Raw genomic sequence first — 1,153,433 nt, forward strand, 5'->3', positions numbered from 1 at the left:
TGACACCGGCTGCCAACTAGACATGGAGCCATTGATCACTACCCGTTGAGCCCGACAATGTAGCCAGCTTTCTACCCACCCTATAGTGCATTCATCCAGCCCATACTTCCTTAACTTGCTGACAAGAATACTGTGGGAGACCGTGTCAAAAGCTTTGCTAAAGTCAAGAAACAATACATCCACTGCTTTCCCTTCATCCACAGAACCAGTAATCTCATCATAAAAGGCGATTAGATTAGTCAGGCATGACCTTCCCTTGGTGAATCCATGCTGGCTGTTCCTGATCACTTTCCTCTCATGCAAGTACTTCAAGATTGATTCTTTGAGGACCTGCTCCATGATTTTTCCAGGGACTGAGGTGAGGCTGACTGGCCTGTAGTTCCCAGGATCCTCCTTCTTCCCTTTTTTAAAGATTGGCACAACATTAGCCTTTTTCCAGTCATCCGGGACTTCCCCGGTTCGCCACGAGTTTTCAAAGATAATGGCCAATGGCTCTGCAATCACAGCCGCCAATTCCTTCAGCACTCTCGGATGCAACTCGTCCGGCCCCATGGACTTGTGCACATCCAGCTTTTCTAAATAGTCCCTAACCACCTCTATCTCCACAGAGGGCTGGCCATCTCTTCCCCATTTTGTGATGCCCAGCGTAGCAGTCTGGGAGCTGACCTTGTCAGTGAAAACAGAGGCAAAAAAAGCATTGAGTACATTAGCTTTTTCCACATCCTCTGTCACTAGGTTGCCTCCCTCATTCAGTAAGGGGCCCACACTTTCCTTGGCTTTCTTCTTGTTGCCAACATACCTGAAGAAACCCTTCTTGTTACTCTTGACATCTCTCGCTAGCTGCAGGTGCGATTTGGCCCTCCTGATTTCATTCCTACATGCCCGAGCAATATTTTTATACTCTTCCCTGGTCATATGTCCAACCTTCCACTTCTTGTAAGCTTCTTTTTTATGTTTAAGATCTGCTAGGATTTCACCATTAAGCCAAGCTGGTCGCCTGCCATATTTACTATTCTTTTGACTCATTGGGATGGTTTGTCCCTGTAACCTCAACAGGGATTCCTTGAAATACAGCCAGCTCTCCTGGACTCCTTTCCCCTTCAAGTTAGTCCCCCAGGGGATCCTGGCCATCCCTTCCCTGAGGGAGTCGAAGTCTGCTTTCCTGAAGTCCAGGGTCCGTATCCTGCTGCTTACCTTTCTTCCCTGTGTCAGGATCCTGAACTCAACCAACTCATGGTCACTGCCTCCCAGATTCCCATCCACTTTTGCTTCCCCCACTAATTCTACCCGGTTTGTGAGCAGCAGGTCAAGAAAAGCGCCCCCCCTAGTTGGCTCCTCTAGCACTTGCGCCAGGAAATTGTCCCCTACGCTTTCCAAAAACTTCCTGGATTGTCTATGCACTGCTGTATTGCTCTCCCAGCAGATATCAGGAAAATTAAAGTCACCCATGAGAATCAGGGCATGCGATCTAGTAGCTTCCGTGAGCTGCCGGAAGAAAGCCTCATCTACCTCATCCCCCTGGTCCGGTGGTCTATAGCAGACTCCCACCACTACATCACTCTTGTTGCACACACTTCTAAACTTAATCCAGAGACACTCAGGTTTTTCTACAGTTACGTACCGGAGCTCTGAGCAGTCATACTGCTCCCTTACATACATTGCTACTCCCCCACCTTTTCTGCCCTGCCTGTCCTTCCTGAACAGTTTATAACCATCCATGACAGTACTCCAGTCATGTGAGTTATCCCACCAAGTCTCTGTGATTCCAATCACATCATAGTTCCTTGACATCACCAGGACCTCCAGTTCTCCCTGCTTGTTTCCAAGGCTTTGTGCATTCGTATATAAACACTTGAGATAACCTGTTGATCGCCCCTCATTCCCAGTATGAGGCAGGAGCCCTCCCCTCACAGACATTTCTGCCTGTGCTTCCTCCCGGTATCCCGCTTTCCCACTTACCTCAGGGCTTTGGTCTCCTTCCCCCGGTGAACCTAGTTTAAAGCCCTCCTCACTAGGTTAGCCAGCCTGTTTGCAAAGATGCTCTTCCCTCTCTTCGTAAGAGTAGCTGATAAAAAAGCCCATTGTGCTGCACTGTAGGTAGAAGCAGGACCTTGAGCTGTTCAGATGCTTCATGATCTCATGGTAGGTCAAGAACACATAGAAGCAAGACTTAGTTACAGGGAAGTCCACCAATTTGCTGCTCCTGGCAGTGTCACAGTCATTTCTTTATTAACGTTCAGTGTGAAAGCCCATTTTGCACGGGGTTGAGCTAGCTCAGGCTCACCCTACTTGACTGGTACAGGCTGGTGAGGATGGGAGAGAATTAGCCACTCTCTCCTCACCCAGATTCCTTCATCCACCTGCTCAAAGTCTGCTTTTCTGAAGTCCACGGTCCGTATTCTGCTGCTCTCCTTTCTTCCTTGTGTCAGGATCCTGAACTCGAGCATCTCATGGTCACTGCCTCCATATCCTATATAATTCTATTGTATGAGACAATATATTCATGTAATGTTTAAGAAAAGTTTTGTAAATGAGTTCTAATAGTTCATCATTAGGGACTCAATCTTATGGGGTTCCACAGGCTTCTGTGGTTCTGCCGGGAGCTAAGATATGGCTGAGGCCTAAGAGTATTCTCATGGGAGCAGGAAAGAATCCACTGATTGTCCTTCATGTAGGAACAAATGATACTGCTAGATTCTTGCTGGGACACATCAAGGGAGACTATGCCAGGCTGGGGAAGATGCTTAAAGTCAGGTGATCTTCAGTGGGATTCTACCTGTGGCTAGAGGAGGAGAACAAAGGCAAGACAAGCTTACAATGATCAACAGATGGCTCAGGCAGTGGTGTGATAAGGAGGGCTTTGGGATGTTTGATCACTGGGAGGCATTCATGGACAGACGACTGTTCTTATGGCTTGGACTTCACCTGAGTAGGGAGGGAAATAGACTTCTGGGATGGAGGTTAGCATAACTGATTTAAAGAGCTTTAAGCTAGGAACTCGCAAGAGATTGTTGGGAGATGCTCATGTAATCTCCATGGCTGATTCTAACACTGAGCAGAAGGAAAACCAAGTAAGAGAGGATACATCAATGGAGAAAGGAACAACAGTGGGTAGGAGAAAGGACGTTAAGAGGAAAGATTCTTAGCTTCATTGGTATCGGCACTGTCAGGTAGGCAATACTGGCAGTAGAATGACTGTAGCCAACTGGGTGGAAACCAAGCAGAAACAACTGAGATGTTTGTACACCAATGCAAGGAGCATGGGTAAAAAAGTGGAGGAACTAGAACGGCTGGTGCAGGAAGTGAAACCAGATATTAAGACCTTCTCATAAACAAACTAGGGAAATACAACCTAGATGGAGCTACTGTAAGGTGGATGCGTAACTGGTTGGAAAACTGTTTCCAGAGGGTAGTTATCAGTGGTTCACAGTCAAGCTGGAAGGGCATAATGAGTGAGATCCCACAGGGATCAGTTCTGAGTCCAGTTCTGTTCAATATCTTCATCAATGATTTAGATAATGGCATAGAGAGTACACTTCTAAAGTTTGGGGGCGATACCAAGCTGGGAGGGGTTGCAAGTGCTTTGGAGGATAGGATTAAGATTCAAAATGATCTGAACAAACTGGAGAAATGGTTTGAAGTAAATAGGATGAAATTCAATAAGGACAAATGCAAAGTACTCCTCTTAGGAAGGAACAGTCAGTTGCACACATACAAACTGAGAAATGACTGCCTAGGAAGGAGTGCTGCGGAAAGGGATCTGGGGGTTATAGTGGATCACAAGCTAAATATGAGTCAACAGTTAACATGTTGCAGCAGACATCATTCTGGGATGTATTAGCAGGAGTGTTGTAAGCTAGACACAAGAAGTAATTCTTCTGCTCTATTTGATGCTGATTAGGCCTCAACTGGAGTATTGTGTCCAGTTCTGGGCACCACATTTCAGGAAAGATGTGGACAAATTGGAGAAAGTCCAGAGAAGAGGAACAAAAATGATTAAAGGTCTAAAAAACACGACCTATGAGGAAAGATTGAAAAAAAATTTTTTTTGGTTTAGTCTGGAGAATAGAAAACTGACAGGGAACACGATAACAATTTTCAAGTATATAAAAGGTTGTTACAAGGAGGCGGGAGAAAAATTATTCTTGTCAACCTGTGAGGATAGGACAAGAAGCAATGGGCTTAAATTGCAGCAAGGGAGGTTTAGGTTGGACACTGGGAAAAACTTCCTAAATGTCAGGGTGGTTAAGAACTGGAATAAACTGCCTAGGGAGGTTGTGGAATCTCCGTCATTGGAGATTTTTAAGAGGAGGTTAGACAAACACCTGTCAGGAATGGCCTAGATAATACTTAGTGCAGGGCACTGAACTAGATGACCTCTCAAGGTCCCCTTCATTCCTATGATTCTAGATTATAGGGATAACAGAAACATGGTAGAATAGTACTCATGACTGGAGTACAGGTATTGAAGGGTGTGTGCTGTTCATGAAAGGCAGAAATAAAGGGAAAGGTGGTAGAGTAACATTGTATCTTAATGACAAGGTGTAAATGGTAGAGATATTAGAAGTGATGGGATGGATAAGACAGAGTCCGTTTGGGCCAAAATCACTTTGAGGAAGAAAGCTACTAGAGGTTCCCCTGGGATAATTCTTGGCCTATGCTACAGACCCCTGAGATACAATTTCTAAATGTATAGAGACTTTGAAAATATTTTTAATGAAACAAATACTACTGGCAATTGTTTGGTTATGGGAGACTTTAACTTCCCAGATATAGATTGGAGAACAAGTGCTACTAACAATAGTAGGGCCCAGATATTCCTGGATGTCATAGCTGACAGATTTCTTCATGAAATAATCGCTGAACCAACAAGAGGGGATGCTGTTTTAGATTTGGTATTTGGTATTGGTGAGTAGTGAAGACCTCATAGAAGAACTGGTTGTGGGGGACAATCTTGGATCGAGTGATCATGAGCTAATCCAGTTTAAACTAAATGAAAGGATAAACAAAAATAGATCTGCAAAAGGGCAAACTTTAAAGAATTCAGGGAATTAGTTAGGGAAGTGGACTGGACTCAAGAACTCAAGGATTTGAATGTGAAGGAGGCTTGGAGTGTTACCTCAAAGGGGAGCCAAGGTAACTCTATATGTATAGTGGTGTAGGTATCAAGAAATAAAACAAGCCCCTTTTACTCAGAACAGCAGACTTGCTCTCTGCCATGTCTATCACCGGTGGACTGGTACACAGATAGATCTCCCTCCCTCTTCCCTATATGTAGTGTGAGAAATAAAGACTGACTATAGGTAAAGTTAAAACAACAGGTAAGTGTATTGAAGGAATAAGTACAATAAGGGGAAGGGGATAAGCATGAAATAAACAGTAGCTATAGAAATTAACACAAAACAGTGAAACAGCAGCTTACAACAAGAGCATGAAGCTCAGGCCCAAAATACAAAATCACCCTGGCAATCAACCATATAAAACCCCAAATAAGAGAACCCTAATTATCTCACTATCAGCACGTCTGTGGCGGCAGTGAAGTCCAGGACCTGCACTCGTTGAGTAATTGAAACCCGCAGAGGAGGAACACAGTCTGAGGTAAAATTGTTCTTGAGATCGCTCAGTGGCAGGAAAAACCAGTTTGATCAAATTATAACTAGGCCAGGATGGCGGGGCACAAAGGGGGTGACAAGATGGAGTTCACAAAATGGTGATTCAGACTCCATTTTGAATTGCTGTTATAGCCTTACAAATTACATATTGGGTTTAACATACACACATTTTAATAAAATATAGCAGTATAACGAGACACACCCAACAGGAGTTAGTTTCTGCTACTTTTAACTTAAAGTATCTGAAGCCTGCATCCCAAGCAAGGAATTCATAGGGAAGGGCTGCAGACCAAGCTGGATGAGCAAGCATCTCAAACAGGTGATTAAGAGAAAGCAGAAAGCCTGAAAGGAATGGAAGATGGGAAGGATCAGCACGGAAAGTCAGAAACTGTAGGGATAAAGTGAGACCTGCCAAAAGCCAAGCAGAGTTGGACCTTGCAAAGGAAATTAAAACCAATAGTAAAAGGGTCTAGAGCCACATATATAAAAAGAAAACAAGGAAAGAAGGAGTGGGACCGCTAAGCACTGAGAATGGGGTGGAGATTAAAGATAATCTAGGCATGGCCCAACACCTAAACAAATACTTTGCCTCAGTTTTTAATAAGGCTAATTAAGAGCTTAGGGGCAGTGGCAGTGTGGCTAATGGGAACTAGGATATTGAAGTAGAAATTACTACAACTGAGGTAGAAGTCAAACTCAAAAATCTGAATGGGACTAAATCAGATGGCCTGGATAATTTCCATCCAAGAATATTAAAAGAACTGGCACCATGAAATGTAGAGTCCAATAGCAAGGGTTTTTAATGAATCTGTAAACTTGGGGGTCGTACCCTATGACTAGAGAATTGCTAATATAGTATCTATTTTTAAGAAAAGGAAAAAAATGATCCAGGAAACTATGGCCTGTTAGTTTGACCTCAACTGTATGCAACAATTTTTGAAAGAGAAAGTAGTTAAGGGAATAGAGGTAAATGGTAATTGGGATAAAATACAATATGGCTTTGTAAAATGTAGATCATGCCAGGCCAACCTGATCTTCTTCTTTGAGAAGATAACTGACTTTTTTAGGTGAAGGAAATGCAGTATATCTAATCTACTTGGATTTCAGTAAGGCATTTAATACAGTTCCTCATGAGAAATTATTAGTTAAAGTGGAGAAGATGGGGATTAATATGAGAACTGGAAGGTGGATAAGGAACAGGTTAAAAGGGTGGCTACAATGGGTTATACTGAAAGGCAAACTGTCAGGCTGGAAGGAGGTTACTAATGGAATTTCTCAAGGATTGGTCTTGAGACCAATCTTATTTAACATTTTTATTAAAGGCCTTGGCACAAAAAGTGGGAGTGTGCTAATAACATTTGCAGAGGACACAAAGTTGGGAGGTATTGCCAATATGGAGGAGGACCGGCCTATCATACAAGACGATCTGGATGACCTTGAAAACTGGAGAAATAGAAACGGGATGAATTTAATAGTGCAAAGTGCAAGGTCATGCACTTAGGAACTAACAAGAATTTTTGCTGTAAACTGGGGACTTATCAGTTGGAAGGGACAGAGGAGGAGAAAGATCTGGGTGTATTGGCTGATCACAGGATGACTATGAGCCACCAGTGTGATGTGGCCATGAAAAAGGCTGCATCAGACGAGGCATTTTCAGTAGACAGGGAAGTGTTAGTCCCATTATTCAGGGCAGTGGTGAGACCTCGTCTGTCATACCATGTGCAATCCTGGTCTCCCATGTTTAAGAAAGATGAATTCAGACTGGAACAGCTGCAGAGAAGGGCTACTAGGATGATATAGGAATGGAAAACCTACCTTATGAGAGGAGACTCAACCAAAAGAGGCTGAAGGGAGATATGTTTGCTCGCTATAAATATATCAGAGGGATAATACGAGGGAGGGAGAGGAGTTATTTAAGTTGAGTACCAATATGGACACAAAAACAAATGCATATAAACTGGGCATCAACAAGTTTAGGCTTGAAATTAGGCTAATGTTTCTAACCATCAGAGGAGTGAAGTTCTGGAACAGCCTCCCAAGGGGAGCAGTGGGGGTAAAACAGCTGACTTCAAGACTGAGCTTGATATGTTTATGGAGGGGATGGTACGATGGGACTGTCTACAATGGCATGTATCTGACCTGGGACTGCTAACAGCAATATCTCCAATGGCTGGAGACGAGACACTAGATGGGGAGGACTCTGAGTTACTACAGAGAATTCTTTCCCAGCTGGTGGGTCTCACTCACATGCTCAGGGTTTAACTTATCACCATATTTGGGGTCAGGAAGGAATTTTCCCTGGGTCAGATTGGAAGAGACCCTGGGGGGGGGGGTTTCACCTTCCTCTGCAGCATGGGGCACAGGTTACTTGCAGGTTTAAACCAGTGTAACTGGTGGATTCTCTGTAACTTGCAGTCTTTAAAGCATGATTTGAGAACTTCAGTAACTCAGCCAGAGGTTAGGGGTCTGTTACAGGAGTGGGTGGGTGAGGTTCTGTGGCCTGTAATGTGCGAGAGGTCAGACTAGATGATCAAGATGCTCCTGTCTGGCTTTAAAGTCAAGAAGTCTATGAGGAACTCAGCTGGCTCTGGGAAAGGTCACTGAGCAACCTAATGAGCTTGGCTGGGCCCAATAAATGGTCACTAAGTGACCATGCTACCTGATTGGACAGAATGGCCAACAGCTCGCCCTTTAAGCCTTGTAGCAACAGCAGCCCAGTGGCTGCTCAGTGCATTCCATGCCTGCGGCTATGCCAGACTTGCTTCCTGTACCAGCCCTACTACAACCTGTGCTTGCTCCCACTCCTGCTCCTGCCCTAGTCTCTGCCTTCCTCAGAACTCCTGACTCTGACTTGACTTATCTCCTGACCATGACTCTGGCTCTGCCCTCTGAATCTGCTCCAACCACTAGGCCAGACTCCCATTCTGACTAGTAGGTAGCACTGTCTACGCTCTGGTGTTTGACAAGAAGCCTGACTTCTGGGAGCATGCAAATCCCCAATCAAATCAGTTGCTTTACGAAGATGATCCCCAAACCAACTGCATATGGAGACTCCACGGAGCAGTGTCTAAAGACTGTTGTCTAATAACAGGTTTAGCTGTATGTGCTCCCTTCTCCAAATGACCAACCTTAACAGAGCACTGAGAACTCTGCTAACGCACAATGTGTTTACACACGCACCCTTTCTGGCCTCAAAGTCTATGGGTCCTTTAACCCAGAGATCCCTTGCTACATCCTGCCCCAGCAAGTGCTCTGCTGGTGCTGACATAATGCTGCACCTCCTGGGTGGCTCATTAGCACCAGAGTCTAAACTGGAGACCAATGGATCTAACGGCACAAGTCTTTACTGCCTGAGCTGGGAGACCTAGCAAGGGTTAGCCTAGGCTGCAGCAAGCTCACTCCAAGGGGGACAGCGTGCCCCCTGAATGGGTGACACTGACAACCAGCCACAAAACCCCACTGCAGTAGATGACAGGCATATGTGATAGAACTGAGATGGGTGTTAAAGCTGTTGAGACCTCCCCATCCACCAATTTGATTTTAGGGACTCCCTAGCCAAACACAGAAGGGCTCTGCTGCCACTTGCTCTGGTTTTGTCACTAGTGTGAGGGTTTCCTCATGCAATATTGTTTAATCACCATTCAGTATGAATGACAGGGAGCAATAGCTGCTGCTTACACAGTGCTTTATAGTTTCAAAGTACAGCATAAAATTAACTAATGTGTAAAAGATCAGAATTTGCCTAAACCCAAAGCCACAGGAGGGCTCTCTGTCCCTGAACCCATAAACCTCACAAGGGCCTATGCCGGCCCATCACCCAGCAGCTAGAGGTGCTGAACCCTGCTGGCACAGTGGCTATCCCACCACACCACAAGCTGAGTCCTGGGCAAGTGAGCTCAGAAACGCACATTCTGTGACATTTGCCAAGCAGGACTGAGGAGCTGAGCCAGCAATCTCCCAACGTCCTGTGCCTTGGCACCATCCCAGTCCAACAGAGGTGCTGATCCAGAGGCCTTGCCAAATTCTGGGCCTTCACATAAGTCCAGCAAACTCGAGGTGCTGAGCCAGTGACCAGGCAAGGTATGTCTACACTGCAATTCAAAATGCATGGCTGGCCCATGCCGGCTGGCCCATGCCAGCTGACTTGGGCTCATGGGGCTTAGGCCAAGGGGCTATTTAATTGCTGTATAGACACTGGGGCTCGGACTGCAGACCAAGCTCTCTGACCCTCTCACCTCACAGGATCCTGGAGCCTGGGCTGCAGCTTGAGCCAGAACATGTACACCTCAATGAAACAGCCCCTCAGCCCACGCCAGCTGTGGGTTTTGAACGACAGTGCAGACATACCCACAGGGGCCTGTGCTTTGGCATAGTACCAGCATGTTAGAGATGTTGAGTCAATAACCTTTCATGGGCCTGAGCTTCGCCATCAGCCCAGCATGCTAAACTGGTTGAGCTAGTGACCTCACCGAGGACTGTGTTTGAGATCAGCCCAACTGGACATAGGTGCTGAGCAGGAAGGTCAATGCCAGCTAGGAACAGTCTCAGTTCCAGGGCTTCCTTAGCAATTTGTAGGCTAAAAAAGCCTTTCAAAAACCAATTCGCAACAATTCCCCAGTATCGGGTCTGGCTGGTAGTCCGTATCCAGCATCTCTGAAAGGAGCTGCTCTCTTAAGGATAGAGTTATTCTCTCTGCGCCTATTTCTCGTGGGAGTGTTGCCAGTGTCAGGAGATCTCAATAATATTCAGAACCAAATTCACCCAGGTGTAATTGCATCACGGGAGTTACCCCCAGGGATGAATTGGATCCTTAGTGCTTACATAGCACTTCACAATATTGATCACTAATGAACTGTCAATAACAAATAACCAATTCACTGATAACCAATAACCGATACTGATTTTAACTCTGGTTATATATCTAGTGAGAAGGGTTCTCTCGAGTCTGGATTAGTGCAAATAATAACAAACCTCGGATGAGTCAGCTTTGACTGGATTATTGATGAATGGTTAGTAAAGACAGCCCATCTGCAGAGAGGCATAAGTTACCAACAGTTGTAAAAGACCTTCTCCTGCAGTCTGTGTCCAGTCTGTAGATGGTCTTACTTCCCCTATGATTATGGGGCAGTTACACCCTTGTTGTACATCATGCTGGGCTTTATCTATTTCCTCTTTTTGGCACACACTTCCTCCTCTCTTAGGCTATTTCTTAAGTATCCTGTTCTATAGAAATTTGTTCCATATTTTGGTAAAATACCTCCTACAACAGTTTTCAGACTATGATAAGGGCAACAGCTTGGTAAAATTCCACCCTCTAAAGTTAGCTTCATTTTAAGTCCGAAGCACCACAGGAGTCTGCTCCCAGGCAAGCCTCAAAATGTTTCTTGGCCCAAGTGTCAAGAGCAAAGGTAACTAATTAATCCTCATAACACCCTGTAAATAAATATTGTCATAGTCAGCTCCTAGATGGGGAAACTAAGGCAGATAGGGTGAGTTACTTGCCCTAAACTACAACGGCAGTCAGTGCATGTAAGCACAAAGATTTGAACTGAAGAGCTGAGGAGTCCCTAGTTTCCAAGCCTGTGCTTAGTCCAACAGACAATACTGTGTCTTCTTACTACTGTTCCGGCACAGGTAATGTTCATTGTAGGATTCACACTGGTTAGAGTCTGTTGTTCTGATCCTGACCTCCCACCTGTTCTACATTGGTGTAACTCTCCTGACTTCCCTGGGGTTGCTCTAGACTTACATTTTTGAAAGAATGAGGTCCTATGTGACTAACGTCCATCCTGGCAACTATGCGGAGTCTTGTGGGTGACACCCTCCAGTGAAGCAAATAGCTATCAAGAAGCAACATTATTATTGGGATGGGAGGGCAATAAACCTTGTGAGTTTGGCATCTGTGGGTCATTCATTCCCAGAAAGTGTCCAGTGCTGCAGTTGTTGCTAGTATACATTGGAAATTTAAAATTCACTCATCACCGGTTTCTGGACTCCATTGTGAGTGCTGCTGTTCCAGCTTGCTGGGATTATCCCTCAGCATTTCAGTGGGTAGCAATGAACTCAGGATGTGGCAGGCAACCAGTCTAAGCGAATGTGTTAGAGAATGTACTGTCCCACTGCAATGAAGAGAAGAGTGAATGCATTATTATTGTTTGTATGAAGCTCCAGCCAAGATCAGAGTCCTGCTGTCCTTACACAGAGTAAGAGACAGTCCCTCCCCCGAAGAGCTCACCATCTAAATACCCCAGCCAGCCAAAGGGAGGAAGAAAGAATTATCACCCACATTTGACAAAAAAGGATCCAGAGAGGCTAAGTGCTAGGTCTACAAAGGGATTTAGGCACCTAACTTTCTGCCAGTGGGCATGCGCAAAACCCCAGTTCTGACCCACCCAGTTGCTCAGTGCCTAAGCTATGGCAGGATCCTCAAGACAGGTGTTCCCCTGCCCTTCTTGCCTATGGGGCCCAATCCAGTCAGCGTCCTCAGAGACTGCCTTCTGGATTGGGCCCCGCACAAAACGGCTGAAGAGGAGGCAGTCCCCCCGCACACACTCTAGCTCAAGGCTTAGGGTATTCAGCTGGGAGGGGGAAGACCTGTATTCGATTTCCAGCTCTGAATCAGCACTGGGGGCTTGAGCCCAGTTCCTGGAGATGAGCAGTGTAACCACTGGGCTATAAATCTACCACTGCTCCTTGCAAGAAAGGGCTGACCTGGCTTAAGTGCTTAACTCCAGGAGACGCTCTGGGGGGTGGGGGTTAGGTCGCAACTCTCCCTTCTCGTTGGTGTTTCCTATGGGCTAGCTTAGGCAGCTCCCTGTTCAGTGTGCTGGCTTTTGTGGTGCCTAACCTTCCCCTGTGCATAGCTGCTGGAACTAGGGGAGCTGGGGTGTGGCAGCACCCCCTGACTTGAAGTGGTTTCCATGCCATACCGGGATTACAGTTGGGTTCAGTGGCTCTCAGCACCCGCACTGCACACATTGTTCCAGTGCCCCTGCTTATGCACTGTGTCAGGAGGCTGGGTGTCTAACTCCAGGCAGTGAAGTGCCCGAGGCAGCAAGGTGCCTAGGAGTTAGCAATTGCAACCCTGAATTGAAGTCCCCATTTTTGTACCTAGCCTCTGGGCACTTCAGCGCATGCTGAGCTCACAGTGGAAAGTGGGCTGGGGGCAGCCACAAGTCTACCCTGCAGGGGGGTGTTATATTTGCTATTTGGCAGTATTAGCGTCTGCTGAACGGGACCAAGAATGGGAACAGCATGGCAGGAAGGGGCGCTGCAGGTCAGGACAGAGGTGAGCTGGCAGAGCTCTGGGAAGTGGGAGGGACTGTGAACACTGGACCGGCAAAGAGGCACATTGACAGGTCCATGAGGGAAAGCTTGCCCAGCCCTTGGCTACACTGTGGCTGGGTTCCCATGATGTGATTAGCCCCTTGCTGTTGCATACATTCCATTCACCCACCTCATTTACACACAGCAAGAGTCAAAGAAAACAAATGTCTCATTATAAACCTCTCAAGGAAATAGTGTGGTTTTCTTCTACAACTGAGACGATTGTAAGCTGACATGCTCCAGAGAAGCGTCATCACAAGAGCAAAAAGGGACCGTCCTGTTAATAAACAGACAGGGCAGGATATGCCCAAGGGGTGTGTCAGGAAGGCACTGCATGGCAAGTAAAGATACTGCCATGGGGGTGGGGAGGGTGGGCTGATTGGCTGAGTAACTCTATATGCGCCATCCATGTTGTACAGCTGCACAGTTGGATTAAAACTTCACTGTGCTTACCTGCCAGCAGATTCTCCAGCTGTGCATTGTCAGCTCTCAGAGTGGGGACTGTGCTTCCCAGTACTGCACGGGGAAGGCAAAGGTAAGCTGAGAACCTTCTTCTGTCTTGCTGAATGCTATGTGCAGTGATTTGTTATATTGCAGCATGTCATAAATATAAAGGGAAGGGTAAACACCTTTAAAATCCCTCCTGGCCAGAGGAAAAACCCTTTCACCTGTAAAGGGTTAAGAAGCTAGGATAACCTCACTGGCACCTGACCACAATGACCAATGAGGAGACAAGATACTTTCAAAGCTGGAGGGGGAGAGAAACAAAGGGTCTGGGTCTGTCTGTGTGATGCTTTTGCCAGGGACAGAACAGGAATGGAGTCTTAGAACTTTTAGTAAGTAATCTAGCTAGATATGCATTAGATTCTGTTTGTTCAAATGGCTGAGAAAATAAGCTGTGCTGAATGGAATAGATAGTCCTGTCTTTCTGTAACTTAAGATTTTGCCTAGAGGGATTCTCTATGTTTTGAATCTAATTACCCTGTAAGGTATTTCCCATCCTGATTTTACAGAGGTGATTCTTTTTACTTTTTCTTCTATTAAAATTCTTCTTTTAAGAAACTCAATGTTTTTGTATTGTTCTTAAGATCCAAGGGTTTGGGACTGTGGTCACCTATACAAATTGGTGAGGATTTTTATCAAACCTTCCCTAGGAAGGGGGGTGCAAGGTTTTGGTGAGGATTTTGGGAGGGAAAGACGTTTCCAAACGGGCTCTTTCCTAATAAAATAAAACCGGTTAGATGTTTGGTGGTGGTAGCGAAATTCCAAGGGCAAAAGGTAAAATAGTTTGTACCTTGGGGAAGTTTTAACCTAAGCTGGTAAAAGTAAGCTTAGGAGGTTTTCATGCAGATCCCCACATCTGTACCCTAGCATTCAGAGTGGGGAAGGAACCCTGACAATGTCAAGGTTCCTTCCCCACTCTGAACTCTAGGGTACAGATGTGGGGACCTGCATGAAAACCTCCTAACCTTACTTTTACCAGCTTAGGTTAAAACTTCCCCAAGATACAAACTATTTTACCTTTTGCCCTTGGACTCTCACTGCCACCACCAAACATCTAACTGGTTTTATTTTGACAGGTTTCAGAGTAGCAGCCATGTTAGTCTGTATTCACAAAAAGAAAAGAAGTACTTGTGGCACCTTAGAGACTAACCAATTTATTTGAGCATAAGCTTTCGTGAGCTACAGCTCACTTCATCGGATGCATTCAGTGGAAAATACAGCGAGGAGATTTATATACACACAGAACATGAAAAAATGGGTGTTACCATACACACTGTAAGGAGAGTGATCACTTAAGATGAGCTATTACCAGCAGGAGAGCCGGGGGAGGGGGGAGAGAAAATCTTTTGTAGTGATAATCAAGGTCGGCCACACAATCCATCGTCTACAGCCAAGCTCTATGATAGAGCCGCATTTGCTCCAACCCCTCAGACAGAGACAAACACCTACAAGATCTCTAATACCCACCTGCCGAAGTTAAGAAACAAATTGACAGAGCCAGAAGAGTACCCAGAAGTCACCTACTACAGGACAGGCCCAAAAGAGAAAATAACAGAACGCCACTAGCCATCACCTTCAGCCCCCAACTAAAACCTCTCCAATGCATCATCAAGGATCTGCAACCTATCCTGAAGGACGATCCCTCACTCTCATAGATCTTTGGAGACAGGCCAGTCCTCACTTATAGACAGCCCCCCAACCTGAAGCAAATACTCACCAGCAACCACACACCACACAACAGAACCACTAACCCAGGAACCTATCCAACTGTGTCCACATATCTATTCAGGGGACACCATCATAGGGCCTAATCACATCAGCCACACTATCAGAGGCTCGTTCACCTGCACATCCACCAACGTGATATATGTCATCATGTGCCAGCAATGCCCGTCTGCCATGTACATTGGTCAAACTGGACAGTCTCTACGTAAAAGAATAAATGGACACAAATCAGATGTCAAGAATTATAACATTCGTAAACCAGTTGGAGAACACTTCAATCTCTCTTGTGACTCGATTACAGACCTAAAAGTGGCAATACTTCAACAAAAAAACTTCAAAAACAGACTCCAACGAGAGACTGCTGAATTGGAATTAATTTGCAAACTGGATACAATTAACTGAGGCTTGAATAGAGACTGGGAGTGGATGGGTCATTACACAAAGTAAAACTATCCCCATGTTTATTCCCCCCACCCCCCACTGTTCCTCACACGTTCTTGTTAACTGCTGGAAATAGCCCACCTTGATTATCACTACAAAATGTTGCCCCCAACCCCCGCTCTCCTGCTGGTAATAGCTCATTTTAAGTGACCACTCTTCTTACTGTGTATATGATCACACCCATTTTTTCATGTTCTGTGGGTATATAAATCTCCTCACTGTATTTTCCACTGAATGCATCCGATGAAGTGAGCTGTAGCTCACGAAAGCTTATGCTCAAATAAATTGGTTAGTCTCTAAGGTGCCACAAGTACTCCTTTTCTTTTTGCGGTTTTATTTTATTAGGAAAGAGCCCGTTTGGAAACGTCTTTCCCTCCAAAATCTTCACCAAAACCTTGCATCCCCCTTCCTGGGGAAGGTTTGATAAAAATCCTCACCAATTTGCATAGGTAACCTGTCAAGGTTCCTCCCCCACTCTGAACTCTAGGGTACAGATGTGGGGACCTGCATGAAAACCTCCTAAGCTTACTTTCACCAGCTTAGGTTAAAACTTCCCCAAGGTACAAATTAATTTTATCCTTTGTCCCTGGATCTCCACTGCCACCATCAAACTCTAACTGGGTTTACTGGGAAACGTAGTTTGGACACGTCTTTCCCCCCAAAATCCTCCCAACCTTGCACCCCACTTCCTGGGGAAAGTTTGGTAAAAATCCTCACCAATTGGCATAGGTGACCATAGACCCAAACCCTTGGATCTTAGAACAATGAAAAAGCATTCAGTTTTCTTACAAGAAGACTTTTAATAGAAGTAAAGAAATCACCTCTATAAAATCAAGATGGTAGATACCTTACAGGGTAATTAGATTCAAAACATAGAGAATCCCTCTAGGCAAAACCTTAAGTTACAAAAAAGACACACAGACAGAAATAGTCATTCTATTCAGCACAGTTCCTTTCTCAGCCATTTAAAGAAATCACAATCTAACACATACCTAGCTAGATTACTTACTAAAAGTTCTAAGACTCCATTCCTGTTCTATCCCCGGCAAAAGCAGCAAGAGATAGACCCAGACCCTTTGTTTCTCTCCCTCCTCCCAGCTTTTGAAAGTATCTTGTCTCCTCATTGGTCATTTTGGTCAGGTGCCAGCGAGGTTACCTTTAGCCTCTTAACCCTTTACAGGTAAGAGGATTTTTCCTCTGGCCAGGAGGGATTTGAAAGGGGTTTACCCTTCCCTTTATATTTATGACATAACCACAGACCCAAACCCTTGGATCTTAAGAACAATGAAAAAACATTGAGTTTCTTAAAAGAAGAATTTTAATAGAAGAAAAAGTAAAAAGAATCACCTCTGTAAAATCAGGATGGGAAATACCTTACAGGGTAATTAGATTCAAAACATAGAGAATCCCTCTAGGCAAAATCTTAAGTTACAGAAAGACAGGACTATCCATTCCATTCAGCACAGCTTATTTTCTCAGCCATTTGAACAAACAGAATCTAATGCATATCTAGCTAGATTACTTACTAAAAGTTCTAAGACTCCATTCCTGTTCTGTCCCTGGCAAAAGCATCACACAGACAGACCCAGACCCTTTGTTTCTCTCCCCCTCCAGCTTTGAAAGTATCTTGTCTCCTCATTGGTCATTGTGGTCAGGTGCCAGTGAGGTTATCCTAGCTTCTTAACCCTTTACAGGCGAAAGGGTTTTTCCTCTGGCCAGGAGGGATTTTAAAGGTGTTTACCCTTCCCTTTATATTTATGACACAGCACAACAGAGAAGTGACTTGCTGTAGGACGGGGTGCACCAGGATCACAGCTCAGACCCAGCATCCTGCTGAGTTCACACCTGGCTTGTCCTATGGCTCAGTGGCATGAATACAGCGGAACCATTCCATGTGTAGAAGAACCATGTTTATCTCCAGACAACTGCACTCCCCACGGAGATTCTCCCACAACGGAATTGCAGTCTGTGTAGTGTAACACAATGAAATAGTTCAGGGCTTGTTTCCTTTCACTCCACCCAGAGTGTCAGCCCATGCATGCTCACAGGGAGCCTTTTCAGCATCTTGGAAGATGCTGTGGCACTAGAAACATTTCTCTCTCCTTCCCGGAGCAGAATGCTGTGTAAAGAAATCTGTCCTCTCTGTGGTCTCTTCTTGTTCTGGTTTCAAAGTTCCCTTGACCAGGATGGTCCCGAGGTAACTTTCAGGGTGGATCTGGAGGGTCGAGGGGTACTCACCATCAGCTATAAACAGGAAGAAGTATGTTCGCTTATTTCCTTCATTTGCAGACTCCTGACAGCAAGTCAATAAAGGGCTCCTATTCCAAGGTGGAGCCTTCTGAGGCCAGAACTTACTTAATGGCCAAGTGAGGAGCAGAGGACTTGCCACATTTCCTCTGTCTCTGAATCCTGAGATGTTAACCATTAAGGGTGCCTGGCTGTCTCTAGGGGCAGTACATGGGAGCTGTAATGCATGTACTTAAGGGCCAATGCTGCCAAGTAAATATAAACCACCTAGGGACTTGATCATGTTGTTTAGACACAACCCTGAGTAAGGGGCCAGCTGCCCCCAGAGAAACATGGGAAGGTTTGTGCCTCAGCAAACTGCTTGCTGCACAGGAGGATGGCAGGTAATGCACATCCTGGTGCATCCTGCTCCTGTGACACCCAGCACACTCCACAGGCTGATGCACAGGAAACACTATGTATTGGGGCTTTGACTCCTCCCCACCCCTTTGAGAGGACTTATACCCCATCCCTGGTGTGCCTGGAGGTAGCAGCCCCTGTTCCACATTGACTGTGACTGTCCCTGGTACTCACACAGGGTTCTGTAGTGCATGTGACAGGGACCCTGGCCCCTCATACCCAATGGGCTGGGTCAAGCACCCCAAGCAAGAATGTTCTCTTCTGAGAGTAAGGGACAGTGGGCTGCTTTTTTTCTCTCTGGCACCAGTGAAGTAAGCCGTTGGAGCTGGGAGCCCCTCCCAAACCAACCACCACTACAGGTAGCAGGGGTCTGCTACCTCAGCCGGGAGTTTGTGACAAGAGCCAAATGCAGACCGTGGCAGTCTCAGCCACAGATTCTTTATCGGGCCAAACACAAGGAACTGTGTCAACGCAGCAATGAACCAATGCAAGCAATGGTAATAATGTCCCTGTGACTCCCTGTATAGCACCTGTGCATGGAGCTCTGCTGGCTTCCAGCAGCCTGCCCCTCTGGGCCCGCACTAGAGTTCCTCTGACACTCTCAACACTAAATCCTCTTGCTCTTGAAGCTGGGATTCCCCTGGGAGATGCCCATTGGTGGATGTGGCTGCCCTGAAATCAACAGCCACAAGGCTATTGTCACCAGGGCTATTGTCACCAGGCCAGAAGAGGCTCCTTAGCTGCTGACTCAGGTGGTCCCAGGGAGTGTATGTAGTTATCTAAGTCAGGCTGTGCCTCTCCTCTCCATCCTTTCTGCTTCCTGGAGCCTCTAGACAGGAGGCATTCTGGCTCTTTGTTGGCTTCCCCTGAGCTGACATTTCCAAGACACTTGCTGGAGTTTGCAGCGAGTGCTAATGGCATGGGATAAAATGTCAGCTCCAAATGCTTTACGCTTCTTAACCTGGGGCTGGGTCTGATGTTTGGCCTGATAGGCTGCGGGGATTAAAGGCTTAAAGGGATCTGGCTGCTCAGAACAAGCAGAGTCGCCTAAGGGATTTGTCACACAGGTGGGTTACTAGCCCCAGCAGCACCTAGGCATTTAGACAAGGGAACCATGCCCCCTTTGCCTGGAAAAGTCCAGCGCTGTGAGGAAAGTCTTCTAGGCAGATTTAGGCCAGAACAGGGCCCTGTGCTGCGCTTCAGCACAAGTGAATGGCCCTGGCCTCTCCTCTCCATCCAGAGCACAGAGACAGAGTCTTCCTGACACTGGAGCTCAGCTGCTAATGCTTCCTCTCCTGCCCACAAGGCACAAGCACAACAAGCAAGGGCTGCACTCATGCCCAGTGCTCACTCTGGGGTGCAGTGCCAGGGGGAGGGAGCTGTTATATTATTAGAAGCTGGTTATGCTGAGCCCTCCTTTTCCATCCATGAACCCACAGCCTGTGGGTATTACTAAAAGATCCCTGATCTTTGCAGTGCATCAAAACCCAGGTGCACATTTTGGGAGTTGGGCTGAGTTTAATGCACAGGAAGAAATGCATCACCCATGCAGGACGGCACTATAAAGTCCAGGGTGTTGTGGGAGTGTAAGCCTTCTTAAAGGGTACGTCCCATGCAAATGGAACATTGTGACCCTATTCCAACTGCTTTGCACCCTCTGTTCTCATCTCCAATTAATTCAGGAAGGTAGCTTTTTTACACTTATAAGGAGCTACTGAAAATAATGACTCATCATCAAGAATCAGGCTCAGTGTCTCTGGAAAACCCCTCTGGCTGGGGAAAATCAGCATAATTAGATACGTCTCTGACATCAGGCGGACCAAGGGTTACTCTGACTTGTGGGGGGAACCAGAACTCACAAGGTGAATGCAGGGCTGTGAGAAATGCCCCACGGGCCTGCATTAGGGAATGTACCCTCCTGTAAATGTACATACTGAATACACTGCAAATATCCCCTGCACGCGGAGATGGAAACAGGTTCCGCTGCATAGCACAGCCCCGGCCAGTACCGCTCATGTCAGGCTCGGTCAGACAAAGCAGCACCACCATCAGTCCTGCAGGGAACAGGGTGACTCAGGCTTGCCACTCTCTGATTTCTAGTGAGCAGACCAACCGTACCAGCTTTCCAGGCTCCTCAGTCTCTGGATTCAGGGACATGTGTCTAGATGGACTGATGCTCAACCTATTCGAATGAGAGAAGGCAGCTGTTACATTCCGATCAGGAACTGGATTGTGGATGTTCCAGGGCTTGGGGTCAGGCCTATTGTTATATAAATCTGGATCCCATTCCAACACCCAGGAAACCCACTCAGAACCACAGTACGCCCGTCTTCCCAAAGATCACAGCGTGGCTCGCCTTCACTCCCCCCCTTAAAGTCAGTCAAGCCCAAGTTCCCCCAAGCTCTGGGCTCACAGGCTCAGGCCACTAAGGCACCTCAATTCCACAGCCAACAGCACACAAGGGAGCGGGGTGGCCAGCCTTTGCCTGCCCTTACCCAAAGCAGATGTGGTCCTTTCAGTGTGGGGTCAAACACGACTCAGCCCTATGGCTTTCAGGCATGTAGTCGAGTACCTTAGCCCTCTTAAAGGCTTTAGGTAAAATTGCAGGTGGGCCTGAGCTGTATGTGGGGCACTGAGGAGAGACGGTACATCGCTGACTGTCAACCACTATTCCGCCTCCTTGACGCTGGGCTCATTATCAGCCTGGGCCAGGCTGCAGTGTAGTGTAGAGCAGAGCACAGTGGCTCTTGCTTGCAGGTCAGCTAGACAGAGAGATGCTCGCCGGAGATCAGCTGTGCATGGCCAAAGCAGAAATGTCACCCAGCATGACAAGCAGAGGAAGCACTTGAGGGCACTGCTGGGACAGGCCTTAGGTCAGGGCCTGTCTCCATGGAGAGTTAAAAGCCATCAGCAAAGGGCCACCAGAGATCAGAAAGAGCATCAGCTTTAGAAAGGAAAATTAATAAGGGCTGGTCTACACCAGAATTGCTGCAGCAGCTGTTCTGATGTAGCTGCACCGATGTAGCGTGGCTAGTGCTCTATGCCAGCAGGAGAGAGCTCTCTCCTCGGCATAATTACTCCACCTCCGCACCCAGCAGTAGCTTCTCCCACTGACAGAGCACTGTCCACAGCGGCCCTGAGGTCTGTGTAACGTACGACGCTTGGGGGCGGTGGCTTTTCCACACCCCGCTATACTGAAGTAAGCGCTACTGTGTACAAGCACTAAGGCTCCTGGAGGCAGTGCCTTCTAATCAGCTGCGACACAGCTGGATTGCCACATCACACACAGCTGTTCATAGGAATCCCATCCTGATTCAGCAGGAATCATTAGACTGCCTGACCTTTATGTTATAGCTACATCATCAACTCTAAGGACCTTGTGTCTGCCTGATGGCTGACAAACCAGTTTCCCGAGGGAGGGCTGACTCTCCCCTGCTTCCTCTGGCTGGGGAGGTGGGTGGGATTGGGGGCGCTGCAGAGCCAGGATCCAGTGGGGGGCACCTGACCACCTCTGAGGAGGACACCTGCTTTGTTTTATTATTTGTTTACGTGGATTTATGCAACCAGCTAAAAAGGCAGCCTAACTGCTCAAATTACCCTCCCCTCCATAATTCACAGCCCTCATAATGCTCCCTCATTTTCAAATGCCCAGCAAAAAAGAGAAGCTAATTCTAATGCCACGGGTGCCCCCACAGAGAGTGCCCTGCAAATAGCCCCATGGTTATACCAACAGGGAATCTCTCTGGATACCCACTGTGGTAGCCACTTCAATGGTTAGGAAGCTGGCAGATGATTCCCTATGCAAGAAGGCAGGAGATCTAGGTTCTGTTACTCCCCTGTGAATTTGGGTGAGTTACTGAACCATTGCTTCCTTTTGTCTGTTTAGACTGCAAGCTCTGCAGGACAAGAACTGCCTCTTACCATGTGTTTGTACAGCACCTAGCACAACAGAGACCTGATCTCAGTTGGGGCCTCAAGATGCTCCCATGATATACAGACTGATTATGATAGCAAGGCTTGGGGAGAGAAGTTGTCTATGTGTCAGACATATTATGTTACATATCATGTGCTATGTACTCAGAACCATTACCGGATTCATGCTGACACACAGCCTGCAACAACAGCGTGCCGTTGTTGCCAAGAAGGCCAATGGCATTTTGGGATGTATAAGTAGGGGCATTGCCAGCAGATCGAGGGATGTGATCGTTCTCCTCTATTCGACACTGGTGAGGCCTCATATGGAGTACTGTGTCCAGTTTTGGGCCCCACACTACAGGAAGGATGTAGAAAAATTGGAAAACGTCCAGTGGAGGGCAACAAAAATGATTAGGGGACTGGAACACATGACTTATGAGGAGAGGCTGAGGGAACTGGGATTGTTTAGTCTGTGGAAGAGAAGAATGAGGGGGGAATTTGATAGCTGCTTTCAACAACCTGAAAGGGGGTTTCAAAGAGGATGGATCTAGACTGTTCTCAGTGGTAGCAGATGACAGAATGAGGAGTAATGGTCTCAAGTTGCAGTGGGGGAGATTTAGGTTGGATATTAGGAAAAACTTTTTTACTATGAGGGTGGTGAAACACTGGAATGCGTTACCTTGGGAGGTGGTGGAATCTCCTTCCCTAGAAGTTTTTAAGGTCAGGCTTGACAAAGCCCTGGCTGGGATGATTTAGTCAGGGATTGGTCCTGCTTTGAGCAGGGGGTTGGACTAGATGACCTCCTGAGGTCCCTTCCAACCCTGATATTCTATGATTCTATGATTCAGCTAAGCTCCATCTGACAGATGAACAAACTAAGGCAGAGAACACTGATTTGTCCAAAGCCATACAGGAAATCCATAGCAGAGTCTGACTACTCCTGAGGGCATTCTGAGCCAAAAAATTAAAAATTCTACACTGAAAAATTAAAAGTTCTGCACACAATATTTTTAAATTCTGCAAGTTTTATTTGTCAATAAATAAATGCGGAGGCTCCAGCATGGCAGTGGGAGCACAGGCCACTGGCTGCACGAAGGTGGGAGATCACCCTGCAGCCCCTCCACCACCACGACCATGGCTCAGTGGTGATGCTGCACCCAACCCTGATACAGCACAAGGGCTGGGCCTGCCCCAGAAATACCCTGGGGCCCTGCCCCTCTGTGCCAGGTGCATCAGGTATGGGGAAGGCAAGCTCAACCAGGCAGGATCCAAGTGTGAAGGAGCATGGGGGGTGGGGGGCGGGGGAGGGTAGATCCAGATGTGGGGTGAGAGGTTTCTGTGTGGGACAATCTGGGTGCTGGCAGCTCAGTCTGGGGGGTCTGGGTGTAGGGGGATCTGGATGCACAGAGGCTCATTAAGGGTGTTCCAGGTACAGGGGCAATGGGACTCTGCAGGGGCTTCCAGGTGAAGGCGGCTGGGGCTCACCGAGGAGAGGGTGTTTGGGTGTGGGGATCTTAGCAGGGGAGTCTGGGTGCTGGGGGAGTGGGGCTTGGGGGTGGGGGTCTGGGTGCAGCTAGTTGGGGGTCACTGGGGTGGGGTCTGTATGTGGAGGCTCATCAGGGTGGGGGTTTAAGTGCAAGGAGCTCAGAGAGGGTGTTCTGGGTGCAGAGGTGGGGTTCTGGAGGCTGGGGGTCTGGTTGCAGGGGGGCTCCAGATGCAGGGGTTGAGGTTCAGTGGGGTGGGGTTCAGGTATGGAGGGCTGTGGGGTCTGGGTGTACAGGGTGAGGTTTGGCAGGGAGCGGGTATGGAGGTCCAGATGCATAGGGGTTGGATGGATGGGGGAGCAGCTCCCCATACAGTGACCCCTCCCCCTGCAGCTGAGGAGTGATAGGGGAAGGAAGTGGGGAGGATGCTGAGCTTCCTGCAGCCGAGGGAGGTTTTTGGAGGTGGGTCTGACATAGTCCCAGCCACTCTTTGCAGGGGAAGAGGAAGCCCATTTCTCTCCCACCTCCAGCTCAGCTGGGACTAGCTACTGATCCCGGCACAGCATAGGAGTCACTGGCTGGGGTGTCCCCAGCCCTGCAGTGATTTACCTCTCTGCCAATTGCTCCTGGTGCCTGAAACGAAGTTCCTGCACTGTGAGGGAGAGGTGCGTGACCGCTCTTGCAGCTTCCCTTTGCTTCCCTGTCAGAAAGTCATTTTTCTGCAGGGAAGCAAAGAAATCTGTGGGGGACATTAATTCTGCGCACACACAGTGGTGCAAAATTTCCCCGGGAATAAGAGTCTGGCTCTATTTCAGGAGCTCCTGGCTGTTAGCCTGTGCCTTAGAAACCAGGGTTATTGAAACACACCATATCCACTAAGGGACTGGCAGGCCACCATGGCACCCCATTATACTATCCCCCCTGGAGGCAGTGCTGTGGTTATGGAGGAACCACAAAGAGAGCTTGAAATGAAAAGAGTTTTTTTCTGAGGGTCCAGATTTCCAAGTACCCAGTCAGCACCTACAACTTGGGCCAGATTTTCAAGTGAACTCAGCGCTAAACATGCACAGAACATGCAGAGCTCTTTGGACAGTGTGGTTGCAGGGTGCAAAGGCCTTCTGGAAATTCCAGCCCTAATGTATGTATAATCTCAGTTTCCTTGTTCAGCATTGTTGTGGTTAAGAACCTAAGAACGGCCATGCTGGGTCAGACTAATGGTCCATCTAGCTCAGTGTCCTGTCTTCCGACAGTGGCCAATGCCAAGTGCTTCAGAGGGAATGAACAGAACAGGGCAATTATTGGGTGTTCCATCCCATGTCATCCAGTCCCAGCTTCTGGCCATCAGAGGCTTAGGGACACCCAGAGCATGGGAATGCATCCCTGACCATCTTAGCTAATAGCCATTGATGGACCAATTTTCCATGAATTTATCTCATTCTTTTTTGAACCCTGTTATAGTCTTGGCCTTTTACAGCATCTTCTGGCAATGAGTTCCACAGGTTGACTGTGCATTGTGTGAAGAAGTACTTGCTTTTGTTTGTTTTAAACCTGCTGCCTGTTAATTTCATTGGGTGAGCCCTAGTTCTTGTGTTATGTGAAGGGGTAAATAACCCTTCATTACTCATTTTCTCCACACCAGTCATAATTTTATAGACCTCCATCATATCCCCTCTTAGACATCTCTTTTCCAAGGTGAACAGTCCCAGTCTCATATGGAAGCTGTTCCATACCCCTCATCGTTTTTGTTGCCCTTCTCTGGTTTGACACTGACAGGAACGAACAGCGAGGCTGATATTAGCAGGATCTAGGAGGACAGTATTCAATTTGCCCCAGAAAGAGAGAGAGGCATGTCTAGAGCCCTAGCTCAGCACCTGCAATCATGCGTCCTCCTAGTGGGTGGTCCCAAAGCAGTGAGGCCTCTTTGGTTAGCTCAAGTAGGAGTGGTTTTGGTTTAAGAGCTGAAAGTCTCTGCTTTGATTCCATACTGCTGACTATATCTGTGTATAAGCAGACCTGCTCATTACATAGGGGTGGTGCTTGTTATTGCACATAACATAACTTCTGTGTGGCAAATTTCCTGCACTGGGCATCTTGGCTCCTGGTGCCCAGGTCCTACGTGAATGGGGGGTGGGAAGCAGGTTCGCCCTGCGCATCTGTTTCACTGCTAGAGCTTGTGACCCTTGGCCTGCTGAGTAACTGTTTGCAGAGGATTAGTAACTCTGGCAGCTGCCCCATCCCCCTTGTTGCAAATGAAGGTGGGTTGTTTTGTTCATTTCAGGTCATTATTCTCTTTACACGTGACAGAGGAAAAAAACCAAAAGCAGAAATGGCATGCATGGAAAGAATTCTTTAACCCAGAGGCGGAAGCAAGCTCCCACATCAATGGGTGCACAATATACCAAGGAGCGGGGGGCTCAGTAGGTGGATGTTGGGTCAGAGTGTGCCCAGGCCTGTGGGGTCGCTGACCTCACCATGGGTATGCGGGGGTCTGTGCCCTATGTGTGCCTAGGGGGCTAATTCCTGTTCCACCTCTCCCTGAGCTCTAGCCAACTTCCAGTGGGAGTGTTATCCCCAACCCCACTCCAATCTCCAGGCTCCTGGCCTCATGGGTCCCCTCGGACCCAGCACGATGATGTCAGCGGCAGCAACAGTGGGATCCGGGCATGGCCAGGGCAGGCGACACGCACAAACATGAATGGCACTACGACCCCATGCACGAGGTCGCCACATCATGCACTCAACTTTGGCTCAGCAGCCCCTCCATCATGAGGGATGGCTGGGTCAAACCTGAGCGATGCTGCGGCCTCGTGCACCACACTGCATCCCACTCACGGCCAGGCCAAATCTAAATGGTGCTGTGTGTTCTGCTGGTGCAACGGAACCCACCCCAGAGCCACCCGTGCTCTCACCTGGTACCGCTGTGGGCTGTGAGGAGAGCACAAAGTACGCCCTGCGCGGCATGCCGTGTCCAGGCACGTCCGTGGGTGTATAATGGGTTATTGACTGGGATTCTGTCTCTGCACCACTGATTAGTATCATCAGAGTTCAGCCCATGCCTAGGGCCACATATGGGTTGCTGTTGTCTACAATCTGCCTCTTTTGCAGACCATATCCAGGACAGGCTTCCTAGCCATTTCTTTGCTGAGCACAACTTGAACCTGCAGGCAGAGTGAGTGACTGATATTAGTAATTCCTATCAGGCAGATACAAATCTTTGGCAAGCAACACCACCAAAGATCCTACCTATCTGCAGTAGACAGGGTCAGGAAATTCATTACATACTAATAGCCTCCATTTCTCTTATCTTGTTCGTGGCTGCTGCAGTCACACCATGTTAGGCTCCAGCTCTACAATATCTTCCATTAGTTTATCCATCCATACGGTCACTGCTGTGCCCCTCATTGGGAAGAGGAGACAGGAGCTAGTTATAATGAAGATGAAGTGGATTTGTCATTGAGGCTGCTGGACACAGACAGAGCCTGTGGGTCACTCAGATTTACCTCAGATTAAATAAACTCACCTGGAGATTATTAGTGTTATCATACCAGGTATCTTAAATCCTAGCCTGGATTTCCAGGCAGGGAAGGGATTTCTCACTGTGTTACGGGAACATTTAGCCTGAGCTGGACTGGTTTATTCCAGTGGTTCCCAAACCTTTTACTCCCACCAACTGTATTGTCTGTTTGAAGGACCCACCATTCTATATTGTAATAAAGCTGCCCATGACCTGAGGACCCCCCTACAGCCAGAGGTTACCCTGCAGCACCCAGCCTCTGGTTCCCCCTCTTCAGGGGCTTCTTAACCAGACTCCACACAGACTTGCCTTGTCCCTTTACCACCCCTTCTAAGGGGCCCATGTTTAGTCACATAAATAAATAAAGCTCCAAAAGAAAATTCAAATTTCTACAACACAGTCCCCCTGTCTTACCCTCCCAGGCTTTTCCTGCCTGTAGTCTCAGGAGGGAAAGCCCACAGCCCAGCTCTTTCTGCTGGAGCCTGCTCACTCCTAGTAGTCTCCAATTCAGCTGACTCCCTAGCTTTCCTGCCTTGAGTCTCTAGCTCTGACTTCCAAACCCCCTGGTATCAGGGTCTTCTCTGCAGGGAACTTCCCACAACTTACTGCCCTTCCCCCTTCATTCCAGCCCCTGCTGCCTTTTGTAGGGAATGACGTGATTGAACCCAGGTGTGACTCTTTAGGAATCAGGTTTGTCTAGCCCCAGGCCTCCAGCCCCTATGGGGCAAGCCCCCTTGTCACATGTGCACCCCCCCCCCATATATATAAGTTACTGTTGCTTGCTAAGAGCTGTCCTACCAGGCTGTGGAATGCCATGTAGAGTGGGGGTGCCATCCAGACCCCTTCTCCCCACTTCTCAGTCCTGAAGCCCTCTACTCCTCCTCCCTAGACAATCTGGTCCCCAAGCCCTCTTGCTCTTGCTCCCAGCCCTGCTCTCCCTGCAGTCCCAGCCGGCACCTCTCACCAGACTGTCCACCCCCTGGCTCTGGTCACTTCCTCTGCGCTGCTGCTGCCTGGATGCTGCTCCATACACTGCTGCCCGCTGCCCCAGACCAGCCAACGTGCTGCATTTCTCTCTGTAAAATCCCAAGCTGATATTTGGGCTATTGCCTGCCATGTGTCCCACATTTTAAAAAGCAATTTCCACTGCATGATGTTCTCTCTCTCTCTCGTATTGGACATCATGTTAGTCAAACAAAACCAAGAATATTTCTGATTTACGTTACATTGGTAACTTGCATGGAGTTACATTGGATAACAAATGACAATGACAAATAGATTGATAGATTCCAAGGCCAGAAGGGACCACTGTGATCATCTAGCCTGGCCTCATGAATAATACAGGCCAGAGACGTGTCCCCAAATAATTCCTTTTGAACTAGAACATGTCTTTTAAAAAAGTCCAATCTTGAAATATTATCAGTGTAAAAGGGATGCACAGATGAAATAACCAAATCCGTCTTAGGGTCCTAGCCACTTACTTCTGGAGAGCGTCCCAAATTCAGACAGGTGCTGCTAACTTCATCTCTTTGAAGTACCTGAAAGAGGTTTAGAATCACACAGTAGCCAGACAGCTGCTTCTAGGCTTCTACCTGCATAGGTTCCGATATGTGGCTTATTCCAGCAGGTATACAAAGTAATGTACATTTACAAAACGGAGCTCAGCTGACTTCAGTGGGACCAGGATTTCAGACGACTTGAATAAATGACCCCTAGGGCTGAAACCTCTCCGTATCTGGGAAGCCAGAACCTTTTGTTTTCTCAGTGTATTCCAGCACATATGCCTTGGACATGCTGCATAGCTGTCCTAATGTGCCATTTTGAATGCAGTCAGCCCCACTTTGGGGGCTGTTATGCGTGTGTGATTCTGAGCTTACAGAGGAGCCTGTGGAATTGGAGTGACATTACCAGTTTGTTTCATACAGCCCATTGCAAGGCTATAACTTTCATGCACTACTAAATGAGGCCAGCTTCGAAGCAGTGCCTGCAAGATGAACAGCTGTGTGTTGCCTTAACAGTCCCCATAGTTATCCATCCCCATCACCCTATACTTCCCAGGCCATTCCCCCCGTTCTGTTGCTCACACTTCATTAATTTCTCTTCTCCTCCCCACAACCTTTTTATCGTTGGAGCTTTCAGCACCCCCGCCCCCGCACCTCCCCCACCCCCCACACACACTAACTGGGATGAAGTGTTTTCCCAAATTTGATTAAAATATAGAAGTGGGCACTTCCTGATGTCCCAGCTGAGCTACATCCTGAAATTGTGGGCCAGTGGATTACTAGAACTGATCAAAGCATTCAGGCCAAAGGAGAGAACCTCAGAGTATTACAGACTAACATGGCTGCTACTCTGAAACCAGTATCCGCAAAAAGAAAAGGAGTACTTGTGGCACCTTAGAGACTAACAAATTTATTAGAGCATAAGCTTTCGTGGGCTACAGCCCACTTCATCGGATGCAAAATTACCACACTTAAATCTTTGACTGAGTAGCCACAAAGGTTGAAGTGTTCTCCGCCCAGTTTTTGAATGTTATGATTCCTGATGTCAGATTTATGTCCATTTATTCTTTTGACTGGTTTGGCCAATGTACATGGCAGAGAGGCATTAGAATCATAGAATATCAGGGTTGGAAGGGACCTCAGGAGGTCATCTAGTCCGATCCCCTGCTCAAAGCAGGACCAATCCCCAACTAAATCGTCCCAGCCAGGGCTTTGTCAAGCCTGACCTTGAAAATATCTAAGGAAGTAGATTTGACCACCTCCCTAGGTAACGCATTCCAGTGCTTCACCACCCTCCTCGTGAAAAAGTTTTTCCTAATATCCAACCTAAACCTCCCCCACTGCAACTTGAGACCATTACTCCTTGTTCTGTCATCAGCTACCACTGAGAACAGTCTAGAGCCATCCTCTTTGGAACCCCCTTTCAGGTAGTTGAAAGCAGCTATTAAATGCCCCCTCATTCTTCTCTTCCCCAGACTAAACAATCCCAGTTCCCTCAGCCTCTCCTCAGAAGTCATGTGTTCCAGTCCCCTAATCATTTTTGTTGCTCTCTGCTGGACGTTTTCCAATTTTTCTACATCCTTCCTGTAGTGTGGGGCCCAAAACTGGACACAGTACTCCAGATGAGGCCTCACCAGTGTTGAATAGAGGGGAATGATCACTTCCCTCGATCTGCTGGCAATGCCCCTACTTATACATCCCAAAATGCCATTGGCCTTCTTGGCAACAGGGGCACACTGTAGACTCATATTCAGCTTCTTGTCCACTTCGTCCTTTTCTGCAGAACTGCTGCCGAGCCATTCGGTCCCTAGTCTGTAGCGGTGCATGGGGTTCTTCTGTCCTAAGTGCAGGACTCTGCACTTGTCCTTGTTGAACCTCATCAGATTTCTTTTGGCCCAATCCTCTAATTTGTCTAGGGCCCTCTGTATCCCATCCCTACGGTCCAGTGTATCTACCTCTCCTCCCAGTTTAGTGTCATCTGCAAACTTGCTGAGGGTGCAATCCACACAATCCTCCAGATCATTTATGAAGATATTGAACAAAACCGGCCCCAGGACCGATCCTTGGGGCCCTCCGCTTGGTACCAGCTGCCAACTAGACATGGAGCCATTGATCACTACTCGTTGAGCCCGACAATCTAGCCAACTTTCTGTCCACCTTATAGACCATTCATCCAGCCCATTCTTCTTTAACTTGCTGGCAAGAATACTGTGGGAGACCGTGTCAAAAGCTTTGCTAAAGACAAGGAACAACACGTCCACCGCTTTCCCCTCATCCACAGAGGCAGTTATCTCGTCATAGAAGGCAATTAGATTAGTCAGGCATGACTTGCCTTTGGTGAATCCATGCTGACTGTTCCTGATCACTTTCCTCTCCTCTAAGTGCTTCAGAATTGATTCCTTGAGGACCTGCTCCATGATTTTTCCAGGGACTGAGGTGAGGCTGACTGGCCTGTAGTTCCCAGGATCCTCCTTCTTCCCTTTTTTAAAGATGGGCACTACATTAGCCTTTTTCCAGTCATTGCTGGCACATGATGGCATATATCACATTGGTAGATGTGCAGGTGAACAAGCCCCTGATGGCGTGGCTAATGTGATTAGGTCCTATGATGATGTCACTTGAATAAATATGTGGACAGAGTTGGCATCAGGCTTTGTTGCAAGGATAGCTTCCTGGGTTATTAGTTTTGTTGTGTGGTGTGTGGTTGCTGGTGAGTATTTGCTTCAAGTTGGGGGGCTGTCTGTAAGCCAGGTCTGGTCTGTCTCCCAAGATCTGTGAGCGTGAGGGATCATTTTTCAGGATAGGTTGTAAATCTTTGATGATGCACTGGAGAGGTTTTAGTTGGGGGCTGAAGGTGACGGTTAGTGGCGTTCTGTTATTTTCTTTGTGGGCCTGTCCTGTAGTAGGTGACTTCAGGGTACTCTTCTGGCTCTGTCAATCTGTTTTTTCTCTTCAGCAGGTGGGTATTGTAGTTTTAAGAATGCTTGATATAGATCCTATAGGTGTTTGTCTCTGTCTGAGGGATTGGAGCAAATGCAGTTGTATCTTAGAGCTTGGCTGTAGACAATGGATCGCGTGGTGTATCCTGGATGGAAGCTGGAGGCAAGTAGGTAAGTATAACATTCAAAAACCAGTAGGAGAACACTTCAACCTCTGTGGCCACTCAGTAAAAGATTTAAGGGTGGCAATTCTGCATCCGATGAAGTGAGCTGTAGCTCACGAAAGCTTATGCTCAAATAAATGTATTAGTCTCTAAGCTGCCACAAGTACTCCTTTAATTTTGCAACAGAAAAGCTTCAAAAACAGACTCCAATGAGAAACTGCTGAGCTTGAATTAATATGCAAACTAGATACCATTAACTTGAGTTTGGATAGAGACTGGGAGTGGCTGGGTCATTACACATATTGAATCTATTTCCTTAAATTAAGTATCCTCGCATCTTCTTGTCAACTGTCTAAATGGGCCATCTTGATTATCACTACACAAGTTTTTTTTCCTCCTGCTGATAATAACTCATCTTAAATAATTAGCCTCTCACAGTTTGTATGGTAACTTCCAACTTATCTTACTATATGTTCCATTCCATGCATCTGATGAAGTGAGTTGTAGTTCACGAAAGCTTATGCTCTAATAAATTTGTTACTCTCTAAGGTGCCACAAGTACTCCTGTTCTTTTTTCAGAGTATTACTGTGTGCATCAAACAGAACCCTGACATGGGGAAGTGGTGGAAATAGAGATTGGTTACCCTGGGTTAGAAATGACTCCCTTACCCTGGCATACCTGACTGGCTGCCTTTGCCTGGTCAGATCCCGCTATGAAAATGTTTAGAAAGTATTAATAACACTTCCTCACCTGAAAGAGGAACAGCATGATTAGCCAATAATCTTTGTTTATCTTGTTGCAATCTACACTATATTTAAATCTCATTCCTGGCTGAGTCATGCTACAAAACCGGCAAGCCTGCCAAGAGAAACACCATAATCCTGTTTATAAAAAAGTAACCTATTCCAGTGCCTGGTAAGGTATACAGTTGGGTGTGGAGTCAAGCAGCCTGTGATGTCACCACAGAGGCAATAGTTTAGAGTTCATGACACTAACCAACCCTGGGAAACGTCTCTGTCAGCTTCCCCATCATTCTGCTCTCCAGGCCTCCTTTACATCTTGTAATTTATCTTGATAACATCCTCTCTCTTCCCCACTCTGAACACTAGGGCACAGATGTGGGGACCTGCATGAAAACCTCCTAAGCTTACTTTTATCAGCTTAGGTTAAAACTTCCCCAAGGTACAAAACTATTTTACCTTTTGCCCTTGGACTTTCGCCGCCACCACCAAACGTCTAACAGGGATATAATTTGGAAAGAGCCCATTTGCAAACGTCTTTCCCCCCAAAATCCTTCCAAATCTTATACCCTCCTTCCTGGGGAAGGTTTGATAACAATCCTCACCAATTTGCATAGGTGAACACAGACCCAAACCAGTGGATCTTAAGAACAATGATAAAAAGCATTCAGATTCTTAAAAGAAGAATTTTAATAGAAGAAAAAGTAAAAAGAATCACCTCTGTAAAATCAGGATGGGAAATACCTTACAGGGTAATCAGATTCAAAACAGAGAATCCCTCTAGGCAAAACCTTAAGTTACAAAAAGACACAAAAACAGGAATCTACATTCCATTCAGCACAGCTTATTTTCTCAGCCTTTTAAAGGAATCAGAATCTAACGCATATCTAGCTAGATTACTTACTAAGTTCTAAGACTCCATTCCTGTTCTGTCCCCGGCAAAAGCATCACACAGACAGAGAGAGAGGCTTTGTTTCTCCCTCCCCCCAGCTTTTGAAAGTATCTTGTCTCCTCATTGGTCATTTTGGTCAGTTGCCAGCGAGGTTATCCTAGCTTCTTAACCCTTTACAGGTGAAAGGGTTTTTCCTCTGGCCAGGAGGGATTTTAAAGGTGTTTACCCTTCCCTTTATATTTATGACACATGTTTAGTCTACTCATGTGACACACACACTTAACTCACCCACACTGTTTGAGGTGTTCACATTGGGCAAAACTCTGTGCTTTCACTTTGCAAAATCTCAGGTATTTGGACATCAAGTTCCTTTTAAAAGCAAGCCACGTGGTTGGCTTTGAAAATCTCAACCAGAAAGCAGAGATGGTCAACATTTACCAAGTTCTGATTTTTCAACAAAATTTATTGTTGAGATTTTAGATTTTAGAGGAGGAATTTTCACAATTTTTCCCTATGTTTCAAGAAACTTTCAACCACATCTACAAAACCTTTTTGCAGACATGAGATTTCATTTGCTCCCACCCAAGTTTCAGACACTCCTTGTTATTTTTTTCAAATTTCACAGCTGTTTTTAAGAAACAGCCTGTTTCTACTGAAGTGAAAACTGCTTCTCACTTTCTGCCAAAAGATACCAAGCATCATCTGTGACTGAAAAATGAGCTAAAAGGCAAATTAGGCATTTTATTTTAGGTAGAACAAGACAGAAAGCCAGAATCTACTGGTTTCCCTCCACATCTGAAACTATTCATAACACCTAAGCTACAAAATATCAGAGACCATAAATCCAAGTCCATTCACTAGTTCTCATTTTCCTTTCCAGAAGCAGCTGCATTTCAGAGGTGGGTGAAATGATTCATACATACATACACATTTGTAAAGCTCTTTGGGCCAGACAGCCCCATTAAAGTCAATGAGACGACAACTGTGAGTAACTGCCCACTGATGGGAGAAAGAGTTCCCAGTCTGGCCCAATGTATAAACACTTTGCATACAGAACTCTTGCAAGCATTTTACTGCACTTTACACCACCCTCAACATGTGCCAGAGACTTTTACTAGAGGGAGCAAGTAGTTGAATGAAATAATTATTTGTTGGTCCTAGCAGCTGGCTTGCTGTGTAACCACTCACTCAACGATTTAGGAGGGACCATGTCTCTCAGTTACAGACTGCACATCAGTGATACTTCGATAAGCTTTTTGGAAAATTTTTTAAAATTATTCTTCTCATAAAAGAAGAGAGAGAGAAATGAAATGGCAAAAGCTGCTCCCTTTTCTGTTGTCAGCAAAGTTACCCATAATTAGGGGAGTCAGAACTAACAAGATGTCCTGCGTTTCAGTCTAGTGCCCTGTTCCACTCAGCCATTTCTAGTCACAACACAAGTAATTGTCATGGCTGCAGGGCTAGCAGCATCTCTGTCCCTTCTTTGGTCTCTCTGAGTGGCCCACTCAGGTGTCAGGCATCAGGCCTTTACCTACCCTACTGTGGAATCACTTGATTCTCTCACTCTCAGACCAGCCCCTGGGTTACACACCCTGCATATCCATTGGGCTTACCCAGCAGGTCCAGCTGGCTTAAGTGCCTGTGGTTCTTCCCTTCAAGAGTCTGTGAGCAATGGGTAATGCTGCTGTGAATGCAGTGAACAAGCATTCCTTACACCCAAGGATAGTTTATTTAACAGTAGGAATAAAGCATTTAGAGAGAGAGAGAGAGAGAGAGAGAGAGAGAGACTTTAAAACAGTCTGTGTATTTGTCTATCATACCTAAAACCATCCTGTGATGGTGGGCCAGGCAGACCACCAGGCTTCTTCAGACACCCCAGTGGATCTTGGGTGTTGGCTTGGACAGCCCCTCCACAACAACTACATTCCCCTGTAGAGAGCCACTATTTGTCCATCCAGAGCTCTCTGTTCTTCTCTGTTCCCAACTGTTGGCTCTGCCTGGTTGTGGGCTCAGTAGAAGGTTGAGCCAGACCCCTCAGAGTCAATGGTTCTGCCATTACCCTGTAACCACCCTCACGTGGCTGCTGAGGGGTGTCTTACCTTGTGCCATTTTTCACCTTCCTGCTTGTTTCCTAACAGTTCTATTGATTTAACCCAATATAGTCAAACAATGAACATCCCAATAACCAGGTTGCAGAATGTATCATTCATAAATTAGTACAGAGCCATCCCATGTCCATTGCAGCAGCAAATAAAAATTGAACTTATAATTTAACAGATTTCTTTATAACTGAAAAGATATTTTAACCAAACATTTCTCTGGGATCTCAAATTCCTCAGGGGATTAGTGCTACCAGATATACCTGTGATCCCAGATCTCTTGCAGACCTGCTCTGATTTATAGATATTTTGGACTTGAGCTATATCAGACTAATGGATGCCCTCATTCATTTATCTTCTCTTTAGCTTTCACACAGTTTCATGTGGCTTCAGCCGCACACTAACATCAATGAGGTTATGTGGCTCATTAGAGGAAGAGGATTTCATTTGCTACTTTGCTCTTTTCTTTTGTTTTCTTTTCTGTCTTCCTCGCTTTGTAGTGTGTAGCCAATTCCCATATACTACATTTCAATGACAATAAAAAAAAGAGAATAGAGAACTCAGCTCTGATACCAGGTTGGCCTGGATAACCATTAGCGTTTGTAAAGTGGTTCTTATTTCATTGGTAAATTAGAATAGTGCATAGTTTGCTTTAAAAATAACTCTCCAGACACCAGTGTGGCTTCCTCCATCCAGCAGTAAAGCTCCCATGCTCTCCCCTTTGACACTTTCTGTATTCATCCAGATCTGGTCATTGTTGTAGCAACCAGGCAAGGTACTAATAAACTTCAACAGGACTTTATTTTTAAAGTGGAAACCTCTTTACCAAGCTGCTGCTGCACCCTGGGTAGCTCTCACTCCACCTCCTCAACGTCCCCCCCATCCTTCCTGTTTCCTGTCCTTTCAGACTCCCAACAGCCAGTGCTCCCAGTTCTAATCATTACAAGCAGCATCTAAACACCACATTCCCTCCTCTCTTAAGGAACTCTCCCAATTACAATAAACATTGTTGTTCTAACCACAGGAACAAATAGGAAACAAGGCACTATACTGTTGGCAGAAATATTACACTGAAAACACTGTAGATACTACATAACATAGTCTCTAGTCCAGACAGGTGGTCGTCTGGGTCTGACAGGCCGTCTCTCAAGCCCTGGTTCCAGTGCAATGTCTTGTTGTGTTGATACTATGGTGAAGTCATCCAGTGCAGACTGGTGTTGGCATAATCCTCTCTTGCTGCATAGGCAGGTGCAAGATAAGAAGCATTCCATACCCACCCATCAGAAAGTCGATAGGTGTAAGGTCCCTTCTTCTCTATGATTTTAAGAGGAGCTGTGAATTTATGGTCCCCTTTGCATAAAATTCCAGGTTTTCATATTCTAATGAAGGATCCACACTCAAACTTTGGTTCCTTAGCACCCTGCCACTTGTCTGTGAAAGCCTTATACTTTGCTTGGTTCTGTTCAACTGTTTTTCCCATATCATCCTCGGTTGGGGTCTCCGGTCATGCCTTTAACAATCCAGCAACGTTCAGTTTAGTATTCATCTGTTTCCCATGCAGTAACTCTGCAGGTGATCTTTGCATTGTGCATGTCATGTAGCTCGGTATGCTTGCAAGAAATCAGTAGTGAAGATTATCCACAATCGCCCTTCAAGTTTAGCCGTTTACAAACTCTCTTTCAAACCGTTCGATTTCCCCATTGGCTTGAGGATAATATAGGGATGACCTTCTGTGTAAAATGTTCTTCTTTGCTAGAAAAGTTTCAAGCTCCAGGGAAGTTAATTGACTACCATTATCTGAAACCAGTTCTTTGGATTTACTTTCCCTGCTAAAAAACTGAAGAGAGGGACTTAATTACTGTAGCAGAAGAGATTTGTGATGTAAACACTATCTCAGGCCACTTACTGAAATAGTCCATTAAAGTGATGGCATAATGGCAGTCACTTGGAGCAGTATCAAAGGGTCCTACAATGTCAATTGCCGCTTTTTCCCATGCAGATTCAGGAAGAGGAACAGGCTGTAATGGAGGGGTACATGTCACTGCTGTATTATCTTGCATTTGGCAAGTGACACAGGATTTTATAAAAAGAAAAGGAGTACTTGTGGCACCTTAAATTTAATTTAAATTTGTTAGTCTCTAAGATGCCACAAAGTACTCCTTTTCTTTTTGCGAATACAGACTAACACGGCTGCTACTCTGAAACAGGATTTTATGAGTGCTTCAGTTTGAGAGTCCATCCCTGGCCATCAATACAGATCCTGTAGTCGTTGTTTGTTTCTGACAATTCCTTGATGAGTATCACGTGCCAGGTGTATAAGTTTTGACTGTAATTCTTGTGGCACAAGTAGCTGGTGTGTAACTCTTAGCACACAGCCACTGAGCAAAGAAAATTCATCCCAAATGCTAAAATTAGGCAGCAAAACTGGGTCAAGGTTTTTAGAGTTACTGGGCCATCTCTTTGTCAAAAATTCCCATAGTTTTTGTTAAATTGGACACACTGAACAAGCAGCTTGAAATTGTTCTTTTGTAACTGCAGTAAGAGTGCTTGTAATAAGCGCAACGACTACATCCTCATCCTCTGGTGGACCATCTGGAGAAGGCAAAGGTGGGTGAGAAAGGCAATCAGCTACCATATTTTGGTTTCCAGGCTTATATTCCAGTTCATAATTGAAAGAAAGTAGTCTTGCAGACCATCTAGCAATATGATATGCTGCTCTTCCCAGTCCTTTCGTGGTGAGCAACGTCGTCAAAGGGCTGTGGTCTGTGCGCAATTTGGAAGTGCGGCCCCACAGGTAAATTCTCCATTTTTCAGTAGCCCGTACATAAGCAAGTGCTTCTTTTTTGACTGTAGAATATTTCCTCTCAGCATTACTTAGTGTCCTTGAAGCAAATGCAACAATCCTCTCTGTGTTCTCCTCATGAACTTGTATGAGGACAGCCCCAAGTCCATAATCAGAAGCATCAGTAGTTACAGTTGTGGGCAATCCTGGAATCATAGAATATCAGGGTTGGAAGGGACCTCAGGAGGTCATCTAGTCCAACCCCCTGCTCAAAGCAGGACCAATCCCCAACTAAATCATCCCAGCCAGGGCTTTGTCAAGCCTGACCTTAAAAACTTCTAAGGAAGGAGATTCCACCACCTCCCTAGGTAACGCATTCCAGTGCTTCACCACCCTCCTAGTGAAAAAGTTTTTCCTAATATCCAACCTAAACCTTCCCCACTGCAACTTGAGACCATTACTCCTTGTTCTGTCATCTGCTACCACTGAGAACAGTCTAGATCCATCCTCTTTGGAACCCCCTTTCAGGTAGTTGAAAGTAGCTATCAAATCCCCCCTCATTCTTCTCTTCCGCAGACTAAACAATCCCAGTTCCCTCAGCCTCTCCTCAGAAGTCATGTGTTCCAGTCCCCTAATCATTTTTGTTGCCCTCTGCTGGATGTTTTCCAATTTTTCTACATCCTTCTTGTAGTGTGGGGCCCAAAACTGGACACAGTACTCCAGATGAGGCCTCACCAATGTCGAATAGAGGGGAATGATCACGCCTTCTTGGCAACAACGGCACTCTGTTGACTCATATCCAGCTTCTCATCCACTGTAACCCCTAGGTCCTTTTCTGCAGAACTGCTGCCTAGCCATTCGGTCCCTAGTCTGTAGCAGTGCATGGGATTCTTCCGTCCTAAGTGCAGGACTCTGCACTTGTCCTTGTTGAACCCCATCAGATTTCTTTTGGCCCAATCCTCTAATTTGTCTAGGTCCCTCTGTATCCTATCCCTACCCTCCAGCATATCTACCTCTCCTCCCAGTTTAGTGTAGGAGTGTTTAATGCAGGAGTGAATAGTGCAAGTACTGGACTATGTACAATCAAGTCTTTCACCGTTTCAAAACTAGCTTGTGCATCTTTTGTCCACACTAAGGTTGAACTTCTCCATAGTAATTCTTGTAATGGTTCAATGACAGAAGCATAATTGGGAATTAATTTTGCATACTGGGAGGTAAGACTCAAGAAGGAGCGTAAGGTTTGCAAATCTGTTGGAGGAGGAGCATTTGAAATTGCCAGGATATGATCTGGATCAGGTTTTAGTCCAGCCTGTGAAATTGTATGCCCCAGAAAGGAGAGTTCAGTTTGTCTAAATTTGCATTTGGACCTATTGAGCTTGAGGCCTGCTTTGCTGATGCAGTTTAGTACAGACTGCAGGTTATTGTCATGCTCCTCAGAAGTATTTCCAAACATGATAATATCATCCAGATAGCAGTGAACTCCATGTTGATTCTTCAGAATCAAGGACATCATTTTTTGGAAGGCACTTGGGGCAGATGCAAGACCGTATGGAACACGTTTAAAATGAAATAGTCCCTCATGTGTAATAAATGCTGTGAGGTCTCTGCTATCTTCATGCAACATAACCTGGTAGTATGCAGTCTGCAAATCAAGAGTAGAAAACATCTTTGCTCCACGAAGTTCTGCAAATACTTCTTCTATGTGAGGAAGAGGATGGCTGTCAATCACAATAGCTTTATTTGGCTCCCTTAAGTCCACACAAAGGCGAATGCCTCCACCCTTCTTCTGCGTCACTACTATAGGTGAAACCCATTCTGAGGAGTCAATCTCTTCAATAATGTCCTTTTGAATAAGTTTTCTAAGTTCCTCTGAAACAGCTTCCCTGACTGAAAATGGTAAGCGCCGTAACTTCTGTTATACAGGCATCACATTATTCTGCATTTTAACTTTATGCAGAAACCCATAAGCACAGCCAAGTTTCTTCTCAACCTGGTGTTGGGTCCCAGCTGAAACTGGTGTGTGTACCGCAAGAGTGCTTTGCTGAGGAAGATCAGTTTGTCCATTAACTACACTGAGATTTAAAGCAGCCAATAAATCTCTGCCAAGGATAGGAGTGCCTGTGTGGACAATGTAGAACTCTGCAATTACACAGCAATCACCAAAAGTGACTATTGCTGGCAGGCAGCCATGTACTGGAATATGGTTTTTCAAATAGCACACGAAGTGAAGTTTGGGTTCAGTAAGAGGCAGTAAGTAATGCAAATAGATGGAATCAGGTAGTATAGATACTGCAGAGCCAGTGTCCAACAGTAGCTGAATAGAGTGTGATTTGCCTAAGGGTATGGCGGAAACATTTACAGTGCACTTTATTTGTTCTGGAATATGTGCAGTAGTGATTTTGTCCACGCTCAGCACAGTAACATCTGGTATTGTAACTGCATGCGCCTGTTGATTGAACTGTCTGCTGCAACATACTTTAGCAAAATGCCCAATCTTTTTGCAATGATTGCACTGAGCTATTTTTGCCCTACGTCCTGTGTAGCTTGCAAGGTGTAGTGGGGATCCACAGTGAAAGCATGCTTTTACTGTATTTTGAATTCGCTGATTCGATGGTTTTCCATTAGTTTTCCTCTTGTAATCATTTATCTGCAGCGATAGGGAACTTTTCTGCAAAGAAGTCACAGCCTGGACTGTGCCTCCTGTATCCATGCTCATTATTTTGGCTTCAGCTGTAGCAATGGTTATTGCTGTTTCTAGTGTAAATTGTGGTTCTAGAAGTAAGCGTTCTCTTACACGAAGTATGGTTGTTTTCTCAATGAGCTGGTCTCTAATCATCTCATCTGCCATATTCCCAAAGTCACAAGTTACAATCAGACTCCTCAAGGAAGTAATATACTGCATTATAGTCTCCCGTTTTGTGCTCACACTGGCGAAAACTGTAGCACTTAGCTACTACATTCATTTTTGGCACAAAAAAGTTCTTTAATGCTGTCATTAATATAAAGGGAAGGGTAACCACCTTTCTGTATTCAGTGCTATAAAATCCCTCCTGGCCAGAGGCAAAATCCTTTCACCTTTAAAGGGTTAAGAAGCTAAGGTAACCTCACTGGCACCTGACCCAAAATGACCAATGAGGGGACAAGATACTTTCAAATCTGGAGGGGGGTGGGGGGAAGGCTTTTGTCTGTCTGTGTGATACCTTTGCCGGGAACAGATCAAGGATGCAAGCCCTCCAACTCCTGTAAAATTAATAAATAATCTAGCTGGAAAATGTGTTAGGTTTTCTTTTTTTTGGCTTGTAAATTCGCTTTGCTGGAGAGAATGTGTATTCCTGTTTTTGTGTCTTAAGGTTTTGCTTAGAGGGATTCTCTATGTTTTGAATCTGACTTCCTGTGAGATTATCTCCATTCTAATCTTACAGAGTGTTTCTTTCATCTTTGTTTTGTTTTTCTAAGAAAGTTCTGTTTTTTAAGAATCCGATTGGGTTCTTAGGGTCCTAAGAAACACAAGCTGGTCTGTGCTCAACTTGTTTATTCTCAAGCCTCCTGAGGAAAGGGGGTGTAAGGGCTTGGGGGGATAGCTGGGGGAAGAGGAACTCCATGTGGTCCTTTTCTCTGGTTCTTTGTTAAAGCACTTGGTGGTGGCAGCGTACCTTAGTCCAAGGGCAAAAATTTTGTGCCTTGGGGAAGTTTTTAACCTAAGCTGTCAGAAATAAGCTTAGGGGGTCTTTCATGTGGGTCCCCACATCTGTACCCCAGAGTTCAGAGTGGGGAAGGAACCTTGACAAATGCAATGAGTGCAGTCTCATATTTTTCATCTGCAAGGGGAAAAGTGTATGATATACACTGCCCTTCTGCTCCAATGCAGTGGATTAGCAGAGCACGCTTTCTTACTTCAGAAATCTCTGTAGCAGTGATTGCAAGAAGATAAGTCTCAAACATATGAATCCAGGCAGTAAAAGCAATTGGAGGCTCACCTGGGCTTTGCAGAAAGGGTGCAGGTGGGCTCAGAAGCAGAAGATCCATCCTCATCACCAAAATGTTGTAGCAATCAGACAAGATACTAACAAACTTCAGCAGGGCTTTATTTTTAAAGTAGAAACCTCTTTACCAAGCTGCTGCTGCACCCTCGGTAGCTCTCACTCTGCCTCCTCAACTTCCCCCCCTCCTTCCTGTTTCCTGTCCTTTCAGACTCCCAACAGCCCGTGCTCCCAGTTTTAATAATTACAAGCAGCATCTAAACACCAGTCATGCAGACAGACCTGATTTGGCACCACACAGGAAAGACATTTTGCATGACATAAAGGAGGGATAATTAAGTGGATCAGGGAGAACAGGGATTTTTGATCCTGAAACAATGAGACATTGTTGCCGACTGCCAACTTACTTCTGCCTAGGTACTGAACTAAGGACACAGCAAGGTGTCAGTAGTTACATTCTACATTACCATGATGAAGGGTTTAGCATTTAAAATCATGTCTCCCAAGTCAAGACCATTCACTATGCCCCATCCCCTTTTTTTCACTGCTCAGTTGCAATTAAGGGAGTTCTGAATGTAGGGTTCTTGAGTTTTACCCCTGCATGCATGGATACTTTGAGATTTTTAACCACTCAGATTAATTAATTCACTAAGAACCACATAGGTCTATAATCAACAGTTTTATAGATCATGTTTAGATGCAGCAAACCTAGATGTGTATTGAACACAAAATACACATTCAGTCTTGCAAGCAATTAACATAGGTGTTGGGGATCAGCAATTATATGAAGGAAGACTATAAATCACCAAGATTTCTTAGTACAGTTACTTGTAATCTTCAAAAAAAGAAAAGGAGTACTTGTGGCACCTTAGAGACTAACCAATTTATTTGAGCATAAGCTTTCGTGAGCTACAGCTCACTTCATCGGATGCATACTGTGGAAAGTGTAGAAGATCTTATTATATACACACAAAAAGCATGAAAAAATACCTCCTCCCACCCCACTCTCCTGCTGGTAATAGCTTATCTAAAGTGATCACTCTCCTTACAATGTGTATGATAATCAAGTGAGGATCATCCTGGGGATGGGGTAAGGGTATGGTAGCACCACGGTTAAGTCTATATGGCTGCCCTCAGCCTCAGAGCTGCGTTGCCCAGTGGCCGGCGCCTATAGGACTCCCCTTGCCTGCGGGGAAGTTCAGCCTAATGGCCAAAGTCAGTAGGACTCCCCTTGGCTGCCGGTAAGCATGGCCGAATGGCCAGAGTGAATAGGACTCCCCTTGGCTGCAGGGAAGTGCGGCCTAACGGCCAAAGTCAGCAGGAGGGGGTGTGATGGGCCACCCCCTGAAGTAGGGACAGCTGGGTAGGGGGACTTGGGCCCTCCCTGCTCCCCTGGGTCCCAGCTCAGGGCCCTGGTAGTGGCGAAAGGGTTTGCCACTAAGTCGGCGGGGAATCCGCTCTCAACATCCTGATTGCTGCAGGGACACTGGCTAGTCCCTCCCTGGGCTACTTCCTACTGTGACTCCTGCAGTTGAAGTCAGAGTGTCTTTGGAGTCTCAGGGCTCTTTGGGTGGCGACCACAATATCCCTGGGGCAGCCACAGGTACCTATGTGCCTGCCTGGGCCTCGGGGTCTTCTTCTCCCACATTCCTGGATATTGGCTGCTCCTCAGCTGGAGCTAACTAGGTGCATCTATCCTCCTTGGTGGTCAGCCCAGACTAAGCTAGGCTGCTCCCTTTAATACTGCTGTAGCAGTTGGAGCATGCCCAGCAGGGTCGAGGGGGCATGGCTTCCGCTGCTAAGAGCTCTGCCTTAACCCCTTCCACTCCAGTGTGGGGCAAGTATACCCCATCTCACACCCTCCTTCTCAATATGGCACCTATTTGGTGTCCTTCCTTGTCCTCCTCCCAATCCCACCTCGAAAAGAAATCTGTATTGGCGTGTGCCTTACCCAGTTGATGAAAGACGCAGAAACATATGACTGTAGAGAGAGGTACCAACGCATGATCTGGGCATTGGTGTCCTTCATGTTATTGAGCCAGCGGAGGGGTGTGTGGTCTGTAATTAGCTGGAAGGAGTTTCCCAGTAAGCAATAACGCAGGGTCTCCACTCCACTGCCCACTTCATGGCTAGCGCCTCTTTCTTGATGGTCAAATATCGAGTCTCCCTGGGGAACAGTTTCCGGGAGCAAAGCAGCACGGAGGAAGGGAGGCCGGCCAGGCAGGGTGCCGCCTTAGCCCTGCTGTTGGCATTTCTGTGTACCCCTTGCAAGGGAGGGAGGAAGCGGGTCCCTGTGCTCTGCCCAGAGCTGGGGCAGCACGCAAAGCTGCCTTCCCCCCAGCCAGGGGCACACAGTGATGTGCCAGCAGTCAGCCACTTCCGTGAGCAGCATGGGACCCCTGGCCATGGCATGCAAGCATTCTGCCTGCCTGAGCCCTGCTGCACCACTGGTTGGGACTCGGGGGTAGGTTGTCAGATATTTTTCCTGAATTTTGAGGGGCCCCCTGTCATTGGGGACCCCATGCCACCGCACGATTTGTTTCATGGTAAATCTGCTCCTGCCAATACTCCTTTGTCAGATCGAGCATGGACAGGAACATTGACCCTCGTAGGCTCTCCAAGAGTTCTTCCACCGGGGGCATGGGGTATGCATCGAAGCGTGAAATAGCCTTGACTTTCCGAAAGTCAAAAGAAAAGCAAGTGGTCCTGTCTGGCTTTGGGACCAGGACAATCAGGCTCCACCATTCACTCCTTTATTCTTCTACTACCCCCAGCTCCAGCATGGTATCTAATTCCCTCTGGACGGTCTCCCACATTGTCTTCAGAAGGGGCCTCTGGGTATCAAGGACCTTTTGGCCTGGTAGGGTGGCTATATGGTGATGCATGACTTCCTTCCACCCAGGGAGGGCAGATAAGACTTCTGGGAAGGCCTGCAAGACCTGCTGTAGCTGTCCTTGCTTCTCGGGGCTTAGTTTGGTGCCCATCATAGCTGGCCCTGACTCTAGGGGATCCGTCGACTTGCGGCCCCAGTTCGGGCTCCAGAGGGAAAAGGGGTGATGAGCAGGCCCTCCCTGGCCTTCCACACCTTCAGGAGGTGAATGTGGTATATGTGTGTCTCTCTCCATCATCCCGGTAGCCGGATCTCCTAATCTACTGGCCCCACCCGTCTGGTGACCTCATAGGGTCCCTGCCACTTGGCCATCAGTTTGGACTCCGTGGAGGATAGCAATCTCCCAGCTTGAAACAGCAGAGTCTGGCCCCCTTGCTATAATGCTGTTCTTGTATGTGTTGTGCCTGTAACAGATTCCGCTGGTCGAAAGTCCCCAGAGTATGGAGTTGTTCATGCAGGTGCAACACGTAGCAGACCTCGCCTGTAACCTGGGTTTCTTGCTCCTCCCAGTTCTCACAAACAAGGTTGAGGATGCCACAGAGTTGCCTCCCGTAGAGGAGCTCAAACTTGGAGAAGCTTGTCGATCCTTGGGGACCTCCCACACAGCAAACAGCAGGGCCAAGAGTAATATGTCCCAGTGCCAGGGCTTTTCTTCCACAAACTTAAGCAACATCATTTTCAATGTCTGGTTGAAACGCTCTACCAGCCCGTCAGTTTAAGTGTGGTACACTGATGTCTTGAAAGCCTGGATGTTGAGTCAGCGGCAGAGTTCATCCATCAGATGGGATGTCACATTGGTATCTTGATCAGTTAGGATCTCTTGCGGTATCCCCACCCTGGCATAGACTTTCATCAGCTTAGTGGCAATCTTAGATGCAGTGGCAGGCAGCAAAGAGACAGCTTCGGAGTACCGGATGGCATAGTCAACGATCACCAGGATGTAGCAGATTCCTGCACTGCTCCTTTCTAGTGATCCTGTTGGGAGATTATATATATATATATATATACACATACATACACACACATTAAAAAGAAAAGGAGTACTTGTGGCACCTTAGAGACTAACCAATTTATTTGAGCATAAGCTTTCGTGAGCTACAGCTCACTTCATCGGATGCATTCAGTAGAAAATACAGTGGGGAGATTTATATACATAGAGAACATGAAACAATGGGTGTTACCATACACACTGTAACCAGAGTGATCTCTTAAGGTGAGCTATTACCAGCAGGAGAGCAGCGGGGAGGGGGACGGATGATCTTTTGTAGTGATAATCAAGGTGGGCCATTTCTAGCAGTTGACAAGAACGTCCTGAAGGACAACCCATCACTCTCACAGATCTTGGGAGACAGGCCAGTCCTTGCTTACAGGTACCACAAGTACTCCTTTTCTTTTTGTGAATACAGACTAACACAGCTGCTACTCTGAAATATATATACATTGTGATTCATATATCCATGTAATATGTTATAGGTCATTGAGGCCTAGTATGAATGATGCGTGCTTGACATGAATGCGTGCATTGCAAGTTAGCAACCAAAGCAAGGACTTACGGTCAAGGACTATTAGAACTCTGTGCAAAAACAATCTTATGTTCTGAGAAAAATACGGAAAATCATCAGAAAAGGAAATAACACCAGCTGGACTGATATAAAATTGTATAAAAATTGGAGGAAATGGCACGTCTGGAATCATGGCAGCCAGCCAAGGATTGTCTCTTTGGAATTGTGTGGGTAGAAGGCCTAGTAAACAAAGGCAAAGAACTGATGACGCGACAGAATATACTATAAATGGGTGCCTATGATTTCTGCAAATTGGAGTCGTTTATTGATCCAAAGTCCTGTGTGGATATAGATATGGTTTTCGTCAGCTCCCCACATCTTATGATCTTATCCTGATGGAAGGAATCTCAACTGGCCATCGGGACCATTCTGACCTTTGGAGTCTGGTATAGTATGTTTGGGGTGTGAACGTGGCGTGAGGAAGGTTTGTTTTGTAATCAATAAAGAGCATTTAGAGTATTATATATTAACTCTGTGTCCAGTATTTGCTTGCTCCCCATCCTGTTGGGAGACCTATATTGCGGGTTTAACAGTCCCACCAGGTCTAGGCCAATACATTCAAAGAAAACCCCTATCATGGATAAGGGGATGATGGAAGCCTTGGGTATCCCCTATGGTCTGGCCTGCTGGCACTCCAAGCAAGAGGTGCAGTAATACTTTACCTCTTGGTGGATGCTTGGCCAGCAGAACCGTCGGGCCGCCCTTTGGAGGGTCTTCTCTCTCCTGGGGTGTCCCACTCAAGGCACCAAATGGGCCAAGTGCAGGAGTCCACGACGTAGCCTTCGCAGAACCAGCAACTGTCAGAGGTCTTCCTGTGTCTGGGGATCTTTAATCACCCAGTAGATGCGGTCCCTCTGAATCTCAAAGTGGGGCCCTTGTGGATCCCTTACCTCTGGGCTGGGGGCCATTGTTTGTTCCCAGGCATGGCTTATGGTAGGGTTTTCCCTCTGTTCTTGGACAAAATCCCCATCATTCTTGAGTTTCCTCTTGGCATCCTCCACGGGGATCTCAAAGTCTGGGATGATGGTTCCTCTGTGGTTGACGGGGGTCTGCAGGGTCCTCCCTGGGTCAAGATTCACCGGTCAGCTGAGTAGTCCTCTCTGTGGGGTCACTTCTTTGTCCCTGCCCAGGTTTCAACACCTGTAGCCCCTTAGGAGCAACTTGAACCAAGGCCAATCACGCCCCAGGATCATGGGATACACTAATCTGGCGGTGACGCAAACCTGGAGGACCGCGTTATGCGGGGTAATCTCCATCTTAAGCCTAGCCATGGCGTAGAGCCATATGTCCCCCATGTATTGCCTTCTCTGTGGGCTCAGCGTTAGGTACCACATCATCTCGGATGAGGCTCTGGCTGCATCTGGTGTCTACCAGGACCTGCGTCGAGGTCCTCCTGCACAGTGCCCTTCCTTCAGGCCTCGGGGCTGGCTACTCATACTTGGCTGTAACTGCAATCCATGTATGGACAATCTTGGGGAAAGTGAGCCTCTTGCCCACACTCATAGCACTGATCCCAGCTTCCCCTGGTGGGTGCACCCCAACAGGTTTTCTTCCATCCAGGTTGGTCCTCAGCCAGCTGGCTGCCTCTCCTCAAGGTTTGAGCTGGTAGCCGAGATTCAGGGTAAGCGCCATGCTCTCCCCAGTTAGTTGCAACAGGGACTCTCTCCGGCTGGACCATCCTTCCCCTTTCCGGCTCGGGGGATCGCGGCTCCGGAGCTTCTGCCGCCAGGTAGTCCTCCATCAATTTAACAGCTTTGGTGAGGGTCGCAGGCTGATGCCGCTGTACACACTACTTCCGCCTGCTGTGGAGGATCTGGGTGAAATGCTTGAGGATGTTTGTCTGTCCCCATCTGTCTTTGCACTGCTTACTTCAGGCAGTCTCCCCTTGCTTGGGTCCTGTTAGCAGGTCCCAACTGTTGCCTGCATTCTCCACCATGTGTCGCGGGGCAAGTACACCATGTCACCCTGCTGGGGGGTGGGGGGAAGGGCATGGTAGCTCCGTGGTTAAGTCTACATGGCAACCCTCAGCCTCAGAGTTGCGTGGTCCAATGACCTGGGCCAATAGGACTCCCCTTGGCTTCTGGAAAGCATGGCCAAATGGCCAGAGTCAGTAGGACTCCCCTTGGTTGCCGGGAAGCATGGCCAAATGGCCAGAGTCAGCTGGACTGTTATTAATATGGGCTGAAAAATATATTGGTGATATATATTTGTCATAAAAATAAAGGGAAGGGTAACCACCTGTCTGTATACAGTGCGATAAAATCCCTCCTGGCCAGAGGCAAAACCCTTTCACCTGTAAAGGGTTAAGAAGCTAAGATAACCTCACTGGCACCTGACCAAAATGACCAATGAGGAGACAAGATACTTTCAAATTTGGAGTGGGGGGAACAAAGGGTCTGTCTGTCTGTGTGATGCTTTTGCCGGGAACAGATCAGGAATGCAGTCTCAGAACTTCTGTTAGTTAGTAAGTAATCTAGCTAGAAATGCGTTAGATTTCCTTTTGTTTAATGGTTGGTAAAATAAGTTGTGCTGAGTGGAATGTATATTCCTGTTTTTGTGTCTTTTTATAACTTAAGATTTTGCCTAGAGGGATTCTCTATGTTTTGAATCTGATTACCCTGTAAGGTATTTACCATCCTGATTTTACAGAGGTGATTCTTTTATGTTTTCTTTAATTAAAATTCTTCTTTTAAGAACCTGATTGATTTTTCATTGTTCTTAAGATCCAAGGGTTTGGGTCTGTGTTCACCTGTACAAATTGGTGAGGATTTTTATCAAGCCTTCCCCAGGAAAGGGGGTGTAGGGCTTGGGGGGATATTTTGGGGGAAGACATCTCCAAGCGGGCTCTTTCCCTGTTCTTTGTTTAACATGCTTGGTGGTGGCAGCATAGGGTTCAAGACAAGGCAAAGTTTGTACCTTGGGGAAGTTTTGAACCTAAGCTGGTAAGAATAAGCTTAGGGGGTCTTTCATGCAGGTCCCCACATCTGTACCCTAGAGTTCAGAGCGGGGAAGGAACCTTGACATGGTAGCAGCGGTGGGACCATTTTGAGATTTTTTTTTTAAAGATCATTTTGAACCAGAAGCACAGCAGGATTTTAAAAGGTTTTGTAAGAGGATTGCAGCTGTAGATTCTGTGTCTCTGCCTGGGGGACAGAGCAGCAGGCATAACAAAGGGATTCTTCTTTTTTGAGCTGGAGTTTTCTCTACTTAAAGGCAGGGTGGTTAACCTCCTGCAGGGAAATTCACAAGTTTTTCGCAGACCTAAAGAGGTTTTTTTTTAAGCTAAGAGCAGCTAGAGGGTTTTCTGTCTATTTGCCTGGAGACAAAGGTGTTAGCTATTCTCAGCCTACAGAAAAATCCTTTTTTTAAAAAAAACTATCACGTTACAGCACAGCAAAATATTACAAGCCAGTTTTTGGTTTTGTTTTGTGGTTTTCTTTCTAACTCTCGGGTGTAAAGTTAGTTAAAAACAGAGAGGCTAGGATGACAGAAACCAAGGCACAACACAAGCTGGAGTTAACCAGACTGGAGGCAGTGAAAGAGGCAGAAAAAGCCCAAGAGGCTGCTCACAGGAGAGCTATAGAGGCAAGGGAAAAAGAACTGGAGGAGAAGGTAAAAGAGAGGAAGCATGCACCGGAGATGGAGAAAGCAAAGGCTCAGCACAATATACCGGATAACCCTAACAATCCTTACCCAACAATCCACAAATGGGAGCAACTATGTCCACAGTATGATGAATCCAGTGATATTGCTGAATACTTTCTCACCTTTGAGAGACTGTGCACACTCCATAAAATTCCTGAAGCTCACAATATGACCACATTGGTCACAAAACTGACTGGAAGGGCTCTGCACATATTCAATAAGATGCCTATAGATGAGGCTTCTAACTATAATAAATTCAAGGATTTGGTTTTAAAGCAATTTCAAGTTACACCTGAAACTTACAGAGTAAAATTTAGAGCCCTTAAGGGAGGACATGAACTAAGTAATGTGGCTTATATAAACCAGATGAAGGATCTGGGTCAAAGATAAATGGATCAAAGGAAGGGGTGTAACTAGCTTTGAAGGAATGTGTGATTTGATGACTCAGGAGCAATTCCTGAATATGGCCAAGGAGGATATAAAACAGTGTTTATGGGATAAGAAAATGGACTCAGCAGAAAGTCTTGCTTCTTATGCTGATCAATACGAGCAGTCCCAGACCACCAGAGAAGCGGGGCAAACCAGAACAAAACAGATGGTGGGAGGAGAGAGAAACAACCTTGGTCGCAGTTCGAGCGGATACCAGAAGGGACAACCTCAGACCACACCCTACTACCGGGGGCAGCCCAAGGCCCCAACTACACCCCAAGGAACACTCCAGCCATCTTATCATCCTGCCACACCATTCACCAGCAATCCACCTCGCCCCAGTGACCCATCAGCTGGACCATGTTTTAAATATAATGAGCCAGGGCATGTAAAGGCCAACTGCTCCAAGAACCCCAACAGATTACAGTTCACTGCACCAGAATCAGAGGTCCTCAGGCCCAGATACCTCCCAGATACCCTCAGAGCAGAGGGAAACTGTGAGTCTGGGCAGGAAGAAGGTCACCGCATGGAGGGACATCGGAGCACAAGTGTCAGCTATCCATGCTTCCTTAGTGGATCCCAAATTAATTGACCCAGAGGTCCAAGTGATGATTCAACCCTTCAAGTCAAACTCTTTTGACTTGCCTACAGCCAAGTTGCCGGTCCAGTACAAGGGCTGGTCAGGAATGTGGACTTTTTCAGTCTATGATGATTATCCCATCCCCATGCTTTTGGGGGAAGACTTGGCCAATCATGTGAAGCTAGCCAAGAGGGTGGGAATGGTCATCTGCAGCCAGGCTAAGCAAGCTGTCACACTTAGCTCTGTTCCGGAAACTTCTACCAGGACCCGGTCAGAGGTGATGGAACTGGACCCCATTCCAACATCTGCAACAGCAGTAGTGGATCCAGTCACCGAGACCCAGACAGAGCCAGTCTCAGAACCGGAACCGGCGGAACAACCAGCACCAGAACCACTGCCAGCAATGAATTCAGTACTTGCAACCCCAACACCAGAAGGCTCCATGGAACCTGCACCACCAGCAGCAGATAACCCTACACAAAAGGCTCAGCCAGAGCCTGAACCCCAACATAGTGCACCAGCAGAGAGTGGTTCACAGTCAATGGAAAAAGCCCCATAACCCTTCTTCCCATCAGAGTTGGCAGCAACAAGGGCCAGGTTCAGTATCTAGGGGTTCCATTCCAATAATACAATGCAAAACCAGCTTGAGTCCCCACCCAGTGACCTGGGACAAATATATACCACCACCACCACCCCTCCAGGCGCTCTAAGAGGCAATACTTCTCCTCTCGCAAGCACAGAGTCTGAGTGTAGCAAAAGCCTTTTAATAACAGAGAGAAACAATGAGGCATTATGTTGGGGAAACACCACCAACAGGATTCATAACACAAACCATGAGCAAAAACCCACCCCAAGCAAATTGGGCCATGTCCTTTCCCTTTGGTTCTTGAGTCCAGCAACCCCAAAATCACCCAAAGTCCAACAACCCCAAAGTCCAGCAACCCAAAAGTCTCTGTCCTTGGTGAGTCCAGAGTTCAAAAATTCATCTGCAGAGTTTTAAACCCCGCCCCCCCCAGCCTGTGTGGAAATGTGGGGGAGTAAAGGAGCACCTTAAGTGCTCCGATGGCCAACTGCCCCGCCTCTTTGTGGGTTTCTTCTGGAGCCTTCACTGCCAGCTGCTCCTCTCCGCCACTTGCTCCTCTCTGGTAGCCATCCTGTGAGCCGCTCCACCAGCTGCTCCTCCCCAGTAGCCATCCTGTGAGCCGCTCACCAATATATCTTCAGGCCCCCTACTACATAACACTGTATTCAGTAATTTCAGCTCATAGTAAGGAAGCCCCAGTGCTGATATACCATTGGCCCAAAGTGAAGTCAGCTCTACAATCTGTAACCAGACTCCTAGTAGAATCAAAATTAACTCTGCTATTACAGAGTGGAGACAGTGCAGTTAGCCCTCAAAAGACAGCCCATAGCACAAACAGCTGCCCCCAATCTCTCTGTAGTTACTGAGAATTGGAATTCATGTCTCTTGCCTAGTGAGTGGTATTTAGTTGATGGTGAGTCCCTCCATCATAACAAAAAGCCAAGTACAGTTCCACTGTCCTTGATTCACATAATCGGGATAATAACACTTTATTCTTCCTGCCCCAATAACAGAGAAACTGGAGATCCCACAGCAGCCAAAGTAACCGTGTAGGCGGGGTGGATGTGCCTATGCAAATGAGATCAGCCCCTGAAGTTCTTTTCCACAACCCGCCACAGCTCACCACCAGATGTCAGGTTAGAGCTCATCCTGACTCTACTTACATTACAGTTTCTCTACCCCTCTCTAAAACTTGATTAACTTGCAGGATACAATGGTTCACTCTGCAAAGGCCAGCAGGATGTTACCCTTGTTTGCCAAAATTTGGAGAGTTCTTTTTAGCTAGTCAGAGGAAGAGACTGTTCCCTTTATATTTAGATTATGAGAGACTCTTGACAAAGGGATTACCAATAGTTTGAAGATTTCCTTTGAGCAGCCCAATTCCTATTCCTGGGGGCATAGAGATGGCGTAAACAAACGTACATCATGTGATCTTGCTTGTGTCTTTAGTAGGGGAACAGAGTGATAGCTTTTCTGATTTAAGAGCCAGAAAGACCTATAGTTATTAACAACAGATTCCAGGTGTATTTGATATCTATACGTGTCTCATGGAGAGTAAGGGGGGAAAAGAAGGTGAAGAGGAAAAGTCTTTGCTTGTCACTGGCCCAGCCACAATTGTCAGAGACGCTTTGTAGGCATTACAATAAGGGCCTGATTCTCCTCTTGGCTATCCTGGATAAATTAGGACTAACTGAAGTAACGGAAATCAAACTAGTGCAAAAGTCATGTTCAGAGAGGAGAATCAGACCCTCTTGCGCCACACAGCTCTCTTGAAATCTCTGCTTTTTCCCCCCTAGCTTGGACTCTGCAGGCGAGCAGGCATGAGTAATAGGGAATGCCTGGAACTTTTATACTTTGGTGAAAGTGTAAATACAAAGATTCAAGCCTGGCAGGTAAAGTTGCTAGAGTTGTACTGAAGAGTAGCCATGATAGTACTGCACTTGTCAACCTTTGGCGAGAAGTCTGATCCCAGAAATTGAACAGAGCCGTGTTATCCAGAGAATACAGACTGCCATGGGGTGCTGAAAGCACTTTAGAGCTTCAGGGTTGGAATGACCTCACTAGTCTCAATGGTGGAGAAATGGGGGGCCCTGCATGCTGTTCCTAAAACTGCTGCAGCATTCAGCCCAAGCTCTGCACAGTGCGTCATTCTCTGTGCAGCTTGAGGTTGGCATGTTTACCCTTAGGAAAGCTGATGTGAGACTTTCGTAATCAATGTTATTACAGCTTGCCTACAGCTAAAGTAACACTAAGATAATGCACATCACTGAGTTTAATTACCCCAAATAATGCCAGTGCTTTGAGCTTTGGTTTAGAAAAACAGAAAGCATCTGTTGGTATCATAGTTGGCAGATTCTTACTGGATATTAGAAAAATTACTTAAGGTTGCATTTGCATCAACATGATAATCACTACAGATAAGTTTATATATTTTTAGATACATAGGTTACAAATATATATACACACACACACACATATATATATATTTCACACACACACACATATATTCTGCTGGTAGACCTCCAACATTTTGCTGAGCAACAAAAGTGAGAGAAGGGAAATGATGATTTTTAACAGATTAAAGCTCAGCAAAAGCAGAACGGAATCTCATGGGCAAAAGAATAAGGCACTTCTCTAGCCCAGGGAGTTTTCCTCTTAACAATGGAGGTGTGAAAGCTTCTCAAAGAAAAAGCTGCAAGTATCCTTTGTTATGAAAAGTGTTAGGCAACCGAAGTCTTGGGGCACCTACCAGCTCCCCATCATATATGTATAGATGTGTGTGTGAGTGCACGTGGGTGCATGTGCATGTTTTTCATTTGTAATGTTAGTAATATCAGCAACAGGAGAGCAGGACCCCTCAGTGTATCTTTCCCTCTGTTTCTATAGTGAGCAGATGCTGCCACAGACTATGATTTGATCCAATCTCATAAGCCAAACCAGGCAGGGTCTTGTCAGTCCTTGGATAGGAGAGAACATAAGAACGGCCCTACTGGATCAGACCAAAGGTCCATCTAGCCCAGTATCCTGTCTTCCTAAAGTGGCCAATGCCAGGTGCCCCAGAGGGAATGAACAGAACAGGTAATCACCAAGTGATCCATCCCCTGTTGCCCATTCCGAGCTTCTAGCAAACAGAGGCTAGGGACACCATTCCTGCCCATCCTGGCTAATAGCCATTGATGGACCTATCCTCCATGAACTCACCTCGTTCTTTTTTGAACTGTTATAGTCTTGGCCTTCACAACATCCTCTGGCAAGGAGTTCCACAGGTTGACTGTGCGTTGTGTGAAAAAATACTTCCTTTTGTTTGTTTTAAATCTGCTGCCTATTAATTTCATTTGGTGACCCTTAGTTCCTGTGTTATGTGAAGGGGTAAATAACACTTCCTTATTTACTTTCTCCACACCTGTCATGATTTTATAGACATCTACCATATCCCCCCTTACTCGTCTCTTTTCCAAGCTGAAAAGTCCCAGTCTTATTAATCTCCTCTCAAGGAAAACCGGAAGGAAGCAGCGTGATGGAGGGTGGGCAACACAGTAGGTGCACTCTTACCTATGGGTCAGGGCTGAGCCAGTGCCCTAAGCCGTTAGGGGTGCAGTGTGCTGCCGATGCTGACTTGCAGCTGACACATATAGCCTGATCCTAAATCATATGCTGATGTTAAAGATTCTATTCTATGCTACATACGCTTTTATACTACTCCACAGCGTAGCATCTGAGTGCCCCCCCCATACGTTAAGCAACCTAACATCTGTCTCATTCTCTTCTCCTCATACTCCCCAAAGAAGGAAAAGTGTATTCAGTGGAATGTTTTGGTAGGTTTGGGATGGGGTTTTTTGGTTTGTTTTTTTTAATATACAAGTGGCCCTGTGTTTGTTAGAGAAGGCAGGTAAAAGAAATGTGTATTGCACTTGGAGTGGAAGGAGGGGAGGTTTGGGGTGGTCTCTAATAAACTAATAAACTCCAAGGCCATAAGGGACCATCATGATCATCTAGTCTGACCTCCTGCACATTGCAGGCCACAGAACCTCACCCACCCACTCCTGTAACAGACCCATAACCTCTGGCTGAGTTACTGAAATACTCAAATCTTGATGTAAAGACTTCAAGTTACAGAGAATCCACCATTTATTCTAGTTCAAATCAGCAAGTGACCCAGGCCCCATGCTGCAGAGGAAGGCACAAAAAACAAAACCATACCAGGGTCTCCGCCAATATGACCTGGGGGGAAATTCCTTCCCAACCCCAAATCTGGATATCAGTTAAACCATATGTGAGTGAGATCCACCAGCCAGATACCCGGGCAAGAATTCTCTGTAGCAATTCAGACCCCTCCCCATCTAGTGTCCTATTGTCAGCCATTGGAGATATTTCATAATAGCAGTCACTGATGGACCATATGCCATTGTAAGCAACTTTATCATACCATCCCCTCCATAAACTTATTGAGCTCAGTCTTGAGAAAAGTTAGGTTTTTGCCCCCACTGCTCCCCTTGGAAGGCTGTTCCAGAACTTCACTCCTCTAAGTTCAAGCCTAAACTTAATTCTTAGTTCCAGTCCTGGTCCTTAGTTCCAGTCCCAGACTGGCTCCCAAGAAAGGTCTGTCTTCCACATGAACAAGGTTTACTCTTATTGTAGAGACTTCCCTTGTGTCAGAAAAACAGAGCTGTTGACCATAGTCTTCATCGTGGAGCACGAAATGGTCTTTTAGACATCCTGTGGCACTGTTTGCAAGCATGGTAACACTAACCCCTGTGGCAAACTTGGGTAGAATAATTACTGAAGCATTCACCTCATTGATGTCAATGCAGAGAAAGTCAGTGCCGTGACTGAGCCCACCTTTTGAGACAGTGATATTCTTTCATCGCCAGAGAAGGCCAGAGGAAGAATGTCACTACAAGTTTATAACTGGGTGTTAGGTGGTGTAGGGAACTGTATGTTGACTAGGGATCTGGGGGTCATAGTGGATCACAAGCTAAATATGAGTCAACAGTGTAACACTGTTGCAAAAAAAGCAAACATCGTTCTGGGATGTATCTGCAGGAGTATTGTAAGCAAGACAGGAGAAGTAATTCTTCCCCTCTACTCCGTGCTGATTAGGCCTCATCTGGAATATTGTGTCCAGTTCTGGGCGCCACATTGCAGGAAAGATGTGGACAAATTGAATAAAGTCCAGAGAAGAACAACAAAAATCATTAAAGATCTAGAAAACATGACCTATGAGGGAAGATGGCTTTCTTCCGGCAGCTCACGGAAGCTACTAGATCGCATGCCCTGATTCTCATGGGTGACTTTAATTTTCCTGATATCTGCTGGGAGAGCAATACTGCGGTGCATAGACAATCCAGGAAGTTTTTGGAAAGCATAGGGGACAATTTCCTGGCGCAAGTGCTAGAGGAGCCAACTAGGGGGGGCGCTTTTCTTGACCTGCTGCTCACAAACCGGGTAGAATTAGTGGGGGAAGCAAAAGTGGATGGGAATCTGGGAGGCAGTGACCATGAGTTGGTTGAGTTCAGGATCCTGACGCAGGGAAGAAAGGTAAGCAGCAGGATACGGACCCTGGACTTCAGGAAAGCAGACTTCGACTCCCTCAGGGAACGGATGGCCAGGATCCCCTGGGGGACTAACTTGAAGGGGAAAGGAGTCCAGGAGAGCTGGCTGTATTTCAAGGAATCCCTGTTGAGGTTACAGGGACAAACCATCCCAATGAGTCAAAAGAATAGTAAATATGGCAGGCAACCAGCTTGGCTTAATGGTGAAATCCTAGCGGATCTTAAACATAAAAAAGAAGCTTACAAGAAGTGGAAGGTTGGACATATGACCAGGGAAGAGTATAAAAATATTGTTCAGGCATGTAGGAATGAAATCAGGAGGGCCAAATCGCACCTGCAGCTAGCGAGAGATGTCAAGAGTAACAAGAAGGGTTTTTTCAGGTATGTTGGCAACAAGAAGAAAGCCAAGGAAAGTGTGGGCCCCTTACTGAATGAGGGAGGCAACCTAGTGACAGAGGATGTGGAAAAAGCTAATGTACTTAATGCTTTTTTTGCCTCTGTCTTCACGAACAAGGTCAGCTCCCAGACTGCTGCGCTGGGCATCACAAAATGGGGAAGAGATGGCCAGCCCTCTGTGGAGATAGAGGTGGTTAGGGACTATTTAGAAAAGCTGGACGTGCACAAGTCCATGGGGCCGGACGAGTTGCATCCGAGAGTGCTGAAGGAATTGGCGGCTGTGATTGCAGAGCCATTGGCCATTATCTTTGAAAACTCGTGGCGAACCGGGGAAGTCCCGGATGACTGGAAAAAGGCTACTGTAGTGCCCATCTTTAAAAAAGGGAAGAAGGAGGATCCTGGGAACTACAGGCCAGTCAGCCTCACCTCAGTCCCTGGAAAAATCATGGAGCAGGTTCTCAAAGAATCAATCCTGATGCACTTGCATGAGAGGAAAGTGATCAGGAACAGCCAGCATGGATTCACCAAGGGAAGGTCATGCCTGACTAATCTAATCGCCTTTTATGATGAGATTACTGGTTCTGTGGATGAAGAGAAAGCAGTGGATGTATTGTTTCTTGACTTTAGCAAAGCTTTTGACACGGTCTCCCACAGTATTCTTGTCAGCAATTTAAGGAAGTATGGGCTGGATGAATGCACTATAGGGTGGGTAGAAAGCTGGCTAGATTGTCGGGCTCAACAGGTAGTGATCAATGGCTCCATGTCTAGTTGGCAGCCGGTGTCAAGTGGAGTGCCCCAGGGGTCGGTCCTGGGGCCGGTTTTGTTCAATATCTTCATAAATGATCTGGAGGATGGTGTGGATTGCACTCTCAGCAAATTTGCGGACGATACTAAACTGGGAGGAGTGGTAGATACGCTGGAGGGGAGGGATAGGATACAGAAGGACCTAGACAAATTGGAGGATTGGGCCAAAAGAAATCTGATGAGGTTCAATAAGGATAAGTGCAGGGTCCTGCACTTAGGACGGAAGAATCCAATGCACCGCTACAGACTAGGGACCGAATGGCTAGGCAGCAGTTCTGCGGAAAAGGACCTAGGGGTGACAGTGGACGAGAAGCTGGATATGAGTCAGCAGTGTGCCCTTGTTGCCAAGAAGGCCAATGGCATTTTGGGATGTATACGTAGGGGCATAGCGAGCAGATCGAGGGACGTGATCGTCCCCCTCTATTCGACATTGGTGAGGCCTCATCTGGAGTACTGTGTCCAGTTTTGGGCCCCACACTACAAGAAGGATGTGGATAAATTGGAGAGAGTCCAGCGAAGGGCAACAAAAATGATTAGGGGTCTAGAACACATGACTTCTGAGGAGAGGCTGAGGGAGCTGGGATTGTTTAGCCTGCAGAAGAGAAGAATGAGGGGGGATTTGATAGCTGCTTTCAACTACCTGAAAGGGGGTTCCAAAGAGGATGGATCTAGACTGTTCTCAATGGTAGCAGATGACAGAACGAGGAGTAATGGTCTCAAGTTGCAGTGGGGGAGGTTTAGATTGGATATTAGGAAAAACTTTTTCACTAAGAGGGTGGTGAAACACTGGAATGCGTTACCTAGGGAGGTGGTAGAATCTCCTTCCTTAGAGGTTTTTAAGGTCAGGCTTGACAAAGCCCTGGCTGGGATGATTTAACTGGGAATTGGTCCTGCTTCGAGCAGGGGGTTGGACTAGATGACCTTCTAAGGTCCCTTCCAACCCTGATATTCTATGATTCTATGATTCTATGATAAACTGCAGCAAGGGAGGTTTAGATTGGACATCAGGAAAAACTTCCTAACTGTCAGGGTGGTTAAGCACTGGAATAAATTGCCCAGGGAGGTTGTGGAATCTCCATCATTGGAGATTTTTAAGAGCAGGTTGGACAATCACCAGTCTGGGATGGTCTAGATAATTCTTAGGGCAGGGGATTGAGTTAGATGACCTCTTGAGGTCACTTCCAGTCCTACGATTCTATGATTCTATACATGCAGATGATAAGAAGTGAAAACATTGTATTCTCTTTATTAGAGTGTGAAGGTGGAATAGAAATGAGACAAGTGATCATGGGGGAGGAGATGAAATTATGGTGCAGCTTGGCTATCAAGGGAGGATGAATTGGAGAGTGGTCTATGGTCAGACATGTAACAAATATAGTGTGGGAGGGTGGTTCCTGTAGAAGAGTGAGTTGGGTGCTGTATCTTGGCAAATGAGCAGAGGTACAATTTATGGGTGATGGGGTCCCCCCTGAATTAGATGGAGGGCTGGTGAGGAGCCTTGGGGAGCTAAGGTTGGGTCCATAATAGACTGCCAAATATTATAGAGAAGAAGGTGGGTGAGGTAATATCTTTTATTGAACCAACATCTGTTGGTGAGAGACAAGCTTTTGAGCTTGCACAGAGCTCGTCTTCACTCTGGGAAAAAGACCAACAGAAGTTAGTGTAATAAAAGATAGTTCCTCATCCACCTTGTTTCTCCAATATCCTGGGCCCACGGCTACCTCCACACTGCATAATTCAACTATTTCACTTTTCTTTTCATTTTCATGTAGAATTTCCTGGCTTTGAAACCACTTGTTTTTCTTATATCTACAACTTCCTCATAAGATCATTTTCTCAATACATAAACATTTACAACCCTTAGTAACAAAGTTTTTGCCTGGGAAAACTAGCAAATCCTAGCAAAATTATCAAGAAATTTACTTGAGGATGGTCTATACTTAGAAATTGTACTGGTATAGCTATGTCAGCAAGAACTGTAAAAATATCACACGCACCCTATCTGATATATCTGTGCCATCAAACACCCTTCTGCTGATGCAGCTATACCAGCAAGAAGTCCTCTTGTTGATATCATTTAGTTTGGGGAACTAATGTAAGCTGCATCTCCAGAAACTCATTTATGCAGCAGTACTTTGTATTAGATGTTCTCCGTTGCATTCAGGTATCCAGTTTGTAATGTGCATATATGTGATAGATAGATAGATAGATAGATAGATAGATAGATAGATAGAGTATATTTTTAGTATATCAGACACTGCAGTGCACTTTGAAATGGATAAACTGCAGGGTTCAGAGTTGGAATAGTAGGGAAGGAGGGTCACTGTAAGAAGCTAATGAGTATACTGCCCTTCCATGTGCATGATGAGGTCATCCAAGCAAACTCCCTGCCACATGGGCCCAGTGTCAGGTTATCTAACAGGATGTTAAAAAGGAACTGGCTGGCACTGGCTGTACTGTAGAGATGCAGAATGTGATGTACTTCACCAGGGAGCAAACCAATCACAGTAGGTGTCTTGGAAGGAATTCATCTCCCCTGCACAACCGGCTGGTACATTGTGAGGACTCTTTACTGTCCTCTGAACCATCAGCTATTAGCTGCTGCCAGCGTCAGGTTGCTGCACTACTACGGGAGATCCAAGAGCCTGATGAACAGCAGACTGCAAGTTCCTCTCACACACACCTCTCCATCCCATGGCTTCACCTGCGCCCCGGTGAGCACTTGTCACCCATCGGTAGGAGTTTCCTCAGGGATAGTGCAGCCAGAGGAGCCTGGTAAAACTGATTCTGCTGCTTTCGTCTATGAGAGTCTTTTTCACATGCAGAAACATACCTTGGTTTAAGAAAAGGGGGGTGGAACGCCAAGGGGTAGGCTCCACTCAGCAAGTCACTTCACCTCACCCTTTAGGCCAGGTCTGAGGACGCTGCTGGGAAGCTGAACACTGCTGACTGAGCTCCATATCTATGGAGTGCATCTGCTCAAGGACTTTGTTTCCAATAGCCTTCCTCTCCAGAGCCCCACTCAGTGTGGCCAGGTCCCAGTAATACATGTTATAGACTGGTTTGCCCATTGCCCAGAACTCCACTGGGGACTGTCCCAGCCCCAGGAGAATACAGGGGGGTTTCAAAGCCATCCAGGGGATTTGAATGCCCAGTTCCATTCCCACTAGTGTTATTGAGAACTGGGCATCCTGAGCCCTTCAATAGCTTTGCAAATCTCAGCCTGAACTTTGCAAAGGTTTGTTCAAGTCAGGAAGAAGTTGAAAGACGAAACATCTCTAATCAGAAAAAAGTCAGCACTTCTGCCATGGAACAGAAGTGGGACAAAGGAACCTCTGGGTGCAGAGCTACACATCACCCGCACTCAGTCTGCTTTGCATTGCTTTGGTGCCTTGGATATACATCCTGTTACTGTGTTTCACCTCAGTGCTAGAAAAGTAAGATCCTCTTGCCCCACATTTAAGGAGATACCACCTCAGACTGTGACCTTATCAGATCTCATCAGCCAAACCGGGTTAGGTCTTAATACTTGAGTGGGAGAATTCCATGGGCCCCCTTTAGGAAAAGGTGTGCATGGCTGATTCAGTCAGTGGCACTCTTCCCGATGCCCCCACACTGGGAGGGGATGCTGTGCTGCTGGGGTGCTACCTTTGGGACGAGTCATGTAATCTGGTTCCTCTAAGGGGAGGTGCTATGGGGCTTCTGAAAGCATCATCTCGGTCTCCTAGCAAGACTTTTCCTTGTACTGACCATGGTTGTCCAGCACGCACTGTACGTGAACTGGCCAGCTCAACCAGATGAAGGGCAATGCAGGGGCCAGCTGCTCCAAGGCTCCCAACTGCATATTACACACTGGGACTGCTGCTACTGTCTCCCCCAGCCTGTGCACTAACATGGAGACAAGGCCACGGTCTTGGTCTTGAGATGGGGTTAGGGTTAGCCCAAGCACCATGGTGGAATAAAGCCAACACGTGTAGAGGGGAGTTGGCAGGCACAGCAAGGGCTGAGCCTGGAATGTTTGGGAACAGCGATGCAGAGATGGTCTCTCAAGCCCCCCAGTGCAGAAAGACTCTGGGTAACCCCTTCTGTTACATGACATAAGCAGAAGGGTCAATCATACAATCATAGAATCATACAATATCAGGGTTAGAAGGGACCTTAGAAGGTCATCTAGTCCAACCCCTGCTCAAAGCAGGACCAATCCCCAACTAAATCATCCCAGCCAGGGCTTTGTCAAGCCTGACCTTAAAAACTTCTAAGGAAGGACATTCCACCACCTCCCTGGGTAACGCATTCCAGTGTTTCACCACCCTCCTAGGGAAAAAGTTTTTCCTAATATCCAACCAAAACCTCCCCCACTGCAACTTGAGACCATTACTCCTTGTTCTGTCATCTGCTACCACTGAGAACAGTCTAGATCCATCCTCTTTGGAACCCCCTTTCAGGTAGTTGAAAGCAGCTATCAAATCCCCCCTCATTCTTCTCTTCCGCAGACTAAACAATCCCAGTTCCCTCAGTCTCTTCTCAGAGGCTGTGTTCCAGCTAGTGTTCCAGTCCCCTAATCATTTTTGTTGCCCTCCGCTGGACGTTTTCCAATTTTTCTACATCCTTCTTGTAGTATGGGGCCCAAAACTGGACACAGTACTCCAGATGAGGCCTCACCAATGTCAAATAGAGGGGAACGATCACATCTCTCAATCGGCTGGCAATGCCCCTACTTATACATCCCAAAATGCCATTGGCCTTCTTGGCAGCAAGGGAACACTGTTGACTCATATCCAGCTTCTCGTCCACTGTAACCCCTCGGTCCTTTTCTGCAGAACTGCTGCCTAGCCATTCGGTCCCTAGTCTGTAGCAGTGCATGGGATTCTTCTGTCCTAACTTGTCGTTGTTGAACCTCATCAGATTTCTTTTGGCCCAATCCTCTAATTTGTCTAGGTCCCTGTCAAGGTTCCTTCCCCACTCTGAACTCTAGGGTACAGATGTGGGGACCTGCATGAAAACCTTCTAAGCTTACTTTTACCAGCTTAGGTTAAAACTTCCCCAAGGTACAAACTATTTTACCCTTTTCCCTTGGACTTCCACTGCCACCACCAAATGCTTATCTGGGTTTATTTATTAGGAAAGCATTGTTTGGAAACGTCTTTCCCCCCCAAAATCCTCCCAACCCTTGCACCCCACTTCTTGGGGAAGGTTTGATAAAAATCCTCACCAATTTGCATAGGTGATCACAGACCTAAACCCTTGGATCTTAAGAACAATGAAAAAGCATTCAGTTTCTGCAAAGAAGGATTTTAATAGAAGTCAAAAGTAAAAAAGAATCACCTCTGTAAAATCAGGATGGTAAATACCTTACAGGGTAATTAGATTCAAAACACAGAGAAACCCTCTAGGCAAAACCTTAAATTACAAAAAGACACATAAACAGGAATATCCATTCTATTCAGCACAGCTTAATTTCTCAGCCATTTAAAGAAATCATAATGTAACGCATATCTAGCTAGATTACTTACTAAATTCTAAGACTCCATTCCTGTTCTGTCCCCGGCAAAAGCATCACACAGACAGACACAGACCCTTTGTTTTTCTCCCTCCTCCCAGCTTTTGAAAGTATCTTGTCTCCTCATTGGTCATTTTGGTCAGGTGCCAGCGAGGTTATTCTAGCTTCTTAACCCTTTACAGGTGAAAGGATTTTTCCTCTGGCCAGGAGGGATTTTAAAGGGGTTTACCCTTCCCTTTATGTTTATGACAGTCCCTCTGTATCCTGTCCCTACCCTCCAGCGTATCTACTTCTCCTCCCAGTTTAGTGTCATCTGCAAACTTGCTGAGGGTGCAATCCACGCCATCCTCCAGATCATTTATGAAGATATTGAACAAAACCGGCCCCAGGACTGACCCTTGGGGCACTCCACTTGATACCAGCTGCCAACTAGACATGAAGCCATTGATCACTACCTGTTGAGCCCGACAATCTAGCCAACTTTCTATCCACCTTATAGTCCATTCATCCAGCCCATATTTCTTTAACTTGCTGGCAAGAATACTGTGGGAGACAGTGTCAAAAGCTTTGCTAAAGTCAAGGAACAACACGTCCACCACTTTCCCCTCATCCACAGAGCCAGTTATCTCGTCGTAGAAGGCAATTAGATTAGTCAGGCATGACTTGCCCTTGGTGAATCCATGCTGACTCTTCCTGATCACTTTGCTCTCCTCTAAGTGCTTCAGAATTGATTCCTTGAGGACCTGCTCCATGATTTTTCCAGGGACAGAGGTGAGGCTGACTGGCCTGTAGTTCTCCGGATCCTCCTCCTTCCCTTTTTTAAAGATGGGCACTACAGTAGCCTTTTTCCAGTCATCCGGGACTTCCCCCGATCGCCATGAGTTTTCAAAGATAATGGCCAATGGCTCTGCAATCACATCTGACAACTCCTTTAGCACTCTCGGATGCAGTGCATCCGGTCCCATGGACTTGTGCTTGTCCAGCTTTTCTAAATAGTCCCAAACCACTTCTTTCTCCCTAGAGGGCTGGTCACCTCCTCCCCATGCTGTGCTGCCCAGTGCAGTAGTCTGGGAGCTGACCTTGTTCGTGAAGACAGAGGCAAAAAAAGCATTGAGTACATTAGCTTTTTCCACATCCTCTGTCACTAGGTTGCCTCCCTCATTCAGAAAGGGGCCCACACTTTCCTTGACTTTCTTCTTGTTGCTAACATACCTGAAGAAACCCTTCTTGTTACTCTTAACATCTCTTGCTAGCTGCAACTCCAGGTGTGATTTGGGCTTCCTGTTTTCACTCCTGCATGCCCGAGGAATATTTTTATACTCCTCCCTGGTCATTTGTCCAACCTTCCACTTCTTGTAAGCTTCTTTTTTGTGTTTAAGATCAGCAAGGATTTCACTGTTAAGCCAAGCTGGTTGCCTGCCATATTTACTATTCTTTCTACACATCGGGATGGTTTGTACCTGTAACCTCAATAAAAGGCTTGATATAGGAACACATTGCTGGCTCTCTTTACTAGGAAATTAAAGGTAATCATTACCTGTCCTTATCACCTGGGATGCAAATGAGATGTTAGAATTTAACCTCTGGAATGTACAGCTCATTTTACAAGGACCCAGAGGGAGTTTATTGGAGGAAATGGGGGAAAGGCTATTTACCCCCATGAAGTCATTCTGCAGGAGTCAGTGTGCTTAGCACACAAGAGTGCTGTCCTTGCAGGAAGCTTTTCTCCACCCAGGATCATGATCCAGGCTCTCTTGGCCAAGGCCAGGTGCTATAGCATAATCACAACCCACCTTCAAAGGGAGACCGTGGGCGAAGTTCTCACTCACTCGCTCCCCATGGCAAGGATTTACCTTAAGTCCAGAACGATTCCACATCTCTAAACCCTCTGGAGTGGAAAACCTGAAGCATGACGCTGCATCCCTCCAAGTGACCCCTGAGACCAGATCTCAGCACAGCCAGACATGGGATTTCCACATCCCAGAGGTGGCAAACTCTCCCCCCTCCAGAGTCAAGGAAAGGGATAGTGATTGGGAGACAATAATAAGACACAGCAAAGAGTCCTGTGGCACCTTATAGACTAACAGCTGTATTGGAGCATAAGCTTTCGTGGGTGAGTACCCACTTCGTCAGATGCATAATAAGACAGTGGTGGTAATGATTCACCTGCAGCACACTGCAAGCAGCACATAGCTCTGTGGCTGCACAAGATAGTTTGCCCAGGAAGGGTGTGTCCAACTGGACATTTGCCTCTGGTCACGTTCAGCATGGACTTGGCCAATTTAGAAAGAGCTGACAGACGTCTGTGTACCCATGTCCCATGCTGAGTGTGAGAGGTGGAATCCTGGTGGCTCTGCCAGGTGTCCAAGTCTCTCCCCGTCCTCTGTCTGTGAGACTCTAGGGGAGCGAAGACTGATTCTCTGCCTGCCTGAAATGATACACTCCACGCCATGGAAAGCATCCCTTGCTACCATGGTGACAGGTGTCTACTGACCGGGGTAATAAATAACTAAATGAAATATCTGCCATCGTGAGACCTCCCATAACAGTTCCCACTGGGATCACCACCTTGTTCCCATAGATCCTCTGTGGGTGAATATTAGCAAAATTTCAATATATTTCCATACAATTTTCTCTTGTCCCGATGGCCTCCCCTTTGGCTTTCCCTTCAAAATAAACCCAGCTACTGTCATTGTTGTCAGACGTCACCACTGTGGTGCTCTGCTCTGTTCAATGTTGACAACAGTCGGCTGCGTGAATGTGTTTCCTCTGTGTGCTGCCCCAGCTCCATAGATCTCTGACACAGCAGACCCCAAGAGAACACCCAATGACCACAGAGTCTGATAAGGTACGAAGGCACCCAGCCAGGTTTATTGTCAAAAGAAGCATAGTAATAGTTCCCCGCAGACTCTATAGGACATACTACGAATATGTACCCCCTGACAATGACCAGCTGAGTCAGTGGCGGGACTCTCCACTGCCCCCTAGGCCAGACAAAGACATCCATTCAGGGTTGCATTCTTATACACAGATACAAACAAGTTACACATCACTCCTGACGCATCGAGGTACAGCCCCTCTGCATGTTGGGGTGCTGCCTCTCTCCTGGTACATGTTGGTTCAAACAAACAAGTCTATCCATCATATTGTCCTTTTGACCCTGTCTTTTAGGATGGTTCAGCCTGTTCCTCATTATTTCTGTGGAATGTGTTTGTCCTGGACTGTTCTGGTGGCATCCTGGTCCATGTTTATTCTATTAGTGCTTGATACCCTTTAGATATGTGTATACGTCCAATTAGCAGCCTTCTTCTTGCTAACTTTTGTGAGCAGGGCCTGCCTCTGGGTCACAGCTTAACTTTGCTTTATGTTAACAAAGTCTTGACCATTCCTTTGGTTCAGGCCTCAGGCCTCATACCAGGCCTCTGATACCAACGGTTTATGTTTCAGGGCCTCATCTTACTACAGTCGTTATCATTATCTGTCATGTGGGTTCTGATGGATTTAGTCAGCACAATCTGTTTCATACCTGGAGTTCCTTGTACAATATTTCAAACCTTCTGTCCCTGCCTCGCTCCGCAAATGCTCTGAGACCCTCACAAGACAATATCCCTGCCCTTCGGCTTTCAGCTGAGTGGCTTGGTTGTGGGGGCAGGGGAAGGTCTGAGTTCAACCCTTCTCTTCACTGTGTATGAGGGTTGCCCTAGATGCATTTTTCTTCAGGCCGCGCTGTATTTGAGACAAGGTAGCTGGAAGCTGGCAAACCTTTGCCAGCTCTTTCCATGGTACCAAGCCCGGTGACAGCTGTATTTCGGCTCCCAGCTGTTAACCTCTATGAGGGATCATTTGCTGCCTTTACTTCGGGGGGCTGCCTGGGCCAAGCCACTTTGGCCGCTGCCCCTTCCATTAATGCTTACACAAGGCACCACCTTGGCAGGGGCAGCACAAACGCACCCACACCAGCCCACCCCTAATGGCCAGTTCCCCGGGCTAAGGAGTCCGGGGTCCCAATGGAAGGGGAAGTTCAGCCTCTGCTGAAGCAGCCAGCTAGTGCCGGTTACAACGGTCGTTTTGCATTGATTTGAGGGTAAAGTCCAAATTAGCAGGGCAGGGCAGGGCCCGGGGCTCAGGGCCAGGGATCAGAATGGACTGCTCATCTGTATGTCTCCAAAATATCCAGTTGCAAAAATAAGCCTCAAATGTAAAAACAGAGGCTGACCCATGAATGGCCAGAGGGGAACATTGCCTGTGAGGGATAATGATAATCCCCAGCCGTTCTACAGCATCAATTGATCTCAAAGCACTTTACAAAGCAGGTCAGAATCATGATCCCCATTTTGCAGATAGGGAACCCGCACTTTCTGTTAAACAGCGATGATCCCCAGTGGCTACTTCCAACCAACCCTTTGAACTGCCCTTCTACTTTTCTGCATGTGTGTGTGTGTGCAGGTGACTTTTAAAATGAGCATCGATTTGAGACGCTACATCCCTGCCATTCTGGTGGCGCTGGCTGTGTCTTCATCCATCGTCTTCATTCTCAGCCTGGTGAGGATCCAGAATGTTTCCTTACCACCTAACAACAAGGTGAGTCCCTGAGCTACAGAATACAGAGGCCAGTAGCATTGTATGGGTGCTTGTAAGTTTCAGTGTTTACCAAAAATTTTATAAGTTAATATTTTTAGCAACAAGCAAGAGTGCATGCGATAGCTTTGCAGGTATAGACTTCCCAACCTCCCTGCATACTGAAGAAAAACTGAAATACAGGCAGAACTCACATGTGTTTGAAAAATACAACAGATCACACAAGAAATTGCAGAGTTATTGTTACTGCTATTGGAACGAAAGGCCCCAGTCAGCATCAGGGCTTCATTGTGCTAGGCACTGTACAAACTTCCAATCAAAGACCGCTGTTTGGCCCAGCTGGGCAGAAGAGAACATAATTTTGTGCCTTTACAAATTAAGGACCCATCCCAGTGCCAACGCTCAATCCCAGCACGTTTTCGAAAGGACTCTCACACTGTGACACACGTGGTGGAGGTGCAGAAATTAACATGGAGATGGAACATTAGGTGCTCAACCCTCTGTTTAAATCCACGCAAGCCCAGCTAGGGAGACCAGATAGCAAGTATGAAAAATCGGGACTTTTTGCAGGGAAGGGGGGAGGGGGGATATAGTTGCATATATAAGACAAAGCCCCAGTGTATCAGAATGGTCCCCGTAATATCAGGATGTCTGTTCACCCTCAGCCCAGCAGGACTGCCTGGATAGGAAAGCCAAAGAAGAAGGCGGCTATATCTACTCTGCTACCGCTTTGGGGCAACATCAGAAGTAGACATTCTGTGCGAGATCATTTTCGTTCACTCCCAAGTTTCTCCCTCCTTCTACTTGATCCTACAACAGCAATGCTCCAGCTGTGGTCTGCAGAGACTTGCTGGCGGCGCGGCGGCAGGCGGCTGCTCACATGGCTCCAAGGGTGTGACTACACTGCCCACGTTACAGCATGGCCACGCAGAGCTGTGACACGGGCAGTGGCTCCCGGCGACAGGGCACTGTCTACACTGGTGCTTTTCAGGGCTGAAACTTTTGTCGCTCAGGGGTTCTTTCATGCCGCTGAACGACTGAAGTTTTAGCGCTGAAAGTGGCAGTGTAGACACAGCCTAAGTCTCCTTATTTCTGGCCGCCACATCCCATAAACATACAGCTTAACGTACATCTAAACTGGGACTTTCTGAGAGCTCAGGTGCCCAGCCCCCGTTGACTTTCAAGATTTGGCCATCTAAGTCCCTTACATCTCTCTGGAAATCCCAGCCTAAAGACTTTCCGAATGTTACTTTTTCATGTAAACAGTTGTCATCGTTGCCATAGAGATGTTATATAACCATGAGTGGGAGGGGAAGTGGTACCTGAGATAGCAAATGGGAGATCAGGTGGCCCGTGTGATTATGAATTGGAGGAGGTGTCCCTGAGATAGGAGTCCAGAGGGGCCAGTTGTGGCTCACCACGAGGAGGGCGGGGGAAAGAAGAAGAAAATCCATAATTCCAAATCAGTTAATCTCTTGTGGTACCACATATACTAAAATGCTTGCCTCATACTCCTATGGATCTGGCATGGTGTCACATAAAGGCAGCGTTAAGGTTGTGTGGGTACCCTAAATGTGCAGTTTCATAGCTTAACATATTTTGATTTCTTTTAAGTGTAACCTTAACTCAGAACTTCCCAGGTTTATAATTCTTGGATTTGGGAATACTTACACAATCCTTGTGATGTATTTTACCCTAAATTACTCATATGAACTCTCAACCTTAACTCTGTCTTAGCATAGTTTTTGTCTGGGAGTCTCTAGTAAGTTGTGACCCATGCTTTGAAAATTTCTGAGAAACCTCTGTCCTATAGCAAAGTCCTGTAACACATCAGAGCCTCTGTAGATGCCACAGACATAAAATTGCACAGATCTGAGTTTGTGATGTTGAAAATGCTGCATGATGGAATGGTTGGTGCAGTCACAGAGTGAAAGATGGATTGCTGAGAAGAAATTCTGGATTCTGGTCTCAGTGAACATATGGGTGTTCTCAATGAGCACTGCAGTGACTGACCTTCCCTCAACCCCAGACAAGTACAGAGCTGAGCACATGGAGGCGGTGGGGGAGGGAGAGATTACACCGTCGTAGCCTGCATTCTGCGGGGGTGAGCTCTTCAGGCCTAGGGCTGTCAATATGGCATCTTTGAACCACACTGACAAACATTAAACCAACAAAGAAAATAAACGATCAATAAAACCGCAAGAAAGAAAATGCAGTTGCTCCGATGGTGTAAATTAGCATCAGCTTGTGGACTGCAGGGGCAGGGCTGGAAACTGGTTGACTTCAGTGGTGTTAGCCAGTGTACATTAGCTGAGGCAGCATGCTCTAGGGACCTGCCTGTTTCTACTTTACCTTCAACTAAAGCATAGGTTTTAAGGTTTTTAAGGCCCAGCTTGACAAAGCCCTGGCGGGGATGATTTAGTGGGGGTTGGTCCTGCTTTCAGCAGGGGGTGGGACTAGATGACCTCCTGAGGTCCCTTCCAACCCTGATATTCTATTATTCTATGACATCAGAGGGCCCATTCGGCTAAGGAGAAGAAGCACATGCCTCTAACTCTCACTGACCTATTCAGCCTCTGAGCAAACATTAGTGCAGGGAGGATGGAAGGGTCCAGTTTCTGCTCTAGTTTACCTGACCCATGAGATCTTGGTTATGCCTTCCAGTACGGGATGGTGTTCGACGCGGGCTCATCCCACACTTCTCTGTTCGTCTACCAGTGGACATCTGACAAAACGAATGACACTGGAGTGGTCAGCCAGATGTTATCCTGTAATGTCCAAGGTCAGTATGCCTGCCCCGCTGTGAGGGAAACACCCTGGGCTCAGGGCTCCCCTGAGATTTCTTATGCAGCAGGACACCTGGGTGGTGGAAATATTGGATGAAGTGTAAGAGTTTGGTGAACAAGTCTCTTCCTCAGAAGACGATCGTGCCCTACTGACACTGGGGAAGCACAGTGGTTACAGCAAGAGTTGCTGCAGCTAGGTTGCCTGAAATCAAGATTCCTGTTTCCAGTTGCTCTCTGGCACCATGCACCGCCTCTGGGCACAGCAAACCAACCTGACCTTGGGCTTTGGGGGACTTTTCAGTGCAGCATCCAAAATCTCAGCACTTCGGGGTGCACCACAGCTAGCCACAGGTGTCTATCTACACAGGCAGCTCAGCCACAGAGGTGACACTGCATGGAGAGATGAGTCCACAACGCTTATCCCTCACCCCTCGTCTGGATTCACTTATAATGGGACAGACAACAGAACCCACCTCTAGTGACCCTTCATTTATTGTGAGTGGAAGCCCAGGGTGGTTTCATGGCATCTGCACAGGTTTTCACTCCTCTTATAGTGATGGGACACACCACCACAGGCAAGGAACACTGTGACAACCCCCTTGGAATGCAGGAATTATCACTGAGTTCTGCATTCCAAGAGGGTAATCACCTCCCTTTCCTTCTCTGCTCTGGCTGAGCAGGGGATAGGAACATTGCCACTACCCATGACGGAAGAGATAGGGAGGAATCCCTGGCTTCCAGTCTTGCCCCTCACTGGGAATGAAGATATGGCTCTCCAGAGTCTCCCCCCGAACCTGCCAGCACTCACTGCAACATCTGTGGTGAAAGAGCCCTGCCAGCTCTTATGTTCATGGCGCACACACACAGAGCAGTTAAAATGTTCTTGCTGGAAGGTTACAATGTAACTAGGGCTGTCGATTAGTTACAGTTAACTCAAGAGATTAACTCAAAAAAATTAACCATGATTTAAAAAATTAATCGCAATTAATCTCAGTTTTAATTGCATTGTTAAACAATAGAATGCCAATTGAAATTTATTAAATATTTTGGATGTTTTTCTACATTTTCATATACATTGTATTCTGTGTTGTAATTGAAATCAAAGTGTATATTATTTTTTATTACAAATATTTGCCCTGTAAAATGATAAACAAAAGAAATAGTATTTTTCAATTCACCTTATACAAGTACTGTAGTGCAATCTCTTTGTCATGAAAGTGCAATTTACAAATGTAGATTTTTTTGTTACATAACTGCACTCAAAAACAAAACAATATAAAACTTCAGAGCCTACAAGTCCACTCAGTCCTACTTCTTGTTTAGCCAATCACTAAGACAAATAAAGTTGTTTACATTTACAGGAGATAATGCTGCCCTCTTCTTATTTACAATGGCACCAGAAAGTGAGAACAGACATTTGCACTTTTGTAGCTGGCATTGCAAGGTATTTACATGCCAGAGATGCTAAACAATCATATGGCCCTTCATGCTTCGGCCACTATTCCAGAGGACATACTTCCATGCTGATGACGCTCATTAAAAAAATAATGCATTAATTAAATTTGTGACTGAACTCCTTGGAGGAAAATTATATGTCCCCTGCTCTGTTTTACTCTCATTCTGCCATATATTTCATGTTATAGCATTCTCGGATGATGACCCAGCACATGTTCATTTTAAGAACACTTTCACTGTAGATTTGACAAAATGCAAAGAAGGTACCAATGTGAGATTTCTAACCAAACCAAGGTTTAAGAATCTGAAGTGCCTTCCAAAATCTAAGAGAGATGAGGTGTGGAGCATGTTTTCAGAAGTCTTAAAAGAACAACACTCCTATGCAGAAACTACAGAACCCAAACCACCAAAAGAGAAAATCAACCTTCTGCTGATGGGATCTGACTCAGATGATGAAAATGAACATGCATTGGTCTGCACTGCTTTGGATTGTTATTGAGCAGAACCTGTCATCAGCATGGACGCATATCCACTGGAATGGTGGTTGAAGTACAAAGGGACATATGAATCTTTAACACATCTAACACCTAAATATCTTGTGACATCAGCTACAACAGTGCCATGAGAACACCTGCAAATGTAAACAAACTTGTTTGTCTTAGCAATTGGGTGAATAAGAAGTAGGACTGAGTGGACTTGCAGGCTCTAAAATTTTACATTGTTTTATTTTTGAATGCAGTTTTTTTGTACATAATTCTACATTTGTAAGTTCAACTTTCATGATAAAGAGATTGCACCACAGAACTTGTATTAGGTGAATTGAAAAATACTATTTCTTTTGGGGTTTTTTATAGTGCAAATATTTGTAATAAAAAATAAATATAAAGTGAGCACTATACACTTTTTATTCTGTGTTGTAATTGAAACCAATGTATTTGAAAATGTAGAAAACATCCAAAAATATTTAAATAAACGGTATTCTATTATTGTTTAACAGTGCGCTTAATCGTGTAATTAATCACGATTAATTTTTTTAATCGCTTGACAGCCCAAAAAGTAATACTACTTTATTTCTTAGAATTCAGAACAATAACACACAAGAACCCCAGAACAAGAGAGAATAAAGCAGCCTGTTCCCTAAGGCAAACACATCTCACTCCACCTCGCTGTAGGCTGGGTGTTTGCAGACAGACTGCTGAAGAGTCAGATTGCACACTTCCTTACAGAGCTTCTGACCTGTAAGCACCACCAGTAAAACCCCGGAGGACTCAAAGTGATCACGTACAATTACAAAACAGCTTTCAGTGCACCGCTCCACCAACCCCCTGGGCAACATGGCATGAGATCTTGTACCAGAATGTAACTGGTAGAGCAAGGCTCATCAGCTGCTGTAGGGCTTTTCCCACTTCCCTGCAGGAGGGACTCTCGCTGTGCAATAATTTCTCAGATTAAATGAGATCTCCCTGATGTCAGTTTTTGAGTGGTGCTAGGAAGGGAGTTTGAGTCAAGAAGAAATCCCAGGCTTCCCGTTAGCAGGCAGGGCTGGGCCCCGGAGTCTTTGCTTGCTCACCTGTTGCTAAACTTATCCCGCATTATTTTGGGGAGCTTGAAACACTCCAGTATCTCTGCTTTTTTTTTCTGGGCCTGTTTCCTCTTTTGGTCTCCATGAACAAATGGCTGCAATGGGGGCAAATGAATGCAGATGCCTCTGCTGAGCGGGGACTCTGTGGCCTGTATCTCTGCAGCAAGCTTCCTATGTAGGAGTTTTGACCACAGGTTTGGGTACTGTGCTGGCATGGTGAGAAGCACTCAAAGGTTACAGGTGGCCCCTGCAGCACAGAACTATGCCATAAGGGCACAATATGGCCCCCTGTGATCTTACCTCCCGGTAGAGGGAAGCCAGGGCTAGTCTGTAACGCAAATAAAGAGGATTCATTATTGAAGCTTCTGGACACAAGCAGACCCTGTGATTCTTCTTGGCTGCCTGGCTTCCAGAATAACCCAGCCTGTGCTGCCTAGTGCCAGGGGGTCCCTGTCTTCTGGCCTGGAGTGAGAGACTGCCCACTGCAGCACACCCTGCATGCCACCTGGCTCCTTCCACCTAATGATCATGCTTCAGGAGGCAAAGCAGAGAGTTAAGTGACGTGGTTACTGAGGGATTCACAGCAGGTTATCCATCACACTCCCATGAGGTACCAGGCCTCAGCCCTTACGTCCTCTCATTGAACCCTGCCCCATCCCCAGTCACTCTTATCGACATAACTGTGTTCCAGGACCTGGCATATCAAGCTACGCCAGTGACCCTCCCAAAGCTGGTGAGTCCCTCCGGAGCTGTCTAGAGGATGCCCTGAAGGTCATTCCTGATGAGAGGCAGAGGGAGGTACCAGTTTACCTTGGAGCTACAGCAGGCATGAGGCTGCTGAGGTAATAACACAGCAACTCCTGGGTAAACAAAAGGCTCTGTGGTGACACGACACCCCCACCCAGTATGGCTAGAACAAGCTCAGCACTCACAAGCACCCTTAGCTCCCGTTCTGGCACCTAAAAAAGAGACCAGATCCTCAGCAGAGCTCAGCACACTGGGTGCATGCTGGGTGCTGAGCTCTCCAGAAAACTTGGCCCTGACTGGGGATGCTGAGCCCTTGGGCCTCTGGCCCTGGACGTGGCAGCGGGAGGGAGACATTCACCGTTAATGATTTTTAAGTGGAAAGCAGTTGGGATACCAGCCATCAACATGGAGTCTCCCTCACTGGACAGACCCCAGGTAGTGGTGGCAGTGAGGGGCAGGTGGGCTCGAGGATTTTGTGGAACCTTAACTTTGAATTGTTACTTTCAAAGCATCATCCTGAATTTGGAATGACATACATGGCCCCCCCATACTATACTGTGTGAGCACTGCACAATCTTTAATGTATTTATCCTCACGAGGCAGGGACATGCTATTACCCGCATTGTACAGATGGGAACTGAGCCCAGAGCAACTAAGTGACGTGCCCAAAGTCACACAGGACTGCTGCTGTGGTGGAACAGGAAAATGAACAGAGGTCTCCTAAGTCAAAGGCTAGCTCCCTAACCACTCCCATAGTCTTTTATAACCACAAAGTTACAATGTGTTTACTGTATTTAAAGATTTTGTCTGGGAATAGACGGTGTAATTATAGCTTTTAATGACAGGTTTCAGAGTAACAGCCGTGTTAGTCTGTATTCGCAAAAAGAAAAGGAGTCCTTGTGGCACCTTAGAGACTAACCAATTTATTTGAGCATGAGCTTTCGTGAGCTACAGCTCACTTCATCAGATGCATACCGTGGAAACTGCAGCAGACTTTATATATACACAGAGAATATGAAACAATACCTCCTCCCACCCCACTGTCCTGCTGGTAATAGCTTATCTTTAGAGGCAGAGGGAGGTACCAGTTTACCTTGGAGCTACAGCAGGCATGAGGCTGTCCATTACTTTGTCACAAAATTTAAGTTCAAAATGGGGAACAAGTGTCTGCTGCTGTGAGGCACTTTGGTTTAGCTCTGACACTTCATGGACAATTTAGCGAAGCTGATAACTTACACGTTTTTAAATCCAGACTGCATGTGTCTCTAAAAGATATGACCTAGGAAGCTTTTCAGGAAAGTTCTATGTCCTGTGGTATAGCAGGTTAGACTATAACTATAGGTTGAAGTTTTAAATCATGATTTGAGGACTTCCGTAACTCAGCCAGGGGTTAGGGATCTATCACAAGAGTGGGTTGGTGAGGTTCTGTGGCCTGTGATGTGCAGGTGTTATACCAATAAAATAAAAACCAACAGGATCTTATTAAAGGGGAAAAGGCAAAATACCACATTTATTGTGAATACAGAAAGAATCATAGTAAGCAGTTAGTTATAGCGATAACATTCCATTCCATTTCATTTCATATTTATTCACACATTCATTCATACACACACACACACACACACACACAGAGGTTCTACAAGGTTATTATCATAGTTACCAGCCTTAGAGTTGCTTATGCCAAGCCACTGGCCAGGTGGCCTGGACACGAGGAGGGAGCAGGGCCTTGTCAGATGCTCATCTGATGCTCCTGGAAGTTGGTTTGCAGAATCAGACCCCAAAGTTCTCACTTTCTAGAGTCCATTTTTATAGGAATTTCTTCCTATGACAGTCTATGGGAATTGCTTCTGAATCAATCAGCAGATGGCACATTCCTGACGGCTCCGTGCTGCCAGATGTTATCCTGTTCTTTGGTTCTCCCATTCTTGTGGCTGTTGGGTGGATTCCAGTCTGCCCTCCGGGGGTCCTCTAGTTATTTCCACTTGATGCCTTCTTCAGCCGATGGACACTGGATTCTTAGGCTGGCACCTCCCTGATCATTCAGTTGTTATCCACACCAAGCATCCATTCACATACATCCTGTATCTCTATTTTAATCACAATTGTTAACAAAGCGAGATGAATACAACAAAAGGGCGGGGAGTCTCTGGGTGTTGTTTCTGTTGTTACAGAGTATTGCTTTGAGTCTCTCTCTCTGTGAGTAGTTGTTGTTACAAAGAATTGCTTTGAGAACAGACTCTGTCTTAGAATGTACTGATACAATTAGCAGCTTGCAAGTTTCACACAGAGAGGGAGAGAAACAGTACCAAAAACCAAGAGACCTCTTAATTAGTAATACCCTGGAATTTAAACTATGGGGAATCAAACTCATTTGTGATTTTAATACAGAACTTCTTTAATATGATCCAACATAATCCCCCTTTTGACACTAAGATTTATAATCATCAGTGTCACTTTCTATGTAGCCTATTCAAGAGAAGGTACTGTGAGGCAATTTGAGTTTGTGATTCCAATTCATCCCACATACATGATCCTAGTGATGTATCTTTACTACAAAGTTCTGGGGCATCAGGCAAGGTGAGGCACACCCACTTTAGAGGAGTCCATTCGGTACAACCTCTAGTGTCCAATAGCTTCCCTCCCTCCCCAGCCCACTGGCTTGAGGTCCAAGTAGCCAGAAGGATCCCATGTGTAATATGGGGAGTAGGCTAACCTTCAATACCTTTGCCTCCAGGGACTGTTGGTGTGCAATTTTGACAACAATTTCTCCCATTAACAAGTCTGGTTTTACAATACTGGAAACATATTGCATCCATTCATATTGATAAGTGTCAAACAATGATCTCTTTCTTTGTTTTAACAAATGCATCAAACACTTAATATTTCCCAATATGACCCAGAACATTTCGTGTTCCAAAGTAGCTAGGGCAAGTATCCGCATTTCAGTGCATCCCATAGCTATGGCTGTGTAGTTTCCTATTTCTAAATTTTTTCTTATGCATAAGCCATGTGGTAGTATTAAGCCATTGCCAAAGATTCCATCAGCCTTTTAGGTTACCCAGACCAATTTGGACCAAGTCTACATTGGCATGTACTTGTTTTTGTATCAGGCTGTCCTGTAGCTGGGACAGAGAGCTTAATTTATTTTTAATTACCTGCAGGTCTGCTGTATTTTTTTTATTTATTTATTTTTTAAACACACAACAGTGCTAGCAACAAGACAAGACAAAACATAGAACACAAAACACAATTTCTATTGTGACAGCAGATTCATGGTATTGGGTTGCTCTTCAGCTGGCATCAGCTTTTCCAGATTTTCTGAAAGACAAAAGAACATGTTTCTACCCCTTTTTGGGGTGGCAGATTATTGCTTAAAATACTTCTTTTACAAATAGCCTTGCTGATTGCAGGCAAAACAGAGGAATTACCCCCATATTTTCCTGTTTTTTTCTATAGGCAGGCCAGGTTTCAATGGCTTTTATCTTTTAAGGGTTATGGGGAAATTATCCCACTGTTTAGTCATTAAATCCCTGAGGTGGGGTACCTCAGTTTCCCTTCTTATACAGCAGACCAAGTTTATAATGTTTTTCCTACTGTGTTAAGCTTTAAGTTTATTTACAGGTAATAGCTGAGACGCATCATTACCATATGACCTTAAAGGGTTTTTCCAAAAATCATTCACACTATATCTTGTTACAGGGGTACTTATTATCATTACATGTATTAAAATTCTCTTGTGATCCCATGCCTTTTATTTAGACAGTTTGTTTGCTGACCAGGTGTGTCCTTTATCTGCAGCTCCTTTGTGCTACTAGTTCTTTCCTTCCTTTATCGTTTAGGTCATTTGCATTTTCACAGCCGCTTCCTGCTTTTGGATTTAAAGCCCTCAGCAGCTCAGAGACTCTCTCTTAAAAGGGACACAATAAACTTTCACCAGAGTTTTGATCACTTTTAACTTCTGCTTCCAAAACACACAGCAATCTGAAAAAGAAATCCCAACCTATTGTGGCTCCCTTTGGAGCCCGAATAGCATTTTAATTAAGTAGCATGGTATGTTTGCATTTCTTTTGCCCCTTCTACAATATACCCTGCACATGTTCTGGGGCAAATGCACATTCCTTCCATCGTTTAACTTCTAGAACATTATCCAGATCCATTTTACATAAGGTGTCACTATTTCTTTTTTTGCTTACAGAGTTTTCATGTACCTTTATCAAAGTGACAGTCTGATTACTCAGAGCCATTTTAAGACTCAGTGTTTCTAACATTGCTTCTTTTTGTTTTGTGCTCCTCACCCCTGCTGTCACTTCAGAGGGGCACTGTCTTTTTTATTATTATTTTTTTACTACGGCTCTCATCTGCTACTTTGTTACAAAACCAAACAAACAAACAAAAACCAAACAAACAAACAAAAAGAATCCAGAATTTTTTTTTTATTCTCCTGATTTTGACTGCCCTGCTGCAGCCACAACTTAAAAACATTTTAAATTTTGTAAAGCATTGAGCTACCTTTTAAGGGTAAAATGCCAAATCCCAAAGCTAAACAACACTAATCACCTGTGTCTAGCAAAAAGGTCTGTCAGTTTTGCAACTTTGAATTAAAGAGTCAAATGGATTTTTAGTGGCATTATTTAAAACAAAACAAAACCATTTCATATTTATTCACACATTCATTCATACACACACACACACACACACAGGTTCTGCAAGGTTGTTATCATAGTTACCAGCCAAACTTTACATATTTACACACACACACACAGATACATACACATTTTCTTTTCCTTAACATCCCTTCCACACTGCTCTGTTTTTACATCGTTCATTCCCTTTATACATTTGAGGCAGTTAAGTTCCAATAGAACCCCCTTATGTTCTTTTAGCAAATTTGACTAAATTGTCCAGTCAAATGATTTTAATCAGATAGTTTATTTTTGCCTGGCTAATTTACAGACATTCCTTTGGAAAAGGGCCCATTTTCCCTTCAGAATGGCTGCAAAGAAACCAAGAATGCTCTTTCTCTAATACTTTTCCTTTTTAATATTTTCACAAAGTTTAGCTGCTTAATTCCCTCCAGCCTCTGCAGAGTTAACTTTTTCTCTTTGTAATTCTGCCTGGGGGTGCTGTACATAGGACCTTCTCCCCCTTCACTCGCTGTAATGGCTGCTACCTGTTTAGAGGCAAAGCCCAATTTTTGTCTCAGACTCTTAATTAGTGATTCACAACTACTATGATTTGCAGGTGCTCAGCCCTGCTTCAAGGTTAATTTCTTTACCATACCTTGGAGCACATGATTCTCTCTTTCAATTTTCTCAAAAAGAAAAGGCGTACTTGTGGCACCTTAGAGACTAACCAATTTATTTGAGCATAAGCTTTCGTGAGCTACAGCTCACTTCATCGGATGCATACTGTGGAAAGTATAGAAGATCTTTCCACAGTATGCATCTCTAAGGTGCCACAAGTCCTCCTTTTCTTTTTGCGAATACAGACTAACACAGCTGTTACTCTGAAACCTGTCAATTTTCTCAGAGGCTTCAGCTTGGTCTGCCAGGAATCTTTCATAGAATCATAGAATATCAGGGTTGGAAGGGACCCCTGAAGGTCATCTAGTCCAACCCCCTGCTCAAAGCAGGACCAATTCCCAGTTAAATCATCCCAGCCAGGGCTTTGTCAAGCCTGACCTTAAAAACCTCCAAGGAAGGAGATTCTACCACCTCCCTAGGTAACGCATTCCAGTGTTTCACCACCCTCTTAGTGAAAAAGTTTTTCCTAATATCCAATCTAAACCTCTCCCACTGCAACTTGAGACCATTACTCCTCGTTCTGTCATCTGCTACCATTGAGAACAGTCTAGAGCCATCCTCTTTGGAACCCCCTTTCAGGTAGTTGAAAGCAGCTATCAAATCCCCCCTCATTCTTCTCTTCTGCAGGCTAAACAATCCCAGCTCCCTCAGCCTCTCCTCAGAAGTCATGTGTTCTAGACCCCTAATCATTTTTGTTGCCTTTCGCTGGACTCTCTCCAAATTATCCCCATCCTTCTTGTAGTGTGGGGCCCAAAACTGGACACAGTACTCCAGATGAGGCCTCACCAATGTCGAATAGAGGGGAACGATCACGTCCCTCGATCTGCTCGCTATTCCCCTACTTATACATCCCAAAATGCCATTGGCCTTCTTGGCAACAAGGGCACACTGCTGACTCATATCTCGTCCACTGTCACCCCTAGGTCCTTTTCCGCAGAACTGCTGCCTAGCCATTTGGTCCCTAGTCTGTAGCGGTGCATTGGATTCTTCCATCTTAAGTGCAGGACCCTGCACTTATCCTTATTGAACCTCATCAGATTTCTTTTGGCCCAATCCTCCAATTTCTCTAGGTCCTTCTGTATCCTATCCCTCCCCTCCAGCGTATCTACCACTCCTCCCAGTTTAGTATCATCCGCAAATTTGCTGAGAGTGCAATCCACACCATCCTCCAGATCATTTATGAAGATATTGAACAAAACCGGCCCCAGGACCGACCCTTGGGGCACTCCACTTGATACCGGCTGCCAACTAGACATGGAGCCATTGATCACTACCCGTTGAGCCCGACAATCTAGCCAGTTTTCTACCCACCTTATAGTGCATTCATCCAGCCCATACTTCCTTAACTTGCTGACAAGAATACTGTGGGAGACCGTGTCAAAAGCTTTGCTAAAGTCAAGAAACAATACATCCACTGCTTTCCCTTCATCCACAGAACCAGTAATCTCATCATAAAAGGCGATTAGATTAGTCAGGCATGACCTTCCCTTGGTGAATCCATGCTGGCTGTTCCCGATCACTTTCCTCTCATGCAAGTGCATCAGGATTGATTCTTTGAGGACCTGCTCCATGATTTTTCCAGGGACTGAGGTGAGGCTGACTGGCCTGTAGTTCCCAGGATCCTCCTTCTTCCCTTTTTTAAAGATTGGCACTACATTAGCCTTTTTCCAGTCATCCGGGACTTCCCCGGTTCGCCACGAGTTTTCAAAGATAATGGCCAATGGCTCTGCAATCACAGCCGCCAATTCCTTCAGCACTCTCGGATGCAACTCGTCCGGCCCCATGGACTTGTGCACGTCCAGCTTTTCTAAATAGTCCCTTTCTCTCTGTTTGCATTCCTGGAGTGCTTCTTTCACTATTTTCAGCTGACTCTGGGTATTTGTAGCCGGCACCTTCCAATTGTCTGCTCCCATTTCCGTTTGTGCCTTTTCCTCTTTACATGAAGACAAGCGGAGGGAAGAATCCTTACATGCCTCCCACAACAACCAAATTGCTGCTGCATCTCTTTTGGCAGCACCAGAAGGTTTGTATATGAGGATATACTGAGCCAATCTATCCTCTAGGTCTGAAATAGTGCAGACATCGGCTAGGGCTTGTTTAGTCCAAGGACTGTGCCCAAATTTTTGAAGGATTTGTTTAAAAGGTGTAATTTCTTTAACAAAAGGTGAGGTTGGAGTTCCTTCTGACTCCATTCCTCCCTCTGGTACTGGCTTACCCTGTTTTCTTTTAAACATCTTAACATGGATATTTCAATCTCTTTGTCACTCCTGGTATTACTTAGCAAGTGACACAGCCTAGATTCTGAAATTGTAGCTTATCAAATTTCCTCGTCACACCTGGCACAGGTCAGCGAGTGACACAGCCTAGATTCTCTGAACCTGCTACTCCTTATTCCACCGAGTAGCTTAGCCTGGCCCTTAGGCCTTCTTGCTGCCCCTGATACCTCAGTGAGCAATAGGACTTAGGTTTAGTAATCGTAGCTTAATCTATGCATTTTTCCCCTGCTACCTTTCCGGAGGCCAGCAGGTCTGGTTAACCTAATAGAAATGCCTAGCTCAATAGAGCTGGCGGTGTGCACACCAATATTTACAATAACTGAGGCTTTTTACCAGTATTCCCCCTTTTGCAATTCTCCACCAAAATGTTATACCAATAAAATAAAAACCAACAGGAACTTATTAAAGGGGAAAAGGCAAAATACCACATTTATTGTGAATACAGAAAGAATCATAGTAAGCAGTTAGTTATAGCGATAACATTCCATTCCATTTCATTTCATATTTATTCACACATTCATTCATACACACACACACACACACACACACAGAGGTTCTACAAGGTTATTATCATAGTTACCAGCCTTAGAGTTGCTTATGCCAAGCCACTGGCCAGGTGGCCTGGACACGAGGAGGGAGCAGGGCCTTGTCAGATGCTCATCTGATGCTCCTGGAAGTTGGTTTGCAGAATCAGACCCCAAAGTTCTCACTTTCTAGAGTCCATTTTTATAGGAATTTCTTCCTATGACAGTCTATGGGAATTGCTTCTGAATCAATCAGCAGATGGCACATTCCTGACGGCTCCGTGCTGCCAGATGTTATCTTGTTCTTTGGTTCTCCCATTCTTGTGGCTGTTGGGTGGATTCCAGTCTGCCCTCCGGGGATCCTCTAGTTATTTCCACTTGATGCCTTCTTCAGCCGATGGACACTGGATTCTTAGGCTGGCACCTCCCTGATCATTCAGTTGTTATCCACACCAAGCATTCATCCACATACATCCTGTATCTCTATTTTAATCACAATTGTTAACAAAGCGAGATGAATACAACAAAAGGGCGGGGAGTCTCTGGGTGTTGTTTCTGTTGTTACAGAGTATTGCTTTGAGTCTCTCTCTGTGTGAGTAGTTGTTGTTACAAAGAATTGCTTTGAGAACAGACTCTGTCTTAGAATGTACTAACACAATTAGCAGTTTGCAAGTTTCACACAGAGAGGGAGAGACACAGTACCAAAAACCAAGAGACCTTTTAATTAGTAATACCCTGGAATTTAAACTATGGGGAATCAAACTCATTTGTGATTTTAATACAGAACTTCTTTAATATGATCCAGCACAGGAGGTCCAACTAGATGAGCACAATGGTCCCTTCTGGCCTTGGCATTCATGAATTTCGCATCACTTGGAGTCTTTAAACCAAGGTGCATGTCTTCCAAAAGAGACGCTCTAGTTCCGCTGCAAGTTCCTGGGCCTGATGCAGGAATTCCAGGCCCTGTGCTCTGCAGGAGGTCACACGAGAGCGTAATGATTCCTTCTGGTCTTAAAATCTATGAATCTATGAAATACTTAAAGCAAATAAAGACAGATGCTACGAAACAATTATATAGAACCTGGGGTGAAGTTCCATGAAAGGAGAGCAGTATTATTTTTACCTTGCTTTTATCTACGTCAGGAGTGGGCAAACTTTTTGGCTCGAGGGCCACATCAGGGGTGCAAAACTGTATGGAGGGCCAGGTAGGGAAGGCTGTGCCTCCCCAAACAGCCTGGCCCCTGCCCCCATCCGCCCCCTGACTGCCCCCCTCAGAACCTCCAACCCATTCAATCCCCCCTGCTCCTTGTCCCCTGACCGCCCCCTCCTGGGACCCCTGCCCCTAACCGCCCCCCAGGATCCCGCCCCCCAGGATCCCACCCCCCATCCAACCCCCCCGCTCCCTGACCACCCCACCCCATCCAACCGCTCCCTGCTCCCTGTCCCCTGACTGCCCCCCAGATCCTCCTGCCCCTTATCCAACCCCCCTGCTCCCCGCCCCCTTATCATGCCTCTCAGAGCAGCAGGAGCTCGCAGCCATGCCACCGCATTCCCCAGCAGGAGAGGTGGGCCAGAGCTCCGAGGCGCAGCAAACTGAGGCTGCGGGGGAGGGGAGACAGCAGGGGAGGGGCCGGGGGCGAGCCTCCCCTACCGGGAGCTCAAGGGCCAGGCAGGACGGTCCCGCCGGCCAGATGTGGCCCGTGGGCCATAGTTTACCCACCTCTGATCTACATGATTCTAAATCAAGACAAAAATGCAGTTTGGGTTTAGTTAACAGAAAGAGGCACGAAAACCCACCAGTCTCCTGCGGTGTGGAATGTTTGCTGCAGAAATCCAACGTCTGTGAAATAGGATTTCCTGGCATTGTTTCACTGCTGTGACTCTTTCCCTTTGCACACCCTTTAGCATGAAAAACAAATCAGCTGCAGACCTGGTCCTGAATGAAGTTGCTAAGAGCATACGACAGTATCCTGTGAATTTCCATGGGGCTCGGATCATTACAGGGGAAGAGGAAGGCGCCTATGGCTGGATCACCATCAACTATCTGCTGGACTCCTTCACCAAGGTGTGGCTAGTGGGAAATGGAAACACCCATCTCTGCTATTGTTATTATTTTAGATTCTTAAATGCGTAAGTTAATTCAGGCTGATGAAAGGTACTAGATTGACAGCAGCCCACAATGATAATGCCCAGGAAGGACTGGATAGAAACTATCTAACTTTGCATGGAGGCTACGGCACCAAGCAGCCGTCAGATGGTAACAACTTTCAGACTCGTTACTGCTAGTAACATAGGGGTGAAAGGTTCCTTATCCCATTACAGTATCAATCCCCAAGCCTGCCAGCTCCCTGTATTCCAGTATGATGTAATATCATTCTCAGAGGATGTATCATTTAAAAACCCCATGACCAATAAGCTATTGACACCTCAGTACAGCAATTATCCCAGAGACAGTATCAGATGACACAGACACAAACAAACCTGCCATTTTTAAGCCTACAGATGAAAGAGAAGCAAAAATTATAAATAAGTTTCCCTGGTAAACACAAAAAGGAAATCAAGGGTCACTCCTGGGTGAAACCAGATCAAATTTCAGTTCCAAGTGTTTTCAGAGGCTATATTTTCAGATTCTGTAGGCAGGTGACTTTTGCAGTGCAGTTAACCCCTTCTGTTTTATTCTATTTGATTCAATTCAATTTGATTTTATACTGGTTCTTATACAGCCCGCATCCCATAGGAATAACTCAAGACTGGAGCTGTCTCTCCATGTGATCCCTGTTTTGTCTTGGCAGTATTCTCCCAGACAACGTGACTGGATCCATCCTCAATCAGCCAAGATCCTGGGTGCACTGGACCTTGGAGGAGCATCAACCCAAATCAGCTTTATCCCCATTGGTCCAATTACCGACCAGACAAAAGCCTCTAAATTCATGCTCTATGGGTTTAACTACACTATCTACACACACAGCTATCTCTGCTATGGACAGAATCAGGCGCTGAAGCAGCTGATCCTGAAAATAACAGAAGTGAGAGAACATTTGGTGGCAGTTTGACTCTACCCTCATTCTATCAATGGGATTTTGTTTCTATTAAATGCAAATGGGAGCGCACGGAGAGGCATCAGAGGGGATTTAGCACCTGCAGCAGGCTCCATGCGGGTGCGGGGTGAGGAGCAGCATCTGGTATAAAGCAGGCCTGTGGAGGGGAGCAGGAGTTTGAAGCGGGGAAATTTTTCAAGGTCTCTCTGGGAGGCGAGGAGAGAAGCAGGGGCTTGGCTGAAGGAGGCCTTGTAAGGCTGGAACAGTGGGGAGAACAGGAAGGGGTTGACTGATGCTGCCCTTCTGAGATGTTCAAGGGAGGAGGAGGAGATGCCATCTCCAGAGGTTGCAGAAATACCTACGGGCTGTGGGGACCCTGAGCTAGAGCCAGGGCGGGGGGCTTGTCAAGGCGGAAGACACTGCCAGGGTTCAGGGACTCTAGCATTGTCTACCATTCAGCCTCCTGCTTGAAAGGGATTCAGTGGGGATCACACTCACCTTAGAGGCCACATGGCCATGAGGGTTTGTGCGTGATGCCGAAGGACCTGAATTGCACTTTGCCAGATGAGCTGGGGAGGCTGCTGGGTCTCCGAGGCTTGGCAACACCTATAGCCTCCAAGAGCCCCTGCACTCTTCTCCCATGCAGCTCAGTGTGCATCCAGAGCCGCAAGAGGCTTGCATGAGAGGGAAAGCAGGGGGCTGCAGGTGCACAGATAGGTCTGGGTCTGACAAAGCCAACAATACATCTGATGATGATATAACTCCATAGTAAGAAGCCCCAGCAGCTGGGCCAGTGGCCTTGAAAGGAAAATCTCTCACTGAGCTGCCTGCCAGTCCTGTCTGACTCCCAGTATGTTCCTATCCCTAGCTGGGATGCCTCATCAGGTTTAATGAGGGCAGGGGATAGGAATGAGTCTTCACTCTACGAATGACCATGTGATTTCACTGTTCCCAGAACATGATGGTCCAGGGCTCTGTTAATCACCCTTGCTACCCTGAAGGATACCAGGAAACCACCAAAGCAGCTTCCATTCACAGCATCCCCTGCACGGCCTCTCATCTGCTGACCCTGTCCCAAGCCTCCTGGAACGCCACGCTGGTGGGCACAGGGAATGCCACTGAGTGCCGTATGGCCATCAAACAGATCTTCAACTTCACGGCATGTGGCCAGAGTCAGTCCTGCACATTCGATGGGATCTACCAGCCCCCAGTCAACGGGGAGTTCTTTGTAAGGCAAATCCTCTCTGACCCCTCTTCTGAACAATCTCTAAACCCTTGTTCTCTTTGAGTCCCCCTTTGTGCCCCTTCAGAGAGGCTGAGTGTGCCTCGCTCACAGCCCCTAATTGCCCAGGACTGAGCTGGAGCCCCAAACTCAGATGCAGCAAACCCAAACCAGCCCTTTCAGACAACTGTGCATGGCTGACCAGGGTGAGAAGTGCATCTCACCACACCCAGGAGCATTTCAGGCTGGCTGCTGCCCTGAGCAAAGGGAATGCAGCTTCTTATGTGCCAGCACAGAGAGGGAACGTGTATTGCAAAACAGAAATCATAGCGCTTTTGAGAATGGAGTGGTGACCTGGCCCAGGGTGACCCTTCACTTGCAGTGGTAGGTAAATGGAAGGGAGAGGAACTTTCCAGGGAAAATTTCAACTTTGTGTTGAAAACCCCAGGGTTGGTTTTTTGGGGATGGGTGTTTGTTTGCTTGTTTTGAGATTTGTTGATCACAATGACGTCTTATTTCAGTTTGTGGAAGCAAATTTAAATATTTCATTTGGCTTGGTCAACATTAAACGACATCCTCTGGAGCTGCTGCTGTGACATGCAAATTATAGTTCGGGTGTCTCATGCCCCATTCTCCTGTCGGGGCTGGACTCTCTGTCTGGACTCTCATTTCCCATCCCATTGTCTCCCCATTCTTGCTGGTGCATCATGGGAGTCCCATGGAGGTGTAGGCCGGCTGGGTTGCACAGCCCATGGAGGAGAAAGGGGATGAGGTACCGGAACTACAATTCCCATGAGGCACTGAAAATTTCTGAATCAAAATTGCCAGTTTGTGGGTGTTTGTGTAACCTTTGTGTGTGCTAGAGTTCACTTCATAGCCTTTCTCCAGTGCCCAAAACAACCCACAACTCACAAAGAAAAGCAGCTGGAGACCCAGAATTCAGCCTCTAAGGATTTTCAGCCAGGAGATTGCACAGGGTCAATCTCCCCACATTCAAGTCCCAAAATGAATTAATTAAGTGCCTACTTTATAAAATCTTATAAAGAAACATAATAAATAATAACTTAGATTTTAAAACATAACATGGCTATTTTATAATCCACATACATTATCTTCACAGTTATACATAAAGAAAACAAATCTAAACAGATCAGTCCACACAGAAACACTGTGAGAAGAAACTCAGGGCTGGTCTCCACTACTGGGGACACTGTCAATTTGGCGGGTCTAGTGAAGACCCACTAAATCGATGGCAGAGCACTCTCTGGTTGACCTCGGTACTCCAGCTCTCCGAGAAGAGTAAGGGAAGTCGACCAGAGAGCGTTTCCGGTTGATGCAGTGCAGTGAAGACACTGGGGTAAGTCAACCTAATCTACATCGAGTCCAGCTACGTTATTATAGAATCATAGAATATCAGGGTTGGAAGGGACCTCAGGAGGTCATCTAGTCCAACCCCCTGCTCAAAGCAGGACCAATCCCCAACTAAATCATCCCAGCCAGGGCTTTGTCAAGCCAGGCCTTAAAAATCTCTAAGGATGGAGATTCCACCACCTCCGTAGGTATTCACGTAGCTGGAGTAACATAACTTAGGTCGACTTACCTCCATAGTGAAGACAAGCCCTCAGAGTTCCCAAAAGCTTAGGTTGAGTTCACCTGAGTTTCTGATTACCAAAGTTACAGTCTGCTGAGTCAAAAGCAGCATCTTCCCTCCACTTGCCTGTAGGAATCTTCAGCTGGACTCCATGCAGACTCTTCCTCCTCCTCTGCTGACATCACTGTTAGCCAGTCAACTAACTGATTAACTCAGTAAAGTATATTGATTTTGAAAAAACCCTGTTACAAGAACATACAAAACTGAGACTAGCAAAATAGAAATGACTCCTTCCCCATTATCACATTTACACAAACGTTGGTGAATTGCACTAGTTGAGACAATTTAAATAAAACAGCTTGTCTAAAATCAATCAACATTCCAAGTATACAATTAAAATAAGAGAAATTAACTTTCCCTCCCAATTTCCGCTTTCTATAATTAACACTGCCCATGCTTCCCTGCTGGAGGGTTAACAACATCATCGAGTTAGGGCAAACAGCTGCTTCCTGCTCCTGGGCTCAGCTTCTCCAGCCTGCACAGAGCACATGGCCTTGTGCAAAGCCCTGCCCTGACCACTTGCCCTCATGGAGCCTGACCCCAGCAACAGGGAATGGAGCAGACCCAAACCAGCCACACCCAATTCCAGAGGCTTCTGGGTGGGGAGTGCTACATCCGCCTAGCAACAATGACCCAGACACAACTCACTGTTACCCAGCCCCCCGAACAGGTCTCTTAGAGATATCTCCCTATTAGGCACATGGGTGACATTTGTTTTTTCCACAGTCAAAATTTTCCCTGGAAACCAGACACTCTTCATGAAAAACTGTGTTAAGTCTAAAACCCAATTTTCTGTCGCAAAATACTATTGACAGAAGAGTTTCAACCAAGCCTACCCCTTCATCCCTTTAAACTTGGAAAGCATCTCCTTCTCCCCCTGACAACAGTAATGCTTAGCACTTACAGCTCAGTAATGCGAAAGCAGTTTACATAAGAACATGTGCTCAATTATCCCCAAATTACCCCTTGGGACACAGACACAAAGAGGGGATGGGATTAGGGTTGCCAACAGTTCGGTTTCTCCCAAACCGTCTGGGTTTCGGCAATAATAATAGATGTCTCGAGACATCTAGACAGACGTATGTGCAGTGCTGGGGAGGAGCCGGTGGTCGTGGTACATGTAGGTACCAATGACATCAGGAAGGATAGGAGAGAGGTCCTGGAGGCCAAATTAGGCTGCTAGGTAAGAGATTGAAGTCCAGGACCTCCATAGTAACATTCTCTGAGATGCTCCCTGTTCCACGCACAGGGCCAGTTAGACAGAAGTGCAGGGTCTCAATGCATGGATGAGATGATGGTGTAGGGAGGAGGGGTTTAGATGTATTAGGAACTGGGGAAACTTTTGGGAAAGGGGGAGCGTATACAGGAAGGATGGGCTCCACCTAAACCAAAATGGAACCAGAGGGCTGGCACTTAACATTAAAAAGGTCGTAGAGCAGTTTTTAAACTAAGGGCTGGGGGAAAGGCGACAGGTGCGGAGGAGCACGTGGTTCAGACATCCCTTAGGGGAGGATCTATTAATAGAGTATCTCTATGTCCTTGTGAGGACGAGAGGATGGAAAAAGATAAAATACAGGCAGGGTCTGATCAGACACAATCAAATAAAAAAAAGTCCCATTCAATTACATCGTATAATGGCAGACAGCTAAAGGGACACAAGTTTTTAAAGTGCTTATATACCAATGCTAGAAATCTAAATAATAAAATGGGTGAACCTCATATTAAATGAGGATATTGATATAATAGGCAACACAGAGACTTGGTGGAATGAGGATAATCAGTGGGATACAGTAATACTAGGGTACAAAATATATCGAAAGGACAGAACAGGTCGTGCTGGTGGGGGAGTAGCATTATATGTGAAAGAAAGCATAGCATCAAATGAAGTAAAAATTGTAAATGAATCAAACTGTGCCATAGAATCTCTATGGATAGAAATGCCATGCTCTAATAATAAGAATATAGCAGTGGGGATATATTACCGACCACCTGACCAGGATGGTGATACTGACTGTGAAATGCTCAGGGAGATTAGAGAGGCTATTAAAATAAAAAACTCAATAATAATGGGGGATTTCAACTATCACCATATTGACTGGGTACATGTCACCTTAGGATGGGATGCAGAGATAAAGTTTCTTGACACCTTAAATGACGGCTTCTTGGAGCAGCTTGAACAAACAGAAGGAGAGGCAATGCTTGATTTAGTCCTAAGTGGAGCACAGGATCAGGTCCAAGAGGTGAATAGAGCTGGACCGCTTGGTAATAGTGACCATAATATAATTAAATTTAACATCCCTGTGGCAGAAAAAACACCATAGCGGCCCACCATGGTAGCATTTAATTTCAGAAAGGAGAACTACACAAAATTTAGGAGGTTAGTTAAACAGAAATTAAAGGGTCCAGTGCCAAAAGTGAAATCTCTGCGAGCTGCGTGGAAACTTTTTAAAGACACCATAATAGAGGCTCAACTTAAATGTATACCCCAAATTAAAAAACATAGAAAAGAGCCACCGTGACTAAACAACAAAGGAAAAGACGCAGTGAGAGGCAAAAAGGCATCCTTTAAAAAGTGGAAATTAAATCCTAGTGAGGAAAATAGAAAGGAGCATAAACACTGGCAAATGAAATGTAAAAATACAATTAGGAAGGCCAAAAAAGAATCTGAGGAACAGCCGGCCAAACACTCAAAAAGTAATGGTAATTTTTTTTTTAAGTACATCAGAAGCAGGAAGCTGCTAAACAACCCGTGGAGCCACTGGACGATCAAGGCGCTAAAGGAGCACTCAAGGATGATAAGGCCATTGCAGAGAAAATAAATTCTTTGCATTGGTCTTCACAGCTGAGGATGTGAGGGAGCTTCCCAAACCTGAGCCATTCTTTCTAGGTGACAGATCTGAGGAACTCTGAAACAGATCTGAGAAACTGTCCCAAACTGAGGTATCATTAGAGGAGGATTTAGAACAAATTGATAAATTAAACAGCAATAAATCACCAGGACCAGATTGAAGAGTTCTGAAGGAACTCAAATGTGAAATTGCAGAACTACTAACTGTAGTCTGTAACCTATCATTTAAATCAGCTTCTCTACCAGATGACTGGAGTATAGCTAATACGATGCCAATTTTTACAAAGGGGTGATCACAGCAATTACAGGCCTGTAAGCCTGACTTCAGTACCAGGCAAACTGGTTCAAATCATAGAATCATAGAATATCAGGGTTGGAAGGGACCTCAGGAGGTCATCTAGTCCAACCCCCTGCTCAAAGCAGGACCGATCCCCAATTAAATCATCCCAGCCAGGGCTTTGTCAAGCCTGACCTTAAAAACTTCTAAGGAAGGAGATTCCACCACCTCCCTAGGTAACGCATTCCAGTGTTTCACCACCCTCCTAGGGAAAAAGTTTTTCCTAAAATCCAATCTAAATCTCCCTCACTGCCACTTGAGACCATTACTCCTTGTTCTGTCATCTGCTACCACTGAGAACAGTCTAGATCCATCCTCTTTGGAACCCCTTTTCAGGTAGTTGAAAGCAGCTATCAAATCCCCCCTCATTCTTCTCTTGCACAGACTAAACATCCCAAGTTCCCTCAGCCTCTCCTCATAAGTCATGTGTTCCAGTCCCCAATCATTTTTGTTGCCCTCCGCTGGACGTTTTCCAATTTTTCCACATCCTTCTTGTAGTGTGGGGCCCAAAACTGGACACAGTACTCCAGATGAGGCCTCACCAGTGTCGAATAGAGGGGAACGATTATGTCCTTCGATCTGCTGGCAATGCCCCTATTTATACATCCCAAAATGCCATTGGCCTTCTTGGCTACAAGAGCACACTGTTGACTCATATCCAGCTTCTCGTCCACTGTCACCCCTAGGTCCTTTTCTGCAGAACTGTTGCCGAGCCATTCGGTCCCTACTCTGTAGCGGTGCATTGGATTCTTCCGTCCTAAGTGCAGGACTCTGCACTTGTCCTTGTTGAACCTCCTCAGATTTCTTTTGGCCCAATCCTCTAATTTGTCTAGGTCCCTCTGTATCCTATCCCTACCCTCTAGCGTATCTACCACTCCTCCCAGTTTAGTGTCATCTGCAAACTTGCTGAGGGTGCAATCCACGCCATCCTCCAGATCATTTATGAAGATATTGAACAAAACCGGCCCCAGGACTGACCCCTGGGGCACTCCACTTGATACCGGCTGCCAACTAGACATGGAGCACTTGATCACTACCTGTTGAGCCCGACAATCTAGCCAGCTTTCTATCCACCTTTTAGTCCATTCATCCAGCCCATACTTCTTTAACTTGCTGGCAAGAATACAGTGGGAGACCATGTCAAAAGCTTTGCTAAAGTCAAGGAACAACACGTCCACTGCTTTCCCTTCATCCACAGAACCAGTTATCTCGTCATAGAAGGCAATTAGATTAGTCAGGCATGACTTGCCCTTGGTGAATCCATGCTGACTCTTCCTGATCACTTTGCTCTCCTCTAAGTGCTTCAGAATTGATTCCTTGAGGACCTGCTCCATGATTTTTCCAGGGACTGAGGTGAGGCTGACTGGCCTGTAGTTCCCAGGATCCTCCTCCTTCCCTTTTTTAAAGATGGGCACTACATTAGCCTTTTTCCAGTCATCCGGGACTTCCCCCGATCGCCATGAGTTTTCAAAGATAATGGCCAATGGCTCTGCAATCACATCCGCCAACTCCTTTAGCACTCTTGGATGCAACGCATCCGGCCCCATGGGCTTGTGCACGTCCAGCTTTTCTAAATAGTCCCAAACCACTTCTTTCTCTACAGAAGGCTGGTCACCTGCTCCCCATGCTGTGCTGCCCAGTGCAGTAGTCTGGGAGCTGACCTTGTTCGTGAAGACAGAGGCAAAAAAAGCATTGAGTACATTAGCTTTTTCACATCCTCTGTCACTAGGTTGCCTCCCTCATTCAGAAAGGGGTCCACACTTTCCTTGACTTTCTTCTTGTTGCCAACATACCTGAAGAAACCCTTCTTGTTACTCTTAACATCTCTTGCTAGCTGCAACTCCAGGTGTGATTTGGCCTTCCTGATTTCACTCCTGCATGCCCGTACAATATTTTTTAATAACTATAATAAAGAACAATATTGTCAGACATATAGATGAACACAATTTGTTGAGGAAAAGTCAATATGGTTTTAGTAAAGGGCAATCATGCCTCACCAATCTACTAGAATTCTTTGAGGGGGTCAACAAGCATGTGGACCAAGGGGATCCAGTGGATATAGTGTACTTAGATTTTCAGAAAGAAAAGGAGTACTTGTGGCACCTTAGAGACTAACCAATTTAGTTAGTCTCTAAGGTGCCACAAGTACTCCTTTTCTTTTTGCGAATACAGACTAACACAGCTGTTACTCTGAAACCTTAGATTTTCAGAAAGCCTTTGACAAGGTCCCTCACCAAAGGCTCTTATGCAAAGTAAGCTGCGACAGGATAAGAGGGAAGGTGCTCATGGATTGGTAACTGGTTAAAATATAGGCTAGGGTAGGTATAAATGGTCAGTTTTCAGAATGGAAAGAGTAAATAGTGGTGTCCCCCAGGGGTCTGTTCTGGGACCAGTCCTATTCAACATATTCATAAATGATCTGGAAAAACGGGTAAACAGCGAGGTCGCAAAATTTGCAGATGATACAAAATTACTAAAGATAGTTAAGACCCAGGCAGACTGCGAAGAGCTACAAAAGAATCCCTCAAAACTGGGTGACTGGGCAACAAAATGGCAGATGAAATTTAAATGTTGACAAATACAAAGTAATGCACATTGGAAAGCATAATCCCAACTATACATATACAATGATGGGGTCTAAATTAGCTGTTATCACTCAAGAAAGAGATCTTGGGGTCATTGTGGATAGTTCTCTGAAAACATCCACTCAATGTGCAGTGGCAGTCAAAAAAGCAAACAGAATGCTGGGAATAATTCAGAAGGGGATAGAAAATAGGATAGAAAATATCATGCTGCCTCTATATAGATCCATGGTATGCCCCACATCTTGAATACTGTGTGCAAATGTGATCTCCCCATCTCAAAAAAGATATATTGGAATTGGAAAAGGTTCAGAAAAGTGCAACAAAAATGATTAGGGGTATGGAACGGCTTCCGTATGAGGAGAGATTAATAAGACTGGGACTTTTCAGCTTGGAAAAGGGACGGCTTAGGGGAGATATGATTGAGGTCTATAAAATCATGACTGGTGTAGAGAAAGTAGATAAGAAAGTGTTCATAGAATCATAGAATATTAGGGTTGGAAGAGACCTCAGAGGGTCATCTAGTCCAATCCCCTGCTCAAAGCAGGACCAACACCAACTAAATCATCCCAGCCAGGGCTTTGTTTACTACTTCTCATAACAGAAGAATTAGGGGGTCACCAAATGAAATTTATAGGCAGCAGGTTTAAAACAAGTAAAAGGAAGTATTTCTTCACACAATGCAGAGTCAACCTGTGGAACTCCTTGCCAGAGGATGTTGTGAAGGCCAAGACCATAACAGGGTTCAAAAAAGAACTAGCTAAATTCGTGGAGAATAGATCCATCAGTAGCTATTAGCTAGGATGGGCAGGAATTGTGTTCCTAGCCTCTATTTCCTAGAAGCTGAGAATGAGCAACAGGGGATGGATCACTTGATGATTACCTGTTCTGTTTATTCCCTCGGGGGCACCTGGCACTGGCCACTGTCCAAAGACAGGACACTGGGCTAGATGGACCTTTGGGCGGGTGTGTAACAAATGGGGAGAAGTGCTCTCGTCTTCTTCTCTCTCAGGCGGGTGTGCTGCAAATGGAGGAGCACCTCTTTCTTCCACACTCACAGAATCACAGACTATCTGGGCTGGAAGGGACCTCAGGAGGTCATCTAGTCCCACCCCCTGCTCAAAGCAGGAACCTCAGGAGGTCATCTAGTCCCACCCCCTGCTCAAAGCAGGACCAATCCCCAATTTTTGCCCCAGATCCCTAAATGGCCCCCCTCAAGGATTGAACTCACAACCCTGGGTTTAGCAGGCCAATGCTCACACCACTGAGCTATTCCTCCCGCCCACGTGTGCAAGGGGTGGGACCTTCTTCTCTCTTAGGTACCAGTGCAAACAAGGGGACTCTGTACCCCAATCTGAGCATCCAAATAAATATAGCGAGGAGTCTTCCCTTTCACCCCAGCTGTACATGCAAAAGGGGGAGCTCCCTTCCCCTGCGCCCCAGAACAGGTTTGCTGATGAAGCAAATCTACCAGTGTGTATGTGTGTGTGTGTGTAAATGAAGAAGTTCAAGTGAGTTTTGTAAATGAAAATCCCTCTGTGGATGTGCAAATTGTGCTTATTACCCCTAGGATGTGTGGGAGATGTACCTCAGAGGTGGCACCTCCGGGGCTGGGAGGGAGAGGAGCATGTGATGGGGCGGGGCATCTGGAGAAGAGACAGAGAAAGGGGCGGGGCCCCAGGGATCTGGTTACCAGCCATGAAAAAGGTGGCAATCCTAGACGGGATTTCTCTGAGCTCAAAAAAGGGAGAAGTGCTGGAGCACAGCTTGCAGGCCGGTGCTTTATGCACAGGATCATACTCCACAAAGTCAAGCCAACAATGGAATCCGTGCTCAGGCCTCCTATTGACCTCTTGGTTTCTTGCTTTTCAGGCCTTCTCTGCCTTTTACTACACCTTCAGCTTCCTCAACCTGACCAGTGGGCAGCCCCTGGCCATTGTCGAGGACACTGTCCAGAAGTTCTGTGCAAGAAATTGGACAGACGTACGTGCTGTGAGGGGGGATGGAAGCTACAGGGGCCATCTGTGGGGATTGCAAAGCAAAGGGTCCCAAGAGTGGAGGGGGAAGGGAACTCTCACACAGGGCAGGCCAGGGTTATTGAAGGGGTAGGTGGTATCACCAAGCTCACTGCCCTGGGAACAGTCAGAGGGGCAGTGATCGCTGCTCTGAGCTGCCCATGGGGGTGCAGGCTCAGTTCCTAGGCCCAGCCGCTCTCCCCAGGCTGGCAGGAGCCTGAAGCCCCGTGGATGCAGCATGCTCCCACTCTGGTGGGAGGCAGCGCATCCTGTCACTCCATGGCACCCTTTGTGGCAGCCAGAAGCCATGCTGATGGGCTCTCAGTTGGCCACCGTCAGGAATGAAATGGTCCCGAGTGATCAATTTAAATCAAGGGGAGGGGACAAAACTGCCCAAAGCACCATCTCCCTCACCCAGAAAACATCCTGCAGCTTCCCCAGGATGACCAACGTCACTCCCACGCAGGGCTGAGGAGTGGGAATGGCCAGTCAGCACCAGAGGAATTTTCACTGCTGAGGTTGCACGTACCCAGCTGCTGTGCTGTACAAACCCTCCTATCTGGCCTGGCGCACAGGGACGCTCTTAGGACGGATCCAGCCTACGGAAGGGGGGGGCCCTGTTGGGGTGGGTGCACAGCTCCCTGGCTGGGGAGAGCAGGGCAGAGTAGAGACAGGCTGGACATGGGTCCCGCTGGGGACAGAGAATGAGGTCATGGCCATGTTGTACATGATTAACATTGGGGTGGGGCAGCCATCCCAGTTGCCCGATCACAGCTCATTTGATGAGTTAGGAAATACCTGCCTGGTCGATGAGCAAGCATCTGTCTCTGAACCCGAGAGAGATGCGGGCCACCAATCCCTCTCTCCACACCCCAGACGGTCAGGGAGCTGCCAGGACAAAGTCTGCCCCTGCTGTAGGCTCAGAGCTCCTGTCACACTGCTGCAATTAACACCCCTTCTCTCCCCTGTGCTGATTGTTCACCCCCCAGTTGAAATCCAGCTACCCCAAAGAGAAAGATCAAAGGCTGCGAGAGTACTGCGCCAACGCCAACTACATCCTGGTGCTCCTGCTCGACGCCTACAAATTCAACCAAACCAGCTGGAGCAGCATCAAGTTCCAGATGAAGGTGAGCAAGAGTCCAAGTGCAGAGGCTGGGAGGAAGAATTGCACGTCAACCTGCTTAGAGTCAGCACGGCTCAGCTGATGGTGCAGGTGCTCTCGCTTCAGAGGCCGAAGGGCATGGCTGCTACTCCTGCTAGTCCATGCCTGTTCATAGAATCATAGAAGGTTAGGGTTGGAAGGGACCTCAGGAGGTCATCTAGTCCAACCCCCTGCTTGAAGCAGGACCAATCCCCAATTTTTGCCCCAGATCCCTAAATGGCCCCCTCAAGGATTGAACTCACAACCCTGGGTTTAGCAGGCCAATGCTCAAACCACTGAGCTATCCCTCCCCCCAAAATAAGACCAAGGTTTCTTTACTCTCTAGAGGAAGGAGACCCCAGATGGGACTTGAACCCACAATCTCTGGCTTTGGAAGCTAATGCCATATCCATTAGGTCACTGGAGTTCCTCTCCAGGCTTAACGATTCACTGCAGTGACTATGCCCCTGCTCTTCCAGCCCACAGCTCTGCCGGTGCACCTCAGTCCTGACCTGCCCCCACTCCTGCTCTTGCAATCCTTGGCTTCCCATCCTGAGAACTCCACCAGTCCTCCTCAGTCCTGCGATTCTGGGTCCCTGCTGCAGCTCAGCAAGTGCTGATGGACTGTGCGCAGTTGTGGCAAAAATCATGAGGTAGTTTTATGATGAGGACCCGAAATGACGAGAAAGAGGGTCTAGACGCCCCTGTGCCCTCTGACCTATGGCAGGGTTTGGAAGCCAAGGGCTGGGAAGGTGTTTTGCTGCCACAGTCTGTGCTCTGCTGTGGTGCAGAGCGAGGACAGCCTCTGTTCCTTGTGCCCATGCCCGTGACTCTCGGGCGGCATACTACGCACACTGCAAGTCAGGAATCTGGGTGTCCCCGTCTCCCTGTGGGAGTTGAGGCTACTAGTAGCTTGCACCTCTTGGGGACTGGCCATCCCCTTAATACCATCCTGGCCATCCCCTTAATCCTCTTTCCCCGGGCAGGCTGCGGACACGGACATTGGCTGGGCCCTGGGCTACGTGCTGAACCTCACCAACATGATCCCGGCGGAGGCCCCCGAACAAGTGAAAGGGCAGCAGCGCGGGCTCTGGGCCTCCACCATCTTCTTCATCGTCCTGACGCTGGCTTTCTGCCTTGTTGGCTTGCTCATACACTTCCTGGGGTAGGAGCCGTTCAGCAGGAGCAGATGGCCAGGGCTTCAGCACCTTGCACCCGCCGCTAATGAGAGGCCTTAGACACCCTGTTAAATGGAGACTTGAGGGGTGGGCACCCCCAGAACATAACTGACCCCACAGCAAGATTTAAACTAGGCCCTATATCGCATGAGGAGTGGGAGCCACTACCCCTTGAGGCTGGAGTTTTCAAGGTATTTAGCCACCTAAAGATGCTGATAGGCACCGAGTGGGATTTTTTTCAAAAGCATTTAAGTGCCTAACTTAAACTTTTTCACACAACTCACAGTCAACCTGTGGAACTCCTTGCCAGAGGATGTTGTGAAGGCCAAGACTATAACTGGGTTAAAAAAAGAACTAGATAAATTCATGAAGGATAGGTCCATCAATGGCTATTAGCCAGGATGAGCAGGGATGGTATCCCTAACCTGTTTGCCAGAAGCTGAGAATTGGTGACAGGGAATGGATCACTTGATCATTACCTGTTTTGTTCATTATCTCTGGGGCACCTGGCATTGGCCACTGTCGGTAGACAGGATACTGGGCTAGATGGACCTTTGGTCTGACCCAGCATGGCCGTTCTTATGTTTTTGTGTTCTTATGAACTCCACTTGGTTTCAGTAGGAGTTAGGAGCTTAGGTACTTTTGAAAATCCCATTAGATGCCTAACTGCATCTTCAGCTGCCTAAATACCTGTAAAAATCTGGCCCTCGTGCCCCTAGCTGCAACCCAGGTTCACAAGCCTCTTACATGAACCAATCAGTGGAGGGAGCAAGAGTAGAGCGGGGCACTATTTTTCAGATGAATATGGTTTATTAGCTGAAAAATCAATTACTATTTGTGAATTTGACTGTTTGTGAATTTGACACAAATTTGCTGAATAATTTTGGCCAAAAACAAAAAAACAAAATTGGGCTGGAGTCACCAGAGGCTTAAGTGCCATTCGCCAGACAGCTGGAGGAGGAGCTGGCTTCCAACCACCTTTGCACTGCGAGGTCAGCGCACTCCCCTGCAATGTGGGAGATGCAAGTTCAATTCCGCCTGCTGTAGAGTGGGGAATGCACTTGGGTCTCCTGCTCACAGAGGAGTTTGCTTACCACCAGGCTACAGGATATTTTGGTGTGGGACTTGAAACTGCTTATTCTGTTCATTCCCTCTGAAGCACCTGGTACTGGCCACTGTCAGCAGACAGGGCACAGGGCTAGATGGACCCTTCATCTGACCCAGTATGGCCATTCTTATGTTCTTATGAAACACTGTCACTTTGTACAACATACTTGAATAACATCGGCAGCAGATATCGTACGCAGGGGGAGGCTGTGGCTCCCCAAACAGCCTAGCGTTGTCCAGCTCATGTTCCACCCCCAAGCCAGGCCCCCTCCTGCGGTTCCCAGCGCTCTGCCCTGGCTGGCCCAGGCTGGCTTGCCTGCCTCCCACAAGGACTCAGGGTGGCTGGTGCTAGGGCCGTGCTGCCCTGCGCTCTGGGGCTGGCCACCTGGCGCTGGGGCTGGGGGCCGTGGCAGGGGTGCTCTGGGATCTTGCAAGGGAGAAGGGCGGGGGGGGGGTGGAGACAGGGAGGCAGGGGGCCTTGGGCACAAGGGGAGGGGCCAGGGGCTAGCCTCCCCCATCAGCCGGGTCACTGGCCGCCCATGCTTCAATAGTCAGTGGGTGAGAGAGAGAGACCAGCACAGACTGACAACATAGTCCAGTGGTTAGGGCACTCACCTAGCAATAGATGAGGCCCAAGTCCCTGCTCCAATAAATATTTATACACAGTGGAAAAGGTTCAGCATCTGCTACCGAGAGACCCCCACGTCGGTGGCGAGGGCCCTTTCCTGTAATGGTGGGGAGACCTGAGTTCAAATCTTTAGCCCATCTCAGGTGGAGTGGGGGAGTCAGACACATTCTCCCACATCCTAACTCCTGGGCTAAAAGTTGTAAGAAGGAGTCCTCTTCTGCTGGCCATTGTGTGAATCTAGCCATTTAACAATGCCTGAAAACAAAGCATTTGGGGTCAATCCAAACAATGGACATTTTTGATTCACTGGAATGTTTGGGTTCAGCTTGAGCAGAACCATATTTCTGCAGGTTTCTTCAATCGTTTGGAACTTCCAGCGATCTGAGAAGAATCAGTTATTCACTGAGCTCTAACATGAGTCCCACGCTCTCCCACTGCAGGGCACATAAATACACTGTCCTGACTGGCTCTAGCAACTGTTTTTTAACAAACATTCTTGGGAGGGGCACACCTGCAAAACCATATCTCTCCCTCTGCTCCCACCCATAGGGATTCGGGGCTGCTGAGGGACTCATGCTGCTAGCCCTCCCTTGCACTGTGGGTGCACTGGTAAATGGTCCAGTAATTCATGCTAAGGGCAGTATATTGCCATGTCAGGCTTTGCCAGGACCGAGAGGTCCTAGCAGCTAGGAAGGCATCACCTGAGTCTGCAGCGGTTAAATGAGATCCAAGCCCTAGCTCTGGTCTCTGGTAAATTTAGAACTGACATCTGCCCGATCCTGCATTTGATATAACTTTAATGAGACTTTTCCACTGGCACATTAATTAAAAGGTGAATTGAGTGTTCAAGTGTTAGTGAGAATTAGCAGCTATATCAGAATAACAGTTGGAGTCTTCCCAAAGGGAGTCTATTCCCATCTCCATCCCCAGGGGGTTTTCCCAGGAGCCCCTTTGAGTGTGAGGAGATGAGAGCTCCTCAGGATGTGAAGGATAATGGGGAAAACCCCTTCAGTGGTCTCTTGGCCTAGGATCAAGGAGTACCCGGTTCCACCCTTGTGTACCAGTCAAATCCAGTTCATCCCCAGTAGCTTCCCTCCCAGGCTCTGCTCAATACCCCAGGGGGGTGGGAGGACTGTCCCCCAAAAATCTTTAAATAAGTCAGTAATGAGAGCCCTGGGATTTTTGCTCTTGGTTGGATGTTTGAAGGTTGTCCTCTTTGATAATTCCAATGGGAGAAATTCAACCCCGCACAAGGTCTCTGCACCAAAGAAATCCGGCCAGGGCTCCAGTGGTATACAAGTCTTTCCCTGGCCCATGCACTGGAGTACATTTCATCCTATTTCTTCTCTGCCTGTAACATCGTCTCCATCACTGTCTTCCATCACCTGCCTTCATTTTCTGTCCAGTTCTGTGATTTGTTTCCTAATCAATATTTCTGTTGCGAATGCTAGGCCCTGGGTTTTACTTTCTCTGGAGAAAGCAAAGAAACTTTGAATTTATTTCTACTTTATTTCATTAGCAAAGTAATTGTTACAGGAAGCAGAGAAGAGAAACTGTGATGTGGTCTGTGAAAGTAAATGCCTGTCATTCTGAGGCATTAGAAACAATCAATGTATCTAAAAGCTCTGACATGGCACCTTCTGGGCTTCGGCTCAGTCTGAAGCCTGGACTGCAGGCAGATTGTTGGGTGCCATGAACTGCTGCTTTCACAGAGATGAGAAAGACTACAAACCTTCCCAAGGTAATCAACTGTGGAAGCTCATCTTGCCAGTGTGCATATGCTGCATGGCTCCAGAGTGCCCGGCACATCTGCAATGTGTCATCATTGTTAAAAGGAAGCCATCAATGGAATCCCCATCCCATCCCAGACTGACTGACAGGATTGTGGGTGTGTCCGTGTCTGCACGGCTCTTGGACCAACAGCCTAGCTGAGAACAAGGATAGGCTGAAGAAAAGTAACGCTGTGCACAGATCTCAATACAAGGATCCCCACAGGGCGGGGTCACTGTGCCGTCATGCGCTGAATGGCCACCTGGGAAGGCTTCTTACTGCTGCCCAGAGAGTGGTGGCCTCCAAACTGTGGCCATCTTAGAGCTGCTACTAGCAAAATCCCCTACAGCTCTCCAAACCCAGGAGTCCACAGCAGGGGGATGCAGCTGTTCCCGTCCTCTCTGGGCCTGCCTGGGTGAAGATGCTGAGGCAGCTGTGGAATCATTTGCTGCACTATTGGTGACCCCGATGAGAACTCGGGCGTGGAGTTGGCTTTGCTGACTCACTCTTTTAAATGGCATTGCAGGCATTTCCACTTAGCCCCTTTGGCAGTCCAGGGCTGCCAGTCATATATCATTGCTCTGTCTGAACTTCAGGGAATTCTGTCACCCACAGCAGGTGCTGATCCTTAGGATGGTCAAGTGTGAAGAATATGTCTGTGAAGTTGGTTTGGATGGGTGGGTGGCTGGAGGTTAAATGATATTCTGTGTAACATGGCCCAAGAGATTGATTCCAAAATCATTTCAATGCTCAGGAAAGTTTCCCTGCCACTGATACATTGAGGAGGTCAGGGCCAGCTCCTTCTTGGCAGGGAAGCTTGACTACACTCCACATTCAAGAACATGTATTTGGTTGGTTGTGTGGACAATTGTTTGCTTGCAAGCTTCCTTTGAAATTGCTGCACACCCATGAGTCACTACACTGTGTGTGCCCTCCGTGTAGCATAGCACAGCAAGTTCAGTCTTTGTTCGATTACTGGGAACCAAACATGAGGGGCTGCTAAGACCCAGTGCACTCAGTATTAGCCCTTGAGAAAAGCCAGCTATACCAGGCCTCCACATTCAAAGTAAGAGGAGGCGTGTGGCCCCAGACAAAGAACACTGAATTCCTGATGGGAGGCTGTCACCCACGGGCCCGTTGGTGGTTCACTTCTCTGTGTCAGCTGCTCAACAGGCCTGACATACTCACTACACCTAACACGCTGGTGTCAGGATATTTACCCAAAAGGTGGCACGAAATATGCCCTTGGACAACTAATAACTCACTACAGCCTTATCAGTAATATTCTGATGGTTGTACGACCAACCTGCAAAAGCTTATACAGTGGTGCTGGACTCATGACTCAAATGTATTTAAACCAGGCATGTCAAGGAGAGTTAATAAACCGGTTCCTGACCCCCGACCCCAAAAAAGGAATGTGGTTCCGCCTGCATGACTGGGTCTCCATACAGATGGAACAAGGTGTGACCAAAGACAAAGAGAAGCACATCTGCCTGGCAGCCAAACAAAGCCATCAGGAGAGCAAGTGGGGAAAACATGAGCACAAAACAATCTCAGCAGGAGATGGAGCCTGCACCCCCAGGGAGCCTTCCTGTCTCTGGCAGCAGGGTCAGTGACCTGTGAGAGAGACTTTTCAAAGGTTTACTGGCCTATAAGAGAGGGGCAGAGAACTTTCCATGATCCTTCACCTGAGGCAACAAGGCAAACCAGCGGCTGGGACTCTGGGGGATGCTGGCTCAGAACCAGTCAGCCATCGCTGGAAAAGGAAGCTTGGTGAGGAAATTAACTTGAACAAAGACCATGGCTTGTTAAGCCAAATTTTAGCTTTTATCTTTATCCTTTGTACTTGAACTCACTTCAAACCTGGCTTTGTAACTGAATAAACTGTTTTACTTTTTATCCAAACCAGCCCAGTGCTTTGATTGAACTGGAGGGACTGTAACACCCATCAAGAGACCAAGCTGCTGTTCCTCTCTTTACGGGAGCAGCAAGTGTAATCATTTCTGTGAGTGTTCTAGGAGAGTGTTCCCTGGGCACAGCAGGGAAACAGTTCTGGGAAATGTAGGACTCAGAGTGTGGGGGTCACTTTGAAACACTAACTGGGGGCAGAAGCCAGGCAGTGCCCTGCACACTTGTCTGCTGGCTGTTGGTGTCCAGGCCGTGCCCTGCACGCTTGTCTCATGGCTGTTGGCGTCCATGCCATGCCCTGCACGCTTGTCTGCTGGTGTCCGTGCCATGCCCTGCACGTTTGCCTGCTGGTGTCCGTGCCATGCCCTGCACGTTTGCCTGCTGGCTTTTGATGTCCGGGATGTGCCTTGCATGCTTGTCTGCCAGCTGTTGGTGTCCAGGCTGGGAGCCGCATAAATAGAGCATTTAAGGCACCCAGAGTTATGCCAGGCAGGCAGTGACACAACCCGTCACTGGTCTGGGTTGAACCCCAAAACGTCAGAGAGGCTGTGTTGGGAAAGACCCTGCAAACTCTACAGAATGTTGCTACGGAAGCAGAAAACCCAGCCGTGGGTCTTAATATTGTTGCAGAGCTCTCAGGGGCTCTAAGAAGACTTGGGAACAAAGTGAGAACCTGATCACACGGTACAGTAGGGTTGTCAGAGTGGGTGATGGGTTAGATGTGAGCTGAACCATGCCCCCAACTTTGGCCATCCTACTGTTCTTCTGACCTCTCTATGGGACTTTCAAGGGGGAGAGGGCTCTTCCTATCGTCATTCTAAAAGCTAGGGTGCAAGGGAGAGCAGACAGGCTGTGGAACAATCCCAGCATCAGCCCCCCACCCCCATCCTGCAGAAGAGCTGATGCAGACCATATGAAAGGGGATCCAGGCCCTGGTTGTCAGTCTGATTCTATCATCAGAGTGGAATAAAACCTCCTCTCCAAGGTGAAGTCCAGCATGACATGAGCCTGTGTCGCTGCCTCTTTCATAGCCCCCAGGCAGCAGGAGAAGAGATGTTGCTGCAGAAATAAGCAAAGCCTCAGGTTCCTGCATCCTGTAGCCCACAGGGTTTAATGACTGCCCAGGTAGCAGCCTGAAACCATAACGCATTGTGCATTCATCAGCCAGGACATACAGACCTTAGCGGGCCTCATCCCAGAGGATGGCTGAGTCTATTACCCACCTGCACTATGCTTACACTGACCCCTGAACCCAGACTGCTCCAGCTCCCCCAAATAATCACCGACTTGGGCTTTACGTTTAACTACAAGGCAGTCACCGGCACAGAACTACTCCTCCAGTTGGCACAGTTGTTTGCAAGCTACATCCACCTCCACTGCATTGTTCAGAGGTTCAACTCCACATGCAGACGCCTGGAATTGCCAGGGCTTTGGAACGCTGCATCTCTGGCTGCCTCAGCCCTCAATGGGGCAGTAGCCACATGCTGCAGCCACCGTGCTGGAACTTCCAGCACCTCAGAGTTTGTGCTTGTAAACTTGTGGGGGGACCCGGAAAGAACTGGCAAGCACAGGATTTTCATTTTATTTACAAGCATGTTTAGTGAGCTATTTGGAAGTATGTACTGGGGGTCCTCAAGCCTGGAGCCCCCCACCCTGTGCAGAGCCATAATTACATCTCTGCCTCAGTTTGCCCTAATGGACTTTCAATAAGTCTAACGAGACTGAGGTATAGTGAGCAGTGTCCCTTCAGGGGTCTAGTTTATCTAACCCAAAGGCAAACCATTACCCAAATAGGCCTCCACCCAGTATCCTAACTGGAGCAGGAAGGGTCTGCGTTAACTTTAGTCCAATAATTCCACTTATGTCCAGGTCCCTGACTAGTGAGGCCCTCTTGATTCAGAGCCCTCCTCTGGAGTCAGGGCCATTTGTCAGCTGGGGAAGGGTCTTGATCCTCTTGGGTCAAGGGCCCCACAGAGGTCAAACCACAATGCCCCTTCCTCAGAGCAGCATATAAATCCTCTCAGCTGGGGAACCTACCACTACCTGGTGAAGTCCTTTCATGGCAACAAGGCTTCAGTGAGACTTGGCATTCATACCTCTTTGCTTTCAGAGCCTTTCACACAAGGACACTCTTCCTTGGTTCAGGTTGCCAACCCTCCAGGATTGTTGAGTCTCCAGGAATTCACAATTCATTGGTAATTAAAGATTACGTCAAGTGATGAAATCTCCAGGATCACGTCCAACCAAAATTGGCAACCCTAGTCATAGTTTCCTTTCCTGCTGTGCTTCCTCACCAGCCCCCACTCTTCTCAGAAGCCCTCCCCTTAGGAGTTTTCTCTTTCTGCATTCTGGGGACAGTTCGTCTCCCCAGAGCCTCTGTTCCCTAAGACAGACCGCCGGGGTAGATTCCTAGTCCGCTGCCCTGAGGAGTTCTTTCTCCAGGGGCTTCTTCTTGGCGTTTTCGCCTGCCTGAGCCCCCATAACCCTTTATAAGAACCAGCTGGTAATTAACTAGTGTCCTGCTGCTTGGGCACTCACTTATCCCAAGAGGGAGCTGGGCTGGACATTCACTTTAGCAGGGCCTATCACAGGTAGGCTGAGAGCCAGTGACAAGGTGGAACAATGATCTGCTTGGGAAGAGGCACCCAGTCTTACTGGGTTTGATGGGAAATGGCGTTCTTTGTGCAACGCCCAGAGCAGCCTCATACGCCAGGGTGGCTTTCCCATGTGGCACCTGTGCCTGCCTCTCTTCTCTCTCCCTTACACATGTATAAGCCAGGGTAAGAAGGGGCTGACCCCTGCCATATTAATCTTTTGTAACCCTGACCCAGGGCAGTATCTGGAGCCTGGCCCGAACACCCAGTCTGTAACCGACACCCCTGTGCGCCACACCCAGCCCCTCCTTGTTAGTGACAGCCAAAGGGCAAGAGTCTGCTTCCGCAGAGCTGCTGCAGCTGCCCCTGCATCCAGGCACTGCTGAATATGTCGTCTGGTGCTCACTGGACCAGGAGGAGACTCAGTCACTCCCATTCCCTCCGCCTTGCTCCAGCTGGCCCTGGAGTCTCCTGGCACTCTAGCCAATGCTTCCTGCCTCACCAACACCCTTCCAGCTTCCCCCTGCACCCCAAATCCAGTAGGCCAAGGCCCCTGCCCACACCGCTCCTCTCTCTGTCATATTTCCCAAGCCACCCCATCACCTCCAGCTCAGCTCCACAACCGCCCCTCCCCAAGCCCTGTAAACCAGCCTCTCCACCCCCTCCATTGCCGCCCCCCGGACACTCACTACAGACTAAGCTCCTCCCCACAAACCGTTTCGGCCATCCCCCCCAAACTGGGCTCTGCAGGGCGCAGCAGCACCCTCCTCAGGATGGACTTTGTTTGCACAGGGGGCCTTGCTGACCGGAAAGAGGTGGGGGGGAACACGGCAGGAAGAGCAGGAAGCCAGCACAGCTCACAGGCTTGAGATTTTACTGAAAAGTGTCACCAATTTGCCAACAAGCGGCACTTGTCCTTCAAACCCAACATTCCCACCCTCCCTGGGGAGGGGCTTCTCTCCCAGACCCTGCCTCCAGCAGCTAGTGGGGGCACTAGGCTGCAAGGCCACAAATGTCTCTAAACACGGGACTACATGTTGTCCAGGGGAAAGCCATGTGTGGCTCCTGACGGCAGCAGGGCCCCAGCCCGAGGAGCACCGGCCAGCTACAGCATAGTCTCATAGGTGGCAAAGAGCCTCTGATAGCACAGAGCCAGGCCTGTCCAGAGGATCACGGCCAGCATGAGGCAGGTGGTGAGCACGGCCGCTGCCCACAGGTCAGGCCGCTGCCCCTTCACTTGGTCGGGAGCCTCCAAAGGGATCGTGTTGGTGAGGTTCAACATGTAGCCCAGGCTCCAGCCCACATCCACAGCAGCCACCTGAGAGGAGAGAGTGGAAAGTTTTATGGACTGACAAAGGGCTGGCTCCTGGGCACTCAGTGCTGGGCGGGGAAGGAGGTGAATCGGAGCCTTCTTCAGTGATCTACAGCAATATAGAGTGAGCTTGTTCTTAGGTAGTCATTGTGCTGTTCAGCAGCCCCAGAACCCACCCCGGAACCCTCGCCTGGCTCCAGAACGCACTCCAGACCCCACACCCAGCCCTGGAACCCTCACCCGGCCCCGGAGCCCTTGCCCAGCCCCAGAACCCACCCCAGAGCCCTCACCCAGCCCTGGAACCCTCACCCAGCCCCAGAACGCAGCCCTGGAACCCTCACCCAGCCCCAGAGCCCACACCCAGCCCCAGAGCCCTTGCCTGGCCGCAGAACCCACCCCAGAACCCACACCCAGCCCCGGATCCCTCGTCCAGCCCCAGAACCTGCTCCAGAGCCCTCACCCAGCCCTGGAACCCTCACCCAGCCCTGGAACCCTCACCCAGCCCCAGAATCCGCCCAGAGCCCTCGTCCGGCCCTGAAACCCACCCCAGAGCCCTCATCCGGCCCCAGAACCCGCTCCAGAGCCCACACCCAGCCTTGGAACCCCTGCCCCTGGAGCTCTCGCCCAGCCCCAGAACCCACCCCAGAGCCCTCACCCAGCTCTGGAACCTGCCCCAGAGCTCTCACCCAGCCCCAGAACCCGCTCAGAGCCCTTGTCCGGCCCCAGAACCTGCTCCAGAGCCCACACCCAGCCCTGGAACCCTCACCCAGCCCCAGAACCCACCCAGAGCCCTTGTCTGGCCCTGGAACCCACCCCAGAGCCCTCACCCAGCTCTGGAACAGGCCCTGGAGCCCTCACCCAGCCCCAGAACCCACCCAGAGCCCTCGTCCGGCTCCAGAACCCACTCCAGAGCCCACACCCAGCTCTGGAACCTTCACCCGATCCCGGAGCCCTTGCCCAGCCCTGGAACCTGCTCTGGAGCCCTCAACTGGCCCTGGAACCCATCCCAGAGTCTTCACACAGCACCGGAACCCATGCCCAGCCACAGAACCTGCCCCCATCCTCCATTGCTGTGAAATTGTGCTCTAGAATTTAAATTTGCAACTTTAACAACTGAAGGGCATGTAGCCCCCGCAGTTGGGAGGAAAGTGAGAAGCGTGTAACTGATGTTGGCTGTGAGCCTGCAGACAGCCCAAGATGAAAGCAGAGAGCCATAACCTGCCTCATTCATCTCAAGGAATTGTTAATTCTGAAACTTAACAGCGGCAAGTTAAACATCAGCAGTTTCATCATGGAGTATTTCAAGAAGCATCCAGCTAATGAGTTTCTCCCACAGCACCAAACCCTGCCATGCCTTTCCAGTGTGCCGTGTGCCAAAACCTCCCACCCTGCCTGCCAGCTTCAAACGCAGTGCTGCTATGTGAGTGCAAAACTGGGGGGCTAGAGACAGCACCAAAGAAACTAAATGGAATCTCAGCAAACCCGGGGTGACAGGACTGGTTTATTGATCTTCAGATTTCATTCATATAGTCTCCATTGATCTGCCTTAGAACAGAACACAGGAATTGTCAGACTGGCTCAGAGCCAACATCCATATGGTCCAGTATCCTGTCTTTGGCAGTGGCCAGCATCAGATGTGTCAGGGGAAGGGACAAGAACCTGGCAGTCGGCAGTGATGGGATAATCTGTCCTGTCCTCCAGCACACACAAATCACATCCTAGTCTCTGATCTGCCCAGAATGCAGGGACTCTGCTGCAGTATTTAGGCCCACAGAGCTACAGAGGATACAGGGGCCTGGGTTAGACTGAGCTTGTCTAGCTTAGACCGAGCTTGTCTAGCTTAATCCACCTTCCAGCTCCATGGGAACCAGCTACTCCGACTGGAACGAAGGACAGTAACTACAGGGAGTGTGAGTGATTGCTGGACCCAGATTAGAAGGAAACTAGTCTGTAAAAGGAAGCTTACTGGAACGGGTGAGGATTTTATCTGTATTCAGTTTTATTAGACATAGACTTGCGTGCTTTATTTTATTTTGCTTGGTAATTCACTTTGTTCTGTCTTGGAACCACTTAAATCCTACTTTCTGCATTTAATAAAATCACTTTTTACTTATTAATTAACGCAGAGTATGTAAATGCTGGGGGGGTGGCAAACAGCCGTGCATATCTCTCTATCAGTGTTACAGAGGGCGAACAATTTATGAGTTTACCCTGTGTAAGCTTTATACAGGATAAAACAGATTTATTTGGGGTTTGGACCCCACTGGGAGTTGGGCATCTGAGTGTTAAAGGCAGGTTCTTTACTTACTTAACTTGCTTTCAGTTAAGTCTGCAGCTTTGGGGCACACGGTTCAGACCCTGGGTCTGTGCTGGAGCACACTGGCATGTCTGGCTTAGCAAGACACTGTGTTGGAGTCCTTAGCTGGCCGGGAAAGCATGGGAAGAAGTAGTCTTGGCACATCAGGTGGCAGCTCCCAGGGGTTTTCTGTGATCCAACCCGTCACACAGAGCACCTACCGTCTGCAGGGTTTATAATCCAGACTGCGGGGGTTGGAATCCTGCCACCTGACTGCCTCGCTTATCTTGTGTTTCAGGCTCACCTGCCACAGGCTGGATTTATGTGAGAGCCAGCGTAACGGAGAGACTGGCCTTTAGGGGCAGCTGCACCAGACTGCACAAATAGGCTCCCAGTGAAGGAAACAGACCTGCACTGGCTGCAGGAGAATTGGGGCGGGCAGGGCGACTCAAGTGGCCTTTTGGTTCCTAATTTGTTTGGCTATTGGGAGAGAGACACAGACAAAATGCAACTTTTTTCCAGACTGGCACAATTGTATACTTTGGATTATGTAATGTAGCTGAGCAGCCACTGGATGGCAGCAGTGATTCCAATGCTGAGATTCCAATGCCAAGAACCCCAGCAGGCTGTATTACCCCCATGGGAGGGAAGAAGGGGAAAGCTATTGCACGCTGGGCTGGGGGAAGCAGGGTAAAGACTACACAGACCCTTTATCTCCATCTCCCCTCATCTGGGCACTCATGGAGCAGATTTCCCTCGGGAGCCCACAGTGGTAAGGCAGACCCACTCAGGGGGGCAACGGACCCTGCCAGATAGACGTCCTACCTGCCGGTGGAACTGGATTTTGCTCCATGTCTGGTTGTCAAACTTGTAGCCTTGCAGCAGGAGGGTGAGAATGTAGGTGCTGGCAGCGCAGTAATCCTGCAGGCGGGTCTTGTTCATGCCAGGACACACCATTTTCAACTAGGGACACGAGGGGCGGGGAAGGAGGTCAGTGCAAATCTGCTATTCCCAGTTAGCCCATTGGTAGCTTTACTCTCGCGAGTCACAAGTCAGAGAGGCCCCCTCGCCCCACCACCACCCCTCCCCCCACAGACCTGCTATTTCAGCTCCAAGCCAGGCACGTGGCAGAGGCACCCACCTTGCTTTACTCCAGTTGCTACCAACCTGGACCAGATCCATGCTGGAGACCTCAAGACGGCAGCAAGGGCTCTATGCCCCGTCCCTGAACCCAAGGCATGCAGCCCTCTCACTGCTTTACCCTGCACTCACTCACTGGAAGCATGCTCTGCTCTGCCACTGGGATAACTGGGACCCTCCGGACTTCGGGCCCAGCAAAGTCTCCATCCTGAGAGGGCAGGGTGAAGAATCTGTCACCCAGGTTTTGCATGAGAAGGAGCAGCAGCCCAGACGGGTTCTCCAGGGGAGGTCCCTCCTACAGCACGCTTATCCTCGCTGCTTCCAGTCACCAAAAGAATGCCTCTGCTGCAGGAGCTCTGATCCCTTCAGAACACAGAGGGGCCTCCCCTCCCATTCCCGCTGCCACAGCTTCCCTGTGGCATGGCCCTGGGTCACTCACACAAGTAACTAGGCTCACAGGATGGAGCCAAGATGGAAAGTGACTCCTTTTACTAAGCCAGCACAGCCACTGCTGGCTCCAGCTCTGTGGCCTTGGGCTGTTTGTTTCCTCTCCCTGCTATAGACAGGGCTTTGCAATTCCCTCTCCCCTGGCTCTCTGCAGCTCCCACTGCTCCGTCCTTCCTCTCAGTTTGCTGCCCACCCATCAGCAAATCTGATCATGGCTGAATTTAACCCTCAGCCAGATACTGCACAAGGCACTGAGAGGAGCAGAGGTTTAAACCTCTGGGAACCTAGCAAGATGCGTCACCGTTTGGAGACAGATAAATAATTCAGCACCGCAGCAGGGGCCGTTACACACACCTTCGGGAAATGCTCTGCAGACCACTGATGTGCAACGAGCCAGTTGACCTTCATAAAACCCGGGGGGAAGAAGTCCCAGCATAATTTAGAATCCAGAAGCTACCGATTTGTCCCCCATCTTTCTGCCCAAGCCAAGGTTCCCCGCCCTACAGAAGATCCCAAGGGAAGGAGAATCCCAGCCTGTTAATGGTACCCTTGTGTTCTCTAGTTTCCCTGTGCATCTAGATTCAGGCATTACATGACAGCACTGGTGGCTGCTAACTGGGGGTCTCACCTCCTTCCAGTCCTTTGCACAGAATTGCTCGATGGTGGCACTAACGTCACTCAGGGGCTGCCCGCTGGTCAGGTTCAGAAAGTGGAAGACGGAATAAAACCCGGAAAAGGCCTTAAAACAACAAGCAAAGCAGGTTAGCCAAACAGCCAGCCCTCAGCGACATGCTCTCCACAGGCCAAGAGCCTCAGCCACTCCGACTCTTCACTGCAGTCTCCATAAACCAGCTTCCATCTCAAAGGAGACAGCCCCAGAAAGGAGGCAGGGTATGGGGCGGATTCTCTCACCCTCCTTTGGACATGAAATTAGTGCCAGTGAACGGTGCCTGATGCAGAGCAATGGGCTTGGAGGCTCTCCATCCACAGCTGGGATAGAACTAGCTATGGATCTGAACACACGCACTGAGCCACTGCCCATGGCTGGAAGCATGACTTTCCAGGGCACCTGCTCGTAGGGCAGTATTATCACCAAGGCCTATCTATGATTCTATGATTCTATGGGGCAGAGAGGAGAGCCCAAGCTTCCTAGTGTCTCGTGAGTTCAAAGAACTGAGCCCAGGGAACCCCTCTAGTTCTCCCAGCACACAGAGCTGTAGATAAGATCTAAATAACAAGGGTTACATTCATGAGATGCAGCTTGCACCAGACAGAGGCAGCACTGGAATATAGTCTGATGGGTGTATGGATGGGCAAGAGGAGAAATGGGCATATGTCAGTCCAACACCTCCATAGTCTCTGCACTGGCCTGGGAGAAAGGGGAGTTCAGGAAAGCATGACTGTCCCTGAGAGACAGCACGGACTGAGGCATCAAGCCGCCCGAGTTCCTGGGCACAGACATTCGGGAACATGCACTAGCTTCTCCCTAGGTACGACATGCAGGCTGGGGAGGTTTGGGACTGGCGTGGAGCCCATCTTTCCCTGCTGACCACAGCATTCACGCTGCGGGGAAAGAGGGGTACCGTCCCCCATCTCTTTGGTGGAAGCCCCACCAGCATCTGGGAGTCTGTCTCCAGAAAAAAAGGGGCACTGGGTTAGGAGCAGGGTGCTGTAGCTCAGAACTGGTCCACGTGACCTGCCTATTCACATACCCCCCGCACGTCTGCATGGTGCCCACACTGCAGAGCTGGGAGCCACTTCCTTTCCTAAGGCCTTGTCTGGGTGGGAACACTGTGCGGATTTAAATGGAGCAAGGCCCACAGACGCTCTGATCGCAGTCTGAGAGACGTGTGTTTTGGTTTCGCTTTCACCAATTCCTAATCAGCATAGGCTAAACCGAAAAATAACCGGGTCTGAACCCCGGGGCGTCTGCCCTGCAGTCTGAGGAGTGACTGAGGCTCAGGCAGACTTACCTGCACTAGCTTCGCCCACACTGGCATGGCTGACACGAGCGGTGTCGACACCGCAGCGGGGTCCAGCGCAAGCTAGCCGGGCAAACCTCGGTCCCTGGTGCACTCGTGACACCCGTGTCACCACATCACACTGCTCTTCGTAGTTGCTCTAACCCGGGTAAAACTAGCACAGGTATGGCATTGCAATGGGACATGCTCTAAGAACCCGCACAGGTCTGGGCACTGCTTTACCCACGCCGGGTTAGACTAAGTTGAACCTTTGCACTTGCCCATGTAGACAACACGTCCACTTCACTGTCCCCTGTGTACAGACAGAGTTCAAAATGAGAACTCTCCCCACGCCCTGCCCCACGTGCCCCCAGTACAGCTATCACCAAGATGCCACACTCTGGAAGGAAATGTCAAGAGAGACATAACAGCAGCTTGTTCTGTGCTCCGGGCTGGTCCTGGCTTTCAGACATTCGCTCGCATTAGTACCAATGGGAATTTCCCCCCACAGCACCCCCTCAGAACCCAGCTCCCACCAGTGCGGTAGCCAGCGAGAAGAGAAGGAAAGGCTCCCTTACAAAGAACTGCCCATGCCCCGGCGGCTGGTAGACCCCGTTGAAGCCGCACGTCCTGTTGGCCCCACACGCTGTGAAGTTGAAGAGTTTCTGGATGGCACTCCTGCACTCCGCTGGGGCTCCTGTCCCCCGCACCGTGAGGATCTGGCTGGGGTCATGTGCAACTGGTGCCGGGACGCAGGGACTGTCATACAGGGCAGCGGCAGTGACGTTCTCCTCGTATCCCTTGGGGTAGCACGGGTGGGAGATCTGCTGAGAGGTGAGGTTCTCCTAGAGAGAGGGGAACCCATTAGCAGCGCTCAGGCTTGGGATAGCAGCCAAACCCCCATCCCCGCCACTTCACACACACACGCCAGCCCTAGCAGTCTGGAACGTCCCACAGTGAAGAAAGCAGAGGGCAGCCCCAAGATGCTGCCCGTCCCTATGCACACTGGATTTTCTCCTGAATCCTGCGAAGGAGCCTGCTAATCTCTCAGGGGGGAACATTCCCTTCCACTCTGGGCCCATTCAGAGCTGTGATCTCCTTTCCCTCAAGAGCAGCTACCCAGCTGCAGGAATTAAACTGCTGGATGGGGAGGGGAAAAAAATCAAGAAGGGTCTGACTAGCCCCACCTGCTCTGCTCCTGCAGGCTGACAGCCCCTGTGTACACTCAGCAGAACAAGGGCTGGATTGGGACCAACCCCTCAGCACCAGTGCTCTGCATTCCTCCCGTTATGCACCCACTGGCTCACAGTCCTGCACCCCACCAGCCTCACTCCTTCGGGAGACATTCATTCCCAGGTAACAAAAGATCAAGACGGGATTCATATTATACTCTATGGGCAACCACTTAGATTCAGGACCATCCAGAGTCTTCTCAACAGAGATCCTAAGGCAGTGAGGGCGCTAGTTTTGCCATGGATCCTCCTGTGGTTTGCATGTGGCAGATGAATGGACAATCTCACGCTGGGTTTCTCATTCCTGTCAGGTCACCTTGTGCTAGATCAGCTTGTTTTAAAGGGGAGAACACAGGTGGATAAGAGCCAAAAGCCAAGGGCAGGCACTGATTCGTCTTTACAGAAACACTGCACGCTCGGACACTTTGCCCAGCATTTCCCATTGTTTCCCCCAACTTGTACCAGGAACTGGAGCCAGCAAGCCAGGGGACAGCTTGTGGGCTGGCTTCCCCATCAGCAGCAGAATTTCAGCGTCAGCTCAGCGGGCCACGTCTCACACAGATTCTGCCACCCCTTCCCGAAAGCGAGAGCTCGTTGGCAGCCTCTCCCTGTTTAGGTTGCTAACCCTGTCCCTGCAGGAATCTCCTGCCAGACCTTTTGCCTGCCTGGTGCCAAGAGCCCCTGCTCGGTCCCTCCTTGACACCGCTGTCTGTCCCAGCTGAGCAGGCTCCCTCTTCTAGAAAACGTTGCCTCCAAGCTGTCACGTGAGCTGAGGTCAGCTGTCTCAGGCGCAGAGCCAATGCCTTGACAGAGGGCCCTGGGTCGCATGCATGTGCCCCAGCACCAGTGCCCTGTTACAGAACCCGCTGATAGACTGGAAGGGCATCTAGTCTCCCTGCGACTCGCCCCGGCGCAGGGCCATGCAGAGCCTGCTATGCTGCTGGTATTCCCGGAGCGGGGTAAAGCTCTGTGCTGCACACACACCCCTGCCTACAGCCAGGGGAGTTAAGTGCCAAGAGAACTCGAGCTCTGATCCCACCCAGGCCACAGACTCCTCCTGGAGCGTAGGACGAGCCTCTTACGGCAGCTACTCGCACATAGCCACTATGTTTGGTGCCCAACCGGAGACACCTCAAGCCAGCTTTTCAGAGGTGCTTGGCAAGCCCAGTTCTAGTCAATGGGAGCTGCAGGTGCCACTTGGCTCTGAAAACCAGGCCAGAGGCACCTCCGGTGGGTACCCCACATCCGAGGTAATATTTTAGGGTGTTGCCCTCTCTCTGCCTGTTTCCCTCCCGCAGCACAGGGTTAACACCTCCCGCAGCACAGGGTTAACACCTCCCGCACAGGGAGCAAAGGGGTAAGTAGTTGACGGGTGTGGGTCTCGTTAGATGAAGTGCCAAGTTATTACTAGCTTTGCCTTTTGCTGCACTGTACAGCCAAAGGTGCAGTAGCTCCACAGGGCCAAGTGCACATCCCTGTACACGTGTGCTACCAAACACAGTGAGCCCCAGGCCTGGGGAAGAGGGAATGAGCAGGTTAAGGACAATACCGCTCTGAGGGACGCAATCAACTTCTTCAAGGCTTGGTTTTCTCCATAGCAGAGGTAGCTGTGAGTATAAAGCGAGTAGCTGCTCCCATACAGCCAGAAGAGGACTTCGGTGCTGTTGTCCTCAATGGCATGACCAGGGTGAAAGGTTATCTGAGTCGAGGCTCCTCCAAGGTCCAGTGCTCCCACAACCGCAGCTGCCTCAGGGTGTATCCACGTCCCTGTGAAGGAGAACTGCCCCGCCACAAGGAATCAGTTCACCACTGGTGCCTGGAGCTAAGAACAGCGTCACTGCGGGGCCAGGGGACAGAGTGCCCATCTCCATAGGAAAGCAGGCTGAGCGAGGAAGCATGTCTGTTAATCAGTGTCCATGACTCCTGCACTGAGATGTGGGGCCTAGGAGATCAGCTGCCTCTCAAGGGGTGTCTTTTCCTCCGCTTATCTAGATATTGGTCTCATCCAAAAGCTGAGGCCTGGCATGGGTCAGGGTCTCCCCGAATCCCTCCCGCCATGGACGTGCTGCTGCCTGAAGCTGAAACAGGGAGACACCAGCACCTTCCTAGGTAAAGAAACACCAGCTCCTCTTGTGAGCGGTTTGGTCCTATGTCAGGGGTGTCAGGGACTCAAAATCCAGCTTCCAGAGCCCTGGATTCCCATGTGGTGTGGAAATTCCCAGCTGGAGCCAAGCTGGGACAACCCAGAGAAGGGAGCACGTCTGGAATATGAGCTGGGCTGAGAAGACCTGCCATTCTGGCTCCTCATCTGACCCGTTTTCCCTAGAGAAGGAGCAGCCCAGCCAGCTAAGGTCACTCCCCAGCTCTCCACCCTCTGCCCAGGCACTGACCTTGACGAGTGTCTCCAGCAGGTAGTTGATTGTGATCCAGCCAAAAGATCCTTCCTCATTCCCAGTGAGGATCCGAGCACCACGGAAATCTACAGGGTACTGCTGGATGGTCTTGGAGACCTCTGCAAAGACCAGGTCGGCTTTTGTGCTGTTCTGCTCCCTGAAAATGGGGAGGGGAGAGATTCCACTGGGCTCCTGATGGATACGATGCGGCATGCACAGGGACTGCCTAATCTAATCCCTTCCCAGAGGGGTAATAAACCTAAACATGAGCACCTTCCCTGGAGGTGCCTAAGTGGGTGAGAAAAGGGCCCTCTGCTCCTGACACTCCATCAAGTCAGTCAGTAACAGAACAGGAATGAAGTTAATGCTTAATTACAAGTTTCTGGTACTTACATGAAAATTTCAACTGCATCTCCTCACACTGCCACGGCACCCTGATGTTAAGAGCCTTACCTAGACTGACTTGTCCTGCAGGAGCCCCCCTGGGAGTTTAGCAATGCACACGCTCACCACTGACATGCAGCCTACTCTGGAGTGGAGGGAAGGCAGTAGGTGGACAAGCTGCACAAGTGTGACAGAGGCACATGGAAAATGTTACCACGTGTGCAGAGCATGGATTTGAAGTCTGTCCCCAAAGACTCCCCCCAGCGAACGGCAGGTGACTGAAATGGTTAACCTGGGAGGGGCAAGGGCCAGGTCAGCCCTGCAGGATTTGAGCTTATGGTGAACCAGAGGCTTCACCACCAAGCCATGGCTGCCTCATCATTTCAGCCCCGCAAGAGGCCAGTGCTGCGGTCACAAGAGAACAGGCCTCTGTGTGGTGGAGAACCGGCTTTTCCCTGTGCGGAGCTGCCCTCCTCACAGTCAATCCTGGTACCTCAGCAGCCGCATGCCTGCAGTAGCACCGAGGTAGGTGGGCGTTTCTCTCTGTTGCTCCACAGGGATGATCGTCATGGCCTTGTCCAGACAGGCCCTCAGGCTGGCTCCAGCCCGAGTGGGGTTGTCAGCATAACTGGAGATCCCAGGTCCTGGAACGAAGCATCCCAGTGAGAACCTGAGCTCAGCCGGGTCCCTGAGACAGGGACTGGCAACGCTGCTGGCACCTGGGGCTGGAGAACCCAGAGTGAGGGTCAGTTGTTTGCTGGCGTCAGCATGCAGGGAAGAGGAGCTGGTAAACGACTGCTATTGCTCGGCCCTAATGCAGGGCAACCACCAGAGCCATAGACCTGCTGCTGGCTCCCTGGGAGCGGTTCAGTCTTAAATGGACCATGTCAGGTTACTTAAATATTAACTCACTAGAACGCACTAGGCCCAGCTGCAGGGATGCCCTATGGTTCAGCATGGTCATTCTGAGCCAGAACCATGGCGCTGGTGATCTGCAGCTGGGATGGGATGTTCCATGCACCATCTGCTCATGACACCTGCCTTTGCGCTCAGCTGTTGGGCAATGTCAGAATCCGGATCATATGTGGCCAGGTTTAGTGCTAGTGGCGGGCGGTTAATAAATCCCTTCACTGCAGCACAGAGAAAGATGCAAGTCTCCCAGAAGTTCACACTTCTCTTGGGACTATGCCTGACATTTGGAAGTCATCTCCAGGGTGAAAAGCATACCCAGAGACATTCCCAGGCTGCAGATACAGTCCCAATGCCAAGCAGCTAGAGCAGCACCAGGCGCCAGTGCCCCACACCAGTGATTCCCTGTAGCGCAGTTCTGGCCTTCCCTTGGAATTCCCTCCTCCCAGCTGCAGGCCTTGCCCAAGGCAAAGACACCTGCCGCGGGCCATGCAGTTTGGAGGCTTCACCATTATCCATCCATGAATGGGCAATCCCTTTCTGCCTCCTTTGAGCACTTGCATCCCCCCGTCCCCCGCCCCCACCTGCAAGCTGCATCCTCTCTGCACTGACAGACCCACAGCCCTCAAGGCTGGGCTGTGCAGCTGGCTTCTGCTGTTTGGGATCTGGCTTGGAGGGGCAGGGTGAAAGGACAGTGGAGAAGGAAGCTCCCAAGTACGCCCAAGCCTGCTAGAAGTGATACGGCTGGAGCCTTGCCCAGGGCCTCTGGTCACCTAGGGCCTGCTGTTGTCCATCCTCTTTCCCAGCTTTCTCCCCCTTGCTCGTGCTGTCTCGCTCACGCAGCAGCTGCTGGGGAAATCGCTCCCAAGGACGAGGCTGCAGAGCCAGCCTTATGGAGCATGGATGGTGTTTCACAGGCACAAACCCCAGTCACACCCCAAAGCCAGATCCTGGCCCACACCAAGGTCCCAGAGCACCATGTTCCCAACCTTCTGTCCCGACCCGGGGGAGTTCATGGTCCCAGGAAGGAGCAGACCAGGCTGGGTAACAGAAAACCAACCCAAATCTCACGCTGACCCACAGAGACTATAAAGATTCCTCCTGTCCCAGGTATTTGTCATGGTCTTCCATGCCTCTGTGTGTCCTGGCTGTGAGCAGGACTTGGGGGAGGTACCAGAGCAGGGGTGTCATTTCAGAAAAATTCAATCTTGTCAGCCCAGAGAACATTATCTGTATATCCTGCAGCCTCAGGGTGTGCAGGAAGTGGAGCATACAGACCTAGGAAAAGCCTGTGGAGGCCAACCAAGGTCGGGGGGGAACTGCCCTCCTTGCCCCATAGCAAATGACACTCCTGCAGTAGACCACTGTGGGAGAGGCTGCTCCTGCCTGTCAGCTGGGCCATAGGACACCCATGCGTCTGGTGTCTGCCCGTCACCACGACACAGAGCTTGAATGTAGGCAAAGATAGGGGTGTCCACGCCTGGGGATGTCTCATTCCCCCAGGCTCACTGCATTTTACAGTACAGCTGGGTGTCACCCCTGCTTTCCGGATAGCAGTCTAGGGACAGGGGAGGGTCACACTCACTTCTCCCATTTTGGATTTGCAGGTCTTTCCATGGCACAGAGGTGTGGTGAACAGTTCAGCCTCCACCTTTGCTCCCCAGGGCCCACTGCACTATATTGCAGGTAGCTAAAGAAGCAAAGTCCACCTATAATAAATGCGCTTGTCCCGCACCTATAATGTCAGTGGCCAAACTCACACCTGGTGCAACTCCACTGACTTCTGTGGAATCCCACCAGGGATGAATGGGGCCCAGTTGCTCTCCCTGAAGCATAGAGATCCAGGCAGAAGGAGGTGGTGTTAGGCATGAGGGCTAATCCAAGAGCATGGCAGTAAATAGCACAGCAACCTTTGCCCCTGCCAGAAGCATTTCACACACATTTCTCGGCACACAGACACAGCCAAGGGGAGGGCATAAGGGTGAGAGAGAGAAACGTTTGACTGACCTTGCACGATGCAGGCTTCAGCCTGGCTGACAATGCCAGTGCCGTTCTCCTTATCCGCTGGCCACTGGTAGATGTAGAGAGCCGTGTGCGAGGAGCCGGCGTCAAACACCATCCCGTACTGAAGGGGGAACCGGGAGGGAAGATGACATCACAGAGCGCTCACTGCTGCACAAGGGCTGCTGTATGTGTTCTCAGCTCTTGCGTATAAAGAATTGCACTTTCAGGCTTGACCTTCCAGCCCAGCTTTAACCAGGCCTTTGTTTCTATCCCTTGGGTTTTGCAGTTAGATAAAGTTAGAGGTGGAAAGGGAAGTGAGGTGTGAAACAGCAAGCCTCACACCCCTGTAGTGACATTCACAGAGCTCTCATGATTTGGAGACACACGTGGAATAGCTCAAGCCTGGGGCCTGTTCACGGCTATTGGAGGCTGGGAAATCAGGAAGTGGTCGTTTTGCAACAGTCTTAGAAAAGCAAGAATGAAAGAGACAACAGGGAAGGAACATGAAACTCTGGGAAGAAGGACAGAGGAGAGGAAACATACAAGATGCTCATAAGATCTGAAAAGAGAAAGTAGAAATAAAGGTCAAGAGAAACTAGTTTAGTTACACAGCAGAACCACTAATAAACAGAATGACACACAGCAGGTCTGCGGGCATGGAAAAGGTGTGACATTATTTCTAACAGGCTATCAAACCCACACAGCTAGCTAGTCTTTGTATGAGTCATTGAAGGCAAGGTACTCTAGCAACTGCACCTACCTTGGTTCTTGCAGGCAGATAAACATCCTTCACTTGAACAAGGATGAGGATGAGGGTAGCTATTCCTGAAGCTGCAGCCACTGCAAGAAGACACCTGATATCCCGCCCTAACAGGTGCTTTAACATTGCTGCGCCAATCTGTGAGCAAAGCAAAAGCTGTGTCAAGACAAACACACCCCATCTTCCTGATTTCCAGCCAGTTCCTGGGTTTACTCTTAGAGAGAGTTCGGTACAAGGGTGGTGGGTGGCTAACGTGTTCCATTGAGCCTGTCACTGCTGCAGTGAGTCTGTTTCCAGCCTCACAAGCATACATTATTTGAGCAATTGTACATCCAGATGGTACAGCAAACGAGATGACCCTGGTGGTGGGTTTGGTGCAGGGAGGAGCAGAGGAGGCTCAGAGAGGAAAAAGCTCCCATAAGACCAAATAATAACATAATATGCAGGCCTGGCCCAGCCCAGCAAGGCTGAACTGCTGGTGATGGCTACTTCTGCTCCATGCCACCCCATGCAGAGCACAGTTCAAGTTGCCGTAGGCCCTTGGCATAACTACTTGAGCAGAACAGCCAATCACAATGCCACCCCATTGTCCAACTCCATCATCTCTGACCCATGGCTGGTTCTGCTCTCCTAGTTAGCAGACAGTCTCATCCAGACTGTAACCCAAAGTCAAAGTGCAAGATCCTGCACCATTTCTAGATTCATTTTCCATTCCTTGCCCCTCCACACATTCGCCTCCCCTTTCTAGACTAGCAGAGCTGTTTGGGTCGGTGGGAGACAGGGCACACACTTCGGATCTAGGGCTATGGGATGGGGAAGGGTTTGATTTTTGTGTAAAATATATTTAATACAGAAAAATAAAGAGGCTTGGGAGTGTAATGACATGCATGCAAAGAAAGCATTTTACATCATTCATACCTTAAGACACATACAAGCAGTGCGGAGAGAAGGACCCTCATTTTACAAATGGATTCAGAGGCTAAACATTCCAGGCCTCAGAGGGAATAGGTGAACCTGGGAGTTCCTGGCGCTTAGTTCTGTGCTCACGTCAAAGGGTTTTCACATTAAGGGATACCAGGTGTTGTTTGGGTGGGTGAGACCAGCAAGCTCAGCTGTGCCGTATGGCACTGTGTCAAGCCAGTTAGTCGCTGTGAATAAGTCAGTGTACAGGTTACTCCTGGGGAAATTCTGCGCTACTGTAGCACAGCAGAAAAATCCCCCCGCCCCCAGCAGAATCCCTTTGCTTCGTTGCAGAAAATGGTTTCTGTGGGAAAGCAAAGAGAAGCTGCACCAGTGTTCAGTCACCCCTCCAGGCAGCTCTGCAGCTCACATGCAGCTGTTCAGGCAGCCAGGGGGAGACGTAAATCACTGGCAGGAGGAGGGTCTGGGGATGCCCCAGCTACCCAGGGACGAGGGGGTTGGGGGGAGGAGGAGAGGATGGAGACAGAGTTCCCCCCTCCCACTTCCCTGCACGGAGCAGATGGGGCTGGGTCAGATCAAGCCCCAGAAACTTCCCCTGGCTGCAGGAAGCTCTGCACCATGGGGGCAGGAAACAAAACCAACCTGGCCACATAATATGGCAGCTCCAGATGTTGGCACCCCAGGGCAACCTCCCTGGTCCCCCACCACAAGGCCAGGCCTTACTGGGAATGGCAGCTCTCAGTGACGTTTGTCTGAGCCTGGTCCGGGTGTGAAGCATGTTTGGCATCTCCAAATCCACCTACCAAAACTGACCCCCCCCCCCCCCCCCCAGCGGGCAGCCAGAGACAGGGCAGGCACGGGCAGCGATTCTCCACATGCTGCTCTCCCTCCCCCACCCTGCTCGCCTCCCCAGGAGGAAACGAGATGCTGTGCAGGGAACCTAACGGGGAGCTGAGAAACCAGCTATAAGGGAGCCAGGCGAGAGCAGGCGAAGGGCAGGTTCTTCTCGGGATGCCTAGAGCTGGCTAACCCTGGCGTGAGCTGGGCATCGACAGGCCTTGGGGTGCCCCACGGGCTGTATTTACTGTGCTGCAACCAAAGTACAACAACCGCCCTCCTCCGCCATGCGCTCTGGACCCCCACTGGCACGAGAGGAGACAGAGGCTGGACATTAGATGAGAGGCAGGAACAAGCCTGCCGACGTGGTGAGAATGCGGCACCGTACGGATATGCTGCAGGAAACAGGCAGTCGCTTCCCCCAGTTCACATTACATCGTTTTTCTTCTCTCCATAACCCGAGCAAAGCCCAGGAAAGGTAACGCCTCAGCTTGCTAATGATGCCCCCCCGTGACAGTGCAGGGAGTGCAGAGGGGAGCCTGCTCTCTGGTCACTGAGAGGCGAATTAGTGCCCCAGAAGAAACTGACTGGGGTAATGATCCAGCCAGGCTGCTGGGCTGGGAGGGTAAGAACGCAACTGGCCCCATCAGCCCTCCGCTGATAGAAGAGGCCCAGGAAGGAAGGATGTGCAGGGGAGAGAAGGAGGAACAGGGCTAAGCCTCCCGATGCAGAGGCCTCGGTAGGGAGATCTCTGTTCCCGTCACATCCTGCTGAGAGGGCCTAAAGCTCTGCCGAGTGTAAACAGGCAGGAGCCTGGCGGACTGTGGTGATATTGGTGAAGGGGAATCGAAATAAAGTTTCACTGAGCACACACCTGGTGGAGTCCATGTGGTTTCTGCAGGGAAGAGGATGGGGCAGATACAGGTTCCCGTCAGACCCCCAAAACCTCTAAAATGGTGAATTATAGGAACAGCCCTGGACTGGTCCCAGGGAGATAGATGAGATGATCTAACAGAGATCCAGGCTTGAATTTTAAATTTAATATAGGCTAGGTTAAAAGGTGGCAAATTCAAAACAGGTAGAAGTAAATACTATTTCACACAGTGTACAGCTATACTGTGGAACTCCCTGCCACAAGAGGTCAACAAGGCCCGTTTCCTCAGATTGTAAGCTCCCTGGGGCGGAGGCTGCCTCCTTGTACAGTACCTGGCACACTGGGGGTCCTCCTAGGTCCTACCACAATACACACAACAACAACAACAACGCAAGATTCAACAGGGGATTGGGCATTAACGTGGATAACAAAATCTTCACGTTCCCAGAGGGATGACTGACAACACTCTGGCAGGGGTAGTTCAGCGTCTGCCTCCAGCTCTGAGCCAGTGCCCTGGAGACTAATGTGGGGGCGATTATCCCACGGCGGGGTTCCTGCCCCCCTCGGGAGCCGCGGGGGCTGTGACTGTGTAGCCAGGACACCAGACGAGATGGCCCCCGGGGCGGATCCGGTCCGGCACTTCCGTGAGCTTTTCAGAGGAGCCGGAGGGAGCCACGTGCCCAACCCTCGCCGCATTTCAGTGAACTTCCCCGGGCTCCTCCAGCCCCGCGGCATCCCGCTGGGGAGCTCGGGGCCCGGGGCCCAGGAACGACTCACCCCGCCCCGCCCCGCGCAGCGACCAGGCTCCAGAGGAGACGCCGAGCAGCCGGGGTCACTGGTTCCCCGCCGCGCCGGATTCCCGGACGGCGGCCGCCCGCCGCGGAGCTACCGCCCGGCCGCCCTCCCGCGCAGGCGGCCCGCCGCGCCGACCCGCTTCGCTCTCATGCCCCGGGGCGAGCGCTGCCCGCGGCCCGCTCGGCGGCTTCTGGCTCCGCAGCAGCGAAACGAAAGCAAAAGGCGCCGCCAAGGCCCGCCCCGCCGGGCTTCCAGCCTCCCGCCCGGCCCGGGCTCTTGCCGCGGGCTCTGAGACTCAGCGCCAGGGCGTTTCTTGGCGCTGCCAAGTTCTCTGCTGTTTCCCCTTCCCACTCTTTCTTCACCATTGCCCCACTGTAGAGGCCCTCTCAATGCCAAAGAGAGGCGCGAGGTCTGGGCTCAATGGGGACAAATTGTCCCCGGGACAGAGGCGGAGAAATTCCTGCTGCGGGCGCCCCGGCCGTGTCCACACTGGAAAGCTGGGCCAGGCTCGCTCGCGGCACAGCTGTCAAACCTGCTCCCGCAGGTGCCGCTTACGGGGCACGACGGTCTTGTTGCGGGCGCAGCTGATTTCATTGGGCGCCGGGGCTGGGCTGTACCAGCAAAAGTGCTTTTTGGTGGCCCAGCTGTGGCTTTTGCTGGCAGAGCTACACTGGCAGAATCATCCTCATCCTCACAGCCCTGGCCAACACAGCTATGCCAGCAAAAGACTAGGCCTGACCTGAGCCACAGCCCTTCCTGAGGGGGAACAGGAACCTGCCAAAGGCAGAGTCAGACAAGACTTTTGTCAAATCCAGCTAAAACCGCAGCAGGGCGAGAGGCAGCGGCCAGAGGTGTGTGATACTGGGAACATCCCTTCCCTTCTCCAGACCTATGTTTGCCTTCCCATCGCGGGTCTGTCTTGTCTACCCAGGGCAGGGACCGTTTCTTACATACAGGCAAAGGCCTTAATGCCAAGCGTGGCTTTTCCAATTCGAGCAACATTTTTGTTGGAAATTTTTCTGTTTTTCTAAAATTTTCTAGTTTTCATCAAAATTAAACAATTTTTTTTAAAAATTGAATTTTAACAATTTCAGTTTCCTGGATTTCCCTTCTCCTCACCCCTCTTCACCCCAGGGAAAAAAGGAGGGGGGAGGTTACTCCTGGGGGAATTCTGTGCCCTCTGGGGAGCGCAGAATTCAGATCTTCTGCAGATTTATTGGCTCCCCTGCAGAAAAATAGGGGAGCAAAGAAATCTGTGGGGTACACACGCCTCTTCCACAGCAGCCCGGGCGCATCCGCTGGGAGCAGCTGGCAGCAGAGACTGCAGATCACCTTGGAGCGGGCAGGGGGAGGGAGTCTAGGCGTGTGCAAGTGGGTCTGTGGAGAGAGGATAAGGGGGTGGGGCTGGGCACCTGCCTGTGTGCAAATGAGTGAGAAAGACGCACCTGTCTCTCTCCTCACTGTTGCTGCATCCCAGGCTTGGAGGCCTAGGGCAGTGTGAAGCAGGCTCTGTCCCTGAGGCAAAGCAGAAATGTAACAACTGAACAGGCAGGCTGCTAAGGTTCCCATTGTTAGTTAATTGTTCCCATTCTTAGTCAATTAAGGCTCCTTTACCTTGCCAGAATGGTGTAAAGGAGCATTATTGTAAATGACAGTAACAGAATCCTCAGCTAGGAAGGTCTATGGTCCTGTCTACACTGGGAAGTTTCTGGGCAGTAAAGCAGCGTTCTGCGCTGTAACTCTCGAGGTGTGCGCACTGCCAAGCCACTGAGTGCACAGAAACTGCGCAATTGTCGCGCTGTAAAAAACCCATCCCGACGAGCGGCGTCGAGCTTCCTGCGCCCGGGGTACGGTGCTGCAGGGCCAGTGTAGACACCCTGGTCAATGACAGCGCTGCGATTGGCCTCCGGGAGGTGCCCCACAATGCCTGTTCTCGCCTCTCTGGTCATCGGTTTGAACTCCACTGCCCTGTCCTCAGGTGACCAACCATCAGGTCCACCCTGGACTTTCCTTGGGAATTTTGAAAGGCCCCATCCTGTCTGCTCGGTGACGCGTGCAGTGGTCTCAGCGCATCGTCCAGGTGGCCAGGCCTGCTCCACGCACCAGGTGAACCCCCGCGTGGAGCAGAGCCGAGCTGCTGGACCTCATCGGCATTTGGGGAGAGGAGGCTGTCCAGTCCCAGCTGCGCACCAGCCGTAGGAATTAGGATACTTACTGACAGACTTCACGATGCATGACAGAAAGGGGCCATGACCGGGACACATTGCAGCACAGGGTCAAAGTGAAGGAGCTGCGGAACGCCTACCACAAGGCGCGGGAGGCAAACCATCGCTCCGGAGCTGCACCCACGCGGAGCTGCCGGCTCTACAAAGAGCTGGATGTGATACCTGGCGGCGACCGCAACTTCACTGCAAAGGCCACTGTGGATACTTCAGTGGTTCATGTGCCAGTTGGTAGTGGACCAAGCCAGGAGGAGGAAATCTTGGATGAGGATGTGGAGTGGAAGGGGGACCCAGAGGCAGAGGACTACTTGGAGGTCAGAGATGCATGCAGCCAGGAACGTTTTTCTATCCCGAAGGAGGTTAGCCAGTCACAGCTGTCAGAGCCTGGCAAAGTGCAAAAAGGAGAGGAGGGACCTGATAAGTGGATCTGATTTTGGGAATTGCTGAAGTGAGTTGAAGCAGGAGGGCAGAAGGGTTGCAGAAAGCAGGCTTGTCTCCCACCGCATGCCTCACTTTACGGGAATCTCCCTCAGAGATCTCCAGGAAACTCTTGCGGAGATACTGGGCAATCTGCTGCCGCATTTTCTTCAGCAGAGCTGTTTTGTTTCTTGCCCCATTAACGGTAATTTTCCCGTGCCACTGTGCACACAGGCTAGCCACATAGGGGCCAGGGCAAAAGCCACCAGGCTTGTAGAAGACCCTCCCTTGAGTCCCTGCTTACCCCCAGGAGTGAGATATCTTCCATAATGATCACATCCTGTGGAAAATGGGGACAGGAATGATTATCCCCCCCCCCACCCCCTTCTTGCTGGCTTTCCCCAAGAGCCACGTGCCCGGTGTACAGCAGGGTCCGGGAAGAGTGATTTACCCTCCCCTGTGACTACTCACCATTTTGCGGGTCTTGTGGCTTATGTGTGCTTGCCTGGGGTCAGCCAGTTAGTGACAGATGTGTGAGTACCGGCTGTGTTTTAAAGCACTGAATCAGTGTTGTCTGTGTTGCAAACAATACTGCTTCTGTAAAATGTTGTGTTTAAACTTCACAGAGATGACCTTGGGAGCCCAGCCTCCCTCTTTGTTATCGGCAGCTGAACAGCTGCACAGAATTAGAAAGAAGCCAAGAAGAACTAAGGAGGACTTTCTGCGTGACGTTATGATGCACTCCGCTGCCGAGAAGCAGGAAATGAAGGAGTGGCGGGACAGCGAGAAGAGGGACTGAAAGGAGAACACGGCACGCCAGAATGAAGCCACAGAGCAGCTCTTAAAGGTTATGGAGCGCCATGCAGAGACGCTTCAGGCAATACTAGCTCTTCAAACTGAGCAGCTCCACACCCACCCTCCTCTGCAGCCGCTGTCGCAAAACTCTTTTCCATGCTCCCCCGAGACACCGCCAACACGTCCTTATCAACCGCCTGGCTCCAGTCTGTACCCGCTGCATTCCACTCCTGCCCCATCACAGTCCAGCCCTGCAGACTCCCACTGCACTGAACACCCATCCTCTGCAGTTTGGCCCTGCTGAAGTACAGTACCTGCTGCATTGTACTCCAAAGGAGAAGGTTGGATCTGATCCCTGGACTTACACAAATCTTTAGTCATCCTGGGACCCCTCCTCCTCCTGGGACCTTCCCTTCCCCATCCCCTCACTGCTGATGGTTTTTTGGTTTGACTCTTTCCTCCGGTTCTTGTCTTTTAATAAAAGAATTGTGTTGGTTTGAAAACGATCTTTATTCTATTAATTGGAAGCAAACAGAGCCCTCAAAGCAACAGACAATTATGTTAAACCCACATATTGCATCATCTGCACCAATCACCTGCCAGCATTACAAGCACTGCATTCCTGAGCATAGCAACAAATATTAGTGGCTTTCAGCTTCCAATTGCTGCCTCAAGGCAATCCTGATCCTTATGGCCCTGCACTGTATCCCTCTAATAGCCCTGGTCTCCGGCGGTTCAAACTCAGCCTCCAGGTGCTGAGTCTCTGTGGTCCAGCCCTAAGTGAAGCTTTCACCCTTCCCTTCACAAATATTATGGCGCGTACAGCACACGGCTATAAGCACAGGAATATTGTCATCAGCCAGGTACAGCTTCCCATAGAGGCATCACCAGCGGGCTTTTAAATGGCCAAAAGCACACTCCACAGTCATTCTGCACTTGTTCAGCCTGTTGTTGAACCACTCCCTATTGCTGTCAAGTTGCCCCGTGTATGGCTTCATAAGCCACGGCATTAAGGGGCAGGCAGGGTCTCCCAGGATCACAATGGGAATTTCGACTTCCCCTACAGTGATCTTCTGGTCCAGGAAGAAAGTCCCTGCTTGCGGCTTCATGAACATGCCAGTACTCCAAAAGATGCATGCGTCGTGCATCTTTCCAGACCAGCCTGCGTTAATGTCCGTGAAACACCCCCGGTGATCCACAAGCGCCTGGAGAACCATTGAGAAATACCCCTTGCGATTAATGTACTCGATGGTTAGGTGGTCTGGTACCAGAATTGGAATATGCATGCCATCTATTGCCCCTCCACAGTTAGGGAAATCCATTTGTTCAAAGCCATCAACAATGTCACCCAGGTTGCCCAGAATCATGGTCTTTTGGAGCAGGATGTGATAAATGGCCCTGCACACTTCCATCAACACAAGTCCAACGGTCAACTTTCCCACTCTGAACTGGTTAGCGACCGATCGGTAGCAGTCTGGGGTAGCCAGCTTCCACAGTGCAATGGCCATGCGCTTCTCCAACAGGAGGGCAGCTCTCATTCTCCTGTTCTTGCACCGCAGGGCTGGGGTGAGCTCATCACACAGTCCCATGAATGTGGCTTTCCTCATCCGAAAGTTCTGCAGCCATTGCTCGTCATCCCAGACGTGCATCATGATGTGATCCCACCACTCAGTGCTTGTTTCCCGAGCCCAAAAGCGGCGTTTCACTGTGGTCAGCACCTCCATGAATGCCACAAGTAATCTCGTGTTGTCACTAGTATGCTTGATGAGATCAATGTCACACTCCTCTTGTCTTTAGACTTGTCTGCACTGGCAAGCTTTGTCGATTAAACTAATGTCGACAGGGAAGAATCAACAAAAACAAAGTCTCCAAAGCGTGTCTACATTTGCTCCCTCTGTCGAAGGATCGTGTCCACGTTCAGGGCACCTTTGTCTACTGCAAGAGCAATGGACTTGAGGGTATGTATTCCACAGTGCCTGGCGACACCACCCGTCGCTAGGTGTTGTGGGAATGCAGAAACGGAGAGCGGCACATCCTGGGATGTGCAAAATGTACCATCATGCACTGTTTTGTGTCCCACCCCTCCAAAGGTCTCTGGCTTCCTTTTGCGCCGTTTTTCCAACTCATTCTTTTGTAGTGCGCGCCAGCATCTGCAGTGAGAGAGGCTGGATCCCGCACTTCTCTGCTATGCGCCGTTAGCTGTGGTGAGGACATCGCACGTGGCAGCACAGGTACTCGCAGCGTTACTCGCAAAGTTAACAGAGGATGAATTATAGGCACCCAAGTGTGATATGGACGGCAGCGATTTGTCAGTGCTTTGTGCATTCACAGAGCAGCTGCATACGGTAGCGCGTCACTTTTGGGCTAGGGAAACAAGCACTGTTGGTAGGATCGCATTGTCATGCAGGTGTGGGATGACAACAAGTGGGTACAGAACTTTAGGATGCTTAAAGCAACCTTCCTGGAGCTATGTGCTGAGCTGGCCCCGACATGCGGTGTGAGGACATCAGATTGAGAGCTGCCCTTCCGGTAGAGAAGCGTGTTGCAATCGCTGTGTGGAAGCTGGCGAATCCAGACTGCTACCGGTCAGTCACAAATCAGTTTAGAGTGGGAAAGTCCACTGTTGGGGCTGTATTACTTCAAGTGTGCAGGGCAATAAATCGCATCCTGCTGCATAGGACCGTGGCTCTGGGAAATGTGCATGAAATAGTGGCTGGCTTTGCAGAGATGGGTTTCCCTAACTGTGGCGGGGCGATTGATGGCTCACACGTTCCAATTTTAGCGCTGGACCACCTTGCCTCTGAATACATCAATAGGAAGGGATACTTCTCCATGGTGTTGCAGGCTCTTGTGGATCACCAGGGGCATTTCACAGACATCAGTGCAGGCTGATCCGGAAAGGTGCATGACGCACGCATCTTCAGGAACAGTGGCCTGTACAGAGAGCTGCAGGCAGGGACCTTCTTTCCAGACCACAAGATCACAGTGTGGGATGTGGAAATGCCCATAGTAACCCTGGGAGACCCAGCTTACCCCGTACAGCCCTGGCTCATGAAACCGTACACAGGGCACCAGGCCAGCAGCAAGGAGCTTTTTAACAACAGGCTGAGCAGGTGCCTCATGGTAGTCGAATGTGCCTTTGGCTGTTTGAAAGCTCGCTGGAGGTGTCTCAATGGCAGGCTAGACCTTACCGAGGATAATATGTGGTCATAGCCGCAGGCTGCACTTTGCATAATCTGTGTGAATCTAAGGGTGAAATGTTTGCTCGGGTGTGGAGCACTGAGGCAGAGTGCTTGGCTGCACAGTTTGAACAGCCAGATGCTAGGGCTGTCAGAGGAGCCCAGGGGCTGCTATTAACATCAGAGAGACTCTGACGAACCACTTTGACAATGCGGGGCAGTAACACATGTTTGCTTTGGAGTTGCTTCCCTGTTGCATCTATGTACAATTTTGGGGCCCAAGATCCATGCAACACAATGCTTTCGGAGCCTGTAGCTGAGAGTGGATTCATTGCTATACGCTTTTGTGGAACACAGACTAAAAATGCTGTACCATTAAATACCTTAGCCGTTATTTATTGTGAAAAAGGGTAAAACCTCACAACTGGGTGTAGCTCCAGCCATCGTTGTCCAAGCCGTGAGAGGGGGTGGAGCGATGGGGAAACCCAGGAGGGCTGTGGAGTGAAAAGGAATGTGTGGGCGTGGGGCGGGGGGGTTGGCAAAGACTTGTGCATCTGCACGTGCTGCAGTGGAGGTCGACCACAGATGTGCTCAGTCTGCAGCTGGATCAGGGACGTGAGCATCCCAGTCTGATCCTCCAACACTTGTATCATCCGCCTGCCTTTCGGCTTTGCAGCACTTTCCATGCCCTGGTCTGTCTCTCATCGCGCTGCAGCACCTCACAGAACATCTCCTCTTTGCTGCACCTCAGGTTTCTTCTTATCTGTCGTAGCCGGTCCGCGGGGTGTGTGGTGTGTTCTTCAAGGTCAGTGCTGAACAGAAGAGGGATTGTTACATTCCGGCAAACAATTGAAACATTTTAGTAAAAAGAGCATTTTGCTCGTAGAAATCACTGTCTCTCTGAGACTCTAGGCAGGCACACAGCTCCGTGAGCACCCCAATCATGGTGAGTTTCAGGAGTGGGGGAAGGCAGTTGTGCGTATGGACAAAAAGGTCTTGGGTTGCAGGGGAGCTTTGCAGAGAACTCATAAAATTATCCCACAATTTTGCACAGGTGGCCAACATCTCGCTGATGAGAGTGACTACGGAAATCAGGGCTCAGTTTCTGAATGCTTCCGGCTTTCACCCCAGTCTATATGCAGCTCAGCTATGTGATGCTTGGGTCCCAGCTCCAGTGATTGCTAAATGGCATGGTACAATTTCCAAGAATGGGGGACCTAACAAGGCTGCAATCCCTTGGAATCTATGGCAGAGGATTGACCTCTTGGAAACTTTCCAGAGCCTCTGGAGGATTCCCTGCAGGTCTCGATGTCCATCGACACCCTGCTTGGCCATGCAGATTAGCTACACACTACCTGCCTCCCACTTTTCAAGTCCCTACACAAGCCTCAGCAACTTACCTGCAGTCTCTTCTGCTTCCTGCTCCCCATTAAGCGCTTCGGGAGTTGAGAAAAGTTCCTGGCTCCATGCCCTATTGGACGACCCCGCTGGGAGCAACACAGCCTCTTCTAGCTCGACTTCTTCATCCACAATTTCAGCCTCCAGGTTCCCCCCTCTTTCATCAGCCTGTGAAGTATCCATGGGGCTATCGGCGATGGAGGTGGGGTCACCACCGAGGATCGCTACCCCTTCCTGCTTCTCCACGTGGGCACCAACAATACTGCCAAGAATGACCTTGACCGGATCACTGCAGACTACGTGGCTCTGGGAAGAAGGATAAAGGAGTTTGAGGTGCAAGTGGTCTTCTCATCCATCCTCCCCGTGGAAGGAAAAGGCCGGGGCAGAGACCGTCGAATCGTGGAAGTCAACAAATGGCTATGCAGGTGGTGTCAGAGAGAAGGCTTTGGATTCTTCGACCATGGGATGGTGTTCCAAGAAGGAGGACTGCTAGGCAGAGACGGGCTCCACCTAACGAAGAGAGGGAAGAGCATCTTCGCAAGCAGGCTGGCTAACCTAGTGAGGAGGGCTTTAAACTAGGTTCACCAGGGGAACGAGACCAAAGCCCTGAGGTAAGTGGGGAAGTGGGATACCGGGAGGAAGCACAAGCAGGAGCGCGCGAGAGGGCAGGGGTCCTGCCTCATACTGAGAACGAGGGACAATCACCAAGTTATCTCAAGTGCCTATACACAAATGCAAGAAGCCTGGGAAACAAGCAGGGAGAACTGGAAGTCCTGGCACAGTCAAGGAATTATGATGTGACTGGAATAACAGAGACTTGGTGGGATAACTCACACGACTAGAGTACTGTCAGGGATGGATATAAACTGTTCAGGAAGGACAGGCAGGGCAGAAAAGGTGGGGGAGTTGCACTGTATGTAAGAGAGCAGTATGACTGCTCAGAGCTCAAGTATGAAACTGCAGAAAAACCTGAGTGTCTCTGGATTAAGTTTAGAAGTGTGAGCAACAAGGGTGATGTCGTGGTGGGAGTCTGCTATAGACCACCGGACCAGGGGGATGAGGTGGATGAGGCTTTCTTCAGGCAACTCACGGAAGTTACTAGATCGCAGGCCCGGGTTCTCATGGGAGACTTCAATCACCCTGATATCTGCTGGGAGAGCAATACAGCGGTGCACAGACAATCCGGGAAGTTTTTGGAAAGGGTATGGGACAATTTCCTGGTGCAAGTGCTGGAGGAACCAACTAGGGGCAGAGCTCTTCATGACCTGCTGCTCACAAACCGGGAAGAATTAGTAGGGGAAGCTAAAGTGGATGGGAACCTGGGAGGCAGTGACCATGAGATGGTCGAGTTCAGGATTCTGACACAGGGAAGAAAGGAGAGCAGCAGAATACGGACCCTGGACTTCAGAAAAGCAGACTTTGACTCCCTCAGGGAACTGATGGGCAGGATCCCCTGGGAGAATAACATGAGGGGGAAAGGAGTCCAGGAGAGCTGGCTGTATTTTAAAGAATCCTTATTGAGGTTTCAGGGTCAAACCATCCCGATGTGTAGAAAGAATAGTAAATATGGCAGGCGACCAGCTTGGCTTAACAGTGAAATCCTTGCTGATCGTGAGCACAAAAAAGAAGCTTACAAGAAGTGGAAGATTGGACAAATGACCAGGGAAGAGTATAAAAATATTGCTCGGGGATGCAGGAGTGAAATCAGGAAGGCGAAATCACACCTGGAGTTGCAGCTAGCAAGAGATGTTAAGAGTAACAAGAAGGGTTTCTTCAGGTATGTTGGCAACAAGAAGAAAGCCAAGGAAAGTGTGGGCCCCTTACTGAATGATGGAGGCAACCTAGTGACAGAGGATGTGGAAAAAGCTAATGTACTCAATGCTTTTTTTGCCTCTGTCTTCATGAACAAGGTCAGCTCCCAGACTGCTGCACTGGGCGGCACAGCATGGGGAGGAGGTGACCAGCCCTCTGTGGAGAAAGAAGTGGTTTGGGACTATTTAGAAAAGCTGGACGAGCACAAGTCCATGGGGCCGGATGCGCTGCATCCGAGAGTGCTAAAGGAGTCGGCGGATGTGATTGCAGAGCCATTGGCCATTATCTTTGAAAACTCATGGCGATCGGGGGAAGTCCCAGATGACTGGAAAAAGGCTAATGTAGTGCCCATCTTTAAAAAAGGGAAGAAGGAGGATCCTGGGAACTACAGGCCAGTCAGCCTCACCTCAGTCCCTGAAAAAATCATGGAGCAGGTCCTCAAGGAATCAATTCTGAAGCACTTAGAGGAGAGCAAAGTGATCAGGAAGAGTCAGCATGGATTCACCAAGGGAAAGTCATGCCTGACTAATCTAATTGCCTTCTATGATGAGATAACTGGCTCTGTGGATGAGGGGAAAGTGGTGGACGTGTTGTTCCTTGACTTTAGCAAAGCTTTTGACACGGTCTCCCACAGTATTCTTGCCAGGAAGTTAAAGAAGTATGGGCTGGATGAATGCACTATAAGGTGGATAGAAAGTTGGCTAGATTGTCGGGCTCAACCGGTAGTGATCAAGTGCTCCATGTCTAGTTGGCAGCCGGTATCAAGTGGAGTGCCCCAAGGGTCGGTCCTGGGGCCGGTTTTGTTCAATATCTTCATAAATGATCTGGAGGATGGCGTGGATTGCACCCTCAGCAAGTTTGCAGATGACACTAAACTGGGAGGAGAGGTAGATACGCTAGAGGGTAGGGATAGGATACAGAGAGCCCTAGACAAATTATAGGATTGGGCCAAAAGAAATCTGATGAGGTTCAACAAGGACAAGTGCAGAGTCCTGCACTTAGGACGGAAGAACCCCATGCACCGCTACAGACTAGGGACCGAATGGCTCGGCAGCAGTTCTCCAGAAAAGGAATCATAGAATATCAGGGTTGGAAGGGACCTCAGGAGGTCATCTATTCCAAGCCCCTGCTCAAAGCAGGGCCAATCCCCAGTTTTTGCCCCAGATCCCTAAATGGCCCCCTCAAGGATTGAACTCACAACCCTGGGTTTAGCAGGCCAAAGTGCAAACCACTGAGCTATCTCTCCACCCATATGGGGAGAGGAGTCTGTTCAGTTGCAGCTGCGAGTGACCCGTAGGAATCAGGACACATATGGGGCAAATTTCTCAAGGCTTGTGTGAAAAGGGCTGTGAGCAGGACACGCAGGACCTAGGGGTTACAGTGGACGAGAAGCTGGATATGAGTCAACAGTGTGCCCTTGTTGCCAAGAAGGCCAATGGCATTTTGGGATGTATAAGTAGGGGCATAGCGAGCAGATCGAGGGACGTGATCGTTCCCCTTTATTCAACATTGGTGAGGCCTCATCTGGAGTACTGTGTCCAGTTTTGGGCCCCACACTACAAGAAGGATGTGGAAAAATTGGAAAGAGTCCAGCGGAGGGCAACAAAAATGATTAGGGGTCTAGAACACATGACTTCTGAGGAAAGGCTGAGGGAACTGGGATTGTTTAGTCTGCGGAAGAGAAGAATGAGGGGGGATTTGATAGCTGCTTTCAACTACCTGAAAGGGGGTTCCAAAGAGGATGGATCTAGACTGTTCTCAGTGGTAGCTGATGACAGAACAAGGAGCAATGGTCTCAAGTTGCAGTGGGGGAGGTTTCGGTTGGATATTAGGAAAAACTTTTTCCCTAGGAGGGTGGTGAAATACTGGAATGTGTTACCTAGGGTGGTGGTGGAATCTCCTTCCTTTGAGGTTTTTAAGGTCAGGCTTGACAAAGCCCTGGGTGGGATGATTTAGTTGGGGACTGGTCCTGCTTTGAGCAGGGGGTTGGACTAGATGACCTCATGAGGTCCCTTCCAACCCTGATAGTCTATGATTCTGTGATTCTATGATAGCATGCAGCTCCTTACAGAAGCGGCAAGTCTTAGGTGCACCACTGGAGTGATGGTTCGCCTCCCTTGCCTTATGGTAGGCCTGCCTCAGCTCCTTTATCTTCGTTCTGCACTGCTGCGTGTCCTGATCACAGCCCTTTTCACACAAGCCTCGAGAAATCTGCCCATATGTGTCCTGATTCCTATGGGTCACTCGCAGCTGCAACTGAACAGACTCCTCTCCCCACATAGTGATCAGATCCAACAACTCAGTGGTGGTCCAAATGGGAGCGAGTTTGGGGTAATAGCCAGCCATGCTCTCCTGGGAAGCTCCTCTGGGAAGCCAACAAACAGGAAATGAGATTTAAAAGTCCTGGGACTTGCAAGGGGAAGGGGCGGGTTGGCTGCATGGCAGCAGAGTTCAAACTGCTGACCAGAGCGGCAGCAGGGGAATTGTGGGATACTTTCTGGAGGCCAATAAAATCGGGGGTCAAACTGTGGTGTTTACACTGGCTGTTTGTCGACAATAAAGGGAGGGGAAAAGACAAAAGTCTCTCGCTGGGGTGGAAGTTTTTTGCTGCCAAAACTAGGGTTTTTTCCTCAAAAAAGTGACCTTGCAGTGTGTACGCTATACGCTATCGCCAGCTTTTGATGACAAAACTTGGAAGTGTAGACAAGCCTTTTGTAGCTTAAGGAATAACTCCACGGCCACTCATGACGTGCTGGTCGGAGCGAGCAGCATCCTGGTCAGCAGCTCGGGATCCATTCCTGCAGCCCGAGGAGGCAGGGCGCGCAGTACACAAACCGTTGAGAGATGGCGCCAAATGCAGACGGAAGCACAAGGGTTTCTGGGGTGTGAAGCAATGCATCATGGGGCATTGGGACAGGACCCAGGATGTCCCGTGACCCCCTCTGCCTTCCCACAAGTCTTAGCAGCAGAAGAGGAGGAGGTGCTCTGTGGGACAGCTGCCCAGAGTGCACCGCTCCGAATACCACTGCAAGTGCCGAAAGTGTGAACACGCTATTGTGCAGGCAGCTGACAGGGTGAACACACCACGGCGGTTTCCCTTCAGCGCTCTCTGAGCGGCGCTGTACCTGCCGGTGCTCTCACTCTGCCAGTGTAGACGTGCCCTATGTGCTTTCTTGCTTTTTTTCCTGTGCCAGAGAGGCACAACGGGGTTAGATTACAGATCAGGATCTATTTTACTTATCCATTTAAACAAAATGTAGGACAACGATTAGCAAAACTGTATGACTTCCATGTGTGAAAGTCTGAGAAATTTAAAGTGACAGTCTACTTTACAGAACACCAAACCCCAAAATAAAAGTAATGTAATTTAAATGAAAATCCAGGATTATAACTGGAATGCAGGGTCTTGGTTACAAGTATTTGTAACTTAACTTTCATGTGTTTAGGAAATGCTGAACAGTTATTGTGATTTTTTTTTCTGTATGGTAGTTTAAATAAATCAACAAAATAAGTGAAACTGGTATGATTATATTGTATTATTTTGACAAATAAAATATACAGACATTTGCAAAAGTTTGGATTTTTTGGTGCAGAATTCCCCCAGGAGTAAGAGCTATAAAAATCCTGGGGAGTGATGGAGTGGATCCAAAAAAACACATTTTAATTTTGCTTTCACCAAAAAAACCCCAAAAGAAACAAACAAAAAAAAGTGGATGAGGGAGAAATTCTTTCCGAATTTATCACGGAAAATATTTATTTTCCGACCAGCCCTAGTCCTTCCTAACAGCCGGGATTTCATCCTGATAAGGCTCCAGCATGGAATGTGCTTTAGGCTCTGTCTACACTACAGCTTATGTCAGTACAATTTACGTCACTCAGAGGTGTGAATTAGGGTATGGCTACACTTGCAGATGTAGAGCGCTTTGAGTTAAACCCACCGTCGGAGAGCACAGTAGGGAAAGCGCTGCAGTCTGTCCACACTGACAGGAACAAGCGCACTGGCATGGCCACATTTGCAGCACTTGCAGCGGCATTGGAAGCAGTGCATTATGGGCAGCTATCCCACAGAGCACCTCTTCCCATTCTGGCACTGTGGCTTGTGGGAAGGGGGCAGGGCATTCTGGGTCCTGTCCCAACGCCCCGTGATGCATCGGTTCACATCCCAGCAATCCCTGTGCTGCCGTCCATATTTGGCACCATCTTTCAACTTTTTTTGTGCTGCACACTCTGTCTTCCCTTTCAGTCTGCAGGAATGGAGCCCGAACTGCTGAGGAGTATGCTGATGAGTCTCGCCAGTATGTCACGTTTGGCAGTCGAGTTACTCCTTATGATCCAAAGTGACAGTGAGGGCTCCAATGATGATATTAACTCGAGTAATGCATATGACACAAGTTTGCTTGTGGCATTCATGGACATGCTCACCACCGTGGAAAGCTGCTTTTGCTCGGTAAACAAGCCCTGAGTGGTGGGATCACATCGTCATGCAAGTCTGGGATGACGAGCAGTGGCTACAGAACTTTCTGATGAGAAAAGCCACTTTCATGGGACTGTGTGAGGAGCTCGATCCCACTCTGTGGCACAAGGACACAAGATTGAGAGCTGCCCTAATGGTGGAGAAGCAGGTGGCTATTGCAATCTGGAAGCTGGCAACTCCAGACAGCTACCAATCAGTCGCTAACCAGTTTGGAGTGGAACAGTCGACTGTTGTAATCATGTTGATGCACGTTTGCAGGGCCATTAATTGCATCCTGCTCAGAAGAACCATGACTCTGCGTAACATGCATGACATTGTGGATGGCTTTGCACAAATGGGGTTCCGTAACTGCAGAGAGGCAATAGATGGCACACTTATTCCAATTCTGGCACCAGCCCATCTAGCCTCTGAGTACGTTAATCAGAAGAGTTTTCCAGGCACTTGTGGATGACAGTGGGCGTTTCATTGACATTAACACAGGCTGGCCAGGAAAGATGCATGACGCACACATCTTTCGGAACACTGGCCTGTTCAGGAAGCTGCAAGCCGGGACTTTTTTTCCCAGATCAGAAGATCACCATAGGGGAAGTCGAAATGCCCATTGTGATCCTTGGAGACCCCGCTTACCCCGCTTTAATGCTCTGGCTCATGAAACCCTACACAGGGAGATTTGACAGCAGCAAGGAGTGGTTCAACAACAGGCTTAGCTGGTGCTGAATGACTGTGGAGTATGCTTTTGGCAGTTTAAAGGGCCGCTGGCACTCTCTGTATGGGAAGCTGGACATGGCCGATGACAGCATCCCCGTGCTTATATCCACGTGCTGTACCCTCCATAACATTTGTGAAGCGAAGGGTGAACAATTCACTCAGGCATGGAATTCGGAGGTTCAACACCTGGAGGCTGAATTTGAACAGCCAGAGAGCAGGGCTATTAGAGGAGTCCAGTACAGGGCTGCAAGGATTAGGGATGCCTTGAGGGAGCAATTTGAGGCTGAAAGCCACCAGTAATGTCTGGTGCCCTGCACAGGAGTGAAGTGCAGTGGTTCCAATGTTAGTAGGAATCTATGTTTGCTTCGCTGACTTGCAGTGCCTGTTTCTTTCCTGGGCTAAGGTATCTTTTACTTTATGCAGTAATAAAGAATGTTTTCAAAGCCAAAAAATCCATTTATTGAAAAGAAAATTCATTTATTGAAAAGAAACACAACTGCTTGGGAAACAGAAATGGCAAGGGGGTGGGGTGGGGAATGCGACAATCACAGATTTGCGCATGTCCTGTTATCATACTCCGCCTTCCTGTCTGGAGTGCTGTGCAATGAGTGCTGCACTTCAGGGTGGCTGTACTGCATGGTGATGGGGGCTCAGTGCAGTGGGTAAGGGTTGTAGTTTTCAGGGCTAGGTGGTAAAGCTACAGGTGTTGGAGGCAGCTGGTGGCAGTAAGAACCCAGATGTTGGGGAAAATGGGTTGGAGGTGACAAGGGGGCACAAGGGAAAGAGTTTTGGGACAAGAGCTTCTTGGGGTGCGGGAACGGTAGTGCTCCACCTGCATGGCTAAGAGTGCCTGGATAGAGTCCACTTGGCGCTCCATGATGCTTATCAGCCGATCCGGGCTTTGCTGCCGGAGCACCACGCTTTTGTGCCGGAGCTCCTCATTCTGCTGGCGGATCCTCCTTTCACTGTCCCGCCACTCCTGCACTTTTCAATTTTCATTACTTGAATGCTGCATTACTTCATGCAACGTCTTCCTTGCTTCTACGTGGCCTCTTTCTGATTCTTTGGAGTCTTTCAGCCGGTGATAACAGGGACAGCTGAGATCTCAAGGTTGCATCTGTAAAGGAAAAATGCAACACTTATCAGAGGCAGCATTGTTCACACCAGACAGAGCAATGAATCCCCTATACATAAGGGCAAGCACAGTCTGCACAATAGCATAATTTGCCCATCCCAAAGTGAGTGCACATAACCCACGGGAGCCCCAAAATGGTGAGTAAGCACAGGTCAAGCGTGACTGATTGTTTCACGGCTGTACTGTCCTCTGGGTTTCTGTGCCTTGGGGAGAGCCAACAGCGGCAGGGGGCCCCTATACTGAACACTGTCCCCACATTTTCCACAGGAGTTCGTCCTGGAAGATATCTCACTGCTGAGGGTGACCTCGGAAGCAATGGAGGGTCTTCTACTGCAATGCGGCTTCCACCCTGGCCCATATGCAGCTTGCCTGTGTGCAGCAATGGTCCCCGCGCCCCTCACAGCACAGTGGCACGGACAAGTTAGCCTTACTGGGCCAAGGACCACAGTGGCTCTCTCGAGAAACCTGCGCAAGCGCATTGCCCAAGTTCTGGATGAGACCTTTGAAGAGATCACTGAGGCCGATTACCGCGATGTGAGAGAGCACATCAATGCCCTATTCCGCATCTAGGCATGCATGCAGCCCTAACCCTCCTTGCCCCAAGAGCCCGCACCAAATAACTTCCTTACCAAAATAAAAGCCGCTTACCGGGAAACTCCTCTGGTGTTTGTCCTTCCCCAAGCACCAGCCGCCGCGACTGGCTACCTTCCTCCTGGCTTGAGAACAGCTCCTGGCTGCATGCATCTAGGGATTCGGGGTGTCTTCCTCCACCTCAGCACCCTCGCTCCCGCTTTGCTGCTCCTCTTCTTCCTGCCTTGTTGCACTGGGCTCTGAAGTGTTCGTGGTGGTCCCCGGAGTGGAGATGGGGTCGCCCCCAAGTATAGCACCCAGCTCTTTGTAGAAACAGCAGGTTGCAGGGGCAGCACTGGAGCGGCTGTTTGCCTCACAGACTTTGCGGTAGGCGTTCCGCAGCTCCTTCACTTTAATCCTGCACTGCAGGCCTCTTTCTATCATGTCCCTTGATATCTGCCCGAAGGTATCATAATTCCTACAGCTGGAGCACAGCTGGGACTGGACAGCTTCCTCCCCCCAAACACTGATGAGGTCCAGCACCATTGCACCAAGGCACTGGGGCTTGCCTGGCGTGTGGAGGCATGGTCACCTGGAAAGATTTGCTGAGAGGACTCCACACCTGGCTGAGCAAACCAGAAGGGGATGTTCAAAATTCCCAGAGAATTTAAGGGGCGGGTCTGACGGTTGGTAACCTGAGGCCAGGGCAGTAGAGTTCAAAGTGATGACCAGAGTGGCTAGCACAGGCATTGTGGGACACTTCTGGAGGCCGATCAGAGCGCACTAACGGACCAGGGCGTCCACACTGGCACCGCAGCGCTCCAGCAGGGGCGCAGCAAACGTTATTTCACTCGCCGAGGTGGAGTACCAGGAGCGGACCAGCCACGGAGTCAGAGCGCTCTACGTGCCTCGCCAGTGTGGACAGGTAGTGAGCTAGTGGGCCCGGGGCTCCTTTAATGTGCTGTAACTTGCAAGTGTAGCCAAGCCCTAAGCCTCCCCCACCGCCCTCCCTGAATGGCATAAGTTACACCAACCTAAGCTCCAGTGTGGACAGGGCTGTCAGTGTGAGAGTTTCTCCCACTGACAAAACTACAGCTGCTCACGGGGGCTGGGGTAATTAAGCGGATGGGACAGCATCTCTCCCGTCAGCTTAGGGCAGCTACACAGATACAGCGGCACAGCTGCATCAGTGCAACTGCGCCTTGTGGGCTTTCTAGTCTAGCCATTGCCTTAGTAACATAGGACTGGCTATGCTGCTGGCTGCATCTCTCCTGGTTGGTGCCTGGTAACTTCAGTGGCTCCTAGTCCTGGACTGGATGGTGGCCATGGTTGTGTGTTTCTGGCCCCTGGTGCTGGATTTGGTGCGCTGGGCAGCTTGGTGGCATGGTCCAAGCACCGGGCAGGCAGCAAAGCCCCAGCACCAGCTGCCCTGAGATCCTGCAGGAAGCAGGCTGGCCAGCCCCAGCCAGCCTGGGCTAGGGCAGAGTGCAGGGAACTTCAGGAGAGGGTCTGGGGGTGGAGCATGGGTGGGGCCACGGTAGGCTGTTTGGGGAGGCACCGCCTTCCCCAGTCTATGATATGAGTCAACAGCGTGCCCTTGTTGCCAAGAAGGCTAACTGTATTTTGGGCTGTATAAATAGGGATCGAGGGACGTGATCGTTCCCCTCTATTCAGCATTGGTGAGATCTCATCTGGAGTACTGTGTCCAGTTTTGGGCCCACATGACAAGAAGGATGTGGAAAAATTCGAAAGAGTCCAGCGGAGGGCAACAAAAATGATTAGGGGACTGGAACACATGACTTCTGAGGAGAGGCTGAGGGAACTGGGATTGTTTAGTCTGCGGAAGAGAAGAATGAGGGGAGATTTGATAGCTGCTTTTAACTACCTGAAAGGAGGTTCCGAAGAGGATGGATCTAGATTGTTCTCAGTGGTGACAGATGACAGAACAAGGAGTAATGGTCTCAAGTTGCAGTGGGGGAGGTTTAGGTTGGATATTAGGAAAAACTTTTTCACTAGGAGGGAGGTGAAGCACTGGAATGGGTTACCTAGGGAGGTGGTGGAATCTCCTTCCTTAGAAGTTTTTAAGGTCAGGTTTGACAAAGCCCTGGCTGGGATGATTTAGTTCTTGTTGGTCCTGCTTTGAGCACGGGGTTGGACTAGATGACCACCCAAGGTCCCTTCCAACCCTGATAGTCTATGTTTCTATTATTCTAACAATCTGAATGTAACTGTGTCACGGAGCGTGGGGGAGTCTGGGCCCTGCACCCCTCTTCCTGGGATTCACTGTGACTCTCAGCCAGCCAGTAAAATGGAAGGTTTATTGGACAATAGGAACACAGTTTAAAACAGAGTTTGTGGGTACAACCAGGACCCCTCAGTCAAGTCTTTCTGTGGGGCAGGGAGCTCAGACCCCAGCCCTGGGGTTCCCTGCGTTCCACCACCCAGCACCAAACTGAATCCAAACCCCGCCCCAGCAGGCTCCCTCCTGCAGCCTTTGTCCAGATTCCCAGGCAGAGGTTTTACCTCCCCCTCTCCCTCCTGGTTCAGGTTACAGGCTTTCAGGTATCCCATCCCCAGTGAAACTCCCCTGCCACATTCCCAGGTCCACACTCCCCGCTCCCTGCTGCGTCACATCTCTCCCCCCCTTTGAGACTGAACTGAGTGGGGTCACTCTGACCAGTGACCTGGGGAAGTTCAGGGCCCCCTCTCTGGGACAACGCATCCGCTATCAGGTTGGCACTTCCCTTCACATGGACCACGTCCATGTCATAATCCTGCAGGCGCAAGCTCCACCTCAGGAGTTAGGCGTTGGCTCCTTTCATCTGGTGCAGCCAGGTCAGGGGAGAGTTGTCGGTGTACACGGTGAAGTGTCGCCCGAAGAGATAGGGCTCTAGTTTCTTGAGGGCCCACACCATGGCCAGGCATTCCTTCTCGATGGCCGCGTAGTGTTGCTCCCGGGGTAGCAACTTCTTACTCAGGTACACGATGGGGTGTCTCTCCCCCTTTTCATCCTCCTGCATTAACACCTCCCCCAGTCCTGTGTCTGAGGCGTCGGTGAACACCACAAAGGGCTTGTCAAAGTCTGGGTTTGCCAGAACTGGGCCACTGACCAGAGCCTCCTTCAGCGCCCGGAAAGCCTCCTGGCACTGCTTGGTCCAGACCACCTTGTCTGGCTTCCCCTTCTTGCATAGCTCGGTGATGGGGGTGGCGATGGCGCTAAAACAGGGCACAAACCGTCGATAGTATCCTGCCAACCCAATAAAGGCTTGGACCTGCTTTTTGGTGTGGGGAGCGGGCCAGTCTCTGATCACCTCCACCTTAGCTGGTTCTGGCTTTAGGTGGCCGCTCCCCACCTGATAGCCCAGGTAAGATACTTCAGCCATGCCCACCTTGCACTTCTCCACTTTTACAGTCAGCCCAGCCCCCTGGAGTTGGTCCAGCACTTGTCTAACCTGGGACACATGGTCCTCCCAGGTCTGGCTAAAGACGCAGATGTCATCAATATAAGCCACGGCAAAACTCTCCATCCCCCTCAGGAGCTGGTCCACCAGGCGCTGGAAGGTGGCCGGCGCTCCCTTGAGGCCGAAAGGCAGGGTCAGGAACTCATAGAGCCCCAGAGGGGTGATAAAGGCCGATTTCAGCCAGGCATCTGCATCCAGCAGCACTTGCCAGTAGCCCTTCATAAGATCCATGGTGGTAAGGTATTGAGCTCCTTCCAATTTGTCTAGGAGCTTGCCAGGCCTGGGCATGGGGTAGGCATCAGATACAGTGATGGCACTGAGCTTCCAATGGTCCACACAGAACCGGATTGACTCGTCCTTTTTGGGGACCAGCACCACCAGCGAACCCCAAGGGCTGGCAGATGGCTGGATCACCCCCAAAACCAGCATGTCCCTGACCTCTCTTTCCAGGTCCTGAGCAGTTTTCCCTGTGACTCAGAAGGGGGAGCATCTTATCGGTGGGTGCGACCCTGTCTGCACCCTGTGGACAGTCAGATTAGTGCGTCCAGGCTGGTTGGAAAACAGCTGTCGGTACGGATGCAGCACCCCTCTGACCTCAGCTTGCTGGGCAGGGGTTAGCTTATCCGAGAGGGGAATTGTTTCCAGGGGGGAACCAGCTCTGGTCCCAGGGAATAGATCTACTAAAGGGTCATCTCCCTGCTCCTCCCAATGTCCACACATGGCCAACACCACATTCCCCCTGGCATAATATGGCTTCATCACATTCACATGGTACACCCGGCGGTGGTGCACCCGGTTAGACAGCTCCACCACACAGTTTACCTCATTTAGCTGCTTGACGACCTTGAAAGGGCCTTCCCAGGTGGCCTGTAGTTTGTTCTTTCTCACGGGGATGAGAACCATCACCTGATCCCCGGTGGTGTAGGCACGGGCCCGCGCCGTGCGGTCATACCAGACTTTCTGCTTCTTCTGGGCTCTGGCCAGATTCTCACTTCCCCTGGGGGAGCCCATTCTCGGTACAGGAACCCCTTCTCCCACAGGAACATCTCCTGGCAACCTCTCCTGATGGTCCGTACCACACTGAGGTCAGCCAGGTCCCTGAGCTTCCGCAAGGAGGGATCTTTCTGCAACTCGGCCTGGAACTCAGCGGCTGGGGAAGGGATGGGGACCGGTTCCCGCTCATTGGCCGGGTCTGAGGCCACAGCCTCTCTGAGCTGTGCCCCTCGGTGCTCCCTCACCACCAGGGTAGAGTCCTGTGTCTCCGGTGTGGTACCCTCCCCAAGGTCGGGGTGCAGTGCCCTCGCCGGCTCTGGCTACAGGTCACAACCAGGGCAGTCTGGGGGTTGCTTAGCCAGTCCTCTAGGTCCCCCCCCATCAAAACCTCAATGGGCAAATAGTGGTGCACCCCCACATCTTTGGGGTCCAGTAAGGGGGTGAGAAACTGGAGCCTGTCTGCGGGGTCAACCCTGTGCATCTCGCAGGCATTCTCAAAGGCCATCAGGAAGCTATCTGTGTCCTCCCCCTCCTTCCGCTGGGCCAGGAAGCACTAATCAAAGTTCCTTGCAGTTTTGGGTCCCCCCTCACTCACCGCAGCTGGGGCCCCACTGCTCCTCAGCCTGGCCAGCTCCAGCTCATGCTGTCTCTGCTTCTCTTCATGCTGTCTCTGCTTCTCTTCATGCTGCCTCTGTTTCTCCTTCTCCTCCTGCTCATGCTGACGTTGCCTCTCCTTCTCCTCCCCCTCATGCTGACGTTGCTTTTCATGATCCTACAGCTCCCTCATTTTCATCTCCCTCTCCCATTCCAGCTGCCTCCACTCCAGGGATGGGGAGCTCTGCCGGGAGGATCCCCTGCTGGCTGCTGGGGTCAGGGTGCCCTCGGTATTCACTGGGTTTCCCCCAACCCCTCCCCTAGGCCTAGGTAGGAAGGGTCTCAGGATGTCCTTGGCAGCAGTCTGACCCCTCCCAGCCCGGTCAGGCCCCAGGGCCCACGCTGCATCCACCAGGCGGCTTCCCTCAGGGACAGGGATCGGGTCATCCAAGCGATCCCTCTCCTTCAACTGGGCAATCAGCTGTTCCTTGGTGGACCTCCCAATGCGCAGCCCCCTCTGCCTGCCCAGCTCCACCAGGTCACTCTTAAGACGTTTAGCGTACATCTCCCTGCTGGCCACTCGCAGGCTGGGCAGCTGTCCACGGTTTCCAGGAAGAACCCCTAGGGTGCCAGTCCTTCTTGAGGCCACCACCTCTTTGCCAGGGTTGAGCTGCAGACTCCTCCGCCCCTGGGACCGCTCGCTGCAATCCCCCGGGGGACCCTGTTACTGCAAAAGTCCTTTTCTCTGGTCACACTCTCCCAGGGGTTAACCGCCCCCTGAAACCGTCTCTCTCTGAATCTTCAGCATGCCTGGTCCCCGTCAATCCCCCTTCGTTTTACTGTTCCCCAGTCACTTACTGCAGGAAGCGCCATTCACGGGGTGCAGTACATCCCACCGCTGCTACCAGTTGTCACGGAGCGTGGGGGAGTCTGGGCCCTGCACCCCTCTTCCTGGGATTCACTGTGACTCTCAGCCAGCCAGTAAAATGGAAGGTTTATTGGACAATAGGAACACAGTCCAAAACAGAGCTTGTGGGTACAACCAGAACTCCTCAGTCAAGTCCTTCTGGGGGGCAGGGAGCTCAGACCCCAGCCCTGGGGTTCCCTGTGTTCCTCCACCCAGCCCCAAACTGAAACCAACCCCCCTCCCCCCCCAAGCAGGCTCTCTCCTGCAGCCTTTGTCCAGTTCCCCGGGCAGAGGTGTTACCTCCCCCTCCTGGCTCAGGTTACAGGCTCTCAGGTCTCCCATCCCCAGTGAAACTTCCCTGCCACATTCCCAGGTCAACACTCCCCCTCCCTGCTGCATCACAAACAGGGCCCTGAGAAAGGGCAGTCCATGCTGGGGGGGGGGGTCACATTACAGCTCATTACACCTGTGGGTGAGCAGCGACAGCACTGAATCCATCTCAGGCTGAGTGTCTTATGGTGAGTGGGGGAACTACTCCACCCTGCCAGGAGACAGGAGGGCAACAGCTGAGCGGCAAGAGAATGGCAGGAGGTGCCAGTTCCAACTCTTGCCCAGCCCTGAAGTTTGAAGAAGAGTCCCATGGCAGTAACCGGATCTTCGCTGCACCATGGTCATCCTCACGGCCCCCAAACGTGCTGGGTACGTGTGACAGAACATCCCTGCAAACGCACCAGTGTGGCCCCTTGCAGGCAACGGGGCATGAAGGAGAATCCAGCAGTGGAGGGGTTATATTGGCTGATTTTTGGCAAGGTGTTGCTTGGCTATAGTGTGCGTGCGTGCACACACTCACACACACCCCCCCACACACACACCCCCCACACACACACACACCCCATCTCAGAAGCATGTGCTGCTTGAATGAAGCTGCCTCCTCAATGGCTAGCAGCCAACCTTGGGCTTAGTGCCCTGGTGGAGGGGAAATGACTCCGTAGGCTCGTGAGCGCTTGGGGATTAGAAGTAATAATGACAGGGGCCCCAAGGGGCCCCAAGAGGCCCCAAGGAAGATGATGGCCCCATTGTGCAGGCTCTGCATGGACACAGACAGTCCCTGTCCCGAAGAACTTGGTGTCAATAGGCAGGAGGTGAGAGGGAAGACAGAGAAAACGTGGTCACAGCATGTCCATACAGTGATGTCAGGTCTCCTGAGTCTCAGTCAAATGCTCTGCCCCCTGGGCTGCGCTGCCTCAATCCTCTAGCAAAGCCCTGGTGGAGGTCTGTGCAGGGTATGCGCAGAGAGCGACCCTGAACACAGCATGGTCAAAAGGCATAGCAGTGGACTAGCAGGGGGCTGCAGGCTGGGGTTGAAGGGCACTGGCAGGTCAGGACTGAGAGACACGGGCAGAGGTTGGGGGAGACAGGACTGGAATAGCTCCTTGGGACTCAGGTCTCCCACTCTTTGTCTCGCTATTTGCACTGTCCAGCAACAGCAGATCGGCTGGGGGGTGGAGCTGACCTGCCCCACAGATTGAGGGCCTGAGGCAGGAGGTCTCTTTTAAAGCACTGGGCCTGCAACTTAATTTGGACTGAAGACGCCCTGGAGTCCTGAGCAAACATTGTTTCCACAGGGCCCCCCTGCCCCCCAGGCCCTGGGATTCCTCTCAGTGGGTGCAGGGTAACCTCCTGCTCGGGCTAGCACATTTACAATTGATTCAGGGAATAGCCACGTTAAGCCCTTCACAGCTGTCAGAAAGTGCAGGGACCAGAGAGCGGTTTCTGCAAGAACGTCCCCACCTGCTGCAGGTGAGGCTCCGGATTGTATCAGGCATGGCAGCATCCAAAGGACAAAGCGAGATTCCCCTAGCCATGCTGCCTGGCCCCTCCTCCAGCATTGAAACAGTTAAAACCAAAGCCCTGTTTCTGTGGGTAAATAGTCCAGCCATATCCACACCTGCTGCGTCACCTTGGCCTGACAGGGAGAGGCTGCCAGGGGGCAGGTGATTGGTTGTGGGCCACAGGGAGGGGACTTTCCCTCAGGGTGTGCTAGGTGCTGGCAGCCTCTGTCCAGGCACACGGCACTGCGCTCCCACGAGCGTGGACTAATGCAAGCACAGGAGAGAAGCACCACGGTGTGACCCCAAAGGTCTCCTTGTCGGCAGCACAGGTGAGGTGCAGGAGGGTGTTTCCTTACAGAGTCTGGCAGCTTGGGAAGTTCCTGTAAAGTGCAGTTCTGGGCTGAACAATGACTCTGTACAACCCTCCCCTTCTCACCCAGCCAACCTGCTTCCTGTACATAGCAGAGTCTGAGCTTGGGGACTTTGCTCTCCAGTTAGCACCACAGCTCCAGCCCGGCTAAGGGAGAGTGCGTGTTCTGTTCCCTGTTGTGCATCGTCGGTGGGCTAGCAATATTAAGTGTGGTCAGCTATCCCTGTGCAAACCAGTACAGCCCTAGCCCCTTCACTGGGTGTGGCAGAGAGCAGAGTGTGGCCTTTAGGGAGGCTGTGAGAGATGGAGAGTCTAGGAAAGAGCTTGGCTGACAAGTCAGCTGAGTAAAAGACCCCAGTAGAAATCACAGAATCATAGACTTGTAGGACTGGAGAGGACCTCGAGAGGTCATATAGTCCCATCCCCTGCACTCATAGCAGGACTAAGTATTACCTAGACCATCCCTGACAGGTGTTTGTTTAATCTGCTCTTAAAAAACTCCAAGGATGGAGATTCCACAACCTCCGTAGGCAATTTATTCCAGTGCTTCACCACCCTAACAGGTAGGAAGTTTTTCCCAGTGTCCAACCTAAACCTCCCTTGCTGCAGTTTAAGCCAATTGCTTCTTGTCCTAGCCTCAGAGGATAACGAGAACAATTTTTCTCCTTCCTCCTTGTAACAACATTTTAAGTACTTGAAAAAGGTTACCATGTCCCCTCTCAGTCTTCTCTTCTCCAGACTAAACAAACCCAATTTTTTCAATCTCCCCTCATAGGTCGTGTTTTCTAGACCTTTAATCATTTTTGTTCCTCTTTTCCGGACTTTCTCCAATTTGTCCACATCTTTCCTGAATTGTGGCATCCAGAACTGGACAAAATATTCCAGCTGAGGCCTACTCAGCGTGGAGTAGAGCAGAAGAATTACTTCTTGTTGATGGTACTCCTGCTAATACATCTGTCACGGAGTGTGGGAGAGTCCGGGCCCTGCACCCCTCTTCCTGGGATTCACTGAGACTCTCAGCCAGCCAGTAAAACAGAAGGTTTATTGAACAACAGGAACACAGTCCAAAACAGAGGTTGTGGGTACAACCAGGACTCCTCAGTCAAGTCCTTCTGGGGGAGCAGGGAGCTCAGACCCCAGCCCTGGGGTTCCCTGCGTTCCTCCACCCAGCACCAAACTGAAACTAAACCCCCTCAGCAGGCTCCCTTCTGCAGCCTCTGTTCACATTCCTGGGCAGAGGTGTTACCTCCCCCTCAGGTTACAGGCTCTCAGGTCTCCCACCCCCAGGGCACATTCCCAGGTCAACACTCCCCCCTCCCTGCTGTGTCACATCGTCACAACATCCCCGAATGATGTTTGGTTTTTTTGCAACAGTGTTACACTGTTGACTCATATGTAGCTTGTGGTCCACTATGACCCCAAGATCCCTTTCTGCAGTACTCCTTCCTAGGTAGGTTTCAGAGTAGCAGCCGTGTTAGTCTGTATTCGCAAAAAGAAAAGGAGGACTTGTGGCACCTTAGAGACTAACCAATTTATTTCAGCATAAGCTTTCGTGAGCTACAGCTTACTTCATCGGATGCATTCAGTGGAAAGACTGTACTTTATGCATCCGATGAAGCGAGCTGTAGCTCACGAAAGCTTATGCTCAAATAAATTGGTTAGTCTCTAAGGTGCCACAAGTCCTCCTTTTCTTTCTTCCCAGGTAGTCATTTCCTATTTTGTGTGTGCGACTGATTGTTCCTTCCTAAGTGGAGTACTTTGCATTTGTCCTTATTGAATTTCATCCTATTTACTTCAGACCATTTCTCCAGTTTGTCCAGATCATTTTGAATTTTAATCCTATCCTCCAAGGCACTTTCAACCCCTCTCATCTTGGTATCATTGCAAACTTTCTAAGTGTACTCTCTATGCCATTATCTAAATCATTGATGAAGATATTGGATAGAACTGGACCCAGAACTGATCCCTGTAGTGCCCCACTCGTTATGCCCTTCCAGCATGACTGTGAATGTGAACCACTGATAACTACTCTCTGGGAATGGAGTACTTGTGGCACCTTAGAGACTAACCAATTTATTTGAGCATGAGCTTTCGTGAGCTACAGCTCACTTCATCAGATGCATACTGTGGAAACTGCAGCAGACTTTATATATACACAGAGAATATGAAACAATACCTCCTCCCACCCCACTGTCCTGCTGGTAATAGCTAATCTAAAGTAATCGTCAGGTTAGGCCATTTCCAGCACAAATCTAGGTTTTCTCACCCTCCACCCCCCCACACAAATTCACTCTCCTGCTGGTGATAGCCCATCCAAAGTGACAACTCTTTACACAATGTGCATGATAATGAAGTTAGGCCATTTCCTGCACAAATCCAGGTTCTCTCACTCCCTCACCCCCCTCCAAAAACCCACCCCCATACACACACAGACTCACTCTCCTGCTGGTAATAGCTCGTCCAAACGGAGAGTGGTCAGTTTGGACGAGCTATTACCAGCAGGAGAGTGAGTCTGTGTGTGTATGGGGGTGGGTTTTTGGAGGGGGGTGAGGGAGTGAGAGAACCTGGATTTGTGCAGGAAATGGCCTAACTTCATTATCATGCACATTGTGTAAAGAGTTGTCACTTTGGATGGGCTATCACCAGCAGGAGAGTGAATTTGTGTGGGGGGGTGGAGGGTGAGAAAACCTAGATTTGTGCTGGAAATGGCCTAACCTGACGATTACTTTAGATAAGCTATTACCAGCAGGACAGTGGGGTGGGAGGAGGTATTGTTTCATATTCTCTGTGTATATATAAAGTCTGCTGCAGTTTCCACAGTATGCATCTGATGAAGTGAGCTGTAGCTCACGAAAGCTCATGCTCAAATAAATTGGTTAGTCTCTAAGGTGCCACAAGTACTCCATTTCTTTTTGCGAATACAGACTAACACGGCTGTTACTCTGATACTCTCTGGGAACGATTTTCCAACCAGTTTTGCACCCACCTTACAGTAGCTCCATCTTGATTGTGTTTCCCTAGTTTATTTATCAGAATGTCATGTGAGACAATAACAAAAGGTTTACTAAAGTCAAGATACACCACGTCTACCACTTCCCCCCATCCACAAGGCTTGTCACACTGTCAAATTGTTCTTGACAAATCATGCTCACTGTTACTTTTCACTTTATTATCCTCTAGATGTTTGCAAATTGATTGCTTGATTATTTGCTCCATGTGTGCCAGATCACTCCCTCTGCTATGCAGGAGTTCAGGTTCTGAACACAATGGTCCCTTCTGGCCTTAGCGTCCAAACTCTATAGCTCTATGCAATGGAAAAGGTTTGGCCAATGACATCCTCTCTTCCAAGAAGTACACAGTAAAACCTGACCATAGAACGCTTGTACCGACTGTATTTCACATATTCTAAGGCTATCTGCCCCCAACAAAACAATACAGCAAAATGCGCTGTGCTTCACGCCCTGTTGTGCAGTGAAATGCTGTGTATGTTCAGTAAACAGCAAGTGCAGAAACCACAAAACAAGTGGGAACAACTGTGAACTCCTACTAATGGAACCTATTTCCAATGGTTGTGTCTGGTGCTGGGCAGTATTAGATTTAAAAGGCTGACCTCCGATCACCATAGTATCAGAGCACCTTGCCATCATCAATCGGGAGCATTAACTCCATTGTACAGATGGGGAAACAGAGGCACAGAGTAGATTAAGCAGCTTGGCCAAGGTTATGTAGGGAATCAGTGGTTCAGCTGGGAACTGAACACAGGGGTTCTGTGGCCTTAGACAACATGCCTTAGAACCACGGATCCTGCTTGCTGACTTTTCTGTTTCTGTTTATTCCAGCCCAACTCCTGACCAAGCAGAACCTACGCAGTAGGTTGGATGGCAGAGAGGGAGGGGAGGTTGCACAGCATAGTGTCTTTACTCAGCTGTTGCGTGTATTAGGCAGGTAGGCCATTGCACAGGTAAAATAAGACTCTGTCATTTTCTCACACTGGGTCTACTGCTGTGATTTCTCACTGAATTTTAGGTCCTGATCCTAGAAGGAGCTGAACACCTCTTGCAATCAGCGGGAGGTGCAGGTCTGTAAGATTTCCTGGGGGCTCTTAGCACTCTGCTGGATTGGGTCCTGAGGTTGTCACACATGTTCTAGTGCACAATTAATGTGAGCATTTCTACAGTGCATTGACATGGGTATACTGAGCCTGGTGACTTTCAGACTATCCTTTGGTGCTGGATGGCTCTTTGGGACAGGTGGCCAGGATGTGTTTCTGGGACTGGTCCATGTTCTTTTGCAATAACTATGTACAGTAACATGTACCAAATGTGTTTGGTTAACTACTCTGAATTCATCGGGGAACTGGACCACACGTGAACGGAGTACCTGACAGATAAGGGCTATGCAGCCTTACCAGAGTCTAGTGATGCTTCTGGGGGTTGCCAGGGTCTGCTGTGCAGCACAGCTCTGGCCTTGTTACAGCGCTTATAGCTTGAGTGAATAATGAGATGCATCGGGGATGAGGTCCTGACAACCTGCAATTGTCTGAGCCATGAACCCTCAAGGAGGGAGGATGATTATCTTGGGAGGTGTAAGGGGGAATGGGCCTAATTGTCTTCCTCTTTGATCCTTTCTAGTTACAAAAAGAAAAGGAGTACTTGTGGCACCTTAGAGACTAACCAATTTATTTGAGCATAAGCTTTCGTGAGCTACAGCTCACTTCATCGGATGCATACTGTGGAAAATACAGAAGATGTTTGTTTTTATACACACAAATCATGAAAAAATGGGTGTTTATCACTACAAAAGGTTTTCTCTCCCCCCACCCCACTCTCCTGCTGGGAATAGCTTATCTAAAGGGATCACTCTCCTTACAATGTGCATGATAATCAAGGTGGGCCATTTCCAGCACAAATCCAGGGTTTAACAAGAACGTCTGAGGAACAGTGGGGGGGGGGGGGAGAGGAAAAAACAAGGGGAAATAGGTTACCTTGCATAATGACTTAGCCACTCCCAGTCTCTATTCAAGCCTAAGTTAATTGTATCCATGCAAAGTAACCTATTTCCCCTTGTTTTCCTACCCCCCCCCCCCCCCGAAGTTCTTGTTAAACCCTGGATTTGTGCTGGAAATGGCCCACCTTGATTATCATACACATTGTAAGGAGAGTGATCCCTTTAGATAAGCTATTACCAGCAGGAGAGTGGGGTGGGGGGAGAGAAAACCTTTTGTAGTGATAAATACCCATTTTTTCATGATTTGTATGTATAAAAACAAACATCTTCTGTATTTTCCACAGTATGCATCTGATGAAGTGAGCTGTAGCTTACGAAAGCTCATGCTCAAATAAATTGGTTAGTCTCTAAGGTGCCACAAGTACTCCTTTTCTTTTTGCGAATACAGACTAACACGGCTGTTACTCTGAAACCTTTCTAGTTACAGCCATGCATCCCCTTCTTGATTTCACTCTGTATGTACATGAGGGTAACTCAGGGACACAGATAGGGCCACCTTCCCACTCTGGCTAGGGGACCAACTGTGGGTTAGCTCACATCCCTCTCCCACTCCAGTAAGGCAGGAACCGGACCCTTCCCAGACCAGCCCTGCATTTGGAACATTTCAATCTAGAGCGAACAAAGCATTCTAGGGAAGGTGCCACATGGGCCCCAAGTGGAAGGCCTGGCCATGATGGTCTAACGTGCCTCCTCCATTGCTCACCGCTCTGATTAATTGATTCTGCCAGGTGCACAAGGATGGAGAATCCCAAAGGGCTCAGACAGCCGCTCAGACCCAGTGCCCCAGTAGTCTGGGGTTCCTGCTTGACTTAGAGAGTGGAAGTGAGCGGCAATGTTCAGACTGTGGGGGGAGGGGAAGTGATGGGGCAGCAGGAGTGGGGGCGGGAAAACATTGGCCTAGAAATGCCAGGCTGTGAAGCTCCTCGTTTTGCGGCCTGAGAAGTGGGAGGAAGAGGGTGTCTGCCAGCAGACTGCAATCGAAGGGGCCCCTGGAGAATCCTAGGGAGAGCCAGTGCTTTGGAGAGCTGAGGGTAGCTCGTTCAAGCCCACCTGGGGCTGTTAGCCTCACAAGACCCATCATATGGAGCTGGTCCCTCTGCCCAATGGGCCTGAGATATTAACAACAAAGCTGTGATCAGACAAATAGGAAGGTGATTGAAAAGTTCTCTGGCTTGTGGTACCTGCCAGGGCTGGTGCTGGGGTTAAAGATGTGACTGATCTCACCCGGGGTCCTTGTTCTAGCAGGTCACCATGGGAAGCAGTCCCAAGGCAGTTGCTGTTGGGTGCCTCCTGGCAGTCATTGTTGTTTCTGGCACCGTGGCTCTCATCCTGGCGGCTGTGGGTGTGAAGGGTGTTTACCTGCCTCCAGGCACCAAGGTAGGACCTTGCATTGGTATCCAGCCAATGCCCCATCAAGAGTTAGGCTCAGGCCTTTACAGGAGGTTTGGGCATGTTCGGGGTTTGTCAGTGAGGTGAGGGAGACGCCTGTACACAGCCCTATAGCCTGGCATGGCTAGTACTCTGGGCAACAAGGCGGCACAGCACTGCCCGTAGCGCCTGGTTCACAGGAGACAAAATCTTCCCAACGCCAAGCACCATCAGAGGTTTCCCTGCTAGCTCACGCAGCAGGGGCTTGTGGTTTCAGAGCCAGCCAGACACACTGGCTTTTATCCCTGATGCTGCTCCTTGCGGGGTCTTTACACAGCGGCCACTGGCTAGTCTCTGCCCCTGGCCTCTGAACTTCCACTGCCTGCCAGTCCCCACCAGCTCCCTGTATTACCTTGCAAGGTGAAGCTGGGTCCCAGCTATCCCCTCCAGGCTGCCTCCCTGGGGACAGTTGGAAAATCCCCAAAACCTGTCTGTAGCAGCAAGTGCTCTCTGACCCCGTGTCCCCTTCCGGTCCTCCTTCAGTACGGGATGGTGTTTGATGCCGGCTCCTCGCACACGGCTCTCTACATCTACCAATGGCCAGCGGATAAGGAGAATGGCACCGGCATCATCAGCCAGGCCGAAGCCTGCACTGTGCAAGGTCAGCGTGGTCAGATGTTTCTCTGTTTCTCCTCCCTGAGCCCTCCCCTTAGGCTCTGTGCTGGGCATACTGCAGAATGGGAGAGCTGGCTTGGAAGAAAGGCTGTGATTGGTTGCTGAGCTCAGTCTGTGACAGTGGAGAAGCCATCTTTATTGGGGGAACAACCTAGAGCAAAGGGAAGACTTTACCCACAGGTTATTTGCACACACACAGACCCAACATTAAGCAGGGCAGCATGACAGTCGTTTAACTGGGGTAGCCTGGCTTTACATGGGGCTGGATTACCAGTGAAATGAGTTTGCTGGTTCTCAGTCCCAGCCCCTCAATGTTTGTCCATATCCCAAAATCACTGTTCAACTTTGACACAATGGTCAATCTGGGCACGAGACGCCCAGGGCTGGGCTAGCAGGGGGTGCTGCAGATCGAGGTTGAGGGGCATTTGCACAGCAGGGATGGGGAGACCCAGAAGTGGACCAGCAGGGCAGCTGAGGGTCAGAACTGAGGTGCACTAGCAGAGCTGAGTGAGGACCTAGAAGTTGCTGCTAGTTAGGACTGAGATGTATAAGCAGAGCTGGGTGGGGCAAGACTGGGACAGAGAGGTGTATTGCAGCACAGGGCTGAGGGGGGCAGCACAGTGACAACTGGGAAGCTTAGCACTAAGCTTGTCTTTAACAGTTTAACAGCATTAAAACAGAACCTTTGGGGTGGGCAGAGCAGTGCAGGGAGTGTTAGCCCAGCACTCCTGCGGTAACTGATTAGCTGAAATCAGGGTGGACCATGCCTAGTGCATGTGTGAGCCTAGAATGAAGCCCCAGCAAGCACTGCTGGGATCCCATAGATTCCTCTGCTTTAGAGCTCTGGATGAAAGACAAGGCTCCAAGGCCACAGGGAGCCAAGTTAACAGTTAAGTGAGCTCAAACCAAAGGTCCTGTGGGCGTGAGTGAGCTTGAATTAGTGGAACTGTTGGTCCATTGGAAGCTGGGGAAGATAAATATTGACATACCCATTCCAGCTCCAGTCTCGGCCAGTGGGAGGGGCTGAGCTACTCTCATTGAGATGAAATCCCAGAAATACAATCTCAAAACAGAATGAGATTTTAATTGAGGCAAACAAACAGCCTTGCCACATACGTCATGAACACAACTATTCGTGCCCCTGCACATATTTACTCTGTACATTCTTCCCTGCAAAGCTAACACCTGCCTTTCTCCTCCTTATGTAAACAAGGACACCCCAACAAATGGATTCATTTACTGGAGCCAGATGGCAATGCAGTCAATTGCACAGATCATGTGCAGATTTAATGACCGTGATAATCACTCCTAGCTTCACCCTCTCCTCCAAGGTGGGGAGCTCTGCCTTGTGCTCTTTCTGGCTACCTGAGGTTTTTTCAGATGGTGTGACCTGCAGCCCGATCAGCTCTGAAAACTGCCTCAGCAAGACCATCCCTGGGGAAGAGTGGTACCGGCCAAGAGCTTCGCCAGCCAATGGAAGAGCTTGTTGGGCTCACTTTAGCTTCTGGGGAGAATGGGGCACATTCAGTCCTGGTGTCACCCATAGATAATGCGTCTGCCTTGGTTACCTCAGAGCTGGATTCAGCTCCATGACTGGATGGGACAAGGCTGTTGCTGGCTGTTCAGCTCCATTTGGTGGCTCCATTGTGCTGAACAATCCAATATTTTCAGGGTCTGACCCTTGCTGTGAGCTCTCCAGCCCCGGGGCACCAGGTAGCCATTGGGCCAACAGGGCCCGTGTCCAGGGACCCCGGCCAATTGGGGTCCCCTAGAAAAATGGGTGCCTCCATGCCCCAACCCATCCACCTGGCGCTCCTGCCGGGGAGCGGGTCAGGGCATGGGGGCTTGCCCTGCTGTGCCTGTGCTCCTGGCACTTTGCCTGGGAGTAGGGGAAGCCTCCGCACCCCGCCCCAGCTCCCCGGCAGGAGTGCTGGGGGGAGCGGGGGGGTGGACTGCAGGCAGAAGGGGTGGGGAGGGGCCCCCACTTGCTCTGGCCCAGGGCCCCACAAACCCCTAATCTGCCTCTGAGGCCAGGACCTGGCAGCGTTGCCAGAGCCTGTCTCAGGGGCCCGGCTGAGCTCAGACTCTCACTGGGATGCTTTATTCCAGGACCCGGGATCTCCAGTTATGCTGAAAACCCTGCTAATGCCGGAGCCAGCCTGAGGGCCTGTCTGGACAAGGCCATGACGATCATCCCTGTGGAGCAACAGAGAGAAACGCCCACCTACCTCGGTGCTACCGCAGGCATGCGGCTGCTGAGGTACCGGGAGCGACTGTGCGGAGGGCAGCTCCGCTCAGGGAAAGGCCGGTTCCCCACCACACACGGGCCTGTGCTCTAGTGACCACAGTAAATACACACCAACCAGTACAATGGAGCTGGGAATGGGGGAGGGGCACTGGGAACTCCTACTGCCCATGCAGGGTGGTTCTGGCAGAGGCCCCGCCAGTGGGGCAACCAGCAGCCGTAGGAGAGGAGAGTGGGGGATCAACAACTAGAAGGGGAGGGTATGGCAGTGGCAGTGAGGTAGGAGGTGGCCATTACTGCTAGCTGATAGATTAACCGTTCACCTCTTTATCCATGTACAAACCAACACTGCTCAGTGGAGATGGTTAGGGCATCCCTGATCCCTCCATTCTCAGTGACACGATTGGTTGATCTTTCAGCCCTTCCCTGTGTTCCCCTTGTCCTCCTGAGAAGAGACATGTAATCAGATGGAGGAGGGTTCTCACCCTTCTCCTGAGCATCCCAGCTGTTTTGCTATAGACATTAACATCAGTATCCTTGAAACCACAGTGGAGTGCCGCATGCTAGGGGCAATCCTTCCTCCACTGCAGCCCCCATGCGTGCTGTGCTGTGCCCAGTGGAATCTCTCCCCTCCTCATTTGCAGGGAGCAGAACAGCACAAAAGCCGACCTGGTCTTTGCAGAGGTCTCCAAGACCATCCAGCAGTACCCTGTAGATTTCCGTGGTGCTCGGATCCTCACTGGGAATGAGGAAGGATCTTTTGGCTGGATCACAATCAACTACCTGCTGGAGACACTCGTCAAGGTCAGTGCCTGGGCAGAGGGGGAAGGGCTGGGGAGTGACCTTGGCTGGCTGGGCTGCTCCTTCTCTAGGGAAAACGGGTCGGACGAGGAGCCAACATGGCAGGTCGTCTCAGCCCAGCTCATACCCCAGACGTGCTCCCTTCTCTGGGTCGTCCCAGCTTGGCTCCAGCTGGGAATTTCCACACTACATGGGAATCCAGGTCTCTGGAAGCTGGCTTCCTGACACCCCTGGCATGGGAGCAAACCCATCACAAAGGAAGCTCTGTGTTTCATTTGGTAAGAGAGCTCTGGTGTCTTTCCACAACAGGGAAACCTTCAAATAGCTATAGCTGCCGTCAGCATTACATCCATGGGGTGTTTGGACTCAGGCCTCCCCCTCGGCCCAGTGCAGTAGTGAAGGTTTGCTCTTTACATCTGTGTTGATTGTAACAAACTCATGCAATTTCAACTTAAAACCCAGAGGTGCTTTTCCTCTCAGTCAATTTTGGAACCTTACAGATTTTGGAACATAATATGCCTACTCCTGTAGGTTGCCTTTGCTGCTGCTATCACCTACAAAGAAACCACGCAACGTTCTTTCATATGGCCAGAATTTCAGCTGGCATAAATCATTTTAGCTCTTTTGCAGTCAGTGGATCTAGGCTGATGTTCAGCAAGAGGAGCTGGCCTGCAGCTGAGAATCTAGCCCTGTGCACCTTGGCTGGGCATTGAGATCAATGCCCTGCCACTAAAGGTGTGGCTAAATAGGGACATTGCAATCAGGAGGCCATCGCAACATCTTTAGTAAGTGATGAGAACTTGGATTTTCTTCAGCCTGAATTAATCCTTAGTGTGTCGTGGGGGCAGTTCTCCTTTGCAGGGAAGTGGATACGGCCTCAGTCTGCTGAGGTTCTGGGAGCTCTGGATCTTGGAGGAGCTTCAACCCAAATAACCTTCCAGCCCAGTGGTACCATTGAGGACAACAGCACCAAAGTCTTCTTCCGGCTGTATGGGACCAACTACTCCATTTATACCCACAGCTACCTCTGCTACGGGCGAGACCAGGCCTTGAAGATGCTGCTGGCAGCCCTAAGGAAGGTATAAATAATTACAGTATGAGGCATTAGCATTTTCCCCTTCACTTTCTGTAGGTCACTATCTTATAGTCAACCCCTGATAGACCTGGTCAACAATTTTCAATCAAAAAAAAATTTGGATGGGAAATGTCTTTTTGATAAAATGGAACAAAAGTGAAAAAAATTGTTTTTTGTCAGAAAATTGGAGGCTTTCCTTTAAAAAACCCCAAAAACTGATTCCCCCCCTCAGGTTTTAGCTGCTACAAACTGAAAAAAACCCCATCAGTTTGGGGAGTTCGGGTTTTTTTTAATTCAAATCTGAAAAATATTCATTTTCACTGAAATTTTTCATAGGACAAAAATTGATCCCCAGTCTCTTCTCTACCCCAGAAGAGTCCTCCTCCAGTCAGACCCATGTGACATGCTTCCTGCTTCTGGGCAGTAAGTCAGCTGAACCATCATTGGTAGCAGAGAATAGCTGAAGTACCAGAAGTCTCCAAGGCAGGTGCACACTTGACAGCTGCCAAACCTCCAGGTGCCCCTGTGAAATGCCCTTGCTCTGCTGCTCAACTGTCTGGATACAGCGGAGTGAAACACACATGCCATGGGGCTAACTAGAGCAGCTGTGTCCCCGCAGCACACACTCGCTGCACTGCTTCCAGTGGAAAGATAAACGCCTGATGGCAGCACAACAGGCCAGGGCAGGGGCAAGAGCAAAAGAGTGCCGGACCCTCCACTCAGTGTTTAAAAAGTTGCAGGCTGGCATGTACTGAATCGGGATGAATCTGACAACAGGTGACTAACATGTAGTGGCCTTGCCCTGCTGTTATTTGTGGCTCACTTTATTCTGTTTCCCACCAGCTTATCCATGAAAATGTATTCATGAAAATGTCCAGCAGCTTCTTAAATTTTAGCCTCAATGATTATTTGTCTGGAATTTATGCCAGATACAATGTTTGTGAGTCACATTTTCTTATTTACCTGTTCTTAAGTTTGTCGTCCAGTCAGGGAGTTCCCTTCTCCCTCCACCACACCCCACTCACAGCTGTTGCCCCTGGTCAGTGAAGACCCAGAGTTCAGAGGTGCATCTGTGTGAGTTCACCTCCCACACTGGTGGGGAGGAGGGGGAAGGCCCCTTGCTCTCTCCACTGTCCAGGAGCTCACTCCAGCATCAGCCACTCTGCTGGCCATCCACCATTACCCAAATCTCCACCCTCTGGGATGCCTTGAGGGCCACCACTTAATACAGCTCTCAGTGTTTTCAGCTGTTAGTGTGGGACCCTCACTACTAGTGCAGACTGGGCAGTCACTTGCATCAGAGACATTGTCCCAAAGCAGGTGTAATACTTAGACCTGGTTATCAGTGACTTCAGCTCTTTTGGTCTGCAGCAAGACTCTCAGTTGTGTCTTAATAAGGTCTGTTATTACACACCAGAGAGAGGAAAAACCAAATGGTTTCTGCAAAAAAAAACACAAAAAAACCCAAGGAGTACTTGTGGCACCTTAGAGACTAACAAATTTATTGGGCATAAGCTTTCGTGGCCTAAAACCCACTTCATCAGGTGCATGCAGTGGAAAATACATTAGGAAGATATATATACACAGAAAACATGAAAAAATGGGTGTTGCCATACCAACTGTAAGAAGACCAATCAATTAACGTGGGCTATTATCAGCAGGAGAAAAAAACCTTTTGTAGTGATAATCAGAATGACCCATTTCAAACAGTTGACAAGAAGGTGTGAGTAACAGTAAGGGGGAAAAATTAGCATGGAGAAATAGTTTTTACTTTGTGTAATGACCCATCCACTCCCAGTCTTTTTCAAGCCTAATTTAATGGTGTGCAGTTTGCAAATTAATTCCAATTCAGCAGTCTCTCGCTGGAGTCTGTTTTTGAAGTTTTTTTGTTGGATGTACATGTACATGTACGTGGCAGAGGGGCATTGCTGGCACGACGGCATATGTCACATTGGTAGATGTGCAGGTGAACAAGCCTCTGATGGTGTGGCTGATGTGATTAGGCCCTATGATGATGTCCCCTGAATAGATATGTGGACAGAGTTGGCAATGGGCTTTGTTGCAAGGATAGGTTCCTGGGTTAGTGGTTCTGTTGTGTGGTGTGTGGTTGCTGGTGAGTATTTGCTTCAGGTTGGGGGGCTGTCTGTAAGTGAGGACTGGCCTGTCTCCCAAGATCTATGAGAGTAAGGGATCGTCCTTCAGGATAGGTTGTAGATCCTTGATGATGCGTTGGGGAGGTTTTAGTTGGGGGCTGAAGGTGATGACTAGTGGCGTTCTGTTACTTTCTTTGTTGGGCCTGTCCTGGAGTAGGTGACTTCTGGGTACCCTTCTGTCTCTGTCAATCTGTTTCTTCACTTCCCCAGGTGGGTATTGTAGTTGTAAGAATGCTTGATAGAGATCTTGTAGGTGTTTGTCTCTGTCTGAGGGATTGGAGCAAATGTGGTTGTATCTTAGAGCTTGGCTGTAGACGATGGATCGTGTGATGTGGTCTGGATGAAAGCTGGAGGCATGTAGGTAAGTATTCCGGTATAGGTGGTGGTTATGTGGCCATCGCTTATTTGCACTGTAGTTTCCAGGAAGTGGATCGCTTGTGTAGACCGGTCCAGGCTGAGGTTTATGGTGGGATGGAAATTGTTGAAATCCTGGTGGAATTCCTCAAGGGCCTCTTTCCCATGGGTCCAGATGATGAAGATGCTCAGCTCTCGTCCCCTAACGCTCCTACTCTACTTGAAGATGTCATCAATGTAGTGTAAGTAAAGTAGGGGCGTTAGGGGATACAGACTAACATGGCTACCACTCTGAAACCTGTCACCAAATGGTGTCGGAGACCCTTAGGAAGCACCCACACCACCAGATACTTGTCCCCACCCTCACTCAACTCCCCTGGGTTTTGGCACCCCAGGATAACAACCCCACGGGTGGCAGGTGAACCGTGGGCTTGGGGAGGCTAGTCCCTGGCCAGCCTGCTCCCTCTGCCTGGGGCCCTACCCATCCCGCCCCACTTCCCCTGCTGGAGCCCAGAGCCCTCCCTGCCCAGCCCCGGAGCACCTGGCGGGCAGGCAGGCAGGCAGGCAGCACAGCCCTCAGCCCAAGCCCCAGAGCAGCAGGCAGGTGGTCAGGCAGCTGATCGCGGCCCCCAGCGCAGCAGGTGGGCAGCACCCCCACCCCTCCCGGAGCGCCAGGAGGGCAGGCAGCACGACCCTCGTCCCTGGGTGGGCGGGCAGTGCAAGCACTGGCTCTAGCCACCTGGAGGCCCTGGCTGCAGCCCAGCCCGCACTAGCCCTAGCCCAAGGCAAGGGCACCGGAGCCCTCCCAAAAGTGGGGGGGGGGGGCGCAAAGGCCCATGCCCGAGGTGGAGGCAGGCAGCCTCCTACCTTTGTCCCAGGCTCCACACCCAGGGCAGGTGGAGGGACCCAGGCTCTCCACAGCTGCCTGCACAGCTCTGGATGGAGGAAGGTGAGGGGGTCACAGCAGACCCTCTCCCTGCCTGTGGTGTGGGGGGCTGGAGCAGTCCCCAGCCCATGTCCCCGCCCACCCGGGGAAGGAGAAGAGTCCACGACTCTGCAGCTCCTCACACCTGCCCGCGCGGCTCTTACAATGGCTGGGCTGCAGCTCCGAGCCCCCAGCTCTCCCACCCCAGAGCCAGGTCGGGGACAGTCACGTGGGTAGCTGTGGGGAGCCAGCGTGGAATCGTGGACCTTCCCCAAGCAGCCGGGGCCATGGGCTGGGGGTTGTCCCCCCGCACCGCAGGCAGGTGGAGGGTCTGCCACGGCTCCCCACAGCTGCCCAGGCTCCCTGACCAGGCTCCACACTGGCCTGGCTGGGGGGTGGGGCCACGGGGGGAAAAGGAAGGGAAGGGGGCGAGGTCCGCCCCAGCAAAAAGTAGACGGGCCAGGCGGTAGTGGGAGGGCTATGGCCCCCTCACCCCCCTGGTTCCAGTGCCGCTGGCCCGGGCCCCAGCCAAGACCCGCCGCAGAGCACGGCGGGAACAGGAGGGCCCTAGGGGTGGAGTGTGGGTGGGGCCATGCAGGCACTTTGGCTAGGCTGAGCCTATGAACAACCCTTTATTACCCCTGCCTCCAACAGCAAAGTGCCTGGTGATCCAACACCGGCCCAAAGCGATCACTGGGGCAAAGCAGCACCAGCCTGCTGTGTGCCTCGGTAGCGTGGGTGAGTCTGTACACATAAGATTGGTTCATGAAGTCGTCCTTGCCAGATCTCCCTGGACGTCACGCTAGAGCTCATGCAGACCCTGTGTACATCAACAAACGGGTAACCAAACTATAAATGGCTCTGACTTGCCAGAGAAGAGCGTGAAAATCTCTGAGAGCATCAGAAGATTGTCAAGTTGGGTGGACAGGGACTCTTTGCCAACTGCTTTTCTTTAGAGCACAGAGCAGGCAAAACAAAGACTTTATCTGTGAAACTGAGCAAGTACTAGAGAGAAGCCCCAGTGAGGCAGGGTTTCCCTGTCGAAGCAAGAGATGGTTTCCCTTCTTTCTCCTATGCCCTGGAAACTCCTAGAAATCCCAGACGAGGGTGTGACTCATAGTTATGTGATTTATGACTCCGTCTTCCCCCCACCCACTCTTGCTGGCTAGTGCTTGGACTTGACACTGTGCGAACAATCGACAGCAGCACCCAGTGGCTTGGTGGGAAAGGGAGATCAATAGGAGCAGATCCTATAGCCCAGTCAGCTACACAACAGTTCTCTCTCTGCCTGGGATTTGTATTAACCCCTCGCATGCCACAGGAGCTGCACCGTGCAGCCAGCAATGGGGGAGCTGCATAGGTTGCAGCAATGTGGTGTTGGATTTTCCACCCGTACTCTGGAGGATGGCAGCCCACCATGTGTCACCTTTCTACTCCTGAAGTCCTTCCCCTGACAGCTTGGCCCCACCCACACGTTTCAGGAGGCAGCAGCGAGAAGCCATGGATGTTACATTACTTCTTCCTTTGACACACCCCAACCCGGGCAGTGCTCTGGTGTCAGAGAGACTATCCCGTGCTCCCCCCCAGGCCCTGACACCCAGGGCTGTGTCCTGCGCAGGGCACGTGAGGAGGGCTGTGCAGAGACATCCACACAAGAAGTGGCAAGCAGGAAAGCCCAGCCCTGGTGCTGGGAAGAGTGAGGCCTAAGGGGGAGGTCTGCCAGGCAGGGCCTCAGGATAAGGCTGGTGCTTCGGTCTGCTCTACTTAACCTGCATAAGGGAGCTGGTGTGCAAGGGGGTAACTCAGCATGGGTCAGTGCACAGGTGACAGCCAGGGGTAGCTGGCTTGAGTTCACTCATACCCCTGTTTGTACTGAAGGATAGCCCTGAGCCCCCCTCTTGTGTTCTGTGCGAAGACGTGCAGGGTCAAGATCCTGGGATCTGGGTCCTGACGTCTCACAGACAGCAGTGAAGCTGGCTCCCAAAAAGGCATGACCTTGGATGTGCTGGGGATGGACAAACCAGGAGGAGGGTTGGGAAGTGGAGATGGAGCTGGGTGGGTTGGGGCTGCAGAGCTCCGGGAGGAGCACGTGACAAAAGCAGAGAAGGGTGATGTGTCAAAGGGGCAGTGACTTCCTCGCCATCATCTGTGTGCCATCTCTGAGGCCAGGCACGGCCTGGCCTGAGACTAGCGGGGGAGATGGTCAGATACCCAGACAGCCCCAGAGTGGGGTATGCATGGGCTTTGTGACCCACCCTATAGCATTCTATACCAGGATAGGGTTTGCAGTCTCAAATACAGTTCTCGTTTTCTTCTAAATCCTATAGGACTTTCCTATAAGGGTTTAGCTGCCACTCTCCCAGAAGCTCCAAACTGGAGGGGATGGGGGAGAGGTGGGGAGGGGAGGGGTTTGGCTGCTATCCCAAGCCTGAGCGCTGCTAATGGGTTCCCCTCTCTCTAGGAGAACCTCACCTCTCAGCAGATCTCCCACCCGTGCTACCCCAAGGGATACGAGGAGAACGTCACTGCCGCTGCCCTGTATGACAGTCCCTGCGTCCCGGCACCAGTTGCACATGACCCCAGCCAGATCCTCACGGTGCGGGGGACAGGGGCCCCAGCGGAGTGCAGGAGTGCCATCCAGAAACTCTTCAACTTCACAGCGTGTGGGGCCAACAGGACGTGCGGGTTCAACGGGGTCTATCAGCCACCGGGGCATGGGCAGTTCTTCGTAAGGAAACCTTCCCTTCTATTGTAGCTGGCTACCACACTGGTGAGAGTAACGCTCTAAAGGACTGAGGAGATAGATAAGGCATCAGCTAAACTGGAGGGAGGCTGTATCACTGTGTGCGTGTAACCCGCAGCTAAACTTGACCTGGGACAAATGCTGAGATCCCCATTAGGAACCACGAAGCCAGGGAGGAGATGTCTGAAAATCTGATGCGCCTATGTGCAGGGGCTGTTCTTCCCCAGAGGGGAGGATGGGTCATGAGCAGAGTGAAACAAACTCACCCCATCTCAGCTCTATGTGCCATTCATGGCTCTTAATATAATAACGCTGCCTTCTACCTTCCAGCTGAATTCTCCCGGGGGTCACTTCTGTGATCTGTCTGCCCTGGGAAACACTCATGCCACTGAGGGGCCCAAGGGAGTTGTGCCATTAGCATGACTTACGGGGGCTATGCACTGCCAACCACAGCTGAGGAATGAGGGGCACTTTCAAAGCAGCCCTTAGTATACAACACGTGCAGCTCCCCCAGTTTTGTGCTAGAGCCAAGGTGTGTCTGCACACGCATGTTTGAAGCTAACCATGTTGAATCGTATCTCCATGTGTGATCATAAGAGCATCAGAGGCACTCTGCACATGGATTTGAATACACATTTAATTGTTATTGGGTTCATTCTTGTCAATGCATCTCAATAGCTCTCTTGAGTATGGTATGGGAGCATTTTTTGTTTCCGTGTGTGATCAGACACAATTCTCTTAGTTTTCTTTTTCCAAGTAAACAACAGCAGAAGCAAAAGCAAAGGAAATTCCATGCTAAGCAAAGAGGATTATTACCACTTTGTGCTTAGTCCTGGTTAGGGAATAGATATTAAAATCTATTAACTTAATTGAAACAAAATCCATTAACTTAACTGAAACAAAATCTTGCAGTCTTCCCTGAAATCCACACATCAGCCCGTGTTTTTAGGCCAGCTCTGGCTGTAAATCAAATTGTGAGAATTTAAATGTATTAAAAAAAACCACAGAAAACAGGCAATTTGATGGTATAGTTTAGCTCAAGATGCAGCTTGGGCACACTGGCATGGGTAGCAGGAGAAAAGTTTGCATGTTGACTGCCCATGCTGTACCCAATCTATGGCTACAAAAGAATTTCAGTCTCTTGTGCTGTCGATCTCAGACTACATTCACAAATGCAAAAATAATTCAGCTGTGATGTAGCCCTTCACCTTAACCATGCCCAGACTGCAAAAGCATTAACTTTGCTTTGCACCTACAAACATAGAATTTGTATGAATCTTAACATGTGGTACTATAGATTGCATACTGATGCCAATCGAGACCACAGTGACATTGCTGGGAGACTTTCCACAGACTACTGCAGGCATTGATTGATTCAGGTCTCTGGTGCCCAGTCCTGAGATCTACTCTTGGTTCCACTGTTGACTATCATTGTCACCTAGGCCAAGTCACTTCACCTCTCTGTGCTTCAATTTCCTCATTTGTGAAATGGTGCTAATAATGCTGGCCTGCCTTTGACGGGGAGTGAGGAGAAATTCATTACTGCTGTGAAGCACTTTGGGGTTCCTCTTGGATGAAGAGTTCTCCAGAAGGGAAAGTTAATTATTGTTGTTATGCTCCTCTGCAGCGTCTTCTGGAAGGACACAGGTTTAATGTCTCCTCTTCTTGCACAGGCCTTTTCTGGATTTTACTACACCTTCTACTTTCTGAACCTGACTAACGGGCAGCCCCTGAGTGTCATCAATGCCACCATCTGGGGCTTCTGCACTAAAGGCTGGAAGGAGGTGAGATTCTTGTTGGTAGCAGCCGAGACCTCAGCCCATGTTTGTCTATTATCCTGTGAAGCCCCCGAGTTGCATGACAAACCGTCAAAGCAGAGGAGCTCTGAAGGCCCATTAGCAAGTGGGAGTCACACTCCGCACATCCTGGCAGAAAGGTTTGTCCTAGCAGTGTACAGGGAGTGAGCGGTTAGGAAGTGGGATGGGAAGGAGCCATGCAGGGCTCTCAGATCTGAACTGCAAAAAGTGCCAGGCCCTTTGGATCTCAGCTTCAGTGTCAAAGTACTGGCCAAGTCCCAGCACACTACTAAAAAGGCTCTTGGGTCTGGGCTTCCTGCCCCAGCTGTGGTTTCTGCACCAGTAACTGGGGTCCATATGGGCTGCTGGCTAGGCAATGGAGACAGACACTTTGGCTGTTTCACAGAACTATATCCTGCTTGTTCCCTTTTGTTCCACCACTGGGGAAGGTGGGCTTTTTGCAGGGCCCTTGCTAACTGCTATCTGCGTTGTTTGTCCCAATTGCTCTCTCAGCTCCAGGCCAGCTTCCCACAGGAGGAGAGTCACAGCCGCCTACACAATTACTGCCCCTCGGCCTTTTACATCCTGACACTGCTACACGAGGGTTACAAATTTGACGAGCAAATGTGGAGCAACATCCATTTCCGCCAACAGGTAAAGAGCCATTGTCGGTCCGGCTTGTGCAGCCACCTGGCAGCAACTGCCATTCCTCCCAGGGTCACTGTCTCCAACCTTGGCCCCAGTTATCACTACACAGTGTGAGAATTATGCCCACTAATGCAAATGGCTATTCACCTGCACCTGGTAACTAAGAATCTGACCTGCTGAGTTCAGAGTGCCCTCAACTCCAACTGGTTCGCCTGGGAATCAAGGGCACTCAGCATCACACCAAGAGCGGCCGCACTTAGCAGGATTGGGCCCTGAAGTGGCTTGATTCCGGCTACATCCTTCCTCCTGGCTGCGAGAGGAAGAGCAGATCTTTGGTGGTAGCAGCAGGCTATGGTGTGCTGTCATGGAAAGTTCTGCACTAGTGGCCACATGGCTTCACCACACGTTCCCTAGAGACCACAGGGCCAAATTCTGTTTTCCTTTACACTGGCATAAATCCAAATGAACCTCATTGATTTCACTGGAGTCAGATAGGTGTAACAGCAGGCTTCTGCCACAGCTGGCTGAGGTCGTCAGAGGTCACAGGAACATTGTGGGGGGGATGGAAGTGTGCAGAATGATGGCAGATTTGTAAGGGGAAAATAAAACTAAATCATCCATCAGAGGGGTCACTGCAGGGGCAAGGTCTGCTTCTGAATCATTGCAATGGTTCCAGTCCCAAAGGAGAGTCCCTGCTTGTGACCCCAAAGGCCCTGGGCCCCCAATGCTAATGAGGGCTGGCCTTCAATGGCCAGTTCAGGGTACAGAATCCAAGAATGGGGCAGCAGGAGGGACGCTGGGAGAGCTGCATTGGGGACACTAGCAATGAATATCTGTGTAGGGCTGAATCAGTCCTCTGAGGGGAGCACCACTTCTACTGCCCCCGTAGGGGCTGGGGGGTCAGAAGAGGATGCCAGACTCCTGGTGTACTGGCTCCTGCTGGCTGCGTTTGCATAGCACAGTGACCTCGGGCACAGCCATGGTAATGACACTCCTGCATAGGGATACATCTTTGATGCACGTGGCTTCAGAGAAGCCAAGCTCCAGCTAACCAGGCCAGACTGTATTAGTCTCAGGGAGCAGAACCTGCAGAGACAGGCACAAGAATTTCTCCCCCACAAGCTCTGGAAGCAGCAGGGGCTCTGGGCTCCAAGTATGTTGCCAGCACAGTAAAGTGCTCGCTTGCTCTTTCCCTGGGCAGGTTGCGAACACAGACTTTGGCTGGACCTTGGGCTACGTGCTGAACCTCACCAACATGATCCCAGCAGAGGCCCCCGAGCAAGTGAAAGGGCAGCAGCGCGGGCTCTGGGCTGCCACCATCTTCCTCATCGTCCTGACTGCTGCAGCGGCACTGCTGGCCATTCTCATCCAGTGCCTCTGGAATCCCACTTAGCAGCTCGAGTCATGGACGGAGAGCCCCTCCCACCAGCCCAGGAAAGGGGAAGTGGCACAAGTGATGGCGAGTGTGGGGAGGCCTTCAAGGCACTCGCCATCTCTTCAGGATGTCTGCCTGGTTCCTCTCAGTGAGTGCCTCCCTCCAAAGAAGGCTGAGGGGGGAGCTGATCAGTGTTTAGAAGTATCTCCCAAGGGAAGAGCTCTGTTCACAGAAGTCTCTTTAACCGAGCAGACAAAGGATGACTGAGATCCAGTGCCTGGAAACTGAACTAGACCAATTGGGACTAGAAATAAGGCATTTTTTTAAAATAGGGAGAATAATTAATCACTGCCTAAAGATATGGGGGAGTTTCCCATCAAGTGACATCTTTCAGTTGAGATTGGCTGTCTTTCTAGACATGCTCTAGCTCACTTAGAAGCCATGGGTACAACGCTGGAGTCCAGGAGACAGCCTGTGTTAAACAGGAGGTCAGGCTGGATGATGCTAATGCAGAAGAAGGAGGCATGTAGGCACAGATCCCGAGCACGAGGAAGGCATGTGCAGATCAGGATGGGGCCCTGTACCTTTAAGCCATGTAGCCTGTTACTCCTTTTGTGCCTGGAATGACGCCCGCAGGTGTGTGGCCGCACTCTGGCGAGACGACGGCAGCCTTCTCCAGGGCCAGCTCTAGGCACCAGCAAAACAAGCTGGTGCTTGGGGCGGCCCATTTCTAGGGATGGCATTCCGGCGCTGGCCATGCTGGCCCTAGAAATGTGCCCCCGCGGCCCCAGCTCACCTCCGCTCCGCCTCCACCCACCTGCTCCCCTGAGCACACTGCCGCCGCTCCGCTTCTCCCCCGTCCCTCCCAGGCTGGCCGCGCCAAACAGCTGTTTGTTGCCTGGGAGGGGGGAGAAGCAGAGCGGCAGCGTGCTCGGGGGAGGCAGCGGCGGTGGAGCGGAGGTGCGCTGGGGTGGGGAGCGGTTCCTCTACTCCCCCCGGTTACTTCCTGCACTTCCCCCCCACCCCAGCTCACCTCTGCTCCGCCTGCTCCCCTGAACGCGCTGCCTCCCCCTCGCCTGGGAGGGAGGGGGGAGAAGCGGAGCATCGGCATGTTCAGGGGAGCAGGCGGAGCGGAGGTGAGCGAGGGTGCGGGGTTGTGGGGGGGAGCCGCAGGAAGCAATGCGGGGGGAAATGCGGCACGCCTGGGGGAGGAGGCGGAGCTGGGGATTTGGGGATTTTGAGCTGAACACTGCAAAGGCTGCTTCCACTGGCCCTGCACGGATTATAGATTTGATTTAAGTAAAACCCCACCCCAAAACTTCCACTCTAGGCACACAGACACCTCTTCACAAAAACACTCCCTCCAACAGCATCACAGGCTCCTACCCAACTAAACCAACTCCAAGGGACCAGCCAGGAATCCCAGCAACAGAGAGAGTCGCCCCACCCCAACCAGCCAGCCAGCCACCCCCTCAGCCCTTGTGAGGCGTGGTTTTTACAGCACCCCCTAAAAGTTAATGAATTCAGGCTCTTTTGGTCTAAGGGGAGGAACAAGAGCCAGACAAGGAGCCCTCCTGCTGGCAGCTTCCTCTTCCAGGCTGCAGCTCACGTGCCTGGGCTAGCCATAGCTATGGCAGCAGGGCATGGGCCAGGCAGTGCAAGGGGCTGAGTGACCCTAGAAAGGGTATGCCAGGTACAGGCTGTGAGTGACCTTAGAGAGGCTGTGCCTGGCCCTGGGGTGGGCAAGGGTTTGAGGCAGCATACAGTGGCCTGGACCAAGAAGAGGCCCTGCAGGGTGGAGGGCAGGAGTGTCCTGCTCCGCCTGTTCCAGGTAAGCACCCTGCAGTGCTGAGAGGCCGCTGTCCGTGAGCTGCAGGGTCAGGGGACGGAGCCACTGCACAGAGACCCGTGCTGACAAAGCCGCCTGGTGTACAGGGGCTGCACAACCCTCCAGAAACCTGTGCCAGCTGGAAAGCCTAGCACAGCAGAGACGGTGTGTGATCTCATAGGGCCCTGAGCCAGGGGAGGATTAAGGATTGATGCGCTGAGCAACTCCCCAGAGGCTTGGGCCGAGCGAGAGTCCAGGCAGGAAAGAAGGCCAAGGGAGCTCCCTCAGGCCAGTGGGGTTGAGTGAGCTCCCAAAGGCTCATGCACTGCGTGGCTGATGGGCCGAGCGAGCCCCAGGGGCTGGTGCCCAGGAACCACCCTGCAGTTCCTGGGACCCTTTTTGCAAAGTAGAGACCCTAGGTCACCCCTCTCCCCCACAGGTTATTTTTATCTACTCCCATGAGCTCCACTTACCACTTCCTCCTTCTGGCTCTCCACTTCCTGATCCCTCTGGGCTTTGCTAGGCCTGTTTCTCTGGCTGCCCTCCCCCCCAGTGCCTCAGCTCCTGTCACCTGGCCATCTCCCCCACCCTGTTCTTTATCCCCAGGCCCTGCATTCCTTCCCTCCCAGTTCTGAGAACTGAGAACTGAGAACCCAGTTCTCAGTCCCTCAAGGTCTGGCTCCCTGCTGTGGCCCAACTTCACGGAACCGACTGGGACAACACCAGTGTTCAGCTGACCAGGGACAATCCCCACAACCCAAGATGTCTGGGCACAGGGCCCTTTGTCTCTGGCAGATCAATGGGTCTTGGAGGGGCCACACACCCTATGCCTGATTCATGTGCACTCATTTACAGCAGTCCAAAGTGGGTGTGAAATGCTCTCAAACCAGAACAGCGCTGTTTCTATACTGCGTGGGGCCCAGAGAATCAGGCCTGCCTCCCTGCGCTCTGGCTCTTTGGGTGGCACGTTGCCTCCCACAGTCTGGCCTCAATGGGTCTGTCAGCACTGCCATTAGTCCCCTGCCACAGGCCTGTGCCAGCTGACTCAGGCCCGTGGGGCTCAGGCTAAGGAGCTATTTAATTGCCCCAAGTCCAAATGCCTACACCGCACTCAAACAGTCCCTTAGCCCAAGTCAACTGGCATGGGCCAGCCGTGGGTTTCTAACGGCAGCATGGGCATATCCAGTGACGGCAAGGTCCAGCTTCCCTCACTTTTATTCCACCTGGTGGGAAGTGGGGATTAAGGCCTGAGCCAGGCCCCTTGCCGCTATCAGAGCACAGCCTCCTCTTTTGGAGGAGCTGGTTCTTCTTGCCACTTAATCTGCACCTTTGAACCCCAAGTTCTTGCTACAGAAAGAGCTGGTGGCTGGGTCTGAGATGGGAAATCTCCATTTGCTGTGTCAGCACCTCTCAGAGTGTCCTTCATGAGACACCACCCCATGCCTTGCACCCAGATCCCACCTCCCGCACTCCCCAGTCAGACCTGTCATCTCACTTCTATTATTATTATTATACTGAGGCCAGACACATGCCATAGAAAATGCTATTTCTGCTACAGAAACTAATCCTGCTGGGTTTCTGGATAATGGGGTCCCACACTGGGAAGCGTCCTGTGTGGGCAGCTTCATTAAATACCTAGCAGGGCTGGCGATGGTCAGACCTGAATGAATTATCGCAAGCTTCTCCTGTTCTGTGGGAGACATGAGTAAGGTGAGGTGGGGTCCAGAGCCCAGCTGGCTTCTTGTGGAGTCTGGCAGGAAGAAGCATCTCTTCTCTAAGGGAGGGCAGCCCCAATGCTGGCCTGAGCAGCAAAGCACTTGGGGAAAATGCCAAAGTTGCCATTGCAATGGCCTTCAAGCCATTCCTCATTCACTGGGAAAACACAAAGGAACAAGGTAAGGACCGAGCAATCCCTTGAATTGCCTAACCAGGGAGCCTTGCTAAGGGTGACATTCATCCCTGCGCAAAGGGCCAGTACAGGCCCATGCACATGTCAGTCCCCCATAAGGCCTAGTGGCTTAACTATCAGGAAGTCTTTTGTTCCCCAACTTGTCCCCATCCCCTCCCTGCAAACAGACTCCTGAAGCTGCCCAGTGAAGAACTTCAGGTAGAACTAGAAAGCTACCTTCAGAGAGAATGTCCAGTGTGTCTCCTTCATTGAATTCCAGATCCTCAGGCCTTTGCGCTGTGTAACCATGATGTGCTACCATCCTGTAGAGAACAGGTCTGTCTGAACAGGCATCTGTGCCCTATGTGACAAGGCCATGGTGTAAACCGCACGGCAGAGCAGAAATTATATCAGAATCTAGTGAGGAAGAACAGCATCCCAAAGGGGCACGTACCTGGCACCAGAGTGTCAGCCTCCCATCTGTCACCTGCTGCCACATCTTCCCCAGTTCCTCTTCTCCCGAAATCACAATGAACTCTTTGCTGTCTGAAAGCCTGCAGCTGAAGTAAGAGAGGAGGACAGAGAAAATGCACTAGGGCCAAATTCAGAGGTGAATCTAAACTTGTGCAGCTTGCATCTCCCTCTGATTTCCTAAGCATGTCAGTCCAGGACCTCCGGGGTGTGTCTGCGTGGAGCTGGAGGTGTAATTCCCCGATCGGGCAGACAGACCTGCACTAGCTGTGTGCAAGCTCGCGTGCTAAAAGGAGAAGTGTAGCGGTCGTGCCACAGGCCGGGGGAAGGGCTGGCGGCCCTGAATACGTACCTAGGCTTTCAGACAGGATTGGATGCAGAGGGTTTACGCTGGCTATCCCATTCTGCTGCTTATGCCACCAGGGCTACGCTGCTATTCTTAGCGCACTAGCTCAACCAGAGCTAGCGCATATGAAATTACGCCTCCAGCTCCAGTAGACAAAACTTCAGTCTGCTTTAGACTTACACAAGACCTCTAAATTGGGCACACAAAGTGCAACTGAGTTGAACCTGGTGTGGCTGGGAGAAAATCATTCCAGGTCAGAGGTGTCTACAATAGCATTTCTCTTTAAACTTCCCCCTCTTTCACTACTGCAGGTGCAGTTCCATACTCCTTTGGTCCTGTGAAACCTCCCTGCTCACAAATTCCCTGTCCCCAAGGAGTCAGTGTTGTGCTCTAAAGCAATGAGGTGGAATATCCAGGGGGCAGGGCTTTGTGTGACCATTCAGTTGGGAGAGGGGACACTGTGCTGCTTTGTATGTACTCATTTTGTGAACTGTGCCTATGGCTGCCTGAGCCCTACTGAAAGACAAAATGCCCCATGGAGAACAACATGGATGGCAGACATGGCTTATGTCTAGCTCCTTGGGCAAACACCTCTTCAGGGAACTGCAATGATTTGTCTGCAATGGCAAGAGGAAAGCTGCAGCTCACTGGGAAGGAGAAACTCCAACTCAGCCTTTGGCACCAGCTGAGTGTATCCAGAGTGCAACCCTATTTCCAGTCTGTGACCAAGCCTACCTCAGCTTCCCAAGCTCTGCCTGCTGACTGAATGTCTCCCGCAGCAGAGACCTGAGGTCTGACAAGGTCAGGGCCTTGTTCACTTTAACTGTATAGTCACAGTGGACTTTCAGCAGGATGGATCTGTTCTCGCTGGAGGATGCTTTGTCCTGAGCCAGTGGGACCTGCAAACAACCAGGAAGCAAAGGAGAATCTGCTCTCCGTGGGTTGGTTAGAGCGATTTCACCAGCAAATATCAGAATAACAATAATGCCTATTCTTATGCAGGTTTCAGAGTAGCAGCCTTGTTAGTCTGTATTTGCAAAAAGAAAAGGAGTACTTGTGGCACCTTAGAGACTGACAAATTTATTTGAGCATAAGCTTTCGTGAGCTACAGCTCACTTCATCGGATGCTTTCAGTGGAAAATACAGTGGGGAGTTTTATATACATAGAGAACATGAAACAATGGGTGTTACCATACACACTGTAACCAGAGTGATCACTTAAGTTGAGCTATTACCAGCAGGAGAGCGGGGGGTGGGGGGGACCTTTTGTAGTGATTCAAGGTGGGCCATTTCCAGCAGTTGACAAGAACATCTGAGGAACAGCAGAGCTCAAAGCACTTTACAATCAGTTAATGTATTTATCCTCACAATGTCCTTGTGAGGTACAGAAATATTATTATCTCCCCTTCACAGCTGGGGTGCTGAGGCACAGAGACATGAAGTGACTTACCCAGGAAGTCCCTGGTGGAACAAGGAACCGAACACAGGTCTCCCACATCTCGGCCAGTGCCCCGACCACTAGCCCATCCTTCCATAACCAGAGTCAAGGGGGGGGAGGGAGGCTTAACCCAAATGCCAACCTCAGTGCCACCAAACTCCACGTGGCATAGAATATGAGCCAGGATCCAGATGTGAATTTCACGTGGGGGGGGCATTTCTCCAAACCCTGGATCCAAACACTTCCATTTTTCCTCTTGGAAGAGTCTGGATCTGAATCCTATAACTCAGACACATCTACTCGGCACAGGAGTATTCAGCATAGGAGTATTCAGCTCCAGAGGGGAGACAGGTACTCCCTATATTATCATGCAAACATGTCCCTGAGATGATGCTGCCAGGTCCCATAATTTCCTGTGGAAATTTCAGCTGCCAATCCATGCAGCTTGACACAGCACTGACTCCAAAATCACAGGCGGTCTAGTGGCTGTGCCAAATAAAGTGGGGCTGCTGGTGACCTCATCAGCAGCTGCCTCTGACAAAGAAAGGCTCTGTAGGCACAAGTCCAATGTGAGGTAGGAAAAGGATACAGAGATGATTTCTCTAACCCCAGAAATGCACTGCTCTCTGTGATAGAACACAGTGGTTGTTAACAGCACAGAGCAACAGTCTGGGCCGGGAGAGACAGAAGAAGAGGAAGATCAAGGACTCAAGAGTAACAGTCAAAAGTCCATCTGGGAGTTAGGATCTCTCTGGGATGGGGGAGGGGGAACTGGTCTGGAAGAAAAGGCTTTCCAGTGAGCCCCAAAGTTTTGTACTGGCTCTGGAGTTTTGGGGGAAGTGGGCTGAATCCACCCTTACCTTTGGCACCAGTGATTTTATAGCCTTAATAGTTTGTGACATTGGGGAACATTGCACCTGCGAGTCTGCTTGCGGATCAGCATCATTTGCAGCAGTGTCTTCTCCCTCAGCAGGTCCTGCAGAGCAAAACATTGCCAAACAGCCATCATGACAATGGGCAGGGCCTCTTTGGAGGAGATAGGGTTGGTCAGCTTTGGGGGGGTCCCATTGAGCCACATCTGGAGGGACTCCAGGCAGCACGAGAAGCCACCGATTCTACGGCCAGAGCTGTCCATCCTCCCCTCTCGGGACAGGTATATAGAACCCTGCCTGTACTCGTCACCATAGCAAGGGGGGCAAGTGACAAATGGCAGCAGCTGCATTTATTGCGCACCAGCTCTGAATCACCAGGTGCCTGCCAACCAGTTCATTTCTATTTGGACACAGTTGTGGCCCCCAGTCTCTGTTCAGAGCAGAATGAGTGGGCCACAGCGAAGCAAAGTATGTGCAGTCATCCCTGACACACACGATCTACCCTGCTACCAAGGTGCTCTTGGGTTACACCGTCAGTCCATCCCAGAACCACATGCTGCAAGTGGGGAACTAGCCCAGCCGGTAGTGTAGGTTCCCTAGAGCAGCGGTGTTTTGGGGCACTGGTGGGTGATCCCACACAACTCCCATTGGGATCCTTACCCCCACATGCCCCTTCAGTCCCAGAAAGCAGGATTTACCTGGCTGCTGCTGGTCCATTTCCTGCAAGTGGGGCCGGTTGGGGGGTACTTTAACAGGGGGAAGAGGGATCCCATTACTGACTTTCTGCGAGAGAACAAAATGAAAACGAACTGATCAGACACGTGAGGAGAGTGTGGCTGAGGCCACTGTGAAGCAGAACAGTTCTAAGGAACTGAAGTTTTGGGAAATCAGCTCCCTTGTTCCCCACTGGCCAGAAGGGGCAGGTGGCAGCTGGTTTGCGTCACTGAGTAGATTGCAGGCTATGACTTTAAAGGTGGGCAGAGCCTCAGGGATTGCTGATTCATTAACTCAGGTATGACATGGAGCACTCAGGCTCCTCCAGGCTTCCCCAGAGGGTGGTTACCCACCTGGTACCCATACGGGTTTGTTTTATTTTGCTGCACTGTTAGCTCTGTTCACCTCTCTGGGATCCAGACCTCACATTTAGTCTGGGGACGGCCACCTCCCCATCTGAGCAAAAATGGAATCCATCTTCACTGGGATTTCCATGGCTGATCCCTCTGACCCAAGGGCTTATCTGCCCCTCACTCAGCTCCAAGGTTCTGCACTGAACAGACTGGGTGTCTGCACTGAAATGGTTTTACAGCAGGGAACACTACCAACTCCATGGGATAAATGATAACAGAGTCAGGCCTGAAGAGCCAGTTTCTCAACTACAGTAGGGCCAGTGGAAGTTCATTCTCTAGAGGCCACTAGTATGTCAGAACGAAAGTGGGCTCTGAAATTCCCTGCTTGCTGCAGTAGGCGCATGTGTGTGAGTCACACCTTGTCTGCTGGAGGATTCAAGTGGAGACAGCTTTCAGACAGGTCAAGCCATTAAAGCAAGGCTGCATTGGTTATAATATGGAGGGTCCTAGCTGTGAGGAGGAGGGGGTAAAAAAAATGGATTTTTTCCAAAATGGAAGCTTCGACTGCAGGAAACAGATCAGAGCTGTGGAAAAAATTCACCTTTTGCCTGCTGCTTGGATTTCGCATTGTCCCTCGCTGGCTGAAAGCCCTGAACCTACACATGGGGTGTTTCTGAAGAGAGAGCCCACTGCCTTACTCTGTGGTTCAGACACACAGCACAAGTGGCCTGGCTGTGTTTTCTCTCCCTTCCACACCCCATAGTCACAAGATTGTCCCCTCACCCATTTATCAGCCTTGGGGGCATGAACAGGCTCTAGGTGAGAGTTCGGTATACGCAGTTTCTGGGGAAATACAGAGCAGAATAGAAAATAAGGTGAAACCAGGCCGCATTGAGCGGAAACAGGCATTCTTCTGCCCGGTGCAGGAGATTGTCTTCTCTGGTCTTGACAACCCCACCTTGCCCCTCAGTCATTCACACCCTTGTGGCATTGTCATTTCCTGGCATGCCGCTCTGACCAGGTCACTCTGTCTGCTGGCCCACCCTTCTCCATCATCACAAACACAACCTATGCGCCATTGCTTTCAAGGCCCTTCACAGCCTGTCCCCACCTACCCGTCATCGCTCAAGATGTTGAATCCTGCCTCTGAACCGCCAGCCTTCCTCACCCACTTGTTAACTTTTAAAGAGGTACCTTTGTGCTTCCTCCCATGTTGCCCCTCACACGCAGGAGGAGCTGCCTCCATCTTTCTTCGGTTTCCTCTTTACAACTCTCCTGTGCTGCGATACCTACCAGAGAACTTGACAATGGTTAGGCTGCTGAGACTACTGCCTGTCAGACTGACCAGTCTTACCTCACTGTTTCCTTGTGCTCGCCCATCTGCCTGTTGGACTCACCTGTTTTCTCTGCCTTATACTTTGATTGTAAGCTCTTAGGAGCAGGCACTGCCCTTTATTCTGAGTTAGTACAGGTCACAGCGATCCTGGCCCATGATGGGGCTCCTGGCCTCTAATGTTAAATTGGCCTACTGAGGATTGCATGTGGGAGGTGATGCCCACTTGCGGACACAGCAGCACATTGCTCTCCCTTCTGAGGACCCTGCTTTCCATACGGCAGTTGCGAGCAGGCCACTGAATGAACCCTAGACACATTTTGTGCACTTTATTCTGCAGGAGGCGAGGCTTCACAATTAGTGTGAATTGTGCACCTGCTCGTGGTTCTCGCCGAATGTTTCTAGTTGCATAATCCCTATGCAGGATGCATGTGTGTCGGAAGGGATAAGGATCAGAAAAAGCTGAGCTCTCCAGTTTACTGGCCAGTGGAATTAGAGAGATGATGGGGAAAAGTCAGTGGGATCTGAACAGACCTTAACAGCTGCTGCTGTTAGTGTCTGTGGTGGGGTAGTCACCCCGCCATGCTTCAAAGGGCTTAAAACAGCCCAAAGAGAGGGCTGTAGCCGGAGGAAAGCTAGGCTGACTGGGGGAAGCAGCCACAGGTGGGGCCATGCCCCAATCAGGCCACAGCTCGCCCTATAAGAGGGCTGTTAGCCAGGGGCTGAGAGAGACACTCTGTCTAGCTACGTGGAGAGAGGAGGACCTGGCTGACTAGGAAGCTGAGGAGGGTACCTAGGGCAGAGGGAGCTGGGGAGCTCCAGCCTAGCAGAGCCCTAAGCTGCAGCCCGAGGTAAAGGCCCACAAAAGGGTACTAAGGCTGCAGAGGAGCAGCCCAGCCCAGACCTAGACAGAGGCAGCTGGTCTGACCCCCCCGCCTTGTCAATGATGAGTGGTACAGACTGCAGTCTGCCCCAGGGAGTGGGGGCTAGATGATGACTGACAGTAGCCACTGAGGTAAGGAAGGGATAGGGGGTTGGGGGTCCCCTGGGGAGGGGAGACCCAGACTGAGGGGTTATTGCCAGGGGGCAGAACCCTAATCTAGAAGGGCACTGGGGTCTGGGAGGGGCACAGGGCCAGCAGCAGGCGAGACACCGACCGGCAGAGGGCGCTCCTGGCTGAAAAGAGCTAATTCCCTGGACAACCAGCAGGAAGCGCCGCAGCAGTGAGTCGTCGCCCCGTCACAGTGTCCAATCTATGAAAGTGAACTGGCAGCTTCAGAGAAGTTAATGTCATATCCCACCCTCTTGGCTGCTCCTGAGAGCTACCAAAGGAGCATCCTATTAAAGCTTCAGCAAGCCCCAGCTGGCAGGGAGTGCTGTAGTGTCTACTGATGCTGAGCTAGAGGCAGGAGTGCCAGCCAGCTTCAGAGAAGTTAATGTCATATCCCACCCTCTTGGCTGCTCCTGAGAGCTACCAAAGGAGCATCCTATTAAAGCTTCAGCAAGCCCCAGCTGGCAGGGAGTGCTGTAGTGTCTACTGATGCTGAGCTAGAGGCAGGAGTGCCAGCCTGCCAGTTCCACATACCTGTCCGTCCCATATGGCTGTAGCCCAGCCATCTGCCCCTTTATTTAGTACAAAGATGATGGTGCTGCCCTTCACTGCCATCTCTTCAGAGTCCTCTGCGTAATAATGAGTCATGACTCGATAGTAACCTGAGTCGTGGTCTCTGGAGAGGGGAAAAAAAGGAACAGCTTTACTCAGCACCCTTTGGGGCTGTCACTCTCCCACTGTGGGGTGTGGACACCACTGGGTTTAATGGGATGCCCTTCTCTTTGCCCCTCTGGTTATCCTTCTTGGAGACATTCAGGCTAGGACTAGCCATTGCCATCCTGTGGCCTTTCCACTGGCTCTTCTGCCAATGCACTTTGAAATATAAAGAGTTGTAGGAGATTCACTGCCCCTCAAGTGCCAGTGCACCCTGGAACAATGCCACGCTTCTCTGGGGTGGAGTCCCCACTGCATCCTGCTGGAGGACCTGTCTTTTTACTGGCGTCTGAGGAAAGCCACACCCTTCTACTCTGTTCTTAGTACTTGCATGCCTCCATCCCCATAGCATCTCACAACCATCAAGGACTGTCTCCTTCCCACACCGCTGTGCAGTAGGAGAGCATCATTACCCCCATTTTACAGATGAGGAACTAAGGCAAAGAGTGATCAAGGGACAAATTTTCAGAAGAGCTCAGCACCTACAGTTCAGACTGGACTTTCATTGGGGCTCCACACCCAGTTAGACACACCAGTTAGACACCTAAATCTGTCCAAGGTCCAATGACAAGAGGGTTGTGGTAGAGCTGGAAACCCAGATCCAGTGTCTCACTTCAGAGCTCTAACCACGAGCCCATCCTTCCTCCCACAGGGTGATCCTTCCTCGCCACATACTCTCAGTTGTGAGCTGAGTAAGCTCGAGAATGCTTCCCTTGGGAACATCTCCCCTCATAGGCAGCAGCAGCCTTGGGCTGTGTCTCCATGGTGCAATTATCATATTTATGGTCTGTCAGAGATGATAACCCATGAACTTTTGGAGAAGAACACGCCATCAGCAGATGATGGGACAGACTGGCGCAGACAGAGGTTCCCTCTTTTGCCTTCCAGCCATTTCTGAGAATTCCCACAGGGAAACTCCGGCTGGGGTGTGGGCTCTAGGGTGGGGCTGAGGATGAGGGGTTGGGGGTGCAGGAGGTTGCTCCGGGCTGGGATGAAGGGGTTCAAAGGGTGGAAGGGGAATCAGGGATGGGGCAGGACACTGGGGCACAGGAGGGGGTCAGGAGTGCAGGCTCCTGGTGGTGCTTACCTCAAGCAGCTCCCAGAAGCAGGGGCATGTCCCCTCTCCGGCCAGGTGGGTCTGCATGCTTCCCTGTCTGCAAGCGCCAACCTTGCAGCTCCGATTGGCCACAGTTCCTGGCCAATGGGAGCTGCGGAGGTATCACTTGGGGTGGAAGTAGCATGTGGAGCCCCCTGGCTGCCCCTTAGTGTAGGAACTGGAGAGGGTACATGCCGCTGCTTGTGGGAGTTGCGCGGAGCGGGACAAGTCCTGGCCCCCGCGCCTCGGTGGAGCTTGAGGGCCGGATTAAAAGGTCTGGAGCACCGGATGCGACCCCTGGGCTGTAGTTTGCCCACCTCTGTTCTAGTGTGTGAACTCTAGAGCTGGGTGCAACTTTCCTGACAGAGCATTGTTCCATCAGAAAATACCATTTCAATATAATAAAAACTTTCTGTCAGAATGTATTGATTTTGACAAATTCTGGTTCACAAAATGTTTCCTTACAAGTGTTTCAATAAGATCAACCCGATCAAAAAAGAATATTTTGATTTTTTTGTTGTTGTTTTGAAATGCCCTTTCATTTAGAAATGTATTTGCGTTTATAGTCTATAAGTTAAAGTGTAAAATAAACGTCTGGAATCAGAATGAAACATTTCAATTTCATTTAAATGGAACATTCTGACTGACCTGAAACAAACAGTTTTGGAAAACTTCGTTTCACAGGAAATTTAAATTTTTCATTTTTGTTTAGATTTGGAATGAAAACAATTTCAAAATGTCAGCATTTCCTGCTGAATGAAAATGTCGAGTTTCAAGTGGCTCCAAGAATAGGGTTGCCAACCTTCCCAGATTGACAGGGAGTCTTCTGGAATTAGCCACAATCTCCTGGAGGCTATTGAAATCAGTCTGGGAGATTTTAATAGGCTGCTAAAAGTCCAGTCGGCGGCACAGCACGGCTAAGGCAGCCTGCTTACCTACCCTGGCTCCACGTGGCTCCCAGAAGTAATCTGGCTCCTAGGCGCAGGGGCGGCCAGTGGATCTCTGTGCGCTGCCCCTGCCCTGAGCGCCAGCTCTGCAGGTCCCATTGATCAGAAACTGTGGCCAATGGGAGCTGCAGGGGCAGTGCCTGCAACCGCACAGAGCCAGGGTAGGTAGGCTTCCGGGAGCCACCCAAGGTAAGCGCCTCCCAACTGGAGCCCACACCCCAACCCCTTGTCCCAGCCCCGAGCCTCCTCCTGCACTCAAACTCCCTCCCAGAGCCTGCACCCCCTCCTGCACCCCAAACCCTACATCTCCAACCCTGCTCCAGAACCTGCACCCCCAGCTGGAGCCCTCACCACCTCCCACACCCCAACCCCTTGCCGCAGACTCACTGTGAAAGTGAGGGTGGGGGAGAGCGAGCGAGGTGGGGAGGGGCCTCTGAGAAGGGGCAGAGAAGGGGGCAGCGCATGGGTGTTTGGGTTTGTGCAATTAGACCTTGGCAACCCTATTCAGGAACCACCTTCTAGCTTTTCCAGACGAAAACAAGGGGCCAGATTCAGCCCTGGAGTATTGGAAGCACAAACCCAAGGAAGTCAATGGAGCTGCACCTCCTCAGACCAGGGCTGAATTTGGCCCCAGTTACAGCAGTGCTGACAGGAGCATTTGGAAGTCTTGTCCTGGGGGCTAGAGCCAGAAGACTGAGAGTCAATAGTTGTGGGTTCTAATAGTGGCACTGCCATTGACTTACTATGTGGTCTTGAACAGGTCACTTAACCTCTCTCTGTCTCTGTTTCCCAACCTGTGACACGGTATTTAGCTTCCTCACAGGGTGGCTGTGAGGCTTAATCTATGTCTGCAAAGGACTTTGAGAGTCCTTGCAAGGTGTTATAGAAGTAGGGGACGTAGAAGTGGGTGGCAACCTAGGCAGCAGTGACCATGAGATAGTTGAGTTCAGGATCCTGAAGAAAGGAGACTAGCAAAATACAGACCCTGGACTTCAGAAAAGCAGACTTAGACTCCCTTGGGCAGGATCTCCTGAGAGGATAATATGAGGGGGAAAGGAGTCCAGGAGAGCTGGCTGTATTTTAAAGACGCCTTATTGAGGGCACAGGAACAAACCAGACCCGAAGTGCAGAAAGAATGGCAAATAAGGCAGGCGACCAGCTTGGCTTAACAGTGAAATCTTCGGTGAACTTAAACTCAGAAAGGAAGCTTACAAGCAGTGGAAATTTGGACAGATAACTTGGAAGGAGTATAAAAATATTGCTAGAGTATGCAGGGGTGTAATCAGGAAGGTCAAGGCACAGTTGGAGTTGCAGCTAGCAAGGGACGTGAAGGGTAACAAGAAGGGTTTCTACAGGTATGTTAGTAACAAGAAGAAGATCAGGGAAAGTGTGGGACCCTTACTGAATGGGGGAGGCAACATAGTGATGTGGAAGATGATGATGTGGAAAAAGCTGAAGTACTCAAAGCTTTTTTTGCCTCGGTCTTCACAGACAAGGTCAGCTCCCAGACTGCTGCACTGGGCAGCACAGCATGGGGAGGAGGTGAGCAGCCCTCAGTGGTGAAAGAACAGGTTAAGGAGTATTTATAAAAGCTGGATGTGCACAAGTCCATGGGTCCAGATCTAATGCATCCAAGGGTGCTGAGGGAGTTGGCTGATGTGATTGCAGAGCCATTGGCCATTATCTTGGAAAATTTGTGGTGATCGGGGAGGTCCCAGATGATTGGAAAAAGGCAAATATAGTGCCCATATTTTAAAAATTGGAAAAAAGAGAACACAGGGAACTACAGCCTCACTTCAGTCCCTGGCAAAATCATGAAGCAGGTCCTCAAGGAATCCATTTTGAAGCCCTTGGCAGAGAGGAAGGTGATTAGGAACAGTCAGCATGGATTCACCAAGGGCAAGTCATGCCTGACCAACCTGACTGCCTTCTATGATGAGATAACTGGCTCTGTGGATATGGGGAAAGCGGTGGATGTGATATACCTTGTCTTTAGCAAAACTTTTGATATGGTCTCCCACAGTATTCTTGCCAGCAAGTTAAAAAAAAGCATGGGTTGGATGAATGGACTATATGGTGGATAGCAAACTGGCTAGATTGTCGGGTTCAATGGCTAGTGATCAATGGCTCGATGTCTAGTTGGCAGCCGGTATCAAGCAGAGTGCCCCAGGGGTCGGTCCTGGGGCCGGTTTTGTTCAACATCTTTATCAATGATCTGGATGAGGGGATTACAGTGGACAAGAAGCAGGATATGAATCAACAGTGTGCCCTTGTTGCCAAGAAGGCCAACAGCATTTTGGGCTGTATTAGTAGGAACATTGCCAGCAGATGGAGGGAAGTGATTATTCCCCTCTATTTGGCACTGGTAAGGCCACACCTGGAGTATTGCATCCGGTTTTGGTCTCCCCACTACAGAAGGAGTGTGGACAAATTGGAGAGAGTCCAGTGGACTTATTATAAATTATTAGGGGGCTAGGGAACATGACTTATGAGGAGAGGCTGAGGGAACTGGGCTTGTGTAGTCTGCAGAAGAGAAGAGTGAGGGGGGATTTGATAGCAGCCTTCAATTACCTGAAGTGGGGTTCCAAAGAGGATGGAGCTAGGCTGTTCTCAGTGGTGGCAGATGACTGAACAAGGAGCAATGGTGTCAAGTTGCAGTGGGGGAAGTCTAGGTTGGATATTAGGAAACACTATTTCACTCGGAGGGTGGTGAAGCACTGGAATGGGTTCCCTGGGGAGGTGGTGGCATCTCCATCCTTAGAGATTTTTAAAGCCCAGTTTGACAAAGGCTTGGCTGGGATGATTTAGTTGGTGTTGGTCCTGCTTTGAGCAGGGGGTTGGACTAGATGACCTCCAGTAGTCTCTTCCAACCATAATATTCTATAAGTGCCAGGGTTGTTGTTAACTACAATGGCTATCACAGTCACACAAACCTTTCCCACACACAGCATTTTCTCCACGGTGATAGATCTCTAGGACTGGGATGCTACAGAGTCTTCAAACCAAAACCTCTGCAGCCAAGACAAGGTGCCATGAATAGAAATAGTGACAGAAGAGCAAAGCCAGCTGGGGCTGGTTACTTACCGCACAGCATTGACACTGGGTTCGTAAAAGCCCTGTCTCTGTGGAGAAACAACAGCATCTATTTCATAGAGCCAGATTCCAAGCCAGAAGGGACCATTGTGATAATCTAGGCTGACCTCCTCTATAACACAGGCCAGAGAACTTCCCCACAATGATTTGTAATAGCTTGTATCAGGCAGAAATGCAGAGTCTGAGCGGGAGTTTCAGTCTCTGACATTTTCCCTCCTATTCTCCTGTTCACACTTGTCATGCAACCAATCACCACTTTAGGGACAGTCATCAAGGCCACTCCACACTGCTGAACAGTGCTGGCAGCCCCCTCTTCTCTGCCCACCCCACCCAGTGGAGACCAACCTACTTGCGCGTTTCCCCGCTCCTCACATTCACATGACAGTGCACCCCTCTCCCCCGGAGGAACCAGGCTCACACGGCTGGGCAAGTGAGTTAAACATTACATAGACTCTGCTGCAGCGGCTTTAATTTAGTGCAGAGAAAAGAATGCTCCATTCAGGGGGCAGAGACTTATGTGCCTCATCTGAGCCCCTCTGGCCAATGATGAAGCAAGACTGATGGGGTCTGAGGGGTGGAAGGATATCTGCAGTGATATGGCAATTGGACGGTAGGAATTGCTAGGCAGGGGGAGACATGCAGGACTCAGAGCCCCAGGGAAACCTCTGAACACTAAAATATTATGTAGTCCATGAGAGGTTCTCATCCTGATGGATGCCTTTGGCTGGGGACCCTAAGTGGAGCTATATGACAGCGACGCCATTACATGACCTTGCCATGCATAAATCAAGTTACCATAAGTCATTGCACTGTCCCACTCACCTGTGGCCTGAGAGGCTCAAATCCGATGTACTCATCATTGGGAATGACGGAGGAGATCACCTGCCAGAGGACAGATCAGATCAGCCTCTGGATCACATGAAGGAACAGCCCGGCCCTGTTAAAACTGCCTCTGGGAACCAGCCACTGACCCTGGTTTCCCCATGAGCGAGTCCCTAGCACCAAGTGGCAGGGCTTAAAAAGTCACAGCACACAATGGAGAGTGCAGAGCTGAGTCCAGGCAGTAACCCCATCTACTCCAGGGGCTTGGTTTTCTAGCTCTTGCCACGCTGGTTTTCTACATGTCTGTGAGTGAATCTGAGAGCACAACCATTCATTTTCCCTGCACTCAAGAGGCTCCTGGCCTGTGTCACTTACACAAAGGGTGAAGAGATAACAGAAATGAGAAGAGAAATCTTCTGATGACCTGCTAATATTCTCTAAAAGGCATAAACCAAACAACAAAAAAGTCATCCCACAACAAGTGGGAATCTGCTACAGCTCAGAGGGTCAAACCCTGTGGGACTGGTTACGTGAGCCCACATGTCTTGAAAGACTGGTTCTTAACGACAGAGCCATTGCACTTAGAGTCTAAAGAATCTCAGCTGATATTTCTCAGGCACTGCGGCTGGCAGAGGGCCCAAGCAATGTTGCTCTCAGGAGGCTGTCGGTGCTGTGGCGGGTAGAGGACCCTGGCAGTAACGTTCTCAGGAGCAACCAGAGCCCTGGATCGTAGTTTGCTCATTGCTGACCTCAGTCACCAGGGCACCATGCTAACATTCTTACAGTAGGACTGACTTTTCTGCAGCCTAGGGGGCCTTACCTTGGGTTTACCCAGGAAATCTTTTGAATCCAGCTGCTCAACTTCCTCCTTTCGTGGTCTGAAAAATTCCCCCAGGGGAACATGTATGGGCTCCAGGAGGAGATGATTCTACAGTGGGAGGTGTGGGGGGTGGGGAAGAGATCAAACCAAGGACACCAGATATCATTAACCACAGCTTAACATTTAAAAAATAAAAGTAAATACTGCTTCCCCCATGGGGTCTGGTCAATCCAGGGAATTCAATGTGGCAGAAATTATGTAATTTAAAAAGTGTGACCTGGACTTGACCAACATATAGAGGCTAAGATAGTTCACACTTCTGTGCATAAGATGATTTCTGGAGCTACCAGGAAGGGGAAGCATGAAATAAATGAAGGGAGAGCATGAAATAAGATTTGCTAAATAAATCTCTAATCTGCTTCTCCTGTTCATCTTCCTCGATTTTAATGTTCTCTGTAAATTGTAACTAGAGTCTAGCATTCAGATCCCATACAAGCAAATCAATTTTTATGAAGTACAAAGAATGGGATGAAAATAATACTGAAAATAGCATAATGCCATTTTTGGAATCAATGGTGAAGCTTTCTCTGGAATATTATGTTTACTTCTAGTCACCCTACCTCATACAAGTCATGACAGATATGAAAGGGGTTCAGGGATGAGTCTTAAAAGTCATTAACAGGATGGCGAGAGATTTGTACAAGGAACAAATGAAAAGACTGGGACTGTTTCCTCTGGAGAGCAGATGTGTAAGATGAGACATGACAGGTATACAAAATAATGACCAGTCTAGAAAAGATAAATCAGGAGCTCCTGTTTACCCTCTTTGATAATACAGGAACAAGATATGAAATCAAAAAGCAACACACTTAAAACAAATAAAAGGAAATACAGCGCTTAACTGGTGAATTAACCAGTAATTAACCTCTGAGGCTCATTGTCACAAGATATCACTGATGCCAAGGATTAGCCATTTTTATGGACAATAAGAAGATCCAGAGTTACATTCGACAGGGTTTTTTATAGCATTTTATAGGGGAGATCACCACTGTGCTTTAGAACACAAGTGGATCCCTAACTGGCAGCAGCTCAGATGACACTTCCCCTATGACCAGATTATTCCATAACTGTTCACTATGGTGTTACTAGTTATCTCTGAAGCATCTGGTAGTGATTGAGACAGGATGCTAAATTAGATGGACAATTGCTCTGACAGGCTATCACAACTTCTATGCTTGGAAGGAAAAGCCACTGTAGGCAGGTTGCAGGCAGGGGGCAGATACAACAGCTGGAACACTCCAATCTTTGGAGTGCTCATAGCCCAGGTGGAGACTTTTTAACTTGGGCCCTATGAAATCCCCAGGGTTTAACCCTTTATAGTTAAAGCAAAGATTTTGTCACAGATATTTTTAGTAAAAGTCATGGACAGGTCATGGGCAAAAAAGAAAAGTTCATGGAAGCCCTGACCTCCCTGGCTTTTACTAAAAATACCAGTGACAAAATGGGGATCCGTGGGTCCCCACATTTCCTGAAGCGGGGCAGCTGCACAGGGGCTAGGAACCGCCTGCAGCAGCTCGGGGCTGTGGGGTACCCCTGCCTCCAGCAGCTCTGCAAGCCCCACCACCCACAGCAGCTGGGAGCTCTGGGGGTTCCCCCACCGCCCATGGCAGCTGGGAGCTCAGGGGTTCCCCCACCGCCCATGGCAGCTGGGAGCTCAGGGGTTCCCCCCGCCACCTGCAGCAGCTGGGGGCTGCAGGGTTCCTCTGCCGCCTGCAGCTCCAGGGGCCTGCAGCGGCTGGAAGATTGGGGGTTCCCCCTCCACCAGTGCCAGCTTGGAACTCTGGGGGCTGCCAGAGGTGGTGGGGGTACCCCATAGCTCCCTGCCCCTGCAGGCAGTGGGGAACCCTGAAACTCCCGACCACACCGGAGGCTGAAGTCACAGAGGTTGCTGGAAGTCATGGATTCTGTGACCTACGCAACCTCCATGACTAAATCTTAGCCTTATTTATAGTCAGTCTCACCTGCACCCGCTCAAGGGCAACATCCAGGCTTGTGGGTCTTCCTTCAGGCCTCTGTCTGACAGCCTCCTCCAGGGTTATTCTAGCTTCCTGCCACAGCCCAAGCCGGCACTGCACTGCTGCAGTATTGTACAGCACCTAAAACCAGTAGTAAGGGGATGAGACTCTCACCAGCAACTCGAGGAATCAAAACAACTGGAAGTTCATTGAAGCTAACCAAATGCAGAAACACAAGTGAAACAGAAAGGTGTGCCCAGAGCATCACAGACACAGCAACCAGATCAGCCTTTCCTCTGCTGTTGATCATGGGGATTCTGCTGCAAGAGCTGTCTTACAAAGCTTCACATACAGAGCTCAGAGAAAATAAACTCTGCCCTTCATAAAGCTGTCCTGCTAGGCTCAGAGCCTTTGGGTCAGATCTGCACTAGTCACCAGGGTGCTGGAAGCAAAGAGGTACATGGGGCACAAAAGAGGAAGAGTTCTCAAAGGAGGATCATCTCTGACAACATTTGAGGCACTGTAGTTTAGTCCCTCTCTAGGCACCAGTGGCTCTAACATTTCCCTGTGTATATTTTATTGCTTTCTGCAAGCATGTATCCTGCTGCTGTGATACCCTTGTTTTGTGGCATACAGCGTACTCAATGACAGCACGTTCACTAGCCACACTCTGGGAGGAAAAGCAGTGGGGAGTCACATGGACAGATATGTGCTCTTCTACAGAGTTCAGACAACAACCAGGCAACTTAGTATGAGGATCCACCAAGTCTTGAACCCTGGCTGGAAGAGTGTTGTAGTAACCAGGCAAGGACTTCTACAGGGCTTTATTTTTTAAAGTGGAAACGTCTTTTCCAAGCAGCTGCTGCACCCTCGGTAGCTCTCCCTCAGCCTCTACAACTCCTCCCCCGTCCTTCCTGTTTCCTGTCCTTTCAGACTCCAACAGCCAGTGCTCCCAGTTCTAATCATTACAAGCAACATCTAAACACCACAAAGAGGCTGGTCCAGAGGTGCTAAGCTCGGTCCAGATGTCAATAGCCAGATGTTATAGAGGGTGCCTGTAGCATTCCTGCAGCGTTCCCCGACCTCAAAACCCCATGCTTTTCAGGGAAGCTCCGCTGAGCTCTCCCCAGACCCTGTGTGCTATTAATGCGGCAGGTTAGGCCTGCACACACATGTACAATGAGCAGCAGAGCATGTAGGACTTACACAGCTAGCAGCACTATAATGGAACACATCTGGCCCAGGTATCACACATGGGCTTCCTAACAAGGTGTCCAATTCCCACATTTAGGAATCAAATCAACCTCTAGGCTCATTAAATCGGCATTTACAAGCCCAAGAGGCAATGTAAGCATCCAAATGGGAGACCTGCATGTAACTCTAAGGTGCCCACATTGCAAAGCTGGGCCCAGGACATAAAAAGGTAGGTCTGTGTCTGTGATTTGGAAGTAACCTTTGGGCTAGTGGAGATAAGCGGCATTAAGGAAGCGACAAGAATGAAGAGCAATACCCGCTTTCCCTAGGAGTGTGCATTGCTGGCAAACCCAAGGACCAGCACTGGTTCCTGCCTCAATAGTTATTGCCCATCCTCCTGATCAAAGGCCAGAGGCTGTAATGGGGGAGGGATAGCTCAGTGGTTTGAGCATTGGCCTGCTAAACCCAGGGTTGTGAGTTCAATCCTTGAGGGGGCCATTTAGGGATTTGGGGCAAAAATTGGGGATTAGTCCTGCTTTGAGCAGGGGGTTGGACTAGATGACCTCCTGAGGTCCTTTCCAACCCTGATATTCTATGAATTCTATGAATAATGCTACTGTTCTTCTAGTAGATAAAGACAGAAGAAAAAGAGATGGTGGAAAAGTTGACCAGAAGATCCTCCTCAGCTAGCATTTAGGTTGAGGACAGAGCAGTGGCTTGTTGGACAGTGGCACCAAGGGGAACGGAGTCTGGGAGATGTCCGAGTGACAGATGCTGGAGGAGTGAACTGATGTGGGGAAAATAAGCACATAACCTGAGATGGGCCATGATCTGCTGGTAAGATCATAGGACTAGGATCCAGAACGTCCTATTCCTCATTGTTATTGACACATGGATAATAATACTTACCCACCTCACAGAGGTGTTGCGGAGATTAATTAAGGCTAAACTATGGTCCAATGGATTTCAGTGGTAAAACTCTCATTAGCTTGTGTGGGACCAGGGTTTAGCCCTTACTTTTGTAAAGATCTTTAAGATACTAAGATGAAAGCAGATCATTAGAGCATTAATCACAAATGATGATTTATCACCATCGCCATTGGAGGGGACATACACTTGTGCTGATGGTGAAGTCCTCCAGTGGTATTTTGTTTTCATTTTTTGCAAAATGTGAAACCTTTTCAGAGGACATTCGATGGTCAACATGGTGTGAATACACATCTTGATATCTTCTAAAGAATGCTTCATGAATATATGTTTGTGCTTGCCAGTGTGTGCACCAATCCCATTCCCCCAGCCACCCTTCAGACGTGCCTGGGGCCCTGCACTTTCGAAAGGCATACCCATTGTTTTCAAAGGCATGACAACGAAGTGGAAGGAAATGCAGGAAGAGATCCATAGAGTCACACTGCTGCTGTATAGAAGCTTTATTACACAGCATTTTAAGGAGCACATGCATGAATAAAGTTGCCTGACAGGTTCTGGGATATGCCTGACCGGAGACACACAATGACTCTTTCCACATTTAGGGGAGTCTAAGTATTAAACTTTTTTCTACCTGATTTTCAGTGCATTCAAAAAGATTCAGGACACAGGAAACAAAGTAATGTAAAGAAGACTAGCTAAAATGTACAACAGCTGCATCTCTGTTTAAAATGTTTTTACTTCTCAAAACCCCTTTGTCACACAGACTGCACTAGTCTGTGACCTCTGTCCCTTAATTCCTCAGAGAAGTGTTGTCATAAACATAGAGCTAAGGATAGCATAAAATCCCTCCTTTACCTGTAAAGGGTTAAGAAGCTCAAATAACCTGGTTGGAACCTGACCAAAAGGACCAATAAGAAAAGAAGATACTTTGAATTGGGGGTGGGAGGGGGAGAGGTTTTGTTTGTGCTCTCTTTGTTGTGCTCTCTTGGGACAGAGAGAGGGACCAGGCAGGAAAAAAACATCTCCTAAAACCCTATCTGAAATAAGCATCTCAGATTACAAAAATTGTAAGTAAAGCAAGGAAATGCATTAGATTAGCTTTTGTTTTAGCCTGTGAATTTTCCCTATGCTAAGAGGGAGGTTTATTCCTGTTTTTGGAACTTTGAAGTTGAGCCTAGAGGGGACTCTTCTGTGTTTTAAATCTGTTTATTACCCTGTAAAATTACCTTCCATCCTGATTTTACAGAGGTGCTTCTTTTACCTTTTTCTTTATAATAAAGTTCTTCTTTTAAGAACCTGATTGATTTTAGTGTCCTAAAGATAAAGGGTCTGGTCTGTACTTTTATTAAAGGCATTTGGTTAGTATATTATGCTCAAGCCTCCCCAGGAAAGGGGATGAAGGGGCTTGGGGGAATATTTTGGGGAAACAGGGACTCCAAGTGGCCCTTTTCCCTGGATGTTTGTCTAAATCACTTGGTGGTGGTAGCAATACCATCCAAGGAGGAGGAAAGGATTTGTGCCTTGGGGAAGTTTTAACCGAAGCTGGTTAATATGGATGAATGGACTACAAGGTGGATAGAAAGCTGGCTAGACTGTCAGGCTCAATGGGTAGTGATCAATGGCTCCATGTCTAGTTATTGTACGCTCAGCAAGTTTGCAGATGACACTAAACTGGGAGGAGAGGCAGATACGCTAGAGGGTAGGGATAGGATACAGAGGGACCTAGACAAATTGGAGGATTGGGCCAAAAGAAATCTGATGAGGTTCAACAAGGACAAGTGCAGAGTCCTGCACTTAGGACCGAAGAATCCAATGCACCGCTACAGACTAGGGACCAAATGGCTCGGCAGCAGTTCTGCGGGTTACAGTGGACAAGAAGCTGGATATGAGTCAACAGTGTGCCCTTGTTGCCAACAAGGCCAATGGCATTTTGGGATGTATATTAGGGGCATTGCCAGCAGATTGAGGGACGTGATCGTTCCCCTCTATTCGACACTGGTGAGGCCTCATATGGAGTACTGTGTCCAGTTTTGGGCCCCACACTACAAGAAGGATGTGGAAAAATTGGGAAGAGTCCAGCGGAGGGCAACAAAAATTATTAGGGGACTGGAACACATGACTTATGAGGAGAGGATGAGGGAACTGGGGATGTTTAGTCTACGGAAGAGAAGAATGAGAGGGGATTTGATAGCTGCTTTCAACTACCTGAAAGGGGGTTCCAAAGAGGATGGATCTAGACTGTTCTCAGTGGTAACAGATGACAGAACAAGGAGTAATGGTCTCATGTTGCAGTGGGGGAGATTTAGGTTAGATATTAGGAAAAACTTTTTCACTAGGAGGGTGGTGAAACACTGAAATGCGTTACCTAGGGAGGTAGTGGAATCTCCTTCCTTAAAAGTTTTTAAGGTCAGGCTTGAAAAAGCCCTGGCTGGGATGATTTAATTGGGGATCGGTCCTGCTTTGAGCAGGGGGTTGGACTAGATGACCTCCTGAGGTCCCTTCCAACCCTGATATTCTATGATTCTGTGATTCTAAACTGGTAGAAATACATTTGGGGGTCTTTCATGCAGGTCCCCACATCTGTACCCCAGAGTTCAGAGTGGGGAGGGAACCCTGACAGGAATTCACTGTGCATGAGCTAGGGAAGTCACAACAACCCATTACATCTGCCACATGGGATAGAATCCCCAATATACAAGTTATATACACTGAGTAAAGAACATACACAGACATTAAGATTATTAGTTGTGTAAATTGTCTTTCTTTTATATTGTGCAGCAGTAATTTCTGCTGTGTTTACATTTATAATTATTGGACAGAACACTGGGCGTTTAAAAGAATGTGCCAAATAACATTACCAGTTGCAGACCAGGCCTTGTTAAGTACAACTTGGGATTTGTTCACAGTTTGCATTCTTAGGGCCATGTCTTCCAGTTAGGCCCATGGGATGTGTGAAGAAGTGGGAATTTTCTGACCTATTTTTAGGAATTTATGTGTGCCTCAGTTTCCTTCTATACTTTGCATTGCTACCCTGTGGGTGCAAAAGGGTTAACACCACTTCTGGAACACCTCAGGAGATATGAGGTATGTGTGTCACTTTGCTGTCCTGCGTCATTAAAGAACAGGTTTAAACCAATCCAGGTCAACAGAGGATGTGAAGAGACAATGAGACCCCCATCCCCACCTCTTGCCCCATCCCAATGACTGAACAGTTGACACCTAATAGCAGGAACTCCTGCCCACCCCCCTCCCAGGCAGAACACGTGAACTCAGCTGGAGAACAAAGGCAAAAAGGTGTCGGGTGGCTGGAATAAGGGCTGCCCTGTGGAAGGACTCAGCAGCTCTCATCTGGAATGAAGACAAAGAGCCAGAGCCAGTACTGGAGTTGAAAACCACTTTCACTGCATTGGCGTGGCCAGGACGGACTATTACTTTCCGGTGCCAACCTGAGAACTCCCAGACTCTGTGGCCAGGCGATTAATCAATTGTCACCTTGTTTTGAGAAGGCTGCCTGCGCGGTTGCAATACTCGCTGTGAGCCTTGTGCCCTGCCTGGGTACAGCACCAGCCTTTAGGGGTGTCAAGTTTGGCTGGATGTATTCCTGGAGGACTCATCACGCGACATAATCTTTAATTAAAGATTAATCTTTCATTCCTGGAGACTGCAGGACAACCCTGGAGGCAGGGGTGAAAGTAACTTAAGGGATCCTGAGGAGGCGGGGGGGGGTGTCCCTTGGGTGGAAGGGGCGAGGCCTTTAAATCCCACGGCCCTTTAAATCGCTGCCGCTACCCCAGGGCTCCGGCTGCGATTTAAAGGGCCAGAGCTCCGGCGTCAGTAGCTGCGGCTGGGAGCCTCGGGCCCTTTAAATCACCACCGGAGCCCCATGGTAATGGTAGCTGCAGCGGCGGCCAGGAGCCCCAGGGCTCTGGCGGCAATTTAAAGGGCCCGGGGCTCTGGCTTCGATAGCAGTGGCCGGGAGCTCTGGGCTGTTTAAATCACCGCCAGAGCCCCATGGTAGCGGTAGCTGCGGCAGCAGCCGGGACCCACAGGGCTCTGCTGGGAGCCCAGGGCTCTTTAAAACTGTCTGCCTGGGGAAGCTGCCCCCTGCCGGTATGGTCGGCTGTGTACCGGCTCTTCCCGGTATGTCATACTGTACTGGACCGGTTTACTTTCACCTCTGCCTGGCAGGTTGGCAACCCTACCAGCCTCCCATAGGCATCTGGCTTGGCTGGATTTGCTGCAGATAGGCACGGAAAGAGACAGGGACCACTGGTGCCCAAAGGCCCAGTCTTGGAGTCTGACAGACCACGGCCTGCCCTGTGGAACTGTGTGGTTCCTTGAGGCCTGGCCCACTAAAAGGGTCACTCCCAAGGGATGGGTTACAGGTTGGGGCACAGACCAGCCCTGTGAATCCATAACAGGTGGACCCGTGATAAGCGGCAGATAATGTGACATTTCTGTGTACAGAAATATGGATATGTGGTTTTTGCTTATTCTTCCATTCTCAAAATTTATGCACAACACAGGCATTGGCCTCAAGGGATCTCTACAGAGACTGCAGTTTGGTCAAAGATGGCATCTTTAGCTCATTGCAACACTGATATGGATTCTACTGGGATGAAATTTAAGGAAAAACACATGCCTCTCAGGAACCACTCTCTACTCCTTAACTGGATTAACTGTACCTCAACAACCTCAGCAGAACTAGAGAGAGAAAGCTGGGTGGTCTCATCTCCACTCACATGTTCTGTACACACTTCTTTTCAGCTACTCACTCTCTCAATATAAAAATACTGTTTGAATTTTGGAATTAGACCACTTTCCCCCAGTTTTCCCAGGCTAGCAGGTAAGCTTCAGCGCAGTGCTAATATTGTGCAAGTTGGACTGGTAGTACACTGATATCCTCATGTAGATCTGGACATCAGGGTTTTACTGTCAAACACAGAAATTATGATGCACACAGCTTGGAAAGCATCCAGTTGGCTTTCCATTGCCGATAAGTAAAGACATATCTCCTACCCACCCACACACTCACCTCCCAGGCACAGAGCATGTGCCTTAGTCCCAGTTGTTTGTAGTCAATGAAAGGGTTATTTCTTAGGTGAGTGAGGGCCATGCTGCAGTCATACAGAGCTTCTTCATACCTGCAGTGCACAAGGATAAAGATGAAAATGAGAACTGAATCCCCAAATTTGCAGAAAAAAGTATCAAGCTCAGGAACCAGACTAGCAAAGAGGATTCTTCTCTTCCCAGCAACCTGGGTTAGAGGAAGCTTCACTGGAGAAACATATGGAATCCCTAAATGTAGACTGTAGTTTCCCTTTCCTCCATGATGATCTGCTCTCATCCCACTGTCTGAGTCTGTTAACTTTTGACATCCAAAATGCAGTCATGATACTGAGGAGATGGGAGAAAGTGGAAAGACTAACAGTTCCTTGCTAACTCTAGAAACTATTCACATTATGCTCCAATTATGGGAATTGGGATCCCTTTCAATTTTATCCTAACTAGTGTCCTTGCAGAAATTTCAGAGAAAAAGAAAGTGCTGAAGGGTAATGCTGATACTGGTCAACAATTTCCAGCTAAAGGGGAAGGGACTGAGAAAACCCTGCGGCTGGCCTGTGCCAGCTGACCCATACTCTCAGGGCTCAGGCAGGAGGCTGTTTAATCGTAGTGTAGACTTATGGATTAGGGCTGGAGCCTGGGCTCTAGGGCCCTGTGAGGTGGGAGGGTCCCAGAGCTCAGGCTGCAGGCCAAGCCCGGAAGTCTATACAGCAATGGAACAGCCCCACAGGCCAAGCCCCGGCCAGCTGCGGGTTTGTCTCTGCTGTGTAGACAAACCCTGAGAATCAATCTTTTTTGAACAACGTATGTATAAATGCAGAGGAACTCCACTGATTACAAATGGAATTGCTCTGAATTAGAGCTGTGCAGAGGATGGAAGATCTGCTTGGAGAACAAATTCCAGAGTTCTAAATTTGGCTTCATTCCAAATTTGAAAAATGTGAAGTTCTCTGCAAAGGAATTTTTTTTCATTTCAAATTGCTGAAAACATTTCATTTCTATACAGAATTTTAAAAAATCAGAATGAATAGTCTTTTCAAAATGAAGAATTGAAACATTTTGTTTTGACATTGTCTAAACTTTCTCTCCCTTTCTTCTTCCTAAATGAACTTCTCAACGGAACGGTACATTCTAACAGAATATGATTCCACTGACGTTCCTCCAATCAGTTCTACTCTGAATTTACCCCAGTGTTGTTCAGAGCAGAATTTGGCTCAGCCATTTTGACCAACAGGAATGGCAATGGCCACCCTCCCCCAACAGAGGGGAGCAGCCACAGAGACACAAAGGTCACCTTATGGGGACAACTAAAATCATAATAGGGACGGCGGGAAGGGGAGTGAGGTCTGTGTTGCTAGGAGCCCAGGTGCCAGCTCATGCCAAGGCCCCAGGCCTCACTGAACACTGACAGATGCACAGTTGGAAAACAGTCTAACTCACCTGTGTGTTAGTATTGTTAAAATATGACTTAGATTTATAAGAACGTGTTTATTGTTTAGACTTTATGAAGGCTTGTAGGATGCTGCATGTATTAATCTTACTTATAACATCTGTACCCCGTAAGAGTATATAAGATTATATGAAGTGTTTGCATTGTAATCCTCTGTAACTGTGTAAGTCATCAAATGGAAAGGAGCATTAATTAATGTAGAAATACTGGCTTCCTACAGAAGGTGTTAGGTCCTGCCCACCAAGAAGACCCACAAAGGAGCCATTGTGAAACTGTAATGCTGTCTGGAGTGGCTCATGACTGTGAGTGCCTACCTCAGGGCAAACTGTTAGAAAACAAGGGCAGACACCCCTAACTGGCGGTGTGGTCTATAATTACATTTCCCCAAGCCAATAGCAAATGTGAACTCCTGGATCACTTTACCAGGCTCACCATGGAATCACAGACAGTCCTCTCAGACTCTCCAGTCTATCTTGCCACCCAGGCAAGCTGAACTTTGTGATAAAAGGTTCTTTAAACTCCAAACCACACCACATCAGGTTTCTCCCAGTCCCAAGAGACCAGTCACCCCAGATCAGCTGGTACTCCAGATCTTACACCAAAGACAAGGCTGGCACCCAATTCTATAGTAAACTAACTATAGGTTTATTAGCTAAGAAAAGGAAATGAGAGTTATTGAGGTTAAAACAGTTAAAATATATGCACAGGTAATTCACAGTTTGTAACTCCAAGTGGTGTCAGTGATGTAATAAACTGCCAGTTTCCCAAAAGTCTTTCAGGGGCTGTGCTCTGCTCCTTAAAGGAGCAGAACTGGGCTAGGGAGGGCATTCATTCTTTATACGGCTTTAACAGCACATGTATTGTGCTGTTAAATTGGTCAGGAGTCCTCAAGAGGAGTGTGTGTGTGGGGGGGGCGACGGAAGGTGTTTAAAGAGTGTTTTTTATTCTGTTTCTCCCCATTGGTCTGAATTATCCATAACATTCATACTGCATCACATCAAGTCCAAATCATTAGAGGAATGCCTCTGCTTGCACTGACCAGAGGATGTTTGGATTCTGATGTCAGCCCAGTTCTGCAGCCTGATGGGAATCAGGTGTTGTCCAGAGTGTACACAAAATTCTTCTTTGCAGCCAAACTAGTCTAACATGCATTTTGCTAACTGGAACTGGAGCAGCAACGCAAAGAAGACAAATGCCTCATTTTCCAGTTTTGTGGGTGAGAGAACTATAAGTGAAGATTATAATCATAGAATCATAGAATATCAGGGTTGGAAGGGACCTCAGGAGGTCATCTAGTCCAACCCCCTGCTCAAAGCAGAACCAATCCCCAACTAAATCATCCCACCCAGGGCTCTCTCAAGCCTGACCTTAAAAACTTCTAAGGAAGGAGATTCCACCACATCCCTCGGTAACGCATTCCAGTGTTTCACCACCCTCCTAGTGAAAAAGGTTTTCCTAATATCCAACCGAAACCTCCCCCACTGCAACTTGAGACCATTACTCCTTGTTCTGTCATCAGCTACCACTGAGAACAGTCTAGATCCATCATCTTTGGAACCCCCTTTCAGGTTGTTGAAAGCAGCTATCAAATCCCCCCTCATTCTTCTCTTCCGCAGACTAAACAATCCCAGTTCCCTCAACCTTTCCTCAGAAGTCATGTGTTCCAGTCCCCTAATCATTTTTGTTGCCCTCCGCTGGACTCTCTCCAATTTTTCCACATCCTTCTTGTAGTGTGGGGCCCCAAACTGGACACAGTACTCCAGATGAGGCCTCACCAATGTCGAATAGAGGGGAACGATCATGTCCCTCGATCTGCTGGCAATGCCCCTACATATACATCCCAAAATGCCAAAATGACACTGACAACCTTAAACCAGCTGCCTCAGGAATCTGCCAAGAACTTTGCTAAAAATATGTTCCTCATCTTAACGACGGAGCTAAGACTTATCACACATCTTCCCACCTATATTTGAATAAAGCTCCTTCTGATCTGACAGCTCAGGCATTGTCAGTTTCATCTAGAACAATTTACAAACTTGGAACCTAATCCTGTAAACCCTTAATCATTCGATCAATCCCATTGAAAACAATGACAGGTTTCAGAGTAGCAGCCGTGTTAATCCGTATTCGCAAAAAGAAAAGGAGTACTTCTGGCACCTTAGAGACTAACCAATTAAATAAATAAATTGGTTAGTCTCTAAGGTGCCACAAGTACTCCTTTTCTTTTTATTGAAAACAAAGGAACTATTTGCGTGTCTATGGACCACTTTTGTGGTAAGAGTTTCAGGAGTCTGTTCTGCTCCTATAAAAGAAGTTGAATCTCCCATTGAAATGCAATGTTTGGGTACAATATCATAATGCAGTTTAGGATACAGTTCTACTTAAAATTTGTCTTCTAATAAGTCACACATATGCTGAAATGGTTCCTCACCCAACTCCCATATTCCATATAAACAGACTGAAATACTACGTATTTTGGGGGAAGTGAGTAGTTAAGCATGTTGATATTTGTATATACAAACACCCATTTCATCACTGTACTGAAAAATATAGCTGAACTTAATTTTCTATGGAATTTGAATAAAGCTTAACAGCCCCAATTATTTTCTGTGTTAATCAGTGTGAACCTGAAAAAATTACATGCCTTCTGAGAGAAAAGAATCAGTCCACACTTACTGAAAAAAAAATCCCTTCCAACTGGTGTTCAGAAGAGTGCTACAAGACACATACATAACCTCATGAGCAGACGGCGGAGAGGATACCCTCCCACATTATGACCAGCAAAATAATAATAATAATTAATAATAAAATCTCAAAGAGGCAGAGGTTAACAGATTTGCAAACCTAAAAACCTGTGTTATGCTTTAAACCACCTCAGCATATACCAGGTTTATGAACATTACAAAGTTATCTGCAAAGGAACACTGAAGCCCATTTGATAGCAGCCTTCAACTACCTGAAGGGGGGTTCCAAAGAGAATGGAGCTCGGCTGTTCTCAGTGGTAGCAGATGACAGAACAAGGAGCAATGGTCTCAAGTTGCAGTGGGGGAGGTCTAAGTTGGATATTAAGAAAAAGGTTTTAACTCGGAGGGTAGTGAAGCATTGGAACGGGTTACCTAGGGAGGTGGTGAAATCTCTATCCTTAGAGATTTTTAAGGCCTGGCTTGACAAAGCCCTGGCTGAGACGATTTAGAATCATAGGGACCTCAGGAGGTCATCTAGTCCAACCCTCTGCTCAAATCAGGACAAATCCTAAATTTTTGGCCTAGATCCCTAAATGGCCCCCTCAAGGATTGAACTCACAACCCTTCATTTAGCAGGCCAATGCTCAAACCACTGAGCTATCCCTCCCCCCTAGTTTGTGTCAGTCCTGCTTTGAACAGGGGATTGGTCTAGATGACCTCCTGAGATCTCTTCCAACCCTAATATTCTATGATTCTATAATTCTATGAATCTGAATGCGTGCCAGCCAGTATGCCCTCACTGACTAAAGGCTCAGTCACACCTGAACAGCTAAAAATTAACCTTGCCATTTTAGGCTAAATGGAGTCATGTCACTGGCTCCATCTCTGTTGTTACATAACGGATAACAAAACTCCAGTGGGGCATGGTGCTGGCACATAGGGTCTCAGGTACGTGGTGTGATTTTTCAGAATAACTTTTGGGAATAGTCATGTACATGAAATAGCTGGTACTTATGATTATGCTATTTCTCTGCATGTATATTCATCTTGGTTTCTGAAGTTATGAATATTAGCTATGTTTCCTACATGTTTGCTCCTGTGGTAACGCCCACAAGGTATTTAGCCAACACATGAAGGGACAAGTCAAGCTGAATGGTCCATTAAGGAACACTTAGCTCACAATGGACCCTGGAAAACGCCTGTCTACACTTAATGGACTTTTCCTGTGAACATTCTAACTAGTATATGGGTGGGGGTGATGGACATGTAACTTGCCCATGTTTCAGAGTAACAGCCGTGTTAGTCTGTATTCACAAAAAGAAAAGGAGTACTTGTGGAACCTTAGAGACTAACCAATTTATTTGAGCTTGAGCTTTCGTGAGCTACAGCTCACTTCATCGGATGCATACCGTGGAAACTGCAGAAGACATTATATACACACAGAGACCATGAAACAATACCTCCTCCCACCCCACTGTCCTGCTGGTAATAGCTTATCTAAAGTGATCATCAAGTTGGGCCATTTCCAGCACAAATCCAGGTTTTCTCACCCTCCGTCCCCTCACACACAAACTCACTCTCCTGCTGGTAATAGCCCATCCAAAGTGACCACTCTCTTCACAATGTGTATGATAATCAAGGTGGGCCATTTCCTGCACAAATCCAGGTTCTCTCACCCCCTCACCCCCCTCCAAAAACCACACACACAAACTCACTCTCCTGCTGGTAACAGCTCATCCAAAGTGACCACTCTCCCTACAATGTGCATGATAATCAAGGTGGGCCATTTCCAGCACAAATCCAGGCTTTCTCACCCCCCCGCCCCCCGGGGAACATACACACACACACAAACTCACTCTCCTGCTGCCAATAGCTCATCCAAACTGACCACTCTCCAAGTTTAAATCCAAGTTTAACCAGAACGTCTGGGGGGGGGAGGGTAGGAAAAAACAAGGGGAAATAGGCTACCTTGCATAATGACTTAGCCACTCCCAGTCTCTATTTAAGCCTAAATTAATAGTATCCAATTTGCAAATGAATTCCAATTCAGCAGTTTCTCGCTGGAGTCTGGATTTGAAGTTTTTTTGTTGTAAGATAGCGACCTTCATGTCTGTGATTGCGTGACCAGAGAGATTGAAGTGTTCTACAGTGGGGCGGGAGGAGGTATTGTTTCATGGTCTCTGTGTGTATATAATGTCTTCTGCAGTTTCCACAGTATGCATCCGATGAAGTGAGCTGTAGCTCACAAAAGCTCATGCTCAAATAAATTGGTTAGTCTCTAAGGTTCCACAAGTACTCCTTTTCTTTTAACTTGCCCATGTGACTCCAAACACCATCTTTCACAGTGAGACCAGATTTCCCTTTACTTGGCACTTGGCAGAAGCTAAAAGGTCCATTTTGCCTCTTTTCTGCTCCAGCCTCTGGACTATGAACATATACTGAGGGGAGCAACTGACTGAGGACTTTAAGGTAATCTGGAGCCTTCATATTTCCTTGATCCTTTGCAGATGGACTTATGAGTTAGATGTCGTAGAGAGACTGTTCTAGCCTCACTGATTGCTGATTTCTCCCTTGCAATGGACAAAGATAAGATTTCTGCTGACTTTCTCACATGAGTCAGCAGCCTTTGATACCTGTAGTATAAGCAACATAGCCCTTGCTTGAGTGGTTTTGTTCTTTCCTCTCCAAATGTCAAAGCCTGCTCCCATTGAACTCAATAGTAAAACTCTTTTTGATCTCAATAGGAACAGGATTTGGCCCCAAGAGATCAGAGAATGTGACTTTGATCAATTGCTTATCTGACCAGAGACAATTCTCATGCACGTTCTGCCAGGCTGATTTTGATTGCCTCTCCTGTATGTCAGGCAGAGGAAAATCATAAAACACTGTGGGCAGTCGTTCTATCACACTGCACATGGCACACACAGTTCTATGCCTCCTTTCCATCAAACCCAGATGGCGCAGCATCTTTGCTGTTCTAGTGCCTGGCAGAGAGCAACACTTAGATAAAGGCAAGCTGGCAGGAGCTTAGTTTGGACATAAGGGAGGCACTGATAGTGTGTTAAGGGAAAGTGGGGTGATTGTCCTTCCTTTTTCAATTTGGGGTGCTGCTGGATCCTCAGTGACACCTGCAAGTACAGATGGCACCAGGGGCCCAAAGCATCATTTTACCACTGCATCTGCAGTTGTAAAACTTTAGACAAGTAAGGGGTGTGTCGGCGGGCATGGGGAGAGCATGGGGGCCCCAGGCTGGGGGTGGGGAGGAGTCACATGGAGGGTCACATGGGGAAGTCACGTGCCCTCTCTTCTGTCCCTCCCATGAGTGCAATACTGGAAATAAATTATTTCTACTTGCACCACTGATCTATAATACAAAAGTGAATTGACCTGAATACATTGTAGCATGACCTGGTCTGCCAGCCTCACAGAAACATTAAAGATTAAAGACTTTGTTGATTGCTTCCCCTCATACTCAGGGAGAGTAGACCTGCAGGTGAACTCATCCCATCAGCTTGAACTATGGGGGAAGAGAATAAAAATCCCTGACAAGAAGGAACAGTAACTCTCTGCTGCTTGAACTCTGAGAAGTGAAGATTCATATGTCCCTTCATGCTTCAACCACCATTCCAGGGGACATGCGCCCATGCTGATGATGGGTTCTGCTCAATAACGATCCAAAGCCATGAAAACCAACGCATGTTCATTTTCTTATCTGAGTCAGATGCCACCATCAGAAGGTTGATTTTCTTTTTTGGTTGTTCAGGTTCTGTAGTTTCCACAATGGAGTGTTGCTCTTTTAAGACTTCTGAAAGCATGCTCCACATGTCATCCCTCTCAGATTTTGGAAGGCACTTCAGATTCTTAAACCTTGGGTCAAGTGCTGTAGCTATCTTTACAAATCTCACATTGGTACCTTCTCTGCATTTTGTCAAATCTGCAGTGAAAGTTTTCTTAAAATGAACAACATATGCTGGGTCATCATCTGAGACTGCTATAACATGAAATATATGGCAGAATGCAGGTAAAATAGAGCCGGGGACATACAGTTCTCCCCCAAGGAGTTCAGTCACAAATTTAATTAACGCATTATTTTTTTAATGAGCATCATTAGCATGAAAGCCTGTCCTCTGGAATGGTGGCCGAAGCATGAAGGGGCATACAAATGTTTAGCATATCTGGCACTTAAATACCTTGCAATGCTGACTACAAAAGTCCCATGAGAACGCCTGTTCTCACTTTGTGGTGACATTGTAAATAAGAAGTGGGCAGCATTATCTCCCGTAAATGTGAATAAACTTGTTTGTCTTAGCTATTGGCTGAACAAGAAGTAGGACTGAGTGGACTTGTAGGCTCTAAAGTTTTGCATTGTTTTGTTTTTGAGTGCAGTTATGTAACAAAAAAAATCTATATTTGTAAGTTACACTTTCATGATAAAGAGATTGCATTACAGTACTTGTATGAGGTGAATTGAAAAATACTATTTCTTTTGTTTATCATTTTACAGTACAAATATTTGTAATAAAAATAATATACCCTTTGATTTCAATTGCAACACAGAATACAATATATATGAAAATGTAGAAAACATCCAAAATATTTAATACATTTCAATTGGTATTCTATTGCTTAATAGTGCGATTAAAATTCCAATTAATGTTTTAAATTGCAATTAATTTTTTTCAGTTAATCGTGTGAGTTAACTGCAATTAATCGACAGCCCTAGTAAACGGTCTTTCCTGGGGAGGTGGGATACCAGACTTGATAGATCAATTGTCTGATATGTTTCTGGTCTTTGCTCAGTGACTGGAAGATTTTGGATGGACTCAGATACAAGAGTTTTAGAGAGGGTGTTTGTGCTATGGCTACGAGTTACATTGTCTTTAAGTTTATTAACTTTTGCTTTTGGGGTGTCTGAGTACACATATAATGCAGTATGGTAATCAGAGTCTGCGTTCTGTAACTTGCTATGCCACTGATTCACTGTGAGGCCTTGGGGAAGTAACTTCCCTTCTCTAAACCTCAGCCTCCCCAACTGTAACATGGAGATTATACTGACCTAACTGACAAAGATCTTCTGAGGCTTAACTGATATTTGCAAAGTGCATTGAGAACACTGGACAAAATGCACTTCAGAAGGGTGAAATATCATTTAAGAAAGAGAAGCAAAGAGTGAAATGGACAAGCATTACACTTACATTGCTAACTGCAGATGGACAAACCCTCTTTGAAAGAAGCCAACAGCTAGACGGTTGTCCTTGGTAACTGTTTTATCAAAGGCCTAAGAAGAAAAATACAGACATGACACGAGTTAGCTAAACCACATAACAGAGCTAATGTCTGACAGATGTGATTGCAAGGCATTTGTTAGAGCTATGGAAGGGCATGGTGGCTGAAACCCAGGAGCGGTTCCTGTGTGGGGGAGAATGCATGTGAACCATCAAAATGATTTGTTGCAGATTAGAACAGTCCCAGGAGAAAGTGATGGAATGTTCCTAAAATAACCCTGTTGGGAATCAGATTGTGGAAAGCAGCCCCAGGCTCCTGTAATCTGAAGGCCTATTTGCCTGAAGCATAATTGGCTGTTCACACCTGGAAGCACCTTGTATAGCCTGTTCTTGGCCACTTCAAGCAGACACAGATGAGCTGTGGGAAGAATCATTTTGGGTATCACTTGGTTTGAGAGGGGATCATTGAAAGCAGGTGGTGATGGGGTGGAGAGTGGGGGATGCGAAGGAGAAAATGGAAAGATTCCCCACCATGCACATAAAAGTCAGTATTCCTGCTTATCTTAAACCCACAGATGGGCCTACTTCCCAGATGAATAAAGGGAACCATTACATAGCTGTGGTAAACTTAGTTCAAGGCAGTGGGTGTCAAAGCAGAACGCCATCCAGGAAGGTTATTTTAGTTAGTACGTGCTTTTGGAGAGTAAGGGGTGCTTCTCCTCTACCATGATTATAAATAGGCGAAACGCAGATGGGAACGGACAAGGCCTGAAATCCTGGATTTTCTATATACTGGAACTGTCTGCATTTGAAAAGGGAGCCGTGTCAAGGCTGGTGAAAAGCACAGACCCAGGCCAGACTGTGCCCTCACCCTACACAGGGATATAAGGACAGGAAGGCTCCTTGGCCCTCTCCCTCCCCTGAATTTGCACACCCATGTGGGGCTGTAAGAGGGTCACTATGGCTCTCCATGGGGTACGCTGCTGTGCCTCAGTTTTTCCACATTGCTGTATTAACCTACAGGAAGAAAATATCAGACATTCACTTGACCCACACAAAGACCATCAGTTCCTTCTCTGGTCTGCAGGACTTCATGGCTCTGTCCCTCCACCCTTCCCAGGGATCACCGAGCCCTTCCAGCCAAGCTTCTCCCTTCATTAGAGTAAAATATATCTTCAGCCTCAAAGAGCACGGCAGACACTGTTCTCCCCCTACACACCTCCTTCCGCTCTGCCTTTTTCAGCAACTGACCTTTTATATAGAGCGGGAGTGAGCCCACCCCTTCTTTCCAGTTGTCTCTACTGCGGTGTTTAAATGTTGCTTGTAATTCTTAGACTTGGGAGCACTGGAAGTTGGGAGTCTGAAAGGACAGGAAACAGGAAGGAGGGGGGAGGAGTTGAGAGGCTGGGAGAAAGCTACCGAGGGTGCAGCAGCAGCTTGGTAAAGAGGTTTCCACTTTGAAAATAAAGTCCTGTTGAAGCTTGTTAGTACCTTGCCTGGTTGATACAACACTCTACCGCATTGTGTGTTCTCTTGCAATCAATACAAACAGATGTGGCCCTTACTTCTCTGCTAGCCCAGGGACAGGGTCTGTGCATCCCGTTGCAGGGGTACATGACAATCACACAGAGAAATGCAAACACACTGTACTAGTCTAGACTCTCCATGCTTTTTTCTTTTTCCCTTGCACTGACCAGGAAAACTAAGCTGGCACAAGGAAAGAACACTATCCACCTCCAAACAGTGACAGAGACCCACTTCAGCTGGAGAAGTTTTGCTGAGTCCGGCAGAATTCTTCTGGGGACCTATGCTGCTGCAGGGCTCCTTCTAAACCCATCACTACCCATTCCAGCACTGCATATGCTTACACTGTTAGACATTTAGAACAAAATAAACTCGACTGTGGTGAGGAGACCTAGAGAGAATTCTTGTAAAAATGCAATATTTGTGAAATTATTCCATTGGAGAGCGTAAACGACCAACTAACATTACTGTTAGTTAATGGGTACACGCATGGCCCCACAGTATGCTAACATTTTTACGGATGACTTAGAAAAACGCTTCCTCAGCTCTTGTCCCACAACGCCCCTTCTCTACTTGCGCTACATTGATGACATCATCATCTGGAACCATGGGAAAGATGCCCTCGAGGAATTCCCCGATGATTTCAACAATTTCCACCCCACCATCAACCTCAGCCTGGACCAGTCCACACAAGAGATCCACTTCCTGGACACTACAGTGCTAATAAACAATGGTCACATAAACACCACCCTATACCGGAAACCTACTGACCGCTATTCCTACCTACATGCCTCCAGCTTTCATCCAGACCACACCACACGATCCATTGTCTACAGCCAAGCTCCAGGCCTGTGTGGAGCAGGGGGGCTGTGCTCAGAATCTGTGGGGAGCAGGCACGGGCTTGGGGTCTGGGGGGAAACTGCCCCCCCAGCATGAGAGGGTGGAGCAGAGCGGGTTGGGGCTGGGTTGCTCCACTTCCTGCCGCCCAGTGATTGCAGGGCAGGCCCGACCCTGCACTCACAGGGCAGCGGGAAGTGGAGTGATCTGGCCCCAGCCTGCTCTGCTCTGCTCCCCTGGCTCCCAGCCTTGGTACTTGGGAGCAGGAGGGAACCGCCCCCCAGCACTCACCAGTGGTGCAAAGCGCCAGACCCCTGCTGCAGTCCCCCAGGATGTAGCTCGGGGGAAGGGGCGGAGTGGGGTTGGGGCGGGGGCAGAGCAGGGGTGGGAAGAGGCAGGGCATGGGTGGAGTAGGGGCGGGGGCTATGGGGGAAGGGGTGGAGTGGGCGTGGGGTGGGAACAGGGGCAGCTTTCCTGGCGGGATCAGCCGGCCAGGGGATCAGGCTGGCTGCTGGAGCAGCGCACAGCTGTGTAGGGCACCAGGAAATTTGGGGCAATTTGGTTCCCCAAATTTCCTGATGCCCTATGCAGCTGTGTAGTTTGCGTATGGGTAAGGACAGCTCTGGTAATAACCTTTCATCATTAAGACCAGTTTGTCTGGGTGCTAAGTTTGTCTGGAGTTCCGTGAACATAAGAATGGCCAGACTGGGTCACACCAAAGGTCCATCTAGCCCAGTGTCCTGTCTTCTGACAGTGGCCAATGCCAGGTGCCCCAGAGGGAATGAAGAGAACAGGGAATCATCAAGTGATCCATCCCCTGTCACCCATTCCCAGCTTCTAGCCCAGGGGTGGGCACACTTTTTGGCCCGAGGGCCACATTGGGGTGCAAAAGTGTATGGAAAGCCAGGTAGGGAAGGCTGTGTCCCACAAACAGCCTGGCCCCCACCCCCTATTCACCCCCTCCCACTTCTCATCCCTGACTGCCCCCCTCAGAACATCCAACCCATCCAACCCCCCCTGCTCCTTGTCCCCTGACTGCCCGCTCCCAAGATGCCCCACCCCAATCCTTCACCCCCAGGATCCCACCCCCTATCCAACCCCCCTGCTCCCTGTTCCCTAACTGCCCCCCTGACCGCTAGCCACACCTCTGCCCCCTGACAGGCCCTCCCTGGACTGCCACGCCTTATCCAACCCCTCCTGTTCTCCGTCCCCTGTCCGCCCCCCCATCCAGAACCTCTGCCCCATCCAACCGCCCCCAATCCCCAATCCCCTTGTCCCCTGACTGCCCCTCAGGACCCCCTACCCCTTATCCAACCCCCATCCCCCACTGCTGCCGCCATCCCCTTACCATGCCGCTCAGAGCAGCAGGAGCTCGCAGCCCTGCTGCCTGGATGGAGCCAGCCGTGCTGTCCGCAGGGCAAGCTAAGGCTGAGGGGGCAGGGGGACGGCAGGGGAGGGGCCGGGGGCTAGCCTCCCTGGCTAGGAGCTCAAGGGCCAGGCAAGGACAGTCTCATGGGCCGGATGTAGCCTGTGGGCTGTAGTTTGCCCACCTCTGTTCTATCCTCTGCAAGGGACACCATCCCTGCCCATACTGGCTAATAGCCATTGATGGACCTATCCTCCATGAATTTATCTAGTTCTTTTTTGAACCCTGTTATAGTCTTGGCCTTCACAACATCCTCCAGCAAAGAGTTCCACAGGTTGACTAACCAATTTATTTGAGCATGAGCTTTCGTGAGCTACAGCTCACTTCATCGGATGTTACTCTGAAACAGGTTGACTGTGTATTGTGTGAAAAATACTTCCTTTTGTCTGTTTTAAACCTGTTGCCTATTAATTTCATTTGGTGACCCGTAGTTCTTGTGTTATGAGGAGGAGTAAATAACACTTCCTTATTTACTTTCTCCACATCTGATTTTATAGACCTCTATCATATCCCCCCTTAGTTGTCTCTTTTCCAAGCTGAAAACACCAGTCTTATTCATCTCTCCTCATATGGAAGCTGTTCCATAGCCCTAATAATTTTTGTTGCCCTTTTCTGAACCTTTTCCAATTCCAATAGATCTTTTTTGAGATGGGGCGACCATATCTGAACACAATATTCAAGATGTGGGTGTACCATGGATTAATATAGAGGCAATATGATATATTCTGTCTTATTATCTAACCTTTTCCTAATGATTCTCAACATTCTGTTCACTTTTTTGACTGCCGCTGTACAGTGAGTGGATGTTTTCAGAGAACTATCCACAATGACTCCAAGATCTGTTTCTTGAGTTGTAACAGCTAATTTAGACCCCATCATTTTATATGTATAGTTGGGATTATGTTTTCCAATGTGAATTACTTTGCATGGTGAGACTAATATAGTAATTCAGGAGTGCCGATTTGTTACTGGCTTGGTGATATCTAATTATAGAATATACCACTAGATTGGCCTCTCAGTTGTAACCCACTGTGACAATTACATATGTTTACCATTAATGAGCCACTATCAATTCACAGCCACATTGGAAAAACCACCAGGAGTTTACTTAGATGTGCCATCACATATAAATCTAAGACACAGTCTTCACTGATTGAGGAAGGGGGAGAAACAGAATGTGAGAGAAACTCGCTTGTTCTCAGAGTCATGAGCAGGAACAGAATTAGATTTGTCTGATATCAGGCAACCATAAATTACTCTGAAATATGTACTGTAAGGTTTGTTCAGTAGCAAAGTATAATTTTCTTTTCCTCATTCTATCTGCGCTGTGGTAATACAAATAATAATAACTAGAAAATCTCCTAGGATATAATATAATTGCAGATTTCCACATTCCATTCAGAGTTAACCATCTTTTCTCTTTCCCAGATAAAAGTAAACACAAAACACAAGATTCCCTTCCTACATTTTTGACTTGCTTTACTTTGTTTTCTTTTGCTCACCTGCAAGGCTCCCTCAGGGTTCCCTGTTAAGAGATGCACACAGCCTATGTTGAAATAGATCCTGGAGGATGGCTCTTCGATAGTGGAGAAGATTTTCAAGGCAGAGTCCCAGTCCCCCTTATCCATAGCCAGAATTCCTTCATGCCAGCCTCTTACTAAGTCTCGATATGCCATTTTCTCTCCGTATACCCAAATAAAACAGATTCCTCTCTAAAGTCCTTCAGGGTCTGGCTATCTTGGCAGCTGCCTAAAGCCTCACCCAGGTCTTTGCTGACAGACAGGTGCGCCTGCCTGGAATTCAGGACTAACAAGGAAGTTCAGCAGCCTCTAAGTCATACTTCGCTAAATACTCCCTTTATTACTCAATGGGTTCAGAAACACAAAGATTTCAAGGAAATGAGCAAAAGTAGGAGGAGTCATCCTAAATATCTGCCTCAACATAGACGGTGAGATTGACATCTCAGTTACACACACTTGTGTATAACTGAATGCAGGTCTGGCCTCAAATCTGTATAAAGCATATAAAACATAGATTTGTTCACGTATTGCATTGTACTCTAAGTATTTCACTGTATTTAACAAAGAAAAGGTGGAATGCATAAAATTAGATAGGAAACACTTCTGGCCAGGTGCTCTGCCTTTCTCTGTGTTCTGTGAAGGGCCTGGGAAGCTTTTGGACACAGTCAAAAATAAAATAATCATATTAATACAATGCAAAAATGTTACGGCCAAATGATTCAACACAGAATCCTAAACTTCATGCACAAAATATGTTCAAACTCCACATTTCACATGTAAATGTAGGATTTATGTTCACAATTTAAACATTAGGGTTCGGGCTGAAACCCAATAAAAATGCTTTCCAAAGCCAGTTAAGGTTGCTAAATGACAACAGCATAGTTACCTATCACCTAATTTAAGTGAAAAGAAAAGGAGTCCTTGTGGCACCTTAGAGACTAACCAATTTATTTGAGCATGAGCTTTTGTGAGCTACAGCACACTTCATCAGATGCATACCGTGGAAACTGCAGCAGACTTTATATATACACAGAGAATATGAAACAATACCTCCTCCCACCCCACTGTCCTGCTGGTAATAGCTTATCTAAAGTGAGCATCAGGTTAGGCCATTTCCAGCACAAATCCAGGTTTTCTCACCCTCCACCCCCCCACACAAATTCACTCTCCTGCTGGTGATAGCCCATCCAAAGTGACAACTCTTTACACAATGTGCATGATAATGAAGTTAGGCCATTTCCTGCACAAATCCAGGTTCTCTCACTCCCTCACCCCCCTCCAAAAACCCACCCCCATACACACACAGACTCACTCTCCTGCTGGTAATAGCTCATCCAAACTGACCACTCTCCAAGTTTAAAACCAAGTTAAACCAGAACATCTGGGGGGGGGGGGTAGGAAAAAACAAGAGGAAATAGGCTACCTTGCATAATGACTTAGCCACTCCCAGTCTCTATTTAAGCCTAAATTAATAGTATCCAATTTGCAAATGAATTCCAATTCAGCAGTTTCTCGCTGGAGTCTGGATTTGAAGTTTCTTTGTTTTAAGATAGCGACCTTCATGTCTGTGATTGCGTGACCGGAGAGATTGAAGTGTTCTCCGACTGGTTTATGAATGTTATAATTCTTGACATCTGATTTGTGTCCATTTATTCTTTTACGTAGAGACTGTCCAGTTTGACCAATGTACATGGCAGAGGGGCATTGCTGGCACATGATGGCATAAATCACATTGGTGGATGTGCAGGTGAACGAGCCTCTGATAGTGTGGCTGATGTTATTAGGCCCTGTGATGGTGTCCCCTGAATAGATATGTGGGCACAATTGGCAACGGGCTTTGTTGCAAGGATAAGTTCCTGGGTTAGTGGTTCTGTTGTGTGGTATGTGGTTGTTGGTGAGTATTTGCTTCAGGTTGTGGGGCTGTCTGTAGGCAAGGACTGGCCTGTCTCCCAAGATTTGTGAGAGTGTTGGGTCATCCTTTAGGATAGGTTGTAGATCCTTAATAATGCGTTGGAGGGGTTTTAGTTGGGGGCTGAAGGTGACGGCTAGTGGAGTTCTGTTATTTTCTTTGTTAGGCCTGTCCTGTAGTAGGTAACTTCTGGGAACTCTTCTGGCTCTATCAATCTGTTTCTTTACTTCCGCAGGTGGGTATTGTAGTTGTAAGAAAGCTTGACAGAGATCTTGTAGGTGTTTGTCTCTGTCTGAGGGGTTGGAGCAAATGCGGTTGTATCGCAGAGCTTGGCTGTAGACGATGGATCGTGTGGTGTGGTCAGGGTGAAAGGTGGAGGCATGCAGGTAGGAATAGCGGTCAGTAGATTTCCGGTATAGGGTGGTGTTTATGTGACCATTGTTTATTAGCACTGTAGTGTCCAGGAAGTGGATCTCTTGTGTGGACTGGACCAGGCTGAGGTTGGTGGTGGGATGGAAATTGTTGAAATCATGGTGGAATTCTTCAAGGGCTTCTTTTCCATGGGTCCAGATGATGAAGATGTCATCAATATAGCGCAAGTAGAGTAGGGGCTTTAGGGGACGAGAGCTGAGGAAGCGTTGTTCTAAATCAGCCATAAAAATGTTGACATACTGTGGGGCCATGCGGGTACCCATAGCAGTGCCGCTGATCTGAAGGTATACATTGTCCCCAAATGTGAAATAGTTATGGGTAAGGACAAAGTCACAAAGTTCAGCCACCAGGTTAGCCGTGACATTATCGGGGATAGTGTTCCTGACGGCTTGTAGTCCATCTTTGTGTGGAATGTTGGTGTAGAGGGCTTCTACATCCATAGTGGCCAGGATGGTGTTATCAGGAAGATCACCGATGGATTGAAGTTTCTTCAGGAAGTCAGTGGTGTCTCGAAGGTAGCTGGGAGTGCTGGTAGCATAGGGCCTGAGGAGGGAGTCTACATAGCCAGACAATCCTGCTGTCAGGGTGCCAATGCCTGAGATGATGGGGCGCCCAGGATTTCCAGGTTTATGGATCTTGGGTAGTAGATAGAATATCCCAGGTCGGGGTTCCAGGGGTGTGTCTGTGCGGATTTGATCTTGTGCTTTTTCAGGAAGTTTCTTGAGCAAATGCTGTAGTTGCTTTTGGTAACTCTCAGTGGGATCATAGGGTAATGGCTTGTAGAAACTCGTGTTGGAGAGCTGCCGAGCAGCCTCTTGTTCATATTCCGACCTATTCATGATGACAACAGCACCTCCTTTGTCAGCCTTTTTGATTATGATGTCAGAGTTGTTTCTGAGGCTGTGGATGGCATTGCGTTCCGCATGGCTGAAGTTATGGGGCAAGTGATGCTGCTTTTCCACAATTTCAGCCCGTGCACGTCGGCGGAAGCACTCTATGTAGAAGTCCAGTCTGCTGTTTCGACCTTCAGGAGGAGTCCACCTAGAATCCTTCTTTCTGTAGTGTTGGTAGGGAGACCTCTGTGGATTAGTATGTTGTTCAGAGGTATTTTGGAAATATTCCTTGAGTCGGAGACGTCATACTCACCAACAACCACATACCACACAACAGAACCACTAACCCAGGAACTTATCCTTGCAACAAAGCCCGTTGCCAATTGTGCCCACATATCTATTCAGGGGACACCATCACAGGGCCTAATCACATCAGCCACACTATCAGAGGCTCGTTCACCTGCACATCCACCAATGTGATTTATGCCATCATGTGCCAGCAATGCCCCTCTGCCATGTACATTGGTCAAACTGGACAGTCTCTACGTAAAAGAATAAATGGACACAAATCAGATGTCAAGAATTATAACATTCATAAACCAGTCGGAGAACACTTCAATCTCTCTGGTCACGCAATCACAGACATGAAGGTCGCTATCTTAAAACAAAGAAACTTCAAATCCAGACTCCAGCGAGAAACTGCTGAATTGGAATTCATTTGCAAATTGGATACTATTAATTTAGGCTTAAATAGAGACTGGGAGTGGCTAAGTCATTATGCAAGGTAGCCTATTTCCTCTTGTTTTTTCCTACCCCCCCCTCCCCCCAGATGTTCTGGTTTAACTTGGATTTAAACTTGGAGAGTGGTCAGTTTGGATGAGCTATTACCAGCAGGAGAGTGAGTCTGTGTGTGTATGGGGGTGGGTTTTTGGAGGGGGGTGAGGGAGTGAGAGAACCTGGATTTGTGCAGGAAATGGCCTAACTTCATTATCATGCACATTGTGTAAAGAGTTGTCACTTTGGATGGGCTATCACCAGCAGGAGAGTGAGTTTGTGTGGGGGGGTGGAGGGTGAGAAAACCTGGATTTGTGCTGGAAATGGCCTAACCTGATGCTCACTTTAGATAAGCTATTACCAGCAGGACAGTGGGGTGGGAGCAGGTATTGTTTCATATTCTCTGTGTATATATAAAGTCTGCTGCAGTTTCCACGGTATGTATCTGATGAAGTGAGCTGTAGCTCACGAAAGCTCATGCTCAAATAAATTGGTTAGTCTCTAAGGTGCCACAAGGACTCCTTTTCTTTTTGCGAATACAGACTAACACGGCTGTTACTCTGAAACCTAATTTAAGTGCCAACTACTTAAAATCAAGGATATGAATAGTTAAGGACTCTGAAATCTCATGCTGCCCACATAATAAAGGAATCTGTTATTCCTGTGCAGTATAAAAAAGATATGTTCTATCATAATCCAGCAACCTCCTTCAGCAGCACAAGAAAGAGAGGCAGCTAAACAATTACTAAACCAATTCAGCAGTAGGAGAGGTAACTCACTGCCCAATCTTCTTCTCTGGAATTTGGACAAGTCATGGCTCCTTTGCCAGTTTGGAGCCCTTTTCTTACTTGGAGAGACCCTCACAAATTGTAAGCCCGCTGAATCCAGCTGGAGTATGTGGCTGCAAAGAGTGGGTGTGTGTTCTGAGTAACAAAAAGCCAATTTGATTAGGGACAAAAGAAGGGTACAAATAGGTCTCCCTGTTTGTGCAGCTTTTTTGTATTGAATGGTGTTGTGCCCTAGTGAACCAGTGGGTTCCTCTGCTTAGCATTTGGAATGACAGTCTAGTCCTAGTCCCTCTTTCTGGGGATATTAGGGTTGAATAGCAGTATCAAGAGCCCATCTACAGTTAAGAACCATCTCCATTTTCTTTTCAGGGAGAGGAAAAACAGCTCTCCTTACATGCTGCTTGGAAGGTTTCTTTCCTGTGCCAGTAGCAACAGATTCTGTAGAACAGCAGATCTCCAACTGAGTCATTTTGTGGGGCACTTTATAAGATATGAGACAGATCTTTCTGTGGCGCCATATCATGTCAAATACACCCTAATCACTTATTGCTCATTTTACAAACATTCTGCAGACTAGGAATTCCATGACTCATCGGTGTGCCAGAGCATCACCTGAGAACTGCTACTGCTCCCCTTTCTTTTTGGCATGAAAACAGTTCTGTTGATTAGCGACTTTGGGAAGCCATACTTCTGTATTTACATCTCATAACAGAATTTTATATTTTTCCTGTGCTAATTACGCAAAGTCTCTTACAAGAGGCTCTTAAGAAAACTAAGTAGCCATGAGATGAGAGGTGAAGTTTTATCTCATTAGATATTGACAGCGAGGAGACAGAAAACAAGAAGTTTGAACTAAAGGCAAAAGGTTAACAGTGAGTTGCCCTAAGATCTGTATTAGAACTGGAGTGGTTTAATATGTAAGCAATCTGGAATAAGGGGTGACAGGGAGGTGACAATATCTGTTAATGACACAAGATTATTTAATTTTAGTCAAGGCGAGGCAAGGCTGTGAGGAACAAAACTAGCTGACTGGGCAGTATGATGGCAGAGAAGATACACTGGCAAATGAAAGGTTGCCCACAGTAAGAAATAATTTAACCTATGTATACACGTTTTTGGGATCTAAAGGAAATGTAAGCACTCAGGGAAAAGACCTGGACGTCACCGTGGATAGTTCTGAAAACTTATGTTCAATACATAGCAGAAGTCAAAAAGCAAGGAAAACGTTAGGCAATCAAAATAACAGGAGAGAAAACAGGACTAAAACCATTATGTAAAGCGATGTTATATTTTCATTCAGAATGCCGAGTAGTTACCCCAACTGAAAAAAGACAGAGCAGAAAGAGGGGAAAACAGCGATACAGAGCTCCCGATGGGCTGGAGCCTGGGCTCTGGGACCCTCCATCCTCCGCAGGCTCCAGCGCCCGGATTCTAGCCCCATGGGAACACACACGCTGCCCAGCGGCAGGGTCCTTCCAACCCGAGTCAGGTGCCCTGGGCTCTGCGACTCACTGCTGGGGGGCTTCCCAGTAAGACTGAGGCGGGCGGGCGGTGGCGACGGGACAGGCTCCGCAGGAGGCAGACTGAAAGGATCCGCCCGTACCGAGAAGAGCCCAGGAGAGGGGACATGCGAGGGCACCCAAAGCCAAGGCAGCGGGGACACCGGGCGCCCTCCTTTACCCTTCGCCGCGTGTGGGCCGCGAGGGGCTGAGGGCCCAGCGCCAGCCAGGCCGGCTTGCAGGCGCCAGACGAGGTGGGAGCTGAGCTGGGGAGCAGGCCGCTGAGGATGCTCCATCCCTCGGGCAACCCCGGGCTGGCCCCCGTCGGGCCGGGCACGCGCGGGCACGAGGGCGGGGCCGCGCACACACCGCCAGGGGGCGCTCTTCAGCCAGGCACGTTTCCGCACCCTTCTCGGAGGGGCGGCCGCGGCCGGCAGGCGGCGCTGCGGCGCGTGTCCCGGGAACCGCCCGCCGGGCGGCGGGGAAGGATTTGGGCGCCGCACGCCAGAGCCCGGCCGCGGCTACCGGCTTCCGGCGCGTTGTCAGGTGAGTGGCTCCGCAGGCTCCCCCCACGCCGCGCTCCGCCATGGGCCGGCAGCGGGACGCGGAGCCCAGGCCCCGCCGGGCAGAGGGACCGGGCTGGACCCGGGGGCAGAGCAGGGAGCGGCCCGACTCTGTGCGGTGCCGGGGCCCCGAGGCCCAGCGAGGCCGGGCGCGGCCCCAGGGGCGGCAGGTCCCCGCGGCCCCGAGTCCGGAGGCCGCCCCGCGGCCCCCGCTGCTTGGAGCCGGCCGCAGGGGCCCCTCAGGGCGGGGCGCTGGCCTCGGGGCCTGACGCTCCGCGCTGAAGGGGCGGGTGGCGGCGGACGGGGCTCGGGGCTCGGCCGGCCCCGGCCTCCACCCCACCCCACCCCACCCCAGCGCTGCGCTGGCGCTTTGGCCGGTTGCCGGCTGCGCAGCAGTAAGCACGTCGCACGCTTTTCACCAGGGCCTCGCTTGGTGAATAAAAACTTGAGACTCCAAAAGGGGAGGCGGCAAACATCCACCCACAGTTTAGTTATTGAACATACAGCTGTGGCCAAAGGCCTCTGGTATTTTTGGAGGCAAAAAACAGCTTCGGGAGACTTAATAGGAACAAACCTGTTAATTTTTTGGGTTGTGGGGATTTTTTGGTTTTGTAAAACGGAGAACTGAGACGTATTAGTTGGCAAATGATGCCTTGATGAAACTTGCCATGCAGTGCTCTTTGCTAACGCACTACTAGCTAAATTCATGAAGTTTCCAATTCTTACCACAGAAGGCCACCAATGGTGAATATTTTATACTGTAATCTCTGGTTGGGTTTATTATGACCCTTCATCTGTAAGCTGTTGTTCAAATAAAATGATGGAAATATATCACTACCATAAATCCCTCCTTTCCTGGTACCTTTAAGTGATGTGAATTTGCAATTTTCGGCACTGCCATTAGATGCCAGTATGGCACTAAGGAGCTGTGAGAGTTGCTGTAAGATCATATACAGTTCAATATTTATGTAGCATCCTTCTTACACAGCATCACAGAATGTTTTAGGGAAAAGAGAAGAGGAAGATTTTCAGTTGGGGATTTAAAAAAGAAATTGCCTCAGGTGACAGTATTCCAATTAGTTGAGGCAGAATAAGAGTGCAAACAGGTGATATTATGAGGGGAATATTATTATGTTAATCATAAACTGCAGGGCTTTAAATAGGAAGAAATAGGCTTTGTCTACACTAGCACTTTTGTCGGCAAATGAGTCAAGGGTGTGAAAAAACACACCCTCAACAACAGTGTTAGTGTAGACAGTGCTATGTTGGCAGGAGATACTCTCCTACCAACATAGCTAACACCGCTCATTGGCGTGGTTTAATTATGCCGGCAGGAGAGCGGCTACGTGGAAGACCTTACTTGTAAGGTCTGTAGTGTAGACATAGCCATATAATTAATGCACATTGCAAGATTTAAAGTAGTGTCCAAATGCTGAAACTGAGCAGTAGATGCAAAGAAGCTGTCCCATTATAGAGCTTTTTATGAACTATGTTGAAATTCCTCAAAAACAAACACATCTGCCCCATCTGATCAATATATAAACCATGGCCATGACAGAATCTTGTCACGGCTGAACAACAGTCTATGCAAGTGATCAGTGCAGTGTTTCTCACTATCTTTTCTGTGCTATCATCTCCAAGACTGGGAATAACCATTGTCTCAGAGACAGAGAAATCTCTGAAGCATATGGAAGTCTCTAAAAATTAAAATGTTGATTTTTTTAATGCCATTGGGCCAGAGCTATGTTTTTTATTAAAAAAAAACGGATAGGGTTCAGTGTATTTTATTAGTAATAATACTTTGTCCTTTTATATCGTACCTCACATCTCAAAGTGCTTCACAATTCTGCCAGGTACTCAAGATAGATTATGTTATCCACTTTTTTACTCTGAGGGAAGTGACTTGCTCATGGTCATACAACAGGTAACCTAGGATTTCTGATTCCCAGTGCTTTTTCTAACAGTTACACACAGGCAACAAGAAGATACTCCAATGTATAGTGAAATACATCCCAAAAATCCAATGTATGCCTGGGTATAAGTTCCACAGACAGTCTTTTATGGATGGGGAGATAGAATCTACTGTAATTGTGTGCAGAAGAAGGAGCCATATTTGGCTCACCTGGTGCACAGGTAGTTTTATAATAACTTTTTGTGGAGTTTTGCACTTGCAGTAATTTAACAAAGGGTTTTTGTTAGAATAAAAACACTGATTTTTTAAAGACATATTTAGTCAGGGGAAGGGTTTGAGCAACTCATTTGAAACTGCATCAGACTAATATTATTCACAGAACTCATTTGTGAGTTCAGAGGAGGAAAACCAACCCCATAAAGTTTTGCTTTGAAGATTTTGTGTACCTCCATGCCACAAAAAGTTTCTTTTCCAAAGACACTTAACAGTGTTTGTTAGTCCTTAAGATGAACTGTGTTAAAGGTGAAATGCAAAGCTGAAATGAGCGCAGCTCTTGGAAGAAAGTAGCCCCATGTGAGAACAGAAACATGCTCACTGTACTCAGTGTACATCACACTGGAATTCTGATGATCAAGGTCTTTGTTAGATATTTCATAGAATAGAAAAGGGATAAACTGGTATTTCACAATGTGTACGTGTGCTCTGTGGCTTTTAATCAGCCCCTGCTCTTCATTATGCACCTGTGACCAAATAATGTAAATGTGAGGGTACTGACATTGTAGAGCAGTTCCTTTCTTGTTAACATACTCTGTGCTCTCATTGACATGCTCTTTACTACAGTCTTACAAAGCAATTTATTCGTGGACATTGTTGACATGTGCATTGTGATATGTTCACACAAATCATGGCACATTAGCCAAGCTGTGCAGATATGTTTTATAGATGGGATGTACAGTAATGCATGCTCTATATGCATGCTCTATTGAATCTCGCTACCATGAATTTCTGTGGTGCATGTCTTGCTCTTTCATCAGCTTGTCAGATGAGAAGAGCAGCTGGTAAATAACAGTCTCCAGAAACTCACCAGGATATAGTGTAAAAAGAAAAGGAGTACTTGTGGCACCTTAGAGACTAACCAATTTATTTGAGCATGAGCTTTCGTGAGCTACAGCTCACTTCATCGGATGCATACCGTGGAAACTGCAGCAGACTTTATATACACACAGAGATCATGAAACAATACCTCCTCCCACCCCACTGTCCTGCTGGTAATAGCTTATCTAAAGTGATCATCAAGTTGGGCCATTTCCAGCACAAATCCAGGTTTTCTCACCCTCCACCCCCCACAAACTCACTCTCCTGCTGGTAATAGCAGCATAATATTAATAATAGCTGGTAATAATAGCATAGGCTATTACCAGCAGGAGAGTGAGTTTGTGTGTGGGGGGGGGTGGAGGGTGAGAAAACCTGAATTTGTGCTGGAAATGGCCCAACTTGATGATCACTTTAGATAAGCTATTACCAGCAGGACAATGGGGTGGGAGGAGGTATTGTTTCATGATCTCTGTGTGTGTATAAAGTCTGCTGCAGTTTCCACGGTATGCATCCGATGAAGTGAGCTGTAGCTCACGAAAGCTCATGCTCAAATAAACTGGTTAGTCTCTAAGGTGCCACAAGTACTCCCTTTTCTTTTTGCGAATACAGACTAACACGGCTGTTACTCTGAAACAGGATATAGTGTGAGGCTGTGGTTTCTCCGGTAGCAACAGTTAAGGTTGCAAAAGGTTTTCATTATCATCCCATGTTTTCTTTTGCTCATATCTTTCCCCAGAATTCTCATTCTGGACTGAAAGTTTCCATGCTTGGTATATGTTCGACGGTGATTACTTAAAATAAGAGGTTTCAGAGTAGCAGCCATGTTAGTCTGTATTCGCAAAAAGAAAAGGAGTACTTGTGGCACCTTAGAGACTAACACATTTATTTGAGCATAAGCTTTCATGAGCTACAGCTCACTTCATCGGATGCGTGTGAGCTGTAGCTCACGAAAGCTTATGCTCAAATAAATTTGTTCGTCTCTTTGGTGCCACAAGTACTCCTTTTCTTTTTACTTAAAATAAGTTTCATGTAAATTCTTTCAGTCATGTTTGGGTTATGTGTCTCTGAAAGAAAAATTCCCACTTTAAGAACATTCAGGAAACTGTCTTTCCACTGCTGATCTTTTAAAAGTAGTCTTCCTCAAGGAAGGAGTTGTTAAGTCAGAAAAAGAATTGGGTGGAAAATAACAAAATCAGTTCATGTGGATTGAGCACAGTAGGAATTTTGCACTGCTTGCAAAATGCATATGTAAATGTTTGCTGGATACAAGTACTCACTTTGGTTTTTGTCAGATATAAAATGGCTTATAACTTTTGGGAAAATATTAATAATAATCATGTTTATTATGGTAGTGCCTGAGGGCCAAACAATAATGGGGCCTCGTGCTAGGTACTATACAAACAAAAGTAGGATTGTATCCGTTTGGGATTGAAACTTCACGTTTTTGGAAACAAAGGAAATAGATTTTGGCATTTTGAATTACGGGACAAAATTGCAACTTTTTTACTTTCAACTCAGAAATTATCAGTTACAAACTCTATGCAAGGCATGTTATATCATGTTATATTTAGTTATATCAAAGGGAAAGAGACCTGGGAGAAGTTTGATATAAATTGGCCACATAATTGAAAAATATTTTTTCTGGTTAGCAATTGCTGCAGTTGCCAGAGGGACATTACATGAGTGTGAACGGGAAGGAGATGGTCTCTCTGCTAAGCTGTGGTCCATGTGGGATGTGGAAATGTGGCACAGTTAACATTGCTTTTAAAATGCTTAACTTTTGCATTTTTCACTCTTTAGTGATTTTAACTGTGCAATCCTAATATTACATTAGTGGAGATTTTGCATTTAGTAAGTAGTAGAGATGTTAGCAAGTGTTTAAGGCCCCATTTCAGGAAAGCAATTAAGCATGTGCTTAAATTCATCCCTATTCAGGTTAGCACTCAAGTACCTGCTTAACGTTAAGCATGTACTTAAATTCCATTGACCTCAGTCGGACTTGTACATGTGTTTAAGAGCTGTCCTGAATTAGGGACTAAGTATGTAGAGAAATGAGTAAACTCTAATAGGTTTGTTTAATTCCTTTTAGTGTATACAGTGGAGGAATTATTCTGTCATCACTGAACAGGCAACACATGCACTGTCCTCCTTCTTGGGTAAGTTTGCTTGTCCACTAGACGTACATTTATTTAAGCTAATATTGATGGGTAGTTCTGTAAGATGGATGGCTCTGTTTTCATAGTTTGACAGTGAAATTTTAAAAATAAACTTAAACTGTGCTCTGAAGACCAATTTTATCGTGACTTGTCCGGTGTAGAGTTTGTTCATGATGGGACGGACTGCACCAGATCAAAAAGCATATGGTGCATGTTTGCAGGGTTCTGCTAGCATATTTTGTTCATGTAGATGCATTAAAGCAAACCTGAACAAAGGCAAAGTCACAGCTCTGAAAGCTTGTAGCAAGAACTTGCTCACCACCATTATTGTTTATATGGCCATTGTTACTGGTGATATCCTTTCAAACAAGTGTTTTATGATGTTTTATGATATGGCAGTCATATTTGGGAGGTTCCTTTACCTTTTGATCTGTGGACTTCATATATGATTCCCATTGGCATTGCAAAGGTTGGAGTCATTTGTGTCCCAAGTCATGCCATTTCATTTCATGATCCAGAATGTTAGAGTGAATTTCCATATTTAGTACATTCAGACTCCTTTGAACATAGTAGAAGCCCAACTAGAGAAGCCTAGAGGATCTCACATGTCTATGCTAAGCAAATAGGATCTCAGTTTATAAGGTCTCTTCAAAATGAACACCTCACTCCAGTTCCTCGTAGACATAGTAGATTGTGTAGAACTCAGTTTATGTGCCTTGGAAGGGCGACACTGAGCTATTGGCGCTTTGGTTTCAAGTGTGGTGTTCTAGGTATTTTTAATCTGAAGTTTAGACAACTAAACCATCAAGTAGCAGGGCCTGTGGATTAAAAAGTAACCCAAAGACATTTGCAAAGGAGTAATTCACAAATTAGCTCTATTTGATTTATTTTTCCCTGTTGTTCAGGTGGGAATGAAGTGTGGCATAGTCATTAAAAATGCCATAAAAATCTGATTCCATTCTGAGCATAGTCACCCCTTTACCTATTCTAAAACGTCACCTTCAATTTCACTAGGGGGCAGTCTTTCATATTAAAAATATTTGGACTGCCACACAGATCACCATTAACAAGATTACATTTCTGTTAGAGAGATAAATATTGATGTAAACATAATTCTTAATTTGGTGTTCTGCAGAGTACAAAGTTTAGGATCTGGGATATATCACTCATACTGTGTGTGGGAGGTACTAGTGGTCTATCAGCTAACTATCACACTTCCTTAACTATGGATTTAATTACCTAAATAATATGCTTTTATCAGTGTAGTTACAGTATGGATTGGCATGACCCCATACATGTGTTCCCTTGAGAGCTGTTATAGTTCCTTTAGTATTTTTTAATGCTCCCATCACCATTTCTTTAAAAAAAAATCCTCTTTAAATATAGAGCACCAAAAACCACCCCCATTAACTCTGGGGTTCTAATCCCAGCACTGACTCCCTCTATGATCATGGACAAATCATTTAATATCTCTTCTTCAGATTCCCATCTATAATATGCAGGGTAATAATTCCTACCTTACAAAGAGTTTGTGAGAATGAATGAATGAATGGGCATAAAGTGCTTTGAAATTGAAAAGTGTTTATATTAAGTGTTAAGTATTATTAAAGTGTTGAGAAAAGTGGCAGAAGCCAGGAAAATCAAATGTAAGACAGATGGTTAACTCTCACCAGTGAGGGGTGTGATTTTGTTTTTTGTTCTGATAATACTTTAAATTAAAGGCAAGTAATCTGCTTTAGCTTTGAATTTCCTAGCTATTAGAATCATAGAGTCATAGAATATCAGGGTTGGAAGGGACCTCAGGAGGTCATCTAGTCCAACCCCCTTCTCAAAGCAGGACCAATCCCCAATTTTTGCCCCAGATCCCTAAATGGCCCCCTCAAGGATTGAACTCGCAACCCTGCGTTTGAGCATTGAGGCCAATGCTCAAACCACTGAGCTATCCCTCATAAGATGAGCCTTATTCGCATGTAGGAGTCATGGCTTGGCTGTGAATATACTCTATGACTTACTGATGTTGATTTAAAAAAAAAATTCAGAGCCACCCAGTTTAATTTGATGCAGTTTCTGAATAATTCACATTGGATCATACCCAGATTGAGTAGTCTTACTTAAATAAATGGCACTTACTTCATATACCAGACCAATGGCTGTATAGCATAAATCTCAATTTCAGTGCATTGCTTTACTGTAACTGTAAATTCCCTCTCCAGTTTCAGTAATATTCATTAGTTGTTGTTTAGCCGTTTTCATCTACAGACCTCAAAGCACTTTACAAAGATGGGCCAGTATTTTTATTTCCTTTTACAGATGAGGAAATTGAAGTACAGAAAGAGATAGTGAATTGGCCTAATTCATACAATAGGTCAGTGATAAAGCTGGAAACAGAACCCAATTCTTCCCTGTCCACTGGGCCACACTACTTTATAGTGCCTTCAGAGCCTCTTAAGAAGTAGTCGTTATCTGGATTACACAGAGGGTGATAATGCCAACCTGAGAGGTTATGTGACTTGTCCATGGTCACTGAGGACACCTGTCTCTGAACTTACCATGGAATTCATATCTCCTGGCTCCAGATCCTTTGCTTTAGCCAGCAGATCATTCTTTGCTGTATGCCTTAAAGACTTCTGTCATGCGCTGTGAACTCCTAAAATGCTATAGGGCTGTAATTTTATTTTTGGGATGCAGAATAATTTTTAAAGATGAAGTACTGCCCACTCTATCCCCTCCCCTCTCCTGCTTTCCCCAGGTTTTCTCTGGTAAGAATGGGAGGCCTCTAGTGGACCCATTCTCTCCCTCTAGTACTGCTCCATAATCATTGTAGGCAGAGCGTGCAGCAAGTTGGAGGGGAGGGGAGACAGAGAACTTACTGCCAACATGTCCTCCCTACTTCCACTGATCAGATGGTGGCAGTGAGAGGAAAGCAGGAGCTGAGCCCTGGTGTGAGTGACTACTGAACTGTAGGAAGGATGGGGTCTTGAGCCCCTTGCACAAACCTCCAGGTAGTTGATTGGCATGAGCCAAGAACTGATGGAACTGTATCCCTGTTCAGCAGGGACTCAAATGGCCAGCTCTGCAAAAGGGAATTCTCCTACTCAGGGCAATGGAAGATCATGGCCAGGGCTTTAAAAGCATTTGATTTCTGCAATTGTGTTAAAGGCTTGGGCTTCTGAACTCATAAACAGCTTCTTAGCTTTGTTTCAGAGGTGGCTGCTTTTCAGTGAGAGGCAAAATGAATAATGTATATATTGTTCTGAAATGCTTTGGGATTTTCCAGAATGAAAGGTAGTGTCAGCGTGTAAATGTTAGATGATATTATCACAATCATCACTGTATCTTCATCTTCTAAAAAAATTTTTTTTGTGCCAGAAGAGCAAAGGTGAAATGGAATAAGCACACATTTTCCAGATAGGATTCTGAGGTGACATTTTTATAGCAATTCTCACTTAGGGGATGAGAAGGGGGTGGTTTTAACTCTTTCTGAAGGGCTTTGCCCTCATTATTCCCATCAGTGATAACAGAATTTGAATGACAAAAACTTGTATCCCAAAAATTCTCCCCTTACTTATATACTATGCCAAGTCACACTTTCTCATCCTCTCCCTACTTTACCACACACACAAGGTGGGCATTGTGGAACAAAATTTGGAGTATGGTTCTCCATATAAGCTGGTGAAGGGAAGCCCCAGATGCTTGTATGAAATACTTTTCTCTGCTGTCAAGTACTGTCTCCTACAACTTTTTTCTCACAGTTCAGTTCCACAAACTAACTGGAAAGGCTAGTTTAGTTTTATGGCACAGTTTATATTTTGGTTTGCATCTTACTTTGAAGGCTCATCTGAGTAGTATAATGACATGTTTGCATGTGTCAGCCAATCACTTAACAATGACCTATGGGTGTTAAATGTCATTAATACACGCCAGCATCCTCTTTGCTTGAGGGCTGTAATCAGTTCCAGGTACCATCTGATTTTTATTTAAAACACACTGCTGCAGTCCTTAGTCCGATCTACAGTTACATTTCAGTATTGTGCTTAGAATGTTCTGCCAAGTTCTTCTAATTTTTTAGTGTACACCAGCAATGGTGCAACTGGTTAGGATCTAGAGACCAATGGGGGTGTTTCTGGTGGAGTTCCGAGGACGGAGTAAAGCTGGTAACTTCTTGAGCACCTCTTTAAAGTTACTGGGAGAATCAGTGCCTAAGGACTTTAAGTCTCATGTATTTTTTGTTGGTTTCAGTATACGCTGCATGTTAAGATTCTGTGCTGATGTGGGCAGGCAGTGGCAGCCACTGCACAAAGTTTTATACATATATAAGAACGTATGTCTGAAAAGAAAGTGTTAAAAGCTATTTGGAATAAGATAGGGCCTGTGCTAGTAAAAGGGGAGAAAGTCAGGAGAGGAAGAGAGGGATTGGCTGTCGGTTAGAAGAAAACATGGACTTTATGTCAATCCTTCATCTGGATTAGTGCAGGAAAATGGCAGGGTTCAATGTGATAATGCCAATGGAGTGAGCTGCTTTCTTGTCACCAGCAATGCTCCTTTGGAGCGAGATCTAACCCCCACAATGAGTAGAGAGGAGCTGTTTAGATAAGAGCTGAATGGTTTTGGCAGGCTGACATGGAATAGATTAAATACGAGAGTAAATAGCTCTAAACAGAGCAAATGCAAAACTTTTGGGAAATACTCAAAGAAAGTAAAATGAAGAAATAATTTTGTGTACAGTGTCCAGAGTGATTTTAAAACCCACTTGTTCCCTGTCCAAATAAATGCTTATTTCAGCCAAACAGAACTCTTTCTCCATGATTTATTATACCAGTTAAGATATAAGCCCTGTGTGTAGAGCTGTCAATTTAACAGAACAGCTTTCTTTCTCCTTTCAGATTTAAGCCACATGTTGTTGTATCAACAGAGTCTTTGTCTCTGCTCAGTTATGAGTTACCACTGTTTTTTAAAAGCAAAAATATGTGATTTTTTTAATAGTCCATTTAGGGATGTAAAAGGTTAACCGGTAAGCATTAGGCTTACTGGTTAACTGGCCTTAACTGTTAACCATGGCGATCCCCTGCCGGCAGCAGACTGCAGCCCGGCCACGCCGGGCCAGCAGGAGGGATCCTGGCCACACCAGGCTGGCAGGCGGCCAGCCAGAGCAGCCCTGGCCGCGTGGGCGGGTCCAGAGGGCCTCAGCCCCGGCTACGTCGGGCTGGTCAGTGGGATCCCAATGCTGGTGGAACCCAAGCCCCAGCCGGGCTGGAGGGGGCTCGAGCTCTGGCCGTGCTGTGCTGGCTGGCTGGAGAAACCCCAGCGACAGCCCACGCTGTGCCAGGCCTGACGGAGCTACCTCAGTTAGTGGTTAACTGGTTAAACAATATAATTTTAATCATTTAACTGGTTAATTTAAACCGATATTTAGATCCCTAGTCCCATTACAGAAGCCAAAGGTGAGCTATTTGGAGGTGAATACCCAATTGTGACTGTTTAAATAATGTGAAGGTTGTGATGCAAAGTCAAAGAAGGGCTTTCCAGCTTCTACTCCCTTCACCATTGTGATGGAAGATCCAACAATGTGATGTGAGGACACACTGTTATCCTTAGCCTAGAATTTTCTAGCTTTTCCCAGCTTGTGCAGTGATATTAAGCATAGCCTTTTCTACTTAAATCTAATTTCCTTCCTATTAAAAATGGACCTGTAGAAGCTTATAATTCACATTTCCTTCCTTCCTACTTGCCCGCAGAGAGTGGAACAGTCCTTTTTGCAGCCCTCCTGCTTTCCCAGAAGAGGAAAATTTATCGATTGGTATTACGGATGTTGTTCTTTCTTGAGTAAATATATATTTAATTAGCAAAGGTGCAGCTTCTTAAGACATCTGTATATAGGTGCAAAACTGAAAATTAGAGCTGGTCCAATAGAGTAAAACAGTACTCTAAATTAGCTGTGCCTAACAATTTGAAACCTAGAACTGGCCTTTCTCTCCAGCAGTCCAAGAGGTCACCTGACCATTCCCCTATATCGGAGTAGCATGGAGAAGGAGTTCAGAAGCCCTGCTTCTCCTCTTTCTTCCCCCTCTCCTCCCCAAGCTGCCAGCTTGATGGGGTGGATGCAGCCAAAGAAGGAACAGATGCAGTTTCTGTCTCGGCGGTTCTAGTTTGTGCTGTACTGTTGTCAGCCCTCAGCACCTCCTTTGGTTCTTCCTCTGATGTCAGTGCAGTGGATGCTGCTTAAAGTGTTGAGATAGTTGTGTGTGGTGATGTGTAGAGAGGCCAGAATGAATATGAGTCCCAACCCACAAGGAGTCCCTCTGGTGTTTAAAGAGTCTGCACTACGGTCCAGTTCCATATGGAAGGGTTATTCTAAAGAGGCCAAGAAAACAGCCTCCTTGGGGATTAGACAATCCATGGCAGGAAAAGAAAGAAGCTGTTGTCCATCTACCTAAAATCAAATGCATGAATTGCAGGCCTGGCAAAATGCACTGTTATCCTGGAAGGGGACATCTTCCCAAAGATCAGACAAACTGTGGGGTGGAAGGCTCTTGAGGAAGAATACTGATCTGGAGAAAGGGGTAAACAGTGAGATGGCAAAGTTTGCAGATGATACTAAACTGCTCAAGATAGTTAAGATGAAAGCAGACTGTGAAGAACTTCAAAAAGATCTCACAAAACTAAGTGATTGGGCAACAAAATGGCAAATGAAATGTAATGTGGATAAATGTAAAGTAATGCACTGGAAAAAATAACCCCAATTATACATACAATATGATGGGGGCTAATTTAGCTACAACAAATCAGGAGAAAGATCATCGTGGATAGTTCTCTGAAATCGTCCATGCAGTGAGCAGTGGTAGTCAAAAAAGCAAACGGGGATGTTAGAAATCATTAAAAAGGGGATAGAGAATAAGACGGAGAATATCTTATTGCTCTTATATAAATCCATGGTATGCCCACATCTTGAATACTGTGTACAGATGTGGGTCCCCTCATTTCAAAAAAGATATACTGGCATTAGAAAAGGTTCAAAAAAGGGCAACTAAAATGATTAGGGGTTTGGAATGGGTCCCATATGAGGAGAGATTAAAGAGGCTAGGACTTTTCAGCTTGGAAAAGAGGAGACTAAGGGGGGATATGATAGAGGTCTATAAAATCATGAGTCGTGTGGAAAAAGTGAATAAGGAAAAGTTATTTACTTGTTCCCATAATCTAAGAACGAGGGGCCACCAAATGAAATTAATGGGCAGCAGGTTTAAAACAAATAAAACCAAGTTCTTCTTCACTCAGCGCACAGTCAACCTGTGGAACTCCTTGCCTGAGGAGGTTGTGAAGGCTAGGACTATAACAGGGTTTAAAAGAGAACTGGATAAATTCATGGAGGTTAAGTCCATTAATGGCTATTAGCCAGGATGGGTAAGGAATGGTGTCCCTAGCCTCTGTTTGCCCAGAGGGTGGAGATGGAAGGTAGGAGAGAGATCACTTGATCATTACCTGTTAGGTTAACTTCCTCTGGGGCATCTGGCATTGGCCGCTGTCGGCAGACAGGATACTGGGCTGGATGGACCTTTGGTCTGACCCAGTATGGCCATTCTTATGTTCTTGGCAGCAAGCATGCAGATGTTAGTCACAGAACTTACATGGTCCAATAATGTTCAGAGGACTGTTAAAAATACACAAACAAGTGAAGTCTGTGCAAAAGGAAGCCAGTTCCTTCATTTCCGAGACATCGCTGAACACTGTCAAGTTCTCTGAATGAGCCAACGTGCAAATGCTTCTTGCACAGACCAACTCCTTGACTTTAAGGTCAGAAGGGTCCATTATGATCATCTAGTCTGACCTCCTGCACAACGCAGGCCACCGAATCTCACCCACCCACTCCTGTAACAAACCCCGACCTATGTCTGAGCTACTGAAGTCCTCAACTCGTGGTTTAAAAACTTCAAGGAGCAGAGAATCCTCCAGCAAGTGACCCATGCCCCATGTTACAGAGGAAGGTGAAAACCCCCCAGGGTCTCTACCAATCTTCCCTGGAGGAAAATTCCTTCCCGACCCCAAATATAGCAATCTGCTAAACCCTGAGCATGTGGGCAAGATTCACCAGCCAGACACTCAGGAAAGAATTCTCTGTAGTAACACAGATCTCACCCTATCTAGTGTCCCATCACAGGCCATTGGGCATATTTACTGCTAATAGTCAAAGATCAATTAAGTGCCAAAATTAGGCTATCCCATCATACCATCACCTCCATAAACTTATCAAGCTTAGTCTTGAAGCCAGATATGTCTTTTGCCTCCATTGCTCCCCTTGGAAGGCTATTCCAGAGCTTCACTCTTCTGATGGTTAGAAACCTTGGTCTAATTTCAAGTCTAAATTTCCTGATGGCCAGTTTATATCCATTTGTTCTTGTGTCCACATTTGTACTGAGTTTAAATAATTCCCCTCCCTTGCTGGTACTTATCCATATGATATATTTTAGAGAGCAATCATCATCTCCCCTCAGCCTTCTTTTGGTTAGGCTAAACAAGCCAAGCTCCTTGAGTATCCTTTCATAAGACAGGTTTTCCATTCCTCAGATCATCTAGTAGCCCTTCTCTGTACCTGTTCCAGTTTGAATTCATCCTTCTTAAACATGGGAGACCAGAACTGCACACAATATTCCAGACAAGGTCTCACCAGTGCCTTGTATAACAGTACTAACACCTCCTTATCTTTACTGGAAATACCTCGCCTGATGCATCCCAAGACCGCATTAGCTTTTTTCACAGCCATATCACATTGGCGGCTCATACTCATCCTGTGATCAACCAGTACTCCGAGGTCCTTCTCCTCCTCTGTTACTTCCAAGTGATGCGTCCCCAGTTTATAACAAACATTCTTGTTATTAATCCCTAAATGAATGACCTTGCACTTCTCACTATTAAATTTCATCCTATTACTATTACTCCAGTTAACAAGGTCATCCAGATCCTCCTGTATGATATCCCTGTCCTTCTCTAAATTGGCAGTACCTCCCAGCTTTGTATAATCCGCAAACTTTATTAGCGCACACCCACTTTTTGTGCCGAGGTCAGTAATAAAAAGATTAAATAAGATTGGTCCCAAAACCGATCCCTGAGGAACTCCACTGGTAACCTCCCTCCAGCCTGACAGTTCACCTTTCAGTGTGACCCGTTGTAGTCTCCCCTTTAACCAGTTCCTTATCCACCTTTCAATGTTCATATTGATCCCCATTGTTTCCAATTTCATAGAATATCAGGGTTGGAAGGGACCTCAGGAGGTCATCTAGTCCAACCCCCTGCTCAAAGCAGGACCGATCCCCAACTAAATCATCCCAGCCAGGGCTTTCTCAAGCCTGACCTTAAAAACTTCTAAGGAAGGAGATTCCACCACTTCCCTAGGTAACGCATTCCAGTGCTTCACCACCCTCCTAGGGAAAAAGTTTTTCCTAATATCCAACCTAAACCTCCCCCACTGCAACTTGAGACCATTACTCCTTGTTCTGTCATCTGTTACCACTGAGAACAGTCTAGATCCATCCTCTTTGGAACCCCGTTTCAGGTAGTTGAAAGCAGCTATCAAATCCCCCCCTCATTCTTCTCTTCCACAGACTAAACAATCCCAGTTCCCTCAGCCTCTCCTCAGAAGTCATGTGTTCCAGACCCCTAATCATTTTTGTTGCCCTCCACTGGACTCTTTCCAATTTTTCCACATCCTTCTTGTAGTGTGGGGCCCAAAACTGGACAGAGTACTCCAGATGAGGCCTCACCAATGTTGAATAGAGGGAACGATCACGTCCCTCGATCTGCTGGCAATGCCCCTACTTATACATCGCAAAATGCCGTTGGCCTTCTTGGCAACAAGGGTGCACTGTTGACTCATATCCAGCTTCTCGTCCACTGTAACCCCTAGATCCTTTTCTGCAGAACTGCCGCCTAGCCATTCGGTCCCTAGTCTGTAGCGGTGCATGGGATTCTTCCATCCTAAGTGCAGAACTCTGCACTTGTCCTTGTTGAACCTCATCAGACTTCTTTTGCCCAGTTCTCTAATTTGTCTAGGGCCCTAGGGTATCCTATGCCTACCCTCCAGCGTATCTACCTCTCCTCACAGTTTAATATCATCTGCAAACTTGCTGAGGGTGCAATCCACTCCATCCTCCAGATCATTTATGAAAATATTGAACAAAACCAGCCCGAGGACCGACCCTTGGGGCACTCTACTTGATACCGGCTGCCAACTAGACCTGGAGCCATTGATCAGTACCCGTTGAGCCTGACAATCTAGCCAGCTTTTTATCCACCTTATAGTCCATTCATCCAGGTCATACTTCTTTATCTTGCTGGCAAGAATACTGTGGGAGACAGTGTCAAAAGGTTTGCTAAAGTCAAGGAACAACATGTCCGCTGCTTTCCCCTCATCCACAGAGCCAGTTATCTCGTCATAAAAGCCAATTAGATTAGTCAGGCATGACTTGCCCTTGTTGAATCCATGCTGACTGTTCCTGATCACTTTCCTCTCCTCTAAGTGCTTCAGAATTGATTCTTTGAGGACCTGCTCCATGATTTTTCCAGGGATTGAGGTGAGGCTGACTGGCCTGTAGTTGCCAGGATCCTCCTCCTTCCCTTTTTTAAAGATGGGCACTACATTAGTCTTTTTCCAGTCGTCCGGGACCTCCCCCGATCGCCATGAGTTTTCAAAGATAATGGCCAATGGCTCTGCAATCACATCCACCAACTCCTTTAGCACTCTCTGATGCAGCGCATCCGGCCCCATGGACTTGTACTCGTCCAGTTTTTCTAGGTAGTCCCGAACCACTTCTTTCTCCACAGAAGGCTGGTCACCTCCTCCCCCTGCTGTGCTGCCTGCACAGTGCAGCAGTCTGGGAGCTGACCTTGTTTGTGAAGACAGAGGCAAAAAAAGCATTGAGTACGTTAGCTTTTTCCACATCCTCTGTCACTAGGTTGCCTCCCTCATTCAGTAAGGGGCCCACACTTTCCTTGACTTTCTTCTTGTTGTTAACATACGTGAAGAAACCCTTCTTGTTACTCTTAACATCTCTTGCTAGCTGCACCTCCAGGTGTGATTTGGCCTTCCTGATTTCACTCCTGCATGACCGAGGAATATTTTTATACTCCTCCCTGGTCTTTTGTCCAATCTTCCACTTCTTGTTAGCTGCTTTTTTGCGTTTAATATCAGCAAGGATTTCACTGTTAAGCCAAGCTGGTCGCCTGCCATATTTACTATTCTTTCTACACATCGGGATGGTTTGTCCCAGTAACCTCAATAAGGATTCTTTAAAATACATCGAGCTCTCCTGGACTCCTTTCCCCCTCATGTTATTCTCCCAGGGGATCCTGCCCATCCATTCCATGAGGTTGTCAAAATCTGCTTTTCTGAAGTCCAGGGTCCGTATTCTGCTACTCTCCTTTCTTCCTTGTGTCAGGATCCTGAACTTGACCATCTCATGGTCACTGCCTCCCAGGTTCCCATCCACTTTTGCTTCCTCTACTAATTCTTCCCCATTTCTGAGCAGCAGGTCAAGAAGAGCTCTGCCCCTAGTTGGTTCCTCCAGCACTTGCATGAGGAAATTGTCCCCTACATTTTTCCAAATTTTCCATGTTTTGACATCACCCTTGTTGCTCACACTTCTAAGCTTAATCCAGAGACAATTAGCTAATAATACCCCATGTGGAACTGTATCAGATGCCTTACTGAAATGAAGGTAAATTAGATCCACTGCATTTCCTTTGTCTAAAAAATCTGTTACCTTCTCAAAGAAGGAGATCAGGTTGGTTTGGCACGATCTACCTTTTGTAAAACCATGTTGTATTTTGTGCCAATTACCATTGACCTCAATGTCCTTAACTACTTTCTCCTTCAAAATTTTTTCCAAGACCTTACATACTACAGATGTCAAACTAACAGGCCTGTAGTTACCCAAATCACTTTTCTTTCCTTTTTTAAAAATAGGAACTATGTTAGCAATTCTCCAGTCATACGGTACAACCCCTGAGTTTACAGATTCATTACAAATTCTTGCTAATGGGCTTGCAATTTCATGTGCCAGTTTCTTTAATATTCTTGGATGAAGATTATCCAGGCCCCCTGATTTAGTCCCAGTAAGCTGCTCGAGTTTGGCTTCCACCTTGGATGTGGTAATATCTACCTCCGTATCCTCATTCCCATTTGTCATCCTACCGTTATCCCTAAGCTCCTCACTAGCCTCATTAAAGACTGAGGCAAAGTATTTGTTTAGATATTGGGCCAAGCCTAAATTATCCTTAACCTCCAATCAATCCTCAGTGTTTAGTGGACCCACTTCTTTCTTATATGGCTATAGAACCTCCCAAAGCCCTCCTTATAGCACCACTGCCTGAGCCATCTGTTGATCATCATAATCTTGTCATAATGTTGTTGCCCTTCTCTAGGAACAGGCAGAATCCCACTGATGATCACCTGTGCCTCGATTTCCTTAAGTGTGTTCCCCAGTCTGGCATAGTCTCCCTTGATACATTCCAGCGAGAATCTAGCCGTATCATTTGTTCCCAAATGATGGACAATCAGTGGATTCTTTTCCGATCCTGTTAGGATCTTCTTCAGCCTCAGATCCACATCCCGTAGCTTGGCACCCAGCAGATAGCACACCCTTCTGTTCTCTAGATCAGCTCTGGTTACAGGCTTGTCTGTTCTTCTCAGTAAGGAGTCCTCAATCACTTAGACCTGCCTTTTCTTGGTGATGGTGCGATTCTCCGGTCTATTCCCTGTTCCGTCTGGCTGCAGTTGAAGATTGAAAGGCAGAAAGCCATGGTTGCCTGTTTTGTTTCTTTCCTTGCAGATTGGCCTCCCATCTCTGCCCAGACGCCTTTCCCATGGGTGAAGTATGCCTTTCAAAAAAGTAATAAAATACTAAATTTTGGAAAAGTGCTCTCTTCAAACTCACCTGACTTTTCATCGTCTTCCTTATTTAGATCCCTTCTTAACCAAACTACCCCTCCAAACGTTGTGTGAGTGCTGGATATTAAGATTAAATTCATCCACTTACGAGCTGGTCACTATTGTTATATGGACATTATTATCTTTCTTCAAACAAATAAAAAATTACATCTCCCCAGAGCAGCAATAAATGCAATGCTCCGTGCGACTGTCATGCAATAATTACTATCTGTCCCATAGTCAAACCCACAGCACTACCCTATGTTGCTGTGTTACCTCCTGAACAATTCCATTGAAAATGCTTCCCTTCCTGCTTCAGGGTCTGTCCTAATGCCTAATTGCTTTCACTATCAGGAAGTGTTTCCTAAAGTCTAAACCTAAATTTCTCCCTTACTTTCTTTGGGGCTAGGCTGTTACTTCCTACACCAGTACATTCAGATAATGTGAATAATCCACATTCCTTTCTTCTTATAATTTTATGAACCTGACTATCACAGCTCAGGGAAACTGCACCTGTATTCCCGCATCCATGGTCCAGCCTGGGTACTGACTCTAGGCTCCTGGCTCCTCAGCCATCACCTCTCATGGGCGGAGACAAGTTTTTCCAGGTTGCACAGTTCCCTGCCTACACTGTGCGTTCCTCAGCAAGACTGAGTGCCTAAACAGGCCAGCATCTCTGTTTTGCTTTCTCTTCTAAGGCTATGAACTTGGTAATTGCCCATACTTCTAAGTTACCACACAGCTTTTTCTAAGCAACCACATTTATTAAAGTAAAAGCACCACAGAAAAATATTCAGAATAAAAAAATGTTTAGTACATGCATTCTAATAAATTTACCAGAGCTCACCCCTCATCTACACAAGGGCCCTGGTTGGCGTCATCCTTCCAACTTTGGACAGGTGGGTCTGTCTGTTTGCTGGATCAGAAAGAAGGCCCTTAGTCAGTTTAAACTCAGGCTGTTTATCCAAAAGTCCTTTGTCTGTTAGCCTCTGGAAAATACATTTTGAACTAGTTTAGGCGAGACCCCCCCGGCACGTAGTACCTCTCTGGAGGTGTTACTGTACAACGTGATTGAATTAGCCTAATGTTTCCCCACTGCTCTTAGTTCCTGGAGGGGCTTTGATTATCTTCCCCCATGGAATTGCATACAATGTCTGGTCTATAGTGATACATAAATGTAATAAATTAAAATCTCCCAGCGATAGTGCCAGTAATTACTATACCTTTCACACTAATGTCTTTATTCTTCACCAGGGGCATGATTCCCTTTGCTGCTTTAAAAACCTGTTTATAATATATCCTTCAAACACATTTTGTAGAGAGGTTAGGAATGAAGTGATGATTATCTTTCACCAACATTGTTCTCTGGCAGTGGTTCTCAAACTGTGGGTCGGGACCCCAAAGTGGGTCAAAACCCCATTTTAATGGGGTCGCCAGGGCTGGCATTAAACATGCTGGGGCCCTGGGTGGGGGAGCCCAAACCTGCCACACACTGCCTGGGGTGGCAGGGCTCAGGCTTCGGGGGCCTGAGTGGGGGGCTTCGGGGGCCCCCCACTCAGGTTCGTGCAGTAATTTTTGTTGTCACAACGGGGTCGGGGTGCAATGAAGTTTGAGAACCGCTGTTCTAAAGGATAGTTGACAGGATTAACTGTTAAAAGTTTATGGCAGGGGTCCCCAACGCGGTGTCCGCGGGCGCAATGATAAGGGATTAGTTCTATTTAAAACTTGCACATTTGTTCTTGAAGGATCCAAAGAAACCAATTTTCTGCATTTCTTGAGTTAAGCACACATTGTTTCTGTCTTATTGCTTAATCATTCTTGGCAATGTTTACATTTTACTGTGGAAGATTTATCTGTTTTCATACTTCTGTCCATTTAATCTTTTGTTCTCTTCTACTTCCTTCAACTTGAAGCATGTTGAATCAGCTAAATCAATACCTTGATGGTTGGTAATAACTAAAGAGTAATCATCCATTTGCAATAGTGATTGATGACTTTCAGGTTTTCTACAGAATGAGTAACAATCATTTAGTGAATTCGATACTGTGAAGACTGAAGATAGGAAAAAAACGCTTCCTCAGCTCTCGTCCCCTAAAGCCCCTACTCTACTTGCGCTATATTGATGACATCTTCATCATCTGGACCCATGGAAAAGAAGCCCTTGAGGAATTCCACCATGATTTCAACAATTTCCATCCCACCACCAACCTCAGCCTGGTCCAGTCCACACAAGAGATCCACTTCCTGGACACTACAGTGCTAATAAACAATGGTCACATAAACACCACCCTATACCGGAAACCTACTGACCGCTATTCCTACCTGCATGCCTCCAGCTTTCACCCTGACCACACCACACGATCCATCGTCTACAGCCAAGCTCTGCGATACAACCGCATTTGCTCCAACCCCTCAGACAGAGACAAACACCTTCAAGATCTCTGTCAAGCTTTCTTACAACTACAATACCCACCTGCGGAAGTAAAGAAACAGATTGATAGAGCCAGAAGAGTTCCCAGAAGTTACCTACTACAGGACAGGCCTAACAAAGAAAATAACAGAACGCCACTAGCCGTCACCTTCAGCCCCCAACTAAAACCCCTCCAACGCATTATTAAGGATCTACAACCTATCCTAAAGGATGACCCAACACTCTCACAAATCTTGGGAGACAGGCCAGTCCTTGCCTACAGACAGCCCCGCAACCTGAAGCAAATACTCACCAACAACCACATACCACACAACAGAACCACTAACCCAGGAACTTATCCTTGCAACAAAGCCCGTTGCCAATTGTGCCCACATATCTATTCAGGGGACACCATCACAGGGCCTAATCACATCAGCCACACTATCAGAGGCTCGTTCACCTGCACATCCACCAATGTGATTTATGCCATCATGTGCCAGCAATGCCCCTCTGCCATGTACATTGGTCAAACTGGACAGTCTCTACGTAAAAGAATAAATGGACACAAATCAGATGTCAAGAATTATAACATTCATAAACCAGTCGGAGAACACTTCAATCTCTCTGGTCACGCAATCACAGACATGAAGGTCGCTATCTTAAAACAAAAAAACTTCAAATCCAGACTCCAGCGAGAAACTGCTGAATTGGAATTCATTTGCAAATTGGATACTATTAATTTAGGCTTAAATAGAGACTGGGAGTGGCTAAGTCATTATGCAAGGTAGCCTATTTCCTCTTGTTTTTTCCTACCCCCCCCCCCAGATGTTCTGATTTAACTTGGTTTTAAACTTGGAGAATGGTCAGTTTGGATGAGCTATTACCAGCAGGAGAGTGAGTTTGTGTGTGTATGGGGGTGGGTTTTGGAGGGGGGTGAGGGAGTGAGAGAACCTGGATTTGTGCAGGAAATGGCCTAACTTCATTATCATGCACATTGTGTAAAGAGTTGTCACTTTGGATGGGCTATCACCAGCAGGAGAGTGAATTTGTGTGGGGGGGTGGAGGGTGAGAAAACCTGGATTTGTGCTGGAAATGGCCTAACCTGAAGATTACTTTAGATAAGCTATTACCAGCAGGACAGTGGGGTGGGAGGAGGTATTGTTTCATATTCTCTGTGTATATATAAAGTCTGCTGCAGTTTCCACGGTATGCATCTGATGAAGTGAGCTGTAGCTCACGAAAGCTCATGCTCAAATAAATTGGTTAGTCTCTAAGGTGCCACAAGTACTCCTTTTCTTTTTGCAAACCTAGCCAGTTTCTAGACAGCCTTATTATAATATGTCTAGCATAATTTCCAGAAGTTTCTGGATTCTAGCAAACTAAACCCACTGAGAGTTCATGACTCCACCCCACTTTCCTTTTCAACATCCATTGACAGTTGATTCCTCCCATTACACCTGCCCTTGTTTCCTGTGATATTCGTGTCTTTTCCTCTAGGCTTCTAAACCATTCTCTATAGTAATTTTGTAATTGATTCTTAAGAGAGACAAAAATATTGATGATCTTATTCCTTGTAACTTTTTAGAATATAGTTTTCACATCTTGAAATTAGACCCTAAAGTTTTTGGTATTACAGTTCTTTCAAATATATATTAACTTCTTGTTACGATTTCAGAGTTATACAGAAGTTCAAAAAATGGGGGAAGAAAAAAAAAAAACCATTGGGTTGATTTTTCTCAAACCCGGACAAAAAGGTGAAGAGTTTCTTTCTCTTGTGCAGTGATTTGCTAGTAGAAGTTGTGATAAATGAAGTGGGGGGTACCTCCCTTTTATGGACAGCCAGCCAGTCGCTCTAAAATCCCTCTTAGCCCTGGTCTACATTGGGGGGAGAGGGATGATCGATCTAAATTATGCAACTTCAGCTAGGTGAATAATGTAGCTGAAGTCCACATACTTAGATTGACTTACCGTGGTGTCTTCACCATGGTGAGTCGACTGCTGCCGCTCCCCCGTCGACTCTGCCTGCGCCTCTCACAGTGCTGGAGCACAGGAGTTGACGGGAGAGCGCTTGGGGGTCAATTTATTGTGTCTAGACTAAATCGATCCCTGCTGGATCGATCGGTGCCCACTGATCCGGCGGGTAGTGAAGACATACCCTTGGTAGCTGTTCTCTAATTGCTCTACTTGTAAAGGGTTAAAAAGTCCCACTGCTATGCATAGGTAAAAGGAAGTGAGTGGGCACCTGGACAAAAGAGCCAATGGGAAGGCTAGAGCTTTTTAAAATTGAAAAACAACTCCCCCTTTGTCTGTTGTTCTTCTGGGGAGAGGCAGACAGGGCAGAGCTATGCTGTAAGACGCTTGGGCCAGGTATGAAAAAATCATCAGTATCATACCTAGAAACTACTCATTTGGAAACTCAGATATATAAGTAGATCAGGAAATGTCTAGGAAGATGTGATTAGGTTTATCCCTTTTATTTCTTTATGGCATGTGGATTCCTCTGTGCAAACCCCAAGTGCTTTCTGTTTTGCTTGTAACCTTGAAGCTGGACCTCAAGAAAGCTATTCTTGGTGCTTAATCCTTGTAGTGCTCTTTTAAAATCGAGCAATAGCCTGAGTTCCCAGATGTATTTTCTCCCTTTTTTTTTTAAATAAAATTTACCTTTTTTAAGAACACAATTGGATTTTTGTGTCTTAAGAGGTTTGTGCACATGTTGTTTAATTAGCGGGTGGCAACAGCTGATTTCCATTTTTTTTTCTTTCTCAGCTCTTCCCCGGGGTGTGTGTGTGTGTGTGTGAGAAAGGGCTTGAGGGTACCCCACAGGAAGGAATTCCCAAGCGTGCCTTCCTGGGCTCTCAAGGGGTTCTGCGCTTGGGTGGTGGCAGCATCTACCAATCCTAGGTCAGAGAAAAGCTGTAACCTTGGGAGTTTAATACAAGCTTGGAGTGGCCAGTATTAATTTTTAGAATCCTTGCGGGCCCCCACCTTCTGCACTTGAAGTGCTAGAGTGGGGAATTAGCCATGACAGAAGTGCTAAGGTATGTTTGCTATAAATCCTATTTGTTCTGGGATACTACATTTATGACCATGGGATAGTGAAAAGAAACTAGAAAACCTGATGAAAAAGTTTATGAAGTGAGAAGTTATCTAAGGAATACATCCTTTATCTAAGGAATACATGGCCATTATCTTTGAAAACTTGTGGCGAACGAGGGAAGTCCCAGATGACTGGAAAAAGGCTAATGTAGTGCCAATCTTTTAAAAAGGGAAGAAGGAGGATCCTGGGAACTACAGGCCAGTCAGCCTCACCTCAGTCCCTGGAAAAATCATGGAGCAGGTCCTCAAAGAATCAATCCTGAAGCACTTACACGAGAGGAAAGTGATCAGGAACAGTCAGCATGGATTCACCAAGGGAAAGTCATGCCTGACTAATCTAATTGCCTTCTATGACGAGATAACTGACTCTGTGGATGAAGGGAAAGCAGTGAATGTATTGTTTCTTGACTTGAGCAAAGCTTTTGACACAGTCTCCCACAGTATTCTTGTCAGCAAGTTAAAGAAGTATGGGCTGGATGAATGCACTATAAGGTGGGTAGAAAGTTGGCTAGATTGTCGGGCTCAACAGGTACTGATCAATGGCTCCATGTCTAGTTGGCAGCCGGTGTCAAGTGGAGTGCCCCAGGGGTTGGTCCTGGGGCCGGTTTTGTTCAATATCTTCATAAATGATCTGGAGGATGGTGTGGATTGCACTCTCAGCAAATTTGCGGATGATACTAAACTAGGAGGAGTGGTAGATACGCTGGAGGGCAGTGATGGGATACAGAGGGCCCTAGACAAATTGGAGGATTGGGCCAAAAGAAATCTGATGAGGTTCAATAAGGATAAGTGCAGGGTCCTGCACTTAGGACGGAAGAACCCAATGCACCGCTACAGACTAGAGACCGAATGGCTAGGCAGCAGTTCTGCGGAAAAGGACCTAGGGGTGACAGTGGATGAGAAGCTGGATATGAGTCAGCAGTGTGCCCTTGTTGCCAAGAAGGCCAATGGCATTTTGGGATGTATAAGTAGGGGCATAGCGAGCAGATCGAGGGACGTGATCGTCCCCCTCTATTCGACATTGGTGATGCCTCATCTGGAGTACTGTGTCCAGTTTTGGGCCCCACACTACAAGAAGGATGTGGATAAATTGGAAAGAGTCCAGCGAAGGGCAACAAAAATGATTAGGGGTCTGGAACACATGAGTTCTGAGGAGAGGCTGAGGGAACTGGGATTGTTTAGTCTGCAGAAGAGAAGAATGAGGTGGGATTTGATAGCTGCTTTCAACTACCTGAGAGGTGGTTCCAGAGAGGATGGTTCTAGACTATTCTCAGTGGTAGAAGAGGACAGGACAAGGAGTAATGGTCTCAAGTTGCAGTGGGGGAGGTTTAGATTGGATATTAGGAAAAGCTTTTTCACTAGGAGGGTGGTGAAACACTGGAATGCGTTACACTAGGGAGGTGGTAGAATCTCCTTCTTTAGAAGTTTTTAAGGTCAGGCTTGAGAGAGCCCTGGGTGGGATGATTTAATTGGGGATTGGTCCTGCTTTGAGCAGGGGGTAGGACTAGATGACCTCCTGAGGTCCCTTCCAACCCTGATATTTTATGATTCTATGACTCTATGATCCCGGATTTTTTCAGATATAGCTGGTAGTTTATTTTATGATTTTAATGTATAGCCAAGGTTTTTCCTTTGTGCAAAATTTTGCTTTACCTGAATTTTTCCATCATATATGCTGGATGGAGTTTGTGTTTCATTTTTTAGTTTACATGTACTTTGCTATTTCTTACCTGCCATAATACAGCCATCATCTTTCAAAAGCTCCCTCCCTAACGAAAAGGACAAATGGACTTTGTTTATAAGCTAAATAAGCAACTTTTGCTGACAGTCTTTGTGTAGAACACTGAATTGCTATACATTTAGCCTACTCTATTGTATTTGACTGTAGAATACTTGGACAGAAAATGGAGACATTTCCTAAACATTTCCATATGTTGACAATCATATCTTTGTCCACCTAACATAGTTTGTAACAAGAGTTTTAAAGTTCTTTAAGATCATGTTTTGATGTGTCAGTAAAGGGCTAGCACAGTAATGTACACAGGCTAAAAAATGTCTGTCTCTCCTTTGGTCCTAAGAAAGCTGTGTCATATTCCACTAGGTTCTAAGTAATCTAGAACTTTGTCTCCATGGATTTGGTGGCCAATGAGTTGATCCCTCCAGGATACCTAGTTGAACAAGTTCCTAATAACATTTGAACATTAAAGAAGATTTAAGAATGTTAGCAAATTTTCCATTTGTAAGTGAGTTGTTTGTTAGAAGTGCAAAGAACAATCTAAGCTTTGCCAAATCTATGCTAAGAGTATGCAGCCCAGCTGGCCTCAGACACAATGTGTTGTCAATGTTGTTTTTATTTAGGGCAGATGAAAAGGCTGGTATGCTGATAGAGACATAATGGGGTGTGTGATATGTCCCTTCTGTGTAAACTTTGCATCCTATAAATGGTCCTATACAGCTGGGACTCTTTCATACCATGGTTTTTAGTATGTATTTTTAAACTGGAGATACTGGGTTTGGGAAGCTGTGCTGTATTAGTTTAGTTACTGTGAAAGTAGAGTACCTTATTAAACTACATTTGCAGCCTTCAAGATGCAGTAGACTTAGGAAATAATGGGTAATTACTTATCCATGTCATAGCTTAAGATGATAAATTAGGTTGACCCTTAGACCGTGGAAATCTGTTTTGCAGATCCTAAAGAATTATTGCTAAACATATTTTGAGGTTTGTTTTAAGTCGTGATAGGATGACCACATTTTCATAAAAAAGAAACTTTTCACAGGGTGGGGAGGGAGGAAGTGAATGCATGGTATGGCTTTGGTGGACATCAACTGGAGTGAATGAAGTGTGGGTGACAGAGAGGGGTGTTGACACCTCCTTTTCAACAGCAAAGTCACCACTCTCCTTTCACTCAGAATATATGACTGTATCCTACACTATTCCAACCATTTCTTCCACCAGTGGAGTGAACCATTCATTAGTGTAGATAGGGCTTGAAGACCCTGCTGTGATGTTAAGCATAATCTCATCTGAATAGATTTATAGAGTAGTTAACACTGTGGCACCTGCAATTGCCTTGTTTAAGTGGTGGCCACCTGTGGAGCTGAACAGAGTAGAAACAATGGGGAAAGAAAAAACGAGGAATCCTTGTGGCACCTTAGAGACTAACAAATTTATTTGGGGATAAAACCCACTTCATCAGATGCATGGAGTGAAAAATACAGTAAGCGGTATATATATATATGTTACAGCACATGAAAAGATGGGAGTTGCCTTACCAAGTGGGGGTCAGTGCTGACGAGGCCAATTCAGTCAAGGTGGAAGTGGTCTATTCTCAACAGTTGACAAGAAGGGGTAAATATCAACACAGGGAAAATTACTTTTTGTAGTGCAAACGAGGCCAATTCAATCAAGGTGGATGTCACCCGTTCCCAACAGTTGACAAGAAGGTGTGAGTATCGATACACCTTCTTTTCAACTGTTGGGAATGGACCAATTACACCTTGATGCAGTTAGCCTTGTTAGCACTGACCCCCCACTTGGTAAGGCAACTCCCATCTTTTCATGTGCTGTAATATATATATTGCTTACTGTATTTTTCACTCCGTGCATCTGAAGTGGGTTTTAGCCCACGAAAGCTTATGCCTAAATACATTTGTTAGTGTCTACGGTGCCACAAGGACTACTCGTTGTTTTTGCTGATACAGATTAACATGGCTACCACTCTTTAATCTGTCACAATGGGGAAAGAGTTCAGGAAAAAATGCTAGTGTAGAAAAGGCTGATGGTTCTTAAGTGCAGATGATGGGGGAAATCACTGGGTGCTCTGAAAGTTTATCATCAATTTCTGGTTAAGCTGGCCAGCAGCGCCTTCAGGTTATTACAGAAACCTGTGCAAGGTTACAAAAACCAGAACGAGAGACTGTTTTGTAAAACTGTTGGAGCACAGGAGACCCCCTGAAAATGGAGATAATTCTGTTTTTCTGAAATGTGTGTGTGACGTTACACCCCATATTCTTCATAGAAATATGATATGAATATGGCATAACTAAGATATACTTTATGCAAGAAGAAAAGGAGTACTAGTGGCACCTTAGAGACTAACCAATTTATTTGAGCATAAGCTTTTGTGAGCTACAGCTCACTTCATTGGATGCATTCAGTGGAAAATACAGTGAGGAGATTTATATACACACAGAACATGAAAAATGGGTGTTATCATACACATTGTAAGGAGAGTGATCACTTAAGATGAGCTATTACCAGCAAGGGGGGCGGGGGGGAGAAAACCTTTTGTAGTGATAATCAAGGTGGGCCATCTCCAGCAGTTAACGGGAACGTCCGAGGAGCGGGGGGGGGGGGATAAACATGGGGAAATAGTTTTACTTTGTGTACTGACACATCCACTCCCAGTCTCTATTCAAACCTAAGTTAATTGTATCCAGTTTGCACATTAATTCCAATTCAGCAGTCTCTTGTTGGAGTCTGTTTTTGAAGTCTTTCTGTTGTAATATTGCGACCTTTGGGTCTGAAATCGAGTGACCAGAGAGATTGAAGTGTTCTCTGACTGGTTTATGAATGTTATAATTCTTGACATATGATTTGTGTCCATTTATTCTTTTATGTAGAGACTGTCCAGTTCGACCAATGTACATGGCAGAGGGGTATTGCTGACACATGATGACATATATCACATTGGTAGATGTGCAGGTGAATGAGCCTCTGATAGTGTGGCTGATGTGATTAGGCCCTATAATGATGTCCCCTGAATAGATATGTGGACACAGTTGGCAAGGGGCTTTGTTTCAAGGATAGGTTCCTGGGTTAGTGGTTCTGTTGTGTGGTGTGTGGTTGCTGGTGAGTATTTGCTTCAGGTTGGGGGGCTGTCTGTAGGCAAGGACTGGCCTGTCCCCCAAGGTTTGTGATAGTGATGGGTCGTCCTTCAGAATAGGTTGCAGATCCTTGATGATGCGTTGGAGAGGTTTTAGTTGGGGGCTGAAGGTGATGGCTAGTGGCGTTCTGTTATTATCTTTGTTGGGCCTGTCCTGTAGTAGGTGGCTTCTGGGTACTCTTCTGACGCTGTCAATCTGTTTCTTCACTTCAACAGGTGGGTATTGTAGTTGTAAGAATGCTTGATAGAGATCTTGTAGGTGTTTGTCTCTGTCTGAGGGGTTGGAGCAAATGTGGTTTTATCATAGAGCTTGGCTGTAGACGATGGATCGTGTGATGTGGTCTGGATGAAAGCTGGAGGCATATAGGTAGGAATAGCGGTCAGAAGGTTTCCGGTATAGGGTGGTGTTTGTGACCATTGCTTATTAGCACCGTAGTGTCCAGGAAGTGGATCTCTTGTGTGGACTGGACCAGGCTGAGGTTGATGTTGGGATGGGAATTGTTGAAATCATGGTGGAATTCCTCAAGGGCTTCTTTTCCATGGGTCCAGATGATGAAGATGTCATCAATGTAGCTCAAGTAATGTAGGGGGGCTAGGGGACGAGATCTGAGGAAGCGTTGTTCTAAGTCAGCCATAAAAATGTTGGCATACTGTGGGGCAATGCGGGTACCCATAGCAGTGCCACTGACTTGAAGGTATAAATTGTCCCCAAAGCTGAAATAGTTATGGGTGAGGACAAAGTCACAAAGTTCAGCCACCAGGTTAGCCGTGACATTATCGGGGATAGTGTTCCTGACGGCTTGTAGTCCATCTTTGTGTGGAATGTTGGTGTAGAGGGCTTCTACATCCATAGCGGCCAGGATGGCGTTTTCAGGAAGATCACTGATGGATTGTAGTTTCCTCAGGAAGTCAGTGGTGTCTCGAAGGTAGCTGGGAGTGCTGGTAGCGTGGGGCCTGAGGAGGGAGTCTACATAGCCAGACAATCCTGCTGTCAGGGTGCCAATGCCTGAGATGATGGGGTGTCCAGGATTTCCAGGTTTATGGATCTTGGGTAGCAGATAGAATACCCCTGATCGGGATTCCAGGGGTGTGTCTGTGCGGATTTGTTCTTGTGCTTTTTCAGGGAGTTTCTTGAGCAAATGCTGTAGTTTCTTTTGGTAACCCTCAGTGGGATCAGAGGGTAATGGTTTGTAGAAAGTGGTGTTGGAGAGCTGCCTAGCAGCCTCTTGTTCATATTCCGACCTATTCATGATGACGACAGCACCTCCTTTGTCAGCCTTTTTGATTATGATGTCAGAGTTGTTTCTGAGGCTGTGGATGGCATTGTGTTCTGCACGGCTGAGGTTATGGGGCAAGTGATGCTGCTTTTCCACAATTTCAGCCCGTGCACGTCGGCGGAAGCACTCTATGTAGAAGTCCAGTCTGTTGTTTCGACCTTCAGGAGGAGTTCACCTAGAATCCTTCTCATCTTAAGTGATCACTCTCCTTACAGTGTGTATGATAACATCCATTTTTTCATGTTCTGTGTGTATATAAATCTCCTCACTGTATTTTCCAGTGAATGCATCCAATGAAGTGAGCTGTCGCTCACGAAAGCTCATGCTCAAATAAATTGGTAAGTCTCTAAGGTGCCACTAGTACTCCTTTTCTTTTTGCGAATACAGACTAACACGGCTGCTACTCTGAAACCTGACTTTATGCAAGATGGCTCATGTAAGATATAATTGGAAAGGTTATGATTTACTGAATGTGATTATCCAATTTGTATGCATGTATCATTTGTGTATCTAAAATTTGGAATATTGACTATGTAACAATTACAACTGTGTGTGTACTTGGGGGCAACGCCTACCCGACAGTAGGCGATCAACCTGAATGACTCATTTAAAAAGGACAAGAGACCTCTGAAGATACTGATCTCTCACCTTCCTGAGGTGTTTCCTGGGATGCTGCATTGACACTACAAGGTCAGGTGATAATGTCACCTGATGGAAAAATACCCCCTTGGACACTGCTGGTACTTTTCCACTGTAGGGGGATGAGAATCAAACAAAGTATTCCCTCCTTAGGTAAACCCTTTTTAATGGCTTGGGAGGGGGTTGATCGGGATTCTCCTCTATTGCCTACCCAAGAAGGAGGAGTGCTGAAAGAACCTGAATGGACAAAGGAACTAACCTGAAGGGAAAGGCAGGGGTGAGTCCAGACTGAGACAGGGGTCCAGTCTGTAAGAAGAAATAACTGGAACTCTGAGCTACAGAAACTTTGCAACCTGCCAAAAATAAAATTTAGGGTAAGAAATTACATTTTATAACCTGTTTCTTTAGAGAATCAAGATTAGTTTGCGTGTTTTGTTTTATTTGCTCAGTAATCTGCTTTGTTCTCTTTGCTGTCCTTTATAATCACTTCACATCTGCCTTTTATAGTTAATAAATTTGTTTTGTTTATTATTAAACGCAGTTTGTGCAATTTCTAATGAGGGGGCAAGAAGTTATGCATATCTCTTCACGTTGAGGGAGAGGGTGAATTTTTGAGCTTGTGCTATGCAGATTTTTCTATACAGTGCAAGACAATATTATTTTGGGTTTATTCCCCAAAAGGGGTGTGCATGTTAGTGCTGGGTGAATCCTCCCACACAGAGCTGACTTCAGTCTGTGTCTGAAGCTGGATGTGGCCCTACCTGTGTGTGTGTGCTGCAAGAGGCCGGAGAGCCTAATTTAGCAAAACAGGAAGAGAGAATCCAGGCTGGTGGAGCAGGACAAGTTCAGTGAAAGCCCAATACATCAGGTGGCATCCCAAAACAGGGGGGTCCAACCCGTCACAACGTGGTCACCCTATGCTCTTTCAGAATGTCAGTGTGTCTAGGTTGGCTTCAGAGAGTTGCTGTCACAAATAATAGTGCCAGATAATTTTTTTTGTGGCAAGGGACTGAAGAAGCACAATTTAGATTTGATTTGCAATGTACACTTCTGCCACTTCATTTTGGGGGGCTTGGGGTTTGTTTATGTTTCTCTTTGTTTATCAACTGCAGAGGTTGTAACCTTCAGTTTATATGACATGATAGTTTTGAACCAATCTTTCGTTCGAGATTAGAATGCCAGGTTAGAAATAGCTATCCTTGATACGATGTTATAGAGCAACCTCTAATCTTAAACCTACTTTTATAACATATGCCAGGATCATCTTCTGTGTACCATGTGTGCATTTATATTGAGACCAAAGGCATGAGTTGTCTTAGCCTTACTGCTAACATTGACTGCCATTAACTATGAGTATTATGTCACTTAGGTAAATTGAATAACAGATTTGGAGACATAGAGGAAGACCTATTAGATTAGGCCCTGATTCTGCAAAACTTGAGCATATGTATAAAGGGGGCTACTCACAGTGTGTATGTGTAAGTTTTTGCATGATTGGGTCTTAAGTTATTTTTCTTTGGGTGGAGGGGCAAATGAAAGAGGTTCAACTGAAGTCTTGCTATTTCAGATATAAATATGTATTCTATTAGATGAATCTATTCTCATGTTCTTGCTATAAGATGAGTAATAAAAATGTTTTAATCTAAAGTAATACCCGTTTACTCTTAGTATCACAGTACATTCTAAGCGACCCACCCTGAGAAATGAAACCTTGCTATAGAGAAAAGCAGTGCATATAGAACTTTGCTTTTGGCAGAGACTTTGGGCTGAGTTCTAGCCAGTAGAACATTTTTTTTAGTTGATTTGCAAACCTGTTAAGAATAGCGAGCTGTAATGGCAGTATCTGCAAACCCTTCACTATGGCAGCCTGGTCTTGCTGTAATAAAAATGCTAACTTAATTCCCTGTTAATTTTTTTACAGCATTTCCTCCCAAGAGATAAAGTAAATCAACGACAATTAGGTGCTCAGATATTGTACTGATTGGAGCAGTATAAGGTCTCAGGTAGATAGAATTACATACATTTGGTTTCTTTAGAGGAAGAGGAATTGGGTGGTTTGGAAGAACACCCAGAAAGGAAATATCACTTAACAGCTGTTTATTAGACAGTAACAGACTAAGAACTCTGGCTCAGACGGCAGCACTCTTATGCCAGAACTAAGAAGAAACAGAGTCAAGTTCTGTTTTATTTAAGGACTTGCACTTCCAGTAGGGAGGAATAAATTGGGTGACACTTTGCAAGAATTGCCATCCTTTGGATGAGACATGAATAGAGATCCCCTTTGCTCACTTACGAGTTTGAAGTCAAAGATATGCAGCACATAAGGGGAAAAAAAGGTTTAGCTTCAGTGTACTGGCCAACGTTCTCTCTCAATAAAAATGTTTCCAAAGTGTGAGCTAATTGCTGTGTAATGGCTGCTGTGTTTCCCTACAATCATTTCTCCATGCTCAGTATCTAATCATTACTTTAAGCCAGTCATTCCCAAACTTAAAATATAGAATACCATAGAATCATAGAATATCAGGGTTGGAAGGGACCTCAGGAGGTCATCTAGTCCAACCCCCTGCTCAAAGCAGGACCAACCCCAACTAAATCATCCCAGGCAGGGCCTTGTCAAACCTGACCTTAAAAAATTCTAAGGAAGGAGATTCCACCACCTCCCTAGGTAACCCATTCCAGTGTTTCACCACCCTCCTAGGGAAAAAGTTTTTCCTAATATCCAACCTAAACCTCCCCCATTGCATCTTGAGACCATTACTCCTTGTTCTGTCATCTGCTACCCCTGAGAACAGTCTAGAGCCATCCTCTTTGGAACCCCCTTTCAGGTAGTTGAAAGCAGCTATCCAATCCCCCCTCATTCTTCTCTTCTGCAGACTACACAATCCCAGTTCCCTCAGCCTCTCCTCATAAGTCATGTGTTCCAGTCCCCTAATCATTTTTGTTGCCCTCCACTGGACGCTTTCCAATTTTTCCACATCCTTCTTGTAGTGTGGGGCCCAAAACTGGACACAGGCCTCACCAATGTTGAATAGAGGGAACGATCACGTCCCTCGATCTGCTGGCAATGCCCCTACGTATACATCCCAAAATGCCATTGGCCTTCTTGGCAACAAGGGCCCACTGTTGACTCATATCCAACTTCTCGTCCACTGTAACCCCTAGGTCCTTTTCTGCAGAACTGCTGCTGAGCCATTCGGTCCCTAGTCTGTAGCGGTGCATGGGATTCTTCCGTCCTAAGTACAGGACTCTGCACTTGTCCTTGTTGAACCTCATCAGATTTCTTTTGGCCCAATCCTCTAATTTGTTTAGGGCCCTCTGTATCCTATCCCTACCCTCCAACATATCTACCTCTCCTCCCAGTTTAGTGTCATCTGCAAAGTTGCTGAGGGTGCACTCCACACAATCCTCCAGATCATTAATGAATATATTGAACAAAACCGGCCCGAGGACTGACCCTTGGGGCACTGCACTTGATACCGGCCAGGGAAAAGTATAAAAATATTGCTCAGGCATGCAGGAGTAAAATCAGGAAGGCCAAATCACACCTGGAGGTGTAGCTAGCAAGGGATGTTAAGAGTAACAAGAAGGGTTTCTTCAGGTATGTTAGCAGCAAGAAGAAAGTCAAGGAAAGTGTGGGCCCCTTACCGAATGAGGGAGGCAATCTAGTGACAGAGGATGTGGAAAAAGCTAATGTATTCAATGCTTTTTTTGCCTCTGTCTTCACGAACAAGGTCAGCTCCCAGACTGCTGCACTGGGCAGGCAGCACAGCATGGGGAGGAGGTGACCAGCCCTCTGTGGAGAAAGAAGTGGTTCGGGACTATTTAGAAAAGCTGGATGAGCACAAGTCCATGGGGCCAGATGCGAGAGTGCTAAAGGAGTTGTCAGATGTGATTGCAGAGCCATTGGCCATTATCTTTGAAAACTCATAGTGATCGGGGGAGGTCCTGGACAACTGGAAAAAGACTAATGTAGTGCCCATCTTTAAAAAAGGGAAGGAGGAGGATCCTGGGAACTACAGGCCAGTCAGCCTCACCTCTGTCCCTGGAAAAATCATGGAGCAGGTCCTCAAGGAATCAATTCTGAATCACTTAGAGGAGAGGAAAGTGATCAGGAACAGTCAGCATGGATTCACCAAGGGCAAGTCATGCCTGACTAATCTAATTACTTTCTATGATGAGATAACTGGCTCTGTGGATGAAGGGAAATCAGTGGACGTGTTGTTCCTTGACTTTAGCAAAGCTTTTGACACGGTCTCCCACAGTATTCTTGCCAGGAAGTTAAAGAAGTATGGGCTGGATGAATGGACGATAAGGTGGAGAGAAAGCTGGCTAGATTGTCGGGCTCAATGGGTAGTGATCAATGGCACTCCCTCCCTACCCTCTGTCCCCAAAAGTTCCTCTGCTCCACAGGTTGGGGACCTCTGCTTTAAGCAATTTGGCATAAAGTATAGAATTTGCATCAGTCAAAGCTTTTCTGTAGTGCTTATTCGGTAGTGACTACTATAGCTGAGGATGCAAATAGTTTCCAGATTTTTTCACATTTATAAGTTTATGAAAAATTCACCTTTGGCTCTACATTTTCTGTTCTTAGTCTTAGCTCAAATGTGACACTTTTTTGGTAAGTTTTGAGCTAATCCTGCAGTTTTTGAGGGTGTTTTTAAAAAAATAAAATATACACACCTTTTTTAGAGAGGGCTACTGCAAAAATACCCGAAATTGGAAACTTGTCCTGGACACAGCCCTCAGAGGGGATTAGTACCTTTGCTAGGTTTGAGAAATGCTTCTTTGGATTTGACTAGATTCATAGATTTTAAGGCCAGAAGGAATCATTATGATCATCCAGCCTGTTTTAGCTACAGCATGTGTTTTAGAAAGAGATTTAGTTTTGGTTTAAAGACTGACTTTACTAGTTTGTGCTCATCTTAATTTTGTATGGTAAGCATGCACAAAAGCATCTTATACTGCTGAAACCTGACCCACATTAGCTCTCTGACCACTGCTGGACTCAGCTGAGAGTTCTGGAGCTGATTTACAAAGCCCTAATAAACTTGATCACACTGCCTCTTTGTCTCAAAGACTGATTCTTCTAGGACCTACAACCACTTAGTAAATTACATCTGGCGTTATGTTTATTTCAGGCCAGCAACAAACCTAAGGGAGACAGAGGAAGTGCCTTTTCCATGTGTGTAGACTTCACAGGTCTCTGGGAGTGTAGGGGTATGCCTGCCTGCAGGTTGCTGAAGGATCAAGGCCTTAGATTCTAATCTCTTTGAGGCAAGGACAGTCTCTTTATGCCTCTTTGTCTTTGTGACCTGCCTAGCATAATGGGCCTAGATCCTGATACAAGCTTTTGGGTGCTACACTAACAGAAATAATAATAGGAAAGGACTACATCAGAGAAGAGAATATTACAACATAGTCCCAAATAGAAGCCAGTGACTAAATCCAAAGAGCAGTATGGAGATATACCTATTCTGTGTGGAGAAAAAATATTGCTACAAGAGCTGTCCATTAATCACAGTTAACACAAACAATTAGCTCAAAACAAATTAACTTGATTAAAAAAATCAAACATGATTAATCTCAGTTTTAATTGCACTGTTAATAACAGAATGCCAATTTCAATTTATTATAATTTTGGATGTTTTTCTACATTTTCAAATATATTGATTTCAATTACAACACAGAATACAAAGAATACGGTGTTCACTTTATTATTTTTATTACAAATATTTGAACTGTAAAAAAAAACAAAAGAACCAATATTTTTAATTCCTCATACAAGTACTGTAGTGCAATCTCTTTATCGTGAAAGTGCAACTCACAAATGTAGATTCTTTTGTTACATAACTGCACTCAAAAACAAAACAATGTAAAACTTTAGTGTCTTCAAGTCCATACATACAAATGTTTAGCATAACTGGCATGTATATACCTTGCAACACCGGCTACAACAGTGCCATGTGAATGCCTGTTCTTCCTTTCAGGTGACATGGTAAATAAGAAGCGGGCAGCATTATCTCCCATAAATGTAAACAAACTTGTTTGTCTTAGTGATTAGCTGAACAAGAAGTAGGACTGAGTGGACTTGTAGGCTCAAGTTTTACATTTTTTTGTTTGAGTGCAGTTATGTTAAAAAAAATTCTGCATTTGTAAATTGCACTTTCATGATAGAGATTGTACTACAGTACTTGTATGAGGTGAATTGAAAAATGCTATTTATTTTTGTTTTTTTACCGTGCAAATATTTTTAATAAAAATATCAGGTGATCACTGTACACTTTGTATTCTGTGTTGTAACTGAAATAAATATATTTGAAAATGTAGAACACACTCAAAAATAATTAAATAAATGGCATTCTGTTATTGTTTAACAGTGCGATTAAAACTGTGATTAATCATGATTGTTTTTAATCTCATGATTAATTGCAATTAATTTTTAAAAATAATTTGACAGCCCTAATTGCTACTAAATAATTAACCCCAAGTAGTTTAAAGGGGCAAAATTCTTCAGATCATACTGCTCTTCCCTTATTTCTTTTTATTGATTTCTGTTTCCTGTACAATTGTTATAGCAGTTTTCTCAATGAGCTATTAGGGATTTACAATCAGGGAGCCAATTTCTGGCTGCCATCTGCCCGAAAGCACTTGTCAGAAAACCTGTGGTCAAAAGGGGAATGCAAGGCAAATACTTTCCACTTTTATTCTGGCCTCCTCCCACCAAAATAGCTGTAAAACACAACTTGTGCCACCAATTATTTTCTTACTAGTCAGAGACTACTGTGCATCTAAATGCCACTGAAATGTGTTTTAAAAAACCAAATAAATTTCTCTTGCTACGGAGAATGGAAGGGACTTTATCCATGCAAAGAATAAATTAATCTGATTTTACATGTACATATTTTTTCTTAATTGGAGAATTTTTGTGGCATTCACAGTATGATGTTTCATTGTCTCATGGAGAGTTTGTAAATATATAGAAAGTTTAAGAATGATGAGAACTGTAGATCTTTCTTAACATCTTTTGGGGTTGGAAGCAGGAATGCAAGTAGGGTGGTACGCTCCAGGATGCAGTACTGGCAAGAGATTTTTAGTGGGTACGGGGTACCGGAAAGACATGGGGAGGCTAGACCCCCTCTGGAGAGGGGATGGGAGCAGAATGCTGCTAGGGAGGGCATCCATTCTTTGTATTGGTTTAACAGCATAATACATATGCTAACAAACTTTGTTTACATATGTATTGTGCTGTTAAGTTGGTCAGGAGTCCTCAAGAGGGGAGGATTGGAGGGGACGGAAGATGTTTAAACAGTGTTTTTGATTCCTGCTCCAGCCTCTGGACTATCATAGAATATCAGGGTTGGAAGGGACCTCAGGAGTCCAACCCCCTGCTCAAAGCAGGACCAATCCCCAACTAAATCATCCCAGCTAGGGCTTTGTCAAGCCTGACCTTAAAAACTTCTAAGGAAGGAGATTCCACCACATCCCTTGGTAACGCATTCCAGTGTTTCACCACCCTCCTAGGGAAAAAGTTTTTCCTAATATCCAACCTAAACCTCCCCCATTGCATCTTGAGACCATTACTCCTTGTTCTGTCATCTGCTACCACTGAGAACAGACTAGAGCCATCCTCTTCGGAACCCCCTTTCAGGTAGTTGAAAGCAGCTATCAAATCCCCCCTCATTCTTCTTTTCCGCAGACTAAACAATCCCAGTTCCCTCAGCTTCTCCTCATAAGTCATGTGTTCCAGTCCCCTAATCATTTTTGTTGCCCTCCACTGGACTCTTTCAATTTTTCCACATCCTTCTTGTAGTGTGGGGCCCAAAACTGGACACAGTACTCCAGATGAGGCCTCACCAATGTCGAACAGAGGGGAACAATCACGTCCCTCCACCTGCTGGCAGTGCCCCTACTTATACATCCCAAAATGCCATTGGCCTTCTTGGCAACAAGGGCACACTTGACTCATATCCAGCTTCTCGTCCACTGTAACCCCTAGGTCCTTTTCTGTAGAACCGCTGCCGAGCCATTCGGTCCCTAGTCTGTAGCGGTGCATGGGATTTTTCCTTCCTAAGTGTAGGACTCTGCACTTGTCCTTGTTGAACCTCCTCAGATTTCTTTTGGCCCAATCTTCCAATTTGTCTAGGGCCCTCTGTATCCTATCCCTACCCTCCAGCGTATCTAGCTCTCCTCCCAGTTTAGTGTCACCTGCAAACTTGCTGAGGGTGCAATCCACACCATCCTCTAGATCATTAATGAAGATATTGAACAAAACCGGCCCTAGGGCTGACCCTTGGGGCACTCCACTTGATACCGGCTGCCAACTAGACATGGAGCCATTGATCACTACCCGTTGAGCCCGACAATCTAGCCAGCTTTCTATCCACCTTATAGTCCATTCATCCAGCCCATACTTCTTTAACTTGCTGGCAAGAATACTGTGGGAGACCGTGTCTATGAACATATACTGATGGAGCGGGAGACCGTGTCTATGAACATATACTGATGGAGCATTCTAACCAATGGACTGAGGACTGTAATCTGAAGACTTCACATTTCCTTGATCCTTTGCAGATGGATTTATGAGTTGTATATGGTACAGACACTATTCTAGCTTCATTGATAGCTGATTTCTCCCTTGCAATGGATAAAGTCACATGAGTCAGCAGCCTTTGATACCTGTGGTATAAGCAACATAGCCCTTGCTTGAGTGGTTTTGTTCTTTCCTCTCCAAATGTCAAAGCCTGCTCCCATTGAACTCAATAGAAAAACTTCTTTTGATTTCAATGGGAACAGGATTTGGCTCCAAGAGATCAGAGAATGATTTTGATCAATTGCTTATCTGTCCAGAGACAATTCTCATGCACGTTCTGCCAGGCTGATTTTGATTGCCTCTCCTGTATGTCAGGCAGAGGAAAATAATAAAATATTGTGGGCTGTCATTCTATCACGCTGCATATGGCACACACAGTTCTATGCCTCTTTTACATCATACCCAGATGGCGCAGCATCTTTGCTTTCCTAGTGCCTGGTGGAGAGCAACACTTAGGCCCTGTCTACACTGCCACTTTACAGCACTGAAACTTTCTCGCTCAGGGGTGTGAAATAATACACACCCCCCCCCCCCGAGCGATGCAAGTTTCAGTGCAGAAAAGTGGCAGTGTAGTCAATGCACCAGCGCTGGGAGCTACTCCCCTCGTGGGGGTGGTTTTCTCTCTCCCAGCACTGGTGCCACGACTACACAGCCACGTCAAAGCGCTGCCGCTGCAGGGCTTTACCGTTGCTAGTGAAGACATACCCTTCGATAAAGGCAAGCTGGCAGAAGCTTGGTTTGGACATATGGGAGGCACTGTTAGTGTGTTAAGGGAAAGTTGGGTGATTGTTGTTCCTATCCTTCTTTCATTTAAGAAGTTTTCAATTTGGGGTGCTGCTGGATCCTCAGTGACACCTGGAAGTACAGGTGGCACCAGGGGAGACAGGTAAGGGTGGTATTGGAAGGGACGGGGAGCTTGTGGGGCCCCTGGGCTGGGTGGGGAGGAGTCACATGGAGGGTCACGTGGGAGGTCATGTGCCCCCCCCTTGTGTCCCTCCCATGAGTGCAGTACCAGCAAGAAATGATTTCTACGTGCACCACTGGTTGGAAGGGAGGTCTAATGCATCTTTATTTCTCTGCATAGTAACAAAATTAATGCAATTCTTCTTCAGTCTTCCCTACTGTGGCAGGGGAGGCTGGCTTCCAGCAGATATATCTAGCTATATTGCTTCAGGTTAAAGAAACATCCAGACTCTTTATAAGCACAACAGTCCTACCTCTTTCCTTAGTCAAAGGTTATATAGTATACATCTGGGGTGGGAATGAAAAGGTATTTAAAAAAAAATCATTATCACATTAAAGCAAGAGAGAGAAACATTTAGGCCAGGTGAACACTCAAAAGATAAGTTGACTCGGATATGTTCTTTTGACCCAGTGAAAATAGTTTTCTAATGCAGAATATTATCTCTATTTGGGCCTTGATGTAACAAAGCACTTCAGCGTGTGCTTAACCTCAAGCATTGACATAAAGTTTGACTTAATAAGTTGAAAATTAAGCAAATGTTTTGCTATATTGTAACCTTGAAGAAACATTGGAGCAGTAAAAATTTTATTAAATGTTTGATAGTGCCCTTTTAAAGTTAAGTGAAAGTGTATGATAGCTACTTAGCCAATACTTAAAAGTTAGCATGTCTGTTTTGTACTTCTGAGGGAATTGTGCACCACTCTGCAATGCAGAATTTGCATAGAATTAATGTTCTGTGCAGAATTTCATTTTTCCCTGCAGAATTGCTGCTGCAGAGAATCTTTTTGGATGTCTGTATTGTTTCAGATATACTTGCTGACAGGTATTTTGAAATAAAGTACAAAAATAATTGAAACTGATGTGGTGATATTTTTGACAAAATATGCAGAATTTTGCAGAATTTAAAATATTGTGTGCAGAATTTTTAATTTTTTGGCACAGAATTCCCTCAGGAGTAGTTTTATATAGTGTAGCTTTCCTACACAATAAAGTGGAGAACAAAATCCTACTTTCTAACCCTTGGTTACAGAAGATTAAAAATATTCTTGAGTTCCTGAGATGGCGGAAATTTTGGAATAAGGTCTTTCTATGATTCTTTATTCACAGGGCTTCAGAAATGTTTATTCCTTCCCTATCTGTATTGCTGGGTGCCACAGGCACATGTTAATGCAGCTTCCCCTGGAAATCTGTATATCTCATTGTCCACTTCTCTATAGAATTCTCTGGAGTGCCCTTGGCCAAACAGCTGAGGGAGGTTAAGAGTGTTTCGCTCCCCTAAGTCCTTCCCAGACACATGCTTCCATTGTTCTCTTAAATAGAAAGTATTTAAATGACAATCCACATTGGTGGCATACCCACAGCTCCCCTATTCATTTGACATTTGTTACCTCCTTTAGAAACATAAGCATTCATTTTAGCGGAATCTGCACGAGCATGTTCCTCAACCACAGAGGCTGAAGGCTCTTTTCCAAACTTTTTGGTAATGATGTAAAAGGAAGAATAAAAAGATATACAGAGGCTCAACAGCTGTGCCCTCTTTTTGTTAATGCTATCCAAAAAGCTTTCACCATTCTCTTCCTTGACTGGAGCAGATGTCCTAGAGAGAAATGCTGTTAGGGATAGCTGCTAAGATAAAATGGTTGATGATCGCTAGTATCCTGTCAACAAATGAACCTTCTCCATCTGTTAAATAACTAGTGCTAAAATTAACATTGTGGGGTATGAGGAGAGAGTTCTTTAGTGGCTGCAACTTGCACCATACCTGGCTTTCCTTTCTGCATTTCTGCTTCTCAGCCAACCTCTGAGCCAGGGAAACCTTCATTGGAAATAAAGATAACCTTCTTCTGAACCAAACATCTGTGTGATTGAGAATGCACACCAATAGTTTAGAGAGCTACCCAGGTTCAAATTTCATTCAATCAGAAAGCCAGTTTAATTTGCCAGTTCAGAACTGTGCATACATTTTGGCAAAGCTAGCAGCAACATTTATTTATTTGTCACTAAATTGTGTTTTAAATGTGCTCACTTATATGTCTCAAGGCACATGTACAAAATGTTCATAGATGTATAGATTTCAAGGCCAGGAGGGATCATTGTGATTTTAAAAAAGCATTACAGTTTCTTTTCTATTTTAGAAGCCAGAGGAAAGTAAAGGAGAGTTCTAGGAAAAAAAACCAAACGAACATCTACTTTCGTAAAAAATGAACCTTTCAAAGTGCCCTAAAGTGCCACAGACCATGGCTCTGGTCTACCCCAAAGGGGACCAAATTAGAGAATCCAGTGCCCTCCTTAGACAACGCTAGTCCACCAGCTTCCAGACGTTTAAATATATGGGATGTATGACAGATATGACCATTTACTGCAATATCCTGGGCAGACCTAATTGAATTAAGTTTAAATATCTTAGGAGTTCGTTGTATTAAAAATGCAAATGTTTATGTATTATTGAGTGTATGTAATGTCTGTGGAGGGGAGACATGACTAATGTAAACCCTGAGCAGAGTCCTGCACTTAGGACGGAAGAATCCAATGCACCGCTACAGACTAGGGACCGAATGGCTTGGCAGCAGTTCTGCAGAAAAGGACCTAGGGGTTACAGTGGATGAGAAGCTGGAGATGAGTCAATAGTGTGCCCTTGTTGCCAAGAAGGCCAATGGCATTTTGGGATGTATAACTAGGGGCATCGCCAGCAGATCGAGGGATGTGATCATTCCCCTCTATTCGACACTGGTGAGGCCTCATCTGGAGTACTGTGTCCAGTTTTGGGCCCCACACTACAAGAAGGATGTGGAAAAATTGGAAAGCGTCCAGTGGAGGGCAACAAAAATGATTAGGGGACTGGAACACATGAGTTATGAGGAGAGGCTGAGGGAACTGGGGATGTTTAGTCTATGGAAGAGAAGAATGAGGGAGGATTTGATAGCTGCTTTCAACTACCTGAAAGGGGGTTCCAAAGAGGATGGCTCTAGACTGTTCTCAGTGGTAGCAGATGACAGAACAAGAAGTAATGGTCTCAAGATGCAATGGGGGAGATTTAGGTTGGATATTAGGAAAAACTTTTTCCCTAGGAGGATGGTGAAACACTGGAATGCGTTACCTAGGGAGGTGGTGGAATCTCCTTCCTTCGAAGTTTAAGGTCAGGCTTGAGAAAGCCCTAGCTGGGATGATTTAATTGGTGATCGGTCCTGCTTTGAGCAGGGGGTTGGACTAGATGACCTCCTGAGGTCCCTTCCAACCCTGATATTCTATGATTCTATGAGCTTCAAAGGAATATTTGAAACAATGGGCCAGACAAGAATGAATTTTCATAGTTAAGCAGGTGTTCCAGGAAATCTCTAGGGGGAGCTGTAGGCAAATGTGCCCCCTCAGGTTACGCAAGACCTCAGCCTTTTGAAGCTTTGCCCTGAGGAGGGGACCTTCCTTGGCTGATCACCTGTTACATGAGGACAAGTTAGAAGCCCAAACTGCATAAAGGAGTGACTCTCAGGCTATGTCTATCCTACCGCTGGATCGACACTTTGGTGATTGACGCACTGGGGGTAGATTTAGCGGGTCGAGTAAAGACCCACCAAATCCACAGCAGATCGCTCTCTGGTCGACCCCGGTACTCCACCCTGAACGAGAAGAGTAAGGTAAGTCAACAGGAGAGCATCTCCTGTCAACCCAGCGCAGGGTAGACACCGCAGTAAATTGACCTAAGCTATGTCGACTCCAGCTGCGTTACTCATGTAGCTGGAGTTGCATAACTTAGACCGACTTACCACGGTAGTGTAGACGTAGCCTCAGATTTATGGATTTATTTATCTGATCCTTTAGTCTGAGAGAGAGGGGCTCATTATATTGGATACTGGTATCTATAGGTATGACTACGCTGCAAGTAGACACCTGTGGCTGGCCTTTGCCAGCTGGCTCGGGCTGTGGAGCTGTTTAATTGCAGTGTAGACTTCCAGGCTTGGGCTGCAGCCTAAGCTCTGGGACCCTCTCACCTCGTAGAGTCCTAGAGCCAGAGCGCAAGGTTTTTAATTTCACTGGAGACATACCCTTTATCTAGCCTGGAGCTTTGGCGCCAGCCTGGAACAGCAAAATGAAATTTTAGACCTTGTTTGAAATTATTAAATGTGAATAGCTTCTCCAGGGTAAAGTTAATCTCCTTCCTGCTCTTTTTGTGGTGGACTGAATTGCATTGAGAGGCCATTAAATTCAATGTGATATAGACTCCCATGTTGGGACAAACCATTCTTTTGAGATGAGGGGGAGAAGGGCATTTTAAATGGGACAGGGGTGCGGGTTTGTGTTGGGCTAATCTCTAGGATAAACAATGTGTCTGTTTGTTGCCATCTTGTTTACTTGGGTGTTGTGGCAACTACCATAAGGCTACCAGTGAAATGGAAGCTCTTGGCCTCATGTGCTTTTCACACAGCTGCTTCTCGCTCAGCTGTTCTGATTTCAAAGTGCTAGGTACACAACATACCTAGAATCAGATCAGAGGCTGAAATTGTATTCCGACGTGTTACAGCATAGAGTAACCCACCAAAATAAACACCTGTTGGCACTCCTGCTGTACTTTGATTAATTGGATTCAACATTACAGTTTGCTGGATATTTTCCACACTGGAGTAAATTGGAAAAAGCTATTTATACCCATAGCAATTTGCTCAACCAGTCATTTTCAGTATTTTCTTTGCTGCTATTTCAGATATTTGTGCTTGGAAAAGAGTAATCTCTCCCCAGTTTGTTTCTTCAAGTCACCCATCCTCCTCCCGTCTGTATCAAATTCAGACTTCTTGTCTTCACCTACAAATTCTGCTCCACATCCCATTGCTGTTTTCATTACTTACACTCCTTGATGCAGTATGTTAGGGAGAGAAATGATCCCTCAAGTAGGTGATCTCCAGGCAGTATAGAGTAAGTCATAACCAGCACCTTAGACTCTGCCTGGAGACCAATAGCAGCCAGTGCTCATCTCAGCACTGGTACCATGTACTCTCTGTGATATATCCTGCACAATAAGCAAGATGCTGCAGTCCACACCAGCTTTAGTCTCCCAATAATTTTAAGGTATAGCCCCATATAGAGTGTGTTGCAGTAACATGTCAAATAATAGTATATCAAATAACCTTGAAGTGACTATGATATGGGGAAGACATACAAGGGAGACGTACAAAAGAAAAGGTCACATCCTTCTAGTCAGATACAGCTGGAAAAAGCGGTTATGGTTACTGCTTTAATATGATCATCTAACAGCAGTCGGGTTTCATAACTTGGTTCAGAAAAACAGAATTAGATAAGTTCAAGGATGATAGGTGCATCTATGGTGTGACAAAGCTCGGACCTTGTCTCAGTGGGTCCTGCGCTTCCTGGTGGATTATGCTATCCTCAGAAGCTCACTGTGACCCTCCATGTAGCCCTTCTCTCTCTAGAGGCAAGGGTCAGTCTACAGAGCCATTTTCATCATAAGCCAGCAAGGGAGGTGAGGAGAAACTATCCTCCCTCGCACAGTCTCTGTTGTCGCCCAGTCTCAGGAATTAGTCGGGGAGGGTCAGGGGGAGCCCAAGCCCGCCCTCTACTCTGGGCTCCAGCTCAGGGACCCCGATAGTAGCAGCTCTTGGTAGCTGACTTTTTGGAAACAGGACAAGTACGATTCCCGGACCACTTCCCCACAGCAGCCCCCACTTCCTCAATATCTACGTCACCCTTACCTCAGGGCCTCCTTCCTTGTGCCTGATAGGGTTTGTACGGCTCAGTTTTCTCCCACAGCGCAGCTTCCTCCACCAGCTCCTGACATACGCCCACACCTGACTTAACTGGGAGGCTTTTAACTAGTTTCAGACAGCCCCTGATTGGCTTTAGGTATCCCAAACAACCTAGCTGTCTTCCCTGCTTTCTGGAAGGATCTTAATTGGCCCCAGGTGTCTTAATTGACCTGGAGCAGCTGCCATTTGCTTATCCTGGTAACAGGGATTTGTTTAGCCTGAGGCTAATATATCTGTCTCACACTACTTTACTATAGCCATCTGCCCTTGCCCCGTCACAATGGAATGAGCAACAATGGTCAGAGATGCAATGCCATGCTCTGGGTGCCCCTAAACTTCTGACTGTCAGATCTGGGACTGGACAACAGGGAATGGATCACTCAAAATTTCCCTGTGCTATTGATTCCCTCTTTAGCATATGGCACTGGAAAACAGGATACTGGGGTCGCTGGGCCATTCTTGTGTCTTTATTTAAAATTACATCTGAGTGAAATTTTGAATTTCCATCTTCGGGGAATTACTGACATTTAGACATTTCAACATTACACATTGTAAGGAGAGTGATCACTTTAGATAAGCTATTACCAACAGGAGAGTGGGTTTGGGGGGGGGGGGGGTGAGAAAACCTGGATTTGTGCTGGAAATGGCCCAACTTGATTATCATACACATTGTAAGGAGAGTGATCACTTTAGATAAGCTTTTACCAGCAGGAGAGCGGGGTGGGGGGAGAGAAAACCTTTTGTAGTGGTAAACACCCATTTTTTCATGCTTTGTGTGTATAAAAAGATCTTCTGTACTTTCCACAGTATGCATCCGATGAAGTGATCTGTAGCTCACGAAAGCTTATGCTCAAATAAATTGGTTAGTCTCTAAGGTGCCACAAGTACTCCTTTTCTTTTTTCAACATTTGTGTTTGTCCTGAAATAGGATGAAAAGATAAAATTCTGAGATTTTTCACAGAGCAGAAATTTGAAAAGTTTTTGATTCAGAAATGTCAGTAGATTTCAGGTTTTTCAATCAAAATGAAACATTTCAATATTCCTAAAATCAAAATGTTTTGTTTTGTTGAATTGTCCAAAAATTCTTTGTTTAAGGGAAATCATCATTAAGCTGCATTTCTTTTCCTTATAGGAGTTCTGGTTTGAGCCCCCATTGTAAAGCCTATTGTTTCCCCCTTTCTCTCCTGTGGGCTGGCTTCTCTGGAAGAATACATTTCTCATTCTGCAAAGTGGACCCTGCTGACTGAGCTGCATGGTGCATCAGGGGAATCATGTGATTCTGGGTGTATTATGGTAGGTATAGTCTAGCTAGGGAGGATGGGGGCATCAATTTTTTAGAAACTGCATTTTCTATTAGAAAATCATTCAGACAGAAAATTCCTGACCAGTTCCATTTAAAATCATCCCTAAATAGAGAATTTTCATGACCAATGGAGAAACAGTGGCTCAGTTAAAGGGGCTGATGTTACTGCCACCATCTCCTCTGACAGGTTTCAGAGTGGTAGCCGTGTTAGTCTGTATTCGCAAAAAGAAAAGGAGGACTTTTCTATTCAGGGGACACCATTATAGGTCCTAATCACATCAGCCACACTATCAGAGGCTCGTTCACCTGCACATCTACCAACACGATATATACCATCATGTGCCAGCAGTGCCCCTCTGCCATGTACATTGGTCAAACTGGACAGTCTCTACGTAAAAGAATAAATGAACACAAATCAGATGTCAAGAATTATAACATTCATAAACCAGTTAGAGAACACTTCAATCTCTCTTGTGTCTCGATTACAGACCTAAAAGTGGCAATACTTCAACAAAAAAACTTCAAAAACAGACTCCAACGAGAGACTGCTGAATTGGAATTAATTTGCAAACTGGATTCAATTAACTGAGGCTTGAATAAAGACTGGAAGTGGATGCGTCATTACACAAAGTAAAACTATTTCCCCATGTTTACACCCCCCCTCCCCCCCATCCACTGTTCCTCAGATGTTCTTGTCAACTGCTGGAAATGGCCCACCTTGATTATTGCTACTAAAGAGTCCCGTCCCCCCCACGCACCGCTCTCCTGCTGGTAATAGCTCATCTTAAGTGATCACTCTCCTTACAGTGTGTATGATAACACCCATTTTTTCATGTTCTGTGTGTATATAAATCTCCTCACTGTATTTTCCACTGAATGCATCCGATGAAGTGAGCTGTGAAGCTCATGAAAGCTTATGTTCAAATAAATTTGTTAGCCTCTAAGGTGCCACAAGTACTCCATCTCCTCTGACTGTTTCCTCCAGCCTGTCGTCCTCACCTCAGTCTTGGTGAGCTGAGTTTCAGCCAGCTTACTCTCAATCATGCCTCAGTCTTAACTGGCAGAAGTACTGAACTGCATTGTTGTCCAATTTTGATAATTAGACACATACAGTTGGATGTCATCAGCCCACAGAAATCACTACATCCCATGTCTCCTTACTAACCTGCCTAGCAGCCCCATGTACATGTGGAACAGAAGGAGTGACAGAATAGTATATTGGACTGGAGACCCTTCAGGGAAGAATAGCAGTTGCTTACAGCTACCCATTGTGATCTTTCTAAGAGGAAAGAACGAAGACACTGGGGGGCAGTACGATCCACAGTCCATAGATGAGTCAGCAACACTTAATGAATGACTGGTGGTATCAAAGGCAGCTGAGAGATGTAATGATGCTAGCAAGGACACTGAAACTTTATCCATCGTCAGTAGGAGATCATTTGACAGCACAAACAGTGCAGCCTCTGTGCCAAAATTAGGTCTGTAGCCAGATTGTCAAGGGTCAAGGACATGAGAGGTATCTAGATACGCCAGTGTCATACAGTATGTTATGGTAGAGCCCTAAATAGGTTAAGTGCGATACGGATGTATAAGAAAACACAATCCCTGCCCTGTAGAGCTTACGGTGTCCCATTGCTGGAACTCATGTTGGGATTATATTGTGTGCTGGGACGGTGAAGCTCGCTAGGGAAGTCAATAGTGATGGCAGCACGATCAATGTAAGGAATTAAAAAAAATTCCTCATAAATGTACAACTTGATCTAAATTGGTGCAAAGGGGAGGGAATGTCTGCTATAGCTTGTTCTTTCTGACTATTGGGACCCTTTGTACCATCTCCAAATGTAATTTAGTCATGAGTTTTATGACAATTTATTTAACCATAACAGTGGCACTAGATAAAATATGGTCCCCAACGACCTTACCTTCTGCACAGGATGGACAGGGCAGTAAAGACACATTATATACCATATGACAAGGTTTCCTTCTGACTCACTTGGATGATAAGGGGATAAGCACTATAAAATGCCTAAAAAAATAAGGTTAATTCTTCAACCAGTGCAGGTATCTCTTTTAAATGAGTTTGTGGGACTTTTGATTTTAGATATATAATTTGCAATGCATACCTTTAACTCTCACAATGTTATATATTTGGTTCCCATTACAATGGAAGATTGAAATGGTTAATGGGGCAGGGACATTAATAATTATTTATCTGCCTCATAGGAGTGATATGAAGGTTCTGATTGCTACAGCACTTTGATCATGTAATGTATTTTATAAGAACTAAATAATAGTAAACCCTATCCAGCTCCCACAAAACAATTGTTGAGATTTACTAGCAAGACTGGCATTAGTTCTTAGCACTGCATCCAGCTGATTAGATGTACAGCAGCAAGTAACGCTGACATCTGAGTGCCTGATTTCTCTCACATTTCAATGAAAGTTTTACCCCACAGCTGTTTCCAACACAGCAGTTTCTTCCCAGCAGTTAGATGGAAATTTTACATTTTCTTTTAAATAAAATTAAAACCACTGGCTCTAAGCCACCTCGCTTTGAAACAGAGAATTGTATAAGCTTCTTAATATAAGAGCTCCCCCTAAATGTAATGTGACTAGAGTCTTGTAGGAAATGGGAGAAATGATTCATACTACACACGAAGCTAGAAGTTCTGTCCCTACCATTCCTAGACTGTGTCTCATAATTATGTATCCTGGGTTGCCAAGCATTTTCATTACTTTTATCGGATAATGTTTGTTGATTCTGGCAAACCAGTACTGATCAAATGCACATGCACTACCAGTGCCAAGGGAGCTCTTCTTAGGAAGTGGAAGTGGGGACTCCTGCAGGATCAGTAATTGGTTGTTACCGGATTGCATGGCGTTGGTTGAACAAATAAAAAAAATTAAACTCCAATGAATTGCAGATGTAGATTGCAGATTTTTAGCTGGGAATCCTAAAACCACTTGTCTGAGTTGAACCACATTAAGGGCTTGAGAAACAACTGGTCCATGGGAATCCTGTTCATATTGGCATAATGTCCAGCAGCCTCTGATTTTAGGCTAGACACCACATTTTTAGTTAGAGACGAGTTGGGTTCCAACAGATTTTTTTTTCATTTTGTTTTAAGTTAAATTGAAGGGGGGTGGAGGGGAGGGGGAAGGCAAGCAAGCGGCCAGGAAGAATTTTTGGCTTTTGTTTCTTTAACAGCTGTTTTTATTCTCGGAAACTCATTTTAGCTCCTGGTGTGTTTCTTAAATTCGTATCTTATGAATTCCAGAAGCATACAGATACACTGTAGACTCCACCCTCTGCATAATGCTGTGCGTGAGAAATAGACATTTGTGCACTAATTGCACAAATTAGTTGTTCGAACAACTTCTTTGTTGGGAATTCCTAGAAATTCCCTTTTAGATAAAAGTTGCTAGGCAAGATCTTGTAAATCAAATAATTGGCTACTTTTAAAATCTTGGTTTTAAGAAGGGTAGAAGATCTTCTTATATTTTTCAATTTTTTTAATGTAGCTGTGAATAATATTTGCTCTGGAACTCATTTGTACATCACTGTGGCAATTTCTCATTTGTATTCCTACAAATGAGAACTTGGATTTGCGAATCCTTAAAATGGAAACCACCACGTGGTGGCAGCTATTTTTAGTAGTCACTCCTGTCACTCTTCCTAGAGTCAGCATTGCCCCACCACCTTTTCTAGTTCTTTGACACCCCTCCTATTCTGGGAGAGTATTTAGTATCCATCAGATGCCAAGGCCCAATCAACCCTTCTGGCTGATTAAAACATTTACAGATATTTAATGACGAAACAGTAAGATGCATAAGTAGATTAAAGATGAAGCTCACAATGGAGAATGGACCCACCCACTTGGTATCCAGAGTGTGAGCCGCCTTCCCCCGCTTTTGCAACATTACCGTATCTTCAATTTGCCATCCCCGGATGTCTTTAATGATGATCCACTTACGCTTGGCCTTTTCCTTATTTAAAGCAGTCTCTATGGCTTTGCGGGTTTCACATAGCTCCTCCCTCAACTGGGCAAAGCTGAGACTCACCTCTCCTAAAAAATAAGGTCAGGATGACCGTACATAATAGAGATGTTTTGATTGAACCACCATATACAAGGTGATGGGTGGTAACTAACCACATCAGGGGGCAGTAACTAACTATGTCAGAGCGGCAGTACTAACTTGTTTGTATTGGGGTATAAAGATGCATCTCAGAGGGAGTATCTTTGTCTGGCCTAGGGAGGAATGGGAAGTTCTGCTGTTCAGTGAGCTGATCCATTGTTATGGGCATATAGGTATTCGTGGACCGATAGAGTCTTCGGGATACTAGTACCGTGCTTCATCGACAATAAACCTGGTTTGGTGCCTTCGTTACTTAATGGATCTTGTAGTCATTGGGTGGTTCGCTCGAGGTCTGCTGTCCTAGCTGTCTGCACAGGGCAGCACCCAGAGGGAACGAACACGCACACAGCCAAACATCTATCAATATCCAACCACACCTTGATCTCAGAAACAGCGGATCTGTTGTGGTTGATTTTTTCCAGAAAAGTTCAGCATGAGGGTCGGTCCTGGGGCCGGTTTTGTTCAATATCTTCTTTAATGATCTGGAGGATGGCGTGGATTGCACCCTCAGCAAGTTTGCAGGTGACACTAAACTGGGAGGAGTGGTAGATACGCTGGAGGGTAGGGTTAGGATACAGAGGGCCCTAGACAAATTAGAGGATTGGGCCAAAAGAAATCTGATGAGGTTCAACAACGACAAGGGCAGAGTCCTGCACTTGAGATGGAAGAATTCCATGCACCGCTACAGACTAGGGACCGAATAGCTAGGCGTCAGTTCTGCAGAAAAGGACCTAGGGGTTACAGTGGACGAGAAGCTGGATATGAGTCAACAGTGCGCCCTTGTTGCCAAGAAGGCCAATGGCATTTTGGGATGTATAAGTAGAAGCATCGCCAGCAGATTGAGGGATTTTCCACACCCCTGAGCGACATAGTTACACTGACATAAGTCTGTAGTCAAAGTGGTAGCTGTGTTAGTCTGTATCAGCAAAAAATCCGAGGAGTACTTGTGGCACTTTAGAGACTAAAAAATTCATAGATATTAAGGTCAGAAGGGACCATTATGATCATTTAGTATGACCTGCTGCACAACGCAGGCCACAGAATCTCACCCACCCACTCCTATGAAAAACCTCTCACCTATGTCTGAGCTATTGAAGTCCTCAAATCGTGGTTTAAAGATTTCAAGGAGCAGAGAATCCGCCAGCAAATAACTCGTGCTCCATGCTACAGAGGAAGGCGAAAAACCTCCAGGGTCTCTTCCAATCTGCCCTGGAGGAAAATTCCTTCCCGACCCCAAATATGGCGATCAGCTAAACCCTGAGCATATGGGCAAGATTCACCAGCCAGATACCCAGGAAGGAATTCTCTGTAGTAACTCAGATCCCACCCCATCTAACATCCCATCACAGGCCATTGGGCCTATTTACTATGAATATTAGTCTCTAAGGTGCCACAAGTACTCCTTGTTTTTTTTTTTTTTAAGTCTGTAGTGTAGGCCAAGTCTTCTTTGCATAGGATTTTAAAATATTGTTGCACTGTAAGGCATCAGTGCTTACAAACCTTTGAAAAAATTTTGCATCTTTTTAGAGCACAGGAGATGGCATTAATTCTGGATCTTTTTCTACGTTGTTTTAGTTTAGATTTATGATTGCTTTTAAGTGCTATATTGTGTTTATGTTACTCCAGCAGCTACGAATGGTGAGGTATGAAAGGGGGCAAATGAACACTTAAAAAAATAATCTCCAATAAGGCATGTCTTTATGGTGGTTAGTTTATTAGAATTATTCTGTTCCCTTTGGCTATGTAACTCTTTTTATTTATGTGTGTGGTGGATTTTGAGGATATTTATTCTTTAGCAGTGCCATGAGAACATTCATACATCTTCCTTGAGTACTTCAAGCTCCTTATCTGCTCAGCAAGCCATCTACCTCTACTTTCTTCATCCAAAAAACCTTTTGTTTCATATTGGATCCCATCACATGAAAATAATTATTACTGAGAGGAGAGAAAATTTTCTTTGTTGGATAATAGACAAGCCTGTTGTCAGTTTTAACTGCAAATTCTTTATTCATTGTGAAAAACTTTCTCTGTAGAAAAACTGCTCACAGTAGTTTAGATATTTCAGAAGGAGCTAATGAGAATGTTTTGTTTTGTCTTAATAATCAGCCTGATTACTTTTAACTATTGTTATTTTTACCTCTCCATGATATTTTCTCAATGTGCTGTTTGGGTGGATTCCTGCTTTTATGTTTAAAGAGTGTAGCAGTGTACAAGAGAACATTTACCAGACTAGGCATAGAGTGACTTCTCTAGTGAACCATACCGCCACTTACATTAGTGGATATTCATCTTCAGTAGAGTGCTGCAGCATTGTCCACTGAATAAATGATTTATTCTGGGGAAGAAAATGATTTGGAGATGTGATTGGTTGCAGAGTATAAGCCAAGTTGTAATTATTACCAGTAGGTGCTGCTGTTTAACTGGATGAAATGCGTCAGGGATACTGACCAGCTACAGTTCCTTTTTACAGTGTCAGATAAAAAAAATGGGAGCAACCAAACTTGAACTATTGAAGCTTCAAAGAGTCCTGTGGCACCTTATAGATTAACAGACATATTAGAGCATAAAGGTGCCACAGGACTCTTTGCCACTTCTACAGATCCAGACTAACACGGCTACCCCTCTGATACTTGAACTATTGAGAAGCTGCTGTTCAATTGCTAAATCTCTTGAGAGCTAAATACTTGACGTCTTTATAAGACTCCTACAGTAACTCCTCACTTAACGTCCTCCTGCTTAACGTTGTGTGACAGGGTCAGGGCAGATGGCTACAAGAGAGTGATCAAAGGTAGATACATTAGTTCCAGGTTAAGCAGGTCCCTTTTCCCTGGATAAGATAACAGGGACTATTCTAGAACACTCAGAAACTTTCTAGAACTAATTAAGGCAGGTAGGCTAATTAGGACACCTGTAGCCAATTGGGAAGCTGCTAGAATTAATTAAGGCTAATCAGGACACTTGGTTTAAAAAGGCTGTCACTCCAGTTAGTGAGGTGTGCATGTAAGGAGCTGGGAGTGAGAGGACGTGCTGCTGGAGGACTGAGGAGTACAAGTGTTAACAGACATCAGGAGGAAGGTCCTGTGGTGAGGACAAAGAAGGTGTTGGGAGGAGGCCATGGGGAAGTAGCCCAGGGAGTTGTAGCTGTCGCACAGCTGTTCCAGGAGGCACTCTAGACACCTAGAGCAGGGAAGCGCCACATCTCCACTCCTCCCGCCCCCCCCCCCGAAAGTCCTAAGTGCCGCCAAACAGCGCAGTGCTTAGGACTTGCGGGGTGGGAGGAAGGAGCGGGGATGCGGTGTGTTCCGGAGAGAAGGTGGAGTGGGGTTGGGAAGAGGTGGGCTGGAGTGGAGTGGGGTTGGGAAGAGGTGGGTCTGGAGTGGAGCGGGGACAGGAAGAGGCAGGCCTGAAGCATCCCCAGGCAAAGTCAGCTCCTGTTCTTCTCCGGGTAAGCTGTCACAGCTGCTGCGAAGGTGCTTCCTAGCGTCCTTGCCTGCAGCGGGCTGTGCCTATGTGGGGTAAGCCAGGGGCACTTCCTAAATGCAGTACAGTACTGTACAGTATATAATGCCTTTTGTCTGCCCCCCCAAAATTTCCTTGGAACCTAACCACCTGCATTTACATTAAATCTTATGAGAAAATTTGATTCGTTTAATATTGTTTCACTTAAAGTCGCATTTTTCAGGAACATAACTACAACGTTAAATGGGGAGTTACTGTACAGAATTTTTGTTCAGAAATAAGATTTTTAAACACTTTGTTATTCTTTATAAATTGCAGCTAAGGGTATTTCTGTTTGTATCTTAAGGAGTTAAATTCCAGAGTGATGCAATCAGGGTTTTGATGTAACTTTGGAATACAGATGCCTCCAATTTGGAGACTGTGAATTCTGTAATTGGCAGGCCTGTATTTATCAATAATAAATTGACTTTTCAGATACTTTATGTTTATAGAACTGATTTCCTAATTTAAGTGCCTATTTAAAAGTTCTGGTTTAGTGTTTCATTTTTCAGTGAACCTTTTGTATTGGTGACTCAAGGTTCAAATGAGAAGTCTTCTGAGTGTTTCTGGATGGTGTCAAACAATAATTATGTAAGAGCACTATCCAAAGTATATTGAGTATGAAAGTGCATTTTAAAAAAAATCTTGTTTGCTTATACGATATGTGAAATATAGCTGAGGATGGAAATTGCCAAATATTACTGTTCTTCTACAGTAACGATAATCCTGGAAAATTATAGATGCGTGAAAATGGTCATAAACAGGCTCTGTAGCATGTTATGCACAGATGGCTAATAAAATATATTTCCTAATTTTTAAAAAATTCAGATCTAATCAAAATTTTGTAGCCATAGTCAAAATGATATTTCTGTGCAGTAGATGATAGTTAAATGTTTCTAATGTATCCCTTTGGCTGTTGTTGTGTGTGCTTAACGACACCCCTACTATAAAACAGACTCTAGCTTTTTACATGACAGGCCATTTTTGTGATGAGCAGCTTTTAGAGTGAGTGAGCTTAGTGACATTGCACCTTCTGCTAGTTTTTGCAAAGATAAGTTGGTGCTACACTCTTCAGGTGGTGATGAGGCAACATTGTCCCCAAGCCCATATGCTTCTCCAGGGGAGGACCTTGTTCACAGAGTTAACGTGGAAAGGTTTCAGAGCATTTACTGGAAAGAGACTTAAGCCTTAGAACAGGGGTCGGCAACCTTTGGCACCCGACCCGTTAGGGTAAAGCCTCTGGCGGGCCCATCTGGTTTGTTTATCTGGAGCGTCCGCAGGCACAGAGCCCCACAGCTCCCACTGTCCACGGTTTGCCGTTCCTGGTCATTGGCAGCTGCGGGAAGCATTGGCTGGGAATGGCGAACTGCGGCCACTGGGAGCTGTGGGGCTCCGTGCCTGCAGACGCTGCAGATAAACAAACTGGCCCGACCCGCCAGCGACTTTACCCTGACGGGCTGGATGCCAAAGATTGCCAACCCCTGCCTTAGAAAGACCACCCAGATTTCTGTTTCATTTGTTGCCAATACAGTAGCTTCTGCTGATGCAAGAGAACCATGTGTAGAAGAATCGTATTGCATTTTGTTCTGCTACTGCTTGTGCACTGAATGAGGCAAGACTCTGTACAAAAAAATTATATGTGATCATATAATTAAAGACTATATCATATGCCCAAGGGATGAAAGTTAAGGTTGCACAGGCATATCTCTCAACTTCTGCATCCTTGAATTGCAACTTTAATAGCATTTTAACATAGTTTTAAAATATTTAATAATACTTAACTCATATTACATATATGATATTATACTTACAGCTATTACAGGTAAGGAAAACTTCTCCTTTCAGCAATCAAACCAAATTTTTTTGGAAAAGCAATTTTCGTATTACTGATATCAGCAGCACCTGTAGCCTTCAGTATTTATGGTAATATAGAGGACAATGTAAATTATAAATAGATGTAACTTCTTTTTCTGAGAAAAAGGGTGCAAAACACTGAGGTCTGTTACACCCTCAAATGGAAGAGCGTGTCTTTCTGCTTTGCTCAAGAAGGAATCCATAATCTGACGTTTCTGTTCGCGTGTAGAGTTTTCCCATGATTGGCATCTCCTTCAGTCTGCCACATAGAATTTGAACTCAGTGGGGCCAAACACATTTAATATATGCAGTTTGGGATGAATCCAAGTCTGTTTATAATCTGTTGTAATTTGAAATGAACTTTGATTTCTTACCATCTGGAAAATATACCTCAGGAAAAACCGGTATTTGTTTAGGCAACAGTTTTTTGAGCATTTTGATACTTGCAAAAGTCTTCTGCTTTTTGCGAGAGATTTGTATTGTTCCATAAATCTTTAAATTTGGAGAGGAAAATGGATCTCTCTATTTTTCCATAACTGCTTCATTCTTTAAATAATATGGATGCTCTTTTCTTTGGGCAGCAGGGGGGAAGAAGCTGACACACTAGCCAGTTTGAAATATTTTTAGATTTATTTAAAGCAGTACAGCCTGCACTAATAAGTATTTCGAACCCTTCCCTCCAGAGTGCCCTGGGATGCCATGTGGCCTCATTAAGTTAGCCATTCCAGGAACAGATTGAAAGCTGCTTTTCCATGTGTATTGTTTAAAACTTGGCTGCAGTGATGAGGCTGGGGCGGGGATATAAAGGAGGGGAGAGAAAAACAGAAAAGGGAGAAAGCAGGAAGAAAAGCCTTAAGGCTAATTTCATATAGGCTGCTTTGTTAAAAATATGGACATTTTTGTAATTATAGTACCTTAGGATCACATCATGTTGGCTTTTCTTTGGTAGATTTCTTTTGGGATGTCTCCCTTATACTTGTTGAGTTTAACTTGGATTGAGATGAGGAGCATTTACTAATTGAAGCATAGCACTATAATCTCTCTCTTGATGATATAGTAAAATAAAAACATTTACAATACTTCTGCAATTTTTCCTGCAGCAGCCCTAGACCAGATGGAAAGTAAAACACAGACTTTTCCACTGTACGTATTTCCTCCTGGACTTCACCTTGCCTTCAGTAAAAGACACATCTGTGCCGTATCCCAGCATAATGCGACAGTATAAATCCCTGGTATACCCACACCTTGAATGCTGCATGCAGTTCTGGTCAACTCATTTCAAAAAAGATAGATTAGAATTGGAAAAGGTACAGAGAAGGGCAACAAAAATGATTTGAGATGGAACAGCTTTCATATGAGCAGAGATTAAAAAGACTCTGGCTGTTCATCTTAGACAAGAGATGACTAAGAGGGGGATATGATAGTAAAATCATGAATGATGTGGAGAAAGTGACTGGGGTAGTGTTATTTACGCCTTCACATAGCAGAAGAGCCAGGGGTCATCCAATGAAATTAACAGGCAGCAGGTTTAAAAGAAACAAAAGGAAGTACTTCTTTACACAACATGCAGTACACCTATGGAACTCATTGCCAAGGATGCTGTGAAGGCCAGAAATATAAGTGAGCTCAAAAAAGAATTAGGTAAGTTCATGGAGGATAGGTCCATCAAGAGCTATTAGCCAAGATGGTCAGGGATGCAACCTCGTGCTTGAGGTGTCCCTAAGCATCTGACTGCCAGAAGTTGGGACTGGATGATGGGATGGATCACTCAAAATTGTCCTGTGCTGTTTATTCCCTCTGAAGCATCTGGCACTGGCCACTGTCAGAAGACAGGATACTGGGCTAGATGTACTTTTGGTCTGATCCAGTATGGCCATTCTTATGTTCTTATGTAGAGGAGAAGCATCCCCATCTGAATTCCTGGCTCATAAGGTTCTCTTGTGTTAAATCATGGAGACTGCCAGCATGGCGAGGTAGTGACACTCTTAGGATCCATACTAGAAGTGGATTTAATGCATCTGTGACGTTTTGGGGTTCAACTTTACACCAGTGACAGGTTGTGTTACTGCCTGCCCTTTAACTCTGGGTGCTTAAATGCTCTGCTGCAGTGTCTTATAGCCCAGACATCAACAGCCAGCGGACAAGCATGCAGTTCCCTACGGGTATGTATACATTGCAAAGAAAAATCCACAGCACTGACTCGGGGGCGCGGGGCTCAGGATGTGTGGCTGTTTCATTACAGTGTAGACTTCCGGGCTCGGGCTGCAGCCTGAGCTCTGGGACCCTCTCATCTTGCAGGGTCCTAAAGCCTGGGCTGCAGCCAGTCTACATAGCAATGAAACAGCCCCACAGCTTGAGCCCCAAGAGCCAGAGTCAGCTGGCATGGGCCAGCCATGAGTGTCTAATTGCAGTGCAGACATACCCTGAGTGTCTGTATGGTGTGGAGCCCCGATTCCACACCTTGACCCCAGCAGTGTGCCTATAACACAAGAGCCCCACCCTAGCCTCCACCAACCTTGTTACTACTTGCAAGCTGACTCCAACACACTCCCATACCAGAGTTTTCCCCAATCCGTCTGCCCTGAAGAAGGTTCATTGCTCCTTTAAAGAGACAAAAGCATCACTTATTACTTTAATTGGAGCTAACAATCACTTCAGTTGAAACATAGCACTGGGTTGCTTTAGATTAAAAGTAAAATAAGTTTAACAACATAAAAAGAGAGGTTTTAAGTGAGTTCAAGTACAAGGGATAAAGATAAAAATAATTATAGCCAAATAAAAATAAATATAGGCTTTCTAATGGCTAAGACCTATCTTAACAAGCTACAGTCTTTGTTCAAGGTAGATTTTTTACCAACAGGGATCCTAGAAATCCGTTTGCCATGGAAAAATGCAGAATTTTAATTTTTGCAAAGAATCTTTAGTTTTTACGTTTTGTGAAAAAATAAAGACATACACAATGGAACCCCAATTATCCAATATAATTGGGAATGGGGTCAGATCAGATCATCAGAAATTCATATAATCAGGAGAATGGATGGGCGCTCTGGCTGTCAGCTTAAAAATTGTAAATATATCAGTAAAACATTGTGTTCAACAGATACCTATATATATTGTGGCCAGGGAAACTAAAATTCAGCGTTCCATTTTAATTGGGGGAAAACACAGATTTTTATGTTTTTTTTTTAATCAAAAAATGTTGTGGGTTTTTTTATCACAGAAAACTAGGGTCTCTGCTTACCAATCTTTCTTCTTCAGCCATTGCTGACTTTCTCTGAGTCAGTACCTTCCACAAAAGTACAGGGTGCTGGTTTCCATTGTCTCCCTATGTGAAAGATCCAACATGGCTCTTTGTTTCTCCGTATGTCTCTGAGTTTGTTGACCCTGTTTCAAGATGCGGAATGACCTCATGCTGTTTTTCTTCCTGTGGAGTTTCCACCCCCCTGCTGATTCTTATGTAAATTGGACTTCCATAGTTTTGATTCCAAAATGCTTATTTTACATTGGAGACAGGTAGATAGTTCCCTTTCCTCAGATCTGGGGGAAAACCTGCTCCTATGTGTGTTTGGTCACAGACTTTAAGCATAATATCAGTGAGCATTCATAATTCCTCATATAGTGTTAATACATACGTTTTACAATGATATTCACTGCCAGTGTGTCAAAGGCTTTCTCCCCCATTCACTAGGTTGATGGCTTTGTTTACTTTTTAAGTAAAGATACCTTCATTTTCTCTGCCTGACGATCAGGCTGGTCAGACAAAGAGTTGCTAATACAAAGTAGTGAACCACAAATGGGGCTCTGTGTGACAGCATCCTAACTGTCAGGTGGCTTGGATAGCTCTGACTCGTCCTTCTGGTGATATATTGGCATCAGTGGATGCAGGATAAGGTTTTCTCCCTCTGTTGCCTTACCCTTCAGATTAGTGGTCTAATCACAGACTCAGGGCAGGGCTACACTTGCAGATGTAGAGCTCTCTGAGTTAAACCAGCCTTCGTAGAGCGCAGTAGGGAAAGTGCTGCAGTCTGTCCACACTGACAGCTTCAAGCGCACTGGCGTGACCACATTTGCGGCACTTGCAGCGGCATTGGGAGCGGTGCATTATGGGCAGCTATCCCAGCATAGAAGTGACTGCAACATGCTTTTCAAATGGGGTGGGGTGGGGTGGAGTGTGACAGGGAGTGTGTTGTGTGTATGTGGGGGGAGAGAGAGTGGGTTTTGTGGGGGCTGTGAGTATGTCAGCATGCTGTCTTGTAAGTTCAGACAGCAGCAGACCCGCCCTTCTCTCCTCCATCTCTCTTTCTTACATACAGCATTCCACAGTAATGGTTGCTTTGTCTGGGAGCAGATAAGCATGCTGGCTGTCAGAAACGGAGCTTTGAAAGGGCACATCCGCATTCTTACAGTGATTCAAAAACAATGACAAGAGTGGCCACGTGACTTAAGGGGATTATGGGACGTTTCCAGAGGCCAATCAGAGCGCAGTAATGCAACACCTCGTTCACACTGACTCCTGGGTGTTGTAGCCAAGGTGCAGCAAACGTTATTCCATTCGCCGAGGTGGAGTACCAGCAGCACTGTAGCCGCGGAGTCAGAGCGCTCTACGTGCCTTGCCAGTGGGGATGCGTAGTGAACTAGTGCACCCGGGGCTCATTTATTACGCTGTAACTCGCAAGTGTAGCCAAGCCCTCAGCCTCTGGAGATAAAACAGGTGCTTAGTTTGCTTGGCAGAGTACAGGGGTGGCTCTTTGAAACTTTTTTCAGAAAAGCAGCCGTGTTAGTCTGTGTTCGCAAAAAGAAAAGGAGTACTTGTGGCACCTTAGGGACGAACCAATTTATTTGAGCATAAGCTTTCGTGAGCTACAGCTCACTTCATCGGATGCATTCAGTGGAAAATACAGTGAGGAGATTTATATACACACAGAACATGAAAAAATGGGTGTTTATCATGCACACTGTAAGGAGAGTGATCACTTAAGATGAGCTATTACCAGCAGGAGAGTAGGGGTGGAGGGTGGAAGAAAACCTTTTGTAGTGAACTACAAAACTACAAAAGGTTTTCTTCCACCCCCACTCTCCTGCTGGTAATAGCTCATCTTAAGTGATCACTCTCCTTACAGTGTGCATGATAAACACCCATTTTTTCATGTTCTGTGTGTATATAAATCTCCTCACTGTATTTTCCACTGAATGCATCCGATGAAGTGAGCTGTAGCTCACGAAAGCTTATGCTCAAATAAATTGGTTCGTCTCTAAGGTGCCACAAGTCCTCCTTTTCTTTGAAACTTGTCTGTCATGAGTATAGAGCTGCTCAGATGCAGAAAGAATTAGCTGCCCACTTGCACTGAATCTTTCTCTTCCAGCTTCTTAGACCATGACTACACTATGTGTGCTACAGTGGCACAGCTACCGCACTGTAGCACTATAGTGTAGATCAGGGATTGGCAACCTTTGGCACTCGGCCCATCAGAGTAAAGGTGCTGGCAGGCCGGGCCGGTTTGTTTATCTGGAGCGTCCGCAGGCACGGAGCCCCGCAGCTGTTCCCGGCCAATGGGAGCTATGGGAAGCAGTGGCTAGCATGTCCCTCAGCCCGCACCACTTCCTGCGGCTCTCCCGTTGGCCAGTGGGAGCTGCGGGGCTCCGTGCCTGCAGACGCTTCAGATAAACAAACCAGCCCGGCCCGCCAGCAGACCCCTGGTGTAGACATTTCCTGCAGTGACAGAAGGAGTTTTTCAGTTGTTGTAAGTAATCCACCTCCCCAAGTGGCAGTAGCTAGATTGATGAAAGCATTCTTCCATTGACCGAGTTGCATCTACACCAGGGTTTAGGTTGGCATAGCTATGGCACACACACCTGAGCAATGTAGTTGTATTAATCTAAATTATAAGTATAGATGGAGTCTTAGCTTCTAAGTCTGTTTTTGATATTTCCTAGAATGCTAATGAGGGCTTTTGTGTGTCTAGTGTGCCTCCTTTGGTCTTTATCATCTAATTTCCCTTGTATCCCACATAAATGCTAGATCAGACCTCATCAGTGACTGGCTTGTCATATGTTGCCCAGCTTGAGAGCCTCATGGATCATTTTTGTTTTGCTCACTCCAGGGTGTTTTGATCATCTCTTCACATACTAATTGATCTCCTCCCTGCTCTCCATTTACTTCTCACACAGAAGTTTTGGCTCTTTTGCTGTAACAAAACCTGAAGACATGGGATTTGATGTATTTTCTGGTTTCATATGAAACTGTTCTGATTGCTAACAGAGACATGTGTTGTCATCGATACTACTCTCTTGTGAGTTCTGCTGCAGCCAGCTAGGGGTGATCAGAAGTTAGCTTTAAGAAAGAAATATGCAGCCTTTGCACAATTCCTACCTCCAGAGCCTTGGGAATGAGAGTCTGGGATTCAAAAGAGGGCTCTCCATCCCTGTTTTGAATCCCAGACTCTCATTCCCCAAGACTCTGGAGGTAGGAATTGTGCAAAGGCTGCATATTTTAAAAGTGATGTCAGTTTGTTTTTGGAATACCAAGTCTGGATTTTCAAATTCCAAATACTTGTATACTTAAATTTCTTACACGAAACTCTTAACCTGTCTTGGTCTTTAGGTTATTATCTTGGTATAGTGCAATAGACAAACAGAAACTTCCATGAATGACTTTAACTAGGACAACTAATGGCTGTTGACATTATTATTTCTATATCTGAAAAAATTGAACTGTGACAGCTGGAAGTTCATGGATTCTCTCAGCAGGCGTAACCAAAGGCAGAATTTTCACAGGATTTGCTGAAGAGGGAATTACTCTGCCATATGTAAGCAATGTGGTATGAAGTGCATGTTGGCAAATCTTTAAACTTTCAGGTTGCAAGAAAGTACTTTAACTTTTAAAAAGGCTCACGTTTCCAAAAATGATCTGTAATTTTGAGTAATGTAAAATGGGGCCTGTTTTTCAGCAGTGCTGGATACCCACAGTTCCTGGTGAAGCCAGTTGGAATTGTGGAGAATGAACACCTCTGAAAATTAAGCTTGTGATGACTGAAACTGGGCTCCCAGAATTGGAGTTCATCTTTGAAAATTTGGCTCTTTAAGTCTTTAACTGTTGGCTAGTGACCTGTAAAGTTGTAACAGACGGTCATGCAGGTGGAACAGTGAGTCTGGTGCCATCTTATATAAAAGCTTTTGCTTTTATCATTTTAAACTTCTTTCCTACTCCTTGATGGTGAAGTCAAAAGCATTTAATGGAAATGCTTGTATTTCAGCACTCTCCCTTGCAATTTGTAGATCAACGCAGACTTCATTGTGTTCCCTTTACAGGAACCACATCTTCTTTCCTGCTAATTGTTCTCTCAGAAACTCAAAGACTGCGGAACTCTTTCGTGGCTTGGTAACAGATTGATTGCTTGTGTATCTGAGATGTTATTGTCTTCAGCTTGGCTTCTGATGCTGCTTGGAGTAGCAGTGATCTGCTGGACAGAGAAGAATGACAGATGAGTGGAGGTTTCCTGTAGGGCAGGGAGCGCATCACCCAGCTGTTTAGAGGAATTGGAGAAAAGAGAGAGAGGCAGATTATCCCATTATATTTACAGAGCCTTAGTCACACAAACAATGACTATCCCCTTTGACAAGAGGATTGTTTAATTAGTCAGGGACTTAATAAAGAGATGACTTAATACACTCTGCTCTGAAGGCATCTCCTTTTTAATATTGTGTACAGTAGCATAGTTCTCTACAGTAGTATTTTTATTTTCTTCTCCTCTCTCCAGTGGACACTTCCATAGCTCTGTTCCAACTCTGTGGAGTAGTTTATGTGAATAATATTAATAGAGCCCAAATACTAGGCAAGTACTGCCATCTGGAAAACAAAATTACAATGTCATTGCCTGAAAATTGGCTCTGAGCTCCCATGAGCACCCCACTAACTGTACAGCTATTTGGGAGGTTGGAGGAATTCTCCACCTCTCACCCACATCATGTCCAGGTGCAATATCTGCCTCTCCTTTCTTGCCTGTACCCAGGAAGACCAGGCCCTATGCCTTAAGATTCACCTCATGGATGTAGCCATGAGGCCATAGTCAGATCATGGCCAGAGAACCCACCCCTGTACATTGGCCTGAGCAGTCCAGGAGTGCACCTCCTACTGTGGAGTCCCAGTCCGGATCCACTGGTGCCAGTGCTATGGACCCCTTGCCTGGACCTAGCTGTGAAACATGGAAGCATGCGCATAAGCATGTAAGTCTTCCTTCAGATCCAAGGTTCACAGAGTTCCGGTCACAGAGGAGGAGCACATCCCAAGGCCCACAAGAGCGAGAAGAAATTTTATTGTTCACTGGATATATCAGTCCCCAAACCATGCACCCCTTCTGCATTGGCACCACAGGCACAGCATGAATTGTTAGCACTGAGGCAGACCCCCTTACCAGCCCTGGGTCCATCCATGGACTGGGTGCTGTTAACACCAGGGATAACTGGACGTACTCCTAGGTTTCATGAACAGTTTGCCCTGGATTGGATGAGGTCTCCATGTGTTCCAGTCCATTCACCTGCTAAGAGTGCTCCCTCTCCTGTGTTGAATCTGTTGCTCTCTGGTCATGTTCCTATAGCACACCCTGTTCCATCGGTCCTGTTGGCATCCCCGTTTGTACAGGACTCTGGTTCCTCTGAGTATGATCTGCCACTTCCATTCCAAAGGCATGCTTATCAGAGCGTTCCGATGGCACTGTGGCAGTACCCTCCTTTGTCTTATAGATTCATAGATATTCAGGTCAGAAGGGACCATTATGATCATCTAGTCCGACCTCCTGCACAACGCAGGCCACAGAATCTCACCCACCCACTCCTGCGAAAAACCTCTCACCTGTGTCTGAGCTATTGAAGTCCTCAAATCATGATTTAAAGACTTCAAGGAGCAGAGAAACCTCCAGCAAGTGACCCGTGCCCCATGCTACAGAGGAAGGCGAAAAACCTCCAGGGCCTCTTCCAATCAGCCCTGGAGGAAAATTTCTTCCCAACCCCAAATATGGCGATCAGCTAAACCCTGAGCATATGGACAAGATTCACCAGCCAGATACCCAGGAAAGAATTTTCTGTAGTAACTCAGATCCCACCCCATCTAACATCCCATCACAGGCCATTGGGCCTATTTACCATGAATATTTAAAGATCAATTAATTACCAAAATCATGTTATCCACTCACTCCAGGAGCCATTGGTATAGCTGTAGCAACAGGAGGATTAACCAGGTTGGCCATATTGGAGCTCGTGGCCCCAATATTCACCTTCAGAACCATCTTGCTCAACCCAGAAGGAATGCCTTGTTTCATCACCCTGTCCTTTGTCAAGTAGATATTCGGAACCGGGGCTGGATGCATCATCCGGTCAGCCTGGCTCTAGAAGTACCAGCGAATCTGGAGAGGTTCCCCTTGTCATCCCTGAATGCAGCTGTGTCATCTATCGTCAATTTCAGGAATTGATCAGCGGGCTTGCTTGTCATGTTGGAGAACACCACTGTGGTTTACTACGTAAACAGGAAAGGAGCCACAAGGTCCCCAGCACTGTGTGCGAAAACTGGGCGTCTCTGGAAATGGTGCATTGCACACTGTATCCTCTTGTTGGTGGCCTGCCTGTCAGGGACCCAGGACATGATGACCAATGTTCTCAGCAGGAACTTTGCAACCGACCACATGGTAATTGCAGATGTTTTTGGTCCATGGTGAATTCCAATCAGGGACCTCTTTACATCTCACGCTAATACCAAGTGGATTCGATGCATCCGATGAAGTGAGCTGTAGCTCACGAAAGCTTATGCTCAGATAAATTGGTTAGTCTCCAAGGTGCCACAAGTACTCCTTTTCTAAGTGCATTCAGTACAGCTCAAAGGGAGGACTTGGTGCCCATTTGTGGGGTGATGCCCTGGTCTTTGGTTGGACCAGGTCAACTGTGCCTTTCCTCCTCTACCATTCATGCCACGCGTCTTTCACTAACTCTGATGGGAGAGGGCAACAGTGATCCTGATTGTTCCATTCTGGCCTCACCAGTTCTGGTTTCCTCTGCTTCTCTGCATGTCGAAACATCCTTCACTCCTACTCCCGACGTTCCCAGAACTGCTCACACAACACAATTGCAGACTCAGATACCCTGATCCACAGACGCTTCATGTGACAACCTGGTTTTTGGATGGACGCCTCCATTAGTTAGAGAATATTTGTCAGCAGTATGAGAGGTCCTCTCCAATAGCAGGAAGGACTCCATGAGATGATCCTACCAAGATACATGGGTGTGCTTTGCCTCTTGGGCCCAACAGAAAGGTCTTGCCCTCAAGACTGTTGGCATCCAGATGCTGTTGGACTATTTCCTCTCTCTGAAGGCATTGGGACTTGCTCTCAGCTTCATCAGGGTGAATGCAGCAGCTATTAATGCTTTCCACCATCCAGTGGAGGGTCATTCAGTTTTAACCTCCCTTTGACTGCCTGGTTCTGGAATGATCTTATATGTAAATACCCACCTATCCCACCTATCGCTGCTCAGTGGGACCTCAGCTTAGTCCTTATGTCATTATTGAATTCTCCCTTTGAATCCATGGCCTCCTGCTCCCTTTCTCTTCTTTCCATGAAGGTCGTCTTTCTAATGGCTGTCACCTCTGCAAGGCGGGTTGGTGAACTGGGAGCCATGATGGCACCCCCTCCTTTCACCACGTTTCATAAGGATAAAGTTTCACTGCACTTGCATCCCAAACTTCTACCAAAAGTGGTTTCCCGCTCCCACGTCAATCAACCCATACGTTCAGGGGTGGCAGGTTTGTATAATTTTTGGTGGTGCCCAGAATGGGTCCATGTCCCGACCCGCTCCACACATCTGCCTAAGGCTCTGGGAGGGGGTTTGGGGTGTAGACTCTGGGAGGAAGTTTGGGTGCAGGAGAGGTGCAGGCTCTGGAATGGAGTTTGGGTGCAGGCTCTTTGCTGGGACAGGGGGTTGGGGGTGGAGGAGGGGGTTTGGTGTGCTGGGTGTGGGAGGGGGTTTGGGATGCTGGGTGCGGACTCTGGGAGGGAGTTTGGGTGGTGGGTCTGGGCTCTGGGCTGGGACAGAGGGTTGGGGTACAGGACATGGTACAGGGCATGGGGCTGAGCAGAGGATGAGGAGTTTGGGGTTCAGCAGGCAGGCTGCCCTGGGACTGCAATGGGGGGCCAGAGAGGAGGACTCCCCCCAGCCCTCTCCCCGCTGGCGGGGGAGGCCCCTCCTCGACACGACACTCACCCAAGCCCCCCCCATGCTGCTCAGGAGGTCCAGCCAGGATGAGCCCACCCTCTCCCTCAGAGTCAACTTGGAGTTGCCTGACCGGGGTGGGGGTGGACTGCCAGGCGCTTCCTCCCCCGTCCCTGGGCAGGCGCGGCAGCCGCCTCAGCCTGCCCCCGCCTCTGCTCCTTTGTAGCCAGCAGGGGCCGGAAAGGGAGCGCAGCTCGGAGCTGCAGGCAGCAGCCGCCTGCTGCTAGGGCTGGCAGGAACACTCGGGGGAGGGGGAGAGACCCAGCCCTGAACATTGCGGGAGCCAGGCCCCCCATGCCCTGAATTTGCTGGAGCCTGGCCACCATGGGCCCATACAACTCCCTGCCCCTGCATACATTTGCCAACCTTCTTTCCCAAACTACACGCCTCAAAAGAGAAGCAGCAGCTTCATTCCCTTGATGTCTGTAGGGCCCTAGCCTTCTACCTACAGAGGATGCAGACCTTCTGGAAGTTTCCTAGACTATTTGTGGCCACAGCGGAGAGACTTAAAGGGCAGGCCATCTCCACCCAGAGAATTGAAGTGGGTCTCAGGGTGCATTACACTGTACTACAACAATTGAGATGGTCCTTACCTATGGGGCATGGGCCCATTCCACGAGAGTGCAAGCATCAAGTGCAACCATACTCAATGACGTACCCCTTGCAGACATATGTAAGGTGGCCATGTGGAGTTCAGAACACACCTTTTCTTCTCATTATGATCTAGTGCAGTGGGTTCTCAAACTTTTTTTCGTGGACCACTTGAAAATTGCTGAGGGTCTTGGCAGACCCCTTAATGATCTTTACAAATGTTGTTTGTACCGTTAGCTAAGTATTGTAAAGCCCTTTGGATAAAAGCGCTATATAAAAAAAACTTTATTATAAACTTTTTTTGTTCTACAAATAAAAGCACACAACTCATATTTTCATATCAGTAGTCTTACCTTTCTAATGCGATGGATGTGCCCTCTCTCCCCCGCTGTGGCAGCCCCTGCGCTGGGGCTGTGAAGGAGGGGGGGTCTCTCCTTCCCTCCCCCACCGCAGAAGCCCCCGAGCTGGGGCTGTGAAGGAGGGGGGTCTCTCCCCCACCGCAGAAGCCCCCGAGCTGGGGCTGTGAAGGAGGAGGGTCTCTCCCCTGCCACAGAGCTGATGCTGGGAAACGAGGGCTGTCTCTCCCCGGCAGCTGCAGCCCTGGACCTGGGGAAAGTCTTTCTCTGTTTGCTGCAGCCCTGCACGTCCCAAATTTCGCCTCACCCCACTGCCTCCTACCGCCTATTCCCCCCAAAGCCACCACCTCACCTTACATACGTGTTTTCTCCAGGGTCCAGGCACCTAATTAGTGGAGATACCCGGAGGTGGATCTAATCTCTCCTCCCCCCCCCTTCCCCGCCCCCGAGTGGCTGTGCAGGGGAAGAGTAAGTCCGTCCTGTTCCAGACTGGAGGTGACTAGCAGCTGGAGGTAGGGGCCCAGTAGGAGCCCCTGGCTGGGGTGCCCCCAGTCCTGTCCCTCCCCTCCCCTCCAATTGCTAGATTTCATGGGGAAGGTCCGATTTAATGGTCCATAACACATTTTTCACAGCCATGAATTTGGTAGGGCACTAGTTATATATATTGTAATTTCTGATAGTCACACCATTTGTTTTTATTGTCATATTTTTCCCATCTTGATATTTTCTCTTGTTTGCCTTTAGTTGTCATTTTATTATTTTTTTTTTTCTGTGTGACCGCACTACACATACTTTTAAACTATTTACCATGGGGTGATGTCTGTTCAGGGAATTAGGCAAAGTATTGTAGGTTTGCATCATGGTCATAAATGGTAATTCACTACCTGTGCTGTATTTCAGGAATAGCTGCTCCATATTGGTGAGAAACTTTATCTTTCTTTTGCAGTTATTAATCCTAGAGTTTGTAAACTTCCTCTTTGTTTGCTGGAGTTGGACAAAGCAGCTCATCCATGCCACGATTTAGTGTCCTTCCTCACCCTGATGATAGACGACAGTACTGTGATGGGTTGGACCCCCCTTTCAGGATGCCACCAGATATACTGGGGACCCACTTAGCCCGCCTGTCCCACAAGCCTGGGCTCCCCTTATTCTGTGCTGCTGTGACAGGCTTCCAAGCCACTTTCCAGCACACACACAAGTAGGGACACACCGAACTGTAGAATCACTGTGGAGTCTGTGTGGGAGGACTCAGTTAGGGGGTTGCCCAGCACTTCTGTGCACACGCCTTCTGGAATGTAAACCCAAAATTATATGGTCTTGTGAAGTATAGTGATCTGCATAGCGTAAACGCATGAAAATCACCCCCTCCCTCAATGTGGAGGAAGATGTGCACAGCTCTTCTCCCCGTCTCCCATGCACCCCCAGTTATGAATTGCACAAACTGGGTTTTGGAATAAAGAAAGAACAAGCTTATTAACTGTAAGGGATGAATTTTACGTGATTATAAAGGATAGCAAACAGAACAAAGCAGATTACTGAGCAAAATAAACAAACACGCAACCTAAGCTTAATGCGCTAAGGAAATTGATTACAAGTAGTAATTTCTCACCCTCAGTGTTGTTTTAGGCAGGTTGCAGAGTTTCTTGAAGGTAAACTGCACTGCTTGCAGCTTAACTCTCCAGGGATTCCTTTTACAGGCTGATCTGTCTCGCCTGGACTCAGCTTATTTCCTTTGTTTCTTCGTGTTTTCAACAGTCTTCCTTCTTGGGCAGGGAGGCAGTGGAGAAGAGCCCAGATTAAATCACTCCCCAGTCTTAAATAGGACTTAAATATGGTGGGAACCTTTTGTTTCCCAGTCTGATCCCCCACCCCTTCTTTTAATGGAAAAACACTAGAAACCCAAGACGGGGCTTGAGTACCAGGTGACACGATCACATGATCCTGCAGTGTCAAAACAGCAACACAGGAAGCTTCTCAGGAAGGTGGGAGATTAGTATCTTCAAAGTCTTATTGTTCTTCCTAATGGCCTATTGTGGCTGATTGCTTACTGTCCGGTAGGCGTTCCCCAAGTACACACACACAGTTGTAATTGTTACATAGTCAATATTCCTAACTTCAGATACAGAAATGATACATGCATACAAATTGGATAATCACATTCAGTAAATTATAACCTTTCCAATGATACCTCACGTGACCCATCTTGCATAAAACATATCATAGTTATGCCATATTCATATAGTAACAAGATTTCTGTGAACAATATGGGGAGGAGGGGCGTAACGTCACAAGTACATTTACTCATTGCATGCTGTTAGAGGAGTGGGCGGGAAACAGTGGTAGAGCTCAAAGTATTGATTAGCATAGAAATGCCCCTTCTAAACATAATTGTTTATTTTTCTCAACATTCTTTTTTAAAATTGCTGAGCAGAGGGCTGCCAGTGCAATGTTTCCACCCACCCCAGGAAGTGGATGACTGCTGCCCTTTTTAAAACTCACTTAAAAATATAGTCAGACAGCCTTTCACTCCCCCTTCCTGTAGTTCCTAAGGCCATATTTGAACTTAGGACCCCATGGCATGTGCCCTCCTACTTTTTATGCACCAGCTATCTGTGTGGCACTGTACAAGACATGAAGTAGGGAACTGTAAAAGAGTAGTGGAATGCTTAAAATGAATTATAGCTCCGTGTGGTTCTTGAAGGAGCCTATGCAATCCAATGCCAGTGCCTCACTTGCTAAGTTATTATAACTGTATGTATATGTAGAGAGAGATTTTTTGTAAAAGTCCACCCAATAAATGATCAGCTGCTCTTAAATTATTATTTTATCCGTGGTCAACTTTTACCCGAGTGTTGTGTGTTTGTGAGAATCTCAGAGATGACTCAACACAGATTTGCCCCAATCTTTCACTCTATATTTCTACTTTCAGGAAATTGCTAGACTTTAATTATTGTAACGAGAGCTTTAAGAGAGATTCAGATCCACTGATTTAACCAGCACAGTTTGCTGCTTCATGTTTACATACCAATGAAGATCAAGTATCTCTTGAGTGTTATTTGTGCAAAGTTGACCACTAACTGCTTTAAGAAAGAGCCTTGCTGCAACCGTACTTTGGGGATGGCTGGAGCATTAGAGGAGATTACTAAATTGTTTGGAAGTTGCAGCTTTACTCCTTCTTCCTCTCCTACAAGGCTGTTAGGCACCACAAAAATGTCCCATGGAGAGTTTTATGCATTAGTGTTGAAAGTAGCAGAAGATTTATGAAGAATATAATCTTTGCAGCAGTTGCCCCCAGCTCAACTTTGAATTAGTTGCCTACTGTCCAGATGCCAGATCATCTGATGGAAATAACTCCTGCCCATCCCCAAAGGAGTAAAATATGGTTATATTAACTTTTAAATCATGTTATGGTTAAACTTATCATAACTTGAAGGCCTTTCAGAAGGTGGTTAAACAGTAGACATAAAAAATGTAATTCTCTCTGAAGATGTAATAACCACAACTGCGATTAATTAAACTCTACCAACCATCCAATTTTACAGGTAGGCACTCTTATGTTATCTAAGGATACATAATAATCCAGGACATTAGAAGAATCTAAAATTAAAACGACCTTCTGAATGCCCAAGATGACTGTGTTGTATGGAATAAGTACTCATGTCATTTTGCAGTATATTTTTTATTACACATTACCTTTATGACTAAAGCCCTGGGTTCTTTCTCACCCTCGTAACCACAGCTGAAACTGGAAAAAGGGGGAAGGGGAGGAGAGTTCCTTTACTTCTGTGAGTTGGTAACACTGGAATCAGGTGGTTCCTTTCTGCCCAATCAGCAGATGGGAAGAGTATCAATCTGAAGCATTCAAAAATAATGAGCTGGACCCTAACAAATCATGAGGTTGGCTTAGAAATCAGGAGATTTTTTTAAAGAATAAATGTTTGGGTTCTTTATTTGCCTTCTAGTTTCCGAGAATTTAGAGTTCATGTTTTCAAGATTTTATTCTGTAAACCATAAAGGGAGAAACGTCTTTTTTTTTTTTTTTTTTTTTTAAAATGCTGAGATTCTTGCATAATCACGTGACATCAGGAAAAAAATACTGTGCCTTTAAGGAAAAAAACAAGTATTGTGAGACTAATGATAAAATCCCTCTTTCACTAGTACTGTTGGAAAAGCATTCTCAATATTAGCATGAAAATGGTCCACACTATTTGACTGTAACAGTCATATGTTCTTAATTACCCTACACCCATATTGGATTAATGCATTATAATCCTGAGTCCCATCATTGAAAATGTGCCCATGCTGGCAAGCCTCACCTGATAATACCCTTGTTCAATTTAAATGGCTCTGTGCAGTGGAATAGCCAGGTAGCATCTGAGAAAAAGCAGGGTGCTTTACACTCCATTCATATGTGATGGCTATGCAGGAAGGTACAAACAAGAAACCAGGGTAAAAGAGGAATGTCTGACAGGTAAAGCAGCCTTCTGGACAGAAACATTGCTTTCTGAATAAATCATGGTGTGTTGACCATTTTGACAAAGGAAAGAAGTTGATGAGGAATGTAAGGAAAACCTCATCACAGGTGCCTAAGGAGAATCTTAGGCATATCTGAAATCTGTCACTTTCTTATTTGTAATGAGATCCATAGATCCCTGACACTGGGTCCTTTGCTCTGTGCAGCCTTGGAGGCAGATCAGACCTGTCAGTCAGAGGCAGGAGAGGTGTGGCTGGCTCCACATCTGAGAAACTTCAAAGTAAATTTTGTCTGCCTCTCCCAGCTGCAGGCAAGCAGACCAGCTCCTCCCTGCCGCAGAGCAAATTTGAATAAGAAAAAAAGGGGGGCAGGCTTAAAATCTCCATTCTCTCAGGGTCAGCCTTTATTAGCAGAGAGGATTCCTTTTCTCCTCACTGGGATTGCTATGCCCTGCTCACTCATGCAGAGGGCACCATGGCAGAGAAAGCAAAGTGAGGGAAAGCCAGACACTCAACCCCGCTGACAAGTGCCTGCGTGGAAATCTGTTCCTCTTCTGTGGAGACCCAGGCCTCTCTCGAGTGCTCAGGCTTGGGCAGGGTTTTCAGCAGCCTCCCTCCCTGAGCAGATGAGCACCCGGGAAGCAGTGGCAGCAGCTCAGCTTGGACCTGGCACAAGCTACAGCTGCAGCCCCGAGACCAGCAAAAAGCCACTCCCTCTCTTCCCCCCTTCTCCCCATGTAGGTTGAGGCACAATAGCAAAGGGCCAGGGACGCTTTCCATGCAGCTGCTGTAGCCTGGCCTTCCCCGTAGTACTGTGGAGGAAGGGAGCTACTGACAAGGATCCAGAGACAGGGAGAGGAGAGCCTGCTAAGGGTCCTCAGGCCCAGCCCTTCCCTTCATTCTACAGCATGCCCCCCCACTCAGCCTTGCAGTGGATCAAAGCTACTCACTGCCAGCAATGTCAGCCCAGCGCTGTCCACTAGTGTAGCAAATGGCCAGGGACTCCCTGTGACCTTCCAGGATTGCAGCCCGAGGCCCCTGAGTGAGGTCAGCATCTAGGAATCTCCCTTAAAGCATGGGACCCAAGGAAGCCCTCTTCTGGAGCAGTCCAGCCCAAACCTCCAGTCTGAATCTCCTTTCTCAGGGCAAGAAACCTATTCAAAAGAGTAACTCCAAGATCCCTTCCCCCCATTCCGGGAGCTATCAGTCTGAAATTCTCTCTCTGCTTCTGAGGTAGAGGATCAAAGAGATGCATAAGAAAGAGGTCTCACATGTGTTCAGACCCCTTGAATCGCCCCAATGTAAAGGAAAAAAGCCCCCAATCCCCCTCTTCTGAAGAGTCTGATTCAAGGGATTTCCCGTAGGAGATACTCTGACAGACACAAAGTGGAATCTGTTCCCTCAAAGTACATAAATCTGCAGAGTGCAGCAGAACAGGTATCCTCAGCAACCTTCACAGAGTGCAGCAGAGGGGATAATCCACCAGCGCCTGGGCTCCCCGGCTCATATTCACGCAGTGCGGCATGGCAAATCAATTTAGGAAAGACCAGGCCATAGACAAGTGCGGTCTCCTCTAGGTATCCATACACACAATCCCACAAAGGAAATTCTTCCTGCTTACAGGAGAAGGCCAATGCTCCGAATCAGAGCTAAAGACTCAAATATTAAAAAAAAAAAAACCCACAAAAAAGCCAAAAACATAAAATCAAACCACGCAGAGAATAGACTTTCAGGCAAAAGGGTACTGAGTATTCTGAACTGTAATGATGAGGTCTGCAGATGCCTCTGACAAGCTATAGTTATACATCATCAAGTGGAGTGCCCCAAGTATCGGTCCTGGGGCCGGTTTTCTTCAATATCTTGATTAATGATCTGGAGGATGGTGTGGATTGTACTCTCACTGCACAAAACTGGGAGGAGTGATAGATACGCTGGAGGGTAGGGATAGGATACAGAGGGCCCTAGACAAATTAGAGGATTGGGCCAAAAGAAATCTGATGAGGTTCAACAAGGGCAAGTGCAGAGTCCTGCACTTAGGATGGAAGAATCCCATGCTCTGTTCCAGACGCTAGGGACTGAATGGCTTGGCATCAGTTCTGCAGAAAAGGACCTAGGGGTTATAGTGGACGAGAAGCTGGATATGAGTCAACAGTGTGCTCTTGTTGCCAAGAAGGCTGACGACATTTTGGGTTGTATAAGTAGGGGCATTGCCAGCAGATTGAGGAACATGATCATTGCCCTCTATTCAGCATTGATGAGGCTTCATCTGGAGTACTGTGTCCAATTTTGGGCCCCACGCTACAAGAAGGATGTGGAAAAATTGGAAAGAGTCCAGCGTAGGGCAACAAAAATGATTAGGGGGCTGGAGCACATGATTTAGGATGAGAGGCTGAAGGAACTGGGATTGTTTAGTGTGCGGAAGAGAAGAAAGAGGGGGGATTTGATAGCTGCTTTCAACTACCTGAAAGGGGGTTCCAAAGAGGATAGATCTAGACTGTTCTCAGTGGTAGCAGATGACAGAATGAGGAGTAATGGTCTCAAGTTGCAGTGGGGGAGGTTTAGGTTGTGTGACAAAGCTCTGTCGTTGTCTCCGTGGGTCCTGCACTTTCTGGCGGATTTCGCTAGTCTCAGAGGCTCACTGTGACGCTCCACATAGCCCTTCTCTCTCTAGAGGCAAGGGTCACAGCCTACTGAGCCATTTTCATCGTAATAAAGATGCCATCGTAAGCCAGCAAGGGAGGTGAGGAGAAGCTACTCTCCCTTGCACAGTCTGTTGTCTCCCAGTCACTGTGGTTAATTCAGGGGGAAAAATGGGGGGGAGTCCGGGCCCACCCTCTACTCCAGGCTCCAGCCCAGGGACCCTAATAGTATCAGCTATGGTAGCTGACCTTTTTGGAAACAAGACGCGTGCCATTCCCTGGGCCACTTCCCCACAGTAGCCCCCACTTCCTCAATATCTACTTCCACCCTTACCCCAGGGCCTCCTTCCTTGTGCCTGATAGGGTTTATACTGCTCAGTTTTCTCCCACAGCACAGCTTTCCTCCACCAGCTCCTGACACACGCCTCCACCTGACTTAGCTGGGAGGCTTTTAACTAGTTTCAGAAAGCCCCTGATTGGCTTCAGGTGTCCCAATCAACCTAGCTGTCTTCCCTGCTTTCTAGAAGGATCTTAATTGGCATCACAGGTGTCTTAATTGACCTGAGCAGCTGCCATTTGCTTATCCTGGTAACATGGATTTGTTTAGCCTATGGCTAATATATCTGTCTCCCACTACTTTACTACAGCCATCTGGCCTTGCCCTGTCACAGTTGGATATTAGGAAAAACTTTTTCACTAGGAGCGTGGTGAAGCACTAGAATGCGTTACTTACGGAGGTGGTGAAATCTCCTTCCTGAGAGGTTTTCAGGGTCAGGCTTGGCAAAGCCCTGGCTGCGATGATTTAGTTGGGGATTAGTCCTACTTTGAGACGGGGGGTGGACTAGATGTCCTCCTGAGGTCCCTTCCAGCCCTGAGATTCTATGATTCTTGTGATCCCTCTTCATACAGCCCTGAGTGTCTAATAGTGGAATTCGGATTTTCCTGCCACATCTAAAAGACTGAGAAAGTATTGGGCTGTCATCTTCAGCTGCTGCTGTGGGTTGCTGTTTCTTAGCTTTTGGGCTGTCATTCCCATCTACTGCTGTGGGGTACCAGGCCCTACTGTTCTGGTTATTGCTTCCAGCTTCTGTTGCAGGTTGGCATGCCTTGCTACCACCTCTACTTCCTTCCCCCAGCAGATGACTATGGAGTGATCAAAGGGACAACTACCTAAATGTGGAACAACCAGCAGACAGTGAGGATCCTCTTGGCCCATCATAACTTTCTTTTTACCCCGAACTTCCCACGGCCTCCATTCGATAAGGTTCCTCAGTGTCCACCAGTCAAAATTTATCCTGGTATCACTACCAAAGATAAATGTGCTTTTCCCCTGGTGATCAAGGGCTAGTTGTTTCTAAGTGTGAAAAATGTTTACCTGAAAGAGTGGCATCTTTATTATCCAGGCCCATTCACAAGCATCCAGGACTAGGCAGGCATAATCTCAGCCCCCTCTTTTGGGCATGAAAGCTACTGGGGGCATCAGGCCAACAAGAATAAATAAAAAACAACAACCGTGTCATCAGACATCCTAAGTGCCCCACCTACTTTCACAAGCAGTGCTAATGTATGTGGACAGCATTGCAAGAATGGTCTCTTTCAGCCTGTACATAAATAAATCACCAAGCCTAAAGGCTTCTGGCTGAGGAAGAGGAGGAGTTAGGGTATGCAGACAGTCATCTTAGATCTCTTTTGAATTGAAGCAATTGAAACTGCCTCCTTTTCAGCAGAAACAAGACCTTACCCCATATTGCTCCTAATTAAAAACAAATAAATAAATAAGTCTACAGAGCAGTTTTTGCCATCGAGTATCTCTACGGGCTAATGAAGAAATCAAAATTCAAGATGGAGACCTTCATGCTGCCATCAACAAGTGGGACTGCCTGAGTTCAATAGATTTGAAAGATGCCTATCTCTATATCCCAATTTGAAGTCTCACAGATGCTTCCTAAGTTGTGCTCTGACAGTACAAGAGCTTGTGCTAAAAGTGTTTATGAAAGTGTTGGTAGTGTTAAAATCAGTTCTCAGAAGGGGTCTGTGTCTATCTCTTCCTGCGTCACCACCTTATCTAAGCCTCATTCAGAGTCGGTCACAGACTGTACCATGAACGGATTAGCATGCTGCAGAGCCACAGTTCTGTGAAACAGTCTGTTAACAGTCTCAGTGCATTCCCAGTCTCTTAGTGGAAACAGTCACTGTCCTCTCCAAAGTTCCTTATTTCAGGGAAGACAAGAGAAGCTGAGAAAACTTAACAAAATAGTCAGCCTCTCAAGGGGAATACCCATTCATATGCTACTGTCTCTTCTGGGATCAATGGTCTCCCATATGGACATTCTTAGTGGGCCAGTGCTCACATTAGGCCACTACAGAGCTGCTTCTTATCTCTCCCTCAACTATCCCTTATCCATCCCTCAACAAAGGTATCTCAACCCAGGAGAACTCTCGGGTCATTCACACAGAGTTAAGGACTGTCCAAGGGATCTGGTCCAAATGAGAGCAAGCAAAGCAAAAACTGGTGAGAGCTGAGGACAGCCCAGCATGATCTCAAGGCTCTACACTCATATCTGGACTTGCCTCATCCTGATCATGACACACAACATCTCAGTCATGTCATGCATAAGCAGACAAAGGGGAATAAGGTATACAGTCCTTCAAAGAGAAGCTCATCTCCTGATGACTTTGGCAAAGGAGAATCTGCAGACAGTTTGCAGCCTTCACATCCAAGGGACAATTGAATTATACAGCCAACTAGCTCAGCCGGTGAAAGTTACATCATCCAGAATTGGGAACTACACCTAGAGGTGTTTCATCTCCTGCTAAAATAATTCAGTCTCCCAGCAATAGATCTGTTTATGTCCCACCTGAATTAAAAAGTTTCAGTGTTCTTCTTTTTCTGGTGGGATCACAGAGACAAGGCAATGGATGCTGTGTTGCGAAGGTGGCCAGAAAGGATTCCCTCTCCTTTCCTCACCAGAATGCTACAGAAGATCAGGAGAGAAGCAGCACTGATAATTCTGGTATCCCCATTCTGTCCAAGGAGGCGTTAGTTCTCTGACCTACTTTTATCTGAAAGAGATATTACATTAAAAGGGCCAATCATGAAGCAGAATCTAGATGGTGTGAGCCGAGGTGCATGGTTGTTGAACGGAGCCTCTTAAGCCAATGAGGTTATTCAGAGAGATATTATGCACAATTTTAGCTCTAGAAATGAATCCACTAACTCAGCATAGGTTGAGTTTTAACCATTGGCACCAGGGCAAGGGTTTCACCCCCACATCTGCATCAGTAACAGAGATTCTCAAATTTCTTCAAGATGGATTCAGTCTGGGCCTGACAGAGATCCAGTTGCTGCTTTTTCTAGCATCCTTAGTGCATTAGACAAGTAGTGAATTTCATCTTATCCAGATGTCCAGCATTTTTCTTAGGAGAGCAGCATTTCTTCTGCATCCTGTGAACTGTATTTTAAAGAATCCTTATTGAGGTTGCAGGAACAAACCATCCCAATATGTAGAAAGAATAGTAAATATGGCAGGCGACCAGCTTGACTTAACAGTGAAATCCTTGCAAAGGAAGACTGGGCAAATGATCAGGGAGGAGTATAAGAATATTCCTCAGGCATGCAGGAGTGAAATCAGGAAGGCCAAATCACACTTGGACTTGCAGCTAGCAAGGGATGTTAAGAGTAACAAGAAGGGTTTCTTCAGGTATGTTAGCAACAAGAAGAAAGTCAAGGAAAGTGTGGGCCCCTTACTGAATGAGGGAGACCAACCTAATGACAGAGGATGTGGAAAAAGCTAATGTACTTAATGCTTTTTTTGCCTCTGTCTTCACGAACAAGGTCAGCTCCCAGACTGCTGCACTGGGCAGCACAGCATGGGGAAGAGGTTATCAGCTCTCGGTGGAGAAAGAAGTGGTTCAGGACTATTTAGAAAAGCTGGACGAGAACAAGTCCATGGGTCCGGATGCGCTGCGTCTGAGGGTGCTAAAGGAGTTGGAAGGTGTGATTGCAGAGCCATTGGCTATTATCTTTGAAAATTCATGGCAATCGGGGGAAGTCCCGGAGACTGGAAAAAGACTATTGTAGTGCCCATCTTTAAAAAAGGGAAGAAGGAGGATCCTGGGAACTACAGGCCAGTCAGCCTCACCTCAGTCCCTGGAAAAATTATGGAGCAGGTCCTCAAGCAATCAATTCTTAAGCACTTAGAGGAGAGGAAAGTGATCAGGAAGAGTCAGCATGGATTCACCAAGGGCAAGGCATGCCTGACTAATCTAATTGCTTTCTATGACGAGATAACTGGCTCTGTGGATGAAGGGAAAGCAGTGGACATGTTGTTCCTTGACTTTAGCAAAGCTTTTGACACGATCTCCCACAGTATTCTTGCTAGTAAGTTAAAGAAGTATGGGCTGAATGAATGGACTATAAGGTGGATAGAAAGCTGGCTAAATTGTCGGGCTCAACTGGTAGTGATCAATGGCTCCATGTCTAGTTGGCAGCTGGTATCAAGTGGAGTGCCCCAAGGGTCGGTCCTTGGGCTGGTTTTGTTCAATATATTCCTTAATGATCTGGAGGATGGCGTGGATTGCACCCTCAGCAAGTTTGCAGATGACACTAAACTGGGAGGAGAGGTAGATATGCTGGAGGGTAGGGATGGGATACAGAGGGCCCTAGACAAATTAGAGGATTGGGCCAAAAGAAATCTGATGAGGTTCAACAAGGACAAGTGCCGAGTCCTGCCCTTAGGACGGAAGAATCCCATGCACCGCTGTAGACGAGGGACTGAATGGCTAGGCGGCAGTTCTGCGGAAAAGGACCTAGGGGTTACAGTGGACGAGAAGCTGGATATGAGTCAACAGTGTGCCCTTGTTGCCAAGAAAGCTAACAGCATTTTGGGCTGTATAAGTAGGAGCATTGCAAGCAGATCGAGGGACTTGATCATTGCCCTCTATTCGACATTGTTGAGGCTTCATCTGGAGTACTGTGTCCAGTTTTGGGCCCCACACTACAAGAAGGATGTGGAAAAATTGGAAAGAGTCCAGCGGAGGGCAAGAAAAATGATTAGGGGACTGGAGCACATGACTTATGAGGAGAGGCTGAGGGAACTGGGATTGTTTAGTCTGCAGAAGAGAAGAATGAGGGGGGATTTGATAGCTGCTTTCAACTACCTGAAAGGGGGTTCCAAAGAGGATGGATCTCGATTGTTCTCAGTGGTGACAGATGACAGAACGAGGAGTAATGGTCTCAAGTTGCAGTGGAGGAGGTTTAGGTTGGATATTAGGAAAAACTTTTTCACTAGGAGGGTGGTGAAGCACTGGAATGGGTTACCTAGGCAGGTGGTGGAATCTCCTTCCTTGGAGGTTTTTAAGGTCAGGCTTGAGAAAGCACTGGGTGGGATGATTTAATTGGGGATTGGTCCTGCTTTGAGCAGGGGGTTGGACTAGATGACCTCTTGAGGTCCTTTCCAACCCTGATAGTCTATGAACGTGCATCAGATTCTTTTATGGAATCTTACTTGCTTCTCATCTGAACAACTCATAAAGGAGACTCTTTTCTTTCTAACCATTACAGTGGCCTTTTTGATAGCAATCTTGTCTGTTCATAGGGTCTCTGAGTTGGGAGCTTTTTTTCTGGATCATCCATACTGCACGTAACATAAGGCTAAGGTGGTATTCAGAACCAACCCTGTCTTCATACTAGAACTTAACTCCAGACTCCATAAGCACAGGAAATTGTTCTTCCATCCTTCTGCTCAGATCCATCATATTCCAAAGAGAAATCGTGGCATGTTTTGGATATCTGCAAAGCTCTCAAAGCATATATTCACCCCACAGCTCAGGTCAGAGGCCAATATTTTGTTTGTGCTTTATTATCCAATGTCAAATGAAAAGAATACTTCAAAATCCTCAGGTTTTTTTCTGCAGAACTGCTGCTTAGCCAGTCGTTCCCCAGCCTGTAGTGATGTATGGGATTCTTTACATTCATTACCTCTATCTGCTCTAGCGTGTTAACTGGCAAACTGTGGGTTTTGTTTTTCTTCTTCCTTTTTCTCCCTAAAGCAATAAAATAAAAATCAGGGAACGTAACTGTGACAGGTTGGACCCCCCGCTTCTGGGATGCCACCTGATGTACTGGGATTTCACTGAGCCCGCCTGCTCCACTCGTCTGGGCTCCCTCTCCCGGTTTTGCTGAATCAGACTCATGCACAGGTAGGGAGCACCAGTGGTAGAATCACACAGAGTCTGCAAACGGTTCTCTATGGGAAGGCTCAGTTAGGAAATTGCCCAGCACTCAAGTGCAACTCCCCTCTGGAAGGTACAGCCAAAATAATATTGCCTTGCACTGTAGAGGAATCTGTACAACGTAAGCTCATAAATTTGCCCCCTCCCTCAATGTGGAGGAAGATATGCACAACTTCTTGCCCCCCCTCACTCCCCGTTATAAATTGCACAGGCTGGGTTATGTTATAAACAAGAAATACGTTTATTTACTATAAAAGGTAAATTTAAGTGATAAGGGATAGCAAACAGAACAAAGCAAATTACTAAGGAAATAAAGTAAAACACGCAAACTAAGCTTGATTCACTAAGGAAACAGGTTACAAAATGTAATTTCTCACCCTAAATGTTGACTTAGGCAGGATGCAGAGTTTCTGTGGCTTAGAGTTCCAGTTATTTCTCTTTACAGACTAGACTTCTCTGTCTCAGTCTGGACTCAGCCCTTGTCTTTCCCTCAGATTAGTTCCTTTGTCTCTTCAGGTACTATTAGCAGTCTTTCTTCTTGGGTAGGACGGCAGTGAAGGGAGAGTCCTGGTTGCCTTACTCCCCAGCCTTAAATAAGTTTTAAAGAAGGCCGGAATCTTTTGTTTCCCAGTGTTGATCTCCCCCTTCTCTTAATGGAAAATGACTAGAAGTCCAAGATGGTGTTCAGTTTCAGGTGACAGGACCACATGACTTAGTAGCATCACAGCTACGTCCCAGGATGCCTCTTAGGAAGAAGAGAGATTAGTATCTTCAGAGTCTCATTGTTTCTTCCTAATGGCCCATCAAGGCTGATGGCCTGTTTCTGGTGGGTGTCTCCCAAATACACACACAGTTGTAATTGTTACAGATTCAATATTCTTAACTTTAGATACAGAAATGATACATACATACAAATTGGATAATCACATTCAGTAAATTATAACCTTTCCGATGATTCCTTAAAAGATCCATCTTGGATAAAACATATCTGTTATGCCATATCCATATCATAAGCATATTTCCATAAAGAATATGGGGTATAATGTCACAGTAACTTCAAAAAACTAGTAACAGTGTAAAGGTGGAAAAATCGAGCACTCCAAAATCATAAAATTCCAGACATTGAGATTTCTATTGCACAATGTTGTGCACAAAGTATATTCTCTGTATCCCTTGTTTAATGGACACCTTAATGTGTGATATAAAATATTTAGAATGTGCTATACTACTGAGAATTCCAGCAGAAACATTCACTTTTGGTATCTGCTCACTGCAGAGTTCTTGATTTTTCTCCTTCACAGTGGTCATTGCTGGATGTTTGTATTGAATCATGTTGTTGTTTGGTGTCCATGCTGTGTATTTTATGCTTAATAGTTCTCTACATCCTCAAAACTTAATACTAAAGGAAGAGATCACCTCCCTGATGTACACACATTTCTGAAAGAAAGGAAGGGAATAGTCTTTCTGTCTTTCTTTCTTTCACATAGGCAGTGGGTAAAAAAGGGAGAAGGGTAACACTAAGGAAGATATGAGCACTGGAAGAATCTGAAATTTAGGACTGGAAGGGACATTGAGAGCTCATCAGGTACAGCCCCCTGCACTGAGGCAGGACCAAGTAAACCTAGGCCATCTCTGACAGGTGTTTGTTCCACCTGTGTTTAAAAACCTTCAATGATAGGGATTCCACAGCCTCCTTTGAAAGCTTATTCCAGAACTTAACTATCTTTATAGTTAAAAAGTTTTTCCTAATATCTAATCTAAATCTCCCTGGCTGCAGGTTAAGCCCGTTACTTCTTGTCCTCCTTCAGTGGACCTGGAGAACAATTGAAATGGGTTTTGTAATATGGGGTTTTTAATCTATGGACTGAAACATCGAGGGCAAGGAGGACTATCTGTGATTAGTGTCAGTGTATAGGAACGGTTGGGCAGATATTTGAAGAGAACAACTTCAAGCAGTGAAGTTGTTCAGAAAAGAAAGAAAGGTGTGGGAGGGCTAGAGGGAGATGGGCCTTTCCATCCTAAAACTTCCTCTACTCACTGTAGTAGTTGTTTGTCAAATGGATTTTCTACTCTGAGCAATGTCTGTGATATTTAGCCAGCAGAGGGTGCTGGAGACCAGCATACAGACACTGCCCCTCTGCCCCTTTCCCGAACAAAGAGAGACCTGTAATTCAGCTCTGGAGCTTGTGGTTCAGAGCTAGCATCCTTTCTCTGTGTTAACACAGGGTAAGAAATGGCCACGCTGGACACTGAGAAACCATCCTTTGACTTAGAAATCCTTCCCTGTCTCTCATCTGGTTCCCTTCCCTCAGTTTTACCTTCTTTTCCTGAACAAACATGCCAAGGGACCAAGTCTGATTAACTTGAAAAAAACAGAAAGATGAGCAAATGGAGCATGGTCATTGGAGTTTTCAGGGTGTATCTGCTTGTGCTGCTGGCAAAGTGCTTTACAAGTTCTCTAAAGAAAGGGAAACCTAGAAGGCTGTGACCTGCAGCTGAATCACCTTTGCCTTTGTGGATGGAAAAACTCATTATTTCAGCTGGGGGTATGTATCCCCCTGCCCTGCTGAAGCAGAAGCCTCTCTGTGTGTACTGGGCTCCCAAGATAGGGGAGGCATTTTCTGTACAGGGACTACTTACATTTTGAGGTGATGGTAGGTGAAGTCCTTCCAAAATAGCTCAAATTAAACCTACATCTGATTATGTAGAAGAGGCAGCTATTCCTCAGCCAATGGCAACTTCCCTTTCCCTGGGTGCAAATGAGCCCCTTCTTAATCAGCTCTTAAAAATGAGTTCCAGGACATGAGCAAGAAAACTGTCTGACAGGGAGATCTAACGGTTGGTTTGTGAAAAGACTTGAAAGGCAGAGATGATGTCTGCCTCTCCCTCAATAGCTCCGTCAATATTTGGCTGTTCAAGACTAAGAAGGGGAAAGGGTCCAAAACTAATTTTGTCAAAAGATTTCAGATAGAAGATGCACCGACTTACACATGCATTCAGAGTCAGAATTTACCTCAGACCATAGCTTTTATGAGGAAAAGATTGCTGAAAGTTTGTATCCTTCCAGCAATGATGACTCTTCCAGAAGTCATCATTTTAGAGCATTTTCCCAGGTGGGAAAAGATTTATCTTTTGAGAGAAAGGTTTGTCTCGTCTCAAAAACCTCTGTTGTATCATCTTTGTCAACCCTCTGAATAAACCTTCCACATTTAATTTCTGGAAAAATCAGTTAAGTCATATGCCATTAAATTTGCTTCAATTTGATAGTACCCGTGATCTGTTTATTCTAAACAGGAGGGAAAAGAGTGGGTACCTTTAACCTCACTGCCTCTCTAAAGCTGAGTAACTCAATTGCTCTGGAGTGGGTCATACAGCAAGTGGCTGCTGTCTTGTGATCTGCAACGTTAATTACAGATTCTGAATGTATGAATGGTCAGACGTGAACCTCTGCTAGACTGTTAGGCATTGGCATATGTAACTGAAAAAGTCATTTCTGAAGATTTATTATTGTTTGTTTATTATTGGTATTCTGTTGATACCCACAATGTGGCATTATCCACACAGGCATGAAGACATTGTCCCAAAGAGCTTGCACTAAGGTCTCAGATTTTATTTATTAGCTTGATTTCACAATAATTTGTGTATTCTTATTGCATGTTCCTTGGAGAGTGCATGGAGATGGTATAACTCCACTGACTTCAACCACACTTGGTCTGTTCAGTGCAGGCAAGACACAAAGAGTTCCACTGAATCCTATTGTAATTAACTGGAAATTTACATTTCAAAACAATCCAAAACATAATTACTTAAACAAAAGCTGTATGTATAAAACAGAGACAGAGAGTGATGGATATGTTTATTAGATTGATTTGTAATAAACTAAATGATATGTTTAATTGATAATGAAGAAGTCCTTCTCCATTTAATTTGAGAGTTCTGGCATTACACGCTCTCACTAATAGATCAAATGTTTCGGATTCTGCTTCGCTGTTGTGTTCTGGAATGCTCCGCAAGCTGGGTCCAGATGGGTCAGAGGTGAGCATCTCAGCCAATCCACTATGGGGCTATGAAGTTTTATGTGCAGACAAGTAACATTCCAGACCATTGATAAAGAAGTGAAACTGCCTGGGGCTGCTTCTGCACAGAATTCAGACTGTGTTGCTTTCAGACTTCTTTTTTTTCCTGATGTTGATAGTTGCCCTTCTCCCTTGCTTTCAACAAATTAAATATAGGGTTTCTGTGTAGTTTGAAGATTTATGTGTTGAGGGAGTTGGCTAAGTGAGAACAGTTTGAACTTGACTTTTGCCTTTCATACCCTTTTTACAATGAAAGGTATTATTGACAAACTCCCATGTATTTCTGATGAATAAAACTGACCTAAGAAAATGTCTAGAGATAGGCTTAATATACAGGTAACTATACTGACTTACCAAAGAGATGTGATGACATTTGGATAACTACAACAATGCAGAACTATGACATAGGGCATAAATCCCAAAACTGTTGCCATCAATGGAAAGACTCCCATTGACTTCAGTGGGCTTTGGATCAGATCCATAATGCCTTTGCCAGGACCCTGAAAGATGTGCATGTGTATTGCTTTAACTAAAATGGACCTCCATCCAGTGCTTTTTGGGATGCGTTGGGTAGTGCTGGGTGCCTCTCTGGCTCCACATCCTTCCATGTTAGGTGGTGATGGAGCAGTTAAAGGAAAACTGAAATGATTATTGACAATTAAATGTTTAATTCAACATTGGTACTTGAGTTTGTGTAGATGACAATATTACCAAGCTGAAGCATTCAAAGATGATGATTCAGTCCCCAGAAAATCAAGAGATTGACTTAAAAATCATGACATTTTAAAAAAATATTAAAGGTTGGCGACTTTTTATTTTAGGTTACATTCAATTAACCTTTTCAAGCATTTCTTCACAATCATGGGGACTGGAAACTTACTTTTGTTTAAAAAAAAAAAAAAAAGGAGAGAGACTGAGTCATAGAATCATAGAATATCGGGGTTGGAAAGGACCTCAGGAGGTCATCTAGTCCAACCCCCTGCTCAAAGCAGGACCAATCCCCAACTGAATCATCCCAGCCAGGGCTTTGCAAGCCTGACCTTAAAAACTTCTAAGGAAGGAGAATCCACCACCTCCCTAGGTAACGCATTCCAGTGTTTCACCACCCTCCTAGTGAAAAAGTTTTTCCTAATATCCAACGTAAACCTCCCCCACTGCAATTTAAGACCTCCTCATTCTGTCATCTGCTACCACTGAGAACAGTCTAGATTCATCCTCTTTGGAACCTCCTTTCAGATAGTTGAAAGCAGCTATCAAATCCCCCCTCATTCTTCTCTTCTGCACACTAAACAGTCCCAGTTCCCTCAGCCTCTCCTCAGAAGTCATGTGTTCCAGTCCCCTAATCATTTTTGTTGCCCTCCGCTGGACTCTTTCCAATTTTTCCATATCCTTCTTGTAGTGTGGGGCCCAGACCTGGACACAATACTCCAGATGAGGCCTCAGCAATGTCGAATAGAGGGGAACGATCACGTCCCTCGATCTGCTGGCAGTGCCCCTACTTATAGAGCCCAAAATGCCATTGGTCTTCTTGGCAACAAGGGCACACTGTTGACTCATATCCAGCTTCTCGTCCACTATAACCCCCACGTTCTTTTCCGCAGAACTGCCACCTAGCCATTCAGTCCCTAGTCTGTAGCGGTGCATTGGATTCTTCCGTCCTAAGTGCAGGACTCTGCCCTTGTCCTTGTTGAACCTCCTCAGATTTCTTTTGGCCCAATCCTCTAATTTGTCTAGGGCCCTCTGTATCCCATCCCTACCCTCCGGCGTATCTACCTTTCCTCCCAGTTTAGTGTCATCTGCAAACTTGCTGAGGGTGCAATCCACACCATCCTCCAGGTCATTTATGAAGATATTGAACAAAACTGGCCCCAGGACCGACCCTTGGGGCACTCCACTTGATACCGGCTGCCAACTAGACATGAAGCCATTGATCAGTACCCGTTGAGCCTGACAATCTAGCCAGCTTTCTATCCACTTTATAGTCCATTCATCCAGTCCATACTTCTTTAACTTACTGGCAAGAATACTGTGGGAGACCATGTCAAAATCTTTGCTAAAGTCAAGGAACAATACGTCCACTGCTTCCCCCTCATCCACAGAGCCAGTTATCTCATCATAGAAGGCAATTAGATTAGTCAGGCATGCCTTGCCCTTGGTGAATCCATGCTGACTGTTCCTGATCACTTTAGTCTCCTCTAAGTGCTTCAGAATTGATTCCTTGAGGACCTGCTCCATGATTTTTCCAGGGACTCAGCCTCACCTGACTGGCCTGTAGTTCCCAGGATCCTCCTCCTTCCCTTTTTTAAAGATGGGCACTACATTAGCCTTTTTCCAGTCGTCTGGGACCTCCCCCGATTGCCATGAGTTTTCAAAGATAATAGCCAATGGCTCTGCAATCACATCCACCAACCCCTTTAGCACTCTCGGATGCAGTGCATCCGACCCCATGGACTTGTGCTTATCCAGCTTTTCTAAATAGTCCCGAACCACTTCTTTCTTCACAGAGGGCTGGTCACCTGCGCCCCATGCTGTGCTGCCCAGTGCAGCAGTCTGGGAGCTGACCTTGTTCATGAAGACAGAGGCAAAAAAAGCATTGAGTACATTAGCTTTTTCCACATCCTCTGTCACTAGGTTGCCTCTCTCATTCAGTAAGGGGCCCACTCTTTCCTTGACTTTCTTCTTGTTGCTAGCATATGTGAAGAAACCCTTCTTGTTACTCTTAACATCTCTTGCTAGCTGCACCTCCAGGTGTGAATTGGCCTTCCTGATTTCACTCCTGCATCCCCGAGCAATATTTGTATACTCTTCCCTGGTCATTTGTCCAATCTTCCACTTCTTGTACGCTTCTTTTTTGTGTTTCAGATCAGCAAGGATTTCACTGTTAAGCCAAGCTGGTCGCCTGCCATATTTACTATTCTTTCTACACATCGGGATGGTTTGTCCCAGTAACCTCAATAAGGATTCTTTAAAATACAGCGAGCTGTCCTGGACTCCTTTCCCCCTCATGTTATTCTCCCAGGGGATCCTGCCTATCAGTTCCCTGAGGTTGTCATAATCTGAGGTCTCATGCGGTCTCTTCATTCTCGCAGCTGTGGCTTAAAAAACCCCACCAAATATTGTGAGACTTGTGATAAAATTGCAAGAACTGGCAACACAGTATTTAAAAATGTCAAAGAAAAAGCAATAGTTGTTTTTCTCTGCCTGCCTCCTGTATCTTGCTTACTTTTGCTTGTGACCCCACTTGCACTGATAGCATTGAAAAGAAAACAGGGACTTCAGTTCCCTGTATTGTGTTAGAATCATAGAATCGTAGGACTGGAAGGGACTTTGAGAAGTCTTCTAGTCCAATCCCCTGCACTCAAGGCAGGACTAAGTATTAGTCATGACTAAGGCTGCTAGTCTGTCATGAAGGTCACAGAAGTCACGAATTCCATGACTTTCTGTGACCTCCGTGACTTCTGCAGCGGCTGGTGCTGACTCAGGGGCCCAAGTTCAGGGTGTGGGTGGGTGCTTGTAGGCGGAGGGGCCATGGGGCTTCGCGTGCTGTCCACACCTACAGGCGCCGCCCCCGCAGCTTCCATTGGCTGCGGTTCCTGGCCAATGGGAGCTGCGGTGCCAGCACTTGTGGTGGGAGCAGCACACGGAGCCCTGCTGGCCGCCCCTCCCACTGGGAGCTGCAGGGACATGCCGGTTGGAGCCAGGTAGGGAGCCTACCAGCCCCACCAACCCTCCCCTCCCCTCAGCACCAGCAGGGGTCCTGCTGCCCTGCCCACCCATCGGGGTCCCGGGCTGCATGCCACTGCCTGTACACCCCACCCCCAGCACCAGCAGGGATCACGGGCCACCAGCTGCCTCCCACGCAGGACTAGCAGGGGTCCTGGCCCCCCTCCCCCTCTGCACCCACGGCGCCCCTGGACTACTACCACTCCCTCCCACCCCCCCACCCCCCGGAGCACCTGCGGCCCCCAAGTTTTAGATAGGAATATATAGTAAAAATCATGGACAGGTCACGGGCCGTGAATTTTTGTTTACTGCCCGTGACATGTCCATGACTTTTACTAAAAATGCCCTTGACTAAAAAACGTAGCTTTAGTCATGATCTCAGGTGCTGCTAAGGCCTGGTCTATACTACAGAGTTAAGTTGACATAAGGCGGCTTAAGTCAACCTAACTCTATAAGTGTCTGTGCTACAATTAGGCTCCCACAGATGTAAGTCAGCTGCTACAGCAACTTAATAACTCCACCTCCGAGAGAAGTGTAGCACTTAAGTCAATGTAGTTAGGGTGGCCCAGTGTCAGTATAGACAGTGTTACATCCATCAGTGGAGCCCTGTTCCCCTGTGCTGACAGCCTGAACTGTCAGCCCCAGGTGAGGCTCACAGCCAGAGCACTCCCTTCCTCCCCCTTCCCTGCCCTGCGGCTGTCAGGAGGTGAACTAGGCATTCGTTCAGCTGACTTCAAATCATTTTCATTCTGGAAACTGATTGGTTAAATTACTATGAAACTCATTATGGCATTTTGGTTTTTAAAAAGCCCAGAACAAAACCTGTCATTGGAGTGGTGTCACAGCCGTGAGCTATAGCTCTCACGGCACCAACAGAACGGCACGGTGACAGTTTCTTGGGAGCTGCCAGTGAGATACTTGTTGGAGGGGGAAATCATTGGTTAAACTCCGCAGTGAAGAAGCTGTTTGTGGAACTCTCTTCCTCTAACTTTCCCATATAGCAAAAAGAAAAGGAGGACTTTTGGCACCTTGGAGACTAACCAATTTATTTGAGCATAAGCTTTCGTGAGCTCATTTTCCACTGAATGCATCCGATGAAGTGAGCTGTAGCTTACGAAAGCTTATGCTCAAATAAATTGGTTAGTCTCTAAGGTTCCACAAGTCCTCCTTTTCTTTTTGTGAATACAGACTAACACGGCTGCTACTCTGAAACCTGTCAGTTTCACATATAGGTTTATTTTTGAAGACACTCTGTACACGATGACAATGGCCTGTTTCTAATGTGTCATTATTAACCATTGCAAAACTAGTGAAGTCTGATGGAGCTGAGCTCTATGTAAGATCCAAGTCAGAGACATTTTCCTCCTCCAGACATACGAGGCTCAGACCTTGATGAGACTAACTCATGGTGCACAATCAGACTCAAGCCTGAAAGTAAAAAGAGTAGACGAGTAGGGAGAAATGAGAAAATACCTCTCTGCATGGAGAATAATTGAACTAAATTTAACATCCACTCCAAAATTACTCTAATACGATGTAAAAGAGAGAAGTTTTTTTTTGTTTTTTGTTTTAAAAAACCTTAGGCTTGAAAGAAACCACAAACAGAAGGGAAATTGTGATTTTTTTACCATTCAACAAAAATAGAAGCAGCGTCTGGAGGTTCTTTTTTCTGCCAAGAAACATTAATGAATTATGGGACCTGTCCATTTAATGCCAATGACTTGAAAAACTGCAAACGTCTGCAGAGGGAAACTAAAAACAGGTATTGTACAAAAAGCAGGGTTCCCCATGCTGTCACAGTTGGAAAAAGGGAAGGGGGACGGGAAATGCCATTAATACTATAAAGAAAAGTTTCAGAGTAACAGCCATGTTAGTCTGTATTCGCAAAAAGAAAAGGAGTACTTGTGGCACCTTAGAGACTAACCAATTTATTTGAGCATGAGCTTTCGTGAGCTACAGCTCACTTCATCAGATGCATATCGTGGAAACTGCAGCAGACTTTATATATACACAGAGAATATGAAACAATACCTCCTCCCACCCCACTGTCCTGCTGGTAATAGCTTATCTAAAGTGATCATCAGGTTGGGCCATTTCCAGCACAAATCCAGGTTTTCTCACCCTCCACCCCCCCCACACAAATTCACTCTCCTGCTGGTGATAGCCCATCCAAAGTGACAACGCTTTACACAATGTGCATGATAATCAAGTTGGGCCATTTCCTGCACAAATCCAGGTTCTCTCACCCCCTCACCCCCCTCCCAAAAACCACACACACAAACTCACTATCCTGCTGGTAATAGCTCATCCAAAGTGACCACTCTCCCTACAATGTGCATGATAATCAAGGTGGGCCATTTCCAGCACAAATCCAGGTTTTCTCACACACCCCCCACCCCCATACACACACAAACTCACTCTCCTGCTGGTAATAGCTCATCCAAACTGACCACTCTCCAAGTTTAAATCCAAGTTAAACCAGAACATCGGGGGGGGAGGAAAAAACAAGGGGAAATAGGCTACCTTGCATAATGTAGCTCATGAAAGCTCATGCTCAAATAAATTGGTTAGTCTCTAAGATGCCACAAGTACTCCTTTTCTTTTTGCGAATACAGACTAACACGGCTGTTACTCTGAAACCATTAATACTATAGCTTCTTTTCACCGTGGCTAAACATTTCAAACATCACATTACGTCTGGACACCTAGTCTCATTGTGTGCAGCCCAAATGTGAAGAGTTTGTATGTTAAATAATTTCTTAGATTATTGTTTTACTAGACTAGATTCTCAGGGCTCTATACAATAAAAATAGTCCAAGCAGAATATGTAGAATGACAAATTCCATCCTAATTTACATAGTTTTGAGGCAGTAGCCAAAATGGAGATATGACTTGCCTGTTTTTTCTGAAGGTATCCAAGAAAAAGGTACTTTCCACAAGTCATCACATCCACTAGTTATTAAGATAATACCTGACGCACAAAACAATGGGATTTGATTAGTGCTCTGCGTGGCTATATAGATGCCTGACTTAATTCCCAATCTGTTTCTTCACACACTGGCAATGCAGCAGCAGGAATGTGATCAACACCTGAGTGAAAATGAGAGACATTTATTTCTCGGTATCAGGCTACGGGGCTATAGAGCAGCATCAGTATGAGTTTCCCTGGTAGGTGACTCATGGAAGGGACGCACAGGGGAGGACATGTGACCTCCCCACATGACTCCACCCCCCCCCCAGCCTAGGGCCCCCATGCTCTTCCCCTCCCCATCCCACATTACCTGGGATGGGGAGGGGAAGGGAAGGGGGATTCTGTCCTCCTGTTCTGCCGGCTCCCCCTGGCATGTTTGACTGCTCTTCCTGGCAGCCAGGCCGTGGAGCTACTCCCAGATGCTGTCCAGTGCAGCACAGCGGCTGCCTGGGAGAATGCCTGCTGCCCTGGTTTCCACCTGGGTTTGGCTTCCAGGACAGGAGCTGAGTGAGTCGGAGCCCCCCTGCCGTCCTCGGCATGCTCAGAGTCAGCTCCCGTCCCCAGAATTTGAGCCTGGGTGGGGGACAGCCTGCTGCTGCCGCAGCCAGGCACACTGTCCCGGTCAGCCACTGCGCTGCACGAGGCAGTGTACCAGGCAGAATGGCTGGAAGAGGAGAGGCTCTGGCCTTGCCTCTTCCCTTCTGGCTCTGACACCACTCCTTCCTCTCCCCACCTGGGCCAGCTGCTGGGGGCACCTGGCCCTGCTGGAGGGTCACTTGATGCTTTGTGCCCCTCTCACAAGTCGTCACAGTGGGGTATTCTCAGGGTTCTGACTAACAAATAGAAGAGGTATTTGTGGGAAGCAAGAGCTGAAAGTGTCATTTTAAAAACTATTCTATAGATCTCTGAACGTGACTGCTGACGTATGCTGTGGTCTTTCCTAAAATGGCTGCTCACTAAAAGAATATTGCCAATAGGTAAGAACTGTTACAGAGTTGGTCTTCTGGAATTACTCATCTAAATTCAAGAGGGAATTTGAAAGAAATCTTGTCAGAGTTCTGAAAATCTGCCCAAATGCTGAATGTTTGTGCCAGTGACTGTGGTCTGGAACTCATGAGTGAGCAACCTAAAAAGATGTTATTTTACAAGTGGGGAAGCTCTTCTCCTTTGCCGCTGCCTACTAATATGACCATATTCCTGGGAGGGTCCTGTGCCGTTTCAGTGGGTGTGTTTGCTTGGACTGGTCAATAATGTACTTACGTTACTATTTTCTAGAGAGGATTAAGGGAATACTCTATTTTATAGGTTTAATAATCTTCCTCCTATCCTTGCATTCTTTTGCTGCCAACATATTTGGGGGTCACAGAATCACAGTAGGGAGGAAAAAGTCACATCTTAGTGTGATATATTTATGCAGACCCATTAAAATAATAGAAACATAAGACTGGAAGGAATCTTGATAGATCTAGTGCAGTCTGCTACACTGTGGCAGGACTAAGTATTATCTGTACCCTGAGAGGTGTTTAACCTTATCTTAAAAACCACCAATGATGGAGATTCCAGAACCTCTCTAGGTTGTTTGTTCCAGTGCTTACCCTGACAGGAAATTTTTTTCTGATGTCTAACCTATATCTCACTTGCTGCAATTTAAGCCCATTACTTATTGTTCTGTACTCAGTGGCTAACGAGAACTATTTATCACTCTCCTTTTTATAGCACCCTTTTATGTTCTTGAAGACTATTATCATGGTCGTCCTCCCCCACTCATCTCCATCGTCTTCTCTTCTCCAGACTAAACAATCCCAATTTTTCAGTCTTTACTTGTAGGTCACGTTTTCTAGACCTTTAGAGCCTCTGAACGACATACTAACCCACAGAGACCTTCCTACCAAGACTACAAAAAGAAAGATTCTGGATGGACTCCTTCTGAAGGTCGAAACAACAGACTGGCCTTCTACATAGAGTGCTTCTGCTGACGTGCACGGGCTGAAATTTTGGAAAAGCAGCATCACTTGCCCCATAACCTCAGCCGTGCAGTACACAATGCCATCGACAGCCTCAGAAACAACTCTGACATCATAATCAAAAAGGCTGACAAAGGAGGTGCTGTTGTCATCATGAATAGGTTGGAATATGAACAAGAGGCTGCTAGGCAGCTCTCCAACACCACTTTCTACAAGCCATTACCCTCTGATCCCACTGAGGGTTACCAAAAGAAACTACAGCATTTGCTCAAGAAACTCCCTGAAAAAGCACAAGAACAAATCCGCACAGACACACCCCTGGAATCCCGATCAGGGGTATTCTATCTGCTACCCAAGATCCATAAACCTGGAAATCCTGGACGCCCCATCATCTCAAGCATTGGCACCCTGACAGCAGGATTGTCTGGCTATGTGGACTCCCTCCTCCGGCCCTACGCTACCAGCGCTACCAGCTATCTTCGAGACACGACTGACTTCCTGAGGAAACTACAATCCAACGGTGATCTTCCTGAAAACACCATCCTGGCCATGATGGATGTAGAAGCCCTCTACACCAACATTCCACACAAAGATGGAGTACAAGCCCTGAGGAACAGTATCCCCGATAATGTCACGGCAAACCTGGTGGCTGAACTTTGTGACTTTATCCTCACCCATAACTACTTCACATTTGGGGATAATGTATACCTTCAATGTATTCCTACCTACATGCCTCCAGCTTTCACCCTGACCACACCACACGATCCATTGTCTACAGCCAAGCTCTACGATACGACCGCATTTGCTCCAACCCCTCAGACAGAGACAAACACCTACAAGATCTCTATCAAGCGTTCTTACAACTACAATACCCACCTGCTGAAGTGAAGAAACAGATTGACAGAGACAGAAGAGTACCCAGAAGTCACCTACTACAGGAAAGGCCCAACAAAGAAAATAACAGAACGCCACTAGCCATCACCTTCAGCCCCCAACTAAAACCTCTCCAACGCCATCAAGGACCTATAACCTATCCTGAAGGACGACCCATCACTCTCGCAAATCTTGGGAGACAGGCCAGTCCTTGCTTCCAGACAGCCCCCCAGACTGAAGCAAATACTCACCAGCAACCACACACCACACAACAGAACCACTAACCCAGGAACCTATCCTTGCAACAAAGCCCGTTGCCAACTGTGTCCACATATCTATTCAGGGGACACCATCATAGGGCCTAATCACATCAGCCACACTATCAGAGGCTCGTTCACCTGCACATCTACCAATGTGATATATGCTATCATGTGCCACCAATGCCCCTCTGCCATTTACATTGGCCAAACTGGACAGTCTCTTCGTAAAAGAATAAATGGACACAAATCAGACGTGAAGAATTATAACATTCAAAAACCAGTCGGAGAACACTTCAGTCTCTTTGGTCACGCAATTCTCCAACAAAAAGACTTCAAAAACAGACTCCAACGAGAGACTGCTGAATTGGAATTAATTTGCAAACTGGATACAATTAACTTAAGCTTGAATAGAGACTGGGAGTGGATGGGTCATTACACAAAGTAAAACTATTTCTTCATATTTATCTGCCCCTCCCACCCCCACCCAACCCCACTGCTGTTCCTCACAGGTTCTTGTCAACTGCTGGAAATGGCCCACCTTGATTATCACTACAAAAGGTTTTTTCCCCTCCACTCTCCTGCTGGTAGTAGCTCACCTTACCTGATCGCTCTCGTTACAGTGTGTATGGTAACACTCATTGTTTCATGTTCGTTGTGTATATAAATCTCCCCACTGTATTTTCCACTGAATGCATCCGATGAAGTGAGCTGTAGCTCACGAAAGCTTATGCTCAGATAAATGTGTTAGTCTCTAAGGTGCCACAAGTACTCCTTTTCTTTTTGCGGATACAGACTAACACGGCTGCTACTCTGAAACCTATAATTTTATTGTCAGTTTCTGGTGACACTGTGAGTGACACCCTCAGAGTGATGTTTATATCTCACTAGACCCCTGGGGAAGTCATCTTCTGTGGTTGCATGTTGTCCTCTGAAGTGCTCATGAGACTACCATTCACTTCACATGGATCGCATTTATAACACTCAAAAAGTACACATACCTGAAGTAAGCCTTTAACAGGTTATCCAATTACTTAAATCCCTTCTCTTTCCTAGTATAGTTGTAGGCTTCTGTGCATTGCTGTTCACAAGAACACTAAATCTGGGTATTCTTGAGGGGAATTTCATTCCTGACAAACAATCTTCTAATGTGAGTGAGCAGGAAGGATGTAGCTAAGGCAGTGGACTGGGACTCAGGAGACCTGGGTTCTATTCCCAGCCACAGCCAAGATGTAATGAATGGATGGATGAGCAAACAAGGAGGTGGGGCAGTGTAACAATGATGCAAATATGATTGTTGTATCAACAGTTTGCAAAACTGTAAAGTTATGTAGGTTTTGTTTTTGTTAATGGGAACAAATAAACAGATAACATTCAAGATGTGGCTTTGACTTACACTGGAGTCTGTGAAATATGAACCTAAAAGTTAATGTTACATTGATGTAGAAATCAAGCTGCAATGTTGAATATGTGGGAATAATTGAGATGATGTGCTCATCTGATTTTGTGCTGTCTTCCACCGTGGGTTTAGATTAATAATTCCTCATGCAGCATGTGTCTACACAGCTGCTGGAAGGTATGATTCCCAGCTTGGCTAGATCTACATGCACTAGCTCTGCTTGAGGTAGTGCCTAAAAACAGCAGCATGGCCAAGCAGGCACTAGCTAGCTGCCCAAATTCATGTCAGGTAGGATTTTTAGGTGCTAGTTTGAACAGAACTAGCATGCCTATGTCTACCCTCGCAGGGAATTACATCTTCCAGCTGCAGTGTAGATATACCTTTAGGCAGGGGTGGCCAACCTGGGGCTCCAGAGCCACATGCAGCTCTTCAGAAGTTAAAATGCAGCTCCTTGTACAGGCACCGACTCCAGGGCTGGAGATACGGGTGCTAACTTTCCAAGGTGTCAGGGGGTGCTCACTGCTCAACCCCTGGCTCTGCCACAGGTCCTGTCCCCTCCCCTGAGCCTGCTATGCCCTCGTTCCTCCCCCTACCCCAGCCTCCTGCGCTCCACAAAACAGCTGATTGGGAGGCGCTGATTGGTAGGGCTGCTGGTGGGTGGGAGCTGATGAGGGGCTGCTGACGTATTACTGTGGCTCTTTGGCAATGTACACTGGTAAATTCTGGCTCCTTCTTAGGTTCAGGTTGGCCAGCCCTGCCCTTAGGAGCCCTCATCCTTCAAACTGTGTGCTGGAGTTTCTATGAGAAAATAGATCCCAGGGCACTTTCTCCCCCACTTTGCCGAGGTCAAACACCCCTTTATTTATGGAGTGCAAACTTACAATTTCCTTTTCCGAACTTGTGAAGGTTCCACAGGGCAGTAACTCTGCACTTTTCCTTTCAGAATTGGGAGTGCTGACTGCACCATTTTAGCTCAACATTTTAATTTGATGTCCGTCTAGAAAGGATGAATCAGGAGAGCAGCCCAAGCGATCACACTGGTGGTGAGTTTTCTGCCTGTGCGGGCACTCTGGTCTATCTGTAATGTGTCGGGCAGTAAGATTGGCTTCCTGCATGTTTTACTAATTTCTGTCGTGTCAGAAAATTAAACCCCAAACAGGAATAAAACAAAAACAGCGGATCAAGTGCTAACCAGTCAAATGCATCTTACAATGTGCCATGAAGGCGACTGGACCTTCAAGACTCTCTGAGAATAGTCAGCTGTCAGAACATTAGGAATTAGACTCTGATTTTAAAAAAATGTTTGACAATTGAAGTGTTTCAGCAACCCCCATCTGTGCACAAGAATGTACAGTTTTAATTACGATGCCTTACACAAGTGATCATTCAGTTTTATCCATCATCTAGTTTTTCTTTTATTCAGTCATGTGTCAGCAGTAATTATCCGTCTAATAAAAGAGTTCCTATTTAGATTACAAAGTAACGTGCAGCAAAGGCATAGATGTGTGTGTGCACATGTGTATGTGTAATAAAAAACAGTGGCATCATGTCCCAATCCTATGCAGGAAAGAGGGACCTGAGAACTATGTTAAGTATGAGTAATTAACCACTGGAACAGTTTACCAAGGGTTGTAGTGGATTTGCTGGAAATTTTTAAATCAAGATTAGATGTTCTTCTGAAAGATCTGCTCTAATTCAAACAGACAGTAGTTCAGAGAAGTTATGTGGCCTGTGTTACGCAGGAAGTCAGGCTAGATGAACACAGTTGGCCTTTCTGGCATTGGAATCTATGAACCTAGAAGCGGTGTCTATAAAGTGTCAGAGTCCTATTCAGTTGTGCACTTATTTTGATGTGTAAAGAGCTGTGCTTATCCTGATGTGAGGGCTATTTTCATGGTTTCCATTGTTTCCAATTCTTTGTTTGTGGATGAGGCTTTTTTTTTGTGGGGGGGGGGGTCAGATTCCTTTTTCAAAGTAGAGGCTGTTGTGAGAGCTCGGCCTACTTGTTGTTTTGGTTTTTCCTTTAGAGGAATAGTGAGTCTGTTTCTTTCTGGGTTGTTTGTTTGTTTGTTTTGATTTGGGTTTTTTTGTTTAGGTGGGTTTGCCTGTCTCTGACTTTATCTACATGAGGAAATTTTATCATTTCAATAGTGACAGTGGAAATCCTCATATCAGAGGGGTAGCCATGTTCGTCTGTATCCACAAAAACACCAAGGAGTCCAGTGGCATCTTAAAGACTAACAGATTTATCTGGGCATAAGCTTTCGTGGGTAAAAACCCCACTTCTTCAGATGCATGGAGTGAAAATTACAGATACAGGCATAAATATATATTGGCACATGAAGAGAGGGGAGTTACCTTACAAGTGGAGAACCAGTGTTGACAAGGCCAATTCAGTCAGGGTGGATGTGGTCCACTCCCAATAACTGATGAGGAGGTGTCAATACCAAGAGAGGGAAAATTGCTTTTGTAGTGAGCCAGCCACTCCCAGTCCCTATTCAAGCCCAAATTGATGGTGTTAAGTTTGCAAATGAATTGCAGCTCTGCAGTTTCTTTTTGAAGTCTGTTTTTGAAGGCTTTTTGTTGAAGAATGGCTACTTTAAAATCTGAGTGTCCAAGGAGATTGAAGTGTTCTACTGGCTTTTGTATGTTACCATTCCTGATGTCTGATATGTGTCCATTTATCCTTTTACGTAGAGTGTCCGGTTTGGCCAATGTACATGACAGAAGGGCATTGCTGGCACGTGATGATGTATATCACATTAGTAGATGTGCAGGTGAATGAGCCTCTGATGGTGTGGCTGGTGTAGTTGGGTCCTCTGATGTCGCTAGAGTAGATATGGGGACAGAGAAGGCAACGGGGTTTGTTACAGGGACTGGTTCCTGGGATTGGTTCCAGAAGAGGATGGACTACAAGCGGTCAGGAACAGTATCCCTGATGAGGCCACGGCACACCTGGTGGCTGAACTTTGTGACTTTCAGATTTGGGGAAAACTTATACCTTCAGGTCAGCGGCACTGCTATGGGTACCTGCGTGGCCCCACAATATGCCAATATTTTTATGGCTGACTTAGAACAACGCTTCCTCAGCTCTCGTCCCCTAGCGCCCCTCTTATGCTACACTGATGACATCTTCATCATATGGACCCACAGGAAGGAGGCCCTTGAAGAATTCCACCTGGATTTCAACAATTTCCACCCCACCATCAACCTCAGCCTGGACCAGTCCACACAAGAGATCCACTTCCTGGACACTACAGTGCAAATAAATGATGGTCACACAAACACCACCGTATACCGGAAACCTACTGACCTCTATACTTACCTACATGCCTCCAGCTTCCATCCAGGACACATCACACGATCCACTGTCTACAGCCAAGCCCTAAGATACAATCACATTTGCTCCAATCCCTCAGACAGAGACAAACACCTACAAGATCTCTATCAAGCATTCTTAAAACTACAGTACCCACCTGGGGAAGTGAGGAAACAGATTGACAGAGCGAGATGGGTACCCAGAAGTCACCTACTACAGAACAGGCCCAACAAGGAAAATAACAGAACACCACTGGCCATCACATACAGCCCCCAGCTAAAACCTCTCCAGCACATCATCAACCATCTATAACCTATCCTGGCAAACGATCCCCCACTCTCACAGGCATTGGGAGGCAGGCCAGTCCTCGCTTCCAGACAGTCCACCAACCTGAAGCAAATACTCACCAGCAACTACACACCACACCACAGAAAAACCCCTGGTTGAGAACCATTGATATAGGGGAGTGAGAGTTCCCACTCTTGAGTGTCCTCTGTGTGTTTTTGTTGATGTGGATGGAAGATGGCTCCATGGTAGGAGATTATAGGGGGCAGATGAATTAAGTGTGCGAGGGATCACAGTTTAGTGTCTTTGACAAATATGTGCTAGGATGACTCTGTGCAAGGGAAGGCTCCTTAAGCAAATCTTTTTTTGTCTCCATTGAGAGAGGTGGAAGAGTTGGCCAGAATGCTCCTGGATTGCTCATTGAGGGCAAAAGCTTAACAAGATAAAAAAGGCCTTGGATATTTATATGGAGTTCAGTAATATCTGAAGTAGTTATAATTAATGACAACAGAATTTGGGGAGGGATATTAAACCCTGTGCTTCAGGGCTTAAGCCAATCTCTGGCTAATAGAGACCAGGATGAGACCTTCATGGGGGGCATGATATCCCACATGTACCTACTGGGGTGTTCTTACATCTCCATCTGGTGCTGGCCACTCTCAGATACAGGATTCTGGACTAGATGGATGTTGGGTCTGATCCATTGTGGAAATCCCTATGTTCCTGTGGTTTGCCAGCTGTGTTGCAAATAAGGCTGACATTCTATTTGGAAATCTCTGAAATCTGATCTCCATTTGTTCAGTTTCCAACACCTGATTCTGCTTCTACAGCTGCATTGCAACTTTTAGAACTTCAATACAATTCATTGTCTAAGCCCCACTGAGCCTACCACTTAGGTAGGAGTTAGAGAAGAAGGATGCTTTAATCTTTTGAAAAATTTAAAATATTTTAATGTAATCCAGCTGGAATGGTAAGACTTTTCTCAGAGTCAGAGACAGCCAAGTTTTTCCCCCATTCCCTCCTCCCTTTGTCTACAGGAAGGAAGTCCTGGCAAGGGCCCTCTCAGCTTCCTGTCAACTTCTGAGCACATTTCCAGACACAATCTTCTCCACCATCCATCACCCGGATCAGCAAAACAATTACTGCAGTGCAACAGGAAAAACACATGTCTCACATAAACAGTTTGGAGGCTGTATGATCCCAAACCACTGGAATTCACGTACAAGCCAGATTAATCTGTGAGTTACATGTGACCGGAGATTATTCGGTACTTTCTTCCCTTCCTTTTGTAACCAGATGTCTTGGTCACTAAACTTTTCTCCTTTAAAGGACACTTAAAAAAAAAAAAAAAAAAGAATAAGATTTGTTTAATAAACTAGTTGCTACATTGGCAAAAGTCAATAGAATTTATACAGTCTTAGGCCAAGAAAATGACTGAGCTTGGTTTCTGGTCAGAAGCACAATGGAAGTGGTGCCTTTGGCTCCAGGGGGCATTCTGCTCCAAAAACTTAAAAATTCTGTGCCAAAAAATAAAAAATTCTGCAAATGTTATTTGTCAAAACAACAGTACATAATCACGCCAGTTTCAATTATTTTGGTAATTTATTTCAAAATACCTGTCAAATATGTCTGTAACAATACAGACACACACACAAAAATTCCCCCAGGAGTAAAGAGTTAAAGAAACCCCATGACAACCCAGTTCCTGTGTCTCTGCCCCCTTGCCTCCCCCAAGCCCAGCTGGGGGGCCAGACACCCACAACCCCTTCCCCTGCACAGCCCAGCTGTGGGGGACCCCAGCCAATATACCTGAACCCCCTCCCAGCCACAGGGCGCCCCTGCCCAGATACCCATACTCCCTCCCCCGCAGAGCCCAGGTATGGGGCCCCCCTTGCCCAGATACCCGCACCCCTCCCCTCCAGAGCCCAGTTGTGGCCCCCCAGCCCAGACACTCCCTTCCATCTCCAAGAGCCCAGGAATCCAGAGGAAGAAACAGCCTGATGCTCGGTCCCAGGTTTGCATGGAGTTTGCTACGCGCTGTCCTCTCCTTCCCTCAGGTCATGCTGGGAACAGCAGCTGCCAGGAACCCTCAAGCTCCCTCTCCCTCCCCCAGCAGTGTCTTCTATGTGCAAGCTGGGCTCTGCTGGGTCCAGCAGCCCCTAGTGGTGGCTAGCAGCACTGCAGTCAATTTTGTGGGGGAAAGGAAATTCTGCACGCACAATATTAATTTCTGCATTGCACAGTGGCACAGAATTCCCCAGAAGTACCCAGGTGTAGGAGGTGACTGGTCAGTATCATATTACTAGGGCATATGTCCCAGCCAGATATTCAAGCAGTAATATTGATGGGTTCCAGAGCAGGGCAGTGATGAGAGTCATGGTATATAAGGCTGAAGTGCAGCATCTTAAAAGAAGGAATAAATATGGTGGAGAACCTGAAGACCTCATCCCTGGTATGGGGGCAGTGGCTCTCTTTCAGAAAGGGTTAGGAGAGTCATTTATGAAACTCTGTTTCATAAAAGCTCCATATTTCTAATTTTGTGTCTGAAATTGCATTGCAGTATTTAGCTACATTCTCGGTACTATGCTATACTACAGTGCTAGGCATCCTTTGTTAGGCCAGGCCTCAAATCAACAGTCAATTTTACATTTCTTTATAATATAAATCCCTTTTGGGGTAATATAGGTCTCTAAATCAAGAGATCTGCTTAATCAAGCCTAGGCTGGGGGCTGCTGAGGAAAATCAGGAGCATTTGGGTAAGTATAAATTTAGGGGGAAAACTACTTTTGAATATATTAAAACTTCAGCATCTGTTCTTAGTGTAGGAGAAAAGAATTCAAGTGCAAGGGGCTAACTAAATCAGCTAGGGCAGCATTTCTCAGATGCAGCCACTGGGGGCTTTTCCTGTGGCCACAGCCTCCTTGATGGTGATGTGGGAGGAGCAAAGCAGTGGCCCCTCCCAGAGCTGCCAGTAGGGGTTGGGCCCTGTCCCACTCTGGAGCCACAAATGCTGGAGGAGCGGGCAGGTGGCGGGGCTCAGGCTTCAGATCTGGGGTGGCGGGTGGCAGGCCCCAGCCGTGTGGTGTCAGGCTCCATCCCCTGGCTACGGGCTTTGAGCCCTAATTCCGGCCCTGGCCTCAGGCTCACCCCCCCATACACACACCTGCTGCCTCCTCTGGACCCAGGCTCTGGCCCTATGCTCTGACCCTCAGCCACAGGGTATCAGACTCCACCCATGGGGCCATGGAATCCAGCCCCAACCCCCAGCCATGTGGCAGTGACTACCAGATCCAAGCTTACCACCCCCCCCACATCCCCCATGGCCCCCACTGCGTTCTCCGGCCACAGACTCACCGGGCTGTGCAGCTAATAGACTCATAGATATTAAGGTCAGAAGGGACCATTATGATCATCTAGTCTGACCTTCTGCACAATGCAGGCCACAGAATCTAACCCACCCACTCCAGCAATAAACCTCTCACCTATGTCTGAGCTACTGAAGTCCTCAAATCATGGTTTAAAGACTTCAAGGTGCAGAGAATCCTCCAGCAAGTAACCCATGCCCCATGCTGCAGGGCTCTGGTCCCTGGACTCACTCCCCGCATCACCCCTGGCCCCGAGCTGCCTCCCTACCCACCTCCCCATCCAGGGCTTAATTTGTCCCTCAGAATTGCCAGGACTGAATAAGTCTGTTGTGAAAAATGATATTTGTAAGTTTGTTAATATCACTTTTCACTGCCTCCTTGCTAGCTAGCAACTCTGCTGCTGTGAAAAGTGATATTAACAAAATACAAATATCACTTTTCACACAAACAGACTTACTAGCTAGCAAGTCTTAAAAAAGTAAGCAACCAAAAAAAAAAGTAAAAGAAACAACAACAAAAAGGGACAAGAACCTGCAAAACACATTATTTGGTTCTATTCTGTTTAGGTCCAGTAAAGAACAGAGAAAACTGTACATTATTTTTATTATTGAGTCTGCAAAAAAACCCTACATTAATAAATTACAATGATTTGGACAAGTATATTTGTATATTTATTTGTTTTTCCTAAAGTTAATTGAATATTTTACGAAAAATTGTCAGAGCGGCCACCAAAAATTTTCTTGTGAGAACCCCTGAACTAGGGTGTCTTCTGTGTACTATCAGCCTTTCCACGATACCACTGAATTTTAGTTGATTGTCAGTCTTCATTTGTACTTTCTGAAAGAGCCATCATTATTAAAAATGTTCAGTGGAATTCTGTTTACAGAGTTCCCAATATATTACTGGCAGTAGTAAAATTATCTGGTGGATAAATTTGTCTAAACAAGGCTAAAATGTGAATACATGCTGTAAACTCTGTACTCAGAGAATGAATTCATTGTGTTGATGAAACAGTTTCCAGGTTAGACTCGCGGAAGGTAGTTTGTGAAAGGGTATATTCTAAAGCCTTGTTATGTATTATTGAACCCTGGTTAGGGCAGGATTCTCCTATACTTTCTACCCACTGGCCTAGGTAGAGTCATAGAGTTTAGGGCCAGACGGGACCATCAAATCACCTAGTCTGACCTCCTGTATTTCACAGGTCACTAACACCACCCAGCCCCTGCACACTAAACCCATCAACCAAAATTAGACCAAAGTATTACAGCCCATTATGTTACTATTTTATGTATAAAGCCCCCTGCCCCAGCTGAGGAGATCAGGGTGGTTGTACCCCAATAATAAAACAATTAAAAGGCTTACAACTTCAAAAAGTTAGCCAAGGCTAGTCTAGCCAAGGCTAGTCCAGCACAGGTGGAGCATTTCCACGGAAAGTCCTACCCACGCCAGAACTGTGCGGCTGCATTTACAGTAGTGCTGTACTAGCTGTGTGCGGGGCAGGATGTCCCAGGGTTCTTAGCGGTGCATTAAACTGGGCTACTGTAAATTCATTCACGGTGTCTTTTGGGAGAACATGTCTGTCCTTCCTGAGCTCCTGTGCAGAAGTGCTCTTATGGGTCTTACTGATATCACACCACAGCTTTACCAGAAGGCTGGTGTCAGCTTCTGGCCAGCTGGCACCATGGGCAAAGGCATCTGGGATGGTATCTCTGATTCTGTGGAAGTGTAGCAGAAATTGAGCAGGCAAACATGGGGCCAAAATACAGCGTGGAATAAGGCAGGAATTAGACAAGAAAGTACAGCTCAGATGGAATTGTGGGATAGCACTGGAGGACTAACAACCCCTGGTCTTAATTAGCCTGAGTTTTCACTGCAAAGCAGGTGGGTTTTCAGCTCAGGCTGAAGCAAAACCTGAACTCAATCCTATATCCTGCTAGCCCAGGCTTAAAGCATCCTGAAACCTGGATTAGAGGATTTTTTATGTGGATGAGAGGGGGGTTGGGGCAACATCCATACCAGAACCTGGGCTAACTCTGCAGTGAGGAAAAGACTATGTACCCAGCTAGTCTATCGAACAATCTGTTCCTGCCACTATTAGCCTCATCCACTCTCCTCCATTTGTTTGTTTCATCTCCTTGTGGTGTTTTGTTTTCGAGTGTAAGCCCTTGGTTCAGGGACTGTCTGCTACTTACATTGTGTCTGTACAGTGCCTAGCACACTGGGGCCCTTATCAGGGCTGGATTTACACCTTACATGCAACTAGACACAGCATCGTTAGTGCCCTCCCTTCCCATGTGGCCCTGCCTGGAGCCCCCCTCCGGAGTCCCCATGTGATCCTGTGACGACCCCCCCCCCCGACTTCCCCAGCAGCCCTGTGTGGTCCTCTCTGCCTCCTAAACTGGCTCCCAGAAGGCTGATGTGACTTTTCACTTGAGAAAAAAGTGCATCAGCTACCCACCTGGTAGCTGTTTGCCACTGCCTGCCAGACCAGTCAGCATCAGCCAGCTCAGGCTGTTCTGGTGCCACAGTGGCATCTGGTGGGCAAAAGGCAGAACTGCAACATATTTTCTGCAGAAAAAAATTCTGCTTTCCTTGGACAAGAATTCTGCGCATGCTGCAAATGTGACGTAAGGAGAGGAGCCATGACGTAAGACGAGCAGCATGTGGGGCATCTTGGCAGGGGGTGGGGCAGATCAGGAGGCTCCTTCCCTCCCAAGAACATCCGAGCAGTGTGGCCAGCAGCAGCAGGGCAGCAAAATAGCCCCAAATACTGTGATTCACAGCTGCCAAAATCCCCCAGCAACTGACAGCTAAAAATAGCCCAGTTGGGCTAGAAAATCGCATAGTTGACATCATGACGGCACCCCTAAATCCAGCCCTGGCCCTTATCTATCCTGATTATGGTCTCTAGGTGCTGCTGCAGTACAAATAATAACAATATATTTTTAGAAACCCTCTTAAAACACATACAGATAATGCTGATTAAAAGAGTACAGTGACTAAAGAAGAGGCTAAAATGGATTGGGGTAAGCAAGAAAGTGAAATATGGCATTGGATAGTTGTAATTTAATAACAGGGACAGCTCTGAAATGCAAAAGGAATCTTGAGGTGTTTCTTTAGTGGGGGAAAATGAACTGAGACAACTGTCTGCGTAGAGGAGCAGTTTCCACACCCCATAGCCTTCAGCACCAACATCCAAAGTGCTGGCCTGGAACATAGCAGTAAAATCCCTAATATACAGAGACTCATGGAGCATGGATAGCCAACAGGATGAGGGTTGAGGAGGAGATTAGAGGATTGTACAGCCCTCAGGGATGTAAGAAACAATGTGTCAGTTTGAAATTATGTCAGTTTCAAATATTAGTAAAAAGTATTTTCGGGTCCTACCCAGCCTCAGCCCCTGGTCAATTCATGTTGGTTTACAACCCTGTTTCCCTGTTTTGTAAATGTTTTCATCTCCCTGCTTTATTAAACTGACTATATAGCCACGAAAGTGGACAATACACAAAATGCTATAATTGCAGAAATCTGCCTACTGTAGAGATTCTTGAACCTTCCTCAGCAGCATCTGGTTCTGGCCAGTCTTGAAGACAGGATACTGGGCTAGATGGACCTCAGGTCTGAGCCAGTCTAGCAGTTCCTGTGTTCCTAAATAAAGTGAAAAAAGGGTTTATCTTCATTTTTTTTCAGTTACAGTTATCGAAGCATTACGAAGGATAATAGTGGGTAAAAAGAAATCAGCAGAAATGTGATTTGTTGACAGTGTCTCATTGCCAACTTGAAATCAGTCCACCACATTCTAGCCGAGCGATGTGAGGAACGCAGGGCAGGAGTAACATGATCATAGTTTGACTCAAACCATTGAGTCAAAGTGCTGCTGCATTCTGAACAAACTGCAGGCAACAGAGATGCACTATCTCAAGGGAATGACAATCACCAGTTCTCATGGTCACAAAGTGTATGAAGCAGTCGGGGAATTGAGAGCCTCTTCTAACACCAGTTATGGGTCATAATCTTGATTAGAAGGGGAAGTCAGGGTGCCTCAGCACCAATAAGAAACACAGAAATCCATGGAATTCATTCGTCTCTGAGGCCTTGAAGAAATCGACTAGCTGTTGTGTTAATGCTAGTGTGGAACAGGCAATGCACTGAAACTCACCAAATGAGTCAGTCCAGCCAAAAGGACTGACTGCTTATGTTTAGGATATGCCCAAAGACACAGAGCATAAACTACCAATATCTGAGAATTCTTCCATGAATATCCTTCCATTGCTTCAGGGTCTGTACACCAGCTGGACCATCATGGCAGAGGTGTCTCTGTCTCTTCCCATTTGTATTCTTCTGCATAAGATTAGTGGATTTCAGAATACCTGGCTAATCCCAGCTGTACCAAAATGGCCTTCAGCAACATCCAGCCAGGTCCCCATTAGACTGGGAAAATGGACTGCAAATTGGAGTGATGCTGTATGTGTCATAGACACTTGCAGCAATAAACTGGACACAAGTAACTAAACAGCAGTTAGAAAAGTTGGTACAGAATTTGCTCACTACTGAGAAGGGCCAGATTTGAACCAGAAATGTATCTTTGTACCACACCTGAGGTTGTTAGTCCTCTTCAGTGGCTATTATCAGCGTAACATGTTTGCTGTTTTTCATCTCCCCCCTACTCCATAGACCTTCTCCACAAGATAGGCTGTGACTTCTTCAGTTTAAAAAGAATACCCAGCTATTTGTGCTCTGTAGGAGTACAAGAAAGTGACTGTAGTAACCAGTTTCAAATGTTTACATGTGAGGTATCTACGCCTAAATAAAAGTGTAATAGAATAGAAACACAGCCTCCATCTGTACATGGAGCAAGGGGAATGACGCTGCTATAATCAAGTTTCATTTTTACTTTTCTAAAGAACTATGAGGTCGTAGAAACAGAACTAGTTCTGTCCAGGTTCTAAGCCAGTGGTTGCTCTTTGTGTGTGATTGTGGATTTTTTAAATTAAACTATTTTGCAAGCACTTCCTTCCTGCATTTCTGAGAAGGAGGGAGGGGGGAATGTTTAACTGTTTGCCTTTGACAGAGGAGGAAAAACTGAAGAAAACAAGAGATGTGATCCTAAGTAACCACTGACCTTTTACTTCAGACTGGTGATGTTTTTCAGTGGTAGAGCCTCCAGGGATTGACAGCATCCTCCTTGCTATTGTACTGCCTGCTCAGAAAGGGGCTAAAGTTCAGCATTTATGATGTTCTCTGGGCTTGTGGGAAAAAAGGCCACATTCCATTTCTTAAGTCATATGAGTGCAAAAGCTGACTGAGTTCTACAGTCTAACCTCAGGGCATTAGGCCAGTTCAGAGTGAAACTGGGAACGACAGACAATTTAGGTAAATATGAAGCCAGATCTTGCTCCTCACAGAGATTTGCAGCAGGTGGGAGGGCTCAATGTATTTGCCCTGTTAAATCAAAAACCCTGATTTATTTTATGCTGGTCCTGTTGCTTTTTCATAAAAATGTGCTGCTTGTTATTACTCCTAAGGAGCTCTCCCGTTTTGTTGCTCAGAGAGTCTTTCCCGTATTGGGCTGCGCTTACTGGAGATGAATGTTATTCCCCAAGGCAAAAACCAGTAAGTGACTCTTCGATGGTGATGAGTTTTTTTTAGTTAATATTCCCAAGTGAATCTTCCACCTGTCCTGCAAGTCACTCCTCTTCAGTCTGCTCTCTGATAGGGGTGGATGACCTTTTGTCTCCCTGATTAGTCGGGTGTCTCTCATTGGGCCAGCTAGGTGCCCTTCATAGGCACTGGCTGGGTGGCCTTCTTTCACTGACTATTATGGCTGCCCTACAGCCATCTTTTCCATGGATCTCAGCTGCTTCCACCATTGGACAGTGAGCCTTATTTCCAGAAAAATTCCCTTCATCCTCATTGTGGAAAGGTCACTAGATATAGCTGCTTAGTGTTTAATATGATGATTCCTGCTGTGAGAAAATAGAAACATCTCTTCAAGGGGTGGGGCAACATTGTACGCAGAAGGGGCCTCCTATCTCAAAGACAGGGTTAATATTTTACAACTGCTCAGAGTTTTCAAATGTTGTGCAAATGGCTAAAAATAAAAATCTGGATGACCTTTAAAAAAGGGTCCCAATCAGTTTGCATCCCTACTACAATGCTTGTGACTTTACTCCTGATGAGAATGCTCCTGCATTTTTGTGTAGCCCTCTTGTGACTCCCACAACCACATGCTGACCAGTACTGTGTAATGGGCCTATCTGGGGAAGTAAGCCCACTTTGTGGCGGGAATGTCCCTGGTGTATTGAGACGGGCCAGTCACTTGAGTTTGTTCCGTAGAAAACTCTTGTTGGTACAGTTGAGAGACCCTGTGCTCTGGATTGTAGAATACAGAAATATAAAGATAGTCCCTGCCCTAACTGGCTTACAACCGAAAATATAGATACATAGAAGGCCTGACACAATGGGAAGTGTTGAAGTGAGGACAAATTAGGTGTGGGTTGTTTTTTGAGATGGTGGTTAGTGCTGGCACAAGGAAAAAATTCCTGCCAGCAGCAAAGAGATTAAATATCTCCAAAGATGTTAGTTCAAACACACTTTGGAAAATGTAACGGAGGCATAAATGCACCTCTGGGTGAATGTTTTATGGATGCAGGACCGCCAGCCCTCCCCTAGCAATCACATTTCCACTTTCTCCTGTGGTATACACCTGTGGTATGCCAACAGTGCATGTGGTTGTGGTGGGGAGATGGCCAGCTTCAAAACCACAGATTTGTATCTTTGTTTCTTAATGTCAGTTTTTGTCCCAGTCTTTTTGTGGCTTTTCTGTGCTCCTAGTTCCATCAGTAGCATCTTTACAACAGCTCATTTCCTCCCCCCAACCCTCAAATTTGGAAATAGAAATCCATAGAGTTGCTAACGAGGCAAAGCAGATGTTTCTGCGGACTGTGTAAGTAGTACACTTTGAAGAAATCTTTGTACTTAGTACTGAAGCTCGCTGTGTAACTACTTGTCTCTCCTTTTGTAGGTAAGAATTGAGAAGCTCTGTGGGTCACTCAACCCTATGACACTTCCTTTTTTATAATGAATGATGAAATATTACAAATTCAGAGGACAAATTCAGAGGAGATGTGGAAGGGGAAGTCAGTTCTGTGACTTGGTTTGCTACAGCTCAGACTTTAAGTTTCTCCCAGAGAATACAGACTGAAAGGGCCAGTGCACAGCTAGTCAGATTGCAGAATTCTGATAGCCACCAAAGACTTGCGCCCAACCCGTTTGTTCCCCAATTTGATTTATTACCTGAAATAAATCCCATTAGTCTCATATATTCCTCCCCTCCGGGAGAAAAATGCATCCTTTCCAGCAAGGAATCAGATCCCTCTTGGCTATCTCAAGACATGCTGTTTGCATATATTTACTTAAATACATGTTTTCATGTTTCTGTATTTATCATAAGAACAATTTTCCTTTAAAGTAAGAGTGAGTGTGTGTGTGTGAGAGAGAGAGAGAGAGGTTCTATTTACTTTACTGACAATTCATACCACCATCAGAGCTACATTCTAGGACAGGGGTGGGGAAACTTTTCAGCGCGAGGGCCACATCTGGGTATGGAAATTGTATGGCGGGCCATGAATGCTCATGAAATTGGGGTTTGGGGTTCAGGAAGGGGTGAGGGCTCTGGCTGGGGGTGTGGGCTCTGGGGTGGGGGGTGCAGAAGGGTGCTCTTGGCTGGGTCAGAGAGGTTCGAAGGGCAGGAGGGGGATCAGGGCTGGGGCAGGGGGTTGGGGTGTAGGAGGGGGTCAGGGGTGCAGGCTCCGGTAGGTGCTTAACTCAAGCAGCTGCCAGAAGCAGTGGCATGTCCCCCCTCTGTCTCCTATGCAGAGGCATGGCCAGGCAGCTCTGTATGCTGCCCCGTCTGCAGGCGCAATCTCTGCAGCTCCCATTGGCCATGGTTCCCGACCAATGGGAGCTGCGGGGGCAGCATGCAGAGCCCCCTGATTGCCCCTATGCATAGGAGCTGGAGGGGGGACATGTCGCTGTTTCCAGAAGCCATGTGGAGCAGGGCAAGCCCCCAACCTCGCTCCCCGGCTGGAGTGCCAGAGCAGGGCAAGCTGTGGACCCCGCTCTCCAGTGGGAGCTCAAGGGCCGGATTAAAACTGCTGGAGGGCTGGATGCGGCCCCTGTGCCGTAGTTTGCCCACCCCTGTTCTAGGAGCAAGTGAGAAACCATGTGACAAGGGATGTGGTGATGACTTGAAGTCATGGGTGAGGTAAGTCCCTTGATTTAAATGGTGCTATGCCCATTTACACGAGCTGAGAATCTGGCTTGTAATGCATTCACCTCATTATAGACTCGTGCATCTCATTTTTTTAAATTTATGAGGCGTGTAAGAGCTAGTTGTTGTTGTTATCCATTTCCATTCTGTTCTTGACATTCCTTGCAGTCAGCTAACCAGACATTATGATAAAAACTGTTAGAACTATTTATTTTTCCTGGGATAACTAAACTAAAATAAGTATTATTATGTGTCTTCATTCTACATTGTTTTACCTCAGAAAAATTTCGCACAAGGTAGTTTTCAGGTTTTGCTGCAATGAATGTAGCAGGACCCTAGAAACTCAGCCCAACAGAAGTTCAGCCAGTTCCGAGTTTTAGTGAGTACAGTGAAGCTTTCCTTGGGAATTTTTGAAACCTCGTAGACAGAATTAAAACAATTCCTCAGCAAGGAAGTGAGCAAGCTGGGGACTCTCCAACAGATGTAATCATTCAAGCAAAATTTTGTTTGGCTTGGCTGAGTCTCTCCTTCATTCTCCTCTCTTTCATCCTTGTCCCTCTGTCTTTCTGTGTCTCTATATCTGTCTGTCTCTTTCTCTCTCTCTCTGTCCACCCCACATCCAGTTGTAGTATGAAGCAACCAGTACTAACCTGGCCACTTCTAAGACAAACAGCAAATCAGAGTGGAAGAAGAGGCCTTTGGCTGTCACAAGGACTTGTGGCCACTCATTTCCTAGAATTAAAGGCTGGGTGTTGAGCTGTCACCCAGCCAAGCCACAGACAATTATTAGGTTTCCATTTTGTGCCTTTTATAGAGACCTAAATACATGCACCAAGTGGAAAAACAAAGTATATGGCAAAACAGATAGAAATCCACTTTGTCATATGGGTAGGTCCTTCTCTTTCCCCACTGAGATGCATTTTCTCCTCTCACCAGAACCAAAGCACATTTTGCTTTTTTATTAGAAATTCTGAGGTCAGGTCTATGCTGTGGAACATCAATCTGTAATTGAGTCAGAGTACTCAAACTGTCGGAGTTGTTACTAACTATGTAGTGTGTCTCGTAGTTACAGCACGGAACTAGGAGCTGAGGTTCTTTGGGCTTGATTGAGATCTCACACCTGAGTCAGTAAGGAGGAACTCTGTTGAAGTTAAATGCAGTTACACTCATGCAAGTGTGGTGTAAGTGAGATCAGAATCAGGCACTGGGTCGTTGTTCTCATTTCTACAGCTGATTTACTGCATGACCTAGAGCAAGTCACTTAACTTCCCTAAGCCTCAGTTTCTCCATTTGTAGAAGGGGAGTAACGCTTACCTGTCTCGGAAAGGTGTTGTGAAACCTAATTATTCTTTACAATTTTTTTAGATTTGTAAATTAGAATTACAGATGTAGTTTAATAACAAATAACATAATCATTTACCTTAGGATACAGCTCTTTAAAGCTCTGACATCCTCCTCAGCAGGGGAAAGCCAGAGAAAATACAGGGATTGCTATCATAGTCTTCACAATAGTCTGTATTATTAACAAGTGTTGTAACATATCTTTTACTAAGTACAGAAACTTCTGGGAATATCATGGTAACAATAAAGACCTGCAGAGAGAAAGTATTAAGATGTTAATGACTATCACTGTAAAAGCGTTGTGCCAAGAAGGTCAATAGATTCTGACTCAACATTATGCCTTCAGATTGGTTGAAAAATCAGGTTCCAAAAAACAGAGCCCTCCAAACCCTCTGTGACGGGATCTGTGGGGTACAGTCTGGGACTGTGGGACCACTATGCCCCCTAACTGTGTCCAGCCTGCGCTGTCTCTCAGAATGCCTTGCTAATGACAAGCAGCAAACCGCTTCAGGCGCAGTTATCACTCGGGACCAACGCATGTGGAGCCCCACATCCAGCTATATTGCATGAATGCTCCCAGAGCCACTCATGAATCACACAGAGAAAGGCACCAGCCAAATCCCCCCAGTTCTCAACCTTGTACCTCAGGAATATACCGTCTTGCACTGTTCAAGACGAGCACTTATTTATTTATTAATTGGTTAACTGCCTCATCAGTGGAAAGTGGATATACACCAGCCTTTGCAAACCTGTGCAGATTTACCCCACTTCAGGCAAACTCACTAGTAAAGATAAACAAATGTATTGACTACAAAGGACAGATATTAAGTGATTATAAGTGATAGGCAAAAAGTCAGAGTTAGTTGCCAAAATAAATAAAATATAAGCATGTAGTCTAAACTCTCAATCCAATTATACTGGGCAACATCTAGATTAAGCAGTTTTTCTCACCCCATTGGATATTGCAGTCCTTAATATACAGGTTTGTTCCTTAAACTAGGGCTAATCTCTTCTGTTGAAGTCTTCAGTCTTATTCTGAGTGTCTTTGTTGCTTGTAGCATAGGTGCGGGCAGGAGAAAGGCCAAGCATGGCCCCCCTGTGTTCTGTTTTATACCCTTAGTCCATGTGCTTGGAGAACACAAGTCCAGGCATGTCCGGGGGGTATTGCTGAGTCTCCAGGCAAGGTTGAGCAATTTCCCTGGCATGGCCTTATGCAGGTGAGTCATTGCATTGTAGCTCCCTTGCTGGAGAATGGCTGTTGATGGTTGTTTGACACCCTGCCCGGGCGTTGGTTACTTTCCTTGCTGTTGTCTCTGAGGAGCTTCATATACACTAAAGATATAGATAGATAGATAGAACAAACTATGGGTTTCAGCAGTTCATAACCTTTCCCCTGATACTTCACATGGCATGCTTTATATGCAAGTTATATGTAAATGAGGAATATGGGGGTTACAGGACACTCCCTCAAGATGTAGAATGTCACACCCTCCTTCCCGCAGTTTAGAGAGACTGTATGTAAGAGCCCTGAAGGTGATCTTAGCCTGCAGCCTCTGTAGAGAGAGAGGTGGATTTCTCAGGTAGCTTTGTGCAGTGCTTTATAGAACTTGTTAGACCCTTGAGTTGCACCACAGAAGAAGCCAGTACAGACTTCATGGAACTAATATCGTCCTCACTGCAGCAACACTACTCACCGTGACCCTCATCCGATAACGTGTTTCCTTGTGGCAGTTCCTTACATCCATGTGGAGTCTGTTGCAGGTTTCAGGCCTAAGCAGCTGCCTGGTTTTGCCCCAGCTATAAGTAATTAATTCTCATGGGTGATTTGAGATCCTTGGATAGAAGGTGCTGTAGAAGGGCAACGGATTGTCACAGTCAAGTGTTATGATTCCAAGCTGTCCTCACATACCACCTGCCTTTTGGGGATCCCACCATTGTGTTTTAGGACAGCAGGCAATTGGGCTAAGGCCTTTGCTCTGTTGATCCCTAGCATATGCAACTTGCTCCCTCTTGTCCATCTTAGTCCATCTTCCTCCTCTTTCCACTGTCCAGCTGTCTTAAATATAACTATTGCTGGCACCACATTTATACTTGCATTTTGAATTTTAAGAGGGTGGTTTTATGTTCTGTTATCATGTTTTAATTATGTATATCACTTGTCAAGTACATGCAACAGCGAACAAGTTATTTGGCAATTGGTGCTTTATAAAATCATATTGCATGTTTAGATGAAGACTCTGTGCCTAGCAGTATACAATGAAAACATGGTGTGATGCTCCTCAGGGCTATCCAGGGATGTCAGGCACCTTACCCCTACCTGCCCTTAGCATGAAGCAGTCTTGTCTGTGCCTGCTGTAGATCAGCTCCTTGAAACCACTAGCCTCTGGAAGCACAAGCACTGCCTTCCTGGCCTCCGCATGCCTTGCTCTCCCTGTACAGGTAGTGGTAGGCACACAGCAGCCCCCGAGTGCTTGGAACATGCCCTACAGTGTCCAGTCCCTTATCTACTGAATGCTCACAGAATTACCATGCCTTCTGTTCCCAAAAGAGCCTCTTTTACAGACTAGCCTCCTTCTAGTCTGGGTCCAGTTAAGCACTCACACCCCCTGTAGTTACTATCCTGTGTTCCAGTTTCTTTCAGGTATCCTTGGGGGTGGAGAAGCTATCTCTTGAGCAAGCTGAAGACAAAATGGAGGGGTCTCCCACGGGCTTAAATAGACTTTCTCTTGTGGGGGGACTCCTCTCTCCTATACAAAGTCCAGCTCCAAGATGGAGTTCTGGAGTCACCCAGGCAAGTCACATGTCCATGCAGGACTCAGAACTTACAGGGAGCAGCCATGGTTCACATGCTTCCTTGAACGTCCTCAGGTAGACTTCTTATGTGGATTGAAGCATTCCAAGATCCATTGTTCGCTAAAAGAAAAGGAGTACTTGTGGCACCTTAGAGACTAACCAATTAATTTGTTCGCTAAGTGCTTCTTGACTGGGCACCTAATTTGCACATTCCTCTCTCAAGAAATTGACCGAATGCTTTACAAAGGTTACTTAAAAATTAAGCCAGTACACAGCCAATATTCACAACTTCAAATACAAAAATGATAAATGCGTACAAACAGCATTAATAGATTCAGTAGATCATAATCTTTACATAGATATGTTACATGGCATATGTAGTATAAAACACATTCCAGTTATGTCATATATATATTCATAAGCATATTTCCCTAAAGCCTTATGGGGGGCACTGTCACAACAGGCATCACAGAAACTTGGTGGAATGAGGATAATCAATGGGATACAGTAATACCAGGGTACAAAATATATTGAAAGAACAGAACAGGTCATGCTGGTGGGGGAGTGGCACTATATGTGAAAGAAAGCATAGAATCTAATGAAGTAAAAATCTTAAATGAACCAAACTGTACCATAGAATCTCTATAGATAGTAATTCCATGCTTGAATAATAAAAATATAGCAGTAGGAATATATTACCGACCACCTGACCAGGATGGTGACAGTGACTGTGAAATGCTCAGGGAGATTAGAGAGGCTATTAAAATAAAAAACTCAATAATAATGGGGGATTTCAACTATCACCATATTGACTGGGTACATATCACCTTAGGATGGGATGCAGAGATAAAGTTTCTTGACACCTTAAATGACGGCTTCTTGGAGCAGCTTGAACACACAGGAGGAGAGGCAATGCTTGATTTAGTCCTAAGCGGAGCACGGGATCTGGTCCAAGAGTTAAATATAGCTGGACCGCTTGGTGATCGTAATATAGTGGTCTCAAACCTTTTTATGCACAAGATCACTTTTTGAATTTAAGATCAACCCAGGCTCTACCCTGCCCCAGTCACTCCATTCCCCCCTCCCTCCATTGCTTGCTCTGCCCCACCCTCACTCACTTTCACCGGGCTGGGACGAAGGGGAGGATGCGGGGCGGGGTGCAGCCTCTGGGAGGGAGTTTGGTACAGGGGTCATAAGGTCACACTGCACCTAGTCTCATAGAATCCACTGGACATGTCATGAGTTTTACTTTTTATCGGTGTCATTTGTGGTTTAGAGATCCAAAATCCTTCAAGGATTGTCACAAATCAGTGTAACATTCTCAACTGTGGCGTGTGCATTGGCTGAGTCTGGGGCAGGGGGTAGGGGTACAGGACTGAGGGGTGCAAGCTCTGGGAGGGAGTTTGGGTGCAGGAGGGGGCTCAGGCTGGGGTAGAGTGTTGGGGTGCAGGAGAGGGTGAAGGGTGCAGGGTCTGGGAGGGAGTTTGATGCAGGAGGGGGCTCCGGGATGGGGCAGGGGCTTGGGGTGCAAGAGGGGGTGAGGGATGTGGGCTCTGGGAGGGAGTTTGGGTGCAGGAGGGGGCTCTGGGCTCGAGCTGGGGGTTGGGGTGTAGGAGGGGGACGAGGTGCAGGCTCTGGCTGGGAGGTGCTGCGGCAAGTCTCTGAGGCCCCTGACGGGGAGTAGGGCAGCGGGTCTCCATGCACTACCCACGCCTGCAAGTGCCATCCCCGCAGCTCTGCGGAGTTGGAACAGTGCGCAGAGCCACCTTATCTCCCCGCTGAGGGACCGCAGAGATGTGCCAGCAGCCAGCTGCTTCTAGGAGCAGTGTGGAGTCAGGGCTGGCCGGCAGCCTGCCTGAGCCCCCCTGCGCTGCTGGACTTTTAGTGGCTGGAGAGCATGATTGACTGGCAGAGGCTCCAGGATCGACCAGTCGATTACAATTGATAAGTTGGTGTCCACTGCTCTATATAAATCCATGGTATGCCCACATCTTAAATGCTGCATGCAGATGTAGTCGCCCCATGACAAAAAAATCTATTGGAATTGCAAAAAGTTCATAAAAGGGCAACAAAAATGATTAGGGGTATGGAACGGCTGCCATATGAGGAGAGATTAATAAGACTGGGACTTTTCAACTTGGAAAAGAGACGACTGAGGGAGGATATGGTTGAGGGGGGTATGATGGGATAACATTATTTTGGCAATTAATTGGTCTTTAACTATTCATGGTAAATAGGCCCAATGGCCATAAATGGGAGGTTAGATGGGGTGGGATCTGAGTTACTACAGAGAATTCTTTCCTGAGTATCTGGCTGGTGAATCTTGCCCACATGCTCAGGATTCAGCTGATCGCCATATTTGGGGTCGGGAAGGAATTTTCCTCCAGGGCAGATTGGAAGAGGCCCTGGGGGTTTTTTACCTTCCTCTGCAGCATGGGGCACGGGTCACTTGCTGGAGGATTCTCTGCACCTTGAAGTCTTTAAACCATGATTTGAGGACTTCAGTATCTCAGACATAGGTGAGAGGTTTTTCGCAGGAATGGGTGGGTGAGATTCTGTGGCCTGCATTGTGCAGGAGATCAGACTAGATGATCATAATAGTCCCTTCTGACCTTTATGTCTATGAAGTCTATAAACTCATGACTGGTGTGGGGAAAGTAAATAAGGAAGTTGTATTTACTCCTTCTCATAATACAAGAACTAGGGGTCAACAAATGAAATTAATAGGCAGCAGATTTAAAGCAGAAGGAAGTATTTTTTCGCAAAACTCCTTGCCAGAGGATGTTGTGAAGGCCAAGACTATAAAGGGGTTCAAAAAAGAACTAGATAAATTCATGGAGGATAGGTTCATCAATGGCTATTAGCCAGGATGGGCAGGGATGGTGTCACTAGCCTCTATTTGCTAGAAGCTGGGAATGGGTGACAGGTGATGGATTGCTTGTTGATAACTGTTCTGTTCATTCCCTCTCGGGCACCTGTCATTGGCCACTGTTGTAAGACAGGACGCTGGGCAAGATGGACCCTTTAGTCTGACCCAGTATGGCTGTTCTTAAATTGCTACAAAGCTAGTTTTGTACCTTGCAGTTTCTAGCCAATAGTGTTGCCCATATATCACATGACCAGGAGAGGAGAATTAGGTTGCTAAGAGGTGGCCCAGCAGTCCTGTACATCTGCTGTCAGTTTATTTTGTTGACACTGACAGCTCTGAATTTCAGCAGGTGAGCACCTGTCCCCAACAACAATGTAAGTAAGGGAAGAGGTAAGGAGAAGTGTTCATAGAATCATAGAATATCAGGGTTGGAAGGGACCTCAGGAGGTCATCTAGTCCAACTCCCTGTTCAAAACAGGACCAATCCCCAACTAAATCTCCCAGCCAGGGCTTTGTCAAGCCAAGCCTTAAAAACCTCTAAGGAAGGAGATTCCACCACCTCCCTAGGTAACGCATTCCAGTGTTTCACCACCCTCCTAGTGAAAAAGTTTTTCCTAATATCCAACCTAAACCTCCCCCACTGCAACTTGAAGCCATTACCCCTTGTTCTGTCATCTGCTACCACTGAGAACAGTCTAGATCCATCCTCTTTGGAACCCCCTTTAGGTAGTTGAAAGCAGCTATCAAATCCCCCCTCATTCTTCTCTTCCACAGACTATACAATCCCAGTTTCCTCAGCCTCTCCTCAGAAGTCATGTGTTCCAGACCCCTAATCATTTTTGTTGCCCTCCGCTGGATGCTTTCCAGTTTTTCCACATCCTTCTTGTAGTGTGGGGCCCAAAACTGGACAGAGTACTCCAGATGAGGCCTCACCAATGTTGAATAGAGGGGAACACATCCCTCGATCTGCTGGCAATGCCCCTACTTATACATCCCAAAATGCCATTCGCCTTCTTGGCAACAACGGCACACTGTTGACTCTCATATCCAGCTTCTCGTCCACTGTAACCCCTAGGTCCTTTTCTGCTGAACTGCTGGGGAGGTTAGAGAAAGATGACGAAGCATGTTCACTGCAAGTGAAAGTAAACAGTTATAACATGCACCAGCACTCTGAGACTAAGCATGAGCTCTAAGAGCTGTAGATATCTAGTGTTCTTGGCTTGCTCAGAATGTCTTTTGATTATATTTTCGCAATAGCTCAATAAGCCTTGATCTGTGTGCAGTGTTACTTGCCTTTCGAAAGATGCACGTATCAGGAAAGCCGATCTGCCTTTCAGAAGCAGAAGATCTAGGACAATGAACAATATGTTTTAAAGATATAGCAGCTTCAGTGCATATGTATAGTGTTTATATATTAATGCCAAGCTGCGTAATTCATCGTTGAAATTATGCTGAGATGGTAAGGGCTCCTCCAAGTACTGAAGTCATTCTAAGTCCCAGAGTTCCTGTGGTGGTTGCTCAGATTAAATGAAAGTTCCTCTGCCTCCCTCCCTTTTGGACCAGTTCCTGCAAACACCGCTGCATGTACAGTGGGGCTTACTAGCATGAGCCGTATTGGGAGTACTTTGGGCAATGAGCAGAACACCTAGCAGTTTTGTGACACCTTAGTCACACTGGGTAATACTTTATCTCTCCAGTAGTCCCATTAAAATTAATGTTAGAGAAGCAAGGTATGACTAAGTATGAGTCAGGGTATCACAAACTAATCTGGTGTTTTCACTTTGTTACAGTAGCTTAATTCAGTGTCACAAATTCCTTTGTAAAGCAGTCTGTTCTGCAGGGTATTGTGAGAGGCTCCACCTAGTGTTACCACAGAGGCCAGGAATGTAATCTTCTCTAGAAGTGAAGTACATACAGACTTCACTTTGAAAACAAATTTATTTTCTTTGAAAAACCTCTAATAAAGATGACTGCTTTTTCCTGGAAAAAAATGGTGGAATATCTGCATATTATGGTCTAAACCAAAATGCTTTTATTTTGTAGTATCAGCCACGGTGCTCATGGATCATATAAAATTTTCTGAGCAGTTTCTTGGTAGTGGGGAAACCATGGTTCCATATGTTATATAATAACACTTGATAGTTTAGGGTTGGGGGAGGGAGTGTTGCCCCATGAATGTCAGAGTGCTTGCTTATCTTATTCATTCAGATAAACACCTCTCAACATCCTGTTTTTGTCATACGAACAGGAAAAGAACAATTGTTTGAGATGTGCGTCAGTCATACTTGTAACCAGGCAGTCTCATAACCCTCCCCATTTACTATAGCAACCAATAGTCCTCCTGGAAGTGTGTCAGTGGTATGTTGACAGGTGTCTTTTCTTTTGTGCTTCAGCTTCCAGTATGTGTGCTGTAACTTTACAAGCGTCAAGTGTGGTGGGCACCAGAGCGTTCCAATTTTACCTCAGATAAAGGGGTAAACATGTCAGTTTTGCCTTGCATAAATAAATGGACATTGCCATTTTTACGTGATCTCTCTGTCTTTGGTTTTCCTGTACCCATTACCAGGAATCCTGAAAATTCAGAGGCAAATTATGTAGTCAACTAAAGCATTATCTAATTGGCAAATTTTAGCCTGAGTTTATTTGTAGTGCACACAACTCATATTAGAGAAGGGGTTGTTTGAGCCAATTGGTGAAAATAAATTTGGTTCTTGACTGGATTACTTAAAGGTGACCTGGAAAGCTTCGGAGCTGCAAAGATCAGTCACTGGGGTTCTCTGAGCCTCCTACAGCAGTGTGTGACATTCCTCACGGTAGGTCTTCAACTCCCACTGCACTTTTGAAAATCCCACCTAGGAACGACTGAAGCAGCAGTATTGCCCATAATATCCTGTATGAGGGGTTGTCATTCACAGTTGCTGGGGAAAATAGCAACTTTGGGGTGTGAGTAAATAAAGGAGGAAATAATTTTGAAATATTTTCTTTTAAAATACAGTGATTTGTAGTGTCAGTCTGCATTTGGAAGACCTGATTCTCACTTACACTGGTGTAAATCGAGGTAATTTCATTAGCAAAGCAGAGAGGGGAACCGGGCCCAGAATCTACAAATTATTTGGCAGATGGACTGGGCAGTCTAGTAGGTCCTTTCTATCGCCAACTTTTGTGATTTTTAAAATTATTTTTGTCTAAGGTTTTTGGATCTTTCCCATTATGTAAATAAGACTCTGTTTGCAGCTTGTTGGGGGATGACAATGTTTCTTCCAATTAAATTCTTCCCTTGAAAGAATATGTGCTTGCTTGGGTAAGGCAACAGGTCACTGTAGAAAACCTGCCACGTTGCTATAGCTCTTTGGATTGGGAAGGGTAGAAGATTACTCACTGCTGTCTGGATTGGCATTTGTCTTGATGAGCGAGGGTGCTTTACCCACAAGGTGGAAAGGTGATAGCTTATGACAATCTGGAGTTCTGAGGGTTCAAAGAGGAAAATGGCAGCATCCCAGCAGACCTTTGGGAAAACAGGCAGAGCAGTCTATGGGGCACAGGCAGGCATGGCTAAGGGATCCACACTTTGATACCTGAGAATGAGAGATGAAACATTGCTGGTGAGTTTCTGTGCACTCCTTTTATCTTCGCCCACTGATTTAGATGCAAGTTGCTGAATAAATAAACAAAACATAATGTATTTGGAGAGAATATGACAGCATTCGTGAAAATGTAGCAGCATCGCACTTAGGACATTCTATTCAGCATCTCACCACAAAACAGGAGAAGAATAAATTGAAGTATCTTCCGTTGTAAAAGCTTCATTAGACACTAGTTAAAAATTGGAGCCATATTTCCATAGCCCCCATAATACTCCCCTAAATGTCTGTTTCTATTTGTATTTTAAAAAGCCCGTAAAGATAAAGAATGAGGAATCATCCATTTCAGTTTTCCAAGACTTTTCCCATAGGAAATTCCCAAGCCAAAAGATCTGTGATGTACTGGAGTTAAGATTGTAAATATATATCTGTTACATAGTGGAATGAAACACTGAGTACATTGCAGTTGAAGGGCCTTGTGAAATCAGGCTTCAGTGGGCATTGAATCAGACCCTGAGAGGGGCAAAGCCCCACAAATATTGGAAAGCTGGGACATTCAAAGTTAGATTAATGTTTAACACAGAACAAAAGCAATAGCAAAGCAAAATTAAAGTACCCCCAAAATCATTAACTCAGCTCCAGTCACCGACTGCCATGCATGCTCTCCATGTCAGGCATAGTAGAGGGGATAGAACAAACCATGGTTTTTATTGGGAAAGCTAGTTACAACCTTAACTCCAAAGTGACTGATGCTCTCTCTAATACCTAATGTTAATGGGAAATTATTCTCACAAGTGACAGCTTTGGCCTTCTAGTCTATGTGTTAAGAAAAAGACACTATCTGTTATAATGATCTTTTTCCAGGAAGAACAAATACTAGAAAATCTAGAAATACTTCATGTCAGAATCAGAATGCTGGAGACTTTCCATTTTTTTAAACTGTAAAACTTCTAGATCTGGCCAGTTTACTAGGAACTGTAAAATAATTAGTTTTAAAAAAAGCAAACCCCAGGGTGAGATTCTTGTTATGCTGGCTAGAGAGGGCAAGTAGGACCAAATAGGTGCAGTGTGGATTCCTTCTCTCCCTTCACATAGCTCTGCCAATATCATCCGAACCTAAACGGAGACTAAACTGTCAGTGGTTTAAGTTTAGATATACCCTTCAAACCAGAACCAAATAGCATCAAGTCACTGAATAGAAGTCCTCACTATGGACAGTTTGTTTTACATAGAAGAATCGGTATTTACGGAAAACCAGTCAAAGGCTATTAGCGTTAGGATTTGTGCATTTCCAGAGATGCTTGGAAGGGAGGACATCGGTAAACTATTTGTGCTTTCAGAAATTATTTTGCATTTGATCCTTCCCTCTGAACTGCAAAGTCTTTAGGGTACCTAACTGAAAGCCTGTAAACTTAGTTCCAGTCTGCTGCTTCTCCTGCTGTCCCTTTATTGTGGTATTCTCAGCACCATTGAGTATGAAAGAATAATATGTTTAGGATAAGAAAGGAAACTGTTTATATATTAATTTTAGAATTCATAATTTTTCCTGATCTTTACCAGGCTTCTTGGGCTTATAGGAAGACACTGTTGGCTTTCTATAATCGGGTTGTGTTTTTCTGTTGTTGTTTTGTGTCCTGTGAAACCATGATTAATGAAATAAAGAAATATTTACTAATATTGTGATTAGGCTGACTTGCCTGTATTCTTAGATTATCAGAGAGGCAACAAGGCTCAGCAAGACACAGCATTGCTGAGGTTAGATGAGGGTCTGGATGTTTGGATAGCCCATCTCTTAAACAAATAGCCCCATCTGTTATTTCAGAAATGTGATCCCCCATCCCACTCCTCCCTCCGTCAACATTATCATTCAAGGGGCATCTGCAGCAAGAGAAAAGTCTCCCCCCCCCCCCCTTTTTTTCTATCGCTTAAAAAGAATAATTGGAAAAAGTCACTAAACTGAGAGTTAAAATAAGTAAAACCTGTATTGCTATGTTCTTGGTGGGGGTTTATGAATTGGGTTTTGGCAAGTGTAGTCTTTAAGTGAAGTCTTTGGAAAGTGAAGTTTTTAAAAAAGACTTCTTAGTGGGACATTTTTTTGGTAAGGTTGTTGCCTTATGTAAAAAAAGATGAGTTTATAATGAAAAGATTAAAGGTGTTTTTAGGGTAAAAAATTTTGGCTTCATTTTATTAATTTGGACTTTTGGTAAACATAAGAAACACCTCTCCAAAGGTCAGAGGCCCTTGAGCTTTCGTTCTTGTGTGTTTTTTAAAGTTTTGAAATTGTATACAAAATTAGGGCTGTCAATGATTAAAAAAATAATCGCAATTAATTGCAAGATTTAAAAAATAGGATTAATCGCAGTTTTAATCGCACTCATAAACAATAGAATACTATAATCTGGCGTGGCCTTCCCTCCACTTCCGCGTCTGAGGGAGGTCATGCCTCCTCGCAGTTTGGTCTGCTATAGACTTTTCCAAGCAAAGAAAAAGAGGGGGGAATTAGTGGTTCTCAAGGGGCTTCGGCCTTCAAGTGGGGCAGGGCCATAAACAGTCTGGGCCAGTGGTGGGCAGCCTGCGGGCCACATGTAGCCCATCAGGGTAGTCTGATTGCGGGCCATGAGACATTTTGCTGACATTGACCATCCACAGGCATGGCCCCCCGCAGCTCCCAGTGGCCGCGGTTCGCTGTTCCAGCTTATGAAGTTATGTAAAAAAACAATTCTATAATTCTATATTTGTAAGTTGCACTTTCACGATAAAGAGATTGTACTTGCATGAGGTAAATTGAAAAACACCATTTGTAATAAAAAATAATATAGAATGAGCACTGTATACTGTATTCTGTGTTGCAATTGAAATCAATATATTTGAAAATGTAGAAAAACATCCAAAATATTTATAATAAATTTAAATTGGTATTCTGTTATTGTTTAAAAGTGCTATTAAAACTGTTATTAAGGGTGACGTTTAAAAAAAAATCTAGTTAATTTGTTTTGTATTAATCGCTTGAGTTAACAGTGATTAATTGACAGCCCTATAAAAAATAACTGCACTTTTCTTAGTAAAAGTGGGGTATTTTGTGAACAGTGAGTTTTCCTTTCATTGACAACATTTTCATTTCGGGAGAGAAGTTCTGACCAGATGACTTAGCCTTTAATTTTATGTGAATAGATTTTATTTGGCCTGTATTTTTTTAAATGAGTTTTAGCCATTTTGAAAACAAAAAAAGTTTATATGTTTAAATCAGAAGCGCTGGAATGGGTTCCCTAGGGAGGCGGTGGAATCTCCTTCCTTAGAGGTTTTTAAGGTCAGGCTTGACAAAGCCCTGGCTGGGATGATTCAGTTGGGGATTGGTCCTACTTTGAGCAGGGGGTAGGACTAAATGACCTCCTGAGGTCCCTTCCAACCCTGATGTTCTATGATTTCTCTTTTTATTACTTAATGTATATTTATTATAAATATATATTTATTAATAAATATTCATGTCTACATTCCATTTCCATTTAAAGTATGGGGATATTTTTTAACTGGGATGTTGCATTAGAAAAATGTAAAAGCTTTTGACTTACCAATAACTAGACATTTATTTGCAAAATTGTCTGATTTGCCATTTTGCTTTCATAACTTGCTTTTTTAAAGAGTGGGTTTCATTTTGCCTGAGCAGTATGAGTTTTTCTTGCAAGAGGAATTGTTTTTTTTCCAGAAAAGATTAGTTTTGCCTTCAAATGTGTGTTTTTAACAGCTTAGTCTTTATAAGAAGCTTCTCCTTTGACTCGCTCTCCAATATTTTCTTCCCTTTTAGCCCTTCCGTCTTTTACTGCAGTTCTGTTTGCCTTCCTCATGCTGTCTTTGTTTTACCCTTTTGTCGTCCCCCCCAGCCTTTACCCCTTTTTTCTCTCCCCTTTGCTCCATTCCCTTTCCACCCTCACCCTTTTGTCTCCCAGTCTCTGTCTCCAAATTCTGACTTCTCCTAGGTCTTTACCATCATCTTGTCAACATGACAGACTCTTAGAGGCATTGCAGAATGTACTGATCATGTGAAGGGTTGTTTTTGTCTCATGGCCACCATTCGTTTCTGAGGAGTTTCTCTGAATGACTCAAATTTTTCTCCAGAGAAATTCAGTAAGAAACACTAGATCTGCTTAATCCCGAGCATGGAAGTAACAACACAGTTAGCAAACGGAGGGGGTCTTCCTTTATTAGGTACTTCTGGCTTCACTTCATCCTCAAGCTCCGTCTCCGACTTCAGAAAGAACTTTCGAACTGTGGTAGACGTCACAACACTTGTCATTTAGAAAGTTGTAGCTGGAGACTGAGCCTAAGGATGGAGTGGAGCCAGAAATACCTAATAAAGAAGGATTCCTCCGTTTGCTAACCATGTTGTTACTTCATTTTCTTTTCTTATTGCTCTGATCCAGTTAATGTCAGCATAGTTATATATTTTAGAAAGGCATACTTGTCTTATTGGGTTTCAGGGAGAGAACCTTAAGAAATAAGAACTGCTCTTGGTAACAAAAGATTGTAAATTCTAATATTTTTGTTAAAAAGGTTTGTTGCTTCTGAAAGTAAGTAATCACTCATTTTGTATGATTTCATCCTGTGTGTGTGTGTGTTCTGCAGTTCATTATAAACATTCCAGGGGTGAGGAACAGCTATTCTGTACAATTCAAACTTACCCGGCTCCTAGTAACTAGCCTCTACTGACTTTGGGGAATTTGGAAAATATTCCTTTAAAATTATCTGAAATTCACACTGGCAATCTGTTATACATACATTAGGTGGTTATTACATTATAGACAGCTGGAAGTCTCCAACTTTTGGGAGTGTGGGCTACATCTTAGTAGAAAGACCGTCCCAGAGACCATCTCCTCTTCCGTTCCTGAGTGCGTAGACAACCTCCTTTTCTATCCCATTGTGCAAGCTGGTCTCCATATTGGAAGAGAAGGTTCAAGGTCTGGAGCAACAGGTATCGACCCTGCGTTGCATAAGAGAAAGCGAAGATTTGCTGGACAGACGTCAGGATACGCTTCTACGGGCACAATGTTCTGAAGATTCAGAGCAGGCTGCGCAACGGGGACAGGAGGACGGTGAAGAAATTTAGCAGCATGTGACCTCCAGAAGAAGAAAGGGGAGCGTCCATGTACCAGCAACGGAGATACAGGTAGGTAACCGTTTTCATGTTCTCTCCACAGGTACTAATGCGGAGAGTGGACTAGATGATACATCTGAGGGAAGGGAACAGGAGACTCCGCCGATTGGAAGGCATGAGATGCACTGTCCTACGGATGGGGGTTCCACGACCACCGCTCCCAAGAGAAGGAGGTGGGTGGTGGTGGTCGGGGACTCTCTTCTCAGGGGGACTGAGTCATCTATCTGCCGCCCCAACCGGGAAAACCGAGAAGTCTGCTGCTTGCCAGCAGCTAGGATTCACGATTTGAAGGAGAGACTGCCGAGACTCATCAAGCCCTTGGATCGCTACCCCTTCCTGCTTCTCCACGTGGGCACCCATGATACTGCCAAGAATGACCTTGAGCGGATCACTGCGGACTACGTGGCTCTGGGAAGAAGGATAAAGGAGTTTGAGGCGCAAGTGGTGTTCTCGTCCATCCTCCCTGTGGAAGGAAAAGGCCTGGGTAGAGACCGTCGAATCGTGGAAGTCAACGAATGGCTACGCATGTGGTGTCGGAGAGAAGGCTTTGGATTCTTTGACCATGGGATGGTGTTCCAAGAAGGAGGAGTGCTAGGCAGAGACGGGCTCCACCGAACGATGAGAGGGAAGAGCATCTTCGCAAGCAGGCTGGCTAACTTAGTGAGGAGGGCTTTAAACTAGGTTCACCGCGGGAAGGAGACCAAAGCCCTGAGGTAAGTGGGGAAGTGGGATACTGGGAGGAAGCAGGAGCGCGCGAGAGGGCAGGGGTCCTGCCTCATACTGAGAAAGAGGGACAATCAGCGAGTTATCTCAAGTGCCTATACACAAATGCAAGAAGCCTGGGAAACAAGCAGGGAGAACTGGAAGTCCTGGCACAGTCAAGGAATTATGATGTGATTGGAATAACAGAGACTTGGTGGAATAACTCACATGACTGGAGTACTGTCATGGATGGATATAAACTGTTCAGGAAGGACAGGCAGGGTAGAAAAGGTGGGGGAGTTGCACTGTATGTAAGGGAGCAGTATGACTGCTCAGAGCTCAAGTATGAAACTGCAGAAAAACCTGAGTGTCTCTGGATTAAGTTTAGAAGTGTGAGCAACAAGGGTGATGTGGTGGTGGGAGTCTGCTATAGACCACCGGACCAGGGGGATGAAGTGGACGAGGCTTTCTTCCGGCAACTCACGGAAGTTACTAGATCGCAGGCCCTGGTTCTCATGGGCGACTTCAATCACCCTGATATCTGCTGGGAGAGCAATACAGCAGTGCACAGACAATCCAAGACGTTTTTGGAAAGGGTATGGGACAATTTCCTGGTGCAAGTGCTGGAGGATCCAACTAGGGGCAGAGCTCTTCTTGACCTGCTGCTCATAAACCGGGAAGAATTAATAGGGGAAGCTAAAGTGGATGGGAACCTGGGAGGCAGTGACCATGAGATGGTCGAGTTCAGGATCCTGACACAGGGAAGAAAGGAGAGCAGCAGAATACGGACCCTGGACTTCAGAAAAGCAGACTTTGACTCCCTCAGGGAACTGATGGGCAGGATCCCCTGTGAGAATAACATGAGGGGGAAAGGAATCCAGGAGAGCTGGCTGTATGTTAAAGAATCTTTATTGAGGTTACAGGGACAAACCATCCCGATGTGTAGAAAATATGGCAGGCGACCAGCTTGGCTTAACAGTGAAATCCTTGCTGCTGTTGAACGCAAAAAGGAAGCTTACAAGAAGTGGAAGATTGGACAAATGACCAGGGAAGAGTATAAAAATATTGCTCGGGGATGCAGGAGTGAAATCAGGAAGGCCAAATCACACCTGGAGTTGCAGCTAGCAAGTGATGTTAAGAGTAACAAGAAGGGTTTCTTCAGGTATGTTAGCAACAAGAAGAAAGTCAAGGAAAGTGTGGGCCGCTTACTGAATGATGGAGGCAACCTAGTGACAGAGGAGGTGGAAAAAGCTAATGTACTCAATGCTTTTTTTGCCTCTGTCTTCATGAACAAGGTCAGCTCCCAGACTACTGCACTGGGCAGCACAGCATGGGGCGCAGGTGACCAGCTCTCTGTGGAGAAAGAAGTGGTTTGGGACTATTTAGAAAAGCTGGATGAGCACAAGTCCATGGGGCTGGATGCGCTGCATCCGAGAGTGCTGAAGGAGTTGGCGGATGTGATTGCAGAGCCATTGGCCATTATCTTTGAAGACTCATGGCGATCGGGGGAAGTCCCGGACGACTGGAAAAAGGCTAATGTAGTGCCCATCTTTAAAAAAGGGAAGGAGGAGGATCCTGGGAACTACAGGCCAGTCAGCCTCACCTCAGTCCCTGGAAAAATCATGGAGCAGGTCCTCCAGGAATCAATTCTGAAGCACTTAGAGGAGAGGAAAGTGATCAGGAACAGTCAGCATGGATTCACCAAGGGCAAGTCATGCCTGACTAACCTAATTGCCTTCTATGATGAGATAACTTTCTCTGTGGATGAGGGGAAAGCGGTGGACGTGTTGTTCCTTGACTTTAGCAAAGCTTTTGACACTGTCTCCCACAGTATTCTTGTCAGCAAGTTAAAGTAGTATGGACTGGATGAATGGACTATAAGGTGGATAGAAAGTTGGCTAGATTGTCGGGCTCAACGGGTAGTGATCAGTGGCTCCATGTCTAGTTGGCAGCCAGTATCAAGTGGAGTGCCCGAAGGGTCAGTCCTGGGGCCGGTTTTGTTCAATATCTTCATAAATGATGTGGAGGATGGTGTGGATTGCACCCTCAGCAAGTTTGCAGATGACACTAAACTGGGATGAGAGGTAGATACGCTGGAGTCTAGGGATAGGATACAGAGGGCCCTAGACAAATTAGAGGATTGGGCCAAAAGAAATCTGATGAGGTTCAACAAGGGCAAGTGCAGAGTCCTGCACTTAGGATGGAAGAACCCCATGCACCGCTACAGACTAGAGACCGAATGGCTCAGCAGCAGTTCTGCAGAAAAGGACCTAGGGGTTACAGTGGACGAGAAGCTGGATATGAGTCAACAGTGTGCCCTTGTTGCCAAGAAGGCCAATGGAATTTTGGGCTATATAAGTAGGGACATTGCCAGCAGATCGAGGGATGTGATCGTTCCCCTCTATTCGACACTGGTGAGGCCTCATCTGGAGTACTATGTCCAGTTTTGGGCCCCACACTACAAGAAGGATGTGGAAAAATTGGAAAACGTCCAGAGGAGGGCAACAAAAACGATTAGGGGACTGGAACACATGACTTATGAGGAAAGGCTGAGGGAACTGGGATTCTTTAGTCTACGGAAGAGAAGAATGAGGGGGGATTTGATAGCAGCTTTCAACTATCTGAAAGGGGGTTCCAAAGAGGATGGATCTAGACTATTCTCAGTGTTAGGAGATGACAGAACAAGGAGTAATGGTCTCAAGATGCAGTGGGGGAGGTTTAGGTTGGATATTGGGAAAAACTTTTTCACTAGGAGGGTGGTGAAACACTGGAATGCGTTACCTAGGGAGGTGGTGGAATCTCCTTCCTTAGATATTTTTAAGGTCAGGCTTGAGAAAGCCCTGGCTGGGATGATTTAGTTGGGGATTTGTCCTGCTTTGAGCAGGGGGTTGGACTAGATGACCTCCTGAGGTCCCTTCCAACCCTGATATTCTATGATTCTATCTATGTAACACCCTGTCAGGATTTCCTCTCCTCTCTGAACTCTGTGGTACAGATGTGGGGACCCGCATGAAAGAACCCCTAAGCTTATTTGTACCAGCTTAGGTTAAAAACTTCCCTAAGGCACAAATTCTTTCCTTGTCCTTGGATGGTATTGCTACCACCACCAAGTGATTTAGACAAAGATTCAGGAAAAGCACCACTTGGAGTTCCTATTTCCCAAAAATATCCCCCCAAGCCACTTCACCCCCTTTTCCTGGGGAGGCTTGAGAATAATATATCAACCAGTTGCCTTTAATAAAAGGACAGACCAGACCCTTTCTTTAGGACACTAAAATCAATCAGGTTCCTAAAAGAAAAACTTTATTATAAAGGAAATATTTAAAAGCAGCACTGCTATAAAATCAGAATGGAAGGTAATTTTACTGGGTAGTAAAAGATTTAAAACACAGAGGATTCGTCTCTAGGCTCAACTTCAAAGTTACAAAAACAGGAATAAACCTCCCTCTTAGCACAGGGAAAATTCACAAGCTAAAACAAAAGATAATCTAACGCATTTCCTTGCTATTACTTACAATTTTTGTAATTTTAGGTGCTTATTTCAGGTGGGGTTTTAGGAGATGGTTCTTCCTGCCCTGGACCCTCTCTGTGCACGAGAGAACAACAAAGAGAAACAAACAAAACCTTCCCCCACAGATTTGAAAGTATCTTCTTCCCTTATTGGTCCTTTTGGTCAGGTGCCAACAAGGTTATTTGAGCTCCTTATCGCCTTACAGGTGAAGGAGGGATTTTATACCACCCGTAGCTGTATGTTTATGACACACCCCCAAGGCCATGAACCTATTGATGTATTTTTAGCTGTGGGAAGAAGGTGTGGGAGGAGTTGTCACTGAGGGAGAGGCAGTTTTTGAAACTTCCCAAACATCAGAGAAGGGGGTAGGAGAGGATAGAATCATAGAGTATCAGGGTTGGAAGAGACCAGAGGAGGTCATCTGGTCCAATCCCCTGCTCAAAGCAGTACCATCGTAACCAAACTGCTATGAGAAGTGGTGGTGCTGTTTGTGGAAATAAAGAGGAAACAGTATGGTTCCAGGAAGAATCACACTGTCTTGGGCCTCAAGAAGGGAGAAGGGACCAGAAGGCTAATGGAGTCCCTCCTTGCAGAGTGAACTTTCAAATAAGAACAGTTGGAGAACTTGAGTCTCCTTGTGTACTCCAAGGGTGTGGCTCTGCAGAGGCAATACACTCTTTATGCTCTAGTTCAGTGTTTATCAACCTTTTTGATGCCAGGGACCAGCTTTCCGCCTTCCTAAACTGTGTCAGGTAGATCTCAGGGACCAGTGCTGTTCCACAGACAGTTCTTTGAGAAACACTGACCTATTTCAAAATGGAGTTCTTTTGAGGAAGTTCTATGGTCTGTGTTATATAGATCAAACTAGATGGAGGATTGGGCCAAAAGAAATCTGATGAGGTTCAATAAGGATAAGTGCAGGCTCCTGGACTTAGGACGGAAGAACCCAATGCACAGCTACAGACTAGGGACCGAATGGCTAGGCAGCAGTTCTGCGGAAAAGGACCTAGGGGTGACAGTGGACGAGAAGCTGGATATGAGTCAGCAGTGTGCCCTTGTTGCCAAGAAGGCCAATGGCATTTTGGGATGTATAAGTAGGGGCATTGCCAGCAGATCGAGGGATGTGATCGTCCCCCTCTATTCGACATTGGTGAGGCCTCATCTGGAGTACTGTGTCCAGTTTTGGGCCCCACACTACAAGAAGGATGTGGATAAACTGGAGAGAGTCCAGCGAAGGGCAACAAAAATGATTAGGGGTCTGGAACACATGACTTATGAGGAGAGGCTGAGGGAACTGGGATTGTTTAGTCTGCAGAAGAGAAGAATGAGGGGGGATTTGATAGCTGCTTTCAACTACCTGAGAGGTGGTTCCAGAGAGGATGGTTCTAGACTATTCTCAGTGGTAGATGAGGACAGGACAAGGAGTAATGGTCTCAAGTTGCAGTGGGGGAGGTTTAGGTTGGATATTAGGAAAAACTTTTTCACTAGGAGGGTGGTGAAACACTGGAATGCGTTACCTAGGGAGGTGGTAGAATCTCCTTCCTTAGAAGTTTTTAAGGTCAGGCTTGACAAAGCCCTGGCTGGGATGATTTAATTGGGGATTGGTCCTGCTTTGAGCAGGGGTTGGACTAGATGACCTCCTGAGGTCCCTTTCAACCCTGATATTCTATGATTCTATGATTCTTTGATCACAGTGGTCCCATCTAGCCTTGGAATCTCTGAGCATGACTGTGACGGGGTGTACCTACCCTGCACTGGTTCAGCAGGGGTTAATCATATTCTGAGGGCTAAGAAGGCCATGCCCCTTGTCCCTGCTGGGCATGCTCCAGCTGTAACCAGGGAGTAGCTCAGCTCAGTTTGGGCTGACCGCTGAAGGGAACAGAGTTGCATTGCAGACTTCTGTGGAGGGACTGCTGGCACTCACGGGTGCAGAAGCCAGCCGGGATGCGGCTCCAACTGACCACCAGCCACCTGATGCCACAGTCAGAGGAGAGAGCGTGGAACCCCTGAGACTACCAGCCGTGGAAGAACTGGTAGGAAGTAGCCCCAGGGGATTAAGCATTGATCTGGTTGAGGTACAGGGCTTTGACTCAATGTGTTTCAGAATGATACCCACTGACTCGGTGGCAGATAATCCTGCAGCAGACAGGGCCTGGGCTGGGATCTGGTGGAGTAATGAGGGCCCAAGTCCCCCTGCCTAGCTTGCTGCCCACCCGTGGGTGGCAGCCCACCCCACTCTGGCCGCTTAGGCCACACTGCCATGCCATGGAGGGCAATTCTATTGACTCTAGCCACTAGACTACACTGCCCTGCCACAAAAGGGTGGTCCTATTGACTCCAGCCACTAGGCAGCATTGGCCTGCCACAAAAGGGTAGTCCTATTGACTCCAGCCACTAGGCAGCATTGGCCTGCCAGAAAAGGGTAGTCCCATTGACTTCAGCCACTAGGCAGCATTGGCCTGCCACAAAAGGGTAGTCCCATTGACTTAAGCCACTAGACAACACTGCCTTGCCACGAAAGGCTAGTCCCATTGACTCCAGCCACCAGGCCGCATTGCATTACCTAGAAGTGTGGTCCTAGTGACTCGGGCCACGCTGCCCAAAACCAAAGGGCTGCTGCACAGTCTCCGAGCATTAGACCACGCTACCCGAGGAGCCAGGGCTGCTGTGGCGACTTGGGAGACTAGGACATTTAGGTCTCCCAAGCTCTACTTTAATTCCCTCACAAACTGACATCCCCTGTACAGGTGGACCTACCCTGCGACAATGACAATTTCATGTTAGTAACTTTCCTTGCTTTATTACTCATCTTTATGATAGAGTTTATCTTGCTTTGGAACGCTGTCTCTTCCATTACCTCCTGATGTGTTTATTTTTTGATCACTATAAAAAATGTTCATACTGGAAACCTGTATTTTTATTTTGTTTATATTTTTACAGTAGCTTACCACACCAACTCTTGTACACAACTACACCACATGATGCCATGTTATATTCAGTAAAGTGCTTTGTGAATTGTCTATTCAAGATAGTGAATAGAATGGAAATATTAAAACAAAAAATGACTGTACAGTTGTAGAAAATCAATAGTGGCGATTTTAGCTATACTGTTGTATCAGCATAAATACAAAAGAAGCAGGGGTTGCATTGCACTGTGAAGAAAGTAGGAAATGTGATCTTGGCACTGTTTGGAAAGTATGTGGAAATTATGGCTATACCATTAGATGTCATTTAAAACACATGTTCTTAGGAGGAGAATGCATAGTTGATTGGTCTGAAGGAGACGGAATAATAGTAATGAAAAACCCGCTTCTCAATGCTGTAGATTGTTCTAAATTCTGATGGGCTAAACCATTGCCATTCAGAGACTGAATTCCGCCTACTTCTATTGCTTATTCTGATTTACTGATTGCTTGGCCCCATTCCTTTCTTCTGCAGCCAGAGAAGCTTTAAACCAGAAGAGGGTTATGTTAGTTGGCCATAAGTCTGATTTTTAATTGGATGCCTCTACAGCTGAAGCATGATAAATTTTGCGAAAGGAATTGGAAAAAGCCAAAAGCAGCACTGAATCCCCAGTTCTCAGGAACATGTTTCAGGGCTGTTGGACAGTGGGTGGTCTCTTTCCTTTGAGCTTCTAGCTGTTTTCTGAGGGATTTCCCCATTTAGTTCCTATATTACTCGGGGACTCCTCATGCTCATACTGAAGCTGACAGAGGGTTAAATGAGTCTTTTGGGAGGCAGTGAGCGTTCAGCACAAAGCAAGGAGGGTCTGGCAGGATCCAACAATACTGTAGTAATAGGAATCTAATTTTAAAAATCAATGAATGAGCTAAACGATCCTTTGGCTAGGTAACCATAATCTCTAATTGGTATGTATTTCCATTCCACTAGCTAGTCAGCATGTTGGCAGTGCTTTTTTTTTTTCCTACAGTAAAACCCAGTAGTAATGAGTTGTTTAATAAGCCTCCTATAAAGCTCCAGGAGAGTTGCACTCCCTTCTGTATACTTCTATCTGGGTATTTGTACATTCATCTTTTCTCCAGTCTCTCAAATTATCCAAAATTCATCTACTGCTTGTTTTTCCTCTCCTCTTAATGTCTGCTTTCTCTTAGTGAGCTCTTAAATGCAGTTATGATGCAGGGCTTCAAAATGTATATTGTGAAGTATAATGCTGGTTCTTATAAAATTGCCCAAATATTTTAAAAATGTCTTGCTTCAGGTGTTTGTTACATGTGTTTATATGAATGAGTGTATAATTACAAAGAAAGTATAGAATTCATGATGGCAAGAGCAGTTCCCTGTAAAAACATGTTCACAAGCTCAAAGAATCCCTTTACAAAGTGTAGTAAGGATGGAGAGGCTAATTATTCCAACCAGTATGTGGTGAAGTTGAAGTTTCTTTATGTAAGATTTGTACATGAAGAATATTCAAGGCTGAAAACTTAAAGGTTGTAAATATCTATCTGTTGCTTATGGAGGAACTTTGTATCTTTTTTTTTTTTTTTTATACCCAATGTTAGTCTGAAAATTCAAAGTTAGTTACCTTAAAAAACAATATCTGATAATCAGAAAAGATAGAAATTTATCTTTAATGTCACCCAAACAATTTCAACTTAGTCCCTGAACCCACTAACCTTCCACTTTATGTATCCAGCGTACCTTGCGTGTCAGGACACAAATGTTTTGTTGAGGGACTGTTGACAAATCAGGTTTGATAAAGACTTCAGTAAATCTAAACTGTTTATTACTTTGCATGTGGAATCAATGCAGTTGAGACCATGGCTTTGGTTCTGTACATTTGTGTCTGTGATATGAGTGTGATTGCCCGCAACCCTGCACCTCCAACTTGTGAGCTACTTATTTGTTGAGTTCTTAGCTCCAGATATGCTGCCTACATGTATGTACAGCCTCACAGTATGATATTTAAATATTTGCAACCCTCTTTTCTTTTGCAGAATTGTCCCAAATGATCATTCTGATGCACTGAAGATGTTCATTGAGGATAGGCTTGTTTCCTGGGTTTCAGTATTATTTTAGGGAAAAACCATAAGGAGAAAGTTAAGGTTATGACCTAATTGATGCGTGGATTTGGTTTGAAAATCATTATATTTATTATCTGCCTCTTGTTAGACATGGTAATAAAGACTTAATTTTTAAAAAATGAAAGCCCGCCCATTTTTCAGGCTAGAGATGTGAGTTAACAGTGCCTTAGAGAAGGCCTGAGCATTAGCAAATAGAACTTGACCTTTTCCAGCTATAAAGTGCAGCTGTAACTGACTGGTTGATGCAATCCTAAATTTCAATCACATTATCTTCTTTCTCTTACTTTCAGTTTCTTTTAATTAGCTGACCATAATTCTTCCAGGCCTCAGGCTGTATGGCGTTTATTGGCTCTTGACACAAAGAAAAAACACGGAGAGATTTTTCACTGGTGAATTTCTTCTTTGGGGGTTGACGTCTCATTTTCCCCTGCAAGATACACGAGTGGTTTTGGTTAGAAAATGGATTTCTGTTGCCAGTACATTTCAGTAAAATTTTGAGATGACACACGACCAAACCATCATTTTACTTCAGCAGCCTGTGTGTGCCAGTTTTGTCATGATCACAATGTGTTCTGAATGATCTATGCAAAAAGAAAAAAGAGAATGAATAGAAAGAAGTTTCTGGCTTTTCTGAGAGGCACTTTTCCAACTTAAAAATATAAACCCTGTGGTTTTCATGGTTTTTAAATGCAACCGCAGACATTGAGAACTGGGAAAGACTGGATTTACAGTGACCCCCTTTTATTACTGGACAAAGGAAGAGGGTTTATTTTCTTAATTAAAAATGTTGAATGCTATTGAATTACTGTAAAAAAAATTATTAAAACATGAATTTAGTGTTTGGGGAAAGGGCCAGAGGGGAAGTCAGGTTTTTTGCGCCTGCAATGAGCAGGTGCAGAATATGCTTCTTTCCCAGGGCTCCACCAGGGTATTTCTGCGGGACCTCTTCTAGGGCTCAGAGCTTCTGGACAACCCTCCGAGCTTGGCACTTCTGTGGAGCCTGCTAATGAGGATGAAGATCAGTGCCCATTGTAGTGATTGTTTATGTGATATTGATGTCTCTGCTTTGCCTTGGGAAGTAGAGTAGATCGCCAATCCAGGGCACTCTGAGACTTTTCACCACAAATTCATGGTCTCGCTGGCTACACTGGACTTTGCTCCCCACTCTTCTCTTTGGCATGCATGTTTTGGAAGCTAAGAGTGCAGATCTCCTCCAGCTCTCCCACACCATCTTCTCACACCTATTTGTTGTGGGTCCATCCCTGTGTCATTAGTTTATCTAATTCAGGACTTGAAAAATCCACTTGCCAGTAGTTAGTGGGGAGCTTTCCATAGCAAGCCATCAGTTTCTATTGAATATAACTTTTATTTGAAAAATAGCTAGTCTGGTTGGAAAGAAACCTGAGGCGACGCAGGTTCTTCTTCCTGAACCTGCAGACAGCCAGCTCCTATGCTGCTGCTCCCCTTGTGCTGCTCACAGCACACAGCAGAATGAAACTGACAAGACCCTGCATGGGCAGTTATTGACAACCCTGTGATAACAGCTCTGTTGACACTGTTCTGTCAAGAACAGTGTTGATTTCATGCTGCTGCTTGTGAAATCTAATGGCTGCTGCAGGGATAAGCACTAGAGATAATCTGAGGAGAAGGGCCAAACCATGGCGGGAGAGGGAAAATATTGAAGACATCTTTCCACCCCTCACAGCAGCCAGAGGGATGGGGGAGAGACCTCCATCTTGCCCCCAGAGGTTCTGGTTGGGGAAGAGGAGACAGACAGTGCCTCCTCCCTTCCAGGAGCCAGAGAAGGTAAGAATTTCAAATTTATATCATGTTTCCTAGCCAAATGTAAGAGGACGTTGGCCCTTTACTGAAACTCACGGGTTTTTTTTGGTTGTCTAGCTCCCAGTACCAAAAGAAAGGGGAAGTGTCAATGGGAAATCAGGACCCTGATACTGACAGTACCCAGGAATAATGGGGAGAGGCCAATGCTCCATGTCAGCCTAATTGACAGGGTGGGCAGGCTAACGAGGGAGTCTGGAGGCAAGGGGGGTCCCATCCTCCAGGAGCAGAGCTGTGCCAGCCAGAGAACCAGAGAAGCAGCCCAGGGAGCACGTCAGTGCTGGGCGCAGAGCCACAGAAACAGCCCAGAGAGCAGACCTGTCCTGGGAGCAGAGCTGTAGCAACCAGAGCCAGAGGGGCCAGAGTAGCCGCCCAGGAGGCTAGAGGCAGAGCAGCAGCAGTGCTGAGGCACAGTGGAGGTGGAGCTGGAGCCGTCCAGAGCTGGATATGATGAGGAGCTGGGGAGAGTGAGGGGGGATCCTGGGCAGCGGGCCCAGCATAGGGAGATGCTCCCATCCAACAGGCCTTGCAGGCCAGACTTGGAGGGGGATTGTAACCCTGATGGGGGGCTGACGCTGGGAAGAAGGGTCCTGCCACCTAGAGCCTGAGGGCATTTGGCCACCGCCAGAGCAAGTGTCTGACCTGCAGCATCCCTGCAGCACAGCCAGGGCTTGGGCAGGGGCCTGGGCCGGGGGAGGGACAGATTGTGAACCGCCGTGATGTTCCAGAGCTGCTGGTTGTGACGTCCCCGGGTCACAGAGTGGGGTGACGGGTTTTCCTTTTACCTTTCCCATTTTTCCTTATTTTTAAACTGATTGCTGTTTAATAAATTGTATTTGCTTTGAACTGTATGGAACGATCAGTGGGTCAGGGAAGCATCCAGAGCACAGAGAGCACCCCGGAGTGGGGACACCCTAGCCCCTGTCCTGCATGACCACAACCAGGTGGGGGGTCGAGCCCCCCAGGAATCCTGGGCCCAGCCTTGTTGGGGTTACGAGGACTCTGCCACACAGGAGAGTGAGAGGGAGCCCTCGAGGTCAGACAGGCCGCTGGGTAAAGGGAGGGGGAGCGAGGATTCAGATCCTTTCGCTAGCCCATTCCACCGGGGTAGTGTATAAGCCAGGAAAGTTCCCCACAGTAGCGGGACCATTCCCCCACTTACACAAAGTCTGGTAGGACAGATAAGGGTGTCCAAGCAGAGTTCAATACAAACTCCAGCACCCTCTCCCTTTTCCTTGTGAACATTGCAGTGGAGCTGGGCAGCAAAGGGTGTTGCCTCTGAGCTTCATTTGTGCCCTCCCACCCCACAAATCCATCTTTTTGTCTGCCACTGGTAGTAGATGTTATATTCACCAAACCTTGATTGAATGTTCTCATAGACATCCCCAAGTCTGCATGAGGTTGTAGAGGGGAGTGGAGGGGACTGCTGCTGAGAATTAGGATTTGTGTAGTGTACTTACTATTTCTATATATGATTCCTTGTTCAGTGGAATCTTGGATGTAGACAAAGGGCCTGCAGTGCGCTGGAGTGTGGTTGCTTTCCAGGGGAGAAACTGTAGTTTTGTTTCATTCTCACTATTGTGCTCTCCCACATACACACACCCTGTAAGTGTATCGCTTTGTCCGATCCCACTCCCCTCTTTCTTTCCTATCCAATTTGCCTTGCTTATGCCCTCTCTCCCATTGTTTTCCTCTGTTCTCCCACTAGACCTTCCCGTAGCAAGAGAGACTGTGGCAGCCGGTGCTAGCCTCCACTGCCACCTCTCTTTTTCTCTGCCAGCAGTGTGGGAAGACAGGAAAGACAAGGAGAAGTAGCCTGGCTGCCTGGAACTGTGTCTTGACAGCAGCCCCGGACAGCCAGGAGAACATAAGAACGGCCATATTGGGTCAGAACAATGGTCCATCTAGCCCAGTATCCTGTCTCCCAATAATGGCCAATGCCAGGTGCTTCAGAGGGAATGCAGAGACGAGGACAATTTTGAGTGATCCATCCCTGGTCGTCCAGTCACAGCTTCTGGCAGTTGGAGCATAGGGTTATATTCCTGATCATCGTGGCTAATAGCCATTATCCTCCATGAACTTATCTAATTTTTTCAAAGGAGGAGTAACTGCTGGGAAGATCTTACAGTCTGCTGAATGCGTGGGTTCTACCAGGGCTGTGGAAATGCAGGAGCAGGATAGACAGGGAGGGAGCAAATGTGGGAGTGATAGCTCACTTGTCTGTTGTATACATCCCACTGAAAATTCTTTAATTGTTTTTGAAGTTGGTTTGCATTTGTGATTGCATTGTAGCATTTATCCTACATCTGAGGAGATGAGCATATGTTTTTCAGAAGAGCTGGTGACAGTGCTGCGTCACTGGAAGTCGACTGGAGAGACTATTTGCATTGCTACTGTTCTATCCTTGTATTCAAGCAGTCATGAGATTTGGGTGGGATTTTCCTTCAACTGTGGAAAGATTTGGGGGGGTGGGGAGGGGAGGAATCACCAAAGAAGGAACTTGTTTTGATGACAGAGGTCTAGAAAGCTTGTAACAGATTTAACTGTTGGCCTTATGCAAAGTCATAACTCTTAGTTTCTCTTTATCATCCCAAAGCGTTCCACACATTAATAATGGTTCAGATTTGCAATGAATTCTATTGAACACATTGGGCTATATATTGACTTTTCAAGTGGGCACACCTCCCCTTTGAAATCAGTAGGAGAGGGTTATGAGTTTGTGTGTGTAAAAGATGCATTTTTATTCTTGCAAAAGTCAGTGGCTCAACAATGGTTGTGGAGCTTGACTTTTCCAATGATGATGTAAAATATTATGCAATGAATTGTAAATATCAAGTCAAGCTGATTGTGGTATTTCCTAGAGGGAACCGTGTGGTAGAAATAAGTGATACAATGATACAATGAACAAGTGATACGATGCTTTCGGTTCAACGTGCAATCTACTGGCTTCTTAAAATATTCTGTAATTATCACACTTTATAATGTAGCCGAGTTGAGGCAAAAGTTTTGCACTTGAGGTTGCTTTTCTGTTAGCCGAAGTGGGATACTAAGATACAAGTTTTCCCACATTTCGAAGTCAGTTATTAAGGTTTTCTATATAGCGTACAGAGGGTAGTTTAATTGGGTCTCTTTTTCAAGTTTATTTAATTAACCAAAAAGAGAATAGGGGTACTTGTGGCACCTTAGAGACTAACAAATTTATTAGAGCATAAGCTTTCGTGAGCTACAGCCCATTTCATCGGATGCATAGAATGGAACATATAGTAATATATATATACATACAGATAAGTTGTAAGTTACCATACAAACTGTGAGAGGCTAATTAGTTAAGAAAAGGATGACTTGTGGCACCTTAGAGACTAACAAATTTATTTGAGCATAAGCATCCGACGAAGTGAGCTGTAGCTCACGAAAGCTTATGCTCAAATAAATTTGTTAGCCTCTAAGGTGCCACAAGTCCTCCTTTTCTTTTTGCGGTTACAGGCTAACAGGGCTGCTACTCTGAAACCTGTAATTAGTTAAGATGAGCTATTATCAGCAAGAGAAAAAAACTTTTGTAATGATCATCAAGATGGCCCATTTAGACAGTTGACAAGAAGGTGTGAGGATACTTAACTTGAGGTAATAGATTCAATATGTGTAATGACCCAGCCACTCCCAGTCTCTGTTCAAACCAAATCTGACATCAGGAATCATAACATTCAAAAACAGGTAGGAGAACACTTCAACCTCTCTGGCCATTCAGTAAAAGATTTAAGGGTGGCAGTTTTGTAACGGAAAAGCTTCAAAAACAGACTCCAGCGAGAAACTGCTGAGCTTGAATTAATATGCAAACTAGATACCATTAACTTGGGTTTGAATAGAGACTGGGAGTGGCTGGGTCATTACACATATTGAATCTATTCCCTTAAGTTAAGTATCCTCACATCTTCTTGTCAACTGTCTAAACGGGCCATCTTGATGATCACTACAAAAGTTTTTTTTCTCCTGCTGATAATAGCTCATCTTAACTAATTAGCCTCTCACAGTTTGTATGGTAACTTCCAACTTATCTCTGTGTGTGTGTGTGTGTGTGTGTATATATATATATATATTACATTACTGTATGTTCCATTCTATGCATCTGATGAAGTGGGCTGTAGCCCATGAAAGCGTATGCACCAATAAATTTGTTAGTCTTTAAGGTGCCACAAGTACTCCTGTTCTTTTTGCGGATACAGACTAACACGGCTGCTACTCTGAAACCTGTTAATTAACCAAGAGGCCTGAGCCTATTTTTAATGATTACATTCTGGACTTCAGAGTTTAGCAAAAAATTCCCCAGTAACATGTTCTAATTGGTGCAAAATTGAGTAAGAATACTCTTATGAAACATGCAGAGACCAATATTGAGAATTGTATTGCCTTTTAAATTAAATATGCCTAAATGTTGATGGCTCCAAGAACCCCATTTTGACTGGTTTGATGCATAATAAGGGATTTTAATTTAAATTTTCAAGTAGTTACAAAATCTACTTTTAAAACTTTCTGATGACACTTTTTGTCAAGAGAACTTAAAAAGTTGCTGTGATTATTGGTTTGGTTTGTAAAAGCAGTGGAAAAGCCCAGATGATGTTCCCGTAATTTTAGTCGGCATCACATTTGTGGATTTTGAGTATATCATCCTCTCTCATCCTCCAATAAATTATGCCTTGCCAGGATCACCATAAACCCTGGGCCTAATCTAATAACACAAACAAGTATAGCTGAAGCACAGCACACAATTACTGCCAACTGACAGAGTGTCTCCTACAATTACTAAGGCGGCCTCCAAACAAATTCACCCACTCCTGTCTCTCATCTGAGTGCTGGGATGAGGTCCAAGCCCAGGTCTATTCCATCTATTCCAGTGAAAGTTTCAGAAAGCATTGATGATCCTTTCTAAACCAAGCATGAAACTAACTCTTCTAGTACTGAGCTTATGCTCAAATAAATTGGTTAGTCTCTAGGGTGCCACAAGTACTCCTTTTCTTAGTACTGTACAGTTTTTTATTTCAAAAATGGGAGAGATCAGTGCAGTCATATTTGCTGAAGAATGGTGACATGATTTCGTTGTAAATACACTCAGAGAGCTTTGCACTGAAAAAGCGTTTACGTGTGTGTGGGTATTTAGTTAAAGCTATGCATGGATGATGTCTGTTGTGATTTTGTTAGGCTTCCAGAGTGAGGGATTTTAGCACTTTAATCCTGAATGACAGTTGGAAGGTTGGTGGTTTCAAACAGTGGCACGGAGGGGCCTATTTTTCATCAGCAGAACAGTGCCCTAGTGTATCTGGACTGCCTGTACATAAGCACTAAATCTGTTTTGTTTTGTTTTTCTTCCATATCCCTCTCTCTCTCCCTTCTCCCCCTTCCTCCCTCCTCTCCAGGCCAGGACTCACTCCTATTGCTGAAAACTCTTCAGTCCCTCTGGACAAAGAAAGAGATGAACAAGGTAAGGCTGTATAGTGAACCTCCCCTTCACACTGGAGCTAATAATGGTATGCAAAACATGTCCAGCCTCAAAGCCCTGGGGTCAGACCCACAATTCTTCATGATGGCTTTCAATTCCAATACATAGGGGAAGGACCTACGGATCTGCAGTGTGAAGGGAAAATAAAAGGCAGCCTTGTCCAATGTGCAGCAGTCGTGGGACACACATACAAGGGCTGCAGTAGACAGGCTGAGTTGTTTAAAAAAAAAATCAAAGTTATCTTTTATTTTAAACATTTTTTGTTCAATTAATGTAGAGAGTAAGAAATCTGAAGATGTGAAGTACCCTGTCATCCTTATGCCTGGCAAGGAGAGTGTTGAAATCTCCTGCACATCTACTTGTGGGGGTTGGGGATGCTTTGCTAAGTGGATAAATATTTAAGCCTTCATAGTTCATAATGTCTTTTCATTTTTGATTTTTGGAGCAGTGTGCTGCAATTTGGTTGGACAGTGTCTCTGTGAAATATTGATATATTTTTAAACAGCTCTATGTTTTCTAGGTGCCATGTATAGATTTCTCCACAGGAATGATACATACTTCATCTAAATTTGGGAACTCAGGAAATTAACAAAAAAATTAGACATACCTGGTTGGTGTTTAGCTTCCGTGCTTAGCAGTCTCTGCTCTGCAGCCAGGTTAATAGCAGAAATGTTTTCCTGAAATACCTGGGAACTTGCAAAATATGATATCGTTGTGTGGAATATATCCAATCGAATGTGCTAGTGTGCCCAAAGGGCCCTCGCCTACGTGCTACATCCTAGGGGTCGGAATTGCTCGGTCATCACACTTGATTGGTGCATTTAGACCTTCCAGCTCTTCTGGCTTGCGGTCCCCCAGCCTCAGTAATTGAACAGCTGGAAATACAACAATCAAGAGGTATCTTTTTGAATCATCAATTACTGACACAGACTAGAGCTCAGCAGTTCTGAAGACGGGGGCTTTCTATCAAGTTATGCTAGAGAAAGAGGAAAACATTAATTGTTAGGGTTTGAGGACAGATCATTCCACCAGAACAACAACAGGGAAAAATAATCATCAAAATCTATACACTGTGCAAACTGGAATTTGGGTGGATTGCAAACCAAAATATTATGAAAAAGCCTCCCATTAAAGTGTCCTGGGCAGACTGTACCACATCTTTTTTGTAACTTATGGGTCTCCATGACTCATCCCAGCCTACATAACTTACTCAGCAAGTCTCTCAGACTGCATCATCCCAGGAATGCAAGTGATTTCAGGTTATTTGCTGTGAACTGCTCCTGAATTACGCCAAAGGAAGACAGACCCCTTTACAGACTAAATGTTCATCGTACACGTGTGGGCTCATGACAAGCATGCACAGCCACATGGATCCCACTCACTACACTGACATATCTCTATATCTGCCAGTGCAGATGAACCACTTCTCTTTGAAACTGAAAGATGGGCCTCCAGACCAGTAGAAAAGTCATTTGTATAGATGAGGCAGGAGACAGGGAAGCATGGCAATGACGATGAGGGGTAAAATGATTCAGTGATTCTAATGTGGGGACTGTACTCTTGATGTCTGCACTGATATATGACAGACAGACACACACACACACACTTTTCTCTCTCAGCTGTCATCAGGTTGCTGCCACGCAACGGTACTAATCAGTTTTTTGGGGCATTTCCTACCTTCAGATATACAGTTGTGTCCCGTGTTGATGCCAAGGGAAACTTCATGCATTCATTTGAGAATAGAATAAGGCCCTGAATTTCTAACCACTCACCCCATCCCTATCTACCATTTGACATCATCACTGTTCCAGACAAAATAATTTGAAGCAAAGTGACCCTAACCTTGAATTAACAGTAAATGAGTAAAGTTAAAGATTAGATACATTGATTTCACCAAGGCACCTATTGCTTCAACCGGGCACAGGGTGCGGTGGCTTATGTATGTGATTCCTGTCAGTGCTAAAGAGAATTAATCACTTCCATTAACCTCCCCCACCTCTCCACCCCTTGAACACTGATTGAAAAGTAGATCTCTACCTTAGGTTAGGACCCCAATTCTGGGATTTTAGAGACTTCAATGATTTGTACATAGAAGAGAAATAAACTTAATTTTTGAGTAATCCATCAGGATTAGCAGAAGGTTCTTTGCTTTTGTAACTCAGACTAATGGGCAAAAGAAAATAGACTGGACATCAGCAAAAGTTTCTTAACCATGAGGTTTATTAGGCTGTGGAATAGTCTCCCAAGGCAGCCTTGTCATGTGAATCATTGCTAGACTTGCCACATAATTGCAAATGTACTTTAGGGAAGAATCTTGCACTGGCAGAGTGATAAGCATGGTGACCTAATAGGTATTTTCATCTCTGATTTCAGATGTTCATTCATGTACTACTTTCTACACATTACATACAATTATAGAATCATAGATATCAGGGTTAGAAGGGACCTCAGGAGGTCATCTAGTCCAACCCCCTGCTCAAAGCAGGACCTAATCCCCAACTAAATCATCCCAGCCAGGGCTTTGTCAAGCCTGATCTTAAAAATCTCTAAGGAAGGAGATTCCACCACCTCCCTAGGTAACGCATTCCAGTGCTTCACCACCCTCCTAGTGAAAAAGATTTTCCTAATATCCAACCTAAACCTCCCCCACTGCAACTTGAGACCATTACTCCTTGTTCTGTTATCTGTTACCACTGAGAACAGTCTAGATCCATCCTCTTTGGAACCCCCTTTCAGGTAGTTGAAAGCAGCTATCAAATTCCCCCTCATTCTTCTCTTCTGCAGACTAAACAATCCCAGTTCCCTCAGCCTCTCCTCATAAGTCATGTGCTCCAGCCCCCAAATAATTTTTGTTGCCCTCCGCTGGACGTTTTCCAATTTTTCCACATCCTTCTTGTAGGGGCCCAAAACTGGACACGGTACTCCAGATGAGGCCTCACCAATGCCTAATAGAGGGGAATGATCACGTCCCTTGATCTGCTGGCAATGCCCCTACTTATACATCCCAAAATGCCATTGGCCTTCTTGGCAACAAGGGCACACCGTTGACTCATATCCAGCTTCTCATCCACTGTAACCCCTAGGTCCTTTTCTGCAGAACAGCTGCCTTGCCACTCGGTCCCTAGTCTGTAGCAGTGCATGAGATTCTTCCTTCCTAAGTGCAGGACTCTGCACTTGTCCTTGTTGAACCTCATCAGATTTCTTTTGGCCCAATCTTCTAATTTGTCATACCATTTATCACTCCCTTAGATCATTAGCAGACTTGAAAGAGAGATTTTCCCACTGCTTAGAATATTTGAGTGATCCTTAATCAAAAATCAATCCAGACATATTGTCATTGCTGATCTTGCCAGTTTTGCAACTGTTCTGAGATATGTGTGTGAGAGTGAGGACTTGCTATCTTACAAGGCCATTGTGTTCTGTGGTGAATCTTGCCAAAGCTCGGATTCTGACTCCAGCCAAAGGAGATGCTGAGCTGGGCGGAGAAAGCTCTCGTTCAATCCCAAATGTGCTGAAGTGGGGCTTTGAAAAAAGAGACCATTTATACATAGTGCAGTTTATTTGGCTAGTCGCTTTGTTTTCCTTTGGCTGTTGTGTCAGATATTTGTGGTTGACGTTCCACTGTAGCCTGGCTTCTCCTTCTGCTGAATTTTGCAGTGAGGTTAGAGTCCTGTGTTTGACATCACAATCTCTTGCCACAGGGAAATATACTTAGGGAGACTTAGTTTAGCAGACTTTTGTCTAAACACACATCTTTGTTAGTCATCAGTATTCTTCTTGATGCAGTTGATAACCCAGGAAAGAGAAACAGATTTATATTTGTTATAGTCTCAAGGTTTTCCCAACATGAAAGGGGATACAGAAAATTACTGGCAAATCACACTGTCTTCCAATACATATTTTAGATGAATAAAAAGGAAAAAAAAACTGACTGGCATATTTTCTCTAGATGTTCTTTTGTTTTCCATGTCATTTTTCCGTCTTTTTTTATACTGTTTCCATTGGAAACTGCAACTGGGATCATCATGTAGAATAAATTAGTAAAACTTAGAAGCAGAAATCAACACCCTTCAGATTTTGCTTCTTAGCCAGAAAAAAGAGAGCAGCTGCTGTTACTGAATTCTTCTCTTCTGTCTCTGCTCTCCCCTTGCTCCATGCCAGTACGTGCACCATGTGGTGAAAGGTACTTATGGGGTTACTGAAGGATGCCACTTCTCCCTGCCAACCCCCTGAGTTTCTTGGAAACTATCCTCTAATGTAAACATTATAAAGATATTGCCTAGTACTGTTAATTTATCACTTAGACCAGATGGGTAGTAAGTTGCCTATTAACATTCACAAAGTGAGCATTCAGTTCCTTAACTTTTTTAAACAGATCACCCTGAAATTCCTTAGATTTATAACATAAATTTTGTCCATGTTCCAAACTTTTCATCTTATAACTTTAATGAGATGTCCACTCTAAAATGGCAATGGTAGCCTAAACCAAATACCTCACCCTTCTTTGGAGAAGGGGAAATTGAATTTCAGATAAGGCTATTTGAGTTTTCAGCAAGTCTGATGGTAAATGTTTTATCCTGTATTTAAAACCTTAACTATTTTAGTCTCAGGGTTTTCCACTCTAATGTAAGGTGTTGCATAATTGTGATTGCAGTGGTTATGTGATGAATATAAACGTTTACAGTGCAGGAATGGAGAGTTGTTTTTTTTAATCTGTGTTCTTATCTGTAGGTATGTTAGAAGTGTAGATAATAGGGTTTGTAAACCTGCCTGCCTTTACTGTCGCCACTTCTCCAATAACACCCGCCTCCTCCAAATCCTAAGCCCCTTTGTCTGTCCTGCAGAACAACTTCTCTGTCTTTATGGGATAATTAGTGTGGACAATTGCTGCTTTTCCCATTGGGTTTGAGGTGCAGTGGGCCATGAAGGAATCTGTAATGACATGAAAAGTCACTAGAAGCATGGATGGTGGTTGAATAGCAACAGTTACCTCTCTGAATAGATTTAATTAAATAATAATAAAAAATCTTTGTGTTGAGCTGGGGGAAGGGAGGATTCACTAATCTATTTGTACATGACAATGTGTTTTTGTATCTCAGCAGCTCAAGGAAGAAACCAGGCGGGGTTTTGCAGCTCTGGAAGACCCATTGGCAGGACTCCTGGACATGCTGGAGAGCAGCAGTGACTGGAAGGGGAAAGGGCAGTCCCTGGGGTATTACATCACCAATGAGTTGCAACTTTGGATAAAGGAACATCCTGCTGTTCAGCAGGTTAGAGAGAGAAAGAGACAGAGGCTGGAGAAAAGAGAGAGGGATATTCATGCTCCCAAACTGTCTCCCCCTCCTCCAATCACTTTATTCCATAGTCCAGTTTCCATTAGTGTACCCACAAGCATAACGTGACCTGCTGATGGAATTCATACTGAGGTAGCATGTTCCAGTGACGCTGGCCTGAGAGTGAAACACCACCAATGGTGCTAAAATATCTTCCCATTTCCTCCCACTGCCTAGAATTTCTGTCTCCCCAAATCAAGCTGCCTTGCTGGAATATGGACCTTTCAGTCTTTTCCCTGGCTGGAGGCTTTCCCATTGGAACCAACATCCCATAAGACCAATCACTGTATGCTCTTCCAGTTTTGCACATAGAAGACAATTACTGTATGATTATGTAACTCTGGCAATGTGGTAGCAGCTTCTGTCACTTAGAGTGCTGAAAGTGGTAACAATATGAATCTTCCTGGTAGCTTGGGTGATCAAGCTGAAGTTGTAGGGTCATCAAAGTAGTAATTCATTCATTTCCTTGGCCTGTTGCATTCTGATACCTTGAGATTTTTCCTTTCTCTATATTGCTCCCTGTGAACTTTAGGTGATTTTGTCTTTGTATTGTTTCATTTTTCATTTTTTTTTTCAAACTGCCTGAGTTTGCGAGTTCAGCTTCTCCATTCAGACCCCGAGAACTCTATTTTCTGCCATTACAGTCTGTTGTAGTTGAATCAAACACAGGGTTGAGAGTCAAGAGCTACAAAGTTTTAATAGAATGATTATGTATGAAAGTATGTATTAGTAATTGTGTCATGACACCATCCTTTTGCCTCAGGGCCGCTCCAGGGCCTGGGAACAAGACTGGGAATAAAATTGAGTTCTCATGCATAGCAGGGAAGGGTTGCCTGTGGAGAGCTGGTGGATGCAAGCGCCACGAGGTTTGTTTCTACTGTGGGCACGTACCACAAAAGGAACCTCCTCTGACCTGGTTTCTTACTCTCGTGTTGAGTTGGAGGTGTGAATAGTGCAAGAAGTTAGCAAAAAGGGGTGTTCCCCCATGCTCAGATTAATGTTTGCACCAGGCCTCTCCAAGTTCTACTCCACCAACATTTAATATTGTTTTAACTGGCTACTGTGAAGTAATGTGTGTCATAGGCACCAACTTCTGCTGGCGCCGGTGGGTGCTCAACCTGCCTCTGCCCCCGGCCCGGCGCCAATTTCACCTCTGTTCTGCTCCCTCCCGCCTGTGCCCTTCCCCCATTCCAACCCCTTCCCCAAAGTCCCCACTCCAACTCCACCCCCTCCCTGCCCCATTGGACTCCTTCCCCAAATTCCTGCCCCAGCCCTGCCTCTTCCCCACCTCCTCCCCTGAGTGAGCCGCGTTCCCGCTCCTCCCACCTCCCTCCCGGAGCTTGTTACGCCACGAAACAGGTGTTTCGTGGTGGCAAGCGCTGAGAGCTAGTGGGAGAAGCAGGGACGCGCTGCGGTCAGGGGAGGAGGCGGAGGTGAGGTGGTGGGGGAGGGGAGCTTGGCTGCCGGTGGGTCCACCAATTTTTCCGTGTGGGTGCTCCAGCGCCAGAGCACCCACAGAGTCGGTGCCTATGATGTGTGTAGCGTGTTGCCCTGATTCTGTGTCAAAGTTCAAGGGGGAGCTGGAGAACCCCTTTCCAATGCATTGCCTTGTCTGATGTTTTAAAAAGCTACATTTTGGACTGTCATTGAATTCTGTTGGTCTTTATGAAACCTGTGTTTGACTCTGATTTCTTAGTCTGGCTTGAGGCTGAAGAAACTCCAGGCCCGAGTATTCAGAATACTAGCCCAGAGCCAAGTTAATCTCCTTGACCCGCTGATTGGCATTTTTCAGCTACGTACAGCAGACCAGAACAGTTTGCTTGGACATGTTGGTCATGTTTACCACAAGGGCAAGTACAAAGAGGTGGGTCCTGATTTTCAACTTGATTTGCACACTTAGAGCTCTGATTCTGTTTGTGTCTGGGCCTGTTTTTCGTTATGTTTCTGTGTAAGTTCTATTTTGTAATGGCAGCAAGGGCTGTGCGTGGTGTAATTTCGTATGGTCGTTGTACTTGGTGATACTTATTTACTCTTCCTTTAACCTCATGCCTCATAGTGGGTGAGCACACAACTCCAGTCAAACCCAACTCCGTTTGTGAGGTTCGCAAGAATTTGGTTAATTTTTTGGGTACTTTATTTTGGGTGCTTAATAAAATAAAAAAATATCCCTTCCACATGTTCTGGTTTTGACCAGTAATGGAATATTGTGAGGGACATCTTTTGTGGTATATATCACCTGACTGAAAATCTTGCCAGCGAGATTCTCTGTTTCATGGGATTACTGAATCAAGGTGTTTTGACTAATTTCAAGTGTGATTGTAAATAAGATTTTGCTGGACATTTGAGGCTCCAGGGACACAGATGAGTTTTTCACTGTTATCTTTTGGAAAATGCAGATTCCTTCAAGCATTTTGAACTGGAAAGCTCCAAATTGTGTGTGAAGCTGTTTTTCTAGGATCCTTTCCCTGACTTGAGCACTCCTTGGGCAGGAAGAGTTGGCTCATAATCCTTTTTCCTTAAGAAAAAGAACCAAATAAGGTGTTTTTTCTCAGTGTTGTCCATGGGATATCAGAGCTATTTCATTTCCCTTACCCATATCTTCCTCCCAATTATAGTATTGCCAAAAGAACAAATGCAAGTGCTGGGCCTGTATGCTCCAAGACAGAGTAGAGTAACAGAATGTGACAGACAATCCTGGCACTAGGACTATGAGGCCTCTGCTGCAAGCCATGGTGAGGATGTCTACATTGTGCTTTCATAGAATCATAGAATCCCAGGGTTGGAAGGGACCTCAGGAGGTAATCTAGTCCCACCCCCTGCTCAAAGCAGGGCCAATCCCCAATTTTTGCCCCAGATCCCAAATGGTCCCCTCAAGGATTGAACTCACAACCCTGGGTTTAGCAGGCCACTGCTCAAACCACTGAGCTATCCCCGTGCTGATTCTACTGTAGCCTTCTGTAGGGCTCCTTTCAGATGGGGCAGTAACAGATATTCAGATGTGAGCCTCTTCGCCCCCTTCTGTCCCACCTTAAGTCTTCGGAAGGTTGAAATCCTTCTAAATATTTGATATTATTCTCTGCTTTCTCCAACTTCTTGTTTAAACCCTAAGGGTTATCTATAGAATGGGGCACCAAGATTTCAGTCTTTACTCCAGAGAAATACACTCCCTTTAGGCCACTGGACACATTTAATATTGTTATGTGAACAATGCACAGTTTTTTCAGAGGTCTGCATCCTTGCCTCACATGTTCATGTCCCACCCCTCACAAATTGCATAAGAGAACAGTGTCTCTGCAGACAATGAAGTCCCTGATGTTCCCAGAGACTGGTGTGCTTGTTATCTCATTTACTTCTAAAGGAGAACTGATCCCTCCCATGGCCTTCAATATTAGAACTTCTCGAAGGCTGAACCAATTTATCTGTCAGAATAACAGTAATTTGTGCAGCTGAGCAAAGCATTCTCTTGGGATTTGTGAATTTTGGGTTGTCTCCTCCAGTGCTATTAGAATACTGTGGCTATGGATGGAAGTAGTGGGGGGATAAAAAATAGTTATGGGAAGATAAATCTTGAATTATTTGGAGATAGCACCCTTTTGTTGTCAGATGCCACAGAAGTGAATAATTCCTGCTACTAAGAGTTACGAGCACTTCAGGAATGGAGGGTGTTCGTAACTCTGAAATGTTCGTAACTCTGAACAAAATGTTAGGGTGGTTCTTTCAAAAGTGTACAATGGAACATTGACTTAATACAGCTTTGAAACTGTACTATGCGGAAGAAAAATGCTGCTTTCTCTTAAATTTTTTAGTAGTTTATGTTTAGCACAGTACTGTACTGTATTTGCTTTTTTTTTTCCGGTCTCTGCTGTTGCCTGATTGCGTACTTTTGGTTTCAAATAAGGTATGATTGGTCAGTTCGTAACTCTGGTTTTCGTAACTCTGAGGTTCTGCTGTAATAGTGGCAGGTAGTAGATGCATTCTGTGAGGCACCCTTGGAGTAGGCGAGGATGAAATGAGCCTCACTGGCCACTGGATGGCACTAGTGCTCCCAAAACATACAGAGGGAGCTTTATTTTTCTGACTGTAAGTAAGGTGGCAGTTAAGGAAAAAGGCAGAAGTGGCTGTGTGGCAAGTTTCTGGATGTGTATCCATTCTGGTGTGAATGCAGTTGATGGCAGCTGCTGATGGAATGCAGTACTATGGTGTTGACAAAAATGGGTTTTAAAGCTGACGATTAGAGTGTATGCTATTGTTTGGTAACGAGGGTAGTATCTAAGCACAGGGATTTAAAATGTCTATTTATACAGTTCCAGCTGGGGTGCCTTTAGATATAGTTCCTCTTTCTTATATAGCTGCTTCATGAGCCAAGCATAGTTGCAAGGTGAGTTTCAGTAGTTGTCCTAAACCATACATTGAGCTATCTAGTGTTTGTGTATTAGACCGTTTTCTGTTGCAGGCTGAGCCTGGACTAAATTCATGCACACCATGTGTTGTGCAGGACTCCAAGGCGCTGATAGTATTGTAGTCTTTCAGAACTGTCTTTCTTGAGCTCTCCATTTCGGTGTTGGTGAATGGCTTTATGAAAACCAAGATGGCCACCGGTATTTTTAAACAATGATGGAATTCAGCAGACCAGAGGCTAATATAGTACGATGCTATTCTGTGAAGAGATGCTGAATAGGCCAGGCTGTGCTTTAGAAGAATGAGGGGTAGGCAGAAGGCAAGCTAGTGTTTCATGGTCATCTTATGTTACACTTCAGCCTTTCAAAGAGTGTCTGGGGCTGGTTGAATGAACCTCTCCTGCACTCCAAATGCAGGAATCTAAAGACAAAGGAGACTCTTGTCACTTGCAGGCCCCTTTAGCGAATAAAAGCCATTGTCACATGAACGGGGCAGTCTGGCAGGCTGTGCATGCTTCAGTGCCCCATGATATCGCTAAGTCTCAGCAGAAATCACATTCAGTGCCCTGTCAGCTTTGATTAGCGGGGTCTCATGACTTAATGTGCTGCGATATTTCATGTCTAAGGGTGGCGGCTGTCTTTCTGGGGGATGAATGCCCTCTATTGTCCACTGAGTTATTTTATTTACATTTTTTAAACAGCTTATAAAGGTAAAAAGATAGCTGTGCTAAAAAAAAATCAAATTCCTTTGCTTGTGGATCAGAGGTAAGTGCTTCTCGGGTCAGATACAGTGAAACTTGTTTTCGCAATCAGCATCAAAGTTCTGGTTTTGTTTAACAGCTTTATATTAAATTCTGAACAGGTGGTAGTGGAGCTGGGTTTAGGAAGGAAACAATAAATAATCTTTTTAGCCTCTGACAACCAGAAATATTCCTGGGCTTGAGAGAACTCCCACTCAAAGCTCTCTGCATTAGAAATCTAGGGACTTTTTTCTTTTTCTGTTTGTTTTTTATACAAGAACATTGGGGTTAAGGTTTAGCAGGGATGGGGAGATAATTTTTGCATTTCATTTTTAACAAATAAATTACCTTCTCCTTCTGTATTTATTGATTTTGTACAGAAAATGGATTTCATAAATATATTGAGCTAATATTTGCTAGTTTTCAATAAAAGAAACAGATTTGTTAATTGTATCTAGGGCTAATTGCTAAAATTAGGAATTAGGTGATAAAGGCATTAAAATATACCATTTATTTATTTTAATCTTAGTGGTCTCTAACAAAAGCTGCAGTAGCACAGGTTAGGGTTGAGAGTACATGTCAGTAATTTAGAGTAAAATACATTACTGGGATGGTTTAATTATTCCAAAAAACAAGAATGATAAACCCAGGAAATTCAGAGTTAGGGATAAACTTAAAATAAATCCAAACATGTTAAGGGTCTAGCAATTCACATTTCAGACAGGCAGAATACCTTAACTCAGCCCTCTAGTGATGCCTAATATGATTATGATTATAGCATATTCATGTTTGTAGTCTTAAATTTATTAGATTCAACTGATGTTAGAATATACATTATATTGTTCTTTTGCTATGGGGTCACTATAGGGCAGAGTTAAAGCTGTTTGGGTTCTCTAACTGACTTTCCAGATGTTAATATGTTTGGATTGCTTTTAAATTTAATCTTAACTGCGACTTTCCTGGGTTGCTTTGTGCACAATTAAAACATCCCTGTAATGTATTTTACCCCAAAACACTGATATGTTAACTGCATTTTAATATAGTTCTTGTGTGGAAATTTTCTTTTTTTAATTAAAAAATTAAGATGTGAACAATAAAAAAGAAACTCAATGAGGATGTTGTCATGTGCTAAAGGAGTTGGCGGATGTGATTGCAGAGCCATTGGCCATTATCTTTGAAAATGCATGGGGATCGGGGGAAGTCTTGGACGACTGGAAAAAGGCTAATGTAGTGCCCATTGTGACGGGGCAAGGCCAGATGGCTATAGAAAAGTAGTGGGAGATAGATATATTGGCTCCAGGCTAAACAAATCCCTGGTACCAGGTTAAGTGAAATGGAAGCAGCTCTAGGTCAATTAAGACAGCTGGGGCCAATTAAGAACTTTCCAGAAGGCAGGGAGAATGCTAGGTTGATTGGGACACCTGAAGCCAATCGGGGCTGGCTGAAACTAGTTAAAAGCCTCCCAGTTAGTCAGGTGGGTGTGCGTGTCAGGAGCTGTGGAAGGAAGTTGTGCTGTTGGAGAGGCTGAGTAGTACACACCATATCAGGCACAAGGAAGGAGGCCCTGAGGTAAGGGTGAAGTGGAGCTTGAGGAAGTGAGGGCTGCTGTGGGGGAAATAGCCCAGGGAATTGTACATGTCATGTTTCTAAAAGGTCAGCTACCATAGCTGATACTATTAGGGTCCCTGGGCTGGAGCCCGGAGTAGAAGGTGGACCCGGGCTCCCCCACCCCGTGATAAATCACTGAGACTGGGAGACAACAGAGACTGTGCAAGGAAGGATAACTTCCCCTCACCTCCCTTGCTGGCTTATGATGAAAATGGCTCAGTAGACTGTGACCCTTGTCTCGAGAGAAAGAAGGGTTACGTGGAGGGTCACAGTGAGCCTCTGAGGCTAGCGAAATCTGCCAGGAAACGCGGGACCCACAGAGGCAAGGACAGAGCTTTGTCACACCATCTTTAAAAAAGGGAAGAAGGAAGATCCGGGGAACTACAGGCCAGTCAGCCTCACCTCAGTCCCTAGAAATCATGGAGGAGGTCCTCAAGGAATCAATTCTGAAGCACTTAGAGGAGAGGAAAGTGATCAGGAACAGTCAGCATGGATTCACCAAGGGCAAGGCATGCCTGTCTAATCTAATTGCCTTCTATGATGAGATAACTGGCTCTGTGGAGGAGGCAAAGCAGAGGACGTGTTATTCCTTGACTTTAGCAAAGCTTTTGACATGGTCTCCCATAGTATTCTTGCCAGCAAATTAAAGAGGTATGGGCTGGATGAATGGACTATAAGGTGGATAGAAAGCTGGCTAGATTGTCGGGCTCAACGGGTAGTGATCAATGGCTCCATTTCTAGTTGGCAGCCGATATCAAGCAGAGTGCCCCAAGGGTCAGTCCTGGGGCCATTTTTGTTCAATATCTTCATTAATGATCTGGAGGATGGCCTGGAGTGCACCCTCAGCAAGTTTGCAGATGACACTAAACTGGGAGGAGAGGTAGATATGCTGGAGGGTAGGGATAGGATACAGAGAGCCCTAGACAAATTAGAGGATTGGGCCAAAAGAAATCTGATGAGGTTCAACAAGGACAAGTGCAGAGTCCTGCACTTAGGATGGAAGAATCCCATGCACCACCACAGACTGGGGACCAAATGGCTAGGCAGCAGTTCTGCAGAAAAGGACCTAGGGGTTACAGTGGATGAGAAGCTGGATATGAGTCAACAGTGTGCCCTTGTTGCCAAGAAGGCTAGTGGCATTTTGGGGTGTATAAAGTAGGGGCATTGCCAGCAGATCAAGGGACGTGATCGTTCCCCTCTATTCGACATTGGTGAGGCCTCATCTGGAGTACTGTGTCCAGTTTTGGGCCCCACACTACAAGAAGGATATGAAAAAATTAGAAAGCCTCCAGTGGAAGGCAACAAAAATGATTAGGGGACTGGAGCACATGACTTCTGAGGAGAGGCTGACGGAACTGGGATTGTTTAGTCTGCGGAAAAGAAGAATGAGGGGGGATTTGATAGCTGCTTTCAACTACCTGAAAGGGGGTACCAAAGAGGATGGCTCTAGACTGTTCTCAGTGGTAGCAGATGACAGAACAAGGAGTAATGGTCTCAAGTTGCAGTGGGGGAGGGTTAGGTTGGAGGTTAGGAAAAACTTTCTCACTAGGAGGGTGGTGAAGCACTGGAATGGGTTACCTAAGGAGGTGGTGGAATCTCCTACTTTTGAGGTTTTTAAGGTCAGGCTTGAGAAAGCCCTGGGTGGGATGATTTAGTTGGTGTTGGTCCTGCTTTGAGCAGGGGGTTGGACTAGGTCCTGAGGTCCCTTCCAACCCTGATCTTCTATGATTCTATGTGATATTTCTAATTGGAAGACGGCAATATCAACGTTAAACCTTTTAGGGCCAGATTCACAGATACACTCTTGCTGCTTAATGTAACTCAGGTGCATCACAAAGTAGCCTGGCCAGACATACTGACTAGTTACACTGGGTTTAAAGCTGTGCTGTGTCATCGAAGCTGCGCAAAACAGCCAGTGTTCGGTCCAGTTTCCCCTTTCCTTCTGTCTTCCAACATACTTATGTGCATACGCGAGCACACAGGGTTCCGATCCAAATTCCCTGCCCCTCCTGTCCTCCAAATTCCCTGCCCCTCCTGTCCTCCAAATTCCCTGCCCCTCCTGTCCTCCAAATTCCCTGCCCTTCCTGTCCTCCAAATTCCCTGCCCCTCCTGTCCTCCAAATTCCCTGCCCCTCCTGTCCTCACCTCTGCACACACACCCAAGTCTCCTCCATCCTGTTCTCCACAGTCCCCTGCATGTGCGCACACCTGTTTTCCCATCCCCCCTGTACTTTGCGTTACACTGTGCGTGTGTGTGTGCTCACACGCACCCACACATCTGAGTTTCCCCCTCTATTTGAGTAGATCTGGTGTAACAGGTAATATCTGAAGAAAAATACTTGCACTTATTGGTAAATGTTTTCATTTTTATTTTGTTTAGCTGGAAGTTTTCCCATCAGTAAAGGCTAACGCACAAAATCTTCTTCAGATAAACAAAAAATCATCCTCTTTCAAAATCTCCCCCCCCCACATCCCATCATTCCTAATGGTCACCCCCAAATTGCGCTTAGGGAAGATGATGGCCCCCTGTGGGATGAGGTGGAGAAGAACACTGGGGAGCAGGTAAACGGTCATCTTTGCCTGTCATCCGAGTGCCACTGAGAACCATAGGAGAAAGTAGCCATTTTAAGAAGAATGTCCTAACTGAGGGCAAGCTGTGGGCATCGGTCCCCATGTGAACAGCATCTTGGATCATTTTTGTGTTTTGTCCAGATATGATGTTTATTCTGACTGCTGCTCGAACAGAGCCTGACCCAAAGCCCTTAATAAAAGACAATAAAAGGACTCATTGTCTTCAGTGGCTTTGGATCAGACCATTCGTCATCACCTTTTCTTCCTATTTTACCCTTTTTCCTGTATCAGGCACCCCTGTCAGTACATAGCCCTCATCACATACCTGCCCTCCATAGGCTTGGGAAGGGAAATGGAAGAAAAATATATACCTTTCCCATGCTTCTAATTTGATCCACTTTGGAAGTGCGTGGGAGGGGCAGGGGAGTTAATGTAGCCCAAATGCTTGTCTGGGTTATTTCTTTGCTGTTATTTTTATTCTTACTGGGAACTGGAATGCATTAGTAGGAGCAGAAAAGGCAGCACATGCTAGTATTCAGGATTTGTAAGAGACATTTTCACATGTGGGTTATGTTGGTTTCAGAGTGCGTGTAGAGGCCTTCCTAATAAATGCATTGTGCATGCAGACATTACAAGGATTTTAGGGTTCCTGGATAATGTGCTGAGGGGATCATTTTTAAAAGGTAGTTGTTGGTCTTGCTTAACAGTTGGAGGAGTGGTGAAGGCAGCTAGGATTTGGAATTCCGATTGCCTTGCTGATCCAACTTTGATCTGAGGCTTCTACAACTAAGTTAACAGGATTACTAGTTTCCAGTTATTCTGGCTACTCCTGGTCCAGTGTAGAGTATGCACAAAGCTGTGTGATGGAGAAATACTCAGTGACCGTGGTGGGGTTTATCTTTAAGTATCAGCTAAAGCACATAATCTATGTGCTGAAATACTTATCGGACAGCAAAATGAGTCCCTGAATGAGTTGTTACATCCCTGGAGATCTTATCCTCTGTAAAAATAGTATTAAAAATGGGGTAATTTTATAGAAGACTTTTTTGTGGAGTTGAACAATACCAAACATCACAATAACAAAATAAATATTAAAACAGATACAGTAGCCAAGTCAGTCACATCTTTAGTTCAGTTAGGCCTATCTCTTCTTTTATTATTCATATTGTAAACATGCTGATACTATCTGATGTTGTCCTTTCTGTTCAAAGATCTGGACTCTGTAAATATACCCTTCAATAGGGTCTTCTGTTTGTTTGTTTCTAACACTGGTAGTCATAAAACCAAGAAAAGCATTTCTACAAATCACTTAAGTATGTGCTTAAGATTGAGATTTAACTCACTGAGGCCATGTCTACCCTACCAATTTGTGTTGACAAAAGTGACGTTGACACCCAAAAGTCGACCTAATAAAAATCGTAATTTTGTGTTCACACTTGCTCCCTCTGTCAGCAGATCACATCCATAGTCGGGGCATCATCACTGACAGTGTGAGCAATGCACTGTGGGTACCTATCCTGCAGTCCTTCTGTTGGACAGTGCTAAATGTCCCGTGATGCATTGTTTTCTGTCCTATGGAGTATGGGCTTTCTTTCGCGTCATTTTTCAACTGCCCTTCTTTGCTGTGCACCCTGTCATCTTTGTGAGAAGGGATGGATCCCGCACTGCTTTCCTATGCTCTATTAACTCTCCTGAAGACAGTGCAGATGGCAGTGCAGTTAATCATGAATTTCCTAACTGAAGAAGACTTCCAGGCGCCCAACATTCTGCGTGATATGGATAGAAGCAACTTAGATTGCTTTTGGCATTCACAGAGCAGGTGTGCAGGGTAGAACGTTGCTTTTGGGCTCGGGAAACAAGCACTGAATGGTGAACATAAGAATGGCCATACTGGGTCAGACCAACGGTCCATCCAGCCCAATATCCTGTCTGCCGACAGTGGCCAGTGCCAGGTGCTCCAGAGGGAGGGAACCTAACAGGTAATGATCAAGTGATTTCTCTCCTGTCATCCATCACCACCCTCTGACAAGCAGAGGCCAGGGACACCATTCCTTACCAATCCTGGCTAATAGCCATTAATGGACTTAACCTCCATGAATGTATCCAGTTCTCTTTTAAACCTGCTACGAAGGACCGTGACTCTAGGAAATATGCATGAATTAGTGGATGGCTTTGCAGAAATTAGTGGATGGCTTTCCCAAACTGTGGAGGGGCAATAGATGGCACACATTTTCCAATTTTGGCACCAGAGCACCTTGTGATGGAATACATCAATAGGAAGGGGTACTTCTCTGTGGTGTTGCAGTTGCTTGTAGGTCACCGTGGGCATTTCACTGACATCAAGATGGGGTGGTCTGGGAAGGTGCATGATGCACTCATCTTCAGGAACACCAGCCTGTAGAGAAAGCTGCAAGTGGGACTTTCTTTCCTAACCAGAAGACTACAGTGGGGAGTGTTGAACCGCCCATAATGATCTTGGGGGACCCTGCGTCTCCCGTGGCTCATGAAACCTAACACAGGACACCTGGACAGCAATAAGGAGCAGTTCAAGAACAGGCTTAGTAGGTGCTGGATGACAGTGGAATGTGCCTTTGGCAGATTAAAGGCACGCTGGCGATGCCTTGATGGCAGGTTGGACCTCACTGAGGATAATATTCCTATGGTCATAGCTGTATGTTGCATAATCTCTGTGAAGCTAAGGGTGAAAGGTTTGTTCAGGGGTCGAGTGCTGAGGCAGACGGCTTGGCAGCTGATTTTGAGCAGCCAGATACCAGGGCTGTCAGAGGAGCCCAGAGGGGAGCTATTTGAATCAGGGAGGCTTTGAGGCAGCACTTCGACAATGACCACCAGTAACATATATCTCTGTCTGAGCTGCTTCAATGTTACATCCCATGTAGTTTCCCTAGGAAGCAATGGTGACATTTGGGGGTCTTGAATTCCTGTAAGAAAGTGATTACAATGCCTGTACATGTATTGGCAGTGCCTGCAATCTCATCTTGTAGAAAAAAAATAAAGATGATTTACCATTATAAAAATTTGCTTTTATTGCGCAAGAAACAGCACACACAAACACACAGATGTTTGGCGGGAAAAGAGGAGCCAGGGAAGGGCAGAATCTCGCAGTTGTGTGTAGGTCCAGCTATCATTGTGAAAGTTGTCTGCAGGGGTGGAGTGAAGGGGAAACTGAGAAGCCCAGGAAGGTGGAAAGGAATGTGCGGGCGGAGTTTGGGGGGAGGCATGGAAAAGGGTTCTGAATGTGCTGCAGATGAGGTCAAGCACTGATCTGCTCAGTCTACAGCATTATTAAGGACTTCAGCATCTGTGTTCGTTTCTCCATTAAGGATGCTACTGAGCAGATGATTAAAGTAAACACATAATTCTCTTTTCTGTCTGGCTGTTTGGCTTCCCAGCACTCCTTTCATTCTCTTTTTTCTGCATTGCAGCACTTCAGGACCTCCCAGAACATGTCTTCTTTGCTGCGTCTTGGGCGCTTTCTTATGTGGTGGAGACGCTTGGCTGGGGTGCGTGGGGTGTTCCTGAAGGCCACATCTGGTGAAGCACAGGGGATAATGCACAGAAGTGGGATTGTTAAATTCACGCACAGCATTGAAACGTTTCTGTTAAATACACGTTTTGCAAAGTTGCCGTCACTTTCTCACTGACCCTAGCCAGGCACACATCTCCACGAACAGCCAAAGCATGGGGAATGTTGGCAGGGGCGGGGAGGGGGCTACTTCACATGGGGAAAAGAGCACACACTGTTTGCAGGGGTTGTGATGCAGCATTCTAGGGAACAAATTCTGAAATTCTTCCACACTTTTCCACAGGCGGGGGTCATTCTAGCAGACGTCTCACTGCTAAGGGTAAGCAGGGAAATGAGGCTACATCTACTCCATGCTTGTGGCTTCTGCCCTGCTTCCTATGCTGCTCACCTATGTGCTGCTTTGGTCCCTGCACAGGTGATTGACCAGTTGTGTGGGAAAGTTTCCTACAATGGGGGAAGGAACAAAGCTACTCTGCCATGGAAACTTCATCAGAGGATTACCAAGTACCTCCAGGAAACTTTCCTGGAGATCTCTCTGGAGGATTCCTTTGAGATCTTGGCATGCATCAACACTCTGTTCCGCCATACTGATTAGCTATACAGGGAAATGTCCAGCTCACTGAAACACAGCCAGCCTCCCATGTTTCTGTACCCTGAACCCACCTCCATACTACACAAACCACAGCCACTTACCAGAAATCTCATCTCCTGCTTCTTGCTCACCAGAGAGCAACTGCTGAGACTGGCTAGACACCTCTGGAGTGGAGAATGGTTCCTGGCTGCCTGACTGCCCCGCCGGGTGACTCCACTGGGAGCTGCACATTCTCATCTAACTCCACCTCTTCATTAATAACTTCATCCTCCGGGTTAGGTCCTCTTTCTGCTGCCTCTGTGCCCTCCAAAGTATTCACGGGGCTCTTGGTGATGGAGGTGGGGTCACGACTGAGGATAACATCCAGCTCCCTATAGAACCAGCAGGTCTTAGAGTGAAGCACCTGAGCGATGGTTTACCTCCCTTGCCTTATGGTACGCCTGCCTCAGCTCCTTTATCTTCACTCTGCACTCTAACAAGTCCCGATCTTAGCCCTTTTTGCACAAGCCTTGGGACATCTGCCCATAGGTATCCCAATTCCTACGTCTCAAGCTGTCATAACCATAAGGGTAGCCTAAAATTCCTCTTTACCTTTAAGGGGTTAAGAAGCTCAAATAACCTGGTTGGCACCTGACCAAAGGAACCAATGGGGACAAAAGATACTTTCAAATCTTGGCGAGGGAGGAGGCTTTTGTTTGTGCTCTTTGTGTACGTGGTTGTTCTCTCTTGGGACTGAGAGAGGCCAGACAGAAATACATCTTCTCCAAAACATCCTAATCCAAGTCTCCAGTATTGCAACCTGTATAGGTAAGCAGGCAAGGCAGATTAGTTTATCTTTTGTTTTATGTGAATTTTCCCTGTGTTGAGGGAGGTTTATTCCTGTTTTCTGTAACTTTAAGGTTTTTGCTCAGAGGGGGATCCTCTGTGTTTTGAATCTGATTATCCTGTAAAGTGTTTTCCATCTTGATTTTACAGAGGTGATTCTTTTACCTTTCTTTTTTTTTTTTTTTTTTAAATAAAATCCTTCTTTTAAGAACCTGACTGATTTTTCCATTGTTCCTAGACCCAGGGATTTGGGTCTTTAATCATTTTGTAACCAATTGGTTAGGATATTATTCTCAGGCCTCCCCAGGAAAGGGGGTGTGTAAGGCTGGGGGGGATATTTTGGGGGAAGACGTCTCCAAGTGGTCTTTTCTCTGATTCTTTGTTAAATCGCTTGGTGGTGGCAGCGTACCAGGTTTTAACCTAAGTTGGTAGAAATAAGCTTAGGGAGCTTTCATGTGGGTCCCCACATCTGTACCCTAGAGTTCAGAGTGGGGAAGGAACCCTGACACAAGCGCAGCTGGGACTGCACAGCCGCCTCTCTCCATATACTGAGCAGATCCAACAGATCTGCAGTGGTCCAAGCGGGACAGCATTTGCTGCGATAAGCCACCATGGTCACCTGGGAAAATACGATGAGACCTCTCCACCCCGAGCAAACAGGAAATAGAATTTCAAAAATTCCCGGGGCTTCTAAGGGGGAGGGGCGGATGGTTGTTTACCTGTCTGCAGGGCAGTGGAGTTTAAACTGCTGACCAGATGGGATGGGTCAGGATGGGCATTGTGGGATACCTCCTTTTAGGCCAATTAAAGCGATGAAATGAAGCGTGGTGTCTACACGTGCACTTTGTCAACAAAAATGTAGAGGAAAAAGAGTTAAATCTCTCGTGAGGGTGGATGAATTTTGTCACCCAAACCAGGCATTTTCCCCAACAAAAGTTGCCTTGCAGTGTGTATGCACTCACTGTATGGGTCGACAAACGGCAGTTTTGGCGACAAAACCTGGTAGTGTAGACAAGGCCTGAGACTTAAGTGCATGGTTAAGTGATTTGCTAAATAGGGATGGGCTTGGACTGTTTATGTGCCTTGCTGAATCAGGGCTCAAAGAACATGTTTTAGCAACCCCCTTGCAGAATGTTATGGGTGTATTGATTTTGAATTCACGAGTAACAGTTATCCTTTGTTTTGTATCACCTTATTATACTAGGGTGGGAGTTGCACCTAGTAGAGGAGGGAAACTGAAGCCAGTATGGAAGCAAGTTTTTGGGGTTAAAACATAGGATTTGAATGCAGAAGATCTTGGTTCTATTCCTGGTTATGCCATTGACTGCTTGTGTGACCTTCCTCAAATCATTTTGCCACTCTGTGGCTCACTTTCCCATCTGCAAAATTAGGATACTGATTCTGAGGAACTTCACATGGGGATTACAAGACTTAGTTCATCAATGTTCAGAACACAGCATAAAAGGGCACAATATAATTATTATCATCCTTTTATTTGTGATTAATCTCATCTAGTGTATGTGGAGCTACATTTAAGTGATTGAAACTAAAAATCTTATTTTAGTTGTATTCAAATTTATGAATGAGATGTTTTCACAAAATATAACCGCATAGAAAATTTAAAAGCAGCAAGATTTGTGTTCAAGTTAACTCATAAATATCCTTTTTTGTTCCATTTTTTAAATGTGTATTCTGGAGAAAATTACCTGTCAGTTGAGTCTTTCCAAACACTTGACTAGAGACTCTGGTTTTTCGCTCTAAATTTTTTAATAGAGTGCTTGATCTCAGAATTTTTCTTCTGAGGTTTAATACCGTTTAAAACATTTAGTGCCACTGATGATGTTTTTGTGGATTTGTAAATGAAATCTGTGCAGCCAAATGCATGTAATTAGCACATTCAGAATATAACAATAAAAAGAATCATTCTGTGGAAAATGTGTATAAACCATCTATACTTCAATTTAGAAACACATCTGTTTATAAGCTCTCCCAAATACACATTCTCCTCTACAACCAGAAATATTTTCTACCTTTTGTGTTTTCTAGGCAGCCATTCTGAGTATAAAGCTAAACTTACAGCTGGAACTAGATGTGGAGAAGGTAAGTCTGTTTCCCCTGTAGTCTCCTCTATCATCATATGTATCCTTTGCTAAACAAGACGCACAGTCTTGCACAAAAGTGGAAGTTATATACCAGTACTATACACTAATATCTAATTTGCAAGAAGTCGCTAGGGAGCTGCTAAAAATAACATTTCAGTCTGTGAAGTGACTGAAAGATTTTTTTATACCACATTCCATCTTAATAGAATATTTTTCTAACTGGGATAAAACTTCAGCTGTGTTGATTCTGTTTTGCAAATTATTGTTTCTGTAGTCGGGTTTATTAAATGCAAAAATAATCTCATCTCCTCCCCTGCTCCCCCCATTCAGAATAATGGGTGTAGAAGATAAGAGGTATTTTCTACCTATGTGGTGATAAGAGGTGGCCTTGGTTAAATAAATTCTAATGCCAAAGGTTTGTAATGTTGTTGGTAAAATTTGTGTTGAAAATTCTGTGTAGAAAACTTCCTTTAAGCATATTTCAATGTAGAAATATTTTTCTAACGTTGAAGCAATTCAGAAAACTTTTCTCAAGCACTTACAGACCTAGGTATAGAAGACTTTGAGACAGAGTGTGGCCCATCCCGAGCACGCATGCAGGGGTATAAGGCTCACTATCCACATTCTGAGCAGCAGCAAAATGGGACTGCTTCTGTGCCTGTAGGCTGGGAGTGGCTGGAGACTTGGCTCCGCCTCTCCAGTGCTGTGGCCAGTGCTGCTGAGCCAATGCGATGGGCAGCAGTCTGCACTAGGTATAAAACACAATGTCTCTGTAGTGCTTTACAAGTGTAAAACTATTTTTCTTCCTAGATGTGCACTCCATTGCTACTTCAAGAGAAAACTAACCTAGTGGAGGCTTATGTGGCAGAATATCCTGATCTCCAGTGCAAACTCTTGCAGACCCTGGATATGTGGTGTGAACCTAATTTTAATACTACAGATATCTCAAGGTAGAAGATTATTCTATTTTCCAGCGTTTTGTCCTCCTTATATCCAAACAGCATACAATATTATATAACATTATGAGCAGGTGCTAAATAGCTATCAGCTAAGGACAATATGTTTTCCAGTGCTCTTTCTGCATTCACTAATAACATGTTAAAAGCCACAGGGTAAGTCACTTCCCATCAGAGAAGGGAAAAATTCTGGTAACTGTGAAATTTGGTCTTTCCGAAGGCCTTATTCTGTGAGGCACTGAGCACCTATCACTCCCATTGATATCATTGGAAGTGTCAGGGGCTGAGCACTTTGCGCAGGGAAGCTAAAAACGAAAACATTGAAGTAGATCTTATCCAGGAGACCTCAACAGCCGTCTGACTCTGGGGCTTTGCTGTGGAAGGCTGAGAGTCGCAATATCCATTGTGCATATCTGGCAGAGAGATGTGGGGATGAGAATGAGGATCGTCAGTTGGTAACCCTGATTTCAGTTGAATTTTTAACTGAAAATTTCCTTTCCATCAGCTTCAGATAGCAGTGCGAAGCCAGGAAATGGTGCAGTTGTGAGGGAGCCATCTGCAGATAGCCCTAGTCAAAGTAAAAAGCCTTTGCATATGTGTCTAGTATTCCCGTGATACAGTGGCAAAAAACAAGAAATGTATATACTCATCATTCCTTTTCCAGTGAAATAATCAGGGTTGTTTTTTAATTTATAAACCACCTCCCACTAAAGTGGCTTATGCCAAGTAAGCACCAGCAGTGCAATCAAAATAACAGCATACACGCAGCAGATACAATGCTAATAAAAGCAGAGTGGGTATTACGTACTAGGTTGCTGGAAATCAGGTCCTGATGTGAACTCTTAAAGCCCTTGAATGGAGAATCGGAGGCTGATGAAGACACAAGTATCAGCTAACTGATGGAAAGAGAAGCACTTACCTTAAAGTAAGCTCTCCACTTTGCTGCTGTCTCAGAAGCAGTGTTTTGAAGGTTTAATTGGACCATATGGAGGCTTTATTGGCTAGGACTTTCCACAACATAAGAATAACCAGACTGGGTCAGAACAGTGGTCCATCTAGGCCAGTATCCTGTCTTCTGTTGGTGGCTGATACCAGGTGCTTTAGAGAGAATGAACAGAACAGGGCAATTATTGAGTGATCCATCTCCTGTCATCCACTCCCAGCATCTGGCAGTCAGAGGCTTAGGATGCCAAGAGCATGGGGTTGAATCCATGACCATCTTCGCTAAAAGCCACTGATGGGCCTATCCTCCATGAACTTATCTATTTCTTGTTAGAACTTAATTATAGTTTTGGTCTTCACAACATCCCCTGGCAATGAGTTCCACAGGGTGACTGTGCGTTGTGTAAAGAAGTACTTCCTTTTGTTTGTTTTAAACCTGCTGCCTATTAATTTCATTGGGTTCTTGTATTATGTGAAGGAGTAAATAACCCTTCCTTATTCACTTTCTACACACCAGTCATGATCTTATAGACCTCTATCATATCCCTACTTAGTTGTTTCGTTTCCAAATGTAAGAGTCCCAGTCCTTTTAATCTCTCATACAGAAGTTGTTTCATATCCCTAGTAATTTTTGTTGCCCTTCCCTGCATTTTTTTCCCTTCCTAATGCAACTTTTTTGAGATGGAGTGACCAGAACTGCTCATAGTATTCAAGGTGTGGGCGTACCATGGACTTATATAATGGCAGTATATTTTCTGTCTTGTTATCTATTCCTTTCCTAATGGTTCCTAACATTCTGTTTGCTTTTTTGATTGCTGCTGCACATTGAGTGGATGTTTTCAGGGAACTATCCATGATGTCTTTCTTGAGTGGTAACAGCTAATTTAGACCCAGTTGGAGGAAAGAATGGTTTAGGCTCAGCTGTAATAGATGAGGAGGGAAAAGAAGTTGTTACCACCACCAAGCATCAGACAACATCCCTGCTATTAAAAGGGAGAAGTATCTTATCTGCTTGCATTGATGTTTCTTCCTTGCTTTGTTTGTTTTGTTTACAGGCAGTATCAAGGTTTACGACCTAACAAACTCAACCACAAAATGTTAAGCAAACTGGTCTTCAGGCTCCTAGAACAATATAATCTAGATCCAGGTATGTGATATTACACTAAATCATTTAATCACCTTTCCAGTGAATCATTTAATCCATCCTCCCACGTGTCCAGCAAGCAATGTCTGCTGTCATTTGGAGCTTATTTGATGTTGTTTAAAAACAAAGCACATAAATTATGGAAATTTTCACTTTGTGTTGTTGAAGAACTAGATGCTAGTGACTAATTGGCTGTTTCTTCCATGATATGACATAAATCTTGGCTTCAGAATGGTTCTGCATAAACATGTGATGGTCGGCTTTGAGTACTGGCTCCATCAGGCTCACATAAGAGGCCACACATTACTCATCTGGGGATTCTGACTTTGTGAGTTACAAGCCAATCAGCTTAAAAGAGATAAGCCATGAGAAGAAGGAGGCACATATATCTTTCCTGTGAAATAGGGATGGCTGCTGCTGAAGGGAATTTAAAGGGCTCTTGCAACCTTACGGGAGAAGTAATACAGTTTACATCCTTCTAAGGGATCTGCTTCACTCCTAAATGTCACTCAAAATCCATTCTCTTTAACATTTTGCATTGATTATTACTGGGAGAGGTAATTAGGTTTCCTTGCATTGTGACATTAACAAGGTAATGACTCTTGGCAGAAATCCTCAGGTGCCCCCTATAATTTGCATCTGGTGTAGGTCCCTCACTCCATCAGCACAACTGGATATTGCATATTTCCCTGTTTTCTGGGACTGAATGTTATTTGCTAACCTAAGCTGTGAATTCCATTCCATCTTGTAGTGATACCGTGTTGCATATTCATCTTCACATCTCCAAAATGCTGGTCAAACATAAATGAATTATCGTCACAAACCCTCCCCCGGAGCATGTAATTGTAATTAATTCCCATTGTATTGGTGGGCAAACTGAGGCACTGAGGAATTAAGAGATTTGTTTAAAACCATACAACAGGTTGATGGTTCACCCACGGTTCAACCTGAGGATTTTCTGCCTTGTAAGTCTGAACATCCACTAGGTCATACTTCCCCTGTCAATTTACAAAGGGAGTTGAAGGAATTGCTCTCCCAAACCTGTGAAAGACCCACACACAGAGGAAACAGACTGTACAGGAGAAATGTTGAAATTGTCCGTGCATAAAGTGCTGTCAAAGCACAGAGCGAGCAAGCTGAAAAAAAACAGAGATTTGTTTCCTTTAACCTTAGATGTTACTTGTAACAACAGTAAGAAAAAATGTTCAGACAGAAATGTGCTTTTGGAGTTGACAGTGCCCGTTGAATTATCCAGGGTTAGAAATCACACTGAAGGTATAAAACACTATATGGTATAACTACAAAGCATCATTATTATCATCATCTCCTGTTGGTGAGTTTTAGCTTCTCCAGGATTTTTATTCATACACTGCCAGATCTGTCTAACTGCACCTGTTGTATTAATGACTGTAGGGTGTGTACCAGTGATTCTGCAAAAAGAGATTAGGGGGTACAGCAGATAGGGGTAGGTGGATCTGCCAGGGCAATGAGTGACAAAGACTCCAGCAATTTGAAGGATTCTGCCTGTTCTAATGGAATTTCCCATGTGGATCTATTTCTGGAACCTGGGTGGGACTTTAAGTGCACCACCCCAATGTATGTTCATATTTCCAGAGGTTTCCTTCATCTTTTCCCCAGCAAGGTACCTGCAGTGTGAAAGAGATTTGGCCACCAGCTTGATCTGTAACATTGTTGTTTGTATTATTGTTCGTGCAGGATAATAAAAACAATGCCTCAATTAAAAAATTCAGCCCTTGAATTTACCTATGGGTATTAACATACAGTATAACTGAAGAATTACTTGGAACCTTTGATCAGTTTTCTTTTTATTGTAAATGACAGTACACTATGAAATTCCATGCATATGAGCAGGGTAATGTTCCAGGGAGAGCTCATGCTGCAAGTCAGGACATGCATTGGCAGGTGTTTGCGGTTTTTGAGGATTTGATTCCAATTGTTCTTCTTTGAGTGCTGTCCCTCGGGGTGCTCCATTTTAAGTGTTTGTGCGCCCCTGTGCTTGTACTCAGAGACTTCTGGTAACAGTGCCCGGTTGGGTCGCACATGCATGGTCCCCATCTCATGCTGCTTCAGGCAGTTAACTGATGCTGTGTGACCAGCCCCCCAACTTAGTTCCTTCTCTACGCCCTCCGCTACAGAGTCGGAGCAATCAGCAGCGCCTCGCTACTTAGTAGTTAGTTAGTTTAACAGTTAGTTTCTTAGTTTTCTCATTAACAGCTATTTACATTGTTTCCCTTTTTCTTTTATCCCTGTCACCTAGTTTAAAACAAAACAAAACAAAACCCTTTTTCCTTTTCCTTGCCTTTTGAACTACTGGCTGGGGAGAAGTTTCAGTTGAACCTTCGAATACACAGCCGCTCTGAGAGCGAAAGCCCCCACTGACAGGAATGCCTGGTTTCCTGGGCGTTAAACGCTGTCTCAACTGCAAGCTTGCTACACCTGTCTCAGGAGGCCACGATCAGTGTGTTCGCTGCCTCTGCGAAACGCACACGACTCAGACGTGCCCGCACTGCCTCAAGCTCACTGCCAGGACAAGAAAAGCTAGAGATTTGCAGTTAAAGCTCCTCCTTAAGGAGAAGTCTCTTAGACCTGCATCTGAGCCCGGAGCCCTCCTGGTGAAACTTCTCTGACCACGGCTTCTGACAGGGGTTCCTCCTCAACCATGCATCTGAGCAACCTGCCAAAAAACATCAAAAAGGCAGGCACCTGTGTCCCCAACGCACGAATCAGCCAAGAAATGACGTTCCACAAGTGGACACTCAGCACCTGGCATCGACTGCACTGTCAGCATCGGTTATAGGCACAGCAGGACCACCCGGCACCGCTGGTACCGCTAGAGGCAGAGACTCTAAATGAGTCGGCTCTGACAGAGGCACTAAGGAGAAATCTAAGCCTCGTGCCTCGGCACTGCCAATACCAAAGCTGCGATCCGCACGCAACAGCGTGGCACCGGGACAAACGGTGGCTCCTTCAAAGGCATGCTCGGTGCGCACAGCGGCACAGCCTTCAGTGCCAGCTTATACACAGCAGCTCCCAGCACCGACAATGATACCGCCTCAGGGGCCAATCAAACAGACCTCGCAGCAGTTTCTCAGCCACAAGGGCCTCTTCGTCTCTTAGTTGTCCCTGACTCCCCTATCATCGGCACCAACACAAACATGTCATGCTTGGCACCGAGTCTCCTTGCATCTGGGAAGAAGGATGGTGCAAGTGGTCTTCTCTTCCATCCTCCCCGTGGAAGGAAAAGGCCCAGGTAGAGACCGTCGAATCGTGGAAGTCAACGAATGGCTACGCAGGTGGTGTCGGAGAGAAGGCTTTGGAGTCTTTGACCATGGGATGGTGTTCCAAGAAGAAAGAGTGCTAGGCAGAGACGGGCTCCACCGAACGAAGAGAGGGAAGGGCATCTTCGCAAGCAGGCTGGCTAACCTAGTGAGGAGGGCTTTAAACTAGGTTCACCGGGGGAAGGAGACCAAAGCCCTGAGGTAAGTGGGGAAGTGGGATACCAGGAGGAAGGACAAGCAGGAGAGCGTGAGAGGAGAGGTCTCCTGCCTCATTCTGAGAAAGAGGGATGATCAGCGGGTTATCTCAAGTGCCTATACACAAATGCACGAAGCCTGGAAAACAAGCAGGGAGAACTGGAAGTCCTGGCGCAGTCAAGGAATTATGATGTGATTGGAATAACAGAGACTTGGTAGGATAACTCACATGACTGGAGTACTGTCATGGATGGATATAAACTGTTCAGGAAGGACAGGCAGGGCAGAAAAGGTGGGGGAGTTGCACTGCATGTAAGAGAGCAGTACGACTGCTCAGAGCTCAAGTATGAAACTGCAGAAAAACCTGAGAGTCTCTGGATTAAGGTTAGAAGTGTGAGCAACAAGGGTGATGTCGTGGTGGGAGTCTGCTATAGACCACCGGACCAGGGGGATGAAGTGGACGAGGCTTTCTTCCGGCAACTCGCAGAAGTTACTAGATTGCACGCCCTGATTCTCATGGGAGACTTCAATCACCCTGATATCTGCTGGGAGTGCAATACAGCGGTGCACAGACAATCCAGGAAGTTTTTGGAAAATGTAGGGGACAATTTCCTGGTGCAAGTGCTGGAGGATCCAGCTAGGGGCAGAGCTCTTCTTGACCTGCTGCTCACAAACGGGGAAGAATTAGTAGGGGAAGCAAAAGTGGATGGGAACCTGAGAGGCAGTGACCATGGGATGGTCAAGTTCAGGATCCTGACACGAGGAAGAAAGTAGAGCAGCAGAATATGGACCCTGGACTTCAGAAAAGCAGACTTTGACTCCCTCAGGGAACTGATGGGCAGGATCCCCTGGGAGAATAACGTGAGGGGGAAAGGAATCCAGGAGAGCTGGCTGTATTTTAAAGAATCTTTATTGAGGTTACAGGGACAAACCATCCTGATGTGTAGAAAGAATAGTAAATATGGCAGGCGACCAGCTTGGCTTAACAGTGAAATCCTTGCTGATCTTAAATACAAAAAAGAAGCTTACAAGAAGTGGAAGATTGGACAAATGACCAGGGAAGAGTATACAAATATTGCTCGGGGATGCAGGAGTGAAATCAGGAAGGCCAAATCATACCTGGAGTTGCAGCTAGCAAGAGACGTTAAGAGTAACAAGAAGGGTTTCTTCAGGTATGTTGGCAACGAGAAGAAAGCCAAGGAAAGTGTGAACCCCTTACTGAATGAGGGAGGCAACCTAGTGACAGAGGATGTGGAAAAAGCTAATGTACTCAATGCTTTTTTTGCCTCTGTCTTCATGAACAAGGTCAGCTCCCAGACTGCTGCACTGGGCAGCACAGCATGGGGAGGAGGTGACCAGCCCGCTGTGAAGAAAGAAGTGGTTCGGGACTATTTAGAAAAGCTGGACGAGCACAAGTCCATGGGGCCGGATGCGCTGCATCCAAGAGTGCTAAAGGAGTTGGCGGATGTGATTGCAGAACCATTGACCATTATCTTTGAAAACTCATGGCGATCGGGGGAAGTCCCGGACGACTGGAAAAAGGCTACTGTAGTGCCCATCTTTAAAAAAGGGAAGAAGGAGGATCCTGGGAACTACAGGCCAGTCAGCCTCACCTCAGTCCCTGGAAAAATCATGGAGCAGGTCCTCAAGCAATCAATTCTGAAGCACTTAGAGGAGAGGAAAGTGATCAGGAAGAGTCAGCATGGATTCACCAAGGGCAAGTCATGCCTGACTAATCTAATTGCCTTCTATGACGAGATAACTGGTTCTGTGGATAAAGGGAAAGCAGTGGACGTATTGTTCCTTGACTTTAGCAAAGCTTTTGACACTGTCTCCCACAGTATTCTTGTCAGCAAGTTAAAGAAGTATGGGCTGGATGAATGCACTATAAGGTGGATAGAAAGTTGGCTAGATTGTCGGGCTCAACGGGTAGTGATCAATGGCTCCATGTCTAGTTGGCAGCCGGTATCAAGTGGAGTGCCCCAAGGGTCAGTCCTGGGGCCGTTTTTGTTCAATATCTTCATAAATGATCTGCAGGATGGTGTGGATTGCACCCCCAGCAAGTTTGCAGATGACACTAAACTAGGAGGAGAGGTAGATTCGCTGGAGTCTAGGGATAGGATACAGAGGGCCCTAGACAAATTAGAGGATTGTGCCAAAAGAAATCTGATGAGGTTCAACAAGGACAAGTGCAGAGTCCTGCACTTACGACGAAAGAATCCAATGCACCGCTACAGACTAGGGACCGAATGGCTCAGCAGCAGGTCTGCAGAAAAGGACCTAAGGGTTACAGTGGACGAGAAGCTGGATATGAGTCAACAGTGTGCCCTTGTTGCCAAGAAGGCCAATGGTATTTTGGGATGTATAAGTAGGGGCATTGCCAGCAGATCGAGGGATGTGATCGTTCCCCTCTGTTCGACATTGGTGAGGCCTCATCTGGAGTACTGTGTCCAGTTTTGGGCCCCACACTACAAGAAGGATGTGGAAAAATTGGAAAGAGTCCAGCGGAGGGCAACAAAAATGATTAGGGGACTGGAACACATGACTTCTGAGGAGAGGCTGAGGGAACTGGGATTGTTTAGTCTGTGGAAGAGAAGAATGAGGGGGGGAATTTGATAGCTGCTTTCACCTACCTGAAAGGGGGTTCCAAAGAGGATGGCTCTAGACTGTTCTCAGTGGTAGCAGATGACAGAACAAGGAGTAATGGTCTCAAGTTGCAGTGGGGGAGATTTAGGTTGGATATTAGGAAAATCTTTTTCACTAGGAGGGTGGTGAAGCACTGGAATGGGTACCTAAGGAGGTGGTGGAATCTCCTACCTTTGAGGTTTTTAAGGTCAGGCTTGAGAAAGCCCTGGGTGGGATGATTTAGTTGGTGTTGGTCCTGCTTTGAGCAGGGGGTTGGACTAGATGACCTCCTGAGGTCCCTTCCAACCCTGATATTCTATGATTCTGTGATCTCCAATACAATCTGCTCCTCCCTATTCGAGTGAAGAGGGGGATGAGAGTGAGGAAGGACAAGGAGATCTCCCTCCACAATCTCCCCTCTACCATGAACTGACTAACTCAGGACCCCCTCAGGGGACATAATTCACTGATCCCAAGTATTTTCAATGGTACGGCCAGCCCTGGAGGCCCCCCACGTCTTCCCCACCCCAGTGGGCATACTGGAACCTGTGGGCGGCATACCTCACACAACAGGGACTGCCTGCCACATCCAGACCCGGCATACAGCAGTCATCTGCAGCTTTGGTGCCTGGATCTTTGATGGTGGCAGGGGAACCGGAGGAAGATGAGGAAGAACCCTGATCCTGGAAGGAGTACCACCTACCCACTTGCCATCACTATCCACAGATGACACCATTATGCCTCCTCCCAATAATATAGGGGACAATTTCAGACTATTTTAGGATCTATTTAAAAGGTGTGGCTAGCTCCCTGGACATCTCCCTTGAGGAGGTCCAAGTGGCACAACACAAAGTAGTGGACATTTTGCATACATCTGCTTCATCCAAAATCTCTATGAACGATGTGCTGATGGACCCTGTCAAAACCTGCAAGAGGTCTGACAAAAAAGTATTATGTACCAGCCAAGGGCACAGAGTTCCTCTTTTCACATCCAGCGCTCAATTCCGTAGTGGTGGATGTAGTCCAGGAACGTGATAGGCAACAACAGCCCAAAACCACACCTCATGACAAAGAGTGGAAAAGACTTGATCTTTTTGGCCGCAAGGCTTATTCCTTGGCTATACTACACCTCCATATAGCCAACTACGAGGCATTTCTGGCAAAATGTGACTATATTAACTACACAAAAATGTCTGAATTGACTGATTTTATTTCCGAGGACAAGAGAACAATTCACAGCGCTTGTATCAGAGGGACAACTCATCTCCAAAAGAGCCCTGCAAGCCGCACTTGATTCTGCGGACACAGCTGGAAGTTCAGTGGCGACAGCTGTTGTGATGAGAGAGACCTCATGGCTCCGTCTCTCCGGCTTCCCTAAGGAGGTGCAATCCGTGGTTTAGGATTTGCCATTCGAGGGTCCCAAACTCTTTGATGAGAAGACAGATGACTCTCTCCACTCGCTCAAGGATTCACAAGCGACACTCTGATCCTTGGGAATCTATACACCAAAACCCAGGAAAAAACAGCGAAATTATTATGTACCCCTACACTACTGCCAGACCATGTATTCGCAACAAAAATGGTGATTTGAGTCACAGGCCCCCGAGGGGATGCCAGTCCACTTCTTCAGTAGCTGAGTCCCAACCATCAACCTCCAGACAACAAATTTGAAGCTTTGGTTGAGGACACGAGAACCCCAGGTCTATCTGTGCTGGTGACACCATCTCTCTCCCAACCATTCAGATATTGTTTAGTTCCATTTTATCCAATCTGGAAGACCATCACATCTGACAAGTGGGTGCTAGAAATCATACAAACTGGTTTCTCCATCCCTCATTTTTCCCCCAACGCCTCTACCCATCCTTCCTCCCCGACCCTCTTCAGGGATCCCTCTCACGAGTCTCTACTGTGCCAGGAGGTAAGCCACCTCATGAAGTTAGGAGCAGTAGAACCCGTTCAAAGAGAACACAGAGGGAGAGGATTTTATTTCCACTATTTTCTCACAAAGAAAAAATCCGGTGGCTAGAGACCAATACTCGATCTACAATGACTCAACAAATTTATCAAAACACAACGATTCAAGATGGTCACAGTAGGTACCATAATTCCAGCTCTAGAAAGAGGTGATTGGTTCTCATCCCTTGATCTCCGGGATGTGTATTTTCACGTAACAATACATCCTCTCATCTTAGATTTCTCCATTTTACCATCGGACAGGACCACTTCCAATACAGGGTCCTTCCCTTTGGCCACTCTACTGCCCCTCTAGTGTTTTGGAAGATATTGGCCGTGGTTGCAGCATACCTGTGCAGAAATGCAATTATGATATTCCCATACTTGGACAACTGCCTGCTAAAAGCAGGCAGCAATGCAAGCCACCGAACTGACAGTAACCCTCTTCACGAGATTCATGAGACTTAGCGTACCTCCTCTCAGACAGATCCCAGGCAAACTGGGCAGCAGGGGGAGGTTGCTTTTGGTAAGGAAGCCTGGAGGAGGGTAGAGGTTCTTGGCATGGGAAAGCAGGCCCATCTGCGACTCAGTTCTAGGCAAGTCCCATTAGCTGAAAACTCACCCTTCTCCCAGTGCAGTAAACCCCACTGATTCCCCTAAGCAAGATTTAGGAGCTGGCCAGTCCTTAATGTGCGAAACAACTTATGTTGTTACCGATCCTAAGAGTTATGAGACAGACCAGAGATGATTCAGTATATCAGCAGATGGGGTCCCAGCAAAAATAAACAGCCACATGATAGCTCCATGTATCTTATAGTTTGTTGTCCTCTTCCTCTGCCCTGTGCATGCTCCCTCCTCTTGATGCACAACTGTGATGCACTCATCACTGGGATTTTGTTCTGAGTCCCTTAGCTTTCCCAGTAAAGTGGATGCAAATTCTGTTTAATTAGCTGAACTGGGGAAGGAGGAAGATTATGGGCATCTGCCTGAGAGAAGGAAAGCTATTCATTTTCATAGAACTGGTCCTTGCATATAAAGATAGGTCATTATGTTCTGCTATAACAAGTCTGCTCATTATTATGGGATATTTCCTTTGGAGACCCTCTGGGACTGAATTAGCTGATTTACAGATATTGTTATTGAAAGTTTCTGTTTGGTTATGGGATTGAAATAGTTAAGCTGATATTCCATGCTCTCTCTAAACAGTGTATATATGGAGGAATACAATATGGAAGCAGAGTAACACACACAAAAGTAGAGCTAATCTCACACATTGTACCTGATGTTGTAACTGTGAGTGAGGGATTCCCTCAGTAAAGCAAGTAATCATCATCATCATCATAGTTAGAATGAACGTGCATGCCTGATGCACCTAACTAGCGAGGGAGGAGATGGAAATTGCTTTCACTGTCAACTGACAGGTCTTTATAGATATTGTCCCATTGCAGCATAAATTAACTGAAAAGCCTATCTACTTACTACCTTAACCATGAAGTTTTACCTTATCCTGTTAAATGGTTTCTTAGCATAAATAACAAGGGCTTAGAATAATGGAATCATAGAAGATTAGGATTGGAAGAGACCTCAGGAGGTCATCTAGTCCAACCCTCTGCTCAAAGCAGGACCACTCTCAACTAAATCATTCCAACCAGGGTTTTGTCAAGCTGGACTGTAAAAACCTCTAAGGATGAAGATTCCACCACCTCCACAGGTAACCCATTCCAGTGCTTCACTGTCCTCCTAGTGAAATAGTGTTTCCTAATATCCAATCTAGACCTCCCGCACTGCAACTTGAGACCATTGCTCCTTGTTCTGTCATCTGCCACCACTTAGGCCAGCCAAGCTCCATCCTCCTTGGAACTCCCCTTCAGATAGCTGAAGGCTGCTATCAAATCCCCCCCTCACTATTCTCTTCTGCAGATTAAACAATCCCAGTTCCCTCAGCCCCTCCTTGTAAGTCATGTGCCCCAGCCCACTGATCATTTTCATTGCCCTCTGCTGGACTCTCTCCAATTTGTCCACATCCTTTATGTAATGGGGGGCCCAAAACTGGATGCAATACTCCAGATGTGGCCTCACCAGTGCCGAATAGAGGGGAATAATCACTTCCCTCCATCTGCTGGCAATGCTCCTACTAATGCAGCCCAATATGCCGTTAGCCTTCTTGGCAACAAGGGCACACTGCTGACTCATATCCAGCTTCTTGTCCACTGTAATCCCCAGGTCCTTTTCTGCAGAACTGCTGCTTAGGCAGTCGGTCCCCAGCCTGTAATGGTGCATCTTCTGTCCTAAGTGCAGGACTCTGCACTTGTCCTTGTGGAACCTCATCAGATTTCTTTTGGCCCAATCCTCCACTTTGTGTAGGTCAGTCTGGACCCTATCCCTACCCTCCAGCATATCTACCTCTCCCCCCAGCTTAGTGTCATCTGTGAACTTGCTGAGGGTGCAATCCATCTTATCATCCAGATCATTAATGACGATGTTGAACAAAACCGGCCCCAGGACCAACCCTTGGGGCACTGCACTTGATACCGGTTGCCAACTAGACATTGAGCCGTTGGTCACTTCCCATGGAGCCTGACGATCTAGCCTGCTTTCTATCCACCTTACAGTCCATTCATCCAATCCATACTTCTTTAACTTGCTGGCACGAATACTGTTGCTGGCTTATTTTTTGTGGTTTTTGCCACCAGCTTTTCCCTTACTTTTAATCCTGAATTGCATTTTGTACAAACCTTTAAGCCCTAGGGATAACAGTGTACGATATATACTGAGAATTATTATTTCTCATGTATTTAAACAGTAGAGGGCAGAAGAGGGCTGCTCAGAAATCTGTGCATTAGTTCAGGTAGAAGGATTCACTGTTCCATTAAATTAGATCATCTGGGGTTGTAAACCATTGTTTCCCACCACTTGTGGAAGATTTTCCTGCTGCGTGTATCAGCCCTATTGTCAAATACCAGTGCAACTTTGTCTATGCCTGTGTGAATTCATTGTTAGGAGATGTGAGCCTCTCACACAAGGTCAGGAACTTTTACCTGGAAGTGACCACTTGCTTATACACCCACCTTCTCCCACAAGGATACGAAATATAGTGTAAGCCAAATCACCACTTACTCTCTTCAGGTTGCTGAAGGAGAGTTGGGCTTCGAACGTGCTGGTGGCCTGGGCCCTTCCCTTGTCATTTTCCCTGTTTTTCTAAAGAACTGTGTCTTTTCCCTTTGAAGTACAAGCTACTGCTGAAGATGACCCCTAAAGGGCCCTAGTTAATCTAGGGAGAAGACTCTGTGTGAGGACTCTGGAGCAATCCAAAGGTCTCTTGGTTTCTGCACTCTGTTGTGGCCAAACCCACTCTTCCCTTCTTGTTCTGAAGCAGAGTTTGCCACGTCGTCAGATGAGCCAGAAGCCCACCGTGTGGCACTCATTCTTTCGGCTCTCATCTAAGTGCTCACACTAGCATTGTGCCCCTGCCTTCTTGGGAGGCCCAGCTGGTGTCTGGACTACAAGTTTAATGGGATGGTCAAGAGCCTCCGAGAGTCTGTGGATTTTTGCTCCCTTTCCCCTATGGAGACTGCTTTTCCTATTTCCTGGGGCCATGGAATGAAATTATGTAAAATTAATGGGTCCTGGAAATTACAGTAAAAGGATATCCTATCCAGCTGCACTCTATGCCACTTCACCCTAATCTGCATTAGGGACTCTTCTCATGAGAAAGTGCTATGGATCTAAAACACTTCCCTCCTCCAAGTAGACCATAGGAAATATCTCTCAGTACAGAAGATAAAGGCTTTAGTTGTCTTATTTCTTTACGTCCAAAGATTTCAACTCTGGGGAGCTGGTTCTCGTTTACACGAAGGCCCCTTAACATTGCAAGAGCAGTCTGAAGCGAGTTAGTGCAAATGAGAATCAGGCTTTTGCTTGTAATGTAAAGACAGGGTTGAGTGGGACCTAATAGTGAATCAGAAGGAATGGGGTGCATTAGCAGTTTTATACAGTCAACCACCAGATCTACAAAACTGAAGAGCTATCATCCCAAAAGACACCCACAGACCATGTAACGCCAGTGCAGTGTGTGTGTATGTCTATTTCAAACCCTGTATGTAAAGAGGACATCACATTTGTTTTTGCTTTCTGGCTGTTAGTATTAGGCTTCCTCCCTACCAAATGATTAAGATGGGTGGAAGGGTGGAATTCCTGGTTTCACATGTCTGTCCCAAATGCGAAATGCAATCCAGGCTAGATCCCATTATGGTGCTACTGCAAGATTTTGTAATAATACACATCCAGTGATGTATGTTGAGGGAGGGAGTATTTATTAGAATCGTAGAGCGACAGGGTTAGAAGGGACCCCAAGGGTCATCTAGTCTAGCCCCCTGCCAAGATGCAAGATTTGCTTTGTGCTGGTGCGTAGGAACCTCAGCCATGCACCAGGCCCAGGACCATACAAACACGTAATGAAAGAACGGCCCCTTCTCCAAAGCGCTTGCAACAGATTGTCTTATGCTATCTTGGAGAGGGAAGTGGGCTGGGACTCAGGAGACCTGAGTTCAATTCCCTGCTCTGTCATTGGTCTGTGTAACTATGGGCAGGTCACTTTACCTCTCTCTGTCTCAGTGTCTTCATTTGTAAAATGGGGATAATGATATTGACCTGCTTGGAAATTTGCTGATGAAAAGTGCTGTATAGCCAGGGGGCAGCCATTTCAGACTCAATTCTGAGTGCCAGGGAGGAATTGATTGCAAATCTAAAGACAATTTGGGTGAAAGTGATCATGAAATTATAAGATGTCATGGTTCTAAAGAAAGGAAGGAGTGAGACCAGCAGAATAAGGACAATGGCCTTCAAAAAAAGCAGACTTCAACAAACTCCCAGAACTTGTAGGTAAGGTCCCATGGTGAGAAATTTTGAGGGAAAAGGGTGTTTGAGAGACCTGGCAGTTTTTCAAGAAGATAGTATCAAAAGCACAGCTACAAACTATCCCTGTGGAAAGGAAAGATAGTAAGAATAGTAAGAGGCTAATATGGCTCCATCAGGGGCTCTATAATGTCCTGAAAATCAAAAAGGAATCCTACAAAATATGGAAAGGTGGACACATTGGTAAGGAGGAGTACAAAAGAGTAGCATAAGCAGGCAGGGACAAAATCAGAAAGGCTAAGGCACAGCAGGAGACATAAAAAGCAATAAGAAGAGGTTCTTTAAATACATTAGGAGCAAGAGAAAGATTAAAGAAAGTGTAGGTCCTCTAGTGAGTGGGGAAGGAGAGCTAGTAACTGGTGATATCAAGAAGGCTGAGGTATTTAATGCCAGTTTCGCTTCTGTCTGCACCAAAAAGATTGTGGCTCACCAGATACTCAACACACTTAATATTAACAACAAGGGGGAAGGAACACAAGCCAAAATAGGGAAAGAGCAAATTAAAGAATATTTAGATACATTAGATATATTCAAGTCGGCAAGGTCTGATCAAATTCATCCTAGGGTACTTAAGCTGAATCTGAATCTCAGAACCGTTAGCAATTATTTTCGAGAATTCCTGGACAGCAGGTGTATGTCCCAGAGGACTGGAGAAGGGAAAACATAGCACCTCTCTTTAAAAGGGGTAACAAACAGGACCCAGTGAATTATAGACCAGTCAGCCTAAAGTTGCTAGAACAAATTATCTATCAATCAATCAATCAATTTGTAAGCACCTGGAGGATAATAGGATTATAAGGAATAGCCAGCATAATTTTGTCAAGAAGAAATCATGCTAAACCAACCCAATTGCCTTCTTTGTCAGGGTTACTCGCTGTGAGTAATGGGGAAGCAGATGATGTGCTATATCTTCATTTTAGTAAGACTTGTGACAGAGTCCCACATGACTAGGGCCCTACCAATTTCACAGCCATGAAAAACGCGTCACGGACCGTGAAATCTGGTCTCCCCTCATGAAATCTGGTGCTTTGTGTGCTTTTACCCTTTACCAACAGCCCTCAACCAGGGGTCTGCAAGCCTTTTCGGGGGGGGCCGCAGGGTCCCGTGGCTGAAACCCGGTGCCCTGAGCCCTGGGCACCTCCTATGGGGCTAAAGTCAGGAGCCCCGGCACCCTCTTGCGGGGCTCAAGCTGGGAGTGGTGCAAGGCTGAAGCTGCTCCCCCACCCACCAAAGCCAGGAGCCGTGTGGGGCTGAAACCGGTGCCCCTCTTCCCCTCCGCCAAGCCAGGAGTAGTGCGGGGCTGAAACTGGCAAGGCCCCCCTGCCCCCAAAGCCAGGAGCGGTGTGGTGCTGAAGCCGGGAGCCCCAGCGTCCCCCACTCCCTACTGAAGCTGGGATCCATGTGGGACTGAAGTTCTAAGCCCTGGTGCTCCCCGCAGGCAGAAGCTGTGAGCCCATGGGCAGAGCTAGCAGGGAACAAGGGTGTTGGCCCCCCCGACTGCAGTGCCTTTCTGAGAGTGGGGCAGTCTGGGAGCTGTTCCATCCCCCTGCACGTTCTCCTCTCCCCCAGGCCTCCTCAGGCCTTGCCCTCTGGCTGGGTTGTAGGTGGGAAGCCAGAGCCAGGCAGTGCAGGGTAGCTGCTCCTCTGGCTGGTGGTACCATGGAGTGGGCAGCCATGGCATTCCCCCATCTGTTGCTGGTGCCTGGGGTTGCTGCTGCTCCTCAGCTTCCAGCCCTCTTTGACTGCTCACACAGCTGGTAAGAGCTGCCTGGATGAGGGGACCCAGCTCTGGGGCCAGCAGAGCCCTTGGGGAGCAGCCACCACAGGGGGAGCCCTCCTGGCACACAGCCCCTAGCTATCCTTCTCCCTGCAACCTAATCTACCGCCCTTGCCCGTACGCAGCCCCTAGCTACCCCTGCTCGTACATAGTCCCTAGCTACCCCCTGTCTGCACCCTGAGCTGCCCCCATATCCCCCTCCCTGCATCCTGAGCTATCCCCTCCCTACAACCTGATCTCTCCCCCTGCCCACACACAGCCCCTAGCTACCCCTTGTCTGCATTCTGAGCGGTTTTCAAAGTTTTTGAGCTGAGTCATATTTTTTGGTTGCGGCCCCCCCACAACCCAGACAGGTGGGTGGTCTGCTGCGGTGAGTCGGGGGTGGAGGTGATGCTCCCGCCCTGAACCCCGCTGTGCGGAGCTGGCCTGAGCCTCTCCAGTCCTTGCGCCCCCCCCCCAAATAGAAGTCAAACTGCCTATGCCCAAGGGTCATCCTCTTGGCCCAGAGCCCTGAGTTCCACCACCCCTGGGCCCCAGAGTTTTTATAGCATGTTGAAAGAGGTTGAGGACCCCTGCCCCATGCTATACAGATTTCATTGGGGAGACCAGCGTTTCTAAAATTGGGGGTCTTGAACCAAAAGGGAGTTGCAAGCTTGGTCACAAGGTTATTTTAGGGGGTCACAGTATTTTCACCCTTACTTCTGTGCTGCCTTCAGAGCTGGGCGGCCGGAGAGCGGCGGCTGTTGGCCAGGCACCCAGCTCTGAAGCAGCGTCCCGCCAGCAGCAGCGCAGAAGCAAGGGTGGCAACACCGTACCAGGCCACCCTTACTTCTGCGCTGCTCCTGGCGGCGGCTCTGCCTTCAGAGCTGGGCTCCCGGCCAGCAGCTGTTGCTCTCCAGCTGCCGCCTGCAGTAGTGCAGAAGTAAGGGTAACAGTACCGCAACCCCCCCACAATAACCTTGCGACCCCCCACCCCCCAAACTCCTTTTTGGGCCAAGATCCCTACAGTTACAACACCGTGACATTTCAGATTTCAGTAACTAATATCATGAAATTTATGATTTTGAAAATCCTATGACAGGGGTGAAAGTAAGTCTAGGGACTTACCAGTACGGGGCTGGGCTGGGGCAGCTCTGGCCCCCGGAAGGGGTGGTGCTGGGGGAGGTCAGAGCCAGAGCCAGCCCCGGCCCAACCTGTACCGGCAAGTGCCTCCTTCCCCCTCCCCGGGGTAACAGCGGCAGCTGGGGCCTTTGGCAGCGGTTTAAAGGGCCCTGGGTGGTAGCGGTGGCTGGAGCCCTGGGCCCTTTAAATCATCCCCAGAGCCCCGCCGCCACTTCCCCAGGACTCCGGCAGTAGGACTCTGGGGAAGGGGCTCCGGCCACCACTACCGCCCCGGGCCCTTTAAATTGTCCCCGGAGCCTGCCGGAGCCCTGGGGACGATTTAAAGGGCCCAGGGCTTGGCTGCCGCTACCGCCCTGGGCCCTTTAAATCGCCGCCCCAGCCCGGCCGCTGCTACCCCAGGGCTCCGGCAGTGGGGCTCTGGCAGCAATTTAAAGGGCCAGGGACTCCAGCCACTTTCAATTGCGCCTGGGGAAGCCGATCCACCCCGGTACGGCGCACCGGCTCTTGCCGGCTTACTTTCACCTCTGAGTGCAGCTGAGTTCAAAACAGTGAGCAGAGCGGTCTCAGTGGGCATTGTGGGATACTGGGTGAGGCCAGTTCTGGTGATATAATGAATGGCAGTGTTTACGCTGATGCTTTGTCGCTTTAACTTTGCTGCAAAAAGTTCAATGCCTCTCGTTGAGGTGATTTTATTTTTTCAGTAAAAACTGCCTTTTGTTGACAAAAACTGTGTAGGGTAGACAATGCCCAAGTCACATTTTCAAGGTGACTTATGACCTTAAATCTCATTGAAAGTCCATGGGATTTAGGTTCCTAAGTCATTTGGGCGCTTTTGAAAATGTACCCCTTGTCTTTACTCTTTTGTATTAGCTTGTTTTTGCTACTGGAACATCTTGGTGCATCAAAGATGTGTGTAGTCCGTCTCTTGAAAATCTGTGACTTTCTGCTTGGGATGTTGGTAATTCTGTTTTCTTTGAATTTGTTCTTTGAATCTGCTCCACAGCATTTAAATTCTTGCACATTTTCCTCTATATTGGAACATGTCCTGGATATTTAGGATATATGTATGTCCAGTGCATATATCGCTAAGGCTTAAATGGCTTTTCTCACCACCCCCTCAAAAAAAAAAAAAAAAAAAAGAAAGAAAAAGAGAGAGAGAGAAGCAGCAGCAGCAGCAGAAAACTGCCTATTGTAGCACATGCCAAATTGCAAAATATATTTATGGGCTTGTTTACACTACAAATACTAATCTGGTTTTTAAACACAGTTAGCAGTGTTAATATAGTCAAGGCCAGGATGCTTCTGGCCCTTTTTGTTTCAGGTTTGGATAGCGTCTTTCTGTGTTTTCATCATTTAAAATGATATTTATATCAGGGGAGGAAAAAAGTACTATCTAGAAAAGAACGCTTCAAGGAAGTTCAGAAGTTGTGTTGACTTAAAGGCCTTTCTTTTGTTTCAGTTCTCTGTCCGAATGTCATAAATCAGCGACACCTAGGCTCTCTGAAATATCTCTTCTACAAGAGGTTTGTTGAGGTATGTTTGTACAATGTGTGTATGGATTTATTTTTGTTTGATTTGAACAATATAATAGAGATGCTGGAAATATGAGGTTGTAATGGAAGCGAAGTGTAGTCATGCTGTAGTGATACAGAAAGGCATTGAGACTCAGAAATCTCTGTTACGAGTGCTTGGACTGAGATATTATAGACTGATAAATCTAGTTCAGAATTATGGGTATATTTTATTATACTATTATATTTATGATAGGGACCATTCCTGCAAGTCATCAAATGCTGTCCACTCCCGCTGACTTCAGTGGCAGTTGAAGGTGTTCAGTAAACTGCAAGAGGTGCTCTCACAATCAACATTTTGGGTCTCAAGGAGTACAGAGTTGATCCACTGTGTTTGGCAGTGTAGTCATCCTAAGTACATTAACAAAGACAAGGCTGCTGTTCAGGGGAAGGGTACCTTCCATTTGTCCTATTCCAAGCTCATTAATTCCCTGAATAGAAGCACACTCATGTTTTAGAGGGCCGCTTCTCCGTGTGACCAATGTGAACATTTTTTCCAGTATTCAGTTGCTCAACAGCAGCCTGAATAGGCCTGGAGGATTCTCCTGTGTTTCTGGGAGATCGCACTGGGTGTGCTGAGAGCATCATGAAATTTAAGTATTCTGTTACATTAGACAATGTTGCTTTACTGAGTTCAGCAATGTCTCAGTTTTCAGCAGTCCTACCTAGCTGTGCAGTTGGAAGTTATCTGTAGTTTCACACCCACTACAAAGTAGGTCTGGTTGGATTATCTCTATTTTATAATGTATATGAGGAGCTTCACTATGATCTGGGTAGGATTCTGTGTGACCTTCATACTGTAAGTGCAGATTGAGGTTTAGATAATAGTTTTGTGCTGTACTCCATCATTTCTCTGAATTAACGAATCATAGAATATCAGGGTTGGAAGGGACCTCAGGAGGTCATCTAGTCCAAGCCCCTGCTCAAAGCAGGACCAATCCCCAACTAAATCATCCCAGCCAGGGCTTTGTCAAGCCTGACCTTAAAAATCTCTAAGGAAGGAGATTCCACCACCTCCCTAGGTAACCCATTCCCAGTGTTTCACCACCCTTCTAGTGAAAAAGTTTTTCCTAATATCCAACCTAATTTTCCTAATATCCAACCTAATCTAAGCAATATTTTTCTAATGTGCTCTTCATGATTATATATGAGAACCCAGAGATTTTCAGTGCATACCAGATGTTTTAAAAACATATTTTAGAGATTTTTTTGGTGTCTTTTCAGAAAACCATGACTCAGGAGAATTGGGCCGATCATGTTCAGGTGAGTGTGAAATGCTCCCTTACCACTTTTTTTTAGGGTTTCTTTGTGTGGACCTCATTTTAAGACCATTTAAAAATATCCCACTCTGGTGTTAAAAGAATTTACTATATGTTACACTATTACAGCTTTTTAGCTTTGTCAGAATTTGTCTACACACATGGCATAATTGTGTGTGTAGAGGGGTATGTATGTGTCTATGATTACAGCATTGGCTTTAAAAGACTTGCCATTTTTACCTAGGGTAAATAGGTAAGATTACTGTGGTCTTCTCTTGTGATTCTCTGTATTTACTGTAGGAAACACGTTGAACACTGCAAATACTGAGGTTATTTAGTTACAAATATTTATTAAATTATGTAAGACAAGTGTCAAGGGCCACCAGTAAACATAGTCAGAAAATCATCTTCTTTGTCCTGAGAATTTTCAGCAGGTTTACTATATAAATGTAAGGTATTTATGGTTTCTGGGTCTCATAGTACAGTAGATAGTAATGATTCATTACTATCTACTGTCAAGCGGTGTCAAGTGGAGCGCCCCAGGGGTCGGTCCTGGGGCCGGTTTTGTTCAATATCTTCATAAATGATCTGGAGGATGGTGTGGATTGCACTCTCAGCAAATTTGCGGATGATACTAAACTGAGAGGAGTGGTAGATACGCTGGAGGGGAGGGATAGGATACAGAGCGACCTAGACAAATTGGAGGATTGGGCCAAAAGAAATCTGATGAGGTTCAGTAAGGATAAGTGCAGGGTCCTGCACTTAGGACGGAAGAACCCAATGCACAGCTACAGACTAGGGACCGAATGGCTAGGCAGCAGTTCTACGGAAAAGGACCTAGGGGTGACAGTGGACGAGAAGCTGGATATGAGTCAGCAGTGTGCCCTTGTTGCCAAGAAGGCCAATGGCATTTTGGGATGTATAAGTAGGGGCATAGCGAGCAGATGGAGGGACGTGATCGTCCCCCTCTATTCTTCATTGGTGAGGCCTCATCTGGAGTACTGTGTCCAGTTTTGGGCCCCACACTACAAGAAGGATGTGGATAAATTGGAGAGAGTCCAGCGAAGGGCAATAAAAATGATTAGGGGTCTGGAACACATGACTTCTGAGGAGAGGCTGAGGGAACTGGGATTGTTTAGTCTGCAGAAGAGAAGAGTGAGGGGGGATTTGATAGCTGCTTTCAACTACCTGAGAGGTGGTTCCAGAGAGGATGGTTCTAGACTATTCTCAGTGGTAGAAGAGGACAGAACAAGGAATAATGGTCTCAAGTTGCAGTGGGGGAGGTTTAGGTTGGATATTAGGAAAAACTTTTTCACTAGGATGGTGGTGAAACACTGGAATGTGTTACCTAGGGAGGTGGTAGAATCTCCTTCCTTAGAAGTTTTTAAGGTCAGGCTTGACAAAGCCCTGGCTGGGATGATTTAATTGGGGATTGGTCCTGGTTTGAGCAGGGGGTTGGACTAGATGACCTCCTGAGGTCCCTTCCAACCCTGATATTCTATGATTAGTGTTGATGTACCATTATATGGATTTGTTAGCACTGATACAAAACTAATTAACGGTATTGAATATGGCTTCTCTTGGAGTGTAAACAGGAGAGTTCAGAGACACATTTTGACATAATATTGTAATTAAATATATATGTAATAATGAAAAACTAGGAAATTCTGTGATGAAAAACCACTACTCGTGTGATTTCTGATGTCCACAAAACATCCCTAAGGAAGTACAACTTTGCATTCACTGCTCTCTCTTATTCTCCAAGAGAAATCCTATAATCTCTCTCTCTCTCTCTCTCTGTAAGAGTCCTGCTGTCATTAAGAAGCTGTGGCTGAGCTAGCTAGGGTTTCCCCTAAAAATCCCACCTAAATTATCAGCATTGTCCTGCTGGGTGGTGCCAGAGGCAGATACTTATGGGTAAAAATAACAAGGAGTCCGGTGGCACCTTAAAGACTATTTGGGCATAAGCTTTCATAAACTTCAGATGTATTTGAAGAAGTGGGTTTTTTACCCACAAAAGTGAATGCCCAAATAAATGTTAGTCTTTAAGGTGCCACCGGACTCCTTGTTGTTTTTGTGGATACAGACTAACACAGCTACCCCCTGATACTTATGGGTGTAGACCTCAGGCAGCTAAAAGACTTCTCTGATTTGGTTGGACAGTTGAAGGGAACAGGTTGCCCTCCACTTAACAGGCTGTTAGCACCAATAGGATAGCTGTATGTTTGTTAAACATGAGAAGGAAAATGGTGAACTCCTTCCTTCCAGGGGTTGGCTCTTTTCGCTTATAGAGAAGCAGGAGAGGGGAGGATCCAGAGGGAGAGAGGAGGGGGGATATAGTGCCTTTTGCCTTTTACACAGGGCTTTCTTTCTTCTTCAGGATCAGAGACAGGACAAAGCAAACAGGTCAGCATCCCGCCGTGTCAACTGTTAAACATTGCCGGTGTGTCTAAGAATACCAGTGTAGACTATTGTCCATAGGCTTGAGAAGATCTTTTAGCATAACTAGTGCCATCTCTACGTAAGCGCTGACACGGAAAATAATTAGCGGGTGCTCAGCACCCATTAGCACCCAAGCTCCCTCCTCCCCCCAGCGCCTCCTGCAAACCGGTGATCAGCTCTGATCAGCTCCTTCCCCTCCCTCCCAGTGTCTTCTGCATGCCACAGAACAGCTGTTCTACAGTGTGCAGAAGGTGCTGGGAGGAGCCGGGATGGGGCATACTTGGGGGAAGGGGTGAGAAGAGGTGAGGCAGAGCAGGGGTGGGGCCTGGGGGAAGGGGTGGAGTGGGACTTGGGGTGAAGGGGGGCAGGAAAAGGCGGGGTGGGGGCTTGGTGGAAGTGGTGGAGTAGGGGCAGGCCTGGGGCAGAGGAGGGGTCGAGCACACCTGCTGTGTAGAGAGGGAGTCAGTCCCTATGCATCTCTAGGTCTGTAACCAGATTATGAGGGGTCTAAAGATGTGGTAGATGGAAAGGAGCTGCTGGAGTTTCCCTGCCTCTGCCACCTCAGGCCTTGTCTACACTACACAGTTTTGTCGACAAAAGTCAGGTTTTGTTGACAAAACAGTGGAAGTCTACACAGAACAATGCTCCCCCTGCTGATTTAACTCTCCTGCTATGCCAGCATAATAAGTGCTGCTCACTGTCATGTCCCTTGTAAGAAATGTTAATCTGTGTATCGCTGTTTAATAAAAATTTAGTCTTACAAAGACAATGATTCTTTATTTTTGACCTACACGGCGGTTTCAGCAGAAATTCATACACAGTGGCAATCAGCACATTTTCAGACTACAATTAATGCTCAGGCAGGAATCATTACAAACGTCATTCATAGAATCATAGAATCATAGAATATTAGGGTTGGAAGGGACCCCTGAAGGTCATCTAGTCCAACCCCCTGGTCGAAGCAGGACCAATTCCCAGTTAAATCATCCCAGCCAGGGCTTTGTCAAGCCTGACCTTAAAAACTTCCAAGGAAGGAGATTCCACCACCTCCCTAGGCAACGCATTCCAGTGTTTCACCACCCTCTTAGTGAAAAAGTTTTTCCTAATATCCAATCTAAACCTCCCCCACTGCAACTTGAGACCATTACTCCTCGTTCTGTCATCTGCTACCATTGAGAACAGTCTAGAGCCATCCTCTTTGGAACCCCCTTTCAGGTAGTTGAAAGCAGCTATCAAATCCCCCCTCACTCTTCTCTTCTGCAGACTAAACAATCCCAGTTCCCTCAGCCTCTCCTCAGAAGTCATGTGTTCCAGACCCCTAATCATTTTTATTGCCCTTCGCTGGACTCTCTCCAATTTATCCACATCCTTCTTGTAGTGTGGGGCCCAAAACTGGACACAGTACTCCAGATGAGGCCTCACCAATGAAGAATAGAGGGGGACGATCACGTCCCTCGATCTGCTCGCTATGCCCCTACTTATACATCCCAAAATGCCATTGGCCTTCTTGGCAACAAGGGCACACTGCTGACTCATATCCAGCTTCTCGTCCACTGTCACCCCTAGGTCCTTTTCCGTAGAACTGCTGCCTAGCCATTCGGTCCCTAGTCTGTAGCGGTGCATTGGATTCTTCCGTCCTAAGTGCAGGACCCTGCACTTATCCTTATTGAACCTCATCAGATTTCTTTTGGCCCAATCCTCCAATTTGTCTAGGTCCTTCTGTATCCTATCCCTCCCCTCCAGCGTATCTACCACTCCTCCCAGTTTAGTATCATCCGCAAATTTGCTGAGAGTGCAATCCACACCATCCTCCAGATCATTTATGAAGATATTGAACAAAACCGGCCCCAGGACCGACCCCTGGGGCACTCCACTTGACACCGGCTGCCAACTAGACATGGAGCCATTGATCACTACCCGTTGAGCCCGACAATCTAGCCAGCTTTCTACCCACCTTATAGTGCATTCATCCAGCCCATACTTCCTTAACTTGCTGACAAGAATACTGTGGGAGACCGTGTCAAAAGCTTTGCTAAAGTCAAGAAACAATACATCCACTGCTTTCCCTTCATCCACAGAACCAGTAATCTCATCATAAAAGGCGATTAGATTAGTCAGGCATGACTTGCCCTTGGTGAATCCATGCTGGCTGTTCCTGATCACTTTCCTCTCATGCAAGTACTTCAAGATTGATTCTTTGAGGACCTGCTCCATGATTTTTCCAGGGACTGAGGTGAGGCTGACTGGCCTGTAGTTCCCAGGATCCTCCTTCTTCCCTTTTTTAAAGATTGGCACTACATTAGCCTTTTTCCAGTCATCCGGGACTTCCCCGGTTCGCCACGAGTTTTCAAAGATAATGGCCAATGGCTCTGCAATCACAGCCGCCAATTCCTTCAGCAGTCTCGGATGCAACTCGTCCGGCCCCATGGACTTGTGCACGTCCAGCTTTTCTAAATAGTCCCTAACCACCTCTATCTCCACAGAGGGCTGGCCATCTCTTCCCCATTTTGTGATGCCCAGCGCAGCAGTCTGGGAGCTGACCTTGTTAGTGAAAACAGAGGCAAAAAAAGCATTGAGTACATTAGCTTTTTCCACATCCTCTGTCACTAGGTTGCCTCCCTCATTCAGTAAGGGACCCACACTTTCCTTGGCTTTCTTCTTGTTGCCAACATACCACCAACATTCAAGGTGGCAAGTAAACAATGCCCGGCTGCATGCATTACAGCAAGACACATTACTGTCAAAATGCTGCTTCAAAACCTCCCTGATTTGAATAGCTTTCCGTTTAGGCTCCCTATTAGCCCTGGTGTCTGGGTGCTTAAAATCAGCTGCCAGGTGAAACACATCAGTGTTCCACCCCTGGGGAAACTTTTCCCCCTTGACTTCACAAATATTATGCAGAGCACAAATGGCTGCTATGACCATGGGAATATTTTCCTCATTGAGGTTTAACCTTCCAAAAAGGCAGCACCAGCAACCCTTTAATCTGCCAAATGCACATTCTATAGTCATTCTGCACCTGCTGAGCCTGTTGCTGAAGTGCTCCTTGCTGCTGTCAGAGTTTCTGGGTGCGAGGCTTGATGAGCCATGGGAGTAAGGGGTAGGCTGGGTCTCCCAGGATCACTATGGGCATTTCCACATCCCCTAGTGGAATCTTCTGGTCTGGAAAGAAAGTCCCTGTATGCAGCTTTATGTATAGGCCGATGTTCCTGAAGATGCCTGCGTCAAGCACCTTCCCTGATCACCCCGCATTGATGTCAGCGAAATGACCATGGTGATCCACTAGCGCCTGCAATATCAGAGAGAAGTATCCCTTTCTGTTGATGTACTCTGTCACAACATGGCCTGGGGCCAAAATTGGGATACGCATTCCATCTATATTCTCGCTGCAGTTAGGGAATCCTATTGCCGCAAACTCATCTGCTATTTCCTGCACATTGCCCAAAGTCACAGTCCTTTGCAGCAGAAGGCGATTAATGGCCATGCACACTTGCATCATCGCAACTGTCCACAGTGGACTTCCCAACTCCAATCTGATTCACAACTGACCAGTAGCAGTCTGGAGTTGCCAGCTTCCACACAGTGATTGCCACTCGCTTTCCCCCATTAGGGCAGCTCTCATTTTGGTGTCCATGTGCTGCAGTGCAGGCGTGAGCTCCACACACAGTTCAAGGAAGGTGGCTTTGTGCATATGAAAGTTCTGCAGCCATTGCTTGCCATCCCAGACCTGCATCACAATACCACCACTCAGTGCTTGTTTTGAGAGCCCGATAGCAACGGTCCAATGTGTGTAGTTGCTCCGTGAATGCCAACATCAGTCTTGAATTGTTTCTTTCCATGGCACACAGCAGGGTAGGCACCACAGATTCCTGTTCAGATTCACAGCTCATGAAATACTGCAGGATCAGCCATGTTGTGTTCATAATGCTTATCACAAGACTGGTGAACAGTGCAGGATCTGTGCTGTCAGGCAGAGATGGCAGGCACAAAGTTTACAGGGGTAGCTGAAAAATGTTATGAAATGTAGTTGGAGGCCCTTTGCATTATGGGATGGAGAAAACTGCCTCATGAGGTGGTGATCCCACCCCCATGATGCACGGCAATGCATTCTCAGAACTCCTAGTGGAAGAAAGTGGCGATTTGAGTAGTGGGGTAGCTACCAACGGTGCGCTGCTCATCTGTCGGTGCTAGAGCACCAACTGTGGACATGCACAAGTGATGTAATTACAGCAGTTTATGATAGTCGATATAACGTAGGTTGGCTTAACTCTATAGTGTAGACATGGCCTCAGTGACCTTATCTTGTAATGCCCTCAGTCAGCAAGGTATGTAAGCATGCGCCTAATTTTAAACGTGTGAGTGTTCCTGTCATAAATATAAAGGGAAGGGTAACAACTTTTATGTATGCAGTAACATCAAATCCCTCCTGGCCAAAGGTACAAAATCACTTACCTATAAGGGGTTAGTCAGTTCCATCAACCTAGTTGGCACCTGACCAAAAAAACCAATAAAAAAAAATACTTTCAAATCTGGGGAAAAAAGGTTTTGTTTGTGTTTTTTTGTTGTGTGCCCTCTCAAACAAACAAAAAAATGGCAAAAAACCCATCTCCTAAAAAAAATCCTAAAATAATACATCTAAAATTACAAAATTGTAAGTAATAGCAAGAAAATGCATTAAAGTATCTTTTGTTTTAGCTTGTAAATTTTCCGTATGCTAAAAAAAGGTTTATTCCTGTTTTGTAACTTTAAAGTTAAGCCTAAAAAACATCCTCTGTGTGTTAAATCTGTTTATTACCCTGTAAAATTACCTTCCATCCTAATTTACAAAGGTGCTTCTTTTACTTTTTTTTTTTTTTTAATAAAAAAGTTGTTCTTTTAGAAACTTAATTGATTTTAGTGCCCTAAAAATAAAGGGTCTGGTCTGTACTTTTATTAAAGGCAATTGGTTAGTATATTATTCTCAAGCCTCCCCAAAAAAGGGGGTAAAGGGGCTTGGAAAAATATTTAAAAAAACCAGGAACTCCAAGTGGCCCTTTTCCCTAAATGTTGTCTAAATCGCTTGGTGGTGGTAGCAATACTGTCCAAAAACAAAAACGGATGTGTGCCTTAAAATTTTTTTAACCTAAGTTGGTAAAAATAAATATAGGGGGTCTTTCATGCGTGTCCCCACATCTGTACCCCAGAGTTCAAAGTAAAAAAAAAACCCTAACAGTTCCCCTTTACTTCAATAGACCTACTCAGATGCTGAAAGTTAGACACATGCTCAGATACCTTGCCAAATCAGAGCCTGATGAAAGATTAGCAATGGATTGGTAATCGTCATCTTTGCAAAAACCTCTGAATTCACGTTTGTATTTGAAATGGAGGTATCTTCAGTGATACTTGATAAACCCGATATTATTCATGTCTTTGTTTCCATTATCTAACATTGTCATATAGAAAAAGATTGGTATAAAATAACAAAATATATCCGCCAGTTCATGGAGAATGAGTGCATTATATATACAGTCTCGTTGAAGGATTGTACCTACTCCAGGAGCTGAGACACCTACCAATACCATAGCAGATTCTGTCTTTGTACATCAAGAGTTAAATAAGACCTCACTAAATGATGAATGTAGCCAGGAGTTTCTTTGTATGTCTCTAAACTAGAGGATATGCAAACGCTGGACTGTCTGAATATAGAAGGAAAAGTGTGCATTGGTTTCTGCAGCCAATTTATATCTTTCTGACAACTAAATAATAATCACAGCAGTTCTGCTTAACCGTGCCTGTTATCAGCCCTGACTCTTATGGTTATCAGTGATTACTGTCTTTGGCATCACATTAAAGAAATTAGAGTGTGTACCCATACTTCTGAAGGGAAACCTAAATAATCCCACATGTAGATATGCTTCTGCTTCACGATGCCAACAAGGTGACTGCACTGGCAAAACTGGACAGTCTCTACGCAAAAGAATAAATGGACACAAATCAGACATCAAGAATTATAACATTCAAAAACCAGTCGGAGAACACTTCAGCCTCCCTGGACACTCTATTACAGACCTAAAAGTCGCAATTATTCAACAAAAAAACTTCAAAAACAGACTCCAGCGAGAAACAGAAGAAATGGAATTAATCTGCAAACTGGACACCATTAAATTAGGCTTTAATAAAGACTGGGAATGGATGAGTCATTACACTAACTAAAAACTGTTTCCCCAAGCTAATTTTCCCCCTACTATTACTCACACCTTCTTGTCAATTGTTTGAAATGGGCCATCCTGATTATCACTAAAAAAGTTTTTTTTCTCCTGCTGATAATTGCCGACCTTAATCAATTGGTCTCGTTAAGAGTTGGTATGGCAACCCCCAGTTTTTCAAGTTCTCTGTATATCTATCTATCTTCCTACTGTATTTTCCATTGCATGCATCTGATGAAATGGGCTTTAGCTCACGAAAGCTTATGCTCAAATAAATTTGTTAGTCTCTAAGGTGCCACAAGTCCTCCTTGTTCTTTCTGCTGATACAGACTAACACGGCTACCACACTGAAACCTGCACTAAAAAAGGAAAGGTCAAAGCGGCAATGTGCTCCATGCATGTTTCAGAAATCCTGTTTTCTGTATTGTTATTCTTGGGAGATATTTCAGCACAAACTCAATAGTTGTCACTGGCCCCTTCTAAACATTGGGGTTTTGACTAAATGAATTTTTTCACACAAAGTATCTGCTTTCCATGTGTGATACAGCAGGGCCAGAGAGCAGCAGGAGGGTGGTAGATGGGAGGTATATAAACCCTAGGATGATCAAGGCCTTATTCCCTGTAGACTAGGGAAAGGTTACTATGGGGTAATTGGAGCCAATTAAGGCCCCGCCCAAGACCTAATAAGAAAAACCCTGCTTCAGTCAGACAGAGTGGGAAGGAGAGCTGACTAGAGTTTGGGGGAGTATTGCTGTTAACCAGAGTACCAGGGGAAGGGACACCCTGCCCAAGCAAGGCAGAGGGACTCCTCCAGCACAGAGGACTGAGGGAAACCCTACCCAAGGGGAGAGAGGATAAGCAGCCCGCAAAGCTGAAGGGGCTGGCACCAAGCGTAGGAGAGCGGACCTGGGCCCCTTCCCTGCTCCCCTGTCTCCCACTGGGGCACTAGCAGAGCCCACAATGCCCAAGAATAGGGGCAAGGGGCAGCGCCCTGACCCACCACACCAAGAAAAAGTACGGGACCCACGGCAGTAGCATCGGCCATTTGCCACTCATGGAAAATTTTGACTTTTTGTTGAAAAACAACACGCACAGACTGAAAATGGGTATGTGAGAGCGCTGCTGCGGCGCTACATAGGAGGTGCCCCCTCTGCAGGGGTCAGGCTCCACAACCTGATGGCATCTCTCATGGCGCACTGAGCCGCGCAGCGAGGGGGAGACTTTGCATAGCAGGCGATACAGTCCAGAGAAAGAGCCTACAGGAGCATTAGGGCATGAGGCATCTGGTCTATGACTCCCAAGAGGCACCACAGCGATATTTTTGAATTAAAATTTTCAGGTGAAAATTTTCAATTGTCAACCAAAAAGTTTTGCATTTTGATTTTTCGCTGAGAAGCTGAAAGTTTCCATGGGGTTAAAAACCATTTTTTGAGCAGATCGATGCAACAGCCATGATCTAAACTGAGAGTCAGAACCTTGGAGCTCCCTGTCCTCATGGTGCCGGCAATATATCACATTTGTGTGGCCAGGTGACCTAATGTTTCTATGCTGAGTAGTTGAATTAGGTTTATGTTCAGCCAAAAAGGCACGATAGAGCTTCGTGTATCTGCCTGCTGGTTGAATCAAATATGTGACATTTGCAGCCTCTACTGAAGGCAGGGAACATGTGGTTAATTGGGAAGGACAGATACATCCTCCCTTACCTTCCCCATGCGTAGATGCCTGGAGAGTGCAGGGAGGGGGAAGAAGTGCTGCTTTTGGTCAAGAGGAATGCCAGCTGCGTTGCTGTGCCTCAGTTTGCCTTACTGCTTCACAAGTAGCATAGAAAAGGACAGGAGAGAAAAATTGTTTCTATCTTTACAAATAGATGGTAAGGTGTGCTTTGATGGGGGATAGGCAGGAAAAAAACAGAACAAAGTCCAGTTGCCCGAGTTATTGTCCCCAATCCCCTTCTGAAATAGAGCCATATTGAAGGCTGGTTGGTTTTTCTTCTCTTTGGCTTAAGGAAGGGTACACACAGCATGCTTAACAGTTTTTTAAAAAATCACTTTGATCAAATGTGTATGACAGAGAGAATCAGATTTCTTTTGGCCCAGTCCTCTAATTTGTCCTCTAATTTTGGTGGATGATAGGTGAGCTAGAGCCATGGACCCTGATGTTTCCCACCCAAGAGGAGTGTCTCAGAAGCATGCTATGGAAAATTACTTTGCTGAGGTCTGAAAACATGGACTATATTTTTCAGCCATTTTACCAACTTTAAAAAGTGAACACATTAAAAACCTATTAAAATATTGTATAAACTGAAGGCATAATAGAAGGCTGTGTGATAAAGGACACTTTCACTTATTAGGGATGAGTACTTCATTGTGCCACTCATGAATTATGAAAAGTCATGGGTGACTTACAGAAATATGCTTGATATCACACTCTCCCAGTCTCATGTAGATTCATTATAGTTGTAGTGCTAACAATAACTAATTAAGCTTGACTAGGTGTTTCTCTTGTGTTCAGGGACCTATAACTTTCACACCATTTCCCTCCATTGAATTAACTAGAACTGTGCCCGTTTATACCAGCTGTGAATTTGTCCAGGAGATGTTTGAGGCTTGGCTCTGCCCACCACTCCGTATTTTTGTTATGTGAAAGTTTGACTAAGAAAGTTGAGCTGTTTTAAGTTTGGAAAATGAAGGGGGAAGAAAATAAAAGCTGTCTCCCATCAAAACCACAAAACCCTGTGTTTTGGGGTTTTTTTTTTTTTTTTTTTTGCTGTTCTAGTACGTAAGCCAGTGGGTATAGAGAGGGAGGGTTGGCTGGGGACATAGAGCATTCCAGCAAAGAGTAGCTTGGGATTGGCAGGGTTGTGAGCTCCGTAGAAGAGCTGTTCAGTGTGACTGTTTACGATGTGCATTGAATTGTTCCAGAGACTATAAGAGTGTGTGTGTGTGTATATCTAGATAGGTGTAAAAGTATGTCATTTGCCCATTGATGAAATCCCTTCACCTGTGGGGTAGAATGGTGTAACTTTATAACAGTGCACAGCAACACTACCTGTAACTAACAACAGCGTTGGATGCAGTTGAAACTAGTTAGTACATTTAATGTTGGCAGAATATAATTGTCCAGTGGAACATAGCCAGGCTGTCAAGGTTGCAGATAGTGCCCTGGCATGTTTTATGACCTCAAGTGATCAGGGCCTTTTTACATTGTCCGAAAGATGTCCTGCACTAATTGCTGAAGAGATGTCTTCATGGGAAAGGACATTCCCTCGTTTCTCAAAACTGAAACACCTGCAAAATTAATATTCAGACCATGAGCTGGCATTTCTAAATTATTTCACTGATGTATTAGGCACCCGTTGTGAAGCTGTAGTTCATCATCCTTTCCTGTTTTAGTTTAGCTAATGTTTGGCGACATTGTATACTTTTAAGTTGGTAGGCACTGCTGTACTTCCTAGAGTACCTACAAGGGTGCATTTGTTCAGACCCCTGATTTGCAGACTACCCTAGTGTTATAGTAATGCATGCTGGACTCTGGAGCCAGCTGTTAGCTAGGTTCAGCTCTGGAAGAAGCTGCAGCTAATCAGGTCTCCTTTCCCAGCTGTGACAATGAGAGAATTTATTTATTTATTTAAAATGTCTGACCATGAAAATCGAACATGCTGAGCTCATAAGTCTTGTTCTCTGAGGGCCCTGGGGTCAGATGCTAGGATTTGCTGCAATTATATAACTCTATTCCCACAAAAATTCTAGGCTTGTTACTAATGTGACTTTACAGTATAAGGTAACCACAAAATGTAAAACAAAACAGAACAGAACCAAAAAAACTACCCAGATCACCAAGATCTAGACCATATGAAATGCTATTCCGATGGAAGTCCTGAGATAACATGCAGAGATAGGCATGGACCATGTACCCTCCTTTACCTAAAACACACTTCAATGATTGTCAGAATTTGAGACCACAGGCTTAAATTTTCTTAGACTCTAACATTTCTTAGAGTCTAACTATTTATCTGTTTGTCTTTCAAACATCAATAATACCCTGTATTTACAGCTCCAAAGCTCCCAAAGTCCTTTAGCTAAAGATCCTTTAAGCTGTTTTAATCCCAAAGGATCTACAGCGATCTCTTCATCCTCCATTGAAATGTAGCTATCCCTGGAGTTAAAATGCAACAGCCAGTCTGCTCCAGGACAACAACCCACAGTGGTTTCAGGATACGAAGTGAAGAAGAATCCTGTTGAAACTCTGAGGGGAATTGAAATAGGCAGAAAGTTATTACTTAAGTTGTTTGGCCATGATAACAGGCTAATACTCCTACTACTTGTCAGATCTTTAATGAGCACAAGAGGTCACAGGCTCAGTTTATAAACATGCTCCATTTGGGCTTCTGACTTCTGTCGGCCACTTTAGTTGATCTGAATTCCCTCTGATGTACTGCAAGGAACTGAGAATCTGCAAGGCATTAAGCAAACTACAGTGTCATTCAAGGAATAGTTACCAACTGATATATCAATGCCTTTCTGTACCTGTCTGTCTAGCAAATCTATTTTTACTATATATTTGAGTGAACTATTTACCTAGAGATATGGTGGATTCTCCATCACTTGAAGATGGTGTCTTCCTGAAAGGTAGATTAGATCATCAGAATGGTCTCTTGTGACCTTAAAATAAATGGGGTAGATCCTCCACTGGTGTAAATTGTCATAGCTCCACCAGAGAACGGTGACCGTTTACACCTGCTGTAGATCTGCACTTAGGAATCTATGTAGCTGTGACTATAGTGTATCTATGCGTATGTGACAGCTGTCAGTCACCTTTGACTCCTTGCATACACTCTGCCTGTTAAACAATCTGCACCAGAGCTGCTTCTAACATTCCAAAACTTGGAGCAGCTTTTAAATAGCTGCCGTGTTTACAAAACGTGAAAAAGGGGGTTTTCTTTCTCATTCTCCCCTGGCTTAGGGAGTTGCAGAATGGGCAATATTCAGTCCTGGATCTGTGACAGATTTAAAGTCCAAAATCTCATGAACCTAGGAATGAGGTCATTGCTCTGTACCAGTTGAGAGCTGGCAGTGTCTTCCCTCTCCCAGGGCTGTGTTTCAAATTTTCCCTCGCTGCTGCTACTACACCTTTCATGTCTGCCTTGTGACACTATCAGGAACTGACCAGAAGCCCAGTAGTGGAGGAAGTGTGGAAGAAGTAACAATCATGAAGAGCTCTCTGCTTTTGTTTGTTGCCTCTCATGTATACATTAGTTAGTATCACAGAACTTTGGAGAGAGTGTGTAGTTTGTAGATAGGTTCATTATGAAATATGAAGGCTGTCACAGAAGTTAGGGGAATGGAAGTAGCTGAAACACTGGTATTCTAGAGATTTCAGAAATAGTTTTTCTTTAATTTTTCCAGTTAAATTTGGTGAGTAGTTTAATTTCTTTATTTATAGCTGATATAACATCACAGACATTGAAAACTGACACAATTTGCTGAGAACAGTACTTGGGTCTGACCCAGAAAGCAGGTCTATCTGCATTTACTGGAGGATCAAGCACCACTTAATCTTTAATTACATTCTGCTTTCTATACTGACTGCAGTAAAATGTGCATCCATATTAATAATGTTAGTGTTATTGGTCTAAAGGAAATTGGACCTTCTTATTCAACAAACCTGAAGCTGTTTGGGGGGAAATACATGGGGAAAGTTGGACAAATGGCATGTTCTGCCCCCTCCCCCGCCCAAAAAGACTTGGCAAAACATGATTTGTGTCACCAAGTGTAAATACCAGAACATACCTGCTTGATGGGGGATTATAATGTCCTAATTATAATGGTTAGTATTTTTGATGACAGACTAGCCATTTCCAGAGCAGACCTTCCCTTCGTGAATCCATGCTGGCTGTTCCTGATCACTTTCCTCTCATGCAAGTGCTTCAGGATTGATTCTTTGAGGACCTGCTCCATGATTTTTCCAGGGACTGAAAAATCAGTCAGTTGTCCTGAGGCACAAACGAGCTAATGACTTGACGTGAGGCTGTGCTAATGGAGCAGGAACCATGGAACGTTTTAAAGGGAAAGTGACCGACAGTTTCCAAACCGAGCGCCAGACGTGTTGAGACTGGGAGTAGGGTGGTTCTCAAAGGGTCTGAGCAGCTCCAGGTTGGGAGCTGCAGCTGCACCGTAGCTTTGAAAATCAGTCTCTATTTAGCTGGGTTTCAGTGTGAGTCAGGCTCCAACTGCATTCTGAGGGGTAGTGACACCTACTTCCGTACGCCTCAGCTTTGAAAACATTGGCCAAAGCTCCTTAATTCAAGCATCCGTGAGCACGTGAGAGTGAGAGGAGAGCTGGGGAGAAAGTACTGCAAAGAAAAATCTCTTTACACTGTTTCAAAATGTTTTTTGATGAGGCAACACCAGCGTTCTAATCCTAAAACCCCCAACCCAATGGTGCTAGATTGCTGCTAAACAGTGTGTACAAGTTTTGGTCACTAATAAGCATGCATTTGAAAGCACAGCTTCACCAGAAAGCGATTTTGTATTGAATAAAGAAGAAGGTAATTGGCTTATGGCTACAGGTTCAGTAGGGTCAGTATTAGATTAACAAATGCAACCGTCAGCAAACTGTTAAACTCTACAGCAGGGACACATAGGAACTTGTTAGCTAGCCAAATATAAGGAGCACAATTGCTGTGAATATTACAATACAAAGTGCAAAGCACCCCAAGACGTTCAGGGTGATATGAAAGAAGCGGAAGCACACTGAGGACCAAGGGCCATTAAAGCCAAATGGAGGATCTCATGAATGTATTTGTTTCCGCAGTGCTTGTCACCGCCTACTAACAGCAGTGGCCAGAGGAATGTCAGTTACAATCAAAAAATTGATTCTTAGAAGTGCTTCCAGGTCCACGCACAGGGCCAGGTAGGCAGGCAGAGCTTCAGAGTCTCAATGCATGGATGAGACGATGGTGTAGAGAGGAGGGGTTTAGATTTATTAGGAACTGGGGAAACTTTTGGGATGCGGGAGCCTATACAGGAAGGATGGGCTCCACCTAACCCAAAGTGGATCCAGGCTGCTGCTGGCACTTCACATTACAAAGGTTGCAGAGCAGTTTTTAAACTAAGAGATGCGGGGGGGAGCCAATTGCTGCAGAGGCGCACGTGGATCAGACAGAGACTTCTCTTAGAGGCGAGTCTATTGATAGAAAGAAAAGGAGAACTTGTGGCACCTTAGAGACTAACAAATTTATTTGAGCATAAGCATATTTGAGCATAAGCATCCGATGAAGTGAGTTGTAGCTCACGAAAGCTTATGCTCAAATGAATGTTAGTCTCTAAGGTGCCACAAGTACTCCTGTTCTTTTTGTGAATACAGACTAACACGGCTGTTACTCTGAAACCTGTCTATTGATAGATAGAAGTTTTAGTCAGGAGGGGAGGATGGAAGAGGATAAAGTATGGGCCAGGTCAGATGAGAAACATTCACATAAAGAATCTGACACATCAGAAAAGGGCAGACAAATAAACAGTGACAAGTTTTTAAAGTGCTTGTACACAAATGCTAGAAGTCTAAATAATAAGATGGGTGAACTAGAGTGCCTCATGTTAAAGGAGGATATTGATATGAATATCACAGAAACCTGGTGGAGTGAGGACAATCAATGGGACACAATCATTTTGGGTTACAAAATGTATCGGAAGGACAGAACCGGTTGTGTGGGGGGTGGGATGGGGGGAGTGGCACTATATGTGAAAGAAAATGTAGAATCAAATGAAATAAAATTCTTCAATGAATCCACATGTTCCATAGAATCTCTATGGATAGTAATTCCAGGCTCTAATAAGAATATAACAGTAGGGATCTATTATCGACCACCTGACCAGGACAGTCATAGTGACGATGAAATGCTAAGAGAGATTAGAGAGGCTATCAAAATAAAGAACTCAATAATAGTGGGGGATTTCAATTATCCCCATATTGACTGGGTACCTGTCACCTCAGGACAAAATGCAGAGACAAAATTTCTCGATACTTTAAATGACTGCTTCTTGGAGCAGCTGGTACAGGAACCCACAAGGGGAGAGGCAACTCTTGATCTAGTCCTGAGTGGAGCTCAGGATCTGGTTGAAGAGGTGACTATAACAGGACCGCTTGGAAGTAGTGACCATAATATAATAACATTTAACATTCCTGTGGTGGGAAGAACACCTCAACTGCCCAACACTGTGGCATTTAATTTCAGAAAGGGGAACTATGCAAAAATGAGGAGATTAGTTAAACAGAAATTAAACGGTACAGTGACTAGAGTGAAATCCCTGCAAGCTGCATGGACACTTTTCAAAGACCCCATAATAAAAGCTCAACTTAAATGTATTAAATTACATTAAATAATGACCCCAAATTAAAAAATACAGTAAAAGAACTAAAAAAGAGCCACCGTGGCTTAACAACCATGTAAAAGAAGCAGTGAGAGATAAAAAGGCATCTTTTAAAAAGTGGAAGTCAAATCCTAGTGAGGTAAATAGAAAGGAGCATAAACTCTGCCAAATTAAATGTAAAAATGTAATAAGAAAAGCCAAAAAGGAGTTTGAAGAACAGCTAGCCGAAAACTCAAAAGGTAATAACAAAATATTTTTTAAGTACGTTAGAAGCAGGAAGCCTGCTAACAACCAGTGGGGCCCCTGGATGATCGAGATACAAAAGGAGCACTTAAAGATGCTAAAGTCATCGCGGAGAAGCTAAATGAATTCTTTGCTTCAGTCTTCACGACTGAGGATGTTAGGGAGATTCCCAAACCTGAGCTGTCTTTTGTAGGTGACAAATCTGAGGAATTCTCACAGATTGAAGTGTCACTAGAGGAGGTTTTGGAATTAATTGAGAAACTTAACAGTAACAAGTCACCGGGACCAGATGGCATTCATCTGAAAGAACTCAAATGTGAAATTGTGGAACTATTAACTATGGTTCGTAACCTATCCTTTAAATCAGCTACTGTACCCAATGACTGGAAGACAGCTAATGTAACACCAATATTTAAGAAGGGCTCTAGAGGTGATCCTGGCAGTTACAGACCAGTAAGTCTAACATCAGTACCGGGCAAATTAGTTGAAACAATAGTAAAGACTAAAATGCTCAGACACAGAAGAACATGTTGCACAAAAGTCAACATGGTTTCTGTAAAGGGAGATCATGTCTTACTAATCTATTAGAGTTCTTTGAGGGGGTCAACAAACGTGGACAAGGGGGATCCAGTGGACATAGTGTACTTAAAAAGAAAAGGAGCACTTGTGGCATCTTAGAGACTAACAAATTTATTTGAGCATAAGCTTTCGTGAGCTAAAGCTCACTTCACTGGATGCATTCAGTGGAAAATACAGTGGGGAGATTTATATACATAGAGAACATGAAACAGTGGGTATTACCATACACACTGTAACCAGAGTGATCACTTAAGGTGAGCAATTACCAGCAGGAGAGTGGGGCCGGGGGGGCGACTTTTTGTAGTGATAATCAAGGTGGGCCATTTCCAGCAGTTGACAAGAACGTCTGAGGAACAGTGGAGGGTGGGGGGGCAGAGGCGGATAAACATGGGGAAATAGTTTTACTTTGTGTAATGACCCATCCACTCCCAGTCTCTATTCAAGCCTAAGTTAATTGTATCCAGTTTGCAAATTAATTCCAATTCAACAGTCTCTCGTTGGAGTCTGTTTTTGAAGTTTTTTTGTTGAAATATTGCCACTTCTAGGTCTGTAATCAAGTGACCAGAGAGATTGACGTGTTCTCCGACTGGTTTTTGAATGTTATAATTCTTGACGTCTGATTTGTGTCCATTTATTCTTTTATGTAGAGACTGTCCAATTTGGCCAATGTACATGGCAGAGGTGCATTGCTGGCACATGATGGCATATATCACATTGGTAGATGTGCAGGTGAACGAGCCTCTGATAGTGTGGCTGATGTGATTAGGCCCTATGATGGTGTCCCCTGAATAGATATGTGGACACAGTTGGCAAAGGGCTTTGTTGCAAGGATACAAAGGTAGTGTACTTAGATTTCCAGAAAGCCTTTGACAAGGTCCCTCACCAAAGGCTCTTATGTAAATTAAGTAGTCATGGGATAAGAGGGAAGATCCTTCCATTGATTGAGAACTGGTTAAAAGACAGGGAACAAAGGGTAGGAATAAATGGTAAATTTTCAGAATGGAGAGGGATAACTAGTGGTGTTCCCCAAAGGTCAGACCTAGGACCAATCCTATTCAACTTATTCATAAATGATCTGGAGAAAGGAGTAAACAGTGAGGTGGCAAAGTTTGCAGATGATACAAAACTGCTCAAGATAGTTAAGACGAAAGCAAACTGTGAAGAACTTCAAAAAGATCTCACAAAACTAAGTGATTGGGCAACAAAATGGCAAATGAAATGTAATGTGGATAAATGTAAAGTAATGCACATTGGAAAAAATAACCCCAGTTATACATACAATATGATGGGGGCTAATTTAGCTACAACTAATCAGGAGAAAGATCTTGGAGTCATCGTGGATAGTTCTCTGAAGACATCCACGCAGTGTGCAGCAGCGGTCAAAAAAGCAAACAGGATGTTAGGAATCATTTGAAAAGGGATAGAGAATAAGACGGAGAATATCTTATTGCTCTTATATAAATCCATGGTATGCCCACATCTTGAATACTGCATACAGATGTGGTCCCCTCATCTCAAAAAAGATATACTGACATTAGAGAAGGTTCAGAAAAGGGCAACTGAAATGATTACGGGTTTGGAATGGGTCCCATATGAGGAGAGATTAAAGAGGCTAGGACTTTTCATCTTGGAAAAGAGGAGACTAAGGGGGGATATGATAGAGGTCTATAAAATCATGAGTGGTGTGGAGAAAGTGAATAAGGAAAAGATATTTTCTTATAACTTATATTTTCTTGTTCCCATAATCTAAGAATGAGGGGCCACCAAAGAAAATTAATGGGCAGCAGGTTTAAAACAAATAAAAGGAAGTTCTTCTTCACTCAGCACACAGTCAACCTGTGGAACTCCTTGCCTGAGGAGGTTGTGAAGGCTAGGACTATAACAGGGTTTAAAAGAGAACTGGATACATTCATGGAGGTTAAGTCTGTGAATGCCTATTAGCCAGGATGGGTAAGGAATGGTATCCCTAGCCTCTGTTTGTCAGAGGGTGGAGATGGATGGCAGGAGAGAGATCACTAGATCATTACCTGTTAGATTCACTCCCTCTGGGGCACTTGGCATTGGCTACTGTCGGTAGACAGGACCCAGTCTGGCCATTCTTATGTTCTTATGAAAATTACTAGGCAAAAAAACCTAATAATCCCCCATTTTTGGCGTATAAGACTCTGCATTCTAAATTGTAACCTGTACAACACATCTAAACGGGACTCCACCTAACCCATGAAAACACAGCAGTCCACAAGATGACTGAAAAACACAAGTCTTTGTGCTCCCATTGCACTAAGACAATGGGAGTCTAGGAGCCACAGTGGTACCAGACTCCCCAAAGGAGTCAGGGAGATGCACACCAGAGGTGAGGGGCCATGGGGCTGCCCACTCTTCCATACTGGCTAATGCCAAGGAAAGAGGAAGTGCTCGCTGTACTGTAAAAAGGTGTAGCAGGGGCTGCTGAAGCCTATGATTTCCCCAGAGCTCTGGGGGCACCCTGCGCATATCTTATCCTACCCCCCAGTTTGGGTAGGGTGTTGATGCTACAATCTAGGCCTTTATAACTGTATTATATGTGCCCAGAAGAGGCACTCGGATATCAGAGCTACATTTGCTCAATGTTATCAACATTTTACACACACACAGACACACACACACACATCCCTCTCCCCTGCATTCTGTTTCCTCCAGCAGTAAAACAGTCCAGTCATCCAATAATCATCCTGGATTATTTCATAGCCCTGTAATGGATCACTATCTATCTGAGTGCTTCTGCAAGAAATACACTGGATTGTGAAGGGACTGTACAAATCTTATGCATTTCACAGAGGAGTTTGGGCTATTTTCAGTTGATAGCTTGGCTCTATTATACTTTTAGGCGAGATTACTTCACCAGTTTGGTGCCCAGAATAGAACCACATAAACAGATGATTGTTTAGAAGCAAAAAACAAAACAAAACAAAAATCAGGAAACTAATCTTTGCTTGTTTGCTCTGAAAGAATGTGTGTCTCTGAGGAATGTTGTAATTATGGTTTTAGGAAATCAGTCCAATTTGCCAGGGTGTGAATTTCAGAGTTAATTCAGTCTGCCCTCTCAAGCATTCCTTCAACAGAACAAAAAGCAGCAGGAGTTTAAATGCACCAAGAGAGATTAAAGAAAAAAAATCCACTGCCGATCCTTCCATTTGCTAAAGATCCCACAAACATACTTCTTGTAGCTCTGGCTTGCTGCCATGTGAGCTCCTTGACTGGTGAAATAAAAATTAGAAGTTATAACCCAAGTCTTGGTCATTAATATAGGGTTCTATTTTTCATAGCCTGCCAGTGAGGGAGTCAGTGCTATTGGGCAAGTATTTTCTTCTTCATTATTTTATTTAAGCATTTTGAAGAATTTTCAGAAAAGAAGGTGTCATCCAGTGAGGATCTCATATTAGCATATTATTGAAAAGGAAAACGTCTATAGCTAAGTCTCCAAATAACATGAAGCAAGAAAGAGGAACCAGAGTGATAATAGGAAACAAACATGCTGCCTAATACACGTATGAATTTAAGAACACCTGTTCTGTTGTCCATCTTCCACATTCTTTCATCAGGCAAAAAAGATAGCTCTTGCTAGGTGAATCTTCCATCAGTAAGGGCTGGACCACACCCCATACACGCAGCTCATGTCCATGGGCATGGTGAATGTGGATTAAAGACACAATAGGGCCCTAAAGAATTATGCAAATAGCATATACTATACACTACCAAAAATGACCCAAAGCAGAATCTTGCAAGGATGAGCTTGAACTCTCAGAGGCCAGTTGAAGTAAGAGGCAGCCAGTGAAGAAGACTGAATAAATCATAGAATCATAGAAGATTAGGGTTGGGAGAGACCTCAGGAGGTCATCTAGTCCAACCCCCTGCTCAAATCAGGACCAACCCCAACTAAATCATCCCAGCCAGGGCTTTGTCAAGATGGGCCATAAAAACCTCTAAGGATGGAGATTCCACCACCTCCGTTGGAAACCCATCGCAGTGTTTCACCACCCTCCTAGTGAAATAGTTTTTCCTAATATCCATCCTAGACTTCCCGCACTGCAACTTGAGACCATTGCTCCTTGTTCTTTCATCTGCCACCCCTGAGAACAGCTGAGTTTCATCCTCTTTGGAGCCCTGCTTCAGGTAGTTGAAGGCTGCTATCAAATCCCCCCTCACTCTTCTTTTCTGCAGACTAAATAAGCCCAGTTCCCTCCACCTCTCCTCATAAGTCATGTGCCCCAGCCCCCTAATCATTTCCGTTGCCCTCTGCTGGACTCTTTTCAGTTTGTCCACATCCTTTCCATAGTGGGGGCCCCCAAACTGGACACAATACTCTAGATGTGGCCTCACCAGTGCCAAATAGAGGGGAATAATCACTTCCCTTGATCTGCTGGCAGTGCTTCTACTAATGCAGCCCAATATGCTGTTAGCCTTCTTGGCAACAAGGGCACGCTGTTGACTCATATCCAGATTCTTGTCCACTGTAATCCTATTCTGCAGAAGTGCCACATAGCTAGTTGGTCCCCAGCCTGTAGCAGTGCATGGGATTCTTCCGTCTTAAGTGCAGGACTCTGCACTTGACCTTGTTGAACCTCATTGGATTTCTTTTGGCCCAAATTTGTCTAGGTCACGCTGGACCCTATCCCTACCCTTCAGCGTATCTACCTCTGCCCCCAGCTTAATGTCATCTGCGAACTTGCTGAGGGTTCAATCCATCCCATCATCCAGATCATTAATGAAGATGTTGAACAAAACTGGTCCCAGGACTGGCCCCTGGGGCACTCTGCTTGATACCGGCTACCAACTAGACATTGAGCTGTTGATCACTACCCGTTGAGCCTGACGATCTAGCCAGCTTTTTATCCACCTTATAGTCCATTCATCCAATCCATACTTCTTTAACTTGCTGGCAAGAATACCGTGGGAGACGGTATCAAAAGCTTTTCTAAAGTCAAGATATATCATGTCCACCGCTTTCCCCATATCCACAGAATCAGTTATTTCAGGTTGGTCAGGCGTGACTTCCCTTGGTGAATCCATGTTGAATGTTCCTGATCACCTTCCTCTCCTCCAAGTACATCAAAATGGTTTCCTTGAGGACCTGCTCCATGATTTTTCCAGGGACTGAGGTGAGGCTGACCTGTCTGTAATTCCCTGGATTCTCCTTCTTCTCTTTTTTAAGGGTGGACACTATGCCTTTTTCCAATCTTCCAGGACCTCCCCCAATCGCCATGAGTTTTGAAAGATAATGGCCAATGGCTCTGCAGTCACATCACCCAGCTCCCTCAGCACCCTTGGATGCATTGCATCCGGCCCCAAGAATTTGTGCATGTCCAGCTTTTCTAAAGAGTCCTTAGCCTGTTCTGTCACCACTGAGGGCTGCTCACCTCTTCCCCATACTGTGCTGCCCAGTGGAGCAGGCTGGGAGCTGGCCTTGTCTGTGAAGACTGAGGCAAAAACAAAAGCATGGAGTACTTCAGCTTTTTCCACATCATCTGTCACTAGGTTGCCTCCCCCATTCAGTAAGCATCCCACGCTTTCCCTGGCCACCTTCTTGTTGCTAACATACCTGTAGAAACCCTTCTTGTTACCCTTCGCATCCCTTGCTAGCTGCAACTCCAGTTGTGCTTTGGCCTTGCTGATAACACCCCTGCATGCTCAAGCAATATTTTTATACTCATCCCTAGTCATCTGTCCGAGTGTCCACTTCTTTTAGTTTCCTTTTTTGAGTTTAAGCTCACCGAAGATTTCTCTGTTAAGCCAAGCTGGTCTCCTGTCATATTTGCTATTCTTTCTGCACATCAGGATGGTTTGTTCCTGCACCCTCAATAAGGCTTCTTTAAAATACAGCCTCCTCCTGGAGTCTCCTGGACTCCTTTCCTCCTCATATTAGCCTCCCAAGGGATCCTGTCCATCAGTTGCCTGAGGGAATCAAAGTCTACTTTTCTGAAGTCCAGGGTCAGTATTCTGCTGCTCTCCTTTCTTCCTTTTGTCAGTATACTGAACATGACCATCTCAAGGTCACTGCTGCCCAGGTTGCCACTCACTTCTACTTCCCCTACCAATTCTTCCCTGTTTGTGAGCAGCAGGTCAAGAGGAGCTCTGCCCCTAGTTGGTTCCTCCAGCACTCGCACCAGGAAATTGTCCCCAACACTCTCCAAAAACTTCCTGGATTGTCAGTGCACCGTTGTATTGCTCTCCTAGCAGATGCCAGGGTGATTGAAGTCCCCCATGAGAACTGGGGCCTGTGATCTGGAAACTTAGGTTAGTTGTCCAAAGAAAGCCTCATCTACCTCATCATCCTGGTCTCGTGATCTATAGCAGACGCCCACCACGACACCACCCTTATTGGTCTTGCTTCTAAACTTAACCCAAAGACTCTCAACAGGCTTGTCTACAGATTCATACCGGAGCTCTGAGCAATCATACTGCTCTCTTACATTCAGTGCAACTCCTCCACCTTTTCTCCCCCGCCTTTCCTTCCTGAACAGTTTATACCCATCCATGACAGTGCTCCAGTCATGTGAGTTACCCCACCAAGTCTCTGTTGTTCCAATCACATCTCAGTTTCTTGACTTTGTCAGGACTTCCATTTTTTCCTGGTTGTTTCCCAGGCTTCTTGTGTTCGTTTACAGGCACTTAAGATAACTAGCCAATTGCCCTACTTTCTCAGTATGAATCAGGAGGCCTCCGCTGTTGCATCCTCCTCCTTGTGTTTCCTCACGGTATCCCACTTCCCCACTTATCTCAGGGCTTAGGTCTCCATCCCCTGGCAAACCTAGTTTAAAGCCCTCCTCACTAGGTTAGCAAGCCTGCCTACGAAGATGCTCTTCCCTCTCTTAGTTAGGTGGATCCGATCTCCTCCGAGCAATCCTTCTTCCTGGAACAACATCCCATGGTTGAAGAATGCAAAGCCCTCTCTCCGATACCACCTGCACAACTAGGCATTTACCTCCACAGTTCGATGGTCCCTACCTGGGTCTTTTCCTTCAACAGGGAGAATGGATGAGAACATGACTTGCACCTCAAACTCCTTTATCCTTCTTCCCAGAGCCACATAGTCTGCAGTGACCTGCTCACGGTCATTCTTGACAGTATCGTGGGTGCCCAATTGGAGAAGTAGGAAGGGGTAGTGGTCCAGAGGCTTGATTAGTCTCAGGAGACACTCTGTCACATCCTGAGTTCTAGCTCCAGGCAAGCAGCGCACGTCTCGAGTTTCCCAGTCTGGATGGCAGATGGATGACTCTGTCCCCCTTAGGAGAAAATCCCCGACCACCACCACCCACCTCCTCCTGTTGGGAGTGATGGTCGTGGAACCCCCATCCCTAGGGCAATGCATCCCATGCCTTCCAGTCGATGGGGTCTCCTTCTGATCCCTTATCATAGAATCATAGAATCATAGAATATCAGGGTTGGAAGGGACCCCAGAAGGTCATCTAGTCCAACCCCTTGCTCGAAGCAGGACCAATTCCCAGTTAAATCATCCCAGCCAGGGCTTTGTCAAGCCTGACCTTAAAAACCTGTAAGGAAGGAGATTCTACCACCTCCCTAGGTAACGCATTCCAGTGTTTCACCACCTTCATAGTGAAAAAGTTTTTCCTAATATCCAACCTAAACCTCCCCCCCTGCAACTTGAGACCATTACTCCTCGTTCTGTCATCTGCTACCATTGAGAACATCCTCTTTGGAACCCCCTTTCAGATAGTTGAAAGCAGCTATCAAATCCCCCCTCATTCTTCTCTTCTGCAGGCTAAACAATCCCAGTTCCCTCAGCCTCTCCTCATAAGTCATGTGTTCTAGACCCCTAATCATTTTTGTTGCCATTCGCTGGACTCTCTCTAATTTATCCACATCCTTCTTGTAGTGTGGGGCCCAAAACTGGACACAGTACTCCAGATGAGGCCTCACCAATGTCGAATAGAGGGGAACGATCACGTCCCTCGATCTGCTCGCTATGCCCCTACTTATACATCCCAAAATGCCATTGGCCTTCTTGGCAACAAGGGCACACTGCTGACTCAACAAAGGCACACTGCTGACTCAGTTGGCTTCCCTCAGTTGGCTCTTCCAAACCATTCTCCACCATGGTACCCGTGCAAAGAGCCTGAAAATGGTTTCTTACCTCTATCTGCATTGTGGGTACATGAGTTCTCCTCTTTCTTCTTCTGGACATCACATGCTGCCAATTTTCTTCCCCACTCTGCACTGCCCCCTCTGATTCTTCATCATGCTGTGCCTGCAGTACCAAACGCTGACTTCTGATGCTAAGAATGAAGGGAGTTTGGTCTGCAGGGGGTGGCGGGGGCTTGTGCCAAAAGGTGGTGGATCTTAGAAACAATACAAGAAGCACAAAATTAACTTCTTTGGCTTAACAAATGGAATAGTTTTTGAATTACGTATACCTGAGAATTTACAGATGTTTCTGTTGCGATAGTGGTAAGGGTGAGAACATGTTGCTTATTTGAAATATTGTCAGTTGAATGTTGTAGCTTAAATGTCTCCTAAATTCTACGGTTCTTTGCCATGTATTACAAGGATGTCAGGGCAGATTCTTTTATCTTTGGTATTTGAGATCCCTGTTTGAAAGGGCTCCTGAATTTGTCAGTGGATATTGTTGAAGTCCGGCTGCTGGTGGAAGATGCAGGACCCATGGCTAAGATAAGTATAGTGATTCTTGGCCTCATCATTTCGTAACTGATCTGAGAAAGTGTGGAAGGTGGGCTCTGGAAGCTGTATGATCCCTTTGAAATCTGGTTCATTTAATAATGGAGCAGTCTGTTAGTCTTTGTAAGCACTTTTGCTCTTGTAGAGGTAACTCCTACCCTCTCCTGGGTAGTGTGCTGGCTCTGGGGAGGGAAGTGATGCTGGGAACCTTATTCCCTAACACGCAAGCAGGCGGACAAGTTCTTTGCTGACTATTCTGGTGACACTGGAGGGCTGGCTAATGAACCATCTCACATGTCCCCTAAGGGTGTGATCTGCTGTTTGAGGGGCTTGGTCTGGAGGAAAGTACAGCTAGGGAGGCGGTGTAGTCTGGAGGAATCATAGGCTTAGAAGGGGCCACAAGGGTCATCTAGTCTAACCTCCTGCCGAGATGCAGGATTTGTTGTGTCTAAAACATCCAAGACAGATGGCTCTCCAGCCTCCTTTTGAAAGAGCTTCCAGTGAAGGAGCTTCCACAACCTCCCTTGGCGTCTGTGCCATTGTCCTACTGTTCTGACAGGAAGTTTTTGCTGAGATTTTATCTAAATCTGCTGTGCTGTAGTTTGAACCCAGTGCCTCTTGTCCTGCCCTCTGTGGCAAGAGAGAATAACTTTTCTCCATCTTTTTTCTGGCAGCCTGTCAATTATTTGAAGACCACTCTCATGTCTCCCCTTAATCTCCTCTTCTCCAAACTAAACATACCCAGGTGCTTCAGCCTTTGCTCGAATGGCTTGCATTCCATCCCTCTGATCATCTTTGTTGCTTGCATCTGGATGCTCTCCAGTTTTCCTATATCCTTTTTGTCTATTGGTGACCAAAACTGGACACAGTCCTCCAGGTGAGGTCTAACAGGCACAGACTAGGGAAGTAGATGCTCCTGAGTTCTAATTGTGGCTTTGCTGATGGCTCCTTGAGAGGCTTTGAGCAAATGACTTTTCCACCTTCGTTTCCCCCTTTGTGAAATAATGATACTAATGATGATGGACCTGCCTCACAGAGGGGTTATGAGGATTCCTCAGTTTTATTACAAAGTGTTTTGAATATGTGGAATTCTGGTTGAGCTGGGAGGTTCAGGCTGCTGTTCCTATTTCCAGCAGCAAGGTATGTCCCAACACTCATCCCAAAGGCCTGTGTGAAGGCTGCCCTCAGCAGCAAATGTCCTGCAGAGAGAGAATGCTGCAGCCAGTATTCCTGCTCCCTTCCCATCGCTCTCCAAAGCAGAATTGTGAAAGTTAGGGAGACTAACCTGAATGAATGATACTGCATGCTTCTTCAGTTTACCCCCGGGATCATTCTGAGGGGCAGTGGTGCCACTATAACTAGATTACTCTTGCACTTGTTTCTGAAATGACTGTGCCATACAGTGATGTCATCAATTCCTGCTGTACTATGGAGCGCTTATTGGCCTCATTTGTGACAGTGAGATTTTGCAAGTATGTGACTCATAATGGTGGTTTAGGGAATTTGTGTGTGTGGCTGTGGATTAAGGGTAGGACGATATGTCTAGGAATCTGAAAGGGATGTAAACACGCCTTGCTGATGTATAATTTTCTCTTGCTCGGAGGAACAGTGGAGCAGGTCGTTGTTGACGTTAATCAGAACAGATCCATTGTAGTCTGGTTTGCTAATGGACCCATGGGAAAATACCTATTTTCTCTTCAAAAGTTTTCATTTACAGAAACTGAAATATTTGTGTAATGGCAAATGTCATCCAGGAGGTATGTTCCCATCTCCATCAGTTCACATGCCATTCTGGGGACAAGACACCCCCATTATAGCCTCCTGCTAAGTTGTTCGTTTGCAAGCCTTTGCCCTCTATGGAATAGTTAGTTTTGCAGCAAATGCATTTTTTTCTGTTGACCGAAGCTGTTTTCCATTTCACGCAGATTCAGAATGTAATATCTCTGAGGAAATTTAACTTTTCTCAAAAGCCACTGTTGTGGCTAAAAGATTAATTCTGTTACAGTTCAAAAAAACCCATCATCCCTCCCAGATGGAAATCACTGAAACAATAATATTTATCTATTAAGTACTGACTGTGTGCAAAGTAAAGGCAGTCCCTGGTCCAAAGAGTTACTTTGTGGAAGTCGGACAGAGAGATGACAGGACAGATGCTGGAAACCCAGAGGAAGGACTGACTTTGTAGTCTTACTGTGTTATTAATTCATTGCAAAAGAACTGAGTGTTCAGGAGGGACTTTGAATGAGAATAAGGAAGGGTCTTGGCACACTGGGACAGGGAAGAGATTCAGGGCCTAATTCAGGAAAGCGCTGAAAAACATACTTCAATGCTTTCCTGAAGCAAGGCCACATTGCATAAGGTGCCATAGAAGAAGGCACAGAGATAGGAGATGGACAAAGCATCCAGACTGGCATGCTTAGTAGGGAAGGTGTGGAGGGGGAAATGAGTTATGACAAATAGCTAAATCAGAAAAAGTCATGGATATGAGGCCACAGAAATAATCGCTTTATGACAGGATCGGTCTTCCATGTAGTGAATAGGAGCCAGATCCAATAGCCATGCTGGTCCCATTACTTCAGTGGGTTCCGGAACTGGCCCATGTGAAGGCTAGTCCTGTCAGGTTCGTTGTTGCTCTTTCCAGTTTTATTCAGATTTGTTTCCCATATGCATGATCATTAGAGGATTATTCTCTCCCTTTTGATCAATGGTCACCCCTATCTCTTGCCAAGCAGCTCTGCTTCTCCAGCCATGAGGAGTACAGCTCCTATGATCCCCATTAGCTATTTTTCCCCTCTCCAAGATCCTGCCCTCCTCCTTTCTGTGCAGAAATATGCAGACATTTCAAAGAGAAGACTGCAAAACCTGCTGTAATCTCCCACCTCCTCCTCCTCCATCACTTTCCCCTCTAATAACCTCTCCTTCTTTTACCCCAGGATATAGATACTGACTTTCCTTGCTTGCTGATCTCCCCACCTCCCATCTCCTCTTACACCTGTCTCACTTCTGTCTCCTCCTGGATGTCTCCCCTTCACCTTAGCAACAGGGTTGAAAATAATGATGCTGTCATGAGAAAAAAAATGCTTCACCATTTGGCAGAGCCACAGAAATGCAACACGAGTTTAGCCAGTGATACTTACAATGAAGTTGGCTTCATGCAGCTATCTGTCCTAACTCATGTTTGCCACCTGCAAACATGATTCCTCCTCTTCTTTTTTCCCAATCACTATATTCTTTGCATCTCTGTGTTTTTCTTTTTCCCTTTCTGACTTTGGGCCATCAGCAGATTTATTTCCTGATCTGAAGCAGGACTGTCTGTTTTGAAGACAATGTCTCACCTTTTCCTTGCTCAAAGAATCTCAAGAATGAGGCCCGATGGCCCCAGCAGCATTCCACGGGTTCAGGCTTTGTTTGCACACGTCCTGGGTGAAAAAGCAAGGTGCAGAGAATCCCTGGGAATGAATTCCAACCCTGCAAATACAGTTTAGGTGCAGCTGTGCTACTGGGCAGGGATCTTTGGTGAATGTGCAGAAGGAACATGGCGCTTTCTTAAAAAATGCATGTCTGTACATTTAGCTTCTGTGGCCTTGTCTACACTGGAAAGGGTTTGCCAGTATAGCTATTCCAAGAAACCCTTATAGTGGAAGTGCAGCGTATATTGGCAAAACAATTCTTTTGCCAGTATAACTTATACCAGTTCCCCGAACAAAATAAGCTATATTGGCAAAACACTAGGGCTTTTGCTGGCTTAGCTATTTTGGCACTTTTCACACTCGTAACTGACAGAGCCATACTGGCAAAACTTTGACCAGGTCTGCAGAATATGGCCATTTGTACAGTATTTTTGTTCTTCGGCAGAACCACCATGTCTGCAGTTACGAAGAGAGGCATGTAGTGTCACCACAATATGGATCAGGTTTCAGAGTGGTAGCTGTGTTAGTCTGTATCAGCAAAAAGAACAAGGAGGACTTGTGGCACCCTAGAGACTAACAAATTTATTTGGGCATAAGCTTTCGTGGGCTAAAACCCACAAAATAAATATATATCTTCCTACTGTATTTTCCACTGCATGCATCTGATGAAGTGAGTTTTACCCCACGAAAGCTTATGCCCAAATAAATTTGTTAGTCTCTAAGGTGCCACAAGTACTCCTCGTTCTTTTCACAATAAGAATGCCATTCCACTGATGTTCTCTCTGTGGTACTAAGTATCAGAGGGGTAGCTGTGTTGGTCTGTATCCACAAAAACAATGAGGAATCCGGTGGCACCTTAAAGACTAACAGCTTTATTTAGGCATAAGCTTTCATGGGTAAAAAACCCACTTCTTCAGATGCATGGAGCGAAAATTACAGATACAGGCATAAGTATACTGGCACATGAAGAGAAGGGAGTTACCTTACAAATGGAGAACCAGTGTTGACAAGGCCAGTTCATTCAGGGTGGATGTGGAGGTAATTCATGAGGAGGTATCAATACCAAGAGAGGGAAAATTGCTTTTGTAGTGAGCCAGCCACTCCCAGTCCCTATTCAAGCCCAAATTGATGGTGTTAAGTTTGCAAATGAATTGTAGCTCTGCAGTTTCTCTTGGAAGTCTGTTTTTGAAGGCTTTTTGTTGAAGAATGGCAACTTTTAAATCTGTTATTGCATGTTCAGGGAGATTGAAGTTTTCTCCTACTGGCTTTTGTATGTTACTATTCCTGATGTCTGATTTGTGTCCATTTATCCTTTTAAATAGAGACTGTCCGGTTTGGCCAATGTACATGGCAGAGGGGCATTGCTGGCACATGATGGCATATATCACATTAGAAGATGTGCAGGTGAATGAACCCCTGATGGTGTGGCTGATGTGGCTGGGTCCTCTGATGGTGTTGCTAGAGTAGATATGGGGACAGAGTAGGCAACGGGGTTTGTTACAGGGATTGGTTCCTAGATTAGTGTTTCCATGGTGTAGTGTGTAGTGAGTATTTGCTTCAGGTTGGGGGGCTGTCTGTAAGCGAGGACTGACCTGCCTCCCAAGGTCTGTGAGAGTGAGGGATCATTTTCCAGCATATGTTGTAGATTATAGAATCATAGAATATCAGTGTTGGAAGGGACCTCAGGAGGTCATCTAGTCCAACCCCCTGCTCAAACCAGGACCAATCCCCAATTAAATCATTCCAGCCAGGGCTTTGTCAAGCCTGACCTTAAAAACTTCTAAGGAAGGAGATTCTACCACCTCCCTAGGTAACGCATTCCAGTGTTTCACCACCCTCCTAGTGAAAAAGTTTTTCCTAATATCCAACCTAAACCTCCCCCACTGCAACTTGAGACCATTACTCCTTGTCCTGTCCTCTTCTACCACTGAGAATAGTCTAGAACCATCCTCTTTGGAACCACTTCTCAGGTAGTTGAAAGCAGCTATCAAATCCCCCCTCATTCTTCTCTTCTGCAGACTAAACAATCCCAGTTCCCTCAGCCTCTCCTCATAAGTCATGTGTTACAGACCCCTAATCATTTTTGTTGCCCTACGCTGGACTCTCTCCAACTTATCTACATCCTTCTTGTAGTGCAGGACCCAAAACTGAACACAGTACCCCAGATGAGGCCTCACCAATGTCGAATAGAGGGGAACGATCACATCCCTCGATCTGCTCGCTATGCCCCTACTTATACATCCCAAAATGCCATTGGCCTTCTTGGCAACAAGGGCACACTGTTGACTCATATCCAGCTTCTCGTCCACTGTCACCCCTAGGTCCTTTTCCGTAGAACTGCTGCCTAGCCATTCGGTCTCTAGTCTGTAGCGGTGCATTGGGTTCTTCTGTACTAAGTGCAGGACCCTGCACTTATCCTTGTTGAACCTCATCAGATTTCTTTTGGCCCAATCCTCCAATTTGTCTAGGGCCCTCTGTATCCTATCCCTCCCCTCCAGCATATCTACCACTCCTCCTAGTTTAGTATCATCCGCAAATTTGCTGAGAGTGCAATCCACACCATCCTCCAGATCATTTATGAAGATATTGAACAAAACCGGCCCGAGGACCGACCCTTGGGGCACTCCACTTGATACCAGCTGCCAACTAGACATGGAGCCATTGATCACTACCCGTTGAGCCCGACAATCTAGCCAACTTTCTACCCACCTTATAGTGCATTCATCCAGCCCATACTTCTTTAACTTGCTGACAAGAATACTGTGGGAGACCGTGTCAAAAGCTTTGCTAAAGTCAAGAAACAATACATCCACTGCTTTCCCTTCATCCACAGAACCAGTAATCTCATCATAGAAGGCGATTAGATTAATCAGGCATGACCTTCCCTTGGTGAATCCATGCTGACTGTTCCTGATCACTTTCCTCTCATGTAAGTGCTTCAGGATTGATTCCTTGAGGACCTGCTCCATGATTTTTCTGGGGACTGAGGTGAGGCTGACTGGCCTGTAGTTCCCAGGATCCTCCTTCTTCCCTTTTTTAAAGATGGGCACTACATTAGTCTTTTTCCAGTCATCCGGGACTTTCGCCGTTCGCCACGAGTTTTCAAAGATAATGGCCAATGGCTCTGCAATCACAGCCGCCAATTCCTTTAGCACTCTCGGATGCAACGCGTCCGGCCCCATGGACTTGTGCTCATTCAGCTTTTCTAAATAGTCCCTAACCACCTCTTTCTCCACAGAGGGCTGGCCACCTACTCCCCATGCTGTGATGCCCAGCGCAGCAGTCTGGGAGCTGACCTTGTTCGTGAAGACAGAGAGGAAAAAAAGCATTGAGTACATTAGCTTTTTCCACATCTTCTGTCACTAGGTTGCCTCCCTCATTTAGTAAGGGGCCCACACTTTCCTTGGCTTTCTTCTTGTTGCCAACATACCTGAAAAAACCCTTCTTGTTACTCTTAACATCTCTTGCTAGCTGCAGCTCCAGATGTGATTTGGCCCTCCTGATTTCATTCCTACATGCTCGAGCAATATTTTTATACTCTCATTGATGATGTGCTGGAGTGGTTTTGGCTGGGGGCTGTACGTGATGGCCAGTGGTGTTCCGTTACTTTCCTTGTTGGGTCTGTCCTGTAGTAGGTGACTTCTGGGTACCCGTCTCGCTCTGTCAGTCTGTGTCCTCACTACCCCAGGTGGGTATTGTAGTTTTAAGAATGCCTGATAAAGATCTTGTAGGTGTTTGTCTCTGTCTGAGGGATTGGAGCAAATGCAGTTGTATCTTACGGCTTGGCTGTAGACAATGGATCGTGTGATGTGTCCTGGATGGAAGCTGAAGGCATGTAGGTAAGTATAGCGGTCAGTAGGTTTCCGGTATAGGGTGGTGTTTATGTGACCATCATTTATTTGCACTGTAGTGTCCAGGAAGTGGATCTCTTGGGGGGACTGGTCCAGGCTGAGGTTGATGGTGGGATGGAAATTGTTGAAATCCAGGTGGAATTCTTCAAGGGCCTCCTTCCCGTGGGTCCATATAATGAAGATGTCATAAATGCAGCGCAAGTAGAGGAGAAGAGCTAGGGGACGAGAGCTGAGAAAGCGTTGTTCAAAGTCTTCCATAAAAATGTTGGCATACTGTGGGGCCACGCAGGTACCCATAGCAGTGCCGCTGACTTGAAGGTATAAGTTGTCCCCAAATCTGAAATGGTTGTGGGTGAGGACAAAGTCACAAAGCTCAGCCACCAGGTGTGCCGTGGCCTCATCAGGGATACTGTTTCTGACCGCTTGTAGTCCATCCTCATGTGGCATATTGGTGTAAAGAGCTTCTACATCCATGGATGGTGTTGTAAGGAAGATCACCAATGCATTGTAGTTTCCTCAGGAAGTTGGTGGTGTCTCAAAGGTAGCTAGGAGCACTGGTAGCGTAGGGTCTGAGGAGAGAGTCCAAACAGCCAGATAATCCTGAGAGTGGCTGGCTCACTACAAAAGCAGTTTTCCCTCTCTTATTTTTGACACCTCCTCGTCAATTATTGGGGGTGGACCACATCCACCCTGACTGAATTGGCCTTGTCAGTACTGGTTCTCCACTTGTAAGGTTTCAGAGTAACAGCCGTGTTAGTCTGTATTCGCAAAAAGAAAAGGAGTACTTGTGGCACCTTAGAGACTAACCAATTTATTTGAGCATGAGCTTTCGTGAGCTACAGCTCACTTCATCGGATGCATGCTGTGGAAACTGCAGAAGACATTATATACACAGAGACCATGAAACAATACCTCCTCCCACCCCACTCTCCTGCTGGTAATAGCTTATCTAAAGTGATCATCAAGTTGGGCCATTTCCAGCACAAATCCAGGTTTTCTCACCCTCCGCCCCACCCCCCCACCCCCATACACACACAAACTCACTCTCCTGCTGGTAATAGCTCATCCAAAGTGACCACTCTCCCTACAATGTGCATGGTAATCAAGGTGGGCCATGTCCAGCACAAATCCAGGCTTTCTCACCCCCCCCCCCCTTTTCCCGGGGACACACACACACACAAACTCACTCTCCTACTGGCAATAGCTCATCCAAACTGACCACTCTCCAAGTTTAAATCCAAGTTTAACCAGAATGTCGGGGGGGTGGTAGGAAAAAACAAGGGCAAATAGGCTACCTTGCATAATGACTTAGCCACTCCCAGTCTCTATTTAAGCCTAAATTAATAGTATCCAATTTGCAAATGAATTCCAATTCAGCAGTTTCTCGCTGGAGTCTGGATTTGAAGTTTTTTTGTTTTAAGATAGCGACCTTCATGTCTGTGATTGCGTGACCAGAGAGATTGAAGTGTTCTCCGTCTGGTTTATGAATGTTATAATTCTTGACATCTGATTTGTGTCCATTTATTCTTTTACGTAGAGACTGTCCAGTTTGACCAATGTACATGGCAGAGGGGCATTGGTGGTACATGATGGCATATATCACATTGGTGGATGTGCAAGTGAACGAGCCTCTGATAGTGTGGCTGATGTTATTAGGCCCTTTGATGGTGTCCCCTGAATAGATATGTGGGCACAGTTGGCAACGGGCTTTGTTGCAAGGATAGGTTCCTGGGTTAGTGGTTCTGTTGTGTGGTATGTGGTTGTTGGTGAGTATTTGCTTCAGGTTGGGGGGCTGTCTGTAGGCAAGGACTGGCCTGTCTCCCAAGATTTGTGAGAGTGTTGGGTCATCCTTCAGGATAGGTTGTAGATCCTTAATAATGCGTTGGAGGGGTTTTAGTTGGGTGCTGAAGGTGACGGCTAGTGGCGTTCTGTTATTTTCTTTGTTAGGCCTGTCCTGTAGTAGGTGACTTCTGGGAACTCTTCTGGCTCTATCAATCTGTTTCTTCACTTCAGGAGGTGGGTATTATAGTTGTAAGAATGCTTGGTAGAGATCTTGTAGTTGTTTGTCTCTGTCCGAGGGATTGGAGCAAATGCGGTTGTATCGCAGAGCTTGGCTGTAGACGATGGATCGTGTGGTGTGGTCAGGGTGAAAGCTGGAGGCATGTAGGTAGGAATAGCGGTCAGTAGGTTTCCGGTATAGGGTGGTATTTATGTGACCATTGTTTATTAGCACTGTAGTGTCCAGGAAGTGGATCCCTTGTGTGGACTGGTCCAGGCTGAGGTTGATGGTGGGATGGAAATTGTTGAAATCATGGTGGAATTCCTCAAGGGTTTCTTTTCCATGGGTCCAGATGATGAAGATGTCATCAATATAGCACAAGTAGAGTAGGGGCGTTAGGGGACGAGAGCTGAGGAAGCGTTGTTCTAAGTCAGCCATAAAAATGTTGGCATACTGTGGGGCCATGCGGGTACCCATAGCAGTGCCGCTGATCTGAAGGTATACATTGTCCCCAAATGTAAAATAGTTATGGGTATAGTTACCTCCAACGCATTATTAAGGATCTACAACCTATCCTGAAGGATGACCAAACACTCTCACAAATCTACACACAGCCCCCCAACCTGAAGCAAATACTCACCAACAACCACATACCACACAACAGAACCACTAACCCAGGAACCTATCCTTGCAACAAAGCCTGTTGCCAACTGTGCCCACATATCTATTCAGGGGACACCATCAAAGGGCCTAATCACATCAGCCACACTATCAGGGGCTCGTTCACCTGCACATCCACCAATGTGATATATGCCATCATGTGCCAGCAATGCCCCTCTGCCATGTACATTGGTCAAACTGGACAGTCTCTACGTAAAAGAATAAATGGACACAAATCAGATGTCAAGAATTATAACATTCATAAACCAGTCGGAGAACACTTCAATCTCTCTAGTCACGCAATCACAGACATGAAGGTCGCTATCTTACAACAAAAAAACTTCAAATCCAGACTCCAGCGAGAAACTGCTGAATTGGAATTCATTTGCAAATTGGATACTATTAATTTAGGCTTAAATAGAGACTGGGAGTGGCTAAGTCATTATGCAAGGTAGCCTATTTCCCCTTGTTTTTTTCTACCCCCCTTCCCCCCCCCCCCCCCCCCCGACGTTCTGGTTAAACTTGGATTTATGCTGGAAATGGCCCACCTTGATTATCATGCACATTGTAGGGAGAGTGTTCAGTTTGGATGAGCTATTGCCAGCAGGAGAGTGAGTTTGTGTGTGTGGGGGGGGTGAGAAAACCTGGAATTGTGCTGGAAATGGCCCACCTTGATTATCATACACATTTTAAAGAGAGTGGTCACTTTGGATGGGCTATTACCAGCAGGAGAATGAGTTTGTGTGTGTGTGTGGGGGGGGGGGGGGGGGCGGAGGGTGAGAAAACCTGGATTTGTGCTGGAAATGGCCCAACTTGATGATCACTTTAGATAAGCTATTACCAGCAGGAGGGTGGGGTGGAAGGAGGTATTGTTTCATGGTCTCTGTGTATATAATGTCTTCTGCAGTTTCCACAGTATGCATCCAATGAAGTGAGCTGTAGCTCACGAAAGCTCATGCTCAAATAAATTGGTTAGTCTCTAAGGTGCCACAGGTACTCCTTTTCCACTTGTAAGTTAACTCCCTTCTCTTCATGTGCCAGTGTATTTATGCCTGTATCTGTAATTTTCACTCCATGCATCTGAAGAAGTGGGTTTTTTACCCACAAAAGCTTATGCCTAAATAAATCTGTTTGGCTTTAAGGTGCCATCGGACTCCTTTTTGTCTCTGTGGTACTGATGCTGGAAGCCAAATGCCACATCCCGAGGAAGGCTATGGCTCCTGCAGAGCAAGTGCAAGGTGACACAGTGGTCCTAACTTGAACTGTTCCCTTTTTGTTGTATATGCCCAGTCTTGTTCTGAAGCATCAAGAGGTGCTGCCAGTCTGCAGCAGGATTCCCTTGGCAATGCATTGCTCACATATGCCTTAGTACGTAGTTGATCCTTTTAACCATCTGGCATATGGAGGCTATTGCTTAGATAGCAACTCTGTGGGAGCCCAGATACAGCTGGCACACTGGGGATTTTGCACCTAGTTGTGTTAGGAAACAATAGAAAAGTTTGAAATAATGGCAAAATTGAGCACACTTCCTAATATACAACAAAGTAATCACTTTGGCGGTGGTGAGTGGAGAGCAGAAAGGGGCCCATAAACTTTGCAGTGTTTATGAAGATAGGCAGTTCCTTGCCAATGCTCGTTTAATTCAGTAATTAATTTACTACATGCAAAACTGAAATTCATTATGTAACAGACAAGCGGTTCGTATTCCACCTTTTGCTGTGAATCACTGTAATGAAATGTTACAGGGATTTTTAAAATACAGCTAGCATGTTGAGAGCATCTTTAGCTTAGCAATTATCACAAGCAGATAATGGATGTTTATGAGCAGGGTTGGATAAGGCATTGGCTCTATAAGGGCCTCAGCTCCTGAAGTCATGTGATTACAACAGAGTTGCCATTTTCATTTGTTAAGTGGGTTTCTAGACCTGGTGGTTGTGAAGAAAAGCTTGAAGACTTGGAGCTGATGCAGTGACATTTGCCGGAATTTTCAGACAGCCTGAAACAATAGCCCTGAGAGGGGTGAATTGTCCCATTCATCTCAGTTTAACCCCAAGGCCCTTTGCTCTGGGAGAGGCTTTGCTGACGCCTCCCAGCAGGACCCTCTGTGTATTGTAGGGGAAGAGCGCAGGCCCAATCACCTACACAGGTGCTTCAAGGTGGGGGGAAGAGCTCCATCCTGCTATTCCTCTCTGGGAGGGGAGGAGAGCCCCCCCCCAATGCTTTCGCCAGTGGGGAAGTGTCATGGTAAGGCCACTGTGGGCCCTGTGTCATGGTATGCCTCAGCCCAGATTGCCTTAATCCAATCCTCTTTCAAACAGCTAACAGACTCTGGAGACCTTTGCTCTCTGTCTGGCCAGCTGTTAAGCTGACTCTGTTTTATTTTGTCAGTATGTGAGATGAACTGGACATGCTGATCATCACACAGTCTGAGTTGCATTGTCATTTCGGTACACTGCTGGCACGTGTCCTCTTTTTGCTCTGCCCATGGTCTTCAGATGTCTGGAGTGCCCTAGTCACATGGTCCCCAGGAGCAATCCATCTGCATGGGAGAAGAGTAGGCCTGTAGAGTAAGCCAAAGCAGTCTGGGCTCAAACAATGTTACTTCTAAAGTGGGAAGGACATGCACATGCTCATTTCTTGCTCCCTCCTCTGTCAATTCAGGCTGCCAGTTCCTGAAGAGTTCCTCACTTCGGGCACCCTGTCCTTGGAAATTTATAGTCATGCGCTGAAGATGGAACTTGCACCAACAGATTTTGTTACTCTTGCTTCCTTGCAGAACACAGTTGGGGAGAATCGATGGCTACAAGAGCAGCTGATCCAACTGCTAGTCAGCTACTGTGATCTGAACACAGCAGCCAGGTGGGCTCTCCGCTATAGCTTACCTGAGAAGACCCTGCCTTACGGAGTGGCCGATGAACTTCAGAAACTCAAGGTCCAGGAGAGGTAAATATCATGGATTATACCGACTTCAGAAATATATGAATTATGCCAGTGGCCTCTCTGGCCCCCAGAGCAGCTTGGATTTGGGAGAGACAAAAGTGGCTTAAAGTGCCCTCAGGAGGAGAGTTCTGTACTTTACTTCTTAGAGACACAACACAGAATCTTACCCCCCGCCCACCTTTGAGTAAACTGGACTGCTGAGTTCATAGAGGGAAATCCCAGCCTGCAGAGAGAGAGGCTGCATTTGGATAAAAAGAAAAGGAGGACTTGTGGCACCTTAGAGACTAACAAATTTATTTGAGCATAAGCTTTCGTGGCCACAGCTCACACTGCAAATGATTGTCTGAGCTCCAGTAGCTATTCAGTTAAATCCATAGTTTAAAGTTAAATCCACCACACTTTCTGAAGAATCCATGTGCAAATATCTGAGAGCGAACTGCTGAGGAGCTGCGTAGTCTGGTGTTCCTCCTCTTTTTGCTTCTTTCTTGAATCTTGCTTTTCCTTCCTGACTCATGTCACAGAGTATATTCCCCCTCCCCCCCCCCTTTTTTTTTTCAGGCAGTGTACATGAGGTATTTCAGACAGAGGCAGTTAACAGCAAAACATCTAGTAGCCAGGTCTTAGGGTGGGAGCACTAAGTTTAAAGAATCCAGAAGTTGCATGATACTGGTGATGTCGCCACCTGAGGGGCACAACCTGCCCATTCCCTCTAGCACGTAGGATATAAAAGATAGCAGAACTGGTGTGGTTATGCTGTGCAGGGAGGCAGTATGCAGAGAGTCCATGCAGTGGTGTCCACGACTCCCATCTGCGGTGAAAATGTGTTCCATGGGGCTTAAACCATGAGAGCATGGGGAGGTGTTTTGGATACGAGCCAAGCTAGAGGAGACACATGGATCCATACGCTCCTATGCTTGTCCACCAGCCAGATTATCGCAGCAGCCAGATTCCTGTAGGTGTGCAGAGCCTCAGTCAAGGCTATTGCAGTCCTCTGGTCTCTCAAGAAGCTGCTGCTGGCTCTACCAGCCCACTGGGCCAAGGACAGAGGTATTCTTTCCCCCAAGCAGCCCGTGCATTTACTTGGACTTTGCACAAGGAAGAGGATCTGGCCCTGAATGTTTAGTACAAAGCAGGAGAGCTCTGGGCTGTCTTGCTGAGTAGCCTGGGTGCAATGGCAGCCTTGCACTTGGGGACTCATGGACTGCATAGCGTTATCAGTCCTGCAGCCGCTAGCCTCTGCCACGGGAGACACATGATAGCCTGCCCCCACCTCATCACCAGCCAGCAAAGGGCACAGAGCCCAGTGGAAAGGGAAGCACAGCAGCTATGCTCAGGAGACACTGAAATCTGGGCCTGCAGGAGACTGCCCCTGGCGGGGGGCAGTACCTTACTGGCAGCGCATGACCTTTCTTTGCATGCAAGGTAAGCCCCCAAACAGCGGGCAGGCGGGGCCCATGCCTGCGAGAGAGCCACAAACTCCAGGCATGCACCGTGGCAGGAAACCAACATCAGAACTCAACGTGTCAGTAACCTCAATGGCATATGCCAGCTCCGCCATTCGCAGTCTATTTGGATGGGTAAGTGAAGCCCTCTGTACCGCAATCTTCCTAGGATAAGAATCCTAACCCATCATGGTGAAGTACTTTGCAGTCCATGGAGCCCTGGATCCAAATGTAGCCACTTCTCTTTTCTTAGCACTTGAAACAGTCTAGCAGCAGGTTCCCACAGAGGGCGTTCACGCTGCAAGAGAAAGAGATGGTATCAGAGTATGAATGATGACATCACCTCTGCTGCTGGTCCCACCACATGCTCCTCTTGAGCTGTGCAGATCAGAATATTCCGGGAGAGATGAGATTTCACACCTTCATTAAATATTTTACACAAATATTGACTTCAGCGTGCACACATACCATCTCTGCGAGGGAATGTTTGCACAGCACCAAGCTGCTATGTTACAAAATTAGTCACACAGTCCCTGAAACACAAGGTTAGTAAATATTTTCTCAAATAATAAACCATTTAAAGTCTCTGTGGGAAAGAGACTAGCCAGAAATTCATGATATGTACAAAATAGTTGTTTTTCTCTTACTCTTACTTTCCTTCGATTGCATCATCTGGAAGGTTCACAAGAACAAAGCTATTACAGCATTTACAAAGCTATTGCAAGAGCCTCTGCTGTATGGGGAACCAACTCGTGCTGTGTAAGATTCTGTTCTAGGAAATCCATGATAACTCACAAACCCCATTTCTGCAGACATCTCCCTAACAGTGCCAGGGTGTTAATGCACTCGCATTGCACCTCTCTCTGGGGCACTGCCTGAAGTCTTAGTGTGGGAGAGTGAAACAGGTGGGGAATCTCAGTCTGGGTGTGAGTTCAGCTTACCACTGTTCTTAGCACCTAGACCCCAAAGTACAGGGAGGTGGTGGAGTAGTGTGAAAACCTTCTAGGGGTTTTTGTCTATCCAGCTCCATAGAACAGAGGGAATAACAGGTGTAGATGCTGTACAGGGAAAGGGCTGGGGGAAACTGGCATAGGAAGGAGAGGTCAGTGAACCCTTTATGAGCCATCCCACTCTAAGCTCAATGGAAGAGGAGGCCTCTTGAGCCAGAGGCAATGGCCCCTAGGTGGTGGAAATCCTGCTGTAGGTGGGGCAGCCTGTGATTCTCTGCCTGTTCCTGTCTAATGAGAAAACCGAAGTTCTGGTTTGGGCCCTAAGCAGGTCAGAGCCAGCCTGTCCACGTGCATGGGGCCATGCCAGCTAGTGGGTTCCTGGGTTCATGGTGAGGGGCTGGAAGTCGAGTCCTTACAATGTGCTAACTTCGAAGTCAGAGCTCACTTGCTGGCTTTAAGGTCACATCAGTTCTGGGAAAGAGAATGGAGTGTGAGTAATGCATGATGAGAAGTCTGGGTTTGAGAGGCTTTTCTAGTCTGGAGGCTACTTCCAATGTGTATGTGTTATTGATGGAATGGAATTGTGCTCCAAGCTTCCATCTCTGTCTCACATACACTGATGTTTTTTGGTGATTTTAGGGGCAGGGGATGAGGGAGAGAAGGTGAGTCAAGGCTGAAAGGAACAGAAAGAAAGAGTAGAATAAGGAAAGGGTCAGAGAAAGTGGAGAGAGAAGAGAGATCGAGTGAGAGGAGGTGACTGGGATGTGAGGAGAGGGTTTCTAGGACTTTCTGATGTCTCTTGGGCCCTGAAATCTTAGGATGGCCCTGTTAAAAGTTGCTGGCTCTTGTTTTGTGCAGGGTAGAAGATGCTGAGAGAACAGTGGATGACTATGAAGAGGATAGGAAGGAGGGTTATTACCAGATCCCCATTCCCAGGGAGAACATTCACTTTCTGCAGACATGGGAAGGGATACTGAGGTGGAGGGAGAAGGTGCTGCAGGTAAGCATCTCCCTGCTGTTGTTTTTTTAGTGTCAATTATGTAACATGGGTTGGAATATTTGTGACCTTCATCATCAAATACATGTCAGCCTATGCCAGGAGCAGCAGGAGCATGCCTGGCACTTTCTGTAGGAAATCTCTGAGGCCTGTGGGCTTGGAGATTGACTGGAATAGCTATTGTGGAATAAGCTATCGCAGGGGCGGGCAAACTACAGCCCACGGGCCACATCCGGCCCTCCAGCCAGTTTAATCTGGCCCTCAAGCTCCCAGTGGGGAGCGGGGTCTGGGGTTTGCCCTGCTCCCATGCTCCAGCTGGGGAGCAGGGTTGGAGGCCTCTCCATGCGTGCCACCCAGAACCTGCACCCCTGAACCCCTCCCATGCCCCAACCCTCTGCCCCAGCCCTGATCCCTCTCCTGCACCCCAACCCTCTGCCCCAGCCAGGACTCCCCTCCTGCACACTGATCTCCTCATTTCTGGCCCCACCCCAGAGCTCGCACCCCCGCCAGAGCCTTCATCCCCCTCATCACCAACACCCCAACCCCTCCCCTAGCCCAGAGCCTCCTCCTGCACACTGAACTCCCCATTTCTGGTCCCACCCCACAGCCCACACCCCCAGCCAGAGTGCTCACCCCTTCCTGCACCCCAACCCCCAATTTCATGAGTATTCATGGCCCACCATACAATTTCCATATCCAGATGTGGCCCTTGGGCCAAAAAGTTTGCTCACCCCGAGCTACCAGGAAAAACTTCTCATGGGACACTGTAATCTGCATAAAATCCACTTTATTCACAATAATTAGTGCACTTCCAAAACAGTAATTATTCTGCAGTAAAGTCACTCTTAGTCCAGAGTAGAGTGTCCAGCCAGGGAGCTATTCCACAATTGCTGTTTCAGTCTATGTCCCATGTAGAGAAGCCCTGAGTAAAGAAAGCCTTTTATATGTGCTGCAGCCCGGCCAGGTTGTTGGCATCGACATGGAGTGGAGGCCGTCATTTGGAGTGGTGGGAAAGCCACGCGTCTCGGTGATGCAGATTGCTATTGAGGAGCAGGTGTTCCTCCTGGATTTGTTGCAGCTCCTCAAGCCAGATGAGATGGAGGAGCTTTCTCACTTTGTCCAGACCCTCTTCTCAGATCCAACCATCATTAAACTAGGTAACTTAAGCTTTCCCCTATGCTCTGCTTTCCACTGCAGGAACTGTCAGCCTTTCTCACTACTTCACATACATAGGAACAACAGGAACTTCATCTTCCCTGCCCTCTATACATGGGGCCTTCCCCAGTAGGGTGTAATGTAGTCCAGTTAGAACAGGCTCTTAGAACATTCTTCTCTTATTGCTTTGGGAGCCTTCTATATTAGATGGCCGCCCTGGCAGGCAGCAGGGTGAACAGCTTCCACCACTGCCTGCCCCACACCAGAAACTACAAGAGTGTGGGTTAACCCATCTGGTATCAGAACAAATATCTGTCTGGGTTAGCCTGCTCCATACCAGAACCTGCAACTCTCTGGGTTAGTCCACCCAGTACCAGAACCCAGAGCTTTCCAAGTGAGCCCTCATGGAACCAGAACCCCATAGCTCTCTGGGTTAGCTCATCTGCTACTAGAACCCATAGCTCTCTGGGTTAACCCACCCCATACCAGAACTGATATCTTTCTGGGTTAGCACACCTGGAACCAGAACCCAGAGCTTTCAGGTTAGCCTGCCATGCACCAGTACCCAGAACTCATTTTTCTATCTGTGTGATTTGAGGCTTTGTCTCTGCAGGTTATGGGATGTCCGGAGACCTGCACAGCCTAGCTGCTACGTGCTCTGCTTTTAAAGAAATGAATAAGCAGGTGCAAGGCATAGTGGACCTGCTTGCAGTAGATAAACAAGTAAGAATGGGAATCTGAAGATTTGGAAAATGCCTTCTCTTGACTGTACCGGAAGATAACTGTCATTATTTCACAGCATTGTCTTTCTGCATCCTATATTGGCAGGGAGATGACTAGATGACCTAATAGGTCTTTCCATCTCTAGTTCCTGGGGTGATGTAATTCTTTAGAGAGAGACACAAGCATTCAGTTTTGATTAGCTAAAAAGACATGGCTGGGTATTTTAATAGCTCTCCACTTTGCCTTTATGAAAGGAACTAAAATGGAGCCAGAGGTCCATTCACCAAGGGGGGCTTTTTGAACACAACCATCACACTCATACTTGCTATGAGCAAATTCTTGCAGAATTTATAAAACTTATAAAAGTTTATTATAAAAGTTTCATTATTCTAACATTTGGTAGTGTCCATAGAGTAGTTATGGATTTAATAGACAGCTCCTTATTAAGAGCATGGAGCTGTAGAGTCAGTGCAGTACAGGATTTGCACTCATCTGCTACTGAAATGCAGCTGGCTTTAGGTTAGAACTCAGTAGCTGTGCAGCAGCATGCAGTAATTTTAGTAAGAAAATGAAAAATTGCATCTGTTTGAAACTGCAGGGGGAATTTAAGGAGGTAGGTTGGGATTTAGCCAAACTCCTGGGGTTGTCGTCATAACTCAGGAAGTGCTGGGGAAACTCTAGTGTCCACAGGTAGTCACAGCCTTAGTTCTATCCAGATTGAGTGAGGGACATTTCAGAATTGTCATTGTTTGCTCTAGTCCTGGGGCACCTTTTCTGTTTAACACATTAGCTCAGAAAAAACAAAATGGGGAGGAAGATGCTGGGGTTCTGTGGTTATTATTTCTTTATTATTTGTATTGTGTTAGTGCCCAGTGGTCTCAGTTGGCTCAGGGACTCTCTCCTCTGGATGCTCTGTAAACGCGTGAGAAGAGACACTCCCTGACCCAACTTCTTAACATCTTAGGAAAATGCTCCAGGAGAAATTTGGTCACCCTTTTTAGCATATTCAGAGGAAGAGGGCTCCACAGTCAGCAAGCCAGAATCTTTAGCCAGGTTCTTTGAATATGAACTTGGTCCTGACTAAGTAATAGGTAATGTACAATCGTAACTTTGCTTTAATAAAAAGTATGAAATAAAAAAATTCAAAAAAGCGCTCCCGGTATGATGCAGTCAAACTAGGCTGTTGTTTCCCTTCCAGGCTTTGAAACCAAGTTCACTTCCAACGAGTGTGTTTGTCAAGCAAATATCCAATATCTGTTCGGGTATCCAGTTTGCCATGCCAGCCCTTGTCTGAGATAGCAGGGCTGTGTGTACCTTTACTGAAGTGAAAGGTGATTACATTAGGATTGCTCCCTGACCACATGCCTTGATTGTTCTTTCCACCCCACTGCAACATGTGATATTTTCAGGATCTGTTTTGAAATCTGTTTATTTTGCATCTTTCTCTCCCCCTTCAGTTACAGAAATGCTGGAGGAAGAGCAGTCTTCAAGCTGATGTACTGTCACAGGAGAAGAGCTGTGGAGACAGAGGGTTCAGGCAGCCAGAAAGAGGGCTCAGTCTGCTGGTGCAGCATGTCCTGGGGAAACCTCTTAATAAAACTGAGCAGCTCTCCAACTGGGAGAAACGGCCACTGCGGGAGGAACAAATCCTCTATGCAGGTCTGGTTAGCATGTAACTGTAGAGCAAGGTGCTATGGACAGCTCTGTCATGGGCCCGCATTTCATTAGATGTGTAGATGTGGAAAAAATGTTAACTAGCAGAGGGGAAAATGGCTTTGCAGATTAGTTCCTGTTCAAAGAAGCCAGCACATGTTTTGTTTGTCCTTTTATGGACCTAGTTTTAATGGCTGGAGCGTAAGCTGTCCAATGAATCATTGTTTCTCTGATAAAAGAATTTCTTTACCAGTCAAATTACTCTGATGAAATATAATCTCAATGGAAACTCCTCTGAATAGTTGAAAAGGAAAAAAAGTCCACTTCCTTCTGCTTCATTTCACTGCACACAGCTTTTCTGGGAAACCACTATTATGTCCTGTATATCACAAGGATGCACTGAATTCAAAATGGGCATGGATGGCGTTTGGAGCTATACTATAGGGGCCTTGGTCCAGGCAGGTCAATGTGAACTGTAGGTATAAATCCAGAGATGATCACAGTGAGACAGCGGAAATCCACGGAGTGGTAAAACAGTACCAGCCCAGTGTTAAATTCAGTCCTTCTGTAAGCAGGGGCAACTCCCACTCAGGTCAGTGTTTGAGATTTGCATAGCTGACTAGGAGATTTTGTCACACAATTTCCATTGAAATGAATGGGGGCTGCGTGGCTAAATCCTCAAGTTAGAATTGAACGTCTCAAGCAGTGAGGGTTGCAGCTTCTTTGTGTCAAGGCTGAGTGTGCCTCCGTCTCTTTGAATTCTGTGAGGGGAAAGATACCACATTTGTGCTAGTTCTGGACTGATGAAATGGGATTATGGGTCAAAGCCTGTTTGATTGTTATATTTACTGAATCTATACAAGACTGTAAGATACAGTGCTAGATACCTGCAGCTACCAAGGGCGATTGGATGTAGTTGCATTTGTATAGGTGAAGTTTTCATCACTTGTTTTCATCACAAAAGCCTCTCTTTCTATTTTGGTCAAAGCCAAACTGATGGGCATATTCTGTTTTGTAGCTTCTGATGCGTACTGCTTGCTGGAGGTGTATAAGAAACTGTGTGAAGATCCGTTAGGCTTTGGCCTGTGTTCAGATCTCACTGAGAGCCTGGTGGCTAAACCTACCACAAAACACAGGGCAAAGAAGCAGCTGAATCAACAAGAAATGCCATCACCTTCCAAGCAGGTTTGTAAACATCTTCAAAGAACTATACACTGCTCCCAATCTCTTCAAAGTATACAGTGGCTTCACCTCTCAAGCAGGCTATTAGCCATGCCTGTCAAGCCTGTCTGCAGGCCTTTCTCTAGTCCGGGGGTAGCAAAAATCCTTCTCACTTTCCTATTTCACTGGAGAAATGATCACTGGCGCAAGTGGGTTAAACACAAGGTTCCCTGCATAGGGGTCAGTGCATTTATTTCCTCTGCTGGAAAACGTTATTTAGAAATACAAACAATATAGCAGGTTTCAGAGTAACAGCCGTGTTAGTCTGTATCCGCAAAAAGAAAAGGAGTACTTGTGGCACCTTAGAGACTAACCAATTTATTTGAGCATAAACTTTCATGAGCCACAGCTCACTTCATCGGATGCATACTGTGGAAAGTGTAGAAGATCTTTTATACGCACAAAGCTTGAAAAAATACCTCCCCCCACCCTACTCTCCTGCTGGTAATAGCTCATCCAAAGCGACCACTCTCCCTACAATGTGCATGATAATCAAGGTGGGCCATTTCCAGCACAAATCCAGGTTTTCTCACCCCCCCCACACACACACAAACCCACTCTCCTGCTGGCAATAGCTTATCTAAAGCGACCACTCTCCTTACAATGTGTATGATAATCAAGGTGGGCCATTTCCAGCACAAATCCAGGGTTTAACAAGAACATCGGGGGGGGGGGGGGGGGGGTTAGGAAAAAACAAGGGGAAATAGGTTACCTTGCATAATGACTTAGCCACTCCCAGTCTCTATTCAAGCCTAAGTTAATTGTATCCAATTTGCAAATGAATTCCAATTCAACAGTTTCTCGCTGGAGTCTGGATTTGAAGTTTTTTTGTTGAAGAATTGCAACTTTCATGTCTGTAATCACGTGACCAGAGAGATTGAAGTGTTCTCCAACTGGTTTATGAATGTTATAATTCTTGACAACTGATTTGTGTCCATTTATTCTTTTACGTAGAGACTGTCCAGTTTGACCAATGTACATGGCAGATGGGCCTAATAACATCAGCCACACTATCAGAGGCTCGTTCACCTGCACATCCACCAATGTGACATATGCCATCATGTGCCAGCAATGCCCCTCTGCCATTTACATTGGTCAAACTGGACAGTCTCTCCGTAAAAGAATAAATGGACACAAAGGAGAGTGGGTTTGTGTGGGGGCGGGGGGTGAGAAAACCTGGATTTGTGCTGGAAATGGCCCACCTTGATTATCATACACATTGTAAGGAGAGTGATCATTTTAGATAAGCTATTACCAGCAGGAGAGTGGGGTGGGGGGAGGTATTTTTTCAAGCTTTGTGTGTATAAAAGATCTTCTACACTTTCCACAGTATGCATCCGATGAAGTGAGCTGTGGCTCACAAAAGTTTATGCTCAAATAAATTGGTTAGTCTCTAAGGTGCCACAAGTACTCCTTTTCTTTTTGCGAATATAGCAAGTTGCCATTGATGTTAGCATCTTTCTATTTGCATACAAGGTTTTTCATTAAAATTTACTATCCTAAACTAATGGGAATATTGTAAATTAAACATATCTGGGCTATTGCTGCAAAGGTTGCTACAATAAGTTTTACAGGCTTGGACTTCCTTGTGAACTCAGGATCCATCATTGTCACCTGTACAATCCAATTAATTAGTCAAGTGACTATTGTTGATGTTTATTATAGTAGTGTCCAGGGACGCACTGAGATCCTGGCTCTATTGTGCTGGGCATTGCACAAGTACGAAGTGGAAGAAGCCCTGCCCCAGAGAGCTTCAAGTCTCTTTGAGAAAAGGCAGCAACATAGATTTAACAGTATAAATATCTTCATACTGTGTCACCGTTGAAAAGTGAGCATATACTCACAGAGACCACCCACTGGTATCTGAGATAAGAAAATAAGAATGGCCATACTGGGTCAGACCAGTATCCTGTCTTCTGATGGTGGCCAATGCCAGACGCTTTAAAGGGAATAAACAGAACAGGTAATCACCAAGTGATCCATTCCCTGTTGCCCATTCCCAGCTTCTGGCAAGCAGAGGCCTGGGAGACTTCAGAGCATGGTTTTACAACCGTGTCCATCCTGGCTAATAGACATGGATGGACCTATCCCCCATGAACTTATCTAGGTCTTTTTTCAACCCTATTATGGTCTTGGCCTTCACAGCATCCTCTGGCAAAGAGTTCCACAGGTTGACTGTGCACTGTGTGAAGAAATACTGCCTTTTGTTCATTTTAAACTTGCTGCTTATTTCATTTGGTGACCCCTACTTCTTCTGCAGTTGCGATACTGCGTATGATAACGGCCCCTGCAGCCGTGATACTGTGTATGATAATGGCCCCTGCAGCCGCAATACTGCGTATAATAATGTCCCCTGCAGTTGCTCCCTGTTCTAAGCTCTGTCACCACCTACAGACTGTAAACAGGTCTTTCAAGCAACCCGGCCTATTAATTTGAAGATACTAGAAGCAAAGCTGAGCATTGGAGGCTGGTTTGGGGTTGCAGCCCCAAGTACCCTGATTAGGTTCCCTGCTTCATTAATACAGCCTCCCAAAGATGGGATGGTGTCTCAGGGGACTCTCCAGGCAGCAGACATTTGAACTAAAATAAACAAAATTCAGTCAACCCTGAATGTCTGTTTTTCTGTAGCAAGCTAAAGTGATTGGCATGGCGGCCTTGCGTCCCCCTCCTTCTGTCTCCCCGAAGGAGTTCAGCGTGGTCTGTGATAACATGCTGCAGGGACTTGGGCGCCACCTTCGCTGCCTCGGAGTGGACGTCCGCATGCTAGAGAATGATGACAACCATAGAAAAGCTGCTGAGGTCAGTCTTGGTTGGGTTGCTTTAGTTGTCACCATGTAGGGCAAGCACAGTGTTTAAACAAATGTGATTTCAGTTGGTATTAATATTCCTCTGTGCCCAAAGAGCCTGGGAGCGTTGCCTGCTACACACTTATCCTGTTCGTGTGCTAACACCCCATTGTCTGTCTCAGTACTGTCGCAAGTGGCCTCGCAGACCTGGCTGTTATCATTTTGGCTATGCTTTCCACTTCCTGGGGAGAGAGGGTGGGACCAAACCCTGTTTGCATGAAGAGAAGGAGTACTTGGGGCACCTTAGAGCTCTGTGATCTCGTTTGTGATCTGTGAGCTTGTTCATAGCTGCACTCTTCTGTCATGGACAGCAGTGCTGGGAGCTGCCAAGCAATTAAAAGAACAAAAGTGCATGAGGTGTGACCAGTAGTTTACGAGTATTTATAATGGTGCAGTGCCATCGCGGCTGGGGCAAAAGACTGGGGCCCAGAAGGCATTTGGTCGATAATGGGATAGAACCACAGGAAGGGAAATAATTTGTCTGGCTTGTTTCTTAGACACCCCAGAGGGAACATAATCAAAGCAGGACTGTGCTGCATGTGAGTGAAGATTTCCAGGATAAAATATCAGGAAACTTCCTAGCTTGCTAGCATGGGGTACACTTACACCCAGCCTGGCTAAACAACTCCAGGATGTCTAGAAATGAGTCAGCTTTGAACATTCAAGAAGAAAGTACCTGTAAAATGTGCTGAGGTGGCTAGCACTGAATCTGGACTCCCATAGCCACTATGTCTGACCCCCTATGGCTAGGAGGAAAGAGACAAACACTTTTTCATTTCACACATATTTCTGCTATGACAGAAATGGAGATATCCAGCCCACACAATTTGTTGCTATCAAATATGCTGTGATGACCAGGCCTAGTGTACAGGAAGTTTCTTCTTCAGATGTCTGCTTGGCTGGAATCCTGAGCGGTCCTTAACTTCTGGAGAAATAATTAATATCTCATCCCTGACTTACATGAGTCATTAAAACACACTAGCTATCCCGCATCTACCCCTCCCCCCCATCCGTCTCTTCTTCTTCTGATGCCTTATCATACTCCGGACAGGATGTTTCAGATTGTACTCTCTATGGTGACCAGGCAAACATCCTTTCGCTATCAAAAGCCCTTGGAGAGTTACTGCATTGCAGAAGCTTTGATGTGTGCTTGGATAATCGGAGATAAAAATGGATATCTCTGCCCTCTTTATATCTGAGAATCATGATTTAAATAAAAATCGAATGCTGAACATTGCGCACACAGAAAGTCAGCAACCAGCTCTCCCAGAAACAGGAGAGAGATTTGAAGAGTGATCACCAGGGCTTGGTGTGTTTGAAAGATGCTATCATAATAACCCACCAGTGTCACCTGGGCCCACAACATGCACACGCAAAGTCAGGGTTTGTTTTTCCATTACAGTTATTTCAATTGTATCATTAATCACACGTACATACACACACGTACATCTTTCTTGTTCTCACATTGCAAAGATCCCTCTAGCAACTCATTTGCCAAGCAAGGCCCCTTGAATAGCCTTGCATTTGCTTCCTATTGTTTTTCCAGCACCAGTTGCTAAAGCAACTGTGAATATTACTAAGTGGATGGTCTCAGCTTTTGGATTTTATCTGAGATGTTGCTTAAAAGCAAGATGCAAGCCTGCATCTCTGGGTTTGCACTGTGCCCTCTTGGAATAATGCTTATGGTAGTGGTAGAGCAATATCCCTCCTGTGGTTTGGGAAATACTGCTCCCTAAATTCACACCAAACCCAATGTCTGTGTGATCTTGGTACAAATGAGTTGGGTGGTTTTGGTCTGGTTCATAAGCCAGTGTTATGAAACTACTGTCGGGATTTGGAGCCGTTGCTCATTTTCAGGAATGTGTGCTTAGGAGAAATCTAGGATTCAAATAGCAGGGATATAGCAGGTCAGGGGTATAGCAAACGCACAGCAGGTCAGGACTAAAGCGTATTTATAGTTGTTTAAGGCTCATGAGTGTTGCTGGCTAGCATGAGATACATTTGCAGGGCCTGGCATAGCAACTGGGTGCAGGTGTGGATTGAGATGCACAGACAGCACTGTACAATGAAGCTTACACAACACCTACCGCACCTAGGTTGTGCTTTCATATTGAAGAACGCTATTCTTATTCCATAGCTAATGCCATTGAAAGTAGCTCCACAGCAGAACAGGATAGTCCCTTTGGCATGTGGTGCCTTTTCAAGTAATAAATACTAGTAGCTAGCTCTTATACAGAGTTCTTCCTCCAGAGAGCTCAAAGCGCCTTACAAAGACAGGTCTGTGTCATCATCCCTGCTCTCCTGAGTGTGAAGCTGAGGCCCAGAGAGGTGAAGTGACTTAGTCAAAGTCACCCCTCTGTTTTCTGGGAGAGCTGGGAACAGGCCATATCCCCTGACTCCTGGTCCAGAGTGCTGTGCACTGGCCCACTCCAGCTTGCTGCTAGAGCCTGGAGTTTGGTGTCTGTCCTTTTACTTGATTCCTGGCCAGTTAGTACCAGAGTTCCATTTGTTTATTTCTCTCTATGAAGAGGAGAGAACATGCTCTTCTCCTTGAATTACGTTTCCCATTGGTTTCCGTCTAAGGTAGGCTCCTCTGCCCTTTGTGCACTTCAGCCAGGCATTGCTACAAAAGCCGACAAACATTTCAGGAAAAAATATTGCTTTTCTTATTTTTATTTATGTGACTTGCCTTGCCTTTCCAGTGCCATTTAGACAAGGGGCTTTTATCAAGCTTGAACTAATTAACCGCAGCAGCAGGAAGTCTGAATGGAGTGTTCCCGCTGTGAAATCCTCAGAGTTATTTTGAAGTACACATAGGTCTGAAGGAATTTAAGAGATCTCTTTTCCCTTGTTGGCAAATCCCTGTAATTTAATTGAGCGATAAAGGTCCAGCAGGACAGGCACTAATGTGCCATAAGCTGAAGCAGTGATTCACCATCAGCCAGTCACATTCTGGATTTCCTGGTGCTGTTTTGTAATGCTCACTAAAGAGTGTGAGTTGGAGCTGACCTGGTGATTTCACTCCCATGGCCCCAGTTCCTCTGGAGACATGTGCCTTACTAAGAGAGTAAGCTTGTTGTTTGTGTCAGAGCACCATCCAGCATGTTAGGGGGTGGCCTTGAGTGCTCTCTCAGCCTAGTGGTGGTAGCTAGTAACTGTACAAAGGTAAGAATAAAAAGGGCCCCTGGCAAGACATGTTCGGAACAAAGCTCTGTGTAGTCCACCCTTATCATGTTCCATGTGATGGGCAAGCTCCTCAAGATATAATAATGATAATAGTACCTAGCTGAATCATGGATGAATCAACTGCAAAGGGAGATTATGACTTCAGGGATTTCTCTCTTCTAATGTGTTTCTCTAGACTGGATGGGCCCAAGAAGAACATGCCATGGTTTGTAGCTGAGAGAGAGTTGAAGTGGTTTTAAAAAACACACAATTTAATTTCTAGCTGAGAGAGAGTTGAAATGGTTTTAAAAAACACACAATTTAATTTCTAAAGCTTTGTCTTTCCTGTTTACACTTAGTGACAGCCCAGCTCATTCTGGGGTGAAAGTAGAGAGACTGCACTGCGTTGATCTCTCGGCATTTCCTTTTGCCAGCATAAGGACTAGTGTTGATAGGAGCCAGAGGGAGCTTCCCAGACTCCTAACCAGAGGAGAGGCCCCAATGTCTTGAGGTCGGATACACAGAGAGAGAGTAAGGTCTCTAACAGAACACAGGGCAAGGCATAGAGATGAGAAGTAACCCCATTCCTAGTTCAGAATGCAGCCTCTGTTAGGAGTGAAAGGTAAATCCATATACAGTAGCTAAGGGGAGGGGAAATCTACCCCAGTAGCCTGTAGTCCATTTACAGGTGGGGATACTGCTCTGTCACACAGAGATCAGGCACATTTTCATCTTTGTGAAGCATCTTGGTTCTAGAGTCACTCGCCTGTTTCATTACCAAAGCATTCCAAATGAATCTCACCAAATCATGAACATCAAGAGTACGGCTTGGGAACCCCTCAATCATTCGGAACAAACTCTGTACTGGAATGATGGTCTTGTGGTTAAGGATTGGTCTGGAAGTCATGAGATAAGCTCTGCCACAGACTTCCTGTGTGAGCTTGGACAAGTCTTTGTGCCTTTGTTCCCCATAGCTCTGCCCTATCTCACAAGGGTGTGAGGCTCATTTCATTCATGTTGGAGGCTTTATGGCATGGAATCTGTGTCACCAAATGTGTTTGTTTTTTAATATGATCTGATTGGGAGGTATTTTTCATTGGTATTTTTTACCCGTGTTAATTATGGCTTTTCCATCATTCACAGATTGCGAGGCAGGAAGGAAGGGTCATTTTAACTTCTGGACTCCCATATCAGACAGTAAGTGCTAAGTGTTTCTGGCATTTCTCTTGTGTAGTGTCATTTCATGGAGTGGGATGCATAAAGTGGAGGAGAGGAAAAGGCAAATGTGAAAGCAACATCTGGACTGACTTTTCATCTGTTTTCTGTACTGAACGCCATTGACATATAAAGGATTTTGTAAGGCTTGTTCTAGCTCTGAATGTCAGAGGGATGGGAATAAGTTTCTTTTACACTTTATATTCAGCCAGAGGTGAGAGAAATTACACTGCATCTCAAAATGTAAAATAAAGCAAACACATCCCAGAACAAAGTGGCTCTGTGCGGCTTATCCATCATGATTCAATGCAATTCACTTCCCATCCATTTCACCAAGGAGTAAAAAGAGATTCCTGTTTCTTGGCTGTATCAGTACTGACAACACTATCTGCTGTTCTAATGCTTTGGAGATTTTCTTTAGGCTTGGAGGAGATGGGCTGGAAATGCCAAACACAGGCCCAATTGGAAGATTGAATTGCTTTATGTGTGTGAAAAAAAATAGAACAGCCCCTGCACTCAGCCCCATAGCAAATGCCCATATCCCTCAATGAAACAGAATGCAATTACCCTCCCAAATACCATTAATGCATGTTTAACTATAGCATTCAGTAGTTGAAATGATACAGTACCCATTGTAGAAGATCATGTGCCCTGTCTTGTGACCCACAAATTCATTTAGAGCAGTAAAACCGCTGGGGATTGTGAGGACTACAGATTCCAGACTGCAGATACAAAAAGTCCTACCTGTCTTCACTTTCTGTTTGTACCTGGAGCTGGAGTAATCATAGAATCTACCTTGCGGGTTTACTAGTTAATACAGTTTGTTGCTGGGTGCATGAAAGAACCCTTTAAATACTGAGGCCACATCTACACTAATGAGCTTACAGCTGAACGGATGCAGCTGCACTGTTGTAAGATCTCTCGTGGAGCCGCTCTATGCTGACGGGAGAGCGGTCTCCCATTGTCATCATGAAACCACCTCCGGGAGTGCTGGTGGCTGTGATGGCGAGAGAAGCTCTCCCACCAACATAGCGCTATGCATACCACCACTTACGCCGGCAAAACTTAAGTCGTATGGGGCTGTTTTTTTTAACACCCTTGAGCGACATAAATTTTGCTGGCATAAGTGATTGTATAGACGTGGCCCTTGTCTGGTTATTTAGGGCTCAGTGCTGCAGTCATAACAGAAGTGGAGCTTCCATTGACTCTACTTTTAACACTTCTCCTAGCTCCATAGGTACTTCACGATCAGACCCATTGGTAGGAGGCAGAGGGAGGGAACTGCACTAGGAAAATAACTACTTTAGGATGTAGAGTATTGTATGGGGAATTGACTGTTGCCATTTGATTCATAGCACTTGTACGTCCCTTGTGTATGTTACAAAATGACAGCAGGGTTATACACTAGTAAACACTAGGCTTGTTTACTAAAGTTAATTGATTACCAATTATCTCAAAGTAGTTAACACATTTACGAAGGCTAGTCTGGACGTTCCCTAAATGTGTGTTCCAGGATACAAACATCTGTGCTAAACCTGTCTGTGGAACACACGTGTGGGGAGTGGCCACAGTTACTACCCAAGCTAAATGGCAACCAGCTAACTCGAGGTAAAAAGGTGCAGTGCAGATAAACTTAGGAAGGTGAAGTGGTGTCTGTGACGGGTTGGATCACAGAAACCCCCTTGGGGCTGCCACCTGATGTGCCAAGACAAATTCTGCCCCTGCTTTCCTTGCCAGCTTGGGACTCCAGCACCCTGTCTCGCTGAGCCAGACACGCCAGTCTGCTCCAGCACAGACCCAGGGTCTGAGCCACATGCTCCAAAGCTGCAGACTTAACTGAAAGCAACTTAAGAAGTGTTCCTGTCTTTTAACACTCAGATGCTCAACTCCCAGTGGGGTCCAAACCCCAAATAAATCTGTTTTACCCTTTATAAAGCTTACACAGGGTAAACTCATAAATTGTTCACCCTCTATAACACTGATAGAGAGATATGCACAGCTGTTTGCCCCCCATTATTTGCCCCTAATACATACTCTGAGTTAATTAATAAGTAAAAAGTGATTTTATTAAATACAGAAAGTAGGATTTAAGTGGTTCCAAGTAGTAACAGGCAGAACAAAGTGAATTACCAAGCAAAATAAAATAAAACACGCAAGTCTAAGTCTAGTACAGTAATAAAACTGATTACAGATAAAATCTTACCCTCAGAGATGTTTCAATAAGTTTCTTTCACAGACTGGATGCCTTCCTAGTCTGGGAACAATCCTTTCCCATGGTACAGCCCTTGTTCCAGCTCAGGTGGTAGCTAGGGGATTTCTCATGATGGCCGCCCCCTTTGTTCTGTTCCACCCACTTACATATCTTTTACGTAAGGCGGGAATCCTTTGTCCCTCTGGGTTCCCACCCCTCTTCTCAATGGAAAAGCACCAGGTTAAAGATGGATTCCTGTTCAGGTGACATGATCACAAGTCACTGTAAAACTTCATTACCCACTTGCCAGCCCACAGGTACACAGGAAGACTTACCAGTAAAACAGAGCCATCTACAGGTAATTGTCCTGGTTAATGGGAGCCATTAAGATTCCAGATTACCATTAATGGCCCACACTTTGCATAACTACAATAGGACCTCAGAGTTATATTTCATATTTCTAGTTTCAGATACAAGAGTGATACATTTATACAAATAGGATGACCATGCTCAGTAGATTATAAGCTTTGTAATGATACCTTACAAGAGACCTTTTGCATGAAGCATATTCTAGTTACATTATATTCACACTCATTAGCATATTTTTATAAAATCATATAGAGTGCAACGTCACAGTGCCAAGCTATTGTCAAGTGCTAGCTTCTCATTTCTTAGCTTGTTTTTTCTCATACCGGCGTACAATCTTCCAGCTGGCCTCAGTATGAGAGCAATGGTTAAATAAAATCCCCCATTTCCATCCTAGAGAGCACCCCTACAGTTGTGTATCTAAATTAAAGGGGAATTCAAACTGGCTATCATGTGGTATATTCTGAACATTATATTGCTCCAGCAAGCTCCAAGCTCTTTACAAAGGTGGCTAAGTGTTAAATTACCTTCTGTGTTTGCTAGATCTGAATTTAGTGAGGTAACACAATAGCATCAAACTTTGTTATTAAAACCAAAGCTACCATATGGAAATGAGCCCAGATCCCAGCAGTGTGAGTGCATTGATTGACATCTCTTTGGTGTGTGATTTTCTTTTGAAGCTGCAGTCCCAGGTAGGAGAAGGAAGGTGTTTCTCTGTGGACTGTTCGGAAAAAGCAAAGGAGCAGGCCTTCCAGGTTCTGAAGCACTTCAATGTTCAAGTATCCCTTGCAGATGTCTTCAGCCGTTGTCAGGTAGGACTCTTCCTTTCTGAATTAGCATTACTGCTTGAGCTGTGCACAGCTGACACCATTGTAGTACTCAGGTTTCACATCCTTTGGTCTTGCTTTGAGGTTCCAGGTTTCCCACCTGGACTTGGGAAAGGTTTCACAAAGGAGTGTGTCTTTTGGAATGTGCTAATATCCTTTAGAAATGTTGGTGAATAAGTTAGAATAGCACAGATGCACATGAAGAGTGTTAGCGTCTGGTTTCAGATCTTCTTTTAACCTTAATGTTCATGGATATAGTCTTCTTTGTTCCTCCTTTCTTTACCTAGCATGTGCTGTTTTAATTATAAGGCATGGTTAATATGGCTCTGTCATTTTGATAACTGTTGATTACACTGATGGGGAAGGGTCTGTAGGTTTTGAAGGCTAGGTTTTTTTGTCTCAGGGTCTGTTAGGTTGGTTACTTTGTTGCCAGCTGATAGATCTAGGTTGTGTTTGGCATTAGATACTCTTGGATTGTTTGGGTTTTTTAAAAAATAATTTTTGATTGTGTTAGGCCTCAATCTTCTCCATACTCTGATCTCCTCCAGTTTCACTGTTTCAGTCATTACATTAACATGCTGAAATCGATTCCTTTGAAAACTGTAATGTGACTTGTAACATCTTGTGACTTGTAACATCTCTTATCTTATCAGGGTTTTAAAGAGAGGAAGGGAAGAAATATACAAAACTAACTAGAAAGGGAGCATTCCTTTATGGGTAAATGAGCCAAGTCTACAGTGGGCCAAGAAATGAGCCAAGAAACAGTATCTTCTGTTTCATTCACTCTGGTAAATAGCTACCAGGGTTTCCCAGCACTGTGGAGCTTGCAAATTTTGCACCAAAGGCAATGAATATTGGGAAAGCACATCAGAGTGTGCTTTCCTAGAATTCCACTTATATCTGATTTCAAAAGTTGTTGAAACAGTGTCTGTAAGTCACTCAGAAAGCGGGTGGTCCAGATGTTCAGTAACACCCATAAGATGGGAATATCACAGTGCTGATCAGATGGTGTGGACATAGTCTGGGTCAGATACTGCATCAGGACAAAATGATATATTCAGATATCCGATAATGTACTTGTTCTTTTTTCAAAGTAGCAGCCATGTTAGTCTGTATCTGCAAAAAGAAAAGGAGGACTTGTGGCACCTTAGAGACTAACCAATTTATTTGAGCATAAGCTTTCGTGAGCTACAGCTCACTGCATTGGATGCATGGAGTAAAAATTACAGTAAGCAGTATATATACTGCAGCCCATGAAAAGATGGGAGTTGCCTTACCAAGTGGGGGGGTCAGTGCTAACGAGGCCAATTCAGTTAAGGTGGAAGTGGCCTATTCTCAACAGTTGGTTACTTTTGTAGTGCTAACGAGGCCAAAGCAATCAAGGTGGATGTTGCCCATTTCCAACAGTTGACAAGAAGGTGTGAGTCTCAGCAAAGGGAAAATTACTTTTTGTAGTGATCCCTCCACTCCTAGTCTTTATTCTAGCCTAATTTAATGGTATCCAGTTTGCAAATTAATTCCTGTTCTGCATTTTCTCGTTGAAGTCTGTTTTTGAAGTTTTTTTGTTGAAGGATTGCTGCTTTTAAGTCTGTTGTTGAGTGTCCAGGGCGATTGAAGTGTTCTCCTACTGGTTTTTGGATGTTACAATTCTTGATGTCTGATTTGTGTCCATTTATTCTTTTGCGTAGAGTCTGTCTGGTTTGGCCAGTGTACATGGCAGAGGGGCATTGCTTGCACATGATGGCATATATCACATTGGTAAATGTGCAGGTGAGTGAGCCTCTGATGGTATGGCTGATGTGGTTTGGTTCTATGATGGTGTCCCTTGAGTAGATAAGCAGACAGAGTTGGCTCCAGGGTTTGTTGCAAGGATTGGTTCCTGGGTTAGTGTTTTTATTGTGTGATGTGTAGTTGCTGGTGAGTATTTGCTTCAGGTTGGGGGGCTGTCTGTAAGCAAGGACTAGCCTTTCTCCCAAGATCTGTGAGAGTGATGGGTCGTCCTTCAGGATAGGTTGTAGATCCTTGATGATGCGTCGGAGAGGTTTTAGTTGGGGGCTGAAGGTGATGGCTAGTGGCATTCTGTTGTTGTTTTTGTTGGGCCTGTCCTGTAGTAGGTAACTTCTGAGTACCCTTCTGGCTCTGTCAATCTGTTTCTTCACTTCAGGAGGTGGGTATTGTAGTTGTAAGAATGCTTGATAGAGATCTTGTAGGTGTTTGTCTCTGTCTGAGGGGTTGGAGCAAATGTGGTTGTATCGTAGAGCTTGGCTGTAGACAATGAGTCGTGTGATGTGGTCTGGGTGAAAGCTGAAGGCATATAGGTAAGTATAACAGTCAGTAGGTTTCTGGTATTGGGTGGTGTTTATGTGACCATCGCTTATTTGCACTGTAGTGTCCAGGAGGTGAATCTCTTTTGTGGACTAATCCAGGCTGAGGTTGATGCTTGGGTGGAAATTGTTGAAATCCTGGTGGAATTCCTCAAGGGCCTCCTTCCCATGGGTCCAGATGATGAAGATGTCATCAGTGTAGCTCAAGTAATGTAGGGGGGCATTAGGGGACAAGAGCTGAGGAAGCGTTGTTCTAAGTGAGCCATAAAAATGTTGGCATACTGTGGGGCCGTGTGGGTACCCATAGCAGTGCCACTGACTTGAAGGTATAAATTGTCCCCAAAGCTGAAATAGTTGTGGGTGAGGACAAAGTCACAAAGTTCAGCCACCAGGTTTGCCGTGACATTATTGGGGATACTGTTCTTGATGGCTTGTAGACCATCTTTGTGTGGAATGTTGGTCAGAGGGCTTCTACGTCCATTGTGGCCAGGATGGTGTTTTCAGGAAGATCACCGATGGATTGTAGTTTCCTCAGGAAGTCAATGATGTCTCGAAGATAGCTGGTAGTGTGAGCCTGAGGAGGGAGTCTACATAGCCAGACAATCCTGCTGTCAGGGTGCCAATGCCTGAGATGATGGGGCATCCAGGATTTCCAGGTTTATGGATCTTCGGTAGCAGATAGAATACCCCAGGTCAGGGTTCCAGGGGTGTGTCTGTGCGGATTTGTTCTTGTGCTTTTTCAGGGATTTTCTTGAGCAAAATTGTTGGGCGATCAACAGGTTATCTCAAGTGCTTCTATACAAATGCACAAAGCCTTGGAAACAAGCAGGGAGAACTGGAGGTCCTGGTGATGTCAAGGAACTATGACGTGATTGGAATAACAGAGACTTGGTGGGATAACTCACATGACTGGAGTACTGTCATGGATGGTTATAAACTGTTCAGGAAGGACAGGCAGGGCAGAAAAGGTGGGGGAGTAGCACTGTATGTAAGGGAGCAGTATGACTGCTCAGAGCTCCGCTACGAAACTGTAGAAAAACCTGAGTGTCTCTGGATTAAGTTTAGAAGTGTGTGCAACAAGAGTGATGTAGTGGTGGGAGTCTGCTATAGACCACCGGACCAGGGGGATGAGGTAGATGAGGCTTTCTTCCGGCAGCTCACGGAAGCTACTAGATCGCATGCCCTGATTCTCATGGGTGACTTTAATTTTCCTGATATCTGCTGGGAGAGCAATACAGCAGTGCATAGACAATCCAGGAAGTTTTTGGAAAGCGTAGGGGACAATTTCCTGGCGCAAGTGCTAGAGGAGCCAACTAGGGGGGGCGCTTTCCTTGACCTGCTGCTCACAAACCGGGTAGAATTAGTGGGGGAAGCAAAAGTGGATGGGAATCTGGGAGGCAGTGACCATGAGTTGGTTGAGTTCAGGATCCTGACGCAGGGAAGAAAGGTAAGCAGCAGGATATGGACCCTGGACTTCAGGAAAGCAGACTTCGACTCCCTCAGGGAACGGATGGCCAGGATCCCCTGGGGGACTAACATGAAGGGGAAAGGAGTCCAGGAGAGCTGGCTGTATTTCAAGGAATCCCTGTTGAGGTTACAGGGACAAACCATCCCGATGAGTCGAAAGAATAGTAAATATTCAAGTTGCAGTGGGGGAGGTTTAGATTGGATATTAGGAAAAACTTTTTCACTAAGAGGGTGGTGAAACACTGGAATGCGTTACCTAGGGAGGTGGTAGAATCTCCTTCCTTAGAGGTTTTTAAGGTCAGGCTTGACAAAGCCCTGGCTGGGATGATTTAACTGGGAATTGGTCCTGCTTCGAGCAGGGGGTTGGACTAGATGACCTTCAGGGGTCCCTTCCAACCCTGATATTCTATGATTCTATGGCAGGCGACCAGCTTGGCTTAATGGTGAAATCCTAGCGGATCTTAAACATAAAAAAGAAGCTTACAAGAAGTGGAAGGTTGGACATATGACCAGGGAAGAGTATAAAAATATTGCTCGGGCATGTAGGAATGATATCAGGAGGGCCAAATCGCACCTGGAGCTGCAGCTAGCAAGAGATATCAAGAGTAACAAGAAGGGTTTCTTCAGGTATGTTGGCAACAAGAAGAAAGCCAAGGAAAGTGTGGGCCCCTTACTGAATGAGGGAGGCAACCTAGTGACAGAGGATGTGGAAAAAGCTAATGTACTCAATGCTTTTTTTGCCTCTGTCTTCACTAACAAGGTCAGCTCCCAGACTGCTGCGCTGGGCATCACAAAACGGGGAAGAGATGGCCAGCCCTCTGTGGAGATAGAGGTGGTTAGGGACTATTTAGAAAAGCTGGACGTGCACAAGTCCATGGGGCCGGACAAGTTGCATCCGAGAGTGCTGAAGGAATTGGCGGCTGTGATTGCAGAGCCATTGGCCATTATCTTTGAAAACTCGTGGCGAACGGGGGAAGTCCCGGATGACTGGAAAAAGGCTAATGTAGTGCCCATCTTTAAAAAAGGGAAGAAGGAGGATCCTGGGAACTACAGGCCAGTCAGCCTCACCTCAGTCCCTGGAAAAATCATGGAGCATGTCCTCAAGGAATCAATCCTGAAGCACTTGCATGAGAGGAAAGTGATCAGGAACAGCCAGCATGGATTCACCAAGGGAAGGTCATGCCTGACTAATCTAATTGCCTTTTATGATGAGATTACTGGTTCTGTGGATGAAGGGAAAGCAGTGGATGTATTGTTTCTTGACTTTAGCAAAGCTTTTGACACGGTCTCCCACAGTATTCTTGTCAGCAAGTTAAGGAAGTATGGGCTGGATGAATGCACTATAAGGTGGGTAGAAAGCTGGCTAGATTGTCGGGCTCAACGGGTAGTGATCAATGGCTCCATGTCTAGTTGGCAGCCGGTGTCAAGTGGAGTGCCCCAGGGGTCGGTCCTGGGGCCGGTTTTGTTCAATATCTTCATAAATGATCTGGAGGATGGTGTAGATTGCACTCTCAGCAAATTTGCGGATGATACTAAACTGGGAGGAGTGGTAGATATGCTGGAGGGGAGGGATAGGATACAGAAGGACCTAGACAAATTGGAGGATTGGGCCAAAAGAAATCTGATGAGGTTCAATAAGGATAAGTGCAGGGTCCTGCACTTAGGACAGAAGAATCCAATGCACCGCTACAGACTAGGGACCGAATGGCTCGGCAGCAGTTCTGCGGAAAAGGACCTAGGGGTGACAGTGGATGAGAAGCTGGATATGAGTCAGCAGTGTGCCCTTGTTGCCAAGAAGGCCAATGGCATTTTGGAATGTATAAGTAGGGGCATAGCGAGCAGATCGAGGGATGTGATCATTCCCCTCTATTCGACATTGGTGAGGCCTCATCTGGAGTACTGTGTCCAGTTTTGGGCCCCACACTACAAGAAGGATGTGGATAAATTGGAGAGAGTCCAGCGAAGGGCAACAAAAATGATTAGGGGTCTAGAACACATGACTTCTGAGGAGAGGCTGAGGGATCTGGGATTGTTTAGTCTGCGGAAGAGAAGAATGAGGGTGGATTTGATAGCTGCTTTTAACTACCTGAGAGGAGGTTCCAGAGAGGATGGTTCTACACTATTCTCAGTGGTGGAAGAGGACAGGACAAGGAGTAATGGTCTCAAGTTGCAGTGGGGGAGGTTTAGGTTGGATATTAGGAAAAACTTTTTCACTAGGAGGGTGGTGAAACACTGGAATGCGTTGCCTAGAGAGGTGGTGGAATCTCCTTCCTTAGAAGTTTTTAAGGTCAGACTTGACAAAGCCCTCGCTGGGATGATTTAATTGGGGATGGGTCCTGCTTTTGAGCAGGGGGTTGGACTGGATGACCTCCTGAGGTCCCTTCCAACCCTGATATTCTATGATTCTATGATTCTACCTTTCCCAGAGCTGTAGAAGAGCACTGTGTGGCTCGAAAGCTTGTGTTTCACTGCAGAAGTTGGTCCAATAAATGATCTTACCTCACCCACCTTGTCTCTCTAATATCCTGGGCCCACGTGACTACAGCTATACCCCAGTTTATGATACAGGTGTTAGAACTGCTTAACATCGCAGTTCTGTAATCTGTGCTGCTCTTCAATCATCAAAAAGAAAAGGAGGACTTGTGGCACCTTAGAGACTAACCAATTTATTTGAGCATGAGCTTTCGTGAGCTACAGCTGAAGTGAGCTGTAGCTCACGAAAGCTCATGCTCAAATAAATTGGTTAGTCTCTAAGGTGCCACAAGTCCTCCTTTTCTTTTTGCGAATACAGACTAACACGGCTGTTACTCTGAAATCTTCAATCATCGTTATTTATGCTGTATAAAGCAATGCCTAGCAAAATCCAGTTACGTACCCTCCTCCTTCCAGAAAAAATCTGTACCTGTGTATTATGATGGTAAAAGAGCTGTATTTATTCACACATGCTAGGGGACAGGCCCTGTTTTTGTGGCAAATTGGTTTGTATTTTTGAAAAGATATTTAGAGCGAAGCACACAGGTAAATATATATATAAAATAGAGAGATAGGACTAAAGGTTGTAGTATAGTGATGTGCAGGTAAGGACTCAAGTATGCGGTGCAGTATTCTCATGTAAGCGGCTGCCTAAATATTGTTGCAGTGTCTTGTTATACGTTGATATGTCTACAAGTAGTTGCTGTAGTTGTGTAATTTTAGCTCAAAATCTTCTCTGTTTGTTGGATGTTACAAGTAGCTATTGGCTAAAGTCCTATTGCTTCTCAACCCGCTTTTGGGGCTGTCTAATCCACCCTGTTGATCTCGTCTATATCTTATATTAAATTTAACCACATTGTAAGGATGTGGCATTTCAGTGCTGACTTGCATCCAGAACCAAGAAGATTCAGATGTCTCCGAGGTTGCACTAACAACTTGTTTTGTGTACAGTATCTTTCCTCTCACAGGGAACCCAAACCCCTTACAACTCTTTGCTATAGGAATTACTTCCTCACTAGCTATTGCCTCATTCCAGTGGGAGTATTGGGTGCCCAGGACCTCTGGAAATCAGGCTACCAGTGCAGATCATGCTGTACAACCGTGTTGGTGGGGCATTTTTAACCAAAAAAAAAAAAGGGAGGGGCCAGGCAAAACCATACTGTTCCTTGGGATCTTCAATATGAACACAGAGTATGCAAAACTTAGTTTTTAAGATCTTGTCTAAAAGGCCCCACTGCACTTCCGACAAGAAACTTAATGGAGTTAATTATGTTTACTCAGGATGAATGAAGGACAGACTAGACCTTAAACCACCATAAGCCATCCCCCCATCCCCTCCACAGTATGTACTCTGACTTTGGGCTTGTCTACACTACCCAAAGGGGTCGATCTAAGATACGCAACTTCAGCTACGTGAATAGCATAGCTGAAGTCGATGTATTTAGATATACTTACCGCGATGTCTTCACTGCGGTAAGTTGACAGCTGACGCTCTCCCGACGCCTCCGCTTGCGCTCCTTGTTCTGGTGGAGTACCGGAGTCAAGGGGAGAGCACTCAGCAGTCAATTTATCGCGTCTCCACTAGACGCGCTAAATCGACCCCCACTGGATCGATCGCTGCCCGCCGATCCAGCAGGTAGTGTAGACAGGCCCTTTGTCTTGACTGGCTTAAGGACCATGGCCTTTGAATATGAGCTCACTCTGGTGCTCCCTTGGCATGAGAGCTGTCACTTCTGCAAAGGCAATCAGGAGCTTTCAACTCTCTTCATATCACAGAAGTCCCATTGGCAATCTGACAAAAGCTAGTGCAGAGATTTCAAGGGAACAAATGGGAAAGCCCAAGCACTGTATAATATTTATTCAGCAGGGTCAGCTGGGCAATGTGGATGTTTGACCTGCATCACCATCATTCCTTGTCTTCATGGAGCTGAGCTTAATGGTCTCTCAACTACAGGCCCTTGGCTGAAGAAAGTTCTATTCCACTGCCAGAGAGCTGGAGGTTCATTATCAGCTGTGATAGTCAATCATAGATAAGCATTTTCTGTGTGTTGCAGGAAGCAATGTGAACAGTGGCACTTTAGAGACTAACACATTTATTTGAGCATAAGCTTTCGTGGGCTACAGCCCACTTCATCAGATGCATAGAATGTAATATATAGTAAGAAGATATATATACATACAGAGAACATGAAAAGGTGGAAGTTGCCATACCAATTCTTAGCGGCTAAGTAAATAAAGTGAGCTATTATCAGCAGGAGAAAAAAAATTATTTTGTAGTGATAATCAAGATGGCCCATTTCAGACAGTTGACAAGAAGATGTGAGGATGCTTAACATAGGGAAATAGGTTCAATTTGTGTAATGACCCAGCCACTCCCAGTCTCTGTTCAAGCCCAAGTTAATGGTATCTAGTTTGCAAATTAATTCCAGTTCAGCAGTTTCTCATTTGAGTCTGTTTTCAAAGCTTTTCTGTTGGAAAATTGCCACCTTTAAGTCTGTTACTGAGTGACCAGAGAGGTTGAAGTGTTCTCCTACTGGTTTTTGAATGTTATGATTCCTGATGTCAGATCTGACATGTTCTCTGTATGTATATATATCTTTTTACTATATGTTCCATTCTGTGCATCTGATGAAGTGGGCTGTAGCCCATGAAAGCTTATGCTCAAATAAATTTGTTAGTCTCTAAGGTGCCACAAGTCCTCCTGTTCTTTTTGCGGATACAGACTAACACGGCCGCTACTCTGAAACCTGTCAGGAAGCAATGTGTCATCCTGCCTGATTCCCTGTCTCACAGAGCAGAGTTTAGAAGATGGATTTTAGATCATACAATCCATATACTGGTGCCTTTGCTCATCTTGAAGGACCTAGAGAAGTTCTTAGGGACTGCCCTGGGATTTTTTAAGGTCAGTTACCAAACCAGGTTGGTTGGAAGACTTTATGAAGCTTAGGTTGTAAAATTATGCCTCAGCAGACCATTGTGTGTGTCTGTCTGTCTGTCTGTCTACACAGGTACATATAGCTGAAATCCAGGACATTCTAAATTAATTTTAAAGTTTGAGACCCCATACCCATTTTTGCCTTTCACCAACATCATCTTGTTGTACAGCATCCCGAGCACCTTGATCGGTTAGATTATTATCTGCTAGACATGGAATGATCTCTGAAGGGAAGCAGAGAAACTCCACTGCTTGGACATTTAAAAGTAGATTGATTACAACACTAAAGATACTGTAGGGAACAAACCTGTACTGGCAGAGACTGATGACTTACTAGATCTTTCTTCTCTGCCTCCTGTGGTTTTATGAAATCTCTATCAGTAAAATCTCACATGAACTCTAGTGAAGCAGCTGCAGATAGTTTCATTTACATTTCTGACTATACAGTGATAAGTTTGTTTATTTAATGATCTTTTGCAATAGGACTGAGGTACACAGGACTATCATTTCCTTTTACTGGCTAAACAGATTTTTGCCATAGAAAACCCATTGTGATAGTGGAGCTAAATTCAGGAGAGGGGAGCAGGAAACTTTCCACTGGGAGTAATACTGCTCTGTGCAGTATCTTACAGGCAGTGTCGCAGTGTCAGTGGTGGTGAACTGAGGAGATATGCAATGGAAGGAGTCAGCTTCAGAGCCCTGGTAACCTTTGTACTGCAAATGCTTGTCACTGTGATTCAAAGAGCAGACAGATAGATAAAAGCTTGCTCTTGCTATATAAGAGCACAGTCTGTAAGGGTTTATAACTTGGCTGTAAAATCTTTCTGGCCTGAAGCCTACAGACACATTCTCAGCCAGGAGGGCCTGTCCATCTCCAGATGTGCTGGGTTTGTTCTCCTTGGATACAAAGTTCAAGCTTCAAACTGGAATGGCAAAGTGCGTGTAAGCTGGTGTTTGAATGTCTGGTGTGAAATGTCACTCTTCCATTGAACGTGGAAAGAATTCTCCCGCTACCTGCTTGGAGGGCAGTATTGTCCAGTGGATAAATAACTACATGGGACTCAAGAGACCTGGATTCTGTTCCTGATTCTACCACTGAGCTACTGGGTCACTTTGGGCAAGTCACTTCCCCTGTTTGGGCCTCTGTTTCCTTTCCCACCCTTTGTCTGTTGCATCTATTCAGCTTGGAAGCGGTTCAGGGCCAGGACTGTTTCCCGCAATATGTTTGTACAGCACCTAACAAATAGGGACCTGATCTCAGTTGGGGCTTGTAGGCACTACTGTATCACAAACCAAATATTACCCCCTTCCAAAATCAAACGTGCAGAAAAGAAAATCACATCTCTGACCCCCACTGCAGTTTCTTCATCTGAACCTCCCCCTGTTTATTGTGTAACTATCTATAAGTTCTACTAGCTTGTTTCTTTCTCTTCATTGAATGCGCTGATCCCCAATAAGCAAATCACTTTATCTTTACTGGTGTCCTGTTTAACTTATGACCTCGGCCTAAGTCCTGCAGGATGTGAGTTAGCTGCTATATTTTATTGTCTGGAGATCTGATATCTAATGTTCTTTGCCCTTTCAGTTTCAAAGCGACTTGCTCCAGCCTTTTTGAAACCACTGGGGGTGAGAGGAAACCACCAAGTTAGAAGCTGAAATGGTACAGCAGTTTCAGCAAATGTTTCCATCTTTGTGCGGTTAAGGTAACAAACCTCATGGCTGTGAAGCTCATCATGTGCAAGCTCTGATTTACGCAGAGTGAACATGGCACGGAGCAATCCGTTTGTCTGGGACAAATATAAAGGCCTTATGATTAGATGAAAAACACTATGCTTGGGGCACTTTGCAGGAAGCTTTGAGGCCAGCCTGGGAACCCTGACAATATTAGTCGATAAGTAATAATATAGATCCCTCAAGCTGTAGTTTAGCTTGAAAATATGCATGTCTCTCGTTAGCTTCTGTCACGGCAATCTGATCAGCAGGCTTTTTTGTTCCTTTTATGTGGGTTGTGCTGTTGGTCCAGATGAGGATGAGAACATCCAGCCATCTCCTTTCTCACAAACTTGTAAGCTGAGTAGTTATCTCCCCATTTGATCGTGTTTTGGAAGCGGGACCAGAGCAATTTTGTTTTGTGGTCCCTTTTCTGAGCTTGGGAAGGCCTGACAGAAATTTTACAAAAGGGCAATAATCATGGGTTTTTAATGTAGCTGTTGTGCTTTCTGTTACGCTCTGCACAAAACCTAGAAGATTAAAAGGAGCCTAATTGTATAAGGCCTTTCTTCTTCTCCAGAGACAGAGGGATTCTCCCACTGGGGCTGTGCCATCTTTTTGAAATAACATTTGTCACTCAGTTACCTTTTTATCTAAGTCATGACCCACAAGATCAGCAAAGAGTGTAAAAAAACTGAAATTCACAGAAGTGACAACATTTCAGCTTCTCCATTGAGCCAGTATCCAGAGTTGTGTGCTCTGTAATCTCTCTGGGAAGGGATGTGTCTTGCTGTGTGTATGTAAAGCAACTAGTGCTGTACATAAAGAAATAACAAGGACCATATGCACTGTTTTTTACCAGCTTGAGAGCTTTGCGAAATGTAATATTGCTTTGAAACCCTCTGTGGTTTAATAAAAGGCTCATCCATCGGATGCAATTTGTCAGCGCCTGCAGGTGAAGAAGACCTGTGATTAACAGCACTCATGGTTTGCCCAGATGGGAGTTCTCATGGTGATCGTGGGAGGTCCCGGACGACTGGAAAAAGGCTAACATAGTGCCCATCTTTAAAAAAGGGAAGAAGGAGGATCCGGGGAACTACAGGGCAGTCAGCCTCACCTCAGTCCGTGGAAAAATCAAGGAGCAGGTCCTCAAGGAATCAATTCTGAAGCACTTAGAGGAGAGGAAAGTGATCAGGAAGAGTCAGCATGGATTCGCCAAGGGCAAGTCATGCCTGACTAATCTAATCGCCTTCTATTACGAGATAACTGGCTCTGTGGATGAGCGGAAAGCAGTGAACATATTATTCCTTGACTTTAGCAAAGCTTTTGACACGGTCTCCCACAGTATTCTTGCCAGCAAGTTAAAGAAGTATGTGCTGGACGATAAGGTGGACAGAAAGCTGGCTAGATCGTTGGGCTCAACAGGTAGTGATCAATGGTTCCATGTCTAGTTGGCAGCCGGTATCAAGCGGAGTGCCCCAAGGGCCTGGTACCGTTTTTGTTCAATATCTTCATTAATGATCTGGAGGATGGTGTGGATTGCACCCTCAGCAAGTTTGCAGATGACACTAAACTGGGAGGAGTGGTAGATACGCTGGAGGGTAGGGATAGAATACAGAGTGACCTAGGCAAGTTAGAGGATTGGGCCAAAAGAAATCTGATGAGGTTCAACAAGGGCAAGGGCAGAGACCTGCACTTAGGACGGAAGAATCCCATGCACCGCTACAGACTAGGGACCGAATGGCTAGGCAGTAGTTCTGCAGAAAAGGACCGAGGGGTTACAGTGGACGAGAAGCTGGATATGAGTCAACAGTGTGCCCTTGTTGCCAAGAAGACCAGTGGCATTTTGGGATGTATAAGTAGGGGCATTGGCAGCAGATCGAGGGATGTGATCGTTCCCCTCTATTCGACATTGGTGAGGCCTCATCTGGAGTACTGTGTCCAGTTTTGGGCCCCACACTATAAGAAGGATGTGGAAAAATTGGAAAGCGTCCAGCGGAAGGCAACCAAAATTATTAGGGGACTGGAACACATGATTTCTGAGGAGAGGCTGAGGGAACTGGGATTGTTTAGTGTGCGGAAGAGAAGATTGAGGGGGGATTTGATAGCTGCTTTCAACTACCTGAAAGGGGGTTCCAAAGAGGATGGCTCTAGACTGTTCTCAGTGGTAGCAGGTGACAGAATGAGGAGTAATGGTCTCAAGTTGCAGTGGGGGAAGTTTTGGTTGGATATTAGGAATACCTTTTTCACTAGGAGGGTGGTGAAGCACTGGAATGGGTTCCCTAGGGAGGTGGTGGAATCTCCTTCCTTTGAGGTTTTTAAGGTCAGGCTTGAGAAAGCTCTGGGTGGGATGATTTAGTTGGGGATTGGTCCTGCTTTGAGCAGGGGGTTGGACTTAGATGACCTCCTGAGGTCCCTTCCAACCCTGATATTCTGTGATTCTATGAGTTAGCAGCTTAGTCCTCCCACCCTCTCACCCTGAGATGAAAAATCAGTCTGATGCTTGTCCAATGTGGAACTTTTGATTTCTTGCTTCAAAGTGTAATTGTTCAACACAAAGGGTGAGACCCTCTTACTGTTTATCCTGGGCCTTGCACTTTAGATATAATCTGCAACTTGTACCACTTAGATTCTGACTGGGAAGCAGAGCTGGTACTATTGTCTCTTTCTAGGGCAGCAGAAGTAGTGAATTGGCCTCAAAAGATACTTGTCCATGGGATTGTTTTGAGTTTGAGCGAGCAAGCTTCATCAGTGATTATACCGAGTAGTTACATAGTGTTTTCATCTTCGAACTCCGTATGGACGTCTGTAAGAGCTGGGCCTCCTTTTCAGTGTGAGCAATTTTACCCAACTACGTTTAATCAGCAGCAGGGTTTGTACTAATTTATCAAGGGCAAATTGCACTTCTTTAGGACCTTAATTTGAGGCACTGTATTTGTTGTTCTCAAGTGGTTTACAGTCCTTAATTGAGCCTTATAACATCTCATAATAGGCAGGTGTTGTTTATACCTATTTTATAGCTAGGTTAACTCAGCCATCCAGAAGATACATGCCTTGTCCAGGGTCAGAAATTTAGTTAGCTGTGGGGATAGAAGCCAAAAGTTCTGACTTTCAGTCTCCTGTTCTAACTATTAGAGACTACCCAGTCATGAATATAGATCCCTTTTTTCACATGCTGTAGCATGTGATAGGAATCACTAATTCATTGTGATAGGAATCACTTTTGCCAGCTCTTCCAGAAATGGTGCTCACTTGAAGCTGAGGGAAAAGTCAGAAAAAGTCAAAAGTCTCTGCTTCTTTCTGCGGCACTGGGAACACATTCCAGTGGGCTTTACACGTAATGAGTAAAGAGTCCAGTGAGTGTGTAGGCCTGTGATTAGTGTAAGAAAGCACCTTGGGGTTCCTTGTTTGTGTTACAAAACCTCACCTAAGTTGTAAGCAGCATTAACACCTGATGCTTCCAAAGAAGGCAAAGAAAAAAGCATAATGCCCTGACCAGTTCTGCAGTGTGATAAACAAGTAGAAAAAAATCTCTTCCTGACCTCTGCTGCCAGTCAGTTTATGCCCTGGAGCACAAGGTCTGAATAATTTCCAGCATGAAACTAGCATTTCACTGCATTATCTTACATGTATAGCACAGGGCCAAAAAAAAAAAGACTTGACTGGGCCTAATTCTTAGCAGCGAGCCTGGAGAATAGTGCCTGGTTCCCACAGACTGTGCACTTTCCTGCCAAGATTTTAGTATCTTCAGAAATCCAGTGGAGCATGAAGGTCACAGCAAGGAAATAATGACAGCCTGGGATTTTTTTCCCCCTTTTACCAGCTATGAGCAGACTGTTGTCTCTCTAGCATGTTGACTGTTTTCATAGGGTTTTAGCGTGAAGTTTATATTTTTCAGAGACCAGTGGAAGTCAAATATGGGAATGCAGCCGATCAGCTGCGTTTCTTCAAGGAAGTCAATATGATGTAGATTTGTTTTTTTCAGTGTCTGCAAAAGCTTCACTTGCAGTGAAATTTCCCATTCAAAGTTTTGACTGTAGATCCTTTTTGTGTGTGTGTATGAAAAAGTCTATCCAGGTTCTGTTTTGTGTAGTTGTATATCTTCTCTCATTTCTCTTGCAAAGCTGTAGGTGAATATTAAACTTTGAAAAAATAGCATTAGTTATGCAGTGGGCTGTATTTCACAATGCCAGAACTGAGAAGGCTGAATTTGCCATTACAATTGAATTATCCTCAATTTATAAAGCAAATATTTTCATTTGAGGACTCTCATCCTTATTTCTTGGAGCTGGACTAGTCCTGCAGCACTAAATCCAATCAAGGTATGGATGTGCATTTTTTTCCTGGAGAGCAATACCAGTTGGAAATATGCTGAATTTAGCCAGTGGAAACAGAGCCAGTGAAGAATCATCCAAAGTGAAAATGGCACTTCTATTTAGACTAGCATAGTAGAGGAGACACAATGTAACACAAATTAAATTTCCTTTTATAGCGCTCTGCATGAGGCTTTCCCCCCTTTTCTTGGTTTTGGGCAGATCAGTGAAGTATATTGGCCAGCAATGATTCTGGTACACTGGGAGAAAGTAAGGAAAGGTTACAGGGTGACAATGACAGAGTGACTGTAAGGAAAAGGCAGAATTCTCTGTAGAAGGCAGTGACACAGCTATAATTCCCATGTGTCTGAGAGAAACTGTCCCCTATGTTTTCTCTCCAATGTCATGAGAAAACAGAAGATTTGTAGCCAATTTAAGTTCTGTTGGTTTCTAGTCCCTGGTGTCTCTTAAAGATCAGAGTTCAGTGTGTTGACTATGTCAAGAAGTCAAAATTCTGATTCCTGTTTCTCTCTCCATTCCGTAAGCTTTGGAACTTTTTTGTGTGTCCATTGTTGCCCTTATAATGTTTATTGTTCACACATCATGTCATATTAATGATTCAGTGCTCAGTTCTGCCAGTGTATATAGTACAGTATATCATATCTACTGATTCCAGTCATAGACTTTGTCAGATCTGTAATTTTTTGACAGCATCAGTTTTGTAAGACTATTACTTTGGACTTGCACAGCAATGTTAATCTGAAGATCTTAAACACTAAATCACACCTGTCCAGAAAGTGGACAATTTCTACCATTCGTAGTGTTGGTTGTATGAAGTATATCACACCCAAAATCAAAGAAAACCTTGTTGCTATGTACCATAATTCAAAATAATATGTCTTTTGATGCAGGTGCATTTCATCTGTTGATATGAAGGCACTCTCAGTCAGAAGCTAATAGATGGTAAAATTAGTGAGCAACGTATACAGGGGTTGGGCCTTTCAGGGAGACTTTACTCCCCAAAAGGTGCAGCTGCTGTAAGTGATATAACAGATGACAGTAAAATAATGTCTTGGACTTGTACAGCCCCTTTCATCCAAGGATCTCAGGTTATTTAAGAAACAGAAAGAGGTAAAATATGAGACGAGTGGTCTGTAGGGCATTAAATGACTTTCCCAAGGATGTACAGCAAGTCAGTAGCAGAGTCAATGATAGACTCCAGGAGTCCTGACAAGACAACACTAGATAACAATGCTTTAATGCAGAGTAGGTTTATATTTAGCTAAACTGAAGTGTTGTCTTGGAGTCAGTTGCTGGCAATAGTAGCTCAGGCTAAAAGTGTTGTTTCACTCCCCACACTTCCCAGCCCTCCATGGATTTTTATAACCAACCAGGGAAGAATTGGTAGGGGAAGTAGAAGTGGGTGGCAACTTAGGCAGCAGTGACCATGAGATGGTCAGAGTTCAGGATCCTGACAAAAGGAAGAAAGGAGAGTAGCAAAATACGGACCCTGGACTTCAGAAAAGCAGACTTTGACTCCCTTACGGAACTGTTGGGCAGGATCCCCTGTGAGAATAACATGAGGGGGCAAGGAGGCCAGGAGAGCTGGCTTTATTTTAAAGAAGCCTTATTGAGGACACAGGGAACAAACCATTCTGATGTGCAGAAAGAATAGCAAATATGGCAGGCGACCAGCTTGGCTTAACAGTGAACTCTTCGGTGAGCTTTAACTCAAAAAGGAAGCTTACAAGAAGTGGAAATTTGGACAGGTGACTAGGGAGCAGTATAAAAATATTGCTAGAGCATGCAGGGGTGTAATCAGGAAGGCCAAGGCACAACTGGGAGTTGCAGCTAGCAAGGGACGTGAAGGGTAACAAGAAGGGTTTCTACAGGTATGTTAGCAACAAGAAGGAGGTCAGGGAAAGTGTGGGCCCCTTACTGAATGGGGGAGGCAACCTAGTGACAGAGGATGTGGAAAAAGCTGAAATACTCAATTTTTTTTTTTTGCCTCGGTCTTCACAGACAAGGTCAGCTCCCAGCCTGCTGCACTGGGCAGCACAGTATGGGGAGGAGGTGAGCAGCCCTCAGTGGTGAAAGAACAGGTTAAGGACTATTTAGAAAAGCTGGACGTGCACAAGTCCATGGGTCCAGATCTAATGCATTCAAGGGTGCTGAGGGAGTTGGTTGATGTGACTGCAGAGCCATTGGCCATTACCTTTGAAAATTCATGGCAATCGGGGGAGGTCCTGGATGATTGGAAAAAGGCAAATATAGTGCCCATATTTTAAAAAGGGAAGTGATGTGTCTGATGAACTACAGACCGGTCAGCCTCACTTCAGTCCCCGGCAAAATCATGGAGCAGGTGCTCAGGGAATCCATTTTGAAGCCCTTGGAGGAGAGAAAGGTGAACAGGAACATGGATTCACCAAGGGCAAGTCATGCCTGACCAACCTGATTGCCTTCTATGTTGAGAAAACTGGCACTGTGGATATCGGGAAAGCGGTGGATGTGATATATCTTGACTTTAGCAAAGCTTTTGATACGGTCTCCCACAGTTAAAAACTTTAACTTGCCAGCAAGTTAAAAAAAGTATGGATTGGATAAATGGACTATAAGGTGTATAGGAAGCTGGCTAGATCGTCAGGCTCAATGGGAAATGATCAACAGTTCAATGTCTAGATGGCAGCTGGTATGAAGTGGAGTGCCCCAGGGGTCAGTCCTGGGGCCGGTTTTGTTCAACATCTTCATTAATGATCTGGATGATGGCATGAATTGCACCCTCAGCAAGTTTTCAGATGACACTAAGCTGGGGGGAGAGGTAGATATGCTATAGGGTAGGGATAGGGTCCAGAGTGACCTAGACAAATTGGAGGATTGGGCCAAAAGAAATCTGATGAGGTTCAACAAGGACAAGTGCAGAGTCCTGCACTTAGGAAGGAAGAATCTCATGCACCTCTATAGGCTGGGGACCGACTGGCTAAGCAGCAGTTCTGCAGAAAAGGACCTGGGAATTAGAGTGGATGAGAAATTGGGTATGAGTCAGCAGTGTGCCCTTGTTGCCAAGAAGCCAATGACATAGTGAGCTGTATTAGTAGGAGCATTGCCAGCAGATGGAGGGAAGTGATTATTCCCCTCTATTCGGCACTGGTGAGGCCACACCTGGAGTATTGCATCCAGATTTGGTCCCCCCACTACAGAAGGGATGTGGACAAATTGGAGAGAGTCCAGTGGAGGGCAACGAAAATGATTAGAGGGCTGGGGTACATGCCTTCGAGGAGAGGCTGAGGGAACTGGGGTTATTTAGTCTACAGATGAAGAGGGTGAGGGGATATTTGATAGCAGCCTTCAACTACCTTAAGGGGGGTTCCAAGGCTGTTCTCAGTGGTGGCAGATGACAGAACAAGAAACAATAGTCTCAAGTTGCAGTGTGTGTGCGTGGGTGTGGGGTGGGGTTGTCTAGATTGGATATTAGGAAACACTATTTCACTAGGAGGGTGGTGAAGCACTGGAATGGGTTTCCTAGAGAGGTGGTGGAATCTCCATCTTAGAGGTTTTTATGGCCCAGCTTGACCAAGCCCCTGGCTGGGATGATTTAGTTGGGGTTGGTCCTGTTTTGAGCAGGGGATTGGACTAGATGACCTCCTAAGGTCCCTTCCAACCCTGATATTCTATGATTCTATGATTCTAACTTGGCTGAAGGAATATGGGTCAAGAAGAAAATCCCAGCAGAAACATAAACTTCTGTTAAAGAGAAAGAACATAAATAACCTTTGATTTCCCATGATGACATGAGTGATGTGGCCAAGAGAGGAAAAAAATAGAATGAGAACGCTCACACAAGAGTTTTGGCCAAAACTCGTGGTGTACAGGCCGGAGGCTCTGGGGGGAGGGAGTAGGAGTGAGTACGCAGTGCCGTCAGGGATGGAGCGGGGGCTGAAAGAGGTGGGGCGGGGGTGGGGCCTTGGGGGAAGGGATGGAGTGGGGGCGGGGTCTGGGGCAGAGCCGGGGCTTGAGCATCCCCCGGCAGTTTGGAAAATTGGTGCCAGTGCTTGGGGATCATAGTGAGGTTTTAAGAAAACTGGATTTAAATAAATTTTCAATCTAAATCCAGTCTTTGTTGGCTATTTTAATTCAGTTTGGAATTCATTAGAGTGTGGCGACCTGACAACTGGATCTGAGCAGAGGGGGAGAGAGTAGAGGAAGGCTACTGAGGATGGCAGAGCAGTCATGGACCGTAATGAGCTGGAGATCACAGGGGGGCTGGTCGAGGTGAAGGAGATGAGTTGGTGGATGGACAGAGGGACCTCAGCAATGGAGAGATCAAGGGGCAATGTTTAGTGGAGACAAAGTCAAGTGAGTTGCCATCTTGACAGGGAGAGTTGATCCAGGAGGGAGAACAACAGGCAGATGGGATGTTAACATGGAAACTGAAGTCCCTGAGGATGAGTGTTGTATGGAAAAGGACTATAAAGAACCACTGAGGCCAAACTGCCGATGTTGTGCTTTTTACACACTAGGCTAACCGGTGATTTCATTTAGTTTGTGTCTGTTGCCATGGTTTCTCGCATTCTTCCTGATTTTCACTGTTTAAACAAGTTGGGTAATAAGCCAAAAGTAAAGAAGCACAATGAATTTTTCACCATTCAGAGAAAAAGACCCTGTGGCTATGGAATGATCCCTACCGATGGCAGACCCACCTTTTACCCTGCATCACCCTTCCATGTCTCTGGCAGATCCCATTTTGCAGCAGGCTCTGGTGTTAGGTCATACCTCCCCAAACAGGGCTTTCCCTGTATCAGCAGCATATAGTGCCTTTTACTGGAGAGCTCATGTTACACTAGTGAAAATAATCGGTTATGCAAAGTTCCACCATTTAGATTAGATTTCTTATTTGCGGCCAGTGAGTTGTGAAAGCGAAAGCTAATCTGCACTGCAAGCCTGCAGCCACTTTGTGTACACTAACTCCTTCTGATACCTTTAAATTTGGCTCATGGGGACAGAGCAGGCTAGGTCCTGAAATACAAGTCAAAGGAAAACAAAACGCAGGTGGTCAGTTTACATCAATGCTCTGAGGCTTGGCATGTCAGCAGAATACTGCTCTGCAATCCAAACAGACCCAGAATAGCCTTAACAAAGAATAAACTACCAAACCAAAGGAAGTGGTGAGATTTGGGCCTGGCATTTTGCCCAAGGACTTTCCTAGTCATTTCGGTTAAGAAGAGGCTAATGCTTGTCGGATCATTATTCCTGGGGCCTTGCACAGATTAGGCCAGTGTTCTTTTTCACACAAGTAGTACCTGATGGCTGATGGTTTCTCTCACAGGCTCACCTGGCTGCCCACTTAGGTGAGCAGTACAGAGCCGTAGTCATTGTTAAACACTCCCCTTTGGGATGCAGATTCCATGCAGACAGAATGAGCGGGTTTGATTTCATAGGCTTCTGTCATGTGCTTTCTTCTTTTGTTATTGCCTTCCCTATTGCCACCACATCACTGCCAATCTCAGGATTTTACTGGGGGGGTCAGGAGAGGAAAAGTCAGTCTTCGTATCAGCCCCCAAATGTTTCTGAATCACACCACTCACTTCTCTGACACTAACATGATTTTTCTCCTGTTAGCCTTGTAGATCCAGTACGATAATAGGGGAGAAAGTGGCAGTCTGTTCTGCCTCAGGTTTCAGAGTGGCAGCCGTGTTAGTCTGTATCAGCAAAAACAACGAGGAGTCCTCGTGGCACCTTAGAGACTAACAAATTTATTTGGGCATAAGCTTTCGTGGGCTAAAACCCACAAAATAAGTATATGTTTTCTTACTGTATTTTCCACTGAATGCATCTGATGAAGTGGGTTTTAGCCCACGAAAGCTTATGCCCAAATAAATTTGTTAGTCTCTAAGATGCCACAAGTCCTCCTCATTCTTTTCACAATAAGAATGCCATTCTGCTGATGTTCTCTCTGTGTTACTAAGTATCAGAGGGGTAGCCGTGTTGGTCTGTATCCACAAAAACAATGAGGTGGCACCTTAAAGACAAACAAATTTATTTGGGCAAAAGCTTTCGTGGGCCAAAACCCCCACTCCATGCATCTGATGAAGTGGGTTTTATCCCACGAAAGCTTATGCCCAATAAATGTGTTGGTCTCTAAGGTACCACTAGGACTCCTTGTTATTTTTGTTCTGCCTCAGGCATCCTCAGCAAAACAGTCAGCTCCCACACTTCAGAGAAAACCTGCTTGAGCAATGCTTTTAAATCTATTTATTGTTTCCTTCCCCCTGTAAACTCAAGTTGCTTTAGTGGCATGACTCAAAGAGGCTTCAGAGATAGAGAAATTATAACCAATACATTTACAAAACTCAAAACATTAATCAAAAGAGATTTCATATACACAGTGTCATCTTAATGCCTGTGGTTGCACAATCTGTCAGGGCTAGCAGAAGATCTCCCACCTTCTACCATAGGAAAGAGGGTTTCCAATTCTCCAAAAGGATAAAGCACCCATTTCTAGAACTAGCTGTTCTCAGAATACTGGACCTTAAAACTGTCTCTAGTGTCCATCCTGTGCCTCAGGGGGCAGGGAGGGGACGGACAAATTGTGTGAGTTTTCTTCTTCTTCAGTGGCAGATGTTTGCCATGTTCAGAGTAGTGAAACGATAGTTGATGGATTATGGACAGAGTGCAAGTGATATGGTCAAAGGGGAAGGATATCTGTAAGTTATCATCCGGATGAAATCTAGAATAGCAAGACTTAACTGAACTGAGCTTTCCCAATCCTCTGGAAAGTTTTCAGCACCTTTAGCTCTGGAGTTGTTAGTAAAATATTCTGGTTTGGTATAGTGCTTAGAGAGGGGGCTGGGTGTCTGGATTCCTGGGTTCTACCTATGTCTCAGTCTTTCACACACTGGGTGACTTTGGGGAAATCACTTACTCTCCCTGTATGTCTCTTTCCTCTGGGGGCATGGGGAGGGGGCAAGAGGGGAACAAGAATGATCCACCACCACAGGGGGCTGTTAGGCTAAACCTTAAGCTGTCATGGAATAAGAGGGAAGGTCTTCTCATGGATTGGTAACTGGTTAAAAGATAGGAAACAAAGAGTAGGAATAAATGGTCAGTTTTCAGAAAGGAGAGAGGTAAATAGTGGTGTCCCCCAGGGGTCTGTACTGGGACCAGTCCTATTCAGCATATTCATAAATGATCTGGAAAAAGGGGTAAACAGGAAAGTGGCAAAATTTGCAGATGATACAAAACTACTCAAGATAGTTAAATCCCAGGCAGACTGCAAAGAGCTACAAAAGGATCTCTCAAAACTGGGTAACTAGGGGCAGCAAAATGGCAGATGAAATTCAGTGTTGATAAATGCAAAGTAACGCACATTGGAAAACATAATCCCAATTATACATATAAAATGATGGGGTCTTAATTAGCTGTTACCACTCAAGAAAGAGATCTTGGAGTCATTGTGGATAGTTCTCTGAAAACATCCACTCAATGTGCAGCGGCAGTGAAAAAAGCAAACAGAATGTTGGGAATCATTAAGAAAGGGATTGATAATAAGACAGAAAATATCGTATTGCCGCTATATAAATCCATGGTACGCCCACATCTTGAATACTGTGTGCAGATGTGGTCGTCCCATCTCAAAAAAGATCTACTGGAATTGGAAAAGGTTCAGAAAAGGGCAACAAAATGATTAGGGGTATGGAACGGCTTCCGTATGAGGAGAGATTAATAAGACTGGGATTTTTCAGCTTGGAAAAGAGACAACTAAGGGTCGATATGATAGAGGTCTATAAAATCATGACTGGTATAGAGAAAGAGAATAAGGAAGGTTATTTACTCCTCCTCATAACACAAGAACTAGAGGTCACCAAATGAAATGAATAGTCAGCAGGTTTAAAAACAAACAAAAGGAAGTATTTTTTCATACAACGCAGTCAACCTGTGGAACTCCTTGCCAGAGGATGTTGTGAAGGTGAAGGGTTCAGTGTATAACAGGGTTCAAAAAAGAACTAGATGAGTTCATGAAAGGTAGATACATCAATGGCTATTATCCTGGATGGCCAGGGATGATGTCCCCAGCCTCTGTTTGCCGAAAGCTGGGAATGGGCAACAGGGGATGGATCACTGGATGATTACCTGTTCTTTTCATTCCGTCTGGGGTACCTGGCATTGGCCACTGTCGAAGACAGGACACTGGGCTAGATGGACCTTTGGTCTGACCCAGTATGGCTGTTCTTAGTAAGTGCCTTAAGATCCCCTGATGACAGGTGCAAGGGAGAGGTCACGTTCTGTTACAATGGTCAAAGTTTCCAAAAGTGAAAAACGGAATCATGGCAATACAACAGGAAACAATAAACATACATTTGAAAGGTAGCAAAGGTTTATGCCTTCTGTGTTCTGTGCCTTTATACAGTGTCATTCATATTCAGTTTAGTGTCACAGACAATTCTCAGTTACCTTCTTATTTGTTAATAAAAACACATCCTCAGTGACCCTTTGAAGTCCCCAGTGAAAATTCCTGGTATTTTGTTATTATTGATGTGACTCATCCCTGCCTGTAACAGGAGCTTCTCCTGACAGCTACCTCTGCACAGCTTTGTAAAACTCTGCAATTCAGACCTATACCATAGATAGCTTTAAATGGCTAATAATGGGCCTCCTGGAAGATTTCTGCCAAATTCTTGAAGACCTCCAAGCTTTAGAAGTTGCAGGATGTCCTTTTCCAGAGCCCCAGGGCAGGAGGAATATGCAGAGACAAATTCTCCTACCGAAGCAGGATCAAGCTGGTTATTTTTTCAGTTACAAGCAAAGAATAATTCATTCTGCTGCTTAGCAAAAGAGAGAGAGAGCTGTGTCAGTAGGGGATATCAAATAAATGTATGTAGTAATAAATAAATAAGCAGATTTGGGCAGAAATCCTTAGAAGACTTGAAGTTTAATTACTTTGAAAATCTGTCGCTATTACTCTAAGACAAACAAACAAAACCAAAAGAGCTTGAATAATTCAAACATTGGATTCTTGCTGGACTTATAGGAGAGCTATAACTATATGTTTTCGAATGGTATAACAATAGCATGGGGATATCTATAGACTGAGAGTAACATTTTTAAAAATGTCTAAGGCCCTGTCTACACTACGAATACTCCGATTTTACAGAAGTCGATTTTTGGGAACAGATTGTATAAAGTCGAGTGCATGCGTCCATCCTAAGCGCATTAATTCGGCGGTGTGCGTCCACGGTACCGTGGCAAGCGTCGACGTTCCCAGCGGTGCACTGTGGGTAGCTAACCCACAGTTCCTGCAGTTCCCGCTGCCCACTGGAATTCTGGGCTGAGCTCCCAATGCCTGATGGGGCCAAAAATTTGTCGCGGGTGGTTATGGGTAAATGTCGTCAGTCAACCCTTCCTCCCTCTGTGAAAGCAACGGCAGACAATCATTTCGCGCCCTTTTCCCTGGATTGCCCAAGCAAATGCCATAGCACAGCAAGCATGGAGCCTGTTCAGCTCACCGCAGAAGTTATGACCATTGTAAACACCTCGCGCATTATCGTGCAGTTTATGCAGAATCAGCACCTGAAAAACCAGGCGAGAAGGCGATGGCAGCGCGGTGATGAGGATATGAACACAGTTTTCTCTAAAACCGCGGTCCCCAGCAATTTGGAGATCATGGTGTTACTGGGGCAAGCTCATGCTGTGGAACACGGATTCTGGGCCTGGGAAACAAGCACAGAGTGGTGGGACCACATAGTGTTGCAGGTTTGGGATGATTAAACAGGGGATGCAGCGGCAGTCTGTGATCCTGCTGCCGTTCATGAACCTCCACCAGACGCCGGAGCATGTCTGTTTGACCCCGCAGTAGCCCCAGCGTTGCCTCATGCCTCCTCTGATCTTCCTGCTGCCACCTCTCCTCGCGTTCATCGGCCGCTTTCCTGTACTCTGCTATTGTGTCCCTCCACGCATTCTGCTGAGCTCTGTCAGTGCTGGACGACTGCATGAGCTCAGAGAACATTTCATCGCATGTGCATTTTTTTCACCACCTTATCTGAGATACCCTTTGGGACAGAGGAGGGAGGCTTGAAACATTTGCAGCTGCTGGAGGGAAAAAGGGAGTGAAGTATTTAAAAAGATGCATTTTACAGAACAATGGCTATACTCTTTCATGGTGAACAACACTATTCACATTACATAGCACATGTGATTTTGGTACAAGGTCGCATTTTGCATCTTATATTGAGTGCCTGTGGCTTTGGTGTTAGAGATCACACACGCAGGGCTGGGCAACAGAATTCGGCTTGCAGGTGCCATGGTAAGCCATAGTCTTTCGGCTTCTGCAACCTTCATAACAGCAGCGCCCTCCTCTCTCATACTAAGCAAAGCCCATTGAGTTGGCCATTTAGTGCTGCGGTTTTCCTGTTAACGTGCAGCAGCAGAAACCAAACTAATCCCCGCCCCCCCATCCAATTCTCTGGGATGATTGCTTTACCCCTCACCCCACTGCGTGGCTGGTATCAGGGAAGATCCCTGCTAGCCAAACGCAAACAACTCAGCGCCAATTCCCCCCCTCCCCCCCCAACCGCGTGGCTAACTGCGGGGAGGATTTCTTTTCAGCCACAGGCAAACAGTCCAGTAGGAATGGCCACCTGTGAATGTCCCCTTAATTAAATTCCCTATTCCAACCAGGTTACCATGAACAATATCACTCTCCTGAGGATAATACAGAGAGATAAAGAACGGATGTTGCTTGAATGCCAGCAAATGCTGGGACCATATGCTGCCAGGCTTTGTCATGCAATGATACCAGATTACTTGCTACTAGCATGGCGTGGTAAAGTGTCCTATCATGGAGGACGGAACAAAGCTGCTCTCCCCAGAAATCTTCTGCAAAGGCTTTTAGAGTACTTTCAGGAGAGCTTCATGGAGAAGTCCCTGGAGGATTTCCTCTCCATCCCCAGACACGTTAACAGACTTTTCCAGTAGCTGTACTGGCCACGAATGCATCCCAAGTCCTCAGGGCTACTTAATCATTAAAAAACGCTTGCTTTTATAACATGTTTTATAACATATTTTAAAAGGTACACTCACCAGAGGTCTCTTCTCCGACTTGGTTGAGTTGGGAGAGTATTTCATTCAGGGTGATAAAAAGATCCTGGCTGTCGGGGAGAAAGATGTGCTGTGTGCTCTCCTCAAGCTTGTCGTCCTCCTCCTCATCTTCCTGGTCTGCAAAGTCCTCAGGCGTGGCAGAGTACCCCATCATCGGACAGGAGTGGGGTAGTGGTGGCGGCCCCCCTTAGAATTGCATGCAGCTCAACATAGAAGCGGCATGTCTGGGGCTCTGTCCTGGAGCATCCATTTGATTCTTTGGTTTTCTGGTACGCTTGTCTGAGCTCCTTAAGTTTCATGCGGCACTGTGTTGCGTCCCTGCTGTAGCCTCTGTCCCTCATGGCCTCGGAGATTTTTTGAAATGTTTTGGCATTTTGATTTTTGGAATGTAGTTCTGATAGCACGGATTCCTCTCCCCATACAGCGATCAGATTCAGTACCTCCCGTTAGGTCCATGCTGGAGCTCTTTTTCGATTCTGGGACTGCATGGTCACCTGTGCTGATAAGCTCGCCTGGCCAAACAGGAAATGAGATTCAAAAGTTCCCAGGGCTTTTCCTGTACACCTGGCCAGTGCATCCGAGTTCAAAGTGCTGTCCAGAGCGGTCACAATGGTGCACTGTGGGATAGCTCCCAGAGGCCAATACCTTCGAATTGCGTGCACACTAACCCTAATTTCGAAACGGCGGTGTCAATTTCAGCGCTAATCCCCTCATTGGGGAGGAGTACAAAAATTGCTTTTAAGAGCCCTTTATGTCAAAAAAATTGGCTTCGTTGTGTGGACAGGTGCAGGGTTAATTCGATTTAATGCTGCTAAATCTGACATAAACTCGTAATGTAGACCAGGCCTAAGTGACTTAGGAGCACAGATCCCATTTTCAAAGTGATGTAAGCACTTAGGAGCCCAAGTCTCATTGAAAGTCAGTGACTAAATCACTTTGGAAAATGGGACTTAGGCTCCCAAGTCACTTAAGCACTTTTGAAAAGGTTACTCTCAGCTCAACTTATTCCTGATGTGGCTTTCACAAGAAGGTGGGTTTTTTCCTTTCATTTGAGTCTCTTCTTTTCTTCTGAAGTTTGGTGGCCCTTAGTGACAGTAAATGTTAGTCTCTCTCTTTGCTCAGATATTGTTCAGAAAATCTCCTAGATTTAAAATAGTCAGTTGTGTGAAAGCAGGCTGGCTCAGACCAATTCCTGCAGGCTTTAATGTCCTTCCTAAAGATGAGCATGGTGTGTGAGAAGCATCACAGTCACAGATAAGTGCTTTATTAAGTTAGTGAATGTGTAATATTTTTAAAAACCTTAATGTTGACTCTAAAAGAAACATTTCATGGTTAAAATTCTCTCTGTGCCTGACAAATCTGTATGCAAACGTGGCGGGTCATTTCCAAGGACCCTGCAGAGAATGATGGGGCTCAACTACCACTGCCCTTTCCTGATGGCTTCCTGTGTAACAGACCTGTATAGTACACTCCTCCCTTGGGCCATGTGGGCTGGGGGAAAGAATTTTTTAGGGAGGAGGCAGAGAATCTGAGGGTATGTCTACATGTACGGTGGCATGTAGAGTACAGACACTGCACGCCCGGCTAGCACGGGTATAAATAGCAGTGCAGACAGGGAGGCATGGCTCAGGTGAGCAGAGTGCCCGACACACCTGAATCCCCAAGGTATGTACCCTGCATGGCTCTCTACATACCCAGGCCTTCCCCCGCTGCTTCCTCCTGCTAGAGCCTCTCCTCGCCCAGTGAAAGGCTCCTGCCACATGTAAGTGTCCTCCGCAGCGACAAGCTCCTTCTATCCCAACAAGTCCCACACAATGGTTTATTTTTAATCATGACACTGGCATGCTGGTGGCTGCCATCACATTGATCAGGCAGCTTGTGTGCAGTCTCAGCCCTTAACACTGCTTTCCTTTCCATTTATATTGAAGCCTTTTGCCACAGGGACTGCTTCTTACTTGTGTCCAAAGCCTTGCACTAGGGCCATATCCTTAGTCCCTGGCACTACCATAACACAAATAATAATAGAGGAATGATCGCCACAACTACGGGCTTAGGAATATCACCAGTTTACCAAGGTGGGCCAAATTCAGCCCCAAGTGTCCTGGGGTAAGTGGAGGTAGCTCCCATGGGAGTCTGGGCCAAATGCCAACATGATGTTAACAGTGGTGTAACTTACTCATCATGTTACAGAGCTCCGCTATGAAACTGCAGAAAAACCTGAGAGTCTCTGGATTAAGTTTAGAAGTGTGAGCAACAAGGGTGATGTTGTGGTGGGAGTCTGCTATAGACCACCAGACTGGGAGGATGAGGTTGACAAGGCTTTCTTCCGGCAACTCACGGAAGTTACTAGATCGCAGGCCCTGGTTCTCATGGGAGACTTCAATCACCCTGATATCTGCTGGGAGAGCAATACAGCGGAGCACAGACATTCCAGGAAGTTTTTGGAAAGCGTAGGGGACAATTTCCTCGTGCAAGTGCTGGAGGAACCAGCTAGGGGCAGAGCTCTTCATGACCTGCTGCTCACAAACCGGGAAGAATTAGCAGAGGAAGCAAAAGTGGATGGGAACCTGGGAGGCAGTGACCATGAGACGGTCAAGTTCAGGATCCTGACACAGGGAAGAAAGGAGAGCAGCAGAATATGGACCCTGAACTTCAGAAAAGCAGACTTTGACTCCCTCAGGGAATTGATGGGCAGGATCCCCTGGGAGAATAACATGAGGGGGAAAGGATTCCAGGAGAGCTGGCTGTATTTTAAATAATCCTTATTGAGGTTACAGAGACAAGCCATCCCGATGTGCAGAAAGAATAGTAAATACGGCAGGCGAACAGCTTGGCTTAACAGTGAAATTCTTGCTGAACTTAAACACAAAAAAGAAGCTTACAAGAAGTGGAAGATTGGACAAATGACCAGGGAAGAGTATAAAAATATCGCTCAGGCATGCAGGAGTGAAATCAGGAAGGCCAAATCACACCTGGAGTTGCAGCTAGCGAGAGACGTTAAGAGTAACAAGAAGGGTTTCTTCAGGTATGTTAGCAACAAGAAGGTGCTCAGGGAAAGTGTGGACCCCTTCCTGAAAGAGGGAGGCAACCTAGTGACAGAAGATGTGGAAAAAGCTAATGTACTCAATGCTTTTTTTGCCTCTGTCTTCACGAACAAGGCCAGCTCCCAGACTGCTGCGCTGGGCATCACAACATGGGGAATAGATGGCTAGCCCTCTGTGGAGAAAGAGGTGGTCAGGGACTATTTAGAAAAGCTGGACGAGCACAAGTCCATGGGGCTGGATGCACTGCATCCGAGAGTGCTAAAGGAGTTGGCGGATGTGATTGCAGAGCCATTGGCCATTATCTTTGAAAACTCATGGCGATCGGGAGAGGTCCCGGACGACTGGAAAAAGGCTAATGTAGTGCCCATCTTTAAAAAAGGGAAGAAGGAGGATCCTGGGAACTACAGGCCAGTCAGCCTCACCTCAGTCCCTGGAAAAATCAAGGAGAAGGTCCTCAAGGAATCAATTCTGAAGCACTTAGAGGAGAGGAAAGTGATCAGGAACAGTCAGCATGGATTCACCAAGGGCAAGTCATGCCTGACTAATCTAATTGCCTTCTATGACGAGATAACTGTCTCTGTGGGTGAGGGGAAAGTGGTGGACGTGTTGTTCCTTGACTTTAGCAAAGCTTTTGACACGGTCTCCCACAGTATTCTTGCCAGGAAGTTAAAGAAGTATGGGCTGGATGAATGGACGATAAGGTGGATAGAAAGTTGGCTAGATTGTCGGGCTCAACAGGTAGTGATCAATGGCTCCATGTCTAGTTGGCAGCTGGTATCAAGTGGAGTGCCCCAAGGGTCGGTCCTGGGGCCGGTTTTATTCAGTATCTTCCTTAATGATCGGGAGGATGGCGTGGATTGCACCCTCAGCAAGTTTGCAGATGACACTAAACTGGGAGGACAGGTAGATATGCTGGAGGGTAGGGACAGGATACAGAGGGCCCTAGACAAATTAGAGGATTGGGCCAAAAGAAATCTGAGGAGCTTCAAGAAGGACAAGGGCAGAGTCCTGCACTTAGGACGCACCGCTACAGAGTAGGGACCAAATGGCTAGGCAGCAGTTCTGCAGAAAAGGACCTAGGGGTTACAGTGAACGAGAAGCTGGATATGAGTCAACAGTGTGCCCTTGTTGCCAAGAAGGCCAATGGCATTTTGGGCTGTATAAGTAGGGGCACTGCCAGCAGATTGAGTGACGTGATCGTTCCCATCTATTCGACATTGGTGAGGCCTCATCTGGAGTATTGTGTCTAGTTTTGAGCCCCACACTTCAAGAAGGATGTGGAAAAATTGGAAAGCACCCAGCGGAGGGCAACCAAAATGATTAGGGGACTGGAACACATGGCTTCTGAGGAGAGGCTGAGGGAACTGGGACTGTTTAGTGTGCGGAAGAGAAGAATGAGGGGGGATTTGATAGCTGCTTTCAACTCCCTGAAAGGGGGTTCCAAAGAGGATGGCTCTAGACTGTTCTCAGTGGTAGCTGATGACAGAACAAGGAGTAATGGTCTCAAGTTGCAATGGGGAGGTTTAGGTTGGATATTAGGAAAAACTTTTTCACTAGGAGGGTGGTGGAACACTGGAATGGTTACCTAGGGAGGTGGTGGAATCTCCTTCCTTTGAGGTTTTCAATGTCAGGCTTGACAAGTCCCTGGCTGGGATGATTTAGTTGGGGATTGGTCCTGTTTTGAGCAGGGGGTGGGACTAGATGACCTCCTGAGGTCCCTTCCAACCCTGATATTCCATGATTCTATGTTGGTCAAAAGGCAGGTGTAAGTGGAATTAGTGCAATTAGCATTGGCTTGACAGTTCGAGGTGTGCAAAATGAGTGTAACTAAGGTACGTCTTCACTAGCAACGGTAAAGCCCTGCAGCGGCAGCGCTTTGACGTGGCTGTGTAGTCGTGGCACCAGTGCTGGGAGAGAGCTCTCCCAGTGCTGTAAGAAAACCGCCCCCACGAGGGGAGTAGCTCCCAGCACTGGTGCACTGACTACACTGCCACTTTTCTGCACTGAAACTGGCCGTGCTCAGGGGTGTGTTTTTTCACATCCCTGAGCGAGAAAGTTGCAGTGCTGTAAAGTGGCGGTGTAGACAGGGCCTAACACAGTGCTGGGGGAAGGAGTTGCATCTAATGAGGCTTAAAGATGAAGCAGTTTACCTGCAAACAGTCCATACACTGTAACATCCATCTGTACCTTCCCCAACACTCAGAGGGACACATTGAACCCTGGCATAAATTGGTCAACTCCTATTGTATTGAAATCTGAAATCAATGAGTGTTACACAAGCTTAAGCCAAGATGTGAAATCTGTCCCCAGAGATTTATTAATTGGTGTAAATTTCACATCGGGAAAGGCTCCAGCGGTGGCACACACGCTGAACGCCAGGTGGTGGAAGTTAGGCTCCCTTTCACAGCTGTTTCCTGGTCATCTCGTAACTGATGTGTAATTTACAGAGACATGGTGGGTGTGGTAATATGTTGATTCAGTGAAAGATATTACTTCACCCACCTCCTCTCTCTCCTATCCTGGGACCAACCTGGCTACAACAATACTGTGTAATTTACAACAACTTTTACGTCACTGCAGAACATGGTCAATGATTTTTAAATACATTTCCCAGATTATTCATGGTGAGAAAGATTCTTCTCTTAGATTAGAATATGAATTCCCCAGGGGATCTGCAGGGGTTGGTTCTTTACTAGCCCTTCTGAGAGTAAACCTTGCAGGGTTTATTCACCAATACAATGGAAGTCCACATGGCCCCTAGGAATCATTTTTTCCTCTGGGCCACTTAGCTAAAGATTCATTCTTTCACTCCTAGAATCCAAATAATTTAAATCTGTTTATTCCTCATATGCAAAAAATATAGACATTAAAGAAAAAAATTGTCAGTTAAATTTTATCCATGGCATTGTATCTTGAACTGTGCTGTTGTTGTACCAAGTAGTTAAAGCTCTCAGAACTTAAATGCAAAACTTGCTGTACGTTGAAGGAGAGAGGAAACTGGTGGTGGATGATGTACTTTAAATGCCCTGCAGCTATCAGGTTATAAATGAAGAGGAAGAACACCAAGAGCACACAGATTGGAACCAGAGGAAATGAATGAAGCCTTGAAGTGACCTTTTGTAAATTCCAAATGAAGGGACATAGCTTAACCCCTTTTTTAAGGGGTTGTAAACATCAGAATAACAAAAGGCTTGAGATGCAAAGACATCCAGAGAGCACATATTGTTAAATGGCTAAATTCAACAAAAAAGTGGGTAGGGATTCCATAATCCTGACCAGCCCAGAACCCGAACACTGCTTCTTGAATCAAGTTTTTGCTTTTGAAGTTGAGGATTCAAAATTTTGGAATTTTTTTTTCTCCTTTGAGAACATAAGACCAGCCAGACTGGGTCAGACCACAGGTCCATCTAGCCCAGTATTCTGTCTTCCAACAAGAAAAGGAGTAGTTGTGGCACCTTAGAGACTAACAAAAGTATTTGAGCATAAGCTTTTGTGAGCTACAGCTCACTTCATCGGATGCATGAAAGCTCATGCTCAAATAAATTTGTTAGTCTCTAAGGTGCCACAAGTCCTCCTTTTCTTTTTGTGAATACAGACTAACACGGCTGCTACTCTGAAACCTGTCTTCCAACAGTGGCCAATGCCAGGTGCCCCAGAGGGAATGAACAGAACAGGTAATCATCAAGTGACCCATCCCCTGTTGCCCACTCCCAGCTTTTGGCAAACAGAGGCTAGGGACACCATCCCTAGCCATCCTGGCTAATAGCCATTCATGGACCTACGCTCCATGAACTCATCTAGTTCTTTTTTGAGCCCTGTTATAGTCTAGGCCTTCACAACATCCTCTGACAAGGAGTTCCATAGGTTGACTGTGCGTTGTGTGAAGAAATACTTCCTTTTGTTTGTTTTAAATCTGCTGCCTTTACAGTGTTAATGTTATAGCAGGAGCCCAGCAGATTACAAAGTGAAGGGACTCTCCTCATTGTGGTTACCCTTCGCTTGTATCCAGATCAGGAGGGACATTATTAGTCATGATTATTTTTGTTTTTATTTTTCAGCTTATTTTCAGTTGCTTTTTGCTTGGCCTTGAGTCTTATTTCTATTGTTTATAGAAGAGGCGCATACCTTTCCAGCATAATTCCAGCAGCAGGAACTTTCTGTCAGCCCCAGTTGCACCCCTTTCTAGTCAGGCAGTCTCGAAGTCTTTCACCTCCAGGTCATTGGTTTGTATCTGGCTAGTCACTAGTGAAGGACAACCATTATCATTTGATGGCTCTTCAGTGGCCTGGTTTCAATGAGGAGTTGGTTTCAGTTCAGTTCCTAATGGTCAAGTGCCTTCTTCAAAATACCCCACCTGAGTTGGCATCCCTGTCAGGCAACTTTGGCAAAGAGGTCAAAAATGGAAGAAGGTGTAGGAGGACTGACCTCTGAAGGTGTTCCCTCTAAGGTGGAAAGCATGTGCTGCTTCTGTATGCCTGTAAGGTAGAAGAATGACTTCACTGCCTAGCACAGTCACCCCAAGCCCGTTCAGTGTTTGCGAACTGATGCTGCCTTTTATTGCACAGCAGCCTTTTAAAAAAGATCCGGCACATTGATATTTTTTGTAAAAGTTTCGCCATTAAGAGTAAGGTTCACTGCCAGCAGCACATTTTCTGAGTGGGGGGAAAATGTTCATTTTGGCCATTGTTTTAATTAAAGGCGGTCTGGACCACAAGGTCACCACCTGTCACTATACGATGGCTTGCTGCCTCCCAGCCAGAGGAGCTGAACAGAGCTGCTAACATGATACTTTGAGTGTAGCTGCTTCCAGGACACATCTACTGAATCTCTGAGCTCTCACCACCAACGTATTTTTTTGAGCTGGAAACTAATGTGTTTCTTGCAGCAAGTTGGAGGAAGTCTGATGTACCTTCAACTATTAACAATGAGCGGAGCATATGTGCCAGCATAGAGCTGGGAGGAAGCTGGCTCATGAAATGAGCACATGATATCACTCCCGCTCTTACGGGGAAATGTCCCTATTGCATTTTCCATGATCCTGGGAGTACCAGGAAATAAAAGGAAATCAGCTCTCCCTGTGGGTCTCCAGCACAAGCTAAATCTTTTATTAAGGTTGGTTCCTGTCCACGGAAGGGTCAAAATAAGGGACCTTTTGTGTGTGTTGTACTGTGGCAGAATCCATCACTGAAACAAGGGCTATGAGAGCAGAATTGCTGGTCCGTTTTGTCAGGGTGAGGATTGCCCCTGCATTCCCACCACAGTGTGTGCACATCAGAGACACTCTCCTTCTTCTCATTAATTTACTTCCAATAACAGTATGAATGCAGGAAAATGTGTTCCCAATTTGTGATTGTGCCAGTGACAGATAATTATCACTATTGTAGGGCTGTCATTTTGTTGTTTCCAATGTTAGTTATTTGATTTTGTTGGGCTGGGATTTTCCAAGGAGTCTATGAGAGTTAGGTTCCCAAGAGGGAGGAGGGATAGCTCAGTGGTTTGAGCATTGGCCTGCTAAACCAAGGGTTGTGAGTTCAATCTCTGAGGGGGCCATTTAGGGATCTGGGGCAAAAATTGGGGATTGGTTCTGTTTTGAGCAGATGACCTCCTGAGGTCCCTTCCAACCCTGATATTCTATGATTCCCATTGAATTTTTATGGGAGCTGGGCACCTAAGTCCCTTGGGCTCTTCAGAATCCCAGCCTTACTACATAGCCTTATTGAGATGTGTGTATAGGAGGGAATTGAGATCCCTATCCAATGCTTAAGGCACTCCGCCACAGGCTCCAAAAACAGAAATAGCCAACTAACGAAGATGAAAACCCTCCCCAGCCTTGAAAAATCCAAACACAGCCTTACATGTGTTTGCTGGCCCAAGTGCAACACTTTGTCTTTGGAGTAGCCTAAAGCTGAACAAGTGCATTCTGAAGCAATGAAGATAGTGCCTGGAAGTGGTCGCACGTGGTTGAGCTGCTGTGTCAAATGAACAGCCTCCTGCTGCAGAGGGACAATCTGATGGCATCCTTTTGAGACTGTTTGTTCTGGGGGATTTCCTCCCTTAGGCCAAAGGCCCTAATTTACCTATACTCATTCAGCAACAAAAGCAAGCAAGAAATCCAGTGTCTTCTCCTTTGAGAGAGGCTGGAAAATCTTCCCTGTATTTAAAGTTCCCATGGCTGCAGTTAGAAATTGGCACACAGTTGGCCAAGGGGTTATCTGAGGTCATGTACTCAAATAGTTGTAGATAAAATAAGGGCCTGTTTGCATTGGAAATCTCCAGAGGGCTTTTCCTTTGTGAGAGGGGTAATGATATTGCAAGAGGACATGAGCCAAAATAAAGATTCGACTCTCTGTGCAGTAGCTCAGTAGAATAAAATGAATAATAGGAAAAAATGAGATGGTCTGTTTTCATTCCATGTTAGAATCATAGAATATAGAATATCAGGGTTGGAAGGGACCTCAGGAGGTCATCTAGTCCAACTCCCTGCTCAAAGCAGGACCAATCCCCAACTAAATCATCCCAGCCAGGCCTTTCTCAAGCCTGACCTTAAAAACTTCAAAGGAAGGAGATTCCACCACCTCCCTAGGTAACGCAATCCAGTGTTTCACCACCCTCCTAATGAAAAAGTTTTTCCTAATATCCAACCTAAACCCCCCTCATTCTTCTCTTCTGCAGATTAAACAATCCCAGTTCCCTCAGCCTCTCCTCATAAGTCATGTGTTCCAGTCCCCTAATCATTTTGGTTGCCCTCCGCTGGATGCTTTCCAATTTTTCCACATCCTTCTTGTAGTGTGGGGCCCAAAACTGGACACAGTACTCCAGATGAGGCCTCACCAGTGTCGAATAGAGAGGAATGATCACGTCCCTCGATCTGCTGGCAGTGCCCCTACTTATACATCCCAAAATGCCATTGGCCTTCTTGGCAACAAGGGCACACTGTTGACTCATATCCAGCTTCTCGTTCACTGTAACCCCTAGGTCCTTTTCTGCAGAACTGCTGCTGAGCCATTTGGTCCCTAGTCTGTAGTGGTGCATGGGATTCTTCCGTCCTACATGCAGGACTCTGCCCTTCTCCTTCTTGAAGCTCCTCAGATTTCTTTTGGCCCAATCCTCTAATTTGTCTAGGGCCCTCTGTATCCTATTCCTACCCTCCAGCGTATCTACCTCTCCTCCCAGTTTAGTGTCATCTGCAAACTTGCTGAGGGTGCAATCCACACCATCCTCCAGATCATTAATCTATTTCTGAAGTTGCCCTTGGGCTGAAAGAATTATAGCTGAGGAGGGGGAATCATGGAGTGAGGCCATATCTAAGACTAAGGGCTGGACTCCACTACGGGGAGATAGAATCTGCTGCAATTGATGCAGCAGGGGTCGATTTAGCAGGTCTAGTGAAGACCCGCTAAATCGACAGCAGAGCGCTCTCCCGTCGACCCCGGTACTCCAGCTCTCCGAGAAGAGTAAGAGACGTCGACTGAAGAGTGCCTCCCATCGACGCAGCACAGTGAAGACACCGGGATAAGTCAACCTAAGCTAAGTCGACTCTAGCTATGTTATTCACGTAGCTGGAGTAGCGTAACTTAGGTCGACTTACCCCCATAGTGAAGATAAGTCCTCAGTTTACCATGCTACCACTGGATGAATATCATACTAGCTGAGAGAGGAAGAAAAGAGGTACCCAGTCTGGGGCCTGTAATAACCATTCTTTGCATCTGTTTATAGAATCATAGAATCATAGAATATCAGGGTTGGAAGGGACCCCTGAAGGTCATCTAGTCCAACCCCCTGCTCGAAGCAGGACCAATTCCCAGTTAAATCATCCCAGCCAGGGCTTTGTCAAGCCTGACCTTAAAAACTTCCAAGGAAGGAGATTCCACCACCTCCCTAGGCAACGCATTCCAGTGTTTCACCACCCTCTTAGTGAAAAAGTTTTTCCTAATATCCAATCTAAACCTCCCCCACTGCAACTTGAGGCCATTACTCCTCGTTCTGTCATCTGCTACCATTGAGAACAGTCTAGAGCCATCCTCTTTGGAACCCCCTTTCAGGTAGTTGAAAGCAGCTATCAAATCCCCCCTCATTCTTCTCTTCTGCAGGCTAAACAATCCCAGCTCCCTCAGCCTCTCCTCAGAAGTCATGTGTTCTAGACCCCTAATCATTTTTGTTGCCCTTCGCTGGACTCTCTCCAATTTATCCACATCCTTCTTGTAGTGTGGGGCCCAAAACTGGACACAGTACTCCAGATGAGGCCTCACCAATGTCGAATAGAGGGGGACGATCACGTCCCTCGATCCGCTCGCTATGCCCCTACTTATACATCCCAAAATGCCATTGGCCTTCTTGGCAACAAGGGCACACTGCTGACTCATATCCAGCTTCTCGTCCACTGTCACCCCTAGGTCCTTTTCCGCAGAACTGCTGCCTAGCCATTCGGTCCCTAGTCTGTAGCGGTGCATTGGATTCTTCCGTCCTAAGTGCAGGACCCTGCACTTATCCTTATTGAACCTCATCAGATTTCTTTTGGCCCAATCCTCCAATTTGTCTAGGTCCTTCTGTATCCTATCCCTCCCCTCCAGCGTATCTACCACTCCTCCCAGTTTAGTATCGTCCGCAAATTTGCTGAGAGTGCAATCCACACCATCCTCCAGATCATTTATGAAGATATTGAACAAAACCTGCCCCAGGACCGACCCCTGGGGCACTCCACTTGACACCGGCTGCCAACTAGACATGGAGCCATTGATCACTACCCGTTGAGCCCGACAATCTAGCCAGCTTTCTACCCACCCTATAGTGCATTCATCCAGCCCATACTTCCTTAACTTGCTGACAAGAATACTGTGGGAGACCGTGTCAAAAGCTTTGCTAAAGTCAAGAAACAATACATCCACTGCTTTCCCTTCATCCACAGAACCAGTAATCTCATGATAAAAGGCGATTAGATTAGTCAGGCATGACCTTCCCTTGGTGAATCCATGCTGGCTGTTCCTGATCACTTTCCTCTCATGTAAGTGCTTCAGGATTGATTCTTTGAGGACCTGCTCCATGATTTTTCCAGGGACTGAGGTGAGGCTGACTGGCCTGTAGTTCCCAGGATCCTCCTTCTTCCCTTTTTTAAAGATTGGCACTACATTAGCCTTTTTCCAGTCATCCGGGACTTCCCCGGTTCGCCACGAGTTTTCAAAGATAATGGCCAATGGCTCTGCAATCACAGCCACCAATTCCTTCAGCACTCTCGGATGCAACTCGTCCGGCCCCATGGACTTGTGCACGTCCAGCTTTTCTAAATAGTCCCTAACCACCTCTATCTCCACAGAGGGCTGGCCATCTCTTCCCCATTTTGTGATGCCCAGCGTAGCAGTCTGGGAGCTGACCTTGTTAGTGAAGACAGAGGCAAAAAAAGCATTGAGTACATTAGCTTTTTCCACATCCTCTGTCACTAGGTTGCCTCCCTCATTCAGTAAGGGGCCCACACTTTCCTTGGCTTTCTTCTTGTTGCCAACATACCTGAAGAAACCCTTCTTGTTACTCTTGACATCTCTCGCTAGCTGCAGCTCCAGGTGCGATTATACGTCCCTTTAGGCTGTTATCCCAAAATGGACCTGGGTTCCATTCTGGGCAGTGCTGAGCCATTGCACTCCTATATTGCAAAGCCATCTGGGCATTGTGGACCAATAATCAAATGCTCAGTGTTCCGGTCCCTGCTTGAAAGAGTCTTCCTTTGTTAGCTGTTGATCCTCCACTGAACAGTCTCCATTTCCAATAAAACCATATCAGTTGTTGCAAATGCACAAAGAGAAACATTAAATGGTTTTTGGAAGCTAAAGAGGGACTAGGACTCAGCCGAACCCTTCTGCAGACCCTCGGAAAACTATTTATTCAGTATACGGGCCTGTACAGTAAAGCACATTAGTACAAGAAGTGCCTGCCAATATTTTTCCCAGTTCCTATTAGTGAAAAATGTATTCTTGTAATAATAACTTCTCCCTTCCAGCTCAGCTTCTGCAGTGATGTTTATGGTTTCATAGTCAATTATGAAAATAAATGAAATTGCAAACACAAAATAGCAAAGTGGGGAGGAAATTTGGACTTTGGGGGCTTTCCATCTTCCTGTGGCAGTCTCAGATGTGACAGCTGATGGACACTGCTGGAAGAATATAAATGGACAGGCTGAGAATGAGCGAAGTGGAGAGCAAGAGGCAAGAAGCCCTGGACACACATTTTGCCACCCCTCCCTAGCATGTTTAAATGTTTTCAAGAGCTGTTTACTGAGCACCTGCACTAGAAGCTCTATCTTTTGGGAGACCTGACTGAAATTCCTAATTTTGATGAATGAATTTCCAGCCTTATCCCTTATCCACACTTGCGAGAGCACTCAATGACATTAACAGCGGCAGAAGTTCTCAGGCCTCAGAGGTGATCACTTTGGGATAATCCGCACAAGCAGGCCGTGGGGAACCAGTCCTCTTGGGCATTGGTGGAGGCTCTTCCTATGTTGCTGAGTATTCATTACTTTGTCTTTTAGTTCCTGCATATGGTCAAAGTGCGAGGAATCCCTTTGTACACTGTTAACATCTATATTCATTGTGACTGGGCAAGTCCTGCAGACCTGAGGGGTTGTGGTTATGTTCTTCAGATTTTCTTTGTGATGGGTGGCACGGAGGCAGTGTACATGTTTTAAGATCAGAAAGGAGAGAAGGTTAGTCCTAAGTAAATTGTTGCTATTTTTGTGCCGTAAGGAATATTGCCTGACACTCATAGGGACACCAAGACTTCTTGGGGACTTGCTATATGTTCTTCAGGATGTTACACTGAAAATTATAATGAGCAAATAATATACTTTATGAATTTCACTTCTGAATCTTGTCAGAAATTGCCTGCAAACTGCTTGTAGTTTTCCTTCATTCAGTAATTTGTATACGACTTGAAATTATTTGCTGAAGATTTTCAGTCTGGTATCTTTGAAGGCATCTGTGAAAGTTAGAATTACAATTCACACTGCATTTCAATGGGATTTGAGCATAAAACTCCTTTAGGGTCCTTTGAAAATTCCAGTCTAATCAATAGTGCATGGTCTGTATATTGGCCCAAAAAGTTCATTGGAGTATTTTGAAATTTGGCTTGCTGAATTGTTTTATTGGTATGTTTCTGTTCCCTGATTAGTTGAGAAGAACGGTTAGAACCAGGTTTCCAATGCATATTTTCATATTTACAATCTCAAAATTCAATTTCTGGGAATATTCTCCAGAATTTTCTTAAAATTCATTGTGTGGGTACATTCCTTCCAGTAAACTAGTTTGTTAGAGATGGAAAGACATAAAAGGAGTGCAGACACAACTAGTGTGTCTTTGAACCCTAATCTTCTATGATTCTGTGAAAGTGAATTCATAGGTTTTTGTTTTAAAAAAAGGACATCTCTTTACAGTATTGATCCAGCTCCTCTCGTTCTGCAGATCATCACCATAATGGCAACCCAGTTGCCAGGATCCAGCTCACGCTGACCTGTAACAGTGTTGTATGGGAGTTTTTACTAAGCTGGGAAAACAACCTTAGTTGTTAAGTAAGGTGACCAGGAGATTCTGTCTATCTGTTCCTCTTAGGGTTTTCTATAGCACTAACTGCTACAGTATCTGAGTGCTGGATAGATGCTACATGGCATAATGTGCTTAATGTACTTGTTTTAATACCCTCTTTATCTCAAAAGGCAAATTGCTAATCAAATACTTTTGATGCACAATCATCCATCAAAAGTACTTATGGACCACTAAGGTTCTTTCCCTGTATGTATGGACATATTGGGGACAAACACTGAGTTATTGGTAGGGAGGAGAGACGCTAAACATAGAATACTTAGCACTTGTAAAGTTTTTTATAGGAGACCTGCATGAAAATCCTTGTCTAGGTCGCTGGTAGACAGACATCTGAGTGTCCATGCTTATTCCCATTGGACAGTTGTCTATTTTACAATATCACTCCTCAGTTTAGCAGATTTGTTGGTCACTGCTCAAGAGGGACCCAGGAGTGGCACAAGAGTTTATGTTGCAGGTCAAACTTGAAGTGGGAGAGAGATTTTGCCATCTAAGGAAAAACTGAGAAGGTCTTTATGGTTTAATTAAACTCACAGTCTTTGACTAGTTTCAGAGTAACAGCCGTGTTAGTCTGTATTCGCAAAAAGAAAAGGAGGACTTGTGGCACCTTAGAGACTAACCGATTTATTTGAGCATAAGCTTTCGTGAGCTACAGCTCACTTCATCGGATGCATAGTCTTTGACTAGTTTAGGATGGAGGCATTTTCTGCTTGTTTTGTGCCCAGTGGAAATACTCTGAAAGCATGACTTATAAGAATCATACATTTATACACCCATGGGAGACGGACGTCAGATAGTGCGCCTGCCATCACCTCAGACTAATGGTTAATTTACTAACACATTGAGCTGGATTTTATCTTTTTACTGGAGAATTTCTGCATTTTTGTTTGTAAGTGACTTGTGCTAATTTGGCATCTGTTTCCAAGGCAGTTTTAATTTTTCTTTCAGCACAAACACTTAGCTGCTACAATAATAGGAAAACCCTTGTGCTCCTTTGTTGGGGGAGGGGGGTGTTGGTGAAAGTAGCTCAAGTATTAGAAGGGTGAGTAGGGGCAGCTGTTGTCTTTGCTCAGGGGAGCTTCAGCATTTGTTGAATCTACTGAGGAAACACATGCTTAAAATCTACAGCAGTTAAACCCAGCTTCTAAACCAGCAGATCAAAAAAGGCCACAGGTTCACTTTCAGTTAGTTCAGTTCTTGGGACGAGAGCTGAGGAAGCGTTGTTCTAAGTCAGCCATAAAAATGTTGGCCTACTGTGGGGCCATGCGGGTACCCATAGCAGTGCCGCTGATTTGAAGGTATACATTATCCCCAAATGTGTAATAGTTATGGGTGAGGACAAAGTCACAAAAGTTCAGCCAGCAGGTTTGCCGTGACATTATCGGGGATACTGTTCCTGACGGCTTGTAGTCCATCTTTGTGTGGAATGTTGGTGTAGAGGGCTTCTACATCCATCGTGGCCAGGATGGTGTTTTCAGGAAGATCACCGATGGATTATAGTTTCCTAAGGAAGTCAGTGGTGTCTCGAAGATAGCTGGGAGTGCTGGTAGCATAGGGCCTGAGTACCCGCATGGCCCCACAGTAGGCCAACATTTTTATGGCTGACTTAGAACAACGCTTCCTCAGATCTCGTTCCCTAATGCCCCTACTCTACTTGCACTATACTGATGACATCTTCATCATCTGGACCCATGGAAAAGAAGCCCTTGAGGAATTCCACCATGATTTCAACAATTTCCATCCCACCATCAACCTCAGCCTGGACCAGTCCACACAAGAGATCCACTTCCTGGACACTACTGTGCTAATAAGCGATGGTCACATAAACACCACCCTATACCAGAAACCTACTGACCACTATTCCTACCTACATGCCTCCAGCTTTCATTCAGACCACACCACATGATCCATTGTCTACAGCCAAGCTCTACGATACAACCACATTTGCTCCAACCCCTCAGACAGAGACAAACACCTACAAGATCTCTATCAAGCATTCTTACAACTACAATACCCACCTGCCGAAGTGAAGAAACAGATCGACAGAGCCAGAAGAGTACCCAGAAGTCACCTACTACAGGACAGGCCCAACAGAGAAAATAACAGAACACCACTAGCCATCACCTTCAGCCCCCAACTAAAACCTCTCCAACGCATCATCAAGGATCTACAACCTATCCTGAAGGACGACCCATCGCTCTCACAAATCTTGGGAGACAGGCCAGTCCTTGCCTACAGACAGCCCCCCAACCTGAAGCAAATACTCACCAGCAACCACACACCACACAACAGAACCACTAACCCAGGAACCTATCCTTGCAACAAAGCCCGTTGCCAACTGTGTCCACATATCTATTCAGGGGACACCATCATAGGGCCTAATCACATCAGCCACACTATCAGAGGCTCGTTCACCTGCACATCTACCAATGTGTTATATGCCATCATGTGCCAGCAATGCCCCTCTGCCATGTACATTGGTCGAACTGGACAGTCTCTCCGTAAAAGAATAAATGGACACAAATCAGACGTCAAAAATTATAACATTCAAAAACCAGTCAGAGAACACTTCAATCTCTCTGGTCACTCGATTTCAGACCTATAGGTCGCAATATTACAACAAAAAGACTTCAAAAACAGACTCCAACGAGAGACTGTTGAATTGGAATTAATTTGCACACTGGATACAATTAACTTAGGCTTGAATAGAGACTGGGAGTGGTTGGGTCATTACACAAAGTAAAACTATTTCCCCATGTTTATTCCCCCCCACCACCCTCCACTGTTCCTCAGACATTCTTGTTAACTGCTGGAAATGGCCCACCTTGATTATCACTACAAAAAGTTTTCTCCCCCTCCCTCCCCCCCCGCCCCGCTCTCCTGCTGGTAATAGCTCATCTTAAGTGATCACTCTCCTTACAGTGTGTATGATCACACCCATTTTTTCATGTTCTGTGTGTATATAAATCTCCCCACTGTATTTTCCACTGAATGCATCCAATGAAGTGAGATGTAGCTCACGAAAGCTTATGCTCAAATAAAGTGGTTAGTCTCTAAGGTGCCAGAAGTCATCCTGTTGTTTTCGCGAATACAAACTAACACAGCTGCTACTCTGAAACCAGTCTGCTGAATTAGAAGATACTGCATAAGATAGTTGGGACAGGAGGCTGTAAGAGCATGGAGCTAAACAGGTTTCATCTCTACATCTGAACAGGGAATGATGCCCCCTCTAACTGTAACGGGGGTGAACTTCAGCATGTTCTGAGCAGGTTGTATAGCATGAATCCTAGTATCCTGGCATCTGCCTTTTCCCGGTAGGGGTTTAGCCAATGCATTTGGTCCTATACCATTGAGGTCAATGGGAATTTTGCCATTGACAAAAATAGGTGCAGGGCTGGACCCAACATGTTGGAACATCAAATACATAAAACCAGCCTGAGCCCTCCTAATGCCTTGTGTATGACTGAACCCAAGGAGCACACTAACATAATTGTGGTGTTTTGATGTTGCTTGTAATTATTAGAACTGGGAGCAATGGCTGTTGGGAGTCTGAAAGAACAGGAAACAGGAAGGAGGCAGGGGAGTTGAGGCTGAGTGAGAGCTACTGAGGGTGCAGCAGCAGCTTGGTAAAGAGGTTTCCACTTTAAGAATAAAGTCCTGTTGAAGTTTGTTAGTACCTTGCCTGGTTGTTACAACAATAAGCTCAGGGGAGCATCTCTAGGCCAGAATGAGACACAACAGTGGGCCCAGAGATACATTCCTGCTTCTGCAGAATGGGGAAAGGACCTGCACCCCCACCAGAACACCAATTAGGGAGTTTCTAAGAACATAAGAATGTCTTCCAACAATGGCCAGTGCCAGGAGCTTCTGAGGGAATGAACAGAACAGGGCAATTATTGGGTGATCCATCCCATGTCATCCAGTCCCAGCTTCTGGCCGTCAGAGGCTTAGGGGCACCCAGAACATGGGATGCATCCATGACCATCTTGGCTAATAGTCACTGATGGACCTATCCTCCATGAACTTATCTACTTCTTTTTTTAACCCAGTTATAATTTTGGCCTTCACAACATCCCCTGGCAACGAGTTCCACAGGCTGACTGTCCATTGTGTGAAGAAGTATTTTTTTTCTTTGTTTTAAACCTGTTGCCTATTAATTTCATTGGGTGACCATGGATTATATAGTGGCATTATGATATGTACGGTCTTATTATGTATCTCTTTCCTAATGGTTCCTAACATTGTTAGCTTTTTTGTCTGCCACTTCACATTGAGCAGATGTTTTCAGAGAACTAGCCACAATGATTCCAAGATCTCTTTCTTGAACGGTTACGGCTAATTTAGAACCCATCATTTTGTATTAGGGCTGTCAACCAATTAAAGAAATTAATTGCAATTAATCATGAGATTAAAAAATTAATCACGATTAATTGCAGTTTTGATCGCACTGTTAATAATAGAATACCATTTGTTCTTTGAAATGTGTTGCTCATGTCCATTACATTACCTGCCCTCCTACCCCTGTGTCAGAGTTACCGGCAAGAAGGAACCAAGAGAGCGTAGGGTCGGCAGCGCTTTATATGCCAACACATGAGCGTGGCACTCAAGGGGGCACCATGACCGACCCTACGGATACCGCTAAGGCAGAAATCTCCGACAAGTGTGCATGTGGGCACACACATACGTAGAATGGAATGGACATGAGCAACACATCTCGAAGAACAAAGGTTACAAAAGGTGAGTAACATCCTTAATTTGGGGCAAATCCACAATACCTGGATTTCTGCCACCTCGCCACATCTCCCCTTTGCAGAAGTGAGGTAAGCAGCTGGGCAGGACGGCAAACAGCTGGGGCCAAAAAGTTTCAAAATCCAGGACACCCTGGGAGAGAAACTTATAGATCCTTGGTCTTCTGTGTGGCAGGACCCTGCATCTGTGGGTCTCCCAGCCTCAACATCTGCTCTGAGGCATTTCCTTTTGTTGCTCTCAGCCCCCTTATTGAGTGTTTAAAAGCTGTAGAGGGAATAGTCAATGGTCCTTATCATGTCTCGTAATTCTTATGGAGTTCAAGGGAAACATACTGCAAAGAGCAGCTTTCCCCTGACACAGCCAAGGGTGCAGGGCTTCATCACAGCACTTGTGGCTAGGTGAAGGTGGAAGCATACTGCATAGCCGCCTTGCCTTCCTTGCATTCTTCCCCTGTCTCCATGAGATTGGCCCTTTCAGCTCCCCTCCACCCTGGCTGTTCGTGCTGGTGGGGAACGTGTGGCCATAAGTACTATCGGCTGTCTTATAGCATGCCTTAAAAATAAATAAAGGCCCACCATGGTAATACTACGGTACAGCGACAAAGTACAGGTGCCTGTTGTGGTGATGAAGCCCTGCGTTGGCGTGCCCAGGTCTGGGCATGGCATGCAGAGGTGCCTGCACGCTCACCCTTGCTTTCTTTGCTTTGCATCAGTGCTGGTGTTGTAAGTTTGGGGGAAGAAGGGGTGTGTCTACATTTTTGTGGGTGTGCCCATTCCTCCTCCCTGTGAACATTTCTTCCCAAGGGTCTGTTCTAAACTCAGAAGAAGCAGGAAGTGTAGAGCGGAGGCTCTGAATCCAGCCTAATGTCCTTGCTGTAACACCTAGCAATGGAGTGTTGGTTGCTGTTTGACACAGCCCCAGCCTGCACTTGGGCCAGACAGCCCACCCTCTGAATTTCCCTGAACATCTCAGCTGCACCTTTGGAGTCCAAATAAATTGGTTAGTCTCTAAGGTGCCACAAGTACTCCTTTTCTTCTTGCGAATACAGACTAACACGGCTGTTACTCTGAAACCTATTATTAATCAGTGACCCCTTAAAAAAATTCTACTGGGCATTTTGTTTTCAGTGCCTGGCTTGGTGATGTAAGTGTTTCGGTGGCTGCTGCTTGCTTTCAGAGGCTGTGGGGAAGGGCTTGTAGAAAGGATTTCCCAAGAAGAAAGCCTCCTTCCACTCCCAGTGCATCTTTGTGTAGCCCTCCTCTGTGGCTTGTTTCCCATGGCAAGAAGTGTCTAGTTCAGAAAGCATCAGCCCCGAGCCCTTTGATCTTTTCTTTCTCTAGAGAAAAAGATTAAAAAGAGACAAGAAGTTAAGGATTTGCAAGGGGGCCTGGAACATGAATAGCTAATTTGACGGTGGTGGTCATCCCCTCCCCCCGCATCATTCTTCCTGTGTGATCAGAGAGACAGTGGGGTGTGGGAAGGGCACCAGGGAGGCCTATTGGTGCATCACCAGGAGGGTTGGGGGAGAAAATGGGGGCAGGGGCGTGAGGGCTATAGTGGTGAGCCCTTCTAAAGGAACAATGACTCCAAGCTTCTCCATTGTTAGGCGGCCTTTTACAGAGAGTGCCATGAATACAGGTAATAAATTATTTTGCCATTGAGAGAGCTATCCAAACCTGACTTCACCCTGCCCTAAACTAGGCCGTGGTATGCCTGAGTCCTATCAGTTGCATAGCAATGAATTTGTTTTCATCTGGATAGTTAATCTCCAATTCACTTGGCAGTTTATCTTACCCCTGGAAAAGAGAATAATGCAGCTCTATTGTGCTGAAGTCCATCTGTAATCATCAGCTAGGAAAGCACTTCTTTTCTGTGCACACCAGAGATGAGGAGGATGGTTATAAGATATCATGCTTCTGAACCACATAGTTATTGGTTCGAGGCTTTCACCACGGCTTTGCTTAGTCTTTGATTTGGGGGAATTTATCATTTGCTTCCTCAGAGTCTGCAAACACCGTCTAACGATATCCCTTCTGAAGGTTGAGTCATTAAATATTGGCACAAGAGGTTAGAACCTTGCTTAATATGTTCCCAATATAATTAGCAAATACAGAGTGATTTAGCTAGTGCACGATAACATTAGAATAAATGGGAGTGCAAAATGTTGAAATGGGGCAGCAACGGGGAGAGGAGGATTAATGCTGCATGAGAAGTGTGGGTCAGGATAACAGAAGGTGTGACCCATTTCAGGAGGTGAGCCAGAGCAGAATGTTCTACTCCTAACAGGAGGGTGGGTGAGGAAAGAGTGACCAGGGGTGCAGAGGACAGAGTTAAGGATGAGAATTCTTTGAATTATACTTTAAATCCCGACTTTAATTCCCATGATCAGTGTATGTCTATGTCTGATTTGCGTTGTGCATAAGCCAAGGAAAGCCACTCTGGCTGCAGTGTCCTTCTGCTTTTACGTGGAGTGGATAAAAATTTTAGAAAGTCCTCCTGGCTTTTTGTTTCCTCCAACACCAACACGAACAAATCGTGTCTGGAAGACTTAGTTCTGTCAGCCCCAAGCATTCAGAATTAATGAGTCAGGCACAGACAATCAGGAGATTGGCATAAAAAATCAGGAGATTTTAAAAATAATGTTTTTGAGCCTTTAGGGATCATATTGTCAAGCTATTATCCAGAACCACAAAGGCTAGAAACTGGCTGTTTTTTAAATGAAAGCTGAGAGTATCATATAAGCACATTACTTTAGGAGCTGGAACTTTAAGAAAAACACCAAATATTGTGAGACTTGCATTATAGTCACAAGAGTTGAGGCTCTCTGATTACATCTCTCACTGCCATAGTCTGGCAGGCCTGCAGCGTGAAGGTCATGTGAAGGCTCATTCTGTTCAGGGCAGAGCAGCTTTCGCTCCCAGCTTCAGATCTATCTCAGTCAAGGACTTTTGCAAAGTACCCACATAGTCTTCTCTACAGTGGTGGCCTGAGCAGTGGGAGAGGGCTGCCTCAACTACAAGCCTCTTGGACAGTGGGCTCTGGCCAATTTGGGAGCTGCAGCAGAAATCTGCCGCAGGGCGGCGAAAGCCTGGAGCCCTGGCAAAAGTCACGGGGTGGGCAGGGGAAACCCTAGCACCCCGGCCCCTATCCCTGGCAGAAGCGCAGGACGGCAGAGGAAGCCCCAGAGCCTGGACCCCCCACTGCAGCCCCAGGACTGGAGGACCTCTCGCTTCCTACTGGGGCCTCACGGCTGGAGGAGCTCTCACTCCCCTCTGTGGCCTCAAGGCCATGGTAGGGGGACAGAGCTTCTCCGATCTTGGCGCTGCAGTGGTGGGGGGCAGAAAGGAGCAAACAGAAGGTGAGGCCTCAGTATGGGGGCGGAATGGGGCAGGACCATGAGTGAAACGGGGGCTGGGCTGCAGGGGAAAGGGGTAGAAATAGGGGTGGGGCCGCAGGGGAAGGGGCAGAACAGTGTGGGGTTGTGGGTGGAACAGGGGTGGGGCTGCAGGTGGAAGGGGTGAAACAGGCAGGGCTGCAGGCCAAAGGGGCGGAATGGGAGCAGGACCGAAGATGGAAGGGGAGGAATGGCAGTGGGTCTGTAGACTGAAGAGTGGGGAGGGGCCACGGTTCTGGTGACGGGCCCCCCCAACTTGTTCTGGCCCAAGGCCCTAGGAGACCTTAATCTGCTTCTGCTGTTGGAGATCATATTTTCGGTTGCTTATAATTTGCCAGACTTCAGTCATTTGGGCGGAAATTTTCTATTCCAAGGGTGTGCTTTAGTTCAATTTTCAGTAACGTTTCAACCAAATCAGATCAACTGTTTCCAAGAACAGAGGCTAGGGAATAATATGTTGTTTTCCAGTATTTAAAAATAAAAAGTGTGACCTTTTGTTTGAGAAGTTCTAGTGCCCCCAGGCTTTGGAGCAGGACTTGATATTTGATAGGTGCTGTGCATTTTGCTGTTTCTGTGAAAATCTTCCCTACTTTGGTACTCTGACAGGGATCCAGAGGGGGAGATTAAGGCTATTGGTTGGTCAAAGAGAGTGGGATGGGGTGAGAAGCCTGAAAAGAGGAACAAGATAGGGAAGGTGAATGAGACTGGGGGCCATGTGTAGGGAAGAGACAGGAGTGGGACAGGGATAGGTTGGCGGCAACAAGGCAGAAGGGGTTAAGCTTCTGGGGAACAAGCTGAAGCAGGAATCCAAGATTCTTGAGTGTCATAATTCCTCTGCTGTCAGCAAATGCTTGTGAAACCTCCTGGCAAAGTGTGTATCTCATCCCCTTGTGTTGCTGGTCCACATAGAGGATGACAAACTATTACTGCTCTAAATTATTCCATTAAATCAATGGCAGCAGTCTGTGCAGTGGATCTACAGGGTCCAGCCCTGCTGATGACCCATGTGGATGTCAGAGTGATGCCACATGATGGAATTTCTGGGTTTTTTTCCCTTTAAAAAAAAAATTTAGGAAATTATACACAAAAAAACACATTCAAAGAAAATTATTCATTATGTAATTAAAGACTGTCATAATGCATATGCACAAGGGGGTTGAAATATGGTTGTACGGGTAACCTTCATTCTGGCATTTCCTAACTCCTGCATGTTTGACTTTGCAATTTTAATAATGTTTTCAGTGTAGTTTTGTGTGTGTAATTTCTCTAGATAGCTTCTGAGCATGAGAGCTATAGGCAACTTCTTTTGGTGGAATGAGTGTTGGGCTGGCAGAGCTGCTCTGCGTGTCAATATGCACATTGCCAGAGCAGTTTAATACAGTATTTAACATGCTGAATGATGTCTGAGATACCAGCTTCTTCTGACAGAATGTACCTTCTGTTCTTCTCAGTGTCTCCTAGTCATCCCCGCCCGCAAAAATGTTCAGCAATTGGTGAAGGTGACACCCTGCCCTGGAACAGCTAACTGTGAATAAATAACCTGTCCCTAACCCCATGGTGTTTAAGTGGATCGCTCTTATCCACAGTCTATTACTTCAGGTTTCTTCCCATTTCAGGGCCTGGCCCAGTGGTCACAGTCCCTTGTTATTCACCTTCTCTTTCCAGTAGGAGGTGGCCTGATAATTTAGCTGCTAGTTGATTGTTTCTTTGAGGCCTGTGAAAGCAGCAGCATAAACCAGTTGAGAGTATCCTTTCCACTTTTAAATACCCTGGGGCGTTCACCCTTAGTGGCCCTTCTCATTGACCAACCATAAAAGATGGGAGCCCAAAATGCCACTGACAATGCAAAGTGAGGGCAGGTTGCAGAGGACGGGAATGCCCTCTGCCTACAGCACTGTGCACTCTATCAGGAACTGTGGGTCTTGAACCCAGGTCCCTAGGACTCTTAAGAGCTAGGAAGCCCCAATCTGACACGCAGTGGTGTGCTAACAGTTCCTAGGGCGGAAGCTGAATCCCAACAGAGGACTTCGGTCCTGGAACCTGATTGGCAGAATCCTGAGAGTCCTTAGTGGTCCACAGCTTATATATAAACCCATCACAGGAACAAGAAGCTGCTCATACAGCTGGGATTCACTCTGTTCTGAACTGTGTGCTTCCCGCTCCCGTGGCTTGACTTCCTGGCATCCCAACCCAGCTTGACTCCTGGCGTCTGACTTGTGGTTCTGATCTCCAGTTTGTCTCCTGCCTCTGACCCCCTGACTCTGCTTACCGATTTGTGGTTCTGCTCTCAAGTTTGTCTCCTGCTTCTGATCTCCCAGTATCCTGACCCAGCCAACTCTTGATTCCCGTCCCATGACGGTGGGCCCCAGTTCTGATGACTGGGTCCAGCTGCCCCTGACCCAGCTGTGACACACTCACACCACACTGCTTTGAAAAGCAAACCACAGGATTGCCACTGCTGGCCCTGTGTCAGTGTCAAACTTACCAGGTAACCAGCATCCTGGCTTCCAGTTCAGGGAGCAAATCATAGAATCATAGGACTGGAAGGGACCTCGAGAGATCATTTAGTCCAGTGGTTTTCAAACTGTGGGTCACAACCCAGTACTGGATATCGGAATGGAAGGCACTGGTTCGCGGCGGCTCTGGTAAGCACCACTGACTGGGCCGTTAAAAGTCCCGCCGGCGGTGCTGCCCAGTTAAGGCAGGCTAGTTCCTACCTGTTCTTACACCGCGCTGTGCCCCGGAAGCGACCAGCAGCAGGTCTGGCTATTAGGCGGGGGCATGGGGCTTCGCATGCTGCCCCTGCCCTGAGCCCTGCTCAAACCCAGAGCCCCCTCCTGCATCCCAAACCCCTCATCCCCGGCCCCACCCCAGAGCCTGCACCCCCAGCCCAGAGCCCTGGCCCCTCCTGCACCCCCAATCCTCTGCCCCAGCCCTGAGCCCCTCCCACACCCCGAGCCCCTCATCCCCAGCGCCATTGGGTCACAGACATCAACAATTTTCTTCAGAAAAAAAGTCTGAAAGCCACTGATCTAGTCCAGTCCCTTGCACTCAGTATTATCAAGTTACCTTAATTAAAACGAAAAACCCTACAGCACAGAGGACTGTGAAATACTACTTGGGTTTAGCTGAGGTTTGGAAGAAGAGAAGTTAGAGTCGCTGAATGAAATCCTGCCATGGCCCCCCTACTGTTAGGATTATTTTAAATTTGGTGCGGCTGTTGGCTAGGCTGGGATTTTACTGGCATCAGTAATAAGGAGCACTTTCCCATGGCTGGTGTTCCCCGGGCTAAGTGGTAATGCGAGTAACAGCTGTAGCTCAGTCAAGGTTGAGTAATGCTTTTATCCCGTCACCATTCCAAGACACAGGTCCCCCTCTGCCCTCAGGACCAAGGTCAGAGTTCACTAACAAGTGTCATGGGGATTGGAGCAATCTCCTTGCAGCCGGCTCTGGAATGTCATTCACCCATCTCTGCCATTTGACCGGGGGTGATTCGAGAAGTTGCCACTGCCACTCTTGGGCTTCTGCTCCCAAAGAGTTAGAGGCAAACAAACAAAACCTCCCAAGAAATAATAATATGGGAGAGGAGGGGAGAAGCAGAGCGGATTTATTAAAGGGAGAGAAAACAAACATCATGAATTGGATCCTGTTTGTTAAAGATACAGGGTAGATGAGAAGCAGTGGTATGGGTCCAAAGGGTGGCCCTGCTAGACTTCCCATCAAGCAGCTTGTGATCCTCATCATCGCTTATGATTATTCACATTCAGAGAAATGCCAGTGTTTTGTAGGTTGTTATTATTATCTCTGTACTGACTGCATGGTGAGGGACTTTCATCCCTCTGTGTGCTATTCACTGATGCCAGCTCTGCATGTATGCACTAGTACAGGGGTGGGCAAACTACGGCCCGGGGACCACATCTGGCCCTCCAGAAGTTTTAATCTGACCCTCAAGCTCCAGCTGGGGATGGGGGTCTGGAGCTTGCCCTACTCCGGCGCTCCAGCCGGGGAGCAGGGTCGGGGGCTTGCCCCGCTCTGTGCAGCTCCTGGAAGCAGCAGCATGTCCCCCCTCCAGCTCCTACATGTAGGGTCAGCCAGGGGGTTCCGTGCGCTGCCCCTGCCCCAAGCGCCGCCCCCACAGCTCCCATTGGTTGGGACCTGTGTCCAGTGGGAGCTGCAGGGGCAGTGCTTGCAGATGGGTCAGTGCACAGAGCTGCCTGGCCACGCCTCTGCACAGGAGCTGGAGGCGGGACATGCCTCTGCTTCTGGGAGCTGCTTGAGGTAATCGCCGCCCAGAGCCTGCACCCCTGACCCCCTCCTGCGCCCCAACCCCCTGCCCCAGCTCTGATCCCCCTCCCACCCTCTGAACCCCTCAGTCCCAGCCTGGAGCACCCTCCTGCACCCCCAACCCCTCATCCCCAGCCCCACCCTGAGCCTGCACCCCCCCAGCCAGAGCCCTCATGCCCTCCTGCACCCCAACCCCCAATTTCATGAACATTCATTGCCCGCCATACAATTTCCATACCCTAATGTGGCCCTCGGGCCAAGAAGTTTGCCCACCCCTGCACTAGTAGGAGTTTGGGAACATAGAATTGCCAAACCATGTCACTCCAATGAGCCATGACGTCCACCAGCCTGCCTCCAACATCACCAGTAGCAAGTGCTCCAAAGGAAGGTTCACAACAGCCCCCTAAGAGAAAATGATGTGGAATAAAAGGTAATTTCTTCCTTGCTCCTGCCAGTTCTCATAGACTTTAAGGTCAGAAGGGACCATTATGATCATCTAGTCTGACCTCCTGCACAACGCAGGCCACAGAATCTCACCCACCCACTCCTGCAATAAACCTCTCACCTATGTCTGAGCTATGGAAGTCCTCAAATCATGATTTAAAGACTTCAAGGTACAGAGAATCCTCCAGCAAGTGACCCGTGCCCACGCTGCAGGGGAAGGTGAAAAACCCCCAGGGCTTCTGCCAATCTGCCCTGGAGGAAAATTCCTTCCCGACCCCAAATATGGTGATCAGCTGAACCCTAAGCATGTGGGCAAGACTCACCAGCCAGATACCCAGGAAAGAATTATTTGTAGTAACTCAGATCCCACCCCATCTAACCTCCCATCACAGGTCATTGGGCCTGTTTACCATGAATAGTCAAAGATCAATTAACCATGTTATCCCATCATACCATCTCCTCCACAAACTTACCAAGCTTAATCTTGAAGCCAGATATGTCTTTTGCCCCCATTGCTTCCCTTGGAAGGCTATTCCAGAACTTCACTCCTCTGATGGTTAGAAACCTTCGTCTAATTTCAAGTCTAAACTTCCTGGTGGCCAGTTTATATCCATTTGTTCTTGTGTCCATATTGGTACTGAGCTTAAATAATTCCTCTCCCTCCGTCGTATTTATCCCTCTGATATATTTATAGAGAGCAATCATATCTCCCCTCAGCCTTCTTTTGGTTAGGCTAAACAACCCAAGCTCCTTGAGTCTCCTTTCATAAGACAGGTTTTCCATTCTTCGGATCATCTAGTAGTCCTTCTCTGTACCTGTTCCAGTTTGAATTCATCCTTCTTAAACATAGGAGACCAGAACTGCACACAGTATTCCAGATGAGGTCTCACCAGTGCCTTGTATAACAGTACTAACACCTCCTTATCTTTACTGGAAATACCTCGCCTGATGCATCCCAAGACCGCATTAGCTTTTTTCACGGCCATTTCACATTGGCAGCTCATAGTCATCCTGTGGTCAACCAATACTCCAAGGTCCTTCTCCTCCTCCGTTACTTCAAATTGATGCGTCCCCAGCTTATAACTGAAATTCTTGTTATTAATTCCTAAATGCATGACCTTACACTTCTCACTATTACATTTCATCCTATTACTATTACTCCAGTTTATAAGGTCATCCAGATCCTCCTGTATGACGTCCCGGTCCTTCTCTGTATTGGCAATACCTCCCAGCTTCGTGTCATCTGCAAACTTTATTAGCACATTCCCACTTTTTGTGCCAAGGTCAGTAATAAAAAGATGAAATAAGATTGGTCCCTAAACCGATCCCTGAGGAACTCCACTGGTAACCTCCCTCCAGTCTGACAGTTCACCTTTCAGTAGGACCCACTGTAGTCTCCCCTTTAACCAGTTCCTTATCCACCTTTCAATTTTCATATTAATCCCCATCTTTTCCAATTTAACTAATAATTTCCCATGTGACACTGTATCAGATGCCTTACTGAAATCGAGGTAAATTAGACCCACTGCATTTCCTTTGTCTACAAAATCTGTTACTTTCTCAAAGAAGGAGATCAGGTTGGTTTGGCACGATCTACCTTTTGTAAAGCCATATTGTATTTTGTCCCAATTACCATTGACCTCAATGTCATCAACTACTTTCCCTTTCAAAATTTTTTCCAAGACCTTGCATGCTACAGATGTCAAGCTAACAGGCCTGTAGTTACCCGGATCACTTTTTTTTCCTTTCTTAAAAATAGGAACTGTGTTAGCAATTCTCCAATCATACAGTACAACCCCTGAGTTTACAGATTCATTAAGAATTCTTGCTAACGGGCTTGCAATTTCATGTGCCAGTTCCTTTAATATTCTCAGATGAAGATTATCTGGGCCCCCCAATTTAGTTCCATTAAGCTGTTTGAGTTTTGCTTCTACCTCAGATATGGCAATATCTACCTCCATACCCTCATTCCCATTTGTCATGGTACCATTATCCCTAAACTTCTCATTAGCCTCATTAAAGACCGAGGCAAAGTATTTGTTTAGATATTGGGCCATGACTAGATTATCCTTAACCTCTACTCCATCCTCCCTGTTTAGCGGTCCCTCCTCTTCTTTCCTTTTTTTCTTCTTATTTATATGGCTATAGAACCTTTTACTATTGGTTTTAATTCCCTTTGCCAGGTTCAACTCTACTTGACTTTTAGCCTTTCTCATTTTATCCCTACATGTTCTCAATAAGGTAGCTTTTCTTGCTGATCCCTCCCATCTTCCACTCCCTGAATGCTTTCGGCTTTTTCTTAATCACCTCTCTGAGATGGTTGCTCATCCAGCTTGGTCTACAACTCCTGCCTATGAATTTTTTCCCCTTTCTTGGAATGCAGGCTTCCGATAGCTTCTGCAACATTGACTTGAAGTACTTCCAGGCCTCCTCCGCCTTTAGATCCACAAGTGCTTCAGTCCAGTCCACTTCCCTAACTAATTTCCTTAATTTTTGAAAGTCAGCCCTTTTGAAATCAAAAACCCTAGTTGCAGATTTATTTTTGTTTATCCTTCCGTTCAGTTTGAATTGAATTAGGTCATGATCAGTTGAACCAAGGTTGTCCCCTACAACCATTTCTTCTATGAGGTCCTCACTACTCACCAAAACCAAATCTAAAATGGCATCCCCTCTTGTTGGCTTAGCAACTACTTGGTGAAGGAATCCATCAGCTATCGCATCTAGGAAAATCTGAACCCTATTATTATTCCTAGCACTTGTCCTCCAGTCTATATCTGGGAAGTTAAAGTCTCCCATGATCACACAATTCCCATTAGTATTTACTTCATTAAAAACATTAAAGAGGTCTCTATCCATATCCAGATTGGATCCTGGAGATCTATAGCACACCCCAAGCACTGTCCCAGGGGAGGCTCTAATAGCTTTCTTCCCAAATGCAATTTTTGCCCAGACAGACTCTGTCATATCCATTCCATCGCTTCTTATTTCTTTACATTCTACCTCATCATTGATATACAATGCTACTCCACCACCTTTACCTTTATTTCTGTCTTTCCTAAACAGCACATCCCCTTCAATACCTGTAGTCCAGTCATGATTCCTATTCCACCATGTTTCTGTTGTCTCTAGAATATCTGGTTTCATTTCCTGCACCAGTAGCTCTAGTTCCTCCATTTTGTTACCTAGGCTCCTCGCATTGGTGTACAAACATCTTAATTTTTGCTGTTTGGCCTCACTCACTTTCTTCACCCAATTAGGCACAGACATTCTACCACCAGTATGATCTATTAGACTGGTATCCACGCTGCCCTATCTCCTTATGTCCATTCTCCTACCCAGAGCTGTATCCTTTCTTACTTCATTTTCTTCCCTCTCAATGTTAAAATCTGGCCTGGAGATTACCTGGACATCTCCCAACCATCTGCTGATTGGCTTCTGCATAAGGGCTTAAAAGCCTTACCGCCCTGGAGCAGACTTTGCTTGTTGGCTCCTAGGGCTGCATCTGTACACAGATGTTTCTGAAAACTCCACTGTGGAGGAAGCCCTGGAGCAGCCCAAGTAAATGGGTGGCAGGGGCAGGAGGGGGCTATTTGGTTAAACCAAACTGTCAAAGGGGACATAAACAGAGATGGGATACTCCTGATCGGGACAATGTGGAGGGTCAAATGTGGGTTTAGAAAAATCCCATGAAATAACACTTTGGGGTTTATTTTTTTCAGGCTAAAACTCTCGTTTTCAAATTGAAGATGGGGGTTGTGCAGGGGGAGGGGCAGGTTTCAGGTTTTGAAGTTAATAATTTCTCCAGGTTCAGTTTTTACTAAAATGAGTTGACAAGCATTGTCACATCAGTGCCTCAGCAAGGGCCCTGAGCTCAGTGGTAGTTCTGAGGTTTTACTCCATGGGAGCGGATTCAAACCCCAAGCAGATTTTGTCACCTCGCTTTCTTCAAGGTCTTCACTAATTATTAACAGTGTTTACACACAGCTTGGGGGCAGTTGGGGGCTGGCAGCTCCTTATGGGCAAAAGCAACAGAAACATCCTTAGGCACTGATGTTTTTGTCAGTGGCAGCAGGCTCTCCAGTTGCAGAACCAGTGCCATTTGCACTCTGGCTGATGGCCACCACTGGTAAGTTGAGCCATCGGCCTGCTAGTTGGCCATTGGTATGCAGCAGCATCAGGGAAGGTGGCATCCAGCCACAGAGGGAAAACTTTCACTATCAGGGAGAGATTAATCTTGATATGTGGATTCAGGCGATATATCTCTTAATTTTTTTTAAAAAAGGGGAAAGGGACAAATCCTTCATTAACATACCAATTAATAACCTCACTCTGCAAGATGCTAAACACCATCAGTTCCCAGTGATTTCACTGGGAGTTGGGTGCTCAACACTTTTTGGGATTGGGCCTTCAAATTGTAAACTCCTCAGAACAGAGACTGTGATTAGCACCAAGCCATTACGTAGAAAGGAGATGTTGCTTCTGGTTGAGCAAGGTTACAGGGCTGAACCCAGGGTACACAGCAAATCCGGCTGTGAAGTATAATATGGAAACTAAATTCTGCTGTTATCACTGTGCTAACTTGATTGTTGCCTTCTGTCTGATAGCTTTGTATTCTGTACCTCTGTAACTATGTCAAATTTATGGTGTGCCTTTTTGCATAAAGACAGTAGTCCCCATTTACTAGTGTAACCATCTCTACTGAAGAGTCCAAGTAGAAGTTATCATTCATGCAGAACAGTGGCGTAACTATTTCCAGTTGTTACACATTTTCATTGTGTTGCCGGGAGCTGCTAGTCAGTGAGAGTGCTGTTTTGTCTCAAGTAATTTGTTGCTTCTTGCAGAGTATAGATGCTGGGTCACAATTCCTTTACCTTTGCTGGACTCTCATTGCTGTGTGAGCCAAGTATCAGTTCTGCTTCCTGCTGCAATGGGATTAATGTGATGTCACCTGAGCCAACAAGCTATGAGAAGTACGTGAGTTATTCACATACAGAATGAGCCCAGCTCTCCAAGGCTCTGTGGCTTGATTTCCAAGGCTGTGCTAAAAGCTTCCAAAACATTCCCTTTCCTACATTATGGGGAGCAAGGGTATGGTTTCTATAGGCATCATCCACTAGGATTGACCATCATTCCTTCCTTTTACAGTCGATCATTAAGTTACTTTATATAGACAGTATCAGAGGGGGAGCCGTGTTAGTCTGGATCTGTAAAAGCGGCAAAGAGTTCTGTGGCACCTTATAGACTAACAGACATATTGGAGCATAAGCTTTCTAGGGTGACTACCCACTTTGTCGGATGCAAGTGACATAGACAAAAGCACTATTAATTATATATGCAGGAGGCATCTTATAGAAGATCGACCCTTTCACACAGAATAAAATGTGAAGAGGCCTATTTTGTATTCACGTATTCAGTTCAAAAGAATTTCTCTGAGATGGTTTATTTTTCGCTTTTTGTGTTCAATCAGCATCCACTGTTAGTGGTTCCAGCTTTGCACCTGAGGTCAATGGGTGGCTGAACTCTTGCCAGCGTGGCTCAGACAGTGTGGAATTTGCTCTGCTTGGAGCATCCAGGCACTTTAAAAAATAAAGTGGTTTTAGTTATTGTTAATTAGTTGTTTCTTGCTAGCTCAGCTTTCTAATTACATTTACTTTTCACTGCATTGCGCACTCATTTCACTGGTTTCTTCCTGTGCTTGTTTTCATTGCATTTCTCCACACATTTTGAATTGGTGCACCATAAATGCATTATTTTAATTGACTATTTAAGATCCCACATCAGTGACAATAGGCTTTGAAAATTACCAAAAAAAGAATAAACAAGATATTTCAGTTTCTCCTTTCTTTACCTACCAGGACGTGGCTTGTGATGCCATTTTCCGGATAGCTTAGCTAATGCCAAGAATCATTTTTAGGTCTATGCGTGTTTGTACGGTACATTCTGTTACTGATTTAGGATCTTAAATCTTTATTGTCACATTAGTAAATGTCCCTTTTCATTTAGACATACAGTAATATTGCATCCAAATATGGGCATTTAGGCTGCAGTTCAGCAAAGCATTTAAGCACTTGCTTAAGTCTCATTGACTTAAGGTTCTCAAACTTCATTGCACCACAGCTCCCTTCTGACAATGAAAATTACTACACAATCCCAGGAGGGGGGACTGAAGCCTGAGCCCCAATGCCACGGGTGGGAGAGGGGGGGTGCAAAGCTGAATCCCAAGGGCTTCAGCCCCAGGTGGGAGGCCTGTAACCTGAGCCTCGCCACCCAGGGCTGAAGCCCTCAGGGCCTTGGCCCTGGCCCTATAGCCCAGAAGGTCTAATGCCAGTCCTGGTGACCTGGTTAAAATGGGGTAGCAGCCCACTTTGGGGGCCTGACCCACAGTTTGAGAACTGCTGATAAAGTTAAGCAAATGTTTAAGTGCTTTGGCTCAGGGAACACACCTTTTATAGGCACCGTTCTGTCACAATAAAGATTTTCCTGGTGCAGTACTTTCTGTTCTCCTATAACTTTCCCCCAAAGCATCCCAATGAACTTTAAATACCTTCTTGATCTTGATAAGTTATTGAGGAGGATAGATGTATGGTGTTAAGCCTTAAAGGAGAGAGGACTAACTCAGTTTGATCAAAGGAAGAGAACTGCAGATTGAAGGGTACGACAGCTAAAGCTCAAAATCCAAGTGGTCTGAGCTTGTTTCTAGGAGTCCCCAGAAGACTAGCATTGCTAGACTTCAGAGAAAACTACAGTTGTTGTCAATGGGAACAGAAGGTCACTGAGATACTCTGGTCAGGGAGCTTTCATGTTGTCAAAACAATGTTCAGTGCACTGTAAACTTTAATGGAAAGCCAGTGTAAATACAGTAATGTTGACTAAATAAGCTGATAACTCAGTGTGAGTGAGTCTCTTGGGGGCCAGTGCTTTACACCTGCTGATGTCTGTGGAGTGTTTTGCCTGTTACTCCATAAAGTGAGACCATATTCCAGCTCAGAGAATTTCTTAGCTCAGAAGGATGGTTTATCCCCTTTGCTCAGGTTACATACCACACAGGTTATGTCTAGTGATGTTTCAGGGATGGTGACAGGAGATTGTGCCTACAACATCAGTATAATCTCCTCTCCCTTTCCTCTGATTGTATAGATTTCCATTTGTGTGGTGTAGTCACTGTGGGAGTATAACAACGACTTAAAGATGTTAATTAATTAATACAGGTCCTTCAGGCACTTCCTCCCGGATGAAGGCCTCATGTGAAAACTAGGCAGCAGGTGTGCCTGTTCAGCCCGACCTTTCCCGGTGTAAAACCACAAGGAGAGTGTTCAAGAAGACATGTGGGTGGCTTACAGGCCTGTAATTACACCTCCCAGCTGTGGGCTGGTTTGTGTGCCCACTGCTCTCCCTCAGCTCCGCAGTCTGTTTTCTTCCTGGAAACATGAATAGAGAAATCATCCTTATCAGAAGTAGAGTCAGGTCTCCTAACCAGAGCAAGCCAGTCAGGCATAATGGCTGTGGCATCACGCAGCAGGGCCTGTGTTTGTCTTTGTGATTCAAGCAACAGAGATGTTGGGGTACTAGCAGGTTTGCATCCTGCGTTTTTCAGATCTGCTAGGGGGTGTTTCTTCTGCATGACAGGCAGACAGGTTTATGTCCTTTGGAGACAGGATTACATATTGGGCAGAGCAGCCTATTGACAGTGGCTCTTTAAGAAGCGAGACAAATTCAGAGTAGAAACAAGGGATGCGTTTTTAACGGGAAGGGTGATTACCCATTGGCACAACTCACTTAGGGACATGGTGGATTCATTCTATCCTTTGCAGTCTTTAAGTCAACACTGGCTGTCATTTTAAAAGATAACTTCTGTTTCATTTCTAGGCATCGGCTTGATGCAGAAATTATTGGCTGAGGTTCTTTGGGCTATGTTATGCAGCAAATTAGAGCATTTCTTGCCTTTAAATCTGTGAAGAGTTTAAGAGTTTGGTTGGTTACTTAATTTGGTTTAAACAAGCCAGGCTGGTTTGTTCGGTTGGGGTTAGTGTGTGGGTGTTGGGTGGTATTGGTGGCCTGTGATGTTCAGGAGGCCAGACTGAATGATTTGGTGATCCCTTCTGGCCTTAAATTCTATGACTCTCTCAGAGTATAATGGGATCAGATACTTAAACCTTGTGATTCTTGCTCATGTGCACACATTTGGAATCCTCAGCCAGTGAGGAGTGGGGAAGGCATTTTCCCCATAGAATATCGGCACGGACCATGGGACTTTTTCACTTACCTTGGGAGCACTCAGGAATTGTCCATTGGTGTCAGGCTGTTGCCTCCCTTAAGACTGATATCCCCCAGTTATAGGGGTTTTGAGCATTGGTAGATATTGGTCCTTCACATCTTCTTGTTCCATGACAAGTTTTTAGCAGTCTTTCATGTTGTTGTTTATTGTAGGAGCAAATTCCTCCTTCTCGTGAACCCAAACAACAGGGGTGAAAGTAGCTGAGGCCACTAACTGGTACGGGGCAGGACAGCTCCAGCCCCTGGCAGGGGCGGGGCCTTGGGTGAAAGGGGAGGGGCCTTGGGTAGAAGGGACGGGGCTGGGGGTCAGCATCCCCCAGCCAGCCCTTCCAGTCCGGCTGGCCCGCACTGCTCAGGGCTCCCGTGTTGATTTAAAGGGCCCGGGGCTCTGGATGCCACTGCTGCCATAGGGGCAGCGGCGTCCGGAGCCCTGGGCCCTTTTAAATTGCCAGCCCCAGAGCAGCTGCTCCCTTTGCCCCCCCCCCCACCACCCGTCGGCGGCCGGGGGCGTCCAAAGGAGCAGGAACGTTAAAGCGCTGCAGGGTCCTTTGCCGCAGCCCTGCCGACGGGGGGCGCAGCAACATTAAAGTGCGGCGGCGGCAAAGGACCATCCTTAAAGCAGTGCCGCGGCTTCGCTTTCCTGTCCCTGCCCCTTCCCTCCCCCGTCGGCGGCCCTGCCGGGACGGACCCTACCAGCAGGGCCGCTGACGGGGGAGGCGAAAGGAGCAGGGAGGTGAAAGCGCTGCCGCGGCAACACTTTACTGTGGGCTGGGTATGGGCCGGGGCAGGTTCTTACCGGTACGCGGTACCGGCCACTACCGGCCCACTTTCACCCCTGCCAAACAAAGAAAACTATGACTAAGAAAGGTATTTGCCATCTATCTGATGTGGCCTGTGGTTTAAAAGCTGTCAGACTCAGTTTTTTTACTCTTTCCTTCGTATGTGTTTGAAATAGAAATATAATAGATGAAATGCTAAAACTATATCAATGCAAACATTATTGCTAAGATTTAAAACACACACAAATCAGGCAATTCAAAATAGTATTTTCCACAACAGCTCTCACTAGACACCCGCACTTATGCTAGACTTTGTGTTACTTGATAAAGCGATAAATATGTGCAGTGTGCTTTTGTTACAGCTCCTGTCAAAATCATAACTTGAATTTCTTGGCATTTGTTAATTTAAAATCTCATTTATGATGTCACACTAACTCAGTTGCTTGGATTTAATTTCCTTTGATATTTGTAATAAAAAACAATCTTTAACTTTACATTAAATAAATGCTTGAGTATTGTATTAAATAAACACAGCTGAGTCAATATGTAAGGCAGTTCGCGGCCTCATAAAGGGTTAGTATTTAAACACTTATCATGTTGTTATTTGTAAATCATATCGGACATGTCAGAGACTCCAATCCTTGCTGAGGACTAACTCCATGCCAGGGTTGAAGGTTTAGGTTTTGGGGGATACAAGGAGTTGCTCTTAGCTGTTTTTAAAGCAGTTTTTAAGTTTCTCAAGCACAAAGAATGCACCTGGAAAATGTCTTAATTAACTAGTGATAAACACAGGATTTTGATGCTCTGCTATCTCAAAAATAGTTATACAGGATTGTATCAACTCCTCTCATCTGGATGCATGTTTGTCAATGTTTAGATACTGGAATTACTGTAGTGTTTACTCTTCAAATTCAGCCACTGTTCCTTCAGTGTACAACAACTTGCCTACAGAGTGAATTGTGTGGCTGTGACTATTTAATGGACTAGGGACTTGGAATGGAAAATGCCTCCACTGGCATAACACTAGTGTTTGTCAGTGAAGTGCTGTATCCTGTGTGTACTGTACAGCTGAAAGAAAACATTCAAGCAATTATTATTCACGCGTAAGATGCAGCCTCTCTAACTGTTTACTTGGTGAGGATTCAGCTAACAGGCAATCATAAAATAACATCCTTTTACACTGGGGGGAAAAAATCCCCCAGGTAATCTTTAGACAGTAATTTATATGTAGTGACTTTCTTGTGAGAGGTGAAGCACAGGGCACATGGCTGGAAAAAGCCACCAGTTTGCTTCTATACCTTCACCATATACCTGAAGGTATAGAAGCAAACATAGAAGCTGAAATATACCTTCACCGGAGCGATTACGGTGGCTTTTCTTCCATCGCTGTCTGTGTTTTGTGTGGTTTCAGAGTAGCAGCCGTGTTAGTCTGTATTCGCAAAAAGAAAAGGAGGACTTGTGGCACCTTAGAGACTAACCAATTTATTTGAGCATAAGCTTTCACGAGCTACAGCTCACTTCATCGGATGTGTGTTCCCGTGTACTCTTGAGAGGGATGCATAATGAGTGAGAGCAGCACTGATCAGAAGGGAGAGGTGCAAACAGCATGGGAAATATTTATTAAGTGCTAACTCTCCCATTCAGCAGGGAGGGCTCAGTCATGTGGCCTTCTCTCACTTCTGAATGAGTCCCTGGTGAATAGTTTTCCTATAGCAGACAGGGTGGGAGAGGAGTTTGTCTTGGGGGCAAAAGTGGCCGGAGAGGATGTACTCTTTCTCCTACCTATTCATTGATGTAAGCATCCCTTTTTCTTTGCACTCCCCTCCTCTCTGATCTGATTGATGTGGGGAGACCAGTGCCCTGTTCTGATGCCGCAGAGAGCTATATCCTCAGAGCTGCCACAGGAATCCATTTGGATGTACTTGTTGTTGTTGAAAACATGATATAATTTTTCCACAAAGGCTGGAGTCAGCCCCAACCTTGGTGTTAGACCATTATTTCTGCATTTTTTTCTGGAAGGCCAGAAGAGGCCAGAGAGCCTGTATTCCCAGGGGATGGGAGAGAGGCTGCAGTCTGGAGTCCCACCACTCACAACCAGCTTTGATGGTGGTGGGGAAGAGATGATATGGGTATTGGTCACTCAATACCAGAACATGAGAATAATGGTGTCAGTGCCGAACCATAGGCAAGCAATGGCTACTGCCGTCTGTGGATTAGGTCAGGATGCGGAGCTGAAAGTTATTGTGGCAGAGGACCACAGAGCAGAGGGAGTCTGAGAAATGGGCAGACGGCTGGAGAGAGAAGACTTTTTTCTATGAATTCTGGGAAGTCTTGATAGTAACAGAGGAATATTGGGACACCATTGAATTTGCCATTTTACAATGTTTCTGAAACTGTAACATATGTGATGTGTGGATGCACATGTTGCAAGGGATACCTAGATAAAAGTCACAATCTTTCAGAAAGTATAAAGTAGTGCTTTCTAGTATTAAAATAATAGAGCTAGCTCTGTTCTCTTCTAACTTTCAAATAGAAGGGAAATCATTCTGAGGAAATAAATTAGCTGCCTTCTCACTGATAATGGGCTGTTTTGAAAGTAACTTTGTGAAACATGCAGAGCTGGAAGTTATCAATTCTTATCCTAAAGAGTCTCCTGCATGGAATTTTGATTTAAAACATATATTTTCTGATGATAACATTTGCTTTATTAAAAGGAGAAATAGACGCTTCTATGTCTGTCTGCCCCAGCATCAGGATGTCTCTGCAGGATGGAGAGCCCTGAAGTTCCTCCACGTCACTTTTGATTCATAGATTATAAAGTCAACAGGGACCACTGTGATTCCCTAACCGGTCCTGCTGCCTAACACAGGCCATAGGATGCCCCTGAATTAATTCCTGGTTGTATTGCCACCAGTTTTTAGAAAGCAATCCAGTCCTTATTAAAAAATGCCAGTGATGAAGAATCCGCCACAACCCTGGGTTAATTACCAGTCCACTGAGGACTGGATAGGACACCCTTGACAGTACACTAACAACTCTCGTAATGGCCTTGAAGGGTCCCTGCTGAGTGATAAAAGCTTCACTTCCTGGGGCTGCCATACTCCCCGTTTCTGTCACCCCCGGGAACTTGGGGGACCGGGAGATCTGCAAAGTGATTCAAATTGTACCACTAATTTAAGCTTCTGACATACAATTTGTTGTTGAGATTTATAAACTGTGTGGTTTTTATGCATAAAGTGTTTATTCATATTTTAATAAGTTCTCCTAATTAATTCTGACATTCAATCTCTAATTATAAACAAGATTCAAGGATAACTTTTCAAAGGGTCATCATAAATGTTTGATTATACTTCAACAAACTCCTCATTTCCCCTCTGATTCTTGCCCTTGGCTATTATGAAGACTGTCCCTTCCACCACCTAGTCTTCCATAACAGTGTCCCTTTGTACAAATTCTGCTACATGTTGTTGCTGGCTAATTGGCTAATTTCCTGCGTGCTGGTTTTTGAGTGGATGCATTATGCTTGCACACATCTCACTGTGCCTAAGAATCATCTCCACTGTTGAAGTGTGTCAGCTAAACTCAGGCATGTCTACAGGTTAGCTCTTGTAATACACTTCAAATGCACTGTGTTGTCAAGCCACATTATTGTAATAACTTCATTCAGTAGGAAAGGAAATGTGCACTTCACTGATTTATGCCAAGATCATCCTTAAAGACAGCATTAGAAAAATTCCAGAGGTGGCTCAGATTAGATTGCTGGGTCTAGTGCTAGGTAACTATGGAAAAATGCAAATTTGACTTGGAGTCCAATCTCCAGTTGTTTGTGTACGTGGAGTCTTTTGGCATCTTACCTCTCCATCCTGAAAAGTTGATATTTTTAGATTTATGCTGGATTATTTTCAATGCTGGAGGCCATAAAGCTGTTGTGAAGGGAGGCTGGGCTGTTCTGTTAGCTTGTGGAATGGGGTCTGTACTGAGCACTTTGTTTTAGAAGATATGTTTATTGAAATTTACTAAACTACACTTTTAGTTCCAATTCAGCACATCATTTAAACACATTCGCTTAAAGAAATCACATGGACTGGAAGGAAGGTGAGCAGGACTTAAAATGAATCAGAGACTAGAGATGGTTAGGGCCTGATCTGCAGAGGTGCTGAGCACTGATGGTTTTCATTGATAATCCCTTTTATTCGGCTATAATTTGGAGGTAATTTCAGAAGTGGTTGCAGTGGACAGTCCAGCTGGCACCCAATTGGGATAGAAACTTCTCTCAAGTGCTGTCAGGAATACAGAACCTGGTATCTGCTCCTAATTTGGCTAAGAATTGTGCACATTTGATTATTTTTGTTATCCCATTTTCCCTCCCAGCTGCATTAGTGTAAAAATAGCACAGAATAGAATCCAGCCTGCTGAGTCTTAAAGGTCTAATTTCAAGTTAGCCTACTCTGCAGTGAAACGACTTTTCAGTTGTTAATTCCAGAGCACACTATAAGCATATTATACTGAGGAGCTACTATAAGGTGGGTGCATAACTGGTTGAAAAAGCATTCCCAGAGAGTAATCATCAGTGGTTCACAGTCATGCTGAAAGGGCATAATGAGTGGGGTCCCGCAGGGATCCGTTCAGGGTCCAGTTCTGTTCAATATCTTCATCAATGATTTATGGCCCAGAGAGTACACTTAGAAAGTTTTCAGAGTAGCAGCTGTATTAGAAAGTTTAATCTGTATTAGAAAGTTTGTGGATGATACCAAGCTGGGAGGGTTTGCAAGTGCTTTGGAGGATAGGATTATAATTAAAAATGGAGAAATGGTCTGAAATAAATAGGATGAAATTCAATAAGAAGGACAAATGCAAAGTACTCTACTTAGGAAGGAACAATCAGTTGCACACATACAAAATAGGAAATGACTGCCTAGGAAGGAGTACTGCAGAAAGGGATCTGGGGGTCATAGTGGACCACAAGCTAAATATGAGTCAATGGTGTAACACTGTTGCAAAAAAAGCGAACATCATTCTGGGATGTATTGGCCAGGAGTGTTGTAAGCAAGACACAAGAAGTAATTCTTGGGCTCTACTCCGTGCTGATATGGCCTCAGCTGGGGTATTGTGCCCAATTCTGGGCGCCACATTTCAGGAAAGATGTGGACAAATTGGAGAAAGTCCGGAGAAGAGTAACAAAAATGATTAAAGGTCTAGAAAACATGACCTATGAGGGAAGATTGAAAAAATTAGGTTTGTTTAGTCTGGAGAAGAGAAGACTGAGAGGGGACATGATAACAGTTTTCAAGTACATAAAAGGTTATTACAAGGAGGAGGGAGAAGAATTGTTCTTAACCTCTGAGGCTAGGACAAGAAGCAATGGGCTTAAATTGCAGCAAGGGAGGTTTAAATTGGACATTAGGAGAAACTTCCTAACTGTCAAGGTGGTTAAGCACTGGAATAAATTGCCCAGGGAGGTTGTGGAATCTCCATCATTGGAGATTTTTAAGAGCAGATTAGAAGAGCCCGTCAGGGATGGTCTAGGTAATACTTAGTCCTGCCATGAATGGACTAAGATGACCTCTTGAGGTTCCTTCCAGTCCTATGATAAACCCCTTTCCTAAAATAAATCACTTGCCAGTAACTTGGACAAGTCACACATGAAACAAGAAAGATTTACAAATAATAAAACTTGGAGCTCCTATGGTGCTTTTAATGAAATAAGTGCAAAGCATTTTACAGCCTAGTAATAAAGGTGTGTGCTCATTCTGTCGCATGCAACGCTGAATACTGCTGTACCGGGGTGGGCAAACTTTTTGGCCCTCTGGCCACATCGGGCTTGTGAAACTTCATTGAGGTCCGGGTAAGGAAGGCTGTACCTCCCCAGACAGCCTGGACCCTGTCCCCTATCTGCCCCCTCCCACTTCCCGCCCCTTGACTGTCCCCCTCAGAACTCCCAACCCATCCAACCCTTCCTGCTCGTTGTCCCCTGACCACCCCCTCCTGGAACCCCTGCCCCTAACCACCCCCAGAACCCCACCCTCTATCCAACCCCCCGTCCCCTGACAGCCCCGACCCTTATCCACAACCCCACCCCTAACTGCCCCCTGGGACCCCACCCCCCATCTAACCCCCCTGCTCCCGATCCCCTGACTGCCCCCTGGGACCCTCTGCCCCTTATCCAACCTGCCCTCCGCCCCCTTACCATCCCGCTCTGAGCGGCAGGAGCTTGCAGCCACGCTGCTGCCCTGCCGGCGGTGCAGCACGCTGAGGCTGCAGGGGAGGAGCCTGGGGTGAGCCTCCCCGGCCAGGAGCTCAGGGGCCAGGCAGGATGGTCCCGTGGGCCGGATGTGGCCTGCGGGCCGTAGTTTGCCCACCTCTGTGTTATAGCCATTTTACAGACTAGTAAACAGATGCACAGAACAGATACCATAAGTAACTTGCTGAAGGCCACACAATGAGTCACTAGCAGAGCCAGGAATAGCTTTCCAAAAACCTAACTTCTAGTCCCTTGCTATAACCAGTAGACAACACTTCTTTTCTTTTCCTTTAAAATGTGTACAGCCTCGCCACAGGTGACATTGTTCAGGGCAAGGCTGGTAACAGACCCTTTACCCTGGGCATTTGCTCCAACTCCTACTTCATGCTGTATTTTACATGTCACACCCTCTCTCTAAGATTAGGGTGGAACTAGGGATCTAAAATAGGAAATGGTTAATTGATAAGTATTAGGCTTACCGTTAATATATTGCAGGTAACGTTTAAAACAGGTGGGCAGCAGCCCCGACCCCCGCTGTGTGGGGCCATGTGGCAGCCCCAGACCCTAAACCCCGAGTCCCACGCTGTGGCAGCCCTGAGTCCTGGCCCCCGAGCCCTGTTCTGCGGGGCCAGGCAGCAGCCCCGGACCCCAAGCACTGCTGTGTGGGGCCAGGCAACAGCCCTGGACCCTGACACACACACCCCTGGTGGGGCTGGGCGGCAGCCTGACCCCAGAGTGTGACCCCCATTGTGTTAACTATTAAACAGTTAACAGATATAATTTTAATAGTTTAAACGGGTACTTTTTAAAACAATATTTACATCCCTAGGTGGAACAGGGGAAAGATGATTTTTGCTGGATAAAGAACCTTAGGGCTAGGGTATTCAGGGGACACCAACGGGGTTAGACACCCATTGGGGACTGCTGGGATTTGGGTATCTTACTTTTCTAGAGTCCTTTGAAAATGTCACCCATATAGAATATTTGTTTCTTACAGAAAACGTATGTGAATGAGGTGCTTTGAAAATGCACAGGCTGAGTCCAGGTATGTCTGCCCAGCTGCTGAGAGTGAGTTTCATAGCCTGGGGCAACAGGCTCCCACTAGCACGCTAAAAATAGCTGTGTAGATGTTGCTCTGATATTTGGGCTCTGAAGCACCCCCCCTTCCTAAACATGAGAGACCAAGCTGCAGCCCAAGCAAAAACGTTCACACTGCTATTCGTAACATGCTAGCGTGAGCCCCACTGGTGCAAGTCTGTCACCAGCAGCTGTGTCGACATATCCTTTATGACTATCCTTCTCTCCAGAAACACACAACTCTGCCAAGTGACTTTACTCATTCATGAATGTCCTTTGAATGTGATACTCATGTCATAGATGCACTTGCCTGGACAAAAATGTACAAGCAATGAGTGCATGATTTTTGCATTCAGTTACCATGACGAGTGCACACATGAATTAGGTATTTGCACATACAAATGGGCAGAGATGCACATTATCAAGGGGCTTCTGAATGCAGATACCATGATTTATTGCATAAACTGGCTATCCGTGCATGTAAATTAAGTGTGCACTTGTGTGTGCATTTTGAAGCTGTGTTTCTAAGGAATGTAGATATTTCTAGATTTGAAACCACTAAGCTCTTCCGTATTCCTTTTTTTAACCATAGTTCTGAAAAAAAGAATTACCCATTGCTCATTATCCTTTCATATTTTGAACACCCACATATTCAAAATCACACATCTCAGCCATACAGGGAAAAAAGGATACAGAGAAAGAGATGAAAGTGCAAGAGAATCCACAAAATATGTGCACTTGTGATGGGAAGGAGCTGCTTCGTTGCAGGCCGGCCACAAAGGGAAAATATCCACACACTGTTCACAAGTAGTCTTCTATCCTGTTTCTTATATCATCAGTGTTTCAGACCATAGGTTGGTTCATAGAATCCTAGAATATCAGGGTTGGAAGGGACCTCAGTAGGTCATCTAGTCCAACCCCCTGCTCAAAAGCGGGACCCATCCCCAATTAAATCATCCCAGCCAGGGCTTTGTCAAGCCTGACCTTAAAAACTTCTAAGGAAGGAGATTCCACCACCTCTCTAGGCAACGCATTCCAGTGTTTCACCACCCTCCTAGTGAAAAAGTTTTTCCTAATATCCAACCTAAACCTCCCCCACTGCAATTTGAGACCATTACTCCTTGTCCTGTCCTCTTCCACCACTGAGAATAGTCTAGAACCATCCTCTCTGGAACCACCTCTCAGGTAGTTGAAAGCAGCTATCAAATCCACCCTCATTCTTCTCTTCCGCAGACTAAACAATCCCAGTTCCCTCAGCCTCTCCTCAGAAGTCATGTGTTCCAGACCCCTAATTATTTTTGTTGCCCTTTGCTGGACTCTTTCCAATTTATCCACATCCTTCTTGTAGTGTGGGGCCCAAAACTGGACACAGTACTCCAGATGAGGCCTCACCAATGTCAAATAGAGGGGGACGATCACGTCCCTCGATCTGCTCGCTATGCCCCTACTTATACATCCCAAAATGCCATTGGCCTTCTTGGCAACAAGGGCACACTGCTGACTCATATCCAGCTTCTCGTCCACTGTCACCCCTAGGTCCTTTTCCGCAGAACTGCTGCCTAGCCATTCGGTCCCTAGTCTGTAGCTGTGCATTGGGTTCTTCCGTCCTAAGTGCAGGACCCTGCACTTATCCTTGTTGAAGCTCATCAGATTTCTTTTGGCCCAATCCTCCAATTTGTCTAGGGCCCTCTGTATCCTATCCCGGGCCTCCAGCGTATCTACCACTCCTCCCAGTTTAGTATCATCCGCAAATTTGCTGAGAGTGCAATCCACACCATCCTCCAGATCATTTATGAAGATATTGAACAAAACCGGCCCCAGGACCGACCCCTGGGGCACTCCACTTGACACCGGCTGCCAACTAGACATGGAGCCATTGATCACTACCCGTTGAGCCCGACAATCTAGCCAACTTTCTACCCACCTTATTGTGCATTCATCCACCCCATACTTCTTTAACTTGCTGACAAGAATACTGTGGGAGACCGTGTCAAAAGCTTTGCTAAAGTCAAGGAACAACACGTCCACCACTTTCCCCTCACCCACAGAGACAGTTATCTCGTCATAGAAGGCAATTAGATTAGTCAGGCATGACTTGCCCTTGGTGAATCCATGCTGACTGTTCCTGATCACTTTCCTCTCATGTAAGTGCTTCAGGATTGATTCTTTGAGGACCTGCTCCATGATTTTTCCGGGGACTGAAGTGAGGCTGACTGGCCTGTAGTTCCCAGGATCCTCCTTCTTCCCTTTTTCAAAGATTGGCACTATATTAGCCTTTTTCCAGTCATCCGGGACTTCCCCCGTTCGCCATGAGTTTTCAAAGATAATGGCCAATGGCTCTGCAATCACAGCCGCCAGTTCCTTTAGCACTCTCGCATGCAACTCGTCTGGCTCCATAGACTTGTGCACATCCAGCTTTTCTAAATAGTCCCTAACCACCTCTTTCTCCACAGAGGGCTGGCCATCTATTCCCCATGTTGTGATGCCCAGCGCAGCAGTCTGGGAGCTGACCTTGTTCGTGAAGACAGAGGCAAAAAAAGCATTGAGTACATTAGCTTTTTCCACATCCTCTGTCACTAGGTTGCCTCCTTCATTCATTAAGGGGCCCACACTTTCCTTGGCTTCCTTCTTGTTGCCAACATACCGGAAGAAACCCTTCTTGTTACTCTTAACATCTCTCGCTAGCTGCAGCTCCAGGTGCGATTTGGCCCTCCTGATTTCATTCCTACATGCCCGAGCAATATTTTTATACTCTTCCCTGGTCATATGTCCAACCTTCCACTTCTTGTAAGCTTCTTTTTTATGCTTAAGATCCGCTAGGATTTCACCGTTAAGCCAAGCTGGTCGCCTGCCATATTTACTATTCTTTCGACACATCGGGTTCCAAAGAGGCAGTAACCCTTGAGGCAATGGCTTTTAAGTCTTCCCAGCAATATCATCAGACTTTCACCCTCCCCCTCCTCTTGGACTATCCCATCTGCCTTTAAACTGAATGTACAAATCACTGTCATGGGCGAGCCAACAATTGTTTTCAACTCAGCTGTTCATTCAAGCTCAGAAACATAGAACTTCCTCTAAGACAGTCGATCCATTCTTTATGTCTGGAATTCAACTTCTAGCAGTGATCAATAGCTGATGCTTCAGAGAAAGGTGAAAATCCCAATGTTGCTCCAAGCCATTTGTGTAATGCTATGGGAGGAGGTAGGGGTCCTTCCCAGCCCTGTGTGGTGATCAGTGTGGCCCCTGGAACAAGGGAATTGATTATCAGCTTAGTCCCCTTCCCATCTTCAGTCCCACCACCAGGACTCTGCATGTGAGATGGAACTAGATGTTGCTAAGTTATAGGCAGCCTCTTATGACACTCTCGTGAGTGATGTACCTGAATACTTGGGTGCTAATATCTAAACTGTATTGTTAAATTTATTCACCTAAATTTGGGTTATTGTTGATTATGCACTATATGTATCTTATGACTTTAAAAACAAACTTTGGATTTGTGGATAATCTAAGTATTATACCCAGATGTACAAACACTCTTTTCTTAACCTGTGTATTATATATTTATTTAACATTAGCTTTAATCCATGTTTTATATCTAAGTGGAGATAGTCCCCCAGACTAATGCATCCCTGGGTGCTGCCTCTGCAAAATTGGAAGGCTAAAGCTATGTCTTTCCTCATGCCGGTCAGCACAACTGGCCAGACATGGAAGAGAGTGTACTCTGCACCCTTCAAAAAGTTGTACAGTGCTCAGCACATCCTGGGGCCCTTTAGCCCTGGGCTATGCCTTAATTGCACAGTCTGGCTGTTTTTAAAGCAAGGTTAGTATAAAGTGGGGAAGTAGTCATTTTGAGGTAGGATTCCAGTCTGACATTCCAGTCTGACAGGAAGAGGATTTTCTATGGATGGGAAATCCGAATCTTCATACGGAAGAGAAACTGGTCAGTGTGCTCCAGAAATGAGAACCCTGGAGTCCAGATGTGAGAGACTCAGAAGCAGGCGGAGTCTGCCCCATAGGTAGAGACATGCAGTATCGTTACACGTTTAAAATCCTCATCTTGATTTTGTATCCCAGTTCAAATGGCTTGATTGATCTTCCGACACATTGGAATGGACTCACACCAATTTGGAAGACTACTTTTTTTGGTTTGTTTTCATTTTAATTATCCTCCGTGACAAAGTTCCTCCTCTGCCTTGGTGGGTCCTGCGCCTATTGGCGGATTTGCTTGTCTCAGAGATTCACGGCAGCCCTCAGCTTGGCCACTTTTGCTAGTGGCTCAAACCTGCCATTCACTCAGTTAACCTCATCACTGGCCAGCATGGGAAAGAGGAAGGAGAACAATCCCTGCAGTCTCTGCTGATCCATCATGTGGGTCGGGGAACAGCCCAGAGACCTTCCTCCTGTGTCTGACCAGGAGTTGGGAGGATTTGGGGGGAACCCGGGCCTGCCCTCTACTCTGGGTTCCAGCCCAGGGCCCTGTGAACTGCAGCTGTCTAGAGTGCCTCCTGGAACAGCTGCACGACAGCTACAACTCCCTGGGCTACTTCCCCATGGCCTCCTCCCAACACCTTCTTTATCATCACCGCAGGATCTTCCTCCTGGTGTCTGATAATGCTTGTACTTCTCAGTCTTCCAGTAGTACGCCTTCTCACTGTCAGCTCCTAGTGCCTCTTGCTCCCAGCTCCTCGCACACATGCCACAAACTGAAGTGAGGTCCTTTTTAAACTCAGGTACCCTGATTAGCCAGCCTGCCCTAACTGATTCTAGCAGCTTCTTAATTGGCTCCAGGTGTCCTAATTAGCCTGCCTGCCTGAATTTGTTCCAGCAAGTTCCTTCTTGTTCTAGAACTGCCCCTGTTACCTTATGCAGGGAAAATGGACCTACTTAATCTGGGACTAATCTGCCTTCTAACACTCTCCTGTAGCCATCTGGCCTGACCCTGTCACACCTCATAAGAACTAAGTGAAAACACTCTGCCCTGATAACCCGCCTTTCCATTTACATAAAAATGTCAAGATTCTAAAGTCCAATGTCTCAGGATCCTGCAGGGCTGTAAATGGGAGCTTTGTCCTGTGGAAAGAGAGCCTGGCTCCCAGTTCTTGCCAGGAAAGGGCCTGGCATACTGGAGTTTAAATGGGTGACATCTTTAGGTTTAGAAAAGCTGTTTTAGGTTGTGCTGAGTGGGAATTATATTACATTTATTAGCTTTAACCAAGTTCTCCCTCTTAGCCCTGCACAGCTAACTAAGGCACTTAGCTTAACAGGTGGAAGGATACAATAAATAGTCAGAATAGACACTTTTAAATACTCCTACATTCTCCCCTCCACCCCCCCTCGTAAATATGCAATATATACAAAGTACACAGTAATGTGGCAGGGTATAAAGGCTTTTGCTTGTGATGATTTTCATAATTGATGCTGCTTCACCATCTGTGAGTAACTTGTCCCAGCCCAACTCCTGTTGATAAATCCCGTCACAATCCACTCTCGTTTGTTCTGGACACAGACTTACAATACATGTACCCATTATAGCCAGGGGACAGTCTATATTTGTCAGGCCCCTTTTTCCCTCTCAACTCCTCTGTGCCCACGGATCTCTCCTTCCCAACAGTCCAAGCCTTGGAGCAGCCTCAGAAGCAGACTACTTTTAATTTGTTTTATACTCTGAAGCAGTATAAAGCCTCGTGTCTTGTAACCAGCCTGAGCGGGCCCTGTAAAATCATGCATCAAGCACACAGCCTGCTGAGTCTTTGAACAGGTTGTTCTCTTTCTTGTTAGCCAGTGGATAGTCTACTTCATTGTCGGGGTTGGAAAAACAAACTCCTCAAAACTAAGAAACATTCAATATTTATCTAGGTACCTATATGGCCCTCATCCACACAGTGCCTGAGCACCTCACAATCATTAGTGGACTTTCTCCTTAACATGCCCGTGAAATAGGGAAGTATTATCCACATTTTATAGAGGCTGAGACATGGAGTAGTTTATCTGATTTGCTCTCACAGAAAGTCTGTGGCTGAGCCAGGAATTGAATCCAGGTCCCCAATTCAATGGCCTACTCATGAGACCATCCTTCCTACTTATAAAAGAGAAAGAAGCCACCAATAAATTCAACAATATACTAGGCTGTTTACAGAGCTTCTGTCAGCCTGTTGCCCACAGTCCTGGTTTCCATGACCCTTCATGCTCACCTGAGGAGAGTGGCATAAAAGTGTTTGTCAGTGCTAAGGGTGCCTCTGTTTGTTTATTTAAATGTATGTTGGCATTAGTAACTAGGCTTACAGCTGGTCAAAAATGAGGAGAGGGAGGTTCCAATGGAAAATGTTGGTGTTTTGGCATAAATCTGAATACCAAAAAATTTCATCGAAAAATAGAAATATTTTGATTTAGAAATGCTGCCATATCGCCTCATGGGAGTTGCAGTTCAGGCGCCTTAAGCTCCCATTCTCCTCTATAGGCTGGGCTCTCTGGTTGTACTACATCTCCAGTAAAAACAATGAGGAGTCCTTGTGGCACCCAAGAGACTAACACATTTATTTGGGCATAAGTTTTGTGGGCTAAAACCCACTTCATCAGATGCATGGAGTGGAAAATACAGTAGGCAGGTATAAATACACAGCACATGAAAAGATAGGAGTTGCCTTACCAAGTGGGGGTCAGTGCTAACAAGCCAATTCAGTTAAGATGTAAGTGGGCTATTCTCAACAGTTGACAAGAAGGGGTGAATACCAAGGGAGGAAAAATCACTTTTGTAGTGCTAATGAGGCCAATGTAATCAAGGTGGCCCATTTCAAACAGTTGACAAGAAGGTATGAGTTTCACTAGGGGGAAATTAGTTTTTGTAGTGACCCATCCACTCCCTGTCTTTATTCAGGCCTGATTTGATGCTGTCCAGTTTGCAAATTAATTTCAGTTCTGCAGTTTCTCGTTGGAGTCTGGTTTTGAAATTTTTTTGTTGAAGAATTGCCACTTTTAAGTCTGTTATTGAGTGTCCAGGGAGACTGAAGTGTTCTTCTGCTGGTTTATGAACATTATAATTCTTGATGTCTGATATGTGCCCATTTATTCTTTTGCGTAGAGACTGTCCGGTTTGGCCAATGTACCTGGCAGAGGGGCATTGCTGGCACATAATGGCATACATCACATTGGTAGATGTGCAGGTGAATGAGCCCTGGATGGTGTGGCTGATGTGGTTAGATCCTACGATGGTGTCCCTTGCAGGGCTGGCCTTACCATGAGGCTAACTGAGGCAGCTGCCTCAGGTGCCAGACTGTGAGGGGAGGAAGGGGTGCCACTAGGACCCAGAGTGTAGAAAATTGTGTCTGCTGCTGGTGCATATGGATTCTCTCTGCTCTAGATGCACAGAGATGGTGGAGTGCTGTGCTGGAGGAAGGAGGGCACAAGAGATATAACAGGCAGACAGGAGAAAAGGTGAGAGGGAATAACAGAAAGCAGCAGGAGCTGCAGGGAGAGAGTGAAGGAGGAGCTTCTTATGTACCCTTCTAGCACCCCCAGGAGCCTGGACTGATTAACACCGGCTTCTCAGGGAGCTTTCTGTTTCCTGATGCTTCCCTGAACTCACTTGAGGAGAACAGGCAGTCAGCTGAAGTAGTAGGAGCCAGTTAGGCCCTTAAGATGCTGATATCGTCCCTCACTCAGGCCCTGCTACCAGCCTGCTTATTTGTCCCCTTCAACTGAGTGTTAAGAGCCACTATAGCTGGCCCAGAACAGCAGTCATGAGTGAAAGAAGAAAACCCCCCTCTGGGGCAGTATTCAGAAAAAGAAAGAAAGCAAAGGAAACTTTTCTATCTAAGCAGGAAGGAGTTCTCCTGAGATACATAGACACACATGTTCACAGTGAACCTTCCGGCCCCAGTGAAGATGTGAGTGGTGAGGAGATGACTGATCTTCCAGTTAGAGTGCAGGTGACCTGGCAGCTACTGCAGCATCCATATCTCCATCTCAAATGGATGTAACCATGCACATTCCTGAAGGAAAGTGTAAATCAGAGAAGAGGGTGGTGGAGGCGCAAGAAACAGCTGCTGCTGAGTTTAGTTCATTAAGTCTAGATGATCCAGGACTGTGGACCCACTTGAGCAGTAATCTGAGGGACTTCCTTTTACTGCGTGGGCCATAGCAAGTGAAAAACTTCATGTTCCCCAAAGACAATGAAAATAGAAGTTTCCATCCAACACATTACTGATGTGAAATCCTCAATGGTGATAACATGGAGAGGCCATGGCTTATGTACTCAAAAACCCAGAATGCTGCATACTGTTTTTGTTGCAAACTCTTCCAGTCTAATGTTCCAGCCACATTGGGTTCTACAGGACCAAAGGACTGGAAAAATCTGGCTAGAAATCTGGCATGCCATGAGAAGGCAGCAAATCACCAGAGAGCATGAGATGAGACTAAGGTTAAAGGCCACCAAAGATGATCAGCATCAAGAGAAGATTGCATCAGAGTCTCTTTACTGGCAAAATGTTCTGAAAAGGCTCATTGCCATTGTGAGAATGCTTGCTACGCAAAACCTAGCACTGTGTCAAGGTTCCTTCGCCACTCTCAACTCTAGGGTACAGATGTGGGGACCTGCATGAAAACCCCCTAAACTTAGGTTAAAACTTCCCCAAGGTACAAACTATTTTACCTTTTGCCCTTGGACTTTATTGCTGCCACTACCAAGCATCTAACAAATATATAACAGAGAAAGAGCCCGCTTGGAAATGTCTTCCTCCCCCCCCCCGCAAAAAAAATCCTCCCAAATCCTACACCCCCTTTCCTGGGGAAGGCTTGATAAAAATTGTTAGGGGGCTTATTCCTTCACCCACTTTCTTCTCTGGTCCTTCTTGCATGAACAGAGAGCAACAATACCCGAAGTCCAAAGGTGCAAACAATTCGATGTTTATTGGGGTGAACTTCCAGCAAGCATGATTCCAGTTTCCTTCCTTAGTGTCCCCCTTCACAGCTCTGACACCACAGAGCCTTACACCTGTGTCCCTGTTCCCATTCCTGCCCTTAGCCAAACATGATTCCAATTTCCCCACTCCCATTCCCTGTTCACATTTCCCCCTTTAGCAAAACATGATTCCAATTTCCCCACCCCCATTCCTTGTTCCCATTTCCCCCACCCGCATGCCCACCCCCACCCACACCCACCCACTCACTTCCTGATTGACTGCAGATTATATAGTAAAACTTGAGTTCTGCTTAGCTATACCTTAACCAATCATTTTACTGAAATTTAACTAACCAATGCTAACATACTGTGTAACATGATTATGTAACCAATTATATCCCACCACCTGAATTAGTTTACACCCAGCAAAATTAATTATACAGCAGACAGGAACAATCACAGAACCAGACAGAGATTATACAGACAAACAGTAGCAAAGTAGGAACTATAATGACAAAACAATACAGAAGTGAGGATTTCACATCCCAGCTATTGATAAGTGAGTTCTTGCCAGACAGGATGCTATCAAACTAAGTTTCCTTTTACATTTTCTAGGTACTTCCCTTTCTCTGGAGGTGATAGGCACTATCAGGACAGGATTGTATTCCTAACAGCCCAATAGCACCTTCTTTCAATGTGACTAGTTTGGAATGTGAGGATGTGACGGGTCGCTTCCCAGTTTATGGCTGCCTTTTTGCTTAGCCAAAGGCCTTAGCCTAAGAACTGGGCCTCAGACTGTCACAGTAAGAGAAGGACCTTATACTGGCAGACAGTGATTTTGATTCTTTCTTTTATACCTCTATAACTAGCCAAGTGATAAGAATACACCTAAATTCTTAGAGTATAGGCCTTTACAGACAGACCTGAATATCTATATCCTAACAAAAATCCTCACCAATTTGCATAGGTGAACACAGACCCAAACCCTTGGATCTTAAGAACAATGAAAAAGCAATCAGCTTCTTAAAAGAAGAATTTTAATTGAAGAAAAAGTAAAAGAATCACATCTGTAAAATCAGGATGGTAAATACTTTACAGGGTAATCAGATTCAAAACAAATGCATTCCACGGTATGCATCTGATGAAGTGAGCTGTAGCTCACGAAAGCTCATGCTCAAATAAATTGGTTAGTCTCTAAGGTGCCACAAGTACTCCTTTTCTTTTTGCGAATACAGACTAACACGGCTGTTACTCTGAAACCTGTCAAAACATAGAGAATCCCTCTAGGCAAAACCTTAAGTTACAAAAAGACACAAAAACAGGAATATACATTCCATTCTGCACAATTTATTTTATCAAGTTGCAGTGGGGGAGGTTTAGGTTGGATATTAGGAAAAACTTTTTCACGAGGAGAGTGGTGAAACACTGGAATGCATTGCCTAGGGAGGTGGTGGAATCTCCTTCCTTAGAAGTTTTTAAGGTCAGGCTTGACAAAGCCCTGGCTGGGATGATTTAATTGGGGATGGGTCCTGCTTTTGAGCAGGGGGTTGGACTAGATGACCTCCTGAGGTCCCTTCCAACCCTGATATTCTATGATTCTATGATCAGCCATTTAAACAAAACAGAATCTAACACATATCTAACTAGATTGCTTATTAGCCCTTTACAGGAGTTCTGACCTGCATTCGTGCTCTGGTCCGGGCAAAAACAACACACAGACAGAGAGAACCCTTTGTTACCCCCCCCACCCCCACCTCCAGCTTTGAAAGTATCTTGTCTCCTCATTGGTCACTTTGGTCAGGTGCCAGCGAGGTTATCTTTAGCTTCTTAACCCTTTGCAGGTGAAAGGGTTTTTTCCTCTGGCCAGGAGGGATTTAAAGGTGGTTAGCCTTCCCTTTATATTTGACAGCGTAGCACTTCAGATCAGCTGTATGTGCCAAACAATGGAAACTCCCTTAAAATTGTGGAGCTGATGGCTGAGTTTGATGCTGTGCTCCAGGAGCATCTAAGAAGAGTCACCACCCAAGAAATGTACACACAACACTACTTGGAAAAACAATTCAAAATGAGATCATACAGTTACTGGCAACAAAAGTCAAACAGAAGATTGTAGCAGATCTGAAGTCAGCAAGATATTACTCTGTTATTCTGGACTGCACACCTGACATCAGCCATATGGAACAAATGACTTTAATGGTGCATTTTGTAACAACAACAGAACCTAGTGACAATGTCCCTGCAATGGTGACTGTCAGAGAGCATTTTCTAGAATTTATTGACATTGATGATGCTACAGGAGCTGGTATGACAAATGTGCTTCTTAAAAAGCTGGAAGAGACGGGAACTGCGAGAGCTGACAGGAGAGGTCAGGGCTACGATAATGGTGCCAACATTAGAAGAAAGAACAGAGGAGTGCAGACACGGATCCGAGAGTTAAACCCTTGAGCTTTTTTTGTCCCATGCAGTTCTCATTCATTGAACTTGGTGGTAAGTGATGCAGCATCAGCTTCTAGTGAGGCTGCTGAATTTTTTAATGTAATTCAAAGCATCTATGTGTTTTTCTCTGTATCAACTCATCGGTGGCAAATTTTGAAGCAACATCTGGAAACATCCTCTCTGACACTGAAACCACTGAGTGCCACATGATGGGAAAGTCGAGTGGAGGCGATAAAGCCTATCAAACACCAAATTGGGAAGATAGATGGTGCCGTAGTTCCCATTATGGAGGATAATGCTATGACAGGAACTGTTCGTGGGAGAACAGTGGCAGAGGGAAATGAAACCACCAGAAACATATATAACTTCAAATTTCTGTGTGGCTTAGTGTTGTGGCGTGACATACTGTTTGAAATAAATGTTGTAAGCAAGAGACTCCAAGGTGTTGACCTTGATATTTCTGGAGCGATGGAACAACTGGACAAAGCAAAGTCATACCTATAGTCTTACTGGTCAGGTGAGGGATTTTGAAACGTTCTGAAGAGTGCACAGAAATTGGCAAAGGAACTTCACACTGAAGCTATTTTCCCACCCATTCAAGAATACAAGTGTCACCGAAGAAGATGACATTTTGATTACGGGGCACGGGATAATCCCATAAGAGACCCCAAACAACAATTCAAAATTGAATTCTTTAACGAGGTGCTAGATTGTGCAATACAGTCAGTTGAAGAACGTTTCATGCAGCTCAAGGAACACAACAGTATATTTGGGATGTTGTCTGATATTCCAAAACTCCTCACTATACCTGAAGAAGACCTACACCAGCAATGCAGGGCACTAGAGACAGTGTTGACACATGATGACATGTGCGATATTGATGCGAGTGACTTAGGTGATGAACTGAAAGCCCTTTCAAGATACGTTTCAGCAGGATCAACTCCAAAGGCTGTTCTGGAATATATGTGCACAAATAAGATGACCACCCTCTTTCCAAATGCTTTTGTTGCTCTGCGCATACTTCTAACACTTCCTGTAACAGTTGTCAGTGGAGAACGCAGCTTTTCCAAGCTGAAGTTAATAAAAACACATCTACACTCCACAATGACACAGGAGAGGCTTGTCGGCCTTGCAACCATCTCAATAGAGCATGAGCTGGCACAGATTGTGGACCTTCAGCAGGAAGGAGTTCAAATCTTTGCAACCAAGAAGTCACAGAAAGCACCACTTTGACTATTCAAACAGATAAAAATGCCCGTGTTTACTATGCAGACAAGAAAAGTTACATTTGCTGTTCAGGCGTTTGAAAGTTATGTGTTACTTAAAATTTTTGAACAAGGCATTTTAAGTTGTTAGTTCTCCTTTATTGGGTAGGTAGCAGAGCAGCACCATGAGAGTAGTAGAACAGGAAGAAGGCAGAATTGAGACGTTTCAAAGTTTTGGCCCAAGCGAGGAGGCATGGGGGTGTCATTTGAGCTCCCCGCCTCAGGTGCCAAAATGTTGTGGGCTGGCCCTGGTCCCTTGAATAGATATGCGGACAGAGTTGGCGCTGGGCTTTGTTGCAGGGATTGGTTCCTGAGTTAGTGTTTTTGTTGTGTGGTGTGTAGTTGCTTGTATTTGCTTTAGGTTGGGGCGCGGTCTGTAAGCAAGGACTGGCCTGTCTCCCAGCTGTGTTTATACCTGCCTACTGTATTTTCCACTCCATGCATCTGATGTAGTGGGTTTTAGCCCACGAAAGCTTATGCCCAAATAAATTTGTTAGTCTCTAAGGTGCCACAAGGACTCCTCGTTGTTTTTGCTGATACAGATTAAAACGGCTACCTCTCTGAAATACATCTCCAGTGATACCCTATGGTCTCTCCTCTTGGAGAGGAGAAGTAGTGCATCATGGGGTTCCTGGCCATGGTGCGTCATGTAGTCTGGCTAGAGAGCCCCGCTCATAGAGGAGATTGGGAACATGAGGCAGCTGAACTACAACTCCCATAAGGCACTGGAGCAAGTTTTCCAAATTTTGATATTTCAGTTGTGGACTGAAATATTTTGGTTTTCAGGTGTTCCGTTTTTCAAAATAAAATCTAAATTTTCCATAGAAAGCAGACACTCTTTGCAAAGAATGTTGTTTAGCTGAAAGCTCAGTTTTCCATTGAAAAATAGTTTCAAGGAAAATTGTAAGCACTTGTAGGGAGTGTTGCTTCTTGGCCTTCTGATTTTCTTGGTGGAAGCACAGAAAAATCCTCCAGCTTGTTTGAATTCCATGATTTTCCTTCACACAGAACTTCTGTCTGCAACTTCTTTGGAAAATTCTATTCAGCAGTTTCGTGTAGTTAGATCCATACTGCTTGCAAATGATGGGTTCCTTGCGTCTTTAACCAGTAGTAGATGTTGGTATGTCTTTTAAATTAGCATTTTAATCATATGTTAGAATTACAGGAACTCTGCCAACTTAAAACTCATGCTTCTGTCTGAACATTTTTTTAACTCCTTATTGTGATTTGTAAACCCCAGGATGTCTATAAATGAAACAGAGAAAAATGCTTCTCTTTTATTTATTTTTTAATTGGACATTTAACAGTACTTTGTATGCCATCACTTTCACTGTTTCCCTTGATTAATTTGCTAGGCAGTTTGCCCTCTTGTTTGTTTGGGTATTTCACACAGCAGCAGGTTAGAGAACACCATTTTAAAAGTTAAACAGGAATATGTAAAAGTAAAACCAAAAACAGCAGGCAAAGGGACTCAGGACAGATAAGTACTTGATTTCTTAAAATTAACTAGAATTCAGGTTCTCCCTATCATTGTAAAGAGTTATGCATTTGGTTGGTTTTAAATCATAGAACCATAGAATATCAGGGTTGGAAGGGACCTCAGGAGGTCATCTAGTCCAACCCTCTGCTCAAAGCAGGACCAATCCCCAACTAAATCATCCCACCCAGGGCTTTGTCAAGCCTGACCTTAAAAACCTCAAAGGAAGGAGATTCCACTACCTCCCTAGGTAGCGCATTCCAGTGTTTCACCACCCTCCTAGTGACATAGTTTTTCCTAATATCCAACCTAGACCTCCTCCATTGCAACTTGAGACCATTACTCCTTGTTCTGTCATCTGGTGCCATTGAGAACAGTCTAGTTCCATCCTCTTTGGATCTAGACTTGGTTTTCAGCGGTAGGAAAGCCATGTACAAAAACTACAAATGTTTCTCTCTTTACATAAGGCTTAGATTCTATATTTAGAGAAACAAAGCAATTCAAAGTAAATATTATGCAAACACTTGGGTGTAATACAAACAGCATAACTTGCTCACAAAAGACAACGAAAAGCAAACAGATTTTTAAAAAAACCAAACATTTTTATGAAAGCAGCAAATAGTCACATGCTTTTCCAGACAGTCTTTAGGGTAGCAAAGAGAACCGGCCTTGCATCCCCTCAAAAGGAACCAGAAGGATACCAGGGAATTGAAACTATGATAATTCATTTAGTCTCAGAACAGCGTCCTATGATTGGGCATGAAAGGTGTGGGAGAATGCTGTAAAGATCGTTACGCTTGCATTTCTAGAGTCAAAAATAGCAAGAGAACCAGACAGACTTACTTCATTACTGAGGACACTCTCATGAAACAAACTGACCAGAGGGATCTGCAGAATTCCATTGAGATCTTCTTTGGCAGCATCCCACATAATACAAAGGATCAGGACAATAAAAAGTAAATCCTGCACCTCTGACAGAGAAATAGTCCATGATTACACACAGACCCTGAAAAACAGACAGTGGTTTTAGACTGCTTGGCTAGAATTATAAATGAATGGAGGGTTCTGGTCAAAGGCATCCAGACGAACAAGGTGTTTTCCAGTTACCTCATCCAATACATCCCATCTCAATGCTGACTTTAGAACAAAATAAAACTGGACACTAATTACACTGATTCTAAGAATAATGTTTAACAGCAGTTTAACTTGCAGCTGTTCTCTAGGTTTATTGTATTTACTGCCCTAATCCCCACAAATTATCGAGTTGTCAGTATGAGGTGTAAACAGGCAATTTTATGGAAGTCACAGGTCTGTAGATTTCACTACTGGTTGCAGATACTTTAGACCACCATCTTACTTCCAATGCAGTGAGTGGGAAACTTTCCAGGATGAAATCCTGGCCCCATATTAGTGAACAATAAAACTCCCATTGACTTCAGTGGGGTCAGGATTTCACCACTTTAGAAAACCAGGAATCCCAGCTCAGCAGTGGGGTAAAACAGCTGTGTCTGTCCTGGCTGGTTCACCAGATGTTAGACCCGTAAGCCTGTCTGTGATTTAGAGCCGAATACTGACAATTCTGCACTTCGGCAGGGTGGGGGATGGGGGGATTCCAAACTGGGGGGAAGGAAACCTGTTTTAGTGAAAGATAATGTCAGCAGTGTGAAGGTGCCCAGGGGGCTGCACTATTTGAAATGGGCCGTGTGGAGTAGAGTGCTGGTGCCCACCACACACAATCAACTTGTAACGCTGATGTCCTGACTGGTCACTGAGCCTTTCTGACAGACGCACACATACACCAATGCGTGTCATTTCCGGCCTTAAGGAGCCCAGATTGTTCCTGACTGGCCCTTGGGCTTTAACAGTGAGTTTAATTCTTGGCTGTAGTTATTTCTGTTGACTCTGGAGCTGTTCTTCATCTCGCTCCCCAGTAAATCTCCTTATCGCACAGCATATGAGAGACACTCAGCAGCTACTGCAGCTTGCTTTATTTGCTGACCTTCTGGTGGATGTGCTGATGCAATAATGCAGGGGGCATGAGCAGCGGATAGCATAAGCAGGGGAAGATTGTGCCATCCCAAACAGCCTGGCGTGGCTCCGCCCACATTCTGCCCCCAGGCCTCCATCTGCCTGTTTCCACTTCCCTTCCCAGTGTGGCCGAGAGGCTGGGGGGGGGGCTGGCAGGCTGGGGCCGGTGTGCACAAGGCCCAGGGTTGTGGGGGCTGGGTCCACTGCTGCGCTGCCCGTCCGTCTGTCACTGGGGATGCTGGAACTGAGGGAACTACGGCCACGCCGCCTGCCCACCCAGCGCTGGCGGCTGCAGGGGGATGTGTGCTCCAGTCTCTGGAAGGGGAAGGGTGGGGCCTCAGCCAGAGAGGGAGGGGCCAGGGGCTAGCCTCCTCAACTGCATATTCAACCACTGCCCATAGTGGAGAGGGTGTTTGTTTGTGCCAAGCCGCCCTGAGCTCTGGGCAGCGTGGTTCCAAATGCTGGGAGCAGCAGCCCCTCCATAGGTAGCCGCATCCGCGGTCTAATGATAAAAGCAGGACAGGGATATGGAGAGAGGCTCCCTAGCCCCGTGGGGTCCTGCCCATGACTAGGGCTCCCAGGTACTACAGAAGTACACATGGATAATCTCCGCCTGTGAGGGGAGGAAGATGTAAGTCACCAGCCCAGTCGAGGTGAACTGAAGCTAGTGGTTTAAGGGCTTGAAGGGAAGGGGAGGGGAGGGGAGCCCCTTCGTGGGTTGCTTGTTCTGATTCCAGCTCCCCAGCACATTCAGGGAGTTAAGTGAAAAGTCAGTACCAGCAGCAGCTACCACTGGACTCAGCCAGAGCAGCTGCAAACATTTCTGATCACGAGCTCAGGCTGCCTATGCAGAGCCCCAGCCACAGAAGGTTCAAGCCAGCTTTGTCTGCTTGTGTTTCTGAGGGGAACTCTCCACTTTGAATCCTCTTGAGGCAATATGATATTAATTAGCAACTTCTGGCTTCACTGTATAGCTTCTCTGTTTATCGTTTGTTTGAATTAGTTCTCTTCTCTTCCTCTTGTTGTTTCTTCTTCCTGAGTGGGACGGAAGCCATGCAATCTCTCTTTCCATATCCAGCCCTGTCACTGCACTGCGCAGCGGCCATGCACATCTCTCCCTGCCCTTCGCCCAGCCTGTTCACTGCACTCTATAGGGCCCATGCAGTTCCCTCCTCACTCCACAAACATAAGAGCGGCCATTCTGGGTCAGACCAATGGTTCATCCAGCCCAGTGTCCTGTCTTCCGACAGTGGCCAATGCCAGGTGCTTCAGAGGGAATGAACAGAACATTCAATCATCAAGTGATCCATCCCCTGGCATCCAGTTCCAGCTTCTGGCACTCAGAGGTTGAGGGACACCCAGAGCATGGGGTTGCATCCTTGACCATCTTGGCTAATAGTCACTGATGGACTTATCCTCCCTCAACTTATCTAATTCTTTTTTGAACCCAGTTATAGTTTTGACCTTCACAACATCCCCTGGCAACGAGTTCCACTGGTTAACCGTTTGTTGTGTGGGTTGTGTTGGGTCTCTTCACTTCGTAGATTCCAAGGTCAAAAGGGACCATTATTTATAGTCTAATCTGATGTCCTGTGTAACACAGGCCAGAGAACTGCCCCAAAATAATTTGTAGAGCAGATTTTTTTAGAAAAACATCCAATCTTGATTTAAAAATTGTTGGTGATGCAGACTCCACCAGGACCCTTGGGAAATTGTTCCCATTGTTAATTACCCTCACTGTTAAACATTTACATCTTATTTCCAGTTTGAATTTGTTTAGCTTCACCTTTCAGCCATTGGATTGTGTTTAACATCTCTCTGGTAGACTAAAGAGGCCAATATTAAATATTTGTTCCCCATGTAGGTGCTTATAGACTGTAGTCAAGTCACCCCTTAACCTTCTCTTAGTTAAGCTAAATAGATTGAGCTCTTTGAGTGTTTCATCACTAGGCATGTTTTCTAATCTTTTATGTAGTCTCACCAACAAAAGTAGGTCCAATGAAAGATATTACCTCATCCACCTTGTCTTTCTAATCCTTTAATCATTCTCACGGCTCTTCTCTGAATCCTCTCCAATTTATCAATATCCCTCTTCAATTGTGGAAACCAGAACTGGACACAGTTTTCTAGCAGCAGTTGCACTAATGCAAAATACAAAGGTAAAATCACACCTCTATTTGAGATTCCCCTGTTTATGCATCCCAGGATTCCATTCTCATTGGGAACCCATGTTCAGCTGATTATCCACAACTACCCCCAAATCTTTTTTCAGAGTCACTGCTTCCTGGGATAGAGTCCTTCATCCTATAAATATGGCCTGCATTCTTTGTTCCCAGATCTCTGTATTTACATTTAGCTGTATTAAATTGCATATTGTTTGCTTGCACCCAGTTTAACAAGCATTCCAGATCTCTTGGAATCAGTGACCTATCCTCTTCACTGTTTATTACTCCTTCAATTACTGGGACATCGACAAACTCTATCAGTGATAATTTTATGTTTTCTTCCAGGTAATTGATAAAAATTAGGGCTGTCGATTAATTGCAGTTAACTCACGCAATTAACTCAAAAAACTGAATCACGATTAATCACAGTTTTAATTGCATTGTTAAACAATAGAATACCAATTGTATTAAATATATTAGATGTTTGTCTACATTTTCAAATATACTGATTTAAATTACAATGAAGAATACAAAGTGTACACTGCTCAAGTTATATTATTATTTTTATTACAAATATTTGCACTATAAAAATGATAAACAAAAGAAACAGTATTTTTCAATTCACCTCATACAAGTACTGTAGTGCAATCTCTTTGTCATGAAAGTGCAACTTACAAATGTAGATTTTTTTTGTTACATAACTGCACTCAAAAACAAAACAATGTAAAACTTCAGAGCCAAAAGACAAACAAGTTTGTTTACATTTACAGGAGCTAATGCTGTCAACTTCTTATTTACAAAGTCACCAGAAAGTGAGAACAGACATTCGCATGAGACTTTTATAGCTGGCGTTGCAAGGTATTTATTTGCCAGATATGCCAGATATTCATATGCCCCTTCATGTTTCGGCCACATTCCAGAGGACATGCTTCCATGCTGATGACACTCGTTAAAAAAATGTGTTAATTAAATGTGTGACTGAACTCCTTGGAGGAGAATTGTATGTCCCTAGCTCTATTTTACCTGCATTCTGCCATATATTTCATGTTCTAGCAGTCTCGGATGATAACCCAGCACAGGTTCATTTTAAGAACACTTTCACTGCAGATTTGACAAAATGCAAAGAAGGTACCAATGTGAGATTTCTAAAGATAACTACAGCACTCGACCAAGGTTTAAGAATCTGAAGTGTCTTCCAAAATCTGAGAGGGACGAGGTGTGGAGCATGCTTTCAGAAGTCTTAAAAGAGCAACACTCTGATGCAGAAACTACAGAACCCAAACCACCAAAAAAGAAAATCAACCTTCTGCTAGTGGCATCTGACTCAGATGATGATAATGAACATGCGTCTGTCTGCACTGCTTTGGATTGTTATCGAGCAAAACCCGTCAGCAGCATGGACGCATGTCCTCTGGAATGGCGGTTGAAGCATGAAGGGACACATGAATCTTTAGCGCATCTGGCACGTAAATATCTTGCGACACCGGCTACAACAGTGTCATGAGAACAACTTATTCTCATTTTCGGGTGACATTGTGAACAAGAAGTGGGCAGCATTATCTCCTGAAAATGAAAACAGACTTATTTATCTGAGTGACTGGCTGAACAAGAAATAGGACTGAGTGGACTTGTAGGCTCTAAAGTGTTACACTGTTTTATTTTTGAATGCAGTTATTTTTTGTGCATAATTCTACATTTGTAAGTTCAACTTTCATGATAAAGAGATTGCCTTACAGTACTTACATTAGGTGAATTGAAAAATACAATTTCTTTTGTTTTTATATAGTAGAAATACTTGTAATCAAAAATAAATATAAATTGAGCACTGTACACTTTGTATTCTGTGTTATCATTGAAATCAATATATTTGAAAATGTGGAAAACATCAAAAATATTTAAATAAATGGTATTTGATTATTAACAGTGTGATTAATTTTTTTAATCGCTTGACAGACCTAGTAAATAATAAAAATGTTAGAGTATGGCCAGGAAATGATCCATGCAAGACCCCACAGGAAAGACATCCTCTTGCTGATGATTCCCTGTTTACAATTACATTTTCAGTCATATCAGTTAGCCAGTTTTTAATCCATTTAATGTGTGCCATGTTAATTTTATATCGTTCTGGTTTTTCAATCAAAATGTCATGCAGTACCAAGTCAAATGCCTTACAAAAGTCTAAGTATATTACATCAACCCTTTTACCTTTATCAACCATACCTGTAATTTCATCAAAAAAGATATCAACTTAGTTTGACAGGATCCTTTTTCTGTGAACCCATGTTCATTTGCATTAATTACATTACCATTATTTAATTCTTTATTAATTGAGTCCCTTAGCAGCTGCTCTATTATCTTGTCCAGGATTGATGTCAAGCTTACCTGGGTCATCCCATTTCTCCTTAAAATTAGTAAAACATTAGCTTTCTTCTAGTCTTCTGTAACTTCCTTGATGCTCCAAGAGTTATTGAAAATCAACATTAACATCCAGCCCATCCTCAGCCACCTTTTTTAAAACCATTGGAGGCAAGTTACCTGGACCTGCTGATTTAAAAATGTCTAATTTTAGTAGCTTCTATTTAACATCCTCCAGTGATACTAGTGGAATGCAGTGTTATCACCATGTGATGAGATCATATCATCTGTTTTTCCCCAGATAGAGAGAGAACAGAAATATTTATTCAACACTTCCCTTTCTGCCACTGTGGCTATGTCTTCACTAGAAAAAAGGTGTGTTTTTAACTCTACTGAGCCCCCTTGGGTTAGCTAACTCACAGCACAATCCTAGGGAAGATGAGGCTATTTGTAGTTTTCACATGAGCTCACAGATGGAGTTAAAAACGATGGCAGAGCCTAGTCCTTAACTCAACCTGCTAACTCGTGTGAAAACTACCAAGCCAGAGTGAAACCACTGGATGTGACCTTTTAATACATTAATCAAAGCACCTGCCATTACAGGGCAGATGAAACAACAAGATAATGAGCAAAGGAAGATCCTCTCTTCCAGAGCAGTTTATTCAGTTGAAAGTGACCCCCATATCCATTCCATGCAGACCTGTTGGCTCCTGTGAGCTCAGCTGTTCCTTTTGGGATTTCCATCTGATAAATTAAACTGCCCGCTCACAACTGTGCTAATTAACATCCGATGAAGTGAGCTGTAGCTCACGAAAGCTTATGCTCAAATAAATTGGTTAGTCTCTAAGGTGCCACAAGTCCTCCTTTTCTTTTTGCTAATTAACAAAGTGTCCCCAGGTCCCCATGCAGAATGGGCAGCGAAGGGAGTCATCAAGTTCTAGCCAGATATTGTGTGTCTATGTAGATATTGTGACTGTGTTTACTGGAATTTTTTCTTCTCTCCTGATGCTTCTGTCCTGGTTCCTCTGTCTCGATCCTTTCTTACCCTTCCTCATAGAGCATGGAACACCCTCCCCATACACATCGGGGCTCAACTGGGCTCAGTCTCTATTAGTCTGTTCTGAAGTGATGGCTACCCTCATAAAGTCTCCACCAAACTTAGTTTCCTCTGTTGCAAAGGGAACCTTGGCTCCCTTTTGGTCAGTTCCTCGTGGAAATCCATCCTGCTCTCCTCTCCCGGTTGTCCAGTGCAACATGCAGGCAGATGGTTTCTGTTGCAGCTGTTACTCTGCAGCTGTGCAGAATGAACCTCAGGAACTCTGAACAGTAGCACACGTAGCATCCTGTTCACTCAGCACTATGTCATGTTTCCAGGCTGACTCCCTCTCTTTTCCTAGTCTGGCCATTACACAGGTGACATGGGCTCTTCAAGCTAAAAGCCTGAAATAAACAGGATGGGCCAGGTTTCAGGGGGGTAGCCGTGTTAATCTGTATCAGCAAAAACAACAAGGAGTCCTTGTGGCACCTTAGAGACTAACAAATTTATTTGGACATAAGCTTTTGTGGGCTAGAACCCACTTCGTCACTCCTCTCCTTTACATTGGAGTCTTTTGTGGATTTATTCCAGTTTTACACCAGCGTAGTGGAGATTGGAATCTGGCCTGATGTCTGCAGATTAACATAATCCTTTATTTCTCAGTTTATAAAATCCACCTCCCAACCCATAATTTTAACCTTCAGGTCGTTTTGTGTCGTGCTTTGTAGGTCTCTGCCACTCAGGCCTTTCTCCGGAGACTGATAAGACACTCTGACCATCATGATTTCCATGGGCTTGTCCCACATACTGAGTATTCCAAAGGGCCTGAAACATATTCGGCATGATGATAGTACAGTGTGGAAGTGGACAAAGGATGACAATGTTTATAGGAGCCTTCCCTCCCCCTTTAGAGGATGAGTGGAGGAAAAGCAGATTTAGAAATACCCAGCCTCAGTGTGTAGTGGATCTGCTGCTCACAATGCTGAGGTGGCAGCTAGTTTGACGGAAGAATTCGTCTGTCAACCTAGCCACATCTACAATGGGGGCTAGGTTGACCTAACTATGGTGCTCAGGGGACAACATTTTTCACAGCCACGTATGACGTAGCTAAGTCAATCAGGTAGTTTGGTGATTACCTTCCTCGCCTTTCTGATTTTGCCAAGAATCTCTTTCCAAGTATTTCCTCACTCAAGTTTTCTCACTCTTCGGAAGGCTTAGCTTTGTCCATTGCATGCAGAAAGTTACCCAGCAATAGCTGCTGGAAGACAGTGTGGTCTAGTGATTAGAGGTGGGACTTACGGGTTCTGGACCCAGACTTACCATTGACTCACTAGTTGACCATGGGGGTAGTCACTGTGCTGTGCCTCAGTTTCATCTCTAAAATGGATGTCATGCTGTTTATCTTTCACTGTTGTGATACTTAATTAACTTTTCTCCAGAGCATTAAAATCTTTGGTTGAAAGTCTCTGCCTGTGACCATAGCATATTATTAGTATTCAGTAATTTAAATGCATTTTCCATTCCTATTCTATTGCAATTATTTTCATGTAAATCAGAAGTCTCACTGCAGCAGTTTGCAAGAAGCCCAGAGACTTGGCATTTTGTTCTCATCCTGAAGGGTGGTATCCCACATACCGGTGTGAAGAAAATAAAGCAAGCTTTGCAAGAGAAAAGGCAGAGCTGGCTCTTGACACCCTGAACCCTCACTCTATGGCTTCATCCAGCAAACTGTTACCTATGATTAAGGGCCTGTATCAACCTTAATGTCATGAAAGCCACACAGACCATAAAATCCCCATGTTCAGTGTGGAACTGGAACATTGGATGCATTTTTGTCTGAAATGCGTTAAATGTGAGTTTGGGAGGGGTGCCCCAGGCCCTGTCAGCCCAGAGGAATTGTATTGTTTCACTCCCTTTCAAAGCAGAAATCTCACATTCACCATAATTGACAACATTTTCCCCCCTGTTCATCCATGACAAACTGTAAACCCGGGGGAAATTTTGCCATGAAATCAACCTCCTCTTCTAGGGATTAAGAACGGTTTCTCACCATGGTACAATGGGCAGTTCACTGATGTACGGAGTTGGGATGTGCCCCTTCTGTTGGCAGCTGCTGGAAGTAGCCTCAGGGGGCTGTTGTCTATAGCAAGATGGCAGTTTTCTTACCCCCAGCTATCACAGCAAGCAGTGTCCTGTTGGTTATAGGGACAAATAACCAGAGAAAAATGGTAGAGTAGGACAGCATGTCTCCTGTTCTACTAAAAAGCTGTTGGTTAGCGGGAAGGAATTTCACGCTCTCATGGCCCTGCACCAGCTAGTCATGGTGCTGCGCTCAGTTTGGACACTGAAACTAAGCTTAGCCAGCACCTTCTTTCCATTTTCTGGGCCAGATCCCCAGATGGGGTAAACAAGAGTAGCTCCATTGAAGTCAATAACATAACACCTATAGACACCAGCTAAGGTTCTTTTCCTCTGTGTAGCCCCCCAAGAGGCTGTTCTAACAGCCAGCAGTTCCCAACGGCCGGGATGCCTCAGCCCATCCTCCTTTGCCCTGTGAAGTCCCCCTTGCATCAGGGTCTGGGAGGGGAAGAGATGTAGGAATCACTACTGTGGCTCTGCATCACTGAGGAGCCTGCCGTATACAGCGGTCTGCAGCTTTGCTGGCTTTAGGGCTACTTTGTGTCGTTGGAGTGAGGCTCAGGATCTAGCCCAGCGACTTTTTATCTGTCTCAGTTGCCTAAAGGCAATGCTAGAGGCACTCCCAGGCTTGAGGCCCTGGTTTAAATCTCTTGGGAGATCTGGTTCTTTAGCGTTTCCCACGAGAGGAGCTGAGATTGGGGTTGTCCGAAAAGGGGCATTTAGACGAGTGCAGAACTGGATCCCTTTCTGAGCGCAGTGGCCTGGCAGCATTTGTTTGTGCGAGGTAGGATTCTCACGCTATAAATATACAATCTGTGATAAGGGAAGGGAAAAAGCCCAGCATGGAAATATTCTTTCTGTAAGAGAAATAATTTTGCTGCTGCTAAATATATATGTTCATATTATTCCTCTCTTGGTCTCTAGTATGATGGGAGAGCATGCACGCATGCTGCCCTCAGGGAATTGAGTACACTGCGCATACCCAAAGCATTCAGAAAGGCCATGTGTCCGAAGTGGATGGAGGCATTACAAAGAGAGGGAGGGAGCAAGGGGCATGGTCCCTTTCTCTGGTGTCCTCCCCTCTAGTCTGCATGATCATTCTCATCTCTTTCAAGGCAGTAAAACCCTGGTACAGGGTTAACCATGAAGATCACAGAAAGCAATCTCTAAGCAGGTGCTGGCAGTGAGAAAAGAAACATTATCTGCTGTGTTCTCTCCTTTCCCAACCCTAGCTGTGAAAAGAGCCGTGGATGGCTTTGTTCACGGGGAGCACACTGTTGGAGAGGAGGGGTTTGTGTGATACGTCTAATCGACTCCTGTCTCATCCCCAAGCATCCTGGCCCTGATATTTACTTCCTGATTGACATTTCTGGTATCTTAATTCTGCTGTGCGGTACTCTCCTTGCCTCGCTGGGGGGGTGGTGCAGAGACAGATGTTCCTGGTAACTGCTGTGAAGTCACTGAGACAGTGACTGTGTTGTAAAGTAACATATACTCAACTTTCCATCCCTAAATGGGAAGCCAATGGGGTTTTCTGTTAATCCATAATCTGAGAGCCAAATCCTCAAATAGCATGAATCAGCATAGCTCAACTGAATGTCAGTGAAGCTATACCAATTTACACCAACAACGGTTCTCTGTCCTAAGCTCAGTGAAGCCATGGCAGTCTACACCAGACAGGGTTCAAGCCCTGGGTATTTTTTGTGGTGATAACCCCATCACCGCTGGCCACTCTTGCATCTTCTTTGAAAAAATCCCTGGTGGTTCAATCTGTATCATGTACCTGGGAACCCTCATAACAATAGGTCTGGGCATAGAATCATAGAATATCAGGGTTGGAAGGGACCCCTAAAGGCCATCTAGTCCAACCCCCTGCTCGAAGCAGGACCAACTCCCAGTTAAATCATCCCAGCCAGGGCTTTGTCAAGCCTGACCTTAAAAACCTCTAAGGAAGGAGATTCTACCAGCTCCCTAGGTAACGCATTCCAGTGTTTCACCACCCTCTTAGTGAAAAAGTTTTTCCTAATATCCAATCTAAACCTCCCCCACTGCAACTTGAGACCATTACTCCTCGTTCTGTCATCTGCTACCATTGAGAACAGTCTAGAGCCATCCTCTTTGGAACCCCCTTTCAGGTAGTTGAAAGCAGCTATCAAATCCCCCCTCATTCTTCTCTTCTGCAGGCTAAACAATCCCAGCTCCCTCAGCCTCTCCTCATAAGTCATGTGTTCTAGACCCCTAATCATTTTTGTTGCCCTTCGCTGGACTCTCTCCAATTTATCCACATCCTTCTTGTAGTGTGGGGCCCAAAACTGGACACAGTACTCCAGATGAGGCCTCACCAATGTCGAATAGAGGGGAACGATCACGTCCCTCGATCTGCTCGCTATGCCCCTACTTATACATCCCAAAATGCCATTGGCCTTCTTGGCAACAAGGGCACACTGCTGACTCATATCCAGCTTCTCGTCCACTGTCACCCCTAGGTCCTTTTCCGCAGAAGTGCTGCCTAGCCATTCGGTCCCTAGTCTGTAGCGGTGCATTGGATTCTTCCATCCTAAGTGCAGGACCCTGCACTTATCCTTATTGAACCTCATCAGATTTCTTTTGGCCCAATCCTCCAATTTGTCTAGGTCCTTCTGTATCCTATTCCTCCCCTCCAGCGTATCTACCACTCCTCCCAGTTTAGTATCATCCGCAAATTTGCTGAGAGTGCAATCCACACCATCCTCCAGATCATTTATGAAGATATTGAACAAAACCGGCCCCAGGACCGACCCTTGGGGCACTCCACTTGATACCGGCTGCCAACTAGACATGGAGCCATTGATCACTACCCGTTGAGCCCGACAATCCAGCCAGCTTTCTACCCACCTTATAGTGCATTCATCCAGCCCATACTTCCTTAACTTGCTGACAAGAATACTGTGGGAGACCGTGTCAAAAGCTTTGCTAAAGTCAAGAAACAATACATCCACTGCTTTCCCTTCATCCACAGAACCAGTAATCTCATGATAAAAGGCGATTAGATTAGTCAGGCATGACCTTCCCTTGGTGAATCCATGCTGGCTGTTCCTGATCACTTTCCTCTCATGCAAGTGCATCAGGATTGATTCTTTGAGGACCTGCCCCATGATTTTTCCAGGGACTGAGGTGAGGCTGACTGGCCTGTAGTTCCCAGGATCCTCCTTCTTCCCTTTTTTAAAGATTGGCACTACATTAGCCTTTTTCCAGTCATCCGGGACTTCCCCGGTTCGCCACGAGTTTTCAAAGATAATGGCCAATGGCTCTGCAATCACAGCCGCCAATTCCTTCAGCACTCTCGGATGCAACTTGTCCGGTCCCATGAACTTGTGCACGTCCAGCTTTTCTAAATAGTCCCTAACCACCTCTATCTCCACAGAGGGCTGGCCATCTACTCCCCATTTTGTGATGCCCAGCGCAGCAGTCTGGGAGCTGACCTTGTTCGTGAAGACAGAGGCAAAAAAAGCATTGAGTACATTAGCTTTTTCCACATCCTCTGTCACTAGGTTGCCTCCCTCATTCAGTAAGGGGCCCACACTTTCCTTGGCTTTCTTCTTGTTGCCAACATACCTGAAGAAACCCTTCTTGTTACTCTTGACATCTCTTGCTGGCTGCAGCTCCAGGTGTGATTTGGCCCTCCTGATATCATTCCTACATGCCCGAGCAATATTTTTATACTCTTCCCTGGTCATATGTCCAACCTTCCACTTCTTGTAAGCTTCTTTTTTATGTTTAAGATCCGCTAGGATTTCACCATTAAGCCAAGCTGGTCGCCTGCCATATTTACTATTCTTTCGACTCATCGGGATGGTTTGTCCCTGTAACCTCAACAGGGATTCCTTGAAATACAGCCAGGTCTCCTGGACTCCTTTCCCCTTCAAGTTAGTCCCCCAGGGGATCCTGGCCATCCGTTCCCTGAGGGAGTCGAAGTCTGCTTTCCTGAAGTCCAGGGTCCGTATCCTGCTGCCACATCCCTAATGTGGCTTTGTTCTATTTAACGCTGGGTGTGAAATCTCAAGGATACAAACATCTTTAAGTCATGACATAGTCATGTAGTTGTCTGCCAGTTGGTACACACACACCACTGTTATGAGGCTGGGCAAAACCATGAGGAGGTATTTCTTGCATGTTGACAAAATTACATTATTGGATATTCAGGGCAGATTAAGATCAGTTCCATTTCCTTCTGAACCTCTGTTTATGTCCAGGGAGTTGAGGGCATCTTTCAGGAGGATCTTTGACACCCAAAGTATTGTAAATCACCATGTCCCCCATCTCCTAGAAGAGCCCCGATTCAAGAAGCTAATCTGTTAGAAAGGGCCTTAAATACTGGGGAACTGTCAGAGCTGTCAGACTATAAAGCACAACTCTTTCCCCATTTTTTCTATCATCTCCCTCTGCCCTCCCATTGCCTTATTGACTAGTTATCAAAGTTGATAACTTCTGCTACTTCTAAGCCAGTCCTCTCTACCTGCTTGATCCTGGAGTGAAATCATTATAGTGTGTGTGTGATACTGTATTCACTTGTGATGGGATATGGCAAGGTCATGATTTCAGATCTCGATTCAGCAGTTAAAGTAGCTGGTCTGGGAGGATATCATCAGTAGTAACAGAGAAATATGAAAGATGCTTTTCTTGAGTATATTATCTTTTAAGGACTCTGTGCCTCTCAAACATACACATAAAGGCAAAGTAGCCTTTACTAACCATGCTCAGTAGAAGAAGGAAAGGAGAGAGATCTGTACGGTTGGAAGAGAAATGCATCAGGGAAGCCATAATTTTTAGTTGGACATGTCCTTGATTATTAAATGTATTTATTGAACCACTCCTGATGTGTCCTGATGAAGCTGACAGAGAGCAATATACAACACTTTCTCCAAGGCGAGTTCAGAACCCTAATTGGGTTTCCACCAGGGCACCTGGATCCAATCGACCTTAGTACAAGCTCCTTCAGACAATGTGCTCTTATAACAGTATTTGTCAGAGCGTCCAGCATAAGCTAAAGAGAAAGGGAAGATTTGTATTCTTTTTAAATAGAGTAAACAGTATCTGGTGGGAGGTGCGGGATTGACAGCCCGGAGGGTCACAGTCCTCTATTTATCTACACCACATGGGAAGCCTGCATTGCTACTACCCCAGCCCAGCCCAGCAACATGCCTCAGTCTTGACCCAGAGGGCCCAGTTAAGAGGGTAAGAGGAGAGTTCATGACCTGCCTCTTCGTTGCTCCGTCTGCTGAGACTGCCCAGACCAGGGAGCCAGTCAGGGCCCACAGTGGTCATGGGATTTGCGGTGGCGAAGGAGGAATCACAACGTGTATTTGTAGGCCTTCATTGTGGTGTGCTCCTTGCACGGTGGGATAGACACACTGCTTACAGCACCATTACAGACAAGGCAATAGAGCAACCTGGTTTAGTTCCCGTTAACCACTGGCACAAATAATGGTAACAGAGAAAACAAAATGTCTGCCTATTTCTGATGGGATTTCCTAAAGGAAAAGGACTATTGGGGACTGTTTCGCTAATGCTGGGTGAGTGAGTCAGTGTCTTGTATCGACCTTAGTAGCAAGCCTGCAAGTTTCCTTCTGGCTTCTGAGCAGCATGCTGTGACTTTGACTACTCCCAGGTGGGACGTTCACTCTGCTTTAATATGCCATGGTTTTAATTGTCTAATGTCCCGCCTAGTGCAGTGACAGGAATGTCTGGGTGATGGGAGGGAGGGGAGAATTGCTGCGGAAGGGAAAGGGGAAAGCCACTTCCTTGTTTTTCCAGCTCCAGACCCTCTCCCATTTCCATTGCTGGGAACGGCAGGGTTTAGCCCAGCTCAAGGTTACGTCCTTCTGCTGTATGGCCTGGGTTCAAAAAGCGTGAGAGAGAGCTAGACACAATAACAAATATGTCAAATGTGCAATCGCTTCCTCTTGGGCTTCTGGGGCTTTTGTGCAAGTGTATGAGGAGGGGAGGGGGGAAAAGATTAATGGAATCAAATAGGAACCGTGCTGGCAGTAGGGTTAGAATGTGTCAAAAATATTTGCTAACAGAGCCTAAACATCAGGGAAGCAAGATTATGGGGCTTTGTGCATCTGAGGAGATGAGGAAAAAAAGGCCATTCTTAGATTCCCCACCTGTTGTAATTCTCAGTAGAAATCACTCATTTTCCATGGAGAAGCTGCTCTGAATAGTGCTGAATTTGTGTCACTTCAGGAAGAGTTGAACCTTTCTCTAGTTTTGCTTTCAGGTATATTTGTTATAAGCCTGTGAGGCAGGAAAAGACCCTCAGAAAACTGGTCAGAATTTTTTAATTTTTGAATCACAACAGGGAAAAAAGGGAACAAACTTTCCTGACCAGTGTGGTAGAGAGCATTTCCTGTTACCCACAGCTGTGCTCTGAAATCCGCAGCCACCAGGAATAACTCTTTCCCTGGGTGGGTGTGTAAAGCCCATTGGCATGTTTGGTTTGTTACCAGGGACAGTTTGCGTTTGGGAACCATCCATTGTTTCCTGCAACAGGCACTGGTGCAATGGACAGGAAACTGTTTTTATTTAGCTCATCTTTTCCTCTGGCATGAGACTGATCCGTCATCCTTTAACCTTCTGGGGCCATAGGAGACTAATTCCTTCAAACACCTTGACCCAGGCTGTGTCCCAGGGGCTCTGCGTATCCACGAGCAGGGCCAGCTCTAGGCACTAGCTAAGGAAGCAGGTGCCTGGGGAGGCCCTTCGACCTTCCCTGAGGCAGCACTCCTCCCTCGCCGGCCCTGCAGCCTTCCCTGGGGCGGCACTCCTCCCTCGCCGGCCCTGCGGCCTTCCCTGGAGCGGCACGCCTCCCTCGCCGGCCCTGCGGCCTTCCCTGGGGCGGCACGCCTCCCTCGCCGGCCCTTCGGCGGCAGCTTTTTTTTATTTATTCTTCTTTGGCGGGCACTTTTTTTTTTTCCCCGCTGCTTGGGACGGCAAAAAAGGTCGAGCCGGCCCTGCCCGTGAGGCTCGGAAAGCCAGTTTCAGCAATGAGCCAGAGTAATGTGACACTTACCTGTGGTGTTCCCTACCAAACTGTCCCCTCCAGTGCATTTCTCCCCTGTAAACTCCACCCCCACCAACCACCATGTGCTGAATGAATAAAAAGCCTTTTCTCTTCGATCCTTTAGTTTTTGTTATGGTCACAAACACACAGAGACAACAAAGATAACCTGGGGCAAAAGGGCTGATAACACTCTGAGGGGAGAAACCAGGAAAGCTTGCTTACAGATGCACTATAGTAGCAATCGAAGGTTCGGGAACGGGCACCTTCTGGTCCTTGTATCCTCCCCTGGTATTGAGTGCAAGGGATACCTATCCCCACCCCTGCTTCATAGGACGTTTCGAGGAGGAGGATGTAGGACTGAGTGATGATGGCAGCAGGTTCAGCATTGGTTGCAGAGGGACTCTAGCATCCAGCTGCCTTTCTTGAACCTCAATCAGACACCTCAACATGTCTGTTTGTTCCTTCATAATCCACAGCATCTCTTCCTCCATGGCATGCTCTTGTTCCCTGCATGCTCCCCTGTCCTCGCTGTCCATGTCCAGGCTTTTGGATAGCATAATCCTCCATGTGCTGAGCTCCATCTTGTCACTCTCGGACACGTACATTAATTCATTGAACATGTCCTCCCGAGTCGTCTTTTTCTGCCTTCTAATCTGGGAAAGTCTCTGTCCCAGTGTGGAGGATGCGCCAACAGACAAGGTTGCAGCTGTAAAGAATACAAAGCACAAGGGTAGCATTGACAGTGCATGCATTGTTTCTGGTGCAAGGTTAATTCTTTTTATAAAAGAAACACCCCTCAATGCACTTCCCTGCAAGCCGCAACGTAATCACAACCACTGGCTATTGCAGGAGTTGGTTTGCTGCTCCAGCCGTTGTGAATAAGACCACGAGGTGTGGGCAAGAGGTCTTGTGCCGCTGCTTTTGTGAAAAGAACAGGAGGACTTGTGGCACCTTAGAGACTAACAAATTTATTTGAGCATAAGCTTTCGTGAGCTACAGCTCACTACATGAATACTCCTTTTCTTTTTGCGAATAAAGACTAACACAGCTGCTACTCTGAAACCTGCTTTTGTGAAGACATCTGTGGGATCACAGGTTGGAACTTGAGAAAAGGCCCCTTTTCCCTAGCAACCTGGATGGTGCTTGAGGACAGGCACCAGTGTAAAGGCCCCCAAATAGTTTTTTACAAAAGCAGCACCAGGTTGCGGGGAAGGGAGACAAACAGGAAGCTGCCCCCCCCTTTTTTTTTCAATGCTTCTTGCAATACACAGTGAACCCTTCCAACCACAACCAGGGCACGCCTGAGAAAGTGTTGTTGTGTGACCCAGAATTCACCAAAGGGGGTGGATTACTTGTCAAATTGCTTGTGGTTTAAGGGCTAGCATTTAAAACTTCCCCCATTTCCTGTAGGTGACCACATACGATATCACTCTCCTGAGGGTAACGGAGGCGGAAAGGGAGCAAATGCTGCAAGCGTCTGGGTACAGACCTGGTCCTTATGCTGCAGTGCTGTGTGCCGCAATGATGCCAGCAGAGTTAATACTGGAGTGGCATGGGAAAGTGTCCTACCGTGGTGGACGAAATAAGGCAGCCCTTCCCAGAAACCTTCTGCAAAGGATTGCAGAGTACCTCCATGAAAGCTTCCTAGAGATCTCCATGAAGGATTCCAGGGCCATCCCCGTGCACATAAACAGTCTTTTTTGAAGAGCTCCCTCTGCGTAGCTGGAGTGGTCACCGATACCCACAACACCTCCTTTTTTCTTCAGATTCAACATAAAAAATAATAGCATGTAACCCCGACAGTTTGACTGGAAATGTGGACTCACCAGAGGTGGCTTACCCAGCATCACGCTCTGCTGGCAATTGGACCTGTGAAGGGATGGCCTCCAAGGTTAAAAGCAGTTCTTTACAGGCCTCTTAGTTTGGCAGAAGGGACTTGGTAGTTTAGACACACACATTATTAGATCGACTTAACGCAGCTTAGGTAGTGTAGACCAGGCCTGAGGCTTGGGTGAAGGCAAGCTGGCTAAAGCTCAGTCCAGACAGGACTGAGGCAATAATGGTAAATTGAAGAAAGCGGCTGGAAGAGGTGATAGAGGCTGTATCTGCCCCTTTGGTGGAGAGTGCTTGTCATTGGCCATCAGAACTCACCACTTAGCAGTGTCTATAGACATTGGTATCAAACAGTAGCTAGGGCTGTGTTTCTCCATCTTGATTAGGAGCTTGTGGTTGTTTCCCTCAGCTTTGGATCTCATTACTCCTATCCATACCCTTTGCCCCTCAAGATCCCACTAATGCAGTGTGACCAGCGTGGGGCTACACCTTAATTTCACTGGACTGCAACTGGTGTGGAAGATAGCTGCCTGCTTCTTACACAGTGTATTGTGCCCAGAGCACATGATTCCTGTGCACCAGGACCTGCACTGGCTGCCTTTTGGTATCGGGATGGAGTGGAAGGTGTTGGTTTTGAGTTATAAAGAAACCTTTAATGGGTTGGAGTTTGCCTGCCTGAAAGACGACTCTCTCCCTGTCCTATACCGCCGCGGCTGGAGCTGTGTAAAAGAGAAAGCAGGACTCCAAGGATCCCTTGCTCTGGAAATCACTGCTTCAAATCCAGAATTCCATGAATATGTCCACCTTCAGGACACACTGCAAAGACTGTCTGTTGGTTTGGGCCCTGACAGAATTGGAGTGGATTTGATTTTTTCTTTGCTGGGGTAGGATATTAGTATTTTATTATTATTACAGTAGGCAGGGCCCCATTGTGATTGGCACTGTACTGGCATATAATAGAGACACTTCCTGCCCCAGAGAGCTTGCAATGTAAGACCACGGGCAGCAAACAGATGAGGGGAGAGCAAGGAAACAGTGAGATGACCGTGGTCAGCATGAAAAGTAGCCGTCATGGCACACAAGCTGCCTAACCACTGAGGAGCTTTCTGCAGGCATCACGGCAAAGGAGAATTTCAAGGAGGACAATGAGTTGGTTTTGCAGATGGTTACAGGGAGCTCCTCGCAAGTGTATGGAGCAGCATGGGAGAAACCCCAAAGGTGATTGTTCAAAAATGTAACACCTGGGCAGTGAAAGCTCGTACCATTGGCAGAGTGGAGGTGGGAATCAATATCCCAATATAAAGCATGGTAAATTGGGTGGGATTGGGCTGTGATGGGCCTTACAAGTGAAGATAAAAGTTTGTGTTTAATGGGGATATATTTTGCTGCTGTGCTTTACTGCCAGGTCTTGTTAATTTTGATGTGGGAGGTGGGAGGGGGCTGCTGGATGGATATCCTTGCAAAGATGCTTCTTTAAACAGTGCCAGAGATCACCACCAAATGCTCATGCCTGGCTTAATGATATGGCCTCCTTGCGAACCATTGGCATTCCACAGAAAAGAAATGCCCAAAAAATTCAAAGTAATTTGGGCTGCCTTTTTAGAGGTCTTTGATTAATGCAGACTGAAGATAGATATTTCGCTTTCCTTCCCCTGCCTTATCCTAGCCCTCTTTACTTACTCTGTGTGTTATGATGAATTTTGTATTTTGGTATATCTCTTGTATTTGAAAAAAATAATAAAACATTATAAATTTTAAAAAATAGCGCCAGGGCCGTAGAGCTGCAGAAAGGATCCTGTTTTGCAATTCAGTTCAAAGACATCTAATGAAGAAGCAAAATGAACAATACTTTTACCCATTTTCATCAGATGTTCACTTTAAAAGGGGCTCTCTTGCATCTCTACATGTCTTGTTTTTAATGGGCAAGAGTTTTTGTTCTATGAATAGGCTTCTGTTGTTCACTACTGTAGAATGGAAGTAAATGCAAAGGAGACCTAGATGTAAAATCCAAATGCAGCCAGGTTTATGCAGCCAGATTAAAATAGCTCCCTAAGGTGGTTTAATATTGCCCTCAGCCTTTGGCTCCAGACAACTCAGCACCATCAGAGGAGCTGTACTCTCACTCTCAGTCCCAGTCAGTATTTGCTGTATTAGCCTTTTGGATATTTTAATTTAATGAAAAGTTTGAACTTCTTTGAAAAGCCCTAACAAAAATCAGAGTGAGTGTGACAAACTCTTACCCTCTGTATAGAATCATAGACTATCAGGGTTGGAAGGGACCTCAGGAGGTCATCTAGTCCAACTCCCTACTCAAAGCAGGACCAATCCCCAATTTTTGCCCCAGATCCCTAAATGGCCTCCTCAAGGATTGAACTCACAACCCTGGGTTTAGCAGGCCAATGCTCAAACCACTGAGCTATCCCTCCTCTCCCACTGAGCTATCCCTCCTCTGTACCTGAGCTGCTGGCTAGCACGTCGGCCATGGGGCTATAACACACTAACACACATTATTTTTGGTCATTTGACCACATGTCCATTATTTTTGTAAATACCCCTATCTTGTTTTACACACAGGGAGGATGTGAGCGTATCAGAATGTATGGCAGCGCAATAAGAATTGCTTATTGGCACCCGTTTGGCATTACCTCATTGCTTGGGAGCAGCTGCCCCATCACAGAGTTTATCCGAGAGAAAAGGTCCTCTAGAGATTTCAGAAACCATGTGAATTTGGTTGGTGCTCCCGTTTCCCTCTCCCTCCTGTAAAGTCTTGCTGCCTGAATTGCTATGACAACATGTTATAATATTTCATTATGGATGGAGCTTGGGTTTAGGGGTGGTGCTTCAGAAGAATACAGCCATTTCTCCCCACCCATTCCGACCCTCATTATACCATGTTTTATGATGAATCATTAGTTGTCCCTAGATGACTCATTTCACCATTACCAGAAAGAGGGCAAGGAGACAAGATGGCAGGTGTTTAAGCAGCAAAGAGTAGGAGAGGGTTGGTAAGTTAGGTAACTGGAAGGGAATAGTGGAGTAGGTGATTGGGGTTTATAGGGCAAGGGATTTCTAGAGACTTCTGCCACCTCAAATTTTGCAGAAAACACTATTTTAGGAAATTATTTTAATGTTTTTGTTAAAATTATTGGTGCTGTTTTTGTCTCTCTGCTCCTGCAAAGTTTTGTTCCTTAGCTACCATGAGTTACAGAAATAACCTCTGGTCTGCCCACAATCCCAGAATAGCTGGCTGATCTGCTAAAACGATCGGCAGTGAAATAATTATCAGTTGCCATCATTGGTCTTAAGAGTTAACAACCAATTGAGGTGGATGTGTCAGTTCACACCTCTCATAAGGCTTAGTGTTTTACTGTGTCTATCCGCAGACTCAGGCAGACAGCACTGCATCAGGTCACAAACAGATGGTTTCCTTCACCGCCATATGAGGGAGAAATTTAAATGAAATGTTAAATGCTGTAGAAACTGATGGAGTCACCACGGAAGGGCTGCAGAATTACCAGCTCAGTCAGCTCATGGATGTAATTGCACTGTATGTTGTGTCTTTGTAATAATGTTTACTGAGTACAGTATATACCATACTGAGGAGCAGCAAGTCAGAATGGCTGTTTATGGGAAAACTGATACTTTCCTGGGCATTTCTGAGTCTCATCCTAGCGGTAAAGTCACCATGAAAAAGACTTTATGCTTCAAGATTGGTGCATTCTGCACTGTGCACTGTTTCTAAAGATTTGCAGCCCTGCCTTGCTGACAGTTTGACATGTTTTGTATGTGCAGCTCTAAATCAAAGGCAAGAGAGACAAAACATGCTTTCTCCAATACATTATTCTATATTTTACTATTATTTGTATTGTGGTAATGCCTAGAAGTCCCAGCTGAGGTTGATGACCTCCTGGGCTTTGTGCAAGACACACAATAAGAGACAGGACCAGTTACGAAGAGCTTATAAGCTAAATAAACAAGGATGAAAGGGACAATTACTATCCCCATTTTACAGATAGGAACCAAAGCCCAGAGAGAGTAAGTGACACGCCCAAGGTCACACAGGAAGGCTGTGACAGAGCTAATGATTAAACCCTAATTTTCAGAGTCTCAGGCCAATGCCCCTCCTCCCCGGCCGTGAGCTAGAGGGTTAAATCTCATTCACCTCTTTCACAGCTTTTAAAAACTACTTTGTCATCATGTTTTAATATCAATCCAGCTTGAATTGGAAGATCTTACTTTGCTGGCCATCTCCGTACTTTACTCCAGACTCTCAGTGCCTGGCTTGCTCTTTCAAACGGTGGCTATCAATAGCAGGGATGGGTGATGGGTTTGTAGTTCCAGTGATGCAGGGAGTAAGGCAGTAATGCAAAATCTAGCAAGCACACATGTCATAAGGAGGATTTAAACCCAGATCCCTAGCCCTGTATGCTGCTAAGTCTTTATCATTGGTTGGACTCAATCACATCTGCTATAACAATGTCAGTTTTAGCAACACCCTGTGGCGTTAACATTCTGACTCTGGTAACTAAGAGCTGCTGTTGGGAATGCTTCCCCCAGGTGCATGCCTTCATTGCAGCAAGAGGGGGCAAAAGTTCTTTTGTCCTGGAGTAACCAGGGCCCCTGGGCAGAGCACTTGGAGCCCAGGTAAATCAGGGTTAATGCCAGCAAGGTATCCCTGTGTAATGTCCTTTTTATCTGATGTGATACAGTGCATTTCCTGGCCCAGTGGTTCTTGTCCGGTCATTAAGGCTGCTTGGCAGTTGAGCAGAGAGGAAGGCTGTAAGTAAACATGGCACTCTTGGATCGGTCGCAGGGAAAGCCAGCAAGGAGCTGCATGGGATTGCTGTCTCCAAAGCCTTCTTGTTTCCTCGCCTCTCAGACACACAGCTTCCTGCCAGGGAAGGCACACACTGCTGAGCTCCAGCAACACAGCTCTCTCCCTGTGAGAATGGCTGATCCCTGCATTTTTTTCAGCAGTCTGCTCAAACCAGAATTTGTAGCTCTGAGTTGTCTCAAAGTTCAGCCTTACCTGGATCTGTGTCTGAATCCCACCTTCTGGGCCCATCAAGTCCAAGCCATGTGTGTTTTGCTGGAATCTTGCCAGACATATGAAATTTAAATGAACATCTGGAGACATTTGTTTTTCATGGAGGTGCATTGAGCTTTTCTTCTGAATCTACTCATAAAAGGCTCCACAGTTCTCTGCCAGGCAGTTTCCATATCGTTGCAACACGCACACATTCGCATAGATTTGCATGTCTGACTGCTTACTAACAACTCGGGGATACACCACGCTGGTCTTACTCTGCTGATTGGAATGGGCAGACAGTGGAGTGACCAGTACTAAACAAACAGGTTTCTATGTGATCCATTGTGGTGAGAGAGGTGTGTGTGCGTGTGCTGTGTGTGTGTGTTTATGGGTATTCGACTTCCTGTGATGGGGCTACTAAGGGAGGAATGTCAGTGTCAAAGCAGCTTTCAGGTTATGCTGTTTAGATCTTTAATTGCATTGGATTTCAGTCCCTTCTCTACTCATCTGTGCTGACCCAGCCAATTAGCTGGAAATCATCCCTCAACATGAGCGGTGAGGGGAGCTTGACACCTCCTCTGGCTGGGCCAGGAAAATATGCTGCTGGTCTGCGTCCCTCTCATCCTCTTCCTCGCGTATCGTTCCCCTGGTTACAGAGCCGTGGGATTCGGGGAAATCCGGAGAACACAGCTGCAGTGTCAGCCCCACTCCAAAATGTCCTTATCTGGCACATTGTTTACTGGGCCAAGTGTTAACTACAGGAATTTGAATTCCCTTCTTAGCTAATCATTGGTGCCAAACCTTAGCATATAGTAATCCCTTGCCCTTCTCTGGTACTTTCCATCCGAGGATCTCAGAGCACTTTCCTAACATCAATAAGTCAACACTCAGAACACCCCTGTGAAGCACACGATTCTGTGTAATCCTCATTTTAGAAGGGGGAAACTGAGGCATATACCACTTAAATGATCTTAGTCATACACCAGATGTTTAGCAGTGCCAAGGTTACAACCAGTATCTCTTCACTGTTGATTCTGTGCTTTACCCATTAGACCATAGCTGTTTACTCAGAGGGTGAACCCTATTGCTTTGCATAATCATCACAATAAAAATAGTATTGTCAGACTTTCTAGTTATTTCCACTAATGCTTGTGAATTCTCCCTTTGAGTGCTGCAGAATAACAGTCTTGCTCAGCTGACCTACCTGTTTAGGTTCAAACTACCTCAAAGACAACTGAGATTGGGTACTCCTAGCTGAATTGTAAGGTGAAATGCACAGCTTTAGGTTACTTACAAAGTAAACATTCTGCTAACAGGCAGACGCACCTTGGGAGGAGAGTCTGCTTCGAAGGCTGGTTTTGCTCCAGTATGTCAGTAGCACCTGGAATGTGCCCCTCCTAAGACGGAACAGCCCTCAGGAAATGAAAACTCTCTATTGTTACATTGGACTGGCCTGTTCTTGGCTGCAGTGGGAGTTTGGAAGCACTCCCAATATCTGCCATGCATCCAACATGTTCACAAACTGTTTGAGGATGCTGTTCTGCTCCCCACCCTCTTCCCCTCCAAGCCCCCCAGCTCTGACTGCTTCCTATAGCCCTGGTTCCCAGCCGCTGGCACGGAATCTCTGTCACATGCAGGGAGTGAGGGACAGGCTCTCTGATTTAGCTGTCATTGTAAGTGGAAGGAAGTAGCAGACTTGAAATCTTTGAATATCTTCCAAGGGGATTCCCATCCCCTCCAAGGCATGGCTCAATTTCCCAGCGAAGGCTGGACAGTTTCCAGGTTGGGGTGTTTTATGTCTTTTTCTGAAGCACACTCTTTCCTTCTCTCCCCTTCACTGCAGATATTCCAAGGTAGCAAAGTACTGAGTCCTGGGGCCCCATCTAGCATCCTTTGGCCAAGCACGATCAGGTGGTCGTATAGCTGACTAATACGTTCCTGTGGTGTGTTACTGCTACAACGAACAAATGTTCTAAGGCAGTGGATTCTAAAAGATGTTCCCAGGAGAGACCTTTTGCAGAGTTAACAGGTCCAGAGTCCTTGCACCCACTCTTTGCACACTACTCAGGATGAGCCTTTGAATCTGCGAGCCAAAGAAGGAATTGTAGTGTGTAACCCTCTGGTACCCTCTGACCTGCGATGGTCCTTGTGTTAGCTTGAGCGGTTGGCACTCTGCATGCCCTTCCCCCAGACAAGTCATGCTAATGAAAGTACAGATTCCTGCTGCACAGCTCTAGGGAACTGTCAGGATCTGCTTTTCCTTCTCTCCTTCCGTGCTCAGGATTTGTTGCTGTGCATTATATTCCTTGTATTCTGTAGCCAAATGAAACCCTAATATGCTTAGGATATTTACTGCAAGAAAAAAAAGAGTCTAAATGCTACAGTTATCCCTGAGTCTGTCCCATTTAACTCCAAGAATCTCGTCTCTCCCTGCAGGTTGCATCAGTGCAGCCAGAGAGCAGAAACCTGACTGACGTGATCCGTATACCTTTGAGTGAGCAGGTTTGGAGGGCTGGGGGACTGTGATCAGGGAGCACATTTTTTAAAGGAGTCCATTGATATACCTAGCCGTTCTCATTGGCAGATCCTGTCTTATTCCCTTTGCTGGGACCACAAGATCTGTCTTTGAATAAGACCTTTCTCTCTCTCCTCCCAGCTCTCTCTCATTGACTGCACTTTGTTGATATTAACAGAGGAATCCTCACAGCCCCATGGGAGGTAGGTAGGACAGTGCCATTATGCAGTGAATCTGAGTTTGTAGCATTTCCCCGTCTCCTTGAACATGCATATGAATTCAGTTTTCACCATTCCCCATAGGACTAAGTCAGAGAAGGAGTCAGTCTGTGAGAAGATGCCTTATTTAAATATTTAGTGCTCCAGCTGGAGGCCTGGCTTTGAATCCAGACAGACTCAGGATTGAAAATGAGTTTGGGGGCCAGTGCAGAAGCAAAGCAGTAGCCTGTGCACTGTTATGCAGCCAGACCTGTCCCTACCATGTCTACAATGTGATTAAAAACCTGCGGCTGCCCCATGCCAGCTGACTCGGGCTCGCAGGGCTCAGGTTGAGGAGCTGTTTAGTAGCTGTGTAGACATTCAGGCTTGGGCTGGAGCCCAGGCTCTAAGACCTTGTGAGGTGGGAGGGTCCCAGAGCTCAGGCTGCAGCCTGAGCCAGAACTGCAATTAAACAGCCCCACAATCTGAGCTCTGTGACCCAAGTCAGCTGGCGTGGGCAAGCTGTGAATTTTTAATTGCAGTGTAGATATAACCCTAGTCTCACACTCCCGTGGCCAAAAGGAGACAGTACTGCTGATGTTATTGGCCTCATCACCAGGATCAAGGGGATCGTGCTAACTATCGAGAGCATCCCCCTCCAGCCAACGAAAATGGCTCTCCCATTTTCCACGGCTGTATTGCAGAACCTCAAGGATCTGTACAAGCCATAGACTGGTTAGTATGTCAACAGAAGGTATACGGAGGGTATTGGTTTCATGCGTATCACCACCAAATTCTAGATAATGGAGAATTATGTCTGTCCACTATCTTTAACTTTGCTTTTGTGAGTCAAGGCATCATAGCGCATGTGGTATCTAGCATCTGAAACCCCTGCAACATTTGAACACCACAGGTGCTCAGATACGATAGTGATGGGCACGGAGTGAAATCCTTGGTGGATGGAGAGAGTGCCTTAATTCCAGATTTTCTTTTGCCTTCTCATTTGAGTTAGAGCCTTATGCTTGTGATTCCATGTTTGCTGCCTGCCCATTTCTGTGGGCTTCTGCAGACACAGAGCTTGCCAGCACATTTCTGCGGCTCTGGGCACTTTCTGCGGCTCTGGGCAGTGCTTAGACTGGAAGCTCTTTGAGGCAGCAACTGACTTCTTGTTCTGTGTCTATACAGTGCTGAGCACAAGATGGGTTCCTGACCCGTGGCTGGGACTCCAAGGCATTATGGTGATACAAGTAATAAATAATAATCACTTCTCAGAAAATCTGCCCTGAATGTTATATTGAACACTGTTTTTGTGATTTGCTTAATTTCATAACACTTTGAGCCAAGCCCCCAGCAGCTCCCGGAGCTGTCATCGTATGGTAGAAAATTGACGGTTCGATCATTTCCTCTTTTTTTTTTTTTTTAATCCCATAAAGGGTTGTTTTGTGTTGCAGCACAGTGAATCACCTGAGGCTGCAGAATTTACTTAACTTACAGACAACCTCAGATGACAGAGAGAGAGAGTCTTAGGTCTGAGTCATGTCATCCTGCATGGATGTCACAGCTCATAGCCGCAGTGTTTGGAACAATGTCGACATAATTAGGGGAGAGAGTCTCATTTTTAGTAAAGTTTAATGCTTCTTACTTAAAACAGCAAAGGGTCAGTGACCTGGCAACCTCTGATCTGAGAGTGTTAGTTAGTAACCCAAGTCCAGCCGCTTGTGCCTAAACATAAAAATCAGAGTTTGATTGCATGCAGAAAAAACATTTGGTCTCTAAGGTACCGGTGAAAAACCAGTCCCTTCCTAATAAAATGAAGGGAAAGTAGCCCATTCATCACCAGCCACTGTAAAGTATTTTTTCAATCTGTTCCTGTTTAAGCAGCATGATATCAAGGGGATAATTGCTGTTTGGAATTGATCCCAGAAGAAAAATCATTCAGTTCTTTCTTATCAGGTCCTTCCCTGAAGAGTTAGATACCCACAGACTTTATCTCCCTCTTCAGTGTTAGCCTCTAATTACTATTTAAACAGCTCGTTAGAAAACCTTCATTAAAGTGTGATAGCTGAGTCTGGAAATAAATTTAGGATTATGCTGCTATAAACTGCTGCCCTCCTACACACAGAATGGTGCAATGATCACTGCCCCATGCAGATGTAAAGAAGGGGTTATAGCGTTGTATGGACCAGAGGGTAACACAAACTTGTAATATCTCATTATGCAGAAGTGGGGTCAGTTCTTTCTGAGGCACATACTGAAACCAGGGGTCCTTGTCTAAAAGCCGGCTATGCTCTTAACTGTTCTGGTTGCATCATGGCATGACTCCGGTATGTGCTGGAAATATACCAGGACTATAGCTACAAGTTCAGCCCATTTCCATGCATAACACACTATTTCAACAGCTGTGTAGCATTGCACAGTTATGATTATAGTCTAGAGAAAATTAGAGACCATAGCAAATCCCATTTTAAAGAAAAAATTACATACATGGGAAGTGTTTATATTAATTTGGTGCTGGTGAAATGTTCTTGAATTCAGGACTAAAGGACTCTCTTTATCTCTAGAATAGGTGCTAGCAGTGTCAGTGTAAGTTTCCCCCACAAATGCATTTCAGTCCTGACTTGGAGGGATTACTGTGGTAATAAAGGAATGGATGTGCAATCTTTCTGTTTTTGCAATTTCTGGCATCTTGTCAATTTCACCCAAGAGTCACTCTTTGGCATTGCTCTTTCGCATGGTTTTTTATCAGGAAATCCACAAATGTTTAATAAATATCATTACAAAGAGCGTGCCAGCAAGCAAGCATATGTGTATGCACTGTGGAATGTTGTATGGACTTGGCAGAATTTGGTCCTGCAAATATTTTCACAAAATTCATAGCATTTTACAGAATGTTTTTCTTTTCCTGCCAACTTGATACCATAAAATAAGAAACCCAGAAATTGTGTGCAGCTCTGCCCCCTACCTAAGGCAGCAGTTTCATGCATCGTTTGCATCGTGTAACAGGGCTTGTCTACATGGCAACATCCAGGAAAATTAATCCAAATTAAGTTGTGAATTTGAAGTGTTTAAATTAATCCTCATTAAATCCCTGTCTGTATGCTATTATTCAGAATTAAAGGGGCCTTAATTAAGTTTAATTTAATTCATGTTGGAATTTAACTTTAATTCCGAATGCGGGTGTTCACACAGGGATTTAATACAGTTTAAATAATCCACTTCAAATTCACACCTTTAGTTAATTTCGATTAATTTTCCTGCATATCCCCACATACACAGGCCCAGAATTACCTGTTCCCCAAGTGAATTTGCTGCTGGACCATGAAGACTGAACACATTCTACAGAACAGCTACAGCAAGGGCAGCTGCTCTGCAAGATTTCCCACAGTACTTCATCAATATCCCTGAACCCTGACCTTTTTATCGTCCATTTTGTGAGCTCCGCAGAATTGCTACAAATACCAAATGTGTAACTGCTGTTGGACCCACCAGTCACCATAGCTATTAGTACTAACCTGCTATAGCTTACATTAAAGTAATAAGCTATAGCTACATAAACACCTTTATACGCATATAACTGTGTCTATACTGAGGAAGTGCACACATTTATCTACATCAGTTTCCAAACTAATGGTGCAAAAATTGCTGTTTAACGTTTTCTGCAACCTCACTTTTGAAATTCAGCATTAAATGAATAAATCCTGCTCTCTTCCAGCCTGTATTTGTTGTACATATTGACAACCTTGCAGAAAAGATACATTCCCACAGTTTCAAAGAAAAATAATGAACAACACACTAGAAATCAGAGGCTTCTCCAAAACTACGTGAGATATAAGATTTAATTACTTTTATTTCTTTGGAGCAGGTGAAGAGACTTTAGGTTCTTCAGAGCATGTATTGTCTTTATATATGTCCATATAGTACCTAGCACATATGAGCACTGTCATAATACAAATAACTCATTACAAAGCCAAAAAGAAGTTAAGGGCATCTGCAGACATATATGGGCTTGGATTCTTTCCTCTACTCACTGAGAAACAAACATATTGATCAAGGAGAATTTTCAAGTGCTGATAAAGGACTGGCCCAGCGCCCATGGAAGAACAATAGAAAGACTCCCATGGATGTCATTGGAGCTGGATCAGCCCATGGAATTTTATAAGTGATAACTAACCTTACCAGTATAAAACCGAATTGTTACAATCTGTTGTATACTATGTTTGCTTTACAATAAAACTATTGTGATTGGAATAATAGAGACTTGGTGGGGTAATTCACATGACTGGAGCACTGTCATGGATGGGTATAAACTGTTCAGGAAGGACAAGTGGGGGAGAAAAGGTGGAGGGTATATGCTGTATGTAAGAGAGCAGTATGATTGATCAGAGCTCCAGTATGAAACTGGAGAAAAGCCTGTTGAGAGTCTTTGGGTTAAGTTTAGACACGAGAGCAACAAGAATGATGTCGTGGTGGGCGTCTGCTATAGGCCACCAGACCAGGAGGATGAGGCAGACGAGGTTTTCTTTGGACAACTAACAGAAGTTTCCAGATCACTGGCCCTGGTTTTCATGGGGGACTTCAATCACCCTGACATCTACTGGGAGAGTAATACAGCAGTGCACAGACAATCCAGGAAGTTTTTGGAGAGTGTTAGGGGAAACTTGCTGGTGCAAGTGCTGGAGAAACCAACTAGGGGCCATGCGCCTCTTGACCTGCTGCTCACAAACAGAAGAATTGGTAGGGGATGTAGAAGCCGGTGACAACCTGGACAGCAGTGACCATGAGATGGTCCAGTTCAGGATCCTGACAAAAGGAAGAAAGGAGAGCAGCAGAATACGGACCCTGGACTTCACTGATGGGCAGGATCCCCATGGAGGCTAATATGAGGGAGAAAGGAGTCCAGGAGAACTGGCTGTATTTTAAAGAAGCCTCAGAAGGGGCGCAAAAACAAACCATTCAGATGTGCAGAAAGAGTAGCAAATATGGCAGGCGACCAGCTTGGCTCAACAGAGAAATCTTCAGTGAGCTTAAACACAAAAAGGAAGTTCACAAGAAGTGGAAACTTGAACAGATGACAAGGGAGGAGTGTAAAGGGAAGAAGGAGAATCCAGGGAACTACAAACTGGTCAGCCACACCTCAGTCCCCGGAAAAATCATGGAGCAGGTCCTCAAGGAATCCATTTTGAAGTACTTAGAGGAGAGGAAGATGATCAGGAACAGTCAGCATGGATTCACCAAGGGTAAGTCATACCTGACCCACCTGATTGCCTTCTATGATGAGATAACTGGCTCGGTGGACATGGGGGAAACGGTGGACGTGAATACCTTGACTTTAGCAAAGCTTTTGATATGGTATCGAACAGTATTCTTGCCAGCAAGTTAAAGGAGTATGGATTGGATGAATGGACTATAAGGTGGATAGAAAGCTGGCTAGATCTTTGGGCTCAGCGGGTAGTGATCAACAGCTCGATGTCTAGTTAGCAGCCAGTATCAAGTGGAGTGCCCCCAGGGGTCGGTCCTGGGGCCGGTTTTGTTCAACGTCTTCATTAATGATCTGGAAGATGTGATGGATTGCACTCTCAGCAAGTTCGCGGATGACACTAAGATGGGGGGAAAGGTAGATAGGCTGGAGGGTAGGGAGAGTGACCTAGACAAATTGGAGGATTGGGCCAAAAGAAATCTGATGAGGTTCAACAAGGACAAGGGCAGAGTCATCCCATGCACTGCTACAGGCTGGGGACTGGCTGACTAAGCGGCAGTTCTGCAGAAAACGACCTGGGGATTACAGTGGACAAGAAGCTGGATATGAGTCAACAGTGTGCCCTTGTTGCCAACAAGGCTAATGGCATATTGGCCTGCGTTAGTGTGAGCATTGCCAGCTGATCGAGGGAAGTGATTATTACCCTCTATTAGGCACTGGTGAGGCCACATATGGAGTATTCATATGTGTCCAGTTTTGGTCCCCCACACTACAGAAAGGATGTGGACAAATTGGAGAGAATCCAACAAAGAGCAACGAAAATGTTTAGGCGGCTGGACACCCGACTTATGAGGAGAGGCTGAGGGAACTGGGCTTATTTAGTCTGCAGAAGAGAAGAGTGAGGGGGGATTTGATAGCTGCTGTCAACTACTGGAAGCGGGGTTCCAAAGAGGATGGAGCTAGGCTGCTCTCAGTGGTGGCAAATGACAGAACAAAGAGCAATGGTCTCAAGTTGCAGTGGGGGAGTTCTAGGTTGGATATTAGGAAACACTATTTCACTAGGAGGGTGGTGAAACACTGGAATGCGTTACCTAGGGAGGTGGTGGAATCTCCTTCCTTAGAAGTTTTTAAGGTCAGGCTTGACAAAGCCCTGGCTGGGATGATTTAGTTGAGGTTGGTCCTGATTTGAGCAGGGGGTTGGACTAGATGACCTCCTGAGGTCCCTTCCAACCCTGATCTTCTATGATTCTATGAAATGTATTTCCAGTAAGTAGCTTTTGCATTACAACACTTAATTTATTATCTGCACAAACAGAAGATGGAGGAATCTTGTGGAGTTGCAAGTTTTGCCAATGTCTCTATTTTTTTAATACATAAAATTAGTGTTTTAATTACATGGTTAATTTCAAGAGTGATTCAATTAAACAAAATATTCATGCAAGAGGACAGCCTGTGCTGTGTAATCAGGATAGTGGAAACCTAACCTTCGGTTGGGACACATGGGTGTCTTACAGCATATAATCTATGTTTTGCATTCACTTTTCTCTCTTTCCCCCATTTTTGCTCCTTTTTTTCCCTCACCCTGTTTGTTTTTCTTTCTCCTACTCTACCTTCCACAATTTCTCCTAAGAAGATTCAAACATTCTTACTGCTGCTTATAAAAGCCAAATGGACCTACCTCAGTCAGAATCAGCAGTTTTGGTATCCATGACATGGAATGACAAATGTGAGATTCTACCAGGTTTGTATAGAATGAAAGTAAATTTACCCATATGAGTGAAAAGCTGGAGTAGAATGAACAAAGTGTAAAGTGCTCTGTATATGCACACTATAAATACCCATGCCTTTCAGCTGAGAAGGGTCAGATGGGACTCTTTCCTAGCCCAGTGAGTCCAGAATGGAAGGGATCCTGGCTCTGACATGGGGAAGAGTGAGACACAATTGTTAGTAAAGAGTGTAAATAACAAATTGAATGTGACAAATCTAAGTTGTCTAATGTCAGGTCCTATGTTTCTTAGTGAGAAAATTGGTTTTAGTTCAGGAAAATTATCACAAGGATGAAACGTGCCTGGATGAATAGTTTTCCAGGGACGGTCATTTTCCATTCCTGGCTCTTCACTGGGAAGGATGTATTAACTCAGTTCTGTTTCCATTCTCTGAGAACTTCATGGGGACGAACTGGAGACAGCAGTAGAGGGTTATGGGAAGGAAAAGAACATGTCAGCTAATTGACATGAATGGCAAGTACCAAAGCAATACACGTTGCAGTGCAACTGGAATCTTGTCTGGTGTTTTCAAAGGTGGGACTCCAAAATGCATTCATTCATGACTAAAAACCTGCCAGCTGAAAGTGATATATTTACAGCGCTGTGGCCAAGACTAGCAGTTGTGCTCATTAGATGCTTTATTTCTCAAGACTTTAATGTAAGCCATTCTGATTAAATGTAGCCCATGCCCTTCAAGCCCTCAAAGAGGATGACAGTGAATATGGTAAAAAGAAAAGGAGTACTTGTGGCACCTTAGAGACTAACCAATTTATTTGAGCATGAGCTTTCGTGAGCTACAGCTCACTTCATCAGATACATACCGTGGAAACTGCAGCAGACTTTATATATACACAGAGAATATGAAACAATACCTCCTCCCACCCCACTGGTTTCAGAGTAGCAGCCCTGTTAGTCTGTATTCACAAAAAGAAAAAGAGTACTTGTGACACCTTAGAGACTCAAATTTATTTGAGCATAAGCTTTCGTGAGCTACAGCTCACTTCATCGGATGCATTCAGTGGAAAATACAGTGGGGAGATTTGTATACATAGAGAACATGAAACAATGGGTGTTACCATACACACTGTAACCAGAGTGATCACTTAAGGTGAGCTATTACCAGCAGGAGAGCGGGGGGTGGGGGGGAGACACCTTTTGTAATGATAATCAAGGTGGGCCATTTCCAGCAGCTGACAAGAATGTCTGAGGAACAGGGTGGGGGTGGGGGGGATAAATATGGGGAAATAATTTTACTTTGTGTAATGACCCATCCACTCCCAGTCTCTATTCAAGCCTAAGTTAATTGTATCCAGTTTGCAAATTAATTCCAGTTCAGCAGTCTCTTGCTGGAGTCTGTTTTTGATGTTTTTTGTTGAAGTATTGCCACTTTTAGGTCTGTAATCGAGTGACCAGAGAGATTGAAGTGTTCTCCGACTGGTTTTTGAATGTTATAATTCTTGATGTCTGATTTGTGTCCATTTATTCTTTTACGTAGAGACTGTCCAGTTTGACCAATGTACATGGCAGAGGGGCATTGTTGGCACATGATAACATATATCACATTGGTAGATGTGCAGGTGAACGAGCCTCTGATAGTGTGGCTGATGTGATTAGGCCCTATGATGGTGTCCCCTGAATAGATGTGTGGACACAGTTGGCAAGGGGCTTTGTTGCAAGGATAGGTTCCTGGGTTAGTGGTTCTGTTGGCTGGTGGCCATCACCTTCAGCCCCCAACTAAAACCTCTCCAACGCATCATCAAGGATCTACAACCTATCCTGAAGGACGACCCATCACTCTCACAGATCTTGGGAGACAGGCCAGTCCTTGCTTACAGACAGCCCCCCAACCTGAAGCAAATACTCACAAGCAACCACACACCACACAACACAACCACTAACCCAGGAACCTATCCTTGCAACAAATCATCCTTAATAATAGCAGAAAAGATTCAAATAGGAAATGCTATTCAGCCAAGTGGAAGCATTTTTCCATCTGAGCGCACCGGGAACATGTATCTCCTGAGTCCACTCATATTCCTCTACATAGAATCATAGAAGATTAGGGTTGGAAGGGACCTCAGGAGGTAATCTAGTCCAATCCCCTGCTCAAAGCAGGACCAACCCCAACTAAATCATCCCAGCAAAGGCTTTGTGAAGCTGGGCCTTAAAAACCTCTAAGGATAGAGATTCCACCACCTCCCTAGGTAACCCATTCCAGTGCTTCACCACCCACCTAGTGAAATAGTGTTTCCTCAGATTCAACCTAGACCTCCCCCACTGCAATTTGAGACCATTGCTCCTTGTTCTGTCATCTGCCACCACTGAGAACAGCCGAGCTCCATCCTCTTTGGAACCCCCTTTCAGGTAGTTGAAAGCAGCTATCAAATCCCCCCTCACTCTTCTCTTCTGCATACTAAACAAGCCCAGTTCCCTCAGCCTCTTCACGCAAGTCATGTGCCCCAGCCTTCTGATCATTTTCGTTGCCCTCCGCTGGACTCTCTCCCATTTGTCCACATCTTTTCTGTAGTGGGGGGCCCAAAACTGAACACAATACTCCAGATGTGGCCTCACCAGTGCCAAATAGAGGGGAATCCTCCAATTTGTCTAGGTCACTCTGGACCCTATCCCTACCCTCCAGTGTATCTACCTCTCCCCCACTTAGTGTCATCTGCGAACTTGCTGAGGCTGCAATCCCTCCCATCCTCCAGATCATTAATGAAGATGTTGAACAAAACCAGCCCCAGGACCGACCCCTGAGGTGCTACACTTGATACCGGCTGCCAACTTGTTTTGGACCGCTTCTTTCTCACAAAATGGCTGGGCTTTCCCTTAGTTCTATACGTCTGCCTCGCAACCATCAGTGCATGCCATCCACCATCAGACGGTCATTCAATTGTCACTCACCCATTGACTAACATATTCTTGAAGGACCTAAGCAGAATTTCCTTGCCAATAGGGAAACCTGCCCCTCATTGGGACTTCAACCTTGTACTTTGGCATTCACTAACCTTCCCTTCACACTATTAGCTACATGTTCCATGCCTCACTTATCACTGGAAGTTGTATTCCTTGTGGCCATTACCTCAACCAGCAGAAAAGGTGAGCTGGGTGCAGATCTGCCATACACTATATTCCATAAGGACGAAGTCTCTATGTCACTACATTCAAAATTCACCCCCGAAGTAGTTTCATAGTTTCATATAACTCAGCCTATCCACTTACTTGTTGTTGTTTTTTCACAAAACCACATGCATCTAAGGAGAAGAGACTTAATTCCATCAGCATGCAACATGATCTCACCTTCTATCTACAGAGGACAAGACAATTCAGAAAAGCACAAAGACTTCTAAGCTGTAGCAGAAAGAGTTCAAGGTCAAGCTGTTTCCTTCCAGGGGATCTCTAAATGGATCTCGGACTGTATCCTGGTGTAGCAGAGCACGGCAGGGCTTCCATGGCTCCTGCCTCTGCTAGGTTCACAAAGTCACTTTGAGACCCTGGGGTTAGTAACCACTGGTGCAGTTTATTCACAGACTTGTTCCCACCACCGTTTCACTATATACAGTTGGCCGTTCACCATCTGCAGGCAGGAGGGAAGCGCTACCTCCCTGCTTCCACTCCCTGCCTTTTCCCTTTCTTTCTGCTCCCCCTTGGCTTCCTTTCCCTGAGGCTTTTATACAGCTCCAGGGTAATTAGATGGCAGCTGTCTCTACTTTCCCAATTAGGGCCAGGTTATCTCCAGCCAGCTATTTATTTCCCTAAATGGGAGCTGGTGTGATAGGGGGCTGAATCAGCAACCCTTTGCCCAGCACCCTGTCACATCTGCTCTGTTACCAGTTGTTGTGTCTTTCTCCACCTCATGGAGTGATGGCTTATTCTACAGAAGTCCAAGCAACTCAGTGGCATTGCTTCAGGAAGTACCTTTACTTGACCTTTGCAGGGCAGCTACATGGAGTTCCACCCATACGTTCATAAGACATTATGCTCCAGTGCAGAACTCCACCACTGACCTGTCGTTTGGTACAGCAGTCCTCCAAATGGCTCTGCCATCTGCATCCTCCTACAGGAAAACTGCTTGTCAGTCAGCCACAATGGAATACACACAGGGACTGGCATTCAAAGAAGAAGAAGAGGAAGTTACTTGCCTTGTTGTCACTGGAGGTCCTTTGAAATGTGGGCTCCCTTTCTGTATTTCATTACCCACCCTCCTTCTCCCTGTTTCAGACCTTTACTGGATTTGTGGGTAGCAAAGGAGCTGGGGTTGGTCCACTTAGCTTTGTTTGCCCTCAGTTGTAAACATGATGCGGGCAAGGGTACACACATGGACCATCAGACACTCCTTGCAAGAATTCTCCGACTCCATGTGCATGTGCTTGCATGCCCCCACAGTGGAACACAGATCTCAAAGAACTTCCACTTAACCACAAGGTAAGGAACTTCCTCTTTCTGTGTAAGACAGCTTTTTGACATGGAGATTTTTGTGGAAAAAGAATGTTTTTGTCCAAAAATGTGGGTTGCCATTGAAACAACAAAACCCCTAAAACTGAAAAAATAAGTATTTACTATTTTAGTTTTTTGACAATACCTCAGAACGTTGTGAGGAAGAATATAAACAAAAATGAAAAAAATATATAATTTTTGTCAAACTATTTCAAACAGAAAAATAATTTCCCAAGCAGTTTTGGGTATCACACAATTTGTCACTGATGAATAATTATCTTTCTGGGGTAAAACCGCAGAACGCCATTTGAGATCCCTTCCAACCCTAGTATTCTCTCAGAAGTACATTTCTGGGGAGATATATTTATTTATATTTTGTATTATGTGATTCATTTATTATTCATTATATTAGGATCCATTTAAATAAGAAATGCGTAATTTCCAAGTGCTAATTTAATGCCATCAGCATCATGAAACAGTGTTTGGGAGTTTATATCATAAAGAACGGATCTTTTTCTCCCATTGAACTTTCCTCTGTTATTCTTAGGGCAGCTGACCCAGGGTCATCCACAGCCAGAGAAATGAAGTCTGGGTCTTGTGGAAAACTGGGACCCCAGAGCCACCTCCTATTATATAGATATAAATGGAATGGAAAATTGTTTCCAATAAAAGTGCACTGCCCTCTGAGAAATGTTCTCACAGAACTGCCTCTGGGAGCTTCTTAACTCTTTGTCATTGTAGAGAGCCTTGCTTTTGAGAAGAGGGCTCTCATATAGCAGTTGCAGTCGATGCAGTGTGCCAGGCAGAGATTAAAGGGTATTCCAGAAGGTCTCCCCAGTGCAGCTTGCCTTGTCTGTTTGTACAGCGTGTACAGTATCACTCACAGACCAGCCTAACCCTATCATTTTGTTCCTCCAGACTAGACTTGGTGGGCCTGATTCTCCTCTTCCCCCCACTGGTGACTTCAACAGAGTCACTCCTGATGTACACCAGTGTCACAGAGAGGAGAATCAGACCGAGTGGAGATCCTTCTGATGTATACTGTGCTGAATGAGAGGACAATCCATTCCACTGGTTGTAGTTTTCTGTGCAAAACGTGACTCCCATCTCCTCAATCCACACCCACATTATTTTTATTACAAACAAACAACTCTTAAAAAGGAGGCCGCAGGCTCACTCCTTGATTAGGTGTAAATAAACTGAGATATACTAAATGTATCTTTCTCCATTCACTAATCAGCAGTGACCCTGCTCAACCAACTCCTAGGTTCATTTCATTGCACAAGAGAATTAAGCGATGATCCTAACTGACAAACATAGAAACACAGCATCATTCTTCTCTCAGAATCACATGCCTTGTCTTGACTCCAATATGTTTGTCACAGTTCAGAGCAACTGCACCCTGCATTCCCCCTCTGTTGTCCTGCAAGGGCAACCCCTCTAGACTCTGGCTTCTCAGCCTCACCTCTCTTGGGCTGAAACATACATCTTTCTCCCTACAGACCAAAATATTTCCAGGTTGCACAGCTCCCTGCCTACACTGTGATATCCCCAGCAAAAGACAGGCAGCTTAAGCAGGCTTGTTTTGACTTCTCTTCGGAGATGGTTAACAGTGTAATTACCACAGTTAATCTACCACACAGCTCTTTCTAAGCAAGCATGTTTTATTCTTAAGGTAAAAACGATGCAGAGAAAACATCATAAAATCAATAAAAGAACCTACACATATGATAAGTTTTCCAACGATCACCCCAACTCCAGCATGGGCTCTGGTAGGTGAGCAGTCCTTCTAATCCCACACAGGTTTTCTACTGGTTTCAAGTTCATAAAACCCTTTTCTCAGAACAAGAACTCTCATTACAAAGTTTAGTCTGTCCTTTATACATTTTGGGGGTCTTTGATCCAGAGTTTCCAGGAGCAGGTAATCAGTGGACGATGGGTTTCTCTCTCCAGGGCTTAGCTTCTAAAGGCCTGCCAAGTGTCTCCTCACTTCATACGTGTTGTCCCAAGCAGTTCTTTGTAGTTAATAATGCTTCCCAGAGATTGCATTAATCATGTTTTCGTCCTAAAGAAGTTCCATGCAACCCCACACGAATACGTAAACATTTGCATTTGTAATACAGTGAACTCCTACATACTTACACTTAATTCAGTAAGGCTTAACTTAATTCAATACAATTTGTCCAGGAGATTGCAGTCCTTGCCCTGTTTGTCACAACATTCCTCTGTGTATGAATGTGGAGCCGAGTGCTGAAAACAGAACATGGACATTGGGATGTGCTGTGCTTCCCTGACATGGTGTAGTGGACAGGGGGAGGATGAAAGAGAAAGACAGAAGGTCGTCAGTGCAGTTTCTGTCATTGGCCTTTGAATCTGTGAAGTAATTCTTCTGCCATACTCCATGCTGATTAGACCTCAACTGGAGTATTGTGTCCAGTTCTGGGCGCTACATTTCAGAAAAGATATGGATAAATTGTAGAAAGTCCAGAGAAAAGCAACAAAAATGATTAAAGGTCTAGAAAATACGACCTATGAGAGAAGATTGAAAAAATGGGTTAGTTTAGTTTGGAGAAGAGAAGACTGAGAGGAGACGTAACAGTTTTCCAGTACATAAAAGGTTGTTACAAGGAGGAGGGAGAAAAATTGTTCTCCTTAACCTCTGAGGCTAGTTGAAGAATCAATGAACTTAAATTGCAGCAAGTGTGGTGTGGGTTGGACATAAGGAAAAACTTCCTCACTGTCAGGGTGGTGAAGTTCTGGAATAAATTGTCAAGGGAAGTTGTGGAATCTCTATCACTGGAGATTTTTAAGAGCAGGTTAGACAGACACCTGTCAAGGATGGTCTAGATCAGTGGTTCTCAAAGCCGGTCCACCGCTTGTTCAGGGAAAGCCCCTGGTGGGCCGGACCGGTTTGTTTACCTGCCGCGTCCTCAGGTTCAGTTGATCGCAGCTCCCACTGGCTACGGTTCACTGCTCCAGGCCAATGGGGGCTGTGGGAAGGGCGGCCAGCACGCCCCTTGGGCCGCGCTGCTTCCCGCAGCCCCCATTGGCCTGGAGCGGTGAACCGCGACCAGTGGGAGCGGCAATCGGCTGAACCTGCACATGCAGCAGGTAAACAAACCGGTCTGGCCCACCAGCGGCTTTCCCTGAACAAGCGGGAGACCAGCTTTGAGAACCACTGGTCTAGATAAAATGTAGTCTTGCCTTGAGTGCAGGGAACTGGACTAGAAGACCTCTCAAGGTTCCTTCCAGTCCTACGATTCTATGGTTCTCTGATTGTCAGTGTCATTAGACTTGCCATCCACACCTATGGAAATATTTCTTTATAGGAAGATTGAATTCAGGAGGATGAGAGGAAAGGCTGAGCTGTGTGACAGTCCCACTACTGGGGAAGGGAGGAAAAGCATCCTAGAGAAAACGGAGGCTTTGTCCTTGTTTGTGAGTCTACAGGAATTCACAAAAAGAAAAGGAGGACTTGTGACACCTTAGAGACGAACAAATTTATTTGAGCATAAGCTTTTGTGAGCTACAGCTCACTTCATCGGATGCATGCAGTGGAAAATACAGAAGGGGGATTTTATATACACAGAGAACATGGAACAATGGGTGTTACCATACACACGGTAACGAGAGTGATCAGGTAAGGTGAGCTATTACCAGCAGGAGAGAAAAAAAAACATTTTGTAGTGATAATCAAGGTGAGCCATTTCCAGCAGTTGACAAGAACGTGTGAGGAACATTGTGTGTGTGTGGGGGGGGGGGAATAAACATGGGGAAATAGTTTTACTTTGTATAATGACACATCCACTCCCAGTCTTTATTCAAGCCTAATTTAATGGTGTCCAGTTTGCAAATTAATTCCAATTCAGCAGTCTCTCATTTGAGTCTGTTTGTGAAGTTTTTTTGTTGAAGAATTGCCACTTTTAGGTCTGTAATCGAGTGACCAGAGAGATTGAAGTGTTCTCCGACTGGTTTTTGAATGTTATAATTCTTGATGTCTGATTTGTGTCCATTTATTCTTTTACGTAGAGACTGTCCAGTTTTGCCAATGTACCTGGCAGAGGGGCATTGCTGGCACATGATCGCATATATCACATTGGTAGATGTGCAGGTGAACAAGCCTCTGATAGTGTGGCTGGTGTGATTAGGCCCTATGATGGTGTCCCCTGAATAGGTATGTGGAGACAGTTGGCTAACTGCCTTTGTTTCAAGGATAGGTTCCTGGGTCAGTGTTTTTGTTGTGTGGTGTGTGGTTCCTGGTGAGTATTTGCTTCAGGTTGTGGGGCTGTCTGTAAGCAAGGACTGGCCTGTCTCCCAAGATCTGTGAGAGTGATGGGTCGTCCTTCAGGATAGGTTGTAGATCCTTGATGATGTGTTGGAGAGGTTTTAGTTGGGGGCTGAAGGTGACGGCTAGTGGCGTTCTGTTATTTTCTTTGTTTGGCCTGTCCTGTAGTAGGTAACTTCTGGGTACTCTTCTGGCTCTGTCAGGCTGTTTCTTCACTTCAGCAGGTGGGTATTGTAGTTGTAAAAACTCTTGATAGAGATCTTGTAGGTGTTTGTCTCTGTCTGAGGGGTTGGAGCAAATGTGGTTGTATCGTAGAGCTTGGCTGTAGACAATGGATCGTGTGGTGTGGTCTGGAGGAAAGCTGGAGGCATGTAAGTAAGTATAGCGGTCAGTAGGGTTCCGGTATAGGGTGGTGTTTATGTGGCCATCGCTTATTAGCGCTGTAGTGTCCAGGAAGTGGATCTCTTGTGTGGACTGGTCCAGGCTAAAGTTAATGGTGGGATGGAAACTGTTGAAATCATGGTGGAATTCCTCAAGGGCTTCTTTTCCATGGGTCCAGATGATGAATTCAGTAAGACTCTGACATTCTTCTCTGCATGATCCAAGCTACACCTAGTCTCTCAGACTGCATCCCAGAATCACTCCTTCAAGTTGTGAACCGAAGAGTGGAACCTCTCCTCATTTAGATATTTTAAAAGCGGATGCATCATTTTCTGGTCAGTGATTACAATAGTAGCTATGAAGGCTACAATTAGTGTATTCAGTTCTCATGTTTCAGTTCATCAACTGCTTCCAGCACAAGTCAAGAAGCTTACACACATTCTCGTGCACACACATCACATACAGCAGAGCACAATCATAAAATCATAGGACTGGAAGGAACCTTGCATGGTCATCTCGTCCAGTCTCCTGCACTCATGGCAGGACTAAGTATTATCTGGACAGTGGTTCCCAAACTTGTTCCGCCGCTTCTGTAGGGAAAGCCCCTGGCAGGCCGGGCAGGTTTGTTTACCTGCCGAGTCCGCAGGTTTGACCAATCACGGCTCCCAGTGGCTGCGGTTCACTGCCCCAGGCTAATGGGAGCTGCTGGATGGAGCATGGGCCGAGGGACATACTGTCCGCCACTTCCAGCAGCTCCCATTGGCCTGGAGCAGCGAACCGCGGCCGCTAGGAGCTGCGATCGGCTGAACCTGCGGACGCGGCAGGTAAACAAACTGGCCCGGCCTGCCAGGGGCTTTCCCTGCACAACCGGCGGAACAAGTTTGGGAACCACTGGTCTAGACCATTCCTGACAGGTATTTGTCTAACCTGCTCTTAAAAATCTCCAATGATGGAGACTTTCTCCTATATGTCCCCATCTTTCCTGAAATGTGGCGCCCAGAACTGGACACAATACTCCAGCTGAGGTACTCCAGTTGAGGCCTAATCAGTCAGAAATCTGATGAGGTTCAACAAGGACAAGGGCAGAGTCCTGCACTTAGGACGGAATGATCCCATGCACCACTACAGTCTGGGGACCGAATGGCTAGGCAGCAGTTCTGCAGAAAAGGACCTGGGGGTTACAGTGGACGAGAATCTGGATATGAGTCAACAGTGTGCCCTTGTTGCCAAGAAGGCCAATGGCATTTTGGGCTGTATAAGTAGGGGCATTGCCAGCAGATCGAGGGATGTGATCGTTCCCCTCTATTCGACACTGGTGGGGCCTCATCTGGAGTACTGTGTCCAGTTTTGGGCCCCACACTACAAGAAGGATGTGGATAAATTGGAGAGAATCCACAGAGGGCAACAAAAATGATTAGGGGACTGGAACACATGACTTCTGAGGAGAGGCTGAGGGAACTGGGAATGTTTAGTCTACGGAAGAGAAGAATGAGGGGGGATTTGATAGCTGCTTTCAACTACCTGAAAGGGGGTTCCAAAGAGGATGGATCTAGACTGTTCTCAGTAGTGGCAGATGACAGAATGAGGAGTAATGGTCTCAAGTTGCAGTGGGGGAGGTTTAAGTTGAATATTAGGAAAAACTTTTTCACTAGGAGGGTGGTGAAGCAGTAGAATGCGTTAGCTAGGGAGGTCGTGGAATCTCCTTCCTTCGAAGTTTTTAAGGTCAGGCTTGAGAAAGCCCTGGGTGGGGATGATTTAGTTGGGGATTGGTCCTGCTTTGAGCAGGGGGTTGGACTAGATGACCTCCTGAGGTCCCTTCCAACCCTGATATTCTATGATTCTAGGTTGGTTTGACATTGTTTGTTCTTGACAAATCCATGCTGACTGTTACTTATCACCTTATTATCTTCTAGGTGGATGCAAATTGATTGCTTAAATTTTTGCTCTATTATCTTTCTAGGTACTGAAGTTAAGATGACTGGTCTGTAATTCCTGGGTTATCCTTATTCCCCTTTTTATAAATGGGCACTAGATTTGCCCTTTTCCAGCCCTCTGGAATCTTTCCCGTCTTCCATTACTTTTCTAAGATAATTGCTAATGGCTCAGTATCTCTCCTCAGTCAGCTCCTAGAGTATTCTAGAATGTATTTCATCAGGCTCTGTGACTTGAAGACATCTAATTTGTCGAAGTAATTTTTGACTTGTTCTTTCCCTATTTTAGCCTCAGAGCCTACCTTATTTTCACTGGTATTCACTATGTTAAACATCCAAGCACTACTAACATTTTTGATGAAAACTGAAACAAAAAAATTATTTAGCATGTCTGCCATTTCCATATTCTGTTGTTATGTGTTCTCCCTCATTGAGTAATGAGCCTACCCTGTCCTTGGTCATCTTCTTGCTTCTAATGTATTTGTAGAATGTTTTCTTGTTACCCTTTATATCTCTAGCTAGTTTAATGTCATTTTGTGCCTTGGCCTTTCTCATTTTGTCCCTACATACTTGTGACTTGGAATGTCACCTAGGGGCCTTGCACTTGTAATGCAACAAAAAGTGCAATATAAATGCAGGAAGTGTTGTCCAGTGATTACAACTTGAGGCTTGGGATCCAGATTCCTCGATTCTGTTCCCAGGTCTGCCATGTCTTCAGTGCTTTTTGAAACACTTGTCTTTGGGAGCACTGTATTCTGAAACATGGAAGACAAACTCCATGTAGGGCCCTGTGTGTAATGCCCAGAATCTGTATGCAAAAGCAGGAGCTGTTTTTCTAAGATGCACAGCTGTGCATGCTCACACACTGGAGAGGACTCTGAACCTTTGGCCATTACCATAGCCTTTCTTCTTTCAAAGGCCATCCCCTGCCCTCAGTCCAGGCTCTGAACTTCCATTGATGTGAATAGGATAGTATGGCCCCAATTTTTGAAATAAGGCTGTGACAGAAGTACTGTGAAAGCAGTTTGCTCTTCCCCCTGCATGTTAATCTGAACTATTCTGAACTGTGACAATCAGATGGACTAGCTCACGAATGCAGTTGAAAGTGCTCTTTTCCCAGGAGGATTACGCAGCCTTTTTAATTTTTATTCTTTCCCCTCTTCTCCCCCCCCCCCCTTCTTCCGATATTTTAGTGCCATTCCCTAAGGGAAACTTACTTAGCTTGTACAGTGTTCCCACCAGAAAGGCTAACCTCCCTTTTTGATTTTTTTTTGGCGGGTGGGGGTTAATGGTAACATGTCCCATGACAAAAGAAGCATAAATCTCTCTAGTGGGAGGATGGCTTTTCTCCTGACAGAGTCCTTCTCCAAGGCTGGCGCAGACCCTCAGGCTGCTCTAACTTAGGGCCAGATTCTGCCACAGTTCAGTGGTATTTGAACAGATGGAAATAAGGGTAGAATTTGACCCTTTCCCGTTCAAGATAAATGCCAGCTCTGTGTTTGAGAGTTACCTCTGTCATGGTAACAGGCCAGCTGAATGAGGACATTTGTTTCTGTGGGTGGGTAGTTGAGGGAAGTCTGCAGCGGGACCAGAGGCTTACTGTTAGAAGCAGAAGCTGCCATCTGGAATTGGTTGCTTACCATGTTCCACAGAACAGGAAAATCGTATGGACATACATGCACACATCCCTGCTTGTGTGTGTATATCTGGGGGTGCTAGTCATGGCTACATACTATGGAAGTTGTGTTCCGAAGTTAGCTTAACACGGAATATAAATCATGTAAATGACATTTTTGATCGTGAACTTTCACACAATTTTAGTTTTCAAGTCCCCGAGTTTCCTTTGTCATTTTTGTTTGGTTTGGTGTTAAAAATGTTTAATTGGAAGTGTTTGGTATTGGTGTCTGACTGGTATTCATCAGGCTTTCTCATGTTTTATTTCCTGTGTGTACCTTTAAGACAATATGCTCTACACAAAAATTTGCAGAGGCGAATCTTGGATAGATCTAATACAATGATTTTTTTTAAAAGAAATGTTTATGGTTAAGCATGATTTTGCCATTCTTGACAGCACACTGTTTTGCCTGCAGCAGAAGTGGAGGCATAAAATCTTGTCTGCAGAAACTAATGCCGAGTAAGGCTGTCTGCATGACTGTCATTTGCCTACAACCTGGACTGAAGGACGTTTAGGCTGCCCTTAGCAAAGATGGCCTCCATCTCTTAATGTCCCAGTGGGAGTGAAGCCAAGGGAAGATGGCAGCCTCGATGCTCTCAGGAGGCAGAGAAGGGCACTGTAAGGAGCAAGGCTAATGTAGTGCCCATCTTTAAAAAAGGGAAGGAGGAGGATCCTGGGAACTACAGGCCAGTCAGCCTCACCTCAGTCCCTGGAAAAATCATGGAGCAGGTCCTCAAGGAATCAATTCCGAAGCACTTAGAGGAGAAGAAAGTGATCAGGAAGAGTCAGCATGGATTCACCAAGGGCAAGTCATGCCTGACTAATCTAATTGCCTTCTATGACAAGATAGCTGGCTCTGTGGATGAGGGGAAAGCAGTGGACGTGTTGTTCCTTGACTTTAGCAAAGCTTTTGACACTGTCTCCCACAGTATTCTTGCCAGCAAGTTAAAGAAATATGGACTGAATGAATGGACTATAAGGTGGATAGAAAGTTGGCTAGATTGTCGGGCTCAACGAGTAGTGATCAATGGCTCCATGTCTAGTTGGCAGTCGGTGTCAAGTGGAGTGCCCCAAGGGTCGGTCCTGGGGCCGGTTTTGTTCAATATCTTCATTAATGATCTGGAGGATGGTGTGGATTGCACCCTCAGCAAGTTTGCTGATGAGACTAAACTGAGAGGACAGGTAGATACGCTGGAGGGTAGGGATATGATACAGAGGGCCCTAGACAAATTGGAGAATTGGGTCAAAAGAAATCTGATGAGGTTCAACAAGGACAAGTGCAGAGTCCTGCACTTAGGATGGAAGAATCCAATGCACCGCTACAGACTAGGGACCAAGTGGCTTCGCAGCAGTTCTGCAGAAAAGGACCTAGGGGTTACAGTGGACGAGAAGCTGGATATGAGTCAACAGTGTGCCCTTGTTGCCAAGAAGGTCAATGGCATTTTGGGATGTATATGATGGGGCATTGCCAGCAGATCAAGGGATGTGATCATTCCCCTCTATTTGACATTGGTGAGGCCTCATCTGGAGTACTGTGTCCAGTTTTGGGCCCCACACTACAAGAAGGATGTGGAAAAATTGGAGAGAGTCCAGCGGAGGGCAACAAAAATGATTAGGGGACTGGAACACATGACTTCTGGGGAGAGGCTGAGGGAACTGGGATTGTTTAGTGTGCAGAAGAGAAGAATGAGGGGGGATTTGATAGCTGCTTTCAACTACCTGAAAGGGGGTTCCAAAGAGGATGGATCTAGACTGTTCTCAGTGGGAGCTGATGACAGAACAAGGAGTAATGGTCTCAAGTTGCAGTGGGGGAGGGTTAGGTTGGATATTAGGAAAAACTTTTTCACTAGGAGGGTGGTGAAACACTGGAATTCTTTACCTAGGGAGGTGGTGGAATCTCCTTCCTTCGAAATTTTTAAGGTCAGGCTTGAGAAAGCCCTGGGTAGGATGATTTAGTTGGGGATTGGTCCTGCTTTGAGCAGGGGTTTGGACTAGATGACCTCCTGAGGTCCCTTCCAACCCTGATATTCTATGATTCTATGAAGGGAACTGTAAGGAGCAAGTGAATAAATGGTGGCTGCGGGGGGGAATATGTGTAAGGTGATGCAGGAGGGAGCATAAGGGGGCGGGAGAGCAGCAGAGAGAAGTAGGGAAATTTATTGGCAATGGTTCACACGGAAGACAGGAGACTATGCAGGGAGAATATGAGTGAGACAGAGATCTGAGACAGGTAGGAGAAGGGGAATGTGACAGGTTATGCCCCTGACGAAGCCACCTGATGTGCTGAGATACCACTGAGTCTACATGTTCTGCCAGCACGGGCCCCCTTTAACCTGTCTTGCTGAGCCAGGCTATTAAAGCCTCCTCTAACACACACACACAGGCAGGTCCACACCCAGCTGTAGATCAGCTCTGGGACGACTCATCTTAAGGGACTTACTCCAACACTCTGGTGCTTGCTCCTTTTAAGGGCTACATACTCAAAGGTTTTATGAAATTTGCCCCCTCCCTCAATGTGGAGAGAGGTGTGCACACTTCTCCCCCCCCCATTAGAAATTACAGAAACTGGGTTTAATAATAAACAAAACAAATGTTATTAATTATAAAAGGTGCAGATTTTAAGTAGTAAAAGGGACAACAAACAGAACAAAGCAGAATGCTAAGCAAATGAAATCAAACATGCAAACTAAGCTAGTTTCACTAAAGAAATTGGTTACAAATAGTATTTCTCATCCTAGACATTGTTGCAGGTGGGTTGCAAAGTTTCTGTGGTTCAGAGCTCCAGTTATTCCTTTTCAGACTGGACCCCTGTCTCAGTCTGGACTCCCTGCCCTTACCTTCCCTTCAGTTGGCTTTTGCAGTCTTTCTTCTTGGGCAGACAGGTCATGGAGAGGAGGAGTCCCATTTGCCTTCCTCCCCACCCTTAAATAGGATTTACATAAGACGGGAATCCTTTGTTTCTCAGACTTGACCCCCCTCCCTTCAGTGGAAGGTTACAAGAAGTCCCAAGTAATGTTCAGTGTCAGGTGACAAGACCACCTGACCCTGTAGTATCACAGCATCCACGTGGCAGTATGGAGTATCCACAGGAAGGCCAAGCTTTTCACAGTCTGTTGTCCTCGCTGATCGGCCATCTGCCCTGTCTGTCTTTTCCATTGTTGTACCTAAAGTGTTAGCAGTGGGCATCACCCAAAGTAGCACAGTTGAAATAGAGATACATATTCCTAACTTCAGATACAGAAATGATACAGGGATACAGACTGGATAATCGCATTCAGTAAATCATACCATTTCCAATGATATCTCACATGAGCCATCTTGCATAAAGTACATCTCAGTTATATCATAAGCATATTTTCATAAGGAATATGGAATGTCACATCACAGGGACAGAGGTAGGACAGTGATAGCGGAGGCAGATGGGGAGAGAGAGAGAGAATGTTGTGACAATAAGACCTATCAATCCAGCACTAAATTCACTTAAAATCACAGTGGTCACCATTTAAAAGTCAGTTCACCAACAATGGCTGCACAGTGATGTCTGAGAGGCCACAGCTATTTTCTGGTCTCAGTGTAGGGAGAAGCTGCAGGTTTTCATAAACTACTAAGTGGCAACTGTTGGCAAGAGCTGATTTTTCAATGGCAATCCTTGAATGAAAATATTAGAAAACAAACAAAAAGTCTAGTGAATAATGGGGTTGAATTATGTCAAAAGGATCTACACCAATGGGAAAAAAAAGAAGGGTTCTTGTAATGGAAGTGTATTCGCTCATGTACAGAAGAGGAGCATTGCTTTATGGCTTATTATTTCCTATTTATATTACAGTAACTACTGGCCCTGGTAGAAGTGGTTAAAATGTTTTGACCAAAATTTTTTCCTGCTGAAAAATGGGGTTTCATGAAAAACTTTTTCCATAGGAAACTGACATTTTTTCCCCTATGGGAAATTGATAAACAAAGCAAACAAAATTTTTGTTTTATTAAATTTCAAATGAAATGTTTGTTTTATTTTGTTTTTTTAAACCAATTTTTTTCTAAATTTAGAAATTTTGAATGTGTTTTCCACTCTTTTTTCCTTATTTGTTACCTAACACAGTAGAATGAAAGACATTCAATCTTTAGGGTTGGGAGTGTTTTCCCCACTTTTTTCTTGTTTTAATTTTTCCTTTTCCCACTCAATAACTTCTCAAAGTGAAATGCTATCACTTTGCCACTCTGTAACTTTTCCCAAGTTGGAGAAGTGTTGAAAAGTTACTGAGTGGGAAAAGGAAAGATGAAAAAAAGAAAAAGTGGACTGAAAAAGCTGAACCCTAGAGATCATTTATTCTAGGGCAAAAGGGGGTGGAAACAAATTCAGAATAAAAAAAAATCAGTTTTCTGTTTTTAAAAAAAATTATTTCAAAGGAATCAAAACCCAACTTTTGTTTTGTTTCAAAATTTCCACTTGAAAAATACAAAATTTCAAATGAAACTATTTTTGTTCAACATTTTTCACAGAAAAAAAATTTGACCAGCTTTGGCCCCACCCAAGATGGGATCACATTGTGCTGGGTGCTGTAAACCCACACAGGAAGAGATAGCCCTACCCCAAAGAACTTGCAGTCTAAAGCAGACAAGACAGACAAAGTATGGGAGAAAGGAATACAACATACAAGCAGAAAATTGGAAACTGTGGCACAGAGAAACTGAGGTGGATATTTTGAAAGGGAAAAAGGACAATTAAGCACCCAACTTCTATTGAAAGTGAAAGGCATTTGTACCTTTGAAAATCTCCCCCTAAGCCAGCTAGAAGTCAGTGGTGGAGGCAAGAACAGAACTCAGATCTTGTGGTTCTCAGTCCAATGCATTAACTACAAGACCATCATCCTTCCTTTACCATTTATTTCCAAAATCGCATTCTTGCCATAAGACGTATCCATCCTATCTAGTACATATTAATATACAACTTTCTCAGCTCTAAGGTGTGCATGTGGGAGTGAGAATTCTGGAGCCTGGGGAATACAATTCTGCTGGCATGCAATCTGTTGAGCGCCTGGCTCATCCATCAGGAACGCCATTCTGAAGGGGACATTCCAAGTGTTTTTCAGCATGGGAAAATATTTTATCAAAGAAACTTGGAATAAAAAAAAATCTAAACATGAACCCTTGACACAGTGCCACATGCAGGCTATTTTTAATTTGCTTCTTGATCGTTCCACTTGTTCTCATCATGGTCAACTCTTAGAATGATGGAATTAGTCACCATATATGAGATGAAGTAAACAGATAGTTTGGGGCTTCAAAATGAGCCTGAAGTTAACTCTTCAGGGGAATTGAAAGTCATGATGGGAAAACATTAAGAGGCACATAGATTTACTACAGAAAAAGCAAGTTGGACCATGGCTGTGTTTCCTTAGAGTCTGCTCTTCTAATCGTGGCCACTGGGATAGAGAAAGGCCATGTCTGTACCACTCTGTTACAGACAGAAATCTGAAAGACATTTATTACTGTTACTTTTGTCTGTGTAGCCACAATACCCAAGCTCCAGGATAGATTCCTAGATTCCAAAAGGGACCACTGTGATCATCTGGTTTGACCTCCTGCATAGCACAGGCCAGGGAACTTTCCTGAAATAATTCCTGTTTGATTCAGAGCAGATCTTTCAGAAAAACATTCCATCATGATTTTAAAATTACCAGTGATTGTGCTGGGTGCAGTGCAGACACACAAGAAGAAACAGTCTGTCCCCAAAATACTTGCAACATAGTTTGTATCAAGGTATATGAAGTGACCAAGAATGGAAAGAGAGGGGGGTGCCCATGTGGATTAGTTCAGGGAAGGTGTTTCATGTGCAAGGACTGGCATAGAAGAAAGCCCAAAGATGTTCATGGGAGAAGCAGGCCAGTGAACTGCACTCTCCACCATGCTGTTTATGTGAATGGGGGGAAAAGACCAGATTTCAAGTTTCAGAATAGGTAAATGCCAAACCTGACTACTCCTGAACAGTAGGTCCCACATGGTGGGACACCAGTAGAAAAGGGTGGGCTTTAGAGAGGAATTAAATTCCAAGTCATGAATTATGTGCAATAAGGCCCACAGAATGTGTGCTCCTGTTAAATCAGATTGGAGGTGTGTGCTGCCCTGTGCTATGCCCACATTGCAGAAGCAGGTGATCATAGAATCATAGAATATCAGGGGTGGAAGGGACCTCAGGAGGTCATCTAGTCCCACCCCCTGCTCAAAAGCAGGACCCATCCCCAATTACATCATCCCAGCCAGGGCTTTGTCAAGCCTGACCTTAAAAACTTCTAAGGAAGGAGATTCTACTACCTCCCTAGGTAACGCATTCCAGTGTTTCACCACCCTCCTAGTAAAAAAGTTTTTCCTAATATCCAACCTAAACCTTCCCCACTGCAACTTGAGACCATTACTCAAGTGATGCACTAACTGTTCTAACTACACGAATTAGAAATATTGCAAATGTCCAAATGCCATTCACTTTCAAACAAGTAACTACTATGGAACTGCAGTGGCTGTGTTATTCCTTGACTTTAGCAAAGCTTTTGACATGGTCTCCCACAGTATTCTTGCCAGGAAGTTAAAGAAGTATGGGCTGGATGAATGGACTATAAGGTGGATAGAAAGCTGGCTAGATTGTTGGGCTCAACGGGGAGTGATCAATGGCTCCATGTCTAGTTGGCAGCCGGTATCAAGTGGAGTGCCCAAGGGTCGGTCCTGGGGCCGGTTTTGTTCAATATCTTCATTAATGATCTGGAGGATGACATGGATTGCACCCTCAGCAAGTTTGCAGATGAGGCTAAACTGGGAGGAGAGGTAGATACACTAGAGGGTAGGGATAGGATACAGAGGGCCCTAGACAAATTAGAGGATTGGGCCAAAAGAAATCAGATGAGGTTCCACAAAGACAAGTGCAGAGTCCTGCACTTAGGACGGAAGAATCCCATGCACCACTACAGACTGGGGACCGAATGGCTAGGCAGCAGTTCAGCAGAAAAGGACCTAGGAGTTACAGTGGACGAGAAGCTGGATATGAGTCAACAGTGTGCCTTTGTTGCCAAGAAGGCCAATGGCATTTTGGGCTGTATAAGTAGGGGCATTGCCAGCAGATCGAGGGATGTGATCGTTCCCCCTCTATTCGACATTGGTGAGGCCTCATCTGGAGTACTGTGTCCAGTTTTGGGCCCCACACTACAAGAAGGATGTGGAAAAATTGGAGAGAGTCCAGCAGAGGGCAACCAAAATGATTAGGGGACTGGAACACATGACTTCTGAGGAGAGGCTGAGGGAACTGGGATTGTTTAGTCTGCGGAAGAGAAGAATGAGGGGGGGATTTGATAGCTGCTTTCAACTACCTGAAAGGGGGTTCCAAAGAGGATGGATCTAGACTGTTCTCAGTGGTACCAGATGATAGAACAAGGAGTAATGGTCTCAAATTGCAGTAGGGGAGGTTTAGGTTGGATATTAGGAAAACTTTTTCACTAGGAGGGCAGTGAAGCACTGGAATGGGTTACCTAGAGAGATGGTGGAATCTCCTTCCTTAGAGGTTTTTAAGGTCAGGCTTAACAAAGCCCTGGCTGGGATGATTTAGTTGGGGATTAGGTCCTGCTTTGAGCAGGGGTTTGGACTAGATGACCTCCTGAGGTCCCTTCCAACCCTAATATTCTGTGATTATATGCAGATTACTTAGTCACTTTCCTCCAAACTCTCTAGCCAATGAGTTTCTTTTGATTATACTTAACTGCCATATTAATGTATGAAATTATCTAATTGTGTTGCTAGGTCTGTATTTGCTGTTTTTGCTGGACAGAAGAAAGGTTAGCTGGCTGATGTCTTGGCTGTAAAATAGAAAATGCGCAATGTGCCAGGATTCATCACCAAATTTGGTCCGCTGGGTGGATCATTATCTTCCCCGGCATGGGCCGGGTACTGACAGGGAGTACAACATGAGCACTGATCCATACCCCCAGGATAGTAATAATAATAATAAATAATACCTATCACTTACACAGCACGTTACATTGTCACAGCACTCTACAAACATCAACAATCTATTTTATGGATCACTTGAAGTTAACGGAAGTTCATGGAAAGCATTAAAGAGGTGTGTATACACCCCAAAGCTGGCCCTTCTGAGTTGCTTTTGGATCACACCTGTTTACTGAAGAGTGGTATTGTATTTCTGGGGATCTAAACGGCGTCTGATGAATTTAAAATATGATGATGTTTTTAATTTAACCACCTAGGTCTGTTACATGACTCTCCTGCTATCCTAGGAGCTGTAATAAAGAATGGTTCCCATTTGCTGAAATGCTAAATTAAACAACTTACTATCCATTTAGGGCACTTATTCTAATTTTGGCATCGGCTATTACTTTGGAAACATAATAAAACAATGTTTAGGCAAGTCAAAGGAGAGTTAAGTGAATGCAGTTTTTCAATGAATACCCAAACATCTATTGACAAAATCCAGTGGAAAGGAAAAGAATAAATCCATTGATTATGGAGAAGTTTGTCAGCTCCATTCCAAATGGCTTTGTCTTCTGTTTTTCAGAATGGAAGATCTGCAGTGGGTTTTGGCCAGCTTGTGATGCTGTAATGATGAACTAGAGAGGACCAAGGGCTTTCAGTAGCATTGAAAAGTGTAACTTCCATTTCTTGATAAAGAAACCAGCTACTAAAACCATGGCAATCGGATTTTTGGAACCTTCCCTCCAATTCTGATGAGGCCTGGGTGTTATGGAATTTTATGAAGAATGATTACATTAGCAGCAGATTATTTAAAAAAATCATGAAATGCATATCTCTCTTACTTCCAGATTTTGAAGGTTAGGTGTCAGGATGGAGATTTTCCTCCAGTCGGTGGCAGGAAATCCAGGACAGGCCTACAGAGCTGCAAACCGTGACATCACTCCTTCTTCAGAGAGTGTCCGTGATCAAAAGGCCTTTGCATCTCTCTGTATTTCTAGTGCAATGAAGTTTGGTGTGGGGATCTCGATCACAATCTCCTGTACAGAGTCCAGTATGAACCAAGGAAGCTCTTTAAAAATAGGAAAAATTACCAACATTTGTTGTTATGGTGAAATTAACTTCACCCGCATTTGCAGTCTATGCTAGGGAAGTGCAGGGCAGTTGAGGAAGGGAAACTTCTCAGGGGCCAGGCACAGGCCACCCCCACAACTGTTTCCAACCTGTGGGATGGAAGAGTAGGTACAGCCCCTTCAAGCAGATTGTATCAGTTCCTGGTCACTGGATCCACGTAAATCTGGATTTAAACCCCTCTCCATGTCCATCTCTGGAACACCCCTGGAACATTAAGCTTTTTAATACTAGCCTAAGCTTTTTAAGTTTTTAACTTTTTTAACTTTTTAACACTGGCTGTCGTGGCCACTCCCAGAGCTTAAGTGATGTGGAGGGCATTGCATCAGCCCTCTTCCCTAATGTAAAGGAGTACTTGTGGCACCTTAGAGACTAACCAATTTATTTGAGCATGAGCTTTCGTGAGCTACAGCTCACTTCATCAGATGCATACCGTGGAAACTGCAGCAGACTTTATATATACACAGAGAATATGAAACAATACCTCCTCCCACCCCACTGTCCTGCTGGTAATAGCTTATCTAAAGTAATCTTCAGGTTAGGCCATTTCCAGCACAAATCCAGGTTTTCTCACCCTCCACCCCCCCACACAAATTCACTCTCCTGCTGGTGATAGCCCATCCAAAGTGACAACATTGTGTAAAGAGTTGTCACTTTGGATGGGCTATCACCAGCAGAAGAGTGAATTTGTTTGGGGGGGGTGGAGGGTGAGAAAACCTGGATTTGTGCTGGAAATGGCCTAACCTGAAGATTACTTTAGATAAGCTATTACCAGCAGGACAGTGGGGTGGGAGGAGGTATTGTTTCATATTCTCTGTGTATATATAAAGTCTGCTGCAGTTTCCACGGTATGCATCTGATGAAGTGAGCTGTAGCTCACGAAAGCTCATGCTCAAATAAATTGGTTAGTCTCTAAGGTGCCACAAGTACTCCTTTTCTTTTTGCGAATACAGACTAACACGGCTGTTACTCTGAAACCTTCCCTAACGTGTGGCTGATCTGCTGTGTGACCTTGGGCAAATCACTTCACCCCTTGGTGCTGCTGTTTCTCCTCCTGCCCTTTGTCTATTTAGATTGAAAGCTCTTTAGGGCAGGGACAGTCTCTCATTCTGTGTCTGTACAGGACCCAACAGGTTTATGATTGTTATTGCTGTACCAGCTAGGAGCCCTGGGCATGGCCCAGTGCCCCATGGGGCAGTACGTACAAAGAGACAGTCCCTGCCCTAGGGGCTCATAGTTTAAGTACAGGACAAGAGACACCAGATGGGAGAATGCAAATAACCAATGAGCCTGATTGGTCCATGTGACAGGAAATGGCCTCTGCACACCAGCAGCCTAACCATGGTCAGGGTTTATGTAGGCGCCATGGCAAAGGAGAGTTCTGAGGAGGGATTGGAAGGTGGCTAAGGAGGTCATGCTGCAGAGGTTTACAGGGAGTACCTCCCAAGCCTGGGGTAGCATGGGAGAAAGCACCAAGGTCTTTGTTTGAAAATGTACCAAGTCGGCAATGGAGGCAGGCATCATGGGCTAATTGGAGACGAGCACCAACACCAATGTCTCTGCCCAGGCCTCTAGGTTCTGCCATAATATACTAACAGTAAGTAGAAAACTCAACTCATGCTTAACTATAGGGCTGCAACAAGCACTTCCAGAATAACATAGCAATCTGTACGACAAAGAGCCTTCCAGTCACAAAGGGCTATATGAACAAAAGATTTCATGAGCTGCATTGTGCCTTGTCCTCATTGCTACTGACTTCCCTAGCTGAAATCAAGTATGAAGTGTTGGATCTGCATCTCCTAGTCGCAGCTGGGGTTAATGCACTTCAAAATCCCATCCCTCAGTCTGTGTGGCATAGCTGGGTACCTCTACACTTTGAGCTGAGGAGCTCGAGGAGACAGGTCTGTGCTAGCTCTGATTGAGCTAATGCACTAAAAATAGAGCAGTGTCAGGGGCTAGCTGCCTGAGACTATGCTTAGCATCTCAGACGGGTGGGTAGTCGAGGCAGTTAGCTCATCCACAGGTCTGTCCTGAGCTCGGAATTATACCCTCAAATCAACCTGCAGACACACATCTGGGTCTGCTGAGAGGAGATGGGAAAAGAAAGTATGCTGGGTTTCACCTTGACAGAGTGAGAGCTAGACTGGGACACTTCACTACATACAGTTTTATATGATAAAGTCCAGTGCTTGCAGGAGTCTGTTTTGTTTTTAATATACCTTTACACCAATATTTCTAAAGGCATTTTCTAGACCAAAAAATTATTTAACTTAGTGGTAAGTATATTAGAGGAGGTTATCTACCCACTAGAAAATAATACCTACTATGAATGCTACATCTGATAAATCTAAAGCATTAAAAATATGGAAATGATCAATTAAAACTATATAGACACAGGGTTGGTCTCTCTGTGCACCCACTGGAGTCAAACAGAGTTAGGCCAGTGCTGAACCCTTTGAAAATCCTCCCCAAAGTTTCTCGTGCCTTTGCAGCTCCTGCATTCTCTTTAAAAATGCAGATGTGTGAAAACTCACATACAGCATATTCCAGTGGCAACCTTAACTCTGACCTTCCAGCTGGTTCTCACGCCCTTAGGTCCTTTTGGATAAAAGAGACAGAGCCTAAATCCCATTTGCAGAAATAACTTACAGCCAGATTTTCAAGGGTATTTAGGCACCTAAAGATGAAGATAGGATGGGAGTTAGGTGCTGAACTTGCTGAGGTGCTTTCTGAAAATCCCACTAGACACCTGTCTGCATCTTTACACTCCTAAATACCTTTGAAAATCTGGCCCTTGGACCCAGATCCTCGAAGGTATTTAGGCCCCTAATTCCCATTGAGAATCTGGGCCTGAGGAGTCTAAGTCCCTTTGGCTTTAAATGAGGTTCCTAAGTGCTTAGGTCATTTTTGGAAATGGGACTCGGGCTTCTACATCATGTTAATTGAATTGTCTCGTTAGACTGACCTCACACTTGGTAGGGCAACTCACATCTTTTCATGTATTTATACCTGCTCCTGTATTTTCCACTCCATACATCTGATGAAGTGGGTTCTAGCCCACGAAAGCTTATGCCCAGATAAATTCGTTAGTCTCTAAGGTGCCACAAGGACTCCTCGTTGTTTTTATATCATGAAGATGCTTTGGAAGTGTTAGCACCAGTATCTAAATGTAAAATGTTGTTTTGTTATGTGGTGTATTCAATTGGGATGTTCGCTACATTTCAGCAGTTGGTTTCTTTACTAACCCTGGTCTACACTAGAGAGGGGGGATTGATCTAAGTTATGCAACTTCAGCTACATGAATAACATAGCAGAAGTCGACCTACTTAGATCGACTTACCGTGGTGTCTTCACCGCGGTGAGTTGACAACTGCAGCTCCCCCATCGATTCCGCCTGCGCCGTTTGCAGAGCTGGAGTACAGGAGTCGACGGGAGAGCACTCGGGGGTCCATTTATTGTGTCTAGACTAGATGAGATAAATCAATCCCTGCTGGGTCGATCGCTGCCCGCCAGTCCGGCAGGTAGTGTAGACATACCCTAAGTGTCAAAGTCAAATTTTACTGAGTGTGATAGGAAAGGTTTTAGTTCAGATTTTGCATTGTGGTACTGAGGTCTTCAGTGGTAAAATTCTGTTTCACTGTCAGGGCGACACTCCTGCAAAAACACCCAGTTAACTTTGTGCACGTGAGTGGGGCCTTTGGCTTCAGTGAGCCTGCTCCCATGTACAAAGTTGTGCAGGACACAAGTCTGAGTGGGATCAAGGCCTAAGATTGTGGGCAGCTTCAGGAAGGATCATGCCAGTTTGTTCCTTGTATTATATGTATACATTTTAGAAGTTATCAGAGAGAAGCTGAGATTATGAAAACTAAATGAATAGGAGTTGGATGTTCCAGTCCCGTAAGCACCTTCAGAATTAGAGTTGCCAGGTGTCCGGTTTTTGATTGGAACGCCCGGTCAAAAAAGGGACCCTGGGCTGTTGAAAGTCTAGTTGGTGGGGCTGGCAGGCTCCTTATGGGGCTCCATGTGGTTCCCTGAAAGCGACAACGTGCTCCTAGGTGGAGGCACAGCCGGGGGGGCTCCATGCGCTGCCCCTGCCCTGAGTGCCGGCTCCGCAGCTCCCATTGGCCAGGAACCATGACTGATGGGAGCTGAGGGGCAGTGCCTGCAGGCAGAGACAGCATGCAGAGCCTCCTGGCCGTGCCTAGGAGCCAAGGGACATGTCGCAGCTTCCGTGGAGCCTCCTGAGGTAAGCCCGGATCCTGCTCCCCTCACCCCTCCTGCACGCCAGCCCTGCCCTGAGCCCCCTCCCACACCCAAACTCCCTTCTGGAGCCTGCACCCCTTCCCACACCCCAATTCCTGCCTATACCCACACCCAGACTTCCTCCTGGAGCCTGCACCCCCAGCGCCCCAACCCCCTGGCCCAGCCTGGAGCCCCCTCCCACACCCTGAACCCCCTCATTTCTGGCCCCATTCTGGAGCCTGCACCCCCAGTCCAGAGCCTGTACACCCTCCCACACCCCAGCTGCCTCCCATACTCCAAACCCCTCATCTCCACCCCCCCAGCCCGGGGTCCCCTCCTACACCCCAAACTCCTCATCCCTGGTCCCACCCCAGAGCCTGCCCCCAACCCCCTGTCCCAGCCCAGAGCCCCTTCCCACACCCTGAACCCCTCATCTCTGGCCCCACCCTGGAGCTCACACCCCAACCCCCTGCCTCAGCCTGATGAAAATGAGTGAAGGGGTGAGGGCAGAGAGAGGGGGGATGGAGTGAGCGGAGGGTGGGGCCTCAGAAAAGGGGCAGGGCAGGGTGTTCAGTTTTGTGGGATTAGAAAGTTGGCAACCCTAGTGACCATAGCAACTACCATGTGGAGCATTTTGTATTTCTATGTATTCCTCAGACTTCCCTGGCATTACTGAGCTGTGTTGGGATATGATTATATTCGTCTTTGATTCTTTGACTTAATGTGTCCTTTTGTTTACTATTTTATGTCATACCTATGCATTTAATTGTGTTTTAAGTGTACAATGAGTTGTTGAGCAAAACTGCCTTTTAAATTTGTATGAGGTGTGCTGGCCCTGTTTAATGGATGTGCCAGGAGAGGTGAGCAGTGTCAGACCTTCTGGGAATGACTTCTGTTGGGATGTGTCAGGGGGAGGGAAACCTGATCTCTATTTCTACTATTTGTAATTCTGATCTCTGCCTGTAAAGGAGCAGACTCACCCCTGCGGCGCCTCCTGCTGGTCTTTGGGAATTAGCTCTTTTCCAGCCTGGAGCACCCTCTGCAGGCTGGTGATCCGCACAGCTCTAGCCCCCGTGTCCCTCACAGACCCCAGTACCCCTTTCTCTGGGGTTCTGCCCCCTGGCAGTACCCGCACACTCTGCCTCTGGGTCTCCCCTTCCTGGGGAACCCCCAACCCACTATCCCCACTTTGCCTCAGTCTGAGCTACTGCCAGTCATCACCAAGCCCCTGCTCCCTGGAGCAGACACAAGGCCACTCACTATAGGCAAGTGGGTTTGGACCTGTTGCCGTCCTCTGCCACCCAATACCTCTATGGGCCTTGGATCAGGCCCTACAACCTGGGGAGTTGCCAGCCCGGAGCGCCCCCTCTCAGCCTGCTCCTTCCCCAGCACGGCACCACCCTGTCAGGCAGGCAGCCAGGCCCTGCTCTCTCCCAGCCTGGAGAGATACTCCTGGGGCCTCTGGCTCCCAGCCTTTCGATACAGGCCAGCTGGCCAATCAGCCAGCCCCAGCCACTGCCCTCTCCAGGGCTGCTTTTAACCCCTTCTATTTTAGGAGTGGGGTAGCCACCCTGCTACACTGCCCCAGAAGGAAAAGCAAGTGAGAGGAAGGAGCTAAAAGCAAAGCAATATTCCAGCAACCCCTCTGTCTCCCCAACCCCGCTCCTCCTTTCGAAAAACTCAAGCTTGAACTGTTTTCACATTGGCTTTTTCCCCCCAGACTTTTTCTCTCTTTTGTCAGATACCAAGGCCCAAAGAACCGTGCAGGGTACCCTGATAGACCTCGTTCCCACACTCATAATTACTGGGTCACAGGAGACACAAAAGAAGGTGCTGTGCTCATCGGACTTTGGGGGAGGTGGAGACGCACAAGAAATTTTTTTTAAAGCTGGCTCTGCTGGCGTTAGCTCATTTCTTTCTCACTGAAGATGACCTTCAATTTCTCCCTGGCTAATCCCTCCCTTTGATTCCCCTCCCCTCTCCTCTTCCAGGTCTGGATGTTTATCATATTTTTTCCCCCTTAGTGACTCTGTTCCTCTTGGTGGTTTTGAAGTTCAGACCCAAAGTCCAGATGTCTCCATCCTTCCCGCAAAGTAGCACCTTTTTGGGAGGCAGGCGCCATAAAGTGTTGTCTGAACTTTAAGATGCTGTAAGGAATTCAGGGCTCTGCTCTTCTGTGGGATGTGTGTGTAGATATTGTTAACATGAGTTATACATGCACACATAAAGGGATTTCTAAGCCCCATAAGATGGAAGGCATAAACAGAAACCCAGCAAATGCATGAGAACCATATCATACGTTACATCATCTATATTTGGACAGACAAATATTCACACAAACTGGTTAACCAGCCCTTGCTAGAATTAACCATACAGTTAACCAGCCCTGTGTGCATTAACCATCCCTGATTGTTGTCCAGAATTGATTTGGGCTGCTTAACACCAGAGCACTCATTTCTGTAGCAGTGATATTGTGCATGATTTGTTATTTTCATGAGAAATTCTTGTTCTGTGGTGTTAATTTCCGAAGGATGTGCACTCAGCCAACAAGCCAGCAGAACAAAGTAATCCCCCTCATTGGATAAATGCTGAAATCACAGCTGGGCCCAAGCCAGAACCTTCCATCTGAACTTCTCTCCCTGTATTTTGTTGGCCTGGATGAAATGCCCTGAACCACCCTTGACTTTGGTTTAGTAAATGTAAACCTGACTTATGAGGTTTAGTTTTACCCAACCCACTCCAGGACCTCTGAGACTGGACAAACATGGAAGGTTTATCGGAACACACAATCACAAATTTTGGGGTTGAATACAGTGGGGTCCTGATCTGAACCAAAATATGGCTTGAGTCTCTCTCGAGCTAAAAGAAAAAGACTTAAAAACACAATCCCATGCACTGTGACTGTAATTATAACTGCCTTGCATCATACGGTGTAAACAATACCCAGGTCTAGTGCACACACATCTAGCTGCAGATTAACATTCTGACTGTTGAATTACATGTGCTCATAACACAAAGAATGCTGTTAGCGATCTAATCCTAATACATAACTAAGACATGTTCCTTCAGGGAATCTTTAGTCAAAACTTGTAACCTGGGCTGTGCAAAGTTAGGGATCTAACGCTGGGATTCTCAGAAGAGTTAGGCCCCATTACTTACACTTAGGTTGTAAGTGCTCTGAGGCAGGGGCCATCTTTTTGTTTTGTGTTTGTACAGCACCTAGCACACTGGGGTCTTTGTCAATGACCAGGCCTTCTAGGTGCTACCACAGTAATAATAATAATAATAATTAATTAATATCTAGCCACCTTAATTAGAATGGTCTCATTTTAAGGTGCTTAGTGCCTGCAGTTAAAATTTATTTCAATGGAAGCTATGGGTGACTAAATATGGATTTAGTTGCCTGACTTTAGATACTGAAATTTGAAAACTTTGGCCATAATACAGCTCTGTACTTACATTATTAATCATCCTTATGCAACTGACTTTCTGTTCTATGCCATAGCTGTTGGAAGACTCAGCAACTGTGGTACATAAAGGACAAAGAGAGTCAGAATTAAGGTTGTTATTGAACATCTAATATTAGTGTTCACATGTCTAGATTTTTGTTGGCAAATTTATGAATTTGTAAGGATATTCAAATCATTATACACGTAACCTTTATTTAGCATTTGCATTCTTCTTAATGGTTACGTTTTGGTGGCTTTTTTAAGCTGTAATGAAATGCTGATAGTACTTACTGTAGCAATCTTAAGTATGTAAACAATTTTTGTTTGGGAATATCAGCAGGGTTTCAATATTTACAGACCTGATGGGCTATAATTCAGTTGCTATATTAGCAGGTATTAAAATGGTTTATTAGCTGGTCAAAAACTGATTGCTATACCCCACCTAGGCTTGCCTCCTTCATCCACGAAAGGATGGGGGAGCTGAAATGTACTGACAGCCCCTTACAGTCTGAATCCAAATATCTCTGGGCTTTTAAGAGATGTTTGTAAAGCTGCCTATAAGTTTACTCTAGCGAGATCCAGACACTTCATGGTCTTTTGTGGCACATGCAGAAGGAGCTATCAGAGGCTCAATCACTATGCACAAACACAAAGCCACCTCAGCCTAATATGTATCTTTTTATATCAAACAGGCCAGTGGAAAAAAAGAGAGGCGATGATAGCAGCATGGGATGAGAGATAAAGTCTTCCTGTTTCCCACAACACCCTGGTATTCTTATCTGCTCTACAGTGAATATAAAACATGGAGCTGGAGAGTCTGAGTCCCAGAAAATGTCAGCTCTTCTGCATCTGGTTTCACTGCAGCCCCATTTTGTCTGAGAGGGGATGCTAAGAAACCAGCACAGGGCTCTGGCCCTGTGAAACCTGAAGGCTTAAATGTCAATGTGTCTTGCAGAGAGTTAGGGGCACAGCTCCCATTGAAATCACTCACCCTGCTTGCTCACAAAATTCCTCATGCGGGGCTTGGAAAGTTTCCCCTCCATGCACAGAAACAATAGGACTCCCAAGAGAAGAAGGCAAGGGGGATGGTGAATGATCTAGCACTGTGCATTTGCGCTCTCACGTAAGGCTCTAACTAGCCATTTTGGATGAGGCTGCATCTCAAAAACACTTAAGTGTCCCCTAAGCTGTTCAGCAGCTGCTATTGCTCTGTTATTTCATCTGCTCACTGGTAATTCTAAGAATCATATCTCTCCTTGTTTTGCTTTTTACGCCATCCTCTGGATGCTGAGGAGACATACACACATACAGCCAGTTTCTACACAAGTCAAAATCCAGAGTAACTGCATGGACTCCAGTTCAGCTACTCAAATGTACACTAACATCATTGAGATCAGAATCTGGCCTGCAGCCTCTTAAAGCCTTTTGCTGGCTAACACGCTGGAAAATGCCAGCATCGTGGTGGCTAAAAGACACTGTAAAGTCGTTTCACTGAATTGGTTTGATCTATTTTCATTCTCTTCTCTCTCTGACTTTTCATGCAACAGTAACAGTAATGACACCTCTAGATTATCCTAATGCAAAACCAGCATTGCCAAACCCATGCATTCAAATGTCATGAGTCAGGGCTCAATTTTAAGAGCACTTTAAGTCGAAAGAAATGGCTTCGTTATGTGGACAGGTGCAGGGTTAAATGGATCTAACGCTGCTAAATTCAACCTAAACTCGTAGTGTAGACCAGGGCTTGGATTTGTCTCTATTTCAATGGATGGGTGTTGAAGATTTCGAAATGCAGCTCATTCAGTTAAAAAGCTCAGAATTGTGGGCACCAAAGTTTGGAGATCTGCAGAGTGCACTTGAAGCTACCGAGAGAGATCATGGGGCCTCTATTCTGACCTGCTGGACGTCCCTGCCAGCGAAATTTAACTGTTTGAAGATGAAGAAAATTGCATTTGCAATGCTTTCAGCATTTGGATCCACATACCTGTGTGAACAGGTATTTTCACACATGAAATCTGTCCTCTGTCCCTCTCGGAGCCGGTTCTGATCACTCAGAAGCCTGCGTGCAGCTTAAAGTATCCAAATACATGCCAGACATTGGAAAATGCAGCAAGGAAAAGCAAGGGCAAGGATCACACTAAACTGATAAAAAGAAAAGGAGTACTTGTGGCACCTTAGAGACTAACCAATTTATTTGAGAATAAGCTTTCGTGAGCTACAGCTCACTTCAACTGATAAGATCTGCATTTTAATTTAATTTTAAATGAAGCTTCTTAAACATTTTAAAAACCTTATTTACTTTACATACAACAATAGTTTAATTATATAATATAGACTTATAGATAGAGGCCTTCTAAAAACATTAAAATGTACGACTGGCACTCAAAATCTTAAATTAGGTGAATAAATGAAGACTGGGCCACACCACTTCTGAAAGGCTGCCGACCCCTGGCCTAGGGATTTCTCTCTTCTCTTTGGCCTTTTATCAAAGCTCCAGTGTAGTCCAGTTGAATCGACTATGTTCTCCTGCCAGGGGATGGGTATGATGGGCTCATGAGTCTTTTCTCTCTCTAACTGCTATGAATTTTGCAGCAATCAGCCAAAACCTGATCAGTGTTCAGTTTTAGGGCCTCACTCTGCTATGTGCTGTACATACACTTAACAAAAAGTTGGCACCTTCCCAAGAGACTTTCCAACGTAAGAATGAGGTGAGCTCTTAATGTTTGTCACTCAACATATGCTAAATTTGCAAGCTCCTTGGGGCAGTGACTAGATACAGTGTCTAGCACTATGAGGTGCTGATTCATAGATATTAAGGTCAGAAGGGACCTCCTCCTCTGTTACTTCTAATTGATGCGCCCCCAGCTTATAACTAAAATTTTTGTTATTAATCCCTAAATGCATGACCTTACACTTCTCACTATTAAATTTCATCCTATTACTATTACTCCAGTTTACAAGGTCATCCAGATCCTCCTGTATGATATCCCGGTCCTTCTCTAAATTGGCAATACCTCCCAGCTTTGTATCATCCGCAAACTTTATTAGCACACTCCCACTTTTTGTGCTGAGGTCCGTAATAAAAAAGATTAAATAAGATTGGTCCCAAAACCAATCCCTGAGGAACTCCACTGGTAACCTCCCTCCAGCCTGACAGTTCACCTTTCAGTATGACCTGCTGTAGTCTCCTCTTTAACCAGTTCCTTATCCACCTTTCAATTTTCATATTAATCCCCATCTTTTCCAATTTAACTAATAATTCCCCATGTGACAACGTATCAAACACCTTACTGAAATCGAGGTAAATTAGACCTACTGCGTTTCCTTTGTCTACAAAATCTGTTACTTTCTCAAAGAAGGAGATCAGGTTGGTTTGGCACAATCTACCTTTTGTAAAACCATGTTGTATTTTGTCCCATTTACCATTGACCTCAATGTTTTTAACTACTTTCTCATTCAAAAATTTTTCCAAGACCTTGCATACTACAGATGTCGAACTAACAGGCCTGTAGTTACCCGGATCACATTTTTTTCTTTTCTTAAAAATAGGAACTATGTTAGCAATTCTCCAGTCATACGGTACAACCCCTGAGTTTACAGATTCATTAAAAATTCTTGCTAATGGGCTTGCAATTTCATGTGCCAGTGCCTTTAATATTCTTGAATGAAGATTATCTGGGCCCCCCAATTTAGTCCCATTAAGCTGTTTGAGTTTTGCTTCTGTCTCGGATGTGGTAATATCTACCTCCATATCCTCATTCCCATTTGTCATGCTACCATTATCCTAAGATCCTCATTAGCCTCATTAAAGACTGAGGCAAAGTATTTGTTTAGATATTGGGCCATGCCTAGATTATCCTTAACCTCCACTCCATCCTCAGTGTTTAGCGGTCCCACTTCTGATCCCAGGGGGATGTCTCTGAGAGCATCTGTAAAGCAAATACTATATAATTATTAAAGGAGCAGGATCCTGGGGATTTCTCTTTTTTTCATTGCAGTAAAAGAGAGCTCCCAAGGGTCTGATCCGTCTTTGGGCATGAGAACAAAGTCTCAACCCAGCTCAGTCCCACCTGGCACTATGGCCTAAGCCAGAAAGCTCCAGAGTTCCAGGTCATTAGTGGGGCAGCAAGGGAGAAGCTTGCTGTGCCAACACTCAGGGTATATCTGGTCTGTACAAAAATGAAGTCAACTCCCTACCCAGAGCTGACAGTCAGGCACTGTTTTCCAGCACTAACATGCACTAGAGACAGTTATTTTTTCAGCATAAAAATCAATGCAGAGTTAAAGGCTGGAAGCTCTGGAGCTCCAGGGTATGGAAAGGTTACTGTGACAGATGTGAGTGAGGCCAGCTCAGCCTGACTGGTGACCTGCTGGATCTGGCATGGGGACTCTGGAAACTGTTGAAGAAAAGAGACCTTTTGGCAAACAGACAAGTTGGGAGGGAAGTTTCCTTCACAAGAACTGACATTGCTAAGGGAGAGGCCAGAGACCTCAGGGAACTGAAAGTGCCGTTCTCTGAAAAATCACCCCTTCTCCAGGAGGCGGCTGCATATACATATCCAGAATCAGCTTTGCTGATTCTAGTGACAGTGTTTTGAACTGCGTTTCCCTCCTGGGAGCCCAGCAGAGCTAACACAGCTTTGGAAGAGGGAGCTGTTCCTTCTCATGCATTAACTGGATTGTTTGCTAAATTCCAGTTAATTAGCGAAATCCATGGGGTTGTACAGGTGTCACTGATGGCAGAGTTTGGCCTGCAGAGCCTTTGAACTAATGATGTTGTTCAGGTGTGAGAAGAAAAGAATTCTCATAGCCCCGCCTGGCACTTTCTGTGGTATGCTGGGCCTCTCCCTGCACTTCGCTGGGTGAGTTGCCCCTCAGAGCAAGCAAAGACCAAACAGTCCTTGCTCACAGAGACTGCTACTATGCCCTGGCCTTGTATTGGCTGTGGCAAGAGGAGAGAAATTTCTTGCATTTCCCTCCTCTCCTCTACTTCCTTCTCTGCACACCTACAGAAGGACAGATCACAATCTGCCCCCAAAGAAGGATGGGGAATTTTTCCAGTATCCAGTAGTATTCTAGGATACCATCCGTGTTTTAATGACATGGGCCTGGAATAACTGCTGGTGGAACCATACATTTAAATCATAGAATCAGAGAAATGTAAGTCTGGAAGGAACCTGAAGAGATCATCCAGTCCAATCCACTACACTGAGGCAGGATTAAGACCTAGACCAACCAGAACCCAAATTGTCAATTTCACTAGCATCAGTAATGGTTCAGCAAATGCCTGGTAGGGAAACAACATCCACTTCCTTTTACAGAGCCATAGTAGCTCTTGGAAGGGGTGGTTTGGTGAAGCAGCCCATTAGCAGTCCCCTAGCACTCGGTGTGAAGGTCACTGACACTGGGAAATGACTCAGGTCCCTGAGTGTCATGGTGTGTTGGAGCTGCCACAACTGGTCAGATCCCTGTGTCAGGCTGTGATGTGCTGCATGCTAAAACAGAGAGTGATGGGACTGCACCCCAGCGCAGGCCCTGCAGAACATACCCCACTGCACACCAGTGCTGTGAGTAGGAATGGGCACATGCCATGCACAGCATACAGATCTGTCATCTCCTAGGAGCAACATTCCTTGTGGCAAACCAGCAAGGATGATTTCTTTTTGGGTCTCCATTGAACCCTGATCCCCTTACTTAACTGCATCAGCTGGGTGCAAAATCGTCTGGTGGGTGATGTCACATTTTACCCTGGGAGGAGAAAAGGGTGGAATACAGACTGGCCCATTGGGGGTCCTCACCCTCCATAGGTAGCAGAAGAATAGTTTAGTGCAGATGAGGCTCACACTTGCACTAGCTAGTTAATAGCTCGTGATATAGCCCTAACCAGTGCCATCTGCTCAAGGGCTCTGTTGTGTATTCTACCCTGCAAAGGGCTTTTTAAAATACACTTTTCCTTGCAGGAAAGGGATTGTCTGGTAGGGCTAAGTCACTGTTGTATTAAGAAGCCCACATAACCCTTTTGCTTAAGGTAGTAAAACTGAGAAAGCTGCTAAAAGCGGAGATAAAACTACTAATTATTTCCTCATTAAAAAAGAATCCCCAATAAATCCTTTTAAGATGATCCCATAAATCCCTCTGAGCATCATTTAGGTCATTTGCCTTCAGCTCTTATCTTTCCCCCAGGGAGGTTTTTATGGGTCTACAAACACCATGTTTTCAGGATTTGTATCTCAAATCAAACGAAGGTTTGAGGAGTTCATCCATCAACGGTGAGCCACTGTCCCCATGGCAATAATCAGAGAGCAGCAGACCCATGGGGAGTGGGGGAGGGGGAAACAGATAACACCAATTCCTTTCAAAACTTCCATATTACAGGGAAAGAATGGACTCTGCTCTCACATCTTCAGCAGCGATCACTGAGATACTATTATCCAGCCAGGCTTCCTAGAAGGACATGTTCATGCCTAAGGATGGCTCAACATGCTGCAGAAGGATTGCACTGAGCTTGTACAAGTATTTGAGTTCAGTTTGGCTCTGCATGCAGCCAGAACTGGCCTCCTGAATGGCACCAGCACAATGGCACTTTGTGCATAGGTCCAGTGATATCTGCATGCGTGAGGGTTCTCGGCGCATGGGACATAAAGTGGGATTTACATGCATATCTGTTCCGCAGGAGAAAGCTCCTAGCGCTTCAAGCTTTCCCCCAGTTCTACTCTTTCTGTCAACTTGCGCTGAGGTCCAGCTAAGGGAAAAGGCATATATCTAAATTAGTATTTTATTGGCTAATTCTGCCAGGACAAAGTAAGGCGGCCTGTGCTAAGGAAATCTAGCTAAGGAAAACTAAACATTCCCATCACTATTCTGTTGCTCATTACTATTATTTGTATTACCAGGGCACCTTCAGGTCCAGACCAAGATGAAGGCTCCATTGTGCAACTCTGTACTTACACCCATAGCTCACAGTCTGAGTAGACAAGATAGGCAAAGGGTGGGAGAAATGAAGATGGGGAGCTGAGGCACAGAGATTCTAAGGATATGCCTTCAATGCAAACTTCACTCAGGTGATTGGGTTGGCCTAGCCCAGGTGTGAGCAGCCACACCGCAAATCCCTCTCTGAATGACTTTGTCCTTATTGGTGCTGTGCTCCCTGTTTAGGACATCTGGGGGATATCCTATGGGTCTTCGTGATGCAGTGAGCTGTGTCACTCTATGATTCTTTCCCAGTTAATTGTGGGAGGACTTGGCTGTCTTTGTAGACAAATGGGGGGACCTTCTGCACTGGAGTGGGTTAACCTTCATCCTCACTGTGTGCTAGTCTGAGTGAAAACCGCACCCAAGCGCTAACCTGTATCCCAAGGCCAGACCAGCTACCCTGGGTTTATATCACCACCAAACTCAGGTGAAAGGGTTTGTGTGTGGATGGGAGGGAGGTTAGGAGCAGCATCCAAGTAAGAACTGAGTTAACTCTGCAATGAAGACAGACCCTTTGGATACATCTACACAGCAAAAAAGACCCCACAGCAGCAGGTCTACAGACTCGGGCGCCTGGGTCTTGCGCTACAGCACTAGAGATAGCCATGGGCTTGGGCTGGAGCTCAGGCTCTGAAGCCCAGTGCTGGTGGGAGGTGGGTTGGTTTCACCCCTCGAATGTCTGCATGGCTATTGTCAGTGCAGTAGCACAAGGCCAAGTCTGCAGACTTGGGCTCTGAGACTCACTGTTGCCAGCATGGTTTTGCCATGTCAATATCCCCCAAATGACTTGGCCAAGGTCACACAGGGCATCTGTGGCAGAGCAGGAAGTTGATCTCAGCTTTCCTGAGTCCTCATTTAAGGCTTGATCCTGCACGATTCACATCAATGGGAGTTTTTCCATTGGCTTGAGTGGAAGTGGGATCAAGCCCATAGTCCCTTAAACATAAACCTGCCCTTCCTCTCATATTTAGATCTGCATTTTAAGTGCCATCTGTGTCAAAACAGGCCCTTTCCGTGGTTCGCTCTACAGAAGCTGCAGACAGGATTTCAGGCTAGTTATACCAGAATTCCCAGAGTCCCTATTTCAAGGCAGTTGGGTCAGTAATATTCAGGGAGCAGAGAAGGTGAGTCCGTGAGCCTGGGAATATGCCCCCTTGCAAACTTGCCCAGGCACTTTCCGAAAAGTTTAAATCTGTTGTGAAAAAGGCTTTTAGACTCTTGGATCTTGGTGGCTGAGGTGTTACTTAAGGTGACTATTTCCTCCAAGGGCTTCTTTTAATGTCACGCCCCACAGAGGGAATGTTTTATTTTGTTTTTACCTGCATCCTTCTCTTTGCCTGGCAGCTAACCCTGCCTTTTTCTCTCTCTCTCAGCTCCAAAACATCTCGCTGTCATTCAGAAGAGCCAGTGGCAAAGTCAGAACTGGCACCTGCCAGAAACCCAGCCCTGGTAGCATTGCTGGGCTGATTTTAAAGAGCCAGTCTCCCATTGGGCAGGGCTAGGTGGATTTTTATGTCCATCTCCGCCAGCAATGCTGGCTTCAGTTGCCCATTTGTCAAATTTTCCAGTAAGCACCGTTGTTATTATGCATCATGTCATCACAATCTCTTCTTATAGCCTGCCTGTGCCATGATGTCTCTGGCACACTTGCTGATTAGGCAGCTTGTGCAACGTGATCTCTGTGTATCCCGCTAACCATAACAGGCTCACGGATTTGTTATGCTCCCTGTCTGTGTGCTGTGTCCACACGTTGTCTCTGGTCTCAGACTGAGACTGTAAGCTCTTTGGGGCAGGGCACATCTTTTCATTCTGTGTGTACAGCACCTTGCACAGTGGAGCCAGGGTTCTTGGCACTACTGCAGATCATAAACAGTCATTGAGAATGCTTCTGGCAATCATATCTGCAGAGAAGAAGGTTTGCCCCATACTTAGAGAGCTAGCCTAGGATTCAAGACCCTGATTCAGATCCCTGCTCTGCCACTGACTTCCTGTGTGACCTTGGGCAAGTCACTTGGTGTTAGCCGACGGCCAAGGATGTTTGGTGAGGTGCCAGCTATGCCCGTTTATACCATCCGTGACTTTAACCGCTAGGACGCACTGTCCCTTCGCGGCGGGCAGCCCGGGCTAGGCTGACGGATGCCCCAAGGTCCTAACCACCCGTGACTTTAACTGCTAGAGCTCAGAGCTCCTTCGCAGCGGGCAGTCAATACTGACTGACAGGTGCCCCAATGGCAGCACTAAGAGCCTCTTCACACCCGTGACTTTAACTGCTAGAGCTCAGAGCTCCTTCGCAGCGGGCAGCCAGGATTGACTGACAGGTGCCCCAAGAGTTTGCCCCGTGGAGGCGGCACAACTCAACGCTAGGCTCTTAGTACTCTCACCTAATGGCCAGGCTTTAGAGCCAAAACGGCTGAGGTTCTTTAATTGTGTTGGCTGCTTTACAGTAAACCAGAGAAAACAAGTCAGGCTTATGCACAAATGGTTACCAAAATTTATTAAGCTAGATTCTAATCATGTGGTTACAAAATTGCTAGTGCCTACTTATTTAAATGTAGAGATGTTACACACACAAACAAGTTACAAAACTGAAGCCACAATCCCAAAGAAAGAAAACGAAGTATAGAGCTCTATTTCAAAATATGTGTACACTAAAGATAGGAGATCAGGTGTGGGTGCTTCTTACCCTCCTTGCATCTCTCGATTCCAGCGGTGCCAAGCCAGGATCGGTCACTCAATTCCGCGGAAAGACGAATAAGGGACAAGGCTTAGGGACCCTCTTAGCTGCAGAAGCTTTGGGAGGCTGTCACTTGTCTGACCAGCAGATAGATAGTGAAAAGCACTCCAAAAATCATGGTGCTGTAGGTCCCCTACTTATACCTCTGTACTCCTTTATTCTCTTTCTCCTTTCTTATGCCAAATTGAGGCTGGTCTGTCTGGGTGACGCCAGCTTTCGCAAGAGTAGTTTACACTTGCAAGGGAGAGAAACAATAAGTGTCGACTACTGGACATTTCTTTTATCAGGGTAAATATTTTCCCACCTAGGATGTTGGTGTGTGTGCATCACGCTATTTAGTAGGGGCTAAGAGCCATGTCTGTCACAGGGCCTCTGCCTGCTGTGAGCTTAATCGTTGTATCTGTTCCCAGAGGCACATTGTAGCAGCACACCTGTGCTTTTCACCGCTTCAAAGGCTGTGCTGGAATATATGTTAAGTGCCCTGTTCCGGCTTCCTCCTGTGTTTCCAGCAATGCTGGTCTGAGGGGGGGGCTGGCTGTCTGGCTACACTTGGTCTCTCTGTGCCTCAGTTCCCCATCAGTAAAATGGAGGTCATAGCACTGTCCTGCCTCACAGATTAAAATATAGCCAGGTAGGCCTCACTCCAGCCAACTGATCCATGTGGGAGGACCTCTGTGCCTGTGTGGAGCCTTGCTAGCATCAACAGGCCCAGGCTGAGCCCCTGTAATTGGCTTCTTATAGAGCATCTGCTATGGGTTTCTGCCCTGCTCCAGCACTGCATGAAGCTGAGCAGAGACAAGATTGCTCTCATAGCATCATTGGGTGGTGTACGCTGCTGGGTCAGAGGAAGGGCACGTTCCCCATACATCCCCATACACACCTATTTACCTGCCTATCTATCGTGGCCCCCCTCACCATCGTATCTGAGCCCCTCACAAGGTTTAGTGTATTTATCCTCAACCCCGCTCCACCGCTCGCGGCAGCTACTATCCTCAGGCTGGCCCTGCTCCTGTCCACTTATTCGAGGGCTCCTATTTCCCATGCCTAGGCGGGTAAAACAGGAACGTGGAGTGACACATGTTGATTTGCACCTGGATCATTGTATTCAATAAAAGAAACAGGTTCCTCACTGCCCTGCTGCTTGGTGCCTCCATCCCATTGGGCTGGGACCGGGTACTGGGGAGGGTGGGATCTGAGGGATATGGAGCCCTGAGTGCTGGGCTGGTACCAGGTACTCGGGAGGATGGGATCTGTGGGACATGGAGCCCTGGGGCATGGGCTGGGACTGGGTAGTGGGGAGGGCGGGATCTGCAGGACACAGAGTCCTGCGGCCTGGGCTGGTACCTGTTATTGGTGGGCGGGCTGAGAGGTGCAGAGCATTGGCCAGTACGGGGTGGGGGGGCAATGAGAATGGTAGGGAGGTTCTTCCACCTGAGGCTGGGGCGTCTCCATGGGGGAAAGGGAGCAGTGTGAGTTTCTGAGCCTCTCCCTCTTCCCCAAACTCTCTCTCATAGGTTCCCTGTCCCAAGCATTACCCCACCAGCTCCTGAGGATCAAAGCAACCCGTGCTGAGGGAGCCCCAGTGAATCTGTAGGTGAGACACAGCCTTTCTCACGCCCTGGGGTGAGCACGCACCTTGGCCTGTCCTGGAGAAGCTATCTGGCTGGTGGCAGGAGCTTCATCGTATCTCTGTGGTGCCAGACACACAGATGAACATAATTTGTTGGGAAATAGTCGACATGGTTTTTGTAAAGGGAAATCATGCCTCACCAATCGACTAGAATTCTTTGAGGGGGGTCAACAAGCATGCGGACAAAGGAGATCCAGTGGATATAGTGTACTTAGATTTTCAGAAAGCCTTTGAAAAGGTCCCTCACCAAAGGCTCAAAGGCAAAGTAAGCAGTCATGAGATAAGAGCGAAGATTCTCTCATGGATTGGTAACTGGTTAGAAGATAGAAAACAAAGGGTAGGAATGAATAGTCAGTTTTCAGAATGGAGAGAGTTCCCCCCCGGGATCTGATCTGGTCCCAGTCTTATACAACATATTCATAAACGATCTGGAAAAAGGGGTAAACAGTGAGGTGGCAAAATGTGCAGATGATCAAAGAATCATAGAATATCAGGGTTGGAAGGGACCTCAGGAGGTCATCTTGTCCAACCCCCTTCTCAAAGCAGGACCGATCCCCAACTAAATCATCCCACTGAGGGCTTTCTCAAGCCTGACCTTAAAAACCTCTAAGGAAGGAGATTCCACCATCTCCCTAGGTAACCTATTCCAGTGCTTCACTGCCCACCTACTGAAAAAGTTTTTCCTAATATCCAACCTAAACCTCCCCTACTGCAACTTGAGACCATTACTCCTTGTTCTGTCACCTGCTACCACTGAGAACAGTCTAGAGCGATCCTCTTTGGAACCCCCTTTCAGGTAGTTGAAAGCAGATTTCAAATCCCCCCTCATTCTTCTCTTCCATGGACTAAACAATCCCAGTTCCCTCAGCATCGCCTCATAAGTCATGTGTTCCAGTCCCCTAATCATTTTTGTTGCACTCCGCTGGATGCTTTCCAATTTTTTCAAATCCTTCTTATAGTGTGGGGCCCAAAACTGGACACAGTACTCCAGATGAGGCCTCACCAATGTCGAATAGAGGGGGAATGATCACATCCCTCGATCTGCTGGCAGTGCCCCTACTTACACATCTCAAAATGCCATTGGCCTTCTTGGCAACAAGGGCACACTGTTGACTCATATCCAGCTTCTCGTCCACTGTAACCCCTAGGTCCTTTTCTGCAGAACTGCTGCCAAGCCACTTGGTCCCTAGTCTGTAGCGGTGCATGGGATTCTTCCGTCCTAAGTGCAGGACTCTGCACTTGTCCTTGTTGAACCTCATCAGATTTCTTTTGGCCCAATCCTCCAATTTGTCTAGGACCCTCTGTATCCTATCCCTACCCTCCAGCGTATCTACCTGTCCTCCCAGTTTAGTGTCATCTGCAAACTTGCTGAGGGTGCAATCCACACCATCCTCCAGATCATTAATGAAGATATTGAACAAAACCGGCCCCAGGACCGACCCTTGGGGCAGTCCACTTGATACCGGCTGCCAACTAGACATGGAGCCATTGATCACTCCCCGTTGAGCCCGACAATCTAGCCAGCTTTCTATCCACCTTATAGTCCATTCATTCAGCCCACACTTCTTTAACTTCCTGGCAAGAATACTGTGGGAGACCATGTCAAAAGCTTTGCTAAAGTCAGGGAACAACACGTCCACTGCTTTCCCTTCATCCACAGAGCCAGTTATCTCATCATAGAAGGCAATTAGATTAGTCAGGCATGACTTGCCCTTGGTGAATCCATGCTGACTGTTCCTGATCACTTTCCCCTCCTCTAAGTGCTTCAGAATTGATTCCTTGAGGACCTGCTCCATGATTTTTCCAGGGACTGAGGTGAGGCTGACTGGCCTGTAGTTCCCAGGATCCTCCTTCTTCCCTTTTTTAAAGATGGGCACTACATTAGTCTTTTTCCAGTCGTCTGGGACCTCCCCCGATCGCCATGAGTTTTCAAAGATAATGGTCAATGGCTCTACAATCACATCCACCAATTCCTTTAGCACTCTCAGATGCAGTACATCCAGCCCCATGGACTTGTGCTCATCCAACTTTCCTAAATAGTCCCGTACCACCTCTTTCTTCACAGAGGGCTGGTCACCTCCTCCCCATGCTGTGCTGCCCAGTGCAGTAGTCTGGGAGCTGACCTTGTTCGTGAAGACAGAGGCAAAAAAAGCATTGAGTACATTAACTTTTTCCACATCCTCTGTCACTGGGTTGCCTCCCTCATTCAGTAAGGGGCCCACACTTTCCTTGACTTTCTTCTTGTTGCTAACATACCTGAAGAAACCCTTCTTGTTACTCTTAACATCTCTTGCTAGCTGCAACTCCAGGTGTGATTTGGCCTTCCTGATTTCACTCCTGCATCCCCGAGTAATATTTTTATATTCTTCCCTGGTCATTTGTCCAATCTTCCACTTCTTGTAAGCTTCTTTTTTGTGTTTAAGATCAGCAAGGATTTCACTGTTAAGTCATGCTGGTCGCCTGCCATATTTACTATTCTTTCTACACATTGGGATGGTTTGTCCCTGTAACCTCAATAGGGATTCTTTAAAATACAGCCAGCTCTCCTGGACTCCTTTCCCCCTCATGTTATTCTCCCAGGGGATCCTGCCGATCAGTTCTCTGAGGTTGTCAAAGTCTGCTTTTCTGAAGTCCAGGGTCCGTATTCTGCTGCTCTCCTTTCTTCCCTGTGTCAGGATCCTGAACTTGACCATCTCATGGTCACTGCCTCTCAGGTTCCCATCCACTTTTGCTTCCCCTACTAATTCTTCCCCGTTTGTGAGCAGCAGGTCAAGAAGATCTCTGCCCCTAGTTGGTTCCTCCAGCACTTGCACCAGGAAATTGTCCCCTACACTTTCCAAAATCTTCTTGGATTGTCTGTGCACGGCTGTATTGCTCTCCCTGCAGATATCAGGGTGATTGAAGTCTCCCATGAGAACCAGGGCCTGCGATCTAGTAACTTCCGTTAGTTGCCGGAAGAAAGCCTCGTCCACCTCATCCCCCTGGTCCGGTGGTCTATAGCAGACTCCCACCACGACATCACCCTTGTTGCTCACGCTTCTAAACTTAATCCAGAGACACTCAGGTTTTTCTGCAGTTTCGTACCGGAGCTCTGAGCAGTCATACTGCTCCCTTACATACAATGCAACTCCCCCACCTTTTCTGCCCTGCCTGTCCTTCCTGAACAGTTTATATCCATCCCTGACAGTACTCTAGTCGTGTGAGTTATCCCACCAAGTCTCTGTTATTCCAATCACATCATAATTCCTTGACTGTGCCAGGACTTCCAGTTCTCCCTGCTTGTTTCCCAGGCTTCTTGCATTTGTGTATAGGCACTTGAGATAACTTGCTTTCTTAGTATGAGGCAGGAGTCCTCCTCTTTCGCACTCTCCTGCTCGTGCTTCAAAATGATACAAAACTACTCAAGATAGTTAAGTCCCAGGCAGACTGCAAAGAGCTACAAAAGGATCTCACAAAACTGGGTGACTTGGCAACAAAATGGCAGATGAAATTTAATGTTAATAAATGCAAAGTAATGCACATTGGAAAACATAATCCTAACTATACATATACAAGGATGGGCTCTAAATTAGCTGTTATCGCTCAAGAAAGAGATCTCGGAGTCATTGTGGATGGTTCTCTGAAATCATCCACTCAATGTGCAGTGGCAGTCAAAAAAGCGAACAAAATGTTGGGAATTATCAAGAAAGGGAGAGATAATAAGACATACTATGTCAAGAAAAAATCATATTGCCTCTATATAAATCCATGGTACGCCCACACCTTGAATAGTGCATGCAGATGTGGTCGCCCATCTCAAAAAAGATATATTGGAATTGGAAAAGGTTCAGAAAAGGGCAACAAAAATGGCTAGGGGTATGGAATGGCTTCCGTATGAGGAGAGAGAAATAAGGGTGGGACTTTTCAGCTTGGAAAAGAGGCAACTAAGGGGGGATATGATAGAGGTCTATAAAATTGTGGGTGGTATAGAGAAAGTAAAGAAGGAAGTGTTATTTACTCCTCATAATACAAGAACAAGGGGCCACCAAATGAAATTAATAGATAGCAGGTTTAAAATAAACACAAGAAAGTATTTTTTTACGCAACACAGTGTCAACCTCTGGAACTCCTTGCCAGAGGGTGTTGTGAAGGCCAATACTATAACGGGGTTCAAAAGGGAGCTAAATAGATTCATGGAAGATAGGTCCATCAATGGCTATTGGACAGGATGGGCAGGAATGGTGTCCCTATCCTCTGTTTGCCAGAAGCTGGGATTGGGTGATGGGATGGATCACTTGATGATTACCAGTCTGTTCATTCCTTTTGGGGCACTTGCCTTTGGCCACTGTCAGAGGACAGGATACTGGGCTTATGGACCTTTGGTCTGACCCATTATGGCCATTCTTATGTTCTTTCCCCAGGGGGTGGCATTAGGCAAGTCTCTCTCCCTCTCATGTGATAGGCAGGGAGATGCCCAGGGTGCTTTGCCCAATGGAAGGGAGACAAGAGGCTTGTTGTGGGACAGACAGATATTACAGCCAGACTCCAAGTGTTAAAAAACTGTGAATCAAGCACCCCAAAAATCATAAGATTTAAAAAATAAGAAATGTTTTGTTCTTCGTCGTTGCCTTCTGGTGCTGGAATGTTGAAGGTTCATGTTCCAAGTTTTTCTCTCGAGCGGTGAGAGCCAGAAGCTATTTTTAAGTGGACACCGATATTCTTGGGTAATAACATGATTGCAGAAGCTGGGTTCTAACAGAAACCTACCGTTGAGACTCCTGATACAATCATGACAGTTGGCGACACAGTGGAGAAAGGAGGCACATGCGTATGTGTGAGTTAGTGCCCCAGGATACATGCAGCCTTCCCTATGGAGCAGTGACTGGCATCTCCATAGTGAATAAGCTAGGATTGGGCCAACTTTAACAAGTAATGACATGGTGGTAATTGACTTGCTGTTCCAATCCAGTGTAATGCCCACAATTTTAGGCTATGTTGCCTAGTGGATAGCGAATTCCACTAGGAGTCAGAAGATAAGGGTTCTACTCCTGGATCTTCCCATGACCTGCTGGGTGACCTCGGGCAAGTCACTTCACTGCTCTGTGCCTCAGTTTCCCCCAACTGTAAATGGGGATAATGTTCATAATCTCCTTTGTGAAGCACCTTGAGATCTACTGGTGAAAAGTGCTAGAGGAGAGCTAGGGGGTATTATTTATTTGTTTATTTATTATTTGGCTTCGGGGGAGATTTTCAAAGCCAGTCAGATGCATTGATTTCCAATGGGAGTTGGGTGCTATTTGTACCTAGGACCTTTCCCCTTTCATCTACTGGTTCAGATTTAAAACGCAACAGACACTTAAATGAAAAGATCGTGGGTTTGGCACCCGGGTTTGTTATGTAATAGACATTCTGGGAGGCACTACAGCCAAAGGAAGGGTTCCATCTGCAGCACTCAGTTTCTTGAGTACCATTCCTTGTTGAAAAATGCTTTTTGAGGAGATGCCCATCTGCAGTGTTCAGTGTACCCGTCAGCACTATTTAAAATGTGGTGTTAGTTCCTCGATTATTGTGGTGCTCTGCAAAGGAGAGACCTGTGTTGTCTCTCATCACAACCCCACCATCTCCTCTCCCCCATGTAAATTATAATAATGATTATTTTATTGTATGAGTTATTTACTTTCTGAGCTGCCTGCACTCCCATTGCCGGACAGTTTCACTGCCTGAGTTCCAAGAGATCTTTAGGACACCATTTCTGTTTCCTTTCATCGAGACATTTGTTTGGCTGTCTCTGGAGCTGGAGCTGCTCTAAGATCAGGCAAAAGGTTTGTCTTTTGGAAACCAGCTCCAGTGAGCTGGGCATTTTGCCCCTGGCAGAGAGTGTGGAGATGCAATCGTGTTAGAGCTGTCTTCTCCAGGTATAGCTGTACCCTCCCATGCTGCTGCCATTAAGGGACTGTGAGTATTGCCACTATAAAACCTCATTAGCAACCTGACTAAAACTGACAAAAGCAAGGAAATTCAGATTTAAGGCTGAGACTGTCCATGACTTACCCCGTCTCTCTCCTGCTCAACCTGTAGTCACAGACATGTGAAGCACTGCTCTGAGGCAGTCTTCAGGCAGTGCAAAGGGAGATAGAGATGGACTCGGAATGTTCTTGTTTTTACCAAGCTGAATGTGTCCCATGGTTAGAAGTTAGCATTTACACAACTAAAGTGCTTTTTGTATATGACAGGTTTCAGAGTAACAGCCGTGTTAGTCTGTATTCGCAAAAAGAAAAGGAGTACTTGTGGCACCTTAGAGACTAACCAATTTATTTGAGCATAAGCTTTCATGAGCTATGAAGTGAGCTGTGGCTCACGAAAGCTTATGCTCAAATAAATTGGTTAGTCTCTAAGGTGCTACAAGTCCTCCTGTTCTTTTTGTATATGAGATTCCCAGCATTCCCTGGTACAGAGACACAGTCAGAGCATTTCAGCCGTTGCGCCTCTTGTACGCCCCTAGCACTGGGAATCCCTGTCGATGGACTCCTTTCAAGAGGCATCACTCCATCCAAAAAAATGCAGATGTCAAGAAACTGTTTATACTACGTCTCAGTGTATCCAGAGCCCTGGGCAAGGATGTAGACCACCTCTGATGTTCTGGAGGACTGTAATAGCCCCACTTTTGTGCCCAAAACATTCCAGCCAGCTCCCAAATAGGAACATGAAACATAATTTTGCATTGAGGCTTATAGGAAATTGTAGGAGTGGGAGGAGACCAGACTGTAAAGTTCTGTTCCCTGTTATTAGAGCACCAATGCAGGACACTGGGAGTCAGGACTGCTGGGTTCTGTTCTGAGCTCTGAGAAGGAGTGTGGTCCAGTGGTGAGAGCAAGTGATGCGGAGTTAGGATTTCTTTATCTGCCAATGATTTTCTGTGAAACCTTGAGCAAGTCAATTCCTGCACTGTTCCTCAGTTTTCCCATCTGTAACATGGGCAAAATATGGGCCTACCCCACAGGAGTGTGATGGGGCTTAACTAAAGTCATAAAGCTCTGTAAACGCCTCACGCCAGAGAAGCGCTGCCCATTGTTGTCAGCAGATTGGTCCCAATGACAATAATGCCAAAGCTTTGGTATTTAAAATAAAAAAAAACCTCTGCAAACTTGGACCACAGAAGCCTGCTTTCCCAGCACAGATCTAGACGCACCCCCATGCCAGTGGTGGCTGCCTCTCACTGATGGTGTTGCAGTGTTGGAGAAGGCCCTTCCTTCGGTGACATGCTGAACGACTACAGCAAAGCCGAGGAGCTCTCTATCTTGCTTTTGCTCTCGCTCGCTCTCTCTCTCTCTGTGTGATGTGGCTGCTAAAGGATGTGGTGGCAATAAAAGTGTTAATATGATGAGGTGCTAATGTATGTGAAGCACTTGGTTTCCTGTTAGCACCAGCGCGACGTGATGCTCTTCCCCCACTACCTTGAATGAATTGGTTCCCATCCGTCTCTCTCCATCCTGTTCCCTGCACCACAAGTTCCATTTACAGTCATTTACTAAAACAACACAGGGTGTGAACTCCCTTTGGGCCAAAACTAACTGCTGTCCCATTAACTCAAGCTATTTGTTTGTAGATGTGCTGTCCCCATATCTCACCCAGTGTTCGGGAAGGCTGGGCAATGGGAACTCTCACCAAGAGAGCTCTTAGCTGCCTTTCCCCTGTCCGGGTAACGGCACTGAGACTGACCAATGAAATACTATCTGTTCTTGGGCCTCCTGGATTTTGAATGAAGTGAGCACCTCGCTGTTTGTCTCAGGGAAAGATTTTCTTGTGATGAGTGAAATGTAAAAAATAATTGCATCCAAATAACACCGAGCGCCTTCTCTTCATTGTAAATGGACTGTCTCGCCCTTTGTTTGTTATTGTCTCCCTTGCCTTCTGGTGGAATGGCTGGTGCATCAATTGTAACATTGCCTAGTCTCATTGTCTGGGCCCTTATGCTGAAATAGGATTTGTGGTCCCTTTATACAGCAATGCTCAGGGAGTCACACCTGACAGATGCCTCCAGTTGCTATGAAATCTTAAGGGAACACGACCAACTCTCACAATTGTTAGGTGTTAAACTGTATCTACATGGTGCTAAGGGGAGTTTCCAGTCCTATTAAACTAACTCAATTGAGCTAATTTCATTTTTTAAAGCATTTTTTCTCCTTGTATAGATAGGGCTTGTGAGGCCTGGATAGTTGAACTCATGGGTTTACGGGATCTTTAATGGAGGAGGGATACAACAATGAATGCCACTAACATTTTCAAAACTTAGACCCTTCTGCAATACTGACACTGTGAAAGATGAGGCCTCCAGAGAACACAGGATGCTGTGCTGGGGTGGAATGTTCTAATGACTCTCATGTGGGACGACCAGCATATGGCTCCTTCTGGAGTACTCCCGCCATCACACAATGCTTCTGCAGTGCTGTCATTTGCATACTCCCCGAGTGAAGGTCACTAACATATGTACACCTTTTGCCTCCTGTATACAGAAATACAGCCTAGATGGAGTTACTGTAAGGTGGGTTTCAGAGTAACAGCCGTGTTAGTCTGTATTCGCAAAAAGAAAAGGAGTCCTTGTGGCACCTTAGAGACTAACCAATTTATTTGAGCATGAGCTTTCGTGAGCTATAGCTCACTTCATCAGATGCATACCGTGGAAACTGCAGCAGACTTTATATACACAGAGAATATGAAACAATACCTCCTCCCACCCCACTGTCCTGCTGGTAATAGCTTATCTAAAGTGAGCATCAGGTTAGGCCATTTCCAGCACAAATCCAGGTTTTCTCACCCTCCACCCCCCCACACAAATTCACTCTCCTGCTGGTGATAGCCCATCCAAAGTGACAACTCTTTACACAATGTGCATGATAATCAAGTTAGGCCATTTCCTGCACAAATCCAGGTTCTCTCACTCCCTCACCCCCCTCCAAAAACCCACCCCCATACACACACAGACTCACTCTCCTGCTGGTAATAGCTCATCCAAACTGACCACTCTCCAAGTTTAAAACCAAGTTAAACCAGAACATCTGGGGGGGGGGGGGGGTTTGAAAAAACAAGAGGAAATAGGCTACCTTGCATAATGACTTAGCCACTCCCAGTCTCTATTTAAGCCTAAATTAATAGTATCCAATTTGCAAATGAATTCCAATTCAGCAGTTTCTCGCTGGAGTCTGGATTTGAAGTTTCTTTGTTTTAAGATAGCAACCTTCATGTCTGTGATTGCGTGACCAGAGAGATTGAAGTGTTCTCCGACTGGTTTATGAATGTTATAATTCTTGACATCTGATTTGTGTCCATTTATTCTTTTACGTAGAGACTGTCCAGTTTGACCAATGTACATGGCAGAGGGGCATTGCTGGCACATGATGGCATAAATCACATTGGTGGATGTGCAGGTGAACGAGCCTCTGATAGTGTGGCTGATGTTATTAGGCCCTTTGATGGTGTCCCCTGAATAGATATGTGGGCACAATTGGCAACGGGCTTTGTTGCAAGGATAAGTTCCTGGGTTAGTGGTTCTGTTGTGTGGTATGTGGTTGTTGGTGAGTATTTGCTTCAGGTTGCGGGGCTGTCTGTAGGCAAGGACTGGCCTGTCTCACAAGATTTGTGAGAGTGTTGGGTCATCCTTTAGGATAGGTTGTAGATCCTTAATAATGCGTTGGAGGGGTTTTAGTTGGGGGCTGAAGGTGACGGCTAGTGGAGTTCTGTTATTTTCTTTGTTAGGCCTGTCCTGTAGTAGGTAACTTCTGGGAACTCTTCTGGCTCTATCAGTCTGTTTCTTCACTTCCGCAGGTGGGTATTGTAGTTGTAAGAAAGCTTGACAGAGATCTTGTAGGTGTTTGTCTCTGTCTGAGGGGTTGGAGCAAATGCGGTTGTATCGCAGAGCTTGGCTGTAGACGATGGATCGTGTGCACAAGGACTCCTTTTCTTTTTACTGTAAGGTGGGTGCATAACTGGTTGGAAAACTGTTCCCAGAGAGTAGTTATCAGTCACACATCAGGTTCACAGTCAAGCTGGAAGGGCATAACGAATGGGGTCCCGCGGAGATCAGTTCTGGGTCCAGATCTATTCAATATGTTCATCAATATTAGATAATGGCATAGAGAATACACTTACAAAGTTTGTGGACGATACCAAGGTGGGAAGGGTTGCAAGTGCTTTGGAGGATGAGATTAAAATTCAAAATGATCTGGACAAACTGGAGAAATGGTCTGAAGTAAATAGGATGAAATTCAATAAGGACAAGTGCAAAGTACTTCACTTAGGAAGGAACAATCAGTTGCACACATGCAAAATGGGAAATGACTGGCTAGGAAGGAGTACTGCAGAAAGGGATCTGGGGGTCATAGTGGATCACAAGCTAAATATGAGTCAACAGTGTAACACTATTGCAAAAAAAGTGAACATCATTCTGGGATGCATTAGCAGGAGTGTTGCAAACAAGACATGAGAAGTAATTCTTCTGCTCTACTCTGCACTGATACAGCCTCAACTGGAGTAGTGTGTCCAGTTCTGGGTGCCATATTTCAGGAAAGATGTGGAGAAATTGGCGAAAGTCCAGAGAAGAGTAACAAAAATTATTAAAGGTCTAGAAAACATGACCTATGAGGGAAGATTGAAAAAATTAGGTTTGTTTAGTCTGGAGAAGAGAAGACTGAGAGGGGACATGATAACAGTTTTCAAGTACATAAAAGGAGGAGGGAGAAAAAATGTTCTTCTTAACCTCTGAGGCTAGGACAAGAAACAGTGGGATTAAATTGCAGCAAGGGAGGTTTAGGTTGGACGTTAGGAAAAACTTCCTAACTGTCAGGGTGATTAAGCACTGGAACAAATTGCCTCAGGAGGTTGTGGAATGTAATTGTAGGTTTTTAAGAGCTAGTTAGACAATGACCTGTCAGAGATGGACTAGAGAATACTTAGTTCTGCCATGAGTGGAGGGGACTGGACTAGAAGACCTCTCAAGGTCCCTTACAGTCCTATGATTTGGTGATTCTATATGGTGTTTTACAGCATGTGCTCTTTGCATTGGAGAAATACACTCAGTAAATATAGAACAACAATCATCAAGTTGTACATTAAAAAGCAATCAGAGATGTTTGCAGAACAGCCTTCAGTGTGCTATGTGTCATCAGACAAGTCTGCTCTCACTTCTGTAGTGCACTGTTTCCTTGGGATGATTGATCACTGGAATGCTGCTCACACATTCCATGCCAATCCCATTGTAGCAATTTTTAATTTCTGGGTTTTTTTTAATCACACTTTATAAAGTGTCTAGAGGTTGTGGCCCTGCAAGGTACACAGCACGGAGTAGTGCTAGCCCCAGGAAAGTTTTTCTTAGCAAGGGCCAGACAAGCTCTGAGACTGCAATAAGGTCTGTGTGGATGGAGCTCCCTTGACTTTCGTGGGCTTAGGCGCAGGGCCTACTGGAGGCTCATTGCAGGATCAAGGATGTGTTCAGACAAAAGAGAGACCACCGGGAAATAGCAGACACATTGGACTAACCTACAGCTATATCTTCACTGCAAGAAGGGTGTGTTGTTACATCAAGACATGCTATCTTGAGGTAAAATCATAGTGGAGACAAGTCACAGGTAGTTTTTACCTTGATGTAGGCAGTTGAGATCAGCCCTATATCCCTTACTTGGGATATGCCTCAACTAGCTAAAAACTACAATGCCATATCTCACTAGGAATTTACCCAAAAAAAGAAGAGATCAGTTGTCTCATGAAATAACAAACTCTCCACTTGTGTTTCATTGACAACACCATTAGCAGAGCTGATCAAAATATTCTGAATTTCACTTTCTCATCATTTTTGGTCATTTAATGAAAAAAAAAGTGATGAATTTTTCATGAAACGTTTTCATGAAAAATTCATCCTGCTTTTCAGTCAGCTCTGGAGTTGATGGAAAAATGTAAAAGTAAAAATTGCCATGAAAAATGTCATGGGTATGTGCCCAGAGGGAAACAAGGGGATGAATGTTTTGTAAAACGTGTCCCATTTTCTACGACCTTTCTGATGGGGTTTGTATTCAAGTGATACAGATAACCTCTGGATGGCCAACAGCGACAGGTTGTCCAAAGCACTACCGTAAATGCTGTTGGTATTTGTCACAAAGGGGTCAAGTTAACTTTCCCATAATCCTTATGGAGGGAGCTCTTTGTGTCCGTTCAATCTCTCTGGGAAGAGTACTCCATTTCCAAGTTCCGGCGATATAAAGTGACTATGAAGGTAGTGAATATTAGAAATTTGAGGCAAATGCATAAATGAGAAGTAGTTGGAGAGAGAGGAAGAAAGTATCTTTATTCTGTCATTGTTTTGATACTCTTACTGAGATGAACTACTCCCTGTCCTTTGGGTTAGACACTTACTTGGGTGATCATTTTGATTCTAGAGAGAAAAGGGGTATGAGGTAATATCTGTTATTGGATCAACTCTGTTGGTGAGAGAGACAAGCTTTTGAGCCACAGAGAGCTCGTCTTCAGGTCAGCTCTGTGTAAGCTCGAAAGGTTGTCTCTCTCACCAACAGAGCTGATCCAATAACAGATATTACCGCACCCACCTTATCTCTGTAATATTGTCAGATCAACACAGCTACAACAACGGTGTATACAACATTTTGATTCTGACATTTTTTCCTCAATTGTCTGGGGACATGAGCAAAACCTTCTGGGGATCATTTGTTTAATCTTCATAGATACATAGGCAATGGCATGCCAGCTGATGAGATTGATTCCTGCTGTAACCATTTCCTGCCTGGACCTTTATGCCAGCCTCTCACCCTGAGCCTGCCATATGATTATAGTCTGTCAAAATTCTGGTGTGCATTTACGCTGAGATTTTCAAAGCTGCGAAGGGCATTTGGGCACACAGTTCCAATTAATTTTAATGTAGGCACCTGAATCTCTCTTGCAGCTTTGAAAATCTCAGACTTAATTCCTTCCCTTCCCACCATTCTCAAATTACTCCTCACTCCAGGATTCCAGTGCACCTGAGAATTACAGGGAATTTAGTGCTGTGCCTTCCAAGCACTGTTCTTCACACAGCAGTGTCTTTATGTCTGTGTTCCCTTTTTGTTTGCTGTCTAATTTGCTATTAGTAATGTTAGCTGCATTGTAGGCCATTTCCAAAGACCAGCCCTCTGCATCCTTAGCCCCTGCTTGTTGGAATTATCTCCTCCATATGGTGCTACATTTATATTAGCAAATCTCTGTTCTTCATTGATTTGAAATTTTCTCTTCTTGCATGTTATGGCAAAGATGCAGACATAAGAAAAACATGGGCAGAATGTGAACTAAAAATATGGAGCAGTCACATCCCATACAACAGCCCACTGAGAAGAGATTCCTTTTTTCTACCATAATTTGGGTTTAGTCTCCATTTGTGTTTGCTTTGCAGCTGCTCAAACTTTTTCATTTCAGTTCCAAAGGGGTTTGCAGCATGTTCCATATTGGAGATGAGGTTGTGTAGTCACAGGCCCATAAGTTTTAAAAACCTCATTCTCCCATGATTGAATCCCTCTGTAAGCCCACCGGCCATACTAGGGCTCTCTGAATTGCTCTAACTCCAGCCAGCACTAGCAGATATACAGGAAAATCCTACATGACTTGCATTATGTGGCAGCCTTTCCCAATAAACACAGAAAAAAGTCTACATGCAGTGGCAGAGAGAAGCCACACAATATTTGTAGATATCCTTATAGAAGGCTGAACTTAAACCAAAGCTGATTTTGAGTCTCTTGGAGCTTCCAATGCCATCCAACTCTTGACCTCTCTACTGGGACTTCCAGCGCTGGGAGCCATAATGTTCTTTGCAATAGAGATGGTTGCCCACTACGAACGGACTGGAAACAACCAAACTCATTTCACTCTGACTGCTGAATAGCTGTCAGATGGTAATTTTTGGTTGCCAACACCCTCAGTTATATTTGATCCAGTGACGGAGAGATGGAAGACTCTGTATTCCGTTACCATGCCCTAAAACATTCAGGGCCAGATCTTCAACTGGTGGAAACTGACATCTGTCCATCAAAATCAGTAGAATTTTACCAATTTACAACTGCTACAAGTATGGCCTTGGTCTCTGAGGTATTGTCTACTGATCTTTCTGTGGTTCCCCTTACTTATAACCCATCCCCACTCCCCAGCATACATTTCATCAGGTAAAGGAGGGAGCAGGGTTTTTCTGCTAGCATTAATATACTTGTTATAAAATCTGGCTGTCCTTAGGGGTGGACCTCTTTGTCTAATGTTGCCTGGCAGAACTGGAAGCTGCCCACACCTGGGCACACAATTCCTGGTTTAAAATACTTGCATTATGTGGAGATTGAAAGTCTAGCCCTTAGATGTTAATTAGGTTGATTATCCAACTTCACACTAGATACCTTTAGAGTACTTTTTGTAGGTGTCTCGTATGTTTTTCACAGCTTTGCAATATATTTGATCATATATATGGGGAATGGTTGTTATTTTCCAAAAAGGCAATTATAATATTTCAGCTATAGTGTTCATGAGTCTATCACTGAATTGAGTCTCAGGGTTAGAGCAGAATACTGGGATTCAGGATCAATAAATTCTAGCCCAAGCTCTGCCATTGATTCACTGTGTGACCTCACATGTCTTTTCACCCTTCCATGACTCATTTCTGTAAAACTGGATGACATTGTTTATTGCACAAAGTTATTAAGAGACCGTGTTTGCAAAGCACATTGGAATCTTTGGATGAAAGTTGCTGCATACGTTTAGAGTATTGCTGTTATTTTATTAATAACTCACCTTTAATGCAAATCCAGTTCAGAATCATCCACTCCGGAGTGCAGTAGTTTATTCAGAGGGTTAACTGCTGGACCTGATTGAGAATTTAAATTTTAATGCACAAGAGATGTGTAACAAGAAACCACTTTTTTGGAACTGTTAGCTGTGAAAGAATTTGGAGGTAATTGTATGGCAGATCCCCAGGAAAATTAATTGACATGACTGATGCCCCAATACAGTCCATTCATGTTTTGTATTCCACATGGTACATATATGAAATATTTCTTTCATATTCAGAGGAATTCTTTGTTGAGTCAGTTCCACTCCCTCTTGAAGCTCCATGCTGATATCAGTCTTTTTTTCTTTCTCTCTCTCTAACTCAGTCCTGCATTTGAAGCTGCAGGATTGAATTTTCAGAAGTGATCATCATTGGTCTAGCATTGCTCCTGTTCAAGCCAATGGGAGCTGAGCTCGGCCAGTGCTGAATGCTTTTGAAAATCCCCCCCATACTACTCAGTCTGTGACACCTCAGATATCCCTCGAAGTCAGAGCAGACACTGATGCTATGAACACAGCATCTGGGCTTCACTACAGGAGCAAGCAGAAAAGCAGCAGGACTGTTGGGGTGTCACATCCTATCCAGTACAAATATCTCAAATAGCACAGAACAGAGCTCATTACAGGCCAAGTGAACTGTCCCTGTTTTGCATCTCCACCGCAGCCAGAAAGTCCCTGTTTACCCTGTTGCATGGTTAAAGAGAACAAAGAAAGGTAGGTGTTTTACAAAGAGGAAGGGAATATTTTGTTGGTTTGGTCAAATCTTAGCTGGAACCATCAGAACGCTGCTGCAGTGTGGGCTGTTCTCAACCACACCTCCGTGAAGTCTCTCTGCCTCCCCAGATCACACAGTCTTCTTCATCTTTTGCCTTCTCAAAGTACATGCAATGGATTTGATAGAACGGTTGGTAAAAATCAAACTCCTTCGACATTATTGAGTTTATTGGAGCTCTATGTGTGTATGTGGTTAAATTAAAACAATAATGTGGGGATTTTGACAAAAACTGGCAAAAGCCAGGAAATTCAGTAGTAATATTTTGCATTTCTGTAACATCTGTAAACTGAGAATTCCCAAAGCACGTTATACCTCATCTGGGTATACGCTTGGGAGGGTCTGATTCTCCCCAATGTGCATCTCTGTGTACATTGTTGGAAAGGGCTTTTTGATTATTATCAGGAGAGGTGTCAGATGCTTTGGAATGCTCTGTTTGCTTCTGAGGGTCTGTCTGCATTGCAGCTGGGAGCATGCTTCTCCGCACAGGTGACAGCTGGGCTAGCTCTGTCCAAGCCCATGCCCTAAATGCAGTGTAGCTGGGGTAGCCATCAGAGTACAGACCCCTCTGGTCACCCTGTGTACTCAGGCAGCTAGCCCAAGCTGCTGCCTATGCTACCTCTGGCTACACGGCTATTTTCAGCACATTCGCTTGAGCAGAGTTCGTGCATCTGTCTACCCAAGCTGGCAGACAGATTCCCAGGTCCTGTGTAGACATAACCTGAGAGGAGGATCAGACCATGTGTGTAAATGATACTTTCTGTAGGCCGATATTACTGCTAGTGTAAAACAGCCTCTACTAAAAACCCTCCCACGCCATTCGAGATCCACTTTGTAACCAACATAAAGCACTGCTTCAAACTACTGTTGTTCTAACAGCTGAACGGATGCCCTTGGTAAAACCAGAGTAGCAGCTTTGATTGGGAAGGCAGTGGACCTGGAAGAAATATTGGGCAGTGAGTTGTTCAGATACTGTAATTGGAAAGATTCAGTATCAAACTGTTAGCTTTCTCCTGGCAATGATGCCGAAGCAGTCAAAGTATTCCCTTATTGTTACCTGTCCCTCTGTGGCTGAAAAGGTTAGAGAAACATCTGTCAGGAATGGGCTAGAATAGATACACTTTATCCTGCCTCAGTATGGGGGGAGGGAGTGGGCTCATGATTCCTTGAGGTCCTTTCCAGCCCTATATTTCTATGATTCTGTGAATGGAATGGCTTGGACTGCCATTGCCCTGTGAATTGGTGTTCAGGACCATTCTGTTTCCACTGTAGTGTTTGAAGGAGGAGGCTGTAAAGGTACCTGAACCAGAAACTGAGCTCTTGGCTCCAAAATGTGCAGCAAGAAAACAGAGATGTTCTCTTCCTGTTCAATGTAACTAGAAGGCTCGATGGTTTGGGGTCTCATTTGTGCAGATACAGCAATCATGGCTCAGACTTTTTTCACTTGACCTTGTTGAAATGTTTATAGTTGTCACCAAAGTGACTTCCAGTTTCAGAGGGTTAGTTCCAATATTTCTCTCCTCTTCTGACAGTTGAACATTTTCCCACCAAACCAGCTTCCTCTTACATGAGAGATGATGATGATTTCTCACTGCAGATGGGAACTCCTCACCTTTTTATTTTACAGACTGTAAATCTTCTCTGGCTTTAATTCGGCAGCTCTCATTCTTTTTCTTTGCAGGGAGATGCAAAACTTTTTCAAACCATGAAAAAAAAAGATTCCTAACTTCTTTTAGGTCCTTCTGAGACTTTGCAGTAAACTTTAATAATTTAAAAAAAAAAAAAGCATCCCCTTTGGAAATCGACACCAAACGTGTACCCGTCTCCCCTCAGAACAGGCTGACCAGTGCAAATTACATTTCACAGTCATAACTTGCAGGGGAACCTCTTTTTGAGTGATGACACTCATTTTAATCCCAAAGTTCTTACATATTCCTCACGTGATACATTTACAAACAGGATGACATCACAGGGTCATCTGCAACAGCGACACCGGACTCAGTGACCCAAGAGGACCTATCTAGGCGTATGTCCTATGTTCCTATTTTCTACACACATTTGATGTCCCCCTAACTTTAATTGTCAAAAATGATTTGGGTCAGAAATAAGGAATCATAAATCTAATAGAAAGTTCTTTACACAAAAGTAATTAATATCATTATAAGTTTTCTACATGAATAATTTTTGGTGTCCTTCATTTTTGTCTTTGTCACATGTTGTAACCCACATTTGAGCCGTGACAAGTTCAGAAATAGTTCACAGTGGGTTGCTAGAACAGCTGGTCAATAATCCAGATTTTATGGCTGATTGTGGCTGAGTCTACATTTGTACTATTTGTTCAATGGGAGAATACAGCACAATGTCTTTCCAGCATTTTCCCCAGTATTTTATGGAGCCTCATGCTTGCCTTTGTGTTTTTTAAAACAATACCGGAATATTTGCATGAAAACAGGATCTTTAGAAATTAGTTTTTCTATGGCTCTTGCCCCATGTTTCCATCATCCACAGATGTCATTATCATCCCCACAGCAACTAGCTGTGATGCACTACCGTGGACAGGATAATAACTACTCCCTGGGATTAAGCAGTTGGCGCCAGTGAATTATAAGCATCAAGGATCGTGTTTTCATGCAACTATTCCAGATTTGCATGAAGTTACCTGCAACATCTCTAATGCTCAGTTTCTGGGATGACTGTGGTGGGCTTGTTATTAATGTTGTATCAATGATGATCAGTGGCTGAGAGTGTTTGAATTGCATTTAATGTACAGCCTAAGCAATCCTTCCATGCTACCATATAATGCTTTATTTGTTGTGTCTCATAGAAATTTTTAGCCAGTTCTGTCTTTTACGTAAGGAGCAGACTCTGCCTAGTACCATTAGGATACCAGCAGCTGGACAAGACATAATTTCAAATGCTGTATCAAGCTGGCTCCTTGGCTCCGCCAGAAATTGTGACAGAGCAGGAGCTTTGGAACGGACATTAGCTCCCATGCCAAGTGACAAAGTATCTTCCATGGATTTTCTGTTGACCTGTGGGATAATGGTGCAAACACAAAGGTTCCATGATGTCCTCCATAGACTGTCTCTGAGAACTGCATTGGCAACAACTGTACAGAGTTACTCATTGACCACAGAGCAAAAGGAGAGCGATCAGGGTGGTAGACAGTGGAATAATGGAAGCAAAAATAGGTCATCTGTATTGTTGATTGCATTTTTGACTATAGAAGGAGACAGAGTATCTTAGTGTGATCCACGGAGGATGCATCTAAGAAAAGAATCTGGTTTGGTTAGTCAGAACTGCCTTTTTATTTTTTGCTGCCAGTCTGTGTGAGCTGCTAGGAGGCAAACAGTCTGTGGATTTTGTTTCCCTTCCACTTAATAATATTGGCAGGAGGTGAAATCAGCCTGGTGGCATCAACATGGGCTATAGCTGCCGCACCAGACGCCTTATCTGTGTGTAATGTGTGTAGTTCAGTAACAATTCTCCATCTCTCCCTCTCACTCACTCAGTTTCTCTGTGTTGGAGAACATGGTTTCTTCTTTTGCTCTGTTTTTTCCCATGAGAGCTCATCAGCTGATGCCATCAACCCACAAGTCTGTGATTAGTGTTTATTTTAGAAAGGCGTTATGGGTCTGTCACATGATATATTTTAAATCACCTTTGATAGCTTCAATAAACAAAACTTTGCTTTTCTCTGTATTCCTACCCCCACCCCCACTCCAAAAAAAAAAAAGAGAGAGAAGGAGAAACTCTTGTTGTCTCTCATTTATTATTTTTCTTTCTGTGAGAATTTTCCCAGATGGGAAAGCAGAAGTGGCCTTTTTGAGAACAATGTTGGCAAACGGCTTCTGAACAGAAGAGAGGAGCATCCGCAGCCTGCCTACAAACACCAGTGAAATGTGGCTCTAGAGATGGGGCAAACAATGATCTTTTTGGGTCCAATTTGAGTCAGCAGAGTCCAATCAAGGAATAAAAGCCAACTATCCCTACAGGGATTTTTCTTAATGTACAGATATCTTTGAAATGCTCTTGAAGAGGGATTGGCTGACTCATAGGAGTGCTCATAGGCTACAGAGCCAGTATGACTGCAGCCTGAGCTTACAGTGACTGTGTGCTATTACTACGTGATGGCCATTTGGTGGCCTGTTTAAATTGCCTTGATGGTCTCATTCCAGTCCCCAGTGGGTAACTCTCCACATCAGAGCAAGTGCCATTATACCACTGCCCCCTCGTTGGCATTCCTAGCAGAGAGGCCAAGGGCTGAATGGGCCATGGGGGTAGATCTCTCAGCTCTGCAGTAGTTTCTCTGGATCAGGTCTGAGATGCAGTAGCATGGTGAAGAAGCTGGTATGGCCAGTGTCTGTGCTGTATTTGTGTTGGGGACAGAGGCCTTTACTGCTGAGGCTTTCAGTGGCATCACCTGATACAAGAACTTCATTTAAAGGATTGTAGCCACTGAACTTCCTGTTGCTGCAAGCAGGAGTAGAGAAGCCTGAAGGTCTCAGACCCTCATAGGTGGTCAAAGAAAGTACTGGGGCATGTAGTTTTAATTAGACCTGCTGTGTATTATTCCAGGGACATGTGAGGACCTTAATTGTCCTGTAAAACATAGCAGGATAATGAAGCTATTTGCTGGGCATCAGTATTAGCTACACAGGCAAGTAGAACAGCATATTTGGGACCAGATCTAACCTAACACATAGGGCAGTTACCTAACTTGACCTAGGATTCAGGGGCTCTTTGAACAGTTGAATAATCAACTGAAAAGTTGTATGACAGCAGAAGCGAGTAGCGGTGTTAGTACAAATGCAGAAACCTCAAGATGCTGCTGGTGCTGTTGAAAATGATGGAGATCAGCATCTGTCTACAATTGAGGACAGTCAAGCATAGATGATTACAAAGAATTTGTCAAGTCTTTCCATATCACAGGGCAGAGAGAACTGATTTCAAAGTAGCATGATCATTATTCATTTCATTGGCTATATGATTAAGTAAGGTCATAGGCTTCAAGAGTCCATGCATATTTAAAGTTTAGTGACTGATACTTTGTTTCTATATTGACTGGTAATAAAGCAGTAATATTCCAGCATCATATACATAAAAAGGCAAAGTACCCAAACTGGATGGATGAAACATCTAATTTTACTCCTCCTGTAGCCTGCTGCCATGTGGTTGGGATACTCTGGATAACTGTAAAGTCTGAATAGAATTGCTCACAGTTGGGGTCCTGGTAACATCTCAGGTCCATAAGATCACATGAGCCAAGCTTGACCAGTCAGCCAACATTTCATTCTCCCAAGACAGATATTTAGCAATTATTGCTCTCCAATTCCAGCCTCCCAATGAGCTCCCTATGAACAGATTCCAGCTGCCCATGAGGTGATTTGCTGGGAAGTTCAGCCTCCCTTTATGTAGAAAATAGCAGTCCTGTTTCTGGAATGGTGCTCCCAGGTATGAAGCTGTCACTGTCAGTGAAACAGTCACCCTCACTCAAAGAGCCACTCCATCACCATCTCCAGGCCAAATCTGATGCTCCATGGCCCAATCTCACAAGGCTGTGCACGGGAGCATCTGTTGCTGCTAGGAAGTGGGGTGCGCATGGGTTTGGGTGCCAGGTTTGTTCCTGGCCATGGAGGGATTTTAAAGAGACTTCACTTGTTTGATAGTGTGCTTTATAAAGCAAGTCCTCTGCCCTGGTCATAGCCTTCTATGCAGTCCCACACCACGTGTCTGAGGAGGATGGTTGACCCATCCACCCCCGGCTCACCATGTCCTGCTCACACCTGCCAGCTGATCTCGGTGATACGCACACCCTACATGATCCCTACATGAAGGCTTCTTGCTTTCACCCCCATTCAGCCATATCAGCTCCACTTCTAAGGAACCTCCACGTGATTTGCCCTAAATGCAGGATGTGTTGCTTTGAGTAGTCAACTAGTGCAGTTTGATAAGTGTTCTTCTGCTGGAGAATGAAGATGTATAGCTCCCTAGTGCATGGCTGCCAGGGAGACAGGAAGGTAGGGGTTATCTGTTGCTATTCACCAAGGAAAAGCATTCTACAGGTGGTTACACAAGAACCTTTCAGCACAAGAGTCCGAGGTACATGCACAAGCAGCATGCAGCCTGATGAGTATTTTGTTTCCTGTTTTTACCAAAGCTCCAACAGGTTCCTCTTCAAGACAGGAAAAAGAATAATAATCAGTGTCAGCAGAGAGTGACTCTCAGTCCATATCACTGGTGATTCTGTTTTAATTTGTCTGTGAGCGAGCTCATTGCTGTGCGCGGTGTTGGACTGACAGCTCTGGGGAACGGAGGCCCACTATTTAACAGGTATGGCGTGATTGGTACATCATGGTGCCCCACTGATATGAGTAACCCCTGACTTGAAGATCCCATATTTGAGACACAGGAGAATCCATGCAACCAGTATCAGTCTCTGGTCTTTGTGCAGACACCCAACAATGCTGCATGTTGTGAGGATGGTTTTTTGTGATGTGAAGGCTGCCTGCTGTGATGTGGACTGAGACCCTCCAAAATCATCTCATATGCGTTACTGGACAGCCAGTGGGTGGCAACAAAGCTGATTTACCTCCCCTGCGAATCTGGGCTGGACTCACACAGGCAAGGTAGAAACGAAAGACGCTATATCCCCCTAACAGTCTCCTGAGCCAGCTAGTCAACCTTCAAAAGCATTTTATTACACAAAGTACAGAACACATTTAACAGGACTGTAGAGCCAGGTGACTTTCACCAAGCTCCTATCTTAACAGGAATTCATTGATTGGAACAGAACCCACAGATGAAGTCCAACATCTTCACACTTAAGTGCCCAGTATTAGCCTCCTAGATCCATATTTAAGTGTTTAACTGGTGCCATCCAAGCATAGGAATTTTGGTCTCAGTGCATGTAACATCCCTGGGAGGTTTAGGTCATTGTTATCCTCCTTTTTTGCTTTGTAGGGTAGCTGGTGACATTTCTCCTTTTTATGATGCTTTCACACCAGTGAGGTTCTCCAGAAGGTCACTTCTGCTTTCCCCTCTGGGAAAATGTTCACAGAATGAAAAATAATAAATTAAAGAAGACATGAGTTTCTCTGTTTTAGAGCTCAGCGGAAAAAGCAGCATTCTGTTTATTAAAGATAACATAGGTGACGGAAATTTACCCTGTGGAAGAAGCCATGCCTGATCTGATCACAAATGTATCATTTTCATGACCTCCAACATTTCACACACAGTGGGGCAGAGAAATCAGAAGTATTGGAACCATGTTTATAGCAGAAATGGGCCCAACCCAAATCCTGGGATCCCAACACTCTTGACCTTTGTCCAGCCCCTAACTCTGTAACGAGCCAGACCAAGGCCACTGATCCAAACCTCCGGCTGATCTTCTTTTTAATGCAGAAGAAGTTTGAAATCTGACTAGGAATTCTGTGGCTCAGGCAGTGTAGTGGTGTACAAGTGGGTTCTCCCATGCAGGAGAAGAAAACGGCTCCCTTATGGGCCTCATCCTGCTGCAGTCATTATCAATGATAAATACCCAGTCATGTCAGGGTAGTAGGACTGGCCCCTATGGACTGGGACTTCTTGTGTCTCTTCCTGTTTGATTGTATCTCATGCATTCAAGGCAGTGGTGGAGAAATTGTCTGCTAGAAAAGCATATTTAAAGACTATGTAATGCCAAATGGGTAGTTTAAAGATGCTGGTCTCCAGGAAATGTGTGTGTGTGTATGGTGCCCGCTCTTGCATGCACATCTGGTGGATATATGTGTATATGGTCATGTGGATGTGTGTAAATGTAACCACGTGGAGGGTGTACACACATACCTATGTGTATATCTACATGCGCACACACACACATGAATGCAGCTATCGAACTCCAGCTTCCCTTATATGATCTCTTCTGCTTATCACACGCCTCATAAGAATTCTTGACCAATACTTTTCACTTGATTTCTGCTTTCCATGAGCTGCCTCCATAACGGACTTATGGTTTGGTGCCTCTGCAATCCACAGTGTGGTGGAAGGTCAGTGGTATCATGGGTGGACATAGGCATATGCACTCTGAATAAATGCTCAGTTTTGTCCCCTGACCTACTGACATAGTTTCATAGGTGTTCTGAAAAATGTGGAAAAATCAATTATTTCTGTCCGCAACATGAATGCAGATACATAGTGCAGTGTCTAGTCACTGGCTGCGAGCTCATCAGATCAGTTGCCTGGAATGGAAATTTTCTAACCAGCGTGGCTCCTGTGTGCATGATCATACACTTCTTATGGCAAAACTGGTCCGCGAAAACAAGGGCATGTTTTAAAATTGTGTTTGCCTATAGTGAGGCTTCACTACAGCTGGAAAACAAATGCATGTGTGTCGTGTGAACTGAGGGTAAGGGCAGACTAGACCTCTGAGTGGTGCAGCATGCTCAGAGTGCAGGAGCATGGGGGCTCACTGATTTGAGCTACTGTGTTTTGATTCTCTTACACCTGCCCTGGCTCCTCTACTGTGGCTGGATCGACTTTAAGGAAAATCTTTAATGGTGCTGACTCTAGCTTTATTCTCAGTCTGCTCCTTGAGCCTGGCACTGGAGAGTGTCTTAGCTCACACCACTGACCTACATTTATTGCCTTGCCTTCCAGTCCCTTTCATTGCATTTTTCTAAGATTGGGGCCCTTGGTTTGTGTTGATACGTCGTATTTTAAGAGGCTGTGACTCTAGTCTCGTGTTTGTTTCCATTGTGATGTTTGACCTCGCAAGCCCCTCTGGTGGGGTGTAGAGAGGATGATAAATATATATACACACTATGACCATTATTTATTTATTATTATAGTCCCGTAGGTCCCCATCCCAGTTTCTTGGCACTCCACCCACTTAATCTCTCCCTTGCTTTGTTCACATGTCTCTCTGGACACTGCAGAGAAGCTGCTTTTTTACATCTCTGTTTGTTTTGAATGACACGGGAGAGACTGTCAGATTCCCAGCCTAGACCACGCTGTGACTGCCGCTTTGAGACACAAGACAGTGTAGTGTGAGAGCGACTGGTGAGAAAAAGCTCATGCTGTAGTAAGAAAGCCAGACATCTGCAACCGCCTAACCATTCATGTGGTTGCAACTGCTGCTGGTGCTGAGAGAAGAATATGAAGCCAACTGGAACTGCTGCACTGGCCTAGTGATCACGCAGTGCTTCAGAACCCAGCTCCCAGTACAGACAGAAAGGCAGAGGAGACCACATAGATGGGAACAAAATTCATGGAGATGCTTTTAGCTATGCAGGCCTCCTGACTCATGCAATTCTGCTAAGCCAACCCTGATGGAATCTTACACGTAACCCACAAGGCAGAAAGGTCAGGGATTTGTCCATTTGATTCTGCAGTACTAGAATAATGGAAAGAGGAAGGACCATTCTTGCCGCAGGTGTGAGCATCTAGAAGGGCTCACAGCAGGCATGGGGAAGCTAATGCTTAACCCAAGAACTGTCCAGGATTTGTGAATGAAGTTGATGTCAGAACAATTTGATGTTGGTTAAGATTCATAGATTCATAGATACTAAGGTCAGAAGGGACCATTATGATCATCTAGTCCAACCTCCTGCACAACGCAGGCCACAGAATCTCATCCACCCACTCCTGCGAAAAACCTCTCACCTATGTCTGAGCTATTGAAGTCCTCAAATTGTGGTTTAAAGACTTCAAGGAGCAGAAAATCCTCCAGCAAGTGACCCGTGCCCCATGCTGCAGAGGAAGGCGAAAAAACTCCAGGGCCTCTTGCAATCTGCCCTGGAGGAAAATTCCTTCCTGACCCCCAATATGGCGATCAGCTGAACCCTGAGCATATGGGCAAGATTTACCAGCCAGATACCCAGGAAAGAATTTTCTGTAATAACTCAGATCCCACCCCGTCTAACATCCCATCACAGGCCATTGGGCCTATTTACCATGAATATTTAAAGATCAATTAATTACCAAAATCATGTTATCCCATCATACCATCTCCTCCATAAATTTATCGAGTTTAATCTTAAAGCCAGATAGGTCTTTTGCCCCCACTGCTTCCCTTGGAAGGCTATTCCAAAACTTCACTCCTCTGATGGTTAGAAACCTTCGTCTAATTGCAAGTCTAAACTTCCCAATGACCAGTTTATATCCATTTGTTCTTGTGTCCACATTGGTACTGAGCTTAAATAATTCCTGGCAGCTCACCAGGCTTTTCCAATGTCATAGAGCTCAGCCACCACCCAACTATCTGCTCCAGGCACATCTGTAAGCCTTTGCCATCCAAGCTGTGCAGTGTCTGAGTTTCTGGCATGCCAGTGAGATGAGCCACTGTCTCCCAATAGGAGGAGATATGAAAAGAAAATGAGATGCATTATTTTGGAGCCCTGGGTAGCTGTTAGGATGGATTAGCCGAATTGAGAACTGAGCATGGGAGAATGGAAGATGTCCATTCTTTTGTAGGTCTCAGGGGCCATCATTTCTGATTCATTCAGGTACTGAGCCAAATTGAACCCTGGCTTATATTAGGATTCAGTGGTAGCTGTACCTGCTTACTCCAGGCATGGGTTGCCCTACTGCATTTCATTGACCTGCAGGTTCTAGATGACTTTAAACCAGCCTGGAAGAACAGGGATGGGCGAGCCTCAGCCCCTTGCTAAGAGAAACACACCAGCACCTTTAAAATAATGCCAAGGAATTCAATGTCAAGCACAGGGGCAATAGCACATTATTGTCCTGTGTCTTGTCACCCGCATAGAGTACCATTCCACATCTCCATCTGAGCATGTGAACACTCACCTCTCACCTGATGTCTCTGGATCCTATGGTTGGCTCAGTTCCTATGGCCCGTTAGCACCAGCTGGCAGGCTGGGCATGTTCAGTGAAGGCCCCTTGGCAGGGAACACCTTCGCAGAGGGGATCTCCTAAAACCCTTGGCTGCTCAGCAAATCCTGTCTGTCCCACCTGTGTTTCTAGGGCCCCTCCCTTTCCGGTCCCATTTCTTTGTGTATCATTTGGGAGCATATCCTGTTCATAGGTGTACCCTGCTCATTGTCATCCTCTGAGACATTCCTTGTTTCTAGCTGGCTGTCTATTTAAGATAATTGGTTCTTTTGACTGATTCTTAATAGTTCCTGCTTTGTTCAGTATTGCTCAGAGGCTGACCTGATTTGTCACAGGTTCCTTCTACATCAATCCAACAATAAATAGAAATAACACAGTAGCTGAGAATGCACCGATACAAAAAGCAGGAAATTCAAGGCTGTGACTCTTTCCATAACTGTAACATGGGCAATGTGCCTAAGTAGCAGCACGTTGGCCTTTTACAGCAGCATCCAGCCAAGGGTCTGAAAGTGCCTGACAAACATCCGATGCAGTGAGCTGTAGCGCACGAAAGCTTCTGCTCAAATAAAAGTGTTAGTCTCTAAGGTGCCACAAGTCTTCCTGTTCTTTTTGCAGATACAGACTAACACGGCTGCTACTCTGAAACCATTCATTATTTAAGTTTTTCTTCTTCAGTGAGAGGCAGGATGGTCTGGTCGATAGGGCACTGGGCTTAGATTCAGGAGAGCTGGGTTTTGTTCCCAGCTCTGCCACTAACTTCCTGTGTGAGCTCTGGCAAGTGGCTTCCACTTTCTGTGCCTCTGTTTCCCCTCCCACCTTTTGTCTGTCTTGTCTATTTAGAATGCAAGCTCTTTGGGGAAGGGACTATGGCTATGTGTTTGTACAGCACCTAGCACAGTGCAGTTCTGCTCTCGTGGTGATTCTAAGCACTACTACAGTACAACTAATCAATCACAGTACATATTATCCCCATCACATGTTAGGGAAACTGAGGCACGGAGTGGTGACTTTCCCAAAGTCACACAGGAAAATGTTTAGAACCAAAGGTCTCCTGACGCCCAGTCCTGGGTATTAACCACATCCTTGCTGTCAGGTATCCATTTAGCAGGATGTATAGAGTATACACAGGACACGAAGTTACAGCTGTGTGGGAACCATGGTTTGAGTATGTAAATTATCAGACATAATTGCGCATTCACAAATTTTCTCCATATGTACATTGCTGCGTGTACCTGAGCACGGAGATGAAATTGATGCTGGTGGATGAGTCAGTCAGGGTAGCTGAGGAATCCCCACAGGGAAATGACAGTACTTCAGGAGCTCAGCATTGCAGCCCAGGGTGCTGCACAGTGCCTTGCCACTGTAGTTGTCTGGTCTGTTATCTCTGACTAAGATCAGAAGTGCTATTGAGCCTCTGGGAGGTTGTAGCTTCTTGCTGATAACATGGATTTCCTTTATCCCCGGAGCAGTTACCAACATGAGGAAGGTAAACCTCCTGGCTGTTGCAATTGCCTGCCACTGCTAACTCAGTACCAGTAGCTCTTTGTGTTGTCTGTACTGAGTGCCCTACAAACGCATCTGTCTGTCCACTGAATTAGTATTAAGCCTGATCCTCAACTGGGGAAAATCACTATCACTCTGTTAATGTCAACAGAGCTCAGCCAATATACCCAGCTGAGGTTTGTCAGCCAGGCCGCTGGATCTGGCCCTGTGACTGCCGCTGAAGTGGGAGATTTGATTACCCCACATTTGTCTCCTGAACTGGTTATAACTCAGTTAATAGTTGTTGTATAAGCAGAGACAAGACTGAGGTTAAAACCCTGCCTAGTCCAGGGCTTTAACCCAGTCATAGGCACGTGGGTTGGGACCCATCTACACTCCATCTTTATTCTGGAACTGGGTCAGGTCATACTTGACTCCATTGACTCCTGTACAGCTGCAGTGTGGACAAAGAGTTAGCGCCCAGGGCAGGCGTTCCTTAGAGTCTGCCAGAGGCAAGACAAGAAAGGGGGGTGAGAAAGGAGGGGAGATTTGTGTGGCTAGAAAGGGGGTTTAATTGGATTTGATGAAACTAACAGAAAAATAATAATGGGGTTAGCAGAGCTAGAGAAAAACTGAAGGGATTTAAAGTAAAGCCAGCGATTCGTCGTTACTCCTCTGGGGTCCCCAGAGTCTGAAATTACGCCCTTACAAATTCCACAAGGGACCTAGTGTTCCTCATTAGCTAGTGATTTTCCTACACTGCAGCCTCTTCTTAGTCCCTACACATGTGAGCCCCAGGTTGTGCCTATAGCTGTTTTGATTGTGTAATGTCATGCCCATCTTTAAAAAAGGGAAGAAGGAGGATCCTGGGAACTACAGGCCAGTCAGCCTCACCTCAGTCCCTGGAAAAATCATGGAGCAGGTCCTCAAGGAATTAATTCTGAAGCACTTAGAGGAGAGGAAAGTGATCAGGAAGAGTCAGCATGGATTCACCAAGGGCAAGTCATGCCTGACTAATCTAATCGCCTTCTATGACGAGATAACTGGTTCTGTGGATGAAGGGAAAGCAGTGGATGTGTTGTTCCTTGACTTTAGCAAAGCTTTTGACACGGTCTCCCACAGTATTCTTGCCAGCAAGTTAAAGATGTATGGGCTGGATGAATGGACTATAAGGTGGATAGAAAGCTGGCTAGATTGTCGGGCTCAATGGGTAGTGATCAATGGCTCCATGTCTAGTTGGCAGCCGGTATCAAGCGGAGTGCCCCAAGGGTCGGTCCTGGGGCCGGTTTTGTTCAATATCTTCATTAATGATCTGGAGGATGGCGTGGATTGCACCCTCAGCAAGTTTGCAGATGACACTAAACTGGGAGGAGAGGTAGATATGCTGGAGGGTAAGGATAGGATACAGAGGGCCCTAGACAAGTTGGAGAATTGGGCCAAAAGAAATCTGATGAGCTTCAACAAGGGCAAGTGCAGAGTCCTGCACTTAGGACGGAAGAATCCAATGCACTGTTACAGACTAGGGACCGAATAGCTAGGCAGCAATTCTGCAGAAAAGGACCTAGGGGTGACAGTGGACGAGAAGCTGGATATGAGTCAGCAGTGTGCCCTTGTTGTCAAGAAGGCCAGTGGCATTTTGGGATGTATAAGTAGGGGCATTGCCAGCAGATCAAGGGATGTGATCATTCCCCTCTATTCGACACTGGTGAGGCCTCATCTGGAGTAGTGTGTCCAGTTTTGGGCCCCACACTACAAGAAGGATGTGGAAAAATTGGGAAGAGTCCAGCGGAGGGCGACAAAAATGATTAGGGGACTGGAACACATGAGTTCTGAGGAGAGGCTGAGGGAACTGGGATTGTTTAGTCTACGGAAGAGAAGAACGAGGGGGGATTTGATAGCTGCTTTCAACTACCTGAAAGGAGGTTCCAAAGAGGATGGCTCTAGACTGTTCTCAGTGGTAGCAGATGACAGAACAAGGAGTAATGGTCTCAAGTTGCAGTGGGGGAGATTTAGGTTGGATATTAGGAAAAACCTTTTCACTAGGAGGGTGGTGAAACACTGGGATGCGTTACCTAGGGAGGTGGTGGAATCTCCTTCCCTAGAAGTTTTTAAAGTCAGGCTTGACAAAGCCCTGGCTGGGATGATTTAATTGGGGATCGGTCCTGCTTTGAGCAGGGGGTAGCACTAGATGGCCTCCTGAGGTCCCTTCCAACCCTGATATTCTATGATTCTGTGATTCTCTTCTGTGATTCCCAGGACAGGCTTGAGTCTCTAACAAGCTGAGGGAGGAAAAAACAGCCATATTTCTCCCAATCCCACATTACCAGTGTGGGCAAGTGCAGTCACACATGGCTGTGTGTACAGATTGAGACATTGGGAGCAAGGGGTTGGCACTGTGCAGATCCAAGTCAGTGCCAGCCCTGCCTTTTAGTATCAGCAGTTTTCACTCTTTCCCACCTGCTGAGTAACTTGCCCTTGTTCTCCAGAGTGCCGCAGAGCTGCTGTTTAGGGCAGGAAAACCCAGCCCAGCACCTTGCATGACTAGATCCAGGCAGAAAAGTGAAAGCTGCAGAAGGTGCCCTCTTTCTCCCCACCTTTTTCAGCTGGCATTAGCACAGTCTGCCCTCCACAGTATCCTTTCTCAGCCAAGATGACAGATGGACAGCTGTCAGGGGCATCATGCTACGGGTGCCAATTCCACTCTCTGTATATTTCTGCTGTCTTCTTAACTTTCAGAAGCCCAGCTCATTCCCAGTGCCTGCCATCTGGTTTAGCAATTGAAGTCAACTTGCTAAGCCTCTTGACAGCAGCATCAAAGTCTAAATAGAGTCTGAAAATCTTGAAAACATTTAGCACCAGCACACTAGGTTTGCAGGACTCCCAGGGATCCCCTGGATTGTAACACAGCCTTTGCAGGCAAAGTTTGGAAGGGTAAAAGCAGCATTTTATAGCCAAAGATCTGCAATATTTGTCAGCTAAAGTACAGAAGAATGGGTGGCTTAGCAATACTTCCCAAGCAAGATTTTTTTATGGGATCATTTGATCCCCCGTCTAGTTCATATCAGAGCAAAGCTGGCTAGAGCCTTCATTGCAAAGGGGAGAAAGATAGTAACAGAGCAATCTTCTGCAAAGGGTCGTGTCATCCATGTCAGCCTGGCCTCCCTGTCCTGCATCTACACTGTGCTGAAGATGCACAGTATGGAGTAATTACAGGTTTCAGAGTAACAGCCGTGTTAGTCTGTATTCGCAAAAAGAAAAGGAGTACTTGTGGCACCTTAGAGACTAACCAATTTATTTGAGCATGAGCTTTCGTGAGCTACAGCTCACTTCATCAGATACATACCGTGGAAACAGTTTCCACGGTATGTATCTGATGAAGTGAGCTGTAGCTCACGAAAGCTCATGCTCAAATAAATTGGTTAGTCTCTAAGGTGCCACAAGTACTCCTTTTCTTTTTTTAGTATGGAGTAAGCTTGACTTAGCACTATTCATGAACACAGGGACCTGTGGTTAAAGGCAGTGCCAGTACAAAGATGCTGGGAGATCGGTGGGCAAGGCTGTGGCCCAGAGGGCTCTGCTCTTGTCTCTAGTATCGAGTTGGGTCTGTGGAGGCTGCAGGGCCAAGCATGCAGGGATGATTGGCTCAGCAGGGAGCGTTGCATGCTGAGGCCTCTAGTTTCCATGGGCTGTGTTTCCCTAGTAAAGATGAGGGCAACTGTGTCTACTCTGTTTTATGCAGCTTGTCCATGGGACCATACTGCCCTCAAGCTCCATGCACATTTCTAGTGTGGCTCTCAGTTGGGCAAGATATGTGCTCCCTGCATGTCAGCTGGAGAGAGGGTGATAGTCTCTAGTGCAGGAGAGCGAGGGAGTGAATGGTACCACATTGGAGTAAAGGCTGCTCCTAGTCACCAAAGGATTTAATCACCGCAGGCCAGATGTGGACCTCTTTCCTCAGGTTTTACTCAGCCTTTACTCCCACTAGCTCCAATGGGGGGTTGTCTGAATAGGGCCCAGTAAGTACCTCAGGGTTTGGCTTTAATATTTTAATGTCAGTTGCAAAACTGAATCACTTGTGTAAGATCAACCAGGTTATTTCATATCAGACCCTATTTCTTGGGACAGCCACAGCCCCGACACTTAGATCCCATGGCAATGGCTGCAGTGAGGCCTGAATAGGACAGAGCACAGCCAGGTGAGAGCAGGAGACTGGAAAGTAGACAAGGTCACATGCACCTGCCAGTGTTAGCAAAGCAAAACTAAACCCACAGTAACATAGAATGTGGTGTTCCCCTTGGAGCCTGTTTCAATGTGAAATGTCAGAATCCGACCACTTTCACCTGCACTCCTTAATGGCCGTTGATTTTGGGGGGGAGATGAGGGAAGGGTGCAGATATATGCAGAGATCATGGTGTCCCAGGCTGCTCAGGGGGCTGTGGTATATTGTAGTACACAACAGGGGCATTCTAAAGCCTAAAAGCCATTTTCTAGCAACACCCGTTTGTTTTGAGGGAGTAAGAAATTAAAATTCTCTCTATATGCCGTCTCCGGATGCCCTGGCAGTGCCAGCATTGCCCCCACCGGGCAGCATTTCAGGCTGTCTTGGAGCTTTGAACGCAGAGAGCTCCCCAGGCTGCCGGTCTGTGAGTGCATCCCTTCCAGTGAGTGGCAGATTAATGGTTTCCTTATGAATCGCTTGATTGCTCTGCTTTGATCCGAGTGCCCCCCTCTCCCAAATACTGTAACTCACTTGCTCTGATGTAGTTCTGTGCGCGCGCACAGAGAAATTCCCAGCCTTGGCCACTCCTTCCTGCTCTCTCAGGCTGTTTGTTTCCCACTGCCTTTAGTGTGACTAAAGCCAGTCTGCTTGGCCTGCCCATCCTCCCACTTTCCCACACTGCTTAGCAATCAGCAGGTTCTCACACTCGGCTCCCATGGGGCCACGTCTGCTCTCAGGCAGGCATGTCCGCCTGGCCTAGAACTTCCCCTGAGTCTGGGAACTGGGCCTCACTTTCTCTCAGCTTAGCACAGAGCTGACACTTCTCTTTTTCTGTCTCTCCTGATGAAAAAGCAAGAGAGAAATAATCGTAGCAGCAGCTCGAGCCCTTTAGGAATGTCTCCAAAAGCAGCATTCAAGGGGATTGGGACGGTACAGAGAGGAAACTATATGCTTCTGCTTCTGTTTGTAGACCAACCAAAGTCTTTGGGGCATGGGAGGGCATTGGGAAGTGCAGAATGTGACATCTACACCCAATTAGAGGCCTCTTGCCTAGACAGGTGGGTTTTTCTCTTGGAGTCATAATCAAGTGCAGGAGTAAGGTAGGGTGTGGTGCCTTCTGCATAGGAGACGCACACCCTTGCTCTCCCCTAGGTCAGGAGCAGAGTTATCTCTTGTTTGCCAAGTGCATTTGATTCTACAGGTGGCTGGAACTGAAATCCCCAGATGGCAACAACCAAACATCTGTGGCTGAGGCTGGATGCTAAGATTTTATAAGTTAAACACCAAAACATGTGGCCTGAGTTTTAGCGCAGAGCACTAGTAGCTCCCATGTGAAGCCAGGGCCATTTCAAATCAGGCTCGTTACTTAGGCATCCATATATAGATTTAGGTACCGAAGTGCAGACACCCAGGTTTCAGTATCTTTCTCTGAGAGTCCGTTAGTAACTCGGTGTTGCTACATCCTTCAAGGGACACTTCCCAGGCTGGTCCTAGAGGGGCTGGCCCTGCTGTGCTGGGATTCCCAGCAATGGGACACTCCCATGCTGGTGTCACTCTGGGGGAGCACAGGGTTCTTGCGGGCATCCTTGTGGCTGGAATGGGCAGAGTGGAAGGTCTGCATTTGCTAACTCACCCGGATTTTAGCAGTATTCTCCTTGGGATTGGATTTATAGTAGGGCTGTCAAGCAATTAAAAAAATTAATCGCGATTAATCATGTGATTAATCGTATTGTTAAACAATAATAGATGACCATTTAATTAAATATTTTTGGATGTTTTCTACATTTTGAAATATGTTGATTTCAATTACAACATAGAATACAAAGTGTACAATGCTCATTTTGTATTTATTTTTATTACAAATATTTTCACTGCATAAAAACAAAAGAAATAGTCATACAAATACTGTAGGGCAATCTCTTTATCATGAAAGTTGAACTTACAAATGTAGAATTATGTACAAAAAAACCTGCATTCAAAAATAAAACAATGTAACACTTTAGAGCCTACACGTCCACTCAGTCCTATTTCTTGTTCAGCCAGTCACTCAGACAAACAAGGTTGGTTACATTTACTGCCCGCTTCTTGTTCACAGCGTCACCTGAAAGTGAGAACAAGCATTTGCATGGCATTGTTGTGGCTGGCGTGGCAAGATATTTACATGCCAGATGCACTAAAAATTCATATGTCCCTTCATGCTTCAGTCGCCATTCCAGGGAGCATGCGTCTATGCTGATGATGAGTTCTGCTCGATAACGATCCAAAGCAGTGCAGACCAACTGCTCTCCTGAGAACAGAAACTGCTCCCTGCTGACGCCTTCTGAGGGCAAAGCACCCACCCAGGGGAGAAAGTGGAAGGGTAATGGCTCTGGTTCTCTCCCCCGAGCCCAGCCCCTCCCTCCCCGCCTCGCTCCTCTGGGCTGGCAGGCCCAGGGGTGCCTTCTCCCTGCTCCTCCCCCATCCAACTTGTTCCTCTCAACCAGCCGGCCGCCAGCTGAGGCCTCCGGCCAGTGACGGGGCAGAGAGGAGCCCTCAGCCGCTGCAGCTCCACTCCGACCCCACCTCCTCTCCCAGGGGCTCGTACCACTTGGTGGAGCAAGCAGGGGGTGGGGGGAGGCTAGGCAGCAGGCCCAGGGGTTTCTGGGCTCCACCGTGGCGTGGCCCCCGCCTCCTCCCTGGGCTCTCGGGGCCCCTGCCAGGCCTGGGGCATCGCTGGTGGAAGGGTGCTGCGCATGCAGCCTCCCGCCCCCGGCCCCACCATTATTCACATGCAGAGGCCAGGGGTCGTGGGGCTCCCGGTCCATGCTCCATGGGCAGGATGTGGCACCAGCACCCAGTGGACGGACACCCTGGCGAGGGGGTGCTCCTTGCTCCAGGTAAGCGCCCTCAGCGTGGGCTCCACGGAGCAACTGGAGTCCCTTTGCCCCATCTCCCCACCAGCACCCCTGGGGGAGACCCACTGCCCTCTTCCCATCTCCTCACCAGCACCCCTCGGGGAGACCCACTGCCCTCTTCCCATCCCCTCACCAGCACCCCTCGGGGAGACCCACTGCCCTCTTCCCATCTCCCCACCAGCACCCCTCGGGGAGACCCACTGCCCTCTTCCCATCTCCTCACCAGCACCCCTCGGGGAGACCCACTGCCCTCTTCCCATCTCCTCACCAGCACCCCTCGGGGAGACCCACTGCCCTCTTCCCATCTCCTCACCGGCACCCCTGGGGGAGACCCACTGCCCTCTTCCCATCTCCTCACCGGCACCCCTGGGGGAGACCCACTGCCCTCTTCCCATCTCCTCACCGGCACCCCTCGGGGAGACCCACTGCCCTCTTCCCATCTCCTCACCGGCACCCCTCGGGGAGACCCACTGCCCTCTTCCCATCTCCTCACCGGCACCCCTGGGGGAGACCCACTGCCCTCTTCCCATCTCCTCACCAGCACCCCTCGGGGAGACCCACTGCCCTCTTCCCATCTCCTCACCAGCACCCCTGGGGGAGACCCACTGCCCTCTTCCCATCTCCTCACGAGCACCCCTCGGGGAGATCCACTGCCCTCTTCCCATCTCCTCACCAGCACCCCTGGGGGAGACCCACTGCCCTCTTCCCATCTCCTCACCAGCACTCCTGGGGGAGACCCACTGCCCTCTTCCCATCCCCTCACCAGCACCCCTCGGGGAGACCCACTGCCCTCTTCCCATCCCCTCACCAGCACCCCTCGGGGAGACCCACTGCCCTCTTCCCATCTCCTCACCAGCACCCCTGGGGGAGACCCACTGCCCTCTTCCCATCTCCTCACCAGCACCCCTCGGGGAGACCCACTGCCCTCTTCCCATCTCCTCACCAGCACCCCTGGGGGAGACCCACTGCCCTCTTCCCATCTCCTCACCAGCACCCCTCGGGGAGACCCACTGCCCTCTTCCCATCCCCTCACCAGCACCCCTCGGGGAGACCCACTGCCCTCTTCCCATCTCCTCACCAGCACCCCTCGGGGAGACCCACTGCCCTCTTCCCATCTCCCCACTAGCACCCCTGGGGGAGACCCACTGCCCTCTTCCCATCTCCTCACCAGCACCCCTCGGGGAGACCCACTGCCCTCTTCCCATCTCCTCACCAGCACCCCTGGGGGAGACCCAGTTCCCCCTGCCCCATCCCCTCACCAGCGCCTCTGGTCTAGGGAGGGATGTGGGTCTGGTTCAGTTCAGGGGTTTGGACTGGGGAGGGATGTGGGTCTGGTCCAGTTTGGTCTGGGGAGGGATGCGGGTCGGGTCCGATTTGGAGGCTGGGCCTGGTCTTTTGAGGGCACAGCTTGTCCTGATCCTAGTCTCTGTGCCTCTCTGCCTGGGGGGAAGGACTAGCAAGACTAGTATGAATAATGACACTGTGAATAAAATGTATTAAAGTTTTTCATATTTTTTATTTTTAAAACATTTTAAACGGCTTTTTAATTCACCCCAATGTTATACAAACATTTAATTCAAGCCCTGGTAGAGAAATATGAGAAATGTGAAGGATGAGCTAGTGAGACGGTTCCCTTTTAGGGGGAGCAGCATATGGCTGGTGTTTTGGCCAGCTCTGGCTTTTGTTCGCTGGTTTTACCCACACACTCTCTCTCACACACACACAGTCTCCCTCACACAGTCCCCCCAACACACACACCAGGGCTTCTGCATCCAGGTCACTTTCCCCACCTGGGATGGGCTGAGGCATCAGGAGCTGCTGCTCTCCTGCCCTCTTCATACGCAGCCCGGGCAGGGAAAGTGACCTGGATGCAGGGAGCCCTGACATTGCTCCTGACTCCCCCATCACAGTCCCCTAGGGATGTGCAGGGGAGGGGAGCAGCACGGGGGGGGGGGAAGGGGCGGGGCAGGGGTGTTCACTTTTGTGTGATTAGAAAGTTGGCAACCCTACTTCTAGGTAGTACTGGTCTCCATCTGGACAGCAAACTCAGGGATTCCTTTGGGGAGCTGCCCTCTGGAGAAGGCTGCTGACTGATGGAGTCAGCACCTTGTGAGCAAATGGCAGGGCATGAGGGTCAGCCAAGTGGCCTGGAAGAGGGGATGGCTGCAGGACAATTGCTGGTTTCTGTGCAGTTCTGGAGCTCCCAGTGTCCTAGGCCAGCTGTTTGCCTCGAGCTGGCTGAGTCTGGGAAGTAGCAAGGGATCAATGAACCAGTCTGGGGAAAGTACAAACCTCCCCCTCCCCCGCCCCAAACTAAACCTTGCTGAGCTCCCTTTCGCCTCTGTCTTGGGCCAGGCCCAGGAATGAACGCACTGACACAGAGGCCTTTCTCATGCCTCTGCCACCCCAGTGGGAGCAGCATGTGCTACAAATCTAATGTGAGAGCCTGTCTCACTGCAGAGCCAGCTGGGCTTGCTTTGCCCATCAGATTCTCAGGAGTTTCTGAACCCTAGGCTGAGATTTGCCAAGCCTCCTAAGGGTTTAGGTGCACCAGTCCTATTAACATTAATTCATGGGAATTGCATGTCCAAATCTCCTTTGAAAATTGCAGCCTTAAGGTGCTTGTATGAACTCAGTTTCTGAGCACATGGATATACAGATTGTACCTCCCTGATGGGAGCTGCACCCCAGGGGTACCCCAGGACCCTCCTCCTGAGGCTCCTCCCTGGGGAATGGCTTTAAAACTGGCTGGAGTTCCACAGTAGTCCTGGCTTTGAAGACATTCTGGGAGATGCACTCAGTCAATGCACCTCAGGGAGACTGGGGACAAGGCAGAATGGGGGTTGCTGGTACTTTTTTCTGTTGAGCCCCCTGCTACAACCAGACTCTTCTCTACCAGCCCTGTCCTGTTGGCAGAACCCAGGTCAGGAGCTGGGCCCATTCGTTGTGAAATACTTTGCCTTCGATGAAGGTTTTGCCTGCATGCGGCCTGTGGAATTTTCCCCATTTTATTAGGGTATGCGTATGGTTGTGTGTGTGGGGGTGACATTTGTGTTTGTGCTGGGAGCTGCAGGCCCTGTGTTTGAACTGGTGCTGTGCTGCTGAGCTTTGGGTGGTCTCATACTAAGGGTTATTAATTAAATCAGCAGCATGTTTGGCATCTCAGGGCCTGGCCATATCCTACGTACAGCGGCACAGGGACGTGGCATAGGCCTGTAGACACGAGAGCCTTGGCAAACCCTAATGAGGAAGAATTATTTGGTGTCTCTCTGGCTGTTCCCCATTGCCAGCCCTACGCTGCGATGGGGAAGGGACTCTCCAGCTGGGGAACGGCACTCCTTGAGCGAGGCGCATTTGTAGAGCTCTGTGCTGAAATGAACCTCTGGGTTTTCTTACCGAGTCTTCATCCTGAGGTGCCTTTTATTCTGTACATTAGTCTCCCAACTTTTACTGGGCCTTGTTGGAGGTGGGACCTGGAGCCAAGGTTCACAGTAGCTTTATCCTGGAGAGACAATGATGGCAGCAAGTAAATCCCTAACCAGTCTCTCAGACCCCCAAATAAAGGGCTGAGCTCCGAGCATTTATTATAACTCTACTTTCTGCTCGCTTTTGTGACACAAAGACCAAAGCTGCCAGTTTGCCCGGAATGACCTCTAGTGCCCTGCAAATCTAACCCCTTCCCAGAAAAGACAAAAATCCCATTGCCTTATATCTCCATCTGTTTAGAGAACAGTTTGACCTAACAAGATTAGCATTTGGGGTTGTCTCTTCCTCTTTTACTTTTTTTTTTTCCTGCCGTTTGCAAAGAAAACAGCATTGGATTTAGGACAATGGGTTGAAAACCACTCATTTGTAAGTAGCACAATCCATGGAAACTGTTTTGTTCCCAAGTTATCTCGGGAAGGGCTCAAGGATCCTCTGTTAATGCACACAGGAGTCAGTAGAGGGGTTTAAGTGGGGGAAGGAATGGTGTTAGTTAAAAAGTATCTGTAGGCAGCATCAAATCAAGCATCCAGCTTTGGTCAATCTGCACGCAGAAAGCATATTCTGGGGTGTAGTTGTCACTGCTCCTGAAATGAGACATTTGCTCAGCAGAGATTGTGTTATCCAGGATGGACTATGGTCTAGTGGTTAGAACAGGAGACTGAGAGTCTATTCCCAGCTCTGGTACTGACTGGAAAGTCCCTTAGTACAAAAATTTGTAACGGTGGTTGCCTTAAAGTAGGTACCTGGATCCACATTTAAGGCCCTGTGTACAAGTGGCCTGATTTCTTAGAGATGCTGAAGGAAGTCATTGGGAGTTAGAATGTTCTGGTCTCTGAAAAAACACAAAAGAGACTCAAAACTGGATTAACCTGGGAGAAAACAGCTAGCACTTTTTGTTAAACACAGCCTAGAGTCCAGTCACCAGCCGATTAGATTCCTCCTGGCTTCATTTCCACAGGTTAGCTCTACAAACAAAGGTAAAGGCCTAAGAGTGCGGCTGGGAATTGCCATGGAAAGGTAAAGGGTTTTAATTCCTTCTTTGGGGCTGTTTCTCTTCCCCCCTCCCTTTTTGCTACATTGTACTGAGCTTGAATCAGAGCTTCACAAAAGGGATTAGAGGATCGGTGCTGATAAATAGAGGAGCAGGTTGAAATCCGTGGGAACCGGTCGTGGCGCACAGTGTAAAGGGACATTCTTCCTCCAGAGGGCCAGGCAGTAGCAAAAGTCCAGGCTAACCCCAGGTCACCCGGGGGACTCCAGTGCCTGAGAAGATTTGTTTGGACACTGGCTTTTGTTGTGCAGAGTTCCATGTCAGCGCAGCATGTATCTCGCTGCCTAGTGATGATGGGGGAAAGCTCTATTGTCACACTTGAAAGGGCCCCTTTTTCACTCCCTCTCTCTTGCGTTCTGCTGGCTATGTCATAGCAGTACGTGGGAACCAGCATCCCAGAACTCAGCACATGCTCTGGCCTAGGCCAGGGGCCTGCGTAGGCCACTGTCACTGGGATCCTCACAGATACAAGCTGAGATTCCCATTCGGTTTAGGGTCTGGCTGACGCTGAAGGCAAATGTGCTGACAGACCTTGTGCTTCATCAGTTCCGCATGAGGTTCAAGTATTGATTTACAATCTGTACCCAGAATAGCCTCTTGGGCTTTAGTCAGTTTCCTGGTGAGACACAACCGTAACCCTGGTGAGACACTGGTGGGAAACCAGCCTAGAACGCACTGTACAATAGTATTCAGGATGAGAAAAGGTTGTAGGAGCAATCCCAGAGCAGTGAGGGGGGACTCTCCAAAGGCTAAAAGGTGCCTTTCCATTTGCATGAGGATCCTAAATTTGGGGTGTTAATCCACCTCTGTAGAGCTGCAGCGTTGGGATGGGAACCACATGTTCCTGCTTGTGACCAAGGCACAGGTCTCACCAGAACAGCCTTCCTGGTGGCCTCTCCGCAGGACTCACTGGAAGCAGGAAGCCCAGATTGAAGCAGGTGAAATGGAAAACAAGTGACTCAGAGTTTATCAGCCCTCCAGGAAAGGCCTGAGGGAAGGTTTGGTCAGAGGCTTTGTCTTTTATCCTGGCCATTTGGCATATCCCTGTAGCAATAACATTTCCCAGACAGAGGAGATGGGGCAGGTTCACTCCCTGGGTAACACAAATGGACCTGACAAGTGTTGGTTTCCTTTCCCTTTACCAGCCGGTCCTCAGAAACGCTAGAGAGGGTTCACTCAGACAGACCATCCTGATTCTGGATGTCACTGGCTCTAGCAGCGTCTCCAGTTCAAGTACAGGGAATATCTCGGAAACCGTTGCTCTCTCTGCAACCACAGCAGGCAGGGCAGGAGAGATCAGCACTGACTCCATCTTCAGGGTTCTTATCTGACCAGTCAAGTCTCACAGCAAGACATGAACTTGGAAGGGAAATGCTCTATTTTCAACCTGCTGCCTTTGTGGGGGAATATTAGAGAAATGCCCTGGAAGCTGCACAGCTCAGGTCTGGATCTGAGTTTCATCAAAGTCCAGGTTCTGGTTTCTAGGGATCGGAATCAGGCAGGAAGTTCAGATGCAGATCAGAACTTCCCTAACTCTTAACTTCACAGTGAGGCCACACTGCCATAGAAAGTACACGTCACTCCAGACCAGGTAGCATTAAAAACCCAGTGCGCATTTGTCTGGCTAACTAACTAACCAAATAAAAAACCCAAACCAGAGTGAAGCTAAATCAAATTCAGCTGTCTTTGCATCAGGTTGTGATGCTTGCTAGAATCTAGCAAAGCACCCAGGGGAGCAAATTCCCTTGACTAAGTCCTGCACCAGTCATGGAGTGTTTAATCCCCCAAACTGACAGCAAGAACCCCACAGGCAATCTTAAATTCTGTACAGGTTCTAGGGCAAGAGGCTGCTAATAACAGAGGGATGCTTAAACATTTCTATTAGGGATATTGTATGTTTACTGTGTTTTATACAAAAGGATTCAAACCAGTTTTCTGGTCTGTGTGTGGGTGCTTGGACACACACACTTACACACCCAAAGAGATTACTTCATCAGCATTAAAATGCATCCATCTTCAGGGTCGAACACAACCAATGTTAGCGGCTTGCAGCAACACTACACTACAGTGGAGGACAGGCGGTGAAGAACACTTTGTCCCTTTGAATGGCTCCAAGACTAACTACTCTGACAAAAAATGCCATGCATCCTTTAGTGACCACAAGTGGTCAGGGCCTTGGTTTTATGTCTCAGTCAACAGGTGACTCTTTAGGAGATAACTCCTACCTCTCACCTTTGTTCTTACTCCTGTTGTTGGAACTGAGTCATTCGGATGAATTATATTTGCAAAGACTCGCCTAGAGGTGAGGATGCAAGCTTGCTTCTGAGCATCTCACTCTCCGTATCAGCTTGGTGGCTCTCACTACAGATCCCAGTAATGTATGACTCCAAGGCCTTGGCCAGCTGAAGCTGCAGTATAATGAAAGCTCAGACAGGCTGATACGTAAGCCTCTGAATAAGCCATGTGCATGTGTCACCCCAGGACTTGGTGTTAGCTTTCCAGCAGTGAGACAAAGCAGGAAAGCAACGAACATGTTTGCTGCTGCCCACCGTGGGGTGGTGTTTCTCCAGGTGAGAAATTTCACGGATGAAAAACAAAAGCCTCCTCTAAGAATCAGGATTATGCTGGCAAAACAAGGCAGCTTGGTGTGTGACTGGGCCAGCAGGGAATATGGTCGTCACTGAGACGCCCAGCACAGCACCGCTCGCTCAGGAGACACGTTACCATCTCTGAGAAATCTGTGTGGACAGCAGTATAAATATTCTTAGAGGCCACTTGGGAGTTTAGGAGCTGAAGAGGCAGCCTATCTCTATTAAGGCTGGGCAACAGCCAGTTCTTTCAAAGAGCTGTGAAGGAAACAGGCCTGGCTTCCGAGAAGCGAGATTTTGGCTCTCTGGTGGGTGGAATGAGAGTCACCACCTGTCCTGATGTTCAGGGCAGCTCAAAAGTGCTGAGTAAGGGCTTCTGGGGGCTGTCAAGTGCCTGGGTAAGTCAGCGCTTTAAAGCACTAGTGTAAACAGGCTCTGAGCACTGGGAGCCGCACTCCCAGTGCTCGGAGCTAATCCCCTTGTGGAGGTGGATTACCAGGAGCGGTGGGAGAGCTCTCTCCCAGCGCTCGCGTGCAACCACACTCGCCCTTCAGAGCGCTGCTGCAACAATGCTTTGAAGTTTCCAGTGTAGCCATGCCCAAACCGTTCAGCTTTCCTGCCCCACTCGCTGAAAGGACTGAGCTGGGGCAGAGGGATGGCACAAAACCAACTAGTCTAACTCTGTTCCGGGAGCTGGCCAGGATCAGGAGCTGGGATTCTATTTATTCTAGCAGCTGATGCTTTGGTCTGGCCTCCACACTCAGCCTTAGGTATAGCACCGTGCAAGAGGGCAGCTTAGACGTGACGGGGGCATGAATGGCCTCAGACAAGGCTGCAGCTGGAAGAGCACTTAGGCCTCTATGCAGGCAAAGGTCCCTGGCTGGGCATTGCTGCTATTCGGGTGACAATTCTAGTGGAGCTGTCTGGGCACCGTCTCAGGGTTGGTGGGCAGGTGCCCTCACTAGCGGATGAGGCCAGGATTTCTGCCATTTCCTCAAATCGCTTCATCTCAGTGTCATCTCCAGGTGATCAGCAGGGAGAGAGGACACCAGCCCTGCAGGAAGGACCCCCACTCAGCCCATCACACTGTCCTGTATGACCTCAGCCACTGAACCACCACAGGCCATGGCATCTCCCCACAACCAGGGGCTCCCTTGGCTTGTCTGACCCACAGATTAACCACATGGTATTGGGCTTTGGGAGGAGCTGTCACTCAGACCCCTCCCTGCAGACCCTAGAAGGGGAGTGAGGGAAATGTTGGCACTCTCCCTCCCCATGTGACCAGGGTGTTTACTTTCTGTTTGATTTTCTGTAGAAAAGAAATAGTGCTGGAGTGGGAGCTTTTTTCCCAGGCTATCGGAGTCACCAAATTAGTCCGGCCTAATCGAATACAGCTGTTTCCTGTTCGCTCAATAACAGGTCTAACACTCCACTGTCCTCCTGCACTGTTTATTTCAATAGGTAAGAGCTGGTTTTCCAGAGCGACAAAACAGCATTGATCCTCCTCAACCATTTCATCACTGGCTATCTCCAAGCCCCTCTGCTCATAGCCTTCCCATCCTGAGCCTTTAAGCCTTTCCTGCTGCAGAGCTCACTGCCGTGTTAGTCAGGACATGGAGTGACGAAAATCCCAGGCCCTTGAGGGAGCATCCATGGAGGCAGATAGCTGTGCCGTCCATTTCACACCTTTATTCCCTTCCTTACACTTGCACACGCACACCCCTCCATCCACAAACACGCACCTTTATCTCGATCCAAGAGATGTGCAGACTTTTCACACTAAAGCTGGGGCAGTTCTGCTGTTCCTGACAGCCAGAAGAATGAACCTTTTAATAGTGTCTCATTCATAATCTGCTGCGCTGGGGATAAACAACGGAAACTGGTTTCAGATAAAGGCGGAAGCAGGAGCCAAACTGGAAATGGATTGAAAAAGTGCAGGCGTCCCAAGTGACCCTCTCCAGGAGGGGGAACTCCCTGCTTTGTTTGTTTTCTTTAATTCATTCCATCCCTCCAGAAAGTTCATGGAGCCCAGGGCATATCAGTAGCAACCTCTTCCCCAGCCACTCCTACCAAATATGTGTCTGTCTCTCCCTCTGCCCCCAGATTGTCCTGGCTAATTATTCTGGTACCTGTGGAACTGGGGGGAGTGAAATGACAAGGGAACCTCTGACTGATCAAGTGGGACAGCTCTAGAACTGCCCCTGTGGCTTTCAGTTTCTTGAACTGCAGTTCATTCATTTCTGCAGCACAAGTCATCATCTAGTGTGTTTGGGGAGGAATCTCTGAATAAGCTGGTGGGGCCAACTCAACGGACACAGCTAGCCTTTAGATGGGTTGCAGTGGGGAAACTGAGTCAGAACTTGAGCTTCAGTGACTTGTCACATTTTCCAGGCTTTGCATCCACTAGACTTTCTTCTTAAAATTCCTCAGCATGGCTGTCACCAACGGGGAGAACGCTAGTGTATTCCAGCTGCTGGAATCTCAAGTTACATGCCATTGAACCTGCTCAGCACAGGGCCAGATGAAATGGCAATTAGAACAATTGATAACTGCACTCCCACCAGTGCTTCCCCCACAGAACTGAACCAATGGGACCAACAGTGCAAAATGCTCACACTAGAGTCTTCTGCAGTGAGTGAGTGGTGGATGCGGGAAGAGAACATGGGGTGGGGAACCGGTGTGAGAGGAAGAGGGAGGTCAAGTTGAGGATGAAACAGAAGACAGTGACAGGGAAAGAACTAAGGGAGAAGGAGAAATAAAGGGAAGAAAGAATGGTCGAGAAAATAGTAAGGGGGGAAGAGAGAGAAATTGTTCCAGGTAAAAAGAGCTAGAAGGAGGAAGGCCAGTTGGGAAAGCAAAGAGATGTTATGAGGAAAGAAAGTGGGGGTGGAGCAAAGAGGGGGAGAGACCCTTACAGAAGGATGAAAACTGCTGGGAAATTAGCATGAGGGAAACAACCAGAAAGAATGGAGAGAAGATTGCCTGGAAGTGTAGAAGGCAAGGTGGAGGACAGAGAGCAGGGGCACTCTGTGTGAGATAGAGAACCAGGCACAAGGGATGAATGAAGAAGGGGAAGGTGCCAATCACTGATTTGTTTGAAGAGAGCTTGGTTCATTAGCTGCTTTCAATCTGTTCTTCACTAAGCATTTGGCTATTTGTGGCAGAAGCAGGAAATGCCAACCCCACCGTCAAGACCCATTTTGTACCTTTTGGCCAAGGTTTTCCAGAAAGACTGGTGATTTTGCATGCCCTACTTGAGGCATTTATACAGGGGCCTATTTTTGAGAGGGGAGATGTTCAAAACTTTCTGAAAAGTAGGTCCCTTTAAGGTGCCTCAAGTTGGGCATCCAAAATCACTAGTCACTTTGGAAAGCCTTGGCCTGTGGACCAGCTCCACAGTTGATGTAAATCAAAGTCAGTGGAGCTCTATCCATCCCCTCACAGCTTAGGATCCGTCCCTATGTGTTACTCTTGTTCTTGTTCTAAAATCTGGACAGATACGAGGTAAACAAACTTCATGAATGCCAGCAAATCAATTCCATTTATACAGCTCCTTCCAGGGTCGGGACTCATGATCTAAGACAGAGAAGGAGATGATCTACTGCCTGGGACAAGGGGTTGTTTTACTTTCAAATGACTAAATTCAAAGCGATCAGAAAGGCAAATAGAGTTCATGGAAGTATTTCTGAAAGTGTTTTAAGCCCCCTCCTCCACTCCTTTCCCCCTTTCTTACTCCCCCTCCCAACCATCCTCCTTCCACCCCAGGATTCTTGACACCATCACAAACAGGTTTACAGCTAACCATGACCAAACAGCCTCATCCTGGCTTCTTTTGTCCTCCCGCTGGTGTTTTCTCAGCCGCATCTCAATTGCTTCATGAGTGTCTTTGTCCTGGGACCCAAGACATTCTGCTGCAGGCTGGGATGTAGCTACGTCCCAGCCTGGCTGTGTAAAGTGCTAAAGGCTGCATTTGCACCCGAGTAGCAGCACTAAGGGCTGGTCTACACTGATGCTGCAAGTCAATCTCAATTACGCTAGTTCAGGCAGGTAAGTTATGTAACTTAGGTTGACTTCGAGCAGTGTCTGTAGTGCGCTGTGTCGACGGGAGATGCTCTCCCACCAGCATAGCTTCTGCCTCTTGGGAAGGCGGGGTACAGACGTCGACGGGAGAGCGCTTTCCCATCGACTTAGCATGTCTTCACTAGACCCTCTAAATCGACACCACTGCATCGATCGCAGCACTGCCAATTTAGTGTAGACAGGGCCTGACTCAGCAGATCGTGCCCTGGTACAAAGTGATCTCCGTGTTTCTTTCACAGGTGAGTTTCTTCCCAAGCCCCCTGAATTTGCAGTGTCACCTCTGGCTTGGACTGGGCCGTTTGCTGTAAACGAAGGCAGCAACTGATTGGTCACAAACTGTTTTGTTTTTGTCTGACGTACTTGCCTGCCCTTATGCCTCCTCCGATGTGCCTACAGCCCATTCTCATGCTCACCGTTGGGTCAGCAGCTTCAGTTGTCGCCGTTAGATTCCGATCCCATCCACCTCCTGTCACAGCACCCATGCGGAGCTAATTTCACATGGGAGGAGGCGGGACCAAATTGTTTCAATGGACAACATTAAACACTTGCCTTATGCTTGGTACAAAACCTGTTTGGTCAGACTGTTGATGCCCCGTCTGAGCCATTCCAGCCTCCTGGCTGTTAGCTTAGCTTTAGTGTCTACACGGTGGGTAGAGTAAGAGCTTGTTATTAGACTTTATTAATAAAATACTGCTGCACATGGTGAGAGCGGCATGGTTTGTTACTCAAGGTCACATTCTGAACTCAGTGACACCACTGGTATCTGCACTAACTCTGTTGAAGCCAGCTGAGTTACTCCAGTTTGACACTGGTGTAAATGAGATGAGAATCTGGGCCATGATATGTGTCTGTGTGTGCACACATGTATACACTGGTACTTCACATTGACCCTACAGGGTGTCTGTCTGCTTTATGAAGAGTTTGCAGAGGAAGATTGACTTACACTTTATAAAGCCAAGCTGGGAACCATTGGGTGGAGGCTAAGTGGTTCAGGAGTGCAAATCCCAATGATTTTCATTGAGACTCCTAAATCACTTAGATGCTGTTGAAAATCCCACCCATTGCGTTTTCCCCAAGGTTAGTAGGTTGTGGAACCATCAGTCCCACACACCCTCACACAGCTTTTTAGCAAAAAGAAAAGGAGTACTTGTGGCACCTTAGAGACTAACCAATTTATTTGAGCATGAGCTTTCGTGAGCTACAGCTCACTTCATCAGATGCATACTGTGGAAACTGCAGAAGACATTATATACACAGAGACCATGAAACAATACCTCCTCCCACCCCACTCTCCTGCTGGTAATAGCTTATCTAAAGTGATCATCAAGTTGGGCCATTTCCAGCACAAATCTAGGTTTTCTCACCCTCTGCCCCCCCTCCCCCCCCACAAACTCACTCTCCTGCTGGTAATAGCCCATCCAAAGTGACCACTCTCTTTAAAATGTGTATGATAATCAAGGTGGGCCATTTCCAGCACAAATCCAGGTTTTCTCACCCCTCCACCCCCCTCTAAAAACCACACACACAAACTCATTCTCCTGCTGGTAATAGCTCATCCAAAGCGACCACTCTCCCTACAATGTGCATGATAATCAAGGTGGGCCATTTCCAGCACAAATACAGGTTTTCTCACCCCGCCACCCCCATACACACACAGACTCACTCTCCTGCTGGTAATAGCTCATCCAAAGTGACCACTCTCCCTACAATGTGCATGATAATCAAGGTGGGCCATTTCCAGCACAAATCCAGGTTTTCTCATTCCCCCCCCCCCCCCCCAAACTCACTCTCCTGCTGGCAATAGCTCATCCAAACTGACCACTCTCCTTACAATGTGCATGATAATCAAGGTGGGCCATTTCCAGCATAAATCCAAGTTTAACCAGAACATCGGGGGGGGGGCGGGCGGTAGAAAAAAACAAGGGGAAATAGGCTACCTTGCATAATGACTTAGCCACTCCCAGTCTCTATTTAAGCCTAAATTAATAGTACCCAATTTGCAAATGAATTCCAATTCAGCAGTTTCTCGCTGGAGTCTGGATTTGAAGTTTTTTTATTGTAAGATAGCGACCTTCATGTCTGTGATTGCGTGACCAGAGAGATTGAAGTGTTCTCCGACTGGTTTATGAATGTTATAATTCTTGACATCTGATTTGTGTCCATTTATTCTTTTACGTAGAGACTGTCCAGTTTGACCAATGTACATGGTAGAGTGGCATTGCTGGCACATGATGGCATATATCACATTGGTGGATGTGCAGGTGAACGAGCCTCTGATAGTGTGGCTGATGTTATTAGGCCCTTTGATGGTGTCCCCTGAATAGATATGTGGGGAATGGCCCACCTTGATTATCATGCACATTGTAAGGAGAGTGGTCAGTTTGGATGAGCTATTGCCAGCAGGAGAGTGAGTTTGTGTGTGTGGTTTTTGGAGTGGGGGGGGGTGAGAAAACCTGGATTTGTGCAGGAAATGGCCCACCTTGATTATCATACACATTTTAAAGAGAGTGGTCACTTTGGATGGGCTATTACCAGCAGGAGAGTGAGTTTGTGTGTGGGGTGGCGGAGGGTGAGAAAACCTGGATTTGTGCTGGAAATGGCCCAACTTGATGATCACTTTAGATAAGCTATTACCAGCAGGAGGGTGGGGTGGGAGGAGGTATTGTTTCATGGTCTCTGTGTATATAATGTCTTCTGCAGTTTCCACAGTATGCATCTGATGAAGTGAGCTGTAGCTCACGAAAGCTCATGCTCAAATAAATTGGTTAGTCTCTAAGGTGCAACAAGTACTCCTTTTCTTTTTGCGAATACAGACTAACACGGCTGTTACTCTGAAACAGCTTTTTAGGTTTCAGAGTGGTAGCCGTGTTAGTCTGTATCAGCAAAAACAACGAGGAGTCCTTGTGGCACCTTAGAGACTAACAAATGTATTTGGGCATCAGCTTTCGTGGGCTAAAACCCACTTCATCAGATGCCTGGAGTGAAAAATACAGTAAGCAGGATATATATTACAGCACATGAAAAGATGGGAGTTGCCTTACCAAGTGGGGGGTCAGTGCTAACGAGGCCAATTCAGTCAAGATGGAAGTGAACTATTCAATCAAGGTGGACAGTTGACAAGAAGGTGTGAGTAACAACAGGGGAAAAATTACTTTTTTGTAGTGACCCAGCCACTCCCAGTTTTTATTCAGGCCTAATTTGATGGTGTCCAGTTTACAAATTAATTCCAGTTCTGCAGTTTCTTGTTGAAGACTGTTTTTAAAGTTTTTTGTTGAAGAATTGCCCCTTTTAAGTCTGTTATTGAGTGTTCAGGGAAATTGAAGTGCTTGCTTACTGGTTTTTGAATATTACAATTCTTGATGTCTGATTTGTGTCCATTTAGGCCACTTCTACCTTGATTGAATTGGTCTCATTAGCACTGACCCCCCACTTGGTAAGGCAACTCCCATCTTTTCATTTGCTGTAATATATATCCTGCTTACTGCATTTTTCACTCCATGCATCTGATGAAGTGGGTTTTAGCCCATGAAAGCTTATGCCCAAATATATTTGTTAGTCTCTGAAGTGTCACAAGGACTCCTCGTTGTTTTTACGGCTTTTTATGGGATCCGGCCAGACATTTATTTTGTATTTGGTGGAAATCCCTCATCTCCTTTTTGGTTGACATTGCATTATAAAGATTTTCATCCCTATTTTAAGAGCTTCTAGAATTTTGTTGACCATGCATTCTCTTCCCAAACTCTCTGGTAGTAGCTGTGGTATCTTCTGTTCTTGTATCTGTTAGGATCCAGCCTCACCTGGGTCCTGCTTTGTCACCCCAACATATATTTTGATCATGGTTTGAGTTTGAATTTAGGGCCTCTTGTGGTTTTAATGCCTCCAGTCTGACTGATCTTGGAGACTGTGGCCAGGGAGCTCTCCCTCCTGCAATGTGACTGTGCGGCTGGCATGTGCAGCTTATATTTGCATTATTGATTCTTTCAGCCTTAGTCCTGCCTTGTGCTAAACCAGTATCTCCCCCCATCGTCACTGCTTCTGCACATCTGTGCACACCTGCTCCAATGTCCAGCAGTGCTTCTAACTACGTGCACCCTCCTCTTTGAGTTCCTCTCCAATCTGCCTTTCTCCTTTTCTTCTCTCTGTTATGCTCCCACAAACTGTGCCTTCTCCGGGCCTCCCAGTGCAGCCTCTCTTGTTAGGGCAGGGCCCTTGTCTGTACTGTGCCGGGTTTGGTATAGTCCTATAAAGGTAATGAGAAATGGTGACACTGGCTGGGGGATTCTCCCCTTCCTAAAGGAAGCAAGTGTGCCGTCCCTGATGCCTTTGGGTTTTTGCATACGGATGATGAAGAAGCAGTTCTCAGCCTCCATCCCCACACCATCTGCACAGCATGGAGTATGAGACAACTCATCTCGGGGAGGCTAGGGAATGAATGACATGCCTGGGTTATACCAACAGCAGATAGGTACTTTTCCTCCTCTAACCTATTCCTTTTGGAGGATCTCAAAGCACATCATGAGTATTGACTAATTTGGCCTCACAACATTGAAGTTGTGTGGGGAAGTATAACACAGCCAGGGAGACTCAGGCACAGGGAAGCTGATGCTGTCTCTGGTCACGCAAAGAGCAAAGAACAGAATTCAGGTATTCTTACTTCCAGTACTTTTCATTAAGCACAAGATCATTCTGTGTCTCTTCAAGGTGCAGCAAGGGTAAGGTTGAATTCAAGTCACCACATACCTTACTTCCAGCAGCTGGCTATGAATTAATATCCTCTGCTGCTCACCAGTTCAGAGTCCCTTGTGCTGCTAGCTAGGGAGTATCAACACTGGCAAAACTTGGATGTGGAATGCTCTGCTGGTGGAAGCTGTATAGTTTAAGGCTGTTTGCTGAATCATTATTAATTTTATTCTTATTTATGTGGGTAGATGTGAGACTAATGAGAATTCTGGCTTCCTGTTAAAGAACTGGCAAGTTTCTGTGGCTAGTGATTTCTGTATGGCTAGTATTTGAAGACTTTAATGCAGAAGGGACGACTCTCTAAAAAATGGCAGGTTTCAGAGCAACAGCCGTGTTAGTCTGTATTCGCAAAAAGAAAAGGAGTACTTGTGGCACCTTAGAGACTAACCAATTTATGCATCCGATGAAGTGAGCTGTAGCTCACAAAAGCTTATGCTCAAATAAATTGGTTAGTCTCTAAGGTGCCACAAGTACTTCTTTTCTTTTCTCTAAAAAATGTGTTCTAATTCAACATAAATTGTTGGGTTACTTGAAGGAATCCCTGGTGAAATTCTCTGGCCTGTGTTACACAGGAGGTCAGTCTAGATGATTATAATGGTACCTTCTAACGGGCAAATCTATGGATCACCTGACAATTCTCATTGAAAGTGGCCTTCCAAATGTGTTGGGGAAATCTACCAGTCCAGATATAGCTGGTCCTGCTCTTACTTAGGTTCGGTTTTACATCAGCGTAACTCCAGTGAGATGAGTGGAATTATTAATGGTTTACAGTGGTGTAAGTGACTCCAGAACAAAACCTGACATCTCCTTATGCTTCACAACAGCAGTGATGAAAAGAAAGAAAGAAACGCCAAAAATTTCAAACCATTCTTACCTAGAGCTAGGCATCTAAGCCTGTCTGTGGGTACCAAAGTAAAAGGGGCCAGATTTTCAGGGAGCTGAGCACCCTAAGCAAATGTTGACTATGTTGAATATCGGTGCCTAAGCATGGTTTCAGGCACGAGCTTTGGCCAGTGATACGTTTCTTCCTCACCCATCTGAAACTGTTCCTTGCAGATGAGCAGTTTTGCCAAGTGACCCAGACTGATGAGAACAAATGGGGGAAGTGGTGTTGTTTTGACTACAAGCCATTTGGTCACAGAGGTTTTTATCCAATTAACCGCCAAGGTACCATGGAAATCACCAGGGCTGTTTGCAAAGAGTGAAATGTTGCTGCAATCGGAGAGGAATTGCTGTGTGGATTCTCACCTCCTTGCAGTTTGATCAAGATGAAAGGGCCACTTGCTCTTTCAGATGAAAGAGTCCGCAGGCAGCAGGGCTGAGAAGCGCAGAGGTGATGAGAGATCAGGGGAAGCTCAGCAAGCATTTCCCTGCTGTCTACGCCTTGTGGCTCTCAGCACAGCGTGAAGGTATCGTCTGAACTTTGTACTTTCCCAGGGTAGCAGAAGCGGCTTCCTCACTGTGCACAGCACACTCACTGCTCACTCGGAGCCCGGCAGGGCGCAGACTGCACTGCAGCCCTCCTCTGAGCAAAACTGCAGGCTGACGCTCAGCTTCAGCTACCACAGGCAGCAAGATACAAAGCTCAGAGCAGCGGTTCTGTGACCTGCAGCCCCTGCAGTGCAGTCAGGATGTTGGCTGGAAGGCTGTAAGTCTCCAGGGGGACATGTGCTGAAGGAGTTGTTCATCCTATATAGCATGGAGGCAGGCTGGTGCAGAGCCGAGCTCCTGCATGAAAAGGTCAGATTGGCCCCATGTTTCTTTGTCAGTGCTCCATGTGGATCCCAGTGAGCAGGGTTTTCTGCACATTTTATAAACCAAAATAACCTTTACTGGGTTTTCTTGGAAAGAAACATACATGAAATTCTTGAAGCAGCCCATACTCTGCTGCATGCCACGGCTATGCAGGACATCACGGTGGCAGGAGGGAGAGAGCTCAGGTTCTCCTGCCCCCACAGCACAGGCTCTATCACTTGAAATAGGAGACTGTTCCCTAGCTATCAGCAGTGTTGGGACTATGAAACATAGTTGAGGAATTCTGACTTGATCCAGCAGTGGGGGGTGCTACACACATGCACTGGCCAGTTCAGTACAGTCATAAAAAGGTTTGTATGTAGCAAATAGAGTATAGTGAAATATTGTGATAAAATATTGGTGAAAGGAATTTATACAGCAGTTCTCTTGACTGGTGTGGGCCTTACTTGGTTAAAGTTCAGCAGGAGGAGGTTTGACTCAGTATGATCAAAGAGGTTTGCTGGTTTCCAGCAGGGCTGTATAGAGAAGTGATGTGGCCCAGTGCACTGGTTGCAAGAAAACTTACATAATTTTCAACATGCCCTCGTGATCCCAAGTCCTCCCTGTCTATTCCAAACTCAAATTCCTTCAACAAAAACCATTCTCCCAGCTGCTTTCCCCTGGTAACTCCACTCCCCTGTGTTGTTTAATCAAACTCCTGCCCTGTATGTGCCTGCCATGCCATGCCTCTGCCTCTACCACTAGTGCATCGTGGGGGAGGGTTTGCCCTGGTAAAAGTTGTCCCAGAAGCACTGTACAACCACTAGATATGCCTGCGGGGTTCAATTTCTCTATGTCTGGCTGGCTCAACAACAAGACTGCCCAGAGTTTCATAAAAAAGGATTGGAGGTCCTTATCAGGAGGATCTATGCAGGGAATCTAGGTGCGGTAAAGGAAGAGAGGTCACATTGGGAGGGAAGAAAAATCCAGGTGGGCCGAGGTGGAAGGAGATGGGGTGAGTGTTGGTTGATTTCATGCCCTCTGAAATGGAGATGGGAAGGCTGGATGGCTCGTGGGATTATCCAGGGGATACACACCCTTTCAGTCTTCCTCCTTTAAGGCCCCAACTCCAATCTTAGTAATTACTGTAAGCTGTTACCATCTGGTGGCTGATGTGAAATGAGCTGGTGACGTCAGCCCAGTGCTCAACAAACATAAGAATGGCCATACTGGGTCAGACCAACGGTCCATCTAGCCCAGTGTCCTGTCTTCCGACAGTGGCCAATGCCAGGTGCTTCAGAGGGAATGAACAGAACAGACGATCATCCCCTGTTGTCCACTCCTAGCTTCTGGCACTCAGAGGCTGGACACTCTGGCATGGGGTTGCATCCCTGACCATCTTGCCTAATGGCCATTGATGGACCTATCCTCCATGAGCTTACCTAGTTCTTTTTTAAACCCACTTATACTTTTGGCCTTCACAACATCCCTGGCAACAAGTTCCACAAGTTGACTGTGCGCTGTGTGGAGAAGCACTTTGTTTTGTTTGTTTTAAACCTGCTACCTATTAATTTCATTGGGTGACCCCGAGTTCTCGTGTACTTCCTTACTCACTTTCTCCACACCAGTCACGATTTTATAGACCTCTTTCATATCCCCTTTAGTTGTCTTTTTTCCAAGATGAAAAGTCCCAGATTAAAAATCTCTCCTCATATGGAAGCTGTTCCATACCCTTAATCATTTTTGTTGCTCTTCTCTGTAACTCTTCCAATTCTAGCCTATCTTTTTTGAGATGGGGTGCCCAGAACTGCACACAGTATTCAAGGTGTTGGTGTGTATCATGGATTTATATAGTGGCATTATGATGTTTTCTGTCCCTGTTTGAGAATCTTGGAAGCTGCATGGGGAGCTTTACAGCTGTAATTTTTGCCTTTTACTCAGCACTACATCGACATTTTATAGGCTCAATTAACAATGCAGATGCTTTTTTCCTCAGTGAATCACTTTATTCGTTATGAAGGTCCACTGTCTTCATTTCTACTATGCTTCCCAGGCTGGAAGCACCCCAGAATCTCCTGTATAGAGAATGGCTGCAGTCAAGTTAATGGCACTACCTGGGGTTATGCCTTGGCTGAGATACTTGTGGGGCATCATAACAGGGCAAGTCATGGGTGCTGGTTGGAAGGTGCTTGCCAATTGGACCTGGTGCCCAGATGCTGTAGTGGGGAGCTGATTAGCAAAGCCTAACCTTGGTTGTATGTAGGCTGCTTTTGCGAGTTTTCCTACTGTTGCAGTCACTGACTCAGCTCCACCAATAGCAGCAGAGGGTAGGAGCGCTGGCACAGGCAGGGGAACAGCAGCCAGCGGTGTGTTATGCTCGGTGCCATGTAGCCCTGCTGTGAATAATGTTTAATTCTGTCAAGTCTATTTTCAATGACAAATCACCTTTGCAGCTAAAGGAGTTTTTTCATGAAAAATATCTGCTTTCTGTGGGGGAAAACTGATTTTTTTTTTTTTTTTTTTTTGAGAGAACAAACACCTGAAAACCAAAAAGCTTGATTTGGCAATGCCTCTGCTGTGCCTCATGCTCCCATCCTCCTCTATGGGCCAGCCAGACTACATCTCCCATGAAGCACCACAACAGTTCAGCAAGATGGGAGAGAGTAGTGCATCTTGGGATATGTAGTCCAGCTAGGGTCCCCAGCCCATAGAAGAAAATGAGGGCATGAGGCACCCAAATGACAATTCCCATGAGGCGACTCAGCAGGACACAGTGTCATAGGACATGGCTGCCCCGTAGTGTCCCCTGCTGGCTAAGTGTAGCATGGCTACCACTCCCTGCCTCAGTTTCCCTCCCCCCTTGGTTTTCCACACACCAGTCTGTGCTGGAGATGTAGCTTAGCCCTCTGGTCAAATGATAAACAAACATAACCCCTTCCAGAGTAGCAAAAGTCCAAATGAAGAATACCAGACAAACAGAAAGCCCTTCGGGTCTTTACTTCAGCTTGCTTTCTAGGCCCTGTTCCCAGCCCCTTCTGGGGTACCTGTGAGAGTCTTTCCCCTCTCCCAGGCTGGTTCCCTGGAGCCATTGTCAGCCCCTTTCTAGGCTCTGTTTCTTGCATCCTTCCCTGCTCTGCTGTAGAGCCCGGGACCCTCATGGTGGCTCCCCTGGAGCACTCAGCCACCTGCAGAGCCTGGCTCAGGGCCGTCCACAGGAGCTTGTCTGCTGCCCTCGCCCCACATCCAGACTGCGCTCTCAGGCCTTCTGTAAGGCCCAGTTGTCTGTCCTTATCAGTCTCAATCAGACTGGGAAGCATCTAATTAATTATGGCATAGCTGTGGCTGGCGGCTGGCCCCATTTCCACATACAGGGGCCCATTACCATGTGAGACACAGTTCAACGGTGAACAAAGTCAAAACTAATAAATACTTTGGTTTGGTTCCAGAAACATCAACGAAACATTTCCGTGCAGGAATGTTCAATGTCGTTTCGAGAGAGAATTTCAGAATCAAAAGTTTTCAGGTTTTGGTTTATCTACAAAAAGTTTATCTCACAAAAAATATTGTTGTATTTTGCTAAGCAGCTGCAGTTAAGACACCTGAGGCTGCCCTGCTACACTAGAATTACCACCATGGCACCACTGCTGGGGCAGAACCAAACAATCGTCTGGTTGTGGAGTGGGAATTCCAGCTTGACTATATTGTACAAACCAGATTTCTTCAGCAGATTCACAAGCACCAGAGCAGAAAAGGAAAAACAGCTCAGACAAAAAAAATGCACCCAAGTGTGACATGTAGTGGTTGCATCTCATATTATTAAGGGGGTTTAGTTCACTTTGGGTGAGCCCTAGAATTTCAGATGTGTATGTGAATTTAGCAGATCTGCTTGGGCTGGGGATGTGAGACTGAGGTTTTCCCATGATATTCAAGGACCACCTGGTGTCCTCAAGGCTAGGAATCAGTACTCTCACTAGAGCCTTTCTGTACTTCAGCTTCCTTTCACAGCCAAAACCAGGAAGTGGGGAGTGTGTGAACCCTTAAAGTCAGCGGAACTTTTTAAAGCTTTGTGAAAAGCCACTTGCTACAGTGGGTGGGGGAGGGAAGAGATGCTTCCTTTGACGCTCTAACTATTGAGGAAATAAGTGACTACAGGGCAGCCTCTCAACCTCATGAATGTTCACTACAGACACAGGAAAAACTTGTGTTTCATTCCAGATGCAGAACCCAGCCCAAGCTCGTCAAGAGGCCAGACATCTTCAAGCCAGTCTGGGCCAGGTTATGGCTCCGTAGTGAAAGCAAGAGAACCTCACAGCTTTGCACAGATGTGAGAGCAGGCAAAACTTGGCAGTTTGGGCTGAACTGGGCTTTGGTTTCACACCTCAGTCAGTGGGGAATGGAGAGACTGGAACCCTGTGTGGCTCATGAGTAATGGTCTCAAGTTGCAGTGGGGGAGGTTTAGGTTGGATATTAGGAAAAACTTTTTCACTAGGAGGGTGGTGAAGCACTGGAATGGGTTACCTAGGGAGGTGGTGGAATCTCCTTCCTTTGAAGTTTTTAAGGTCAGGCTTGACAAAGCCCTGGCTGGGATGATTTAGTTGGTGATCGGTCCTGCTTTGAGCAAGGGGTTGGACTAGATGACCTCCTGAGGTCCCTTCCAACCCTGATAAACTATGATCTTATGATCATGATCCAGGAACCACAGTGACCAGAAACCACCAAATTTCACATGGCTCTGTCATCATTCAGTGCCCAGGAATGAAACCACATGTTTTGGCCCAATGTATGCAGAAGTCTAAGGAGCAGCACGTGTAAAAGCCTTTAGATGGAAGGGCCTTGAGCATGGGTCAGACAGCAGCTGGAGGAATGCGCATTGGGTAAAAGGGCATATTGGAATTCGGCTGCTGAACTTCATTGAGACAATTGGATATTTGAGATGATATCTTCTAAACTAACCTGTCAGGTCAAGCATTCAGTGGGCCTGTGTAATAGGTGAGCTGTGCAAATTGTGCATGAATCCACTGCACCAAGCTAGCCCCACGTTTTCAGATACAAATCAAGTAACTACACGACTGGAATACTGGTAGAGAAGGCGACAGCTTGTTCAGGAAGGACAGGCAGGGTAAAAAGGGAGGAGGTGTTGCATTATATATATCAAAAATGTATATACTTGGACTGACATTGAGTTGGAAATAAGAGACAGACTTGTTGAAAGTCTCTGAGTAAGGATGAAAGGGGTAAAACCAAGGATAATGTCATGGTCGGGGGCTACTACAGACCACCTAGCCAGGAAGAAGAGGTAGGTGTGGCTTTTTATAAACAACTAACAAAACCATTCAAAGCCCAGGACTTGGCAGTGATGGGGGACTTCAGCTACCCAGACATCTGTTGGGAAAATAACTCAGCAGGGCACAGATTATCCAACAAGTTCTTGGAATGCATTGGAGACAATTTTTTATTTCAGAAGGTGAAGAAAGCTACTAGGAGAGAGACTGTTCTAGATTTGAGTTTGACAGATAGGGAGGAACTGGTTGAAAAATTGAAAGTGGAAGGAAGCTTGGGTGAAAGTGATCATGAAATGAGAGAGTTCATGATTTTAAGGAAGAGTAGGAGGGAAAACAGCACAATAAAGACAATGGATGTCAAAGAGGCAGACTTTAGCAGACTCAAGGAGTTGGTAGGTAAGATCCCATGGGAAGCAAGTCTAAGGGAAAAAAATAGTTCAAGAGAGTTGGAAGGGTTTCAGAGAGACGTTATTAAGGACACAAGAGCAAACCATCCCACTGTGTAGGAAAGACCGGAAGTCTGGCAAGAGACTACCCTGGCTTAACCAGGAGATCTTCAGTGATCAAACAAGAGTCTACAAAAAGTGGAAACTAGGTCAAATTACAAAGCACGTACATAAACAAATGATGCAAGCATGTAGAGAGAAAATTAGAAAGGCCAAAGAACAAAACGAAATTAAACCAGCTAGAGACCTAAAGGGTAACAAGAAATTATTCTACAAATACATTAGAAGCAAAACTAAGACCAAGGATAGGGTAGACCCATTACTCAGTGAGGGGGGAGAAACAATAACAGAAAATGTGGAAATGGCAGACGTGCTAAATGACTTTTTTTTTTTTTTTCAGTTTTCACCAAGAAAGTTAGTAGTGATTGGACATCTAACAGAGTGAATGCCAGTGAAAATGACTTAGGATCAGAGTTTCAAATGGAGAAAGAACAAATTAAAAATCATGTAGACAAGTTAGATGTCTTCAAGTCACCATAGCCTGATGAAATACATCCAAGAATACTCAAGGAGCTGTTTTTCAAGATATTTGAGCCATTAGTGATTATTAGGACCCTACCAAATTGGTGGCCATGAAAAATGCATCACGGACCATGAAATCCGGTCTCCCCCCCATGAAATCTGGTCTTTTGTGAGCTTTTACCCTATACTATACAGATTTCATGGGGGAGACCAGCATTTCTGAAATTGGGGGTCCTGACCCAAAAAGGAAGTTGTGGGGGGGTCACACGGTTATTTTAGGGGGGACATGGTATTGCCACCCTTACTTCTGTGCTGACTTCAGAGCTGGCCAGCTAGGGAGCAGCGGCTGCTGGGCGGGAGCCCAGCTCCGAAGGCAGCACCTCACCAGCAGCGGCGCAGAAGCAAGGGTGGCAACACCGTACCAGGCCACCCTCACCTCTGCGCTGCTGCTGGCGGCGGCTCTGCCTTCAGAGCTGGGCTCCCGGCCAGCAGCCGCCGCTCTCCAGCTGCCCGGCTCTGAAGGCAGGGCCACCGTCAGCAGCAGCGCAGAAGTAAGGGTAGCAGTCCCACAACCCCCCTACAATAATCTTGTGACCGCCCCACAAGTCCTTTCTGGGTCAGGACCCCGACAATTACAGCACTGTCAAATTTCAAATTTAAATAGCTGAAATCATGACATTTACGATTTTTAAAATCCTATGACCGTGAAATTGACCAAAATGGCCCCTGAATTTGGTAGGGCCCTAATGATTATCTCGGAAAAGTCGTGGAAGATGGGAGAGATTCCAGAGGGCTGGAAAAGGGCATATATAGTGCCAGTATACAAAACGGCGAATAAACACAATCTGGGGAATTACAGACCAGTCATCTTAAATTCAGTACCCAGAAAGATAATTAAGCAAGACATCTAGAAGATAATAGGATGATAAGTAACAGTGAGCATGGATTTGTCAAGAACAAATTGTGTCAAACCAACCTGATACCTTTCTTTGACAGGCTAACAAGCATAGGCGCCCACTCCATGGATGCTCCAGGGCTGGAGCACTCACAGGAAAAATTAGCGGCTTAGCATCCACCGGCAGCCAGCTCCCCCCTTCACCCTCAGCGCCTCCTGTCTGCCAGCAGCCCTGCCAATCAGCTCCGCCCACTCCCTCCCAGCACCTCTCGCCCGCCGCAATCAGCTGTTCTGAGGTGTGCAGGAGGTACTGGGAGGGGGACGGAGAGGAGCGGGGTTGCGGTGCGCTCGGGGGAGGGAGTGGAACTGGGCAGGAAGAGGCAGGGCAAGGGTGGGGGCTTGGGGAAATGGGTCAGGTGGGAGCAAGGCCTGGGGCAGAGTGGAGGTTTGAGCATCCCTGGTGCCTGGAGGAAGCCGGTGGCGCCTGTGGTAACAAGCCTTGTGGATGGGGGGAAGCGTTAGATGTGGGGTATCTTGACTTTAATAAGGCTTTTGATACTGTCTCGCGTGACCTTCTCGTAAACAAACTAGGGAAATACAGCGTAGGTGGAACTACTATAAAGTGGCTGAATAACTGGTTGGAAAACCATTCCGAGGGAGTAGATATCAGTAGGGCTGTCGATTAATCACAGTTAATTCACGCGATTAACTCAAAAAAATTAATCGCGATTACAAAAATGAATTGTGATTAATCTCAGTTTTAATTGCATTGTTAAACAATAGAATACCAATTGAAATTTAGTAAATATTTTGGATGTTTTTCTACATTTTCATATACATTGTATTCTGTGTTGTAATTGAAATCAAAGTGTATATTATTTTTGTTACAAATATTTGCACTGTAAAAAGATAAACAAAAGAAATAGTATTTTTCAATTCACTTTATACAAGTACTGTAGTGCAGTCTCTTAGTCGTGAAAATGCAACTTACAAATGTAGTTTTTTTGTTACATAACTGCACTCAAAAACAAAACAATGTAAAACTTCAGAGCCTGCAAGTCCACTCAGTCCTACTTCTTGTTCAGCCAATCGTTAAGACAAACAAGTTTACTTTTATGGGAGCTAATGCTTCCCACTTCTTATTTACAATGTCACCAGAAAGAACAGGTATTTGCATGGGACTTTTGTAGCTGGCATTGCAAGGTATTTCCATGCCAGATAGGCTAAACGTTCGTATGCCCCTTCATGCTTCAACCGCCATTCCAGAGGACATGCTTCCATGCTGATGACACTCGTTAAAAAATAATGTGTTAATTAAATGTGTGACTGAACTCCGTGGAGGAGAATTGCATGTCCCTTGCTCTATTTTACCTGCATTCTGCCATATATTTCATGTTCTAGCAGTCTCGGATGATGACCCAGTACATGTTCATTTTAAGAACACTTTCACTGCAGATTTGACGAAATGCAAAGAAGGTACCAATGTAAGATTTCTAAAGATAACTACAGCTCTCGACCCAAGGTTTAAGAATCTGAAGTGCCGTCCAAAATCTGAGAGGGATGAGGTGTGGAGCACGCTTTCAGAAGTCTTAAAAGAGCAACACTCTGATGCGGAAACTACAGAACCCAAACCACCAAAAATGAAAATCAGCCTTCTGCTGGCGGCATCTGACTCAGATAATGAAAATGAACATGCATCGGTCCGCTCTGCTTTGGATTGTTACCGAGCAGAACCCGCCATCAGCATGAACGCATGTCCTCTGGAATGGTGATTGACGCATGAAGGGACAGATGAATCTTTTGCACATCTGGCACATAAATATCTTGGGATGCCAGCTACAACAGTGCCATGCAAACACCTACTCTCACTTTCAGGTGACATTGTAAACAAGACACGGGCAGCATTATCTCCTGCAAATTGTAACCAAACTTGCTTGTCTGAGCGATTGGCTGAAGTAGGACTGAGTGGACTTGTAGATTCTAAAGTTTTACATTGTTTTATTTTTTAATGCAGTTATTTTATGTACATAATTCTACATTTGTAAGTTCAACTTTCATATAAAGAGATTCCACTACAGTACTTGTATTAGGTGAATTGAAAAATACAATTTCTTTTGTTTTTATACAGTGCAAATACTTGTAATCAAAAATAAATATAAAGTGAGCACTGTACACTTTGTATTCTGTGTTGTAATTGAAATCAATCTATTTGAAAATGTAGAAAACATCCAAAATATTTAAATAAATGGTATATTATTATTGTTACCAGTTTAAAATTGTTTTAATTTCTTGACAGCCCTAGTTATCAGTGGTTCATAGTCAAGCTGGAAGGGCATAATGAGTGAGGTCCTGCTGGGATCAATTCTGGGTTTGGTTCTGTTCAATATCTTCATCAGTGATTTAGATAATGGCATAGAGAGTGCACTTATACATTTTGTGGACGATACCAAACTGGGAGGGGTTGTAAATGCTTTGGAGGATGGGATTATAATTCAAAATGATCTGTACAAACTGGAGAAATGGTCTGAAGTAAAAAGGATGAAATTCAATAAGGATAAATGCAAAGTACTCCACTTAAGAAGGAACAATCAGTTGCACACATACAAAATGGGAAATGACTGGCTAGGAAGGAGTACTGCAGAAAGGGATCTGGGGGTCATAGTGGATCACAAGCTAAATATAAGTCAACGGTTAACACTCTTGGGGGACATGTTAACACAAATGTCAGGTCATCAGCAGAAGAAATTGCAAATCTGACTTTGAGGAATTAAATGCCAAAGTTTATTATACTGCCAGATTCCTAGTATTGTTCTTTCTGTAAGAGGTTTATCAAGCCCCAGAGGACTAGCAGCTGAGCAGCAGTGAAAAGTCACAGTTGGCAGCAGTTGTAGATGGAGTTTTGTGCCTGTGTCTGGAACAGGGTTTGGCACTGGTCGGACTGTATGGGGAGGCCTCTTCCAGCAGGGCCAGTGTTGCAGCTTAGAGCCTCCAATCTAAAGGTTGTACCGGTTTGGGGAGTAAGGAAGGGATTGGTAGCAGCCTTCAACTACCTGAAGGGGGGTTCCAAATTGGATGGAGCTAGGCTGTTCTCAGTGGTGGCAGCTGACAGAACAAGGAGCAATGGTCTCAAGTTGCAGTGAGGGAGGTCTAGGTTGGATATTAGGAAACACAATTTCCCTAGGAGGGTGGTGAAGCACGGGAATGAGTTACCTAGGGAGGGGGTGGAATCTCCTTCCTTAGAGGTTTTTAAGGCCCGGCTTGACAAAGCCCTGAACGGGATGATATAGTTGAGGATTGGTCCTGCTTTGAGCAGGGAGTTGGACTAGATGACCTCCTGAGTTCTCTTCCAACCCTGATCTTCTATGATTCTATTATTGGGATTTGGGATGGTGTTGGGGAATTCAGAGTGCAGCTCATCCCAGGAGGTCTCTCCAGCTGAGCAGCTTTCTTGATTCTCTAGATGCTGTCTCTAAGCTAGGAGGTTCCTGGTGAGGGTAAATAGCCCTGCACAGATGGGGTTAGAAGCTGTGTACATGGGTCAAGCACCAGTCTAAAAGGAGAATTACTGGGGCATGTGAAATGAGAGTCCCCATCAACACCCACTCCTGCCTGGTGGCTCAACCTTTCCTTACTGCTCCAAAGCAGTACCCAGGCATCTTGTTCCACATGGAAATGAACAATGGCCTTACCCTGAAACGACTGGAGCATGGGTTTGCCTTAGATAAGCATCGCAAAGTTCAGACTCTTATCGAAACCCCTGGAGACCTCACCACGCACATCCACCTCGCAGGCCACAAGGTCCACAGCCCTGCAGAATACCAACCCCCTCAGAGAGAGGGGTGCCTGGCCAAGACACTGCTGACCTACAAAAGTGTCAGTCTACGGGAAGGGCCGGATTCTGAACTCGCTGCCTCGTCTCTCGTAGCAGCAGATCTGTGGAACCCACCACTCTGGATCTGCTCTCACCATAGGAGTGACAGCTCTATGAATGGGAGATCACGACCCTGTCACCCCACTGCACACAGCACTAGACCCTCCTAGAAAGGTGGCTTTACAGCGTCAGCTGAGGCTGGACGAAAGGACAGGGTGCGACTGCACCAACCTCGGCTCTGGTGCTGCTTTCCCAAGCATCACTGCCGATCCCTGGTGAAGGCGCCATGTGCTTGCACTTCTGCCTTAGTGCTCGTTTCCCTTTCTACATCTGGGCCTTCCTTGCCTCTTGCGTCTGGGCAGTGGTCTCCTTTAAAGCATCTGCTTGCCCATGGCTGAGGGAGAAGGAAATGACAGCCGACTGCCAGCCAAGGATGCCTGCTGCTGGTAGAGGTCAGCCAACAGGGCTGCAGCATGAGCTCTCTCCTCTCCTCCCCTGAGAGCTGTGTGGCTCATGCTGCCTCCTCTTGACTCCCTGTCTCCTCAAGTTGCTCTCTGTGCCCCTGGGACCAGGTCGTTCCTTCCCTGGGTTTTCAGCTGCACAGTTAGATCCCACAAATGAAGGGGATGCTCACAACACTATGGACACGGTGCGTCATGGGCTCCATTTACTATAGCACCGGACCGGCGTTACTGCCTCGGGTTTCGCTGGGACTGTGCCAGGTGATCAGTGGCCAGGATGGATTGTCCTCAGGGAATGAGCAGAACTGGAGCAAGCTCAGCTACTCAGCCAGCTTGATCCTGGATCTCAGCCTCCAGGAGGTGATCCGAGTGCCCTGGCAATGTGGCTGGGAGGCAGCCCCTTCCCACTTGTGCTGACAAACTACTAACCAAGCTGCTGGAAACGTGACAGATAGTGATGGTGTCTGCAGTGTTTTCAGAATCCAAACTCAGGCCCCTTTGCTCTTTCTCTCTGTATTTTAATCTGCATCTAATTAGCCCTGGGTGCTCTCCAGCAGTCCAGCTGCATGCCAGCCTAGATGTTTCGATGCCTTGTTTGTTGTTCCACTCGGACTCTGTAATTTTAGCAGGGCACAGACGGCATGGAGCCAGAGGTGCCCTTTTATTATGAACAATCCTTTGGCCAAGACAAAGCCAGAGTAGCAGTGATCCTGAGAGGAGTCAGACTAAACAGGAGCAAGCAGATGTGTCTCTGGCAGACGGGCCGCCAAAGGGCGTTCTGCTTCAAAACTCCCTGTAACTCTCACTTTTATGGGAATCATTTTCCGTGTCTTGTAAAGTGAGCGGAGACCGCAGGCTGGAAGCCCTGCGCTTGTGTGGGAGCTGCATACATGCCTTGCACAGAAAGGCCGGGACAATAGCTCAGTCACGAAGCTCAAACCATGCCGCTGTCTCCCAGACTAGGCTCTAGTCAGGGGCCTGGATGTGGATCTTTTCATGTCGTTTTTATGTTGCCTTTGCGTGCAACATGAGGGCTGGGGAAAGGGCTGGACTGGCAGCCTTGGAGGGCTGCAGCCTTTTAGGGATACACAAAACAGAGACAGAACAGGCATTGGCAGGCTAAGCTTCCCCTGCACTGCTCTGCCAGAGCGCCTGAGGCCTGTCTGCCAGGGCCAGAAGGGCAGCGTGGTCCCCCTGGCCCAGTCAGTCTTCAGCCTCAGGGATAGTGGGTCTGGTGATTTGTGGCCATTTGCTCACTGGGAACAGTCCTCCCAGACTTCTTCCCGCCCCCTCAGCTGGCCCCCCCTTCTGACCAGCTCAGGCCCCCATTCCCAATGCTCCCACAGCGGCTGTGAACTCCTGTCTTAAGGAGACAGGTCCCTCAGAGAGGTTTGCTTTCAATTTCCTCCGTCAGACCCGCTGCTGAGGCAGGGAGCAAGATGGACAAGCGCTGCCAAGTGCTGCTGCTCATTCCTGGAGGAGGCGCAATCGGGGTTCAAGTGGCCTCGTGTGTTTCAGTCCCCGAGCTTAAAACCAGAGGTGCTCACTGTCCCGCCCGCTGCTGCCACATACAGTGCTGCTGTCCCTGGTTCCACAAAGCCAGTCCAAGCCAGCTGGGAGCTTCTGATCAGACTGCAGTGACTCGAGGGGGCAAAGACATCTGTCCCCTGGAAATAATAATGGCCAGACTTGACTGGATAAACACTGCAGAGGAGGATGAATCCTATAACAGGGCTCAAAAAAGAACTAGATAAATTAATGGAGGATAGGTCCATCAACGGCTGTTAGCCGGATGGCAGGGATGGTGTCCCTAGCCTCTGTTTGCCAGAAGCTGGGAGTGGATGACAGGAGATGGATCACTTGATGATTCCCTGTTCTGTTCATTCCCTCTGGGGCACCTGGCATTGGCCACTGTCGGAAGACAGGAGGCTGGGCTGGAGGGACCTTTGGTCTGACCCAGTAGGGCCATTCTTACGTTCATGTAGCCACACAGCAGGGCTAGGGTGGTGTATCTGTTCAGCTCCAGTTAACTCAGTGAAATCCATGGCTGGCTGGGATTGGCTGCAGGAGCACTTTGAGGCTGCAATGACAGGACAACAGGAACTTCCAGCCAAAGAAGAAAGGCAGGGGTGAGGCAAGCCGGGTTCCCGCCAGCCCCATGACACAGCACTGACATCACCAAGGTCCAGCCCCACTGGGCTCTCCAGCCCTCTCTCCCGTGCTCTCCATGTGCAGCAGGGGGTTGAGCGCAGACTCTGTCCCTCTGGAGCCCCTGATCAGTTGCGCTGGCTCAGAGCCATGCAGAGCATAGGAGCGGCCCTACTGGGTCAGACCAAGGGTCCATCTCGCCCAGTGTCCTGTCTTCCGACAGTGGCCAATGCCAGGTGCCCCAGAGGGAATGAACAGAAGAGGGCAATTTTGAGTGATCCATCCCGTCATCCAGTCCCAGCTTCCGGCATGGGGTTGCGTCATGTCTTGTGCAGAAGGCCCTGGAGCTGGACTGAGCATAATACGATTTGTGGAGTTAGCAATGGAGTCCATGTGCATTGCCCAGGTGGATTCTGCTGAACTGCTTGGAGATTCTCAAAGGCCGGAATAGCTTGAGCATCAATGGGTGCCGTATTCAGCTCACAGGCAAGCACCAAAGAGCCAGAGTCTCTCCTTGAGTGTGCAGGAGCTGGGCTAGCTCCTTGATCCTCCCAGCACACACGTGCAGCTAGAGGACTGAGTGCATCACTCTCAAGCACTACAGCCTTAGCAGCAGCGACCCAGGAGGCCACTTATCGAGCTGCCCCGCTGGAGCTAGGCTGTCAACAGCTACAGCCAGGTCCAAGCCCAAGAGCCAGGGCCGGAAGCCAGCCTTCAGGCCAGGCCCCCTGTGGCTGGTGAGAGACCACATTTAAATGCCTGGGATTGGGGCAGTGGCACAAGGCAAATATTTGTGTCGGTATCATGCATATGTACATTCCAGGATGCCTGGCCAGATAGAGAGCAACAGGAAATCGAGCTCCCGGGTGGACTAGCCTCCTAGAAAGACTTTTTGCTCCATCCACTCATATACAGAAGGCACCCCAATGGGGCTGGGAATCAGGTCTGTAAGAAGAGGAATGGGTGAAACTGAGCAGAGGATAGTTTAGCCTGAGGACATGGGTACTGTTATGCTGAAAAGTGCTAATGGCACCCAGCAGGGGTCTTCTGTGCAAGACAATCACAGACCTCAGTGGGGGGTGCGGGGGAGAAGAGTTCTCCGTCGTGCCCATCAGTAGGAGCCAGGGAGTTTTGTAGTGCAGAACAGTTGGACGCAAGGGGGGCTCATGCCTGGAGCCAGGTGACCAGCCCATGCAGCCAGGGTTGAGTCCATGCTGTGTGTGAGTGGGCAGAGGCAGTTGCAGTGGGACCCTGAAAAAAGGAGCAGAGTCACAAGCTATGTCTACACTTAAACCGCTGCAGCGCATGCTTCAGTGTAGCCGATCACTGTTGTGATGAGCAGGGTTCTCCTGTCGCTGTAGTGAATACATCTCCCCGAGACGTGGTAGCTGTCTACACTGTGGGTTCAGTTGGCTTCCCAACATTGCTCAGGCGGGTGGATTTTTAACACCCCTGAGCAGTGTCACTGGGTCAGCTTAACATTTTAGTGTGGACCTGGCTGCAGCTACCCCTGACACAGAGCTGGAGCGTCTGGCTGAGGATTTTCTGCAGAGGTTGGTGTCTATGCTCCTACTGCTTGGGGAAGCAGGACATGGGGTATATTCCTGTAACTAAGCAGAGTGCCCCATGAATGTCCCCCGGACTCTCTCACAGATTTCTGATCCAAAGAGAAACCATCCTGCCAGACCTTAATTTCAGCCAGAGGGGTATCACTAGGGTTCCTAACTCAGGGGCATCTAACATTCCTGTTCAAGAGACCAGTGGGCTGCGCGGTGCGGGCTTATTGCCCTGCCTTGACCACCTGCATCGCAGGTGGCAGCCTGGGAAAAGGACCGAAACCCAAAGGCCATGGCAGATTCAAAACAGAGAGAGAGCATGGTGTCTGCATTGGAGCCTCCCTTAAACACACATCAGGGAGGCCTTTCAGAAACCGAAATCCACCCTCGTCCAGGACAAACGCAACCTAGAGGTACTTAGGAACCTAGATATCAATGGAAGTTAGGAGCCTAAATACCTTTGAGGATCTGGGCCTAAATCTCTAGACTAAAAGGACACTTCAGGGTCTCAGATTGGCTGTCCTGTGCCAAGCTGCCAGCATATGCTGTGGAGCGTCAGACCAGGGCAAGCCAGCTGAACGTTAGGGGTCAGGACTCCTGGGTTCTATTCCCAGTGGTACTCCTCAGTTGGCTGTGGGACCATGGGCAAATGGCTTCGTCTGGAGGGCCTAAGTTTTGCCATCTGCAGTATGGGTCTGAGAAAGCCGACTTCTCAGGACTGTAGTGAGATTTAATACATCACCTTTGGTTAAAGCATTGTGAGCTCCTGAGGGGATATGAGTACAATGGGCAGGGCATTGGGCTGAGATTTTTAATGCCCTTGAGCGACATCGCTGGGTCGGCTTAACCTTTTAATGTAGACCTGGCTGCAACTACTCCTTGACTGACCTGAGATGACCTGAGTTCTGTCCCTGGCTCTGCCACTGGCCTGCCATGTGACCTTGGGCAAGTTTCTGTGCCTCAGTTTCCTCTCCCATCTTGTGTCTTATCCATTTATACGGCAAGTTCTCTAAGATAGGGGCTGTCTCTCACTCTCTGTACAGCACCCAGCACAATGGGGCCCTGCTCTGATTTGGGGTCTTCAGATGCTACTGAAATACAAATAGTGAATAAGAAGTGCATATTAGCTAAAATATTTATTCCACGCATACAGTAGGGTTTGCACACATTGTCAGATCCTGAGGTACCCGTACCGAACAATAAGTTAAACTCGTGCAGTGTTTCTCAGCGGGTTTGTGTGACCAGTATTTCACAGTCATAGTGAACCTGACTGCTTAACTCAACTCACCGCAACGAACCAAGCCCAGGAAAGGCCCCTGTATAGAGTGCGTTTATCTTACCTTTGCTTCTCTCTGAATTCCATTCCTCTGACATGGTTGGATCAAACCCGATGACCCAAATCAGACGACAGCAACTTCGAAGAAAAGTGGCCTTCCTGTAAGAGCAGCTTAGCTACCTCAGGAGACTCCCGTGGGGCGCCCCCAGGACGGGCTACGGTATGTCTCCAGGCAGGCAGCACCACTGCGTTTTACTAGTTTTAACTCCGTTACTTTACAGAGTGACGCGTCGCACTAATTATACCATTATGTGGGTGTGTGACACTAGCAGTGAAACTCTTGGAAGCTGTTACCATCATGGGTGGAGATCGGGGGAAGCATGAGGGGCATTGCCCCCCGAAACTGGATACGTCACAGAGGCGACACATGATGGGGTTGCCAACTTTCTATTTGCAGAAAACCGACCTCTCTTGCCACGCTCCTTCCCCAAGGCCCGCCCCTGCCCCACCCCTTCTCTGGGGCCTAGGCTCCTCCTCACTCCACCCCCCTCCCTCTGTCGCTCGCTTTCCCCCACCCTTTCTCATTCGCTCATTTTCACTGGGCTGGGGCAGGGGGTTGGGGTGCAAGAGGGGGTGAGGGCTTCAACTGGGGGTGCAGGCTCTGGGTTGGGGCCAGAGATGAGGGGTTTGGAATGCAAGAGGGGGCTCTAGGCTGGGGGGTGGATCCGAGCGGTTCGGTGTGTGGGTGGGGGCTCCAAGCTGGGGCAGGGGGTTGGGGTATGGGAGGCGGTACGGGCTCTGGTGTGGGGTTGCGGGCTCTGGGATGGGGCCAGAAATGAGGTGTTTAGGGTGCAGGAGGGCGCTCAAGGCTGGGGCAGGGGTACGGGAGGGGATGAGTGCTCCAGCTGGGGGTGCGGGCTCTGGGCTGGGGATGGGGATGAGGGGTTTGGGATGTACGAGGGGGCTCCAGGCTGGGGCCAAGAGATTCAGAGCGCAGGAGGGGGCTCAGGGCTGGGGTAGGGGGTTGAGGCGCGGGAGGGGTTTTGGGCTCCGGGTGGCGCTTACCTCAGGCAGCTCCCAGGAAGCAGCGACACCTCCCTCTGGCTCCCAGGCGTAGGCACAGCCACGTGGCTCTGCGCACTGCCCCTGCCTGCAGGCATTGCCCTCTCAGTTCCCATTGGCCGCAGTTCCTGGCCAGTGGGAGCTGCTGAGCTTGCACTGGGGGCGGGGGCAGCGTGCGGCGCCCCTGTGGCTGCCCCTACGCCTAGGAGCCAGAGGGAGATGCTGGCAGCTTCCTGGTAGTCACATGGAGCCGGGTAGGGAGCCTGCCTGCACCGCCAACGGGACTTTTAATGGCCCAGTCAGCAGTGCTGACTGGAGCCACCAAGGTCCCTTTTCGACTGGGAGTTCTGGTCGAAACCCGGACTCCTGGTAACTCTAGGGGTGCGCCTGGATTTCTCCCATCTATCTGGGCCTGCTTCCTCCCTGCGAAGGAACATTTGATGGGGGGAGTGGTGACTCCAGGCACTCTGTGCATCCAGGTTCATTTTTCTACATGGGCTGCTTAAGGGGAGGGCAGGAGAGCAGCTCCTGACCCTCACAACAGAGCTCCAGCTTGGGGCCGTTTCATTTTTGCTAGTCTATAAAATTAGAGTCTTGCTCCAGAATCACAGGCATCTAGCCACAGGGGCCACATTCTAACCGGCACGGGTACACTGGAGCAAGTGAACATAAGATCTGAGGTGTGTCCCAAGGGTCTGTGCAGCATACAGCACTGACTGTGTCAAGCCCAGGGTAGTGACAGAGCGAGCAGGGAAGGTTACATGGGAGTGGAACGCGCTTAGGCAGATAGCAAAGGGGACAAGCTTTAGTGATGGGTTTGTCTGGTGTGTGCATCACATGTTTATGTATATCGAAAACCAGTGAGACATGATTCATAGTTACCTGAAAGTGCTCTGTTCTGTGTAGTCAAGTATCTGTTGTTTTTCTGCTAATGTTGATTTTTAAGTGGTAGCTGGTAAACATGGCAACTAATTAAGTTAAAATAAAAAATAAAGGGTAATTAAATAATGAATGTAAACTGTGTTTGTGATTCCAAGTACACTGTAATTTAAGTACCACTAGCAATCAGTAAATTCAGAAATTAGACCTATACCTATTATTGATAGTATTAAGCCCCATGCCCCCCCCCCCCCCCCCCGGTCTCCCACCCCAAATATAGAAGTCAAACTATGCCTATGGTTTCCATCCCCTGGCTCTCCAGAGGCCCTAAGGAAATGACTCAGTGGTCTCAGTCCAGGACCTAGTGAACATGTGTCCACAGCACAAAACCCACCAACGTTACCTTCTCAGTACGGTCAAGGGCTGAATGAACCGTACAGTGTGCACTAATTTCCTAAATCATCCTAAAGGATGGGATACCAGCTCTCAGAGTAAGCCTGCCATCACATATGATTGGTAACACAACAGGTACAGCTACAGAGATGAATAACTTGAGAAGTGAGTTACAGGAGATCTGCAAAAGAAATAACATGGGATCATGGCCCTTTTTGTTTCTCTGTCATGAAGAAAGAAGGACCGGGAGGGGTGTGTGGGTGTTTGTTTGTCGCATTAGAAATTCAGGTTTTGTCTACTCTGGAAGACTAGGGACACCCAGGGAACTTGTGTGTTTCCGACAGCAGAAGCAGTGAGGCCGTGACACCTGATTAAGTGAGAAGGGAGGCGATTTTTATTCAGAGTCTTTAAAACTCTTTGTTGTTTCCAAATACTCTGGGGAAAAGCTCTCTTTGTTAAGCATTCAGCACCCCAACTCCTTCAATTCAGGGCTGAGAAACCTCTCAGCTCCACTTACTGAGTCAACGAAAGAGTTCTCCAGCAAAAACAGGGATAACAAGACTTGACATTTCTGATTATGTTAAAGTTTTTAAAAAGCATAAAAATACTCCTGTTTTCAGTTAACACAGGACCCTCTGGAGCCCACTTTTTTATATCAAGAAGCAAAAAAAAAAGGCACAAACTCAATTTTCCACCCTTTGCCAATCACCTTCAATACACAGCCTGAGGAGGAAAGTTGTTCCCACAGCAAATTAGCAGTGTTCCCCTTCTTTCCTGCTGTACACCATAGAGGGATCTCCTGGCCAGTGTGACGTGTTCCTCCCTCACAGAGCTCAGCAGCCAATGCGCACCCATGTGCTCAGCCCTCTTGAAGACCTGGCCATTTATGGGCTTAACCGGGAGCTGAGCTCTTCTGAAAATGGGGTCTTTGGGTCCTCCATGGGTAAAATGGGTGTGGTAACAGTTACCCAGCCACGCTGAACAGTAGCTGCAGAAGCTTCCATGTTTGTCCATCTGGTGGCCTGGGAATCTTGCTGGCCAGAGTTGCCAGAAGAAGTGTGGTGCTTTGGTCCTTCCAGCTTCCATCTGGGCTGAAGTGATGACATGGGCAAAAACAATTCAGAGAAACAAGCCAAGCCCCTGAAGCCTCAGTTCACTTCAGCGCAGGTTGCGGCTCTGCTGATTCTTTCACTTGCAGTGGGTATCCCAGCCACTGCCTCATCTCTGGAGGGTTCATCTCTGTCCCTCCCACAATGCAGCCTCTGTGCATCACTACCTGTTCCCAGTATTCCTTGGCTGTGTGATTAATTAGCTAGGAAGCCAATTACCACAGCATCCACCCACAAGTGGGGCCCTGTAACCCGTTCCCTTGAACCCCACTGGACAGCAGGGAATAGGAGAGAGGAATCTCTGCTGGTTATGTGCCCTGCCAGCTTCTGGGATATGGCTCTGTTCTCCAAACCAGCATGCATCAGAGGGGATGCTACTGAAGTCAACAGAGGCCCATGGTCTGCATGGCCATCAGTTCACAATGGGGTTCAACTTTCCCAGACAGATGTGTCTCAGCTTCGCCAGAGACCCTGCTGCTGTCCCTCCTAATTCCTGCCTCAGCTTTCAGCCATATCACCACAATCCTCTGGCTCAGTGGGTTGAGCTAGCCTGAGCCACATCAGTACAGATCAGCACAGGCTCCTCTCTGGCTGAGGCTGATGTCAGAGGGTGTTGCTCCCCTATAAGGAGGCATCACACACAGCCCTTGGCACTGGGGGGCCCATCAGCACTTGGCCTTTGATCTTGACAAAGCGCTAACAGGGAAAGGCTGCCTGCCCCAGAGCCCCTGCTCAGGATTGTTGATTTTCCCCCATGCCTGGGAACTAACTCTGAGCTTTTGTTGGAGAACAGACTGTAGCTTTCATGTGAAAAGGTTAGTACAGTATGTTAGTGCCTAATGAAGGGATAAAGAGTCTGATTCTCACACCCCAGGGACTGAGGTGACAGCAGCCCAGGGAGAAGTTCCTACTCCCTGGGAACCCTTCCTTCCCTGCCAGCATTCCTCCTTCCGTGTCAAGATGACAGGAGGGCAGAACATGTCAGAGTCTTTGTTTCCTTTTCTTTCTTACTCGTGATACTCTCTCATCAGGAGCACGCTTCCTCAAGGGGAGTGAGGGAGGGCATTGGCAGGCTGTGGAAAAGCCTGAGAACTTGTCAACTAAGTCAGCGATCAGCCTGGTGTCTCCTGATCTGAGGTTCTGCAGCAGGGTGTTTAAAAACAAACAGCAACAGGATGATAGGGGTGCAGAGACCAATACATGAGTGAGGTCACTGGGTTTGGTCTTATGGCCACCATGGAGCAAGGTGCCCCGGGTGGGGAATGCTGATGCATGCGCCCACCATCTGCACTCCACCTAGCTGGTGGGCACCTAGCACCAGTCAGAGGTTGGCATTCAGCAGCTGCCCAGGGCCCTGTGTGTGCACTGCGGTATTGCCCTCTCTTGACCCAGTTACGCTGTAGCCTGGCCGGGGAATTCTGATCCTCCCTCTCTGCTCCTCAGCATGTCAGTCAACTTGGGGGCTCCTGCAGCCTCCTTCTGTGCTGGGCGTGACTAATGGGTGCAAAGGAAGGTGTAAGCTGGTCGGTGCTGGGAAGGTAACAAAGCAGCCAACAGGGTCCCTTGCATTTGTGTGCACTAATCATAGATTCTAAGGCCAGAAGGGACCACTGTGATCATCTAGTCTGACCTCTGGCAGAGCACCGTCCACAGGGCTTCTCTGAACTAATCCAGTTTGTATTGGAGCAGATCTTTTATACACCGGTGTCCCCATGGCCCTGAGGACCATTCTTGACCCAGGGCAGAGGGAGAAGGGGAGAGTGGGAGCCAGGCGCAGCTGGGACAATTCGCATCAATAACGCTGCTACTTAGCACTTACAAATTGCCGTTTCATCTGAGAACCTCAGAGCGCCTCAGAGGAGCAGATAAATGGCCCTAGCCATTTGTACAGGTGGGAAAACTGAGGCACAAAGATCACCCAAGGCCACTCAACAAGTGTGTGGTAAAGCTGGGAACTAGCTCTCTTGATTCCCATCCCTGGACCCCTGCCACACAACCACAGTAGCAGCCCTGTGCTTTCAGGCCCAGGCTAAGGGGAGATGTACTTCTGCAGTTCAGTCTAGTGCATGTTAAAACAGTGCAGCTATAAACTTCCCACCCCTAGGGAATGGGATTCAGGGTGGAAGCTGCGTCTCACTGTCCCCTGCAGGCTTATGGGGATGCAAATTAACACAGAATACAAGAAGTCAGCATTGGGAAAGATCTGTTAGGTTCCATGTGGTCCATTCCCCAGGACTGTGCCAACAGTAAATCATCTAGTGATTTGCATAACCTAATTCTCAATGGCCCGTGCATGGAGCAGGCACCTCTATTCCCTGGGGAGACTGTTCCAAAGCCCTGATATTGTGAGTAAGATTTGTGTGCAACAACATCTCTACAGGTGAGGTTGAAATTAACCAACATCCACTGCTTTCCAGTGAGGTACACTTTCGCTTGGCTACCTTAATAGCCTGACTGAAGGATAGTGCAAATGACACCTGCAAATACAGAACTTGCAGCTTCCAAGTAAAGATCTGGCCTGTGGCTCTCCATTCTTCAGTTGTATTGCCAGCCATTCTGCTGCAGCAACTTACTAAGAATGTAGGGAGTCCTGTGACCCCTTGTGCCACTGCAGTGATGGGGGACTGTGGACCCCACGGAGTCCACAGGCTGTGAGCAACAATTCCTTGCTGCTGCTCACACAGATTGGCACAGATTGAGGGTGGTTTTTCTCTTTTTCTTAGGGGAATTCCATGCTGGAGAAAAATGCTCCATTACTAGCACCGTAGACTGCAGTCTTGAGTGCGTGAAACAGGTATAGCGTGGATAGCAGCAGTGCAAGGCTATTCCAGTGCCCTAAACCCATATGTCTCAACTCTGAACAGGCTGGAGCCTCTCTGGGGGAGAGGGAAGTTCAGCTGCCCCCGGCCAGTCCTGTTGTGCCGGAGGGGTGGTTGTGTGTTGGAGCAATAGTTAATAAGTTCTAAGGTGAATTAGAAAAGAACTACTATATTTACTAGGGGAGTTTAATTCCAATTACGCAAGCAGGGAGGATGGAATGTTCTCAGAGCAGGAGAGACCAGTTCCACAGAATTCCACCCACCCAGGAGTCTAAATTCGAACCACTGCATCCCCAGAACAAACTGTCACCGTCTGGTCTGTGACCGACAGGGCAGGACAAGGTGCTAGGGCCTTGCAAGTTTGGAATGATGGATTTACACTCTTTCCAGGGGGTTGGGGCTGTTAGCTGTAGTGGTGGTTTTTATTACATGGATATCATTCATAAGGGCATGGACTGAAACTGCAGCTTATTTCATGTTGGCTAGCAAAGAACTGTCTAGTGCGAATGACTTTAGGTTGCAAGCTGGTCCAGAGCTGAGCCAGTGATCTGCAGGTAAAGGGCACTGGATCACGTTGCCAGGCTTGGTGGACGGTTTCAAGGATTTTCCTCATTTTTTGGTGGGTTTAGTTTTTATACTTTTTCAACACATTGCAATGGTCACTGGTGTCATATATTTGGGAGCCACTGGATGGCGCTATCATAGATAGTCTTAGGGCTTGTCTTCGCTGCTGTGTTAGCTCAAGTTATCCGAGTTAGCCTAGCTCGACTGAGAGCGTCACCTGCAAAGCCGTCTTGGAGCTGCGCGGGGCGCTGGATTGGCTGAGTCCCCGCTGCATTAGTAGCTCTAGTGTCAGTGGTTGCTCAAGCTTCAACCCTGCCCTCAGCAAGGCAGCTAGCTTGAATTTAAAACACCACGTAACTCGAGCTAGAGATTACGGTGTGGACAGGAGTTGGGCTGGGGCAACACTCAGGCTCTGCCTTGAGCTAGCACTGCAGTGAAGACAAGCTCTTAAAAGCTCTGCTTAACTCAGCTACGTCTACACTTGGAGCTGGGGGTATGATGCTCCCGCAGCCATACTCGTTCTCTCCTCACCAGCAGGCTAAAGGCCAGGCAGCCGCCCGGGCTCTGTGGGCACACACGTGGAGTGGCTAGCCTGTGTCGCCACGGCCTGAGCTCCCACAGCTCTGCTCCTGTAGCGCGATAGCTTGATGAGAGCCAGCACCAGCACGCCTGGGCGCGTGGGAATCACACCCCAGCTCTAGGTGCAGACAGTGCCACCGTGCGCGGACACAGGAGGACCTCGTGCTGTCGAGGGGTAGTGCGGCAGCTCTCTCCCCAGGGTGGGAAAGTTCAGTACAGTTGGTTCTCTCTGCCCCAGCCTCTCAGATTGAATCACGCCTGAGGTGCAAAGCTGCTCCCTACAGAATACACCCAGGCAAACAACATGACATCGTGCCAGAACATTACAGCTCGGTTACTTACCTGAGTCAGGGCAGGGGAATGTTACGTCTCTTAAAAATGGCATAAGCAGATACTGGAAACTCAGGCAAAAAAGAGCTCAGCAAAACAACAGTTTGGGGGCAGCTACTTTGTCCTGCAAAGTGGAGATGCAACTTTTGATGTGGATTCAGCCTGTTACTCTTCAAAAGAGCCTTTTAGAGACGTGCTTTGCACAGTGTTATAATTTAATCCAGTAACAAACTGATTAATATAGGACAATATGGACACATGAGCTTTGCTGGAGTCCATGTGAGTTGTTGTGTTTTGATGGTCTCTAAGTCCCTGGGAACAGGTACACTGATATATTATTGCAACTAATATTTAAACCTCCACTTGTATTTAATAAACCTAGACAGCTGCGCAAAAGAACCCAAAAAAACCAGCTGAGAGTTGCCAGATAGATAGATGTTGGTTCCTCAGATGTTTTGACTCTTCTTCTTTTATCTCGACCAGTTATTGTACTATTTCCATGTATTAAAGGTGACCTCCAAATCAATTTAAAAACATTGGGGCTTTGCCCTTATTTTGGTAAAGAAGTACGGGCTGGATGAATGCACTATAAGGTGGGTAGAAAGTTGGCTAGATTGTCGGGCTCAACGGGTAGTGATCAATGGCTCCATGTCTAGTTGGCAGCCGGTGTCAAGTGGAGTGCCCCAGGGGTCAGTTCTGGGGCCGGTTTTGTTCAATATCTTCATAAATGATCTGGAGGATGGTGTGGATTGCACTCTCAGCAAATTTGCGGATGATACTAAACTGGGAGGAGTGGTAGATACGCTGGAGGGCAGGGATAGGATACAGAGGGCCCTAGCCAAATTGGAGGATTGGGCCAAAAGAAATCTGATGAGGTTCAATAAGGATAAGTGCACGGTCCTGCACTTAGGACGGAAGAACCCAATGCACAGCTACAGACTAGGGATTGAATGGCTAGGCAGCAGTTCTGCGGAAAAGGACCTAGGGGTGACAGTGGACGAGAAGCTGGATATGAGTCAGCAGTGTGCCCTTGTTGCCAAGAAGGCCAATGGCATTTTGGGATGTATAAATAGGGGCATAGCGAGCAGATCGAGGGACGTGATCGTCCCCCTCTATTCGACATTGGTGAGGCCTCATCTGGAGTACTGTGTCCAGTTTTGGGCCCCACACTACAAGAAGGATGTGGATAAATTGGAAAGAGTCCAGCGAAGGGCAACAAAAATGATTAGGGGTCTGGAACACATGACTTATGAGGAGAGGCTGAGGGAACTGGGATTGTTTAGTCTGCGGAAGAGAAGAATGAGGGGGGATTTGATAGCTGCTTTCAAGTACCTGAGAGGTGGTTCCAGAGAGGATGGTTCTAGACTATTCTCAGTGGTGGAAGAGGACAGGACAAGGAGTAATGGTCTCAAGTTGCAGTGGGGGAGGTTTAAGTTGGATATTAGGAAAAACTTTTTCACTAGGAGGGTGGTGAAACACTGGAATGCGTTGCCTAGGGAGGTGGTGGAATCTCCTTCCTTAGAAGTTTTTAAGGTCAGGCTTGACAAAGCCCTGGCTGGGATGATTTAATTGGGGATGGGTCCTGCTTTTTAGCAGGGGGTTGGACTAGATGACCTCCTGAGGTCCCTTCCAACCATGATATTCTATGATTCTATGATTCTATGGTTCTTTCTGGTGGATAAAAAAGCACTCGAACTTTTCTCCATCAGTTTCGTTTTGTTTTTCTGCTTGTTTTTATCTTTAAAATATCAGGAATGTCAACTCTGCTTTTGCCTGGTTCTTCTGAAGCACTTGCTGAAGTCTGCTCATTGTTAGCAATCACACCTTGATTGGAAGAGCCAATCAGCCCATTAAATCTTTAGCAAAGACTTCCTTTCTCCAGAGTGATAAGTAGTTGTTGAAATTTTACAGACATTAACAACAAAGAATTTTGAACAGTGTGAGTCAAACCCCAACTCAGCATTACCTCATCTTTCGCCTCTTGCTGTGCCATCATTTCACTAGTTCTCCAGTCAACGTGATCTTAAAGTCTAGATGAGACCTAAGGGTGAGATTTTTCAGAATGACTCATTGTTGGCCTAACTCTGTCACTGTTCAATGTGAAGTTAGACCAAGCTGCATAATTCTGCACATCACCCCACTCCACTGAGCCATGGGCATTTTTGTTTGAAAAAAATAACACACCACCTTTCATAACCACCTCTGTCGACCACGAAAAAGCAGAAAAGGGGCACAATCCCCATTTTGTTTTACTTCAGCTTGTCAGAAAATGGCGGGAAGAGATTTCAGGACGCATGTGAAAATGGTCCTGGAAACCTGCTCACCATTAACATTTTGTTTTGAATGAAAATTCTCCTGCTGGCTCTTGTGTTAATTTATTATTTGTTGTTGTTAATAGTTCAGAACCAGCTAGAAGTCAGGGCCCAATAATGTGCCACATTCTTTGTGAATGAAAACCAAGAGGGTGCCTATGAGCCTTCAAAACACAAGACTGAGCCCTGTAGCTATACCCCAGTGTCACTGTGTTACAGACACTGTGATTTTTATCACAGTTCTCATGCTATTTACTGTTTCCCTTAAAACCCCAGCTTCTGGAGTCCTGTGATTATATAAGAATCTCAGCTTTCATTTACAAACAAACAATAAGTGTCTACCCCTCCTGGTTGGGGAGAAAAGTTTGTCAGCAAGATTCCTCAAGGCTCCAGCCCCAGAAAGCAAAAAAAACCCAATACTGATTATTTTTTTTAAAACATCTCATGAGTTTAAAGTCAGTCTGATGATTGGAGCTGGGGGCAACTCATGATTTGTGAATATTGGAGGTTGGCGATGCAGGGATCAGGACAAGGTACAGGCCTTGTGATGACACAAATGGTTCGTGCGCTAGTTTGTAGCAGCAGTTCTGTGTTTGTACAGCACCGAGCACGAAGGGGTCCTGGGCCATGACCGGGGCTTCTAGGTGCTACCGTAACACTCCTGTGACATGGCTTGGAGATGGCACTAATCGGTTTCTCCAGAGAGGGCACATTGGGGCTGGGATGTAATTAACTAATCAGTCTGGCAGGCTGGGTGTGCTGAAGAGCCAATTAGCCCATCAGCTCACGACTGCTCAGAAGGGCACAGAAAGGAAGTGAGGGACAGGCCTAGGGCTAGCTGAGCCAGTCTCACAGAGACCTTAGCGAAGGGAGACCTCTATTCCTCTCAGGCCCTGGGGAAAGAGCCAAAAGCTCAGGGGAAGCTGTAACCAGCACTGCTGCTTGGGACTGTGAAGGTGCTTTTGGAGGGAACACGAGTAATTGACAAGGTGTGGATACACAACCACTGTAGTCGGAGTGGTTTCTGTTGTGCTGGAAGGCAGGATCGGAGTGCAGCCTGCTACAAAACTTAATAAGAAATATACAGCGCCTAGCACTGTAGGGCCTGGGCCAGGACTGGGGCTCCAGCATGCTACCATAATACACCTAATAAACAATGTACAGCACCTAGAACAATAATATATATTGGGTAATATAAATAACTAATAAAAGGGAGCCAGCTGCCCACCCTAGTGCGGCTGCTAAAGCTCTGTTGTATAAATTGTTACAGGCGTCGATTGGATAACGAGGAACAGAGCTTGTCTTGGCATCCCCCCACTCCCCCCACCCCCAAGCATAACAGATTCCCGGCCACCCTGATCACTCCTCCATGCACAGGGTCTGGCTAAAGACTTGCTGATGGTGACAGAAGAGTTTAAGATGTGTGTCCCATGGGCGCCAGAGACAGACCCCGCCTCAGGCTGCTCCTGGGCTGGGTAGAGGGGAAGTGTCATTAGTCCTCTCTCCCGATGGGGAATCAAGGCCTGGAGAAAGTGCGCCGTGTGGGTTAATCAGGGCCAGCTCACGCACGACTGCCCTTGGCCATACTGCCATGTTTTCTGCCTGGTGCTTTTTCCCAGTATAGACCAGGGCTCAGTGGGCCCAGCACGGAGGGGAGGTGTGTGTAGGTGTGAGCCTGGAGGAGACGGGTCATTTCCCTGCGGAGGGGGTGGCCAAAGGTGTGCACGGGACCATTAGGCTATGTTAGAGTCCCCTGACTACCTGGCCCTTCCAGTTGGGTGAAGCTGCCCATTCCTTCTCTCGTATCTGCTGTCTCAGAGGACTGTGCCCTGCCATTGTGGGTGGATGGACCCAGCACTCCTATTTCTGCCTGTCTGGCAGTGTCCCAGGGAGCTGCAGGGGGCTGGGGGGTGTTGGAGAAAGAGCTGGGGAATGGGTCTGTGTGGGGAGCTGGCTGACAGCTCCGTGCTTGGGGTAGACTCAGAGAAGGGTGTATAACAGGGTGTTGGAGGGAGAACCACTCCTCCCGCGCTCCCCTTTCCTTCAGTGTGGGGTGATTGGTGTGAGGATGGGCTAGGAGGAGGGAGAGGCGCTCTGCCCTGTGCCAGACACACATGGAGAAGGGCTGTCAGGCGAGTCCCCTGGCCTGACAATGCCTGAACGTTTCTGGAGCTGGTCCTGTTCGCTCTGCCCAGCCAAGCATCTCGCAGCTGGTGGCAGGTGTTGCCCTCTCCGAGGGCTGCTCCGATGACACCTGGAAACGAAATCCTCCCATTCCCTTCTCTGCACCAGGCATGTCCGCGCTCCCTGGAAACATGCAGGAGAAATGGTTTGGGGTTGCCAAGCTCTGTCAGGGCTGGGAACAGGCTGCTTGCCTTAATGCCGATCCTCCCACCCCCCACATCAGCCCCAGGCATCTCTCGGGGTCAGTATTCGTGCAAGCACATTCCCACTGGAGGGGAGGCTGCGCGGGATGTTTTCCAGCTGAGTATCTGGGCCTGAGAAGCAGACGTCGGCTCAAGCGTGCTGAAATGTTTAATTAGAATTTAACAGCAGCCTGGGAAAGAGGTGTCTTGTCATATTTCTGGCCTGCGTTTTGTTTTTTAACTACTAGCCCTGCATGAATACAGCCGAGAGGACCCGGCCGCACAATGAGTCCTTTATGTGCCTATCCCCATTACCCTCCTTGCCCCCTGACCTTTCCCATTAGCTGCTGGCACTGTGCCCGGGAAGGAGCGTTGCTCTGGAGCCGGGATGAGCGGCTGTCCCTTGCCCTGCCAGCAGGCGTTGCTGTGGAGTGGTGTTGCTGGGAGGGCCCCGTGGGTCGAATAGGAGCACTGCTGTCTCCCACTGCGAGAGCGGCAGGCCCAGGGAGCACTTTAGTCTGCAAAATCCCCTCCATGAGAGCAACACAGGGGGCTGGAATGACAGAACCCCCCTCAACCCCCCAACATGGTGCCTGGGGACAGCGCTCCAGGAATGCTGCTGATGATGATCCCGCCCTGCCAGCCACGCTGTGGGATGGTGACTCAGTGAGGGGCCCTCTTCCCTCTGAGCTGCCGCTGGATGGGAGGGGAAGTGAATGTCCCTACGCCCCTGTGGACTGTACAGCTCCTTGGCTAGAGAAGGGTGTTGACCCTAGAGCCCGGCAAACTCCATTCCTAGCAGTCATGGCCTTCCTGCCTGAAATTCCTTGTGTGGTTCCCATTGATGGTGTATTCTTCACTTCCTGTCTTAAACCTCTGTGTGATGTCACTGTGGAGAGGGTTTTCCTCCAAATCAAGGTGTGCAGAGCACACTTCACAGGGTAGCCTATAGCAGCTTCGTAACATGGTTCCCAAACATGATTTAGTTGGGGATTGGTCCTGCTTTGAGCAGGGGTTGGACTAGATGACCTCCTGAGGTCCCTTCCAACCCTGAGATTCTATGATTCTAATCCCTAGCTACGCTGGTCAGGGAAAGCGGACTAGAAGCCTGCCTTGTTTGAACGTGAACATAACTCCGCTCCCAGCAGGTACGGTTCAGGTGACACAGAATAGCTTGGCTACCAAGCTTGTTCCCCTTAGGCAGCGGCATTGCTGGACCCTGCAGATGATGGGAGCACAGGCGGTCAGCATGCACTGGGGCTGGCATTAGGGGCTATTCCAAACTAAGTGGCAGGACTTTGGCTCTTTCAGGGGGTTTAGCCGTTCATGCAGAGCAGAGATTCCCTTCTGTGAAGTGGCAGCCAGAGTTCAGCCCCAGCAGCCAGCCTCTGCCTCGCTCGGGGGGGTTGATCTGCAGCCAAACAGCTGCTTGGTCCTGTGCAGCTCGACAAACCCACACCAGCCAGTGCCTGGCTTCCTCCTGCAGAGCCCCGGCCTTCCCACGGCAGGGCCATGCTGACTCCACACACCCTGTGCGTGGCCACTGGCTGGCGTGTGTGCACGCCCAGCGCAGCCAGGCACTGTATGCATGCACTGCCCTGGCCCAGCTTCGGGTGGGCTGGGGTGAGGGGCAGGGAGCCAGGGGAGTGCCGGTGCGGCTTCTGCCAGCTGCACGACACTTGGGCTGTGACAGCTTTACCTGGAAGAAGACTTTGCCCACATGAGCACGGAGGGTCTTTGGAGCACCCTGGTGTTTCACGGGTGTTTGATAGCTCTGAATTGGCCCTGGGCCCTGTGTCCTCGATGTGCATACCAGCCCTGATTGTGACTTAGACTCCACTCCCAGGCTGGAAAGCTCTGCTTAGTCCCGCTGCTTAGTCTGCAAGCAGGTAAAGTTCCCTTTGACTGCCGTGTGTCGCCTCTGTGGGACAGGAGAGGTGGGGCCGGTTTGCTCCCCCTGTCAGCCTTGATCTTCTTCCATCCCTGATCTCCCTGGGCAGGCTGTGCTCCCAGTAGCCCCCCTCCAGCCCATTTAACCCAGTCAGGCCTGCCGACGGGGGGGTAAAGGGGGCAATTGCACAGGGTGCAGAAGCAGTGGCAGTGGCCGAGAACCCCGGGCCCTTTTAAATCACCCGGGCAAACCACAGAGATCCTATCCCCGATCCCCCTCCCGCCGTCCGAACCCCTTGGTCCCAGCCCGGAGCACCTCCTACTCCTCATCCCCAGCCCCACCCCAGAGCCCGCACCCCAGCCAGAGCTGTCACTTCCCCCCACACCCCAACCACCTGCCTCAGCCCAAAGCCCCCTTCCACTCTCTGAACCCCTAATTTCTGGCCCCACCCCAGAACCTGCACCCCCAGCCCAAAACCTGTACCACCCCCACACCCCAACCCCCGGCCTCAGCTCAGAACCCCATCCCATACTCCGAACCCCTCGGCTCCACCCCCCAGCCCTGAGCTCCCTCCTGCACCTCAAAGCCCTCATCCCTGGCCCCACCCCGGAGCCCACACTCCCAGCCAGAGCCCTCACCCCTTCTCGTATCCCAACCCGCTGCCTCAGCCCGGAATCCCCTCCCGCACCCTGAACTCCTCATTTCTGGCCCACCCCAGAGCCTGCACCCCCAGCCGGAGCCCTCACCCCGCATCCCGCACCCCAACCCCCTCAGCCAGGCTGTTGAAAATGAGTGACTGAGTGAAGGTAGGGAGAGCAAGCAACGGGGGTGGGGAGGGAATGGAGTGAGCAAGGGACTGGGCCTCGGAGGAGGGAGGGACAGGTGGCAGGGCAAGGGTGTTCAGTTTTGTGCAAGCAGGAAGTTGGCAATCCTGATAGGCACTGGATCGAACCCTAAGTCTTCCAGTCACTTCCAGAGGAGGCACAGCAGAGACATCAGCAGAACAAGCTTGCCAGTTGTTGTGTATTTTGCCCAACACTAATAACACGAAGAAATCCCAGGGGCAAGGGGGGATCCAAATAACTATTCGTTCACTATACACAGCATGTGTACGTACTGCTGCTCTGGCCGGGTTCTAAAACTCAGAACACAGTGAGCATCACTAAAGACGCCTGGACTTTTTAAAGAGATGCCACCCAGTTGCTATGGCCCCACCAGTGTGACTTCGCCCTCACTTAGGGCAGGTAGGAGAGTTCAGTCTCCAGGGCATGTTCTGTCCGTGGTGTCTCTGGTGAAATTGTCACCAATTAGTGCCAGCTGCGATGGTGTTTTTGTGCTACTGACACCAACTCTCACTGACACTGGAGACTCACCCCCTCTTTCCACCAAGCAGCTGGCCAGATAGTCATAGTTTTTGGTCACTGCCAACCTGGGCTTGATTTGAATAAGTCCATATTCCACTCTTGATCCCTGGAGCATGCAGTGCTCCTTTGCCCGGAATTTGATCTCCACTAAAAGTGATTGTCCACGCAGTTAAAAACAACTACGAGTCCACCACTCTGTCTCTGAATTAAAGAGCAAGGCAACAATTACTGTTTCTGGAGGACCTACATTGCTCTGTGCTTTGCTTCTGCCATGCCAGTAAAGGGACTGCCCGTTAACTCACAAGCCCTTCCCTATTGCCAGACGTGGGGCAAGGCAGGTTTCAAAATGCCCTGGCAAGATAAGCGCCAAAGCAGAGCCAAGCGAGGCCATTAGGAGGCCTGCAGCCAACCTGGGCTGCCATGGGTTTCCCCTCTTCCAGGAACCAATCATCTGCCTCCACTGTCTCCTGTACCAAAGGGTTTCCTGGTTAAGCCTTTCTAAGACTGTTGTTTTTCCCAGGGATACAATGCACGTTTACACCCTCAAAGGCGGCTCAAGCATAGCTTCAGGTGGAGCCCCCGGGAGCTAATGCATCTCAGAAGGGGTGCCAGTACAACGCCCTCTTTCATACCAAACCCTCTCCCCTTTGTACTGGAACTGCCTGACCCACTGAGGCAGCTCCTCCAGGGCACTGTTGGCTGAACCAGGAGGCTGATCTCCCTGGGGAAATGCTGGGGACTCCTGGGCTGTGAGCAAGCCCAGGAAATGCAGCGGGGAAAGGAATTTGGTTTCTTCCATGCAGGATCCTTTTCACTTACAATTGTGCCTGGTCAAAGGTCTCCACGGGTCTGAATGGGATTAGACACATAACCCGAGGACTCTTGCCCAAGTGTGAATTGATCAGCACATTATGGGTTCTGGGAGACATGGCTTGCTGGCCGGGGCTTGAAGGCTTTGGTCCTTCTGCGGTGCTGAGCAGGGATGACAGTCTGTCAGGGCGAGCAGGGTCTAGATACATGATAAATGTCCTGTGTCTGCAGGGGATGGGGAGGAGGCACCTGGGTCCTTTCTCTGCTTTCTATAGCTCTGTAACTGAGCAGTGTGGGCAACAACAAATATTTAGCTGAGTCTGAGTGCATTGGTCTGGGCTAGCTGGTGTAAAGTGGGGTGGCTCCATTGAGGTCAGTGCAGCCTCACTCATTTTACACCAGCTGCGAGCTCTGCTTTAGCGGAAAAGGTTCTGCGTACGTGTAAGATTGCTGTGATTTATGAAACAAAAATCCTGCTGAAACCGGAGCCCGGACCCCAGTGTCTTTGTGCTCCTCCACCAGCACAATGCACAAGGGGAGATGCATTTTAGCAGGAAACTGATCATTCGAAATCTTTGAGGAATTGATGGTGGGACATCGTGTTACCCAGTTTGGGTTGTTGGGAACCTGCTGTTCACATGCTAAAACATTGGTCAAGCCAGAGTGGCCAGCAGCGCAAGACTGTGTAATATTCCCCTCATTTGACAGCTGCACGGTTAGCTACTCTGCACTGCAAGCATTGCCTTTTCCGACGGGGTCATGCAGAGAGTTTTCCAAGGGGTGGCAGAGCTGTTACTGTAACTTGGATCCCTTTGAACTTTTCTTGCTAAAAGTTCAAGATGCGATTTGTCTGCCTTGCCTGAAATGGTATTTACGCAGTACTGCTTACAAATCAATTTATAGCATAGTGGTCCAGCGGGTTACCTTTGACAGCTCCTCAGTAACTCACAGAATTATCAGGCAAGCCCTTTGCCGGGGGAAGAGCTGGTTGCCCTGATTTCTGCTACAGCCTAGTTCAGAGTCACTGCTGCTGACGTTAGAGTGCTCCAAGCTGGCACTCGCTGTGTGCTAGGCGCCTTGCTCTCTGCCCATTCACAGCATAGGACAGGGCTCTCAGAGGCAGGAGTGCCCCAGGAGGGGACCTGTTCTTAGTGGCCCAGGGAAATCTCTCTTCTCATTAGTCAAGCAGGCAGTGAACCATTCTGAACACTCCCTGATACAAAGGAACCTAGCCAGGCTGGAAAAGCTGGGATGGAACTGGAATTTGCTGGGGATTGTAGACTCCTGCTGCTGTCCATTTTCAAGAAGTTGCTCAACCTCAACCTGTTATTACATTATTACTATTATTCTGTATGAATTTGTATTGCCATAGCACCTGGGGCCTCCGCCCAGACCCTGTGCCCCTAGGTGATGTACAGACACAGAACAAAGAGAGCCCTTCCCCCAAAGAACTGACAGTCTGAGACAAGAGAAAACGGGGATGGGAGAGCACAAGGAAGCAATGAGAGGCCTTGCCAGTGGGGGAGACCTTCACCACAGCCTCCTGCTGCTTTCCCTCATCCACTCTGCTCACCAGTGCTTCCCATGCTGCCTGGCCAGAGCAGGGAGCTGGGCACTGGGGAGGGGACCCCTCCTGGCCCTGCTCAACATCTAGGAGTGCTCCTCCGATCAGGGCTCTGCCAAGCCACGCTGCTGAGATCTAATGCTATGTGTGCATCTCTCTGGACCAGCCGGGGAGGGAGCAGACTGGCCACATACCAGGGCAACGCAAATCACAGAAGAGAGGTAAAGTGGGCAGAGACATTGAGTCACATCTCTCCAGAATCGAGACAGCTCTGAACAGGGCAGCAGCACGTCACTGACAGTCCTGCGGCAGGTCAGTTCTTTTCTCCAGTGGCTGCTGTGCGAGGCTGCACGGAGATGGGGCCCTGCGGCTTAGTGCCGTTGGCGATGGCGTGGTGGGCAGAGTGCCGGTGATCACAGTATATCATGTGGCTCCCATCACCGCAGAGGTGGCTGTGTGCTTTCTGACGCTGTCTGCACATACTCCACTGGCTTTCCTTGGGTCAGGGATTAATGAGCAAGGATCTAATGGCACTATCATTTCTACAGGGTCATTGAGAGGGTTAGCAGCTGCAGTGTGCTAGTCTTATGTGAAAGCCACTTCAGGTATGTGGGAGGCAGGTGCAGATAGACAGAGAGCAAGAAAAGGGGGTTAGCAAATAGGACAGCGCACAGTGAATGCCGAATTCTGGGCTCCAGACAGGCACATCTTGTCTTTGCTGCAGTCTGTTGCACATCTCTGAAGGCATGGCAGCGTTAGCCTGCTCCCAGAGGAAGGAGGGCAGATTTTGAAATGTCTTTGGAGAGTATTTTTAGCTTAGAAGCAGCCCAAGGGCTTCCCAAAGTGATCACAACATTCCTGCTAGTGACGGTTTTGTAGAAAGCTCAAGTCTCTGCCCTCTCAGTCTCTCCCTTTACCTTGCGGGGAGGGGGCCCAGATACGCCCCACGCAGCAGTGCTTTGGCCGTGAATGAAGAAGGAAGTGTTGCCCGTCTCATGGTGACACATCTTAGCAGAGCGGGGGCTGAGCCAGAGAACGGTTCCTTCTCAGCAAAGCCACCAAAACCCACAGACAGTTTGGCTAATAGTTGTTAGCAAACTAAGAGCTTTGATCTGCCTCACTCCGGGTCAGTTATTGCAAACTCCTCTGCTCACTAATGAGTGTGTGTAGATGTGTGTGTGCATGTGGGGAGGTGTTTACAGAAGGGCAGCCAGTCTAATGAGATTAACAGCCCTTGTCCTGTGTGGGATAAGTCTCCTATTGCGAGTGCAATGTGTAGCGAAAGGAGTCATGCTGAATGGTTAAAATATCCAGGGGCAGAGAAAGGGCTCGATCCTGCAAGGAGCTGAGCGCCATGGTCCCAATCCAGCAAAGTGCTTTAGCAGGTACCTAACTTTAACTTCAACCTGAAGAGTCCCATTCTGCACCTATATATGTGAGTGTGTTTGTGTGCACATGTGAATGTGTATGAATCTGCATGTGAGCCTGTGTGTATACCCACAAATGTGAGTGCTTACCCATGTGTGTATATGTATGTGGTTGCATAACCCTGTTATGTAGGTGAGTACATGCCCATGTGTGTATATATGCGTGCAAACCCATGTGTATGTGTGTGAGTGCATCCCATGCACGTACATGTGTGGGTGCATCCCAGTGTATATGTGTGTGGGTGAGTGCATCCCATGCATGTACATGTGTGGGTGCATCCCTGTGTATATGTGTATGTGTGTGAGTGCATCCCATGCACGTACATGTGTGAGTGCATAGCAGTGTATGTGTGTGTGGGTGAGTGCATCCCATGCACGTACATGTGTGGGTGCATTGCAGTGTATATGTGTGTGGGTGAGTGCATCCCATGCACGTACATGTGTGGGTGCATCCCAGTGTATATGTGTATGTGTGTGAGTGCATCCCATGCACGTACATGTGTGAGTGCATAGCAGTGTATGTGTGTGTGGGTGAGTGCATCCCATGCACGTACATGTGTGAGTGCATTGCAGTGTATGTGTGTGTGTGTGTGAGTGCATCCCATGCACGTACATGTGTGGGTGCATTGCAGTGTATGTGTGTGTGGGTGAGTGCATCCCATGCATGTACATGTGTGAGTGCACACCAGTGTATATGTGTGTGGGTGAGTGCATCCCATGTATGTACATGTGTGAGTGCATAGCAGTGTATATGTGTGGGTGAGTGCACACCAGTGTATATGTGTGGGTGAGTGCACACCAGTGTATATGTGTGGGTGAGTGCGTAGCAGTGTATATGTGTGTGGGTGAGTGCACACCAGTGTATATGTGTGGGTGAGTGCATAGCAGTGTATATGTGTGTGTGTGAGTGCACACCAGTGTATATGTGTGGGTGAGTGCATAGCAGTGTATATGTGTGGGTGAGTGCATAGCAGTGTATATGTGTGGGTGTGAGTGCACACCAGTGTATATGTGTGGGTGAGTGCATAGCAGTGTATATGTGTGGGTGAGTGCATAGCAGTGTATATGTGTGGGTGTGAGTGCACACCAGTGTATATGTGTGGGTGAGTGCATAGCAGTGTATATGTGTGTGGGTGAGTGCACACCAGTGTATATGTGTGGGTGAGTGCATCCCATGCATGCTCGTTTACCCTTTTCATTGCATGCAACACAAAAGTAAAGTTGAAGCTAATTGGAAGAACTGGGGTTTGCTGAGCTCAGACTAGACCCTTGGTGGGTTTTGTCCACATTGCGAAGCCACCAAATGTCCTTTGGAAATGTGCCCGCCTCCGCTCAGGGGATGTCCATTGTGGGAACAGCAGAGGATGCTGATAACAACCGAGGTACTGCCCACAGCGTGCCTACCAGTGGCATGTACACCGTGCTACTGTCACAAGCATGAAAATTCATCCGAGTGATGCAAGATGCAAAGGGAAATACACGCACAGCTAAACCGGACTCTTCAGAGTAATGGGCACGTCCAGGTTCAGCTGACTTGAGAGCCAAACAACTGCAGTGAATTTGGCCAAGGGAATTTGACTCCAGGTGCATAGCAGTTCTAGTACCCTTGCTGCCTGCCTCGGGTAGCCGAGCATGGGGCAGTAACGGAAGCTGTGATGCCGAATGCTGATGCTCTGGGAGGGACTTCTGCACCAGAAAGGACTCTGGTGGAAATGAGAAGCTACACTAGGCCCTCTGCTGCCAGCTGGCTGATGGGAAAGAGACCTGATAGCTGGGCCAGTACTTCCCACACCTCTGGGGAGGGCCCACGCTCATTGGACAGTTCTGGGAGAGAGATGAGGTGAAGGAGGACTCACTGAAGAAGGCGACGTAAGCTGGGAGGTGGCACCAAGAGCAGTGAGAGATGGAGATGCCATGCTGAATGGGCAGAGACAACCCAGGGGAAACCATTCGATCCTCACCACCATTGTCTGAGACATGAAAAGCAAGGCTTCCTCTGGTCAAACAGCTCCTGCACCTCCTGGGGATTGTCTGTGTTGGCTGGGGGTCTGGCAGTGACAGAGCAAGTCACATGGCGTGCACGCCCCGACTGCTTGCCTGTCAGAAGCAGATGGCTCTGAACTACATTCAGAGACAGGGCTGGTTGGCTCTTGTCAGTTTCTCAACCAGTCAGGATAGTTCCATGTAGCTGGGTTGGGGTTGTTTCTAGGCTGTGTGAGCTCAGTTACCTCGAGGGAGAAAAATCCATTCAAACTCGTCCAGCAAGACGTGGAAGGCAAGGTGCGTGAGCTCAGCTGAGCTGCGTCTGAGCCAAGAACAGGCAGACCCAGGAGGGGCTGCCCCACTGGGCTGGACTTCATAGCTGGCTTCACAGTCTCCTCAGCTGGTCACTTGCCCAGAGAGCAGCCCCGATGCCACAGTGAGGGGCACTATATAAACGCCTGAGAGATTTAGAAGAAGGGAGAAAGTGCTGACAGACTGACATCCTGATCCCCTTCCCAGAGCAGGGCTGGAGGATCGAGGGCCCCCCCAAGGCATAATCGCCCTCCGTGGTCACAGCCTCATTCTCACCCCCTCCTGCCCACAGATCCAAGGGCTCAGTTGATCCTTGTGCTGTTGTCCTTGTATGGGATCTAGAGGGGGTGGAAACGGCCCTCGGGAATAGCCGCTGGGCGAGGGAGCTCTCCGCCACTACCTGCCTTGGTCCAGGCCTTGGATTGGGGTGGGAGAGGGGAGGGGAGGGTAACGTGACTGGAGCACATTGTGCTGTGGCTGTTCTGTGCTTCCCAACACTGTTCTGAGTGAAGCTGGCTGGCAGGCAAACCCAGAGAGCCGCAGCACACTGACGACTTAAAGCCACCTTCCAACCCACTCTAATTCCTGTGTTCATCACAGGTCCGGGGGACTTGGAATCTGAGGCTGAGGCTGCTCCTGTCATAGGCCTTGGAAGTGGAATCCCTCCTAGGACCCATGTCATCCATCTCCTGATTGTTCCTTGCAGACCATTGCTCGGTGCATCCCGTTAAATGTCCTAAGGAGTGTCACTTTCCCCACTGCCTCCCAAGCAGGTGGGAATGTGTCAGGAGCACATCAGGGCCTGACGTCAGCAAAACACAACCAACGTGGCTGCCCTGTAGAGCCGTGCAGCTCTTTGATCCAGTGCCGATTTGGCTCCTGTCTTGTGGAAGATCCCATGTGTGGATAGAAGAGAGAGCCCTTTTCCTGCAGCTGGATGAGCCGAGGGCATCGTCTCTGCCTCCTGCCACCAATGGAGCACAAGCCCTGATTGCTGAGCTGTTTGTCTCTGCATTGTCCCAGCCCTGCCAGATGCTGTGTCCATTTACAGACAGTCAGCCCGTTTTACTAGCTTTCCGGACAGCTGTTTAAATGGGCAGCCCTCTTGTCAGGACAAATTGGCAAGTGTGCTTCTGTTTTGTGAGTAAATAGCATTCTCACCATGGGCCCAGCTCCTGGGCGTGGGGAGGAGGCGTGGGGAGGCCATGGGGAAGCATCATGAGAAGAGGGTAAATAAGGAGGGAGAGTCATTCACTTCCATGAACTCTGTTGTTTGCAGTCACTGAGTTAGTAAGAGAATGAGTGTGTTTGGATGGTCGAAGGCAAACGTACAGGAATGAGCCTGCTGGATTGCCAGATAGCAGAGAAACACTCCTTTTATCGAGCTGACCTCTGCTGTTTTGCTGGGTGAAATGACAGCAAGTGGAACAGAGTATAGAACAGTCCCCATAAAAATCAGAACACCAGTGCACCCAGGGCAAAGGTTACCATTTTTTCTGCCTTTTTCCACTGCCCATTCCCCATCCCCAAAGTCTTGATTCCAATCCCATAGGTTACCCCATTCCCCAGAAGGAGGATCCTTATCTGAACCTGGCAAAAAAAATGGATCCAGTGCACTGGATTCAGAAAGCTTCCTGTGTTTTTTCCTGACCCATCCCCTTCACAACCCTCGTGTCCTCTAACATGGGAAATAAGAACAGCAGCTTGCCCTGTTGCAAAAAGAGAAATAGTGGAACAGACACGAACTTGGGAGGAGAGTCACCGAAAGAACTTTGTTCTTTATCATATAAACCAAAGCCGTACCCAGCTTCTGGTGCTATTTCTGTGCGGCAGGTGACAAATCATGTCGTGTGCTGAGCCCCAGCCATGCTGCACAAGGATCCAGCCGTGCACTCAGAACAACCCTGTTTCTAACAGCAGCACTGTCAGGTGCGGGCCCCATCACTCAGGGGAGCCAAAGCTTTTTTGTGCAATGACAACAGAAAGCAGAATGTCCAACATTGTGCAACTTTTGTCCCTTAGGTTAGGCAACGAAATCCACATTTCAGTCCTGTAGCAGGGTGGCTTTGCCTTGGGTTCAGACGCTGGGGCCAAGCCAGCCCTGCTCACAGAGTGGGCCTCACCTTTGCTCGAAAGGTGGCTGGTTGGTGGCTGCAGGAAGGGGGAAGCTCAGGAGGTTGTACTGAGACAGGGGATGTGAAAGAGGCACCTGCAAGGAAGACCCTGAGCAAGGGAATGGCTCCAGCTAGATAGGGCGGGGAAGGACTCAGAGAGGGGTGTTGGGCTGTGCCCAGCAAAGGCTGAAAGGAAGATGTTTGCAGTTAGTTTTGAGCGTTACATTAACAAATCAGCCCTTAAGGAGGGCTGCTGTGGCCAGACTGGAAAACCCTGAGAGGAATTTATTTGGGGGTCCCAGATAAGAAGGGAAAATGAGGTGGAGTGCTGTCCTTAGGATACTAGGGGGCACAGTGAGGTGGCCACACGTCTGCAGGCCCTTAACTGAGGGCCCCGTTCTGCCAATAGGCAAGTGCTGTGAGTTAGGGGTGCTGAGTCCCCTGCCTGATTCTGAGCATCCCCAGTGCATGCTGGGCTCTGCAGTGAGTCTGGCTGGGCCCAAGCAGGGGGCAAGGTGAAAGGAGCCCCTTACATCCCTGTACAGGCCACGTGCTTCACCAGAGCCTTTGTGGAGGGAGAACAGCTGCCTCTGCGCTGTGACCTCTCTCTCAGAGTGACAGTGGGCAGGGAGTTGGCTCTGCCTGCCCTATGCACCCGCTGGCCAGGACAGCTGAGCTGGAACGGAACAGGGAGGAAGCACCAAAGAGCTGGCACCGTCCCCTGAGCAGATTGAGACCCTCAGAGTTACCATCTGGTTGCTGCCCTGCTCCTTGGGAAAACCTGACTTCCCTTGTAGCCAGCTATAGCTGCTGAGCACCTCTGAAAATCAGCCACTTGTATTCAGGTGCCTAAATCTGGATGCAGTGCCTAACGCCAGGGTGAAAATGTTGTCAGGATTGCTTTTCAATGGGGCTGTGCAACACATCTCCCAGAGGGTGGGAACCAGAGGCGGGTGTAGGTGAGGCACCCGCATTTGCAAATTCTGTCCCAAATATTTTCCTGCCTGTGTTAGTAACAACAGCCTTGATTATCCCTACTGGAAGAGTGCTCCCATTTGAGCATGCTTCTGTGGCGTCCTGCTGCTTGTGGGCTCTGTGGGTTTCATTCAGCTGGAGGAGAGAAGCTGCCCTGATCTGTTTGCAACCAATTGAGTTTAACTGTGTCTGTCGTTAGTTTCGGGCTCTGGTTCTCAGGCAGGAAGTAGCAGAGTGTTGTGGCGTTTGGCTTCCCAATCCACAAGGGGAAAGCCTCGTCTGAAAAAATCATGAAACCATTCCTGTCCAGATGGTCGTTTGGGGAAGACCTTCCAAGGCACGGATGAGAGTGAGGTGCGCAATACCCATTGACTTCCAGTGGGAATGAGGCAGCTGGCTGCCAGTGAGGGATGGCCAGTGGGGTGTCTCTCAGCCCAGCCTTCATGTGGCAGCCTGCTCAGCCCAAGCTAGTCCTGCCCCCTCAGTTCATTGGCACATTGCACAGAGGAGCACTGCATCTCACCCGCTCTAACTGCAGAAGCATGGTGCTGACGGCGAAGGGGTGACTTGATCACAGTCTATAAGTACCAACATGGGGAACAAATATTTAATACTGGGCTCTTCAGTCTAGCACAGAGCATGTAGCATGCTCCAATGGCTGGAAGTTGAAGCTAGACAAATTCAGATTGGAAATAAGGCTTACATTTTTAACCTGGAGAATAATGAAGCACTGGAACAATTTACCAGGTCACTGACAATTGTTAAATGAAGACTGGATGTTTTTCTGAAAGATCTGCTGTAGGAATTATTGTGGAGAGTCCTCAGGCGTGTGTTCTGCAGGAGGTCAGACCATGATCACAATAGTCCACTGTGGCCCTGGAATGTATGAATCTGTGAATGCACCCTCCCTTCCTCCTCGCTCCCCAGCCTGCCCACAGGCTGGCTACTGTGCTCGTGTTTAATGTGGGCATGAGATGCAATGTGCAGCCAGGTGAGTGGGTAGGAGATAGAGCAGGGGTGGGCAAACTTTTTGGCCCACGGGCCACATCTGGGTATGGAAATTGTATGGCGGGCCATGAATGCTCATGAAATTGGGGGCTGGGGTGCGGGAGGGGGTGAGGGCTCTGGGGTGGGGCCAGAAATGAGGAGTTCAGGGTGTGGGAGTGGGCTCTGGACTGGGGCAGGAGGTTGGGGGGCAGGAGGGGTGAGGGCTCCAGCTGGGGGTGCGGGCTCTGGGGTGGGGCTGGGGATGCAGGGTTGGAGGTGCAGGAGGGTGATGAGTTGGTCCCTGAGCAAAAACCAACCCAGAAGGTCTGTGTGGCAGAGGTTTCCTGGGAACCGTGGGCTCCGTGCCCTTTCCCAACCTAAATCCCTCCATATTCCTGCTCCAAGTCCAGCTCCCAGCCTATGCAGGGATGTGACCAGACACTGCCCTTTTCTTCGCCCAGGTGGATGCTCACATCTGGTCTCCACCTTAAAGCCCTGTGGCTTCCATTTGCCTTCCTATGTCTACCTTGGCTCTTCTGTCTCTGATTCCCCATCCCATGCAGTGCAGAGCCTCCAGCAGACAGCTGCACTGAAGGCCACCTTTCCTTGCTCCCTGCATGGATTTGTTATCAGTAGCGAGCTTTGTGGTTCGTTGCCTTGGGATCCGGATGCACTATGAAATCAACAGGCCATGGGATTGCACCTTGGGATCATGTTTCCATTGCAGAGGAAATGGTTTCAGCCCTACAGGGAGTAATGGGGATTCCACTCCAAGTATCTTTGCCATCTGATGGTGAGTGTGGGCTTCATAGGTTGATGATGAGAGTTCTAGATGATGAGAGTCCCAGTGCCTGGGACCTACACTAAAAGTCATTGGGGAAGGCAGCCCTTAGCACACAGGCATGGGAGAATTCACCTGTTTGGAGCCCGACTGAAGAGCTAATTCTGGGTTTGAATGATACACTAAGAGACACTGAATTATTACTCCCATTACAACAGGATTTCGGGACTTCAGATATTCATGAGTCCCTCCTTTCTTTATTCTGCGGCAAAGTGAACTGCTCAAGCTACAGATCCAGGCAGTGCAGTTAAATGGGATGCCGCTTAGAAATTCATTGGCCCTTTTCTTTACCTTCCTTTGTTTCCTGTTCCCATCATTTCCCTCTCCACCCCAGAGACCTCCTGAGTTTTGTGATGAATGATCAGGTATAACCCCACAAAGCGTGCCCTTCCAGCGGAGTGCAGCTTCCTGACCCGCTGGGGATAAGCAGTGCAACCCCTTGGGCTGTGTCGTTGTGCAGCAAAAAAGGGGCAGGAAAAGCCCTGAGATGCGACTGGTCAATTCTTAGAACCTGATCCAAAGCCCAGTCAAGCCCAGTACAAGGACTCCATTAACTTCAAAGGGCTTTGGTCAGGCCCTAAGTGCAGAGGAGAAATGTAATTCCATGGTCCTGTTCTCGATGGAGTGTCTTGTGTTGAATTTGTATGTATATATATTATCTACACACAGTATGTTAGAGAAGGCCAGTATGGGAAGTGCGCCCAGCACTTGCAGTAGAAGCTAGGTTGATTTGTGATGGTCGTTAGCTCCTGGGGGAGTTCATTCCGTGATCTTGGACCTGCCCCCCAAGAAGCTTCTGTCTCCTGCAGCCATGAGCTTTATCCTTACTGTTGAGAATCCCATTGGGCCAGAAGAGTGGATTTGTTGGCCATAGTCTTCATCCTGCAGCTGGAGGTAATCTTTTTGCTATCCTGGACTCACTCCATGGAGCACCTTGTAGATAAGGATGGAGACTTTCAGCTGGATTGTCTCTTCTGTGGGAAGCCGTGCTGTGTTGCTAAGATGTACTGAACTAGTTGGAGAGTCCTAAACACTGATGGCTTAGTGCCCAGGTATGTGGCATGGTGGTAGCCCAGGTGAGAGGTGATGACAGTGGGTATAACTGAGGCCAGGAGGGGACAGAGTCTCCTAACCACTCAGAGATGATCGAAAGCATTGCTTATGGATGCTGCTAGATGTGAGCTTTGTGTTGGTGAGGAATCCAGGAGCTTCCTAAACCGCAGACTGAGTGGACCGGTTGTGGGTGTGAACCTGCAACCAACAGAGACTGCACGAGGGCTGCAAACTCCTTAGAATGCCATTTGCCTAGTGGTCCCTGCAGTAAAGCCAGAGATTCAGTGCTGGCATGAGACAGACAGGGCAATCCCTGTGTATTCAGACAGTCCACATGAGGTCACCCCTGTGCTGGGAGAGGCCAGCCGGGAAGTGGGGTTAAGTGGGGGAATTGATATGAGTTGCTTCTGCAGAGGGTTCATTCAGGTTTCTTTTACTATGAGGGATGCCCTGCCCAGGAGCGTAGCCATGGCGAAGGAGAGTGCCCAGTGCTGGGGCACATGACAGTTCATGCCAAAGTAGTGTTGGCTGGGCTGAATTACAAGGGATTCTTGTGTGTTGAGATGCAAGCCCTGGAATCTGGCACCCCAAGCTCACGGACAGCATGGCTAGTGGCTGTGCACGGTTCCCCCAGGTACCCTAAGAGTGAGCTTCACCCCCACCCCAGACCTATCCCCTCTGTGGTCAGAGGAGAGTTTTCTCTCCACGGCCTATTCGACCCTTGGCCCCTCTGCTGAGCATATCCAACAAGGGCCTGGCTGTGATGACTTATAGGGACCTTTTCACAGGGCAGCATGATACCAGGGAGGCCCTGAGCTCGACAGATTTTCACCCAGCCCAGAAATAGACAGCCCATGGGCAGTGGTGGATTAATGCCTGGGCCCATGGGCCCCATGCCCAGGGACCCCAGCCAGTTTAGGGGCCCCCCAGGAGCACTGGAACCTGGGTACAAGTGAAGAGGCCACTGATGCCAGAACTGAGGCCCCACTCCCTGCTTCTCCTCCTTCCCCCGGGGCCCTACCCGCTGGCCAGGCCAGAAGCCAAAGCCAGGCAGTGGTAAGAGCCAGGGCTGCTGTGGGGATCCCAAAACACAGCACCTGTCCTGGGCAGGGGGTGGGGTGGTGCCTGAGAGCAGCCCCCACCCTGTGTCCCCAGCCCCCAGAGCACACTGCTGCTGGTGGGACGCAGGGCGGGGGCTCCAGTCTGGCCCTCTGCCCCTCCTCAAGGCCTGCAGACATGCTCTGTTGGGAGAAGAGGCCCTGCCCTGGTTGGGAGGCGGTGGGGAGCCCCGGGAAGGTCACAGGCAGGGAGGGCTCTTCTGGTCCAACTCCCGTTGCTTCTGGCTCAGCCTTCCTGCTCCTGGTGACAGGCTGCCCCTGCTGCCACGTGGGCTTTGTGCCAAGATAGTAACCACGTTACTGTCCTGTCCTGTCTGGCCTGAGCCTTGCAGTTTGAGGAGGCAACATCCCCGCTGCCCTCCGAACTATGCCCATTCTGCCGCTGTTCCACACCTGCCTGAGGCTACTACGCCCATGTTCAAAAGTGGGGGGGCTATGGCTGCCCCGGTTCTGGTGCCTCTGGGCCACCAGAATGTGGGGGGCCCAAAGGTTCTTTGTGCCTAGGGCCTCAATAAATTGCAATCTGCCTCTGCCCATGGGCTAAACTCAACTCTCAGTCACACCAGGACACTCCAATCAGCCCAACAGACTCCTGCCCCGCAGCACCTGGAGGGCTCTGGGTGAATGCTGGGGGCAGGATTGTGCGTGCAGCCTAGGGGTGGCTTTTAACAGTGTTGTGCCCTCTCCATCCTAGACTGTTCCAGGGGCTGGCACAGTTCCTGATACAATTTAGCTAGCCCGTCTCTGGCTGCCCCACCCAGGATCTATGTGCTACACCCCTACCTCGTCCCACCTCCGGCACGCCCCTAAACTGTGGTTTACAAGAGTCACTGAAGCCTTATGTAGTCCCTGCACTAGAAGTTATCAGGGGCTTCCTCAGTTCACGTAGGCTGCTGCAGCAGCACACAGAGCCAGGCTGGGTGGGGCAAATCCGTCCCAAAATGCATTCCCTCGCTGTTTTTACTGAGCAGTGTCACATTCATGGTCATCAGATGACTGTAACCCAAGTGTCAGGCTCCCCCTAGGTCCTTCCACCTGTGCCTTGCGTAAATAGGTTACCAATCCCAGGCCTGTGCAGTGGGGAGACACCCCACAACCCTCTGTCCCCCACCCCAGCAGCTAAGACTGTTTCCCAGAATGCACTGGTACAAGCACAGTTGTTCGGGCAGGGTGTAGGTGCAGAGAGGCCAACCATCACAGCTGGGGGTCCCTGCAGCATGGCCATGCTATGCCATGTTAGCAGGACCCAGGTGAGTTTCACAGTGGAATTTAAGGGGCTTGGGTGCAGAACCCAGCAGGGATTCATGCCCAAGATCAGTGTTGTTGTTTTGCTACAGAATGGCAGGGACTGGGCTCCTTGGGTGCATGTTCTTTACATAGGCAGCAGGATTTGGAGCACAATAAATGACAGGATCCAGCAGCTTCCACGTAGCTCTCGCTTTTACCTTTTCCCTCCAGTGAGTGTTTTAGGCTCTTCCAGCTCTTTCTGCAGCGGAGATTGGGCCTCTCAGTCAGCAGCATCCCGAGATAATAGCGTGCTGGGGCACCATGCCTGTCTCTTTCTAGATCTTCCACATGGTGGAACAAGACCTTTCCCTGCCACACATTCACCATGTCTCGCTTAAGTTGCTCATACGTCCGGCATTCCTACCCACCCGCTCCAGCCCCATTGCTGGTGACAGCTCGCCTGGACAGAGAGCAGATCCGTTTTCTGTGATCTTGGTAGGGTGCTAGGAGATCCGCTTAGATTCCTTCTCTTCACCCCAGCTGTTGGAGACAGAGGGAGACTTTCTCTGACATCTCATCAAAGTTTGATGTGTCAAGGCATTGCCAGAGATCAGTCATATGTTAATCACAGCCTCTGGACGCTGGAAACTGAAATGTATTTGCTTGCACCCTTTTTCTCCGTATTGGTTTGTAATGTTTCATATGGATGGTGGGTTAAACATACTTGTTTAGTATTGCAGGGTTGCTCATGAGCACTGGGCTGCAGGGTCCTATTTATTATTGTGGGGTTGCCCATGGGTTGCTAGCTATTAGGGTGCTTTAAGGAAAAAATGCACTGAACCATTTGTTGTGGGGAAAATATCTAAAGAATTCCATAGAAACAGGAGAAAAACCCTGGGGATTCGGTCAGTTTCACACTTATCCTCATGACACACCTTGGTTCTGCGGTTGTATTAATCCAATGAAACAATCTCTTAAAATGTCCAGGGCTGGTTCTGCCCCCCGCACTGCCCCGGTTATAAATTGTTCCAGTGGCAGATAGGGGTGATCAGTGAGCTGTAGGGGGCCAGCATGGGAGCAGCATAGGGCTGTCACAAGCTGCTTTATGCTGCACTCACCCATGCTCTGCCAGTGGCAGGAGGGAGAGCAGCCATAGCGCTAGGCATTATGGGCTGTGATTCAGGCCATGGACAACCAGGAAAGGTTGCTGTGATTTATGCCACTTTCGCTCCTGCACCAGCCCAGAATTCAGATGGCACAAAGCACGTTTAAAGCCGCCTTTTCCCCTGCTCCTCCTGGGCTGCACCTTCTGTGCCGCAGCTCACAAAACCTGGCCCTGGCACGGAAAGTAGACATGTGAGCTGAGTGGCATCGGCCCCAGAGAAGTCAGAGATTCCAGGGAACCCGGCAGGCCTAGAGGCAGATGGTGACAGCATGTCTGTGCTGAGTGCCACGGGTTGGATTGTGGCTTAGTTGATTGCACAATCAGAGCTGTATGGTTGGGTCAGCAAGACAGAGAAACAACATGTTTGTGTTGAGCCTTCAGTTTTTGCAGGCATGTCTCCTGTTATTGTCATGGATTGCAGCCATGAGCTCATCAGCTGAGCCTCCCTGCATCTGTAAGAGCTCCTGCCCTGTGAAAGGGGACAGCGAGGGGAGAGTTGGAAGCCAGGGATTTTCAAACATTGTAAAACCAAGGGCTGGAACAGCAACCACTACAGGCAACATATACTAACCCTGCCATGGGGCACAGGGGTATTAGCCTGACCCGGGTCATGAGGTTTGTGAGTAGGAAGCAAGACCAGTCTGCGGTACTGGCATTCCTGTGTGTCGCACCAGTGTTACATGGTGTCACATGTAAATGACATCTCGGACAAAAGTGAAGCAAAGGAAACCAGCCGAATCCCTATCTGGAAGGGATCCTGGCAGAGAATGGGAGCAGGTGGCTGCAGCCCAGCCAGAGTGGCATCAAAGAGAAATCTAGTATTGCCAACTTCAGGAGTTCACAGATCACATCAGGCTCACAAAAACCACAAGATTTTTTAAAAATCATACATTGAGGGTTCTGCTCATTTGCTTCCTGGATTTACTCCACAACCAAGGAAGCTACAATTTTTTTTCTCTAATGAAAACTGAGATTCTTGGGTAATCATTTAACTCCAGGAGCAAATGCCAAATGTCAGGAGACTCATCAGACCATAAGAACGGCCATACTGAGTCAGACCAAAGGTCCATCTAGCCCAGTGTCCTGTCTACCAACAAAAAGAAAAGGAGTACTTGTGGCACCTTAGAGACTAACCAATTTATTTGAGCATAAGCTTTCGTGAGCTACAGCTCACTTCATCGGATGCATACTGTGGAAAGTGTAGAAGATCTTTTTATACACATAAAGCATGAAAAAATACCTCCTCCCACCCCACTTTCCTGATGGTAATAGCTTATCTAAAGTGATCACTCTCCTTACAATGTGTATGATAATCAAGTTGGGCCATTTCCAGCACAAATCCAGGTTTTCTCACACACACACACACACCCCCACACACAAACCCACTCTCCTGCTGGTAATAGCTTATCTAAAGTGACCACTCTCCTTACAATGTGTATGATAATCAAGGTGGGCCATTTCCAGCACAAATCCAGGGTTTAACAAGAACATCGGGGGAGGAGGGGGGGGTAGGAAAAAACAAGGGGAAATAGGTTATCTTGCATAATGACTTAGCCACTCCCAGTCTCTATTCAAGCCTAAGTTAATTGTATCCAATTTGCAAATGAATTCCAATTCAACAGTTTCTCGCTGAAGTCTGGATTTGAAGTTTTTTTGTTGTAATATTGCAACTTTCATGTCTGTAATCGCGAGACCAGAGAGATTGAAGTGTTCTCTGACTGGTTTATTAATGTTATAATTCTTGACATCTGATTTGTTCTTTTACGTAGAGACTGTCCAGTTTGACCAATGTACATGGCAGAGGGGCATTGCTGGCACATGATGGCATATATCACATTGGTAGATGTGCAGGTGAACGAGCCTCTGATAGTGTGGCTGATGTTATTAGGCTCTTTGATGGTGTCCCCTGAATAGATATGTGGGCACAGTTGGCAACGGGCTTTGTTGTTGGGGGGGTGGGGGGGATTGAGAAAACCTGGATTTGTGCTGGAAATGGCCCAACTTAATTGTCATACACATTATAAGGAGAGTGATCACTTTAGATAAGCTATTACCATCAGGAGAGTGGGGTGGGAGGAGGTATTTTTTCATGCTTTATGTGTATAAAAAGATCTTCTACACTTTCCACAGTATGCATCCGATGAAGTGAGCTGTAGCTCACGAAAGCTCATGCTCAAATAAATTGGTTAGTCTCTAAGGTGCCACAAGTCCTCCTTTTCTTTTTGCGAATACAGACTAACACGGCTGTTACTCTGAAACCTGTCTACCAACTGTGGCCAATGCCAGGTGCCCCAGAGGGAAGGAACAGAACAGGTAATCATCAAGTGATCCATCCCCCGTCGCCCACTCCCAGCTTCTGATAAAATAGTGTGAGCTGGCAACTCTAGGAGGGTGAAATTCTCCGCCATGCTGCGTATGGTAGGTCCAGAGGCACTGGAGAGCGATAGCATGTCCACAAGGGCAGGAAGGACTGCAAACTGCTAGGCAGAGGCCTTCAGAAACCTGAGAAGGTCCTGTGACCCATACAAGGACGTCACGTGGAAAAGGCACGTTTTCTTCACAAGAAACCAGGTTCTCGGTGAGAAGATTGGCCAGTATGTTACAACCTATGGAATAAAGCGAAACTGTGTGAGTTTGAACAGTTCACAGGCGGTCTGATGGGTCTAATTTTGTTGTGGCATAACTGATAACAAGGGTTATTATGAGAAATAGGACCTGGCTTTGGAAAGAAGAGTGGATATTTGGAGAACTTGGGAAATCTGCTTAAGTGAAAGCATCAGCAAGCAGTGAAAGTACTGAAGTGCATATAATTGAGAATGCATCCCAAGGCACAAAGATAGAACATAAGGGGAAACAAATGGCAGAGAAAAGATTAGCTTGCAACAAATGTGGAGGTGATCACAATAGCGCAAAAGGGGCTGAGGTATACAATAAAAGCAGCCCTTTTGCAAGTGTGTCACTCAAAGCATACATTACAGAGAAATCCCATCATGACGTCTACTCCTCTGATCTAAAAGTTCTGGTCACTTTGATTAAGGAGGAGAATTGCATGCTTGGAGCTGTAATCTCTGGGTCTTAATGCACACCTTTAGCCATCTTATGGAAACTGGGAGCATTTGATCACTGTAAATAAATGAGGCTTTCAAAAGGAAGATTCCAAAATGAGATACAAGGATCAGTGAATGGGAAGCACTCAGTATTAGAGTAGACAGCAGCTGTCCTACTCTGAAATGTGATTGCATGTAATGGCATCTTCTCATAGCTGGCTCCTTGTCTGAATCAGAGTGGTGTCCGCTGGCTTTCCTCACTGCAGCAGTGCCGCAGACAAAAGCATGGTTTTGGGAGAGGGAGGTGGGTTCAGTTCCAGCTCACTGAGGACAACGCTGCAATTGGAGATGCTTTATTGCTGAGGATGTGTGATCCGGAAAGATCCCACCCAGACGCAGTTTGGAGGAGCAGCAAATAGAAGAACCAAGAGCTGAGCAGAGCTGACCTGGAGCCACTGACCAAGAAGCATGGACTCCCCAGTGCCATTGACACAGAGGAAAACTCTGCTGTGAGGATCGCTGTGAATTGTTCCCAGCCTCCCAGAGTTTTCTTGATGGCCTTTTAGTCTCCTTTTGCTGGGCAGACCAAAGTGCAACCTGCAAGCCCGTAATGCATCTGAGACCCCTTCACTCCGCCTCTGCCTTCAGACAGCCAAGGTGTCATACTTGTGGAGCTAGGAGTCCAAAGTGCCATGCGGATCAGGGTGACAGGGATCATGTACTCCACCCTGTACAGGCACAGCTACCCCCATCATATGGAATGGCCATTTGGGTTTATTTCTGGGGTAGACTGCATGTACCTGGGTGTGCAACATACATGCCACCCTCAGGCTACTGGAAAGTTGCCTGTGGAGCCCACAGTGTTGCAAATGTGGGATCCCTGCCCTCAGATCTTTATTCCTTTATTAACTGAAGGGCTGAATTTGGATGTCAGGTACTCAGGTCATATATCTGCATGTGTCTCGGACAAGCTGCAGTCTCACAGCAGCCGATCACTATGTGGCCAAGATTCCAAGCCAACTGTGAGTTATCAATGAGTGCTAAGATTGACAGGTTACAGGAGTAACCATGAGAACTTCGGGCTATCAAGATGCTGATACCAATTATTTAAAAACACCCCCCACCACCACCACCCTGGACAGCCATCTTCTGTTGAGTTCAGACAGGTATTTTGAGAATCCAAGGCCCCCTTTGGTGGTCTCTGGGAGCGAGAGAGCTCTGCCTCCTGGAAAGCTGACTCAGCATGATGGGAAGCAGCAATCCAGCTGCAGTGTTCTGAGGGCTCACCGTGTGTCAAGGCAGAAACATCTGCTGGGAACAGAGCTAAATCCTCACCCTCTTCTGAGCCACAGCAAAAACTGGAGACATACACAAACTCTTGCTTGGCCTGTAATAGCCAGAAGGAAGAGCTAGGACTGTGTCTTCCCATGCTGTTTATATCGGCTCACTGACCCAGAGGACAAACTCAGCACAGCCTATGGAAACATGATGTGATTTTGTTGTCCCCACATTGATTTGACTACCCATGAATTGTCCATATCTAACTGAGAGGATCCTGGAATGATGCTCAGATCCCATGGCCATGGGCTCTGCATTCGAACCAAGGAAGAAACATTCATGAATACTAGGAGCAGAGGCAGCTCTAATGCGAGCTGTATACTAATGGCCGGGGCAATTGAAATCAACAAGGTAAGAAAAGCCCTTAGCAGATTTTGCATATTGTGATGTTTTCTACAGAGTCTAAGCTTCTCTTCTAAAAACAAAAGTCTCTGCCCCTTCTGGTTGCTGAGATACCATTGAGTATGTGAGCCAATGGCATTTGACTTCACTCTGGACTGAAAGGCAGAGGCCTTGTGTCTAGTGGTTAGCCCAGGGGGCTGTGAATGACACACAGGGGTTTTGTTCTGAGCTCGCCCAGTGACTCTTTGTGTGACCTTGTTCGATTCCCCTCCTGTCTCTAGGCTGCACTTTCCCTGTGTATAAAAGCAGGGCTAGTGATGGTAACAACTGACTCGGAATCTCAACGTGAGGTCCAGGGCCAGTGCTGATCTGCTGCGGAAACTGTGTGTGGAGGGGTACATGCTTGCTTCTGGCTCCTCCTCAAGATTGTGTAAGCCTGAGGGAGCAAGCTGTGGTGCATCCTGCCTAGTGGAGAGCATCCCAGGCCGAGTTAACCAGCCAGGACTTTGGAAATTAGGGGATCCGTCGATGTGACTCTCAGGCACGTAAAGCATACCTGTTACCTCTGGCAGCCAGCTATCCCCATTGCATTGTGGACCTCAGAGCTGATCTGGGGGTGGTATCAGTGAGGAAATGTCCCTAGTACAGACATGGCCAAACAGCATCCGCTTCCTATATGAGTTCCTGGTGAGTGCGGATGAGACAGTGTCGGGGAGGAAGGCACTTCACCCTGCTCCCATTTATTGGCAAGGAGCGGTAGGAATCCTGGTGTAATAACCGGTAGCCTGGACCTGAAGAGGAGGTTGAGGCATTTCAGGACACAATCAGTCCTCCAGGACTAGAGATGGCATCAGCAGAGCCAGACATTCCATTAGCCCCCCATCGACGTTCCCCTCCCGCAGTTCTGGTGGCCAATAGTCTTGTCGATCTTCTCAGGTTGGTGGTTGATCTCATAACAAAGAGAGAATCTGGGCTTTAGTCCTGCGACAGATTCCTTGGAGACCCATCGTCCACTGTGTCAGACGAAGGCCCCTGCAGTTGGCTCCATTGCCTCCATCCGGCTTGGGAAGTTGCCAGTGCACTCCCGGGCTGGGCAGCACTACTGGATAAATATCGAGGCCCCTTGGGCAGGAGTAGTTAGTTCGCCAGCATGAGGCATTTGTTACAGCCTAGCTTGGTAGGCCTTCACGCTGCACTCGCCACATGCCATGGGCGCTCCTCACGGAGGTGTCTAGGAACATTAGCAACTTGGAGCCAATCCATGGAGCTGATTGGCTGTCTGTCCTGAGTCTAGGTCAATAGGCAGCAATAGTTTGTATCCTTATTGACCCTTGAAGAAAAACTAGACCAAGTAGATAACCCCATTAACTGACCTGGCAAACAGGTTATACTCTGCTGGCTTGTGTCTCAAAAGGACCCTATTGGCTTATGTGCCAGGGAGAGACAGATGGACAGATTACCTGTGTAATTTATTGATGATGATTTCTGAAACATACAGATGAGAAGACGTTCCTACCCTCTGTCCAGTCCAACCTGCCATCCCCCAGAATTCAGTGATGTTCAGCGTGTCCCTTTCCATCTCCCCTAAGGACCATCCTTGTATCTCCCAAAGCAAGGTATCTGGTGGACCCAAATCCTGTGTATTAGGAGTTAGTAGCAGATGATCTGCTTTGCTAGAAATCCATCCCAAGATGGGGCCAGATGCTTAGAATCACAGACTATCAGGGTTGGAAGGGACCTCAGGAGGTCATCTAGTCCCACCCCCTGCTCAAAGCAGGACCCATCCCCAATTTTTGCCCCCCAGATCCCTAAATGGCCCCCTCAAGGATTGAACTCACAACCCTGGGTTTAGCAGGCCACCGCTCAAACCACTGAGCTACCCCTCCCCCCAAGGGAGTTCAGCTCCCATTTAGGCTCCTAAATCAGGGCTACCTTTTCACCAGGGTTCAGTGCCCAACATGTGCACACACGCGCACGTGCGCATCCACAAGTACCCACCAGAACACATGTACGTGCTCTCCCATGCTCACTGGTGCGTGCGCACCCCCACGCACCCTTAAGCACGCATGCACATGCACACAGACATACTCGCACATGTACAGCTGCACGCACAGACACGCATGTACAAGCGCACATATGGGCATGTAGGTATGCTAACCCAGGCACATGCACGTACTCTCCCCAGGAGCCCTTTGAAACTCTGATCCCTTATTTAGGTTCCTCAGTGGGAGCTCTTTTGACAATCTGGCCCCGTTGTGGGACTTAGAGGGCAGCTATTGTGTCACTCTGCCTACCCAGCAGGGGCAGCCAGGCCTCCCATCATAGTGATGGGCAGGCAGGGCCTTTTGGGGTGTCAGTGTCTTGCCCGCGAGTAGCGGCTTTTTCCGGTCAGGCTCCTATGACAAGTGGCTTAGGGTACGTCTACACAGCGAAAGAAAACCCTCAGCAGCAAGTCTGAGAGCCTCGGTCAATTGTCTTAAGCTTGCGGGGTTCGTGCTGCAGGGCTAAAAACAGCAGTGTAGCCATTCAGGCGCGGTTTGGAGTCCAGGCTCCTGAGCCCAAACATCTACCGCAGGTGAGCCAGGCTCTAAGCCTCACTGCGCAGGGTGTTTTTCGCTGTGGAGATCTGCCCTCAGACACCAGAAATCCTGGCACCCCAGCTGCTTAGCCAGTTTGGGAAGTGGCCGGGGGCACCCCGCAGCCCTGCCGGCTGGGAAGGCACATTTGCCATGCTATCCATCTTGATTTCACATGGGCCCCCAGGGAAGGGGGGAGCGTTGCCCTTAGCAGCTCTCAGGCTAATAATTGCCTTGTTGTTTTGCAGTGCTTGAAAGTGCACTGGGTTTGCCTTTCCATGCCCTTCCCCCTCCCTCTCCCTGCCTATTCCACCTTGTGTGTAGGAACTGGTTTTTCTTCCCGGGCTATTGTTTCTGCTGGATTGGTTACATCGCTTCGGGGCTGGCTCACGTTTCCTTTCTCACGCTTTTTTTTTTTTTTTTTGTAATTCTCATTTTCTACTGCAGCTTCTGTTTAAGTCTCACTAGAAAAAGCAGCATTTGAAACACACCTAAGGATCCTAGCACTCGGGGTGGGTGAGGTGCCATGCTCTGCCCTGATGCCATCCATCCCACAAGACCTGAAGATGAATGGTTACAGGGCCACCAAACTGGAAGCCTTAAAGATCAAGAAATTGGCTTTAAAATTGAGAGAGTCATAACAATAATAAATGTTGGGTTCCTTGTTTGCCTTCTCCGTATTAATGGTAGGAGCCGTATTTAGAGGAGCTCCAGGACAGGTCTGACACAAACGCAGAACAAAAAGACAGTCCCTGCCTCGAAGAGCTGACAATCTGACTAAGCTTCTGGAGTTTGAGCCTTTAGGCCAGGGGGTCTAAACTGGGGGTCACAGGGTTATCACATGGGGGGGTCACAAGCTGTCAGCCTCCACCCCAAACCACGCTTCACTCCAGCATTTGTAATAGTGTTAAATATTTTTTAAAAAGAGTTTTTAATTCATAAAGGGTGTGGTCACACTCAGAGGCTTGCTGTGTGAAAGTGGTCACCAGTACAAATGTTTGAGAACCACTGCTTTAGGCTTTATGTTACTGTGTTCAGGACTCAGGGGGTTGCCTAAACTTTGCCTAGCCAGGAGCCATCTTAACCACTTGCCAGGATCCAGTGGCAGCACTTAATTTGCCCAGCAGCTGTCCTCATCTTGGCTACAGCCTATGAAACCTGTAAGTCCCAGCATGTCTTGCTCTCTCTGGCTCCTGTCTATGGCCACACCTCCTAACAAAGATCTGGGTGGCTGTAGAGTGCACTGTTGGAATACAGTGGCTCGTGCTTTGGGCCAACCCTGTGTTGTAGTGAAGGGCTCTGAGCATTGTTGGGGGCATGCCAGAGCCGAGCCATAGATACTTCTGACTGGGGATGCAGAAGGACAGAGATAGCAGGTTCTGGCTGTTAGACTCCAGCGCCGATGTACCCAGCCTAATCCAAGGCCTGACTTGTGTATAGTTGTACGCTCCTCTTCCTTGTCTGGAAGGATCTTCAGTTTGCTCTTTGTTTGCTGCCTGATTCCCCATTGCCCTGCATCTTGCACAGTCATTCACACCAGTGTAAAGTGGGTGTGAAACGCGCCCAGTCTGATCATAGAATCATAGAATATCAGGGTTGGAAGGGACCTCAAAGGAAGGAGATTCCACCACCTCCCTAGGTAACGCATTCCAGTGTTTCACCACCCTCCTAGTGAAAAAGTTTTTCCTAATATACAACTTAAACCTCCCCCACTGCAACTTGAGACCATTACTCCTTGTCCTGTCATCTTCTACCACTGAGAATAGTCTAGAACCATCCTCTTTGGAACCACCTCTCAGGTAGTTGAAAGCAGCTATCAAATCCCCCCTCATTCTTCTCTTCCGCAGACTAAACAATCCCGGTTCCCTCAGCCTCTCCTCATAAGTCATGTGTTCCAGCCCCCTAATCATTTTTGTTGCCCTCCGCTGGATGCTTTCCAATTTTTCCACATCCTTCTTGTAGGGTGGGGCCCAAAACTGGACACAGTACTCCAGATGAGGCCTCACCAGTGTCGAATAGAGGGGAACGATCACGTCCCTCGATCTGCTGGCAATGCCCCTACTTATATGGCCCACTAATGTCACACCAGAAATGATGGTGGGAGGGGGACACACCCGAGTTAGCGCTGCCTAGGAACCAAGCTCCTGCTGGCTGAGGTGGAAAGGGGAGCTTGGAGTAAACACACAGCAGCAGGCAGTGATCAGCTGGGATCCAACTCAAATGTGCGGGGCAGAGCGTCCCCTCAGGACTCCATAGTGCACCGTACAGGAGCATGTGTTCCCAGCTTAAGACAACAACTGAAACATGATCCCTCCCTTCCCACCCCCCAGCACTTGCTTGTGCCCCTCAACACACTGCTGCCCCTTCCAGGCAGGTCACTGCACCAGTGGGGACTCGGCTGTAACGAGTCAGGTTGAAAGGGAGCCGGGCCCTTCTGGCCTGCCTCAGTCACATCCACAGCACTGGAGGTGGGGCAAGCAGTGCTTGGGAGGAAGAAGCGGTGTGGGGGTGCGGCCTTGGGAAGATAGGGTGGCATGGGGGCGGGGCTTTGGGGGAAGGGGCAGTGTGGTGGCAGGGCATTGGGGGAAGGGGCAATGCTGGGATGGGGCCATGATTCAGGCTCTCGTGCCCCCCCCCCTTTTCGGGAAATTCCACTGCTCCTGCTCTGAAAGCTTTTGCCGACAGAGGGGCTGGCTTTTGGTACTGTCAGACGCAGAGTCTGTGTTACGTGGTAGTCAGACATGTGCCTGCTGCATGGAAGTTCCAGCTTTGTGCGTATCGTGTTTTGTGTTACTTGATGAATGAGATTCAGTGTGAAAGGGGCAGCCAGCGTTCGATGTCCGTGCGTGCTTTGGAGGGCAGAGTTAAGGGTGACCATTCAGTCTTCATTTTTCGAATGAGCTGCCATCTCAAAGCTTGATTTCATGACCTGAACTTGCAGTAGTGCCGCTGAATAAACAAACGCGCCGTCGGGTTTGTATGAAGTATTGCGCTGAGTGTGACAAAACTGGGTCTTTCTCAGACATAAAACACCCACAGCTTTGCAGCTGCCCAGGAGGCACAATTATCGTGCTCAGAGTTTCTGTCTTGGTGCCCCCAGTGGGCCCCCTTGCTGCCTCAAGCATGCCTCCTTGCTGCCTCAAGCATGCCCCCTTGCTGCCCTCAGCGGGCCCCCAGCAGGCCCCCTTGCTGCCTCCTTGGTGCCCCCAGTGTGCCTGTCTTGGTGCCCCCTTGCTGCCGCCTTGGTGCCCCCAGCGTGCCTCCTTGCTTCCCCCCGTGTGCCCCCTTGATGCCCCCAGCGTGCCCCCAGCGTGCCCCTTCCTGCCTCCTTGGTGCCCCCAGTGTGCCTCCTTGTTGCCCCCCGTGTGCCCCCTTGCTGCTCCCAGCGTGCCCCCTTGATGACCCCAGCGTGCCCCCAGTGTGCCCCCTTGCTGCCTTCTTGGTGCCCCCAGCATGCCTGTCTTGGTGCCCCCTTGCTGCCTCCTTGGTGCCCCCAGCATGCCCCCTTGATGCCCCAGCGTGCCCCCAGTGTGCCCCTTGCTGCCTCCTTGCTGCCCCCTTCTTGGCCTTTGGTCTCAGTGAGCGCTGCAGAGCAAGCCAACCTCAATGGCTTTCACGAGAGCGTAGGTTGTGTTTCAGGTTTCTAGATGCAGCGTTTCCAGTTGGAGCAGAGGGGAAGAACCCTGATGTTTGTCACACATGAATAACTCTAAAGCACCTGGGTCAATTTTAGCTCAAACATATTAAAAAGAAGAAACAAATCCAAATTCACCAGGCCTGGCCATCTTCAGTCCAAAAAGAACAGACTCCGGTATTCAGCGGGAGAGGTGTAGCTAGCTGGATACAGCTCAGCATGATCAAGAGTAACAGTAATTAGACTGAGCCCTGGAATGTTAACCCTTCTTCTGCCGTGCTGTACCAGCAAGGAAACCATCATGCTTTTTTAAGGTGGTCCTGCCTCTGTCAGTCACATGAATGGTCAGGAGCAGACTTGTGTGTTTCACATTTCCAGCGTTTGATGGTGTCACGTTGCACATTCACACACACAGGAAAGGTCCATCCTGTTCTGGGAGGTGTATGGCATCACGAAGATGCTCTCAGCCGGGCATGAATGCGACGTGCTGAGCTGGTGCAAGGCATGTTATGTGCATGGACAGGGTGCAACCAGATGCAGCAGGAATGAGAATGGAAATGGGCTGGTTTTGTTTTCTCTAACCAAGTACAGAGCAAGATATTCCCACAGTTGGGCTGAGACCAGCCCCTCACCCCCTCCTGGTTTCCTCATAATGATGGACCATCCACAGCTAAAAGTGGGCATGCTACTCTCTAAACTAAAGCTTGGGCGATGCTAGGCAACACTCTTTCTTTCTTTATTGTTTGTGTTCCCATAGCCCCCTAGAAGCCCCAGCTGTCATGGACCAGGACCCTACTGTGCTAGGTGCTGTGCAAACCGTGCTCCTGCTGCAGCGTTTGCTGGGCTCTGCAGTTAAGGTTGTGTTAGGTCTTCTGCAGACCCAGCTTTCTAAAAGGGTGTAGACCACAGCTGTTCTTCATATGTTCTGATTTGGACCAAACTTTAGCTGGCAAGATCTCAGGACGAATGGAAGTTTGGATGCTTATTGGTTTGGCTGCTTATTGATGTGCAGAAGGAGAGTAGAAAAATAAAGATATGCAGTTTGAGATCTGTGTTAATTAAATTCTGCATATGGTTTTAGTGCAAGATAGGGACAGTCTCATTGACATGAAACTCTTCATGTCAGAGAGACTAAGCCCAGGAAGTTCAGTTTTATATGCCCAAGGCAATGTAGTATTAAGGCAGTAGAATGAGGGGGGCCCAGTGATCAGTGAGTTGCACTGCTGTGTACAAGCTTTGCGGGATGGCATATACTGTATATACAAAGAAATGGAAACGTACTGCATGCCATTGCCATGGATCTGGTTCTGGAGGGTTAAATGCTTCATTGCTGGATGTGCCAGGCATGTGAGACAAAGCCCCGTGTGCCAGGTTCAGTGATACATGCTGTTCTGAGCTCAGTGGATCATCCGTGGATTGCAGTGCAGCGCGTTGGCGGCAGGGGGTGCACATGCTGGGGAGGTTGTGGATCAGGATGTCCAGGGCATGCCACAAGTGTGTCATGCTTCACAGGCTGTGGATGAGTGTCAGCAGTGCACCCTTGTGGGTCTGGGTGTGGGTGGCATGCACTGTGAACCCATGGATGTGCTGCACACGGGGGATGCATGCAGCAGGGGCATGCTGGGAATGGGTATGTGTGGCGAGGGCATGCTGTTGTGTGTACATGGTGCACACTGAGGAATTGGGTGTGTGTCACAGCGTAGCTGACCCCAGTAAATGAAGTGCAGTAGGTCCAGCTCTCCTGTATCAGAGCTGCCACGGCCTCTCCCAGCTAGTCGGGTAAGAGGGCGTGGCAGCACCTTGGGGCTATGAAGGATCGGTGAAGACAAGACCTGGTAGAGGAGAGACTTGGTGAACTGGAGGCCAGGGGGAGGTTCCAGTGCATCAGAGCAGGCTCGTTCAGCCAGGAAGGGCAGGTGAAAGCTGCCAGAGACCAGGGAACTGGAGGAGTCCTGGAAGGAAGCAGAAGGTGGTTCCTGGAGGAAGGCTGAAGGCAGGCGGGCAGCAAGAGGGCCTTGCCTGCTGGCTGTAAGCTGGAGAGCTGTTGCCAAGAACTAAAGAGGGCTGCAGGCAGCGAGGAGCTTGCCCACTGCCATCTCGAGGAGTCAGAGAGCTGGACCCAGAGGGACAGCGAGAGGTCCAGGGATGCTCCCAGCAGAGAGGCTTTGGGGCTCACACTGGGAAGAGTGAGACTGCACTTCAGTTGAAAGGGCTGGGATGGCTGTACTGGTATCAGGGCTGGGGAGGACTGACAGCAAGTCCAGGTGTGGCCAAGGTGCTGGTGCCATTAAGAGACGAGATGTCTAGAGTTTTAGTTACTGCCTGCACTGGAGTGAGGAATGGACTGCAGGGTTGGGACTTTCGGTATGGACTATTTGGACTATGCTGTTGTAATAAACCAGCCCTAAGGAGGGGTAGTAATGAGACAAGAAAGCTGGAGAGGGAAAAGTGAAGCAAGTGTGCCTGTCATGCGACAGCCCACAGCAGGAGGGTGTGCCAAGCAGGGCTGCCCCATGACAGCGTGTATCCCAGGCTGTGTGCATGCTCAGCAAGTGTCTGAGTGTGACAAGCTAGGGACAGTAGTGTGGGTGTCATGTATCCAGAGCATGCGAAAAGCTTAGCAGTCCTCAAAGAACTCAGTACCACTCTCCAGGTCCACTGTATTTCCCACGCTCTCTGAGCACTGGAACATCACTACGGTCATTGAAAGCAAAGTTCCTTCATGTATTTCTAAAGCTCCCAGAATAAAGCTCACGAGTGACGATGGCATGGCCTGTGCTAGCTGACTGGGGGATCCAAGTAGCTGCTCTGAGTGTCTCCTGTAGCACACTCAGACAGACGGACAATAACCAACGCATGCTGGAATTGATATCTTATTGGTCGGTACCAACAGCTTTGTCCATGAGTGAAACAGCTGCCTTGGCTACTGGATTCTCAGAGCACAGCTGACTTGGGCAGCAACCACTATAGACCCTGCTGAGCACTTTTTGGGGGGGTATCCAAACTCTGAACTCCCATTGACGTCATTTCTGTTCTGTTCCACCTGGGTTCTTACACATGTCCATCCCCTCAGTGTCTGAGCACCTCGGGGAGTTGTAGGTCCCAGAATATGCTCGGCACCTCACAGGATCAGGCCTGTTGCTATTAACCTCTTGATATGGGCAGCCATAAGAAAATGGCTGTATAAGCAGGAGGAGATGTCTTCCAAGGAGCAATTCCTCAGAGTGCTGAAAATAAAACACAGCTGGAGATAGTACCTTTTAAAGTCACCCAACAAGTCTGGCCTTCAATTCTGGCCAGTTTGACTCTGACCCATGGATGACCTACCTCCAGCTGTATCTCCCAATCTTGTCATCACAGAACCTCCACTAATCTGCTCCATTTGAATGCACTGAGGTTCTTGTTTTATGCTCCCAAACAAATGAGGCCCTTAACAATCAGGTGAGCCTCTCCAACTGCTATGCAAATGAGACTAATTAAAGACATTCCTTATGTTTGATTTCCCACACCTTTTACCTCCAAGGGGAATAGAAACATCATGTTTCAACTCTGTATTTCACAGTAGCTGGAGTGGGTCACTCACAATAGGAGTATTTGGCTGATATAAGTTGAAATACTTTCCTATGCATGAGAAACCTTCCAGAAACCTATGACTAATAGTGAAGAGGGAGCAGAGAAAGCAGTGGGAATGCTGTATTGTCATGGGCTGTGATCCCACAGAGTTTACCACCTGAGCGGGTTGGGCTAGCTCAGTACTTGCATGAGAGACCTCTAAGGAACGCCTGGGTGCCCATGAGGGAAGTGATGCTGATGAATCAATAAATAGTGTACCACTGCCCCAACACGACTCCCATTTCCCCAGTGACAGGCAGAGACCTGCCTCTTACGGTCATAACAATACCATCGTTCCTTGAACAAACAGGGATGTTAGTCCTGGCCAAATTCCAGCTTAGGACGTCACATTCTGCCTCCCTAAATTCCCCCTGCAGATTTAATTTAGGACTAAGGGACCTCCTTGGTCACTGAATCATGGCCCTTGCTCTCACAGGCCACCCTGTTATATAATCAAACAGGATACAGTGCTCATCAGTGTTTGTCCACAATGGGTCACTTGAGCTGTTGTGTGCTGTCAAATCATAGAATCATAGAATCATAGAATATCAGGGTTGGAAGGGACCCCTGAAGGTCATCTAGTCCAACCCCCTGGTCGAAGCAGGACCAATTCCCAGTTAAATCATCCCAGCCAGGGCTTTGTCAAGCCTGACCTTAAAAACTTCCAAGGAAGGAGATTCCACCACCTCCCTAGGCAACGCATTCCAGTGTTTCACCACCCTCTTAGTGAAAAAGTTTTTCCTAATATCCAATCTAAACCTCCCCCACTGCAACTTGAGACCATTACTCCTCGTTCTGTCATCTGCTACCATTGAGAACAGTCTAGAGCCATCCTCTTTGGAACCCCCTTTCAGGTAGTTGAAAGCAGCTATCAAATCCCCCCTCATTCTTCTCTTCTGCAGGCTAAACAATCCCAGCTCCCTCAGCCTCTCCTCATAAGTCATGTGTTCTAGACCCCTAATCATTTTTGTTGCCCTTCGCTGGACTCTCTCCAATTTATCCACATCCTTCTTGTAGTGTGGGGCCCAAAACTGGACACAGTACTCCAGATGAGGCCTCACCAATGTCGAATAGAGGGGGACGATCATGTCCCTCGATCTGCTCGCTATGCCCCTACTTATACAACAAATCTTTGCTGCTTTTCTGGGGTGGGCTAGCAGAGCCTTGCATGTGATCGCTAATCAGTCAGGCATAGACTGTAGGTGTAGAGCACGTTGGGATCCTTCAGGGGATAGACGATGGCAAGATGTAAGTCCATTTTAAAAGCAACAAGAGAAAACGAGCAAAGAGCATGCCATCTCTTCACTGCCCCACCACCACCTACACTGGGATGGTATTAAATCTTCCCTGGATGCCACACGTTGACATCAGCTGGAGAATTCCCGGCTACCAGGATGTCAGTAGCTCAAGATAAAAGTTGCCTAGTGCAAAGGGAAAATAGAAACACCTCAGGATGCTCAGAAATTTGTTGTTCTCTGAAGCCATGTCTGAGTGATGGCCATTCTCTCCAAGGAAAGGAATGGCTGTGCATAGGCTGACTCTCCCTCCTCTGCACTTGCAGACGTCATTTACACCCGTGTAAATGACACCACAAGGTGCATGATGGCAGCAGAGAATTAGGCCCAGTGAGTTTATGAGAACAAGATGGGATTGTCTGGGGGTCAGATCTGTGTATGTCACAAGGAGGAGCTGGAAACTTGGGAAAAGAGTGATGGAAAATATAAATATATACAAAGGTACACACACACACTTTCATACACCGACACTGGTAAACATTCTTGCACACACACGGGGCCTAGGCAAACCAATACAGATCAAATAAAACCAGGCACAAACCTTCAACCCAAACTGAGACCAAACCAAAACACAAACCTTTATTTGAAATTTGTAAAATCTCGTTACCCTTTTTTTTTACTTTTAATTTTTCCTCAAATCTTTGGACTTCCTGCTTTGGGGCAGGAGCAGAAGCACCAAACTCTCAAGAGAAACCCTTGTTCTCCCTGTATTGCCTCTGGTGGTGGAGGACAGTTTGATCTGATGAGCCATTAGTATGAGGAAACTTAGCCAGGCTTTTCAGGTTCATTTCATTTCCATTGTGGTGAATTTTCTAATCTGGATGCACAACTGAATTAAGATTTTGGATGCCCAGGACCCTGTGTTTAACGACAGGCTCATTGATTGTAACAGCAGAAATGAGACCCGCAATCTGCATTCATCAGGGAGTGGCCCTTTCTCAGTATCACTCCCCCAAGTGACATCTGGCTCAACCATGCACTGATGGTGGGGAAGGAAAGGAATGGAAGAGATTGGGACCTGATTAGGAAAAGAGAGATGCTGAGTAAAAGACAGCTGTTGTGTTGCGCTGACCTCAGGCGCTGCTAGGAGTTAACTTGTTGCACTTGGAAACTTATTTGACATTTACTATTTCTTTTGACTTACCGAGGGTTTTCCCAAGCCAGAAAGTCCCAGGGGTGCAAGGAGGTGACACTTCCCCAGTGTAGATCCAGCCAAGCCAGTTCTAACATTCAACTCACAGTCCATATAATGGCTTAAACAGGCAGCATGAGGTTCACATTGTTCCATTTAACTACAGAAATAATGAAACAACCTCTGCTGTCATGGGGCCAAAGAGAGGTAGATTTTCTTTTGGACATTATTACAGCTGCCTAAATTATTGTGTTCAAAGCCTAAATCATCATAGAATCATAGAATATCAGGGTTGGAAGGGACTTCAGGAGATCATTTAATTCGACTCCCTGCTCAAAGCAGGACCAATCACCTGATTTAGTACTAGGTTGATGATTTCATACTAGGTTGATGGGTCTCCTAGGACGACTAAGGGTGGGCAGATAAAGGGCTCAGCAAAAATGGTTTAGTTAAAATATGAACCACCAGAACCTTCACCTAAATATGAACCAACCAACCCCCAGAACTTCAGCCAAGCTCACTCTAGGCCCTGGGAGCTTTGTAGAATTCCAGAAAGTTTGGTTGTTAAAGTTGTGTCTTGTAAGTTTTTCATTAAGCTTCTCAGCTTCCTGGGTTGGAGCTGGGATGGAAGCCCAAATAGAGGAGCTGTTCCCCCTGTGAGTCTGAGAGGAGCTGGAGAGGTCACTGAAACTGTCAGGATTCCAGCTCAGAGCATCCAAAGCTTGGCACCCTTTGAGGTTTCCTCTGTCACTGGCTCAGCATTTAGCTCTGGGAAGGGAAGAATGTCATCTGTAGTTTGCATCACCTTCCCTATCTGAAATAACCTGCGTGTCAATTCCCCACCCAGGTGGGAGAGAGAAGGTAGGTATCATTCTGCACAAACAGGATCCAGAAGAGCCAGTATCAAACCAGCTCCCCAGTTGGTCCTGCCATTCCAGAGGCATTCTCACCTGCATTCTCCTCCCTGTCCAATATACGCAGAGAAAATCTGACCATCAGGGGTATTTCCCCTGGCTCCGTTTGGCTCATTAATTCCTTTGGACTGTGTCATATTCAGTATGCACTAAACAGGGCAGTCCCAGGATTCAGCTCTATCTGAGTCTGCTCAGATTTCTGAAGATATCTAGTTTGCAGTGGGCATGCTTGCAACTTGATCCCTGTCCTTACAGATTTCAGGGAGCTCACAGCAGTGGCTCTGGACAGAGATCTTAAAGAACCTCTGACATGCCCCAGCCAGCCTAGGCAAAGACACTAACCCTGTGACATGGCCAGATCCTCACTGAGTCTGTAAGATAGCTGGGTAGAAACAGCCGCTCCTCCTGCATGACTCACTCCGTGGTGTCACAATCCAGCGTTGGTGACATCACATTCACCAGCACCTCAGTGTCGTAAACACTGAGTTGTGACATCACGGAGCAAGCCGGTCAGGAGAAGCAGGTTTTGTTGAAAAAGGGAGAGTTTCTACAGGAGGAGGCTGAAAGGCTGTGGTGAGGCAGAGGGGAAGCTGTAAATCAGGGTGGGAGTATGGAAGGCTTTAGGGGGCAGGAGAGAACTAGCCATTGCCCCATTAGGGACATGTGTCCCCAGCCTGCTCCACTCCACTCCACTCCCATCTCTCCTTCCCATTAAATGCACCCCAATCTGAGGGTTCTGTTGCAAGAATACTCCCACACCCCTAATCCTAGAAAATAGCACAGCTGTTCAGGACCAGGATGGGGAACAGGGCTGTAGCTAATAGAAACAGCAGGGAGACTTAGGGGGCAAAGCATAGGTTTATAGCCATAGCACGTCCCCATCCACTAGGCCAGGGGTCAACAACCTTTCAGAAGTGGGGTGCCAAGTCTTCATTTATTCACTCTAATTTAAGGTTTTGCGTGCCAGTCGTACATTTTAACTTTTTTAGAAGGTCTCTTTCTATAAGTATTTAATATATAACTAAACTATTGTTGTATGTAAAGTAAATAAGGTTTTTTAAATGTTTAAGAAGCTTCATTTAAAATTAAAGTAAAATGCAGAGCCCCTCGGAGCGGTGGCCAAGACCCGGGCAGTGTGAGTGCTGCTGAAAATCAGCTTGCGTGCCACCTTTGGAACACATGCCATAGGTTGCCTACCCCTGCACTAGGCCATAACCCTGACAAAGAATCACCATCCCAGGCTGCTGGCCATTCAGGAAAGCCTGCTGGCTCATGGGTTGGCCACACCACTCCCTGGGGCTCAGGAAGGACGTGGCTTTCAGGACTGTCCCCTGTGTTCTCTAGGGCTCAATAATGCATTTCTTTATGCATCTTCTTGTCTAAAGTGATTTCCCTACAATCTCACTCTCTCCCCTCTTAGCAGGAGGCTGTCACAGATGACAAGGCACTCTCCTTGGGTTACTTGTCCTGCACCTCTGTGCATGGAGAAGTTGCTGCTGGGCAGCTGTATGCCATTTATCTGCGTCCCCCAGTCAAACAGCTTGGAAATCAGAGCCAGTCATGCCAGCAGGGCCCTTGTCTGAGCTGCTTCTGAGAGTCTTTGCTCCAAGGGAAGTAGCAGTTCAGGGGCTGCCCGGTAGCGAAGAGCACAAACCCCGCCCCAGGTAGCTCTGCTGCGGAAGAGGCTCCGCACGTGCCTTGCCCAGCAGTCTCCGTGCAGAATGCTTCAGTCCAGCCTTGGCCATGCTGGGGGGGTCATTTGGCTGAAGCCTTTGCACTCACCTGGTTATTATTGTACTCAGCGCTCACGTCCCCCGCCAGCCACCGAGCTCAGAGCACCATACAAAGATGGGGCGTTTTATCTCCATTTAAACTGAGGCATGGCAGGGCCATGAGGCTTGCTGATGGCCAGACAGTGAGTCAGTGGCAACTAGGAGTCCTAACCCTCAAGCCCTCCCTTCTAACCACTGAGTCTTTAAACACCTTTGGCTCTAGCTGTCAGTCACCCCTATTTTTCCTCTTTCCAATGAGCTGGGAAATTATTCATTCCCCCAAATCACCCTCCAAGCCAGGAAACTCGGCTTTCCTGGCTTCTGACCTAGCCCTTGTCAGACAGACGGGCCATGTGTGAGATGCCTGATTCCTGTGCCCGATGGGGCTAGCGCCGTGCACTCTTTGTGCCTAGCAGTTGGCAGCTGGAAGCAGGGCTGCCGTGGGAACACACACCTGCCACAGCTCCCGAGGTCTGGGATTGCCTCAGCAGGGGCGCAGCCAAGATCCATTTCACAGGGGGCAGAACGAAGCTAGCCTGGGATTTGCCGGTGACTAAGCGTGAGCTGGCAAGGGCTGCCCTAGCGTGAGAAAGGGAGGGCTCCTCCTCTGCTGTGTGCTCACCTGGAATAAAGGCTCTGCGGCAACCTGAATTTCTCTGCCAGCCCTCTCTCTCTCAGCACTTCTCTGCCCTGCTCACGTGTCCCAGACCCGGTGCCCTGTGTTCCTGGAGACCTGCGGGGTTTGGGGCAGAGCTTTTCACCTCCAGGTCAGCAGCGTGAAGCCCGCCCCGGCTGGCAATCGCCAAAGGGGATCCCCTGCCAGCTGCTCTCGGCCCATGGAATAACATCCCGTTAACAGCAGCTGGCAGCCATCTGAGCAGAGAGTCCCCAGAGACTGAGCCAGCCCTAGCCCTGACACCACCCAGGACAGGGCTGGGGCGCCTGGAGAGATGATGCTCTCCTTGCTCCACAGGGGCTTGGGATTATGTGGCATGAACTTCACCTGAGATGTTGTGCATGGAGGAAGAGGAGAGGCACTGGCTGCTCTGCTCCTGCCCATTCACTGGGCGTGTGCCAGGGGTTTGGAGTCAGCAGGTCGGCTCATCGCTGCGTGCGGCTGCTGCAGGGGCAGTGCTGAGGCTCCCTGCACCCTCCTGACGCAGCTACAAGCTCTAGCAGGTGTCGTGCGCAGGGAAGCCAAGCGGCTCTCCAGGCGGAGCTCCAGCCTGTCACTGTCACGCTCAGGCAGCTCTGATTGATGTCCTCTTGCTGCTGCTCCAAAGGAGACATTGTCTCTCCCTTTGCTACCTGACGAACGGCTTGCCTGCCCCTGTTCAAATGCAACCCCTTCCCGGTCCCGTTGGCTGAGGGGAGTCATGTGGCCAGGCAGTTGCATTCCGCCTTAGCTGTCTCAACCCCTCTGAATATTTTCCCATCGGAACTGCAAGGCTCGTGTTAGCTGTGTCATCGTCAGTAAGGGCTGAAGAATGTTCCCATGAATTTTGGCTTTAATTATATCTGCACCACCTTTTCTGGGCCCTGTTTTTTTCTAACCTAGCACAACAGGTCCAGGGAAAACAGACGTATGCAAGTCAGTCCTTTTCCCATTGAGAGGCTCCTTCCTTCCCCACCAGTACCTCTGTATAACTCCCCATCTGCGGAGCTCAGACTGAGAAGGCTGCTCTGGGACAGCATTGCCGCGGCACGCCCCGGCAGGCTCCTCTCGCCCCTCTACAGGAGATGGCTGGTGCGCTTTGATCAGGGCAGCGTTCCTGACGGGAAGCTGCCCACGCCGTTCGATTGCTTCCACCATGTTTAGGGGGGATATTAAACCCATTTTCATTAAAATTTTTATGATGATTAATTGCCACTGCCACAAAGTGGTTATTTGTCTGCTGTGCCTGCCCCACTCCTTTGGGAGCTGGGGCCTGGGGATGGCTTTGTTGGTCGTGGCATTCATGGCCCAGGAGGCGAGGGTGTTGCAGGAGGGAGGGTAGCCTTATAGCAAGAGAGTGTCTAGGACAGGGGTGGGCACACTTTTTGGCCCGAGGGCCACATCAGGGTGCAAAACTGTATGGAGGGCCGGGTAGGGAAGGCTGTGCCCCCAAACAGCCTGGCCCCCACCCCCTATTCTCCCTCTCCCACTTCCCACCCCCTGACTGCCCCCCTCAGAACCCACGACCCATCCAATCCCCCCTGCTCCTTGTCCCCTGACTGCCCGCTCCCAGGACCCCCCTGCCCCAATCCTCCTCCCCCCTCCCTCCCGGGATCCCACCCCCTATCCAAGCCCTCTGCTCCCTGGCCCCATCCACACCTCTGCCCTGTGACAGGCCCCACGGGACTCCCATGCCCTATCCAACCCCCCCTGTTCCCCATCCCCTGACCGCACCCCCCAGAACCTCTGCCCCGTCCAACCGCCCCCGATCCCTGTCCCCTGACTGCCCCGCGGGACCCCCTACCCCTTATCCCACCCCAACCCCCGCCACCCCTGCTCCCTTTCCATGCCGCTCAGAGCAACAGGAGCTCACAGCCCAGCTGCCTGGATGGAGCCAGCCACACTATCCGCACAGCGAGCTGACGCTGCAGGGGAGGGGGGACAGCCGGGGAGGGGCTGGGGGCTAGCTTCCCCGGCCAGGAGCTCAAGGGTCAGGCAAGGACGGTCCCGCGGGCCGTAGTTTGCCCACCTCTGGTCTAGGACTAGGAGATAAACCTTATTCCCCCCATAGGCCACCAGGTCACCCAGTTGATCTGTGGCCAAGCTGGGGAGAGAACCTAGTAGTCCTAGTCGTGTGCCTTGTCCACTGGAGCACTCTGCCAAACTGCAAGGAGAGATTTCATTTTGAACAGCTGGAATTATTGCTAATGTGATTTTGTGCTCTAGAGATGGCCAGTCTGTGCATATCCCCACAACAGAAACATCAGCTCCTCCTCCTACCAATGTGTCTCAGGTCTGACCACTTCTTGAGGCCAGAGGGAAGTTATGCCTCCATGGCCTATCTAGCCCTTGGCCTCATGTTGAGACTCTTAACAATGGGGACCAGCAAGTGCTGGCATGAACCAATAGACAGTGCACTGGGCTGGAAGCCAGGAGATCTGGCCTCTTCCCAGTCCTGACCCCTTCCATCTCCTTTGTCTCTTCTCCCCACCCTTAGGTCCATGGCTACCATCACACTGCCCCCTACTCCCGCAAGACTCTCTCGTTCATCTGCCAATAGCCTTTTTCTCTCCTCCTTCCTGAGCATCTTGTCTCCTGTTTTCTAGACCTACACCAGCCTCCCCTAAGTTCTTCCCATCTGGAATAGCTTAGGGTTGCCTGTCTTATTTAAACTGTCAGCTCTTCGGGGCAGGGAACGTTTCCTTATCTGTATTTGTACAGTGCTGTGTGAACCTGCAACACTCGGCACTCCATGTTTTGGAAGAATGATACTGCTTGACGGAAAACACACCCAAAAGCCTGACTGTTTGCTCTCCCAGGCACAGAGCTGGCTCAGTCACCTTGTAATACCTTCTGAACAAATCAAACAAGGTGCTCTTTCCTTCTGGATGGAACTGGGAGCTGTATAGTGAGGGAGGCTGCCTTGTGTAGACTTTGGCACAAGCTTTCCAAGTTGCATGTGTGACAAGGAAGGGAATGCAATAAATGCGGCCAATTCACCTTTGTCTGCTGTGTTGCAATCCAATAAAATGTATAAGGCACCTTCCATGCCAGATGTCCCAAGGCGGCTTGTGAGACATACACATTGGGTAGGTCACAGGTGCCCTGCAGAGCAGCAGCCTTTGTTGCTCTGTTCAGCATCACGTGCAAATCTTGCCCAGGGGAAAATTTCTTAGCTTGTAGGGGGCAGCATCACTCAAAAGAGGCCTTGCCCCAGCAGTCTCCTGTGCAAGTGGAGAGTGCAAAGGCAGATGCGTACGTGAGAAGGCTGTAGAACCTCCCCACAAAGGGGTCTGCTCGCCCACTGCGGGGAGGAACCAGTGATGGGCCTAACTCCCAGTAACATTAATGGGAATTAGGAGAGGACCCGCCTCCAACCTGTGAGTGGGAGAACAGGTCTCTGTTATGTGTAAACAGACCTCAGGGTCATACTCAGGAGTGTCAGAGCAATGAGAAGGATAGAGGAGAGTGAACTGGTTTGAGGGGCTCCTGAACTTCTCAGGAAAGAAGTTGCAGTAGGTCTCTGCTCTTAGAGACTCTGGAGATGATCCTGCACAGCTCAGGAGCTGAGCTTCAGACAGTAATCCCTAACTGACCTTCAGTCGACCCAGAGCTTCTGTTATCAAGAGCTTGGACATCAGCATTTCAGCTGGCCTCAGAGATGGGAAATACTGACGGGAGTCCATGTCGATTCCCAGCTGCCGTGCAGACAGAGCTCATGTTCAATGAAAAGAGAAACAGTCTCTTCCCCTGTGGTCAAAAAGTGCACCAGTTTTTCTCAAACATTTTTCAGGGCATTTCAGTAAATTGGTCCCATCTCAGCCTCACCTGCAAGTTGTGCAGAAGCATTTCTGAGTTTCTGTCTAAGCCCTAGCATGGTTACACCTAGAAGAGATGCAGTTAAAATGCAGGAGTGGCACGCAAATGAAAAGTGAGACAATCATGAGATTTAAGGTCTGTGTTTATTCAAGACAGTTAAACCCTGAGAAGATCTGATCCGATAACCTCCTGAAGTTATAATTTAACCCTGCCTTATGTTTTGTTCCTCGGGAAATCAGAAGTGACTCCCTCGTGATTCTTCACAGTGCAGACCTGACTTCTGTGAGAATTCTGGTTCTCCCAACCAGGTTTTCCCCTGAGTTCCTGGTGTTTCAGAAAAGCGCATCTGATGTCACTTTTTCCTTGGTTGAGTCTTTTTAAAAAAGAGAGTGAAGGAGGAATGTTTGTTTTCAGTGGGCAGACACGGTTCCTTGGAATGGGAGACTTGCAGGGATTTCTCATGTGGCCCAGAGCTGGACCTAGATTTTGCTCCTGTTGGTAATCATGAGCACGCTCAGGTCTCACGCTCCCCATGCATTCACTGGTGCCTGAGTTGGCCAACACTTCTTGAAATGTTAAGGAAGAAAAGACATAGAAATATTGATTAAGGGTAACATTTCCAAAGTGCCTTTGGCCCACATTGGCCCCGTGAAATCCATAGGCATTAGGAGCATAAATACCTTTGAGGATTTGGGTCTAAGTGACCTAGGAGCTGAAGCACCATTTTCAAAAGTGCCATGGGCATTTGGAGCCTAAGTCCCATTGAAAATCTGTGGGGTTTAGGTCACATTTGAAAATGGGGCTTAGGCTCCTACATCATGTAGGTGAATTTGAAAATGTTTCCTTAAATTTTTTGCAAAGCTCTTTTGCCCTTTTCCATCTGGCTGCATCGGCACCACTCCCTCCCTGGGCTGTGTATTTCCCAGACTCTGGCAGGAGCTCTGTGTCACGTCTGACCATTTGTGTTCCTACCGCTGGGGGGAGTCACTTGGGCACCACCCACTGAACCAGATTCATTCCATGAAAGTGTCAAAAAAAACAACAAACCAACCCCAAAAGCAACAAGCCTGTGCAGGTTTTCAGGGAAATGAATGCTTGGGAAAGGATCGAAAGCTGCTTGCTCTGCAGCATCTGAGAACTGGAAGAATTGGGAAGCCTCATGTTTTAATACAGAGCATATAACAAGAAATGAGGAATCAGATTGCAGGGTCCCTCTTCCCATGTGTGCAGACAACTTGCAAATCATGTGGTATCAAAAAGTGATCCTGGCATTGTTGATTTAGAACCGTACTTAGGAGGGGAGTAGGCCACTGACTCTGTCCGCCTGTCTGTCATCACCATGTTTCTCTTTCACTCTCTCACTAATGAAGTACTGTATATAGGCTCTGAATACTTAGTGACACTACCCTACAGAGGTCTCTTTTCTCCCCTACACTCTTGGAATCAGGGGCCATTACTTAGATTTCCTTCTTTCACTTCTTCTATCTCCTTTCTCCATCCTTATTGCCAAGCCAGCCCTGGCTGTTGGGATCAGGCAGTGTGAAAAAGGAGGTCTTACGCTGAATGTAAGTGGAGTCTGCCTTGAGTCCGATCTGATTTCCATTGGTGTGAAGCTCCACAGGTGAGGGCCTTTCCCTGAGAACGTCCTGCCCCACAAACCCTAGCATCTGCAGAGCCCCCTGGAGGGCAGTTGGGTCACAGATGGAGGAGCAGTCTCTGAGGTGCTGTCACTAGGGATGTAAAGTTTCAGAAAAATTTGAAGGCATGGGGAAAAAATGTGTGTTTCTGGGGGTTTTCAAACCTCCCCCAAAATTCTGGGAAAAGTTGAAATATCTGCAGTAGTTACTTGCTTATCAAAACTAAACTTTCTTTACTTCTAATACTGTACATTTCTAAAGTATCTTCATTTTCAATACTTACTAGTATTAGAAAGCATTAGAAGGGCAGCAGTAACATTGCTTTAAACATTACTCTGAAAGTTCTTTCACTGTTCATTCTGAGAGAAAATATTGTATATAACAGCTTCTTTTACGTTTGTCCCAAAATTTCCAGTTCTTTCATACCAGGTGTCAGAAAAAAACAGGGAAAAAATGTCCTCCTCCCCCCCGCCAGTTTCCATTTTTCCCTGGCCCCTCACATCTCCGGTCGTAGCTAGGCCTGAGTCTGTTGAAGGCCTTAAAGATCAGGACCAGGTCCTAGATTGTGACCAGGTGTTGAATGAGGAGCTAGAGCAGAGCCCTTGTTGCGTAGGAGACGGGATTCGGTGGGCTCTGTAAGCTGTCATTCCTCTGTGGCCTTTGCCTTCATGCCAGGCAGAGTGATCTGTTGTAGGCTGGCTTGGAGGGATTGAAGGGTGATCAGGCCCTGCCTGAGAAGAGGGCACCAGGCAGAATGGGAAGCCAGCATTTCATAACACTGTTGTAATCTGAGAGTCGCAGATCAGTGCTGAGTCCAAGGCTGTCCACTACCTGGCTGGCTGGAGAGCAGAGACCTCTGATGGCTGGAGAAGTTAATCCCCCTGCAAGCTCCTCAAAGTGAGCTCCTCTTCCTGCCACATCACCTCAGCTCCCCAGGTTATGCCTGCGCCATCCATGTGCTGCTCTGTCAGGCCCTGTGACCACTGGCTGACTGCATTGTCTGAGCCTGCTGACAAGAGAGGAAGTTGCAGGGCATTGGCGGGTTGTGTGCATTGGACTCCACACAAGGCTTTCAGGCTTGCCGGTCAGGCTGTTCTGTGATCTATCCACAAGGAGTCAGCGAACCCAGCCTGGGGCTACACTGTTCCCTTCCCACAGCTCTGGGTTCAGTGGATAATACCCTGGGTAGCTTTGCAAACCAAGGCCATTATCATGGTCTCTAGAGTCACCGCCACCATAGGGAGAGGTTCGGGGAGCCCCCAGCAGGCTCCAGGGCACAGAGGTGAGGTTCCCACACACTTTTTGAGCTACTAGCTGGTGCAGAAAGGGCTTGAGGCCCTGGGGCCATCCTTACTCAGCCACACCCCCTTTGGGGCATCTGACTTCCCCAGTGCACTCACTTGGGGTGAAATCCGGGACCTACTGAAGTCAGTGGGAGCTTTGCCACGGACCAGGTGTGCCAGGGAGCTCCCTGCTTCCTCTCTCCCCCACCCAAGGAGAATCCCAGAATCTGGCCCTAAAATTATAATCAAATCAGCTTTCCTACTGAAGGGCATAAGCAGGGTCTGAGGGGAGGCTTCCTTCCAGCCCTCCCTGTACAGCACAGTTCAATGGGCCAGCAACCCTGGGGATAGTCTCCTTCCTTTGCAAAGGTTTTGGTCACCGCTGGATTCCAAACCAGTCTGATCTGATCCAATCATGTGGCAAGGCCCAGGCACTGAGGAGAGGAGGGGGAAAATGGATGTTACTGCATTTAGGGCACCTTGTACTCTGCAAAACAGCCTTACAGGGCTGGAAGGAAGTGGCTGATCAGAGAACTCAAAGCATTTGCCACAGTGCATGGAAAGTGAATTCTCTGAAGAGTTCTCGTCCCCGATAGCATGGCCTCTCTGAGACTTTCCGTTTTACCCACTGTCTCAGGCTTTGCTTGAAATGCAGCTTCAGACAGCGGAAGGCAGAGGCCTTTTACAGTCTGAGTCATTTGCAGGCTGGGGTTTATTGCCTCATTTCTTGGAGTGCCTGACTGCCAAGTTATTGTCCAGACTGGGGACAGCTCTGCCCCATCCCTGCGTGTGGTTTGAGAGGTGGGTGCCAGAGCTGTGATTATATATTTTTTTCTAACGAATAGTTGTCCCACTTTCCTCTCTGATTCTCCCACTTGAGGAGAAGGGGAGCCATAGCCCTCAGATGTGACCTCTCTGCCGCGTCCAGCTAGTGCTCCACAAACATATCAAAAGTGCTAAAGACCTGATCCGAAGCCCACTGAAGTCAGTGAAACTCTCACTTCATACAGTAGACTTTGGATCAGACCCCAACCAGGAAACTCACTGCATTTAAAATGTATGCACCTTTGAGATGACCTCCTGAGGTCCCTTCCAACCCTGAGATTCTATGATTCTAATCACTTGTCTTGGCTGCAGCTCTTTCAAGGGACTAGTCAACTTGGAGCCTAATCCTTTGGGATTTTTAGTGAGTTACAGGTCACTTTGGGAATCACACCTGAGTCCCCCTATAAATTTTTGTGGCATTAGTCACATTGTCCCGCGTTTTAAATAGTTTGTCTCTCCCCTTTTGCTGTGTGGAAGACCTGCACTAACTGCCGGTACAAGGGAGAACAGTGAAACTGATGCAGCAGAGCACCGCTAAAGGCCCTGTGTGAAATCCGGGCCCCATTGAGGTCAGTGGGAGATTGAGCACTGACTTCACTTGTGCCAGGATTTTTACCTGCAGTCGCAACCAACTGGAAAAGAGAGAGAAATATTTTTTCCTCCAATCTCAGTGCTAGGAATCTTGGCCTAAGATTTCCAAAGTGCAGAGTGACCCGGTGTGTTCAGTTCCTGAGGCCCAACCCCAGCACACCGTGAAGGGGTCAGATTTTCACAGAGCTCAAAAAGAAGAGGAGGACTTGTGGCACCTTAGAGACTAGTAAATTTATTTGAGCATAAGCTTTCGTGAGCTACAACATCTGATGAAGTGAGCTGTAGCCCACGAAAGCTTCTGCTCAAGTAAATTTGTTAGTCTCTAAGGTGCCACAAGTCCTCCTGTTCTTTTTGCGAATACAGACTAACACGGCTGCTACTCTGAAACCTGTCACAGAGCTCAGTGCTTTCTGAAAACCAGGCCCCTTTAAGATGTTTCAGATTGGGACCCCTAAATCACTAGTCATTTTGGAGACTGTGGGCCCATGTGTGTTACTTGTGATAAGTAAAATCTGTCCCAGAGAAGTGATTTGTAAGGCAACGGTGCCCCATTAAGAAAGCTCATTACCTCAGCAAGCTTTTCAGTTCTGTGCCTATTTATGCAAATATTGTAGGGAGAGCCAAAGAGTGAGTTTCAAAGCTGTAACTCTGGCTCATGCGGTCTTGCTGACATTTACAGACAGTCTCAGCTTCTGGTGCTTTATGGCAGCATCCAGGTCCCAGCTGAGTGAGTTATACTTCAGGGTACGAAGCAGCAGGTGTCTGTCCTCCCAGTGCTGAGCTGGGCTGGAGTTGGCTAGCCATGAAAGGTTGAAGGCATTCATTTATTTGGGGGGCAGGATGGGGATTCCTAGAGAGCACGGCTGGATTTGCCATGTTAAATTATGAGCTCTTAATGAATAAGCCCTATCATGGGCTTTTAATGGTCATCTCGGTACACTATTCTTTATGGGAGCATTACACAATAAAGCTGGGCAGCTATTTTTTCTCTTGAGACTTTGACCCAGAGTTCAAGCTATAAACTGGGTTTGCTGTAAGTGACTAGCTGGGGCAGAATGCCTCCCCCAGCTACCTCCCTCCAGACCCACACATATACCCCACTCTTCACTTTGAGCTGGCTGGCATCTGGGGAAGCCTGAACAGATCCCTTGAAATCCCTGAGCTGGGGCTGCACTGTCAGATGGGTCAAGAGTTCACATTCCACCTAGCCAGCTGGCTGCAGAGGCCATGACAGAATCCAAAGTGGGCACAAGGCAGCATGTTGCTGCAGGCCTGGCGCAGGGCACAGCTCATCTCTGTGCCTGACACTGGGCTGGGGATGCAGGGTCATTGGAGGAGCATGTGGCAGCCCTGTGACGCGGCAGCAGGCTGGGAGTGCCACCCCGGCTGCAGTGTGAGCAGCCATGAGTTGGGTTGGGGTGTTGCTTTTTTCCCCCTGATCTTGTAACTCTCTTGTGGGTTTCCCTATTGCCCTCTACTACAGGAAGGAGGGTCAAAGCCTGGGACTCTGGAGATCTGTGTCCTACCCTAGTGCTGTCACAGCCTCACTCTCTGACCCCGTGCCTCAGTTTCCTCAGCTGTAACATGCTAATGATGCTCACCAACCTCAGAGGGCCATTGTGGGGCTGAATTCATTGGTTTGCAAAATGCTGTGAGATCCTTGGACAGAAGGTGCTGCAGAGCGGCAGAGGACTCCTCTACCACCCTCTTTCTAATCTTCCTCTCTCTTCCTTTTGCCAGTTGTGTAATTGCGACAAGTACTTGAAGATCTCCAAAGACCAAATGAGGCAATTGATGCAGTTCGGTGGACTCTTAACAGAAGAAGATAATGCAGGTAACAGAGTGGGCACCTACCAGGTTAATGCAGCCTGGCCAGGGGTTTGCGTTCCTGCCTGAGCCGGTGAGGGGACTGTGCTCCTGTGCTTGGAGCACCTTTGCACTCTGTTGGCAGGATTTGCAATAGCCCAGGGACCAACTCCAGATTTGTTAAATGTCTCAGCATCCTGAGGCTCTGTAGGCCAGTTCCTCAGATGGTGTAAATCAGTGTCGCTCCGTCAGCTTCAGGGCACTGATGTTGGTACCCACCAGCTGAGAACCCAGCCCTAGTAACTGCAGGATGAGGATTGTGTTTAAAGTGGACATTTTATAACAGCTTTTTTGTGCGTGTGATTTGTTGGTCGTTTGACTTCAGTACAAAAATAAGTTACAAGGATTTAGACCCACACAATAGTATTGGTGTGTGGACAGTGTTCAGGTACAGAGCTGCAATAGGTGAAGTCAGCACTGTGTTGCAATTCCTCGATCATCTCTTCTCCCCAGCAATTTCCATGCAGCTGGGTATTGTAAAGATAGTAGCCGTAGCCGCTCCTAAAGCCCCTTGTTATTTGTGTGGCCTTTTTAATTGAAGGACTCATTTCCAGAGTCTTTTTACTGAGATTGCAGTTCCATAAAATAGAAACGTTGCAGCAAGAACTACAGCTGGGCTTTCCAAAAGGAGTTAAGTATCAGAGGGGGAGCCGTGTTAGTCTGGATCTGTAAAAGCGGCAAAGAGTCCTGTGGCACCTTACAGACTAACAGACGTATTGGAGCAAAATACTTATGCTCCACTTATGCTCCAATACGTCTGTTAGTCTATAAGGTGCCACAGGACTCTTTGCCGCTTTTACAGAAGGAGTTAGGGACCCAACTCAAAGCCAATGGGAGTTGGGGGGCTAGCTCCCTCTTTGGAAAAACCCAGCCCCACACAGATGATATTCTAGCCCTTTCCAGACAGGAAGCCTCTGATTCTGCAGGCTGCACCTTGTGGTGCAGCGTGTAAAACGTTACTAGATCAGACTCAGAGTCTTTCACCCCCGCTTTGTGCTGGTGTACCTGTCTGCACAGGGTGCGGAGTGCCAGGGAATCAGGCTCAGCCAGGAAAGAGCATTTCCAGACCTGGTGTAGGTTTGCCAAGGACTTGCACCATAGACAAGACCCTTCTGAGCTAGCAAACAAAGACCCTGATCGGAAAAACTTCAGGACCTCTAAGCACAGCTATAGTAATCCAGCCACACGGATTCTTTTCCTTTGCACTATGATTTAGAAGAACTCGTCCACTGGCCGTTGGGTGGAGAGGGCTGTTTGAATGCTGGGTGCAATGATTTCCCGTAGATGCATTAGTTACAGTCGAAGGACTTTCCCATCTAACTCTCTGCAAACTGTGTCAACCACAGGCTGCAAAGTGACTTCTCATTGCTAGTGTCTCTAAAGCCTCAGATGCTGCGTCCACGGCTACTCTTAAACTGGGTCGAATTGCAGCTGGAGCGATTACAGTCCAGCTCGAACTGCCTTAGAGACACGGTGGGGAGGTATTCTTCATTTCCTGTCTCAATCTGCTCTGCTGTGGTGTTGGCTGCAGCTGCTGTGCTTCAGCCCCGTTGTGGCAGCATTTCAGTGAGTGACATAGAAGCAGTTTGTGATGAGAGGCAATGAGGTCCAGTGGGCAGTGCACTAGAAGAGGAGTCTGGAGATCTGAGTTCATTGCTGGATCTGCCACTGACCTACAGCGCAGCCTTAAGCAAGTCACTTAATCTGGCCTTGCCTCAGTTTCCCTGTCTCTGTAGTGTATGGACAATGATCATTCCTTTACTTTGTGAAACACTTGGAGCTCTGTAAATGCAAAGGGTTTACTGTTGATTAAGTGCAAGGACCTTTGGGCTGAGGGGAAGATGCAGTAGCTGTGTGATTGTCATTCCCAGTACTCTGCCTGGCTGGGGGGAATTGTCCTGTCAGAGCTTTCCCTGCTGAGAGCTGTTCCCGTTCCACAGTAGCCCAAGACTGGCCCAGCCTGTTCAGCCAGTTTCCAGAGTCCTGGATGGGAAAAGAGAAATGCTTTGGTTTATATTCAGCTGTGATAGGTGCCCCTTTCTCCTCAGAGCGTAGTACGTAGGGAGTGTGATGTGACTAGAGGGTCTCGCACGTCATTGCTTCTGCCAGCTGAGCTCAATGCACACACCTGGGGCTTACTGCATTCCCCTAGTGTCCCCCCACAAACTCCCTATGTCCTACCCTCCCCTCCCCTTTTTCAGGGACTCCCTGCAACCACTTTGTGTATCCCCTCCCTCATACCATTGTCCCACACACCTGCCACTTTCTATACCCCTCATTCGCTCTCCTCTCATGCCTGGGTGCTTCATTCCTTCCCATGCCAGAGGCTCTGTGTGTGTTCCCAGTACCAGGGGCTCTGTACGTCCCTCCCCCATACTGTGCCCCCCCCTTCCTTCTGTTCTTATTTTATTTTTTTCTTTCTGGGAGATCTGGTTTTCTGTTTTTTACTGCAATCAATAGGTTCTGCCCACATACAACATAGTTTAGTTATATATTAAAGACTTATAGAAAGAGGCCTTCTAAAAACGTTAAAATGTACAACTGGCATGTGAAACCTTAAATTAGAGTGAATAAATAAAGACTTGGCACCCCACTTCTGAAAGTCTGCTGACCCTACTGTAAACCCTGAATCTAATGGAAACCACTTCAAGCCAAGGAGTGAAGCAGCACCCTAGTTCCAGCATCTAGAACATCCCTGAAATCAGATGCAGTGTCCAAAAGTTATTGCATTACATCCAGACAGGCAGGTAGGCAGGCAGAGAAAGGCCACTGAGCTGAGCATAGGCCTCGCTTTGCTCAGCCAGCAATCTGAATCACATGCCAGCAATTCTGGCTGAGAGATTTTAGGGGAACCTTGATTCATAGATTTTAGGACCAGAGAGGCATGCAGCATTTGCTCTGTCACTGCAAGGTCACCTTTGCACTGGGGCAATACTCCATGGGTTGTGGTTGTAGCCAGATTATGCTGGCAGTGCAACACAAAGCAGCCACTCTGCCCTGAAGGATCCAGCCCTTTGCATCCCACAGTTACTTGAAATGAGAATAATCTCCAGTTTCTCCACAATAACCCATGCATCTCCTCCACTCTCTCCAAGCAAGGCTGGGGACTGTCTCCTCAAATGTTTTCAACTGTGGCCTTTTCAGGGTCTTTGGGAGGACAATTGTGATTGCTAGGGGACTGAACAGTGAGATAACGGAGTATGTGATGCTAAAGCAACTGTCTTTGTGAGTCACATATGGATGGAGACCATGCCCAAGGGACTGAAATGCAACTAAAGGATGTAGCTAGCACGGTTTTGGCCTTCTGCACGCAGATGGGCCTGAAGCTGCAAAGGGCCATTTGCTAAGGCCGATCAGTTTTGCGAGGGGTTCAGGCGGTGAATGACAAGAACCCCTTGGCACTTGCCATGTTGGAAACGTCTCTAGTAAGGTATTTTTCCGTGCTGTTCTGTTTGACTTGTTTCCCTTCCTTTTTATGGCTGGGCTTGTATGTTATTAATGGACATTTAATTCTTGTATAATAACTCATTTGAATTTTTACCTTGGGCTTTGTACAGGTTTCCCAAGGTTTGGGCACATTTTCCAATCCAGTCTGTTTAGGGTTTATCCAGATTTGCCAGAAATTGCTCACAAGCCCAGACAGAACTGCCTCAGCTGGAATTCCCAGCATGGTGGTCCCCACCGCTTTCCCAGGGGTGGTTTATGTATCCATGACAAAGGGGGGAAAATGAGCAAGTCAGTTTTGTGTTTGTGGGTTGGTGGTTCAGGCTCACTGAGCTGTGCCTTCCCTTAGCTTAGCACTGCACCCTCACCCCAGCGCTGCGAACCCCAAGAACATCGCTGGGGAGGATTCTGCTGCAAAACTGATTTTGCAAAAACAAGACTGAAATGATAAGACACCTAAAATTACATAGGACGTAATGTGGGGTCCCTAATGGGGCCACTAGGCCCAGGCGACACATGCCCACACCTAGGTCACCACGTTTCCAGGGACACTACAGTGGAGCGCCACCCGCTGGCCAGCCTTGTTTCAGTCACAGTGTGGAATGGGAGACCGTCACATAGGTCATTTGAACCAGGCCAGGGGAGATCAAAAATATCACTTGCCTAGACTCACTGTAATGGGGGCCAGCCCTGGTGACTGATATCTTAATAGGGCTGTGACAGGAGAAATCAGGCAATGTGAGAACCCAGACACAAGTCATGCTTGGGTACTTTAGATTAAAAATTTGAATTTTTTTGTGAAAAATTGTCACTATTTTTGCTGACTTTTGTAGACATGCCTGGCTATGTCCCATATATGCCATGCACTCAGACACATTCATGTCTGCCTGTCTTCAATCTGGCAAGCTCTGGTAACGGCCTCCCAACAAATCAGGAGCAAACATATAAACAGCCAACCTTGTTCTGCTTCCTAGTAGCATCTTTTCATTGCCTTTGATATTCTTCTTCTTTAAAAACATGCTCTAGCTCCACCAGGGGTTATGACCTTGATACAGAATTTGATGGGAGAAATTCTAGGCCCTAAGTTATATAGTTGGTCAGACTAGATCAGGGATCATCAGCCTTTGGCACGCAGCCCGTCAGGGAAATCGGCAGGCGGGCCGCGCTGGTTTGTTTACCTGCAGCGTCCGCAGGTTCAGCTGATCGCAACTTCCACTGTTCACCGTTCCAGGCTAATGGGGGCTGCGGGAAGCATCATGGGCCAAGGGATGTGCTGGCTGCCGCTTCCCGCAACCCCCATTGGCCTGGCACGGCGAACCACGGCCAGTGGGAGCTGCAATCAGCCGAACCTGCGGATGCTGCAGGTAAACAAACCGTCCTGGCTCGCCAGCGGATTTCCCTGATGGGCCGCGTGCCAAAGGTTGATGAACCCTGGACTAGATGATCAACAGATCCCTTCTGGTTTTCAAATGTATGAGTCGGTTTTCATTACTGCACCTGTGATTTTTTTATGCTGTCTATGACTCCTTTTGCCATTCCAAGCTTGAGAATGATGGAGGATCAGATATATCAACCTAGGACATATGAGGAGGGACCAGACGGTTACCTTGGGAGGCCCTGCTCCTGATTGCAATGCTGTGCACAGTGGCAGAGCCAGGCTGCTCTGGGCTGGATGTGTTGCTGACGTGTTGGATGTCAAGCTCGCAGCTGTTTCATAGCATGCAGAGGGGGTGTCCTAGCTCTGAGAACAGAGAGCAAATACCTGGGCATGTTGTTGTGTGCAGACTTTTTGTCTCAGCTGATAGCTGGTGTGCAGTGTTTCCAACTCGCATTACAATCTTCACCACAAGAGGTTGCCACATTCAGGATTTGCAGTGGCTCCTATGAGATGTGTAATCAAGTGGCTTAGCTAGGGGATTGGGAATCTGGAACCAGCTTCAGATTCCAGCTCTGATGCTGGCTACCCTTAGGTAAATCACTTGATTTCTCTGTGCCTCAGTTTCCTTATCTGAAAAATGGGAATAATACTGGCCTGCCTCACAGGGGACTGGAGGTGCACTGAGCCAGGACTTGTAAAGCATGTTGAAGCTGTAATTAACCATTGGAACAGCTTACCCAGAGTCATGGTGGATTCTCCATCGCTGGCAAATTTTGTATCAAGACTGGCTGTTTTTCTAAAAGAGCTGCTCTAGTTCACAGTGAATTGTTTTGGGGATGTTCTCTGGCCTGTGCTATGCAGGGGATCAGACTAGATGATCCCTTCTGGTCTGGGAATCTGTGAATTGCTGAGTCAATGTGGCGCACTAGTATAAGCAAACTGCAGAGCACTTGTAACAACAACTTACTCTGTTGCATTTTGGCTGGATCTCCACCCCCCTCTTCCTCACAGCTTGCACTGAAAGCCCATAGAAGTGAAATAGATCAGACCTTTCTGAAAGACCCATCCGTGCCCCCGCAAGCTCAACCAGCTGAAATAGAACAGCCTTTGCAGCAGCAATTGGATATCTGCCTCTCACACTAGAGGGGTGCGACCCGCCCCTGCTGCCCAGGGAAGAGGGCTGCCATGTGACAGATCTGACTTTACTACCATGGTTGGCCCTGCTGCGGATGGCTGTCCTCAGAGCTACCTCATCCACCCTGCAGCTGCTGCATAAGGTGCTGTCACTCTCTGATGGATGTGCCCCAGAGGGAGAAGTCAGTGCATTCTGGGGCCTCATTCTGGTGGCTGAGATTGCAGAGGGAGGAAGAGGACGTGGCAGAACATGGCTCTTCTCCTCTACCAGTGATGGTGACCCCCATGGGAAGTGGAAGATCGTGGCTAAAGCTCTCAGCCCGAGGATTCACAACGGGTTCATCATCTTGGCATTCACTCCTGACGGGTTCCAATCCTCTCTAGGTCAGTAGCAAAACAATCTTGGTGACCTCGTCCTCATCTCCAGTGGGTGTTTTTCCACCTTGCCTGTATATTGTGCCATGGTTCCTTTGGCAGGGTGGGAGTCTTTGCTGAAAGTTTGTCCAGGCATGGACTAGCTGGGGGTGGCAGGGCAGGCAGAGGTGGGGAGCTGTAGCAGGGCAGCTCAGGCTGGACTAGCCGGGGGTGGCAGGGCAGACAGAGGTGGGGAGCTGTAGCAGGGCAGCTCAGGCTGGACTAGCCAGGGGTGGCAGGGCGGGCAGAGGTGGGGAGCTGTAGGTCGGGACTGGCAGGCATTGACAGAACGCAGGGCAGCTCAGGCTGGACTAGCCAGGGGTGGCAGGGCGGGCAGAGGTGGGGAGCTGTAGGTCGGGACTGGCAGGCATTGACAGAACGCAGGGCAGCTCAGGCTGGACTAGCCGGGGGTGGCAGGGCAGGCAGAGGTGGGGAGCTGTAGGTCGGGACTGGCAGGCATTGACAGAACGCAGGGCAGCTCAGGCTGGACTAGCCAGGGGTGGCAGGGCGGGCAGAGGTGGGGAGCTGTAGGTCGGGACTGGCAGGCATTGACAGAACGCAGGGCAGCTCAGGCTGGACTAGCCGGGGGTGGCAGGGCAGGCAGAGGTGGGGAGCTGTAGGTCGGGACTGGCAGGCATTGACAGAACGCAGGGCAGCTCAGGCTGGACTAGCCGGGGGTGGCAGGGCAGGCAGAGGTGGTGAGCTGTAGGTCGGGACTGGCAGGCATTGACAGAACGCAGGGCAGCTCAGGCTGGACTAGCCGGGGGTGGCAGGGCAGGCAGAGGTGGGGAGCTGTAGCAGGGTAGCTCAGGCTGGACTAGCCGGGGGTGGCAGGGCAGGCAGAGGTGGTGAGCTGTAGGTCGGGACTGGCAGGCATTGACAGAACGCAGGGCAGCTCAGGCTGGACTAGCCGGGGGTGGCAGGGCAGGCAGAGGTGGGGAGCTGTAGCAGGGTAGCTCAGGCTGGACTAGCCGGGGGTGGCAGGGCAGGCAGAGGTGGTGAGCTGTAGGTCGGGACTGGCAGGCATTGACAGAACGCAGGGCAGCTCAGGCTGGACTAGCCGGGGGTGGCAGGGCAGGCAGAGGTGGGGAGCTGTAGCAGGGCAGCTCAGGCTGGACTAGCCGGGGGTGGCAGGGCAGGCAGAGGTGGGGAGCTGTAGCAGGGCAGCTCAGGCTGGACTAGCCGGGGGTGGCAGGGCAGGCAGAGGTGGGGAGCTGTAGCAGGGCAGCTCAGGCTGGACTAGCCGGGGGTGTTGTGTGGCAGTAGTGACGGGTGTTGGCTCCCCGACGCTAGACAAACAGGGATATTGAGGTGCACTGGCACAACACGTGCAGGCCCAGGACTGACTAGCAGGATGCTGCAGGTCAGGATTGAGATTCCTGCACTGAGCCAGGCTCAAGCTGATGCTACTGATCCTTCCAGTCCTCCCAGATTTTGCTCCATGTAGCAGCAGAGCTGGGAATAAATCCCTGGAGAGACCCAGGGCTGTTCATTAAAAGGTCTGGTGGTTGTGAACGCAGCACTGTGCAGTGTGGTGAGCATCAGAGGCACCCTCGGTGTGGGACAGTGCAAATGGCAAGAGGGTGGATGGAGGATCCTTGTTTATGTCACAAAAACAGCATGGGAAAAATGACTGTTAAGATGGGGTTGCTGCAAATAGGCTGCTGTGCATACAGCCCATGAGCGCTTCCCTGGCTGTGACCCTGGACACCTGTTTGTTCAGCACGTTTCCCACTCACTTGCCCGCAGAAGTGACTCAGTATTTCTTTCCCTTCCTCCCCCCAGCTTCTTAAGGTCACTCTTCACTGCACTGCTGATTACAGCGTGAGAATTTTCTCAGCCCTTCACTCTGCGGTGTGGCCTGTGATCTCAGGAAGGGGGGAGGAAGCAGCCAAACAGGGAAAGCTTTGCAGCTATAAATTGTTCTGTGCTGAGGTTTACGCCCCATGTCTCCCAGGGAAGAGTTGGGGTCTTTCTACATCCCCCCTCTTCTCCACCAAAGCTCTCTGGAGCCAGGCCAGTGATTCTGACACTAGGGGCTGCCAGGGTAATGCACAAAACCCACCGGCACTTCCTCACAACTTGGTGAACCCCACAGCCTCCTTAGCCCTGGACTCAAGCCTGCAGCTAAAGAGGCATCAGTCTGTTTAGAGCCCTCCGTTAATTAAACTTGAAGCTGAGATGGAGCTGCACTTTAAAATAAGGTAGGCTTGAGCACTCACGAGAGGGCTACAGAAACAACAAGGAGTCCTTGTGGCACCTAAGAGACTAACAAATTTATTTGGGCATAAGCTTTCGTGGGCTAAAACCCACTTCATCAGATGCTACAGAATCTCATGCCTGACCTTTGCATGCTACTTTGGCTCGCTCCACTACCAGGCGTAGAAGCCAGCACTCTGGCACTCCATGTTGAATATTGTGCCGATCCGATTGCCACATAAGGGTGGACATGCAGTTACCCAGCCCAGACATCCATGAACACGCGCAGCGGGCTTAGGGTAATGACCCCAAGGGACAGTGCTCAGGGATCTCCAGCTGAAGGAGCCACATACCCCTTTTCACTCATCAATGGCAAAGGTGTGTGAGCACTATTATTCCCGCTTGCACGTGGGGAAACTGAGGCACGGCTAGGTGATGGAGCTTCCATGAGGTCTGGCAGTGAGTGGCAGAGCCAGGGGTAGAAGGCAGAAGTCCTGATATTCACTCCCATCCTCAACCGTTAGACCAAACTGCCCCAGAACATCCCCCTCAAGCTGGGCCAGCCTCCAGCCTGGCTTCTCATTAGCCACCACTTTACACAGAAAGATTAGCATTCAGTGCAAGGTTGAGTGTACACTAGAAAGAGCAACCCCATAACCATAATATGTTCTGAATTATTATTATTTATTACAGGCTCACCTAGCGTTCCCAGATGAGATTGGGGCCCCATTTTTCCTACAGATTTGTACAGCACCTAGCACAACATGCCCCAGCCTGTTTGAGATCTCTAGGCACTACCACAATATAAATATCAAATAGTAATGGCATTGAACTGTGCCGGGTGCTCTACATACACAGCGAGAGAGTCCCGGCCCCGAAAAGCAGGTCGGGGCAGAGCTGAGGATAGACCTAGAGCCCGGCATGAATGTCTCAGAGGCTGGATGTTCATTAGAAATGTCTGTCAGCCCCCTTCCCCTTCCCATGCTGCAGATACCCTGACAGGTAGTAGCTGTGGGTTCCCAGAGCCGTGCAGACATCACATCAGTATTATACTGACGGTGAGCAGAGAATAAGCAAGAGCCAACTGTGTCCTTTGCTTATGCAAGAGTAAAACCTAGCAAAACAAAACATTGTGCTCACTTGTCGGGGACAACCCAGGCAGGGTTTCTGGGGAGGCTAGGGGGAAGGCAGAGAATCCAGCATGATCCCTTTCCCTTCCATGAAACCCTATTGAGAGTGATGAGAGTCTTGGACTGCTTCATGTCATTTTTTGCCTTGTTGCTTTGCATCAGCAGGGCAAAGAGGGGCACAGGGCTTAGCACCCAATCTCCATCCTACCCGGCTCCGAGAAAGCCCTAAGAACTTGGCCCCTCCTGTGTTGCACTGGTTGCACAATCCAGAGTCCTTTGTCCTTTGCTTATCACAATTATCTGGAAGGAAAAGATAATCAGGCATCTTCAGTTCCCTTCAATAGAGTGTGTTTCTCAGGCTCGGAACTTCCCTTATCAGGAGCCATCTCTCACCAAGGGAAGGTTTCTCATGGACCTTTGTCCTCCAAGAATGCTCCCGGGTGTGTTTTCAGACTAGTGCAAAGTCTTTATGACAAGTGCTTTCTTCAGAACACCTAGCTCTTAATAGCCACATTACAAGGGAGTATGTTGCCAGTGTGAGGGAAGTGCTCACAGTGACAGCCCTGAGAGCCGGGTGTGGCTGTGAGCATGTCAGAACTGCCTGGCAGAACTTTGTGTGTCTCAGGATATGGCAGGTGGCCATTATTCCTCGAGGATCACACTTCCACAGGGACCTACTGTTCCACAGACACCAGAGCATTGGTGCCCAGGTCCAAACTCTCCAGCCTCATGGGTAGGAATGCAGGCTGTCTGCCATAGGTGGGCCTGTATGAGAAGAGAATAGGAGATGGACCCTTTGCTGGGGTGGCATAAGCACCCCAAGTGAGACTAGGTTAATACCCTCCGACAGGGTCCAAGTTTGGGAGAGCCTCCTACCCCAGCCTGGAACTCACACGACATATGGAGAGTATTTTTAAGCATGGTGTCTACCATTGTTTGGCCTAAGCAAACATTTAAGAGTAGGGGTTTCAAAATGCCTAAGTGATGGAGAAGCAAAGCTCCATTAAAAAATCCCATCCTTGAAAACCACCTTTCCCCTGCTCCTGGTCCATTGCTCTTCCCATGGGTGCTATGCTAGGAATTCCCCAGCCCTGTGCCCAACTCAGTGCTGGTGTGCGGGGGATCCTGCTAACAATGGGACCCAGGCCCGCAAGGACCTGGTTCTGCAGAGTGCCTTGTCATGAATAAAGGACACTGGGGGGACTGGTCAGCTCATGCCTTCCACTGGCGTCCTTAACAAGAGTGGGTAGAATGTACCACAATCATATTCTGCAGGGAGAATTCAGTGCTTCTGATCACCAGGTCTCCCCCTTCTAGTCCTTCGTCTCTCAAACAAATCCCCCTCAAGCTGGGCCAGCCTCCAGCCTGGCTTCTCATTAGCCACCACTTTACACAGAGGGCAAAGAGCATGGGATAGGAATCAGGGGGCTGGGATCTGGTCCCAGCTCTGACACTCGCTTGCAAGTTACTTAACCTCACAGGGCCTGTCTGCCCTGTCTGTAAAGTGGAGTTAATGCTTTGTAAAGCAGAGTGTTTGGGGATCTGTAGCTGGACAGTGAGCGGGGTCGTTATTTATGTGTTTGGCCAGTGGGGGAGCGTTTATTCGGGAAGACAGCAGGTCAGAGAAACACTCCCTCACACTCTGAGAGCTGGATTGCTGCCAGCATTGTTTCCCCTCTCTGGGGGGGCTTCATTTCTCCAAGAATGAACTTCATCAATAAGAATACCCCCTTATTTTTACCCCTCATGGCCTCAGAGCTGCCTGGGCATTCAGCTGTCCTCACAAGGTGTAGGCATGTCCCCTTCTCCAGAGCCCCAACTCCTCTTCATGGAGATTAGTTGACTCCCTGCAACACTGGGTTTGTCTCAACAGGCAAGAAGTCCCATTTCACCCTAAATAGCGCGGGATTAAGCACTGCTACCAGTGTGAAAGTGAGGCCCTGGAATAGGCCATGAAAATTGTTACAGTGGGACCCAGGAAGCTGGCCTGCCACTCCTTCCAGCCCTCCCACAGGCTCTTTGTGATCCTCTTCCTGCCTCCCAATATCAGAACCACTCCGGCAGTTTGGCTAATCTGGATTCTACGGCGCTAGCAACACCTGCCGTCATGGAGACCATCCCGTCATTCCAGTGCCACCCTCATAAATATTTACTACTACTGCTAAAAGAACAGGAGGACTTGTGGCACCTTAGAGACGAACCAGTTTATTTGGGCATAAGCTTTCGTGAGCCCCAGCTCACTTCATCGGACGCATTCCATGTCAGCGCAGCTGCTGCAGCTGCATTTGGATCCTGGAACCCAAGCATCAAGTCGCAGCCCTGGCAGAGATGACTGGGAGAAGACTCTTAGATAAAGAGTGGAGGGAAATGAGGATTTCTGGTCCTCTCAGTGTCTCTTTTTTCATGAGCATAGGACATCGCATAGGGCATAGGACATGGCCATCGCTTGGGGGGAGGGATAGGTCAGTGGTTTGAGCATTGGCCTGCTAAACCCAGGGTTGTGAGTTCAATCCTTGAGGGGGCCATTTAGGGATCTGGGGCAAAAACTGGGGATTGGTCCTGCTTTGAGCAGGGGGTTGGACTAGATGACCTCCTGAGGTCCCTTCCAACCCTGATAATCTATGATTCTTATCCAGTTTCCTAGGTTGAGCCAGCACTAGGAGAGCAGAAGGTTGGGCGCTGTGCGCAGTGGGGTAATGAGACCCACGTCAATGGGTGTGCATGAAGGAGTCTGCCATTGCCCAAGAGAGTCTCATGAGGTAACCTGTGTCCTGAGGGGGAAGTCAGCATTGCTAATGCCACTGAAGTTCTGGCACACAGAACATGGGGAAAGGGCGTGCATATTGTGAAGATCTGTGCAACCTATGCTGTCTGTGGCAGCTCCTTTTGGCAGCTCCAGTGGGCGGAGCTTAGTTTATGGGAGGAGTTTGGAAGAATAGCTCTACTTGTCACTTCCCAATTACACCCCTGCTTTTAGCACACTTCTTAGTTGTTTAAAAGCAGGGAGATACATTCTGCTCGTCAAACCCTTGGTGGGCTATAAATCGTACACAGAATAAAATGTCAGAAATCCCTTTGCACAAAGGCTGTTGGACTCTTTCGTCCCAGAGCCCATGTTCTAGCCCACGAAAGCTTATGCCCAAATAAATTTGTTAGTCTCTAAGGTGCCACAAGGACTCCTCGTTTTTGTGTATTTTAGCACTCTCACAAGATAAGGCGCCATATTTACCCTGCTTTAGGAAAGGAAGGGGGAGAAAAATCCCTCCTTAAAGAAATCTTCCCCTCTCCTCCCCCAGCCCCTTCCAGACGAAGCCCTTTCTCTCCAGAGCCACCACGGAGATGACCTTTTCACAGCAACTTTTTTCTAAGATTGTTTGCCGAGTTGGCACCCTGCTTACTGGCTCCCAGTGGCCTTTTCAGACAGGCTGCCACAGGGACACAGGCATCTTCAAAAGCCTTTGAACCGAATTCCATCAAGGGGGGTGGGGCGGGAGCTTTACAAGCTCCCATTGAAAAATTGTTACTTTGAAGTGATGTTGCATTTTCAACCCATTGAAGCACCACAATTAAGAGGGGGCTGGGGCCGATCGAAAGGCAAAATGCTGGGTGTCACAAGCCTTTCTCTCCTTCTCTTTGTAACGATGACCCTCCTGCCCCCTCCCGTCTCACCAGCCACATCCCACAGGGGAAGGGGAGTGGTGGCCGGGGGGAGCTGGTACTTCACACTGTACAGGCTGCCTTGAGGAATTTTTTTTTTAAATCCCACATGCTAGCGGTGGGAGAGGTGTGAAGTCCCCGGGGCTGAGAGCTCGCAGGGCTGCACCATGGCTGACAGACAGGGAGATTTCCAAAGAGACGGGGAAATGCCAGGCCTTCCTGGAAGAGCACAAAAGCTCAACTGACTATCAGTAAAGCCCAACCATGATAGCTTGGTACCTTCAGAGAAGAAAATAACCAAAAGGGGTGTTCATATTTAACCATTTCAGGGCTGAACATGCATTTTCAAAGACAGAATGGGGGCGATGTGATAGGGCAAACAAGGGATTTTACCACATCCCCAGCACTAGAGCTGGTGGATTTTTTTGGCAAATAGTATGTTCTGAAATGTTGCCTCGTTCAACCCAAATGACTTTTTTGTGGGTTTTCATTTCAGTGAGACAAAGACCAAAATTCAGTTTGTCTTTTTTTTTTCATTTTATTTTTGAATACAGCCACCGACCTGAAAATCAAGTCGATACTTCTGGGGGCTCCGCACTGCTGTGTTTGAGGTCATCATTATTATTGATCATTATTAGAATTTAAGAACAGCCATACTGGGCCAGGTCAATGGTCCATCTAGCCCCTATCCTGTTTTCTGACAGTGGCCAGAGCCAGATGCTTCAGAGGGAATGAGAAGAACAGGACAATTATCGAGTGATCCATCCCCTGTCTTCCAGTCCCAGCATCTGGCAGAGGCTTAGGAAACCCAGAGCATGGGATTACATCCCTGACCATCTTGGCTAATAGCCATTGATGGACCTATTCTCCATCAATTTACCTAGTTCTTTTTTGAACCCAGTTATAGTTTTGGCCTTCACAACATCCTCTGGCAATGAGTTCCACAGGCTGACTGTCCGTTGTGTGAGAAATATTTCCTTTTGTTTGTTTTAAACCTGCTGCCTGTTAATTTCATTGGGTGACCCCTGATTATCGGTATTACAGTAGCATTTAGAGATTCCAGCCAAGGTGCAAGGCCCCGTCATGCTGAGCGCTGCACAGATACATAGTGAAAGCCAGTCTCCGTCCCTAGGAGCTTACAATCTAAATAGGCAGGACAGAAGAAAGATGGGCAGGAGAAAGGAAGGATTATTCTCTCCATTCTGCAGAAGTGAGGCCCAAGAGAGTAATCACTTGTCCTCGGTCACACAGTCAGTCTGTGTTCCAGACTGGAAATAAGGGGTAAATGTTTAACAGTCAGAATAATAAACCACTAGAACCACTTACCAAGGTCCTAGTGGATTCTCCTTCACTGGCAGTTTTAAAGTCAAAGGCTGGATGTTTTTCTAAAAGTTCTGCGGTAGGAATGACTGTTGGGCAGGTCTCTGACCTGTGCTGTGCAGGAGCTCCACCTAGATGATCACAGTGGTCCCTTCTGGCCTGGAATTGGTGCCTCCCTCGGCTTTGCCTGCCCCTTGTCAAACAGGCAAAATAAACTGAAAAGTCCCTACCTAGATCTGCAGATTTTTAAAGCCAGAAGGGACCACTGTGATCATCTATGCTGAGCTCTTGCATAGCACTGGGCAAAGAACTGCCCCAGTGACTCCTGCACTGAATTTAACAGCACGTGGCTCCCTTCAAAAGACATCCAGCCTTGATTTAAAGACTCCATGGATGGACTTGAACACAACAAGCTTAGGACAAGGAGTGTCTTAAGCCAGCCATAGACTGTGTCCTGAAATCTTCCTGGGTGGTGTTGGTTTGAGTGACAGCCCTCATGTCTTTACATTTTGGTCAGGGTCTGTCATCACATTTACCCAGTTCTTTGTTTCCTTTCTGTGGCGGTCGGACAGTTTAGAAAAGAGATCCCACATGGAATGTTAGAAAAGGCATATAATACATTCACAGGGCATTCCCGTTTTACTGATCAGCAGTGCTTGGATCTGGTCACAGGGTGCTTAGACATTTTTAAATGCATCAGCTAACGTGGTAGCTGTGTCTGTCATGACTCTCACACCCCTTGGGGCCAGGATTATAGACGCATGCTGAGAAACCCGTTATTTTAGAATAATAATACTGGATCCTTCTCCAGCACCTTCCATCAGAGGATCTGAATGTACTTTATACATTAATTAGTGAAGTCTCTGAGTGCCACTGTGGGATAGGGAGGGAGGGATTATTACCCCAGTTTTACAGATGAGGAAATTGAGACACAAAGGAGGAAGTGGCTTCTCCAAGATCAGCTCTATCGGAGTTGGAACCAGGCGCCTGGGCCCTTGAGTGCCAACCATGTGCTTTGACCACACGGCCACCCTTCCTCTGGTTTGATAGCAATTCACAGCCTCTTGGCAGAGGTGTAAATGCGTACACGTGGTACAGGCCCTGCATAGCCAGGCGCTCAGAGTATGCTTAGCCGCGCTCCTGGCTTGGGAATACACCTCTATTGAGGTGGCCCTTACTCTTTCCATGCATGGTCACACAGCGCTGTGGGGCAAGCAAGTGAACTCTCCCTGCCGTGGAATTCTAAGCGAGGGTTAACCAGCCCGAAGGAAGGACCCTTCCCTGGACCTTCCACAGGGCTTATTCTGCTCCACTCCTGTGTGCCGCTCTGGGGCATTCCTGGGCCACAGAGGGAGCGGGAAGAGGCAGGAGAAAGATTCCTCCAGCTGTGCAAGACCCTTGTAAGGGCTTCTCCACAGCCCTCTCTTGCAGCTTCTGCCTCAGGGCACGGTGGGCTCAGCACAGGGAGTATCAGCGCACTGAGTGCTGGGGCCGGGGGGATTCTTGGCCGTCCCTGGGGCTGCTCATGCAGTCCCCACAGCAGCACAGACTCTGGAGGGTGTAAACATGATTTAAAGCTCCCCCTCCCCTGCCCCTCTGGGCTGTGGCTCCCAGGAGACAGAACAGAATTTATCCCCATAGGATTTCAGAGCCATTTCTACAGAACATGTTACATACGTCTCTAGAACCCTCTTGGTTTCAACCCTAGGATTTTTCTCCAGCAACACCACCCTGTGTTTGAATTCCAGTCTCCACCCACGTGGGGCATTATGGGCCGGTGGAGGAATCACTGGCCCAGGAGTCAGTCCTAGCTCTGCTTTGTGACCTCAGGCAGGTCACTTCATCACTTGCCACAGGCACTGGAGAATGGCACTGGGCGTCTGTGCAGAGTGCTTTGAGATCTAGGGCTGAAGAGCTAAGTACGATTCCTGTATTACTCTATTGCACTCCCTGGAACAGTGAGGCAACTCCTGACGGAGCTCTCTTGTGTCCTGGAAAGGAACAGCCCCAGTGATGTCATACCAGATAGATGTAAGTTGCCTTTTGTTTTATAACTGTTGTCTAGGCAGGAGAGCTCTCCATGCCAAGGATGAATCAGCCCCTGCTAATATACTCAGTCTGCCTCCCTGTGTCACTTTCTGCCAGACTTCCTGATGGATGACAGTCAAGTCAATCTTGGACTTTTGCCTCCTTGATCCCAAGACCCAGCCGCGCCCTCGCCACTGGGACACAAGCAATGAAAACCTGCATTGCAGTGCCAAAAACTAATAGGTGTTGTGTCTTTGTTGGCAATGGCATCAGTCCCTGCACCCACAATGGGATTTTAGATAGAAGCACGTATGCTCTAGGAAGTGCCCAGCCAAAGCTGCCTGCCAGGAGCAGGTGCACAGACTGAACTCCCCAGGGAGCTATCAGTGCAGGATCACATCACCTGGAGTCAGAGGAGCATGTCTCTTTGGCTTCTTTCACCTCAGAACAAACATCACCTTGTTTTGGGGGGACAGAGGGGAGGAACAAGGGGGTTGCATAACTGTGCTCCAATTCTGTGTTTCTGCAAAACACAACACCTAGACCATCTAGTGCCTTATGCCTTTAGGACCTGAATCTAGAACAATCCAGTGTAGATTGTTAATTGAGTCAATTACTTTTCCAAAGCTGATCGCTAATCCAGATAATTATTCATAATGCTATCTAACATTTGCACAGCTCCTTTCATCCTCACAGATCACAAAACACTTTGCAAGCTTTCTGCTTTCTCTCTCTATCGGTGTCCTCTGAAATGCAGCCACCTCTGGGGTGTAGCGCAACACCAGTTTGAAAGTACACAGCAACTACACAACATCTCATGTCAGGAAGCAAAGCATACCATATCGACATAAACTTTAGAGGGAATTACAGAATGTGTTGCCCAAACTGGCATTTATCCAAGACATTGGTTAATATCCCTTCTCTTGTGGAATGTGCAGTCTGATATTTAATGAGCTTCAATTGTTTAGACCTCAGTTTCAAAGTACACATAACAGACAGCACTACCATGAGCACTTGACCCACAAGCAACACATTTTGCCATTGGTTCAGTAGAGACCCTGCCTCTGATCACCAGGACCTGCATTTTCCTTGGTGGTTTCCTATCCAAGCACATCCAGGCAACCCAAAGTGACAAGGCTGCAGGCCGCCTGGATGAGCAGCAGTTGCTGAAGCTTAACTTGGGGGCTCTGTGTGTCCTCATTTGGCCACAGCAGTCAGCAGAGTTCCCCATTACCATACAGTCTACAGCAGCCACAGATGATACTCTGGGGGTAGGGTCCCCCCAGCTCCTCACTCTGGCCCCTGTATGTCACTGAGGCCAAGGGAGAATTCCTTTGGTGTAGGCACTGCTGTGGGCCACGATAGGCACACACCCTACATTCCCCCACGGTTGGAGCATGCGGAGGGTGGACCCAGGGCCTGGGAAGCAGTGCCCATGACTACAGCTGTCCTGCTTTGAGGCACCACCACCAGAGGCTGCTGTAACTGACACCCTGGCTGAGTCACGATTCATGTTTTTAGAAAATTCATGGCAGTGTCAATGGCAAAAATCTTGAATTTCACAGAGTTTCCAGAATGAAGTTTACAAGTAAAGTTAATCAATTTCAAGGCATATGCATGGAATGAATATTACAATTGAATGTAAATGATTTTTTACAATTAAAATCTGCAGCAAACACAAGCATCTGCAATCCCCTAAATGTTTGCTTATTTCTGTTTTATTTGTGAATTGAAGTTAAGCATCGTTAGTCACTTCACTCATTCCTGTCATAAATATAAAGGGAAAGGTAACCACCTTTCCGTATACAGAACTATAAAATCCCTCCTGGCCAGAGGCAAAACCCTTTCACCTGTAAAGGGTTAAGAAGCTAGGATAACCTCGCTGGCGCCTGAAAAAAATGACCAATGAGGAGACAAGATACTTTCAAAGCTGCGGGGGGTGGGGGAACAAAGGGTCTGTCTGTCTGTCTGTATGATGCTGTTGCCGGGACCAGGTCAGGAATGCTCTTCAGAACTTCTGTTAAGTTAGTAAGTAATCTAGCTAGAAATGCGTTAGATTTCCTTTTGTTTAACTGGCTGGTAAATAAGCTGTGCTGGGTGGAATGTATATTCCTGTTTTTGTGTCTTTTTGTAACATAAGGTTTTGCCTAGAGGGATTCTCTATGTTTTGAATCTGATTACCCTGTAAGGTATTTACCATCCTGATTTTACAGAGGTGATTCTTTTACTTTTTCTTTAATTAAAATTCTTCTTTTAAGATCCTGATTGCTTTTTCATTGTTCTTAAGATCCAAGTGTTTGGGTCTGGGTTCACCTGTGCAAATTGGTGAGGATTTTTATCAAGCCTTCCCCAGGAAAGGGGGTGTAGGGTTTGGGGGGGGATATTTTTGGGGGAAGATATCTCCAAGTGGGCTCTTTCCCTGTTCTTTGTTTAACACGCTTGGTGGTGGCAGCATAGGGTTCAAGGACAAGGCAAAGTTTGTACCTTGAGGAAGTTTTTAACCTAAGCTGGTAAGAATAAGCTTAGAGGGTCTTCCATGCAGGTCCCCACATCTGTACCCTAGAGTTCAGAGTGGGGAAGGAACCTCGACCGTTCCTCATTCATGGATTGCCCCTGCATGTGCACAGAACTCTGTTCTTCTGCATGCACACAGCACTGTAAGCTGAGGTCATCTCTTGTGTTAAATACTTTATTATAGACATTTTCCTTTTAAAATATATTGTAAATATCACGGTTTGGGGGCATTATCACAATTTCTGTGCCCTTCATGAAATTGTGATTTACACAGGGCCCTAAAGATTAGGTATGTCTACGCTGCAAGGGAAGGTGTGATGTAGCACAGGTCATTTTACCCAGGTTAGTTTTAATCTAGCTAGCATTGGTGGCAAGGGCTTTAGCATGGGCTACCAATCAGATCACAAGCCTGCCAGAACCCTGGGTACATACTTGGGTTTCTACCCTGCTCTGAAGCCTGCGTCACCATGTCTTCAGTATTGTATTCCAGTTACAGTGAAGCTAGCATGGTTATGCCTGCCTGCACATTCCCTTGCAATGTGGACAAGGCCAGCCAGGACTCTGGGTATTTATTCAAGCGGCTAGTCCATTCTGTTGTTATCCGAGCTAGCTAGATCAAAGCCAGCTTGGGGACATCCACCCGTGCTGTAGTCACACCTCTGACTGCAGGAGAGACAGACCCTTAAAGCAAACTCCAGAATTGCATCGGCCCATGCAGCAGCCCAGAATCAGAAAGTCTTACAGTCTCCTCAGCCCTCTGCCTGCAATCCCAGTTCCTTGGGTGGCTGATGAACCTAGAGTAAAGAAAGGTTACATGGGGGAAAGGTTGCTGAGCACCAACCCAGCTAATCACACCTGTTACTCAGTATTCAGTGTCTGTTTGTTCTCTCCTGTTTCCACAGAGTGGCTGGCAAAGTGTGAAGAGAAACAAAAGACAAACCCAGCGTCTGACACCTCAGAATTTGACTACCCGCAGCCAGTTTACAATCCAAACTGCCAGTGGCTAGAGGATTCAGACCTCAATGTGGAGACCATGACGCTGGCCACAGGTGCCTCCCTGCAGCTAGCAGCCATCCCGCCTGGGGTGCTGGGCAAAGCGGACCTGTCTTACTTCTACTGTTGCACCCAGTGTGGCAAAGTATTCTGGGAGGGCTCACACTTTGGGCGAGTGGTCTCTCAGTTTAAGGAAGCTTTGGGCACCGCAGAAGGAAGCCAAAGCTTCTATGAGCTGAGCTGAGCTGAGGTGGAGGGTTCCTGACTAGGGACTGGGAATCTCTGCTGGATCCTGATTCCCCGATGAGCCACTGCGGTTTAACAGGAAATGGACTTTGGTTTGATGTTAAGGGATGGGAGTTTGGTTCCTCGGGGGAGCCATTATCTGAGGTTTGGGGCAAAGGATTATCATGATCCATACTGTAATGGGCCGTGGTACCTACAGGCCTGATATCAAATGGCCTCCAAGGAGATCATTAAATCTGAGATGTTCCAGGACCAATCCCTGTCCTCTGTTGCACTGGTGTCACTGGGGTAAGGGGTGTTGCTCACTAGCCACCCATGGAGCCATGTCCATGCCACCCTCAGAGAACCCCCATCCACACAGCCCTCCTGCCACAGAGCAGCTCCCTCCAGCTCCAGAGTGGGGCGTGAGTGTGATGTGAGGAACTCCACTGCGTCCCAACACCTCCCAGCCTGCAGGCACTGAGCTGGCCACCTCCTCAGTCCCCAGGCTTCAGCTGTCTCTCTCTTGGGCCTGATCCTGAGAGGCACTGGAGGCTCCTCCAGAAGGTGCTGAGTGCCTCCCTTTGCTCCCATGAAGCACTGTATCATTTCTTGTCTCCCCGTAACATTGCCCTGCGGCATGGGTGATACTCAGGCCCTGCCCAGCCAAGGACCCTTTGGCAAATCGCCAGGACCCCAGGGCTTCACCTAGCTCATCTGAAATGCAACAAGTAGTGGCCATCTTTGTCCGAAGGGGTGGCTGCTCAGCTAAGTGGGAGGCAGTGGATGCTGGACCTCCCAGTCTGGGGAGACAGGGCCAGGGCTAGGACTTCCGGGGCTCCCAGCAAGGTTATTCATTGGTGGGGAGCTTGGTCTCCATTCCCCCATCTTCCCCTCCCAACCCCAGGCAGAGACAGTGGGGCTGCAGGGCTCAGTCAGCAGCAGACCCCCATCCCCAAACTAGGCTACATGTCACGCTGTCTGGAATGGCTCACAACTGTGAGTGCCTACCTCAGGGCAGACTGTCAGAAAACAAGGGCAGTCGCCCCAAACTGGCGGTGTGGTCTGTAATTACATTTCCCCAAGCCAATAACAAATGTGAACTCCTGGATCACTCCACCAGGCTCACCATGGAATCACAGATAGTCCTCTCAGACTCTCCAGTCTATCTTGCCACCCAGGCAAGCTGAACTTTGTGATAAAAGGTTCTTTAAACTCCAAACCACACCACATCAGGTTTCTCCCAGTCCCAAGAGACCAGTCACCCCAGATCAGCTGGTACTCCAGATCTTACACCAAAGACAAGGCTGGCACCCAGTTCTATAGTAAACTAACCATAGGTTTATTAGCTAAGAAAGGGAAATGAGAGTTATTGAGGTTAAAGCAGGTAAAATATATGCACAGGTGAGTCACAGTTTGTAACTCCAAATGGTGTCAGTGATGTAATAAACTGCCAATTTCCCAAAAGTCTTTCAGGGTACCCAGGTTGTCTCTGGGGATCTCTGCTTTGCACCCAGTACACTTCGCTGTAAGAGTCCAAACAGTACAGACATGAAGGGTCTTTCCCTGAATCCATTCTTAAATCTTCTGACAGAAGACAAGTTGACAGTGTCTCTTTCCACATGGGCTTTTCCTTTGATAATGGAGAGTGAGGAATTCACTTAGTCTTTTGACCTTGAACGATTATACATAATGGCCACTTGCTTTGAAATTAGGATATTCTGTTAAAGTCTTTACGTCTTTCCTTAGCATTTCACAAGATTTCTTTGATGGGTTGTTTCGTTACAGGGGTGTACACAATGTAGATGTTTGCTATTACATTATAACAGGAACAGATACGTGAAAATAATACAAGTAACTTTCCACTAGCTTTCACACCTGAATACACTCTTACATTTACACTCACTTTATCTAGACTAATACACAAGTGAATTGGCCTGTGGCCCTGATCAGACCTGGTCTGCCAGCATCACACCAAGAACCAACTGTGGCCACACTGCCTCGTCCTGTGCAGAGCCAAGGGCCACGGGTCACCTTACAGAACATGGTGGCCCCACTGGCAGAATGGGGCTCTGTAGGAGACAGGGAAAGGTCTGGTGGGAAGCAGCCGGCAAGCGTTGGTCGGATTCCACAGGGCAGACATGCAGTGCCAATGGATGGGTGGAGATGGAGGCGACAGTCATAACCAGGGGTGAGGCCCAGGTCCCCCAGATTTGAAGGGTAGGCCCCCATCACCGCTGTCCCCTGACCGTTTCTGAGATGGGTGGGATGAGGAGAATGTGCTTCACACCCAGCTGTTAGACGGAGGGGCTCTGTCTTTTCCCCCAGCCTTTGTGGTAATGAGGTTCTTGATGACTGCTCCTCCCTGCCTTGCTGGAGGGGGTGTCCACCTCTTGGAATGGGCTCCCACCAGAACGGAGCAAGGGGCTCCTGGCACAGCTAATTGGGGTCAGCTCCCTTTGTTCTCAGGCAGTGGGAGCCAAATCCTGACCAGCCAATTCAGCATAAAATCATAGATCAGTAGGGCTGGAAGGGCCCTCAAGAGGCCATCTAGTCCAGGCCCAAGTGACCCTAGCCCAGGGGTGGGCAAACATTTTGGCCCGAGGGCCACATCTGGGTATAGAAATCGTATGGCAGGCCATGAATGCTCACAAAATTGGGGTAGGGATGTGGGAGGGGGTGCGGGTTCCGGGGTGGGGCCAGAAATGGGGAGTTCAGGGTGCAGGAAGGGGCTCCCAGCTGGGGGGAAGTGGGCTCCAGCTTGGGGTGCAGGCTCTGGGGTGAGGCTGGGGATGAGAGGTTTGGGGTGCAGGAGAGTGTTCTGGGCTGGGATCGAGGGGTTTGGAGGGCAGGAGGGGGATCAGGCTGGGACAGGGGGTTGGGGTGTGGGGGGAGGCTCAGGGGTGCAGGCTCTGGGTGGTGCTTACCTCAAGTAGCTCACGGAAGCAGCGGCATGTCCCCTCTCCGGCTCCTACATGGAGGCTCGGCCAGGCGGCTCTGCTGTGCACTGCCCCATCCGCAGGCCAGTGGGAGCTGCGGGGCGGTGCTTGGGGGGGGGGGGCAGCATGCAGAGCGGAGCCCCCTGGCTGCTCCTACACATAGCCACTGCTTTCAGGAGCTGTGCGGAGCGGCCCCCGACCCTGCCCCCCGGCTAGAGCGCCAGAGCGGGGCAAGCCCCAGACCCCACTCCTCAGTGGGAACTTGAGGGCCAGATTAAAATGGCTGGAAGGCTGGATCCGGCCCGCAGGCCATAGGTTGCCCACCCCTGCCCTAGCCCATCCCTGACAGGGTCTGCCCACCCTGTGCTTAAACCCTCCAGTGACAGGGATTCCACAACCTCCCCGGGAAGCCTGTTCCAGAGCTTAGCTAGCCTTAGAGTTTGAAAGTTTTTCTTACTATCAAACCTAAATCTCCCTTGCTGCAGATTAAGCCGATTTCTTGTCCTACCTTTAGTGGACATGGAAAGCAATTGAACACAGGCCTCTTTGTAACAGCCCTTCACATATTTGAAGACTGATGTCAGGTCCTGTCCCCTGCAGTCTTCTTTTCTCAAAACTAAACATGCCCTTTTTTTTAACCTTTCCTCACAGGTCAGGTTTTCTGAACCTTTCGTCATTTTTGTTTCTCTCCTTTGCACTCCCTCCAGTTAATCCACATCTTTGCTGAAGTGCGGCGCCCACAACTGCACACATAACTCCTGTCGAGACCGCACCAGAGCCGAGTAAAGCTGGACAATCACCTCCCATGTCTTACATATGACACTCCTGCTAATACACCCAGCGTGATATTAGCCTTTTTCACAACTGCATCACACTGGTGGCTCAGACTCCGTTTGTGATCCACTATAACCCCGGAGCCTTTTTAGCAGTCCTATCACCTAGCCAGTTATTCCCCGTTTTGTAGATGTGCATTTGATTTTTCTCTACTAAATGAAGTACTTTTCACTTGTCTTTATTGAATTTCCTCTTGCAGACCTATTCTCCAATTTGTTCAATTCGAATCCTGTCCTCCAAAGTGCTTGTAACCCCTCCCAATTTGACGTCACCTGCAAATTTCAGATCCTACTCTCCTCTCCATTATGCAAGTCATTAATGAAAATAGTGAATAGTGCTGGACCCAGGACTGACCCTGCGAGATCCCACTATTTCCACCCTTCCACCTTATCACCAACCATTGATAACTAATCTTTGAAAATGGGGGGACCCTGGGGGTGCTAATCCCACACAGCAGAGGGTGGATCTCCAGAACTGCATGCTCCCAAATCCATTGAACTCAGGGCCCTGGGATCCCAAGGTGGCTACGCTAAGCTGCCATTGGTTGGAGAGATGCATGGCTCAGCTCTGGACCATGGAGGGGTTACTGGAAACCTGGTCACTCCTGCTCACCCTCACAGCCAGCGACAGCCTCTGGCCATTCTCAGGGAGAGGCAACACACACCCAGAGCAAGCAGTGTTCATTGGGGCTGTCAGACAGCACAGCAGGGCAGGTGGGAGGCCACTTAAGGCTCCTCTACACAGTCAGTGGCAGCAAGCCCTCCCCGCCACAACCCGGAGCGAAAGACTCGGGCTCACGCTACCGTGGTAAAAATTGCTGTGTACCGAGCGCTTTGCTGTAGCATGGGGCTCTGAAGCCTATAGAGGGGGGGCTCCAGAGCCCAAGGTCCTGCCCAAACCGTCATGTCTACACAGCTATATCACGTCCCATGAGCCCACATCTGTTGACCTGGTCTTGGAGGCTCACAGCTGTAGGCTGTGTAAACGTACCCTTAGTGGTAGCATGGCAGCCCCCTAGCTGCTCTGCCATGCTGGGAAAAAAGGGAGGAGGTTACACCCCCTCCCCCCCAGCTTGCTCTACATTACCATCGGCCTCATGCCTCAGAGGGCACAGTGCAGTGGTCGTGCAAGGCTGCAAAGCCACTGACTTGTCTCTGGTGAACTTCCCCTGCTCCCCCCCTCCCCTCCATTGCCAACAGGGTTGGACACTGTGGGACTGCGGAAGAGGGGTGTATGCACCACGCCAATGCTCCTAGAAGGCCAGTGCTGGTGCCAGAGCCGACACCAGGAGGCACGGGCCTGGCGCGCAGCACCGGGTTGCTGTGCCACTAGCAAAGCTAGATAGAAACCATATTGTAGGCTCTGATGTTCGCCCCTCTTGACATTCCAGCAGCACAAACCGTGCCCCATGCCAGCTAGGCTCCCAGTGGGCAGCAGAAGCCTTGGCAATGCCCATGGGCACTAAAGCTGTATGCAAAACCCTCTTTATTCCAGTGCTTAACCACTCTGACAGGAAGTTTTTCCTAATGTCCAACGTAAACTGCCCATGGCTTCTTGTCCTCTCCTCAGAGAACAATTTTTCTCCCTGCTCCTTGTAACAGCATTTTATGTTGAAAACTGTTATCATGTCCCCTCTCAGTCTTCTCTTCTCCAGACTAAACAAACCCAACTTTTTTCAATCTTCCCTCATAGGTCATGTTTTCTAGACCTTTAATCATTTTTGTTGCTCTTCTCCGAACTTTCTCCAATTCGTCCACATCTTTCCTGAAATTTGGCGCCCAGAACTGGACACAAGACTCCAGCTGAGGCCTAATCAGCGCTGAGTAAAGCAGAAGAATTACTTCTAGTGTCTTGCTTACAACACTCCTGCTAACACATCCCAGAATGATGTTTGCTTTTTTTGCAACAGTCTTACACCGTTGACCCATATTTAGCTTGTGATTAACAATGACCCCCAGATCCCTTTCCTCAGTACTCCTTCCTAGGCAGTCATTTCCCATTTTGTATGTGTGCAACTGATTGTTCCTTCTTAAGTGGAGTACTTTGCATTTATCCTTATTGAATTTCATCCTATTTACTTCAGACCATTTCTCCAGTTTGTCCAGATCATTTTGAATTTTAATTCTATCCTCCAAAGCACTTACAACCCCTCCCAGCTTGATATCGTTCTCAAACTTTGTAAGTGTACACTCTGTGCCATTATCTAAATCACTGATGAAGATATTGAACAAAACCAGACACAGAACCGATCCCTGTGGGACCCCATTTGTTATGCCCTTCCAGCTTGACTGTGAACCACTGATAACTACTCTCTGGGAACGATTTTCCAACCAGTTATGCACCCACCTTATAGTAGTTCCATCTAGGTTGTATTTCCCTAGTTTGTTTATGAGAAGGTAATGCAAGACAGTATCAAAAGCCTTACTAAAGTCCAGAGACACATCTACCGCTTCCCCCCAACCCATCCACAAGACTTGATACCCTGTCAAAGAAAGCTATCAGGTTGGTTTGGCACGATTTGTTCTTGACAAATCCATGATGACTGTTATTTATCACCTTATTATCTTCTAGGTGTTTGCAAATTGATTGCTTAATTATTTGCTCCATTCTCTTTCCAGGTACAGCTCACTTCACATCCGATGAAGTGAGCTGTAGCTCACGAAAGCTTATGCTCAAATAAATTGGTTAGTCTCTAAGGTGCCACAAGTACTCCTTTTCTTTTTCCAGGTACAGAAGTTAAGCTGACTGGTCTGTAATTCCCTGGGTTGTCCTTATTTCCCTTTTTATAGATGGGCACTATATTTGCCCTCTTCCAGCCTTCTGGAATCACTCCTGTCTTCCATGACTTTTCCAAGATAATCGCTAATGGCTCAGATATCTCCTCAGTCAGCTCCTTGAGTATTCTAGGATGCATTTCATCAGGACTGGTGATCTGAAGACATCTAAATTGTCTAAGTAATTTTTGACTTGTTCTTTCCCTATTTTAGCCTCTGATCCTACCTCATTTTCACTGGCATTCACTATGTTAGACATCCTGTTGCCACCAACCTTCTTGGTGAAAACTGAAACAAAGAAGTCATTAAGCACCTCTGCCATTTCCACATTTTCTGTTATTGTCTTTCCCCCCTCATTGAGTAACGGGCCTACACTGTCCTTGGTCTTCCTCTTGCTTCTAATGTATTTGTAGAATGTTTTCTTGTTTCCTTTTATGTCCCTAGCTAGTCTGATCTCATTTTGTGCTTTGGCTTTTCTAATTTTGCCCCTACATATTTGTGTTATTTGTTTATATTCATCCTTTGTAATTTGACCGAGTTTCCACTTTTTGTAGGACTCTCTTTTGAGTTTTAGATCATTGAAGACCTCTGGTTAAGCCAGGGTGGTCTCTTGCCATACTTCCTATCTTTCCTACGCAGTGGGATAGTTTGCTCTTGTGCCCTTAATAATGTCTCTTTGAAAAACTGACAACTCTCTTCAATTGTTTTTCCCCTTAGACTTGCTTCCCATGGGATTTTACCTACCAACTCCAGGAGTTTGCTAAAGTCTGCCTCCTTGAAATCCACTGTCTTTATTGTGCTGTTCTCCTTCCTACCATTCCTTAGAATCATGAACTCTGTCATTTCATGATCACTTTCACCCAAGTTGCCTTCCACTTTCAATTCTCAACCAGTTACTGTCAAAATCGGATCTGGAACAGCCTCCTCCCTAGTAGCTTTCTCCACCTTCTGAAATAAAAAATTGTCTCCAATGCATTCCAAGAACTTGTTGGATAATCTGTGCCCTGCTGAGTTATTTTCCCAGCAGATGCCTGGGGAGCTGAAGTCCCCCCTCACTGCCAAGTCCTGGGCTTTGGGTGATTTTGTTAGTTGTTTAAAAAAAGCCTCATCCACCTCTTCTATCGGGCTAGGGGGTCTGTAGTAGCCCCCGACCATGACCTCACCCTTGTTTTTTAGCCCTTTCATCCTTCCCCAGAGACTCTTAACAAGTCTGTCTCTTATTTCCATCTCAACTTCAGCCCACGTGTGTATATTTTTAATATAGAAGGCAACACCTCCTCTCTTTTCCCCCTGCCTGTCCTTCCTGAGCAAGCTGTGTCCTTCTATACCAATATTCATAGTTCTGTTTATTTACTAGCATTTTGAGTTCTTTCTGCTTATTCCCCATACTTCTCACATTAGTATACAGACATCTAAGATGCTGATTTAATTTCCCCCCCCAGTTCTGTCTTATCTCTCCTTTATCCCTGCTATAACAGCCCATGCTCCCCCCAGATTCCGACCCTTCTCTCATAATTCCATGTTTTTGACTTACCTGTGGGCTTAGTTCACCTGACCCTGTCTAACCTAGTTTAAAGCCCTCCAACCACAAATGCCTGCAAGCCACTGCCTGAGGGCGCTCCAAAGCAGCCTCTCTTCGGCTTGGAGCTAGCCAGCCGATGGCTGAATTGCCTTACTCGGGTGCCCATGGACAAAGCATGCATGGGTGTAGGCAAGGGTGCAGGCTTACTGCCCTAAGTGGATGCCAGGCCAGGCCCTGCCCAGGAGAGCAACAATGGCCCATTCATCAGTGCGCTGGGAGGTCCCCAAAGCCAACTGAAATGAAAACAAAGGTCAAGGGCTGGGGAAGAGGGATGTGCAGCAAGTGGTGGCTGATGCGGGACACTGAGCTCAGCACCCCAGCGCTAAGGAGAAATGTAGGGAGTTGTGGGATGCCCAATGGCAGAGCTCTGTGAGCAAAGGAGGGCCCTGGGCACACCTCCGTGAGCCACAGAAAGTCTCCTTGTGGTCAAGTGGTCTCCTCCGGGACTCCCACTGGGCAATGTGGCCAGTGCTAGGGGAGCTGGAGCAGGGGTCCTGCTGGAAGGCACAGAGGTAACCGTGACATTGCCACCAGCTTCACTGGGAGGCCCTCAGCCAGAGAAGCTGTGAACTGCCTGGTGTTATTCTCAGCATTAAGGCACTGCTGGCTTTGTGCTGCTCACAGCCGTGGCAGGCTGGAAAAGCTCCACCCTCGTTTATGGAAGGAGCATTTGCAGAAATCCTCACTTAATCCTCATTAACTGCCAGGAACTGCTGTTATTGCTAACAGGGCCTGAGGGTCTCTTGGCTTCAGCATGTCATTTACGGGCCAGTGGAATTCCTGCACAGGCAGCTCATGCTGCACTCCCAGACATGTCTTCCAAACGCTTCTCACCATGCTAACGCTGCGGCTCCCGCCCTCCAGGCCACAGCCTTCAGGCAGCCAGTGTTCACCCACAGTGCTGAGCCGGCAGGGGCAGAGGCAGCCAGTTGGATCCCTCCAATGACCTGTGCAGCTTTATTTAGTCATTCGTCCCTGTTCGAGTCCCCACTGGTGGTACTAAAACTGCCCTTTCCAAGGAGCCCTTGCTCCGCTGGTCTGAGATTGGTGATGGCCATGCTGCCTAGGAACAGCAAACTCCTTGGCTTGTCCAGGGCCTCAGCAGCTTGTGGTCCCTCCCTCCCCACTCATCCTCATACTGACAAGGCTGTCCCAGTCTCTTAGCTCCCCAGCACAGCAGTGACAATTGCAAGGGTGATGACACTGCATTTGGGGTTCGATTGCCCATCAGGTGATGGAGGAAACAGCCAGTTTCACTTTGAGCTCCAGGAGCGAATAAAAGCTGCCAGTTCCATAGTGAGCCCCACTGGAAAGTGTCCCAAACTAGCAGCCCCCACTTTGCAGGGGGTGCCAGCCCCTCCAACAATGCACACAACAGCCATGGGGAAAAGCATGGCCAAGACACATCGCTGCTTTCTCAGAAATGCCCGGGGGGCTTCAGGGTCTATGTCGAACAGGGCTGTAAAGGCTCATCTGAAAGACCCCCATGTAACTAGCTACATGGTACTCGGGTTCTCTACAGCAGTGGTTCTCCACCAGGGGGCTGGGGCCCCCTGGGGTGGCTGCGAGCAGGCATCAGGGGGTCTGCCAAGCAGGGCTAGTGTTAGACTCCCTGGTGTCCAGGGTGGAAAGCCAAACCCCACTGCATGGGGCTGAAGCCCAGGGCCCTGAACCCCATCACTCAGGGTTGAAGCCGAAGCCTGAGCAATGTAGCTTCGTGGGGGCCCCCTGGGGCCTGGGGCCTGGGCAACTGCCCTGTTTGCTCCCCTCCTCACTCTGCCCCTGGCTTTTATCTGCAGAAAACCAGTTATTGTGGCACAGGTGGGCCATGGAGTTTTTATAGCCTGTTGAGGGGGCCTCAGAAAGAAGGAGGTTGAGAACCCCTGCTCTACAGTACTTTCCCAGGATGAAGGGGTGGGGGGAGGGATAGCTCAGTGGTTTGAGCATTGGCCTGCTAAACCCAGGGTTGTGAGTTCAATCCTTGAGGGGGCCATTTAGGGATCTGGGGCAAAACTTGGGGATTGGTCCTGCTTTGAGCAGGGGGTGGGACTAGATGACCTCCTGAGGTCCCTTCCAGCCCTGATAGTCTATGATTCTATGACCCAGCTCGGACTGAGTGCTGGGCCTCCAGAGTGTCTGTGTAGTTCAAACCTAGGCTCGCACCCTGGGGGCTGCCATGCTGGGAACAGAGATTAGCTCAAATACAGGAAGATAGGATAGTTCAGTGGGACCAGATTGCATGTAGCTGAGTACAGCAGTGGGAGACCAGAGCCAGGACAAGGCAGCCAGCTCAAACCGACCACCCCAGCCCTGAGATTCTTGTTAATTCAACTTCTAGGCAAGTGTAACGTGCTCAGATCCTAGGCCAGCTGAAGGGTAGAGCAATAGCTCTGTCCCTGGCTATTCTGCTCCTTGTCACTGCAGCTAAAATAATCCACAACTTTTATGTTCCTATTGCAAATGCCAGTGTTGTTAGAGCAGGGGCAGAGCACGGTCTAGCGTATTCCAGACACACTGACTGCACTGCAAGGATGTCAAGTGAATCATTCGGAAGTGACAAAGCAAAGGTGGTTGTTGCCAGCATGAAGTACATTTGTTAAGGCTCAGTGAACTCAGCCCACCAACCGGTCTGCAGGCGACCTGGGGACGATGGCCCCCGCAGCCAGCACAGCATGTCAGCCGCACCTAATGTTATGCACCAGAGAAACCTGTAAGTCCCTAGTGCCTGTTGGGCGGGGCCTTCGTCTCGCTCACAGGGCCCATCAGCCCTCACTGGGGCATGAGAGCTGGTTAAAAATGCTCACGTCATTTTTTATGTTATCAGAAAAATGGCATTTGTTTTCTTTTTCAGTTTCTGTACTTGACAACAGCTTGGTCAACTGGAGACATTTCCAGAGACCAGTGGCTCCCTGACTAAATGCGAGCCTGCTGAGAGTGACCGTACTGAGAGCAAGCGTCTGGTGAGCGAGCGTGCTGAGGATTAGCCTGGCGAGCATGAGCGTGCTGTGAATGAGCATGCGGAGCTCGCACGCGAAGGGTGACCATGCTGAGCACAAGTGCACAGGGAGTGAGCATGCTGCAAGCACGCGTGGTGAGGACTAGGCTGCGGCGAGTGGGCGTCCTGAGCGCGTGCACTGAGAATGAGCACTCTGTGCGCAGGCGTGCGGAGAGCAGGGTACTGATGAACAGCATGCTGGTAGCAAGTACTCGGAGGGCTTGTCTATACTATTCGTTAAGTCAATGTACATTATGTTGCTCGGGGGGGGGGGTGAAAAAGCCCCCCCTCCCCTCCGAGCGACATACGTTGCACTGACTTAGAGCGGTGTCCACACTGCACTATGTCGGCGGAAGAGGCTCTAGTTGAGGTGCAGTAATTATGCTGATGGGAGACGGCTCTCCTGTCGGCATAGCGTGTCTTCACCAGATGCACTACGGCTGCATCCGTGCAGCTGTGGCGATGGAGCGCGGTAGTGTAGACTAGCCCTTAGATCAGTTGTGTTGAAGTTGAGCGTACTGAGAACAAGTGTGAGAGTGCTAAGAATGAACATACTGCCAAATTCAAACCTTTGAGAGAGTTATGAGAAGCTGAAAATGACCTGTTGGACTGGAAATGCTTAAACCAGTAGAGGGCCCAAAGGACTAAGCACTATACCCAGACTTACAGACACTCTTTCCTTAACCTGTGTATTATATCATTTTTAACATTAGCTTTAATAAAAAAATATTTTGAGCTTAAGCTTAGAGTACAAGTTGACTATGAGTTTGTCTTAAAGAATTTGAGGAATACTGTTTACCAAAAAGAAATGAAAGATTTCAGTTTCACACTCAAGGATTTAAAAGCCAGACGTTAGGAGTCTATTACAGGAGTGGGTGGGTGAGGTGCTGTGGCCTGCAATGTGCAGGTCAGACAGATGATCATGACCTTCTGGCCTTAATGTGTGTGAGTCTATAAAAGTCTTGCCATGTCATAGGATTTCAAACATAGTACATCAAGTCCAGGTTACCCACAAGATAATGAGCTAGCTGAAAATAGTGTTAAACAAAAGCTGAAGAAACAAATACGATTTATTTCTGGCATTATTAAATTGTAGACCATTGCCATTACAACCAGGTTTATCACCTGCACAGTTGTTATTTAACAGAAAGCTTAGAAACAGATTACCTAGGGTTTTTAAGAAGGCTATAGGGAAAGGATTAAATATCAGTCAGGTTTTTCAAAAGAATTACTAGGATTGAGAATCACAAGAACCACCTTATTTGAAAGTGAATGATAGAATATGTTCTGAAATGGTAGAATTTGGGCTCAGAGAGCCACTATGGGGAAAAGAAAAGGAGTACTTGTGGCACCTTAGAGACTAACCAATTTATTTGAGCATAAGCTTTCGTGAGCTGAAGCTCACTTCATCGGATGCATTCAGTGGAAAATATAGTGGGGATATTTATATACACAGAGAACATGAAACAATGGGTGTAACATGAGTGATCACTTAAGGTGAGCTATTACCAGCAAGGGGGGGGGGCTTTTGTAGTGATAATCAAGGTGGGCCATTTCCAGCAGTTAACAAGAACATCTGAGGAAGAGTGGGGGATGGGGGTGGGGAAATAAACATGGGGAAATAGTTTTACTTTGTGTAATGACCCATCCACTCCCAGTCTCTATTCAAGCCTAAGCTAATTGTATCCAGTTTGCAAATTTTGGGGAAAGGTAGCACTGCTAGCTTCTGATGTCACGGCTACTAATGGACAAGTGTCTAGACTAAATCAGAGACATTGGCAAGTGTCACCTGCAAGGCTAGACTCAGCTGAAAGAAGAAATGATACAGTAGTGCTCCAAAAGCTGCAAGACAATGCAAATGCCATCATTCCTCCAAATAATACGACCTTCAGTAAAACAGCAAATATAGAAGCAAATATAGACGGTCATTGTGTCAAAGAAAACTTGTGGCAAGACTTACAGAGTGCTGTTGAGCTAATTCTGATCTATAGCTATATAGCTAAATGGAAATAAATTAACATGGTGTTACTGCGGCTTTAAGAGAATGAGGAGACTCTCTAGGGTGCGGGAGCTGACAGAGGCTGTTGGCTTTTCCTTAGTCAGACCGTGACCACAGTTAAGAAGCTCTGGCTAGATATTAACTCCTGTTGTTCAGTTACTAGCAATGCCTTAGTATTAAGACGAGTGGATTACATGACTATAAAACACACACCCCAGGGTTTCCCACAGGGCGGGGCAATGTGCAGGCCTTTAACCACACATGGCGGGACTGAAGGGGAGCATGATTTTCTGAAGCAGGGCTCAGTTTTCAACCCTTTGGGAAACACTGGCCAAGATAACCTGATCTCTGAACGGCCCTATGCCAGCTGTACCACCCTGTGCAGCTCTCGTCCTAGGGCTCACAGGCTAACCCAGACCACGCTGGTCAGATCGGGCATGGGACCTCCAAGAAACAGCGCCAGCATGCTGCATAGAGTGCTGGTCATGCTGTCCTCTGGCCCCATGCTGCACCAAGGCTGCAAGTAATTGTGATCTGGGTTATCTTTGAGATAAGATGTAAAAGCCAGGTCCTGGCCAGGTGTGAGAATGACAATTGCATGGCATTTTTTATAAAGGTAGAGGTGTGCCTCAGAGTCATGGCTGAATTCCCACCTCTGTAATTCCATTCCTGTCTCCCAGCAGTATCAAGTGATAACAAGGTTTGTCTTAGCTTCCAGCACTGACCTATTGTGTCGTGTTGCCCTGTGCTGTTAAACAGCTCCTGTGTTCCACCCCAGAGATGGCTGCATTTCAAGTGGTGGGTGCCATAATCCCTGCCAATAATACACATTTCAGCTTGCTGTGTGTGTAAAAGGCTTGGACTACTGTGGACTGAAAGGTGCCGTAGAAATAATAATCATCCCTATCTCTTACCGAGCATATTCATCAGTCACGCTCACAGCACTTCCCAAGCTTTAATGTATTTATCCGCCCAACACCCTGTGAGCTAACGAAGTCGTATTATCCCATTCTTACCCATGGGGTACAGAGCACCTAAGTGACTTGCCCCAGGACACACACACAAAGTCTATGGCAGGATAGGGGACTGGAGTCTCCCAGGCCTTAGGGTGACCATGCTTAGAATGACTGCCACAGAACTGTCTGACATTCTCCTGAGTTTCCTTGGACGAACTCACCAAATGCCTGGGATAATCCATGCCAGTGGTAAGCGACGCATGGCAGCAACCAGTTGTGGTAAATCATGTGCTGGGGGAAAGGTACGGGCTTCGCTTTCCTCCTTGGTAGATTCCATGGACGCCAGCCTGAGGCTTCTACAGTTTGTTGAATAGAGTTGAAAATTGCGGGATTGAATTTGTCCCATTGCATGAACGGATGGAGTAAACACTGGAATGCCTCCAATTGCCAGCTGATCAGACAGGACCCTGCCCTGCTCTGCCTGCTGGACAGATACATTGGTCCTCTCTGCTGTGCCCCTGAAGCAGAGCTGGTAGTAAACTGGTCTCCCTGGGCTTTACTGCTGCTCCCAAAATGCTGTCTCCACTCTCAGGCAGAGACACTTGGTCTGTTGTTGATGGGATCCCCTCAGCTCAGTCCTTGTTCCTGCAAAAAGGAGGAAGGAGGGGAGTTGTGCTCATGACCCCATCTGGACACAGAAGGGCTGAACACGTGTCCTTGCTGTGTGGGTGGCTCCCCACTGTGTACGCTGTGTGGGTAATTGCAGCAAATCACGCCCCAGCCCTGAGGGACAAGACCATGGAGGCGAGCCCTCAGCAAATCCAGTTACCATGAGCAAGAGTTAGTCCCAGTCCTGCAGTCCCTCATCTCACAGGACAATACAGCCAGGGCTCATTAACCTTTTGTGGGCCTGGTGCCAAACATATCTGTGGGCTCCCATGGGGGCAACAGGGCATAGTGCGGGGGGGAGGGTCGTTCTCTGGAGCGAGGGGCCAGCTGGAGGCAATGGGGATGTCCCTTCAGGGAGGAGATCACGTCAGCCCTTGGGAACAGTGCGATCAGCCAGGCCAGAGCAGGCTGGGGCCTGGCCGGGCTGGGCTCCCTCAGGACCCACTTGCCTTGTGGGGCCTGCCCGAGCCCCTCGCGCTCCTCCCCTCCTACTGGCTGAGACATGCCAGGCCTCTGCATCAGTCCCAGGTGGCTCAGCCCCGGGGAGGCGGGCGGGACCCCACAAGTGGCGGGCAGCAGAGACTGCTTGGAGCTGGAGCCAGAGCCATGCTGGGGAGCAGGGCAGACCTTTGGAACTCAACCCCCACGAACCTGCCTGGGCTGGCCATGCCCACTGGCCCCACAACCAGCAGCCCTGCCCAGCCCACATGGCAGAGCCCAGCGGCTGGGTGGCAACCCCCCTGCAGGCCAGCGGGACCTGCTGGCTGGGAGCCACTCACATAGCAAGGCCTGGGCGCTGGACTGCCTGGGTGAGGGGCCAGACCCTGCTGTGAGGACGGGTTAGATGGGTCCATGATGGGCCCCTTGCCAGTGTGGGCCCAGCATCATTGTAAGCCTGGTCCTGAATGTAGCTACCAGCTTTGATAAGCAGATGCCTCTTCCTGGCCTGTGGGGCACAGGGCATCAGGCACAATGGGTTCATGGTCAGGCCTGCAGCAAGGCTGGGCTACACAGAGGGAGGTGAGCCAAGCTGGCCCAAAGACTCAGGGAAGCTGGTTTTATGGGGCAGAGTTCTTGTCCCACTCCACGTGCTCTGCAGCAGACTTGTTGCTTTGGCTACTCTGGGGGAGCCTACAGCTCTTCAGGGGGCGGGGGTGTGAGCCACTCTGAGCAGCCTGGGGTCTGAAAAGCTGTGGGTGATTTTACTCCCTCAGCTTGTTGTTACCCTTTGGGGAGTGGCATACGGGGCAAGAGGCTTGTGGTTGACGTCCCTTCTATGCCTCCCACGTCAAACCGATGGTGCTTTCAGAGCAGACGAGCCAGACGTGTTGTTATTCTCCTTCTCAGAAACCCCCAGAGCGATGGGGAGGCTACGTCCCAGCTCTTCGCTCATCCTTCTTCTCTGCGGTCAGGTCATGGGGCCGATTGTGAGATGGGCTTCAGCAGCATACCCACAAAGTGCTCAGCCGTTTGATAGCTCCGTCACCAGCCAGGCGGAGAGCCGCTGTAGCAGTAGGCTGGCCAGCACTCGTCAAGGCTAAGCGGCACAGTCTGAAGCTGACTGCACGGCAGCACGGGATGTTAGAGAAACCCCATTTGAAGAGATTGGCCACACAATTGCCCTGTCCTGTTTGAAACTGGTTCAGGGATGACCGCAGGTGCCTTGACAGGTCAAAATCTGGTGGGCTGACAGTAGGGTCAGTGACGAGTGAGTGATTAAGGCCTATTGCAGCTGATCACTCATTGTGCCCAGCAGATTTCACCATGGCCTAAGTGACCATAAAGGACCTCTGGAAGGCAGGCGACCTGGTGGGTGGTTGAAGAGGTCTGCGTCCAAAGGCAGGTCACTGTTCTCACGGATCTTAGCTGGAAGCCCCCTCTGAGCAAATTTGGGTCGGTCCTATGTTACTAAGTATCGGTAGTCCCGGTAACAATGCTCCTAGCTTTGTTGAGCTCTACATCACCCAGCCTCATGTGAGACGAGCGACACCAGACAGGAGCGCAGTGCTCGGCTGTTCAGTAGCAGCGGGCGAGGACAGTTGTTCTCAGCTATAGGCGCTGACTCCCTGGGTGCTCCAGGGTGGGAGACTCACAGTGGTGCTCAGCATGCACCGGCAGCCCGGCCGATCAGCTCAGAAGTGGACGCACTTACCCTGGAATTTACCCTGAGTTAATCTGACGTAAAGTAAATTGCAACGGGCCACTTTTACCCCCAAATATGCGTGTCCACCCCCAACCTCGCACTGAACTGACTGGCTGGGACTTGGCGTTATTTCAGCGCCTCTCCATTTGCAGACCAGCCCTTAGCTACTGCCCTTAGCCCTGCCGAGCCCCTTAACTAAACAAAGCCGTGGTTAGGAGCTGCCAGGCCAGACCCCAGCCTTTGGCTCAGGGACCGCTGCAGGCATGGACAGCTGTGAGAGATAGGGACCCTGTTTCCTGCAGCCAAACTTTTGGCTGCGTTAGGGCAAGAAGGGAGAGAAGTCAAATTCCCAGCGGGAATGCCGTGGTGGAAGTGCTGCAAACCTTGCTTGGCAAGCCAGCTTGGTAATTCTGGAAGAAAATTCTCTTTGTCTTCCTCGGGACAGAGAGCTGGAGTGGCCGGGCCAGATCCTGGTCTCAGACACCTTGCTGGGAAGTCAGAGGAACCTTTTAACTTAAACTGCAGTGGCTCCAGATTTACACCAACATAACTGGGTCAGAATCTCTCTCACAGACTTTTAGATGCAGCTGTTACAGGGATCTTTTTGGGGCTGGTCAGGCGTGGGGGCCGCATTGAGGCCATCTGGGACTCTAAGCACCCCATGACACAGGGGCCCATCCCCACCCCATGATGCCATCCCCTTCTTGAAGCGGCCCAGGGGTTCCCCTTTTCTCCCCAGTCATGGCACCAGAGTCCCCTCCCCTCAGGAGCCACAGCAGGGGTCCTCTCACCATGCCCAGAGAGGCAGGGAGGGCACAGGCAGCAGCCCCCTCCCCCATTCTTACCTCAGAAGCCAGGGCATAATCTTCTTGGGTGAGTGGGTCAGGCCCGCTGCACTCTTCCCCACCCCACACAGGCTAAAACAAAAGCTTGCCATAGAAATCAGAGCTCAGCATTGCTGATGCTGGTGCCTCTCCGGCCAGCAAGGTGTGTTTATCCCTGGTTGTAGGGAGGAATAGCTCAGTGGTTTGAGCATTGGCCTGCTAAACCCAGGTTTGTGAGTTCAATCCTTGAGGGGGCCATTTAGAAATGTGGGCCAAAAATTGGGGATTGGTCCTGCTTTGAGCAGGGGGTTGGACTAGATGACCTCCTGAGGTCCCTTCCAACCATGATAGTCTATGACCTAGTCATGCCGTGAAATATTCTGGCTGGCACACAGTTTGGGGGACGGGAGAGCTGAGTGACTGCAACACGCCTCCCAGCTCGTCAGGTCCCAGCGCTTTCACTGATTAGTGTTAATATCACTGCACTCTTCCTGCTGCTTAGCATGTGCCAAGTTTTCCTGCATGGGGGGGTGGGGGGGATTACTGTCCATCATCCTTTTCACAGCTAAAGTGACTGAGCATTTGCACAAGGTCACATCAGGCAGAACTGAAATGAGAACCCAGATCTCTAGTATAAGAGCCCCGCCTTCCAGCCACTTTACCTTACAGTCATTCAGAATGTGCTTGTGTAACCCACACAAAACGTTGGCTCTGTGTCCCTCCCCCACCCAACCACCTGTAAAGGTTTGTGGCTCTGCTCGTGCTGTCAGTTTAAGTAGTAACAGCTCGTCTGTTTAGAAGCAAATGGCCTGGTTGCAGGATCATTGTTACATGGAGCTATGTTGTCTGTAACCACTAGACCCTACGGTTCCCAGTGGGCTAGAAGCCAGAACTTTGCTGGATAACACATCCTTGTGTAACCCCCAGGAGAGCTGTGTATTGACTCCCTGTATGGACTGGCCCACAAAGAGGATGGCAATATGTTTTTCCACCTCACCAGTTATACCGATGGCGGAAGTGGAAGCAGCCTAGGCTGTGATCTGCAGGTGGTAGGTTTGAGCCATCTGAAGCAAGGCTCCAAGTGCTAGCTCCCAGTGGCTTGGGGCTCGGCTCCACCTTGCACAAAGGCCACGATGCTGGAGATGTAATCTGCCCGCCAAGCTTATCTCTAGTAATAAAGGTGGATTCAAAGCCCAGCTCCTTGCTGAACCGGCCTTGAGCAGCACTCAGGAAGTCATAAACTGGCCAGTTTTGAATGGCGGGTAAACATCAAAGAGAATTCAACCCAGCTTTTTAATCAGACAAAAATACTGTTTTCCTAATTGGCGGCTTTTTTTTAAGCCATTGTTGCTGCTGTACTAATGTTTAACATTGATTAGCACGGTAATGAGCCCTTTCTCTTTGTTGTTTGAGCCTATGTGGCAAGGGCAGCCCGGGTGTGTTAGGCACATGTGGTTCATAAATGAAGGCATGAGGTGGAAGGAGCTCACCTGAGAGACACTGGCTGCCCAGGGACGCTGTTCCCTTTCTGGTGGGGAGACGGCTGGCACTGTGCTTGGCCTGGGAATGGAGGCCTTTTTCCACTGAAAAGCCCCTTTGTGAAAGCTCCTGTTAACACTCATGGTTGGCCTTCCTCTCCCCCCCGGCTACCAGCAGTAACAGTAACGCCCCCTCCTGTAGAGCCTTTTGCACAAATACCGCACAGCAGATTTCAGCCCAGGCACCCAGGACTGGCCAGCCCAGTTTAGCTGCTAAACTCTGCCTGTGCTTAGTGCTGGATGGAAGATGCAGGGACCTGCAGCAGGCAGCAATGAGATAATCTGCCTCTGAGGGACCCCTTCTATGTGAGGGTGGCTCAATCCCTGAAGCAGAAGGCTTGATAGCCCTTCAAAAGAGCAGGGCTCTCTTGCCTGCGCTCTGCAGGAGGTCAGACTGAGGAGCAGAATGGGCCTCTGAAAAGCTCTTGTTCTACCATTCTGACGCTGGATTGGCTTGCCAGCCGTATCAATGGCCAAACTCTTTTTGAAACTTGCTAAGGTTTGGCCTCAGTGAGGCAGTGAGTTCCCCAGGCTAACGGTGTGCTCGGTGACAGTGTGTAACACCCTGGCAGAGAGGGAAGGAGCTATTACGATGGCATTTCTCACTGATGGGGAAACTGAAGCCCAGAAATGGGAAGTGATTAAGACTCAGCCGGCTGAGACCCAGTGTCACTGAATCCCAGTCCTGTGCTAGAACCACTTGATCACACACTCTCCTTGGCCTACACTGAGCAAATCGCTTGATTGCTCAAATGTGCCATTTGGCCCGGCTGGTGTTTATTCCAGTGGGGCAGGACACCAGTGCAGTTAAGGCTCAGTCTAGCTCACTGTGGAGCCGCTGAGTTTTCAAAGTGCTCGGAAATCCACCTTCGGACGGGGGTTGTCTTGAACACAGCTGTGCGTCCCGGCGGCCTGAGCAGGGCTTGTGGGCTGGATTTGTTTCAGAGCTAAACACTGTTGGGTAGCAGTGATACTGCGCTGTTGACACTGAGTGACTAGCCCAGAGCTGGATTTCTTGCTTTGATTAACACAATTTGCCCAGCTGAACTGCAAACGCTGACCAATTGCATGCTACTTTTTACGTTGTCTGAGTACTGGTTTCCCCCTTGTGTATTCCCTGCATAGTCTTATGAGTTTGATAGGGACAAGGTGTTTGGCGCTCCAGCTAGCTTCCGTTTACAAATGAATTTTTAAACACTATTCCTCACTAGCCAGGAATGTGCTTCCCTCCCCTCTCCCCCCCACCTCAGCCCCATCCCCTTCCGAGCCAACTTCCTTCCTGGTGTAATCTGGAGCGGAAACCATGCTGCATATTTGACTGGCTCAGTGAGCAAGCAGCTTAGCTGTCCATGCCGTGACTTTGTGGCTTGAATTGGAGCCGGGCTGGGGGAGGTCAGACCCATACTGGGGGACACCTCTGTGAAGCAAAGGCTTTGGCTAAGCCCTGTCCTCCGGCGCTATCTCTGGGCTCAGAGCGCTGAGCAGAGGCAACACGTAAAGCTACAGATTTTTGCTTCCTTTACTTGGCTCATGGCTGGGTGAGTTCAAGAACTAGGTGCAGTGATCGAGTCCTCAGATGGCCTTGGCAGCCTTTTAAATGAAGGCTAACAGCAGCGCTGGGAAGAGACTCTGTCTAGGCACCCAGTGGGGCTACAGCAGAGGCCGTGGCAATGCACGCTGTCCCGCATTGTGCTGACGTGCTGACCTGGTTGGGTGGGGTGTTCTCCTTGGTTTGGCTGCCAGCTGGGGGGGCAGTTAGTGGCTGGTTGTGGGGGGTATTTTCGTGTGCAAAGTGGATACTTGCCCCCTGGGACTTAGGTTGAACCCAAGGCAACACTTCTCATAGGCCACCTACAGGCGCAAACAGCTTTTGGTCTATTCAACATCTTCACTCAGCCATGAGCATGCCCCTGCTTCAGGGTTCCCTTCGGGGTGTCTCTGAAGGAGGGTTATAGTTACACCCCAGAGGACAGGAGAGAGCCTCAAATCAAGGCACTGACTTAGGCAATGAAATATATACATCACAAGCCTTGCCTGGACTTCATGCAGACCAGTGCAGACTAAAGTCCCCAAGTCCTGTCCCAACATGCCCTGGGCTCATGGCAAAGCCTGGAATGGAGATTTCACAGGACAAAGTCCTGGTTAGGAATCAAACGTTCCAGTCTGGCTGAATATTCCCTGTATAAAATGAACAATGTCTGGGGCTTGGCTGGCTCAAGAGACCACTCAGAATGCCCTGAAATCAGCCCCGGTGGTAGTGACAAAAAGTTGTTACCATTTGATATGTATATAATAGCTCCCTGAACATGGCATCCCATGTATCAGGCGGCAACCAGGGTGGGGATCCACTGAACATGGCATCCCATGATCAGAGAGCTGACAGGGGATCCACTGAATATAGCATCCCAGGGATCAGAGAGCTGCTGGAGGATCCACTGGACTCGGATCCTAGCCAAGGAATGAGGGGGGAGATTTCTCCATATGTAAATGTATTAAAACCATGAAGCCCAGGGCCTAGAACAGTGGTTCTCAACCCACAGCCCGTGGGCCGCTTGCGGCCCAAACAGCACATAGCTGCGGCCCATGTGACATCAGGGCCATGCAGGTAGTATAGATATTGTGTGGATGTGGCCTGCCTAAAATACAGAGAGCTGCATATGCGTCCCACAATGGTAAATAGTTTGAGAACCACTGGCCTAGAAGCATTTTCCTGCTGTCAGATTGCAGGGTTGCCATTATCAACTGTTAGCATTAGGGATTGAGTATTAAACGAGCCATAAAATTATTTTCAAGCTAAAATATGGCATAAACTCCAGAGCAAATAAAACCACATAAACCAGAAACCATTTCTCTTACATTTATACTGGTGCCAATAGTCCCTGTTTACCATTTTTGACAAATGTCTGTTCTTGGTTAAGCCAAATCCACTCTGATGCTGTTTGACTGGGCCGGCTTGTCATATGGCCTAGTGACTGTTGCCATGGGGAGGAAATGGAAATACCTGATGTATTAAACTTCAAAGCATGGTGTTCCTCTCCATGGCTGTGAAATGCTGTTTGCAAACACTCTGGGAGGCTAGTCTAATCTAAGGCCGCACTAGGGCAATTGGATCTACACTGCTGCTCCCAGGGCCTGTGCAGACACCTGCCTGGGGTCCATGGATCCCCGGGTAGGCCTAAGTGCCCCCTGGCTTGGATCCCATTGCAGGATCCGCACCTATGACCCTGCCTAACTTTATGCACTGTGACTAATCCCACTGATGTCAGCGGAAGAGTGAATGTAAGTAAGTGCATGAGTCTTTCCAGGATCAGGGCCTATGTTTGACCAGGCTCTCTATGGATTCCAGGGTAACCTGGAATGTGCAATTTGTAGTTTCCCATGCAACTGTCAAAGGCTGAAGTGTCATTCAGAGAGCACATGTGACCAAAGCTGCCCCACACCTTCATCTCCCACTTTGTGTGTGTGAAGGGGTTAGCAGCAGGAGTGGCAGCCTTTGCTGTGTTCAGCTAGGCCTTTCCTGCACTTCTTCAAGGGCCCTGGCTTTGTAATTCCACTCACTTCTGGCTGCCTGATTTCTCCAAGCACTTGCCAACTTCAGGCTGGAGCTAGTAAGGCGCTGAATATCTCAGCTGCCCAAAAATCAGTGAGACTTACACACAGGCAGAAGTTCTGAGCTGAACTGGGGCCTGGTTCTAAGCAGGGTTTAGAACTGGCACTCCCTGGTCCCTGGTCCCTTCCAACCCTGATATTCTAATGGGAGAGAGGGAGGGACAGCTCAGTGGCATTAGCATTGGCCTGCTAAACCTAGCATTGAGCTCAATCCTTTGAGGGGGCCATTTAGGGATCTGGGGCAGAAATTGGGGATTGGTCCTGCTTTGAGCAGGGGATTGGACTAGATGATCTCCCGAGGCCCCTTCCAACCCTGAAATTCTATGACTCGGACAGGACTGATCCTGAAAACTCTTCCTCGTGTGAACAGTCTTTACTCCGTGAGTAGCCCTATTTGTTCCAATGGGCCATTGTAGGTAAAGATTAGCTCGGACCTTTGAGTGGTGAATGATTTCCCTTCATTGTCTATACTCTCTGAACTCTTCCTTTGGCATGTGTTTGGTAGGGCTGCTCCAGCTAGAATGGGATTTTGTGCAGCAGCAGTTCTGATGCCCAGAACCGCACGGTGCATCCTCTGGCAGTCTATGAGATGACTGGTTTGTACACTGGTGAGGGCACATTGGGTGCTGTGTAAACGTGATGCACGGATTGGATGGGAGACCACTACCCTGCACGGTATTCACCAGCTTCAGGTTCCTTTGAAACCAGGGGGCATTAGGGGTACTCAGCAGTTTGCAAGGAAAACCCCTAAATTTTTACATCCATAGCCAGCACTTGTCTCTTCCCATGCACTCCATCTCCAGCCCTCGTTATTTATATTATAGGAATGCAAACTGCGAGAGTGACCTGGGAATCTGGATCTGTTTCCTGCAGCTAACAATGATCACTGAACATTTTTTGCATTTTTTTTAAATCACAAGAAAAAACCCAGCAGTGAAGAAAAATGCCCAAGAGCTCAGCCCAGGGCATCCAAGATGGCCCCCTGCCCTGTGCAAGGGCATCAGTCAACATCCCGTCCCCCTCTGAAATACATCTTCAGTCATAAATTCGGATTGACGTTGATGCTGCTGCTCTAAGGACTGACTGGCGGCGAAGGCAAAGGCCCAAGGCCTGTCCTGCCCAGTGCCTGTCTGCCGCAGTTCCTGCACTAGGCCCAGTGCTTCCTCTCAGCCTGCCCTGAGCCTGTTTGTTGTTTGATCGCTATCCACTCTCCCTCTCTTTCTCCTCTGGCTCTGGGAAGAAAAGCTCTGCTCTTTCCCACGCTCTCTCTGACACATTTCAATGAATTAACTGGGGGCCACGCCCCCATCCTGATTGCCTCTGGCCCCTCCCCCTGGGTTCCTCGGCTCCCTTTAAGGAGGCCTCGGCGGGTTGCTGGGCTCTCTTGTGCCTCCTTCCCCAAAGGACACTGCCTGGCTGCTGCTCTTTGCAAACAGAAATCCAGCTCGCCCAGTCCACAGTGCTGAGTGTTGTAAAGCACATTTAAGCCCAAGGATTCAACACGTTCTCAGTCAATGCGGCTGGGATTAAGAAGAAGCCAGGGGAACATCAGCCCCTGATCTCTGGCGCTAAATTTTCCTAAGCAGGGAAAATATTTTCTTCCTCTGTCTCTCCCTCTCTCTGTTTTTCTCTGTTGTTTTGCATGGTCATTTGCTAACCGTATTACAGTGCACTGTTCACCCCCCTCCCCCACTCCCATGTCTGCAGCATCCAGTGTGACATCCCCCACCCCCCTATTCCTAGAACAGAACAGATAAATCACTGGGTGCGACTACTGGTTTTGCAAGGAAAACCCAAGAGTTGGGGGAGGTGGAATATCTGTTGGGCTTTTGAAAGTTATTGCCACCAGTTTGGCTACAATCCCAGCTCTCAACACCCTGAAACTCTAACTGGTGTCAGAAAGCCGACCTGGGTTTGGGAGAGACACAGAAACACATCACATGGTTTCGCAAAAAGAAAAGGCGTACTTGTGGCACCTTAGAGACTAACCAATTTATTTGAGCATGAGCTTTCGTGAGCTGCAGCTCACTTCATCGGATGCATACTGTGGAAACTGCAGAAGACATTATATACACAGAGACCATGAAACAATACCTTACTCTGAAACCTATCACATGGTTTGTCTTTCATTCAAAAATTGAAACTTCAAATACTGTTGTGTGTTAAATTGGAGTTTTTTCTGGCCTTTCCCCAACATGGATTCCTGCCCCTCTGCCAGTAATTAACATTTGTACTGTGCTTTTCCTGTCTGATTAGTTATTTTGCTCACCAGTTTGCTTGCAGTGGCAACACTCCTGCAGTCAGGGCCCAATCCAGCAAGGTGCGAAGCATCCCCAGCTCCCATTGTTTGCAATGGAAATTTGAGCATGTTCAGCACCTCACAGGTTGGGCCCATGATAGGTGTCCAGCTTTCTTGTAGCAAAATTGGCTGATCTGGAATATTTAGATAGGGCAGAACAATAACAAAATGAGGTGACATGAGTAGCTGATTGACACAGCCCCTAGGAAGGAGCTTACTTTGGGCTCGATTCTGCCACCTTTGGGCCAGACTCAGACACCCTTACTTGAGTAACAGTTTACTCCATGAGCAGCCCCTTTGGCTTCCAGGGAACTGTTTGAGCAGTCGGGTGCTACTCAGCCAGAGAAAAGGTGGCAGAATTTGCCCCTTTAGGAGCCGAGGGTCTCCTTTTGCCAAGGAATTCACAGCTTGCCTGGTTAAACTCCAGCTCACTGCAGCTGAAGCAGGAAGATGACAGGGATTTACTAACTAGGTTCGTGGAATTATCAGTGCCACTTTTCCCACACCGGATATCACAGAGCAGCCTTGGTCTGCTCACACTGCGTCTGTCAAACGTCAGATACACACAACAAAAGCCATTTCCCCCTTTTTCCAGCTTTTGCTTACTACCTCCTGAAAGGAAGGAGACAAGTTTCTCCTGAGTAAAATCGTTGTGGGCAATTCTCTGTTTCCAGGGGTTTCCCTTAATAGCCGTGGATCTGTGCTGAATGCGATAACTCGTGATGTCCATCTGTGGGAAGCAGGAATGCACTAAGAGCCACGGACAGTGCTCCAGTCTGCTCGTCCCAAACACCCTGTCTCGCTTAGCTGTCATTGCAGGCTGGCTTTCTGCTTGGCCTTCCTTATTGCATGGACTCCTGTGGTATAAAGACTTAGCCCAAACACTTCAGTTTGGTTTGATGCATAGCTTGGTTAGGAAGCCTTTCAACACAGCTCTAAGGCAGGGATAGGCTGGAGACATTGTGAGTCAGAGACATCTTCCCCCCAAAGCCGCAGTTCCCTCTCTGCAGCCCCCTTGTTCCAGGGACAGGGGAGGAGGAGAGGGAGGGGAGATAACATTTGCGCCTGGCTTAGACCATCAGCAAATGGCAGCAGCCACCCCAGGCCAGCTCAGCTGGCTGAGAGGCTGCTCCACTCCCCACCACGCTGTTCACTCGCACCCACGCTTCCTTTGGTGCACCCAGTCCAAAGGGCCAGGTGTCCACACCAGGGTGTGTTAGGAGTTCTTAGTCCCCATTGTTCCTGGACAGAGACATGGAGTCCAGGTCCCAGTCTAACCCTAACCATCAAGGCTCTTTCCAATGGTGGAGGGAGCCTGAGTGGGCCAAAGTGAGCTCATTCCAAACCCCTGTTGTGCATGCTTGGGGGTGTGGGGTTAATTCAGTTCCAGATTTGCACGTAGTCAATTCTTTGCCTGTGACATTAAGTCCTGTACTGTACAACTCCGCAGTAAAGGCTCCTGTGCAGAGGAAATGGTGGAAAGGGAACAATTAAAAATACTTTTTACATTTGTGAAGCAAAACGGGCTTGTGTGTGCATGCAAAGGGACACGGGAGCGTGTGACGGCACAGGCCAGCAATGCTGCACATCCCACATATTCTGTGCTGTAGAAAAAGAGCATTCCCTAAGGCACACACTGGCACTGACAGTTGTATTCACACCTTTGCCAGCATGATGGTGAGTCAGTCACACTTTTGAGGGTCTTAACCAATTTCAGTTAAATCGAAATAAAAAACTCTGAGAGAGTCCACACTCAGATGGGCACTGAAATAACAGATCTGAAATTCACCCCATTTTGTTTTTCAGTGCCAGTCTGTGTTCAGACAACCCCTAAGATTTATATTTGTATTACCCACACAAAACTGTGTTCAAAGAACATTATTAAGATAACAAAGTCAAGCACTCAAAAATGAGGTAATGCCAGAATTAAGGTTGCCTCTGCTGCCTTCATTTGCTCCCCTTTGTGTGTATGCATTAGGAGACAGTCTTTAATTACATGATCACATGCTATTCTTTCCCGTAGGACCCTGCCTCATTCAGTGCACAGGATGGATGGTGCTCACTTAATGAGCAACTATTCGGTATTTTGTTTTATTCTCAGTCTTCAATGGATGGCCCCATGCACTCATTTACTATTCAAACCATCCTCTCCAGACAGAATTATTTATTTCCTCATGGGCTTTTCTCTGGTGCTCACCATGATAGCATTGAATGAATGCACAAACATGAATGCACTTATTTTCACAATGCCCTTGTGAAATGAGTGGGTATTATCCCCATTTCACAACTGGGGAGCTGAGAAAACAGAGAGATTAAGGTAAAAAAGTACGCTCTGGTTTTGGGTGCTCAATTTGAGACATCTAGGACCTGTTTTTTTGAGTCCTTAGCATTCTGCAGCACGTTCTAGGTTCAAAACCCAGCTCCCAGTGCTCAGCATTTCTGCAATAAGACCCCAGGGTCTCACGCTGGGTCACAGGGTGACCACCTATGACCAATTTGGTTTAAGAGACTTGCCCAACATCACACAGGAATTCTGAGGTAGAGATAGACCCAAATTCTCCAGAGTGGCTATTAACTGCCTGAACCATGGATCCATCCTCTCTCTCCCCACAGCCCCTGCTTCGTTCACGACACCCTTTCTAACTTCTGCACTGCAGCAAACGAAGCACAGAGATCCTGCCTCCGACAGCCTCCCTCAGTACTCGGCCCTGTGCCACCACACAGCCGGTGGGAAAACCAGCCTGGGACGGTATGAGGCAAGGCCGTACCCTAAGGCACACGAAAGGGGCCGTGCTTGGGAGGCGGAGCGGAGGGGATGGACATGGGAGGGAGGTTGGGGAGGAGCAGGGAGGGAGAGGCTGCACTCATGAGGCAGGGCATGGGCAGAGGTGGGAGAAGCTGTGTTTGGGAAGGCGGGAGGAGCCAGGAGTGGGGAAAGGCTAAATCATAGGCCATATGAAATCAGTGATGGCCAGTAAAACTCAGGGTACGGAACAGCTTGGAGAGGTGCCGTCTGTGTCTCAGTTGATGTAGAATGGCCCTGGAAACCAATTTCTTGGATTGCACCCAACCGACAGCTATCTTCCCACACCATGGAACTCCTTCGCTGAGTGCAGGCCATATCATGGGCTGAGTAGTCCTCTGGCACGAAAAGGGCTTTCCTTCCTAGTGGAAATCCAACTCACGGGATCTGGAGCACAGAGAACCATACTGCAAATGTGCCCACTCTGGGTAGTTGGGTCACAGAAAGTTAACTCCAACTGAGTCCACCGTGTGAAGAGCGCACTCCGGGTGGCTTGGGGGAAGGGAAAGGCAGTTTGACGTGTGTTGTTGTCTTCGGAGTGGTGATATAGTAGCTCCAAGCATCAGTCTGCTGTTTAGGTCCCAGTATATTTAGTTCAGGAGATTTCATTTGGGGTTTGACTTGGTTTTTACTGTACCTCTCCTAATCACAGAATCCCAGCCCAGCAATGCCAGGCAGGAAAAATATTCTCTGAAAGCAACCTGCAGGCAGCTCGGCTATTCTCACTGCCGTTAGCATGAGCAGTGCTGTCTCCGTGGTGATGCCAGAATAGAGGAGTTTAGCGCTATGCTGATACTAAGCTGTCTTTACTAGTAAGATTTTATCATGTGATCCTTTATTTGGATGGATGTATTTTTATGCTGCCTGTTTCAGTGGACATAATTGCCATGTAAATGTCACACCCAACTTTTCTAATGTGGTGGCCAGCTTTACATTTCCCACCCAGGTTTCACCATTTGCTCTAGAGCTGGGCCAAATGGAAGACATTACACTGCCAGATCCACCACCAAGACTGGCTTTCCCAGTGGCCATATGGAGAGACACAAGGTGGTGTCAGAGGTGAATGATGCTGGGAATTAGAGGAGTTTGGGATCATTCGTTTTGGGAATGAGCTGGTAAGAATAGGGATAGCCTTTGTAAATCAGAGATAAAGCCCCAGAATGAAATGCCAAAACACCCGTTATTCAAACATAGGTTTGTTACCCAATATGGTGTAATATTTTGGTACATTTTCCCCAGGCTTTCCATCCACATTCAGTTTCCATTCTTGCATGTTGTTCCCAGAAACATTTATAGTCAGCAATTCCTGCACTTTTGTCTTCAGCAATTCAGTCATTTGCTTTGAAAGAGATTTGATCCAAGATAAAGCACATTGTGGCTGAATTGTATTGAGTGAGGCCCTTCTGGGCAGGATGGTGGTCTGGGTCAGCCACCATGTTCACTGAGGAAGACAAGCAGCCTCTAAAGTGAGTTTAGACCATCTCTACACAATATAAATCACACTCACAGCTTTCAGATGGGCACAGAACACTTTGGTACATGAACAGTTAAACAGCAATTAACATTCCTGAAGGGTAGGCAAGATTCCACTGGGCTCAAGTACCCTAGGTTTCTGATCATGCTGTTTGCCTGTAAAACTTTATCATTTGTTCAAAACAGTGGGCACAGTAATCCAAAGCACCCAGTTATGTAGTCTTGTTGTCCCTGGAGCCCAAGCAGAGGGCACATATACAATAAAGGACATCATTCACCCAGAAATATTCCACAGTTCATACAGGTTTCTCTCTTGAGTAATGATCATTCATCTGTGCAGCCAGGAAATGGTCCCTAGTTCACCAGGCGCTGTAAGTAAAAGGCTGTGTCTGCCCCCAAGCATTGTTCCTAGAACTTACCACCATGGCACTGCCATTAATGGTAAGAGCTCTGGAATAGACCATGCACATGTGTCTAGCCACGTTCATGGCAAATTAAATCAACACTGTGGTGAAAAAAAATCTTGTTCTTTACGCTAACCAGCTCCCCAACCATTGCTACCAACCAAAGAGCTGGTCTGGGGGCAGCAAAAAGCTCAGTGTAGACAAGTACACCTAAGTCCTAAGCACACCCCAGTTTTCCAGGTTCCTGCCCACGTGGAAGCACTTCCCTCTCCACTATATGCTCTCACAGGACTAGAATCTGCCTCCTGTCAGCCCTAATGAGCCAGAAAGTCAGCAACCATTGTACCATGTACTATGTTCCCTTGCAAGCACAGACAGATTCAAGGTCCACTACCCTCCCCAGGGGCCCTTTACAGTTAGAGATCTAGACGGAGCTGCCAAGGAACTCAGGGACACGGAAATATGAGTTTATATGTGTTATGTTCATTGCACACACATGGAAAAAGTAGATGAAAACATAAAATACTCTTTCTGGAAGTTACAACATAACACGACTTTATTTCTTAGAATCCAGAATTCTAACACACAAGAAACAAAAACAGAGAGAAAAAAAGCAGGTTGCACTCCAAAGCAGAGAAACACAACTCGCTCCAGTCTGGAGGCCAACTCTTTGCAGCTGTAATCACTTGCTTCTTCCCTGCAGACTCCCCTAGCCTACCAGCAGAACCAGGAAACCCTTACAACTTAAAGTGATAGCTTGTAATTTTAACACAGCTTTCAGTGCACCAAAATACACATTATCAAAGTTGGATCCCAAGTTATTTAGTCACTTGTCAATTATTTCAGGTACATTCAGGGCCAACTCAGCTGCTGTTCTGCAAAACATTCTGGGTATGTCAAGGCACCTATCTATTTGTATTTATTTAAATATATTACCTGTTCTTTTCTTCCAGTGTGGGTATGAGCCTAGAATAAACCAAGCTCTGTGGCATCATCTACCTGTAAACCCAAGGGGGTTTCCACAGACGCTCTCTCCCATTCTGTGCTGTGCAAGCCTTACTGAAGGGGATGGTTTGCCCAAGCACAACTGGGATACTGGTGGGGGCTAGGCTGGGCTGCCACATGGCGGCACTAGACCTCTAGATGCCCTGGGACCACGGGATTTCCCCATTGATCTTTTGCATATCGACAACCACTGCCTGCTCCATGGGGGCAGCTCCCCCTTCCCCCATGGGATGATTCCAAAGAAACTTGGCAAGGTGAAGCTCCCAGAGTTCCCTGGCTCCCCTGACAGATATTTTCATGGAAAGCTCTCATTGGCCTTAAGTGCATTATACTCATAACCACAGGGACGCAGAGGTAGGAGCCTCTAGATTGTCGGCCAATAACATTAGGAAGGGCCAGGCCCACAAAGGCAACAAGGAGAAAACATGCCTTTGTTGGAACCTTCAGGACATACAAGTGGCCAGACTGGGTCAGATCAATGGTCCATCTAGCCCAGTATCCTGTCTTCCGACAGTGGCCAATGCCAGATGCTTCAGAGGGAGTGACGAGAACAGGCAATCATTGAGTGATTCATCCCCACTCGTCCAGTCCAAGCTTCTGGCAGTCAGAGGCTAGGGAAACCCAGAGCATGGGGTTGGGTCTTTAACCATCTTGGCTAATAGCCATTGCTGGACCTATCCTCCATTAACTTATTTAATTCTTTTTTTAACCCTATTATATTTTGGCCTTCACAACATCCCCTGACAAGTTCCACAGGTTGACTGTGGATTGTGTGAAGATATACTTCCTTTGGTTTGTTTTAAACCTGCTGCCTGTTAATTTCATTAGCTGACCCCTGGTTCGAGTGTTATGAGAAGGGGTAAATAACTTCTTCTTTGAGTAGTGTCCCTATGGGTGCTCCATTGTAGGCACGTCTGTGTCCCTGCGCTGCTGAGCGGAGAACTTCCATAACGGTGTCAGTTCGCTGTCTCTCTTCCTGCTACACTATCATCAGCGGCTTCTCAACTGCCCTGACTAGAAATGGAGCCTTTAGCTGTCCGTTAGCAGATCATTAACTCTCCTTTTCAGTTGTTAATCTTTAGCTTTTAGAAACCTTTAGCTTTCTTTTGGCTTTTATATGGCTGTGCCTAAAAAAAATGGAAAAAAACCCAAAACTAACAAAAAGAAGAAAGAAAAGACTTTGTTCTTGTGTTGACACCGGAGGGGGGACAAAGCAGGTGGACAAAAAATATTACGTCCTCACAAAGGAATCAGAATTCCCATTCACCCACCCACCACTCAATTCCATTGTGGTAGATGTTGGGAACTTCATGGCCGACAGCACCATTCTACGACAACACCCTATGACAGAGATTGGAAACACCTTGCTCTCTTTGGTAGGAAGGCGTACTCCTTGGCCACCTTGCAATTTCACAATGCCAACTACCAGGCACTCATGACAAAGTATGACACAAATTACAATAAATTACACAACTTTATTGATAAGCTGCCGGGGAGCTCCCGGTATTCCTTCAAGGCCATCATCCAGGAGGGGCAACCTATTGCAAACACATCGTTGCAATCGGCCCTCGACACTCCATGGCAGTGGTGATGAGACGGGCATCATGGCTCCACCTCTCGGGATTCCCAAAGGAGGTGCAGACCACGGTGGAGGATCCCCCCCTTTGGAGGGGTAAAGCTCTTCGCTGAGAAGACTGATGCCTCTTTCCACTCCTTGAAGGATCCCAGGGCCACTCTCGGGTCACTGGGAATCTACACACCAGGACAAAAGAGATGTTTTAGCCCTCAATACCAACAGAGGCCTTATTCATCCCAATTCCTGTCACAATGGAACCATGAGCCCCAGGGAAAAAGGGAAAGCTCTCAAAGCGAATGTCTTTGGGCTCCCAGACCTCAACCCAACCACCTGCCCCTAAACAACACTTTTGACAGGCAGATCGAGGCACCGCGAAACCACTCCCCACTACTATCTATGACCATGCACCCATTTAGCCACCATTTGGCAGCGTTCTGCAGTGCCTGGGAGTGCCTAACCTTGGACAGATGGGGCCTAGACATCATCAGATCAGGATATTCTATCCACTTCACCTTCCTACCCCTCCACAACACCCTTCCCCGTCCCTCTTCAGGGACCCTTCTCACAACAGTCTACTATGCAGGAGGCAGATCGCCCCCTGCAGTTAGGAGCCATGGAACCAATACCTCAACATCTACAAGGCAAAGGGTTCTACTCTCGCTATTTCCTAACACACAAAAAGAAGGGATGTTAGAGACCCATCCTGGACCTCAGAGTTCTCAACAAGTTCATCAAAGCTCAGAAGTTCACGATGGTCAGATTATTGACAATCATTCTGTCACTGGAATAGGGAGACGGGTTTTCGGCCCTTGACCCACAAGACACCTACTTTCATATTTCAATACTACTGGCTCACAGATGTTTCCTCAGGTTCACTCTGGGAAACGACCATTCCCAATACAGGGTCCTCCCCTTCGGACTTTCATCATCCCCGAAAGTATTTTCCAAAGTTCTCTCAGTGGTAGTCACCCATCTAAAATCCCATGGGATAATGATCTACCCTTACCTGGACGATTATCTCTTCAGAGCCCAGTCACTTCTGGAGGCTTGTCGAGCCACTGAGGACATGATACGCTTGTTCACAGAGCTGGGCTTACAGACCAATTCCCAGAAGTCAATCCTCACACCAGTGCAACACCTGGAATTCATAGGGGCTGACCTAAGACGCACGACAGGCCAAAGCCTTCCTAACTCAGGACAGGTTTCTATCCCTGGTATTACTTATAGAAATGGCTCAATGCAGCCCTTGAGTGCCAGCTACAATCTGCCTCTAGCTCCTGGGGCATATGGCAACCGGCACGGCGGTGATTTCATACGCCAGACTTTACATGCAATGCCTACAGCTGTGGTTCAGCTTCGTTCACAGACTGAACAGGGACAGTCTGGCCAAACCCCTGTCACTGCCCACCCGGATCAGGAACTCCTTGGACTGGTGGAAGAACACAGCCAATGTAGGCAAAGGGATCTCCTTTTTTCAGGCACCACCCTCGTTGCTCCTTACCACCAATGCATCCCTCCTAGGACGGGGCACGCATTTGAATGCCTCCCAGCGCAAGGCAAATGGAGATATCTCTGTATATCAACCGCCTCGCGTTGAGAGCAGGCAGGAACACCTGTGCCCATTTTCTTCCACTGATAACAGGGTCGCAAATAAAGATCCTAACTGACAACATAGCCTGCATATACTATTTCAATCACCACGGAGGAGCCAGATTGCCCTCTCTTTGCATGGAGGCAATGAAACTGTGGAACTGTGCATCTCTCACAACATCTCCTTGTACATGGCTTACCTCCTGGGCATGCACAACAAGATAGTGAACAAACTTGGTTACACATTCCTGCATGACCACCAGTAGGAGATGTCAGTACTTCACAACTTATTCACATGGTGGGGAACACCATCCACAAACCTGTTCACCACTTACCAGAACAAGAAGTGTCTATGATACTGTTCCAAGGTGGGGAGTGGACAGCACTCTCTGGGACAAGGACTGTCTTTATGCCTTCCGTCCATTTCCTCTTCTGCTGAAGGTCCTGCTGAAGATAAAGAGGGATGGAGCTCACATAATTCTGATTGCTCCTATGTGTCCGAGACAGACCTGGCACCCTTGCCAGATGCAGCTTGTGATGTGCCCACTGATCTCCCTTCTGGCCACTCTGCACCTTCTCTCTCAGGACAAAGGGCACACCATACATCCCAGCATGGGGCTCCTTCACCTCAAGGCATGGCTGCTATGTGGTTCCAGCATCTAGACAGCTCATGCTCAGAGGAAGTGCAAGAGGTTCTACTGCACAGCAGAAAGTTTGCCATACAGCACACAAATGGTCCAGGTTCTAGATTTGGTGCATGTCCCAACAGATCTCGCTGGCGTCAGCAACTCTTCCACATATTCTGAAATATGTTCTGACCCTTAGAAAATTGGGGTTATTCCTGTGCTCGCTTAGGGTCCACCTAGCAGCTATGACAGCATTTCACCAAACCTTAGAAGGGTACTCAGCAATGTTCCCTCTAAGATTTTACATCCATGTGCAGAATGAATTTTGTTATATGCACCAATATGGAGGTGATGTGTGGTGGGGGTGGGGGCCGAGGGATTCAGAGTGTGGAAGGGGGTTCAGGGCTGGGGCAGATGATTGGGGTGCAGGGGTGAGGGCTCTAGCTGGGCATGAGGACTCTGAGGTGGGGCCAGGGATAAGGAGTCTGGGATGAAGGCTGCCCCGGCGCTGGGGCCAGACGACTCCCCTGAGCCCTCTCCCCAGTGGCAGGAGCTCTGGGGCCGAGGGAGAGGCCCATGGCAGCCCTGCATGCCCCAGCTTGCTCCCCTCTCCAGTCCCTGCCCACCCCTACCTCTCCAGGCCCCTGTGACTGCATGACTCCGTGGCCCTTTATAGCCTGCTGCGCAACCATGCAGCTTAGAGGGAACTTAGGTGCTCGGCACTATCATACCCAACCACTACAAGGGAATAACAAACCTCTTCCCTCAACCTCGACTTCCTTCCCCCTCGTGGGACCTAATCGTAGTGTTGAAAGGGCTGACTAGGCCCCCCTTCGAACCAATGGCCACCTCTTTGCTAGCACACCTATTGATGAAAACGGTCTTTCTGTTCGCAATTACCGCGGCAAGAAGAATAGGGGAAATAGCAACTCTGATGGCGCATCCCCCATATACAGTATTCTTCCTGGACAGGGTTACACTTAGGCTGCATCACAGGTTCACCCCTAAAGTGATCTCCTTGTTTCACATCAATCTATTTATCTTCTTGCCTTCTACCCCACGCCTCACACCTATAACACATGAGTTATGAGGAGAGGCTGAGGGAACTGGGGATGTTTAGTCTACGGAAGAGAAGAATGAGGGGGGATTTGATAGCTGCTTTCAACTACTTGAAAGGGGGTTCCAAAGAGGATGGCTCTAGACTGTTCTCAGTGGTAGCAGATGACAGAACAAGGAGTAATGGTCTCAAGTTGCAGTGGGGGAGATTTGGGATGGATATTAGGAAAAACTTTTTCACTAGGAGGGTGGTGAAACACTGGAATGCGTTACCTAGTGAGGTGGTAGAATCTCCTTCCTTAGAAGTTTTTAAGGTCAGGCTTGACAAAGCCCTGGGTGGGATGATTTAATTGGGGATCGGTCCTGCTTTGAGCAGGGGGCTGGACTAGATGACCTCCTGAGGTCCGTTCCAACCCTGATATTCTATGATTCTATGATTCTCACCGAGACAATAGCGAAGCCATACTACATACCTTACATGTTAGGAGAGCCCTTGTATTCTACCTCCATAGGACAAGGGCCTTCAGGAAGTCCTGTAGACTATTTCTCTCTATGGTGGAAAGATCTAAGGGCTCAGCGATATCAGCTCAAAGACTCTCCAAGTGGGTCTTAAATTGCATCAGACAGCTACCAAATTCATAATGTGATGCTTCTGGGGTCACTGACCACGAGGTCGATCTCCTCATCTGTCACCTTCCTCAAGGACGTCCCCATCTCAGAGATCTGCAGAGTGGCGAGGTGGGCGTCAGCCCACACCTCTGCAGAACATTATGTGATCGCTGGGGATTCTGCCTCCGATACCATCTTTGGCTCCACAGTACTGTCATCTGTGACTGACCCGACTCTGAAGTCCCAGCCTTCCAAGGGGGACACTGCTCTGGAGTCACCTACAGTGGACTCCCATAGGGACAGTACTCAAAGAAGAGGAAGTTACTCACCTTGTGCAGTAACGATGGTTCTTCAAGATATGTGTCCCTGACCATGTGGGTGCTCCATGACCTGCCCTCCTCTCCTCTACTTCAGAGTTCTCACTATGACTCTGGGTAGAGAAGGACCCGAGGATGGTTAGCGCCCACATGCTTGCTAACCTCATTGCACAGCATGAGGAGAGATGGCGCATTTGTGGGCCAAATGGACACTGCTACCAAAGTTGTCCAATCAGCAGTGCAAGGACACAGACACACCTACACTACAGCACCAACAGGACACAAATCTCGAAGAACCATCGTTACTGCACAAGGTGAGTAACTTCCTATTCCTTACTCACTTTCTCCACATTAGTCATGTTTTACAGATCTCTCTCATATCCCGTTAGTCATTTCTTAGATGAACACTCCCAGTCTTTTTAATCTCTCCTTGTACAGAAGTTGTTCTGTATCCCTCATAAGTTTTGTTGCCCTTCTCTGTACTTTTCCCCAATTCTAATATATGTTTTTGGGATGGGGTGACTGGAACTGCACACAGTTGTGGATGGGTATGCCATGGATTTTTAGAGTGGCATTATGATATTTTCTGTCTTATTATTAAGGTTAAGATTTTGTCATGGGTATTTTTAGTACATAAGAAAAGCCCTACTGGGTCAGACTAAAGATCCAGCTAACCCAGTATCCTGTCTTCTGACAGTGGCCAATGCCAGATGCCTCAGAGGGAATGAACAGAACAGGTAATCACCAAATGATCCATCCCCTGTTGCCCATTCCCAGCTTCTGGCAAACAGAGGCTAGGGACACCATTCCTGCCCATCCTGGCTAATAGCCATTGATGGACCTATCCTCCATGAACTCACCTAGTTCTTTTTTGAACTGTTATAGAAATGTAGAATTATGTACAAAAAACTGCATTCAAAAATAAAACAATGTAAAATTTTAGCGCCTACAAGTCCACTCAGTCCTACTTCTTGTTCAGCCAATTGCTCAGACAAACAAGTTAGTTTACATTTGCAGGAGATAATGCTGCCCACTTCTTGTTCACAATGGCACCTGAAAGTGAGAACAAGTGTTCTCATGGCACTATTGTAGCCGGCGTCGCAAGATATTTACATGCCAGATGCGCTAAAGATTCATATGTGCCTTCATGCGTCAACCACCATTCCAGGGGACATGCGTCCTTACTAATGACTGGTTCTGCTCGATAACAATCCAGAGCGGTGAGGACTGACGCATGTTCATTTTCATTATCTGAGTCAGATGCCACCAGCAGACATTGATTTTCTTTTTTGGTGATTCAGGTTCTGTAGTTTCCGCATCGGAGTCTTGCTCTTTTAAGACTTCTGAAAGCATGCTCCACACCTCGTCCCTCTCAGATTTTGGAGGGCACTTCAGATTCTTAAACCTTGGGTCGAGTGCTGTAGCTATCTTTACAAATCTCACATTGGGTATCTTCTTTGTGTTTTGTCAAATCTGCAGTGAAAGTGTTCTTAAAATGAACAACATGGACTGGGTCATCATCCAAGACTGCTATAACATGAAATATATGGCAGAATGAGAGTAAAACAGAGCAGGGGACATGAAATTCTCCTCCAAGGAGTTCAGTCACTAATGTAATTAACTCATTGTCACACATTTAATTAATGCATTATTTTTTTAATGAGCGTCATCAGCAGGGAAGCCTGTCCTCTGGAATGGCGGCCGAAGCATGAAGGGACACACGCATGTCTAGCATCTCTCATAGGCGCCAACTTTTCCCAGCACTGGTGGGTGCTCAACCCCCCCCGGCCCCGCCCCCACCCCTGCCCCGCCCCCATTCCAACCCTTTCCCCAAAGTCCCCACCCCAACTCCGCCCCCTCCCTTCACCTATTGGACCCCCTTCCCCAAATGCCCGCCCCGGCCCCCCCTCTTCCCCGAGCGCTGGGAGCTAGGGGGAGAAGTGGAGCCGCAGCGTGCTCAGGGGAGGAGGCAGAGCAGAGGTGGAGGTGAGCTGGGGTGGGGGGGCAGGGCGGGGACCAATTTGTCCCCGTGGGTGCTCCAGCCCCGGAGGACCCATGGAGTCAGCGCCTATGGAGTATCTGGCATGCAAATACCTTGCAATGCTGGCTACAGAAGTGCCATGCAAATGCCCATTCTTACTTTCTGGTGACACTGGAAATAAGAAGAGGGCAGCATTATCTCCTGTAAACGTAAACAAACGTGTTAGTCTTAGTGATTGGTTGAACAAGAAGTAGGACTGAGTGGACGAGGCTTTCTTCCAGCAACTAACGGAAGTTACTAGATCGCAAGCCCTGGTTCTCATGGGAGACTTCAATCACCCTGATATCTGCTGGGAGAGCAATACAGCCGTGCACAGACAATCCAGGAAGTTTTTGGAAAATGTAGGGGACAATTTCCTGGTGCAAGTGCTGGAGGAACCAACTAGGGGCAGAGCTCTTCTTGACCTGCTGCTCACAAACCGGGAAGAATTAGGAGGGGAAGCAAAAGTGGATGGGAACCTGGGAGGCAGTGACCATGAGATGGTCGAGTTCAGGATCCTGACACAAGGAAGAAAGGAGAGCAGCAGAATACGGACCCTGGACTTCAGAAAAGCAGACACTGACTCCCTCAGAGAACTGATGGGCAGGATCCCCTAAGAGAATAACATGAGGGGGAAAGGAGTCCAGGAGAGCTGGCTGTATTTTAAAGAATCCCTATTGAGGTTACAGGGACAAACCATCCCAATGTGTAGAAAGAATAGTAAATATGGCAGGCGACCAGCTTGGCTTAACAGTGAAATCCTTGCTGATCTTAAACACAAAAAAGAAGAAAAGGAGTACTTGTGGCACCTTAGAGACTAACCAATTTATTTGAGCATGAGCTTTCGTGAGCTCATGCTCAAATAAATTGGTTAGTCTCTAAGGTGCCACAAGTACTCCTTTTCTTTTTGCGAATACAGACTAACACGGCTGTTACTCTGAAACAAAAAAGAAGCTTACAAGAAGTGGAAGATTGGACAAATAACCAGGGAAGAGTATAAAAATATTGCTCGGGGATGCAGGAGTGAAATCAGGAAGGCCAAATCACACCTGGAGTTGCAGCTAGCAAGAGATGTTAAGAGTAACAAGAAGGGTTTCTTCAACAAGAAGAAAGTCAAGGAAAGTGTGGGCCCCTTACTGAATGAGGGAGGCAACCTAGTGACAGAGGATGTGGAAAAAGCTAATGTACTCAATGCTTTTTTTGCCTCTGTCTTCACGAACAAGGTCAGCTCCCAGACTTCTGCACTGAGAAGCACAGCATGGGGAGGAGGTGACCAGCCCTCTGTGAAGAAAGAAGTGGTTTGGGACTATTTAAAAAAGCTGGACGAGCACAAGTCCATGGGGCCGGATGCGCTGCATCCGAGAGTGCTAAAGGAGTTGGCAGATGTGATTGCAGAGCCATTGGCCATTATCTTTGAAAATTCATGGCCATCGAAGGAAGCCCCACACTACAAGAAGGATGTGGAAAAATTGGAAAGAGTCCAGCGGAGGGCAACAAAAACGATTAGGGGGCTGGAACACATGACTTATGAGGGGAGGCTGAGGGAACTGGGATTGTTTAGTCTGCGGAAGAGAAGAATGAGGGGGGATTTGATAGCTGCTTTCAACTACCTGAAAGGGGGTTCCAAAGAGGATGGATCTAGACTGTTCTCAGTGGTAGAAGAGGACAGGACAAGGAGTAATGGTCTCAAGTTGCAGTGGGGGAGGTTTAGGTTGGATATTAGGAAAAACTTTTTCACTAGGAGGGTGGTGAACCACTGGAATGCGTTACCCAGGGAGGTGGTGGAATCTCTTTCCTTCGAAGTTTTTAAGGTCAGGCTTGACAAAGCCCTGGTTGGGATGATTTAGTTGGGGATTGGTCCTGCTTTGAGCAGGGGGTTGGACTAGATGACCTCCTGAGGTCCCTTCCAACCCTGATATTCTATGATTCTATTACTTGTAGGCTCTGAAGTTTTACATTGTTTTGTTTTTGAGTGCAGGTATGTAACAAAAAAAAAATCTACATTTGTAAATTGCACTTTCAGCACAAAGAGATTGCACTACAGTACTAGTATGAGGTGAATTGAAAAATATTATTTCTTTTGTTTATCATTTTTACAGTGAAAATATTTGTAATAAAAATATACACTTTGATTTCAGTTACAACACGGAATACAATGTATATGAAAATGTAGAAAAACATCCAAAATATTTAATAAATTTCAATTGGTATTCTATTGTTTAACAGTGCGATTAAAACTGCGATTAATTTTTAAAATTTTGATTAATTTTTTTGAGTTAATCATGTGATTAATTGACAGCCCTAATGAAAATCCTCTTTCGCAACATTTCAGCCATTGAAAGCTCCATCTAAAATGCCCTCAACTGGTTTCACTTGAGCTCCAAATACAGCTCCAAAGCAGGCCTGGCCTGTACTTCCCTCATTGCATATGCTGTTAGCTATGTCTGTAGTGTAATGTTGCTGAGAAATGCTATCTGATCTTCAGGTTTTTGTTTGCTAAATATTATATTAACCAGCATTAGCCCAGGCTGCTAGTCCATGTTATCCACCTGGCTATAAAGCACTGACGGATGCATGGCCAATAGTCTGTATGTATATATCTTTTCTCCAGGTCTTGGCTTTACCGATGCTGTTATTTGGAGGAGGGGTCTGTAGGAGGAGTCATGCTTGCAGTCTGCTCAGATATTTATGCAATCATAAATTTTCTTCCCCTTTCACTGACTGCAGCCCCACACTGGAAGTTGAGAGAATCCCCTCACAAATCTGAATGCCAGCAGGACTGTTTCAAAGGGGACACAAGTTGTAACATGCCATACAATGCAAGGATGTGTATCTTGTTCTGTAAACTATCAAGAATTATTTCTTTTTAATTTCCAGCAACCACAGGACAAGCCATAAACTATAAAAAACCAAGAGGGAACCTGACGGCTGGAACTTGCTGCTGAAAAAATGTATTAGAAAAGGTGCAGTCATTAATTTAAAAATATGGGGCTAGATTTTGCTCTCAGTTACACAGGGAGTTCAACGCAGTGTGCATCCAAATTTTGACCCTGGAGTTTGGGCGCTTGGCGCTTCCCAGGATCAGGCACTTTCTTCAGTCACACAGCCGCCTAACCGAGTGCAGAACCTGAGCCATGTCTGAGACAAAGGTACATCTCAGAATTGCCATTACATGATATAAGGAGAAGTGATACCTTTTATTTGTAGAGAAGGAGGGAGGCTTTTTAAAGCACTAAACATCCTGGTAGCTAGCTAGTGCTGTCACAAGGAAGGAGGCTATGGCTTTCTCACATTTCTACTAGCCTGGTGAGGTCCTCAAACTAGTTGCAAAATCTCCTGTTTCTCCACCCCCAGCATCTCTTCAGCACCCATATTCTTAAAGCATTTTTGCTTTTATTAATACGATCAGAGATCTCCCACTGATTTGGAAGTGCTCCAAAAAAGCCAGAGTAATCACAGGATTCTACTGGATCTTGTGCAACAGCCTATCCTGGCTTTTCTGGGGCTAAGAGTTTCATTACTTGAAGTCTCCTTAATGACCAGTCTTCAGCCTTCACAGATTGTTGGTTTTGGAGGATTGGGAAATAATATATTAGTAGTAAATTGGCAGCAATTCCTTAGTTGTACTAAAGTCCGCCATCTGAATCGACTGGTAGTCAAGGCAGCCTCCCTTTTCAGAAGATTAATTATAACATGAGCTGATCTGGAGATTATAACAGGCAAGAGCAACAAATGGCAACTCCCCAAAGACAAAATACAAGTAAAAGTCTGTGGTTAAAAGGAACCCATTTCCTGCAGTGATCAACAGAGGGGTGAAAAGAAGAGATTGCCTTATTTTCTAAATAAATGCCCCTTACCCATTTTGGAAAGTTAAAAACTGCCGACCTGTTTATCATTGGTGTTGTGTGTCACTTACAAATCTGCTCCGTAGTTATGTAGCACAAGGTGCGGGGCGTGGGTGGGGAGAAATATTACAAGTCCCCTGGATGTTTCACAAAGGGAGAAAAGCCGGAGGGTCCTAGTCCGAGTTTTTGCCTCTTCACACTGTAAATAACTGACCCCGGGTCACGCTGCTTATCCCTTTCACCCTTTGCAGGCTGTTTCCTTGCGAAGCACAGAAATTCAGAGCCCTCTGGTTTCCATTTTTGTCCACTAGCGACCCCTACCTTTAGAGAGCGCAATAATCCTACGTGGTTTGAATTCTTTCCACATTTATTTCAGATCAAGTTGTATTGAGTATTTTCAAATCCATAGGCCACGGATCCTTTGCATGAGGGGCAGGAGAAGGAAAGCACGACCTGTAGATCGGAAGGGAAAATAGGGTCGCACTCTGCACGTGGTGGCCTTTGGAGCTCAACACGCTTTACATGCCCCCGTCACAAAAATAAAATCTACAGAAACTAGGAATTTCAAGTGCTGTATTTCTGCCCCAAACAGCATCTCCGGCTGCTCCGAATTGGTCACTGCAATGCATGGAGAAGAGCACGGCGCAATGCAGACACCCCCACGCCTGCCCTCCCCCCCCCCCCCAGCTCCCCACAGGGTCCTAGTCACGGGGGGCGGGTTTTTTTCTTAAATTAAACGTATCAACATTCCATCGATCACCGCCCCTCCCCCCAGCGTGGTGGGGGGGGGGCGGGGGGAACTCCGCCCTCTGCAATGTATCAATGTCCCATCCCCTACCCCCCGCCTTCCCCGTTGGGTGAAATCCAATCACCGTCCGCCCTCCCCGCCCCTGTGGATACGGCGAAGCGTCACGGACTTGCTATTGTTATGCAAATAAAAGCTGCCTAAAAGGAGCTGCCCGGGGTATCCTGCCCTCTAAAGACGCCCAGGGACGTGGCTGCGGGGGGATTCGCCTGGGGGAGCGCTCAGGAAAAGGGGGGATCCGCTGCCCGACGAGAGCCCCTCTCCGGGATAGGCTCAGCAGCTGCCCCCATCTCCCCCTGGCCGCGGGCTCAACACCAGAGACTCCAAGCGCCACCTCCCCCCGCCACGCTCCGCCGCTGCGAGGGACCGAGCAAGGCTCCCCCTCCGGCCGCCGGGCTGCACCTGGATGCGCCGCCGGGGCGGGTAGCCGCGGCGGCGGCAGCAGCGGGGCGCTCGCCGGCCGCCCGCCTCGCGCAGCCTGGGAGCCGCACGGAAGTCGCTGGGCCGGGCGCGGGGGGCCGCGCAGCCGCACCGCGGGGAAGCGTGGTGCCCAGGGGGCCCCTTAGCCGGGCCCGATCCGATCCGCCAGCCCCCGGGCTGCCCCGCGCCCCGGCCCCCCGCCGCCGCAGCCGCCGCCGCGCTCGGATCTTCGCGGGCTTCCATGAGCATCCGCGCCCGGGGGCTTGCCCGGAGGCCGCGCGCTCAGCCGCAGGGTGCACCGAGCCCCCGCCCCTAGCTTCGGGCTCGCCGAGCGCCCCTGGCGAGCTGGGCGAGGCGGCGCGGAGACCTGCGCCCGCCCGGCACCGCTGCGCCCGGATCCCGCTGCCCGGCCGCGGCCATGAGCCAGACGGAGCTGTCCACCTGCTCGGCCCCGCAGAGCCAGCGCATCTTCCAGGAGGCGGTGCGCAAGGGCAACACCAAGGAGCTGCAGTCGCTGCTGCAGAACATGACGAACTGCGAGTTCAACGTGAACTCGTTCGGGCCCGAGGGGCAGACGGCCCTGCACCAGTCCGTCATCGACGGCAACCTGGAGCTCGTCAAGCTGCTGGTCAAGTTCGGCGCCGACATCCGCCTGGCCAACCGCGACGGCTGGAGCGCGCTGCACATCGCCGCCTTCGGGGGCCACCAGGACATCGTGCTCTACCTGATCACCAAGGCCAAGTACTCCGCGGGCAGCCGGTGACGCCGCGGCCGCCGGGCTCGGGCCGGGGCGCAGCGAGCCGGGGCCGGGCCGGGGCTCCCCGTGGCGGGGAGCGGCGCGCTCTGCAGGACCGGCTGGGCGGGCGGCTGGAGCCCCCCGGGGCGGGGACAGGGGCCGTGTCTGCTCGGGCCGCTCTGGGAGCGGGCAACCCCGGGACATCCCCGCCCCGCACGCACACGGCTCCCGCCCGGGCTGCCTCCTGCCCCTGCCCCGCGCCGGGCGCCCTGCGGACTCCAGCCCCGGTCGCCGGCGGGGCCGCCCTGGGCCAGCGCGCTGCGCCCCGCGGGCTGCTCCAGGTGAGGCAGGCAGGGCAGGACCCGGCCCTCCAGGAGATGGGGGACCTCTCCGAGGGGCGGGCTGGGCCCTTCCTCCCCCCGGCTGCCTAGCCCGGGACCACGGTGCCTTCCTAAATCGCTGCGGGCGCCCCCCGGGGAGCGTAGCCGGCCGCCTGTGGGCTGGGGGGCCGCGGCCCGGGAGCCGTGACTGACCCGCCTCGGGGCGGGCGAAGCAGCCGCATCGCCGGACACAGGGGAGAGGTGGGGCTTGGGTGGATTGTTTATTTTTGTTTAAATGACAAAGCTGCTCGGACTCCATGTTTTTTGCAAAGAAATCTGGGGGCCCACAAAGATTTTACTGAAAAACCATTTAACTGCTTTCAAAGGGGTTTTGTCTGCCAAGGGTTTTTTCTCCTACTGTAATTTGTCCTCGGTCTTGGTTGGTTTGGGGTGTGTTTGTTTTTTTGTTTTTTGTTTGTTGTTTTTTTTTTTTTTGCCATCTACCTCGGCCGCGCTCACAGTATTCACGGTCTCAGGCGGAGATCTGGTCAGATGCTTTAACGTGCGCTCGCCTCCCCCTCCCCGGACCCCCAGCTGATGCATTTGGTGGCGTGCCAGTGCCTGGAAGCTGTCCCCGCGTTGGAAGCGTGCTGGCTCCGGAGCGAATCCATTTCGGCATTTTTATCCGCTCACCGTGCGATCTGCGGAACGCCCGTCGCCGCTCGTCTTCTCCTTCTGCGGTCGGGCAGCCCCGCAGCTCGGCGCGGGCGGAGGCTCGCGGGCGCCTCATGCGCGGGGCGGGTGGCCGAGCTGAACTCTCGTCCCCCCGGCAGCCCGCTCCGCTTCCTGCGGCTCCGCGCCGGAGCCCGGCAGACACGTCCCCCGCCTCCTGCCGCGGCCCGCCTGGAGCGTGTGAGCCGGCCCGGGCCTGCTCGTGAACCGACCCCGCGCGCGGCGCTCGCGGCAGGGGCGCGCGACCCGTCCCGGGCAGGCGGACGCTGGCGGGCCGCGCGAACCCGGCGGCGAAACGAGGGACGTGAAACGAACTCAACTCTCCGGGCGGAGGAATTGCTTTTGCACAGAAAAAGAGCGTGAGCGCCCCCTGCAGTCTAGGAGGAAAGTTTCAAGGACAACCCGAAAACTACTGAGAAATAGTTGGGGATTTTTTCTTTTTCTAACTTTGGTGAAACTTGGCGAACACTTCTCAATGCAGAATGATTCCATCTGACTTTATATAAATGAAAGGGCGGAAGAGGAACCCATCTTAACCTGCATTTGGAAGTGACTGCACATGGAATTGCAATGCTGCTTTTTGTTGCCATGGCACAATAACATCCATTTAAAAAAAATGCAGAAAATTTCAGAAGTCTCCTTTCCACGGTTGGCCTTTTATCCCTCTATGTTTGTCTGCACTAAACCCCTTACCACTGCCATCTCCTTGCTGTCCTCTCGTATTCCCCTTATCCAAACCATTACAATTAAAAAAATTAGTTATCTACTGTTGTTGTTGTTGTTGTTATAACTATTTATCATATATGTATATATTTGTGGGTGACGTTTGTGTGCCTGGTTTTGTCTGAAGCTATTTGTGAATGGTTCAAAGTACGGTTTGGAAAATATGCATTTTTTCTAGTCTTAAAACTAAACTTGAGTCTGCCATGGGTGTTTTTTTTCATTGCACTGAATATTCTGCTTTGTCTATGATGGTTTCACCTGCAGTTTTTTCTCTCTTAAACAATTTATATGATTAAAAAGTTCCAGATTTAAAAAAAAGAAGCCCTTTTGAAAGTGTCTATTGTTAATGCTGTAATTTAAAAGGAACTTCTTAGTTTGCAAACTTTCTCTGTGAGCACTGAAGATGGTTGGTGCTTCTCTGTTGGGGGGGACAATATCTTTTCTAATGAGGTTTTATTACAGTTACCAGACGGTTGCACATTTTTTAAACTAATGGATTTGCCACCATGACGTGTCATAACATTTATGGCATACTATTAAAACCATCGTGTATTTTAAAGCCAAGTTCTAGATTGATTTTTTAAAAGAAATCTTGGTTATAAACCCAATGCTAAAGGGAGTTCTGTCCAGTGTTGTAAAGACAACATAATGTAACCCATATTTATATTTTTATAAAATAACTGTTAAGACTGTGAATCTCTTGTGTGAATTGCTAAGTGAGTTTAAGAAAAGTATTGTTCCTCTTCGGCTTCTTGGAGCTTTAGGCATGATTTGAATTCGAAAATTGTACATTGGGGAAGGGGGTTTGCTCTGGAATTGTGCGTTGATGTATTTTTGCATCACTTTTTTTTAAAATTTATTTTACTGAAAAGCTGCTGCCCTTCCTAGTCCCTATAGTTTCAATTTTCTATGCAACCCCGCAAACCCCAGAGATATATATATATATTTTGTTATCCTGAGAAATAAAAGGGATGCTGATTTATTCAAATTTAAATGAGGTTTTTTCCCCCCTCTTGTTTGGCTCATAGTGCTGCTGACCCTTCATGCCAAAATGGGGAGTAGAAGAAAAAAAGACAGCTTGGGGGAGGCTCTTTTGTGCATGACTGGTCACCTTTTGGCAGTCATCTTTTTTGTTGTTGTTGTTGTTTTTTGTCAGAAGACTATATTGATAATGTCGGTGAAGGAAGCAGACATTGACGCTGATGCACAGATTGCTCCAGAAAGGAGTTTTTCTGTAGATTTTTCTCTAGATGCGAATACCTTTTTTAATTATGTTAATTAATGTTAAGAATTTTTAGGCTTATATTGAAGCTGTATGTGGGTCACTATATGATCATTTCTAACTGGATAAAGTCTGTACAGTACAGCATATTCCGGAGTGTCTGACATAGACTTGTAGCCCCAGAGTGAGAAATTTATAAATAAATTTTTCATTTTCTTTTTATAAAAAAAATGTGGCTTTTTGGTTTGTTCTTTCCCACACGTACATCAGTGAAGTGACAGTCTTGGTAGTGACAGCTCCCCATGTGCTGGGACAAGAAAGCAGTTAGCTACATTGCAAAGGCATTGCTCCTGTCCAGTGTTGAAAACGTTGATCAGAAGCTTGTGTTGTACACTGCCTTTCATCCAAGTGTCCTTGAATGTATTTGAAAACACGGAACATGGAAAGCCAACGCATCTGTTGAACTCTGGAGTAAATAAAGATTTGTGAAGCATTTCCAAGCAACAGGGAGTGGAATAAATCTCAGGCTTGTAAATGCTACAGGATTGTACTCTCATTTTCTGACAGTGAACTAGTTAGTCTCTCTCTCTCTCTCTCTCTCTCTCTTTTAATCACATGTTGCATTTACCTCTGTGCTAATTATTCCTTGAATATGCTGGTTTAGATCAGGATGATGAGCAAATACTATCTTCCTCTAGCCATGGCTTCAATACAATTATATCCCCTAGATTTGAAATCCCATGTCTAAGTTATTAAACTGCTGTCTCCATTCATTTGTATAGAAAAATAAATATAGCAGCCTTCTTGCATCGAACTAACTCCAGAGGTGTCATTCAGAGGGTTGCAAGGCATTGTCATCGTTCAATCCCAGCATCTAGGTTCTGATCCTGTGAGGTGTTGGGCATCCTTCGCTCCACTGTGAAGTCTATGGGAGCACCTCCTGGATCAGGCTAATGAGCATGTAGATATTCCCCATCACACACCCAGCACATTATTTCGTAAACCCCATTGTCCCTGAGCCACGCAGGCTGATGAGGGTGCTTTAGGTTACACTTTAAGTTGCTGGGTTTGGAAGTTGAAGTCACTTCCTGAGTGGAGTGTTTCAGTTTAATGTGCTGAAAATAAAGTTAAATGGAAAAACCCACGCTCTGTGGCAATGTGTGAGAGGTGTAAGCTGCCCTGCCCAGCCCCGCTGGCCTTGTAGGTGCTCAGCATTCTGCAGGAGGCTCCTCTGCTGCTGTGTGGCAAGATCTGCTCATGCACACTTCTAGATAAAGACTCTTGTTACTGGAACTGTGGGCCCGAACTTACACCCCTTGAAGGCAGTGGATGTTTTGTTGTTGATTTCAATGGGAGCAGGATCGGGCCATACATCATGCAAAGCTTAGGACCCTAGTCTGAACATTCCCAAGGGCTGGTGGAGATTAGCTCCAGGTTTGGGGTTGCCCCATCTTTCTATAAATGCCCAATCCTGCATCCATGGATATCCACAGGAGTTTTGCTGTTGGCTTCAATGGATGCTGGATCGAGCCCCAGGCTAACAATTTTGGACCCTGCACATAGGCTGGTGAGAGAGCACTTCCTGATGTGCATTACCAGAGCCCTGAGCATGGTTTGCCAAAATGTGAATACACAACCATATAACCCTAGCAAGCTGACTGCCCAGCTGCTCTGGGAAACATTCAGCATTGTCTGGATCACATCTGTGTGATACCAGCCTGGGTGCAGTACTGGTGTGATACTAGCATGGGCTGATATGCCTTATGAAGTAAGACCCTGTACGTTTTATTTAGAAACATATTTCAGTTAAATGCCAGGAAGGGGCAGAAACTGCCCAGCTCTCCCTAGAATGCTGCCAATCCCTTGACTACAGCAAGCAATGATTTTTATTTTGAAAGCTGCATAAAACTGCAGCAAACACTTCTGAACCCCTGAAAAGGGGTCAGCCCCTTAACTCCACTGCTTCACTCCCAGTGGGTTCCCACAGGCTGTGATGGTGTGAGGTTGGGCCCACACTTGGAAGGGTCTTCCCTGGGCAGGAGGAGTGTAGAGAGTAGCATTCTTTTGACTTCAGAGTTGCCCAAAGGCCCAGGAGGAGGCAAGATCCCACTCTGCGCTTGCTGTCCACTCGAGCTTGGCTGAGGCAGTGTTCGCAAGGAAGCTGATTGCAGGTTTGGCTGAGTCAGGACCAGGTCTTTGCTTTTGGAGCATTTTTCATGATAATTTTGCTGGCACTGAAAATGCCTAATTACAAACCTCACAACAGTTAGAGGAGGAAAAATAGCTGTGTCCACAAGTAATTCATTTCCTCCAGAGCTTCCTACCCTAATGGAGCTTGTTCTGGCAATGGCTCCTGCATGGGTGTTGGCTCCTGAGCTATTGGGAAACTGAGCTATGCTGAAGAGTAGCATCACAAACAGCCTGCAACAGCCTCAGGAGTGGCCGGTGAGGTGGGCATGCAGTTGTGACTTAGCAGTTGCAGCTTTTGGCTGCTGTTTACACACAGGCTGCTTGCAGCTTGTGTATGGCTGGGGTGGAAGAGCAGTACATTAATAATCACTCCATTTTTATCAGGAAAAAACCTTCCCAAGCCACCAGTCCTAACATTTTGTCTCAGTGCATTTGTATTGCCCAGGGCTCTGAGCAGCAGTCAGGAGTGGGTGGGAGGCCAATTCGGTGGGGTTAGTGCTTAGGGGTGGCAATGGGAGGGTGAGCATGTGGGAGGCAGCAGCATGTGGGAGGCTCTTGTGAGGCCTAGCTTAGGAGTTCCAGGACAGAGCCTTCTCCAGCTCCAGCCTTCTAGGGGCAAAATAGTAAAGAATCCAAAGCTCTGGGTTAGTGTGCAGGAGAGGGAGGTGGCGTGTGACATCTGGGGGCAGCTGGTGACCCCTTCTGGCCTTGAACTCTATGGCTCTGACCTGCGTCCCAGCTTCATTTTGAAACGTTAACGAATCCAAACCCATGGGAGCCACTGTCACTACAGCAGATGCATCCATGGGAACAGGCCGTCAGCCGCTCCAGCACAGCGCTCCCATTGAGTTCACAGGGAGCTCCAGGTGCACGGCGCTTGCAGAACTGGCTTCTGCCTGAGGTCGTACATGCTCCTGTTTGTGGGAGAGAGCCAGAGAGCTCGGCTCAGAGCCTATGCGCTGGGTAGAATCTGTACCACACCTGACACCCAGGAGAAACACTGCGCGCTTCGCAAGCTGAGCTGCTCAACAATCCCCCTTTGAGGCACAAGGGGCATTTTCCCCATTACGGTGAGGGAAATGGAGGCACACTGAGGCCAAGAAACTGAGCACCCTCAGCCCACATAGTAGTCAAGGCTCTAAGGGTATGTCTACACTATGAAATTAGGTCAATTTTGTAGAAGTCGATTTTTAGAAATCGATTTTATACAGTCGATTGTATATGTCCCCACTAAGTGTATTAAGTCGGCGGAGTGCGTCCTCACTACTGTGATTAGCATCAACTCACGGCGCGGTGCACTGTGGGAAGCTATCCCACAGTTCCTGCAGTCTCCACTGCCCATTGGAATTCTGGGTTAAGCTCCCAGTGCCTGATGGGGCAAAAACACTGTCGCATGTGGTTTTGGGTACATGTCAGTCTCCCCTCCCTCCCTCCATGAAAGCAACTTCAGACAATCATTTTGCACCTTTTTCCCTAGGTTACCCATGGAGACGCCATAGCATGGCAAGCATGGAGCCCGCTCAGCTCACCGCTGCTGTTGTGAGCATTGTAAACCCCTCGCGCATTATACTGCAGTATGTGCAGAACCTGGCTAAGAGACGGCAGCACGAGGACGATTGTGAGGAGGACATGGACACGGACGTTCCTGAAAGCACGGGATGTGGCAATTGGGACATCATTGCGGCAGTGGGGCTGGTTGTTACAGTGGAACACCGATTCAGGGCCCGGCAAACAAGCACAGACTGGCGGGGCTGCATAGTCTTGCAGGTATGGGATGATTCCCATTGGCTGGGAAACTTTCGCTTGCATAAGGCCATTTTCCTGGAACTCTGTGAGTTGCTTTCCCACACCCTGAAGCGCAGGAATACCAAGATGAGAGTTGCTCTGACAGTTGAGGAGTGAGTGGCGATAGCCCTGTGGAAGCTTGCAATGCCTGACTGCTACCGGTCCGTCGGGAATCAATTTGGAGTGGGCAAATCTACTGTGGGGACTGCTGTGATTCAAGTAGCCAATGCAATCACTAATGTTCTGCTATCAAGGGTAGAGACTCTGGGAAATGTGCAGGTCATAGTGGATGGCTTTGCTGCAATGGGTTTCCCTAACTGTGGTGGGGCGATAGGCGGAACGCATATCCCTATCTTGTCACCGGACCACCTTGCCAACCAGTACATAAACTGCAAGGGGTACTTCTCAATGGTGTTGCAAGCACTGGTGGATCACAAGGAAAGTTTCACCGACCTCAACATGGGATGACGCTTGAATCTTTAGGAACTCCGGGCTGTTTGAGCAGCTTCAAGAAGGGACTTACTTCCCAGACCAGAAAATTACTGTTGGGTATGTTGAAATGCCAATAGTTGCCCTTGGAGACCCAGCCTAACCCTATTCCCATACACAGGTAGCCTGGACAGTAGTAAGGAGCAGTTCAACTATAGGCTGAGCAAATGCAGAATGGTGGTAGAATGTGCCTTTGGACATTTAAAAGCTCGCTGGTGCTGTTTGCTGACTAGGTTAGACCTCAGCGCAACCAATATTCCCATTGTTAATACTGCTTGCTGTGTGCTCCATAATATCTGTGAGAGTAAGGGGGAGATGTTTATGGTGGGGTGGGAGGTTGAGGCAAATTGCCTGGCTGCCAATTTTGAACAGCCAAAAACCAAAGCAATTAGAAGAGCATGGGTAGGTGTGCTGTGCATCAGAGAGGCTTTGAAAACCAGTTTCATGACTGGCCAGGCTACAGTGTGACAATTGTGTGTGTTTCTCCTTGATGCAAACCTGCCCCCTTTGTTCATTTTAATTCCCTGTAAGCCAACCACCCTCCCCACTTCAATCACAGCTGGGAAAGGAAATAAAGTCACTATTGTTTTGAAACCATGCATTCTTTCTTTATTAATTAAAAAAAAAGGGAGATAACTGATAATGTAACCCAGGTGGGGTAGGGTGGGGTGGGGGAGGAGGGAAGGACAAGGGCACATTGCTTATTGTAGCCACACTACAAATCAAAACTGTTTGAATGACAGCCTTCTGTTGGTTGGGCCATCCTCTGGAGTGGAGTGGCTGTGTGCCTGGAGACTCCCCCCGCGTTCTTGGGTGTCTGGGTGAGGAGGATATGGAACTTGGGGAGGAGGGCAGGCGGTTGTACAGTGCATGCAGCGGCCATCTGTGGTCTTGTTGGCTTTCCTGCAGCTCCACCAGACCCCTGAGCATGTCCGTTTGCTCCTCCATTAGCCTCAGAATTGCATCCTGCCTCTTCTCATTGCGCTCACTTAATGCTTTCCTGGACTCTGCCACTGAATGCCTGCATGCATTCAGCTGTGCCCTATCAGTGCGGGAGGAGTGCATGAGCTCTGAAAACATATCATCGCGAGTATGTTTTTTTTTGCCTTCTAATCTGCAATAACCTTAGGGACGGAGATGATGGGGGGAGCATAGAAACATTTGCACCTGCAGGGGGATAAAAAGGGAAAGTAAAATTTAAGATGATACATTTCTGAGAACAAAAGGGAGACTCTTTCACAGTGAATCAAGCAATTCACAGCAGACAGCACATGTGCTTTAGGTACAAGGTTGCATTTTGCGTTTTATATTGAGCATGTGCCGGTATGGTGGCACATCACACACGGCTGGACAACAGAATTCGGTTTCTGGGCAGCCATGGTAGGCCTAAGGGTACACGGGTTTGGCTTCTAACACCTTCATAATATGTGGGAATATTTTCAAACTGCAGTGTCCTCCTTTCCCATAGCAAGCAATGCCAGTTGGGTTTACCATTTAAAAGGAGGGGCTGCGGTTTTGGGGTGGATGTTCAGCACACACCTCCCCCCACCCCTCCACGTGGCTATTTGGGATGATCCCTCCACTCTTCCATCCGCAGCGTGGCTATGGGATGATCCCTTTTAGCCAAGCTCAAACAGCCCAGCATGAACAGGGTCCTTTTACTGTTCCCTTACAAAAATTCCCCTATTTCAACCAGGTGACCGTGAATGATATCACTCTCCTGAGGCTAACAGAAAGATAAAGACCGAATGTTGCTTCCAAAATCAAAACCAAAATCCAGGACCATTTGCTGCCATGCTTTGTGCTGCAGTGATTCCAGACTACTTGCTACTCGCTTGGCGTGGTAAAGTGTCCTACCATGGAGGACGAAAAAGGCAGCCCTCCCCAGAAACCTTCTGCAAAGGCTTTCAGAGTGCCTCCAGGAGAGCTTCATGGAGATGACCTTGGAGGATTCCCGCTCCATCCCCAGACACGTTAACAGACTTTTCCAGTAGCTGTACTGGCTGCGAATGCATCCCAAGTCTTCAGGGCAAATCAAACATTAAACACTATTGCTTTTAAACCCTGTACTGTAGTTACAAATGTGCACTCACCAGAGGTACCTCCTCCGCCTTCAGGGTTGGGGATCCCGCCTTGGGAGGGTATTGGCTCCAGGGTGATCAAAAGATCCTGGTTGCCAGGGAGAACGGATTCACCACTTGCCTGCTGCGCATTCTGCTCCTCCTCCTCTTCCTCATCCACAAAATCCTCCTCTGTGTTGTGTGAGACTGCCCCCTTGCAGATGTCCACGGACAGTGGTAGGGTAGTGGTAGGGTCCCCCCCTAGAATGCCATGCAGCTGATCATAGAAGTGGCATGTATGGGGCTCTGACACGGAGCGACCATTTGCCTCCTTTGTCTTTTGGAAGGCTTGCCTGAGCTCCTTGACTTTCACATGGCACTGCTGTGTGTCCCTTGAGTAGCCTCTCTCCTCCATGCCCTGTGTGATTTTGGCATATATATTAGCATTTCTTCTTTTTGGTCGGAGTTCAGCCTGCACAGATTCTTCTCCCCATACAGCAATCAGCTCCAGTGTCTCCCGTTCACTCCATGCTGGAGCTCGTTTGCAATTCTGGGGGGACTGCATGGTCACCTGTGCTGCTGAGCTCACCACGCTGACCAAACAGGAAATGTTTCAGAATAACAGCCGTGTTAATCTGTATTCGCAAAAAGAAAAGGAGTACTTGTGGCACCTTAGAGACTAACCAATTTATTTGAGCATGAGCTTTCGTGAGCTACAGCTCACTTCATCGGATGCATACCATGGAAACTGCAGCAGACTTTATATACACACAGAGATCATGAAACAATACCTCCTCCCACCCCACTGTCCTGCTGGTAATAGCTTATCTAAAGTGATCATCAAGTTGGGCCATTTCCAGCACAAATCCAGGTTTTCTCACCCTCCGCCCCCGCACACACAAACTCACTCTCCTGCTGGTAATAGCCCATCCAAAGTGACAACTCTCTACACAATGTGCATGATAATCAAGGTGGGCCATTTCCTGCACAAATCCAGGTTCTCTCACCCCCTCACCCCCCTCCAAAAACCACACACACAAACTCACTCTCCTGCTGGTAATAGCTCATCCAAAGTGACCACTCTCCCTACAATGTGCATGGTAATCAAGGTGGGCCATGTCCAGCAGAGAGTTTGTGTGTGGGGGGGTGGAGGGTGAGAAAACCTGGATTTGTGCTGGAAATGGCCCAACTTGATGATCACTTTAGATAAGCTATTACCAGCAGGACAGTGGGGTGGGAGGAGGCATTGTTTCATGATCTCTGTGTGTATATAAAGTCTGCTGCAGTTTCCACGGTATGCATCCGATGAAGTGAGCTGTAGCTCACGAAAGCTCATGCTCAAATAAATTGGTTAGTCTGTAAGGTGCCACAAGTACTCCTTTTCTTTTTGCAAACAGGAAATGAAATTCAAAAGTTCCCCGGGGCTTTTCCTGTGTACCTGGCTAGTGCATCGGAGTTGAACGTGCTGTCCAGAGCAGTCACATTGGAGCACTCTGGGATAGCTCCTGGAGGACAATAACGTTGATTTGCGTCCATACTACCCCAAATTCGACCAAGCAAGGTCAATTTTAGCGCTACGCCCATCGTCGGGGAGGAGTACAGAAGTCAATTTTAAGAGCCCTTTAGGTCGACGGAACGGGGTTGCTTGTGTAGACGCATTCATTATAAAATCGACCTAACGCAGCTAAATTCAACCTAACCCTGTAGTGTAGACTAGGGCTAAGAAACACGTCCAAATCCAATGACTAGCCTACTTTACATCTTACAGACCATGTAGAATGCACTGCTGTCCCTCGTGGAGTGAGGACACATGTCTGGAGTGTGAGCATATCTGAACTGTCTGGCCTGGACACTGCCATAGTCAGGATCCAGTGCCAGCCAGAAATGTAATGTGGGTGTATAGCTGTGGGCCAGTGCCATGGGTTTCAACCTTTTTTCATCTGCAAACCCCTAAAACATTTCAAATGGAGGTGCAGATACCTTTGGAAATCTTAGACATAGTCTGTGGACCCCAAGGGGTCCAGGGTTCACAGGTTGGAAAACCACTGGCGTAGTGTGCTGATCATAGGATCAGCTCTAATCCAACCCTGGGCTCCCGTTACGGCCTGGGGCACATCTTTCACAGACCCCTTCATGCCTCTGTGTATAACACTTCAGTTTCCTTATCCTGGCTTCTAGTTATCAGCCATAACCGTTGCTCTGCCCTCACTAGCTCCTCTCTGAGAGGCTCAGTTGACAAGGGTACACTGGGATAAGTCAGTCAGAAAAATAATTTTTCAAAGCCCAAATGTTCTAGAAGGCCAAATACTTCGGGCCAAACTCAGCTGTGGAGTTATTTACGCATTGGCCAGGGAGTCTCCACTGCTGTCTTTTCTATCCTGAGCACCCAGAAGAGTTGCCAGTGGAAGTACTGGCTGGCCTATTTTACCTTCCACCTTCCTGCACTCTCCTGCTAGCTGCTTTTCCTGCAACTCCCACCGAGTTACTCGGTTAACTGTAATTGGAAATGGATTGGGCTCATCAATTCCCTGGCACCATATAGAATCATAGAAGATTAGGGTTGGAAGAGACCTCAGGAGGTCATCTAGTCCAACCCCCTGCTCAAAGCAGGACCAACCCCAACTAAATCATCGCAGCCAGGGCTTTGTCAAGCTGGGCCTTAAGAACCTCTAAGGATGGAGATTCCACCACCTACCTAGGTGACCCATTCCAATGCTTCACCACCCTCCTAGTGAAATAGTTTTTCCTAATACCCAACCTAGACCTCCCCACTGCAACTTGAGACTGCTCCTTGTTCTGTCCTCTACCACTACTTTGAACAGTCGAGCTCCAGCCTCCTTGGAACCCCCCTTCAGGTAGTTGAAGGCTGCTATCAAATCCCTCCTCAGTCTTCTCTTTTGTAGACTAAATAACCCCAGTTCCCTCAGCCTCGCCTCGTAACTCATGTGGCCCAGCTGCCTAATAATTTTTGTTGTCCTCCACTGGAGTCTCTCCAGCTTGTCCACATCCTTTCTGTAGTGTGGGGCCCAAAACTGGACACAATACTCCAGATGTGGCCTCACCCGTGCCAAACAGAGGAGAATAATCACTTCCCTTGCTGGCAATGCTCCTCCTAATCATAGAATCATGGAATATCAGGGTTGGAAGGGACCTCAGGAGATCATCGAGTTCAACCCCTTGCTCAAAGCAGGACCAATCCCCAATTTTTGCCCCAGATCCCTAAATGGCCCCCTCAAGGATTGAACTCACAACCCTGGGTTTAGCAGGCCAATGCTCAAACCACTGAGCTATCTTCCTCCCCCGATATGCCATTAGCCTTCTTGGCAACAAGGGCACACTGTTGACTCATATCCAGCTTCTCGTCCACTGTAATCCCCAGGTCTTTTTCTGCAGAACTGCCGCTTAGCTTAGCCAGTCGGTCCCCAGCCTGTAGCGGTGCATGGGATTCTTCCGTCCGAACTGCAGGACTCTGCACTTGTCCTTGTTGAACCTCAGCAGATTACCATATATCTTATACCACTGTAAAACTCACCATCCAGTGCTTTGTAGCTCTACAGCCAAATCAAGGCGGTAAAGCTCAACTGTTCAGTGTGTCCGATCCTGCAACCCCTACTCATCCTACAGTGGCATGACCTGTATGAATAAGGCAAGCAGGATATGACCATGGACATAGAACCTTTGCAGGCAACAGATATGAAACTGGCCCAAGTCTGGCTCCAGTCTCAATACATGATAAGCTACTTCACATCTCCTGCATCTGCATGGGTAAGAAATTCAGGAGAAACTCACAATATCATGGGAATGTTTTGCATCTTGCTGTAGAGACGGCGATGGAAGAGAATACAATGTAATCACAACTGCAGGATAGGAAAGTTGTTTTCTAGACTATGTTGCACCGCTTTAAGGAAAAATACAATCAGGTGCCATAAAAGATTTTCCTTTATCAGAATTATTAGCAGAAGTTTCACACGGCTACATTGATTTGCAGCCCTCTGCTCTACAGAAACCAAATCCAAGAAATCTAGGAACTCCAAAGGTTTTTCCCCCCCCTTTTCTATTTTTGTTCCAAAATGTCTTTGTTTCGTGTCGTAAGCACATTCTTCTGGCATTTTTGTGCCTCCCTGGCTGCATGTTATTGTCCGCTGGCCACATTACGTAGATTCTGCTGTTCCAAGAGAAACCAAAGAAAGAATCTGAACTTTCAAGTGTTTCCTGCCATTGTCTCTTGCTTTTGTTTGTACTACTGACTCCAAAACAGATGGATCAGTCTCCCCAGTCCTCGGGGGTGATGGGAAGTCAACATAGCCCACAGCTTTGTCTTTCTGTTAGATTCCCCTTCATTCGGCAAGCTTAGACATCAGGGTTGAATCAAACAACACATGGGGGGCTGGGGATTTTATTTGAATTTCAGGGAGCTTAACACAGTAAGTACTGAATGAGAAAGAAAGCCTGTGAGAGAGAGGGGAAGGCCTGTAATCAAAATTCAGCCCATTTTAAATAGATGCTTTGTTGGGAGTTTGTATGACTATGATAATGCACCAGACTGGAGATCAGAACAGGAGTTACCTTTTTAAAAAACACAGTTGACTACTCTTTAGGGTTGCGGGGAGGAAGAGGGTTTAAGTATAGACGTTCAAGGCAGCTATGTTTCCAGGCTTACGTTTTTGCCTCTGCTTCTCTATGCCTTTAGCACTTAATCCCAGTGCTTGGGTAAATGCCCACCATGTGCTATTGCGGGGAAATGTGAAGGTTTTGCCATTGAGCTACTATGAAAGCGAGACCAAAGCCTCCTGGAGCTGGTGGTTGGAGTGCAAAGGATGGGTTCACATTCTGCACTAGGGCCTGAGTAAGCTGAGTCAGCTTCATCTCATCCTAGGCCTCATTTGTGAGGAGCCCAAAATCAATTCAAAATGGGACACTAGTTCTCAGCTCAGTTTTCAGTTCCTTCCTGAGAAAGGCCCAACACCAAACTAGGGAAGGAGTCCTGGGGGGTGGGGCTCCCAGCCTGGACTCCCCTGCCAGTTGCTAACCTCCCCAGAAACATAAATCCCGTCTGCAGGAAGTCCAAGAGACACTTGGCCTCAGAGCTTCCCTGACACCCAGGCCTACCCACAGGGACATCCCACACTGTCCAAGTGCATGGACCTCCTGCCCCCCTCACAATTCCCATTCACCACACCACTGCCTTCTCCTCATTCAAACCCTTCCTAAAATGGCTGTGTTGCTACAAGGCGATGAACAAGCTTAGCCTTGAAATTAGATGAAGGGTTCTAACCATCAGATCAGTGAAGTTCTGGAGCAACCTTCCAAGGGGAGCAGTGGGGACAAAAAACCTAACTGGCTTCAAGACTGAGCTTGATAGGTTATATGATGAGTTGCCCTCAATGGCATATGACCCATCTGCGACTACTATTAGCAAAAAGAACAGGAGGACTTGTGGCACCTTGCAGACTAACAAATTTATTTGGGCATAAGCTTTCGTGGCTACAGCCCACTTCATCGGCTGCATAGAATGGAACATACAGTAAGAAGATATATATATACATACAGAGAAAGTGGAAGTTGCCATACAAACTGTAAGAGGCTAATTAATTAAGATGAGCTGTTATCAGCAGGTGGGCCATCTTGATTATCACTACAAAAGTTTTTTTCTCCTGCTGATAATAGCTCATCTTAATTAATTAGCCTCTTACAGTTTGTATAGCAACTTCTACTTTCTCTGTATGTATATAGATATCTTCTTACTGTATGTTCCATTCTATGCATCCGATGAAGTGGGCTGTAGCCACGAGAGCTTATGCTCAAATAAATTGGTTAGTCTGTAAGGTGCCACAAGTACTCCTGTTCTTTCTGCGGATACAGACTAACACGGCTGCTACTCTGAAACCTACTATTAGCAAATATCTCTAACACCCAGAGACGGGACTCGAGAGGGGGAGGGCTCTGAGTTACTACAGAGAATTATTTCCCAGGTGTCTGGCTGGTGTGTCTTGCCCAAATGCTCAGTGTCCAACTGATCACCATATTTGGGATCAGGAAGGAATTTCCCCCCATACCAGATTGGCAGAGACCTGGGGGGTGGGGCGGGGGGAAAGCGTGCGTTAACGTTCCTCTGCAGCATGGGGCATGGGTCACTGGCAGGTTTAAACTAGTATAAATGGTGAATTCTCTGTCACTTGAAGTCTTTAAATCATGATTGAGGACTTCAGTAACTCAGCCAGAGGTTAGGGTCCATAACAGGAGTGGGTGGGTGAGGTTCTGTGGCCTGCACTGAGCAGGAGGTCAGACTAGACCAGGGGTTCTCACAACAAAATTTTTGGCGGCCTCAAGAGTGCGGCTACCAACTCTTGCTGGGGGTTGCTCTCACAATTTTTCCTAAAATACGTAATTAACTTTAGGAAAAACAAATAAATATGCACAAATACATGCCCAAATCATTGTAATTTATTTATGTAGGATTTTTTTTGAAGACTCAATATTAAAAATAATGTACAGTTGTCTCTATTCTTTACTGGACCTAAACAGAATAGAAACACAAATAAGGTGTTTTGCACATTCTTGTCTTTTTTCTTGTTGTTTCTTTTGCTTTTTTACAGTACATCTGTTGTGAAAAGTGATATTAACAAGCATACAAATATCACTTTTCACAGCAGACTTACTCAGTCCCGGCAAGCCTGGGGACAAATTAAGCCCTGGATGGGGAGGTGGTGTTGTATCAACCAGGCAAGGTACTAAAAATCTTCAACAGGACTTTATTTTCAAAGTGGAAACCTCTTTACCAAGCTGCTGCTGCACCCTCTGTAGCTTTCTCCCAGCCTCTCAACTCCTCCCCCCTCCTTCCTGTTTCCTGTCCTTTCAGACTCCAACAGCCAGTGCTCCCAGTTCTAATCATTACAAGCAACATCTGAACACCACAGGGTGGGTGCAGAGGCACTGGGGGAGGCAGCAAGGGCCAGGGTGATGGGGAGTGAGAGACTGGGGCCAGAGCCCACCACCGCGAGGCCAGGGAACGGAGCCTGAAGCCCCATGGCCGGAGCCTGTCACCCACCACCCATGGGCTGAACCCCGACCCAACAACCCCGGGAAGGTGAGGAACTCACTGGCTGCCTGCTCCTCCAGCTTTTGTCTCTCCAGAGGGGGGCAGGGCCCAACCACTACTGAAGACCCCCTCTCTCCCCCATCACAGCCCAGGCAGCTGTGGCCACAAGAAAAGCCCCTGGTGCGCATTTGAGAAACACTGAACTAGATGATCAAGATGGTCCCTTCTGGCTTAAAGTCTATGACTCTAAAGAGTGAGCTCATTAGCCATCAGCTTCAGTGTGCCTTAAAACAGGCACAGCCCTAATACGTGACTGTGTCCCGCTGACATCCCGTGCTGCCTCCCCTAGGCTGGTACTCTCACCCGCACTGCAGAGCTCATATTAACCTCGACGCTCCTTGGGGCTCTGGGCTTGTACTGGGCTGGGCCCAGCATGCTGCCAAGATCAGTATGAGCAATAGAAGCAATGGTGATGTGAGACTAGGCGGGGACCTCCCAGAGTAAGAGCTGGGAATGAATTTGGAGCCTAAGAGGCACAATTATTTCTCTGGTTGCTCCAGTGGGGAGGGAATATGTTAGAGACCTTGGCCAGGTCACTCCACTTACACCTCCCCCTGCATGTCATACCCTGCAGTCCTTCCCACTTCTGCGCCATGATCCACGGAGCCCACACACAGCGGAAGAGGGTACCTAGTCCAGTCTTGCCCCTGAGCGTGACTCATCACCATCAATAGGGTGGGAACACAAGCAACGCTTGGAACCCTTCTGGTCATTAGTTGTCATTCCAGGTAAAAGTTTCCCTTCCTGGCCAGGTTGTCAAGGTCTCATTCCAGCAGGGGGTCAGCTGCATGTTTCCCACAGAGACCTGGTCTAAAATCACAGGGTTCAAAGGGAGCACTGGGGCTCTGAGCACAAGGGCATGCTGGGAAACGGGTGCAGGAGGCTCCAAAGCAGGGACTATTCAGAACCAAGCAAGACCCAGAGTCACGAACCAGGCATCTCAGCCCAGCTCACATTTTCCAGGCAGGCGTGTGCAGAGTCCGTGCCTGGCTCAAAATACCCTGCTCGGCTGCTGCTGGTTCTTAGGCCTCTTCCTGCAGTCTGATGCCATGCCTCACGCATGCACACATCATCGCTCCATAGCAAGGGACAGTTCCGGAGACCCAAGGGGACCCATGCCCATGCCATACGCTGTTGCAGCTCCCTTAGCAGATCCCTTCAGGGTCTGTGCCCTTGTGGAGCTGGAGTGTCTGCTGCTGCTGGGTTCTGTCTGCCTCGCAGTGCCCTTGCTTGTGGGCACTCTGTGGAATTTGCATTTCCTTTCCCCACTGTACATGCTTGTTCTTTGGCATCTGCCCTTTCCTTCTGATGCAAGTGGCTGATCCAGCAAGTCTCAGTTGTACTAAGCAGAGTTCATGCTTATTGTGAGACAAGTCCTGGCTTATCTGCACCATCTTGCACGGGCAAAGCACCAATGTGTAGGCAAGTTGTCCATAGTGCAACGGTGGGCATGGGGGATGTTTGGGAGCCAGTTACAGCTTCCAGATTCTCTGCACATTTTAGAACAGTTGGGTGTGGGGGCGGGGGAAAGGCATCGGCCAGCTGAGGAGCGCAGCATATTCAACCCTCCCCCCGCTCCGCTCGGACACGGCCCCGGTGACCTCTGCACAGGGGCAGCAGGGAGGCAAGTATAGGAGCCAACTGTGCCAGCTTGCCATCCCTGGGGCACTTCTGTGTGATTAGCCCTGGGTTGAGCGTACAAGCAGGCTGTGCGTCACGTGTCTATTGTACTGTTATTGTATATACTGTCACGTGTCTATTGTATTGCCCTGGTTTGCATTAGTGGACCTCGTTTGAATGGTGCCTAACCAGAGTGGGTCTCTGCAATGGCTTTCAGTTTGTATGTACATATTGTAACACAGGCTGTTCACCTCTGTGGCTAGTTAGACTCAGCAGCGGGCTGGGGTGAGACCTGCTCTCTGGATGTGCACGCTCTTTGTTCTGGCCAAACGTGGCCTTGAGCTCCACAGCCAAGCTGAGCTCTAACAACATTAGCAGAGCCCCAAGTGCACCCTTGTGCAGCTGGGAACTGGCAGGCAGTCAGACCCTGCTCATCCTCTTGCTGCAGAACAGGATCCAGAATCATTTACAAAAGAAACCTGGGAGCTGTGGTCAGTGGGGCCCAGAGTAAGTCAAACGGTGACACCATTCACTATTTCAGCACTGTGCATGGCACCAGAAACGCCCAGTGAATGTGCTTATCCCACCGGCTCTAGCTACCTCCCTCGCCAACCCAGCTCCCAAGTGCCCCAGTTCAGTCAGGCAGTTGGTGTATTGTCAATACAGAATCTGCTGCCTGTTGATGACTGCGAATGGGCATGGCATCCAATCAGTGGGACGAATACCAGCCCCACAGCGCCTGCCCTGAGCACGGGGCTCAGCTTCAGGTTTAATCTGCTCCAGACCTCCACTTTGTCAGTGGCACAGAACTGCCTGGACAATTTTCCGTGGCCACTGCAGAGCACCCCACCCCACAGTGACCTGCGGGGGGATTTCAGTCCAGCTTGCCAGAGTACGCAGGGCCTGAAGGACACAGGTCTGGGCCCAGTGGAGCAGCGGCTTATGCATGATCGCATCCCCTCCTGAATGTGGGATTTGGGCAGAGCCATTGCTCCCTGCCCCCATTGCTCAGTACTATTGGCAGCCTTCCCGAGGAGAGGAAGCCCACGTGTTACGCCCACTTGCACGATGGATCCCAGCCGAGTCTGTGCTTGGCTGGGAGGGCTCTGTCTGCCTGGCGATGCCTTTCTCACGGGTAGGCTCCAGAACGTGCATACCTTGCCCTAGTGAGTGTGCTCTGCTTTAGACCTGGCCTTTCCCCAGCCATTGTGTCCAGTGGGGCTCTCACTACATGTGATTTTCTGTAGGAGAGGCGCTGGGCCTTTCAGCCTCCATTTCTCTTTAGCCTGAGGAGACCTCAGACAACCCTGCCCTGCGTCGGCGTGGCCTGCGTAACCACAGTCATTACAGGCAGTCCTGGTTCTGTTGGAATGTCCCTGTGGTCCTTGCCCTGGTCCTGCATCACTGGTGAGGCTGCTTTTCACCTGACATATGCTTGGGACTGATCAGGACTCAGGGGTGGTGGGTGTGCATGGCAGGAGACAGTGGTGGGAGCCAGGCACAAAGGGTATCCTCACACTCAGGGTGCCTGGGATTAGTGGTGATCAGCTCCACAAAGGGCAGGAGGGACTTAGTGCCAGGGCCCTTCTGGCTTCCCCAGCTGCACTGGCCAGAGGAGCTGGTTGGCCATGGATGGGCTCACATGCTGCACCCTCTTTGGGGGTGTTATAGAGCCTGCACCCTTGGGTGCGCTAGGGGGTATGACATCTGCAGGAGCTCCTGCTGGGACAGTGCATCTACTTGCTAGAAGACACCCATCAGCACTGTCCTTGCCCTCTTCCTCCTCCACGGTGGGCTCCGAGGGAGACACATGGTGAGTGGCCGCTCTACCTGGTCACTCTGTTGAACCACATCCCCTCCATCCAGCGTGTCTTTCAGGTGTGCCAGGCTCCATGCTGCCCCCCAGGGTGCTGGAGTGGGGAATCTGCCAGAGACTGTCCCCTCCCAGAGAGGGAGCAGAGCTGAGACGGGCCCAGGAGTTGGGTGTGACACTGCCGTATAAGGGCTGGTCTGCTCTATAAAGTTAGGTTTCAGAGTATCAGCCGTGTTAGTCTGTATTCGCAAAAAGAACAGGAGGACTTGTGGCACCTTAGAGACTAACCAATTTATTTGAGCATGAGCTTTCGTGAGCTACAGCACACTTCATCGGATGCATGCACCAGCTTCTCTAAGGTGCCACAAGTCCTCCTTTTCTTTTTGCTGTAAAGTTAGATTGTCTTACCCCCACTCCCTGTGCAATGGAAGTAGATTGACAAAAGCCGCAGTGTGGGAGTGCTAAGTCAATGGGAGAATTCTTCTGTTGACCTAGCTACTGCCTCTCAGAAAGGAGGATTTCCTACAGTGATGGAAAGTGGTGTCTATGCTACGGTGCTGTAGTGTTTCTAGCATACACATCCCCTACGGCTGATACAGAGAGAAAGGTGCAAGTCAATGCAGGGCCGAAGCAGAGACATCATCACCATCTTTATTATTATTTCTGCAGCACCATAGTTTACACACAGGCGTCATTCACAAGAGTACTTTATACACAAATATGAGAAACCTCAGTGACAGGTGCCTTAGAAATATGATAGATTAGGTTAAATTAGATTAGATTAGATTATTTTTGCACTGAAATATATCCACATCAGCAGGTGCAGGATTTGGCATTAATTTCATCTTCACTCCATAAACATTGAGCTGCTCCAGTCTGAAACGTCACCCACTAAACTCTCCTACTGCTGAGCCCCAGGGCTCTGCTAGACCATCACTGTGTTTCCCCGCCAAGGAACAGCTCAACACCAAGTACTATTAAAAAGTGACACAGTCAGAGACAAAGGAGTAGGACTAAGCAGGGCCTAGTGTCCCATTGGGGCTCCACATGGGAGCCAGACACTTTTCACATGGGTTTGGTTGCAGGATTGAGGCCTTAATTTATGCTGATCTAAAAATGGGAATCACCATTGATACAAATCTGAGATCTCACATCTCCCCCTTCCATGTCTGGCCTGCCCCAAAATCTGGCTGGGCTTCGTGCAGCTATTCCCAGCCAGAACTTGGTTTATTTGTTTATTTATTCATTTATTGAATTCATTATTCATTTAACCTGAGCTCTAAAGCGACTAGCATTTCGTTCTAGGAACTCTGTTAATTACCAGTCTGTTAATAATCATTTCCCTCACACAGGAAAGCTCATTAAAAAGCCAGTGCCAAAAACAGGGGGAAAAAAGGGACAGTATATTTTTCTGTGGTATGTTAAAGGGACAATACCAAGATTAAAACAAAATCCTACCTTCGGTTGCTAACATGTGAGTTGATTTAAGACCAAACATATCTTACTCGTCTTCTCTACTTTCCACCATTTACTTTTAGGGGATTTCACTCAATCTGGACAGTGAACTAGATTGGTCAGGTCAGTTTCATGTTCTGCATCTCCTCCATTGCATTTTCCATGTCTTGGGATGCAGTTGTGTTTAGGTTGCAGGCAAATGATTAAACAGAACTGCGGGGGAAGAAGGTTTAGACCTGTCTTCACTCAAAACTTTTATTTATTTACTGAAAACATTCAGATTAGTTTCTCCAACCGCTAGGCTAGATTCCCAGCTGGTGTAACTCACCCTAGCTCTGTTCACACAGCCCAAGGCTCTGGCCTTCTGTTATTTTGATTTAGTTACAAAAAATAAATTAAAAAATAAAGACAACGAAGAAGATGACATTGTGAGCCTATACTACTTGACAGCATTCTCCTTAGTAAACAAGTGTGCTCAACCAGCATCGCTTTGGTATGATATAAATACCCAAAGGACAGGCAGACAAACAGATAGATTAGAGGAATGCATCCAATGAAGTGAGCTGTAGCTCACGAAAGCTTATGCTCAAATTGGTTAGTCTCTAAGGTGCCACAAGTCCTCCTTTTCTTTTTTAGATTAGAGGAAGAATTTCATGAAGCTCTTTTGAAAATGCATGGTGACTGTGAAGAAATGGAATGATTTCCCTCTTCTGGTGCCCCCATACTCACACCCGCAGCCAGGAAAGAGGTGACAAAACAATAACAGTGCAAAAGGAGATGACGCCAGTGTGACACTATGTCCCATATTCTTCACAGAGATATTGTTGTGATGTGAATATGGCATAACTAAGATGTGTTTTATGCAAGATGGGTCATGTGATGTATCATTGGAAAGGTTATGACGTACTGACTATAATTATACTATTTCTATGCATGTATCTGCAGTTAGGAATTGACTCTGTATCAATCAAGTGTTTGCACCTGGGGAACATCCACCACAAAGTAGGCAATCAGCCTGGATGGGCCATTAGGAAGGACAATAGGACTTTGAAGATGCTAATCTCTCACCTTCCTGAGTAGCTTCCTGCGATACTGCTTTGACACTTCAGGGTCATGTGATCATGTCACCTGGTACTGGACCCCATCTTGACCTGCTGGTATTTTTCCACAAAAAGGGGTGGAGCCCAAACAGGGAAACAAAAGATTCCCGCCATATGTAAATCCTATTTAAGGCAGGGAAGTGAGTTAATCAGGGCTCCTGCTTCACTGAATTCCCGCCCAGGATGACTGCTGAGAAGATCCAAGAAACAAGGACTGGGGCGGGGAGTAGGGGAGAAGAGCTGAGTCTGGGCTGGAAAAGGTGTCTGGCCTGTGAAAGAAATGCCTAAAACAACATTTAGCATAAGAAATTACTACTTGTAACCAGTTTCTTTAGTGTATTGAGCTTAGTTTGCATGTTTGTTTTATTTGCTCTGATCATAGAATCATAGAATCATAGAATATCAGGGTTGGAAGGGACCTCAGGAGGTCATCTAGTCCAACCCCCTGCTCAAAGCAGCACAAATCCCCAACTAAATCATCCCAGCCAGGGCTTTGTCAAGCCTGACCTTAAAAATATCTAAGGAAGGAGATTCCACCACCTCCCTAGGTAACACATTCCAGTGTTTCACCACCCTCCTAGTGAAAAAGTTTTTCGTCATATCCAACCTAAACCTCCCACACTGTACCTTGAGACCATTACACCTTGTTCTGTCATCTGCTATCACTGAGAACAGTCTAGAGCCATCCTCTTTGGAACCCCCTTTTAGATAATTGAAAGCAGCTATCAAATCCCCTCTCATTCTTCTCTTCCGCAGACTAAACAATCCCAGTTCCCTCAGCCTCTCCTCATAAGTCATGTGTTCCAGTCCCCTAATCATTTTTGTTGCCCTCCGCTGAACTCTTTCCAATTTTTCCACATCCTTCTTGTAGTGTGGGGCCCAAAACTGGACACAGTACTCCAGATGAGGCCTCACCAATGTCGAATAGAGGGGAATGATCATGTCCCTCGATCTGCTGGCAATGCCCCTACATATACATCCCAAAATGCCATTGGCCTTCTTGGCAACAAGGGCACACTGTTGACTCATATCCAGTTTCTCGTCCACTGTAACCCCTAGGTCCTTTTCTGCAGAACTGCTGCCGAGCCATTCGGTCCCTAGTCTGTAGCGGTGCATGGGGTTCTTCCATCCTAAGAGCAGGACTCTGCACTTGCCCTTGTTGAAGCTCATCAGATTTCTTTTGGCCCAATCCTCTAATTTGTCTAGGGCCCTCTGTATCCTATCCCTACCCTCCAGTGTATCTACCACTCCTCCCAGTTTAGTGTCATCTGCAAACTTGCTGAGGGTGCAATCCATGTCATCCTCCAGATCATTTATGAAGATATTGAACAAAACCGGCCCCAGGACTGACCCTTGGGGCACTCCACTTGATACCGGCTGCCAACTAGACATGGACCCATTGATCACTACCCCTTGAGCCCGACAATCTAGCCAACTTTCTATCCACCTTATAGTCCATTCATCCAGCCCATACTTCTTTAACTTGCTGGCAAGAGTACTGTGGGAGACCGTTTGAAAAGCTTTGCTAAAGTCAAGGAACAACACGTCCACCGCTTTCCCCTCATCCACAGAGCCAGTTATCTCGTCATAGAAGGCAATTAGATTAGTCAGGCATGATTTGCCCTTGGTGAATCCATGCTGACTGTTCCTGATCACTTTCCTCTCCTCTAAGTGCTTCAGAATTGATTCCTTGAGGACCTGTTCCCTGATTTTTCCAGGGACTGAGGTGAGGCTGACTGGCCTGTAGTTCCCAGGATCCTCCTTCTTCCCTTTTTTAAAGATGGGTACTACATTAGCCTTTTTCCAGTCGTCTGGGACTTCCCCCGATTGCCATGAGTTTTCAAAGATAATGGCCAATGGCTCTGCAATCACATCTGCCAACTTCTTTAGCACTCTCAGATGCAACGCATCCGGCCCCATGGACTTGTGCACATCCAGCTTTTCTAAATAGTCCCGAACCACTTCTTTCTCCACAGAGGGCTGGTCACCTCCTCCCCATGCTGTACTGCCTGCCCAGTGCAGCAGTCTGGGAGCTGACCTTGTTCGTGAAGACAGAGGCAAAAAAAGCATTGAGTACATTAGTTTTTTCCACATCCTCTGTCACTAGGTTGCCTCCCTCATTCAGTAAGGTGCCCACACTTTTCTTGACTTTCTTCTTGTTGCTAACATACCTGAAGAAACCCTTCTTGTTACTCTTAACATCTCTTGCTAGCTGCAACTCCAGGTGTGATTTGGCCTTCCTGATTTCACTCCTGCATGCCCGAGCAATACTTTTATACTCTTCCCTGGTCATTTGTCCAATCTTCCACTTCTTGTAAGCTTCTTTTTTGTGTTTAAGATCAGCAAGGATTTCACTGTTAAGCCAGTCGCCTGCCATATTTACTATTCTTTCTACACATCGGGATGGTTTGTCCCTGTAACCTCAATAAGGATTCTTTAAAATACAGCCAGGTCTCCTGGACTCCTTTCCCCCTCATGTTATTTTCCCAGGGGATCCTGCCCATCAGTTCCCTGAGGGAGTCGAAGTCTGCTTTTCTGAAGTCCAGGGTCCGTATTCTGCTGCTCTTCTTTCTTCCTTAAGTCAGAATCCTGAACTCGACCATCTCATGGTCACTGCCTCCCAGGTTCCCATCCACTTTAGCTTCCCCTACTAATTCTTCCTGGTTTGTGAGCAGCAGGTCAAGAAGAGCTCTGCCCCTAGTTGGTTCCTCCAGCACTTGCACCAGGAAATTGTCCCATACCCTTTCCAAAAACGTCTTGGATTGTCTGTGCACTGCTGTATTGCTCTCCCAGCAGATATCAGGGTGATTGAAGTCGCCCATGAGAACCAGGGTCTGCGATCTAGTAACTTATGTGAGTTGCCGGAAGAAAGCCTCGTCCACGTCATCCCCCTGGTCCGGTGGTCTATAACAGACTCCCACCATGACATCACCCTTGTTGCTCACACTTCTAAACTTAATCCAGAGACACTCAGGTTTTTCTGCAGTTTCATACCGGAGGTCTTAGCAGTCATACTGCTCCCTTACATACGGTGCAACTCCCCCACCTTTTCTGCCCTGCCTGTCCTTCCTGAATAGTTTATATCCATCCATGACAGTACTCCAGTCATGTGAGCTATCCCACCATGTCTCTGTTATTCCAATCACATCATAATTCCTTGACTGTGCCAGGACTTCCAGTTCTCCCTGCTTGTTTCCCAGGCTTCTTGCATTTGTGTATACGCACTTGAGATAACTTGCTGATCGTCCCTCTTTCTCAGTATGAGGCAGGAGCCCTCCCCTTTCGCGCGCTCCTTCTCGTGCTTCCTCCCGGTATCCCACTCCCCCACTTACCTGAGGGCTTTGGTCTCCTTCCCCCGGTGAACCTAGTTTAAAGCCCTCCTCACTAGGTTAGCCAGCCTGCTTGTGAAGATGCTCTTCCCTCTCTTCGTTAGGTGGAGCCCGTCTCTGCTGAGCACTCCTCCTTCTTGGAACACCATCCGAAGGTCAAAGAATCCAAAGCCTTCTCTCTGACACCACCTAAATAGCCATTTGTTGACTTTCACGATTCGACGGTCTCTACCCAGGCCTTTTCCTTCCACAGGGAGGATGGACGAGAAGACCACATGTGCCTCAAACTCCTTTATCCTTCTTCCCAGAGCCACGTAGTCTGCAGTGATCTGCTCAAGGTCATTCTTGGCAGTATCATGGGTGCCCACGTGGAGAAGCAGGAAGGGGTAGCGATCCGAGGGCTTGATGAGTCTCAGCAGTCTCTCCGTCACATCGCGACTCTTAGCTCCGGGCAAGCAGCAGATTTCTCGGTTTTCCCAGTCGGGGCAGCAGATAGATGACTCAGTCCCCCGGAGGAGAGAGTCCCCGACCACCACCACCCGCCTCCTTCTCTTGGGAGCGGTGGTTGTGGAACCCCCATCCCTAGGACAGTGCATCTCATGCCTTCCAATTGGCGGAGTCTCCTTCTGTTCCCCTTCCCTCAGATGTATCATCTAGTCCACTCTCTGCATTAGTACCTGTGGAGAGAACATGAAAACGGTTACTTACCTGTATCTGCGTTGCTGGTACATGGACGCTCCCGTTTCTTCTTCTGGAGGTCACATGCTGCCAAGTTTCTTCACCGTCCTCCAGTCCCCGCTGCGCAGCCTGCTCTGAATCTTCAGAACATTGTGCCTGTAGAAGCATATCCTGACGTCTGTCCAGGAAATCTTCAGTTTCTCTTTTGCAATGCAGGGTTGATACCTGTTGCTCCAGACCTTGAACCTTCTCTTCCAATATGGAGACCAGCTTGCACTTTGTACAGACAAACTCACTTCTGTCCTGTGGAAGAAAGACAAACATGGCACATCCAGTGCAGGTCACAACAGCTGAACACCCCCCATCCATTTTACCTTCCTTCCACGAGCTCACTCAGGAGTTGTAGTAACTACTCAGAGATCAGTAATCTGCCTTGATCTATTTGCTCACCCTTATAATCACTTAAAATCTATCCTTTGTAGTTAATAAACATGTTTTGTTTTCCAAAACCCAGTTTGTGCAATTCATAACTGGGGGAAGGGGCAGGGAAAGCTGTGCATATCTTCCTCCACATTGGAAGGAGGGGGTGATTTTCATGAGCTTATGCTGTACAGATTTCTGTGCAGTGCAACACTATACAATTTTGGGTTTGCTCCTCAGAGGGGATGTGCACTTGAGTGCTGGGCAATTCCTGAGCTAAGTCTTCCCACGCAGAGCTGATTTCAGTGTCTGTGTTTTTCTGCAGCTGGGTGTGTCCCTACCTGTACATGTGTGCTGGAGGAGGCTTGAGGGCCTGGCTCAGCAGGACAGGGTGAGGGAACCCAGGCTGGTGGAAAAGGCAGACTCAGTGGTACCCCAGTATATCAGGTGGCATCCTGGAGTGGGGGGTAACCCATCACAATCAGGTTTTTCCAAGAGCTCAGGGCCAGATTTCTAAGGGCTCAGCACCCATAATCAGAGCTCAGTTTTCTGGTGAGCTCAGTACTGATGGGCACTCTTCGAAAAGCTGGCACTAAGTGGCTGTAAACCCTCCCAGGAGGCATTCTGCTGCCACAAGGCTCAGCAGACCAGTGTTACGTGAGACCACAGGAAGCATGCTGCTCACAGGCGTGTGCATGGGGTGTGCCAGGTGTGCCCAGGCACACCCTAATGCCCTGAGCTCTGGCTGGGAAGGCTGCTCCTCCCCCCTCCCCCACTGGAGGCTCACGGGGGGTGGGAGGAGGAAGAGGAGGAGGCTGCAACAGTTGCAGGCAGCGATGGCGGTGGAGCCGTGTTTACATCACTGCTGTGCTGCTGGCCCCAGCAGCGTGGGGTGAGTGGAGTCGGCCCAGGGGCCCAGATCCACCAATATTTGGGGCTGGGTGTCCCCCCTGGCCCCACCTGCTGCCCCCCCGTGCCTCCCCCAACCTCCTCTTGCTTCCCCCGCATACCTCCCCGGGCCCTGGAGCAGAGTGTCCCTGCCTCTTCCCTGCAGCTCAATGCTGCCTCCCTGCAGCAACTGCTGTCGCAGGGTCCTAGTACCTGTGGTGTTTAGATGTTGCTTGTAATTATTAGAATTGGGAGCAGTGGCTGTTGGGAGTCTGAAAGAACAGGAAACAGGAAGGACGGGGGAGGAGTTGAAGAGGCTGAGGGAGAGCTACTGAGGGTGCAGCAGCAGCTTGGAAAAGAGGTTTCCACTTTAAAAAATAAAGTCCTGTTGAAGTTTGTTAGTACCTTGCCTGGCTATACAACATTTTGGCAATGAGGATGGATCTTCTGCCTCTGAACCCACCTGCACCCTTTCTACAAAGCCCAGGTGAGCCTCCAATTGCTTTTACTGCCTGGATCCGTATGTTTGAGACTTATCTGCTTGCAATCAGTGCTGTAGAGATTCTGAAGTAAAAAAGCATGCTCTGCTAATCCACTGCCTTGGAGCAGAAGGGCAGCGTATATTTTACACTTTCCCCCTTGCAGATGAGAAATATGAGACTGCACTCATTGCATTAAAGAAATTTTTGTACCAAAAGTGAATGTAGTAGCTAATCGCTACAGATTTCGCCAGCGTGAACAGAAACCAGGGGAGACTATAATGCAGTATATCGCTTCCCTGAGGAGTCTGATTGTAACTTGTGACTTTGGGAATACGGCAGATGAGATGATTAGAGACTAGCTCATTGAGAAAACAACCATGCTTTGTGTAAGAGAACATTTACTTCGAGAACCACAACTTACACTAGAAAAAGCAATAACCATTGCTACCCAGATTGAGTCAGCTACAGCTGAAGCCAAAATAATGAGCATGGATACAGGAGGCACAGTCCAGGCTGTGACTCCTTTGCAGAAAAGTTCATTATCGCTGCAGACAAACAATTACAAGAGATTAATGAAAAACCACCAAATCAGCAAATTCAAAATACAGTAAAGGCGCGCTTTCACTGTGGATACCCACAACACCTTTTAAGCTAAACAGGATGTCCAGCAAAAGTAGCTCAGTGCAATGATTGCAAGAAGATTGGGCATTTTGCTAAAGTATATCACAGCAGCCAGTTCAATCAACAGGTGCATGCAGTTACAATACCAGATGTTACTGTGCTGAGCGTGGACAAAATCACTACTGCACATATTCCAGAACAAATAAAGTGCACTGTAAAGGTTTCTGCCATTTGCCTCAGGCAAATCACACTCTATTCAGTTAATGTTGGACACTGGCTCAGCAGTATCTATACTTCCTGATTCCATCTATTTGCATTACTTTAAAGATGTGCCTCTTACTGAACCCAAACTTCACTTGGTGTGCTATTTGAAAAACCATATTCCAGTACGTGGCTGCCTGCCAGCAATAGTCACTTTTGGTGATTGCTGTGTAACTGCAGAGTTCTACATTGTCCACAAAGGCACTCCTATCCTTGGCAGAGATTTATTGGCTGCTTTAAATCTCAGGATAGTTAACAGACAAATTGATCTTCCTCAGCAAAGCACTCTTGCAGTACACACACCAGTTTCAGCTGGGACCCAACACCAGGTTGAGGAGAAACTCGGCTGTGCTTATGGGTTTCTGCATAAAGTTAAAATGCGGAATAATGTGATGCCTATATGATAGAAATTACGGTGCTTACCATTTTCAGTCAGGGAAGCTGTTTCAGAGGAACTTAGAAAACTTATTCAAGAGGACATTATTGAAGAGATTGACTCCTTGGAATGGATTTCACCTATAGTAGTGATGCAGAAGAAGGGTGGAGGCATTTGCCTTTGCATGGATTTAAGGGAGCCAAATAAAGCTATTGTGATTGACAGCCATCCTCTTCCTCACATAGAAGAAGTATTTGCAGAACTCCATGGAGCAAAGATGTTTTCTACTCTTGATTTGCAGAGCGCATACCACCAGGTTATGTTGCATGAAGATAGCAGAGACCTCACAGCATTTATTACACGAGGGACAATTCCATTTTAAACATGTTCCATATGATCTCGCATCAGCCCCAAGTGCCTTCCAAAAAATGATGTCATTTATTCTGAAGAATCAACATGAAGTTCAGCGCTATTTGGATGATATTATCGTGTTCAGAAATACTTCTGACGAGCATGACAATAACCTGCAGTCTGTACTAAACTGCATCAGCAAAGCAGGCCTCAAGCTCAATAGTCCAAATGCAAATTTAGACAAACTGAACTCTCCTTTCCGGGGCATACAATTTCACAGGCTGGACTAAAACCTGATCCAGCTCATATCCTGGCAATTTCAAATGCTCTTCCTCCAATAGATTTGCAGACCTTACGTTCCTTCTTGGATCTTACCTCCTGGTATTCAAAATTCATTCCCAATTATGCTTCTGTCATTGAACCATTACAAGAATTACTACGGGGAAGTTCAACCTTAGTGTAGAAAATGGATGCACAAGCTAGTTTTGAAATGGTGAAAGACTTGATTGTACGTAGTCCAGTACTTGCACTATTCACTCCTGCATTGCCCACAATTGTAACTACTGATGCTTCTGATTATGGATTTGGGGCTGTCCTCACACAACTTCATGAGGACAACACAGAGAGGACTGTTGCATTTGTTTGAAGGACTCTAAGTAATGCTGAGAGATAATATTCGACAGTCGAAAAAGAAGCATTTGCTTGCGTCTGGGCGACTGAAAAATTTAGAATTTACCTGTGGGGCCGCATGTTCAAGTTGTGCACAGACCACAGCCCTTTGATGACGTTGCTCACCACGAAAGGACTGGGAAGAGCAGGATATCATATTGCTAGATGGTCTGCAAGACTACTGTCTTTCAATTATGAACTGGAATATAAGCCTGGAAACCAAAATGTGGTAGCTGATTGCCTTTCTCGCCTGCCTTTGTCTTCTCCAGATGGTCCACCGGAGGATGAGGATGTAGTAGTTGTGCTTATTACAAGCACTCTTACTGCAGTTACAAGAGAACAATTTCAAGCTGCTTGTTCAGCATATCCAATTCAACAAAAACTATGGGAATTTCTGACAAACAGATGGCCCAGTAATCCTAAAAAACCATGACCCAGTTTTGCTGCCTTATTTTAGAGTTCTGGATGAACTTTCTTTGCTCAGTGGCTGTGCGCTACGAGGTACACACCGGCTACTTGTGCCAGAAGAATTACAGTCAAAACTCATACACCTGGCACACGATACTCATCGAGGAATTGTCAAAACCAAACAACGACTACAGGATCTGTATTGATGGTGAGGGATGGACTCTCAAATGGAAGCATTCATAAAATCCTGTGTCACTTGCCAAATGCATGATAAGACAGCAGTGACCTGTACCCCTCCATTACAGCCTGTTCCTCTTCCTGAATCTGCATGGGAAGAAGTGGCGATTGACTTTTTAGGACCCTTTGATACTGCTCCAAGTGACTGTAGTTATGCCATCACTGTGGTGGTGTGGTGCCCCACCCCCATGCCAGATTGGGCTACAACAGGCCAGAGCAACTGCGCAAGGCAGCAGCCAATCAGGGAGGGCCTGTTAGAGAGCCAATCAGGGAGAGTATTACAGCCAGCCAATCAGGGCTAGGCTAGGCCCTATATAAAGGCTGCCCAGGAGGGTGAAGGTCTGTCTCCTGCATGAGGAGACTAGCACCAGGGACAGCGCAGTGCTGGACAGGCTGGGGGAGCAGAAGGGAACTCCCGCCTGGTACCTGCCAGGCTGCGGGCCCTGAGAAAAAGGGCCTAGCCGGTGCAAAGGGGCCAAAGGGGAAACGGCCCAGGGAGAGAGATGGACAAAGGGAGAGAAGGAGGGCAGGCAGGAAGGCTGCTGCCAAAGGATTCCTGGGTCGGGACCCAGAGTAGAGGGTGGGCCTGGGTCCCCCCTTCCACCTGGCCATTAGGAGTGGTCATCACAGACTGCACCAGACCCCTGCCAAAAGGGGTTAGACTTTGGGGTGTGGTTGGCCATTGTGACTGGGGCGAAGAGAAGGACTGCTGATAACACCAAACCCCCGGAAGGGGGTGAGACTGGAGCAGTGGGCACTGCTGGAGGGAAGTGTCCTGAAGAGGACACTGCAAGCTGGGAGCAACGCGGGTTGAGACGCCAATCTAGGGCAAGAGACGGACGGGACACCACTGGCAGGGGGCACTGCACATGAACTGAGCTAATTCCCAGAGTGAAGAGCAGGAGGCGCTGCAGTGGTGAGCCTAACCCTGTTACAATAACCTTAATGGACGATTTCAATAAATGACCTGAGGTAGCATTTACATCGCAAATCTCCTCTGCTACAGTAATTAAGTTCCTCTCTTCAGTTTTTAGGAGGGAAGGTAACCCCAAAGAACTGGTTTCAGATAATGGTAGTCAATTTACTTCCCTGGAGTTTGAAATTTTTCTGGCAGAGAGGAACATTTTACACAAAAGGTCATCCCTATACTATCCTCAAGCCAATGGGGAAATGGAATGGTTTAACAGAAGTTTGAAAGAGAGTTTGCAAATGGCTAAACTGGAAGGTTGATTGTGGATAATCTTCACTACTGATTTCTTGCAAGCATGCCGGGCTACACGACATGCACAACGCAAAGATCACCTGCAGAGTTACTGCATGGGAAGCAGATGAATACTAAACTGAACATTTCTGGATTGTTAAAGGCATGACCTGAGGCCCCAACTGAGGATGATGTGAGAAAAACAGTTGAACAGAACCAAGCAAAGTATAAGGCTTTCAGAGACAAGTGGTGGGGTGCTAAAGAACCAAAGTTTGAGTGTGGTTCCTTCGTTAGAATACGAAAACCTGGAATTTTATGCAAAGGGGACCATAAATTCATAGCTCCTCTTAAAATCATAGAGAAGAAGGGACCTGACATCTATCAACTTTCTGATGGGCGGGTATGGAATGCTTCTTATCTTGCACCTGCCTATGCAGCAAGAGGAGATTTGCCAACACCCAGTCTGCACTGGATGACTTCACTGTAGTATCAACACAACAAGACATTGCACTGGAACCAGGGCTTGAGAGACGGCCTGTCAGACCCAGACGACCACCTGTCTGGACTAGAGACTATGTTATGTAGTATCTACAGTGTTTTCAGTGTAATATTTCTGTCAACAATATAGTGCCTTGTTTCCTATTTGTTCCTGTGGTTAGAACAACAATGTTTATTGTAATTGGGAGAGTTCCTTAAGAGAGGAGGGACTGTGCTGTTTAGATGTTGCTTGTAATGATTAGAACTGGGAGCACTGGCTGTTGGAGTCTGAAAGGACAGGAAGCAGGAAGGACGGGGGAGGAGTTGAAGAGGCTGAGGGAGAGCTACTGAGGGTGCAGCAGTGCTTGGTAAAGAGGTTTCCACTTTAAAAAATCAAGTCCTGTTGAAGTTTGTTAGTACCTTGCCTGGCTACTACAACAGTACCGCCCCTCTTGACTGCCCGGGCAGACTGCCGCTGAGCCTGCCCTTCCACCTCAGACCCTTCCCTTTTCCAGCGGGACCCTCCACCAGCAAAGGGGGCCCCCCCGCCCGCAGTCACTGCTCCTGCCCCACGCTGGGTAAGGGGCAGCCCCATCCCTCGCCCCCAGTGAGGCTACAGGCAGGGGCAACAGCAGGGGAGGAGGCGCACGCAGCTCCCCCCCGGCACCCACCACGGGGGAGGCAAGGGAGATTCCTGGGCCTGAGAGGGGCCCTAGGACCACATGCACTGACAGTGGGGGGGGGGAGTGTGCTGCTCGGGGGGTGGGAAAGGGGGCTCCTCCCCCAGAGCTCGCTGCTGCCATCAGGGAAAGGGCTGGGGGGAGTCGTCCTCTCTGGCCCCTGTCCCGCAGCAGCCTGCTTGCACCCCAAACTCATCCCCAGCCATGCCCCACCCCAGAGCCCACACCCCAGCCAGAGCTTTCACCCCCCCACCGCACCCTCAACCCTCTACCCTAGCCCTGAGCCCCTCCCACACCCCAAACACCTTATCCCCAGTCCCAGACAGAGCCCTCATCCCCCTGCACCGCAACCCTCTGCCCCAGCCCTGAGCCCCCTCCAACATCACAAATCCCTCATCTCCAGCCCCAGACAGAGCCCTCATCCCCCTGCACTCCAACCCTCTGCCCCCTGCACCCCCTCCCATCCCCAAACTCCCGCCCAGAGTCTCCACCCTGCACCCCAATCCCTTGCCCCAGCCTAGGGCCTGCACTCCAGACCTCCCCCACCCAAACTCCCTCCCAGAGCCTTGGGCAGGTGGGGGGCAGAGTTTGTTTGGGGTGGAGTTTGGGTGCGGGCGAGTTCTGGGCACCACCAAAATTTCTCCAAACCTGCCACTCCTGGTGACAGGGTCCCCCCGCCTGCCCGCACAGGGTATATTTGTTGCCTATACAAACTTCCCCAGCAGCTGCACAGTTATTGTAATTGTGTCACACAGCGAATCCCATGCTGCTACCGTGACCCCCCCCTTGGGCCCCCGCCTCCCCAGCGCTACACGTGACCTTTGTTGACTTAGGTCAGTCATAGCGCTCTTCCACCGCTGTGCTCCGGCTTGATTCATGTCATTGGTCAAGGGGATGTCCAGGGGGTGTGCCATAACCATACAGCTAAGGGTAGCCTAGAATTCCTCCTTACCTGTAAGGAATTAAGAAGCTCAAATAACCTGACCAAAGGGAGCAATGGGGAAAGAAGATACTTTCGAATCTTGGGTGGGGGAAGGCTTTGTGGTGTGTTCTCTGGGGAAAGCAGAGAAGCATCAGGTGAAAAAAACTCCTTCTCGTATAAACCATCCTGTACAAGTCTCTGATATTACAAAAAGAGTAAGTAAATAAGGCAAGACGCTTTAGATTACCTTTTGTTTTCAACTTGTAAATTTTCCCTTTGGTAGAGGGAGGTTTATCTCATTTTTTGGTAACTTTAAAGTTTTGCCTAGAGGGGAATCCTCTCTGTTTTGAATCTGATCACCCTGTAAAGTATTTACCATCCTGATTTTACAAAGGGGATTCTTTTACCTTTTCTTTAAATAAAATCCTTCATTTAAGAACCTGACTGATTTTTCCATTGTTCCAAGACCCATGGGTTTGCTGGGGGAAGTGGAACTCCAACTGGTCCTTTCCCCTGGTTCTTTGTTAAAATCACTTGGTGGTGGCAGTGTTACTTAAACCCAAGGTACAAGGGAGAATTTGTGCCTGGGGAGTTTTTAACCTAAGCTGGTAGAATAAGCTTAGGAGGTCTTTCATGCGGGTCCCCGTGTCTGTATCCCAGAGTTCAGAGTGGGGAGGGAACCCTGAGAGGGTGGGATTTGGTGGGGATTCTGTTCTGAGCAGCAGTGTGGTAAGGGGCTCAGCTGGGCCGGGGGGGTTGGATACGGGCCAGAGGGTCTTGGGGGCAGTCAGGGGACGGGGAACAGGGGCGCTGGATAGGGCGTGGGAGTCTCAGGGGGCAGGGGTGTGGCTAGGGGTCAGGGCAGTTGGGATGGGGGGGTGGAGTCCTGGGGGCTGATTAGGGGATGGGGTGGGTCTCTGGAGGGGGCAGTCAGGGGACAAGGAGCAGGGGGGTTGGATGGGTCGGGGGTTCTTGGGGGGCCTGTCGGGGCAGCGGTGTGGAGAGGGGTTGGGGAAGGCAGGGAGCAGGGGGAGTTGCATGGGTCGGGAGTTTTGGGTGTCCTGTCAGGGGGCGGGGAGTGGCTGGATAGGTGTGGGAGTCCCGCGGGTCTGTCTGGGGGTGGGGGTGTGGATAAGGGTCAGGGCAGTCAGGAGACAGGTAGGGGGTAGGGTCCTAGGGAGGCAGTTACAGTGGGAGGGGTCCCAGGAGGGGGCAGTCAGGGGACAAGGAGCAGAGTGGGTTGGGGATTGTGAGGGGGGCAGTCAGGGGGCAGGAAGTGGGATGGAGGGGATGGGGGTGGGGCGGGGTGGGGGCAGGGCTAGGGCGGGGCTCCCTGCGTGCATGCCCTAATTAAATGTGCTGCGCATGCCTATGATGCCTCTCCTTTGATCCAGGCCCCAGGTGTAAGGGGCAGGGAATGGCGGGAGCAGCAGTTCATTGGTTATGGAATCGTGACAAACCTCCCCTTCCCAAGAAAATATCCTCCAAATGTCTCATAAAGAGAGACAGTAGTCACTGGGCATTATCCTTTGTGTCACATACAGCCCGTTCTGCATGCCAGCACAAAGAGAGAGAAAGCCAAGACCCTGCAATATTCCAGCTTCATTCCTTCCTCCATATTTACTATCCTCCTTCATCAAGCACTTCCCGAAAGTGAGTTCTCCAAGTTCCGAGACCTGCCCCTGTACATCATCACATTGTTGCGCCTCCTGCCAGGAAGCTAATTAGCTATCAAAACAACCCTTTTATCGCATTGATTGGAGAAAGCAAAATTAAAAATGAATACCAGAACCAGCTTCCATACTTAACTTTCTATTATATCCCCATTAAGAGTGTGTGTGTGTATATGCATATAACATTTAACACAACTTAACACTAACTCTTTTTTTAAATTAAATAAATCTTAACTTTCTTGGAAACTAAGGTATTTTCCTCTGGAACTGAGTGGGTTGTTATTTCACATCTTTGTATAATATAGTCTTGCATGTTTTTTGCAGACAGTTTGAAGTTAAGTTGGACATTAGGAAAAACTTCCTGTCGAGGTAGTTAAGCCCTGGAATATATTGCACTGGGACGTTGTGGAATCTCTGTCACTGGAGACTTTTAAGAGCAGGTTAGACAAACACCTGTTAGGGATGGTCTAGATAATACTTAGTCCTAACTTGAGTGTAGGGGACTAGACTCTCAAGGTCCCTTCCAGTACTATGATTCTATGTTGGAGCATGTGCAAGTCTTTCTTATGATGACATAACCTTGCACTTCTTTCTTCTGGTGGGGTAGTTCTGACAGTCTGTTCCAAGACCTATCACTCACTCATCAGCCTGGGTTCTTTCTGGGTCCTGCTGATCTAGTCTCAGCGGAGGACGTATGTCACCATCCTCCACATCATTATTTTTGTCTTGTGTTCGTAGTGGGTGTATATAATTGTGTTTCCAGTGTAATATATGCCATTATATAAACCAGGATTGATCTGTTCAACACATGGAGCTTGTTTCCAAGTGCATGATTTGTTCTGAGGAAGTAATTTTATCCTGACTGGGTCTCCTCATTGTAGTTCTGGGAGGTCTTCAGCTCATCAGTCATGGTAGGTGTTGGCCTTTGTGTTCCTCTCTTGTTTTTGTCTGGTAGTCCTTCCACCACTGCTGCTCACAGTTCTGCTGGGGCTATTGGCACAATACTCAGGTGTGAAAGAACAACCTTCCCAAACTCAGAGGCAACCTGTGCATCCTGACATCCAGCGCTCTACTGGGCTGCTATTCATGCCTTCTACAGGAGTGTTTCTCCATTCAAGGATGGCCAGGCATTGTCTTTGCTTTTTCAACTTTCTTTAAGAGAATCTTAGCAATTCTAATGGCTGATTTGGCATTGCCATTTGATTGGCCATGGTAGGCTGATGATGTGATATGACTGAATTCCTATCCCCAGGTAAATTGCACACACTCACTGCAAGTCAACTGGGGTCCATTTTCTGAACCTATACAGCTCGGGATACCATGCCTGCTGATATGCTTCCTTGCTTTGTCTGTGATGGTTGCTGCAGTAGTGTCTGGCAGTTCATCTATTTCTCAGAAGTCTGAATAGTCATCTACAAGAATGGGGTAGTCTTTGTGGCTTGTGGTGAAAAGGTCCATTCCTACTTTCCAAGGTCTGTTGAGGAGGGTGTGTATTTTCATTGTTTCTTTTTGCTGCAGCCTGCATTTCTCCACATGGATCACAACTGCTCACCAGTCCTCAGATACCCACGGTTATGTTTGGCCCATATACGTTTGGTATCACAGGCTTCCCGGACACATGTTTCTATTGCAAAATGGCTCCAATGTATTCTTGAGTGAGGTTCTGTTCTCAATTATCTGGATATTTTGATTTGACTGCCTTTATATCTGATGCTACATAGTAACTGAGTTCACCTTGTTAGTTCCAATATCCCTGAGAGGCAGGCAGGGCTTCTCCTTATGCTATCCTGACAGAATGGCAGATATTAGCACTTGTGAAGCTTTGTCTCCGATCATTTGTTTTCAGATTTATTCAATCAGCACATATCTGGCTTGGGTGATGATTTCTGTATCTTTCTGTTTTCTGTGTTTCTAGCATGTTGAGGATCTGATATTCTTGTTCAGTTGTTGTATTTTCATGCAACAAGGCTGCTCTGGATAAGAAGTCAGCTGTGTACATTGAAGTCACTTCCTTGTAGCATACAGATAAGATGTAGCATTTCTGTTTCAGTATCATGCACTGAAGATGCTTAGGAGTTAGCAGCAGCAGCTTTTAAAAAATACTCTCTAGTGGTTTATGAGCACTATCTACTCAAACGGTTTCCCATCCTGGCCTGGCCGAACTTGTCACATTCAAACACTATTGCAAGACATTCCTTTTCAATGTGGGTGTATCCTTGTCCTGTTGGTGACAGTGACTTTGATGAGAAAGCTACAAGCTGTCCCTTTTGTAGGAGTGATGTCCCAAGCCCCGTCACGTTGGCATACGTTGTATCAGTTGCCTCGTCATTCAAACCGTAATATTTCAGTGGGATAGTCGCCCCCAGCTCCTCAGTACTTTGAAGTAACCAGGTCCATGCTGCATCTTTGTCCAGAAGTTGCCTCAGGCATCCGCACACAGCCAAGAGGCTTGGAAGAAATTTCATTTACAAATCCGAGTAGTCTCTGACTTGATTTAATATTGCGAAGTATGGGCATCTGCTGCATTGCTTTTATCTTTTCAGGGTCAGGTCGTAGCACATGAAGGTCAGCATAAGTCCCATGTATAGGACGGCGGCCAGTCACAATTTCATCTTCTTTTTATTCAGTTTCAGATGTTCCGTCTGTTTGTAGCAGACTGATGAAGTTGTGATCGTGATCTGCCATTGCTTACACAATGATGCCTTCGCATCTGAACACCAAAGCGCCATAAGCTATGAGGCTGATCCCTGCAAGTCCTGTGTGCACATCTTCTGGGCGGTTTTGATAGGCTTCCATCACAGGTTTGATCCCAAATGGGATTCTCAGCCTCTGTGGCGACCTGCTAATGTCCAGAATGTGGAGCAACAGCTGCTTTTTGTATCCAATAGCACGTGCCAATATCCGCCTTTGGCTTCAGTACTGACAAGATTTTTGCTTTTGCCAAGTCAGGTAATAGTTCTTCAGTTGTAATTATTTGGTAGTCATCTCTTCCCAGTGCTCTGTTTACATTGCTTGGGTCTTTGACTTCTTCTCCCATTTGCTTTATTGTTTCCATTATTTTTTCCTCTTAATGCAGAATGGCGGAGAACTGGCTTGACAGCAGCGCTGCTGAGCAGGATCTGGGAGCTGTGCTGGATCACACCTCAACAGGCATCAGGAATGCGATGCCGTTGCAAAAAACCATGAAATTGTATGTTGTGTTAACAGAGGCATGGCATGTAAGTCACAGGAGGTGATAGTATCTCTCTACTTGGTGATGGTTAGGCCTCACCTGGAGCACTGTGCCCAGTTTTGGCCACCAATGGATAGAAAGGATGTAGGGAAACTGGAGAGGATCCAGGTGCGAGCCACAAAGATGACAGAGGGATGGAACACAAGCCATATGAGCAAAGGCTGAAGGAGCTGGGTAGGTTTCGTTTGGAGAAGAGGAGATTAAGGGGGGACACGATAGCCGTCTTCAAATACTTGAAAGGCTGCCATAAAAATGATGGAGAAAAGTTGTTCTCTCCTGCCACAGAGGACAGGACAAGAGACAATGGGATCAAACTACACAGCGCAGCAGATTTAGATGAAATCTCTGGAAAAATATTCTACCTGTCAGAACAGTAGGACAACGGCAGAGACGCCTAGGGAGGTTGTGGAAGCTCCTTCACTGGAGGTTTTCAAAAGGAGGCTGGAGAGCCATCTGCCTTGGATGGTTTAGGCACAACAAATCCTATATCTTGGCAGGGGGTTGGACTAGCTGACCCTTGCGGCCCCTTCTAACCCTATGGTTCTATGATTCTATTGTAAGAATTGTCTGTCCAAGGTTTAGAAATTGCTTTAGCTGAATACAGTAGCTTCTGTGTTGTGTGTGTTACCTGAAATTTCTGCTTGTAATTTACACTGTCATTTAATGGCATTCCAATCATTCCAGCATCTAATTTCAAACTGGCTTTGCTTGGGTGCAATTTCGCTTTCTCCTCCTACTGAAGACGTCTTTGCAGCCTCACACATTCCTGGATGCCCCGCTATCTAGATGGCATTCAATTTCCTGTTTGGTTGTGGGCTGCTGCATTGGCTTTGCATTTGGTGCTCGTCTGAGCTTTATAAGCCATTTCAGTTTGCTTTTTTGTACCATATTTACATCATGCACATGCAAAATCTCCTTCTTTTAGTCACTGCTTGTGTCCTCAGTTGGGTGCATTTTTTTCTTTGCTTTACTTGCTGGCAAGTTTTAGCTTTAGCATAATGATTTCTCTTGTCACAATAATTACATATGACCCCATAGGCAGGGCATTTGCCAGTATCATGTTTTTCTCCACGGCACCCACAGGTCTTCCTTTGCATTTTGCTTATTTTCTTTGCTTTGTATTTGTGCATTTGCTTTTGCACAACTTTTGGTGTATTTTTATGCTTTCCTTGTGCTACTTGATGAATTACTTCTGTCTTATGCTCTACTTATGCTCTGCATTGGGGTGGGACTTTGTTCACTAGCTATGCATGTCTATAGCTCTTGGCAAAGTTTGAGTAGGTTTTCTAAGCATTCTGATTCGAGCACCTGCATCTTTCATCCCTATTACTAATCTCTCATAAATCAGTTCATCTTTTAAGATTTGATAGTCACACGAGTCAGCCATTTCACACAGTTGGGCAGTATATGGCTGTGTTGTTTCTCCAGATTTGTGATAACATTTATTAAAAATGTCCCTTTTGTATATATGCCATCTTTTATGGGTTGAAAAATGTTTTTGGAGCATTTCTAGCATTTGACATCTCAATCTGCCTCTGACATCTCCAGGTGCTTCTGAAGCATGTGACAGCCTTTGCCCATTCCTGCTAGAGTGTGGCTGCTCTTATTTTCTTTTCCCTTTTATCCAGGCCTGCTGCAATTTTGTAGTTTTCCCACTGTACTCTAAAGACTGTCCAGTTGCTGAACTCATCCTCTTTCCTGTCCATCTGCTCAGGGAGAGGGATCAGGTTTGCTGCCAGGATAACTGTTTACTCTCTGGGTTTTTGGTTTGTTTTTTTTTGCACTAGTCCTAGTTTCTGATTTCACATGCCTGTGAGAGCCAATTCCCTTCTGACCCCATGTTCTGTGTGTGAGCGTGAAGGCAGAGCCAAGAAAGTGCATCGTTCCATCTTTATTCCTGCTTCCACAGGTACCGTGTTCCTGGATGTGACCCTGGACATAAGCACACTGCAGCACCCTCTGCTGGGAAGCTGGCTAGCGTAACAGCACCCCACTCCAGAGGGGAACTGGGGCTGGCTGGTGGGGCTGGTCTGCAGGACAGAGGTGGCCAAAGGACACTATTTTAAGGGCTGCTGACAGAAGTGGATGGCATGCGCATGCTTCTCTCCAGGTGGATTTCAACACCTTCCCCTGCTGAATGGAGCCCGGGGTGGCGGCCTGAAGGGAGGCCCGTTGTGATCCCTGCACTCTTCTCTCCAGGGTCGGATCCCCTCCATTCTGCCCCCTCCCCCAGCGCTGTTCTATGGGGTCCGATGTCCCTCACTGCTCTCTAGCTGCTATTCCTGCTTTCTCCTGTCCTCCTGCAGCAGTCACCCTCGGGAGGGGAGGGGGAGGGGGAGGGGCTGTCCCTCCCACCCGCTCCCCTTCCATGGCTGTCCCTTTGAGAGCACCCTCTTATTTCGCTCTGAACAAATTCAAAGCTATAGCGACATCTTTCAGCCTCCCCCTCATTCAAAGCCTCTATCCTTTTCAGCTATTTCCCCCCTATTCATTCCCAGGACGCCTCTGTCCTTTTCTCTTGACTAGCCCTTCTCATGGAGCAGCTGCTATGCTAATGAGCGCAAGGCAGAAAGGAAGAGAGCCTCTGTGAGGGGGAGAGAGAAAGACCCCGAGCCCTCCAAAAGCTAAATAAATCCACCGCGGGAGCGGCATTCCCGAACAAAAAGGGCAGCCCCCCTCCTCTTCCCCTTGCCCTCTCCCCAATTTCCCCACCTTTTCACATTCAAATCCATTAAACAGTGAGCAGAAAGGCCCGGGGTATTCATAGCACTGCATAAAAACCAAACCAAACCACACTGCACATCTCCCCCAAATAAGGCAGAAGGAAGGGCTCCCAGATGCAGGGCTTCGCGGCACCGGGGTTGTGTCTGCCGCAGAATTTGTAAATACTACACTTCTCAGCCCTCGTCCGAGCAGGAGGGGGGACAAAGGGCCCCGCGCAGCCCACAGGCAGATTATTTTCTTTCACCTGTGCTGCTAATTTCATTTTTCTTTGGTGGCCGAGGCCTTTACTCCTCTGTGGAGGTTTTGTTCTTTGCCGTGTTCAGGTTTCCGCCGAGCGGCGTGCGCAGCTGCTGGTTTTGTTAGGAAATCAGATGTAAACACTCAGGCTTTGCACTGGCTGGAGCAGAACGATGGGGGAGCTGCTAACAAGAGCTCCCCATCTCGTGTACGCTGGAGGAGTCACTGCAGCAAGGGGCTCTGCTCTGTGCTAGCGAGGCACCAGCTGAAGTGTCTGTCTGTCTGTCATTCAGAACTCTCTGCTTACCAAATGTGGAACAAACACCCCACTGAGGGACACAGGCCCCAAACTAGCCAAGAGGAATGAGAGATGTTAAGTCTAGGAGGGACCATTGTGTTCATCTAGCCTGAGCTCCTGCATAGCATCGGCCACAGAACCTCACCCACCTTGTCCGACAAATTGCTGACCTAGCGTGTGTCTCGCCCTGGTGTCGATTTAGGAAGCATCTACACTAACATGCTTCACTGTCTACACTGGAGTTGTGTATGACTGGGCACAGTGGAGTTACTGCTGGTTTAACTACATCAGCAAAATCCCTCCCTGTTTAGACAAAGCCTAGGGGAGGGATTGCTTTTTTACCAGTACCCATACGCACACGCTTAGAAAGGCACATGGACTTCACTTCTTGAATAACAGATGGGCCAAAACCAGACTGAAAATCCAGCTCTTCCCAACACCCACATTTCTTCTCACTTCCTAGTAGTTTTGCTTCCAGGTTCTCATACGCTAGTGACTGCAGGAGAAAGTTCAAATCCATATGGAATACTCTGTCCTCTGGCACACAAACAGACACTTGAAAATTCATGTATGTTTTTAACCCCCCCCCCCAAAACCGCCCCATTTGAAAAGCCCAGCCCCCTATGACCATGTCTCTTTAAGGGCTAGATGTTCAAAAGCACTCAGCCTGATTGTGGGTGCCAAGCACCTGAGAATCTGTCTCAGAGCTCTTCTGAAAATCTGGCCCCATGTGACTTGCATGTGTTCACGCAGCAGTTGGCAGAACTGCAATTAGAAGCCAGATATCCTGATTCCCAGTGCTCTGCTTGGGGCCCCAATTCAGCAAGGTTTGTAAGCACAGGCATAACTTTTAGCATGTGCATAGCTGCAAAGACTCACAACATGCTTAAAATTACACAGATGCTAAAGGACTGGAGCCTCGGTCACTAAATCACTCACCTTAGTCTGCATGTTCCCTGTCACAAGTAACCTGATCATTCAGGTTTTCTTATGCAAATAATTTCTGATCTCATTGAGTGGAATAAGACCAGGTGTGTGTGTCAGCTGGACACATGGATGTGTGTTTGTATGAGGTGTGGGTATATATGGGTGTGTGTATGAGATGGGGGTGTGCGTGAGATGTGTGTATATGTGCAAGCACATGACGTGTTCTTTGCCTCCAGTTTTAGAGTCATCTCCAAAGGGGGGGGGGAAGGGATCTTGGGTGAAATTCAGCCCTGGATCTGTGCCAGCTGTCATCAGGTGGAAGCAGCCAGCAGTGGAAAACCTGCCATGAGATGGCAGGAGTAAACATAACCTCTCCTTTGGCAGTGGCCTGACAGTGGGCAGTGCTGGTTGGTTGGGTCCCTGCTCAGGAAGGCTGGGGGATGAACTGATTCAGCCTTTGTCAGTGGGACTGCGATGGTACCAACTCAGAATCTCCTTGCTCCAGCCTTATTAATGTTGATAGCTGCTTCCGCTAGGTTCCAGGATGTCCATCTCATGCAGTGCACATTTCATGGCAGCATAGAGCGTGCTGGGCCCCAGCAGGGACATTGTGTCTTGTGCACTTGCCATGTCCATAATCATCCTAGCCATCAGCAAGAGCACAGACAAGAACATGTGACCTCAGCTCCCCCAGCTTGGACACTGTAGTCCTGGAACTACCATTGGGCCATATATTGAGTTTGTAGATCTAAATCACAAGAAGGCAACAGTTGAGCCGTTCTGATTCCACCCAGCAGAGGGCAGTAGTGCACATTATTCCCACCCATCCATTCTATTGCCTGGGGGCAGCCGAACTGGTCAAAAGCAATTCATGGTGTTGGGGGCCCCAAGCAGAGATACTCACCCTCTGAAAATCATGTTCCTTTAAAGGGTCTCTCTTGGAAAACCCAAAGATGGAGGCACTAAGAATCACTCACTGTCCTTGCGCAATTGCCAACACCCAGCGTTCAAACCCAGGAGCGATGCTGCAAAAGGCGTGAGCTTGGTTTGAAAATCAGATTTCACATCATGATAAACCCGAGGGTCTTGTTCTGCTTCCACCCCCAGCGCGCACGGGGGCTCAGGGGGCCCCGAACTTTCCTGTGTTACAAGGGCAAGAAACTCACTTTACCAGATGAGAGCGGAGACTCCACTCGTTCCCGTGACTCCAGGAGCTGGCATTACCGAGGCACATGCTCACTATAAGGAGATCCATGGGAGACTCGCCAGAGGGGCCGCACAGCCATTGAGAATTTCAGCTGGTGCGCTCGCAGTTGCTGAGGGCTGGCGGGGATGGTGGGGCTCAGGACCCACGGGGAGCTGCAAGGAAAGCGCGGGCTGGGACTGACCCATGATGGGCTTCGTCATGGAGCCTTCCAGCTGTGGTGACATGGCCCCTGAAGACCTTGAACCTAGTGACCCAGGAGTGACCAAAAAACACACCAGGGGCTTGTCTACATGTTGTGCTAGTCCACACTGCAGGGTGTAAATCCTACTGTGCACTAGAGTGTTACACACTAACTGGCCCAGGTGGGCCCTGGTGGCGCACACTAAAAACTCCCTAGTGGAGGCCTGTTTGGCACAGGACGACACTATGTGGACTAGGGAACTTTTAGTGAGTGCCAGCAGGGGCCACCAGGGCCAGTCAGCGTGCAGCATGCCAGTGGGTGCTAGAATTTATACCCCTCTAGCGTGGACTAAAGCATCACGTGGACACAGCCTTGGCCAGCTGGCAGCTCAACTTTGTATGTTCAAGGAGGCTCCCTTTAAAAGCAAACAAACACTTCTGTGCTGGAATCACAGAATATCAAGGTTGGAAGGGACCTCAGGAGGTCATCTAGTCCAACCCCCCGCTCAAAGTAGGGCCAATTCCCAATTTTTGCTCCAGATCCTTAAATGACCCCCTCAAGGATTGAACTCACAACGCTGGGTTTAGCAGGCCAATGGTCAAACCCCTGAGCTATCCCTCCCCCTGTGAGGAATGTGAATCCAAGGAGCATTGTAACAAATCCTGCTACCGGCACTGCTAACAGTGCTGCCGGTTAAGCCCAGCAAGGGTTAGGAAAGGAAATAGTTCAGTTTATACTATTTAATCTAGCCCAGGAGCCCAAACTTTGAGGAAAGACTTGCTATTCTTTCTCCATTCTTCCTTGGTGGCACTGCACTGTGGGGCCCCAGTGCCACTAGGGCCTGCTCCGATCTCCACTGCTGTGGGAGACACGCAATCACACAGCACAAAAAGGAGCGTGCCGCTACGTCTGGTAGTGAGATTCCCAGGAGAGCCAGCCCCAGAGGACAGCTAGCTGACATTCGCAGTTACTGGAGGAGTTCAACACCCAGCTCCCATGAGAGATTAATAGGAAAAGAGCATCTAAATTCCTAAGGCAGCTTCAACTTTTATGTATCGCAGGTGTATGTACGAGTGGGTGCGTGTGCTTGTGTGCACGTGTGCCCGGGCACTTACAGCTCTAGAGAAACCCACCGAAAAATAAAAATCATGTAACTCACATGCCTGCTGCCAGCCTCCCCCGATCACTTGCATGTGGGTTGCAATCCTGCCTCCCCACACTTTCTCAGGGGCTGGGCCCTCTCTTACCATGTACATGCAGCACCTGGCACAATAGGGTCCTGATCCTGGCTTGCGTGAATGGGCACTGCTGCAAGATGGATAGTAAATCATAGTAACTGGGGAAACGACATTGGTTCCAGCAGCGTGTGGTGGGTTTCCCCAGTTTATTGCTAGTGTTCAATCCCAGAAGGTCTCTATTGAGTCAGCGCTCGCAGTGTTACCTTCCCAGCCTTTGTTGGTCCTTGTGGTATATTTGAATGCTTATGTGTTTTAACCCTCTCTTTCCCTGCCATATAGGCTGGTCAAAAAGTTTTGGGGATGAAAAATTGCCTTTTTTTTTTTTTTTTTTCATAAAGAACATAAAAACGGCCACACTGGGTCAGACCAAAGGTCCATCTTGCCCAGTATCCTGTCTGCCGACAGTGGCCAATGGAATTTTCCATGGAATGCTATAGACACCCACCTTCCCCACTGTTTGATAACAGAATCGGGCCTTCTTTTCACTACAGTTTTCAAAAACGTTATCGACATTTTTGATTTACCAAAAGCCCAGCTCTGAACACATTTGCAATAAAAACACTGAGGGGGAGAAATTGAAATAAAAGTTTTTTAAAAAGCTGAAAATGGGCAAATGGGCTTGTTTAGAAAACTATATCAACTAAAAAACTTTGTATGAAACTAATTCTTCATTTGTCAACCAGCTCAGCTGCCAGCTCTTTTGGGCAGCCAGCAAGCACTGCCCCACCCAAGAGACGTCTCCCTGGCAGTGGGAGGGGTAATTGCAGCCCGGGTAGACCTACCATAGCTTTAATCAAGCTAGAAAGTCACAGCAGCACAAACCATGCCGTCCCTACTCACACTGCTAGCCTGGGTAACTTCATCTTCAGTCACACTAACTAGATCAAAGCTAGCACCTGTAGGCCAGCCCAAGCTGCAATCTCACCCCTAAGAAACTATAGTGCAGACTCCGACTCAAAGCACAGACTCCAGCTCTGGGGCCTCCTGGGCTCTTTGTAAAACCGCATGCAATCAGGGTGTGAATTCCGAGAACTTCACCCTGGAACCTCAGAACGAGAGCTGGCCAGACAACAGCTTTTCCAGCCTGTTGAGTCAGGTTAGGGACTTAAAATGGAGCCTCCTCCATGGCAGGTGCTGTCGCTAACCATTGGCCTATTGGCAAGTCTGGGGCAGGTGGTGCTCTCTGCCTGCCTGTCTGTCATGACCAGAGACCCTGGCCCTGAGAGACCTTCCTGATATAAGTTGAGTTGAACCCAAGCCCTTCCCACAAAAAGTTTCAATTTTGATGAATGGGCTTTTCCTGACCAGCTGCTGTCAATCAGGGCCCAGCTGAGCTTCCCCCAGCAACCTGGACTCTGCCCTCTCTGTGGGGACGGGGGCTGTGCAGAACCCAAAGAGTTCCGGACTTCACCTTGTTTTCCCCAGACGTTGGGGGTGTTTTGCTTTGGGAGTTAACGAAGGGTGTGTCTGCATTTCGATGGCGGGATTTTGACTGGAACGCTGGGCAAAAAGGGACCCTGGTGGCTCCAGTCGAACACCACTAACCAGGCTGCTAAAAGTCTGGTTGGCGACACAGCAGGGCTAAGGGAGGCTCCCTGTCTGCCTGCCCTGGCTTTGTGCGGCTCCCGGGAATCTGCTGACATGTCCGGCTCTTAGGTGCAGGGGCGGCCATGGCGGCTTCGCACGCTGCCCCTGCCCCCAGTGTCAGCTCCGCAGCTCCCATTGGCTGGGAACCTGTGGGTGCAGGCAGCGCGCGGAGCCCCCAGGGCTGCCCCTGCGCCTAGGAGTCAGAGGGACATGTTGCTGCTTCTGGGAGCCACCTGAGGTAAGCACCGCCCGGCCGGAGCCCATACCCCGAACCCCCTCTTGCACTCCAATCCCCTGCCCCGGTCAGAGCCCGCTCCTGCACCCTAACTCCCTCGCAGAGCTTGCACCCTGCACTCCCTGCCCCAGCCCTCAACCCCCTTCCACACCTAAACTCCCTCCCGGAGCCTGCATCCTGCTCCCCCTCACACACCGCAACTCTCTGCCCCAGCACTGAGCCCCCTCCTGCACCCCAAACCCCTCTGCCCCAGCCACTTCCCAGAGCCCACACCCCCAGCCGGAGTCCTCACCCCCTCCTGCATGCCAACCCCCTGCCCCACCCCGGTGAAAGTGAGTGGGGGCTGCGGAGAGCAAGAGAAGGAGGGAGGAGGATGGAGTGAGTAGGGGCGGGGCCTCAGAGAAGGGGCAGGGTAGGGGCAAGGCCTCGGGCAGAAGGTAGGGCAGGGGTGTTCAGTTTGGTGCAATTAGAAAGTTGGCAAACCTACCCAGCGAGCCTGGCTACCAAAGCAGTGAAGCCATGGCATGGAAGTCAATTCCCCAGGTCTGGACGGGCCTGTCCAGCCAGGATGCCCCCACTTGCCACGTCTGGGAGCATCTGCTCAAGCTGCTCCATATGCTGCGAGCGCAGTGCAGACGCGTGCGAGCTGGTTTGGCCGCGCGAGCTCTGCGAGCCGCAGCCAGACATGCTCTGGCTGGGGGGAGGCCGCCCTGGGCAAACAGCTCTGGCCCCGCTCTGAGGAGAGCTGAGCCCTTTCCCCAGCTTTTCACGTCACTTTGGGCTGAACCCTCAGGCAGGGGTTTTCACAGGAGTCGGGGCAAGTTGGTGGGAGTTGGGTGCCTCATGCTGAGCCCGGCTGGACAGGCCCAGCCCTGGCCTCCACTGTTTGCCCGTCTGTCACCCCTGGGGAGATCTGAAGGTGGTTTGGGAGCGGAGAGCTCCACAGACATGCAAAGCATTGTCATCGCTGCCCCATACATGGCTCCTTTAGCCTCAGAACAAGCCCGCAGGTGATGCCCATGCACCTGCCAGAGCCTCCAAGCGGCGGCTGTGGCCTGGGGCAGCGCCTGGCCCCTGCACGCACAGCCCTGGGGGGCGCAGGGGAGCCCGACCCCGCACCAGAGGCACTGCTGCATGGGAGCTGAGCTCCCCATGGGGGATGAGGGCTCGTGCTCATCCCCAGCCCCTTCTCGCCCTCTCCGTGGGGGGGGGGGGGTGGGCAGGCTTCATGCCACGCCCAGGGCACACGTACAGGTGCTTCCTGCTGGGCTTTGGGGGCTGCGCCATTGTGGTGGCATGGCCATGCGTGTGTCATCTGACCAGCCACTCAAGCTCCAGGGAGGTGACCAAGGTCCAGCCTGGCTCACCTGGCAGCAGTGCGGGAACAGGGCTCAGCCCCGCAGAGGGAGTCAGGTGAAGGCTCTTTCCTTCCCCAGGCAGGTACCATGGTGCTGGGAGGATAAAGATCTGGCTGTTTGGGAGCACATGAGCTGGAGGTTTCTGAGAGCTCAGCACCGGTGTCACAGTGGGACACTGGGTGCTGAGCTGGTCCCATGGTGGAGGGGTCCTGTAAGAACCCAGACTGCGTTCCTGGCTCCCACCTGCCAGAGCTTGCGGCCTCCCACTGTCTAAGGGCACAGCACAGCTGCCACGGTGTCCTGTGGGCGGACACCGCTGCTCCCGTTCCCAAGGCCTCCCACTTGGACCACACACAGGATCCTCAGCACCATTGGCAAGAGTCACAGAGCAGATTCCAGCAAAGGCAGCTCCATCCCACAGGCCAGGTGTCTCCTCCTGGGAAGTGCTGGTTTGGGTTAGTGACAGACAGTGAGGGGCACTGCCCGCCACTGCGCTGGGCTCCCACAGGAGAGCCACAGTGACCCCTTCCTCTCCACCCAGGTTAATCACAGTGGGATCAGGGAAAGGGCCAAGACCTAGAGCTGTCCCCACTCCCTGCCTGCCACCTCCCGTGGCCAGTCCTCTGCTCCACCGTGTGCAGCCTCAGCCTCACGAGTGGGGGATGGGAGTCAGTAGTGCCCAAGGTTTTCATGGGGGCCAGGGCCTGTGGTCAAGGCCTGATTTAAGTCACAACTGCAAAACCTGGTGCTGGACTAGCAAGAGGAGACCAAGGGCAGCGGCAAGGCTATGGGTTGCCTTTCAGTCACCAGTATGTATCACTCCTACATGGAGGCTAGTAAATGAAGCATCCGGCTGGCAGCCAGGCCCCCCATCTGTCAGCACATTGTTGCATGGCTTCAGCTGAGCCATTTCATCCCTCTGTGCTGTCACCTGTGAAATGGGGACTCTGGGGATTCCATTGCTAGCATCTGCCCAGGACCCCTGAGGTCATCTCAGCACTGATCAGCCTGGCACACGGTGCCATGCCAGGCCTCAGGTCATAGCCGTGGGCTGACAGGGACCTCCAGAGGCCATCGAGTCCAGCCCCCTGTGCTGAGGCTGGACCAAGTAAACAGAGACCTGTTTGTCCCACCTGTTCTTAAAAACCTTCAAGGACGGATTTCACAACTGCCCTGGGAAGCCTGTTCCAGAGCTTAGCGCCTCTGAGTTTGAAAGGTTTTCCTAAAACTTGACCTAAATCTCCCTTGCTCCCTTGTGGCAGTGGTCACAGAGAACAATGATCCCCCTCCTTTTTATAACAGCCCCTAACAGATTTGAAAACAGTTATCAGGTCCCCCCTCAGTCTTCTGTTCTCAAGACTAAACATGCCCAGGGTTTTTAACCTTTCCCCACAGGTCAGATTTTCTGACCCTTTGACCACTTTTGTTGCTCTCCTGTGGACTCTCCAATTTACCCACCTCTTTCCTGAAGTGCAGCGCCCAGAACTGAACACAGTGCGCCAGCTGAGGGCTCACCAGTGCTGAGCAGAGCCGGACAGTTACTTCCTGTGGCTTACATACAACACTCCTGTTAATCCAGCCCAAAACGTCAGCCTCTCTTGCAGCTGCATCACATTGGTGACATTCAATTTGTGACCCACTATAACCCCCAGATCCATTTCAGCAATGCTGCTGCCTCGTCAGTTACTCCCCACTCTGTAGCTGTGCATCTGGTTTTTCCTTCCTAAGTGAAGTACTCTGCACTTGCCTTTGCTGAATTTCATCTTGTTGATTTCAGCCCATTTCTGTAATTTGCCAGAGTCTAACTCTGTCACCCGAAGCAGCAGCCTCCCCTCCCAGCTTGGTGTCCCCTGCACTCCATACCCATGTCACGGCTGAAACCATTGAACAGTGGGGAAGTATTGACTAGCTCTGCCCACCGCCTGTGCACAAGGCTTCCCCACCCCACCCAAAGCAGAGTGACTGCCCGCAGGCAGGGGGCACGGCGCTGCGCCGAGAGGTCACCCTGTGAGTGCCGGGGGGGCTATTCCCTAGCAAAATGTCTTTGCTCCTTTTCCCCTCTCCCCCATCCCTCTGACACACCCCCAGCCTTCACCGGGCCTGGCACCTACAGCTGAACCAAATACCAACGGACTATGTGCAGTCAGCACAGACAGACCCTGCCCCCATGCCTACCTGCAATGGCAGGTGCACTCCAAGGCAGCCTGGAGCTGGCAGGCCTGGCTGTGGGGAGAAAAGGCCCTGCTTAGCGATGCAGGAATGCGGGCAGGACTGAATGGGGGGAGGCGCACTGATCTGGTGCCCCACTGAGCCCCCATTCTTTCCCAGACGGCGCATCTTGCATTCAGACTGCCTGTTCCTAACCAGTGTGCCTTTAATCCTGCCCTTGTCTCCTCTGTTCCTTTTCAGGCCCCTGGCCAATGAGCACCTCTCCCCAGGACGGAATTGAAAGCGAGAAGGAGGGTGGGCAGGAGGGGAAAGGCAGGGGGAGGGGGAAGGGGAGACAATCCCTTCTCGGAGGTGCCAGTCGTCGGGGTCTCAATAGCCCCATTCACCCGGCCCAGCCACACAGAAAATCAAGGCCGCCAGGATCCATGCCCTGCCTGCAGACAACTGTTGCGTTATTCTTTTAAAGGCTGGAAAATGCAGCGAAGTTCATTTGTGTGTGTGGTTTGAGCGGGGGGGGGGGGGGGAGGGGAAAGGGGGGCAAAGGGGGGGCGAGGGCGACACAGAAGGAAAGGCAACAAAAAGAAGTTGCATGTCAGGGTTAAAACTGTAGCCCGTGGGCTGCTTTGGAGCCATCTGTCGGGCCAGGCTACGCTGTCAAAGGTGCAGGGAGAGTCGTGCTCCGACCTTGGGCTCTTCCCAACCCCGGGGCAGCGCTCACAGCCAATACCTGAATGGGGGAGCTGGGCCTCCTTCACACCCAGCCAGCCAGCCAGAGGGGGACATGCACCCAGCTAGCCAGGGCCAGATTAACTCACCTGTGGGCCCGGGGCTATTAGATTTTGTGGGGCCACTGTATACAAGTCTTTTTCCTGGGAGGAAGTTTGGTGCAGGAGGGGGCTGGGGAGGGGATTGGGGTGCAGGAGGGGTGCAGGGGCTGGGAGGGAGTTTGGTGCAGGAGGGGGCTGGGGAGGGGATTGGGGTGCAGGAGGGGTGCGGGGTCTGGGAGGGAGTTTGGTGCAGGAGGGGGCTGGGAAGGGGATTGGGGTGCATGAGGGGTGCGGGGTCTGGGAGGGAGTTTGGGAACTGGCCAATGGAGCTGCGGGGACGGTGCTGGAGGCGGGGGCAGTGGGCGAAGCTGCCCTCCTCCCCACAGGAGTTGCAAAGACATGCCAGCAACCAGCTGCTTCTGGAGCAGCGTGGGGCCAGGGCAGGCAGCCTGAGCACCCCAGACATCGCTGCCTGTGATTTATTTTTGCAGGCCAGCCAGCCAAAGGGGACACGCACCCAGCCAGCCAGCCAGCCAGAGGGGGACGCTCAGCCAGACAGACCAAGAGTCACTCACACTCCCAGACACAGAGTGGTGCCTGACACACAGGCCCACTAACACATGCAGGGATGCACACACTGACACGCCCAGACAAAGAGAGGCTCTCGCCCTGTCACACACACACAAACGTACTCTCAAGGAGACACTGGGCCACCTACTGCCCCACACAAACCCACAGAGCTGGCTGCTGCACACACACTAACAGAACTAGACAGGTTTCAGAGCAGCAGCCGTGTCAGTCTGTATCCGCAAGAAGAACAGGAGGATTGTGGCACCTTAGAGACTAACCAATGTATTTGAGCAGAAGCTTTCGTGGGCTACAGCTCCCTTCATCGGATGCATTCAGTGGAAAGCTCATGCTCAGATAAACTGGTCAGTCTCTAAGGTGCCACTAGCCCCCTTTTCTTTTTGAGAACCAGACAGAAGGCGTCTACACTTGGAGCTGGGTTCCCAGCTGGGCACTGACAGCAGCGTGTAGCGTGGGTGGCAGGACGTACTAACCGTGCAGGCGAGCTCACGCTCGGGGTGATGCACGTACATCGACCCGTACTGAAAGCTGCACTGCCAGCTCCAAGTACGGACGTACCAAGCCAGCCACCTGCCTCTCCCTCCCTCCGAGTCTCTTCTGCTCTCCCGTTCAGCTCCAGGCAGCCCCAGTGCCCAGGCTAGGAGCCGGGTGGCAGGGGGCATAGGCGCCGACTTCCCCGCTTTCCTCTGGATGCTTGACTCCCCCTTAGCCCACTCCCACTCCACCCCTTCCACAAGGCCCTGCCCCTGCCCTGCCCTTTCCCACCCCTGCCCCGCCTCTTCCAACCCCTTCCCCAGAGTCCCTGCCCCAACTCTGCCCCCTCCCTGCCCCTATTCCAACCCCTTCCCCAGAGTCCCTGCCCCAACTCTGCCCCCTCCCTGCCCCTATTCCAACCCCTTCCCCAAAGTCCCTGCCCCAACTCTGCCCCCTCCCTGCCCCTATTCCAACCCCTTCCCCAAAGTCCCTGCCCCAACTCTGCCCCCTCCCTGCCCCTATTCCAACCCCTTCCCCAAAGTCCCTGCCCCAACTCTGCCCCCTCCCTGCCCCTATTCCAACCCCTTCCCCAAAGTCCCTGCCCCAACTCTGCCCCCTCCCTGCCCCTATTCCAACCCCTTCCCCAGAGTCCCTGCCCCAACTCTGCCCCCTCCCTGCCCCTATTCCAACCCCTTCCCCAGAGTCCCTGCCCCAACTCTGCCCCCTCCCTGCCCCTATTCCAACCCCTTCCCCAAAGTCCCTGCCCCAACTCTGCCCCCTCCCTGCCCCTATTCCAACCCCTTCCCCAGAGTCCCTGCCCCAACTCTGCCCCCTCCCTGCCCCTATTCCAAGCCCTTCCCCAGAGTCCCTGCCCCAACTCTGCCCCCTCCCTGCCCCTATTCCAAGCCCTTCCCCAGAGTCCCTGCCCCAACTCTGCCCCCTCCCTGCCCCTATTCCAACCCCTTCCCCAAAGTCCCTGCCCCAACTCTGCCCCCTCCCTGCCCCTATTCCAACCCCTTCCCCAAAGTTCCTGCCCCAACTCTGCCCCCTCCCTGCCCCTATTCCAACCCCTTCCCCAGAGTCCCTGCCCCAACTCTGCCCCCTCCCTGCCCCTATTCCAACCCCTTCCCCAAAGTCCCTGCCCCAACTCTGCCCCCTCCCTGCCCCTATTCCAAGCCCTTCCCCAGAGTCCCTGCCCCAACTCTGCCCCCTCCCTGCCCCTATTCCAACCCCTTCCCCAAAGTCCCTGCCCCAACTCTGCCCCCTCCCTGCCCCTATTCCAACCCCTTCCCCAGAGTCCCTGCCCCAACTCTGCCCCCTCCCTGCCCCTATTCCAACCCCTTCCCCAAAGTTCCTGCCCCAACTCTGCCCCCTCCCTGCCCCTATTCCAACCCCTTCCCCAGAGTCCCTGCCCCAACTCTGCCCCCTCCCTGCCCCTATTCCAAGCCCTTCCCCAGAGTCCCTGCCCCAACTCTGCCCCCTCCCTGCCCCTATTCCAACCCCTTCCCCAACGTCCCTGCCCCAACTCTGCCCCCTCCCTGCCCCTATTCCAACCCCTTCCCCAAAGTCCCTGCCCCAACTCTGCCCCCTCCCTGCCCCTATTCCAACCCCTTCCCCAAAGTCCCTGCCCCAACTCTGCCCCCTCCCTGCCCCTATTCCAACCCCTTCCCCAGAGTCCCTGCCCCAACTCTGCCCCCTCCCTGCCCCTATTCCAACCCCTTCCCCAGAGTCCCTGCCCCAACTCTGCCCCCTCCCTGCCCCTATTCCAACCCCTTCCCCAGAGTCCCTGCCCCAACTCTGCCCCCTCCCTGCCCCTATTCCAACCCCTTCCCCAAAGTCCCTGCCCCAACTCTGCCCCCTCCCTGCCCCTATTCCAACCCCTTCCCCAGAGTCCCTGCCCCAACTCTGCCCCCTCCCTGCCCCTATTCCAAGCCCTTCCCCAGAGTCCCTGCCCCAACTCTGCCCCCTCCCTGCCCCTATTCCAAGCCCTTCCCCAGAGTCCCTGCCCCAACTCTGCCCCCTCCCTGCCCCTATTCCAACCCCTTCCCCAAAGTCCCTGCCCCAACTCTGCCCCCTCCCTGCCCCTATTCCAACCCCTTCCCCAAAGTTCCTGCCCCAACTCTGCCCCCTCCCTGCCCCTATTCCAACCCCTTCCCCAGAGTCCCTGCCCCAACTCTGCCCCCTCCCTGCCCCTATTCCAACCCCTTCCCCAAAGTCCCTGCCCCAACTCTGCCCCCTCCCTGCCCCTATTCCAACCCCTTCCCCAGAGTCCCTGCCCCAACTCTGCCCCCTCCCTGCCCCTATTCCAACCCCTTCCCCAAAGTCCCTGCCCCAACTCTGCCCCCTCCCTGCCCCTATTCCAACCCCTTCCCCAGAGTCCCTGCCCCAACTCTGCCCCCTCCCTGCCCCTATTCCAACCCCTTCCCCAAAGTTCCTGCCCCAACTCTGCCCCCTCCCTGCCCCTATTCCAACCCCTTCCCCAAAGTCCCTGCCCCAACTCTGCCCCCTCCCTGCCCCTATTCCAACCCCTTCCCCAACGTCCCTGCCCCAACTCTGCCCCCTCCCTGCCCCTATTCCAACCCCTTCCCCAAAGTCCCTGCCCCAACTCTGCCCCCTCCCTGCCCCTATTCCAACCCCTTCCCCAAAGTCCCTGCCCCAACTCTGCCCCCTCCCTGCCCCTATTCCAAGCCCTTCCCCAGAGTCCCTGCCCCAACTCTGCCCCCTCCCTGCCCCTATTCCAACCCCTTCCCCAGAGTCCCTGCCCCAACTCTGCCCCCTCCCTGCCCCTATTCCAACCCCTTCCCCAACGTCCCTGCCCCAACTCTGCCCCCTCCCTGCCCCTATTCCAACCCCTTCCCCAGAGTCCCTGCCCCAACTCTGCCCCCTCCCTGCCCCTATTCCAACCCCTTCCCCAGAGTCCCTGCCCCAACTCTGCCCCCTCCCTGCCCCTATTCCAACCCCTTCCCCAGAGTCCCTGCCCCAACTCTGCCCCCTCCCTGCCCCTATTCCAACCCCTTCCCCAAATCCCCAGCCCAGCCCTGCCTCTTCCTTGCCTCCTCCACTGAGTGTGCCATGTTCCTGCTCCTGCCCCTCCTTCCCAGAGCTTGCTACACTGACAAACAGCTGTTTGGTGGTGGCTGGGAGGTAGACGGAGGAGCGGGGATGCGGCGTGCTCAGGAGGTAGGAGAAGGAGGTGGGGCAAGGGGTAAGGGGAGCTTGGCTGCCGGTGGGTGCAGAGCACCCACTAATTTTCCCCTGTGGGTGCTCCAGCCCCGGAGCACTCATGAAGTCAGCGCCTATGGGCAGGGGCTCCTCCTGGTTGTAGTGGGCTGTGGGGCGCTCACTCCAGAGGCTAATTGGACCCCTCAAAGACTCCTGGTGATCAGGAATGGAGCACCCCAGAGACATTCTCCCCTGTTCCTCCCTCGACCTGTTTAGCACCTGCTTTGACTCCCACTGACTCCAGTGAGGCTCTTTCCACTGAGGAGGGTGGGAGCGGTCTCTGGTGCTTAACCCCCGGAGGTGGATTTTGGCCACCTTCCTCTCTGGGGGGGCAGGGCAGCACCAAGCACAGCGGAGCCCTGGCAGGATTCAAATAATAGCGCCTCTGGTGAGCAGGAGATCCTGGTGCAGCGTGATGGGCCCTGGGACGGGGCTGCTCACACTAAGGCCCACAGAGCTTGGATTTAACAGTTAACTGCACCCTTGGGCAGACATCAGAACAGGGCAGCCAGATCCTGCTGCTTGGTGCACGCTCCAGAATATAGAATCATAGAATCTCAGGGTTGGAAGGGACCTCAGGACGTCATCTAGTCCAACCCCCTGCTCAAAGCAGGACCAACACTGTCTGTTGGATGACAATTAGAGCAAAACAGAATATGTCCTGCAAATTCTTAGCATGTGTAGAAACAATGTTGGGGACATCAGTTTTGGATTTGGTTTTGACCAACAGGGATGAATTAGCTGCGAATGTGAAGGTGGTTGGAAACTTGGGAGGAAGCACGGGTAGTGGGTACCATAGTCTGGGGGAAGCTGTCCCTCCCCAAACAGCCAGGCTGGCCCTGCCCACGCTCCGCCCCCAACTGCCCCCCCCCACCATTTCCCTCTTGGCCTGGTCCAGTCACCCTGTGGGGTGGCCCCAGCTCGGGCCGTGCCACGCACCTTCCCAGTGCTCCAGGGTTGGGGGCGGGGCGGGCGCTGGGCTCCAGCGGGAGGGGGGCATGGAAGAGGCATCACCTTGGGCAGAAGGGGTGGGGCTGGGGGCTAGCCTCCCTCAGCCGGCAGTTCATGGGAGGAAGTGATTATGATCTGATAGAATTCAAGATCCTATGGAAAGGAGGACATGAGAACAGCAAAACAAGGGCACTGGACTTCAGAAAGGAGGATTTCAACAGGATTTCAGAGAAATAGCAGGCAAGGTCCCATGGAAAGACCAATTAGGAAGACAAGAAGTCAAATGGGACTGGCAGTTCCTAAAAGATGTAATGCTGTTGGCTCAACATCAAGCTATTCCCACGCAGAGGAAAGATAAGAAGAGCCACAGGAGGCCAATGTGGCTGCACAAGGAGCTTTTTAGCTCTCTACAAACCAAGAGGGATCCATCCAGGAAAAGGAAGGAGGGGCATGTCACCAAGGAAATATACATGGGAATAGCACGAACATGTAGGGTCAAAATCAGGAAAGTGAAGGCAAAGAATGAGTTACAGCTGTCAAGAAATGTTAGAGATAACAGGAAGGGGTTCTTCAAATATGTCAGACAAAAAAGAAAACTCAGGGATGGTGTGGGTCTGCTGCTCAATGGAGGTGGTGAGCTGGTAACAGAAGACGAGAGGAAGACAGAGCTGTTCAATGCCTACTTTGCTTCAGTCTTCTCACAAAAAATAACATATGATCGGACGACTAGTGAAGTTACCACAGACAATAAAGGGGAAAGAATGCAGATCAGGATAGGTAAAGAACACATCAAAGACTTTAAGACCAATTTGAATGAATTCAAATCAGTGGGGCCAGATGCTATTCATAGAATCATAGAAGATCAGTGTTGGAAGAGACTTCAGGAGGTCATCTAGTCCAACTCCCTGCTCAAAGCAGGACCAACTGTGATGTTCTGTACCTCGTGGGAACACCCATGAACACATGTTCATCCTTTCATCTGATTGTGTGGTATCTAATGTAAAGTTTGTCATGTCGGGTGTCTTCAGAAGGCTCATGATGTACTGAGCATTGTTGTTATGGTATAGTAATTGTTGTTATAGTAATGTTATATGTTGTAATTTCATGTATATAGTTATGAGGCTGAAAATGAGTCCTTATGGCTTAAAGCAAGCCCAGGCAAAAACTCCCCAAGAGCAGAGGGGCAGTTCACACCTCATCAGGGCATGTTTGAGAAAAACCCAGCTCAGCCTAACAGGAAGAAAGGACACTGGCCTAGACAGCAACAAAGGATCTGTTGGACTCTCGAGTGAGTCACCCCCATTCCTTTGGTCAGTTTGGGACTGTGCTTTGACTTATAATCACTTAAAACAGTATTCTTGCCAGCAAGTTAAAGAAGTATGGGCTGGATGAATGGACTATAAGGTGGATAGAAAGCTGGTTAGATTGTCGGGCTCAATGGGTAGTGATCAATGGCTCCATGTCTAGTTGGCAGCCGGTATCAAGTGGAGTGCCCCAAGGGTCGGTCCTGGGGCCAGTTTTGTTCAATATCTTCATTAATGATCTGGAGGATGGTGTGGATTGCACCCTCAGCAAGTTTGCAGATGACACTAAACTGGGAGGAGAGGTAGATACACTGGAGGGTAGGGATAGGATACAGAGGGCCCTAGACAAATTGGAGGACTAGGCCAAAAGAAATCTGATGAGGTTCAACAAGGACAAGTGCAGAGTCCTGCACTTAGGACGGAAGAATCCCATGCACTGCTACAGACAAGGGACCGAATGGCTAGGCAGCAGTTCTGCAGAAAAGGACCTAGGGGTTACAGTGGACGAGAAGCTGGATATGAGTCAACAGTGTGCCCTTGTTGCCAAGAAGGCCAATGGCATTTTGGGCGGTATAAGTAGGGGCATTGCCAGCAGATCGAGGAACGTGATCGTTCCCCTCTATTCGACTTTGGTGAGGCCTCATCTGGAGTACTGTGTCCAGTTTTGGGCCCCACACTACAAGAAGGATGTGGAAAAATTGGAAAACATCCAGCGGAGGGCAATAAAAATGATTAGGGGGCTGGAACATGTTAGGGGGCTTATTCCTTCACTCACTTACTTCCCTGATCCTTCTCGCATGAACAGAGAGCAACAATACCCGAAGTCCAAAGGTGCAAACAATTCAATGTTTATTGGGGTGAACTTCCAGCAAGCATGATTACAGTTTCCTTCCTTAGTATCCTCCTTCCCAGCTCTGACACCACAGAGCCTTACACCTGTGTCCCTGTTCCCATTCCTACCCTTAGCCAAACATGATTCCAATTTCCCCAGCCCCATTCCCTGTTCCCATTTCCCTCACCCGCATGCCCATGCCCATGTCCACCCACACCCCCTCCCACCCACACCCACTCTCTTCCTCATTGACTACAGATTATATAGTAAAACTTGAGTTCTGCTTAGCTATACCTTAACCAATCATTTTCCTGAAATTTAACTAACCAATCCTAACATATTGTAACACGATTATGTAACCAATTATATCCCACCACCTTAATTAGTTTACACCCAGCAAAATTAATTATACAGCAGACAGGAACAATCACAGAACCAGAGAGATTATACAGACAAACAGTAGCAAAGTGGGAACTATAATGACAAAACAATACAGAAGTGAGGATTTCACATCCCAGCTATTGATAAGTGAGTTCTTGCCAGACAGGATGCTATCAAACGAAGTTTTCTTTTACATTTTCTAGGCACTTCCCTTTCTCTGGAGGTGATAGGCACTATCAGGACAGGATTGTATTCCTAACAGCCCAATAGCACCTTATTTCAGTGTGACTAGTTTGGAATGTGAGGATGTGACTGTCGCTTCCCAGCTTATGGCTGCCTCTGCTGCTTAGCCAAAGGCCTTAGCCTAAGAACAGGGCCTCAGACTGTCGCAGTAAGAGAAGGCCCTTACAACAGCAGACAGTGATTTTGATTCTTTCTTTTATACCTCTAGAACTAGCCAAGTGATAAGAATACACCTAAATTCTTAAAGTACAGGCCTTTGCAGACAGGCCTGAATATCTTTATCCTACCAGAACACATGACTTCTGAGGAGAGGCTGAGGGAACTGGGATTGTTTAGTCTGAGGAAGAGAAGAATGAGGGGGGATTTGATAGCTGCTTTCAACTATCTGAAAGGGGGTTCCAAAGAGGATGGATCTAGACTGTTCTCAGTGATAGCAGATGACAGAACAAGGTGTAATGGTCTCAAGTTACAGTGTGGGAGGTTTAGGTTGGATATGAGGAAAAACTTTTTCACTAGGAGGTTGGTGAAGCCCTGGAATGCGTTACCTAGGGAGGTGGTGGAATCTCCTTCCTTAGATATTTTTAAGGTCAGGCTTGACAAAGCCCTGGCTGGGATGATTTAGTTGGGGATTCGTCCTGCTTTGAGCAGGGGGTTGGACTAGATGACTTCCTGAGGTCCCTTCCATCTCTGATATTCTATGATTCTATGATTCTATGATTCTATGAAAATCTATCTTTTGTAGTGATAAATGTGTTTGTTTATTCTACCTGAAGCAGTGTGTTTGGTTTGAAGCGTGTCAGAGATTCGCTTTGGGATAACAAACCTGGTACGTATCAATTTCTTTGTTAAATTGACAAACTCATTTTAGGTTGCGGAGTCCAGTGGGCATAACTGGACACTGCAAGATGGAGGTTCCCAGGGTTGTGTCTGGGACCAGAGATATTGGCTCGTGTCATTCGGTTTCAAAATCCAAGGAGCAGCTGACATGCTAGATGCTGTGCATGAACAGCCCAGGAGTGGGGGTTCTCACAGCAGAGCAGGGTAAGGCTTGCTCCCAGAGTCAAGGATTGGAGTGATCTAGCAGGTCCAGACAACACCAGGGGAATGTCACACCAACCCCAACTAAATCATCCCACCCAGGGCTTTGTCAAACCTGACCTTAAAAACCTCTGAGGATGGAGATTCCACCACCTCCCTAGGTAATCCTTTCCAGTGCTTCACCACCCTCCTAGTGAAATAGTGTTTCCTAATATCCAACCTAAACCTCCCCCCACTGCAATTTGAGACCATTACTCCTTGTCCTGTCATCTGGTACCACCAAGAACAGTCTAGATCCATCCTCTTTGGAACCCCCTTTCAGGTAGTTGAAGGCTGCTGTCAAATCCCCCCTCACTCTTCTCTTCTCCAGACTAAATAAGCCCAGTTCCCTCAACCTCTCCTCGTAAGCCATGTGCCCCAGCCCCCTAATAATTTCCGTTGCCCTCCACTGGACTTTTTCCAATTTGTCCACATCCTTTCCATAGTGACGGGCCCAAAACTGGATGCAGTACTCCAGATGTGGCCTCACCAGTGCCGAAGAGAGGGGAATAATCACTTCCCTTGATCTGCTGGCATTGCTCCTCCTAATGCAGCCTAATATGCCGTTAGCCTTCTTGGCAACAAGGGCACACTGTTGACTCATATCCAGCTTCTCGTCCACTGTAATTTCTAGGTCCTTTTCTGTAGAACTGCTGTTTAGCCAGTCGGTCCCCAGCCTGTAGCAGTGCGTGGGATTCTTCCATCCTAAGTGCAGGACTCTGCACTTGTCCTTGTTGAACTTCATCAGATTTGTTTTGGCCCAATCCTCCAATTTGCCTAGGTCACTCTGGACCCTATCCCTACCCTCCAGCGTATCTACCTCTCCCTCCAGATTAGTGTCATCCGCAAACTTGCTGAGGGTGCAAATTATCCCAATCCTCCAGATCATTAATGAAGATATTGAACAAAAACGGCCCCAGGACCAACCCCTGGGGCACTCTGCTTGATATCAGCTGCCAACTAGATATTGAGCCGTTGATCACTCCCTGTTGAGCCCGACTATCTAGCCAGCTTTCTATCCACCTTATAGTCCATTCATCCAATCCATACTTTTTAAATTTGCTGGCAAGAATACTGTAGGAGACCATATCAAAAGCTTTGCTAAAGTCAAGGTATATCACATCGACCACTTTCCCCATATCCACAGAGCCAGTTAGCTCATCATAGAAGGAGATCAGGTTGGTGAGGCATGACTGTTCCTGATCACCTTCCTCTCCTCCAAGTGCTTCAAAATGGATTCCTTGAGGACCTGCTCCCTGATTTTTCCAGGGACTGAGGTGAGGCTGACCTGTCTGTAGTTCCCCAGATTCTCCTTCTTCTCTTTTTTAAAGATGGACACTACATTAGCCTTTTTCCAGTCGTCCGTGACTTCCCCTGGTTGCCATGAGTTTTCAAAGATAATGGCCAATGGCTCTGCAATCACATCCGCCAACTCCTTTAACACTCCCGGATGCAGAACATCCGGCCCCATGGACTTGTGCTCGTCCAGCTTTTCTAAATAGTCCCGAACCACTTCTTTCTCCACAGAGGGCTGGTCACCTCCTCCCTATGCTGTGCTGCCCAGTGCAGCAGTCTAGGAGTCTGTGAAGACCAAGGCAAAAAAAAGTATTGAGTACTTCAGCTTTTTCCACATCATCTGTCACTAGGTTGCCTCCCTCATTCAGTAAGGGTCCCAGGCTTTCCCTGACCACCTTCTTGTTGCTAACATACCTGTAGAAACCCTTCTTGTTACTCTCACATCCCTTGCTAGCTGCAACTCCAATTGTGCTTTGGCCTTCCCGATTACACCCCTGCATGCTTGAGCAATATTTTTATACTCCTCCATTTCCACTTCTTGTAAGCTTCCTTTTTGTGTTTAAGCTCACCGAAGATTTCACTGTTAAGCCAAGCTGGTTGCCAGCCATATTTGCTATTCTTTCTGCATATTGGGATGGTTAGTTTCTGCGCCCTTAAAATACAGCCAGCTCTTCTGGACTCCTTTCCCCTTCATATTAGCCTCCTAGGGGATCCTGCTCACCAGTTCCCTGAGGGAATCTAAGTCTGCTTTTCTGAAGTCCAGGGTCTGTATTCTGCTGCTCTCCTTTCTTTCTTTTGTCAGGATTCTGAACTCGTCCATCTCATGGTTACTGCTGCCCAGGTTGTCTCCCACTTCAACCTCCCCTACCATTCTTCTCTGTTTTTAAGCAGCATGTTAAGAGGAGCACGGCTCCTAGTTTGTTCCTACAGCACTTGTACCAGGAAGTTGTCCCCAACACGCTCCAAAAACTTCCTGGATTATCTGTGCACTGCTGTATTGCTCTCCCAGCAGATATCAGGGTGATTGAAGTCTCCCATGAGAACCTGAAGGGGTACTGAAGGAATTAGCTGAAGAAAGCTTGGCAATAATATTTACAAACTCATGGATGAAGGAGAGGTCCCAGAAGACTGGAGAAGGGCTAATGTGGTGCCCATCTTTAAAAAGGGGGGAAAGGAGGAGCTGGGGAACTAGAAGACCCATCAGTCTGAGTCTGATACCTGGGAAGCTACTAGAGCAATGTATATATCATTCAGTTTGCAAACACCTGCAGGATGGAGGGTGATCACCAGCATCCAGCCTGGATTTACCAAGAACAAATCAGGCCAAACCAGCTTGATTTCCTTCTTCAACAGGGTAACTGATTTGGTGGATAGGGGGAATGCAGTGGACCTGGACTGGTATAATATACCTGGACTTCAGCACGGCTTTTGACACATCCCACATGACATTCCGACAAGTAAGCAGGAGAAATGCGGGCTCATCGGAACGACCATTAAGTGGACACATAATTGTAAACATCCACAAACAAAGAGTAACTATTAATGGAATGATGTCAGATTGGAGGGAGGTCTCTAGTGGGGTTCCAGAGGGATCTGTTCTGGGTTCGATGTGGTTTAACAGTTTTATTAATGGCCTGGATGTAGGTCTAGAGAGCACACTGATCAAATTGGCAGATAACACAAAACCTGGTGTGTGTGGAGGGATGTGCCAGCACTTTGGAGGCTGGAGCTAAAATTCAGTGGGATCTGGATAAATTGCAGAAGTGGGCTATAGACCAGCGGTTCCCAAACATTAGCAACTCGAGGACCCCCATTTTGATTTAAAAATTTTCACGGACCCCCAAGCACCCTGCTCAGCCTCAGGCTCCACTCCCACTCCACCCCTTCCCCCAAGGCCTATCCCGCCCCACCTCTTCCCACCCCTGCTCCACCCCTGCCCCTCCTCTTCCCTGCCTCTTTCTACCCCCTTCCCTGAGTGCGCCATGTCCCTGCTCCTCCCCCTCCCTCCCTGAACAGTTGTTCCTGGGTGTGCAGGAGGTGCTGGGAGGGACGGGGAGGAGTTGATCAGCGGGGCCCTCGGACCCTTGGAGTTCCCTCGCGGACCCCAGTTTGAGAAACGCTGCTATAGATAACAAAATGAAATTCCACAAAGACAAATGTAAGGCATTACACGTAGGGAAGAAAAACCAAATGCACAAATACAGAATGGGGAAGAACTGGCTTGGCAGCAGCACTGCTGAGAAGGATCTGGGAGCTGTGGTGGATCACACCTCAACATGTGTCAACAATGCGATGCTGTTGCAAAAAAAGCAAAGACAATTGTAGGTTGCATTAACAGAGGCATAACATGCAAGGCATGAGAGGCAATAGTACTGCTCTACTCGGCACTGGTTAGGCCTCAGCTGGAGCCTCATCCGATGAAGTGAGCTGTAGCTCACGAAAGCTTATGCTCAAATAAATTGGTTAGTCTCTAAGGTGCCACAAGTCCTCCTGTTCTTTTTGCGAATACAGACTACCACGGCTGTTACTCTGAAAGCTGGAGCACTGTGTCCAATTTTGATCACCAATGGATAGAAAGGATGCAGAGAAACTGGAAAGGAGCCAGAGTCAGAGGGATGGAACGCAAGCCACACGAGCAAAGGCTGAAGGAGCTGGGTAGGTATAGTTTGGAGAAGAGGAGATTAAGGGGAGACATGAGAGTGGTCTTCAAATACTTGAAAGACTGCCATAAAAAAGATGGAGAAAAGTTGTTCTCTCTTTCCACAGAGGGCAGGACAAGAGGCACTGGGTTCAAACTACAGCAGATTTAGATGAAATCTCCGGAAAACCTTCCTACCTGTCAGAACAGTAGGGCAATGGCACAGACGCCTCGGGAGGTTGTGGAAGCTCCTTCACTGGAGGTTTTCAAAAGCAGGCTAGAGCCATGTGTTTAGACACAACAAATCCTGCATCTTGGCAGGGGGTTAGACTAGATCATCCATTCGGTCCCCTCTAACCCTATGATTCTATGATACACTTTCTAAGACCATGTTTGGCAAAAGGGTGGGTCATGACTGGGTCTGCTGCAGCCAGGGACTGAATTTGTAAATGTTGGATTTAGAGTGGGTTTTAGCTGCTATTCATATTATAAATGAAAGTCTGTGTGCTGGACACAGAAGCCTGATTGATGGAGACTGGGTGAACATAAACTGCTTGGTGGGGACCTGGCTCACTATACATGGTATGTGGGTGTGGGGGAATTATCTGGGACGTGTATTCATGTAAGTGGGAGAAGATGTTGGGAATGACAATGTGACATATAGTGAAGACCAATGGGTTCCATCCCTGCCTTTGGCGGACAGTAAAAGGGTATGCTGTACATGAGACCTTATGTTTTAAGTAGGCAATTCAAAGAGCCAGGTGAAGGCCTGAACACAGCCTCTTCAGGTGGGACTGTGCACATAGGTATATTTATATGAGCACATCTGACAAGGGAATAGCAAATATAAGACTTTGTAGCCGATCCATCCGATGAAGTGAGCTGTAGCTCACGAAAGCTTATGCTCAAATAAATTGGTTAGTCTCTAAGGTGCCACAAGTCCTCCTGTTCTTTTTGCGAATACAGACTAACACGGCTGTTACTCTGAAACCTGTCATTATGCAAGGCACTGCATTTAGCCGTATGGAGTGGAAATCTATCAACTGCATGAAAAAACTCATACAGATACAGACAGACATCATCTTCCTTTCCAAATGCAAACAGATGGACATCGTACCAAAAGGACTGAAGGTAAAAAATCCATTACAATCTACACACCACACAGACTATGCTGACAGCTTGTGCCACACGCTCTCAAAGAAACTGCGGAATCACCTGATCAACATCCTCTACAGCAAACAGGGAAAGATTAAGAATGAGCTCTCAAAACTGGATACTCTCATAAAAAACCAACCTTCCACACAAACTTCCTCGTGGCTGGATTTTACTAAAACTAGACAAGCCATTTACAACACACACTTTGCTTCTCTACAAAAGAAAAAGGACACTAAACTTTCTAAACTACTGCATGCCACAAGGGGCCACAGCAATGGTTCCCTCAACCCACCCAGCAATATTGTTAACCTATCCAACTATACTCTCAGCCCAGCAGAAGCAGCTGTCCTATCTCGGGGCCTCTCCTTCTGCCCCTCCACCCCCACGAACATGATACAGTTCTGTGGTGACCTAGAATCCTATTTTCAATGTCTCCGACTCAAGGAATATTTCCAAAATACCTCTGAACAACATACTAATCCACAGAGGCCTCCCTACCAACACTACAAAAAGAAGGATTCTAGGTGGACTCCTCCTGAAGGTCAAAACAGCAGACTGGACTTCTACATAGAGTGCTTCCGCCGACGTGCACGGGCTGAAATTGTGGAAAAGCAGCATCACTTGCCCCATAACCTCAGCCATGCGGAACGCAATGCCATCCACAGCCTCAGAAACAACTCTGACATCATAATCAAAAAGGCTGACAAAGGAGGTGCTGTTGTCATCATGAATAGGTCGGAATATGAACAAGAGGCTGCTCGGCAGCTCTCCAACACAAGTTTCTACAAGCCATTACCCTGTGATCCCACTGAGGGTTCCCAAAAGCAACTACAGCATTTGCTCAAGAAACTTCCTGAAAAAGCACAAGATCAAATCTGCACAGACACACCCCTGGAATCCCGATCAGGGGTATTCTATCTGCTACCCAAGATCCATAAACCTGGAAATCCTGGGCGCCCCATCATCTCAGGCATTGGCACCCTGACAGCAGGATTGTCTGGCTATGTAGACTCCCTCCTCAGGCCCCACACTACCAGCACTCCCAGCTACCTTCGAGACACCACCGACTTCCTGAGGAAACTACAATCCAACGGTGATCTTCCTGAAAACACCATCCTGGCCACGATGGATGTAGAAGCCCTCTACACCAACATTCCACACAAAGATGGACTACAAGCCGTTAGGAACAGTATCCCCGATAATGTCACGGCAAACCTGGTGGCTGAACTTTGTGACTTTGTCCTTACCCAAAACTATTTCACATTTGGGGACAATATATATTTGTATATTTGTATACCTTCAGATCAGCGGCACTGCTTTTTTTTATTGCATCTGATGAAGTGAGCTGTAGCTCACAAAAGCTTATGCTCAAATAAATTGGTTAGTCTCTAAGGTGCCACAAGTACTCCTTTTCTTTTTTTGGTGTGTTTTTGTTTGGTTGGTTGTTTATTCAGCCTGGAGCAACGTCACTAGGTCAATCTAATGTTTAGCTGTTGACCAAGTCTCTTTCTCTTAGATACTCTCCACCTTGTCCATGAGAGATTCAGCTCCCAATAATTCCTCCTTAACTCACCCACTTACAGAACAGAAGCTGTCCCCTATGGCTTAGGGTGATCATTCACACAGATACAAAGTACTGGAAGGAGCATTCTGTGAAGAGAATTTGTGTAAACCTACGGGGTTGAATAAGTTCCGCCAAACAGTTCAGCAAACAGAAGGATAATATACAGTTTGGGGAAAGCTGGGATCAGTTCCCAAAGAGGAAAAGCTGCCAAATTCCCCAAATAGATTGTAAAAAGAACAGGAGGACTTGTGGCACCTTAGAGATTAACAAATTTATTAGAGCATACGCTTTCGTAGGCTACAGCCCACTTCATCAGATACATAGAAAGGAACATATAGTAAGATATATATATACATACACATACAGATAAGTTGGAAGGTACCATACAAACTGTGAGAGGCTAATTAGTTAAGATGAGCTATTATCAGCAGGAGAAAAAAACTTTTGTAGTGATCATCAAGATGGCCCATTTAGACAGTTGACAAGAAGGTGTGAGGATACTTAACTTAAGGGAATAGATTCAATATGTGTAATGACCCAGCCACTCCCAGCCTCTATTCAAACCCGAGTTAATGGTATCTAGTTTGCATATTAATTCAAGCTCAGCAGTTTCTCGTTGGAGTCTGTTTTTGAAGCTTCTCTGTTGCAAAATTGCCACCCTTAAATCTTTTACTGAGTGGTCAGAGAGCCTGAAGTGTTCTCCTACTGGGTTTTGAATGTTATGATTCCTGATGTCAGATTTGTGTCCATTTATTCTTTTACGTAGAGACTGTCCGGTTTGGCCAATGTACATGGCAGAGGGGCATTGCTGGCACATGATGGCATATATCACATTGATAGATGTGCAGGTGAACGAGCCCCTGATGGCGTGGCTATTGTGATTAGGTCTTATGATGGTGTCACTTGAATAAATATGTGGACACAGTTGGCAATGGGTTTTGTTGGATTTCACTAGCTATTTGTTGGACTTGAAGATCTGCAGAAGTGAGTAGCTCATGCCTTAGTCTATTGCACCATCTAGTGGTTTTTTTGGGTATTTATAATTTATTATTTTTTCCAAACCTAACAGATACACTAAAATACCTGATTCATCACAATACACAACATAAGTAAAAAAGGTCACAATAAAGGGAGAGAAGAGACATTTTTATCTTCAGGGTCCACATTAATCATAAGCCTCTAAAAAGGAAGCCCACATTGCTTTGAATTTTTCGGGCATTCTCCTTCAGCAGAATGCCAGTTGTTTGTTAGGTGCGAGGTCAGCCATATCACTGAGCCAGGCATCAGTGTTTGGTGGGGATAGACATTTCCATTTTTGCAGGAATAATTTTTAGTGACCAAATTTACACACTGGAACCATGCCATCTTGTTACCAGGCAACCAGGAGTGCGTTATCCAGGGTTGTCAACAAGCAAGGGAGAGAGATAGTGAGGATCAGAAGACTAAGCTCCTCTTGTGACCTGCAGCTGAACATAGGCCTCCTTTGTGATCTTCTGTGGCATGGATAGGTGATAGATTTCATGAGTCTAAGGAAAGGAAAGAGTGAGTAGCAAAATAAGGACAATGGACTTAAAAAAAAGACTTTAACAAACTCAAACTGGTAGAAAGAAAAGGAGTACTTGTGGCACCTTAGAGACTAACCAATTTATTTGAGCATGAGCTTTCGTGAGCTGTGGGGTGGGAGGAGGTATTGTTTCATATTCTCTGTGTATATATAAAGTCTGCTGCAGTTTCCACGGTATGCATCTGATGAAGTGAGCTGTAGCTCACGAAAGCTCATGCTCAAATAAATTGGTTAGTCTCTAAGGTGCCACAAGTACTCCTTTTCTTTTTGCGAATACAGACTAACACGGCTGCTATTCTGAAACCTGTCAAACTGGTAGGTAACTGTGACAGGTTGGACCCCACTCCTTGGAGTCTCATTGAGCCCCGCTCTTTCCACCAGCCTGGGTTTTCTGACCCTGTTCTTGCCATGCTAGGCTCTCCAGCCTTCTCCAGCACGCACACAGATAAGGCCACATGCAGCTGCAGACACAGACTGAGGTCAGCTAGGAGAATGGCCAGCACACACGTGCACACATCCTTTGAAGTATAAACCCAAAATAATATTGTCTTGCGCTGCATAGAAAGATCTGTACAGTGCAAGTTCATAAAAATTTGCCCTCTCCCTCAGTGCAGCGAGAGATGTGCACAGCTTTTTGCCCTCCCCGTCCCTCCAGATACGAATTGCACAAACTGGGTTTTGAAATAAACAAGAAATAAGTTTATTAAGTACAAAAAATAAATTTTAAGTGATTATAAGGCAGGGGTGGGCAAACTGCCCACCAGCCGTTTTAATCTGGACCTCGAGCTCCCACTGGGGAGCAGGGTCTGGGGCTTGCCATGCTCCGGCGCTCCAGCTGGGGAGCAGGGTGGGGGGCCGCTCCACATGGTTCCTGGAAGCAGCGGCATGTCCCCCCTCCAGCTCCTACATGTAGGGTCAGCCAGGGGGCTCTGCTCTGGACGCTGCCCCCGCCATAAGTACTGCCCCTGCAGCTCTCATTGGCTGGGAACCATAGCCAATGGGAGCTGCAGGAGTGGTGCCTGCGGACGGGGCAGTGTGCAGAGCCTCCTGGCTGCACCTCCGTGTATGAGCAGGAGAAGGGACATGCTGCTGCTTCTGGGAGCCTCTTGAGGTAAGTGCTGCCCAAAGCCTACACCCCTGAGCCTCTCCCCATGCTCCAATCCCCTACCCCAGCCCTGATCCCCCTCCTGCTCTCTGAACTCCTCGATCCAAGCCTGGAGCACCCTCCTGCACCCCAAAACCCTCATCCCCAGCCCACCCCAAAGCCCGGAGCCCACTCCCTCACCCTAACTCCTTATTTCTGGCCCCACCCCTGAGCCCGCACCCCAAACCAGAGCACTCACCCGCTCCCGCACCCCAACCCCAATTTCATGAGCATTCATGGCCCGCCATACAATTCCTAGTCCCAGATGTGGCTCTCGGGCCAAAACGTTTGCCCACTCCTGTTATAAGGGATAGCAAATAGAACAAAGCAGATTACTGAGCAAATAAAACAAAATGTGCAAACTAAGCTTAATACAGTCAAGAAACAGGTTACATAATGTAATTTTTCACACTAAATGTTGACTTAGGCAGGTTGCAGAGTTTCTGTAGCTCAGAGTTCCAGTTATTTCTCTTTATAGACTGGACCCCTATCTCAGCCTGGACTCATCCCCTGCCTTTCCCTTCAGGGGTTTTCAGTAATCTTCCTTCTTGGATGGGAGGCAATGGAGAAGAGTCCGACTTACTTACTTACTTGACTTACTGCCCAGCCTTACATAGAATTTACATAAGGCGGGAATCTTTTGTTACCCAGTCTGACTCCCCCCGCACCCCCTCTTAATGGAAAAACACTGAAAGCCCAAGATGGGGGTTTAGTACCAGGTGACACGATCACCTGACCCTGCAGTGTCAAAGAAGCAACCCCAGGAGCTTCTCAGGAAGGCAGGAGATTAGTATCTTCCAAATCTTATTGTTCTTCCTAATGGACCATTGTGACTGATTGCCTACTGTCTGGTGGGCGTTCCCCCAAATATACACACAGAGGTAATTGTTACATAGTCAATATTCCTAATTTCAGGTACAGAAATGATACATGCATACAAACTGGATAAACACATTCAATAGATCATAACCTTTTCACTTATACCCCACAGGACCCATCTTGCATAAAACATATCTTTACATATCAAACACAGTGCCTATTCATATCACAACAATATTTCTATGAAGAATATGGGGTGTAATATCAAAGTGAGGTCTCATGGGAAGAAAATCTAAGGAAAAAAGGAGTTCAGTAGAGGAGGGTTGCTCAAGGAGACAATATTAAAGGCACAACTGCAAACTAATCCAATGTGAAGGAAAGACAGGACATATAGTAAGAGGCCAATATGGCTCCATCAGGAACTCTTTAATGACCCGAACATCAAAGAGGAATGATACACAAAGTGGAAACATGGTGTGACAAAGTTCCTACTCAACCTTGGTGGGTCTTGCGCTTATTGGCGGATTTGCTCGCCTTGGAGCTTCACGGCAGCCCTCAGCTTGGCCGTTTTTCTGAATTCACAGTCCAGGTCGACTCCTCCTGTGTCTGACCAGAAGTTGGGAGGATTTGGAGGGAACCCGGGCCCGCCGTCTACTCTGGGTTCCAGCCCAGGGCCCTGTGGAATGCAGCTGTCTAGAGTGCCTCCTGGAACAGCTGTGCGACAGCTCCAACTCCCTGGGCTACTTCCCCAAGGCCTCCTCCCAACACCTTCTTTATCCTCACCATAGGACCTTCCTCCTAATGTCTGATAATGCTTGTACTCCTCAGTCCTCCAACAGTCCGCGTTCTCACTCTCAGCTCCTAGTGCCGCTTGCTCCCAGCTCCTCACATGCACACCACATACTGAAGTCAGCTCCTTTTTAAAACCCAGGTGCCTTGATTAGCCTTCCTTAATTGATTCTAGCAGCTTCTTGATTGGCTACAGGTGTTCTCATCAGCCTGTCTTAATTGTCTTGAGAAGGTTTCTGATTGTTCTGGAACCTTCCCTGTTACCTTACCCCGGGAAAAGGGACCTACTTAACCTGGGGCTAATATATCTGCCTTCTATTACTCTCCTATAGCCATCTGGCCCAACCCTGTCACAATGGTTACATTTCTAAGGAGGATAATAGAACAGCACAAAACCAGAAAGGCAAAGACACAAAATGAGTTACACCTAGCAAGGGATATAAAGGCAATAAGAGATTCTTTGAATACATTAGGAGCAAGAAAAAGATGAAGGCAAGTGTAGGTCCTCTACTTAGTGACAAAGCAGAACTAAGAACAGTGACATCAAGAATGTTGAGGTACTTAATGACAGGTTTCAGAGTAACAGCCGTGTTAGTCTGTATTCGCAAAAAGAAAAGGAGTACTTGTGGCATCTTAGAGCAGTTTCCACAGTATGCATCCAGTGAAGTGAGCTGTAGCTCACGAAAGCTTATGCTCAAATAAATTGGTTAGTCTTTAAGGTGCCACAAGTCCTCCTTTTCTTTTTGAGGTATTTAATACGTATTTTGCTTCAGTCTTCACTAAAAGGGTTAATGGTGATCAAACACTCAACACAACTCATATTGACAAGGGGGAAGGAACGCAAGTCAAAATAGGGAAATAACAGATTAAAGAATATTGAGATACATTAGATGTATTCAGTTCAGCAGGGCCTGATGAAATTAATCCTAGATACCTAAGGAACTAGCTGAAGCTGAATCTTGGAACCGTTCACAATTATCTTGGGGAATTCCTGGAGGATGGGTGATGTCCCAGAGGGAGGACTGGATCAGGCAAACACAGTGTCTATCTTTAAAAAGGGGAACAAAGAGGACCCTGGGAATGACAGACCAGTCAGCCTAACTTGAATATGTGGACAGATACGAGAGTTTCCCCCCCCGCGACAGGCTCGGTCCTGTCCCCAGCAGCCCAGCTCAGGCAGGGAGCAGGCTGCTGCTAACTCCCAGCCAGGCTCTCTCAGGCAGAAGTGGCTCCATCCTGCTCCACACCCAGCTGCCAGGGAGAGCGGCGAACGTGCCAGGGAGAGTGGCGAACGTGCCCGGGGGAGGCGCAGGGAGAGCAGAACAGAGCCCCTCTCCCTCCCCACCCCCGGCAAGCCAATCTGGGGGGGGGGGAGCACTTGATCCTCCATGCCCTCCCCCCCGCATCACCTCTTGGGGGGGGGGGGGGTGCAACTGGTTGAAAGACAGTAGTCAAAGAATAGTTATTAATGGTTCACTATCAAATTTGGAGGGCATATCTAGTGGGGTCCCACAGGAATCAGTCCTGGGTCTGGTATTATTCAATATTTACATTAATAACTTGGATAATGGAATGGAGAACATGCTTATAAATTTGCAGATGACACCAAGCTGGGAGAGGCTGCAAGCACTTTGGAGAACAGAATTAGAATACAAAATTCACCTTGACAAATAGGAGAATTGGTCTGAAATCAACAAGGTGAAACTCAATAAAAAGAAGTGCCAAATACTTCACTTAGGAAGGAAAAAAAAATCAGTGCACTACTACAAAATGGGGAATAACTAGCTAGGTGGTGGTATTGCTATAAACAATCTGGGGGTTACAGTGGGTCACAAATTGAATGTGAATCAATGTGATGCAGTTGCGAAAAAAAAGCTAATATCATTTTGGCCTGTATTAACAGGAGTGTCGTATGTAAGACATGGGAGTTCATTGTCCCGCTCGACTCAGCACTGGTGAGGCCTCAGCTGGAGTATGGTGTCCAGTTTGGGGCACCACACTTTAAGAATGCTGTGGACAAATTGGAGAGAGTCCACAGCAGGGCAACAAAATTGAAGTTTAGAAAACCTGCCCTATGAGGAAAGGTTAAAACCCTGGGCATGTTTAGAAAAGAAGGCTGAGGGGAGACCTGATAACAGTCTTCAAATAAGTGAAGGGCCGTTAGAAAGAGCACAGGGATCAATTGTTCTCCAGGTCCATTGAAGGTAGGACAAGAAGTAATGGGCTTAATCTGTAGTGAGGAAGATTTTGGTGAGATAGTAGGGAAAGCCTTCTAATGATAAGGGCAGGTGAGCTCTTGGACGGGCTTCCCAGGAAGGTTGTGGAATCCCCATCACCGGAGGTTTCTATGAGCAGGTTGGACAAACACCCATCAGGGATGGTCTAGGTTTATAGGATCCTGCCACATCCAGTCCAGCCCCCTACAATGAGTTCTCAAGGTCCCTTTGAGCTCTACATTTTACTCTGGGGGAACTCAAAACGTAATAACAAAATATATTTTAAGTGCATCAGAAGCAGGAAGCCTGCTAAACAACCAGTGGGGCCCCTGGACGATTGAGATATAAAAGGAGCACTTAAAGACAAAAAAGTCATTGCAGAGAAACTAAATGAATTCTTTGCTTCAGTCTTCACTGCTGAGGATATTAGGGAGATTCCCAAAGCTGAGCCATCTTTTGTAGGTGACAAATCTGAGGAACTGTCACAGATTGAAATGTCACTAGAGGAGGTTTTGGAATTAATTGAGAAACTTAACAGTAACAAGTCACCGGGACCAGATGGCATTCATCCAAGAGTTCTGAAAGAACTCAAATGTGAAATTGCGGAACTCTTAACTATGGTTTGTAACCTGTCCTTTAAAGTAGCTACTGTACCCAATGACTGGAAGATAGCTAATGTAACGCCAATATTTAAAAAGGGCTCTAGAGGTGATCCTGGCAATTACAGACCAGTAAGTCTAACATCAGTACCAGGCAAATTAGTTGAAATAACAGGAAAGAATAAAATTGTCAGACACATAGAATCACAGAATATCAGGGTTGGAAGGGACCTCAGGAGGTCATCTAGTCCAACCCCCTGCTCAAAGCAGGACCAATCCCCAACTAAATCATCCCAGCCAGGGCTTTGTCAAGCCTGACCTTAAAAACCTCTAAGGAAGGAGATTCCACCACCTCCCTGGGTAACGCATTCCAGTGTTTCACCACCCTCCTAGTGAAAAAGTTTTCCTAATATCCAACCTAAACCTCCCGCACTGCAACTTGAGACCATTACTCCTTGTTCTGTCCTCTGCTACCACTGAGAACAGTCTAGATCCATCCTCTTTGGAACCCCCTTTCAGATAGTTGAAAGCAGCTATCAAATCTCCCCTCATTCTTCTCTTCCGCAGACTAAACAATCCCAGTTCCCTCAGCCTCTCCTCAGAAGTCATGAATTCCAGTCCCCTAATCATTTTTATTGCCCTTCGCTGGATGTTTTCCAATTTTTCCACATCCTTCTTGTAGGGCCCCAAACTGGACACAGTACTCCAGATGAGGCCTCACCAATGTCGAATAGAGGAGAATGATCATGTCCCTCGATCTGCTGGCAATGCCCCTACATATACATCCCAAAATGCCATTGGCCTTCTTGGCAAGAAGGGCACACTGTTGACTCATATCAAGCTTCTCGTCCACTGTAACCCCTAGGTCCTTTCTGCAGAACTGCTGCCGAGCCACTCTGTCCCTAGTCTGTCCCTAGTGGTGCATGGGATTCTTCCGTCCTACATGCAGGACTCTGTCCTTGTCCTTGTTGAACCTCATCAGATTTCTTTTGGCCCAGTCCTCTAATTTGTCTAGGTCCATCTGTATCCCATCCCTACCCTCCAGTGTATCTACCTCTCCTCCCAGTTTAGTGTCATCTGCGAACTTCCTGAGGGTGCAATCCACACCATCCTGCAGATCATTAATGAAGATATTGAACAAAATCGGTCCCAGGACCGTCCCTTGGGGCACTCCACTTGATACCGGCTGCCAACTAGACATGGAGCCATTGATCACTACCCATTGAGCCCGACGATCTAGCCAGCTTTCTGTCCACCTTATAGTCCATTCATCCAGCCCATACTTCTTTAACTTGCTGGCAAGTATACTGTGGGAGACCGTGTGAAAAGCTTTGCTAAAGTCAAGGAACAACAGCTTTCCCCTCATCCACAGAGCCAGCTATCTCATCATAGAAGGCAATTAGATTAGTCAGGCATGACTTGCCCTTGGTGAATCCATGCTGACTGTTCCTGATCACTTTCCTCTCCTCTAAGTGCTTCAGAATTGATTGCTTGAGGACCTGCTCCATGATTTTTCCAGGGACTGAGGTGAGGCTGACCTGTCTGTAGTTCCCCGGATCCTTCTTTTCCCCCTTTTTAAAGATGGGCACTACATTAGCCTTTTTCCAGTCGTCCGGGACCTCCCCTGATTGCCATGAGTTTTCAAAGATAATGGCCAATGGCTCTGCAATCACATCCACCAACTCCTTTAGCACTCTCAGATGCTCATAGAAGAACATAAATTGTTGCGCAAAAGTCAACATGGGTTCTGTAAAGGGAGATCATGTCTTACTAATCTACTAGAGTTCTTTGAGGGGGTCAACAAACATGTGGACAAGGCAGATCCAGTGGACATAGTGTACTTAGATTTCCAGAAAGCTCTTACGTAAATTAAGTTATCATGGGATAGAGGGAAGATCTGATTGAGAACTGGTTAAAAGTCAGGGAACAAAGGGTAGGAATAAATGGTAAATTTTCAGAATGGAGAGGGGTAACTAGTGGTGTTCCCCAAGGTTCAGTCCTAGGACATATATGATCTGGAGAAAGGGGTAAACAGTGAGGTGGCAAAGTTTTCAGATGATACTAAACTGCTCAAGATAGTTAAGACCAAAGCAGACTGTGAAGAACTTCAAAAAGATCTCATAAAACTAAGTGATTGAGCAACAAAATGGCAAATGAAATTTAATGTGGATAAATGTAAAGTAATGCACATTGGAAAAAATAACCCCAACTATACATACAATATGATGGGGGCTAATTTAGCTACAACTAATCAGGAGAAAGATCTTGGAGTCATTATGGATAGTTCTCTGAAGACAGGTTTCAGAGTAACAGCCGTGTTAGTCTGTATTCGCAAAAAGAAAAGGAGGACTTGTGGCACCTTAGAGACTAACCAATTTATTTGAGCATAAGCTTTCGTGAGCTACAGCTCACTTCATTTGATGCATACCAATTGCATCCGATGAAGTGAGCTGTAGCTCACGAAAGCTCATGCTCAAATAAATTGGTTAGTCTCTAAGGTGCCACAAGTCCTCCTTTTCTTTCTCTGAAGATGTGCAGCGGCTGTAGCTCATGGAAGCTTATGCTCAAATAAATTGGTTAGTCTCTAAGGTGCCAGAAGTACTCCTTTTCTTTCTCTGCAGTCTGCAGCGGCAGTCAAAAAGGCAAACAGATGTCTGATCGCATGTATTTCGTTTTGCAGCTGTTCATTTTCAGGCCAACCTGACTGCTTTTCTTGTCGAGACTTCATAGCATGCTTTGCAGTTGGTTGGTGCTTTCGGCAATTAATATGATGTCATCCGTGAATCTGAGCTGGGATAATCGTTCTTCGTTTATGTTGACACCCCTCCTCCAATTGATCTTGTTCATAACCATTTTGAGGCAGGTGTTGAATAGTTTCGGTGAAATCGTATCTCCTTGCTTTACGCCTTTCTCGACTGGGATGCGGAGGGGAGTTTCGAGGAGAGTAATGTCTGTTGTACATCCAGTATTCACTTCCTTCAACAAACTGATGTACTGCGTGTTAATGCCCTGCTCTGCGAGCGCCTTTAATAGTGCATTAAACTTGATGCTATCGAAGGCCTTTTCATAGTCGAAGAAAGCAATGCACAGCGGGAGTTTGTATTCCCTTGCTCTTTCTAGGAGCTGGCTAAGGGTAAATATATGGCCGATCGTGCTGAAATTTCTTCTAAACCCTGCCTGCTCTCTGGGCTGTTGTTCATCCAGACTCTGCGAGAGTCGGTTCCTTATTACCTTTGTAAAGAGCTTGTAGATGTGAGAGAACAGGCATATAGGGCGGTAGTTCTTAAGATTTTCTTTGTCGCCCTTCTTGTGCAGCAAGATGGTATTCGACTCCTTCCAGCTTGATGGTATTTTCACAGCTCCAGCCAGCAGGGGCACCATTTCAGATTTTGGTGGGGGAGGAAACTTTAAACTCCAGGAGCTACTTTTTTCGATCGCCCTACTTGTGCAGCAAGATGGTATTTAACTCCTTCTAGCTTGATGGTATTTTTCCTTCTTCAAGATATCGACTAACTCTTAAAGCGAGGGCCTTCCAAAGTTTTTCGCCTCCTGCAGAAATAATTTCTGACATTATTCCATCTTTGCCTGGAGCTTTTCCCTTCTTCATCTGGTGTAGTGCGCTTCGGACTTCACTGATGATTACTGGGGGGATGCGTTCTTCTGACTCTTGGAGCGTTGGGAGAGGGACGTTGATTCTAGATTTGAACAGTTCTGTATAGAAGTCCTTGCAGACCTCCTCCATCCCTGCTCTGTCGATTACTGTCTCTCCGTTCTTGTTCTTCAATGCTGTTATGCTCAACCTATACTGCATCAATTCCTGCTTGCATGTCTTGAGGCTCTTGTGTAATTCAGCTGTTTTGAGGAGCTTTTCTTTCTGGAAGTTCTCAAAGTTGTCCTTCAGTTTTCGCCGTATAAGCTTGCACAGAATGGAGTACTCGAGGTTGTTATCCAAGCTCTTTTTCATGTTCCTCCTCTTCTCCAACAAGCTTTTTGTTTCATTCAAGATTCTTCCCTTTGCCTTCTTCAGCTTTTCAATTTCAGCTGCTTTTATGCAGTGTCTCAGCTTGTCAGCAAAGACACTATAGTCCTCATCACATTTTTCCGTCTGGCTCCAGTCAAGCCCAGAAATCGCTTTCTTCAGCTTTGCTTCATCGAATGTCTTCGGCCGCTGTTTCCTGTTTGCCATCTGTAGCACCTTCTTTTCCACCATTTCGTCGAAAATCACTTCGCTCTAAGCAGATGATGGTCACTGCCGGTGTTGAAGGGCTGCACCACAGAGACATCTTGAACGATGCGCCTTTTATTGGCTAAAATATAGTCGATTTGATTCTTGCTCTTTGCGTTTGGCATGTTCCACGTCCACCTTCTTGTGGTCTTCTTTTTGTACCAGGTGTTTGCCACGTACAGTTCTTTCATTTCTGCCATTGCTACCAGCCTTTCTCCTCTTTCATTCCTTTCGCTGCTGCCTTATCTCCCTATGAACTTTTTGCCAGCTTTTCCTCTCCTGACCTTGGCATTGAAATCTTCCATTGTGACAGTGTAAATGGACTTTTGCGCAAGGGTTCTTTCGAGCTCTCGGTAGATTTCTTCCACTTCTTTGTCCTCACTTGCACTTGTGGGAGCGTAGGCCTGGATGACCTTGAGGGTAGCTTTTGACTCATCTGAAGATGCAGCACATCAGTACGTGATGATATTAGCTGGCATGATATGACTTTCGAAGACCAATCCTTACTGACGATAAATCGGACTCCTCCAACATTTCTAGCACCATCTCCCTTTCCGAGCCTCACAGCGCTTCCATCCTTCCAGTTAACTTCCAGCTCCTTCTTTCGTCGGGTTTCGCAGACACCGAGGATATCACATCTTATCCTTTTCTTCTCCTCCATCAGATGAGGATAAGTTTCCTCCCTTGCCAGCGAGCTACAGTCGTAAGTACACGCAGCGAACGTCGGCCTTTTCCATGTTGGCCTGGCACCTGGCATTTTTAGCAACCTCTCGTTGCTCAATTTCCGCTCCACCACCATAGAATGGTTCAATGATGTGCAGGGACCTAAGACCCATTTACTCGTGTTGTTTTAGCTGTTAACTTCAAGCCATCCCACTGGCTAGGCGAGCACACATGCGTACCTCCTCAAGCTTAGCTAGCCTTCAACCTCTAAGGAGAAGGAAAAGCGCTCTTTCCTCTGAGAGAGCAATCCCCCTCCCTGGATTGGATAGTCTGACACCTTTGTAGCATGTTTATGCCTACCAGGGTATATGCCCCACTACCATAGCTGTCAGACGGCCAGGGTCACCGCTGTGCCACGATGAGGCGCTGAGGTAGGATTTTGCAGCAGAATTCCCATATAAAGAAAGAAAAATAAATAAATATTAGACCCACTCAGCTCTAATACTAACATGTTCTGACATCTTGTGACAAGTCACTTAAGGGACACTGGTTACATTTAAAATTTTAATGTATATTCTTACTTTGCTACTAACTCTTCAGTACAACAATTGAAACATTTGTAGAAAAATCTAGGTTACTTTCTGTCACTCTTTTGCCATTCCCCAAGCTTTGGAATAGATCATTTCACTTTTGGAAGTATCCTAAAAGGGCAAGGCCCCATGAGTTTATACTGCACCTGCCTGGAGCTCTATCATTACAAATAATAGATTAGAAACTGACCTTGAACAGGAGTGAAACTGACACTTTCAAGTCGCTTTCATAGTACTGCAACCCCACATGTTAAAAATCCTGAGTCAGGCTCACCAAAAAGTCATGGGATTGGCTTTAAAATCATGGGATTATGTACAAATCATAGCTGTGGGGTTCTTTTCCTTTGCCTTCTGCTTTTTGAATCTTTAGGTGCACTGGGGTCACATTTTGAAGCTTTCCCCACAGTCACAAGGGCTAGAAACTTCATTTTTCTTTAAGACTCAGGGCTGAAATCATCACATCTCCCCTTGACTCCAGGAGCTGGGGCTTTAAGGAAACAATTATCATGTGACTAATGACAAAATCATGAGAGTTGGCAACACGGCTTTCCCTTCAGTTTAGAAGGCTCGTGACTTTCCAGACAGCTCTTAAACACAATAGTGCAGTGATTGAGTTACAATTCTCACAGGAGAATAGTTAAAACCAAACACATTTTAAAGTTGAGAAAAAAATTGAGACTTCTGAGCTATATCAGGGCCACTGAAGACAGGAAAGGAAAATAGACACAGGAGCTCTGGGCAGCTCTTCCTCTTGAAAGAAAGTTGGAAAGTCAAATCTTCTAGTCCTTAAATAAAACTTCTATTCCCATCAGTGCCTCCACTCACAGTTATTAGCAAGTGCTCAACTCTACCCTTCATACTTAAATATCTGAGCCATCTTATCCTGGGCTACACAGCTTATATGCATTGGCTCAGGGACTACATTTTCTGGCATATTCTGAACAGTGCTGAGCACACAGATGGTGCCCAGTGAATAATACAAATCTTGACAATAATCATCGACTTTATGGACTCTGTGGATGCAATTTCTGTTCTTTGTTCTGGAATTGGCCTGGATACATCTGAAACCTTAAGAATTTGATGTATAATCACATCTGATACTCAGACAACTCTTTCTCATTCCTTCCTTTTCTCCAGCTCAGAACAAAAAATGACAAAACAAAATGGCTTTCAGTTAGAATCTAAAATTGCACAGCAGCCAGTACAACCCAGCATGGGGCAGAGCCTGCCACCCATTGGGGGTTAAGTGCTCTCCTCTCATCTGACTCTCATTGTCTCTCTTTCTTCATCCTTCCTGACCTCTGTGCTGCTTTTCATGCTGTCAGCCAGGACATCCTTCCTGATCACCTGGGACCATTTGCTGGAGTCTCAGGGTATGTCTACACTATGAAATTAGGTTGATTTTATAGAAGTCGCTTTTTAGAAATCAATTTTATACAGTCGATTGTGTATGTCCCCCCTAAGCGTATTAAGTCGGCAGACTGCGTCCTCATTACCGTGGCTAGAATCGACTCATGGAGCGGTGCACTGTGGGAAGGATAGCTTCCCACAGTTCTAGCAGTATCTGCTGCCCATTGGAATTCTGGGTTAAGCTCCCAATGCCTGATGGGGCAAAAACATTGTCGCGGGTGGCTTTGGGTACATGTCAGTCTCCCCTCCCTCCCTCCATGAAAGCAACTTCAGACAATCATTTTTGCCTTTTTTCCTGGGTTACCCATGAAGACGCCATAGCACGGCAAGCATGGAGCCCGCTCAGCTCACCGCTGCTGTTGTGAGTATTGTAAACCTCTCGCGCATTATACTGCAGTATGTGCAGAACCTGGCTTAGAGACGGCAGCACGAGGACGATTGTGAGGAGGACATGGACACAGGTGTTCCTGAAAGCACGGGGGATGTGGCAATTGGGACATTATGGTGGCAGTGGGGCTGGTTGATACAGTGGAACGCCGATTCTGGGCCTGGCAAACAAGCACAGACTGGTGGGGCTGCATAGTCTTGCAGGTACGGGATGATTCCCAGTGGCTGTGAAACTTTCGCATGCGTAAGGCGACTTTCCTGGAACTCTGTGAGTTGCTTTCCCCCACCCTGAAGCGCAGGAATACCAAGATAAGAGCTGCCCTTACAGTTGAGGAGCGAGTGGCGATAGACCTGTGGAAGCTTGCAATGCCTGACTGCTACCGGTCAGTTGGGAATCAATTTGGAGTGGGCAAATCTACTGTGGAGACTGCTGTGATTCAAGTAGCCAATGCAATCACTAACGTTCTGCTATCAAGGGTAGAGACTCTGGGAAATGTGCAGGTCATAGTGGACGGCTTTGCTGCAATGGGTTTCCCTAACTGTGGTGGGGCAATAGACGGAATGCATATCCCTATCTTGTCACCGGACCAACCAATACATAAACTGCAAGGGGTACTTCTCAATGGTGTTGCAAGCACTGGTGGATCACAAGGGATGTGGGATGGCTGGGAAATGTGCATGACACTTGCATCTTTAGGAACCCCGGGCTGTTTGAGCAGCTGCAAGAAGGGACTTACTTCCCAGACCAGAAAATTACTGTTGGGGGTGTTGAAATGCCAATAGTTATCCTTGGAGACCCAGCCTACCCCTTGCTCCCGTAGCTCATGAAGCTGTACACAGACAGCCTGGACAGTAGTAAGGAGCGGTTCAACTATAGGCTGAGCAAGTGCAGAATGGTGGTAGAATGTGCCTTTGGACATTTAAAAGCTCACTGGCACTGTTTGCTGACTAGGTTAGACCTCAGTTCAACCAATATTTCTATTGTTATTACTGCTTGCTGTATGGTCCATAATATCTGTAAGGGGGAGACATTTATGGTGGGGTGGGAGGTTGAGGTAAATTGCCTGGCTGCCAATTTTGAACAGCCAGACACCAGGACGATTAGAAGAGGTAGGTGCGCTGTGCCTTTTATATTGAGCCTGCTGGTATGGTGACATGGCTGGGCAACAAAATTCGGTTTCCAGGCAGCCATGGTAAGCCAAAGGATACGGGGGGTTGGCTTCTAACGCCTTCATAACATGTAAGAATGTTTTCAAACTGCAGCATCCTCCTTTCCCATAGCATGCAATGCCAGTTGGGTTTGCCATTTAAAAGGAGGGGCTGTGGTTTTGGGGTGGATGTGCAGCACACACCTCCCCCCCACCCCTCTGTGTGGCTTTGGGATGATCCCTTCTAGCCAAGTGCAAACAGCCCAGCATGAACGGAGTCCTTTTACTGTTCCCTTACAAAAATTCCCCTATTTCAACCAGGTGACCGTGAATTATATCACTCTCCTGAGGCTGAAACAGAAAGATAAAGATCGAATGTTGCTTGAATGAGACCAAAACCCAGGACCATTTGCTGCCATGCTTTGTGCTGCAATGATTCCAGACTACTTGCTACTCGCTTGGAGTGGTAAAGTGTCCTACCTTGGAGGACGAAATAAGGCAGCCCTCCCCAGAAACCTTCTGCAAAGGCTTTCAGAGTACCTCCAGGAGAGCTTCAAGGAGATGACCTTGGAGGATTCCCGCTCCATCCCCAGACACGTTAACAGACTTTTTCAGTAGCTGTACTGGCTGCGAATGCATCCCAAGTCTTCAGGGCAAATCAAACATTAAACACTATCGCTTTTAAACCCTGTACTGTAGTTACAAATGTGCACTCACCAGAGGTGCCTTCTCCGCCTTCAGGGTTGGGGATCTGGCCTTGGGAGGGTATTGGCTCCAGGGTGATCAAAAGATCCTGGCTGCCGGGGATTCACCATTTGCCTGCTGCGCATTCTGCTCCTCCTCCTTCTCTTCTTCTTCATCCACAAAATCCTCCTCTGTGTTGTGTGAGACTGCCCCCTTGCAGATGTCCACGGACAGTGGTGTGGTAGTGGTAGGGTCCCCCCCTAGAATGCCATGCAGCTGATCACAGAAGCGGCATGTATGGGGCTCTGACACAGAGTGACCGTTTGCCTCCTTTGTCTTTTGGAAGGCTTGCCTGAGCTCCTTGACTTTCACGCGGCACTGCTGTGTGTCCCTTGTGTAGCCTCTCTCCACCATGCCCTGTGTGATTTTGGCATATATATTAGCATTTCTTCTTTTTGATTGGAGTTCAGCCTGCACAGATGCGTCTCCCCACACAGCAATCAGCTCCAGTGTCTCCCGTTCACTCCATGCTGGAGCTCGTTTGCGATTCTGGGGTGACTGCATGGTCACCTGTGCTGCTGAGCTCGCCACGCTGACCAAACAGGAAATGAAATTCAAAAGTTCCCAGGGCTTTTCCTGTGTACCTGGCTAGTGCATCGGAGTTGATAGGGCTGTCCAGGGCGGTCACATTGGAGCACTCTGGGATAGCTTCCAGAGGCCAATAACATTGATTTGTGTCCGCACTACCACAAATTTGACTTAGCAAGGTTGATTTTAGTGCTACTTCCCTCGCCGGGGAGGAGTACAGAAGACAATTTTAAGAGCCCTTTAGGGCAACGGAATGGGCTTGGTTGTGTAGACGCATTCATTATAAAATCGACCTAATGCAGCTAAATAGGATCTAACCCTGTAGTGTAGACTGGGGCTCAGAGAACTGGACGCCTTGGTTTTGCTCCCATCTATTCGAGTCCTCCTTTTTTGCAGTATGCAGCAAAGAGAGGCTGGTCCAGTGGATAGGAAACTAACGCTGAGAGACCTGGGTGCTACTTCCCCCCAGGGACTTCCTGTATGACCTCTGACCAGTGCCTAGGGACAGAGTTTCAAAGCCTTCTTAGGCACCCAAAGATGTAGCTAGGCATCTAGTGGGGTTTACAAAGAACTTAACCTTGTAGGCACTTTTGAAAATCCCATGAGGTGCCTAAATACCTTTGAAAATCCAGCTTTAGTTTGTGTATGCCTCAGTGCCCCATCTGTACAATGGGGATAACAGCATGGCCTGACCTCACCGAGGGGCTGGGAGGAGAAACAGGTGAGACCTTGTGAGGTGCAGCCTCAGATACTATGGTGATGGGGCCACATAAGTACCACAGGTAGCATGGGAATGTCTCTGTACCACTGTTAACCCTTCCCTGAGTTTGGCCCCTTCTTTTCACCTACACCCCTCAAATCTCCCCCTTTTCTTAATGTAACCTTGGCTCAGAGAGGGCTTGGCTGTATTTCTTCCATTCCCTTGCGTTCTCTCTTCAACACCCCCCACCCTTGCAGAGGGATTCCTGTTTTACAGGCTCATCTGTCTACATCCAGATTCTTAATTTAATCAACAGCCCTTTCTTATCTTAGCCCTGGTCTACACTGGGACTTTAGGTCGAATTTAGCAGTGTTAAATCGATGTAAACCTGCACCCGTCCACACGATGAAGTCCTTTATTTCGACTTAAAGGGCTCTTAAAATCGATTTCCGTACTCCACCCCTGACAAGTGGATTAGCGCTTAAATCGGCCTTGCCAGGTCGAATTTGGGGTACTGTGGACACAATTCGACGGTATTGGCCTCCGGGAGCTATCCCAGAGTGCTCCACTGTGACCGCTCTGGACAGCACTCTCAACTCAGATGCACTGGCCAGGTAGACAGGAAAAGAACAGTGAACTTTTGAATCTCATTTCCTGTATGGCCAGCGTGGCAAGCTGCAGGTGACCATGCAGAGCTCATCAGCAGAGGTGACCATGATGGAGTCCCAGAATCGCAAAAGAGCTCCAGCATGGACTGAACGGGAGGTACGGGATCTGATTGCTGTATGGGGAGAGGAATCCGTGCTATCAGAACTCCGTTCCAGTTTTCGAAATGCCAAAACCTTTGTCAAAATCTCCCAGGGCATGAAGGACAGAGGCCATAACAGGGACCCGAAGCAATGCCACGTGAAACTTAAGGAGCTGAGGCAAGCCTACCAGAAAACCAGAGGGGCGAACGGCAGCTCCGGGTCAGAGCCCCAAACATGCCACTTCTATGATGAGCTGCATGCCATTTTAGGGGGTTCAGCCACCACTACCCCAGCTGTGTTGTTTGACTCCTTTAATGGAGATGGAGGCAACACGGAAGCAGGTTTTGGGGACAAAGAAGATGATGATGATGATGATGATGATGATGAGGTTGTAGATAGCTCACAGCAAGCAAGCTGAGAAACCGGTTTTCCCGACAGTCAGGAACTGTTTCTCACCCTGGACCTGGAGCCAGTACCCCCCGAACCCACCCAAGGCTGCCTCCTGGACCCGGCAGGTGGAGAAGGGACCTCTGGTGAGTGTACCTTTTAAAATACTATACATGGTTTAAAAGCAAGCATGTGAAAGGATTAATTTGCCCTGGCATTCGCAGCTCTTCTGGATGTACTCCCAAAGCCTTTGCAAAAGGTTTCGGGGGGGGGGGGGGCAGCCTTATTGCGTCCTTCATGGTAGGACACTTTACCACTCCAGGCCAGTAACACGTACTCGGGAATCATTGTACAACAAAGCATTGCAGTGTATGTTTGCTGGCGTTCAAACAACATCCGTTCTTTATCTCTCTGTGTTATCCTCAGGAGAGTGAGATATCATTCATGGTCTCCTGGTTGAAATAGGGTCCTTTTCTTCAGGGGACAGTCAGAGGAGCCCGTTCCTGCTGAGCTGTTTGCCTGTGGCTGAACAGAAATGTTCCCCGCTGTTAGCCACGGGGAGGGGGGAGGGTTGAGGGGGTAGCCACGCAGTGGGGGGAGGCAAAATACGACCTTGTAACGAAAGCACACATGTGCTATGTACGTAATGTTAACAGCAAGGTTTACCCTGAAAGAGTGTAGCCACTGTTTTATAAAATGTGTCTTTTTAAATACCGCTGTCCCTTTTTTTTTCTCCACCAGCTGCATGTGTTTCAATGATCACAGGATCTTCTCCTTCCCAGAGGCTAGTGAAGATTAGAAAGAAAAAAAACGCACTCGCGATGAAATGTTCTCCGAGCTCATGCTATCCTCCCACACTGACAGAGCACAGATGAATGCGTGGAGGCAGACAATGTCAGAGTGCAGGAAAGCACAAAATGACCAGGAGGAGTAAGTGGTGGGCTGAAGAGAGTAAGTGGCGGGCTGAAGACAGGGCTGAAGCTCAAATGTGGCGGCAGCGTCATTGGAGGAGGCAGGATTCAATGCTGAGGCTGCTGGAGGATCAAACCAATATGCTCCAGTGTATGGTTGAGCTGCAGCAAAGGCAGCTGGAGCACAGACGGCCACTACAGCCCCTGTGTAACCAACCGCCCTCCTCCCCAAGTTCCATAGCCTCCACACCCAGACGCCCAAGAACGTGGTGGGGGGGGGCCACCAGCCAACCAGCCACTCCACCACAGAGGATTGCCCAAAAAAAGAAGGCTGGCATTCAACAAATTTTAAAGTTGTAATCTTTTAAAGTGCTGTGTGGCATTTTCCTTCCCTCCTCCACCACCCCTCCTGGGCTACCTTGGTAGTCGTCCCCCTATTTGTGTGATGAATGAATAAAGAATGCATGAATGTGAAGCAACAATGACTTTATTGCCTCTGCAAGCGGTGAACGAAGGGAGGAGGGGAGGGTGGTTAGCTTACAGGGAAGTAGAGTGAACCAAGGGGCGGGGGGTTTCATCAAGGAGAAACAAACAGAACTTTCACACCGTAGCCTGGCCAGTTATGAAACTGGTTTTCAAAGCTTCTCTGATGCGTGCCGCGCCCTCCTGTGCTCTTCTAACCGCCCTGGTGTCTGGCTGCGCATAACCAGCAGCCAGGCGATTTGCCTCAACCTCCCACCCCACCATAAACGTCTCCCCCTTACTCTCACAGATATTGTGGAGCACACAGCAAGCAGTAATAACAGTGGGAATATTGGTTTCGCTGAGGTCTAAGCGAGTCAGTAAACTGCGCCAGTGCGCCTTTAAACGTCCAAATGCACATTCTACCACCATTCTGCACTTGCTCAGCCTGTAGTTGAACAGCTCCTGAGTACGGTCCAGGCTGCCTGTGTACGGCTTCATGAGCCATGGCATTAAGGGGTAGGCTGGGTCCCCAAGGATACATATAGGCATTTCAACGTCCCCAACAGTTATTTTCTGGTCTGGGAATAAAGTCCCTTCCTGCAGCTTTTGAAACAGACCAGAGTTCCTGAAGATGCGAGCGTCATGTACCTTTCCCGGCCATCCCACGTTGATGTTGGTGAAACATCCCTTGTGATCCACCAGTGCTTGCAGCACTATTGAAAAGTAACCCTTGCGGTTTATGTACTCGCCGGCTTGGTGCTCCGGTGCCAAGATAGGGATATGGGTTCCGGCTATGGCCCCACCACAGTTAGGGAATCCCATTGCAGCAAAGCCATCCACTATGACCTGCACATTTCCCAGGGTCACTACGCTTGATATCAGCAGATCTTTGATTGCGTGGGCTACTTGCATCACAGCAGCCCCCACAGTAGATTTGCCCACTCCAAATTGATTCCCAACTGACCGGTAGCTGTCTGGGGTTGCAAGCTTCTACAGGGCTATCGCCACTCGCTTCTCAACTGTGAGGGCTGCTCTCATCTTGGTATTCATGCACTTCAGGGCAGGGGAAAGCAAGTCACAAAGTTCCATGAAAGTGCCCTTACGCATGCGAAAGTTTCACAGCCACTGGGAATCGTCCTAGACCTGCAACACTATGCGGTCCCACCAGTCTGTGCTTGTTTCCCGAGCCCAGAATCGGCGTTCCACAGCATGAACCTGCCCCATTAGCACCATGATGCATGCATTGGCAGGGCCCATGCTTTCAGAGAAATCTGTGTCCATGTCCTGATCACTCACGTGACCGTGCTGACGTTGCCTCCTCACCCGGTATCGCTCTGCCAGGTTCTGGTGCTGCATATACTGCTGGATAATGCGTGTGGTGTTTAATGTGCTCCTAATTGCCAAAGTGAGCTGAGCGGCCTCCATGCTTGCCTTGGTATGGCGTCCGCACAGAAAAAAGGCATGGAACGATTGTCTGCCGTTGCTGTGACGCAGGGAGGGGCGACTGACGACACGGCTTACAGGGTTGGCTTCAGGGAGCTAAAATCAAGAAAGGGGGTGGCTTTACATCAAGGAGTTTTTCAGGCAGGACTTCACGGAGGGTTCCAATAAGAAATGCTGCACCTAAGTTATTGTTCTTATTGGAACAAGGAGGTTAGTCTGGCCTCTGATTGATACATGGCTAGATTTACCTCGCTGCACCTTCTCTGTGAGTGACTGCAGTGTGACCTAGAGGAATGAGTCCCCTAGATGGGGGGGTAGCAAATGAGTACAAAACAAATCTGGTCTATTTCTTGTTTTGATCCACTCCATCTATCTTTTACATCTTTGGCTGGCAGCAGACAGTGCAGAAGGACTGCATGCCATCCACATCTCATGGCTGCTCAGCAGAAGATGGTGCAATACAACTGCTAGCCATCCTCATCTCTTGCCTGCCTGGCAGAAGATGGTGCAATATGACTACTATCCATCCTCATCTCTTGCCTGCCCGGCAGAAGATGGTACAGTACGACTGCTAGCAATCCGTATCGCCTGCCTGCTCACCATAAGACGGTTCAATAGGACTGACTGCAGGACTAAAGAGAATGACCTGGTCAAGTCACTCCAAATTTATTCCCTGCGCCCATGTCTGCCCAGGCGCTCCTGGCCGACGTGGCCAGGAGCACCTCGGACATGACGATGACGGCTACCAGTCGTATTGCACCGTCTGCTGCCAGAAGGCAATGGGTTGCTGCTGCTGTGTAGCAATGCAGTACCGCGTCTACCAGCACCCAGGAGACATAGGGTGACGGTTACCTGAGCGGGCTCCATGCTTGCCGTGGTATGGCGTCTGCGCAGGTAACTCAGGAAAAAAGGCGCGAAACGATTGTCTGCCCTTGCTTTCACGGAGGGAGGGAGGGAACGGGGGCCTGACAATATGAACCCAGAACTACTCGTGACAATGTTTTAGCCCCATCAGGCACTGGGATCTCAACCCAGAATTCCAATGGGCAGTGGAGACTGCGGGAACTATGGGATAGCTACCCACAGTGCAACGCTCCGGAAGTCGACGCTTGCCTTGGTACCGTGGAAGCGCTCCGCGGAGTTAATGCACTTAGAGCATTTTCTGTGGGGACACACACACTCGAATATATAAAACCGATTTCTAAAAAACCGACTTCTATAAATTCGACCTAATTCCGTACTGTAGACATACCCTTAATCACCCTGCCTCCGTTTGTAAACAAAATACTGGCTCCCTGCCCCAGGGGCACCTCTCCACTGCAGAACTCCCATTCCACTGTGCTGCAGTTAAGAGCTCGGCCTGGGAGCACACCTCCTGTATGAAACTCAGGGAGGGGAAGGAGCCCCCCCTACCCTTCAAAATGATGCCTCTGGCAAGGAGCTATGAAACTGACAAGAATGACAGCCAATAGCTGATGGCAGGAAACAGCTGATGTAAGTAACAGCAGCATCTACACAGACAATGACATAGGCTCCACCCCTCTCGTGGACAGGGCTAATTGTGGGGGGCCCAGAAGGGCCATTTGGCCTGAGCCTCAAGCTCCAAGGCGGGCCTCAGATTTAGACACTTGTTAATTTTTTGGCATTTGATAAGTTTCAAAACTTGTTTTTATGTGACACACTCTCTCAGCTTAGAGCTGCAAATTTAAGAAAATAAGAGATGTAATTTGGTAAAAGACATACTTTGTTTGTTAACTGATATAGATTTTGTCATATTAAAGAGTTTAAAATGTTCATAAATATTAATAAAAATATATTGGTTCTGATGGCACAAGATTAGACCATGATGAATGTGTCCTCTCAGATCAGCTGATTATATAAACAAACCACTACTGAAAAAGAAAAGGAGTACTTGTGGCACCTTAGAGACTAACCAATTTATTTGAGCATAAGCTTTCGTGAGCTACAGCTCACTTCATCAGATGCATTCAGTGGAAAATACAGTGAGGAGATTTATATACACACAGAACATGAAAAAATGGGTGTGATCATACACACTGTAAGGAGAGTAATCACTTAAGATGAGCTACCAGCAGGAGAGTGGGGGGTGGGGCGGGGAGAAAACCTTTTGTAGTGATAATCAAGGTGGACCATTTCCAGGAGTTAACAAGAACGTCTGAGGAATGGTGGGAGGTGGGGGGAAATAAACATGGGGAAATTGTTTTACTTTGTGTAATGACCCATCCACTCCCAGTCTCTATTCAAGCCTAAGTTAATTGTATCCAGTTCACAAATTAATTCCAATTCAGCAGTCTCTCGTTGGAGTCTGTTTTTGAAGTCTTTTTGTTGTAATATTGCAACTTTTAGGTCTGTAATCGAGTGACCAGAGAGATTGAAGTGTTCTCTGACTGGTTTTTGAATGTTATAATTCTTGACATCTGATTTGTGTCCATTTATTCTTTTATGTAGAGACTGTCCAGTTTGGCCAATGTGCATGGCAGAGGGGCATTGCTGGCACATGATGGCATATATCACATTGGTAGATGTGCAGGTGAACGAGCCTCTGATAGTGTGGCTGATGTGATTAGGCCCTATGATGGTGTCCCCTGAATAGGTATGTGGACAGAGTTGGCAATGGGCTTTGTTGCAAGGATAGGTTCCTGGGTTAGTGGTTCTGTTGTGTGGTTGCTAGTGAGTATTTGCTTCAGGTTGGGGGGCTGTCTGTCAGCAAGGACTGGCCTGTCTCCCAAGATCTGTGAGAGTGATGGGTCGTCCTTCAGGATAGGTTGTAGATCCTTGATGATGCATTGGAGAGGTTTTAGATTGGGCTGAAGGTGATGGCTAGTGGCGTTCTGTTATTTTCTTTGTTGGGCCTGTCCTGTAGTATGTGACTTCTGGGTACTCTTCTGGCTCTGTCAATTTGTTTCTTCACTTCAGCAGGTGGGTATTATAGTTGTAAGAATGCTTGATAGAGATCTTGTAGTTGTTTGTCTCTGTCCGAGGGATTGGAGCAAATGCGGTTGTATCGCAGAGCTTGGCTGTAGACGATGGATCATGTGGTGTGGTCAGGGTGAAAGCTGGAGGCATGTAGGTAGGAATAGCGGTCAGTAGGTTTCCGGTATAGGGTAGTGTTTATGTGACCATGGTTTATTAGCACCGTAGTGTCCAGGAAGTGGATCTCTTGTGTGGACTGGTCCAGGCTGAGGTTGATGGTGGGATGGAAATTGTTGAAATCCTGGTGGAATTCCTCAAGGGCTTCTTTTCCATGAGTCCAGATGATGAAGATGTCATCAATATAGCACAAGTAGAGTAGGGGCATTAGGGGACGAGAGCTGAGGAAGCGTTTTTCTAAGTCAGCCATAAAAATGTTGGCATACTGTGGGGCCATGTGGGTACCCATAGCAGTGCTGCTGATTTGAAGGTATACATTGTCCCCAAATGTGAAATAGTTGTGGGTGAGGACAAAGTCACAAAGTTCAGCCACCAGGTTGGCCATGACATTATCGGGGATACTGTTCCTGACAGCTTGTAGTCCATCTTTGTGTGGAATGTTGGTGTAGAGGGCTTCTACATCCATAGTGGCCAGGATGGTGTTTTCAGGAAGATCACCAATGGATTGTAGTTTCCTCAGGAAGTCAGTGGTGTCTCGAAGATAGCTGGGAGTGCTGGTAGTGTAGGGCCTGAGGAGGGAGTCTACATAGCCAGACAATCCTGCTGTCAGGGTGCCAATGCCTGAGATGATGGGGCGTCCAGGATTTCCAGGTTTATGGATCTGGGTAGCAGATAGAATACCCAGGTCGGGGTTCCAGGGGTGTGTCTGTGAGGATTTGTTCTTGTGCTTTTTCAGGGAGTTTCTTGAGGAAATGGTGTAGTTTCTTTTGGTAACTCTCAGTGGGATCAGAGAGTAATGGCTTGTAGAAAGTGGTGTTGGAGAGCTGCCTAGCAGCCTCTTGTTCATATTCCGACCTATTCATGATCACGACAGCACCTCCTTTGTCAGCCTTTTTGATTATAATGTCAGAGTTGTTTCTGAGGCTGTGGATGGTGTTGTGTTCTGCTCGGCTGAGGTTATGGGGCAAGTGATGCTGCTTTTGTTCAGTTTGATATGCCAGCTAGCATTCCCCACCCCTACTCTAAGCAAAGTAAGCAGTCATGGGATAAGAGGGAAGATGCTCTCTGGATCAGTAACTGATTAAAAGCGAGGAAACAAAGGGTAGTAATAAAGGGCCAGTTTTCAAAGTGGAGAGAGGTAAATACTAGGTCCCACAAAGATCTGGACTGGGACAGTGCTGGTCAACTGATTCATAAATGATCTGGAAAAGGGGGTAAACAATGAGATGGCAAAGTTTGCAGATTATATTGACTCAAGATATTTAAGTCCAAAGCAGACTACAAAGAGTTACAAAGGGATCTCACAGAACTGGGTGGCTGAGCATGAAAATGGCAGATGAAATTCAATGTTGATAAATGCAAAATAATGCACATTGAAAAACATAATCCCAACTATATATATAAAATAATGGGGTCTAAATTAGCTGTTATCATTCACGAAAGAGATTTTGGAGACATTGTTTTCAGAGAATTATCCACAATCACTTAATGTGCAGCAGCAGTCTAAAAAGTGAACAGAATGTTAGGAACCATTAGGAAAGGGATAGATAATAAAACAGAAAATATCATAATTCTACTATATAAATCCACTGTAGGTCCACATTTTGAATACTTTGTGCAAATGTGGTCGCCCCATCTCAAAAAAGTTATATTGGAATTGGAAAAGGTACAGACAAGGGCAACAAAAATGACCAGGGGTATAGAATTGCTTCCATATGAGGAGAGATTTAAAAGACTGGAACTATTCAGCTTGGGGGGAAAAAAGACGACTAAGAAGGGATATGATGAAGATCTATAAAATTGCGACTGTTGTAGAGAAAATGAATAATGTAGAGTTATTTTCCCCTTCACATAACACAAGAACCAGGGGTCAGCCAATGAAATTAATAGGCAGTAGGGTTAAAACTAACATAAGCAAGTAATTCACACAAAGCACAGTCAACCTGTAGAACTCATTGCCAGGGGATGTTCAAAAAAGAACTAGATAAGTTCATGGAGGACAGTTCCAGCAATGGCAATTAGCCAACATGGTTAGGGATGCAACCCCATCCTCTAGGTGTGCCCCTAGCCTCTGACTGCCAGAAGCTGGGACTGAATGACTGGGGATGGATCACTCAATGATTGCCATGCTCCTATTCACTCCTTCTGGAGCACCTGCCATTGGCCACTGTTGAAAGACAGGACACCAGGCTAGATGGACCATTGGTCTGACACAGTATGGCCATTCCTAGGTTTCATTCCCATTCCAGGTTCATGCCTGTTTAGGCCACCCTTGGGGATGCTACCCTTTGGGTCAGATGCTGACCCAAGCTGTTTGCCAGTGGGTGTCCATGTGGAAGTTAAAACCCCAAGCACTTACTGAGGTGGCCCACCCATATTTCCCCTCTAATATAACCGTTCCACAGCTCTGTGCCAGCTATTATTGTGCGACAGTGGTGGCTCCATTTCATTACAGGCATTGAGCTCTAGTCTTTGTAGAACATCTCTGGATTCCTTAAGTATAACAGACTCCAAACAAGGCCAGTTCTAAATGACACATGGAAGTACAGGCTCCAGCCTATCTCCTAGGCCTCCATCGAGTCTGGATTGGTCCATGTGTCAGGACAAAGCTCATTTGGGAGTAGTCAGGCAGTTGCCCACCATAACAATCAGGCAGTTGTTAAAATAGTGCTTAGGAGAGAAGCCCCCAGTTGTTTGTGGCTGTTGTCATAGACCTCAGCATTGTGTCAATGCAACATATCTGCTTGCAGTCACACATGCTGTTCTTCTGGCCCACTCTTGGCAACACAAATGTATATGCGCAGCTTTATTGGCCAGTGACATGCACCCAGGTGTGGGAAGCTCATTCCCTCTCTCACACAGCTCCACACTTGAGAAGGAGAGTGGAAGATCTTGCACTAGCAAATCGCATCCTAGGTGAAGGCTACCATGTATCAGAGGGTAGCCATGTTAGTCTGTATCCACAAAAACAACAAGGAGTCCAGTGGCACCGTAAAGACCAACAGATTCATTTGGGCATAAGCTTTTGTGAGTAAAAAACCCACTTCAGATGCATAGATCTGAAGAAGTGGGTTTTTTACCCACAAAAGCTTATGCCCAAATGAATCTGTTGGTCTTTATGGTGCCACTGGACTCCTTGTTGTTTTTTAGTTGAAGGCTGAATTCAGTGTTTAGTTAAACATTCTTTCAGCTTTAATAATTGAAGGCGTTCTCAGTTACAAAGGGGAGGGACTAAAGGCAGCTGGTTACTCATGCCTCTCTCAGGCAAAAAGCCCAGAAGAAGAGATTGGAAAATTCTGCAGAAGTGGGGGAAAGGGCAGGATGGGGTTTGCAGCCAGCTTCTCTGGTTCTGCTCCTTTATTTGCAAATATTAGGTTAAAAACCTTGATTTTAAACTTTTTTTTTGGGGGGGGGGGGTTGTCCTTGGCGCTGTTTGCAGTTTCCCTCTCACTGTTTGATTTAGTTAATCAGTCTTTGAACACAAACAGTGATGGGGAGCAACAAGGGGAACATGAAGCCAACCTGGCCTTGCATGACTGATCTGTATTAAACCCTTTCCATTGCTACTGTAAGAGAGTGAAAGAGCCTCTCTGGGGCTAGAGGATAAAGGTTCATTGTCAGTTGCTAAGATTTATTGTGGTTTGGCCATGCCGACAGCTAGTTAATTATGGCTGATGGTTACATGATGGCTTCCAGAAGAGATGGCAGTGGGAACTGATGCAAACACAATGTTTGTCGCAACCTCTGATCCTATCTGTGGAGGAGGAAACAAGAAGTTTGGCCGTTTGTTGATTGCAGTAACCCATCAAATCCAATCTAAGTATAGATATCACCAGGGAGCTCCACATGGAAAACATTGTCTTTCCATTCTCTATGGGTCCTAAGTAACCAAGGGAGAGAAGGCTTTGTTCACCAGATGGTGGGTTAGTCCCTGTGGGTTAGTCCTGGAGAAGGAATGTCTTATAGTTAAACATCAGGATGGAGGATTAAAAGACCTGGGATCTGTTCCTGGCTCTGTCACAGACTCACTCTGTGACCTTAGGCAAATCACTTCACTACTCTGGGCCTCAGTTTCCCCATCTGAAAAGTGGACACAATGCTGCTTCCCTGCTGTAATAACATACAGAGCCACAGACCTTCTTAAACAATGGGCTTTTATTTGGGAGCCATGCGCCACAAACAAAACAAGTGATCTCCTGGCTTCATTCTTGGAGACCCCTCACTTTTCTGGACTCTTAGGACAGCACTGAGGCATTGAGTGGCTCAACAGCATTGCTGCAAGCATGTCTCACTGCACCTCCATCTCAGCGGCAGGAGGAGACTTCCATCATCCCTGTCAGAGGGGGCCTTTAGGACTCAGCTGGAAGATGCTCGAAGAACGCAGTGTTGTTCTGACTAGCCTTTTAGCTCAGCAGTTGTACATGTATCTTCTGTCTCAGGGCACAAACAAAAATAGCACCAAGGTTTCTCCTCTGAGTCGTTAGTGGACAGTGGTTCAAATCACCAAAATGCCACTTAGTTCAACATGCTTCTCAGTCTGGGAGAGAAGTCCAGGGCTGGACTGAGGTACACTGGCAGAGCTGCATGTGAGATCCCAGGGCTGGATCAGCCTTGGTGGTGGTAGTGGGGCAGGTGGTGGGTCAGGACTGAGGGGCAGTAGCAGAGCTGGACATAGAGCGATCCCAGGGCTGGAACAAAGGGCACAGGCAGAGCTGTGAGGAGCAAGCTTTGTTCTAGCCAGGACTATCAGTCCCTCATTTTCAAGACACTTGCATTCACACAAAGCTATTTGACAGTGACTGCTGCTAACAACATAGAAAATGCTGCGGGTTGTTGTGTTAACCCCGTTGCTGCTTCACCAGAGAAACCAGCTCATTTCTGTTTGGCAGCGAAACAGCCCATCAAACAATGTGAACTGGACAGCCACCTGAAAGGTGCAAGCGGTTCTGACGCCGCAAGCCCCCAGCTTGATCCAGAAGTCTCCATTTCACTGAGCCTGCACTATCTGGATCCCTCAGGGCTGCGCTCTCTGTTTGATTGGCTGCCTGGGATGTACTCAGACATGCTCTGCCCACCCACGGCCATTCACCTCTTGCAGTGGCCAGGGGTTTGGAGTTCACATTTTGCAGCATCCACTTTCCAGGGCTGAGTCCATCCATTCTGAAGCTGAGGGGCACAACCAACCTCGGGGCCATGAAGTTCCAGGGGGTCTTCTTCCTTCTCTTTCTTTCCAATCTGCCCACAGCCAGAGGGACCCCGACTGGGAGCCAAGCCCAGGATATCCAAGTGCAGGAGAATTTCGACCCTGAACGGGTAACAACTGTCTAGCGCTTACATTAATTCTCAGGAGCAGATTAGAAAAGTGAAGTGTGTTTTGTCTCTAAAAATGCCAGTGTTTTCAGTCATCGTCTCAGGTCCTCTTCCAACAAGAGCTGGGCCAGAGCTGGAAAGGTCTCACTCTGACCCACATCAGGTAGGGGGGTACGGAGCTAGGGTGCTAGTCTGGGTGCACCTGTGATGAATGCATATTGGGATAGGTGCTGCATCTCACTGCAGACACCCTGATAGGAAGGGCTTAAGTGTGTGCAGAGGGGGAAGTGAATGAGTGAGCGTCTGTGATCTAACAGATACGGGCAATGCACCTTTCCCATGTAGGGTGCCCATGTACATGGCTGTGGGGCTGCAGGATTTGTATCAGACAGGGCACAATTTGCTTTGTGGAAAAGAATCCGCATAGACTGCAGTGGGAGCAACCAGTCAAGGGAATCTGAGGGGAAACTATCTTGTGGGCAGAGCTGTCACATGAACCAGTGCCAGTCTCTGGAGCCAAGTGGTCCCCGTCCGATTCCTTTTAAGTGGCGTTTAATAGACAACACTTTTTTCAAAGGCCACCCTGAGAAGGAGTCAGACTGCTTACCAGGCTGAGCCGTGGTGAGGCTGTCCGGGTCAGTGCAGCGTGTGTGGGGAAGAGAGCTCTCCATCGGCATAGCAGAACCACCACTGCGATGGGCAGAAGCTGTGTTGGCAGGAGAACCTCCCGCCGACAGAGCACGGTGCCCAGGAATGCTTATGTCACGTAACTTCTGTTATTGGGGGTGGAATGTTCACACCCTTGAGCAATATAAGTTTTGCCGACACCGGCTGTAGTGTAGACATAACCTAGGTATCTATCTAGGCCAGGGGTCCCCAAACTTTTTACCTCATGCCCCACCTTACCCCTGTCTATGCCCCTCCCTCCAGAGCCAGGGCCGGGAGTGGGGCTGAAGCTCCGGGATGGGGGGCAGACATGGATAGGGATAAGAAGGCCAAGGCTGGGGCCACAGCCAGGGGTGGGCCAGGAGCGGAGCCCTGAGGACTCCTGAGGGCTGGCAGCCAGGGCTGGCCGGGAGTGGAGCCCCAGGTGTGGGGCAAGCAGCCAGGGCTGGGGCCAGGAGCAGAGCTGGGTGGCGCTCCCTCCCCTCCTCCCATGTGGCCTTGCCTGGGCCCCAGCAGCACACCGGGCCCCAGCAGCACCTCCCCCTCCCCCCGCAAACGTTCTTCTGCCCACCCGCCAGGGGCATGCCCCACAGTCTGGGGACCTCTGATCTAGGCTTTGCACTGTGCATTAACTACTTTGTCTCTTCAGCCTTGGCACAAGCTGTTGGTCAGAGACATGGCTACAGGGCTGGCCCAGTGGTGTAATGCGCAGCTATGTGAGAATAAGGGTTTGGAGCTTGAGCCCAGCAGGGAAGGAACAGCTAGGATTCAGCAGCAGCTTTCCCTGCTGCCCCACCAGCAGAATCAGGAGGCAGTGGTCTGACACTACGTTGGGAGGGCAAGTAGAAGTGCATTAGCCAGATGTTTCTGGACAACCCACAGTGAAATGTTAATGATAACATTTAAATTGCAATCATTAGATTTTGGAATTCGTATACCTTGGAGATGTATGGCGTAGCTCACCCCTCTTAGCATTGTCATTGGTGCAGGCTGGCTGAAGACCAGGCAAGTCAGGCCTGGTTCACACTCCTAAAGCAGCCAGAAGAGCAGGGACCTGCTCCTGAAAAGCCTGTAACCCCACTGAAGTCCGTGGGATTTGTAGGGTCTCAGGCCCAGGCCCTCAGAGCTATTTGGGCACCTAAGCTGACCCTTGGTGCCCCACAAGATCAGGCTCATCAGTATTTTGCAATGAAAGTTTAAACTCTGCAGAAAACCCTGAAAATTCCCCAAATCCTCAGCAGAGGTGGAATGTCCCTGGCGGGCCTGTCTGGGGCACAGGTTGAGCAGTCACAGGCTGTGCTTTCCTTTCTCCTAGATCTACGGGAAATGGTACGACATTGCCACGGGCACAACGTGCACCTGGATGAAGCAATACAAGGATAAATTCAACATGGGCACGCTGGTACTGGGACCAGGGCTGACCAGTAATCGGATCAGCACCAACAGCACCAGACTCAGGTAGGCTCCCAGGAACTACTGTTCCCCAGTTACCCAAAACACAGGACGTACTGTGCACCCCGGAGCCTCAGAGCTGCAGCTCGCTCCAGTGGCCTGTTTCAGAGCTTCTGCCCCCTGCAGGTCCTACTGGCTTTAGCTGGATGGTCCTGAAAATTGGGCCCATTGCGATTCAGTATTGCAGGGGGCCGCTTACATGCCGCCTGCTGCAATGACGGACACATGGCTCCCCCGCCTGTGCCTGAGATTCACCAGCTACAAAATGGGGTTATCGCTAAACAGCCTATTCATAAAACCCCTTGAGCTCTGGGGGTGAAATGAGAGGAGAGTCTGGGCACAGCGGGAAGGAGCCAAAGGAGAAATTAACTCTCAATCGCAGGCATCTCTTGGTTGGAATTACACCCTGGAAGGAGGGAATGGATTTCAATGGAAGTACAAACATTCAAACCTCCCACGTGATTGTCAGGGAGCCCCTGAACAGACACACAAGTTGATTGCAGAGCTGTTATCTACTCCAGCTGAGGAGCAAGTGCAGCTTTGACTAATGCTGATGTTACTGGAGGTGCCTGGGACCTTTTGACTTGGAAGCATCAAAAGACGTTTACACAGGCTCCTCCCTGCTTCCAGCACCAAAGCCTAAAAAGCCTTAAAATGACAGTACAAAATAAAAGGAGGCAAAACTGCTTGGTACTGTCCCACTATACTAATCATGCAGGGTCAGATCCTGCTCCTTATTTCTCATCTGTGGAGGCCCAGGTCCACCAGACTCATTGGGACAGAAAGTAGTCGGGGGGGGGGGGGGGAGTTGAAGGTCTCTTGTGATGGGTGCTGGGGTGGGGGCAGGGCCAATGGATCCACTGCCTTAGGGGCCTACAGTGCATCACTTGGCAGTGACTAAAGAACTCTGGTGGCCCGTGATTGGAGTGGGACTGGGAATAGCTGCAGTTATTAGAGGTTTTCTCTCCCTTTCCCAGGCAAGGTGTCTGCACACAGGTTTCCGGAGAGTGCCAAAAAACCAACATACCTGGAAAATACACCTACTATAACCCCAGTAAGTGTGGGAAGGACAACTCTGCTTTTCTCCTAGAGCTGCATGTACTCAGAACCATTGGATGCAGAACCTGATGTAGAAAAAGAAGGGACGACAGCCCAGCTAGGATGGAATGAAGAGAAGGAAAATGCAACCAACCTGGGAAGTAAAGTCTAACATGGAAATCTAGTAGAGACTGTGAAACAATCTCCCAATGGAGTGGTAGAAGCTCCGTAGCTTAGGACATTTAAATCCAGGCTTTGGGATAAAGGTCCGAAGAAAGTAGTGCAGGGGCCAATCCTGTTCCAGATCTCTTCCTCCTCTAACTTTGAAGATCCCCGAACAGCAATCGTAATTAAAAGAGCCCTGTCAGTTTCTCTTTTGAATCAGTTTAAGTTGTTTATCACCCATTGTTTTTAACTCTCTTAGATGCAGTGAAGTTACCTGGGTATAAAATGAGAGTAATGCAGCAGTGAATCATGGCCAGTGAAATCAGGTCAGGTGCAGCGCATACACTGTGGGGTAGCCTTGGGGCCCTGCAAGGATGGTACATTCTCCCTGCAGTGAGGCCAGGTTAGCTCAAACTGTGGCAACTTCAAAGCCACCACGGCTTAGGCAGAAGCAGCCAGGTTCAGCAAAGAGCACAGGCTAGGACCCTGGCCCAGCTGCCTCATTTCATCTAGCCCACTTTCAAATGGCAGATTATCCCCTATTCCACGTCCCTTTAGAGAAGTGCCCTCTTGCAGCTGTGTGTGTATTTCCTTTTCTGCAGGCTGGGACGTGACCATCGACTTCTACGTGGTGCACACCAACTATGAGGAATACGCCGTCATTCTAATGCAGAAGAAAAGTAGCTTCGGACTGACCATTACAGCCAAACTCTATGGCAGGTGTCTGTGACCATGGCATCTGGCTGTGGTGCTGGCAAAGCGCTCAGGCCCCAGCATCCATCACGGGGTGACAGTGAGGCTGTTGCCCGGGTGTGATCTGACCTGCGTGGGGCTCCCCATCTGTTCCGAACTGGAGAGTCTGGCCCAGCCCAACTTTGGCCACAGTCCCCACACAATTATCCCCCCAATTAGGGGTCATCTGCTCTGGCTTTGGCAGGGTCTGCTCAGGAGAGGCCCAGGGCTAGGGTGTCAAGGGTTGTGTCTCATCAGGATTGAGGTGCAATACAAATATTGGTCCTTACAAGTACTTGGCCACTGCTGGGGACAGGCTGATGGAGCAAAGGTCTGACCTGATACTCTAAATGGTGTGCTCCTCACACTGAGCTGGGAGGGGGAAGCTTGCCCAGAGTGGGCCTGCCTTTAGCTACAGGAGCTTTGTGGGAGGGAAGAGGAGGTGGGATTTCAAACCCTCTCCCAACCCATACACCACTCACACACCTGCTGAAGTTTGGGTTCTCTCCAGGCAGGAGCCCGGAGCTGCGAGAAGGCCTTATTGTGGATTTCAGGCAGTTTGCTCAGGAGATGGGAATTCCTGAGGACTCCATCTTCATCATGATTAACAAAGGTAACCCATCTATGATCAGATGTCACTGCAGGGCCCCCCTCCTCCCCTCAGCCTCAGGCACCTCCATGGTCTCTATGTTCTGTTACTCGCCCGGTCTTCCCAGACCACACTCCAGCCCGATAGTAGGGAGGGAGAATGCAGCATGGCTGTGTGATGGGTTCCCCCCAGGGTGCCACCTGGAATTGGGGTACCACTGAGTCCACCTGACCCACAAACCTGGGTTCACTTGTATTGCTGTGACAGGGCCTCAAGCGCCCTCCAGCACACATACTGGTAGGGACACACCCAGCTGCAACTACACACACATGCTGAGATCTAGGGATTCTCTGCATGGGAAGGCTCCGCAAAGGCACCTCACACTTTCTAAGGTATGCGCCCCCCCTTTGGAGTGTAAACCCAAAATTATACCATCTTACACTGCACAGGGAACTGTACAGTGCAAGCTTAGGAAATTCACCCCCTCCCTCAATGTGGAGGAAGATATGCAACAGCTTACTACCCCCAGTTATAATTCCCATACACTGGTTTTAGACAAAACAAAAACAAGTTTATTAACTACAAAAGATAGATTTTAAGTGATTATAAGGGATAGCAAACAGATCACCTAGCAAATAAACTAAAACACAATCTAAGCCTAATATACGAAAGAGATTGGATGTCAGTAGCAAATTCTCACCCTAAGTTTTGTTTTAGGCAGTTGGTAGAGATTCTTGAGGGCAAGCTAAACTTGTTTGCAGCTCAAAACTCCAGGTATTTCTTTCACAGGCTACAAATCCCTCTAGCCTGGGTTCAGCCCTTCTTCCCTAGTCCAGTCTTTGTTTCTCAGGTGTTTCCAGCAATCTTCTTGGGCAGGGAGTCAGTGAAGAACCACAATTGTGTCACTCCCCTGCCTTAAATAGCTTTTGTATATGGCGGGAACCCTTTGTCTCTTAGTTTCCACACCCAGTCAGTGGAAAAACACTGGTATTTCAAGATGGAGTCCAGTACCAGGTGACTTGGTCACATGCCCCTGTAGGGACACAGCAGACATTACTCGGAGGCTGTTTGTAGCATCCTCAGGAAGTGTCCCCAGGAAGGCTCCCCGGTGGGAGATTAGCATCTTCTAAGACAGAGGTGATCAAACTACAGCCCGCGGGCCACATCTGGCCCATGGTACCATCCTGCCCAGCCCTTGAGCTCCTGGCTGGGGAGACTAGCCCCCAGCCCCTCCCCTGCTGTCCTTCCTCCCCAGCAGCCTCAGCTCACTGTGTCCCCAGCACTCTGGGTGGCAGGGCTGCAAGCTCCTGATGGGCAGCGCGGTGGCGTGGCTGGCTCCGGCCGGGCAGCACAGATCCAGTTCTGCTGCTCTGAGCGGCATGGTAAGGATGCAGGGATCAGGGGGGTTTGGATAAGGGGCAGGGAGTCCCAGGGGGCAGTCAGGGGACGGGGAGTGGTTGGATAGGTGTGGGAGTCCTGGGGGGCCTGTCAGGGATGAGGGTGTGGATAGGGGTCGGGGCAGTCAGGGGACAGGGAGCAGGGGGGGTTGGATGGGCGAGATCCCAAGGGGCAGTTAGGGGCAGGGGGTCCTGGGAGGAGGTGGTCAGGGGCAAGGATCGGGGGGGTTGGATGGGTAGGAGGTTCTGAGGGGGGCAATCAGGGGGTGAGAAGTGGGAGGGGGCAGATGGGGGCAGGGGCCAGGCTGTTTGGGGGCACAGCCTTCCCTACCCGGCCCTCCATACAGTTTCGGAACCCTGATGTGGCCCTTGAGCCAAAAAGTGTGCCCACCCCTGTTCTCAGACCTCTTGTTTTCCCTAATGGCTCTTCCCAGCGAGCCATCTAGACTGATTGCATTCTGTCTAGTGGGCATTCCCCAGATGTAAACACATTTGTAATAGATGCGTAGACAATATTCCTAACTTTAGATACCAACATGATACATCCACACAAATAGGATAATCACATTCAGTAAATCATGACCTTTCCAATGATATCTCACATGCCTTATCTGGCACAAAATACATCGTAATTATGCCATAATCATATCATAACAATATTACTATGAAGACTATGGGGTGTAGAACCACAGGCAGGTCAGAAGAGCCGAGCAGCCAGGGGCTTGAAGGGGTGGACAAGAGGCAGGAAAGTGGGAGAAAGGAAGAGACATCTGTGGTGAGTAAGAAGTAGCAGAGAGGAGCTGTGTGGAGACAAGGCGACTTGGCCGTCTCTGAATGGATCAGGCTCCCAGGCCCCACACACCTTCAGCTACAATCCAGAACAGAGCCGCATGATGGGCTCGAAGGTGCCCAGATGCTGTGGTGATGGGCACGGGTTAGTTAGATGGCTGCAGGCCTCCAGGAGGCTTAGGCATAGTGCACCCCCAAGCAGCATCATTTCCCACTAGTGTGAAGAATGGGAACCCTTGTCCTCATTCCCAGCCCCGACATGTCAGCAGCACCCTCGCTCGTTGCTGGGTGATTGCCCCACACACGCTGCCCAGCTCCTGAATGCCAGGAGTTCCCCGGCAGGGAGGGGGAGTTCCTCATACTACGCCCATTTGTGCTCCCTACCGACGAGGTTGCATACGTTTCCACTGATGAGTTAGACAGAATCCCCTCCATGAGCTCATGCACTAGCTGGCCAGAGAGGTCCCTGGTGAATGACAGTCCGCCCACAGCCCCCCCTGCTCAGCTCATTGCAGCCGCAGCTCTGCTGAGCCCCCACGGTGGAGAAGGAAAGGGACAAGAACCAGGGACTGAACTGTCCATATGGCTGTACCAGGGTGGCTTGCGCAATGGCTGAGTGTGCAATGCGGGGAGGGTGAGTGCCTGGGGAGAGCAGCAAGAGGCTGCAGTGGGGGAAGCTGTTGCAGAGTGTGATGAAAGGCTTCTGCAGAGAGGTGCCTGAGACCAGGCAGTTGCCCTAGGCCAGGAGCCTGGCAGGAGGAAGAGAAACTGTATATTGGGAGGACTCTGATGTGGATTTTGAGTTTTATTTGTAATTTATTTCATATGAATAAACCCAGTCCCCAAGGAGGAGTCCTTCTGGCCAAGGGAAGGCCTGGGGGATGTTTTATTTGAACACTCCAAGAGGGGAAACTGAGGCAAACTATCTGTAGTGTGATCCTAGGCCCCAAAGGGGAGCATGGGCTGTGGCATTGGAAGGGCTGAACTACTAAGACCCACAGTCACTCTGCATTTGAATCACCTGATGGGGAGCTCCCTGAGGACACAGGAGGTAACTGCCCTGCCCTGCTTGGCACTGGGGAGGCCTTGGCTGGAGAGCTGTGTGCAGTTCTGGGCGCTGCACGTTAGGAAAGATGTAAGGAAAGGTTCAGAAAACTGAGCCCGCCTAGTCTTGAGAAACAAACCCTGAGTCGGGATCTGACAACAGGCTTCAGACATGTTAAGGGCTGTTATAAAGATCAGTGTCCACGAAGGCAAGACAAGAAGGAACGGGGGTAATCTGCAGCAAAGGAGATTTAGGCTGGATGTTAGGACAGTGAAGCACTAGAATAGGTTCGTGAGGGAGGTTGCGGAATCCCTGTCTTTGGAGGGATTAAGAACCGGTTGGACAGACCCCGTCAGGGATGGGGGAGAGGTACTTGGTCCTGTTTGGCTGGATGAGATGGCCTCTCCAGGTCCCTTCCAGCCCCACACTTCTCTGGTTCTAGACGCTGAACTGCCCCCACCTGCTCATGCCAGGCACTGTACAGCTGTGGCCGTGCGGGTGGGCTTGCAATTTCAGGGTGATGCAATCCAAACAGAAGTGTAAGCATTGGGTGATTGATGGGTGAGTAAAAGGCCAGAGGGGAGGGTAAGGAAATCACAGACGTTCTATGCAGGAAACTCTCCTGATGGGGGCAGGCAGGGTAGGTCTCAGCCTTTCTGTTCATGTGCTATATGGGGACAGGGCTGTATTGACACAGATATGCAGCACGGTCCATGAGAGCCTTGCCAGCCTATTCCCTAGCAATGCCTGGTATTAAAGCCTGGGGCTGCCTTAACATCTGTCACATAGGTCTTGGGTGGTGGGGGAGAATCCAAGGGCCCAACCAGCTGCACCTGCCCATTCCTCCTGCCCTCACTCTGCCCGCTCTTGCCTTCGCCAGCTCCATGTAGTTCAGACTCCACCCGCAACAAGGGGCCATGGAGATAGCATGGAACAATGGTGGGATTCCTAGGCTTCGCTCTGTGTGCAGACATTGGGGGGAGCTTGGGGCCTCCTAGAAGTCCACAGAGAGTGCATGTGTCCTGCGATGATAGAGGCAAACTGCACAGAGTTGGGCAGGCCAGTTAGGAGCTGCCTCTCCATCCGTTTCCAACTCCTATCTCCCATCCTACTAACGCTCTTCTGTCCCGTCCCTTGGTGCAGGTGAATGTGTTCCCAGCGAGACCCAACCTGAACCCCAGGTGAGTTGCGGGGCTGGAAGGAACCTCACAAGCTGAATTTCCTGGGTCTTCAGAGAATTGCGCTGGAGCATTAGGCATCCCTCCAGAAAATGCAGTCTGGATTTCCACGTTCATTGTGGTGACCAGGCCGCTGGGTTAAGGGGGTGCATGCTGCTTAGGCTGGCAGCTCTTCAGAAGGGCCCAGCCTGGCTTTCTCAGCCACCTTGGGAGATGGCCCTTCACCAGCACTGACGTCCCCTGATGCGCTTGTATCCCTGATGACAGTAGCCCTTGTAAGGAGCCTAGGGTACAGTGGAACGAAATGCGCGCGAGGGATTAACTTCTAAGCAGAGGCAAGACCCCATGAAGACTCCGCTTTGTTACATTTGATTTTACTTTAATGTTCCATGTTTGGTGCAAGTAGCTAGTTCTGGATCCGGGCGGCCCTGCCGTCCACCTATGTGCCCCACCTGGACTCAGAGGGACCCTCTTTGAAGAGAGAGAAGGCATGTCAGTATCTGTGGCCTGTTTAAACCTTAGGGCCAAGCCCTCAGCTGGGTAAATTGGTGCCAATTGGTACCAACAGCCCCTCAATTAGTCTCAGCTGTAGTGGAGGTTATTTGTGAGACACTTGCTCAGTAGGAAGTGGTCTGAGACCACTAAATGCATGGCATAAAGGGGCTATCAAATGGCCAATAACTTTTAGGTGACAAAGAGGCGAAAGGCTTCATGTCCCATTACCTGTCCCAGCTCCTGCCAAATCGCAGGATGACCTAACGTACTTTTTCACATAACACACACTTAGTCTGTGGAACTCACTGCTACAAGATATCACGGAGGCCAAGAGCAGAGCCAAACTTCACTGACTGGCGCTGTGACTCCAGGTCATGCCACTTGGCTTGCGGGTCCTCTCGAACGGGGCACCCAGTGCAAGCTGCAGCTCTTTGTTCTACGGCCCTGGTAGCCCGTTCTTAGGGGTGCACAAATTCCTTTGCCTGATAGACGACAGCTGCTCGCTTCGTTACTGACGGCGCTGCTCGGGTTGGCTCCGTGGGTGCCTCTGTGCAGCCCAGCCGCTGTGCTAGCTCTGGTGAAGCTGAAATAGCAGCATGGCCACTGTGACACGGATGGACTAGCCACGTGAGTGCAGTCCCATGCGTCCCCCAGGGACGTACTTGGGCAGCTGGCTGGAGCCCACCCGCCAGGAGCAGAGAGAGCCAGAGCTAGGATGGACACCCCCAGCTGTCCCCTCCTCCCCCCGCTGGTACATCCACTCGAGCCGGGACGACCCCTCCCCAGCTGACCCCCCATACATCTACCCAAACTGGGACTGACACCCCCCCCCCCCCCCCAGCTGTTCCCAGGGGTGAAGAGGGAGCGGAAGCTGCAGAATGCTGCAGAAGCTCTGTTAGAAATCCCAGTGATTTCCTGGGCCCATCCTTCACTTGGGAGAATAGGTTCCGCCCATGGACCTGCTCCTGCTCCCAGCAGGGTTGCGTGTCCCTCATCTTATAGGCCTGGGGAATTTCTGCGTTCGTTGCCATCCTTGGAAAGATGCTGGGACTTATGGCTCACGGTTGTTCCATTGCATTGTCGATGGAAACTTATTCACCTAATAGGCTGCTCTTTCTTCTGTGTGCAGAGGTCTCGGAGAGCTGTCCTGCCTGAGCAAGAGGGCTCAGCTGCAGGTCCCCTGCTACCACTCAGCAGCAAAAAGGAAGGTCTGTACAAAGATGGCGTCTCTGCACGGTGGGGTGGGGTGGGATGAAGTTATCACCACTCTCTGGGGACGGCTGGAGTACTCCCACTGGAACTCTTCTCCTTCTGCTTGGAAAAGGGATGGCTGTGCACAGACCTCAGCAGGAGCAGAAATACAGAATAAATTCATGTTGAAAACCTCGATTTTTACCTGCAATAGCTTTTCTAGGCAGCCAGGTGCTATCACTTTAAAGTCTCCTGCCTCGGGACCTTCCAGGGCTACTGGCAACTGCAGTGTGGCCATCAGAGAGCTGGGACTCTCTGCCTTTTCCTGTGGGACACAGCTTCCTATGCTACAAACCTGCCCCTAGTCCAGATCTAACCATTGCTTCCCCTGCCCCACAGAGCTGGGTGATCTCCATGGGAAATCCCACAGGTGGGGGAAAGCAGCACATGGAAATGGGAGATGTTTGAATCTCCTCAGAGGTTTGGGGGTTAGGCTATGTCCCCGGGGAGACAGCTCAGTGGGCAGAGGGAAGGGGACACGGCCATGTAGCCCCTGGATGTCACCATCACACACCATGTGGTTCTGTGGCCGTAAAATGCAGCTCACTAGGATCAACCCTCTTGATGTGTTCAGATTTCTGCCGGCTGAATAAAGATGTGGGCCCCTGTATGGGGATGAAAGTTCGGTTCTTCTACAACTCCTCTTCTATGGCCTGTGAGATCTTCCACTATGGCGGCTGTCTTGGGAATGGGAACAACTTCCCTTCGGAAAAGGAGTGTCTTCAGACCTGCAGAACCGAGGGTAAGGGGGGGAAGCCCTTTAAAGTCCAAGCAACCGTCTGTGCAGTCCCTGGCCAGTGCAGGAGGGGCAGATTTCACCATCCCTCTGATCTGTGGGCCCCCAGCCTTTTGCTCCTCCTTTGTGGCCAAGGCTTCCTGCTTCAGAGCTCTTTCCTTGTTCAAGTGACCCAGGCTCCGTGCCGGGGGGAAGTGACACATTCATGTGCTGTCAGTGTGGAGGGAGCTCAGTGCAGTGGGGACAGCTCTGAGAAATCAGCCAGGGGCCAAAATGAGACAAGACGGCATCCGTGTCCAAGGCCCGACTGCAGGAGGTGACTTGAAAATGGAGAGGTGGCGAGATCTGATTTTTGTGATTCAGGGGCCAAAGCAAAACCCATCTGTTTTGGATCCAACAAAACGATTCCTTTGACCCAAAATGAAATTATTTTTGGTGTTTCATTTTGGGTCATTTTTGGGTGGTTTTCACCTTTTGTTTAATATTAGCTATATTTCTAAAGGAAACACAATTTTAAAATAAAACTCGAAACATTTCATACTGAAATGGCTGAAACAAGTTGTTTTCTTGTTTTCTAACAATTTTTTCCTTTTCTTTTTTTGGAGGCTGAAACTATTCACTGAATTCGACCCAAATTTGCAAATAGTTTCAGTGCCCCCCAAAAAGCATTTTTCAGTGAAATTTACTGTTTGCCATAAAAGACCTGATCCGGTTAACTTCCCAAGTCTCCCCCCTGGATTACCCTGGGGCCTTCAGCCACAGCTATCCCCAACAATCAATATAAGATACTCAGCCGCAGGGCGGGCAGCACAATGAGCCTAACCAAACACGCCCTGTGGCGAGCCTGGCTGATTGTGGTCAGGGAATTGTGGGTTTGTCCTTGTGCCACTGCCCCAACTGCTGTACTGTTGTGGTGTCTTGCACCTTTCCAACCTCTCTGCCCTGAACTGCTGCACTGGGCTCAGAGCAACTCTGGGAAATCCGTTCCAGTCCATCTCTGTGGAGTGAAATGAGGGGATGGAGAGAACATGCCTAGATACTACGGTGATGGGCTCTCTAGAAAGGCTCTCTAGAAAGGCCTCAGGTCCGGGCTACACCCACTGCATGCATCCTATTCCCTCCACGGGCTCCCGGTCCATAACTGGGGGCGGGCCCAGGCCTTGGGCCTGGGAAGAATGGTGCTCCACTTTCTCCCCTCTTGTCTCTTTCTCCCAGCGGCCTGCAGGTTACCCATAGTTCCAGGGCCCTGTCAGCAACCAGTGATGCTCTGGGCCTTTGACGCAAGCCAGGGCAAGTGCACTATCTTCAACTATGGAGGCTGCCAGGGCAACGGGAACAAGTTTTACACGGAGAAGGAGTGCAAGGAGTACTGCGGGGTCCCAGCAGACGGTACGGCTCGCACGGTACTACCTCAAAGCTAACTCTCCTGCAGCAGCCATCGGCTCCGGCCCTCTCCGCCCACCAGCATTTGCAGCTCGGGGAAGTTGGTTCTTCCACTAAGGATGTAACCTGACACCGCAGCAGACACCCGGTCTCTCTACCCCCTCAGCCCTGCCCCCAGATTTTCTCGCTTCAGGCACTGGCTTCCTCTGGGCGCCCCCCACCCCAGCTCCATCCCAGGCCTCCCAGGGACATACCAGCTGCTTCCAGGAGCTGCCTGAGGCCGGAGTCTGAACCCTGTACCTCCTTCTGCACCCCAACCCCCTGCCCCAGCTCTGAGCTCCCTCCTGCACCCAAACTTGAGCCTGGAGCCCCTCCCCACCTCCTCCTGCACTCCAAACCCCTCGGCCTCAGCCTGGAGCCCCCTCCTGCACCCCAAACCCCTCATCCTTGGCCCAGCCGAAGCTCTCACCCCTTCCCGCCTCCAACCCCCTGCCTCAGCCCAGTGAAAAATGAGCAAGGGTGAGGGAGAGCGAGAGACCGAGGGAGGAGGGATGGAGTGGGCGGGGCCTTGAAGAAGGGGCGGGGCAGGGTGAGGCAGGGGGCGGGACAAGGGTGTTCGGATTTGTGCAAATAGAAAGGCGGCAACCCTACTGCCAGTGGGTGCTCAACACCCACTCATTTGTTTTCGTGCTCCGGAGCTGGAGCACCCACAGAGTTGGTGCCTATGCCTCTCACGTCCTCTTTCCTGCCCTGCTCAGAGGTGCCACGGCTGCACACAGGTCTCCCCCTGGGGTGAAAATCCCCACACCTGGGCCCCCCTTCTCTCCCCTCAGTCTCCTATTGTCTTTTGCTTTGCCTGCCCCCGCTGGTGAGTGAGCAGAGTTAACCATCTGAAACCATAACAAGAGCTTGGCACTAATGTTGCATCAGTGACTGGGAAGTGAGTGATCATGCCCTGTGATAAAAGCGGGAGCCATGCCTCCTGGTTAGCACAGGAGCTGGTGCCCAGAGTCAGAACCAGAGCCAAGGGTCAGAACCGACGTCACCTGGAGTGAGACAAGGCAGGAGCAGGGCTGGCAGTGAACAAGAGCTATCACAGTCGGGAGCGAATGCTCTGAGCAGCCACTAAACTGCCACTGCTGGGCTTAAGACTGGTCTGCTGGCTTTTCTCATTGGCTACAGGCCAGCTGCACTCGTTAGGTTACCCGGAGACTGGCTCTGTGGCAGGCCCTGCTTCCTGCCATGCAGCACTTTTCAGCAGTCCTTTACATCTGTGGAGAATAGGTTGCTCCTTTTTAATAGGCAGGGAAACTGAGGCACACCACAGAGACAGGCTAGTGCCAACATTATCAAACTTGGTGCCTACAGTTAAGTATCTAAATCCATATATAAAAGCCTGGATTTCAGGCCTGAGTCCCTGCAGCTCCAAGTAAAGGCAACACGCTGGAAAATCTGGCTGGTTCTATTCACAGTGTGCCTGGTTTATGGCTCTAGGGCAGTGGTTCCCAAACTTTAACAACCTGTGAACCCCTTTCACTAAAATGTCAAGTCTCGTGATCCCCCTTCTAAAAATGAATATTTCCAGGGATTCTCTCCTTTACCTGTGTATAAATTATAAAAGCAGTGATCTTGGAAATATAAAATTTGTTTTTATGACATGCTTATTACACACTATTTATTATTAATTTATCATTACAGTATTTTTATTACATTATGAAAACAGCAACACTCTTCCCAGATCTCACTTTCGTAGCTTGTATCACTTTGAATAAGCCTGTTATAAGACAAGGCTCCTAGGTTTCATCAAGGAGTATCAGGTGTGAAACAGCATGAACGGATTTAAGAAGCCAACTCAGAGAGTTCCTTCTACACAAGCATTCAGGTCTTGAGCAGTCCAGGCAAATGACGCATGTTCCAACAAAGCTTAAACTTGTTCTTCATAATCATTTTAAAAACAATACTAGCTGCCTATTTAATTTTAAAAACAGCAAAAAATATCCACCTCCCTTTCTATTTCTTACTTTCTTTCTTCAAGAATCTTGAAGTGTGATAGATATGCTTGCTTTAATCTGCTTTGCTCTTGGAAGTCCAGGGGCTCCGGGCTGCTCGCCCCATGCTGCCCGGGGTCCCTAGGGACAGCTCTGTCGGCCATTAGGGAATTTTTTCCCTGAGAATCCCTGTAACATTTCACGAACCCCAGTTTGGGAACCACAACTCTATGTGCTCACTGCAGGCACCCACCTTGGAAAGTGTTTTCCTAAGTGACTTTCTCGTGGTCACTTGAGCCAGTGGCAGAAGCAGGAACAGAATTTAGGTATCCTTTTGGCCAGTTCCCTACTCTAGCCAGTAGGTATTACTCCCCTCTGGGTTGGTCTTGAATGCGTCAACAGCTCTGTTACACGATGCACTTAGCTCTGAGCTGCTATTGGCAAATAGGTTTCCATTAACCACTTGGCTTCTGCCTCCTGTCACAGGTACATCCCAGATCTGCCAGGTACCCAGCCCAGTGCCAGTATCTCAAGGGAAAGTTGGCAGACCCTGCTGAGCTCTGATGGGAAGAAGGACTAATTCTGGGGTCATATCATGTGCCAGCTGTGTGGGTCAAGGATTAAGGAAGTCATGTCTGTGATGGAAGGGAGGGTCTTGCAGCTCACCTGTTCCCCACTGAGTGTACCTTGGGCTGGATGAGGGCTCCAGCCACTGGCAAGCGGCTATGCTATTGCTCAGGAGTTTCACATACATAGCGACTGTCAACCTGCTGCTGCCATTGCCTTTCTGCAGTGGAGGCCCTGTCAGGCAGGCCTCGCTCTCCATGAGCTCAGAGTCTTTGGCCTAAGTAGGGAATGTCGAATCTGCCCCTGTGTACCCGAGCCTCTGGTGATGGACCCCTTAGAAATCCCATAGATGAGAAACCAATGAAGACATTCAAAAGGCCCCGAGAAGCATTTGGAAGGGAGAGTGGCTGCTGCAGGGTACAGACTCTGGGGCTGATGGTCAGGCTGATCTCAGTAGGCAGCAGTATTATCCTGCACTGCAGCTGGGACTGGGCTTCCCGGCATGGGCTGGCAGATAGGTGCTAGGTCTGCTCGAGCTAGCACACTAAAAATAGCAGGGTGGCCGGGGGGCAGCTTGGGATAGCCACTGCGTCTGTCCCTGGGGGTCCGGGCGAGTTTGTAGTCAGGTGGCTGGCCTGAGCTAATGGCTGGTGACACTGCTATTTAGCACGCTGGCTCAAGCGGAGCTAGTGTGTGTGTACCGATGCTGGGAAGCACCCTCCCAGGGGGTGCAGACCTGTGACCCCACTGAAAGAAATTGTTTCCTAATTCCGTGTCTGTATTGATCGAACAGTTCTGGTGTCGGCGGGACTCCACGGCTGCCTGTCCAGCACTCACACCATGCGCATGGCCACGGCCTCTGGGTGCGTGCGCAGCTCTGTGCATAGCCTGTGGTGACCCGTTTTCTCCCTTTTCTTATAGGAGAGGAGGAGTTTCTGGGTTTGTCCAACTGAAGGGGACCCGGGGACGGGGAGTGACAGCTGGAATCGCTAAAAAGCCCCAGCAGGGAGCCCCTGCTAGGAGAGCATTTGGAATAATGTTTGTGCTGATTGTGTGCAGATCAGGTTCAATGAACAGGAAATCTCTCTCAAATAAACAATGATAAATGAGCATAGTGTGTGTGTGCACACATCCCTTGGGCTTTCTTCTTGGTCTTCCCCTTATCCCATCACCAAGATGTGTAAGCATCTGCCACCATCAGCTGTCCGAGGCAGCACTAAGAGCCACTAGCTCCCCATCTTCTTTGATGCAATCCATCCATCACTTCCGACTCTCTTTCCCACCACCCTCTCCTGCCATGCTCCCTTCACTGTGTCCTCTGCAGCCAGCAAAGTCACGCTTCCTGGTCTTTATCTAACCAGGCCTGGTTTCACTTCCAGCCTTGCGCAGCATTTGATGCCTCCTGGAGAACTTGGAGTAAGATTCTGTTTCTGTGTCTCCTTTGTTTCCTGAGTCTCTGCTCTCTGATGGACCTGGGGACGTTAGCATGAAACCAGGATCTGTGTTTCTGAATAGGGCCTACACCCTTCTGGATTCAGGCTTCTTCCCATGGTCCCGAACTGGGATGTTCCAGGCAGGCAGTTCTAATTTAACAATGGGGAATAGGCCCGTAAGAACCCCCAGCGCTTGTTTTGAAGAGAACTCTGATTAGATATTTGATGAACTAAGAGAAATGGGGGGTGGGAAACACAGAAAATGTGAAAGAGAAGCTGAAATTTGGAAGCTAAAAGTCTTGGGTCCTCCAGTTCACCGGCTCCCTCCTGGGTGCAGCATGGATGGTGGGGGGTCCAGGCATTGAAAGCTGCTGTGCAGGTGCTCGGGGGGCAGGTACACACGGCAAGTCACCCGAAGCCATTAGTTCACAATGGTTAGTGCCACGATGCAGCTGAGGCCCAGTCCCATGGGGCTCAGGGTTGGCTCCAAGTAAGGGATGCAGACCATTTCCCACCCCATGGTGAGCAATAAGCTGGAACAAGAATCAATATCTCTTAAAGCCACTGTTGAAGGCGAGACTGTGGGCTGAGGTCCCTAATTGCCTCTTCAGGCCCTGAAGCACAGGCTCCGACTCCATGGGTGCTCCAGGGCTGGAGCACCCATGGAGAAAAATTAGCAGGTGCTCAGCACCCACCAGCAGCCAAACTCCCCTCCCTTCCCCCGCACTCCCACCCACTGGCGGCCTGACCAATCTACTTCACCCCCTCCCAGCGCCTCCTGCTCGCTGTGATCAGCTGTTCCACGGCATGCAGGAGGTGTTGGGAGGAAGTGGGAGGGGGCACACTTGGGGGAGGGGATGGCAAGAGATGGGGAAGAGGGAGGGTGGGGTCTGGGGGGAAGGGGTGGAGCGGGGGTGGGGCCAGGAGTGGGGCCGAGGGTGGAGTGGGAGCAGGAAGAGGTGGGGCTGGGTGGGGTGGGGGCTGGAGGAAGGGGTGGAGTGGGGGCAGGGCCAGAGCCTGAGTGAAGGTTGAGCATCGCTGGGGAAAATTAGAAGCCGGTGTCTGTGCACCGCTTTGTGCTGTTGGCATTCGATTACCTAGGGCGTTTGTGGAATCGCCATCATGAGACGTTTCTAAGAACTGGTTTGACAAACACCCGTCAGGGATGGGCTAGGCCAGAGGTTCTCAAAGTTCATTCCACTGCGACCTGCTTCGCACAACAAAAATTACTACACGACCCCAAGAGGATGGCCCACCTGAGCACCACTGCCCCAGGGGAGGGGCCAAAGCCAAAAGCCTGAGCCCCATCATCCAGGGCTGAAGCCTGTGGGCTTTGGCCCCTGGCGGTGGGTCTCAGGCTTTGGTTTCCAGGTTCAAGGTTCAACCCTGGGCCCCAGCAAGTCGAACGCCAGCCCTGATGACCCCATTACAATGGGGTCTCAACCCACAGTTTGAGAACTGCTGGGCTAAGCTAACTTGGTCCTGCTGCAGCATGCGGGGGATGGACCTGATGAACTCTCAAGGTCCCTTCCAGCCCATTTCTGTGATTCTCCAAACCACCTCTCAGCTGTCGCCTGATCCTGTAGGCCCCTGAGTTTCCCCTTGTGATGTGCCCAATGTGCCGAGTCCTGGCACTGCCCCCCACTGGCAAAAGGCTAGCTGCCCCAGGACTAGCTGATAGGGCCACAAAGCAGGATTCTTACACTAGGTGTCGGAATGCAGCTCTCGCCAGCAGGGCCCAGGGCTGCAGAGGAATTGGGGGAACAGATTTGTCAACTCTCAGACCCTGCAGAGGTTCGAGGTGGTTCCACCTTGTGGGCCAGGACAATGAAACCCAGCAGTGAGACCCAGGCTCTCAAAGCATTGCTACCCGAGGAGCCAGGACAATCTACGCACCTGGGTTAGGAGCAAACCTTCCCAGGGGCATGTGAAGACTTGGGCTTGTGCCCTGCAACTGAGGCGTGGCCTGCAGAGCTAGCTCACACCAGTTGTTCTCAGGACTCACCGGTGGCTTTTCACCCAGATCCCCACCATGCTTTCCAGGGAGGAGTGGGCATTGTTACCCACGTCCCAGCTGGGAAAGCGAGGCACAGCGAGGGAAAGTGACTGGCCCAGCATCACACATGAGCCAGTAACAGGCAGGGTTGGAGCCCAAGGTCTCGCCATACCCCCTTCCAGAGCTGGGAATAGAATCCAGGAGTCTTGACTCCCAGCCCATGGAGTCGGGGAGGATTGGGGATGGGGATGGAGCCAAGGGTTGGGGTTGGAGGTGGCAATAGGACCGGAAGGGCTTGAGGATGGTGATGGCCATGGGGTGGGTGAGGCTGGGGATGGAGATGGGGGAGTGGGGAGGGCAGCGTGACAGGGATTGGGGATGCCTGGTGGGTAGTTCCTGGTTTTCAGAGGGTCAAGTTGAGGTGCACTAATGCTCTGGCGGGGTGCAAGGTGCTGCCACTCAAGTTAATCTCTGCATTAACGAAGTATTGGGCAGTGAATTTTAGCTCTGGCCCTCCAGCCCCTGCTTCCTGGCTCCTTGGAACTGGGCAGGGAGTACACATTGTGAGCCTGTTTAATACTCCTTGGTGGCGAAAGCTGGAGAGGCAGCTGCAGGCAGGTCCTGGCAGGGTAGGGAGCCAGGAAACCAAACCCAGGCACCTGGCTGTCATCGAGTGGCAAATTCTGAAGCAAAAAGGTTAACTTTTTTGTGGCATCTTGGAATAATCCCCACCCCAATGGCTGCAGAATCCCAGAGTCCCCAGGGCCCTGAACAGGGCAGATGACACCACAGAGCTATTGACAAAGGTGCTGTGCACACGCAGACAGGCCTTGCACATGGGTCACCTTGTCAAGGTTATCACACAAGAATCATCTCATTTGTATGAAGGAAAGCTGAGCAAAAGCCCCCTCTCCCCCGGGGGGTAGGGGGTAGGGGAAGGGAGGGCAGGTCTGGGGCAAGGAGGTAGCTGAGGTATGCAGTGGGGGTCCATACCCAAGGGCAGGGTGTTGGGGACTGAGTGGCAGCAGTGTGTGGACACAGTTGAATCAGTTTAAGAGCGCTGTGTAGCAGTCTAGCTCCACAGGCCCAGAAAGCAGGAGGTGTGCTGGGATGCACTGCTCCTTCCTCACGTTAAATGGGGTCTGTTCTTTTCAGCAAGCAGCCTGCTGGACCGTGTGCTAATCATCTCCCAGCAGAGAGAGCAGAGATTTCACGGCAGGCCTCCTTGCTGGTTTCACGCTGGCCACACTCTGCTCCGTCTTTCCGTCCTTCGACTCACCAGCAGCAGGTCGTTACCCTTCACAGGGCTCTTGTCTCGGGCTGTGAGGGTCCCTCTCCAGGCCTGTCAAGCCAGTGCCTTTCGCCAGCAGATGGCTGTGCATTGCACAGTGGGACCACTGCCATTGCCAGGCCAACGAGAGCTCTCATGGGAGGAGGTATCACTGTGGTATGCTGGATACTGGGCATAGCTGTTTCCTGTCAGTCAAAGCAGCAGTTCTAGTGCTTCATCCAAGAAAGGCACGGTGGGCAATTAAAGCTTGGGGAATGATCTGCAGCAACCCCGAGGTTTTCAGCTAGCAACTGGCTCCTCTCCCTGTTGGGGCAATTTCATTCCAGCCGAGCCCTGCCCCACCCCCGGCTCTGGGTGCCTGGGTCATCCTGCAGCCTCCTGCTAGAGTCTCTGATAAAAGCCTGCAGCCATGAGGGGCTGTGTGCCCCCCGCCCCAGAGCAACATGAGCCAGATGCTCCTCCAACAGCTGCTTTAGTTTTTCCAAAGCCGACCCAGAGCTGCTTTGGAGACAGGTTCCCTTGTATAAGAACCATCTGGGTTTGTTGCCCCAGGGACAGGAGGGCGGATAAAAGGTTTGGTTTGGGGCTGCCTCTGTCATTGGCAAACTGGGATGATTCGGGCTGAGGCTGTTTTAACCCAATACTAATATTTCTGAAGCTCTTTCCATGGGAGGATCTCAAAGAGCTGTAGAAAGGATGGCGTTAGCCTGCCACCCTGTTGTGAGCATGGGAAGTATTCTTCCCATCTCACAAATGGGGAAACTGAGGCACAGCACAAAGGAATTATTTTCCCAAGGTCACAGAATGAGTCAGTGGCAGAAGTGGGAATAGAAATGGTCCCAATCCCCAGTCCTATGCATCAACCACCAAACCACCTGTCCTGCCTCTTCCCCCGCAAATCTCATCTCTCTGATTTTGCAAAATTGCTGGCTGCTGTTTTATCCAGACCCCCATCATATGGAGCTGGGAGGGGGCTAGGCTAAAAGGTTTGGGGTTTGGCCCATTTCATGATGGTTCTCAGATTGGCTGGATGAGTCCTTCCAGGGGGCTGCAGAAGGAAACCTGTGGCTCCCCAAGCAGTGAGACAGTGAGACGATGATCTCTCTCTCTTGTCTGCAGAATTAAAGAGCTGGAGGCCCCTTGATTTTCAGGACACTGGCAGGGCACACAGCAGTCCAGAGGCCTGCAGCAACACTGCCCTGCAGATTCAAGGTGCAGGCCAATGGCACCAGTGCAAGGCGGCTCAGCAGGATAAGTGTTTCTGGGGAGGAGCTCTGGGTAGGATGGCCCCATGAAAGCAGTAGAGGAAAGGAACTTGGTGCATATGGGGGGGGGCTATTCCAAGGGCATGCACAAAGCCTCCAAGCAAGAGACGAAAGGATCAAAGGAGTGCATAGGAAGGGCTAACTCTGAGGGATCGGAGCTGCTCGCTGAGCCAGACAAGACGGAATGTGACAGGGCTGAGCCACCAAGGGCCCTTCTCCCAGAATCAGAGACGATCTACCTTTTGTAAAGCCATGTTTTATTTTGTCCCAATTACCATTGACCTCAATGTCCTCAACTACTTTCCCCTTCAGAATTTTTTCCAAGACCTTGCATAATACAGATGTCAAGCTAACAGGCCTGTAATTACCCGGATCACTTTTTTTTCCTTTCTTAAAAATAGGAACTATGTTAGCAGTTCTCCAGTCATACGGTACAACCCCTGAGTTTACAGATTCATTAAAAATTCTTGCTAATGGGCTTGCAATTTCATGTGTCACTTCCTTTAATATTCTTGGATGAAGATTATCTGGGCCCCCCAATTTAGTCCCATTAAGCTGTTTGAGTTTCGCTTCTACCTCAGATATGGTAATATCTACCTCCATATCCTCATTCCCATTTGTCATGCTACCATTATCCCTAAGATCCTCATTAGCCTCATTAAAGACTGAGGCAAAGTATTTGTTTAGATATTGGGCCATGCCTAGATTATCCTTAACCTCCACTCCATCCTCAGTGTTTAGCGATCCCACTTCTTCTTTCCTTGTTTTCTTCTTATTTATACGGCTATAGAACCTTTTACTATTGGTTTTAATTCCCTTTGCAAGGTCCAACTCTACTTGACTTTTAGCCTGTCTCACTTTATCCCTTAGAATCATAGAACCATAGAATAACAGAGTTGGAAGGGACCTCTGGAGGCCATCTAGTCCAACCCCCTGCCCAGAGCAGGACCAATCCCAACTAAATCATCCCAGCCAAGGCTTTGTCAAGCCTGACCTTAAAAACTTCTAAGGAAGGGGATTCCACCACCTCCCTAGGTAACGCATTCCAGTGTTTCACCACCCTCTTAGTGAAAAAGTTTTTCCTAATATCCAACCTAAAACTCCCCCACTGCAACTTAAGACCATTACTCCTTGTCCTGTCATCTGCTGTCACTGAGAATTGTCTAGATCCATCCTCTTTGGATCCACCTTTCAGGTAGTTAAAAGCAGCTATCAAATCCCCCCTCATTCTTCTCTTCCATAGACTAAACAATCCCAGTTCCCTCAGCCTTTCCTCATAACTCATGTGTTCCAGTCCCCTAATCATTTTTGTTGCCCTTCGCTGGACTCTCTCCAATTTCTCCACATCCTTCTTGTAGTGTGGGGCCCAAAACTGGACACAGTACTCTAGATGAGGCCTCACCAATGTCGAATAGAGGGGAACGATCACGTCCCTCGATCTGCTGGCAATGCCCCTATTTATACACCCCAAAATGCCATTGGCCTTCTTGGCTACAAGGGCACACTGTTGACTCATATCCAGCTTCTCGTCCACTGTCACCCCTAGGTCCTTCTCTGCAGAACTGCTGCCGAGCCATTTGGTCCCTAGTCTGTGGCGGTGCATTGGATTCTTCCGTCCTAAGTGCAGGACTCTGCACTTGTCCTTGTTGAAGCTCATCAGATTTCTTTTGGCCCAATCCTCCAATTTGTCTAGGTCCCTCTGTATCCTATCCCTACCCTCCAGCGTATCTACCACTCCTCCCAGGTTAGTGTCATCCGCAAACTTGCTGAGAGTGCAATCCACACCATCCTCCAGATCATTAATGAAGATATTGAACAAAACGGCCCCAGGACCGACCCTTGGGGCACTCCGCTAGATACCGGCTGCCAACTAGACATGGAGCCATTGATCACTACCCATTGAGCCCGACAATCTAGCCAACTTTCTAGCCACCTTGTAGTGCATCCATCCAGCCCATATTTCTTTAACTTGCTGACAAGAATACTGTGGGAGACCGTGTCAAAAGCTTTGCTAAAGTCGAGGAATAACACGTCCACTGCTTTCCCTTCATCCACAGAACCAGTTATCTTGTCATAGAAGGCAATTAGATTAGTCAGGCATGACTTGCCCTTGGTGAATCCATGCTGACTGTTACTGATCACTTTCCTCTCGTCTAAGTGCTTCAGAATTCATTCCTTGAGGACATGCTCCATGATTTTTCCGGGGACTGAGGTGAGGCTGACCAGCCTGTAGTTTCCAGCATCCTCCTTCTTCACTTTTTTAAAGATGGGCAGTACATTAGCCTTTTTCCAATCTTCCGGGACTTCCCCCGATCGCCATGAGTTTTCAAAGATAATGGCCAATGGCTCTGCAATCACATCCGCCAACTCCTTTAGCACTCTCAGATGCAACGCATCCGGCCCCATGGACTTGTGCACGTCCAGTTTTTCTAAATAGTCCCAAACCACTTCTTTCTCCACAGAGGGCTGGCCACCTGCTCCCCATGCTGTGCTGCCCAGTGCAGTAATCTGGGAGCTGACCTTGTTCGTGAAGACAGAGGCAAAAAAAGCATTGAATATACATTAGCTTTGTCCACATCCTCTGTCACTAGGTTGCCTCCCTCATTTAGTAAGGAGCCCACACTTTCCTTGGATTTCTTCTTATTACCAACATACCTGAAGAAACCCTTCTTGTTACTCTTAATATCCCTCGCTAGCTGCAACTCCAGGTGTGATTTAGCCTTCCTGATTCCATTCCTACGTGCCCGAGCAATATTTAAATACTCATCCCTGGTCATTTGTCCAATCTTCCACTTCTTGTAAGCCTCTTTTTTGTGTTTAATATCAGCAAGGATTTCACTGTTAAGCCAAGCTGGTCGCCTGCCATATTTATTATTCTTTCTACACATTGGGATGGTTTGTCCCTGTAACCTCAATAAGGATTCTTTAAAATACAGCCAGCTCTCCTGGAATCCGTTCCCCCTCATGTTATTCTACCAGGGGATCTTGCCGATCAGTTCCCTGAGGGAGTCAAAGTCTGTTTTTCTGAAGTCCAGGGTCCGTATTATGCTGCTTTCCTTTTTTCCTTGTGTCAGGATCCTGAACTCGACCATCTCATGGTCACTGCCTCCCAGGTTCCCATCCACTTTTGCTTCCCCTACTAATTCTTCCCGGTTTGTGAGCAGCAGGTCAAGAAGAGCTCCGCCCCTAGTTGGTTCCTCCAGCACTTGCACCAGGAAATTGTCCCCTACAGTTTCCAAAAACTTCCTGGATTGTCATGTTCTGACCTCAATAAGGTAGCTTTCCTTACTAATCCCTCCCATCTTCCACTCCTTGTAGGCTTTCTGCTTTTTCTTAATCACCTCTCTGAGATGGTTGCTCATCCAGCTTGGTCTACAACTCCTGCCTATGAATTTTTTCCCCTTTCTTGGGATGCAGGCTTCCGATAGCTTCTGCAGCTGTGACTTGAAGTAATCCCAGGCCTCCTCCGCCTTTAGATCCACAAGTGCTTCAATCCAATCCACTTCCCTAACTAATTTCCTTAATTTTTGAAAGTCAGCCCTTTAGAAATCAAAAACCCTAGTCGCAGATTTATTTTTGTTTATCCTTCCGTTCAGTTTGAACTAATTAGCTCATGATCACTTGAACCAAGGTTGTCCCCTACAACCATTTCTTCTATGAGGTCCTCACTACTCACCAAAACCAAATCTAAAATGGCATCCCCTCTTGTTGGCTCAGCAACTACTTGGTGAAGGAATCCATCAGCTATCGTATCTAGGAAAATCTGAGCCCTATTATTAATACTAGCACTTGTCCTCCAGTCTATATCTGGGAAGTTAAAATCTCCCATGATCACGCAGTTTCCATTAGTATTTACTTCATTAAAAACATTAAAGAGGGCTCTATCCATATCCAGATTAGAACCCGGTGGTCTATAGCACACCCCAAGCACTATCCCAGGGGAGGATCTAGTAGTTTTCTTCCCCAATGTGATTTTTGCCCAGACGGACTCTGTCTTATCCATTCCATCACTTCTTATTTCTTTACATTCTACCTCATCATTGATATACAATGCTACTCCACCACCTTTACCTTTATTTCTGTCTTTCCTGAACAGCACATACCCTTCAATACCTGTAGTCCAGTCATGATTCCTATTCCACCATGTTTCTGTTATCCCTAGAATATCTGGTTTCATTTCCTGCACCAGTAGCTCTAGTTCCTCCATTTTGTTACCTAGGCTCCGCGCATTAGTGTACAAACATCTTAATTTTTGCTGTTTGGCCTCGCTCACATTCTTTACCCGATTAGGCACGGACATTCTACTGCCAGTATCACCTATTAGACTGGTATCCACACGGCCCTTCCTCCTTATGTCCATTCTCCTACCCATGGCTGTACCCTTTCTTACTTTGTTTTCTTCCCTCTTAATGTTAAAATCCGGTGGGGAGATTACCTGGACATCTCGCAACCATCTCCCCCAGATTCCTAGTTTAAAGCTCTCTTAATCAGTTGTGCCAGCCTCCATCCTAGAAGTCTATTTCCTTCCCTACTCAGATGAAGTCCATCCCGAGAGAACAGTCCTCTGTCCATGAATGCCTCCCAGTCACCATACATCCCAAAGCCCTCCTTATAGCACCACTGCCTAAGCCATCTGTTGATAGTCATAATCTTGTCACACCTTTGTTGCCCTTCTCTAGGAACAGGCAGAATCCCACTGAAGATCACCTGAGCCCCAATTTCTTTAAGTGTCTTCCCCAGCCTGGCATAGTCTCCCTTGATCCGTTCCAGCGAGAATCTAGCTGTATCATTTGTTCTCACAGGATAATTAGGGGATTCTTTCCTGCTCCCTTTAGGATCCTCTTCAACCTCAGGTCCACATCCCATATCTTAGCACCTGATAGACAGCACACCCTTCTATTCTCTGGATCAGCTCTAGTTACAGGCCTGTCCATTCTTCTCAGTAAGGAGTCCCCGATCATGTAGACCTGCCTTTTCCTGGTGACGGTGCGATTCTCCGGTCTATCCCCTGTTCCCTCTGGCTGCAAGTTCTTTCCATTCCTATTCTCCCTTGTAATGCTCTTTGACCCATCCTGTATCCATGTGGGGCTCATATTTGGTGTAGTCTCCATTGACTCTTCCCCTTTTCCTATAGGACTAGCCGCTCTTCTCTTCTTCCTTGCCCTTCCACCTTCAGTGACCACCTGCTGAGCCCCTTCTTCATTTCCCAACTCTGCAAACCTGTTCTTGAGCTCTGTTTCTCCTTCACTAGCCCGTCTTTTCCTCTGCCTGGTTCTTTTAGTCACATGCTTCCACTGTCCATTTTCTTCACCCAGCAGTCTCCCCTCAGAGTCCTTCGGTCTGGCTTTCATCTGCAAGTCTGAGATTTTCCCTTCAGCCGCCTCGTGTCTTTGCTCCATAATCTGCTTGAACCCCCTTTTAAACTCAAGCAGACTTTCCACCTGCATCTCCAATCCTCGGATCTTTTCTTCCATCAGCTCTATTAGACGGCATTTCATGCAGACAAAACTCTTATCAGGTACCCCTTCCAGGATCATGGACATACGGCAGCTTCCACATCCAGTCATCCCCATTGTGTCTTCCACGACATGGGTCACTCCCACTGCTGCCTCTGTGTCTGTCATCTCCTTCCCACCTAAACCCTGTTAATCTGGGAAACACAAACCCCACCAAAACCCCACCCCCCACAGCAAAAACAAACCCCCAACAAGCACCACAAGACAAACTCCCCTTGCACACTCCCCCTCAGACTCCCCTGTTACAGCTCTGCTTGCTGGCTCCTGTGCAGCTGCAGCTGTCTGACTGGTGAGGCATGATTTCCCTTTACCGAAGCCATGTTAACTCTTCCCCAAGAAATTGTTTTCATTTATGTGTCTGAGACTTCTGCTCTTCTCTACAGCTTCAGCCAATTGCCTGGGACTGACATGAGGCGACTGGCCTGTCATTGCCAGGCTCGCCTGTGGAGGCAGGGAGTCCTGAGACAGTAGAAACTGCTGAAGGGCACACAGAGAGAGCGCCTGGAGCACCGGGCCTGGTGCAGGACCTGAGGCCTGAACCAAACGCAGCAAAAGCCAGGCAGTGAGCCAGTCGGGTCCTATCATAAAGCTTCAGTCTTCTCAATATTGAGCTACAGCTCACTTCATCGGATGCATTCAGTGGAAAATACAGTGGGGAGATTTATATACACACAGAACATGAAACAATGGGTGTTACCATACACACTGTAACCAGAGTGATCAGGTAAGGTGAGCTATTACCCAGCAGGAGAGAGGGGGGGAGGGGAGAAACCTTTTGTAGTGATAATCAAGGTGGGCCATTTCCAGCAGTTGACAAGAACATCTGAGGAACAGTGTGTGTGTGGGGGGGAATAAACATGGGGAAATAGTTTTACTTTGTGTAATGATCCATCCACTCCCAGTCTCTATTCAAGCCTAAGTTAATTGTATCCAGTTCACAAATTAATTCCAGTTCAGCAGTCTCTTGTTGGAGTCTGTTTTTGACTTTTTTTGTTGAAGAATTGCCACTTTTAGGTCTGTAATCAAGTGACCAGAGAGATTGAAGTGTTCTCCGACTGGTTTTTGAACATTAAAATTCTTGACGTCTGATTTGTGCCCATTGATTCTGTTACGTAGAGACTATCCAGTTTGGCCAATGTACATGGCAGAGGGGCATTGCTGGCACATGATGGCATATATCACATTGGTAGATGTGCAGGTGAACGAGCCTCTGATAGTGTGGCTGATGTGATTAGGCCCTATGATGGTGTCCCCTGAATAGATATATGGACACAGTTGGCAACGGGCTTTGTTGCAAGGATAGGTTCCTGGTTTAGTGGTTCTGTTGTGTGGTGTGTGGTTGCTGGTGAGTATTTGCTTCAGGTTGGGGGGGCTGTCTGTAGGCAAGGACTGGCCTGTCTCCCAAGATCTGTGAGAGTGATGGGTCGTCCTTCAGGATAGGTTGTAGATCCTTGATGATGCACTGGAGAGGTTTTAGTTGGGGGCTGAAGGTGATGGCTAGTGGCGTTCTGTTATTATCTTTGTTGGGCCTGTCCTGTAGTAGGTAACTTCTGGGAACTCTTCTGGCTCTGTCAATCTGTTTCTTCACTTCAGCAGGTGGGTACTGTAGTTGTAAGAACGCTTGATAAAGATCTTGTAGGTGTTTGTCTCTCTCTGAGGGGTTGGAGCAAATGTGGTTGTATCGTAGAGCTTGGCTGTAGACAATGGATCGTGTGGTGTGGTCAGGGTGAAAGCTGGAGGCATGTAGGTAGGAATAATGGTCAGTAGGTTTCCGGTATAGGGTGGTGTTTATGTGAACATCGCTTATTAGCACTGTAGTGTCCAGGAAGTGGATCTCTTGTGTGGACTGGTCCAGGCTGAGGTTGATGGTGGGATGGAAATTGATGAAATCATGGTGGAATTCCTCAAGGGCTTCTTTTCCATGCGTCCAGATGATGAAGATGTCATCAATGTAGCACAAGTAGAGTAGGGGCATTAGGGGACGAGAGCTGAGGAAGCGTTGTTCTAAGTCAGCCATAAAAATGTTGGCATACTGTGGGGCCATGCGGGTACCCATAGCAGTGCCACTGATTTGAAGGTATACATTGTCCCCAAATGTGAAATAGTTATGTGTGAGGACAAAGTCACAAAGTTCAGCCACCAGGTTTGCCATGACATTATCGGAGATACTGTTCCTGACGGCTTGTAGTCCATCTTTGTGTGGAATGTTGGTGTAGGCTTGAATAAAGACTGGGAGTGGATGGGTCATTACATGTTCATCCCTCCCCCCGCCCCCCCCACTGTTCCTCAGACGTTCTTGTCAGCTGCTGGAAATCACCCACCTTGATTATCACTACAAAAGTTTCCCCCCAACCCCCGCTGTCCTGCTGATAATAGCTCACCTTACCTGATCACTCTCGTTACAGTGTGTATGTAACACCCATTGTTTCATGTTCTCTGTGTATATAAATCTCCCCACTGTATTTTCCAGTGAATGCATCTGATGAAGTGAGCTGTAGCTCACAAAAGCTTATGTCCAAATAAATTTGTTAGTCTCCAAGGTGCCACAAGTCCTCCTTTTCTTTTTGCGGATACAGACTAACACGGCTGCTACTCTGAAACCTGTCAATATTGAGTGAGAGTCCTAGGCTTCGGTAAGCTTTTGCAAGAAAAACCAGTACGGGCTGAAGGTCATTCTCAGTGTGCGCAAGGATGACACAATCATCAGCATATTGTTAGACCCTTAATAGAGGTCTCCCTACGGGATGGGGAGCAAGCAGATACTGGACACAGTGTTGGTATAGGTTTCAGAGTAACAGCCATGTTAGTCTGTATTCGCAAAAAGAAAAGGAGGACTTGTGGCACCTTAGAGACTAACCAATTTATTTGAGCATAAGCTTTCGTGAGCTACAGCTCACTTCATCGGATGCATACTGTGGAAAGTGTAGAAGATCTTTTTATATACACACAAAGAATGAAAAAATACCTCCCCCCACCCCACTCTCCTGCTGGTAATAGCTGATCTAAAGTGATCACTCTCCTTACAATGTGTATGATAATCAAGGTGGGCCATTTCCAGCACAAATCCAGGGTTTAACAAGAACGTCTATAATACTCTAAATGCTCTTTATTGATTACAAAACAAACCTTACTCTCTCCACATGCACACCCCAAACATACTATACCAGACTCCAAAGGTCAGAATGGTCCTGATGGCCAGTTGAGGTTCCATCCGCCAGGATAAGATCATAAGATATGGGGAGCTGGTGAAAACCACATCTATATCCACACGGGACTTTGGATCAATAAACGACTCCGATTTACAGAAATCATAGGCACCCATTTATAGTCCATTCTGTCTCATCATCGGTTCTTTGCCTTTGTTTACTAGGCCTTCTACCCACACAATTCCAAAGAGATAATCCTGGGCGGGCCGCCATAATCTAAGGCATGCCATTTCCTCCAATTCTTATCCAATTTTATATCAGTTATTTCCTTTTCTGATGATTTTCCATATTTTTCTCAGAACATAAGATTGTTTTTGCACAGAGTTCTATAAGTCCTTGACCTTAAGTCCTTGCTTTGATTGCTAACTTGCAATGCACGCATTCATGTCAAGCACACGTCATTCATACCAGGCCTCAATGACATATAACATATTAAATGGATATATGAATCACAATATATATCCCACCATTCCCTCCCTTGATACATGATTAATGCCATTACTTATTGTATCACATTATAATTTCGCAAGCAATTCAATTTTATAGATCACTTGCTCCAAAACTTCTTGTCACTTTGTTATTTGGCAGTATAAACATAGCATAATAAAGGTTAACAAACTCATTAATGCAAATAATATCACACTAGGATGTAGCATTAAATTTAGAAGAGCTGGTACCCTGGGAGACCATCCTTTAAAAACATGAAACCAATGAGAAATCACCAATTCTTCTCCTTCTTTCCCCAGGTTTAATATTTGACCCGTGTGGATCAGGATGTTAATTTTCCCCAGCTGAGCAGGCTTGGAGACATCTTTTGCATATTGCCTGATTTTTTCGCTTTCATTCATCAGTTTTCTCCCACTGTTCCCCATGTATCCCCAGATCAAAGGCCCGGTCCGCACCTTTTGGTTCCCAAACAATTTCCCTTTTTAAAAATAGAGCCCCTCGGTAAATAATTCCATTCATACTGACCTCTGTTACATTACATGTACATGACTCAGTTGGGCCTTTTTCTGTCATACCTCCACAAAATACATGTTTTTCAGTAGTTATCACACAAATACACCCATTGCCTAAATCAAACACTCTTGTGCCATTAGAGGCTAAATATTGCATGGTACATTGTCCGCTTGAATGGTTCAAATGACATCTGTCTAGGGACTAAGTTAGTTGTGAGCACGCCCATTTGCTTCATCCCCACTCTTCACAATGTTTCGTTAATTCTACTAATTTATAATCCCCTTCTTCTTGAATCAAGCGTGTCCCACTTATTTCTATTTGCCATAACTCTCCATTAATAATTTTTGACAACACCCAGTCCATTGCTGCTTTTCGTTGCTTCCCTGTGTTGTGTAACAGCATTCTGCCTTTCTACTCTCCCCTCAGAGTGGCTTGATCCCAATTAAACTCCATATATTTCTTTCACCCTGTAATTCGTTGATTCTATATATGGGGATCTTTGAACCATTCAAAAGGCCATTGCCCATTACTTGACAGATTGACCATTCTCTCTACGTATTGTACCCCCTAAGTCTGCATCTGTACACGTCGTGTTGCTGGTACAGTTTTATTGTCAATCCCAGACACACCCAATAGATTTACATTTAGAGACATTTTCAAGGCTTGGGCTTGTTTCAATTGGAGTTCCACACTTATTCTTTTTTCCGATAATGCACCAAAATTGTGTGTCACACGTGTCTGTGGAGCCCCCAAAATCTTACCCAAAGCTGACGTTTCCCCTTGTAACGTCTCAATAGCAAATGAGTTTCAAACTCCAGCTCCAATGCTAGCTACTATCATTCCCCTAAACCGCTCTTCTTTCGTATAGTCCCGTCTGCCCCCTGTTGTTGCCACGCTCCTTCCAACCAGATTGTTTTATCCACAACGGTTGGGGCTTCAATTACTTCTCCCCTCCTATATGGGTGCTCATCTGCCATGATTCTTGGTGCAATCTTGTTTAGTGGTATCTGATTAATAAACAAAAAAAAACAACAACCATATCCCCAAAATATATTCCCGCATTGATTTGCCTAAAACAACTCAGTCTTATCATTATGGAAGGATTTGCTACTACACCATATTCCCATAATTTCAGAGCCATTGACTCACTCCATCCCACATGAGTAATAGCCAATTCTTGTTCATTAGTCACATCTAGGGTGACTACATCAAATCCCAAACTCCAAAAGATACAGTTCAGAGTACTCATATTCAGATTGTTCTCATCATTACTAAATCTAAACCTTAGGTGACCTTCCCTCCTTAGTATGTACAAATATCTCCATTGCTCTTCCAAAACTTTTGGCTTTAGATACTCCCATGTCACATTTTTGCCATCTTCCCACCATATTTCAAATTTTACCTCAAAAGGTTTCTCTTTACATCTGGTTTTGTTTGATCCTGTTTTCCCATTCTGTCCCACGAATAGTAAAATGTATAATTCCCTATCATCCACACCTCCATCTTAGAGATGCACCCATATGTATGTCCACGTACCCCTAAATTTCCCCAAATATTCAAAAAACATAAAAGCCAGAAACCATATTTCCACTCTTTTTGAATTATGAGGATCCTCAATATTACACCCATGGCCATTATTCCATAGGAATAATGTCTGATGCTTCCAGCCGTATTATTCTAAATACTTACACTAACCTCGTCTATCTTCGCTCAAGCTCCGGTATTATTTTTTTCTTCCTAAAATATAATGAACACAACATAATTCTTTTACTAAGCACAAAATGCAAAGCAAAGCAAACATAAGCAATAAACCAATTACAAAAATTGTAACACCATATACAAACTCCAAATCCAAGGTCCATACAGGATAATCTCCGGTGCAACTGGGCATTCCTTTCCCTCTGGAAGATAAACTAAAAGAAAAAGAAAGGAACATTATTTAATCCATAACTTTAATTGTGATGTGTGGACCCACTTTCCCTTTCCCCCCTTTTTAATCTGCACTACAGTAGGTGACATTTTATTCATGATGGAAAATGGTCCAACCCATTTAGACTCCAGGACATGATTTTTCGATGTTAATTTCAAATACATTACTGTATCTCTGGTTTTCCATAATTTACTGTCCTGAGCCACATGAGAATCCACATAGTCTCTTGCTTTTTCAATGGCGTCAGTCAGTTTAAATTCCATTTTCTTAAGTTCTATTGGTAACTCCCTGGCCCATTTGGTAACTGATACCTCTTCTTTTTCTTCTTCTTCTTCTTCTTCTTCTTCCTCATACAGTAAAGGGCTCCACAGTCTCATAGGCCTTCCAAAGAGAATTTGATAGACTGGTAGCCAGGACCCAGCTGATCACTGCTTTGTATTCCCACCAACGCCACTGGCAATTTATCGTCCCAATCTTTGCCAGTTTCTTGCACTGCTTTGCGTAGAGCTTGTTTAATAGTTTGATTCGTCCTTTCGACTGTCCCTGGAGGATGATCGCTAATTCCTAAGGTTTTTAATAAACTTTTAATTACTCTTCCTACAAAATGTGGCCCATTATCTGAATCAGTTACTTTTGGAGTAAAGTAAACAGTACTAAAACACTACTACTAAACACTACTTCTCGCAACTTTTTGGCAGTGGTCTCTGCAGTATGATTTCTGGTGGGAATCGCCTCCACCCATGAGAAAAGAAATCTACTATCACTAATAAATACTGATTCCCCCTTTGGGTCTTAGGCAATTTATCAATATAATCAACCTGTATTCTACTCCATGGCCCCACAAATTCTTTCGTGCAACAAGGGTCCCGAATTCGGTGGTCTATTCCCATCTGCTGCACACCTTATGCAGTTTTTAACAAAGTTTTCTACGTCCTCTTGCGCCTCAGGGCATATTCCAATTGGTTTTATCTTAAAGAGAGTATTCTCTATTCCAGGGGCAGGCAACCTCTGGCACATGTTCCAAAGGCGGCACACGAGCTGATTGTCAGTGACACTCACACTGCCCGGCTCCTGGCCATCGGTCCGGGGGGCTCTGCATTTTAATTTAATTTTAAATGAAGCTTCTTAAATATTTTTAAAACAGTATTTACTTTACATACAATAGTTTACTTATATATTATAGACTTATAGAAAGAGACCTTCTAAAAACATTAAAATGTACGACTGGCACGTGAAACCTTAAATTAGAGCGAATAAATGAACACTGGGGCACACCACTTCTGAAAGGCTGCCGACCCCTGCTCTATTCCTTGGTGGGCCATAGAGTGACACAGGTTAATAATCTCTTCTCTTTGAAGTTTGTCAGGTAGCCACTTTACCTCTCCTGTTTTCTTATTCACCGCATAGCCACCTTGCATATTCCAGTTTCCCCATCTTTCCTCAGGTTTAACCTCCTGTTTTATGGCTTGAGTTCTAGTAACTTCCATAACTCCCAAAAAGACAAGGAGTACTTGTGGCACCTTAGAGACTAACCAATTTATTTGAGCATAAGCTTTCGTGAGCTACAGCTCACTTCATCGGATGCATCCGATGAAGTGAGCTGTAGCTCACAAAAACTGTAGCTCACGAAAGCTTATGCTCAAATAAATTGGTGAGTCTCTAAGGTGCCACAAGTACTCCTTTTCTTTTTGCGAATACAGACTAACACGGCTGTTAATCTGAAATAACTCCCAAACGTTCCTTTGCTGCTAATTTAGCTAATGCATTCACTTTATCATTCCAATGTTTTTCATTCCCTTCCCGCTTTTGATGACCTTTAATATGTCTTACTCTTAATTTTCCTGGGTCTTTTTTCAACCAATCATAGATAGATTTCCAATCCTTCTTTTGGACCACATTTTTCCCCTCAGCTGTTTCCAATGATTCTTTTTCCAAATCCCAATCCAGTATAACAGTCCTTGTTCCACAAAGTCTGAATTCATATAGACATAAAGACAGTCTGCAACATTATTTTTCTGTTTAAGCTGGTCACCAAGAGCTCTGACCTCTGCTCCCTGAGCTGAAGTCAAACTCATAGAATCAGAAATAGATTCCCCCTCAATTTGAGTTCTCATGGTATGAACTACCGTCTGTAAACCAAACCTCTTTTTCCCTGCGGCTTAACACTTCATCTACCGGGGGTGCTTCTTCAACTAACTTTGGTGCAGTTTCTGGAAGTGGGCATTCAGGCTCCTCTCCTTCCATCAGGAGGGCATATGGTAACATCATTGCTTGCTTGTTATTCTCATAAGTAACATCTCTGCTAGTTAACATCAAGGTCCATTGGGCCATCCTGCTATTGAATACGCCTTTCCCCTGCAGTTTCCCTGGTAAAATATACTTCAGGGGAGAGTGAGGTGTTGCATTAGAATAGCAGCTGGGCCAGCAGTCAAAGCAAAAGCTTCAATGGCCCACACAGCAGCTAAACATTCTCCTTCACAGATCCCAAACTGCTGCTCAGTAGGAGTTAATCTTCTAGACTTGTATGCTACCAGGATTAACTTCCTGTCAATTTCCTGCATCAATACCATCACTAGACTTCGTTGAGTTGCTGCCAACTTAATCACAAATGGCTGGTTTATCTCTGGGAATTTCAAAGCTGGAGTTTGCATCAAGGCTTGTTTTAAATGACAAAAAGCTTTTTCTTGTTCCGGCCCCCAGTCCCGTTCTACTTTCTTTTTTAGTAAACTCCACAAGGGTCCAGTTATAGCAGCAGAATTCCAGGTGTGTTTCCTTAAATAGTTAAACCCTCCAAACATCACCCTCAATGCATGAGAATCCTCTGGCCTTGGTAAATTTCTACCTGAATTCCTTGCTCTCCAAATAATTCACTCTTCTCTGCACTAGTTGGGCTTTCTCTTTGTTAGCCTTGAAAACCGTTTCTTGGATTACTCTTAACACTTTTGTAGTCCACTCAGTCGCCTCCTCTTCAGTGTCCCCCACACTAATCTGTTGTCTACATATGACGTGACATTCTCCCGATCCTCTTTGGATAATTGATCCAGCATTCACACCACATGTTGGTGTACAATAGCCGGGGCACCGTGCAGGCCCTGGGGAATTTTTTTAAATAAGTCCTGTCTTCCCTTGAAAGTAAACGCAAAGCAGGCCCAAGAATCGGGATGCAGTCGGTTGGTGAAAAAACAATTTGCCAAATCTGTGACAGAGAGCCATTTAGGGCCCTGTGTTCTTGCCACCACTTGAGGTAGATCTGCTACTGTTCATGCCTGGAGGGGTGCGGGAGGCGGGGCAGCTTTATTAATTTGTCTTAAATCCTCTATCAATCTCCAACCTCCAGAGGCTTTTAATACAGGCCAAATTGGGCTATTGTACGCAGAATTCCCCTTTTCAATCACTCCCTGTTGTTCTAATGATTCAATTATTTTCTTAATTCCTGCCTCTGCTTGCAAAGGATATTTATATTGTCTCTGTGGTGGCACTTCGTCCCCTGTAATTTTACCACATGCTGCTTTATTCTTAATCCATACGTCGGGAAACCTCTTTACCCACATCCTGTTGATCCGGTATAATCTCCTCTACTGCGTCTGCAGCACGTATTCCTGGAGTGTACCCTGCTGTCAGGACACTTTCCGTCCAGCCGAGCACATGCCACAGAACTCCATTCGTTAAATCCAAAACGACCCGATTCCTCTTCAAAAAAGGAGTCCCCAATATTACTGGGTCAGCCGCCTGATCTATCTGAAACATTGATTCTTTACAACAAAAATCCCCCACTCTCTCTGAGTATAGCTACTTCGACTGAATGATACATTTTTCCTATCACTCCTTCCCCAATAAAGGAGGCTGCTGTAATGATCTCTGACACATATCGAGTCAAATCACAACTTCTATTTACAATATTTACACCAGCCCCACTATCCAATAGGACACTTTTGGGTCCATTATCTCCCACAGTGACAGTTGTCCTAGGCCTCCCGTTTGAATCCCATCGTACTCTAGTTACCGTCTCCCACTCCTCAGGACCCATTTCCAGGGGGAGCGACTGGTCATCTGGGCTTCCCTGTGGAGCCAGTTTCGCTGAACCCTCAGCTTGCCCAGCTGCAACCTTTTTCTGCTCCTTAAACATTTTTCCTTCCATCCTTTGCGTTTCTCTGGTCAATTCATCAGTTCGTCTCCCATCCCACGTCTCCATGTCTACTCCCTTTTGGGGCTCATTTTGATTATTCCACCCTCTACCTCCTTGAGGTGGGATGTTTTGTCCTCTACCGCGGCCTCTTCCTCTCTCACGGTATCCTGATCGATCAGCACTCTCCTTTGAATACGTTATTGCTTCAACAAAAGGTAGTCTGGGTTTCAATCCTTCTACCTGGCTTCCCCCTTTAATTATTCTTTGGCATACTATCCAGTGCTCCAGTGCATCCATAACAGTTAACCCCTCATCCTGGGTTGCTTGGTTCACCAAATTAGTAGACAGCGCTAAAAAATGTCTGTCTAATCCTTTAAACACATCATTCCAAAATTCCCTCTGATTCAAATGAACTGCCATCAAAGAACCATCTGTGACATGTCTGGCAACCTCCAATTTCTCCAGCCAATAACCTTGCAGCTCTGTGTTCTTGGGGAACTAGGGCGCAGTACCCAGCCTGTCTGACTTATGAAAGACCTTCCCCCCTGCAGCCTCTGCTTGAAGCAAAACTGATCAGAAGAAAGACTTACAAAAAGCAATGAAAAGGCCGTGGGAGACACACCTAAACCCCTGGGTTAAGGGTGACAGGATTAAAGAAACTCCCCTAGCCTCATTTACATCAACGATGGGACAAGGAGGCATCTCCATGAGCATATAGAATGGAGAACAGAGATTCCAAGGCAAGAACCGCATGGAACTCTGGGACCAGAAAAGCAGGGAAGCACTGCATGATGGGGGATCTCTGCTCCAGATGTTAATGAACCCACGCCTACACACACCCAGCTCAGTAGTTATCAGACCAATTCTAGTAATAAATCCAAAATAGTGAAGCTCCCTAATTACATTGTGAGCTCCCTCCAAGGAACACCACCCATAGCCAGGGATGATCAGCTCCCATTATCTAACCTGAACAAAACAAGTTTGGATACTCCCTTGAGCCATCAGTTTTACACAAACAAATCTAGTGTTCTCCCTTGAACCACTGTTGTTTCTCTACAAAAACCCCGACCCATGCTCAAGTGAGTGCTCTGATGCCTGGATCCAAAATCTGCATCAGGTCCATTGGGACTTCAACTTCTCCTGTCTGATCATGCTGGGGGCTCTGCCTGTCCCTCAGCTACCACCACCACCTGGGACCCCTGATCGATTCCAGCTTCACGGAGTGGTGAGAACCCAGCTCTCTCTCTCTAGATATAGCCTTCTGACCCTGATTTTGCGTGATCTAAACCTGACTTTCATAATCAAGTTTAAGTTAGATTCAATATTATAACTGTTTTGTTTGCTTGGCTCCCCCATGTTTATTACCTGGCAATAAAAAACTTTCATGATTAAGCTGGTTGCTTCTCTCTCTCTCTCCCCCTCGTTGGTGTTCTTTGGTTTCCTCATTCGCTCTGCAGCAACACTCCTCGTACCTAAGCTAAAGATCCCTGCAGCGCCGAAAAATCCTGTGGGGTTTGCTCCTCCTGTGGGTTACGACCAGAACAATTGTAACGTGGAAGTGGGGGTAGAGACGTGCTGAACCAGGGACATATGAGGGTGGCAGCTTAGAGGTGCTGTTGGATCCAGCCTGCTGAGTCCTGGGACATATAAGGGGTCAGCTTGGGAGTGCTGATTAACTTGGTCCTTTCAGATGTGCTCTGTTAATGTATCTGTGTTTGTGTGTTCATCTGATTCTGGGGCTGGAAGAACCCAGCCCTGGGGAACCTAGGTCCTCCAGGATAGCTCCATTGGGAGGGAACTTGCAGCAGGGAGAGGTAGAGCTCTGTGTGAGAACACAAGTGTCACAAGCAGTCCATTGATAGACGTACAGACACCTCCCCCATCCCCAAGAGAGTAACCCTAATAAATGAGCATACCCAAAAGTAACAGGCAAAGCTGGTAACAAATCCCAAAGTTATTCTCTTTAACATGTAATCCCTGGGTGAATCTCCAGGCTTCATGTAATCTGCACTGGTTAACACCTTCATGGGTCTTTGACCTGTCTCTTTCCCTAACAGCATAATAAATCATGGTATCAGATGTTGTGCTTCTGGCTGCCTGTCCAAAGCATTTTTCACTCTATCTACTGCCTGTCTAATCTCTCCAGTGGTAGCTGCCCTGATTAACCTATAACATTCACTCATATTTAAATTCTCTGTTCCTCCTAATTCTGCCCACTGTACTAGCCATGTGGCTAAATTTTTCATATTCACTGGGCCTACTGACTTTACCATCAATTGTAAGTCTGATGAACTAGCAAGGATTATTTGTGTCTGCTCTGACTGTATCTCCCCCGCTGCATCCTTAATGGTTGATCTCGGTTCTCTCGCTGCTACAGACTTTCCTGGCTTAGGATCTCCCGAACAGTTTCTTATTTCTTCCCTCAACATAGTATAAAGCCCCTCTCAATGTTGGCCAAATTCCCTTTTCTCTTGACCCCCCTCACAAATCCTCTCCATACCAAATATCATTGGAATCCAAATCCAAATCTCTCTCTTTCTGACATACAGCCACAACTTGCAGCTCCTGTATTTGCTCTTGCTTTTTCAATGCTGCTATAGTTTTCTGGCACCAACAGTGAGAAATGCTTGCGATCGCCTCTTCCTTTTCCTTAGAGAAATCTCGAATTAACTGTTTCATTCCTATCACTTGATGATCTAATTTATCTTTGTCTCCTTTAATCTTTTCCCAATCCATCATTCTTTTCTCCAATTCCCTATTTTGTTTCCCCATTAGTTCTGAGTTTGCATTATCTGTGCTTGCCTCACTTCCCGTTCCATATTTTCCTGGCAAGTTTTAAAATTCTCTTGTAATATTTGCAACTCTTCACAGATTTCCCCCTTACACGCAATTACCTTTTTTACAGGTTGCTACAACAGCCATACTACAGCTGTTTGCTTTTTACTGGCATTAGGCTTGTACAGCTGTACATATTTCTCAAACCTGTTCTCTAAGGTATCAAATGTTACATCTGGTTCCACCGCACCTTCCATCCAAGACCATGTCCCAAATGCAATAATCTCCTTCTCTAACAGAGAAGGGACTTTAACTTTAGTCCACTGGGGTGCCTCTTCCACTCCTTTACTTCTCTTCTTAAACAGTGTTTTAAACATTATTACACTAACACCACGTGGTATCTCACACGTTTTTTTTTTCTCACACATTTCACAAATAAAGAATCACCCTTATTAGTCTTAAATAAGGACTCCCCCAACATTGTAAGACCCCATCTCGAAATCCGGCACTCCTTAATATCTCTCTCCCCTCTGCATTCTCCACCACTTGTTAGACCCGCAATAGAGGTCTTCCTAGGGGATACAGGAGCAAGCAGATACTGGACATGGTGTTAGTATATAATACTCTAAATCAGGGGTCGGCAGCCTTTCAGAAGTGGCGTTCCAAGTCTTCATTTATTCACTCTAATTTAAGGTTTCACATGCCAGTCGTACATTTTAATGTTTTTAGAAGGTCTCTTTCTATAAGTCTATAATATATAACTAAACTATTGTTGTACGTAAAGTAAATACTGTTTTAAAAATATTTAAAAAGCTTCATTTAAAATTAAATTAAAATGCAGAACCCCCCAGACCGATGGCCAGGACCCAGGCAGTGTGAGTGCCCCTGAAAATCCGCTCGCGTGCCGCCTTCAGCACACGTGCCATAGGTTGCCTGCCCCTGCTCTAAATGCTCTTTATTGATTACAAAACAAACCTTACTCACTCCGCATTCACACCCCAAACATACTATACCAGAGTCCAAAGGTCAGAATGGTCCCATTGGCCAGTCAAGGTTCCTTCCATCAGGATAGGATCATAAGTTGCGGGAAGCTGGCGAAAACCACATCTATATCCACACGGGACTTTGGATCAATAAACGACTCCGATTTGCAGAAATCATAGGCACCCATTTATAGTCCATTCCGTCGCATCATCGGTTCTTTGCCTTTGTTTACTAGGCCTTCTACCCACACAATTCCAAAGAGACAATCCTAGGCGGGCCGCCATGATCCCAGGTATACCATTTCCTCCAATTCTTATACAATTTTATATCAGTCCAGCTGGTGTTATTTCCTTTTCTGATGATTTTCCATATTTTTCTCAGAACATAAGATTGTTTTTGCACAGAGTTCTAATAGTCCTTGACCTTAAGTCCTTGCTTTGGTTGCTAACTTGCAATGCACGCATTCATGTCAAGCATGCGTCACTCATACCAGGCCACAATGACCCATAACATATTACATGGATATATGAATCACAATGTATATATATATCCCAACACCCTGAAGACCTTAGACTTCAAGAGGAGACAGTCTCACTCAATATAGGGAAGATTAAAGTGCTCTATCAACCTGCTTCAAGCCTTGCACATGACCCACCACAAATCTCCATCGAGGGTCAGACTTTGGAGACAGTTGAGCACTTTTGCTACCTCTGTAGCCAACTTTCTCAAAATGCAAAAATCGAGAATGAGATCCAGCACATGATCTAGTGCTCAAATGCTTCCTTTGGGAAATTGCTCCGATGTGTTTTCATGGACTGTGACCTACAGCAGGACACCAAGATCCAGGTCTATAAGACAATTGTTGTTCCTACACTCCCCTATGGATGCGAAACCTGGGTGACCTATCGACAGCACCACAAGAGTCTGGAGAGGTATCACCAAGGATGCCTCCAGAAGATCCTTTTCATCAAGTGGCAAAATCGCCACACTAACGCCAGCATCCTTCACTGAAGCCAATGTCACCAGCAGTGAAGCAATGATTCTTATGCACGAACTTCGCTGGGCTGCACATTGTGTGCGGATGCCAGACTCTCACCTCTCAAAACCGGTCCTCTACTCTCAGCTCACCCATAGTCAAAGATCCTGTGGTGGTCAGAGGAAATGCTACAAAGGCACACTGAAAGTGTATCTTAAGAAAACTGATGTGGACATCACAAGCTGGCAGGAGCAAGCCACCAACCAACCCCAATGGCGCCATATCCTCCATCAGGCAGTGGCCTGCTTTGTGGAGAAGCGTCTTGTCCTTGAAGCTGAAAAGAGAAAGAGGAGGAAGGAAAAAGAAATAACTTTCTCCTCGCAAGCCGCTGGCCTGCCACAAAATGTCTGTACCTACTGTGGGTGGATTTGCGGTTCCAGGATCAGACTCCTGAGTCATTTCAGGACCCATATGCAAATCTGTGGTATAGATCATCCTCGAATCGAGGGATTGCCAATCATCATAAACCAGATGCTTGCTTGGAAGTTCATGTCCTGCACATGAACTTGGCAAAGGCATAGCTCGCGTTGCTGCAACACAGGCACTCCCAGGAAGTCCTAGGCCCTGGGTATTCATGTAAACACGTTCCGGAAGGCAAGCCCAGGTCCACCCCAGCACACAGGTGCGATATAAGCACAATCCTGGGAGCTGGCACAGGAACACACGACCCAAGTAAGACAAGGATGGGAGGACAGGCTGATGGATGAACTTGTTTGTATCGATGTGTGGAAGGAGCAGCCGCTGGAGGGGCACCCGTGTCCAGCTGAGGGGGCAGCAGACAGTCCCGCTGCTGGCTGATCTGGTCCATTGTCATGGGCATGCATGTGCTAGTGTCCCTGTAACCAGGGAGCCAGGGTCCTAGGGCCGTGCTCCGTTGACAATAAACCTGGCCAAGTCCTTTGCCACCGAACAAAGTGGGGAGGGATAGCTCAGTGGTTTGAGCATTGGCCTGCTAAACCCAGGGTTGTGAGTTCAATCCTTGAGGGGGCCGTTTAGGGATCTGGGGCAAAAATTGGGGATTGGTCCTGCTTTGAGCAGGGGGTAGGACTAGATGACCTCCTGAGGTCCCTTCTAACCCTGATAGTCTATGATTCTATGAACCCAGTCTGTGGTCTTTCTAGGTAGTGTTATTGAGGCCTGTCGGACCAGCTCCCTGTGCAGGGCTGTGACAGCACGCAAAGAGAACACACACACACCCAACTGCCACCACTGAGAACCCAGTGATGCGTGACTGTGTCACAAAGATCCTCCTGATGTCACAGTACAAGGACAATAGAAAAGCTGATTCTAAAGGCAGATCTCTCTCCTGCTCAGCGGCTGGTGGGAGGAGAGGGCTAGAAGTGTCTCCAGGCAGGGACCCAAAGTCTGAGTGACTGTGACAGGATACTCTTTGCCTCATTCTGCCACCATGAAGTTCCAGAGGAAGAGGGACATCAAGCAGCAGATCCGGGAGCTGCGTGCCATCATCTCACTGCAAGGTGATGCTCTCTTTCTTGGCCAGGCTGTGACAGGCTGGAGTGAAAAGCCTTCCTGAGCTCGTCAAGCTGCCAGGACCCAGGAGCCAAGTGCAATCCTAGGCAGCAGGTCCGATGAGGTTGTAGCTGGGTTTGCAGCAGGCTCCAGAAAGGGCTCAGATGAGATGGGGGAGAAGGAAACCCCACAAATATTGATGAGCTGGGAGATGGGGGTGGGCATGGAGGTCTAGTGACCAATAACCCTCAATGATGCCTGATGGGCATTGTGAGCCTTTAGAAATATGGGTCCAAATCCTGGCTGCCTAACACTTATGGACACACACCAGAAATCCCCTGGGCAGAGGGAGGTCTGGGTCCTGCAAAAAAACCCAGAGAGGCTGCTGTGCTGGCCCTCGGTGACAGGAGCTGTTGAGGGGCACCCCAGACTGGGAGTCACCTGCCCAAGGTCTGGGCTGGGGCTGCTGTAGGTCAGACCACGGGTGCATGGGGCTGTCTGGCTTCTGCAGCAGCAATGTGTGGCTGGCTGAGGATGCAGAATTTGGCCTCTACAATGGAAATCCCAAGATGTTTCCATAGAATTATCCAATCCTGAAGGGGTGGGGGTTAAACGTGGAGCCAGATCCTCAGCTGGTCACCTGAGTGACATGCCCTGGGCACCAATTCTGTGACGGTGAGTTCCACCCACTCGCAGCGGAGCATGCAGTGCCAGGCCTGCCCCGTCAGAGCCTGGCGCATCGTGGCGAGGGACCTGGGTCTGCCCTTTGACTGAAATCCTCAGTTTACCTCTAGAGCAAGGGAAGAAGCTTTTTGCGCATTCGACGGAGGAGAAGCTCACTCAGAACAAAGGGCTCATCAGCTTCCTTCGCGGGAATGTGCACAAGGAGATGTGCACCCTGGGCGTGGCTCAGAAGGTACCCACGCCCCCAGCCGGGGCATTGCTCTGCCAGCGCCTGGCTCTGCCCTCATGCCAAGGGGCAAGCTTGCTAAGCCTAACCCGGAGAGCCATCAGGGTGTGTGCAATCCCTGAGCCCCAGCACCCCAAACTGCTCCAGCTGAGGCTCTCCAACACTGTGCAGGTCTGAGCGGATTCACCTTCCTCCCACGGGGCCAGCAGGAGACCAAGGGAAATACCATTCAGTACTGGTACTGCTGCCTGGATCCCCTCCTGCCCCCTTGGTCCCTGTTCTCCTGCCCCGCCACCCAGCTTTGCAGCCCCCCGGGCCCCCTGGCCACCCCAGCCTGCCCCTCTGCTCTTCATCCCCCCAAACCCTGCTCCCAGCCTTGGGCATCTCTCCCCTGGACTCCCTCAGCCACCTCGCTGCCCAGCCAGGGCTGCTACTAATCCCCGTCCTGCCCATGTCATGCACTTCCCCAGCTCCGGGCACTGCCCCCGCTGTGCCCCCCAGCACAGGCAGGTTGCTTCTTTCAGGGAGGCCCTGGCCAGCTCTCCTCCTGCTCCCCTCCCTCCGTGCCCCCTTTGGATCCTTCTCCCCATCATCCTTGTGCTGCCTTCCAGGCTCCCCTGCCCACAATGCTGACCTCCCCCAGCAGTGACCCGTGTGTGCTCCCAGGGTCTGAGCTTCTCCCACCGGCTCTGCAGTGCAGTGTGAGCTCCGTGGGGCAGGGCTGTTTCTTCATGGGCCAGCTACAGCTGCCCCAAGCAGCTCTGCCCCTTGGACATTGAAAACTGGCCTGCTAGTCAGAACTGGGCTGGCTACAGGGGGCAGTATGGCCTAGCAGTCTGAGTAAAAACGGGGGCCCAGGAATTCCTGAGTATTAAGCCAAGCTCTGACAATCTCACTTGCTGTGAGATCTTGGGCAAGTCACTATGGCATAGTTTGGGGCATCTGTGCTTTGGGCCCCAACATGATCTATCCTGGGCCTGGTTTCCAGAGGCACTGAGCGCTGAGAGCACCCACACTAGTCAGCCGGGGGCGTGGAAGTTCAGCCCCTCTGAAAGGCAGGTTCTAGCTGTCTCAGGAGGGGAAGCCAAAAATTGAGGCCCCTAAAATGTGTAGACACTTTCGCCTTACCCTGCCTTGCTTTCAGCCATTGGCAGCTGAGGATGCTCCCGTAGCTGGGGGTTGGGAGGGAGGTCAGCCCTTGACTGGGAATAATGCATTAACAATTACAGTGTGCGGATGCACGCACAAATTATTAGAAGTAGAACTTTGATCCCAAGTTTCTCTCTGCTCCTCTCCTGCCCACAGTATGACAAGGTGACGATTTCCCGGGCATGCTGGGAGCAAAAGCGCTTGAAGATGCATTTAGCCAGGAGCACCGTGGAGGTAATTGGCAGAGCACATACCCAGTCTGTCTGGCATTTACTGCCCAGTGACAGAGCAGAGAAAACGGGGGAAAGAGGACTGGAGGTGGCCCTAAAGGAAATTGTCCCTCTCAGTGATATGCCATCAAACCTCTGCTCCAGGGGACTGTACTGTAGTGAGTTGGGGAGTGTGTGTGCGTGTGTGAACACACTCATGTGTGTCCCACCACCCTGTGCTGGATGGAATCAGAACTGCTCGACTGTGTGCCATAGACCCTATACTGCTAACAGTTACTGGAGATTCTCCTCTAGCTCAGGTGGCAAGGCCTTTGTTTCTGGAGCAGGAGGGTCTGTGCTATTGTCACAGAGAAGATCTCTGAACAGTGGCAGTGTGCAGCAGAGACCCCAGGGAAGGTTCACGTGGCTCCCTTGTGTTACAATGTGTTCCGGCCAGTCACACCAGCTACTGTCAGTTCAAAGGCTTGTCACTGTGACGTACTGCCCCAGTGCTGTCCTCACCCTAGCTAGGGACCTTCCCTTACTGCTGGATTCAAGACATGCCAGAGGTTAACATGGGAGCAGCAGGGGCTACAGCATCAGCTCAGCTGGGGCCCTCACTGCTGGCAGATCAGCGGTCACTTCCAGCCCCAGTGGCCCTGTTTTCCCTTGGCAGGAGCAGCACCAGGGAGAGGAGAGGGATTCTGGGGGCACAGGTGTGTACTACTGATTTCCAGGCTTTGGTGGGATTAAAGCATCAGACTTTCCATTGACTTTCAGACCCAGATCTGCATTCTGCAAAGAGCCCCTGCATGGATTCCTACCTGGTGTGTCACAGCTTGCATGAGCTCCAGTGACGGGTCCCACTCTTTACACTGGGCCAAACCCACACCCCAGAGCCCAGATCTCCCAGCCTGCACCCAGCAGGACTCCAGCTCGAGGCTCTGTCTGACATCGATCTTAGGGCTTATCCTGCTCCTGTCACTGTGGTATCTGGGCACATGCCATGCACAATCAGCAGCTATTGTGGCCATCACCTCATCCCTGGCTCTCCTCCCTTTGGGATCTCTGCCTATCGCAAGGCTGCCTTTGGGCTGGCTGAGGGTGGGGTGGTTCAGAAGCTCACTTGGGGCCAAGCCCTCTGCAGGCTGCTCGTGGGTGAGCCCACTCAGTGCTCCCTGAGTGCCACTGTGTCTCTTTCAGGCCGCCCGAGAGAAGCTGCAAAACTCCATCTTTGACAGAATGAACGTGCACAATGTGCTGCTGTACGAGGTGAAGAAGCGGGGCGGGATGCTGGAGGGGCTGCAGAGAAAGCTGCGACACCTGGCAGACATGGAAGGAGTGGACAGACAGGGCCAGATACAACAGCAGGTGATAAGGGCTCAGCTCCAGTGGAAGACTGTGCATGCCAGAAATCTGTGGTAATAGCAATGGGCCAGGTCCCGGGAAGGGCTGTGAACTTACAGGTCCAACTGACTTCATTTGGACCTGTAGGGGCATGGGCATCTCTGGAACCAGCCCAAGATGTGGCTTTTTTGGATGATGGTTAGCTCTGGACAGTCCCCATGTCCTTCCCAGTTTTCATGGGCACTCATACCCATCCAAGCACACTCATGCATGTGCACACTTAGGCCATACATGCACCTGTGTGCTCACTTGCACTTCTGCACCGTGAAGGCCCCACATCACAGGAACCTTGTTCCAGCTGCAGAGGCCTGGATGAGGAACTCCCTGGGGAGTCCATCTCCAATTCTAGTTCAGCCAGAGGGGTGGCCACAGAGTGACCCCAGACCTTCCCCTGGCTGCAGAGACTGACCCCAGTCCTTCCGCTGCACCGCTAGTACCGTAAAGTCCGCAGCGGAAGAGAACCTGGGCCCAGTACAAACTAACCTACTAATGCTACTGGGCAGGAGCAGCAAAGAGAGGAGATGAAAGGCAGGTCTGAAGCCCCATTTCCTGGGCTCATGCACCCAGAAGTTCCCAGGCTGGCTGCCCTGCTCTGTACACCAGCAGCATGCAGCCTTCCCACTGTCACCCCTAGCTGGAATCCATTATCAGTATCCCTCCTGTCCCCTGTAGCCGCCAGAAGAAAGGAGCTCACACAGTCAGTGGCCTCTCATGGGGAGGATGCTGGGCTTCAGTCCATGGCTAAGGGCAATGCAGCCTGGAAGAATCCTAACCTCCCAGAGGAGAGCCCCGGGGCTGTGTCAAAAAGAGATTTTAAATGAATATAAGTCTACTGGAGCACCAAACCAATTGGTCCTCCCCATTCCTGAGGGCTCTGCAGCCAGCCCCAGGGCTCTGAGTTGGCCCATCTGGTCCGCAGGAGCAGTCTCATGTTCCAGGCAACCCAGCAAAGCGAAACAAGATCCTTCTCTGTTGCAGGTGATTCGTCAGCTGGAGAATAACACAGAGAAAATGCTTATGAAAATCAGGACTGGTGAAAAGATTTATTATCTGTATCTGAAGATGGTTGATTTCCTGAAGGATGTGAGCCTCCCCCCCCGCCATATGATCTCCCCAGGCTACCGTATGCCCCAAACAGGGTCATAATGCCACCTTAGGGCCCCACTCGTGTGGGCAGGATCAAGCTCTAATTCGTTAATTTAGAGCAAAACAGTTGTGGGATGGGACTAGAACCCAACTCATGGACCATGGAGTAGCATAAAGGAGCAGTTCCAGGCATTGGCCAGAGGGGATCACTCAAAACAACCCCTTGTCCACCTGGAAATTAGGTGCCAGGTGCATTGTTTAAGAGAAGCTGATTGCACTAATGATCTTGCTGTGCTGGGTCTGCTTTGCGGCTAGAGATAAACCAGCCATAGTGTTCAGCTGTAAACTGCAACTTCCCCACAGCTCCTGGGTGTTTGGATCCAGAGTCTTGGCTCAAGCCAGTCTCTACCTGGAATCATAGAATCATAGAATATCAGGGGTGGAAGGGACCTCAGGAGGTCATCTAGTCCAACCCCCTGCTCAAAGCAGGACCAATCCCCAACTAAACCATCCCAGCCAGGGCTTTGTCAAGCCTGACCTTAAAAATATCTAAGGAAGGAGATTCCACCACCTCCCTAGGTAACGCATTCCAGTGTTTCACCACCCTCCTAGTGAAAAAGTTTTTCCTAATATCCAACCTAAACCTCCCCCACAGCAACTTGAGACCATTACTCCTTGTTCTATCATCAGCTACCACTGAGAACAGTCTAGATCCATCCTCTTTGGACCCCCTTTCAGGTAGTTGAAAGCAGCTATCAAATCCCCCCTCATTCTTCTCTTCCGCACACTAAACAATCTCAGTTCCCTCAGCCTCTCCTCAGAAGTCATGTGTTCCAGTCCCCTAATCATTTTTGTTGCCCTCTGCTGGACTCTCCAATTTTTCCACATCCTTCTTGTAGTGTGGGGCCCAAAACTGGACACAGTACTCCAGATGAGGCCTCACTAACGTCGAATAGAGGGGAACGATCACGTCCCTCAATCTGCTGGCAATGCCCCTACATATACATCCCAAAATGCCATTGGCCTTCTTGGCAACAAGGGCACACTGTTGACTCATATCCAGATTCTCGTCCACTGTAACCCCGAGGTCCTTTTCTGCAGAACTGCTGCCGAGCCATTTGGTCCGAGTCTGTAGCGGTGCATTGGATTCTTCCGTCCTAAGTGCAGGACTCTGCACTTGTCCTTGTTGAACTTCATCAGATTTCTTTGGCCCAATCCTCTAATTTGTCTAGGGCCTTCTGTATCCTATCCCTACCCTCCAGCGTATCTACCTCTCCTCCCAGTTTAGTGTCATCTGCAAACTTGCTGAGGGTGCAATCCACACCATCCTCCAGATCATTTATGAAGATATTGAACAAAACCGGCCCGAGGACTGACCCTTGGGGCACTCCACTTGATACCGGCTGCCAACTAGACATGGAGTCATTGATCACTACCCGTTGAGCCCGACAATCTAGCCAACTTTCTATCCACCTTATAGTCCATTCATCCAGCCCATACTTCTTTAACTTGCTGACAAGAATACTGTGGGAGACTGTGTCAAAAACTTTGCTAAAGTCAAGGAACAACACGTCCACCGCTTTCCCCTCATCCACAGAGCCAGTTATCTCGTCATAAAAGGCAATTAGATTAGTCAGGCATGCCTTGCCCTTGGTGAATCCATGCTGACTGTTCCTGATCACTTTCCTCTCCTCTAAGTGCTTCAGAATTGATTCCTTGAGGACCTGCTCCATGATTTTTCCAGGGACTGAGGTGAGGCTGACTGGCCTGTAGTTCCCAGGATCCTCCTTCTTCCCTTTTTTAAAGATGGGCACTACATTAGCCTTTTTCCAGTCGTCTGGGACCTCCCCCGATCGCCATGAGTTTTCAAAGATAATGGCCAATGGTTCTGCAATCACATCCGCCAACTCCTTTAGCACTCTCAGATGCAGCACATCCGGCCCCATGGACTTGTGCTGGTCCAGTGAGAATCATCTCACTGAGACCAGCTCCTGTCTCCTGGACCACAGCCTTATCCCTGGGAGTTGGCTCTGGGATTTACAGGCCCAGATATGTGAGATGGCCTCCCTTTCCAAGCCCCATGCTGGCCCTCTTTGGAGGGCTGCCACCTTTCTAATGGCTGGTAATCAGATACCCGAGGCCCCGCCTCCTGCCCTGACTCTTCCTTCCAAGGCCCTGCCCCACTTCGCCTCTTCCCCCAAGGCTCCGCCCTGCTCCACCTCTTCCCTCGAGGCCCTGCCCCTTCTCTGCCTCTTCCCCCAAGGCCCTGCCCCTGAGCACCATGTGCCGCCACAAACTGCAGGAGGCAGCGGCGGCAGCTGCTGCTGAGCTGCCTCCTTCCTTCTACCTCGGGTTGCCACCTTCTTCACAGATCAAAACATCGGACACCAGGGCCTGTCCAATGGCCCCGAGACACACGAGCTGAAACCCGGATTGTCTCGGAGAAAACCGGACGGGTGGCAAACCTATCTCTTTGGAGAAGCTGCCTATTGTCCTTACATGTCTCCACAGTAGGGTGCAAGCTGGGGCTGCCAGAACAATAACATGATTGGCGCATGTTTGGAAAAGCCGCAGTCCTGCTGATGTGTTTTCATTCTGGATTGAGAGCTTTAGAATTGGGGAATATGGTGAAGTCAGCAGATCATAATAGGCTCATCTTGGGAAAGGCATTTTTGGTCTAAAAGGCAATCAGACATTCATGTCCTGGGAAGTCACCAATGCTGAATGTCGGTGTAAACAGTGTCTTGTTAAAAAATCCAAGCAATGCATGTTACCAGTTTGTGTCGATAAATGCAGACATCTCTGAGATTCAGTGTGCTGAGAACAGTCCACGCAGTGGTGTGGAGACAAATCTGCAGTGTGGAGTCCATGCAGTGCTGCGGTGAGGAATCAGCACTGTGCAAGCCATGCAATGCTGCGGTGAGGAATCAGCACTGTGCAAGCCATGCAATGCTGCGGTGAGGAATCTGCAGTGTGCAGTCCATGCAGTGTTGCGGTGAGGAATCTGCAGTGTGCAGTCCATGCAGTGCTGCGGTGAGGAATCAGCACTGTGCAAGCCATGCAATGCTGCGGTGAGGAATCTGCAGTGTGCAGTCCATGCAGGGCTGTGGAGAGGAATCTGCAGTGTGCAATCCATGAAGTTATGCAGTGAGGAATCTGCAGTGTGCAGTCCATGTAGTGATGTGGCGAGAAATCTGTAGTGCAGTGGTTCTCAAACTTTTTTTTTGCGGACCACTTGAACATTGCTGAGGGTCTTGGCGGACTACTTAATGATCTTTCCAAATGTTGTTTGTACCTTAGCTAACTATTGTTAAGTGCTTTGGATAAAAGCACTATATAAAAAAAACCTTAATAATTACCCTTTTTTTGTTCTACAAATAAAAGTACAAAACTCATATTTTAATACCAGTAGTCTTACCTTTCTAATGCGATGGATGTGCCTTCTCTCCCCCGCTGCAGCAGCCCCCGAGCTGGGGCTGGAAAAGAAGGAGGAGGGTCTCTCCCTCTCTCCCCTGCCGCAGCAGCCCCTGAGCTGGGGCTGGGAAGGAGGGCCGTCTCTCCCCAGCAGCTGCAGCTCTGAAGCTGGGGAAGGTCACCTTTTTCTCTGGCCACCACAGAACTGCACTTCCCAAATTCCCCCCACCCCTCCTTCTCTCCCCACTGCCCCCTGCCCCCCCATGACCACCACCTCACCTTACATGTGCATCTTCCCCAGGATCCAAGCACCTAATTAGTGGAGCCACGCCTGTGTGCGGCCATCCAGGCGCGCACCTTAGAGGGAACTATCTGCAGACCAGCTGCATGGAGCTCGTGGACCACTGGTGGTCCACGGATCACAGTTTGAGAACCTCTGCTGTAGTGTATGTTATTGCAAAGCATGGGCTGGGCAATGCTGCAGTGAGAAAGCCAGGAGCTGTTGGGGGTGTGATTTGCAGTCTGGCAGGCATTGAGAAACCAGAAGCAGGTGGTGTGCAGCATTGCAGGGGGTAACGCTTCAAGGAGAGGACAACAAAGCATGCTGTATGGAGCTGTTTGGAAAACACAACTGTATTTTGAAGATCCAGAGTCAGCTCTCGTTCTGCCCCTTTGCACCGTCTGCAGGGGTAGACAAGGCCTGTCTATTTGGAGGGGGAGGGGAAGGGGGCTAGAGTGAAAAATAATCAAATAACAGCTGCAGATTCTCATTCTGACATGATGTAATTATTGTAGTAGGCACAGTCTGCTGATAACTCTGTTCTCTTGAATCCAGGGGGGACTCTGAGGGTTGCTTCATGTCCCTTGGTATTAGCTGGCCCTTGGTCATCAGGGATGGGGAAGGTTTCTCCTGTGCCAGGCTCTGACTCCTTTCTTCCCTGGCTGGGAAATGGCTCAGCAAGCAGGGCCTCTTCTTGTGAGGGGGAATTCTGAGTGCCTGGGTGAGACCCCCATCTGTGCTTCTCCCCCTCTTCCTGCAGCTCTCTTCTCTCTTCTTCGGTGCACAAGGACTTTGGAATCCAGATCCTCTCTCATGAAGGAGACCTGAGACAGGTCCAGCCAGTGGCCATTCCTCTGGGGCTGGCTCCCAGAGCCACCTGACTGGCTCTTCTCTTTTTCCTGCCCTGTGCCGAGTTGCATGTGCTCTTTTCACAAAGGGATAGGGGAGGCCAGGCCAGACATCTAAGTGCCAGGATCCTTCACCTGTTCTTGTGCAGCCTCTGGCCCAGGATCCTTCACCTGGGTGGCAAAGGGCTCCAGCTTCCCTCTTCTTGTCAGAGTCGCTGGTTGAGGAGGCACCCGAGGGCCATGTAAAGAGAACAGAAGAATGGCTTCCCAGCATAAGACAGCCCCCACTAAGGGCAGAGGAGTGGGGGAGCAGTATTGGGCCAAGAAGGCCTTTCCCGCAACAGCTGCTGGGCATGGAGCCCTGGCAGTCTGGCAGGAGGGAGTGGGGAGCGTGCAAGGAGGAAAGACTGGCTGCAGCCACTGAGCAGAGCAATGGATCGAGGAAGGACTGGGACTGTGAGTCAGACTCACCCAGAATCCACTTCCTGCAACTAAGGGGGGACTACTGGACTCTGAGGGTGAGCTGGGAAACATCCCCCCCACCTCAACTGAAGCCCTCAACTAGCAAGACTGTGTAGACATAAGGCTGGAGCCATGCCCCAAACTGAAGGGAAACAGGGAAGGTAGGAAGTGGCCCAGGGGAGGCTGAGCTGGAATGGCAACTGGAAGGGACTGAGTTACCCCTTGCCTCTCTCTGCTTGGGCCCTGGGCCAGACCTGGGGGACAAGGAGGGGCCAGGTCCTCCTGTGCTTCCTTCTCTCTTCCCCTGGCCTCCTGGGTGGCAGGTGACGAACTGTGGGTTGGCTGCTGGGCCCCCAGAGTGCCTGGAAGAACTGAGTCAAGGCTCGGAGAGACTGCCGCAGATTGACTACTAGGTCTACTGGGCCCTGAGCAAAGCCTGCTACATGTAAGCGGGGGAATGGTCCCATTAGTGTGGGGAATTTCCCTGCTTACACACTACACCAGTGAAGTGGGCTAGCGAAAGGATCTGAGTCCTCGCTCCCACTCCCTTTACCCCGAGGCCTGCCTGACCTCGAGGGCTCCCTTCCACTCTCCTGGGTGGCAGAGTCCTCATAACCCCAACAAGGCTGGGCCCAGGATTCCTGGGGGGCTCGACCCCCCACCTTGTTGTGGTCACACAGGACAGAGACTAGGGTGCCCCCACTCCGGCGTGCTCTCTGTGCTCTGGATGCTTCCCTGACCCACTGATCGTTCCATACAGTTCAAAGCAAATTCAATTTATTAAACAGGAATCAGTTTTAAAAATAAGGAAAAAATGGGAAAGGTGAAAGGAAAACCCGTCGCCACGCTCTGTGGCCCGGGGACGTCACAACCAGCGTCTCTGGAGTGTCCGGGCAGTTCACAGTCTGTCCCTCCCCCAGCCCAAGCCCCTGCCCAGGCCCTGGCTGTGGTGCAGGGATGCTGCGGGTTGGATACTTGCTCTGGTGGTGGCCACATGCCCTCAGGCTCCAGGTGGCAGGACCCTTCTTCCCAGCCTCAGCCCCGCTCCCCCATCGGGGTTACATTCCCCCTCTAAGTCTGGCCTGCAAGGCCTCTGGCTGGGGGTGTCTTCTTGCGCTAGGCCCCCTGCCCAGGGTCCCCCAGCACTCTTCCCAGCAGCTCCCTGCACCCAGCTCCAGACTGCTCCAGCCCCAGCCCCAGCCCCACTGTGCCACAGCCCTGATGCTGCTCTGCCTTCAATGCAGCTCCCTGGGCCGCTCCTCTGGTCCCTCTGCTCCCATTGCAGGTCTGCTCCCTGGGCTGCTTCTCTGGCTGACACGGCCCTGCTCCACAGCTCAGCTCGGGCCCCTGCTTTCCCCTTATCTTGGCTCAACACTGTCCGACCCAGGCAATTCCAGCTCACCTGGAGGACAGGACCCCCCTGGTCTTCTGATTCCCTCGTTAGCCCACCCACCTTGTCCATCAGACTGATCTGAAGCATTGGCCTCTCCCCATTGCTCTTGGGGACTGTCAGTCTCAGGGTCCTGATTTCCCACCTTCCCTTCCCCTTCCTTTTGGTACTGGGAGATGGCCAACCAAAAAAACCTCATGAGTTTTAGTAAGGGGCCAACAGTCCCCTTACATTCAGTAACCAACAGATCAGGTGTAGGCTGTTCCCTTTCTTCTTTCTGCCTCCTTCTAGACGGACCTCTAAAGCACACAGTGACTCAGAAACCAAGAGGCCATCTAAATGTTTCAATTTACTGGGAGAGATTGTGTGTGTGTGTTTCAATTCTGCAATCCTATGCCTTTCTCACTAAGTGAGCAGTGACTGCATGAAGTACAGAAACAAAGTGGATATTTTCAAGGCTGAAATGAAATCACTGAAAACAGGAGGAACCAACGCTTCCAACCAAGGAGTGGATCAATCCCTGCTGGTTATAAAACTAAGCTGTCTCACTATCATTTGTAACAGAAACCAAATGCCCGCTAGCATTTCTGAGACATCTCATCAGCCATGACATAAGTCTTTCCCTGCAGATCCCTTTGGGGAAAAGGCTGTTTTCTCTGCTCATCTTGGTTTCATGGTTTTCAGTGGCTCAGTGGTTGATGTTCTTCAAAAGACCCAGAGAATGTCAGGGTCATGCTAAGTTTTCAGTACTCTCAGAAGAAAGAATAAAACCAGAAGATCCTAATGGAAATACTAAGTCATACGTGGTATCTTGCCAGACAGGGACTTGCATTGGAAGACCCTTATACTGAACAACCCAAAAATGGGCCTTACCTGGAGAGTTCAACTGTAGCTGTATTCAGCTGCATTGCTTGCAGACAGAATGTGATTCTGGTATTTCAAAGGGGCTGAAAAAGAGTCAAGACAAATTCCCAAGCTCAGTTATTAAAAATGAGCTAATAGACATGGTGGCTCTTAAAGTGGGAAGGCAGATTTCTGAGAGGGTTTCTGGGCAGAGGTGTACCGTGATGATGGATGAAACAACGGATTTCTCCAACAAAGAGCAAGTGGCTTTATGCCTACAATATGTCGGTGATGATACGAATGTGCATGAGGAGTTCATTGCATTGTACAATGTGGCCTGCACATTGACAGAGGTAATGGTATCAGTTATTAAAGGTATTATTGTGCCTAAATCTGAGGATCAACAACTGTCATGGACAATGCTGGGTTGGTGCCATTAATATGCCAGGTTGTATCAGGTGCAGCAACCAGATTTCAACAGGAGGAATCATAAGCATGTCAGGATGCTATTAAAAATAATACTTGTTGCAGTTTCAGAGGTAACTGCACCTGTATTCCCCCTGGAGGGTGTGCACTTAAAGTTTCAGGCTTCTAGCCATCACCTGTCTCTGGGTAGGGTCCTTTGTCCCACTTCATTCTGCCTGGGAGAGTGGGGGTTTAATTCTGCACAGCTCCCTGCCTTACACTGTGATATACTCAGCAAGCCAGTCTGCCTGCAGGCCAGTCCCTGTGCTTTGCTTTGTCTCTGAAGGCGATGACCAGTGTACTGTCAACACTTACAAGCTATAACCCAGCTCTTTCTAGGCAAGCACCTTTATTCTTGAGGTAAAAGCATCACAGAGAAAAAGTATAAAAACAGTAAACAGATGTAAACACCCATAATTATACCAGGAGTCACCCTCAGTCTTTTGGGGCAAAGGTCAAGGTCCTCCCAACCCTTCAGCAGGATTGGGGCCCCTTGGACAAAAGTTCACATCCATTTGCCAGATTGGAGAGAAGGCCCTGGATCAGTTCAAGCTCATCCTTTTATACCAAAAACCCTTTCTTTGTTTTCTAATCTGTGGAAAACCCAGCATGAGCCAGTATATGCAAACCACCCCAGGGTGGTGCTTCTTTGGGGTTGTTTCCAATCCCCAGGAGTAACCACGCCCTCTGTTTTTAGTTTCTGGAGGCGCTGTGGTAACCGTCCCCCGGAGCAGAACTCAAACATATAGAAACCATTCATAAGTTTAATACAATGATCCCCAAAGCTACTGCATGGGGTTGCAATGTCTGTGACAATTCTATCCTGAAAGATACTCTTGAAACCACTTATGAAATTACAAAATGATGTAAAAAAGTCACCCCAACAAGATGCTGTACTTCAGGACATAAAATATGAAGTGTTCAGTACACCACCAAACATCTGTGTCCTCTGTCCAGCAATGGACTCTCTGTGCAGAAGCATTGGCTTCATTTGAGAGCTACTTTTCACTGTGGACAACTTGAGAGGTTGCAAAGGACGCAATGAAAGATCCTGAAATTAGAGCTCAGAATTCAAATGGAAAAGTTAAATTTCCTCTTGGTATTGAACTAGGTTGAGAAGTCCTAAAAACAGTAGACAATGTATCATATTCTGCAAGGGTCAGACGTTTCAGCAATAGAAGGTCAATCCCATATGAAAATGACACTGAATTCACTTCAGTCCATCCAATCGGATGAAAACTACAACTTACTCTGGGAGAAAATCTGCCAGAGAAGTTTGAAATTGAAGATAGAAGGCACAAGCTTCCAAGAAAGAGAAAAGTTCTGAAGAAAATGCAAATAGGAACAGGTGAACTCAGCTACCCAAATACACAAAGAAATTTGATAAGTACATCTATTTCAAAGTAATTTATTTTACAACGTTTAGTGTTCAATCAAGATTTGAACAGAGAGGCTACAAATTATTAAAAATAATACGCTCATAACAACACGAACTGTAACAGGGACGCAATTTCAAGATGTGCTACAAAGGTATTGTTCCGATTTCGACCATGATCAACTGGTTACTCAGCCTCATCTATTTCAAGTCAACTGTCATCTTACAGAAAGATTGGTGAAGGCTGTTCATAAATATCTCAGCTTGCTCTGCCAAACCAAACATTGGCTGTTTTCCAAAGCAGTGAAGTTGATATACCTGATTTTGCTGGAACAGCAACCAATGGTGTAAGTGAAGGTAGTTTCAGCACTCTTCAGCGTGTTAAACTATGGCTTTGATCCACAATGGGACAATCACAGCTCAATGGTGTGTGATTTTTTACATGTACACAAGGACAAAGCTGATAATTTACAGATGTTGCAGAAGAATTCATTGCAAGCAATGCAGAGCAAAAATCATTGTTTGCAACTTTTTCACATTTGTAAATTGTTCTTTTTATTCCTGTTTTATGTTTTTGTGAGCAGTTTTGTGCCAGGACTAAATTTGTGAGCTAAACAAGCTCTGGTTCCAAACTCTGTGCCTCCTTGATTTATTAATGCAATCCCTAGATTCTGGGGAGCTAAAAGCACCCCAAGCCCCTGTTCTTTACATGAGTGGTACTAGGTGGGGTATGATCTGGCCAGTTGGGAATTTCTTGACATGAGTGGTACTAGGTGTGGCATGATCTGGCCAGTTGTGAATTTCTTTGGAGCCGGCTCTGCCACACCAATGTCAGGAGAGAGAGGAGATGTAATGGGAGTGAGGGGAAACAGAGTAGGATGGGGTGAAACTTTGCTCCCTTACAGTTGTTCTTAGTTGGTCTGTGGTCCCTTAGCATCCAACGCCCCTTCCCCTTACCCATGTTGTGCAGGCGAGAATCTGGCTCAGGAGTTTTGCCGTTGAGTTCCTTGTTGATTCCAGAGCTGGTTCCCCTATTCTCCATTATGCTGGGTGGGGGCACAGGGTTGTACTGCACCAGCATGTGCTATAGATCGTGAGAATTGCTGTCTGTGTCTCTGTGCGTAGGAATTAGCCCAGCTCCCTTTGCAGCTGAACGTCCTTCAGCACATGGTAGAAGTCTACCAGGTGGAGCTGAAGGGCATGAGACTGATGGCTGTGGATGCCACCGAAGCGACAGAAGCAGCCAAGGTGAGAACTCTGCTTGGGAATCAGGTACTGGGCATGTTGGGAGAGGTCCTGGCTCAAGGGCTGCAGCATCTGTTGCATGCAGTGATCTTTCTAGGAATGACTTAGGCCCCTACTCTGGTTAATTTTCTTGCCATAAAGAGCAGAACAAACTGAGTGGGGGATTCCAGTGCCCACCAGGCTCCCCCTGCCCTAGAGCCACCCCACACCTGGGTGCTGGGGACAGCTTGCTGAAAGTACTAGGTATGAAATACCCAGACGGGTTCAAACCCTGGCTGCTTCAGTGTCCCTGGCAATTTATTTTGTGGAGAATCTTTTGGAAAAGACCTTAAAAGCTGAGGCCCTGGCTGCCCTGCCCAGGCTCTAAAGATCCCACGGCACATTTCATAGGATGTAGGGGCTTGCCAAGGCATCCTTGGCCATGCTGTGCAGTGCACTATGGGCCAGTTGTCTGCCACCCTCTGCCCCAGAGATGGCTGCATTGTAGCAGTGCTGTGGGGATGCAGCTTGTGCAATACTTTGGCATGGAAGAGGCTTTATTGATGTGATGATTGTTATTCCCTTCCCTGACTGTGCCACACTCCAGGTGGACATGATCAATATGGAAACTGAGTTCATTGCAGAGAGAAAGTTCAGGGAGAATTCCCTAAACTTCCAAAAGAAGCAGATCGACAGGATCCGGGTCAAGGATGCGAGCGAGCGGCACAGGAGAGTGGTGAGTCCACGTGAGCTATGGGCGCAGAAGGGCAAGTGAGCTCACGCTGTGTGCCTGGCTTGGGGATCATGAATGGGAAGTTTGCCCCAGCAGGGGAATATTTATGGCCTTCTCGACCCTGACAGCCCCTAGCACAGGATGCCTTTGGGGTGAGCAGCTGCCCAGTGAACATCAACTCCTGTGGCTTGACTTATGGAATCCAATGTGAAAAGTGCGGCGTTGGGCTGGGGTCTCTTCAACTCCCAGAAGCTTAGCACAGCCAGTGCTTGGGTGGGAGAGTGAACTCCCGAGGAGCAGTGTGGGTAATGTAGCCCTTGCCCTGACTCCAGCCGCTGCAGATGGACCTGTCCTAGGCGATTCTCTCCTTTGAGTCAGCAGGGCTGCTGCTGGAAATGGTGCTCTTTGGATGAGCCAGAAACCCAAGTCCTGGCTCTTGGTTACAATCATCCTTTGCCCTCATCGCTCCTTCCAGTCATGGGTCTTCAAACAGAAAGAATGAAGCCTCTCAACCTCCCGTGAGGTAGATCAGTACCATTATCCCCACTTTACAGGTGTGGAAACTGAGGCACAGAGAGGGACAGTGACTTCTGCCAGGTCACAAAATGAGCCTGTGGCAGAGCTGGGACTAGGACCCAGGAGTCCTAGCGCTGTACTATAACTGCAGGACCATCCTCTTCCTCATACCAGAAATGAGTTGTTATCCCTGGTGCCGGGCAGGCCCCAGCTTGGGTAATGACATTCACCTACTTAAGGCTCCCCCTTCAGGGTCCCTTGGAGAAATTGTCCTTCTATGCCGAGCCAGAAAGCTGCAGGAGGTTGCTGGTGCAGGATGGGTGCATTGACTCAATGACTGATGGCCACGTGTGGTGGGCCTGATCCCTGTGACCCTACACTTGTGTCAGGACTGACACCTTGGCAGAGTGGGTGTGAAACACAACAGTGGCATTTTACAGTTTCTCTTCCCTGGTGTCAGCGACAATGCAAGGTACAAGGGGCCTCAGACTGGGAGGCGACAGTGGATTTACTCTGGAGTTACATTGGTGGACGTGAGATCTGACGGGAAGGATCATCCCATGGTTCAGGTGCTGACCTAGGAACTGGAAGACCTGCATTCACCTGCCTGCTCCTCCACAGATACCCTGGGTGACCATAGGCAAGTCCTTGGGCCTCAGCTCCTCGTCTGTACAATGGGGATAATACTCCTGCACTGCCACACAGGGTAAAAACATTAGAGATTGGGAGGCAGCCAGACACTGTGGTGATGGGGGCCAGACAAGCACCTAATCTAGCCAGAACCTGGCCCCTGTCTATAAAGTGCTTTGGGATCCCCCCGGCTGAGAGAAGCTACATGTCTGGATCATTACCAGGGACCCAACCTCTTGGGTTGGCTCTGCCCTGAGGCCAAGTTGGCTTGGCATGGTCCAGGTGCCTCATTTCCTCCCAGGCTTTTCGGTGAATCATTCGGTTGCTTCTAATTCCCTTGCAGCAAGCCAGGCGAGAGCTCAATGTGGATTTCCCAGGCCTGATATCGCGTGAGTCGCTGAAAGGTGAGGTTGCATTTCGGCCAGGCCTGCTACTGGAAGCTTCCTCTGCTGTGCACATGCTGATGGAAAGGAAGGACTGGAGCCCAGTACCCTGATGGCTTAGCATTCGTAACTCTGGGAGCTGCTCCAGGGTGCAGCCTGCTGAGGGCTCATGCAGCATCCCAAGGCCTCTGAAAACAGGTGTTGGCTGCTGCCTGAGGCAGGGTGTCAGGCAGGGGATGTGAATGTCCAGCTTGGAGATGGGCAATCCTGGTTTCTGGGAGTGGCTATTTCTCTTCTGCCTGAGGTCTCTTCCCAGAGAACACACTCAATGAGTATTCATCACTGGCAGCTCTGGCTGGGAGATGTCTGCTCCCACGCAACCTCATCCTGCTCTTGCTGAGGTCGTTGGGGACAGCACTGACCCCAAGCCTGGGTGAAATTCAGCGCAACCCCAGGCTCCCTGCATCACTGAAGCCTCTTGGTGGGGCACCACTGTGTGGGGAGTGTTATTTTCATGGAACACACATAGAGCAGTTAGATAAAAACCATAAATACTCTTGCTGGAAATTGTAACGTCAAACAACTTTATTTCTTAGAATCCAGAACAATAACACACAAGAACCAAAACAAGAGAGAGACAAAGCAGGCTGCTCCCTGTGGCAGAGAGACACAACTTACTCCACCTCACTCTAGACTGGCTGGCTGCAGACTGGCCACTCAAGGGCCAGATTGCACACTTCCCTTGCACAGAGCCCCCTTAGCCTAGCTAGTCTGCAAGCAGAACCAGGAAACCCCATACAAATTTAATAGTGATACTTGGTCCTTTTGACACGGTTGTCACTACACCTCGGGGAGCTACCTCTGGGCCCCTGCATACCAGGAAGGGTTTTTCTTCTTTGGCCCTGCATGGGGACGGACAGACGGACCTGGCTCAAGGGTGGCATTAAAGAGGGAGACAGACCTTGCTAGGAGCAGGGCATGATTAGCTAATGAGATCCTGTCTTTGTATTGGAATGCTTAACCTAGTGTTTCATTTGTCAAGTGGGTTGTCCCCTGCCATGTTGCTGTAGATTTGTGTGTGTTTGGTGGGGGGGAGTTCTGGGAGGTTTTAGGGAATGTCTCTTTAGCTCTTATCTGAACTTAGTTGTTATTTTATACCTTGCCCATAGATTCTTCATTCCTGCTGCTCCAACCCCTGGCCATCGTTTGGATGTCATTCTGTGACCCCCTGCACACCTCCCCTGTTCCATCCCCTCCTCTGGCCACCAAGCCTGCCCCAGGCTGGGGGATATAACTTTGGTATTCTCTCTGCTGCTTCCTCCCCATGCCTAGGTGCAAAGCTGGAGGCCTCCAAAGCCCAGATTGAGTATCAAGACCAAGTGACATCTGATGTAGACAAGATAAAGTGTGCAGTGCAGTGCTCACACCTCTGGGTAAGGCACTCAGGGCTTGGGGGCTTTGCTACTAGGGAGGTAATGCTGGATTGTCAGCCCTGGAGCCGAAAGCTCCTGTCCTGTGTGGGCATAGGTGCTGGAACTAGAGGTTCGGGGTTGCTGCTGCACCCCCTGGCTTGAAGTGGTTTTCATCATATAGAGGGTTTACATTTTGGTTCAGTGGCTCTTAGCACCCCCACTGTACAAATTGTTCCGGTGCCCCTGGGTATGGATAGCTTCCCCCATGCCCTGCCCATGTCCCTGTCCTGTCCGCCAGGCCCGGGATCTGCTAGGAGCATGAGTGTGCCTGTGCTAAGGGGATGTAATATTTATACCAGCGTGACTATGCTTATGCCCGTGTTGACCCTCTGAAGCGTCTAGGGAGTGGTATCCCCAGAAGCCTGAGCAGACTCACCCAGAGCTGAGTGCTTGTCTCTCTCAACAGCCCTGACTGCTGAGAGCATCCTGGTGACTCCCTCAGGGCATCCTGTGTGCTGGGAGCTGCTGTCTGAGCCCCCTTCTGCCTTGGCCCAGAGTGGCTGGACAGTGTGCTGCTCCTTTCCCTTCCCCATGTGCTCCAGCTCACTAGAGCAGTTTGATTTTCAGAGCTAAGGTAGCAGCAGACACTGTGTCGTGAAGGGACAAGACTCTTGGGACATGCGCGAAGGGAAAAGAGGCATCAGAGTCAGCTCTGAATTGGAACTGTTGCCTGATTAAGGACTGAGGAGTGACTCCAGTGCTCAGAATCTGGCCCACTGATGCCAGGCCCTAGTTGGCAGGGATGGCCTTAGACAAGGGCTAAGAAGTCACCTGCAACATCTAAGGGGCTTTGCTGAGGTCTAATGTGGGACCCCAAAGCCACAGCCTGTTGCTGCACTGCTCCTACTGAGGAGTCCCTCCAATGATCCCCCAAAATAGTGGGAACTATCCCTGTAACTGGGCAGTGCTGATCTCACATGCTCCAGGGTGTGGCTTGCGTGGCTGGCTAGCTGGTGGAAGCCCCCACGCTCCGGGAGTGGAGCTGGGATCTCATAGGTCCTGTATTCTTCCTGGTCTGATGCATTTTGTTTTGATGCCTCCTCCTGGCCAGGACATCGCAGGGAGGTTCCTGGCCCAGCAGAAGACTGGGGAGAACCTGCAACAGCAGATAGTGGAGTGTGAGCAGAAGCATGAGGAGCTGGAGGCCAAGCTGAAGGAGCTGGAACTGGAACGTGCTGAGCTGAAATTCCATCAGACCCCAAGCTCCATAAGGTACGTATTTACCCCGTGCACAGTGCTGGCTGGGCTCTGTGCCGCCACCATCTGCTCCTGGCTCTTCACCCTGGTGACTTAGCTTCTGACCGGAGGGTACATGTTGCCATTCAGGCTCATAGGGTGCATTTTCTACCATGGCTGGTGCCAGTCCCATAACTACTGGTGCCCTGGGTGTGAGGATGGGATCTGATGTCCTCTAAATCCTCACAGCCTGCCCCCTTCCCCCCACTTCATCCTTTGCATTTCTGCAGGGCACATCTTTGATTCCGCTGGAATCCTGAGCGCTGTTTGCAGCAGTGCTGCAAAAGAGATGACATGGCAGCTGGGGCAAAGGATTCTGGTATGTGTCCGAGACCCACAAGTGCCACTGCACATAGCTGTGCAGAACCAGGGTCCCTCTTGGAGGGAGCACGGCATTCTCAGCAGCAGGCCTTCACTTCCAGAATTTGCCCCTCCTGGAAACACATGAAAGCCAGGCCTTGTAAGATGCACTTCACGGCCCAGGCTGCCACCCAGCTGCAGGCTCCAGAATCTCGGTCAAGGTGCCCACTGGTTAGATTTCCTCCCTGCCTGCCCTTTAACGTTGCTGTGGTGCAGGATTCGCGGCATGTGTGCTCCTGTACAGTGTCTGACAGCGCTTACCTAAGCCATGTAAAGAGCATCCAGATGCTGTGTGGATGGGGCTCCATAAGTATAATCCGAATGAATAACAGCCTTCCTGGGCCCTGTGTGTGTGCGTGTGTGATGGAACATGTGTGCCTGGGTGTGCATGTGTGTGGGTGTGCATGTGTGTGTGTCACCCTCTAGCTCTAGGAAACTGGAGGAAGAATTGAAGAAGAATTTGGAGGAGGAAGAGGTCCGGCTACACCAGGTGCACACCCAAACGCAGAAGAATCAGGAGCTTCTGCTCAGCTTTGAAAATGGCGTTGACAACCTCCTCATTCGCCTGTGCGGGATCACTGTGCCTGGCCATGTATGTGCCCTAAATCCCCTTCTTCCTGCCCTTCCTATCACAGTGCAGTGCAGAGCTGGGCTGGGCTGGGCAGGAGAGGGCTCTCTGTTCCTACCTCTTCAGCATCATGTCATTTGCTCTGGGAGCTTGTAACTAGGCTCACCCCCAACCCACTACATCACCATCGCCACCTTGTCATTCCCACGGAGAAGCGGTACTCTTCCTCACTCGTGGCAGTGTATTGCACGCTCGCTCTCCATGCTGCTACAGCAGCCTTCACATAGCTGTTGCCACTTCTGGTACAGCTCTCAGTATCAGCCTGGTGTGCCCACCTTGTGTCTCCCCCGCTTTTCTGGGCTACCAGTGTCCTTTTACATTGTTCTTCCACTGGGAATGTGCCCTGCACCTGCCTAGCTCAGCATTGCTCTGCTCCCAGACCTGGTTCAGTGTGGGGCCTGTAGACCCCGTCACATTCAGACATAGCAGATTGCATGCTCTTTCCATTTCCAAAGGCCAAAACTATAGCAGAGTTCAAAAAAGAATTAGCTAAGTTCAGGGGGGAGAGGTCCAACGGTGGCTAATAGCTAGGATGGTCAGGGATGCAACCCTATGCTCTGGGTGCAGGGGTGACAGATTCTTCCTAAAAGTGGGGGGGGGGGCACAGCTGCCTGTGCAGCTCTTACCCTGACCCGGCTCCAACTTGCCTGACCTGGGGGAAGGCCCTTGGGGGCCAAAGAGCTGCAGCTGGGCCATGGTAAGAGCCGCCTATGCCGCTGTGGGGAGCTGCAGAGTGTCCATCTGCCTGGAGTGGGGGGTCTGGGAGACGAGGACACAGGCTGGAAGCTGCTCTCAGGCCTCCCAACCCTGGGTAGATGGATGGTCTGCAGCTCCCCACAGCTGCCCAGGCTCCCTGGACACTCTTATCAGCCAGGTTCCAGCTGGCCGGGGGACGGGGCCTCATGGGGAAGAGAAGGGGCAGGGGCCAGGGCCATGGCGAAAAGTGGACAAACCATGGCCTCTTGGCCTTCCCTGTTCTGGTGTCCCTATCTGGGTGTCCCTAGCCTCTGACAGCCAGAAGCTGGGATTGGACGACAGGGGATGGATCACTTGATTGCCTGTACAGTTCCTTACCAATTCCCTCTGGGGCACCTGGCATTGGCTCAGCCACTGCTACGTAGCTATTTGTATGTGTACTAGCTCGATGAGAGAATGGGTATGCAAGCAGTGCAGACATCACCTAAAAGGGCTCTCTTCCCCTCCACTCAAACAGTAATTCCCCTCCTAAAGATTACTGGGGCAGTTCACTCCGCTTAGAGCTCATGCTTCGTGCTGGCTGGCTGCAGACTCAGGCAGGCCTCCCTGCATCAGTTTATGTCTGGGTCATATTTTGAAGGGTTTTGTTAGACCCGCAATAAAGTCTCTCTACGGGATGGGAAGCAGGCAGATACCGGACACAGTGTTTGTATATAATACTCTAAATGCTCTTTATTGATTACAAAACAAACCTTACTCACTCCACATTCATGCCCCAAATATACTATACCAGAGTCCAAAGGTCAGAATGGTCCCGATGGCCAGTCGAGATTCCTTTCGATCATAAGATGCGGGGAGCCAGCAAAAACCACGTCTATATTCACATGGGACTCTGGATCAACAAACAACTCCAATTTGCAGAAATCATAGGCAACCATTTATAATTCATTCCGTCATGTAATTGGTTCTTTGCCTTCGTTTACTAGGCCTTCTACCCACACAATTCCAAAGATATAGATATAGATAGATAGATATAGATATCTTTGGAATTGTGTGGGTAGAAGGCCTAGTAAACGAAGGCAAAGAACCAATATATATATATATATTAGGGCTGTCAAGCGATTAAAAAAATTCATTGTGATTAATTGTGAGATTAATCGCGCAGTTAAACAATAATTGAATACCATTTATTTAAATATTTGTGTGTTTTTTACATTTTCAAATAGACTGATTTCAATTACAACACAGAATACAAAGTGTACAGTGCTCTCTTTATATTTATTTTTATTACAAGTATTTGCACTGTATAAAAACAAAAGAAATAGTATTTTTCAATTCACCTAATACAAGTACTGTAGTACAATCTCTTTAGCATGAAAGTTGAACTTACAAGTGTAGAATTATGTAAAAAACTACATTAAAAATAAAACAATGTAAAATTTTAGAGCCTGCAAGTCCACACAGTCGTACTTCTTGTTCAGCCAATTCCTCAGACAAACAAGTTTGTTTACATTTACAGGAGATAATGTTGCCCGCTTCTTGTTTACAATGTCACTCGAAAGTGAGAACAAGTGTTCTCATGGCACTGTTGTAGCTGGTGTTGCAAGATATTTACATGCCAGATGCGCTAAAGATTCATGTGTCCCCTCATGCTTCAGCTACCATTCCAGAGGACATGTGTCCATGCTGATGACGGATTCTGCTTGATAACGATCTAAAGCAGTGCGCACTGACGCAGGTTCATTTTCATTATCTGAGTCAGATGCCACCAGCACAAGGCTGATTTTCTTTTTTTGGTGGTTCGGGTTCAGTAGTTTCTGCATTGGAGTGTTGCTCTTTTAAGACTTCTGAAAGCATGTTCCAAACCTCGTCCCTCTCAGATTTTGGACGGCACTTCAGATTCTTAAACCTTGGGTCGAGTGCTGTAGTTATCTTTAGAAATCTCACATTGGTGCCTTTTTTGCATTTTGTCAAATCTGCAGTGAAAGTGTTCTTAAAATGAACATGTGCTGGGTCATCATCCAAGGTTGGTATAACATGAAATATATGGCAGAATGCAGGTAAAATAGAGCAGGGGACATACAATTCTCCTCCAAGGAGTTCAGTCACAAATTTAATTAACGCATTATTTTTTTAACGAGCGTCATCAGCATGGAAGCATGTCTTCTGGAATGGCGGCCTAAACATGGAGGAGGCATATGAATGTTTAGCATATTTGGCACGTAAATACTTTGCAATGCCAGCTACAAAAGTCCCATGCAAGTGCCTATTTTCACTTTCTGGTGACATTGTAAATAAGAAGCAGGTAGCATTCTCTCCTGTAAATGTAAACAAACTTGTATGTTTTAGCGATTGGCTGAACAAGAAGTAGGACTGAGTGGCCTTGTAGGCTCTAAAGTTTGACATTGTTTTGTTTCTGAGTGCAGTTATGTAACAAAAACCCCTACATTTGTAAGTTGCACTTTCACGACAAAGAGATTGCACTACGGTACTTGTATGATGTCAAGGTTCCTTCCCCACTCTGAACTCTAGGGTACAGATGTGGGGACCTGCATGAAAGACCCCCTAAGCTTATTCTTACCAGCTTAGGTTAAAAACTTCCCCAAGGTACAAACGTTGCCTTGTCCTTGAACAGTATGCTGCCACCACCAAGCGTTTTAAACAAAGAACAGGGAAAGAGACCACTTGGAGACGTCTTCCCCCAAAATATCCCCCCCATGCCCTACACCATCTTTCCTGGGGAAGGCTTGATAATAATCCTCACCAATTGGTACAGGTGAACACAGACCCAAACCCTTGGATTTTAAGAACAATGAAAAATCAATCAGGTTCTTAAAAGAAGAATTTGAATTAAAGTAAAAGAATCACCTCTGTAAAATCAGGTTGGTAAATACCTTACAGGGTAATCAGATTCAAAACATAGAGAATCCCTCTAGGCAAAACCTTAAGTTACAAAAAGGCACAAAAACAGGAATACACATTCCACCCAGCACAGCTTATTTTACAAGCCATTAAACAAAAGAAAATCTAACGCATTTCTAGCTAGATTACTTACTAATTTTACAGGAGTTGTAAGGCTGCATTCCTGCTCTGGTCCCAGCAAAAGCATCGTACAGACAGAAAGACCCTTTGTTCTCCCCCCCAGCTTTGGTCATTTTGGTCAGGTGCAAGCGAGGTTATCTTAGCTTCTTAACCCTCTACAGGTGAAAGGGTTTTGCCTCTGGCCAGGAGGGATTTTATAGCACTGTATACAGACAGGTGGTTACCCTTCCCTTTATATTTATGACATATGAGGTGAATTGAAAAAAGCTGTTTCTTTTGTTTATCATATTTACAGTGCAAATATTTGTAATAAAAAATAATATACCATTTGATTTCAATTACAACACAGAATATAATGTATATGAAAATGTAGAAAAACATCCAAAATACTTAATAAATTTCAATTGGTATTCTGTTGTTTATCATTGTGATTAAAACTGTGATTAATCATGATTAATTTTTTAAATCGCAATTAATTTTTTTGAGTTAATCTTGTGAATTAACTGAGATTAATCGACAGCCCTAATAGCGATGGAATCTTTGGAACTGTGTGGGTAGAAGGCCTAGTAAACAAAGGCAAAGAACCGAGATATATATATATCCCAGCAGTTTCTCTGCAGCAGGAGGGCTCCAGGCCTCCTTTGCTTTCGCTGAGGCTGGGGTTCAGGTGTTCAGTAATGTGAAAGTTGCAGACAGAGAAGGCACTGCAACTTCTGCATGACCATGGAATCTCACTGTACACAACCATGGCAGAACAAGCTTTCATTGCCCCTTGGAAAGAACAGGAGAGGTCAAGGTCAGGGGGAGTTGAGGATCTCAGCAGAGCCTAGTGCTGAAGCTGGGTGGCCAAGCTCAGCGTGTGGCTCAGTGTGTGGCTGAAGCTAGGTGGCAAATGCCCCATTCTTATTGTTTGGGCACAAATCCAACATGCTTTTCGGATGCTAATTTAAACACATCCCAGTTGGTGTGGCTGCAGCCATGTAGGGAAAGGCACTTTATAAATGTCCCTCTGCCCAGCACCCAGCCTGGGCAAGCCTCCCCAATTGCCGAGGACTCTCATCACCTGTCCTGAACCTCCTGGGTGTTTGTTCCCACTTGCTGGCTCCCTCTGCACCCCAGACACTGGTCCTGGAAGAAATCTCAGGAGGCAGCATCATCTGTATCACTTTGTCTCCTTGCCCCTAGGGTGACATTTGCGTGGACACCAGTGACGCTTACGACAAGCTGCAGTTCTGTGAGACAAAGCTTCTGCACTTGACAAAGGTCATGACCAACCTTCCATCCTACAACTTCAGCAGGGAGGAGAACAATGAGGTGTGCTATTCCTCCCGGTCAGGCATGGGGGCCTTCCCCTGAGAGGGGCCCAGGCAACAGGACAGCGGCACTGCTACTGAAGTCCCCAGGAAGTAGGTCTCCTCTCTCTAAAGCCTGGAGGAGGTCCCAGAACACAGTCATGCTGATGCCCAAACTTTGCCCAGCCAAAGGGGCTGCACTGGTAACTTGCCAGGAGCTCCCAGGCACATTGCAGCTGCCCTTATCTTTCACTTGTTTCACGTGTGTATAAGCCCCTGCCAAGCAGCATCTGAGCACCATGCAGTAAAAATAGTGCAAATCAGGGATATCAAGAAGCAACATTTAGCAACCAGAGACTCCGTGTCCCAGCCATGAATTGCACCATTGTGATCGCAGCAGCCTCCAGAGTTTAGTGGTGCTTTACACACAGGTTAGCTGACCCCTCCTGGGCTATAGGCTAAGACTAGCCACACTGAGTATGTCTCATGTCTCTGATGGGATTGTACTCCGGTGGCTAGCCTCACTCACTGCTCGCACCTCCGCGGCTATGCTCCATGTTTAGCATGTTAGCTTGCAAATAGCTAACACGGGTATGTCTCCTTGACCTGGAAATTACCTCTTCAGCTGGAAATGTAGACATACCCTGTGTCCATTGCCCCCCTCTTGTCCCCCTCCCCACCTATGCAATATTTAAACTGAAGTGTTTTTTTACAGACCTATGTGAAAGTTAGGAATTTCCTGGAGGAAAGTACAAGGAATGAGCGTCAGAACCTGAAGATTTCTTTTGAGGATGAAGATGCCGCCGTTAGAGGTATGAAGATCTTGGAATTGGGAGAGCACTGAGGACCTGTAGTTAGAATGGAGATCCCAGCCAGCTGCTGGGGAGAGCTTTCACCAACATTCGCAACAGCCTCCCCATCCTCTGTAACTTCAGAGTCCCATCAACTGCATTCCACTGAAGGATCAGACATGGACCCCCACTGACTAACACAAAATTGGTGCTGGTTTAGAAAACTGGAGATGCCAGTCAGTCCTGCGGCTCACATGGTTTGTGTGTGGGGAGCCACATCCCTCCCTCCAAGGCCAAGGGTTCTCACTACAGTCTAGGGGATTTCAAAATGGTAGGAGAGTAAGAAATGGGTGAATCCTATGGGCTGCTCCTCTGAAACCTCCAGTCAAGGGTAAATATCTCTCACCTTCTATGTACATCCTCGCCATTCTCCTGCCTAGTTATAGCATTGCTATCCCCATCAAAAATGAGGAGTCAGGCCTCCAACGGCATCAGATTGCCTTAAACCTCATGCAATTTTAAAGACTAATTCATGTTGAGGTCTGTTTATTCACCTTCTGCTGTTGGAGCCTCAAGTTTCTGAGCTTTATTCCGCAACCACTACAGCTAGAAACTTAGGTTTCTTTTAAATGAAAGCTGAGATTCACACATAATCACATGGCTCCAGGAGCTGCAGCTTTATAGAAAACATCATATGGCATGAGAGATGGCAACACTGCAGTTATTTTAGTGAGCTGAGTCCTGACAGCTCAGAGTCCAGGGCACTGGGAATGGGAATGTAGCTTGCAATGAATGTACTGACAACTGTGCTTTGCTGGATAGCACCAGATTTCTTCAAGCTGATGTGATTGTGCTGCCCACTGCCAGCTTGAGGCCTACAAAGACGCCATAAGCCCTAATACTAGGGACCTCTGCTGGGGATTTAGCCCCATGTGTCACAGCTGAAAAGCAGCAGCTGCTCCAGTGCCATGTGCTTTCCCAGCCTGCTTCACTAGGCTTTGTCCTTTTACAGATGCCTTTGATTTTGCTGACATTGACCACAGCTACGTGCCCAACCGGGACGAGATCAAAAAGCAGGGTGGGCGCCTGATTGAAACCATGACCAAGGCAGCCAAGAAGAAGCAGCGAGGAGGCCGGAAAGGCACCTAAGGCCCAGTGCCACCATCTCACACCACAAGCAAATTTATTTCAGACTTAATAAAGCTCTTCACTTTGCTGGGCTGGCCTCATGCTGCCCAGGCCCACTCAGCGCCACGGAAGCTGTCAGCGCCGCGGCTGGGCTGGGGAGGGCCCAATCCTGTCAGGTGCTGAGTAGGGTTATCACCTTTGAAATGCAGGGGAAAAAACAAGCCACCTCCACAGCAGAAGGCCAGGGCTACCCCAGCTCCCCGCCCGGAGGCCACGCCGCGGCCCGTCTCCCTTCGACAGCCCGCCCCGGGAACCCCGACAGGGAACCCCCGACCCCACTGCAGGCGACTCGGGCCCGCTCCCTCTTTCTGAGAGCGGGAAAGTCCACAACCCAGCCGGGCCAGTCAGCCCCTGGCCCGCGCGCCAACGCGAGCGCCCAGCGCCCGCCACCCCGCGGCCGGGCTCGCGGCCCGCACGGCCCCGCCAGCTCCCGCCACAGGACGGCGGTGCGCGAGCCCGGCTTGACGCGCGGGAAGGGGGCGGGGCCAGTGCGGCGGGGGCGGGGCTGCGTGGGCAGAGCTGGGCAGGATGGTGGGGAGGGGCGGGATGCGGAGCCGGGGCATGGCTGAGTGGGCGGGGCTGGATGGGACGGCGGGCCGGTGTGCGTCAGGGTCACTCTCTTGTCCCGCGCGCCGTTCCGTAGCTGCGCTGGCTGCGCGTCCCTCTCTCCTTAAAGCGACAGGATCAAGATGGCGGCTGCGCTGGGGGCCGAGCCATGTCTCTTATGTCGGCGGCCGGCGGCGCCTGCGAGGGCCTGGCGGGGCTGAGCCCGACCCAGAGGAGCCCTGGGCAGCGTCGAGACTCGGCCACGCCGCTCTCTGCCCCAGGACCGGGGATGCGGCGATAACCTCCCGACGCAGCGCCGGGACCTCCCTGCCCGCTCGGTCTGTGCGGGGCCAGCCCCGAGCTGCCGCCCGCGTCCTGCCCCGCAGCCCGCGCCGGGGGGCAGGCCTGGGAGTGCAACGGGGTGATTCCTCCCCCGGCACAGAACTGTGTCCGCTTGGGCCCCCGATGGCCCCATAAACCGCCCCCGCCCCGCGCGCTGCCCTGGACGGGCGGCTGCCGAGCTCCGGCGGGAGGCGCGTTTCCTGCGCGCTGTTCAGGGTCCGCGCCCCTGGGAAGGCGGGGGGCGAGGAAGATGTTCTCGGCCCTGAAGAAACTCGTGGGCTCGGACCAGGCTCCCGTCCGCGACAAGAACATCCCTGCAGGGCTGCAGTCCATGAACCAGGCTCTGCAGAGGAGGTTTGCCAAGGGGGTCCAGTATAACAGTGAGTAGGAGCTTGAAGGTTTGGGGGTGCGGAAATACGAGGGCGGGGAATAATCTCTCGGGTTGGAAACGTCCGTGCTCTGAGAGCGGCATCATTCCTGCTGTTGTGTGCAGAGGAATGAAACTGTAACCACACAGTACTAGCCCTTTGTTTTGTGTGCTGTTTCTCTCACAAAGTGTCCCCGAAACGCTTTGTGGCATTAAATAGCTCCACTAGATGTGGGAGATGGAGTGAAAGGAAAGGGAGAAAGACAGAAAACTCAAATCTTTAATGCTTGTTTCAAAAACTTTTCCTGTTTTAGGGGCTGGGTGGTGCTGAAGGCCTACACCCCCCCCACATACCTCTGCTGACTTCATCGGCAGTTATAGGAGCGCAACGTTTCTCAAGATCAGTCCATTAAAATGCCAGGAAATTTTTTCCCCTCCATTCTCCTCCTTCTCCCCCCCCAATTTGGATGATCTTTGCTACATCCCAGGAAAATGGTTCTTTCCAATCAGGTGTTAATCGCTGTTTGTTATTAAATGAATATTGTGGAATTTTGCCATCGTAAAGGTTAGTGAAAGGTGAAAAAGGCGCCATATCTAGTTTTATTAGGTCCATTAGTTTCACATTGGGTATCAGTTTATGCAGGTACATTTTTTAGAATTCTTTTTCAATAGGCATTTAAATGAGTGTTTTCTCGTAGGCATTTGCAGCATCTCTTATTTCTAATAAAACATTTGTTGAGACCCAGAGGGGCATTAGGTGAAATACGTGCACAAGTAATAATTGTGACACACAGGGTAGTGGTTCCAAAACACTTAAGCAATTTTTACTTAAGCAATTCAGCAGCTGCATTTTCTCTTTTTGAGACCCACCCAGGGGCCAAAAACCGTAAGTCGGCAGTGTCCTCCGCTGCTGTCGCCTTTTCCTTGCTCCTCCGAGGCTGTGGCACTGACCACCCATAGCAGTACCCTCTGCCCTGGCACTGCAGCCCTAATTCCAGTGCAGAGGAGAGGTCCTGCAGGGGCATTGGAGATCGCCCCTCCACAACTGAGCCAAACCTGAGTGGTGCTGCAATGCTGTGCAGCAGGTCGCAATGCCTGGAGAGCCAGGTCCAGCCCCCTGGGACAGGGACTGCTGCTGTGGGGGTGAGTGTGGAGCAGGCTTGATCTCCAATGCCCAGAATAGGGAGATGGGCCCAGCCCTGTGGGACAGGAGCCACCACTGTGCAGGCTCCCTCTCCAGTCTCCTCCTCTCCAAATCAGGCCTGCAACCCACCTAAACTTTCCCGCGATCCAGTGGTCGGTTGAGACCCACTTTTGGGAAACACTGACATAAGGCGATAGGTATATCATCCATTCTGAAAATAGACACACACCAGCACGGTGAGTATTAGCTCACCTGGATGGATCTGTGTAGGTAGTGAAGTCAGAGTGCAGATGGCTTGTGAGGAGATCAGCAGTGTGGAATAATGTCTGATTTGTAAATGTTGGACTTGAATAGTTTTCTATGCATGTGTGCACAGCTGGGGAGATGTGAGGAGGATAGAAACCACAGTTGAGGGGAAGGGAGAGGCTAGCATTAGAAATGTAGAAAGGATGGTCTGCAGCCCTTCTGAGCTGGGATGTGTATGTGCTTTTGTTATACCAGAGGAAGCATTTGGTTCGCATCTGTTAGGCATACTAAGAATAATGTGTAATAAATTGCAAAAAGAAAAGGAGTACTTGTGGCACCTTAGAGACTAACCAATTTATTTGAGCATGAGCTTTCGTGAGCTACAGCTCACTTCATCAGATACATACCGTGGAAACTGCAGCAGACTTTATATATACACAGAGAATATACAGTGGGGTGGGAGGAGGTATTGTTTCATATTCTCTGTGTATATATAAAGTCTGCTGCAGTTTACACGGTATGTATCTGATGAAGTGAGCTGTAGCTCACGAAAGGTCATGCTCAAATAAATTGGTTAGTCTCTAAGGTGCCACAAGTACTCCTTTTCTTTTTGCGAATACAGACTAACACGGCTGTTACTCTGAAACGTGTAATAAATTGGTTAGTCTCTAAGGTGCCACGAGTACTTCTTTTTTTGCGAATACAGACTAACACTGCTGCTACTCTGAAACCTGTTAGAATGTGTAGCAATTGTGTGGAGCTATATCCATTTTTAAGATTAATACAGCTGGTCAAAAATGCAGACACTAAAGCCACCAAGCATAGTTCTATTGAATCCTTAGCAAGTACATCCATTTTACCTTTGTTACATTGCTAAAAGCTTGTGGAAGGGTTTTGTTTGGTGACTTGACAGTACTTGTGTTCGGATTACTGTTTTTAATATTGATGATGGAACTGAATCTTTCTGTCGCTGCCTTGGGGGAAGCTTTCCAATTGCCATAGTAACTCTTCTCTCAGTGTTGCTCTTATATAATAATTACAGAAGATGCAGGCCAGCTTGTGAAAGGGTTTGGGAATTGGTCCACTAAGACACACGTGGTGTATTTATTTTTGAATGCCATGCGTGTGTGGCCCTTACAGGTTGGACAGTCTTAGCATGAGGCGTTGTAACTAAGGCTACCTCTGACTTCCAGAGACCTCTGTGACATTCTGTGCTTCAGTCTCAGGGGCTGTGGGCTCTGGAGCTGGCAGCCAGCTGGGTCCTGGAAGGGTTCCAGTGACAGACGACAGCAGCCCCCCTTCAGGGTTCCAGCAACAGGTGACAAACTCCTGAGGAGGCCCTCAGGGTTTCAGCGATGGGCAACAGCCTCATGTGGGGTGGGGGTGGGGGGCAGCGGGATGCCTCAGGTGAGCGGCTGGGGGTGTCCTGTTTTCTCTTTGGCCGATATCCTCTCCCTGCAGCTTCCAGCAGCCATGGGCAGAGGGGGAACCCCACAGCTCCCAGCCACCATGGTGGCAGGGGAAACCATGGAGCTGTAGTAGCAAAAGTCAGACACGTCAGGGCTTCCGTGAATTTTTTTTGTTGCCTATGACATGTCTGTGACTTTTACTAAAAATAACCATGATACAATCTTAGCCAAAGTTATAACATGAGTTGGATATAGGATAGTAAGGGATGTCAGGCAGAAAGGATGTTCCTGTGGGGAAAACAAGGCTGTAGCTCTTACATTATTTCGCCAATGCTCCTTTGTAAGTTTTTTTTAAAAAAAAAAAGAGAGAGAAATTCAAGGGGAAAAATGAAAATGCTTTTCATAGCCATTGTATATAAATAAATGTCATGCCTTTAACCCCCTTTTTTCCTACATTTGCACAAATCCAAATTTTTGGTTCGCTGTCGTGGCTGTTACAAAAATGCTCCCTTTTTTTTTGGTGATGATCCATTCAAAACATGAAACTGAATTCTGTTTCCTTACCACACATTTATTTAGCTCATACACTGACTTGTTGAAGGATTGCTCATAAGAGCTATAGCTAATGAACTGGCAGTCAGGAATTCCTACATTCTAAATCTGGCTCAGATACTGATTTGTGTGGTTTTGGTTGTGTCATTTCACCTCTTTGTTGGGGATCGGTCCTGCTTTGAGTGGAGGGTTGGACTAGATGACCTCCTGAGGTCCCTTCCAACCCTGATATTCTGTGATTCTTTGTGCCAGTTTCCATAGCTGTGTAGTATATTTAAGAAAAGAAGTGGAAGAAAACCCTCAGGTGGATAGTTCTTTAACTATATTAAGTGCTGAGTTATGCTTATGAGTTCTGGACAGCTGGCATTGGTTATAGGAAAAAATACATTGAAGCACTTCGTTGAGGAAACCCCTTCCACTCCCTGCCCAATAATATAGACTTTTCAAACGAAGAGAAGAGGTTGGCGTCTTTGTAGGGTATGATTTCAGAATAGGGCAAGGCCTAATAGCCTAAGCAGCAGCCACTAATATTCAATGGAGAATCATATTTCAAAATATATTTTCATACTTGTACCACACGTGTATTTTCACATACTCCTCATCCACACTGTGCCTTGTGGGCATACCACCATACTTGGCTTTTTAGTATCGGAGAAGAAAATAAGCTATAAGCACTGCCATACTACAAACTGAAAGTTTACATAAGGTGGTGATAGGCCTTCAGCCACATTCGTTCATTTCTTCCTCTCCCAGCCTTTCTGGGATTATATGTCTGAGGATTCCCTTGAAACTACCCATTGATGGTAACTGATCAGAGCAAAAGATGTGAGGCAGTTTGAAAGATCTAGCTATCATATTCTCTTTCTTGCCTGGAGATGGGAGCCCGCTGGGCTGCCTCCCTCAAACTGTTTGAGAGGGCAGGCACGTCACAGAACAAAAGGAAGAAGTCTGTGTTCTCCTTTCAGATGGCTTTGGAAATAGATCAATATAATACTGACAGACACATGCTGTGTAAGCTCTGCCTAAAAATCACCCACTAGTAGGAAATATTGAGGCCAGTGGTTTTTGGAAATCAAATATTCTACCAGTCTTCTGCTTTTCTCCCTGTGAAAGTAGAAAAATGGTCTCATGGATATATTGTATCCTTTTATGAAGTTTTGAAACCTGATTTTCTTTGTTATAGTTTATTATTTATATATTATAGTTTATTTGTATTATTGTATTACAGTAGGTGAACACACCTCAGTTTGTTACTTTTTTTTCCTCACATTTTTCTGTCCCCCACAAATTACTTCTGATGCTTGTTACAAACCTGTGGGTGTTGCTTTAATTTAAACCACTATTTACGATCAAATTAAAGCTGCAAGCCTACCTTTATCATAAGTGGTAATACCTATATGTACCTTATTGATGTTCCTCATTTCAAATTTAGGAGTATCCAAAGGGCTGTTGGCCAGAGACAATCAGGTAATCCTGAGTGTTGAGTTACTGGTGATGCTGTATGTCTTTTTTTTTTTTTTTTTTTTTTTTTTAATGATACCCGGTACCTTATCGGAGTTACATACATGCAACAGTGGCAAGAGTGTTTGACACATGATAAATGAAGTAATAGATAGCCTGGGCATATTACATTTTAAAAACCTACCCTATAATAAGGAGGGTGTGATTGTAATTAAAAAAACAAAGGCAGTGTTAAATTCACCCTATTGTTATTTGAGTGGTTATTCTGAGTGTCTTGGCACAAGTTGCACAGCATAAGAATGACCATACTGGGTCAGGCTGGGGATCGGTCCTGCTTTGAGTAGGGGGTTGGACTAGATGACCTCCTGAGGTCACTTCCAACCCTGATATTCTATGATTCAGTTGTCCATCTAGCTCAGTATCCTGTCGTCTGACAGTAGTCAAGGCCAGGTACTTTAGAGGGAATGAATATAATAGGGCAGTTTTTCAGTGATCCATCCCCTGCTGTTACAAACAGTAGGCACCACAAGAGAGATAATAATGGAGTGGTTGCCCTTAACCAGCAAATGCATGGCATTTTAAGGTAACATAAAAATGTCCAACTCAACTTAGTGGGGGTTTCAAATGTAGGTTTTTGTGTGGTGTTTAAAATGTTTCCGAAGACCTGACTTCTAAGCCTTTGGAACTAAACTTTTTCTGTTTTAACACACCGCTGAAGAGTTAACCCAAACCCAACAGCACAGTTCAAGAGAAGCAAAAATTGAGACAAATTATAAGCAAAAGTTAAACTGGCCAGCATAATTACCTTTTTCAAACTGAGATGTGTGAACAGCATAAATGGTGAAAGATACATTCACATTCTAATACAATTCATATACATTCTAAGTCTTTCCCTTTTAATAACCTAAGCTGTAATTTAATATTGGGCATAAATGACTCTCAAGGGGAGGTAGTCTGATCCTTTGGGTAGGGCATAGCTCTGAGGCAGGAGACCTGGGCTCCTGTTCCAGCCCTACTGCTGACCTGCTGCATGATTTAAGGAAAATTGCTTACCAAAAAAATTAGCCTTTCACCTCTCTGTATGTATTTCTCTATTTGAAAATGGAGATAATAATGTTTACCTACCTCTTTAAGGATTCTGTCACATCTATAGGTGCAAAACACTATAAGTACTGCATATTATTTTAACCTTATTTTTGGTCTTTTAAAGTCATGTATTTATATAAACATAGTCCCAAAAAAAGGCAACTATAATTTTTAACTAACATTTTTAATGGCTGCTTATATATTGTACATTATTTAAAATATTTAAGTGAGTGATACAAACATCTTGAAACCAAGCAATAGCAGTCCTCCACTTGTATCTCTTTTCTTTAGATACAGTATGAACATTGGACGAAGGGCTGCCTTTTGTTATTAGGCTACTTTGGCAAAATGATGCAGAATTTAATGCTAATCACGTGTTCCAGTTTCAGGGGTGAGAAATTACTTAAGAGCAGTCCATTTCCTAAGGAGGAACAAATTCTTTGCCTCAAAGTGATGTGTGAAATCCTGGCTCCATTGAAGTCAATGGCAAAACTCCCATTGACTTCAGTGGCGCCAGGATTTCACCTAGTGATTTCTGATTTAATCTGACAAGATAATCAAACTTAAAAAATTAGACCAAAGTCTAAAAGAACTAGACCCTGATGCTGAATCATAGAAGATTGGTGTTGGAAGAGACCTCAGGAGGTCATCTAGTCCAACCCCGTGCTCAAAGTGGGACCAACCCCAACTAAATCATCCCAGCCAGTGCTTTGTCAAGCCGGGCCGTAAAAACCTCTAAGGATGGAGATTCCACCACCTCCCTGGGTAACCCATTCCAGTGCTTCACCATCCTCCTAGTGAAAACAACGAAGAGTCCTTGAAAGTGGAACCCACCTCCATCCTTAGAGGTTTTTACGGACTGGCTTGACAAAGCCCTGGCTGGGATGATTTAGTTGGGGTTGGTCCCGCTTTGGGCACAGGGTTGGACTAGATGACCTCCCACAAAAGCTTATGCCCAAATAAACTTTAGTCTCTAATGTACCACAAAGACTCCTTGTTGTTTTTGCTGATTCAGAGTGGTAGCCATGTTAGTCTGTAACCTGCCTCATAGTGCAATAGTTCTTCCTACTATCCAACCTAGACCTCCTGCACTGCAACTTGTTCTGTCATCTGTCACCACTGAGAACAGCCTAGCTCCATCCTCTTTGGAACCCCCCTTCAGGTAGTTGAAGGCTGCTATCAAATCCCCCCTCTTTTCTTTTGCAGACTAAATAAGCCCAGTTCCCTCAGCCTCTCCGCATAAATCATGTGTTTCAGTCCCCTAATAATTTTTGTTGTCCTCCGCTGAACTCTCTCCAATTTGTCCACATACTTTCTGTAGTGGGGGCCCCAAAACTGGACACAATACTTCAGATGAGGCCTCACCAGTGCCTAACAGAGGGGAATAATCACTTCCCTCGATCTGCTGGCAGTGCTCCTACAAATGCAGCCCAATATGCCATTAGCTTTCTTAGCAACAAGGGCATGCTGTTGACTCATATCCAGCTTCTCATCCACTGTAATCCCCAGGTCCTTTTTTGCAGAACTGCTGCTTCACCAGTTGGTCCCCAGCCTGTAGCAGTGAATGGGATTCTTCTGTCCTAAGTGCAGAACTCCTCACTTGTCCTTGTTGAACCTCGTCAGATTTCTTTTGGCCCAATCCTCCCAATTCGTCTAGGTCACTCTGGACCCTATCCCTACCCTCCAGTATATCTACCTCTCCCCCCAGCTTAGTGTCATCTGCAAACTTGCTGAGGGTGCAGTTCATTCCATCATTCAGATCATTAATGAAGATGTTGAACAAAACCAGCCCCAGGACCAACCTGTGGGACACTCCGCTTGATACCAGCTGCCAACTATACATCGTGCCGTTGATCACTACCCATTGAGCCGGACGATTTAGCCAGCTTTCTATCTACCTTCTTGTTCATTCATCCAATCCGTACTTTTTTAACTTGCTGGCAAGAATACTGTGGGCGATTGTATCAAAAGCTTTGCTAAAGTCAAGGTATGTCATGTCCACTGCTTTCCCCATATCTACAGAGCCAGTTATCTCATTATAGAAGGCGGTCGGGTTGGTCGGGCATGACTTGCCCTTGGTGAATCCATGTTGACTGTTCCTGATCACTTTCCTCTCCTCAGGTGCTTCTTAATGGATTCCTTGAGGAGCTGCTCCATGATTTTTGGGGGACTGAGGTGAGGCTGACTGGTCTGTAGTTCCTGGATTCTCCTCCTTCCCTTTTTTAAAGATGGGCACTATATTTTCCGTTTTCCAATTGTCTTCAGCTTTTTCCAGTTGTCTGGGACCACCTCCGATTGCCATTAGTTTTCAAAGATAATGGCTAATGGCTCTGCAATCACATCAGCCAACTCCCTCAGCACCCTTGGATGCATCTGGCCCCATGGACTTATGCATGTCCAGCTTTCTAAATAGTCCTTAACCTGTTCTTTCACCACTGAGGGTTGTTCACCACCTCCCCATACTGTGCTGCCCAGTGCAGCAGTATGGGAGCTGACCTTGTCTGTGAAGACTGAGGCAAAAAAAGCGTTGAGTACTTCAGCTTTTCTCCACATCATCTGTCACTAGGTTGCCTCCCCCATTCAGTAAGGGTCCCACGCTTTCCCTGAGCACCTTCTTGTTGTTAACATATCTGTAGAAACCCTTCTTATTACCCTTCATATCCCTTGCTAGCTGCAACTCCGATTGTGCTTTGGCCTTCCTGATTACACCCCTGCATGCTTGAGCAATATTTGTATACTCGTCCCTACTCATCTGTCCAAGCTTCCACTTCTTGTAAGCTTCCTTTTTGTGTTTAAGCTCACTGAAGATTTCTCTGGTAAGCCAAGCTCTTCGCCTGCCATATTTGCTATACTTTCTGTACATTCTGAAGGTGAGAGCAGGCTTCTAGAAATAACACAGAATTCATTGCTTATTTTTGAGTTGTTAAGGTCATGTGCTCGATGAAGCTGTGGTGAATCCCATTTATATTGTTAGCTTTTCAGCATGATGTTTTGGTCAGTTCTTATCCTTAGAGTACGTGGGTTTTTTCCTCACACACAATTAGGTTCCTTGGTTGAGTGGCTTTTCATTGTGTGTGTGTGTGAACATGTAGTCTCTCAGTCTTTACTAGAGCAGACTGGTGGCCTAGGCGGTTGGTTTCCAGTCATTACAAATGCATTTGATTATATTAGCATTTTCTGACTTTGCCTCAGGCACATATACCTTCCACAGTGAGTCCAGACTGTCTCAACTTTTCTGTATTACTTTGCTGAGAATCACTGCTGTGTTCTGCTTCTGGTAAGAGTAGAGTAGAAGATGTGGTCCTTGCTGCAAGGCACGTGCACTCTAAGGCTCTGGCAAGTTTCTGCACGGTAAAGTGGCTTTCTGCACTGTTAACTCCTGAGGTGAACACACTGCCAAGCCACTTAGTGCACGGTTGTAGCGCTGTAAAAAAACCATCCCCACGAGAGGCATAGAGCTTTCTGCGCCAGGGCTACAGCGCTGTGTTGCCAGTGTAGTGGTGATTACAGCGCTAGGATTGGCCTCTGGGAGGTGTCCCACAATGCCTTTTCTCACCTCTAGTCATTGGTTTGAACTCTACTGCCCTGCCCTCAGGTGACCAACTGTCATCCCCACCCCGTAAATTCCTTTGGAAATTTGAAAGTCCCCTTCCTGTTTGCTCGGTGATGCATGCAGTGGTTTTAGCGTGTCTTTCCAGGTGGCCATGCCTGCTCCACGCACCAGGCGATCCCCTGCTTGGAGCAGTGCTGAGCTGCTGGACCTCATCAGCATTTGGGGAGAGGAGGCTGTCCAGTCCCAGCTGCACTCCAACTGTAGGAATTAGGATACCTATGGACAGTTTTCATGATGCATGACAGAAAGGGGCCATGACCGGGACACATTGCAGCACAGGGTAAAAGTGAAGGAGCTGCGAAACTCCTACCACAAGGCACAGGAGGCAAACCATCGCTCCGGAGCTGCGCCCAGGAACTGCCGGTTTTACAAAGAGTTGTACGCGATACTTGGCAGTGACCCCACCTGTACTGCGAAGGCCTTGTAGATACTTGGTTGGCTCATGTGCCAGTCAAGAGTGGACCAAGCCAGGAGGAGGAAATCTTGGATGAGGATGTGGAGTGGGAGGGGGACTCAGAGGCCAGAGATGCATGCAACCAGGAGCTCTTTTCTACCCTGGAGGAGCCTAGCCAGGCATAGCTGTCGGAGATTGGCGAAGCACAAACAGGAGAGGAGGCCCCCAGTAAGTGGATCTGAGTTTGGGAATCGCTGAAATGAGTTGTTGGGGGCAGGAGGGCAGAAGGGTTGGAGAAAGAAAGTTTGTCTCCCACCGCATGCCTAGTCTGAGCGTCAGAACAGGTTGTTGATTAACTCCCTAACTTCACGGGAATCTCCCTTAGAGACCTCCAGGAAACTCTCATGGAGATACTGGGCAATCCACTGCCGCAGTTTCTTCGGCAGGGCTGCTTTGTTTTTGCCCCATGAATGGTAACATTCCCGTGCCACTGTGCTGTCGAGGGGGGACAGCATTGCTGCACAGAGATGATCTGCATAGGGGCCAGGGCAGAAGCGGCAGGCTTGGAGAAGACCCTCCCTTGATTCCTTGCTGACCCTCAGCAGTGAGATATCTTCCATAATGATCACGTCCTGTAGAAAGTGTGGGGACAGGAATGATTATCAGCCCCCTCCCCCCCCAATCCCCTACAGTGCTGGCTTTCCCCAAGAGCCATGTGTTTAGTGTACAGCAGGGTCCGGGCAGAGGGATTTACCCTCCCCTGTGGCTGCTTACCTTTTTGGGGTCTCGTGACTCATGTGTGCTTGCTTGGGGTCAGCCAGTTAGTGACAAGTGTGAGAGTACTGGATGTGATTTAAAGCACTGAATCAGTGTTGTCTGTGTTGCAAACAATACTGCTTCTGTAAAATGTTGCGTTTAAACTTCAGAGATGACCTTGGGAGCCCAGCCTCCCTCTTTGTTATCGGCAGCGGAATGGCTGTGCAGAATTAGAAAGCAACCAAGAAGAACTAAGGAGGACTTTCTGTATGATATGATGCACTCCGCCGCCGAGAAACAGGCATTGAAGGAGTGGCGGGACAGCAAGAGGAGGGACCGGAAAGAGAACACAGCACGCCAGAATGAAACCACAGAGTGCCAAGGTTATGGACTGCCAAGAGGACACGTTCCAGGTGACACTAGCTCTTCAAAACAAGCAGCTCCGCGCCCTCCCTCCCCTGTAGCTGCTGTCACAAAGCTCTTTCCCATGCGCCCCCCAGACACTGCCAACACTCTTATCAACCTCCTGGCTCCAGTCTCTATCTGCAGCATTCCACTCCTCGCTCCCTCACAGTCCAGCCCTGCAGACTCCCACTACCCACTGCACTGAACACCCTTCCCTCTGCAGTTTGGCCCTGCTGAAGTACAGTACCTGCTGCATTGTACTCCAAAGGAGAAGGTTGGATATGATCCCTGGACGTACAAAATCTTTAGCGATCCCGGGACCCCTCCTCCTCCTCCTCTTGGGACCTTCCCTTCTCCCATTCCCTCACTGCTGATGGTTTTTTTTTTTGGTTTGACTCTCTCCTCCGGTTGTTTTTAATAAAAGAATTGTGTTGGTTTGAAAGCGATCTTTATTCGCTTTATAATATCTTTATTTATTATTAATTGAAAGCAAAAAGAGCCCTGCAAAGCAACATACAATTATGTTAAACTCCCATATAGAGTCGTCTGCACCAATCACCTGCTAGCATTACAAGCACTGCACTCATAGAATCATAGAATATCGGGGTTGGAAGGGACCTCAGGAGGACATCTAGACCAACCCCATCCTCAAAGCAGGACCGATCCCTGACTAAATCGTCCCAGCCAGGGCTTTGTCAAGCCTGACCGTAAAAACTTCTAGGGAAGGAGATTCCACCACCTCCCTAGGTAACGCATTCCAGTGTTTCACCACCCCCATAGTGAAAAAGTTTTTGCTAATATCCAACCTAAATCTCCCCCACTGCAACTTGAGACCATTACTCCTTGTTCTGTCATCTGCTACCACTGAGAACAGTCTAGAGCCATCCTCTTTGGAACCCTCTTTCAGGTAGTTGAAAGCAGCTATCAAATCCCCCCTTATTCTTCTTTTCCGCAGACTAAACATCCCCAGTTCCCTCAGCCTCTCCTCATAAGTCATGTGTTCCAGTCCTCTAATCATTTTTGTTGCCCTCCGCTGGACTCTTTCCAATTTTTCCACATCCTTCTTGTAGTGTGCGGCCCAAAACTGGACACAGTACTCCAGATGAGGCCTCACCAATGTCGAATAGAAGGGAACGATCATGTCCCTCGATCTGCTCGCTGTGCCCCTACTTATACATCCCAAAATGCCATTGGCCTTCTTGGCAACAAGGGCACACTGTTGACTCATATCCAGTTTCTCATCCACTGTAACCCCTAGGTCCTTTTCTGCAGAACTGCTGCCGAGCCATTCGGTCCGAGTCTGTAGCGGTGCATTGGATTCTTCTGTCCTAAGTGCAGGACTCTGCACTTGTCCGTGTTGAACCACATCAGATTTCTTTTGGACCAATCCTCCAATTTGTCTAGGTCCCTCTGTATCCCATCCCTACCCTCCAGCGTATCTACCTCTCCTCCTAGTTTAGTGTCATCTGCAAACTTGCTGAGGGTGCAGTCCACACCATCCTCCAGATCATGTATGAAGATATTGAACAAAACCGGCCCCAGGACCGACCCTTGGGGCACTCCACTTGATACCGGCTGCCAACTAGACATGGAGCCATTGATCACTACCCCTTGAGCCTGACAATCTAGCCAACTTTCTATCCACCTTATAGTCCATTCATCCAGCCCATATTTCTTTAACTTGCTGGCAAGAATACTGTGGGAGACCGTGTCAAAAGCTTTGCTAATGTCAAGGAACAACACGTCCACTGCCTTCCCTTCATCCACAGAGCCAGTTATCTCGTCATAGAAGGCAATTAGATTAGTCAGGCATGCCTTGCCCTTGGTGAATCCATGCTGATTGTTCCTGATCACTTTCCTCTCCTCCTAAGTGCTTCAGAATTGATTCCTTGAGGACCTGCTCCATGATTTTTCCAGGGACTGAGTTCAGGCTGATTGGCCTGTAGTTCCCAGGATCCTCCTTCTTCCCTTTTTTAAAGATGGGCACTACATTAGCCTTTTTCCAGTCGTCTGGGACCTCCCCCGATTGCCATGAGTTTTCAAAGATAATGGCCAATGACTCTGCAATCACATCCGCCAACTCCTTTAGCACTCTCAGATGCAACGCATCCGGCCCCATGGACTTGTGCTCGTCCAGCTTTTCTAAATAGTCCCGAACCACTTCTTTCTCCACAGAGGGCTGGTCACCTCCTCCCCATGCTGTGCTGCCCAGTGCAGTAGTTTGGGAGCTGACCTTGTTTGTGAAGACAGAGGCAAAAAAAGCATTGAATACATTAGCTTTGTCCACATCCTCTGTCACTAGGTTGCCTCCATCATTCAGTAAGGGGCCCACACTTTCCTTGACTTTCTTCTTGTTGCTAACATACCTGAAGAAACCCTTCTTGTTACTCTTAACATCTCTTGCTAGCTGCAACTCCAGGTGTGATTTGGCCTTCCTGATTTCACTCCTGCATACCCGAGCAATATTTTTATACTCCTCCCTGGTCAGTTGTCCAACCTTCCACTTCTTGTACGCTGCTTTTTTGTATTTAAGAGCAGCAAGGATTTCACTGTTAAGCCAAGCTGGTCGCCTGCCATATTTACTCTTCATTCTACACATCGGGATGTTTTGTCCCTGTAACCTCAATAAGGATTCTTTACAATACAGCCAGCTCTTCTGGACTCCTTTCCCCCTCATGTTATTCTCCCAGGGGATCTTGCCCATCAGTTCCCGGAGGGAGTCAAAGTCTGCTTTTCTGAAGTCCAGGGTCTGTATTCTGCTGCTATCCTTTCTTCCTTGTGTTAGGATCCTGAACTCGACCATTTCATAGTCACTGCCTCCCAGGTTCCCATCCACTTTTGCTTCCCCTACTAATTCTTCCTGGTTTGTGAGCAGCAGGTCACGAAGAGCTCTGCCCCTAGTTGGTTCCTCCAGCACTTGCGCCAGGAAATTGTCCCCTACTTTTTCCAAAAACTTCCTGGATTGCCTGTGCACCGCTGTATTGCTCTCCCAGCAGACATCAGGGTGATTGAAGTCTCCCATGAGAACCAGGGCCTGTGATCTAGTAACTTCTGTGAGTTGCCGGAAGAAAGTCTCGTCCACCTCATCCCCCTGGTCTGGTAGTCTATAGCAGACTCCCACCACGACATCACCCTTGTTGCTCACACTTCTAAACTTAATCCAGAGACTCTCAGACACTCCTGAGCATAGCAACAAATATGAGTGGCTTTCAGCTTCAAATTACTTTCCACAGTATGCATCCGATGAAGTTAGCTGTAGCTCACGAAAGCTTATGCTCAAATAAATTGGTTAGTCTCTAAGGTGCCACAAGTACTCCTTTCCTTTTTGCGAATACAGACTAAAACGGCTGTTACTCTGAAAGCTTCAAATTGCTGCCTCAAGGGATCCCTGATCCTTATGGCCCCGCACTGAGCCCCTCTAATTGCCCTGGTCTCTGGCTGTTCAAACTTAGCCTCCAGGTGCTGAACCTCTGCGGTCGAGCCCTAAGTGAAGCTTTCACCCTTTCAGTCACAAATATTATGGAGCGTACAGTACATGGCTATAAGCATAGGAATATTGTCATATTCCTATAGCAGCACCGCGAGTTTTTAAATGGCAAAAAGCACACTCAACAGTCATTCTGTAGTTGCTCAGACTGTTGTTAAACTGCTCCTTGCTGCTTTCAACTTGCCACGTGTATGGCTTCATAAGCCACAGCATTAAGGGGTTGGTGGGGTCTCCCAGGATAACAGTGGGCATTTTGATTTCCCCTACGGTGATCTTCTGGTCCGGGAAGAAAGTCCTTGCTTTCAGACAACTGACCTGTTCAGAACGCTGCAAGATGCATGCATCCTGTACCTTTCCAGACTAGCCTGTGTTAATGTCTGTAAAACGCCACGGTGATCCACAAGTCCCTGGAGACTCATTGAGAAATACCCCTTTCGATTAATGTACTCAGTGACTTGGTGGTCTGGTGCTAGAATTGGAATGTGTGCCATCTGTTGTCCCTCTGCAGTTAGGGAATGCCAATGTCACGCACGTTACCCAGAGTCAAGGTCCTTCAGAGCAGGACGCGATCAATGGCCCTGCAGACTTTCGTCAACACAAGTCCAACGGTCAACTTTCCCACTCTGAATTGTTTAGAGGCCGATCGGTAGCAGTCTAGAGTAGCCAGCTTCCACAGTGCAATTGCCACACACTTCTTCTTCAATGGCAGTTCTCGTTCTCCTGTCCTTGCGCCGCAGGACTGGGGCGAGCTCATCACACAGTCCCATGAACGTGGCTTTCCTCATCTGAAAGTTCTGCAGGCATTGCTCATCATCCCAGACGTGCATCACGATGTGATCCCACCACTCAGAGCTTGTTTCCCGAACCCAAAAGTGGCATTCTACTGTGGTCAGCACCTCTGTGAATGCCACAGGCAATTTGTGTTGTAGTTACTATGCGTGGGGAGATCAATGTCTCACTTCTCTTACCTTTGTTGTTTAACGAATAACTCCACTGCCACTCATGATGCGTTGGTCGGAGCGAGCAGCATCCTGGTCAACAGTTTGGGATCCATTCCTGCAGCCCGAGGAGGCAGGGCACACAGTACAGAGACTGTTGAAAGATGGCGCCAAATGTGGACGGAGGCACAAGGATTTCTGGGATGCGAAGCAATGCATCATGGGTCATTGGGACAGGACCCAGGATGCCCTTTGACCTCCTTTGTCTTCCCACAAGTCTTAGTGGCAGAAGAGAAAGAGGTGCTCTGTGGGATAGCTGCCCAGAGTGCACTGCTCTGAATACTGCTGCAAGTGTGAACACGCTATTGTGCAGGCAGCTGACCGTGTGAACACAGTGGCGCTCAGAGAGTGCTGAAGAAAAACCTCTGTAACTGCCCGCGCTGTAACTTTGCCAGTGTAGATGTGCCCTAAATCAGAGACAAGACAGGTCTTCTCTACAGAAATAAGATGCGCTGATTTAATTTAAATTGGTGGTTACAGGGATATAGTTAAACCAGTGCAAATCACTGTAGGCCATGCTTGTTTTTAGATTAAACTTGTTCCTAATCAACTTAAATGAAATTAAAATAGGCCATGCTTAAACCAAAGAGTGGCCACACAGCCATTTGCACCAGTGTAATTCTATCATTTTAAATTCACACCTTTTAAATAAAACTCCTGCAACCTTCTCAAGGAGGCAGGCCCTCAGACAGAGCAGTTCAGATATCCAAGCTGACTGGCCAGTTTCAAAGCTGTGCAGATAGCTTTAGGAGATCATTATTTTCTTGAGGGTAAGAAAACTATTTAAGGAAAATTTGAAAACGAGGGGAGTGCATGTGGGGAGGAGGAGGATGGTGCAAGCTCAAAGGTAAGTGTGGAAGAACTTTTTGAAACTTGAGCAGGTGTTAAGGTTACCCAGGGTGGTGAGGGGGGGAAGGCAGCAGGATGGGAACTAGGCAGAAATGTGGGCAGAGACATAGAGTGAAGTTATGCAAGGCCCTAAGGGTAAAGATAAGTGGCTTCATCTTGAAGTTGTTTCTTCCTGCTGAACTAAATTAGGCAGCTGAGTAAGCAGGAATTTGAATGGCTGTTGCTCATACCTTGTAATGAAATACCATGCATGTGTAATAATGAAAGATCTAATTACGTCAGAATAACACTTTCAAATTAAGTTTTCCAAGCATTCCCAAGATTTGTTTTAATCAACTTTATTTTTGTACTTCTCCCCCCACCCCCAGTGAAAATTGTAATCCGAGGGGACAGGAACACAGGGAAAACCACACTCTGGCATCGACTCCAGGGGAAGAAGTTTGTTGAAGAATATATTCCTACTCAGGAGATCCAAGTCACCAGCATCCACTGGAACTATAAAAGTAAGAAGGGAGAGGGAATGGAGGGTGCCTGGGGAAGGAATAGTCTCTGCTTTGGAGGCAGGAATTCCTCTGTAGCCTCAGCTGTCTCTTGCGGTTTTGTCCAGTTTGGATTTAAAATGGGTCCCCATCACTCTTACTTGATTATTCAAATAATCCTGTTTTTTAATTCTTTCACTCAGTAATTACATTACCAGCCATTTAAACAGATGTCCTCAGTAGTTAAAAATCACAGGAAGAAATTTAACAAAATGTGAATATGAATTGAAATGTTCATTGTATTTTTTTGCTGTTTCAATGAAAACAGATGATATTGAACTGTGTCCCTAGGGGGCTGGATACTAAAATACAAGAGTACTGCGTTAGTACATTTAGTACCAGCAGGTGAAAATGAGCAGTCTAGTCTCACTGTGCAGTTGAGAGTGTAAATCCATACTGGACAATGATGAAAAGTGAATTAGATTTTTTAAATGCTTGTAGTTCTAATAATCTTATGTAGAGATATTAATACAAGTAAGAAGTATTGAAAAACAGAATTACTACATTTTGTCAATGATACTCGAAGATACTTGCTTGAGTTGCAGAGATGGGGTAGAAGTCTTCTTCCTGCTATGGCAGCATAAAGGAACTGGAATTTTTACAGCGTGGGCAGAACGTTGCTGATGCAGAAAATACATAAAACAGCAGCAGGTTATTTTAGGAGTCCCTTTCATAGCTCAATCATAGGAGGCAGAAGCAGGTAGGCTTAGGGGAAGAGGTAGCAGGGCCATGGTGCATGCCTATAATGGTGTCAGCACCCACCTGCCTCCCATGTGTGCCCCCTTTTCTCTGGCCAATTGTGCCTGCAGACAGTCATTTCACGGGCCCCCTTTCTCTTGGTTAGGTGTGAGCCTGCTTTTGGTTTTACATCAGGGTGGTGCCTGCGTCTCGCAAGCACCCCCTTGGCTGCTGGTTCTCTCCGCTAGCCGAGCCACCCACGCTGTCCCCCCTTCCAGGGTATATAGTCCAAGTTCTTTCTCGGCCCTGGTATGGGGCTGTAGCTCTAAGGCTTCTTCCCTGAGGCACTGCCTTTTTCAGTCACCCATCTGGGGCCTATCTCAGTACCCTCAGCTGGTGTCCTTTTCCAGCAGCTGTCCCTGGACTCAGTCTGCAACCAGACCAACAGTGCCCATCTCTGACGAGATCAAACAAGCTAGAGACAAAGGGTAATAAGAAAATATTCTACAAATACATTTGAAGCAAGAGGAAGACCAAGGACAGGATAGGCCTATTACTCAATGGGGTGCAGGAAGAAAAATAACAGAATGTGGAAATTGCAGAGGTGCTTAATGGCTTGTTTTGGTTTTCACCAAAAGGGTTGGTGGTGATTGGACGTCTAACATAGTGAATGTCAGTGAAAATGAGGTAGGATCGGAGGCTAAAATAGGAAAAGAACAAAGTTAAAAATTACTTAGACAAGTTAGATGTCTTCAAGACACCAGGGCATGATGAAATGCATCATAGAATACTTAAGGAGCTGACGGAGGAGATATCTGAGCCATTAGTGATTTATCTTTGAATAGTCATGGAAGACTGGAGAGATTCCAGACGACTGGAAAATGGCACCTGAAAGAAGGGAAATAAGGACAAGCCGGGGAATTACGGACCAGTGAGCTTAACTTCTGTACCTGGAAAGATAATGGAGCAAATAATTAAACAATCAGTTTGCAAACATCTAGAAGATAAGGTGATAAGTAACAGTGAGCATGGATTTGTCAAGAACAAATCATGTCAAACCAACTTGATACCCTGTCAAGGAAAGCTAACAAGCCTTGTGGATGGGGGGGAAGTGGTAGATGGGATATGTCTTTACTTTAGTAAAGCTTTTGATACTGTTACTGTCTTGAATGACCTTCTCATAAACTAGGGAAATGCAACCTAGATGGAGCTACTATAAGGTGGGTGCATAACTGGTTGTAAAACAGTTCCCAGGGAGTAGTTATCAGTGGTTCACAGTCATGCTGGAAGGGCATAATGAGTGGGGTCCCACAGGGATCAGTTCTGGGTCTGGTTCTGTTCAATATCTTCATCAGTGATTTAGATATTGGCATAGAGAGTACACTTATAAAGTTTGCGGACAATACCAAGTGGGAGGGGTTGCAAGTGCTTTGGCAGTTAGGATTAAAATTCAAAACTATATGATCTCTGTACCCTTCAGAAATGGCTGAAGTAAACAGGATGAAATTCAATAAGGACAAATTGTGGTAAACCCAGGACAAACAGCTACAAAGCAGGGGGAGTAATCAGTCCCAGAAGGTTAAAAGGCCCCTCCCTATCCACTGAGGAGAGGTAACCACTGGTTAATAGGGTTCAGCTGAAAAGGGGTTGCTAGAGAACCAATTAGGTTCAGCTGACTCCAACTGCTTGAGACCTTTTAAAACCCTCCCCTGTTAGGAAAAGGGGAGGGGGGGTGAAAGCAGGGAAGCTGCCAGTAGGCTAGAAGCAGCAAGACACCGAACCTTTCCAGGAGGGGAGGCTGCATTCCCTCCCCAGAAGGGAAAGGAAAACAGGCACAAGGGACTGACTGAGGAAAGGTATAGCCTGACCTTGTGCCACCCAGAAGGACTGCCTTGCCCAAACCTGTGTCTCCAAGGCTAAAAAGAACTGGGCCTGCTGAGGCGAACAAGGTACTTTGCCACAAAATGCAATCTTTTTAGGAAGGAACAATCAGTTCACATACAAAATAGGAAATGACTGCCAAGGAAGGAGTACTACGGAAAGGGATCTGGGGGTCATAGTGGACCACAAACTAAATGAGTCAGTGTGACACTGTTGCAAAAGAAGTGAACATCATTCTGGGATGTATTAGCAGGAGTGTTGTAAGAAAGACATGGAGAAGTAATTCTTCCACTCTACTCCACACTGATTAGGCCTCAGCTGGAGTAGCGTGTCCAGTTCTGGGTGCCACATTTCAGGAAAGATGTGGACAAATTGGAGAAAGTCGAGAAGAGCAACAAAAATGATTAAAGGTCTAGAAAACATGACCTATGAGGGAAGATTGGGGAAAAAAACCAAAACTGTTTGTTTGTTTAGTCTGGAAAAGAAGACTGATGGGGGACATAACGGTTTTCAAGTACATAAACGGTTGTTACAATGAGGGGGAGAAATTTTTCTTCTTAACCTGTGAGGATAGGACAAGAAGCAGTGGGCTTAAATTACAACAAGGGATGTCTAGGTTGGACATTAGGAACAACTTCCTAACTGTCAGGATGGTTAAGTACTGGAATAAATGGCCTAGGGATCTCCATCATTGGAGATTTTTAAGAGCAGGCTAGACAAACTCCTATCAGGAATGGTCTAGATAATATAATCCTGCCATGAGTGCAGGTGACTGGACTAGGTGACCTCTTGAGGTCTCTTCCAATCCTATGATCTCTGTACCCTTGCCTGGTTTGGATTGGTCCTGGGCTCAGCCTGCCCGCACTGACCTTTTCATGGTCTTGCTGCTACTCTAGCCAGCCAGCCAGGCATCCGGTCTTTGGCAGCCTTCCCTGGGCTCAGTTCTGCCTGGTGAACTCTCTGTAGTGAGCTGTCTGTGGCCTGCTGCTCATCTAGCCAGCCAGACACCTAGTCCTCCCTCCCTCAAACTCCATGCAGTAACTAAGCTTCTCTGCTCTGCTGCTTGTCTTATGTAGGGCTCTTCTGCCCCCGGATTGGCTGCTTCTCTGCAGCCACTCTAGTTGCCTGGAGGACTTCTCTCTGCTCTATCGGGCGCAGGGTGTTGCATTACCACAAGGCCTCCAGAAGGGGGTCTCTGGACCTAGTCCACCCTGGCATACTGCAATGCCCACAGTTCTGGGTTGCACTGCCATTTGTAGACAACTCATCTTGGGCTGCAATAACTTAGGCAGACAACTTTCATTGAGGGCTGCTTTGCACCCTCCCAATTCTAAGCTATTATGGGGGGGTCAGAGGTGGTTTAAAGCCCCATTAGCTGCACCCTCCCGATTCGAGACTGTGGGTTTTGTGCTTTGCCTCCCAGAGTTGCACCCCAGAATCATCCCCTTAGAGCTAAATAGCATATTAAATTGGGTCTGCAAAGGTGTAAGTAGACTTTTCTGTTACTAAACCGATTCTGTGGCTGCCTTCTATTGCTTCTTCTCTGCCAATGGCTCTGGCTGATCTACCCTGACTAGAATTTAAAAGGTTTGGTCTTCCCAGCTGTTACTCCTGGGGGAATTCTGCACCACTTCGCAATGCAGAATTTTCACAGAATTAATGCTCTGCACAGAATTTCATTTTTTCCTGCAGAATTGGCGCTGTAGAGCTGCTGGCCTCTGCCAGGGGCGGCTGGACCCTCCAGAGCCTGGCTCCCCAGCTCGCAGTGTACCAGCGCAGGCAGACTGCCGTTCCAAGTTCTGCCAGGCCCACTCGGGCACATGGTGTGGCCAGGCTGGGGAGCTGTGCTTGGGGAGAGGCAGGAGCAACAGCTGGGAGCTGCAGGGAGGGGCCTCTGCTTTCCAGAATGGGAGACTGAGGGTAAGTGGGTGGCCTGCTTGGCAGGTGTGGGGGGAGGGGGTGACTCGAGCTGTTCTGGGGATGGCCAAACCTTTAAATTGTGGGGGCCCCCCCCATTAACAGCAGGCATGCATCTCTGCCTGGCGGGACAGTAGCAGAACTTTGTGGAGCAGGTCCAGTGGCAGGGCTCTGGAGGGAGGAGTTGCTGGAACCTGGGCAGTCTGCCGTTGGGAACTCAGAGGGCGGGGGGGGCTCCTTGCCCTGGACAGCATGCCCTGCGGGGAATCATGCTACCCTGAGTCTTCTCTGTCGTCATAAAGAGAAGTTCCAGAGCATCGAACCTGTGACTCTGTCACACCCCTATGCACCTTTACTTTAGGAGCACCTCTTTCTGTTTGTCTCGCATTAGCTGGTATAAGGCACTTACTCGGCTGCGCAACTTAGTCATGGTCTTGCAGCCTCTGCAGTGCATAAAGGCTCTTCTGGTACTTCCTTGTGTAAGGCAGAGACCTGTCACTCAGCTCTCTTCCCTCTCTCTGGCTTCTTGGAATGTCAGTCTTATTGTGGAGTACAAGAAAGACTTCGAAAATAGTTTGGAGTATTCTCCAGACTATTTTACGAGCAGAGCTGTCAGAGATCAAAATAAGAAACAGGGAAATTCTTTTTCCATGGTAGTGGGCAAACCTAAAGGCAGTTAACATCCAAATGGTGGCTACATCTATAGAAGCAATATTTTTTCATGTTCTAGGTAAACAGTGTGTGGTGGTTCCCCCCCCCCCCCCCCGCCTTTACCCTAAGCAAAAGGGATAATGCACATACTATTCATAAATACTGCAATGGAAACTGAGGTCTGATTTTAAAAACAAACAACCCCCCACCCCACCTTACAGCACCAATTACTTGCTTTGTGCATGCACTTGCACTAATTAGGCGATCAAATTACATGCCCAAAATATTTGAAAGCTGTGCTCCATAGGTGGAGGGAAGCCAAGCAGTTTGTTTCCAAACACTGGATTGCATCTGTACTTGTTGGATCCCAGGTTCCATGTTTTCTAGTGTAGAGGCAGCCCATTTAGCAGGCTGGTTTTGCTGGGAATCCAATAACTGAAGGCAATTTTTGTGTAAGGCCAAAGTTAATGTAAAGCTCTGTTATAATAGAACTTGGTGTTCGGAAATGACAGCCATGTGTATTGCAAGGTGAAGGGCTTTTCTCAAGGGGAAATATGCGGTGGGGAGAGGGGAGTCTGACGGACACTTGAGAGATTACAGAGCTGACATTTTGTCTCTTGCTGTCAGTTTGTTTCACTTTAAAGAAAATAATTGTTTTGTACTATTAGAGAATTAATGGGAAAGAATTTCACTTGCTGATCTTATTAAAAATTACTCAGTGCTGTAAAAAAAAAAACCTCACAGCTTTTAACAAACATAATAAGAGACGTTTCCTGCTGTGAAAAACTTCCCACTGAAGATAGACAAGACATGGGCATTTTGAGAAGTCAGCCCAGACGTAATTACTGTCTTGCTGGCTAACTTCTTCTGTTAGGGGGAAGACTACAATTTCTTTTGCCTGTGCCACACTCATGCTGTGTGAATAACAATCCTGAGGAAGACCGTGTCGGCCATTTCCCAAGACTAATTAAATTTCAAACAACTATTCTGAGATCCTTAAGTTGTTCTTTGTGATTATTCTGAAATTTTAGACTGCTGGCAAAGAATTCATTTTATTAGAGGGATGTGGATTTTTTCTTCTGAGAATGAACCAAACTGTTTCTCTGATCCATTGATCTCTTGTCTGTGGAATTTGGTAAGCTTTAGGCTCTGTCTACACTGGCAAGTTTCTGCACAGTAAAGCAGCGTTCTGTGCTGTAACTCCTGAGGTGTACGCACTGCCAAGCCACTGAGTGCGCAGAAACTGCGCAGTTGTCGCATTGTAAAAAAAACCACCCCGATGAGCGGTGTAGAGCTTTCTGCTCCGGGGCTACCGTGTTGTGGTGCCAGTGAAGACACAGTGGTTGATTACAGCGCTGCGATTGGCCTCTGGGAGGTGCCCCACAATGCCTGTTCTCACCTCTCTGGTCATCGGTTTGAACTCTACTGCCCTGCCCTCAGGTGACCAACCATCATCTCACCCCTTAAATTCCTTGGGAATTTTGAAAGTCCCCGTCCTGTCTGCTCGGTGACGCGTGCAGTGGTCTCAGCACGTCTTTCCAGGTGGCCAGGCCTGCTCCATGCACCAGGCGATCCTCCGCTTGGAGCAATGCCGAGCTGCTGGACCTCATCAGCATTTGGGGAGAGGAGGCTGTCCAGTCCCAGCTGCGCACCAGCCGTAGGAATTAGGATACTTACTGACAGACTTCATGATGCATGTCAGGAAGGGGCCATGACCGGGACACACTGCAGCACAGGGTCAAAGTGAAGGAGCTGCGGAACGCCTACCACAAGGCGCGGGAGGCAAACTGCCACTCCAGTGCTGTGCCCACGCTGAGCTGCCGGCTCTACAAAGAGCTGGATGTGATACCTGGCGGCGACCCCAACTTCACTGCAAAGGCCACTGTGGATACGTTGGTGGCTCGCATGCCAGTTGATAGTGGACCAAGCCAGGAGGAGGAAATCTTGGACGAGGATGTGGAGGGTGGGGGGACCCAGAGGCAAAGGATGACTCGGAGGTCAGAGATGCATGCAGCCAGGAACTCTCTTCTATCCTGGAGGTGGCTAGCCAGGCACAGCTGTCGGATGTTTGCGAAGTGCAAACAAGAAAGGAGGCCCTTGGTAAGTGGATTTGATTTTGAGAATCGCTGAAGTGAGTTGTTGGGGGAAGGAGGGTTGCAGAAAGCAGGCTTGTCTCCCACCACTTGCCAAGTCTGAGCCGTGGAACAGGCTGCTGATTTGACTCCTTCACTTCACAGGACTCTCCTTCAGATCTCCTGGAAACTCTCGTGGAGATACTGGGCAATCTGCTGCTGCAGGTTCTTCGGCAGAGCTGCTTTGTTTCCGACATGGGGGGATGGCAGACCATTGCCGCACACAGGCGAGCCACATGGGGCCAGGACGGAATCCACAGTCTTGGAGAAGACCCTCCCTTGATTCCCTGCTGACCCTCAGCAGCGAGATATCGTCCATAATGATCATGTCCTATGGAAAGTGTGGGGACAGGAGTAATTATCAGCCCCCCACCCCCCACAGTGCTGGCTTTCCCCAAGAGCCATGTGCCCAGTGTACAGCAGGATCCGGGAAGAGGGATTTACCCTCCCCTGTGGCTGCTTACCTTTTTGGGGTTTCGTGACTCATGTGTGCTTGCTTGGGGTCAGCCAGTTAGTGACAGGTGTGTGAGTACCGGCTGTGTTTTAAAGCACTGAATCAGTGTTGTCTGTGTTGCAAACAATACTGCTTCTGTAAAATGTTGTGTTTAAACGTCACGGAGATGACCTTGGGAGCCCAGCCTCCCTCTTTGTTATCGGCGGCGGAATGGCTTTGCAGAATTAGAAAGCAGCCAAGAAGAACTAAGGAGGACTTTCTGTGTGATGTTATGGTGCACTCCGCTGCTGAGCAACAGGAATTGAAGGAGTGGCGGGACAGCGAGAAGAGGGACCGAAAGGAGAATGTAGCATGCCAGAATGAAGCCATGGAGCGGCTCTTAAAGGTTATGGAGGTCCTAGAGGACATGCTCCACGCGATACTAGCTCTTCAAGCTGAGCAGCTCTGTGCCTGATCTCCCTTGCTGCCGCTGCCGCAAAACTCTCTCATCCTCCCCCCAGACACTGCCAACACTCTTATCAACCTCCTGGCTCCAGTTTCTACCTGCTGCATTCCACTCCTCCCCCCTCACAGTCCAGCACTGCGGACTCCCATTGCACTGAACACCCATCCCTCTGCAGTTTGGCCCTGCTGAAGTACAGTACCAGCTACATTGTACTCCAAAGGAGAAGGCTGGATATGATCCCTGGACATACAAAATTTTTAACCATCCCGGGACCCCTCCTCTTCCTGGGATCTTGCCTTCCGCAATCCCCTTGCTGCTGATGGGTTTTTTTGGTTTGACTCTCCTCCAGTTGTTGTTTTTTAATAAAAGAATTGTGTTGGTTTGAAAGCAATCTTTATTCTATTAATTGAAAGCAAGAAGAGCCCTGCAAAGCAACATACAATTATGTTAAACTCACATATTGCGTCGTCTGCACCAATCACCTGCCAGCATTACAAGCACTGCACTCCTGAGCATAGCAACAAAATATTAGTGGCTTTTAGCTTCAAATTGCTGCCTCAAGGCATCTCTGATCCTTATGGCCCCACTGTGCGCCCCTCTAATTGACCTGGTCTCTGGCTGTTCAAACTCAACCTCCAGGTGCTGAACCTCTGCGGTCTAGTCCTGAGTGAAGCTTTCACCCTTCCCGTCATAAATATTATGGAGCGTACAACACATGGCTATAAGTATAGGAATATTGTCATCATCCAGGTCCAGCTTCCCACAGAGGCCGTGCCAGCCGGCTTTTAAATGGCCAAAAGCACACTCCACAGTTATTCTGTACTTGCTCAGCCTGTTGTTGAATCGCTCCTTGCTTCTGTCACGTTGCCCTGTGTATGGCTTAATAAGCCACGGCATTAAGGGGTATGTAGGGTCTCCCAGGATCACAGTGGGCATTTCGACTTCCCCTTCGGTGATCTTCTGGTCCGGGAAGAAAGTCCTTGCTTGCAGCTTCCTGAACAGGTCAGTGTTCTGAAAGATGTGTGCGTCCTGCACCTTTCCGGACTAGCCTGTGTTAATGTCTGTGAAACGCCCACGGTGATCTACAAGTGCCTGGAGAATCATTGAGAAATACCCCTTGCGATTAATGTACTCGGTGGCTAGGTGGTCTGATGCCAGAATTGGAATATGCATGCCATCTGTTGCCCCTCCACAGTTAGGGAAGGCCGTTTGTGAAAAGCCATCCACAATGTCATGTACCTTGCCTAGAGTCATGGTCTTTCGGAGCAGGATACGATTAATGGTCCTGCGGACTTTCGTCAATACGAGTCCAGCGGTCGACTTTCCCACTCCGAACTGGTTGGTGACTGATCGGTAGCAGTCTGGAGTAGCCAGCTTCCACAGTGCAATCGCCACGTGCTTCTCCAACGACAGGGCAGCTCTCATTCTTCTGTCCTGGCGCTACAGGGCTGGGGCGAGCTCATCACGCAGTCCCATAAATGTGGATTTCCTCATGCGAAAGTTTTGCAGCCACTGCTCGTCATCCCAGACGTGCATCACAATGTGATCCCACCACTCAGTGCTGGTTTCCCGAGCCCAAAAGCGCCATTCCTCTGTGGTCAGCACCTCCGTGAATGCCACAGGCAATCTTGTGTTGTAGCTACTATGCACGGGGAGATCAATGTCTCACTGCTCTTACCTTTGTAGTTTAAGGAATAACTCCACTGCCACTCGTGATGTGTTGGTTTGAGCGAGCAGCATCCTGGTCAACAGTTCGGGATCCATTCCTGCAGCCCGAGGAGGCAGGGTGTGCAGTACAGAAACCATTGAAATTTGGAGCTAAATTGATTGAAGCACAGGGATTTCTGGGATGCGAAGCAATGCATCGTGGGGCACTGGGACAGGACCCAGGATGCCCCGTGATCCTCTCTGCCTTCCCATATCTTAGTGGCAGAAGAGAAAGAGGTGCTCTCTGGGATAGCTGCCCAGAGTGCAGTGCTCTGAATACCACTAAGTGCTGCAAGTCCTATTGCTCAGGCAGCTGATAGTGTGAACGCACAACAGCGGTTTCCCTTCAGTTCTCTCTGAGCGGTGCTGTAACTCTCCCGGTGTAGATACTTGCCTTCAGAAGCAACTGAGGTGGAATGCTGCCCATAATGTCTTCTATGTCATAAAGGCTAACCTAGCAGCACTAAGAGCTAATCATCTGCTTGTATATTCATGATATAGTCAGGAATGCAGTGGCTAATTAAAAACTAGACTGTGTGTAGAGTATAACAATTGGTATAACTACTGTTCATTTTTAGCATGGGAAAATAACATTTAACCCAGTTTCAGTGGTAGCAGTGTTAGTCTGTATCAAAAAACGAGGCGTCCTTGTGGCACCTTAGAGACTAACCAATTTATTTGGGCATAAGCTTTCATGGGCTAGAACCCACTTCATCAGATGTAGGAAGTAAAAGATACAGGAGCAGGTATAAATACATGAAAGGTTGTGGGTTGCTTTACCAAGTGTTAAGTCAATCTAACGGGATAAATCAATTAACAGCAGGATACCAAGGGAGGAGAAATCTCTTTTGAAGTGGTAAGAGAGCGGCCTATTGCAGACAGTTGGCAAGAAGGTGTGAGTAACAGTAGGGAGAAATTGGTATTGGGGGGGAATTAAGTTTAGGTGTTCTAATGACCCAACCGCTCCCAGTCTTTATTCAGGCCTAATCTGGTGGTATCTAGTTTGCAAATTAATTCCAGTTCTGCAGCTTCATGTTGGAGTCTGTTTTTGAAGTTTTTTTTGTTGAAGAATTGCCACTTTGAGGTCTGTAATCGAGTGACCAAAGAGATTGAAGTGTTCTCAGACTGTTTTTTGACTGTTATAATTCTTGACGTCTGATTTGTATCCATTTATTCTTTTACGTAGAGACTGTCCATTTTGATCAATGTATATGGCAGAGGGGCATTGCTGGCACATGATGGCATATATCACATTGGTAGATGTGCAGGTGAACAAGCCCCGAATGGTGTAGCTGATGTGGTTAGGTCTTACGATGGTGTCCCAAGTTGAATTCCACCAAGATTTCAACGATTTCCACCCTACCATCAACCTCAGCCTGGACCAGTCCACACAAGAGGTCCACTTCCTAGACGCTACAGTGCTAATAAGCGATGGTCACATAAACACCACCCTATACCGAAAACCTATGGACTGCTCTACTTACCTACATGCCTCCAGCTTTCATCCAGACCACATCACACGATCCATTGTCTACAGCCAAGCTCTAAGATATACCCGCATTTGCTCTGATCCCTCAGACAGAGACAAACACCTACAGAATCCTTATCAAGCATTCTTAAAACTGCAATACCCACCTGGTGAAGCGAAGAAACCGATTGACAGAGCCAGAAAGGTACCCAGAAGTCACCTACTACAAGACAGGCCCAACAAAGAAAGTAACAGAACGCCGCTAGCCATCACCTACAGCCCCCAACTAAAACCTCTCCAGTGCATCATCAAGGATCTTCAACCTATCCTGAAGGATGACCCCTCACTCTCACAGACCTTGGGAGACAGGCCAGTCCTTGCTTACAGACAGCCCCCCAACCTGAAGCAAATACTCACCAGCAACTACACACCACAACAAACCCACCAACCCAGGGACCAAACCCTGCTACAAACCTCAGTGCCAACTCTATCCACATATCTATTCAAGGGACATCATCATGAGCCATCAATGCCCCTCTGCCATGTACATTGGCCAAACCAGACAGTCTCTACGCAAAAGAATAAATGGACAAATTTGAATCAGGAATCATAACATTCAAAAACCAGTAGGAGAACACTTCAGTCTCTCTGGTCACTCAATAACAGACCTCAGAGTGGGAATTCTTCAACAAAAATACTTCGAAAACAGACTCCAACATGAAGCTGCAGAACTGAAATTAGCTTGCAAACTAGATACCACCAGATTAGGCCTGAATAAAGACTGGGAGTGGTTGGGTCATTAGACCTAAACTTAATTTCCCCAATACTAATTTCTCCCTACTGTTACTCACATCTTCTTGTCAACTGTCTGCAATGGGCCACTCTTACCACTTCAAAAGAGATTTCTCCTCCCTTGGTATCCTGCTGTTAATTGATTTACCTCGTTAGACTGACCTAATACTTGGTAAAGCAACCCACATCCTTTCATGTATTTATACCTGCTCCTGTATCTTTTACTTCCTACATCTGATGAAGTGGGTTCTAGCCCATGAAATCTTATGCCCAAATAAATTTGTTAGTCTCTAAGGTGCCACAAGGACTCCTTGTTTTATTTAACCCAGTAAGTACTTATGAAAATCATTTTCCCTTGGATCATTTGTATCGCAAATACTTACCCATTTCCCTCTTGCTTCTATATGCCATGCTATTCTCTCTCGATGGCTTCTAAGGCCCCAATTCCCTCTAGCTGCTGGAAGGGAAGAGGAGCTTCCTCTCTCCTCTTCTCCTCCTCCACCCCCCTCCCCCAGCCTCTTGCATGTTAAGAGGGTGGAGGGTCTCACTGACTTTACCTCTCCGCAAAGTATCTTGGCTGCTGCATGGGGAAGAGGGTGTTTCTATTACTCTGCCTCTCCTCTCAGCCTTCTGGCTGCTGTAAGTGTGTGTTTGGAGACAGATTTGTGCTGTGTTCCTCCTAACTGTCTGCAAGTCTGGTGTGTTGTCTTTCTCTGAATCACTCCACTGTCTCCACAGCTTTCTGCAGGAGTGTAAAATTGACACATTGTATCCAGACCCAGGCTCTGATAGTAAACCTGATCAGTGTCATTAATTTCACTCTCGTGCTGCGTAGCTATACTAGCTCTATCTGCAGGTTCAAGAAGGCAGTACTGTATGTACAGTCTACATTTGTTTTGTGTCTGCAAGGTTATTTCCCTGCAAGGACTCCAGCAATAGGGAAAAGCTTGGCGGGGGGAGCCTTTCCCCACTGCCTCCCCCCCTTCCAAAACCTTTCATTGACATGTGTAGCTACACACTGCAGAATGGGCATAGCTTGTTTTTCGTGGAGGCATATAGCTGAATACCTTACCAGCTGCCGAGAGTGGTGTTTCGTGTAGATGTAGCCACAGTGAGTAGTACTCTGCAAGCAGCCCTGTTGATTTTAGTGGAACTATTTGTGGAGTAAGATTCTACTCAGTATGAGCAAGAGTGGCAAAATCTGGCCTTGTGAATGGATGACTTGAGAAACGTCCTGCGATAGACACAAAGGACTGTGTTGTCTCGTTGGCTGAACAAAAGGCTCAGTACTCAGAAGATCATGGTTTTTAGTCCAGCAAGGCCTGTAGCACTCTGACTTTGGGCAAGTCACTTGATCACCTTGTGCCTCAGTCAGGCTAGAAAATTGGATGCAGAGTAGGAGTTGCTTTGCAAAACCAGACTTAAGGCTTGTCTACAGTGGCAATTTACAGCGCTGCACCTTTCTCTCTCGGGGGTATGGAAAAACACCCTCCTGAGTGCAGCAAGTTTCAGCGCTGTAAAGCGCCGGTGCACCAGCGCTGGTGGCTACGTCCCTCGTGGAGATGGTGGTTTTTGTTGTTGTTTATTTTAGAGCGAAGGGGGAGCTCTCTCCTAGGGCTCTGCTGTGACTATATAGCCCCGTTAAAGCGATGCTCTGGCAGCGCTTTAGCATTGCAAGTGTAGACTAGCCCTTCGCCAGAGATGAGATGCAATCATAAAATCATGGAAGATTGGTGTTGGAAGAGACCTCAGGAGGTCAACTAGTACAACCCCCTGCTCAAAGCAGGACCAACCCCCACTAAATCGTCCCAGCCAGGGCTTTGTCAAGCCGGCCTTAAAAATATCTAAGGAAGGAGATTCCACCCCCTCCCTAGGTAACCCATTCCACTGCTTCACCACCCTCCTAGTGAAATAGTGTTTCCTAATATCAACCTAGATCTCCCCCACTGCAACTTGAGACCATTACTCCTCGTTCTGTCATATGCTACCACTGAGAACAGCCGAGCTCCATCCTCTTTGGAACCCCGCTTCAGGTAGTTGAAGGCTGCTATCAAATCCCCCCTCACTCTTCTCTTCTGCAGACTAAATAACCCCACTTCCCTCAGCCTCTCCTTATAAATCATGTGCCCCAGCCCCCTAATAACTTTCGTTGCGCTCCGCTGAACTCTCTCCAATTTGTCCACATCCTTTCTGTAGTGGGGGCCCCAAAACTGGACACAGTACTCCAGATGAGGCCTCACCTATGCCTAATAGAGGGGAATAATCACTTCCCTCGATCTGCTGGCTGTGCTCCTACAAATGCAGCCCAATATGCCATTAGTCGTCTTGGCAACAAGGGCATGCTGTTGACTCCATATCCAGCTTCTCATCCACTGTAATCCCCAGGTCCTTTTCGGCAGAACTGCCGCTTAGCCAGTTTATCCCCAGCCTGTAGCGGGGCATGGAATTCTTCCATCCTAAGTGCAGGACCCTGCACTTGTCCTTGTTGAACCTCATCAGATTTCTTTTGGCCCAATTCTCCAATTTGTCTAGGTCACTCTGGACCCTATCCCTACCCTCCAGTATATCTACCTCTCCCCTCAGCTTAGTGTCATCTGCAAACTTGCTGAGGGTGCAATTCATCCAATCGTTCAGATCATTAATAAAGATGTTGAACAAAACCGGCCCCAGGACCGACCCCTGGGGTACTCAGCTCGATGTTTAGTTGGCAGCTGGTATCAAGCGATTGATCACTACCGGTTGAGCCCAACAACCTAGCCAGCTTTCTATCCACCTTACAGTCCATTCATCCAATCTATACTTTAATTTGCTGGCAGGAATACCGTGGGAGACTGTATCAAAAGCTTTGCTAAAGTCAAGATATATCACATCCACAGGAGACTAAAGCCCTGAGGTAAGTGGGGTACCAGGAGGAAGCACGAGCAGGAGCGCGTGAGCGGGAAGGGCTCCTGCCTCATACTGAGAAAGAGGGGCGATCAGTGAGTTATGTCAAGTGCCTATACACAAAAATGCATGAAACCTGGGAAACAAGTAGGGAGAACTGGAAATCCTGGCAAAGTCAAGGAATTGTGATTGGAATAACAGACTTGGTGGGATAACTCACATGACTGGAGTACTGTCATGGATGGATATAAGCTGTTCAGAAAGGACAGGCAGGACAGAAAAGGTGGGGGAGTTGTACTGTATGTAAGGGAGCAGTATGACTGCTCAGAGCTCAAGTATGAAACTGCAGAAAAACCGGAGTGTCTCTGGATTAAGTTTAGAAGTGTGAGCAACAAGGGTGGTATGGTGGTGGGAGTCTGCTATAGACCACCAGACCAGGGGGATGAGGTGGACGAGACTTTCTTCCGGCGACTCACAGAAGTTACTAGATCGCAGGCCCTGGTTCTCATGGGAGACTTCAATCACCCTGATATCTGCTGGGAGAGCAATACAGCCATGCACAGACAATCCAGGAAGTTTTTGGAAAATGTAGGGGACAATTTCCTTGTGCAAGTGCTGGAGGAACCAACTAGGGGCAGAGCTTTTCTTGACCTGCTGCTCACAAACCAGGAAGAATTAGTAGGGGAAGCAAAAGTGGATGGGAACCTGGGAGGCAGTGACCATGAGAGGGTCGAGTTCAGGATCCTGACACAAGGAAGAAAGGAAAGCAGCAGAATACGGACCCTGGACTTCAGAAAAGCAGACTTTGATTCCCTCAGGGAACTGATGGGCAGGATCCCCTGGGAGAATAACATGAGGGGGAAAGGAGTCCAGAAGAGCTGGCTGTATTGTAAAGAATCCTTATTGAGGTTACAGGGACAAACCATCCCGATGTGTAGAAAGAATAGTAAATATGGCAGGCGACCAGCTTGGCTTAACAGTGAAATCCTTGCTGATCTTAAACACAAAAAAGAAGCTTACAAGAAGTGGAAGATTGGACAAATAACCAGGGAGGAGTATAAAAATATTGCTCGGGTATGCAGGAGTGAAATCAGGAAGGCCAAATCACACCTGGAGTTGCAGCTAGCAAGAGATGTTAAGAGTAACAAGAAGGGTTTCTTCAGGTATGTTAGCAACAAGAAGAAAGTGAAGGATAATGTGGGCCCCTTACTGAATGATGGAGGCAACCTAGTGACAGAGGATGTGGAAAAAGCTAATGTACTCAATGCTTTTTTTGCCTCTGTCTTCACGAACAAGGTCACCTCCCAGACTACTGCATTGGGCAGCACAGCATTGGAGGAGGTGACCAGCCCTCTGTGGAGAAAAGTGTTCGGGGCTATTTAGAAAAGCTGGATGAGCACAAGTCCATGGGGCCGGATGTTTTGCATCCGAGAGTGCTAAAGGAGTTGTCGGATGTGATTGCAGAGTCATTGGCCATTATCTTTGAAAACTCATGGCAATCGGGGAAGTCCCGGGCGACTGGAAAAAGGCTACTGTAGTGCCCATCTTTAAAAAAGGGAAGAAGGAGGATCCTGGGAACTACAGGCCAGTCAGCCTCACCTCAGTCCCTGGAAGAATCATGGAGCAGGTCCCCAAGGAATCAATTCTGAAGCACTTAGAGGAGAGGAAAGTGATCAGAAACAGTCAGCATGGATTCACCAAGGACAAGGCATGGCTGACTAATCTAATTGCCTTCTATGACGAGATAACTGGCTCTGTGGATGAGGGGAAAGCAGTGGATGTGTTATTCCTTGACTTTAGCAAAGCTTTTGACATGGTCTCCCACAGTATTCTTGTCAGCAAGTTAAAGAAGTATGGGCTGGATGAATGGACTATAAGGTGGATAGAAAGTTGGCTAGATTGTCGGGCTCAAAGGGTAGTGATCAATGGCTCCATGTCTAGTTGGCAGCCGGTATCAAGTGGAGTGCCCCAAGGGTCGGTCCTTGGGCTGGTTTTGTTCAATATCTTCATAAATGATCTGGAGGATGGCCTGGAGTGCACCCTCAGCAAGTTTGTAGATGACACTAACCTGGGAGGAGTGGTAGATATGCTGGAGGGTAGGGATAGGATACAGAGGGACCTAGACAAATTGGAGGATTGGGCCAAAAGAAATCTGATGAGGTTCAACAAGGACAAGTGCAGAGTCCTGCACTTAAGACAGAAGAATCCAATGCACCGCTACAGACTAGGGACTGAATGGTTCAGCAGCAGTTCTGCAGAAAAGGACCTCGGGGTTACAGTGGATGAGAAGTTGAATATGAGTCAACAATGTGCCCTTGTAGCCAAGAAGGCCAATGGTATTTTGGGACGTATAAGTAGGGGCATTGCCAGCAGATCGAGGGATGTGAGCGTTCCCCTCTATTCAACGCTGGCGAGGCCTCATCTGGAGTACTGTGTCCAGTTTTGGGCCCCACACTACAAGAAGGATGTGGAAAAATTGGAGAGCCCAGCAGAGGGCAACAAAAATGATTAGGGGACTGGAACACATGACTTCTGAGGAGAGGCTGAGGGAACTGGGGATATTTAGTCTACGGAAGAGGAAGAATGAGGGGGGATTTGATAGCTGCTTTCAACTACCTGAAAGGTGGTTCCAAAGAGGATGGCTCTAGACTGTTCTCAGTGGTAGCAGATGACAGAACAAGGAGTAATGGTCTCAAGTTGCAGTGTGGGAGATTTAGGATGGATATTAGGAAAATCTTTTTCACTAGGAGGGTGGTGAAACACTGGAATGCGTTACCTAGGGAGGTGGTGGAATCTCCTTCCTTAGAAGTTTTTAAGGTCAGGCTTGACAAAGCCCTGGCTGGGATGATTTAATTGGGGATCGGTCCTGCTTTGAGCAGGGGGTTGGACTAGATGACCTCCTGAGGTCCCTTCCAACCCTGATATTCTATGACACAGAGCCAGGTATCTCCTCATAGAAGGCAATCAGGTTGGCCAGGCATGACTTGCCCTTGGTGAATCCATGTTGACTGTTCCTGATCACCTTCTTATCCTCCAAGTGCTTCAAAATGGATTTCTTGAGGACCTGCTCCATGTTTTTGCCGGGGACTGAAGTGAGGCTGACTGGTCTGTAGTTCCCCAGGCTCGTTCTTCACTTTTTTAAATATCGGCACTATATTGGGCTAGACGGGCAATCACTATATGGGCAATCATGCATAAGTTCAAAGAGACCTTTTCTATTTGTACTGGTTACTCCTTTTACAGGATTTTCATACTTGTTAGCTAAACCAACAGTGCATGGTTTCCTGGATTGAAAGTCATAGTCGGTTAAATTTAATCAGTGTGATAGGGGAATATTTTTTTTATTACTTGGGCCACTGTGCTCAATTGCTCAATCTTTGCTCAGTTGCTGTGTACTTGTAAGTGTTGCCAGTACAAATTGTTGTTTCAGTCCCTAGTGTGGCACTTCTCTGAAGAGAAACGCTTTAACAAAGGCATTGTGGGGGTCTGTGTTACTTTTGGTATCAGATCACTTACTCAGACTGATCAAAAGTATGGCTTTCTAACTGCAACTGCTTACCCTGCACTAAGAAAAGGAGTACTTGTGGCACCTTAGAGACTAACCAATGAAATGAGCTGTAGCTCTCGAAAGCTTATGCTCAGATAAATTGGTTAGTCTCTAAGGTGCCACAAGTTGTTACTCTTTCTTTTTGCGAATACAGACTAACACCGCTGTTACTCTGAAACTTACCCTGCACTATGAAGCTGAGCTGTTTCTGGCTCATGCATCATTAGTAATAAAGTTTCTGCAGTTGGAACTTAGTTAATAAATCTGAGTTAGACAAATCCAGTTTACTCTCCTATAGCTGTTGGCTCTGTAGTGCTTTCAGGAGTAAAAATATTATTTTTTTTGTCGGAGTAAGCTAATATGACTTGGAATTCGCACAGAAACAGACCTTGTGTGTGTGACTTGTTTGATATATGTTTCAATTCCTGTTTGGTGCATTTGTGTGAGGGTTTTAAAAATATTAGTAAAGTTGATCTCCTTAGAATACCTCTACTCTGAAGTTTTCTGTCATAAAGATCTTTGTTCTCAGCATTTAATTAACTTCTAGTCTTAAAAAAGAGGGTGGCAGCTCTCTGTATGATACAAAAAAGAATCCAAATGGGGTTTTGATGCGCTCATGAAGTAATGTGTTCCAAATTTGCAACTTAATTTAAAAAATTGTCTATAAATCTCTCATCTATTACCACGAATTTTCAAGGAGCTCTTTAAAGAGAGCAGCAGTTGAAGTACATCAGAGAGGGAATGCTGTGGGGTTTTTAAGGGTTTTTTATTTGCACTTAGATATTCTGTTTCTTTCTTTTAGCTTTGTAACCTATTTGCTTTGGGTTAGTGTTTTGTTTTGTTTTTTTCCAAATCCTCACTTCTAAAGTTTTGTGTCCTTATTCCACTTCTAGCCACTGATGATATCGTAAAGGTTGAAGTCTGGGACGTAGTTGACAAAGGTAAAGACTTACTGTTTCCTTTCTAATGCTACTTAGTTCCTTTTTTTAAGCCTTAAATTAGAAGAATTTTTATGTGAAATTTAGAAACTATTTGCTTTCCTTTCTTTGATAGAAATGTTTGTGTTAATTTCCTGAAGTAACCTTGCAGGGCTGGGAATTCTCCCTCATTACCAGAGGGGCTCAGATGGCTCAGATTTGCCATCTTAACTTCAGGGTGAACAAAGAATTTAGAAGCAGTTGCAAGAAGCCTGAACTTCTCACGAAGTTGGCTCCATTCATTCAAAAATGGACCAAATGATCTGATTCCTAGTATGTTTGGTAAACTTCATTTCCTCTCCCTTGTTAGGCCACTAGTTCATTCTGTTTATAGTAGTACCCATTGAACTGTCTTTTTGAAGGAATAATCTTGTTAGAAGGATAGTTTCACTGTGCAAAATAGTGTGGGGGTTTTTTTTGTTTAAAGTGAATTACTTAGATCCGGTTAAATAATTGCATTTTCTGTGCACTAATCTAAACCATTTGTATAACATGCCTACTAGGGAAAAAAACAGCATGTGTTTTAAAATATATACATTTTTGAACAAAGTCTTGGGAGCTGAGTATTTACATGTGATGACAAAATGTAGCTTTTAAAACATGATAGCATATCAGAAAGAGAACTGTATTTCTAGTTCTTAGGAAGCCAAAAGCTGTACCAAACACACAGTTGGAAGCTGTTGACAGAAAAGAGTTACATATGAATTCCATTTATAGCAGCACATTCTTTTGCATGAACTGAAGTTGTGTTTGATTTGGGAAAATGACTTAGACATATATCCTTTTAAAAGTGCAGTAATGGTTAGAAAAATGACTTTGTAAATATAGCACCCCCTTACTCTGGAGATCTGCCCTTTATGTAATCCTTTGTGATCTGGATCAGATCTGCTGACTAGTGATGAAAATTTACATTTTTATCGTCTTACTCCTGTTTTTCCATTCCTGCAGAACCCTTAGAGCCTTGGGAGACTCAGCTGGAATCTGTTCTGGCTTCCGTACCCTCAACAGAACCATGAATTAAATCCCAGGAGCACTCTTTTATCTCAAAGTGTACAGAAGTGTGCCACTCACGTGCGCTTTAAATTAATCTTTATTAAAGCTCAGTTGAATCAGGATTACTGGTGAAGTGCGAGCCAGACCCCAGCTTGACTTTCAGAAGTTACTCTAAGCATGCAGGGCTGGCATCCAGGAGGTCCATCTTTTTTTTTTATTTCATACCAGATTTGTCTATAGGGGAGTAATTGACTGACTGAATCTAGTAATTGCTAGATTGTCAGGCTCAATGGGTAATGATCAATGGCTCCATGTCTGGTTGGCAGCCAGTATCAAGCGGAGTGCCCCAAGGATCGGTCCTGGGGCCGGTTTTGTTCAATATCTTCATTAATGATCTGGAGGATGGTGTGGATTGCACCCTCAGCAAGTTTGCAGATGACACTAAACTGGGAGGAGAGGTAGATACGCTGGAGGGTAGGGATAGGATACAGAGGGACCTAGACTAATTGGAAGATTGGACCAAAAGAAATCCGATGAGGTTCAACAAGGACAAGTGCAGAGTCCTGCACTTAGGACGGAAGAATCCAATGCACCGCTACAGACTAGGGACCGAATGGCTCGGCAGCAGTCCTGTAGAAAAGGACCTAGGGGTTACAGTGGACGAGAAGCTGGATATGAGTCAACAGTGTGCCCTTGTTGCCAAGAAGGCCAATGGCATTTTGGGATGTATAAGTAGGGGCATAGCGAGCAGATCGAGGGACGTGAGCGTTCCCCTCTATTCGACACTGGTGAGGCCTCATCTGGAGTACTGTGTCCAGTTTTGGGCTCCATACTACAAGAAGGATGTGGAAAAATTGGAGAGTCCAGCGGAGGGCAACAAAAATGATTAGGGGTCTGGAACACATGACTTCTGAGGAGAGGCTGAGGGAACTGGGATTGTTTAGTCTACAGAAGAGAAGAATGAGGGGGGATTTGATAGCTGCTTTCAGCTACCTGAAAGGTGGTTCCAAAGAGGATGGATCTAGACTATTCTCAGTGGTAGCGGATGACAGAACAAGGAGTAATGGTCTCAAGTTGCATTGGGGAAGATTTTAGGTTGGATATTAGGAAAAACTTTCACTAGAAGGGTGGTGAAACACTGGAGTGCGTTCGTTACCTAGGGAGGTGGTGGAATCTCCTTCCTTAGAAGTGTTTAAGGTCAGGCTTGACAAAGCCCTGGCTGGGATGATTTAATTGGGGATGTGTCCTGCTTTGAGCAGGGGGTTGGACTAGATGACCTCCTGAGGTCCCTTCCAACCCTGATATTCTATGATTCTACTGTGAACTTGTGATCCTGTGACGCCAGTATTTTATTTTATATCTGAGTTACTTCTCAGAGCAGAGCTGCACTTTAAACTCCAAAGATTTGTCATCCTGGTGGCAAAACAGGCTAAGACAGACTTGGCATTTGCAGAAGTTAATGCCAGTTCAGTCACACTGACTTCCGGTGGTGGAGTGTGCCTGAAGTTTAAAGGGGAAGATGTCATTGTTAGAATCCCTGTTTATGGAATAAACAAACCCAAGTTTTTTTAAGTAGTTACAGGTTTATGTGCTTAGTTAGTGCAGTGTATTGCAGTCCAACTCTGACAGTAGTGCAATTCTGTGATAAACGCACCTCAAGCAAAAATGCAAACTAGCCATTAAGGAATTGTTCATATCTCACTGTTTCATCCTTTAATATGATCTCATTTAATTTTTCGTCATGTGCACTCAGGCCAAAAAATCCTCCTGCATGATGCTTTGGGTGAGAGTGACACTAGTCTAGACCGTAGCCATTTCTTAGCAAAGCCTCCAGTGCTGTTGCAGTTGAATGCTGATGGGATCTGATCCTTGCTTTACCCTCTCCTAGAGGACCCTGTGTAATGTGTATACTTAGAGTTGTGCAGTGTGCTGCATTTACAAAACTGCCTTTGAAAATGCCACCAACTCGTACACTCTGAATGTGGCATTTTGAAGTTGTTGTTCCATTGTTCAGAAAGTGCTCCGAACTTTTTTTTTTTTAAAGCTAACATTAATTTCTTGATATCTACTAGCTGGGAAGCGTGGCTGACCACCATTCTGCTGCCTGTCTGAAGCTTTCCAATGAATAACCATACCCCCGTTGTTTTGGGTTAACCCTTTTGTAACCAGTCATTAGCAACAGAAATTATTTCAGTTGTCGAATACTGGAATTCTGTAAGGACTGCTTATCATGGGGAGTGCCATTTTGAGTGTGAACATTTATGGATTAATATTTTCTAGTAAACCTGCTGAGGAGTTTATGATGGGCCAGACTATTTCATGGAAGAATTCCTAAGCTGCTGGCTTCCTTTGTTCTGATTTCACAGGCGAAGCACTATCATGTTTAAATCCTCTGAGGAGAGCATTTATTGGTTAACAGCTCTATTTTGTCCTTGACCTCAACAAGGAAAAGATTAAACACATTTCCTGTTGTCACGATTTGTTTTACATCCACATCTGCCAAAAAAGCATATTTTACAAGCATTTATTCTGTATTTTTCAGATGGATTAAACACTGAAAATAAAATGGTTATAAAAGCATTTCATTTCTTTGCTGTGGGGCTGGCATCAAAGGCTTTTTTTACTCAACAGAAATGAGTAGCAGGAGCATTCAAACTGTCAGAATAGGTTCTGTTGAAGATAGACTGATCTATAGATTGCAGTAAGGAATTTCAGTGTCAGATTCTGCAGTTCTATAATTCCATTAAACCTTTTTGGTCATGAACATCTGGAACAAAGGTTTCAGAGTAGCAGCCGTGTTAGTCTGTATTGGCAAAAAGAAAAGGAGGAGTTGTGGCACCTTAGAGACTAACCAATTTATTTGAGCATAAGCTTTCGTGAGCTACAGCTCACTTCATCGGATACATAAAGTGGAAAGTACAGTGAGGAGATTTTATATACACACAGACCATGAAAAAATATATATTGTAAGGAGAGTGATCACTTAAGATGAGCTATTACCAGCAGGAGAGTGGGGTAGGGGGAGAGAAAACCTTTTGAAGTGATAATCAAGGTGGACCATTTCCAGCACATTTCCAGGAGTTAACAAGACCGTCTGAGGAACAGTGGGGGTTGGGGGGGATAAACAAGGGGAAATAGTTTCACTTAGTATAATGACTCAACCACTCCCAGTCTCTATTCAAGCCTAAGTTAATTGTATGCAATTTGCAAATTAATTCCAATTCAGCAGTCTCTCTTTGGAGTCTGTTTTTGACTCTTTTTTTTGTTGAAGGATAGTCACTTTGTGGTCAGAAATCGAGTGACCAGAGAGATTGAAGTGTTCTCCGACTGGTTAATGAATGTTATAATTCTTGACATCTGATTTGTGTCCATTTATTCTTTTACGTAGAGACTGTCCAGTTTTACCAATGTACATGGCAGAGGGGCATTGCTGGCACATGATGGCATATATCACATTGGTAGATGTGCAGGTGAACGAGCCTCTGATAGTGTGGCTGATGTGATTAGGCCCTATGATGGTGTCCCCTGAATAGATATGTGGGCACAGTTGGCAAGGGGCTTTGTTGCAAGGATAGGTTCCTGGGTTAGTGATTCTGTTGTGTCGTGTGTGGTTGCTGGTGAGTATTTGCTTCAGGTTGGGGGGCTGTCTGTAAGCAAGGACTGGCCTGTCTCCCAAGATCTGTGAGAGTGATGGGTCGTCCTTCAGGGTAGGTTGTAGATCCTCGATAATGCGTCGGAGAGGTTTTAGTTGGGGGCAGAGTTAATTCAGAAGAACACTTTCTAAGTTTGCTCTTCTTTTAATTTCTAAAACAAAATCAATATCTGTAAAATGTGATAAGTGAACTCACTAATACTAACTGTGGTATTTAATCCATGATGTATTTCAATTCGTGTGACTCTAAACAAATTGTGAACAGCTGTGTTAAGCCAGTGTTTTGCAAAGTATGGGCTGCACCCCCTGGAGGAGTGGGGAGGGACGGTTACAGGGTTCTCAGAGTTGTGTACACTAGAATTTTTAATTTGAGTTAAATGATTGCCTTTTTATCTCAAATTAGCTAACTCGCTTGTCCATGCTAGTCTGAACACCCCACGTGTTTGTGATTTACAAGAACATGTTAGTGAACTTGAGTTAACTGGCAGTCAGTTCACTAGAGGTTGTTTTTTTTTTTTTTTTTAACTTGAACATAGATAAATGATCAGTTCTTCTCTAGCACCTCAGCTTTCATTTGTCTCTAGCTGTTGTGATTGTAGAGGAAAAAGCTTAACCAAGGCAGCTGGAATTTGCAAAGAACCTGAAACAATAGCTCTGAGTGGTGAGCCACACCATATGTTTTAATGTGTGCTAGATCGGGTGCCCATAGTGATACTTTAAATGTCTGCTTACATTCTTTTCAGAGCAATGAAATCAAAGAAAGGAGAGGAAGGATCACAATATAAAGCTCTCCACAATCTACTCTGAATGACCATTCATTTTGATGCCATGAGTAGGAGGGCTTGGAAGATACCACTTATTCTTTCCCCTAGTCTAAAAGGTGCCAACCCCAGCAAGGCATCCAAACCCCGCAGAGCAGCCAAGCCCAAGGACCCAGGGGAGTGTGGTGTTTTGTTAATGAAAAAATTGAATGTTGCTACTTAGTTACAAGTTTTTTTTTAAATTCGTTAAGGAATATGACGGTAATCTTGCACAGCAATGTTCTATTTCAGTTTAAAATCACACGTTCAAACATTTCTTAACATCCCGTATGAATGTACAATATTCCTAAAAATTTTAAGGACGCATTTTAAAATACAATTTAATTTCCTTTAATTAAAATTCTGGGTAATCTTTAACAGCCCATGGTGAGGTTGATTTTAGTTTAATTGTTTTAGTTTAATTTTCTTGAAGGAAGCTTCAGTTTTCAAATGTTGGGGTAATGCTGGTTTAACCTTTGGGCAGTGGGAGTTAAGAACATCACAGTATCGTCTCTCTCCCGAGCAAAAAATGTCCTTCTCTCAGTACACCTCACAATGCCAAATGACTCCTTTAAATACAGTCCTGTGGGCCCCTTAACATGGCCTGCATAGCAGCTTTAATATGGGAGCTAATTACTTTTGCGTCACATTGGATACGTAAACCTGCCACTTAGTTTTGAGCTGCACAGTTGCGACTAAAGACACTAACACTGCATTGGAGGATTCCATGCCATTTGATTCCTGCAGTTGAGGCATATGTTCCCCACTCCCAAAAGAACAATACAGTAAGGTGCTGTCATCCCTATGGGGCAGAGTTAAGGTATATGAAGCAGTTTCTTAACTGAGCATTTCTACATGGGGAAATACCTAGAATAGCAGGATTAAGTTCAATCACGCAAAAGCAGTCTTAGTGCAGCATAAGAGTGTCCACCCTGGGAGCCGGTATAGAATCGCTTTTGTGTTTTAAATTCACATGCTGGCTAATTTTTGCAATAGTGTCGATGTGTAGACAAGCCCTAATGTTCACATTCCTCTCAGGATACATGCAACAGTTTTAACAGCTTTTTTTAAAGTGAATATTGAGCAGATGAAAAGGGGTGAATCCCTATAAGGATGTTTGTATGTTATCCAAGACAGAAAGAGGCTGAGGGTTGTTTTTTGTATACGAATATTGTATTTTAGCAGTACTCTAACTTCTGTGACCTTCCTCAGTAAGAAGACTGTTTGGCTCATCTAGATTAGCCTTTGGCCAATGTACTGGAGGACTGGTTTTTGGTAGTACATTTTCTAGTTTTTTGTCCAGTTGAATTCTGAAATGTGTTGAGTGCCGTCTTCCCTTCTCTTGTGAGATGATTCCACAGCCCAATAGATCTTAGGTCTTGTCTACATTAAAGGATTATATCGGCCCAAGTTAGGTCAATGTACAGCCACCACAGTAATTACTGTGGCTTTTCATGTCTGCGTTACCCTCCTTCTGCAGGTGATGCGTGTCGTCACCAGGAATGGTTGCAACAACTTAAGTGGAGCAATGTGGGGGCTGTCAGCCCCACCTCAGAGCTCACCGCTGCAGGTAGTCTCTTCCCCGCCCCCCAGTCCCCCCTCCACCACCACGGGGCTCACCATTGCAACCCACCACCCCTACCGCTGCCGTGGGGCTCACCGCTGCAGCCATCCTTCCACCCCACCACCGCCACGGGGCTGTCCCTGTGTCAACTTAACTCTGTAGTGTAGATCAGGCCTTATTGTTAAGCTTTTCCTGCCCTTTCACTTAAATTTATTGTGCATGCTTCTTTGGATTGGTGCATCTTATAAATTGTCATAAGATTCCCTTTGTGCAGCCTCTTCCTGGCCTTCCCTTCATATACTTGTGGGGTGTTTCTCTTCCCCCTCTCCCCACCACAATCCTCCTTTAGGGTTTAGACAAGTTGCATGGTTTTTAGCTTGTTTGTCTTTCCTCAGGAGTTTATCCCATTTGCCCCTAATCATATTGGTTGTTAAATTCCCTTACAGCAGTTCAAACCAAAGCACCTAATGGATTCTCTAAAACCACATTTAAAGCATTCATAATACTGTTTGCTTCAGGTTTATGCAACAGCACTGAGCTCTCATAATCTTTCCTGGGAAGGTTGCATCCTGAAATGTTTGCGTTTTTGCAGTTGGCTATATTGTGCAATTCAGTTGTCAGGTATTGTTGCACTGTGCTTCTCCAGTGCTAGCAGGAACAAAAGGTGGAACAGTCAGAGCCTCTTTTCTTTCTTTACAGAGAGCAGGCCCCTGGTGGTGTTCTTTCATTCGTTTCTGGTTGTTTGCCAGGAGGGCTGCAGTAGGCTTTCCTTCTATTAACCTTCATGTTAAACAGACTTGATAGTATTTCCCCTCAAGGCCGGCTGACTCCCCCTCTATCAAGCTTATAGAAAGAAGTGGGTCTGCTTTAAATGTAGGATGCAAAACACTTTATCCTGTCCAAGGACAAACCTGCCACTGAGAAATTATCATCAAACACGCATAGTCTACTGAGGCTATGTCTTCACTAGAAATGCTGCAGGTGTGCAGCTTAGTGCCTCAGTGTAGATACTCACTACAGCAATGGGGAGGCTTTTCCTGTCACTAGTCAATCCACCTCCCCAAGAGGTGGTAGCTAGGTCAACAGAAGAATTCTCCCCTTGATTTAATTCGGTCTACACTGGGGGTTCGGTTGGCTTAACTACGTTGCTTGGAGATGGATTTTTCACACCCCCAAGCCACGCAGCTGGGTTGACCTAACTCTTGATGATCATTGCACCAGCCAGAGAGACTAGAGTTAATAGCGTTTTACCAGGCATTGTAGAGTTCAGTTCCCAGATCTGGCTCAGTCTGAAAATCCACAAATCTCTGGGTGACACCAAGGTCAAATGTCAACTGGGGAATGCTCTGCCTAATTTAATGTTTCTTCCATAACTCTCTCCTTTCTAAGGAAAATGCAAAAAACGTGGAGATGGTTTGAAACTGGAGAACGACCCTCAGGAGGTGAGCCACCTTTGAGATGCAAATGTGTCTCCCTGTTCTTGTTAAGTGATTAACAGCTGACAACATGCAATCTCTTATGTCAAAGTTCAGATGTAGCTCGCACTCATATCTGTGTTCAGGGTGATGTGGCTGACACGTCAGCCGGAACTTGCTCCCAGGCTGAGGCGCTAGGCTGCCCCAGGGCCTTGCACGGAGAGTCTGACCCACTGCAGCAATTCTGGCACAGTTTCCACCCTCCCCTGTTCCCTCTAGGGCATTGTATCTGTTGAGTTATGATGACAAAAGGGAGATAGAACCAGAACAGGGAGACCAAGGTTCCTTTTCAGGGTTCGTCATTGACTCACTGTGTGATCTGAGGCAAATCACTTAACGCGATGCCTTAGCTGATCAGCTGTACAATGGGGAAAGCGATCACTCACCTTTTTAAAAGTATTTTGAAATGTGCAGGTGGAAAGGGGAGTATTACTGCCAGATATTATGATGGGAGCAAACTGAAGGGAGCATATGCCCTCTTGACAGCAGCATTGCTGTTGTGCACGACATGTATACATGTGAAGTCAGGACATGTGACGCCTGCTTCCCCAGACAGCGTTTTGACCCCAGATGCACTTACAGAGCTTCTTTCACAAAAATCCCATTGTGCTCCCCTTTCAGGAAAGGGTGGCTTGAAGTCTCTGCTCACTTAATCTCTTTTAATTCTTGAAGTGCTTCGTTGCTCTTGGTCATGTGATGGTTCCCTGCAGGGCCCAGTGAATGAGAAGTATCCCACTTTGTGCTCTGTAACCATTCTATTGAAATCAGTGGGCCAATATGGTTGGTGTACAGAAGGGGTTAATTCGTTCCCAATCTAGTGACTTCCCTGCTAGCACATAGATAAAGAGACTCCCTTTGATTCAGGTGTTTCTCTGGCCATGACATGCCCAGTCATAAGTTCGAAGCCCACTTTCCCAGTGTGAAGCTATGTATGAAAGCAAATCATACTGCTGCTGTGCCATTAGAATGGAGGGTAATTTCACATTAAGATGTAGCCCTGCTGCAGGTACAAGATTGTAATGGGACCCTGCAAATTTGCAATTAGGACTGCAAATACTGAATTTGGAAAATAATCTTAATGCGGCAAAGTGTACTATTGTTACCAATCAATATTGCTGCTAGAAAGTGCCAGTCTCACTCAGGGCTGGGGAAGGGTGCAGCAGAAGACACTCTCTGGCTGTGTAGATCAGCAGTGCATAGCACAGCAAACGTTCAGGTTTGGAAAGGAACAAAGAAAGGGAGTTGCTTTACTCTAGACATGTTTTGCCTATTGCAGGGGTTCTCAAACTGGGGGGTCAGGACCCCTCAGGGGGTCGTGAGGTTATTACATGGTGGGGTCGCAAGCTGTCAGCCTCCACCCCAAAGCTGACTTTGCATCCAGCATTTATAATGGTGTTAAATATATTAAAAAGTGTTTTTAATTTATGGGGGGGGGGTCACACTCAAAGGCTTGCTATATGAAAGGGGTCACCAGTACAAAAGTTTGAGAACTACTGGCCTATTGTATCCTGTAGCTGTCTATGGAATCAGCTTGTCAAGAGGGGATCTAGGGTGATGGGCTCGAGAGGAGAATGAGATTGCAAGTGCTAAAATACTCCTGCTCTCTTAAATCGAACACTTAGCTTTTCACAGAACACTGGCAGCTCTCAGATTGTGCTCACTCAGGCAGTGTAAGCAGTGAGCTATTTGAGAAGCCTTGTTCAAGTGGTGGGGTAAAATCCAGTGGTGCTCTTTTTTGTGGAAATGCTCCCATTGGAAACCTTGGTACTCTTCTTGATACCGATTTGTTTTTCTTAGAAGTCTGAAGCTGTAAGAGCTGGAGTATTTACGGTTTGTGTTTCTTTCTGTTTCCAGGCAGAGTCAGAGATGGCTCTGGATGCGGAGTTTCTTGATGTGTATAAAAACTGCAATGGAGTAGTGATGATGTTCGACATCACCAAGCAGTGGTAAGAGAGGAGCAGTGATACATGCAGCTTGAGTCTCACTTGTTTAATCAAAACAAATGATCTTTAGATTCTGTGATTTCTAAACACATAAAGGTCCAATGAGCTGAAACAGGTTCCTGGCACCTAAAATAATTTTGCCTGTTTTTAATCTATTCCCCTGTAAAACACAACTTAATCTGTTCTAAACTAGCTGTCTCCCTCCATGTCCACTGATCTGTAATTCCCACTGTGCAGCAGACTGAGGGGAAACAATTAGAAAATGCCTTTTGCAGAAGTTACTTATCCAGCACCCAGAGTGTGTTTAGCACCTCCAAAGGTAGATGACAAAGTCCCTGCTCCAAAGAGCTTCCAGTCTCAAGTGTAGGTGTAATATTTAATGGGAGAGGTGAAAGTCACAAACAGTGGGGAACGGGGAAGAGAGCCCGAGGGGAATAGGGAAATGTGGGTTTGTAAGTGCTCTGTGGACACAGCTTGGGGCTTCATTTGTTGGGCTCTTTTTTTATTCCCTCTGCTAAGGGAGAGGAAACATGGAAGTGGGGATGGGAAGGGAAGGTGAAAGTGAGAGTGCAGGGGTGGCAGGAACTGGGGAAGAGGAAAACAAATAGAGTAGTCCTAGTTTCAGAGTAACAGCCGTGTTAGTCTGTATTCGCAAAAAGAAAAGGAGTACTTGTGGCACCTTAGAGACTAACCAATTTATTTGAGCATGAGCTTTCGTGAGCTACAGCTCACTTCATCGGATGCATACCGTGGAAACTGCAGAAGACATTATATACGCAGAGACCATGAAACAATACCTCCTCCCACCCCACTCTCCTGCTGGTAATAGCTTATCTAAAGTAATCATCAAGTTGGGCAATTTCCAGCACAAATCCAGGTTTTTCTCACCCTCCGCCCCCCCCCCCCCCCACACACACACAAACTCACTCTCCTGCTGGTAATAGCTTATCCAAAGTGACCACTCTCCTCACAATGTGTATGAAAATCAAGGTGGGCCATTTCCAGCACAAATCCAGGTTTTCTCACCCCCCCCCACCCCCATACACACACAAACTCACTCTCCTGCTGGTAATAGCTCATCCAAAGTGACCACTCTCCCTACAATGTGCATGATAATCAAGGTGGGCCATTTCCGGCATAAATCCAAGTTTAACCAGAACGTTGGGGGAGGGTAGAAAAAAACAAGGGGAAATAGGCTACCTTGCATAATGACTTAGCCACTCCCAGTCTCTATTTAAGCCTAAATTAATAGTATCCAATTTGCAAATGAATTCCAATTCAGCAGTTTCTCGCTGGAGTCTGGATTTGAAGTTTTTTTGTTGTAAGATAGCGACCTTCATGTCTGTGATTGCGTGACCAGAGAGATTGAAGTGTTCTCCGACTGGTTTATGAATGTTATAATTCTTGACATCTGATTTGAGTCCATTTATTCTTTTACGTAGAGATTGTCCAGTTTGACCAATGTACATGGCAGAGGGGCATTGCTGGCACATGATGGCATATATCACACTAGTGGATGTGCAGGTGAACAGGCCTCTGATAGTGTGGCTGATGTTATTAGGCCCTTTGATGGTGTCCCCTGAATAGATATGTGGGCACAGTTGGCAACGGGCTTTGTTGCAAGAATAGGTTCCTGGGTTAGTGGTTCTGTTGTGTGGTATGTGGTTGTTGGTGAGTATTTGCTTCAGGTTGCGGGGCTGTCTGTAAGCAAGGACTGGCCTGTCTCCCAAGATTTGTGAGTGTTGGGTCATCCTTCAGGATAGGTTGTAGATCCTTAATAATGCGTTGGAGGGGTTTTAGTTGGGGGCTGAAGGTGACGACTAGTGGCGTTCTGTTATTTTCTTTGTTAGGCCTGTCCTGTAGTAGGTGACTTCTGGAAACTCTTCTGGCTCTATCAATCTGTTTCTTCACTTCCGCAGGTGTAGTTGTAAGAATGCTTGATAGAGATCTTGTAGGTGTTTGTTTCTGTCTGAGAGGTTGGAGCAAATGCGGTTGTATCGCAGAGCTTGGCTGTAGACGATGGATCGTGTGGTGTGGTCAGGGTGAAAGCTGGAGGCATCTACAACCTATCCTGAAGGATGACCCAACACTCTCACAGATCTTGGGAGACAGGCCAGTCCTTGCCTACAGACAGCCCCCCAATCTGAAGCAAGTACTCACCAACAACCACATACCACACAACAGAACCACTAACCCAGGAACCTATCCTTGCAACAAAGCCCATTGCCAACTGTGCCCACATATCTATTCAGGGGACACCATCAAAGGGCCTAATAACATCAGCCACACTATCAGAGGCTCGTTCACCTGCACATCCACCAGTGTGATATATGCCATCATGTGCCAGCAATGCCCCTCTGCCATGTACATTGGTCAAACTGGACAATCTCTACGTAAAAGAATAAATGGACTCAAATCAGATGTCAAGAATTATAACATTCATAAACCAGTCGGAGAACACTTCAATCTCTCTGGTCACGCAATCACAGACATGAAGGTCGCTATCTTACAACAAAAAAACTTCAAATCCAGACTCCAGCGAGAAACTGCTGAATTGGAATTCATTTGCAAATTGGATACTATTAATTTAGGCTAAATAGAGACTGGGAGTGGCTAAGTCATTATGCAAGGTAGCCTATTTCCCCTTGTTTTTCTCCCCTCCCCCTCCCCCCCCACATTCTGGTTAAACTTGGATTTATGCTGGAAATGGCCCACCTTGATTATCATGCACATTGTAGGGAGAGTGGTCACTTTGGATGAGCTATTACCAGCAGGAGAGTGAGTTTGTGTGTGTATGGGGGTGGGGGGGGTGAGAGAACCTGGATTTGTGCTGGAAATGGCCCAACTTGATGATCACTTTAGATAAGCTATTACCAGCAGGAGAGTAGGGTGGGAGGAGGTATTGTTTCATGGTCTCTGTGTATATAATGTCTTTTGCAGTTTCCACGGTATGCATCCGATGAAGTGAGCTGTAGCTCACGAAAGCTCATGCTCAAATAAATTGGTTAGTCTCTAAGGTGCCACAAGTACTCCTTTTCTTTTGAGAGTAGTCCTAGTGTGTCGGGGACATTGATTGGCCCAAGCTACCACTTTTGCCTTCAGCTTACAAGGGAGAATTGCTGTCCTTTGGGTGAAAAGATGTCATGAACCCCTATGAGCAGTAATACATGAAATCCTAATGGGAGAGGGTTACCCATTGCTGGAACTCTCTTCTGTAGGCCTCACCACCCGATGCAGTGTTGTTTGGTATGCTCTTTAATTTCATTAGAGTTCTTGGCAGACTTCTGCACTCCAGCACTTCAAAATAAATAGACAGGCGCTAAAGCTACCTTACTTATCAGTATAATAGATCAGCCTGTCTAGACACTGGGATATAGATCATGCAACTTTAGCCAGTCTGTATCGGTACAGTGTGTACTGGCTGCAAGACAGGGATACTTGAACACAAATTCCTTAGCACGAGACAAGGAGGGCCCTCAGTTAAAACAATAAACCTAAAGTGGATCAAAGGAAATATTTCTATATGTAGCATATAACCTGTGGAACTCACTACCACACCGAATTGTAAAGGCAAATAGCTTAGCAAACTTGCTGATTCTGTGTATAAGAATTGCACTTCCTATTCCTGAGGGCGTTCTGCACCAAAAAATTAAAAATTCTGAGCACAATATTTTAAAATTTTGCAGATTTTATTTGTCAGTAAATAAATGTGGAGGCTTCAGCCTAGCAGTGAGGAGCACAGGCCATTGGTTGCACTGAGGTGGGAGATCATCCTACAGCCCCCCCACCCCTGAACAGGGACTCCGCGGTGAAGCTGCACCTGACTATGAGACAGTGTAAGGGCCAGGCCTGCCCCTCTGCATCAGGGCATGCAGGCTCAGCCTAGCAGGATCCAAATGTAGAGAGGCTTAGTGTGGGGAAGAGGGTTCTGTGTGGGGCAGTCTGGGTGTGGGCAGCTCCGTGGGGGATCTGAATGTACAGGGGCTCATTGGGGGGTTCCAGGTGCAGGGGCAATGGGACTGCAGGGCAGTCCAGGTGAAGGGGGTTGGGGCTCAGCATGGGGGTCTGGATGTGAGGGAGGTCGGGTGGGGGTGCAGGTGCAGCTGGTTGGGGCTCAGTGGGGTCGGTGTCTGGGGGGCTCATCGGGGTGGTGCAGGGGCAGTGGGGGTTCATTGGGTGGGGGTTTGATGTGCCTCCTTAATGGGGGAGCCCCAACTGCAGCTGCTGCAGAGGGGATGCCGCATGCTGGACTCCTGCCCCACCATCCCATCCCCCACCCCACAACCGCCCCTTTCCCCACCTTCTCCCATATCTCAACCCCCTTCCTTTCCCATTGCCTTTTTCCTCCAGCCTTACCACCCCCCCCCCCCTCGACCTGCCCCACCAGGGGCGCTCACTATTGGACAGGGTGGATCCCAGCACACAGAAGGCAAGCACAACTGGCACGGGGACTCGAGGCAGCATCCAGGCACCTCTGCGCCCACAGAATTTGAGGGGGGGGCAGTGGCACATGACTCCGTGTGCCCCCCCCCCACACCTTGCCTCTGTTTTGGGGGCAACACCCCTCCAAACTACATCCATGGGCATTCCCAGCCCCACCCCTACCCTGGCACAACTTCCCTGTCACTTTCTGCAGGGAAGCAAAGAAATCTGCAGTGGGGACATGTTTCCTTCCTGTGCACGGTGGCACGGAATTCCCCCAGGAGTAACTTACGCTATCTTTGATGACAACAAGAGCAAAAAGGGCATAATCCCAATCACCAGCTGGGGTGAGGAGAATATTCTCCCTATCCTCACACAACAGTGCAGAGTGTAGCCTTCTAGACTATTTTATATGGGTCCCTGCTCAAGGTACAGGACTGAGGTAGTTGGGCTGTTCTCTGTGAAATAACAATATTAACTCAGAATGTGTCTGTGTTGTCTGTAGGTGGGCCTCAGAGGAAACTCACATGTGAGATTTGTACTTTGAATTTTTCTGTTTGCTTTGCAACTTTTCTGACTATGTATGCTAGTTTCCATTGTGTGCATGTAAGCTGTAAATGTAATATTGCTGAGAGTTCAACTAACCCATCAAGTGTGCTCACACTAATTATTTGTTTCGCCTTTTATTTGGTAAAGGACGTTTAACTACATATTGAGGGAGCTTCCTAAAGTGCCCACCCATGTTCCAGTGTGTGTGCTTGGGAATTACCGTGATATGGGAGAGCACAGGGTCATTCTGCCAGATGACATGCGGGAGTTCATTGATAATCTGAACAGGTAAACCGGGCTGGCACCATACTGGCTTTCTGGGAGAGCAGCACACCTCCCCCTCTTTTCCATGCAATCCAGCCCCAGTTAACAGCATTGCTGTTATCTTCCAGACATGTGTGAGCCATTGAATTGCTCCCTTCCCTGATCATCCAAACCCCTTCTCATCCTGTTGGGTTTGATATCCCTATATATTGTCCCTTTATACTGGGCTTTCTTCTCACTCTGTGGTGTTCCTACTGAACCTAAAAGGCCTGCACTGTGGGGGTGATTCTCAGTTCACAGAGTCAGTGAATAGCAGTGAGAGTCCCTGTGGTGCAGGCCTTTCAGAACTGCTCTATCCAAATGGAATTGTACTTCAGTCCTTCCTTTTGGGCTGTCTTTTTTTTTTTGTTGTTGCTGAAAGATTTTGCATATTACTTCCCCCTACACAACTGTTCTATGAGCATCCATGCTGTGAAACCAGCATAGTGCCACTAGCTTTTTTCTCCCTCTCTCCCACACCCTAGAGATTGAGCATCCCCATTGCAAGACTACAGATCCTGATCACTTCCAGGCTGTGTTCTCCCAACTGCCTGCCAAGCCTCTACTCTGGCATTTCTTGGAATCTGGCCACGAGGCTCTCTTTCGTTATAGGTTTCAGAGTAGCAGCCGTGTTAGTCTGAATCCGTAAAAAGAAAAGCAGTACCTAAGGTGCCACAAGTACTCCTTTTCTTTCATTATAGATACTGCCCTTGTTCGGCAGCAATCAATCAATCCACCTCATCCTGCCTTTTTCCTTCTGAGGGTTTTTACAAAAGCTTTTTTGTGTAACAGGTTTTCTTGTAAAGTCTCTCACTCACTTATGCCTACATCAGACATGTAGAAATGGAATCCATCACAAAGAGTGGCTTTGTACTAGTTCTTTTATAGCCACATCTATTCATATTATACACGCTGTTATCCAAGGTGAACTAATGTAACTTTCATGCCCAGTGCCGAGGTTTTTAATAGCTTCATTTAGGTCTGTTTATGGTATTAGAAATAAAAATGCACTGTAAGAAATGCACTTGTACAGCTGTGAAATACTTGGTTCAGTAAGCCATTGGCCCAGCGTCCCAGCAGAGCAGTTCGGACTGTCGGTTGCATGACACAATAACACAACAGCTGCACTTAAGCCTTTCCCCACCAGCTTTCTAAAGGGGTAAAGAGTTAATTTGGCTCCTTATGAGCTGTAAACAAAATAGTGAGCCCCCTAGCAGGGTGAACTGTCAGCCCAAGTCTTGGGGTTGAAGATTTTCCTGAGAGATGAGGATTGCTCACGGTATAGGAGTCAGCACGTGCCTCTGCTTTGTATGTAGTCAGTTGGTCTCTGTGTAATTTTCTTTCCTCTGCTCATCTGATTTGGAACAGACCTCCTGGCTCATCTTATTTTCGCTATGCTGAATCTTCCATGAAGAACAGTTTTGGCCTCAAGTACCTGCACAAATTCTTCAACATCCCATTCTTGCAGCTGCAGGTAAGAGTCCGGGATTTACATGGTGCAGAGTGGGTGGGGAGAACTACCCTTTCCACAGGAACTCATGTGGGGATCCTTTTCCTCTGATTACCTGCTTTTCAGTTGTTAAAGGAGCCTGGACAGATTATTGCTTTCAGGAGAGTGTTGTTAACAAAAGTGACTGGGCATTTTGTTTCCCATAACTGCAATGTGTCACTGCTGGTGAAGTGCGTGCTCTTCATTACCTACCTAAGCATACCCTTATCAATGTATAAAGCTTCCAAGGGTCTGTACCGTGCAATGTACAGGATGTGCAGGAATAAATCTGTACATTGCAGTGTTAATAGGCCAACAAGTCAAAATGGTATCTAAACTGTTACACACGTGTATTTTTTGTTAATATACAAACTTTTCTTATGTGGCCAATTAATTAAAACTCCATTAAGAAAATATCCATCAGTGAACTGAATGGCTTATGGGATGTGTGAAAAGTTGTGTGTCCTGATTTTCAATTGAAATTAAGCCCCCTTTGGTGGCAGCCACAGATCTTGACTCTGACATGGTTGTTCAGCGGTCTGTCTGGTTCCTTTGGACAGGTACCTGCATCTTGGGAATCTCTCCCCCTTGTTGGCAGCCTCATCAGAGAGGCAAGGACTGAATGGGCCATGGTGGCTGAAATACCTTGTACCCCACAGGGGCTGTGGTCCTGCTGGCATAGTGCAGGGACGCGTGTGGTCTGGTGGCACTGCCATGGTTGTACCCTCTCCATGGTCAGAGGACTTCAGATCACACTCTAGTGTCTTTCATCAGCACTAAATTAACTTTAAAGAATACATTTTGTGTACGTGTGTGTGTGTGTATCTAGAAGAACAAACATAGCTCAAATGCTAGTCCAGACTGGTTAAAGCTCAGTTAATGTCTGTCATCCATTCAGTACTCCGTAAAGCAAACACAGCAAAGAAAGAGAGACCTTGGTATAAAAACACAGTGAAATCCAGCTAGATAGTAAATTCTCCAAGGAGAAACTGTATAAATCTGACACTTGCACTCATCTCTGTACTCAGTAGAGAATGTCGAAATCCCTACAGCTACAGTCTGGTGGTACAGATATTTGGAGTTTGCAGCCTCGGTTTCTACAATAAAGTGCCATCCTGCCAAAAACCACGCAGAATAACCTGTTCCCATATTACTGCTGGAATGCACTCTTACAGGTCTCCCCTTGTTCCATATCTACCCGGGGAGAGCCAGCTCAGGCTTTCTGCCAGACTCACTGGGCTTCTGATCACAGTTCATAATGATACTCTCTCCTGTCAATATGTGGAATGATTGTCTTAAATGGAGGCATTACCAGAAAGTGCTCAAGTTTTTCATAGCTTTGTCTGTGCTTTAGCACCTTTAGTGAGAGGGGAATCTTAAGGGACCTTTCATTTATATACGCTGAGAAAAAACAAACTTGATGTACATGATTTATGTAACTGAGAATTGAAGCAAATAAGGCTGCTTAATAATCTTTAAACAATGCAGTATAATAAAATAACTGAACTGAATCAAGAGGTAATTAATGTCTGTTTACATGGAAACGCAAAGAATGTGATTTAGTTAGTCCCTGTGGTGCTAAGATTGAGTGGCCATTGCTCTGATGGGTGATGTGCTTGAGATGACCTACTTGCATTCCAAGTCTCTTCTGTTCACTAGAGATGCCATCCAGTACAGTTCACGGACTGTGGTGCTGGGTGCAGCTGGCTGCAGCAATACCTGAAATGCAAATCCAGAGTTAATGTGTGAAGAGGTTACTGTTTAACCAGTTACTCTAGACTCTTTGCTTGAGCTGTTAGGTTCACATTGAGGGTGGGAGAGGATTCAAGCAGGAGCCTGCTCTGTCACTAATTCAGAAGCATTTGGGTAAACTGCGTCACTGGCAGCAGGTTCTAGAAGACATGAGGCATTTCTGCAGGTTTTTTGTGTTGCACATTCAAGGACCATTAGCTTATCTAGAACAGGCTTCTGCTAATATTCCTACACCCATGAAGCAAGCATGATTAAGAAAGATGTTTGAATTTAGATCTTTGAGTAGTATTTTAACTTAAAGTGAAATGAAATATTGAACTTTCTACCTTGTATAATATGTGATGTAATTTGTAGTATAAAAATAAATTTATGTTTTACTGCGACAGTGGGACACAACTAAGCACAAGGGCCAGAGGCAGGACTTTGATTGGCATACACACTGACATCATTGTTAGATGATGCATGCAGATATGTTTGCCTCCTGCACTAAAAGCCTGCAGCTGATGAGCTTTGACCTCTCCCTATCATTAAAAGGCTAAGATGGACCGACTCCAGTTGATGCCACTTACAAAGGTACTTGGAATTTCACTTCCCTCGGCCCAGAATTTGTTTCTCCGTGCTTGTCAGAATCTGTCAGGCCATTGACATGCTCTCCAGCCACCTCTCACAAACATATGCAGGGTTTTGAATGCAGCGCTTCCTGTCCCAAAGCTCAGAAACCACAGAATGAGTGTTTCCTGTGTCACCTGTATTTGTAACCAGGTCTCTTGGGAAACAAACCACTAACTTATGTGGCTCAGTCACTCCAGGCCTCTGCCTTCTCCTGCTGTACTAATGAGAATCTTGCTATTGGATTCAGTGGGAGTAGGAGTGGACCCTTTGGGGCACACTACAGAGAGGAAGTGCAACATGTTGGAGAACAGTGTGTGATGAATGCACTAGACCTAGCCCACAGTGATGCTGTTCTTGCTTTCATAGTGACTCAGTCTCCAGAAAAAACAAAAAACTAACTGCCCTTTCTCTACCTTACAAAGTAAGGGCCCCACACTACAAGAAGGATGTGGATAAATTGGAGAGAGTCCAGCGAAGGGCAACAAAGATGATTAGGGGTCTAGAACACATGACTTATGAGGAGAGGCTGAGGGAGCTGGGATTGTTTAGCCTGCAGAAGAGAAGAATGAGCGGGGATTTGATAGCTGCTTTCAACTACCTGAAATGGGGTTCCAAAGAGGATGGCTCTAGACTGTTCTCAGTGGTAGCAGATGACAGAACGAGGAGTAATGGTCTCAAGTTGCAGTGGGGGAGGTTTAGATTGGATATTAGGAAAAACTTTTTCACTAAGAGGGTGGTGAAACACTGGAATGCGTTACCTAGGGAGGTGGTAGAATCTCCTTCCTTAGAAGTTTTTAAGGTCAGGCTTGACAAAGCCCTGGCTGGGATGATTTAACTGGGAATTGGTCCTGCTTCGAGCAGGGGTTGGACTAGATGACCTTCAGGGGTCCCTTCCAACCCTGATATTCTATGATTCTATGATTCTAAGGGTAAAGGAGAGGAAATCTCTCCGGTGCAAAAGACAAATACAGTTTAGTCAGCCATTCTGCCTGATAGTGACTGGTCTCTTCATGTACCGAAACATAACATCTTACAGCTCTTAGTGGGTTAGTTAATTGTATCTGAGATCCCAGGTTGCTCTCTCACAGGGCCAGTGTTCTCCTTCCTGTCTGGTGTGTGGTGGTGTGGCTTAGTTTTAAATTACGCTTCCCTGTCTTCATCTTACTCATGAATCTTGCAACAAGAGAGCGGAGGATGAAACTCATACTCTGAATATAAAGCAAGTCCCCTCCAGCAGCCCAGTCTCCTCACTTATTTATCAGCTGCCTGCCATGAGCTGGACTGATTAACTCCAGAAAGCAGTTCAGTCCACCAGGTATTCCTGACAGGCCTTTCCTGGGCACCGTTGGTGTGTGACTGTCAGAGGTTCAGCCATCCCTTCAGAACAGTCCATGTAAAGAGACTATTCTGTGCATAGACAGTTAATCTAATTGCCTTTTCCACTGGAGCACTGAAGGTGGCATTCAGTCAAAGCATTATCTAGAGCTCAGTTAACTCAGTTCTAATGAGTAATTTAGTGTTAAAATAAGTTTGAGGTTTAGATTGAAAAATTCTAGGGTGGACTAGTTGCTTGGCTTGTTCTGTAGAACACTGAGTTTGATTTTTTTTTTAGTCTACACATGACTGACTGTTAGCTCCAAAAGTCAACAACACGGTTGAGTATGTGTCTGTGTGCAACAACAGCATGTGTGTTGGCTGACCAAATATCACTCTGTTCAAAAAATGTTTGCCTTCTCACTAGGATTTTGGTCTGTGGACTACACGCTAGTTTTTCTCACTTGCATTTGAGGCTATTAGAGATTTCCCTGCACTGAATGATGCAACATTCCTCACCCCTGTTCTAATACATGAAGTAAAAATATAGCCCATGGATTACTAAAAATAAACCTCAAGTTCATTCTCATAGCAGACAACTTGAAGGAACATTGAGGGTTAGGGAATTATTAAAAAAAGACTTCACAGTTCAGGGTCAAACCTGGGACATCTTTCTCCCTCCCCCTTTTCTCATGTTTCAAGTTGACTGTAAGCTCGTTGGGGTAGGAATTGTATATCTACAGTCCCTGGCACAAGTGGGCCCTAATGGAAAGGGGTACGCCATGGTAAAAGTAATAATCGGGACATGTTTGTGCTCAGGCACAGATGGCCACTTCCTGCACCTCTTGGTCCCTAGCCTGTGGGAGACGTGGATGGTGCCACTCCAGACATGGAATGTCCTGGCTCTTAGTGTCATCATAAATCTGTGTAGCTTGTTGCGTGAGACTCCCCAAGAGGCCTACATCAAAAAGCTATGGATGGAGCCCACGTTTGTTCAGTCACTATCAAAACCTAGCCCAGTGTGGTGTGCTTTTGGTTGACTTTTTTTTTTTGTGAGGAAAGGCGAGCAGGCTGGTGGTGGTGAATTTTCCCATATGGTATGGAGTCAGAAGCTGAAGGTTTTAGCATCTGGGTATGGAACAGTTGAGACTTTAACACCTGCAGAGGCAGTCTGGGATTATTCATCAAGCACATTAGCAAGATGTTTCTTCTAAGAAGTCAGCAGTGAAATAGTTAATGTGACATTTTAAAGTGTTGTCTTTCTGTTTCAGAGCTAAGAAACCGCTGAGTTAAGTGGGACTGTTCACACCTCCGAGCCATTGTCTCAGGCCATATCTACACTACCACTTTTGTTGGTAAGAAAAGGAGGACTTGTGGCACCTTAGAGACTAACCAATTTATTTGAGCATAAGCTTTCGTGAGCTACAGCTCACTTCATCGGATGCATCCAATGAAGTGAGCTGTAGCTCACAAAAGCTGTAGCTCACGAAAGCTTATGCTCAAATAAATTGGTTAGTCTCTAAGGTGCCACAAGTACTCCTTTCCTTTTTGCGAATACAGACTAACACAGCTGTTACTCTGAAACTTTCGTTGGTATAACTATGTCGCTCGGGTGTGAAAAAACACCCCCCCTGAGCGACATAAGTTTCGCCGGCATAAGTGGTAGAGTGCATAGGCTGTGTCTGTGAGAGCTTCTCCCGCTGACATAGCTACTGCTGCTCCTGGAGGTGGTTTTATTATGTCAACAGGAGAACTCTCTCCTGTTGGCACAGAGCGGCTGCACGAGCAGTCTCACAGCAGTGCAGCTGCATCCATTCAGCTGTGCTGCTTTAGGCTTGCTAGTTTAGACACAGCCTCAGGCTCTGCTGCAGTTTCCACGGTATGTATCTGATGAAGTGAGCTGTAGCTCACGAAAGCTCATGCTCAAATAAACTGGTTAGTCTCTAAGGTGCCACAAGTACTCCTTTTCTTTTTGCGAATACAGACTAACACGGCTGTTACTCTGAAACCTGTCATGTTCAGGAAGACAACACTGCCTTGGTTTATCATATTGCCAACCCCAAGTGTTGGAAACATGTGAACCAAGCTTCGGAATTCATGAGTGGCTTAAAAATCATAAGAATTTTAAATACAAATAAAATTTAAATTTTAAATAATGTTGGGTTCTTTTTTCTTTGCCCTCTGGTTCTTGAGGTCATAGTTTCAATCTCGTCTCTGCAGTCCTGAGTGCTAGACACTTTCATTTAATAGTTAATAAAGCTGAAATTCTTAAATAATTTGATTCCGGCAATGGGGGCGGGAGGACGATTGTAAATAAAACATCAAATATTGTGACTCTCCTGATTAGAATTTCAAGAGTTGGCCACACTGGTTTACATTCAATTCATGTTTACAGGGTTATTTTCACAACCATGTTGACTAGAAACATAGCTTTCTAAAATCCGAGCTTTGATTCCAAATCATAGTTCTGTGGCAAATTGCTTGGCTGCAGAATACGTAGGGCCCTGATTATAAAGAAGAAAGGCCAGGTGTTGGGATGGCTTAGAAATGAGCCTTCTCTTAAGCAGCCATTATGTCTGCTGTAAAGGCAAATGAATTCCTTGGTGTCAGTATCTTCAGTGCGTCTGTACACTAATAGGAGCATCGTTCTTTTATATTCATCCAGCTGGATGACTGAATTAAGTCCCATTAGAAAGCAAATGCGCGACCCGCTGACTGCACCAGCTGAACCCTGCCTCTTGGTGATAATGGAGAGTTCTTGTATCCAGAGAATCTACAAACAGTGTTGGTGCAAAGTAGTGATGTCGCTGATGTGCATCATTTTGTATATTCTTCTCATAAAGGGACATAAGCAATCGTTTAGTTGAAATTCTTTTATTATTGCTCTGTAGCATATTACACTTTCCTGCACACAGCATGTTTGTGACACACACTCATCCTTACAACAGAGGATGTTGACTTTCAGAATGAATACCTTGTTTCTGCCCCTCTGCTTTCCATTGTATTCCTTTATTTAAGTTGAACACCTTGTCGGGGGCCGTAGCTGCTGTTTAATTCATTATGATGGGTGGAATGGTGACATTAGTGCGGATACAAGACCTCGCAGTACTGGCAAGCTCCCAGATATCTAGTACAGTGACTGTTCCTGCTCAGACTTCTGTTTTATTTTCCTTTCTTCAGAGGGAGACGTTGCTACGGCAGCTGGAGACGAATCAGCTCGATATTGACGCTACGTTGGAAGAGCTCTCAGTGCAGCAGGAGACAGAGGACCAAAACTACGAAATGTATGTCATTGAGCCCTCCTTTCTAATCTTTTTGCTGAAATCTACGTAGCTCTTGTCTGTTGGGCAGCACTGCACTTTACATCAACCAGGGGAGGTCCAATGGATATCATTTAGTATTTGTTTGGATACTTCATTTCTTATGTAAAATAGGAGATTCTCCAATGCAAAGCTTGTTCTTTGGATTCCCTTCAGACATCTGACCTATGGGAGGGGGAGAAATTGAAGGGAGCTGGATCAGATGAAATGGCAGAGCGCGAATGAGGCACATGGTGGAAGGGTGACAGAGGAATATGTCACAGCCTCTCATGGTGGAAGGCAATGCTCACAGTGCACTCTAGTGCTTCAGCAAGGAAACAGTTCCCATTCTTTTGGCTGTCGTCTTCTGGCTAATCGCGTTAGCGCTCATTTTGTCTGAGACATTAAGGTATTTTCTGTTGATCTCTTCAATAGTTCTAGAAGCTTATTAAAATGTGGTCATATTTCAGAGTATGTTTCCTGTGTGTTCAGTATCATATCCACTTAGTTTCCTGCTTTGAGTGAGTTTCTACTCCGGTTAGCCTTGTAGAACCAGTCCCGCTCTGGAGGAATAAATTGGATTCTGTTCAAATTTGGGTGTATCAACAGTTGTGTTCAATAACTTCCAACTGCAGGGTATTTATTGTAGTAATGTACAAGCCAGACAGAACACAGGTTGGCTTTCAGGTTCCCGGATGACTAGAAAAAGGCTAATGTAGTGTCCATCTTTAAAAAAGGGAAGAAGGAGGATCCTGGGAACTACCTTTTTCTGCCCTGCCTGCCCTTCCTAAACAGTTTATATCCATCCATGACAGTACTCCAGTTATGTGAGTTATGGCTCAATGGGTAGTGATCAATGGCTCAATGTCTAGTTGGCAGCTGGTACCAAGTGGAGTACCCTAGGGGTTGTTCTTGGGGTCGGTTTTGTTCAACATCTTTATTAATGATCTGGATGATGGGATGGATTGCACTCTCAGCAAGTTTACAGATGACAATAAGCTGTGGGGAGAGGTAGATACACTGGAGGGTGGGGATAGGGTCCAGAGGGAGCTAGACAAATTGGAGGATTGGGCCAAAAGAAATCTGATGAGGTTCAACAAGGACAAGTGCAAAGTTCTGCACTTAGGATGGAAGAATCCCATGCACCGCTACAGACTAGGGACCAACTGGCTAAGCAGCAGTTCTGCAGAAAAGGACCTGGGGATTACAATGGATGAGAAGCTGGATATGAGTCAGCAATGTGCCCTTGTTGCCAAGATGGCTAATGGCATATTGGGCTGTATTAGTAGGAGCATTGCCAGCATATAGAGGGAAGTGATTATTTCCCTCTATTTGGCACTGGTGAGGCCACATCTGAAGTATTGCGTCCAGTTTTGGGGCCCCCACTACAGAAGGGATGTGGACAAATTAGAGTCCAGTGGAGGGCAATGAAAATGATTAGGGGGCTGGGGAACATGACTTATGAGGAGAGGCTGAGGGAGCTGAGCTTGTTTAGTCTGCAGAAGAGAACAGTGAAGGGGGGATTTGATAGCAGCTTTCAACTACCTGAAGGGGGTTCCAAAGAGGATGGAGCTCTGCTGTTCTCAGTGGTGACAGATGACAGAACAAGGAGCAGTGATCTCAAGTTGCAGTGGGAGAGGTCTAGGTTGGATATTAGGAAACACTATTTCACTGGGAAGGTGGTGAAGCACTGGAATGGGTTCCCTAGGGAAGTGGTGGAATCTCCTTCCTTGGAGGTTTTTAAAGCCCGGCTTGATAAAGCCCTGGCTGGGATGATTTAGTTGGGGTTGGTCCTGCTTTGAGCAGGGGGTTTGACTAGATGTGTGCAGCAAGCTGGATTTAGCCCAGCACCCTTTGCTTTGGGAAAGTGTTCTTTCTTTTAAATCAGGGTTTTGAAAATGTCCCTAATTGCTGCTTGTTAGAGATGCTGAGCTACCGATCCCAAAGTGCAAACATTATGGCAGCCCATGCCTGAGTGCTTCTTCCCCACTAACAAAAGTGCAGCAATATTTTAGGATTTGTCTGGCCTTTTTCTGTGCTCTAGCTGTGACACTGAGATCCCTGGCGCTAAATCTCTTGTTGCATCAGTGTTCAATGTGGTGGTACAGGAAGAGCCACAGCACCTTCAATCCTAGGGACACAAACTTCTCTGGAACTGCTGCATGGAACCCCACAGGCTGGTCTCTGGTAACATGCGCTCAGGAGCTGCTTACTCTCTGTACAGCGTCGGGAGCTGGAGTAATTTACCCTGAGTTCTCGGTCAGATAAATATGACCAGTTTTGCACGGCAAGGACTCTCAGCCAGTCAGATTTTTCTCCATTCCAAACCATTTTATAATAAAATTATTTCAAGAATAGCTATTTTTTGCTGTATGTAGTTCCTAACTTCCCCTGCATGCGAACACATGCATTTGTAAGGTGGGAAAACTGAACTGGTCAGTACTGCTCACCGATGTGGCTCTTGCTGTGGGATTATCACGCTTGGCACGTTTCCACTAACCCGTTTAGTTAAAAGTGAACTCTTGATGTATTGTCCTTTCCCTGCCGGCTTGTTAAAATAAACAGAGGTAGCACAGTGCAGTTGACCCTTGGCAGATGGTGACGCATTGTGCTGGTAACTTGAATTCGGTAGGTGCATGAATTTCTACAAGGTCATTTGAGCTTAAAGCTGACAGTGAACTGAAATTGGCATGACTAACACTGTTCATTACGAGATGCTGCCAGTATTGCAATTGATGCCAGGGTTAAGTTACTATTAATGTATCTCTGCTGTTGTATAGCACTGAGTTGACTTCCTTTCACCTTTCTACTTCCACGGTATAGATGCTGTGGGTGCATAGGTGTCATTGTCTCTAAAGAGTCAATCCGCATATCCGCCGCAAGGGGTAGCAATGTTTGGTGAAGCCTTTTAAATAGGCACATCCCAGTTGATTCCCCCCCCCCCCCCAGCCCATGTGGTGGGTAAAAGCTATGGGATCAAGAAAACTGAAAGTGTCCCTTTTGAAGTGCACATGGGTCCAAACAGCACTAAGTAACCAAGTTTTGTCTGTTTGTGTTGATGTACTGGACATGACCAAGGACAAAAAAAATGAGCCAGAGGATGTTGTAAAGGCCAAGACTATAACAGGGTTCTAAAAAGAACTTTAGATAAATTCATGGAGGATAGGTCCATCAGTGTCTATTAGCCAGGATGGGCAGGGATGGTATCCCTAGCCTCTGTTGCTAGAAGGTGGGAATGGGTGTCAGGGATGGATCACTTGATTTCCTGATCTGTTCAGTCTCTCTGGGGCACCTGGCATTGGCAACTGCCAGAAGACAGGATACTGGAGTAGATAGACCTTTGGCCTGACCCAGTATGGCCATTCTTATGTTAGCACAGAGAAAACCTCGTGTTGATCTTTTGTGTAGATACTGAATAGTATTGGCGAGAGTGCACTCCTTTGTGGTAAGCCATTTCATCAGCTCCACCTCCTGCATAGTTGGATGTAAAAACATCAGTTCTCGAATAGTGATTGTATCAGCTGTATGGGGTGGTGATCTTTTATCATGTTGAATATTTTAGTGAGAAGCCTTCAGTGATTCACTGTGTCATGCAGCTGATAGATCGACAAAACACTGTACCTGTTACTGTACCCTTTTCAAATCTATCTTTGATGTATTGAATGATGTTCAGCAGCACTTGATGGATTCTGCCTTGGCAAATTAGGCACCAATCTTGCTCTGGGATTATGTGCTTTTCAAGGAGTGGTGATAGCAGGTTTAAGATAAGATGCTCACACAGTTTGTAGAGGTGACCTTCGGCAACAGGTCTTCCGCTCTTCTTTCTTCGGCGGCACCGTGGGGGTGCGTGATCCAAAAACTTTGGAGACCACTGGTCTAGAGGATAAACTACATAAGCTGAATAAGTCTGTTGTGTGCCACCTTGTGTTTTCTTTGGTAACTTCACTTTGGAGCAACAGCTGGATCACTGTCATGAGCAGGGCTCATTTTTTTTTCTTTTGTTGTTTACTATAGTTTCAACCAATTTGCCCGGTACTGAGGTCAGGTTTACTGGCCTGTAATTGCCAGGATCACCTCTGGAGCTCTTTTTAAAAATTGGCATCACGTTAGCTATCCTCCAGTCATTTGGTACAGAAGCTGATTTAAATGATATGTTACAGACTACAGTTAGTAGTTCTGCAATTTCACATTTGAGTTCCTTCAGAACTCTTGGGTGAACACCATCTGGTCCTGGTGACTTATTACTGTTCAATTTATCAGTTTGTTCCAAAACCTCCTCTAATGACACCTCAATCTGGGACAGTTCCTCAGATTTGTCACCTTAAAAAGAATGGCTCACGTTTGGGAATCTCCCTCACATCCTCAGTTGTGAGGACTGATGCAAAGAATTCATTTAGTTTCTCCGCAATGGTCATCTTATCCTTGAGTGCTCCTTTAACATCTCGATCATCCAGTTGCCTCACTGGCTGTTTAGCAGGCTTCCTGTTCCTGATGTATTTAAATTTTTTCCTGTTTTTCCTATGCATCGCTTCCCAAGCCAAAGATCTCTCTCAGATTGAAGCTATGTTAACAGTGGCACTCTCTGGGCTCTCAGTCTATTACAGCAAGAACTAATTGTGCACCAACCCAGCCAAAATGCAAGTGATTCTTTTGCTATCATTCAAATCATGAAGCCAATAGACAACTCATCTGAAATGGGGTATTGCTTGCCCACTGCTGGAATCCTGTCTACCTTGGAGTGATGCTAGACCACGCTTTCTTTCAAGCATACATGGAGAAGAGAAAAGACAAAATTAGCACCTAGAACAACATACTCAGGAAGCTTGCAAATTCAAAATGGGGAACCAACTCGGCAACACTGTCAGGCACTGCACTTTCACTTTGCTGTTTGACAGCCAAATACACATCTGCTGTGGGAAAGATTAGGTCATGCAAAGAAGCTGGGCTCTGGAGGAACCAAGCACCATGAAAGATCTTGTTAGGGCTACAGACCAGGCCATATCATGTGCCCAACACTGGAAAAAGCTATATTTGTGGTGGAAGGACACAAGTAAAAGATCAGATCTCAGTGTTTTGCCCAGAAACACACCAAAACATAACTTATTGCTTGGTCTTAACATGTGCAGCAACATCGATGTACTGTGATGTCGTTCTCGAGTATTTCCAGCCATGTGTGTCACACTTCCGGTCATGTACCTGTCAGTGATTTTCTAAGTGGTTCAGTTGCTCTTCCGCAGTTGGGGGTTTCCCCGGGTAGATCTGTTTGCCACCAGGGCCAACACCCAGTGCCCACAGTTCTGCTCGTTCCAGGGCCGCTGCCCGGGCTCATTCGCGGACGCGTTTGTGATCCCATGGAGAGGGGGCTTGATGTACGCCTTCCCCCCGCTCCCCTTGGTGCCCAAGGTGTGCAGGGACAGGGCAGCGGTGATCCTCATCGCCCAAGCCTGGGCCCGCCAACACTGGTACACATCACTCCTAGAGCTGTCAGTGGACACCCCAGTAGTCCTGCCCCTACACTGGGACCTCATTACACAGGATGGTGGGTGGCTTCTCCACCCCGATCTGCAGTCACTGCACCTGACAGCGTGGAGGCTCTGTGGCTAAACACCCTGGAGAGCCAGTGCTCCCTTCCTGTGCAGCAGATTCTGCTTGGCAGTAGAAAGCCCTCTACCAGGGCGGCCTATATGGCAAAGTGGAAAAGGTTCTCATGTTGGTGTGAACCCCAACAGGTGCAGCCGGGCCAGGCCCTGGTGCAGGCCATCCTGAAGTACCTCCTGCACCTCAAGCAGCAAGGGCTAACCCCGTACTCACTCAGAGTGCACCTGGCAGCCATCTCTGCCTTGCATCTGGGGTTCTCAGAGGGCTCGGTGTTTTCCCACCCAATGGTGGGGCGGTTCTTTAAAGGGTTGGAGAGAGTGTTCCCGTACTCCCGCCCCCCAGTCCCTCCATGGAACCTTAACCTGGCCCTTTCGAAACTCATGGGACCCCCTTTTGAGCCCCTCGCTACCTATTCTCTCCTCCACCTTTCCTGGAAGGTGGCGTTTCTGGTTGCCGTTACCTCAGCCAGAAGGGTGTCTGAACTGAGGGCCCTCACCTGTGAGCCCCCATACAGTATTCACAAGGACAAGGTGCAGCTCCGGCCGCACCCCAAGTTCCTCCATAAGGTGGAATCCCAAATTCCATCTGGGCCAGGATATTTGTCTGCCAGTGTTCTTCCCGAAACCCCATACGGACCCGAGTCACCACAGCTTGCACACCTTGGATGTGCGTCGAGCGCTGGCGTTCTATTTGGAGCGTACCAAGCCCTTTCGCAAATCTGCACAGCTGTTTGTGGCTGTGGCCGAGAGGTGAAAAGGCCTCCCAGTGTCAGCACAGTGGATTTAGTCTTGGATTACAAGCTGCATCCGGGCGTGCTATGAGCTCGCAGGTGTTCCGGTCACGGCCCACTCGACCACGGCGCAGGCGACTTCCACAGCATTCCTGGCACAGGTCCTGATCCAGGAGATCTACAGAGCAGCCACCTGGTCTTCGGTGCACACCTTCACGACCCACTATGCAGTCAACCAGCAGGCCAGAGAGGATGCGGCAGTTGGCAGAGCGGTCCTCCGAGCAGTTGTTCCGTGACTCCTACCCTCCTCCAGAGGTAAGCTTGTGATTCACCTAATGTGGAATGGACGTGACCAAGCACTCGAAGAAGAAAAACTGGTTACTTACTTTCTCGTAACTGTAGTTCTTCGAGATGTGTTATTCACGTCCATTCCACCGCCCACCCTCCTACCCCTCTGTCGGTGTCGCCAGCAAGACGGAACTGGAGGGGGGTCAGGCCGGTAGGGCTATATATGCGGGGCGCAGTGGCACCACGCGGGGGGCCCGCCGGCCCGCCGGGAGCCGCTAAGGGAAAATGTTTCCGACGCTCGTGCATGCGGCGTGCACACACCTAATGTGGAATCTTGAACAACAGTTACGAGAAAGTAAGTAACCATTTTTTACTACTCAAAAAAGATCTTGGAGTCATTGTGGATAGTTTTCTGAAAACATCCACACAGTGTGCAGCAGCAGGAAAAAAGCAAACAGAATGCTGGGAATAATTAAGGATAGATAATAAGACAGAAAATATCATGTTGCCTCTATATAAATCCATGGTACGCCCACATCTTGAATACTGTGCGCACATGTGGTTGCCCCATCTCAAAAAAGACGCATTGGAATTGGAAAAGGTTCAGAAAAGGGCAGCAAAAATTAATAGGGGTATGGAACGGCTTCCGTATGAAGAGAGATTAATAAGACTGGGACTTTTCAGCTTGGAAAAGAGACAGCTAAAGGGTGATATGATTGAGGTCTATAAAATCGTGACTGATAGAGAAAGTAGATAAGGAAAGTAGATTTTTTTACTACTTCTCATAAGACAAGAACTAGGGGTCACCAAATGAAATTTATAGACAGCAAGTTTAAAACAAATAAAAGGAAGTATTTCTTCTCACAATGCACAGTCAACCTGTGGAACTCCTTGCCAGAGGTTGTTGTGAAGGCCAAGACCATAACAAAAAAGAACTAGATAAGTTCATGGAGGATTTGGTCCATCAGTGGCTATTGACCAGGATGGGTAGAAACGGTGTCCCTAGCCTTTGTTTGCCAGAATCTGGGAATGGGTGACGGGGGATGGATCACTTGATCATTCCCTGTTCTGTTCATTCCCTCTGGGGCACCTGGCACTGGCCACTGTTGGAAGACAGGATACTGGACTAGATGGACTCTTAGTCTGACCCAGTAGGGCCATTCTTATGTCAGTGAACTTTGCACATTACAGACCTGCTGAAGTTGTGAACTCTAGGTCGGCAGACCCCTGTGCCCACATGGATTCTCATTGCAGGATCAAGATATAAATTACCCTAATAGGAGAGATGGGAAGGAAGGTAGAGAGCAGTTTAAGTCAGTTCAGAGAATACATTAGCTTAGTGGGGTCTGTCCCCAGTCTCTTCCCAGGGACAGGCGAAGGTGCTCCCAGTTTCTCTGGGGGCAAACAGACCACAAGACCCACTTAGCTGCTCCTAGCCTCCCACTTTTCTTGAGCTCCCCCTCCTTCACTACCCTTGCCACAGGGACTGATCCCCCTCAGCTACTCCTCCCACACTCACTGCCCCCCCCCCCCCCCCCCGAGGACACAACTTTATGCCCTCACCTCTCCTTTCCCCTGGAGATTGACTTCCCTTTCCCATCATACTGGACCCTCAGGCTCCCTTTTTGCAGCTTCCCCGTCAGACTCTATTATTCTGGGGGGGACATGAATTCTGTGCGTGTGCAAGTGGCACAGAATTCCCCCAGAAGTAATTCTGTGGGTTCACATCTCTTTGTTGGAGTCAAGGGCTAATTCAAGGCAAAAATCCTTAATGCTGAGTGGGGACTCAAGAGGACTTCACAATAGATGTATCCATATAACCACCACAGTATGGTGCTAATTAGCCTTCTTAATAGCAGTCTTAGCAGAGGCAATGACCCTGGCAGTTGGCTTTCTGGGGTGTAAAGCACATTCAGGAAACCCTCTGGTGCATCCTCTGGGAGGTATAAAGTACAGCAGGTCCTAGTCTTGTTGCCTCTAAACTCCAATATAATCAGGTCTGTTTCTGTCCTGGTTTATGTCTGCCGTCTTGCTTGTAGCAAGTGATCCGCTCTGGAACTCTGAGTCCAGAAAAGTTCATTGCAGAAGGAGGGTTTGATATTCTGAGGTGCAGTCCACATCATTGAGGGGCTGTCACCCCAGATAGCCAGCTGCCAGGGCAAGATTGGGTGGTGGGGGAATGAGATGTGCACACAGGATTTTTAGAGGGCACCAGTTTCCTTTAAGTCAGATAGTGAGGTGTCCCTTATGTTTCTTTAAGGAATCTCCATCCTGCCCCAGGTTTGATGTCGAGCCTGTTAGGAAACCTCCACAGGTTGCTCTTCTACGTGGTCAGATGAATAGAGACCATTTTGGGAGCCAATCTCATGATTTGTTGGGGTCGGTCTCATTTATTTTTTGATCTCTTGAGGTTGGCGATACTGTGAAAGGGACTTAATTATGTTGCATTTAAAAACAGCGGAGAAAGTTACACAACCTTGGGAAGACTATTTTGGGAATGACAATTATTAATTGCTGGTCATCCCAAAATTTGTATCCACAGTTGATCTGCGATCTGCAAACATGGTCTACCGATATCTGCAGATTTGCAGGGCTCTGCAGATGAGCCCCCTGCTTACTGGATTGCTTGTGAACTTTCGTAACTGTGTGAGGTGGTTAGTGCTGAGCTGTCCAGCTCTTGGAAATGGAGCGTTCTTGCTCCAGCAAAAGCTGGATTCCTAGCAGATTGTAACTCAACATGAATGTTGCCTCCTTGTGAGGCAAGCCTGTTCTTTGGCTGTTCACGAAGGCTCCACAGCTACTGATTATAAAGCACATGTTCTCACTCCTGACCCCATGAAATCCTCTCTTCAAAGGGACCTTGAGGGGTTTTAGATCAAGCTGCTCTTTCACAACTGGGAATATCTCTGCTGGAGAAGGTGGGCTGGTTTGGTCTCCCAAAGGATGTAGTGGTGATCTGTATCAGGTAGTATTCACTGTTTTGGTGTATCCACTGTCTGTTTGCTGCACAAAGTTATTGCTGAGGCTGCTGACGTTATAAGGGATGCATTTAAATTCATAGCTTCTGCACAGGAGACCTAGTTAAGCTTAGTGAAATACAAGCAGTGCCCATAGCATCTGTTGGAACTTCTAAGTGGGAGTTCTCATTTAGGGATCCTCCTTGCATCTTTCAGCTTTACTTCATATGGCTGCTCTATCTTATTCTGAGACCATTTCATAGTTTAGCAGGGGCTATTGCCATTTAAAATCTTTCTGTTAATATAAGAACATAAGAGTGGCCACACTGAGTCAGACCAAAGGTCCATCTAGCCCAGTGTCCTGTCTTCCGACACTGGCCAATGCCAGGTGCCCCAGAGGGAATGAACAGAACAGGTAATCATAGAGTGATACGTCCCCTGTAGCCCATTCCCACATAGTGTCCTTTGATGTATGTCTGAACTAAAGGAGTCAATAATCATCCTGACTGTAGAGCAGAACTACGTCAAAGAATTGGCATTTGCTTTGCTCTTCTCTAAGGGTGTAAAGCTGCAGCCTTTCTGATGGTAAGAGCCTTAGAGCTCTGCGACATGAGACCCAATCTGGACAGCAGTTTCTTTAGGATTTCCGCTCCTCAGTGCTGAGGGGGAGGAGGGGACTGCATTGTATCTGGTGCCTTATTGAGGGGGGGAATTCCAGCAACCCTCAGTGGGAGTGCCCGGTGCTGGCTCTTATCCTTTAGGTGAATATTCAGGTGTCCCCTCCCAGGCTCACTTTGTGCCCTGTACAAATATGGGGGGGCTGGGGGCTGGTATTCCATTGTTATAGAGCAGTGTTTCCCAGCTGGTGTGCTGGCAGGCCCCAACAAGTGTGATGCGGCATGTTTTGAAAAACTACATGTGGAGTGGGGGAGGGGGAAGGAAGCGGGGAATCTGCCTTCTCATTGGCCATCTGCCTCACTGCCCCGCCTCCTCCAATGGCAGAGCAACCAATCTCAATCTCCCTCTCCTCCCCACTCCTCTCCTGTGAGCAATTGGTTGGCTCCTCTGCCCCTCCTTCCTGCATCTGCCAGGCACGGGGTGGGGGAAGAGCCTGGAAGAGAAGCAGGACCTTGCTGCGGTCCCCCAGGGTTGGGAGAAGCAGAGGTGAGGTGGGGGGAACTGAACTGGTGGCTAGGGGGCTGTGTGTGAGGTGGGGGAGCTGGGGAGGCAGAACTGGGGGTGTGGGGCAGAATTGGGGTGAGGCGGGGGCTGGACTAGGGAAGGGTGAGTACAGAACTGATGGGGGCTGGAGAACTGATTTGGATACTAGAGGCACGGGATTGATTTGGAAGTTGAGGAGCAGGGTTCATTGCTGGGCAGGGGATGGGCAGATGTGGGGGTGAGACCTCCTGCAACAGGGGCCAGAATCCTTGTACCCAATACATGTGGGAGCATGGGCAGCACTAACACTCTCTCTGGGGAGTGGCTGGGGCAGTTCACCAATCGTTAGACTGAAAAAACAGTATCCTCTCTTTGGCCCTTATTTACGGTCTCCAGATGTGTTGGGTTCTGACTCATTTATTTTTTGATCTCTTGAGTTTGGCAATACTGTGAGTGGGACTTAATTATATTGTATTTAAAAACAGCAAAGAAAGTTACACACCCTTGGGAAGACTATTTTGGGAATGAGAAGAAATGACTAATTATTAATTGCTTGTCATCCCAAAATAATATTCTCAAGTGCATGTCACTTTCTCCACTGAGCATGCTTTTGTCCGGAGTTCTTATATTTAGCTTTAATGTTAGTTTCCACTGTTGACAATTCTGGCACAAAAGACAGATTGCGATCTAACCTTAGCTGTCATGGCGGTTTTGATTTTAACCCTGCTAGCCTTGTTCTGAATTGCTCATCTGAAAATAATATGGTGGTGTGCCTTCAATAATTAAGGTTTCAGAGTAGCAGCCGTGTTAGTCTGGATTCGCAAAAAGAACAGGAGGACTTGTGGCATCTTAGAGAATAACCAATTTATTTGAGCATAAGCTTTCATGAGCTACAATTCACTTCATCGGATGCCTTCAATAATTAAGTTATCAAGGAGTGCTGCAGCAGAGAAAAGGTTAGGAACCACTGTCTGAGGGTGACTTGACTGCTGGAGTTGCTGTACGGGGCTTCCTCCTGGAGACTCATGCCAGAGAGCTTACTGTGCGAACATGGAATGAGGTAGATTCTAACCCTTTGCGTATCTTGGTGCCTTCCATCCAAGGAGCTCACTGCACTTTCTCAAACACTGATTAACCTTTGGTCCTCATTGTGTGCTAGGTTTCCATTTGGGGTGAGTTAGGCGCAGAGAGGTGAAGTGACTTGTCTAAGGTTGCCCAGGAAGTCGTTGGCAGCACTGGGCCTGGAACCGTGCTCTCCTGGCTCCTAGCCATGGGCTGCAGCCAGAGAAGCAGTGTCGTTAATGAGAAGCTCCGTGGATTGTGCTGTTCCAGTCCTTATGTCTGCACTCCATTCTTTTCTGCAGCTTTCTTGAAATGATGGAAGCCCGAAGTCGAGGACACGCGTCCCCAATGGCGACTAATGGACAGAGCCCTTCCTCTGGCTCCCAGTCGCCCATAGTACCTCCCAGCTGCACGTCAACAGACAGTTCCAGTCCGGGTACCCCCCAGCCACCACAACCTCAGCAGCCGCCTGCCAATGCAACAACGTCCCCTGAGCCTCCATCATCCTTGTCACCAGTGCCTCCCCTAGAGGCTCAGCTACCGCAAACATCATCCCCAGCTACAACCTCCCCAGCAATGCCTGTTGCAGTCCCACTGCAAAAGCGCGGCATTATCTCCCGCCTCTTTGGAACTTCTCCGGCCCCAGAGACGTCTCCTCCCCAGCCAGGTAGGTGCTGATGCAGAGAGAACCTGGATTTTTCTGTCTGGTAGTGGGTGCATGGTCATGCTTACAATATTGCACATCCCCACTGTCCCTGTTTCTTTGCTGTAGCCCTTCTGCTCCCTGTTGGAGGCAGAGCCGCAGCCCTCCTGTCTGAGCAGCGCGAGGCTAATATCTGTTCAGTACAAATCCAAAGAGTGTAGAGCAGTTGCTTCGTTCTTTTCTTCCAGCTGCCTTGCTTGATTCGCCATGTACCTCCAGCAGGGCTCGTGCTAGCCGCGGAAAGGGACTCCCATCAGCAGCAGGATGATGGCTGTGATGTTGAACTTCGAGGCTGGGAGGGGTTCGATATAGAGCGCTCCTGGGGAAAGTAATAAACTGTCAGCTTCTGAGTAGGAGTGTGTCCTTCCCCACTGCTGGGCCTGTGCCACTCACATAAAAATCAAAAGGGTAATAGAAACCCATGCAGCTGATGCCTGTATGTAGGTGTGTCAGCTGCAAAGCACACTTGCATGTTAACAAAGAGCAGTCTACTGTTTGTATTTAAGGAACATAATCATTCAGCCAGAAATCTGAAGTGATCACACAACTGCAGCACTGTGCTGGATCTGCAGTAGATTTCTCTCTGGGGAAATATGCATCAGCACAGCTGGCAGGAGGAGGAGAGTGGCCCATGGTTACATCTTATTGTTAGTAAACAGCAGAGCAAAGTAATGCCAAGGTCATGGAGAACGAGTATCAGACCGTCCCAGTGCAGAGACATCCAGGGCTGTTCATTGAATCAGAGAATCATAGACTTTAAGGTCAGAAGGGACCATTATGATCATCTAGTCTGACCTCCTGCACAATGCAGGCCACAGAATCTCACTCACCCACTCCTGTAACAAACCCCTGACCTATGTCTGAGCTACTGAAGTCTTCAAATAGTGGTTTAAAGACTTCAAGGTGCAGAGAATCCTCCAGCAAGTGACCCCATGCCCCACATTGCAGAGGAAGGCAAAAAACCTCCAGGGCTTCTTCCAGTCTGCCCTGGAGGAAAATTTCTTTCCGACCCCAAATGTGGCGATCAGCTAAACCCTGAGCATGTGGGCAAGTCTCACCAGCCAGACACCCAGGAAAGAATTCTCTGTGGCAACTCAGATCCCACCCTATCTAGTGTCCCACCATAGGCAATTGATCATATTTACCGTTAATAGTCAAAGATCAATTAATTGCCAAAATTAGGCTATCCCATCGTATCCCCTCCATAAACTTATCAAGCTTAGTGTTGAAGCCAGTTATGTCTTTTATCTCCACTGCTCCCCTTGGAAGGCTATTCCAGAACTTCACTCCTCTGAAGGTTAGAAACCTTCGTCTAATTTTAAGTCTAAACTTCCTGATGACCAGTTTATATCTATTTGTTCTTTGCTTTCATTTCTACTGAGCTAGACCTTAATTTGCCCATTACATTCACTTTACCTACAAAGCTGACTGGAGCTGCCACTGCCTAGTGATTATTAGCATGACAGGGGTTTGAGTCACCCTTTGCTAAATAACCTCCTCCTTCAAACTGTCACTTTAAGGAGTTCATAAAGCTATCAAGACACCCACAGAAAGGGGGAGGCGCTCAAAATGCACACTCAAGTTCAGTTTTAATTCTGTACATGTCTTATCTCCTGGATCTATTATCAGTTGTGACAAAACCCACCAATTGCAATTTTATAACTCTTCTTACCTGTGCCGGTTCCCTGGAAGCAGGAAATAGGGAGAAAGGAGGAAAGTTGGAAACTCCTGATCTGCAGGTCTTTTTATGCTTTGCCCAAAGAAACAAAAAAGTGAAAATGCAAATGAACAGCAAGATGTGGCCAGTCTCCTTCACAATTTACACTGGAAATGAAATCACATAGAACTGAATGCAGAGAGGCAATGGGTTCACTAAGAAAAATGGACACAGTCCAACCCCAGTGTTATAACCTTTTTATCCATTGTTTTGTCAGAGTAACTTTCAGAAAGCCAGTGTGTTTTTATAAGATCTGCAAAAGAAAGTTTGAGCTACACATACATGTTCTGCAGCAGTAACGTTTTTTTTAAGTTATTCCCTGATGTCAGTGATGCTGTTACCCAAGCAAGGAAGTGAACAAAAAGCCACGTTAGGCTCTGCTCCTTTAGGAAAACTTGCACTAGGGCAATCAGGAAAAGTCATTGTTCATCTTGAAGGATGCTGCAAACAAAAGTGCAAATAGTCACACTTTTCATATCTGTTTGAGAACTACTTTTCTTTGTGTTAAGAATCTGGGATGAAGATTAACCTAGGAGAAGAGTAAAGATTGCTCCACAAATAAGACCTATTAAAGTAACTCTTATTTTACGTAACACCTAGGGGCATTGATCTGTTGGAGGCCTCTTGCTAGGTAGCTTACAAAGATAGAGTAAGTGACAGTCCTTGCCCCGAAAGGTTTACAATTTAAATGACAAAATCATGTGTGCAAAAAAGCCGGGTGAAAGGCAAGGGAACAGTAACCGGGAGTTTTAACATGGACTAGCTTTGTGCACAGTTCATAGGTGTAAAAAGCCAGTCCTGGCTGTAATCACAACCCCTGTTATCAGCTGGCAGCACTCTGTAGGTTATAGTGGCATAGGTGAGTTTTAAGGAGGAAAAGATAAGTTGAGCTTGGTACATGCTAAACCGGCAGTAGCCAAAAGCCCGCTCATGGCTACCTTCATGCGAAGCAGTGGTTTGATCTGAATGGCCTGTTGCATTCCTTCTGCTACACAGCAAATGTCGAAGACTGTTGTGGTGTTAGCTACACGTCTGCACACAGAAGTGACCCTCCGCATGCTAGAGAAGCATGGGTTGGAGATGCTTAGAGGAGTAAATTCTCTGCCACATCAGCTGCGCCAGTTGTGCCAAACTGTTCTGTTGTGTGTTACCTGATCACTGTTCCATCTACAGATGCTGCTACTACTCCCCCCAGTGAAGTCCCTGCAAAAGTGCAGAGTGTGGAGGACTTTATTCCCGATGACAGCCTGGACCGCAGCTTTCTGGAAGATCCAATCCCTCAGAGAGACAAGGGGATAACTAGGACTAAGGACCCCAGTGAAAGCGACAGGTAAGGAGGACAGGAACTGGGGGTGGGGGAAGAGGAGTGGGATAGAAATAGCACTCGGAAGTGCAGTCTGCGTGACTGAGGGATCATGTGTGACTCCTCAGCATTCTCTAGGGCCTTATGGTCTTAATACACACACAGTATGCTACGCAGAGTGCAAACCCCAAAAGAGTGTGTATGTATCCCAGTAAGGTAACCTCACCTCAGACACTTTCTCTTCCTTTCCTGAACACCCAAGAAATCAAATGGCTTGCAGTATGCCCTGCTAGCAACACCTATCCCTGTTAAATTGGAGAGGCTGCCAACTCGAGCACGTCTGCTAGCCGTAATTATAGTATCGCTCACAGGAAGAGAGGTTGGGTCTCTCTCCCATTAGCCAGGTCCCAAAACCGCTTAGAACCACTACCTTGAACTCCACTCAGGAATTTACTGTCATCCAGAGCCAATGAAGGAAGCAGTGGTTGAGAGTGAATTATATACTTTCCAAATCCCATCCCCCCCTGCACTTCTCCCTGATTGCTTTCTAGCCTCTTCTACTATTGGCCTCTGTGTTAGCTCTCGATATTAAACGGGTGCTGCTCTTCTGTAAATTGCCCTGGCAGCAGATGCTTGAAGAATCCCATTTACTGCATTGGCAGGATGAGTTTGTCATTGCCAAGCATTGTTCTTCCTGACACCCTTCGAATGCCAGAAAGCTGCGTTGCAGCCTAATTTTGTTTCTGGCTTTGATCGTGCTCCAAAACTGAAAGGCTGTGTCACTGTGTGACTTTACCCGAGAGTCTCACTTGGAAGCGTCTGTTACAAATAGAGTTGTCGATTAAGCGCAGTTAACTCATGCAGTTAATTCAAACAGAGTCATTGTGATTAATTGCAGCTTTAATCGCACTGTTAAACAAAAGAATACCAATTGAAATTTATTAAATATTTTGGATGTTTTCTATATTTTCATATATATTGATTTTAATTACAACATAGAATACAAAGTATACACTGCTCACTTTATATTTTTATTACAAATGTTTGCACTATAAAAATGATAAAAGAAATAGTATTTCAGTTCATCTCATGTAAGTACTGTAGTGCATTCTTTATCATGAAAGTGCAACATAACTGCACTCTAAAACAGTGTAAAACTTTAGAGCCGACAAGTCCACTCAGTCTTACTTCTTGTTCAGCAAATCACTCAAACAAGTTTGTTTACATTTATAGGAGATGGTGCTGCCTGCTTCTTTTTTAAAATGTCACCTGAAAGTCAGAACAGGCATTCACATGGCACTTTTGTAGCTGGCATTGCAAGGTACTTATGTGCCAGATATGTCAAACATTCGTATGCCCCTTCATGCTTCAGCCGCCATTCCAGAGGACATGCTTCCATGTCTATAGTAGAGACCATGCAGTGGTATTGCTGTAAGATCTCCCATGTAGCCGCTTTATGCTGATGAGAGCTCTCCCGTCGACATAATTAAATGATCCCCAACGAGCAATGGTAGCTATGTTGGTGGGAGAGCATCTCCTACCGACATTGCGCTGTCCACACCAGCGCTTCTGTTGGTGTAACTTACGTCGGTCAGGAGGGCGTGTTTTTCACATACGTTCTTCAAGTGTTTGCTTAAGTAGGTGGGTGCGTGCCAAGTGCACAGTCATCGGAAGGTTTTTCCCCTAGCAGTACCCATCGTGTCGGCCTGGGTGCACCCTGGAATCGCGCCTTCAAGTCGCTGCATATAGGTCCCTGCTGACCCTCTGCCTCCCCAGTTCCTTCTTACCGCCAGTAATGGTTGTTGGAGCTGAGTGTCTCTCTCGCTTCAGCAAGCGTTTCCTCTAGTTATTTTTGTATCTTCAATCTGTAAATATTTAAATAGTTAGTATTAGTTGTAGTTAGTTAGTAGCTAGTTAGTGTTTGCGGGTCCCCCAAACACAGTTCGTTCCCCTCTTCGGGTTTTGGGCATGCCTTGATCCCTAGGGTTTAAACCGTGCGGGACCTGCAACAAGCCCATGCCAAAGGGCGATCTCCACGACTCCTGTCTAAAGTGCCTGGGGGAAGCACATCAAACAGTTTTGTTGCAGGATCTGCAAAGGGTTCTGCCCTAGAACTAAAAAGGGAAGGAACTTCAGGCTCAAGCAGCTCCTCATGGAGGCAGTTCTTCATCCCCAACTGGCTCCAGGCCAGCAGGACACGGCACCCAGCACCTCCATGCAGAACATGCCGGCCTCCATTAGAGAAGCTATGGGAATGGGGAAGGACTCTATGCATAGAAACCCTCGGCACCATCACTCCACAGCGCCAAAGTCCATGACAGCAACACGGCACTGCTCGCACTCACCAGCGGCACAAGAACAATAGAGGGCACTTCTCCATGGTGAGAGGTGATGTGTGGTGGGGGTGGGACTGAGGGGTTCAGATTGTGGGAGGAGGCTCAGGGCTGGGGCAGAGGGTTGGGGTGTGTGGGGGGGTGAGGGCTCTGGCTGCGGGTCTGGGCTGGGGATGAGGGATTTGGGGTGCAGGCTGCCCCAGGACTGTGGTGGGGAGAGAGGTCTCCCCCCAGCCCCCTCTCACCACAGCAGCCCCGGACCTGCTGTGGTGGGGAGAGGCACCTCTCCCCCAGTAGCCTCTGCTCAAGAGGAAGACTTGGGTTCTTCTGGGATTAATATTAAGCAGAAAATTTCACAGCTGAATAACAGACTACGGGCCAAATTCAGCATTTAGTCACACCATGGATATTAATGGAGTTACACTGGATTTACACCAGTGCAATGGACAGCAAGATTTCACTCCCTCGGTAAGAAAACTGTTAAAATTTTCAGCAGCTGTAAGAAGTGTCCATACCCATAATACCATTTTGACACTGGTAAACAACATGAGAGATGTGCTGATGTGCTGGGGGAAGTATTCACAGCAAAGGCAAAACTGTACACGACTCTCCTGGATCTAAGTTTTGTTGCAAACCTCAAGCTCAGGCCAGCTTTGCTGAAAGGGTTTGTTGTGACCCTTTTGTGTGAACCTGGGGCTGCTTGATGGGCTCCGTGAGGAAACGGTCCTTTCAAAACTCAGTGAAACAGGAACAGTAGGAACTCTGGCTTCAGCTGGGCTTTGATTTGAGTTAGAGAGAGTGAAGGGCTGGAATGCAAAATACAAACTCGGCCCCCGCCCTAGAGCCGCAGCGGCTGGGAAAGGTACCTCTCCTGCAGCCCCAGTCCCGAAGCCGCCACGGCAGGTCAGGGCTGCGGGAGAGGTGCCTCTCCCCGCCGCAGCCCTCGAAAGGCTGCTGCATGGCTTAGAGGGAACTTAGCTCAGGACGCAAGGCCTCTGGTCCCAAACAGAAGTCTTGTTCCATATCAGCATCAGAGAGTTGAAGGTGGTTCGCTTAGCCTCTCAAACCTTACACATCTGCCCTCCAGGTAGGATTGGATCAGTCATGACGGACAGTACAACAGCGATATTTTATATAAAACAGACAAGGTGGAGCATGCTCCTCCCCTCTGTGCCAGGAAGCCTTCAAGCTGGCGGACCATCTCAGCAGATCATTCCATGGCCACGAGTGGTCCATTTGCTCGGACATCATGAACAGCATCTTCCAACAGTGGGGAATTCCCCAGGTGGACCTGTTCACAAAGAAAACAAACAGGAAGTATCAGTAGTTTTGCACCTTCCTGAATCACAGCCTGGGCTCAACCACAGATGTTTCCTCTCCCTGGGAAGGACCATCTGTTCTATGCGTTTCCCACCCTTTCCGCTCATTCACGAGGCCCTGCTCAAGATCAGAAGGGACAGGGCGTCTGTAATTCTAATAGCACCTGCCTGGCCCCGCCAACACTGGTACGCATCACTCCTGGAACTGTCAGTAGCCACTCCGATCACCCAAGACCATGGTCACCTCCAGCACCTCAACCTTGAATCTCTCCACTTCACAGCATGGAAGCTTCATGACTAAACCCCATGTCAGAGATGTCCTCCTCAGCAGCCAAAAGCCGTCCACTAGAGCTACTTGCTTAGCTAAGTGGAAGAGATTTTCGATCTGGGCAACACAAAGGGGCACGTCTCCAACTCAAGCATCAGTACCCTTCATCTTAGACTATCTACTGCACTGGATGCAGTCAGATCTGGTGGTGTCATCTGTAAAGGTTCACCTAGCAGCCATGTTGGCATTCCACCCAGGGGTGGATAGTCGATTGGTCTTTGCTAGCCTGATGGTAAGTCATTTTCTCAAGGGCCTGGACAGGGTATACTCTCCTGTCTGCCATCCGATACCAACATGGGATCTTAACCTGGTGCTCTCCAGGTTAATGGGACCTCCCTTCGAGCCCTTAGCAACATACTCAGTCCTCTACCTCTTGTGGAAAGTAGCATTTCTGGTGGCAATAACTTCAGCCAGGAGGGTGTCTGGGATCAAAGCCTTGACATCTGAACCTCCATACAGGGTCTTTTATAAGGACATGGTCCAGTTGCGGCCTCAGCCAGCCTTCTTGCCAAAGGTGGTATCTCAATTTTACACAAGTCAGGACATCTTCCTCCCAGTGTTTTGCCCTAAGCCACATGCTAACAGCAGGGAACAAAGACTCCATTCCCTGGATGTGAGGCAGGCTCTGGCCTTCTATATTGAAAGGACAAACCCATTCTGGAAGTCTAACCATCTATTCGCGATAGCAGACAGGATGAAGGGCTTCCCAGTATCGTCCCAAAGAATTTCGCTGTGGATTATGTCCTACATTCGGACTTGTTATGACCTGGCAAAAGTACCAGCCCCAACGCTAACAGCGCATTCTACAAGGGTGCAGGCCTCCTTGGCCACATTCCTGGCACAAGTCCCTATACAGGAGATTTGCAGGGCAGTGACCTGGTTGTCGAGCCACACGATCACTTCGCATTATGCCATCATCCAGCATGCCAGGGATGATGCAGTTTTCGGCAGAGCGGTGCTTCAGTCAGTGAACCCTGACCTATGAGCTCTGATCCCTCCTCCAGTGGTCTGCTTGGGAGTCACCTACTTGGGATTGACATGAGCAAGCACTAGAAGAATCAAAAACGGTTACCTAGCTTCTCATACCTATTTTTCTTAGAGATATGTTGCTCATGTCCATTCCAAGGCCCATCCACCTTCCCCTCTAATGGTGCCTCCGGCAAGAAGGAACTGAAGAGGCAGCAGGGCCCTATATGCAGCGCCTTGAAGGCGTGATTTCAGGGGCCGCCCTGGCTGACTTGACAGGTACCGCTAGGGGAAAAACCTTCCGGTGACTGTGCACGCAGCATGCATACGCCTACTTGGAATGGACATGAGCAACACATCTCAAAGAACAACAGTTATGAGAAGGTAGGTAACCATTTTTTTACTGACAAAAGTGCTAATGTAGGCATAACCTTTAGATTCCCATCCTAGATACAGTGGAGTAGGATTTCTTGTAATTGAGCCCTTCATGAGACTTACTAGTGTGGTGACTTCATTCAGAAGAACACTTTTGCTTTGCCTTGACATGTTTTCTTTCTGTGCTATAGAATCATGTCATAGAATCATAGAGTGTCATGGTTGGAAGGGACCTCAGGAGGTCATCTAGTCCAACCCCCTGCTCAAAAGCAGGACCCAATCCCCAATTAAATCATCCCAGCCAGGGCTTTGTCAAGCCTGACCTTAAAAACTTTTAAGGAAGGAGATTCCACCACCTCCCTAGGCAACGCATTCCAGTGTTTCACCACCCTCCTAGTGAAAAAGTTTTTCCTAATATCCAACCTAAACCTCCCCCACTGCAACTTGAGACCATTACTCCTTGTCCTGTCCTCTTCCACCACTGAGAATAGTCTAGAACCATCCTCTCTGGAACCACCTCTCAGGTAGTTGAAAGCAGCTGTCAAATCCCCCCTCATTCTTCTCTTCTGCAGACTAAACAATCCCAGTTCCCTCAGCCTCTCCTCAGAAGTCATGTGTTCCAGACCCCTAATCATTTTTGTTGCCCTTCGCTGGACTCTTTCCAATTTATCCACATCCTTCTTGTAGTGTGGGGCCCAAAACTGGACACAGTACTCCAGATGAGGCCTCACCAATGTCGAATAGAGGGGAACGATCACGTCCCTCGATCTGCTCGCTATGCCCCTACTTATACATCCCAAAATGCCATTGGCCTTCTTGGCAACAAGGGCACACTGCTGACTCATAGCCAGCTTCTTGTCCCCTGTAACCCCTAGGTCCTTTTCTGCAGAACTGCTGCCTAGCCATTCGGTCCCTAGTCTGTAGCTGTGCATTGGGTTCTTCCGTCCTAAGTGCAGTACCCTGCACTTATCCTTATTGAACCTCATCAGATTTCTTTTGGCCCAATCCTACAATTTGTCTAGGTCCCTCTGTATCCTATCCCTGCCCTCCAGCGTATCTACCACTCCTCCCAGTTTAGTATCATCTGCAAATTTGCTGAGAGTGCAATCCACACATCCTCCAGATCATTTATGAAGATATTGAACAAAACTGGCCCCAGGACCGACCCCTGGGACACTCCACTTGACACCGGCTGCCAACTAGACATGGAGCCATTGATCACTACCGTTGAGCCTGACAATCTAGCCAACTTTCTACCCACCTCATAGTGCATTCATCCAGCTCATACTTCTTTAACTTGCTGACAAGAATACTGTGGGAGACAGTGTCAAAAGCTTTGCTAAAGTCAAACAATACATCCACTGCTTTCCCTTCATCCACAGAACCAGTAATCTCATCATAGAAGGCGATTAGATTAGTCAGGCATGACCTTCCCTTGGTGAATCCATGCTGACTGTTCCCGATCACTTTCCTCTCATGTAAGTGCTTCAGGACGGATTCCTTGAGGACCTGCTCCATGAACTGAAGAGGCAGCAGCAACATCAAACTGGCATTAGGATGCTACATGGTTTTTGCTATATCAGGGATTCTCAAATGATTTCAGTGTTGACCATGTTATGCTTTGTGGACCCCTTCCGCCCCCTTGTGATTCCATAATATCCCTTTGGCCACTGCACCAATTACTGACATGGAAAAGTCATATTAGAGCAATATATTTGTGTACTTTAGCAGTCTTGAAATGTGGCCTAGCTGCTGGAAGTGAGCCAGCCCCATGGGAGGACTGGGTTGTTCACAGACCACAAGCTGAGAAAGGCTGAGCTAATGTAAAGCTTACTTTTTAAAGTAAATTGGAATCACATGGCTAACAACCAGCACAAGGACAAGTCTTTGAAGACTTATGGGATTATGTGTCCCAAGTTCCATTTTTGTTGTTGGGTTTTTTAAGGCCTGTTTTCTGTCCTGCAGTGTATAGGGAGAACTCTTGAAATATATGTTCCTTGAGCAGCTCATTGAGACAGTTATATTTCCTATTTCCCAGCCACAGGGCTTGCCTGGCTTATCCTTAGTCTGATGCACTATGCTAAGATGTATTTGAAGGGTATTAAAGAAGCTTATCAGACTCAGAATAGACGTCCCCATTTCTTCTCTGTTCCTGGCCTTGCCGGAAGTAGTTAAGTTACGCTTATGGGTGGGATACAGGATTAGAAAGGTGAGTTCTGTGTGAAGCTGTGGATCTGTTTTCACCACCTCACTAGACTTTTATCTTTACTAACCATCTAGTTATCTTTCTATATCCTTAAATCTGCATCACTCTGAACTTGTCTGTCGTCCCAGTCGTTTTCTTGCCCTCCCCGCTACCCCCCACATACACCTCCATGGACAGCTGTTTCAGTAGTGTCACCCAGCTGTGTTGAGAGTGCAAGTGAGGGGAACTGAGGACAGGGTTTCCTTCACACTGTGGAGCCTCCCCTTGCCCTGGCGCATGCTCATACCACCCCTCTCCCACAGCACAAGTTCCCTCCAGCTTCCTTGCTGAACTAGATTTTAGTTCCTTCCCCTCTGTTTATCTAGCTCCTAAATTAAAGTGGCAGGAGGAGTTTGTTCAGCCTCTCTGTAGGGGAAGGTACATTAGGGAGAGAGCTAAGGCTGCTCCGTTTCTTCTGAACTGAAAGCAGTACACTCAGGATTTGAAATGGAGTTTGCCCTATATGCCACTGAGCCTCAGTATAGGGGGCCTCACCTAGCATGTTCTTTGGCGTCATGTCAGCAGGGTTTACCTTAAATCTCATACTTCTTTGGTGCTGGGTGCCCATATTGGGGACCACAGTAGCGCAGGATTAATGCAGGTTTGGCTGGCTGTTGAGACTGGTGCAGTATGCTTATTTTTGCATTCTTTGCAAGTTTCTTCCAACCCGCGAGTCAGTGCCACAAGGTGATACTAATTTTGCATTGTCGGACCTTGTTTGTATTGCAGCAATGTTTTTCCTGATGTATTTTCACTTCATTGTTTTGCTGTTTAAGCTGCAGCTAGGAGATTTGTGTAGAAGCTAGTGATGGAGGCAGTCAGTCTCTTCACATATATGCTGCATGTGGGGATGAGCCACTTTGTTCACCTGTGCGTGTACATGTTCTTTCTATCCAGACTGAGGACATTTTAAAGATCCGTGCCTAAGTCTAGTGTGTGTGCTGATTGGTGGGAAGATAATTGCACTAACAGCAGGTGATAGCTATAGTTGCATTAATTAAGCTACTGCTGTATATTCAAGACAGTACTATAATCTAGAGAGTGAAGTTTCTAGAGCATGTCACGCCACCAATAGCATTTTAAAATAAAGCCACCTGCAGCATTGTTTCTAAGACATTTAAGGGAAATTCACTCACATTCTTTTTAATCCCCAGAAACCTCTTTTTAACACCCCTCCCTCCCCCCGGTGTCATGTTTTAGCTCGTTTTTGTGGGGTGAGCCTGGGGTGAGGCTGTGCCCTCTTATATGGGAGATCAGGGTTCAGGAGCCAGTTCTCTCTTGTTCATGAGTCTGGTGTGGGCTGTGAGGGCTGCAGTGGCAACCCACTCAGCCTGGGGGGCAGCATGTCCCTAATGCTCAGCAGTCAACACCTCTTTGGTTCATTGTGGCAGCAGCAGTGTTAGGCTCTAGAAGGAGTCCTGGGCAGCCTCCCTCAGCTGGAGCATTGGTGGCTGCAGTGTTTAGAAAGCAGAGGGTCTCTTTAGCACTCCAGAAGGGAGGCAGAGGAATCCCCAAGGGGATTGCATGTAAAACCTGAATGTTGCATGATGATCTAGGCAAATGGTCAGTTGAAATCAACACTTACCGCAGTGTCAAATTTGAAATGAGCTCTCTCCATCATACACACTCAGTTGGTAAAGGTACAAATTCCTGAGAACATCCACTTGAGAATGATAGTCTGTAAAAAAAAAAAAAAAAAAAAAAAAAAAAAAAAAAAAAAATGGCTGGGTGAGTAGATAAGGAATCAACTAAAGTCCTTTGAACGTCATGTTCCTTTAGCAAGCACGTGTGGCAGCTTCCACCATCCACAGCTGGTCAGTGTCCTGCTGGGCATTGGCCGGGGGGGTCAGAGTGATGATAGACACCAACTAGAAAACCAGGTCTGAAGCTTGAGGGACGATTAGTCAGTCATAGAATCATAGACTATCAGGGTTGGAAGGGACCTCAGGAGGTCATCTGGTCCAACCCCCTGCTCAAAGCAGGACCAATCCCCAATTTTTGCCCCAGATCCCTAAATGGCCCCCTCAAGGATTGTACTCACAACCCTGGGTTTAGCAGGCCAATGCTCAAACCACTGAGCTATCCCTCCCACCTGAGGAGGAGTCCCAGCGCCTTCCTTTAACCCTCTGAAGTGTTAACCATCACATGCCATAAATGTTATTTTTTGTATTTGGAAGCTAATGAGATGAGTTTGTGAAATCTTTAACAAGTCATTAAAAGGAAGGTGAATGTTCTATGTGGTTTGGACACCAACATAATACATCCATTTATCAAGAAGCAAATGATCCTCTCTGAATAAAAACTACTTAATAGAGAAAGCAGGCAGGATAAGGGAAGGGGATATAAAGTCTCCTGGGTCTGAATTGTGAAAATAATCTGTATTCCTGACGTGAGCAAATCTTGAGGAAAGCATTAATATGGCAGGTCCTTGGGAAATCAAGCCAAGAATTCCCAGTTTATAATTCTGCCGTGAAACTCCCTATCAAGATGTCTCAGAATCCATAACCCTGTTCAGTCAAGGGAGCCTTAAGGGCTCTTACACTCTAAAATGTGTCCTTAGGTTAATTTAATTTGGGGAATGTTAAGCATTGTTATAGTGTCTGGGTAGCTGCCTGCTTCAGGGAGCACTATAGAATAGAATTAACACAGAGGAGCTAAACGCTGAAGGTATATTCCTGCCACTGTGACAATATGGGATATTTCTGAATCACAGGACATGGGGATTAAGACATGCGATTCCTGTTGGTTTTTATTTAACTCATACCGTGCACAGTGTTCGGGAAATGTTCCTGTAAAGTCCTCGCTGAGGCACAAAGATGTTCTGCAGCTGTGAGGTCTCACCCAAGATCTTGGTTGTACTAACCACTACTTGCTGCCCCACCACACTCCCCATGTTATAATCCAGTGTGGAACTTGGGCTGTGCCAGGCCTTTGGCGCTGGTGATCAGGTACTGCCTGAGCTCTATGGCAGGTCAGGGAGTGCACGGTCAAATAGGACACTGGTATCTTCAGATGACCCGGACTAACCACAGATGGCCCTCCATTAAGGTAGGGAAGAGATCCTAGAACTCAGGTTGCATTAGTCTGGAACACCAGTGCTTCATTTGCATTCTAGAAGTAGGAGTGTATGCATCTGAATGCACCCTGAGGGGTTCTGTTTAACACTTCTGTATCTTACAGTGATGGGGAGGCTCTTGGAGGGAATCCCATGGTAGCTGGTTTCCAAGATGATCTGGATCTAGATGACAAAGTGCCCAGCAAACCCTCATTGGCAACAGAACTTGTACCAAGCAAAAATATTACTTTGTCAAGTGAGGAGGAGGCAGAAATGGAGGATGCTATGGTCACCATCGTGGCTGATGAAGACATTGACATTGACTACAAGACACAATGGTATGAAGGAGTATAGTCTGCTAGCTAAAGTATGAAACTGGGAGTTGGGAGATGTAGGTCTTTTTTCAGTCCTGCCACTGACTCACTGTGGCCTTAACCAGCTCACTTAATCTCACTGAGCCTGTTTCCCTAGCTGTAAAATGGGGTTATCTGTGCCTCACCAACTGAGGCCAACTTTGCAACAGTTCACAAACTACAGATTCTCTGATGGAAGGTGCTATGGAAGTGCATAGTAGTATTACTGATCACCATCCAGTTTATTCAGTTTGGATGAAATTGTAACACAAATGGAGCCAAAGGGCTAACTTGATTTGTCATATCAAGCAATCCTTCCACAGAGTGTGAGCCGCTCTTCATGAGGGAGTGGCCCAGCCTTCTTCCAAAATTTGAACAAGAGGAGCTGGGTAAGCCGTTGAGCACTTTTTCATAGTGGGTGTGGGTGGGTCTCAAGACTCATTGCTTAGGGCACAGACGGCGCTTGTGATGCCCTCTCTGTGCACCAAAACAAGCAGCACTTTGGCATGGGGGAATGGCATTGCTGCTCTTGCTGGAGATTGGAGCCCACAGAATATGGTGTAAATTGCATGGAATAGGAAGTGTGCCGTCATATAAATAATGCAACAGGGCTTTGCCCACAAGCAAGTGCGTTGATCTCAAGTATTTGTGTCCTCAGGGATGTCTGGGCTATCTTTCAGCATTTGGCTTACTGCCAGAAAGATTTCCAGGCTCTGAGTGCTAGTATAAAACCTATAGAGTCTCATCTACACCTAAGCAGTGATGAGAGAAATCCCCTAGAATAGGTTCCGCTAACTGATTAGTTACTATTAGTCACTTTGTTTCACTTGTTCAGTGTGAGAGATAAGGGGAGTAGACATGGAAGAGTACAGGAAAGAGGTGGAGACTCTTGGTTTTCCTCCAACACTCTCACTATCTGAGTGTCATAAGAAAGATAACGCATGTTGTGTTAAGATACCTCCTGTCTCCCGAGGGCTCACAGTTGGTCCTGGTCTCTAAGGTGCCACAAGTCCTCCTTTCCTTCATGCAGGAGAAGGGGTTTGGCATGAGGTCATAGGATGAAAGCCAGGGGTTCCAACTTGCTAAGACTGTGACTGTATAAATCCCGCGCTTTTAATCAACGTTCCTCTATCCCTTCGAGTGCTGCCTCTTTGGGAGGATCTGAATAAGGAAATATTTGTCTATATGAAACTGATTTCTAACAAAATCAACTAGTTATGCTTCCCCCTTTCCATATGATCAGGGAGGCCTCAATTGTAATGGAGAAAAGTATTAGTCAAACATTAACATTCCAGTGTCCCTGGTGGAGTCTGGCAGATTCCAATATCTTCCTTACTCCAGCGGTCTGACCTTCTGAAACAGCCCATTGGGGCAGCTTAATTGTGTGGTGGGCCCACTCCTGATGGATCCAAGGTGGACATTTCCCTCTTTGTTTCCACCACACCTGGCTCCTTGTGACTTAGTGGGCCTGCAGCCCCTGTGCAGCTGGGATATGATGGGAGGGCTCCAAGCTCACCCTTTTGTGGTTGTTAGAGTTGTAGCTGACAACTTGTTACCTTTTTTAAAGGTCTTCCAAAAATTCAGTTAAACCACAAAAGGAAGCAGCTTCCACCAAAGCACCTGACCAGAAGCCTCCAGGCAGCTTACCTCCCCATTCTGGATCTGAGAAACACAGCAGCCCAAAGCTCCCCATCGATCTGCCAGCCACTGGAGCTGCTGCTCCTACAGAGACAGCATCAGTCCAGGCACAAAGGACCATGTCCCAGAACAAGGACTCGGCTTCCAAACTGAAGGGGAGCAAAGAAGAAAAGCCTGAGGAGTCTGACAGTGATCAGGAGGGACCGATAGCCACCCAGATGCTTTCATTTGTGATGGATGACCCGGACTTTGAAAGCGAGGAGTCTGACAGCCAAAGGAAGAAAGTGGTAAATAACATGCATGCGTCACTGCTTTCTAGCTCAGCCTAGAAGCAGCAATGGAGTGATCTTGTCTGATCTCCAAGTATCCCAAGAGCGCCAGCTGCAAGACAAGGGTTAAACCATCTGAAGAGCATTATTGTTCAAACACAGGCCACTAATGTTCTTCTCATTGTTGAAGCCGAATGGTAGCATCTCTCAGTTGTATTTTTAAGTATACAGATTAGGGCTGTCAAGCGATTAAAAAAATTAATCACGATTAATCGCACCATTAAACAATAATAGAATACCATTTATTTAAATATTTTTGGATGTTTTCTACATATTTTCCAATAGATTGATTTCAATTACAACACAGAATACAAAGTGTACAGTGCTTGCTTTATATTTATTTTTGATTGCAAATATTTGCATTGTAAAAAACAAAAGAAAGTGTTTTTCAGTTCACCTAATACAAGTACTGTAGTGCAATCTCTTTATATGAAAGTTGAACTTTACAAATGTAGAATTATGTACAAAAAATAACTGCATTCAAAAATAAAACAATGTAAAATTTTAGTATCTAAAAGTTCACTCAGTCCTACGTCAGCCAATCGCTCAGACAAACAAGTTTGGTTACAATTTTCAGGAGACAATGCTGCCCGTGTCTTGTTTACAATGTCACCTGAAAGTGAGAGTAAGTGTTTGCATGGCACTGTTGTAGCCGGCATCGCAAGATATTTATCATAGAATACCAGGGTTGGAAGGGACCTCAGCAGGTCATCTAGTGCAACCCCCTGCTCAAAGCAGGACCAATCCCCAATTTTTGCCCCAGATCCCTAAATGGCCCCCCTCAAGGATTGAACTCACAACCCTGGATTTAGCAGGCCAATACTCAAACCACTAAGCTATCCCTTTATGTGGCAGATGCGCAAAAGATTCATATGTCCCTTCATGCTTCAACCACCATTCCAGAATATATGCATCCATGCTGATGGCAGGTTCTACTCGATAACAATCCAAAGCAGAGCGGGCCGACGCATGTTCACTTTCATCATCTGAGTCAGATGCCAGCAGCAGAAAGTTTGGTTTTCTTTTTTGGTGGTTCGGGTTCTGTAGTTTCCGCATCGGAGTGTTGCTCTTTTAAGACATCTGAAAGCATGCTCCACACCTCGTCCCTCTCAGATTTTGGAAGGCACTTCAGATACTTAAACCTTGGGTCAAGTGCTGTATCTATCCTTAGAAATCTCATACTGGTGCCTTCTCTGCATTTTGTCAAATCTACAGCAAAAGTGTTCTTAAAATGAACATGTGCTGGGTCATCATCCACGACTGCTAGAACATGAAGTACATGGCAGAATGCACGTGTAAAACAGAGCAGGGGACATAGAATTCTCCCCCAAGGAGTTTAGTCAAAAATTTAATGAATGCATTTTTTTTAACAATCATGATCAGCACAGAAGCATGTCCTCCGGAATGGTGGCCGAAGCATGAAGGGGCATACGAATATTTAGTATATCTGGCACATAAATAACCAGCATTGCAAGGTACAAAAGTGCCATGTGAACGCCTGTTCTCACGTTCAGGTGACATTGTAAATAAGAAGCAGTCAGCAGTATCTCCTGTAAATGTAAACAAACTTGTTTGTCTTAACAACTGGCTGAACAAGAAGTAGGACTGAGCGCATTTGTAGGCTCTGAAGTTTTACATTGTTTTGTTTGAGTGCAGTTATGTAACAAAAAAAACTACATTTGTAAGTTATACTTTCATGATAAAGAGATTGCACTACAGTACTTGTATGAGGTGAACTGAAAAATACTATTTTTGTGTATCATTTTTACAGTGCAAATATTTGTAATAAAAATTATAATGTAAAGTGAGCAGTGTACACTTTGTATTCTTTGTTGTAATAGAAATCAATATATCTGAAAATGTAGAAAAACATCCAAAAATATTTAATAAATTTAAATTGGTATTCTGTTGTTTAACAGTGTGACTAATGGCGATTAATTTTTTTTATCACAGTTAATTTTTTTGAATTAATTGTGTGAGTTAACTGCAATTAATCGACAGCCCTAATACAGATTATTCTCAGTAACTGTAGATAAACTCTGAGCTCAAGCAGCCACATGGAAAGTATGAAACCCAAATGCTGAGGATTTTTTATCTGGATCTTCGTGTACTAAAGGTTGGGGGAGGGGGGGAGAATGGGGAAAGAGGAGGGAGGGAGAGTGAATGTGTGCACATAGTTCCCTGTTTTCAACACAAGAATCGAAAAACCATGGTGAAGTTGTGTTGAATCCTTCCTTTGCTTGGCAAAGTCTATTGAAGCCCCAAATGCCATTATAGACGAGCAATCCAACATACAGCTGAAGTTGGAGTATCCATAGCATATCCACGACATTCCCAAGATAGGTTGCAGCTGCTCAACTTTAACATAGATGCAACCTGCAAAAGACTGCTCAGATCAGAGAGGACCTGGCATCTCCCCTGGGCCTTCCTTCATATTAAAGATGAGAGAAGTCAGTGAATTCTTAGAGATCCTAGCAGTTCCCTGTTGTGGCCTTTACATGAGCAAACTCTGGATGTCCCTGCCTTAGATAGTCCACAGTTAGAACCATTAGGCTCATCTGTACAGAAACTAGCCATGATTGACTGTGTAAAGAAGCCCCTATGCTTGCAGACAAAGTACTGTATACTGAGCCAGTAACTGTAGAGGGCTCCTGTAGAGTTGGTTTGATGTCACATCATGATTGTGTGGGGAGAGTCACTATCCTAGTGTATGCATCCGATGAAGTGAGCTGTAGCTCACGAAAGCTTATGCTCAAATAAATTGGTTCGTCTCTAAGGTGCCACAAGTCCTCCTTTTCTTTTTGCGAATACAGACTAACACAGCTGTTACTCTGAAACCTGTCCTAGTTTGTCCATGACGTTGGCCATGTGTCATACTGGCCTCATTCAGTAACACTCTGTTCTCTTAGTGTGGCCAATGCTCACCGTTCCAAGTATTTCACTGTAAAAACAGTGGCTTTCTGAGCAAGGTTATGACTTCTTGTACCTGATTAGACAGCAGGATTTGCTGGGAAGCGCCGCATTGTAGTGGTGTCAGGGAGATACCCCTCCATAGAAGAACGCTTCTTCAGTGCACAATGTGTTGGTCAGGTTGAGCAGTGAAAGAAGCTGTGCCCCTTCCACTAACGGGGAGGGCTGCATACAGAGCCGGAAAGGCAGCTCAGCAAGAGAGGCAGGTCATGTTTGGACTAGTGCTAAGAATACTGTAAAGGAAATAAGTTAACTCCTTAAGTGTCAAGTGGCAAACATGGTGAGATGTCTGTGCTCCAGGATCAGGGCACAGCTGCAGGGTGAGAGGAGCCTTCTGAGGCTTTACCTGGCCCCTGCAATTTCCCAGCTTTTAGCCTCTGTATCATGAGAGATGCAGCTCCCTCTTTCCTTGAGCAGAGGGGGTTTGCTCCAGCCCCATGAAATGTTTCCCCTGGATATGTGCTGCCTTTTGACCCCAGGATGGCATGGATTCCCCTCTGTGACTCTGCCAGGGCACAATATAGGTTTGAGTCCATTGTATTTGAAGGTTTTCCAGGATGGCGGTGCCTGTTAGTGCAATTGGTAAGCCTGATGTATCTGGGGCTCATGTTTAACCCCACAGCACCAAGAGGCTGGCCTTTTGAGTACAAATGTTAAGCACCACAGGGCATTTCACACCAGAGCTACAGTTCCAGTGCTGTCTAGGGCAGTTCCATCATGGCATGAAATAGGTAGAACTGCCCTTTGGATGAAACTGTGACGGCTTCTTGAAAATACCTCCGTTCTACCACCCCCCCAGCTCCCCTTTAGAGAGCAGAAATGTATCCTAGGTAGAGGGGAGATGGGGCTTTTGCTTGAGCAATCAGTTTAGACTCCTTGGTAGCTGAGATTGGGTCCATGATATGTCTACTTTCATTCTCTAGGGTGAATTCCCAGTCCGAGAAGACCCCTCTGACATCTCAGATGAAGACACCTCGTTAGCAAAGCCTCCTCAGCCCATGAAGCCTACAATCCACTCCTTCAAGCTGAAAAATGACTCTGATCTGTTTGGCTTGGGTTTGGAAGAAACAGGCCCCAAAGAGAGCAGTGATGAAGGTAAAAATAGGTCATATGTCTGAGCCTGTCCAGCTGGGTTTTTCACTGCGCTGAATAGGTCCAAAGTTAAGCAAATAAATTTTGCATTAAGTAAAACATCCCCAACTTCACCCAACGCCCTGTGTGAGCATTTAATGAGCTTTGCCAAAGCATAGTTAACTTTCTTTCACTTTCTCCCATGCCTGCCCTGACTAACCTCAGCTGGGGGAGCACTTGCTGATGCCTTGGGAGAGACTACTGCGCTTTTTCCTGCCCTACTAGAAGTAAGGGCACTTCTTGAGAGCCTTTTCTTGAGATTTCCTGCCCAGCTTTGCATGCTTAAGACTCTGTGCGCGACACCACGGTACTGGAGCATGTAGGGTTTGGAGCTGTGCGTTTGCGGCATCAAGTCTGAGCACTTTGGCCATTGCTAACCATCACTTTTTGGGAAGGGTGTAAGTGGAGCAGTAGGACTGGCATGCTCTGAGTATTATTGTGGGTCCTCCCCGTCCCAAGAGCCAACCATAGCTTATGCAGAGAGGCTTCTGTGGATGGATTGGCATTACCACGTGACTGCTTCCTGTTGATCTGCCTGGGAAGTAACCTGGAATGATGGGACGTTAAAGACTCTTCGGGAGTGGCGGGGGAGCTGTGAGAGGCGTAGAAGGGATTTGACATTGATTAGTTGTTCTAAAATTATGACTAAGATGTCAAAGCCTATCCAAGCTCTATCAGCCTGTCATCTTCTGTACCTGCAGAGCCCAGCTGGATGGGACTCTCTCTACAGAGGCCTCAATCAATAACTCACATTTAATTTTGCCTTGCTTTTAGCCCTATGACTTCCCATAACCTACGCTGCCCTGTTGTGTTGGGCCTGATAGATTACTGCTAATGATGGACGAGGCCAGGTGTCAGCAACTTTCAGTGTTGACCTATGAGGTGTAAGTGACTTGAGTGGGTGGAATTGAACTTCAGTTACTCCGTTCTCTCCTCTGAAGCCCCACCCCAAATAGTGGGGTTGGGTAATTGCTTATCTGCCCCAAGGGTGTTTACATGGCTTCCCTTCTGTCAGCCCTTCTGTTCAATGCATCCATGATTCCAGAAGGGCGGAGAATGAAATGGTTTGGACTGTGGTGCCATCAATAGACAGGCCTGTCTCTTCAGTCAGACCCAAGCCGTGCAGTTTAGCTGTTTCCCCAGTATCTAGTCCTTGAACTGGTGGATGAGAGTAAGTTAGATGAAGCTTTGCACAGAGCAGATGAGAAGGATGTTGGCAAGTATGGTGGAAGATCTAGAAGGTGCAACAGGTTTGGTGTCAGTCCTTGTTATTCGAGAGTAAGCACAGTATTTGTCCTCGGCTCGAAATTTACGGGTCCTCCTGGAGTTAAAGAATTTTCTTAAGCAAAGAGTTTTTAGCAGAAGGCTGTGATCTTCCCTTCCCCCTTTAATGTGGGTCTTGACACTGTTATCCAGACCTTTGTGTCGGCCAGATTACTACAAATACACTTTACATGGACTGCCCTTGACAACCACTCAGAAGCTTCAGCTAATGCAGGATTGGCTTCCTTGGCAGTGATAGATGCAGAAGACTTGTTAATTTTTGAAGTATGCGCTGGTTTCCAAGTCATTTCCAGATGCAATTCAAGGGGTAGCTTTAGATAACTAAAATCATAAGTATTTTGGGTCCTGGCTAGCTTAGAGACTGCCTTACTCCTTATCATAGAAATGTAGGTCTAGATGGAACCTCAAAGTCATCAAGTCCAGTCCCCTGCATTGAGGTGGGATCAGACCATCCCTGACAGGAGTTGATTCAACCTCTTCTTAAAAACCTCCAATGATGGGATTCCACAACCTCTCTTGGAAACCTATTCCAGAGCTTAGCTACACTTATAATCAGAAAGTTTTTCCTAATATCTAACCTAAATGTCCCTGGTTGTAGATTAAGACCATTAATTCTTGTCCTATCTACCTTCAGTGGACATGGAGAACGAATAGATCGCCACCCTTTTATAAAAGCCCTTAACATACCTGAAGATTATCAGGTCACCCCTGAGTCGTCTTTTCTCAACACTAACCATGCCTGTGTTTTTTAACCTTTCCCAATAGGTCAGTATTTATTTTTTCAGTTGCTCTCCTCTGGACTCTTTCCAGGTTATCAGCATCTTTCCTGAAGTGTGGCACCCAGAGTTGGACGCCGTGCTAGAGACAAGGCTGTGCCGGTGCCAAGGGCGGCTCGGTTACCTCCTGTGTCTTACCTGCAGGGCTGCTATTAAGACATTCTGGAATATTGGCCTTTTTTCGCAACTGCATCACACTGTTGACTCACTCAGTTTGCTCTCCATTATAGCTCCCGGTTCTTTTTCAGCGATATTGCTGCCTAGCCAGTAGGGATGTAAAACAGTAAACAAGTTAACCAGTAAGCTTTAGTCTTACCAGTTAACCCATCTTAACCATTAAACCCGAGGCCTGGGTGAGCCAGCATAGCCCCAGCTGCACTGGCCGGCCAAGCCCAGCCCCGCAGGCCACGGTGGCCGGCCAGCCCCAGTCGCAGCCCTGGCTGGAGCCACGGGCCACACTAACCGACCGCAGCCCCCGCTGGCCGGAGCCTCAGACCGCGCCAGCCAGTCAACCCCAGGAGCAGCCCTGGGTTTTGTGCCTGCTGGCCAGAGCAGCCCCATTCCCTTTCTCTTTAATTGGTTAACCGGTCAACTTTTTAAATAATATTTATCACCAAACAAGATGCAATTTTGAAGCGTTGGTCAAGGGTCTGAGTGACCTCCCTTGACAACCAGCGCCACAAGAACAAGCAACCCAAATCTTTGGTGATCGGCTTTGACCATTTTACCATATGTGGTCCACTGTCCCCATGGACCATTGGGTTTTGGAGATCATCCGAAGGGGTTATACCATCCCATTTATCTCCATCCCACCTACCCATCCCTCTTCCCTGTCCTCCTTCAGGGATCCTTCTCATTAGCACCTGTTGAGACAAGAAGTACATCACTTTCTACAATTAGGGGCCGTCCAACACAACACAGAGGGAAGGGATTTTATTCCCATTATTTCCTGACTCAAAAGAAAAACGGAGGTTGGCGACCCATACTCGATCTCAGAAAACTCAACAAATTTGTGCGTACCCACAGATTCAAAATGGTCACACTGAATTCTATCATCCCTGTGCTCGAAGAGGGGGACTGGTTCTCCGCCCTCAACCAACAAGGTGCTTATTTTCACATTACCATCCATGCTGCTCACAGATGATTCCTATGATTCTTAGTGGGACAAGATCACTTCCAGTGCAGAGTACTACCATTCGGACTGTCGTCAGCCCCACGAGTCTTTACCAAAACCCTAGTGGTGGTAGCTACTCACTTGCGCAGACAGAGAATACTGGTATTCCCGTACTTAGACGATTGCCTACTCAAAGGCCCTACCCAGATGGAAATATTACACATCACTCGACAGACCATCTCTTTTCACTTGCTAGGGCTACAAATCAACAGAAAGAAATCTGCCCTAACTCCAGTACAACAATTGGACTTCACAGAAGCACACCTGGACTCAGTGGAGGCCAAAGCATCGCTGCCGATGCCCTGATTCACAGTGATGACCTCCCTCATATCGGCGGTCTCAGATAGCCCGTGGGTGTCTGCACGCACCTGCCTACAATTCCTGGGATATGTGGTGGCCACCCCTTCTATTAAAACACGCCAGACTGCACCTGCGCTGCCTTCAAGGGCGGCTGAACTGGGTATATATTCCACGAAAACACAGCCTACACAAACGACTCCACATTCACTGTGAGGGTGGACAAACCCAATAAAAGTTTGCTCAAGCATCCCGTTTCAACAGGATCTGCCATCCATACAAATTACAGCAGATGCCTCACTGATTGGATGGGAAGCTCACCTAACCCAACATACAATCCAAGGCAAGTAGCCCCCCACGGAAACACTCTTACACATCAACCTGCTTGAATTACCCGCAGTCTGCAGCGTGCGCCTACATTTCCTCCCCAGTTTGAGGCAAAACGGTAAGGGTCTTGATGGACAACATTGTGTGTATGTTCTATATAAACCTTCAGGTGGGGCATGTTTCCACTCCTTATGCAAGAAGGCCTTAAAACTATGTAACTGGTGCATAAAACACATCTGTTACAGCAGCATCCCTCCTGGGCTGACTGAACATGATGGCAGACACTTTAAGCAGACAGTTTTCCCAAGAGCACGAATGGGAACTGAATGATGACTTAACACTAGATATATTTCACATGTGGGGATCCCCACACACAGACCTGTTCACAACATCAATGAACAAGAAATGCCCGAAGTTTTGCTCATGAGCAGGACTAGGAGCATGATACCTGGGGGATGCTTTCCTCATCAAATGGAATGCTCCTCTTCTATACGCATTCCCACTGATACGTCTAATCTCCAAAGTGATGCACGAAATACGAACCGACAGGGCAAAATAATACTTATTGTACCAACATGGCCCAGACAGAAATGGTTCCCTTACATGGCAACCTGCACACCTTTCACTCTCTTTTTCCTACAGAATCTTATTTTTCAGGACGACTGTCAAGTCCTCCATCTGGACCTGGAGAAATTTCACCTGAAGACATGGCTCCTTCATGGCTGCACCACGATGAACTAACCTGCTCAGAGCAAGTAAAACAAGTGTTAATAAACAGCAGAAAACACAACACGCGTTCTACTTACCTCCAAAAATGGAAAAGATTCTTCCTGTGGAGCCAGAACAAACAAATATCTGCAAGCCGGGCACCACTTCCACTAATCCTAGATTATTCATTGTCCTTAAAGAACTCAGGGCTTGGAGTTTACCTCGCTGCCATCACAGTTTTCCATCAACAGATAGACGGAATGTCCGTATTCGCTCACCCAATTACTAAGCATACAGAATATGTACCCAGACATCCAAGAACCCCTGCCTGCATGGGACCTAAATCTGATTCTTAGAAGTCTAACCAGAGCCCCTTTTGAACCATTAGCCACATGCTGTTTATTTCACTTATCTAGGAAAGTGGCATTCCTAGTTGCCATTACATTGGTGTGAAGAGTCAGGGAGCTAGGGGCTCTCATGGCTCACACCCATACACAATATTCTTCAAGGATAAAGTGACACTTAGGATGTGTTCTAAGTTTATGCCCAAAATATTGTCTTTGTTCCACCTCGACCAACCAATTCACTTGCCTACATTCCATCAAAAACCACACACCAGCGCTCAAGAGGCGGTCCTGCACACATTGGATGTGCACTGTGCCTTGGTGTGTTATCTGGACAGGATGAAACGCTTTCGAAAGTCACCTTGATGCTCTGTGTCAACAACAGAACGATTGAAGAGCTCTGCCATATCGACGCAAAGATTATCTAAATGGATATCCAGCTGTATCATATGTGCTATTCACTACACTGAAGCCCCTCTGGGCATCGGAACCCACACAACAAGAAATTTGTGCAGGAATGCTATGGAGGTAGATAATTTTCCCATTTTAGACATCTGCACAGCGGACACGTGGGCCTCTGAACGCACATTCACGAACCACTATGCAATTACGCTCAGTTCAAGCTCAGACACACGACTAGGCCTCACTATACTAGCCTCAGCAATAAACTCCACTCTGAAGTCACTTCCTTCCTCATGGAAGGCACTGCTCTACATTCACTTGAAGTGGAGCACCCCCAGGGACATCACTCAAAGAAGAAGAGAAAGTTACTCACTGTTTGCAGTAACTGAGGTTCTTCGAGATGTGTCCCCCTATGGGTGCTCCACTACGCATCCTCCTCCCCTCTGCTTTGGAGTTCACAGTAAGGACTGTATGATAGAGATGGAATTGAGGGGGTTGAGACACGAGGGCACTAGATGAAGTGCCAACAGCACTGCGAGACAGCTACTGCACACACACATCCCAACCTGGCACTGCTACTGAAAATCTCTGATCAGCAGTGCGGGACGCACCGACACCTGAAGTGGAGTACCCATGGGGGGACGCATCTCGAAAAAACTCAGTTACTGCACAAGATGAGTAACCTTCTCTTTTTTTGAAATCTATTGTCCTTATTATTCTGCTGCTGTCACTCCTTCCTTTCCTTAGACTTGTGAAATCTCTAATTTCATGATCACTTGCCCCAAAATGCCTTCAGCTTTCAGATTCTCAACCAGTTCCTTCCTGTTTGTCAGCATAAAACCCCCATGTTTACTTCCTCCACTCTCTGAAACAAAAAAAACTGTTCCCAACACGTTGCAGTAACTTACTGGATATTTTACTTTTGGTGTATTACTTTTCCAACAGATGTGTGAGGTAGTTAAAAGTCCATCATTACTACCAGGTTTGTGTTTTGGATATTTCCAATATTTGTTCTAGAAATGCCTCTACCTGAGTTGGTGGCCTATAATAATCCTTGTCATGACATCACCCCTATTTCCCCCCCTTTTATCTTTACCCTGAGACTTTGAACTGATTTGCATATCACCACCTTCTGGAGCTCAGAACAAGTGTATGTATTCTTGCTTCACCTCTTCCCTTTTTATTCTGCCTGTCTTTCCTGAACAAGCGTACTCCCCTATAACAATATTCCAATCATGAGATGTATCCGACCAAGTCTCTATGGTGCTAAATTATGACTTAATTATGAACTAATACTTGCAGTTCTTCCTGTGTATTCACCATACTCCTTGCACTTGTGTATAGACATCCAAGATGTTGAGTGTATTCTCCCACTAATTTCCTTTTGTTGCTTCTATGACACTATTGTAATTTTTCACGTCTCTGTTCTCTCCACACCCCCCCAATGCTTTTTCCCTTCTTCATCGGGTAGACCACCATGTCTTTCCAGAATACCTCCTTCCTGGAACAGCATCTCATAGTCAAAGAGGTTGAAGCTTTACTGTTAACACCATCTGTGCAGCCATATGTCCATCCTGGAGTTGAATAGGTCCTTACCCTTAATTGGAAGATGGATGAGAACACAATATGTGCCCCCTCTCCCGCAACCACTTCACCCTTGCGCCCAGAGACCTGTACTCACTGCTAATCTGCTCAGGGTCATACCTGGCAGTTTCATTATTACCCAGAGCTTCGAAAACCTTTCCACAACACCTCAGATCTGGGCTCCCGGCAGGCAACTTGCATGCAGGGACATCGTCAGGTTGGCAGATGGATGGTTTTATCCCCCTCAGAAGGGAGTCTCTGACCACCAGCACCCTACACATCCTCCTCTTAGGTGCAGTGGCCATGAACCTCCCAGTCTTGGGAGCAGGTGGGCCCTCGTCAGCCACTGGGGTCTGCTCCTCACCTCCTATTGCAAGTACAGTATACTGGTTCTTTCTCTCAATGGTTGGATGGGGTGGAACACACCCTACTGCCCAAGGGGGCGAGCAGCCAGTCCTCCTTCCTCCTTTGGTGCTGCTGTTGTCGTTGGTAGTTGGCAAGCATCCTCTATGCCAGATGTTATCCTGTTAATGAAGTCCTCGTGCTCCCAGATGCTGTGCAGATAAGCCACCTCCTCCTTCACCTCTCTTCCCTACTTCCTGATGGACTTCACCACCAGACACACGCCTAACACCAGCTAGTTACCGCTGCCTGGCTTTCGTCAGCAGGGGCTTGCAGGCTGCATTCCAAGCAAGGCAAGACCAGGGCCTGGGTAAAAGTCACCAGGCTCAGGATGCAAGTCTGAGCGGGGGAGGCCCCCAAGGGTAGGCAGAGGAAGAGCTAGCAGTGGTGTTAACAATGTGCTGTTTTCCTCCCCTTATGGGTTCTGCCTTGTAGAGTATTTGCAAGTTAAGGAAAAGGGCAGGGGGGAGAACCACACAGTCCTACTTTGACTCTCTCCTCAGGGAGCCCGGAAACGTAAGCCACTGTTACCTCTCTGCCTGAGCAAGAGAGAGCTTTGCTAGAGCTTGAACTGTCTGTCTGCTCCCTGCCACACCACTGTCTGCCTCCCCAGCAAAATCTGAGAGATCCTGCCAACCTAACCTTTGCCTTGCAGGTAACATTCAGTGAAACCCAAGTTCCCCAGAGACATCTCCCTGCAGTGTCCAGTCTCTTACTGGACACTTCCAGAAATTACTAAGTCTGCTGCTTGTATAGAGAGAGTGCACACTCCAGCCTGTTATACTAGCTGGGGACCCACACCTCACTTTAATACAGAGCACTGTGATGGTTTATAGTAAAACTCAGAATAAGTTTAATAATAAAGAACAGAGACGGAAGTGATACTAAGCAAGAGAAGAGACAGGTCTAGATACAAACAAAAATAACCCACTTTCTAGTGTCTAAGACTTAACTTCAGCAAGCTACAATCTTTGCCTAAGCAGCTTGCATCTTACATCACACCACCAGCATCTTCAGCCCCTGAGTGTACACAGAGCTAGAGGATGCTGGCCACTTTGTCCTCTGTGATGGATAACAAAATGGCATTTTGCCTTTCCTTCTATTTCCCAGAATGCATTGATTTGTCCCTAGGAGTCGGGATAGCCTCTGCTGTTTTTCTCATCTTATTGACTTCCCATCCCCCGGTTGACTTGTATGTAAATTGGGCTTCCATTGTTTTGGTTCCACAATGCTTAATTTACATTAGAGACAGGGAGACAGCTGCCTTCCCACCTGTCAGGAGGAGAAGCTGTTTCTCCCTTGGTTTGGTCGCAGACTTTAAAGCATAATATCCATAATACCTCATATAGTGTTAATACTGACATTTCACAGTGATATTGATCTGTCTCATCAGCTTTCATAAGATCTTACTCAATACACTTTGTATACAGCAGGAGTGGCCAAACTGTGGCTCGTGAGCTGCATGCAGCTCTTTTACAGTTAAAGTGCCGTTCGCAGAGCCCCATCCCTCCCACCTCCATTCTCCACCTATCGGACTCGCTGCGGGGAGCTTGGGACCTCTACCGTGCAACGGGGTGGTGGGATGGAAGCTTCTGATTAGTGGGGAAGGGGGACTCGGGACTTTAGCCTCAGGAGGAGCAGGGCTGAAACCCTGAGCCCCAGCAGGCACCTTCCGAAGTGTCCCCTGGCTCTCAAACTTCTAAAGATTATTGTATGTGGCTCAGCAGGTCAGTAAGTTTGCCCACCCTGGTATACAGTATTATTTACTATAAATCGGTTGATTCAGTTGTTTATTCTTTGGAGTTCAAACCCCCTGTTTTCCCCTGGGTGTCTAGACTCTGAGTGTCACACCTGCCTTCCTTCACTGGTGAACTCAGCTGACTAGCTGCCTTCATCCTCTTGTGCCCTATTGTGGTAGTCAAGATCAGCTGGAATGCTTCTGTCCACAGACCCTAGAGTTGAACTGAAGGGCTGGAGGCAGTATGTTTTCAGCAGCTGCCCCTTTACTAGGGAATTTAACTGTGAGTTTGTTTGACTTGTGGGCTTATCTGTTTGCTCAGGCTTTTCCAGGAGAAATGTAGTGATTGGATCTGTTGAGGTTCCATTTAGATGACCCCAGTCAAGTACATGTCAGTTATATTTGAACATGTGCCCAGAGACTTAGTAATGGACATAGCTTTATAATTGTAAAGTAAAGAACAGCCCCACATTTGTAGCTAACATTCCTGGGGAAGAAGCTAATTTCTCAGTGCCATGCAGTTTGGTGTTGTGAATCAGGATCTCCCCTCCATTCAGCTCTAATGAACCATATACAGTGTCCTCCTTAGCAGCAGGAGAGGAGGGCTTTTTTTAACCATTTAATTTTGCTAGAGAAAACAACTTTTTGGGTTTTTTGTTTGAACAGATAAAGAAAAACCTCCTTCCAAGGAGAAAAAGAAGAAGAAAAAGAAGAGCAAAGAGGTACAGCTTCATTCCCCGGTGTAAACTCCATCAGCATGTTCTCTGCCAGAGGGGGACTGGCATGCTACAGGAATTGTGGCTAGCTCTCTTAGTGACTGGTTTCTCTTCCATATTCCAACCCTGGAGAGGCAAGGGGATCTGTAGTCCCCAAGTCTCCAGGCTATTAGCCAGTTTCCAACTTACAAGGAAATTTGTAAAACTTAAGTTAAAATCAGAGATGTAATGTAGTATAGGATTTGATTGTACAGAGCATGCATATAGAACAGACAGCATATGTACTATCTAGCAACAAAATTCTCTCTCAGTTCAGCAGTGTCCAAGAAAGAATAAATCTTAAGAGCTAACCAGAGATAATCAGCAGATTTGTTCTTCAGTGAGGTGCATCAGTTCTAAACTTTCCCAGCTCTGTGTAGCTCAAAAGCTTGTCTCTCTCACCAACGGAAGTTGGTCTAATAAAAGATATTACCACACCCACCTTCTCTCTCTAAACTTGTTGGCATTCTGACTAGCCATCCTTATCTGACAGGACGGCTAGTGTAAATCAAACGTTGCTTCACATGCTCCCCATCTATAATAGCAGACGGGTCCGAGATCACTAACCCCATCCCTCCTAGATATTGGACTTTATTCCTTCCATATAAAATTCCCACGATAGGTAGGCTTCCTCCCTAGGGTCCCACTTTCAGGATGATGCATGATGGGTTACTGGTGCCATTAGAAAAAAGCTTTAATTGCCTTCTCATCTTGCAGGAAGAAGAGAAGTCTACGAAGAAGAAAAGCAAACACAAGAAGTGCAAGGAGAAGGAGGAGAGCAAAGATGAGAAGAAGAAAAAGAAAAAAAGAAGCAAGGAGAAAAACAATGAGATAGATGAACTGGAGGCCTTTCTGGGAGGAGGAGCCAGCGCCAGCAAGCAGCAAGGGGGTGGGGACTATGAGGAGCTGTAGGCCTGCAGTGTGTACAATCAGCAGACTCCATTGGGGCCTGCCACCAACTCTCCATACAAGCCATGCCAGGACGTGTACAGATGTGTAAAGCTTTGGCTGTCTGCCATAAGTACTATTGAAACAGAGAGGGTGGAACAAAAAAGCTTTACATCTGTGTGTGCTGTTCTGGTGCAGTCATTGTGTGGAAGGAAAACACAGCCGTGGTATACTTGAGGAAGGTTAAAGGTCACGGTATGGTATCGTGGCAATGACTTATCATTTCCCCCTACCAGTGTCTAACCCTCTTTCCTTTCTCCAGAGAGTTCCAATCTGGTAGTTGTCAGGGGGTGGGGAGGGAAAGATGAGTGGACCTGTTCCCACCCCCACCATATTCCACTGCTGCACCCCTGAAATTCCTGTTTTAATAAATAAATGAATGCAGCAAAATATGCCATCTGAATGCATCGTGCTGTCACCTTGTGAATAATCAAGTCTTCAACTTTTTATCCTTCATATTTTTTAATGAGAAAGGTGTTGTTGGCCTTTGCGCCGTAAGGCAATCAACAAGCTTTAAATTAGCAAAATATCTGATTGTACAGCTCTTAATGAAGCAGCTGCAGGGCCTGAAATAAGAGTGAATATAATTTGGGGATCTTTCTGCACAGCAGAATAATTAACTCTCAGTGGTGCTGCTTTTGGAATCTATGAAGCCTCATTGATTCCTATGGCCCCATTGTCTCCGGCACTATATGTAAGCCGCTGTGCAGTTGGGAAGACAATGGAAAGTTATCTTTTAGAAGAGAAACTAAATTGACACTTTCCCCTAAACACTCCTTGACGCCCCGGCCTTGAATTTGAATACACTAGTAATCCAGCCCTACAGCACCTCTCAGGGACATGACTGCCAAATGGAAATGAAGATACCAGAATTTCAAGAGAGTTTACAGAACTGTGTTAGCATGGCAAGGCGTTCGCTTCTCAGGGTATGCTGTAAAACAAAGGCTGCCTCTGCACTGAATGGGGAAACCACTCGAGCTGGGGAGAGTGTCCCTCAAGTTCTCCAGACACTGAAAGCCAGGTTTACTAGGCCACCTAGCAGTTAGTGTGGGACACTTCCTTGCCCAGAGTGGAATGCAGAACCACCTATTGTCACGTGAGCTTTGAAAGCCTTTTAATTTTGGCTCTGGTATCAAAGAACCATGTATGGTGTATGCACAGCAGCGTAGGTCATGGATGGTTGACGCCCTTGCCCTGCCATTCATGCCTTCCGCTGTCTTGGTGAGTGGCCCCCCCATCTTTAAAGATCCTGTTAATATTCAAAAACAATGAGGAGTCCGACTGGATACAGTGGATACAGACTAACACAGCTACCCCTCTGATACTTGTTAATACTTATGACCCTATTGTGTTGTATTCCCTCCAAGGCTCAGCCCTGGGAAGCCCGTTCAAATTTTTGTGCATTTATTAAATAGCCCTATTGCGTGTGGGTTGTTTTTTTCTTTTTAGTAGTAAAAGGTGGACTGTCTGAAGGAAACTAGATGAAATCCAAACTCAGGTTTCCTTCCACTTCCCCAATCAGTGGGATACTGCTTTGGATCCATCCTCCACTTCAGAGTTGCCTTGAACTATAGACCATTGCTCCATTTTTTTTTCCTGAGAAATGCACTTGTAACTTTCTATATACAACAAACTGGGGTCTTGCTGCATGAGCGGAGTATCATTTCAGGTACGTTTTCCATTAGCAGTTGCCTGGCTCAAAGTGTTTTGTTTCGTGTGACACTTTGGAGAATTTGCATGGGACATTTCAAACTTCACACACCAGGGAAGAATACAAACCAGTTTGCAGCCTCTGCTCCAAAAAGGAAACAACATTTACGGTACAGCTGGCCAAGTGTTTTTGAAAGTGCTTCTGCTCTGTAAAGATTTTGGATCATGTTCCATTTTGCATTGGAAAACCTAGTGCACTCCATTCTGACTATAAAGCTCTCTATTGTACACAACTGCCTCTGAACCTTTTCTTATGTACATAGCTTAACCATTGCAACACTTGCTTGAACTCAGGAGACTTCATGACCTTCCAGGGCAGTTTCACAAGAGGCCAGTGCTCTCAATCCTTCCTGATGACTTAGTAGCTGTTTCCTTAAAGGGACCCTGTCAGGGACAAACCATAGCTTAAAAAAAATTCCTTGTGTGTTTAGTAAACACCGGAAGAGGATTGTTCAAATTTAAAACTTTAAAAAATCTGAATTTTCTCCCCTTCTGTGCTTTGTTCAAGTATTGCATTTGTGTCACCTGGGCCAATAACAATAGAGTCATTGGTTTCTTTCCTCTTTATAGTCACTTCCTAGATGGTTTCACTTTCCAGCTAGCACAAGGCTGCAGCATCTCTGTAAATCTCATTAAAACATTCTACTGCGCTCTGTCAATTATTTTTTTTTTTTTTTTTTGGGTGCGGGGCGGGATTCTAGAGATTTTCCCAAACCAAATCATTAGCCCAATTTGACTGACATGGTCCCTTGTCTGTTCCTGAGGGCCAGGATTTCTCAGCCCAAAACACAGTCAGCACTGGAATGGCTGGAACAAGTAACAATCATGGTAGTCATTGCTTTCCTAAACATTCCCCTAAAGAGAAAAGGGGCTATAGAGACTCCCCCGCACACTCACACTTCCTAATATGCATGCGTACACACACACACACACACACACACACACACCTTTGAAGCAGCTTTGAGGAAAGCTGGCCTTGTGGTTAACTAACTGCCCTGGGATTCAAGATCGGGGTTCAGTTCTTGTCTCTGCTGCATTAATCGGAGTCTCAGTTCTCCCCTTATAGGGTGGGGATGCTCGTTCTGTCTCACGGGGAAGATGAGGATCAATGCTGAGCACCACCTAAACATTCATGATACTGTGGCGAATGCAGCCTCAGGAGTGGCCTGAACATAGCCCTTCCCCTCTGAAGTCTAGTGTGCCAGGCACTTGTGTTGGGAGGCCAGCTGGGGAACCCCCACCAAGAAGCTGTATTGCTGACAGGATTGTTCCACTCTAACAAGGTGCAGTGGCCCGTGTTGATCCAGAAGACGCTCGCTAGCCTGTGACTGAATTAAATTGGTCTTCCCCCAGTTCTTTGAGTATGCACCTAGGAAATGCCCCAGCTAGCAGTGCTGAACATACAGGATTATGCCTGTCAGAAGCAGTTAATCTGTGGATTGGGCTTTCTCTTTGAAAATTCGTTTCTGCAGGTTTTTAGCTAGCACCTCCAGTTTGCAGCTTTTGGATTAAACGAAGCATGGAGTAGCCATTTGTGTTAGTGCGGAAGCTTCTGCAGAAGCACATTGACTCTAGCTTTGTTGTATTTCAAGAGGTACCAATTCACTTGATTTTTGGATGGCTGGTAAACGCAATCAGCCAACTCATGGCTGGTAGAAGCAGCAATTTCTTGGAGCCAAAGCCACCCCAGGACACATGTGGATTATGTCTCTTATAAATTGCTGTAGGTAAATTGCTGTTCAGCTATATGGTAGCACTGTATTTTTGTTGTGTGTCAGTTTAAAAGGCAAATTTTCCAAGCAGAACATCGGGCATTCTGGAGGTATTAGCCACCTGTTGCTTGCTGCTGATGGACTCGCACATCATAAAACCTCACTCAGTGCTTCCCCCACCCTCCATATCACCACTTGGAAACAACGTGGGGTTGGACACACTACCTTAAGATCAAACCTTGGTCTCCACTGCGTAACTTGCATTACTGCATTAGGCATACCATCAAATAGTACAGAACAGATATTGGGGCATCTGGGAGTAAAGTCCTACCTAAGCAAGAGTTGAGGTGCTTTGTTCCTACCTACCATATCTTCCTAATCAAAAAATGGGTCAAGATTCACTAGAACCATTGTTCTTTTGGCTACATGAGCTGCTTCCGAGAAGATTGCTGTATTTCATAGACTCATAGAAGATTAGGGTTGGAAGAGACCTCAGGAGGTCACCTAGTCCAACCCCCTGCTCAAAGCAGGACCAACCCCACCTAAATCATCCCAGCCAGGGCTTTGTCAAGCCAGGCCTTAACAACCCCTAAAGATTTCACCACCTCCCTAGGTAACCCATTCCAGTGCTTCACCACCCTCCTAGTGAGACAATGTTTCGTAATATCCAACCTAGACCTACCCTGCTGCAACTTGAGACCATTGCTCCTTGTTTTGTCATCTGCCACCACTGAGAACAGCCGAGCTCCATCCTCTTTGGGAACCCCCCCCCCCTTCAGGTATTGAATGCTGCTATCAAATCCCCCCTCACTCTTTTTTCCATAGGAGAGGAAGTGATCCCTGTGGAACTTGTAAAGCGCTCTGGAATGAATGGTGATAGATAAAGTAAGAGAGCAAACGTGCACTCTAAAAGCATGGTCAGACATGGAACCCTATTAGCAGCTGAAGGTTGGACTGTACGACTGGGATGCTACTTTTATCGAACTTGCATAAGGTTTCATCTTTGAGTTGTTTTCATGAGGTCTCCATTCAAGTGATGTTTGTTGTTTGTATTACACTAGCTCCCCAAAGCCCCAGTCGGGATTGAGGGCCCATTGTGCTGCTGGCCTTCCAAACACACATGCTAAGATAGTCTCTGCTCTGAAGAGGTTAGATATGGAGCTCAGTTTGGATCATGTTAGTTGAAGTTGATGGCAAATTACCCAATGTGGTATATCAGAGACAGGCCAAGATGCAGGAGTAGATGGAGGGAGATCGGTCAGAAGTGGAGAGGTAGATCAATGAGTCTTCAGCACGGGGGTCATAGAATCATAGAATATCAGAGTTGGAAGGGACCTCTGGAGGTCATCTAGTCCCACCCCCTGCCCAGAGCAGGACCAATCCCCAACTAAATCATCCCAGCCAGGGCTTTGTCAAGCCTGACCTTAAAAACTTCTAAGGAAGGAGATTCCACCACCTCCCTAGGTAACCCATTCCAGTGTTTGACTACCCTCCTAGTGAAAAAGGTTTTCCTAATATCCAACCTAAATCTCCCCCACTGCAACTTGAGACCATTACTCCTCATTCTGTCATCTGCTATCACTGAGAATAGTCTAGATCCATCCTCTTTGGATCCACCTTTCAGGTAGTTAAAAGCAGCTATCAAATCCCCCCTCATTCTTCTCTTCTGCAGACTAAACAATCCCAGTTCCCTCAGCCTCTCCTCATAAGTCATGTGTTCCAGTCCCCTAATCATTTTTGTTGCCCTTCACTGGACTCTCTCCAATTTCTCCACATCCTTCTTGTAGTGTGGGGCCCAAAACTGGACACAGTACTCCAGATGAGGCCTCACCAATGTCAAATAGAGGGGAACGATCACATCCCTTGATCTGCTGGCAATGTCCCTACTTATACACCCCAAAATGCCATTGGCCTTCTTGGCAACAATGGCACACCGTTGACTCATATCCAGCTTCTCGTCATGGTTAAAGCTATGTGAGTAGATGCAACCCTTAAGAGTTTAAGGTAAAAGGGGAAGGGGAGGGTGCCAGGAAAACATTTTTAATGACTTGCTTTAATTTTCTGTTTACCAAGACAAATCCAGCTTTCCTGTACCTTGTATCCTCCTCCACCTGAACTGAATCTCTCCCTTAGAGAGCCTGGGCTCCCCAAGTCATTGTAATGATGGTTAGGATTGTAAAACTCAAAGCTAAGAAACACAGAAAGTGTTCTCAGAGAAGACTGAACTCTTGCCTGCACTATACATACAGGACCCAATTTTGCCCACTTACCTCTGTGCACCTCACATCAAAACCAAACTGGAATAGTGCAGCCAGAGTGCAGATTCTGGCTCTGGATAGGTTAAGGTGTAAATATCTCAGCATAAATACTAAATCAGAATACTCCATATGTCCAGCCTGGGGGAAGCCAAGGTTACCATGGAAACCTTAATTTCAGTGCCTGACTTCTGACTTGATGTGATCATGTTGACAAGATTTTTGCATTTAACTCTGTTGAGAGGAGATTAAAACCTTGATCTCTGCTGATTTCACAGGGTCTTTCCAGGCACACGGCCATCACTGCATCGTTTCACAGTCCCAGGGAGAGCATCATAACAGTCAGGTTGACCATGGGCCAGATCCTTTTGTCAGCTGTATAGAACAGTCTCTACTTCTGTCCATACTCTCATGCTCTTACGCCCCCTTTGAGCCCTCAAAATGTCTTTAAGGTGACAATTTTAGCTACAGTGACGTCTGCCCAGACAAATGTAAGTATTGGTCTCACTTTGTCTCCTAGGCCCCGACTCAGTCTCTGTCTTCCGCTCTTCCCTAGATGACATTCCATCTTTCATCAGCAGTCATCCGGAAGATGAACACCCAATGCCATATTTGCCATCCTGTCCCAAACCCTGTTTCTCCATAGGCTGGGGTGATGGCCTCTGGGCGCTAAGGGTGCTGAAGTTCTATGTATCTTCTCAGGAAGGTTTGGTAATCATCTGCTGTTGCAAGAGGGTACATCACTCTGCTTCCTTGCTTGTGTGTGAAGCAAGTACCAGAATCCCAAGCAAGACAAGTGTCTCTGTGCTGAGATTCCTGGGAGGGGGGAACCTGGTTTCTATTCCTGAGGAGAAGAAGGCAACAATCATGGTGCTCTCCACACCTGCTCATAAAGTTCTAGATCTCTTCTCATCCAAGTATGCCTCCTTCCCTCCCAGGGCTCCCCAGCATGGTAAAGCTGCTTCCTCCATCTGCTGATAGGTGGGAGAAAGTGAGAGAGGCAAGCCCCTCTGTCAAGGGTGAATGCCAACTCTGTGACTCCGAGTGCAGAAGTGGAGCCCGCAAGGATTTTAAAAATTAATACTTGCCACTCCAGGCTTGTATTAAACTCCCAAGGTTACAGCTTTTCTCTTACCTTGGCTTGGTAAACACTGCCACCACCCAAATGAAAAAAACCCACCCAGGAAGGAGCACCTTGGAATTCCTCCCTGTGGGGTACTCTCAAGCCCTTTCACCCCTGGCCTCCCTAGGGAAAAGCTGAGAAAGAAAACAAAGGAAATTAACTGTGGCTACCAGCTAATCAAACACGCACAAACCTCTTAGGACACCAATGATCCAATTCTGTTCTTTAAAAAGGTAAATTTTATTAAAAACAAAAAAAGAAAATGCATCTGGAACTTAGGCTTTTGCTAGATTTTAAAGGAGCAATTCCAAAAATCAAGCACCCAAAATAGCTTTGTTGGGGGTTCAGCTTAAAGGTTACAAGCAAACAAAAGCATCTGGGGTTAGCACAGAGAAGTCCACAAGCCAATAAGAAATAAAAGAAATAACGCTAATCGCGTCTAGCTACACATTCTGATCTACTTACACATTTGGGGTTCAGATAAGTAGTTCTAGGTATGATCTGATGATTTATGATCATACCTGGCTTAAGCTGCTTATAGCATGGCTGCTCTGTTCCTCCAGCCCAGAGAACAACAGGCAAAGGGAATGTTTTTTTCCCAATTTTAAAAAGTTCTAGCCTTCCCATTGGCTCTTTTGGTCAGGTGCCCACTTTTCTTTTCTTTACCTGGGGGACTTTTTAACCCTTTACAGGTAAAGCAAGTAAAGAACATGTTCAAAGTAAAGAACATAGTAAAGCTATGAAGAAGGATTTTACAACTAACTGGCTGGCTGGGTGTCCATCAAAGGGAGCTATCCCCCCCTTTATTTATCACACCCTCCCTCGTAATTCTCCTCTCCCATCCTGCCCTCCTCCCCCTGAAGGAGTGGTGCTGCCATCCAGCCTGGCACTTCCTTCTCCCATTTCAATGCTCTTTGCCATCTTCTCTGGTGGCAGAGAAGTGGCAGACTGGGCCATGATTCCTTTTTTCCTCTTGTTCCCTGGTCGAGGGGAGTTGTAATGCTACATGTCCTTAGCTCTCCCTGGTGGTAGGATGAAAGACGAGAGGATTGTGCCAAAACCCATGAGCAGTGCTTAGTTATCGTTATGCAGTGCTAGTTACCAAGCAACCGCACTAGTAATGGAGGTAGCACCTTAAATGGGCCTGGCGCTGCAGATAACGTGATGAGGTCTTGCTGAAGAACTCAACACAGGCAGGACAACAAGTCAAGCACAGGAGGGTGTGGCGAGATCGATGTGAACGCTCGTGTAGAAAGCGTTCGTGGCAGAAGGGGTTCGCAGGAAGGATCTGAGGAAGCAGAAGGTAGATCCATGCCACCCCTCTGAAAAATAACGCTTTGTTGGATGCTGTTTCTAATGGACACACCTCCCACCAAAGCTACCAGGGATCCCAGTCTGGGGGAGACAAGGCAGTGGTAGCCTGTTACAATGGGCTCCTTCTTCTTGTCACCCAAAGTTCTTCGAGTGCTGCCCCGTGGATGCTCCGCTTGAGGTGTCAGTGCATCCTGGTGCCGTCCATCGGAGATTTACGGTAGCAGAGTCTGCATGGGTCACACGTGCACAGTAGGCGTCTTGCAGTGCGATTGGTCCCACTTCTAGTGCACACATGACCCGACCCCTCCAGTCCCTTCTCAACCATCCTCAGCTGAAGACAGAGCTCTGAGGCAGCATTGGCACTCTTCCCTAAAACCATTAGAAAAATATTTTAAATAGCTCATTAGTTAGAAAGTTATAGCTATTTTTATTGGGAAAAAAATTGATTTATTTCTTTAGCTCCTCCCTGTGGGGGACGGTTAGCTGTTAAGATACCTGGCTCCCTACGCATCAAACACTGCTGCTTCTGCTGCAAAGCTATGCCTGTTTCAGACTGACACTCATTGTGCATACGCTGTCTGCGTGAGGTGCATATTCTTCCAAAAGGTGTCCATTGTAGCAATTTGAAAGCCAGAGCCTGATGTGACCAGGTTCTCAGGCTAAAAATGATTGTAATGGGAAAATCCCTACAACCCAACTTAGAATCATAGAATATCAGGGTTGGAAGGGACCTCAGGAGGTCATCTAGTCCCACCCCCTGCTCAAAACAGGACCAATCCCCAACTAAATCATCCCAGCCAGGGCTTTGTCAAGCCTGACCTTAAAAACTTTTAAGGAAAGAGATTCCACCACCTCCCTAGCTAATGCATTCCAGTGTTTCACCACCCTCCTAGTGAAAAAGGTTTTCCTAATATCCAACCTAAATCTCCCCCACTGCAACTTGAGACCATTACTCCTTCTCCTGTCATCCGCTACCACTGAGAATAGTCTAGATCCATCCTCTTTGGAACCCCCTTTCAGGTAGTTGAAAGCAGCTATCAAATCCCCCCTCATTCTTCTCTTCTATAGACTAAACAATCCCAGTTCCCTCAGATTCTCCTCGTAAGTCATGTGTTCCAGTCCCCTAATAATTTTTGTTGCCCTTCGCTGGACTCTCTCCAATTTCGCCACATCCTTCTTGTAGTGTGGGGCCCAAAACTGGACACAGTACTCCAGATGAGGCCTCACCAATGTCAAATAGAGGGGAACAATCACGTCCCTCGATCTGCTGGCAATGCCCCTACTTATACATCCCAAAATGCCATTGGCCTTCTTGGCAACAGGGGCACACTGTTGACTCATATCCAGCTTCTCATCCACTGTAACCCCGAGGTCCTTTTCTGCAGAACTGCTGCCAAGCCATTCGGTCCCTAGTCTGTAGCGGTGCATTGGATTCTTCCGTCCTAAGTGCAGGACTCTGCACTTGTCCTTGTTGAACCTCATCAGATTTCTTTTGGCCCAATCCTCCAATTAGTCTAAGGCCCTCTGTATCCTATCCCTACCCTCCAGCGTATCTACCACTCCTCCCAGTTTAGTGTCATCTGCAAACTTGCTGAGAGTGCAATCCACACCATCCTCCAGATCATTTATGAAGATATTGAACAAAACCGGCCCCAGGACCGACCCTTGGGGCACTCCGCTTGATACTGGCTGCTAACTAGACATGGAGCCTTTGATCACTACCCGTTGAGCCCGACAATCTAGCCAACTTTCTACCCACCTTATAGTGCATTTATCCAGCCCATACTTCTTTAACTTGCTGACAAGAATACTGTGGGAGACAGCGTCAAAAGCTTTGCTGAAGTCAAGGAACAACATGTCCACTGCTTTCCTTCATCCACAGAACCAATTGTCTCGTCATAGAAGGCAATTAGATTAGTCAGGCATGACTTCATAGAATCACAGAATATCAGGGTTGGAAGGGACCTCAGGAGGTCATCTAGTCCAACCCCCGGCTCAAAGCAGGACCGATCCCCGACTAAATCATCCCAGCCAGGGCTTTGTCAAGTCTGACCTTAAAAACTTCTAGGGAAGGAGATTCCACCACCTCCCTAGGCAAAGACTTGCTCTTGGTGAATCCATGCTGGCTGTTCCTGATCACTTTCCTCTCCTCTAAGTGCTTCAGAATTGATTCTTTGAGGACCTGCTCCATGATTTTTCCGGGGACTGAGGTGAGGCTGACTGGCCTGTAGTTCCCAGGATCCTCCTCCTTCCCTTTTTTAAAGATGGGCACTACAGTAGCCTTTTTCCAGTTGTCCGGGACTTCCCCCGATCGCCATGAGTTTTCAAAGATAATGGACAATGGCTCTGCAATCACATCCGACAACTCCTTTAGCACTCTCGGATGCAACGCATCCGGCCCCATGGACCTGTGCACGTCCAGCTTTTCTAAATAGTCCCAAACCACTTCTTTCTCCACAGAGGGCTGGTCACCTCCTCCCCATGCTGTGCTGCCCAGTGCAGTAGTCTGGAAGCTGACCTTGTTCGTGAAGACAGAGGCAAAAAAAGTATTGAGTACATTAGCTTTTTCCACATCCTCTGTCACTAGGTTGCCTCCATCATTCAGTAAGGGGCCCACACTTTCCTTGACTTTCTTCTTGTTGCCAACATACCTGAAGAAACCCTTCTTGTTACTCTTAACATCTCTTGCTAGCTGCAACTTCAGATGTGATTTGGCCTTCCTGATTGCACTCCTGCATACCCGAGCAATATTTTTATACTCGTACCTGGTCATTTGTCCAATCTTCCACTTCTTGTAAGCTTCTTTTTTGTGTTTAAGATCATCAAGAATTTCACTGTTAAGCCAAGCTGGTCGGCTGCCATATTTACTATTCTTTCTACACATCGGGATGTTTTGTCCCTGTAACCTCAATAAGGATTCTTTAAAATAAAGCCAGCCCTCCTGGACTCCTTTCCCCCTCATGCTATTCTCCCAAGGGATCCTGCCCATCAGTTTCCTGAGGGAATCAAAGTCTGCTTTTCTGAAGTCCAGGGTCCGTATTCTGCTGCTTTCCTTTCTTCCTTGTGTCAGGATCCTGAACTCGACCATCTCATGGTCATTGCCTCCCAGGTTCCCATCCACTTTAGCTTCCCCTACTAATTCTTCCCGGTTTGTGAGCAGCAGGTCAAGAAGAGCTCTGCCTCTAGTTGGTTCCTCCAGCACTTGCACCAGGAAATTGTCCCCTACACTTTCCAAAAACTTCCTGGATTGTCTGTGCACCACTGTATTGCTCTCCCAGCAGATATCAGGGTGATTGAAGTCTCCCATGAGAACCAGGGCGTGCGATCTAGTAGCTTCTGCGAGTTGCCAGAAGAAAGTCTTGTCCACCTCATCCCCCTGGTCCGGTGGTCTATAGCAGACTCCCACCACGACATCACCCTTGTTGCTCACACTTCTAAACTTAATCCAGAGACACTCAGGTTTTTCTGCAGTTTCATACCAGAGCTCTGAGCAGTCATACTGCTCTCTTACATACAGTACAACTCCCCCACCTTTTCTGCCCTGCCTGTCCTTCCTGAACAGCTTATATCCATCCATGACAGTACTCCAGTCATGTGAGTTATCCCACGAAGTCTCTGTTATTCCAATCACATCATAATTCTTTGACTTTGCCAAGACCTCCAGTTCTCCCTGCTTGTTTCCTAGGCTTTGTGCATTTGTGTATAGGCACTTGAGATAACCCGCTGATCGCCCTTTGTTCTCAGTATGAGGCAGGAGCCCTCCCCTCTCACATGCTCCTGTTCATGCTTCCTCCTGGTATCCCACTTCCCCACTTACCTCAGGGCTTTGGTCTTCTTCCCCCGGTGAAGCTAGTTTAAAGCCCTCCTTACTAGGTTAGCCAGCCTGCTCGCGAAGATGCTCTTCCCTGTCTTCGTCAGGTGGAGCCCATCTCTGCCTAGCACTCCTCCTTCTGGGAACACCATCCCATGGTCAAAGAATCCAAAGCCTTCTCTCCGACATCACCTGCGTAGCCATTCGTTGACTTGCACGATTCGACGGTCTCTACACAGGCCTTTTCCTTCCACGGGGAGGATGGACGAGAAGACCACTTGCGCCTCAAACTCCTTTATCCTTCTTCCCAGAGCCACGTAGTCTGCAGTGATCCGCTCAAGGTCATTCTTGGCAGTATCATGGGTGCCCACGTGGAGAAGCAGAAAGGGGTAGCGATCCGAGGGCTTGATGAGTCTCGGCAGTCTTTCCGTCACATCGCGAATCTTAGCTCCTGGCAAGCAGCAGACTTCTCGTTTTTCCCGGTCGGGGCGGCAGATAGATGACTCAGTCCCCCTGAGGAGCGAGTCCCTGACCACCACCACCCGCCTCCTTCTCTTGGGAGCGGTGGTCGTGGAACCCCCAACCCTAGGACAGTGCATCTCATGCCTTCCAACTGGCGGAGTCTCCTTCTGTTCCCTTCCCTCAGACGTATCATCTAGTCCACTCTCCGCATTGGTACCTGTGGAGAGAACATGAAAACGGTTGCTTACCTGTATCTGCGTTGCTGGTACATGGACGCTCCCGTTTCTTCTTCTGGAGGTCACAGGATGCCAAATTTCTTCACCGTCCTCCTGTCCCCACTGCGCAGCCTGCTCTGAATCTTCAGAACCTTGTGCCTGTAAAAGTATATCCTGACGTCTGTCCAGAAAATCTTCAGTTTCTCTTATGCAACGCAGGGTTGATACCTGTTGCTCCAGACCTTGAACCTTCTCTTCCAATATGGAGACCAGTTTGCACTTTGTACAAAGTCGCTTCTGTCCTGTGGAAGAAAGACAAACATGGCACATCCAGTGCAAGTCACAACAGCTGAACGCCCCCCCCATCCATATTACCTTCCTTCAACGAGCTTCCTCAGGAGATGCAGTAACTACTCAGAGAAGCCGGCAAGACGTAAGCCTCAGTGGGCTCTCCCTAGGTGAACTCCCAGGCAAACTCCTGCTGTTAGCTGCTCTGCGGTTCCCCGCCGCTCAGCTGGTTCACTGCCGACTGGCTTTTTATACAGTGAGGCTCACCTGGAACAAAGCACTCCCAGTTCCCGCCCTTTTCAACCAACCAATCAAACACACGGTCAAACTGTCCTCACAACAAACACTCAGATACAACACTCAGATCCTCACAACAAACACACACTCAGATACTCACCAAAACAACTTGGACAAGCAGACTGCCTCTCCAGGCACTCCGCCAACTGAAAATGGAAACGTACCTTCTAAAAGACCAAAGAGGGCTCAAAGTTCTCCTCAGAGAGCACTGCAAAAACATCAGCAGTCTCCTGCCAGGTCGCTACCCCCGGTACCGACATATGCTCGGGTGAGCACCTGCGATGCTCCGGGGACCTCCAGCATCGCCGAGGCCTGAGCAAAGGAGACTGAGTCGAGGCACAGACAAACACATGCCTCCCTCACGGCACCAAGTTCACCCGTAAGGGATCTGGCACCATGTGTCTCCTCCAGCATCATGCCTCTGCCCCCAGCACCGACAGCGCAGTCCGCACCAGTGGAGAAAACCAAGACCGCACCAAGCAAACATTCATAGCAGCAGTCGGCGCCAGTCCAGGCATCGGCACCAACAGTCTCTGCTGCACCCAAGAGACTTGATGATATTGTCGGGACCACACTCCTGATACTCAGTACCGAGGGCTCCCCTACAGTCTGTGGGGGAGATCCCAACAGCTCTCATGATGTGGCACATGTTTCTAGCAAAGACAGTGATGAGATGCAGAAACAAAGCACCTTCTCACGGCACCATCCCTCACCGAAAGCACACTGACCACCTTGGAGCCATATGGGGCCAAGATACCACCAGACAGCTCAACTATGGTGCGGATCCCCATGGATGTACCCTCCAATGGCCTTCCCCATACAATGGGCACACTGGGAACCCTGGGCAACTTACTGGGGTCCACACTCCAGGCCACCCAAGGCTCAGGAAGGTGGGGATGACATGGAAGGCTGCACATCTCCTGCACAAAATTCTTCCTCCTCCCCAGATAAGGCAATTATGCCACCACTGCCTACTTTGGCGGACAATTTCAAACAGTTCCAAGAGCTGTTTAAACAGGTTGCCCAAAGCCAGGATATCCCATTGAAGGAAGCGCAGATGAACCAGCATACACAGGTACAAATATTACAATTATCATGTACCTCCAACATTACTCTTCCCATCAATGATGTCCTCTTGGAGCCAGCGGAAACAGTCTGGCAGACACCGGCTGCAATTCTACCAAAGCGCAAAAGGGCAGATAGAAAGTATTATGTCCCAGCGAAAGGGGCAGGCTTCCTCTTTGCCTTCCAACTCATTGGTAGTCAATGCCGCTAACCAATGCAGCAAGCAAACCCAGTATAGATTGACATCACAGGATAAAGAACACATGAGGTTTGACCTGTTCAGGGGCAAAGTTTATTCTTCAGGCACATTACAATTCAGAGTTGCCAACTATTCCGCCTTGTTGGCAAAATAAGGTTACGATAACTATGGGAAACTGAGCGTGTTCACAACAGAGCTCCCCAAGGAGAAACAAATCACAATTTCAGCCCATTGTAAATGAGGGTCAACTAATAGCCAGAACAGCCCTCCAAGTGTCCCTAGACATTGTGGACACAGCAGCCAGAACCACAGCCGTAGGGATGCCCCGGGCATCCTGGTTGCAGGCCTCGGACATCCCTAGAGAACTACAAACCAAAGTAGAAGACTTACTTACTTTTGGATGGAGAAAAGTTGTTCTCGAATAAAACTGATGAGGTGCTCCACTCAATGAAGGACTCTCGGGCCACTCTGCGCACTCTGGGGATTTATACCCCCACCTACAAAGAGAAGAAAATACCAACCTTATCAGAGACCCCTCCAACAATAAACAGCAACAATGGCCTTACAATAATCAACAGCAACACTCTCAGCATCTGAGAGCACCCCAATCTCAAGGGCCAACTTCCCAATTGGCTCTTCCTAAACCACAATTTTTGAAGATTTGGTTAATGGTCTGAATGACCTCATAAGAACAGCCATACTGGGTCAGACCAAAAGTCCATCTAGCCCAGTATCCTGTCTTCCGACAGTGGCCAATGCCAAGTGTCCCAGAGTGAATGAACAGGTAATCATCAAGTGATCCATTCCCTGTTGCTCATTCCCAGCTTCTGGCAAACAGAGGCTAGGGACACCATCCCTGACCATCCTGGATAATAGTCATTGATGGACCTATACTCCATGAATTTATCTAGTTCATTTTTAAACCTTGTTATAGTCTCTTGGCCTTCACAACCTCCTCCAGCAAAGAGTTCCACAGATTGACCATGCATTGTGTGAAAAATACTTCCTGTTGTTTATTTTAAACCTGCTGCTTATTAATTTCATTTGGTGGCCCCCTGGTTCTTGTGTTAAGACAAGGAGTAAATAGCACTTCCTTATTTACTTTTTCCACACCAGTCATGATTTTATAGACCTCTATCATATCCCCCTTAGTCTTCTCTTTTCCAAACTGAAAAGTCCCAATTTTATTAATCTCTCCTCATATGGAAACTGTTCCATCATCCTAATCATTTTTGTTGTCCTTTTCTGAACTTTTTCCAATTCCAATATTTCTTTTTTGAGACGGGATGACCACATCTGCGTGCAGTATTCAAGGTGTGGGCATACCCTGGATTTATATAGTGGCAACATAAATTGTCTCCCCCACTAAGCAGTGCCTATGTCCAATCCATTCCCATGTTTTGGTCATCGCCTTCATTCCTTCTATCACATCTGGGCCTTAATAACATCGGACCAATGGGGTTTAGAAATAATCCGTTTGGGATATACCATCCCTTCATCTCCCAACCACCTACCCCACCCACCTACCCGTCCCTCTTCAGGGACCCTTCTCACGAGCACCTGTTATGACAAGAAATTAATTATCTTCTACAACTAGGTGCCATGGAACAAGTGTCTTCACAATACAGGAGGAAGAGATTTTACTCCCATTATTTCTTGACCCAGAAGAAGAATGCGGGATGGAGACCTATCTTGGACCTCAGGAAGCTCAACAAGTTCGTACACTCCCAAAAGTTCAAAATGGTCACACTGGGCACAATACTTCCAGTGCTGCAACAGCGGGACTGGTTTTCAGCCCTTGACCTCCAAGATGCTTATTTCCATATCACCATTCATCCCGCTCACAGAAAACACCTGTGATTCACAGTAGGACACAAACACTTTCAGTACAGAGTACTACCATTCGGCCTATCTACTGCTCCAAGAGTTTTCTCCATAATCCTAGCGGAAGTTGCAGCATATTTACGCAAACAGGGAATGATGATCTTCCTTTACCTGGACGATTACCTTCTCAGAGGACCAACTCAACAAGAAACAACGGACTATCACTATCCACTATCCAAACCACTATCACTCTAATCCCAGTCCAACAACTGGTCTTCATTGGGGCACATCTCAATCAGATTCACAACTCTGACAAATCTTATCTCAGAGGTATGAGTCAGCCCTCAAATACTGGCTCGTACTGTCCCACAACTGCTAGGACACCTGGCAGCCACAACGTTCATGGTGCAACATGCAAGACTACATATGCGCTACCAAAAGGGCTGGTTAATCTCCCAGCACTTTGACTCAGGAATATACCATCTTGCACTGCTCAAGATGAGAAGTGCATATTTATTAATTGGTTCACTGCTTCATCAATGGAAAGTGGATTTACACCAGCCTTTGCAAACCTGAGCAGATTTCCAAACACTTCAGGCAAACTCACAGGTAAAGATAAACAGTTAAACAAATTTATTGACTACAAAACAAATTTTAAGTGATTGAGTGGGAGTGGCGGTAGCAGTCAGGACCCCAGGACCTTTTAAATCGCCCAAGCGGGTCGCAGGGCTCCTAGGCACGCGTGGAGTAGGCACTGAGTTTCTAATCTGCCGGGGAATGCTCCACCCAGGCCCCACCCCAACTCCACCCCTTCCCCTAAGGCCCTGCCCCACCACTTCCCCGCCTCTTCCCGCCCCTTCCCCGCCCAGTTCCGCCCCCTCCCCCGAGCACACTGTGATCTCGCTCCTCCCACCAGTGCCTCCAGACGCCACGAAACAGCTGATCCGTGGTAGGATCAATTCCCCTGATGTGGCCTCATGCAGGTGAGTCATTGCATTGTAGCTCCCTTGCTGGACAATGGCTGTTGATGGTTGTTTGACATCCTGCCCGGGCGTTGGTTACTTTCCTTGCTGTTGTCTCTGAGGAGCTAACATCTGGCTGATTCCCCAACTTACAGCATGTTTTAGTGACCACCATACAACACAATTCTCATAACTTCATATCCATTAATGATACACTGAGCATATCATTGTATGCTTAGGTGTATATTCTGCTTGATGATTGTTAATAACTAGAGGTTAAAGATATTACTGTGTACAGCGAAAGGTCCTGCAAACCCACAGAAGCGTATGCCCTGAGCTCTGGGTAAGTGTGGGTACTTAAATGAACTGGGTTACATCGTGAGCCCTAGGAACTGAATAAAGGTGAGTGCCCTAAAGTGTGCAGGTAACAAAGTTGGCTGGTGTTGGGTTACAAATCACTTTAGCATGGAATGCAGGGTAATGAAATGTTATCCTTTCTGTAGAAGTAAAGGGCAGCAGATGCGTGCTCGGATAGTTCTGATTGAGAGGGTCACCCTCAACTGAACTGAACCCCTAATCAAGGGGCTCAGATGCCAGATCCCTGTGAAAAGTAAGGTTGGTGGGGACAGGTGTCTCTGCCTGGAGGTGTGGGCTTTGCCTAAGAGTCCTAGGCATGGTTTAACCTGCCCTTACCCACTGTTCAAAGACAGAGCTAACTAAGGCTCCATTAGGAGTTTTTTGTTTTGTTAAGTGATTACTAGAGCTGAAATCATCTGTTGCGGGACAGCATTTCTGCTCAGCCTGCTTCAGCACTAAGGCTCCCCAACTAAGTAGAAAATCACTGATAGCTGGGTGGAACCTCAAGAGACTGACTTGCAGAGGTCACAGTAGAGAGGCAGGTGGCCATAGGCGCCAACTCTGTGGGTGTTGCGGGGCTGAAAAGAAAAATTAATGGGTGCTCTGCACCCACCGGCAGCCAAGCTTCCCCCACCCCCACCCCTACCTCACCTCCTTCTCTCCCGAGCATGTTGTGTCCCTGCTCCTCCCCATCCCAGCGCTTCCTGCCCACCGCCTAACAGCTGTTTGGTGGTGCTTAGGACTTTCCAGGAGGGAGGGGGAGGAGTGGGGAAGCAGTGCGCTCAGGGGACGAGGCAGTAGAGAGGCAGGGCAGGGACTTGGGGGAAGGGGGTGGAATTGGGGCAGGCAGGAGCAGGACCGGGGTGGGGGGTGTCGAGCACCCACGGGGAAGTCAGCGCCTATACAGGTGGCAGCAGAAGGTAGTGGCTGACGAAGTGACTGATTGCCAGATGGAGTGGAGCAGTGACTACTGGACGCAGCAGAGTGGTGGTCACAGCTGGCAGGGCAGCTGATGTCAGAGCAAGCTCCCAGATGGCAGAGCAAGCAAGATACCTTCTTCCCCCACACCCTGCCACAGTGGCAGGTGAACTCATGCAAATGCACCTCTGAATTCTGGGTCTTCACTGACCAAGGACAACTACGGTAAGTGGGGTGTGGTGGAGAAAGAAGGGAGGAGCACACTGAAGGAACTTTGTTGTAGGATTCAAGAACCTGAGGCAAAAGGACACTTCCTAACGTTGTCTGGGGTGGGTCTTTTGCTCATGGTTTTATGTTTGTGAATCCTGCTTGTGGCAAGTGGGGAACATTTAATGTAGTCTTTGTTAGTGGCATCAGTGGATATCAGATAATAAATGTCATTCTCTTGAAGGTAATCTGTAAGCTTAGAAACAGAATATGGGGCTAGTGCATTTTCACAAAGTGCTTTTGGTGTATGTTCTCCACAGGATACGCTTTTAGCAGGTTCGGAATGTCTGAAAATAGTCCTATCCGTTTTTTCTGTGAACATCACTAGAAGTGGAGGGTGCTTAACAGCTTGAAACGTTTTGGTGAGTTCTGCTGAAGTACCACTATCCTCAATGGCAGTACGTGAACTTCTGAACTAACGGTGCCTATTTGAACTTTTTGTAACATCTGTTGCATTTCATATGCATTTGGCCGTCTCGGCGTGTTCTATTACGTTACCTTCACCATGAATCGAAACATCAGTATCACAGTAGCTGCAAAATGCGTAGTTCTCTCCTTTCCTACTTCTTTACATGAATTTCAATTCTTCGTCCCAGGCAGCTGAGAAACTACGTTTTCTTTTCACCATGGTGACTCCTGTGGTTATTACAGTTTTTACATTTTATAATCCTTCCTGGTGCTTGTTGCAAGAGCAAGATTCATGGCAGGATGGGATCGTGAGAAATACCAGCAAGAGCCAGCTGGGGGGCTTTTGAGCAGTGTGGCTACACCCTGACGTACAAAGACAGTGCACCAATGTGGCATAAGCCTGGCTGTGGCCACCAAGTGTTTTTCTGTGGAAGCCTCTTGGGTTCCCTCGCAGGGCGTGCAGGTCTGACATCTCCCACTGGCTCTGGCCAGCAATTACAGAGAGCTCCATAGGGACTGGGGCCAATGAGCGAGGCTCCTGGATGGGGTGACTGCTCCACTCTGAGCAGGAGGGGAGGAGAGAGAGAAGCCTAGGGCCAGAGTGACCTGGAGCTGGCATGGGGTGAAGACTTAGCCAGAAACCCTGAGCTGGAAAACAGGCCTGTTTCCTCCCTGCAGCAGAGAGAAGGGCCCAGGTGCTATTAAGAGAAGAACCCAGGCGCTCCAGGAGAGAGGGGGCTGTGACCACCTTCGGGGACAGGCTGCAGATATTTTTATTTTATAAGTTTTTATTACAAACCCAGATGGGTCAGGGGAGGAGAGCGAAGATCCATGAAGAGGTCAGAGGACAAAGATGCCAGAAGGACTGTCCTGAAGGGTTCAACACGGAGCCCCGGGCCACCCTCCCTCCCCCATCCCAAGGAAGTTGATCTATCTGCAGGGGCGGGGAGTTATATGGGCCCATGGTGGCCGGGCTCCAGCAATATTCAGGGCCCAGGGGCCTGGCTCCACCAATGTTTGGGGCAGGGTCTCTTCCCCTGCCCTGCCTGCTGCCCACACGCGCCTCCCCCGAGTGTCCCTCGGCCCCCACTTGCCGCCCCTGTGCGCCTCCCCCAGACCCCAGAGCGTCTCTGCCTCTCCCCTGCAGCTCCACGCTGCCTCTGCTCTACTGGCTCCCTAGTCCTAGTGCCCCCCATCCACTAGTGTTAGGGCAGGCTGACCCAGCCCCTGCCCTTCCACCTCAGACCCTTCCCTTTTGCAGCGGGATCCTCCACCAGTACTGCCCCCGTACCCCACCCGCAGTCACTGCTCCTGTCCCACGTCGGGAAAGGGGCAGCCGCATCCCCCACTCCCAGCGAGGCTACAGTGAGGGTCAGAAGCAGGGGAGGATTCGCACATGGGATGGCAGCCCCCCCATTCGGCACCCACCACGGGGAAGGCAAGGGGGCTTCCTGGACCTGAGAGGGGCCCTAGGAGCATGTGCAGTGACAGTGGTGTGAGGTGAGTATGCTGCCAGAGGAGAGAGGGGGGCCCCTCCCCTGGAGCTCACTGCTGCTGGCGGGGAGAGGGCTGTGGTGAGTCCACCTCTCTGGCCCCAGACCCGGGGCAGCCTGCCTGCACAGCAAACTCCTCATCCCCAGTCTCGCCCCAAAGCCCTCACAGTTTTACATTATTTAAAAAAATATATATCGGCTATTGAGGCAGGTTTGGGGTGTGTGTGATGTTGTTGATGAAAACTGTGACCGTATAGATCATTGTTGCAACCAAGGTCCTATAGTGGCACCAAATCTTGTACAAAGGAGGTCAAGTAAGGTGTCCATGAAAAGGTTATGATGTGCTGGTTATGATTATGGTATCTGTAGGCATGTATCATTTTTGTATTTAAAGTTATAAGTATTGGCTCTATACTGTTTGTATTTCAAATGTGTGCTGTGCTTCTGGGTGACACCCCAGACAATTTGGCATCAGCACTGCCTAGCCTGCTTCTTGGCCCATTAAGGACCATCAGCTACACAACTGACCCATTGAGAGACGGCAGCTACACTTTGTGACTCAGCAAGGCATGCAGGGGCCTGCCTATGGGGAGAACTCTAAGGGTTTTCCAGGCCATGTGCTTGGTAGCTTGTATTTGGAACAAAGGAAGCACAAGCCACATGGCAAAAGGACTATAAAAGGCAGCTGTATCACTTCCATTTTGTCTTCAATCCTGCTTCTTACTTCTGGAGGAACTTTGCTACACTGAAGCTCTGAAAAAAAGACCAAATGACCCATCCAAGCTGTGGATGTACTCCAGAGACTTGATTTAAGCCTGCAGTTTATTCCATCACTGCTATAAGCCTGAACCAAGAACTTTGCCATTGCAGTATATAATTAATTAATTTGACCAATTTTAACTTTCATCTATATTTCTTTCTTTTTATGAATAAGTGTTTAGATTTTAGATTCTAAAGGATTGGCAACAGTGTGATTTGTGAGTAAGATCTGATTTGTCTATTGACCTGGGTCTGGGGCTTGGTCCTTTGGGATCGGGAGAACCTTTTTTCTTGTACTGGGGTATTGCTTTTCATAACCATTCATCCCCATAAGGAGCGGTGCTGGTGGTGATACAAGGGAACTGGATTATCTGAGGGAATTGCTTGTATGACTTCTGGTTAGCCAGCAGGGTAAAACCAAAGTCCTTTCTGTTTGGCTGGTTTGGTGTGCCTTAATAGTAAAGGAACTCAAGCTTTGGGCTGTAACTGCCCTGCTCTAAGCAATTTTGTCCTGAATTGTTACTCTCAGTTGTGTCCTGCCAGAGGCTGCTTCATTACAGGGAGGCAGGACATGGACCTGTTCTGGGCACCACCAAAAATTACACAAACATGCCACCCCTGTCTATCTGAAAATCCTGCTTCTCTGACTTTTGAGTTGATCCAGATCTCTCTGGGGCCAGCTGCTCCCTTAACTCTGCTGTGGAGTGACCAGACCCAGGACTCTGGCAGGCCCAGCTGGTCACTGGACTCATTTAGTTGGCACCAGAAATATTTTAATGGTGCTTCCCCTTTGGCCCAAGCAGTAGTACCCAGGGTAATGCCAGTTGTTTCTGTCAGGAGGAGAGCTGGCTGACATGAGTTGGGGCTTTCATTGGTGCAGGTCTGTTCAGTTACAAAGAATATACAAAGTCCGGGGTCCTAAGCACAGAGGAAACAACAGCAGCAGCTTCCTTGTTCTCAGATCCCCAAGCCTATCTCTGAAGCGTGTTCTGTTTCCAAGGTGCTCTGTCTCTTGGCTCTGTCTCATGTGCACACTCCGCTGCTTTTCTCCTTGTATCCTGGTGTTCTGCCTCATTCATACATGCAACTTGATACAAGGTGTAGTGCTAAGCAGACCTTGCCATGCAGCCAAGTGCCTTGGGTGGTGGTTTCTATTGTTTCCAGCTATCGCTACATCAAAGGACCTTAATTGCTGAATGAAGTGTGCTTAGCACACCCACCAGCTTTACCTAGGCCTGCCATTGTCTACAGATCAGAGACCAACTTGATAGCAGCCATTCACACCTTCCAGCAGGCAGTACTGAACCTGCACATTCCCAGTGGCCCTGCAGGAGCCAGGATCTGCTGTCTGTGCCAGGTAAACCCCTTCATTCTCGCTCAGACTCAGCTGGACATACCAGCTGGTCTGTGCATTTCTGAGTTCACAGTTCTGTGATCTCTAAAACCTCTCCCATGAGCCCCAGGAACAATAGGGGAGGGGCTCAGCAATGAGCCCAGGGCAGCATTTTGAACCCACCGCCCAAGCCAGCAACTGGAGGATTTATAAATATCACCGTCAAGGTTCCTTCCCCACTCTGAACTCTAGGGTATAGATGTGGGGACCTGCATGAAAGACCCCCTAAGCTTATTCTTACCAGCTTAGGTTAAAAACTTCCCCAAGGTACAAACTTTGCCTTGTCCTTGAACCCTATGCTACCACCACCAAGCGTGTTAAACAAAGAACAGGGAAAGAGCCCACTTGGAGATGTCTTCCCCCACAATATCCCCCCAAGCCCTACACCCCCTTTCCTGGGGAAGGCTTGATAAAAATCCTCACCAATTTGTACAGGTGAACATAGACCCAAACCCTTGGATCTTAAGAACAATGAAAAATCAATCAGGTTCTTAAAAGAAGAATTTTAATTAAAGAAAAGGTAAAAGAATCACCTCTGTAAAATCAGTATGGTAAATTCCTTACAGGGTAATCAGATTCAAAACATAGAGAAGCCCTCTAGGCGAAACCTTAAGTTACAAAAAGACACAAAGAGGAATATACATTCCATCCATCACAGCTTATTTTACCAGTCATTAAACAAAAGGAAATCTAACGCATTTCTAGCTAGATTACTTACTAACTTTACAGAAGTTCTGAGTCTGCATTCCTGTTCTGTTCCCGGCAAAAGCATCACACAGACAGCCAGACCCTTTGTTCCCCCACCTCCAGATTTGAAAGTATCTTGTCTCCTCATTGGTCATTTTGGTCAGGTGCCAGCGAGGTTATCTTAGCTTCTTAACCCTTTACAGGTGAAAGGGTTTTTCCTCTGGCCAGGAGGGATTTTATAGCACTGTATACAGAAAGGTGGTTACCCTTCCCTTTATTTTTATAACAATCACAAAGGATATTTTATATATACGAGTGAATGGAAAGATCCCCTGGGCTGTAACAAAGTTCCTGAATTCCACAGAGACATCTCCCTGCAGCGTCCAGTCCCTCACTGGACACTCACAGATATTATTAGGTTCACTGCCTCCAGAGAGATGGAGCACACATCAGCCTGTTAGGTTAGCTGAAGACTCACACTTCACTTTAATACACAGCACCAGATGGTATTGTAATAAAAGAAGTTTATTAACAAAGAAGAGGCATTGAAGTGATACTAGGCAAGAGAAAGAGAGACAGATCTGGCTATTAATAAAACAAAACACACTTTCTAGTAACTAGAACTTTATTTTACCACATTACAATATTTGCCTAAACAGTTTTCTTTCTTAGTCAAGTTACCAGCATCCCTAGCCGTCCAGATGAGAGGATCCAACTTTCACAGGCTCGGGGACACTATTCCCCTCTGTGATGAATAATGCCAATGGCTTTTTTCTCCCCTCATATATTACCCGTAGTCCATTGTCTATACTTCCAGTGCCAGGAAGGCTTCCTGGGGTGCAGACTCTGGGCCCTGGTGTGCTCACCAAGCTGGCTGCTTTGTTTACCTCATATGTCGATGTACTTTCAGTGTCTTGGGCTCGTTCTGGCAGAGCGGCAAATGTACATTCCTTTGTCTAGGGCAGGCTGGGTTTCTGCATGGCCTCCCACGCACCTGGAGGGAGACATTTCCAGCACACCTTCACGCTTTGTACACATCCCATCCATATACTACACAAGGATACTCTGGAGCAGCAAGTCCCCAGTTTTCACATGAACCTCACTTGGTACACTTTTGTAGTATAAGAATGTTGTATATGATCCGTTGATTCAGTTGCTTGTTCTTTGGGTTCTGACTCCCTGTTCTCTTCCTGGGGAGTCTGGATTGTCACACAAGTGCAGGCTGGCATCTCTGTTTAGCTAACTGGTGTGTAACTGAGGACAGAGGCCCAGCTCCTCAAAGTGTTTAGTTACCTAACTCCCACTGATTCCAGGATCTGACCTGGGTCTGCTTTTTGGGGCCAGATCCTGTCTCAGTTCCCTCAGTGACAATCCAGAATCAGTCTGATTAACTCAGTTCTCATGATCATTGCTAGCTATTAGTTACATTTCAGGAGGGTCGATTCTAAAGGGCCCAGACAGACTGGGTATTGTATAAACACATTGAGAATCACTGCATCGCAGAGCCACTGAGAGTAGATGCTGCCCTGTGGTATCTACATAAACACCAAATGCTCCCTCTGGGAGGCAGCATGGTCCAATGGACAGAGCTGCGTTCTCTTCCTGGCTCTGCCACTGAGCTGCTGTGGAAAAGCTGCCCCCCCACCCCCCACCCCCGGCACTGCGTAATGGGGATGATGACACTGAACTTTCTGTAGGGCTCTGATCCAAACCCGTGGGTGTCTTTCCACTGACTTCAGTGAGCTTTGGCTCAGGACCTAGAAGAGCTGAGTAGTATTACCTGGCCATTTACATCAGCAGCTGGGCACCTAAAACAGGTATTTGGCTGCCAAGTTTGAAACTGGGCCTGCTGTGTCCAGTGATGGCAAAACCCACTCCCAGTGGCTACCAAAGGGACTGCTATTTTGGTTTCCCTGTCAGGGCTGCCTGGTATAGGACACAGCTCAGAGCGCCAATCTCAGGTCAGACTGGCAGAAAACAGGCATGTCCCTCAGCCTGGTGGTGTACAGGGAGTCCCCGGTATACATTTCCCCCTAATTCATTGCTTTGGATATCCGTCGCTCATCAATAGGGGAATGTGTTCCAATTTACATTGGTCCTGATCCGCATATCCGCCGTTGTTTGCATGGATCAGGACCGATGTGAATTGGAACACATAAGAAGGGCCATACTGGGTCAGACCAAAGGTCCATCTAGCCCAGTATCCTGTCTTCCGACAGTGGTCAGTGCCAGGTGCCCCAGAGGGAATGAACAGAACAGAGAATCATCAAGTGATCCATCCTGTCACCCATTCCCAGCTTCTGGCAAACAGAGCCTAGAGACACCGTTCCTGTCCATCCTGGCTAATAGCCATTGGTGGACCTATCCTCCATGAATTTATCTAGTTCTTTTTTGAACCCTGTTATAGTCTCTTGGCCTTCACAACATCCTCTGGCAAAGAGTTCCACAGGTTGACTGTGTGTTGTGTGAAGAAATACTGCCTTTTGTTTGTTTTAAATCTGCTGCCTATTAATTTCATTTGGTGACCCCTAGTTCTTGTGTTATGAGAATCATAGAATCATAGAATATCAGGGTTGGAAGGGACCTCAGGAGGTCATCTAGTCCAACCCCCTGCTCAGAGCAGGACCAATCCCCAATCTTTGCCCCAGATCCCTAAATGGCCCCCTCAAGGATTGAACTCACAACCCTGGGTTTAGCAGGCCAACGCTCAAACCACTGAGCTATCCCTCGGAGTAAATAATACTTCCATTCTGAGGCACTTGGAGGAGAGGAAGGTGATCAGAGACAGTCAATATGGATTCACCAAGAGCAAGTCATGCCTGACCAACCTGATTGCCTTCTATGATGAGATAACTGGCTCAGTGGATACGGGGAAAGTGGTGAACGTGATATATCTTGACTTTAGCAAAGCTTTTGCTATGGTCTCCCACAGTATTCTTGCCAGCAAGTTTAAAAAGTATGGATTGGATGAATAGACTATAAGGTGGATAGAAAGCTGGCTAGATCACTGGGCTCAATGGGTAGTGATCTACAACTTGATGTCTAGTTGGCAGCTGGTATCAAGTGGAGTCTCTCAGAGGTCTGTCCTGGGTCCGGTTTTGTTCAACATCTTCATTAATGATCAGGGATGGTGGGAAGGAATGCACTCTCAGCAAGTTCATGGATGACACTAAGCTGGGGGGAGAGGTAGATACACTGGAGACTAGGGTCCAGAGTAACCTAGACAAATTGGAGGATTGGGCCAAAAGAAATCTGATGAGGTTCAAGTGCAGAATCCTGCACTTAGGACGGAAGAATCCCATGCACTGCTATGGGCTGGGGACCGACTGGCTAAGCGGCAGTTCTGCAGAAAAGAACCTGGGGATTACAGTGGATGAGAAGCTGGATATGAGATGTCAGGGTTCCCCCACACACACTCTGAACTCTGGGGTACAGATTTGGGGACCCACATGAAAGACCCCCTAAATGTATATTCTACCAGCTTAAGTTAAAACTTCCCCAGGGCACAAATTCCTTTCCTTGTCCTTGGACTGTATTGCTGCCACCACCAAGTGATTTACAGAAAAATTTAGGGAAGGGTCACTTGGAATCCCTATCCCCCGCAAAATATCCCCCCAAGCCTCTTCACCCCCTTTTCTGGGGAGGCTTGAGAATAATATACCAACCAATTGCCTTAGCAATGTGAGCACAAACCAGACCATTTGTCTTCAGAACTCTGAAAATCAATCAGGTTCTTAAAAGAAGAACTTTATTTATAAAGAAAAAAAATAAAAGAATCACACCTGCAAAATCAGGATTGAAGGTAACTTTACAGGGTAAATAAAAGATTTAAAACACAGAGGATTCCCCTCTAGCTCAGCTTCACAGTTACAAAAACAAGAATAAAACCACAAAAATTGTAAGTAGGGCAAGGAAATGCATTCGGTTATCTTTTGTTTTAGCTTGTGAATTTTTCTATGCTACAGAGGTAGTTTTATTCCTGTTTTTGTTGTTTAGCCCTGGTGGCACTTTTTGGGTTCTCTTACTGTGTTTTTTAATTTGGGGCATACATTTAAGTTGAGTGAAGGATGTTGGCTTCGAGGAGGTAGAGGAGGATGTACAGGAGTTTTTGGAATCTCACATGGAGCAACTGACAAATGGGGAACTGATTGAGCTGGACGAACAATGGATAGCCAAAGAAAGCAAGGACGATGCTGATGATGACGTAGAGAAGGAAACCAGAAGTCTGATGACAAAGAATCTTTCCTGTTTCTTTGGATTGCTGTATGAGATGACAGAAATCATACAGAGCAGTGATCCTTTTTGTGAACTGTCTGCCAAAGTCTTCAGGGCTCTCAATGATGCAGTGGCTTGCTACAGGGAGATCTATCACTCAGAGATTCATGCAGGAGAGCAGATGTTGATAAAATTCTTCCTTAAGACTTCTGCAACCAAAAAGCCAGCCACAGAAAAGCCAGCCCAAGAAAACCCAGCTGCCACCCCTACCTAAGTTTAGCATAATTGACACTGTTTTATACTGTATTACTGTACTGTATTTACTGTATTAAAATGTTCTGTGTTTGAATGGTATTAGTAGCGGTCTGCATTATTTCATTCAATATTTTATGTGTATTATTGTGTAACCTGTTGCTGTAAAAAGGCACACTGTTTAGGTGAAAAGACCATTGTCATAGGCAAGTGTGGAGAAGTTGTGAACGCATCCTCCCCATCCCATTATTTCTTATGGGGAAAAATTCCCCAGTATCCATTGTTTCGGTATCCATCTCTCTTTTCAAGAATGCAATCCCAATGTATACAGGGAACCCACTGAACTCTGTCATAAGACATCACCAAGCCAGTCACAAATGTGTGCTCCAAAATACTATACTAGTTATTATGAAACCACAGACAGTCCCCTTCAGGCCCTCGAGCCCCTCATGGCCCTCTCAGACAAACCAGACTTTATGATGAAAAGCTATTAAACCCACAATTCATTACACATTAGGATCTTCCAGCTCTGGAGAGCCAACCACTCACTCCAGGTCAGAGTATACTTCAGATCTTACCCAAAATCCATGCCAATAGCCAATCCTTCAGTAAGCTGATGTAAGCAGAGTCTGGATGAGCTCTCCCCTGACATCTAGTGGTGAGCTGTGGAAAAAGATTGCAGAAGCTGATCTTGTTTGCATGGACACACCGACCCTGCCTAGGTGCTCAGTATGATGGGACTGCTTTCCCAAATGATCACTTGTGGCTGGTGTTGGATCCCCAGTCTCCTTGTTATTGGGGCAAGAGTAATAAAGGTTTGTTATCCTTGTTGTGTGAACGAAGGGCAGCAGAACTGTACCTGGCATACCCTAACGGAGGGATTCACCCTCAACGGAATAGCACTTGCTAGGCAGGGGACATGGGTTCCAAAGCCCAATGAGTTGAGAGAGGGTAGGGATAGGTTTTTGTACTGGTCCTGGCTCATTTGATCGTTTCTCTCTATATGGTATAATAAAAGCTAATTTAGACTCAATTAAGACTTTTGTTATGTGCTGCAGAGCTCAAATCACTGATAGGTTGATCTAAGTATTAGATCTACTGTGGGACAGTGTGCACCAGCAGTAAGGCTCCCTGACTAAGCTGAAATAGTTGAGAGCTGTATTGAGGGGTTGTGTGTGATGAAGTAGGGAGTATTAACCTGGTAATGTTGCATGGGAGTTTTACTAGTTTACTGACTGCATTGATACTAGATGGTGGTGGGATATAAGGGTGTGACTTAACTTGAGGGAAGATACTTGATGGTTTGGAGCCAGGTGACGCCTTCTGCCTGGAAAACTAGACAAAGGCTGGAGGAGGAGCTGGGGTGTGTGGCTGAGTGAGACTGCTGGAGGGAGTTTCAGCTTAGAGCTAGCTGGGGTGGGGAGCAGGGAGAGGCCCAAAACCTGGGTCTGGGCTCCCCCACCCCTCAAGATGGACCTGACTGAGGGGTCCTGTTTTCTGTACCTACAAGCTCTGTGTGTGTGTCTGTAACACGGAGACTGTGTGTGTGAGAGAGACAGAGAGAAAGACAGTGTCTGTGTGTGAGTGAGAGACTGAGAGACTGTGTGTGTGAGAGAGAGACACAGAGACTGTCTGTGTGACAGAGACTCCGTGTGTGTGTGAGACGCAGAGTGTGTGTGACAGTGTGTGTCACAGTCAGTGTGTGTGCTAGCTGCTGGCGAAAGCTGTGCTCTGTCTCTTTAAGACACTTACTGAAAGCTCCCCTGCTTTGTCCTGAGCTCTGTTGACTCCCCTCCCCTGCTCTGCAGAGATGGGGTACATGGGCAGGGGGAGGGGGAGAGACAGACAGAGACTGTGTGAGCTGGCTGCTGGGGAAATCTCAGAAACAGTGCACTGTCTCTTTAAGAAAGGCACTCAACCACTCACCATGCAGACCTCAGACTGCAGCAGCTCTGAGTCCTCCTGAGCCAAGCTGTCCCCTCTGCCCTGCTCTGTGGAGATGGGGTACAGGGGAGGGGGACACCCTGACATCAGCACCCTCCTCCCCTCCCACCCCTACTCTGCACAGCCAGCAGGAGGGTCCCAGGAGCAGCTTCAGGACACAGCAACTTGTGGGGAGGGGCACCTGAACACATGCTGATGGCTGTTCCTCTTCTGCTATCAGCTGGGTGGCATTTGAATCTCTTCTGTGCAGCCACCCAAGCGCACAGCTTACAGGGAACACAGGCAGAAAGCCACCTTCCTGGAACTGTGTGCAGAGCTCATCTTGGAACTGTGTGCAGAGCTCATCTCAGCACTGCGGTGTAAGAACATCAAAATGAGAGCTGCCTTCTCAGTGGAAAAGCACATGGTGATACCTTTGTGGCAGCTGGCAACTCCAGGCTGCTACCAGTCAGTTGCAAATCAGTTTGGAGTCAGGAAGGTCATCACTGGGGTTGTGTTAACACACATTTACAACACCATTAATTGTATTCTGCTGTGAGGGACTCTGACTCTTGGAAATGTGTGTGAAGTAATGGATGGCTTTGCAGCAATGGGATTCTCAAACTGCGTCAGGGTGATAGATGGCACACATCTCCCAATTTTGGCCCTGGACCATCTTGCAACAGAGTACATCAGTAGAAAGAAGTACTTCTCTGTGGTATTGCAGGCACTTGTGGATCATCATGGGCCTTCCCCTGACATCGAATGTGCGGTGGTCAGGGAAGGTGCATGACACATGCATCTTCAGAAACACTGGCCTGTGTAGAAAGCTGCATGCAGGGACTTTCTTTACCAGGAGATTCCAATGGGGGCTGCTGAAATGCCCATGGTGATCCTTGGAGACCCAGCATACCCCATACTCTAATGGCTCATGAAGCCTTACACAGGAAACCTGGACAGCAGCAAGGAGCACTTTGACAACAAGCTGAGCAGGTACAGAATGACAGTAGAATGTGCATTTGGCATATTAAAAGTGCGCTGGTGCTGCCTTTCTGGCAGGTTAGATGTAAATGAGGAAAATATTCCCATGGTCGTAGCAACCTGCTGTGCGCTCTATAATATTTGTGAGGCTAAAGATGAAAAGTTTCCCCCAGAATGGAGTGCAGAGGCAGATTGTCTGGCGGCTGATTTTAGGGAGCCAGATACCAGTGTTATTAGAGGGGCACAATGGGAGACTATTTGAATCAGGGAGGCTTTGAGGCACAATTTTGACAATGAGCAACAGTAATGTGTCTTTCTATACAGCACCCTGCCATGCTTTGTTAACTTGCTGCTTTGCATGAGAATATTGATGATTCCTGACTGTGATTTGTAGTCTGCAAATGATCCAGTTGCCACTATATATTAATTCCACCAGCAACCACCATGTTCATAGAATATCAGGGTTGGAAGGGACCTCAGGAGGTCATCCAGTCCAACCCCCTGCTCAAAGCAGGACCAATCCCCAGTTTTTGCCCCAGATCCCTAAAGGGCCCCCTCAGGGATTGAACTCACAACCCTGGGTTTAGCAGGCCAATGCTCAAACCACTGAACTATCCCTCCTCCTAAACAAAAGATTGTCTCCTAAACAATCAATCTGTTGTAGCGTATGTTTTTATTAAATACCAATTAACAACACACACAAAAGGCTTGGTGGGAAGGGAAATAAGAGTGTAACAAACAACAACTGGGGGGAGGGATAGCTCAGTGGCTTGAGCATTAGCCTGCTAAACCCAGGGTTGTGAGTTCAATCCTTGAGGGGGCCATTTGGGATCTGGGGCAAAAATTGGGGGTTGGTCCTGCTTTGAGTAGAGGGTTGGACTAGATGACCTCCTGAGGTCCCTTCCAACCCTGATAGTCTATGAAGGGTCCAGGTGTTTTTTTAAGTGGATCACTGCAGGTGACTAGGGACAATATTGTAAATTCTGCCACCATTTTACACAGGTGGAGGTCATTGAAGTTGATATCACACTCCTGAGGGTAAGCAAGGATGCAAGGGTGGATCTCCTATATGCATACACCTTCAGACCCAGTCCCTGTGCTGCTTGCCTGTGTGTTGCTTTGGTCCCTGCACAAGTGACTGCCACAAATGGCAGATGAAATTCAACGTTGATAAATGCAAAGTAATGCATATTGGAAAACATAATCCCAACTATACATATAAAATGATGGAGTCTAAATTAGATGTGGCCACTCAAGAAAGAGATCTTGGAGTCATTGTGGATAGTTCTCTGAAAACATCCACTTGTTGTCAAATGTCACCAGTGTGGTGCTCTGCTCTTGTTCGATGATGATAAGAGTTGGCTGCATGCATGTGTTCCCTCTGCGTGCTGCCCCGGCTCTGCAGATCGCTGACACAGCAGACCCCAAGAGAACCCCCAATCACTACAGAGGCACCTGTATGGTATGAAGGCACCTGGCTAGGTTTATTGTCAAACGAAACACAGTAATAGTTTCCCACAGACTCTACAGGACATGCTATGAATATGTGCCCCCTGACAATGGACCGGCTGAGTCAGTGGCGGGATTCTCTACTGCCCCCTAGGCCAGACAAAGACATCCACTCAGAGGTGCATTCTCATACACAGCTACAAACAGGTTACACATCACTCCTGACATATTGAGGTAGAACCCCTCTGCGTGTTGGGGGTGCTGCCTCTCTCCTGGTACAGGTTAGTTCGAACAAACAAGTCTATCCATCATATTGTCCTTTTGACCCTGTCTTTAGGATGGGTCTGCCTGTTCCTTGTTATCTCTGTGGAATGTGTTCATATCCGGATGTTCTGGTGCCATCCTGGCACACGTTCATCTTATTAGTGCTTATGTGTGTGTAGATGCTGTAGTTTTCTCACCCCTGGCCTGGAAGTAGGCTGGGGAGGTGGCATGCTGGGGAGCGGGGCGGGGCACGGGGAGCTTGGCAGGCTGCAGGGAAGAACTGCGTGTTTGAGACCCCTGGTCTAGCTTCTTTATTGTTGTACCTGAAAGGCTAGTTGTGGGTGTTTCCAACTTCACATTCAGTAACACATACATAGCAAAACTTTCTAATTTCACATACAATGAGATATTAATGTTCAACAGATCAAGACTTTTAAAATGATACCTCACAAGGCAGACTTTGAACAAAACATAATTATACGGACAGTGGTGAATATAGGGGTGCTCAGCTGTCACAAAAGCAGCTCTGCCACAGATCCCTCAGCAGAGGATTGGTGGGTTCCTCCAGGAAAGTTTCCTAGAGCTGTCTCTGGAGGATTCCCATGAAATCTCTGTGTGCATTACACAATGCCCCACTGCTTAGCTGCTACAGAGCAGTGGCATGGCTTTGGGTGGGCGGGCAATGATGGCGGGGGAGGCGGGATTGGGGCCAGCCTCTGCCCTACCCCCTTTAGCCGGCCTTCCTGGGGGTGATGGGTGCTCTGGTCAGGGGCCCCAGGCACACACCCAGCTCCAGGAAGAGACTCCTTTTCCAGCGGCAATGGCTCCTGTCCCCATCCCATGCCCCATTCTAGGCCTGGCCCTGCAAGGGGCAGACCTACCTTTTTTTGAGGATTTCTCTGCCTCCGCTGGGTCACCTTCAGCTTGCCCTCCTCCTAGTGGCAGATTAGCCACTGGGCCAAAGGGGTGTGCCCAGGCGCCCCAGCCAATTGGGAGCCCCCAGAAAAATGGGTGCCCCTGCCTCCTGTCAGGGAATGGGAATGTGGTACGGGGGCTTGCCCTGACCCCACTCCCCAGCTACAGTGCCAGACAGAGCGGGGCAAACTCCTGCACCCTGACCCTGCTCCCCGGATGGAGTGCCGGGCGGGCGGGTGGAGCTGGGCAAGTGCCCAACCCCGCTACCCGGCTTGAATGTTAGGCGGAACAGGAGCGCCTGCAGGAGTGCCAGGAAGGTGGAGCAGAGCAAGCCACCGCACCCCAACCCTGCTCCGTGGCAGGAGTGCTGGGCAGGCGGGCAGAGCAGGGAAAGCTGGGGCCAGAGCAGATCTGGGGCTGGGGGGTGGGCTAGGGTGCTAAGTGGTTTGGCCATGGCCCACCCATGGCTACACCCCTGCTATAGGGCAATGTGAAGCACCACAAACACAACTAGTTTTGCACATTTCTATTCCCTCACCCACTTCTAGAATATAACAAAGCAAAGGACAGCTCTACCTCATAAAACAAAGCAGCATCAACTCAAAAAAAAAAAAATTACTTACCAAAGCTCCCTTCTCCTGCATCATGTGTGCCAGAGACAGAGTGCTGGGACTGGCTCAAACCCTTCTGGATCGAGAAGAGGTCCTGGCTCACCATGATACTGGAAGACCCTGTCGCCTGTCCCATGTCATCATCCAACTTCACCCCCTCATCCATGACTTCGTCCTTGAGGTTGATTACACTGTCTGCTGCCTCCATCCCTGCCGAAGTATCCACAGGGCTCTTGGTGGCGGAGGTGGAGTCACTATCAAGGATGGCGTCCAGCTCCTTATAGAAGTGGCAGGTCTTTGGCCCAGCACCAGAGCGATGGTTCGACTCCTTGCCTTCTGGTATGCCTTCCTCAGCTCGTTTATCTTCTCATGGCCCTGCTGTGTGTCCCCTTTAGAGCCCTGCTCCAACATGCCACAAGAAAACTGACCATAGGTATTGAAGTTCCTATGGCTGGATCAGAGCTGGGACTGCACAGCCTCCTCTCCCCACAGACCCAGCAGATCCAACGGCTCAGGTGTGCTCCAAACGGGAGAGCATTTGCTGCATGGAGCCGCCACGGTCAGGCGGGAAGATGAAATGTGAGCTGTCCACGCCGAGCAAAGTGGAATTTGAAAAATTCCTGGTCATTTAAAGCGGGAGGGGCAGAAGCCTGTGTACTGGGTGCAGGGCAGCGGAATTCGAACTGCTGACCAGATCGGTCAGGATGGGCACTGTGGGACATCTCCCAGAGGCCATTTACAGTGGCATAACCAAGCACAGTGTCTACACTGACACTTTGTCAGTAGAACTTTGCCACAAAAAAGCTCTAAGCCTCTTGTCGAGGTGGTTTTCTTTTGTCAGCAAAGCAGGGAGAGTTTTGTTGGGGGAAGGAGAGTGCCGATCAAAGCTGACTTTGGTTGACAAAAATGTGTAGTGAAGACAAGGCCTGAAACTGGTGTGAGCTATTAAATCTCTTCTGGCTCTTGCAGGGGCTCCAGTGCAGTGATTTTTTTTTCTGATTTGTATTTTTAACAGAGCCCAAAAGTCCACCAGCCCCACGCAAGCCCCTAGGTGGGGTAGCACCTCTCTGTCCACCCCTCTTCCTATTCAGGACCTCACTCTGTTAAGATCCTCACAGGATCATCCTACACACTCCAGAGCAAATGTCAACCTCTTTACTGCTACTTTCTGCTGAAGCCTCAGAGCAGCAGCAGAATGTGTCAGAGCTGCTCCAAAGGCAATGCACCGGGGACATAAGGCAGCCTTGGGGTGCAGCTTCCTTCCGTACAGCACCTGGTACATGAGGCTGGAACCCAGCCCATTCCTCTGTGAATTTCCATGAGCAGACACAGGACCCTTCTCCATGGTGTTTCAGCAGCACCCGAGACCACTGGGACAGCACAACCTGCTCGCTCGGAGGACAGCTTGACCCATGCCCCCTTGGCACTCAGATCCTGGGCACTGTGTTGGGAAGGCTGCACCTGGGGGCAGCAGCAGGCAGGACAGATGGATCAGAGCAGTACGGGCTACAGGGACAGGAAGCAGAGAGAAGGCTGAGCAGCAGGGATGACCTTGCTGGCAGTGGGACCAGCGCTTCCAAGGGGAAAGCAAATGAGAGCCAGGAGTCCGGCTGGAGACTCTTTGGCTCTCTGAACGTTGCCCACACGGTACAGCCCTCACAAAGGGCATCACAGCCTGTGAGATGGGGGCAGGATCATTGCCCCTGTGCAGTGCCCAGGGCAGTAGGGAAATCCTCAGCCCTCTGCTTTGGAAAAGAAGCTTGTTTGTAGATTTTGTACCGATGAAAATAACTGACAGCAGAGCTCCCTCCCTGTCCCTGGCTTGTACTGCAGGTTACCAGCTGGTGAGGTGGGCCCAATGTCCTCACCTTTCTCTGTTGGGCCCTGAGTATTTCTCTTAGGATACAATTGAAATGAATTACAACTGAAATACAATTGAATGAGTTTAAGGATCTTCACCCAGTCCCCAGTGGCTATCTGTCCATGTCAGGAAACTGTCACACACATCAGCACACTTAGGGTGTGTCTACACTGCAATGTAAACCCAGGGTGCGAACTCAGGTTCAAGCCTAACCCCACTTCTGTATATGCACAAATCGCACTAACCCAGGTCTCTGATGCAGGGTCCCAGGACCCCACATGGTGGAGGTCTGAGCCTGAGTCAAGCCAGGACCCAGGGTTCAAGCCCTGTTGCTTTGTAGTGTAGACACAGCTCCACTGGACTCATGATCTGGGAGTCCACTAAAAACAGAGTGCCTGATGACAGTGGAGGAGCAAAGTGAGGACAACCAGCTTCAGCCGTGTTACTGAGCATGCTCAGTCCATGTGAGCATGCTCAGTACAAGCCAAGCAGAAAATCTGGGAGGGCATGTGACCCCGCATGTCTCCCACAAGTGTCACCTCTAGCTGAAAGTATCCCATAATCCGACTTTCTTTGTCCTCTGGTCAGTCAGTTTTGGCGGACACTCAAGTTTTCTCGCACTGCACCAGGAACAAAGGGCTAGAGTGGCCACATTTTGGAAGGGCACTAGGAAGTCTAGGACATGGGTGGTTGGGCCTGGGCCTACATAATGCAGTGTGGATGCTGGAATCCCAGGTTGGGACCCAGGGTTCAACAATTCCTAACCTGGGGTTACAAATGAGTGTAGACACAAGTCCTAGGTTAATAAACCCAGGGTCTGATAACTCAAGTTCTCCTAACTGTGGGTTTACATTGCAGTGTAGCCAGATCCACAGTCACCTCTAGAGCGATCTAGGCAGAGCTATGCATGGGGAGCCCAGGACTGGAATAGCAGGGGTTGGTGCAGGTCAGGACTGAAATGCATTGAGAGAGCTGGATTGAGGCTCACAACAAGATGAGCAGGGTGCCCTGGTATAGCCATGTGGGATTGGAATAACAGGGGCTTCAACAGATTATCTGTGAGATGCATCGGTGGAGTGGCGGAGTGGAAGTTTACACTATGCATGGCTGAGCACTTAGTCTAGCACGCATGGAATGGTTGCATTATCCCAGCAGCCGAACTCTCTGTACGTTCCACTGGATTAGTACAAATCTGTGTCTCTGTTCAGGTCCGGAGCCCCCTCCGTTCTGCAGGATTCACTGTGGCTGTACAGCTTTTCTTTACCAGAAGAACTGGCCGTTCTGAAAGCAAACAGTGCCCTAGGTCTCCTCTTGCTCGAGAGCTGCTCGGGGAGTTTCTCTCTCCATTAGCAAAGTTGAACATCATTGCAATTTCTTGGGGGGCTCTCAAGCTCACACAACAGAGCTCATTTGAAAGACAGTTTTGATTTAACCGTGATTGGACAATTGTGGGATTTAGTAACACCCCAGGGACCACATGTCCCTGGGCAAGGCAAGCCTCCAAGCTATTCCAAGGGGACCCAGCTACGCATTCTAGTGGCTCCCTGTTCCTGTTTTCATTCAGCAATGTATGTTATTTGGGAGCTGGCCAACAGGGTTTCTCATGAGCCCCTTATGCCCCAGCCTAGCCCCTCTAAGAGAATCACAAGGCTGAGGTAGCCCATCTGACGGCATTACATACTCCACTGGCATCTAATGGAGCCAGGGATTGTTTGCCATTAAGAGGGTGACTGAAGTTGGTTATTTATTTCCAGCTCCCAGTTCTTTAATCGGGGTCTTGTTCAGAAACAGAGGCTGGAGGCTTACCCCAGAGCCAAGCTGTGATATTGTTACAGGACGACTGTCAATTTACACTGAAATTATGTGCAGACCACAATGGAGATTTTCATAGAAAATCAGAGTTGGAAGGGACCTCTGGAGGTCATCTAGTCCAACCCCCTCCTCAAAGCAGGGGCAATCCCCAACTAAATCATCCCAGCCAGGGCTTTGTCAAGCCTCACCTTAAAAACTTCTAAGGAAGGGGATTCCACCACCTCCATAGCTAACGCATTCCAGTGTTTCACCACCCTCCTAGTGAAAAAGTTTTTCCTAATATCCAACCTAAATCTTTCCCATTGCAACTTGAGACCATTACTCCTTGTCCTGTCATCTGCTGTCACTGAGAATAGTCTAGATCCATCCTCTTTGGATCCACCTTTCAGGTAGTTAAAAGCAGCTATCAAATCCCCCCTCATTCTCCTCTTCCGTAGACTAAACAATCCCAGTTCCCTCAGCCTCTCCTCAGAAGTCATGTGTTCCAGATCCCTAATCATTTTTGTTGCCCTTCGCTGGATTCTCTACAATTTCTCTGCATCCTTCTTGTAGTGTGGGGCCCAAAACTGGACACAGTACACCAGATGAGGCCTCACCAATGTTGAATAGAGGGGAACGATCACGTCCCTCGATCTGCGGGCAATGCCCCTACTTATACATCCCAAAATGCCATTGGCCTTCTTGGCAACAAAGGCACACTGTTGACTCATATCCAGCTTCTCGTCCCCTGTAACTCCTAGGTCCTTTTCTGCAGAACTGCTGCCTAGTCATTCGGTCCCTAGTCTGGAGCGGTGCATTGGATTCTTCCGTCCTAAGTGCAGGACTCTGCACTTGTCCTTGTTGAAGCTCATCAGATTTCTTTTGGCCTAATCCTCCAATTTCTCTAGGGCCCTCTGTATCCTATCCCTGCCCTCCAGCGTATCTACCACTCCTCCCAGTTTAGTGTCATCAGCAAACTTGCTGAGGGTGCAATCCACACCATCCTCCAGATCATTAATGAAGATAGTGAACAAAACCAGCCCCAGGACCGACCCTTGGGGCACTCCGCTAGATACCGGCTGCCAACTAGACATGAAGCCATTGATCACTACCCATTGAGCCCAACAATCTAGCCAGCTTTCTATCCACCTTACAGTCCATTCATCCAGCCCATACTTCTTTAACTTGCTGACAAGAATACTGTGGGAGACCGTGTCAAAAGCTTTGCTAAAGTCAAGGAATAACACGTCCACTGCTTTCCCCTCATCCACAGAACCAGTTATCTCGTCATAGAAGGCAATTAGATTAGTCAGGCATGACTTGCCCTTGGTGAATCCATGCTGACTGTTCCTGATCACTTTCCTCTCCAATAAGTGCTTCAGAATTGATTCCTTGAGGACCTGCTCCATGATTTTTCCGGGGACTGAGGTGAGGCTGACAGGCCTGTAGTTCTCAGGATCCTCCTTCTTCCCTTTTTTAAAGATGGGCATGACATTAGCCTTTTTCCAGTCTTCCGGGACTTCTCCCGATCGCCATGAGTTTTCAAAGACCCCTCTCGGATTTGCACTCTTAATTCCAATTAATTGTAATGCAAATTGGGCATCCAAATTCCTCCTGCAGCCCAAACTTTTATGAAATTAACAGTTCCAGTTTAGTATTATTTTATTATCATTCCAGTGAAAAACATTGCTTTTAAACAGCCATTCCTCTGCTCTGAGTGCTGTAAATGCAGAGAGGCAGTTAAAAGGTATTATTGGTATCATCTCAGGCGGTAAAGACATGTTTGTTTACAACAGATGATTTTTGAAATGGACACAATCCTCTTAAACATGAACCATGCAAAGAGGAATGGAAGGAGATAGTTCATCACACTTTGTTAATAGTCACCTCCCGCCAGCTAACTCAAGACATTTTACAGATTAGATACAGAGCTGTATCCTTGCCAACATGCAACATCCTTGCCAAAGCCCATGAAAGTCAGACTCTCATTGATTTCAGTGGGCTTTGGATCAGACCCAAGAACACAGTATAAATATCCTATGCCACTGTAGGGTGATCAGTGTTTTAAAATGAATCATTTGAATCCCAGAATAAAAGAAGCCAACTTCAGCCTCTTCATAAAAGAAGTTGGATCCCTGGAATACATTACAATTTCAGCCTTGGATACTGAGGTGCACAAAATTGACAGTGTTTCTAGCATGAGCTGAGCTCTCCAAAGGAAGCTCTGATGTGAGATCGGCCTTCCAGGCTGCAGCATGGGCAAGAAATCTTTTTTGCACGTGTCTCTCTCAATCTGTCAGGAGCTTAGGGGAGCCTAGATGGCACAGCCTGGTGCTGGGAGGTCACATTCTGAAAAGCTCTGAATAAATACCATGTTAATCATTCAGAACATTTCTGACCCCCATTCCCACCACTCGGGGAGCAGGGCAAACAATGGTGGAGCAACTGTCAGGTCGCCTTAAGACCAACATTTTAACAACAGGGTTTTACCCAATCAAAGAGCACTAGAATTATTTCTGTGATTTTTTTTCCCTTTTCCAGTCCATTGAAAACGACCTTTGTTTCGAGGTGAACGTTCCCCGGCATTGTCTGCAACCCAAACCTTGTGGGGTGAGCCCGGAAGTGAAACTGGCTAGTTTGGTTTCACTGAAACTCAATAGCCTGTAACAATCAAACACACAGCAATAATTATGGACAGGAAAGGGCTGATTTTTTCAGTGTAAATAATTGAAGGCATTATTAATAAAACACAAGATATTTTTGTAACATCATTGTTAGCCTGATGGTGTCACTTTAAAATAAAATTATTGGAAAAGAATCCTTTGCGCCTAAGAATCCTAGAGCACTGTTCACCAATGGACTGTAATGTTCTTCACAAGCACTAGGGAACTGAACTTCACCACCTGTGAGGATCACTAGCTCTGTTTTACAAAGGGGGAACTATAAGGCACAAAGGTCCTCCAGCTCCTCACAGTTATTTGGGCTCTAACCTTCCAGTGGAATCAATGGGAGCGAGGGGTCTAAATGCCTTTGAGGGTCTGGGGTAAGGCCAACATCTCCCAGGCTGGGGCCATCTAAATAAAAGCAGCCTGGTTGCTGAGGGTGCTCAGCGCCGACAAACCTCACTGTAAGTGCTCTGCAGCTCTGAAGTCAGGCCCTGTTTAGCGGGGAACTTCCGGGGGCATTTGGGTGCCTGATTGGAGATAGCCAGTGGTGTGATGAGTTGTCGCCCCTGGGGTGCGGTCTGGGAGCTGTGGGAACTGCTGTGCCTCTCTAAGACACACAATTGCGTTGGGGACAGAACCAGCCTCCTCCGGCCCTGTTATCACCCAACACGACAGCAGGTGGCGCCACTCACCCAAACTGGGCTACCTGAGTGCAAACAGCAGACACCAGCCAATTTCCCAGCTCCCCAGCCTCGCACCTCCCTCCACATCTCCCCACTGGAGAATAAACCCAAAGTTATATCATCTTGCACTGCACAGGGATCCTCAGAAATATGTTCACCCCTCCCTCGACATGGAGAGGAATATGCACGCTTGTGGTAAACAAGCTGAGATTTTTTTCCCCAGACACTTCACTTAAAGGCAAACTGGTTAAGGTTAAAATATAAAACAAGTTTATTAACTACAGGAAGTTAGATTTTAAGTGAGTATAAGGGACAGCAAACAGATCAGAGCAGATTACCTAATAAATAAACAAAACCACAAACTAAGCCTGAGATACTAGAAAGATAGGATATGAATTAGCAAATTCTCACCCTGGCTGATGATACAAGCAGGCTCGCACATTCCTAAGGGACAAGCTGCCTTTGCTTAGCAGCTGGGGATCCCCAGGTTTCCATAGTCAGGCTAGAAATCCCTTAGCCTGGGTCCAGCACTTTCCCCAGTTCAGTTTTTCTTCCTCGGGTGTTTCCAGGAGTTCTCTTGAGTGGGGAAGGAAACACAACAGATGATGTCCCTGCCTGCCTTATATAGCTTTAGCATATGGTGGGAACCCCTGGTTCAAAAACAGTTCCCAGCCCAGTTTGTGGAAAAATACAGATCTCCAAAATGAAGTCCTGAGTCATGTGGGCTGGTCGCATGCCCTTGCAGAGTCATAGCAGCCATTACTTACAGGCTGTCTGAAATGTCCACAGGAAGGCTCACCTTCCTATAACATTCATAAACCAGTCGGAGAACACTTCAATCTCTCTGGTCACTTGATTTCAGACCTAAAGGTCACAATATTACAACAAAAAAAATCATAGAATATCAGAGTTGGAAGGGGCCTCAGGAGGTCATCTAGTCCAACCTGCTGCTCAAAGCAGGACCAATCCCCAATTTTTGCCCCAGATCCCTAAATGGCCCCCTCAAGAATTGAACTCACAACCCTGGGTTTAACAGGCCAATGCTCAAACCACTGAGCTATCCCTCCCCCCAACTTCAAAAACAGACTCTAACGAGAGACTGCTGAATTGGAATTAATTTGCAAACTGGATACAATTAACTTAGGCTTGAATAGAGACTGGCAGTGGTTGGGTCATTACACTAAGTAAAACTATTTCCCCATGTTTATTTCCCCCCACCCCCCCACTGCTCCTTGGATGTTCCTGTTAACTGTTGGAAATGGCCCATCTTGATTATCACTACAAAAGGTTTTCTCCCCCCCTCCCCGCTCTCCTGCTGGTAATAGCTCATCTTAAGTGATCACTCTCCTTACAGTGTGTATGATAAACACCCATTTTTTCATGATCTGTGTGTATATAAATCTCCTCACTGTATTTTCCACTGAATGCATCCGATGAAGTGAGCTGTAGCTCACGGAAGCTTATGCTCAAATATATTGGTTAGTCTCTAAGGTGCCACAAGTACTCCTTTTCTTTTTGCGAATACAGACTAACACGGCTGCTACTCTGAAACCTGTCATTATGCAAGGCACTGCATTTAGCCGTATGGAGTGGAAATCTATCAACTTCATGAAAAAACTCATACAGATACAGACAGACATCATCTTCCTTTCCAAATGCAAACAGATGGACATCGTACCAAAAGGACTGAAGGTAAAAAATCCATTACAATCTACACACCACACAGACTATGCTGACAGCTTGTGCCACACGCTCTCAAAGAAACTGCGGAATCACCTGATCAACATCCTCTACAGCAAACAGGGAAAGATTAAGAATGAGCTCTCAAAACTGGATACTCTCATAAAAAACCAACCTTCCACACAAACTTCCTCGTGGCTGGACTTTACAAAAACTAGACAAGCCATTTACAACACACACTTTGCTTCTCTACAAAATAAAAAGGACACTAAACTATCTAAACTACTACATGCCACAAGGGGCCACAGCAATGATTCCCTTAACCCACCCAGCAATATTGTCAATCTATCCAACTATACTCTTAGCCCAGCAGAAGAATCTGTCCTATCTCGGGGCCTCTCCTTCTGCCCCTCCACCCCCACGAACATGATACAGTTCTGTGGTGACCTAGAATCCTATTTTCGACGTCTCCGACTCAAGGAATATTTCCAACACACCTCTGAACAACATACTAACCCACAGAGACCTTCCTACCAAGACTACAAAAAGAAGGATTCTAGGTGGACTCCTCCTGAAAGTCAAAACAGTGGACTGAACTTCTACATAGAGTGCTTCCGACGACGTGCACGGGCTAAAATTGTGGAAATGCAGCATCGCTTGCCCCATAACCTCAGCCGTGCAGAACACAATGCCATCCACAGCCTCAGAAACAACTCTGACATCATAATCAAAAAGGCTGACAAAGGAGGTGCTGTCGTCATCATGAATAGGTCAGAATATGAACAAGAGGCTGCTAGGCAGCTCTCCAACACCACTTTCTACAAGCCATTACCCTCTGATCCCACTGAGGGTTACCAAAAGAAACTACACCATTTCCTCAAGAAACTCCCTGAAAAAGCACAAGAACAAATCCACACAGACACACCCCTGGAACCCCGACCTCGGGTATTCTATCTGCTACCCAAGATCCATAAACCTGGAAATCCTGGGCGCCCCATCATCTAAGGCATTGGCACCCTGACAGCAGGATTGTCTGGCTATGTAGGCTCCCTCCTCAGACCCTATGCTACCAGCACTCCCAGCTATCTTCGAGACACCACTGACTTCCTGAGGAAACTACAATCCATCGGTGATCTTCCTGAAAACACCATCCTGGCCACGATGGATGTAGAAGCCCTCGACACCAACATTCCACACAAAGATGGACTACAAGCCGTTAGGAACAGTATCCCCAATAATGTCACGGCAAACCTGGTGGCTGAACTTTGTGACTTTGTCCTCACCCATAACTATTTCACATTTCAGAGTAACAGCCCTGTTAGTCTGTATTCGCAAAAAGAAAAGGAGTACTTGTGGCACCTTAGAGACTAACCAATTTATTTGCGCATAAGCTTTCGTGAGCTACAGCATCCGATGAAGTGAGCTGTAGCTCACAAAAGCTTATGCTCAAATAAATTGGTTAGTCTCTAAGGTGCCACAAGTACTCCTTTTCTTATTTCACATTTGGGGACAATGTATACCTTCAAATCAGCGGCACTGCTATGGGTACCCGCATGGCCCCACAGTATGCCAACATTTTTATGGCTGACTTAGAACAACGCTTCCTCAGCTCTCGTCCCCTAATGCCCCTACTCTACTTGTGCTACATTGATGACATCTTCATCATCTGGACCCATGGAAAAGAAGTCCTTGAGGAATTCCACCATGATTTCAACAATTTCCATCCCACCATCAACCTCAGCCTGGATCAGTCCACACAAGAGATCCACTTCCTGGACACTACGGTGCTAATAAATGATGGTCACATAAACACCACCCTATACCGGAAACCTACTGACCGCTATTCATATACATGCTCCAGCTTTCCCCCTGACCACACCACACGATCCATCATCTACAGCCAAGCTCTACGATACAACTGCACTTGCTCCAACCCCTCAGACAGAGACAAACACCTACAAGATCTCTATCAAGCATTCTTACAACTACAATACCCACCTGCTGAAGTGAAGAAACAAATTGACATAGCCAGAAGAGTACCCAGAAGTCACCTACTACAGGACAGGCCCAACAAAGATAATAACAGAACGCCACTAGCCATCACCTTCAGCCCCCAACTAAAACCTCTCCAACGCATCATCAAGGATCTACAACCTATCCTGAAGGACGACCCATCGCTCTCACAAATCTTGGGAGACAGGCCAGTCCTTGACTACAGACAGCCCCCCTCAACCTGAAGCAAATACTCAACCACACACCACACAACAGAACCACTAACCCAGGAACCTATCCTTGCAACAAAGCCCGTTGCCAACTGTGTCCACATATCTATTCAGGGGACACCATCATAGGGCCTAATCACATCAGCCACACCATCAGAGGCTCGTTCACCTGCACATCTACCAATGTGATATATGCCATCATGTGCCACCAATGCCCCTCTGCCATGTACATTGGTCAAACTGGACAGTCTCTACATAAAAGAATAAATGGACACAAATCAGATGTCAAGAATTATAACATTCATAAACCAATCGGAGAACACTTCAATCTCTCTGGTCACTCGATTTCAGACCTAAAGGTCACAATATTACAACAAAAAGACTTCAGAAACAGACTCCAACAAGTGCTGAATTGGAATTAATTTGCAAACTGGATACAATTAACTGAGGCTTGAATAGAGACTGGGAGTGGATGTGTCATTACAAAAAGTAAAACTATTTCCCCATGTTTATTTCCCCACCCCCACCCCCCTCTGTTCCTTGGATGTTCCTGTTAACTGCTGGAAATGGCCCACCTTGATTATCACTACAAAAGGTTCCCCCCCACCCCTCCCTCCTGCTGATAATAGCTCATCTTAAGTGATCACTCTCCTTACAGTGTGTATGATAAACACTCATTTTGTCATGTTCTGTGTGTATATAAATCTCCTCACTGTATTTTCCACTGAATACATATAATGCTGTGGGTAGGGATAGTTCAGTGGTTTGAGCATTGGTCTGCTAAACTCAGGGTTGTGAGTTCAATCCTTGAGGGGGCTATTTAGGGATCTTGGCAAAAATTGGGGATTGGTCCTGCTTTGAGCAGGGGGTTGGACTAGATGACCTTCTGAGGTTCCTGCTTTAAGCAGGGGGTTGGACTAGATGACCTCCTGAGGTTCCTTCTAACCCTGATAGTCTATGAAGTGAGCTGTAGCTCATGAAAGCTTATGCTCAAATAAATTCGTTAGTCTCTAAGGTGCCAGGAGTACTCCTTTTCTTTTTAAAAAGAAAAGGAGTACTTGTGGCACCTTAGAGACTAACCAATTTATTTGAGCATGAGCTTTCGTGAGCTACAGCTCACTTCATCGGATGCATACCGTGGAAACTGCAGCAGACTTTATATATACACAGAGAATATGAAACAATACCTCCTCCCACCCCACTGTCCTGCTGGTAATTTTCTTTTCTTTTTCTGTCCTTTTCTTTTTGCAGATACTGACTAACATGGCTGCTACTCAGAAACAGGTGGGGGATTAGCTTTTCCTAAGGCCTATTGTTTTCCCTAATGGCCCATTACCCTGAATGGGCCCTTCACAACCAGCTATATAGACTGGAAGCATCTTGCCTAGTAGGTGTCACTCAAGTGTGACTACATGTGAAATACAGATACCTAGACAATATTCCTAACTTCAGATACAAAAATGATACATGCATACAAATAGGATAATCATATTCAACAAATCATAACTTTTCCAACGACACGTCACATGCCCCATCTTGTACAAAAGGCATCATAATTATGCCATAATCATATAATAATAGTATCACTGTGGGGTGCAATGCCACAGCCAGATTTGAACATTTTGGCCCATCCCATTTTCCCAAGGCCACCAGGCTCAAGACCACCAGGAGACCTAGTGCCCAGCCAGACCTAAATCCCAGAGACTTCCCTTATGCATCCAGAGAGAGCAAGGGGGAGAGGGAGAGGGAGAGGGGGCCATGGTCAAAGCATTCTAGGGGATGTAGACACATTGATTCTATTGCAATGGACAGAAGTGTCCTAGTCCCCAAAGGTTGCTGCCAAAGTCCCAGCTACACTGTAGCTCTCCCCTGCTGTCTGGCCTCCAGAAAAGGGGAGTGGGAGGGATGGGCTGTCAAAGGCCGGCCCCGAGGAAGGGCTCTGAGTACGACACAGGGGGGCAGGCGAAAAGCAGCCACTGCAACACCCTGCGAAAAGGGGGAGGCTCATCAGAAAAATCCTGCCGCTGGGGCTGGGGCTGGGGCGTGAAGGGGCGGGAGATCCCGTGGGCGGGGGCACCGCCATCGGAGGGGTTGATGGCAGAGCGAGGGAGCTGGGGTCATCCAGGGCCAGGCTCCACCTGCGACGCGCGTTGCTCAGCCCCGGACAGACGCGGGCGCCTCGCCAGGGGAGACGCGGGGGACTCGGGCGCGGCCCCTTTAAGGCCGCTCCTGCCCGCTGGGGGCGATGAGGAGCCGCAGGGGCCGAGGAGCCAGGCGCAGCCTGACAGGTAGGCGGGGAGCCGGGCACGATCCTTGCCAGGCCGGCGCTTGATGGAGCCGGCTGCATTCCCGCGGCCTCGGGCTGGGGATGGAGCGGGCGCAGCGGCAGGAGGCGGAGGTACGGGGAGCCCCTGCCCTGGCTGCGCCGGGCGCATCTGCAGGGGGAGGAAGCTCCGGCCACCTGCGGGCATGTCCGGCCGGAGGGCACGAGGGGTCCGGGCTGGGGGCCGCAGGAACCGGGGGAAAGGGGGTCCGGGCTGGGGGCCGCAGGAACCTGGGGGGGTCCGGGCTGGGGGCCGCAGGAACCGGGGAGGGGTCCGGGCTGGGGGCCGCAGGAACCGGGGGGGGGTCCGGGCTGGGGGCCGCAGGAACCTGGGGGGGTCCGGGCTGGGGGCCGCAGGAACCGGGGAGGGGTCCGGGCTGGGGGCCGCAGGAACCGGGGGGGGTCCGGGCTGGGGGCCGCAGGAACCTGGGGGGGTCCGGGCGGGGGGCCGCAGGAACCGGGGGGGGTCAGGGCTGGGGGCCGCAGGAACCGGGAGGGGGTCCGGGCGGGGGGCCGCAGGAACCGGGGAGGGGGGTCCGGGCGGGGGGCCGCAGGAACCGGGGAGGGGGGTCCGGGCTGGGGGCCGCAGGATCCGGGGAGGGGTCCGGGCTGGGGGCCGCAGGAACAGGGAGGCCCTGCAGCCCAGGTGCGGGTGGGCCATGGTTGTGTCATCGCCGGGAATGCAGGCTCCTGGGGACGGGTTAAGCTTGGCAGGAGGACCGGGCCCTGACTCCGGCGGCCGGGGGGAGACGATGGCAAATATTAGGGGGAGCCAAAAATGTATGTGTGTGAGAGAGATGCGGCTCATGCCTGTCCCCCTGAGTGCCCAGCCCCTGGACCTGGGGGCAGGTGGGGGCCACTTCCCAGAGGATGCTGCCAATAAATTAAGGGGGCTTCTCTCCCCCTCTGCTGGGCAGCTTCCTGCCAGGGCTGCCCTGCCCCCAGCCTGCCCAGCCCCAGAGGAGCCTGCCCCAGTCACTGGCCATTTCCCGGGATGAGGATGGTTTATTATGTGGCCTGCAGCATGTCAGCTTAAATCCCAAGAGAAGGCTGGGCCGAGCTGTGTGGCCCAGTCCTGCAATGGGATCCACGCAGCTGGACCCTTCACCCTCACGGATGGCACCAAAGGACGGGGGCCTGTACTTTGAAATGGACTCTCCCTGTTGCACTGAACAGCTCAGCTTTCCTGGCCCATGCGGGGCCAGGGGTCCCTGGGCTGGCCCAGCTGTGCCCGCAGAGGCTGCCTTTTTGGCTCAGGGGGCAGCTGGTGCCAGGGCATGTGGTTTTGTGTCTCTGAGGCACGGTGCCCTGGCATGGCTCAACAGGCAGCCGGGGGCTGGCACTGTGATGGCAGGAACGAAGGGCCAGTGGCCTTTCACGCTACCCCAGATTCACTCCACCCTACATGACAAGCTGAGGCAGGCCTGGGCCCCGGAGCTGTAGGGACGGGTGGCATCTGTGCTAAGGGAATGGACTTTCCCTTGCTACAAGCTGCCTGCGGTGTTACTTCTGTGGGGTCCCCTGGCCTGGGGTCTTTGAGTCTTCCTGGGCCGAGGGACAGATGGACTGGAGCTCACGGAGTGTAGGGGCAAGTGACACCCACAGCTCTTTGGGCAGGGAGGGGGCTGCGTGCCCAGTGCCATGTGAGGTTATGGGGTGACGGAGATGACTGGGGTGGTAACAAGCTACAGAAATAAATGGATTGAATTGCATGGAGGGGTCTAACAGGAGCTGTTCACAATCCCCCTGTCCCCTCTCACCACCTCTACCACCCTGTGCAGAGGGGTTTTCATCCCCTTCCTCTGCATCTTGGTGGAGCTGTGCGCCCCCCGCTCTTGTAAGGAGCTGTTTGCCTCCCATCTCTTGGATCTATACATCCACCCTTCCTGGGAGAAGTCAGTTCTCTAGTCACCCTCCCCCCAGGCTCTGGGCAGGACCTGCCTGACCCACAGCCCCATGCCTGCCACATGCTCCTCCGGGTTAACAGACTCCGCTGCCCCATTCCTCAGACCCCAAGCTAACAGGCTGAGGGGGGTCGGGGGTGAGCATCCCGCCCCCTCTGCTCACCCTGCTGAAGGCCTGCCATGAGCTGCTGAGTCAGCAGGGTGAGGAGGGGCATGGCCCCTGTCTATGGCCACTGTCCTCTCACTAGAATGGGCCTCTGAGTCCCCATGTGCCTTTTGCACAATGCTGACCCCAAATGTGCTCATTGACTCTGGGCATCCCCTCCACTTTCCACCCCCCTCCCCAGGAAGGAAGCAGGAAAGTGCCAGAAATTCAATTAAGGGAGAACTCCTCCGAACTCTGATCAGTTTCATTGTGTCTCCTCCCTAATTGTGTGCAGGGAATGACGATCTCCCCCAGAGCCAGTGCCAGCATTCAATGGGGAGAGACAGGGTGAGCAGGGAAACCGAGTCATCTGGGGTATTATTTGCTGAACAGAACAAAATTCACCCCGTGTGGCTGTGAATGTGACAGTGACTTCTGAAGTCTGTGCTGAGGTATGCATGGGGGGAGAGAAGGGCTTGGCACATGCTGGATGCCTGCCTATGTGTAGGGAGTGTGTGTGTGTGTTAGAGAGAGAGCAGACAGCGTATGTATGTGCGTGTCTGTGGGTGTGTGCGTTCATGGATGTGTGCGTGTGTGGGGGGGAATGCACAGAGTGCGTGTGGGTCCCAGCATAGGGCATGTGTGTGAGAGAGCTGGTGTGGGGGAGTGAGAGCACCGGGTTTGGGAGAGTGCATGCCGATGTCTGTGGGGTGACTGTGTAGGGGGTGGGGTGTGTAGGAAGTAGGGGTGAGTGCATGGGGTGTGTGCAGGGAGTGTGAGGGGGATGAGGCGTGTGGAGATGGGGGCTCAATGCATGGGTGTGGGGGTGAGTGCAGGGAGGGGAGCTATGGGGGGGTGAGTGCATGGGGCTGAGCATGTAGACCATTGGCAGAGCTGGATGCTATGTCTCTCTGGCCCCATTGCTCTTAGGACCATTTGGACTGCGAGGTTCTCTGCTCTCCGAGGGCAGGTCCCCAGAAGTAATGGGGTCCATGCCAGGTTCACATGGAGAGGGGGCTCCCTCGTGCCAGGGTAACGGGGTTGGTGCTGGGTCAGATGGAGAGGGGGCTCCCTGGGGGTGGGATACAGGGTCAGTGCTAGGTCAGATGGGGAGGGGGTTCTCTGGGGCCGGGTAGTGGGGTCAGTGCTGGGTCAGATGGGCATGAGGCCCCTGGGGGTGGGATCCAGGGTCTATGCTGGGTCAGAGAGAGAGGGGGCTGTGGGATCCGAGGTCGGTGCTGGGTGAGATAGGGAGGGGTCTCTCTGGGGATGGGATCTGGGGTTGGTGCTGGGTCAGATGGGGAGGGGGCTTCCTGGGGGTGGGATCCGGGGTCGGTGCTGGGTCCAACTTGGAGGCGGTTCCCTGGGGCCAGCATAATGGGGTCTGTGCTGGTAAGACAGGGTGGGGGTTCTCTGGAGGTGGGATCCGGGGTCAGTGCTGGGTCAGATGGGGAGTGGGCTCTCTGGGGGCGGGATCCGGGGTCGGTGCTGGGTCAAACTTGCAGGCGGTTCCCTGGGGCCAGCATAATGGGGTCTGTGTTCTCATTGCCCCCACACTGCTCCCTCCACACCTCCTCGCTGCCCCCACCCCCACCCCTTCACTGCCCCTTCACTCCCCTCACTGCCCCCAATACCCCTCACTTCCCCCATAACTGCTCCCCACTCCCCCTCACTACTCCCACCCCACTCTCCCATTGCTCCCACCCCTCACTGCCCTCCCACCCCTGCCTCCTGACTGCCCTCACTGCTCCCCCCACACCCCCTTGCTACCCCCTGTCCCCACCCCCTCACTGCCCCCAATACCCCTCACAGCTCCCTCTGCCTCCACACCTCCTAACTGCTTCACATGTTCCCACTGACCCCCTGCCCACAGCCTCCTCACTGTTCCCCCACACCCCTCTCACTGCTCCCCCTGCCCCCACAATGCTCCCCCCAAGCCCCTTCACTGCTCCCCATGCCCCCACACCCCCTCACTGCTCCCCCCAACTCGCAGGCATTGTGACATCCCACGGGCACACAGCTCACCCCCTGCATTCCTCCAGTGCCCCTCTTGCCCACTAATGCATGCACATCCTCACACCTCTGGTCTCCCACAGGCACAATCATACGATCATAGAATATCTGGGTTGGAAGGGACCTCAGGAGGTCATCTAGTGCTACCCCCTGCTCAAAACAGGACCAATCCCCATCTAAATCATCCCAGCCAGGGCTTTGTCAAGCCTGACCTTAGAAACCTCTAGGGAAGGAGATTCCACCACCTCCTTAGGTAACCCATTCCAGTGTTTCACCACCCTCCTAGTCAAGAAGTTTTTCCTAATATCCAACCTAAACCTCCCCCACTGCAACTTGAGACCATTACTCCTTGTTCTGTCACCTGGTACCACTGACAACAGTCTAGATCCATCCTCTTTGGAACCCCCTTTCAGGGAGTTGAAATCCCCCCTCATTCTTCTCTTCCGCAGACTAAACAATCCCAGTTCCCTCAGCCTCTCCTCAGAAGTCATGTGTCAGTCCCCTAATCATTTTTGTTGCCCTCCGCTGGATGTTTTCCAATTTTTCCACATCCTTCTTGTAGTGTGGGGCCCAAAACTGGACACGGTACTCCAGAAGAGGCCTCACCAATGTCGAATAGAGGGGAATGATCACATCCCTCGATCTGCTGGCAATGCCCCTACTTATATAGCCCAAAATGCCATTGGCCTTCTTGGCAACAAGGGCACACTGTTGACTCATGTCCAGCTTCTCATCCACTGTGACCCCAAGGTCCTTTTCTGCAGAACTGCTGCCTAGCCATTCGGTCCCTAGTCTGGAGCGGTGCATGGGATTCTTCCGTCCTAAGTGCAGGACTCTGCACTTGTCCTTGTTGAAGCTCATCAGATTTCTTTTGGCAAAATCCTCTAATTTGTCTAGGGCCCTCTGTATCCTATCCCTGCCCTCCAGTGTATCTACCTCTCCTCCCAGTTTAGTGTCATCTGCAAACTTGCTGAGGGTGCAATCCACACCATCCTTCAGATCATTTATGAAGATATTGAACAAAACCGGCCCCAGGCCCGACCCTTGGGGCACTCCACTTGATACCGGCTGCCAACTAGACATGGAGTCATTGATCACTTCCCGGTTGAGCCCGACGATCTAGCCAGCTTTCTATCCACCTTATAGTCCAACCCTACCTGCCCTAGGCTTGGCAGGTCACTAAATTGACTGGTCAAATAATGTCACTTGACGGCCTATTATTTGTCCATGGTCAAACATTATCCGATGTCCTAGGACGAATCCAAAGGAATGGCCTGATGCTGCAGGCAATAGCCTCCGACTCTGATCATACTGGGTATGGTTCTTTTGGGCTCTGCAGCTTCCTTAGTCTTGATTTGCTTGTTCTGAGTTACAATCACTCCAGAAGTAATTTGTTCCTTTGTAATGAGGTGGAAGGACCTGTTTATGGCTAAGCCTGTAAGAGCCCAGAGTGTCTTGCTCTTTCTGGTTACTGTTCTAAGAAATTAGCACTTTAAAATCTGTGACCGTTTATCACGTGATTTGACAGGTCAATTGACCAATTCTTTTTGGATTGATCAAATGCCCAGCCCTAATCTGCCCCTCAAACTGCCAGCCCACCCCGGCACTCCCATAACACTAGCCCCTGCCCTACCAACCTCCTTGTAACACAAGCCCCCGGCCTGCCTCTGCCCTGCCAACCCTTTCCCCCGCCTCATAACACTAGTCTGGGGCTCGGCCTGCCCCTGCCTTACCAACCTCCTCGTAACACTAGTCCCTGGCCTGCCCCTGCCCTACCAACCGCCCCCCCTGCGCCCTGTAACACTAGCCCTGCCCTGCCCCTGCCGTGCCCACTCCTCCCACCATAACACAAGCCTCTGGCCTGCCCCTGCCCTGCCACCCCCAGTAACACTAGCCCTTGCCCTGTTCCTGCCCTGCCAAGCACTCCCCCGCCACATAACACTACTCCCCAGCCTGCCCTGAAAACCCCCAGTAACACTAGCCCCTGGCCTGTCCCTGCACTGCCAACCCCCCTGCATCCCATAACATGAGCCAGAAGGTGAGTGGGCTGCGGTGGTTGTCGGCAAAGGGCACACTGGCCGTGCTGGTGGGCTGAGCTCCTCGGGCCACTTTGCCCTCCCTGTGGGTGAGATGCATTCAAGTACTGCAGGACGGGACCGCTATAATTAAAGCGCCACTCCCAGGGCTCGCTAGCCTTTGCTTTTGTGTCGGAGCAGGTGGAATCACCTGGCCCATTTCCCACGGGAAGGTGGGCCAGCTCGAGTCAGGGGGCAGGTTGGAGCTCGTGTTATGGAGAGTGTTGGGGTTGGCAGGTTGAGGGTTGTGCTATGGGGTCCTGCAGGCAGAGTGACCAGACAGCAAGTGTGAAAAATCGGGACGGGGTGGGGGACAATAGGCACCTATATAAGACAAAGCCCCGAATATCGGGACTGTCTCTGTAAAATTGGGACGTCTGGTCACCCTAGATGCTGGGGGGTTGGCAGGTTGGGGGCAGGTTGGGGGTTGTGCTGTGGGGCGCTGTGAGTTGGGCAGGTTGGGAGTTGTTCTGGGGAGTGCTGTGGGGTTGTGCTAGGTGGTGCTGGGGGGTTGGCATGTTGGGGGTTGTACTGGGGGGTTGGGAAGCCAGGGGAAGGTTGGGGGTTGTGCTGCGCGGTGCGGGGGTGGTTGGCAGGTTGGGGGCAGGTTGGGGGTTGTGCTGTGGGGTGCAGGGGGGGTTTGCAGGTTGGGGGCAGGTTGGGGGTTGTGCTGTGGGGTGCAGGGGGGGTTGGCAGGTTGGGGGGAGGTTGGGGGTTGTGCTGTGAGGTGCTGGGGGGGTTGGCAGGTTGGGGGTTCTGCTGTGAGGTGCTGGGGGGGGTTGGCAGGTTGGGGGCAGGTTGGGGGTTCTGCTGTGAGGTGCTGGGGGATTGGCAGGTTGGGGGCAGGTTGGGGGTTCTGCTGTAAGGTGCGGGGGGCTTGGCAGGTTGGGGGCAGGTTGGGGGTTCTGCTGTGAGGTGCTGGGGGGGGGTTGGCAGGTTGGGGGCAGGTTGGGGGTTCTGCTGTGAGGTGCTGGGGGATTGGCAGGTTGGGGGCAGGTTTGGGGTTCTGCTGTAAGGTGCGGGGGGCTTGGCAGGTTGGGGGCAGGTTGGGGGCAGGTTGGGGGTTGTGCTGTGAGGTGCTGGGGGGTGGGCAGGTTGGGGGTTGTGCTGGGGGGTGGGCAGGTCGGGGGCAGGTTGGGGGTTGTGCTGTGAGGTGCGGGGGGGTTGGCAGGTTGGGGGCAGGTTGGGGGTTGTACTGTGGGGTGTGGGGGGGTTGGCAGGTTGGGGCAGGTCGGGAGCAGGTTGGGGGTTGTGCTGTGAGGTGCTGGGGGGTGGGCAGGTTGGGGGTTGTGCTGGGGGGTGGGCAGGTCGGGGGCAGGTTGGGGGTTGTGCTGTGAGGTGCGGGGGGGTTGGCAGGTTGGGGGCAGGTTGGGGGTTGTACTGTGGGGTGTGGGGGGGTTGGCAGGTTGGGGCAGGTCGGGAGCAGGTTGGGAGTTGTGCTGTGAGGTGCAGGGGGGGTTGGCAGGTTGGGGGCAGGTTGGGGGTTGTGCTGTGAGGTGCTGGGGGGGTTGGCAGGTTGGGGGCAGGTTGGGGGTTGTGCTGTGAGGTGCTGGGGGGGTTGGCAGGTTGGGGGCAGGTTGGGGGTTGTGCTGTGGGGTATGGGGGGGTTGGCAGGTTGGGGGCAGGTCGGGGGCAGGTTGGGGGTTGTGCTGTGAGGTGCTGGGGGGGTTGGCAGGTTGGGGCCAGGTTGGGGGTTTTGCTGGGGGTGCGGGGGGGTTGGCAGGTTGGGGGCAGGTCGGGAGCAGGTTGGGGGTTGTGCTGTGAGGTGCTGGGGGGTGGGAAAGTTGGGGGTTGTGCTGGGGAGTGGGCAGGTTGGGGGCAGGTTGGGGGTTGTACTGTGGGGTGTGGGGGGGTTGGCAGGTTGGGGGCAGGTCGGGAGCAGGTTGGGGGTTGTGCTGTGAGGTGCTGGAGGGTTGGCAGGTTGGGGGTTGTGCTGCGGGTGCGGGGGAGTTGGCAGGTTGGGGGCAGGTTGGGGGTTTTGCTGGGGGTGCGGGGGGGTTGGCAGGTTGGGGGCAGGTTGGGGGTTTTACTGGGGGTGCGGGGGGGTTGGCAGGTTGGGGGCAGGTTGGGGGTTGTGCTGCGAGGTGCTGGGGGGGTTGGCAGGTTAGGGGTTCTGCTGTGAGGTGCTGGGGGGGGTTGGCAGGTTGGGGGCAGGTTGGGGGTTCTGCTGTGAGGTGCTGGGGGATTGGCAGGTTGGGGGCAGGTTTGGGGTTCTGCTGTAAGGTGCGGGGGGCTTGGCAGGTTGGGGGCAGGTTGGGGGTTGTGCTGTGGGGTGCAGGGGGGGTTTGCAGGTTGGGGGCAGGTTGGGGGTTGTGCTGTGGGGTGCAGGGGGGGTTGGCAGGTTGGGGGGAGGTTGGGGGTTGTGCTGTGAGGTGCTGGGGGGGTTGGCAGGTTGGGGGTTCTGCTGTGAGGTGCTGGGGGGGGTTGGCAGGTTGGGGGCAGGTTGGGGATTCTGCTGTGAGGTGCTGGGGGATTGGCAGGTTGGGGGCAGGTTGGGGGTTCTGCTGTAAGGTGCGGGGGGCTTGGCAGGTTGGGGGCAGGTTGGGGGTTGTGCTGCGAGGTGCTGGGGGGGTTGGCAGGTTAGGGTTCTGCTGTGAGGTGCTGGGGGGGGTTGGCAGGTTGGGGGCAGGTTGGGGGTTCTGCTGTGAGGTGCTGGGGGATTGGCAGGTTGGGGGCAGGTTTGGGGTTCTGCTGTAAGGTGCGGGGGGCTTGGCAGGTTGGGGGCAGGTTGGGGGCAGGTTGGGGGTTGTGCTGTGAGGTGCTGGGGGGTGGGCAGGTTGGGGGTTGTGCTGGGGGGTGGGCAGGTCGGGGGCAAGTTGGGGGTTGTGCTGTGAGGTGCGGGGGGGTTGGCAGGTTGGGGGCAGGTTGGGGGTTGTACTGTGGGGTGTGGGGGGGTTGGCAGGTTGGGGCAGGTCGGGAGCAGGTTGGGGGTTGTGCTGTGAGGTGCAGGGGGGGTTGGCAGGTTGGGGGCAGGTTGGGGGTTGTGCTGTGAGGTGCTGGGGGGGTTGGCAGGTTGGGGGCAGGTTGGGGGTTGTGCTGTGAGGTGCTGGGGGGGTTGGCAGGTTGGGGGCAGGTTGGGGGTTGTGCTGTGGGGTATGGGGGGGTTGGCAGGTTGGGGGCAGGTCGGGGGCAGGTTGGGGGTTGTGCTGTGAGGTGCTGGGGGGGTTGGCAGGTTGGGGGCAGGTTGGGGGTTTTGCTGGGGGTGCGGGGGGGTTGGCAGGTTGGGGGCAGGTCGGGAGCAGGTTGGGGGTTGTGCTGTGAGGTGCTGGGGGGTGGGAAAGTTGGGGGTTGTGCTGGGGAGTGGGCAGGTTGGGGGCAGGTTGGGGGTTGTACTGTGGGGTGTGGGGGGGTTGGCAGGTTGGGGGCAGGTCGGGAGCAGGTTGGGGGTTGTGCTGTGAGGTGCTGGAGGGTTGGCAGGTTGGGGGTTGTGCTGCGGGTGCGGGGGGGTTGGCAGGTTGGGGGCAGGTTGGGGGTTTTGCTGGGGGTGTGGGGGGGTTGGCAGGTTGGGGGCAGGTTGGGGGTTTTACTGGGGGTGCGGGGGGGTTGGCAGGTTGGGGGCAGCTTGGGGGTTGTGCTGTGAGGTGCTGGGGGGTGGGCAGGTTGGGGGTTGTGCTGGGGGGTGGGCAGGTCGGGGGCAGGTTGGGGGTTGTGCTGTGAGGTGCGGGGGGTTGGCAGGTTGGGGGCAGGTTGGGGGTTGTGCTGTGGGGTGTGGGGGGGTTGGCAGGTTGGGGGCAGGTTGGGGGTTTTGCTGGGGGCGCGGGGGGGTTGGCAGGTTGGGGGCAGGTTGGGGGTTGTGCTGTGAGGTGCGGGGGGGTTGGCAGGTTGGGGGCAGGTTGGGGGTTGTGCTGTGAGGTGCGGGGGGTTTGGCAGGTTGGGGGCAGGTTGGGGGTTGTACTGTGGGGTGTGGGGGGGTTGGCAGGTTGGGGGCAGGTCGGGAGCAGGTTGGGGGTTGTGCTGTGAGGTGCGGGGGGGTTGGCAGGTTGGGGGCAGGTTGGGGGTTGTGCTGTGAGGTGCGGGGGGTTTGGCAGGTTGGGGGCAGGTTGGGGGTTGTGCTGTGAGGTGCGGGGGGGTTGGCAGGTTGGGGGCAGGTTGGGGGTTGTGCTGTGGGGTGTGGGGGGGTTGGCAGGTTGGGGGCAGGTCGGGAGCAGGTTGGGGGTTGTGCTGTAAGGTGCTGGGGGGTTGGCAGGTTGGGGGTTGTGCTGCGGGTGCGGGGTGGGGTTGGCAGGTTGGGGGCAGGTTGAGGGTTTTGCTGGGGGTGCAGGGGAATGGGCAGGTCTGAGGCAGGTTGGGGGCCAGTATTGTGGGGTGTAGCCTGTGCTGAAGTGATACCCGTTGTGGAAGAAAACACAGTCTTCCCGCTGAGTTTGTTAGCAACAGGTCAGAGACAATTTATTCTCAAGCAATTGCAGGTGGAGACCACAGTCGGGCAGAGTTTCCCCTGCCCTCAGGTAATCTCCAAGGTACAAGCATTTTCAGTCGAGTATTTACACATTCATTACACACACAGACACAATAACAGCTGTGTCCTATTTT

At 47.4% G+C, this 1,153,433-nt stretch overlaps 9 protein-coding genes across 23 annotated transcripts; 7 read left to right on the plus strand and 2 right to left on the minus strand.

The window, feature by feature from the left end:
- Window positions 1-13,358: 13,358 nt before the first annotated feature.
- LOC144275940 (ectonucleoside triphosphate diphosphohydrolase 8-like) lies at window positions 13,359-101,010 on the plus strand. Its single transcript, XM_077835606.1, has 10 exons — window positions 13,359-13,473; window positions 68,654-68,788; window positions 71,450-71,567; window positions 75,300-75,450; window positions 85,364-85,523; window positions 86,251-86,484; window positions 87,452-87,724; window positions 97,009-97,119; window positions 98,141-98,278; window positions 99,279-101,010. The coding sequence occupies exons 2-10, from the start codon at window positions 68,666-68,668 to the stop codon at window positions 99,459-99,461; spliced, it is 1,491 nt and encodes a 496-aa protein (XP_077691732.1). The 5' UTR covers window positions 13,359-13,473; window positions 68,654-68,665; the 3' UTR covers window positions 99,462-101,010.
- A 7,327-nt stretch (window positions 101,011-108,337) lies between these two features.
- On the minus strand, window positions 108,338-125,925 carry LOC144275999 (ectonucleoside triphosphate diphosphohydrolase 8-like). Of its 3 annotated transcripts, none has more exons than XM_077835796.1 (10): window positions 125,725-125,925; window positions 122,316-122,453; window positions 121,559-121,676; window positions 119,136-119,286; window positions 118,256-118,415; window positions 117,415-117,645; window positions 115,212-115,478; window positions 113,301-113,411; window positions 111,911-112,048; window positions 108,338-108,795 (listed from the first exon to the last, which is right to left on the minus strand). In XM_077835796.1, the coding sequence occupies exons 2-10, from the start codon at window positions 122,439-122,441 to the stop codon at window positions 108,583-108,585; spliced, it is 1,515 nt and encodes a 504-aa protein (XP_077691922.1). In that variant the 5' UTR covers window positions 122,442-122,453; window positions 125,725-125,925; the 3' UTR covers window positions 108,338-108,582. The 3 variants fall into 3 exon arrangements, with proteins under 3 accessions (XP_077691922.1, XP_077691921.1, XP_077691920.1); XM_077835795.1 differs by having other exon boundaries at window positions 125,730-125,924; XM_077835794.1 differs by lacking the exon at window positions 125,725-125,925 and adding an exon at window positions 123,234-123,260.
- A 30,942-nt stretch (window positions 125,926-156,867) lies between these two features.
- Window positions 156,868-171,792, plus strand: ENTPD8 (ectonucleoside triphosphate diphosphohydrolase 8). Its single transcript, XM_077835937.1, has 9 exons — window positions 156,868-156,993; window positions 157,528-157,645; window positions 159,769-159,919; window positions 160,549-160,708; window positions 161,554-161,784; window positions 167,674-167,940; window positions 169,629-169,739; window positions 170,265-170,405; window positions 171,601-171,792. Exons 1-9 carry the CDS (start codon window positions 156,868-156,870, stop codon window positions 171,790-171,792), a joined length of 1,497 nt encoding a protein of 498 aa, XP_077692063.1.
- Window positions 171,793-175,376: 3,584 nt separating this feature from the next.
- NOXA1 (NADPH oxidase activator 1) lies at window positions 175,377-213,582 on the minus strand. The gene is made up of 15 exons (XM_077836150.1): window positions 213,409-213,582; window positions 208,090-208,172; window positions 198,732-198,840; window positions 191,582-191,716; window positions 189,561-189,668; window positions 188,741-188,800; window positions 187,910-187,947; window positions 182,603-182,744; window positions 180,468-180,527; window positions 179,316-179,400; window positions 178,606-178,721; window positions 177,043-177,206; window positions 175,945-176,050; window positions 175,728-175,851; window positions 175,377-175,474 (listed from the first exon to the last, which is right to left on the minus strand). The coding sequence occupies exons 1-15, from the start codon at window positions 213,580-213,582 to the stop codon at window positions 175,377-175,379; spliced, it is 1,602 nt and encodes a 533-aa protein (XP_077692276.1).
- A 6,559-nt stretch (window positions 213,583-220,141) lies between these two features.
- Window positions 220,142-776,486, plus strand: EXD3 (exonuclease 3'-5' domain containing 3). 11 transcript variants are annotated; one of them, XM_077836023.1, is made up of 23 exons: window positions 220,142-220,207; window positions 225,321-225,387; window positions 318,466-318,565; window positions 322,164-322,364; window positions 364,999-365,063; window positions 370,181-370,351; window positions 372,111-372,278; window positions 386,737-386,790; window positions 387,603-387,742; window positions 389,746-389,837; window positions 407,179-407,252; window positions 408,515-408,553; window positions 447,737-447,903; window positions 451,151-451,292; window positions 452,245-452,446; window positions 453,058-453,167; window positions 454,625-454,826; window positions 455,839-456,005; window positions 458,670-458,840; window positions 463,196-463,249; window positions 466,505-466,636; window positions 755,652-755,745; window positions 775,898-776,486. In XM_077836023.1, the coding sequence occupies exons 5-23, from the start codon at window positions 365,055-365,057 to the stop codon at window positions 776,230-776,232; spliced, it is 2,523 nt and encodes an 840-aa protein (XP_077692149.1). In that variant the 5' UTR covers window positions 220,142-220,207; window positions 225,321-225,387; window positions 318,466-318,565; window positions 322,164-322,364; window positions 364,999-365,054; the 3' UTR covers window positions 776,233-776,486. The 11 variants fall into 11 exon arrangements, with proteins under 11 accessions (XP_077692149.1, XP_077692150.1, XP_077692147.1 ...); XM_077836024.1 differs by having other exon boundaries at window positions 370,184-370,351; XM_077836021.1 differs by lacking the exon at window positions 322,164-322,364.
- A 43,855-nt stretch (window positions 776,487-820,341) lies between these two features.
- NRARP (NOTCH regulated ankyrin repeat protein) lies at window positions 820,342-820,686 on the plus strand. The gene has a single exon (XM_077836197.1). It carries the CDS (start codon window positions 820,342-820,344, stop codon window positions 820,684-820,686), a length of 345 nt encoding a protein of 114 aa, XP_077692323.1.
- A 97,924-nt stretch (window positions 820,687-918,610) lies between these two features.
- Window positions 918,611-935,151, plus strand: AMBP (alpha-1-microglobulin/bikunin precursor). The gene is made up of 10 exons (XM_077836045.1): window positions 918,611-918,730; window positions 920,709-920,851; window positions 921,823-921,899; window positions 922,651-922,768; window positions 923,296-923,393; window positions 927,744-927,781; window positions 929,403-929,481; window positions 930,099-930,266; window positions 931,476-931,649; window positions 935,120-935,151. Exons 1-10 carry the CDS (start codon window positions 918,611-918,613, stop codon window positions 935,149-935,151), a joined length of 1,047 nt encoding a protein of 348 aa, XP_077692171.1.
- Window positions 935,152-962,124: 26,973 nt separating this feature from the next.
- CCDC183 (coiled-coil domain containing 183) lies at window positions 962,125-990,176 on the plus strand. The gene is made up of 14 exons (XM_077836225.1): window positions 962,125-962,194; window positions 962,981-963,102; window positions 964,402-964,479; window positions 965,658-965,875; window positions 966,800-966,944; window positions 977,150-977,272; window positions 977,856-977,981; window positions 979,471-979,531; window positions 980,843-980,943; window positions 982,034-982,194; window positions 983,005-983,170; window positions 988,130-988,258; window positions 988,952-989,048; window positions 990,040-990,176. The coding sequence occupies exons 1-14, from the start codon at window positions 962,125-962,127 to the stop codon at window positions 990,174-990,176; spliced, it is 1,734 nt and encodes a 577-aa protein (XP_077692351.1).
- A 699-nt stretch (window positions 990,177-990,875) lies between these two features.
- On the plus strand, window positions 990,876-1,097,351 carry RABL6 (RAB, member RAS oncogene family like 6). 3 transcript variants are annotated; one of them, XM_077835672.1, is made up of 15 exons: window positions 990,876-991,483; window positions 1,008,239-1,008,373; window positions 1,027,858-1,027,905; window positions 1,036,340-1,036,392; window positions 1,038,280-1,038,371; window positions 1,043,487-1,043,627; window positions 1,045,011-1,045,116; window positions 1,051,990-1,052,093; window positions 1,064,207-1,064,571; window positions 1,067,498-1,067,654; window positions 1,078,374-1,078,586; window positions 1,080,169-1,080,526; window positions 1,084,462-1,084,633; window positions 1,094,372-1,094,427; window positions 1,095,178-1,097,351. In XM_077835672.1, the coding sequence occupies exons 1-15, from the start codon at window positions 991,354-991,356 to the stop codon at window positions 1,095,370-1,095,372; spliced, it is 2,325 nt and encodes a 774-aa protein (XP_077691798.1). In that variant the 5' UTR covers window positions 990,876-991,353; the 3' UTR covers window positions 1,095,373-1,097,351. The 3 variants fall into 3 exon arrangements, with proteins under 3 accessions (XP_077691798.1, XP_077691799.1, XP_077691797.1); XM_077835671.1 differs by lacking the exon at window positions 990,876-991,483 and adding an exon at window positions 1,002,392-1,002,544; XM_077835673.1 differs by lacking the exons at window positions 990,876-991,483; window positions 1,094,372-1,094,427 and adding an exon at window positions 1,002,330-1,002,544.
- The last annotated feature ends 56,082 nt before the right edge of the window (window positions 1,097,352-1,153,433 follow it).

This window comes from Eretmochelys imbricata, chromosome 16 (assembly GCF_965152235.1).
Source record: "Eretmochelys imbricata isolate rEreImb1 chromosome 16, rEreImb1.hap1, whole genome shotgun sequence".
Lineage (NCBI taxonomy): Eukaryota > Metazoa > Chordata > Testudines > Cheloniidae > Eretmochelys > Eretmochelys imbricata.

Coding starts and splice junctions, on each gene's coding strand:
- LOC144275940 (XM_077835606.1), top strand. CDS start 68,666: ATGAGCATCGATTTGAGACGCTACATCCCTGCCATTCTGGTGGCGCTG. Junction 68,789..71,449: donor CCTTACCACCTAACAACAAG/GTGAGTCCCTGA, acceptor TATGCCTTCCAG/TACGGGATGGTGTTCGACGC. Junction 98,279..99,278: donor GCATCAAGTTCCAGATGAAG/GTGAGCAAGAGT, acceptor TTCCCCGGGCAG/GCTGCGGACACGGACATTGG.
- LOC144275999 (XM_077835794.1), bottom strand. Junction 117,646..118,255: donor TGCTGGAGACACTCGTCAAG/GTCAGTGCCTGG, acceptor GTGGCGGGGCAG/TTCTCCTTCACAGGGACGTG. Junction 115,479..117,414: donor TGATTGCGTCCCTCAGAGCG/GTATTGTCCTTA, acceptor CCCTCTCTCTAG/GAGAACCTCACCTCTCAGCA.
- ENTPD8 (XM_077835937.1), top strand. CDS start 156,868: ATGGGAAGCAGTCCCAAGGCAGTTGCTGTTGGGTGCCTCCTGGCAGTC. Junction 160,709..161,553: donor TGCTGGAGACACTCGTCAAG/GTCAGTGCCTGG, acceptor TCGTGGGGGCAG/TTCTCCTTTGCAGGGAAGTG. Junction 161,785..167,673: donor TGCTGGCAGCCCTAAGGAAG/GTATAAATAATT, acceptor CCCTCTCTCTAG/GAGAACCTCACCTCTCAGCA.
- NOXA1 (XM_077836150.1), bottom strand. CDS start 213,582: ATGGCATATCGAGACTTAGTAAGAGGCTGGCATGAAGGAATTCTGGCT. Junction 178,722..179,315: donor AATGGACCAGCAGCAGCCAG/GTAAATCCTGCT, acceptor TTTGCTCTGCAG/GACCTGCTGAGGGAGAAGAC. Junction 175,852..175,944: donor GGCTGACACTCTGGTGCCAG/GTACGTGCCCCT, acceptor CTTGTCACATAG/GGCACAGATGCCTGTTCAGA.
- EXD3 (XM_077836019.1), top strand. Junction 370,352..372,110: donor AACATCCTGCTGTTCAGCAG/GTTAGAGAGAGA, acceptor CTGATTTCTTAG/TCTGGCTTGAGGCTGAAGAA. Junction 386,791..387,602: donor TGGAACTAGATGTGGAGAAG/GTAAGTCTGTTT, acceptor TTTTCTTCCTAG/ATGTGCACTCCATTGCTACT.
- NRARP (XM_077836197.1), top strand. CDS start 820,342: ATGAGCCAGACGGAGCTGTCCACCTGCTCGGCCCCGCAGAGCCAGCGC.
- AMBP (XM_077836045.1), top strand. CDS start 918,611: ATGAAGTTCCAGGGGGTCTTCTTCCTTCTCTTTCTTTCCAATCTGCCC. Junction 929,482..930,098: donor ACTCAGCAGCAAAAAGGAAG/GTCTGTACAAAG, acceptor TGATGTGTTCAG/ATTTCTGCCGGCTGAATAAA. Junction 931,650..935,119: donor CTGCGGGGTCCCAGCAGACG/GTACGGCTCGCA, acceptor CTTTTCTTATAG/GAGAGGAGGAGTTTCTGGGT.
- CCDC183 (XM_077836225.1), top strand. CDS start 962,125: ATGAAGTTCCAGAGGAAGAGGGACATCAAGCAGCAGATCCGGGAGCTG. Junction 965,876..966,799: donor GTGCATGCCAGAAATCTGTG/GTAATAGCAATG, acceptor CTCATGTTCCAG/GCAACCCAGCAAAGCGAAAC. Junction 989,049..990,039: donor TGAAGATGCCGCCGTTAGAG/GTATGAAGATCT, acceptor GTCCTTTTACAG/ATGCCTTTGATTTTGCTGAC.
- RABL6 (XM_077835671.1), top strand. CDS start 1,002,406: ATGATGCACTCCGCCGCCGAGAAACAGGCATTGAAGGAGTGGCGGGAC. Junction 1,038,372..1,043,486: donor TTCGACATCACCAAGCAGTG/GTAAGAGAGGAG, acceptor TATTTGGTAAAG/GACGTTTAACTACATATTGA. Junction 1,078,587..1,080,168: donor ATTGACTACAAGACACAATG/GTATGAAGGAGT, acceptor CCTTTTTTAAAG/GTCTTCCAAAAATTCAGTTA.